Below are 1,153,433 nucleotides of genomic sequence, written 5' to 3'. Positions count from 1 at the left end.
TGACTACCATACTCAGAGCTACATAAAAGTAAAGATAGCTTTATCCAAGAGTGAAATACAATGAGTACAAATCTCTCTTTTGATTGGTAATGGTGGGGACGCCAACCTTCCAACTTGCTGCACATACACACACAAGGAATCCTAGCCAACAGTAAGCACTGATGTAGAGCCCTCAGGTGTGCTACTCTACAGAACATGCCAATTGGAGAAATCTACCTAAATCAAAGCAGAGGAAAACCATAGCAGTCACCTAGATAATTAACCAAACCCTTCATTTTCAAATATAAGTAAATAGCCAAGGATCATCAGATAAAGAGAATAAAAGACTTAAATGAAAGAAAACAAGATAAACTGAACAGGAAAACAAAAATAATTCAAGAAAGAAAAAAGAAACTTTAAAAAAAATTGTGATTAGTGTGACAATAGACAAAAAATTAAAATATTAATATATTACTATTAGTAATATTAATTAAAGGTATACTATGGGCTGGCAACTGTGTTAAGTGATTTGTAAATATTTTATATGTGATTCTCATTAAAACCTCATTAAATTATATCTAGGTACTATTACTATTCTTATTTTACACAAGGTCCATCACTTAATGAGTTTTTTAGTTTGGAAATTTAAAATGTCTTATAGTCTGTATTAGAACATGGATTGTTTGATAAACTGGGCTTTTGACCTACATTTACATCACATCTCTTAAATGAAAACAGGCTACTATAAAAACAATAATGTAAGTATTAAAAGTACGACTGTTTAAATTAAAATAAGAAGAACTAGTAATGAATTGTGTAATCAAGCGAATCAACTTGGTGATACACAAGATATAATCTAGTAATTCTACCAAACAAACCATAGACAAAGACATGGAATATAATAAAGAAAATTTGGAAGTAGTAGAGGATAGACTAGGGAATTTCAGAACTCCAGAGACAAAGTATGGGAGAAAATAGTCCAAGAAATTCTGTAGTACTGAACGAGAGTGACTAAAAGAGTTCACTCAGTAATTAGCAAGATGAATTAAAATAATCCACACCAGAAAATTAGAAAAGTCTTTCCCAACCCACATAACTGACACCCCTAGTTCACATGCACCAGCATTGTTTCTTTTTGTGTTTCCTGATTTAGTATAAATATAAATAAAATGATCGCTTTTTTTTCTTTTTTTTTTTTTTAAGTGGAGAATGTATATTTTGTGTATTTAAAGTGGAGAGCTCTATAAATATTTATTAAGTTTACTTGTTCCAGATCTAAGTTCAAGTCCTGGATATCCTTATTAATTTTCTGTCTCATTGAGTCTGAATCTCTTTATGGGTCTTATGTATCTGGGCATTAGGATCGTTAGCTCTTATTGTTGCATTGATCCTTTTACCACTATATCTTTGTTGCTTTTAAATATATTTTATCAGATGCGAGAATTGCAACTCCTGCATTTTATTTATTTATTTATTTTTGCTCTCCATTTGGTTGGTAAATCTTTCTCCATCCCTTTGTTTTGAGTCTTTGTGTATCTTTGGATGTGAAATGGGTCTGGATGTAGCATACCATTAGGTTTTGGCTGTATCTTTTGATTGGGGGATTTAGTCGATTTAAATTTAGGGTTACTGCCATTTGATGTTAACTGGCTATTTTATCCATTCATTGATGTAAATTCTTCTTTATGTTGATGCTCTTTACTTTTTGGTATATTTTTAGAAAGGCTAATACTGCTCATTCCTTTCTATGTGTAATGCTTCCTTCAGAAGCTCTTGTAAAGAAGGCCTGGTGATAATAAAATTTCTGAGTACTTGTTCATAAAAGATTTTATTTTTCCTTCAATTGAGAAGCTTAGTTTGGCAGGATACGAAATTCTGGGCTGAAAGTTCTGTTCTTTAAGGATGTTGAATATTGACCCCCACTCTCTTCTGGATTGTAGGGTTTCTGCTGAGAGATCTGCTGTAAGCCTAATAGGCTTTCCTTTGTGGGTAACCTGACCTTTCTCTCTGGCTGCGCTTAGTATTTTCTCCTTCGTTTCAACCCTGGTGAATCTAATGATTGTGTGCCTTGGGGTTGCTCTTCTTGAGGAATATCTTTGTGGTATTCTCTGTATTACCTTAGGTTGAATATTGTCCTGCTTTGCTAGTTTGGGAAAGTTTTCCTGAATAATATCCTGAAGAGTATTTCCAACTTGGATTCATTCTCTCCATCACATTCAGGTACACCTATCAAACATAAATTAGGTCTTTTCACATAGTGCCATATTTCTCGGAGGCTTTGCTCATTTCTTTTTATCCTATTTTCTCTATTCTTGTGTTCTCATTTTATTTCATTAAGTTGGTCTTTGACCTCTGATATCCTTTCTTCTGCTTGATCAATTTGGCTATTCAAACTTGTGTATATTTCACTAAGTTCTCATGTTGTGTTTTTCAACTTTGTTAATTCATTTATATTCCTCTCTATATTGTCTATTCTTGTTAGCATTTTGTCAAACCTTTTTTTCAAAGTTCTTAGTTTCTTTACATTGGGTTAAAACCAGTTCTTTTAACTCCCAGAAGTTTCTTATCATCCACTTTCTGAAGCCTACTTCTGATAATGGAACACAGTCCTTTTAAATCAGGGCTTGTTCCATTTCTGATGAGGAACTGTAATCCCCTGTAGAGGGAGAGGGGTTCTGATTTTGGGTATTCTCAGCTTTTTTAGGCTGGTTTCTTCCCTTTGTTATAAATTTATCCATCTGTCATCTTTACAATTACTGCCTTTCTAATTAGGTTTCTGAGTGGACATCCAATTTATTGATTCCCAGTTCTGGAATCCGAGCAACCCACTGCACCGGCCAAAACAGCAGCGATAAGACTGATGGTGCTCTTCTGCCTCGGAATCTCCAGTCTGGCTTCCTTCTTGAGTCTGTAATAAGTGGCTCTGCCTTCCTGGAGCTCCAAACATTAGTCAGAAGGGGAACCAGTCCCATTAACTCTTCACGAAGAGCTGCTATGCCGAGGTGCCAGCAAAACAGCTCCGCCAGCCACAAGACTCGCGCTGGCGACCCATGGGGCTCCTCCACTGGGAATCTTCTGGTCCTTGAGTGATGAAAATTTGTCTGAAAGTGTGGCATCCTCTCATTCTCTACTCTTTCACTGGGAGCTACAATCCCGAGCTGTTAGCTATCAGCCATCTTGGATCAAGATTTATTTATTGGATCAAGATTTATTTAAAATGATCAATTTAAATATAAATAGCTAGTCAAACATTTTATAAAAGACATTTAATATAGCCATTGAAACTAATAAAAGGTTAAAACATATAGAAAAAGCCAAGGAAGCATAGCAATAATTTTCAAACCAATATACAACTAATATAGTTTGACTCTGTGTTCCAACCCAAATCTCATGTTGAATTGTAACTTTCAGTGGCAGGAGGGACCTATGGGAGTTGATTAGATCATGTGAGTGGATTTCTCTCTTGCTCTTCTCATAATAGTGAATGAGTTCTCACAAGGTATAATTGCTTAAAAGTGTGTAGCATTTCCCCCTTTGCTCTCACTCTCCTTCTCTGCCATGTGAAGATTGTGCCTCCTTCCCCTTTGCCTTCTGCCATGCTTATACATTTCCTGAGGCTTCCCCATCCATGCCTCTGGTACAGGCTGTGAAACTGTGAGTCAATTAAGCCTCTTTTCTCCATAAATTACCCAATCTCAGGTGTGTCTTTATAGCAGTGTGAGAATGGACTAATACAACAACTCATTCAAAAGAAAAAAAAAAACACAAGAAGCTTATTTTTAAATTAAAGAAAAGCAGCAACAAAAGATCAGTATGAGTTTTATTTGGACACAGCACATCTCAAAAGATGAAGATTAATAATTAATAAGAAATTCTTAATATGTGATTTTACATAGGGGTCCTTTTATAGATATAAAATAATAAATTTTACTGCAAGTTCAAAGTGAAGTTTTTCTAATGCAAATGGTATTTAAGTATAGTTAAAGCCAAAATATCAATACCTGGCTTAAAAGAGCTTATATGTAGGCAGAGACAGATCATTTATTCAAAAAGAAAATATGAACTTGTATCAATTTAAAATAAGTCATTCAGTTGTGTCAATTTAAATATGAGACTTTTATTACAAGAAAATTTTAGAAGTGAGCAACATATAATGAGATTAGAAAAACTGAATTTTATTGAAGTATAGATTTTGGGCTCACTTAAGAGAAAGGAAAATGTTTTTAACTTTTGTTTAAATAGTAGCTTTAGTTCTATGATACTTAAACTTAATAAAATATGAGGTAGGCTGGGATGTAAAGATGGCACATTGTCCTGGAGTGCTTTTGTTTTTTGTTTTTGTTTTTTTGCAACACATATGGGCAATGAATGCTACATGTTTTGGCAATGCTACTTCCTGTTACATCTCATCAAGAGGCACATAACATCAGGTTGTTCCATTTTTAATGTTGAAGATTGATCATGGGGCCTATGAAAATTCTTGAGACCCAGGTACAAACTATACCAATTAAATCTGAATGTCCAGAATTGGTGGTCAGGCACAGAAATTTTTTAAGATACTCAGGTGATGCCAATATGTGTGTGGCAAAGTTTGGAAAACACGGGGTCAAAGTAATTCTAGCCTAATCTATTCATTTATTATTCATTAAGGTTTGTAAATGATGACTTATCAAAGTTCTATTTCTGAGCACGTTAGCTGGACTTCTAGAAACCAATTTTTGTTGTCAACTATTTGTTTACCCTAGAATACAGTTTTTAAAAGATATACAGATAAATTTGTTATATTCATCATGACTTTCCTTTTATTCTAAAAGTATATTGGATAACTTTAGTGCATATGTGTCCCAAGGCCTCTTTTTGTATTGCCTACAAGCTAAAATTGCTTTTTTATAAAACAATTTTTCAAAGGGTAGTACTAAAAACAAGAAAAGCCTATGCAACAGTAACAGTATGTAGACCTGCAGAATCAGTGGAAGAAGAAGAGAAAAGAGGAGGAAGGAGGAGGAGGAGGAGGATGCAGAGAGGAGGAAGAAGTGGTTGAGGAAGAAGGGGGAGAATAAGAGGAGGAGGAGAAACTAATTCACATTAGTGAATCCCAAAGTCTAAAATTCTTATTATGTGATCTTTCACAGAAAACATTTGCCAGTCTCTGGTTCAGAATAAAGAGTTTGTGTCCTTATAAATTCCTTATAAATGGTAAAAATAACCAGCACCTGTGTTTAATAATAAACTCATAAATTTTAACATTGCAGCTATTACTTTTTCATGCTATAGCTCTTATATTTTAGGCCAGTGGGAATACTTTCACTTAATATTTAGTTTTGTTTAGTTAGTATAGTTTTGTGATACTAATTGGACTCCACCAATATTTGATAACTTCGTTTCTGGTAGAAAAAGTTCCAGAAACATTTGACTCTTTTCCTGCTCCAGAGCTGGCACCAGCCATTTCATCAAGGAGTCCTTTTTTCTTTTAGTGAGAAAGTATATTTAGAGATGAAAATCTGAGTGATAATGGAATACTATGTAGCCATAAAAAAGAATGAGATAATCTCCTCTGTAGGGACATGGGTGGAGCTGGAAGCCATTATCCTCAGCAAATGAATGCAGTAACAGAAAGCCAAACACCACATATTCTCACTTATAAGTAAGAGCTGAAAAATGAGAACATAGGGAGAGGAACAACACACACTGGAGCATGATAGGGGCAGCAAACCACCAAGGCACACAATAACCTATGTAACAGACCTGCACATGTATCCCAGAACTTAAAATGAAATCGAAAAAATAAGAAAATCTAGGTGATAGAGGCATTTCTTGCTAATGAGTATTTTTTTTTTGCATTTTAGGTTTTGGGGTACATGTGCACAACATACAAGATAGTTGCATAGGTACACACATGGCAGTGTGTTTTGCTACCTTCCTCCCCTTCACCCACATTTGGCATTTATCCCCAGGCTATCCCTCCCCAGCTCCCCCCCGGCTGGCCCTCCCCCATTCCCCCCAGTAGACCCCAGTGTGTAGTACTCCCTTCCCTGTGTCCATGTGTTCTCATTTTCCTCACCTGCCTATGAATGAGAATATGTGGTATTTCATTTTCTGTTCTTGTGTCACTTTGCTGAGAATGATGTTCTCCAGATTCATCCATGTCCCTACAAATGACCTAAACTCATCATTTTTGATTGCTGCATAATATTTCATGGTGTATATGTGCCACAATTTCCCAGTCCAGTCTATCATCAATGGGCATTTGGTTGGTTCCAGGTGTTTGCTATTGTAAACAGTGCTGCAATGAACATTCGTGTGCATGTGTCCTTATAGTAGAACAATTTATAGTCCTTTGGATATATACCCAGTAATGGGATTGCTGGGTCAAATGGAATTTCTATTTCTAAGGCCTTGAGGAATCGCCACACTGTCTTCCACAATGGTTGAACTAATTTACACTTCCACCAGCAGTGTAAAAGTGTTCCTATTTCTCCACATCCTCTCCAGCATCTGTTGTCTCCAGATTTTTTAATGATCACCGTTCTAACTGGTGTGAGATGGTATCTCAATGTGGTTTTGATTTGCATCTCTCTAATGACCAGTGATGATGAGCATTTTTTCATATGCTTGTTGTCCTCATGTATGTCTTCTTTTGTAAAGTGTCTGTTCATATCCTTTGCCCATTTTTGAATGGGCTTGTTTTTTTTTCCTGTAAATCTGTTTGAGTTCTTTGTAAATTCTGAATATCAGCCCTTTGTCAGATGGGTAAACTGCAAAAATTTTTTCCCATTCTGTTGGTTGCCAATTCACTCTAGTGACTGATTCCTTTGCCATGCAGAAGCTGTGGAGTTTGATTAGGTCCCATTTATCTATTTTGGCTTTTGTTGCCAATGCTTTTGGTGTTTTGTTCATGAAGTCCTTGCCTACTCCTATGTCATGAATGGTTTTGCCTAGATTTTCTTCTAGGGTTTTAATGGTGTTAGGTCTTATGTTTAAGTCTTTAATCCATCTGGAGTTAATTTTAGTGTAAGGTGTCAGGAAGGGGTCCAGTTTCTGCTTTCTGCACATGGCTAGCCAGTTTTCCCAACACCATTTATTAAACAGGAAATTCTTTCCCCATTGCTTGTTTTTGTCAGGTTTATCAAAGATTGTATGGTTGTAGATACACTGTGTTGCCTCCGATGCCTCTGTTCTGTTCCATTGGTCTATATCTCTGTTTTGGTAGCAGTACCATGCTGTTTTGATTACTATAGCCTTGTAGTATAGTTTGAAGTCCTGTAGTGTGATGCATCATGCTGTGCTCTTTTTGCTTAGAATTGACTTGGCTATGCGGGCTCTCTTTTGGTTCCATATGAAGTTCATGGTGGTTTTTTCCAGTTCTGTGAAGAAGGTCATTGGTAGCGTGATGGGGATAGCATTGATTCTGTAAATTACTTTGGGCAGTATAACCATTTTCATGATATTGATTCTTCCTGACCATGAACATGGAATGTTTCTCCATCTGTTTCTGTCCTCTCTTATTTTGTTGAGCAGTGGTTTGTAGTTTTCCTTGAAGAGGTCTTTTACTTTCCTTGTAAGTTGTATTCCTAGGTATTTTATTGTTTTTGTAGCAATTGTGAATGGCAGTTTGTTCTTGATTTAGTTCCCTTTAAGTCTGTTATTGGTGTATAGGAATGCTTGTGATTTTTGCATATTGATTTTATATCCCGAGACTTTGCTGAAGTTGCTTATCAGTTTCAGGAGTTTTTTGGGCTGAGACGATGGGGTCTTCTAGGTATACTATCATGTCGTCTGCAAATAGAGACAATTTGGCTTCCTCCTTTCCTATTTGAATACCCTTTATTTCTTTTTCTTGCCTGACTGCTCTGGCTAGAACTTCCAGTACTATATTGAATAGGAGTGGTGAGAGAGGGCATCCTTGTCTAGTGCTGGATTTCAAAGGGAATGCTTCCAGTTTTTGCCCTTTCAGTATGATATTGGCTGTTGGTTTGTTGTAAATAGCTTTTATTACTTTGAGATACATTCCATCATACCGGGTTTATTGAGGTTTTTTAGCATAAAGCGCTGTTGAATTTTGTCAAAGACCTTCTCTGCATCAATTGAGATAATCATGTGGTTTTTGTTTTGGTTCTGTTTATGTGGTGAATTACATTTATAGACTTGCATATGTTGAACCAGCCCTGTATCCCCAGGATGAATCCTACTTGATCATGATGGATAAGGTTTTTGATGTGCTGTTGCAATCGGCTTGCCAGTAGTTTATTGAAGATTTTTGCATCTATGTTCATCATGAATATTGGCCTGAAATTTTCTTTTCTTGTTGAGTCTCTGCTGGGTTTTTGTATCAGGATGATGTTGGTCTCATAAAATGATTTGGGAAGGATTTCCTCTTTTTGGATTATTTGGAATAGTTTCAGAAGGAATGGTACCAGCTTCTCTTTGTGTGTCTTGTAGAATTCGGCTGTGAACCCATCTGGACCTGGGCTTTTTTTGTATGGTAGGCTCTTAATAGCGGCCCGACTACAGACCTTATTATTGGTCTATTCATAGTTTCGGCTTCCTCCTTGTTTAGGCTTGGGAGGACACAGGTATCCAGGAATTTATCCATTTCTTCCAGATTTACTAGTTTATGTTCACAGAGTTGTTTGTAATATTCTCTGATGAAGGTTTGAATATCTGTGGAATCTGTGGTGATTTCTCCTTTATCGTTTATTATTGAATCTATTTGGTTGTTCTCTCTTTTCTGTTTTATCAGTCTGGCTAGTGGTCTATTTTGTTGATCTTTTCAAAAAACTAGCTCTTGGATTTACTGATTTTTTGAAGGGTTTTTTGTGTCTCTATCTCCTTCAGTTCTGCTCTGATCTTAGTTATTTCTTGTCTTCAGCTAGGTTTTGAGTTTTTTTGATCTTTCTCCTCTAGCTCTTTTAATTTTGATGATAGGGTGTCAATTTTGGATCTCTCCACTCTTCTCATGTGGGCACTTATTGCTATATATTTTCCTCTGGCTACTACTTTAAATGTGTCCCAGAGATTCTGGTATGTTGTGTCTTCGTTCTCGTTGGTTTCGAAGAACTTCTTTATTTATGCCTTCATTTCATTGTTTATCCAATCAACATTCAAGCGTCATTTGTTCAGTTTCCATGAAGCTGTGCGGTTCTGAGTTAGTTTCTGAATTCTGAGTTCTAACTTGATTGCACTATGGTCTGAGAGACTGTTTGTTATGATTTCAGTTCTTTTGCATTTGCTGAGGAGTGCTTTACTTCCAATTATGGGGTCAATTTTAGAGTGGTGTAATGTGGTGCTGAGAAGAATATATATTCTGTGGATTTGGGGTGGAGAGTTCTGTAAATGTCTATCAGGTTTGCTTGTTCCAGGTCTGAATTCAAGCCCTGGATATCCTTGTTGATTTTCTGTCTGGTTGATCTGTCTAATATTGACAGTGGAGTGTTAAAGTCTCCCACTATTATTGTGTGGCAGTCTAAGTCTTTTTGTAAGTCGTTAAGAACTGCCTTATATATCTGAGTGCCCCTGTATTGGGTGCATATATATTTAGGATCATTAGCTCTTTTTGTTGTATAGATCCTTCTACCATTATGTAATGACCTTCTTTATCTCTTTTGATCTTTGTTGCTTTAAAGTCTATTTTATCAGAGACGAGAATTGCAACTCCTGCTTTTTTTTTGCTCTCCATTTTCTTGGTTCTTTTTGCTTATAGCCTACATTATTATTGTTTTTATGCCTTTTCAACAAGTAAATTTAGATAATACATATGTATTTTAGAGATATAAAACATTAAATGTCTCTGATATTTCCAAATTACATTTAAGTAATTTTATATTATATTTGTTTTCTCTTATGCTGAATGCTTAATTCCTAACAATATAAACATCATTTCTTATTTGATTTATTCTATATTATCGTAACAGTAATATTATTAATATATTCAGTTTCAAATTACATAGGCTTGTTTTACAGGTGATTCTGTTTAAAGACTCCTTATGTAAAATATAGTGTTGATTCATCAACACTCAACTTACAGCCAACAGCATTGTAACTCATGCCTGAAGGAAGCCTACGTGACACATGTATTTTCCTTGTATGGCACATCACCGCCGTCTTCCACTCAGGAACACTAGACAGCATTGCAGAACTTTGCTTGGGAACCATTTTAAAAGCAAAATCACCAAAAACAAGCACAAGAATGTGAAAAATGTGGCATTAAATAGACCACAAAAATGACACTGTTTATAGTATGACAACTGAAAAAAGAAAGCAGAGTGTCTTCTTGGTCAATGTCTACTAGGAATGAGGACCTTGGGCAATTCAATTTTTCTGCCACTCTAATGTCTGCAACTAACTGTGTCTGTATCTGAATGTCTGCAAACGACTGTGAATGTTTTGTGAATGTTGATTTGGGGGTTACGAATACACTTTAATGTGAAGGTAGATTCTCAAATATGGAATCTGTGAATAATGAGGACTGGCTCTGTGTGAAAGATTCATAGGTAACATATAGAGAGAGAAAAAATATGATGCTGGAAGAGTAAAGTAGGATTGTATCAGATTGACTTTTCAAGCTTAGAAGCTTTAGCCTATTTTGGCATGAGACAGGAGTATTAAAGGATTTTTAAGCTAAGGAGTGATAGAAAGGTATTTCTGTTTTGTAATGATAACTCTATGCCTTGTTTGAAGGAGAATGGTGAGGGAGAAGTTGGAGACTTAATCAGGCCGCAGCTATAATCCTGGTAAGAAGTCGTGAGGCCTCTACTAAGGAAGCAGCAATGGGCATGATGTGAAGGGGCTGGCCATGGTGAGTGATTCAGTGTGAAGGACAAGAGAAGAGAAATCAAAGATGACCTTCTAGGTAATCAAAGTGCCATGTGGTGGGACAAAATTTAAAAGAGTCAGAATCTGTTTCAGCAGAGAAAAATGCAAAATTATGTTTAGTCAGGTTGAGTTTTAGTTGCCTCGAGGTTATCTAGGTGTAAATTTCCAGAGAATATTTACATATAGATCAGTTTTTAGATAACATTTAAGTAATAATTTGAATGCTGAGAACTCAAAACAAAAAATAAAACTAAGAGGCTGAAGAAGGTTGAATAAATGAAAAAAAAATTACACAGACAGAATGCTAATAAGGCAATAGAAAGTAAAATATTTTATGAAAACTGTAGGGAATCCATGAGCCCCACACATTGGGTGCCAGAACATTGGGATCTATGACCCCACATTGGGCACCAGAATGCAGGGAGCCAGCTCAACATCACCTGTGGGTACCCAGAGTTTGGAGGTGACAGAGGAATGAGAAAAAGACAGATTAAGAGAGAGAGTGGGACCAGGGAGCCATCACTTATTCTCTGGAGGCAGTGAAGGCCACGAGCTCTGATCATCCACACTATTTATTGATTATAATCACTTTGATCTATAGGGTAGAGGTGGAGTGAATCAGTGAGCCGGAAGTGAATCAGTGAGGTGGAACTGGTGTGTCATCCTTAGGACTGATAACAGTGGCAGTTTGGGAGTTTCACACAAGAAGAACATGTGGTTATCTTTAGCTTATTATCTATGTACAGCTGATGGAACCCGGGCCTTGCAAGGAGCCCACAAGTCTGGCTACATCATGGTGCTATGAAGGGGTTTTACATTCTTGAGCACAATGTTTATGGTAACAGAACCGAGGTCACTCTGCATGGAACATGAGGCATGGAGAGGCCTTCCTCCTCAGAGGCATCCTGTGGCCCTCTGCAGTTTGTTGTTCCTTGTTTATATGTCACTCATAACCAATTTATGTAGACACTCTGTAAGTCCTTTCTTCTTTGCTGTTTTTCCCAACAAAAACTAAGCAAGAGAAAGTTTCAACAAGGAAAAAGTGGATAATAATGTTCATTATGGCAAACAAGTAAAACAAGATAGGCTTGGTAAGACATAAAGGAAATTTTGGCAATTAAGGAGTTGGTAACTCTAGCAAAGAGAATTTCACTGCAATACAAGCCAGATTTCTTAGATTAGGTTGAGAGAGAAACGTGGTAAGAAAATCTAGACAACCTATTGGTGATCAAGCACTTGGATTCCAGTATGTCATTCAAATTTCATTCTTCTACTGGAAAGCTGTGGTAGCCTTTTGACAGTTTGTTTAGTGTCTGTTTTCGTTTTGTCATCTGCGAAACAGATCCAATAATAATAGTTAATATATTTGAGTACTGTTCTGAGAAAGAAATGAGTGAATGTATGTGAAGTAATTAGATACTTTTTAAAGTTTTTAGGTCCAAATAGAACTAAGATGTAAAACATCACAATGTATTTTAAAATGAGAATGCTAAAGTTGAATATTACTAGGAATATCATAAAGGCTCTTTGAAGACATATTTCAAGGGTAAAAATAAACGTTGGTTTTGTGAAATTGCATTACATAACATAATTAAACATAAATTAACACAAAAATTTGTAAGAAAAATTTCTAGAAGCAATGACCTGGTGCAGAGTAAGCACTTAATAACATAAAAAAGACAGACTGTGGTAGCATATTTTTATGATAAACATACTGTCAAAAGAAATACAACAATCAAAAGAGTACATTGGCATATATATATAATATATTTTCTGGAGAATAAGGAAGGCATATAATCTCTGTAAATGTCTTGGAGTAGTCTCACTAAATATCTATTAAAACACCCAAAACATGGAGCACCAGCAACATCAAATGCTGGTTAGTATGTGAAACAACTGGAACTTTAATTTATTGCTGCTGGGAATGCCAAATGGTACAGCCACTTTGAAAGGCAGTTCTGTGGTTTCTTAGAAAATTAAACATCCTCCAACATCCTCCTATCATATATGATCCAGCAATCATACTACTTGGTATTTACTCAAAGGTGGTGAAAACTTATAGCTGCCCAAAAATCTGCACATAGATATTTATAGCAGTTTTGTTGATAGTAGGCAAAACTTGGAAACAAACAAGCTGTCTTTTAGTAAATGAATGGATAAATAAACTGTGGTACATCTAGACAATGGAATGTTAATTAGTGCCAAAAAGCAATGAGTTATCAAGATGTGAAAAGGCAGGGAAAACTTAAATGCCTATTACTAAGTGAAAGAAGCCAGTCTGAGAAAATTACACACTGTATGATTTCAACTGCATGGCGTGGAAAACAAGAAACTCTAGACAATGAAAAGAGCAGTGGTTGCATGGGTTGAGTGGACAAGGAAGGATGAATAGGCAGAACACAGAGGACTTTGAGGGTAGTTAAAATACTCTATGTAGTACTATAATAGTGGATAAATGTCATTTTACATTTGTCTAAACCCACAGAATGTATAACACCAGCAATGAATCCTATTGTGAACTATGGACTTTGGGAAATTAGGATGTGTCAATATGGCTTTATCAATTATAACAAATATACCACTCTATGAGAGGACATGCATGTGTGACAGAAAAGAGTATATGGAGGATCTCTATGCTTTTCTGTCAATTTAACTAGGAACCTGAAACTGTTCTTAAAAAGTTTTTAATAGAATAAAATTTAAAAACCAAAAACAAAAGCAGTGTGTTCCTTGTTTGTAATTAAGCAAAAAAAGACAGCAGAAAGTTTAATTCGGTTATATTCTTCATTTTCACAAAACCAGTGTTTATGTTTAACTCCGAAATCATGCTGCCTTCAAAGAATTTTTATAATATTTCTTGTATATATTCAATTTCAGTATTACCATTTTAAGAGGTATTCTATACCATACATTATGATATTTCACATCTTAGTTTAACTTAGGCTTAAAATGTTTTCAAAAGTTCTAAATTTTAAAAAACAATAGGATAATATATTTATTTTATTTTATTTCTACTTTAATACAATGTAGAAATAAAATGTACTTTATTTTATTTGATTTCTACTTTACCAAAAATGTTATGTTTCATTTATTTACCTTTAACATCATGAAGTGTTGAAATTTTCTTAATTCTGTGGTTTTTCTGGATGCTGTAGTACCATGGAACTGCAATGTTTTAAGTGTGAAAGCATTAGAGTTTCAAGTTTGATTTGGCCTGAATGTTTTTCTTTGGCAAACCTTCAGCTTCAAAAACATACATGCTTATTTGTGGTTTCTTATGCTTTTAAGCCTCTTTGGGGGAAAGAGATTGGCTTAATATGGTTAAAACGATCTATGTGGGGTGCTGGCAGGTACAAAGGGAAACACAGAAGAAACTGACTCAACAAAGGATTTTCCGTCCCAGAGGAAAAAAATCATTCTTTTAACCATGTTAAAATACCCATATTAGGTACAGTTCATACTTGACAAAATTGTACTTGATGTTTATTTTAGCTAGATTTGCCTTGGTATTAATCCAAGCTATTCAGTTTTCTATTTCTGGAACTTACTGTTAGAATTGTCTTTACGTTAAAAAATGTCTCCTCTCTCCTGAGCAATTCACAGTTGTCCCACCAAACTTCAAGCTCAATTTTCCCAAATACATAGTTATTAGCTTTCTCCTACCATTCCGCATCTTCCTACATAAGTATATTTTTATCATTATGAGAGTTCAGGATTTTTTTTTATTCTTTCAGCATAATAATTTGACAAAAAATGGGGGGCAACTAATATATACTATACATTTTCTATAGGTATTGGTGACAGACATGAAAATCCATTCAAAGATTCCACTATGGGATATTCAATCTAGAAAAGAGTCACATGAAAAAATAACTATTTAAAATGATAATTACATTCTTGGAATGAGTCATGATGAGAGTGATTCATAAACAGACCTACCTTGTCTGAAATGAGAAATCAAAGCTAAATTCTGGAAGTAAAAAGGGAAACTAGTTGAGAAGACCTTTTAAAATAGTAAGTGCAAAGACCCCAAAGAATAATGACCTCAAGTGATTCTGAAGCTATACCAAGGTCAGTAAGGGTGGAGTTAGAGAAAATTAAAACACACACACACACACACACACACACACACACACACACAACAGCATAGTTTTGTTGACGGGTAGAGGATGTGGGATGATATGTTGAAGAAAATACAGAGATAAAGGTAAAGATTATATCATGCAAAACTTAAAACCTATTAAGATAACTATACTTTTTAGGCACTGTTCCAAATTTACTATCATTTAAATGTATTTGCTCTTCACAGTAACCTCATAATGTATACATATTTTATCTCCACTGTATAGAAGAAGAAACTTGGCACAGAGATTTAAAAAACTTGCCCAAAATTACATAGTTAGTAAGCAGGAGAGCTAGGATTGGAAGTGGCTCCAGAGGATGTTTCCTTAGCCAGAGTTCTACAGTCTCACTAGCTGGACTGCTGGGCAATGCTAAGGACTTAGTCTTACCCTCTTTTACATTTACATTGTTCTAAAGCTATTTTTAGAAATAGCATGAAAAGCACCCAAAAACTTTCAAAAAGAGAAGCAAGCCACATGATTTTTTTTTACTTAAAAAATCACCCTGATGGTTTATTCATGAGTAGAATTGAGGAGCTCAAAGTGTCTATTACAGTTACTAGGTATGCAACAATGGTGGTTTAGACTGAGTTGATGGCATCAGAGATGTAGAAAAGTTGGTAGATCTGATACAAAGGATTTAGAACTAAAAATGATTGGTGATTGGTTAGATTTGGGTAAGGGAGATATCATGAAAGTCTCTTAGGTTACTGTCATAAACAACTTTCTTCCCTACATTGTAGAAAATATAGGCCCTTTGCCCAAAAAAATAAATGTACTAACACAGGCATATAAACATGGATATTGTTTTCATACTTCATGGGACTACGAACAATATAATGCACATGGTATGAACACTCAAGTGTTCATGGATCTCAACTTAAGAAGTCCTGCCTTATGTGTCCTCTGCTCGTAGATTTTCTGTATCACAGAAGCACCACAAGGTGGTTACAAATTTCTTGAGATGACAGCAGAGTTCAGTTTCAATGCTTAGAGAACACAGTTAGATCACCAGAAATTTGTTCAAATAGTGAAAGCAGAGCTGAAAAGAAGTTACATATGGGTCTAATTCAATAGCAGAAAACACCTCGTCAGCAAACTACATAACCAAAATCCAAACAGTATATTCCATATTTGAACCAGCAAGCAAAACTTAGAAACCAAATATCATGATTCCAGAGTTTGTGTGACTGCTGTGGAGGATACTCATGAAAGGGCATAGCTGGGTGTTCAAAAGTTTTTCTTGACTTTTCTTCTAGGTAACATATTTAGCCTAGTGCCATAAATTTATAATCAGTTTACAAAATTCTTTTAAAGAGTTACTAAAAATATGACTTTCTTTTCTATTACTACTGTAATGGTCCTATTTCACTAGATTATAAGTTTCATGTTAGCAGGGATATTTGCTTATTTTGTTCACCTCTGTATCATTTTTTAATTATACTTTAGGTTCTGAGATACATGTGCAGAACATGCAGGTTTGTTACATTAGGTATACACATGCCATGGCAGTTTGCTGCACCCATCATCTACATTAGGTATTTCTTCTAATGCTATCATTCACCTAGCTACCCACTGCCTGACAGGTACTGGTCTGTGATGTTCCTCTTGCAGTGCCCATGTATTCTCATTGTTCAACTGCCACTTACGAGTGAGAACATGCGGTGTTTCTCTGCTCTTGGGTTAGTTTGCTAAGAATGATGGATTCCAGCTTCATTCATGTCCCAGCAAAGGACATGAACTCATCCTTTGTTATGGCTGCATAGTATTCCATGGTGTATATGTGCCACATTTTCTGTGTCCTATCATTGAGTTTACCTCTATGTCTTCAGCATTTAGAATAGAGCTCAGTTCACAGTAGCACCTCAATAAGTATTTGTTTAAAAATTAGTAAGTTTCCCACCTTCTTTGTCTTGTATATAAGCAAACAGAATACCATCCTGCTCAATATCACCTTAATTATATATCCTGGAAGTGTCCAAAAGATTCAACATGAATACAATGATTTTTGTCTTACCCTTCCAGCTTTGATGGACTAAATTGTACGAGACAAATACTCCTTCTAGTATACTATAAAAACTAAATGAAATAAAAATATATCAGCTATTAGGAAACATTAGAACAGCTACAATGGCAGACAGGAGTTGGGGAGTTAAGTTGTGGAGATGGAAAACCACAATTAAGGTAAGCACAAAAGTTTTCATGAATTTTCAACCCAAAGGATTTGCACATATGTAACAAGTGCTAGTATAGGCTTATCAATGGCTTCATACTTTTGGAAGGCTGAAGATAGGCAAAAAATAGAGCTGAACACTACAAAGTAGCCAGAAGATGAAGGTCTGACATCACAGAGAAAGCAGAACTATAAAGATATGAGCATGACACTCTCCACTAGAGGTACTTCTTGATCCCTATGCTGCATATGGTCAGTGATTAGAAAGCCAAGACTGAGCAACAAAGTTAAGAAAGAAAAAAAAAAGAACAAAGTCAAACTTTAGCAGCAACATAGTGCTAGTGACACAAAAATCGGGACTTAGTACATTGTAAGACAGAAGATAGCTGGAACACAACCCCAACCTTCAGCCAAGACTTCTGAAAGACCTCATTCATCATAGGAACAAAAGAGGACAGGATCAGTCATCCCAAGTACTTATGTACAACCTCCACTCATTTGTTGGTAACCTGCTCCTACTCTAGCAGAATGCCCAGACTAACTAAATCTTTCCTGAAACAAGGAAATGGCAGCCATATAATAAATAAGGTTATATGCAATAGTCATTAAGTCAATATAAATACTTTAAGACATAGCTGGAAGATCAATTAACCAAAAAACAACAAAAGTAACTAAAAATAAAAGTCATTGGAAGGGTAACTGTATATTTCAGTTTTCAAACATAAATTTTAGAAAAACAAATCTGTTCAAGAAAATATATTTTTAGAGAAACTAGAGAATTTTATCTGAGAACTTGAGGTTTTAAAAAAGAAACAAGTAGAAATACTAGAATTGTAAGACATAATTTCAAAAAGGAACTCTGAATGAAGCTTACAGCCAAAATAGATACTGCAAAAAGAGGGTTACTAAACTGGAAAACTGGTTGGTAGAAATAGTTAAAACTGAAGACACATGAGAAAAAAGATAGAAAACAAATACAAATGTGTAAAAGGTATTTGGATCATAGTAAAAAGTTTTGACATATAGACTCTCAGAAAAAGAAAAGAGAAAAAGTTGGGCAGAGGAAACATTAAAGATTCTGGCCAAAAATATTCAATAAACTTAATTAGGTTATCAAACCACAGAGTAAAGAAACTGCAAACATCCAACAGGATAAATGTAAGAAAGCCATACACAGCTACATCTTAATAAAACCCTGAAAATCCAATACCAAGAGAAAAGTCTCAAAAGTAGCCACCATCTCCAATGGTCCAATAATTAGGCTGACTACTGACATTTCAACAGAAACAATAAGACAAAACAAAACTGACATTTAAAAATGATTAAAGAAAATAACTAGTGACCTAGGATATTATCTAGATGAGGTCAGAGTGTAAAGGGGAGTTATGGGTGGCTATGAACTCTTGGCACCAGCACTGAGGTCCTTCTTATGTGAAGTGGGTGGCAGCAGAGGCTAGACTTGGTGGGGAGAGACTGTCTTTGCCCTCATGGCATTGTTTCATTCCTCAGTGCTTCTTCACTAATGCACTGCACACAGAGAGATCACATGGGCTTGTGTTCTGGCCTGAGACAAAATGGCACAGGCAGTCCATATCCAGTTGCTTACTGAGAACGGACATTCTCACCCTGTCCTCTTTTGCATAAACATAGCATCCCTTAAATCATTTCCTGGAAGATTCTTTCTTCTCCACCAGCTTTCACAGGAAGGGAGATACTGTCCTCTTTGGGCTAAGTTTCTATAGAGGAATTACTCTGGTTAGAGAAGTCTAGAAAATCAATACCTACTGAATGCCTCTTTAAGCAGGAATGATAGTAATTTCAGATTTATCAAACAGAATGGTCCTCGAATACCTATTATTACTTTGTCAGGTTTATGTCTTGCTTCAATAAGCTTCCCTGTACAATTCAACCATTCATCTTTACTTCATCTGCCTGCATTGATCAGGCAATCCCAGTATCACTGGTACTAGCACCAGGACAAGCTTTAACATTGTGTCCTCTACTCACTCTAACTAGAAATCTCTCTTTATTGCTCACCCCAGTGCGTTGGTCTCATGACTATTGAAAAAGACTAAATGTCATCTACCTCTGCTTTTAGTATTTCCTACTTTCTGCATGAGGAAATACTAAAAGAAAGAAATCCTCAAGAAAGACAAACTAAAGTCTTATGTCAAAAGTATCCCACAGTATGGTGAGTAGAGGTGGCAGGGGATGGTTTATAGGTTACAGAGATTAGGCTTCCAGCAGCCTTGGCCTATCTGCCTTTCATGTAGGATATGGTAACAAAATATTTCATATGTTAATAGATAAAAGCAGCTATTGTTTATATTGCTGAGCATCAGCTCTCTGATATGTAACAAGCATTTAGGCTGAAAATTTGGCTAAAGCTCAAGTGCTTCAAGGATAGAGACATCATAGTAATTGACCAAACTGTCTGTGGAGTTATGCTATAGTCAACATTGAGGTAGAATTGAAATATTAATAGATGCTTTATCTGCAGGAATGGTGGTACTCTGTGAGAATCTACCTAGTTTGAATATACAGACTGTCAAGTATAGCTGACAAAAGTAGAAGGGAAGTCTGTGGATTTGATAAGCATTTGATCCAGTTTACAATTATTATAGAAAAAGGTACATAATAGCTGTGTACAATGGAGCTTTATCACATAGTTAGCACTTGACATTCTATATCCAGCAGCTTCACTCATTATCCTAAGGAAGTCAGGTAGAAATCTCTGCAATGTTGCTGTATCTAATATGAATATTAGTAGCATGTTACTGGAAAAAATGATCCACCTACAGCATTTGCAATAGTAAATGAATTTTGTTCAAATATGACCTCCTTGAATGATATACTCTTCTGAAAAGCATAGAATGGTCAGTGCTAGTGAGCTATTCTTAGCTTAGATATCAGCACTTAATTAGAATTCCTGATCAGGCTAAAGCTCCTTGTTTTTCAAGGAACATAACAGGGAGATAGTAAGAATACTTGGGGGATTTCAGAAACATGGTACTCTTATGTCCCTATGCTTACAAAGCCATGCCGGTTGCCACCAGGAAGCCAGAGCTCCTTCAATATTTTCTTAGGACTCTCAAAGGAATAGAAGCTCCAGCTATCACCAAAGTGGTATCTTGGGGCCATTCAGGCAGCTGAAAGCAGAGGATTCTTAAGGTAATGGTCAGCTTTACTGTTCGTTTGTTTGTTTTTTGAGATGGAGTCTTGTTGTCGCCCAGTCTGGAGAGCAGTGGTATGATCATAGCTCATTGAAACCTCTGTCCCCTGGGGATCAAGTGATTCTCCTGCCTCAACCACAGAGTAACAGGAACTACAAGTGCCAATTCACCATGCCAAGCTTTTTGTTTTTTTGTATTTTTAGTATAGATAGGGACACGACATGTTGGCCTCAAACTTCTGACCTCAAGTGATCTGCCCACCTCGATCTCCCAAATTGCTGGGATAACAGGCCTTAGCCACCGTGCTGGGCCTTGTTTTGTCTCTTTAAAATGAAACTCTAGGCGCCTCTGTTGTCAGGATGGAAATTCTGTGCCATCCACCATGGTCTGAACACAAGATCCTACCTAAAGTATAATTTTAAAAGAAAAACATGACATTATACCCACTGCTATTTAGACCAATTACTAAACAGAATATACAAGATTTTGGTTAAAAATTTCACTAGAAACTAGACTGGGGAACATTTTTAACCTAAAGTGTATGTTTAATTGCTGGTATAACAAGTGCTATTTAAGATATTATAAAAGAGTCAGAAAAACCTTCTAGAGAAAGATGCTTCTGGGTTGTTATTATTATTATTATTATTATTGTCTTTTTTTTGGAGATAAGACTTGGAAAATGTGAAATGCCTGCTTAATCAAGGTTTTCCTTGATGGAAGTCCTCAGCCTGAAACACATGTTGATGGAGTCTATTAGGATGAATTTAAGTCAGGAGCTCAACTATGTAAAGTGAGTCAGAAAACTTCAGCTTCAGCAGTATGTTTTTTTGTGTATGTATGAAGAGAATAAATGAAGGCTAAGTATACTTTTTTATTAACTCTATCACGAAATAGGTTGCAGTTTTCATTTGAGCTTTTCTGAGCAAATATCATACTATGTAAAAACTATTTTTTTAGAATCTCTAATATTATGCAATGCTATTTCAAAGGAATATGATGAAATATCCATGTATAATATAAAGAACAATTTTGTTGTTCATACCTGAATATAAATCTTCCCTTTTGACTTCAGTAGGGGAATGGAATGATCACTTTCTTCCAGTGGGGGAATAGCAAGTATTTTAGCAATAGGATTTATCTTTTATATTTAGCAGTTAAGTATTTGGGCTTTCATGGAAATGTTCCAGAAAATGTTCCTGCAGTGTGGGCAGATCAGCTTTAAAATAGTCCATTTGTAACTTTTTTTTTAAAAAGCATGTAAAAATTTATTGCAGATGTTTTTTTATGTTCAAAACAGTTATCCATCTCATACCCTGTGTTATTTTTAAAAATGCGCTTGTGATTAAAAAATAAAAGGAAGGCAAACTAAAAATGTTTTTAGGCAAAAAGAAAACAAAAAACAAAGAAAGAAAGAAAAACAGGCTAGGTGCAGCAGGTCCTTTCTGTAATCCCAGTAATTTGGGTGGCCAAAGCAGGAGGATTGCTAGTAGCCCAGAGTTCAAGACCAGCCTGGTCAACATAGTAAGACCACATCTCTACAAAAAATAAAAATAATAAAACAAGGAAATTTATCTTAAGCAGACCTCTACTAAAGGAGCTCTTTCAGTAGAAGAAAAATCACAAGGGATGGAAGCATACAAATTCAGGAAGAAATGAGAAACATAAAAAAGGGGAAAACAGGCAAATCTGAACTAAGGTTAATTATGTAAAACACTAATAATCTGAGTGTCAATATATCTGACAAAAACAAAAAAGTCAAGAGGGAAGTAAAAGGAAATCTAAGTGATCTAAGACCTTTGCATTGTCTTGGAAATGATGAAAATACCAATAGACATCACTCTGTAGTAACTCAGGGATATATATTGCTATCTCCAAAGTAACCATCAAAACAAAAATTGATAAAGAATAGCTATCACAGGGGAAAGACACAGGATAATTAAAAGAAAAACAATTCTTAACTCAATATGAAGAATGAAAGAAGGAAAACAAATACAAGAAAAAAGTAATGCCAGGAGACAAAAATAGTAAAATAGTAGTTACAAGGCTAACTTGTAATTACATTGTAAGTGAATAGATTACCTAGTCCAATAAAAAGGCAAAATTCTCAGATTGCACTAATTAATCAGCAAAAACTACATGCTGTGTACAAGAGATAAACATTAAATATAAGGTTGCAGACATTTCAGATTTTAGAAATACTTAAAAATTTGCCATGCAAACACTAGCAACAACAACTGATGCTTGAGTAGCTATCCTAATACCAAAGACTTTATGGCAAGAAACAGTACTAGAGATGACAATGAATATATAGCGAAGATAACATTTATCAATCAGCCAAGAAGATAAGAAATTCTAAATTTGTTGGCAGCCAATAACATAGTCACAAAATATATGAAACACAAAGCAAATAAATTATGCAAATAGAAAAATCCACAATTATTGTAAGAACTTAGATATTTCAAATAACTGATAGAATGTGTGGAAAAATAAGTCGGTGGAGATACAGGTTATTTGAGTAACAACATTAATGAACTAGCCCCAACTGACGTGTATAAAATACCATTTTGAATAATTGTAGCAAAATCATAATTTTCAAGTTCAGATAAAACATTTACCAAAATGCTGGAACAAAATCTCAATATATTTCTAAGGCTACAAATAATAGAATACATCCATAAGAAAATTGAATTGTATAAGAAAACAATAGGAACCAGATGATAAAAATAGAAACTAAGGAAATTTGTGCCATGGCACATCAGGGAGAATTTGAAATTTTATAGACATATCTTTTTAAAAATCAGTAATCTAAGTCTCAATATAATATAGGAAAGATCAACCAATTAACTTAAAGAACATGGAAAGAAAGAAAAAACAAACTATAAACAGAATTTATTTAAATTATAAATAAATATGTCATAGTGAAAGCAACAGCCAGATTTACTTTTTCTAAAAGATGAATAAAATTGGTCATTTCTAGGCAGGCTAAATTTAAAAAAGAGAGAAGGCACAAGTTAATATCAAGAATAGGAATGTGGACATCTCTAAGCTCCTTTTGATATGTAGCATATAATAAGGATGTCATAAACAATACCACACTAACAAATGTTAAAAATATAAATTCAATGGATAAATTCCTGAGACAAAAACAAATTTTACTCAAATTATACAAGAAGAAATATGAATTCCAAATTGCATACCTTAAATAAAAACATTTTCACAAAGGAAATTCCAGACTTTGAATTTTTCCAAATATTTAAAAATAACATATATATTACAAAAACTTTTTCAACAAATGTAAGAAAAGGGAAAATTTTCTAATATGATTTATAAAATCAGCATAACAATGATGCAGAGGCCGGACCAAAAAATAAATCACAGGAAAGGAAAATTGTGGGTTAAACTCTCAAAGGCATTTTCACAGACTGAATCCAGTATATCTACTCATATAACTGAGTACATGTAAATATAGCTATACAGATACATACATTGCTGAGAAAAGTTAATTACCCAGAATGTATACTGGTACTAGATATTATTAATACTCAGTAAACCATCCATATTTGTTTCCTGGCTCATGGAATAAGGACTATTATGAAAGGAAACAAAACGTGGCATCCCCTGGAACCACTCTACCCCCACTCCAGCTAACATTGTCTCTAAAATAAAAATCAATGCCAAATCTCTGGATTGTGCAGGCCAGGATTTTAGACTGTACCCAATTCCCACATGAGCTATAGGGCATTGTGAGTAGAGTTCTAGTTTCAATTACTAGTGCCAGATTTGGCAGGGAGTACAAGACTAGTTACTCTAAATTCCATTCTGTGTTTTAATCTAAAGAGAAGTTCAGGAAATAAATCCGAAGATTCATGTGAATTAACCATAGGATTTTGAAACTCACCTTCTACTCTGTGGTCTCAAGTTTTGGCTTTGGCTTGGATAATTACATAAATACTGATAACATTCTGCTTCACCTAAATGTCAGCTTCAACCAGAGAAATATGGTAGCTTTTATTAATGAGCAATTGAAAGGAACATAGGCCTAATGTATAGCTCTTTCATTTATTCTTTAATACAAACGACGTATATTTATAAAGGAAATATACATCTTCTTGGGCTAAAATAAGGCTGAGAGAAATTACCCAAACCCACATATAAGAAAGTAAATAAACAGGGCTTTGATACAAATCTGCAGCTGCACCTAACAGTCAGGTTTCTTCAAATAGAAAATATGGTGGCTTATAAAACGTGCTTTGATATGAAAGGAGTAGCTAATAAAAAGAAAAGAAAAATAATTAAAAGAAGACAAGCTGATTCAACTGGAAGAAAAGACAAATGTCATTTGAAAAAACAGATTGACATCCAAAGTTTATACTACAAATATAAACTAGAAAATAATATGCTGAGGAGACTAGTTGACGTTTTTAGAGCTAATTACTCTCTTAAAGTGATAAATAGGCCAGGCACAGTGGCTCAGGCCTGTAATCCCTGCACTTTGGGAGGCTGAAGTCAGGATTTCGGGACCAGCCTGGCCAACATGGTGAAACCCCATCTCTACTAAAAATACAAAAATTAGCCAGGTATGGTGGCATTCACCTGTAATCTCAGCTACTTGGGAGGCTGAGACAGGAGAACTGCTTGAGCTCAGGAGGCAGAGGTTGCAGTGAGCCGAGACTGAGCCACTGCAATCCAGTCTGGGCAACAAAGAGCGAAACTCCAACTCAAAAAAAAAAAAAAAAAGAAAAGAAAAAAGAAAAAGAAAAAGAGAAATAAAGGAGAAACATGTATTAGCTGTTACCAGAGCACATTTTTCTGAAAGAACAGATTGGAATATTTTCCCCTCAACTAAGATCCAGGAAATGATGGGGAAGTGTTTCTTAAATCTTCATAGACAATTTGTATTTTGAAACCCTAACCCCCTATGAGATGGTATTAGGAGGTGAGGCTCTGGGAGGTGATTAAGTCATAAAGGTAGAGTTCTCATGATGGATTCATGCCCTTATCAGAAGAGAAAGAGGATCCAGTTCAAGATGGCTGACTAGAGGCAGCCAGTGCAAACCATGTTTGATTAGCATGAAAGCCAGAAGGCTTGGCAGCTTTAAGTACTTTGAATAACAAAATTCAGCATCACTTGTGTGGAAGGGAAGTACCAGTGGGCCACCTTCCCCACAGCCACCAATCTCCATTGCCCCAGCTGAGGGGTCCTGCCCTTTCCAGTGTAAGGCCCACAGAACAGCTACCTTCCTACTGCCTGACTATTCCACCTGCAGCCCATAACACTTCACAAAACCCAGTCCCCATAGACCTGTGATATTCCCTCAGGCTCTTACCACCTAAGTGTTCCGTCTGCCCCTGCCTGAGAGTTCAGATGGTAACCCTCACCACAGCCAGCACCTGAACAGTGAGCTCCCAACCCTGGTCCAGCTCTTTCTTGACTGATACACACTGTCCGGTGGGCCAACTAGAGGCCAAGAAACTGAGGAACTACCTATGCCATTCCAATTCAGCTATTAGCTGACCACTTCTTGCAGGGCAGGGGCTGAGGTTGGGCTGACCCAACCAGCTGATACCACCACAACCAACACTCACACACACAGACCTAACAGTGGAGCCCCTACTTTTAAACAAAGTGGCAATGTTGGAGAACAGGTGAGAAGCAAAGTCAAAATACCCTTCTGAACATACTGTACAGTCACACTCCCTAGGTGAACAATAAAGCTATCTGCGTTGGGCTCAGTGACAAGGTTCTGCCCTGAAAGCAATCCCACAGAGTTGCAAAACAGGTGTTTCCAATGGCTCTCAAGCACACCATGGTCTGGAGAGAGCCTACAGTGTATGCCTGAACTAGAAGTCACCATTCCTGGAACAGGGGTGAGAGAGGGAAACAGATCACAGTCCTTCTTCTCTAGGATGGGGAGCAAGTGCAAGCCTCTTAACCCCCCACAAACACCTAAGAGTCTTTCAACAGGAGCTCCCTGCAGCCACCCTCATCAGGGTTGGTGCCTGTGTTCACCTTGGGGGTGTTCAAAGGCAATCCAGAGACTGGCTCTGCCTGGCTGTATCCTCCCACACAGAATAGGAAGTTCAGGGCACTGGGTACTCCACTGTCTAGCCCATCGCCTGAAACAACAGAGAGCACCTCACAGTAAACAAAAATCCACAGCAGGCTCTTGCCGCAAAATGCTTTCTACTGGCCTGTAGGTTAATCCACACAGCCCAATATAAAATCTGCCAACAGAAGTGGCAACATACTCTATAGTCACATTCCTTAGGGCGGGAAAGATGGGAAAGAGAAAGAATATATGAGGAAAGAAAAAAAATCCTATCTCTACTAAAACAATTACAAGAATTAGAAGTGCCAGCCACTCCAGATAAGAAGGAAACCGCAAAAAAAAAAAAAAAAAAAAAAAAAAAAAACCAGCAACAACAAAACAAAACACCTCTGGCACTATGAAAAATCTGAATGTTGTGAAACTACCAAAAAAATCACAGCAGCATTCCAGCAGTAGATCTTAACCAAATGAAAGCCCAGAAGTGATAGGTAAAGAATTCAAAGCATAGATTGCCAAGAAGCTCAATGAAACCCAAGACAAGGCTGAAAATCAACAGAAAGAAACTAATAAAGCAATTCAGGAAATGAAGGGAGAGACAGATATCGTTTAAAAAAATCAGTCAAAATATCTGACATTGAAAAACTCACTTAAGGAATTTTAAAATAAAGTTGAAAGCTTTATCAAAAGACTAGACCAAGCAGAAGAAAGAATTTCAGAGCTTGAAGTCTTTCAAGCTAACCCAATTAGAGAAAAATAAATAAGAATTTTTTAAAACGAACAAATTTTTTGAGAAATATGGAATTATATGAAGCAACCAAAACTATGAATTATTGGCATTCCTGAGAGAGAAGGAGAAAAAGTTTAAAACCTGAAAAACATATTTCAGGGAAGAATTTAAGAAAATTTTTCTAATCTTGCTAGAGAGGTAGATACCTGGAGGACATTTGTGAGATATTATATAAGATGAAGATCACCAAGACATGCAGTCACCAGACTATCCAATGTCAATGTGAAAGAAAAACCTTAAAGGCAGCAAAAGGAAAGGGAACCCCATCAGGCTAACTGCAAGTTTCTTAGCAGAGAGCATATAAGCTAAAAGAGATTGGGGAGCCTATTTTCAGAATTTTTAAAGAAATTACAATGAAGAATTTCATATTATGACAAACTAAGCTTCATAAACAAAGGAGAAATAAAATCTCCAGATAAGAAATTGCTAAGGGAACTTGTTACCACTAGACCAGTTTTACAAGAGACCCTTAAGGGAATTAATAAGAAAATCAAAGAACATTACCTGCTACCACAAAACACACTTAAATACATAGGTATGAGAGGCCTGACCCACTACTGCTAAAAATGATAGAGCAGATAGAATGCTGCTCAAGGCTGCGAAGCCACATAAGCCTTTCAAAAGCTGAAGAAACACACAGATACTGGGGAATGACTAAATCTAGCTAATTAAACAGATATTATAAACTGATAAAGTTATTGTTGTAGTGGGAAAACTTAACATCCACTGTCTCAGAATTTTTTGTATATGATAAATACAATTTAAAATAATAAATAAAATGAAGAAATGCAAAAATAAATAAATAAAATGTCAGTGTAGAAGAAAAAATCTGGAAGAAATACAAAGCCTCGGGAAGGACACATTCTAATTTGATATTCTGACTTGACATTTTCTGACATGCAGAGCTTACTCCTCGTTCTGACTTGAGCCATGGGGCCCAAGTTCTGAGCATCGGTGGCAGCCTCAGTTCAGTAATCTCCAGAGGACAAATACATAACCGAAACAAATGTGGAAATGAGAGAAAAACCTTGCCTAGATATCAGCTGAAAGCCTATAGAAGACATGTCATCCCTAGAGGCCGTACTCAGCACATTAAGGGGCATATTAAGTAGGAGAGTTCACATGTGCCAGAAAGGTACATCCTGTGTAGTCTGGGCCAAAATGCAATTCTCTGAGAAAGGAGAAAGTATGTATCAATGACGTTTCCTGTAACAGAAAAATGTACAATATCATATTATCAAAAGGAGAGTATTCCAATTACATCTTAAGTCTCAAGTGATGAACTCTGGACAGCTAGCGCAGACAAAATGGTAGCTATTGAGGCAAAAAAAAAAAAAAAAAAAGAGCTTTCCCTTCTGCTATTCTCATGGAGACACTACCGAGCCTCCATTTTACGCTCTGGAATCACTCTGGAGTCCCAGATTTGCCAGGAGTAATTGTTTTAGGGGCTTTTTATTTAAAAGGTTGGACTTTAAAATTTTATTTATTTATTAACTTTATGGATGAGGAGCCAGTGCTGTGATATCTTATTTATCCTGCTAACTCTTGAGCTCCTTTAAAAGGCAACACGTGAGACTAATTAGGACTCTGAAGTACTGGAAAAATCACAGGGATTTTCATGGAAAAAAGCCCAGGATACAGATGCTTAAAGGTGCTCACATCTAACCAGCCATTGAGAATGTCTTTGGCTGAGGCTGAGCAGAATGAAAGATCAGGGAGATGAGTTTTAGATTTTAATTTCTTTGAAGTTTACTTGGTATAAAAGAATTTAATTTTGTTCTTTAGTCATTTCTACCCTTTGAACTAGCAACTGGAAACTTAGCCAAAGTCAGCCACATAGAGCTCCAAAAAAATTGGCCAAAAATAATTATTACTCTTGCGTGTTTGTGATAGAGAAAGTTTGGTAAAACATTCATAACCAAAAATAGGACATTCGTTGGAAGAATAATATCCAACAATTGGTGAACACATACTTATATATTTGTAGGTTTACATGACTATACACATAATGTTTTTATAAAGAAGATAGAGTTGGGGCACAGAGAATGATAGCCCAAATTATGGTACTCTGGGATGCTAGGCACCTTGAATTTTAAAAAACTGGAATGACTTAAAAGCTGCCTCAGAACCCATAACGTTCTAAACTTCTTTTGTTCCTCCCCATTGTTATCCCCACCATCAGCACAGGGAGGAACTCTCTTTCCTTATCCAAAAACCTCTCTCCAAAAGAAATGAAACTATCTTTAAGACCCCTCTTTCCCCCCAGGGATCTCATTAAATAATCAGGAAAGATTAACCACTGGAGAAAAGACTAAGAGAAAAGATTAAAAGTCACCACACTCAGACAGACGTTTCATCTATTCTCCTGAGGGCAGAACTGAGAGATTATCTAGGGAGCCATCTGCATCATAAGAACCTTTGTTCATGGTGAAGTTTTACCCCTTACCTCCTCTCAATTTGCCTCCACCTTCCCCAGAGCTCAGAGAAACTCTTTTCCAAGTCAATTGTCTGTTCTTTGGGCTTTTGCATTTTCCCTGAAAGTCATTTGTTGCTGCCGATCATTACTTACATTCCCTGTTTTCCCCCTTTCCAGTAAGAGAGTATTTAACCTTCAAACATCTGGCCCTTCTTTGAGCCTCATATTTGTAGGACTCCCATCTCCATGTGCATGTAAATAAATGTGTATGCATTTTTCTCCTATTATTCTGTCTATTGCAAATTCAGTCTAGCGAATGTTCAGAGAGAACAAGAGGGGAGATTTCCCTCTGCTTCTGCAATACACAGATACATGCATGCATACATATACACATATATACATAGAATTGATGGCTCAGTGATTACATCATAATTTATCAATAAAGGTTGCCTCAAGGTGGGAAATATTACTGATATGTATTGTAATTGCTTCTTGCTAATGATATGAGACATATGCAAATATGATCAATAATTGGGGCAGAAATTGGTACTATTGTAGGAGGACTGGATTTTTTTTCCTGCTCTGAAATAAAAGAGCTTCAAAATTAATTCTTTTATTTCTCCTTTCTTACCTAAACTATATTTATTATCTTCTAAAAGACTACCAACCATGCATATTGATTTTTCAGTGTTTCCCTAACACAAATTTGGAAAACAAAAAATAACTGATTGAAAATGAACATAATAAAACAATACTGATACTAATGGCTAAGATTTTAATAACATTAATTATTAAATGCCAGATGCTGTTCTATAGGCTTTACAAATCCTAACTAGTTAATCCTCATCATACCAATATGAAGTTTTACTCTGTTATATGAGATTAAGTGCCTTGCCCAAGGCCACACAGCTGTTTCTGAGAAAATGATTATTAGGGTTGAAACATCATTGTTGCTTTTCATAGAACTTGATCAAAGACATTTCAATTTTCAGAACCTGGCTGGGAATTTTTGACAATGTTATTCTATGTTTCTTCACTTTTTAAATATATTGTCACCAAAAAAAAAGAAAAGAAAATCATCTAGGGTGATTTGAATTTGCAACGGGTCTAACAAATTACTAGTTCTGGGATCTTAGCAAGCTTATGAATTTGATATTCATTCCTTAAATAAATATGTAAGTGTAAGAAAGTATTCCAGGCACTGAGGGTATGGTTGTAAAAAGACAGAGCAAGATCTCTGTTCTGGAGACTGCATTCTAGTGAGGGAGATGTATAATATTCAAACAAACATATAATACTAAGTAATATCATTGTAGGTGCTTAATATTCCTTAGCATCAATTTTCTTTCCTATGAATTAAGAAATATATTACCTACTTCAGGGCTGTTGCTAAGATCTAATAAGATAATATGTGGAAAGCATTTAATACAGTAAAAATTGCAGCTCTACTCTGGCTACTATAGAAATACATATTTAACTTCTGTTTGAATCTTTCTGTATATCTCTTCTTTGTTTTTGCTTCTAAAACAACACATGCATACTTTTTCATTTCAACAATATAAGCCACTTTTGTAGGTATTACACAATAGAGTCTCAGTTGATCCTTGAACATCTAGGCCTCCCTATGTTCCCAGTGTTAGCCATAATCTATTCTCTGTTTGAAATTTTTGCTTTTATTAGTAGCTTTAAGGAATTTAAGATAAATATTTGCATAAGAAAGAGTTTTTATTGAAATGATCCCAAATCAACATATGCTTTGTCATTTGGAATATTCCCACTAGGGAGTAGAATGAATAATAAATGGCCAGCCAGATGTAGGACTTACTTAAGTACTTAACAGAGAGTTTATTTTTGAGGCATTTAGCCGTAACCATACTTCAGCTGTGTTTTTGCCTTTAGACACATTTTTTAACTCCATGAATACAAAGAGCCTCAAACATCTACTCTCTCTCTCTCTCTCTCTCTGCTCAAACATAATTCAGTAGTAAGACTGTACATAATTAAAACATTGCAAAAACTCAATTAAATTTTGTTTTAATCTGATATGAAAAATGGCTTTGCTCATGGGGAACTATCTGTAGGTCAATGGTCGGTTTACTATAAATATGAAAACATGGTCAATTGTAGGATATGCCTTAAGGCACTTTATCCAGGTCAGAATTATACGAAATACCACAAGCTTATACACAATGCATAAGCAGACAATTTTACTGTACATTTTTAAAAACAGAAATACTAAAGGGTTTATTCATTAACAGCCATTTTATGACACTTATGTGTTTTAATCTGTTTTAAGCAATTTACAAATATTAATTCATTTAATACATTGCAAAAATCCAATGTGGATGATTCTAATATAGACCCTATTTTGCAGATAACGAAACAGAAGCCAGAAAAATAAAGTAAATTTCTCAAGACTGTATAGCTAGTAAGTGGCTGCAAGTTGGATTCAGCACTAGCACATGGGCTTTCGAGACAAAGTTCTTAACCATAAGCCTCTGCTGCCTCTCATTGGAAAAGCATGTGGGCAAAGTAACTTATGGGTGGTAAAACAGAATTCAAAGCTGGTTTTGTTTAATATTATAAATCCCTGAACTTTTGCTATTCCTAATTAAAAATATTACTGCTTTCAATAATAAGTAATAGTATTCTAAGATAATTCTTGTATTTTTAATAACTATAATTTGTTCTACTTAGTTACTGAACTACTAGGTAGTTACTGAGTGCAGAAGAAAATAAATTGTAATTCTCTAGGATGTAAAGATGTAGCCACACTAATTAGAATGTCCATATGTGTTTCATGAGGTGCTTTTATATTCTTACCAAAATGTAAAATATAAAAGTTTTATATGTAACACCAAAACAAAATACATTTTGTGAGACTTGGCAAATAATATTACATAGTATACAAATAATAGTTTGCAAACAACTTTCTAAAAAGAAGATTATATATAGTTGGGTATTGACCTTTCAGGTTCAAGCCTTTCTAAAAAAAATTTGTGGTTTATGATAGTTACCTAGTAGACTTTATCTGTGATATGTAACTATCAGCAATAATATTATGACAACAATTGTTTATATTAGACACTGGAGAGTTTTGTAACCCTGATTCACTTGCTAATTTAAATCTTTGGAAAAAAAGAAAGAAAAATGTTACAGAAAAGAAAGTAGGCATATTTCGGGTAACTAATAAGAAAGAACCAGCTGTTCTTGAATAAATTACATGTCACACTAACTCTGGATAATTTTGCCATTTAAAATAAGAATGAAATTGCTATTAAGTGTTAATACCTTTGCATTCTGAGCATAGTAATCTAGATAACCTTGAATCATATGCGGCTATTTACCCTTTTTGGGCCATCATGTCCTCCTATATCATCATCACATGTGATTATATGGTACCCAGATTCTAAGGGTACACCTAAGTTATTATGATATCAATAACTTAGGTGTACCCTTAGATGACCCTGTATGGTAGATGCATCTGAATGTGTGTTCCCAGTACTGAGCTAGGGAATCCAGCAATCACCCACCCAGAGATCTGTTCTATAAGGAACATCTGAGCCTCCATCCTGTACCACAGAGCATGGGTTGGGCCATATGGAAAATGAAGGCTGCAAGTTTTTGGTGGAATGAATGTTGCCAGGTGGAAGCTGTTAAGAAGGGGTCGCTAGGTGAATATACTATACAAACTGCATGCTTTTTGCAAGCAGTTGCAATTCTCCTGCTCCGCCTGCTGCCATCAGGCCATGTGATTCTCCTGTTCAGCCTGCCACCAATAGATTCTCTCTTTGAGATGTAAGCCCCTCCAAAACCCCTCATTTGCTGGCTCTGGGTCTCTTTGACTTCTTGAACATGATGCCATCCCCACTGGCATTGATACAGGTTGGTCACAACAGCAATTGACCCTTAACCCAGATCAGCTGCTTGTCAAAACACAAAATCTTCAGACCTGACCAATAAAATGAATGGCTCTAAGTGTAGTAGCTCACACCTGTAACCTCAGTACTTTGGGAGGCAGAGACAGAAGGATTATTTGAGACCAGGACTTTGAGGCCAGCCTGGGCAACAAAGCAAGACCTCATCTCTAAAAATAAAAGTGTTTTAATAAAAAAATAAATAGCCAGTAACCAAACATAGTGGTGCATACCTGTTTCCCAGTTACTCAGGAGGCTGAGGTGGGAGGATCGTTTTACCCCAGGAGTTCAAGGTTACAGTGAGCTACAATTGTGCCATTGCACTCCAGCCTAGGCAACAGAGTAAGACCCTATCTCTAAAATTAAAAACCAAAACAAAAAACTACCTCTATATAGGTACCTAGAAGTTTCATCTTGAGTTCCTTTTAATGTCTATCAAAATTCATCATTATTAAACAGTAGTTGATGAATCTGTATTCCATCCTCCTTTCTAAATATGTCCCTGAGTTAATCTAGCATCTACATGATCAGAGAACAGCCTATTGGACATTATTAGGTGCATGGGTTTCCTGAAATGTTTCTTATGCAATAATATTAGTTTAGGTTTTAAAATATTGTCAGAGATAGGCCCATGAAACAGCACAGCAAGGGTTTTGAGAAGTACACTGCTTACTGCTTTAAACTGCCTTCTTTACTAGAACTTTTAAAGCAAATTTATTTCTGGTCTTGGCATCAAAAAGAGCTTTGCCTCTTCCAAATAATTTTTGACACAGAAACTTTGTGACTACCTATATTTCTCTCTATAATTTGTGAAGAACCTTAAGAAAATAGTTGCCTCTGTTTATTAAGCTAGTATGTATTGGGGCAGAGTTTTGTGTAGTTTTGTCATCTTTGCTCACTGGTGTGTTCCTATCATTGTTTTTTTTGGGGGGGAGGGGAATCCTGTTATCCTCATCTTATTTATGTTATTCTGCCAATAACTTATCTGTTATTGTCTTCCTGGCTCAATAGTGTTATTGTCTTGCATGTCCCAGCTCCTCTCAGTTGGTTTCCACTGTGTTCAGTCAATGAGAGGCACTTTGGGAAGGCTGGAGTTCAGGGCTGGGAGGAGCCAGGGTACTTTTCCCTCTCTCTCTTTCTCTGTCCAGAGATGCAGTCAGCAACTACAAATCTGCTGAGGCCCTGGTTCCTGCCAGAGAACCATGCAATGGTTCTAGCTCCTATGGGGAGAATTCATCCTTTATGTTCCATTAACACAGCCTTATCACCTCCTTTCAGCTGCAGGATGGCAGCTGTCTCCTGCTGTTGCTAATTTCTGTGTGCCTCATGGTCCGCTATTTGCCCCGTTCGTTCTTCAGTTTATCGCTTGTGTAAACATTGTTTTCTATTAAATTCACTTTATTAAACATGTTTAGAGCAGTTTCTGTTTTTCTGGTGAGACCCTAACAGTTATCTTGCGAAATGTCATGTATTTCCATATAAGGTATCTTAAATCCTTTTGGAACACAGCTGGAAGTCTGGATAGATAGGGAGAAGGGGCAGAGGAAGACAGAAAGAAGGAGACAGAGATAGAGATGAAAGAAAGTGTGAGACACTATGTAAATATTCTAAGTTCATAATGCTTGTAAAGGAATTTCTAGGGCATAATCCCTTTCAAACTTGCGTTCTGCAAACTCTTTGCATTTCATTCAGATTTTTAAATTCATTTTTGTTTTATTTGTGTTATTTCTAAGATTTTTGTCATCGAATGTTAAGAATGCTAATTCATGAAAAGAAATGATTAGCTTTTTTAATGACTGTGAAAGTAGCAGCAGTCTTTTAAAACTTTCCATTTTTCATTTGGATTTATTTTAAGCATTCTTCAGTCTTGCCTAAAATAACATTTCTTACTTACACACTACTACACTTTAAGTCACGTTAAAAATTATGTGCAAAATCTCATTTTATTTTTAAAGAAAGACACATTTGTTTTCCTTTTAATGTCATTAATATTAATTACTCCTAGAAGGCCCTGATATTAACATGTGGGAAGTATAATGGTGATATTATAAATCTGTTTAACCTTACAACAACCTAACAGCTGTCTTATTCCATATGTGCTCCAGATATTTTTTCCAGGATCTTTTAATGGGACATACTTGTATTATTGTGTACACACACAATTTTAATGTTTGTTAGGAGTTTTTTTTTTACTTCTCAGTTTTTGGAACATTCCTCCCTGATATACCATACGTCAAGAAAAAGACCTGCAGTATGTGAGCTATCGGTCTTGAGTAGCAGTCATATGTTCATGGGAGACCTTGGGTTTTCTTTTCTTAAACATTTATGTGACATTTACACCACAAGCTAAGCTCTCAATAAGCAGCCCTGATTTTTTTTTCCTCTGCACAAATCTTTATTTAATAAATATATTGACAAGGGCAGCTACTCACCACTATGCCCAATATTAATTATCAACATAAAATCAGTAATTATTACCAATTAAAATTTTAATTCTTGAGACGAACACTTTCTTCTCTATTAAAAGCAGGGATAGTTTCACCACTTGGTAATTAGTATTTCTCTTAATAATGATGGTATTTATTACATTACAATGTTTACTATTTTTTCACAATTCATTAATTTTGCTGATCTTAAGTTACTTATGATTTTTACTTCACTCTTTTTCAGTAAGATTTTTGGTAGAATACTTGTGAAACAAATGGGTTAAACATTATATTCTCAAATTAAGGACGGAATTTAAGACTACATATATATGAGTTGCCTAATGCTAGATAAATTATCAATATTAAGTGATAAATATGATTATATATTTCCTGAGAAGATGAAAGAATCCAAACAAATATTGTCATTCATAGACAAAAATATGCCAATTCATGTGTAATGTTACATTTTTACCCCAAAATTCAATTACAAATTTACTCTGCATGGCATTTAACAATTGAGAAGACAAATACTCTTAACTTTAATTTTTAGAAAACAAAGTTTTCTAAAAATTGATTTTAATTAGTTTAGTAACACCTGTTTTAGCTAAAAATTTCCAGGAGATACAGAGTTACTGTTTACATGATTCTTAAAACATCCTTCTATGCAGTAGAAGATATGATATTAAATCAATATATAAGACTAAGACATAAGGTCTGGACACTCTGCTACTTTTTTTTAATGCTATTACTTAATATTGGACTAGAACAGGGCAAATGTATCCAAGTAGATAACAAACATGTCCATTAGGCTTTCCTAAAACATCTCTCTTGAAAGAGCCTTTGGCAGGAGCTAAATGGCAGTCAAGACATGACTGAATCCCCTAAGTATATTTCACTCAGTTATGTGGCTTAATTGAAAGTCACATGCTCTATTTAGCAGAAGCAAGGAAGACAAACTCCTCATTCAACTTTAAAATTTTAAGAATTAAATATTTAGTCTCAAAGACAATTCAGAATTGATATAGACATCAAGGCATTAGCAGTTAGATCTAGGTTCATCCACAGAAAAACTTGGTGTTTTTTTCTGTTGTTTTCAAGATGGAGTCTCACTTTATCGCCTGGGCTGGAGTGCAGTGGCGTAATCTCTGCTCACTGCAACCTCCACCTCCCAGGTTCAAGGGATTCTTCTACCGCAGCCTCCCAATTACCTGGAATTACAGATGCCCACCACTACGCCCAGCTAATTTTTTGCATTTTTAGTAGAGATGTGGTTTCACCATGTTGGCCAGGCTGGTCTGGAATTCCTGACCTCACTCCTGCCTCAGCCTCCCAAAGTGCTGAGATTATAGGTGTGAGCCACCGTGCACACAGCCCAGAAAAAAGCTTTCAATCTTTTTAAGTACTTTGAGAAAATGTCAAAAGTGTGGACTTTAAAGCACAGAAGATAGACAGTATGGAAACAAAAATGAGGAAAGTACTAGTTCTGTATAACTAATAGAATGTCTAATATATATTTCTTACATAAAGAATTGTACCTGGCCATGGTGAAGTAAGTTGTAAAGCTGAAAGAAAGATTTGATGCTATTATTTAAATCTACTGGCTTGAATGTTGAAAAACACATATGGAATGCAATCATTTTTGATTAATCAGAATTTATTCTGAGATACCTTTCTAGGAATCTGTCAGTCATCAAGCCCAATCTCAATGTAAATCTACTACCAAAGCAATAGTGATGCTTTGTTTTTGTCTTTTCATAGATAAAAAATATTTTTCCAATTCAGCAGGAGGCTAACAAGTGGTTATAGAATAAGTAGTAAAATGACATGAGAAAATGGCTATTTCACAATATTTAAAAGTTGAAGTTATATGTAAATGTAACTGATATGGGAATACACAGTGTAAAAGATAACTAGCAAAGATTAAAACAATGTATTGAAATTTGTGCAGAAAGATAGAAAAAGAAAATTAAAAATACTATTGGAAGAAACATCTTCATAAGTTGTCTTTTGTTGGCTATACCAGGAGACTAGTTCCAGGGATTTGGGATATCATAGAAAGACAGAAGGTAACTGGTTTGTGTTGTTTCCAAAATTAATTTTGGTAATTAAGGCTTTACATGATAGCCACCAAAAAGTGCCTTGTTTATTAAGTGCTGCTTCTAAGCAGTTTTAAGGACTAAGAGAAAGCAGAATAGCTCATTAAATTACATAAAACTCCTTCTGAAACTGCATTTATTTATTTGTAGTTTTTCTCTTGCAAGAATCTGTTTTGTGATGAAGTAATACCTACTGAGAATGAAATAATTCAAAGTAGGTAGGCAGATTGTTAAGAAAAACTAAGTCCTATTTTTTTGTTTGATGACAAAATTTAAATAGGATAATTTCGTTAACAGCTTCAGGGGTTGCTCTTGTTTGTGGTTTGTCTCCACTAAAACTCAAGTTAAAATTTGATCCCAAATGTGGCGGTGTTGAGAGGTAGGGCCTGGTTGGTAGTGTTTGGGTGATAGGGGCAGATCCCTCATGAATAGATGAATATCCTTCAGTGGGGGAAAGTGAGTTCTCACTGTCAGAGGAATGGATTAATTCCTGTGAGAACGGGTTGTTAAAGAGTCTGGCTTCCTTGGTTTCTCTCTCTGGCCTCCTATCTTGCCATGTGATCTGTTTGCACACAACCTCTCCCCTTCTGCACTCAGTGGATTGGGGCAATATGAGGCCCTTGCCAGAAGCAGCTGCCCAATTGTAAACTTTTTTCTTTTTTGAGACAGAATCTCACTCTGCTCTGTTGTCCAGGCTGGAGTGCAGTGGTGCCATCTTGGCTCATAGCAACCTCCACCTCTTGGGTTTAAGCAATTCTTCTGCCTCAGCCTCCAGAGTAGCTGGAACTAGAGGGGCATGCCACCACGCCCAGCTACTTTTTGTATTTTTAGTAAAGACAAGGTTTTACTATATTGGCCAGGCTTGTCTCAAACTCCTGACCTTGTGATCCGCCCACCTCGGCCTCCCAAAGTGCTGGAATTACAGGCATGAGCCACTGCACCTGGCCCAATTATAAACTTTTTAGCCACCAAAATCATAAGCCAAATAAACCTCTTTTCTTTATAAGTTACCCAGCCTCAAGTATTCTGTTACTGCAACACTGAACAGACTAAGACAACAATGGTGACAGTAAATTTTAAAGACTTCTTGTTGAGATTTCTGGCTTTTCTTCCACTTAAACTTAATTGCCTTGCAGTCAACTTTCAATTATGTCCACCCAATCCCAGTGATTTCAGAGTGCCCTGCCACTTCACAGCTATCTGTTGTCACTAATTATTTTAGCTGGTAAAATAGTAACCATGAAATGCATGGTTGTGACAAGGAAAAATATTTTATAATTTTAAATCAGTAGTATTGCTTTAATTCATCTATTTTGTATTTCTAGTCTATGTAAACTAGGACCATAAGTAAAATTCAATACCAGCCACAAACTCTGATTCGAAGATTGTACTTTCCCAAAAGACAAACGTAAGGTAAATCAATAACTTTAATCACAACATTATCTATGAAGAGATTGACAAGTAAATATAAGATAGCTGCATTTACCCACAAAAGGGCAAAATACATGTTAGTTGTTCACACGCATAGTGTAGCATCCTCACATTTCAAATACCTAACAAAATGTAACTATAGTCCTAAAGTAAACGTTAAAATTAGTTAAAGCTAAAATGTCTGTCTGTAAGCCGAAGTTGAAAGTGTCAGGAAGTGCTAAAGGAACTTAAAGGCAAAGTTGGTGACTTCCTTTCTTTGAAAGGACTGAAACATGATTCTCTGTACTTAGATTCACAGAAGTATATGCTCTAATTTAAGGCAAATTAATTTAAATTAACATTTGATTTTATTTTATGGTTTGGTTTAACATATATTTGTGTATTTTAAATTAACTTATTTGTAAAGGAAAATAATTTTTGTCCAACTGTGGGAGTGTTCTCCTCTGCTCTGAAAATGAAGGAAATTTGAAGTTCTGCTAATGAATTAACTTGAAAATACAATATATTTCATTATATAACAGCATTATATTTGTGGAGGGGAAAAATTGTGGCTAAAATAGCCCAAAAATAAACAGTAAAAAAAGAAAAAAAAGAGTTAATTTGTTTCTGCAATTCAACTAGGAGAGTCAGAGCAACAAGCTAATTGGAGTAAGGGGGATTACATTGGGGTAAAGGTTTTCAAATTTAAAATATAAACCTCTTCCCCTCATAATAAAGAAATACTCATTTGCTTATTAAATTCCTCACTGCTAGTATTAATCATTTTTTTTTCCCTTGGAATTTTTTTTCTTCTTTAGTCTCTTCTAAAAAGGGAACAGGAACTCCATTCTGGAATTGACCTCCTTCATTAGGAGCCAAGAATCTACTCTGTAAACTTTCTGGAGGAACTCCCAGTTGCTGAAACATAAGTTAAAATATAGCAAATAGAGTCATCGATTCTTACAAAAATAATGTATAGGTTTTTATATGCCTATACTACAACATCAGCACCACTTCCTAGATCATACTGATGGAATAGACTGAACATTAATTCAATAACCATCTTAATCTTGAAGCCAAAAGAACTTAATTTAAAATATCCTATTTTATAACAGATAAAAGCTCAGTATTGTTGCATTCACACATTATTAAAAGCTACATTGGATTTTATGTGATTCTTTAAAGAGAATTTTACTTTCAGATTTATTTTTTGGAAAAAAATACAACAGCTGCTTTTAGTTTAAATAGTATCTTCTTGCTAAATGCAATGGCAGTTTAGAAACATTTTCTATCAAGGTTTATCTCCACTTGTTAAAGTTTAGATAAGAGACTGCCAGATTTTCTCCTTCAAAAGTGATGAGAACAAATGTAACCATAAATACTGCTCATTTATCATTAGCATGTATGCTTTCACAGAACAAAGTAAATATGCATCTAGCTCTGCTTAGAAAGAGGATACATTTGATTTAGACCAAAAGGAAACATCAGATATTTAATTTGAAAAGATAGTGGTACAGGTTTTGTAAGAGAGAATATTTCATAAATAATACAATACTGGAATTTTAAGTATAAAGTTATTGTTTTGAAGTTCACTAGACTCAGGTGTCTTTAAGAGTTTATAGGGAAGACAATGTCTTAAAACAGTCACTCATCATTGTTATAATGCTTAGAGTTGAAACATAGTGCTTTATTCAAGAAGATTTGCAAATACTTTTTATACCTATATAGTATTTCTAATTCATCAATTAACATTTACATACATTTAAATATTATGCAAAATAACTATAGGGAATTATAGTGCAGATAGTATAGTAGAGACATGCTAAGCACAGCAAGTTAAAAGATAAAAAATAATCCACATGGGGATGATATACAAATATACAAATAATCCAAATGTAGTATGATAGGCATTATGCAAGAAAAATAAGCAAGAAATTTATGGACAAAGCACAATTCATGGAGGGAAAAAGACTGGATCTAGGACGTGAGGAAGAATAATCAAAATGCTTTCAAGTAGAGAATGAGGAAGAGAAAAGACATTCTGTGTAAGGGGCACAAGTAAAGGCACTGAATCATAAAAGGGTATCAAGAGTTTGAGAACAGAAATATAGTATAAATTAGTCATAAATTATCAGCTGTTGAAATGGTGTTGTAGGAAACAATGGACAAGACACAGATTTGAGCCAGGATAAAAAAAGGAAATTTAACTGAAGCTTTGGCAAAATTGCATGATACATTTCTGTCGTGGCAAATAGGTCACTATGACTAAAATATATGATATCTTTGACTAACAAAACAAGAGACAGATTAAATGACTAGAGATACATATGTAAAAATTGAGAAGGGTCTTGCAGAGTGTACTAAAATGTTTGTATTTTAGCTGCAGTCAATGAGGGTCCAATGAAGCATTTACACTGGGAAATGACATGATGAGTTCTGTCATTTGGGATAACTGCGGTGATGGTGTATAGCATGAGAATGTGAAGGAAATGAATTGCATAAGAATATGTCATGTTAATTTTGCCTTCCCATCATTCTTTCTTCCCCTTCTGGTGGAAGGACCTTTTCCTTTCTTTCTTATTTTGCTGGTTCTGGGAGCAAAAGGCATCCTATTATGCTTTGGCTAGGTTAATTATCTGGGCTAATTATAGTTTTCTTTGTCCCCAGCTACAGTAAAAGAATCAGAGATAGGTATATGTCCCTAGTGGAGTTTACTCTGGGATTTTTTTATTTTCAGATATTTCTGCTGAGGAAGAATGTAGCTTCATTTTAAGTACAGAACCACTTGCAACTTGAAAACCAGCCTCAAGGGACTAGCTGGCCTGAAAATTACAGATTAGAACTGAACAGAGGAAAGGAGACTCCTGAGAGAATCTATCCCCATAGTCAATCTTCTCTGAAACTAGCTCTATCTCATTTCTAAGTTGTATTTATGTGATTATAGTAGTTTGAAAATGACCTCAGCTCTTCCCCTCCCTTTATCTGTGCCCTTTGCAATGTGAAATTTCAGCTCCTCCCATCAAAAAGTGGAGTCTATTCCCCACTTCTTTGGCCTGTAGAATGAGGAGGAAGTAATCATGTACCAGCTCTGAGCCAGAGTTTCAGGAGGCTCATGGCAATTTGTTCTCTGGAAACCCTGCTGTTGCTGTAAGAACAAACCTATACTGGCTCATTGGAGGTTGGAAGACCTTGTGAAGGAGAGCTGAGTCATCCTGGCCAGATGACAGCCAACTTGCCAGCCTACCTCAATTATGCTAACCCAACCAAAAGTATTCAAATACAGTCCGTATCAACAATTGTACTCATCTAACCCATAGACTTATAGGGCAAAACCAGTGCTTAGTGTTTACATTCCACTGAGATGTAATGGCTATTTCAGATATTTTTTATTGTGACATTATATAATTGTAAGTATATGACTGTGACAGTATATAATTAATGCAATAAGCCAATAAATTCACCCTTTTTAGAATAAATTAGCTGGATTTAGGAATATGAAACAATTAAATGAATCCAAACATAACCATTTAACAAGGCATTTGAATAATCTAGAAGAGAGTTCATAGCCTGAAATACCATGGAATGTACAATTATTTAACATTATAAACAAAGTAGAGAACCTAAAGTGACTCTAAAATAGTCTTTTAAAAAACAGCAAATGAGATGGGTGATGCACAAAACTTGTTCTACAGTTGGATGCACTTTGGGGGTAAGGGGACATTGTTAAAAATGATGCTAAGATCTCAGTTTAGAAAAATCAGGAGTTTGATAACTAAAATGCAGAATAAAGAAGCAAAGCAGGGGACTGAGAAAACATGACCTAGGTGACAAAGACAGAAGTTAGGGAAAGAGTGGACTTCAAATGCGTTAGCATTAATTATTTCAATGATTATGGAAAGGTCAAGTATAATGGAGTCTAAAATGAAGGCATTGGTTTTGATAATTAGCACAGAGTGGTTGAATTTTCCATTGCAATTTCAGTGAAAACACGAAGAGCAATGTGTGAGAAAATGCAATCTGTACAAATCATTAACCACTATTTATATTGTATATATCTGTATTTAAGTATATATGTGTTTGTTTATTTTGAAAGGGAGGCATACAGGTATATTTACTCATTTATGCATTCAATATCTATTTATTGCCTGCTTTTTGCCATGCTGATTGTCAGGGATATGGATAGAGTCTCTGCTCATATTCCAGTGAAGCACGTATTATGTAGACACATACATGAAATACACAAAAATAAGTTTATAGAAGAAAACATTTAATACTATAAAATACCATCTCATAGAGAGATAAATAATCAACCCTACCTTTCAGAAGTCTTCCTAAAAGACAGCATATGAATTGGGTTTTGAAGCATAAATCTAAATTCTCTATTTGGATAAGCAAATATGTAACCATCTAGGCAAAGAAAACTGTTTGCCTAGATGGGGATAGAATGTAAACTTGTACTGGGTTTGAAAATGAAATTTCAACAACTTGATTCTGATGAAGTACAAAGTGTGCTCGGAAAGTTGTGATCATTGAGATTGCAGACGAGGGCAGAAGACAAATCTGCCTTTGCCGCAGTCTCAATGATCACAAAGAGATTCGTGCATCCCTCAGGTTGAGATCTGTACTATAGAGGAGGCTGAGAGTTGAAGACACCTAATGCAAGGAAACTACGGAGTCAGATTTTTGTTTAGAAAGATAATTCAGGGGATAGTAGAGAATGGAAAAGAAGTAGGGAATGAGACTAAGGTAAAAAGATGGTCAAGATAAAAGTCTTTCTAAATATCAGTGACTATTCCTATAAAATGTCATCAAGATTTTTTGCATATCAATGTATTAATCATATGTCTTTATATAATGCTTTATTTTATATCAATGTGCTTTAAAATTCAAACCTATTCATAACAAAACTAATTTCACTATCTTAAAACAGAATAAATAACTTTATTTTTATGATTGATTCTTATATGACATATAAAATAATCTTCTGTACTACTAGTGCCAAGTAAACAACTTGGAAAACAGTGTCCTCTGTCATCGATGGTAAAAAAAAAAAAAAGGAGAGGATAGAGTTGAGAGACACTAAGAGAGAGATTCACCAATACCTGATAATTGATTGGATGGTTGTGGTAACACTGACTTTACATTAGGCACTTCATATGTGCTGAACACAATTATAAGCACTTCAATATGCTTACAATGAGAATAGAGTAAGTTGTCTCAATTTTTATGGAATTATCTACATTTTACAGACGGGAAATGCAGCATAGAATCTAGTAGAATGGTTGGTAGGTCTCTTACCACACTCGTTTTCTGTAAAGACTCATCTGGGTCCATGTGTTCTCATTTTTCATCACCCACCTATGAGTGAGAATATGCGGTGTTTCATTTTCTGTTCTTGTGTCAGTTTGCTGAGGAGAAAGGGGAGTACTAAACACTGGGGTCTATTGGGGGGAAAAGGGGAGGGCCAGTGGGAGGGGGAGGTGGGGAGGGATGGCCTGGGGAGAAATGCCAAATGTGGGTGAAGGGGAGAAGAAAAGCAAAGCACACTGCCATGTGTGTACCTACGCAACTGTCTTGCATGCTCTGCTCATGTACCCCAAAACCTATAATCCAATAAAATTAAAAAAAAAAAAAAAAAGACTCATCTGGATAAAATAAAGATTCCATATCATTGGGAATAAGCTAGCATTTATTGGGTGCTTATATACTATTTTTAGATATTATACTAGGATTTTGATGGTGTTTGGTGATACTAAATCCAGAAACAAAAAATGAACCATAATCTATTTTACTAATAAAAACTAACCTTTTGTCTCCCACTACCACATTAATATCCCTGTGGAATTATTATTAAAGAATGGCAGCAAACTGAGGATTAAAGTGCCAATTGATTAAGAGCTGAGGTTGTATTATTCCATATCCTAAAGAACTCTGATGAAATTGAGCTGGAATGTATAGTGTAGGCATTCTACCTTCTGCTCATTTTTCTGTTTTGCTTTGTTTTTTGTTTTTCAATTATTTAGTAAACGTAATAAAAACTCACTCTGTGACAAGTACTCTCAAAAAACACCTCTTGACCCATAGAATTTATATCCCATTGAGGAAGGGGGCAATTAACAAGTTAATTAGATATTCCATATGTTGGATGGCCATAAGTGGCTTGGGGGGAAATAAATAAAGCAGTGAACAATGATAGGGAAAGCCAAAAGGCTCTGAATTCAGTTTATAATGGGGTAGACAAGAAAAGGTCTCACTGAGAGTTTTGCACTTTTGACAAAGATCTGAAGGAAGTAAGCCATAAGATAACCTAGGTAGAAGTATTCTATACAGAGGAAACAGCAACAGTAAAAACTCCAATATGTTTCAACGGTTGTGGGGAACATACTCTCTCCTGGTAAGGTAAAGAGAGAGCTAGAAGGCTCTGCAGGGCCTTAGCCACTCAGATGCGAAGAGGAAGTAGAGAAAGAACTCGATAATAGCAACCACCTTTGAAGCCATAGTGACTCCTTTGGCTGGTCACAATGGTTTATAGTAAATTCAAGCTCTGATCCAGTGGATTAGCAACTAGTTCCTCCTTGAGGAAAAGCTAGAAAAGAGTTTGACAGAAGCAGCTGTAGCATGAAAAATGGGCGAAAATTGTTCCCTCCCGTGGCAGTCTTAGATGAAAGACAGGTGAATTGGGGATCTTCTTTCAGATAACTCCAGTTCATTCCAGATTGCATTTAAAAGACTGCTCTTTCAAACTGGATTCCCTGTGTTATCATCACATAGTTTCATTCATTGCTGAAATAAAGCCAATACTATGTTTAAATACAATAGCTGTGTTCTAGTATATTATGGAATAACTGAAGGTAGGAAGTTTAAACACCATAATAATGTAATTAATAATCATGTTACCAGAGTTCTCTCACGTAAATGTAACCTTATTTGTAATAAAGTAATTGAGTTTCAGGTTATAGAAATTTATACCTTATTAGAAAAGAATTTTATAATAGCATAAATATGCATATAACCAGTAACATTGCTCATAAGATGAGAATAACTTCCAAATATAGGATATTGTTTAAATAAATTTATTTCTTTCACTGGAAAGATTGTTTCTAACATAAGAAGAAGGTGCTTATATAAAATAAATCAAAAGTAGCTCAAACATCAGAAAAATGCAATAAAGAGATACTCGAATGACTTTTCAATATCGGCTTTACCAGAGCTAGAAAATTATAAACAGAGAAGGGACAGATGTCATGAAGTTACACAAGGCTCTGATGTCTTAAAAAGAGACCAGGGGACATTTCCCTAGGTCTTTTTCTTGTGCTCAATAAAACAATATGCATTGGACCTAAGTGCATAGTAAACTCTGGCAATATCTATTGGGTTATTTGAATGGTCCTAGAGTGGAAAGAGAAATCTGTCCTTCGTTGTCACTGTTTCATGACAATTCTAGAGTAAAAGTGGCTACAGTAGTAGAGAAGATATGGGACATAATTAGTATAATCCATGCATACAAAAATATCCATCCCGGCCAGACGCGGTGGCTCAAGCCTGTAATCCCAGCACTTTGGGAGGCTGAGGCGGGTGGATCACAAGGTCAAGAGATAGAGACCATCCTGGTCAACATGGTGAAACCCCGTCTCTACTAAAAATACAAAAAATTAGCTGGGCACGGTGGCATGTGCCTGTAATCCCAGCTACTCAGGAGGCTGAGGCAGGAGAATTGCCTGAACCCAGGAGGCGGAGGCTGCGGTGAGCCGAGATTGCGCCCTTGCACTCCAGCCTGAGTAACAAACAAGAGCAAAAACTCTGTCTCAAAAAAAAAAAAAAAAAAAAAATCCATCCCTCAAATATGCACAATTAGGTTATTAAAGCTGATCTACATTCTCATGGTAGATTCAATAACTTTTTTTTTTAGGTTCGAAAATTTTTAATTTTATTGTGGCAAGAACACAAAATAATTTTCCCTCTTAACAAATTTTTTAAGTATACAATATTATTATTGACTACAGGTAAAATGTTGTATAGCAGATCTCTAGAGCTTATTATTCATCTTGCTTAACTAAAAAGTTATGGACATTGACTAATAACTCTCCACTTTCCCTTTCCCCTAGCTCCTGGCAATCAGCATTTTTTTTCTTTGATTCTATGAATTTAACTATTTTACATACATCATGTAAACAGAATCATCCAGCATTTGCTGTTCTGTGACAGGTTTATTTCACTTAGCATAACATCCTCAAAGTTCAACCACATTGTCACACAGAATTTCCTTCTCCTTGTACTTCTTATTCAGTGGTCAGGGTAGAAATCTATACTCAAGTTAAGTATTCTGTGGTATTTATTTAGCTCTCATTTATTGAGCACTGACTATTTGCTACCCAAGGAGCTAGACTGGGTAGAAGATAAACAGAAGCAACAAACACAAATTTTACTTTCTAAAAGTCTGTGCACTGGTAGAACTAAAACCGTAATTGAGCAATGTTATGATATGATATGTACTATGGTAAAGGCATATCTAAATTGCTATAGCAGCTCATAGAAGGAAGTGATTATTCTCTCTGAGGAGGTTTAGGAGGAGGGCTTTGCAGAGGTGGTAACAATTTAGTTGCATGGAAAATATGAATGTAAGTTCACCATGTATAGAAGGAAGGTATAGTAGCATTTGAGAAAGCAATATGCAAAGTTGTGACATGTAATCTTAGGTGAATGAAAATTAGTTCTGCATGATTATAGGATTGGGGGGTTGGAGACAAAAGAGTTTAAATGGTTTTGAAACACTTGAGTATTTCAGACGAGATCCTCCAGAGAATTATAAGCCATTGGAGGTTTATAACTAAATTATCAAATTTTATTTTTAGGAATATGAATTGTGAAATAATAAAAAACAAATATTATTTATCATAAATACTTCAATGAGTAACATTAAGTGGTTTAATAGAAAAAATAAAGGCTATGTATTTATAGAGACATGTTCAAATACTATCACATCCATTTATCACCTTTAGTTTTTAACTTCTTGAAGTCAGTTTTCCCTTCCCTTTATGAAATCATCACAATATATCTAACTTTCCTAACAGCTAGTTCACACAACATTGGGTACAAAGTGGGTGTTCAATAAATATTGTATTACCAATGAGTTTTATTCACACAACTGTTATGAAGATAAAAAACAATTTATACACTTAAAAGTCCTAGTATAAATCCTGGCACATATTAAGCATGATGTTTCATTTACCTTTCTTTTTTAATTTTTGACCGAAATAATTGGATTTTGATACTTATTTTCATCAGAAAAGGAAAAGAAGAATTACTCATTTTGAAAACGCCATAAGGAAATCTAGGGGATTAAGCAGTATAATTGAAAGAAAAAAAATGACAATAATAAAGTTATCCATTCACACAAAAGCAATACTTTTCCAGTGGAATGCTGATCTATATAAATATATACAACTGAAGTATAGAATGGTTTCAGATATGGAGGATAAAAATGGTCTGTGAATGTGATCATAGAAATATATATGATACAGTGTTGAGAGTATTAAAAAATTACAGAATAATATCTGTAGGCTGATTACATTTTTTAAAAGAAAGCATAAATTATTATATAACTAGAAGAGCATTTAAATAGTATATGCCAAACTGTTAATATCATCTCTGTGATGATGTGCTATTTTCACTTTTACCTTATATTGTTCACCATTTCTTACTTTTTTTTTATAGTCTTAGGCATGCATTACATTTATAATACAAAATGGTAACACACACACATACACCCCTCTCACCAAGCTCTTTACTTATTTTTCACTAAGCTAATACACAAAAGATAGCATTAAAGAACAAAACAAACACCAGCTCCTTTCATCAAGGAACCCAGAACACAAAAATGCAAAGGCGAAGTGGTAGCTTTGCCTTAATGAAGATAAAGCTGACAGTGAGAAAGTCCAGGGGAGGGTAATTGAAGAGATGTGCAGACATATGCCTCCCCTCACTTACGGTTACTGACTATCAATGCCGCTGCTGTGCGTGGATGGCAGAGGCAATCTGCGAGGCTTGAAATTAAGGAAATAAAGATAAATTTCCCCTTTTATTACACATAGAATTAGAAGCAAAAAGGATGAGGGACAGTGGTGATAAATAGGATAAAGCTAAACCTTAGCATATGGCATCAAGAGTCACACGGGATATGCTTTTAGAGACTCCAACTACACTTAGGAACAAAAGTCTGTATCATTTTTAAATGACAAACTGAAGGTATAAGATTCTGAAATTGATTAATATGGAGTCACAAAGAGACTCATTCTAAATTGCACAAAGAAAAATTGGCAATGTTAAGGGGAAAAGTGCTATTTTTCATGTCCATGAAAACTCAGATTTTCTCTTTTAAACACTTTATGGACATTTTGTATTTGTATATATTGTATTTTCTGCTTCATTTCAAGGCTGAGAGAGAACATTTGGAAAAACACAAACTAAAATTAACTGCTAATCCAATGCATCGTGTTTAGTTTCTTTTCTCCCTCAATTAAATCTTGTTTTTCCAAGGTCAACCACAAAATCCTACCTGCCAAATCCTGTAGGCCCTATTTTGTTCTATATTAAGTGTGTGCATACACCATAGGGTGATGAAATTTTGCTAAGTGTGGCAAGAATTTAAAATCTCTCTTTCATCCACCTTATGGTTCTAGATGTCACCAGTTTTGTTACTTGCTATCCAGAATTACTCATTTTCACTTTTATTTTTACTATGTTTTATATTTATACACAGACACACATATATACATATCGCACATATATATAATCACAAGCATTTTCACAAGTAACCTCAGCAATGTAACATTTTAAGAGCAGCAGCAAAATATATCTGAATTTATACTACATATTAAACCATCCTAAAGTTAGATATTTAGGTCGTTTCAGGGTTTGAGTCTTACAGAAATCCAATGACAAACATTTGCACACTTTTTTTCTCTGTATATATAATTCTTTCCTTAGGCAAGATGAGTTAGCCTCCTTAGTCTTGCTCTCAAGAATCAATAATAATATTTATGACAACAAGTAAGTATCCGATACCACTCACCCTAAACCAAGCCAGAGTAATCTGTGAATGACAAGTTAACTCTAAATCAACACCTCTTCATTTGCAGTTTCTGTCTGTCTGAATTTTAATTTTGACCTCATACATGAAACCACTATTTGTTTTCACATTCCATAGAATCTTAATGCTTATTGTATGCTGTTACTGATTGACCGGCATGTAGCAGTCTTAGTGTGCCTTCTTTTCAATCTTCTGAAGTATAATTATATCAGTCAAGATAGTCTAGGTTATGCCATGGTGATAAACAACACATATATCCTAGTGTTTTTCAAGACAAAGGCTTCTTTTCACACCATACATCCACTGCAAGTGGAGAGGACATGAAAAAAAAGCCACCTTCAGAGCTAAACACATGCAAATTTTAGCTCTTGTTACAAGCAGGAGAAAGTATCCCTATTATCTTACATCAAGAAATCAAAATACAAGAAGCCAGAAAACAAACTGCTAACAATGTTTCAGTGACACTTAAAATTCTCATATGTTAAGAACTTAAATTCAAGAAAATTCTCACATGTTGTTAAAAGCTTAAGTTCATGAACCCTCATTTTGAAGGCAATCTGGTTATATGTTAAAGAGCTTTAGAAATAATTATCTTCCTTACTTTAATCCAGTGATTCTTTTTCTGAAGCTTTAAATAAATAAAGCCAGACCTATTTGTCTGGCTGATCTGTTTCAGTGACATAGCTGAATTTTTTTTTTCTTGCAAAGTTGGGAAAAAGTATTTTAAATTGTATGATTTAAATTCTGTCACATGGAGTATATGAAATTCATTTGGGGGACCAGAAGACCCTCCAATTAAAAGACAGTTACTTATGATAGGTTGTGTTATGATTCACTCATGTTTCTTGCTCTTCTCTCAGGGAGAATTACATTCTGATTCACTGACTCAACACCAGTCTTGTGATTCACTCTCATCAATGAACTCTACACAGAAGTGATATGTTTTGCCTCTGGGAAGCAGCTGTAAGTCCCTTCTGCAACGGTGATTGGCAGTGGTCCAGAGTGAGGCTGTTCCCTCAATCTGAGTAAGCAGAACTTCTTACCAAAGTTCTAACCATAGCCTACAAAGCTCTCCCTTTGTGATCTGGCCCCTGTCTATCACCAAAGCTACTTCTAAACCTCCTCTTCCACCCTCTCCAAACTCATCCAGACATGCAGACCTTCTTGCAGCCCTCGAGTTCTCCAAGCATGCACCACTTCAGATTACTTATGCTTGCCTTTCCTACCTGTGGAGCATGTTTTATTTTGTTTTTTTCCCTTCATGTGTTTTCTGTCTCTGCTTAAATATGATCTTAGGAGGAGAAAAGTCTTCCTTGATCATAGATCTTAGACCTCAGACTCTTTTTCGGATTGTTTTATCTCCCTACTTTTTTTTTAATTATTAAAACTGTTGTTTTGATTATTTTTAAAGTTGTTTACTTATTTATTGCTTAAGTCATCCACTACTGTGTTCTCAATGCTTATGCAAGTACCTGACACATAACATCTGTTTAATAAATATGTCAAGTTAAATTAGCAGATGTCATTTAGAGCAGGGCCAAATTTCACATTCCTGAATAAGCGGTTAGTTCTATTGCTACAAGGGATTTTCATAAATAGCAACAAGCAGAAACAATTTAACTCCTTGAAATATAGGCTTAAAAATAAGGGAGGCAGAGCACAGATACAATAATATTAGCATATCTTTCAAAGGAGATATTTTATCTATTTCATCCTGATATTATGAAAGACAGAAAATAAACACAGGTCATGGTGGAGCGAGATGGAAATCTGTGGTAAAGAGTATAGATTGGATGCACATCACTTAATAATGATCCCTATGCCTAGTTCCTAACTTTCCATTCACTTGGTAAAGTGAAGATAAATGGATATATTAGTCTGTTCTCACACTGCTATTAAGAACTGCCTAAAATCTTAGGCAATTTTTAAAAGAAAGAGGTATAATTGACTCACAGTTCCACATGGCTAGGGAGGCCTCAGGAAAGTTAACAATCATGGCAGAAGGGAAAGCAAACACATCCTTCTTCACATAATTTCAGGAAAAAGAATGACAGTCAAGCAAAGGGGGAGGGAAGCCCCTTATAAAATCATCAGATCTTGTGAGAACTCACTATCACTAGACCAGGATGGGGAAAATTGCCCCCATGATTCAATTATCTACACCTGGTCTCTCCCTTGACATGTGGGAATAATTACAATTTAAGATGAGATTTGGATGGGGACACAGAGCCAAACCATACCAACCAATTATTGTGGGATTTAAAATATATATGCATGGCATGGAGCAGTGGCTCATGCCTGTAATCCCAGCACTTTGGGAGGTCAAGGTGGGCAGATCACCTAAGGTCAGGAGTTTGAGACCAGCCTGGCCAACATGGTGAAACCTTGTCTCTACTAAAAATACAAGAATCAGCTGGGTGTGGTGGTCGGTCCCTGTAATACCAGCTACTGGGGAGGCTGAGGCAGAAGAATTGCAGTGGTTGCAGTGAGCAGAGATTGCACCACTGTATACCAGCCCGGGTGATGGTGAAAGGCTCCCTCTCAAATAATAATATTGATCTATATTCACTTTTTGTATAATGTCTGCACATAGGAAATATTCAATAAATATTGGTTCATTTCTTTATCTTGACTTATTTATATTAATTTAAATACATTTTAATTTTGAACATATAACATATTAATTAAATGTAGATTACCTAATAATAAATATTTTCCAAATAGAAAATCTATGTAATGATGAGAAAGTATTATGTTATACATTTTAACTTAAAAATATAACCACTGTAAACTAAAATTATTTCTTCATGAATATATGAAATCCATATAAACTCCTATAGATTATTAGGCTTGAGTGAGATTTTTAAAAATGTATAGCTTTCTTTATCATAGGAATATAAGTATGTTTAACTTAAATTGAAATGGTTGCTAGAAAATGATAAAAATATCTCTATTTTTTCCTATATAAAATCCAACTCTCATAATTATCTAGCATGTCATCAAATCACGAGTGTTGCTTGAAGTAGTCATGACCAGATGTTAAGTACAGTTTTGTCTTCATAATTTTAACAAGATATTGTTTAGTTTTTTTCTCATCTTTTTTTAAAAACTCACTGATCACACAATACATTCTCTCTCCACAAAGTATATAAAGTTTGTTCCAACAAAAGTATACAAAATTTTAAAAATAAAATACATTAAAAATGAAATTTTAGGACTGTGATCTGATGAAAACAGTAGAAAATGAAGGTAAGAGGAGAAATTTGGGGATAAAAAACTTTTCAGTAAATATTCTTATACTCACTCTTAATCACTAGGAATGATGTCTCTAATTGTCCCTTTATGCAGCCTGATCCTGTAATTTAAATAAAATTCATTGTCATTAAGTGGGTTAAATAATAATTTGTATCAATATTCCATCTAAGGAAGTAAAATAATACTACTTTACCTTTCCATCCTCACCATTTATGTTCTGCTTCACAAGGAACAGAGAACTATACGTCAAGTTTTCCTCCTTAAAATGATGAAGAATTCTGACTCTTTGGACAGAATGGAAAAGAAAGTTTAAAGTTTTTCTTTATAAAAGTAAATATCCTTTAGCACAGAGTTGGCTGGCGCTCCCCCAATCCATTCTCCACTTCTGTTAGTAATAGAATACTAAATATTTAGCTGGCACATGAAGCCTAAGTCACCCTTTCAGCTAGGTTTGGCCGTATAACCAAGTTTATGGCTAAGGGAACATCAGCAGGAGAGCCATGCTTGGGCTCTTGGGGTATGTTCTTAAAGAAAGGCTGCCCTTCCTTCTTTTCTCTCTCTGGTTGCTTGGAACACAGACTTGAAAATGGGTCCTTAAGCAACCATTTTGTACATGAAATGGAGCTGAGTATTGGGAATAATTCAGCGAAAAAATAAACAGAATCCGAGTCCCCAATGATTCCTGAAACTACCGTGTCAGCTTGGGACTTCTACCCCTAGATTGCTTTTATATGAAGGAAAAAGAAAATTATCTTGAGTTTTTGTCAATTTAGCAAAACCTAATGCTAACCAATAAATCCACATTCATGAGACTTCCTTTCATATTAATAAATAACATACTTAATACACATTGCAAACAACTCATAAAAGCATAGACTCCCTTAATATTACACAATGATGTTAAATATTTAAATGGAGGGAAAATTACAGTGATTCAAACTACTGCTGATTAAATAAAAATCTAAAATTAACATAGCACAAACCCAAAGTCATAATTATTTTAAGAGATATTTATGTGTATCTTGTTCTAAATTTCATTTCATGGGAGAGAAAGCAAGAATATCAATCCGTGGTTCAGTGGTGTGCACACTAGGCAACACTTGATGTAGAAGCTGAAGCTCCCAGGAAGAGAGAACAGCTGTGAGAACAATATCTAAGGGGTTTTATGTGCAACAATGTCAAGCTGTAAGTGTGCTCAGCCCAGTTATAGAGCTGCAATCCTATTGCTTCAGGGAAAGCAGGCTCTGTAAGGTTATCTACCTAAAAACAGATGGAACAGATCTAGAGCAGTTTCGTGCCCAGACAATGGGGCTGGTAGGAACTAAACAAGAAAGTCAGGACCCAGCCAGCCAGAGTGGTTGGGATAAAGGCCAAAAGGAAGATACAACTGAGGTCAAACTCAAAACCCAAGTAGGGTTCAGCAAGAAATAGAGATGATAGATAGAACTATACATGAAAGACAGAACACCATGACAAAACATTGTCAAAACACCAAAACAGAACACCGTAACAAACACCAGTGAGGACAAAAAAAAAAGGACAAATAAAAACAAACAGCAAAAAGAAATACATGAGTATTTTTTTCAAAGAATGACCATGCTATCTCTTTGCTTAAAGCAGGATTAACAATTAGGGAAGAGGTGAGGGTGAGCTCCCAGGTCACTAAAACTCTGGGATCTGCATCATGGCAGATAGAGAGTCAGAGAAGGACTGTAATGCTGGCTGCCTTTTCCACATGTGCCTTTCAAAGAGATCACTCTAACAGCACAGGGGAAAGGGGCTTGAAGAAAAACTAGTTTGGATTTAGCTTTTTAGAACACTGAAGCAGTGGAGGGAAATAATGACAGTTTCTACCAGAGCGAGTGACGCGAACAGGAAGAGGAATGATAACTTTGAGGCCATAATTAGAAGCATTTAATTAGACAAGATCAGAAGCACATAGAAAGCTGAGCTGTGGGGTAGTGGCAGAAGAATGGGATGAGCCAGGGCTCTGGCTTTGGTGGTTTTGCAGATGGTACTGCCAAAATTGGAATAGAAACTTGAAAATTTTAGAAAAAACCCGATTTTAGGGGGAAAGGACGTGATCTGTGCTTGTAAGATGTCATTTGAAGTATCTATTGAATAATCAAGTGGATACATCCACAAGAATTTGTCTTTTTGAGTAAACCTCAGAAGAGCAAGCATCCAGATCCATTAGACTCCAGGCATGACACTATAAGACTGTTTCAAAACATTTAGCTGACTAAAATGTGGGCCATGTTACTATATTACTCAAACCATGAAAGTCGAGATAATACAATTGTACATCACCAACCACATGCAGAAGTGATCAAAATATCTCATTTGCCAACCCTCCCTCTTCCCCCAAACAGTACTATTTCATGGAGACTGCACAGTTTCCAGAGGGATCATTAGACTAAAGAGGGAATATATACATATATATATATATATATATATATATATATATATATATGAACATCTTGAGAATACTCATAAGGTATACAAAGTTTGAAGATTCAAACTCATGAATTAAGGTGGCTGAGAAATATATAAATCATGAGCACGATCCTGAGAACTATAAGAACTATTTACTAAGTGTTTAATCCCAGTGTATAATCTGTATTTGGGAAACATCACGTTAAAGTCTCAAACTGGTCTATTTAAGAACTCATTTTGTCGCGGTAGATCGCGGTGATGCACACCTGTAATCCCAGCACTTTGGGAGGCCGAGGCTGGCAGATCACCTGAGGTCAGGAGTTCCGGACCAGCCTGACCAACAAGGTGAACCCCGTCTCTACTAAAAATACAAAATTTAGCCAGGTGTAGTGGCACATGCCTATCATCCGAGCTATTTAGGAGGCTGAGGCAGACGAATCTCCTGAATCCAGGAGGTGGAGGTTGCAGACAGCCAAGATTGCGCCACAGCACTCCAGCCTGGGCAATAGAGTGTAACTCTGTCTCAAGATAATAATAATACAAAAATTAGCTGGGCATTGTGACGGGCGCCTGTAATCCCAGATACTCGGGAGGCTGAGGCAGAGAATTGCTTGAACCTGGGAGAGGGAGGTTGCAGTGAGCTGAGACCGCTACACTGCGCTACAGCCTGGGTAACAGAGCAAGACTCTCTCTCTCAAAAAAAAAAAAAAAAACTCGTCTTCTCACAGGTTTCACAGCCACAAAACACCTCTAGTTCTATAAAAGGAAGTGAAAGCAATTTTAAATCGACAATCTTATAAAGCTGCTTAAAAAAATAAAATAAAATCACCTCTCTAGGTCGGGAACTCTGGCAGGTTTCTAAATTGTCAGGGACATTTTCGCAGAGGTTGAAAAGAACAGACCTGCACTCATTATTCCATTTTATGCTACTGCTTGCTCGCTTGTGCTCTTGTTTGATTTGCATTTCAACTCCATTTCTGCCAACAGATTCATCCACCGGGTTCTCCTTTGAAGGACTTCTTCCCAGCCAGGCATGGAGTCAAACTACAAACTGAACTGGGGAAGGAAGCCAAATGAAGATCCACCTTGGCTTGCTCCTTATGTAGGAGTTTGCTAGGGCTGCACCTGGGATTGGCTTTCTCTGCCAGGCCTTTTATCTCTTTCAGCTGTAAGGTAGGTTGAGTCTCTCCTTTTCTCTGACAGTGTTTTAAACTTTTAACTATTCATGCTTTTAAACTCTTTTAAAAGTACTGCAGATCTTTTAGAATTTTGATTAAATTTTAACATGAATATGACCTCAGTTTTAAAAATAAAGTGCAAAGTAAAACTAAGGTTTTGAATTTAAAATAGAGTAAATCTTGTTCCCAGGACTGGCTCTGCCTCCAGCTGTGTGACCCTGGGCAAGTCGTTATACTTTTCTGTTCCTGTGTGCGTGTGTATGTAAAATGAAAAGCTGATTTTTAACAGGACTTTGTGTTGTCAAAGTGTATGTAATATAGACTTGTAATGCAAAATCACCCTATGAAAAAGATTATAATTTCCTGTGAAGATGTTTCTTTCATAAAACACCTTCTGGTATCAGTAATAAAGGGCAAGAACCATTACTGCTTTTCTTTGTTTCAGAATAAATTTTGAACTTTTTCCCAACAAAGCCCCTTAGAATTCTTACCAATACACATTTCTCTGCAGCTCTATTTCTGTCTCACAAGTCTGTTGCTTTTCTTTGTCAATAGCTCTATCCCCTTCCACCATAAAAGATAAATAAATCTCCTCTGCTAAACTGGTCTTTCCCTGCTAACTTTCAACTCCATGGTAACAAGCAATGCACATGTTAGCCAGGTGTAGAGATGAGGAGGCCATATTCCTTTAGTTGACATCTCAAAGAGCTTTGGGCAAGGCCTGTCTGAAAAGCAATTTGACCTCTGAGTAACTTCTTACTCATATCCTACCCAGATGAAGCAGTATTTCCTTGTTTAAATAAGAGTTTTCCCTCCTCCTACTTTCCTGGAATATAATTAAATCAAAAGTCCATTACACAGTATAAAACAAAGGGCCAGGTGGAATTAATATTGAAAATCTACCCCTAAATGTATTCTACTTATGAATTATTTGAACACTCCTTTTCTCAAAAATGGATATAGTTTTAGAACCTGCCTATGTAAAATTGTAATGGCGATTAAATGAGATTAAACAGTAAGCACGGAATAAGCATTATGTATTGTTATTAGATCATCTTCAAACATAATTAAAAACTTGTGATGAAACATTTGTCAGTTTCATGCTAACTTGAGAAATCTTTGTAATTTCATGCATAAAATTTGCTAGTGTTTTCGCCATTTGAGAAACTACGTTATTCCCTTGATAATAAATGCACAGACCTCTTGAATCTATTAAGTATGATAAGATTCTTGGGAAAGTAAGGAAGAAGGGGCAAGATTTAAAAGATTAGGAATCTGGAAAAATTCAACAAAGAAAGATAAAAGAGAGTAACACTAAATATAATTAAATAATTATGTCATAATGGAAGTGTTCATAAAATAGAAAAAAATATTCAAATAGGCAGGATTTAAGATTACCACAATATTGAAAGATTAAGGAAGGATGAACTGAAAAGCCCAGGAAAATCTTGCTGTATACTCCAGAAGCTATTTGCCCTTCTCGGTTAACACTTTCAGATTCTCCATTCATGCCTGTTCTCCAAACTTGCTTGTGTTTATAAGAAGTGTAGGGGGCAAGGTTTATTTACCAGCATGTAGCCCCAGCACCCAGCACTATCATAGTAAATGCTCAATAAACATGTGCTAATTTAAAACAGAAGCGTATGACAGAAGCCAGTGGAAACCACCTCCCTAACGTTACTGCCAAAGGCATTTGGGATCCTATTACTAAAAGAGTAAACAAAAGTTAGAGATTGTAATGCAATCATATTTTAGAATTGAAAGAAAACAAGACAAAAACTGTGGGCATGATTAATGACACATTTATTCAAAAAAATATTTATCATGTTGTCCCTAGTTTAGCCCATGTTCTCCTGGAGCTTACAGTCTAGTAGTAGAGACCATATTAATATCTATGTATGAAAATGACAATTTAATTAACTGAGGTAAGTGTCCCAAAATAGAAGCGTGTCATCCTGTGCAATGTGTAACTGGGTCAGGAAGGTGGGTGGTGGGGACAATTGGTGATGTTTAAGCTGAATGATGAAGTAGGCATTAGTCAGGCAAAAGCTGATGGGTTGGAGATAATTCCAGGCAGAAAGCACAGCAGATGCAAAGGTTTTGAGGCAGGGAAGAGCTTCCTGACCTACTCCCAGAATGGAAAGATACCAGTGTAGCTAGAATATAGTAGGCAAAAGAAAAGAGGTGAGTGAGGAGTTGAACCATTAGGACAGTTCATCTATGGGTCAGCTGTAGGGAAACCATTAAGAAAATTCAAATGGGAGAATACAGTTACATTTTAAAATGAGTGTGTAGCTGGGTGGGGGGTGGTGCATGCCTTGAGTCCCATTTGAGATTACTGCATTAATGAAAAGTGGAAGAAAATTGTGCGTTGGGCTAAAGTAAAGTCATTGGAGACAGAGACATGTGAGTGATTTAAGATGTATTTAGGAGGTAAAACTGATGGCTGGGTGATTGGCTGGATGTAGAAAGAAGAACACAAATAGGTTTAAAATGCTTTCTGGATCCTAGCTTGAGCAAGCCTGATGGTTGTATCTTTTATTGAAAAGAAGATTGAAGGGCAAGGAGAGATTGGTGTTCAGTTTTAGAAATGTTTAGTTTAGATGCTAAGAACACATCCAAGCAGTGACATCAGGGGCACAGATGAGCCTTTGCTTTTGTCTCCACCTGCTTCAGTGCTTTCCTATTGAGCTGCTTTGCTGAGGTCCAGCCAACCTCCCATGGAAAGTCATGGTGGTGGAAAGATGCTGATGCATTTGAAGCTGAGAAGGGAGTTGTAATATTTTAGAGAGCAATTTTAATAAGTACTGGAGCCCAAATGAACAGCTTGGTAACTATAGTTAAGAAGATGCCGTAGACTTGAAATTTGTTGAGAGTAAAAATCAAGTGTCCTCATCTCTCTCTCTCTCTCTCTCTCACACACACACACACACACACACACACACACACACACACACGGTAACTGAGGTGATGACTATATTAGTTTGATTGTGATAATCATTTTGTGATGTGTACATATATCAAACATTATGTTTTATACCTTAAATATATACAATTTTTGTCCATCATATCTCAAATAAGCTGATAAAAAAGATATTACTGAGGAAGTTAAGAAGTAGAAAGAAGAACGAGGATGATGAAAGAATAAAAATGAGACACTATGCATGTGGAAGAACTACATTCTCTGTGCTTGTTAATTTTGGGATGACTCATTGTATTTGGTTTGTAAGTGGATTTGGGAAATACAAGTGATTGTAATTAAGAGGAAAGAGGCTAATAAAGAAGAATAATGCTTTAGATCTTTTTGTTGACCTCACTTCTGAGGACATATAAATGCCTTCAGAAAACTTCTCCCAGCTTCTTAACTTTGTTAATCTGTTTTTTTCCTTTTTCTTCTTTAATTTTTATTTTCTTTCATAATATTTACATGCCTTTCTTTTCCTTTGTGCCCCATTTCTGGAGCTGGAAATTTAGGCAGATGAGGGGATATTGTGAGCACTAGAAAGATTTAAAAAAAAAAAAAAAGGCAATTTTTTTTTAGCTTTTAGTGCTGTTAAAATAGGACTACCTTCATAGTTTTGTGTAATCAATTTTGCTTCTGTATTATTGACAGGAAAGTTCCTATAGATGGTACACATAGTCAGGAAAAATATGCCTCAACTCCTCCTGTCTGACTTTTACTCAAATAAGTATACAAGAGTAAATCAGGTAAAAAGAAGTTTGAGCCTGATACGGTGGCTCACGCCTATAATCCCAGCACTTTGGGAGGCCGAGGTGGGTGGATCATAAGGTCAAGAGATCGAGACCATCCTGGTCAACATGGTGAAACCCCGTCTCTACTAAAAATACAAAAATTAGCTGGGCATGGTAGTGCACACCTGTAGTACCAGCTACTCGGGAGGCTGAGGCAGGAGAATTGCTTGAACCCAGGAGGCGAAGGTTGCAGTGAGCTGAGATCGCCATTGCACTCCAGCCTGGGTAACAAGAGCGAAACTTTGTCTCAGAAAAAAAAAAAAGGAAGATGTTTGATCTGGGAAAATTTGCTATGAGAAACTTTTGTAGAGAAAAAATATTGTACATTATAAACACATAGAAATCTAAAACCATGTAGAAATAACTGCTTCTCGTTTCGAAAGTAAATTTGCAAATCAAGTTTTTTTGGACTGCATTTATCAGAACTCTAGTGCCTAAAGAGGAAATGAAATATCGGCTTTGTAATTTAAGGGGGTTCTGTAATACAACAAATCTGAAGAATATGCTCCCTCCTGGATCTTCAAGATACACATGAGCATCCAAAGACTCTTAACTATCCCACAGCAAAGTGCCCTGTATAAAGCATCCCAACATCTCCAAACTTACTTAAGCCTTAAACATTTTATTCTTCTCAGTATAGCTTTTAGAGATCCTGCAAAAGACCAGATTGGGTAAAACTTATCAAAGTCATTAAAGCAATATTTTCTGCTTTAGAAAACATTTGTAGTTAGGGATTCTATTCATCTTGTTCATTCACATATTCTGCAGGCTTCACTATTGGGAAGTACTGCCTGGTGTGTAAACCATCTCATTGAAATGTCAATCTTATTTTTCACAAAGTCTTACTTTTTTAACCAAAAAGACCTGAGCATTTCCTCTCAGAATGACTCTTTGGACAACTGAAGAAACATATTTAATCATGTTTGCACCTTTTCTTCTCTAATATGGAGATCTTTAATCACTTTTATCATTTCTTAAGTCAATTTTCCACTTATTAAATAATTCATTATTTTTAATAGGATATAAATTCTTTGTTTTACGGCACAATAATATATGTTGAACTATTACTACATTTGGGTTTTAATTCATCTAGAAAGTCAGAAACTTGAAAATTAAACAATTTTGTAAGCCTTAAAAATATATGAAAAAAATTAATATGAAAATCCATCTGGCTTTGGTCCACCTCATTTCTTTGCAACGCACTACCCATGTTGATTTCTCTCAGTTAAGAAAACTCATCAAATGAAAACCATTTGTTCTTTAAGTAATGATATTGTGAAAATTCCCAATGCACAGATTGTATATTTGCACATATGTAATGAGTGGACTATTGTTGACTCAGGATATTTTTGCAATAATTTATCTTTTAACTTTATCTTCCAATGTTATGACGTCAACCTTACATAGAAGAACCTTCTCCCAGATGGAAAAAAAGTGTTCACTAGCATAATCTAAACTATTTTAGTTTGGTAAAATAATATCACTATCCATAAGCAAACTAAAATTTAATTTTATTTCTGTTTTTAATAACCACATTGCAAATATAAATGTATAAATTCTCTAAAGTTAATAATTCCTCTCTTTTCCAGCTGCAATGTCTGTTTTATAAATACAATAAACTCCTTGCAAAAATCACAAGCATTCTCTACACCAATAACAGACTTAAAGAAAGCCAAATCAAGAACGAACTGCCATTCACAATTGCTACAAAAAGAATAAAATACCTAGGAATACAACTTACAAGGAACGTAAGGGACCTCTTCAAGGAAAACCACAAACCACTGCTCAATGAAATAAGAGAGGACACAAACAGATGGAGAAACATTCCATGTTCATGGTTAGGAAGAATTAATATCGTGAAAATAGCTATATTGCCCAAAGTAATTTACAGACTCAACGCTATCCCCATCAAGCTACCATTGACTCTCTTCACAGAACTGGCAAAAACCACCATGAACTTCATATGGAACCAAAAGAGAGCCCGCATAGCCAAGTCAATTCTAAGCAAAAAGAACACAGTGGGGGGCATCACACTACCAGATTTCAAACTATACTACAAGGCTACAGTAATCAAAACAGCATGGTACTGCTACCAAAACAGAGATATAGACCAATGGAACAAAACAGAGGCATCGGAGGCAATACAACATATCTACAACCATATGATCTTTGATAAACCTGACAAAAACAAGCAATGGGGAAAAGGATTCCCTGTTTAATAAATGGTGTTGGGAAAACTGGCTAGCCATGTGCAGAAAGCAGAAACTGGACCCCTTCCTGACACCTTACACTAAAATTAACTCCAGATGGATTAAAGACTTAAACATAAGACCCGGCACCATAAAAACCCTAGAAGGAAATCTAGGCAAAACCATCCAGGACATAGGAGTAGGCAAGGACTTCATGAACAAAACACCAAAAGCATTGGCAACAAAAGCCAAAATAGACAAATGGGACCTAATGAAACTCCACAGCTTCTGCACATCAAAAGAAACAGTCACTAGAGTGAATCAGCAACCAACAGAATGGGAAAAAATTTTTTCAGTTTACCCATCTGACAAAGGGCTGATATCCAGAATTTACAAAGAACTCAAACAGATTTACAGGAAAAAAACAAGCCCATTCAAAAATGGGCAAAGGATATGAACAGACACTTTGTAAAAGAAGACATATATGATGCCAACAATCATATGAAAAAATGCTCATCATCACTGGTCATTAGAGAGATGCAAATCAAAACCATATTGAGATACCATCTCACGCCAGTTAGAATGGCGATCATTAAAAAATCTGGAGACAACAGATGCTGGAGAGGATGTGGAGAAAAAGGAACACTTTTACACTGTTGGTGGAGTGTAAATTAGTTCAACCATTGTGGAAGACAGTGTGGCGATTCCTCAAGGCCTTAGAAATAGAAATTTCATTTGACCCAGCAATCCCATTACTGGCAATATATCCAAAGGACTATAAATCGTTCTACTATAAGGACACATGCACATGAATGTTCATTGTAGCACTGTTTACAATAGCAGAGACCTGGAATCAACCCAAATGCCCATTGATGATAGACTGGATTGGGAAAATGTGGCACATATACACCATGGAATATTATGCAGCAATCAGAAATGATGAGTTCGTGTCGTTTGTAGGGACATGGATGAATCTGGAGAACATCATTCTCAGCAAAGTGACACAAGAACAGAAAATGAAATACCACATATTCTCACTCATAGGCGGGTGATGAAAAATGAGAACACATGGACACAGGGAGGGGAGTACTAAACACTGGGGTCTATTGGGGGGAAAAGGGGAGGGCCAGTGCGGGGGGAGCTGGGGAGGGATAGCCTGGGGAGAAATGCCAAATGTGGGTGAAGGGGAGAGAGGAAGCAAAACACACTGCCATGTGTGTACCTATGCAACTGTCTCGCATGTTCTGCACATGTACCCCAAAACTTAAAATGCAATTAAAAATTAAAAAAATAAAAAATAAAAAAAACTCTTTTAAAATGGTCCCACTTACTAATTCAAATCTAAATAATGCAACTAAACATAAAATCTTAAAATCTTTAATCCTCAGTGAGAGTTGCATAATTTTTACAAAAATCCAAAATCTCTTGTTAACATTGATAAGGCTTCAAGAAGAGGGTGAATTATAGAATACTAACAGTTATAAAATATATATTGGATACCATAATATGTGAAGCACTGTACAAAATAGTGTACAAATATTACTAATATGGCAATGCTAAACACCTTCAAGGAACCAAATTCACTGGAGGTGATTCCATATTGAAAACAAAGCAGAATAAAACAAAACTAATGCAGTCACACACATACTATTGTAACAAGTGAAAAGAAAGCATAAATAATTCACAATTGGAAAATTGTGGAACCAACCCAAATGTCCATCAATCAAAGAGTGGATAAAGAAACTGTGGTATGTACACGATGGAATACTATGCAGTCATAAAAAGGAATAAATTAATAGCATTTGTGGTGACCTGGGTGAGATTGGAGACTATTATTCTAAGTGAAGTAATTCAGGATTGGAAAACCAAACACTGTATGTTCTCACCAATATGTGAAAGCTAAGCTATGAGGATGCAAAGGCATAAGAATGAGACAATGGACTTTGGGGACTTGGGGGAAGACTAGGAGGGGTGCAAGGGATAGAAGACTACAAATATGGTGCAGTATTTACTGATCAGGTGATGGGTGCACCAAAATCTCACAAATCACCACTAAATAACTTACTCATGTAACCAAATACCACCTGTACCCCAATAGCTTATGGAAAAAAATTTTTAAACCATTTAAAAAAAATATATAAAAAAAGAAAGCGATAAGCAGCCACTGCGGCAGGCTGAGGAAATGATGATTTTTTTGGATAGAGCTGTTGAGGATGAAATGACAAAGGAAACTCGGTAACATATGATGTTTTTAAGTGAAGAAAAGTATGATGCTCATAGGGACTGTTTCAACACAGACATGAAGTTTAAATTTGATGACATGTTCAAAAATGATGCAAATAAAATAATGAGTGTTAAGGAGTATTTGGGAGGGATGAGGATCTGAAGTTGGTTTGGAGTTAGGTTGCATGTCAGATTGTTAAGTTTTTCTATTTTTGTTGGTGGTGATTTTTTGAGTTGTTGTTTACTTTTAAAATCCATAAATAGACATGTAATCTGTGATTCCATAATTCTTTTGAATTATATAAAGTAAAATTAAGTTTCTTTCCTTTGCTGAGTATTTTCTGTCTTGTTTAGCTGTGCTTTAGGCAATAATATATTCTTCATAAATGTAAACGCTTCCCCAATTACTACAAGTATTCCTTCTATCTTTTAATTCTCAGCTTTTAAAAATGACATATGCAATCGAGATATTTGTAAATATACGGGACAAAAGAAAAATATGGAGCATCAAGAATAAAACTTTTAATGTGAATTATAAATGAGAGGCTTGTCATTTGGTGAAAAGTGATGTAGAAAGTTTTTTAAGGGTTGTATAGGTGTTTAAGGATGGTGCCTGAGTAGGAGAATAATAACACAGAATGGCAACAGAAATCCTGGAGTAAAACACAGAGGAAATGCAGACCAAGGTCATTCTATTCAGGACATTGACAAATGGTAATTATTTAGAGCATCACAACTTATAAAAGTAAATAAATAAGAAACCAACGAAAATATTTTCTAAGTATTATTTATCAGATACCAGATATTTAAACAGCTTACTCCTTAACTTTACGGTGGACCCTGTTCAAATATCTCTTAAAGGAGCTTTGCTGGACTATTCTATTAAAATAGCAGAATATAAGTTTAGAATGGAATGAAATTCTAGAAAATAGAGAAAAAATGTCAAAATTTAGAAAAATCAACAATTAATATTTAAAATATTCTTACTGTCACCATTAATGGATTAAGTGTATATATTTTGCTTTAATTATAATCACTTAAAAGATTAGATATTTTAATAGGGGCTATAGAATTAGACACATTAATCGTCACTTGAGATCACTATCTATGCCAGAATAAATTAATAAAGCAATCTTTTGAGGGAAAAAGGCAGTAAAATACAATTTGAAGTAATCGGTGGTTTTATAGAGCTCTCTTTGCTTCGATCATTGACTAGTTCTTCCAATTTGAATTAAAGGAATCCATTGAATTCTTATTTGTTCTTAACTGAATGCACACTTTAAGAGATACTCAATGTGCTTAAATAATTTAAAATCACCTTTGTATTATATAGTGGCATGAGAAAGGAAATTAGGTGACAATTCATGGCAATATTTTGGATATATTGGCAAATTACGGCATAGTACCATTCTAGCAAATATGAAGAATGTATAAATAGTTATATCTTCAGTGGGAGAAACTAAAGTGCATAGAGTTTAATGGTTTACTGAAGACCATCTCTATTGCTGTGGATATTAGTTAGAATAAAATAATTTTTGTCTTAGTCCTATTAAACAAATTATAGGATTTTTCTTGTAAGAACATATATGTAACTTTTGTCACTGAAGTCAATGTTGTTGCTATTTTCTGCATTTAAGCCCTAAGACAGATACAAATATGTACATGTAAATAACTTATAACAGAGAAAAGAAGCATTGACAAAATATTTTATTATTAATAATAATATAATCATGGTTATAAAAATAACAACTTTATTAACTACAGAAAGTTTATAATACAAGTCATAACCACAGTGTTCCCTTTTTTGGGTAAGCATCCAGCTGTACCACTCAATAGGCAGCTTATCAATTTCCTATTTACATACAAGACAAACAGTCAAAACATCCACAGTATTTCATTTTCAGTTTCCTAAATACAGAAACTTTCTGTGCAAATGGAAATGAACCTACTTAAAAGTTACACTGTCAAGATTTATATGGTCCAAAAAATTTAAACTTTTTTAAATATTACTAAATTCTTAGTTCCAAACTCAGTTGAATGTTGAAAGATAACTTCTTTTTGGACTTTATCATGACAAGTGATTTGTTTTAAAATTGTGTATTTAAAAAACAAAGGCCAGGTCCTTTTACCAAAATTAATTTTATTATTTTAATGTGTTTATATATATGGGACATCATTAATTAAAATAGTATTTTTTGAATCTTAGTAAATCAATTTAAGGCTTTTTAGTATAAGAGCTTATTAACATTCTGTACCTCATTATCTCTATATTGCAAAACCAGTATTTATTTAAAAAAAGTTTATAAACAACAAGGAAATGACTGACAGCAATTTCCCCCTTCTTGACAGTGTTCTTTTTTAAAGAGAATGTTCTAGCTACAACATTCACTTTGTACAGTACCATTGGTACCAACAAGAAATATTCACAGGAATAAGTGAAATACAGGTTTGCTATCACATGCCATTATTGTTAATTTTCTTGCCTTCCAGTATCTCACATTTCCCATAATTTGAAACACTTAGATAGCAAGCAAAAGCCTATTAATACTAGAAATTGACTCAATATACATTACTGAGGACCTGCCCACAGCAAATAGGTAAAAGTCATTACACATTTTACAATAACATTATAGAAGTATACAAAAGGATTATCATTTCTTCTGCACGGCAGAGGAATTATGAAAAATATTTTAGTTTTACACTTCAATTCCTGATAGACATGAGAAAATGTCTACAATTATAACAGTACATAACCATTATTCAATCAGCCAAACCAGAAATCGCATTGAAACCTTCTGATTTAAAACATCCTTTTGTCAATGACACAAGATAAAATGGATTATTGAATTTTTAAAAATGTTTAATAATTTATTCAGCAAAGAAAACCTAGTAAAGAGTATCTTCCACCAGCAAATAATGACGTGACTCTACCCCATTCTACCACCTAAAATAACATGCACTTTGTTCATCTAACTTTCATTGTCAATTCCACCCATGTCCCTCTATCACAAAAGGAGCCTCTCAAAGAGAGAATTACTTTCCACAGTTTGTTTGATGATTGATTGGTGGTATTGTTTTTAGCCTTTAATAAAATGAAAAATACTGGGTTCAAAATGTCTAAATACTTAGCTTCATCTTGTATCTAGCTAATCTTTATCGGTATTTTTAGGAAATTTAGTATTATAATTTTATAAAAGTTGTATAAATATCATTATAGGCAACAATAAAATTTCACTGGTTAAGCAAGAAGAAACTGTGAAATACACTCTTTATTTTGACAATATGCTCTTGACATTTCTAAGTATTCTTATTATAATGCTGTATTATATAAGGGAAAGAGAAATACAAGATAAGATGATGGAGGCTAGCAACTAGTTGGACGTCTTTTTGCTTCCACTTTAAGTTTCTTGATACCAGCACATATTTTATGAAAAAAATAAAACGACTTTTGTAAGCACTTCTGGACTTGCTGCCCTATGTTTTGTGGACTGAGTGCTCCATAAACTTAAAACGATTTTAGTCCAGATTGACCAGTGTTCTAAAAAGCTGTTAGGGAATCGTTTGGGGAGTTGGCCTTGATAAAAATCATTCAAGAAAAATAAGTCAGAGAAATGGGAATACTGTTTCACACCGTTCAAAAAATTATTTTTAAAGGCATTTTGTACAGGAAGTTTTTTGCAAAAACATCAAAGCCTATCCTATGACTTTTTGTTATTCTCTTTCTCAACAAATACATGATCTTTAGCTAAGCATGACAAATACAATAAGAAATATGATAATTTAGCTGTTATGCAGAAAATTTAAATGACCATTACATATCGCATTAGGAAAGATCTTTGTAAAATGAAATGAAAAAATGAAGATATCTTGATAAAATATCTGATTCAACAGATTCAACTATACTTCAAAAAATAAATAAATAGAGTTTAAACAAACTAGTTTCTTTCCTTTTAGAAGTTTTCTGTTACTTCAAACAAGCTTTGTTAGGCTAAAATCTTCCAGGTTAAGAAATATGTTTTTCTACAATATATACTTTAATGCATGACTTGATGAAGGCTATTTATAAAACTTTGGAGACATGGAAGTTTTTCTCTTAAATTTTTTTAAAAATTAAAGGCAGTGAGCTAGAAGCCAATCACAGCAGCAAGTCTTAGAATTAACCTATTTAAGTACATTTTTAATGACTAAACAGTTTTAAACTTCTTCAATTAGATCTGGGCATTTAAGAAATGCTTTAGGAAAATAGATCTACAAATATCTTATGTAAATATATGGCCATAAGTTTGGAGGAAACAACACAAATAGAACTATGACCCTCTTTCCTTTAAGAATTACGAACTACTTGAAATAACTAGGATAATAAATACTTGCAAACACCTAGAATAGGTGGTATTTCACTCTGTGGTGGATGGTCCCACCTGAAATGCCAACCAAAGAAGATCATCTGGAGATTATGTGTGGAGAATTAGCTAGTCATTTTGATCTTGCATCATTGTTTAATATTTCTACTGGTCTTTAGAGATTTCTTTCTCTTTTTTTTATAGGTAAACTATAGGAACACACTTCTAAAATATTTAGGAGTTACATTAGGTACACCATAATTTAAACTGTAGTGCATGCACCTGTGTACCTAGGCATGCATACATGGATATTGGTTTTGTAAAAAGTGTGTTCGTGTACCAGTATTACAGGATACGTGGTGAGGAGAAATGAATGAAATATAACATGTGGCATATGAAACGTAATATAATTTAATATAGGGCTACAATTAAGGGACACAAGGTATAAATTGTTCTGGTGAGGTTAAAATAATGTTTAATTTATGGTTTGCTCCTTATTAAGAAACCAACCTCAGTAAGCAGCATAGAGAGATTGAATTTTTTCCCATTAAATCTTTATCATCCAACAATTATACCTGTGTCTTTTTTTAATCCATTCAAGTATCTTCAGGAGATATGTTACTACTCTTGCATGTACCTTAATTCACTTCAACATTGACAAAATAACACAAACATAACAACAGAAAACACCCATAAACATTAATGAGAATTTTAACAAACATAACTCTCCAGTAGTTGTCTTAGAATTGTTGTAAGTGACATTTTAAACTCCACATTCTCTGAAATCTTCATGTAGGAGACAGTTGTATTGATGGGTGCTTCAGACACACTTACTTCAGCTATGACTGTGGTACCTTATATGTTAAAATAATTTTGTGTATCCATTTTGCATAATATGCTACTCGGACAAAAATACCAGGACGATTTAGAATGGCACATCCACGACCAGGAACAATGACACCAAGAACCATTCTCATTTTATGTTGTTCACAAACAAGTGGGCCACCATAGTCCCCCTAGGAGTAAGACATATAAAAACAAGGTATTATTAGAAATTAATTGTTCATTAACATTATGCCATATGGATTTGCATCTCAGAGATATATACAGAAAAGGAATAACTGCAACTGAAGTATGAAGATATAAAAATTAGTATACTCTACCATTTGTTGACTTTCTACTGAATTAGCCAAGACTGAGAAAAATACAAAGTTCAAAGTGTTCTATTATGTGTATTCACCTAAAAATGACTTGCCTTTTCCAAAATAGTCACTTATCCTTTTAAGTGTGTGTTTCTTTTTTTGGATGTAGACTAACATATAAAATTGGTACCTATTTAATAAGGTAGATTTTACATTTATTTCGATCTTCTTATGTTCAATAGAGAAAATTTGGAACATGTAGAAAAAATAAAGAAAAAAGAAAAGAACTTGGAATTATACAGTTTTGTTTTTGTTTTTTGAGACTGAGTCACCTAGGCTGGAGTGTCGGGGTGCGATCTCAGCTCAATGCAACCTCTGCCTCCTGGGTTCACATGATTCTCCTGCCTCAGCCTCCTGAGTAGCCGGAATTACAGGCACGTGCCACCATGCCTGGCTAATTTTTGTATTTTTAGGAGACAGGGTTTCACCATGTTGGTCAGACTGGTCTCAAACTCCTGACCTCATGATCTGCCTGTCTCGGCCTCCTAAAGTGCTGGGAATACACGCATGAGCCACCATGCCCTGGCAATTATACAGTTTTAATAACTAAACTGCATTACATTTTCTCTTATTTCTAAAACTTTTTTTTTTTTTGCTTCTCCCAATCCTGCCCTCAATGATCTTAACAAGTTAAATTAAAAACCTGTAGTCAACAAAATAATTCTGCTAATTGAAATGGCTTTTCCAGGCAAGGAATATTCTTCCACTTACTGCTGGTATTAGTAGTTAATATAGTTATATTTATATTTTATACCCTTCTTTCTGTAGGGTGTCCTGTGATTTCATGGCATTTCTTATATGGTAAGCCTGTTGCTTCATTAGATATGGATAGATGAAAGATGAACAGATGGCTTTATTTGTGTTGTATACATATACATACATGTATTCATTTATGGTTTTATTTATTCACACAAATATTAATATGTAAATATATAAGTAAATATAAACATATAACCACTACAACTGTGCTGCACCACTTTCATGGACCATGTAGCCTCCTAAGAATGCAATGGCTGGCTTCTGGCATCCTTCTATGCAGAAAAGTGTTTGGAACTACCTTAATTTCCCCCCAACAGCAATGGGGGAAACTACTGCAAAATTAACTTCTGTGATTCAAATGGAAAGAAGAAAGCCATTGGCATTCTATGATAGGGAAACCCAAGTTAGGGGTAAAGTAGAATATCAAACAGTAAAGAAAAATGGTTTATTGCAAGAGACTTTGCATAAACTATGCCAGGAGAGGCAATAACGCTGATTTTTAAACAAATGCACTAGTGATTACTGACATGAACTCCTCAAAGGAATTCACTCTGGAGACTTTCAATAAATGTGATGTCACTGCTATTATACAAACATTTGGGCAATATCTCCTTCAAATTTATTTCAGTGGTTGAATTACCTTAATTTAAATGTCAGTGACATATGTATTTTTAAAACCATTCTGGAGGATATATACGTTTTTGAGACATGGCAGAACATATTTGAGGTCAAGTCTTATCAATAAGGTTCAAAACAACATATATAGAGATAAATAATTCAAGCTAAAGAAGGGAAATGAAGAATATATAGTTGATAATCCAGATTAAAGACTATTCTTCAACAGCAGCTGTCAAATTTGGTTTTAGTAATGACAGTAATTAGATAGATGATCTGTAAGGTTGGGTCTAGTTAGAAACTTCTGTGTTTACCGGATGCTTATTGCTTTTACTTTTTAAAGTCATTACTTTCTCCTAGTTAATTTTCCCTTGTTATAATGAACAGTGGTTTTATTGTTCATGATTTACTAGAAAGGCAACAAATTTGAAACTGGTTATAAACATATAACGTTTCTAACCATATCAGCTTTAAGCAGTTCTAAAAACTAACTTAGTAAACAGTAAACATTTTCTCTACTTTTCAGAAATAAAATCTCAGAGCAAGGTGTATAACACTTGCATTTCAACACATATTTATGTTCCATACTTTTAACAGGCATTTTCCTACATATCAAAGGACATTTCACTATCATTGAACTTGTTTCATCCTTTGCCACACACAGCATTCCTTAATCCCACAGCCCTGAAGCTTGGAGAATGTGTCTCTGACATTTAAAATGTAACTAAAATAACAGCTTAACAGCTTGTCTATGTAAAATAGGGATAGAAACATTGTCAAGCTGAAATAACAGTTGCCTAACAAGTGAAATGTCCAAACTTTTAAAGTCACAAACTTTGACCTTTAGGTTTTTAAAAATATAATTTGTATAAACACATACACAGAGCAAGAAAGCAAGAGAGAGACCAGCTTACCCAAAAAGAGATTTAAAGCCAGGTGTCTCTGAATGGCATAATTAGTGAGGTTCACTTATAGATAATTTGGGAGGATGAGATAAATTTAGAAAAACATCAGAAAAATGCAAACTATTGATCAAACTGATTTGGATACTTCTCATTTGAATAGGTCTCCCTTAGAGTTCCAGGTCTACACATTTATTGTTTTTTGAGAGACAAATTTCATCATAGTTTGCTGCTAATAAAACATTGGTTATCTCAGCTTAGTTAAAAGAAATGCAGAGGAATAGTACAGAGTAAATTTTCCCAATTCCTCTCTCCTAGAACAGGTTGGTATACAATATTTTTGATTTGAGAAAAATAAACAGAAAAAAATAAGCATGAAACACTAAGCTATTAATCACATTCTCCTTATTAAATAACTTCCTTTTTACCTCACATGGTCCGGATCCAATGTTTTCAACCCCTGCACATATTTCAGACTCATTTAGAATCACCTTCCCTTGATGATACTGGTTGCATTTCTCATTTCCCACTATATAGAGATGTGCCACTCGTAATAGACCGTTATAGTTGATCACTAGATAGATGCAAAAAACATACAGTAAGATGAGAAAACAAAGAGAAATGTGTTCTTTTTTAAGTAAAATAAACGTGGCTTCATCTTTTGAAAACTAGCTTACATCCAGTGTAGCCCCAGCCATAAACACTGCAAGAGGTCTTTTCAGGAATTGTGCAGCCATAATTAGGTAAATCAATTGTACTGACAAAATCATCCAGGACAGCAGGCCTGAAAACACAAAATACAATGGTAAGTACTCCCAACTGGATTCAACACAAAATTAACATATTAAATGCAGTGTTCATGTTTAATATGACATTTACAGAGAATGAAGTCCTGTTTCTTAAAAAAAAAAAAAAAGGTGGAAATGTCCAAATATAATGATGCAATTTGGAATAGGTAGTAAAGAAATGAGACATATATTTGCCAATATTTACGAATAAATGGTTGATGCTATTTTTTAAACGAATTATTTTACATTTGAAAGTTATCAAATAACTGCTAAGTTTCCATTTTAAAACAAACTGATCAGACTGTTGGGCCAATGTTAGTTATTCCTTTCTTACAGTTTTGCAGAGGCCTGTCTCTCTATACAGAGAGACCTGTAAGCACACATATAAGCATATATATAGCATGGTGACATATGCTTTTTATAATGCATCTGTGTGAGAAAGAATTGCCGCACAGCTGAAGAAATGCTCCAACAATTCTAGTCCAGGTGAAAAATACAAAATCTAAAGTAGCTAACCTGGCAAGCTTCAGTAAAACCAGATCTGATCCTTCAGGGCCATATACCAGCTGGGAAACATTTAGAACCTGTTTGCGTTTCTCATCTCCTCTTCCATGGACATCATGAATTCCAAGCCAAGCTTCATAATCTTTCAAGTCTCTGTTTTTAAGGATAATGCTTTAAATGTAAAATATAATAATTCCAAATTGTGTAGTATTATTCCTATGTATGGTTATTTTAGATTACTAAGGCATATAACCTGAATTTAAAATTCAATTCAAAGTATAATAAAGAGCAACCCATTTGTTATGGGATGTTCTGAATACTACAAACATACACAAGCAGAAAGAGGCTTTAAATTGCTGAGATTCTAAATGACTATTTTAGAAACTTCCTTATGCTTGCTATAGAGTAAGTCACTTGTGAAAAATGCTCAGGTAAAGCACTTTACATGAATTATAATTTTTTTCTGCAAATTTTGCTTTGTTTATCTCAGCTGTGTATATATTTGGTTTGGTAACAAGGGTTGAAGTTTTTCTACAAACAAAATCAAAGTGACCTTGCTGAGAAGCAGGAAGGAAGTTTAGGAATGCTGCCTCTTTATCTTTTCCTCAGGCTAATTTTCATTGAAAATTATGCCCAGGATGATCCTGAGTCTGACTCTACAGGAAAAAGAAGTGAGGATTTAAAAAAGCCTGTTGATAATTTAGAAAAAAAAGGAAACTATATCTGGAAATATAGGGTACCAGTAGAAAGTTGGGATATAAAACATTTACATAATTCTAGCAAAATTTTCCCCCAACTGAGAGTAATGCTAATTGTGAAAAGAGGTGAACCAAAGTAGTGTCTTGTAAGTAAATATCAGTGAAGTCAAAGTAGGTTTGTAAGCCAAATGCTAAAGATAAAATAATTTGTTCACCCCACTGGTAAATCTCCATAAAATGAATACAGTTATAACCTTCAGAGCGAAGTGGAAGACATATCAATTTTAAAGCCTAAAAATAATACTAGTTTCAAAAACACTTTACCGAGAAGGGAAACACTGTCGTGCAGTAAGAACCCAACTTTCCTTTATCAGTGATCCTCCGCAGATATGTTTATTTCTGTGAAAAAGAGGAAAGAGAAACAACATCTGTGCAGAAAGAGTGACTGCCAATTAATGCAAAGCCTGTGGCTCCATTTATTAAAAATAAATGCACCACAGAGGAAAATATAGAAATTAACCCAACTGGAATAAAATGAGAAGTTCTTTTATCTAACGGGTGATATTTGATGATTGTAGAATGAGGACTTGTTTTCATAATGGTACTACAAATTTATAAAATCAGTGTTACTTTTGTGTAGTCTAAAGAGCTCAGTTACTACACATCAATAGCCATCCCCATTCGTGTGTATGTGCATCTATCCTTGTGAGAGAAAGTATGTGCTACAAATGTAGAATAATTAGAATTTTTTAAAATGTGAACTTATTTTAAATTCAGTGTTTGCTTATGAGAAATGCAAAGCTGAGTTCCTATTTGAACTCTGAAAACATCCGGTAGTAGCAATTTTATTTGTACACTATTTTATTCTTCTACTACCATTATATAGTGTCAATATATTAACTTAAAATATAACTGAATAAATCTCTTTCTTCAGTATAAGAACAGCAATATAATATTTCATGTCTAAAGTAAAACAATTTTGCAAGGCAGATCATTTAGGAAATTGTAAAATGTTTGTAGAGAATGGTGAGTGCTAGTACATTTGTTTGCTGATATCCAAAATCTTAAATCCATTCTTTTTTGGCAGAGACATGGAAAAAGTACAACTTTTCACAATTTACATTTCCAAAGAGTACAGATGTTCAGTACTTCAGAGGGTAGTACTAGAAGATTCCCAGACTGAGACCATAGTTATTTATGGCTTTTACCACACAGGAGGATAAGAATATATACTGACTTTTAATTTCTCTCCTTCTCAGTATGAGTTTTGGAAGAATAACTAAGCAGCTGTTGTTGCTAAGAACTTGGATTTTAAAAGGAAAAAAAATTCAAAAAATTTATAGTACTCTGATCTGATGGAAAAATGGCTTCACCTGCTTCTCCAAAAATGGAGATGACCAAAGCAGTGTCCTTGTGAATTCTCTTACTGGAAAATATAATTTAGACGTATTCATATATGTCTTCTTTTATTCTCTGGTGTTATAAGATAAGCAAAGAATCACCAATTATCTCAAAGGGATTATTGAAAGATTTTCTTATCCCTCCTTCCCTCCCTCCCTTCCTTCCTTCCATTCTTCTCCTCTCCTCCCCTCCCCTCTCCTCCCCTCCCCTCCCCTCCTCTCCTCTCCTCTCCTCTTTGTTTGTTTTTTGAGATGGAGTCTCCCTCTTGTTTGCCCAGGCTGGAGTGTAATGGGGTGATCTCAGCTCACTGCAACCTTGGCCTCCCAGGTTCAAGCAATTTTTCTGCCTCAGCCTCCTTGAGTAGCTGGGATTACAGGTACCAGAAACCACACCCAGCTAAATTTTTTTTTTTTTTTTTTTTGTATTTTTAGTAGAAACGGGGTTTTACCATGTTGGCCAGGCTGGTCTCAAACTCCTGACCTCAGGTGATCCGCCTGCCTCAGTCTCCCAAAGTACTTATTACAGCCATGAGCCACCACATCCAGCCTCTTAAAAGATTTTCTATAATTAAGAAAATTAAACACTCTAACAGAATTCTAAAGTCTTTATTAAATCCTTGTACTGCACACTCAACTTTAATATTCTGGTTACTTTCACAATTCTATTTTAGTCCTACACACCTAGGACAGCTATACTATAATTATTGGCATAAAAATTTATGGAATCTGATGAGCTATTCCTTGAGAAAAGGGTGTCCCTTTTTTTTTTTTTTTTGGTATTTTCTCAGAGAAAAGAGTATACTACAAAAGAACTTTAAGCCATCTCCTACATTATGGTCATCTAAAGTCACATATATTGAAGGCCATAACCTCTTGCTTTCCAAGAATTGGTTTATTCATAAAAGGACTTCCATTTCAAGTTGTCTCTATTCTAATGTCACTGTGATTTAATAATAGCAACAGATATACTTTCTTTTTCTCTACTCTAGGAGGCTAGGGGTGAAGGAACATTAGGGTATTCTAAAAGGGGATATTTAGGTTGAGATTTGAAGAACAGGAAAGAATATTCAGGCATAAAACATGGAGGAAAAAAGCCACAATCTATGGTGGGAACAACTACATAAAGGTTTGGAGGAAGAAACATGAGGTATCTAGAAAACAAGACAATGTGGCTTAAATTCAAATTTATCCTGGGGTTTCCTGCATGGCAAGGTTCTGATAGGGATAGCCAAAGACATAAATATTGCAGCATTCCAAATAACATACAGAATAATATATGTAGTATATAAAATTGTAGATCAGATTTTAAGTTATATTTTCAATATTTAATTCTTATGATATAATTACTAAGCTTAATTTTCTCTAACAATGTGATTTGCAAAGTGATTTTATGGAGGACATCGCATTGACTCCTAAGAGCACTGAGAAATAGACATATCCATAATTTTGTATCTCCACTGATTATTGTAATATCAAGACTATTTAACTGTTGGCATTTTTTCATAATGATAAAATACTCTAGAATTTAAAATTGTCCTTTTTCATTTGACAGACAAGGAAAAAGTCAGTAATTTAAAACAATATGAATGTTTTGACATAATCATGCATAAATCTGTTAGAAAATAAACCCATAGTATCCTAGATTAGAAATTTAATAACAAGTATCATAACTACTATGGTAATATTAAGGTTTTCAATAGGTCCTCTGTTCTTTTCGCTTAATCAGAATCAAAGTGTCTCTTGGAATCAGGGACAATGCCAACACATATGGGACCTTTGTGAAGATTTCAAAAGGCACTACCTCTGGAAGCAGAAATTGCAGTCCAGAGCTTACAGTTTGACAAGCAGAATGTAATCGGGCTCCTCTTTTACTGCCTCACCGAGTGCCCTATAGAGTGTAAAACCTTCATAACCACGTGTCCATAATTCTGGGAATATGACTTTTGCACATAATCTGGATATGCATGGTTTGCATCTATTAGTAATTACCTGTATTTCAAACTAACCATCCATCCTACATTTGTTCGTGTTGGAATCCCATTTACAACTCTCAATTGTTTCGTTTTGGCACAAGATATTACAGGATCTAAAAGAGGACCAAACATAACATTTTAAAATAACAATTTGAAATAATGAGTGCCTCTTAGTTTTCTTAAATGCAATGATAATTAGACAAATGTAACTATTCTTAGTTTGGAGCAAGAGTAGTTTTATATGACTGCAGTATTAGAGTAAGCCCCTAACACTTGTCATCCTCATCTAAGAAGTTGAGTAACAGAAAAACAAATCAACTCAAAACAAATCAGACTGGATTGCCATGTTAGCAATAGTGGCTTTGCTCACAATGCACTAATACCAAGTTCCTCCGGTCTAACACTAATGTTATATTGCCCTCACCAGCCTCAACTAAAATGAACCAAACTTATTTACAATGGTTATTTCTAACGGTCAGTAGAAATCAATAGCTTCAGTGAAAAAAATAAAACCAAGCTTTGCTTGGTTATTACTTCTGAATTTGCACAGATTGTAGATTTACCTGATATGTCTTACAAACATTTGATTTTTTTGAAATCATATCCAAATGATATAATTATCATATGCAAACAATTATGTCCAAAGACATAATCTAGAATTCATTGAAGTAAATGTTTTCCTCACACTCTGTGCTCCTCGCCTTATCCTCTCTACTTCTGCCCATGGTCTAGAATAGATTTCCATTTGCTTCCTGAGCCTGGGGCACAGCAGGTGGTATTTTAAATCAAAAACACTTGAGCAACTTCCTTCAGCTCAAGAAATATGTGAAAATAAAATAGAAGCGCCTCCCAACAGATTCTTAAACTGAGGATTAACTGAGTATCTCAGACTGTGTCATCTTGTGCCCAGTGGACTGCAGGGCATGCAGAGAAGTTTATAGACAGAGTAGCATAGGGGCACTGAATAACTTTCCAACTTTCGGGTTTCATCCTTCCTGACTCCAGCATCCTAATTTTATTAAAGCATGGTATATATAAAGGTGGTCCATTATACACATTGTGCCCCAAATACATATAAACTTTCTTTTCAAAATTACATATACCATCTTATAGATTTTTGGCAAGAAAAATGAATTTTCATATTCAGTAGGTAGTTGACTTTGAAACTCCTTTACAGCTATGCATAGAAAAATATATTTTAACAAGTAAAAATAAATAGATTAGCTTCTTCTTATAATGAAAGCTAATACAGATAATTTTCTATGAAGGACATAATGACATCATTTCTGACATACAAAGGGAGACTCAGAATATACTTCATAATGTGAAAGATTACTTACGATCTAAATTGACTATTGTAGGTGTGGTATCACCTTCACCTGTAAAAATAAATGTATAAATACATAATTCATATATGCATATTTCTGTTATAGAAAGCCAACTATATATTAAAATCCAAGTATCAATGAATTCAATAATTTACTAAAATTCTTTTTTTTTTTTTTTTGAGACAGAGCCTCATTCTGTCACCCAGGCTGGAGTCTAGTGGCTCTACCTCAGCTCAATGCAACCTCCCCCTCTCGAGTTCAAGTGATTCTCCTGACTCAGCCTCCCAAGTAGGTGGGACCACAAGTACACACCACCACACCCAGCTACTTTTAGTATTTTTAGTAAAGATGGGGTTTTACCATGTTGGCCAGGCTGGTCTCAAACTCCTGACCTCAAATGATCCACCTGCTTCACAAAGTGCTAGGATTATAGGCATGAGTCACCATGCTTGGCCAATTTACTAAAATTCTTGACATTTTATTCAGAGAGAAAACGTAAGCTCTTTTGAGTAATTATGCATCACTTTAACTGGATAATTATTATAAGTATATGCCCACTGGTACTAGGTGATATGAACAGAGCCCTATTTTATGACTGTGGAGGCTCTCAGGTATGTGTTGTGATGATCATTGGCCACTTGAATTACACTGCTGGCATCAAGGAGCTGTCTGGATCCACAAAGTTGTCCAACATGAATAGGACTCATGTTCATTATTGTCTACTTGGACACTTCATATAGATAGGCCATTTTGCTTCTGTAATTTGAATCATTTAAATTTTTTTCTGAAAACTTTTGTTTTTATATGATAGGAATAATTGCAACTATACAAACTACATACATCTCTGCAAGGATTCTAGAAGATAAAAATCAATGTCACTAATGGAAAAAGAGGAATAACAAAATATAATTATGCTTTGTTGTTTGAATATTTCAAGGATTGATTTTTCCAGATGCTAGTTTAAAAAAGTATGGAAAAAAGAGAACATTGAAAACTACAAATTAATTCTAATTAAAACCTGTAGCTTACTACTTTTTCATCTCTACTGAGGCTTAACTGCCACAAAAAAAGAGAGATACTTGGAAGATGCAAGGATTTTGAAATACTTAATGCTGTAATGAATGAGACACGAGACATTTCCTGGAGCTTAATGTCTGAGTATTCAGAATTGATGGCATAGAGTTCAGTCAGGCACTATTTAGACCCAGATGGTTGTTAATCCCTGGAAATGCCCTGAGCCCAAGTAAGCCAGAAATGAAGCAATAATGCATATGGATTCCTTTGTAATGGATGCCAATGTGATTGTTATTTATAAGGACAATTGTGAGAATTAATATATACTTATTTATGTTCATTTTCCAGATCTAGATACTTTAAATGAATAGGGTAATGGTGAAAATACAAAATTCATCATTTCTCTTTCCCCATAGCTTATCCTAGAGGAGGGCTTGTCAGTCAGCTGAGGTCAGTGTTTTAGATTTTAAATATGAGTTAAGATTAAGGCAAACTATGGTAACTACAACATCAGGGATATTGGTTTTCCACATAAGTCAAATACTTGAAAATGTTAAAGTAAATAAGTAGATATTTATGTTTTATTTTGTGATGAGAAAGACTGGGTTATTTGTTCTAGCTTTACTTGTATATTAAGTCTCTTATTTCTAAGCATTAAGCTAATAGATCAACAAAGTGCTTACTTAACTCTTGTATCTTACCGATATATTTAGTTTTAAAAATTTGTAGATACTATACATTTTGGGTTTTAATAATTAATAGTAATGTACATGTTTTGCTTTCTCTAATCCAGTATTTCTCACACTTTAGCATAAACCGAAATACCATTTAAAATTAGATTTCTGCAGATTCTGGGCTGGTGGCTAGAGTCTTCATTTTTATAAAGCATTCTAGGTTCTTCTGTTGCGTGCCTGGAATAAAACTTGAAAAACTGCTTTCTAGGCCTTTTCCATTTCACTATCAAATACTATTCTCACTTTTCTTCCTTTACTATTACCACAATCTATACCACACTACTTTCAGACTCATGTCTAAAAAAATATGATACAATAACTATTTTGTATTGGTTCAACTTAAATTTGAAGAAAAGATGTCAGTGATAAAAGTTTTACCCATGGAAGAGTAGGGGTGTGTGTGTGTGTGTGTGTGTGTGTGTGTCCTCAGAACCAAACATGGACTCTTCTTTAAAATATAAAGAAAACTTTCTCCTACTCTTCTTAAAGTTTAACTCAATTTCAAAACTTTATGAACATCACATATTTTTCCATGAAGAAATCTATGTTCACATTCTAATTTTATATATTGTTCATATATACACATTACATGATCATATTGCTTTGTAAATGTTAACACAAATGTCTCCCTTATATACCATGAACTATTTGAAATTAAGAAGCAGTATTGATATTTTTATAAACCTAGTATGTTATATATGGCTTTGTACACAATAGCAGCTCAATAAACAATAATGAATGAATACATAAAAAATAGAGATGGAAGTTAAGGTTTTTACTGTTTACTAGGCAACAGACACTGTTCACAATAGCCCCATATACTAGATTCTTTTATTATAAAATATTGCAAATGCTATGAGTCCTAAGTGGGTTTAGTAACTTGCCCAAGGTACTTACAAAATGATGGATCTGGCATTCTTAGCAAGTCTGGATTGAAGTTCTTAACCATGACACTCTTGGTAGTTAATTAAGATTTTTCTAAATAGTATACTAAGGATGTCTGTGTATACTCACCATATAGGAACCTCTACATTTTTATATTTGCATATTTTATAAACTTAAAAATATATACAATATTATTTTGTAAGCATGTTAGGAAAAAATGAATAAAAACCTTTACATGGTTTGTAAGAGAACTGTGCAGTGTGAAAATGATTTATACAGTCTCGGCAGTTATATAAATAATAAGAACTCAAATCTTCTAAAGATAAATATTATTACCCTTTCACCAGGGAGAAAATGTAAATAAATCCTGGCTATAAATATTAGTTAGAAAAATGACCATGTAAAAATCTTTATTGAAATTAATGTTTGGTATACATTGAAATAAAATGATTTATCTGCAATCGCATTTAATCAAATACTAGTAACACCCTCAAGTCTTTCAACAGCACATTACTTTTAGTTTAAAAATATTAGTTGAAAAAATTTTTTGAAAACTTCTAAATTATTAGATTCCTGGTTCCCTTAGTTTGTGATTATAAATAAACCAAAGCACAGTGCCTTGAGATTCTACAGTACCATTTCACTCTTAACCATGCATATGTGCTAGATCCAGCTGCTGTGATTTTAAAAAATCTGGAAATCTGTAGAGGAAGCAAAATAACCTGTTTTAGAAGACAAATAAGTGTCTTTTTCCTTCTTCCTATCCCAGTGTATATTTGATGAGCCTCCATTAGTTTTGGTTTATATTAGTTTTAGAGACTTAACAAAAACCTTGTGTTATAAAACTAGTATTTAGAAAAATAATAATCTTTTAATCATTTAAAAATATTTTTATATGGCACTGTCTGAAATGGTAGGTGTGTTTCTTGTAGTATTAACATTTGAAAGGTGTCTTTCCTGGCAGATTTTCAGGGCCTATGCAAACCTTAATATAGAAAAGCGAAGAATATTAGGAAAACAAATTAATTTGAAAGGCTATGATCATGGCTGATAAAATGAAAATATACTTATTAGAAATACCATTTAGGGCTGGGTGCAGTGGCTCAAGCCTGTAATCCCAGCACTTTGGGAGGCCGAGACGGGTGGATCACGAGGTTAAGAGATCGAGACCATCCTGGTCAACATGGTGAAACCTGTCTCTACTAAAAATACAAAAAATTAGCTGGGCATGGTGGCGCGTGCCTGTAATCCCAGCTACTCGCGAAGTTGAGGCAGGAGAATTGCCTGAACCCAGGAGGCGGAGGTTGCGGTGAGCCGAGATTGCGCCATTGCACTCCAGCCTGGGTAACAAGAGCGAAACTCCGTCTCAAAAAAAAAAAAAAAAAAAAAAAAAGAAATACCATTTATTTGCAAACATATAATATATTTAGTTATTTATTCTTATAGAGAATTTCTGAAACTATTAAAAATAGATGGAGCAGCTACAAGTGTTAATTATTGGTAGACTTGATTAACATATTTTAAAAGTTTGCCTTTAATGCTAAAATTTCATAAAACCTAATGGCTGTTTCCATTTAAGGTGAAATTTACCTCTTTAATTTACATAAATTCTGGAAAACATAGACTTGTGTTTATATTTCATTTTTTTAAAGCAATATCATTTCTTCAATTTAATCTCTCTTTTTATAGTAGATATTTGTGCTGCTATTCTCAAGGTACTTGCTACTACTGGCTTCTCTAACAAAAAACATTCTTAAAACAAAGTTCTTATGGAACTTATGAAAGTATTTCCTTTCTAAAGAGAAGGTAGTTTAACATTGTGGTAAATGATGTTTGTTGTAAACATAGAGTTACAGACACATGGTGTAGTAAAATGGTCTCTTTCTACTGACACAGCTTTATAAAAAGGCTTTTTCACTCAATAACATGTTAAAGACATAGTGCCATCTCAATACATATTACTCTACACCAGCAGTTACCAGTGGAAATGATTTTGCCCTCCAGAGGACACTGGCAATGTCTAGAGATAGTTTTGATTGTCACAACTTGGGACAGGTGTCATGCTACTGGCATCTAGTGGATAGAGTCCAGGAACACTACTAAGCATGCTGCAAGCACAGAACAGCATCTGGCCCAAAATGTCAGTGTGGGGAGGCTCAAAAATCCTGATCTATATCAACATTATTACTGCTTTTTATACATTTTATGGAACTGACTTCCCAGCAGGATTTTGAATTCACACTCAAAGTAGCATAGAATTGAGACACCCTGATTACCCGGGTCCTCACTAATATTAGATATTTATTACAATCATTTTATTTGTAACCTGACAGGTTGAAGGGACTTCTCATGCTTTAAAAAATGTTTCCTACTAATAAGTTTTCATGTCTTTTCCTTTTTTTATTAGCTATATTCTTGAAGATTTATTTTCTTTCCTTTTCTCCTGAGTTCTCACATCTTTTTCTTATTGCTATATAGAAATTTTATAATATGAATTATACTAGACATGTATTTTATATGAACTATATCAAACATGTATTACATGTTTTTTATATAACTTTTATTTTATGCAAGAATACCCTTTAAATAAAGCCATCTTGGGAATCAGATAACTGGGTGGAACACTCCAGGCTTTTCTTTAGTCTTAAGTTAAAGAACTGAGAGGGAAACAAAAGTACCACCAGTTCAGGTCTGTTTATGGAACTTTGCTGAGAGCTCTGCTATATTCAGAAGCTGAACAGATAGTATTGGTGTTGGGGAGTGGGGAGATCTTTCTAGCCCAGTCATATCAGAAATGTGGCCAGTTATTGCATTTGGAATCCAAATGGAAATCTTCTGGGGGAAGAGAATGTCCTTTAAAATATTAGAAGATCTTCTTATCTGTAAGAGACATGGAGAGAGAGGGAGAGAGACCATGTGGTGTGTTTGCATGTGTGTTGTGTGCATCTTTGTATGCTGCTCTCTGGAAAGCCTCCTCAGTTGGGAATCAATGCCAGACCACTTATATTACTTACAACTTTTACATGGAACGCAGCATATTTAAATTATTTCACATGACAAAGACCTCTAACTGTACTTACAACGAGAAATGGGGCAATAATCCCAAGGAATGAGTAGATTTCCTGTGTAGCACCAGGGTCCGTGAGCATCATCATCTGGATTCCGGCAGTAATTCTCATTCAGCTTACTTGCATCTGGTTCCCAGAAGATATGACTGTGGAAACAACAAGCTTTGCACATCACAATACTTATTCCACTGAGAGGCACAAAATAGTACAGGAAGATGTAATCCCAGCACATGACTTGTTTGTCCTTAAGCCAAAATGGACCATGCAACTTAATCCTTGACCAATTTCCTACAAATTGTTTCTAAAAGTTAAACCTAAACTAGATGAATTAAGTATTATTAGAGACCCATTGAGAGTTTCTAAAGAACTATATCACATATTTCCAGTAGCATGCTGGTAAATGTTTACCAATTGGTACTTTCAGGTATGTGTATGCTGAGGATGAAGACGAGGAGTCCTCATGTGTAGCTCTTGCTGATTTCTGTACTGTAAGTACTTCTACCATGAAAATTTCAAACTTCTAATGTAAAAAGCACTGAAGGCAACATTTTTGAAAAAAGATGAGAACGATTATCTCTCACAATTCGTCAGAGCAATCCACTCCATCCACCACTACATGCTACTAAAACTGCTTTAAAACAGCAGTGCTGAAATCAGCATTTATTTTAATCATGCCAACTCTTGCTTAAAATTATTTAATACATCCTTTTAATCCTCAGGATAAAATTTAGATTTCTTAACTGAGCTTACAAGACTATACAGTGTTGCCACTTTGTGAATTCCTTCTCTGTGGACATTGACCAATTGACATTCTTTCAGTCTTACCAAAATTATTTCCTATATTCAAATACTCTAATGCTTTGGCCTTTGCACATGCAGTTTCTTGTGTCTAACGTAGTCTTCCTCCTCTACTTCCGTTGCCCGATTCCTATTCATCATATGTACATCCCAGCTAATTTCCCTTCCTTATTTTTTCTTTTTTTTTTGTTGTTGAGATGGAGTCTCACTCTGTTGCCCAGGCTGGAGTGCAATGGCACAATCTCGGCTCACTGCAGTCTCCACCTCCTGGGTTCAAGCGATTCTCCTGCCTCAGCATCCTGAGTAGCTGGGACTACAGGCACATGCCACCATGCCCAGCTAATTTTTGTATTTTTAGTTGAGATAGGGTTTCACAATGTTGGTAAAAAACATGCTGGTCTCAAGCTCCTGACCTTGTGATCTGTCCGCTATGGCCTCCCAAAGTGCTGAGATTACAGGCGCAAGCCATTATGTCTGGCTATTTTCCCTTCCTTTAAGAAGCCTTCCTGACCACTTACGTCTGAGTAGGCACTTCTTTGCATTCCCAAAAAATAAAATATGCTATCTTTCATACTTTTCATATGGGATTTCCTGTTTGCATGTATCCCACACTAGAGTGGGAGATCTATGAGAACAGAACTCTGCTGCCCTTTGAAGTCCTAGAGCTATAGTGTCGATATAGTAGCCCCTAGCCACATACAGCTACTGAGAAATTGATCTAGTCCACATTGATCAGTACTATCAGAGTAAACAGACACTAGATTTTGAATATAAAGCATGAGAATATAATGTAAAAGGTATTTTAAATTATTTTTATATTGAACACATATTGAAATAAAAAACTTTAGATATATTGGATTAAATAAAATATATTAAAATTAATTTTGCCTGTTTATTTTTACGTTTTTAAAAGTGGCTACTAGGAATTTAAAAGTACATATGTGGCTTACATTTGTGAGTTGCATTATCTTTAATTAGAGAGCATTATTTTATAACTATCCTTCTTGTGTGAAGTAAATTAATTAAAACAATATAATACATGATTGCGTACATTTTGGAAGAGAATAAGGAACTTAAAAGACTGAAGCAAAGTCACTGCATCTCTCTGAGCCCTTAAATTCCTATCCACATATAGGAATCCTTCCTTTAAGATTATGGTGGTCAAATGACATAACTCTGGTAAAGCAGCCATAACTAGGTAAAGGCACTTGATCAAATGACTATAACTTTTTTCTTTTTTTTTGAGTAAAAATGATCATTTGTTATATATGACATCCTAAGGTAATTTTTTTAGTTGAATATACTTTTTTTAACTTTATATATATATATTTTAATTGTACTTTAGGTTCTGGGGTACATGTGCAGATCATGCAGGATTGTTGCATAGGTACATACCTGGCAATGTGATTTGCTGCCTCCATCCTCCCATCACCTATATGTGGCATTTCTCCCCATGTTATCCCTCCCCAACCTCCCCAACCCCCATTGTCCCTCCCCTAGCCCCCCCAACAGACCCCAGTGTGTGATGCTTCCCTCCCTGTGTCCATGTGTTCTCATTGTTCAACACCCACATGTGAGAACATGTGATATTTGATTTTCTGTTCTTGTGTCACTTTGCTGAGAATGATGGTTTCCAGATTCATCCATATCCCTACAGAGGACATGAACTCATCATTTTTTATGGCTGCATAGTATTCCATGGTGTATGTATGCCACATTTTCCTTGTCCAGTCTATCATCAATGGGCATTTGGGTTGGTTACAGTCTTTGCTATTGTGTGCATAAACAGTGATGCAATGAACATATGTGTGCATGTGTCTTTATAATGGAACAATTTATTATCCTTTGGATATATACCCAATTGCTGGGTCAAATGGAATTTCTATTTCTAGATCCTTGAGGAATTGCCACTCTGTCTTCCTCAATGGTTGAGCTAATTTACATTCCCACCAACAGTGTAAAGTGTTCCTATTTCTCCACATCCTCTCCAGCATCTTTTGTCTTCAGATTTTATAATGATCATCATTCTAACTGGCATGAGATGGTATCTCAATATGGTTTTGACTTGCATTTCTCTAATGGCCAGTGATGATGAGCTTTTTTCATGTCTGTTGGCTTCATATATCTCTTCTTTTGAAAAATGTCTGTTTATACTCTTGGCCCTCTTTTGAATGGATTTGTTTGTTACTCTAATGCTTGTTTCTTTTGCTGTACAGAAGCTCTGGAGTTTAATTAGATTCCATTTGTCTATTTCAGCTTCTGTTGCCAATGCTTTTGGTGTTTTAGTCATGAAGTCATTGCCTATGCCTATGTCCTGAATGGTTTTGCCTTGGTTTTCTTCTAGGGTTTTTATGCTGTTAGGTCTTATGTTGAAGTCTTTAATCCATCTGGAGTTAATTTTGGTGTAAGATGTCAGGAAGGGGTCCAATTTCTGTTTTCTGCACATGGCTAGCCAGTTTCCCAACACCATTTATTAAACTTTTTTCTTTTAGTCTTATGCATATACTCTGGATGTTTATGAAAAATCTGTTTTAGGTCACAATTGTGTGTTATACTTCTTTTGCAATTTTGTAAACACTAGCACTATTGCTAAGGCTGAGTGGATGCTATCTTCTCTATCTATGAATATATCTATGGTACAGATCTGTAATTTTCCAAAACCTTTAGAATTTTTCAATTACATTTACATTCCTGTAATTATTGGAAAATTTTATGTATCAAAGCTACATAAGGAAACTTGCCATTGTACATTTTTAATAGTTAAGATTTAGTAGTTTAGATATTTAAATTATATACATGAGAATGATTATTCATTGGTTTTTCATAAACTACTATTAATTAAATATGAAAACAATAATCCCATAAAATACACTACTTCAAACACCAGATTTGCCACTTAGTTATACACTGTCTTATTAAGTTATGTTACTATTGTGTCAATGTGACCATATCCTCCTCAGAGGCTGGAACCAAAATATGCCCACTTTTTGTTGCTGTTCCCCATGGTACCAATTATAGTACAGAACACATAGTAAATGCTCAATCAATATGCACTAACTTGAATTGCATATTTAAAAGTTTGCTTCTTTTTAAACAATGTTATGATGAGTTGTGCAGAAAAACCAATCTAATGCTTTTATTAGCTTGCCATGATATAGAAAAGATTAGAAAGAAAAAGCAATGTCCATATCTAAATACACAATCCATTGTTATCACTACATTCTATATATAGAAGGAAGAAATTTACATACCGGTGTAAGTCTTCCATGTTCTTGTCCCACATTGAACATGTTAGTCCAGATCTTGTTTTGGATAAATTGCCCATATAATTTTTGCCATTTCCACGATAACAATCTAGACATAAATCATACAGAAATAAGTCTAATAAATATTAAGGAGTATAAAACAAAAACATTTTTATAAGTATATGAAATCATGAAAATCAACATACAAATTAAAGTACTTGAAATCTGTACAAATCAAAAATACTCAATATCTCAGATTAAAATATCCTTATTTTAAGCCCAATATCTTCATTAAAATAAGGGCTTATGCAAATTCAAATAGTACAAACAGTAATTTAAAACCAAATGAGTGGCCCTTTGGAACAACAAAAAATAGGAATTTTTAGAATAACACATATATTTCCCAATATTTTTTTCTGAAAAATGTCATTCCATGGAAAAGTCACAAGAATAATATAATGAACATTCATCTACTAGTCACATTCCTTGTGTTTTGATTTTTGTCTTCTATGACATTGACATTCTGAGTCACCCAAGCCAGCTGCTTTACAAATGCTCTTTAAGTTGAATTTGTTTGATTTATTTTCTCATGAATAAAATCAAGTTAAAGATATTTGACAGGAATATTGTGTCAGTGATGCTTTGTCCTTTTCAGACCATTACATCCTGTGACACTTGATGTCACTTTGATCTCTCACTAGTGATGTATTTCATCACTTGATTAAGTGTTGCAGAGGAAAAACTCTTCTTTGTATTTAACAAAAAAACTGATTGGGCCTTTGAGTCTGAATATAAATATCCTGTTTCCAAACAAATTTTCACAAAAGAGATTAGGCATATTTTAATGAATTTTGCATGAATCAGTTATTGTCATGCTAATTGCAAAATGGTTATTTTTGCTATTTCTAACATTTCTTTGTATTTATTAGCTAGCATTTAACTGTAAATAAAAATTTTTCCTTTTCCCTTATGCCATTCATTTAGGTATTAGTAGGAGAAGTACTAGAACTAGCTATAAAAATAGTAAATTAAATGTGAACCAGTGCATTTTCTTTTTATTTAATATGATATATAATCTATTCCTGTTATTCATTTTGATGCTCAACTTGTTCCAAATTTGGCCAATGGAAGCCACTTTAAACTGACTCCTGTGTCTCTTACCATGACCCATGAGGTTTTCTCTTTCTCTTTTTTTATTGAGAAATTTGTGTTCTCCTGTCTCAGCCTCCTGAGTAGCTGGGATTACAGGCATGCACCACCACACACAGCTGATTTGTTTTATTTTTGGTAGAGACAGGGTTTCACCATGTTGGCCAGGCTTGTCTCAAACTCCTGACCTCAGGTGATCTGCCTGCCTTGGACTCCCAACGTGCTGGGATTATAGGCATGGGCAACCACGCCCAGCCATGTTGTTCATATTTTTAATCAAAAGAAATGTAGCTGGAAATCAAGTTCTTCAAAAAATATAAGTTGGCCAGGCACAGTAGCTCACACCTGTAATCCCAGCCTTTGCAAGGATGAGGCAGGTGGATCCCTTCAGGTCAGGAGATTGAAATCAGCCTGGTCAACATGGTGAAACCCCATCTCTACCAAAAATACAAAAAATTCGCCGGGTGTGGTGGCATGCACCTGTAATCCCAGATACTCTGGAGGGTGAGGCAGGAGAGTTGATTGAACCCAGGAGGTGAAGTTGCAGTTATCTGAAATTGCACCACTGCAATCCAGACTGGGAGACAGAGTGAGACTCTGTCTCAAAAAAATAAAAAATTTAAAAAGTATATTATATATATAGACATAATTACATATATACTTATGCCTATATATATATACTTATGTCTATATACTTATACTTATGTCTATATACTTAAATCTACATATATACTTATGTCTCTCTCTATATAAGTATATATATATTATATGTGTGTATATAAATGTTGCTTTCCAAATTTAAAAAGAAACCACTATTCTGTATTTTTAAATAATACCAAACATTTTTAAAGTGACATTGTATTCTTAACATTCTCAATTTTTACATGAATGAAAACTGTACATTTGGCTATGAAAGGTAATCTACAAATTTACATCAACATTAAGATTTTATGTTGGGAAAAATAATAATGGGTACTAAGCTTGGTACTGGGGCGATGAAACTGTCTTTACAACAAACCCTCATGACACAAGTTTACCTATGTAACAAACCTACACATATACTCCTGAATTTAAAAGTCTAAAAAAAAATTCTATATTTTAAACTTGGCAAACCATAGCATATTTTCATTGGTTTAAAATGTGCTATGTGATTACAATAAATATTAGGATATAAATGCATATAAGATTCATTAAATAAATAATTTAATGACGGCTTAGAATCAGTTACCATAATGAAAAAGAAATACACAAAATAAGCATATTCAATTGTCATACATTCTCTTCTTTGGATCACACTTGCCAAAATGACATAAGGAATTTGGGATTAAAATAACTCAAATAGATCTGATGCAGATAAAAGAGTCATTGCAATACACGATCAAATTGTTTTCAGAAAGCATTAACCTGTAAAATTTAATACTTGCATACTAAACAAATATATCAATTAAAACTTTTTCTCTGACAATACTTTTTTCCTATATTAAGAAATTTTAAACATTTGACTGTTAGTAAAGTCTTTAGATAGGCTTTTACTAATGAAAACAATTGTGTAATATAGTGTAGTTGTATTGCTCTTTTATACATTTTTATTTTTCACATCTGTATTTTTGTGGAACAGAGATTAGTTGAAAAGATTCTCCCTAGCACCACCACCACTATCCTTTCGTTTGAATTTGGGCTAGGAGGTAGGTTTTTCTTGAGTAAACTTTTTATTTTAGAATACTTTTGAGCTTACCAAAAGTTATCAAGATAGACAGAAGCCTCCATATACCACAGTTTCTCCACTTTTAACGTCATACAATAGTATGATTGACTTGTCACAGCTATTTAATTAATATTGATACATTACTATGAACTAAAATCTGTACTCTCTTTACAAATTCTTAGTTTCCACCTGATACCTTCTTTGTGTGTTTCAGGATCTCACCTGATACCACATTATTTTCAGTCACTATGTTCCCAAAGCCTCCTCTAGACAATTCCTCAGAATTTTCTTGTTTTTAATGATCTTGGCAGTTTTGAGGAGAACTGATCAACTGTTCCGTAAAATGCCCCTCAATTATGTTTGTCTGGTTTGTCTTGATTAGATGTGGATCATGCATTTTAGAGAGAAAGACATGAATTTCTTTGCAATTCCTAATTTCTACTCCATTTCATTTAATAGACAGGCCAGGCACAGTGGCTCACGCCTGTAATCCCAGCACTTTGGGAGGCCGAGGTGGGTGGATCACCTGAGGTTGGGAGTTCGAGATCAGCCTGACCAACATGAAGAAACCCTATCTCTACTAAAAATACAAAATTAGCCAGGCATGGTGGCGTATGCCTGTAATCCCAGCTACGGGGAGGCTGAGGCAGGAAAATCACTTAAACCCAGGAGGTGGAGGTTGTAGTGAGCTGAGATTGCGCCATTGCACTCCAGCCTGGGCAACAAGAGCAAAAATCTGTCTTAAAACAAAAAAATTGACAATGTTTGTGTGTGTGTGTTTTCATGTATTTATCATGAATAACTACTGATTCCTCTAATCCAATTTAATACCACAAAATTTTCCTCGTCTGTATTTCATTTTTCTATCTCCTTTCTCCCACAATGAGAACCCTGTTTTCAGGTAACATCAATATATTTGATCATTTTCTCAATTCTCCAATGCATACAACGTAATTTCAAATGGCTACACTTTAACAATAACAAAACTATAATTTAAAGATTAAAATGTATTTACAGTTATTTTAGTCTTAAAATATATTCTAATGAGAGTATGTACAGTCAGAATTGTATCAAAAAATTATCTGGATTTTTTTTCCTTCTCTCTATTAATGGTATACATTTGATATATACATAGACATATTTCTGTTTTTATTTCCATCTTTCTAGATGCTATTTTTTGAATATTTAAAACATTAACATGGGATCATGATCAAAACTATATGAAAGGGTAAATTCAGAGAAGTGTCCTTTTCTCTTGCTTCTGTGCCATTCCATTTCTACTTTCTACTCACCATTGCCAGTAGGCAATTTCATTAGTTTCTTGTTTATGGCCCTTGTATATTTTCTTTACTTTTGGCCCAAATTATTAAATCCAATTAAATGGTATTTACTTTTTTGGCAAAACTAAGCTACTACATAGTAGCTTCAAGATACATATAGGTACATATATAGACATGTGTGTATATATGTATTTGCATATACAGATATATAGAGAGATGTATCTATCTGTGTAGGTATATATATTATGAATGTATATATACACATATATCTGTATATATATGAGTATATACATATATGAATGTTACATACATATACAGTCATACACATATACATATCTGTGTATGTGTATGTATATACATTCATACATGTATAGACACATACAGATATATACATATATATGAATGTATGAATTTATATGTATATATATTTCATACCTGTAGTCTCATATTCCATTTTTTATTACCAGTAGTAAATTATCTTATTTAGTTACCAGTAGTATACAAACATACACTTATGTGCCTAGCTTTTTAAAAAAGTTAACCTCATGCTAAGCCGCAAATGATCTAATATTAGTTAATTAAGAGTTTTAGTGTTCTTTTTGCACATTCATAGCAGTTTAGTGTGTAGCTGTACCTGAATATATTTGTATTGTTTTGCTATGATAGATAATTCTGCAATAAGAAACTTTGCGCATAATATTTGCGCATTGTTAGAACTTTATAATCAGGCATTGGCATTGCTGGGCCAAAACTGTGGTTTCTTTTTACATTCAGATATTTTATCCACGTGGAATTTTTTCAAGTAGAAGGCATGAAGTTAATTTTATTATCATTCTAAATGATTAACTGTGGCTCCATTATTGTATTTTTAAAGTTAATATTTTACTCAGTGGTATATGTTGCCACATTTTTAATATAATAAATCTCAGTATGCACTTGAGTCTATTGTTGGACTTTGTGTTTTGTTGCAATTGCTAAAAAATTCAAGTGCTACAACAACACTCTTTTAATTATAAACTCTTCATATTTTAATATCAGATAGGGATAGTTCCCTCCAATTGCTCTTCATTTTCATGTTTTTTCTTATTATACTTATAGGAGAACTTCAGAATCAATCTGTTTAATATCAGAAAATACATATTGATCTATTTATCAATATCACATTAAATTTCTAGATGAAGTTTTCATCAGTGTTGTTGCTGTTATAGATGTAGTTTTCTCTTTAAATCTTCAAGCTCATAAAAATACTAGTGATGTTTTTATATTAATTTTATATCCTTCTATCTTAATGAATTTTTGATTGTTTCAATTCCATTTTCCATGTGTATTACTATTATATAGTTTATATAAATAGAGATAATTTACTTTGCCTTTTCCAATTACTTTGTCTTCTCATCTAATTATATAGAATAATATATCCAATAAAATTTTAAAGAGAAAAACAATCTTAAATTATACTTAAAATATTAAACAGTAAGGGAGATAGTAGAAATACTTATTTTTTTTTTGACCTTATAGGAATGCCTCTAATATTTCCTCATTAAGTAAGTGATAATTTTATAAGTGGTTATTTATATATGTACATGTCTACTCATATATATTCAATACACACATATGTACATATATATTCAATATATATGCTATGGAAGTATATATGTGGAGGGTACATGTATGTGTGCCTATATGTGGATACCTTAAATGTGAACATAGCTGTTAAGGAAGTCTGTGTAAGCATAGATGGACATACATGGACGTATGGATGTGTGTATACATATAAAACCCATACTTTTTTTGCTTGAATACATTTATGAGGAATGTATGAGTTTTGCCACAGGAATTTCAGAATCAGTTGAGATTTGCCATATAATTGTTTTTCTAACATCTATGATGAATTGTGTTAATGGGCTTCCAATACTGAATCACTTTTGTATTCTTAGACTAAACTCCACTCGGTTATAATGTATTATTTTCTTAAATTTTTATTGAACTGTCCATTCAAAATTTTTTACATTTTTATATTAATATTCACAAACAAGATAGCTCTACAGTTTCTTTCTTCCTGTGCAATCTTTATTATGGTTAGGTATCAACATCATACTTGCATCATAAAAATAATTTGAAAGTTTTACTGTATTGGGTAAGATTTGAAGCAATTTAAATAGCAGTGAGATTATCTGGTCTATGAGTACATCTGGACATGGTTTATTTTTGCTAGAATAATTCTTTAATAGATTTCTGTATTTTAGTTATAGATATTGGTCTATTTAAGCTTTATTTCTCTACCATGGTCAATTCGAATAACAAATTTTTCTAGTAAATTAATCATTTCATCAATGTAAATTTTGCTAACAGTATTTTTCTTGAGTAGAATGTCTATCTCTTCTTCATTTTTAAATTGCACCCCCCGCCCCGAGTCTAGCATACTGTTGCACATATCAGGTGCAATGGTGCACTATATTGTTAAAGAATAGTAATATAATATGTTGTTAAAGAATGAATAAAATAAAAAAGGGATGAAACAATGAAAAGGTCAATCTCAGGAGCGTCAGATTCAATCCCAATGTGCCAATTTGAGATGTAGGCAAGTTACTTAAATTCCATAAAACTAATATTTTCATTTATAGATAAATTGATTTATCTGATAAGCAATAACATCTGTTTACCCTCCAGAATCCAAAACTTTCATATTCTATTACCTGATCCATTTTATGTAATGTATATGTATGTAAAATACCTTAATACACACCAGAAGTTTATCAAATAATTGTTTTCCTTCTCTCCCTCACAAATTATTAACAAGTGTTCAAGTAAATCAGCCAGAAACACAGAAGACTCCACTGGTACCAAACTTCCCTTAATCACTGGCTTCAATTTTATTTCCAACTGACCCTTAAAAGAACAGTGAAACTGACTAAAAAGGGACTCAGCCCCTCTTCCCTCTACAACTCTATTTTCAGACTTGCTCACAAACAATGACACTGCAGGAAATGGTAAAGGATGGAAGAAGTATATACAGGACAGTCAGTCTATGAGATGGAGCTTTAGTTTGGCTTGGGATTTCTAGGATGATTTAGGACTAACCATGACCATGACCATCACAATTAAGTATATGTGAAATAGAACATGATCATCTGAAAAGGATATCTCTCAATGTGCTATATATCAGTTATTTCCAGGACTCAATATTATTATTAATATTTAACCAATTATTTCTTTGAAAAATCTACTTTAAAAAAATTTATTTTAGGTTTGGGGTACATAGGCAGGTTTGTCGTATGTAAATTGTGTGTCACCGGGGTTTGGTGCATAGATTATTTTGTCACTCAGGTAATATGGTTAATATTTAATAGGTAGTTATTTGATCCTGTCCCTTCTCCCACCCTTCACCTTCTAGTAGACCCCAGTATCTGTTATTCCCTTCTTTGTATTCATATATCCTTAATATTTAATATTTAGCTCCCACTTATAAGTAAGAACATGCAGTATTTGGTGTTCTGTTCCTGCATTAGTTCACTTAGGATAATAACCTCCATGTGCTGCAAAGGACATGATCTCATTCTTTTTTACAGCTGTGTGGTATTCCATGGTGTATATGTACCTAATTTCCTTTATCCAGTCTACTATTGATGGGCATGTAGGTTGATTCCATGTCTTTGCTATTATATATAGTGCTACAATAAACATATGGATCCCTGTGTCTTTATGGTAGAACGATATATATTCCTTCTGGTATACACTCAGTAATGGGATTGCTGCATTGAATGGTAGTTGTATTTTAAGTTCTTTGAGAAATCTCCATGTTGCTTTCCAAGGTGGCTGAATTAATTTACATTCCCACCAGCAGGGTATAAGCATTCCCTTTTCTCAGCAACCTCACCAGCATCTATTATTTTTTGACTTAAAAATCTATTTCAATCTAACTTGACTACTGCTCCCTGAGACAGTTATCTTCAATGGTATCTGTGTTTCCAAATATAATGGTGATCTCCCTCAAATCCCACCATTATCCAGCAGCTCTACTGCTAACACCCAGGGACTTGTCACTTCCATCTCTAGTCTGAATTATTAAAACAACCACTTCGTTGGATCTCCTGTTTTAACTGTTGTCAAGAATTCTAGCTATTTCCTGGAATGAAGCCAGAGTGATCCAGTTAAAACTCAAGTCAGATTGTGGGGTCCCTTCTCTTTCAAAACAAAAGTGCAAACCTTTACAGTTCCTGAAAGGCTGATGCAACTTTAGCCCGATTGCCTCTCTAATCTCATCTCCTATTACTCTTCATCTTACTTATTTTATACTAGCTATGGTGATGGGCTTATTTGTTTAACTTTCTCAGAACTCTCTCATCTCACACCATGTGCATTTGCAGTTTTCCCTGTCTAGAATACTCTTACACATATATGTGCATGGCATGGCACACGCTGCTCCCTCACTGCCCTTGGGTCCTTCTTACGTGTTAATGTAGCAAGTAAGATCTTCCCTGAACATTCAAATATAAAACAGAAGCACCCTTCTTTTCTAACTCAGGAACATTTTTCTCTACTACTTATGATAAACTACTGTAATATTCCCATTTTCATTTTTATTTTGCTTCTTTTCTATCAGTTAGATAATAGCTCCAAGGGGTCAGACAGCTTAGTTTTGTTTACTGGTATATCTCCAGGGCTTAGAACTGTGCCTGGTAGCAGCATGTACTCAGCTAAATAAATAAATGTTCAGTGAATAAATACGTAAGAGAAATCCAACTTCAAACTTGGCGATTTTGTTTGCTAGCTGGCAAAACCAGGGCAGCATGAAGTAGCTCTTATGCTGTAAAATGTGTCCTCCCTTTAGACATTTCCCCTGAATTTAATCATGCCCACCCTGCAGAATGTCAGCTATTACCTTGTCCATTTGATATGTCACAGTTTGGAATTTGGGAGCAGTAGCCAATTCGGATGTTTGGATCAGTGGTGAAACACCAGGGTGATTCAGATCCATCTGGATTTCGACAGTAATTTTCTCGTAGGTCTCTGTTGAGAAAAAGCATGTTAATGTAAATTGCCAGAGTTCTTACATTGGTGAAGTCAGTGCTATTACATTTCTAGAATTCCAGAATGTATGCATGTTTATAAATAGAGTTCTAAGTTTTCGGAGTTAGGATAGCTATAACAATTTAAAACTCAGTATACATAACTGACACTACACAAATAAATGCTGTCATATGTTAATATTTTTTTCCTTCTACAGGCCTAGAGTTTCACACAAACATTACTGCTTCAAAAAAAGAGAGAAATGGTATCACTGCATTCTTCTCACTCAGTCTCAAGATTTAGGCTCTCTCCATTGGTACCATTTCAAAACATTGGCTGTTATTTATTACATGTTCATGGCCCATATATTATGTAGAAACAACGTGTATCTCTTTTTGTGAAAGAAGGGTTATTATCAATAGTCATTAACTACTCTCATTTAAAATGGAAGTTCAATCTATTCAAATCTGTGCCATAAAAAATATGATAGCTATTTTTTCCTAAAGTTCTGTATTTCTTTGATTTATTTAATTTGTTGCATCAATTTATTTTAATTACAAAGCAAGTCTTTATCAATTTAAAGAGGCTACCTAAAATCTTTACAAATATTTCTATAAAGTTAAGACCTTGTTATACTACAGAGAAACAAACTATAGAACAAAATGAAATGTAGTACATGTATATCCTTCATTTTACCAGTATTTTAATTAGAAGTTTAGAGTTTCTAATAAGAAAAAAAGTCTATGCTAAAATTCTCTGTATGTAAAATAATTTTAATGATTTTCTATTTTAATATAAATAAGGTTCACATTAAATAAAATGTGCATTTTGTGATAAAAAGTGTTAAATATGCACTCTAATTTTAAGCAAGTATGTTCTTCTATTTCACAGATTCCTTGTTACTAATTTAACTAACTTAATATTCAGTCTTTGGAAACCTCAGTATTTGTATCACTTAGGTCCAATTAGAAGTACTATTATACAATTATATTAATATCCACATAGACCATTGGAAACTGAGAAATTTTTAAGGAAAAAGCTTGTGTTTGGTTAGAAAATCAACAAATACTAGTCCTACCTAATCAAAGGAGGTCTTGACATAAACTATTATTTAAGGATATAAGAACATTAACCGCCAATGGTTAAAGCCATTGTATAGTAAGTGTTTATAACCCATACTCAAACCTTTAGCCTTCTTATAAAATTAGTAAATGAAATAGATGAAAAAAAATTTATACTTATATTTTAAAAATTATGTCAGTATAAAACATGTGCATCATATTTTACATAAACTTTGCACACACTTTGGTTTTATTTTCTATTATTTGGTAGAGATGGAGTCATCCTTTGTTGCCCAGGCTGGTCTTGAACTCCTGACCTTAAGCCATCCTCCCAAAGTTCTGGGATTATAGGTGTGAGCCACTATGCCTGGCCAGATTTGCAATTTTACATAAATAATCACTCAGTTTAATCATTTGGATTGTTCATTTAGACAAGCCAATTAATTGAAGATCCAGGGCTATCAAAGTCCTAGTTTGGACCGACTTTAAAATCTGTACTAGAAGCACCTCAATAAATAATCTAGATGAAGCAAGAATGAAAGTCAAGATTTGCTCAAATATTTTTACTAAGTCCTTACCCTTCACTTGAAGGAAGAATGATTTACAATTACTAAGGTGAATTGATGAGTTTATGATTCATGTAGATTCATCACAGGCAGTATTGTTCAGTTACAGTGTTCCAAAGATTGCCATTTGTAAGGTCTCAGTACTGGGGCAAGTAATGTTTAATATTTAGTAGAGACACCTGACCAGTACACCCCTCAATACTGGATCACAAATAGTAAATGGTAAATCAATGTCCTGAGAAAAGAGTTGAGTGGGATTTTATCAGTTTTATAACACAGCACAAGCTTTGTTTCTTAATAATGTTTGGTTATTTAAACCAAATAACAAAATTAAGAAAGGATAACATAAATTCTGCTAAGAGATAACAGATAAATTTTGATAATTAAGTTTTAATTGTGAAGTCTGTGAATTAAATTTTTATAATCATTCTGTTTTTCTTACAGATGATTTTCACTAGGTATCTGCACATATACAATTTCTTATTGGGTATTACCAGTCATTAGAAGTCAACAAAAATGTGAATGGCACTGACACTATCTCCCTTGTCCCTTATAACTAACATTTTCTCTGTTTCTTTGTTTTCTCTACTTTGATGTATTTCTCAGGTATGAAACACATGGGTCAGGAATAGAGGGTGAATTGCTTCGGTGGAAATGAACATAAACCCAGAATGACAACCATTAATGTTGTTATTATAAACTAATAGGAAAAAAAAAATCTTAGTTATTATAAACTAATGGGAAAAATGTCTTAGATTAATGTTTACTATCTAAACAAATAAATAATGGAACTAGCTAAATCTTGTGCATGCACACACACACGTACACACACAAATCTCTCCTCTCCTATGGTGGATGGCCACTAGTGCTCATAGATCTTCATTCGGAAATGTTAGGCTGTCTTATTAAAAACCAATTACATAAAGCCAATATATGTAATTTATAGGTGCTATTTCAGGAAAGCCACTATGAATGATGTATGTGTTACAAATTTCAAAAGCAGTCATTTTATGTTCCACATAACAAGGTGGACAATTTAAAAACACGTGGCGTTGTGTCTGTGTCTGTCTACTAAAGTCAAGTGGTGTAAAAAGTACCCATAGAGAATGCACAGTTATGTAATTGATATTCAAGGGCAGTTTCTTTGGCTTGAGTCATCTACATTTTGTTTTGCTTCTTCACTTTTCAAAGCAAATGGAGAAACAAAGCAACACATTCATTTAAGCTTTGAAAAATTATTTTATTCACAGAATTTTAAGGCTAGTATCTCTTTAGTAGTGTTACTTTTCTTTCTATTCTTTCAAGAGGAAAAATGTGCAATCCTCCCAAAGATAATATGAAAATTTAAGAAAGCAGTATTTTGAAACATCCCAGGCTACCATTACTATTAATTGATTTATTAAACAGACTCACAAGAGCAAAGCTATGATCAGAAACCACCTATGGATGTGTTTCCCAAAGCATAGTGAATCTACCCTCTGGATTCCAACCACCTAGAATGGTTAATGAAATGCATATTTGAGGACCAAATTCCAGACTGAAAAAGTCAAAATCTCTGAGCGGAGGAATAATCTGCTTTTTAATTCCTGATTATCACTGGGCACACTAAAGTTTGATCACGAACACAAAATTAGTAAAAAGTAACCACTCTATCTCATTTCCCTTAGAGCCTACTGAAATGTATAACATTTGCCTCTTTTACTCACTTGCACTTATAATTTTCAGGAGTCATGTCATGCTGGTGAGGATACTGAGAATCCCAACGCTGACATGGAATTCCATTCCAAATGGTATTGACAGTGCCCCTGTAGCCTTCTCCTTGACCTTGTATGCATTCAGTTGTTTCCATAGGAACATTAGTGTGATTCATAGTACTGTCAGCTACTGGTAAAAAGACAAACAAAAAAACATATAAAATTAGAAATTTAACTTCACATCATTACTGTCTTCCTTCCAATTTCCCTTTCATTCAAATCCTAAATTAGTTTTTTATTGAAGTTACTTAAATGCATTTTACTTCCACATGTATAACTTACATATGCTGAATAGGTAGTGTTTCTGAAATGACTGTCAATTACTTCTAAAATTAACTTGCTTATAAGTACATACTAAGTGATAATGAAATTTTCCTCCAATATAATGAATATATTCTGGCCAGGCATGGTGGCATACAACTGTAATCCCAGAACACTGGGAGGCTGAGGTAGGCAGATTACCTGAGGTCAGGAATTTAAGACCAGCCTGGTCAACATGTTGAAACCCTGTCTTTGCTAAAAATACACACACACACACACACAAAAATAGCCAGGTATGGTGGCAGTTGCCTATAATCCCAGCTACTCGGGAGGCTAAGGCAAGAAATGGCTTGAACCAGGGAAGTGGAGGTTACAGTGAGCCGATTGTACCATTGCACTCTAGCCTGGGCAACAAGAGTGAAAGTCCACCTCCAAAAAAAAAATAAATAAATAATAAATTCTAAGCTGACATATTAAATATTTTTAATCAACTTGTTGACAATAAAGAAAAAAATCAGTTATTGCTAGGATGAACTATTTCCTGCTTTTTTTCCTAGTCCAACTTCAATGCTTACTATACTTCATGAAGATCATAAAACCTTCAGTTACTAAGTAAAAAAAGTGTAAAATTAAATTTTTACCACAATTTGGTCTCTATGTATAATGTTTATTCAAACAAAATATAACTCAAAACATTCCAGAGCAATTAAAATTCATATATATTCTCAAAACATACATGAAAATGTTTATGGTTTGATAAACGTGTAAACTTCCCAACTACCTTCACAATCTAAATGGCCATTCAAGATGCCTCTGGAAGAAACTCAGGTCAGCAGCCTCTAGGACAGTTTAAGATTTGAGTAAATTTCATTGATTCATCCGTTTTGGAATTGAATGCACCACTGTACAAAGGACAGGCCAGAATTAGAAATGCCTTCAATGACTAGGGATGTCTATGAAAGTTTTCTATATTTAATAATGTAAATGTTTTAATAGTTCTTAAATTTCATTTAAACATTTCTTTCATATAAACCATTGCTACCTTATGTATTTGAATGCTTTATTTCATTGCATTCTATGAGTTAACCTTAGGCAAACCAAACAATAGCCTATGCTTAGAGTTATTCTATGAAGTTTTGTGAAAAAAGAGAAAATGTTTCCTTAATGACCACCCTAATTACTGAAATAAGTTGTACTATAGAAATTTCCAGTAAATTCCTTTTAAATAACTTTATTGCAGCCCATTTAAAAGGTGTTTTAATGTTTTATATATCTGCTTTGGAGAATAGAAATATGACTCAGAAATATCCAAAATTAAAAAGAAATTCAAATGAAGATGAAAAATGTTCCATCATTGACCCATAAAGTGGTAATTGAGAGCTGATAGCCTACAGAATTCATCCATGTTGATATTTATGATATATATTGATTTTAGGAAGAACAGAAATTATGAGACTTGGGGAAATGGCTTGTATAGAAAAAGTTGATGCTAATTTTGCAAGTCTTTTATAATTTTAGTACTATTACGTACTTCATCAACACAAAGGTCTTTGATGAAATACAAAATAAGATGGATTTCATAGGTCCTCAGGAACTATGTTTCATCAATACAAATGCCATTAAATTACTCTATTTCTCACTATTTGAATTAACTGTTAAATGACATGAGGAAACTGAATGTGTATAGGGAAGTTTTAAAAGGTGGTAACTCTAAAACAGGTAAAAGGTCAATATGCTATATTTCATATCTAGTTATAAAACTGATGGGAAAGCAGACAAAAAATAAATGTCCTTGGGCATCTATCAATTCATTCACTTAACATGCTAGAAGAACAATTTTAGGCACAAGTTCTAGAGCAGCAAACTTGTGACCTCAGTCAAGACTTAGTCGTGACAATTGAAGGGAGTTCAGAGTTAGGGCAGCCAGTGCAAACACACTTCCTCTAATCTCATAGACTTCACTGTCTGCCTCAGGTACCATAACTCTTTTACTTTCCTATTCAATTTATGTGTTTTATTTTGATTGTTTACTACTGAACTATTCATCTCAAACACTGCTCTTGTACTGCACGCATAACTCACAGATGCAGTCTTGATGAGTTCAGATGTCAATCAGCCATCTTTGGCATCTCACTGAGAAACTAGTTCAAGCCTCTGCCCATGAAAAATTAACACACCACTCCTTAGACACAAGTATGATCTACCAGATACGAATCAGAACAATAAATAAGAGGAATATTCAGATATGATTAAGGCTTTGAACACTATTTGATGAAATTTCTAAATATGGAAGCAGCTTCAAAAGGCTGTTTCCTCTACTATGTGAAGGTAACTTCCTATTGTAAAGATATGCCTGGGTAGCAGTGAGAGAGTAAATATAGTCATCTACATTGTCAGTGTAAGATTAAATATCAACTATCATTTCTAGAGCATGTTATTTATTAGTCAAAGGTAATTCGAATTTCAAAGTAATTTTTCCACGTTATTAGTCAAGGGTAATTTGAATTTCAAAGTAATTTTTTCATAAATAACATTTTAAAGTTACACTCTTGCTGAAATGACCCATGATAGTTATAATCTGAAGCAATATTAGAGCCTTAAACTCAGAAACAAGTGGATATATACCTTATAAAAAGGGAGATAGTAGGGTAGACATAGATGATCACAATTTATTAAAATATCAATACCTGGCAGGTTCAATGAGTAGCTATAAGCAATCCCATGATAATCAGGAAACATTAAGAGGAATGATAAAATGTAAATACTCATAAAGGATAAACATATTCCTTATTTGAGAGCAAAGTATAAAATTTTAAGAACCTCTGCAAAATTGAAGATCTATATTATCAAAACCCCAAGTCAAAGGAAAGACTACTTGCTTAAAAATATTCAGGAACATTGTTCAGTGTTAATTTATTCACTAAAACTTCAATGTCAATTCAGACACATATTGTTAGTGCTAATTCTCTACTTCAACTGGTGGTTTCCAACCAGATTTAATTAAAGAATCTTTCACTTTTAAAAATAGCAATGATATAAATCTCATCATTTGAACTATTATGTTGAACAGTTGTTTTTCTAAACTTACTAGCATATTTTAAAGCATTTAATATAAACTGGAATAGTCACTAAACATGCATTTAAAAAAGTATGTTAAATGGTTAAATAAAAACCAAAATGCTCAATTTGGATTAAATAATTTAGACTATTTAATATATTTTAATTTGGAGGTAGAAAATAAAACCTTTTAGAGTTTTTTAAACTACAAAATACAAAGAATTACTTTAATATAAATATTATATTTTACCAAATAAATATAACTTTTTCATTAGGCTTTAAGATGTAAAGAATCTAAATTATAGCATTATTATTTTTCATCTTTTAATAAACATCCATAACTTGAAAATAGGTTTAACTCTAACAACTTAATTGTTTTCTTTTTTTCATGTTTTAATTCATGGGGAATATTTATCATTATTTTAAAAACAAACTAGAATATTTAGCTAGTATTTTTCTTTAACTCCAAAATATCCTTTGAAATTAGTGCATTGTATTTATTCCCTTTGACATTCAACTGCTAGGCGTCACCTCATAAATAAAAACTACATAATTCTGGTGGCAATGTATAGAATAAATAATACAGGCGAATAAAGATATATTAGTATGACAAGGTAAATAGTTTTCATCAATAAATAAGAGTTATTATGAAGTCTCCATGTAGCCATTTAATAAATATCTGATGAGGACCATGATGAATGATTTGTCCATAGACCATTTAACTGTGATATAAATGTTTGATCTCTGCTGCTCACATACTTACTATTCAAACAAAATTCATTATTCCTCAGTGGCAGTAAAACAAACTCCTCCTGCAGCCCTGCTGTATAAATATCAAAACTGCGTGCAAAAATAAAACAAATGTTTCATGACAATCCATTTGGAAAGGGTTATTAAATGTTGGGAAAGGCATTCCTTTGTACTTGATGCTTCAACATGGGACCTGAGTAAGGGAGGGTTTTGAAAAATCTCCATTGGCCAAACTAAAATGTCAGAAAAGCACAGAAAGATTCCCAAATTTCACCTGAAGTTGATTGAGTAGACAAAGCAACTGGCTTTTAAAATACAGCATCCCCACATACACAAATATTTTTGCAAGCATGTCTACCAAGTTCACTCTGAAAATACCTGGAACTCGTCTGAGAGTTCTTACAAATAAAATCTTTTACCAGGGGTTTCAGTAGCGGCTACCACTTGGAAGCAGAGGCAAAGATATTTATGTAATCTTCAGTGGCCTTTGAGTAAAGGAATGCTTTCCTTTGATGATTGACACAAAATTTTCTGTTTGGAAATGCTTTAAGGAAAACAACTTTTGCTACCGAAATTTTTCACTGTCTTGTTTGAATATGATCAAATACAATGAGTGCCTCTTGGAACATTAATTTCACTTTGCTGGTTTGGTTGTGCTGTGATCTGATTGTTACAAAGTTTGGAAGGGAATTTTAAAATTCGAAAGATTTTTTTCTTGAGACAAAGAGTATTCACTGTTGTCTAATTCTTGGGACAAGCATCTTGCCTCCCAACAGAGACCAATAGAACAAGATCACTAATTTTAAAAATCTGATTACTTTTCTCTTTGAAGGACTGGCCAAAGCCTTGCAGAGAGGCCACAGGGCCTTTATGGAGGTCTGGATGGTAGCTGGAAAGGAGAAGTGCATAAGGATATTACAAAGAGCAACACCCAGGGCTCTGTAAGCTTCATATGAATGATGAGTAAATTCTTATGTCTGCAGTTTCCACCACCCCTAGGCTGCCCCAAACATCCCCACCAAAAGAAAACCCAGATTTTCCAATGGAGACAAGCTATTGCTTCTCTTTTTCCTATAGGTAGAATAAGTCAATTCATAGGCTGTCAGACAAATACCCGATTATCCCTTGGAGTAGTTCAACCTAACCAACTGCTTCTTCCCAGCTACTGAAGAGCAACTGAAATGGAATTTACTTTATGACGGTCCCTCGAGATTGAGAACAGTGTGTAATAAAGCCACTCTCCCATCAACAGTACTTGTGCTCTGTGGGCCATGAAGACCAGGATCAAGCTCATTATAAATTTAAAGAGCTTCTTTTTTTAAAATTGACATGGGAAAGTAGTAAAGACCTCCAAAATATGAACCTGAAATTGCTTGCACTTTTGCTTTCCATGTAAAGCCAGGATTCATATCTGAAACTTTTCCCTGGATTTTATCCAAGCTTTTTCTGGTACAGAATGCTCAGGAGACAAGACTTTCGTGAAAGGTCTTCAATTCCATAGCTTTATTCTTTAGAAGATAATTTGGAAGAGACCTCCAAGTAAAAGATTTTTCCCCTGAGAAAGGGTATGGATAGCATTGGTATTTTCTGACTCAGGACACAAGATTTTATTCCTATGAATCTGTATTTTGGACTTGGATAAATTAGCAAAACTCAAAGAAACAATCAGCTTTCTCTAAGGAAGAAAATAATTTGTAAAAATTATTTTGTAATTGTATACAATTTGTAAAAATTATTTTCTTATCATACAAACATACTGAATTTTAAAAGATGACTGTTCTTTTAAAGTGAAATGTTCATTGGTTACTAAGGGAAAAGATTTTTTTGTATTTGTTTCCAATGGCAACATACCTATATTAGTCTGCTCATGCTGCCATAACATAATACCACAGATTTGTTGATTTAAACTAAAATAATTTATCTTCTCATAGTTCTGGAGGCTGAGAAGTTCAAGACCAAGGTGCTAGCCAATTGGGTCTGTGGTGAGGGCTCTCTTCCTTGCTTGCAAATGTTCACTTTCTTGCTATGTCCTTAACACGATAGAAAAATAAGAGTTCTCTTCTTTCTCTTGTTATAAGGCCACCAATTCTACCAGATGAGGGCCCACTGTCATGACCTCATTTAACATTAATTACCACTTATAATCACTATATCCATATATAGTCACAACGGGAGTTAGGGCTTCCACATATGAATTTGGCTGGCGACACAGTTCACTTCATAGCAATACCTCGAATACAAACCTTAGATATCAAAGATCTGCCTAGGTCTCACTTCTAAAGTGTTTCTGGGCACTTAAGTGTAGGAGTTCCTCCTTATCTGCAGTTTTGGTTTCTACCATTTCATTTACCTGTGGTCAACCATCATCCAAAAATATTAAATAAAAAATTCCAGAAGTAAACAATTCATACGTTTCAAACTGCACACTCCGTTCTGTTCTGCCTCAAATGTGACTCATCCCTTTGTCCAGTGCTGTGCATGTAACCTGCCCATTTAGTCTCTTAGTAGCCTTCTGGGTTATCAGGTCAACGGTCATAATTTTGCAGTGCTTATGCTCAAATAACCTTTACTGTACTTAACAATGGCTCCAAGGCACAAGAATAGTGATGCTGGCATATTGTTATCAGTATTCAATATTATTGTTGTTGTTAATCTCTTACTGTGCCTAATTTATAAATTAAATTTTATCATAAGAATGTATGGAGATAATACACTAAAGGAGCTCAAATGAAGGAAGTGATAACTTAGTTGAAATGTAAATGAGGAGCTGCCAATGAAGTAAGGAAGAAAGTAAAATTTTTTTGAAGGCAGAAAGCATAGCTGGGGTAATATACACTATTAATAAGAACATGGAAAAAATGAGGCAAAGGAAGAAAATCACTGTGGCTGGAACAGAGAGCAAGAGAGCCCAGAGAGAAACGTGGAGGTATATGAAGTCATATATAAGGTTAGAAATATAGGTAGGGGGTAAAAGATGGTTTTGTTTTGTCATTGTCCTAAGATCAAAAGAAACCAATGAAGGGTTTTTGTGTGTAGAGGTGGGGTTTGTGTGTGTGTGTGTATGTGTGTGTGGGGCGGTATTCTATAGATGAGGAATGATATAATCAGATTTTTGAAAACATTCTCTTTTGCAAGGAAAAATAGTAGATAGAGATACTTTACTCTGAAGGCCATTCATGTTAAAAAATGATACTCCCTTGGTATATCATTATATATGAGATAAAATTGACAGGACTTGGTGATGCATAAAATGTGAAGAGTGAAGAAGAAGACTATGTCTAGGATTATGCCAGGCTTTTGGATCTTAAACTGGGTAAATAATGGTACCAATCATGCAAAAAAGACCTTAAAAGGTTGAACAGACCCTCCCATCCCCCCTTTAGAGGATTCATGAAGAAAATCAGAGTAAAAGATAATCAATAAGAGAAGAGCTGAATTGCTGGTGCCGAGGGCTGAGGAAAATTGGAGAAGCCCACAGGTAAATACTAGCTAGTGTACTCTTAAGGGGATACATCAGTCTTACATGTTCTGACATATAGCAAAAAGTTGTTCTCAGAGGATCCTGGGACACTTGAGGTTCCCGAGATCCTTTCAGGAGTCCAGGAAATCAAAACTATTTTCATACTAATATTAAGAGATCATTTATTCTTCAAACCATGAAATTTTCAGATAGCACATGATATGTGATATCCCGAAAGACTGAAGGCAAGATGCAAATACAAGACACCCAGCTGTCTTCAATTAAGGTGTCATCAAAGAATTTTTTTAAATGCTAAATTTTAAAAAGTTGACAATGCCACTGACTTTGCTATTTTTCATTAGAATATATTTATTAATATCCAATGGCCTTATTGCTATTTTAAATGAATTAATAAATGTTTTGAATTTTCTGTTTTAATTTCTAATATGGCAAACATGGATTCATATAGTCCACACAGATAATTTGGGCTTCCTAATAATGTCAAAGAGTATAAAGGTATCTTCAGTGCAAGAAGATTGTGAACTGATCTCAATACTCAATGTGATTTCTAAGGGGTATCACTCACAAGAAAGCTTTTAAATTGCCAGGGACCTGTTGAAGTTTACTTCAAAAAATACTAATACCACATGTCCTTACTTGTCAGTGGCAGCTAAATGATGAGAACACATGGACACATAGATGAGAACCATAGACACTAGGGCCCACCCGAGAATGGAGGGAGAGAAGAGAGAGAATTTGGAAAAATAACTAATGGGTACTCAGTTTCATGCCTGGGTGACAAAATAATCTGTACAACAAAACCCCATGACACAGGTTTACCTACATAACAAACCTGCACATGTATGTCTGAACTTAATAAAACTTTTAAAAATACAATAAATTCAACAAATATTATTTATCTCTGAAAAGCAGTGACCTAATATATAGAACCAACTGTTATTCAGGATATGAAGTTATAATCAGGGAAAACAATAAGAAAATCAGGACTTCATTCCGGCACTATGCAAGACTTCCAATCTTTTATAAATTTGTGATGTCTTAAAATTCCATATGCTCAAAACTCTGTTAAAAAGTATATACACAAAATATTTGTGGGCTGATGACATTTGGGTATATATCCCCTGCTGAGAATTACAGTGTGAAAAGTCTTAAAAGGGTGTCCCAGAGCACCCTGGCACACATTTGCTAGACAATGAGCAACATTCATTCTTTACTTTGAGTGATACACTGATTGTAACATAGAAGGTTTGAAGCAAAGTGACAAGAACAAATCTGTAGTTCATTCAGCTTTTGAACAAATAAAAGGAGAGCAGCATTCAAACTTCGGCTGGCAGGTGGGAATACCCTAATATCAAGGCAGTGTCATCTTTTGCTTTACTGGTTTGTGTTAAAGCTCTGAATTTTCCATCTTGTTATAGGCCTTGATCTGTTGTATTCACTTCTGTATCCCAGCTACTAGAAAAGTGTTTGACAAAATTTTCAGAAAATTTTACTGAATGAATGCTGTAGAGAAAGGGGCAAACAGCCCTCTTTGTATTCTCAATATGCTGGCTGGAATTGGTGAAGCCCAAGGCTTTGCTATCCCTGCTCACTTGTGACTTTTCTTGACCTTCTGTAGAAGAATGAACTTAGATGTCCTATGAACAAGGATGCCAAGCACCTGCATCTCAATATAAGCAGAACTAAAGCTCTGATCTTTCTCCTCAAATCAATGCCTCTCTTATATATACATCATCTACCCAATAACTTGGAAATATTTTAGATGTTTCTGTCTATCCCATTTCCTAGTATAATCAATTTGTCATTTTATACTGTACATTCCACCCTTTTGATATTGTTTTAGTCCTTCCTCACCTTGTTTGTCTCACTGCTTACTGCCTTATAGGCCTGTGTTGTATTTTGTGTTGAATAGTCTTTTATTCCTCGCTTCATCATACTTCTCTGAAAGATTTTTATTCATTTTTGTGACCAAAAGTTTCTAAGAGAAAAATACACACATACACTAACCACATGCACCTATATATATGTTTAGTGTCCCCAGGGTTTTTAAAACAAGGACAATGAGCTACAGTAGCATTCAGGAGGAATGGGAAGGTTGTCATTGTGCAGTAAAGTAGGAAAGGGCGGCAGTGTGAGAGGGCAGGGGTATTGATGTGCCTGACTTCTGAGAAGCACATGCATCATCCTTAATATGTAATTAAAGTCCTAAATCAGTTCACTATAAGTGAAATAAAAGGGAAATTAACCTAGGCAGGACTGACCTAATTAGGTTAGCTCTTTAAGAGAGAGTCTAGAGGTCAAAAGCTCAAAGCTGGATAGATGCTATTCTGTTAGCCTTAAAGAAGTAAACTGCCATCTTGTGGAGAGGGTCATGTGTCAGAGAAGGTTAGGCAGTTTCTAGGGCCTTTGACTGACACAAGAACAGAAAATGAAACACTGCATATTCTCACTCATAGGTGGGTGATGAAAAATGAGAACACATGGACACAGAGAGGGGAGTACTAAACACTGGGGTCTATTGGGGGAAAAAGGGGAGGGCCAGTGGGTGGGGGAGGTGGGGAGGGATAGCCTGGGGAGAAACGCCAAATGTGGGTGAAGGGGTGAAAGCAAACAGAACACACTGCCATGTGTGTACCTATGCAACTGTATTGCATGCTCTGCACATGTACCCCAAAACCTAAAATGCAATAAAAAAATAAGAAAAAAAAAAAAGAATTCACATGAGAGAAGAGGAGATGAAACTTGAGCCCTTTATGTGATCCATGCTTAAAGGGCCTGAGGAGAGTCTTTGTGTTTTCCTGGGTCTCATGGACACCAGTTTGGAGATCAGTATTCTAGATCACAAGTGAGATAAGATCCCTCCCCCTGCTTAATTTTTCAGTGTTTCTCCTAGCAACTGAATGAGCTACTCTTGGGTCCTACCTGATCTGCTTCATATCAACTTAATTTTTCTCAACTTCTTTCAGTTTTCTGTTTTTACCCCTACCCTGCCCATATCAATCACGTTTTACCACATCTTCAATTACCATACTGCTCCAGCCACCCATGTCTTCACCCCTTTCTTCACTGGCCTAATTGCAGTCATTTGCTAGGAATGAAATAAGGATTGTTAATTCTACAAGGCAAAGCACCTCTCTGTAGGTGTTAAATCAATGGTGATAATTATGGTTTTCTAATGCAGTTATTCTATAATAAAACAAGAGTTAAAAAAATTCCCCTTCAACTTTCTAGAGAGTAGGTGATATAATCATTATCATTATTATTTTTTTTAGAAACAGAAAATCTAGAATGAGTTCTGCTAGACTGGACTAAGAGAAAACTAGAAAAGTGGCCCAGCTAATGATACAAATAAAAAAATGATAATTATCTGTTAAAACCAGTACAAGTAAATACATCCGTTGTCCCCAAGATCCACCCACTGATGTTCACACTGCATAACCTTCTCCCATTGTGTGTGGATACAACTTCTGAATACAATGAGAGCTATTCTTGTGATTAGGTTATGGTATACAACAAAGTTGTAGAGATTTTGCATATGTAATTAAAGTCCCTAATCAGTGACTATAAGTGAATTAAAAGGGAAATAAACCTAGGCAGGACTGACATAATTAAGTTAGCTCTTTAAGAATGAGTCTAGCGGTCAAAAGTTCAAAGTTGGATAGATGTTATCCTGTTGGCCTTAAAGAAGTAAACTGCCATCTTGTAGAGAGGGTCATGTGTCAGAGAAGGTTAGGCAGATTCTGGAAGATTTATACCACAGCCTTAGAACCACAAGAAAATGAATTCTGTCAAAACTAGTAAGCTTTAAATGCAACGTGGTTTCAGATGAGACCAGAGGTGTGGTGGGCACCTTGATCAGGACCTTGTGAGACCCCAGCATGGAACTCACTTGAGTTATGGTTGGACTCCTGACCCACAAAAAATATGAGATAATAAACATGTGTTGTTGTTAGACATTAAGGTTTAGGTAATTTGTTATGCCACAGTAGAAAATAGAAGCACAATTGAATCCACTGCCAAATTTTTGGTTTTGCATTATATGCTTTACTATATATGTGAACCAAAACATTTGAAAGAATATTCATAAATTATCTCTTATGCTTTCCAGAATGTCAGCTTTATTTCATACACTTTAATAAAAGTATTGTCTCTTATAGCCATATATATTTCATCTATATTTCAATGATAGTTCCTCCACTTTAATATCCTATAAACAGTATCCTCTGCTTAACAAAGGCATTGGAATTTTAGCATGCTTATTTGCATAGCTAGCCAACTCCTTTTTAGACAGAAGAGAAAAAAGAAACCTACTTAATAGCTAGAATGTGTTGTAGTCATTCTATTTCTTGCCTCTCTCAATCTCTTTTTAAAAAATTACTCTAAAGATTGTTTTGGAACTCAAGAGGAGGGCAACATTGGATTTCTTGCCAGTATAAGGGGGAATGTGCAGGTGAACCTGTGTGTGTGTGTGTGTGTGTGTGTGTGTGTGTGTGTGTGTGTGTGTGTGTTTGTACTGGTCTTATTCCAGCAAAGATTTATAAGAGTACCTAAACCACACATACATACACAAATTAAAAAAAAAAAAAAGAAGAAGGGAAACAGTTGGTTTATTATACCTAACTGGTGTAGAATGATGGAAAGACTAATAAAATGAAACAAGTCAATGAGTGGAACCAACCCAATCTATACAGAGAAACACTATCACATGAATCATCCTTTATTTTTAAGTACAAAATAGATGATTCAGTTTCCTTGGAACACAGTGTTTTACTCTGAAAGGCTTCCAGATTCTACAAATTTCATATATGCCAGGTACATCCTCTGTCTATGGGACTGTTGTCCAAAATATTAAGAGTTGTCTAAAACATTTCCTTTTATTAGCAGGTCTAGGTGGAGAGAGATTTACCTTGGCAATACCATCCTGTGGATAATATTGAATTAGGTTTGTTCAGCAGAATTTTCCTATCATTCTGCTGTATTGAAATATACAAAAATCAATCCATGTCCTCTTAATTGTATATTTTATTCTAGGTGTTGGTGCCTGAACTTATGTAGGTTATTTCGCTTTATATATCTGTCCGTATATACATAACTTTATATTGTCAAGCCAATTTATAACATTATTATACCTTACTAAATTTACACAATTCTATTGAGTTTAAAGAATTTTAGGATCCAGTTGAAAAAAATAAGACCCGTATTCAAAAAAATGAAAACATTATTTAATATTATTTCATAGAACAGCAAAAATGTGTGATTTAACCATGAAGGAGAGGATCAAGTTCACAGATTGAAAGGAACATTACAAAACAGGTTTAAAAAAATAGTTTTTATCATGAATTCAGAAAAGCTGGGTATGGGCCAGCATAGAGCAAAAGGATTGTAGGGATTACTACAAGACAGATTGAAACAGAATGGAGGCTGGGTACAAAGACAGCCAGAGAGGTTGGGATCAGCTATAGAGATTAGAGACATCTGTGACAAACTTCTATTGGACTTATTATTCTAAATTGCTGCCTCTGTCATTCACCAGAAGAGGCTCACCATCAGTTGAGAGCTCATGCTATGTCTCTGGGGAGGAAAGGCAGGTAAAGGATACAGGATTGGAAGGTAAGGATCTAAGGTCCTAGCTGTTACTATCCTAATGACTTTTGATGCTGCACACATTTCCTGTCTTTTTCTCCTGGATTTTAAAATTTTCTTGATAGCATTAGAATGTTTGGGCCCTTGCCATAAGTGAAATTTTTTTCTGTGGATGTGTGCATTTGCATATTTATTTCTGTCAAAATAATCAGTCTCTGAAAATGCAAAATATTGGGTGTGATTATGTAACGCATTCTGAAAATATTAAAACCTGCACACATTAAAGCATCAAGTTAAACAGTTGTTAACCTGTCTCGCTAATAATCACCTGCTTAGATCCAGTATGTGGGAGGAAAAGGAAGCAATAAATTTGACCTTAACATACCACATGTTTTAATTGCACAGTACTCCCAGCGGGTGTGAGGGTCAAGAGTATAGCACCATGGCCTCGGCTTGCCATCGGGATTGCGGCAATAATTATCATCAAAGCCCTTGTCGGGATATCTGCAAACCACACCAAGAAAAGTGTCACGTAAATCTGCCTTGAACGCTACCCACCCCTCAGCTCACAAATACTTTCCACTTAGGTTGTCTACACCTAGTTGGGGAAAGAGGACATTTTCTGTTTTGCCTTACAAGGACTGCTGATCACTGACTAATCTACTAATTTACATATCCCACTATGGATAGAGTGTCATCCTCTTGGTAATAAGTTAAGTCCATGTGGTACCTTTCCACTAAGTGAGGTTCCAAACCAAGTCTCTTTCTCCTAGAACCCAGTTAAGGGCAGATTACAAAAACATGACCTCATGTAGAATGCTCATTAAGAAAACAGGTCCTCTTCTGGAGAAGGCTTAAAGTTTAAACTTAAAGTTCAGTTTCAATAGCGCCGTTACTAATGACAGCTCAGTTTTGGAAATAGAGCCTTTGGAGGTCATGCCCTCACCTTCACCAGATAATGAGAGAAACTTCATCACACCACTTTCTCCACACCCCACCTCCCTTCAAATTAACAGAGTCCTGAATTGGTGACTTGATTTTAATTGCTACCATATCCCTTCTGCTCTCAGTTAAATGACAAGACAAGCATTTATTTTAAAAATGAGCTGGAGTTTTAATTTCACTTAAAATGATAACAACAAACAAAAAAGGATAAAGAAAAAGAACAAAGAAAAAACACCTAATAGTAATTTCCAAAGAAAGGTGGGGGACAGAGTTTCCTGTGTAATTATTTGTATTTTTATTCTCTATAATCAAAATAAAGGAACTTCTTCCTTTTTTTTTTTCACCTTGAAAGTTTCATGTAAAATACATGGGCAAAAGTAGACATGAGTTTTTGGGGTATAATGATTTAAGCTCAAAACTTACTCCTGGGGAAAAAAGACAGATTTAGTTGTCTGATGTCTCCAAATAGGCTTTTTATATGGGCAATTTCAAAATACACCAGGATAAAGCAACCTGAATGATTTGTTCTACTTTTTACTCTCTTTTTTTGAGCACACTTACGTCATGCTGTTATGAGCCTGCCCTGCAGTACCCGAGTCTCAGAAGGAGATTTCCTGCGATTAGTAGCAATACCTCAAACCACAGCTAACACTTGCCACCATGGTCATCACTGAATTGGCCCTGTGCCTTGCTTTGGTTTTGTTTTGTTTCTGCTCTGAGAGAGAAAGAAGCTTCTTTTAGTGTTTCCACTCTATACCCTACTGATGATTTTGTGTTCAGGACCATGCTGATTTCAGAAATTCTGACCAGTTAACTATGTAGTCAGTGTTCTCATATACCTCATCTTAAATCTCTTTGCGCTTAGACTATTTCCACCAAACATAATGGCCAGAAATTCTGTCAGAATAATACTGAACATTCTGAGATTTCTAAATGTTATGTTCATGACCTATCAGGAAAACATGATATAAAGAGAATTTCCACAGCATTGTGTCATAGAGCGAATAACGGTTTGTAAAAGAATCAATGAAAGCATGATTCATTAGTATTTACCTTTCAGGCAAGAATTTGTGCCGGTGTGGTGTCTGATGATCCCAGCGCTGACAAATCTTGCCTGATTCTGTGTGATCCATGAGACCTCGATAATTTTCCCCGTTGCAGATCAAGCATTCAACTAATAAAATTAAAGAATGGCACATTAATTGTTTCTGACAGCAAAATTAAAAACACAACTGTTCCATTTAAAGAACAACACCTGTTTAGCAAACAGATTTTTAGAAAATCCTACACATCATTCTAAGTTTATATTAGGGCTCAATGTCCATAAATAGTGACATACACTACTCCCTACAGAACACATCATACAGTTTACGTGGGATTTTTGTAATTAGTGTCACACAACTTTACTGTAGGGCCACAATACTGTCTATCTGATTTTTCAATAACTGTCTCAAATGTATCTAGAAAATGGAAATAGAAGACAAATCCTTGGAGATTTTTCCTGTGTTGATCTAAAATGCAACGACCTCAGTATCTATTTTGTCAGCACAATAGTGTTTCTCTCTCAATTTGCCCTCCAAACACATTTACAGGAATTACAAAGTTTAATTGAGTTTGTGTCATACTTTTATGGTTAATGCCATAATCAGGACCACATAGATTTAAGAGATTGGCTTCATGTAGAAATCTGGTACAAATCAAAGAATGCAGGCATTTAAAAAAAATAAATCACAGCTCCTTTCTGTTAGCGAACATCCATGTTGAATAGGTTGGGCAGGTTTGCATTTCTATCTGGCTTAGGATAGAAGATGACCTGTTAATGAACTCCGTGTTTCCACTCTTTTTTAAAATGTATAAGCTGATCTAATTAGGTAGGATCTTACTGATGATTTTGTGAGGTTAATTCATTGTTCTCTTCTGGCTGGCCTCTTATGGCACACTGAAAACTGAATCACATCAATTGCTGAAAGTGAGACTTCTCAAACAGACAGGTTGATTTGTAGCACAGCAAGCATCCTGTGGAATAAATCATTGCTTGGCTTTCCTATGAATCAGGCAAACTTCCTTAAACACATCATTTGTATCTTACAATTACTGATCATCTAACTTTAGTTGAAGTGGGAAGAGGCATCAATGTTTAGTTTTATGCAATGGAATCTAGCCTATAGAGTATCTGTAGTAATTTGGGGTATAGTATTTGAATAATCACTTTTGAATCTTTGATTCTTATAATCTAACAGGGACATTGACTATTAACTTTCTGAAACATGCAACAACTTGGCTTGATTCATCTACTTTCTTTCATTTACATTAAAACATGAGCTAAGAGGCCAACTCAGCTTCCCCTCAGTGGATATTGAGATTCCCCAGACTACAGCCAGTAAGCCCCTGAAATGTAAATGAGCATATCAATAAAGGTGCTCAGGTTGGCCAAGGCCATTGCAGTGCTCAACATGGGTGATGCAATGTTACATCTCAGCTTTCCATTTGAAGGGTTAACAGATTCATTTAGTTCTCTCTTTTTTTTTTAAAGAATACAAAGTTTGACACTATCAAAGAAAATGATGCAGCATTCATCACTATTTGTTCCTTTGTATTGAATGAAATGTAAATAGAGTACTATGGTCACATATAAAAGATACGTATTCACATATACAATTTCTACTCTTGTATAGTACTCAGCAAAGAGATTACATCTATTACGCCTTTTTCAGCAAATGCAGCTTGTGATAGTATATCCCTTTCTAATGACGTGAATAGAATTATTTTCTGGGAATCACTACATTGAGCAATATTATTAAAAAAATAGCTAGATAAATGAAACTGATGATTCCATAAGATGGCCACTTTGCATTATGAGTGTAGCAGATCAATGCTTGTTCAAACATGAATGTGCATAAAAACCACCTTGAGATCTTACTAAGAGGCAAATTCATAGTCAGTGGTTCTTGGCTGGGACATTAGTAACAAGCTCCCAGGGGTTGCTGCTGCTGCTGGTGCTCGGACCTCACTTTACTTTGCAACTTTCTAGATAACGGGATCTATTCTCAAAGTTCTAAGTATTTGGAAGTAATGGTTTTTTTAGGAGAGACTAGATTTTACTGGGACCTTGAATGGATGAGAATTGGATAAATTATAAAGGGAAAAAATAACATAAAATCAGAAGCATAAGTATGCTATGTTGGTAGTAAAGTGAAGAGAGTTATGTTTGCAGTCATGGGCCTAAGGAGATAAAAATAAATAAATAAAAGTTAGCAAGAATAATGTTACATTTTAGAAAACAATGAAAGTTATTGTTGAGGTGGGAATTTAACATGCCGTGATAGAATTGAGATGCTTAAATATATTATAATTACATATTATTTGCTGGTTTATAACATACTTTTAACATAAAAGGTATCAGCTGAGCGCAGTGGTTCACACCTATAATCCTAACACTTTGGGAGGCCAAGGTGAGTGAATTGCCTGAAGTCAGGAGTTCAAGACAAGCCTGGGCATGGTGACATGTGCCTGTAGTCCCAGCTACTTGGGAGGCTGAGGCAGGAGAATCACTGGAACCCAGGAGTTGGAGGTTACAGTGAGACAAGATGGCACCACTGTACTCCAGCCTGGGGAACAGAGCAAGATTCTGTCTCCAAAAAAAAAAACAAAGAAACATGAAAACATGATAGGTCTCATTTGATTCTTACAGTGAGGAAAACAAGGCTCACACAAGTTTTAAGAGACTTACCTAAAACACAAAACGTCAAACCTGAGCCTGGAACACAAATCTTCTGACCCATAGTCTTACTATTCTTTGCATTATCCCAAAAAGCCTTTTTGTTTTACATATTTAACTTATTTCCTACATATTTTAACTGTTTATATTTTGTGATATACTGATAGTAATAATTTTAGAAAGTTGGTATCCCTGTCCTTTTCAACATTGTCCTCATTGTACTCTGCCTTTTTGTTTACAATAGTTAATGTGCTCTCCTGTTGTGGTCTCATCTATTGCAGCATTGGAGGGAAAGTGGCCATGGAAATACCTTATCCAAAGTCAGTGGCTGAAAAGTTGGCTGTTTTACCATGGAATCAAACCATCAGGTTAGTCATAAGAATTATCTCAACAAAGCCAAATTTTTAACTCATATTTACTTTTCAAACTGGGAATTCTTGGCCTCTTCTAAATTTTCTTGAGGTCAAGCAGTTCAGGTGAAACCAAGTTTATGTACTCAAGGAAACAGGTGAACATATAAACTATGTAACAGTGTAAGGGGGTGAGGGATGTCCTTTGGCTATTTCTATTGCTGTCAATACATTATTTAACTGCTCCAGAAAGTTCTTCTCCTAAAAATAAGTTTAAAAAAGCAAACTACTGCCCTAGATCACAAAAACTCACAGAGTAATGGTTTCTGTTTATCAGCTCAATACTTTTTCTAAGTATGGTTCTGGACAAGATAATAGTAGAATACTACAAAAACTATATATAAATTATAAAACACATAGGATTAATTTAACAGGTTTCTCACCATACTAACAAACCAAACTTTAAAATAATGTGTTCCATTTTTCTCAGTCATAAAACAGGAGTAACATGAGTATACAGAATAAAACAATTATTTTGAAAGTATCTGAATCTATTTTTAATTAGTGTTTGTTTTATTCCATTAAAAACAGTCTCTCAGAAAAATCCATGCAGTGATTACTTCAACAAAACTGAATGTTTAAAATATAAATCATCTCACAAATTTACATATATAAATACAAGTTTAAAAATAAATTATAACTTGCCATTTAATCTTTGCTTTTAAAAGTCTTTCTTCACATAGAGTATCAAATTATATACATTAACTTATGTCAGTATTATTTGGGATTTTAAATGTATTTTTTAAATTTATGACAATTAAAATATATTTACTTGATCATTTGACAATCATCAGAAATGACATCTGTTCCAGTGACTAATGATTGTTTTATTTTAAATTTCAAGCAAACCCTAAAGCAAAAAATTGGATTTTACATACCTCAACTTTCTATAACTTTAGAATCAAGCACTACTTATTTTATTTGTATAACTATATAAGGTTCTTTTTAAAAATTGTCCAATAAAAGTATACATATTTATCATGTACAACATGATGTTTGAAGTGTATATACATTGCTGATAAATCTAGTTAACATATGCATTACCTCACATAGCATTTTTGTGATAAGAACATTTAACACCTAGTCTCTTAGCATTTTAAAATATACAATATCATATTATTAACTATAGCCACCATTCATGCAATAGATCTATTGAACTTATTCCTAATTTAAAAGTGATAAATGTGATAAAAGAATATTTTTCTTTTAGAATATTTGCTATATTTAAAAATTTTAAATTATAAGAAAATAATATTAATCATTGACTATCAGATACAATTCTTTTATGATCCAAAATTTTAAACAGATTTCAGGTGATTATGTAGCCATGTTTTAAGCATAGTTACAAACATTTCAAAAAATATATACTGTTCCATATATCTTTTTCATTTGATCAGTCCAAAGTTTAATCACAGGTATTTTTCTTTTCTAATTTTAAATATGCAAAATGATTTTATAGCTGCTACCTCAGCCATAATAAAACAACCTTTATAACTTACCATTTAATTAGTATCCATGGTTAGAAATGGCCCATCTATTATATTATTTAAGAATTCTGGCTTTTGAGGTTTCCCCCTTATATATGTATTTTAGAAGAAATTTATATCATGTCTACATTATTTTGTATATTTTATATTATTGGTTTTATAAGTAACTCTTTTTCTCTGCCAAAGTTTTGACAATGCTTCTTATTTTTTATCTTTTTCATTAAAATCCTGCTAACACATTGTTTGTGTTAGCCTGAATTTAAAATACCACAGTTTAACTCATACTCTCTGAAATATGTTTAACCTACATGGCAGATGTTGGTTCCCTTTTCCCACAGGAGAGTTATTCCACGATTGTCAGGCCACTAATTATTTCCAGAAAGAATGTATCTGCATCCTTTAGTGCCGTGGTGACCAATAGCATCATGTGCTATTAATACCAATGAGCAACGCCCTAAGGGAGGTATGATGACCTCAAATTATTACAGGTTACTAGAGAGTTACATTCTAATGAGATAAGAGTAACTGCAAATAGGATTTATTCAAGGGCTTCTTTTCTAGCACTTTTAATCCAGGTCACCTAGCAGTCCAGTCGTATATAAGTATATTTTGATGAACGTTTTTCTTATAAACCCAGAGTTGAAAAATCATATTCTCATAAGAACCAGGCAGGTAATGAAAATGGTAAGCTGTTTAAAGTTTGGCCAAGGTACCAGCCTTTGAAAACACTTTTTTAAGGTCAAACAAACCTATAAACAAAACCCCTTTCCAATGATTTTTCAACCTCAGAAAACTGGAATAGGAGAGATTCCCCTAAAAGTCGGGTTTTTTCTTCCATGGGCAAGTTTAAGACAAATATTAATTCATTCAGACTTATTCATACAAAACAGACTTGTTCATAACGTGGTCATAGAAAAGTTTATTATTTTTAAAAGAAAAGAAAACAATGAAGAAGTTATAGGGAACAGAATATGATATGGAATGGAAAGTAAGAATTTACAAACAGAGATGGAACTGGCTCTAGCACATAAAGTCAAGGGTTTAAAATTCACTAACAACAGAAAACAAATCCTTCTCTGTGACAATTAGCTAACAATAGCCTTTACTTGTTATGTGATAAATATCAACCTAATATTAAATGAATAAAATATATTTTAAAATATTTGATTGAGAACAAATAGGTAAGATACCTTAGTATAAAACTTGGACAGCATTCCAGTAGTCCCCATCCCCAAATACTTCAAAATCTTAATAATTTTCTAACAGTTTCATCCATGTTTCACTTAGATTTTTGGAAATTTAGAGTTTCTGACAGAACTGAAAAATCCAGCTATTCAGTAGCCAAATAACTAAGAAAAGTGAAACCACATACAATGCTGAAATGATGACTCTTCCATCTTGTCAGCCATTCAGTTTTCCACTGCAAAAGTAAGGACAATGCCCTTTTATGCTGTGAGAAGAGGTGAAAATACAGGCATGGATTTAAGGTGCCTGCCTTCAAGAGAGTTTGGGATCCATTGCTTTGATCTCTTCAGATCCTATTCTGAACGGTACTCAGTTCCAGTCTATGTGTCACATTTGATTCTAGGCACATTTTCACCCAAACGTGCATAGGGTCAAACTTCCAGTGATCCCTTCTTATACTGCATTCTCTTCTGGGTCCATATACCCTTGTCACACCACTTCAGAGTAGTTTTGACAACATTTCTGTGGAAGCAGGTGCTGGATGAATAGAATTAACATTGCTAAGGAAAGGCTAAACTTCATTCAATTCCTTTCAGGTACCACACTGGAGGAGATTTTGAGGTATGTGAGCTCAAGAGAGTAGGTAAGTACACCCGCTCTGTCACTTTCCCCAGAGGGATGTCTCAGGCAGTGTTGAAATTCAAACTGATAACTCGCTCTGTTATTTTGCATTAATCTGGTGATAATCCGACAGTTTTAAAAACATTGTATAAAAATGTTTAAATAATCATCTGCAGCTGCATTTGCATGAACAACACATTTATTATGACTGATTCATTTCTGTTAACCTTTAATGTGAGTTACAGTTCTACACATAGCGGGAGTAGAATGCCCCACCTGGCATTCAGGTTTATTTACCTTCTGAACACTGAGGAATGTCACATTCTTCGTAGCGTACCTCTGGATTGCTTGTGAAACACCAGGGTCCCCCTTCTTCCCCTTGAGGATTTCGACAGTAGTTTTCCTGTAGGTCTTTACCCCGATAGCTCGAAGGCAAAAAGCTAGTTTTAAAATGATAATCATTACAGAATAAGAGCATGCAACCTTTTGGGTCTATTAATTTTACTATTTAGTGGGTATGTTTTTGCTGAAAGTAGAAAAATCATTTATTTTACCTTATATACCTTAATATACTTTAACTTAAATTCTGTCATTTCCATCTATTCTTAAAATCTTTGAATTTTAACATCCGTTTAGCTGAACTTCCATATTTAACATCAAGTTAGAAAGATTAACCTCTTAATTTGCTAAGAGCCAAACATTCCAGAACTTAATCAATGTTGTTTGAAATGTAATTTCAAAGCTCCACTCAAAGATAGCAGGTGATTGAATGAGGCCACTTAAGAGAGAACTGAGAAAACACTGCCACTAATTTTGAAATCTATTTCTTGCATTACTTATTTGTTTATTTTTTTTCTTAAATAGCCCCCTTTTTTCTGCACAATTGAGAAACAGATTGATTAAGTAACATGAATAGCCCAGAATCCAATTAAATCTGGGTTCAAACTTGAGCTCGCTTTCTTACTGTGAGACCCCAGCAAGTAATTTAGCTTCTCTCAGCCTATTAGCTTACCTGTGCACTGAGTATAACCATAACCTATAACATCTTATACCTTATATGGTTATTTTGAGAAGTTCCAAGGGATGATAGAGTAATTGACGCTTAACAAGTGCTACCCCTTATTAAGCACACTCTACTTTGTAGTCTATATCTACTCTGTCCTAATAAAGAACAGAATTGCTAATTCTCTTCAATAATTTTGATCATTTTGACTGACTGAAGCTTAATGATCCCAGTTTTGATTTATAATAGTAAGCCATTGGGTGCAGTAACTGCAACACATTACCTTCACTTAAAATTTCGAGTGCCCTACTCATAGTTTTGTGACCAGCATAAAGTGTTTTAACACATCAGAAAAGCCCAAGTCTTTTTTATACTTTTGTGCTGCTTGTGATATTGGACTCAACAATTGGATATTATATTTGTCTGCCAGACTTTACACAAAAGATCACAATAAAGAATATACATCCATAGGTAATACCAGTAAACATTTTTTTGAAAATCCAGTTACATTTTTAATATTCAGTTTGGGTTTTGCTATAAAGGCTTTATTTCTACTTTTACTGAGACCTTGAGTTCTAGACAACACTAAAATTAGAGTGAAGTCCAAGGATTTTAGTCTCTTAGTAAATATAAGTATCATTTAAATGTGTTTACTATCCAATGAAGCTTCTAATAAACTATCATTTTTCACATTGTGACACAAAACAAATACAGATATGCGTCATGTACCAAGCAATATTTTGCAATTAAATTCTTTCATTTTGACATGAGTATACTCTAAAGTTAAGTCTTCAAAAAATATAAACTATTGGTCCAAACAAATATTGTTAAGAGACTTACTAACTAAACATTTTCAGAGAACCAATTAAACATTATCGACATTATGCAACTTCAACGTGTTTAAATAGTTAATATCCTTACTTCACTAGCTTTCTAAATATGGAGAAATAGAAATAAGACATGTTGTCAGACCATATGACTGACAAAAAATATAATGCAACTAAAATTCAGCATGATTTCACAATTTCTAACAGTAAACTTTTTTAAAAAGTCATTTTTCTTACTTTTTGCTTCATCATTCCAGAATAGTTCAGTGCATTTTTTGTTTGGGCCATGGTTTAAAATTTGTTTTCTTTCATTTTAAACACTTCTTCAACCTTTTGTAATAAATTTTTATAAAAATACTTTTCTGACAGAATCAAAAGTGACTTTTTTGCTTTACATGTTTTCAAGCAATCATGCACCAATCAAATTTATTTAAGCAAAGTATACTGTAGCTCTATTTTATAGAAAAAAGGTGATACAATAGAGAGGTAAGAAGTTATTATTAATCATAAAACCCATATGGTTGCCCCATATCTGTCACCTAAATAGTATATGACCTTAGTCCTTAGACAAATAATTTACTCTCTGGGTTTTAATTTCTTCACTTAAATGAATAGAGTGAACTATAATTTCCCTTTTCTATATCATTTTATATATTAATATTATTTAAGAAACCTAGTAGTTATAGCAAATGTTCAATATACAAATACTCAAGATTTATAGTTTGAGAGAGGATTTTTGACCCCTCTACACATGCACACCAAAATACACAGAGTGACACATACATACACCTTTCCAGTGGATTTGTAAAACCAAAAAGAAGCTGCAAAGTAGTAAATTAATCAGTCAACAATTTATTAGGAAAAATACAGGTAGAAAGGAAGAGAGAATAATGTAGAAATCAAAAGTACATATGGCCAAAAGATGAATAAAATTCCCTCATTGGAGTTAATAAAATTAAAATGAAGAGAAAAGATGGGCTTCCTTCCACAATTCTGAATCAATCCATATCAAATTCCTCTCTAGGACGTGAAGGTTAAAGAGCAGTCTGGGTCATCTCTTTTCTTCATTCTTTGCTGTATTTTACCTTTTACCTAAATTAACTGGTTGGTGTGTGGGTGTGTGCACGCGTGCATGCGCACGCACGATTGCGTGTGTGTGTCCCAACGTGTTTCACCTGCTTTTCTTTAGCACCCACTATTTGACCAAGAAATGAAGCCGAGCTCTGCTCTTTCTCTTATGGTTGTTTATTCAACAGGTGTTCATGAGAACCTATTACACACAAAGCCTGTGCCAGTCAGCAGATTCTGTAATAAGCATTTATTCACATATATCTTTGGTTCTCTGTCCTTGCTGTTGGCAAGGTTTTAAGAGAGATTCGTGAGGAAATGTTTAAAATTGGGTTACATCCAAATATACTTTGAAATATAAACTAGATCTTCTAGGTGCTAGCCTCCCTTTGTTTTCTTTTAATATTCACTGTGTTCCTAGGAAACTTGATTTATTCCATCATCTGATTCATTAATGAATGCTGGGTGGCCAATGAAGGATACAGATGTAGATATCAGGTCACCTGATTTTCTGGTTAAGCTTCTATACTAATTTCATCATCTATCATCATCTTTCCATTAAGCTACTTGCAAAATATTTCAATTTAGGGGTCAACAATAAATCATTCCTCCAGAAAGAAGCATATTTCTTTTTCTATTTTTTGTACAATTAATCTTTAGTCAACACTTTAAAGTGTTAAGCCATCATGCTGATATTCCAATAAGCTGCTAATTGATGAAAATTAAGTGTTGTCCTCGTTGAATACAAAAAAGAATTTGATTAATAGACTGGATCCTCTCAGTCATAAACATCTATATCACAAGGAAGTGTTCACTGGCAAAATAGCTGATTGAACTGGGAAGCCAGTTCCCAGGGAGATCTATTTCACGTTTACTCCTCCAGCAGAGAATCACAATCATGGAGAACTTAGGGTGAAATAAGATCTCTACTAGGTCAGTCCAATGCATTCTCCTGGACTAGGTCAGATTGATTTCAAATGATATTCCTTTGTTCATGAAAAACTTAGAACCACCTACTTAAATAAAATGTTTTTTTCCACTATGCAGGGAGTAACACCATGCAAACTCTCAAGAGAGGACAAAGCTAATTATAATGTTTGTTTTTGTAGTATAACTAAAATGCTATGTTTTAGAGGCATTTCTACATAATTGCAAGTAACTAATTTCTGAAAATTGTTGTTTTCTGTTATTGAAATGTTGTAGAGCTGATCAGCTTGGACACTTACTAGCTAGTGTTAATTAGGCAAAGATCATAGATTTAATCCTAGTGTGGAGCAACAAACTCTTTTTCTTTCTGAGTTGGTCAATTAACACATTTCTGTTTCCTAATGTAGAATCATCTTGCAGAATTATGTCCCCAAAATGGAATATAATAAAAAGTGGATTCAACAAGGTAGTCATCACCACCACTGCAAAAACAAATCACATCATGGGTTATACTGATAGGCCAAGTGTTTCATGCCCTAAGGTTGATAAAAGCAGAGGTTATAGAGTGATGGTGACTGGGCTGATATTCTGGCCATGCCACTTCCTAGTTGTGCATGACACTGAAAACTTACTAAGTGTTTTTATGCTTCAGTTTCACCATGTAGGTAAAATGAAACTAATAAAACTACCCACTGTGTGGTTCTTATGAAGAGTAAATGAGATTAATGAGGTATATTGCTCAGCGCGGTACATGGTAAAGTAAACTCCCCAATGCATTACCACCACGGAGAGAGCTATTTTAAACTACTTTGGTTTCTGATAAAATTGTGTGTGAAATACACCTTGACTAATACTCCAGTCAGTATTAGGTATCAATCATTTTCCTAGTGATGATTAAAACTCTCAGTCTGACGAGCCAAAGGATATTGCATTTACTCATCTTTAAACAGTATCCATCTGTTGTAATGAACACGTTTATCCTATTTGGTCGTTAGGCAATAGGTGAAATGGAAAAGCTAGTCAATCTGAAGCCTGAGCTTTGAGCAGTGGTTCTCAAATTTTTGGCTGCTCTTTGGAACCATGGGGGGAGCTGAAAAAATACTGGTACCTCTTCTCCCCTGAGATTCTGATTTAATTACTCTGTGTTGTCATCTTCTAAGTAAGACTCCTCAAGGGCTTGCAGCAAGTGATTTTAATGAGCAACAAATGTTGGGATCCACCAAGGTTAAAGAACCCTCAGCCCTCAGTAAGGTAAGAATCTTGTCTACCACCAAATTTTCAGTCAACCTCTCCAGCTGCACAGTGGTGTACTTTCTCAAAGACAGAAAGAGAATCTTTTTGAATGAAGTTTACATTATTATTTCACAAATACCGAGACCTGTAAATTGAGGCATTAAGTTAAGATATTGTTTGGGCCATATTTTATTAACATATTAATCAATCATTTGCTAAATTTCAAAATTTGTATAAACCTTGCTGTAATACAATTCAGCAAAGTTGGGTAAATTATTCTACAATTGTAGAATTATTCTGATAAGGACTAATATGAGACTGTTAACACATATAAAAGACAGAGGCTCCATCCTCTTTTCTTCATACTGTTCTTACCTGTGTTCGTGTGGTACCATGGAACTCCAGGGCTGACATTTGATGCCACTTTTAGTGATAGATATTGTTCCCTTGTAGCTTCCTCCTTTACCAATGATGCAGTTTCTAATGTAGTCTATTGAAGAAAACAGATAAAATTATTGCAACTATGCAAAACACATGCTGTATTTATCAAAGAAAAAATAAAATTCCATTCGTACTATAAGCAATCAACTCTTGAAAACTATTTCAAATAACATTGAAATTTCCTGCCTAAACCTTCTACTAGTATTTTCAAAATAACACATTTCTGAATAATCCAAATCAGATGATTGAGAAGTTTTAATTTTGTGTATATATGCATAGATAACTAGAGATTAGTCTCCTCATCTGTATACTCAGCTAGCCAAGCAATTATGATTTGCTCAAATATCTAGACCATTTTAAGAAAATATTAAAAACAGGCCGAGCGCAGTGGCTCACGCCTGTAATCCCAGCACTTTGGGAGGCCGAGGCGGGTGGATCACGAGGTCAAGAGATCGAGACCATCCTGGTCAACATGGTGAAACCTCGTCTCTACTAAAAATATAAAAAATTAGCTGGGCACAGTGGCGCGTGCCTGTAATCCCAGATACTCAGGAGGCTGAGGCAGGAGAATTGCCTGAACCCAGGAGGTGGAGGTTGCGGTGAGCCGAGATCACGCCATTGCCCTCCAGCCTGGGTAACAAGAGCGAAACTCCATCACAAAAAAAAAAAAAAGAAAAGAAAATATTAAAAACAAAAATTAAGTAATTTTTAAACCTACATTGAATTCAAAAATTACTTAAGATAATTTGTCCTTCTTATTAAAATTCTGTGGGTTTTGTTTATATATGTATATGCATGATGTAGCTTGCTTATTATTTTCCATATTTTTGCAAACATTTCTGCTGCTAAGTGATAGGACAACCAAATTGTAATAACCTATATATATTCCTACCAAATAATAGTACATGCAGTTTTTAGCAAGCTAGAAGAGAGTTTGAAGTAAGAATAGTCTTATACTAGATCATGAATTATGTTTAGGATTTGTAGTATTATTGAGGTATGTAAAGATTATCTTATTTCTACCATGAATTTATGTTTAATTTTCTTTAAATATTTACCCTATTAACTTGAAAACATCTATATATTGTAGCATATTGTTTATCCAAATGTAATATGACACAGTTGATTAACATTCTTCAGTTATTTGATTTGCTTGATTTTGCTTTTGAACAAAGTAAACACCTAGTGAAAACAATATCAGACCAGCAGAAGAGGCAATCAACCAGTAACACGGTCTCAATTCCTTCTTTAAAGATGTTCTTCAAGTATATCATGAAACATAGTCCCAACTCATTTCTCCAGAATCTCCATATTTTGTTATTATCAGTGAACATTGCTAAAATTTAGTTATCCAATCTTGTTAAATGTAAAATATTGTAGCAAACTCAAAATTTGCTGTAACATGAAGTACTCTAAACTAATGAATTAAAGTAGCACTTTCTAAAATGAACATGGAGAATGCTAGTTCTAGGAAATGCTCCAAAAACAAAAAAAAAAAAAGAGGGAAGGAGGAGTCTAGATTATAAAAAGTTCAGAAAATGCTCTCTTTAAAGTGCCATATTAAAAATAGTCAAGATACTAGTTTCAATTGTCTTAATGGATGAATTGACTACATAAAATATCCCATATATACTAGAAAAATCAGTTGGAAAGACCACTCTTGAAGGAAATTACAAACATACATTTCATTATACCTTATTTCATTATGCAATATTTAGGGAGAAATCAGTTACCTTTGTTTTCATAGAGGTCAAATTCATGGCCAGATTCTTTTCTCACTCCATTTGACATGCTATTGAAGGGAAACCAGAGGCATCGTTTTCTTGCTTTGTCAAAAACAAAAGCCCTGAAAAAAAATATCAGAATGAAAAGAAGAAATACTATTACTTATACAGTATTTAAAGAATGGGCACATGGTTCACCAAGGAGGACAATATAAAAACGAATGCATTTACATATACATAATAAAAATATGAGTAAAATTTGAATCTACAATGTTGATAGCCAAACAAGAAAGAACAAACTTAAGGTTTTGTAGGAGCATATTTAAATATCAGATTGAATACTCTTTGGAATGTTCTCATGTTATTCTGAAAGACTTGTAGAAAAATAACAGGTTTAACATGTAAAATCAATACGTAACACAAGTATTTGAATTATTTCAGAGGGCTTTATTTTCTGTAACCCCACAGCAAGTTGGAAGGTTTTATGTGAAGTTGTATAAAAATGGTATTAATTTGAGATATTTCAGTTATATCAGTTATATCTGAGATATGACTAATTCTCAAAATGTGTAACTGTAAAAAATATATTCTAAAATGATATTTTCTAAGGTGCGTTAGATCAATCAAGTGTTTGGAAATTTTTGCATATAATGTACCTTTTTTGGTGAATTATAAAACATTGCAGCTTATTAAAATAAGCTTTGAAAATCTTGAGGATAACTAAGCTAATATTTCCTAAATAGGTTTGCTTACATAAGGATTTTTAATTGAAAAAAACTAGTAATATTTGAGAATATCTTTTTGATATAGCATCTCAAAGAAAGTTACTAAAATATGCCACCTCTACTATTCCTATAGCTAAGTATTATATCAGTTTTTTGTTGTTGTTCAGTGAAAGTATATAACAAAATGATATATACTCAAAAAAGTGATAAATTTGTTTTTAAGTGATTCCATCTGTAAAGTGGGTAACGGGATTTCCAGTTTACTTATCTCATTCGTTCTTTTCTCTCATTCCAATACAATTACAAATTCTTTAAGTGTTTTTTAATATTGTTTTACACCTCCCTATAAAGTGGGCGGAAGCCATTAGATTCTATGAGTTGCGTCTTCTTTTAGGTTTGACTTTTTGTGTCTTTATCTTAACATCATTTTAGCTGTAATCTTCTTTTCAACAGCTTATTTTGTCTATTTCCTAGTTGTTTATAGCCGGAAGGCAATTCCAGTACCTGGAAATTTAGCCATTTAGTCATGGTTAAAAGAGGAAAGCTTCCTATCTCTTTCTTTTAAGTTGAATTCATGAATGAGCAATTTCCTGAAGTGCTTAGAATCAGGCATTCTTGTTCATCTTTCCTACCCAGCAAAGATGAATTCAAATCTCTAGAAAATTAATATTGTTGATATCTTCTTAAGAAAAAACAGTATTTAAGGATGTTCCACCTCACACCCATTCACTTCACAGATGCTTTCGCACACTTTTTGGTATTCTAGAAGAAGTTTTTAAATGATTCTGTTTTATATAACAAAACTTGTTATATAAAAACAAACCACATTCTTTGATTCATTAAGACCCTAAGTTCATAGTATCATAGTATGTTCATTCAATTCTATATAGCTAACATATTTAATACTTAGTTAAATACGTATCTCTCTGTGTGTGTGTTGTATGAAAATGAGGAGGATTTCACCATTGCTGGGCCAAGGAATCTTGGCTCTAATACATAATATTACCTATGGTTTTCTGCACAGGTTGCCATAAATTTGGAGATAAAATATAACTCAACCAAAATATGGTAGGAAGGTATGAAACTTCATATATATGGAATATGTGAGCACCTAGTAATTTATTAATGTTTTCTCCAGTGCAGTAAAATCATTTTAGTTCCTACTAAATAAAACAACAGTAAAGTTTTTCTTTCCTAAGCATAACGTTGACTGATGTGAAAACTGAGTGGTATCAATACTTTCCTTAACTTGTGAGTCCAAGGCAGTTTATTTTCAAAGTTAAAAATCAGCAATGAGGTGTCCTTTCTTTCCCTTTCCCCACCCTTCCAACTCTGGGAGGGGAAAAATACAACTCCATCCTCCTCAACTGCTGGAACATCCCCATGAATCTACACAGCTGAGATGTTGTTTGGGAGTAGCTGCCTCTATTGTTAACAATATTAAGGCTTTCACTGAGAAGTCAGGGAATAAGACGGTATTATCATACGAATATACTTGCAAAGTCAATTCCCAATTTCCTTGCCAAGAGCTATCTCCCTGAAATTGGCAGTTTCACTGTAAAAATTGAAAGCAGATAGCCTTTCCTCAGCCTAAAGCTGATAAAGATCTTTTCTGACAATGCTCTTTCCTCCTAGGCCCATAACATTTATTTCTCTGAAAAAGGCAAGATGAAATTAAGACTGCTTGCCATGACATTACTAACCCCTGTGTTCACATTATGTGTCAATACCTAAATGTAATTGAGTAGAATTCAATATGTACAGGATTTTATGCATGACCCTGTTTAAAAAAAGATAAAATAGGAAATGAAAGAGTGGGAAATAAATGAAGGAAGATAATGAAGAACTAAAAAAATGCGTCTTTTTCTGATAGTTTAGGAGACGATTCAAATGAAATTGTCATCCTCTTAGCCCAAGACAAAAAGTTTTATCCTTTGGGATCACTGGCAAAGTAGTAAGGCATTAGACCCTAACCTTTTTGCACCAGAGACTGGTTTCTTTTTCCAAGGGAGTGGAGAGAGAGGGGTGGAAAGGGGAGGGGGGATGGTTTTGGGATAAAACTGTTTCACCTTGGATCATCAGGCATTAGATTCTCATAGGGAGTGCCCGACCTAGATCCCACGCATGCGCAGTTCATAATAGGGTTCAACAACTGTGAGAATCTAATGCCGCAGATCCAACAGGAGGTGGAGCTCAGGCAGTAATGCTCACTGGCGTGCCACTTACTCCTGCTGTGAGGTCTGGTTCGTAACAGGCTACAGACTAGTGGTGGGGGTGGGGAGGTAGAGGACCCCTGTAGTAAGGAATTCTTCCTTATGAGGTCACACAAGGACTGCCAAAAGACATGAAACTCTCCATTTAAGTCCCCTCATGCCGCTTTAAATTGCCCCATCAATTTTCACCTGAAACTTCGTCATTGCTAGCCTCTTCTTTTAAACAGCCTCTGCTGACACCAATCTCTCTAATTTTTAAACTAATTCTCTCAACACCTTTTATTTAAATCCCTTAAAGCAATGATATAATAAAGTTGCAGTAAATTTTGGCTGCTGCCCAATTTCTGTTCTAAAAATTCCTCCATTTCTCTTGCAAGGAAAAAGAAAAGGTTACTCTGAATATTTTAAAATATTAGGGAGATCAAAGCCAATTGAATTTCATTTTAGTTTCTCAAATTCAATTGTTTGTGAGATGAGAAAACAAATTCCATGACAAAAGCCACTGTGCATTTTAGAAGATAGCAGTTTTTGCACTCTTCCTTACTCAAGCTATGCTTCCCTAAACTGAGAGCTAAGTCTTCATTTGAATTGAGTTAAATCTAGAGTCAAACTTAAAATTTTATGATCAAATCACGTTGACTACAACACAAAATACACATGATTAAAATGCATGCTATATTTGGAAAATTATTCTAAGAACAAAATGAAGTAACTTACTTGCAAGTGAATGGAAGTCCTCTATTCCTAGTACATCTATTAGCACATTCGTCTGCAGTATTCACTTTTTTGGTTTTTATCTTCAGTGATGGGTCTATTTTGATTAGGGTAGTCTTTGCTGACTTTTTAAATTCATGAATTGTATTTCTTCTTTTCTTATGTCCCTCTATTAAATACAAAATTTTTTTAAAAGTAAACATTGGAGAAATGTTTTTAAGGCTCGTATATATTTTTAAAAATCCTTAAGGATCATCTACAAGAAAATTATTTTACCTGACAACATACTAGATTTCCTGGGATGAGGAGCAGAGTGAGGTAGGGAATAGTTAAGGTAAAGAGAAGAATATGGTACTCAAGGAAAAACAAATAACTTGTCATGTAGAGTCACTCATTTACATTCTTTCAAATTAAGGCATTTTTAAAAATTAGGACAGAGTTCACACCAAAGAAATAAATAACATGATATTTTCCAAACATGAAAGCAAATATCAGTGCTAGAAACATATCATGTCATGCTTTATAATTAAACTTTTCATTTCTTTCTACAATTGGTCCTCATGTACATTATAGTATTAATTAGATAAGCCAACAAAAAGATAAGTGAGAAACTTCTCAGTAAAATATGTACAGTGGACAAATTCTTCTGACCTACTCTTTAAAGTCTTTCATATTATTCATCTTTTAGCCCCTCTCTCCTCATTTAGTGCATAAATGTTTTTTGTGCTTTTGGACACTATTTATTGGTATCACTGAACTATTTGTCTTGAGATCAAGCCAAAGGCTGTAAATCATATGTATGTAAAACTTCATCCTTTAATGTAGCAATATCATTTTTCTTCATGAAAAGTGCCTAGATAGCATGAGCCTCCTATTGAAAAACAGAACTAAAACATTTTGAGAGACTTAGTCTTATAGATAACTTTAGTGTATCAAAAACTTGTTCTCTGTAGTCTCAATTTGCCCAAAGTAGCCCCAATCTTTTGGTGAACAGCATCTTCACAATGCAGATCAAAATGTTTAATAGAATGCAGCTATTGTGTAATAAGGATATATGCGCTTGTGCTCCTCTGCCTGTCAATTCTTTTTGAACATGCTTATACCAAATGCAGTAAGGATACATTCATTTTTAAGTCAAAGAAACCAAGAAAGAAAAAAATTAATTGACCACTTAGAAGATCTCAGATTGGAAACCTAGCAGCCTGGCTTAAAAACCACCACTCTGAACCACTGACCATGCCATCTGTATCTAAGAATTGTTACTGTAGTAGCAATATGGCATGTAACATTTTCCTGAATATTTGGTTTAGAGCTAGCAGTAGAGAAGAAATGTGAACAGTAGAGACGGAAATACATTGCTGATTTGTGTCTGTGTTGAAATGTGTCAAAAAAGGAGAGTCACAATTTGTGTGCACAAAATTTGGAAATATGACTAGCAGAGTGAGGTACCAAGAACACCATCATACTCTGTCAGCAACCACCGGCTCCAGTTGATTTATGAGATAACCAGATGCTACTAATTAATGTCCATCCTAATTGAAGGCCACAATAAATTAGAGAAAACATGATGTCCTCTAAATTTCTGAATCTCCAAAATTCCACAGCACAGTCTCCAAAAGACTAATACTAATTCCTGCAATGATGCTTTCATTTTTAATTTTTCTTTGCTTTATAGGATAAAATGGCTATGGTACAACAGATACAGTTTAGAAGACATTTTAACATGAAAATAAAATCAAGCAAAAATCTGTCAACATGTTATTTATTGTGTGTAGACCAAATGCCTTGTATAACATTGGCAGACAGATGATAATTCTGGCAATCTTATTGACTTGCCAAATGACTTTATTTAATTACCTGAACTGTTAACATCCCAATTTCTCAATCTAAAATATAAAAGTTATGTTAACTTTAAACTATAACAATTAAGTAAATATTTGAAAATCAATTTGGATTTTTTAAGTTATACAAAGTTTTAGTTTTGTTTTTGAAATGTTATCCTTTAATCTCTGGCATGAGGAAGAAACTTTTATTCTTCCAAGCAAAGAAGGCATAATTCATTTCAGATTTTGGTTCCTGTTACAAAACCATGTTAATAGGTGATAAGATTTTCTATTAAGAGTTTCTCCTTCCTTTGACCTTATTACACTATTTCTAAGGTGCTTTGAACTGCTTCATAGCATAATAGTTATATAATCTCCTACATATATTTGAATGTTTCTTAAAAACAAATGATAGTTATTGATGAAAAAAAATCTGTGAAAACAACTGTTCACCAAAATAGAAGCATTTTATATACATATTTCTCAAATGAATTCTATTGACTAAAAATATAAAATTGACATTGCTCTGATGTATAATGTATTTAATATACATGTCTAAGTGTGAGGGAAAAGCATAAAAATAAATTCAAAAAGTCTAGGACAAACATTAAATGTGTAATGTATTTTAATGCATCAAATGAAACAAAATCTCTGGTCAATGTTCTGCTTTTTTCTCAATGGCATGCAAAATGAAGGCAAGCTGTGAGGACGATTCTGGAGAGCAGAGGTCTCTGTGGAATTCCTGATTGTATTTAATTCTACAGATCCTCAGTTGTCCTATTGAAATGTGTTAATGTGTTGTTGTACCTCATAAAAATAGTCTACTCTTGCTTGCTGACAAATTTTCCAATCACTACCGTTCATCTAAAGATGAAAAAGCATTTTGCAAACCAAATCTATTATTTCCCTTTACTAGATAATAAATAGAAGTGAAAAGCTTGTCTGAGGCTACAAAACTATCAGGGGCAATCAGAACCAGACACCGGAATTCTCTTCTCACTATTTTGTTCTCATGACATAGAAACTTTCCCTTTTACTTAAGTCATTTCTGCTAATCCAGTAACTAATTACTCAAAAATATGCAGTTGGAGCTAATTGTACATCATGTAATCCACACATCTATAAAATTAATTCCTTATTCAATAAAAGAAAAATTCAAAACAGAAGTCATTCAAAAACAGCATCTGAAAATAAAATTCCTTTGCTGAAAATAGTTTCAACATTCTCTTCCATATGTATTAACAACTGATGCTTGTTTTACTGAAAACAGTTAAAAGCCAAGCTTAATTTGGGAAGAAACTCAAAAATATCTTTGGATCAGATTTTTCCCTACTATTTTTTGTGTGTGACTGTTAGTTGAAGTTTATAAACAAAATATTGAAATGAAATCAAAGGGTGAGAGATCACTACAAATTTGTCATGCTTTCCTGTGCTTTAAATTACAACTCCTTTTCCTTTTCTCCCAGTAGGGGAAAGCATTCTGGAAGCTATATTTCCTGAAAAACCTGAAGTCCCTATTTTAGAGCTGAAGTCATTAGGATCCTAGTGAAAACCTAGACACAAAAAAGTAGGGTCAAATGTATCAAGGTGCTTGAAGAAAGACACATTTCTCCCCCTGGTCCGGCACCACACACTCATTTCTCTCAGTACCTCATATATTTTCTTCTCTTTGTGGACTAACCATTGACTTCAAAGGAAAATCATGCAAGGAAAGGATTTGCAGGGTGTGGAAAGAAGCAGGAATCTGGCTCCACATATTCTGAGAAACCTATCCACATGATTAGTGATTAACAGTTTGAAGTGGCAAGATGTTAAGATGAAAGTACACAAATAATGGAAGGGAATGGTTGGGACTGGAGATTGTAAACTCTCCAGAGGCCACAATTTCAAATAGAAGTCTACATTTTTATTGCTCTTATCAAGGACATGGATTTTGCAAGTTGACAATCATCTCTTCTTCTTTAAAGAAGGCAACAATATCACTAATAAAGATACCAAGAAGACCAGAGATTGTGTCAAATGTAAATCAAATGCTGGTATTTCAGAAGCAGCAGCAGCATCTCTTCCAAGGGGATTTACAAAGGGAAGTGCTGTTCAGAGTGATATGAGGAGTCTCCTTAGGTATTTTCTTCCTTCTTTCCAGTTCTTGTTTAAAAGTTTCATTCTCTAGAAGCCTCATCCTGGTCTCCACCTTCACTGTCTGTTTCTGCCTAAAACTTTCCTTTCATGCAGGAACTGAAGCAACCACACTGAAGTACAACTTCACAAGTATCTTTTCAACAAAAAACTGCTCCTATGACATTCATTTGAAAGACCACATGGTTGAGCATGACATTGAACCCTATCCATTCTACCTCATCTTACTTTTCCACTCACAGACAGTATTCCTCATCACACACCCAGTACTTCTGCCTCAAATGCTTGCCTTCTGTTGCTGGGGCAGGGGAGGTGGGTCCTTCCAGGGACATTCCTTATACTTATGAATCTCTATACTTTGGGCCACCTACGTTCCTCTGCTCAGGTACTGACTTTTCTACCATCCATCTTTTCATATTGACTTTAGTACTATGACCCTTTAACCTGGTTTGCTAGAAATGAACTCTCAAACTATAGTTCAAAGCATTTCTAACAGAGAGGTTCTTTAAATATATCTCTTAACCAAATTATTTTTAAAAACAAGTTTCAGTTGATTTCACTGTTGTCGACTTCAGTATAAATGAAAGAGGAAAAAAACAAAAACACCACATAGTTCATTCACATAGATTTGGGTAGGAATCTCAGCTCCATCCCTTAACTCACAAAGAAATAAGATAACAGGTCTTTGAGCCTCAGTTTCCTCAGGCAAAATGAGTCCAGTAGTGTCAATCTTATTAGAATTAACTAAGATGTACTTGGTTCATGCTCAACAAATGTAAGTTCCTTTCTCATCTGTTCATCTTTATATCCCCCACATACTCCTGAACATTAGGTGCTCACTTAATGCTTCTTTTGTTACCGAGGACTAGATATTTGTTTCCAGTGTAGCTGGGAGTTAATAGAGGGTAATTCTATATAGACTAACTTCTACAAACATGACTTGGGCCCATTATGTTGGATATTTCTTAAGAAGATTTTTTAAAAAGTCTCTCCGTAAAGTATTCCATTCATAGGTGGTTGTCAGCTTTTTATAGTACATACTTCTTTTCTAACAATGTTTTATTTTACAATATGGACAAATTCATAGAATAAATAAAAAATTATAACCAAAGCTAGTAACAACAACAAAAGAAACCTTTAAATAGTCAATATTAAATGACATTTAAAAAAGAACAAATTATATGTGTTCTAAAAAACTAACCGTATTTTTCATTTTAGAGGTAATTAAAAAAACACTATCAAAATAAACTGGCCACCTAAACAAAGGTGGACCCTCCTTTGATGACAATTTTAGAATTATCCACTTCAGGAATTATTCACAGCATATTTGTAATTCCCAACTGGACTCTCCTTGCCTGCCAGCACTCTTGGGCTGCATTCTGCCTGTACTCAGGAAACACAGTCATTTCTACATTAGGCAAAGTGAAATATAATTACAAATGTATGTCTCCTGCCAAAAGTTCATAATGCATGCCAAAAACAAATAGACACTGGCTATGGTTGATCTACTGTTTGGGTTTTCCACACTGCGTTCCCCTTGCATTAGCACAGATGAATTCAGGTAACCAGATTTTTCTTCAGAACAGTGACATTTTAATCTTTGAAAATGAAAACCCTCAAGATATTAGTCATTAGTTCAATTTATGCTCAAAATCCCCTAAAACAGCAGTCTTCTGTGAAGCAATTTTTTTTTTGAGACAGTCTAGCTCTGTTGCCCAGGCTGGAGTGCAGTGGTCCGATCTCAGCTCACTGCAACCTCCACCTACTGGGTTCAAGCGATTCTCCTGCCTCAGCCTCCCAAGTGAGTAGCTGGGATTACATGCCACCATGCTGGCTAATTTTTCATATTTTTAGTAAAGACGGGATTTCACCATCTTAGCCAGGATGGTCTTGATCTCCTGACCTCATGATCCACCCGCCTCAGCCTCCCAAAGTGCTGGGATTACAGGCCTGAGCCACCACATCCTGCCCTGTGAGGCAGTTTTAACATGACACATCTCAAGCACAATAACCTGCTTGATTTGAACTCACTTCTTTTTCAGTGCTTCGGAAATCTTACCTAAATGCTTTCAAAGTGACCCTTTTCGAAACAGTGTCATTTTCCAAAAGGGCCACTTCACAAAATAAAAGAAAACCAGGTGGGTTGAATGATTTTCCTTTTCATTTAGCAAATTATTGAGGTTTTTAACCCTTGTATCCTATCAGAAACTAGATCAGAGGTCTGATAAATTTCACATGTAACATCTCGAAAGATACAGCCAGTTCTCTTTTTGATATTCTAAAAAGGCCATGTCTCCATCTGGACATTTGTTCCATTCTTTTATTCCCCTGTGCCCACCCTTGATATTCACTGCCTTCTCCCGTTGGCACCCCAGCCACTACAATGATAATACAACCAAATACAGATGTTTCCTCTTGTCCTGATAACAAGGGAAACTTCCCAAAGCAGCAAATGTGGTCTCTAAACTTCCAGGCAATATGAACTTACAAGAAACTCCTCCCCAACCGGCAAATCCAAGGGAGAAAGTGGGAGATGGAGAGGGGCAGTTCTGCAGCCTTAGTCAAAGTCTCCGTGCACTGCAGTTTCAAAAGGGCAGGCATCCACACCCAGAAAGAATAAGATCTTTAAACAGAGGCTTTCTCTTTCATTTTTATGATATGCAAATACTCAGAGTTTATTCTGCCTCCTCAAAATGAAAACCTGTACAAAGTCATAATTTGGCTCCGAATGTTGTCTAGGTGATGTGGAGTAGTGGATTATCATGAAAAATTGTCCTCTGGAAAAAGATGACTTCCTGCTGGACTGACCATCACTCTCCCCTCTTCAGACCAGACCCTCTCTTTAGCTTTAAACTTGTCCAAAGCAGCCAAGTTCAGCCAGTATTAGCACTTCTTTACTATCCCATAATCCATAATTATTAGGCTAAATGGGACGGGACTTGGGTTGGAGGTGGAGGGGAGTTGAGGGAATGTTAATTATCATTTTAAATGCTATTCAAACAAACAAACAAACAAAAAAGAATGTCAAAAGAAAGCATAATGAGAGCTTTTAGAAACCTATGCTACATACTGAGTTCAGAAAGGATGCTGCGAATAGGGTAAAAAGAGGGTGTTAAAAGAAATAGGGAAGGTTAGCCAGAGAGTTAAATACTAATAATAATTATGAAGAAGAAGGAAACTAACCTGCATAGGGGATGGCGATGGGGAGCAGGAGGAGATGCAGGAGGACATGCTGCAGCAGCAGGGCTGGCAGGAGTTTGGTCACCCACATGGTGCTGCTGGACCGGCTGGCGGATCCCACTGGAGGAGATGCCTGGGTGAAAGAATCCTGTCCGGAGTCAGTGCCTAAAAGAGCCAGTCGGCTCTGAGCTGCTTTTTATTGCGATGAGCTAAGTTTGTTGTGTGATTAACTGGAAAGATCTAGGTCTGAACTCCCTCTTACGGTAAGAAACTGTTTAACAACAGCCCTTTACTCTCTTCCAGCCCCCTCCTTTCCTCACTCGTCCCCCCTTCAACACCACCAAACAGATCCCACCCCCCCCTTCCCCGCCTCCCCCCAACCCTACGCTTAGGAAAGAAACTTACAAAGAAAAGGTCACCTGGCCTGAGGCCAGCTTCAATTTGGAAGCTGGAGCTCCAGATCCCAGTGGCTCCTATCCGAGTAAGGAAGGGAGGAGCAAGGCTGAGACCAATAGCTAAATCAAGGCACAGGCAGAGGACCAATTCGCTCAGTTTAAACAGGAAAATACATGTGTTTATATATCTGTTTGGGAAAAGAGGAAGGGGAAGCAGCATAAGAAGAAAGCGAAGAGCTGTCGCTCAACCAAATGTGCCCCAGCTCTTAATCTGTTTAGTTTCTCCGCTAGAGCACTCGAGGGATTCAAAACACCGACAGTTTCCCTAGGGGTTAAGAGACCTGGTAGAGGAGGGAGGGGGGCCAGGGAGGAGAGCCCAGGGAAGTCCTGCCCAGGTAGAAAGAGGTTAGGTAAGAAAAGGGAAAAGGGTGTGGTATTGTGGGGCAAATTTCAGCAAGCAAAACAAAAGCACGCAGATTGTCAGATTAAAAAATTGCCCCTGCCCCATGGGCTCAGAGCAGGCAATTTTTTTTTTCACAAACTATGGTAAACTCCCAAAATGCCGTACATTTACCAAAAGCATACAAAATAAACTTGTCTGATTAATCTGACTTTTTAAGAGAAATTCCAAGAAATAGTCATTGTCCACTGCCTGTCCCTGACCATGTGTCTTGTACAGGCACACATGTGGGCACAGCACATATCCACACGTGTTGGTGTGTACATATGCATGCAGGACAGACTTCCACTGGAAATCCCTCAAGCTGTTTGAACTCATGAGCCTGTCTTTTCCAGCTTCATCCACCTGCACACGACAGTTTCCCAAAGTCTAAGTGAAAGGATGAAGAGCTTGTATCCAGGGGAGGGGACTCCTAGGTGTCAAATCTTTGTGAGATCATTGCCCAGACCCCTCAATTGATTCAGAGAATTTGTCTTTGCACCCCGAGATGGATGCTCTGGTAACTTTAAGGAAGAGCTTGCTTTATTTCTCTTTCTTCCCCCTCCCCCTCCCCCCCACCCACCATCAAGGATGAGTGTTTTTATTGGAGTTGGAACTGGAAACTCTATAGGGGCTTCTGGTTTCTGGGCTGTATGTTTGGGTGTAGAGTCTTGAGTCAAAGGCCGGGGACTAGAGCAGGGTATCAGAGGGTGATGTCATCCTCGTACAGGGACAGCAGCAGCAGGACAGTCCAGCCGCCCAGCAGGCCCACGTTGTACAGCAGGAAGAAGAGCCATTACCGCGGGTCCCGCACTTTCAACATGACCGGGAGCCTGTCGCAGAGCCCCAGGTAGAGGAACAGGCCCATGGCAACCGCCAGGATCCAGGCCTCCTCCACTGTGACCTCCACTGCTCCACTGTGACCCTGAATTGCTCCAGGCCTCGCTCTCCTCGCCGACTCCGATCGCCGAGTGCCACATAGAGACTAGCGAAGGCCGTGAGCGTGAAGGCCAGGTTCAGCAGCAGCGCTTGGCGCATGGACAGCCCCGCGTGCAGCAAGGCCGCGAAGTTCCCCAGCCCGTGAGGCAACTCGTGGCAGAACACGGCCAGCGAGGTGGCCAACCCGGTCTTCCAAGAGGACGCGAAGGCGGCGCCGCAGCCAGCCCAGCGGCGAAGCTGTGCACGGCGTCGCCCAGCCTGATCACATAGGGCAGCAGCCTCGACTCTGGGCTCAGTCTTCTGGGCTCAGGGTTCAGCAGCTCCGGGCTCTCCTCCGCCACCAGATTTGCGCTTTGTTTCTGATGGATGCTGAGGGATACCTGCCCCTGTGTCTCTCTCGGATGGATATTAGTAGGAAACGATGCCCCTGGCCACAGAGGAAGGGAAAGTGGGCCGAATATGGGAATGACAGGCGCAGCTTGTAGCTCTACAGAAGTGATTGTGGGGCAGAATTCAAGACATCCACGGAACAGCCTTTCCTCCACATACCGCCTTCATTCGTCCTCCTCGAGCTCCCCTACCCCCACTTTCGGGGAAAAACAACCTGCCTGATAAGTCTCTGAGGTTGTGGGATATCTAGAGATGCTAGAGATTAAGATAATTCTATTTATATTACCCTTTTCTGTTGCTAATCTTTCTCTTTTATCATTTCCTCCTGACTTAAAAATCATTTGTCAGCCTCTCTCTGGTGTCCCCAGAATCCATTTTACTTTCTTTCACTGTTCATTAGACTTTTTGGAAAACCTCGGTTCTGTGTATTGCCTGACTGTGACCCTGAATTGCTCCACTGCATTTCTTGTACTTTATTAGGGTGTAGGGGCTCAGAAAACGATACCCCAAATGAAGGCCTCAGAAGCAGACCTGTCTGATCTTCTCCTGCCCTCCAGTCTCGGGCCCTTCATTCTCCCTCAAGACGAGCCATAGAAACTAGAATTCCTCTTTCCCATGGTGGCTCCTAGAAACCAGAACCCTTTTTCCCAAACCAGCCGTAAAACCTAAACATATTACTCTAACACCTTAACTTTCTGTTTGAAATCTGGCCATAAAGACGTTATCTGACCTACCTTGTTTGATCATGACTCCAAGAGCCCATTCCAGAGAGGGTTCTGCCCCGTACCCAGAAGGAATGAATGTTGCAGAGAGGTATCAGGAAGACTCTCATCTTCCTAGGTGTCCCCGCTCAGTCTGTTAGCATGAAGTCATACTCCTTTTGACCAGTTGTATTTCTCCACACCTGCCCACACTTTGTTGAACCTAAGCATAAAAATAGATAATTTGTTTTGTAACTTTGGGTCTTTTTCCAAAGGCTCTCATATTGGGTAAAATTATGATCAAATAAATTTGTATGCCTTTTCTCCTATGGATCTGCCTCTTGTCAGTAATTGTTTAGCAAACCTTCAGAAAGCAATGGAATTTTTTTCCCTTGGCCCAACAAAAGATTAAAGCTGTTTTTTAAAGAAGCTAGAGTAGATAAGGAAGAAAAAAAGAACAGTGTTTCTATTTATTTATTTTTTTTTCTCTCCAAAAAACTAGAGTCAGTGTTGTAAATTATTGGTATAAGTTTGGAGCAAAGTTAATCTAGGATAAGGGGTTTAGGACATTAGAAAATGGAAGGAACTTATTTATTAGGTTACATTTTTCCACAACTTTTTTACTGTCACATTAAATATTTTAAATACAACTTAAAACCTACATAATTCATATATTCATATTTCTTTTTGACAAAAATTATTTGGTCTTTCTTTACTGAAATTGTCACTATTATCCACTGAGCTTTTAATATATGCTAAGCATCACACTAAGTACTATTGAAAAGTATTTAATCCTTACAATAAGTTTAAGAAAGATTATTAAAATTATTATTTTACAGTTGAGGAAACATAGGTTAAGTTATTTTTATTCTTAAATAATTTGCCCAAGATCCCAAAGTAATATTCAAGTGTCAGATTCAGATTAGTCACACCCCAAAGAATGGTACAAATATATTTTTTTAATCTCAAGGGGAGAAGAATCATGTTTCAGAGTATAATCACCAAAATAAATCTGAGACTGGATATATAGGAGATGCTCCACAATAATTTATAAAATAAATCAGTACATAATTTTAAATGTCTCAAAACTATAATGAAACATTCAAATGAAATTCTAATTCTGCTTTTACTTTAGCCTATTTTGAAAACACATTCTCTTTGTTCTTTCTACATCATACAATGTTTTTTCCCATCATCGACTACTTGCCTTGCATAGGTATACCTCATTTTATTGCCCTTTACTGTATTTTACTTCATAGATAAGGTGTTTTTACAGATTGAAGTTTTGTGGCATCCTTGAATTGAGCAAGTCTCTTGGTGCCATTTTTCCAACAGCATGTGCTCACTTTATATCTCCGTGTCACATTTTGGTAATTCTTGCAATATTTCACATTTTTTATTATTATTTTACATGATGATCTGTGATCAGTGATCTTTGATGTTACTGTTATAATTGTGTTGGGGTACCACAAACCACAACCCAAACTTAATCCGTTAACGTGTGTATTCTGACTACTCCACTGACCAGCTGTTCATCCACCTCTCTCTCCCTCCCCTCAGCCTATTTCCTAAAACACAGCATTATTGAAATTAGGCCAATTGATAGCCCTGCAATGGCCTCTAAGCATTCAAGTGAAAGGAAGAGTTGCCTGTCTCTTCCTTGAATTCAAAAGCTAGAAATAATTAAGCTTTTGAGGAAAGTCATGCCCAAAGATGAGTTATGTCAAAATCCAGTTCTCTGGCACTGAACAGTCAAGTTGCGAATGTAAAAGAAAAGTTCTTGAAGAAAATTAGAATTGCTACTCCAGTGAACTCACAAATGATAAGAGAGCAGAACAGCCTTATTCCTGATATGCAGAAAATCTGAGGAGTCTGGACAGAAGATCAAACCAGCTGAAATACTCCCTTAAATCAAAGCCTAATTCATAGCAAGGCTGTGAACATCAAGCAAGACCCTCCATCAGCAAAAAAGGACTCACTGAAGGCTCATAGGATCGTTAGCATTTTTTATGCAATAAGATTTTTTTTTTTTTTTTTTTTTTTTTTTTTTTTTTTTTTTTTTTTTTGAGACGGAGTTTCGCTCTTGTTACCCAGGCTGGAGTGCAATGGCGCGATCTCGGCTCACCGCAACCTCCGCCTCCTGGGTTCAGGCAATTCTCCTGCCTCAGCCTCCCAAGTAGCCGGGATTACAGGCACGCGCCACCACGCCCAGCTAATTTTTTGTATTTTTAGTAGAGACGGGGTTTTATCATGTTGACCAGGATGGTCTCGATCTGTTGACCTCGTGATCCACCCGCCTCGGCCTCCCAAAGTACTGGGAATACAGGCTTGAGCCACCGTGCCCAGCCCGCAATAAGATATTTTTAAGTTAAGGTTGAACGTTTTTAAATAATGCTATTACACACTCAATAGTCTGCTGTATAACTTTTATATGCACTGGGAAACAAACAAAAAATCATGTGACTTGCTTTATTGTGGTTTTTGCTTGATCACAGTGGTCTGAATCCAAAGTAGCAGTATCTCTAAGGTATGGCGGTACTTCTTAGGTGTTAAACAGTTTGTATAAATCCTCAAAAAATTGTGTCTGAAAAGTTTTTGATAAAATAACTTGTAAAGAGATTACTTTAAATACAGCATTTTGTGTAAATACTTAAATACTAGATGGATACTCATTACCCTCTAGTATCATTTTAAATCTGCCTTATGATTGAGCTTTCTAGTATCTCACAGATACTAGATGGATTTAACGGAAAAGCCTGTATTACTGTACTTTTTGAAAGGCTGCTGCTTTAACCTAGTATCTTTCCTTGTCTTAAGCCCATGTTTGGCAACCACAAGTGATGTCTGTAAAAACGTACATGGGGAATAAGCTGACATGACCTTATGATCTGCAGATTACTAATAAGTTTTTGTTCTTGAACTGCTCATTTTGTTTACTAAACACCTGTGATTACTAATGAGTTTTATGTTCTTGAACTGTCATTTGTTTATTGGATGTCTGTCACATGCCAGGTGCTATTCTGTTTGCTGCTACCACTCATATAGAGGCTCAGCTTAGTCATATGCCTGCTTTCAAATCCCAGCTGAGTCACTTACAAAACAATTACAAATCGAGAAAGCTAATTTATCACCCTAATACCTCAGTTTTCCTGTCACCAAAATGGTGCCCTATGTGTTAGGTGCTGTGCTAGACACTTCATACATATTATCTCACTTGCCCTTACACTGTGCCTCAGGAATAAAAAAGTTATGTGTATCTAAGAGGCATACTTTATTGTTGTCATTGACTTACAGATGATGAAACCAACATTTAGAGATGGTAACTTGGTTTAGGTTAAACTGTTAATGAAATGTGATTTCAAAATACCAGCTATCCAGGTATCGAATCATTGCTATCAAACACTATATCACATTAAAAGAGATTCAGATTAAGAAATTTCCAGCATTCCTTCTATCTTTAAAATTAGATTATTCTACTTATGTGAATTCTTTAGTGGTCACTATATGTCTATACAATTCTTATCTTGCACACCTATGAAGGAAGCACTTATGTAATCTTTGATATTGCTTATTTTTCCTACACAAGCATATCTTTTCATTCTTTTCTTGTGTGTTGATTCTACCCTCTAAATGATCATTTTTTATCTTTAGATGTCACCACTGAATATGTTGACTACCTTTAATGTAGGAAATAATATAAAATTTATTACAATTTGATCAGACAAAAACCACTTAAAACACATGAAGTAGAAACTAAAATCTGTATGATACAAGCAAGCATGACACATTTATTTGCAAAATTATTGAAAAGAGGGTACAACATCCATGCAGACACCTAGACCTGTGATATCTAATATGGTAGCTATAAGCCACATGTTCCTCTATAAATTTAAAATGAAATTAATTAAAACTAAACTTCCTCTGTTGTGTTCAGTAGTCATACACATGTGGTTGGTGGCCCCCATGGTAGATAATGCAGATATAAAATATGTCCATCATTGCAGAAAGCTATATTAGATAATGTTGATCTAGTTTAAGTTGATTGATGTAAATATCTAAATGTGATTATGGGTGGAGTAAGATAATGACTATTAAAGGTGTAATTTTTTTTTTTTTGAGACAGAGTTTTGCTCATTACCCAGGCCGGAGTGCAATGGCATGATCTTGGCTCACCGCAACCTCCGCCTCCTGGGTTCAGGCAATTCTCCTGCCTCAGCCTCCTGAGTAGCTGGGATTACAGGCACGTGCCACGATGCCCAGCTAATTTTTTGTATTTTTAGTAGAGACAGGGTTTCACCATGTTGATCAGGATGGTCTCGATCCACCCGCCTTGGCCTCCCAAAGTGCTGGGATTACAGGCATGAGCCACCGCTCCCGGCCTAAAGGTGTAATTTTAAAAGATACAAAAACGTTATCTGTATGTTGGTGGCATTTTAGTTTGAATCCCCCACTTTCTTTCTACCAGCATTTTCCATGAACAAGGATAACAGGACTTTGATTATTTTGTCTTTTGAACACAAGGTAACACTGACAGAAGATAGCTCCTAGTTCAGAGAATATGCCAAGCACATACCACAGACACAATCCTGGAGAAAATGATTTTTAAAAATGTTTTAAAATAGTTATGTCTAACAAAACACCTGTCTACTAAGGAATGTGAAGCAATCTATGTAGTCAAGTATAGAGTCTCTGGGAATTTGGTGAGTCTTTGTCCATTACATAATAAAAATGACCTAACTGAAAGCAACTGACAGGATTTTAGTACACATTATAGACCTTAATCTAAAGGTTTTATTTTTATTAATTCATCATTGATTAACCACTAAAAGGACTCTAATGGTCACTCAAACAAATCATAGTCTCAAACACTCACTCATGACTTTGCCATACTCCCAGGAAATCTGTTGCAGAATTTGTAGTAAGACTACAAAGCAACATCCAGGAAAATGACAGTAACAGTCAAAGTACATCATCACAAGGTAGGAATTTTTGTGTGTCTAAAAATAGCAGGGCTCTTTTTTTCCCCTAGAAGTATGCCATATATACTTAAACAGACAGTATTTTTATATTGTTCACTATGACTCTAAAACAATGGCAGGGTACATATTAAAATAAATTCTTCTCAAACCAAAAAGACCGTCATGACTTAAGCTGTGTTTTGTCTTTTGGGAGTAAAGAGAGGATAGGTGTTGAGAACACCAGGAAATCTGAGCTAAAACTAAACTCTGATGCTGCATTTTCAGTTTTCTTTTCTGAGCCACGAGGGGCCATTTTCTGAATCCAGGGGGCCTAGTTAACTAACACTCATCACCTTGTGCTTAGAGGCCAGCTTTTATGTATTTCCAGGTGTTGGCTGCTTTGTTAAATCTGGAGTGCCCCCAAACTTATAAAGCCTAAGCACTCCACACCTGGTATGTTGGACACTGGCATATTAGTAAAATGCATGAATTGGAGGAATCTATTTCTTCTTTCCCAGTTTAGAATCCAACCATTTTAAATGATTAGTGTAAGAAAATGAGAATATTCACAATAAAGTACTTTTCAAAGTAACTGTTTAATCCATTTATTTTGCATCTTAAAAGCCATGTAGTAAAATTGAGGTTTCCCTTTTATTATACGTACATGTTGCACGTTTATTGTGGTCCTGGGGATATCTGAGGGCAATTCCACTTACCAGATGGCACCCAATACCAGGAATTACATTTCAAACCTGGGAGCATGGGAGAAAAAGGCTCCACCTGGTGGAACACTGCTTTTTTTTTTTTTTTTCCTATACAGCACTGAGGGTTGGAGAGCAGTATTTGTTTCTTTATACTGTATACCAGTCATCTGATGCCCTTCTTATTAATTACTTAAAGAGTTATTTAGCTAAAGCTATGATAGCAAGGCCCCATATGATATATTAATCTTGTGACGTTTAATTGACTGAATTTATATCTAGTTTATGCTTAATAAGATAGTATGCTTCAAGTTTTTTAAGAAGTTTCTACTTAAATTTCTGAACTGTGAGCCTGGCAATCCTCATTCGATATGAAAGGGTCCTTGGCAGACTTCTTACCACTTTCAAATTTGTGAGGATTTGCAGTCACTGGACTCCTGGAGACTTGATAGAGCTAAGGGACTATCAAATCCACCAGAATTGCTTTTTCTATCCGTGGGACATAGGATGTGAGAAGGCAAATTCATACTTCCTGAAATTGCCTATATTCTTTAATTATTTAATCTTGTTTTATTTATATGTTTTTAAACTCACAATAATGAATATAGCAAAATTATGAAAAATAGTAAATGTAAAGGACAGATGAAGTATGTTGCTCAATGCATTAATCTAGTTCTGAATGAAGAGACTAGAAGAAGAAACATATTGCTAGAATGCGCCTAGTGTCCTCATGCTGCAACTCAAAAGCAGAATTATGCCTTGTATATTGAATACATGATGACATTTAGCAGAACACCCACTATGGAGAGCACCAGATTATAGCTATCCTTAAACTTGTTGTTTTCTTTGCCTTGATAAAAAAAAATGTTCATAGACCTTCTCAGTCTCTTTTGTGTGGTTAATTTATTTGCTTGTTTTATGTGAATAAGAAAGGTTACATGTGGCTTTTTCTTTTGAGAGTTAAGTAAGTGAATCTCTTTTCAGCTATCTCTGTCCAGCCCCAAACGATGTGTTTATCCTAGCATTTCTCACATTTAAAGGTGCACTAATATTTTTCTATAGTTTGTTTCTGTCCTTTTCCTAAGAGACATTTTACCTCTCCAAAGTGCTATTACATCTTATGGCTATTTAGCATTGTTTTGAATATTATTTATTAGAAAAAACTGTGTCTTGTTTTCTTTTTTAATTCAGAATTTCTGTACAATATACAGCTTGAATACCCTACCAATTAACATTTCTTGTTAGGGATTTATTTATTTTCTTCCTAATGTACACAATGAGATAGCACAGTGTAGACCAGCTGGTTGAAGTCTTAATTATACCACTTACTAACTAAGCCATCCTGGACAAATTAATTTACTGTATGAATCTGTAAAATGACTATTATAAGAGTTGTGGCAGTTATTTGCATGTGAATTATAGTGAAGTCACATGTAAATTACTTGTGAGTTATAGTGATGTGAATTACATGTAAATTATAGTGATGATTAGAGAATAAACATGCAAAACCCAGATGACGTATTTAGGAACATAGTGCAATCTTATTCCTAGTCTTATTAATACTGAGTCATTTAAGATAGTCTCTGAGTCATTTGCTATCTCAAGCAAACAATACCTAAATCAAAATGCAGAGTGAAGACATGATCTTGGCATAATGATATTAGAAAATGCCTTAGTATTTAATGGTTATTTAATCCAAAGTATATGTTAATATTTTACAATAAGTTTTAAGTGAAACTAAACATGAATTTAAGTTTGCCGCATGCATTCATGTATTAACTAATGTAGGGAAGCAGAAGCCACAGAATTCCATGTCATACAATATTGTTAATGAAAACTTCTTATTTAAGTAAAGTGATTTGCTGTTTTAAAATGTAAGAAGTTTTGAGCATACTCAAGTTTGCATTGGCATCATTTCTTGATAAATGTCATGAAAATAATTGTCTTGAATTTCCTTAAAGGCTATACAGCACCCAGGTATTTGTGTTTTATACCATTAAATCAGTAAAAAGAGAATAAATACCATCATGCTCTGTTTAACAGATTCTTATTGACTCAACTTCTCAATTTTATTAATAAAATGTTAACTGAATTTTCCTAAAAGAATTCAAGCTAGCCACTCATTCTATTAATAGAGTACGTGATTCACTATATATTGTCCACCTTCTGAGCTAGAGCCTACAGCAGTGTCTGGCATATCTTAGTGACTACCAAAAGAGGTTTAGTAGTCACTAAGTAGGCTTTAATTTTTTCACCTAATATATTCAAAGTGTTTGACATTTGTATTCTAACAGCATTGCAAGGCCGGCGTGGTGGCTCATACCTGTAATCCCAGCACTTTCGGAGGCCAAGGTGGGTGGAATATTTGAGCCCAGGACTTTGAGACCATCCTGGGCAACTTGGCAAAACCCTGTTTCTACAAAAAAATACAAAAATTAGATAGGCATGGTGGTATGCATCTGTGATCCCAGCTACTCAGGAAGCTGAGGTGGGAGGATCCTGTGAGCCCAGGAGGTTGCGGCTGCAGTGAGCCATGGATCACACCACCTCACTCCAACCTGGGCAACAGGGTGAGACCCTGTCTCAAAACAAAAGAACAAACAAAAAACAAACCAAGGTAATAGTAAATTCACTAATTTCTTTCACACAGACACTATGTACATAGACACCCATCTGTATATACATGTGTACATATACACACATTCACAAGAAAGCATAAGTAAAATCTATTCATAAAAACCACTATGAATTACTCTAAGTTAGTTTACCATTTAGTAGACTTCAAGATTTATGTGACTCAAGGCCTGTCAAATTACAATAATAGAAATTGAAACTGAGAGCAGAGTTCTACTTTTCCAACTGTCAAAGATCCCCACACTCTAATACATATTTTTATACATAAATTTAGGTCAAAACCTAAGATCAGTGCCTATTGGCACTGTATTGAGATTGTGTTAAGCTCTAATAAATAGCATTCTAAATAGTATATGATGTGTAATAGCAAAACTTCTGAGCAATATATTAACATGTATTGACACTAGAATTATTATTGATAATTGTAACACCATTCATTCATGCATTTATAAGGACATACTTTTAAGTTCTTTTTGAAACATTTATTTTTAGAGACGCAGTCTTGCTACATTACCCAGACTGGAGTATACTAGCTATTCACAGGCACCATCATGGCACACTATAGCCTCAAACTCCTGGGCTCAAGCAATCCTACTGCCTCTGCCTCCAGAGAGCTGGGACTACATGCGCCTGCCACCTCACCGAGCAGTTTGTAAGTTCTAAACTAAATCTTCAAATCTTTTGACTTGAAATAATTAGATAATACTATGCCAAAAACAAGTCATGTGGATTCATGTAAGAGTGATGTCTATTTCCATAAACCTAAAAGCCTTTTTCTTATATCATCTTTATTGCTTTATACATCTATTTATTCATTGATTAAAAATATTTGTAGGGTGTTCTCTAAGTGTGAAAGATACCATAGTGATTTTATATGTTGAGGTGGGCAGAATAATGTTTCCCAAAGATGCCCTTGTCCTAATCCCTAGAACTAGTGATACCTTACACAGCAAAAGGGACTTTGTATATGTGGTTAAAAAAAACTTTGAGTTGGGAGATTATCTTGGTTTATCCAGGTAGGTCCATCACATGAATACTTTAAGTCAGAGAACCTTTCTCAGCTGTGCTCAGAGAGAGCTGTGCTGTCTGAATAAGGGTCAGAGGAATGCAGTGTTGCTGATTTTGTGGATGGAAAAAGGAGGCCAGAAGATAAAAAATATGGGCAGCCTCTAGAAGCTAAAAAAGTCAAGAAAACAGATTCTCCCATGGAGTCTCCAGAAATAAATGCTGCCCTGCTGTCACCTTGATTTTATCCCACTAAGGTATATATCAGACTTCAGAGGTACAAGAGCAAAGATAATAGAGTTTTGCTGCTTTAAAGCCAAGTTTGTTGTAATTTGTTACATCAGCCTAATATCTAAGTACATTTTACTTCTCTGAATGTTTTGTAAACTCTTTAAAGGTTGTAATTCTTATATTTCATTGTATCTTTCCAAATGACCTGTTTCTATGCTTTATACTTAGTAAGTATTAAAGGAAATCTCTGAATGGTTGCTATAGTAAGGAAGGTTTGTTTTTTAAGAATCTATGTGTATTGATTAGGTTATGATGATAATCTTAACCTCACAGTGGGTTTTGCCTTACCCTGTGCAATGATGCATTAACTGATCTTTGAGAAAAACGTTTTGCAACGTGCTGTTTATTCAAGTAATCAGGAGAAAGCACAAATATTACACTTGACTTTGCAGGAAGATTACCAAACAATAGTGCTGTTTTGAAAGACAGAGATCTGTATCTTTGAAAAGGGAAGTTGCAAAACTGTCTTTTCCTTTATCTATTCTGATTCCTTAGAAAGGAGGATTTTACAACTAGTATTATCCTCATTGGAGACTCTTTTATATGGCTGGCACTCCTCCAGTCAAAATTTATCTGATGCCCTAAGTCTTCCCAGACCCTCCTCTGGGATGCCGATCCAACGTTTTTGGGCAAAATGTAGCTGAAAAAGTTGATGTAGCAGTGCAGAAACTTGCCAAATAATTTATTAAGAAGAAGCAGAAAAATAGGTACAGAAATTGCACAAAGTTTATCAAAAAGATGATTTTTGCTAAAAATCCTGGCTATATCCTCCAGAACCTGGGTATAAAGTGGGTAATTGGAAGTATTTTTATTCCTGCCCCTCTTACCTTTTTAGCTCATTTACTATACCTTGGGTGACTCTTGTATTTACACATCTTATTACATACATAAATCATATGTTAAAACTGACTCCCATTCTTGCACCTGCTGGGAAATCACACTAATAATCATTGAGTGCCCAACGTACTAGTAGATATGAAGTCATTCAGAGAAATAGGAGACAACTTCTCCACCCAAAGGAGGAATTATCTTCTACCAATAAGCCTAACAATAACCTGAGTAGTGCCACTAGAGATTTTATATAATATATATTTAAAGTTATTTCATGTACTTTATACTTAATTTTGTATTTCCATTCTTTGTATTGTACTTCTTGTAAATTGTTTTGACTCAGAAAGTAACTAGAACTCAGTTTACTTTTCTTCCTCTTTCCTCAGTTATTACAATGTTTGGTGACCAAAACACTAGTATATTATGGCAAATCTGAGACTGGAACCCAAACATTCTGCTTCTGGAGCCTATTCCATTAGGCTCCTTTAGAAAAAAAAGGAGAAAAATAAGGCACAGCAGTCTAGGGAAAGAAGATAGGGTCTCAATTGAACTGGAATTTAATGTAGAAACTGGGGAGAAGTCTATCATTAGTAATAAAACTGATTTCTCTCCATCAACAAGTGACGGCATGGATATGTCAATTTTTGCAATCATTACTTGGACTGCCTTATCCCCCATGTGCATTGATCTATATCCCTTTCCATTTTTTATGAACTCCATTAGTTGTTACAAGTTTTTTTGGATATTGAAATAAATTAATGATGCTAACATTCTAGCTTTACCCATTGCTGCTAACAACACTTCAACTACTAGTCATTTACCCTCTCTTCCTTTCTCAAAGACAGTAAATATACCATCGTTCTTGGCAGTTCTATTACTGAGCTGTTGTACGGTTAGAAAATGTTCCTTCATATTGATCTGAAATCTACCACCTTATAATGTTCATGCATTTGGTTGTGCTTCTGTTTTCCAGAGCCAAAGAAAATAAGACTACTATCTTTCGAATACATAAAGATGTGTAGTGCTCCATAGGATGTACCCCACTCCAGTCATTTCAATATTCTTTCTCGGCTGTTATATTCAAATGCTCTTTTAAACCACCAGGTCCAGAGGAAAATAGAGCATGATAAACATGATCATCTCCACGCAGAATGGAGCTCTGATTATCTTTATTCATGAGCTAAAAACCAAAGAAATGTCAATTAGATTCAATTCTTATAACACAGAACCTGCCATCTATTGACAGGCTATTATATGTCCCAAACTGGGAAAGAACTTTATATAACACCATATCATTTAATCCTCCTAACAACCCCCTAAGGTGGGTACTGTGGGGAGCAAGGCATACTGTTTCTATCCAGATGCAATTTTTCTTTCTCCACATTTTGTTTACTGTGGTCTCTCAGTGCCCACTCAGTATCACTTCTTCAAGCAGGCTTGTGAAACTTCTCTTGCATGCTTTGTGGATATTTAGGAACAATCAAATATAAAATGTACATAAATATATTTTATAGCAGTATTAAAATGATGTAGTAAAACCATTCTCACATAATAAATCCTCATACATGCAGTAATTTTAAAGTGTCATTTTCTCATATAATCCGTTCTTTAACTCATGCTTATAAGGTTATGTCAGTTCATATAGTTACATATGATTTGATTATGAAATATTACCAGGTAAACATTTGGTCAGAGAATTTTTAGCTGTTCGTCACAATTGAAATCCACAATAATTAGGAAAAAATCACTAAGAGACAGCTGATTGGAACATGAAAATACGAGCAACCATAACAAAAGTATCCATAAACCACAAAAAGGAAGACTTTGAGAAATTTATCCAGATTTAAAACCAAAGATCTTTGTTTTTCAACTGGAATAAAATTTAATTATAATACCATAGGATCAAGAGTCACTGACCAATAATGTGTTTTAAATTAACTAAATGACACCTTACACTCTTTTTATATCTACTCCAGGAAACCCTGATCTTTATATTCACAAAAATATAAACATACTTGTCAGACCTCACTAAATTTATTAAGATCTGGCAGAATGCCGATGCAAAAAAATATGTTTCAGAAGGAAGTTTAAAATGAGTAAGAAAAATAACCTCTTGAAATCAACCAGCAGAGCAAAGCAGGTTGCAGCTAACTAGTGAAATAGTGAGTTCCTTTAGTGCTTATCTATCATACACTAACCATTTTACTTTTTAAACAGACTTCTCAAACAAATTTGCTGCACTCTGAGTTCTGTTCGCTTTAGCAATAATAAAAATTTCACTGAGATAAATTTGTATAATGAAAACGAGGGATAAAGATGAAAAATATATTCAATAAATGATGCTATCACCTACACTGATACTTTAAATTTGTTTTCACCCATGTCTGGAATTTATGTAGTACTTGGTTAATCACCCCTGTATTATGCTGGCTTGGCCAACATTAGGCATAAAACAGAGAACCATGGCTACTTCAAAATAAATAAAACAATAGGTAAAAGTCTTTCAAAATATTGATAGAAATAAAATACATTTGAATCACCATTTATTTCCTTATATCGTATGCTGATTAGCATTTTATTTGTCCTTAAGAAATTAAGAAAATATTAATAAAAAATATACATATATAAATATACATTTATATATTCAAGATATGTGCAAAGAAAAATAGTAAATTCACAAATATTCCTTAAAATAATTGATGGTTTAGTGTCATTATTCTTAATGGGTCAACTCCCCAAAATGATATTTGCTTTTATTGCCAAATACCTTAATAACTATTCATTAAGAATTTCTGGCAAGGTGACACTTTTCACAGACAAATTTCTTAAAATGTAATGATTCAATATTTTTAAGAATAAAAATAATTTTTCAATATAGTGTAAATTACACCAAAGACTTACTAATGTGGTGCATAAATGTGTTCATAATTAACCTAATGTTCTGCTACTGTGGTTAAAAATGTTTATATGATCTAGTTCTGAAAACACGAGCTATAAATTTGCATATGTTAGTGTAATTTAAACTGATTGTTGCTAATAACAAAGGAAAATGACTTCTGAAAACAATAGAGTTTCTTTATAAATTCCTTATTTTGCTTTAATTCTGGCAACAAAAACAAAGGGAACTCAACATTTTTTTGCCTCACGTTGACTATATCATAACAACAAAGACATTCAAGATGCAACAGGTGAGACTCAAATGAATTTGGAAACTAAACTATTAAAAATATAATTCCCTCAAAAGTTACAGACTCAGTTTCACTAAAAAAAAAAAAAATTAAATGAAGTTAATTAAAATGTGATTTTAATTTTCTTCCAAGAGAAATATTGTTTTCATTCTTGCTAATCTTTTCCAGTTATTGAACTACCATTAATATCACATTTATTTCTAGATAGGGCCACTGATTTCAGAGGAAAATAATCATATATAGTAGTCCAAATATTGTGCTGGAATGTAGAGAAAGGTAATTGCACTTAACTGCTCATATGTAATTCCTATTACTATACTTTTTCCTATTGTTATATATTTACTATACTATATATATTTGATATGAAAACACATGCAAATCTATATTTAAGACATCACTTTAAAAACATTTCAAGTATGTTTGGGGCCAAAAGCAAGAATGATTTAGTAGTAGTTTTTTTTAACTTGTTACCTATTTTGAATAAAACTGAAAGGCTAAAAGTAGAATTAATAAGTTACATTAAAATAGGACCTATATTTTTTTAATTATCTCTGGCATTCATTGGTAAATGGCAATTTAATTTTTTGTCTTATCCCATGAATATTCACCATAAAGCATATTTATCACTTGGTTTCCATAATATTCTACTATCATACTTTTACTATGTGCTTTTATTTTTCTCATTTATTGAATCAGTTTGTCTCCATACACCCTACCTGTGGCCACTTGCCAAAGGCAGAGAACTTTACTGCATACCTCTGAGTATATACAGTAAAGAATACTTTACTGTATTCTTCCTCAGAGGGCTGCTTTATGGTCATAGCATAGCTCCTTAATGACAAATAACATGTGTCATTAAATTATGATTTCTTAGTTTTTATCTGAGGCCTGCATATATTTTAATCAAATTATCTATATTCATTCATTCTTTCTTTTAGATTTTTTTTCTGTAAAAGCTTATTGAGTGCCTTTTTTCTGCCTATTATTGGCAGAATAATTGTTATTATTGCAGGATGTTGGCCAGGCACGGTGGCTCACGCCTATAATCCCAGCACTTTAGGAGGCTGAGGCAGGTGGATCACAAAGTCAAGAAATCGAGACCATCCTGGTCAACTAGGTGAAACCCCGTCTCTACTAAAAATACAAAAATTAGCTGGGCATGTTGGTGCGCGCCTGTAGTCCCAGCTACTCGGGAGGCTGAGGCCGGAGAATTGCTTAAACCCAGGAGGCGGAGGTTGCAGTGAGCCAAGATCTCACCATTGCACTCCATCCTGGGTAACAAGAGCAAAACTCCGTCTCAAATAAAATAAAATAAAATAATTGCAGGATGTGAGGCACTGTTGATTGAGATAGGAAAAGGATCTATATTCATTCATTCTTTCTTTTAGCTTTTTAGCTGATCACCTGGAGATGATATTTTAGTGAAAAGAGACAGCAAATAAGTAAATACACAATGACTGAAATTATTTTACATAATTAGCACTCTGAAGAATATCAAGCATGGTGATGTGTTAGAGTGTTGAAACCAAAGGGGATGGAAAATGTAGACTGGACTAACAAAGACTGAGTAGGAGAGGTGACAAGAGAATTAAGACCAGAATTTCAAAAGGAAATGGTTTTGGGAAATCTGGGATAAGAACTTCCAGAACAAGTATTATTTGAAAAGCGTATGTCCAGAATGAGCCTGTCCTCTGACTACACCCTCTCAGGCCCTTCTGGTCATTTCAATAAATATTTGAATCACCCCAGAGTTTGTTTAACAGACCACCATACCAACTTTCTCAAAACTTGCTAACTCCTTTAACATTAAAATGTTTTTTGGTGATATTACCATTTTTCAAATCACCAACTTTGGAATCTTGAGTTAGCTGAGACCCTCCTTTTTTTTTTTTCATGAAGAATCATTCAAGATTCTTTTCAAATGTGTTCTCTTTCTCCCTCTTTCTCTATTTATTTTTTTCTTTTGAGACAGAGTCTCACTCCCATTGCCCATGCCGGAATGCAGTGGTGTGATATTGGTTCACTGCAGCCTCGTCTTCCCACCCTCAGGTGATTCTCCCATCTCAGCCTACTGACTAGCTGGGACTACAGGCACATGTCACCACACCTGTCTAATTATTATTATTATTATTATTATTATAGAGAACAGGTCTTGCTATGTTGCTCAGGCTGGTCTCTAACTCCTGGGCTCAAGCAATCTGCCTTCCTCAGCCTCCCAAAGTGCTGGGCTTACGGGCTGCACCACTGTGTCTGGCCTCTCCTATCTTTTTCTTTTTACTTCCCTAGATGCGTCACCTGATCCAATTACGATTTCCTGAAAACATAGAACTTCATCTGTGAAATGGAGGTGATACTTCTAGTGGTAACGTAACTGCCGGAAGGTTTCTTCCTGCCTGTTGCACAAAGACAGACCAGGGGAAATAACATGAGTTCTGTAAAGAGGCATACAGATGAAAATCAGCCCCACTGCTTATTAACTATGTCTTCAGGACAGGGGCAACCTATTTTAATTTTTGCTTTCTTGCTTTATATAAAAAAAAAGAATTTATTAAATAAAATGATGTGCTTGCTTCACAATCCTTTTATAAGAATAAGGAAAATATCACACAAAAAGAACCTAGCATACATATTTAGTGAGTGTTAAATAACCTCTCTTGTCCTTTTTTATTATGGCACTTAAGGAATTAATATATAGGAAACCACTTAATTGATAATATAAAATATCTTGTCAAACATTTTTCTGTTTTTCTAATATTCCCTGTGTCCCTGTCCTCAGCTCTTTTTTCCACTTGAATTTTTCTTTAAATGTTGGAGGCAGCTATCGTTTGAATGGTTATGTCTCCTGAAAATTTATATGTTGAGATCCTAAGCCCCAAGGTGATGGAATTTTGAAGTGGGGCCTTTGGGAGGTGATTAAGTCATGAGGACAGAACTCTTATAAATAGGATTAGTGCCCTTCTAAAAGAAGTCCCAGAGAGATCCCTCTACCCACCCACCATGTGAGCACACATCTAGAAGGCACCCTCTGAACCAGATGTCTGGCCCTCACTAGACACTGAAGGGGCCAGCACTTTGTTTTTGGACTTCTCAGCTTCTGGAGCTGTGAGAAACAAATTTCTGTTGTATATAAGCAACCTAACTGATGCTGTTTTATTATACCAGCCTGAATGGACAAAGACAGATGCTAAATAAGGAACTGATCATTCTTTTCCTTGAGATCTGTCATATCAAGCACATTGAAACAGGGGCATTAGAGCTTGGACACCAGATTTTGCCTAGGATAGATTATAGAAAACTGAAATTGCTGTTAAGAACATAGTTTGGGGCCAAGTGTGGTGGCTCATGCCTGTAATCCCAGCACTGGGAGGCCAAGGTGGGCGGATCAGGAGGTCAAGAGATCCAGACCATCCTGGCAAATATGGTGAAACCCAGTCTCTACTAAATATAAAAAAAAAAATTAGCCAAGCATGGTGGTGCACACCTGTAGTTCTAGCTACTCAGAAGGCTGAGGCAGGAGAATTGCTTGAACTTGGGAGGTGGAGGTTGCAGTGAGCCAAGATCACACCACTGCACTGCACCTTAGGTGACAGAGTGAGACGCTGACTCAAAAAAACAAAACAAAAATGAAAAAAAAAGAATAGAGTTTGGGAGCTTCAGATGTAATTTTATTCTTGCCCCACCACAAATATTACCATGAGAACAAATGCTAAACCCAATGTAAAGTAGAAGCAGGATTCCTATCACCCTGCACTGGAAGGAGATCCTTCTCCATTAAACTGTGATCTGGAGGTTAAGCCTAGTCTCATTTGCCTCAATATCACCAGTGCCCAGCACAGTTCCTGGAATATAGTAGGCTCTTAAGAAATATGTCTTTTTATTTTCACAGGATGCTTATATAGTCTTAATTTTCAAATATGAGGGGGATATCACTGAATATGAAACCATCAAAACTTTATTACACTTCCCATGATTGAGTTTCTAAGGGTTCAGAAGTTCACATGGAGAAATCTGTGACCCCTGGCACCATGCTGTTTGAGTGACTGGTTATTCTAAAAGAACTGCAATCCCTGAGCCAAATGGGAGAGCAGTCCTCAGCTCAGTCCTATACACCCCACACCACCCATGAGCAGAAGCCTGGCAGCTTCTCCGGAAGATTTTGCCAACAGAGTGGCCATAGTATCATAAAGCAGGTCATAGCCCTAAGAGATCAAGAGAAAATCTCTTTTAGAAGTTACCATTCCCTTCACTGGAAGTTCTAGCAAAGAGAAGCTTTTGCTCTGGTTGTTTTATTTGTTTTGGGTTGTTTTTGCTTTTGCTTTTCTTGTTTTGTTTTGTTTGCTTTTTAACCAAGTTCAAGGCCTGAAAAGTGTATCACTCATAAAGTAACCCCAGCACTTCATGCCAGAGGAATTTCTGACAAAATGAATGCTTTCAAATGCAACAGCCTGCTGACCAAGTTCCCAGCTTGCAATCTCCCTGAAATCTGCAGTCTTGGATTAACCCTCAGCAAAAATGCCCCTCATTCTGGTGTCTTTGCCGTATCTATTGTCTGCTCCAATCCTATAAACCCTCTAGGGAGGGTAAGCAAATTTGGACAGCTAGATGCGCAGTAGTGCTATAAAACTATTTTGTCCTACTTCTTCTAAATACATTTTTAAAAGAACATAAGGAAAAAGTAGCAAAGCCTCTTTAAAAACCCAAATTCAGAACCAGCAGAAGGAACACAGGAAGTTTTACTGAGTAATTGAAGTGATTACATGCAAAGCACTTTCCCATAATCAGTGAGTTTCAAAGGAGGGCAGAGGGTGATTGACAGTGTTGGCCACCCTTGAAACTACATCCTGATTGGAGAAAATAATTACAAGCAGAGAGAAAGAGACTCAGTGCTCTACATCTCTTTTATTTTTAGATTTAATCTGAGAGAAGAAAGATTACAGTAGAAAATAAAGTTTAGAAAGTTTAAGTCTTGTTCTTGGATAAGAAGAAAGCAAAAAGTCCCTGCGATACCAACCACAATAGATTATTTTATTTATTTTTTATTCATTTACTGAGCACCTACTATGCTCCAGGTTGTAGAAAAGATAAAAGGATGTTTTGGCATAAAAACATGTGAACTGTAAGCCTATAAACAGAGATATAAGCTGTCATTGTGGATATAAACTTTTCAAAAAAAATCGTGTAAAATGATAAGCTAAGATTCCAGATCAAGCTTGCTGTTTGTTGGAATGTATGTCTAACTACACATATGTATAATAGATAGGGAAGACAGGGTGAAATAGATAGGGGGCAATTTCAGTTGAAGCAGAAACAAAGTCACTTGACTCCAAGCGTTCCAGCGCTCTAAAAAGTCCTTTGAAAGCCACTGGCCTTCGAGAAAATATTCATGCATCCTTGTCTGCTGTTGGTGTTCTGTCCCTTCTAAAGGAGCCAGGCTGTTTTGCTATATTTGAAATGTTTCCTCCTTTCTTCTTCTGTCTTGTTGATCCTCCTTTCTTCTTCTGTCTTGTTGAATGCATCTATGTTGAATTCTTGATCTCGTTAAATAAAATTATACATACTCAATACAGTGCCTGGCACTCAACACATTTGAACTATTATTACTGTTATCATCAGTATTATAATTATTTTCTCAGGAAAGACTTACTGAATGGAATTCTGTTGAATAAAAATTAGAATAGGTCGGTTCCACATTCTTTCCCAAGGAGAAAAATGGAAACTTTCAGAATGTCACCCATTCACAAGAATGTGTTGCCAAAGCCAAACAGGAGGGAACTAGAAAATCCTGAATGGAACTGGCTAAGCAGAAAGTATTAATATATTAGACTAAACAACAAACTGGGTGATGTAGGGGAATAAGGCATTAATATGAAAGCATTGGCTTGGAAATTCCTGGTTACCCGTGGTCAAGTTGGATGAGCAGAAAGTGATGCAGTCCAGCTGCCTCCCTCACCACTGCTCTTCCCATGTTGCAAGCACTTTCTTGCGAGAGGCTTAATATCAGCAGTATTTAGTCTTACCTTTAGTATTCTATTCCTAAAGTCTTTAATGGGCTTTGGAAGTGAATTATAGGTGGCAGAATTTAACCAGTCTAGAAACAAGTGCTTAATCTGGGTGTTTTTAGAGACACAGATGCAGGGCTACTCTCAGTATAGAGACTGGACCGTTAGTTCTGCTGTGTGCTTTATTTTGGCAACAGAGCAGTGAACTGTGAAACACGGAGCAAAACTTCAGGTTGCTACCAAACAGAGAACGTCGTCATTTAGAAAATGAAACATTTCATAGATAGTATATGCAATGAAGCCTCTTAAAAGGATTCTTCCTTTTAATCATGTTCAAGTAAATATTTTATTCTTGTCAGTTTTTCTAATTCACTTGACATTCTGTCAGCTATCTTGTTAACTACCAATTGTTGGCCTTTGGTCTGACAGCATCTTCTCTGACTTCCCAAGACTCCTCTATGGTAATTGGGGCTTTTATAATGAGCCCTCTCATGGTTTTATCTAGTAAGTGTCTGTCTCTCTCACTTTAGGCTCTCAGCACCTTGAGGGCAAGGACTTTATTAATCAGTCATGTAATTTTAGTTCGAGGCATTTACTAGATGAACAAAATATTAATGTTGAATATATAAATGCTAAATATTTTCTGAATAAAGTTTTGTTGTATTTTGTTTCTGTATTTCTACTAATTGTGAGGCCTAAGCTTTAGAACTCTTCCAAGTTACTTTCTTAAATTCAGAAGTTCATCCAACCTCCATCCCATTACCGGAAAGCCCATTAACAATGTCCCCAATATGGTTCACCCATAATCTGCTTGCATACAATATTCTGAGTTGTATTCTCTTGTCTGCAAATAATAATAATTATATCTATTTCCCAGATAATATGTTAAAACAAACAAACAAGAACCAAAAAGGAAAGATAAAAAACTCAGGGTACTAATTAGCTTTCACAAATGCAGAAGTTATTTTTGGCACTGAGGACTAACAGCAAGACAAGCAATCATCTTTGAGAGAATGCCCATTGAAAGACCACTCCCAGAAGGGAAGGTTTGTCAATTATATTTGAACAAACTTAATTTTTTTTGAAAGCTCTAAACCTACATTTCAGTAAACAATCTGCTGAATATGTTAATGAAGATGCTATATAGTAATCTTGCAAAGGATGAAAACAGATATTTATATCTCCAAAAATCTGCAATAGCTAATGATTACATCAAGTTTACATCATTCAAGATACTACATAAGGTGACCAACAGTTTACTCTAGATTTGGCTATTTCTCAATTTAGTGTACGTAATTCTCCTTTTCTAAAACAATATTCTTTCATTAAGAAGTAGACTAAATATTGTAGATTTGGTGTTTTGAATTGGCTTTACTTCCAAGAGAATAATATCATTTCTTTCTAAATATTCTTTGGTTTAATATAATTCTTTGATCCTATTTAAAATGGAGATAGATATATAAATTTATCTGTATTGATTGCAGATATACTTATATATACATATATATGCTTTCTATATTAAAATGCATAAAATCATTTAAAATTTTCAGATTTATATGCCAATATATGTAGCCATGTCTGTAGGATTGTTTTTGAAACCTGTACTTTTAATTTAAAAGAACTTTAAAACATACAGATTGACAGATTTTATTTTATATATTTTTTGAGACAGGGTCTCCCTTCGTCACCTAGGCTGGACTGCAGTGGTGCAATCTCAGCTCACTGCTCCTCTAGTAGCTGTCATTACAGGCACAGGTCACCACACCTGGTGGTTTTTCTTTTCTTTTTTTGTATTTCTTTTGTAGAGACAATGTTTCACCATGTTGTACAGGCTGGTCTCGAACTCCTAAACTCAAACAATACACCCATATCTGCTTCCCATAGTGCTGGGATTATAGGCATGAGTCACTGTGCCAGGGCTACAGATAGATTTTTTTAAAAAAAATCAAGTTCCCTGATAAATCTGAATTTCCCTAAGTAGCACCTTAAAGAATTTCACTTTTTTATTGTGTAAAAATTCAACTTTCAGGTGAATTTTCAAGTACAATGCAGATTTTCCAGTAAAGTTCATGAGATGCTACAAATCATTAAAAAAATTATTTTTAAATTACTCTTAATGAAAATGTAGATGTAGCTTAGAAAGTAGTCAAGATACAATACTAAATAGAAAATTGAATAGAAAAGTAGTGACATATTTCTTTAAGGCTGGGGAAAATAAGTGGTATTTACTCAATATGACAGCCCTATGTTGAAGGGTTAAAAAGAGATTTTCAGTAATTAGTGGTTTAAAAGAATATTTGCACAGAATTTTAAATCCGGTGTTGGTTAAGAAAATCTCCTCCAGCACCAAAACACGAAATCAAAATGTAAATAAAAGATCAAAGACTTGGCACAGCTGGCCATGGTGGTCCCTCAATTCACACCAGGCCTCACTGAGCAGTTAGCAAAATCATGTTTAATAGCTATGCTGAGTGTCAGTGTCACCCTGAAAGCAGTGTAGATTTGGAGATCAGGGAAGGAAAATGAAGAAGGGGTTATAAAGAAGAGAAGCTGAAACTATCAGCAAAATCATCTTGTCTGTAAAACGTATTTCACCCGTTAAGTAGTAGATTTATTTTGCAGACAATGGTTCTAAATTGTTTCTTAATTTAGCGCATGTTTTGATTTTACAAATAAAACCACAGGACATTACCAAGTGACCTTAAATAAGATTTGACACACTGTGCATCATCAATTTTTCTCTTTAAATCAGGCATGCAAATTCCAAGTCATTTTCTAGGGAGCAAAAGTGAATTATGTCTTGCTTATATGAAATTGCTTAATGCAGGAGTCTTCATTCATGGAATCATTTCAAAGAACATGATGATAAATATTAATTGAATTCTTCCAAAATGAGATTATAATGCAGAGCAACAATGGGTGGATCCCACAGTTTTAGAAGTAGACCATTCCCCCTCTCTGTTTATAATGCCCTTTAAAGTCTGTCTTTAATACATCTGGTGTTTGTTCTCCTAGACTGAAACTAACTAGGAGACCACCAGTAATTTAAATTGTACCCTGTTCCAAGGATATTTGACATGTGGTCCCTTTGGAAGAACTAATGCAAAAAACTGGCTCTAACCCTGGAAATAAGGTTACTATAGACTAACAGAAGGTTGCAATTAACTAATATCAAGAAGGCTAACCTGTAAATTTCTCTCTCAAATACATACTAATCTCATTTGTAAACCATTTTATGTAGTTACGGAGAATGAAAATAATAAGGGTTATATTACACACACACACAAGCACACACACTCTGAATTTATTTAATGCTTAAACTTCATTATAGATAGGTAGATGAGAGAGAGAGAAAAAAAGAGAAAGATTCTTTCTAAAGACCATGATACGTATTTTATTTTTATCTGAATGTTTACAAAAATAGAACTGTATATTTTAAGATCTTCCTCCATCATTCTCCATCATTGTGATTTCGTAGTAGAGGGGAAAATCAGGATCATTAGAGTATTCGAGGATGAAGAGTTCAAAATTATATAATTTAACCACTACATTTCATAGATTAGAAAACAAAAATGCAGATTGAAGCAACTTGCTTCATTGTGCACAGCCAGTCACTGGCTAATGTGAACTAGAAATTTGTTTTCCTGATTCAAAGTCCAGAACACGTTTTTTACAATACCAAAGTGTCTCTCATAAAATATTCTTCATGTATCTCCATAATTGATAAAATGTGGGCATACTTAACTAGAAGGTTAAAATAGTAGCATATAAAACTTGGTGACAAACTTAAAAATTCTTTATAATAATTTCTCTTACGGTATTTTACAAATGCACGGTAGAGGCAAAGAGAGTTAATTTTCTAATGGGAAAAAGTAACATTAATTTGCATTTAAAAAAACAGAATCTGATCACCAAGCATTTAACACTTATGTATGGTTTAAAGAATTACTTTAGTTTCATGTTGACTAAGAAGGAACATGCTACTACAATATCCTATGCATTATGGTGCTGCCCATCCATGGAAGATAGGATGGATAGAAATCATTGTGACAGTTTCTTTTTCACCTCTATTACTCGAAAGAATGTTACAGAAGCACATGCCACACAGAAAAAGCAAAGAAGAATAAAATAAAAATTTAACCTCACCTAAAATATTAATTTATATGACAAAAAGAATTGTTTATATAGATATATAAATATCCCAAAAATAAGAAATTCATTGCTAATTCCAATCATTTAAATTTGTCCTGAACAGATAACTTGAGGTTAGGAGTTCTAGACAAGCCTGGCCAACATGGCGAAACCCCACCTCTACTGAAAATTTAAAAATTAGCCAGGTTTGGTGGCACATGTCTGTAATCCCACCTACTTGGGAGGCTGAGACCGGGGAATTGCTTGAATCTGGAAGGCAGAGGTTGCAGTGAGCCAAGATCATACCATTGTATTCTAGCAGTCTGGGCAACAAGAGCAAAAGATATAGGTAGGTAGGTAGGTAGGTAGGTAGGTAGGTAGGTAGGTAGATAGATAGATAGATAGATAGATAGTTGCTCTGCAGTGCACTATCCTGATGCTTGATGACAGGCCTTCCTCAAATGCCTTCCAGTTCTTGTTTATCTTGGTTCTCGAAGGTGGTAAAATCATCTCTCTAACAAAAAATGGGACACTCATTTGCTTCCTCCATGTAAATATTAAATGTTGAAATAACTCATCATTAAACCCTAAAACAGTAAATGCTGTTTCACTAAAATCTTTCCTAATTTTTAAGTAATATATATCAAAATTAAAAAAAAACTAAGCAACAAATTCGGCAATAAAAATGTGACAGCTGGACTGAAGTGCAGATCTTCGATAGGGAAGGAAATAAACATTTGAAGAACTTAAAATACCACTAATAGTAAAGTTAATAACCCTCATAAACATACTCATCAAATTGTGTGTCTGTAATTGATATTTACACAAAGTAAAGATATAGAAAGTGTAACTTTATAATCATAAAACTTGAACATATTTTTGACATAATATACTGCTGAAGAATTGATCTTGATAAGTACCAAAATTCAGGAAAGATAATAAACATGAATAAAAACAGTGTTTTACAAATCCTGCATGCATGATAAAATTAATTCCCAAAATAAGTCTAGGCTGTCTTTATTTTTTGACACAAAGTCATTCTAAACAGAATATATCCAAGTTTATATCACATTTTCTCTTCAAGGTCTGGAGAGAAGGTTTCCAAGAGTGTGAAGTGATAAAGTAGCAAAATCTCAAACCATGGAGATTATAGGTGTGATTCATTGCTTTCATTTCTTAAAGCACTTTTCTCATCTCAAAACTATGGAAACATAAATATCTTGCAAGGTTGTGCTGAGTTTCACAAATAATATATGTAAACTGCCTGGTGTGGAGGAGGAATTTAATACATGATAGCTAGTGTTATTAATGTGACTGGAGAGTTTAGGCTCAACATAGCATGAGAGACATCTCTGAAAGAAAGGAAGAATAGAAGACACCACCGTTTTGCTGGTTTTGGCTCTATTAAACATCAACTTGGCAAGAACAAATAATTTGTACAATGCAGCATTTTTTTCATACAGGTGCAAATGCCTGATTTATGCATTTATAAATAAATCTGGATTTACACATGGTTAACTATGTAAAATGAGGCTTTTTTCCCAGAGGGTATGTGATCATGGTATACATACAGAAAAGAAAGTGGGACTATTGAGAACCAGTAACAATAGAACTTGTGGAAATGATGATGTCAGGAAAAGCCTGAAATATTTGAAAATAAATTTTAAGGAAACATTTGCCTAAGCTCGTGGTCATAGTTTACCTTTTAAGTAATATCAGTTATGCTACAGTCAACACAAATGTGCAGTAAATAATGTTCTTCAAGCAATTATGTAAGTGAAAAGCAGTCTAAAATGGAAACAATAGGCAGTGTGCTATCATTTAAATACCTGTACTGAAGACATCAGTGAACACTGGGTGGTAGTTTAGTTATTTACTTGCTATGTTTGGGACCAGAGCTAAAACACTAGACCTTAGTTTTATCGACCGTTATCAAGGTCAATATGTCTCTAATTTCCCTTTATTTTATTTTATTTTTTATTTTTATTTATTTATTTAGTTAGGTAGGTAGGTAGTAAAGTCAAGAAATTCTTCCTTCAAAAGGTAGCTTATTCATATACCTACTATTTAAGACAGGTAAATCTCTATCTTCTCTGATTGAAGCAGAAATGATGACCTGGAAATCCAGTCTTCCAGCTTCCACTTTGCTCTACACACTCTCTTCCCAGTGATTTTAGTGCATCATGGAACCTAACTAAAGAATCTTTCAAGAGTCTTTTGATAGTAAGAAATAATCTGGTCAAATGATTTATTTAGAGTGTTCCACTTTCCTCAAGAAGTTATCTCCCCTTTTGGTTATTAAAAACAGGATAATTATTCCCTCCAATTTACTTATAAAGTAACAATTTGACACGAGTCATGTACAGTTCTTCTGAGAAGACAGCATAGTTAAAAGAAAATAACAATGAGTTTTAAGCAACAAAATCTGGTTTGGTTCTGCTTGTCTCCATTTACAATGTAGGTGACCTTGATCAAATCATTTAACTTCTCTGAGCCTCTGCTTTCTCAAGTATCTAATGGACATAATGATCTCTACCTACGTCAAAAACCTGTTGTGAACTTTCAATAAGATAAACATGTCACAGTGTTTGTAATATTTACATCGTCCACATTCTTTACCACAGCCCTCATTCTTACGGGTTCAGGTTATAAATTTTTGTTTAATATTCAATTTAATTACAGATTTATTTCTCACTTTAACTTTTTAAGAAATAACTCTTTTTTCATAGAATACCAACCTATAGGGTCATTAACTATTGCAGAATTTTGCATTTGCAATAATTATAAATTTATACTTTAAGTCTCTTATTGGTGTAGATGAATGCTTGTGATTTTTGCACATTGATTTTATATCCTGAGACTTTGCTGAAGTTGCTTATCAGTTTCAGGAATTTTTGGGCTGAGGCAATGGGGTCTTCTAGGTATACTATCATGTCGTCTGCAAACAGAGACAATTTGGCTTCCACCTTTCCTATTTGAATACCCTTTATTTCTTTTTCTTGCCTGATTGCTCTGGCTAGAACTTCCAGTACTATATTGAATAGGAGTGGTGAGAGAGGGCATCCTTGTCTAGTGCCAGATTTCAAAGGGAATGCTTCCAGTTTTTGCCCATTCAGTATGATATTGGCTGTTGGTTTGTCATAAATAGCTTTTATTACTTTGAGATACGTTCCATCGATACCGAGTTTATTGAGGGTTTTTAGCATAAAGGGCTGTTGAATTTTGTCAAATGCCTTCTCTGCGTCAGTTGAGATAATCATGTGGTTTTTGTTTTTGGTTCTGTTTATGTGGTGAATTACATTGATAGACTTGCGTATGTTGAACCAGCCTTGCATCCCTGGGATGAATCCTACTTGATCATGATTAATAAGTTTTTTGATTTGCTGTTGCAATCGGCTTGCCAGTATTTTATTGAAGATTTTTGCATCTATGTTCATCATGGATATTGGCCTGAAGTTTTCTTTTCTCGTTGGGTCTCTGCTGGGTTTTGGTATCAGGATGATGTTGGTCTCATAAAATGATTTGGGAAGGATTCCCTCTTTTTGGATTGTTTGAAATAGTTTTAGAAGGAATGGTACCAGCTCCTCCTTGTGTGTCTGGTAGACTTCAGCTGTGAACCCGTCTGGACCTGGGCTTTTTTTGTGTGGTAGGCTCTTAATTGCTGCCTCAACTTCAGACCTTGTTATTGGTCTATTCATAGTTTCAGCTTCCTCCTGGTTTAGGCTTGGGAGGACACAGGAGTCTAGGAATTTATCAATTTCTTCCAGGTTTACTAGTTTATGTGCATATAGTTGTTTCCAAATCAAGAGCGAACTGCCATTCGCAATTGCTACAAAAAGAATAAAATACCTTGGAATACAACTCACAAGGAACGTAAGGGACCTCTTCAAGGAGAACTACAAACCACTGCTCAACGAAATGAGAGAGGACACAAACAGATGGAGAAACATTCCATGTTCATGGTTAGGAAGAATTAATATCATGAAAATGGCTATACTGCCCAAAGTAATTTACAGAATCAACGCTATCCCCATCAAGCTACCATTGACTTTCTTCACAGAACTGGAAAAAACCACCATGAACTTCATATGGAACCAAAAGAGAGCCCGCATAGCCAAGTCAATTCTAAGCAAAAAGAACACAGCGGGGGGCATCACACTACCGGATTTCAAACTATACTACAAGGCTACAGTAATCAAAACAGCATGGTACTGGTACCAAAACAGAGATATAGACCAATGGAACAAAACAGAGGCACCGGAGGCAACACAACATACATACAACTATACAATCTTTGATAAACCTGACAAAAACAAGCAATGGGGAAATGATTCCATGTTTAACAAATGGTGTTGGGAAAACTGGCTAGCCATGTGCAGAAAGCAGAAACTGGACCCCTTCCTGACACCTTACACTAAAATTAACTCCAGATGGATTAAAGACTTAAACATAAGACCTGGCACCATGAAAACCCTAGAAGGAAATCTAGGCAAAACCATCCAGGACATAGGAGTAGGCAAGGACTTCATGAACAAAACACCAAAAGCATTGGCAACAAAAGCCAAAATAGACAAATGGGACCTAATGAAACTCCACAGCTTTTGCACGGCAAAAGAAACAGTCACTAGAGTGGATCGGCAACCAACAGAATGGGAAAAAATTTTTGCAGTCTACCCATCTGACAAAGGGCTGATATCCAGAATTTACAAAGAACTCAAACAGATTTACAGGAAAAAAACAAACAAGCCCATTCAAAAGTGGGCAAAGGATATGAACAGATACTTTACGAAAGAAGACATATATGAGGCCAACAATCATATGAAAAAATGCTCATCATCACTGGTCATCAGAGAGATGCAAATCAAAACCACATTGAGATACCATCTCATGCCAGTTAGAATGGCGATCTATAAAAAATCTGGAGACAACAGATGCTGGAGAGGATGTGGAGAAAAAGGAACACTTTTACACTGTTGGTGGGAGGGTAAATTAGTTCAACCATTGTTGAAGACAGTGTGGCGATTCCTCAAGGCCTTAGAAATAGAAATTCCATTTGACCCAGCAATCCCATTACTGGGTATATATCCAAAAGTCTATAAATCATTCTACTATAAGGACACATGTACACGAATGTTCATTGCAGCACTGTTTACAATAGCAAAGACCTGGAATCAACCCAAATGCCCATTGATAATAGACTGGATTGGAAAAATGTGGCACATATACACCATGGAATATTATGCAGCAATCAGAAATGATGAGTTTGTGTCGTTTGTAGGGACATGGATGAATCTGGAGAACATCATCCTCAGCAAACTGACACAAGAACAGAAAATGAAACACTGCATATTCTCACTCATAGGTGGGTGATAAAAAATGAGAACACATGGACACAGAAAGGGGAGTACTAAACAGTGGGGTCTATAGGGGGGAAAAGGGGAGGGCCAGTGGGAGGGGGAGGTGGGGAGGGATAGCCTGGGGAGAAATGCCAAATGTGGGTGAAGGGGAGAAGAAAAGCAAAGCACACTGCCATGTGTGTACCTACGCAACTGTCTTGCATGCTCTGCTCATGTACCCCAAAACCTAAAATCCAATAAAAAATTAAAAAAAAATTTATACTTGGATTACTGATAAAATTTCAACAATGACATACTCACATTCTTTCGTCCAAGGAAAGAAAATATTCAAGCATGAATAATATATCTCAATGAAATGCCTTGTTACTTTTGGTGGCATCGGTATGGCAATTAGACTTCTTGGGAACCCAATTACTTTTCATACACATGAAACTCGGGAACACTAAAAACGATATGTAAATAGATATTCACCTTTCTGGCTTTCCAAAGGCCAGGGCTGAAGCCAAGCCAATAAGCAGATTTTGGACAAATCTAAAGACTGAAGGTGAACTTTGGTGCATCCTTAAATATATTTAATTCTCCATGAGTCCTTTCTTGTTTTCTATTTGCTCTTCTCTTTATTATGTCTTATACTTGTTTTGTGGACATGATTGTCTTTTCAATTACTTCAAGGGTATTCAATAAAGACTTATTAAGGTTTGATTCTGTGTTCCAGGCAGGGACTGCATCATGTGTATGCAACCTGTGTGTTCTCACAGAGCCCCATGTTGAGAAGGTGTGGCTCTTGGTTTAATGCTCTACTGTGGCCATCTTGAAAATTTTACTAATTTTCAAATGGTCTCATGTTATTATTTTTCACTGGGCTCCACAAATTCTGTGGCCATTCCAGTTCTAAGTGCACTCTTCCTTCCCGGGCCAATTTGTTTTCTTCTTCTCATTGTTTACCTTGTTCTCTCATTTTCATGTTGTTTCTTTCCCACAACTCTTTAGTAATCTTTGGTTGCCCACTCGTTTTCATGAGCAATGACAAATGCTCATGAAATACTTGTGTTTACAGGGAGAATTTTGCTTTAAAATGCTCAGGCAGGGAACCGTCCCCTCCCTGCAGGGACTTGAGGCTTGTTCCTGCAACATTCAATTTCTCCACAGAACAAATTTCTAATTAAGTGTCATATTGATGCAATCACCTTTCAATTTAGGGTCACTCCAAGGTACAGATGAAAACAGACCTTACTTTATCTTTTCCACATATAACAGAATATTTAAAACTTTTCCAGAAAATCCATTTCCTACAATAACCCGCCTGCTATTTTATCATCATATATCTCAAAAATGATTTATTTCAAGAATTAAGCAATATAAATTGTTAAGATTAAGTTAGTAAAAGAAATGCTATTTTGAGTAGCTAAAGGAAAGCCACTTTATAAATAAGGTGGTTCAGGCAAAAAATTCTGAAGGAACTTCCGGATAAGATATTTTAGCATTTACTGTGGACATGAGAAACATTAGCTCCTATGTGTGCCCACACTAGCATATATGGGTACCTCCCTCTACATATTTGTAATGGCAGAAATAACAGGTGCATTGAGAAGAGTTGGGGATATACAGAGAAGGCTAGGCATGCTGAGAAAAGTAAAATCAAGTCTCACTTTTACCTGTCTTACCCAATTCATATTCAAAGTGTTTGTTAGTATTTTACAATTTGGTAAATATCCCATAATTGCATGTTTTGCAGCACTTAGTAATTCCTTGCTTGAAGGGGCTCAAAATATTCAAAGTTCAGCATAAACCCTCAATGTACATGACAGAGATACAATTTAAAATTGTAGCAAAATAATATATGAGCTATTAAGGATATCATTGCATATAAAGAAAGGCCACATTTCCTAGTGCAATCTTTTGATACACAATTTCCATTAAATATAATGAATCAAGTTAAAAGGAGAAGTCTTGCCAGAGAACCACTGTCACCTGGCAATTTATAAACTTGTGTTAGGTATTTATGTATGTATAGGTGAGATATATATAAATTTCACAATTATATGTTTATAAATATCACAGTTATATTTATATCACAATTATCTATAAGTGTAATTACATTACATATACATACATATATGTATATAATGTAATGTAACTATATATACATAGCTTTTTTTCCTGAGAAGAGGGAAAGAAGACTCAAGGTTGTTAACAAATTCTAATTCTCTCATGGATCTGAAACTCAGCACAGTTAAAAATATTGGTCCTTTTCATGACATTAAGAATACAAAGCACTGACAGAAATTGTGATATAGCAGAGGGATATATTTTTCAATTTATTACTGTCACTACTCATAATTTCATTTTCATCTTCAAGGAAAACAGAAAAGACATTTAAGATTTGGAGATATGTAAGTTCAATCAATTAATAGCTTTTGCTATTATTTGGCTATGATTCTCAGCTACAAATATCCCACAGATGTCAAGGAGTCTGTGTGTTCTTTTAAAATAAGGTTATTTTTAAGATTACACTTCACATTTACATCTAGAGAATGCTACTGGCAGGCATTAAAAGCAGGAAGAGATTTTTACTTTGAATGCCTCAATATTTAAATTTTAATAAAATTATTGTCAATTTAAAAAATTTTTATATTTTAATATATACACATAGTACACAATAATAGTTAAATTACCTAGGTAGATCAGAGAGATATATTTATCAAAACTTTCAGAGAAAGTAATTTCAAACTCTTTTTTTTTAAACTTTTTAATTTTTTCCTCACATGATACTGACCTTAATCTACAGCCTTATTTATTTGGCTCTTTTTAAATATAAGCTTGATACGAGACCTTTTTTGATGATATACTTAAGATGTGTTTTCAGAATATGTTTGATTGTATAGCAGAGTGTTCAGGGAGCTCTATTTTTACATTTATATTTATAAGAAGCAGCTGTATGAGGACATGCTCTACATCATTTTGAGATAGCTCTTAAAGGTGTTTATAGAAATTAAGAACACAATCCCTGACGTTCAGGTTTGAATCCTGCCAGGTTCCATCTCTGACAATCTGGGTGACCTTGGCAATTTACTTATTATAATTATGAGTAAGTGTACTATCTTCATTTGGAAGTAATGAGGATTAACAAATGTAAAGTACCTAAAATGGTGCCTGGCACAGGGTAAGCCTGAATAAGTGTCAGATAGGATACTTCTACTGTTGCTGCTATTGCCACCTCTATTGAGTATTGATCCTGTTTAGATTGATTGCCCAGCCTCACTTTCAAAAGCACATTGGCTTCCTTTTGGGAAATTGCCATTCCCCACTCTGTGTAACTTCATTGGGATTGTGAATTCAGGTGCCTGCTTTTCCACTAAGGAAGTCCATGGGGTCCCTAGAAAAGTTCTACATCAGAACCTTCTTCTTACTGTCCCATACAGCTCAGAGGTGTGAATGTCCCCTAAGCTCACCCAACTACTCTCTCACAGGACTTTTAATCCTGAGCATCACACAGATAGGGAACCATTTTTAAAAACACCTGGTGTCCCTTTGTTTTATCAGGAGTGGCTCTTTGTATCTCTCCCCCACTGAAGGTGATGGGTTTACTCTTTCCACCTTCTCCTTCCTCATGTGTCCTGGCCTGGGGTTAGGCGTAAGGAAGAGAGAAGATAAAACTCCCAGTAAAAGTGTTTCAATGTTTTCTGAAGAATTCTGTCAGGGACAATATCTACTCTTATCAGATTATTACATTTTACTCTCATTTCAGTTCAATATTTCCTCTCCCCTCGGCACAGACAATTTGCTTAATTATATTTTTCTTGACCCAATAGGTCTACATGGACCTAGCCATTGACAGGTGAGAAGGGGTGGGAGCAGTTGATGGCAAGAGAAGGAAAGCAGCTGGATATCTCAAGTCCCTGCCACAAGTAAATACTTGTAAAAGAAAGGACAATAGGAAAGTTGGACTCACTCATGAGAGTACTAGTGCCTGGAATAAACTACTAAACTCTTTCTGCTATTAAGACACAAGTCGCCTTGTTATGGTCACAGAGACAGCAGAAATGTGGGACTTACTGAAATGCTATTGCCTGGGAGAGGCTGCAGACTGTTTCAGCCACTGAGACTCTAAAACAGCCTGGTTCCTCTTGGGTCCAAGCTGGTTCTTCAACCTATCCTTTGATTCTGTAAGTTCTCTCATATCTTTCCTCACTTAAGTTACACAGAGTTGAATTCTGTTGTTTGAAACTGAAGACTTACTAAATCACTGCTTTGCAGTGAGATATATAAGATAAATTACTCCTAAAAATTAGTGCTAGGAGATTTGTTTTCCTGATTCTGTTATGCTTTGCATGAGATCATTTATTCTATTTTTCTTTTTGTGCTTTTTCTTCTTGGAAGTTTAGGACTAGAATTAGTTCACAACTACAGTAGCTATCTTTAAGCAGGGATTTTGAAAAACAGTAACACGATTTTAGTAATTCTTTACCTTTATTTTAGTTGATTATGTATTTGCTTTTTATTACAAGTTCTTTCTTCTTTGCTTAAATGGATGAATAAAATAATCCAAAACATAATAAAAAAGCAATTAAATATAAAGATGGCACATTTGAAAGTTTCAGATTATTAAAATTTCCATCCATTCTATTCTCCTATACATATATACAAAAGAATTAGCTACGAAATATACATTGCTATTCAATGTGATGAATTCGTCTTTAAGTTTCTTTTGTCAGATTTCTTTTAAATCTGGTATTTGCATATAATATAGGCATGAAAGTTTAGTGTCAGTAAGGCAGATTATCATGAAAACGTGCATGACTCTTCCTTCTGATATTTAATGTCACTGAACCCTTTTCTTTAAACTCTTCAGTGACACTCACTAATGATTAATGACCCACTGACTCGTGCTGCCTTATAACATGAAAGTCACCGAAATGCCTTTTCCCTGGAGAGCAATTATTCTATGGAACAATATCCCCTACCTGGTGCATTGAAGTCCCAAAGGTTGGCTGTTAAACTCGCAGTTGTAATTCGTGAAAAAGTCCAGAATGCCAAGTTTTGAACTGCTGGGGATTTTATGCACAGTTTCATTTTACTAGAAACAACTTGTTTCTTTTCTGCCTTCGCTTGCAAGGATTTTGAAGAAGTAACTGAAATGGTAGAAACTTGAAATAGATGTTTTCATGTTTAAACCCAAAGTTACCTGACTGAGACCTATGTATCCTCCAGCTGTTTGATTTGTGAAGTTAGGCTGCTGACTTGGAAATGCAGAAATTCGGGTGTTCGTATGTATTCAGATGATCAACTATTTTGATATCTCAATGAGGTAAAATGATTAGAAAAAGGATAAAACACAGGCCTCAGAGTTACATTTTGAAGTAGTAAAGAATTTTAATACATAATGCAATTCCACATATAAATCTCGGGGCCTTGAAGTAAAAGGTTCTTCTAATTAGAATATTTCCCTTGTCTGCAGAATATTCGGAATATTTCCCTCAACATGTATGTAAATAATCCTACTATCATTAGACATGTAAAGTCTAAACAAGTCACTTACCTCCTTGAGATAGTTGATACTGAGGGAGACTTTGCCAGCTTTTCTTGTGCTCATAAAAAATGATAATGCCTGTTTAGTGTGAATCAGTCAATTAGGAAAAATTTTATTCTTTTTTTTTTGGAGACAGAGTCTTGCTCTGTTGCCCACGCCAGAGTGCAGTGGTGCGACCTTGGCTCACTGCAACTGCTGCTTCCCAGGTTCAAGAGATTCTCCTGCCTCAGCCTCCCAAGTAGCTGGGATTATGGGCACCTGCCACTATGCCCAGCTAATTTTTTATATTTTTAGTAGAGATGGGGTTTCACTATGTTGGCCAGAGGCAAAATATTACTTTTATGTGCCTTCAGCTATTTTAATGCTATGAATGGTAAAAGTAATATTAATCTTACACAGGAAATATTTATGGTCTTTTTGGTAAAAAAAAATATCGTATTTATTAGATAACAGTGAAGGACTAGAGCATATGATATTGATGAAAATTATATGATTCAGAAAATAGAGAAATTATTAACTTGCTTGATCATAGAATACGCGGGACAAGTATTTTGAGCTGAGCCTCCAATTAGTTAAAGTTTTAATGAAAAGAAAAGAAGGAAGAAGAAAGGTATGAGGAGAGAATAATTTAAGAGAAAGTTTTGAAGTAGAAATAAAGTGACTTGTGTAGGAGAGTGGTTGGAAATGGCCTCTCTCGAGCTTAGAGTAAATGTTGGACTCTTAGAAAGTAGACTTAGATTAGAAAGACGCAGACATCCCAGAAGAAGTGTTTGGAGTAGCTAGGGGTTGTGAATATTGACAGACCACTGATCTGAGGCCAGAGTGGTGGATGATGGAGTGGAGGCAAGGGAGTCATCCTAAAGCCTTTTTTAGTAATTTACGTCCAAGGTGATGAAAGCCCAGAGTAGTGAGGTAGCTGCGGGAAGGAAGCAGGGGAGGCAAAGTTGAAGGAATGATAACACTTGGGGACAGATCATAATTAGATGATAAAGGAATAGAAAGAATAAAAGATGACTCCAAATTTTCTAGTCTCATCCAGATGACTAGAAGAATAACAGTATCTGTGAGAGACATGATGCAGTTAAAACTTGATAAACTGAATGTGATGGAAAGAAAGTTCAGTGGTAGCACCCTACCAGCAACTGGACTCAAGAGAAGTGTGCAAAGATCCAAGCCATGTACTATATATGTGAAAATACATACATACATGTATATTACATATGTGTAAATATAATGGAAATATATGTGTGTGTATTTACATATGTACATAATATATGGATGACTGTTACAGGAGTAAATAAGCAGGAAACTGGGAGACCTAAGATAATTTCGATTTTGATATAAGTAAAATAAAATGCTATATTCAGAAACATCATTTATTTAAACTTAACATCTATGTAACCCCAGATGAGTGCCCTTCAGTCTCTTCATCTGTGAGCTGGAAATAATAACCATGGCATTTCCCAACTCAAAAAAAGTATCTAAACTTTTTGTCCTAATTATGCTTTACACTTATATTTTTTTCAATGCTTGGTTAGTGAATCAGTCAGTAAGTAAAAAATCTTTGTGTATTTGCATTTTGTATTATCTTTTAGTGGTATAAAGATATGTATGTAATATATAGAAAAATGCATTTAATATAAAATATTGCGGTTTCTGACTAGTGTGTACATTCGCATTTGTTACTTACTGCTAACTACCCTGACTAGCCAGCTATGAGGCCTCCCTTCTGTAGATATTTTACTTATCTTACCCTCTATTTTATCCTACTGAAATCTAACATGTCTACTGCAACTCACCACCTTCTCCTCCCACTTCTGTCACCCTGGAAGCTCGTGGGGAGCTGTGGAACATGGGGGCAGGGACATGTGAGGAATGGAAATGACTGAGAAGAGTGTACACTGCTACCCAGATCCCATTAGGCTGTTAGCAACCATGGTACCCACCAAGTCTCCTGCAACACACAGGAAGGAGAGTAAAAGGAAGAGAAGGACAAGGCAAAGAGGAAAGTTAGGAAGTTAATAAAAACCTGGGCAACAAAAGGAGACCCCCGTCTCTACAAAAGATGAAAAACAAAACCAATTAGCTAGGTGCAGGGGTGCACACTTGTAGTGCCAGCTACTCAGGAGGCTGAGGCAGGAGGATACCTTGAGCCCAGGAATTTGAGGTTGCAGTGAGCTATGATTGTACCACTGCACTCCAGAATGGGTGACAGAGCAAGATTCTGTCTTAAAAAAGAAAAAGGAGTTAATAAATCATGGGAGAACAGAACAAGAACAAGTCCTTTTCAATCCTCAAGGAATGTTCTAGAGTCCTTTTTTTTATTATCACTTTAGTACCTCACTCCTATTTCTCAGTCCATAACATCTGATACCAGAATTCTGCTGTGTCTCCAATACCCTCTACCTAAAGGCATTGCTTTGCATAAACTTCAGGTCCAGGGTATTGAAGGCAGTGCTTCCAGTTCAGAGTTGGGGATGGTTTTATTCATCATTTATTATGGTCTTGCAGGACACAAATAAGTGGAACAGATGGAGAGCCTGTATCAATCAAATAATTAATCAATAAGTGACAATGAGAAACTGGAGAGAGAGAGAGATGGTTTTCTGCCCCTCGTACTGTTGTGTGATCTTCCTAGACTTCAGAGGTCACTACTCAGAAAGAAATTAAAATGTAAAGATTTTGTTGTCCATTTCTTCTTTCACTATATATGATGCATTTTCAAAAAAATTTCAGCACTTAAACTTTGGGAATTATATTTTACATTGTTCTAGTCACAATGTGCTTATAATTTTTTTTTGAGATGGAGTTTCGCTCTTGTTACCCAGGCTGGAGTGCAATGGTGCGATCTCGGCTCACCGCAACCTCCGCCTCCTGGGTTCAGGCAATTCTCCTGCCTCAGCCTCCTGAGTAGCTGGGACTACAGGCACGCGCCACCATGCCCAGCTAATTTTTTTGTGTTTTTAGTAGAGACGGGGTTTCACAGTGTTGACCAGGATGGTCTCTGTCTTTTGACCTCGTGATCTACCTACCTCAGCCTCGCAAAGTGCTGGGATTACAGGCATGAGCCACTGCACCCAGCCTGTGCTTATAAATTTTTTAAGCTCTAGACTAGATAGGTAGACTAAACTTGATATTTTGTTTCTTTAATTTTTAAAGGTAAATACTGAAAATCTGCTCTATAATTCTGTGTGGAAGAAAGCACTGAATCAAAAGGTAATATATATATTAAAGCTCATGGAAGACAATATATATATATATGTATGTATATATTGATATATATATTCTTGTCCTAACTCTGCCACAATGGCCTTGGGCAAATCAGATTTATTTTGTTCTTTTTAAAATGTATGCCATCTCTGAATTCAGTTGCCTCAATGTAAACTGGGGATAATATTATCTTAATGGGCTTTTCTGATCTTTAAATTAGGTAATGTATTTGATAACTATTATTATGAGATGATAGCTTTAAAATTCTTTTTCTTTTTAATGAGAGAATCAGGCCAGGCATGGTGGCTCATTCCTGTAATCCCAGAACTTTGGGAGGCCAAAGTGGATGGATCACTTGACGTCAGGGGTCCAAGACCGGCCTGGCCAACATGGTGAAACCCCATCTTTAGTAAAAACATACAGAATTAGCCAGGTACCAATAATTTCAACTACTTGGGAGGCTGAGGCAGGAGAATCGCTTGAACCCACAAGGCAGAGGTTACACTGAGTTGAGATTGTGCCACTGCACTCCGGCCTGGGGGACAGAGAAAGACTCCATCTGAAAAAAATTAACACTAATTGTAATAAGGAAATCACAAATTTTTTGGGATATGATGTGACTTGGGAATATGAAATAGTAAATGGGATAAAATCCATTATAGATGGAATGAAATTGGGAAATTAAACCACTTTATGAATTAAATATTATTTAATTCAGAAACTCTTGATTTTATGAAGATTTTTAAAAATGTGTGTTTATTTATAAATTTATCTATTTTGGAGACAGGGTCTCACTCTGTTGCCCAGACGAGGGCAGTGATGCAATCTCGACTCACTGCAACCTCTGCCTCCCAGGCTCAAGCAATTATCCTGCCTCAGCCTCCTTAGTAGCTGAGATTACAGGTGTGTACCACTACCACCGGGCTAATATTTGTATTTTCAGTAGGGATGAGGTTTTACCATGTTGGCCAGGCTGGCCTCAAACTCCTGACCTCAAATGATCCACCCACCTTGGCCTCCCAAAGTGTTACGTGCGGGTCTAAAAATGTTTTTGAGTAAAGAAAAGGGCACTTTAAGCCAAAATACAGTTGGATAAAAATAGATTAAACAGATGTTTACATCTTCAAACGAGTGGATGGATATTGCTATGTTCTTGCACAATAAGGCAGTAAAATCACTACTGTCCCTGATCCACTCTCCACTTGCTAAAGGTGGAACTTTTGCTTTTGCCACCTTCTATGATTTAAGTAGCATTTTAGTCCCACTGTTAGGACAGCATCAGGGAAACAGATACATAGAGAAATACCCAGATGCCTGCTTCTGTGGGTATAACAAAAACAACTAGATTGATGTAATGCTGTTGCAAATGCACTTGTACATATTTTAAATAAATTTAGCTTTAATTTTTGTTGATTACTAAAATCACAAGCTAGATACAGTGACATATGCCCATAGTAAGTACCAGCTACTTGGGATGCATCGGATAGGATTGCTTTAGCCCAGACGTTTAAGACCATAGCAAGACCCTGTTTCTAAAGACATTAAGTAAAATAAAAAGGAAGACTAAAAATGGACAGTTAGTTTATCAATGCTAGACTGGTAAAGAAAATGTGGTACATATACACCATGGAATACTATGCAGCCATAAAAAGAACAAGATCATGTCATTTGCAGGGGGCTGGCAACAATTATCCTTAGCAAGCTAACACAGGAACAGAAACCCAAATACCACATGTTCTCATTTATAAGTGAGAGCTAAATGATGAGAATACATGGGCACACAGAGGGAAATAACACACACTGGAGCCTTTCAGAGGGTAGAAGGTGGGAGGAGAGAGAGGATCAGGAAAAACAACTAATGGATACTAGGCTTAATACCTGGGCAATGAAATAATCTGTATAACAAACCCCCATGATACATGTTTACTTATGTAACAAACCAGTACTTGTATACCTGAACTTAAAAGTTTAAAAATGCCTTTTAAAATAAAAACATAAAATTTAAAAATTAAGAAAAAATTAACATTTAAAATTTATAATATAAAATAGTTCAATACCAGTCATTTAAAAAATGTACAGTTTACATGTTACATGTTTTTCAGTTCTCTCACTATATCTTAATAGATTGGGATACACATTCATTTTATGCACAGTCTTAACCTCATTCTGGGTCTAGATGAAACAATTTTTAAACAGTCTAAGAAGGCCTCCAATGATGAATGGTAAATTGCATTTATAGTTAATTAAAATTTAAATATTTTAATAATGAAACAACTTAATGTTAATATATGTGTATTTTCCATTTTAAGAAATTTTACCTCAATTTTTTATATCTATAATCTTTATACAAACATTTCTATATTCAATAAACAAGATATATAATTATCTGTTTATTCCTCTGGAAGTTACTAATGTCATTTTTGTCTATTCATTCACATTTTTAGAGAAACAACGCCATGTTTGTGTTGATTTCTATCATAAAATATATTGTACAAATTGTTCACAACATGCTACTACGTTCTCTGGCTACCAATGAGCTCAAAGGGAAAAGATTAGATTTCTTCTGTTCCAGAGTTTTGCCTATAGAATTCTATTTCTAAAATATTGATTAATTTCAGAGGCTTAGTCTTAACCATGTTCAGAGGTAAAATAGAGTATATAAACACCAGGCTAAGGAAGAGTTAGTCAAATGTCAGCTGAATTCGTAGAGTGTCACTCAGTTTCCATTTGCTTCTTTCTGTGAAATAGGATTGTTGGGAGCAAGGAGGCAGCTCATGGGAAGACAACAGATGACCTAGTGAGACAGTGTTCAGCACCCAGATGAGGCTTGGCACTCCCCTGGAAACTGGCCCAGATGAGGCTTGGCACTGCCCTGGAAGCTTGCAGTTGAGGGCACAAGCATGCATGCATGAAAACATACGAGTACACAGCCACCACTACCCTCTTTCCTTCTAAGTGCTGAGAGATGCTATGGCACTGCTCAGAAAATCCTCTCTGCATTTTCTTTTTCTAATGAAATCATAGTTTATAAATACAACAAGGTGCACATTAACATGAAAAGCAATAGAGTTTAATTGTTTTTGTTTTTGGTCCTCCTGTACCCTGCTCCACCAAACCGCAGACCCTTAGGACAGTGAGACAGGGACAAGGATTTCTCTCTGCACTTGGTTGCCAAGTGGACCAGAGGCATCGTCTCAGCTTCCTATCAGCTGGTTTATAACAACCTCCACTCAGGTCTCACTTAGAAGAGAACACAGATCTGAGTCATTCTGTTTGGGACATTTTCCAAAACATATTAAATTGAACATTAGAAAAAGCTGTAAAGAGAAAAGGAATTACAGAGGCCCAGCTTGAATGCCTCTTTGCTGCGCTGCTTTGAGGGGTTATTGGCAGCCTGCCGGAAGGTACCTGATGTGCTCAAGAGAGAGGCCTTCTTAGACTGTTTAAAAACAGTTTCATCTAGACTTGGAACGAGATAATATAAGACTGAGACTTGACTCTCTCAGAAATGAGCATGGGTGGGGGAAGTGTAGCTTCATATGTCATCATACCAGAAATACTGAAGTTCGTTTAGGGAACTTAGAAAGGGTTTATGACAAAAATATATTTACAATGGCATAATCTTTGCATTTTCATACTTTCTGAAATTGGTTTTCCCATGCTGAAAAGAGTCCAGTTTCAACTAAGTCCAGAGCAATGGCACTTTGCAGATGAAAAGAGAAGTGAGTGATACTGTCCTTAGATTAATCCTGTTTTCTCAGGGATTCGTAAGGGAAGATATGCTAGGAGACATGCTCACAGTGATTTAAGACGCTGATCTTACCCCACCAGTCTACACAGATCATGTGGTCCACCAGAGTCTTGTGCTGTCATGGGGACTGCTTGCTGATACAGCAGGATTATTTTTAAATATTATTTAATGGTCTTGAGTCTTTTGTTGGGAAAAAAATAAAAGAATGAGATGGAGAATTCCTCTTTTTATCGTAAGTAAGGGTATGCATTTCTGGAAGCTCTGACCAGATCACCAAGACTCGAGGCAGTGAAGCTAACCATCTGGAATAAAGTTCCACTTAGCCATCTGCAAGCCACTTACAGAGACTATTTCAGGCGCAAACTAGCAGAAAATTCTGTAATATTCATCCAAGAGCCTGCATTTCTGAAATTTCCTCACAGTATTTTGTAAAGAAATCAGTCACTGGATGAGTGGGTCTACCTTGTGTTTCTAATATTCAGTGAATACTAACACTAACAAAGTACTGTGCAGACTGGGTGCAGTGGCTCACACCTGTAATCCCAGCACTTAGTGGGGCACAGGCAGGTGGATCACCGGAGGTTGGGTGTTGGAGACCAGCCTGGACAACATGGTGCAACCCCATCTCTACTAAAAATACAAAAACTATCCAGGCATGGTGGCGCATGCCTGTAGTCCCAGCTTCTTGGAAGGCTGAGGCGGGAGATTCGCTTGAACCTGGGAGGTGGAGGTTGCAGTAATCCGAAATCATGCCACTGCACTCCAGCCTGGGTGACAGAGCGAGAGTCCATCTCCAAAAAATAAAATAAAATAAAATTTTTAAAAAGTACTACACATACACACCCTCACACACGTATAGGACATGGAGTCATTATCAAATGAAAACAGGTAAGGGGAGACTGAGTTCGGCCAGTGATGTGAATTCTAAGAGGCATCATAGTTTGACAGGTCTTTTAGGGAGTTCATAATTGAGAAGTACAGAAAGTTTATTTGGTCAACACACTGCAAGTCATCTGTGGAAAATAGAGTAACCTAGTTCAAAGTAAACACTAAATTAGCCAAATTATCAATTTACAACAAGAAATGCAGTTGCATTTGAGACTGAAAACATTGCCCCATGGGACCAGCTCATTTTCTTTCTGTTGAGAACTGACACGGGGATCCACCATAATTCAAAGTGATTAGCACAAAATCAGCATGGAAAGAATTCTACATATCATCTGAACAAGGATGCAAGTCTGGATGACCAAGGAGTGAGATTATCTATCCACACCCTATAGATTCTGAATGGGGCCTGGAAGTTGTATTCAAAAAGCACCTCAAACAAACCATTGACATCAGTTTAAAATTTGGGAATGCCTGAAAGCTTATCCAATGTGCCAACATCACTCTAGGACAATCAAATATGTCATCAGCACTTTAGAGATATACCAGCCCTCTGACTAAACAGTTCATAGTCTTATCTCCTGCCACCTGGATCTATGTGAATGAGCACTGCCAGTGAAGCTGTTTCTGGAAATATCTAGGGCTGAATTACTTCTTTCTAACCAAAACCTTCTTTCCTTACATGCATTGTTTCCTTCACTTAATTTTGCTGTATCCTGTGGTATATTCCGCTTCCTGAAAGGCAGCAGTTTTTTTTTTCTTCAGACAATAGTATGCAAAAAAGCCAAACAGTAAAACTAGAAATCAAATGTATTTGGGGTTAATTTAAGCTTCAACGTCATAATCACTGGGCATATTGCCTTGTACGTTGGTTTTACACTTCAATGCACAAAGGACACTGTTAATTCCAAACACTTGTGTAGCTTCTTGCTCTTCCTCCTCTTTTTCATGTATTGCCTAGAGAATTGGGATACTTTGTTGCGTAACAGTGGGTTTGCCTGGTCCAAAGGTTTCAGAAATTTTGTTAATTTATTTATAGCCATTCCCTCATTTTACTCATAGGCACAATAAGAACCTATTTCAGTTATGGTAAAAAGCACACATTAATTTTAATAAAATATTGAAAGTGCCTAAATATCAAGAGAGAGTTGTTAAGTTGTTTTAAAAATGGAGATTAATACTTATTAATGGAGATTAATTATTATTATTATTTTAAATTATTTATTATACTTTAGGTTCTGGGGTACATGTGCAGATCGTGCAGGTTTGTTACATAGGTACACATGTGCCATGGTGGGGGTTTGCTGCATCCATCGCCCCATCATCTACATTAGGAATTTCTTTTAATGCTACCCCTCCCCAATCCCCCCAACCCCCACTATTCCTCCCCCAGTCCCCAACCCCCCAGCCCCGGTGTGTGATGTTCCCTTCCCTGTGTTTTTGAGACAGGGTTTTACTCTGTCACCAGTGGCAGATTGCAATGGTGTGATCTTGGCTCAAGCCAGCCTTGACTTCCCATGCTCAAGGAATCCTGATGCCTCCGCCTCCTGAGTAGCTGGAACTAGAGGCACATGCCACCAAGCATGGCTAATTTTATATAGAGATGGGGTTTCACCATGCTGCCCAGGCTAGTCTCAAACTCCTGGTCTCCAGTGATCCAGTCACCTCAGCCTCCCAAAGTGTTGAGATAACAAGCATGAATCACTGTGCCCAGCCATATGTTAATTTTTATTGGGAAAATACATACATACAGAGAGAAGGTGACTAATAAATATTGAAGAAAATATGCTGGTAACTCACCATAGACAGTAGAGGGTTTTTTTTTTTTTAAAAAAAAAAACATGTAAATGGCTTAATCTTGAAATGCAGAAGATCAGGATCTCCCCTTCCTCGTTTTTGTTCCATTCCTCATCCATAGTGGAAGGTATAATTAGGGTAAAATGCGTTTGTTATGAGGAGGATGATACTGGCAAACTGTATTTAGATTTTGTGATGTTCCAACTGGAAGCATATGAAATATTTAAAATTTCTTCCAGCAATGAAAAGTAAGGCATGGCTACCTGTCTGTAAGGAGCATTGCTGACAGTTTTTATTACTGCATGACAAGTTTCCCTAAGGATCAAGTCACAAACTAGGACTTGGCAGAGAATTGGTAGAGTTAAGAACATCATGAGAAGAAAGAAGACAGTAAGAGACCAGGGTTAGAAGACTTAGAATACTGGAAAGGGATTCTAATAGAGCCAGACATTAACAGTTATTAACATGAACAGTTCTAATTGAGCTAAACATCAGTAGGAAAAGGAAATCAATGTTTGGTATCATTCAACAGCATCTAGATTTCACTAGTATTCTTTTTTTTTTTTTAACTTTTATCTTAAGTTCAGGGGTACATGTGCAGGTTTGTTATATGGGTAAACTTGTGTCATGGGGTTTTGTTATACAGATGATTTCGCCATCCAGGTGTTATTCATGTTCTTTATCCAGTTTGTCACTGATGGACATTTAGGTTGATTTCATGTCTTTGCTATTGAGACTAGTACTGCAATGAACATATGCCTACATGTATCCTTTGTCATTTAAAATGATTGTTTTCTTTCAAGTAGAAGACTCTTATACCTAAATGTCTTGCCAAATGTTAAAGATAAATCTAAGAGTTTCCTTTACATTGTCTACATTTTTGCTAGTCCAGTAATGAAAGTAGTATCACTAAATTTCAAATTCTATCTAGTCCTTACCTTAATTTGGCCAAAATCATCAATGGTACCTGTTAACTTCCCAAATGGGGAAAAAAATGTTTATTCTGTTCCCTCCCTAATTTGACACTTGATTTATCTTCCCAATTTGATTTGAAAATTGCTTCACTTTTATTCACTCAACAAACTTTTGTTGAATAACTACCGTAATTCAGACACAGTTAGGTAGTGATTTATCTGCCTATTAATTAAAGCTTTACCACTTAATGAGTTCCTAAAAAAATTTTTTACCTCCCAGGCGTTTGATGTCTCCATAATTTTATTAAAGGTCTCTCTTCTTGCTCTCATGTCTTACTTCTTTGATCCAAAAGTTAGCCGGGCACAGTGGCTCACGGCTCTAATCCCAGCATTGTGGGAGGCCCCAGCAGGCAGATTACCTGAGGTCAGGAATTTGAGACCAGCCTGGCCAACAGGCAAAAACTCCATCTCTGCTGAAAATACAAAAATTAGCCAGGTGTGGTGGCATGCACCTGTAGTCCCAGGAACTCTGGAGGCTGAGGCAGGAGAATCACTAGAACCCGGGAGGTGGAAGTTGCCCTGAGCCAAGATCACACCACTGCACTCCAGCCCGGGCAACAAGAGCGAAACTCCATCTCAAGGAAAACAAACAAACAATTGAACATCTACTTTATATTTTAAAATGTATGCCAGAGTTTACTTATCATCTTAAGCCTTCTTTTCCTTCCTACCCCTCTAGAATATTGGACACCGCTTCCCTTGCGCTCTGAATAAGCTCATCTATGTTTCTATAATACCTATGTTACATAAATATACCTTTAAATATTCATAGCAGACATTATATTTTATTTTCCTAGCTAGATTTTGAAAAATTACTTCTTCCCATTTTCATTGTAATTGAGGTGGAATAGACTTCACTTCACTGTTTGCAGGATTGACACGTGACCCAGATCAAAGCCAATCATAAAACTCACATAAAAATGATCTAAGTGGTAAAATCCAGATTCCATTGTGAAATTGATATGAATACTTGAAAATAAAGGGTCTCTTTTCTGAGATCTTAATTGCTAAGCATAGTGTAAATTTATGGGTCATATATGCCCTCATTTATTGGTGGCAAGCCTGGGAGTGAAATCACCAGAGTAAACAACCAGGAAGTAAAGAGGAAGACAGTGTGTTCTAAAACTATTTGAATTCCTGGATCTAGCTGTGGCAGAAGCCATTTGTACCCCCAGATATTTTAGCTGTTCTTGCTAATGAACATTACTCTGATTAAACTAGTTTAGATTGAATATTCATCATTTGCAAGCAGAAAAGCCTGCAGTAATATATCATGTCTGTTTCTGTCACTATACTATTCTGTCTAAATTGCCTCTTTTAGTCTGTGACAGAACTTGGAACAAAATGGGTACTCTTTTGGTTTACTGATTGAAGAATGGATAAGAATGAATAAAATAAAGACATGGAGAAAAAAGGTAAATTTCTGTCCCAGTATACCAACAATTTGCTGCCCTTGTTCCACAGCAAACAAACAGAAATACCCAATGAAAAAACTGATTACTTATTTTCAAGTTATTGTGCTGCACTGTGCTGGTTGCAGTGGATCACCATCCCTTGAAAAATCCTTAAGATGGCTTACTCAGGTTGAATGGATTTAGGAAATATCCCAGGATAATCAAGACCTTTATTTACTTCTTAACACCAAATGATATCCTCCAGGTCTTAAAGTTATTTTAAATGGCATATGAGATGGCGTCTCTGTCTGTTCTCTTGAGATCAGGTTTCATGGTCTAATCAGACTCACCATTAACAATCTTCCCCTGGACAGGAACAGAGTTAATATAGTGTGATGAGAGAGTGTTGGCCGGTGGCTCAAGCAGCTCTGCAAGTCTGCACATGTGGATTCTATTTTCAAACCTATGATTGATTTACTTTAAGACTATGGCAAACCCTCCACTCTCCCATATGATGCTTATCAACAAATGGTGTCTGCTTAACTCATTTTGAGAAAATGTAACTGCATTTTAGAAATTTAAAATTATTTCCCATGAAAAATTTTTTCTTCTCTTACCACAGTGTAGTTCTGCATGTATAATACACTACCTAATCAAAATAATTACATTATGACATATTTTGAAAATTTTGAAAGTTCAATATTTCCTTATAATGAAGATATTGACCTGTGTTTACAATTTGATATTCTTATCTCAATTTCTATGTATATATAGCTATAAAAATTGCTTTTGCATATGCATGATTTTTGAACATTCTCTAAGTAGTCTCCTATAGATTGTAAACTACTCAGATAGGGATGGATTAGTATTGAACATACATTTGTTGATTTGACTTAATGATGTTTGAATTTGATACAATAATCATCAATTCACATATTCATATAATGTGATATATATATGTGTGTGTGTATCATTTCCAAATGCACACTGCTAGAAGAAGGGAGTATATATACATTTGGAACTCATTTTTTTTCTAATGGTGTACAAATTTGAGTTAGCTTGTGTTGGAAAGAAATGGCATGGGCCATGAGAAACAGTTCCTGAATTATTGCTGTACCTTAAAGTCAAGAGCTAGAATAGATGACTTTGAGGGATACTTTAGAAGTCATTTTATTATTTGAAAACCAATATTAAATGACATAAGAAATCATATAAGACACTGTCATCCATAAATTTTCTTTAAATTTTTTAAAATGTACTTGGTGTATGGATTTGTGGTTAGAGTTATGCTGACTTACTTAGTTTCATGTTATGGAACACATGAAATAGTATCAGCATCGTCTGTTTCTTCAAAGACTGAAACAGAAAAGTTACCCGGGAAATCATCTCAGCCTGGCACTTTGGGAAGGGTATTAAATTAATGTTTTGTTCCATGTTAGTTTCTCGGGTCAAATTTTGTGTTATTTGAGTTTGTTGGTTATTTAGTTATTTTGGTTTTCATTGTTATCTTCCATTTCTTCTAGGGTTTTGTCATTATTTTCCTGTACTTTTGTAAAAACACACTAAAAATTATTTGATTACTTCTGTGCCTGTACCTTTTTGTTTTTTGTCTTATAACTATGTGTACTTCTGCTTTCTCATTTATTTGTATATGATAAATTATTTTATCTAAAATTTGGCTCTGCATTATTTATCAAAGTTATGTTTTAATATTTGATTCACTTTATGCCTTTAACTCTATTTGTGCCTTTTATTCTTTTTTCTTTAGATTTATTTTTTGGTCTGTTTCTGTCTTCTTTTGTTAAATGTTTAATTTTTTACATTTATTCTATATTAAGTTGCATGAAAGTATAATGCTATGAAGTTGTATATAACCTCAAGTTTGGCTCTATCCCATATATCGTGTGTGTGTGTGTGTATTGTGTATATATATATGAGATATGTAGGGGCTTCATCTAAAATATTTTCTATTTTGAGTGTTAAATATATTTGCATACATAAGCATATACAAACACATACATATGCATGTATGTGTGTATGTGTATGTACATCTATATAGTAGCTGGACAATTTTTTATTTCATTGGTATTATTTGTTCTACATTTTGGAATAGGTAATCTAAAAAATACTATTTTAGAAAAATGTTCAAAATATCTTGAGAGGAAGTGTTACTCTGGTGATGTATTCACTCATTTTATATATTTGGATTAACCTTGCTAATAACTGTATACAAGTACATCCTTTTATCTACTTGCTTCTTCTCAAGATGTAAGATTTCTTAAGTGAGCCTCCTGTTTCTACAGATTTTTTATAGATATACCTGTGAGAATCTGCAATTCTTGTTTCATATATTTGATTATTTGCTGCATAATAATTCATTCATTTCTCTTAATTCAAGAACATTAGTTTTCCATGAGTTGAGTGTTTCCATGTTGAGTTTTGTACCTAATAAAAACCATTTTTCCATGATTGCTTAAAAGGCATTGTCTTTTCTGTAGTTTTTAGTTTTTAAGATATACATATTTTAATTTTTTTCTAATAGTCGCTTATTTATTCTATAATGCTGTAATTTTGGTGCTCATTTATTTTTTCCAGTCTCTAATTTATATCACTCTTTTGTGTCATTATCTCATGAAACAAAAGTGATGTAAATTATACTTATTTTTTGTTTGTTTCATTGATTTCATGTTCTCATGTCTTTTGTACTTCTAGATGTGCAAGTATTTTTGAACAAATTTTAAAAAATATTTTGTGTAAATTCTATTAGATGTTTTTTTCAAATACTCTATTATACTTTGTGTTCTTAAAGTTGGAATAGCATTTTTACAGGGCACAGGGGGTTATTATTTTCATCTTTCTCATAATTAATGTGGGCAGTTATATCTGGATATTATTCCCTGGATATAGTTTATGTGAATTTCCTATAATTATTTACTTCCTTATCTGAGACCTGCTGGTGTTTACCTCAGAACATCATTAAGTTTGAGGGTGATTATTGCTGGCCTGTGTTCTATGTGTGACTTTATGATCTCATATTAAATCAGAGCCATGGGTTCATCAGTAGATGGTGCATCTTAACATAATTGGTGGATTTGGTCTCTGATCTTTTTAAATTAAGGGCTTTATTCCATCAACATAGGAGTCTTTCCTAATCCAATAAGAGACACATTTGAATTTAATATCAAAGTTAAATCATTAAGGTTTTATTTCCCACAGATTCATTCAGAGAAGTTGGGTTCCACACCATTGCCAGTCTTTCCAGTATAATTCCACCTCCTCTCTTAGCCAAAGGAGAGAAAAATAGACAAACTTTGTAGAGCTCAAACATAGCTTTCTTTGGGGCCTTTCCCTTAGGTACTTGTACAGCTGCACAGATTCTTATGTAATTTATTTTCTCTTTGTGATTTTCATGGATAATTATATCTTTATTTTTGTTGACCATTATTATTTTATGTTGCCTCTGATGCCTTTCTACCTGAAAGAAGACAAACTCATTCATCTTTAATGAATAATTCTCTTGGTGATGATGACATTTGCCTTCTCTTTCCTTTAGTTATCTGTCTGCAGATAGAATTAATTATTCTGGAAATGAGGTTTGCCAATTATTTAACCTGAAATAATCTCATTTTCCACAGCTCAATCAAAATTCTGGGAGGTAAAACTTCTGAAAGAAATGTTCTCAGTATCCTCAATGATCAATCCATCAGAACATTCATTTTCTTCTGAAAATATCCATTTTGCTTTTTACTTAGCCCCATGATGATGATGATACTTTCAAATTATTTAAAAAATTATCTCTTTATTTAAAAATGTTTAGAGACTATGATTTCTGTAAAACTAAAGACAAGCCTCTTTATTTAGCTTTTGCCACACTAATTTGTCCTGGTCAAGCCAAAATATCATTTTAGTTCATGTGGTACTTAATTGTGAACAGCAATGGCTGGAGGATTTTAAGGGTCACTAGGTCCAGATGTTTGGTCATTAGTCACCACCATATAACCCACCTTCAATATAATAAATATGGATAAAATAAGGAAACACTTCAGCCGTCAACAAGATTAGTGTTCAAGACTAATAGGAGCCTGATTTCTGCTTTTTAACTTTGTTAACATTTAACCCTTTGAGGGCAGAGAATTTCACTTGAAGTAAATCTCTCTCCTCACACACTCTGCTCTTATTTTCTGAAGTTTATATACCTTCATTAATGGCACATCCATTCACCAAAGAAGTGCAGGCATGCTTTTAAGTATTTTAATACTTTACATCACACTTCATATCTTTTTCTTAACAACATATTGGAATGTTTAAGAAGGTAGTTTTGTTGGACAGTCAGGTAATTGTCTGATAAAGTGACCTATGTCTGTGGCTGTAGAACAGCCTATTTAAAAGAATTTATTGGACATATTGGGTTGATCTGTACTCCCTAAAACAATAAAAAGATTATTTTAAAACCTTTTTTGTATGTTTCCTTTTCTTTTTCGTATTTGTATGGAAAGAAAAGTGCATGTCCTAAAATATTTTATCTCTTGGGTAGTATTTCTCAGTCAGGCAATGAAAATAAAACTTGCACAGTGTATGGTGCAGGCCTTAGAATCTAGCTACAATGGATGCCATCTCTGTCACTTCTCTAGGTACCACTGCAGTAAATTGGAATAGTAATAATACTAACCATGTAAAGTTGTTATTTGGATTAATGAGATAATGTAGGCATTCAATTAATGCTAATTTTCTTTTTCTTATTTGCATTGATGTTTGACAATATTCTGACAGATATGTTTGCAAATAAAATATCTACTTCAAAACCTTGATAAGATTGTTGGCTACAAGCTGCAAAGGATCCTTTTGTTGGTATTTTGGCACTAGGGAATGCCTATAATATCTGTTATTTTAAATGTAACTCTTTTGTGGAAGCTCATTTTTTGTTGGTAAATTAAATATCTTGATTCTGGTACTTGGAGAACTTTTTTTTCTGTTAAAACAGTCCTCATCCTTAATTATTAATAACTCACTGGAATTATAGCTTTATCTTAAAATAAAAATCAAAATTGAACAAAATGAAAATACATATCTTTGGCTAGTTGATTCAGTTCACAATGCTAATTGTTTACTATATACACAAGCGTTGTTAGAAACATCTTTTTTATTTTAGCTTTATTAATCTATAATTTACAGATTAATATGGTATATGTTCAAGGTGTTCAATATGATGATTTGATATTGTGTAATGATCACCACAATCAAATTAATGAACACATTCACCACCACACAATTACTTTTTTGTGTGTACATGTGTGTGGTAAGGATATTAACATCTACTCTCAGGAAATTTCAAGTAAATAATACAGTCTTGTTAACTAGAGTCACCATGCTGTACATTAGATGCCCATAAGTTATTTATCTCATAACTGAAAATTGTATATTCTTTAACCAACATCCACCACTTTCCCCATGCCTGAGCCCCTGGAAACCACCATTCAGGGTATAATTTTGATAACAATACAATGTCAGTTGTAGCCTCCTGAGTACCGATTATTTCTGCTCTATGCCACTGCTCCAGAGCCTTAAGCTTGGCCATGTGAAAATCACAGTTTGTCTCTTCCAGGTCTTTAAGTCCTTTCTTGACCTGTCACAGGAGCTAACTGGCAATGATCCAGGTTAAAATAATTACTCAGCTGAAAGAAACTACTACAAAAATAATAAATCATTCACATCAACCAAAAAGTGGAGAGTTCCATTGACTAAATTCCAAAACAATGTTTTTTTTTCTGTTTTCTTCTCTATCTACTACTAGTTTCTATACTCTTTCTGTAATTTATTGTTTTCTTTGCTGCAAAAATAATAACTGTCTCATTCCATATGGTCTATTGTGATGGCACAATGCATTTATATAGATAGACAAAAGGAAGTAATTCATCAGTATATCAATTATATGATCCTAAAAAGGCAAATTTGTATCGGCTTCTATGTAATTAATTGCATTATTTATTTGCTATTAAGATGTTTTCATATTTTGCAAACTCGATCAGCTTTCAGTCTTATTTGTGCACCGTATTAAATTATTTGTTTTTTTGTTTGTTTGTTTTTATAGACAAGGTATTGCTCTATCACCAAGACTGTAGTGCAGTGGTGCAATCAGAGCTCACTGCAGCCTCAGCTTCTTGGGCTCAAGCATCCTCCCAAGTATCTGAGACTACAGACATGTGCCACCACACTCAGCTACATTTTGTTTTGTTTTTGTACAGACAAGGGTCTTGCTATGTTTCCCAGACTGTTTTCCCAGGTCTTGAACTACTGGCCTCAATTGATTCCCCAACCTCAACCCCCCAAAGTATAGGGATTGCAGGTGTGAGCCACCATGCCTGGCCTGATTTTGTTTGTTTGTTTTTAATATATAATATTTATTTTTAAAGGCTATTTATTAATCCAGATACCTAAAATAGTTTACATTTAGTATGTGTGTATAACATGGGTAATTACACACATACTAAATGTCCACACCAGTATGTACATATAGGTACATCAATATACAAATTAATCTTCATTTATAATTTATGTTTTCTTATAAATTTGGAAATTAGCTTTCAAATGCTTATATCTATTCCTGTTGAGTCTGGAACATTGTCACAATTTATATATTATCCTGCTATGAGGCGGTATATGGAGTATATAAAATTTATTTTCAAATGTCGACTGAACACTTTATAGGTTTTTATTCCCTCCAATTCTTCCTGTAAGCCTGTTACTAAAATTATTAGTACAGCTGTCTGAGAGATCAGATTTAAGGCCTTCAAATGTTTTCTCGATCTTCAAACAGATGCCTCAGGAGACTTTCCACCAGAAAAGTACATTGGATTAGCACAGCCTGTTTCTCTACCATGCTCTATAAGCAGAACTGACAGCCTCAAAATAAGAACAATTTTTGTTAGGATGTGTATGATATTTAAAGAGAGGACGTATTTTCACTTTACCAATATGAAGAATACCAAAATAGGTTGTATAGAAAATGATTTCATACCATTCCACAATGAGAGGAGGCCAAACAAAATACACAAATGTGACAGTCTTTTGCCAAATGTAATAGATGCTTGCAAAATCAGAAGAGTGTTTTAATGAAGAAGGGAATTAGTGTGTCAGCTTAGTAGACCTATCAATCCAGGCATAATTCTTTGGCATATGATAGCATATTGAATGCATACGTTATGATCTGATTTTGACAGAATACATATATCAATGTTTATTGATTAAGCAGCAGGGAAGTATCATAAGATCTGAGACTGAATCTTCAATTCCTTAGCAGAAGAATGGATTTAGTGAAGAATGGTGCACCTGCTACTTTTCACCAAGTGAGGTTTAAGGATTTATTTTTTCTTTTAACTCTGAACTGAATATGTAGACTGGATTATACCTAAGAATTGGAAGACACGATTCTAAGATGAAAAGTAGAAATATGTCAGAAGTTATAGAGAGCTAAGATTAACTCATGAAAAAAATGGAAAATGTAAGCAAAATATAAATTATTTTATTGTACTTCTCTATTTTTATGAGAGGGGACATGTTTTTGAATATAAACTTGTGTTTGGGTTACAGAAATCTTCCTAGTTGGCAAAGGAGTTTTTCATCATAGGACTGTAGCTTTTGTAGACTTGATTTCTACCTCTGACTATATTTCATTTATGCAGCCACTAGTTAAGCTAATGATATTGTTCAAACAATGAGGTACTTTCCTATAGAGCGAAAATCAAGAAATCCCATGTAAACTGCACATGCATTTTTATTTCATTATTTTAATAACAAAATATATACTTTAATACCTGGGAGTCAAAAACAAATGTATCTAATTTTGACTTGTTAAGCATATCTAAAATTTCCTTTTACAAAGCTACACCAAATTCAAGAATTTTCTTTATAACAACAGGCTAAAATAACACGTAGCAATACTAATTATATATATATATAATTATATTAATTGTATATATAATTAGTATTTAGATGTATTAGATATAATATATCTCTCTAGATGTAATATAATATCTAATAAGTTGTATTATATAATATATATAAATAAAATTATATATAATTAGTATTTAGATGTGTTAGATATAATATCTCTTTCTGTATATGTGTGTGTATATATATATATATATATATTTATTTATATGTTTAATATGGGTCATTTGACTTCTGATTTCTAGTCCAACATATAAAGGGCTTGGAAGTCATTATTATCATCCAGATATAAAAGAAGTTGAACAAACTGAAAATCAACAATTCTTAGCTCAATCAGACAGTTGGGGTCACAAGTCGAACTGTCCCTTGAAAACTGGAAAGATGGAGATATAGATTCAATAACAGCTTACCTGAACTGGAGGCCCAGGAACAGAACCCTGCAACCGGTATCAGTAGTAACACGTTAAAATATAAATCATGAATTGCTGGAGGTACAATGTAAACTAACTTGAGAGTTAAAAGCTCTGAGGTATCAAAGTCTTAGGAAAGACCTTTACATTTTTGAGTTTTACCTCCAGATGGCCAAACAGGTTATAACTTTAAAGATTCAAGAAAAATTACCTCTTGTTTCCAGCAGGATGAAGGGAGTAAGCAACTATTTTGGAATATACTCAGAGCTCTCTCTCATTAAAAGGCTATAAAAAATAAAATCATGTCATTTTCTGCAACATGGATTGAACTGGAGGACATTATGTTAAGTGAAATAAGCCAGGGACAGAAAGATAAATAACATGTTTTCTCATTCATAAGTGAAAACTAAAAAAAATCAATCTCATGAAAGTAGAGAGTAGAATGGTGGTTATCAGACCTAGGAAGGGTAGCAGGTAAAGAGATATGAAGAGGGGCTGGTTAATGGGTATGAAAATTTAATTAACAAGAAGAAATAAGTTCTAATCTTTGATAACACAGTGGGACAATTACAGTTAACAATAATTTATTGTATATGTCAAAATAGCTAGAAGAGAAGATTTAGAATGTATGTTCCCAACACAAAGAAATGATAAGTGTCTGGGGTGATGGATATCCCAGTTACCCTGATTTGATCATCGCACATTGTATGCATGTTTAAAAATACCACATGTACTTCATAAATATATACAACTATTACAGCTATTATATCTCAATTTTTAAAACGGCCTGGCCCCAAGGAAACCATTTCATCAGAGAATAACTAATTGGGGCTTTGCCAGATCCTAATCAACCAGAGAGAAGGGAAATGCCCAATTCAGGCTCACTGAAAGACTGTGACCAATCACAGACTTGTAGAACTATCCCTCCACCTACCTTACCACCACATAAATAGCATGACTATTTAATAACAGAAATGTAGCTAAAAGAACTACAAGCTCCAAATCCTATTTAAGTAGTCTCCAGGAAAACCTAAGAATCACAGGAGAGGCAAAATTGTGGACATTAAAGAAAATGTTAGTTTCTGACACCAAAGCTATAGCAAAGCTGAACACAGCCTAACCCCCAGAAAGAAAAGCATAAAACTTCACACTAAAGACCTTTTTATATCAGTATCTTTTGGCAGGTAATCAGGGCTTGCTTTCAATGAAAAATTACAAGTCATGCTAAAAGGCAAAAATCACACTTTGATGAGGCGAAGCAAGCATCAGAATGAAAACCAAATATAGCGTAGTTTTTAGAATGATCACACTGGGAATTTAAAAATACCTATGATTAATATGCTAATAGCTCTAATGGAAAAAGTAAGCAATATACAAAAAATTGGGTACCACAAGCAGAGAAATAACAATTCTAAGAAAGAATCAAAGAAGATGCTAGAAATGAAGAATCCCTTTGATGGATTCATCAGTAGACTGAACACAGTTGTAGAGCAAATCAGTGAGCTTGAATATATGTCAAAAGAAACTGAAATGCAAAGAGAAAAAAATGAAAAAGAATTTCCAGTTACTTAGATAAACACAAAAGGTGTAACATATGTATAACGGAAATACCAGAGAAAATAGTACAAAATGTTTTCATGTAATAATGTCTGAGAATTTTCCAAAATTAATTACACCAAGCCATAGATCTAGAAAGCTAAGAAAACACCAAGCAGAATAAATATCAAAAATTCTATACCTAGTTATATCATATTCCAACTATAGAAAATCAAAGCCAAAGTAAAAATCTTAAGCCAGAGAGAAGAAATACTGTCTTACCTACTGAGGAATAGGGATTCGAATTACAATTATATTAAGAAACCTCAGAAAGCATCTAAAGAAAAAGAGCATGGAGAGAAATATTTAAAGTATTTTTAAAAAACACCATCAACATATTGTATCCAGCAAAATTACCCTTAGAAAGTAAAAGGGAAATAAAGAATCTATCAGACAAACAGAAATGGATGGAATTTGTCAGTGGTAGATCTGCTTTGCATAAATGTTAAGAGAAGTTCTTCGGAGACATATAGAAACTCAAAGCTGTGTAAAGGAAGAGCATTATAGAAGGAGTAACAGAAGATGGTACACAATATTTTATTTTCTCATTCTTAATTGATCTAACAGATAACACATTGCTCAAAATAATAACAATGTATTTGACCATTATAGCTTATGGATAAGTAAAATTAACAACAGGAAGATTATAAGGGATAGGAGGAAAGAATTGGGAAGATCCTGTTATTAGGTACTTGTATTACCCATGAGGCAATATAATTTTATTTGAAGTTGAATTTGGATTAGATGTAAATGTATATTGCAAACTCTAAGGCAAAAATGGGCAGCCATTTTACATAATTTAACTTGCGTCATTTTACATCATTTTCAACCCTTTGTAGTAGATATGTGTGTTGTATCATAGATGTGAAATTAAGGATAGATTCAGAAGCGAAATACCAGAAAATATTTTTTCTAGATGAGAAAACTAAGGCACATACAACTTTTTAATTTACTGAAGTACTAAGTGGAGGACTCATAATTTTAACCTCTATCAGCTTTCAAACCCTGTAATTTCCACACAGGCTCATGAAGCTTCCCATTTGTGAGCTGTCTTTGAAATATGAGCCAAATCACAAACTCATGATTAAATGGTCAAAGAAAATCAAAGCAAAAAATATAATACATATTTTAAAAAAGATATCAATATAAGAAATATGTTTGGAAGTAGCAAATGTCCTTGGTACACTGGTATTAAATAAAAGACAGTGATGAAGAATACATATCCAAAATAGTCTAATTATTTACCTTCCACGAGTAGTACGGGTACCAAGCAACTTAAAGCTATAAAACTTTAAAGTTTGGAAAACTAAATTCAGTGTTCTAGAGAGGCATGTCTTCATTCATTCCTTCAATAACAAATGTTTGCCAACCAGGTACAACACTGCCCTGAACAAGTCTCTCTGATATCTCTGTGCTCTCTACTTTTATGCAGCTTATAATTGTTTTTTTTTTTTCATTTTAAATTGCTGAAGTATTAGACATTGTATCTCAATAGCCCTCATTAGTCCTAATTCTGCTATTTGATAAATACCAGTATCTTTGACACATGGCAGCTCTAGAAGTATTTGAGGTATATCTCATTAATTCTCTCAGCTAAACGTTCCTATGGTATTTCCTCTCGAGGGAAAAGCCATGACTTGCATTTTTCTACCTGCTACTCTGAGGAATTGTTTCAGATTGGTGGCCTATGCTTGCAAAATATTTCTCTCGGCCCACAGAGTTTAAAAAGATCACTTAGCAAGTTTAAAAGTCAAAAGATACTGCACAAGAATATATATTTACCACATTTTGCTTCATATTTAAAGGTCCCCAGAACGAAGACCCAGTGTATCTTGGAGTGGTTGCCCCATAACTAGGGCAGTCTACAGATCAGCACCCACTTCACTGGTTCCTACTGCCTTTTCCACACTAAGGAAAGCTGAGCAGAGATTGTCATTTAGTATCTTGCTGTTTACTTGGTTCTTTCTCAGTCTTTTTCTTCCTTTCTCTTTTTCTCTTTTTAATTCTGGGTCCACTTCACTCCTTTACATTACAAGCCTGGCACTTCAGGCTCATAAATTTATCCCAAACTGTATGTCACTATGTCTCATAAGATTTTATATCCAGAACTAAGCATAATACAACATTTTTAGACCACCCTCTTTGTTTCTGATGTTATATTACTATAAAAAAATAAAAACTGCATTACATTTTTTGACATCTCAAGTTAGCTTATAGTGAATTCACAGTCAAGTACAATTCTCAAGGCTAAAGCCCTGCACTCCACACAGCTGGAATTCCTTGAAAACCACCTGCAGACTCAACATTTCCCTACATCCTAGTGGGATACTTGGAACTCTAGCTAACTGTGAGACTAAACATAAGTCACCCCTGCAATGACCCATAGCTATGTTCTAATAACAGCTTCTACCTTATTCTCACGTGAATCTTTATTCTGATGGCTTGATCTTTGCCTATTTATTAAGACCTATGCAGAAGCTCCTGCTTTATACTTTGCCATTTCAGTACATGTGCCTGGTCCCTAAACACTAGCAAAGTAACGGATACTATTATTATCTTTAGACAGCAAGCTTGTGTCTATTTCAAAATGAATCTTGTGGCCAGATTTGCCTATTAGTCTGGCATTGCCTTTTGCCATTGTTTCTGTTCTGTCTGTTGGGTGGATGTGCCAGCTCCTATAAAGGGCTCTCATCCCCCAAGTCAACCCTGTATCTAGCAGTCAGGGCCAGATGAAGGTCGTAGGCATTACTACTTGCCTGCATGGTGCTTCTGCGAAATACATCACACTTACTTTTCTATGCAAATAGTTAAGTGATTCTTTGTACTGTAACAGTTGAAATTTGTTTCAGTTCTAAAGAATAATATTTATCAGTATACTCTAATATAAGTATACTATATAACTTTTTAAATCTATTTTTATATTAGCACAGTGTTACATTCCTAAAATGTTCGCAAAAGACCTTTACACAGTTCATGTTTTCCAAATGTTCTTTCCTTTCAGTTACCATCCACCTCCACGATGCTCACTTTAGCATTAAACTGTAGCTGATACTTGGAATTTTTGAACAAAACACTTTATAAATGTTCCTACCACATTTACTGAAATTCAGCCTTTCATTTTATAAACCCCTTTCAACGTTGATTTAGTCACTCAGCATTTTGCTTATTATAATAATATTCAATAGTATTATATGTAGGTATGCTTTTGTCTCTTTCATAAAAAATTCATATTAATAGATATTTTCTTATCTTATTACATTATAGAATATAACCTAATGTACTGGTAATTGTCACACTATCAAAATTTCTAATTTTTTTTTATTTTCTACGTCCTTTGATTACCCACACTCTATTCCTCCCCTTTCTATGGCAACATCCCAGTTTTATGGTGTAGAACTAAAGATGTTCCTCACATACCACTACCTAGTTCTTCAGAGTTACTCTGGGCATTTATTTATTGTAAATTCATTATTTTCCTTTGTTTATAGATTTACTCTATAAAGTTCAATTGATTTGAAATTGTTTGTTAGAGTAGTTTTACTGATTGTAACCAAATAACTAAAAAAGCGATATATGGAGGCCCCAAGGAGAGAAAAGTTCAATGACAAAAAACAACTAAAACATAAACTACTGGGTTCATATTTTGTCTGGATAGAGAGACCTAATCAGTAAAGGGTTAAGTCTTCTGCCAAAACACAATTACAATTTCATGGTATCTCAATTCCACTATCAGGATGTGACCCTTAACTAATTAATATGGTATTTTATTTTTTAAATAAAATCAAGAAAATAGGGCAATTTTTAGAGGTATAATGCAAAGGATCTGCCTATCAGATAATAAAACAAATCAAATAAGCCCTTTTTATTGCAGTAAGAAGCCAAAATAAACAGAGATGAACAGGCATAAAAAGAAATTATAGCAATAACTTCACATATAATAAAATTATAATTGAAAACTTATAAAAAACATTCAAACAAATGAAGTTAACCCCCTCCCATGTCACACACACACACACACACACACACACACATATGTGTGCGCACACACCCACACAAATATATTCCAGTTGATTAAACATTTGGATTTATGTATGAAACTATAAAATCTTAAGAAAACTTTAGGAGGCTATTTTTATCACCTTAATCTAGGGAGGTCTGTGTTTGTAAAAAGAAATCTAGGTTAGACATTAGAAGGGGAAGGACTGATAGATCTGTTAACATAGAAATATAGAAATGAAAATTCTATACTGTACAAGAAAAGTCACCACTAAGAAGGTTAAAAAACATACTTGGCAAACGAAACTATGTTTTACCTAATTAATAATCCAAGAATTACAGTTTTAACCAACCAATCAAACTGAGGATGACTGCAGAGGCCTACTGTTAGAGACATTCTTAATATTGCTGATATAAATTAGAACATTTCTGAAACATGATTTGGTAAAAGGATTTTAAATTCTGAGTGCACAGCAATTTCTATTCAGTGAATTTATTTCTAGGAATTTATTAAAAAGAAATAATTTGACAAGTCTGAAAAAGCACATATATGCTTGTTTATTCAAACATGATAGCAATAATTTCAAAACAAGCTGAATGACCATTAATGACAGATTTTTCATGAACAGAGTGTAACACAACCATATAGGAAAATATTATACAGGCATGAAAAAGTTTAAATTATTACTAGAGTTAATGAACAGATGTTTATAAGACATTAAATAAAATAAAGCATGTTGTTATATCAAGTGTATAGACTATGTTATAGAATACAATTTCTAATTATTAAAATAAAGTCTGGAAGAATATACATCAAATGATTAATCACTGAGCAATGGGAAATTATAATATTTAATTTATTTTACTGCATACATTTTTATACTGCTTGAATTTTTTACACAGATTAAACATTATCTTCATCATTGTAACATACTTTAATATCTGTTCAACTTTGAAAAAAAGTTGGGTCAGAAAAAAATAAATCATACATTTGGACCTAGTAATATCATTTTAATAGTTGATCCAAAGAAAAGAATTCAACATAAGAAATGTCTACACAAGAATTTAAAATATGAAATGTCTGCAGAACCATTTTATTGGATATAATTGTAAAATATTAAAACCAGCATATATGTACAACAATAAGGTATTATGCCATTTCATGAAATTTTACACAGCTATTAAAATGCAGTTAGGAAGCTTGGCAGAAACTGGACACAATGCATTTGACAAATAATCAGTACAAAAGCAGGATACAGACTGTATGTTTATAAACATAATTATTTGCATATACATGGCAGATTTAAACAGGCATATTAAGTTTGAATAGTATTTTGGTTAGTGTATATGTGTTTCATAGTTACATTCTTCATAATATCATTTACTTTATTTCATGAAAACATGTTTTTAGAATGAGACATGCTTTGTTTCTTTTCATTAAACCTCTTTGGCTGGTCAATAAACTCCGAAGACAATCAGTTTACCATTGATTCTATATTGCCATTTCATATCACATAGTACAGTTTGTGATTATGCATTGACTTGTATATTATTGGCTTACAATCCTTACAAACTTAATTACATATTCATAAGTTCTATTTTTTCTCATTTTACACACTAGATTCTGTGTAATTTAAGGACAGCTACTGTAAATTTACTTACACACTTTTTTTCCTTTTTTCTTTTTATTTTTTAACTTTTATTTTAGGTTCAGTGGGTACAGGTGCACATTTGTTAAATGGGTAAATTGCATGTTGCTGAGGTTTGGTATACAATAATTCCCTTGCCCAGGCAGTGAGCATAGTACCTAATAAGTAGCTTTTCACCCCATGCTCCCCTCCCTCTGTCTCACCTCAAGTGGTCCCCAGTGTCTACTGTTCCCATCTTTGTGTCCATGGGAATTCAATATTTAGCTCTCACTTATAAGTAAGAACATGCAGTATTTGATTTTCTGTTCCTGCAGTAATTCTCTGACGGCAGCCTCCAGCTGCATCCATGTTGCTGCAAAGGACATGATTTCATTATTTTGTATGGCTGTGTAGTATTCCATGGTGTATGATACAGTTTGGCTGTGTCTCCATCCAAATCTCATTTTGAATTGTAGCTCCCATAATTCCCATGTGTTGTGGGACAGACCCAGTGGGACATAATTGAATCACAGGGGTGGTTTCCCACATACTGTTCTCATGGTAGTAAATAAGTTTCACAGATCTGATGGTTTTCTAAGGGGAAACCCCTTTGACTTGGTTCTGATTTTCTCTTGCCTGCCGCCACGTAACATATGCCTTTTGCCTTCTGCCATGATTGAGAGGCCTCCCCAGCCACATGCAACTGTGAGTCCATTAAACTTTTTCTTCTTAAGTTACCCAGTCTCTGATGTGTTTGTATTAACAGCATGAAAATGGACTAATACAGTGTATATGTACCACATTTTCTTTATCCAATCCATTGCTGTATGGGCAATTACGTTGATACAATGTATCTGTTATTGTGAGTAGTGCTGTAATGAGCATATGAGTGCATGTGTATTTTTGGTAGGAAGATTTATTTTCCTTTGGGTATATACCTAGTAGTGAAACTGGTGAGTCAAATGGTAGTACTGTCTTAAGTTTTTTGAGAAATCTCCACACTGCTTTTTATTGTGGCTGACTAATGTACATTCCTACCGGCTTTGTATAAGTGTTCCCTTTTTGTTTAAACCTCACCTATTAAAAAGTCAAAAACTAACCAGTCACTTTGACTGGTGTAAGATGGCATCTTATAATGATTTTGATTTGTTTCAATTTATCTAATGATTAGTGATGATGAGCATTTTAAAATATATTTATTGGCTATGTGTATGTCTTCTATTGAGAAGTGTGTCTATTCCTGATCTTTGCCTATTTTTTAATGGAGTTGTTTTGATTTTGCTTGTTGAGTTGTTTAAGTTCCATATAGCTTAGAAATATCAGACCTTTTATAGATGCATAGTTTGTGAATATTTTCTCCCATGCTGTAGATCATCTGTTAACTCTCGTGATAGTTTCTTTTGCTGTGCAGAAGCTCTTTCATTTAATTAAATCCCACTTGTCAATTTTTGTTTTTGTTGCAATTGCTTTTGAGGACCCGGTCGTAAATTCTTTGCCAACGCAATGTTTTAAATCCTATTTCCTAGGTTTTATTCTAGGGTTTTATAGTTTCAGGACTTACATTGAAGTATTTAATCCATTTTAGGTTGATTTTTTTATATGGTGAAAGGAAGGGGTCTAATTTCAATCTTCTGCATGTGGCTAGCCAGCTATTCCAGCCCCACTTATTGAATAGGGAATCCTTTTCCCTTTGCTTATTATTCTTGACTTTCTGGAAGATCAGATGGTTGCAGGTGTGTGGCTTTTTTTTCTGGATCCTCTATCCTATTCCACTGCTGACAGAAATCAGAGACAACAAAAACAAATAAAAAAACATTCTATTCTCATGGATAGGAAGAACAAGTATTGTTGAAAGGGCCATACTGCCCAAGGTAATTTACAGACTCAGTGTTATTCCTATCAAACTACTAATATCATTTTACACAGAATTAGAAAAAACTATTCTCAAATTCATATAAAACCAAAAAAGAGTCTGAATAGACAACACAATCCTAAGCAAAAAGAACAAAGCCAGAGACATCACACTACCTGACTTAAAACTACGTAATGAGGCTGCAGTAACCAAAACAGCATGGTACTTGTACACAAGTAGGCACATGGATTTATACTATTTTCTAATAAAGTTCTTACAATATTTCCACATGTACACCTAATATGGTTAGATTTTGTGTTCCCACCCAAATCTCATCTTGAATTGTAATCCCCATAATCCTGATAATCCCCAACTGACAAGGGAGAGACCAGATGTAGGTAACTGAATCATGGCAAGTGGTTTCCTCCATACTGTTCTCATGATAAAATATGAGTTCTCAGGAGATCTAATGGTGTTTTTTTTTAAAAAAAAAAAAAAGAAAGAAAGAGACAAAGAAAGAATTAAAAAAAGGAATGAAGAAGAGGAAAAAAGAGGAAGAGGGAGAGAAAACGGGAGTGTTGCTTAATTGCCCAGGCTAGGGTATTGAATGGGTTTTAAAATGGATATTGAAAGCCTCCCTTATACCATCAATTCTGCTTAATAATGGCCGACCAATATTTCATTTAAACCTGTGAGTAGGTGTGATGTGGTACTGATAAAAGTGCATATCTTGTGTGTTTAAAGTGGAGAGCTCTATAAATGTTTATTAAGTTTACTTGTTCCGGATCTGAGTTCAAGTCCTGGATATCATTATTAATTTTCTGTCTCATTGATCTATCTAATACTGATGTTGAAATCTCCCACTATTACTGTGTGGGAGTCCAAGTCTCTTTACAAGTCTTATGTATCCTGTATTGGATGTGTACACATCCAGGATTGTCAGCTCTTCTTGCTGCATTGATCCTTTTACCATTATGTTCTCTTTTGATCTTTTTTGCTTTAAAATCCATTCCATCAGAGGTAAGAATTGCAACCTCTGCTTTTTATTTATTTATTTATTTTTGCTCTCCATTTGGTTGACAAATCTTTAAAATGTGAGTTCTCAGGAGATCTAATGGTGGTTTTATAAGGGGTTCTTCCCCCTTAGCTTGGCGCTTCTTCCTGCTGCCTTGTGAATAAGGTGCTTTACTTTCTCTTTGCCTTCTGCCATGATTGTAAGTTTTTTGAGGCCTTCCAGCCATGCTGAATTGTGAGTCAATTAAACTCCTTTCCTTTATAAATTACCCAGCGTCTGGTAATTCTTTATAGACTACAGAAATGGACTAATACAACACCTAAGCAAGATTAATCTCTTAGACAAAAAAATTAATCAGACAAGATAAATATATTTATAAAAAGGAGAAAGGGACACAGCAAAAGAAAAAAAACAAAGAAGCACCAGCCACACTGTTAACATGTACAATCCTTTATTAGGTACCAGGCACTGTCATAGGCACATTACAAGCATTCACTCCTTTAATAATCATGACAGCCTTGTGAGGTGCTGTTGGTCAACTGTACCAAACAAAATGAATCACAGAGTTAGGAATCATAGAGTTAGAAATTCTAGATATAAACCCGGGAGTCTGGGGCCTTCTTGCTCCCAAATCTGCATAATTTACCATGAGTGTCATCTAATATAGCCCTTTGGTATCATTAGTAAACCATATTTCAAATATCACTATGTAATACATACATTGAATAAGTCATCTTAAGAGAACTCTTGAATATATGCATATATATCACACAGTGTTAAAACTGCACTATTTATAATTTTTTTAGGCTTTTATGAAGCATTCACAGGCATTGATCTCAGAATCCATTGTGATCTATTGAAACTGTAGTTTAGGTCTAATTAATAATTTTCTGTGAAAAACTTATTAGATAGTATTTTTTAAACCTGATTCCAAAGTGCTGTTTAAAAATGGAGAAGCAAAATTTCATATATCTAACTTAGACAGAATTTAGGCTATTTAGATATTTAATCTGTCTTCATTTTTTTTAAATTTGAGACAGACAAAGTAAATAAAACTAGGAATTGTAAAATATGATTGGTCCATTTTGATCATGAATCATCTTTTAATGGATTGCTGGCAGTGGATCAGGAATTTCCATCATATGGAGGGCAGCAGTCACTTAATTCTACTTAAAGCCAACCAACTGAAAAAGTTTGGTCAAAAGAAACATGTTGTAAAGTTACTTGCAATGCATCACCAAAAGTATTTTCAGGGAGACAAAGTGATTGTTTTAGCAGGTAGGTTCTTCTACACCTTAAAATGTGTTTTTCACTTGTACTTCCTACGCTATTGGTAATTTGGGAACTTTACTAATTAAGCTTTTTGCCTACTGTCAATGCAGTACAAAGTCAGGCTATTAAGATATTTAAACTGTAAAAATGATTAAATCATACAGCTTAGTTATAATGCTGTACAGACTTAGTCATAAATTCAGAAGTTTTTTTCCCATTTCAAAATGGTTTGAAGCTATTGTGTAGCTATAGCTAGAATAGTTCCTATCTAATCTGACATCACTTTATTGTTTTGGCACACTTGACAATAAAGAATATAATAATCTTTCCAACAAACTTAGCATCAGTAGTATGAGACATTAGCGATCTGAAAAATACTCATATTTTAATACTACTTTTAGGTCAATAAAAAGGAAAATAATGTTTTGTTATATATGGCAAGCGCTGGGAGTTTTCCACCTTATTTGAAGAGCTTTATGCCTTCTATAAAAAGGCAATCGTACTCCTCAGGAATGCTCTACATATAAAATAAGATATATAAAGAGAACTGTGGAAAGTATAAATTAAGTAAGGTAATCTTCTTCATCTTTCTTATGGCGTAATTCTTATATTTTAAATTGTATTACATCTCCCTTTTCCTTTTCTTCTGCCTAAATATCAAGTTTCCTTCACTTCATCCCACATAAGGTATACCTTCCACCAGTCATCAATCAATGTAACCATTCAGTCAGTCTACTAGGGATACGATCATATTCAAATTTTTTTATTATTATACTTTAAGCACTAGGCTTCACATTCAAATTTTTTTATTATTATACTTTACATACTAGGATACATGTGCAGAGTATGCAGATTTGTTACATAGGTATTACATGTGCCATGGTGGTTTGCTGTGCCCATCAAGCTGTCATCTACATTAGGTATTTCTCCTAATGCTATCCCTCCCCTAGTACCCCATTCCCTGACAGGCCCCAGTGTGTGATGTTCCCCTCCCTGTGACCATGTGTTCTCATTGTTTGACTCCCACTTATGAGTGAGAAGATGCAGTGTTTGGCTTTTTTTCCTGTGTTATTTTGCTGAGAATGTTAGTTTCCAGCTTCATCCATGTCCCTGCAAAGGACATGAACTCATCCTTTTTTATGGCTGCCTAGTATTCCATGGTGTATATGTGTCACAGATTCTTTATCCCATCTATCATTGATGGTCATTTGGATTGATTCCAGGTTTTTGCTATGTGAACAATGCTGAAATAAACATACATGTGCATGTGTCTTTATAATAGAATGATTTATAATCCTTTGGGTCTATGCCCAGTAATGGGATTAGTAGGTCAAATGGCATTTCTGGTTCTAGATCCTTGAGGAATCACTGCATTGTCTTCCACAATGGTTGAACTAATTTACACTACCAATAGTGTAAAAGCATTCCTATTTCTCCACATCCTCTCCAGCATCTGTTGTTTCCTGACTTTGTAATTATTGCTGTTGTAATTGGAGTGAGATGGTATCACATTACGGTTTTGATTTGCATTTCTCTAATGCCCTGTGGTGATGAGCTTTTTTTTTTCATGTTTGTTGGGTGCAAAAATGTTTGTTTGTTTGTTTGTTTATTTTGAGATGGAGTCTTTCTCTGTCACCAGGCTGGAGTGTGCAGTGGCATGATGTCTGCTCACTGCAATCTCTGCCTCCCAGGTTCAAGCAATTCCCCTGCCTCAGCCTCCTGAGTAGCTGGGACTACAGGCATGCACCATCACGCTAGGCTAATTTTTTGTATTTTAGTAGAGACAGGGTTTCACCATGTTGGCCAGGATAGTCTCAATCTCCTGACCTCGTGATCACCTGCCTCGGCCTCCCAAAGTGCTGGGACTACAGGCATGAGCCACTGGGCTTGGCCACATGCCTTCTTTTGAGAAGTGTCTGTTTATATCCTTTACCCACTTTCGGATGGGATTGTTTTTTTTTCCTTGTAAATTTATTTAAGTTCTTTGTAGTTACTGGATATTAGCCCTTTGTCAGATGGATAGGAAGAATCAATATTATGAAAATAGCCATACTGTAGTAATTTATAGATTCAATGCTATCCTCATCAAGCTATGATTGACTTTATTCACAGAATTAGAAAATGTATTTTAAATTTCATATGGAACCAAAGAAGAGCCCATATAGCCAACACAATTGTAAGCATAAAGAATAAAGCTGGAGGTGTCATGCTACCTGACTTCAAAGTATACTACAAGTCTACAGTAATCAAAACAGCATGGTACTGGTACCAAAACAGATATATAGACCAATGGAACAGAACAGAGGCCTTGTAAAGAATGCCACACATCTATAACCATCTTATCTTTGACAAACCTGACAAAAACTGGACCCCTTTCTTACACCTTATACAAAAATTAACTCTGGATGGATTAAAGACTTATATGTAAGACCTAAAACCATAAAAATCCTAGAAGAAAACCTACTATTCAGGATATAGGCATGGGCAAAGACTTCATGACTAAAACACCAAAAGCAATAGCAACAAAAGCTAGAATTGATAAATGGGTCTAATTAAACTAAAGAGCTTCTGCACAGCAAAAGAAACTATCATCAGAGTGAACAGGCAACTTATAGAATGGGAGAACATTTTGCATTCAAAATTTTAATTATCTTATATTTAAACAATGGGAGAAGATATACTGCCAATTAGCAATTTAATATTGTCATAATATACAACATATCTACTTAAGTTAAACTATTTATAATTTGATACTTTTTTGAGGGATCTTTGAATTTATGTCTTATCCCCCCAAATAGAACCAGTTAGATTCACAGTAAGAAATATAAGGTAATATAAAAACAACTTTTGGAATCAGAAAGGATGGAGTCTCAATTCTCATTTTGCCATTTTCTGTGCATGGGATTACTATTACCTACTTAACCTTTCTTAAACATCAGTTTACTTATCTGTCAAATGGACACAGCACAAAAAGCTCTTAAATTGTTATGAGGCTCAGTATACTGCTGTCCCTGTGAGATGTTTAGGAAACTTTCTATGTGAGATATTTAGTGTGTTTTTTCTATAACAATTAAACTCAACTCCTCTTTGGATAGCTATTTTTTAAAGTTCTAAATTATCTTTTTAAAAAATATCTATATGATAACAGTTATAAATCTTCTGTCTTAAGTGACCAAATTACATGTAAAATAAATCTTTGGAAAAGTTCCAAATGATACAGTATTTGAGACTTAGATGTGTCTTACAAACTAATTTGGATTCTTGATGTTTAGTTTCCTCTTTTACTCCACTTGCAACCAAGAGATGATAACTGAAAAGAGATATAAAAATGTTTACAGTTTAGTTTATCCTCTCATGTCCTTCATTAACTTACTGTGGGTGTTGTTCTTTTAAAAGGCCAAGGTTCATGGTTCTGTTTTTTAATTGCAATTCAGTTTTTCCTCCTTCTTCCCGGAGCATCGGCTTTATCATTGCTTGTGAGATTTACAGCGCTTCTTTCCATCGTCAGCTTGCTAATAGGCAGTTGTTGAACTCCCCAGAGTCTAAACTGGGAAATATGAGCAGTATGTAATTGCTACAGCTGGAATCGCATTCCACTTCAGAAGCTTCTTAACAGCATTCTCAGATGTGTGAATATCCATTAGTGACCCAAGGGGATTACTCACTGGCACCAAGTTTACCTTTATGAGGGGCCTGGATGATGAGACTTTCCCCTCCTATCAGCAGAAAGTGAGGCAAGGTGAGGGGCTTAGAGGTTGGCGAATTCAAAAACATAAATAAAATAAATAAATAGGTTGGAACAGAGGATGCTTCCTAAAGAGAAGAATTCAAAAGGAAAATTATAAAATTTGGCCATGGGGTATGTAAGTTGAATATTTATACTGAGTAAATAACTAACATATTTATCAAAACATTCAAGGGCACTAAGGCTAAGTAACATGACTTGATCTTCCTGTGTCTGTTTATGTGGATGATAATTGACAGTAAGCAACACTGAACTTTCACTTCCTGTTCACTGTATCTAGGACAGACAATACTGGGAGGATGACTCAGTTGCTCCTGCAGCAACTGCCCTTTGAGGAAAAAGCTTCCTGATTTCATCATGTCTCTTTTAAAATACTTCTACTCTTTCTGCCCATTCCAACAGTCTTTAAGCTTCTCTTTTTGCAACAGTATCTCTAACCACTGTCCTCTAGATGTTATAGCAATCAGAAAGACTCCCCTTCAGTTATCAGATTAAGGGGAAAATATTTTTGAGTAGATGCACTCATTTCATAGAAGGGGTTCATGGGTTTTCTTACATAATCCATGCCTGCATTATTACATTTGCATAACCAGGGAAAGACTACTGCATGTTCAAATAGTAAGTACAGAGAGAGGATCAGCAAACAGAAAATGCTAGGGATTAAATTCTGATTAAATCCATGATATCAGCTAAGTTAGGAAGAAAGTTTATATTAGAATCTTGGAAGTATCTGGCTACATTTTATACCCTTTATAATTCCTAGTATAAACTTTTGCTTCTAGTAACAATCCATAATATGTAACATTAATGTAACAAATATAAGATTTAATATTGTATAATTTAAAACTATTATATGTTATAAATGAATGAATCAAGAATTATTTAATTAGAATTAGAAATTTCCTAGGCCAAGAGTATTGGTTTGTATGGTTCATGAACAGATGGGTATTCAGATTTCATCCATTAGAGAGCATGTTTCAACTCTAGCTGCATATTAGAATCACCTAGGGAGCTTTTAAAAAATGTTGCCTGAGCCCCACCTCCAGAAATGCTGATTTAATTGGTCTGTGGTGGGCCTAACTTTGTGTATTTATTAAAAGCTCCCCAGACAATTCTAATATGCAGACAGCAGTAAGAATCACTATGGTACCGTCTTGTAGGTACATTCTTAGAATGACTTGCTGATTACAGGAAATGAACATCTTTTGCTGATCTGTTAGGGGGAGAAAACTATGCAAGAGAGAGAATAAATACATAGATTCCAATTATTTCACATTATAATACATTTATTTAATATTTAGTAATATGTATTGAGTTCTTATTGAGGGTCACACACTCTAATTATTGATGCTATACATATTGAACATAAGCAGATATTGTGGAGCTTTTCGTCTATTGAGAAGAAACAGACATTAATTAAATACAACAGAAATGCCTATGACATTGTAATTCTGACAAAGCCATTAAACAGAACTGTGCCATAGGAAAAGAGTTTTTTTTTATATTCTTTGAGAGGCATGGGTTTCCCAGTGAAGTGATACTTGAACTGAGAATCTAATTGCTACCAAAGATGAGAGTAACGTGATATAAGACAGAGGGAACTGCATGTGCAAGAGCCCTGAGCCTGCGGGGACTATTCACTGTAAGGAAGTCAGTAAGGTTGCCACATAGAGATCAACGGGAGGGTTAGTTTGATACATGCTGGGAGACACAGATCAGAGTGGTTTCATGCTTGTTGGCCTTGTGACATTAGCTGGTGGAACACATTAAGGCTCTTCATTATCCTAAAAGCAGAAGTCAGTAACAGATTTTAAGAAGAGGGGAAAGATTGTCAAACTTGAATTTATAATAACAATCCATTGAGGAGAATGTATTGGGAGGAGAGAAGAATGGATAAGGGAGACTAATTTGTAAACTATCCAAGTAAGAGAAGACAGAAGCTTGGATTATGAAGCTAGCAATTCAAATAGAGAGAGGTGGAAGAATTTTAAAGGGTGTTTTAAATATGGGAGGTAATGGAGATGCAAACTGTTAAACAAGCAGACCAAATTTAGGGAGAAGATGAAGAATATTTTTGTACATAGTAAGTTAGAGTTACTTTTTATTATCCAAATGGATATATCAAGCAAGTTGTGGGTTTTGTGGGCTTGGGGCTTAATATAGAATTTTTCAATAGGAAATACAATTTTTGGAGTCATTTATTGAATTCATTATAATTAATTACATTGAATTAATAAATTCAATTAGATGAAATCTTCTTCGGAGAATGTACATAATTTGAAGAGAAGACCGCCTAGGTCCTGATTTTTAAAAAATGTCCAGCATTTTGACCAGAAGAAAAACCAGGAAAGCATGGTTTACCTTTACTTCATACTACCCGTTTTATTTCCCCACATTTGTGCATTATGTTATAGAAGTTTCCATGTAGTTGGAATCAGTTGGAACCAAAACTTTATCAATAATGTCTTTGCTCACAATCACTTGACTTCTCAAATTCTAGATTTGTAAGAGTTTTAACAATAAACTAAGAAAGACCAATCTGCTACTGAGAAAAATAGATTATTCAAAAAGGTATGAGAGGGTTCAAATTGTGATGATTATCTGAAAATTAATATGGATTAAGTGAATGGCATTCTGGTAATTATGTAACAGTTGGTTCTCCAAATTGTAATAAAAGGAAAATGAAACTTATTCAAGAGATCTGTTATATAACATGATGGCTATAGTTAAGGACAAAATATTATATAATTGAAAATCACTGCAAGTAGATTTTAGGTATTCTCACCACCAAAAAAAGAAATGATAAATATGTGAGGTAACACGTTAATGTATTAGTCTGTTTCATATTGCTCTAAAGAACTGCCCAAGACTGGGTAACTTATGAAGGAAAAACGTTTAATTGACTCAGTTCAGCATGGCTGGGGTGGCCTTAGGAAACACAGTCATGAAGGAAGGCAAAAGAGAAGCAAGGTAACAGGAAGACATGCCAATTGAAGGGAGAAGAGCCCCTTCAAAACCATCATATTTTGTGAGAACTCACTCACTGTCACAAGAACAGCATGGGGGAAAGCTCCCCCCATGATCTAAATACCTCTACCTGGTCTCTCCCTTAACATGTGGAGATTGGGAATTATGGGGATTATAATTCAAGATGAGATTTGGGTGGGGACACAAAGCCTAACCACATCACTAATAAGCTCAATGTAGTAATTCTACAAATATATGAATTTTGAACACCATAGAAATATTTTATTTGCTAATTTAAAAATAAATAATTTAAAAATTTTGCTTTTGACCCATAATTGTACATATTTATGGGATAGAATGTGGTGTTTTGATACATGCAAACATTGTGTAAAAATCAAATCAGAATATTTAGCATATCCATCACCGCATATATTTATCTTTTTTGTATGCTGAGAACTTTCAAAATCCTCTCTTCTAGCTCTTTTGAAGTATTAATGCAATGTTCAGTATTATTAATCCTAGTCACCTACTGTGCAACAGAACACCAGAACTTATTCTTCTATCTAATTATAACTTTGTACTCATTGACCAACATCTCTCTATCTTGCCCACAGCCCTAATCACCCCCCACCTCTGGTGACCACTGTTGTACTCTCTGCTTCTATGGGATCAGCTTTTTAAGATTCCACATATGTGTAAGATCATGCCATATTTATCTTTTTGCACCTGGTTTATTTCACTTAACATACTGTCCTTCAGGTTCATTCATATTGCCACAAATAATACGATTTCATTCTTTTTTATGGATGAATAGTATTGTATTGTATATGTGTACCACATTTTCTTTATCCATTCATCCGTTGATGGACACACAGATTCCATAACTTGCCTATTGTGAATTGTGCTGCAATAAACATGGGAGTATAGATGCCCCCTCAACACACTGACTTCTTTTCCTTAAAATATAAATAATTTTTTTTAAAAAAACAATGAATCAACATCAGATTTAACCATTCATCTGATAAAAAACCCTAATAGTTCATAATATAAATAAAATTACATAAGGCAAAATTCATATGGTGAAAGCAAATACTATGCAGTTGCTTAAAAACATGTAGATCTGTGTGTATAGACATATATTTAAAAAAAAATAGTTACATAATACCGTATAGAGCAGTTTCTCAACATTGGCCCATTGACATTTAGGGCAGAATAATTCTTTGCTATAGGGGCTATCCTGTGCATTGTAGGATGATTAGCATCACCCCTGACCTCTACCCACTAAATGCCAGTAAAACTGTCCACCACCCCCATATTTGGTTACAAACAGAAATGTCTCTATATGTCACCAAATGTTTCTTGGGGGCAAAATCACCTTTGGTTCCAGAACAGAAATAAAACATTATTTCATTTATGGACAAACAAAATATCTATTTGTTTTGTATATATGTAAGTTTATTATTAACTGTGAGTCATAAGTACAGTTTGAAGTGCATACATGAGACAATATACCTGAGGAAGGGAATGTAATTATAGATAATGGGGGACACTGAGGAACAAAATTCTTCTGAGGGGAAAAAGAGAAAGAAAAATTGATTTTTAATGATTGTCTATTTTTGTGGGGGTAAATACTCCCACCATGGCCGATATAGCTTCAGTGATATCACTGAACCTGGTGTTCAGAATAGATTCATAGACCTGATTTTCAAAAGCAATTTCAAGTCAGCTTCAGCACACAACTGGATGTAATATATAACAGATAATAAAATTAAATCTTGGGAGACCACCCAACTTCCATAAGCTCATGGTTCTAGCAAAGGAAACATCTAGAAAAGGATCTAGATCTTCTGGTGAGTCCTGTACTCTATCTAATCACCATGCGAATATAAGTAATATAGACCAGTGGTTCTCAAAGTCCTGAGATCAGCAGTCTCAGAGGCATTTATGAAATTCTGAGAAATGCAAATTCACAGGCTCCACCTCAGACTTCCTGAATTTAAAAATCTGGGGTAGGACTCAGCAGTGTATCTTTTAGAAAGCTCTCCGGGTGATTCTGATGCATACTAAAGTTTAAGAACCACAAGCATGGACAATGGTTATATCTGAAGTCACCTGATGCTTTTTAGAGAATTGTCATCCTGTCAGCTGTGTTCCCATAAATGCTAATCCTAGTAACACTGTAAAACTGCTCTTTAGGAAGAGCAATCTGGCAGTTTTGTTAGATTTAACAAAAAGAAATTGAAAATTTAGAAATGAGTTGTGTTTCTGATATATTATACTGACTGTGAATGAAGAAAGAAAGGTCCCAAGATAGAACCTATAGTAATGACATTTTAAATGAAGGATAACATACAGAAAGAAACATGAAATGCCCCCAAGGTTTTTGGCTTGGTTAGCTAGCTATAGAAACAAAGGGCTGCAAAAAATTTAATAAAATGTCCTGTCCAAAAATCCATCCTGCTTTGTCCTCAACTTGTTGCTATGGTTTCCCATCTTTTTAACACACTCAGAACTTTAGAAGTATTTCTCATATCACACATATTCTCCTTAATAGTATTTTTTTCAAGCTCCCCATTTGAGGATACAAAGCTTTATTCATCCTTCTATCCCCTGCAACAACTGGCAGAATGTCTTTTGCATAGTCAATAACTCCATTAACTGAAATAAGAAATCCTTATGTAGGAATCATTTCAGAAAGGCGATTAAGTCAATTAGTATTTACTTTGATGCCTCAGAACAATGGGAGGCACCAAGTGAAAATATTAAAAAAACAGATGGAATTAACATAGCTGGAACACTCACAGCCACATATAAACATTCAAACAAGTTTCTATCACAGCCTAGTTCAATCTAATACATTCTTAAATGAGCTTCCTTTGTTTCAGCCAACGCATGCTCCACGTTTACCAGCCACTAATTTTAGTGCATCCATCACTTTGTTTATAGTTACTATAATTTTGATGTCCTAAAACTGATACTTTTTATTTTGTATTCATTTAGAAGTCAAACTCAAATATGGAACCTATTCTCATACTTGGTATGTAGAATTATATATTGAAATGTATTTTTAAAATTTATTTTCTACTATTTCTTGCTCTCTAAAATATTTTAGCTAGATAGGAAAAGAACATTTATCTTTACATTTATGTGTCACAGTGTACATAGCTTATTTCGCAGAAAATGAGATAGAAGCTTCTACTAAATTTAGTAATAGATGTTCCTGCATTCATGGGTAAAACTATGTATATCACTATCAAAAATAAAAAAAATCATTTTCTACATTTAGATACATATGGAATGATAGAAAAGGTGGTCTTTTTATTTGCATATTATTCTACTCTGTATATTCATCTACCCTCAAGTAAACTAAATTATATAGAGGTGGGTAAGAAAGAGTACAAATAATAGAATGAGTTGCTTGTAATTGACCTAGTTTTGCCATTAGATCCATGACTTCAGAAATTTATTTTATGTAGGTATGAATCTAAAAAAAACCCAGAGATAGTAATAATGCCTATTTGAAGTGTTTTTCAAAAGACTAAAATATTGACTAAAATACAGTAGTTAGCACAGGACCTGATCCACAGTGCCTGTCTCAACATTTATTAGTTTACTATTAACCGCTGTTATTATTTTTTTAATTTATTATACTTAATGTTCTGGGGTACATGTGTAGATCTTGCAGGATTGTTACATAGGTATATGCCATGGTGGTTTGTGGCCTCCATCCACCTCCCCCGTCACCTGCATTAGGTATTTCTCCCAATGTTATCTCTCACTAATCTCCCCACCCCCCACTATCCCTCCCCTAGCCCCCCAACTCCCAGCAGACCCCATTGTGTGATGTTCCCCTTCCTTTATTCATGTGTTCTCATTGTTCACCACCCACTTATGAGTGAGAACATGTGGTGTTTGGTTTTCTGTTCTTGTGTCAGTTTGTTGAGAATGATGGTTTCCAGATTCATCCATGTCCCTGCAAAGGACATGAACTCATCCTTTTTTATGGCTGCATAGTATTCCATAGCATACATGTGCCACATTTTCCTTGTCCAGTCTATCATTGATGGGCATTTGGGTTGGTTCCAAGTCTTTGCTATTGTGAACAGTGCCACAATGAACATTCGTGTGCATGTGTCTTTATAATAGAACGATTTGTAATCCTTTGGTATATACCCTGTAATGGGATTGCTAAGTCAAATGGAATTTCTATTTCTAGGTCCTTGAGGAATCACCACATTGTCTTCTACAATGGTTGAACTAATTTACACTACCTCCAGCAGTATAAAAGCATTCTTATTTCTCCACATCCTCTCCAACATCTGTTGTCTCCAGATTTTTTAATGATTGCCATTCTAACTTCTGTGAGATGGTATCTGAATGTGGTTTTGATTTTTATTTCTCTAATGACCAGTGATGATGAGCATTTTTTTATATGTTTGGCATTTATGTTGGCCTCATAAATGTCTTCTTTTGAAAAGTGTCTGTTCACATCCTTTGCCCACTTTTGGATGAGTTTGTTTGTTTTTTTCTTGTGTATTTATTTTAGTTATTTGTAGATTCTGGATATTAGCCCTTTGTCAGATGGGTAGCTTGAAAAAATTTATTCTCTTTCTGTTGGTTGCTGGTTCACTCTAATAATTGTTTCTTTTTTGTGCAGACGCTCATAAATTTAATTAGATCCCATTTGTCTATTTTGGCTTTTGTTGCCATTGCTTTCGGTGTTTTAGTCATGAAGTCCTTGCCTATGCCTATGTCCTGAATGGTATTGCCTAGGTTTTTTGCTAGGGTTTTTATGGTGTTAGGTCTTATGTTTAAATATTTAATATTGTTAATGCAACTTTTCTTCAGCAGCTATAGCAGCCCAATCACCTACACTTAGGTAAGAACATTCTAAGAAGTAAAAATGTAATTATTTGAAAATTAATCACTTGAAGAAATTGCTGCACTCATTTTTAGTTGTCATAATCATATTACAGTTATGTTTCTGCTTGAAGAGTACTTTAGAGATGCATACAAGTATGTGCAGATGAAATAATTTAATGTCTTGGATTTCCACAAATATAATCTGGAGGGGAAGCAATAGATAAATAAAATTAGAAATGCTGTTGAAATTAGAGTATATATACATAAGTTTTATTTTACTATTCACTCCACTTTTGCATATATTTGAAAAAAAATCTGTATTAGTTCATTTCATACTGATATAAAGATACTACCCAAGACTGGGTAATTGAAAGAAAGGAGGTTTAATTGACTAACAGTTAAAGAAGTAAAAGAAAGGAGGTTTAATAGACTCACAGTTCCACATGGTTGCAGAGGCCTCAGGAAACTACAGTTACGGTGGTAGGCAAAGGAGGAGCAAGGCACCTCTCAAATCATGGTGGTAGGAGAGGTGGAGAGAGAGAGAAATAGAGGAGAGCACCCACGAAGGGAGAAGAACCCCACATTTATCAAACAACCAGATCTCCTGAGAACTCTACCACAATAACAGCAAGGGGGGCGACCACCCCCATGATCCAATTACCTCGTACCAGGTCCCTCCCTTGACACATGGGGATTACAATTGAGATAAGATTTGGGTGGGGACACAGAGCCCAACCATATCAAATTCATAATTAAAATAACTAATAAGTGTAAATAAATGAAATACATTTTTCTATGCCTTAAGTCTTTTTGCTAGGCACTGAAAATCTGATTTTCAGCTGCCTCACCTGTATGCCCATGGCTTCACTGATTGCCAAGATACACAAAGTTCACAGGAAGAGGAATAAATGATTTCTTCTGTATCTCCTTCCTAGTAGCAAAGAGGTGATCATCTCCACCCCTCTCCCCACACACAATTAAAGGGGATTTTTATGGAAATAGAGTATATTTTGTATGAATGAAGTAAGTTTTTGTAAATATGAGTGGCAACAATACCATTTTGTAGCTAAAAGTTCTGATGGCCTAGTAGATTTAGGAGATTCTGTATAGTTGGGTGAAGCATATTGATATATTGATAAAATAGCAAGCAATAAGGCAATTTCAGTATAAAGTGATATTGGAGTAATAAAAATATGCTATCAGTGACCATATGATGAATTTACCATGACTATTATAAAAGCAAATACATTTCCAAACTTTCACAAATCTAGCTTGTGGAAAAGCTTTCTTAGTAATAGATGGGTTTTTTTTGGAATCAAAAGGGAAATGTATGAATAACATTGAACTTTAACCTAACCAAATCTCACATAATTGATATAAGGAAGTTTAAAAATTATCCCAGAATAAATAAGTGCATCTCATAAATAAATGCACTATATATATATATATATATATGACCTTGAAATACATTTATTTATGAGATACATTTACGTATATATCCCATTTTAGCCTAATTTTTTCAATTTCTCTTATGTTTCCAGTATTTTATCAGAATATGATTATTATTTATGTATGCAAACTTTCCATGAAATTCATTGTTAAGTCATTGTTGTGTGGTATGTTGGACTCCCAAAGAATTTTTATGATAAGGGCTATTGTACTTCAAAGTCACTTTTTAAAGTGACTTTGGTAACTGATATGTAATTAGACCTACTCCTATGAGTGTCCTAAACTATTCTTACATTTTTGGCTTTATCTTTTACAAATATATGACCTTCTGACAACCAGTTACTGGTAATTAAATATAGATCCAGTATAAACATGAGAAGTCATAAATCATAGAATCATTTTTAAACTAGCACAATGTACTCTATATGTATTTCAGAAAACCTGGAGCATGTTGAGCTTTCTCAAAATCAAGAAAACAAAACCACCTTCATTAGACTTGAGATGCCTTATTAGTATTGTTATTGTGATGGCTGTTCAACCTAGTGATTAACAAAAGCAATAGAGACAAGCTTCTAAGTTATGAAAGCTGAAAAATTTCTTTTAAATATATCCTATTCTACCTCAGAAAAAACATCCTGACCTATCATTTAATCCTAAGAATCATACTATAGAAAAGCAGTCATCTCCATTTTTAAAAAGTTTAAATGGGAAATATTTTTCTTATAAATATACAGCATGTTTTTAAGTTAAATGTATTGACACTCATGGACATAATTCATTATATTTTTCACTTGATAGATTATTTGCATACAGCTTAATTTATTAAAAAGATGCATCAAGAAGTCACAGAGGGTTACCATTCTTTTTAACCTGATACTCTTAGCTTATGGCAGAGAGTTTAACATTCAAAAGTATTATCTTCCAGTGTTAAATTAATGCTAATAATTTATAAGAGAAAATAAAATATTTCCATGTTAGGTCACAAGAAAAAATAGTGCTTGGAGTTTTATAATTTGGGGATACATTTTCTTTTTTCAAACATACGAAAGGCCCCTGTCAACCTACATGTAATCATTATAGGATGTTACTCACCATTAATGATAACCCTTGACTTTTGTCATACTCTCAAGTGGCAGGCTGAAAAAACAAGTAGACTTAGATTGTGACATGATCACATAATATTTTCAGCTGGATGTAGTCAGCATCGGTGTTAAGTTACATTCCATTCATCATGATGACACGATGTGAAGGATGCAGTATGGGACCCATGCTTCTGAACTCAGTCTTCTCCTCCACACGATGCTTCTTCATTTGCACTCTGAATTACAGAACAACTCTTTCAGCTTAGCTGACAGGCTAATCTAAGCAATCCTAAGTATACAGTAACTGCATCAGATGTTTCAAAATACAACTCAAACTTTCACATTTATTAAAACTCATGATAGTCTTTCAATTTTGTTCTTTGGGCTCAAGTCTTCTGATAAGAATTGCCCCTTTGGTGTAGCCCCTAAAATCAAAGCATAACCTTATGACAAAAGGAGAAATTGACAAATAAAGACATGTAACCTATATTTGTCATATGTACATTTTAAAGAAAATGGAATCCAAATGTCTTCATTAGATATAAAGTATCAAAATTTGGAGGACTAGTCCAAGAAATGTTGGCTTCCCATCAGGAAGAAGACAATGTTAGCATATGTCCACCTATGACATATGCTAACATGTGACATATGCTAACATTGTCTTCTTCCAAATGGGAATCTAAAATCCATACATTCTATTTATGAATTCTAAGAAAGATTTAATATACAGAACACATTTTCTCATAGTTCTGTGTGTCCCTCAAATCTTACACACACACGTGCACGCGCACACACATACACACAAACACACACACACACACTCCTAGAATTCTGGCTTTTCCAATTTTTTTTTAATGCCACAAACACATTTAAGTTCATATGGATCTCAAAGAAAACATTTTTATCACTGATGTAAGACAAAATGTTATTACTCTGTTTTACTTTTAGAATAGGTGAAGTATGTTTTCTAATTTTATGCAGCTCTCAATACAGGGGGAAAACATATGGAATATATTCAATTTTGTAAAGAAATTGAACAGAAGCATCACAAGTACTGCATAAGCCGATGATTACTAGACTATATGAGCAGACAGAAATGTTTTAAAGTGTGTGTTGAGTAACCCAAATGTTATCCACTGTAACCCAAGGGATTACTGCAAAGTTTCACATAACAATTAGCATAAGTATTTAGTTTTGACTTGTTACCCAATGAGAAATAAGCTGGGCATGGTGGCATGCACTTGTAATACCAGCTACTGGGGAGTCTGAGGCAGGAGAATCACTTGAACCCTAAAGTTGGAGGTTGCAGTGAGCTGATTTATGCCACTTCATTTCAGCCTGGGTGACAGCAAGACTCGGTCTCAAAAATTAATAAATAAACCAGTGTAATGGAGTATATTCAATAGATATTTCAATATGAAATTACAAATGGGCTTTTATATTATTATTGATCAGAGATTTGTTATTTTAAAAAATAGTTTCAACACTATAATTCTCACTATTTCTCCAAGGTATGAATAATTTTTTTTACTTTTGATATCTATGTGAATTATAAAGGCAATAGATATGTCAAACAGTCTTTTTCATAAAATTAAGAATCCCTCTCCAGTCTACAAGTTGGGTATTTGGTAAGTCTCTTCCCCAGGAATATGTTTCATAGTTCAACCCCTGATGGAGAATAACTATAGATGATAATTTTTTTATTAAGTGTTCAAAAGAACATAAACATCCATGAACTAAATTGAAAATAAAGCAAAGTACCATTTCTTTGCTCCAAGAATTTAAAATTTTATTGGGAGACAAATCTCCACTTGTTAAATACTTAGGCATTTTTAGCACCAAAGTAGTATAAGGTATCATGTAATTGATAATATAAGGATCGTATCTATGTTGTTAATTCTAGATTAATGTCTGTGGGGCCCCTAATAGATATGTCTGCATCCTAACTCTGAAAACAGTGAATATAATCATATTCAAAAAAAGATCTTTACAGTGTAACTAAGCTAAGGATCTCAGGATAAGAACATTTTGCATTATTAAGGTGGGTGAGTCCAGAATCCAGTGACAAGTGTCCTTATAAGAGACACACAGAGGATAGCATGCAGGGAAAAAAGGAGGCCAAACCAAGTCAGAGATTAAAGCTATGCAGTCACAAGCTAAGGAATTCCTAGAGCCTCCAGAAGCCAGAGAGGCAAGGAAAGATTGAGGGCTCTAGAGCCTTTTGAGGGATTCGGCTCTGCTGGTGCCTTAATTTTGAATTTCTTGCCTCTAAAATTTTAAGAAAATAAATTCTGGGCCAGGCTTGGTGGCTCACACCTGTAATCCCAGCACTTTGGATGGCCAAGGTGGGTGGATCATGAGGTCAGGAGAGTAGACCATCCTGGCCAACATGGTGAAACTCCATCTTTACTAAAAATACAAAAAATTTGCTGGGCATGGTGGCGCATGCCTGTAGTCCCAGCTATTCAAGAGGCTGAGGCAGGAGAATGGCTTGAACCTGGGAGGGTAAGGTTGCAGTGAGCTGAGATCGCACCACTGCACTCCAGCCTGGGTGACAGTGCAAGACTCTGTCTCAACAAAACAAAAAGAAAAGAAAAGAATTCTGTTATTCAAGCCTCCAACTTAGTGGTAATTTATCGTGGCAGCTCTAGAAAACTAATACAGTAATCAATTACATAAATTAAAGTACAGTAACCAGTACAGTGTAATTACAGGCTATTAAATAGGCACAGACCAGGAACCTTTCTTGTTTTGGTCATCACCAAATGCAGAAAGCTGGGCGCATGCTAGATGATTAATTAACATGTTGCTAAATGGCATCTTTCTTTTCTGTTAATATCATAATTCATTTAAAGTGAAAAAATGTAAAGGCAGAAAGTAAAGCAAATATTTCACATCTTGTAGCTTTAAATTTTTTTTCTTAAATATGATGAAGAACATTTTCATTGTTTCTAGAATCAACAAACCCGAAAGATAACTGTAACACCTGTCTATTGTGAAAATATACTGTGCAATATGTGTCATTTTCATTAAAGAAAAAAGTTTCATTTGAAAAGATTGACAGTCTACTATAACTTGCTTTAGCCACAAATCCAGGAGTGAAATGGTGCAAGAGCTTTTAACTGTTTCCCTGTAATGTGAAATAGGTATCAAAAAATATAAAATATTGTATATGTGTTATGAAACCCAGAAAAAGAGCCACTGTGAGCCTGCTTCCCCCATATCCTTAAGAAATAGAACATTAGAAATAAGGTGATTTTACTTGTGTGCTTCTTCCTCCATTTTCTGCCCCTTCCTCTTCTACCCACCGACCTGTATTAGTTTTTTATTGCTTCCAGAAAAAAAAAAACCCACAAATTTTCCTGTTTAAAACAATATTTTATTATTATGTCAGAGTTTCTGAGTTCTCTACCTCATGACAAAATGAAAGCATCATGGAGGCTGTGCTTATTTAACACACCACTGTATCAATCAAAAGATTCCATTTCCCTACATACCCAAAAGCTAGTTTGTGAGTCTGCTTCTCCAGGTTTCTAGCCCAGCATGCCCAGTGTTTTCTGAACCAGCTGGGAAGTAGACACAAGGATCACGTGGGACTCCAGATTTTTATTCTCTCCAGTACAGTTAGATTAGAAAATGCAGCTTGGCTGCCAGAGCAAACTGCATCATCATCTTTCTCCTTCTGAAATTGAAGTCACCTACCCAAGCAGAGGAGCAAATAATGAACATGGTAAACTGACCACAGTAAGTTGACCATGGAGAAGAGAAAGCAGAGTGGAAAGCACAAACCATGCGAAAGGCAAATTATTGATTCCTAAAGGAGCACTCCGTTTTATTAACTCTGCTAAACAGTGGGCAGGATCTTGCAAAGAATGGTCTAATTTGATTATAGACATTCACTAGCTTTTCAGAAGATACATTTTCAAGTCTTTGATGAAATCAAAGGTAATTAAAGTTAATTTCTGGTTTATGTTGTTGTTTTTAACAACATATAAGCATCATTGGCAGAATAATTTAACAATAGGTATTATTTTTTCAGAATAATTTAATTGGAATAAATTAGAAGACTTTTTTGGCCTTGTGAATTATGGCAGTCTAAAACATTATTTATACTGCTAAAACTTGAATCATGTAGACTAATCTTCATAATAAAGGTGATAAGACAGAGGCACCAGGAACATCTTGATGCCAAAATATGTTAGCTAGCTAGATTGGTAAGAGGTAGAGCATTAGCTATTTTCCCATATGCAAAAATCTGCAGGTACCTATAAAAACTGTAGAACTCCTTTGAAGTATGTTATTGATTTTAATTTTCTTTTTTTAAGACAGAGTGTCTCTCTGTTGCCCAGGCTGGAGTGCAGTGGCGCAATCTTGGCTCACTGCAACCTCCGCCTTCCGGGTTCAAGCGATTCTCTGGCCTCAGCCTCCTGAGAAGCTGGGACTACAGGCGTGGGCTACCATGCCTGGCTAATTTTTGTATTTTTATTAGATACAGGGTTTCACTATATTGGCCAGGCTTGTCTTCAATTCCTGACCTCAAATGATCTGCCAGCTTTGGACTCCCAAAGTGCTGGGATTACAGACATGAGCCATGGCACCTGGCTGATTTTAATTTTTTTATTGAATGAGAATTTATATATCAATTTATAACATATATAAATATTTTATGTAATATATAAAATATATATTATAAATGTATGCTGTATATAATCTTCCCCTGAAAACATCACTAATCATCAAGAAAATGCAAATCAGAATCACAATGAAATATTATCTTACCCCAGTTAGAACGGCTATTATTAAAAAGACCACAAATAACAGATTATTTTTGGTGAGGATGTGGAGAATAGAGAATGTTTATTCACTGTTGGTGGGAATGGAAATTAGTACAGCCACTATGAAAAACAGTATGGATATTTCTCAAAAACCTAAAAGCCATATGATCTAGCAATCCTATAACTGGATAATCAGTATATCCGAGGGATGCCTACATGCACATGTTTATTAGTGCACTATTGACAATAGCAAAGATATGGAATCAACTGAGATACTCGTCAATGGATGAATAGATGAAGAAAATGTGATATGTATATACAATGGCATGCTATTCAGCCATAAAAATGAAGGAAATCCTGTCATATGCAGCAAACATGGATGGACCTGCAGGGCATTACATTAAGTGAAATAAGCCAGAAAGAAAATTTCAGTTTCTCACTCATAGGTGAGAGCTAAAAATGTTCATTTCATAGAGGCAGAGAGTAGAATGATAGACACCAGAGACGGGGAAGGTTTGTGGTTGGGAGAGGGAATGAAGAGAGGTTGGTGCATGCATTCAAGCATACAGTCAGAAAGAAGGTTCCAGTTCCAATGTTTGATAGCAGAGGAGGCTGCTACAGTTAGAAACAGTGTATTATATATTTTAAAGCAGCTAGAAGAGAGAACTTGAAATGTTTTCAATACAGAGAAATGATAAATACTCAAGGTGATGAATATCCCAAGGTACCCTTAATTAATCATTATATAGCCTATGCATGCAACAAAATATCACATGTACTCCATATATGTAAAATACTATCAATAAAAATGAAGGAAAAATGTATCTAATAGAAATTTGAAAAAGTGAAGTAGTGAACATATTTACCACCATCTTATATTAATCTTTTTTTCTTCTGGCAGAATTAGCATCAAGGATAGAAGCATTACTAACATTAATCTAATAGAACTAAAGACAAAGGAGAACTGTGAATGTAACATGAAGAGTACTAAGGAATGCCTGAGTTTCTGAACACAAGCTTATCCTTATCTTTAAAAGCCAACTACAGGAGTATGATTCTTTTTTACTACCACACTCTTCTGTGACAGGGTTGTCAGCTTTGTAGCTGCCCAAAAATAACTCCAAACATGATCTCACATGGTACTGGGAGTTTGACTATTTGCTGTCAGATCTTTTCTTCATCTTCCCCTTGTTTGACTCTGCATCAAACGGGATTGATCCTCACAATTATTATTTCCCAGTCTGCTTTGCAATTTGGCTGCCCATTGAGTTCAGCAATGAGAAGCACTGCCAGGAAATTGAAGGTTTTTTTAAGTGAATATATACTATACTTGAATATCTGTTTTGACTTCACAGAGTGAATTACCTTGCTTCCAAGATACTAATGAAAAATAAATAGAATATTTATCCTTGTTCATTATTTAACTTTGTTAATGATATGCAATGAATTCTAGTTCAGAATTTATTAAAAACTGGGAAAATAGTAAATATTTTGAACAGCTATCTCACTCCCAGCAATTTTAGTGTATTGGAGTAAAATATATTAAAATTCTTAGGGGCTAATTAGTGAATAATATATATCCCTATTTAATTCAATCACAAAATGATTTTATAAAAGAGTATAACTTTCAAATTAGAACAGAGCAAGCAAAATCAAGTGGTCAAGAAATGTTAGCCACTTTTAGCTAGACCTTAGACTCTAACATTGTTTATCACTTGCTGTATCTCAAAAATCTCTCTGTCACTGAGTTTTGTGGGACAATGCTCTTCTACAGTTATGTTTTCTCTGAACTTTCTTTAAAACCAACTTCATATTTTACATTTTTTAAGATTTTATCTTTTATTTTATTTCAGTCTTGCTCTATAATTTATCTTCATGGTGACCCAAGCTATAATTATGCTAACATGGTTCATACTAGTAACTGCAGAATTTATAATTCTGTGTCTGTAGCCTCTTTTGAGCAATGTTAATTGAATAGTTAACTCTGGAGATCTGTTAACTTTGATCACTGAAAGTGGGCATTCAGATGTCTCTGTAGGAGTTGCATTAAATATTAGGAGATTTTAGAAAACTTTAGTGAGATCATTTAGGCCCTCAGAGTATAGCTGGAGATTAAAAAGCACATTGAAATGTAAAAATGAACAATGGCCACCAATGAAAAAATACTTTCAAAAGTCATTGTAATGAAGGAAAATATTCAAATATTCATTAATTTGACAAATTACTATTTTGTTGCCTTTATTGCTTGGTAGATTATTAGTACTTTGTTCAAGAATCACTGTAGCAATTATAATGTGTTACACATGTATTTATATACTCATGCTGATTAGATTATGATCATCTCATAATTGGGATCACTCTAAGTCATGTTTATTTTTACAGTACTCAATATTACTGCTGGCTTTATAGACATTCAGTTTCAGGAATGAAGTTTTTTTATCAGCTAATAAACTTTACAACTGAACTTGAAGAAAAATCTTAGCTACAATGATTAAGGAAAACACTACCAGTTTTCATGGAAGTCTGTATCAAACCACTTTGGAGGACTGGCCTAGAGTAACTCATTGATAAGATTGATGGACCACAGACCAGTCAATGATCCCAAAAGACGGGACTATCATAGGTTTGATTTTAATAATAGTTTCTGTATTCAAGGTAGCCCAATTTGGTGGAGGCAAATTCAGCAACTAGAATCATCATGGAATTACATTACATTGAGTAAAAACAATGGTATTGATCAGGCTATCTGTTCACTTAAAAATAGTAGCCCAGTCAGCCTATAAAAGTACAGAGTAGGGAGCACAGGGTTCATCCCTCCAAACCAAGGAGTTAGATTGTCAATGCAGATGTAGGCTCTAAGTGTAGTTCTAAATCAAGAAAATTGCAGTGCTTATTGGGAAGTAGAATAAGCTGTCAAAGAATTACTAGGAAGATAGGAGAAAACACTGGCTTAGTGGGATTTCTTGTGTTTAGAGTTCAACCACAGAAACCTCTGTACACAGAAGTTTCAATGTGAAGTATATGTAAGCATCTTGATATGAAGCTAGCCAAGTGGCTTTGCTTTCAGATTAAAAGTAGATGTGAATAAACTCAAAAGAAACTATAAAAGATGAGAGCTAAACGATAAAACTTTAGAAGAACAAACAATATCAATAATATAACTGTTAGCTCCAGCAATGTAACTATTAGCCCCCTTAAGAAATGTTGATATAAAATTATACTAAGTATTCATTGTTTTATAAACCTTATTACTGAAAAAAATATTGTTTCTTCTTGGTGTTTCTTCCAACAAGGGAGGATTCAAAATGTGATATATTTAATGTTTTTATTTTCCTAAATATGCACCATTTGTGACATCATAATTTCTTGCTTTCTTCTCAGTGTGTTGACTTAAGGAAATTTACTACATTTTACTATTCCTACCGTAATGAAATTTTAAACACAATAACAAAGTCATTTCATTACTAGCATCTCCTGGGGGCTTCCTAACTTCATCTGTGTGGAACAGCCTCCTCACTGGTATATACTTCTCTTCCTAGAAATCCGACAACACTATATTTCTAGCCTTTTTTGAAATTACATTGGAATCATATGACTGGCTTCTGGCTGTTGGAATGGGGTGGAAACTAATGCTGGCCATTTCTTGGGTTGTGTGTTTGTCCTCACTGTGTTCTATTTCAACTGTGAGATTGGAGACGATATGTTCAAGATGGCAGCATAGCAGGATGGAAGGGCCTCCGCTTCTGGGTTTCTGCTTGCCCAACTCATGACAGTGTATGATGTGAACAAGAAATAAATTTTCATTGTGTTGTGTCATTGAATTTGGGTGATTATACATTACAAATACTTACATTAGTTCATTTGACTAATACTTCCAGCCTGAGTTAAATGTCTTCCCCTTTGCTATAGTAATAACATGTTTATATATCTATTATAATTTTTATTTCAGCACCTTAGTGTTTTGTTGTTGTTGATGTTTACCTCCTCTTTCTTTGTCTTTCATAAGTTTCTTAAGGACAAGGACTTTGCAAGGCAATATATGTAAGGCAAAATGTAGACGCAAAACATGATTCGTAAATGAATATTTAGATACATTAGATTTTAAAGTATTATGTTAAAAGTGTTAATTAATGCTGAGTTTTTGAGCTTCTGTTAGTCAAATAATATTTTACATGCTGTAGTCCTAAGCTAGGTAGAGAAAGTAGCATGAAATTAAAATAGAAAGTTTTAAAAAATTATTATATTATTTTAACACTACTATAGAACCCATATCCTGAGGCAGGTTCTTAAAACTTCAGTAAGTTGATGAAAATAAATTAGACATTACAAAAGTCATCACCTTTGTGCCACGTAATTCATTGCATTTCTTCTAGGTATGGATTTTTATAAGGCAAAAATAAAAATAAAACTTCGACTCTAGTTGCTAATTTTAAAGATTTTTACGGGCAAAAACATTTTTGAATCATATTACAAAAAAATGAACTTTGTTTCACATTGCAAATGAGTACCCTCAATAGTACTCTCTCTACCCAATAACTCTTAGTCATAATAGCAAAAAGCATATATAAGCATATATATGCATAGAGGATTTGCATCTGTACATGCTAGTACTTATGTATGTGAGTAATCATTTAAACATTATGCTCAAAAACAAGAAAATAAAGTCTTAAATGCCAGAAATTATTGGGATTACTAAGAAACTAAAGAGAGATGATGAATTTAAACAATGACTTGATAACCTAGAATGTTAAGTAAGAGCCTGAGGGAGCGTGCTACCACAGTGGCAGCGCATAAAGTTTCTCCAGACCCCAGGAAAGTAGAGCTGGAAAAATTAAGAGAGTTGCAGCAACTCAAATTTGTTTGGCCACCAAAACCATGGAGGATTCCTTTGACTGCAGAATTCTATATTCAGCTAAACTCATTGATATATGGAATGAAGATATTTTCCTATTATACAGAAACTCAGTTCACTACCAAAACACTTCCAAAATACTACAGAAATTAGCCCATTAATAATGAAAGTGAATTCTATGAGGAGATAGTAAGAAGAAAAATGGAATGGTGTATCGCAGACAAAAAGTAGAGTAATATGTCACCATCCAACTTAGTGACATTTGGAAAAATATCGAACAATTGTGTTTTTTCCTGAGCTACAAACACTAGCTATACTAGCTAAAATCACTAACAAAATAGTGAATATATATATATATATATATATATATGTATATATACACATTGCTAGTGAACAAAGGGGAATGTTATGTATATGTGCTAAGTGAAAATTTATATATACAATATATACTATTTGTTATACAATATATATTCTATATATATACTACTATTTGTTAGTGAGCTTATATATATATTAATATGTTAGTGAGCTTATATATATATAACAAATAGTAGTATATAGAGAGAATATATATTGTATAACAAATAGTATATATTATTATACAAATATATATATACATATATATATAGTCTATCCTAGCTGAAGTGTGACAAAAAAGAAAATGAGACTTGAAGCTTCCAGAAAGAAACTTAAAAATTCATTTCATTCCATAATGTAAAAGGAATGTTAAGACAAAATGGAAAATTCACTATTTCATCCTTTGAGAGGAGAAATCAGCCCAAGTATAGACCCTCCTTCTAGGAGACTGGAGTTTGAATGGCCAATGGCAGTAGAAAACATGGCGTTGGGTCTTAATGTAGTATGGTGTAGGAACTGAGACTTCTAAATAAAGCTGTGACTTGCAAATTTTGTCCATTCAAGACAAATAAAGAAGAGTCTTAAAAAAAAAAAAAACTGTGTCCAGTGGAATGAGAGGGAAATCTTCCCTATATAAGGGCTTTGATGGAAGGAAAAAACACCCAAAGAAAGTCTTAACATGAGAAGTAAGTCCTCCAAACTTCTGTACAACTTGATATGCATGGCACTGTTTAGGTGAGTGAGGAGGGTGGCAGGGGGCTGAGAGGTGGGAATTAGGCAGCCTCACAAATAAAACTTAGAAAACAACAATAAGAAAAACATCTAGCATAATGACAAATCAGTAAACAAGGGTCTGCCTAAATGGCCTTATTAGACCCTTCAAGCCAATCTGTCAGAGCAGACATGCATGATAATTTCCTTTCTGCCACAAGCATAAGAAAAAAGACCTCTCTTCACTAGTATTGAAAGACATTCATCTTAAAAATCCCTAAATAATGATGATTTTTAAAGAAGGATATGGTATTAGTTTTCCAAGCCTGTTGTAACAAATTGTTATCAACTAAGTGGCTTCAAACAACAGAAATTTACCCTCTCACAATTCTGGAGTCTAGTCCAAAATTAAGATGTTGGTAGAATCATTATCCTAGAGACGAATCCTTTCTTGCCTCTTGTAGCTTCATTGGTTCCCAGCAATCATTAGAGTTCCTTGACTTACAGCAGCATAACTCTAGTCTCTGCCTCCATCTTTGCAGGGTCTCATTCCCTAAGTCTCTTCTGTGTCTCTGTAGGTCTCCAAACTCTCCTCACCTTCTAAAGAGTCCAGCATTGGATTTAAGGGCTGTCCTAATCCAGTATGACCTCATAGTAACTTGACTATGTCTGCAAAGACCGTATTTCCAAAAAGGTCACATTCACAAATACCTGGGGTTGAGATCTCAACATATCTGTTTGGGAGACACAATTCCATACACAACAGACATGTAAATTCTTATGATGATTCAAAAAATAGACATTCTCCTAATGTTCTGTTAAAGATTTCTCAACTTTTCTGGAGGAAAACTAACAATGATTATCAAGAGATGCAAAATTTCATATTCTTTGGCATGACTTCATTTTGAAAGTATCCTCAAGAAATAATTGGAAATAAGTGAAAATTAACAACAAATCATAGAATAGAGCATCATGTATAATAAAAGAAAATATTTAAACATATTATTTATACAATATTAAAGCCTTTAAATTATAGATCAATTAATTTTAATATATAGTAAAATGCTAATGAACTACTTTAAAGTAAAAAATAATATATCAGATTTTTTGAGGTGTGATAGTCATATGTTTAAAGAGGTTTTTCTAGGTGACATTGGTTTTTATTTTTTCTTATATATATATTTTTCAAAGTTTCTCCAATGTACACACACATGTTACTTTTATAACTCAGAAAAAAAAAATAAATAAAACAGTGTTGTTCAAAAACTCACCTGTTCTAGTGGTCATTCCAGCTGCAGTGATTTCTTAGTGTTCAGTTATAATAAATGGTATCTGTTCATCTGCTTTTTTGTCTTTTGCTTTCCTGAATTGTAATCGTGTCTTTCCTCAGGCTCTTTTGATCAACTTTGTTATTGTTTTTCATGTCCTACTGAAATAATAATGTATTGTGTGTGATTACAGATCTGCTGAAGTACATATAAAATGATTCTGCAAAACAGCTACTTAAAAAAATTACAATGGTACAAAAACACGGCACACTCCATAAAACATGCTGAGAAGTTATGCTCTTTCATAAATGTGTCAAAGAACCATCCAGAAATGGCAGCAATGCAGCCAAAGCAAAAAGTGTAAGGAGCAAGAAAGAACCTAAGACACAAATCAGAAACTAAGGAACCGAAGAGCTAAAATACACCCAGAATTATTGTATTATTTTAATATAACAGGGTTTTAAAAAATGTTTTCTGTTATCCTTTTCTCTATAAATGCTATAGTCAAACAAATAGACGCTCTCTAGCACTTATTATATGAGTACATGTTGTTAATATTTTAAATATTTAGTATCCAATGTGTGTTGAGCACTACTAGTATCTATCCAGGAAATTCAGTCTATTGGCCTGCAAGGTAGGAATTTATAATCTCATCAAAACCAACACCCTGACATTTAGAACAATGTGGAACGTGTCCCGTTCTGTGCCCCAGGAAAGTTATCCCTTTATATATTTTATCAATCTGGTTCTCTTATCCTCTGGATTCTAGTTGAATTTGGATAATGGAAGCTACCAGCAGGAGATCAAAAGGGAGAAAGGTCTGGTTATTTATTTCTCCTAATCACTCACCACAGGTTATGGTTTGGCAGTGGCAATGGTCCATTATCCAAGCCACAGTTACTGTTGTGCAACTTTGATACTCTCTTAATTGTTCCCCATCCTTTCCTATCAAGCCTAGGAGGTTTAATGGCATCCCATCAACGATTCTCCTACTGCTTCCCTTTACTCTGCTTATTCCTGTGTACACAGGTACTTGCCTTAAACTGTTTAAATGCTGCTTTGAGTGAACTGTCTCCTGCCTGGACAACTTCTGCACCTTAATTTTTTACCAAATTTGCCTTCAAGAAACAGAACTTCTAAAATGGATTTGGAACTATTGTTCTTCTATTCAATGGATGCAGATATTCTGTTTGTTGAAACTAAATGAGACATTGCAAATTTGTGGCTTGCACTGGTATTAAGCTTACTCAAATTATTACTAGTGGTGGCATGGGTGGAGGATAAGGCATTTGCAAAACTTGTGGTTGTGAAGTCTTTGATCACTATATTTATAATGATTATAAAAACCACGTGATAAGCTAGCTTTTTCTAATTAGTCTAAAAGCACGAGAAAAGAGAAACACACTGAAAGCCTTGAATTCCAAACTCAAATCATGTGTGGAGAGTCAACTGCTTTTCAGGGAATTCTAAAAAAATATATTAACTTATTTAGCCACAGAGAACATATGACTGAATGCCCAGCCCCAGGCCTAATGAATAGGGTTAAAAATTTGCAATTCCAATTAAATATGCCACATCTTCAGTCTCTTCTGTTAAGAGAAGGACATAGGCTTAGTAGGAATAGAAGCCTAAAGTGTGGTATGGGGACATTTGGGCAGACACAGAAAGACAAGCTAGAAGCCACAGAAAACTCAAGTCATTCTCAATAGTCCCTAGAAGAGAAAACTGCCTCTTCCCCCATCTTAGCCCCCAAGAAAACAAATCTGTGAATAATTTCACTAATAACAAGGAGTTCCAGATTCTCTTAATTGTCTCTTACACCAATTCTCCTTGCCTCTAGGTCTATAGAAAGATGTATTTCAACATAGCCCAGATATAAAACTATAAAATCTGCTCCAAGGATGAGACAGCTTAAACAACAAGAATCTTGTCCACTTGCATTTTCAGGAGTTTTGGCAACATAGGTGAAAATTATTTACAAGAGTAGACCAAAGAAGCTAAAATAACATTTATTTTAGCTGAATTTAGAGAAACTCATCTGAGATGAGTTTAACATATTAGCTCAAGCACTGGGAGTAAAGTTAGAAGTCCACTTGGTCAATTAATCAAATGAAAACTGAACCCAAGAGAGAAATACTATCAATGCAGTGAAAATGGCAACATTTTCTGGAATACTAAAGGAAGAAGTGTGAAGGTTTATGGAATGTTGGCATGGATCTATTCTGTGCAAATTGCTTAGTCACCTCCAGAGGATACTCTTTTAAGCAAGGCATTAGTAAAAGCTCTTTTACCATCTTGTGATGACTGCATTCTGTAGGCTAGAAATAACAGTGAGAGATGATGGCTGGCACTGAGATCTTTGGTTTAATTTTTATAATAGATTCCTGGACCACATATGCAAGAAGTTGGCCTAAACCATCAGAGAAAACATGGCCACAAATATTTGAAAAGTACTCTGCATTGTGGCCATGAATAATTCTCTTCAATTTATACCATGAATAATTCTCTAAGGCTTCCCTAAATGGAGGGAGCAGTGTTAGAACTCTAGACCAGAGAAAAAATGCACAGATGTTCGTAAGGTTAAATAGATACTGGCTTTTCACTGAGTTTAATTTTTAGAAATCCAAAATACCAATACTATCCATCAATTAGAGCAGATGTGTATTAAAGCAAGATGATAGATGGTGTCTTGGACCGAGTCTGTCTTGCAGTGGAACCAGTCATCCAGCCTGTGGTTATTTACTTAGCACAAGCATTCACAGTAAAAATTACAACACTTAGTAACTGGCAAAACTGGCTACATTAATTACCTCACCATGGATAAAGAGATAGCATGATAGAAAATTTCCAGTGGAAGGTTCTATAAATGTGGCTCTCCATCCAAAATAGTACATTCGAGGCAACACTATGCCTCTTGGAGATTACAAAGCTTAACATTATCATTAACATCTTGAAAAATGCAGGATTTGCAATTCCTCTCTTGTCCCTGTTTAACTGGTCTCTTTAGACATCGCAAAATGATATGGATCATGAAAAATGACTGTGAATTTTCTTAAACACAGTCAGAAGCTGAAGCTAAATCCAGTTGCTCTTCCTGATATGATTGGAACAAATCAGTCCTTGGCACCTGATACACAGCTTTTGAACAATAAAAATCACTTTCTTCTCAATTCTCATCAACAAAGAAAAGTAAAAGTAGTTGACCTGTACCTGAAAAGTGGGGAGGAGTTTTGCTTGCTGGATGTGATATATGGAAAGAAGCAAACTTATTAGATACATTGTAATAACATGGCGTAATATTCTTGTAATGGACCAGCAAGATAATCATTGTTGCCCTTGACTATAATATGACAGAGAGAAGGGCTGACATGACCTTAAGGTAAGGCAGCAAACACATGCTACTGACTTTTCCAGGTAAAGATTGATCATTTCTTCTTTATTTTTGTTGACAGAAATTGAGCTTTAAAATGGTCAATTTTATGGCATGTAAATTATATCTCAGTACAGTTATTATTTTTAAAAAATAATAGATTCTGAAGTAGAAAAGGGATTGACAATGTGAATATTCTCCATTTTACCATCCAGCATTTGGATGGTAAAGAGAGGCTTTCTTTCTCCCACTCTTTCTTTGACTTTCTCTTTCCCACTCTTGGAGGCTTTCCTCGATGGCATATGTGAAACTCCTTCACTCTTGGCTTTTAAGTCCAGCCAACGTGAGCCCCAGCAGGCAATCATATGATGCAAGGAGAGAGATATCAAGATATCAAGATATCCCCTTACTCTCTCCCCTGATGAATTATAGTTCATTAGTGCCTCTGTTTCTCTATCTACAGCCATAAGCTCCTATCTGGTAACTTCTCTCTCAAAACTACATCTTCCTGTACATTCAACAGCATTTTTCCCTTTGTGCTTTCACGCTAGAGAGAATAATAGGTTCCAGCTGTTACTAATCTTAATCCTTAATTCTTCCCATACTTTGTAAATAATGCCTAATCATTTATTAAATTACCTGTGTGAGGCTACCATTTCCCACCAGAAGGCCAGAGAATACGGAAGGTCTCACGGAGATGCGAGAAGGTAAGATTGGCAAAAATACTTTTGGTAAGAAAATGAAGCAAGCCATATGAATATATTGGGAAAGAGTGTTCTACACAAAGGCGAGAGCAAATGCCAAAGCCTCAGGCAAGAGTGTAGTCAACCGGCTTGCTTAAGAAGCAGTCAAGAGGCAAATTTGACTAAGTGAGACAAGCAAGTACAGGGGGTTGTAAGAAATAAGGTTGGAAAGAGCACAGGTTGGATGAGATGATGTAGTAAACTAAAGGATGTTGTAGAACTGTTAGAATTTACTCTGAACAACAGGAAGCCAGTGGGAAGTTTAAATGCAAAAGTAAAATTGTTAAGCAGGATCACTCAGTTGCTAGAGCTGAACAGACCCTAGAGACAATTGTGGAAATATAGTTGCAATAATCTTGCCATAAATAGGCTAGAGATGATGGTAGTTAGGATTAAAGGGATAGCTGTGAAAGTGATAAAAAGTAGGCAAAGCATCGATATATTTTGAAGCTAAAGCCAGCGATAGTCACTTATGAATTGGAGTGTGAGTGTAATAAGAGTCAAGAATGACTACAGCTGTTTTGCTTTGAGCAATGAAAAGAATGGATTCACCGTTAATTGAGATGACCTTTGGATCATTTCAAAGGAATATAGAATATGCTTTTTGCAATCCATACACAACATAATTCTTCTGAAGAAACATGGTATTTATCATCAATCTTTTGTGAGATATGCAGCAGGTCCTCCATGTCTTTTCAATCAGTGTTGTTTTGTTGTAACATTGATGAGAAAATTAAAATCAATTCCAGGTGGGGGCCGCTGTCTTGCATGGTTTGCAGTCTTCTCCTGTCTGTGAGTTTTCTCCAGGTACTCCGGTTTCCTCTCATGTCCCAAAGAGGTACGTGTTAGGTTAATTGGGGTGTCTCTATTACCTCAGTGTGAGTGAGGGTGGGGGTGGGCATGAATGCTCCCTGTAAGGGATGGTGTCCTTTTCAAGGCTGGTTCTCACCTTCCACCCTGAGCTGCTAGGACAGGCTCTGGCCACCCATGTCCTGAACTAGAATAATTGAGTAAATAGTTACATTGTTTCCAGGAATCTTTCCTAAAGGTTCATATAGCTCACATTTATCTCGACGTTTATTATTAGAAGCTTTTTGGTCTTTAGAGATTTGGTGATGTTTTTATGAACAGTAATCTGTGGTAGGAACTAAGCTCTTGTTTGTACCACCTAGCCTATGGTCAAATTAGTTTTGTTATATGTTGTTTCACTTGAAGTAGCAGTTTTCAAGAACCTATCTACAACTCTGAGGACTTGCTGTGCAAATGTGTTATAGGTCATTTTACTGTTACTTTATGAAAACCCTCTAAATAGCAAACTGGTTGACATTTTCACAACTTACTCATTTCAAAAGTACACAGGGAAGTGATGTGTGCACCAGAATCTCAGAAATTACCACTAAATAATTTATCCATATAACAAAAAACCACCTGATCCCCAAAAACTATGGAAATGAAAAACAAGAGAAGTACACAGAGTTTTTATATTATTTTCATAATACAATGTAAACCAAAAAGAATTGTTTGGTGATAGCCACTCAGCCTTTAGATTCATTCATTAAAAAAAAAAAAAAAAAGGCATTTCCCAGGAATTGCTAGGGCCCTGAAGACAATAAGACATACCATCAAGAGTACTTTTTTAAAAAAAAAAATTAGTTCATGTGGTTAGGTCACTGACGTCAAAGCAATGATGTGCCTCACAAGAACACATGTAAGTTTTCAAATATTTCATAATTTAAACACATTGTTTTCTTCGTGTTTCAGTTTACTGTAATCAGAATCTGATGTCTATTTTAAAGAATTTGAAACTGTTGCTATAAATGGCCCTACGATTTGCATAAGATAAAAATATCAGTGAATCGTTGAGATTTCATTTGCTTTTTTAAAAGTTAGTTGAACTTAAAAACATAACTTTATTAAATATTTGTGTACAGGGAATTAATGTAAGATAAACATGATAAACGCTCATTCTCCACACATGGATTCATCAAAGTAAAATATTAATGTTGCCTTTAATACCTCTTAATGCCTGCTTTGTTTCAGCTATTTCCATTGGTATAGTATTGTTTTTAGAGAAATATTAATGACAGGCAACTGAAAGACTAACTTTTTCATATAAGTCTTTATAATTTCAAATGTAAAAGTGACACAGGAATAGGACATCTCAGTACCAGAAGTCCAAGAGTAAATCTGAGCGCCAGAGTAAAAATCACCATTCCAACCATCACAAAAATGTAAAGTTTTATGAGGGCTTTAGAATGTCAATGCATTTGTATTAATTTATGTAATTCTTACAATGACCCCATAGGGGTCCATCTTATTAATATGTGTGTATGAGACATCATGACTCAGCTATCAACCTTAATTTATTCAAACGAATATCTTCATTTTTACTATATATTTATATCTCTCTAGATATAAAGTGGAGAGACCAGCTTTGGATAGATCCTCTGAACTATGCTATCTCACCTAAGAACTGAATATCAAATGGTAGTTGCTTGTTGCTTATTAACCAACATTTATTTTAAAAACTAAATACAGTTATCAATACTTCTTATGATGGTATCTGCACATATACTTTTGAATAATAATAGAATTGAACATACAATGGGATCTTGCTAACCTAGGAAGATAATAGAAAGCAGATGTGAATGAATAAACAATTTAAATTACCATTTTAATACAGTTGGTCTCAATAAGCAGTATTTTAAAAACTGCATTCATGGGTTCTATAATCAGGTATGTTATTAAAATATGTATTTATAATTTTTTAACATAATTTTGTTTATATGTTTATATGTAAAAAATTATACTTTTTTACATATGTATAAACAAAGGTAGCACTTTGTTTTTATATTGTTATATGTAACATAATATTGTTTATATGTTATATGTAAAAATGTATTTATAATTATTTTTTACATATAATAACATATAAACAAAGGTAGCACTTCGTTTTTCAAACTTTTCTGCCCCATTTTGTTGGCACTATTAATTTGCATTGAGTTTTTCTTAGGTTTATCAAAAGTTAATTTAAATCTGGTTATCAAATTTTCAGTCTAAATTGATGGAATCTAAATTAATACCAGAAACTTGTTCTCAGGTATCCTAATTCCACTCCTAACCATTCAGTCTTATTCATAATAAGTTTCTATCTCTCTTCAATCTAGATTTATTTTCATATTTATCATATATATTACAACATACTTTAGTCTTTTTACATTCAGTCTTGAATTGCTCCAAGTGCTTCTCCATATTGCAAAGATATCTCTGAAATGCAGATCTGATGCATTCATTTGTTTAAACCCCTCAGGGATTCCTGTTATTCCAAAGATAATATCCAATATCCTTAGTAGAGCTTTAAGATCCTTTATCTTCTGGCCTCTGTTTATCTTTGCTCCTCATCTGCCCCAAGCTTTCTAACTCCTAGGTTCTAAACCCCAACAAATAAACTAACCCAAACCCAAACAAACCCGTCTATTTCTGCCTCAGTCATACTGACTTCCTTGAACATTTTGCACTTAACTGACACTCTGTTGCTTTCCGTCTTTGCACATTTTCACCATCCTCCTCTCTTTTTAAAAACTGGTTTAGCTGCTCCTTCTGTCAGACTATGTTCTTCTAATGGATTAATTAATTTCCCCTGACTGATTTTAAGTTTTTTAAGTGTCATCCTCATAATTTTATTCCCAATTCTTAGTGGTGTTCCCATTAAAAAATAAAATTGATTTAATGCAATGAAATTAAGTTTCTTATAGTGTTTATAGTTACCAAAAAAAAAAAGTTGCTAGCACAATAGAGGAGGGACAAAACTTACTATTAAAATTGCAGTGGTCAAAGTTCCTCTGCTTCATTCTGCAGACCTGCTCTTACAGCACAATAGTCCCATAACAGAAGCCATGGAAATGATTTGAAACAAAATCAGATTCTTCTTGCAAAATCCAACCCCCATAGTCTCCTATACCTCTCATCCCTACTCAAACATCCCTAGATATTTTGCAGATTTATAGTGATTAGATCCTACCTTAGAGACCTTGTAGATGTAATTCTCTTGGACCTCAATTACATGCATAATTATTTCTCAAATAACACTCCAAGAGAGCCAGCTGCCCTAGGTGCCTTATCTAAAATATCAGGTCTTTGTACATGCCATTACCCTCTTACTTTACTCTGATGTCTGTGTTTTCCTAATAGTACTTTTCAATAGCTGATATTTATGTATTTATTGACTTCCCTAATTAGCTCATTGGTGGCATGATTTGAACTTGTTATTTATATAAATGGCTGCATTTCTAGCACCTAGACCAGGTCCTCACACTTATTAGATGTTCAATAAATATTTCTGGAAAGAAGTAAAAAAAAGAAACAACTAAAGATTTTAAAGTTTTAATACTTATTAAAAGTTTATTCGATGTTTCAAACCAATTGAATAGCTGACTTAATCATAATCTATAAAATTGGGTACACAGTCATCAGTCTTTTAGTCTCAAATAACAGGTTGAATAGTAGATTTGGTAATCATGTATAAATAATCTTGTTAGTGTCATATGTTGTGAATACAGATATTTATGTTTTATAATTACAGTTATAATACTTGTGTATTATAGACAAAGGATGTTTATTAGGTCTTGGACATTTTTTCCCAATGTTTATATTTTAACAAAGTTGTCTCTGGGATATTTACTTCATAAATATTTAAGAGTTGACCATTGTGGGCACTAGTGAAATAGTAGGGACCGCAGCTGGGTCAATAATGATATTTCATTTCCCCAACCTTGGTGGTTCAAGTGTTGGCAAGTATCCAAATCTAGCCCAGGCAGAATATTTTGGAAGAATTTTTAAATAGGAGAGGTGGTCTTGGTTCTCTGTAGCTTCAGAGGTGGGAGGTTTTGAGTACAGAGCTACAGATGGCTATTTCACTCATTATGTGGAGAGAGAAATGATTATTATGTGGAGAAGCCCATCAAAGATAATAAATATGACTCATGGAGAGAAATAGAAATTTGTGCTACATCAAATACTACAGGCCTTTGTTGCGTGGTTTTAACTGCTCTGACTTTGGAGCTATGCTTTCTGAGGTTTGGATGTTTAGCCCGCCCTTCAGTTTTCTACACTACCACATATATGTCTAATATATAGCTTATTATTGATTAAGCTATTACAAATTGGATTTCTATCTTTACAACTAAGAGAGTTCCGACTAACAGCATTTATGACAAAATGTCTTTGAAAAATATTAGTGTACTTGAACCCTATGAAATTATATGATGTTGTTAAGAAAATGGAAACAGGTCATAAAATTTACCTTGCTACATTAAGTGAACAAATTCAAAAATGGTATAGATCATGAGATATCATTAGGGCTGGGAGTATTAGGGGAAGAGGGAAACTTTATATATTGTATTTTTTGTTTACAATAAGGATTTATGCATTTTTAATTAAAGAAAAAAATATAGAACTATTTTAAAGTAAAAAATAAAGGAAGTAGGCAATAAAGAATCTGTTTGCTAATTTAAAGCAATTTAGATAAGACAGAGAATATAAGAAAATAATAATAATAATAACAACATCTAGGCAGGCAAACCATGTATGTATATATCTGTTAGGTAAAATATTGTCTTCAAACTCTTACCATACGGCAGTCTCACTTTGACACTTTTTAGAGTGCTACAAGCTTCCACCCATAATAAGGCAACCTCACAGGGATAAGATATGCTTCTAAGAGCAAATCCCAATCTTTAGTCAAGTTGTTTTACATATTACTTGACTACAGGAATTTAACAATGTAAAATAGGTTGTATGTTGTCAAAAGTAAAGGAAATAAAAGTCTTCCAATAAACAGTTGAAAGAAACACAGAGCTAGGGTTACACATGGCTTATTTTGTTGTATAGAGACAAATTTTGCTTCAGTATCCTTTAAACTGTATTTTGAAATGCAAAGGGGGAGGCTGCTGGCACTGTGGCTCATTTGCTCTCTGGATTCATAACTGACACACATGCAAGGATTCATCAGCACTTTGGGTTTAGAGTCTCATAGAACTAGGATGTGACTTTCTGGCTGTTGCAATGAGTTAACTTCACATAGAAAATATATGCTATTAATGTCAAGCATTGATGGCATATAGGTATTACCTGAACCAGCTTCTTATTCCACATTGCCAGGATCCTTTTTTTGCCAAGTAAAGATGATGTGTCAGTGGAAATGAGCAGGACTTTTGAGTGATTCAAAACTGGGTTTTAAATTCTGAGTCTGCTAATTATAAGCTCTGGGATTTAGGGGTAATTACTTGTCTTATACTTGTTTTCCTAATATGAGAAATGGTTACTAACATGGAACATTCAGAGCTTTTGTTAAATTTAGTATTTTTCTATAAGCAATTAATTTAACCTTCATCAAATAGAAAAGTAGCATCATTGTTATTACTCGTTTTAAGAATATAGTTTACTCAGACAAAGTAACCTGTAACAATATGATGAATTCTTTTTGATTACAGTAAAAATTAACACAAGTTATAAATTTTCAGAGATGTCTATAGTGAAATTACCTGGAAATTCAAAGCTAACAATATTCGTGCTTTCTGGAATAAATGTAAATGAACTCCCCAAATTTTGCCTATAAGAATTTATTTAAAGTTTTTTCTGATGCATAATTTTCCCTACACTTGTAATTACCTTCAAGATTTTATAGGAGTTAAGTGTTCTTTTGATGATATAGTTTTAAGAATAAGGTTAATTGGATGGTTAGCAAGACAAAAAATATTTCTAGGAGAAACAGGAAATTATACCCAACAACTCCTCATGTATTTGCCATAATGTAATCCTAATTACATGGTTTATGTGATTTTTCAGCAGCTTCTGCATTTGTATAGACAGCAATGCCTCAAGTATGATTTTCTTGAAGGTGCAGGTCAAGGTGTAGTGTCAGGCCTATGATTGACAGTTGCTACTAGAGGATGGGAGAACAGATGACAGCCAACGTTGGGCAAATAAATGGGGCAAGAAGGGGTTCTATCCTCCATTGGATCAAGATCACACTCAATATTTGATCCTTTAAATTCGAATATTTTACTATATGTTGTACTCTATTTTTAAAAACAAGCTTTAGTAAGAAAATTAATTGTGATTTTAATACATCCTAGGAGACTTTAAGATACAGAAATTTTATATAGCATTCAATATTTCTATTAATTAAACTTCAAATATTTATTCCATTGTGCTCTGTGTCTTGGGGTTGCAGGACAGATTTCCCAAAATAAGTTTCCTTTGTTTTTTTTTAAAAAAACTCAATTAAGAAAAAAATTTGTACAAGAGTTTTTTTGGATACTGCATCAGAAAAAAATAGACATAGAACAGAATGAATATTAAAAATTTCAATATTTTAATGTTATGTACTAATATCTTAAATGTATTTAAAAATGAATCATATAATATAGAAAAATATAAGGTCTCATGTCTCACAAAATCTCATACAAAAATAGCAATAGTAACAACAAATAACAGTAAAATTTAGATTTGTTTAGAATTTAGGTATAAAATAATTATTTTAAAAATTGTGAAAAGCTGGAAAGAAGTACAGTTAAAGCAAATTTAGATAATAGCAGTTGACCACATAAAAACAGTATGTTTCAAAAGGCTTAGGAATGATCTTGATATTTTACTTCTAGGAATTTATTCTAAGTTATTAGCAACATATATATAAAATTTTATGTGCAAAGATGTTTGTAAGTGAATTTATATTAGCAAAAATCGAAAACAAAACCTAAAACTTAACTCTAACAATAGAGAAATATATAAATTTCATTTGTTACAGACATAAAGGAGATAACATGTTTTTAAAGATCTTTTGGGAGATGGGAATGCTAATGATACAATATAAAAATATGATACCCAGTTCATGTACATTAATAAAAATTAACAAAAGAAAATAGAATGCTAATAATGAACATTTTGGGGTGGTGAAATTAGGATTATTTTTCTCTTCTATATATTTTTCTATATTTTCAATTTTTAAAAGGTCACATTAATTTATAATTTAAATCAATAAACATTAAACTAAGTAATAAATACATGGCACATATAATGAAAGAATATGAATTTAACTTCCATATATGTGAGGAAGACTATTTTTTGTCTTTTTCTTTTAGTTTATATTATATTTTACCTATAAAAAATCCAAACAACTAACAAACAGAAAGCAACAACAACAACATCAACAAAAAAGACCCTCCACAAAAACCCCATCCAAAAGTAATCGGCCTCAAAGATCAATGTTAGATAAGCCCACAAAGATGAGGAACAACCAGCTCAAAAATGCTGAAAATTTCAAAAGCCAGAATGCCTTTTGGAATTTTAATCTGGGACTAAATATACCAATTAAAAGACACAGACTGGCAAATTGGATAGAGTCAAGACCCATCAGTGTGCTGTATTCAGGAGACCCATCTCATATGCAAAGACACACATAGGCTCAAAATAAAGAGATGGAGGAAAGTTTACCAAGCAAACTGAAAGCACAAAAAAAGCAGATTGCAATCCTAGTCTCTGATAAAACAGATTTTAAACCAACAAAAATTGAAAAAGACAAAGGAGGATATAATGGCATAATGGTAAAAGGATCAATTCACCAAGAAGAGCAAACTATCCTAAATATATATGCACCCAATACTGGAGGGTACATATATATTTAGTATCCTAAAAAGACACAATAATAGTGGGAGACTTTAACACCCCACTGTCAATATTAGACAGATTGAGACAGAAAATTAACAAGGATATTCAGGGCTTGAACTCATCTCTGGATCAAGCAGACATCTACAGAACTCTCCACCCCAGATCAACAGAGTATATATTCTTTTCAGTGCCACATGGCATTAATTCTAAAATTGATCACAAAATAGGAAGTAAAGCACTCCTCAGCAAATGCAAATGAACAGAAATCATAACAAAGAGTCTCTCAGACCACAGTGCAATCTAATTAGAACTGAGGATTAAGAAACTCACTTAAAACCACACAACTACATGGAAATTGAACAACCTGCTCCTGAGTCACTCCCGGGTAAATAACAAAGTTAAGGCAGAAATTAAGAAGTTCTTGAAACTGATGAGAATAAAGAGGCAACAACCAGAATCTCTGGGACACAGCTAAAGCAGTGTTAAGAGGGAAATTTATAGGACTAAATGCCCACATCAGAAAGCCGAAAAGACACTGACACCCTAACATCACAATTAAAAGAACTAGAAAAGCAAGAGCAAACAAATTCAAAAGCTAGCAGAAAAGAAATACTAAGATCAGAGCCTAACTAAAGGAGATAGAGACATGAAAAACCTGTCAAAAACATCAGTGAATCCAGGAGCTGGTTATTTGAAAAGATTAACAAAATAGACCACTAACTAGACTAATAGAAAAGAAAAAAAAATCAAATAGATACAATAAAAAATAATAAAGGATATTACCACTGATCCCACAGGACTACAAACTGTAATCAGAGAATACTATAAACACCTCTATGCAAATAAACTAGGAAATCTAGAAGAAATGGATAAATTCCAAAACTAAACCAGGAAGAAGTTGAATCTATGAATTGACCAACAAGTTCTGAAATTGAGACAGTAATTAATAGCCTACAACCCAAAAAGGCCCAGAACCAGGTGGTTTCACTGCCAAATTCTACCAGAGGTACAAAGCAGAACTGGTATCATTCCTTCTGAAACTATTCGAAACAACTGAAAAGGAGGGACTCCTCCCTAACTCATTTTATGAAAGTGGCATCATCCTGATACCGAAACCTGGCAGAGACACACCAAAATAAAATAAAATAAAACTTCAGGCCAATATCACTGATGAATATCAACGTGAAAATCCTCAATAAAATACTGACAAAATGAATCCAGCAGCACATCAAAAAGCTTATCCACCATGATCAAGCCAGCTTCATCTGGGTGCAAACTTGGTTCAACATACACAGATCAATAAACATAATCCATCACATAAACAGAACCATTGACAAAAACCAGATGATTATCTCAATAGATGCAGAAAAGGCCTTTGATAAAATCAATATCACTTCATGTTAAAAAAAAAAAAACCTCTCAATAAACTAGGTATTGATAGAGCATATCTCAAAATATTAAGATCTATTTATGACAAACCCACAGCCAATACGAACAAAAGCTGGCAGCATTCCCTTTGAAAACTGTCACAAGACAAGGATGCCCTCTCTCATCACTCCTGTTCCACATAGTATTGGAAGTTCTGGCCAGGGCAATAGGGCAAGAGAAAGAAAGAAAGGGTATTCAAATAGGAAGAGAGGAAGTAAAGTTTTCTCTGCAGATAACATGATTTTATATTTAGAAAACCCTATTATCTTAGCCCCAAAACTTCTTGATCTAATAAACTTCAGCAAAGTCCCAAGATACGGTTGAATGATCAGTGCCTTATATATAGTATGTAATTAGTAAGTATTATTCTTAGAAGTTATGTAACTTAGAAAGACTCATGTTACACCTGATGATATCAATTTCACCTGCCAAGTCAAACATGAACAAATATATTTTCAAGTGTGTTTAACTACATGGATATTGAACAGTTATGTTTTAAATCTTCTCATAGCCTCTAAAAAATTGTCTTTCTTGTGGAATTTTTAGGCCTTGAACAGTTCTAGAATATTATGATGGCCTGCCCTCCTTTTACTTTGACCCCAGGTTGAAAGGAAATTATTACTCCTTTATCTTAGCCACAGATATTTCCTGGCCTCTGGTCATTTTAGGAATTCTCTATTTTCACAACTCTCACAACAGCTGTTTGTAACAATCTAGGTCTAACACCACAGCCTAAAAACAAAAAATAAAATCAAGTAAAAATGTGTCACTGAAACAATTCATATTATTGACAACCCTCCGTTTATTAAAATGAAAGTCATCAATGTTACTTACCAAAACCAGCCAAAAAGATGCTACTAATTCTAGTTTAAGCATTTTGAAAGATTTTTTTTAGTTCAGATTTTCTCATATGCATGATCAATAGAGGCAGAAACCTCTAGTTTGTATTTTCCTTGTTTTTCTATAGCTTCATAAAGAGAGGAATTCTCATTTTGCTGCCACTATTCAATTTCAAGTAGTCAAAGCTGTCAACAGGAAATTTCTCAGTGTAATGTTCATTGTCCTGGTACTAGTTTACCTTCAGTTTTGTTCACTCAGGACACCAACTTTCTAGTCTTGCAGAAAGTTTTTCCAGCACAAAATCTAGTCACCTCTGTCTGAGAGTGTTGACTTGACCATGCTTTCTTTATCTGCTCTTAGGAAAATCTCTGGAGCTGGCTTTTATGATATGGCCCTTTAGATTTCTTATAAAATTCTTGATTTTTTAAATAAACTTTTTCCTTTTTTTTCTTTTTTGAAATGAAGTTTTGTTCTTGTTGCCCGGGCTGGACTGCAATGGCCTGATTTTGGCTCACTGCAGCCTCCCCCTCCCAGGTTCAAGTGATTATCCTCTCAGCCTCCTGAGTAGCTAGGATTACAGACAGGTGCCCATCACCACACCCGGCTAATTTTTTTTTCTCTCTGTCTCTTTTTTTTTTTTTTTTTTTTTTAAGTAGAGACGGGGTTTCACCATGTCTGGTCTCAAACTCCTGATCTCAAGTGATTTGCCTGCCTTGGCATCCCAAAGTGCTGGGATTACAGGCATGAGCACCCACACTCAGCTATGAACTTGTTCATATATTATGAGTAGTTCATAACAGAGTTTAACTATACTTGCCTATGTAGTATTTAACATCTTATATTGTGATATTTCTCAGGTTTTCCTTTCGTGTAACTTCTTTCAAACTTTTTTTTTCTTTGTGTGGTTGTTCATACAAAATTTCTCACAGATTCTTTTGAGTGTCTTTTTACTCTCATAGTTTGGGCTACCAAAGCCAGTCTGGAGAATAGGTCAGCCAATCTGAAACACAACATCATTGGTTCTGAAAAGTAAATCTTGTACTGTAAAGAAAGTTCTAGTCAAATTAGCAAATAATTTCCCAACAAATAATTCATTCTTCCTTTACCAATGAAAAAATTGAGGTATAGAAATGTTAAAAAATGAATCTAAACTTATTCAAAAAGAAAGTGTAGCACCATGACCTGCTGCCAGGTCTTACTGACTTTATAGGCTTGTTCTAGTTAACAACTCCCATCAACTACTACAAGACATTTTTGCCTTCTCACACCTGATCCCATGTCTCTGATAGATGCTAACTCATCATAGCACCCTTTCCAGCTGAATCTAAACTTAACCTTTCAGTCTTTCTCAAAAGAAAGTAGTACGGAGACACTAGAAATTGGCTAGTTATCACTCAAACAGAAAGCTAGTTTTTAATCACAGCATTAGAATGCATTCCCTCGCTGAAATAATTTATGTCTTTGTTTACCTGTCTGCAAAATGGGAACAATGGACTAAAAAATCTCTAACATCTTTGCAACACTAAAATTTTATGAAGATCTCGAATCTGTATATTACCAGAAAATATATAATTTAGGAATTCCTAAGTGTTTTCCATAGAAAATATGTTTGAATTACAGTATGTTTACAGTATGAAAGTGGAATTACCCGTGAACTTATATCCATTTTATAATCTTCAAATATTTTTCCTCAGGATGGAAATTTCTCATGCTTGATCACAGCCCAAAGATAATTATGTCCTGGAAAACACACAATATCTTTTTTCATCTAGAAGTCCTGTCCTGTATGTGAAAAAATAGGGGGGAAAAATGAAGAGCCACACACAGTTGAAATAGACCATGCGTCTGGTCTTTACTGAGGCATATTCTCCTGAGACTAACCATTTGATACATGTTTTACAAATTGTATTTTTTATGGAATATATGTAGTATGAGGTCAGAAGAAATTCGTAGGTTATTTCTTTGAAGTCTGATGTTTTACAAATAATGCCAATACTGATTTAGGAATCTTTCAAAATTACATAACTGTGGTTTAGTTTTGCTTTTTAAACTAGAGGTATAATCTTTTTCCCTTTTGAAAGACACTAGCAAAGCTCTGCTGTGAGAAATCTCTTCCTTTTCCACTCCCTTGCCTTTTGGCCAAAATATGCTCACATCTGTCCAGAGCTGAGGAAGTCGCAGCCACCATGTGTAGTCTTTGTGCTTTCAGCCTGCAGCCCAGGAAATTACTACCTGTGTGGGCAGAAACTCAGTGCGTAACTGCTAAGCTCCACAAAACTGAGGATTCAGCCAAAAAAAAAAAAAAAAGAAAGAGAAAACAAAAAACATTTGGTTTCTTCCACCAAGAAACCCTCTTTCTTTGAGGTTTCATAGCCCAGGTTACAAATAAAAAAATGTAGAGTTGGCAAGGTATATTCCCTTACAAATGAGAAAAACAAAACAAAGTACCATAGAATATCCTTAATGACACTTAAGAATATTTTATTTATATATTTTATATATATATAAATATACATATTATTTTATATTTTATGTTAATTTATATATATAATATATATATTATTATTCTTTACGTTCTGGGATACATGTGTAGAACATGCAGGTTCATTATATAAGTACAGATGTGTCATGGTGGTTTGCTGCACCCATCCACCCATCATCTACATTAGATATTTCACCTAATGCTATCCCGCCCCCTCACACCCCCTGACAAGCCATGGTGTGTGATATTCCCCTCCCTGTGTCCATGTGATCTCGTTGTTCAACTCCCATTTGTGAGTGAGAACATGCAGTGTTTGGTTTTCTGTTCCGGTGTTACTTTGCTGAGAATGATTGTTTCCAGCTTCATCCATGCCCCTACAGACCACATGAACTCATCCTATTTATGGCTGCATAGTATTCCATGGTGTATACGTGCTACATTTTCTTTATCCAGTCTATCATTGATGGGCATTTGGGTTGGTTCCAAGTCTTTGCTATTGTGAACAGTGCTGCAATAAACATATGTGTGCATGTGTCTTTATAGTAGAATGATTTATAATCTTTTGGGTATATATCCAGCAATGGGATTGATGGGTCAAATGGTATTTCTGGTTCTAGATCCTAGAGGAATTGCCACACTGTCTTCCACAATGGTTGAACTAATTTACCCTATTTGCCCTCCCACCAGCAGTGTAAAAGCATTCCTATTTCTCCACAATAATAAAAACAGTATGCTAAGTGAAAGCTCTGTGCCCACTTACTCATTTAGTCATTACTTCTGCTGTATTTAGTACACATTTTTTATCTCCACTTCTTAGATGAAGAAATTGAGACCAAAAGAAGTTAGATACATTGACCAGGGTTACAGGGATGAATAGAGGTGCTGGCATCTGGCTTACAAACTCAGCCCCTGGAGTGTGCTGTCTCAACTGCAAACATGGACTTATGCACACATTCAGAATCCTCACAGCCTCACAAAGATTAAGGTGCTGTAATTATTTTTCAGTTCTTTACAGGTAGAAAGTATGGAGGAAATGCCTACTGTTCTGAGAGTACATCATTTCCATATAGGCTTTAACCCTAAATAAATGATATTTTAGTAATCCCCTATATCATTCTCTCCTCTGTGGTAACTCAAGACTCTCCCCTTTATAATCCAGTTGGATGACACATGACTAAGTCTGCCTGTTGCATTCTGGTGCTCTCTTGTACATAATCAGATGATTTACTGTAGCATGTACCATGGCAGGGGCAAAGAATCTGGACCTTCTCTTTCTTATGTGCCCTGTAGTGCCTGACTTTCCATAGAGTGTGGATGACTATATTCCGGGGGCTGAGAACCACAGACATACAAATGCCACTTGATGACCACATGCTATTATTGTTGTAATCCTCAGAAAACATTTCCTTCTATTCAGTATTCTGTTAGACATTGCAAAAATATGCTGAGGAATGGAAAGGCAACATTGTTTGGTGATCCACACTAGCATTCATACATGACCAACTAAAGAGGCAGGATGTGTACATATGATGTTTTCCTATTTTTCAAATATGACATTTAACACTTTAATTCCAGTTGAAATATCTGAATAATCATCAGGAAACAGTAGCCTCAAAGGTATATAAAATGAATTTATTTGTATCAGTAATCTTTGAGTTCCTCTCCCTCCCAATCCAATATGAAAGTGTTCAAGCAGAGGATAGTGGCCCATCCATTTCTCACAGCAGAGCTTTGCTAGTGTCTTTCAAAAGGGAATTTGTACAAGACATCTTGAGAGTCTAGCTTGTTATTAGCTTCTATAATTCTGAGATATTGGGTAGTATTGGTATATTAAAAAGGAAAAAGAAGAATATAAATCTTAATTATGGGTTTTACATTATTTAGAATATAATTTAAACCTAAACCAATTTCCATATGAGAAGTGGTAAATTGAATTAGGTTTAAAAAAATTTTTTTCTGGCTAGATTCCCTGCAGCTAATCTATATGGCTATGCCATGTGGTTAGGAACAGGAAACACCTGTCTCCCTGCTTGCTAGCACTCACTTAACATGATCCCTGGCAAAGCAGTTTTTGCAGCCCTACTCCAATTCACCAGAGGTCATTTCAATATGGACTATTTCAACTTGTATTACAAACCATCAGTGCTTAACAATTTTCAAGCACTTTCTGGATATGAATCATTATATAGTCACAAGAGGTTTTAAAATTATTGTCCTGAGGTCCTCTGAAAAAGATCATTTGCAAATTTCAAATTCATTGGGATTTCCAAACATAAAATACTTTATTTTTACATTTTTATTGTCATGGGGAGAATATATCTCACCTTGCAAAATGGAATGTGGATTTCTCGTTCTTTGTTTTTAAAAAGCATAAAAAAATAAAATCTATTGTAAGGGTTTCAAATGTCAGCACAATATATTTACCTAGAGCTTTCAGTTTTTTTACTTTTACAGTGCTTGAAAATAGAAACCTCATATTTAATATCCCATTCAAATTCTGGCTTTGAATTTTGTAATACAAAGTTTGACAGTTATCACCAATACACATGCTTCAGATATGCTAACAATTTATGCTTTGGGTGTGAGTATTTAGACTGTTTTTAACATTGTCATAGTTTCATAATTGGCAGTATCCTTAGGTTAACCATGGAAAACATGAGGTTGGGAAATTGCTTTACCATTCCCTCTGGCTGTGATTATGCTCACTTCTGACATAAGGGGATGAATAAATACATTCCTCCCCACCCCCAACGTGAAAGAGTTAAGAGACAAATAATTGACTTCAAAATAGCAAATTGCAGAATGCCTATTATAAGACTATTCCAGAATTATTATACCATTTAGTAACTCTTGTAGAACTACATGGCTGTTTGAAAGAGCTCTTTCACCACATCCCTGATTTTACTAAAAATTTCTACCTGTGCACCAGACAAAATTATTTGATATCCCCAATAAATACCAGTATAGCTCTGGCTTTTTTTTTTTTTTTTTGGAGACAGAGTTTCACTGTTGTTACCCAGCAGACTGTAGTGCAATAGCATGATCTCGGCTCACCGCAACCTCCACCTCCTGGGTTCAGGCAATTCTCCTGCCTCAGCCTCCCGAGTAGCTGGGACTACAGGCACGTGCCACCATGCCCAGCTAATTTTTTGTATTTTTAGTAGAGACAGGGTTTCACCTTGTTGACCAGGATGGTCTCGATCTCTTGACCTCGTGATCCACCCGCCTCGGCCTCCCAAAGTGCTGGGATTATAGGTGTGAGCCACTGCGCCCGGCCAGCTCTGGCTTTAAATTATTATACCATACCTTGCCTCTTAAATTATAATCTGCCACACATCATGTTTTACATCCTTCTCAGTTAAAAAGTCAATTTGACAGAAATCAACAGAATGTTATAAAAGTGAAAATTTTTAACATAGATGAAAACTTGGCAGCTTACCTATAAATGTGTGTTGGTCTATCAACTTGCCTTTGCTTTTATATACAGGAATCAAACTAACTGGTTAAATATAGGTTGACCAAGCAGACAATAAGGCAAAAGACAAGACTAACATTTGGTTATATAGGTAAAATTAGAAATGCTGGCAGATATGCCCTCACTTTCACCTTTAAGACCTACAGAAGTTTTTGGACAATCAATGCTCCAATACTGAGGTTGGCCCACAGAAAAAAGGAAGTTGGATAGTAGCAGTTGCAATGTGTCAATAACAACTGCCAGACATGAGTTCTCTGGACATAAGTTATACTTATAGAAATAGGCAGCCATATATCAAATTGTAACCAGGGCAGGGCACAGGGGCTCAGCTTCATCCCCATGCTCACCAAAGATGTAACTGGGAGATGGGAGCAGAGCTGTGGGGGCATCCCAAAGATGCTTCCAGTTCTCCAATCCTGTTTTCCCCAATGTGCCCAAGTTCTTGATCTCTTTTGCCCCAAGAATGGGGGAAGGGGCTCTGGAGTCACAGTGAGCTTACTGTTTGAATAAGTATTGTGGACTCAAAGGGCTTAGCACAGAGAGATTTATTAGGCAGAGAGAGAGAGAGAGAGTGATTTATTAGAGAGAGACAGAGAGAGAAAGAGAGAGAGAGGAGAGAGAGCTCCCACACTGCCGTGGGAGGGGATCCAAGGGGGGAATCTATATAGGTAAGGAGTAGTGGGTTTTTAACCTTGGAGTTATTCCTGCCCCATTTTTGTTCCCATGCAAGGAGAGGAGTTCTTTCAAACTTCCATTGGAGTGATTGATCTTTGACTTTGATATTGGATTGGCTGCCTGGCCCACAGTCAAAGCCTCCTTCTCCCAGAGCTTTTGTTGGGCTTTCTGGAACAAAGAGCTCACCTCGAATTTCTACCTGTCTCACGTGCAGTAAAGACTAAGACCTTTACATTCCAAGATGGGGACATGGTTGAGGCATAGTGCTGGAAATTTTTTGCTTTTGAAACCATGCCACTTGTAGACTTGGTTTTCTTTAACACAGTCCCTCAGTACCCCCTCTGAACAGGAAAGTCCAATTGCTGTTGGGACGGGCATTGATCACTCTTTAACTACTTCCTGCTGAATTGGGGCATAGAAGGGGCTCTGCGGTTGAGTTTTCCTCCAGAAGGGAGTCTTCCAGGGGTGCAGACTGATCTAGAGGTCCATGATAGAACTCATGAGCCAGGGACATCCAGGGTTCCATATGCAGGATCATTTGTGGCCTTATGGCTTTAATTCAAGAAAAAGCTAATTTGACAAGAAGGTTAGAGATGAGAGGCCCGAAGGCCAGCAATAATAGAATGGTTATAAATGGGCCTAGGAGAGGGTAAAGCCAGGACAGCCAGTCCTTAAACAACCTCCACAATTCTGTTTCTTGAAGGTCTTTAGCCCTGTGTTTGATTTGGTCCCTGAGCTGTTTAAGCAAACTTAAGACAATACCTGATAGGTTTATAAGGTAGCAGAATTTTTCTTCTAAAAAGGGACAGGTTTCTACTTTCTCTTTGCTGTTAACAGATTCAGGGCCTTCTATTTTGAAGAGGTATGGCAGTTAAAGAGTTAAGCTGCTTCTTCAGAGAGAATTAGCCACCTTTTCCATGTTATTTAACTCCTGAGATAGCTTATAGTAGAACTGAGTAGAGGTAGTAACTCTTCCAATGCCAGTACCAACTCCTCCTATTATTTTACTGCCCCCATGAAAGGAATAATTGGGGTTCAAGTATGGTATGGCCTTAGGAAGAGAAGACTTTGCACCTGAGAGTCAGTGTAAATTGTCATGGGGCGGGGGCACTAGGAGGGAGAGGAGAGCTGTTAGGCCAATCCGTAAGAGCGATGCATAGAGTCCAGTTACAGATGGTAAAGTTAAGATGATAGTTCTGTTAATGCCAGAATGTAAGTTAGACTTATGAGTAGTTACTTTCCTGGGTATCTCATTGGAAGAGCAAATATAGATCCTTTAATGGCTCGCAGGTGTATGAAGGGTCATCTCCTGGAACTTCAGGCTATGGAGTGGAGGGTTTATGACTTTCTTCAGGAGGGGTCCAAGGCTTCAGACAAGTGTGGTGAATCCATGAGTCAGTTCCCACCACCTTAACCACCATTGGGATAGACAGAATAACTGAAAATAGTCCTTTCCAAGATGGGCCTAAAGAGGGAGAGTCTGAGGGGAGGGGCTTAACAAGCACCAAGTCTCCAGGGCAGAACAACTCTTTTCCTTTTTCCCTAGGGTGTCCTTCAGGTGAGGTCCTAAGAGCCTATTGGTACTTAGCCAAGGAGGTTATATCTTTTATTAGATATGCTGTTTCCTTGTCTAATACAAGATCATTAATAAGAAAGGGCCATTCATAAAGCATCTCATAGGGGCTAAGTTCTATTTTCTGAGGAGAGTTTTAAGCCCTTAAGAGTGCTATTGGTAATGAAGAAGGCCACAGGAGGTGGATTTCCTGTGCCAGTTTCTTTAGATGTCTCTTAAGAGTTTCATTTATCTTCTCCATTTTCCCTGAGGACTGAGGCCCCCAAGCACAGTGGAGATGATACTGTATTCCTAACACCTTGGAATTTCCTTGGTTCCCTGCAGCTTTGGAGGCAGGGCCATTATGGCTTTGAAGACAGTGAGGAGGTCTGAATCTAGGGATTATTTCATTAATCAGGACTTTTATTACCTCTTGGGCTTTCTCTGTTCTACAGGGGAAACCCGGTTGTGCAGGTATCTACACATAGTAACAGATATCGATATGCCCAGGGCTTCAGCATATGGGTAAAGTCCATTTGCTAGTTCTTACCTGAATGACCAGTTCGCTGTTCCCCAGGAGGAACTTTGCAATGTGTCAAAGGATTGTTATTCTGGCATATTTCTTTTTTCTGTAAATATAGATTTGGCCATTTGATATGTATTTTCTATATCATTGTGGAAGGTTTGATGTAGGGTTTTAAGTACTTTCCACCAGCTGGCAGCAGGTAGGGGTTCTTTTCCCTCCTCAGTAGCTAGCCATCCTGAAGGAAGAAGATTATGTCCCTGGGAGATTGCCCACTCTACCTCTTCTGATGAGTATTGAGGTTTAGTTCCCTGGAGAGGGTTTTCTTATATTAAAAGGCCTTCTATAAATTCTTGTCTAGCTGCCCTTTTTGCCTCTAGGTCAACTTGGCGATTGCCCTCTGCTGCCTTCTCATCTCCTTTCTGATGGCCTTGGCAGTGTAAGAATGCTACCTATTTTGGTTCTTGGACGGTTTGTAATAAGTCTAAAATTTCCTTATGATATTTAATGGGAGATTCTGCCAAGGTTAGGAACTCTCTTTCCTTCCATATGGCAGCATAGACATGTAGAACCAGGTAAGCATATCTGGAATCTGTGTATATGTTTATTCTCTTTCCTTTTCCTAACTTTAGAGTTCGAGTAAGGGCTACTAGTTTTGCCAGCTGCACACTAGTTCCAGGAGGAAGGAAATTACTTTCAAGCACTGTTTGATCACTGACTACTGCATATTCTGCCTTTTGAACTCCATTTTCCATAAATGAACTTCCCTCAATGTATAGGTTTAGGTCAGGATTGGCTAGAGGAGTTTCTAAGAGATCCTCTCGAGCCGCATAGTTCTGGCCTATAACCTGCTGACAGTTATGTTCTTTGTCTGTGCCTTCCTCAGGAAGAAAAGTAGCTGGATTGAGGGCTGCACATATGCACAGCTGAAGTATAAGCCCTTCGAGGATTAAGGCCTGATATTTGAGTAGGCGCTTGTCAGACAGCCATAAGCCTCCTTTAGAGGCCAGCATTCCAGCTACAGCGTGTGAAGTCCATACAGTTTGATCTTTTCTTTGCACTATTTTAATAGCTTCTGAGACTAGTATAGCCACCATGACTATGATCTGCAAGCAGTGTGGTCAGCCTTTTGCTACTGCATCAATTTCCTTACTTAGGTATGCCACCAGTTATGGTCCCCCGAGTCTGAGTGAGAACCCCCACTGTCACTCCTGACTTTTCCGTAACATATAGGGAGGGCATAGAGCTGGAGCCTGCAGTAGTGCCTGCTTCAGGGTCAGAAAGTCTGCCTCAGCTACAGGGTCCCATTGTATCAGATGGGTGTTAGTCTTTTGGATTTCCTTAATCAGAGCATATATGGGTTTGGCTATTTCACCATATCTGGGAATTCACAGTCGGCAGAAACCAGTTATTCCTAAGAATCCCTGCAACTGTTTTAAGGTCTTTGGACAGGGGAAGACCAGTATGGGTTGGAGACATTCTCCATCAAGGGCCCAAGTGCCCGTAGACAAGACAAGCCCTAGGTATTTTACCTCTCACCTACAAAGTTGGGCTTTTGGTTTAGAAACCTTATATCCACCAGTGGCAAGAAAGTAGGAGGTCCTGTGTGGCCTGCTGACAGTGGGTTTCTGAGTTAGCAGTTAAAAGTAAGTCATCCATATATTGAAGAACCAGGGTACCTGGATGTGAAAACTGACTAAGGTCCTGAGCTACAGCCTGCCTAAAAAGGTTGGGGCTATCTCGAAAGCCCTGGGGTAACACTGTCCAGTTGAGCTGAGAATTCTTGTCTAAAGAGTCTTCAAAGGTGAACAGAAACTGGGAGTCAGGATGTAATGGAACACAGAAAAAGGCATCCTTAAGGTCCAGAACTGTAAACCATTGTGCCTCTTCAGGTATTTGAGAGAACAAAGTGTATGGGTTGGGTATAGCTGGGTGTAAAATGATTACAGCTTTATTAATAAGCCTGAGATCTTGCACTAGCCTCCATTGTCCATTAGGTTTCTGTACTCCTGAAATTGGAGCATTACAAGGGCTTTTACAGGACTTTACTAGACATTTAGACTTTTAAGTTCTTTACAGTATCCTGTAGCCCCTTTTTGGCTTCCAGTCTTAGGGGATACTGTCATTGGTAAGGAAAAGAGGTGGGATCCTTTAGCCTTATTCGAATTGGGCAAGCATTCTTTGCCCACCCAAATTGTCCGATCATTGCCCAAACCTCAGAATTAATCCCTTCTCTAAATAATGGACAGCAAAGAGGGGTTTCTTCCCTGATGATGCTCATATAGATAATGGTTCCTGCTCTAGCTAACAGGTCCTGCCCTAGTAGGGGAGTGGGACTTTCTGGAATGATGAATAAGCCATGGGAGAAGAGTATATCTCCTGAGTTACAGCTTAGGGGCTGGGAAAAATATCGGGAGACTGTTTGTCCTAGGACTCCTTGGACAGTTACAGACTTGGAGGACAAAGTCCGCACCAGTGTCCAGGAGGAGATCAACCTCCTGGCTCTCTATGGCTATCTTTACCTGGGGCTTGGGGAGGGTGATTGCTTGTGCTGTTACTTGCCCTGGACACCCTCAGTCCTGCTGTTGGGTCATCTGATTAGCCACCTCAGGGAACCTTCATGCCCTGGGACAGTGTGCCTTCCAGTGATCCCCTTGGCACGGGGGCAAGGACAAGTAGGTGGCCCATTCCTTTGGGGACAGTCTCTCTTAATGTGTCCCTTTAGGCTGCAGTGATAGCAATCTCTGCCAGACTGGCGGCTAACCCAAGACTTTCTCTCTTCTGAGCCCCTTGGGTCTGCTTGCCTGAAGGCCATGACAAGGGCTGTGGCTTTTCTCTGGTCTCTTCTGTTCCTTTCAGCCTGTTCCTCCTGGTCTCTATTATAGAACACCGAGGTTGCTAGATTTAGAAATGATTCTAGACTCTGTTCTGGCCCCAGGGCCAGATTTTGGGACTTCCTCCTAATGTCTGTGGCTGATTGCGTAATAAATTGTCTTTTAATATTAACTGACCCTCGATGGAGGTATACTTTATTAAGGCCTCCTGTAATCACTCAATGAAGGCTGTTGTGTTTTCTTCCTTTCCCTGAGTTATGGTGGATAACATTGCATAGTTCATGGGCTTTTTCCTAGTTAGTCTTAATCCCTCCAGTATGCAGGCTAATATGTGCCTATGATTCCAGTCCCCATGTTCTGAGTCAGGGTCCCAATGAGGGTCCATGCTAGGGACTAATTGTCTTTCTGTAGGAAATCTGTCTTTTTTCTCTGGCATCATTTGGTCATGTACTTGACTAAGATACCAGGTGGACCCAAACTCTAGAGCCGCTGCTAGAACAGCCTCTCTCTCATTGCTGGTTAGGGTCTGACTAAGCAATAACATGATATCTTTTCAATCTAATTTGAAGGACTGACCCAGGCCATGCAGAACATCTATGCACTTGTCTGGGTCATCTGAAAATTTTTCTAAGTCTGCCTTGACTTGCTTTAAGTCAGAAAGTGAAAAGGGGCTACGTACCTTGGTTGGGCCAAATTCTTCTCTAACTGCCTGTAGGGGGCAGAGTTGGGGAACCTTAGTAGCTTGAGGTGCTTTGGCCTTCCCTAACTCCTCTTGGGATGTAGAAGCTGAAGAAACCTGGTCAGCATCTGTGGGGGGGGGGCACAGGGAGTTCTAAATGTAGGGGTAGTCCTAAGGAGGGGCCAGCAGGGTATAGGTTACAGGCTTTACGTAGCTGAGGATTATTCCTTAGAGAAAAGAAAACTTGCACAGAGGGGACCTCCATTTACCTTCGCTCTTATAGGTCTAATTGTAGAATGGTGTTATAATTTATATTTCCCTTTGGAAGCCAGGTTTCTCCACTAGGCAGAGGGTATCACGACCATGCTGTTTGGTAGAGAAAAATGAGCTGCTTCTTCTTTAAAGATCATGTGTCAAACTGATCCCAGTTATCCAGGATACACTTTAAGTGTAATTTTGCTTTGGGAAGAGTAGCACCCATTTGAAATCGAACACAGGAATGCCTGCATCCCTGGTTATTCCTTGTAACTGGTAGCCGTGGGGAGTCACCCAGTTATAGCACCTTGTAATTTCCTTGCACCCTAGATGTGTGATCATCTTCCAGGCCCCCATGTGCTGAGTTTACTCATGCTTACTGACATTATGAGCATATGCTCACTGTCTGAATGTCCTTATGGCCACCTTAAGGACATTAGGACTGCTGGGATTAGTGGCCCTGTACCAGTGTTTCCTTGATAACTAGTCCAGTGAGGCTTGGGTGATGGGTGCCAATATTCCCCAGCAAGAGTTCAGTTAACATAGGCCTGATCATAATACTGCCCTAGGAGGATAAACTTTTTGGGAGGGATCTTTAAGCACAACAGTCTTAAAGAAGGTAATGGATGGTCACATGGCTAAGACTGGAACAATGCCCTAGGGGCTGGGCCTCCTTTCCCACCCCACTTTCCATTATGGGAATATGCCCTAGGGTTGGGGCTCTGTAATTAACTATTGGAGCCTCAGACCTGGTCTGACTATGGTATTCTAGATGGAGAAATTCCATCATATGGAGAGCCAGTCCTAGGCAAGACAAATTGTACATTATTAAATTCTTTTGAACTCCTTTGAATATGGAAATCTCCATATTGATTTTTACTTCACTAAGTAGATGATTCTTAATTTTAAGAATCAGCTTTCATTTAAAAATAATCTGATCACTTTTGATATAAAATAAAGGCAAAACATTTTCTCAGTATTTTAAGCAAAGCTGGCAAGTTAAAATCCTGATTATACACTACTGAAGAAACTGGCTAAAATACTTCATGTTGTAATTTCAAATCCAGTATGAAATCTACCATGGCAGGGGACTGGGAATAGGGGCTATGTAAAATATAGTCGAATATTTTAATAAAACCTTTAGTGAGGTAAGAAAGAAATGGACATCAGACAGTCATATGGAAGCAGAAAGAGAACATCATTTAAAAAAGGAAGAAAAATCCTCTCATAGGCAAGGTTCTAAAATCACTGAATTGAAAAATACCATGTCCTGCAAAACTCATATAGGCCAATTCTCTGCCCTATGCTGAATAAAGGTTGTGTATGGCAAACTCACAGCTAAAATCATTCTCAATGAGAAAGAACTGAAAGCTTTTCCTTTAAAATCAGGAATAATACAAGGATACTCACCCTTACCACTTCTATTCAACATACTACTGAGTGTTCTAGACAGAGCGCTTAGGCACGAGAAAAAAATTAAAAGTATCCAATTTGGAAGAATGCAGTTAAGTTTTCTGTTTGCAGATAATAGAGTCTTACATATAGAAAGTCCTAAAGACTCTGCCAAAAACCTCTTAGAACCAATAAATAAAGTCAGTAAAGTTGCAGGATACAGAATCAACATATAAAAACAAATGGCAGTTCTATACAGAAACAAACTGTTTGGAAAAAGAAATGAAGAAAATCCCATTTATAATAGATACAAAAAATAAAATAGAAATAAGCTTAACAAGGTAAAAGATCTGCACACTGAAAACTGTAAGCATTGATGAAGGAAATCAGGGAAGACACAAATAAATGAAATCTTTTCTGTTTTTAAATTATACTTTAGTTTCTGGGGTACATGTGCAAATCATGCAGGACTGTTGCACAGGTACACACATGGCAATGTGATTTGCTGCCTCCATCACCCCGTCACCTACATCTGGCATTTCTCCCCATGTTATCCCTCCCTGACCTTCCCACCCCCGCTGTCCCTCCCTTGGCCCACCCCTACAGACCCTAGTGTGTGATGCTCCCCTCCATGTGTTCTCATTTTTCAACTCCCATCTGTGAGTGAGAACATGCAGTGTTTGGTTTTTTGTTCTTGTGTCAGTTTGCTGAGAATGATGGTTTCCAGGTTCATTCATGTCCCTGCAAAGGACACGAACTCATTGTTTTTGTGGCTGCATAATATTCCATGTTGTATATGTGCCACATTTTCCTTGTCTAATCTATCTTCGAGAGGCATTTAGGTTGGTTCCAGGTCTCTGCTATTGTAAATAGTGCCACTATGAACATACCTGTGCATGTGTCTTTATAATGAAATGATTTATGATACTTTGGGTATATGCCCAGTAATGGGATTGCTGGGTCAAATGGAATTTCTATTTCTACGTCCTTGAGGAATCACCACAGTGTCTTCCACAATGGTTGAACTAGTTTACACTCCCACCAACAGTATAAAAGTGTTCCTGTTTCTCCACATCTTCTCCAGCAACTGTTGTCTCCAGACTTTTAATGATCGCCATTCTAACTGGCATGAGGTGGTATCTCAATCTGGTGTTGATTTGCATTTGTCTAATAATCAGTGATGATGAGCATTTTGTCACAGGTTTGTTGGACTCATATATGTCCTCTTTTGAAAAGTGTTCATATCCTTCACCCACTTTTGGGCGGGTTTGTTTGTTTGTTTTTCTTGTAAATATGTTTTAGTTATTTATAGATTCTGGATACTAGCCCTTTGTCAGATGGTAGCTTGCAAAAAAATTTTCCCATTCTGTTGGTTGCCAGTTCACTCAAGTGATTCTTTCTTTTGCTTTACAGAAGCTCTGGAGTTTGACTAGGTCCAATTTGTCTATTTTGGCTTTTGTTGCCAAAGCTTTTGGTGTTTTAGGCATGAAGTCCTTGCCTATGCCTATGTCCTGAATGGTTTAGCCTAGGTTTTCTTCTAGGGTTTTTATGGTGTTAGGTCTTAGGCTTAAGCCTTTAATCCATCTGGAGTTAATCTTAGTGTAAGAAGTGTCAGGAAGGGGTCCAGTTTCTGCTTTCTGCACACTGCTAGCCAGTTTTCCTAACACCATTTATTAAACAGGGAATCCTTTCCCCATTGCTTGTTTTTTTTTTTTTAAATTTAACTCTTAGAATATTTATTAGGTATTTTACCTTGCATTGTATGCTCTTTTTTTGATGTTTATTTATGTTCTTTTTTTCTTTTTTTTTTTTAATTTTTTATTGGATTATAGGTTTTGGGGTACATGAGCAGAGCATGCAAGACAGTTGCGTAGGTACACACATGGCAGTGTGCTTTGCTTTTCTTCTCCCCTTCACCAACATTTGGCATTTCTCCCCAGGCTATCCCTCCCCACCTCCGCCTCCCACTGGCCCTCCCCTTTTCCCCCCAATAGACCCCAGTGTTTAGTACTCCCCTCTCTGTGTCCATGTGTTCTCATTTTTCATCACCCGCCTATGAGTGAGAATATGCGGTGTTTCATTTTCTGTTCTTGTGTCAGTTTGCTGAGAATGATGTTCTCCAGATTCATCCATGTCCCTACAAACGACACGAACTCATCATTTCTGATTGCTGCATAATATTCCATGATGTATATGTGCCACATTTTCCCAATCCAGTCTATCATCAATGGGCATTTGGGTTGATTCCAGGTCTTTGCTATTGTAAACAGTGCTGCAATGAACATTCGTGTGCATGTATCCTTATAGTAGAACGATATATAGTCCTTTGGATATATACCCAGTAATGGGATTGCTGGGTCAAATGGAATTTCTATTTCTAAGGCCTTGAGGAATCGCCACACTGTCTTCCACAATGGTTGGACTAATTTACACTCCCACCAACAGTGTAAAAGTGTTCCTTTTTCTCCACATCCTCTCCAGCATCTGTTGTCTCCAGATTTTTTAATGATCGCCATTCTAACTGGCGTGAGATGGTATCTCAATGTGGTTTTGATTTGTATCTCTCTGCTGACCAGTGACGATGAGCATTTTTTCATATGATTGTTGACCTCATATATGACTTCTTTCATAAAGTGTCTGTTCATATCCTTTGCCCACTTTTGAATGGGCTTGTTTGTTTTTTTCCTGTAAATCTGTTTGAGTTTTTTGTAAATTCTGGATATCAGCCCTTTGTCAGATGGGTAAACTGCAAAAATTTTTTCCCATTCTGTTGGTTGCCGATCCACTCTAGTGACTGTTTCTTTTGCCGTGCAGAAGCTGTGGAGTTTCATTAGGTCCCATTTGTCTATTTTGGCTTTTGTTGCCAATGCTTTTGGTGTTTTGTTCATGAAGTCCTTGCCTACTCCTATGTCCTGGATGGTTTTGCCTAGATTTCCTTCTAGGGTTTTTATGGTGCCAGGTCTTATGTTTAAGTCTTTAATCCATCTGGAGTTAATTTTAGTGTAGGGTGTCAGGAAGGGGTCCAGTTTCTGCTTTCTGCACATGGCTAGCCAGTTTTCCCAACACCATTTGTTAAACATGGAATCCTTGCCCCATTGCTTGTTTTTGTCAGGTTTATCAAAGATTGTATAGTTGTATGTATGTTGTGTTGCCTCCAGTGCCTCTGTTTTGTTCCATTGGTCTATATCTCTGTTTTGGTACCAGTACCATGCTGTTTTGATTACTGTAGCCTTGTAGTATAGTTTGAAATCCGGTAGTGTGATGCCCCCAGCTGTGTTCTTTTTGCTTAGAATTGACTTGGCTATGCGGGCTCTCTTTTGGTTCCATATGAAGTTCATTGTGGTTTTTTCCAGTTCTGTGAAGAAAGTTAATGGTAGCTTGATGGGGATAGCGTTGATTCTGTAAATTATGTTGGGCAGTATAGCCATTTTCACGATATTAATTCTTCCTAACCATGAACATGGTATGTTTCTCCATCTGTTTGTGTCCTCTCTGATTTCTTTGAGCAGTGGTTTGTAGTTCTCCTTGAAGGGGCCTCTTATGTTCCTTGTGAGTTGTATTCCAAGGTATTTTATTCTTTTTGTAGCAATTGTGAATGGCGGTTCGTGCTTGATTTGGCTTTCTTTAAGTCTGTTGTTGGTGTAGACGAATGCTTGTGATTTTTGCACATTGATTTTATATCCTGAGACTTTGCTGACGTTGCTTATCAGTTTCAGGAGTTTTTAGGCTGAGGCAATGGGGTTTTCTAGGTATACTATTATGTCGCCTGCAAATAGAGACAATTTGGCTTCCACCTTTCCTATTTGAATACCCTTTATTTCTTTTTCTTGCCTGATTGCTCTGGCTAGAACTTCCAGTACTATATTGAATAGGAGTGGTGAGAGAGGGCATCCTTGTCTAGTGCCAGATTTCAAAGGGAATGCTTCCAGTTTTTGCCCATTCAGTATGATATTGGCTGTTGGTTTGTCATAAATAGCTTTTATTACTTTGAGATACGTTCCATCGATACCGAGTTTATTGAGGGTTTTTAGCATAAAGGGCTGTTGAATTTTGTCAAATGCCTTCTCTGCATCAATTGTGATAATCATGTGGTTTTTGTTTTTGGTTCTGTTTATGTGGTGAATTACGTTGATAGACTTGCATATGTTGAACCAGCCTTGCATCCCCGGGATGAATCCTACTTGATCATGATGAATAAGTTTTTTGATTTGCTGTTGCAATCGGCTTGCCAATATTTTATTGAAGATTTTTGCATCTATGTTCATCATGGATATTGGCCTGAAGTTTTCTTTTCTCATTGGGTCTCTGCCGGGTTTTGGTATCAGGATGATGTTGGTCTCATAAAATGATTTGGGAAGGATTCCCTCTTTTTGGATTGTTTGAAATAGTTTTAGAAGGAATGGTACCAGCTCCTCCTTGTGTGTCTGGTAGAATTCGGCTGTGAACCCGTCTGGACCTGGGCTTTTTTTGTGTGGTAGGCTCTTAATTGCTGCCTCAACTTCAGACCTTGTTATTGGTCTATTCATAGTTTCAGCTTCCTCCTGGTTTAGGCTTGGGAGGACACAGGAGTCCAGGAATTTATCCATTTCTTCCAGGTTTACTAGTTTATGCACATAGAGTTGTTTGTAATATTCTCTGATGATGGTTTGAATTTCTGTGGAATCTGTGGTGATTTCCCCTTTATCATTTTTTATTGCATCTATTTGGTTATTCTCTCTTTTATTTTTAATCAATCTGGCTAGTGGTCTGTCTATTTTGTTGATCTTTTCAAAAAACCAGCTCTTGGATTTATTGATTTTTTGAAGGGTTTTTCGTGTCTCAATCTCCTTCAGTTCAGCTCTGATCTTAGTTATTTCTTGTGTTCTGCTGGGTTTTGACTTTTTTTGATCTTGCTCCTCTAGCTCTTTCAATTTTGATGATAGGGTGTCAATTTTGGATCTCTCCATTCTCTTCATATGGGCACTTATTTCTATATACTTTCCTCTAGAGACTGCTTTAAATGTGTCCCAGAGATTCTGGCACGTTGTGTCTTCGTTCTCATTGGTTTTGAAGAACTTCTTTATTTCTGCCTTCATTTCGTTGTTTACCCAGTCAACATTCAAGAGCCAGTTGTTCAGTTTCCATGAAGCTGTGTGGTTCTGGGTGGGTTTCTGAATTCTGAGTTCTAACTTGATTGTACTATGGTCTGAGAGGCTGTTTGTTATGATTTCAGTTGTTTTGCATTTGTTGAGCAGTGCTTTACTTCCAATTATGTGGTCAATTTTAGAGTAGGTGTGATGTGGTGCTGAGAAGAATGTGTATTCTGTGGATTTGGGGTGGAGAGTTCTGTAAATGTCTATCAGGTTTGCTTGCTCCAGGTCTGAGTTCAAGCCCTGGATATCCTTGTTGATTTTCTGTCTGGTTGATCTGTCTAGTATTGACAGTGGAGTGTTAAAGTCTCCCACTATTATTGTGTGGGAGTCTAAGTCCTTTTGTAAGTCATTAAGAACTTGCCTTATGTATCTGGGTGCTCCTGCATTGGGTCCATATATGTTTAGGATCGTTAGCTCTTCTTGTTGTATTGATCCTTTTACCATTATGTAATGGCCTTCTTTGTCTCTTTTGATCTTTGTTGCTTTAAAGTCTATTTTATCAGAGATGAGAATTGCAACTCCTGCTTTTTTTTTGCTTTCCATTAGCTTGGTAAATCTTCCTCCATCCCTTTATTTTGAGCCTTTGTGTATCCTTGCATGTGAGATGGGTTTCCTGGATACAGCACACTGATGGGTTTTGGATTTTTATCCAATTTGCCAGTCTGTGTCTTTTGATTGGTGCATTTAGTCCATTTACATTTAGGGTTAATATTGTTATGTTTGAATTTGATACTGCCATTTTGATGCTAAGTGGCTGTTTTTCCTGTTAGTTGTTGTAGATTCTTCATTATGTTGAAGCTCTTTAGCCTTCAGTGTGATTTTGGAATGGCTGGTACTGGTTGATCCTTTGTATGTGTAGTGCCTCTTTTAGGAGCTCTTGTAAAGCAGGCCTGGTGGTGACAAAATCTCTGAGTACTTGCTTGTTTGCAAAGGCTTTTATTTTTCCTTCACTTCTGAAGCTCAGTTTGGCTGGATATGAAATTCTGGGTTGAAAGTTCTTTTCTTTAAGAATGTTGAATATTGGCCCCCACTCTCTTCTGGCTTGTAATGTTTCTGCCGAGAGATCTGCTGTGAGTCTGATGGGCTTCCCTTTGTGGGTGACCCGACCTTTCTCCCTGGTTGCCCTTAGTATTTTCTCCTTTATTTCAACCTTGTTGAATCTGACGATTATGTGCCTTGGGGTTGCTCTTCTTGCGGAATATCTTTGTGGTGTTCTCTGTATTTCCTGCAATTGAGTGTTGGCCTGTCTTGCTAGGTGGGGAAAATTTACTGGATGATGTCCTGAAGAGTATTTTCCAGCTTGGATTCATTCTCTTCATCCCCTTCTAATACACCTATCAAACGTAGGTTAGGTCTTTTCACATAGTCCCACATTTCTTGGAGACTTTGTTCATTCCTTTTTGCGCTTTTTTCTCTGATCTTGGTTTCTCATTTTATTTCATTGAGTTGGTCTTCAACTTCAGATATTCTTTCTTCTGCTTGGTCAATTCGGCTATTGAAACTTGTGTTTGCTTCGCGAAGTTCTCGTATTGTGTTTTTCAGCTCCTTTAATTCATTCATATTCCTCTCTAAGTTATCCATTCTTGTTATCATTTCCTCTAATCTTTTTTCAAATCTTTTTTCAAGGTTTTTAGTTTCTTTGCATTGATTTAATACATGATCTTTTAGCTCACAAAAGTTTCTCATTATCCTTCTTCTGAAGTCTAATTCCGTCATTTCGTCACAGTCATTCTTCGTCCAGCTTTATTTTCTTGCTGATGAGGAGTTTTGGTCCTTTCTAGGAGGCGATGTGTTCTGGTTTCGGGTGTTTTCCTCCCTTTTGCGCTGGTTTCTTCCCATCTTTGTGGATTTGTCCGCTGGTCATCTGCGTAGTTGCTGACTTTTCGATTGGGTCTCTGAGTGGACACCCAGAATGTTGATGATGAAGTATTTCTGTTGCTTGGTTTTCCTTCTACCAGTCTAGCCCCTTCACTGTACGACTGCTGAGGTCCGCTCCAGACCCTGCTTGTCTGGGGTGCACCTCTAGCAGCTGTGGCACAGCGAGGGATGCTACCAGTTTCTTTTTCTGCTATCTTTGTCCCAGGATGATGCCTGCCTAATGTCAGTCTTTTGGATATAGCGGGGTCAGGGAGCTGCTTGAGGAGACTGTTTGTACTTTATAGGGGCTTAATTGCTGAGCTGTGCGCTCTGTTGTTCCTTCAGGGCTGTTAGGCTGCTATGTTTGTTTCTGCTGCAACAGAGCTCATTAAAAAACCTTTTTTTTTTTTCTCAAATGCTCTGTGTTGAGGGGTTTTGGCTTTATTTTTGGATGTTTGATGAGGTGTCCTGCCCAGCTAGAAGGCAGACTAGCCACTGTTTGGCTGCCGAGGCTCCGCCCTGCTGTTGTGTGATTCGCCCTGTTCCTGCAGGCTCTGCTGTGGTCTCTGCCACGCCCTGCGGCGGAGTCTCTTCGTTTTAGCGTGTTGTCTCAGCAACAGCAGGCTGCGTCAGCAGTGGGCGTGTATCTCAGTTGGGGCGGGTTGCCTCGGTAGTTGTGACCACCCCTCCCCCACAGCGCGTCTCGGACTGTCTGCTCGGGATAGTTTGAAATCGTGGTTTTGTTCGTCCCACTGGGTATCCCAAACTATCTGTCCCTGCAATCCCCTGGGCTGGGCTACTATCCAAGTCTCATTCAGTCTCAAGTCCAGCCCTCTCAAGTCTCAGGTTGCCGGTTCAACAAGGCACCCGGACAAGCACGCCCTGTGGGGATTGCTGGGTAGGGCCGGCCACAGCCACCCCGGCTGCCGGCTTCGCCAGGCAGACCTACTGCCTGGCGTCCCATGTCTTTTTATACTTGGGAGTTTCCCCATTCTGTGGGCAACAAAGATCAGTCTGGAAATGCAGCTTTGACTCACTGTTTGCGGATTCAACGTGAGCTCCAATCCTGGGTTGTTCTCACAGCACCATCTTGAGTCCTCCTCCCCATTGCTTGTTTTTAATCAGGTTTCTCAAAGATCAGATGGTTGTAGATATGTGGCATTGCCTCCAGGGCCTCTGTTCTGTTCTATTGGTCTCTATCTCTGTTTTGGTACCAGTACCATGCTGTTTTGATTACTGTAGCCTTGTAGTATAGTTTAAAGTCCAGTAGTGTGATGCCTCTGGCTTTGTTCTTTTTGCTTAGGATTGTCTTGTCTATGCGGGCTCTCTTTTGGTTCCATATGAAGTTTAAGGTTTTGTTTGTTAGTTTGTTTGTTTGTTTTGTTTTGTTTTCCAGTTCTGTGAAGGTGGTCATTGGTAGCTTAATGGGAATAGCATTGAATCTATAAATTAGTTTGGACAGTATGGCCATTTTCGCAATACTGATTCTTCCTAACCATGAACATGGAATGTTTATCCATCTGTTTGTGTCCTCTCTTATTTTGTTGAGCAGTGGTTTGTAGCTCTCCTTGAAGACGTCCTTTACATCCTTTGTTAGTTGTATTCCTAGGTATTTTATTCTCTTTGTAGCAATTGTGAATGGAATTTTGCTCATGATTTGGCTCTCTGTTAGTCTGTTATTGGTGTATAGCAATGCTTGTGATTTTTGCACATTGATTTTATATCCTGAGACTTTGCTGAAGTTGCTTATCAGTTTCTGGAGATTTGGGGCTGAGATGATTGGACCTTCTAAATATACAATCATATGGTCTGCAAATAGAGACAGTCTGACTTCCTCTTTTCCTAAATGAAATACTCTTTATTTTTATTTCCTGCCTAACTGCTCTTGCTAGAACCTCCAATACTATATTGAATAGGAGTGATGAGAGAGGGCATCCTTGTCTAGTGCTGGATTTCAAGGGGAATGCTTCCAGTTTTTGCCCATTCAGTATGATATTGGCTGTAAGTTTGTCATAAATAGCTTTTATTGTTTTGAGATATGTTCCTACAGTACCTAGTTTATTGAGAGTTTTTAGCATAAAGGGCTGTTGAATTTTATCAAAGGCCTTCTCTGCATTTATTGAGATAATCATATGGTTTTTGTCTTTGGTTCTGTTTTTGTGGTGGATTGCATTTATAGAATTGCATACATTGAACCAGCCTTGCATCCCTGGAATGAAGCCTACTTGATAGTGATGGATAAGATTTTTGATGTGCTGTTGCAATCAGTTTGCTAGTATTTTATTGAAGATTTTTGCGTTTATGTTTATCATGGATGTTGGCCTGAAGTTTTCCTTTTTTGCTGAGTCTCTGCCAAGTTTTGGTATCAGGATAATGTTGGTCTCATAAAATGATTTGGTAAGGATTCACTCTTTTTCTATTGTTTGGAATAGTTTCAGAAGGAAAGGTACCAGCTCCTCTTTGTATGTCTGGTAAAATTTGACTGGGAACCCGTCTGGACTTGGACTTTTTTTGGTTGGTAGACTATTAATTGCTGCCTCAACTTAGCCCTTGTTATTGGTCTATTCAAGGTTTCAACTTCTTCCTGGTTTAATCTTGGTAGAGTGCAAGTGTCCAGAAATATATCCATTTCTTCCAGGTTTACTGGTTTATGTGCATAGAGTTGTTTGTAGTAATCACTGATTATAGTTTGTATTTTTGTGAAATCAGTGATTATATCCTTTTCATCGTTTTTTATGGCATCTATTTGATTCTTCTCCTTTTTCTTTTTTGTTAATCTGGCTAGTGGTCTATTTTTTTGATCTTTCCAAAAAACCAGCTCCTGGATTTATTGATTTTTGAAGAGTTTTTTTGTGTGTGTCTCTGTCTCCTTCAGTTCTGCTCTGATCTTAGTTATTTCTTTTCTTCTGTTAGCTTTTGAGTTTTTTTGATCTTGCTCCTCTAGCTCTTTCAATTTTGACAATAGGGTGTTGATTTTAGATCTTTCCTCACTTCTCATGTGGGCATTTATTGCTATAAATTTCCCTCTGGACCCTGCTTAAAATGTGTCCCAGAGATTCTGGTACATTGTGTTTTCATTCTCATTGGTTTCAAAGAAGATCTTTATTTCTGCCTTCATTTCATTGTTTATCCAGTAGACATTCAGGAGTCAGTTGTTCAATTTCCATGAATCTGTGTGGATCTTAGTTAGTTCCTTAATTCTGAGTTCTAGTTTGATTGCCCTGCAGTCTGAGATACTGTTTGTTATAATTTCCATATTTTGAATTTGCTGAGGAGTGATTTACTTCCAATTATGTGGTCAATTTTAGAGTAGGTGCCATGTGATGCTGAGAAGAATGTACATTCTGTGGATTTGGGGTGGAGATTTCTGTAGGTGTCTATTAGGTCTGCTTGGCCCAGATCTGAGTTCAAGTGCTGGATATTCTTGTTAATTTTCTGTCTCATTGATTTGTCCAATATTGACAAGGAGTGTTAAAGTCTCCCACTGTTACTGTGTGAGTCTAAGTCTCTTTGTAGGTCGTTAAGAACTTGCTTTATGTACCTGGGTCTTCCTGTATTGGGTGATTATATATTTAGGATCATTATCTCTTCTTGAAGCATTGGTCCTTTTACCATTATGTAATGCCCTTTGTTTCTTTTGATCTTTGTTGGTTTAAAGTCTATTTTATCAGAGACCCTAGTCTCTGCAACTCCTGCTTTTTTTGCTCTCCATTTGCTTGATAGATCTTCCTCCATCCCTTTATTTTGAGCCTATGTGTATCCTTGCATGTGAGATGGGTTTTCTGGAAACAGCACACCTATGGGTTTTCACTTTTTATCCAATTTGCCAGTCTGTCTTTTGATTGGGGCATTTAGCCCATTTGCATTTGTGGTTAATATTGTTATGTGTGAATTTGATCCTGCCATTTTGATGCTAGATGGTTGTTTTGCCAGTTAGTTGATGCAGTTTCTTCATTGTGTTGATGCAGTTTCTTCATTGTGTTGATGCTCTTTACCATTTGATATGTTTTTGGAGTGGCTGGTACTGGTTGTTCCTTTCTATGTTTAGTGCTTCTTTCACAAGCTCTAATAAGGCAGGCCTGGTGGTGATGAAATCTCTCAGCAATTGCTTGTCCATAAAGGATTTTCTTTCTCTGCTTATGAAGCTTAGTTTGGCTGGATATGAAATTCTAGGTTGAAAGTTATTTTCTTTAAGGATGCTGAATGTTGGCCCCCACTCTCTTCTGGCTTGTAGGGTTTCTGCTGAGAGATCCGCTGTGAGTCTGATGGGCTTCCCTTTGTGGGTACCCTGATCTTTCTCTCTGGCTGCCCTTAGCATTTTTTTCTTCATTTCAACCCTGGTGAATCTGAAGATTATGTGCCTTGGGGTTGCTCTTCTTGCGGAATATCTTTGTGGTATTCTCTGTATTTCCTGGACTTAAATGTTGGCCTGTCTTCTAGGTTAGGGAAGTTCTGGATAATATCCTGAAGAGAGTTTTCCAGCTTGGATTCCTTCTCCCCATCATATTCAGGTACCCCTATCAAACATAGATTAGGTCTTTTCACAAAATTCCATATTTCTTAGAGCCTTTGTTCATTCCTTTTCACTCTCTTTTCTCTAATCTTGCCTTCTCATTTTGTTTCATTGAGTTGATCTTCAATCTCTGATATCCTTTCTTCTGCTTGGTCGATTCAGCTATTGAAATTTGTGTATGCTTCATGAAGTTCTTGTGCCGTACTTTTCAGCTTCATCAAGTTGTTTATATTCTTCTCTAAGCTGCTTATTCTAGTTAGCACCTCATCTAACCTTTTTTCTAGGTTCTTAGTTTCTTTGCATTCTGTTAGCCTAAGTTCTTTTAGCTCTGAGAAGTTTGTTATTACCCACCTTCTGAAACCTGTTTTTGTCAGTTCATCAGATTCATTCTCCATCCATCTTTGATCCTTAGCTGGTGAGGAGTTGTGATCCTTTGGGGGAGGAGAGGCATTCTGGTTTTTGGTGCTTTCATCCTTTTTGTGCTGGTTTCTTTCCATCTTACTGGCTTTATCTACCTGTGGTCTTTGTAGTTGGTGACTTTTGGAGGGGGTCTCTGAGTGGATGTCCTTTTTGTTGATGATGAAGTTATTTCTTTCTGTTTCTTAGTTTTCCTTCTAACAGTCAGGCCCCTCTGCTGCAGGACTGCTGGAGGTCCTCTCCAGACGCTGCTTGCCTAGGGATTACCTGCAGGGGCTGCAGAACAGTAAGGATTGCTGCTGGTTTTTTCTTCTGTTATCTTTGTCCCTGAAGGGCACCTGCCAGTTGTTGACCTAGCTCTCCTTTCTGAGGTATCTCTTTGGGTATACAGGGGTTGGCGAGCTATTTGAAGAGACAGTCTGTCCCTTATAGGAGCTCAAGTGCTGTGCTGGGAGCTCCATAGTTCTGTGCAGAGCTACTGGGAAGGTACTTTTAAGTCTGTTGCAGTGGAACTCATACCATCTCTTTTCCCAGGTGCTCTGTCCTAGGAAGGTTGGCTTTATTTATAAACTCCTGTCATGCTACTACCTTTTTTCATAGATTCCCTGCTTCACACAGAGTAGTCTAGTCACAACCTGCCAGCAGAGGCATTGCTGAGCTGCCACAGGCTCTGCTCAGCTGCTGTTTGAACTGCCTTGGTAGTGGCAGACTGCCTTGGTAGTGGTGGTCACCCTCCCCCCACTGAGCTGGACTGTCCTGGGTCCAGCTGCACTTGGTGCTAACCTCTCAATCCAGCTCATTTCAGATTGCTTGTTTTGTGGGGGTGGTACCTGACGAGCCAGATCACTTGGCTCCCTGTCTCTGCCCCCTCCCTTTCAGTTGAATGGGCTGGCTCTGTCTCCAGGCACCAGTTGAAATGACCGCTCAGATTTGTGAGAGTTTCTGTGCACCAACTTGGTACCAGCTGAAACCACCATGCTGGAGACTCATAGCGCTTTTTGGCCTGGGAATCTCCTGGTCTGTGAGCAGTGAAAATTCATTTGGAAATGCAGTAGGCACTCACCCTCTGCATTGTTCTTGCTGGGAACTACACTCTGGAGCTTTGACTATTCAGCCATCTTGGATCCTCTGAAAAGAAATCTTATATTCATGGGTTGGAAGAATTATTATTATAAAAATATTTCTACTACCCAAAGTGATCTACATATTCAATGTAGTCTTTTTAAAAATGCAAATGACATTTTCACAAAACTAGAAAAAACAATCCTGAAATTCCTATGGAACCCCAAAGACCCTGAATAGCCAAAGCAAGAACAAAGCTGGAGGCATCACAGTACCTGACTTAAAAATATACTGCTAAGCTCTAGTAGCCAACACAACATGATACTGGCATAAAAACAGACACCTAGACCAGAGAAACAGAAAGAAGAGCCCAGAAATAAGTCTACACATTTATAGCTAATTGATTTTCAGCACAAGTGCCAGGAATACACAGCAAGGAAATGATAGTCTCTTCAATAAATGGTGTTGGGACAACAGAATATTGACATGTGGAAGAATGAAATTAGAGCCTCCTCTCACTTCCTACACAAACATCAACCCCAAATGGATGAATGACGTAAGACCTATAACTGTAAAATTTCTCAAGAAAAATATTCATGGCATTGGTCTGGGCAATGATTTTTTTTTTTTTTTTAAAGAAACAACACCAAAGGCAACGAAACAAAAACGAAACCAGATAAATGGTATTACATTAAACTAAGTAGCTCTGTACAGCCAAGGAAACAACAGAGTGAAGAGACAATTTATAGAATGGGAAGTTATATTTGCAAACTGTACATCTCATAAGGGATTAATATTTAAAATATATGAGAAAATCAAATAAGAGAAAACAACTGAATTTTAAAATGAACAAAGGATCTAAACAGACATTTCTCAAAAGAAGGCACACAAATGGCTATATATGAACAAGATATATGAACAGTGCTCAATATCACTAGTCATTAGAGAAATGCAAATTAAATCCACAATGAGATATCACCTAACACGTGTTAGGCTATTAGAAAAAAGATGAAAGGTAATAAGTCTTGGCAAGGAAGTGGAATAAATGGAACTCATACACTGTTGGTGGGACTGTAAATTACTACAGCCATATGTTAAACAGTATGGAGCTTCCTCAAAAAAAGTGAAAACAGAACAACCATATTATTCAGTAATCCCAATACTGGGTATATAACCAAAGAAAATCAAATCAGTGTGTTAAAGATGTTTGCACTACCATATTCATTGTAGGATTATTCCCAACAGACAGAGTATCAAATCCACGTAAGTGTCCATGAATGGATGAATGAATAAAGAAAATGTGATATATGTACACAGCGGAATACTGTGAGCTGTTAAAAAAAAGGATATCATGTCATTTTTGATAACATGGAGGAAACTTTAGGATATTATGTTTAGTGAAAAGTCTGGCACAGAATGATAAATATCACATGATTCTAGTTACATGTGAAATCTACAAAATTTAAGCTCATAGAATAGAATGGTGGTTACCAGGGGCTGGTCGGGGGAGATGGGGAGATGTTGGTCAAAAATACAAAATTTCCTTTAGGAAGAATAAGTCTGTGAGATCTGTTGCGTGACATGATGACTATAGTTAGTCCAATGTATTATATTCTTTAAAACTGCTCTGAGAGATTTTAAGAATTTTTACCACAGAATAAGTATGTGAGGTAATGCGTATGTTAATTAGCTCAATTTAGCTATTTTACAATGTATGCATATTTTAAAACGTTGCATGTAGTATATCCATTTTTTGTCAAATAAATAATGTTTGCATGGGCAGAGGCCCAATACTTGAGATAAAATTGGTTTGCACTGGAAAGAGAAGAGAAATGAGGAAACCCTGAACCTTTAAGCACCTCCAAAATAACTCATGCTGTGAAACATTTACCCCAGATTAGTCAGATTCTCCCCCAAGTGCCAACATAAAATAAAATTTTCTAAATATAACCTGGGGGCAGTGAGTATATTAGATCTCTCTTATATTTGAGTAGGTGAGATAAAAGTTGAAACTATAGCATTAATCTAGTAAGGTTTTTATCACGGGAGTTACCATCAGTGCCTGATAAATTATTGAATTAACATTGACAGAATACACCAAGAGTGGTAAACATAGGCATGTTTTTCCTTAGAGTTTTAGAGATTCTGAATCACTGGTTTTCTTCCTTTTTTTTAAATTGCATTTTAGTTTTGGGGTACATGTGAAGAACATGCAAGATAGTTGAATAGGTACACACGTGGCAGTGTGATTTGCTGCCTTCCTCCCCTTCACCTATATCTGGCATTTCTCCCCATGCTGTCTCTCCCTAACTCCTCACCCCCCCCCGCTGTTCCTCCCCTGTTCCCCCCAACAGACCCCAGTGTGTAGTGCTCCCCTCCCTGTGTCCATGTGTTCTCATTGTTCAACACCCACCTATGAGTGAGAATATGGGGTATTTCATTTTCTGTTCTTGTGTCAGTTTGCTGAGAATGATGGTCTTAATTCTCCGTCCATTCAGTTAGCTATCTACGTACACTTCCCAGAAAAATAAGGCAGTGCTTTTATCCCAAGTTAAATTATTTGAAGTCAGTTTCTTTTTCTATTAAGAAATTATGTGTCATTCAATTATAAGGAAACTCCATTTATTGAATAGATAAACTTTTGAGTTCACTTGACATAGCTTTTCAGAGAATATTTTTCTTTTTCCATTGGCTGTAAGTAGAGTAGTATAGAGCCTCCTGAAACATTTAGAAGTTTATGTAAACTGACACCCTGTAAGGGGAGATGGGAAATAGGCAACATGTGAACTTCCCAAAGTTAGCAATATATCTGCAGAGTGTATCAAGAGTTTATACCTCAGATTCACTACAGGCAGGAATCAGAGGACATCTGGGAACTCTGAAGCCCTTTTGTAAAGATTACTTTAGCTCAGACAACCTCAAAATTGAAATGTGGATTTTATATTCATTTCTTGTCTAACACAGACAACATCGATAAAGGTATACCTTGCCAAAGATGATGTCAGCCTTGAAGACAAAAGATTTGACATGATTTCAAAGAAATGTCTTAGAGAATTCTGGGTTTCCTCGACATAAACCATGCTTATCTTGAGAAGTGGCCATGTTTGTGTTTGCTAATGCATACTTTTGTAAGTATGGATTTTCTGCAGCCTGCTGTCAAATAGAAAATGGTAAATTAATTACTTGTCAATTATTTCATGTGTATTGCCATGTGAAGAATCACTCACCAATTCGAAACACTATATTCACTACGGCAGTCTTCATAATAAAAGATACTAGGAACAGAATTAAATTTTATTAATATAAGTTAGATGTAGGTCTCTCTTAAAATGAAATAGATATGTTTGCAGCAAGCTAATTAAAAACAGTTTTGAAGTCTAATTTTAGGATTTTCATTTTGTGAAAGAAAGAAATTTCTAATGCAATAAGATGGATTTCAGGTAAACTTTTCAATCTAAGTGTTGATATGTATTGAATGAAGCTGAGATAGGAGAGATTCATAGGTTTCTTCAGTCTTAAAGAAGTCCATGACTCCAAAAGATTGAGTCACTTTTATATGGTTCACATTTGTTTTGTTTATATTTTCCAATAACTAGTAATATATACATACCAAATGCAGGTATTGTAAGTTATTTAATATTTTGATGATCAAGACTTCTTAATAATATAAAAGGAATAATTTGACATTTTTATGTTCCTTTAAGATTGGAGTCACATTTGTTTCCTCTCAGTTGAATATATTCCTTGATTTTAGGCTTCATTTATTGATAAGTACATTAAAAAAATCTATATTTGATGAGTTATTTTTGTATTTAGTTCCCACATCATATTTATTAAAATTTTTAAAATTATGTCTCAAAATCTATCTGCTATTTCTTTTAATTATCCTGTTCTTAAATATTTTTATTTTTATATACTGAGAATATGTCAAATATTTTTTTGTATCTGAGAAAACCTTACAGTAATTCTCAAACATAAATGACATCCTGGCTGCAAATACAATTTTTATTTTATAGCATTTTACTCTTAAAATGCAGTGAACTCTATGATTTTATGTTCTATCACTGTCTTCAGTTTCAGTCAGATTTGTATTTAATTTGAAATAATTTTTGCCCCTTTAAAAACTTATATTGTAGAATATTATTATATTGCTTTATTTAATGCAGAAATATTTGCTAAGTTTTACTAGTATTTCATAGTCAAAATTCATTTTCGTTTTTTGCATAGGTGGGTATATTTTGCTAATAGGCTGGAGGTTTTGTGTTTGGCCTTGTTTGTCAATGTATTCTTTATGAGTTTTGTATAATTTTCATGCTTTATTAATAGTTATTATTTACAAACACCTTTTATAGCATTATGGGGTACAAATGCCACTTTGTTACATGGATGTATTGTGTAGTGGTGAAGTCTGTGGTATTTTGCATAACCATCTCCTAAACAGTGTACGTTGTACCCCGTAAGTAATTTCTCATTTCTCATCCCTCTCCCACCCTCCAACCCTTCCAAGTCTCCAATGTCTATTATTCCATTCACTATGTCTATATGTACACATTATATTGTTCCCATTTACAAGTGAGAACATATGGTATTTGACTTTCTGAGATATTTTAGTTAAGGTAATAGCCTTCAGTTCCATCCATGTTGTTATAAAAAACATGATTTCATTATTATATTATTTTATTTTTTTATGCTCAGTAGTAGTTCAGGGTATATGTGTGTGTGTATATATATATTCACATTTTCATTATTCAGTAATCTGTTGATGGATGGTTAGGTTGATTCTATATCTTTGCTATTGTGAATAGTGCTACCATAAACACATGAGTAAAGGTATCTTTTTGATATAATGACTTCTTTTCCTTTGGGTATATGCCCAATAGTGGAATTGCTGGATCAAATGCTAGATCTGTTTTTAGTTTTTTGAGAAATTTCCAAACTGTTTTCCTTAGAGGTTATACCAATTTACATTTCCACCAATAGTGTGTAAGCATTCCCTTTTCTCCACATAATAATAGCCATTCTGACTGATGGTATCTTGTTGTTGTTTTAATTTGAATTTCTCTGATTAGTAATGTTAAACATTTTTCATATGCATGTTAGACATTTGTATTTTTTTGAAAAATTTATGTTTATGTCATTTGCCCACTTTTTAATGGGGCTATGTTTCTTTCTTGTTAAGTTTGTTGTAGACTCTGGATATTAGTTCTTTCTTGTATACATTGCTTGCAAGTATTTTCTTTTATTCTGAAGGTTTTCTGTTCACTCTGTTGATCATCTCATTGTGTAGAAGCCTTTTAGTTTAATTAACTTCTATTTGTCTATTTTTGTTATTGTTGCCTTTTGAGATCTTAGCCATAAATTATTTGCCTAAGCCAATAGCCAAAAGGGTTTTTCCTCAGTTTACTTCTAGAATTTTTATAATTTTAGGTCTTACATTTAAACCTTTAATTTAGCCTTTGTTAATATTTGTATATGATGAGAGACAGGAATCCAGTTTCATTCTTCTGCATGTAGCAATCCAAATTTCCCAGTGCATGTTTTTGTCAACTTTGTCAAACATCAGTTGGCTGTAGGTATGTAGCCTTGTTTCTGGGTTCTCCAATACATTCCCTTGCTCTACATGTCTATTTTTATACCAGTACTATGCTATTTTATACATTAACTAACATCCTTACATTAACTTCAAATTATAGTACAAGGCTATAATTTTTACTATAATTTGAAGTTAATGTAAGGATACTTCTGGCTTTGTTCTTTTTGCTTAGGGTTGTTATGGCTATTGGATTTTTTAGGTTCCTTATGAATATTTGGATTGTTTTACTAATTGTATGAAAAATAATGTTGGCATTTTGATAGGAATTGTATTGAATATGTAGATTGCCTTGGGAAGTATGATCATTTTAACAATATTTATTCTTCAGATCCATGAACATGGGATTTTTTTTATTTGTGTCATCTATTAATATAATTTCTTATATCAGTGTTTTATAGTTTCCTTCTAGAGGTCTTTCTTTTACCTATTTGCTTAAAAATACTCAAACATATTTGATTTTCTTTGTGTAGCTATTAAAAATAAGATTGGCTTCTTGATTTGGGCTTAGCTTGATTGTTATTGGGGGTATAGAAATGCTACTGACTTTTGTATGTTGATTTTGTATCCTGAGACTTTAGTGAAGTCATTTATCAAATCTAAGAGTCTTTCTGAGAAGTTGTTAGGGCTTCCTAGGTATACGATTATATCATCACCAGACAGAGATAATTTGAAGTCTTCTTTTCCAATTTGGATGCCTTTTTTTTTTTCTTTTCCTTACCTGATTTCTCTTGTTAGGCTAGCACTATGTTGAATATGAGTGGTGAAAGAGGGTGTCCTTATCTTGTTACAGGTATGAGAAGGAACGCTTTTAGCTTTTCCACAGGATGTGTATTTGTTGTATGTAACTTTTATTATTTATGGTATGTTTCTTATATACCTAATTTGTTGAGGGCTTTGTAAAATTTTTCAATAGTTTTGAGGGTACTTTTTAAGTTCTTTAGTGATGATTTCTGGATTTTGGTGCACTCATCACCTGAGCAGTGTATGCTGTACCCAATTTGTATATTATTTCTCATCCCCTCCCACCCTTCTCCCAAGTCAACAAAATCCATTATATTATTCCCATGCCTTTCATCCTCGTAGTTTAGCCTCACTTACAAGTGAAAACATACAGTATTTGGTTTTCCATTCCTGAGCTACTTCACTTAGAATAATGGCCTGCAGCCTCATTCAAGTTGCTACAAAAGCCATTACTTTGTTCCATTTTATGGCTGAGCAGCATTTCATGATGTATGTATACCACATTTTCTTTAACCCCTTGTTGGTTGATGGGCCTTTAAGTTGGTTCTATATTTTGCAATTGCAAACTGTGCTGCTATAAACATGGAAGTGCATGTGTCTTTTTTATATGAGTTATTTTCCTTTGGGTAGAAACCCATTAATTGGATTGCTGAACTGAATGGGAGTTCTACTTTAGTTCTTTGAGGAATCTCAATTCTGTTTTCCATATAGATTGCAATAGTTTACATTGCCCCCAGCAGTGTAAAAGTATTCCCTTTCACCACATCCACACCAGCATCTATTATTATTTTATTTTTTAATTACAGCCATTCCTGCAGGAGTAAGGTGGTATGTCACTGTGGTTTTAATTTGAATTTCCCTGTTAATTAGTGATATTGAGCATTTTTAAAATCTGTGTTAGCTGTTTGTGTGTGTGTGTGTGTGTGTGTGTGTATATATATATATAAATACATATATATATATATAAATACATATATATATGTGTGTATTTTTTGAGAGTTGTTTATTCATGTCTTTTGCCCACTTTTTAATGGGATTTTTTTTTTCTTGATTCGAATGCCTTGTGGATTCTGGATGTTAGTTCTTTGTCAGATGCATAGTTTACATATATTTTCTCCCACTCTGTGGGCTGTTTATTCTCCTGTTTATTTCTTTTGCTGTGCAGAAACTTTTTCGTTTTAATTAGATTCCATCTATTTATTTTTGCATTTGGGTTCTTAGTCATGAATTATTTGCCTAAACCAATGTCTAGAAGAGTTTTTTCCAATGTTATCTTCTGTAATTTTTATTATTTCAGAACTTACATTTGTGTCTTGGATCATCTTAAGTTGGTTTCTTTATAAGGTGAGACATGAAGATCCAGTTCCATTCCTCTACATCTGGCTTGCTAGTTTTCCCAATACCATTTTCTCTGCTTTTTTTTTTTGTATATTTTGTCAAAGATTTATTGGCTGTAAATATTTGGCTTTATTTCTGGGTTCTCTATTCTGTTGCATTGGTCTGTGTGCCTATTTTTATACCAATACCATTCTGTTTTGTTAACTGTACCCTTGTAGTATAATTTGAAGTCAAGTAATGTGATGTCTTCAGATTTGTTCTTTTTCTTAATATTGCTTGGTCTATGTGGGCCTTTTTTGATTTCAGTGACTTTTAGGATTGTTTTCTAGTTTTTTGAAGAATGATTATGGTATTTTTATGGGAAATGCATTGAATCTGTCTGTATATTGCTTTAAGTAGTACAGTCATTTTCACAATATTGATTCTACCCACCATGAGCATGGGATATGTTTCCATTCTTTTGTGTTGTATATTACTTCTTTCAGAAGAGTTTTGCAGTTTTCTCTGTAGTGGTTTTTCACCTCCTTGGTTAAGTATAAAATACTTCTAAGTGTTTTATTTATTTATTTGTTTTGCAGCTATTGTTACAGGGGTTGAGTTCTTGATTTGATTCTCAGCTTGGTCACTGTTGGCGCATATCAGAGCTTCTTATTTTTGAATATTAATTTTGTATCCTGAAATATTGTTATATTTATTTACCAGTTCTAGGACCCTTTTGGATGAGCTTTTAGGGTTATCTAAGAATACACATATCATCAGCACACAGCAACAGTTTGACTACCTCTTTACCAACTTATTTATTTTATTTTATTATTATTATTATTATTTTAGACAGAGTCTTGCTCCATGGCCAGGCATCAGGCTGGAGTGCAGTGGCATAATCTCGGCTCACTGCAACCTCCACCTCCTGAATTCAAGCAATTCTCTTGCCTCAGCCTCCTGAGTAGCTGGGACTACAGGCTCATGCCACCATGCCCAGCTAATTTTTGTATTTTTAGTAAAGATGGGGTTTCACCGTTTTGGCCAGGATAGTCTCGATCTCTTGCCCTCATGATCTGCCAGCCTTGGTTTCCCAAAGTGCTGGGATTACAGGTGTGAGCCACCATGCCCAGCCCAATTTATTTCTTTCTCATGTCTGATTGCTTTGGCTGAAACTTCCAGTACTATGTTAAATAAAAGTGAGGAAAGTGGGCATCCTTGTCTTGTTCCAGTTCTCAGGGGGAATACTTTCAACTTTTCCCCATTCAGTATAATGTTGGCTGTGGGTATCTTATAGATTGCTTTTATTACCTTAAGGTATATCCCTACTATGCTTATTTTGCTGAGGGTTTTAATCATAAAAAGATGATGGATTTTGTCAAATGTTTTTTCTATGTTTAGTGAGATGATGATGTGATTTTTGTTTTAAATTCTGTTTATGTAGTGTATTACATTTATTGACTTATATATAGTAACCCATTCCTGCATCCCTGGTATAAGACTCACTTGATCATGGTAAATTATCTTTTTGATTTGCTGTTGGATTCAGTTTGCTAGTATTTTGTTGTGGATTTTTGCATCTGTGTTCATCAGGGATATTGGTCTGTAGTTTTCTTTTTTGTTATGTCCTTCCCTGTTTTTGATATTAAGGGGATACCGTTTTTCTATAATTATTTAGGGAGGTTTTCCAATTTCTCTATCTTTTGGAATATTATCAATAGGATTGGTACCAATTCTTCTCTGCATGTCTGACAGAATTCAGCTGTGAATCCATCTGGTCCTAGACTAGTTTTTTTTTATGGCAAATTTTTTGTTACCATTTCAGTCTCACTGCTTATTGGTCTGTTCAGAGATTCTGATTCTTCCTGCTTTCAGCTAGGAAGGTTGTAGATTTCCTGGAGTTCATCCATTTCCTCTAGGTTTTCTAGTTTATGCTCATAAAGTTGTTGTTCATAGTAGCCTTGAATAGCCTTTTGTATTTCTGTGGTATCACTTGTAATACCTCCTGTTTCATTTCTATTTGAACTTATTTGGATATTCTCTCTTCTTTTCTTGGTCAGTCTCACTAATGGTCTATTGATTTTTCTTTTCAAAACAACAGATTTTTGTTTGATTTATCTTTTGTATCTTTTGTTTCAATTACATTTAGTTCTGCTATAATTTTTGTTACTTCTTTTCTTCTGCTGGGTTTGGGTTTGGTTTGTTCCTGTTTCTCTAGTTCCTTGAGGTGTGAGCTTTGTCTACTTGTGCTCTTTCACTTTTTGATATAGGCATTTAATACTATAAACTTTCCTGTTAGCACTGCTTTTGTTGTATCCTAGAGATTTTGATAGATTGTGTCACTATTATTGTTCAGTTCAAATAATTTTTTTAATTTCAATCTTGATTTCATTGCTAATTCAAAGATGATTCAGGAGCAGATTATTTAATTTTCATGTATTTGTTTAGTTTAGAGGGTTTCTTTTGGAGTCAGTTTCCCATTTTATTCCATTGTGGTCTATGAAAGTACTTGATATAATTTTGATTTTCTTAAATTTATTGAGATTTGTTTTGTGGCCTATCATGCAGTATATCTCTGAGAATGTTCCATGTGCTAATAAAAAGAATGTATTTTCTGCAGTTGATTGGGTAGAATCTGTCTCTGTTAAGTCCATTTGTGCCAGGGTATAGTTTAAGCCAATTATTTCTTTATTGCCTTTCTGTCTTGATGAACTGTCTAGTGCTCTCAGTGGAGTATTGACTTCCTCCACTGTTATCGTGTTGCCATATATCTCATTTCTTAGGTCTAGTAGTAATTGTTTATATAAATTTGGGAGCTCCAGTGTTAGGTGTATATATATTTAGTGATACTTTCCTGTTGGACTAATATTTTTATCATTATATAATGTCCCTCTTTGTCTTTTTTAACTGTTGTTGCTTTAAAGTCTGTTTATATAAGTTTAGATACTCCTGCTCACTTTTGTTTGCCATTGGCATGAAATGTTTTTCCACCCCTTTACCTTGTGTGAGTTCTTATGTATTAGGTGAATTTCTTGAAAGCAGAAATACATGTTGGTGGATTTTTATTCATTCTGCCATCTTTTAAGTGGAGAATTTAGGCCATTTACACACAACTTAATTTAGTATTGAGATGTAAGGTACTATTCTATTCATCATTGCCTGAATACCTTGGGTTCCTTCCTTCCTTCCTTCCTTCCTTCCTTCCTTCCTTCCTTCCTTCCTTCCTTTTTTCTTCCTTTCTTTCTTTCTTTCTTTCTTTCTTTCTTTCTTTCTTTCTTTCTTTCTTTCTTTCCTTTTTGTTGTTGTTGTTATTTTGTTTTGTTTTATCAGCCCTGTGAGATTCATGCTTTAGGGAGGTTCTATTTTGGTATATTTTGGGGTTTTGTTTCAAGATTTAGAACTCCTTTTAGCATTTTCTGCAGTGCTAGTGTTGCTGAAAATACTATGGTTGGTGGGTCCAACGAAGTCCCTGAGAAGGGCCTTTCTTCATGTTCAGCTTGGGCTCGGAGCTCATGTTCTTGGCTTCCCTTGCTTGAATAATTGAGCAGAGAGCCTTTACCCCATGGTGAATGTTAATAGCTTCAAACAAGAGTTCAGGGTCCGAGAGAGTGTACAGCAATGCAGTTTATTGAGCAAGCAAATATGAAGCTTCCACAGCATGGAAGGAGACCTGAGAGGGTTGCTATTTGTTGGTCAGGGCTGTCTGGGCTGATATCCCCAAGTAATTCTGAGTTGCTGAGTGTTTTCCCCCTAGTCCTATGTGGGGAGAGGGCTTGTGACCATGAGTCACCTAATTTTCTCTTTCTGGTTGTTGTTTCCTAGTTTCCATTGAACTTGCAAGCAGTATTGGAATGTGGTTGAACAGCTAACTGATACTTTGAATACAGCCTCCTAATATGGTTGAAGTACCTGTGTTGACCTTTTCCCATGCTAGGATTTCCAAAAGATTCCCTGTTGATTGACCCCAAAGGTTTTATTTCCTCACCAGCTTGGTAGAGGTGAATTCTCTCAGCATTTGTTTGTCTAAAAACAGACTTTATCTCCCCTTCATTTATGAATCTCAGTTTTTCTGGACACGAAATTCTTGGCTGATAATTATTTTGTTTCAGGAGTTTAAATATAAGACCCCAATCTCCACTGGATTATAAGGTTTCTGCTTAGAAATCTAACATTAATCTGATGGGTTGTCCTTTAAGGTTACCTGATGCCTTTGCCTCACAGTTCTTAAGATTCTTTCTTTGATCTTGGCTTTAGATAAGCTGATAACCATGTGCCAAGGTGATGATCTTTTTTGTGATAAATTTCCTAGGTTCTTTGAGCTCCTTATGTTTGGATGTCTAGATCTCTAGCAAGTTCAGGGAAATTTTCCTTACTTATTCCCTCAAGTTATTTTTCCAACATTTTAGATTTCTATTCTTCCTCACCAACAGCAATTATTCTTTGGTTTGGCTATTTAACATAATCCCAGACTTCTTGGAGACTTTGTTCATTTCTTTACCTTCTTTTTCTTTGTGTCTGTCAGATTTTGTTAATTGGAAAGCTTTGTCTTCAAGCTCTCAAGTTCTTTCTTCTACTTGTTTAATTTTATTGTTCAACCATTCCAGCATAATTTGCACTTCTCTAGGTCTGTCTTTTTTTGTCCAGAAGTTGTGATGGTCTTTTCTCTATGATATCAATTTCTCTGGACATCTTTTCAACAATATTCTGTATTTTAATTTCTTTAAGTAGGTTTTTCAGCTTTCTCTAGTGTCTCTTTGGATAGCTTACTAACCATCCTTCTGGATTCTTTATCTGGCAAATTAGAGATTTCTACTGGCTTTAAATCCATTGCTGGAGAGCTAGTATGATCATTTGGGGTTACAATAGAACCATATTTTGTCATATTACCAGAATTATTTACTTCCCAAGTGTTGTGGGAGGGACCCCATGGGAGGTAATTAAATCATGAGGGCAGCTTCCCCCATACTGTTCTCATGGTAGTGAATAAGTCTTATGAGATATGATGGTTTTATAAGGTGAAACCCCTTTCATTTGGCTCTCTTTTCTCTCTTGTCTGCCACCATGTAAGTTATTGTTGTTTTTTTCTACCATGATTGTGAGGCCTTTCCAGCCAGGTGGAACTGTGAGTCCATTTAAACTCTTTATTCTTATAAATTACCTAATCTCTGGTATGTCTTTGTCAGCAGTGTGACAATGGACTAATATACCATAGATCTCTGGAATCCTATCAGTAGGACATCTCACAACCCCCATGGACGCTTGAGTTGGCAGAGACAGCTGCTTAGAGAGTTGTTAGGGGTGTATTAGTCCATTTCAAAATATTAAAAATAATTAACTGAGACTGAGTAATTTTTAAAGATAAAAAATTATTAATTGACTCACAGTTTAGTATCAATAGGGAGCCTCAGGAAACATATAGTTATGGCAAAAGGAGAAGGGGAAGCAAGGTACCTTCTCAAGGAAGCAGGGGAGAGAAGTGACAAGTGAAGGGGGAAGAGCCCCTTAGAAAACATCAGATTATGTGAGAACTCACTATTATGAGGACAGCATGGGAGGAACCACCTCCATGATTCAATAACCTCCACCTGGTCTCTCCCTTGACATGTGGGGATTATGAGAATTACAATTCAAGATAAGATTTGGGTGTGGACACAAAGCCTAACCATAATAATCTTCCCCTGGCCCCTTCCAAATCTCAGTGTTTTTCACATTTCAAAAGCAATCATGCCTTCCTAACAGTTCCCCAAAGCCTTAATTCATTCCAGCATTAACCCAAATGTCTAAGTCCAAAGTCTCATCTGAGACAAGCCAAGTCCCTTCTACATATGAGCTTGTGAAATCAAAAGCAAGTTAGTTAATTCCTAGATATAATGGGGAGTACAGGCATTGGGTAAATACACCCAAACAAAATGGGAGATATTGGTCAAAATGAAGGGACTATAGGCCCCATGCAAGTCCTAATTCCAGTGGGACAATCAAATGTTAAAGTTCTCAAGTAATCTGCTTTGATTTCATGTCTCACATCCCAGTCATACAGATGCAAGAGGTGGGCTCCCACAGCCTTGGGAAGCTCCATTCCTATGGCTCTACAGTGTATAGCCCCCACTCCCAGCTTCTTTCATAAGCTGTCATTGAATGTCTGCAGCTTTTCCAGGTGCATAAAACAAGTTGGGTACAAGTTGTCAGTGAATCCACCATTCTGTGGTTTGGAGGACAGTGGCCCTCTTTTCATAGCTTCACCAGGCAGTGCCCCAGTGGGGACTCTGTGTAGGGTCTCTGACCCCACATATCCCTTTTGTATTGCCTTAGCAGAGGTTTTCCATGAGGGCTCTGTCCTTGTAGCAAACTTCTTCCTGGACATCTAGGCATTTCTATACAACTTCTAAAATTTAGGTGGAGATTCCCAGACTTCAATTCTTGATTTCTGTGCACCCACAAGCCCAATACCATTTTAAGAAAGAATGAAGCTGATCTGATAGAGCTGAAAAACTGAAAAACTCACTTTAAGAATGCAATCTGAAGTATTAACAGCAAAATCAACCAAGCTGAGGAAAGATTCTCCCAGTTTAAAGATCAATTCTCTGAAATTAGTCAGACAAAAGCAAAAAGAACATGTATTAAAGAAATAAACAACACCTCCCAGAAATATGGGATTATGTAAAGAGATCAAATCTGTGACTCATTGGCATCCTTGAAAGAGAAAGTAAGCAATTTGCAATGCATCTCTTAGGATATTGTACATGAAAATTTTCCCAATCTTGCTAGAAAGGCAAACATTCAAATTCAGGAAATGCAGAGAGACCTTATGAGATACTACACATAAAAAAGAAAAAATTCCAAAGACACATAGTCATCAGATTCTCCATGGTCTCAATAAAAGAAAAAATGTTAAAGGCAGCAAGAGAGAATGACAAGTTATCTACAAAAGGAAATCCTTCATGCTAATAGCAGAATTTATAGCAGAAACCCTAGAAGTCAGAAGAGATTGGGGGCCTATATTCAACATGATTTTAAAAAACAAATTTCAATCAATAATTTTATATTCAAACTAAGCTTCATAAGCAAAAGAGAAATACTACTATTTTCAGACAAGCAAATGCTGAGGGAATTTGCTGCCTTACCAGATGTGCCTTACAGGAGGTCTTGAAGGGAGTGCTAAATATGGAAAGGAAAGATTATTACTGACCACTGCAAAACATACATAAGTACATAGATCATTGACATTATAACACAACCATACAAACAATTCTCCGTAATAACCAGCTAACAATATAATGACAGGATCATATTTGTGCTTATCAATATTAAGCTTGAATACAAACAGACAAAATGTCCCAATTAAAAGGCACAGAGTGGTAAATTAAATAAAGAAGCAAGACTTAACAGGAAGCTGCCTTCAAGAGACCCATCTCACATACAGTGCCACTAATAGAGAAGCATAATTTTTTTTTTGAGATGGATTCTCACTCTGTCACCCTGGCTGGAGAGCAGTGGCATGATATCAGCTCACTGCCACCTCTGTATTCCAGGTTAAAGCAATTCCCCTGCCTCAGCCTCTCGAGTAGCTAGGACTACAACTGCTTGATGCCACACCTGACTAATGTTTTATATTTTAATAAAGTTGGTCTCAAATTCTGGAGCTCAGGTAATCCTCCCACCTCTGCCTCCAAAAGTGCCAGGATTACAGGCCTGAGCCACCACACCTGGCTGATAAGCATAATTGTTTATCTGGCATATTAAAGATTTCATCATGGTTAGGATCTATTGCTGGGAAGTTAATAAAATCATTTAGTAATGTCATAAACCCTGCTTTTTTATACTTCCGGAATTGTTATGCTGTTCCTTCTCATCCGGAGAAACTGTCACTTCTTTTTCCTTTTAATTTATTTTTATTTGAAAGGACATTTTTCTCTTGTTGATATAACTACATGTATATTTAGTAGGGGCATTTGGCTTTGTTTCTGGTTGCTGTCAGTGGCAAAGTCTAAGTATGCATTCCTTCGTTATAGGTAGCCTTAGTGTGTTGGCTTTTTCAAATGCCAATAGTGATAGCAGTATACTGAGGGTTTGAAAAGGCTCATGGCCTCCTACAAAGCCAGGGTGGCACACATCTTGAGAAGCTAAGGCTGTCCTCCACACATACCGCCTTTGTTTTCTTAATTATGATCTACTCATCCATTTAAATGTCATTATACCACTACACTAAAATAATTGCTTAGATTTGTTTTCTACTTGATTGATTTGATTTCTAAAGTGTCTGTTCTGCAATTTACAGTATAGAATATATCTTTTCATTCTACTAAAATTTTAATTTTGTTAAAATTATTTTAAAATGTCATCAGTTAATAATGATAGCTTTATATCTACCTTATCAATATAAATGCTGTTCCTTCTCTTAATTCCCATATTGCACTAAGCATAACCTGCAACATAATATTGAATAAAAGTGATAAGAAATGATATTTTTTTCTTGTTTCTTAGGGGGAAAGTTCACCATTAAGTATGATAATAGCTTTAGGTTTTTCAAAGATGTCTTTTATCATATTGAGAAAGTTTCCTTGTGTTTCTAGTTTTCTGAGAGTTGCTATTATGAATAGTTACTGCATATTGTCAAATATTTTGTCAACATATACTGTATTAAAATAATCATTTGTGGTTTTTCATTTATTACTTTTGTTAACATTTTTAATTGTTAAAATAGTTGACAAGTAAAAACTCTATAATATTCTATACAAGAGTACAATATGATTTGATATATGTATACATTGTGAAATAATTACTGTCATGTTAACACATCCGTCATAGCAGTTATGTGTGTGTGTGTGTGTGTGTGTGTGTGTGTGTGTTATAGACACTTAAGATCTATTCTCTTAGCAATACAGTATTATTAACTATAGTCACCAGGATGATTTCTAGAGCATTGTTATCTTATAACTAACAGTTTGTACTCTTTGAGAAATATCTTCCCTTCCCCCAAACCCTAGTTCACGGCAACCAGTGCTCTGTCCTCTGCTTTTGTGACTTCTACTTTTTAAGATTCTGCATATAAGTGAGATCATACAGTATTTGTTATTCTGTGACTGGCTTATTTCACTTAGCATAATATTCCCAAGGTTTATCCATGTTGTCATAAATGACAGGAGTTTCTTTGTTTTATGGCTGAACAATATTCTATTGTCTTTCTATGCCATATATTCTTCATTGATCTGTTGAAGAACACTTAATTGAGTACCATACCTTTCTTTCATTTTCTTAATGTAGGCCTTTATTACTCTAAACTTCCTTCTTAGAACTACTTTGCCACATATCATAAGCTTTGTTATTTTGTCTTTCCAATTTTGTCTAAAGATACTTTTTAATTTGCCTTTGATTTCTTTGCCCTATTGATTATTCAAATCTGGTGTTTAATTTACACATATTTGTGAATTTTTCAAGATTCCTTGTGTTGTTATTTCTGATTTTTTGCCTTTGTGCTCAGAAAAGTCATTTGATATGATTTTAATCTTGTAAAATTTGTTAAGGCTTGTTTTATGGTCCAATATATAATCTATCCTGGATAATGTTCCATATGTGCTTGTGGTAAATGTGTATTCTGCTGATGCTGAGTGAAATGTTTTACATATGTCAGTTAGATTCATTTGGTTTATAGTATTATTTAAGTTTACTGTTTTCTAATTGATTTTCTGTTTGGGCAATCTACCCACTGTTGAAAGTGGGATATTGAAGTTTCCTGCTATTCTTACATTGCTGCCCGTTTGTCCCTTCATTTATGTTAACTTTGCCTTAAAGCATTAAGTATTTCACTGTTGGGTGAAATATTGATTTTAAGTATATATACATATATATATGTATATATATATTTAAAAGGTTATGTTATCTTGATGAATTCATCCTTTATTATATAGTGACCTTATTTGTCTTTTATGACGGATTTTGTCTGAAAGTCTATTTTTTTCTAACAAAAGTATAGCCAACCCTTTTTTTGTTTAATGTTTTTATGGAATATATTTTTCATTCCTTTCCTTTCAGCTTATGTGACCCTAGGGCTAAAGTGAGTCTCTCGTAAGTAACATATTTTTGGTTCTTTTTATTTTTCAATTTATTCATCCATTTTTCTCTCTTGATTGGATAATTTAATCCATTTACATGTAAAGTAATTATTGATAGTTAAGGACTTAATTATTGCAGTTTTTCATTGCTTTTGACTGTTTTATAATTTATTTGTTCCTTCCTCTTTTGTCTTCCTTTGTGATTTGTTGATTTTTATAGTGGTATGCTTTAATTCCTTTTTCATTTTTGTAGATCTGCCAGAGGTTTTATTTTCTTTGTGGTTACCATGGGGCTTTAAAAAAATCTTAGAGTTATTACCTTTTATTCATGAATCTGCATATTTATTCCTTCTCAAGATTTGAGAACTTTTCAGTCAATATTATTCTTTAAACTTTGTGCCACTTTCTTTTTCTTTTCCTCTTCTGGTGCTTTCATAATTCATATATATGAAGGCTAGGTTTCTTATGCTTTCTTCTTTTTAATTCTTTTTTATTTTTATTTTTTCTCTAATTGGCTAATTTCAAATGGTGGCCTATCTTTAAGTTTGCTATTTTTTTTTTCTGAATGATTGAATCTTCTATTAAAACTCTCTATTGAATATTTAGATATTTCATTGCATTCTTCAGCTCTAGAATTTCTGTTTGGTTCTTTTTTATGGCTTATGGTTTATATCTCTTAAACTTCTCATTTTGTTTATACATTCCTTTCCTAATGTAATTTAGCTGTCTGTGTATTCTTAAATCTCACTGAGCTTCCCTAAGGATGATCATTTAACATTCGTTTTCAAGCAATTTATAAATCTCCCTTTATTTGGAGTTCTGATACTAGAAGTTTATTAATTCCTTTGGTGGTGACTTGTTTGCCTGATTTTTTGCTATTCATGCAGTCTTGCATTGGTGTATGCTTATGGAGCAAACATTTTTTTCTGGTATTTACAGACTGATTTTGGCAGGTGAAAGCCTTCTCCTTTTGGGTCCCCAGACTGATAGGATTGCCTCTGGGATCACCGTTGAATGGAGTGGGAGCCAGGTCAAGTGGCTGCTGCTGGGTTTGCAGTGGGGACTGCAGTGACTGGCATTTGTCACCAGGGGATGAAGTAGATATGGGTTCCGTGTTGTTCCTTGGTAGACTGGAATGTCACCCAGGTCTGCAGGCCTGTCTCTTGGGGCACAGATGGACATGTCTCCTTCTGGCCTTTAAGTGGGTAGAATTGCTCTCTCAGACCACTGCTAAGAGGGGCTATAGCTAAGTTTTAGGGCCATTTCTGTTGGGCCTGAGTTACAGGACTTTGAGGTGGGAATCATAGTATGTGTGATTACTGGGTCCCTTGGTAGATTGTTCTGGTAGCAGGACCACAGCCAATGGAGCTATAGCCAAGTCTATAAGAGTATGGGGTTGTTTTGGGGTCTCTGAAACTATGGTTGCTGAGCTTGCCACTTGGGTATCCCTTCTCATGGCTGTGGATTATTGGTGCTGTGGAGATGTAAGCAGGGGACCTCTTATTCTGTCATCGTGTTGATATCACCCTTTTCAAGTTTGTTAATATAGTTATTTACATTGGTTGATTCCTGAATGTAAAACCAACCTTGAATTCCTGGAATAAACTCTACTTGATTATGATGCATTATCCCATTTTTATACTGCAAGATTTGTTGTGGTAAATTTTTGTTAAGGAATTTGTGTCTGTGTTCATATAGTTTTCTCTAAAGTTTTACATGTATATGTGTGCTATAATCCTGGTAAACATGAATTTGTATTAATTATCTCTGACTTCAATCAAGTGCCAAAGGAGTCATTATAGCTTTTTGTTCTTGATTATTTGTAACTTCCCTCAGCATCAGTAGGAAACCACCCCCGACTTTTCTTATGTATTTCTTTATGAGTTCATTTTTGTCTTTAACATTAAAGTTTAGAGTCAAACATAATTTTCTGCAGGTAATTAAGTCATTCTCCCCCACCTCCCATTTAATGTGGCTATGTTATATATTTATGATACAATTATCTTCATTCGGTCCTGGGGTATCTCAATATTTTGGTTAATTTTAAAAAATTTATCTAAGTTTACATGCATCAGATTTAACTCTTTGAGATGTATAGTTCTATGGCATTTAAAAAATATTAGTCTTTATTTAATTTTTTTGAGAGAGAGTCTTTCTATGTTGTCCAAGCTGGACTTGAATTCCTGGGCTCAAGCAATAACACCTGCCTCAGCCTCCTGAGTAACTTGAAGTACAGGCATACACCATTATGCCTGGCAAGTTCTATGGGTTTTGAAAAATGTGCAGAGCTCCAAATCCACAATCCGGGGCCATATAGAACAGTTTGCCTAAGTGTTCTTTTCATATTTAATCCCCCTACCCCATTCAACCAACCACTAGCAACTACTGATTTGTTTCCTATCTTGATTTTATTGCCTTTTCCTGAAGATCTTATTAATGGAATCATACAGTAGGTAGCCTTTTTTTGGGCTGGCTTCTTTTAATTAGCAAAATGCAGTTAACATTTATCCATGTGGTATGAAACAATAGCTCATTCCTTCTTATTGCTAAGTATTACTGCATTACTTGTTTCTCCATTCTTTTGTCAGAGGACATCTTGGTTGCTTCGTTTTAGCAATTATGAATAAAACTGCTATAAAAGTTCTTATATGTGAACATATGTTTTCAAATCATCTGAAGGATTACTTAGAAGTATAATTGCCAGGCCATATGGCAAGTCCATATTTAATAATTACAAAATTAAAAAAAACACACAAAATGGCTGTACTGCCACCCAAAGTGCATGAGTCACGTTTTTTCCTATAATCAATAAATGTTCTATATACTTGCCTGCATTTGGTATTGCCCATTATTTAGATTTTCGTTATTTTAATGGGTGTTTAGTGGCATCTCATTATTATTATTATTATTTCGAGACAGTCTCCCTCTGTAGCCCAGGCTGTAGTGCAGTGATGCAATCTCGGCTCACTGCAACCTCCACCACCTAGGTTCAAATGATTCCCCTGCATCAGCTTCCAAAGTAGCTAGAATTATAGGTGTGTGCCACCATGCCCAGCTGCATTTTGTGTTTTTAACAGGGACAGGGCTTCGTCACATTGGCCAGGCTGGTCTCGAAGTCCTGACCTCAGGTGATCCTCCTGTCTGGGCCTCCCAAAGTGCTGAGATTACAGGCGTAAGCCACTGCTCCCGGCCTCTCATTGTTTTAATTTGTATGTCCCCAATTTAAAATGGCTTTGAATATCACTCCATGTATTTTCCATCTTTATGTTTTTGGAGTTCTGTTTAGATCTTTTATCAACATTTTATTGGGTTGTTTTTTTCTGGTTGAATTTTAAGAATTTTTAAATATCCTAGATCAAGTTTTTTATCAGATACATGTTTTGAAAATATTTTCTCCCAGTCTGTGGTTTATTTCTTTATTTTATTTTATTTTTTTTACTTTAAGTTCTTGGATAGATGTGTAGAATATGCAGATGCATTATTTAGGTATATGTGTGCCGTGGGGGTTTGCAGCACCTATCAACCTATCACTCAGGTTTTAAGCCTCACATGCATAAGCTATTTGTCCTGATGCTCTCTCTCTCCTCAGCCCCACACCAACAGGCCCCAGTGTATATTGTTCCCTTTCCTGTGTCCATGTGTTTTCATTGTTCAGCTCCCATTTATGAGTGAGAACATGTGGTATTTGGTTTTCTGTTTCTGTGTTAGTTTGCTGAAGTTGATGGCTTTCAGCTTCATCCATGTCCCTGCAGTGAGCAAGGTCTCATTTCTTTTTGTGGCTGCATAGTATTCAATGATGTAGGTACGTGGTTTGTTTTTTCATTCTCTTAACTATCTTTTGCAGATAGAAGCTTTTTTTTTCCACTCTAAAGCGTTTAGAGTGAGTTCTCCAACGTCCTTCCTTTTACAGAATTGTTTGGATAATAATCTAGTTAGTATCTACTAAAAGGTAATGGATTTTTTTAATTGGGATTGTGTTGACTATATATATCACATTAGAAAGAATTAAGATGTTAACATTGTGGTTTTCAATCCATAAACTTGACATCTCTCTCAATAATATATGTAATTTCTTTAATTATTCTCATATGTGTTTTATAGCTTTTTACATAAAAAACATAATTTATTAGTTTCCTTTAAAAGTGGTTCACTTGAGGATAGTTACTGTGGATTTAAACATTTTATATTCTAATTGTGAATTTCTGGTACATCAGAATACAATTGACTTTTGTAAATTGAACTTGTACCTGTCAACCTTAATTAAGCTCATGGACTACTCCCAGGGCAGTGGGGGTGGTGCATGGGAAGGGGAAATGTGGATTCATTGGGAATTTCTACATAGGAAATCATGGCATCAGAAAATAAAAAGTCTTTTATTTCTTTCCTTCTAATCTGTATGCCTTTATTTATTTTTCTTGCTTTATTGCACTAGCTAGGATTTCCAATATGCTATTGAGTATGGGTGGTGAGAGAGTGCATCTTCTTTTCTTGCTCCAGATCTTAAGGAGGAAGCAATCAATCTCTCACCATTAAGTATAACATTAACTGGAGACTTTTCACAGATACTCAGTACCAGGTTAAGGAGTTTACCTTCTACCACAGTTTGCTGAAAGTTTTCATCATAAATGGATACTGCTTTTTGCCAAATTCTTTTTCTCCATCTGTTGAAATGATCATATGGTTTCTCTTAGTCTGTTACTATGATTAAGTTCACTTATCTACTTTAAATATTGAACCAGTCTTGTCTGTAGATAAAGTACTAGATCATGATGTGTTATCCTTTTTATATATTATTAGACTAAACTTGCTAATAATTTGTTAGAAATTTTTATAACATTTTTTCATGAAATATATTAGCCTGATTTTGGTAATATGCTGGACTCATAAAAAGCTAAGAAGTGTTCCCTCTGATTCTATTTCCTGGTAGTAGTTTATAGCACTGGTGGTAATTATTTTTTAATGTCTGATAGACATTAAAATACCTAAATAATGTCTGATAGACATTAAAAAATAATTTATATAATACTGGTGGTAATTATTTTTTAATGTCTGATAGAACTTAACATTGAAATCATTTTGTCCTAGAGCTTTTTTTATAAAGTTTTTACTACAATTCAAAAGACATAGAACTATTTAGTTTATCTACTACTTTTGTGATAAACTTTGGGAGTTTATATATTTTATGGAATTGAACCATTTCATCTAAGTTATGGAATTTATGAACATAGATTTTTAGTAGTGTTTTCTTACTATCCATTTAATGTTAGTGGGCTCGGTATTGATATCTCCCACTTGATACTGTTAAGTTATGTCTCCTCTGATTTTTCTTAGCTTAGATAGAGCATAAACTTGAGTTAATAAAGCAATGTAATTTATGAGAGGTACAATGAGAAATAGAAAGTGCATGCTAAGAATAGAAAAGTTTTGATTTATACTTTTTCCTTTGCACATTAAGCAAGAGGACAACTAAAGACACACACAGAATGTAACTGATATACATAAAATTCTACACCCTAAATCAATCAGTTAATAAATTACCTCTTTTTCAGGGTTCTGAAATAGACACAAAAATATACCCTATATTGCTTCACTGAGATAACTTCCTAAAAATCCAAGCTAATAGTACTATTACATATAACTTTCTCTGACTTCATTGCATAAAAACTAAACTTTAATGACAAATGTCATAACGGTGGTAAATCCTAGTAATTCTAATCTTATTAGGTACTTTGCAAAAGAAACTGGAACTTTCTGGTAGGTAAAACAAGGAAAAATGAGATATAATCAATCCTTCTAAGGTATATTAATTTCTCTTTGAAACATTATTAATTTTAAAAGATGACTCCACTGCATGGAACCATGTAAAATTGCTATGTGTTAGTAATGTCACCAGATCCTTTGGGTGTTGCTTGAACAACCAGAAACTTTTGTGGCTGGTGGCACCTCTGCTTCAGCTTTGCTCATGCCTGCTGGTCTCATTCCACTCACTTGGCCCAGCAGGCTGTTCTTGGCTCATGCTACTGGCCCAGGTACCACCCCTGCCAAGGGGGAGCCAGGCACGGAGTGGTGAGGGGTGTGTGGGTGAGCAAGCACAGGGTCTGGCCACTGTTTACAGCCAAGCATGGCTGTAGATGGGCAGACAGTTCCAGATACTGGCACAGGTGCCAGCCCCTGCAAGGCTGCAGCTGGGCCAGAGGTACCACAAGTGACTTCTGCTATGGGCACCACTGTCTGGACAAAGGGAATGTAATGGCACCCAAAAGCTTAGAGATGTCAGGACAGGCAGTGCCCCAAAAAGGCTGTTACGACTGTCACAACCCTGGCTTGGGGAGTACTGATGTCTTGGCTCCCAGAAGGGCTGAAGCTCTTCTCTTGTCATCACCCACAACGTTGGGAGTGGGAATGTGTTTCGGTCCTGTTTGTTTTAGCTTTCAGTCCCGCCAGTCAGCATGTCCCAAGTTCTTGTCCTGTGTCCATGGAGAATGAGGTATATGGACAACTGGAAGGTAAGCAAGGTGGAGAGGAGCTTCATTGAGCTGCAGAACAGCTCTCAGGAAACCCAAAGTGGTTAGCTCCTTTGCACAGGCAGGTCATCCTGATTAGTGTCCAGCTCTCAGCAGGGAGGAGACACACAGTGGTTAGCTCCTTTCCACAGGAAGGTCGTCTCAACAAGTCAAGGAGACCCAAAGTGGATAGCTCCTTCCTGCAGCTGGTAGTCCTGAGGTCTCTGTTAGTCTGGCTGGTTCCAGGATTTTTATGAACTCAGAAGGGAGATGCTGATTGGTCCATGGGTGGCCATGGGCAGGCCTGGAAAAAGCACCGTAGTTTTCTATGTGGGCCATGGATTCCACCCTGAACTAGCAGCCCAGCCCCCAGGCTTTAAGTCATCTCTGGCTTGAAGGTAGAGTTCACCAGTTACCCTCCCCTTTCTATCCAGGAGCCCGTCTGCCTACTGCTGCCATCAATATGTTGTCCACAGTGCCCAGGCTGCTCATGCTGAAGGGCGCCTGCAGGCCCATGCTGAGCTGCCCTCAGTACCCCCTCAGCCTCCTTCCTGTTCTTGTTGGTGCCCAAAGTCTGGAGGAGGCCAAGGCAGCAGAAGGCTGGTGTGTCAGCATTGCCCTAAGTGTGCAAACTCATAGCTGGGTCCTGACAGCACCCAGGCTTGGCCACAATTTTGCTCCAAAATCAGAGGGGTTACTGGGAGCCAGGGAGGAGCGAGAGCAGGCATTTCTAAGCCTGTGGGGACAGGGGGTCTTCCTGGGCCCCTGAAAGCACAGGGGTACCTGGGTCTGGAGTGGAAGCTGAGCAGCTGCAGCTGCACCCAGGAGCGTGGAGCTCCTGCCACACCAATTCAGTAGGGAGTAGGGGTCCCACCTGTTCCTGGCAGGACTGTGGAGCGTGCATCCAGCCATGCATCCTGGGCCTCAGTGGGCATCTTCATAATGGCTGCTCCATACAGGCCGCCGCTACCATCAATAATGAATAGCATAAATCCACATTTTTATTTCTACTTATGGTTTTTTAAAGTAGAAAACGAGTACAGTTCCTTTAGTGTGTAACATAAATATACATTTTCTTTATACTTTTTACAGAAATTTATATCAATATGCACATATATCAGAATGTTTCTGGTTTGTTATGTAATTTTTATGAAGATTATTATGGAAATATTGGGGAGAAGTAATTATATGTTCTATATTCCACAGCTTATCTAATAATGTTTTTATATTCTTTTTTACTATTATACTGGGAGAATTGGCAATTTACGATTTTTTTCTTTTTTAATAACATTAATAATTAATGAAAATCCATGACTAATTTGAAGTCAAACTATTTATTTAAGTACATTTATTTCCATACACTGGTGAAGGAAAAAATTTTAATGCTATCAAACTCTTCTATAATACCTGTAATCAGAAAAGCCATTTCCCATATGTTAAGACTTTTTATTGCATGGAAGATGCTACTGAAGAAAAAGTATCTCTCTCGGGCTTGCAGCTCTCTGTATGCTTGAACACAGTTGATAATAATAGATTAATATCATGTTTCATGCACTTCAGAATAAATTTTCATTCTAATTAACTACAGTGTTTTTCAGTGAGTGACTGGCTTATTTTGAAAAGTTACAAAAAGTACCTAGAAAAGGCCTATAACTTTACTAAAAAAATCTGTTTGAAGCAGAGGTAATTACATAATGTGTGGTTATAACAAATAATTCAGGTATTTACTATTATCACTATAAATGTTAAAATTGAATAAAAAGGTAACATTACACAAAATAGAATATTAAGGGATTCATGTCCATTTAATATACAAATTACTCAAAATGATTGCCTCACCTAATTTTGCTTATACTTCTTTGCAGCCATTTTAATCCTGCAAATTTGTCAGTTCCATTCCTTATGCAAATTTGCTGAGAATATAAAAACACATATTTGCTACATAAAATTAAACTTATTTTTCTCTGTAACTTAATTTTTCTACTGTTATTCACTGCAAAACACATTGGTTCAACTAGCAACATAACTTGTTTTTAATGTCTCAGCTCAATTCCCGGTTAATTCATGAAGATGGCTTTTATTTCTAACCCTTAATTGTAATGGTCATTAATTAAGGTCAGTTGTTTGCTGTTTTCTACTTTGCTTAATCTCAATATCATTAACTTAATAGATCATTGTTTGATTTTTCTTCTTGTCCTCCCAATCCTCCTTTCTCCTCTCCCTCTTTCTTATGATTGCTCTTCCCTCTCTTCTCTTTTCCTTTTCCTTCTTCTCCTGTCTTTCTCCTTCCCCTCCCCTCTTATTCTTCCTCCCCCACCTTCCCCCCACCCACGAACCACCCTTGAGTGAGATACCATTCTTTTCTGGTACACTGCTGCTGCTGGGCATGAAATGAATTTGCAATAAAATGTTACAATAATAATTATCCAGTCTTTAAGCAATTTATACACTGTGGCAAAAAAAAATACCCCGAAGTATGTAAAAAGCAAAACAAACTTTCATATGGCTCAAATGCCAATTCTATATTTTAGTTGAAACAATATGCCTTTCCTAAAATATATTACAAAATGAACTTTAATGATAAATTAACCATGTTGCTTAAAGGATATAGAATGAATGGCTTCTCCTAAAATAAAAATGAATACATATAATAGAGTTGTTTGTTAATTTAAACATTTTAAAGGTAATTTTTCAAACTGATTCAGTGGACTGAAGCCAAATTTTATGCTTCAGGTGAACAAAGATCTATCCTTTCCAAATGAACACTATGGACTGGCAGTTCTCTCAGAGGAAATAAATGTTTAATGTATTTTCTTTGCTATAACTATCAATAATGATATAGATAAACTATAAAATATAAAAAGAACTCTTTGTGAAGAATAAGCTTTGCTTCACCCCCCTGTTAAGATGAATGCAATTTGTACTCACAGGAAAATAAAAATTTAAACTAAAATATAGTACCAGTCACATCAGTTTTAAAAGAATTACTTATGTCTCAGCCATATGGTTGAACATCAGAAAAATAATGTCAACTAGATATATTATTGCAGCAAAAGAAAAAGTGTGTTTTTGTTTTCTGGCTTAAAATATTGCTGTTCTAAATATTTTTTCCCTCAAAGTTCATGAATATACCATATATGTAAAATAATACCAGTGAATTATGAAACTGTAAACTATTCAGTGTTTGAATACATTAATAATGAATATCAAAGTATGGAATAATCCATATACTGTATAGCATACAGTTAACTCTTCATAGGGTAATCGTTTTTGAAACTATGAAACTGGATTATTTTCCAATAAAACTAGTTTATTTATTTTATAATTGTGATAGGGAAATTAAGATCTAGTAAAAAAAAATAGTCATCAAGGTTTATTGAGAATTAGTATGTAAGACCAGGAGACAGCAATTATATCTTCATAGCAGCAAATACAAAAATGCTTGGCAGTTTCAGTTGCAGTTAAGTGGAATGGATTCTAATGGCATTATTTGCTTTGGAATCTACAGGAAGGAAATGTATTATTTGAACAACTCATGAATAGAAGAAATGAGGTCAAGGCTTTGGGCAGTGAAAGGGAGGCCTCTGAAAAGAGTTGAAAAAAGGAAAGTGTGGGCCAGATCAGAAGAACAGCGCAAGCGTTATGTTGTATTCTAAGAAAGTATAATGCTCTATCAGGGTTACTAGAGGGAATAAAGTTGGTGAACAACATGAATACTCCCAATTCAAATTAAATGTATAAGTCTAGTTTTTATATGTGGATTCTTAAAAAAGGAGGTAAAGAAGTCAAAAACCAAACAACATAGCCCAGACTTCTGTTTGTGATCCAGCTATGATCCAGCTGTGATCCAGCTATGATCCATCTATGATCCAGCTATGATCCATCTATGATCCAGCTATGATCCATCCATGATCCAGCTATGACTCAATACCATCATCCAAAAAATAGTTCCTTCCCCGACAGAAAACCCGTATTATTTAATAGTTTCTTCTTTATTCTTTAGTGTTCTATACAGCCAAAATACTGTTGTTGAAGTTATTTTCATTTCTTACCCTATGAAAAACGTGATATTGGCCGGGCGCGGTGGCTTAAGCCTGTAATCCCAGCACTTTGGGAGGCCAAGGCGGGTGGATCATGAGGTCAAGAGATCGAGACCATCCTGGTCAACATGGTGAAACCCCATCTCTACTAAAAATACAAAAAATCAGCTGGGCATGGTGGCGCATGCCTGTAATCCCAGCTACTCAGGAGGCTGAGGCAGGAGAATTGCCTGAACCCAGGAGGTGGAGGTTGTGGTGAGCTGAGATCGCACCATTGCACTCCAGCCTGGGTAACAAGAGCAAAACTCCGTCTCAAAAAAAAAAAAAAAAAAAAAAAAGAGAGAAAGAAAAACGTGATATTGTTAACATGGATATCTTTCTTTATCAACTTTAGAGTTAGCATGTTTAGTTTCAAAAGTAAGTTTCTATTGTATTTCTTTTGTGTTAACTTTTAAAATTAGTAATAACTGACATCTTTATAATAGATTTTCTTACTAATCCTAACAAATACTTTTTTATGCATTAGCTTATTTTGTTGCTTAGTAGGATTTTAAAATTATTTTGTTTCAGATTTTGTTAACTATTTAATCTTTTTATTCTTTGTCACTTTTTGTTAGATATAAAGACTTCTAATATTGCTTATTAATTCTCTACCCATCGCCTTACTGTATAACTTAGTGTTTATAATATTCTCTTAGCTGATATAGTATCAAAAACAAGTAATGAATTTACCTTCTTTACAATTTCTGTAACTCACTTCTTTTTCTTTTCTTGTTGAAGTCCCTATTTAAATAGCAAAGTCACTCTTGTGCTAAGGTGTTATGATAAATTTCTTAGGTCATCTTGGAATTTTTTTGTGTGAAAGCAGTACACTTTGAAATGCTTTGAAGTACTAATGAACAGAATGAATGAAAGCATGCCTAGGAAAGGAATGCTTGTGAGGGAGTTCTGAAGCAGAGCAGTTGACTTATGTGGCCCTGAGTATTCCAAGAAATGATGCATTAACCTCATTTTTATGATGAAGTAACCAAGGCAGAAGCAGCATCAACCTTTTGTTCTTTCCTTTGTTCCAACATCATTTGGTTTGCTGTCTTTCTCTTAAACAGTGTCTGATGCTGATTGAGGTACTTAAACTGCTCTGTCACCGCGTTTCCCTTTTCAATGGCCTTCCTTTAGGGCTAAGTGCTAAGGGCTAAGTGTGCCCTTCTCAAATATGTTATCGGTTATACTTGGGGGTCCACTGTCCATTTGGTTCCAGTGATAACTCATATTAATCTTGAAGTGATACTGACCTCTAAACCTAGTTAGTCTCTTGGTACTATGGTTGTTCTATTTATTTACTGTCCCTCCACTGCCACCCTTTAATATGTGTCATGTATGGGACAGCATAGCTACAACTAAGTGCAAACTGAAAGACTTGGCTGTTGCCAACGTGGAGATCAGAAAATTTTTTGAATGGGATGCAAAATGTGGTAGAGAGTATAGTGCAACATGCCTGCTGAGGGTTCACAGTGGAATGAAGTAGAGAGATCTTGTAGCTGAGGCCAAAGAAAGACAGGCTATATTGGGAAATAGCTATGTGCCTCTTTCCCAGTGTTGGAGTTTAGCTTTTCTGGTAGGACTGAATCCCAGTCCAGTATCTTATGAGCAACCACCTCAAAGACAAAACTTTTTAATGTCCACATAACCCATTAGTTCCAAACCTTGGCTACATATTAAAATTTTCTGGGAAGGCATAAAAAAAATTGCATACAGCCAGCATGGTGGCTCACACCTATAATCCCAGCATTTTGGAAAGTCAAGCGGGGAAGATGGCTTGAGTTTAGGAGTTAGAGACCAGCCTAGGCAACTTGTGAGACCCTGTCTCTGCTAAAAAGAAAAAACAGGGTGGGTGTGGTGGTGTTTGCCTATAGTCCCAGCTACTTGGGAGGCTGAGATGGGAGAATTGCTTAAGCCCAGCAGGTCAAGGCTGCAGTGATCTGTGGTTGTCACTGCACTCCAGCCTGAGCAACAGAATGAGACCCTGACTCAAAAAAAAAATTACACATGTCTAGGTTTTAGGTTTCAACCACAGATGACTGATTTCATTGGTAAGTTCCACAACTGTGTAGTCAGTCTGAGAATCATTGATCTTTCTTGGCTGTAAAATACCATCTGTTTGTCTTCTTTATTTTTCTGACATTCTACCACTACATGGACACTTCTGGGTACTTATAGCCCGGAATAGCCTGGGTCTGTCAATTTCCTTTGGCCATTGTCTTTTCTATTACCTACTTGGGAGATGCTCCACTGTTATTCTGGCCCACTTATTAGTCTATTCAAGTCTGATAAATTGTTTACTGAGCTATAAGAAGTAAGCATAATTCACACATAAGTCACTTATATAGGTAGGTAGTAACAAAGCCATGGCCAGAAACCAGGTGCACTAACTTCTAGACATCTGTTCTTTGCATTTTGCCTGAATTCTTTTAACTTATTTTGTTATTTACTTTGCTGTGTTCTAGAGTCTTCCTCTTTCCCCACATTTGGGCCTAGTATACTAACTAAATATAGATTACTGATTTTTTTTACATATTTTTTTCTTTGTACTCATATCTCATTTTAGACAATGCTGAAAAGATCATGATTCATTATTTCACATAGTAACTAACATCTGGAGTCAGTTAAAATGAGTCTAACTCATATGCCACATGGTACAGAAGCTGGATGAAGTTTTCATTGAAGCTAGACATTGGTAATGTAATATGTAATGTATATTGATTCTATCACATTTCATTTCTCATGTCTTTGGACTTAGGTGCTATAAGAAGTCATGACCAGATGATGAAAAATTATAATGTCTTTAATTTTCTTCAAAGAAACAACTGTTTTGCTTTCATCTAGGTCCACAGAATTGCTTTTTAAAATGAATTACAATACACAAATTATTTTTTGTACTCCAAGACTGAAAGGATAATGTAATAAAAGCAAAAGTGTGACAAAGTGTTACATACTGATGTTTCTCATAAGAATTCATAGTTCTCTTTTTTTTTTCTCTTTAAACCATCAAGGAACAAGCAAGAGGCAATTTTTTTTTACATAAATATGGTGGCTGATAATCAGGATTTCTATTTTAGGATTAATCTATTATACAATCTAGATCTAATCTGTTATATTAATCTAGGAAGGAAAACAAATCAATTACATGGGCAAAAAAATGATTCTTAAAAATCATGTTACTATAAATTAAGGTATCATAGTAAATATGTACATGAAATTTTACAGTTTGATACTTTGATCACTAAAAAAATTAAAGGGTGTCATATACTTGACCTACAACAAACAATAGCAAATGTGCTATCATTCAATATTGTATTATTAAATAAGGTTGGGCTGAAATTAAAAAATCATAAAATATTAACCTATGTCTTAATCTTACAAAATCACATTCTAATGGCATTATATATGAATTTCAGAGACATTCTTAGACTTTTTTTTTTTTTGAGTCTCACTTTGTTGCCCAGACTGGAGTATGGCAATACAATCTCAACTTACTGAAACCTCCGCCTGTGTTCAAGGGATTCTCATGCCCCTGCCTCCCAAATAGCTGGGATTACGGGCTTACACCACCATGCCTGGCTAAGACATCCTCCAACTTTAAAACTGCAAATAGAGCCTCAGATCACAGTGTCCGTGTATAATATTACATTAAATTATTTAGTGAGAACTTCACTCATATTCTTATATGGCAGTTGTTTTAATAGTGGAGAGTAAAATTTTACCCACCACATATAATTAAGAAATAGGATAGAGATCATTAGGAAAGAGTGAGCCTAAAATAGAAGTTTCTTCTCAAGAGAATATTTTAAGTATAGGTTACTCTAATTTTAATTTAGTATTCTTTTCTTTTATAAATAAAATTTACTGTTTTTCTCCCATTTACTCCAGTAACTGTGATAGCATACTCAAATTTCTTTTACCTCTAAATCTATTTAGTACTGTCACACTACAGTTATACTATTTATTTATATATGCTTAATATGTGTTGTGTATGTGACAATATAGTTGCAACTTAGTACAAACAGAATACTGGCTATTCCAACATGGAGAAGATCAGAACATTTCTGAATGGAATGCAAAATGTGGTTGAGATTATGGTACCAGCATGCCTGCTGAGGTTTCCCAGTGGAATTGCACACAGGGACCCTGTAGGTGAGACTACAGAAAGACAGGCTGTGCTGGGAGACAGCTACGTTTCAGGGTATCAGATACCTTCAACAAGTACTAAGATGAGAAAGTGGGACCAAATTGACAGAGGGAGAATCACCAAGCTCCACTTGAGATAAAACACCACTGTACATTTCCTATGGTTAAAGTAGATAGCATCAATTATTCTGCCAGGGAGCATACTTACCGCAATGGGGGCAGTGACCCAGTATCTTGGGCCAGGCATGGGAAACTATCAAAGCAGATGTCAGAACTTGGAGCAGATATTACACTGCTAGATACCTCCCATTTCCACTCATTTCTTTTTAAATCAATAAGAGAAGCAAGAGAAAAGATCTAAGATCCCAAGCTTGAAATCCTGAAGAACCTGAGTTACCTTGTATTATCTAGGTACTCATTTGCACTACCAGACACAAACTGGGATTTATGCATTAAATTTCAATTAGGTAGAAATATAATTGCAAAGGAGCACCCTAAAATTGGGTCCATTTTGTAACTGCAGCTATTTAAAGCATATTATAAATTTTGAGTGCATTGCCCTACTGTCTTCTCACATTCAAGGGTCACCCTTGATAAGTCTAAAAATTATTATAGTCAACATGTATTAACAGCTTATTAGGGCTAAGATATAGTCTAAGCACTTAAAGGTCTGAACCATAAAAGACAGAAACTATTGTTATCCTTATTTTCTGGCAGAAGTAATTGAAGTATAAGTTACGTAAATTTCCTGAATCACGTGGTTAGTAAATTGAAGCACCTGAGTCTAGAGTTCTTTGTTACTACATTACACAGCTTCTCAAAACAGTCATTTTCTCATTGCTTTTTGTATAACTTTAAAAAGTGTCTTTAGAAGCTTTGAATATCTTCTTATCTCCATTGTTCTGAAGTTAAAAGGATATATGTCTAATTATGAGTCTTTTTAAATTCAAAGTGATAGACATGTTGTGGGCTCTTTCATTCTGAAATTTGTTTCTCACATCGATCTGTTTTCTCACAATCATTGTCTTTTTCCTTTCTTTTGTGGGAACCCTCAAGTAGCAAAATAATGGGAGCTTAATTCTAGGGTGCAAATGTCTACACCAAAGCTTGGTTATCCCTTTTTTTTCCTAATTTTTTTGAACAATAGGATAGCCAAAGTGAGAATTGACTGGATGCGACATTGAACAAATTACAAAATTTAGTGGCTTTCAAAAGTGTAGAAACTTCTATCTTTGTTCCATGTCTCTTCACTCCGGAATGCAAGCTGATAAAGCAGCCTCTATCTCAATGTTGCTCTCTGTGGTTGATGGAAGGAAGGTTCTTGAAGGGCATCAATGACATGATCCTGCCTGAAAAGGACTTCACATCACTTTCTCTAGCAATTCATTGGCTACAACTAGTCATGTGGTCCTATACAATTATATCAATGAATTAGTTTGAGAATAAATATGGATTGCTTATGATTTACACATTTAGTATTACTGTTAGCAAGTTGTTATCTAACAACAGTTATTCAATACATACACATTCACTGAATTTCAGCCCTATTTTCCATTTCTATGTTTTACTGTACTGACTGACTGAGGTTAGAGTTTCTCTCAGGTCCTCTTTTGTGCAGTGGCTCCTATTTTCTTCCTTACAACATATATCTTCTAGCATATGGTAGGTTGTGGCTTTTCCGCTAATTTCATCCAGTGATTATTCTCAATTACCTTCTGTGTTCAACCAAAGTGTTGATCTTTCTTACTGGTCATAACACTCACTTTTTACTTTCTGTTCTCCTCATGTTCTTCGCTCTTCCTTGTAATACTAGTGGAATCTTATAAATAACAGGGCAGACTATATGTATTATCTGCCATCATTAATAGAAAGTCAGGTGAGAAAACTGTTTTTTCTGTCTTATATTTTATTGATATATTGAGAAACATAAATATATGAAGAAAAGTACTTCAGATGTTTGAGATAGTTTTTCCTTATGAATCAAAAGTATAAATCTGTTCTTACTAGAATTAATAAACAAGTATATCAAAATTTTAAGCTTTGATATTACAGTGGGATTTAAAAAAATAACTAGTTCTTGTCTTGAGGAAGCTCAGGATTTATCAGAGAGGTAAGATACATAAATATGAATATATAGTACTAATTTTAAAACAGAGTATATAAGTAGTATGGTATTACATAAGATGGAGAAATTCTTTCTAACTCATAAATGTAAAAAGTTCATATAGGAGAATATTTAAAATGAACATTTCTTCTGTTCCTTACCCACCTCACTTCCCTTTCCAGATACTAGATTTTTGCTCTGCCAGTTCATCCATCTAAACTAAATGCATAATACATTTAATTTCTTAATAAGAAATTTGGGAAAATTCTACTTAGTACTTAGGATTCATTTTAAGCATGACTATTATAGGCCAAATGTTTGTGCCCCCTGAAAATTCATATGTTAAAACCCTACCCGCCACCTACCCACTACAGTGTAATGGTATTAGGAGGTGGGTCCTTCAGAAAGTAAATAGGCTTAATTGAGATTATAATTGTGGAGCCCTCCATGAATGAGAACTACCCATATCAGTGAATGGACAGAGCCTGCTTTCTTCTTTTGCCCTCCACCATGTGAAGATATAAGTCAGTAGTCTTTATCCCAAAAGAGCATCCTCACCAGAAGCCAACTGTGTTGGTAACTTCATCTCAGATTTCCAGCTTTTGGAACTATAACAGATACATTTCTGCTGCTTATAAGACACCCAATCTAATAAGTTCTTTTAAAAAAATTTAATTTAATATATAAGGATATGTGTGTGTGTGTGTGTGTGTGTGTGTGTATTACACTTACACTTTAAGTTCTGGGGTACATGTGCAGAAGATACAGGTTTGTTACATAGTTATATACATTCCATGGGACTTTGCTGCATCTATCACCCCATCATCTATATTAGGTATTTCTCCTAACACTATCCTTCCCCTAACCCCTCACAGGTCTTAATATGTGATGTTCTCCTCCCTGTATCCATGTGTTCTCATTGTTCAACTCCCATTTATGAGTGAAAACATACAGTATTTAGTTTTTTGTTCTTGTCTTAGTTTTCTGAGAGCAATAGTTTCCAGCTTCATCCATGTCCCTGCAAAGGATATGAACTCATCCTTTTTTATGGCTGCATAGTATTCCATGGTGTATATAGGCCACGTTTTCTTTCTCCAGTCTATCATTGATGGGCATTTGTGTTGGTTTCAAGTCTTTTTTATCATGAACAGTGCCTCAGTAAATGTAGGTGTGCATATGTCTTTATAATAGAATAATTTATAATCCTTTAGGTATATACCCAGTAATGGGATTGCTGGGTCAAATGGTATTTCTAATTCTAGATTCTTGAAAAATGGCCACACTGTCTTCCATAATGGTTAAACTAATTTATACTCCTACCAACAGTATAAAAGCATTCCTATTTCTCCAGATCCTCTCCAGCATCTGTTGTCTCCTGACTTTTTAATAATTGGCACTGTAATTGGCATGAGACAGCACCTCAATGTGGTTTTAATTTGTATTTCTCTAATGACCAATGATGATAAGCTTTGTTTTTGATATGTTTGTTGGCTGCATAAATGTTTCCTTTTGAGAAGTGTCTGTTCACATCCTTCACTTACTTTTTGATGGAGTTGTTGGTTTTTTTCTTGTAAATTTGTTTAGATTCTTTGTTGATTCTGGATATTAGCCCTTTGTCAGATGTATAGATTGCAAAAATTGTCTCCCATTCTGTAGGTTGGCTGTTCACGCTAATGAGTTTCTTTTGCTGCATAGAAGCTCTTTTGTTTAATTAGATCCCATTTATCAATTTTGACTTTAGTTGCCACTACTTTTGGTGTTTTAGTCATGAAGTCTTTGCCCATGCCTATGTCCTGAATGATATTGCCTAGGTTTACATCTAGGGTTTTTATGGTTTTAGGTCTTATGTTTAAATCTTTAATCGATATTAAGTTAATTTTTGTATAAGGTGTAAGAAAGGAATCCAGTTTCAGCTTTTTGCATATGGCTAGCCAATTTTCTCGAGACAAATTATTAAATAGGGAATCCTTTTCCCATTGCTTGTTTTTGTTAGGTTAGTCAAAGATCAGATGGGTGTAGATGTGTGGCATTGCCTCTGATGCCTCCATTCTGTTCCATTGGTCTATATCTCTCTTTTGGTACCAGTACCATGCTGTTTTCATTACTGTAGCCTTGTAGAATAGTTTGAAATCTGGTAGGGTGATGCTTCCAGCTTTTGTTTTGTTTTGTTTTGTTTTTTGCTTCAGATTGTCTTGGCTATGTGGGCTATTTTTTAATTCCATATGAAATTTAAGGTGATTTTTTCCCCCCAATTCTGTGAAGAAAGTCAATGGTAGCTTGATGGGTATAGCATTGAATCTATAAATTACTTTGGGCAGTATGGCCATTTGCATGATACTGATTCATCCTAGCCATGAGCATGGAATGTTTTTCCATTTGTTTGTGTCCTCTCTTATTTCTTTCAGCAGTGGTTTGTAGGTCTCCTTGAAGAGGTCCTTCACATCCGTTGCTAGTTGTATTCCTAGGTATTTTATTCTCTTTGTAGCAATTGTGAATGGGAGCTCACTCATGATTTGCCTCACTGTTTGTCTTTTATGGTGTATAGGAATGCTTGTGATTTTTGCACATTGATTTTGCATCCTGAGACTTTGCTAAAGTCACTTATCAGCTTAAGGAAATTTTGGGCTAAGACAATGGGGTCTTCTTAATATACAATCATGTCATCTGCAAATAGAGACAATTTTCTTCTTTTCCTAATTAAATAACTTTTATTTCTTTGTTTTTTTGCCTGACTGCCCTGGCCAGAACTTTCAATACTATGTTGAATAGGAGTGGTGAGAGAGGGCATTCTTGTTTTCTTCTGGTTTTCAAAGGGAATGCTTCCAGTTTTTGCCCATTCAGTGTGATATTGGCTGTGGGTTTTTCAACATTTATGAAACTGTGATAATTTTGAAATATGTTCCATCAATACCTAGTTTATTGAGAATTTTTAGCATAAAGAGCTGTTGAATTTTGTCTTCTCTGCATCTATTGCGATAATCAGGTGGCTTTTGTCTTTGGTTCTGTTTATGTGATGGATTACATTTATTGATTTGCATATGTTGAACCAGCCTTGCATCCCAAGATGAAGCCGACTTGATCATGACAGAGAAGCTTTTTGATGTGCTGCTGGATTCAGTTTGCCGATATTTTATTGAGGATTTTCATGCCAGTGTTCATCAGAGATATTGGCTTGCCAGATATTTTCTTTTTTAGTTGTGTGTCTGCCAGATTTTGATATCAGGATGATGCTGGCTTCATAAAATGAGTTAGGGAGGATTCCCTCTTTTTCCGTTGTTTGGAATAGTTTCAGAAGAAATGGTAGCAGCTCCTCTTTGTACCTCTTGTAGAATTTAGCTGTGAACCCAGGGAGTCCTGGAATTTTTTTGTTTGGTAGGCTATTAATTGCTGTCTCAATTTCAGAACTTGTTATTGGCCTACTCAGGGATTTGACCTCTTCCTGGTTTAGTCTTGGGAGGGCATAGGTATCCAGGAATGTATCCATTTCTTCTAGATTTTCTGGTTTATTTGTATAGAGGTGTTTATAGTAGTCTCTGATGATAGTTTATATTTCTATGAGATCAGTGGTAATGTCCACTTTATCATTTTTTATTGCATCTATTTAATTCTTCTCTCTTTTCTTCTTTATTAGTCTGGCTAGCGGTCTATCTATTTTGTTAATCTTTTCAAAGAACCAGATCCTGGATTCATTGATTATTTGAAGGGTTTTTTTTGTGCCTCTGTCTCCTTTAGTTCTGCCCTGTTCTTAGTTATTTCTCGTCTTCTGCTAGCTTTTAAATTTGTTTGTTCTTGCTCCTCTAGTTCTTTTAATTGTGGTGTTAGGCTGTTGATTATAGATGTTTCCTCCTTTCTCTTGTGGGCATTTAGTGCTATAAATTTTCCTCTACACACTGTTTTAAATGTGTCTAGAAATTCTGGTACATTGTGCCTTTGTTCTCAGTGGTTTCAAAGAACATCATTATTTCTGCCTTAATTTAATTATTTACCCAGTAGTCTTTCAGGAGCAGGTTGTTCATTTTCCATGCTGTTGTGTGGTTTTGAGTGAGTTTCTTAATCCTGGATTTTAATTTGATTGCACTGTGGTTGAGAAACTGTTACAATCTCTGTTCTTTCATATTTGCTGAGGAGTGTTTTACTTTTAATTATGTGGTCAATTTTAGAATAAGTGTCATGTCCTGCCGAGAAGAATGTATATTATGTTGATTTGGGGTGGAGAGTTCTGTAGATGTCTATTCGGTTTGCTTGGTCCAAATCTGAGTTCAAGTCCTGGATAGCCTTCTTAATTTTGTATTTCATTGATCTGTCTAACATCAACAGTGGGGTATTAAAGTCTCCCACTCTTATTGTGTGGGAGTCTAAGTTTCTGTAGGTCTCTAAGAACTTGCTTTATGAATCTGGGTGCTCCTGTATTGGGTGCATATATATTTAGGATAGTTAGCTCTTCTTGTTGCATTGATCTTTTTACCATTATGTAATGCCATTCTTTGTCTCTTCTGATCTTTGTTGGTTTAAAGCCTGTTTTATCAGAGACTAGGATTGCAACCCCTGCTTTTTTTTTTGTTTTCCATTTACTTGTTAAATCTTCCCTTATCCCTTTATTTTGAGCTTATATGTGTCTTTGCACAAGAAATGGGTCTCCTGAAGACAGCAAACCAATGGACCTTGACTCTATCTAATTAGTAGGTCTGTGTCTTTTAATTGGGGCATTTAGCCCATTTACATTTAAGGTTAATATTGTTATGTGTGAATTTGATATCATTATGATGCTAGCTGATTATTTTGCTCATTAGTTGATGCACTTTCTTCCTAGTGTCAATGGTCTTTACAGTTTGGTATGGTTTTGCAGTGGCTAGTATCAGTTCCATGTTTAGTGCTTCTTTCAGGAGCTCTTGTAACGCAGGCCTGGTGGTAACAAAATCTCTCAGCAGTTGCTTGTCCATAAAGGATTTTATTTCTCCTTTGCTTATGAAGCTTAGTTTGGCTGGATATAAAATTCTGGATTGAAAATTCTTTCCTTTAAGAATGTTAAATATTGGCTCCCCATCTCTTCTGCCTTGTAGGCTTTTTGCCAAGAGATATGCTGTGAGTCTGATGGGCTTCCCTTTGTGAGTACCCTGACCTTTCTCTTTGGCTGCCCTTAGTATTTTTTTATTTCATTTCAACCTTGGTGAATCTGCTGATTGTGTGTCTTGGGGTTGCTCTTCTTGAGGAGTATCTTTGTGGTGGTCTCTGAATTTCCTGGACTTGCATGTTGGCCAGCCTTGCTAGGTTGGGGAAGTTCTCCTGGGTAATATCCTGAAGAGTGTTTTCCAATTCGGTTTCATTCCAATTTGGTGTCATTTTCAGGTACACCAATCAAACATACGTTGGTCTTTTCACATAATCCCATATCTCCTGAAGGCTTTGTTGATTTCTTTTCACTCTTTTTTCTCTATTCTTGCCTTCTCATTTTATTTCATTGAGCTGATATTCAATCTCTTATATCCTTTCTTCTGTTTGATTGATTTGGCTATTGAAACTTGTGTATGCTTCACAAAATTCTCTTGCTGTGTTTTTCAGCACCATCAAGTCATTTATGTTCTTCTCTAGGCTGGTTATTCCAGTTAGCATTTTGTCTAACATTTTTTAAATGTTCTTAGTTTCCTTGCATTGGGTTAGAATATGCTCCTTTAGCTTGGAGAAGTTTGTTTGTACCCACCTTCTGAAGCCTGTTTCTGTCAGTTTGCCAAACTTATTCACTGTCCAGTTTTGTTCCCTTGCTGGTGAGGCATGGCAATCACTTGGAGGAGAAGACATATTCTGGTTTTTGGAATTTTCAACCTTTTTGTGCTCATTTCTTCCCATCTTCATGGATTTATCTACCTTTGGTCTTTGAAGTTGGTGACCTTTAGATGGGGTGTCTGAGTAGTTGTCCTTTCTGTTGATGTTGAAACTACTTCTTTCTGTTTGTTAGTTTTCCTTCTAACAGTCAGATCCCTCTCCTGCAGGTCTGCTGGGTTTATTGGACATCCGCTTCAGATCCTCCTTCCTTGGGAATCACCAATGGGGTCTGCAGAACAGCAAAGCTGCATGTTCCTTCCTTTGGTAGCCTCATACCAGAAGGGTACCTGCCAGATGCCAGCCAGAACTCTCCTGTATGAAGTGTTTGTTGGCCTCTCTTTACTGGAAGATGTCTTCCAGTCAGGATACATGGGGGTCAGGGATCCACTTGAGGAGGCAGTCTGTCCCTTATCAGAGCTCAATTGCTGTCCTGGGAGATCTGCTGCTCTCTTCAGAGATGCCAGGCAGGGATGTTTAAGTCTGCTGAACCTGTACTCACAACTGCCCCTTTTCCCAGGTGCTCTGTCCCAGGAAGTTGGGGGCTTTATTTATAAGTCCCTGATGGGCTGCTGTCTTTTTGAAGAGATGCCCTTCCCAGGGAGGAGGGAGTCTAGTGACACAGGCTGCCTGGAAAGGCATCACTGAGCTGCCACGGGCTCTGCCCAGTTCAAACTTCCTGGTGACTTTGTTTACAGTGTGAGGTTAAAACTACCTACTTGAACCTCAGCAATGGCAGATACCCCTCCCCCCACCAAGCTGGAATGTCCTAGGTTGAGCTCAGACAGCTGCGCTGGTTGTGAGAATTTCAAGCCAGTGGATCTTAGCTTGTTGGTCTTCATGGGGGTGGGACCCACTGAGCCAGATCACTTGGCTCCCTGGCTTCAGCTCCCTTTCCAGGAGAGTGAACAGTTCTGTCTTGCTGGCTTTCCAGGTGCCACTGGGGTATTAAAAAAAAAAAAAAAAGACTACTGTGGCTAGCTTGGATGTCTTCCCAAACAGGAGCCCAATTTTGTGCAAGAAACCCAGAGCCCTGGTGTTGTAGGCACCAGAGGGAATCTCCTGGTCTGTGGGTTGTGAAGATGGTGGGGAAAGCACAGTATCTGGGCCAGAGTACAGGTGACAGTACCTAATGGCTTCCCTTGGCTAGGAGAGGAAGTTCCCTTGCCCCTTGCATTTCCTGGGTGAAGTGACGTCCCACCTGACTTTGGCTCACTCTCCTTGGGGTGCACCAACTGTCCAACCAATCCCATCGAGACGAACCAAGTACCTCAGTTGAAAATGCAGAGATCACTTGCCTTCTGCATCAATCTCACTGGGAGCTGCGCACCAGAGCTGTTCCTATTCTGCCATAATTCCAGCAATCTAGTCTGATAATTTCTTACTGCAACTTGAACTAAATCAGTGATATAAGACCTTAGACACAGTTTATAGAACTTACCTAAGAAGCAAGCAGTTATTTAGGCACACACATGGAAATTAATACCTCTTTAAAAAAAGTGTTATGTCCTTTAAAAAATCTGTATTTATATGAAATTTGAATAAATTAGTGTGGTATCAAAGAGGGTTGAGGGGTCCAAAGATTCATTCAACTAAAAATAAATTTGTTGTTCACTTTGTACTTTCCTGACGTACCACATCTAAGGCTATGACTTCAAGTAATTTTTTTTTTTTTGAGACAGAGTCTTACTTTGTCGCCAGGCACAAGGCTGGAGTGGGTGGCGTGATCTCGGCTCACTGAAACCTCTGCCTCCCGGGTTCAAGCATTTCTCTTGCCTCAGTCTCCCAAGTAGGTGAAACTACAGGTGTGCACCACCATGTCCAGCTAATATTTTTTTGTATTTTAGTAGAGACATGGTTTCACTATTTTGGCCAGGATGGTCTTGATCTCTCGACCTTGTGATCCACCCTTCTCGGCCTCCCAAAATGCTGGGATTACAGGCATGAGCCACCGCACCTGGCCTCAAGTCATTTTTATATCTTGATTCAAAAATCTATATTGTTTCCTCTGAATTTTCCTGCTGAGATATAACTTTGATATCCTACTGCTGCTCTATACCTTTTTGCCCCTGTAGACATCTAAAACTCAATTGCCAAGTGAATTCATTGTTTCTCCTCCTGAATCTAATCCCTCTCTTAATTTCCCTTACTCAACAATGGCTCCATCACATATCTGGGATCATGGTTAATTTCTAGATCAATTTGTTTTAATTAGGATTCTTTGGCTCCAAGGAATGGAAAGTCTGACTAAAATCTGAATAATTCATTATGCTATCTAATAGGTTATATTTTCAATTGTCTCTGTTCACCCCATTGGTGAGGGATGACTCCTTTCATCCCTAAGATTTCTGCCCTAGGGATATGGGAATCACTGAACATATACTACCTGACCGTAGACAGATAAGATTGACAGCAAATTATGCTCACAGTCTGGGGAAGAAGGACTCTGGCTATCATTCAGGTCCACACGGGGTTGCATTCAATGATAAAGTGAACAAATAGGGTTTGTGGGAAGCTTCTCAGTATCGTATCAAGAGGGTGCAGTTATTTCTAGTTTTAGAGGGAGGATGTATTTGGATTTTTAAACAATTTGCCCAGGCTGGCAAGAAACTGAAATCCATTATCCTGAGACAAGGAGGAACGGTGTCTGGTTCATTTGATATGGAGGCAACTGGATTCCAAGAGCAGAGTGGAAAGAAGAGCTTGTGTTTGGACCATGCATGGCTGTCCCAGTTTCAGATGTCAAGTAGAATATAATATTTGGAATTAATTTTAAGCCTTATACTATAGTTATTAAGAGTTGTTTTCTGGAGGGGATTTCTGGTGGTCTCTCCTAAGAAACAAATGTTATTTAGAGACTTGAGCCACATTCTGAGAGCTCCAGACACATGAGAGTTTCCCAAATCTTCATGTTATCAATCTTTCAGTATTAGCCTTAGGCTCTGATCACCTGGGCAAACAAACCATTAACTACTAGCCCAATGTAGAACCTGTTCTCAGGCCATGACTTCCAGGTAACCTGAAAGATAAAGCACAGTGCTAATTGTCCTGCCTACAAAGGGTATTTATTTTATCTATTTTATTTCACAGCCAGTCTTAAGTGGGACTTAATACTATACCTTCTGTAAGTAATGCTAATGAATTACACAGAGCTGTCTGTAGTGGTTGTTGTTATTTGTCTTCTTTGAACTGGTCATAAAAGCAATCCATGAAGCCCTAATTAGGATAACTGGAGAGGGGCATGAGTAGGAATGCTAAAGACTGAGCACCCAGCTCATGTAAATGACTTGTGCCTTCAGGGTGTTCTCAGGTCTAGTCCACATTAGCACAATTCCACCTTAACCTTGGAATGCTATGAGGCACACTTAACCCCATAGTAAGCTGGAACAGATGGATAATTTTGGACACAATGTCAATACATGTCCCATAGACACACATTTGACTTGCAAGATTATACGTTTCATTTCCCCCATAAACGTTGTTTTGAAATCTATGTTGGCTGTTTGTTTCTTAGTTGACTCTCTTCACTAGGAAAGAATTTGTTTTGTGAAAATCCTACTGGGGGTTCCTACAATCTCTACAGAGAGTCTAGATTGATGAAAGTATTTTGAGCTCCAATGAATATGTAGGTTTGTAAGGTTCAGTAGCAGAGGGACTTGCACTGATTTTGTGATTACCCAACAGGTTCTTTCTGCCCACTGCACCAGACAAAATCAGCTCACTGAGACAATGGTATGTCAGTAAAGCGAGAGTTTAATTGATGCAAGGCTCGCCACACAAGAGACAAAGTTATTACTCAAATCAGTCTCCCTGAAGGCTCAGAGGTTAGAGTTTTTCAAGGACAGTCTGACGGGACTAGGAAATGGAGAATGTTGATTGGTTGAAAATGAAATCATAGGGTATAGAAAACTGCCCTCATGCACTGAGTCAGCCACTCTGCAGGGGCCGCAGGACTGATGAGTCACAGGTCTGGGTGAAGTCAGCTGGTTGTCAGAAATGCAAAAATCTGAAAAAAAATAATCTCAATAGACCAATGTTAGGTTCTATGATTGTGATGTTATGTATAGGAGCAATTGGGGAAGTAAAAAATCTTGTGATCACTGGCCATGTGACTCCTGAGTAGTAAAGGATTGTAGAAACTATGCCTATACATCTTAGAATTCAGGCTTCTCTCCTAATCCTAACCTTGTGGCTTCCATGAGTTTTATAAAGGCAGTTTAGTTTTGGGGAAGAGCTATTACCATCCTGCTTTAAGGTTAAACTGTAAACTAAATTTTTCCAAAAGTTAGCTTGGCCTATGCCCAGAAATGACCAAAGACAGCTTGGTGGTTAGAGGCAAGATGGAGTCAAATTTCTCTGACTGTCATAATTTTGCAAAGGCAGTTTCAGTGTATCCTGGACTACATGGCACTTCATCCTGTAGAGGGCACCATTCAAATCTGATGGTTATTAATATAAATATTTTGGAACAGCATGTCTAAAACTTTAGTCTTCAGTATCCAAAGAGGCTTTTCAAGCATTTCATGTTTTTAATTTCAGAGGGTACTTTTTTTGTTTTTTAAATGTTAGAGGTTCTACCGTAACTTATATTGAGAGTTAACTACTAATAGAAACTTCCTGATGTGGAAGTTCTATGTATTCTTGTGAAATATTTTGTAAACATTGTACTTTCCAAGTGTTCATCGTTTTTTTTGCAACCCAATGGCAAAAAAGGGCATGAGGGGAATTGGAAGCCACCTTCTTGCTCAGATAAATAAATGTTCCAACATTAATCTAGTTCTTTCAACTGCATTTAGAGAGGAGACTAAATGTTATTAAATTTTTTTAGTACTCAGAAACATATATATATATATATAAATATATATATATACACACACATATATATATATATATAATGTAAAAATTAAAAGCTTGTTGAATGGAGTGGTGTCTCATGCCTGGAGTCCCTGCATTGTGGGAGGCTGAGGCAGAGGATAGCTTGAGCCCAGGAGTCTGAGACTTGTCTGGGCAACAGTGAAACGCTGTCTCTACAAGAAAAAAAAATTAGCTGAGTGTAGTGGTGAATGTCTGTGGTCCCAGCTAATCAGGAGACTAAGACAGGAGGATCACTTGAGCCTCAGGGGGTCAAGGCTGTCATTATACCACTGCATTCCAGCCTGGGCAACAGAATAAGACCCCTATATAAAGAAATATAAATAAATCAACAAAGTAAAAATTAATTAAAAGTAAAAAAGATTATATAGGAACAATATAAGTTTTTTGTTTTGTTTGGTTTTGTTTTGTTTTGTTTTGTTTTGTTTTTGAGATGGAGTTCGCTCTTGTTACCCAGGCTGGAGTGCAATGGCATGATCTCGGCTCACCACAACCTCCGCCTCCTGGGTTCAGGCAATTCTCCTGCCTCAGCCTCCCGAGTACCTGGGATTACAGGCATGTGCCACCGTGCCCAGCTAATTTTCTGTATTTTTAGTAGAGACAGGGTTTTACCATGTTGACCAGGATGGTCTCGATCTGTTGACCTTGTGATCCACCCGCCTCGGCCTCCCAAAGTGCTGGAATTACAAGGTATAAGTTTTTAATAAAGCAGGCATGACTCAGTTTGATTAAACTGTAACACATACTTTCCAATGGCTATATTTAAAAAAAATCTATGATCTTAAATTTCCATATTTCTCATTATACTCTTATTGTTACTAGTAATAGAATGACTTAATAAAATAATCTTATCTATGATGATGGATTTAAAATGTATGCTTTTATACTTTATGATCCTTTTTAAACTTCACTGTCAAGTAAAATATTACACAGTAACCTAATTCATGCTTTGAATATCTATTTTATCTAGGGAAATATTTGGCACCAGATCACATATATAAGCTTATGTCTTTTGATCACCACATTTTAACTATAGAATCAGATAAATTCAAGAAATGATTTTCCTATTTAGTTACCACAAAGAGTGGGAAGGGATGGATAAGAAGAAACAGAGTCAAATACATATTTTTGCACATCTGTGGGAATTTTTATAGACATTAACCAGGAAGCAAATTCATAGCAGTAGTACGATGTTGGGCTGGAACCAATCAACCCACAATGTGCTCCGGGCAGGCACTGATAGGCTGCACTTTGGGAGCATCTGAAATACTTGTTCTTGAATTAGAGCCATTTAGATAAATTTAAAAAACTGTAGTATTTAGAAAATATACAACATTTACTTCATTATTATATGTGCCTATTTAATATTTACTTTAAAATAACCTGGTTTCAAAAGGGGAGGGCCAGTGGGAGGGGGAGGTGGGGAGGGATAGCCTGGGGAGAAATGCCAAATGTGGGTGAAGGGGAGAAGAAAAGCAAAGCACACTGCCATGTGTGTACCTACGCAACTGTCTTGCATGCTCTGCTCATGTACCCCAAAACCTAAAATCCAATAAAAAATTAAAAAAAATAATAAAAAAAATAACCTGGTTTCTGAGATTCCACCATATGGAATAATATGTTGCAATTACATGCCATGAGGTGTACATTATTTAATACTAGGGACAAAGCCAACCTCAAGAGAAGTCCACATATAATTCTCCTCACTCAGTTGTATTCTTTTCCCTTTCCCACCACAAGAGGTGTCCTAATTAAATTTCAGAATATTTATAATAACTGACATTATAGTACCTACTGAATGCCAGGTAGTATTTTAGCCCTTCCACGTTTGTTAACAACTTAAAGCAACTCTGTAATGTTGAGTACTGTTATAAATTATATTAGAACTATTATTCCTCTGACTTAAGTAAATTGTGCAGGATCACAGTTCTAATAACTGAGAGTAGTATGGGAGGAGATGATCATCACACTAGACGAGTTTTAATGGAGGTGTAGAAAATGAGACAGATATCCAATATAATTTAGAAGTAAAATTACTTGGCTCAAAATAGGATCTCGGTAAGAGAAAGGGTATGAAGTACAATGATTCCTATGCTTTTGGCTTGAAAATTTTGTGGATGATAGTGTGATCTACAAAGTTGGGGAATGGGGATAGAACTCTTTTAATGGAAGGGAGAGAGTGTGAAGTGTTGGAGGATACATTTCAATAAGAGTTATGTAGGGACACGTTAAATTAGAGATGCCTTCTTTTCTAGGCTGCATTCTATGGGAAACAAACTAAAATGGACACTTGCTTATAGGTGGTTTATTGCAAAGAATTCTCAGGAACAATACCTGTGAAGGAAGTAAGCAGGATTGAAAAAGAAATTGGTGGTGCACAGTTGAAGCAGAGGTATCAGTCAATCTCATGGGAGACTGGAGCTGGGATGGCCCTCCAGAGATGGGCTGTATTAAGACATGTTACCAAACCTCTCCTTCTATCCCTTGGAAATGGGTATTACTTGGTGCAAAGCAGCTTCCTCCACCCCAAGGCAATTTCTGGAGAGAATCTTAGCAATGAGCCATGGGTAGTAAACTACCATGGAAGCTGGAACAATGAGTACCTCAGTTTTGAGGCACACTTAAGTGGAGAAATCAAATTAGCCATCTAATATATCAAATCGGATATAAGAATCTGGACATAAGAGAAAAATCAAGGTTGGCGATATAAATGAGAGAACTCATAATAAGCATTTCCACTCATACACCATAATGCCAAGGGAATATATTTGGTGGGTTCAATTCTGTCCCCAGAAAAGAAATCCAAGTCCTAATCCCTGAAACCTAAGAATGTGACCTTATTTGGATAAAAGGACTTTTCGAATGTAATTAAGTTAAGGATCTAGAGATGAGATTAACCTAGATTTAGGTTAGAACCTAAAACCAACGATATATGCCCTTATAAAAAACACAGGAGGAAAAAACACACACAAAGGGAAAAGGTCATGTGAAGACAGAGACAAAAATTAGAATTAGCTGCTACAAACTGAGGAATGCCTGGAGCAATAGAAACCAGAATAGACAGGAGAAAAAATCCTCTCTTAGTGGCTCAGAGGGAGTGTGACCTTGCTAACACCTTGATTTTGAATTTCTGACCTCCAAAACTGTGAGATAATATATTTCTTTTGTGTGTAAATCACCCACTTGGTGGTAATTTATGGTACCCTAGGCAACCATGGTCATATATAACAAACTCCCTATGCCTAAGAGATAAAATAATATTAAGAAACGAATTCCCTGTAAGTATAATAACAGAGATTTCTATACTACTTAGGAAATCATTGGAAGAAATTATATTGTTATTTGTGAGATACTTAGGTTAATCTCAGTAATATTTTCTATTTCTCTTTAATTTGGAAAATAAGTTCAAAGCATTAGTTAAGACTAATACTTTATATACATATAGATCCTAGTACATGAAGGGCACACTACTAAACTTTCATAATGCATATTTAGGAATAGCCTGAAAGAGAAATACCAAAATAAATGACAATTTGATTCACTGGGGATTTTGAAACACTAGGAATAACCCTCGGCAGGTGAGAATAGAATACGGTTCAGAGGGTTGATGGAAGTTTCTCCAGGAACAATATATTGATTAGTATTTGCAAGCAATAACAATGCAAGGAGAGATTAAGGAGGAGGTTGCACCTGAGAATTTACTTGTGTAAGCACAGTGGTGTAAATACTTCAGTGTCACAGAACTAAGGCACCTATGATCTTAATATAAGCAGTCCAATAGCATTGATCAAAAGGCCCTTGATTCATAATGAGTGGTTCAGTAAGACTTCAAGCTCTCAGTATCTCATGAGACAAATACAGGAGGGTTTGAGACATAGTAGGATTGTAGTCTTTCCTTTGGATTAGTGGGAGTGACTCAGACATGCCCATATCAACAGCAATCTAGCTGGTGAGGCCACATAACACCCTAAGTGGTGTCCCTTAGGGTGGAGTGGCCCTGTGACATCACTATTATATAGGGTTTTTCAAGACATGTACTTGGGTGTTCAGAAACACACACTATGGTTTAAAAGCACAGTTTTCGGGGTTTTTTTGGATCAGCTTGAAGCTGTTTTTTCGGGTTTAGCTTAACCATTCTTTCGGGCTTTTTTTCCCCATGATTTTCTTGATTCTCCATTATTGTTTCACAGCATTCTTCTGTTAATGGAACAGAATAATAAAAGTATGCAGAAATATTTTAATGAATTAGTTAATAATAATCAACTTAGGGCTATAGTTTAGCTCTTTTAGTATTATATTTCCTTATCTATTTGGCATATAATGTATAATTTATAATATAAATTTATTAAGATTACAATTTTGCTGTTTCCTCCAATTTAATGCCAATTGGGTGCCATGACTTTTCACCACAGAAAAAAAGGTTGAAGTATCAAGGCAGTAAAGGATTCAAGCTTTAAAGAAACATTTTCCGCCATAATTTTGCCTAGTTACAGGCCATGTTGTATTAGTCACCGTCAACATGAAGACAGTTGGACTTGAGACTTTCTTGCCCTGTCTGTATTGCTCATCCTAATTTAAAAAAAAATTGAAATGTGTTGATCCTTTCCACTTGCTTTCCTCTCTTAATGTAGTGACTAAATTGTCTTGCTTACCATTAGTTGTAAGCCACTTAATGTCTTTCTTGAGGCTCTGCTCACTCTAGAATTTAGGAAAATGTAAGAAGTCCATGAGTAGACTTAACAGCTCAGTATTAAGTCAAACTTTCTCTTGAATTCTGACTTTGCATCCTAGTTTTAATTTTTAAATCATGATAACTTTATTATTTAAAAGTAGCCACCTGATCTTCCATTTTCTCTAACTTTGTCCTGTCCTACTTCTACTAATCCCAAAATTCTGATTTAAAAAAACAATTTAGGAAACTTTCCTTGAGCTACGGATGAGATAAGTCTGAAATGCAGGTTGACATGTCTCATGGGGTTGTATTAAGTGGAATGATGTCATATTAGAAGGAAAAGTAGAAGAAGCCTTCTGGAAGATGTTACAGCGTAACCATTAGTTGAACTTAGATGGAAATTTGATTGAAAAATTAACCAAATATTTGACTACTTGAAGCATTCCGGTAATTCTGGCAATACCAGAGACAGTATGGTTATTAGAAGATAGGCTCTTATTTAACTAAAAGCTAGTATTATTTATTTTGTTTCTACTTTGTGGCTGTCCTATATCATTAATGATTGTTCCCAACATATTGCAAAGAAAATGCTGTGACGATTTACAGTTGCAGATTCTGATCCCCTAAGCTCACACTAGTGAAAATCAAAGCTACAGTTGAAACAAGGTTTTTTAACATTCTAAAGTCCACACTTTTTTTAAGTATGCCACATTTTTATAGATTGTAACAGAGATATGTTCCAAATATCTCAGCCCAGAGGGGAGTGTCTAGTAAATATTTGGGTTTTCTTTATTTCCAAGCTCTCCCTGTTTGTTTTCTAAAAGAAAGTAATTGAATATAAATGTTATTAAGATGATTCTGTCAAACATTGAAAATGAAATCTATGTTTAAAGAGAAGAGAAAATGGCCCAACCAGTTCAGAACGTCAGAGAATGCTCTGGAGGAGTGCTAGCGTTTACAGTGGGTATTGAAGTATAAGAAACAGTAGAAGGGAGGGCAGGAGAAGGCATCATGGGAGTTGTGTTCAGCCGCTGAAATATGAATTGGTGTGCTCTATTTAAAAAACTTTAGGTAATTTGGTAAGGTTTAAGTTAAAATTGCATTTTTTTTGTGTGTGTTGGAATAGGAATGAGGGAATATGAAGTCATAAGTAGCGAGAGGCCTGCTTCTAATTGGTATCATATGTCCTCCTAAGGCACTTACATTTTATTTTATAGGCAATGGGGAGTCACTGAATCTTTTTTAAAGGGGGAAGATGGCATCAGAGGTGCATTTTAGAAAATAATACCATGGGGGGTAGATTGAAGTGGAAAGAAACTCAAAGTAGGAAAACCAGTCGAGAGCCATTTAAATGGTTTGGGCAAGAGTTGACAAAAGTCTGAAGAAAGAAAGTAGCAATGGGTGTGGAAAATAGTGGGAAATCATAAGGTCTTCAAGGTGTAGGCTTGTCAGAATTTGGTCATTTAATGACACTACAGTTTCTGGCTTAGCCGTATTGGCCTTTCTGACTAGGTCCTGAGATAGGGCAAAAGGAGAAAGACATTTTGAGAAAGATGTTAGTTATTTTCTAGGTATGGTAGATTAGTCACATATTTAAGACTCCTAGGTATAAGTATTCAATAACAACTGGAAATTTGGACCAAGCTGAAGATAGAAAACTATAAAATTTAATAAAAGCATATTGGTTAAGAGTTTACAAACACAACTATTGAAGGAAGGTGAGTGGGACTATCTTGAGAAGAGGGTAAGTGAGATGACAGTGAAGCACTGGAACTCAGAGGAGTATGAGTTCTAACACGAGGGAAACCGATAGAATATACTAATATTGGAATGAGGAATTAAAAAATCATCCAAAGTAGTTTTAGAGGAGAAGTTGAGATGAAATTTCAGAAGACTAAAAACTAATGAAAAGGAGGACAAGTGGCAATTTAGCACAGGAAATTCAAGTTTTTTGATGAAAGGAAATGAGAAAATGGATGAAATAATGCATTTTTGTTGAGGGAAACTTAAGTGTTGGCCCATAAGTGAGAGAAATTTCTTCATTCATACCCCAAGTTGTTAGCTGAAGTCAAACGTTCTCCCAGAGCTAACATTGCCATCTGCCTCCCCATTGTTTAGTCTATATCTGCTGTGCTCCAGATGTCTAAATGTTACTGAGATTTGGATGAAGATACAAAGATCCAGGGCAGTGTGAATCTTCCATGCACTTTCTTCCCAGCTCAGTCACTAAACCCAGGTCAGTTTCCATCAGGTTCTTCCCTTCCATCTGCCATCAGTTCCTTGTTACCACAATTTTTTGATTGCATAGTACTTTTTTAGAGTTAGTAATATATGCCTCTTCATGCAATTTTTGGAAAAATACTCTACCTATGGTCTTCTGCAACTCGTGCTGTGTTTGTGTTTCTCATCATCATATTTCCAGTGCCCAGCAGAGAGAAAATTTTGAGGTCTTGGTAATATTCCTTATACCTTAGAAATCTTCTTGATGTCATGTTTCTCTAGGTACTCCTGAAATCATCGGCTTCAGAATGATTAAGCTTTTGCAGTAAGAAACAGGGGCCTTAATAAAATAAGTCAGAAAGGGAATGGAAACTTAGAGATGTCATACAGCATGTTCACATTGGGGAGCTGGGATATGTCCCCAAGCAATCTGACTGTAGAGCGAGGAATTTCTATCACGTACCACAATCTCTCTTGCCTCAGTCAGGTTTCCTTGAGCACCTGTACATTAAGATGAACAGGCAGCATGAAATCAATCTGAAATAATCATCTTTTTTTTTATTGCATTTTAGGTTTTGGGGTACATGTGCAGAGCATGCAATAGAGTTGCATAGGTACACACATGGCAGTGTGTTTTGTTTGCTTTCTCCCCTTCACCCACATTTGGCATTTCTCCCCAGGCTATCCCTCCCCACCTCCGCCTCTCACTGGCCCTCCCCTTTCCCCCCAGTAGACCCCAGTGTTTAGTACTCCCCTCTCTGTGTCCATGTGTTCTCATTTTTCATCACCTGCCTATGAGTGAGAATAAGCGGTGTTTCATTTTCTGTTCTTGTGTCAGTTTGCTGAGAATGATGTTCTCTAGATTCATCCATGTCCCTACAAACGACACGAACTCATCATTTCTGATTGCTGTATAATATTCCATGATGTATATGTGCCACATTTTCCTAATCCAGTCTATCATCAATGGGCATTTGGGTTGATTCCAGGTCTTTGCTATTGTAAACAGTGCTGCAATGAACATTCGTGTGCATGTATCCTTATAGTAGAACGATATATAGTCCTTTGGATATATACCCAGTAATGGGATTGCTGGGTCAAATGGAATTTCTATTTCTAAGGCCTTGAGGAATCGCCACACCGTCTTCCACAATGGTTGGACTAATTTACACTCCCACCAACAGTGTAAAAGTGTTCCTTTTTCTCCACATCCTCTCCAGCATCTGTTGTCTCCAGATTTTTTAATGATCGCCATTCTAACTGGCGTGAGATGGTATCTCAATGTGGTTTTGATTTGCATCTCTCTGATGACCAGTGACGATGAGCATTTTTTCATATGATTGTTGACCTCATATATGTCTTCTTTCGTAAAGTGTCTGTTCATATCCTTTGCCCACTTTTGAATGGGCTTGTTTGTTTTTTTCCTGTAAATCTGTTTGAGTTCTTTGTAAATTCTGGATATCAGCCCTTTGTCAGATGGGTAAACTGCAAAAATTTTTTCCCATTCTGTTGGTTGCCGATTCACACTAGAGACTGTTTCTTTTGCTGTGCAGAAGCTGTGGAGTTTCATTAGGTCCCATTTGTCTATTTTGGCTTTTGTTGCCAATGCTTTTGGTGTTTTGTTCATGAAGTCCTTGCCTACTCCTATGTCCTGGATGGTTTTGCCTAGATTTCCTTCTAGGGTTTTTATGGTGCCAGGTCTTATGTTTAAGTCTTTAATCCATCTGGAGTTAATTTTGGTGTAAGGTGTCAGGAAGGTGTCCAGTTTCTGCTTTCTGCACATGGCTAGCCAGTTTTCCCAGCACCATTTGTTGAACAGGGAATCCTTTCCCCATTGCTTGTTTTTGTCGGGTTTATCAAAGATTGTATGGTTGTAGATATGTTGTGTTGCCTCTGATGCCTCTGTTCTGTTCCATTGGTCTATATCTCTCTTTTGGTACCAGTACCATGTTGTTTTGATTACTGTAGCCTTGTAGTATAGTTTGAAATCCGGTAGTGTGATGTCCCACACTGTGTTCTTTTTGCTTAGAATTGACTTGGCTATGCGGGCTCTCTTTTGGTTCCATATGAAGTTCATGGTGGTTTTTTCCAGTTCTGTGAAGAAAGTCAATGGTAGCTTGATGGGGATAGTGTTGATTCTGTAAATTACTTTGGGCAGTATAGCCATTTTCACGATGTTAATTCTTTCTAACCATGAACATGGAATGTTTCTCCATGTGTTTGTGTCCTCTCTGATTTCGTTAAGCAGTGGTTTGTAGTTTTCCTTGAAGAGGTCCCTTACGTTTCTTGTGAGTTGCATTCCAAGATATTTTATTCTTTTTGTAGCAATTGTGAATGGCAGTTCATTCTTGATTTGGCTCTCTTTAAGTCTGTTATTGGTGTAGAGGATGGCTTGTGATTTTTGCACATTGATTTTATATCCTGAGACTTTGCTGAAATTGCTTATCAGTTTCAGGAGTTTTTGGGCTGAGGCGATGGGGTCTTCTAGGTATACTATCATGTCGTCTGCAAATAGAGACAATTTGGCTTCCACGTTTCCTATTTGAATACCCTTTATTTCTTTTTCTTGCCTGATTGCTGTGGCTAGAAATTCCAGTACTATATTGAATAGGAGTGGTGACAGAGGGCATCCTTGTCTAGTGCCGGATTTCAAAGGGAATGCTTCCAGTTTTTGCCCATTCAGTATAATATTGGCTGTTGGTTTGTCATAAATAGCTTTTATTACTTTGAGATACGTTCCATTGATACCGAGTTTATTGAGGGTTTTTAGCATAAAGCGCTGTTGAATTTTGTCAAATGTCTTCTCTGCATCAATTGAGATAATCATGTGGTTTTTGTTTTTGGTTCTGTTTATGTGGTGAATTACGTTGATAGACTTGCGTATGTTGAACCAACCTTGCATCCCTGGGATGAATCCTACTTGATCATGATGAATAAGTTTTTTGATTTGCTGTTGCAATCGGCTTGCCAATATTTTATTGAAGATTTTTGCATCTATGTTCATCATGGATATTGGCCTGAAGTTTTCTTTTCTTGTTGGGTCTCTGCCGGGTTTTGGTATCAGGATGATATTGGTCTCATAGAATGATTTGGGAAAGATTCCTTCCTTTTGGATTATTTGGAATAGTTTCAGAAGAAATGGTACCAGCTCCTCTTTGTGTGTCTGGTAGAATTCGGCTGTGAACCCGTCTGGACCTGGGCTTTTTTTATGTGGTAGGCTCTTAATTGCTGCCTCGACTTCTGCCCTTGTTATTGGTCTATTCATAGTTTCAGCTTCCTCCTGGTTTAGGCTTGGGAGGACACAGGAGTCCAGGAATTTATCCATTTCTTCCAGGTTTACTAGTATATGCGCATACAGTTGTTTGTAATATTCTCTGATGATGGTTTGAATTTCTGTGGAATCTGTGGTTATTTCCCCTTTATCATTTTTTATTGCATCTATTTGGTTATTCTCTCTTTTATTTTTAATCAATCTGGCTAGTGGTCTATTTTGTTGATCTTTTCAAAAAACCAGCTCTTGGATTTATTGATTTTTTGGAGGGTTTTTCGTGTCTCAATCTCCTTCAGTTCAGCTCTGATCTTAGTTATTTCTTGTCTTCTGCTGGGTTTTGAGTTTTTTTGATCTTGCTTCTCCAGCTCTTTCAATTTTGATGCTAGGGTGTCAATTTTGGATCTCTCCATTCTCCTCATATGGGCACTTATTGCTATATACTTTCCTCTAGAGACTGCTTTAAATGTGTCCCAGAGATTCTGGCATGTTGTGTCTTCGTTCTCATTGGTTTCGAAGAACTTCTTTATTTCTGCCTTCATTTCGTTGTTTATCCCATCAACATTCAGGAGCCAGTTGTTCAGTTTCCATGAAGCTGTGTGGTTCTGGGTTGGTTTCTGAATTCTGAGTTCTAACTTGATTGTACTATGGTCTGAGAGGCTGTTTGTTATGATTTCTGTTGTTTTGCATTTGCTGAGCAGTGCTTTACATCCAATTATGTGGTCAATTTTAGAGTAGCTGTGATGTGGTGCTGAGAAGAATGTATATTCTGTGAATTTGGGGTGGAGAGTTCTGTAAATGTCTATCAGGTTTGCTTGCTCCGGGTCTGAGTTCAAGCCCTGGATATCCTTGTTGATTTTCTGTCTGGTTGATCTGTCTAATATTGACAGTGGAGTGTTAAAGTCTCCCACTATTATTATGTGGGAGTCTAAGTCTCTTTGTAAGTCATTAAGAACTTGCCTTATGTATCTGGGTGCTCCTGTATTGGGTCCATACATGTTTAGGATCGTTATCTCTTCTTGTTGTATCGATCCTTTTACCATTATGTAATGGCCTTCTTTGTCTCCTTTGATCTTTGTTGCTTTAAAGTCTATTTTATCAGAGATGAGAATTGCAACTCCTGCTTTTTTTGCTCTCCATTTGCTTGGTAAATCTTCCTCCATCCCTTTATTTTGAGCCTTTGTGTATCCTTGCATGTGAGATGGGTTTCCTGGATACAGCACACTGATGGGTTTTGGCTTTTTATCCAATTTGACAGTCTGTGTCTTTTGATTGGTGCATTTAGTCCATTTACATTTAGGGTTAATATTGTTATGTTTGAATTTGATACTGCCATTTTGATGCTAGCTGGCTGTTTTGCCCATTATTTGTTGTAGATTCTTCATTATGTTGATGCTCTTTAGCATTCAGTGTGATTTTGGAATGGCTGGTACTGGTTGTTCCTTTCTATGTGTAGTGCCTCTCTCAGGAGCTCTTGTAAAGCAGGCCTGGTGGTGACAAAATCTCTGAGTACTTGCTTGTTCACAAAGGATTTTATTTATTCTTCACTTCTGAAGCTCAGTTTGGCTGGATATGAAATTCTGGATTGAAAGTTCTTTTCTTTAAGGATGTTGAATATTGGCCCCCACTCTCTTCTGGCTTGTAGAGTTTCTGCCGAGAGATCTGCTGTGAGTCTGATGGGCTTCCCTTTGTGGGTGACCCGACCTTTCTCCCTGGCTGCCCTTAGTATTCTCTCCTTTATTTCAACCTTGTTGAATCTGACGATTATGTGCCTTGGGGTTGCTCTTCTTGTGGAATATCTTTGTGGTGTTCTCTGTATTTCCTGCAATTGAGTGTTGGCTTGTCTTGCTAGGTGGGGGAAATTTTCCTGGATAATGTCCTGAAGAGTATTTTCCAGCTTGGATTCATTCTCTTCGTCACATTCTGGTACGCCTATCAAACGTAGGTTAGGTCTTTTCACATAGTCCCACATTTCTTGGAGACTTTGTTCATTCCTTTTTGCACTTTTTTTTTCTGATCTTGGTTTCTCGTTTTATTTCATTGAGTTGATCTTCGACTTCTGATATTCTTTCTTCTGCTTGGTCAATTCGGCTATTGAAACTTGTGTGTGCTTCGCAAAGTTCTTGTATTGTGTTTTTCAGCTCCTTTAATTCATTCATATTCCTCTCTAAGGTATCCGTTCTTGTTATCATTTCCTCAAATCTTTTTTCAAGGTTCTTAGTTTATTTGCATTGATTTAAAACATGTTCTTTTAGCTCACAAAAGTTTCTCATTATCCACCTTCTGAAGTCTAATTCTGTCATTTCGTCACAGTCATTCTCCATCCAGCTTTGTTCCCTTGCTGGTGAGGAGTTTTGTTCCTTTCTAGGTGGCGAGGTTTCTGGTTTCGGTTGTTTTCCTCCTATTTGCGCTGGTTTCTTCCCATCTTTGTGGATTTATCCACCTGTCATCTGTGTGGTTGCTGTCTTTTCGATTGGGTCTCTGAGTGGAAACCCTGATTGTTGATGGTGAAGTATTTCTGTTACTTGGTTTTCCTTCTACCAGTCTAGTCCCTTCACTGTACGACTGCTGAGGTCCACTCCAGGCCCTGCTTGTCTGGGGTACACCTATAGCAGCTGCGGAACAGCGAGGGATGCTACCAGTTTCTTTTTCTGCTATCTTTGTCCCAGAATGATGCCTGCCAAATGTCAGTCTTTTGGATATAGAGGGGTCAGGGAGCTGCTTGAGGAGACAGTCTGTACTTTGTAGGAGCTCAATTGCTGAGCTGTGAGCTCTGTGGTTCATTCAGGGCTGTTAGGCTGCTATGTTTAATTCTGCTGCAACATAACTCATAAAAAACCCTTTTTTTCTCAGATGCTCTGTCTGGGGGAGGGGGTTGGGGCTTTTCTTGTGAGTGTCTGCCTCGCTGTCCTGCCCAGCTAGGAGGCAGTCTAGTCACTATTTGCCTGCCGAGGCTCTGCCCTGCTGGTGTGAGGTTCACCCTGTTGCTGCAGGCTCTGCCCTTCTGCTGCGGTCTCCGCCCTGCTGCCATGGGCTACGCCCTGCGGCGGAGTCTGTCTGTTGTACCGGGTTGCTTTGGCAACAGCAAGCTGCGTCAGCAATGGGCGTGTACCTCAGTAGGGGCTGATTGCCTCGGTAATGGCGGACGCCCCTCCCCCACGGAGCTGCGCTTTAAGAAAACCTCCTCACCGGGAGCGTTTGGAATCGCCGTTTTGTTTGTCACACTGCGCTACCCCAAATGCTGTGTCCCTGGGATTTCCTTGGCTGGCTCACTGTCCAAGTCCTGTTCAGTTTCAAGTTCAGCCCTCTCAGGTCTCAGTTTGCTGGTTCAACAGGGCACCCTAACAGTGTGCTTTTGTATGGAGCGCTGTGGAGCACCTCTGCACTCCGGCATGGGCCGCAGCTGCACCGGCTGCCGGCTATACCAGCCAAGACCTCTGCCTGGTGTCCCGCATCTCTTTTATACCTGGGAATTTCCCCATTCTGTGGGCAACTAAGATCCATCTGGAAATGCATCTCCGACTCACCCTCTCCGCGCATCCAGTGAGAGCTTCAATCCTGGGTTGTTCTCACAGCACCATCTTGAGTCCTCCCAATAATCATCTTTTAAGTGAGATTTTAAAAGTTTTGATTAGCTTTTTATCGAGAAATGGCCATTATTTAATTAAATGTGATATGTAAAAAAATACCATATTGTCAAGTTATATCATTTTCTAAATTTATTCTGTTGTTCGGTTTCATTTACCATAAAAAAGAGCATGATTGATAAGTTCTCTTTGTTTGATAATATTATAGAAATCTGTGGTGCAACTATACAAACATTCGGTATTCTTGATGTGACTAAAATAGGAATAGAATGTCTACTAAAAAGAATTATCCTAACAGAGGTCCTAAACATCAACCACAATCAATGAGATCTTCATCATCAGGTATGTGCAACTATAGAACCTAGATCCTAAGAGAAAAATGAATAGAAAAGCCCTCAGAAAGAATGAATTAAAATGGGATTATATAATATGTTTAAAAAATATGCTCATAAAATGTGTTCATGTAAAACTGAAACAAAAAAATTGTATGTAGATAGTTTTATAGAGTATAATTCAGAAACATCCTGCATCTGAATTGTTACTCTGGTCACTTAACATGCCCCTGGGTAGCATAACCCTGGCTGCAGGAAATACTTGAGATTCTGAATTAATTAGAGTGGGACCTAAGTATCAATATGTAAAACAAAACAAAACAACAAAACTTCCAAAAGCATTTCTAACATGCAATTAGTGTTAAGAATGGCACTGAGTATATATATTCTTGGGCAGCAGGGCTACATACATCTTTGTCTCTTCTCTGCTTCACAGCCTCAACACTGCACAAAGGCTCATTCACAGTATTTCCAAAGTGCAATTTTTCATTTTGTCCTCTGGATTTGTCCCATCTACCTCATCCTGGCCTTGGGCACCCTCCTTGGTTCCCCGAACTTGGGAGACTGCACAGCTAGTCACAGTGTTGAACTTCGAAACCCTGAGAATAATTGTTTTCCTTTTTTCCCCTGTATAACTAATGAATCGTAAAGTCTTTTTTTTCTCTTCTAAATATTTCAAAAATCAGTCAACTTTTCTCTATCTGCCTTCCTACCAGTCAGCACAAGTTTCACACCTTGATGGTGGGCTCTGAAGTGCTTTCCTTATCCGTAGGTGTTCTTCTACCAATGACCCATATTCCACCCAGAGTGGTTGTCCTAAAATGTGAATATGATCATACTGTTCTCTGCCTAAAACTCGTCAGTGGCTTTCAGTTACCTACATACCCGATGTAATTCACAGAGTTTCAGGCCCTGGTTCTTTATCTCTTCAGCAGAAGCATCTTCCCCTTCTTCTTCAGTTGCCCACCCCTCCAGCCCAACTGCACTTTCATAGTCAGCTACTTCTAGTTCCTTGGGTGGGTCTCTTGGTTTTCATATACTCTTCTCTGTTTCTTACAGTATTGCCACCTTCTTCTTTCAGCTTACGATCATGGCATAGTCTTGCTAGTTTACTTTTATGTCAGCTCTTATAATAACAGTTATTTCCTACAGTAGCACTTATCTCACTATTGTAAAGATTTATTATATTTTCCATATTCTTATCCAGTAGTTCCTCAAGGAAAGAACACTCATCTTCCTCGTACAATCTTCACTTTGGGCTGAAGTGCTAAAAATTCCAATTATCTGCGTGGTAGTTTGTTTTGTGTTATATAAAGGAATATCTGAGGCTGGGTCATTTATAAAGAAAATATGTTTGTTTTGGCTCATGGTTCTGCATAGTGTACAACAAGCATGTCACCAGCATCTGCATCTGTTTAATCATGGCAGAAGACAAACGGGGAGCAGGCCTATCACATGGCAAGAGGAAGAGCAAGAAAGAGAGATGCTAGGCTCTTTAAAACAACCAGCTCTCGCATGAACTAAGGGAGCAAAAATTCACTCATTACCATGAGAAGGGTACCAGGCCATTTATGAAGGATCCGCCCCCAAGACTGAAACACCTCCCAGTACGCCTGACCTCCAACACTGGGGACTACAAATCAACATGACCTTTGGAGGTGACAAATCTCCAAACTGTATCACTGAGCCATTAATGTGTCATATAAAAGCTTTATTTTTTTTAAACTTTTAGGTCTGGGGTATATGTGCAGGTTTGTTATATACGTAAGTTGCATATTTGCATTTTAGGACAACCACTCTGGGAGAGCACCACAGATAAGGAGAGCACTTCAGAGCCCACCATCAAGGTGTGAAACTTTTGTTGACTGGTAGGAAGGTAGATGGAGAAAAGTGGACTGATTTTTGAAATATTTAGAAGAGAAAAAGGAGAAGACTCTATGATTCACTGGTTATACTGGGGAAAAATGGGAAAAAAGTCTCATGGTTCTGACATTTAACATTGTGACCAGCAGTGCAGTCACTTTATCTTGTATAAAGGGTCCACATCTAACACTTCAGTTGAATAGAGAATAAATGAATGTTTCATGGAGTAAACATGGGTACAAAGAAAAGAACAATACATAATGGGCTCTACTTGACAGTGGAGGGTAAGAGAAGGAAAAGGATAAAAAAACTGCCTATCAGATACTATGCTTATTACCTGGGTAATGAAATAATCTGTAAAAGAAACTCATGTGACATGCAACTTACATATATAATAAGCCTGCACATATACTCTGGATCTAAAAGTTAAAAAAAGAATATTTTATATGACACATTAATGGCACAGTGATATAGTTTGGAGATTTGTCCCCTCCAAATGTCATGTTGATTTGTAGTCCCCAATGTTGGAGGTCAGGCCTATTGGGAGGTGTTTCAGTCATGGGAGGGGGTCCTTCATAAATGGCTTGGTACCCTCCTCATGGTAATGAGTGAATTTTTGCTCTATTAGTTCATGCAAGAGCTGGTTGATTAAAGGAGCCTAGCATCTCTTTCTTGCTCTACCTCTTGCCATGTGTCAGGCCTGCTCCCCGTTTGTCTTCTGCCATGATTGAGCAGATGCAGATGCTGGTGTCACGCTTGTTGTATAGTGTGCAGAACTATACACCTTTTCATTATAAATGACCCAGCCTCGGGTATTCCTTTATATAATGCAAAACAGACTGAAATATGTAGATAATTAGGATCTTTAGTGCTTCAGCCTGAAGTGAAGATAGTAGCAGGAAGATGATTGTCGTGATAACGATTCATGATACTAATGAATGTCATTGATGAGTGTTAACACAGTGCAGGGATCAGTGTTAGGTTATTCACATTAATTTTATTACTTAATCATTAGGGCAATCCTTCAATGTAGTTGCTGTTATTTTTATTTTAGAGATGAGGAAACTGAGGCTTTTTGATGTTATGTAACTGGTCCATGGTTCCATAGCTAGTAAGTGGTGAAGTCAGGTTTTATATCGAAGCAAAGGTTTCCAGTGGCCACGTGGCTACACCGCCTTCACAACGTGGAGTAGGGTAGTACTATAGTTCCTAAATTGAGAAACTTTACAGGTCACTGTAATTATAAAATAAAAAAAGGAGGGAGGGAAATAGAGGTAATGACAACTAACATAAGTTTGCTAACTCTTTATTTTGCTCTTTACAATAGTTAGAATTGACAATGTCTTACTTTCACAAACATCATTTTTCCTTAAACAATTAGGGGAAAGAATATCTGGAAAAGGGAATCCCTTCCTAAAACAGAAAATTGGCAAACCTAGCTTGCATTTTACTCCAACCTATACATACATTGTCCTTATATCAATGTGTGGGAGAGCTGGTGCCTGGAATCACTGCCTCTAGGGAAGTTCCTAACAGTCAGCCAACTCAGGTTCCTAGTCAAGTTTTGACAGAAGGAGCTGATGGCCTTGGACAGGATTTAATTCCTCTGGGCTGCTTCCTTTGAAAATAGAGCATTTAGAAGTGCATGAGCTGTCTTAGAATCTATTAGCTATTTTTTTAAATCTTGAGCATTTTTTTTTCATGGAAACTTCATAGGGCAGTATGAGAAACATGTTTTAAATCATTCATCCTTACCATATAAAGTTCCTGATGAACTTATTTTTTAGATTAAAATAATGAAAATGTGTCAAAATATCCCCAAAACTACTATGTAGTAAATCATTTGGGGGAAAATTGTACACATCTACAAAAAGGGAAACTTTGACAAAATTTCATGAGTATACATTTTTAACATACTAACAACTAAAATGTACAGTCCAATATTTGGGTCCAGGTTTATATTTTATGCAAAAACTACCTAAACTTTCATGATAATAAATGCATTGATGAGGTGTTTTATTCAATGTAGCACATTTGACAACTGGCATATGCTGAATGAGTCTGTTGAATTCTTATTGTAATAGCTGTGAATTTAACGTGCCATACTTACTAAATTGAGCAAGTTACATTGATTTTCCAATTATGATAGTAATATTAAATTTTCTTCTTAAACACATTTTTAAACCGTACATTTATTAAGTAAATATAAAACAGCATTGTCGAGCTGTATACCAATTTATAGGAAAGTGTGTAAGTGCTCTGGTTGGTAACTTCACTTGGAGATACAAAACATTTGGGAATTCAGAAATGTCCAAGAACTTGAATATATTAGGACCTCACACCAATAATTAAACATTTTCAGCAGTAGTGAAAACTAGTGGTCAGAGGTAATGTGCCTTACAGATCTAAAATTCTAAGGCCTACTTGAATATAACAAAAAGAGAGGATACTACTGACATATGTTTGTGGATGTACAAATGAATAGTTCTAGATTTATAGATCTAGGAATAATAGGGTCATTGGGCAGGGATGGGTGTTTGATTGTTCAGTTTGTTTTAGATAGAGGTGTTCCAAATGCATTTAGGCCAGAGGGAAAGAAGCTTGCTGAGAAGGGGAATGGAATATGCTTGAGAAAGAACTGATGAAGCAAGTTCCCAGGAGAAGAGGGAGGAATTGGATCAAGATTGATAGAGGAAATGAAGGTCTCTGGGGAATGAGAAAATTGATTGAAGAGATAAATTGGCATAGAACGAATCCAGATGTTCAAAACACAAATGTTATTGACCTTACACTTTTGTGTAGGTTTTTTTTTCTGTTAAAATGTCTTAATCAGACATGGAGGTCAGATTTTCCAGTAATCACCATCATGGGCAACCACATACTACATTCCACTCATATGTAGGTATTTTTCAAATTCTCCAGAAAGAAAAAAGATAAGGAGGCTTACGTTGTACTAGATTCCATACAATATCAGGCTTATTACTTTATCATGTGAGCATAGGAAGGCAGGTGGTAAGCTGGTATAAGTGTATAAGGAAACTAATAGGATTTTTGGGGAAAAGTCTTTATACTTCATTGCCTCAGCTGCTGTTCAAATGTTAGATGCATAGAAGATATGCACATGTCAGATATTCTAACTTGTTTCTTTTAATATACTTTCCTAATGTTTTTAAAGAAACATGGAAACACAGCCAGGTGTGGTGGCTGATGCCTGTAATCCTAGCACTTTTGGAAGCCAAAGTGGGTGGATCCAAGGTCAGGAGTTCTAGACCAGCCTGGCCAATACAGTGAAACCCCATCTCTACTAAAAATATAAAAGTTAGCTGGGCATGGTGGTCAGTGCCTGTAGTCCCAGATACTCAAGAGGCTGAGGCAGGAGGATGGTTTGAAACCAGGAGGCAGAGGATGCACTGAGCTGAGATCATTCCACTGCACTCCTATCTGGGTGACACAGTGAGACTCCATCTCAAAAAAAAAGAAAAGAAAAGAAACATAGAAACATTATTTTCGCCTAGGGAATTTTTTTTTTTAAATAAAAGAAGTCCAAAGTCTGATTAAGTACATTCCTAAATGCCTTGATGGAAAAGGCACGTTAGAAGTTTAGACTTAAGTAAAGGTGTTGTGAGTGCATTGACATGTGTCTGTGTATGCAGGGGATTGTTTCAAGATGCCCACATCAAAATCAATGCGTACTCAAGTCTGGAAACTGGTTCCGCAGAATCTGAGTACAGAGAAAGTAGTCCCCTGGTATATGTGGGTTTCCCTTCTTGCAAATACTGTAATTTCAATCTGCATTTGGTTGAAAAAAATCCATATATAAGTAGACCCATGCAGTTCAATATACGTTTGTTGTTCAAGGATTGACTGTATTTGTGTGAGTTGAGGTTTGTAATTCTAAAAGTACTATTTAATCCCAACTTTCATTTCCACAATCCACAATTCTCTCCATAAGAAGGCCTACCTTCTTAAAATGTATTTATAACAGAGCCATTTGTCTCTTTCAATTGGATCTTTAAAAAAGCAGAAAACCCAAACTGTGTGGTGACTTTAAATGATAAACTTTTATTCTGAATATACTGTTTTTGCACAAGATTTAACACAACATTTTCTGGGATTATAAATATTTTATAACAGTATTATACAAATTTTTACAAAATGTTTTTCTCAGGCTAGATAATTTTCACAAAATTGTCAAGAGAACATAATAAAGGGGAGAAAAGATAGATCTATTGTTCACAAAAGCCAATTGGCCTTTTGCATGAATGCACACTGAGTAGTTTAATAAAAGTATTCCTAAAAGCATGATCTGACACTTACTTACACAACAACAAAAAAGACAGCTTTACTAGGTCACATTATAAACTCAGTTGGCATCTACACAAGACAGTATCCCATTAGTTTCGGTGAAATTTCTTTGAGATAACTGCGAACTAAAACAAGGTAGATGTAACTATTGGTAAGGGTTGTCTAATTCTTCAAAATCTGGAACTTTCCAGCACTCAATACATTTTATTGGTTTACTCTTTACAGAAATGTACTATGAATATTAACATTCTGCTATGGGAAACAATACAAGTTTAGATGAAAAAAGATTTAAAATTATGGGGAAGTGAAATAGTCATTCCATTCTATTGTTTAAAAAAAGTCACAACATCCATTTCATTTCACTAGGTCAGACTATACCATTAAACATTTTAATGTCTAATGTGATCAATGGAATAGATTCAGAGTTTTAAATTAAGATAAAATTTAAGCTTTGTTGGTCACAGACAAAGATTTAAATGAGATCCAAAATACAAGAGAGCATCAAATAAGCAAGTAACACTTGGGTTGCAAAGGTCACTTAAAAGGGATACTGCCTATTTGAACCCCGTAAGGCCAGTTTTAAAGTTAATAAAAGGAATATTATAGGAAAACTTACAAATGGCAGCAACACTGTTTTTTTTTTTTTTCCAAGTTAAGCAGTAACTCCTCAAGCATTAGAAACATGAAAAAAGATCATACTAAAATCTTATAGGCCCAGGACCTAAAAATCTCTTCAATCAAACTTGCTAACTATGTCATGTTAAAAACCTGTTACAAATATGGACCACGGTTGGTGTTTGGCAGTAATGCTGGTTGTTTAAATGAGGAAAATATAAAGAAATCATTAATGCAAAATTCTTTCTTGTTACTCAACAACATTGCCAGACTTATTTGAACTTTTAGTGACTAACTACATTAAGCCACATGAGTATAACAAAAATTAAATAGTAAAAGCAGTGTATACACTTTTTCATTAATCTATTGAATTGTTCAGTTGTTGATCAATATTAATAACAGGCTATAATTAAAGTTCTTGTCAACAAAACTCACAGAAAAATAAGTAAATTTTATATTTTGATGAGATGAGTGTTACTGTCTTAAAAAAAGTATGCTTAAATATTAGCATGAAGGCTAATATTAATCATGGGAACAATTTTTAGTCAGCTTGCTCTCACCCAATTTACAGTTGTATTTACGGTTGTCATAATACATAACTTTATAATAGAAAATAAAGGTTCATAGCAAGACTCATGCATGTAAATATATTTTGATGGCAACAGAAATCAAATAGGATCCTGCCAAGAGATGCCAAGTTTAACCACAATTAATACAAGAACAATGCAGTTGATGAAAACATATAATCGACATTAGCCATGAAAATATATTTAATAGATTCTGAACATAATTTTAAGGTAGTTTGTTGTATGCTGGAAGCAATTCAGTTGTTTTAATGTGCATTGTTTATATACACAAACTAACAATTATTTTGATACCCCCTTCCCAACACTATCATGATTTAAAATAGTCCAGCAAAAATTGAACAAGCACTTTTAAATATTTAACAAACAACATGTTTTAAACACTGTTACTAGAGTGAGAAGTTTTTTTCCACATACATTTTAAATCACTTTGGTGTTTTCTAAAATGTCAATAGCAGTTATGATTGACACTATAAAGTCACAACAATGCATTAGAAATGGTAACCGATGTCAACTCTTAGAACAATAGTTGTCAAAGTGATTCCATTTACCCCTCCCCCCTTCTTAAATAAAAAAAAATCTTAAAGAAATGTACACAAATGGTACCTAAGGTATATTGGTAGTGGAAGGGAATTACAAATGTATGCAAAGCTAAAAACAAAGATTATCTTTTTAACTACACTAAATAATTGGTTATATCTTTGATATGTGGAGCATATTAAAGCATGCTGGATGTTAATAACTTTGACTTAAAAAGGATATGTAAGAAAATTTCCAGCATATACACATACCAGTAATTGGCATGTCCCAAAAAAAGAAAGACTGCATTTTATCATAAAAAATATCGACATACTTTCAGCCTTCAGTAAAATTATTACTCTTAGAATTACACATTCATAGTTTTAACCCTTCTTCAAATACTGTTTGCTCCAGAAAATAATTTTTAAAAGCATAAATAATCTGCTACCATATTAATCTGTAATGAAATATCTGATTTACTACACTAACCATTTTCACCAATGAGGCTGTATAAAAAACAACTTTTATTATTCACAATCAAGTATTCATGTGCATACACAGAGATTCAAGGTTTCCTATTTGTTCAGATTACTGTAAAACCCTTATCAAATTGCATGGAAATTTTGGTCAAACGATTATACCATTTAAAATGGAAGGGCAAAAGCAGCAGTAGCAGGAACTTTTGGATTGTATGTGCTACTATTGAAACGAACAAAGAGGAAACCTAGGATGAATCTTCATTGCGAACATATATGTACTTTTCAAAAAATAAATGTGTCAAATCTGATTTATGTACTTAAAATATCTGTACATAGGTTATCAGGCGAAAGCACAAATCTGTATAAAATTCATTAATTCTCATTTCACCATTTATCTAACCCCAATCATTCAGCATTTACATTGCACAGTATATTCAGAGTAGTTTAACAACATTTTAAAAGATGACTTAAGTGCATTTACACTGCAAGATTCAGATTCTTACATAACAATAATGTCACTCAGTTAACTTTTCAATGACTACACTCTACAGTAAGAGCAAAAAGAACTGAAAAGTTAAAATAGCAGCAGCATCATGCAAAATACCCTTGGTAAACCAAGTTCATTTATCACAAGAAAAACATTTCCCCCTCCCCCCGACAAGCTTTTCTTAGAGCATTTTTAAATATCTGGCTAGCACTACATAACTGTACTGTGAACAAAAGGAACATTACATCAAAGCATTTCTTAAGGGCTTGCTTACATTTATGAGGAAATATGTCACATATTCTAATTTCACTCTCAAGCACCTTTAGTTTAATAATTTCTTAGTTACTATTTTCAAACCATTAATTCATTACCCCACCAAAATGTGATTGGTCATCAATTGTGTTTTATTTTTGGCAAAGAAGCCATTCTTCATAAGGCATTTTATTCATGGCAAATTTTTCATAGAAAATTAGCCATTATTTATATTTCAACAATTTAGACCAATGTTAACTCTCTCTCTCTCTCTTTCTCTATGTATTTCAATAATTGCTACTCAAAGTAGGAGTTATTTTTTAACAGAAGAGTAAGTGAAGGCAAAAATAATTTCTTCCCCCTTAGAGTTTTCTTAGTAAAATTGCAGCAAATCAAAATTCCAGGTCAATATCAATACATTTCTTAGGATTCATAAACAATTGTATGGGGAACCCTTTTACATGTAATCACCAACAATGCAACAACAAACTCCCAAATTTTCCAATAGAGCACACGTATAGGATTTTGCTTTGATGTTATACATAGATGATGCAGCATTCACACACGTTTAAGGATCTGACACCCTGACATGCAGCCAGTGGGTGCCTTAGGAGTCTGCGCCTTAGTGTTATGCCATGGTATAGGTCCAGCTAATGTTTGTCTAATTTGATAGCTGACCCTACTATAATGTAATTGAGGGCTCATGTTTTGGCAGGGTCTGGAGTTTAGTTTTGCAGATTTGGTTTTAGAAGGTCATAACAGGTGGTGTCTGCTGCCAGATACCAGCCAAAGTAGTAGGAACTGGATTCCAATGATACACCACAGGGAGGGATATAATCCAGAGACACCACCACAGTCAGTATAATCCTCCTGTTTAAAAAAAGAGAAAAATGAAAATCTTGAAAAATACCTAGGAACACATCTTTCAGAGTAATCCATATTTAGTTCACTTCTGAACTTACCTTATAAAACTGCTTTAATTGAAATCCAAATAAATTACATTCTCCTAGATTTTATCATTGAGGAATTTTGGGCAGAGCAAATTCCGTAGCATCATTTAACAAATACTTTAAAGTTTTAGTTGTAGATTTTGATGATTATGAAAGAAAATAATACTGTTTGAATAATATGCTAATTTTAAAGTAAAAACTTTCATAGTATCAAAAATCCTATACATTTATAAATGCCCAAAGTAAAATTAAATAGTATGTTTTATAATTCCCAAGAATTATGAGTTTAGCAACTATGCTCCACATGGAAAAGTTTGGGACTGGTAAAATAAATAATTTAAGAAATAAATTTCCATTTTCATATTTCTTATATCCAATTTCTAAGGTTCAACATAGAGTGCAATCATAGTATCTGGATCTTCATCAAGAATTAAAGTAAAATGAAAAATAGTCTATGTAATCCATAAACAATGAAAGGACACTCTGAAAAGATATATCCAAAATAAAGAGCTAAGCTGGGAAGAGGTTTGTCTTGACACAACCAAGAAATGTTAGAATGAATATACTCACATTAACTTCCCACAGTCTAGTGGTAGTGTATTTCATTCCCTCCTAATGCAAGCATATTATTTATCTTTTATTCCTAGGTTCTGTGATAACATTTCCACATTCTTTAATTCCTCTGAACATAGTGAATTTCATTTTTAATACCTCATATTTTGTATTATTAAAAATTTTTATTTCAATAGTTTTTGGGGAGCAGGTGGTTTTTGGTTACATGGATAAGTTCTTTAGTGGTGATTTCTGAGATTTTGGTTTACCTCCTGTCACCCGAGTTGTATACAGTGCACCCAATGTGTAGTCTTTTATCCCTTACCCACCTTCCTCCTGAGTCCCCAGAGTCCATTATATCATTCTTTTGCCGCTGCATCCTCATAGCTAGCTCCCACTTATAAGTGAGAACATACAGTATTTGGTTTTCCATTCCTGAGTTACTTCATTTAGAAAAATGGTCTCCAATTCCATCTAGGTTGCTGCAAATGCTGCCATTTCATTACTTTTTATGGGTGAGTAGTATTCCATGATGTATATATTACTACATTTTCCTTATCTACTCATTGGTTGATGGAAATTTAGGTTGTTTCCATATTTTTGCAATTGTGAATTGTCCTACTATAAACATGCATGTGAAGGTGTCTTTTTCATAAAGCAACTTCTTTTCCTCTGGCTAGTTATCCAGTAGTGGGACTGCTGAATCAAGTGGTACTTCTACTTTTTGTTTTTTAAAGGAATCACCATACTGTTTGCCTTAGTGGTTGTATTAGTTTACATTCCCACTAGCAGTATAAAAAGTGTTCCCTTTTCACCACATCCATGTCAACATTTATTGTTTTTTGATAATGGTTATTCTTGCAGGAGTAAGGTGGTATCTCACTGTGGTTTTAACATGCATTTCTCTGATAGTGATGTTGAATATTTTTTCATGTTTGCTGGTCATTTGCATATCTTTTATTAAGAATTGTCTATTCATGTCTTTTGCCCACTTTCTGATGCGATTTTTTTGAAAGACTATATATTTAACATCTTTAAAGAATCAACTAATCCAAGGTAGATGTTCCAAGAATCAAAATAATAGGTTGAATAATTTTCTTTCAGAATAATTTTATGAAGATTCTAAGCTCTCAAAGATTAAGAAATTTGGCTCTTTTTGTTCATGAGGATTTAATACAGTGATGCCACATAGTAAATGAATAAAATTTATTTCTTTAATTATATTTTAAGGCAGCAGAACTCTTTTCTTAAAAAGAAAGGAAGCTGAGAGAAAAGAATCTATGAAAAAATTTTGGTTTCAATCAAATCTATCTCCCAAATTTAAACAGAATCATAAAGTGATCAATTCTTAGTCTTTATCCTATTTGATCTTTCAGAAGCATTTGACAAATATATGACATTCTCTCTTTGAAATATGTTCTCATGTATCTTTGGCTAACACACTTTTCTGGTTTTTCCTGAAACTGGTTTGTGTATCTCTCCTTGGCTTGACCTCCTTTTCTTCCTGCTCTCTAAAATGTTAGACTTCCAGGCGTTACATTTTTCTCTTCTCTTCTTCCTATACACTTTGTTCTAAGATGATCTAATCCAGGCCTATGGCTTTAAATTTTATGTGTTTCCTAATAACTCACACTTTTTATGTTTAATCCTGTATTCTCCTCTGGCCTCTGTATTCATTGATCTCTAGTCTTTCCTCTTGTATGTCTCACAGGGATTTCAAACTTGACTTGCCCCAAATATAATTCTTCTGAATATCAGTAAATAGCACTTTTAGAGTAGTAGATAAGGCCAAAGATTATGAGTCATGTACGATTCCTCTCTTTCTTTTCTCAAATCCAATCCTTTTCTTTCTTTCTTTCTTTCTTTTTTTTTTTTTTTTTTTTTTTTGGAGACAGGGTCTCACTCTGTTGCTCAGGCTGGAGTGCAATGGCATGATCTTGTCCTCCCTGGGCTTAGGTGATCCTCCCACCTCAGTCTCCCAAGTAGCTGGAACTCTAGGTGTCCACCACCACACATGTCTAATTTTTTGTATTACTTGCAGAGTTGGGGTTTCAGCTGGGAATCCATCCTCCTAAGTCTAGCTTCCAAATACATCACCAAACCTACTGCTTCTCATTACTGCACATCCAAGTCACCATTACTTCTTGCTTCCACTTTTGCAAAAGCTGCCTCATTTGCCCCATGGCTGCTACTCTGCCCTTTTAAAAACGCTTCTTCAAAAAGCAGTCTTCTAAAACCATACATTCTTTCACTTCTTGCTTGACATTTCTCATCATTCTCGGAGCACAATCTACATTCTTTATTAAGGTCTACAAAGCCTTATGAGGTCTGGAGCCTGGTTGCCTCCTCATCTTCCCACCTTCTCCTCTCCTCCTTACTCACTCTGCTTCAATAACACTGGCTTTCTCTACAACAGTCCAAGGTGTTTGCTATCTCAGTGCCTTTGCATTTGTTCTTTTGTTCAGATACCTTTCTCTCCAGGTAGGGTAACCAGATTAAAAACAGGGTACCAGTAATAGTTGAATATCAGATTTTTTAAAAACACCAAATAGTTTTTAGTGTAAATGTATTTTACACCCAGAAGAGTGGCTAGATATGCAGTAACTATTTGATAAATGAATAGTAGGTACTCAATAAAGCAGCACACATTGACTGTTAGAAACGACTTAAAGAAGTAATTGGCACTCAACCAGGAGTACTCCCCAGTTGTGATTGTTAATTTGAATAAAATTTACCACACAACAAAACCCATTTGTGTATTAAGAATATATTTTGTCGTCTTTATACTCTACAAATGTGTTATGGAAAGAAAAATATTTTCTTTGGCCCTTATTTCAGTGTTTTTATTTTTGTGCTTATTTCATTTTCTCTGTGTGACAATGAGACATGTCTGTTTCGATTTGGCAGGTGGTAGTTTAGATATTTGGGGTCCCTGTAGCCTGCATGTCGATTCACACTGAAAAACGTGCCTTTTAAGTTTCCTGATCATGTCTTCCCTTGCATTGTGCATGATGTAAACCCATGTAATGTATTTCATAGAATAATTTCAAGTCCTATTATGGGATACATTCTAAATCACAAATGGACTGATGTGGGAGCAGCTCAGCATTTTCTCTGTCCTATAGAAACTAAAATCCCACTGACACCATGATCAAATATAATAAATTGGTCTGACTTTTAAATGATTATTTTAGTAGAAAATAACAGATTGGTACTTTTTTTTTAAACAGAAAAACAATGCAGTGCCAATATTATATATATTTATTTTAAAATATGATAAAACTAATTTGATTAGAATTCCTTATAGGGAAATCTCTTAAAAGACTGTGCTAATAAAGAGATCAACTGAGAATTCTTTATTATTTTCTTTCTCATTACTCTTTAAAAAAACTAAACCATAAATTCATATGGTTTTGCCACAAAGTTTTCTTTATACAGCATGTGCTACCAGAGGCTAAAATCTTTAACGGAAAATTCGAAACTCTTACTCTGCCTTTCCTTCCCCATTCAGAACCTACGACAACTAACTGCACACAGTACAAGCTTAATAATTTTTAATTTATTAAATCAATTTAGAAATATATTTTTCAAAAGAAAATGTTCTGGTCATTTGGCTAATAGGTTTTTGTTCTTTTTTCTGAATTACAGCCATCATTTAATTTCCTTCAAAAGGCAAATCACCGATGAAGACATCCATCAAATCATGGACTAACTTTTGAATCCAGGTAAGTCTGTACTAAAGTCACCGTGAGCAACTTCAAAGAAAATCTATATTTAAAAATGTTTAGGCAGGTAGATACTGCATAATAATAGGAATAATGCCCCTAGCAAATAGTTTGTTCACCTACATGGCACGTTAACACGTTATGTACTCAATAATATGCTTTATAAATTGGACTGCATAAAGTAATACATTTCTCAATGGACAGATTATCGGCTTTCTTCTTTAAGAAATGTTAGCTTTTTCATTTGCTTTTGTACTTCTGTGTGACTTGAGTCATCATAAAGCTTGTATCAAAAGTCTTGTTTGAACACTTGAGTTCTGATGAAGTCTTCATGGTATAGAGCTTCAAAATTGTATATGTATAATCTGTATCCTTCTGGACTCTACAGGATACAAGAGCCCTACGATAGACTCTAGAAATTACACTATCATTCTACCTTACCTGTGAGCAGAACCTAATCCAACATGAATTGCTAGTTTTAGCCAGACTATATTGGAGCATAGACCATGACTTGTATTGGTCCTTAATGTGGGAAACAACTGCCAACTAACCTTTCATTGTTTTTTGTAATGATTTTTTTCACCTTATTGTTTCAGAGAAAATAATACTTCCTTTGATATCATTATATCAACATTCAAATAGCACTAAGTGGATTCACTGTTCTGTACTGATAACTATGTTTTTAAATACCGAAACCATGTCTTGTTAATGTAAAATACATATCATCCATATTATTATGTATTCCTGTGATACAGTAATACAAAGGAATCTCAAATGTGTTTTTTAATGTACCAAAAATTATTACAGAAACAGGATAGATAATAGAAGAATAGATTATACATATACAGTTATGAAGCTCCATACCATGAGGACGTCATCAAAACTCAAGTGTTCAAACAAGACTTTTTGATACAAACTTTATGAAGACTCAAGTCACACACGAGTACAAAAGATAATGAAATGAAAAAGCTAATGTTTATTAATCAAAGAAGTAAAGCAAGTCAATAGTTATCTATTGAGAAATTTACTATTTTATGCAAACCCAATTTATAAAGCATATTATTGGCATATATATCTAGTTGAGTCCCTGGTGATATATAATTATTTCCATGATAGATTTATAATTATGCTGGGAAGAAAGTTGCATAACAGGAAAATTTTATTTTGGGGGTCTTAGGTTAAAAAGTTTGTGACCCAGGCTGGAGTGCTGTGGTGTGATCTTGGCTCGCTGCAACTTCCACTTCCCAGCCTTAAGCAATTCTTCTGCTTCAGCCCCCAGAGTAGCTGGGATTACAGGCACACAGCACCACCTGTGCCTATTTTTGTATTTTTAGTAGAGAAGGGGTTTTTACCATGTTGGCCAGGCTGGTCTCAAAGTCCTAACCTCAGGTGATCTGCCTGCCTTGGCCTCCAAAAGTGCTGGGATTACAGGCGTGAGTGACTGTGCCTGGCTGTTGCTATAAGTTTTTAAGAGAAAAGTAAAAAGAGAGCTGGCCTCCTCCAGAGCAATACTTACATATTTTTATGTAATTGATAACCTATAAATCTTATATAAAAGTTCTGTGATTAAGTAAACTTTTGAATCAAAAGGGAAAATAGGGAAATTAAAGAAACATAATTTGATTACTCTTTTCTTATGTAATGGCTGACTACCTACGAACTTCTTTAAGGAATCAATAATATTTCATATAGTTGCCTATATATCAATTTTTAAAATGTGTATGTGGAGATACTTTCGTATTTTTAATTATTAAAGCAACTACATTTCCTTTACTTGGAGGCTTTTACCATGAAAACCATTATTTTTTCATCCCAGAAGAAATGAGATTATTTTCTGAGACTCCCTCTGCTATTCCACTTCCCATCCTCTACCACCGCCCTGCCTGTGAATTCACTCCATTCATAGTCATGGCCACATCTCCATCTAGTGGCTTCCTAATCAATGACTACCTGGAAACCAATGACAAACACAAGTGTGTGCTTTAGTAACACAATCATGATGATTCCAGAGCATTAGAAATTGCAAAATAGAAAATAAAGCACGGAACGCAAATGCAAGCCCCAAAACATCTCTTTAGTAGTATAGATTATAGACATTTCTTAAAAGGTTAATTAATAATTTGGGGCTAGATAATGTATGTAATTTTAAATAAGATGAACGTAGAAACTGGAAGCACTTATTCTAAAATATTTCAGTAAGAATATTGATATTTGAAAGCAAAATATAAAATGTTATTTAAGTCAGATTTATTTTAGAAAAACATAAAAATCAGAAAAGAATTGAAAGAGTCCATTAAATTTGAGATAACCAACTCTAAAAATTGTCGTTAGGTAGTTCTTGTAAGACACCATGAAACATGTATATCTGCCTCTGCAATGACAATTTTTACACAAACACTTTATGGAAAAAATGATTTTTACATCAATATTGGAAACTTTCATTTAGGGTTAGAAATGTACATGTCATTTGAAATCAGATATTTATAAAACATTGGTCTTGAGATTTTAATAACCTGGTTTCAGGAAGATTAATGTTTCAGATTTAGGGATACGGTTGATTTTCTAAAATTTCAAGCCAAAAACAAAGAAAAATTAGAGAAAGTGACTGACCATCCACACCACATGAAAACTTGCAGTAAAATGAAGATAGGAGCTGACATCATGGTACAGGCACGACTCGTTGTGCATTTAAGTTGATCCTATTAATAACAGGCAAAGTAGCAAGTACAGGAAAAGGAAAGAAAACACAGAAAAGAAGACATACAAGATGAGATTTCATGCAATTTGCTGGCAGTTAGAGTGAGCCTCCATCCAGAGCAGATTCACAGTGACCATTGCAAATAAGCGTTACCAAAATACTCCACTGCTAAAGAAACACAAGATATTATTAGCACGAAGCTACTGAGCAACCGTTGTACTTTCACACACAACCCAATATATAATTTATAGGAATTTCAATTGCTGAACATTTTTGTCTTGGTCAAATATTTTTAATGCCTTGATCAAAAGGTATAGCCTCCGAGAATGGTAATGTTTTGGGCAACAGTTTTTGTATCATTTTTCAAGTTCATCTGAATTTAATCTTCCTACTGTGAAAAACTAGTGACATATAGTTGATGAGTAAAGTTTTTTAATGAGTGACATAACCCTTGGCCCTTTGTAAAACAGTCTTTGGGAAATAATTTTACATGGGCAAACCTCCTTAAGGTTTAGCAGACAGAATAACAGAAATCCTCATATCTGTACTTTATATGGCTTAATGATTATATTTTCATTATTTATATTTAGTCTTCAGAAAACTAAAAAGAGAAAAACAAAACAAAACAAAAAAAACCTTAGTTGCAGTGTTGAATTACTTTCCTAGCAAGAGGAATGATCAATAGTTCCTCACAGAGATAACTGGGCTTGACTGGCTAGTCTATCTTGCATTTTTAGTCTCTATCACTGAATTTATTTCTTTGCTCTTTTTAAAATTTATATTACCCAATTGTATAATATTATCTGTGAAAATGTTTTATCCTTTCTGGGACAAATGCAGCTACATATTTGAGTAGGTAAACCTATTCTAAATAAATAACTCTCAAAAATGCACATTAATGAGTAGATGTTCTGACCTGTTTTAGAATAAACAATTTATCAGATGATAAGGCTTTACACATTTGGATGCTCACTGGTGTGTGCAAACCACTTCATGTGGTAGCACACCGTGAAGAGTCAGAATTGGGAAGTAGTAGATTTAAAATTAGTTAAAATGACAGATTTTTATATGAACTTCATCTTTGAAAAAAAACGAATGTTTAAGAATTTTAAAAGCATAAAGCTGTTGTATTACATGCTTTGTACATAATCAATACACAGTAAGACACAATAGTATTTCTTAGGGAAAGATAGCTGAACTATAGGGAAAGTAGTAAGTCATCTTTAAGTGACATATGTTAAATATGATTGATTTGTAATATTTTATCATACCCTGTGTAATTGACTTGGTCTAATTTCAAACACTAGGAAAAGAAATTACTACAAGTAAAGGAAATAACAAATCTAATATGTAATAGAATAAAAAACCATCCAAAAGAAACTAAAACTCTATAAAAAGACAATGGCTCTTTTTAGTTTTCTGAAGACTAAATATAAATAATGAAAATATAATAAAATTAACTTTTATATCTTCAGGATTGGAACATAAATGGAGGCAATAAATATATCATGATTAACATTTACTATTAGTTATTTATTAATCTTGAAAATCAGATTTGTGACCTTGGATTGTTAGTAAACTGATTGGAATTGTGTCTGAAAGCACAATTTCTGTGGGAAGGGCATATAAAGAAGCAACTGTTAAGTTTATGCTAACCATGAAAACAAAAAAATCTAATGAGAAAAACTATGGTTAAGACATTATTTGAGTTAAAATTGCAATTTATCCCTTGAATTCTATGGACAGTGACCATTAATTTATAGTATTTTAATCCAGTAGAAATGTGCTCTTACCAAGACATTGTTATCAAAGCAGACATCAGGTCCTTTTCGGTATCTGGGTTGCTTAACCATGTCACAAGGATCTGGACCATCAGCTAAAGAAACTTGTTAAGGAATCTAATGATATTTTTTTTTCAGATGATTAAAAATAAATACAAGGCCATGTATATATTTCCCCAAATATGTAAGAGAAAACTTATACATCAATACTCTCATCCAACACAATCAATTCAAGTACATGGGAATTTACAGAACTAAACTGTGAATTATCCTTTCCTGGGACATGTATAGCATAATCATTCTTTACATTCAAACCAAATTTTGAGTAAAGGATCCATTCTGCTTTTGTGAGGTGATCAAAGCAGTCTAATATTTTTCTTTTCATGAGCATAAACAATGTGACAAGATTCAGAATGCATTACTTTAAAATGGTTTTCTGTTCCCCATATCGCTGATGTCAAAGGATACAAGTCTGCTCTGCCTGTATGAGCAGTCGTGTGTCACAGGGACACGTCCCTTTGCTCTCAACCATTATGAATATTAAGTTGGTGTTCATAAGCTTTTCAGCATGAAAGATTCTACAAATTAAATATAGTATCACAGAAAATGAGTATCTTTTGAAAAAGGAATGGAAATCTTTCAGAGATTCTTACATATTAAAATGAAAGACAAAAATAAGACATCTGAAACATAAACCGTTCCCATCACAATAGTATGAGGAGTATGATTTTAGAAGAAAAAATTACATGTCATTTATTAGCACGAACATATTACCTATATCAAATGAATACAAAAAAAATTGCAATAGATGCTTTATGTGTGACCTTTTTAAAGTATTAACAGACACAAAGAATTCTGATACTTTTCACTGACAATATGCCAAAGTTGCCTTATTTCACAGATAACAAAACAGAGAATACAAAAATGTCTAGGCATCTTGCCCAGCCTATGGGCAGAGTAAAGCCCAGAATGGTGCTATTAAGCAAACTTTCTGTGAAGATGGAAATAATACCCACTCGAGGGTATTAGGCACTTAAAGTGTGACAAGTGTGACTGAGGCACATTTTAATTGTAATTAATTTAACTTGAGTTGAAATTTCAATAGCCACTTGTGTGTGGTAACTACTGCACTGGACAACACAGACCAGAACAGAATCAAGGGTTTTGAATTCCATCCCGTTTTGTCCGCACCTTAAGCTGATTCTACTTTAGTAACAAAATGTAAATATATCACTAAAGTACTTTCTTTATGATTAAAGAAGTGGGATTTTATGTTTTTGCCCTGTTAAGCTTTGATTTTCATAAAGCAAATTAAAAGGAAAGTATGATTCAATTTAATGTCTTGGTTATATTGACCTTTACTTTACAATTTAACTTAGTTCTTTAAGCACACATTGCTCTTGCTGGATGTCCATTAATAAAAGACCAATTTCTGGGAAACTCTGATGTATCCAATAAACATGCCACAGTTCCATTTCCTGAAGTCTATAGCCTGATATGCTCATCTTTAAACAAGATAGTCTACTTTTTTTGTGAGTTCATCCTCCCCTTTCTTTTTCTCTTCATATACTCTACCTCCTCCTTGGACACAGAGAGTTTCTAAAGAAAGTCATAAAACATACTGACCACATCTACTAAAAATTCATGATTGTTTAGCCCCTCTTGAAGAAAAAAAAAGGTTTTTTGTTCAACTATTCTGGCACTTCCATAATCTCAGATTACCTCACCTCCTCGTATTTCTTCCTCTGTGGTAAAATTTCTTCTAGAATAACCTTCCCTCCACCTCTACAGACAAAGCGTCTCAATTCTATGCTTTGCAAGCTGTGACTTGCTGCTCTGTTCCCAGGGATCCGGTGGCATTACTTATGACTTTCCCCTCAAAATCTTCATTTTGCCTTTCTCCTCTATCCTCATTACAATGAAATTAAATTCTCCATCTCTTCCCAACATTTTAAAAGATGTTTTATGGATACTAACATTAACAATGATCTAAGAAAACTATATATTCCCAGTTCCTTCAAATTCAAATTAGGCTAACATTCAGTTCTTCAAGTCAGAGAAGATTAGAAGTGAAAACAAAACAAGACTTTTTTGTAAATCTGTTTAGTTACAATATTGCAAAAGTAATCATATTTGCCTTAGAATTATTTAGAATTAGCAATATATTTAATTTTGCAAATTTGTATGTTCACATTTTTTTCTAAAAGTACCCATTTAAAAAATTTCTAATATAATGAAATTTATCTGTGTTCTGCCTAAAGGGAAAGTAATTATCTTGATCATTTAATTATTATTATTGAAGAAATAACAACTAATTTATCAAAGTTAGAATTTTAGAAAACTATAATTTTTAAAAGCCTAAAGAGAAGATCTCTGACATCAACTTAAAACAATTACTCATAACTCTGACTTCAACATAATTTTCAGTATTTTCTGTAATGATACAATTTCTTAATGAAATCAGACTACTCTAGAAATAAATAAATAAGTTACCTGGAACAGTTTCCACAGTCTAATACACTACTGAATGATTTACTGTCGTTATCGAAGAAATACTGGGTTTGTTCAGTAATGCAGCTCTGCTTTGACAGGGAGGTCGTAAAGTCATCATCCTCCATCTCAACTTGTCAGGGGTAAAAACAAAGAACATCATTAGGAAGGGCCACTGTAGTCGGTCACCCGGAGTCTTCATGTCTTACAGAGCAAAATAAATGTATAAGACCAGGATGCCTCGACTAGCGGCTTGTTTATTGCTGTGTACGATCATGGCAGTCCCTAGTAGAGGCCTGATAAATATCAATAGAATAAATTAATTCAAATACATGATAGCTATGAGTTCAAGGCCAATGTGACCTATGTGATTTCTAAAACATTAGAAAAGGCTGGACAAAAAGTTTCTAGCTCTAAAATTATGAGACTGGTGATCTGTTTTCTCTTTCTGACACATATATTCTCTGAATTTGTTGAACTCAAGCACATCCAAAAAGAAAATTTTATTATGACAAGGTGTGAGCATTTACATACCTGCCTCAAGGAGTCGTGGAAAGGTCAAACTCAAGAGAAACTGCTGTAGAATAGACCTGAATTTTTCAAATAAATAAAATAATAAAAATCTAGGAAACGAAGTGTTTTTGCATGTACACATACGCATAAATACTGTTTCCCTTTATCCTTTTGGGAAAAAAATGAGAGATTGAGAATTTGTTCATAGAAAGTTTAGGAGTGTTTTAAGTACTTTTTAAATTATATAACACATTGTAACCTTTCTTTAATGTGTAAAAGAAGTAATTAAGTCAGAAGTGTTCAGATCTTGTTCAGGACCCAGTGAGAGACAATGTGTGAAGAGGCCTAACAGGCAATCTTATCAACCAGAAGTATCCACTCTAAGAGGCAGAAGGTCAGTGCTTCAGTGCATAGGTTTTTAAATTCATTACTTCTCCTTATTTTAGATTTTAAAACCATTTGTTTTTTTGGGTTCCCCCCATCCCCAACAAAGGAACAATGCAGTTTATACCATGGGTTTGAATTTGTTAACTATTTACTTTGTAATATAGAATATATTTGTAAAGATGTAATGTGACATTCATAGAACAAAATATTCATATGATGTACAGAGATACAGCATATTTGAGTTTTATAGTAATGGACCACTGAGCCAAATATCTAGAACTGAATTTAGTTGTAAAAATGCGGGGGAGGCGATATAAAGGCAAGTATTTCAGGGTTATGATGAAATTTTAAAGCCTACCAAAGTTAGTATATAAAATCACATCAGAATTTTCTAAATCTTTTCAAAATCTAAAATTTTAAAATCGTCTTTGCTACTTTAATGATATAATCACTAAATATAAATAAACCTCAATATAAAATTAATGTTGTAGATTAATCTACATGGAATAGGGTTGAACAATACAGTACTATGATAATACGAAAAAAAAAAAAACCGGAAGGGAGAAAGGGACAAGGGAGATCATGGATCCCTGACATAACAGGTGGTTTAATTACCTGACTGACCAGAACTAAACATTGAGAAATGTGACTTTGCAGACTTTCCACAGTGCCACAATTAACCACTTACATGTCTTATTTTCATAGGTTGTAGGGTACATAGGTGGGGGATAGGGGAGGTTTGGAAGGTAGAATCAATGAAAAGAAAGAATTAGATCCATTTTAGCAACATGATGCCTCTACACTATGCCAGTCCTTGTATTAATAGTAAAGAGGTAGAAGGTTGCCATTATGTCATGAGTTTGATGAATGTAGACATCCAACTTGGATATTAAGGACAATTAAATTGTAACCTCTTACAGATCAATACACCTAAAAGAAATTAATATAGCATTTAAAAAATATTTAAAAAATGAAAAGAATTTCAACTGATGTATAGAAGAAAGAAAGGTTAAAAAGGTCATAACATGCTAAAATCCTTAACTGTATGTTTTAATGGGACCAGTACTAAAATGTAAAATGCAATAACAAACATGAAGAAAAACTTCAGACTCTAAAGGGGCTGAAGTTTACATCAGCATAACACTGTTTTCATATGAGAAACTGAATGGTAACTTCATAGTGTTCACTTAGCAAAAAATTTAAACATTACCAGTAAGTGCTATAGAGAATGAAAAAATCTTAATTCCTTTAATAAAAATTTGAGTGTCCCCTAAATCCATATTTTCATCAGATGTTTTACTATTTTACAACTTCTTTCTTTCATTACCAACAAAATGAAAATTTTGACTTACCAGGCAGCAGCAGTGGCCCACCAGCCAATTTGTAATATGTCTGCTATTGATGGCTACAAAATATAATGAAAAAGTTGTCTGGGTAGTCTACTTGATACTGAGGACACTTGAGCATGCCCTTGAGAAGAACTGATTAGACTGTGGATATTACTGACCACGTATGCTGAGCGATGTCCTGCTCCTTGCTTTGGTGCGGCACCGGGCTCACATACTGACTGATAATCATAGGATTTGTTAAAAGAATAAACTGATATATTAACCAGGTGTCTCATCAAGCTGGGGTCAATCTCTCCAAAAAATCTTCCAATCTGGTGAAGAAAAAAAATAATAAAGTAACATGTACTTAAAACGTAAGCCAAAATGAACCCTGGAATCATCACTGCAGTGAAAAGAAGTAATACAAAGAGGCCGGGCGCGGTGGCTCACACCTATAATCCCAGCACTTTGGGAGGCCGAGGCGGGTGGATCACGAGGTCAAGAGATGGAGACCATCCTGGTCAACAAGGTGAAACCCTGTCTCTACTAAAAATACAAAAATTAGCTGGGCATGGTGGTGCGCGCCTGTAGTCCCAGCTACTTGGGAGGCTGAGGCAGGAGAATTGCTTGAACCCAGAAGGCGGAGGTGGCGGTGAGCCGAAATTGTGCCATTGCACTCCAGTCTGGGTAACAACAGCGAAACTCCGTCTCAAAACAAAACAAACAAACAAACAAACAAATAAATAAATAATACAAAGAAACTCAACTACAACTGAGGAGCTTAAAAACAAAAGCAAATGAGAAACCTGTATGTGACACTGTGAACAAACTAAAATGAGAATGTTCTCATTACTCAATGGGGCTGTGTGAGATTTTATTTGTGGAAGGAATGGACACATATTACTAAGCATTAAATCGCAATCAAATGCCTCCCAGATGAATAAAACAGGAGTGGGGAGTAGAGAGGTGTAAGTCAAAGGGTACAAAGCAGCAGCAGTTATGTAGCATGCGTAAGTCTAGAGATTCAAGGTCCAACAGACGACTGTAGTTAATAATACTGTGTTGTATATCAGACATTTGATGAGAGTAGATTTTAGGTCCTCTTCCATACCACTAAAAAAGGGTTAACAACCTGAGATGACAGGTATGTTAATTGGATTGACTGCGGTAATCACCTAACTATGCAAATCAAAACATTTTGCTGTACACCTTAAACATAGACAAGAAAAAACAGAAACAAAAACTCAGATGCCCTCCTAGGGGATAGAAGAGTAGTATAAATGAGAGCAGGATGGCCTAGGAAAAGAACTTGCAGGGACTGTGATGAACTGGAGCAAGTCCCAGCTAGAAGAGCAATCCCAGGGTAATTGGCTCCACCCTATAAACATTGCCATCCAGAAAAACAAACAAAAAAGCCCAGTGGTGAGATTTCTTTTACTGCTGCACGTTTTTTTTTAAAAAAAGAGAAGCCAGGAATGCAGATTCAGAAGTGAAATTACTTGGCAGCCTATATAAATTCGTTTATGAGCCAAATAGCCTATGCGCTGCCAATTTGCAGATCTGAGACTAGAAATCATGTCAGTTTTAGCCAGCTATATATTAAATTAGATATCATCAACTGAAAAAATTGAAGTGAAAATTTTCTAAATTTCTGAAAGGTTAAGAAGATCATGTTAAAATCCTTAACTATATATTTTGATGGGACCAGTACTAAAATGCAAAATGAAATAAAGAAAAACTAGACTTAGCATGCATTTCTTAATGGTTTACATAATATTAAGCATTGTAAAACAATGAAAGAGGTTTTGTAATGTTGATCTGGGAAACACACTTTGGAAATCTTGATTCTCTCTTACTTCAGGTACATACCTGATTAGTATAATCATCGTGATTTGCCATCAAAAGAAACCCACCATCATCCAGAATCACACAATCCATTACCTATCAAAATAAAATTAAAGGTTAACACATTTTTAGGAAGGTTAGGAGGTTAGATTATCATTACTCCATTATAGATACATGATTAGAGAAACAAAAATAGAAAATTTTAAATGACCTTATTTTCTCGAACATATATGTTCATAAAATTCTGATGAAATAAAGGCATGCATAGATTTATATCAAACCATCAAGGCTTGATAATCCAACAGCAACCATCCACTTGAGACTGACAATTCAATCTGAACAAATCATAAGAACAAATTAAAAATAATCTTTTTACAACTTCTGGGTCATCTAAATGATCCAGAAAACCGGATAGAGAAAATTATTTAATAATGAATAACTGATTTAAACACATACTTAGGATTTTCCTGTTCCACAGGACTTAAAACATGTCAGTACTATAAGACTATTTATAACTGTTTCATATTTTTAGATTAAAAATATGTAGCTGGATAATTGGAGATTTAAAAGCAAAACTTACATCAGTACTATGAGACTATTTATAACTATTTCATATTTTTAGATTAAATATATGTAGTTGGATAATTGGAGACTTAAAAGCAAAATGCAAAACAAAAAAGTCCATGGTTAAGAAAATACTTTATTCATCCTGAAACACAGGATAAATTCCTACCCAGTTTAAATGATGTTTTAATGTATGAAAATCAATATAATAATTTGTATTCAATAAAATCACAAAAACATTATTTTCAAAGTTGAGGACATAGTGCATTTCATTTTCCTAATATGGAAGCAGTTTATTACTAAAATCTTTGCTCTTAAAACAGCTACTTTTTAGAGTGAAATAGATAAGTTACAAAAGTCATTAAAATTATTGGCTTATAATTTCACAGCAGTAGGAGTGATAAAGATGATATGAACCCCTTGCTTCCCTTGGAAATATATAGACACACATAAGAAGACTGGAAGAAAATACTCTTTCATCATTGTTATTCAATTTTTAGAATTATCTAGTATCATTCTTAGAGCATCTTCAACTTTTGAACAAAGTTCACATTTCCTTTCTCAATTTCTCAAATGGAAGTGAAAGTAATACAAGACAATTTAAAAGTCAATCGATGTAAGTAGAACTTTATAATAAATTGTAATACTTCAGGGGTTAGTTCAAATTTTTTTCCTATAACTATATAATACAGTGTGAACAAATTTACAGAAAGTGTTATAGGTGAGAGATAACTACATTGATCACCAATAAGGTTGCTTTGTTAGAAACTTTCTATCAAGCAATAGAGCTAAAGATCAATATGTATCAACAGAATGTAACACAACCGAGACAGAAGAGAACCATCATATTGACATGACTATTTTTTAAGTTCCCATAACATATACATATTTTTAAAAATTCAAGCATTTAAGTTCAAATTCAAAAGCATGTAAACTCAAATGAATATATTATTTCACATGTCCTTAGTTTTTTAGTATTTGATTAAAAATGCCTGCATATTTTTTCATCATTCTAGTCCTAACAATAGTGATACGAGAAAATATTATACTCAAAAGTTATTTTAAATAGTTTTCTTACATCACTGTTTCTTTTGCAGTCACAAATTGGACCAGCACACTGAAAGACAAAAATGCAATTAACACCTCACATTTTTTAAAAAGTTGGCTTTTAATTATATTGTTACCATGTTATAATTAGAAATTCTGGAATAATTTGTCCAGTAGAAAAATAAGATTAGTCCTTAAGAAACAAAATCGTTTTATCTTTAAAATTAGAAAATGCCAATCAATATATAAACTAGCAGTCCCTGTTATAACCTTGAAATACTTTTTATTACATACTAATTTAACCAAAAAAGCGTTGAAAAAATAGGAATTCAGAATTTTGCTTCAGTGTAGTGGGACTGAGAATGTATTTGCCACTGTATAAGGATCTTTCTTTTTCTATTGAATTTTGAAAACATTAAATATAGCATAAGAACTTTTAAAAAAATATCTTACCGGATCCCTGATTGAGGTTTTGGTGAAATTCTCTATCCAGGAATTTACATCAATTTTAATTCCAACAACTGAAAAATCAATTTGAATTATTTCAAAGACATAATGAGCTGTAATACAACCTTTGCAATATGAGAGTTTAGATAATTATTTCGATAGCAAGTATCAGGTTGACTATAGTTTATCACAAAAGTTTTAGTCTTGTGGTCTTCATTAAGAAATACTGCTAACAGCTCTTAAATTATTACATAAATTGTAATTTATAATCACAAAACAGTTTATTCATTAGCCATAACCTGACCAATGAACTAATACAATAAGCTAAATAAAAACAGTAGTGTCAGGAAGCCTCATAAACCGGAGGTCATTCAAGTGATATATTTTAAGAGGCTTCCCTAAACCCACCAGTGCTTGCAGTAGGTGTTTAATAAATCCTTGCTGAAAGAGTGAACAGATGAGTTGATGAGTTAGTTAGTAGAATGGCTGAATAAATGAATGACTGATAGAATAACTGATTTAGTAAGTAAATGAGCAATAGAGTGAATGAAGGAATAGGGGAATGAGTTAGTGAGTGAGTGATGGAGTGAATTCATGTGTAAGGCTGCCCTCAGGAGCAGGAAGGCTCTAAATACTCTGTTTTAAACCTGCAAACAAAGAATCAAACAATCAAAAAAACTAACAGCTTTTACTTCATTATATTCACTCACTCTAGCCCACTTCCTATCCTCATTGATGCTCACTTTCACTGTTTTTTGTTTACTTGCCTATTTTCCCCAAAAGTTATTTTTCTATATATTTTACAGCAAGTTTTCGACTGTTCCCTACCTAATTCTCTTTAACAGACACTTACTAGAACATAGTATATATATGCCATCATTTATCTTTTCCCTAAGTGCTGGAAACTTAACTTTTTATATACGAATAGGTACCTCCTTGGCCCTATACCTTTATATGTATCTTAAAGTATTAAGAGAGATTTCTGGAGAATTGCTAATCCAACATTAAACATTTTGGTTATACTGAATTGATTCCACAAATTTGTGTCAGAGTATAAACATACACACTGTCTTAAAAATTCCTCGTCTATATAGTATCAATCTGATTTTATCCCAACTTCATAGGTATAACTAGTTATATTTTAATTTTTAAAATGTGCATGTTTTGACTTGACTTTGAGACCTGATGACCTTCTGGGTAAACACTGCCAGTTTATAACATACATGCCAGGTAACATTTAATTGTGGTTGTGTTTTTGTATTTAATATTTATCCTTACCTGCAGGTTTAAGAAGTTTCCCTTGAATATATATTTCTACAGCTTTGCTTACCATAATGCCCGATTCATAGGCACCAGGTCCACTTTCTAAAAAGAAAAAACAGCTATCTAGATAAATTGAATAATAATATTGATTTTCTGTCATTAGATACAGATGGATAGTATTTTGCTTAAAAATTCTAGCAACTATAAGCTATAAAAATGTTTGTGCTGTCCTTCCTCTTATATACTAGGCTTACTGGAATATCCATGAATTGGTTTGTATTAATGGATTTGGGGACAATAATGAGCTTGGTTGCATCTGCTTTCATAACATAATGAATACATGCCAAATGTCTGCTTCATTTGTTAAAATATTAGGGAGGCTGCTGAAGTGAAGTGGAAAGATTGATCTTGGATGCATAAAACTGACCTTGTATTTTATCAGATGTGTCACTGGGAAAAACTTTGACATTCTCTAAACTTGTTTCCCGATTTATGGAAATGAAAGCAAATAGTACCTATGTGCAAAGATGTTCAGGAATTAAATCATTAGGTTTTTTTGGAAATAACTCAATAAAATGTTTTAAAAGATAAGCTATTATTTTATAAATATTATATTGTATAACACTGATAAAATGTAATTAATGCACTTCACTTTAATTCATTAAATGTCTTTCAATACATTTTCAGTTGTAATATGAGGGATTATCTACATGTATTTCAATTTCTTATGTATGCCTGATAGATATGCTTTCTCTAAATTAATGGGTGACTGTTTGCTGTATATGCATTTTACCTCTTCAACTAAATGATGTTTCTTTTCTATTTTTCTAATGCATTACATATACTCTATTTTTAATAATGGCTATTCTGAGTAGTTAACATAAATTGTAGTGATTTGGGGGAAAAGCAGATAGTAGCAATAATTAATTTTTTTAAATTTGAGAAAAGCTGAATTCCAAAGCAATACTTACTGTTAAAGTAGGGAGCAGTGAAAACATAGTTATCATTATCTAGGCTTCTTTTATAGAAGCTGTCCTCATATGTCTCTGGGTTTTCTTGCCAATTTTCTCCAGCCCTAAGGAGGAAATGGCTCATCATTTGTATTCTTTACTCCAACTGATAACCTACTTTATCCTATGTGGACTTGCTGAGTTTTACAGATGCGTCTATATCTCAGGTATGTCTAAAGAAGTTAGTGGTAATTGATAGCATAACTGATACATTACTGAGCAATGCATCAGCATAGCACTAAATTAAGAATCAGAAAAAGCTAACTCCTAGTTTTATTCCACTGTTTACTAGTCAGGTAACAGGACAAGTAAGTTAATAGGTCAATTAACATTAGTAAGCATGGGTGCCTATTCAGCCTGCTTCATAGACTGTTCTGAAGATGATAGAAATAAGATGCATCAAAGAAGAGTGAAAGATAATAAAGTGCTACATAAATATTGCTGATAGGCTATAATCATTGTGTTCAATTCACTGGTTTAGCTTGTGTCTACAAGAAGCAAAATCTCTTTAAATGTCTCTTAAAGTTTGTAGTCAATATATTTGGCAAGCAATAACATCATTGAAGAATTTTATAATGTCATTTTTCAGAGAAATAAAATGTTTTCATAATGTAAATGCTGTGAACAATGGCTCCAATTTAATCTAATGGCAATCGGTTTATTTGAGGAATGGCTTCCTTATGCAGTAATGTACAAATCCTTGGTGCAGTCTTTTGTAATGTACTTGTTTTTACAGATGTTATTTGAACTTACTCTTTGGGATAAACTCTGGTAATCCCACCATCAGTCACAACAAATCGTGCTTTCACTCCCTTGCTGGAACACAAGACAAAATAAGGAAATGTTTTGTTGAACATACTCTAAGATACAAAGTTAGATGTTGGTGATACAAAGAGAAAACAAGTTTGTAAAGTAAAGGAAGTCAAAGGAAACATATCAACAGATGCACAACTATGTTGTAATGATTTAAATATCTATGAAATTAGTATTTAAAAGAGGGATGTTAAGGGAAATAACTGAGATGCATTTTGAACATGGAGTATGAGTTGACAGTGATGACACAGAAAGCAGGAAGATATCACTTGTAGAGAGGAAAGTATGTATAAAGGAAAGCTACCAGAGACTGCTGATATTTGGTGAAAAACAACAACAACAAAAACCTAAGGCAAAAGAAGAGAAACAGTAGGAAGTAAAGTTTCAAGTACAAGTTTCTTAATGGTCAGCTAATGAATGATTTTGAATTCCATGCTAGAGAGCTTCACCTGTATCTTAAACTTAGAACTGCATTTTAGAAGTTAGATTCTGCAAATATGAATTGTATGGAGAACTGACTAGGAGCTGCAGGTGTAGGAATGGAGAACACTAAAGGCAGAAAAATCAGCTGCTGTGTTTTCCTAGAAATGAGATCTTAGGGCCTTGATTATGAGGTAGAGAAGTACACATTGCTAGGAAAAATATTTAGCAATTACTGATTGAAAATGGGGTGGAGAAGAAATTATAAATAAGAATCACACTTGGATTTTTTTGACTGGATATATGGGAATGCTTAGAAATTCAACTAAACACTGACTGGAAATTCTATTTTAGCACAAACAGAAACACACAATCATGCCCATTTAATTTGGTTTATTCACATTGAAGTGTGTGTACGTGAAAATCTCAGTAATAGCAGACGTTAGTACTGAAAAACATCCACAACTGAAAATGCAAGTTGTCAACAACTGTACAGGATTTTCTTGAGAAATAATTATGAAATATTACTAATGAACTGTAAATTTATGAGAACTATACCCAATTTCCACAGGAGAAACTGAAATGTGGACTATATGTTTTTATTAATAAGAACAAATACTTACATATTTTTCTGCTTACTCCAGTAATTTTGGACAAGTTCATTTGTAAAGCCTGCATCAAGCAAGACTCTATTAATCAAATCCGTGTTACCTAACACAGAAAAGGGAGATCCTCAGTTACACTCACAGTTCTAAAACTATGATCATAATGAAAAATATATTTTCTATTTTCAAAAGCAACTTAGAGTATATATTCCTATGAATTTTAAAATATATTCCATATTCATTTTCTTTGTAATTTTTATATTGTTCATCTTCCCTCACATTTCCCAGGAAATGAATGGATTTAGTAGTAGAAAAGCCACTTCTAAATGAGGCAAATTGTACATGTACACTTTATCAAACTATGAAATAAACTATGCTAAGGAACAGGAAATAGTCTTCCTTTTGTGTTTTTATTTCTGTATGGTAGGATGGTGATTCCCAACCATCATAATTTTATGACAATTTGATGTATACACACATACACATAAAATTGTATATATGTATATACAATTTCTATATATAAGAACAGAACTACCTCTGAAATTGTCAAGTAAAAACATTCAACAAAAAGTTACTGTCTACTTTCACTTTCACTTGTTGTAAGAAAAGCTATTTTAATTAGTTTCTATCACAAATACCAAAACACAGGATAATCTTGGAGTAAATAAGACTGAAAAACTCAGTGCCATATATTGAGGAGCAAGGACGGGAGTGAGCATCACAGAGCAGTACAATCCCAAGAATGATTCCAAAATCTACTTGTACTAGTCAAAGAACCAATATCAAAGTAGATAATAGGTTGTCATTTCTGGAACAACTGAAGTGCATATTAAAGCCCAAGTTTAAAGATAATTGAGGAAACAAATTATGAGGATCAAAGGTCAATTATATATTCTTCAACAAAAACCTCTGCCTTCTTCCCATTCTCTGTTCCTCTAAACCCATGAAGCTCTGAAATAACCTAAAAGGGACCCTCTGAAATTTCAGATTTATGATAAAATCTGACTTCTCAGATAAAGATTGTATGTTCTTAACATCCTATTACTATACAAGGTGGGCATGAGGCAGGCTGGAAACATTTTTGTTGCTTGATTATTTTAAGTTAATGTATCTTACATATGAGATTAAAGGATCAATTTAACCCATATTTTGGAGTACATTTTAATTCATTCTAGACATGCTTTTTCACTATATTATTTTAGAAACTGAATCATTTAAAAAACAGTTCATTTGGACTGTTTTTGGACAAAGTAAATGTTCTCATTGCCTCTAATCCCTTTAGATAAAACAAAATAGACTCTATGTCTAGTTCATAAAATAAGGCAAACTTGCAAGTAATTTTATAATTTTATTCTTATTTTCATTGTGCCCCAAGCCTAAAATGTGTCCAGGAATCTTTACCATTTTATATACAAATAAATATACAATATCTCATAAACAAAGAAGAGGGGGATAAGTAGAAGACAGCAACTTTATATCATAAACGTTTAGGTAATTTAAATATTAGGTAATCATTGTAATTTCACCAATGGATTAAGTACTTTGACAAAGCAAAAATTAAACTTGACTGCCCCCCGTTTTACAAAACCTATTTAGATCCCAGATTTCAGTCATTGATATCTACTTTTAAAGTTAATTTAACATATCATTTAACAATATAAGGTAAAGATATAATTGAGAACAATCAATAATATATAATATTGTCACAGAAAATAAAAATAGTTTTATAGATAGCAGCTCTTTCAACTAAAATTCTACAAATTCTCGATTTGTTACATGAATATACAATAACCTCAAACAATGTCTACTGGGTTATATAGCAGACAGATAAAAGGTGAAGTGAAATGAAAGAGATTAAAGAACAGAAAACAATATGGATTAGGAGAAATTATTTTGTTTAAACATATTTATACTTCCCTAGGAACCAGAAGCAGTGAACAAAAAAAAAAGGAATGATTCCAATTTTCATGGTGTTCTGAAAAGTTACATGTTAGGAAAAACATTTCTGATAAACTCATTTTTACAAGGAACATGAGAGTGTTTCATAATTTTGGTATCCAATTAAGGGAATATTCAACAACTTTATTACAGTTCTCTATTAGAAATGCCTCGTACTCAATAAGAGGTAATAAACAATAACATAAAATAACATTTAGAAGGCACTAACAGCCAGGCACAGTGGCTCACGCCTGTAATCCCAGCACTTTCAGAGGCTGAGGTAGGAGGATTGCCTGATGTCAGGAATTTGAGACCAGCCTGAGTAACATGGAGAAACCTCGTCTTGACTAAAAAATACAAAATTAGCCAAGCGTGGTAGTGCATGCCTGTAATCCCAGCTACTTGGGAGTCTGAGGCAGAAGAATCGCTGGAACCCAGGAGGCAGACGTTGCGGTGAGCCAAGATGGTGCCACTGCACTCCAGTATGGGCAACAAAAGCAAAACTCCACCTCAAAAAAAAAAAAAAAAAAAGAAAAAAAGGGGGGAGCCACTGGCTCAGTCCTAGTCAGCTCGCACTGAGTAGAAAGATGTGGAATCATCACATTAAGGCATGATCAATGTAGACTTCGGCTCCCATGACAAGTTTTCAGTGTGGCTCACTGAAGCCACTAACTAATTTGTGCTAAAGTGAAGGTGCTAGAAAGTTATTTCTTCTCATATGCAACAAATTGAAGTTAAGAGGCACCTTTAAGAAGGGCTTTGTCTTTTTGATAAATGATAAAGTACATAGTTTGACCTTTCCTGATAGAAAGACAAATAATTGAAAAACAACAAGAAGGGAGGAGGAAAAGGAAAAGGAGGGAGAGAGGGAGAGAGGAGAACAGACTCCTTTTTCAGACAGAACAAAAAAGTCAGTTGTGTGTACTTATTCTTTTTTTCAAATTATGAAGATACATTTTGCCATGAATTTGGTTTTCCTCTTATTTCCCATTTGTATGGTATTTGTTCTGGAGCACTTTTATAACAAATATTTTTAAGAGGAAAAAAGATTTAGATTTTTTAATGATTTAAAAGCCCCAAAATCCATAATTTTTTATTGAGTTTAGACTATGAATGATATAAATTTACCTGAAAGACAAATATAATGGTTAAAAACTAATTACTAACATTCTGTTGTCTATTTTAACTTGATTTACCTCATAAATGAGAAATTACAGAAGCATAATTTTTTAAGACATGAAGTTAACTTGTGATCAAAATAGAATGTCAGGAAGGAAAAACAACATTACGTGACATATCTTTATTTATACTTTGGTTTATATTCTACCCATGTTAAAACTCATCATATTATTTGAAGGATGTAAATAAATTTATAAAAATGTATGTTTTCCACTATATAGCAGGCAAAATGCTACAAAAAAAAGTCTTCAAAAGTTCATTTAAAATTAAACTTCCTAAATTTCAGAGGCGCTAACATGAGCATGCCACATTTACGTTTAACCATTTCCAAGAATCTATTGCCTTGTTTTGAAAATTTGATTTAGCTGACATTTCTTTAGTATGCAAAATTAACGATCAAATTGTTACATTTTACTATTAGAAAGTTATAAAGTAAATAAACAACCAGCAGAACATAATAAAGTAACATGATTATCGTATCCTATGATATACTATAAACCAACAGAACCACACTCAAGCAGTCATTTCAAATTAATGCTTACTTACATGATGGATTGTTCGGAGTTTTTCTATCAATAAACTCATTGAAATTTAAAAGAAATTCAGTGTTATTATCTGATATTTTCAGATCACTGCAGTAATCTCTGTGGAAAAAAAAAACATTTTGAGATATTAGGTATTAAAATGGAAACTTTATAGGGTCATTAAAGTAGTGAAAACACTATTTTTTTCTTATTGGCCATAGGACTTTACAAACCGTTGAACTTCTTGTAACTTCCATTTACTCACCTCTATAATGGACCAGTACTTTTGCCGGTAAGTGGTGATTACAGACAATGTGAATTAAACATTTGGTCTCTGGACAGGAGCTACTCAATAAAGATTGGGTTTTGCTGTAGTTATTAGCACTCTCATATAGCAATTAAAACAGAAATCTTGGGGCATGGGGGGCAAGGGGACAGAGAGCATTAGGACAAATACCTACTACATATGGGGCTTAAAACCTAGATGACAGGTTGATAGGTACAGCAAACCACCATGGCACATGTATGCCAGCGTAACAAACCTGCACATTCTGCACGTGTATCCCAGAACTTAAAGTAAAATTTTAAAAAATGTGTGAATATATTTTAAAAAATTGTATGTGTATACACACACGTGAGTGCGTATATGTATGTTTTAAAATACATATACACACACATATAATATGTATACATACATATACACATACACATATATACATATGTATGTATACACACACATTTATATATATAGAAAATCAAGCACATAAAGGGCTTAATATACATTGAAGTGGACATTCATTGGCTTGCCCTGCCTTGAAAAGGAAAAGTATTTGTCCCACAAGCGAAATACTCTTCCTTCTCAAGCACTTTCTCCTGCCCTAAACACATAAGTGAATGCCAGTCTTTTATTAAGATATATTGATATCCTTTAGCTATAAAAATGTACTGATACAGCCGGGCGCAGTGGCTCATGCCTGTAATCCCAGCACTTTGGGAGGCCGAAGCGGGTGGATCACAAGGTCAAGAGATTGAGACCATCCAGGTCAACATGGTGAAACCCCGTCTCTACTAAAAATACAAAAAATTAGCTGGGCATGGTGGCGCGTGCCTATAATCCCAGCTACTCGGGAGGCTGAGGCAGGAGAATTGCCTCAGCCCAGGAGGCGGAGGTTGCGGTGAGCCGAGATTGCGCCATTGCACTCCAGCCTGGGTAACAAGAGCGAAACTCCGTCTCAAAAAAAAAAGTACTGATACATGCTGCAACATGGATAAACCTTGAAAATATCATGCTACGTGAAATAAGCCAGATGCAAATGCCACATATTGTATTATTCTATTTATACAATATGTCTAGAACAAGCATGTAGCCATAAGAGACAGAAAATAGATTAGTAGTTTCTTGGGTCTGGGGAGGGTTGGGGTAAGGATGGGTAGGCAACAGTGAAGGTTACAGGTTTTCTCTTTACCGTAATGAAAATGTTCTAAAATTAACTATAGTAGTAGTTGTACATATATGTAAATATATTTTAAAACTTTTAATTGTAAAAAAATGTGAAATGTGACATTGACTACAGAAACGGTTCATACACTAATAACTGCTGGATTAAACAAAATCCATTGCCTATGAATTATTAATTAGAATTGAGAGCTGTATCCATCCTTTCTTTATGTATCTGGATTCTACGCTAGATTTAACCTTGTCTTACACTGACGTTGACAAAGGCAATATGCATAATCTACTACTTAATAACTGGGAGAGGCAAGGGAAGAAACTGTAGAGAACAACACAGATCTGACATGGATAGTCTTGCCAACAGAGCAGGCCTAATTTCAATCTCTTCTTACATTTTTTGCTATGTTAATATTCTGTGGGACCCTCTTTTTTTCCCCCTTAATATTGAGAAAACTCTTTCTAGTTAAAGTGGGTTAAAGTTACCCTCAGTAATTCAAAGTAACTTGAAATTGATTAAAGTTACTTGTGTCCAAAAACTACTAATAAGATTGCAGATATTTTTAGTAATATAACTTTTAAGAATATTTTTTATATATTTATAGATTCTCCTGTTCAACACCTACTGTGTGCCAGCAATGGATTCAATTTTGGGCACTGAATGTTAAGTCAAATAGACGCAGTCATGGTCTGTTGAGGAAAGTAAATAAAATGTGGCCAGTGCTCCCCAAGAGAAATACAGAACTCCATGAAGCAGGCAGCAAGGTCGCATATGCCAGTGAAGAAAGGAAAGAAATCCCCACATCAAGGAACTTTTAAGTCGGGATTAAGGAGGGAGTGGGATGCATGTGTATGTGTGATATACATCTCCTTTCCAAAAAGGGAAAAGAGAATTAATGAAAGAAAGAAGGTAAGACCAAAACCAAGCAAAAACAGTAACAGTGCATTTAGGAAATGAAAGAAGTTAGTGTGGTTGGAATTTAGAGTAGGGGTAGGGAAACTTTCCCTGATAGGGCCACGTAGCAAGTGATTTGGGATGTTGTGGCCCATAAAGTCTATGTCACAACTACTCAACCCTGTCTCTGCAGAGAAAGCAGCCAAAGACATTCCATAAACAAATAAGCATCACAGTGCTCCAGTAAAACTTTATGTTTACAATTGATAGCTGATCTATAGGCTGTAGTTTGATGGTCCGTAGTATGGAGTGTGAGGGAGACACACCAGTAAACCAGGACCTGGTGGAAGAGCATTTGAAAGCTATAATATACAGCACAGATGATCATGAAGACAATACAGAACCACTGGCTCGTACTTAGCATATGAGGAAAATGATTTTTTTCACATTTTAGAAGTTCTCTGGTACAGAACAGAGACAGCATTAGGAAATACAGGGAAAATATAAAAGTAGGGAGATGAGTTAAGAGGCAAATGTAGCAGTTTAGGTAAGAGAAAGCAGTGGCCTGGACTAGGGCCAGAGGAAGCTGAGATTGACAGATACACTTGATATTCATAAGATAATTGGCAAGATGTGGTGATGAATTAGAAGTGAGATACAAGGGAAAGGAAGCAGAAAAGGATAACTAATAGGTTTCAAGATTGCTCACTGGCAATCTGGCTCAATTTTCTTCTCTGAGGCAACATAGGTAGAATTTTCCAAAGAAAACAAATATTTATAAGATACTAAATCTGAAACACACTGAAGAGATATTCTTGCCTGGTTTCCATGAGATATGACTCTCTCATATTGAGATATGTAGAGTTGATATAGTATCTGGAAATAGATACAATATAGAATCAAATAATTTAATGTAATATCAATGAAATACATATGTCTTTGTCTCTAGAGGTTTATGGCCATCATACAGATTTGGGACTCATGAACCTAACCTGTAGGCAGGCAACAGATGCTTGGCTTGTGGTCTGAATGTAGTCTCAGTTAAAAAGATAGTCTAGATTAGCACCCTGTGCAGCCCCCTCATATACATGATCAGCAGGAGAAATGAAACTCATGAGAGAGACAGTAAATATGCAGCCAGAGAGAGAAAAAGAAAATTATAATAGTGTGTCATCAAGCAAGAGACAGCAAGGCGTATCAAAGGAGAGAATGATCAACAGTGTCAAACACTAAAGGAAATTCAAGCAAGAGAAGCTTCTCTAGGATAGAGGCACTCACAAAGCCACGAACATGCTTCGTTAACAGAGATTTCTCAAAAAATCCATATTCCCTTGTTAAAGTAGAAACAGTTCAGAAATATCCTTTTACAGAAATAAAACGGTAATTCAGAACAATTTATATGCATCTTCTTTGGGTTTTGGGGTAATTCAAGAAAAGTGAAAAATTAATAATCCAAGCTTCTATGTCAATTGTTCCCAATAATTTAGCCCAGAGTAATAGGAATTATATTTGAAAATTGTATGTGTCTGCTTTAGAGCAGGAATCAAAAACTGAGGAAAGAAAGAAAAATAACACTCTTGGATTACTGAATAGTTTCAAATAATTACAAGAAACTCAAGATAGGAGAAAAAGATGGACATATGAGATAAAGAAAGCAGATTATATGAGATAAATTGGGTAGGAGGAAAGGAAGTATGTGTAAAAAACTATGTAAAGCAATGCCACTGTAAACATGTTCTCCCAAAAAGTTGCTTTAGACCATTAACAAATTCCATTATTATGTTCACTCTAGTCATAACTGTATAGATAAACATAAATATTGGTATGTGTGTATTTATATATGTAAATATATTCACAGGTGCAAATACACAATTTTCTATTATTGTTGGATGTGCTGTTTGTCCTACAAGAGCAAAGCCTATGTCCATTTTATTCCCATTGTTTCCCAGAGTGTACCTTGCTTAGCACATAGTAATTGCTTTTTTTTTTTTTTTTTTTTGAGATGGAGTCTCACTTTGTTGCCAGGCATGACTGCACTGATGCAATCTCAGCTCACTTCATCCTCTGCCTCCCAGGTTCAAGCGATTCTTCTGTCTCAGCCTCCCAAGTAGCTGGGACTACAGGCATGTGCCACCACACCCAGCTAATTTTTGTATTTTTAGTAGAGACAAGTGTTTCACCACGTTGGCCAGGATGGTCTCAATCTCTTGACCTCATGACCTGCCCATCTTGGCCTCCCATATTTGAATGAGTAAAGAAATGAATAAATATTTTGTTTCAGTTTTAAAATATTTTCTTTGATTCCATAATGTGATATGGAATTGAGCCAATTCCAAACTATTGTTGAAGGCCTAGCTACTGATACAAGATTTATCAAAAAATAAATCAAAACAAAACCCACCTTGGTGCTATGAACGTATAGCCAGATTCTTCAAAATTATCTGGCTTCAGGGTTTCTGAATCTGCAAAGATAATGTTATAGCATTAGATAGGTAATTTAGAGTATACATCCAGAGATTCTGTAACAATAAGAAGGCATGAGAAAGATTACCTAATAAGAAAAATTGAAAATAGAGTACTTACGTCCTAAAACTGAAACACATCAATGAATACAAAGGTCCTCAATGCTTCCCAATATAGTAAAATTATAACATGGATTAACTTCATTACATGGATCACAACAGTTATTTCAAGGAAAATGCTATGTCTATAATTATCTAACCCTACTATAACCAAGTATCTTTAAAAAAGTGATTGATATGAATGTTATGCCAGGGGTATTTTATTTAAGCATCAATTATCTAAACAGCTTACCAAATTATGATACAGAAAACAATGTTAAAAAACTCATTAATGCCTTTAGTGAATTAATATCATTCTTCATATTAGGTGTGAATCAGTATGTGGAAGGACACAAAACAAAACTTCTTAAGTCCAAGAAAAAAACTTGAATGTGAACCAGATTGCATATGAAAACAGAACATATTCTTTCTACCATTTTTTGCTGCTAAGTTTTAAGTGATCATGAAGGAAAATTTAGCAAATGAGAAGCACAGAGGATAATATCCAATGGGAAGGAAAATATCAGTGGAAATGTCAAGTGTACTAAACAGAAAGAAATTGAGCAACAAGAAAATACTTGCCCTTCATTTTGCCCTTTTTTGCTGTGAAAATCCATCAGAAAGAGAAAGCAAGGAAACAAAAAAAAAAGAGGGTAAAGCAAAGGGGGTCACAAACAATATTTTATTCAATGACTTTCTTGAATAAAAATATTGTGCATAGATCAAAGGTTCATTTATGTATAGCTGTAGTCTAGGGAAAAAAAGACATATTTTGACTGGAAAGTATGCCCTGTCCATAATTACTAGATAACCCTCTCTGTACTATGGTTATTTCAAGAGTCTGTTTTGCAAAGTGATTAATGGAGGTGTAATACCAATAACATCAGGCTATAAACATAAGCATTTACCAATCAAAGACTCACTAGTTATCCCCTCATTTATCAATTGAAGAACTAGCTCATGCAGAATTGCTGGCTGTGAAAAGACCATCATATCTATCTATCAAGTGAAAGTAAAAATATAAAGGTACTCTGTATAATGCACTATGAACACGGGGCCTGCAGAGAGCAAAAAAGACCTGACAGAGAAATGAAAGAAACTCTAGCTTCTTTTAAGATCAGTTGTAAAACATATGTGTATTTTTGGTATTGTTTAGTTTTTTACTTCATGCTCACAGAAAAATTTGAGGTTGTTAGCAATAATAATCAGCAATGTGTGCAAAGGATATGATGGTCATTTTACTTTACAAAATTTAGTCACCCAAAACAAAATAAACAATAACTTGAAGTATGCACTAGTATTAGTAATTACTCTACATTCCAAATGAGGCTTAAAAAAAACTAATCCATTTGCATCACTGAGACATTAATTTGGATGATGAAAAATAGTTAATTGCCAAACCAAAGCCAAAGACCAGCGCAACTTTATTTATTCAAAGTAGAAGTAGAAGATGTGAAGCATAATATTATTCTGGCCAAATGCAAAAGAAAAGAAAAGGAAAGAAAAAAAGAAACAAATAGCAAAGCAAAGATAAGAAAAGGAAACACTTTACTAGCACAGTGCCATGAGAGTAGAGAATAAGTTGATAAGTAGCACGTGAAACATTTTGCTCCAGCTAGCAGACCCTTAAAACGACAGCAACAGGACACAGCACTGCAATGATTCTATGAGCACATAGCAAGGCAGGGAAGGGCGGTGGGGACTGCCAGTGAGACTGGAATACCTGCTCATATTCTATCCATGTAGAATATTTCTTGTTCCTTGCATGTTTGGAATGGGTTAGAATCATTGCTGTAGATTTGGTAATAACACCTACTAAAATATTTAATAAGCCTTGGGTATTCCAAAATCTAGACGTATTTAAACATCTGATACTAGGAGATAACAAATGGACCCTGAAGTCACTTTCACAGTACTTACATCTGGCCTGAGTTATTGTCTCTTCTATTTTGGCTTTTATATAGTAAAAACTGTAGGTTGGTAATACCAAGGCCAAACTGCAATAGAAACAAGAGAAGCATAAACACAAACAAACAAAAATGAAACATAACTTAAAAAAAAGACACATCAAGTTCATGGGAAAATCGAAAGATCTTCCTCATGGGAAGGAAAAGACATATTACTTTGACAAGAAAATGCATTCAGCAAATACAGTACGTAATTTCGGTCTTGCCATCTCGAGTCATCTAGCTCTCTACATTGTAGGGAATCAGAAGAGACAGGTGGGAAACAAGCTCCTGAATGAACCCATAAATTAGTCGAGGAAGGAATGTCATGGCCTTCTACTCTATTTCCAGAAAATTATATTAACGTCCTTTCAGTTTAAACAAAAAATTGAAGAACATTAGGGGTATGTTTCAACAAAGTAAATACATCATACCATTTGGACACACCTCCTAATGTATTATATATCATGTCAAAGTGCTTTCTATAAAGTGGACATGGTTAAAATACAAATGGAAGAGTTATTATTATTATTTTTTTTTTTGAGACAAGGTCTTACTCTATCCCCCAGGCTGGAGAGCAGTGGTGCAATCATGGCTCATTGCAACCTCAAATCCCTGGGCTCAATTGATCCTCCCACCTCAGCCCAAGTAGCTGGGACCACAGCCGCATGCTGCCATGCCATGTTATTGTTTATACTTTAGTAGAGACGGGGTTTACACTATGTTGCCCCATCTGCCTGCCTCAGCCTAAAGTGCTGGAATTATAGGCATGAGCCATCACTCCTGGTCATTATCATTACTATTGGAACAATGCATAAAGTCATCTAAAATATATTCTTTTGACAGACTAAATACCCACTATTTTAAAACTCTAATCCTTAGGCAAGTTCTCTAGTGTCTACTCATAGGCAGATTCAGATTTCTTTACTGCAATAATAGAAATTGTCTCTCAACTCATTAGTTCGTACCCAGTAGTAAAACTAAGTCATAGTATTTACTTCAAGTTTATTTACTGTGACTGATCCTCATTATTTGGAAGATTGTTACTAGGTGCAACAGAAAATAGATCTTCAGTTTGGTAGTAACAAGCATGCAGCTACTCTAGTCTTACGGTAAATGTCCAAATCAGAGGAGAGTTCCAGTGAAAATCTTAGGCCAAATTCAGAATGTTTTAGACACAAAGAATGTCAGACAAGCCGGTCATCTAAACTTGCCTTGATGACTGCCCAAAATAAAAAGCTGTTAGGCAGGTAATCTTACTCATTTTGATATTCCAATTAATAATAAAATAAAATCATAAAACACACATTAGAATTGTTAAAGGATTTCAGAAGTTTACGTACTTTCTAATAACACAACTATATATGTAAAATTCTTCTACTCTCATGCTGGCTAATACTCAAATGTAGGACATAACTATTCCATATCCACATGTGCTATAGAGCCACATGATCTTTGCTATGGTTTGAATATAGAAGAAAACTTGTGAACAGTGAGTTTATGATACCTCTAAAGTACCCAATTTAACTACTTTCCAAAAGCAATGTTTAATGTAACCTATTTTGTCACCTTTGGCATTCACTTTTAATATTTAGCCCAAATTTTAGTAATGTGCAGAAAAGGGTTTTCATATCTAGGCTTTTCTAGGCATGTGTAGATCCTTTTCATTTCTAGGCATGTGTAGATCCTTGAATTTTTGATAATTTCAACTTTTAGATTTAGGGATTTGTAGATCTTAAATCACGCCTCATGCAGCCCGAGTTTTGAGAAGGGATATCCAAACGTCATTATGTATTTTTATGGATAACACAGAATAGGGAAAAACATAGAATTTCAAAATTTCATTCTTATGACTATAAATGTTAAAGTTTCACTCTATGAAAAGGAAAAAAAGCAAAGGTTTATCTGTTACAATTTAATTATACAATAAAGATAGCAAAATGAATGGATGCTTGTTACCTCCAATTCCGAAATCTATCTCCATCATTAAGTAATTCACAGATTTTCCTTATGGGAAAAGGTCAGGGAAATAAAATGGTATGTAGATTTAATGAAAATTTCTATATTCATTTTATAGGTAACTTCCCCTAAGTGCAGGCAGAGATTAAAATTAAAATAAGCAGTGCAATCACTCTGACAGCAAGATGACCTTTCATGATTCACTTGCCATTTATCAAATGTACAGCAGAATTACTGAACACTGAAGATTGTCTCCTACAAATTCTTCTCAAGGGAAATTAGGACATTTTTACTGCCCCATCAGCATTTATTGCTAAGAGAAACTTCTAATTAAAACCGATAAAGTTCTATCATGCAACTGCTAAAGTGTCACTCTGTAAGCTTGGGTTACATCTAATATACCATAAATATAGTGTGGAAACCCATGAGGAAGAAAATAGAAGTTTTAAAATTGGCATATCTACTATGCATTTTGTTGGCCTGTAAGTCTTTGGTTGTTTTTAATAGCTACAATCTGTTCTATAGTAAAACAGAGCTATGTTTAATTTAATTATGTCCATCTCAAGCCAAGTTAATTTTTCAACATATAGCCAGATAAGATCTTTATCAACATTCTTAGTCAATGATGCTGTCATATGCAATGTTTGCCATCTCTGTCCCTGGAAAACTGATAGACCAAGATTGCTTTATTTCCTTCTAGAGATTAACGTTTAATAAAGCAAGTGGCCATCAGATGAATGGGATAGCCCATGCAGTGTTTCATGACTGACAGAAACAAGGTTAAGTGAATTAAACGGACTATAACACACTTTTCAACTCATTTACTCCATAAAAGTAAATGATTCCCTAAAAAACAGAACACATCCTATTAAAATAATTGATTACATTTCAAAATATGGTACTTGGATCAAGACTTAGGAAGAGAGAAATCATCAAATGAAAGTTTTGTACCTCATTCATCTAATCAAAACATATCATGTTTTTTCCTTCAACTTAGATGTAATATGTTGTTATAAATCACTGTTTGTGAATCTGTACAGTGATTCAGGAAAGTATTTCTAATGGAAATAGATTTAATCTGGCCCAAAGCTGGGGACTTGGAAAGCCAATGTGTGAGGAAAACTTGCAAAAGTGGGAAAGTGGGGGCCTCGTCGGAGAATAGTGATATGTATGGTGACGGAAGTGCAGGAATGATACGACAGATACATCGGGCTGGAAATGTGTGAAGTGACTATCAGACTTGGAAGTTCAAATTAAACTCAATGCAAATGGAAGAAGACGAAAGTTTTGTCAACAAAAAGTGACATGAACTTGAGAAAAGAACATTAACCTGCCCACACTGTATATTATCACTGGGTACATCAGGAAAAGAGGCTGAAGGTAGAGGCCATTTGTGAGACAGATAAAGCACCCTAGAAGTGTATTCATAACTGTTGGAAAGTAAGCTATCACATTGTAGGGTCAAAAGAATATACTTTTTCTCAGAATTTGTTCCTCTAAGCAACAAAGTCACAGAACTCATTCCCATACAATGCCCTAACACTTTATCATAAAATCATCTCTCAAGAGACAGACCTTCAAGATTTCCTCTCTTTTTACACTATTTGACAAGTTTTTCCAAAATGTGAAAGGTGGCAATAGTCAAAGAAGAAGGAGAAAAAAGAGTAACTTGTGTATAGAAAATGAAGATTGTGCATGTTTAAAGAAATGCCTAGAAATTAGACGTAGGAATCAATTGATGGAAAAAAGTACAATGAAACAGTCATTGTGGTGTTTTGGAATAGGTCTAATGTTATGTAAAAAGAAAAACCCACAAAAGTGAAGAAAGACTGGCATGTAGTAAATTATGACATTAGTATTTATGCTCTCCTCTTCCACGTGTATTCTACGTGCCATCCTAGGAACGCAACAGGAGGCAGGTTCCTATGATAATAACATAGGCTCCCATAAAAGGTTATATGTATATTCTGGTGAGTTGATTTGATTTTTATTAGGAAAGAAACAGTTGAGTCCACCACAGCCTACATATTATATGTATATTAATATGTAGTTAAAAAGACTTCCATGCTTAAATATTGCAATGGAAGTTGTGTATACCATTATATGAATTTGAAAGGCTGAGACAGATTGAAAATTTCTTCAATTGGAAAATTCTTCCATTTCTTCAAATTGAAATTCTTGAATTCTGTAAAATTTGTTGCTCACTATGTGCCACTGTCTTACAAGCTTGTGATTCAGAAGTAAATAAAACAGGGAAGAATCCCTGCCCTCTTGGAACTTACTAGTGAGAGAACCAATGATAATCAGTAGAAATAAGTTTCTCTATGTATACTTCGTGTGTGTGTGTGTGTGTGTGTGTGATTTAAATGTTGATAAGCGTTACGGAGAATATGAAGTGGAGGAGGGAGATACAGAGTGGTGAAGTACTATACATTTTAAATAGAATTGTTGGAAAAGGCCTTTGTGAAGAGATGGAAAGTAAGCAAAGATGGGAAGATGAGGGAATGAGCATGTTACTCTTTGGGAAAAGTAATTCTAGGCAGAAGTAATTTCATGTACAAAAATTCTGAGGCAGATGGGTACCAGTGTTTATGATGTGTAGCAAAAAGGACAGTGAGGCTTAACAAGGGACTGTTCAGTGGAGAATCTGGAAGGTAAATTCAGAGCTGATAGTGACTGAGGTCAAATGGTTTAAGCTACTGATGGCCATGCCAGAGTTCGAGTGTCAGACTTATGAGACAGCAAATTTACTGGTGGGAGCTGAGTAGAGAAATGAAACAGTCTACTCAAGGGTTATGATTCTTCTTGTGATTGCATTGAAAACAGAAATAAAGATAGAAGATGGAGATACAGATGCAAGTAGTTATATAGTTAAATAGTGGGAGTTCTCTCTGATCACTTCTATTTTTCTCTCTGAAATGGAAAGCAAAATCATCTGAGTGAAATGATGAGAAAGTGTTACAGATTTGGAGAGTAAAGTGATCAAGAGTCATCGATGAGCATCCTAAATTTACAGGATTATGGAGACCACCAACTACCACTAAGGCCCACTTGAGGTTAGAGGTCATGAATTTTAGGTGATACATCAGCTACTGAGTATTTTACTTCAGTCACTTTTAGCTGTATGGGTGCAGTGTGCTGTTGCTAATAATTTGAATTTAACCAGGACTGGTATTTTGCCAACTTGCTCTTTGCCAAACTCAATTATGATGAAAGAAGTTGATGGTGTGTGCGAGATAGTGAACATAAGACCCAAGGAATTTCTGCTGAATATAAAAGGGTACAAAGATGGAAGAGGGTAAGGCAGCAAGAAGGCAGAAGGGATTGATGGATTTCATGTCTTGAGTCAAAGGATTACTGCAGTTGGGCTACCAGCAGGGGAAGATGGAAAGCTAAAATGTAATCACCTAGGAGCTGGATGAACAATTCTCAAGTAAAGACTATGAAGGCATTGCAGACTTGACACTGTAAAAGCTGCAGAATATGACCTTGGAGTCAGTGACTAAGGTAGAGAGATGACAAGGTCATTTGAGGAGAGGAGGCCAAGAGTAAGAGAGTCCAGGTATTAGAAACATCATCTATGTCAATGCTACTTAGAGTGTTTTCCATGGACTTAACCTATTTGTAAATTGTCTATTACCAGTCCCTGATGGCAAAATACAGAAATTGAGAGGAAATATTTAGAAAATTTTATAACAATCAAACAGACTAATTTTATGTCGGAGAAATCTAATAGTAAACATTTTGAGCGTATGGTTTTTTTTTAAAGTTTATTTTATTAAATAATTTTTATTTTGATTTATACCAGTGTGGGTATGGCATCGTTTGAAAAACAGTGAACTATGTGGAAGTATGACAGAGTGACAATGAGCCAGGAGCTGAAATCTTTATAGGAACGAGAGAGACATGACTGTTAAGGAGGAGGAATAGCAGGAGCTGTGGTTTGGTGGCATGAGATTCAAAGATGGAGATTTTAAAAAGGAAGAAAAAAAGAATGAGTAATAAGGTCACTTTCATATCACCCTCAGTATTCTGAAGACCACAGAGGAAGCAGCAACCTCAGAGGGGAATCGGAGTAAGAAAGTGAAGGAAGTATTGAGCAAGTGCTGAAGAATGGAAAATTTCCAAGAGATTATTACTAGGTATTAGGTTGTCCAACTTTCCAAAGTCCAGCCAATGGGAGGAATCAGAATATTACAGAACTGATACTCAGTGGAGGTGAATAATATCAACTAAACATTTTATATCAGATACTACAATGATAAGATAAACTTTATATTTTAGGTTAATTTGCAACCCAAATATAAGTAATGTAAACTAAACAACTAAAAAGGAAGTCAGTGGAAGGGAACCCTACAAATTATTACGGGTATTTGTCAACATATCTCATGTAAAAATAAAAAATATATAGATTTATATCTCATACATTTTCATTTCTAAATTTTATATTGCTAGCTTTTTTCCATCTTTTCCATTTAAAAAATCAGTCTATAAGTTTTGTATGTTTTCATCTTGGGAACTTTTCATTGAAAATTACATGAAAATTAGCTTGTGAAAATGCAGAAACTTAGTATTAATCCACTGGAATACACAATATACATAAAATAAAGTTAAATACCTGTAGTCTGTGCCATTAACAGGTGTCCATGTGTATGTCCTGTTTCCTTTGTCGATATATCTCTAGAAAGAAGTGTGACTTGGTTATTATCACTTATATGGCCATACTAAAGTATGTTTAAGAGTAATAGGCAACATCAGAACATGAATGCAGTTTGTCTAGATCCAAATGTATAATTAGCATACGACTGTTTTTATTAAGTCAATCTTGTAGCATTATTATTGTATCATTAGAGGCCACTCGGTATTATTGAAGGTTAGGAAATCACCTAAATCCACCAGGGAAAGGAAATACAGAGCTAAAGAAGTTCATGACTATATTGTTTACACATTCTCTCTTCCATTAGGTATAGTGATGGCATATGTATAAATTTTTTTTTTTTTTTGAGACGGAGTTTCTCTCGTTACCCAGGCTGGAGTGCAATGGCGCGATTTCGGCTCACCACAACCTCCGCCTCCTGGGTTCAGGCAATTCTCCTGCCTCAGCCTCCTGAGTAGCTGGGATTACAGGCACACGCCACCATGCCCAGCTAATTTTTTGTATTTTTAGTAGAGAAGGGTTTTCACCATATTGACCAGGATGGTCTCGATCTCTTGACCTCCTGATCCACCCGCCTTGGCCTCCCAATGTGCTGGGATTACAGGCTTGAGCCACCGTGCCCGGCGGCATATGTATAATTTTTAATGTGCTTGGTTATTTTGAGCTTCATCATTCTTAGCAAAAAGTAACATGTATTGAAGTATTTCTGGGTGTCAGACACTATACTAAGCACCTTTCAGTCATTCTCTCACTGAATCCAACCCCTGGAGTACATACATTTATATACCGCAATTTACTGATGAAGAAATGTCTTAAAGAGGAGATACGGTGCTTAAGTTGGCCAAACGTATGATGCCAAATTCATGTTTGTAACAACTACACAATGTGGATGTGGGCATGTGTGTCTGTGTGTGAGCATGTGTAGGTTATGTGTGTGTGGCAGATGTGAGGAGGGAGAAAAGGGTTGGTGAAGAGGGCTTTGGACTAGTAAAATTCTTAAAAGAATTAGAAGAAACAATGCTTATATATTTGTTACTGCTCATATACTCATAAAAAAACAGGGAAACAAGTGTTGGTCTGGAAGTTATAAATAAAATACAGTATCAGAGCAGAGAAATAAAAATATAAGTTTGTTCAGTATCAGTAGGGGAAATTATAATATTGTTCAGTCTTCAGTTTGTAATGAAATAGTCAAATAGACAATTTTAAACATTATTACTACCTAATTTTTTAGTCAAAACATCTATTTTTCAAAAGCTTTCAAAGTTTAGAAATATCAGACTAGCTTCTTAAGGAAGTTATTTATTAAGTTTATCCTTCCTAAATTCTACCACATTTTAGTAAATTTTCTGCATGAAATAGTACAAATGCATTGTAGTTTTAGCTCAAGCATATAGTTATAAACAAAGGACTGTTGATGGAGTATGTATAACAAATACAAACTATTTTCAGATTCCAATAAACCAGATTCCTTGGCCATAAATTAAGTAGAAAAGCTCTAATTCTATTTGAAACTTATTTCTGTAGTAACATTAAAAGCCATAGAGATACAATATCATAAGGGTTGGCATATGTACATTAAACATTTGATTATTCATATAATTTCTCATTTATTTTATACACTTACAATTTTTATAGAACAGTAAGACTCATGAAAGATATAACCATGGGAAAAAATGTTTACAAATTAATTTCAGACAGCTTTTAGTAAAAAATATTGAATTAATCAGGTATAGAGGTTCTGTGGGAAACATTTCATAGATTAGGAATTTCAAATTACTTGCAACTCGTTATGCCAAACATTGTGAAATGTGCTAACACTGGAGATTCCTAGCTCATCAATATGGAAAATGGTACAAGAAAGGTTATATAATTCCTACAACAACAAAAATGAACTTCCAAGTCAATATCTCACCTAAGCCTGTGAAATTCAACTACTTTGGCTAAACCAAATAACACTATAATGTGAAGGTTACTATCACATCCTAAATATTAATAAACCACTATTAATATAATAGTGGCCAAACCCCATATGTAGACCACATACAGTTTTTGAAAGATATAACCTTAAAATTAGAATATGTATGCACGGTGTTTTAATTGTTTTGGATGTCTATAAAATAATGAATAGTGATAAAAATCATAGTCATTAATAGAGTAAATAACTTTTCTTGAAATACGAATATAAATAGAAATCTGGAGTGCAAGGCAATATAGTAATTGAAGATTAGCAGTTACATCTCTTTACAAATGTGTTCATGAGAGACATTTAAAAATTCTAAGATAGAAAAACATAGTCTTTAGGTGAATATTTGTCAAAAAAATTGGCAGTAAATTGAAGGAGAAAATAAATCAATGGGAGTTAACAGAAAATTACTTTGTAAGCTGAGAAAAGAATGCAAAATTCTAAGTAAATAGAGTTAAAGTTTCAACAAAGACTGAAATGTAAATATGCCTCCCTTTGTGTTCTGTAATAGTGACTCACAATAATATTAAAATGGGAAAAGCCATGTGCTAATGAAGGATCACATTCAGATTCTAGGTCACAGTCTACATAGGGAAGGATCTGATGAGGAATTCTGAAGAAATGTATTACATCTAAAAAGGATGGGATAGTGAGGAAAAGGATATATGTAACGCATAAAAACTTAAATAACATTTCCAGGCTCAAAAGCTTCTGAGACATATGTTTTTCAAATACCCAAATATATAAATGTCTCTATGTACTCAACATTTGACTGATAATAGACATATTCTTCATATACAAAGAGCTATATAAAGCAATGTAAGTTTACACAAACCAATTATTTGTGGGGGAGCTGTGTTATCACATGGTTTAATTTCAGATTTAAGTGCTGGAAAATTTTAAAGGGTGTAACTAGTAAAGGAAGATAAATCAAGCCAGAAACAAGAAAACAAAAAGCTAAAAATACAAAATAATTAATATATGGAACTCAGTAATTACAATATCCACATAGACAAATCATATAAAACATACAGCTATTAAATATCAACTTCAATTTTACAATATTGGCATGCTGCAAAACAACATGGCAAAATTATATTGTGTGTTCCATTTCTCATAAAATATATAGATATAAAATATAATTTCAAGAATATACTGTTAATGTATAAGAAAACATCAAGAAACCTAAAGCAACATTTTATAAAAAGAAAAAGAGAGTTAAAAATATATCTTAATGAAAATATCCCTCCAGCTAAGAAGTGCTTTAAAAAAGAAAGATTGTTTCTTAGAGACATCGCTATTTTGTAAGTTAACAGTGGATTAACAGAAAACAGGAAAATTACTAATATCAATTATTCTTGATATAATTTTTAAGAATAAGCTAGAATCCATTCTTACCTCATCTTGAGATTTAACCAGAGTTCTGAATGTTTTTTCTCCACTTTCTCCATCAATCATCTTATTTCGAATCTAAGAGTAAATGAAACAACTACTTTATTCCAGAAAAAACGTGACCTGCCAAAGTATGACTATTACAGTTTTTTAAGGTTTTCACCTTATTCAGAACAAGTAGAATAAAAATAGGAAGTTAGTTTCACCAGTATCTGCAGTTGTTCTCTGGGAATTTTTTTTTTAAGTTACCATATTAGAATCATTTTACAGGATTTTAAAATAAGAAAACACCTTTAATGAAATACTTGTAACCCATCAGTAGTTATTGAAACATAATTAATAAAACAAATAGTCAATTATGTTACAGCTGGCCACATTGGAGTGGAAAGTAGTCACTGAGACATAGAAATATATATGTACAGAATTACATATAACATGGAATGCTTCACATTTCTGTCTTATACAATGAGTTTTATGTGAGAAAAGATTTTTTAAGAGCACCATTTAGACTTTTTAGTCTGTAATTCTTATATCTGGAGTACAAAAAAAATCTAAAGGATAGAGAAAACTATAAACACCTATTTGGATTTAAGAATATAGAGTTGAGTCTCCTTTAGAGAACACTCCAAATCCTTAAAAATGTACCAGGTCACATTATCCACTAATATTCCAGTCTACTGGCAATTCTCACAAGTTTCCTCAACTTATTTTTTATAAGTCTACCAGTGACTTAGATTTGGCTTTTGGGAACTGCAAATGATAAGTAAACAAACTTGGTGTGATAAAAGGAATAATTTGAAGAATATGAATGTGTGATGCATCTAATTTAGTTCAAATATTTGGGTCTGATAGGAGTATATAACAGCTTCTAATGTAAGTTTAGTGTGCACATATGAGGAGCTCAAAAGTAATAAAGACTTTATCATAAACCAGGCCTTTTGCTAAGTGCTTTCTATATATTATTTCATTCAATCACTATTACTAATTGATTTAGAAGAAACTGAGGTTTAGAGAAAGTAAGAAAGATCGTTTTGGTCACTCAATGGAGTCCTTATCCCTATTACCTTATCCTACTTTATTTTATCCAATACTTTACAACAAGCATTATTAATCACCTAAACATCCTAACACAAGGCCACAGACTAGGGTAATTATAATAAATCATTAAATCTAATGTTCTATAATTAAAATGCACGGTGACAAATCCATCTGGAAAAATCCCAAAAATCTGTACTCTAGAATGCAGGAGCCAGGTTCTGCTACTTATTAGCTTAAGAACTGTAGAGAAACTATTTAAACTCTCTATACCTCAAATATATCATCAGTACAACAGATGTTATAGTTTGAAATAATAAAATCTATTTCCAAGCCTCTTGAGAATCTAAGAATCCAAACCCCTAACATATATCATATACTTAAATGTTATTTATTATATAATATACAGTATTTTTAATATTGATACACTACTTTTATAATTATGGAAGGCTCTTTCAGAGAAGAAAATATGCAATTTTGGTTTTGAAATAAAATAGATGGCCAAGTAAAATGTATGAAGGCAAACATGGCAGCTTCTCTCATGTTGTTCCTTCTGTGTTTGGGTGGTTGGATTATTCCTTCTAACATTTTCTTTCAATGCTATTGCAACATCCTCCATCTCTATGATTTTCATTTAAGTTTACAGGATACATTTATATTACAATAATTTTTAAATGTCTACCTTTAGAAAGAGAAAGAAGACTAAGGTCAAACCCAACTTAAACATGTATTCCTTTTCATATAATCTTTTGGATGGGAAAACCCAGGATGTAGAAAATTTTAAAGACAAACAACATTCACCTTTGCATATACAGTATCTAATAAACAAGTTAACACATGGTAGCTGCTCAACACATACCAGCATCTGACCAGAGGAATTGTTTAGTATTACTGATTTCACTCACCTCCACTTTAATATCATTCTCTAACTCTGCATCAAGGAAATCCAATGTTACTGGCTCCTGAGATTTGGGGTTCTACACAGAAAACAATAGTCATTAAGTACATCTAACATTATACAATGATGCTGTGTACAAAGTAGTTCAATAGGTATTTATGAAATTAATTCTTCAAAACTTATTTACCTAGGATACAATAATAATTGCATAAAGGTATTTTCTTTCATATTTGTGTATATATATATATATATATATATATATATATATATATATATACACACACACTCTCATAAATATAAAAGCTAGAGATAGAGCTTTAAGTGCAGTAAATCTTAATCACCAAGTGAAGACAGTCTCATTCTGGGTGCTACATTTGATATTGTATTTATAATCACAAGTTCTTTGGGTACATTACTTTTGAGGAACCATTCACAACTTTCTTTTCATTAATTAGCATGGGACAGGGGCAAAATATAGCTTTTTGGATAACTTATTTGGCAATAAAACAATGGCAATATGTAAGTATATTTTTAAAATTTGTAAAAAAAATTGTATATAAGAAAATGTTTCAAAGATATGTTTAGATTTGCAAAGGAAAACATTCTGTTGACCTGTTCTTTCTTCTGAAAGTGTATAAAGCAAAGGTGCAAGTTTGCTTCATACATTTCAGTCTAAGATATTTTATATTTTAATAATTCAAATGACATTCGAATGTACAAGATAAAATTTGCGGCTGTCATAAAGATTTTAAGATTGGCTATTATAATTAAAGTCTTATTAGGATAATAACCCCTGGGTTCGCTGAATACTATTTTCTGCTTTAATATTTTCTATTGCTTCTTTTGGCTTGTTTATAATAAAAAATAAAGAACACTAGGGAATAAGATAGATTCTGATTTATTCATATCATTATATAAAATGATACTATTAGTCTGGCAAATTTATCTCATATGATATTATTTTAATTTCTCAATTGCAAAATGCAGATTCATTGAACTATCTGATAAAACAACAAAACACAGTCAATTCCTCTCTAACTTCCTAAGTAATGTAACGTCACACTAAGATTTCAACGCTCACTACAGCAATAAAGTCATAATAGGGATTATGTAATTTCATAATTGAAAAATTTTAGAGATTTAATTTTTAATGTTTATTAAAATATTACCTTAATCTGATAACTAGATACCAGTAACAAATGCAAACTGTGCTGGATTAGTGCAAAGGTCACTCAAATTTTAATAATATAAGCCTCACAGGCTCTTTTAAAACATGTTCAGATCATCACCATTTTAAGCACTGTTTTAGGAAGAAAATTCCAAAGACAATCACAATACGTAAAAAGGTACTAAAATCAAGCATATCTTATGATGATGCTAAGTGACACAGTATACGTGGCATATATTCACTAACAAAAATACCTTCCTTCACAAAGTAATTCCACCTAAAAATGAAAATTTTTGAATCGTATGGTTTTTGATAAATGAACATTCTTAAAGATGAATTTTTTAAAATAACTGTCTCATACTTTAACTGAAAAAAATTTCACTGCTTAAGTACTCTATCACTATCATCAGAAGATTCTAGAATACTAAAAATACTAGATTTTTCAAAGGTGAAAATGCTGACTCATATTGGTAAGATACTGATGACATCTTACTGCCTTAAAAGAAATGATCATTTGAGATGTAGCATATTTTAAAAAAAGAAAATAAAAAAACAATGTTGAAAATCCTTCTAATTTCTTTGTTTAAAAAAATGAAACCTAGAAAGTCCCTAACAAAAGGATACTCTAAAGTTTACAATATTATTCAGAATTGCTCATTTAATGTCCCATGAAATAATCGTCTTCACACAAACATATCAGCATTAAAAGTTTAACAAACTCACTGCAAAACAAAGTAAAAATAATGAAAATAATAAAAAGTAAACAGAAATAAGAGTATTCATCTTACATGCAATGGATAATGCATAGCATGAGCAGACCCAAACAGCATGCATGGAGGAGGCATTATCAGGAGGAATTGGCAATATGAAGATCATGTCCCAATCCAGCATACAAGACACAGAGAAGAAAATGAAATCATAAAATAAAAATCTCAATGCATAACTTCTACTTTCAAAATGGCAATCTAGCTGACCATTTTTTAAAACATCTGTCCTGGGTTTAGTGACTGCAAAATTCAAAAGCATAATCTTCTAATAAGAAAGCAGTAAAAGAGGCTGAAAAACTGGAATATAGTCTCTGCATACCCATTATTTTTGTTTGATATTTTAAATATCTAGTATTTCTCATTTGTAAAATTGGATTATCAGTGGAAATAACTACCATACCATTTGTGGAAACCAAAGAATATAATGTTCTTAACAAATTTTAAATGGAAATAATTACTAGATAGTATTATTACAAATGCTACTTAGTTCAAAAACAAAGTTGAGGAGTCTTTTGTGGTTGCTAGTTTGCCATTTACAGTTTTCTTAGAATGAAAACGAAAATAAAACAAACCATTTTCAGGTTGTTTATTTTTAAATTATATCATTAAGAGTTACATGCAACATCTGAGCTTGCTGCATAAACAAAAATTCACTAAAATGCACATGATTGCAAAAAGTATTAATTAATACATAAAAAGAAACATGCAACGACAGTAACAAAACAATTTATCAAGAAAGGCATAAACAATTTTAATTTTTATGGGAATTATAAAGATATGAAGACTTTCGTATGCAACAAAAAGAAATTCAGGCTGTTCTAAAATTCTAGCACTGGAAGGGAGCTAAAGTTTCTCAACTACTGCAGTGGCTGTGCACTTTAGAACTCCATGGCGTGCTTTACAAACTATTTAGAGGCTGGGTGCGGTGGCTCTCGCCTGTAATTCCAGCACTTTGGGAGGCTGAAGCAGGCGGATCATGAGGTCAAGAGATCAAGACCAGTCTGGGCAACATGGTGAAATCATGTCTCTACTAAAAAATACAAAAATTAGCCAGGCATAGTGATGGTGCCTGTAATCCCAGCTCCTCAGGAGGCTGAAGCAGGAGAATCACTTGAACCTGGGAGGTGCAGCTTGCAGTGAGCTGATATCAGGCCACTGCACTCCAGCATGGCAACAGAGCAAGACTCTGTCTCAAAACAAAACAAAACAAAAAAACTATTTAGAGGCCTGTGTCCCATCACTGGTCAAATTAAATCAGAATTTTCAGAGGATGAGGCAGGGGACTCACATATATACATTTAATTTCCTAGGTGAATACATTGTGTAGGATGGAAACTAATGACTAATTCAATTCTCCTGCTCAGATGAAGAAACTGAAACACTACAGGATTTAAGGGAGTGCTCAAGAACACGGTGTTGGCAATTAGAAGAACCAAACTAGTACTCAGCTCTACTAATTCATAGCTTATCCATCTCTTCTTAATAACATATTGTCTCCTCATTTTAATGTCACCAACTTTTAAATTTTATTTCTTAATTGTTTTGTGACAGAGTCTCGTTCTGTTACCCAGCCTGGAGGCAGCGGTGCGATCTTGGCTCATTGCATCCTCCTCCTCCCGGGTTCAGGTGATTCTCCTGACTCCACCTCTTGAGTAGCTGGGACTACGGGCAATGTGCCACCACACCTGGCTAATTTCTTTCTTTCTTTTTTTTTTTTTTTTTTTAGTAGAGACAGGGTTTCACTATGTTGGCCAGGCAAGTCTCAAACTCCTGACCTTGTGAACTGCCCTCCTTGGCCTCCTAAAGTGCTGGGATTACAGGTGTGAGCCATCGTGCCCAGTCTTCATGTCACCAACTTTTTTAAAGAAAAGGTAGGCTTACCTATAAAATCTTAAATAATGTTGAACATCCTTTGAAATTCTACAATTCTCTTACTAAGCTATAGGAAGTATCTTTTTATGCTCATTATTAATAGTTTTACTATACATATAGAAATATTGCATATGTATGTTAACCAAAGTTTTGCTGCCAAAAGGAAAAGCTTTTGCAATGAGACTGCCAGGTAATATTATTTGCACTTTGGTACATTTTTAATTAGCTAAGGGAAATTTCTGTAACTTCTAACCCAAAATCACACTTTGTAGAAATTTTGGCTTAAATGCTTATGGAAACTCTCACATAGGAATTGTATTTTATTTCCACTTAGAAGTCAATTTATGAGCAAATTGTTAGGATCACATGGATTTGACATTCATTTTACAATCCTTAGAAGCCATCTTGTTATGATTTCTCTGATTATTAACCTGATTACATAATTGACTTTGCGATTTTTAGTTAGCCAATACATACCCTCTACCATCATTAATAACATTTTTGCTCCAGCTTATTAAGAAATGATGCTCATCTCCATCTCATGCTCTGGAAGCTTGATGTCAGGAAAGGCAGCTTTAATTATAAGCTTTAAGAACAGAAGCTTAATCTCAACTCGGATTTAGCAAATTTGAAAGCACTATTAAGTCTACCTTCACTCACAGTTACCTGGACATTGGGTCTCCTTTTTCTTAAATTAATTGTTGGTATACCTACACCAATAGGCTGAAGCAACAGAAAAATGATAATTCATCATACTACGTATCAACATAGGTAAGGCTTCTATCCTATAATCAATTTTCATCATATATTTCCTTGACTGGAAACAAGTCTAAATGATATATTTAGAATTCAAAATATTTGGTAGGTATGCAGTTCATGAGTCAATAAAAATTTAAAAATATCTTCAATGAATAAAAACTGTTAAATGAATTGTCATTTTTAAAGCAAAATGACTATTATTTTTTATTTGAAAAGTACTTATTTGGGAAGTGGGAAAAATGGCTGTTTGTCCCAGATTACTTTTCCATCTATTTGACCAAAAAAAAAAAAAAAAAAAAGAGAGAGAGAAAGAAAAGGAAAATAGCAATTCTTAGAATTCACATGACCCAAATATAAGTATTTTTAATGTCCATCTCTCAATTCATATGTTGAAATCATTATCCCCAGAAAAGATGGTATCCAAAGGCCTTTGAGAGATAATTAGGTCCTGGTGGGTGGATCCGTCATGAATGGGATTGGTGCCCTTATCAAAGAGGCTCTAGAGAGAGACACCTCTCACCCCTTCTTCTCCATGTGAAGTTAGACTTAGATTATGGCTGTCTGTAAGGAAGCAGACCCTCACAGAAAACCAATCTGCCCATGCCTCCATCTTGTACTTCTCAGTCTTCAGAACTGTGAGTTACTACATTCAGTTTACAAGCCACCCAGTCTCTGGTATTTTGTTATAGCAGCCTGAATGAACTAAGACAAATCATATGAAACAAACTGTGGCTTTGTTTTCTGAAGTGATAAGAAATGCATCTGTGGAACTAATGGAGAATGTAACCATCACAGTGTAGATTTATTTTAAATATTAACTTCTAAAACATAGATTATGCACAATTTCCTATATATATGTTTCTTAGAATTGAACAAAATGAGATATCTAATTAAGTAGACCTAACCTGGTTATTTCAATGACACAAAATGGAAGAAAGTTAAAATGCATTTTGGAATAAAGCAGAATACACAATTCAACATATGTCAAAATTTGGTCATGCTGGTAAAAGTACATGTTGAGAAAATATGTTATGAATCCATAAAAGATCAAATATGTGAAAAGTTCATAGCTATTTAATGATATTCTGGGATTTTTAAACAACACCCATTTCTCTACAAAAAAAATTCAGTGAAATATTTTGAATTAAGGTTGCAATATCAGGAAAAAAACACAAGACACTAATCAAGGAATACTTGCATAACATTAGACTTTCACCTTGTTAAATAATAATAGCTGCTATAGACATAGCATTAGTTTTCTTCACTTATTTTAATGAATTTCTGATAAAAATAATTAAGATTAATTTTTAGTATACTGTTACCATATGTTCCTTTGTATTTGTCAATTTCTAAAACAATTATACTATATTATCCTTTTATGAGGTCTTGTATCAATAGGACCTCATATATTAGTGTGACCCCTTAACCACAAAATGGAAATCATAATATTTACCGAGTTAATGATGAGAATTCACAAGCATATTTGACAAGCATGAATTTCAGAAATAAAGAATAAATTGATGTTCAGAATAGTTTCTTTTTCATGGTGTTCTGAAATACTTTTGGAAATGTCTTTGTTACATATTAATATTTGCTTTAATCAAATTCAAATATAAAGATATGAAAAGCTAATTTATAATCTGGAAGACAAATATCAATTGGACTTTAATGAAGATTTCTAAAGAATTTATATTTTCTTTGTAATTTTAGTGAATTATTTAAATTTGATCCAAATACAGGTTAATGTCATTCAAATAGTAATATTTTCTATATAAATATTGGTTATTAGTAGGAGAATGTAGAAAAGGAAAAAACCTTCAAATTATTACTTCTCTTTTACGATAAAAACCACCTAAATTGTTACAGCCATTAGATGGTAAATTTATATATATATCCATCAGTCATGTATTATTCTTATTCTTTTTGTCTATGATATATTTTAGTTCCTTTGGCTGAGGGTTAAGCTTTATACTGATAAAAGTAGAGATTCTTCATACCATTTATCACATTATGCTTTTTTTTTCTTTAGAGACAGAGTTTCACTCTTATTGCCCAGGCTGCAGTGCAATGGCATGTTCTTGGCTCACTGCAACCTCTGCCTCCCAGGTGCAAGTGATTGTCCTGACTTAGCCTCCCAAGTAGCTGGAATTACAGGCGCACACCACCATGCCCAGCTAATTTTTGTGTTTTTAGTAGAGATGAGGTTTCACCATGTTGGCCAGACTGGTCTGGAACTCCTGCTCTCAGGTGATCCACCTGCCTCAGCCTCAGAAAGTGCTGGGATTATAGGCGTGAGCCACTGCACCCGGCCTACATTATACTTTCACTCCATTTGAATTACTTTAGGTAGGGAGCTATAATTTAAAATACATTGGATACACAAAGCCGAAACAATAATACTGCAAAATTATACAAAATTTTAATATATAAAACGGTAAATTTTCAAGCTATAGCAAAATCTTAGGAAGATTAGCCAAACATAAATTACTATTTTAAGAGAAATTTAACAGGATATGCTTTTAAAGAGCTGTGATGGTTTAATAACAACATGAAAAAATGCTTATGTAACATTTATATAAAAATAACAATCTTGCCAGGCACAATGGCTCACGCCTGTAATCCCAGCACTTTGGGAGGCCAAGGTGGGTGGATTATGAGGTCAAGAGATCGAGACCATCCTGACTAACACGGTGAAACCATGTCTCTACTAAAAACACAAAAAAATTAGCCAGGCATGGTGGCACATGCCTGTAGTTCCAGCTACTCAAGAAGCTGAGGCAGGAGAATTGCTTGAACCCAGGAGGTGGAGGTTACGGTGAGCCGAGATTACACCACTGCACTCCAGCCTGGGTGACAGTGAAACTCCATCTCAAAACAAAACGAAAAAAAGACATATTAAAGCATAACTAGGATGATCAACAGTTACATGCACTACAAATAATTATATAATAAATTTTATATGGAAATAAGTTCTGAAGTCAGAAAAATTAAATAGACATTAGTTATAAAATGTAATATTTAATGTATTAAAATATATATTATATTTAATGTATTTTTGTATTCAATATCAATAGTTCTTTTATGGATTTGAACAGTATTTAAATGACACAAATTTGCATGTGTGTATGTTCACACACTTGTGGTATATTCTAATATATGACTAACATTACATATCCATGATGCAAGAGAAGGAAGTAGTATGCCTAAATCTGCATGGTTTAAAGAATCTTCAATATTATCTTCAAAGTTAAACAATAACTAAATGGATGCTTATAAAGTTACATCACAAGACTGATTAATTTTATTTCTAGATAAATAAATTTTGCTGTTAATGGCCCTGCAAAACGGTTCATGAAGAGTCAAATGAGATATTTATTTTCATAAAATATCTGGTACCTTGAGAAAATAGGCATAAAAATTAGAAATAATATGGTACATCTATGGCATTTTATCTCTTTCAGATTAACTTGCTAATTAATAAACACTTTCCATTTCTAAAGCCCATGACATGAATTTTACTTTTTCAATCTCTTATATCTCTTTACAGGCCTATCCTAAAATAGAAAGAGAAACATTCTAGGAGACAGAAAGCAGAGTTAATTACCAGAAGAGAAGGGCAACAGAAAATGTGGTCTAGACAAAGTTGAACATTACTAATATTTATCAGGTTCACACCCATCCATGTCTAGAGCAGTATCTTTTATTATCTTACAGCCTTAAAATCGAAGTCAGAAGTGGGATGCATGAAATTGAGGCTCAGTAGGTGATAATGGCTGTCTTTGAGACAGAAATATTAGTGTAGTTAAATTGGTAACAGAAAATGAAAACTGCTTTCTCATTTTTGTATATTATAATGTGTGGTCTTGTCATCTAAGAGAGCCACATTGCACACTGTACTTTGATATTTAGTGTTATATAGCAAATTTTAAAACAAGAATCTTATTAAGAACATTAATCATTAATTTTACAAAACACTAATCACTTTAAACAAATTATATACCTACCTTTGGCTGAAGATTTGGATGTAATAAAACATAACCATTAGGATCAATTGCAAAGTAATAGCCATTGGGGCACAGCTGGGAAAAAAAAAAAGCTTAGTTAGATATCCCTGAGTCACAATTAGAAATATATGCTCTTTAAAATATATATATTAATTTATTAAATACACATTTTATAGCATGTTAAAGGATAAAATGGTATTTTATTTTAGAGATGCTTTTAACCATTTAGTTCCTTTGCTAAGATAACTGCCTATAGTTTCTGAGAATTACTTAATTACTTTATGGCCAAGCTAAATTAGTAGAGTTCTTAACTCAAAAGGGTATTAAAAGAGCAAATTTCATCTTACTGTAAAACGTGGTGTCAGTCTTTTAATATCTTCCAAAGATACATCTACTCCCATCACACCAAGAATCAGCTGGTTCTATAATGAGAGCAAAAATGACATTTTATATAAAAAATTTACATATCTTTACATAATTATCATATTCTCATCTTTTGCTTGCATTTTGGTTATATTCGATATTAGCTTAAATGTATATATAGGGTGAAGCACTCTCGGTGTCAATTTACAAGAATTCTCAGCTTGGTTTTCCACAACTTTATCATCATTATTTAACTTAGCAAACAAAATCTAGATGATTGAGGCTAAAATATATAAAAGACATATTAAATTTTTTGACACTTCTTGCACCCTTTTCTTCTAATATTTATTTTCACTGCTATTGTACAGTCTTGTTGCTGTGTGTCTATGTATGTGAGTTTTTATTGACTTTATGGTTTACTATAATTAAGAAGCCACAAGACTGTCCAGCTTAAAGATTATGCAATATAGAATAAGGACACATTGGATTTTTGCTGTAGATAGTTCCTGTGTATGTAACTATCCTGAAAGTATGTGATCTTATTGGTGACAAAATCCTCAAAACACTATTTTTAGTTGCTGCTAATAACTTCTATATACCAAGCAACAGACATCATAGGTTTAGGTGCAAGTAGCAGTCATCATCTTCTATGGGACATAAAGATAAAAATTGTGTTAAAATTTTGAACTAAAAATTATTGTTTCAAATAGAATTATATAAATAATAAAATAATAAAATTGAAATGTGCTTGCAAAAAAATTATCAAATCTCATAATTACAAAAACATTTACACTTTGTGTAGGTACAGACAGAATAAGAAAGTTTTGTCAACAACTATGCTCTTTTCCACAAATCAATCCTAGTCTGAGCAAAAACTTTCCAACTGAAGCAATCTCTTAGTTCACAGTGAGGTTTGTGAACATGTATGAGAAAGAGAGAATACTCCTTCATGAGTTACAATATTTAGAACCTGCAGATAGTTAGAAATGGTAATGGGCCCCCAAAGAGAAATAACTGTTTTCTATGGCCACCTTATTAAAATAAGGAGTTCAACCGAGATATATAATAGCTGATCTAACAATGCTTAAGTGCAACAGACTTCATGAAACCGTAAACTGGAAATAAACATCCATTCAAATCAGGAATATCACCTATATTATAAAATCAGTTTCTAGTATTAAAAAGTCTTAACCTCAAAATCTCAAATTCCTGAATCAAGCTAAAAAACTGGGATGCAACCCTATTTAAAATCTAAAGCATTTAACAAATAAACAATAAGATACATATTTTTAATACTTTTAAATAGGCATTTTATTGCATTGACAATATAACCAGTGCTATACAAATTAAGCATTCTATGAAATCATTTTTCCTGTACCTTAAGAATAGAAAAAATAAAGAGAAATATTAATTTAAATCAGATTCTTAAGTTACAAGATAATTTTTAAAAAGCTATTGTTTGAGAGTTGGAGAGGAATGATTTAATAAATATACCAATGTACACCTGATACAAACATCACCATGCTTTTGGTATTTGGGTTTTTCATTCTAAACTCCATTAATATCTCAGATGGATTCTCAAAATGTGCACACAATATTACTGTCCATTTATCATATAATTACTCCCAGTCTGACTTTGTGTTCTCATCAGGTCATAGTTAAGTAGAGTTAAGCTGATTCTTGGCTCTAGGGCAACAGAGAGTTTGACCTGCATTTCCTTTTTCCCAGGTGGTTATCGCATAGGCAGCTGTTGCCTTTGACCTCTGGCCTCACAAGACAGTTACACTGCATGTATTTTCTTATGGAAATATCTTATCCATGTTGGGCTTCAACGTCACAGTTTGTCATTTATTATTATTAATTTTATCAATTAACTTTTAACCTTTAAGTTTGTCTTATTTTCAAATTGGCCGGTTATGTTGAAGACCGGAAGAGTTCCAGTAATGACAAGTCCCAGTTCCTAAAAATAGATTCAGAGAGAAAGGGCAAATTAAAATTATAATTTAAGATTTGTCAGAATTCCTTTGATATCTGAGACTACATTTTATATTACTTTATAAAGCGCCACAAAAACTAGTAACTCATTTTGAATATCTATTGACATTTATTTTTAAAAAATCAATGAAAATATCTTGGAAATGATTAGGACCTATTAGGCAGCTACTGAAGCATGCAACATTTAAGTAATACTCAACATTTAAAAATAATCAACTTACACAAATGGTCAACAGCCTGTAGGCATTTCAGTAACCCTGTGTCCTCTCCCTTTTTCATAGTGATAATTCACCTAATATCAGGGCCTCCATAAGCAGAGTGATAATAAAATATTATTTTAAGTGATTTCTTTGGCTTCCCTTTTTGTAGCCTCATTCTTATTTTTTTGTGCCCTAAACTAAAGACTTCATGCTAAATGACAAATGTGCAGTTGAATAACATGATAAATAAAGGAAACATTCTATTGATACTGCATATCTGGGATATTCTAAGTAAATATTATACTCTTCAGAAGAAACAATACTACTTCTAAGTAGCCCCCAAAATAAATAGTACTTTTGGGGGACAGGTGTGGTGGCTCACGCCTATAATCCCAGCACTTTGGGAGGCTGAGGCGAGCAGATCACAAGCAGGAATGGAGACCATCCTGGCTAACACGGTGCAATCCTGTTTCTCCTAAAAATACAAAAAATCAGCTGGGCATGGTGGCACATGCCTGTAGTCCCAGCTACTCAGAAGGCTGAGGCAGAATTGATTGACCTTGGGAGGCAGAGGTTGTAGTGAGCCAAGATCGTGCCACTGTTCAGCATTAACAACAGAGACTCTGTCTCAAAAATAAACAAATAAAAATAGTACTTTTTGACAAAGTAAAATAATGAAAAAAAGATAACTGCAAGCATTAAAGTCTAGTTTGAAGAGTTTAAAATAAGAGAAATAATGCCATCCTATCAATCAGCATATAGATCATTAACTATATTAAATGAATCCATAGAGATTAGTTGAAATAAATTGTTATTTTCAAGTCAGAGTTTTTTATTACTAACATCTATATCCATTATAATTTTTAACCACTATTTCATGTCAAAACTACATTTTTAACAAAATCACTTTAAAAAATAATTTTAAGTTATTGTTTGAAATTTTGAATTTTTTTAAATGAGAAAATATTATTAATCTTCTCATGAAGAATGATTCCAAATCCAAATCTCATGAACTCTGAACAGAGTTCTGGAATTAGAACCAAGTTCATAAAGTTGGATTGGAATCATTATTCATTACAACATTAAAAATATTTCTTAATATCAGAGAGCAAATGTCTCATGTAGGTTGTGGTTCATAATTGGGCCCAAATTCAACCAGAATGATGAGTGAATTGAGAAGGAGAGACAATAATAGAGAAGCTTCCAGCAGACCAAAATACCAAATTATTTACAACAAATAAAATTAAGGAAACAAACCATACATATTTTGGTGAATGTGTTCCCACCCAAATCTCATCTTCAGTTGTAGTTCCCATAATCCCCACGTGTCGTGGGAGGGACCCAGAGGTAACTGAATCATGGGACAGTTTCCCCCATGCTATTCTCATGATAGTGAGTAATTTCTCACAAATCTGATGGTTTTATAAGTAGCTTCCTCCTTCACTCAGCACTTATTCTCTCTCCTGCCGCCCTGTGAAGAGGTGCCTTCTGCCACGATTCTAAGTTTCTTGAGGATTCCCTGGCCACAGAGAACTATGAGTCAATTAAACCTCTTTTCTTTATAAATTACCCAGTCTTGGGTATTTTTCACAGCAGCGTGAGAATGGACTAATACAATGATATATACATGTTGACTCTTTATCTAAAGTCCTAACCAAGAATATTAGACAATGAAACATCCTTAATTAAATATTTCCAATGAAAACCTACCACCTCAAGAATAGTCAAGCTATAGATTAATTCATAAAACTGGTATGCAAAAGATAATCCAGTAAAGATTTGGTGAAGTGTCTATTAGAGTTATAATCTATATGCATAGTTTTAAAAAGACTACCATGGTTTAAGGCAAGGTAGATATGGATGTAATTGCTTCCTTTGCATTACTTTTACATTTATACGGCATACCATAATTTGCTTCTCAAAATGGTAAAATATACCCTAAAGTGAGTTACTAAATTACTAACATATTAGATTTAAGATAATTATGAATGAACTCACTGGGGCCCAAGTTGAATTTTTTCTACAAAAAATGTAAGACCAAAAATGTGTACTCTACTTCTGAGCACTGCATATGTCTCTAGAAAATAAGACAGAAATAAAACAATATTTTTCTACTCTGGAATTAAAAAATATTTTCTAGAGCCCAACTCCTGTCACATCTCTTTTTATAAAGAGCCTCACTGTCTCCTAATTAAAATGAAACCTCCATAATACTGTCTTAGTCTGTCCTAATCCCCCTTCATCACCAAAAATGGCCAAGATATCATTCTTTTGATACTCAGTACTTCCCCAACTTTTGTGCTATGCCCCCTTTCTGTGGTTTCACTTTTCACTACCAGCTGCAAAAACCTTACAGTAATATGATCAGCTAAAATGTCTCCATTTTCTTAAGTACAACCCACTCTGCCCCAAATATTGTCTTCTTTATTTTAAAGTCAGAATTCTTTTTCTAATTTTATTCATTATATTTGGTCTTGAAATATATTTACCTTTTCCTTTGTAATATAACTGTTTATTTTTGACCAGCATATATTGTTAATCTGCTATGTGGAGAGATAAATAACTAGGAATACATGAGGGTCACTTTATCATCTTCAAACCAGTAAAAAGAATGCTGTATGTGTCCATTGGATAGCAAATTCATGTGTCCCCCTTTTTTTTCCAGCTTACAGCATAGCACATTTAGAACCAACACTTCCTCCTAATGTCATTTGTGCTATCAGTAAGAACCTTACCAGCAATGCAGACATGCTGGTTAATGAACTTCCAGTCAAAGGAAACACAACAGGGCATAATTATTGACTCCTCCTATCAGACACTGTCCTGTGATGGATTTGGAAAGTGCAACATTTCAACCACAGCTTTAGATCACTAAGTGACCTTAAGTAAATATGTGATGTCTAAAAGGAACACTGGACAGTAATTTTAGCTAGGGCTTGAGGTAAGCAAGCTTTTTTTTATCTTTCTTAATGTGCAAGGCTGCTGTTAATAGTGCCTATTTTTCTTCTAACTTCCTGTATATGTTTATTTTCTAAAAACCAAATGATAAAGGACTGCATTTTGCCCTATGGGTTCATCATTACATTTAGAAAAGTAGTAACAACATATCATTGAACTCCAAGTAGGGAAAAGGGTTACTGAATCAGCTTTTATTTTTCAGGTCTTATTATTTTGATTCTCTCCAAATATATTATTTCAATAAAGCATTAATAAAGTCTTCTCATTAAGACTAAACATCTGAATAAAGGTTAAGTGTGAATATTATGTATAACTTTCATGTCAGGAAAGTAAGAATTACATTAAAAAATTTTTCAACTTTGGCCCTATTGACATTTTTGGAGGAATAATTCTTTGTTGTGTGTGGTAGGCAGTTTTCCTGTGCATTATAGGATGTTTAACAGCATCCCTGGCCTCTATCCACTCAGGGGTGTCCAATCCTTTGGCTTCCCCAGGCCATACTGAAATAATTTTTCTTGGACTACACATAAAATACAATAATACTAACAATAGCTGATGAGATTTTTTTTTTTTAAAGCCAAAAAAAAAAAAATCTCATAATGTTTTAAGAAAGTGTACAAGTTTGTGTTGGGCTGCATTCAAAGTTTGTGTTGGACTGTCCTGGGCCTTGGGTTGGAAAAACTTGCTTTAGATGCTAGAGGCAACCCCTCCCCTCAAGCCATGGCAATCGAAAACATCTAGAGATTTTTTTCCAAATGGCCTGTGAGGGGCAAAATGACCCCCTTGTTGAGAACCACTGCTTTTAAACACAATAGCGTATCTTTACCAAAATGCCAATTGTGCCATGGACAATTTAACATGTGTTTGTTATTTCATACCAGATTTGAATACCTCAATGACATATGTCCATAAAAAGTCTGAGGTTGAATCTAGCACAAGAGATTATACTTATATATGAAGAAGTTTATGATGATTTCAATATAGTGTAAACATCTACCCTATCTAATCTCATGTAATCTTGAGTTTTAGCAGATCCAGCTATAGTTGTGGAGGTTAGACATGCTTCTACTAGCTCCTCTACTTTAAAAAATACTTTCTTCAGAATTATTGTGCAAAATCTACAATAATAGATTCTAATTCACAAAGACTTTCAGCATTTTTTTACATTAAAAATTTAAAAACTTATAAAAATGTCCATGTATTCAACATTCCAGGTTGGAAATTCTATATATATATTTTTTCTTTAGACAGAATTTTGCTCTGTCACCCAGGCTGGAGTGCAATGACACGATCTCGGCTCATGGCAACCTCAGCCTCCCGAGTAGCTGGGATTACAGGCGCATGCCTCTATGCCCAGCTAATTTTTTTGTATTTTTAGTAGAGATGGGGTTTCACCCCGTTGACCAGGCTGGTCTTGAACTGCTGACCTCAGTTGATCCTCCCACATCGGTGTCCCAAAGTGCTGGGATTACAGGAGTGAGCCACTGTGCCTGGTCAGAAATTCTACATTCTTAATGAAGGGATCAAGTAGACAATAAACTAGCACTTTCCATTTGTAGTTTTCTACTACATACAGGTCTATGGTTTTATGTAAATTATCTAAATTCTAGGAAGTAAGCTTGTGAAAGAAGAAATTTTGGGGAGGGTTTAGTGAAAAGGAAAATAGAGATGTCATCTAGAAATAAGTAGAAATCATCTGTGTGCTTTTGTTATGACAGTCTTTGAACAACTCAGCCTCTTACCAATGCATCCAGGTACACATTTGTCCATTGGACTTGCTTAGCCTTGTCTCCTGCTAAAACCATTGGTCTTCCCAAAACATCCAAATATTCCTGGTTATGAAAAGAAAAAAAGTTGTGGTTAAAACTAGGAATGCTGTGAAAAAAAAATTACCGAGGAAAAATATTCTAAAGTTAAAATTAATATAGAATCAAAATTATTGAGATTGAATATACAATCAGTTAATTTCTATTTTGGGAACTCCATAAGTGGTATGTCTACATATTTTGAATCAACAATATTTGACTTATATTATTTATACAATATATCTACCCCAGTTTTTTTCTAGTAACAATCAGAACATTGTTTTTCTGTGTTATGGCCAATGATAAGTGAAATACGTTCCTTGTGAATTGTTTCATGTTAATCTAAACTATTTAAGTCTCTGTGATTTACTGCGTGGAATTGCACAAATTTAAAATAATAAAGCAGCCAAATACTTTCTTTCATATCACAGATTGTTTGGCTGAAATTCAAAACTACATTTAAACACATCAAAAAATAAAGGAAAAACCGTGCCAAATCTAGACATCAGACTCAAATGCAGCTGCTGTTTCAACATTCAATGTATTCCGTATTTATTTCCCCAAATGCCATGTTATTTATGCTAAATTTTGACTTTGTTTATTTTGCAGAGCCTTAGCTATGTTTAAAACTGAGTAGCAATTTTAATAGTAATTTATGTTTATTTAAAAATAATAAATATTTAAATTAACTTAATTACTACATTATACAAAAAGTTATTTAACAGGCGTGTTTTTCATTGAATGATGTTAGAAAAATCATCTCCCTGTTGTAACTTTATTTTACATAGATAAACAGATCCACAAGGGTTATTTGGGAGGTATTTAAGTTCCAACTAGGTCTCTGTACAATTTGTCCAGCATAATTAGTGTTTAATTTTATACTTGGTACCTACAATTTGAAGAAAATTTTAAAAATTATTTGCAGTAGAACCAAGTTCAAATTACATAAAATTTATTGTTAGTAATTTTGATTTTATTTATTTTCTACCGTGTTTTTAACATCTGACAATAACAATATACTCATTTTTTAAACCTGAGTTTTGGGTATTTGAAAACACTTGCAATGTTAATGAAATAAAAACAATATATCACCAAGATACGCAGTATTTTAATGTAAGCGTAAGGTTATAGATCTTTTCATTCTTACCAATTTTCTCCATAAGGAGCATATTTAAACCAGAAGAGAAATATCTTATACTTGAAAAAATAATTTAAACAAGTTTTAAATAATCATACCTGAGTATTGATTCTTATTGCACCAATGGAAGGAATTTCATAATAATAACCTGAAATATACATATTTTCATATATAAATGTTACTTTATAATAAATGGCCACAAAATTATTTTATTTTATAAATATTTTATCTCATAGAGAGTATTTATTTTGAAAATAATATATTTCACTTCAAAACTGAGCTAATACTAAAATATCAAAATTAAGAAAATAATTAATGGATCTTCACAACAAACACACAGGCTTTGTGAAAAAGTTCACTACATTTCTTAGATACTATAAAAAAGGTATTGTTCTACAAAGGAATAGGAAACATGGTATCATTAAAAATATTTTTTCATTGGAGAAATTATTAAAGATGCATGATGGATAATTATTATGTGTATGTAAAATCTTTGCTTAAATATAACTTTCAGAATAAATTCAGGTTCTTTTTGTTGCCATGGTATCACAGTTCATTTTTCAAATTAACATATTTTTTTCGCAGTAACATCATTCTTTCTCAGTAAAAAGATAATATGAGCTCATAGCACAACATGTGAATTATCCTGGAATGTATATTTTTCAAAAACAATAATTTAACCACCCAGAGAAAAATATACATATGCCATACTCTCATATTTAAGATTTCCAAAATTCAGATATTGTTTCTTTCCTAATTTTTCATGTAAGATTATATCTGATATATGACATTAAATATAATTCCTTTTAATATTTTATGAATATGGAAATTAATCAGATATCTGAATTTTCATACAATGTAATGCTAATGTCAGAATTTGTACGTGTTTTCTCTATAGAAACATGTTCAGAGTCTTACTCTTGCCTGATTCTTATAAAAGCTACAGTCTTCGCTTACTTTAAATAAAAAGTTCACTTAAAAACAACTACCAAAATTCTTTTTCTTCTTATAAAATATGATCAAGAAAACAGATTTGTTACCTTTGTTTTCACAGGCCATCCACTGAATAGGTCCTCTGTCATAATTGTGCTGGCCAACTGAAAATGTGAATACACGTACCTGGATGAATTGAAAAAGAGGTATTCTTTAGGCTAAAATTTAATTGAATGGACAAACTAGCTAAAATTTCTATTGAAAAGCATGTTTTCCAATTGATTAATATGATAAGAAAAACTGAGGCCAGTAAAGACTTCAGAAAGGCACCAGAGGAAAATCACATAACCTACTCTAAACATAAATGTCAGTTGCTACATTTAAATTTGTACCTGAGTCTTCTGTTCCACATTCCAATCCTCAGGCAGGAGCATGACTAATGTTTCATTCATAGAAAAAACACCTTTCCTGGCCGGATGTGGTGGCTCACACCTGTAATCCCAGCACTTTGGGAGGCCAAGACAGGCAGCTCACCTGAGGTCAGAAGTTTGAGATCAGCCTAGCTAACATGGTGAAACCCTGGTTCTACGAAAAATACAAAAAATTAGCAGGGCATGGTGGCATATGCCTGTAATCCCAGCTATTCGGGATGTTGAGGCAGGAGAATCGCTTGAACCCAGGAGGCAGAGGTTGCAGTGAGCTGAGATCATGCCATTGCACTGCAACAAGAGCGAAACTCCATCTCAAAAAAAAAAAAAAAAAAAGAAAAATACAAAATAAAAGAAATCTTTCAGGTCCGACCTCACTTCACCTGGGTTATAACATGTTATCTACAAAGCTAGTCACTGCAAAAAAGTTTATTTTCCAATTTCATAGGTATGAGCTGATGAAAAAGTATATGGAAAGGTCATTATACTTTAAAGTTGCTTAAGGCAATTAAACTTTGTGATGGTTTGCTATTTTCACACCATGGAAATATTTAGGATGTGCACATATGATTATATTGTTAGTATATTACTTACTTTCTATAAAAGTTGGCTGACACATATAAATAAATATTCTAAGCTTCCAGGATTTTTAAATAGAAACAGAATATTTACTGTTCCTAACATGCTATAAAGTATGCAAATATTTTTAAATAAGTTAAGAGTTTCTATAATTTAAATATTTATTGAAAGCCATTGAATTTAAATAGTGTAGAAGTATAGAAAGTAAGTTCCATGATTCAACTTATACTTAATAAAATGATTTTTACATATATTTATTTTTACTAATTTAGTAATCTAACTAATACTCTCAGCTCAACATTTTAGCTATTTCTCAAAATAGACATGCAGAAAATCACTTTTCCATGAGTTTAAATTCCAAATTGAACTATGTTAAGAGCTTTTCCCTAATTCATGTTGACTATTTGAACTGACATTTTCTAATTGTTTTATATCTTTTAACTATTGCTCATGATTTCAGAGCACAAATCTCAAAAGAGATTTCACATATGTTCTCTGTTCTTTCATTGACTTTGGCCACACAGATCACATTATAACAATCCCTGCCCCCGAAATGTATATAGGGAAGTTGCTGTTTCATTTGTAAGGTTTTAGGTGAGCCACTCTTACATCACCTAGGTTTGCCTTAGCTGGTTACGTAAGAGGCCCCATGGTGAACATAATCTGAGTTTTAAATATCTCAAATTGTAAGAATAAATGACTGGTTCTAAGTGAAAGATAGAAGTTGGTTTCTTTCTCTCTCAATCTATCTCCAGAAATTCCCAATCCAAATACAATGGTTTCATTTTCTTTAATTCATCATTTGGCCCATTTGTGGGGTCTGTCAATACATTTCAATATAGGGTTACGGCTTACAGAGTTGAGTTTACTTCTCAATGGAAATATTTTTATAAGCAGGTTGACCACCCTAACTGATAATTCAATTTAAATCCATATCCTAAACAATCATCAAATGAATTCAAGTCAGGGAAAAAAGTCCAGATGCTCCAGAAAGCATCAGGGGATCTCCCTCATAACTAACGTTTAAACCCATACCTCAAATTTTCAGTCAAAGCATGGTTTTGTCTAGAAGTTCCTGTTACCACAACAATGATCTAGTAAAACATTTTTCATAAAATACTTTACAGTAAAAAAAAATAAACAAGACGAAATGAATCTTACATCTATATCTCAGGAAGCTAAGCATTTCTAATAACATCGAGGCTACACTTAGATCAACACATATGATTATTTGACTGATGTTATCATTCCAATAGTCCAAATAAACACTAGGCCAAAAAACAAAAAGAAGCTTGTTGCTTTATTTATTTTGCTATAAAAGTTTCACTTACCTTCCATGAGTTTGCTCACAGGGAACCCTCAGAGGTTGTCAAAATTAAGGTATTTGGGATCAAGGCTGGGGGTAGCGCACATTCTGTCAGCTTTAATTATGATTTTTAAAACATGATAAACTCTTTTTTTAACCTCTCTTTGTTCTTTTTCTCAAATAGGTTCTTGGCTACTTAAATGTAAGCTGCATTAACTAAACTGAATCATTCCCATATCATCAATGTATGATTTGTACCCCTTTTCTCAATTTTCATTTGCCCTGTTGTAGAGATTTTTAAAGACATTATTTTCCTGAAATTTTATTCCAAGTATTTACTAAAATCTTAATTACAAATGCAACCTTCTTTTTTATAATTTATACAAATATCTTACCATTACAATATTTACAAAATTTAATAGATTATTTTTTATCTTTGATTTATATATATGTATGTATATATACATACACACATAAAAACACATATGCACATATGTATTTAATGATTTTATAGATTATATAATCTCAGGGCTTTCTCTAATGACCTTATAAATATATATTCGGTTGATATAAAGTTTAATATAAGTCATCCAAAACTTAGGATCTATTGTAGTACCTGGTACACACATTCTTTACATGACAGTAAAAAATCAACATAAAAAAAATTTCATTCCCTAGTGCCATGCCATTGTTGAACTTGTCTTTTCTTTGTACATTTTGGCTAATTACATAAGAATTTTAACTTCACTGATTTCACAAACATTCACACCACATATTGTATAGTGCATATATACAATGTATCGATTAAATTTAAAAGAATCTTTGTGTACATAACTTTCCACTTGGAATTGTAATGGTTTCATTCCTCCTATTCCATACTATACTACTGCCACCATGTGGAACAGTCAACCAAACTAACTAAATTCCAATCCTAAAGTTCATAGAGATGATTGATATCCCACTTCTTCTGATGTTTCCTTTTCACTCCTTTAAACTTACAGTTCTTGTTTAGTCATAGTTTTGGAGTTATAGAAAAATAAAGTAATTATTTGAAATATGCACAATTCAAAATTTAAGGTACATTACATTCACAAAGATGTGTATTTGTAGAGTTCTTATAAATACATTTGCATAAAACAAAGTAAGACACAAAATAACTTAAAATGCTTACCTGGTAGTCACACAAGCTAAACAGTTCATCTTAACTCTCACTTAAGCAAATCACTTACATTAGAGCATGTCTACATCTAGGCTAAGCAACTTTTCTAGAGAAAAAATTCCTTTTCTCTTGCCTAGTAGTACTTTCATAATCACAATACTAGGATCATATAACAAATGCACATGAAATTTTCTATTCTGAGTAAAATGTTCCTAGAAAATTCGCTAAATGTTTCTCAACTAACATGTATGATTTTAGATAGGCTCCTCTTTCAAAATGTTTGCTTCTATGAAATTTTCATCATAGGCACACGATACATATACAGTAACAGACGGTTTTGACAAATATTTTTCCTAATGCTGAAATACAGGTCTTCAACAGAAATACCGTGGGAAGCCAGGATTGAATAAACTTTGGGTTGGGTTTTAAAAGTTCCAAGATTATACAATTTAGTGTCTACTGTAGTGCCTTACAGATAAATGAAAACAAACATTTTTGTTAAATGAAAAACAAGTGAATAGACACATGAGTGGTTTCTGCTTCTTACCAGAGGGATCGTACACAGACTTTGGTGTTACCCAACACATCGATAAGGTCATTACAGTGCGTGGTAAGAGCAGGACCAGAACTGGGCTACTAGTTGTCTTGCATTGTGCAATTTGGGCTGTTTCATTATCCTGACATCACTGTACATTCTTAATCTTTTTATTTAATATTAAATAAGCAGACATGCTTACTGGAGTTAAACAACTTTTTAGGCAAAGTATACTTAGTATGCTTATTTATGTACTATATTAGTCCTAGATAATTAAAAAGTCTTATAATTCTGGATTCATGTATAGTTATATAACTGTAATCATAAAAAGCAATAGTAATTTGGGGAGCAGATGTAATAAAATTAAACTTAAGTGCAGATGTGGTGGCTCATGCTTGTAATCCCAGCACTTTGAGAGGGAGAGATTGGTGGATCACTTGAGCACAGGAGTTTGAGACCAGCCTGGGCAATACAGCAAGACCCCATGCCTACTAAAAATACAAATTTGCTGGTCATGGTGGCTCATGCCTGTAATCCCAGCTACCGTAAGGGGCTGAGGCAGGAGAATTGCCTGAATCTGGGAGATGGGAGGTTGCAGCGATCCTTGATCACACCACTTCACTCCAGCCTGGGCAACAGAGTGAGTGAGATTCTGTCTCCAGAAATAAATAAATAAATAAACAAACAAACAAACTTAAACATTAAATTCCTGTGGCTTTTTAATAGTTATAAACTTACATAATTTTACTTTCAGTTGTTTCAAAAGCTAATTTTCCTCTGAACGGAACATTATAATTCCAGTAATTCAAAGTTGGCATTATAGTCCTGGCCTACTTGATTTGAGAAGACTTTAAAGTAACAGCAGTTTGGCTATTTACAATGTGTTGCTGATTTGTTCCTTACACACCACTGATTTGTAACTTTATCCTGCAGTTCTGACTTCTGCTAATCTGTTTTTTGTTTTGTTTTGTTTGTTGAAGATGAAAATACTTGACTTCAATTAAGAGTTTTCCAAAGCCACAGGGTCAACCTATTTTAAAAGGCCATAGGAATTTGTTTCCCAGCAGAAACCAGTTACTGGAAACTGTCACCTCAACAATTATCAGTTACCCAGAGTTCAACTGTAATTTACAATAGACAAATCTCCAAAGAATAATGGGAATGAGTCGATTAAGAAAGCCAATAAAACTAAAATAAAAACTTCAGCCTTTGAATCATGTTAGAAAAATGAAGTCAGAAATAGGTTTTATTAATCTACTCTGTATACTAAAATATTTGGCAGTAAGCCTACGAAAATACGAGATTGGACTGAATATTTTAGGGTAAAATTCTACTGTGGTTTCCACAATTCACAAATACATCAGAATCCAGGGCATTTGACTGGCCTGTATCTCCAGTTTTATAGCATTATATAATAAATAAAAGTGTCCAAATTCACCTTTCACACTTTATTTTATAAAGCCCAATGATCTTAAAGGTACTTGCAGCCTGCAAAGTTTTGGTGATCCATCTTAGACTGTGAAAGCTGTGAGGAGCATGTCCCTATGGGGAAGTCTTGCTGTCTGGCTTGAAGGCAGGCTCCTGGGTGGGCAAACTATGATTAGCACAGCCACAGAGCTGCCCAGAGAAAGGCACAGACAGATGGCCAGTCAGGCACGTTCTGCAGGAGGTTTTGGAATTCAGACTGTAGATTACCATCTTGACTCTGCCACTGAGTAGCCTCATGACTTTTAGCAAGTTACTTTACTTTTCTGATTTTGCTTTTCTTCTTTCCAAAATGGGGCTGATGGTGATGATTATATTATTATCATATTATTATCCTAGTTGTAAATGAAACAGTAAATATAAAGCATTAATATATGGAAATTATAAGCTCAGTAAGTATTAGCTATGGCAATGAAGATGATGATGATGATAATGTTGGTCCTTTACAGTCAAACTATTAGTATTCAATGAGGTAACATATTTTACTAGTAGGGTTTTAGCTTTTTATGCCTCAAGAAGAACTTAAAATAACTCAAAATAACACCTTCCTAGATGAGCAAATTTAATTTGCTTTATCATATTTAGCAACAAACTCTAACAAAAAGAGGTCAATATTTTCTAAATGCCATTATGTACACATAGATACATTTATACGAAATTTTCTGTATTGCAAATTTACAAATATGGCCAACAGATCTGCTAGAGAGCGTGATGGAGACAAGAATTTAATCAATGTCTGTTCAATTTACTCAAGTAAATACAACAGAAAAATTGTTTCATAAAGGACAACAGAGTGTAGAAGTCATGTAAGTTTTGCATACACATTCCTCAAGAACCAAGTTAATATTTCTCTTACGTTCTTACACATGGGTGCATGACATACATATATGCTATTTTTAATTCATTAACTATAATGAATCATTCTTACATCATATTATAAGGAAGTAATTTGAGGCTTCCTTTTTCTTTATATGCATTTATAGTACTAGATAAAGGAAGAATACGCTACAGGCCCGTTGAATTTCCAAACAACTTGCAGTTCTGCAAAGAGTATTATCAGCTGAGAGATCAGAATATAAGCTGTATGGTGATTTATTTCAGGTGTTTCTCTCGGGAAATGTCAAATACTTCACTGACACTGATAATGAGAATACTCATGAAAACCTGTGTTAGACTGATTAGAGTGAAGGGAAAGATACCATCATTACCGTCATTTGTTATGTACACTTAACTATTCCCTACTTATAAGATGCCATACATAAGAACGTGTATATCAATTTTATTTTACATTCCAATATTTAGGAAAAAATGTTTTTAATGATTTCCTTCTGAAAGAAGAATAAAGCTATTTAAGTTTTCTAACATTTATGAATTTTGTAGAGATTACTTTAGGAGCATATTTATTGCATATTTACTGATATGACCAACATATCTGCTAGTAATGAGCAACTACCGTGCATCAAGTACTATGCAATCCTTTAAGAATTCATTCCTATGCTTACAAATGTATACAACTACTTTGTGGAGCTTATATTAGAGAAGGTGGCTCCAGATAAAAAGTGAACAAATAATTAATTTAAAAAAAGAAAACCAGGAAGAAAGAGGGTGCTAAAATAGAGAATGATAACAGGGATGTCTGGGGAAAGATACCACTCTAGAAAAGCTGAGTGGGGGGAAATCCCTCTGAGAAGATACACTGTGAGCAGAGTTCTTAATTAGAGAAGAGAGCCACAGAAAAAGTAGCAAAAAGTGCCTTTTGGGTGTAACATTTTAACACAAACAATGGGCAATCTCAATTCTAGGTAGTAAACTTGGCTTGAAATTTCAAGTGCCCTTTCTGTGCTATAAAGTTTACGTCAAATCATATACTCTGTGCATAAGGTAATACTTAACCTCATTTTTCATTCAGTTTGTTTTAGATATTAAATGAAGGATTTGGTAAAATGCATTAAAGTCACATTATTCAAATCTGAAGATGTGTCTGGTAAAATATTTCTTAGTTTGGGGGATAAACTGACAACATTAATTTTACTCTATGAGGAACAAAAGTAAATAAATGTTATCAGAGACAAGAACACATATACACATGTACATAAAACATATCTTTTAAATTGATGATCTCTCTACTGGCAGGGCATATTACATTGTAGTTATTGTTTTCAGATTCAAAGTAACTCCAGAATAAATGCTTGGTTTTTATGAACAAAGGTATAGCCCTATTCTAAAGCTAAAAATTCAAGAAACTGTTGAAAGCATCAAAATATCTGAAACAAAAGTTTTCAGAAGCAATCCATTTGTTAAATAGAATTAAATGTTACAAGTTAAATTTTCTTCATAATCATATGTTTGAATATTTCCTCCAAAGGCTTTATTTTTGCCTGGTTAAGAAGCCAAGCAGAGACAGTAGATAATGCAATAAATTATTTCCCATCGATCATTTTCCTATCTGTTGAAAGAATGACAATGCTCGCTCTAACTACATAAAACACACCTGCATATTCAGCTCTTCGTAACTTGGTTTAGATTTTATAAACTATTTACTATTTCGAATTTGGATTTGAAAGCAAAATAGAGAAGACTTTCTCAATCATTTTTTAAGGTAAATTCTTTAAAATAAGTTCATTAAGGATAATGCAGTGTCAAAAATGGATTTATTGGCAAGTGATTATAATTTTAGCTGTGTATTCTTTATTTCGAAAGTTATTTCAAATCTATATGCTTTTTTCTTATTTGTTCTCATTCAATTTACTAGTTATTTTGAAATATTTTAAATTAATTTGAATTTTTTTTCATTTTTTAAAATTAATTCTGAGAATTAAGGTAAGACTCAGAGAACTATTTCCTAACTGTCTAGGCAATCTAAAGTGTATGTATTGCTAAGCAGTCCCTTGACTATTCTATGGAAAATAAAATATTTTTAATTTTGCTAGCCCTGGGAATTATCTTTCCACTCTGTGTCTGGTTTTACTTTCCTTTATTCATTTGTTTGGACTACATGATAGAGTTCATTTCAGTTTTGGCATCATTTTTTAAGGAAGTCTAATGTACATCGGTGAGCCCTAAGGAATGGCACTGCTGCAGGTAAAGATTATAAAGCGAATGAATGTATTTTAATTTGGAACAGCTGTGTGAGGAGATTAACATGGATTCAGTTTTAAAGCTATACCTATCCATAATCAGGTAGATTAATTCCCAAGAGTAGTACATTTCACAAAAGAACTCAAACATTTTGTTCTAATTCTCAAACCTTTTGGCCTCATTAAATTGTGCTGTGTATCTGCTGCAGCCTCATTCATTAGCTCTCCAGTTGTACCTCATCAGGCCTACCTGGATTGCTCTGAATGATTTCTGATTCATCTGGATGAACTATGAATGTAAATGAAGCATTCTGCAGCCACATTAGTATTAAACAAGAGGCTTGGGGAAAACAAAGAGTTAGGTTTCTTTTTTAAGCTCACCAAACTTTCTTTCAAGATGTAATTTCTCTGTATTTCTAAAGTTTTATTTTATTATGGCAATAACACCGCATGAGATCTACCATCCTAACACATTTAAATGTACAATGTACTGCTAACTCTAAATACATGTTTACAGCAGATCTCTGGAGCTTATTTATCTTGCTTAACTGAAACTTTATGTCCACTGATTGGTAACTCCCCATTTCTCCCTTCTTCCCACACTGGCAATCACCATTTCACTCTTTGAATCTATGAAATTGACTATTTTTGATATCACATGTAACTGGAATCATGCAATATTTTTTGTGATTGGTTTATTTCACTTGGTATAATATCTTCAAGGTTCATCCAGGTTTACAAATATTGAGAATTTCCTTCTTTTTTATGCTGATTACTATTTCATTGTATGTATATACCACATTTTCTTTATCCATTCATCTGTCAATGAACATGAAGGTTGTTTCCAAATCTGGGCTATTCTGAATAGCACTGAAATGAACATGGAAGGGCTCTTCAAGATCCTACCTTCAGCTTTGAATAAATATCCCAAAGTAGGATTGCTGGACGCTATGGTTATTATATTTTTAATTATTTGAGGAACCTCCATATTATTTTCTACAGGTGCTGCACAGTTTTGCCTTCCCACAAATGGTGTACAAAGATTCCACTTTCTCCACATTCTCTCCAACACCTGTTTTTGTTTCTTTGATAGTAGCCATCCTAACAGGTAAGAGGTGAAATCTTATTTTGGCTTTGATTTGTATTTCCTGATGACCAGTAATGTACATTTTTTCATGCGGCTAATGGCTACCTGTATGTCTTTCTCCAGAAACATCCATTCTGTTAGCCCATTTTTCAATTGGGTTATTGGGGGGTTTTTGCTATTGAGTTGTAGGAGTCATTTTCATATTTTGTATACTAACCCCTTGTCAGATAAATGGTTTGCAAACATTTTCCCAATTCCAAAAGTTGTCTTACTAACTCTGTTGACTGTTTCCTTTTCTATGGACAAGAATTTTAGCTTGATGTAGTCTCACTTATTTTTGGATTTATTACCTGTGTTTTTAGTGTAGTATCCACAAAATCATTACCAAAATCAAAGCCATGAAGCTTTCTCCCTGCTCTCGTTTAGGAGTTTTAATATTTCAGGTCTCAAATTTTAGACTTTAATTCATTTTGAGTTGTTTTTTGTGAATGGTGTCAGATAAGGGTCCAATTTCATCTTTTTTTGCATGTCAATATCCAGTTTTCCAACACCATTTGTTGCACAGGCTATCCTTTCCCCGTTGTGTATTCTTTGCACCCTTATAGAGTATCAGCTGACCATACCTCCATGGAGTTATCTCTGGGATATCCATTCTATTCCATAGGGCTAAATGTCTGTCGTTATGCTAGTACCATACTGTTTTGATTACCAGAAGCTTTGTAAAAGATTTTGATATTAGGAGGTGTGATGTCTACAGCTTTAGTCTTGTTTTGTTCAAGATTTCTTTGACTATTTTGTGGTCTCTTGTGGTTTTGTATGTATTTTGGAATATTTTTCTATTTCTATTATAAATGCCACTGGGATTTTGATGAGGGGGTGTATTGAAACTGTAAGATCACTTTAGGTTCTATGAAAATTTAACATTATTAAGTTTTCTAGGCCATTAAAATGAGATGTCTTTCAGCTGATGTCTTCTTTAATTTCTTTCATCACAGTGTTAGTTTTCAGTGTGCAATACTCTTTTGTTAAGTTCACCTTCTTTGTCAAGTTAATTCCTAAGCATAGTATTCTATTTGGTGCTACTGTAAATGAGATTGTTTTCCTCATTTCCCTTTCAGGTAGTTAGTCGTTAGTGTATAAAAACATAACTAATTTTTCAAATGTTGATTTTGTATCCTGTAATGTTACTGAATTTATTAGTTCTACTGAGCTTTTGGAAGTCCTTTAGTGTCTTCTATGTTTAGATCATGTCATCTGCAAATAGAGACTATTTCCTTCTGCTACTGATTTCTAGTTTCACTCCACTGTGGTAAGGAGAGTGGGTATGATTTCAATCTTAAATTTGTTAATAATCTGTTGTGACCTAAAACATGATCTATCCTGAAGAATGTTCTATGTGCACTTGAGGAAAAAATGTGTATTATTTCTGTTGGGTCAAATGTTCTTGATATATTTAAGTCTATTTGGTTATAGTGTTGTTCAAGTCCTCTGTTTCCTTACTGATTATCTGCCTGGATATTCTATCCATCATTGAAAGTGAGTATTCAAGCTTCCTCGTATTATTGTATTGCTGCCTATTTGGCCCTTGAGTGCTATTCATCTTTGCTTTACATAATTAGATGCCCTGATGTTGTGGGCGTACATCTTTGTTATAAATTCTTGCTGGATTGATGCTTTTATTATATAGTATCCTTTCTTGTCTCTTGAGGCAGTTTTCTGACTTAAAGCCTATTTGTCTTATCTAAGTGTAGCTACCCATACCCTCTTTTGATAATCACTTGCATGGAATAACTTTTTTCATCCCTTCACTTTCAGCCTATGTGTGTCCTTAAATATAAAGTCAATTTCTCATAGGCAGCATATAGTTGGGTTTTGTGTTTTATGCATTCAGCCACACTATGTATTTTGAGTGGGGAGTTTAATTCATTTCCATTTAAAACTATTGGTAAGACAAAACTTACTATTGTCATTTTGTTATTTTCTGTTAGTCTTAATTTCCTTTTGTGTTTTCTTTCTTGTGTTCTTCCTTTATGTTTGTCATTTTGATATTTTAAAGTTACAGATGAACTTCTTTTTAAAAAAATATGTTTTTTTAAAAAGTTGCATTCAAATATAGAATTTCAAAGAGTACTGAACATTTATATTTTACTAAATCTATCAAGTTTCATTTTTAAACCTTGGCCATTTGAAAGATAATTTTTTTGTGAAAAGGGAAATGCTGAGTTGATAAATTTATTATGTAACATTAATTTTCTGGCTCTGGAATTAGTATTGCATGTACAACTTTAGATAACAACAATAAACAATTATCTTTGTTATTAATATCTGTGGGCTGTAGATCACTCACACAGGGTGGTTGTGTGCACAGCAGGCAATGGATTGGAAGTTAGAATGTGTTTCTCAACTTATCCACACACATTTGAAGTCATATTTGAAGATGGTGAAAAATATATATTGTACATATGTACACTATTTTATGTATATAAGCACTCTCTAGAGTGCTTATATGTCCACATATATCCTTAGCATAAACAATTATTATGCAAATGCTGTTGTTTTAATAAAATACGAATATACTCAAAAGTCTGAGTTAAAGGTGGTTGACTTCTATCATTTATACTCATTATTAGTGGATAGAGAACATGCAAATACCTGTTCTAATTTATTTGTGGGATCTAAAGATGAAAATAATTAAACTTCAGGAGATAAGAGAAGGTATCAGAGGCTGGGAAAGGTAGTGTTGGGGGTTTGTGGAGAGGTAGAAATGATTAATCGGCACAAAAAAATAGAATGAAAAAGACCTAGTTTTTGATAGCACAAGAGGAATAGAGTAAATAATAATGGTACATTTAAAAATAACTAAAAAGTATAATTGGGTTGTCTGTAATGCAAATGATAAATGTTTAAGGGGATGGATACCCAGTATTCCATGATGTGATGTGATTGCATGCCTGTACCAAAATTCCAAGATGAACGTTTTATTCATTTAATAAGGTTTTCTCACACTAGAAAATGTGGGATGTCATTTAACTTGAGAGTACATATGAAATGTGGACAGCAATGTTTCTGGAAATTAATTCCTACTTGTCAAATTCAGAAACCTGTGTTCCATCTCTCTCTCAATCCCTCCTCTCTTAAAGACCTCTATCAATTATCCTTTCTCAATTATCCTTTGTATCTATAAGCTTTCCTCATCTGAGAATCCTCTCATTCACCTTTAGCATATAATAATGTATAAGGTCTTCCACTGTAAAACGGTAAGCCTGTACTCATATACGTGTAAGGTATATTTCATTTTATCATGCTTCTTTATTACATTTTTTACAAATTTGAGGTTTGGGGCAAGCCTGTATCAAGTCAGTCCACTGGTGCCATTTTTCCAGCAGTGCTTGCTCACTTCATGTCTCTGTCACAGTTTGGTAATACTAAAACCTTTTCATTGTTATTATATCTGTTATAGTGATCATTTTAACTGATATAGTGAATATAGTGATATTATAGTGTTATAATCAGTGGTCCCTGAAGCTGGCAGAGGTTGGTTCATGAGGTTTAAGGAGAAAAGGGATCTCTATAACATAAAAGTACAAGATAAAGCAGCAAGTGCTGATGTAGAAGCTGCATCAAGTTATCCAGAATATAAAGCCAAGATCATTGATGAAGCCAACTATAATAAACAACAGATTTTCGATGTAGATAAAACAGCCTAGTCTTTGAAGAAAATGTTGTTTAGGACTTTCATAGCTGAAGAAGAGAAGTTATTGCCTGCTTCAAAGCTTCAAAGGACAGGCTGACTTTTTTTGTTAGTAGCTAATGCACTTAGTGACTTTAAGTGGAAGGCAATGCTCTTTTACCATTCAAAAAATCTCAGCATCCTTAAGAATTATGCTAAACCAACCAGGCATGGTGGCTCACGCCTGTCATCCTAGCACTTTGGGAGGCTGAGGCGAGTGGATCACCTGAGGTCAGGAGTTCGAGACCAGCCTGGCCAACATGGTGAATCCCCATCTCTACTAAAAATACAAAAATTAGCCAGGTGTGGTGGCACATGCCTGTAGTTCCAGCTACTTGGGAGGCTGAGGCAGGAGAATCATTTGAACCTGGGAGTACGAGGTTGCAGTGAGCCAAGATCACATCACTGTACTCCAGCCTGTGTGACAAGAGCATAACTCCATCTCAAAAAAAAAAAAAAAAAAAAAAAGAATTATGCTAAATCTACTCTTCTTATGCTCTATAAATGAAACAAGAGAGCCTGGATGACAGCACATCTGTTTGCAGCATGTTTTACTGAACATTTTGAGCTCACTGTTGAGACTTACTGTTAGAAGAAAATATTATTGCTCACTGGATGTGTATGTAGTTGCCCAAGAGCTCTGATGGAGATTTACAAGGAGATTAATGTGTTTTCATGCCTGCTAATACAACTTCCAATTTTTCAGCACATAGATCAAGAACTAATTTTGACTTTCAAGTCTTATTTAAGAAACACATTTTGTAAGAATATAGCTGCTATAGATAGTGATTCCTCTTACAGATCTGGGAAAACTGAACTAAAAACTTTCTTGAAATAATCCACAATTCTATATACCAATACAAACATTCGTGATTCAAGGGAAAAGATAAAAATATCAACATTATCAGGAATTTGGAAGAAGTTGATTTCAACCCTCATGGATGGCTTTGAGGGGTTCTAGCATTCAGTGGAGGAATTAACAGCAGACGTGGATGTGGTAGAAACAGCAAGAGAACTAGAAGTGGACCCTGAAGATGGGACTGAATTGCTACGATCTCATGATAAAACTTGAACAAATGAGTAGTTGCTTCTTATGGATGAACAAAAAAAGTGGTTTCTTGAGATAAAATCTACTCCTGGTGAAGATGTTGTGAACGTTGTTCACAAGTGACCCAAAGGAAATAGAATATTAGATGTACTTATTTGATAAAGCAGTAGCAGGATTCGAGAAAACTGACTCCAATTTTAAAAGTTCTGCATGAGTAAAATGCTTTCAAACTGAACTGCACACTACAGAGAAATTTTTTGTGAAAGGAAAAGTCAGTCAATGTGGACAATATCATCGTTGTCCAATTTGAAAAGTTGCCACAGCCAGCCAACCCTCAGCAACCACCACTCTGATCAGTCAGCAGCCATCAATGCTAAGGCGAGACCCTCCACCAGCAAAAATACAGAGACTTGCTGAAGGCTTAGATGATCATTAGTGGTTTTTATGCATTTTATGAATTAAAAGAGTCTATTCTTTAATTAAGGTATGTACATTTTTTAGGCAAAGTGCTATCACACAATTAAGAGACTATAGTATATAGTAAGCATAACTTTTAAACACACTGGGAAACCAAATATTTGTGTCACTCAATTGCAATATTTGCTTCATTGTCGTTGTGGTGATCTGAAACCAAACCCTCAACATCTTTGAGATATGCCTGTGTGTGTGTGCGTGTGTGTGTGTGTGTGTGTGTACACAACTTGACCCTGAGTTAATTGTCTTATTCTTCTGCTTTATTTCTCAGCAAATTTGTCATGATTTAAAAAACAGCTCATATTTATATTTCTATATCCTCATGCCTCATTTACTTCTTTTTTCTTTTTTAAGGGTAGGATCATTTATATTTTGGGGGGGTATATACTCAGTAATGGGATTGCTGGGTTGAATGGTAGTTCTGGTTTCAGTTCTTTGCGGAATCACAACCCTGCTTTCCAGAATGGTTGAACTAATTTACACTCATACCAATAGTGTATAAATGTTCCCTGTTCTCTGAAAGGTTGCCAGCATCTGTTATGTTTTGACTTTTAGTAATAGCCATTCTGACTGGTGTGAGATGGTGTCTCATGGTGGTTTTGATTTGCATTTCTCTAATGATTGGTGATACTGAGCTCTTTTTTTTGTATTTTTGTTTTATTTTATTTTTATTGCATTTTAAGTTTTGGGGTACATGTGAAGAACATGCATTTACTTCTTAATATCTGTTGGCTTCAACTCATATCACTTGATGTAAGAGAGGTCATGCCAAACTTACATACATGGTTCCTTGTTCCTGGAGATATCATAAGAGGGAATATCCATTTGAAACAGATATAAATATGTGTGGAGATATATATACATATGTACTATTCAGGCCTTTATATATGTATTAGTGTGTATATCACAAAACTTTGTTATGGCCTCTAAAGTTAGAAAAACAGAAATGATATGCAATTCCAAGAATACCTTAATTTTTATGTTAAATAAAGATAAAATTAAGTAAAACATCACCACAACTGAATGCTAACTACTTAATTTTCAAAGTTGCCTTGGCATTAATAAAGGTTGTATATTTTCAGGAAAAATGTGTGTCCTTAAAGCACAGCATCAGTATATTAGCAGACAGCAGGACTGCTGAAGCTGAATATGACTTCATTTATTAGTTTTATTAAAGTACATGTGATATGAATCTTTTATCATGTGGTTTATCCTGTCAGGAAATGCAACCTTTGTTTAAAAAGTTGTGCTCCTGTAAAAGGTGACTAGAATGAGAAGCCATATTTCAAGATAATGATATTTGGACTGGAAATTGTTAGGATTAATACATAGAAAAGAGGCTTTGAACCAGTAAATTCTTCACTAATTCAACCAATTGAACAATTTTTGAAAATAGTGGGTAGAATACATTTGCTTTCCTTATAATATAAAACCTTGTGTGTTTAAAAAAAGAAAAAGATCAAATTAATAATATGCCTCCAAGATGCTATTGTGTTAATCCTGGAGGTATACTGAGTTCTGAAAGAGAAAAAAATGCCACATTTCTGAATTTACATGAAAACAACTTGTTTTTATGTATTTATATTTTAAGTCTATCTAAAAAATGCTTGTACTCTTTTAAAATCAGATATATCTTATGCACAAATGTGAATACAGAATGCAAAACTAATTGACATATTTGAGTCAAAAACTCTTCCTTTTTGAAGAAAAGTATGTAGAGGTGAACAAGATTCCTAGTGGTTGCTTCGGATGATATTGAAATGATAGGAAAAAAATGATTTATTTATACTTAATACCTATTAAAATGATATAAGTAGTGGCTTGCACTGTATACCTCTATCACAAAATAATATACTGAAAATTATGACTAATAATAAGATGCTAAAAAGTCTCTTCCAATTATCAGAGTGAGATTAATTTGTAAATTTTTGAGATAGTACATTTTATATTAAGAGAGTTGAATTTTGTGTTAAACTTCTTTTATTTGAGTTTTTCAAAATAAGGAAAGGCTAGATTATTTGAAATATGTAAAAGCAGCATATTCCTTGCCTCCAGTTCTATTTTATAACTATGAATCTGTCCCGTAACACCACTTATGCTTCCCACTTTGGTTAGGTATTCTCAATATATTTGTTGTGATGTCTTAGGAACTGCCATTGGATCTGTGCTCTGGGCTGCATGCCAAAGTTCACAGTTAAACAGGACACAGCCCCAGTATTGTAGACTTTTTTTTTTTTTTTAATCCAGAGGAACAGTGGAGAGATCCCAAGGGGTAGAGTATCGAGTGAGGGATATGTATCTGGCTTTGCACAGTGTGCTACAGGATCAGAGGCCAAGCATCTGAAGAAGCCTACAGCGGGAACGAGGTTCAGGGACATCCTCCAGGGGTAAGGATTGCCCTGAATTTTGATCAAGGAGTAAGAGTTATTAAATAAAGTTATGCATACTATATATTCAATTAATGCATCTGCATCTTCCTATTTTCAATTGATTTCTTTGAAAGAAATATTCCTAGAATTGAGTTATCACTTGAAACTATTCACAATCTATTAACAGCTCAGTCCATTTATCAACTTTTTCAAAGGTAGTTCTTCTATACTATTAAAAACTCAGATGCTAAACAAAAACCAAAAAAAGTACCCTTAAACCTTACATTAAACTGTATGACACTGTAGTGGTATGCAGTAAGCGAAAAGTGTAATTAATTTGAAATTATATGTGTATTATTTCAGTCCTTTGATCATTTTCAAATACTCTTAGGTCAAAAACTTTAGCACCTAGAGTGTCTTAAAGTGTTCCAAAAATTTTCATTAAAAGTGTTCCCCATTATTCACAATATTTTGTCACCAAACTATCTGCACATATTAATTTATTTTTGTCTTTCTTTTGAACATCCAATCCATATGTGTTCCTCAAGCACATATAAAACAATCCATTCAAGCTAGTAATAACCACACCTTTCAAATGGTGAAAATTCCAATCAGAAGCAAAGTGAACGGGAATTTTACCCTGCAGAGTTTTCTGATATATGAATGTATAATTTTTTTAATTGCATTTTAGGTTTTGGGGTACATGTGCAGAACATGCAAGATAGTTGCCTAGGTACACACGTGGCAGTGTGATTTGCTGTCTTCCTTCCCTTCACCCACATCTGGCATTTCTCTCCATGCTATCCCTCCCCAGCTCCCCTCCACCACTGTCCCTCCCCTATTCTGTATACATCCAGGAATGTATAATTTTTGTAGAAATTTTTGAAACACCAGAAAGAGTTTATAATTTCTCATTACTTTTTAAATGAATCCTTAGCATTTTAGAAAAACAGGTTGAGAAATCACAGTACTGTTACAAAATGTGGAGTGTTGGTCAGAAAATTGAAATAAGCTAATGATAGGACTGCTAGAGGAGATAGTTAGAGTTCTGATTGAAGCTCATACTCCTCCACAGTATCAGGTTCAGTGAGGACCCTTTCTCTGTAATACTCTGCCCTTACAATAAAACATATATTCATATATATTCCAGCTACAAACACTAATCTTCACCATCTTCATTTGCTTATGAAATGCCTTCTTTTAATATATTATACCTATTAAAGGATTTGTCTTCATCTTTTCTTGAAAGGAATCAGTTTTCAAATGAGGATGTAGTATTTGCTGTTGTAAACTGCCTTTTGGTAAATGTACAAAACAGTACCTACAGAGACAATTTTTGAGTGCTCAGGAAATTTGAATATTCCTTCAATCTTTAAATGATATAATAAATTTTATCCAATAAGCCTTAAATTTTGAAATTTTTCCCATTTTTCCATTCCTTTGATTTCTGTTTTAATAACATTTTATTTACAATCTATGCATAAGAATAAAATAGGAGCCATAGATGTATTTTATTAATATATTAGACATGAATTACTTATGAATATGATATAAATATTATATTTAATAGCTCTCTAATTTACTCATTGGTTTATAATCTATGATTCATATGGCTTTATAATTGGCACACTCAGGTTTTAACCAAAAAATTCTCCCCTACTACCACTACCCACTATCTCTTTAAAAACCATCTGTATTAAAATTTAAATATTATAAAATTACACTCACTTTTTTATCTTTATTGTATTTGGTAAATATCTCCTGGGCTCTCTCTTCTCCTCCATCCGTGAATAGCATAATAATCTTATTGCAGTTTGCTCTGGAAACATTATACTGTTAAAAACAAAACAATATGCATATCATTCACAAGAAAAGAGAAAATAAAGCTATACGGAAAGAGCATGAGAAGATTTCAAGTAATTAATGAAACATCTACTCACAAAATATATTCTAAAAACTTGCTCCTGGATCAGTTCAGGCCCACCCCTACACCAGGCTTTCCCAGACCACGCAGATAACTATAGGTCTCACTTTCTTACTTCCTTCGGTCTTTCATCAAATGCCACTTTATCATGAGGTGATTCCTCACAACTGTGTTTTAAATGGCAATATCTCTCCCAGCAGTATTTTTCTTCAGAGCATTTTACTTTCTTTTATATACATTATATATTTTATTTTCTTGCTTGTTTATTGTTAAGGTCCCCCAACAGAACGTAAGCTACATAAGGGAAGGAAGTTTTGTCTTTTTTGCTCAAAGGTGTTCTTATCCCTCCCTAGAAGACTGCCTAGCACATAATAAAATCTCAGTAGTTTATTTAAAATGAGCTTTTAATAAATGCTTATGTCAATTTTATGCCCATATAATTTTATAGCATAAACAAAAAATAACATTGATTTAAAATGTGTATCTTCAATCCACTTTCAAGTTAAGTCTTTTCCTCCCTCTTTATTCAGTCTACTCGATTCACTTTACATATTTGAAATCACAAACTCCTAACCGATCACCTAAAATGCGATACTCTTTTGTTCCTTTTTCAATGCCAATTCCTATTCCCAGAATATCCTCCTGTAAGCTCTCAACCAGCCACACATATTCGAATCCTGAAAGACTCAAGTCCATGGTAAATCTTAAACTTAAGTTCTCCAAAAGAGAGAGATATGAGAGAATGATGGATTAGCACCAAAGGGCCATTAAAATGAACAATTAATTTAGAAAGCTGGACTTCTCCAAGGTCAGAAATTATTATCTTAACTTTCTACTGTTGTGAAATGTGTTTGCTTTAAATGCTGAGAATAAAGGATCACACTAATTTATGAATGCTCAGCTTCTTTGAAAATGTCAACCCTAGGTTCAGTGCTGTCCAAAAGAAATATAACATGAGCCTAATATGGAACTTTAAATCTTCTAATAACTACTTTGATGGGAGTAATAAGAAATATCTGACATTAATTCTACTAATATATTTTCCTTAACCTAGTTATCTAAAATATTATTAATCAATATGAAATCAATATTGAAAGGTTATACAGCTTTTTCTTCCATAAGTCTTCAAACTTCAGTATGTATTTTATACTTACACATCAAATCAGATCAGCCATCTTTCAAGTGCTCAGCAGTCACCTATGATTATTGTTACCACATTGTACAACATGTACAATGGTCTTTAAGCACACCCCTGGTCTTTAAATGACTAATATGTTTAAAAATCATTAATTTTTCGTTAGTGGTATAAGTCATTGAAAATCTATGCTCTACTTTATTTTTTCAAGAAGATAAAACCCATTTTCTGTTATAAAAATTAATAAAGACAACATTTTCCTCTATTAATGCAAAGATCCTGTTTAAGGTCATTTCACTCCATTGACTCAGCCATTAGAACACTAGAAGTAAAAGCCTTTAATCAAGCATTGTGAAAACACAAATATAATTTGTTACTTTCAAGCATGGCTCTCATGGTTGAAGGTAACTTATCTGAAAATCTGACTGTACAAAAAGTTGCATATTTTATCAACAAAATACTTTGTGAAATGTGCCTGAAATCCTTAATTAAAATTGGTTTTTCTGGTGATTTGTCTTTTTTATCTGCATGTATAAAATAGCCAAAACAATATGTACCTAAAATACTATCCTGTAAGAATATTAAATGAAACCATAGGACATGGTTTTGTTTTTGAAGTACTGAAAGTACTATTATTGGATGCAAATATCAATGTAAATTAACACACTAGGTCTTGCTGATCATTTGTATATTTATGTAAATAAAATGATAGTAACATTTTCCAAGAGACACAGATGTTAGGGAATATACAAAAGAAGGAATACGGGTAAAAGAAAGAAATGTCTTCAACATGATTTTTCACAGGAGTAGCCTCTCAGGACTTGTGGTAGAGACAAGTAGATAACAGCAAATTTTCCATGCATTTGCAATCATCTAAAGAATCACACACTAACAACAATTAACTGGCTTTGAACAAATTATGCAAAAAAATGATTATTTCAATAAAATCACAATTAGTAGAGTTGGTAACTTACTTTTACTGTATATCTGTGTGCCAATATATAGCACAGCATCATATATGCACTCAATATAAATTTTTTTGAAAAATGCATACATATGGTAATATTTTATGAAATGGTACCTGAAGGTTAATTCAAATCCAAATGTAAGTTTTACTTTGGAACTGATATGTCTGGTTCTGTTTAATACTTGCTTCAGTGATCTTAAAAGTAAACATTGTAAGGACAAAAAAGAAACAAAAAAAAAATTGGCATCTGAGTGATAAGATGACTAGAAGGGTTTGAAGGAAAACAAAATATGCTTCAGGTTATTTTAAAGTAAAGATTTTCAATATATATGGGATGTATGGAAAGCAAAACATATTAGACTTACTAAGGGAATAACTGGGAACAAATTTAAAAAATCATTACAAATTTAGCAGTTCTAAGGCAGCAGGAGAGGCCTATAGGAGTTAAATCATATTTTATCAGCCACTAGCAATAAATCTGGGAGTTAATGTGGCCTCTCTAGTGAAGCTGCTTCTGAAATCATACTTGAAACTTCTGATCATTTCACAACTGAAACCCAAACAGGAGGTGATGAAGTGAGGGGAAAAAAATACTAAGAAGAGTAATTAAAAGGCCAAGATCAAGGAAACTCAATTATTGACTTAAGCAAAAAATAATTTTTATCAAAAACGACCATATTCCTTTACTAGAGGAAGAATACATTTTAATCTAATGGTCAGTCACATAACAATTTTGTAGTTGAGCTTTCAAACTTTAGTGAACATACAACATTTGACAAACATACGCATTTCACCACACATCATTTCCCTTGACAATACCAGGGCTGCACATCTGATTTTGTCTTCTTACTTATTTAACGGTGTCTATTAAACAACATGACCTCAAATTTAACATATCTGAAACTGAGCTATTTCTACCCCCACATTTCCTCTGTGCAGGTTCCTGTGTGATCATCTACCTACCAGTCCAGTTCAGAGAATGCAGAGTCACCCAAGCCTCTCTCTCTGTAATCCAGCCTATACCACCTAATTAGTTCCCATGTCATGCTCCTTAGTAATACCTCACTGCTATTCCCACAGCAGGATCTCTACAGTAGCTTCCTTAACTTAGAACACTCCAAGGCCATACTACAAAGTTTTCCTTTGTGCCTAAATACTTCATTAACTGCTATCTCGTGGCCTTTCCATTTCCATTCGGTTTCTACACTGCTCATGTCCCAACTATGCCAGCCATCTGCAATTTTTTACTGTGCCATGCTGTGTCACACGTCTGTGCCTTTTTACAATGTGCTCTTTTTTTCTCAAATAATTTTCCCTTCCTCTACCTACCTAAGTTCTAATCATTCTTCAAAAATCTCATTTTTACCAAATGCCACACTTTCCTGACCTCCTTTGAGTGAGCTGGGCCTATCCTCTGTGCTGTCTCAGGGAACACGCTGAATACCATGTAACGGCATTGCACACTGCTCTATGGATGATTATTTAGCATGTTATGCTGGACCTTCTGAGAGCAGCTGGTCCTGTTTACTTCTATAATTTCAGCACTAGCACTATGACAGGAAATGGTGATGCACTCAATAAATATTGACCGAATGAATAAATGAATCACCCAACTGGATATCTCAAAAACTATTTAGAATAGTCACTCAGTAACAACAAATTCATATTTGCATAAGGACCAAATGTAAGAGTTCATTCAGTGATTCAGCAAATAGTAACAGACATTATGATCTGACATTTTTACCAGACATGGGCTAGTAATTACAGCAATAATGACCATGACTCCCAACACCACCCAGCAACCTACACCTGCATGTGGTTTGTTACATGCCAGGTTCCACGAATGATCTTCGTACAATTCTCTGGTGTAGTGACCTGTTATAGTGACTTCTAATGCATACATGTGGAAACCAAGACAGGTAGGGTTCCTGCTCTCAATCATGATAATAATATTGCCTGGCAAGAAATAAAATAATTGAACTATGGTCCCTGCTTCCAAGTAACTCAAAGTGAAATAGAGGGCATGGCAATTTAAAAACACTAGTCCACCATATAAGACACACTCTATAAGCTGGGGCAATAGCATGCCAGTGTCTGACAGTCTAACTCTAGACAATGATTAGTGATGGTGGAGAATTCTCACTGAGAAAGAATTCCTACTCCAGGAGTTACATTTTTGTTCATCTTAAGGTCTACCATTTGGAACTTTCTATACATTTAGGAACAACATAACGACCCAACTAGATGTTTAAAACTAAAATGTTTTCAGCAACTATTTGATTGAAAGTGCAAGGTTACAGATAAATACTGTAGTGACTGAGATAAGAAAAAGTAATGATATTCTATATGGGCCAATTAAGTTTTGAGTGCTTCTTCAAAATTAAATTAAACTATTTCCTAATAAATGTTTTAAAACATAGATTGAAAAAATAAATAAAAAATTAAACACTTAAAAATCTACATTTTGGATACTTTTTGAATTTTCAATTCAAAAATAAAAACAGTTCAAAGGTTTCTTCACCCTGCATGCATCTGCTTTTCAAATAAATGAAAAATAGCACTATCTAACGCCAAAAAGTAGTAACTATCAGCATATTGAAATTTAGATACAACCGAATAAGAAAATAAAAGACATAGCATGATACTTACATTAAGCAGCTGTTCAAAAGCAAAACTAAAGCCCTTCTTATAATCTGTAATTCCTTTGGCTGTGATATTATTCACTGCATCTTTCAACACTTTCTTATTTCTTACGTTTGCCTGGACAAGGTGCTGAAAACAGCTTACATCCTGAGCGTTGCTGTTAAACTGCAAAAGATTAAAAAGTAGATACATAAATAAACATTACAATCAACCGTATAGTTTTCATAGAATTTGTGTTTGATACTCTCAAATGGTATTGCAATGTTTACTCTTTCAAATGGAAAAGTGAGTAGGCTGGTAACAAAAGTGCACTCAGAAACAAATGGCAATTTTCACTGGAGCTACCAACCCATACAGGAACCTGAGCCTGTTGCTTATATTCCCAAAGCCTGGTTTCCCTGCTCATAAATTTGAGAATCAAATTATATGACGTCCCTTCTAGTACTCAAATTTGATAAGGATGTAGAAAAAACTAATCCAAAGCAATGAAATATATTCAGAATCCAGAAATGATATGGGATGCCTGCCCAGGTTGTAGGGACATGTTAAATACTTTCTTTGCCTCTTATTAGGAAAGACTGATTGGAAAAGTAATACAATGAATAACATGAATCAGAGTTCAGTCATTTTGAAATTTGATGTTACAGAGGCGAACAGAAAAAAACAATCTGAATCAAGAACAACTGGTAGCCTTTTAGAAATATCACTTTTGAGGTTACTAAAGATGCCAGCCATGGAGGCAAGGTGGTGAAGGCCTAAACAACAGAGAGGCCGTGGGAGAGACAGCATCAACTCCAATGATAGCTGCCCAAGGCTGAAAACTTAAAAATGATCATCAGAGTAGTTTTGCCAACACTGTAAAACATAGTCACATCATTCTCTGGATATTTCCAAAAAGAAAAGGAGAATAGGAATATTGCAACAAAATCCAGGAATGACAGGATGAGTGGAGTCATCCAATCATTTATTAACTCTGTGATTTGTGGAGATTCTTCAGGCTGTTGGCACCTAGACTGTCACATCTGCAAAATGGGAATAATAATAAAAATCATATTTTCCAAAAAAAGGGATGGCCAGATAAAATGTCAAAGATATTTTCAGATCAAAAACACATACTTATTTTAATGAGTGGGTCACAAGTTATTACATATTCTTGAAAATATAATGCATCATTATTTTTTTCTCTGAAGATCACTGAATCTAATTATAATGCATTGCACAATTCATCAGTTTATTAAGAAAATATTTACTAGCAGCCTATTACATGCCACGAATTGTGACAGGGAATAGTTTTATGCTTTAGGACATAATTATTTGCACACACACAAATATCACAAATATATAAACAGTTATCTACTGTTCTGCATGTACTACATATTCTACATATGTATATCATTTCATCTTTGCAAATACTCCACAAGATAAACATCATCCCCATTTTGTCTATGAAAAAACTCTTCCTGCATTACCTCTCAATATAGTACAATAAATTATGATTCATTCTATAAAGCAATATAATATTATGCTCTAGGAGACACTATCAGGAGAGGTGTTTCTAATTTGGACTGTGAACATTTGAAAGAAAATTCTCCTAAGAAATGGAAATGCCATTTCTTAGGAGAAGAACACAAGTGAAGAACACAAAGGAAGAACATTCCGAGCAAACAGAACAACATGTGCAAAGGCCCTGACATGGAAACAAAAAAAGGCTTTTTAAGAAAACGTAAAGAGAGTGAGTTTAGCTCTGTCTCATAGGAGGACAAAAGACATAAAATGAATTCAGAGAGGGAGGCAAGGGCAGGATCACATGGGGTCTAATGGAAATGTTGATAATGCTTTTATTTTCTGTGAAATGAAAAGTCACTGGAAGATCTTAAGCCAAACATAAAAGAATTGACTCTATAATTTTAAGAGTGCATACTAGCTGCTATGTGGAAAATGGATTTGAGATGTGTACAATATGAAGGAGGGAGAATCATTAGAAGGCTTTGCAGTAACCTAGCCGAAAATACATAGTGGCTTTGTTATTTGTGGAGATGGTTGGAAAGGGAAGGATTCAGGAGGTATTTCTGAGAAAGAATCAAATGGGACTTCATGGTGGATTTAGTAGGCAGATGTATAACAAAGTGATATCTTAAGTAACTGCCAGGTTTCTGATGTGGGCATTTGGAAGGAGAGAGGACTGGAGGGATAACCGCGTCAGGGATAACTGAGCAACAGAGAAGAGAAGCACAGAGCTCAGCTGAGGGTGAGAGTTCAATAGATGTGAGATATGCAAGTGTGCATGTCAATAAATAACATTTAAAGCATGACACTCAAAGGAAGTCTTGGCTGAGTAATTAAAAAAATAAAAAACAGAAGGCTACAGCAAAAAAAATTTGGTTTAAAGCCATATGGAAAAAAAAAAGTAGAGTAGAGTAGGAGTACCTGAGAAAACTAAGTAAGAGCAAGTTTCCATGGAGACAGGAGGGAAATCAGGAGATTGGACTGTTTTGCATGATGAGAGAAAAACATGTTAAAAGGAAGATATTGTGTGAAGACAGAAGATGAGGACTTAAAACTTGCCAGTGAACGCATCCACATTATGTAGGCAGCCTCTGGGGGTGGGGGGTCGAACAAAGGGACAGCGGGAGCATGTTTTCTGCTACTGAAAGCAGGCAAATCTTCAAAGTGCCTTGGCTGGGATGCAGAGCAGGAAAACAGGGTGGCATCTGTAGGGTAGACCTGGGGTCAAGAAAATTCTGCTTTAAAGCTACGGGTCACTAGAGCATGAGAAGACTGGTATTAAAGAGAGAAGGAAGAAAAAGATGCAGGAAATAGAAGAGAGGTAAAAAATAAAGTTCTTGGAAAGGTAGGGCCAGATGGATCCAGATGACACACAGAGTAATGGCCCTTTAAGAAAATATACATCAACTTCATTATTCTAGGAAAGAAGAGTGGAAGCTGACCCGGCCAGGTGCTATGTGGACTTGGATGATGACCCTTCATGTCTGTGGCATTAGTCTCCTTTAACCTTGAAGCAAGGTGATCAGATAATGGCAGGAGAAGGAAGGTTTGGACAGAAGAAAGGAAAAACAAGAGGCAAAATGTCCTCAAGAGATAATGAGTCCTGTTTCATGTTTATTTTGAACATGACTTTCATGTATATCACCAGTGTGAGAACAAAGTTCCAGTATATTTACTGTTTTCTATAAATTGAAATATTGCAAACTGAGTATCTTCAGGTCCAAATGACCAGTCCTACTGTCTCTTTTATCACTCTTCTATTCTTTATCAGATGCAACCTTATTCCACACGTTCCATTTTGAAAACAAATAAATGTTAGAATTCTCCTGTATTGGTAAGTAAAAATATAGTTTGTCAATACATTAATACTAAAGTGACCTTAGAGAATTATTAGAAATGGTTATAGGAAATGTTATTAACCAACTTAAACCATGAATCATCATAAAGATACAAGTTATGCAGAAATTGAGCACTGAATAATGTATTGCCCAGTCTTTCAGTTGACCTTGACCTGCTTTTAACACAGAAAAGTGAAGCATCTCATTGTCACTTTAACACAAACTGATTAAATGTAAATTCGATTCCTTAAATACAAATTCAGTAGTAGTATAACAGAATTACAATTGCATTCATAATAAAACTGATAAATAATGTAGAGAAAGGAATAATTTACAAAGTATAACTCCCTATAGCAAAGCTACTCTCCTAGGAAGGTGATGAGAAATTTGAAAGTTTAAAATCAGATAAGACTGTATTTCACAGATATCTCAGACCCATCAGCTTATATGATATCATATATATATTTTTAAGTGAGTTTATTAGGCTGGGTGTGGTGACTCATGCCTGTAATCCCAGCACTTTGGGAGGCCAATGCAGGCGGATCATGAGGTCAGGAGTTTGGGACCAGCCTGGCCAGCATGATGATACCTTGTCCCTACTAAAGATACAAAAAATTAGCTGTGTGTGGTGGCATGTGCCTATACTCCCAGCTACTAGGGAGGCTGAGGCAGAAGAATCGCTTGAACCCAGGAGGCGGAGGTTGCAGAAAGCTGAGACTGTGCCATTGTACTCTAGCCCAGGCTGGGGCTGGAGACAGGGCAAGACTCTATCTCAGAAAAAAAGGGTTCATTTCATGGGCTGAAATGGCAGTCTTTGATAACATGTACCTAGATAATAATTTAAAACCACATATTAAAAACCTTAGAGGAAAATTATAAGGTTTTGCTTATACTTTTGCAGACGAACATCATATTGATTCCTTTTCCAGTCCCAGAAAATTCAAATAAGTAGGTCCCTCATTAGAACTGCTGAGAACAATTTCTGTGAGCCTGTTTAGATAGGAAGTCACGTGTGTTAACATGGGCATCTGGGGTAAAGTCCTGGAGGACTCTGTCTGTCTACTTCAGCATTACAGCATTCTTTCCTTTACACTTCCACATCTTTTGTTCCTTCTGCCAAAAACACTTTTTCCTATTATATATACTGTTCCTCTGCCTATAACACATTCTCTCCCTCCTTCATTCAGTCTTCATGAAACTTTTCCTGACCTTCCCTGGCTAGATTAAATCACCCAATACTATGCTCCCCTCAATCTCTCTCTCTCTCTTTCTGTATTTATTTAGACAGAGTTTTGCTCTTATCACCCAGGCTGGAGTGCAATGGTGCCATCTCAGCTCACTGCAACCTCTGCTTCCCAGGTTCAAGTGATTCTCCCACCTCATCCTCCTGAGTAGCTGGGATTACAAACATGCACCACGATTCCAGGCTAATTTTGTATTGTTAGTAGAGACAGAGTTTCCTCATGTTGGTCAGGCTGGTCTCCAACTCCCAACCTTAGGTGATTTGCCTGCCTTAGCCTCCCAAAATGCTGGGGGTATAGGCATTAGCCACCACGCCAGGCCAATCTATCTCTTTTTACAGAGCACACAGTTATAATCTCATATTTTTCTGTATCCTGGCTTAATAAATAGACCTTCTATTATATTATTAGCCCACATGGCCAGAGAAAATGTCCATTCCACCACTGCATCTTCTATACTTGGCATGTAATAGACATGCTATAAATATTTACTGAATAAATGGGTAAATTTTAAAACTCCTTGGAGGTGGACTTTACGAAAATTAGAAGTCAGTGTAAAATGTTGACCAATAATCAAGCTATGGAAATTAGAAGTCAGTGTAAAATGTTGACCAATAATCAAGCTATGGAAATTAGAAGTCTGTGTAAAATGTTGACCAATAATCAAGCTATAGAAATTAGAAGTCAGTGTAAAATGTTGATCAATAATCAAGCTATGGAATTATAAGTCGATTAATTGAATCTTAGCTCTACAATATATTAAACTTGGATATTCAAAACTACAAATTTTCTGTTCAAATAGACATTAAAATAGTCAAAGATAAATAGAACATCTAGCATAGAGTCTGACATACAGATGTTAAATAACTATTGTTTTAAAAATTATTTTAGTAAAAAACATTAGGTTACACAGTACTGAAATTAGAACAGGTTCCTAATTCATGAGAAATATTCAGATTAACTGCATTGGCTTTGGTGAGCTTGAAATAAAGTTCACTAACAGGATGATACAAGTGTCCCTCAAACATTTAGTGTTGAAATATTTTCTGATAAAACTATGATGAGTGCATTTCAATACTTCCAAAACCTTCCTATTAAATATCACAGTCAAGTACACACATCAAATTAAAAGATGCTTTCCAGTGAAAGCAAAGTATCAATATCTCAAATGAAATAAGCCAAACTTTTGGTTTTGTAAAGGCAGTCTCTATTTTTGCTCTAATTTTCTCTGCTGAATAAGAAATCATTCTGTGAAATATTTCTGTGAGGGGGACTCTGCTCGTCAACATATTGTCCCAGGACACAAACAATGAAATGTTCCTATTGCCTTAAGACACACTGTAAGTCAAAGAGGCAGAAAGTTACTGGGAAGTGCCCTTTGTCTAGAAATGGTAACTGGAGCCCATCTTCTTGGAGTACCAAGTCTTCCTTTGAATGGTTTAGTGGAGTTCAGTTCTGCACTAGAAACATTAAGAAGGACAAAAGACATTCTTAATGTCTTATCTTCTACTTGAAACTTCAGTGAAAGAGAAGTTTTTATTCTTTGCCCAATCAACCTGTCTTTTAAAAATGGCTTTTAGTTTTAAAAAAGTATATAGGTTCTTACTATTTTGCCCAGCCTGGTTTCGAATTCCTGGCCTCAAGTCACCCCCATTTCGGCCTCCATCTGGATTAAAGGCATGAGCCACTGTACCCAGCTTTCAACATGTCTTTTTATTCGCATCCCTTCACCTCAGAAAGACTGCTCTCCCTATGCATGGATTCTAAATGTTTAAAGGCAGGCTTTCTTTAGGTTACTTTGTACCTTATTTAGTCCTAGAGTATTTTTAATAAGCAAAAATCGGACATAAGTAATTATAGTTTTTGAAAAAAATTGTTCAATATTTAAATTATTCCTTAACATGTCTAATGTTTTATTTTCTCTATTTTTGGCATGTAAAAGAAATAATGGTGGAAAATCATTGGCTCAAGTCATGTAATGATCAGCAAAAATAATAATTCAAATCCAGACTTGATTGCTTTGGAAAGGGATTTTTTAAAATTAAAATAATACTAGTAAACTTATTTACACAAGTTAACTATGATGGATAATAAATATAACACATTTATATTTTATAACATATTAAATAATTTAAATAAGCAACTTAATAAAATTTTGCTTATTGGTAAATAACAAACACAAACTATGGAATCAGACACTGTCCACATTTTGGCCAGCAGATGGCGATGCAGGAAAATAAAAGGAAAATGACCAGAGGCTGCGTGCTCCAAAATTTTGTCTATGCTTGTTTTATGTACATATTCCTATCTTTAAAAACTTTCAAAATTTATTTTGTTCATATTTTTCATAGTAAATCTGGAAATCATAAGAGATTATATAAAAATGGTTATTCTAAAATCCAGATAAAACAGCTGATAACATTTATCCATACAGAGGTGGATACATTCCCAGTTAAGAGTAATTTCTGGAAAACTGATAAGAGGTAAGATTTATAAAGTGGCTGTTTAAAATTCAACATCTGAGTGAAATGCTATCATAACTGCAGTCAGGACTTTTGTTCATTTGCTATTGCGACTTAGCTGCAGTTTTAAATGTTTAGTATGTCTTTGGATTTCAGAAAACAATAAATGATTAGAAAAGTTCAGATGAATAGAAAAACAAATGCTTTGTGGGTTGTTAGCAAATTACTTTCCAAAAACTCATATAATTCACATCAGATAGTTTAACAATCAGGAAAAAAATATATAAATAAGGAATAATAAATTCTGTATATGTCTAAAAATGGCACCAGTAAAGAAAATGGAATACAATTCTCTATTATAATTATAGATAAAAATTGTGTTTGCCTATAAATGTAAATCATCATTCATCAAACATTTCAATAAAAATTTTCATTTTTAAACAAACATTCCAAAACACTTGAATCATGATGTAACCTGTATTTAGTCTGTTTACCTTGTTGAAATCTTAGATGGATTTCTAAACAAGACTTAATTATCATTTTTAATATATTCTCTTTATATTGTGATAGAGAAAATTTTATAATTCTCTAATTATATTCATTTAAAAACACTGGAAGCAAATGAAAGTATGCCATTCTTTCACTTGAAATGTAAACTGAATTTAGCATCCCCCTGCATCTTTACCTGACATTGCTGTTTTCTCAACCATCTTTTAATCAACCGCTGTGCACTCCTGATTCCGTAGCACTTTTCCAGCTGAAAAAATGGACAGCTTTCTCTCCCATTCCATCATTTTCAAGGTACAATAACTTTATCAGTATTATTTCCATTACCCATGCTTTTTGCATAGCCCTCTAGAAATTTGAATGCCAGCTCCTGAAAACCAAACCTTAATGAAATCATGAAACAATCACATACCCTCTGATCTATTCCCCTTTACCAATACTTTGATGCAGACCTGACCAGTATGTACAATATTTTCATAATATCTGAAGCTGATTACCTGGCAAATTCCCTAGTTGAGAAAAAAAAAAAAAAAACAGTTACACTATGATGATGCCTCAGTTTGCTTGAGGAACACAGAAAGAATGGCATACCTAACTAAGGTGTTCGCAGAAGAGAGATACTGTAATATTGATAATATGAGTGAAGATCACTGGTCATATAAAGACACAAAGTTAATTTATCACTGATTGAAACTGTCTGTAAAACTCTGACATTCATCTAGTACATTTTTGTTGATCACTGTTCTGACTGACAAAAAGGTAGAGTCAGTTCAAGAACCACCACTATGTGCTTTGAACTATTCTATGTACAGTAACATTAGTACAAAACAGACCCTCTCTACTCAAAGAAGCATACATTCTTGGAGAGGATGGAATACAGAGATACAGAAAATAACAAACATACATAAAATATCAGGTGAAGAGAAATGACAGAAATAGAAATGAAGTGACATGAAATATTAAACAAAGTGTTGAATAAGACTGGTATGCTGTCTGGCAGACGGTAGTCAACGAAGGCCTCTCTATCAGAAAGGATCTGAGCAAAGACCTAAGCTGGGGGAAGACCTGGGGGATGATCACATAGCTGTCTAGACCTGGAAGCATGCAGATTGATGTAAAGGTAAAGCAGAAGAAATTTCTAATCTGTACACACCTATAAGACATGCAATAGGCAGAAAGGCTAGATCTGCTTTTAAAAAAGGTTATTCACATCACCAGTGAATTCTTTTAAACTTGAACATGTACCTGGGATGCAGAAACAGCTGATGACAATTATCTATGGTTGAAGGAATTATCTTCAATTTAACTCAGTTCCACTGAGACAAAATATATACATCTGAAAAACTTAGACAATGATTATTATCTAAATTAATGACAAGGTAGGTAAAGAAGATACCTACAAACCTACATAGCAGAAGAGATTTCACAAGGACAGAAAACATATTTTAAAATATATTTTAAACTGTGCAATAAGCAATAATGATAAAGAACAAAACATTACATTACATTTGTTCTTTAACAAAACATTTGATAAAGAACAAAACATTACAAAGGTGAATTAGTTGTAGAAAACAGTAAATGCCAACATTTTTATTTGCAGTTTACAAGAAAACTTATAGTACAAATTGTCACTTTATGACAATCTCTTTATTGACAAAAGGTAAAAATATTTTCATGTCTTAGCACATTATGTTTCAAGCTATAATACATACATCAAAATTCTAAAAATGCTTTTTTTATTCTTCTAGGAATTTGATGAAATACATTTTGTTTATTCAACAATGAAGATTGCAGTGTATGCATTTTATTAATAAGTACCCATACTGTCAATTTGTATTTGAATTTCTTTTTAACTTTAAGCCTATTAAATAATTAAGAATGATAGTTTAATTTAATTTAAAGAACTTTGAACAATTCTGCTACATCGATTGCTCAGGCTCAGGCCAGTCCAAGTCATTCTCTTTACCTATACTCAAAATTAAATGAAACTATAAATCAAAAAAATTCATCTAATAAGTACTGACACACATCTTTTCCTAGTCCTTCAAGTCCCATCAAATAAGTCAATAACTTTTATAATTTTAAAAACAATAGTTCAGTTCAGAATAAAAGTATTTCCTCTGCCTCATCCTGAATATTACTTTGTTATTTCCCTTTTACATATATGACTAATTTCTAAGTACCAAAAACTTAGTGCACCACGTAATTAATGGAAAAAAAATACTTATCATAGTTGTCAACACCTTCTTATAAACTCTCTTTATATTTCCAAAGCAATTAAGCTATCTTCTCTCATCTAATAATAAGAAAAAAAGAAAAGAAAATACTAAATAACCTTGATGGCTTTGCCCTGCTATTATAACTAAATTTATCTTTTTCTTTGATCTATTCTTCAATGCCTGTAATTTATGTGTTTGTTAAATGAAAATATTTTATAAAGTTCCCATCTTTACCTCAAAAAAAAATGTACATAATGCAATTTAAAAAAAAGAGGAAAAAAAAGAGAATAGAATTTTGGTTGTCTTAACAAATTCTCCTAATTACATTTCTTCCTGTTTTAAGACGTCCCCCATCCCTAAAGAACCAAATGTCTAAAATTCTCTAAATACCAAGCTCTTAAAATCTGAATCAGTGATAAACATGATTATTTATAACAAGCCCCAGTGAACTGCCTGCTGAATTTGCTAAACGTACTTCTTTAGTATACTGATTTCCTCTTCCACAACGACATGAAGCCTGCCTGTTGTACACACAGTTAACAGTAACGTGATCAAAACCGTTGCGCAGGAATCACTTGGGGGACTTGCCAAATGCAGATGTTCTTAGCTTTGGAGTGAAGCTTGAGACGCTGCCTTTCCACACATTGCTTAACAGAGCTCCCAGGGGAGACTCCGGCTGCTTGGCCACAGGCCCCACTTCGATGGCAGGAGAATAAACTACAATCTTCTTGTTGACATAAATGAGCTATAGATCAACATAAAGTTTTCCTGAACTCTAGACGGATGGCTTTTGATAAGACATGAAATCACTCTCTTAGATTTCATTTGTCACAAAACTGCATTGGCCTGCCAAATATCTTTTATTTTACTTGAGCTCTGGCAAAAAGAGGGCCTGTTTTGTAAGGAACTTTTTGTAAGCACTGGGGGATAGAAGTTGCTTTTAAGTTCAAATCGTGAAACAATTGACAATTGTACTCATTTTCATATGCTGGGTAGCAAAGTTCCTTATCTAAAAAACCAACAAAACATGTCCTTGTCTAGGAATATATTAGGCATATTTTAGAAGGAAATCTGAAATTTAGAGCACATAGGAAATGGAACAATTAAAATCATCTCTTACTTGCCTACACAATGCAACTCCATATTTAAACAACCCCCTGCTGTGATATTAGTTGGTGTTAAATAATCAAGTCAAGAACTGTGAAATGTCTGAGATTTTACACCAGTTGTAAGCTAACAAGTTAGCCTCCTACGGTTTCATAGATAAAAGGCAGAAAAATACAAGCCCTCTGAGTCAGACAAAGACTTTGTTACTCATAGCAACAGCAGCAGCAGAGTAACATCTTTGTTCTCAGGAACTGGCCAAACCTCAATTCTCACGGGATGACAGGACAGTTAGGGGTCACCTGCAAAGGTAGTGAGATGCGTTTCCAGCCAGGAGTCCCAAGGCAAGGAAGTCCCTGATCCTATACTGGGCATTCTGACAACCCACTCATCCTCTCCTCCAGAGAGACACAATATTTTAATTACTCTGCAATGAAAATATCTTTTGGGGAAGGAGACATCTCTTTACTATCAACATAAAGTTTTGATGATGAATGCACATACATCTGAGAAAATTGGCTGTTAATGCTTACATTTACATGTGAAAGATTCATAAAGAAATGTCTCCCAACAGTTGGTGGAAAAATGTTGGAAGATGACACTAATAACCATAATCATCATCATAATACATGATTATAAAATACAAGCACTTTACATGTAACATTTCACTTGGTACTCAACATTTTTGCAAGTTAAATGATCCTGTCCATTTTTAAGATATGGAAACTGATAGAAGTCCTAGGTTACTTGTGTGAGGTAACTAGTAGTTTCCAAAGCTGTACATTATCCCTATGCAATTCTATCAGATCCTCTAAGAGGCAGGATTGCCTGTTAAGAGTGAGTTAAACCAGACGTGGCCTTACTAATACTGTTCATGCAGCTTTAATGTGTTGGCAGGATCATTCTATCCTGTTGCTCTTTACTTGATATAGACCAACATATATTGGTTCCTTGAACCACATACTGTGTAAAGCAAAGACTTTACAATCTTTAGAACATGATATTCAGAATTATTGTTTGTTTATATAGACAAACAATAAGCACAGACCTGTCTCACACAGAGGTCTGGACCCAGGAAATCTGCAGACTTTTGTAGCAGTTGCATTTAGGGAAAAGCTTCCAACTGGAATAGGGTTCACCTTCCTTTCCAGCCTCCTGTTTAGCTATGGTTCTCACTCTTCATTTTGCACTTGCATTTACAAACTTACTTTTGAACTGTGGCTTAGCGACTACAATCTGGACAAAAAGTAAAACTAATTTTTTTTTTTTAAGTTATCTCGTACAAGCAAGAGCAAAGATATTATAAGGAATTATATTTTGATTATTTTTTGTTCTGGTGAAAAATCAAATGACCATGAATTGAAAAAGCTTCCAGGAAGAAAACTGACTCAAAGATCCTTAACATAATCATAACATGTGCATCTAATTGTTTAGTAAGGAATATGTCATTTTATTAAAAGACATGAAGATTTTCTCTGGTTGTTAACTTTTAGCATATTGTCTACAACCCATATACATTTTCCCATCATCCTCCACTGGCTTGCCATATTTTACTCCTAAAATGTCAGACTCCCTCACATTCATAAACACATTCAAATCCCTGTGTCAACATTTGAAATTTTGCCTGCAAATCAGAACGTGCTGTGATTGAATTGCTGCTTCTATCATCTACCACTGACTCCTATCAAAGCATATAACTGGATTAGTGGGGAAACAGCTACATTATGCTTGCATTTCAGCTTTGCTAACAGCAGGCTTCCTTTCTGCAACAAAGAGCAACCCTGGAGATAGTAGAAATACTCAGAAATGATGCAGCATTAGTCCTGACATCCTATACATGATTTAAGCATGAAAAATTACTGTTATTTTTAAAAAGAATAAAAGAAACTTAGACATGTAACCCTAAAAATGAGAGGCTACTTGATTTTTCTCTGCCTGGTAGCTTCTGGGTAACTTTGGAAAAGGGTTCATATAGATTGCATTCTAAGTCTTTGGATGATGCACATTCTCTTGGGCATGAAGATGAAGACAAATGCATGAGGTCTCTAAGGAAAAATTACAGTCAAATTAACTATAGAACCACTCCCTGCTTCCTCAGTGCCTTATTACTATGGATTCCTGAAGTTACAAAGGTTAAAAGGTACATTGTTGCTTTCCTGGACTTTCAAACAGCTTTAGAGAGAAAATAAAAATGCATGCACACATGTTCACACACACATATAATATGACATTATAAATACATTTTGAAGGTTTTTTTCCTGAGAATTTCTGTATCATTAAATTGTTAAATCTGTATTTATGAGAAGGGCCTATCTGTTAAAGACAACAATGTAATTTGACTTCTTTCTTACCAGAATGTTATCTAAGAATAATTCTCTTTAAAGGTATCAATTTCAGACAGTATATACTCAAAATAAAGCAAAGCAACTCATAAAACTGAAAAGTTTCTTTAAAATTATGAATTTTTAAATTATGACACTAAATATTATATATAATATGGTTGACACTTAAGATTTAAATGTAAATAAGAAGTTTGATAAGAGCAAAAGGTACATGGTAAAGAAAGTAAATAAATATCCTTGAAGATTCAGTCTCATAACTTTTTGGTTAAATCTGGAGTCATGAATGAAGATGGCTATGCTCCAATTCTTCTTTTCTTTTTTGAAAAATTGCTAAGACTCTTTCTACCTGTTTCCTTATCTGCAATATTAGTAGTATTATCTACCTCTACCTCACAGAGTTGCTGTAAACACTAAAGAAATTATCATGAAAAACATGTAGAACAGTTTCTGCCAATGAGCATTGCTTTAAAAAATTAATAATTATGATTACATAGAAGGTTAATGCACAAATAAGAAAAATCATAAACACATGTTTACTTTGGATCTTATTTGCGCTGATTTTCTGAAGAGCAAATTTATGTCTCAAGAAAATCACTTAAAATTATTTAGTAGGTTTTCAATCACAAAAATATATTAATGATTATTTTGAAATAATAAATAAAAGTATACAGTTAACAAAACTTCAGAGTGTAGTTGACAAAAAAATAATCTTTTTATAGTAAATAATACCCATAAACAACTAAAGTAAATAAGTAACCAAAACTAATTAAGCCTACGGAAGAACTAGGAGCTGGGACCAGTAATACCAGGAGCTGAGAGCAGTCATACATATCTCCAGAAGCAGAGTGGAAAGTCACTGTGATTGCATCTTTCAATGTCTTCTTGATGATTTATCTTTTAAGTTCCATGAGTAGTGCATGTTTCAATGACTCTTCTGCCCTATTTTTGAGCTATTAACTGAGATATTTTAATAAATTTTAACTTGAGGTCCTGAGGTGCCTACTTCCAGAGCAAATGTATTCCCAGTTCTTCCTATGAGTCATATATTCTATTTTCCCATATGCTTTTAGCTCACACATTCAAGCCATACCGAATGAGTATACTCAAGTCAGGATTTACAAAGAGCATCAGTAAAACCAGTGAAGTCTGTATTAACGTGGTTCACAGAAGGATATATCCTGCAATTGTGATTCTGAAGAAATTATTTAATAATTTTCTTTAAATAAATACACATTTAGCAACATAATATTTTTAGGAAAATCAATGGCCTTCAAAATTGGCAGGGATTAAGAATCCCAATGCCCATTTTAAGTTCTTTAACTAAATAAGTATTAGTTGCTGACTAAATGTTGAAAGTACAAAATTCATTAAAAGCTTAATCAGAAATTATTTTAAAGCATTTTACCAATAGCTATTCAGTTTCTAATCAATCTAGATGCTACTGATGCCCCATCCATTTTTCCATTCATGTCAACCCAACTTTTAACTGCCTAAGATTGCAGGGAACCTTCTGATATTGCACATGGTGATCTAGGAATGCTAGAGAGTTAACATTACTTGGGAATAGTCATAGATTTTATATATATACTCCAGCACATTTTCCCCTTAGAAGTGATAACTCTAATTCATGAACTCTATACTGTTTCCCAGAGGAATACGCTCCACTCACTCACAGTGGAAACTTGTTTGAAGACGAATCATGTATTAATTCTTTTCCTTGTTTTAATTCCCACATTTCTCTAATGGTCTTTCCTAGAATTAATTTCCAAATTTAAGCTTGAATCCTTGTCTCATTGACTATTCTGGGGAAACTCAATCTAAGTAGATACCAGCAGTGTTCTTAGTAAGCAGACCCTCAGAATGGGATTCCAGAATTGAGTCATTTTCTAGACATATGGCAACAAAGACCCTATTGGTACTTGGGTGAATGGTCATCACTGGAGTCAGAAAACTGACTACTTGAGGTGTCATCAAGTATCACTAATCCTCAGGTTCACATATTGCCTGATTTATCATCATGGAATACTGAACAACATCTCAAACTAAGCAACACATTATAGTAAAGGGAGTTCAATAATAAGCACGTGACCATAGGACCCACAGGGTCTACTGTATTTTGCATCACTCAAGGCTGCCAGCCTGATAACATTGGGACAGTCTCCTCTAAATGTACAATTAAGGCTCTGGTTTACAGATAACAATCTGATTGGGGATGTGTCTCCAAGATGCAATATGTGAGCGGGGCGCTGTGGCTCATGACTGTAACCCCAGCACTTTGGGAGGCCAAGGGGGGGTGGATCACCAGGTCAAGAGATCGAGACCATCCTGGTCAACATGGTGAAACCCTGTCTCTACTAAAAATACAAAAAAAAAATTAGCTGCGCATGGTGGCGCATGCCTGTAATCCCAGCTACTCGGGAGGCTGAGGCAGGAGAATTGCCTGAACCCAGGAGGGCGGAGGTTGCCGTGAGCCGAGATCGCGCCATTGCACTCCAGCCTGGGTAACAAGAGCGAAACTCCGTCTCAAAAAAAAAAAAAAAAAAAAAAAAAAAAGATGCAATATGTATTTTGAACCACGGTGCTATGTGCTGAAGCCAGCTTAAAAAAGAAGGGTTGAAAATATCAGGAAAGTCAAAAGCCAGTTAACCTCACATTGGTAACTTAAAATCAGTCACAGTGGAAATACTTACATCATGAAAACTGGCAAATGCTATATATCAATTTTCTCCTCTACCCCCTGCCTTTGCCCCTAGAAGGCAGAATGTATAAGTATGCAAACCAAGCGGGTGAAGTAGGAAACTCCCCTCTTACTATAATTAAAAGTGTTCCGCTTGGGAAATGTGTACTGTCCTTGAGACTTCAGGCTTCTCCACTGAAATAAATATTCTGCTTTCAAGTATGTATGTGTTGGGGGAAAGGGACAGGTAATACATTACTCCTATTAGGGTCCCAGAAAGAATTTCACTAAACTTAAATCTATAGCTATCTGAATATGCTACACATCTCATTTCTCATGCCAGTAGACCAATAAGCAAAAAAAAAAAAAGGTGATACTGGCAGGGTTCTAGTTGACAAGGATTACCATGAAGGTTGCTGCTATATAATAGTGAGAGGGAACTTGGGATTCGTTCAAGCACATCTGTGGTTGAAGATAACTGTGAATGGACAACTGCAGAAACCACCATTTAAATGAGCACAGAAACCATGGACTCATAGGCCCCTGGGGTAAAAGTCTGGTTCATTCTACCAGGCAAACTACCAGCACAGGAGTTGGCCAAGGCTGCAGAGAAATCAGAAAAGGTATTAGAGGAAAGAAAAGATAAATATGAATTATGTCCTTGGTTCTAACTCTAGAATCCCACCATCCTGATGTTTCATGCTTGTTTGTTTGAAAACTGTGACCAGTCTCTAACTTTAAGAATCACTGGATAGACTGGATCTCCTGGTTGGACTTTTAACCACCAGCACCTGCAACTTTTTGTTCCAGTCCTCACTCTTGGGGTCAGTCTGTTTTCCCCACACATGGGGAAGGCTGCTACCTAAAACCTCAGCTTGTTTGGATTTGGGGCAGGATAACTCTGAAGTGAATATTACATATGGCTTCCAGAATTCCTCAGAGAATTGTTTCTTTAAATTAAAGTGAGATTCTGTCATTGCTTCCATCCATCCCCTGCCTCACCCCTTTAAGCAGCAGCGTAGTAGTGTTTCCTGTGATCACCTCCCAAATAAACTACTTATCTTTGAATCTTGAGGTTTAGCTTCTCGAAGAAGTCAGAATAAGACATTTACCACACTGAATATCTGCTGGTTTTATATAAATTTCACCTAGATATGTCAAATCTGAACTGAATTTAAGACTTTCTCTTTTTTTATGCCATAGATTTCTTTTTAACAACCATCCCAATGGCTTGTCATTAACTATATGTTTATATACAAATAAAACCAAATAAGTATCTTTCCTGATGATCTGATTTGAGAGATCAACTATTCCATTGTACTTGTTTGCATTCTGTTGAAATATGTGGGTGAGCTGACATACAGGGTCAGATAGATTGTAAATCAGACTTATATGAATCAGAGGCCCTATGCAGTGTCAGGTTTTAATAAATAACGTCAAGAATACAGACAAGGTAAATGATTTCTGAAGGTTCAGACGAAGTAGAGCGAGGCCTCACATGGAGGAGGGCTTCCCAGCTCCTTCTTCCTGTGTTGAACACATTCTTCTGGCCCAAGTGAAAGGAAATCACAAAGAGTTTCACAGGGCTCCTTGTAAACTAAAACTACAAAATGCTTCCAGTTTATTCCCCAGAGAATTTTATCACCTGTGAGAGAGTTTTACCAGGAACCTTGCCTCATAGGTATCATGTTTTCCTATAGCTACTCTAAGGCAGGGATATCCCAGTAAAAACATTTCCGGGATACATTCTCTTCCTCTTAGTAAATACCAATAATCTAGTTACCTGGAGTTTCAGGTGAGAAGGGATTAAACAAGGTCTCCTGCCTCCTTATTTCTAGCCCCCCATGCTGTCTTTCCAGTGAACAGAGTAAATCAACTGCAGACCAGCTGCCTTAACTTTTTCCTCCCAAGTCATTTCAGAGACAGATCCATTTTCAATACAAAATAACCTTACCTCAAATTCCTCCTCTTCACATCTCTATGAATATATCTACCTCAAATGTAAATATATGCACCCGAAAATGGCCATGAAATATTTTGCCTAAATTCAATGAATTAAAATGAGACATCATAACATTTGTTTGTATTATTTCCTTTGCTTCACAGTTTAATACTTTCTAGCTATGAGTAGGAGGGTCTATGATGGTTCTAAGAAAATAAGACTTTAATAAGAGCACATTCAAATATCTATTGGTTTTATGTTAACAAGAAAAACATACTATAAAAATGTAATACATTACAGATATGGGTTCAAGATGAAATCAGGATTATAATGAATAGAAAACTGCCATATAATCATACTGCCAAGTTGCTATTTTCTAGAAGTTTCAATGGTATGTGTGAGTAAAGGGGCTCATGTTACCTATTTAAGCTCCTTTGAGTGAAGGAGGATATGTGAATGCTTTTTATTTATATTCATTACTTCAATTACTTTACCAAGGGGTAAATTCTTAGAAACTCAGAAAGAATCTTGGCATATTATAAGAGGATCAGTCACTAAGATAGGACTGTCAATAAGATAGTTTCATAATACATCAGAAATGTCTCAGTCTATATAAGATAAAAATATAAAAACAAGCAATGGGGAAAGGATTCGCTGTTTAATAAATGGTGTTGGGAAAACTGGCTAGCCATGTGCAGAAAGCTGAAACTGGACCCCTTCCTTACACCTTATAGAAAAATTAACTCCAGATGGATTAAAGATTTAAACGTAAGACCTAACATTATGAAAACCCTATAAGAAAATATAGGCCATACCATTCAGGACGCAGGCATAGGCAAGGATTTCATGACTAAAATAGCAAAATCAATGGCAACAAAAGCCAAAATAGACAAATGGGATCTAATCAAGAGTTTCTGCACAGCAAAAGAAACAATCATTAGAGTGAACTGGCAACCAACAGAATGAAAAAAAAAAATTGCCAGCTACCCATCTGACAAAGAGCTCATATTCAGAATCTACAAAGAACTAGAACAAATATACAAGAAAAAAAAAACCTCATCAAAAAGTGGGCAAAGGATATGAACAGACACTTTTCAAAAGAAGACATTTATGCAGCCAACAAACATAAATGTTCAACATCACTGGTTATTAGAGAAATGCAAATCAAAACCACGTTGAGATACCATCTCATGCTAGTTAGAATGGCAATCATTAAAAAATCTGGAGACAGATGCTGGAGAGAAGGTGGAGAAATAGGAATGCTTTTACACTGTTGGTGGGAGTGTAAATTAGTTCAACCATTGTGGAAGGCAGTGTGGTGATTCCTAAAGGATCTAGAAATAGAAATACCATTTGACCCAGCAATCCCATTACTGGGTATATACCCAAAAGATTATAAATCATTCTTTTATAAAGACAAATGTACATGTATGTTTATTGCAGCACTGTTTACAATAGCAAAGACTTGGAACCAACCCAGATGCCCATCAACGATAGACTGGATAAAGAAAATATGGCACATATACACCAAGGAATACTATGCAGCCATTAAAAAGGATGAGTTCATGTCCTTTGCAGTGACATGGATGAATCTGGAAACCATCATCCTCAGCAAACTGATAGAAGAACAGACACCAAAAGCCGCATGTTCTCACTCATAAGTGGGTGTTGAACAATGAGAACACATGGACACAGGAAGGGAAACATCATACACTAGGGTCTGTTGGGAGGTAGGGGCCTAGGGAAGGGATAAAGGGGGTTGGGAGATTGGTGAGGGATAACATAGGAGAAATACCTAATGTATGTGACAGGAGGATGGAGGCAGCAAACCATGTGTATACCTATGTAACAATCCTGCAAGATCTGCACATGTACCCCAGAACTTAAAGTAAAATAAAAAAAAATATATAAAGTACCTAAAGTCAAGAGAAGGTACAAATTGCAGACTTAATTCAGGAAAATGCAGTCGTCTTATACTTACTGAAGCTACATTCACGAAATCATCATCTGAGAGGGTTTCTAACATTTCAGAGACAGATGTTCGGATCAGTTTAAGTGTCAATCCACTAACACTTCCACTCCTATAAATAGACAAATGGGTCCATATATGTTACTCACCATTTACTTAATCAATAACAACATAAAGAAAGATAATTATGCACTGATCTTAGATTTTATATATTTTAAAAATAATTTTGCTCTTGAAAATCTCAGTAGACAAGTGAGATTTTTTGATAGAAGTGGAAATTATAAGAAATCCTGCCTTTCTTTACTCCCAATATCAGTATGTATATATTTCTAACTGACATTATCATTCAGGAAGGTCTATTACATACCAGTTCTGTTAGCCAAGTTAGAAAAGAGGAGTAGAGAGATTAATAGACTCAGTCATTGCTCCAGGGAGCCCACTGTTTGACTCGATTAAACCAATAATTATAAATCTGCATAAGGATTATGACAACAGATTTGCAAAGAAAATGCCTTGTTCTGCATCCTAATATCCTCCAGGATTTAGTCTTCATTTTTCTTTTCTCTACATATTCCATGATACTTGGTGACTTCACCTATCATGGAATATGTAGAGAGGCTGAACTCTAGGCAACTAACTCCCACTTCTACACTCTAGCTCCCAACACTTTCCTGGTTTTATCATTTGAGCCACCTGCTGAACCACTACGACTCAAAGTCCAAAATGACAAATTACTTCCGAACATATTTTTCATTCCTATTTATTTGGTTCTTGGTACCAAACAGTCTATGTCTCAGTCATCCAGTTTGTTCTTTCCTCTCAACCTTCCTATGCATTCCAGCAAACTCCCTTATTCATTCCACTTAACAGTATTCCAAGGCTATGGTCCCCTCTCCATCCTCATTCCTCTGTGGCTCAGACTTCATTATATGAAGATGCTGAGCTAGAGTAACAGCCACTCCATCCAGCAATTAGTTTCCTTCACATGCTAATAGGTGAAAATTTGGGAAACACATCCTGACCTAATACTTTTAACAGCTCATAGATATCTACTGAATATCCAGCAATCTCAATAGATTACTCAGTTACTCAGTAGAACCACCCGACAGGTTCTTCCTGCCTGCTGCACTAACAAAGACCATGGCATTGCAGTAAAGAGGGAGTTTTATTGATGCAGGGCCAGACACACCACACAGGAGATGATATTACTCAAATCGATCTCGCCAAAGGCTCTGAAGGAGGTTAGGCATTTTTCAAAGACAGTTTGGTGGGCAGGGGGTTAGGGTATGAGTGCTGCTAATTAGTTAGAGATGAAATCTCAGGGAAATGGAAAATAGCCCTCTTATGCTGAGTCTACTTCTGGGTGTGAGCACAGGACTGGTTAAGTCACAGGTCCCCGTGGAACCATCGAAAGTCAGAACTGCAAGAGCCTAAAAAGATATCTCAAAAGCCCCATCTGAGGTTCTAGAATAGTGATGTTATTTACAGGAATAATTGGGGAAGTTGCAAATATTGTGACCTCCAGAATACCTGCTAGTAATTATTTAACTACATCTACATCTTAGTAGAATTCATGTTTCTCTCATCCTCCTAATTTGGTAGCCTTTCATTAGTTTTACAAGGGCAATTTAGTTTTAGGGACACACTATTATTATTTAAACTATAAACTAAATTTTTCCCCCGAAGTTAGCTTGGCCCACACCCAGGAATGAGCCACCAACCAGCCTGTGAGGCTAGAAACAAGTTGGAGTTAGCTGTGTCATATTTCTCTCACTGTCATAATTTTGTAAAGGCAGTTTCAATCCTCTACCTCCTCCATACAGGTCCCCAGATTTATCTGGGCAGCTTCACTTCTGACAATTCTTCCACCTGAAATTCCACTCTCTTTCCTCTCTCCTCCCATGCTTGCCTTTTAAAATATCAGCAATGAGGATTCAGTCCCAATTTTATCTCCTTAATGCTTTCCTGCCACATTAAATCAAATTGCTATCTCTTATGGATTCCTTTAGTGCTATGTCATACTTTGTATCTATTAATTTCTACAATTATTTTTATTTGTTATGGTCTAGTATACCTAATATATTTGAATTATCTTTGACATCAGGTATTGTGTCTTTTTTTTTTTGGAGATGAAGTTTCACTCTCTTGCCCAGGCTGAGTGCAGGGCACGAACAAGACTCACTGTAGCCCCCACACCTCCTGGTCCCAGGCGATCCTCTCACCTTAGCCTCCTAAATGTAGCTGGAACTACAGGTGTGTGCCACCATGTCCAGCTGGTTTTTCTTTTGTATTTGTTGTAGAAATGAGATTGCTTTGTTGCTCAGGCTGCTCTCAAACTCCTGGGCTTAAGCCATACACCTGCCTCAGCCTCCCAAGTGATGGGATCACAGATGTGAGTAACCACGTCTGGTCTCAGGAATTATGTCTTAATCATCTTTGTTTCTATGTTACTATACTGTATGTAGGAATACCTCAATACATTTCTGTTGAAATAATTTTTCAAAATAGTATTTCAATCTCATATACATTTTCAATCTTGGGATATAAATTTGGCTTCTATAGATTTTGAAATGACAAATTATTTCTGGACATTATTATACATCCAACAGGATTATAATATATTGCATTAATATATTGATTTATACCTAAGAAGATGATTAAGGATAAGCATATAAGATCCATGATAATTTAATTCAAGCAACACAAGGCTTAAATGCATCTTAACAAATAAAATAAGAATTAACATTCAAATTACACTTGTTGAATTCATTTATCTTCTCTTTCTCAGGCTGGGTTATAATGGTTTGGACAACTAAATTAAATTGGTTTACTTCAGGTCAAAATGTGGAAAATTCAAATGTTAATACTTATGAAATTTAGCTGCCCCTAAATTACTAGATTTTGTTTCTTCCAATGAGACAAAGAATTTTTTTTTCTCTCAGGGAGAAACGAGCATTTTTTTCTCTCGGGGAAAAGCATGAGCAACCTAAGCATTTACAGCTTATATTTATTTTAATTCCTTGATTATTGCTTTTTAGAAAAGTAAATATCCGTAGCAGGATGTAATCTTTTCACTTTCTACCTCTGCATCTTCAACCTTATTAGAAAAAGTGTACATATGCACACATATACATGTATCTTGAATTGAAGCACTACAGCAAATAAACACACTGACTAATATAAAAACTCAAGGAATTATTTTTTGCATATCATCAATTCACTTTTAAAAGCCCCAATTTTGTTTTTGTTGAGATAGTGTCTCTCTCTGTCACCCAGGCTGGAATACAGTGGCAGGAACTTGGCTCACTCCAGCCTTGATCTCCTGGGCTCAAGCAATCCTCCCACATTAGCCTCCCAAGTAGCTGGAACTACAGGTGTGATGCTACCATGCCCGACCAAGTTCCAATATTGGCTTATTTAATATATTTTATATTATATAACATATAATATTAATATATTAATACCCATATAGATTCTTTTCATTTTCAATTAATTTGTTTTGTTATTGTCTTAATATGGCTTCATTGTCTGAATATAAAAGTCATCATAATTTTTCTTTCTTTCTAATCTATCAAACATTTCTTAGTCCCAACATACTACTGTTATCTACAATCTACAAATCCTCCTATATTCTCAGTATGTACATATGTAGTATTTAACTACTCACACATCGACCAGAATAAGCATGTCTTTAGGAGATGCAGCTCCTTGGATGTACCTGAAACAAATATCATAATAAATGCTTTTCTCTTACGAAATATCAAACACTGGTATTTGTTGAATTGATATTTACTGACTCTGTGATGAGGTTTGTTTTCCTTAAGCAAAGACCCACTTCTATTCTATCTAAGTAGACAATGGTTTTCTATTCATATTATTTAATGTCAGTTTGATAAAAGCAATATCCAATAGAACATCAGAGACACCAGAAATATAATATATAACATTTTTAGATATTTTTAACAAAAGATGAAGAAATATTTCTTCATGTTGGGAAGAACATTTTTCCTGGAAAAACAATTACCCTAAACTCCAATTGTTGACCACAGGTTTAAAAGTCACTTTAATGAATAACAGACTGTCATATTTTTAAATGTAAAAATTAAACACAAAAAATAGGTAAGTTGTTTAGGAACATAAAAAGGCTATATCAACAAAAAGAAATATAACTGGCCAATAAAGAGATTGAAATTAGGAAATATGTGATGTTATCACCAAGAATTTCAATGGCTCTCAAACTTTATAGTGTTTAAGAATCACCTGGAGAATCAGTTCAGAATGTTAATTCCCAAATTCAACCCTGTGGAATCAGAATCTCTGCATTCTAAAGAGGCTCTGGAAGAGTTTTACGCAGATGGTTCAGTGATTGCGGAGAGAGAGCAACTTGATTGTGTATGACTGACCCAAAAAGCTCACTCAGGTTGCCTGGGCACAGACTGGATGGGGCCTGACTTTTCCAAAAAAAAAAAAAAAAAAAAAAGGGCTGTATCTGAACTCAATTTTTTACTTATCTCTGAAGTCATCACTGTAAATCTAACTTCTCAGGAGGCTGCCAGTTAACTTTCCAATTAGTTTTCAGACAATATGCAGGACAATTCGTTCTATGTATTGAGTAAGCAGTTAGAGTTTATAACCTGCACCCTTGCTTGATAAGAAGGTAAAGTGGCAGAGTTGCAGGTGTATTCTCATGGACTGCAAACCTGGCTGATGCCTAGTATCTTAATGCTGGTCCAAGTATGCCCCTCAATGGGAAGATGAGAAGACAGGACATGTCTGCCATTACCAATTGGCACCTAGCTTTTAAGACTCCTTCAAAACAACCCATTCCTGAATCCAAACAAGATGATATATTAGTTTTTACCTGCACTCAACAACCCCATGGCTACAAAGGAAGAATATGTACATCAATAATAACTGTCACTATTAAACATGGTTGCTGGTGAAATAAATTGCTAATGGGATATTTAAAAGGGCCTCTAAAAGCCTTTAAATACATGACTTTGGAATCAAACATTATGCTTCTTGGAATTTGTCTGAACCCTGGCAAAACGTTAGAAATAAACTAAATGTCCAATAATAGGGGATTTCATAAATAAGTTACCATACAGTCTTCATTCAAGTGATGTTATGTATCTTTTCTCATGAATATATACTCAAAGTTATTGACATGAAAAGTGTGGGGTACAAAGCACTATATTGTATATAATGTGAACTCATTTCTTAAAATCCACACATTAAATTTTTTAAAAGCAAATAAGATACAATTAAGTTTTTTAAAAGCCCAAAAATTAATAGTTGTTTTCCAGTAAGTCCAATGATAAATTATTGGTATTTTTCCAGTTTTATGTTAGGAGAGTGAGTTGCTTCAGTAATGAGGAACAAATAAAACTTCATTTTGGAAAAAAATAAAAGGTAAGCTCTATGAATATAACAAGGGGCACCTTTTACCTTGGGGCCAGTTCTCATTAGTTCACTGCCAGAGGCAAATTATCTCCTACTCTATTTCATCTCTCTGTTAGAGCTCTACTGCAGGCAAACTGGGAGCCCTGCAATAGAAATCCCCACCAGCTAAGAGATATAGTACTGAGATTGAATATAAAACTTAAAGTGGTCCATTTGAAATGAATGTGATTAATGGGTTCACTTTCAAAAAGTAGATAACAGTCATCATTATAGTAAAAAAATTCCTTCCAACTTTTTAGAAAATATATATCTTCTTTGTATATTTTATTTTTTCATACCTAGATGAAAATTCTTACCATGGTCTTCTGCGTACATCATAAAGGTCAATCTTGTTTGGAGTTCTACTATTATCAACCCATGGTGAAGCTAAAAAAAAGAGAGAGATATTAAATCAAAATATTAGGTAAAACTTATTTTAAAAGATCACAAAATGCAATAGATATATAATTTCACTTACATACTTCAGTGTTCAAATGGGAGATATCATTTTTAAGCCCTGACAATATAGTTCTTTAACATGGAAAACAACACAGCGGTACAAAAGGAAATCAGTGACAGTCATTCTCTTTTTACGTGTTATTTTAGAAAGAAATTTACACATACAGGTTTTCTGGGTGCTAACTTAATAGGTTTTACTAGGTGTCCAGAGGTTATAATTTTTTTCCTCTCTAACAGAAAACTTATGTGCCATTAATAAAAATTGTGCTTTCACTTATGTTCTCCTTATAGTTTTTTTTCAATGCTATACTCTCTAGGTCTATATAAGATACCTGTTTTTCTTGCATTGTTATGTAATAACATAATTTTACCCAGTCCATGATAAAATTATATTAAAAGGTCCACTGTAATTAAAACTTCATAAAAAGCTATTTTAAGTTTATTTTAATGATATGAAGTAGTTTAAGCAGATTCAACAATACTGTATGATTTTCACAGCCCTTATCATTTTGCAATAATCAGAAAAAAACCTCATCTAGTTGTATTGATTTTTAAATGTAATTAACTTTATTCCAATTGATACCTACTTTAATTAAAAGAGTTCACAAAGGTTTACATGCATACATACCTTAGACCTAATGAAAAAAATAATGCTGATGAACTGGACGATAATTTTATGTTGAAGAAGTTCCTGTCCTTGAACATGTTTAAACATATGACTCCTGAGGAAATTCCTAATTCATATGACTTACGTTCCACGATCAATTTTGCTATTTATTTTTTGAGAAACTATAGAAATTATGAAGAACTTTACTGAGAGTCAGGCTTATTAGCCAACTAATTTGGCCAGTTAAGATACGTCGAAAACTATATACAATTAAGCACCTCCTTGACTGTGAAATTTTTTTCTTATTAGTAGCTATATTAAACAATGATTAATCTGTTTTAAATGACTAATTACATTTACATGAAATAGTTTAAATGTAGCACTCTCCCAACAACCATTACTGACACAGTAAATGTAACTGAAAGGGCGAATTTACTGCAATTTGTTCAACTTGCACATACAGAATATGTGGTAGTGTTAGAATTAAGTCAAAAGCAGGCTGGTAGACACATCGCTTCACTTTCATTATTCCTCTGTAATATCTGACTTTCCAAGATAGGGTCTTAGTAATACCCTAAACTATAGAAATTGTATCCTACTTTCAGTACCATGTTATGCTGATTAGACATTTTATTGCCTCTCACTTCCAAATGCACCCTTCTACCTTGCTCTATGAAAATGGATCTGGGCCCTTTAAATACTTTTTTCTTATCAGATGGCACAATTTCAAGGTCTGCCTGCAAATGAAACAAGACAGACACTGAATGAGAAAAAAAATTTTGCTTCCTCACACTGGGTTGTTTGCTCACAGGCTCTTGCAGCATGTGCTGCTGCCTAGTGTCAGTTTTCTGCACTGTCTGTCTATTCTCCAGATCTCAGCTCCTACAGTGCTGCAGTTTCCCCAGATTGCCCACTCCTGCAACATGGCCAGCTTCACCTGGTTTGAGTTCTAATTCTGTCAAGTGTACCACTGAAGCCCCGCCCCTCCCCCAGGTATTTTTGTAGTGAAGAGCTTACAAAGAAAGACCTGGAACCTCAGAGGGTAAATTTCCAGCAAATCCTATCAGCGTGGTATCACAGAGACTTCTCCACCTTGGTGGGCCATGACCAACCATACCCTCTGCAAGAAGGTGTGAACCTCAGCCCAGAGGAACTGGGGAATTAGGAGCTCTGCTGTGGGCACTCTATCTCAACCCTAGAGGCCGTTGTTATTACATATTAGTTTATATAATATTATATCTGGTATTCATATATCCTTTAGAGTTCTCTGTACTTCTACCCAATCCCTCATTATTCCAATCCCTGTTGTAGATAATTTTTTATTAAAAAGTAAAACATTCCCTGTTCAAAATATTGTATTTTTTCTCTCTCCTGATTGGACCAAGACTGACACAAATGTATGGGGTAGATGAGGGAAGAAATTAGTTACCACTGCCAATATGACAGCAGCAATCCTGAGTTAAAAGTGGTCTGCAATGAATCTGATAAAAAAACTTAATGAAATTGGAATTTAAAAGTTATGTTTCAATTGGATTTTTGAATTGTTAACTGATCACATTCATCTAGGATATTTGTTTTCACTACCAGTGCTAATTGAAATTAACTGTGATATATATTACTATGTTCAATAAAATGTGTATCTTTCTTTAAAGAAAGAAAAAAGAGAAAAGGCTTTCCAGTATGAGCCAGACTATATTTTAATATTGTTTATAATCTTAGGTAGTATATATTTTAAAATATTAATAATCTTTTCTTAGAAGTTTTCTGAGATATTTACTCTTAGGTAGTATCCCTTGATTAAACCAAATTAAGATAATGTTATAGTAAAATTTAATCCTATAATTTCTTCCATGATATTACTAATTCCCTTGTTGTAAAATCCCATGTCATTCCTTATATAGGACCATAATTATGGATGATCAAAGAATAAAATGGGTAATAACCATCCACTGTAATTCCCAAAAATAATCAGTTTCATAACCATGTAGAGTGAAAGCTCCATGTTTAGAGAGGGAATGAAAGCTTCTAAAGTCCCTGTAAAAAGTGAAATGTTGCTCATTTTAGATGACCTTTTAGGTTCCAGAAAGATTTGGGGATGGCAAAAGAAAAACTGAAAATGACAGCACACAAGGCTGGCATCTCCTTTTTGAATGCCATCATTCAAGGTGATAATAATCATTTACAGAAATGTTTTCCCTTGATCAAAAATGAACTGTTGGTGTGTGCTTTATTAAATCTACTGGTCTACCATCTAGTTCACATGATACATAGAATGTGTTATGGCTGTTGTTATCAAATTGTTGATTTAAGCAGGTATTTCCTTGTACATTAACTCAGAATACTGATATATGATAGAAAAATATTCTTGAGAAAGTACACAGATTTTAGAGCCATTTTATGTTTAATATGATCTAAAAATAACCGCAAAATACCCGTTTTTTATTTCAGCTGCTAGGAAAGAATAAAGAAAATAATGATGCATTGAGAACTGATTCTCTTGGTAGAAACATCAGATGACAGCTAATTGCATTTCCCAACTAACAAGCTCAAATGTATTCTTCTAATTCTAAAAACTTCAGTTTTAGTCTTATAAAAATTTTAAAAAGTAAATTTCATACACTCAACAATGCCTTTAAAAGTCACTCCTGGTCCTTTGCCTAGATCTAATTGGTGGGTCATTATTTTAGGCTTGTCTCAATCATCTCCTATAGAGTATTAGTCACGGCTCTGAAGTGCAAGCCAAGATAATCAACTGAGATTTCCAAGCCAAAATTACTTCACATAAATGTGTACTGCATAGCTCAAAAAGTTTCCAGAAATTTGAGTGTTGCTCAGTTACCATCATCCCAGAATGGATTCTCCACAGTCCCTAATTTGCACCATGGCTCCAGTAACCAAGTTCAGGGTAGATGACTGTCATTAAGAGAATGTGGATTATACCCACACCAAGGTGCCAAAAAAATCTAGGAAAGCAAATAGGTGGCCTTTTCCGATTTTGAGTTGTCTGCTCCGCAGTAAAACTTTTAACCTGGGAAATACTTGAAATACAGGAACAAGATTCTATATTAGTCATGCTGATACCGAGCCTTAATGAAAAATCTGAAATCTTTTTTTACCTTAGTAAAGTACTTCTAACTGAAAGAACAGGCTAAGTTGTGCAGGGTGTGGAGAGTGGTAGTGCATGCGATAGATTCTGCTCCAGGCAGTTATGCAGAGTCCTAAAGCTGGTAGAGCTTTTGCCTCCTTCAGCATTTGGCTTCTAAGGGCATACAGGACATTGGGCTTGCAGCTGCTAGATGGAGGGAGGAAGTGTAGAGAAGGCACTCTCAAGTCCCAACAATCTCAGGCTGGAAGTGTCATGGAACACTTTCGCTCATTTTCTATTGGTATGAATTTGTCACATGGTTCTATACAGACAAAAAGGAGGTGTGAGAAATGTAGTCCCTGGCTAGGCAGTCTTTTTTAAAAGAAAATTTCCCAATGGAATGAGAAGACAGAACTTTGGTGGAGACCTAGCAACCTTGGTCACAGGTACAAATGGACAATTTAAAAATGAGTAATATCCAGTACCTATGAGAACATAAAATTTTCTGTACTCAGCAATGTCTTCAAGTTATCTACCATGGATATGACAGAGATGAGGATAAGCTAACTTTAGAACCTAGAAATAAATAAAACATACCAGTATTAAGAATTACTTCCAGACTAAATTTTAGGACTGAGGCTGCTTGCACAAGGAATTTACTGGTGAAAAAAACCAACAACTAGAAGCCTTTTGGGCATTGTTGCTGATGTTGTTTGTGTAACTTAAGAAACCACAGGCCGGGCGCGGTGGCTCAAGCCTGTAATCCCAGCACTTTGGGAGGCCGAGGTGGGTGAATCATGAGGTCGAGAAATCAAGACGAACCTGGTCAACATGGTGAAATCCCGTCTCTATGAAAAATACAAAAAATTAGCTGGGCATGGTGGCGCGTGCCTGTAATCCCAGCTACTCAGGAGGCTAAGGCAGGAGAATTGCCTGAACCCAGGAGGCAGAGGTTGCGGTGAGCCGAAATCATGCCATTGCACTCCAGCCTGGGTAACAAGAGCAAAACTCCGTCTCAAAAAAAAAAAAGAAAAAGAAAAGAAAGAAACCACAAACCGAGTTTGCAGAAATGCTGCAATTGAACCCTAAAGCAACTTTGGGACTCTAAACCTGTACCCAGTAATGACAAGTTATAAAAGCTGTTTAGCCCCCAGCACACCCCTTCAGATGTGTCAGAATGTGTTTTAGGCCAGAGAGTTTCTCCCACAGAACACTACCAGAAACAATAAGAAGGGTTAACCAAGAAATGTAACTTTACACAAAAGTAGGATATCTTCGTATCTCTTGCCTGATAGAATGGGATGGGGTGAATGGGTCAGTGACTGTTCTGTGTTTCTCACTCTCATTTTACAGGTGGGAGTTTTTAATTGTAATTACACAGCAGATATGACCAATGTATATTATATATTTAGGCAGCAATGGGAATAGGGTAGAAAAAATAACTGGTATCATGCTGTATTACAGGTAGTCAAATTAGGAAACATCCTACCTGATGGAGGGAACTGCAGGTGACCCAGAGATCCTGGATTTTACTCACTTGTTGGGACTTTGAATCTCTATGGGGATTTGCTGAGTGTGTTCTACACGTGGGGAAAAATGGTAAGCACAGATACTTCAAATGCCAGAATAATGGACTGTGGCAGGGCTTCACTATGCAATTCCTCCTTCTTCCTTCTAGTAAGTCCTCAGGACTGCCCTGCCAGAAACTATACTTAGTTTCTCTTGCCATGATGTGGCCATGTGATCAAATTCTAGTAGATACGGTGTGAACAAAAGTGATATATGCATGACCCTTCAATCACTCTTGTTGCCTTCTACTAATTTTACTGTCTTCTTTGGCCTCAAAAGTTTTATGGTGGTACCGAGCCTATTTTAATCAGTCAGATGAGGACAACCTAAGGAATAGCAGATAGCTGAAACCTCAGTTGCTGGACAATATTATGGACCAGGGTTACCCTAAGCACTGGTTTATCTATTCAGTAGGATTTTACCTGAGAGTATTTTTTTTAAATGTTTCTTTCGTGATATTGATTATTAAGTAATTGAATTAGTACCTTGATACAGGTCAGGACTTTTCTCAATCATGCCAACCTGGGTCAAGTATTAAAGCTATGAGAACGCACAGGAGGCAAAAACTTCATGGGGTGTTTTGAATAACTGATGGAGTACAGTTGGAATGTTCGTAACACAAAGAGCTGATGAACGTGTGAGGTGATAAATGCCCCTCTAACCCGACATGATTATTACATATTAGATGCCTGTATCAAAATTATATACCTGCCATGTGTCAACAAAAATTAAAAATAAAAACTTAAAAATCTGCTTCACTGTATTGTTCTCACTGCCACATAGATTTAGGAGAGTATTACTTGGTCCCCAGGAAACTGCTTATTGCTATATAATACTTCTAGTGATTCCAAAGTAACCGATCCCAAGTAACCAGTTATTTTGAAAAGTAACAATCATTCCCAGGTGAAATTTTCAAATGCTGAATGTCTAAAGCTTTATGGTTTAGAACCATTAAGGAGATTCACAGGCAGAAGATAAGACTGGAAAGCAATCATTCCAGGTGAGTAAATGTTAATATGAAGACTCTATTTTCTTGTCATTTTGACGTTGTTTTCCCTGGTTGGATCTAACCTAGTATAGAACTGAAAATCATGAATTTGGGAACCAGACTACCTGGATTTTTCACTGGGTGCATGAATTTTGGTAAGTTATTTCAACTTTTTTCAGTAAAATGGGACTAATCATTGCCACTTACTAGGATTACAGCTAAGGCTTAATGAATTTTACACATAAACCCTTAGAACCACAGTTGGCACAAAACAAGCACTCCATTTATAGATACTTGAAACAGTATGACTGAGTCACTGGAACTACTTACAGATTACAGATTTTTAAAAATAAAATATTTTTATAAGACATGCTTAGATGTTAACCACTTAAAAGCTTGTTCCTGTGACTAAGGCTTGAATTGGATACTTTTTCCCCATCTGACTCCATCTCCCTGATGCAGGCTGCTGTTACAATATAACTTTCTAGTAATCTAAACACTGACTTCATGATACTACCCTCAGAAGCCTCATGGAGAACACTGACATAGATGAGAGGATAGGATGGGTGAGATGGCAGACATAACATTTTCCAACTGCTTGTTCTCCTTGTTTTATTTTTTATTTAGAAACTGATTCTCTAAAACTCTCAGTTCTAGTACTTATGATCTTGACTTGTTTATCCAGCTTAATAAATACCTATTATCCACTATATGCAAGGAACTGTGTTAGGTGACATGAGGCATACAAATATGTAATAAACTACCTCTCATTTGCATATACTGCAATGGTTTTTAAAAAAGCATATGCAAAATACATTCTGGAAGAAGGTAAAATTCGGTATCTATTATAATATACATAAAAACAAAATTATCTGCGAGAATGAAATAAAGAAACACTGCTTTTGGGAAAGTCTTCATATGACTGTTGTTGCCCAGGCTGGAGTGCAGTGGCATGATCTCGGGTAACTGCAACCTCCACCTCCCAGGTTAAAGTGATTCTCCTGCCTCAGCCTACTGAGTAGCTGGGATTACAGGTGCCTGCCACCACACCCAACTAATTTTTGTATTTTTAGTAGAGACAGGGTTTCACCATGTTGAACAGGCTGGTTAAACTCCTGACCTCAGGTGATCCGCTGGCCTCGGTCTTCCAAAGTGCTGGGATTATAGGCATGAGCCCCCCATGCTGAACCTGCATTTTATTTTGAATAATGATTAAGATGCATATGACCAGAGATGGGCTCTAGGAACTAGGCACATAGAAATATGAAAACAAAAAGGCAGATGTATAGAATAGAAAATAAATAAAAAATTAAAAGGGGGTAAAATGTAATACAGGGGTAAACAATGAGGTTTGAACTGTACATTAAGAGATAAAACTAGAGACTCAGATTGAGTTAGAATCTTTGGATGGTCTGAATGCCATGGTAAAAGAGCCAGATACCATTAACTGCCCAATGCCAGCTTGTGTAACTCACCAGACAGCTGAAAATCTAACTCTCTACCCCACATTACTTTTACTACTTTTTATTTTTTTCAGAAGAGTCTTGCTCTGTTGCCCAGGCTTGAGTGCAATGGTGCAATCTCAGCTCACTGCAACCTTTCCTTCCAGGGTTCAAGCAATTCTACTGCCTCAGCCTCTTGAATAGCTGGGATTACAGGCATCTGTCAGCATGCCTGGCTAATTTTTGTATTTTTAGTAGAGATGAGGTTTCACTGTATTGGCCAGGCTGGTCTCAAACTCAGAACCTCAGGCAATCCTCACGCCTTGACCTCCCAAAATGCTGGGATTACAGGCATGAGCCACCATGTCTTGCCTTCTACATCATTTTGAAATAATTTTACTAGCTCTTTATTTGCATTATATTTTAATGTGCTTAAAGTTTTCCTTTTCCTTCACCTGTGAGTTCCTCCAGAGAAAAATCTTCTTTTACTGGTATTAGAATCCTCAGGATATTTCAGTTTCTTCAGAAACAGGAGTTCTGCCTTGTTCTTATCAGTCTTTTCTCCTTTGCCCAGACTTAATTTCATTGATTTAATCAAACAATTTTGAATTATAATTTTGTTTCTGGGCAGTGAGACTCAATATTCAGGATATTCAGATGATATTCAGATGATATCACTCTATTGGTTGGAGAGTGACTTTCTGATATTTCCACTATAATATTTCAAAAAGTTTTCCCTAACTTCTTTTTTTTGAGACAGAGTCTGGCTCTGTCACCAGGCTGGAGTGCAGTGGCATGATCTCAGCTCACTGCAACCTCCAACTCCCTGGTTCAAGCAATTCTCCTGCCTCAGCCTCCTGAGTAGCTGGGATTACAGGCATATAACCACACCCAGCTAATTTTTATATTTTTAGTAGAAATAGGGTTTCACCATGTTGGCCAGGATGGTCTCGATCTCCTGACCTCAGGATCTGCCAACGTCAGCCTTCCAAAGTGCTGAGATTATAGGCGTAAGCCACCATGCCTAGCCTTCCTAACTTCTTATAGATAAACAATGGGAAGAAACCCATACACACATACAGGTTATTACAACCAAGGATAAGTCACTATAATTTCAAAAATAAAAGCCCTTATTACAAAGTGAATTACTGGTATTTAGAAAGATGCCGGATAACCCACTTAAAACATTTTTACTTAAAGGGATATCTGTGTGTCAGCAGGAGTAGCAGTCAACAAGGACAAGTTGAGCAATTAAATGGAATACTCAATAAAGTAAGGGTTACACAAATATTTAATCATTTAGATGTCCCTAATGTAATAATTAAGTAACTTGGAAATAAACATGAGCACAGAAAGTTCTATGAGGCAAGTGTTGGAGAGAATTTACTGGGAAATGATGTTAGACATGTGCTACCTAGAGAAAAACATGAAGTTTGACAGAGAAACATGTTTCTTATTTTTGTATGCAAATAAATTCAATTATATGACAATAATGACATCACTAAAAACATAAACTGTTTCTACAGAAACAAGTTTCATGGTTTTTTAAGTCAAAATCTTAGATGATGGTGATAGTGATGAAATCTTTTAAAAGTTTATATTTAGGGTACTTAAGAAAGTGCTTAAAATATCTGATTTTTTGACAGAAAATCTTTTTAATTTTTCATAATCAAGTATACTGAACATAAATGAATTGCACAGCAAATATGTTTTATGCATCTAAAAATGAATGGCATCAGTATGGAAATTTGGTAACATGTAAAGAAAAAAGAGATTGAGAGATATATCTTAGAAGTTGTAAACAGCTAAAGCATCCTATTTACCTATGCTATCCGTGAGCAATGTCATTTAGTCAGTTTAAGTGTGACTGAATCCACGGCTGACCATAAGGCCAACAGTTACTACAACCCTTATCTGTGGAAAAAAAAGACAGATTCTGGTAAGAGAAAAGGTTATACAAATGCAACAAATATGAGGCTAGAAAATCGCCTTCATAATCAGGATAAATTGAGAATTTTAAAACAGTATGTCATCATTTTGTGTATATGTAAGATGCATCCCCCACACAACACAATCAGTAGATAGTATAGAGCACAGAAAACCATATAATTCAAAGCCAGCGCTTGAGCATAAACAGAGCTTTTTGTACCCTGCTGTGAACGAACACCTCAAACTTTACTGTTCTAACTTAAATTCAACACCTTACTCCCAAAATAAAAACTTTTGATTTTTAATTTTAGTAAACAGCTTTAATATTCTTATCCATTCAACTTAAAAATGATACTCAACTTATAGTCTTATGTCAGCCATTAAATTCATGTTTAAAAAACAATAAAATCTGATATCATCATTTCTATTCAAGAATTCTTTTTTAATTCCTATTTGATCCCTTGTTCAGATCTTAAAAATTCCACATCTGACCATTAAAATAGCGTATCCTCTAGTCAAGCTTCCCCATCTTTCTCCTTCTCATCATAACAATAAACGCTTTAATCATAGCATTACAGTGCCCAGAATGTTTGTGGTACTTTGTCTACACATTAAATCCCAAACATTCTGGCATTCAAGGCCATGGAATCTGCCATTAATAAACCTTTTGATTCAATATTACTTTTTCTGTAGCAAGCTATTGGATGAACTGACCTCACTAGTCTCCAACAGAAGTTGTTCATCTCCTCGTATTTTTAATTTATGCCATTCTTCCCTCGAAACGTTTTGCCTCTTCTTCCTCACTGACTTGATTTTCAATCCAAAGTTCATAAACCCTCTTTTATGACTCTAATCCATAATTACCTCTTCTTTTTCAAAATTTCTATAGCAAATCTACTGCTATGATCTAAGTAATTTGGTATTTAATTATTTAATAATTTGTATTGAAATCTAAATTTAAGATGTATTTAATTTAGATGTATAAGTTTTGACTCCGTAATTAGATGCAAATTTTCTAAAAGGCAGAAAAAACTTGCTATTTTAAAACACAGATGTGCACATAGTAACCAAAGCAGAGAAGCTTTTTGTTCTCCAGTATCTGTTTTCCACTTCTTACTTAGTGCAGCCCCCTGCCTTTTAGAAGATATGTGGACATTTTGAAGGTAACTATGACCAAGAGACCGCTAAACTCTGGCCAAAAACAAATGAAAGAAAATGCTTTAAGTGATTGCCAGGAAGTTTCCTTAAAAAGGGGGCATGAAAGAATACCATTCTTTTCTTTTGTTTTTGAGACAGAGTTTCACTGTTGTTACCCAGACTGGAGTGCAACGGCACGATCTCCGCTCACTGCAACCTCTGCCTTCTGGGTTCAAGCAATTCTCCTGCCTCAGCCTCCCTAGTAGCTGGGACTACAGGCGCTCACCACCATGCCCAGCTAATTTTTTTTTTTATTTTTTAGTAGAGACGGGATTTCACCTTGTTGACCAGGATGGTCTCAATCTCTTGACCTCGTTATCCACCCGCCTCGGCCTCCCAAAGTGCTGGGATTATAGGCATGAGCCACCGTGCCCGGCCAAGAATACCATTCTTTACTTCTAAGAAAGAGTATAAGTAACAGTGATAGACTCTAATGCAGAGGCCATAAGCAGAGAATGACAGAGTTATGAGATCTGGGGTGCACAGGGTGCAGACCCCTTATTTGTGTAGTTTCCCTACCTTCCCCAGTCTATGTTAACTCTGATTGACATGAGTAAAAAACCAAACTTCTGTAGTATTAAAAATCACAATTATTTTAAATTTTCTGTAATTGGTAGCTAGTAAGAGTCCTAAGTAATATACTGGACTTTAATAATTATTAGCATAAAATGTAATAATCAGTTCAATTTAAAGTTTGTTTATATAATGATTAATAAATGTATACATTTATACTTGAACTATGTATCCATAAACAAATGTTAAAGTAAAAAAACAAATCAGGCATTTTTAGAGATAACTGAAAGCAGTACTTCTATAAACATTATAAATGTTGAGGTGCTACTGCTATTCCGTTTTCTTCTAATTGGCTAGAAATATATCAAAAATGCTCTGTTTATGACTAAACTTTGAAAGGTATTCTTTGGACTACCTTGTCATCTGCTATTTGAAGCTTAAAATATTCTTAAATTGTTGCTCAAAAAGTGGTATACAATTTAAGAACTATTGGCTACCTGTATTTAAAAAAAAAAAAGTCACTTCGTATACTTTGTAACAGATTCTTTTGCATTTCATTCTGCAAAATCCTAGCAGAAATAGCAACAGGAAGATGTTTCTCAGAGGTCTGTTTTACATTAACTTAACATATATTAGGTCCCTTTATTATAATCTCATAGTTTTGAAATTAACAAATGAGGCAGGGCAGAGAAAGAACAAATAATTACTAAGACATTAAGTAAATGTCATATGGAGATGAAGTAGATTTTTAGTTTTCTCTCTTTCTTAATAAATACAACTAATTGTCCAAAAAAAGAATAAGTGCTGCCTACATTGGCATTTCAATGAGCCACTGATTTCTAATTACAATCCCGATTACTGCAGCAATTGGTTCAATTTCAGGAGACATTTATAGGTAAAATGAGCAGTTTTTATCATGGTTTTTATGATGCATAAGAATTCACAAAGTTGATAGCTACTGAAAGCAGTTTTTAATACAAGTAAAGTTAATTTACACAAATAAATTAAGAGCTTCTAAAGGAAAGAACTAGCTGTATGACTAGGGCAAGTCTCTTTATTCATCCTGCAAAACTAAGACTGTGGATGTAGCAAATGCTACAAACAGTAGGCTATAAGCAGATATAATTAGTGCTTGCTTTGGAAATCATTTTGTTCAATCATCCCAAGTTACTTATGAAGAAATAGGCACAGAAACAGAACACGACTTAAAGTACAAAGTGATGCTGATGACAGTTTCTATATGAACCTAGAACTCACAGTACAATATTCCTTTTATTATAACACAGCCTACCTACTGTCCGAGGAAAGTAGAAAGACGAAGAAGAGAGAGGTGGAAAAAGAGTGAAAAAAAAAGAAGGGAAGGAGAAACAGGATAGACAACAATGATTTTCATAGCTTATTTCCATATACATCAATGAAATTATAAAGCAGGTTCCTGTTCAGTCCAAGGACAGATGTTAAGAGTTTAAATCTCCACTAATTACAAAACTACTTTTTTGAATCAGCACCGCATAGGGACCTTTTATTATGCTAGCTCTAGAGATCTCACTGAAAGTCATGTTTCTATGTATTTTAAATAATCTGATAACTGAAAATCATGAGAGTACTCTAACTTTCCCCTATATCTGGGCAATATGCTCCAACAGATTTAATGCTTCTTACTCTTAACAATTCTACAATTTAAATATTGTTATCCTCCTTGTTTCACAACTGAGGTCAATGAGGATTTTCCAAAGGTCATCGTCATTCAAAGTGGTGGAGGTGGGGTTTATGTCCTGGCTATCTGGTTCAAGAATGTAATTACTGTCAAATCTAAAAAAGTGAATCTTGGCTGGGCATGGTGGCTCACGCCTGTAATCTCTGCACATTGGGAGGCCAAGGTGGATGAATCACCTGAGGCCACTAATTTGAGACCAGCCTGGCCAACATGGCAAAACCCTGTCTCTACTAAAAATACAAAAATTAGCCAGGCATGGTGGCATGCACCTGTAATCCCTGCTACTAGGGAGGCTGAGGCAGGAGAATCACTTGAACTCAGGGGGCAAAGGTTGCAGTGAGCCAAGATCACACCACTGCACTCCAGCCTGGGTGACAGAGTGAGACTCTGTCTCAAAAAAAAAAAAAAAGTCAATCTCATAGAATACAGAGTCAAATGGTGGTTACCAAAGACTGGGGTGGTTACAGGCCAGGAAGAGATGTGGAGATGCTAGGCAAAGGACACATAACTACAGTTGGAGAGAAGGAATAAATTTAAGAGATCTATTATATAAAATGGTGACTTTAGTTAAAGATGATATATAGACCATAATAACTATGTTAAGTAAGGCACCAGTTAGATAGATTTAGCTATTCTACAACGTGTGTGTGTCAAAACATGTTGCACACAGTAGTGTTACCCTTCAATTAAATGTTTACATTTTTTTATCATTATGGGTACATAATAGGATGCATAATATTGATGGGGTAAAAAATATCTATCTATCTCTGTATCTATCTATCTAAATTGCTCACCCACCTCATGGTATGTGGCTATGCTCTAAGTAGCACATTAATAATCAACAAGAATATTTTTTAGGTCCTATTGTGAATCAGAAGGTTCTAATCCTGCCAAACAGTTTGTTTTCAATAGTTCTGTGGCAAGTATTCTTTTACACAAATAAAAATAGGTAGCTTACAGAATTTAAAAGTGAAAATTATAAAATTTTATATCTGTATGAATAGAATCTGCTTAATCTTTACAATACTGTGAAGTAATGGGAAGTTGACTTTCCCATATTACAAATGTAGAAACTGAAAGCCTGAAAAAGAAGGTTGATGAATTTAGCAAAAAGAAATACAAGACAATCAGTTAAGTCTGAATTTCAATAAAAAATACTGTCTTAGTAAAAGTATATCCCAAATATCTCATGAAGCATAATTATACTGAAAAGTTCTTCATTGCTTATTTGAAATTTAAATTTAATTGGACGTCCTTTATCATATCTGCTAACCCTTCAGAAAAGTGACCTAAGGCCATCGGCTAAAATCTGTGCCTTCTGACCAGTTCCACTATGTGGTATTATTGCCTGACTTTATGACTTAGTCATGTTTAGATTCCTTCCAGAGTTCTATTTCAGTTTCTTTGTCAACTCATTTGTAAACTTCAATTATGTTCTTAAATGTCCGAGATAAAGAGAAAGCTGCATTTTGGCCAAATTATTCTAGTTGACATGTACTATTGTAGAAACGCCTACTGTTTCCTATTTTCAGAGTACTTTTCATCATATTATCTCATTGACCACAATAACCCCCAGGGGATAAACTGAGAAGTTATTAGTGTTCCAATTTTTGAAACTTGATGATTAGGACTCAGAAGGCTTAAGAGATCTACACAGGTTACCACAGCTTGTAGGGAGATACTGGCCTGACGGTCTTCTATGTGAAATTTCATTTAAGTAGAAGTAACATATATGCTGTTTCCACTTACCATTAAGATAATCAAAATATTGAAAGACTATTTCTGACCTCTGATTTAACACAGAATAAACAGCATTACTTTGCTTCTATCAAAATGAAATAATCAGAAGTATATAGTCTATCCAAAAAATGTTTTTAATCGCATCATTTAAACAAAGCTTTAAACTTGGTGATCATGTTAAATGTGTTGAGAATATGGTCTTACAAAAACAGAAACACAGTCATCTACTTTAAAAATTATAACATTCTCTTAATGTGTTTACTAATGACTTGATTCTATTTTATCATTATTGTCATAAAGAGCAACTCAGTAACAGATTCACTAAACTAAAATTGATTCAAGTGTATTCCACAGCAGTCAAGTTGGCTATTTTACAGACCTTCCTGTAACAGGTAAATGAATTCAACCTGACTGTCATTTAGTGAGTCAATTTGCTTGCCAAACTCTTACATAAAAACTAGATATTCTGAGTGGGAACAGGGTGGCTTCCACACCTAATGTTCTGCAGAGACTGATGCAGGACTTTTCTCTGTTACTTTGCCAGCCAGAAACCTCCAGCCAGTGACGTCCCTACCCAGGCCTTGCTTGGGCCTGAGTTCACCAGAGGAGACAGCCCTTCTTCTCTGCCTGCTGGTCAGCACCCAGCCTGCACTCTGGCATGGATCCCATGGTCTCCGCAACTGTGCACTCAGCCCTTGATGGGAGGGAGTGGGAGGGAGTGTGTGAGCAAGTGAGTGCAGGCTCCGGATCAGCTATTCCAAGTGCTGGTACAGAAGCAGGCTCTGTATGGGGCTTGTGGCTAGACTAGGCATGTTGAAAGTGACTCCTTTGGTGGACTCTGGCACCCTGAATGGAGGAACATGGTGGTGCCCAGGCAGGGGTGCCCCTGACCCTGAAGCATGCATTACAGCATGCTAATTAGCTCTTTCAGTCCTGCTATCTGCAGCCTGACAGACGGTGGCACATTAACAGCTCTGTCAGGCCCTTGCTTCACTCTGGTCCACGGCTCCCAGGCTGGCTCAGCCCTGACACTGCTTCCTGGTGTGTTGGGTAGCTGCTGTCCACCAGCAGAGGCCAGAGGGCCATAGTGTTACAACCTTCTTTGCACCCACATTCTGTGGGTCCCACATTCTCATCACATGTCCAAGAAGAATGAGGACAATTGACAGGTAGGGAGGGCAGAGAAGAATCTTATTGAGCACTGAGAAAGCTCTCAGAGGAGAGGGAATGTAAGGGTCATCCCCCACCTGATGTTAGATGGTCTCTTGCTCAGTGTGGCTGGGTCTAGGGCTTTTATGGACTCAGAATAGGGAATTCATGTTGAATGGTTTGTAAGTATACAAAAAAGAATAAAACAAAGGCACCATTCAAAGGTGGGCATGACAGTGTAAAAAAACCAATTAGGAAAGGGTAGTTGTGTGTAAAATAGGTGAAGGGTGGGGATCAATCAGAGGAAAACATGTCAAACAGGAAGAGAGATTCTCAATCTGGTCCAAAGATTTACCTGGGAATTACAGATAGGTTTTGAACTGTCTTCGGCTTGAAGGTAGTGTTACACCAGAAACCCTCCCCTCTCTTCTCAGATTTTGTCTGTCTCCTGCCTCTATCAAAACCACATGAATTCTGCTAAATATGTTTTCCAACATGAAATGAATAAATGTCAACACATTTGAAAATATATAAGCATTAAAAAATTAAAGCCATCATCCCTCAGCATTTGAAATAAATTACAGAATGTGTTTTATTAATTTTTGAAGTTAACTGCTATTTGTTAAAACAACCATTTTTGAAAAGCATTCATAATACAACTAATCTTTTCATCTCTGCTTGATCTTTACAATACCTCTTGATCCCCATGTTTTCTCTCCCATGTTGCATCCATTCTTTCCTTCCTCTCTTGTTTTCTTTTGTAACCCTTGTCTCTCTCACTGGACATCATCATTCTCTGATGATTGGTTGCTCATTATCATCCTAATTTTCTTTAAATAATTGTTTCCTTCTTTCCCTTAGTTATTTATATATGGAATATATAATATTCTTAAAAGCTATATAATGCTGTAAGTTATTGACAAATATATTCTTATATTTGTATATTACTGGATAGGATATCAGATGTCTATTTCCTATATTTTAAATTATGTCAGGTCTTATAATTTATAAATGTTTTGTAAGACCTGATATAATTATAAGGTTTATTACATCAGGTTTACTGTGTGCATGAGTAGTGTTGTCTTTTTCCTTTATGTTATGTTACATACTCAAATTTTAAGTCTTCTGATAGCATTTAACATGTTAATAAAATAATAAGATTATGTTACCAGGGTTGTATTAAAGTGAACAATATTCCATACAGAAAACATTTCACTATTATAATGATAAACTATGTGATATATTCTCCACATCAGATATTAATAAAAATATTTTATAACTCATTTTTTCAATATTTAATACAAACTTGGCCTTTCCTAGTGTGTTGGCTTATACAGAAAAAATTATTACTGATTTACCATCTGGCATTTGCAACCCTGAAGAAGTTATATGGTCTTTACCTAACTTGAGTACCATTTGATCTGGTGATATCCAGACACTTTCATTTATTCCTATAATATTACAATCCAAATCTATATGTTTTTACATTTTTATTTCACTCCTATGTACTGCTGTGACTTTTTATAAGACTAACTGATTTTGTTAAATATGTTTAGGACCCCCAAGCCTCAAGAAGAATTATGCTATTTAAAGTCATATGGTAGCCATTTAAAGCCAAATTATCGAGCATGGATCCTACAACTCAGATCATGTGTTTGACGTGGAAAATGCATTTTATGTTTGTCATCTTGCTCTAAAAAGTGGAGAAGTTAAAAACACCAACAGACATTTGACTTAAGGTTTTTTCAATAGGTTTTCAGGATGTACTAGCGATTAATTTTTCATTTTTGTATAGAAATTACTATTTCTCCTTACTCTTTTATAATAATACACATTTATAAAAAGGTTTTTTCATTTTGACATATTCATCTTCACTGAGTATATACAATCACTGAGATGCATTCAGAAGTAATACAACCTGACACATGAGAAAAACTATTTTCTTTGTGATTTCATTTTATTTCTTGCCCTACTCATTTTATGGATCCACATCTACTGATTAAAGAAATGCATTAACACTTATGTTACAAATTTCAATCTCAGACTTAAAATCTGAAGATAAATATTTCAATTAATTTATAAAATCCAACTCTCTAACATGACTCACAGCTTGGTGCATGCTGAGCAGTTGGGCCTTTTTCTTGGAGCTGTTTTAAGACAGATGGTAATTTCCTGTTCCAGGTATATACCTAAGGATACTTGCTTATGGTATCACAGCAGCATGGCCTGATTCCAGGTATCAATAGTTCCAATTGCTCCTTAGGTATTTCAGTTTAAAGTGATTTTGGTCAATCTAAAGCCATGTAAAGAAGAATATTCTTTCCTTATAAAAGTAGTGTGATATAATCATATTTTTCTTACAATGTCAGGGAAGATAACAGAGTATTCTCCAGAAACATTGAGGCTGGAACTTGACAATGATTGAATCACTAAGCACCTACCTGGATAATATCGAGCCAGGCCAGTGGCACTGCCAAAAACCTGCCACAACAGTGAAGGGTCTTCCTCTCGATTTTTTTTGAAAACTTCATCTAAGGCACTTGTCCAGTTGAGTTCATTTAACACAATTGTTGCTAACAAAAAAAGAAAAAAAAAGTAATTAATTCAAATTTATAATTAAACACTGAATCTGTCTTCATTTATTTACAAAATAATATTAAATATGTTCATTGTTCTACCTATCAAAGCACTTTAATCCAGTCATTATCAACAAGTTTTAGACATTTTAGAGGACAGTTTGACTGGATCTAATACCAACAGGCACATTGTGTTCATTGAAAAATGTTCTTAAGAGATTTACACTCTGGAGAGAATTTCTGAAAATAAAATTTTATATGACAGTGGCCCTACATTTTGGCCTGGATTATTTTTTGTTGTGGGGTCTGTCTTGTGAACTGTACAATGTTTAGCAGCAACTCTAGCCTGTACCCACAAGATACCAGTAGTTCCCCATCCCCCAGTTGTGACAAGCAAAAATGTCTCCAGAATGTCAGACGGCCCCTGGGGGACAAAAATCAGTCCTGCTTGAGAACCACTGTGACATACAAAATATGAGGAGGGATGAGTGTTATTCCTTTTTATCCTCGGAAATAGTTCTGAGGAAACCTATAGGACACTTTAGGACAGAGTTTTAAGACCATAGTACTCAACTATTGATGACTTGAGGAGGCATAGCTGCATAAATTAGCCTGCTACCTGAGTAAAAAAAAAAGATGTTTGTTGAGCATAGCTTATCAACTGTGTTTACACAATGAAAATATATATATTTTAGTGATGGGAAATTTCATTCAGAGGCTTGACAATATCAGTGTTAAAAACAAACTAGCTGACACTTTATCACTACCTTCATAAATGATAGGGTGTTTTTGTTTGTTTGTTTTTGCTACTGTTAGTTGTGTTAATGAGGGCATGGTGCCAATAAGGGCCAGGTGATGATTCTGATACATATTTATAACTAGAAACTGATCTGGGATAGGCATTACAGACATATACCATTCATTACAATGGAAGAGAAACAATTATAATGTAGGACATAATATGGGTTAAAGTAGTTAAGTTATAAAATAATTTCTAATTTTTGGCCTTCATGATCATAACTTCTCAAGTCTAGCATACTAAAAATTTAATGGGCCTAATATAACACAAAATGATGACATAGATAATCTTATGTGTAAAATACCCATCAGAGATTAGCAGATTGGGCCACTCTGCCTTTGACACTCTCTGACCACTCTGAACAGTGGAAATGTGCTTACGATAAAGACTAGAGATACAGCTTAACCTTTTTCTACTTTTTTCTGTGATGAAAGCAAATGAATACCATAATGGTTAAATCACATACAAGCTTTTTTAAAGGTAAAATTAAAAAGAGCTTCTGTGAAAAAAGATGCACAGCCTATGCGTTTATATTTTAAAGTGTGTATCATTTATAAAAACAAGGTGATTGTGAAACTGTTCTGGGACCAGCAGGCTAATGCAGTTCCACATTATTGAAAACTAACAAGATTTTCATCTTTATGGATGCGATTACTTTCAAAAAGATCAGATGTGTGTGTGTGAATATTCATGAGCTGCGTCAGATCCATCCTGCATCTGAGATACTGGAGAATTCATATTCAAAAGCATGATCCAATGAACACTAAGTGGCTAGTTATATGAGAATTTATATTCACACAGATAACCTGAACTGATACCCATTATGCATGAATATTTATATCAATATACAAAATAGCACAGAAAGAGGGGCATTGTGCTTTCTCTTAAACATTTTGACTTTTATAGTAATATTCTATTAAACAAATGTTTATTTATGATCCAGATAGACTTCATTAATGCCCAATCTATTCTATCTCTAATTTCCTTGACTCTTTCATTCATATTAGGCAACAACATCTAGTTATTTTTAATAAAGTTTTATTTGTTTTCAAGGCTGCTAACTTTTTCTTAGTTTTGTTTGATAGCTCAACAGCTACTAAGTATTGGGTATTGATACACTAATTGTGAATTATAGTTTTATATAGTGAGGGAAAAAGTCAAGCTCTAAAATATTCCTATTATCCTGGCAATATGCTTTAAAATTTCCAGTTGATGCTTTGTAAATTTTCTTTTTCAGACAAGCCATTATTAAGGTAGATTTGAAAAAATTTTTCTCAAAATGTGTTCATCTACAAATGAGCAAATTATATAAGGAATTCCCAGACTAGGCACTAGAACTGATTTTAAATTTGACTCAGAATGAAAGTATTGGTATTGTACACCATCACATCAGTACGGTTTATAAATTTGATAGTACGCAATGTGTAGTAAGATGTAAGAATACAGATACTTCCATGTACTGGTGTATAGTTACAGGGACTTCTTAATGCAATCATTATCCTATTAGTCACAATCTTTTTATGGATGTCCAGAAACCAAAATTCAAAGAGAATCTTTTACAGGAATGCAAAATTACTACAGTCTTTGTAGGGGGCAGTTTGACAGGATCTACCTACCAATATGCACACAGTGTTCTTCAAGAGATTAATACCACAGAGAGAATATGGGTCTCCAGTTCTTAATCAGAGTATTATAGAGTCAGAATCACATATTCAATTATACCATTCACATTCCTTAAAATATCAAAACTAGAAAGTAGGATTCAATTGCTTCACTAGGAACATTTTTTTCAAATAATATTAAAAGTAGCTAAAAAATGTAAAGGAAAATATGTAAAGCATCAAACACGCCAGAATGAATACTATTTTAGACTTTGGGTTTTCTGCATACATTTTTCTGATCCACATTATGAAGTATATTAGACTAATAAACACATATTACTCTGGTACCTTGAAAAGACTAGACTTTTTTTCTTCTAAACCTTAAAAAATTAAATAGCTCATCCAGAATTACTAAGATGCCCAACATTTCTCCTTCTTTATCCTATTAGCACACTCAGGATAAATAATGCTGAAATAAGAGGGTAATGTGCAGATGTGGAATAATATAACACTAAAAGCACAATACTGGCTATACTAAGTTTGTGTCATTTCCTGGATATGAGTTCTGCTCTGTCATTTCCATTCTACTAACACACACGTTATCTCTCTTTCTCTTCCTTCATCTCTCCCTCTCCTCTGCCCCACCTTAACCCCATCTCTGTTTCTGTCTCTCTCAATGTGTAAGTAAAGTATATTTAGGAAGATTTTTTAGACTCACTATTCAGGTAAAAGTCAAGTGCTTTTTGAAATTAAAAGTTGTTTTCAGAAGATCGTTTGTTTTATATTATAAAGGGTTTATGTGGTTATGCTGGTGCCTTTCTCTATTCTCAGAAAGTAGTTTTAGTCCTTCCTGTTTTCCTGACACCATAGTTGTTAAAAAATAAAAGGTATGAAACATGATTATTTCATGATAGGAAAAATAAAACAAGGCCAAATTCCTTAGAAAATTATTCTCAGCAAATATTACTCTAGATTATGAAACTATTTTTCATTCATAAAAAACCTAATTTCAGAAAATAATGGTAGAATTCTAATTCACTAAAGTTCAATAAATTTCAACAAAATTCACCAAAAAACATTTTAACTTGTTATTGTATATTACAAAGACTTCAAAATGCAATGATTATTCTATAAGTCATAATATTTATTTGAATGTCCAGAGCAAACAATCAAAACTCAAAAGATTTTAATTGTGGAAATGTCAATATAAACTACTAGCCAAATAATGTTTAATATAAAAATTCCAGAATAATTTTCACTAAATAAAAAACTTAAAATATTTTTTATCACAAGCAAAACTCCTTTTATTTGAAGACATATATTTAATAATATTAATATTCTATAAATTGGTATTATTTAAAATTATTATTATATTTTATATTATCAATTATATATTCTGTATCTGTTTTGGCATCAGGGTCTGATTTTGTTAAAGATAATTTTTCCACAAATGGAGGTGGGAGATTGTTTCATAATGAAACTGTTCCCCCTGAGATCACTAGGCATTATTAAGTTCTCATAAGGAGCATGAAACCTAGATCTCTTACATGTGCCATTCACAACAGGGTTGATGCTCCTATGAGACTCTAATGCTGCTGTTCACCTGACAGAAGGCAGAGCTCAGGAAGTAAGGCTGTCCTGCTGCGTGGCCTAGTTCCTAACAGGTCAGGGACCCAGACTAGTCCATGGCCCATGGTTGGGGACTCCTGTTCTATATGATATTATATTATTTATTGGATATTATTTCCACAGTTGCTCTGTTTTTCTTCCCTACCCCTGACAAATAGTAATGCTTTACATTCACACACACGTCTAGTTTCTTGCTTGAAATGAGATTAGAAGTACATGAGCGGTCAATATTTTTTCACTGTACAAGACTGCTCAATGCCAATCTAGCCTTGAACCTACTACCAGTTACTGACAAATTTGGCTAACTGTCTTATATTAGGAGTGAAATTAGTTCTCATTTTCTATCAACTTTTAAGAAATGAAGATCTTTATCCCTGTTGAAAAATTCAATTTTCTAAAAATTAAGTCTTTTATAGATGTCCAAGGCCAAGCCTACAAAAAGCAGTGAGTGCTTAGAAAGCAAACCTTGACTTTGAGGCCTTTATTCTGAATGGCATAACAGGATTTCACTGATAATTGATTCAGAATGCCAAGCATACATCTCTATTCGTTGTTTATTTAGTTTTCAAAAACACAGCCTCCGTGTTCAGCAGTTCTCTCTTTTAGAGTGTCCTATTGTTCAGTCTGGATTCTCAAGGGAAGAAAGAAAAATCTAATTTGTAGCAGCACAAAAGAAACCCTTTACATTTGCTGCTAATTCTTCTGAAAAACATGGATCTTCTATCTATATCTTGTTTATGGCATGGAATACAGAATATCTGACGAGCTCTGAATCCAATGTTCTTCTGCAAACTTCAACCAATAAAATGTTGCACTATTGCTCCCTTTTAAGTTTGAATTAAGTTTGTATTAAGTTTGAGAACATTTTGTTGATTTATTCAGTGTCTGAAGCCTCACCATACATTCATGGCACCATATAACTATTTGAAAAATCTTAATGTTATCTATAATGTCAACTACAGCGTTTTCAACAGATTTATTGAGATGTCATTGACATATATAAAATAGCATAAAGTATGTTTTGATATACTTGTATGTTGTGAAGTTATCAAAATCAAGCGAATTAACTTATCCATCACCTTTACATAACTACCATTAGGGTGGAGGCTGGGGAAATTGAATTTAAGATCTATTCTCCTGGAAAATTACAAGTATACAATATGATATTGTTAACTATCCAAGCCATGCTGTATATTAGATCCAGAAATTATCTTTTAAAACTGAATCTCTGTCCCCTCACCTACAGCTTTCTAATGAAGCAGAATTATGTAGAAAAAAGAAAAAGATTTGTTATGATTTACTTAAAATACAAAATAACTTTAATAAGTCTTTCATAAAAGATGTAGCTACTGGAGATACATAAGAAACTACATACTAAAAAGTATTTTGTTTAATACTACTGAGTATCATACAGTTAAATAAGTAAAGCAAGAGAACAGCCCAAAAATGTTTGCTATTTCATGTAATTTATACTATTTTATTACAGCCTTGCATTGAGATAAAAATTAGCATATGCTATTGCTACTAACAAATATTTACTTAGTAATATTTATTAAGCACTTACTGTATGCCAAGTATTCATGATTTCACAAGCAGCATTTCATTTAACTTTTAAAATGACACTATACATAGAATATTAGTATTATCTTCCTTTTAAGAAAACAAAAATAAAATCTCAGCCCGTCATGGTGGCTCATGCCTGTAATCCCAGCATTTTGGGAGGCTGAGGCAGGTAGATCATGAGGTCAGGAGTTCGAGACCAGCCTGACCAATGTGATAAAATACAATACTCCTCTCTACTAAAAATACAAAAATTAGCCGGGCGAGGTGGCATGTACCTGCAGTCCCAGGTGCTCGGGAGGCTGAGGCAGGAGAATTGCTTGAACCCAATAGGCAGAAGTTGCAGTGAGCCAAGATGGCGCCACTGTACTCCAGCCTGGGTGACAGAATAAGACACCACCTCAAAAACAAAACAAAACAAAAAACAAAAATAAAATCTCAAAAGGTTACACAGTACAAGCTGTAAAGATGGCACTCAAACAAGTGTACTAGATTCCAAAATTCCTGCCTATGAGCTATTTATTTCTAGGCTTTTCAAAACTTTTTGTGTAGCTCTGATTATCCAGAATTTTAAATCGAAAAAAAACAAGATGGCCTATATCTTTGTAGCACAATAGTTCCTAATTAAGACGTACATTTCACCCCAGAAAATATTTGTGATGTCTAGGACATTTTTCACGGTCACAACTAGTTGGGTGCTACTGGCATCTAGTGAGTAGAGGCCAGAGATGCTTTAAACAGCCTACAATGCACAGGATAGACCCCACAGAGTTATCAATCCTAAAAAGTCAATAGTGCCTCAGTTGAGAAATCCTGTTCAAGTATAACTACAAATACAACTGATCAACTTTGGGAGAAAAAAAAGCAGTACCCAATGAATAGTGTCAATAAAAAGCCACAGGAAACTTCTATAAAATAAAAGATTATATATTAAAAATACTTCTTCGTAATAGTAAATTATGTCTGTATTTCATTCTACATTTTGGCACTCTTTGGATTCGGCAAATTTTCGGTTTTAGTTTTGGAAACTCTTACTATTCTCAACCTTAAACAAGCAAGCAAGGGTTTCAAATCTAGTTCTTAGTGCCCTTAAATGTTACCTCCTCCACACCTTTCATTTTTGGACAATATTTGTGACTTTGTTTAGTTTTAGATTCAGCACTGATTCTAAGTATGATTGTAAAAAAAAAAATATCTTTTGTGACAAATGTGCACTTCATACCATATGAAATAAGGTAGTCACAAAAAGAGTTGCATTATCAGATGAGCTGAGCCAGATGTCACTAATTTTATTCACCAACCCTCATCTCTGAAAAGAAAGATGTTAATAAGAAGAAACCTACTGATCTAATTAAGTGCACAGGGAAAAAAAGAATCCACTTTAAGGAGTAGACAGTGTGCATAAATATTAAAATGAATGAATCTTTTCAGTGGATTTGGCTAATGGAATCTCATCTAATCCCAGTGTAAATGAAAGATTAATAAGGTACAGGGAGATAGGAAGACCAAATCTAATCTCTCTAATCACGTCTCAGGCACCAGAATCCACCTCCCACTGAGGATGGGAGAGCAGAAGGCTCTGAGGCACACAAGGACCTTGATGAGGAGATAAGCCTTATTCCTACAGTTAATGTGGTAAAAATATGAAAAGGCCCTTGTCCTTGTCAGTTGTCTAGCCCCTGTATTACTGAGATTTCTGGCCTTGCCCCCTATCACTTTAGTTTCCTGCAGATTGAGCACCTGGCCAATGCCCAGAACACAGCTGTTCTGCTTTAATGAAATCTACAAATTGTAGAGCACAGAGGAGCTCAGAAGAAATCCACTTTATTATTAAAGAAAATAAGAGTAATGCAAGGGGAACAGAAGACACTAGGATCTAATATCATGTGTCTTAATGGAAGGATTTAATGTCACTTTAAATAAAATGGTAACTGTAAGATTTGGGGAGGGAGAAGGCTATATTTTGTACAAGAAACGTCAGAAATATAGGAGCCCCAAGGTCAAAATATCATTTTATCCTTTGAGCACTCTAAGTTTTTCTCTTCCTAGTATTATCAAAACCAAATGAATTATTAACAACTTTGACAGCCTAGAATCACAATCACTGGTACAACATGCTATTTAAAACAAATCACTTAACTTCTTAGGCTTCTGTTCTTTTCACCTAAAAAAAACGGATATGGCTATATGAAGGATCCTAGAGAGCCTATAGGGTTGGTGTGAAGGTCAAGTAAGTTTAGGAATGAGAACTGAATTAACAAGCATATTTTTACTCCAGTTCTTTCCTCAGCTAGATTAAAATACTGTAAGGAACTCATCTCTTTAAGTGTCTCACATAGACAATGGCTTCTGACATGACACCGTATTGTTTTAGTGTGGTCAATAATTTTTTTTCCTTGAACAAAAATATTTTTTTTTACATAAAGCAGAGTGTAATTCTGTTTATGTTGTGTAAAACAATATTCCTTCTGCTCAACCCCCTAACACGCTCACATTATAAGATACTCTTCATTAGAATCAGCTAGTTGAAAATTTTCATTTCAAATTTAGGAACATTATCTAATCTGTAAATATAAACCAGCATAATTATCTAAAGAAAATACAATATCTTCCATTGATAGTACTTCACAGTCATGAGAAATGTTAGTATTTGTAATTACATATGTAGATAAATTGTTAAATTTCTATTCTGTATTTTAGAGTAATATTTCAGTAAATACATAGCCTGCTAAATTCTGGATAAACAACAAGAAATGCCCTGAAGATCTTTTATTTAGACCTTGAAAGTGGAAATAAAATATGTGAGTTTAAAAAAAATCAGAAACTCAGAGCTGAGCAATGAAGTTGGAAGCCATAGAAGAATGAATATGCAATTATGATCAAATTTTAAGAACTCCAAATTAGAGAGAGAGAGAGAGAGAGAGAGAGAGAGAGAGAGAGAGAGAGAGAGAATGTGTGTGTGTGTGTGTGTGTGTGAGTTTTTTTTTCATGCATACTATAGATTTTCTTGCTGGTGAGGCCTTTGTCTAAGTGGTATTTTTAAAATGAGCACGTGAATGTATGTAATATGTGCAAAGACTATTCACACCCATTATCCACCCTCTCACAGACTGTACGTCTTTCTGTCAGAAGCAGCCATTTGACCTTGGAAAAGTCTTTTAACCTCTCTAAACCTCAATTTCCTTACCCGCACAGTGGGGATAATAAGAATATCTGCATACAGAGCTGTTTTTGTAGATTATAAATACTTCAAACACTACTTGTCATTTAGTAACTACACAATAAATGTTACCTGCTCTTATCATTAATCATTATTTTCTCTGTCTCTTAATACTCAGCATTTAAAATATATTTTCAATTTATCTTGATAGACAAATTCCAATCTAACTGCTAAAATGTGAGTTTGAGTAACTAAAACCTAGTATTTTATTTTTCCTCTGGAACCTTTTCCCTTCTTACCTGAAACTCAGTAATGTCTAACAATGTTACTTAGTTTTCTTGTTATGAATCTCATGAAGAAAATCGTCTATTAACCTTTCCATTTCTATCACTATAAGACAATGGCAAACTTAAAAAATATATTTAACATATATAATTTGGTGAGAAAGTAATTTTTACAATGGCATATTCCTAGTGTTCCTGAAAGCAAACCACATTGATGAATGCTGCATTTAATATAGAATAGTCACATTAAAATTCTAGTAAAAGAAATGAAATTATGTAAGGTCTAATAGTCATATCAGGCAGCACCCACACATACACAGGCGCACACACATAGAATTATGCGCACACAAGCTCCTGTTAATGCTGAGAAGAAACTCCTACTAAGAAATACAGACCAAATTAGATCGGGGAAATCTCTTGCCTTTACTCGGAGACTGCCCAACTGCATAAGAAATTTAGTGTCTCCACATAAATCTGGACCGCTAAATTCACAAAGAAGGATCAAAAGTATTGGAAGTGACTAATGAGATACGATTGAAGAAGGATAACAAGGTTCCTGGGGACAAGGGTGATATTGTCAATGAGGCTCACACTGCTCGGTTCTCAAGGGTTTGTGCCAACCAGTTTCAGAACCAAGAGTTGCCTGGTAATTTTAAGATAGAAAGATCAGATCTATTGAAGTGTAGTACATAGAAGTCAGCTATAATCAAGAACAGTGACTGCTGGTTTAAACATATACTGCCTTCAGATTGAAAAGGAAAAAATATATACACATCTCATAAACTGAACTACAGATTAATACTTATACCAAATCCTACTACATAATGGTATGAATGAACTCAGGTACTATTTCTAAGACAACATGAGGTTAATATCCTTCTATCTTTAGTTGCACATGTAGAGATTGTCCATATACATGGACATCTATATACAAAAAGAAAAAAACAAATTATCAATATTGTCAGTATTCAGGATGCTTACAACAAAGTTAGCCTGACTTGTCTAGATTTTAATGTGGTTATTACAGTTGTTGGCACATTAAATTTACAAGTCCTTGCTACTGTATTACTCAGCAGATATCTTAGTACAGACATGATTCTGTCTTCTAATAAATCATGTATTTTTAATTTTCATTTATATTTCAATATCCCACAAAACTTTAGATTTTTCAAATTGATTTTAAAAGCTCAAATTATTCTGACATGGCTTTAAAATATTAAAAATAATTCAACACCTGATCAAAACAAGTACCCATAGACTTTTTAAAATGGCTTAAAGGTTTTCGGTCTGACAAAAGATAACAGAGGATGGTAAACAACCAGGTCGCGTTGGTTCTAACACCAGCAAAGCTGTCCTCGTTTCTGCTCCTAGCCATACTCTTGGGTCTTTGTGTAACCTTTAAATATCCTCCTTGCCTCTAATTACAGCTCACTTCCATCCATTCTTCCTACTGCTGCCACAATATTCTACTTGGCAAATGTCTTCCCTAATTAAAGGTTTTTGTTGGTTCTCCATAAAGCTTACCTTTTATGATTGGCTTCCTTCCATTCTTCCAGCATCCTCTCTTACTGCTCTTTCAAACACAACAAGCTCAAGCCATAACAAGACTTTTGCCACTCTCAGAGTATGTGAAGTTTACTGCTGCCTCAAATGTCATTCTGTACTATCTTCTCTGACTGGACTGAGCTTTTCCCTATGCCTACTTGTTAAACTTCTCTTTTCTTTCTCATTACATTTCAGCCTCACCTTCTCTACAGGGTGTACGATTTTCTCCACACCATCTCCCCTCATCCAGCAGAGCATAAACTCCCTCCCAACTCCTTGTAGCTTTCTCTATATTCCTCTATTAAAATACTTCCTACATTTCGCTATCTTTATTTGTGTGCCTTTTACTCTACTGGGTAGGGTAGGCACCCAGTTATTTTTCTTCTGATGCCTAGAATATAGTGAAAGAGGCAATGGGATGTGACAGACCTGTGTTTAATGCACAGTTGTACAACCTTGAGCAAACTATACAATTGTACAGATTTCTAGTTTTTAAGAAATGAGGTGAAGAAATTATGCACAATATCTAGGGCTGTGAAAATTAAAATATGCTTTACTTAATATATAACAAGCATGCCATAAACAGTAATAACTAATGTTTTTTGTATATACTAACAATACCTATTTGTTAATGAATGAGTATGTGAATATATGAGCTATACCTCTGTATTGGGTATTTTTAAGTTGGAAATCCTCTTCCAGTTCATTAATTACCTTTCATTCATTGGTGCCACATCATATCTGACCAAGTACTATGGTAAACATTTCCTTTTCTTTCCTTCAACCAACAATGATAAATGATTGATCAGTTTCATCTGGATTGGAGAGATTTAACCCATTCAAATGTCCATTTAATCCTGTTTTTAGTTTCATTTCAAGTTCTCTGATGAAACCACCCCTTTTAATGGAGATATTCGGAAAAGCCTGGTGCAAATACTGGCCCAATTTTTAGATAAGACCTTTAAGTCAGTGACTATGACTATGAAGCTTCTTGTTAAGTATTTTCCAATGTGTGTGCTGCATTTCCTAATCACCTAATTTCTATCATACATTCATCCAACAACTATTTACTAAGCACCTATTATGTATCTGGCACTATTCTAAGCTCTTGAGCAGGAGAGTAGGCACACTGTTTCCTCCAGAAGCCATGGTAAATATTTTAGGTCTATGGTCTACACATAGATCTAAAAACTCACTTTACAACAGTAGCATAGAAGCTTCCTTAGACAACACACAAACAAATGGGTGTGGCTGTGTTCCCAAAAAACTGTATTTACAAAAACACACAGTGAGCCATAGTTTGCAGACTCCTATATCCGAGTTATAGGACCTATCAAGACAGACAGAACTTCACTGTAGAAAAAAAAATAAATGAATGAATAGATAAGATCATCATGAGTGCTCTTTAAAGAATTAAATCTGGAGATGCCATAGAGATTGACTAGATGGCTGTGTGGATCAAGTTGTCAGGGATATCCTCCCTGAAGAACTTTATTCTAAACTGGGATTTTTTATTTATTTATTTACTTTTTTTGAGATGGAGTTTTGCTTTTGTTACCCAGGCTGGAGTGCAATGGTGACATCTCGGCTAACTGCAACCTCCGTCTCCTGGATTCAGGCAATTCTCCTGCCTCAGCCTCCTGAGTAGTTGGAATTACAGGCATGCGCCACCACGCCCAGCTAATTTTTATGTATTTTTCGTAGAGACGGGGTTTCACCATGTTGACCAGAATGGTCTCGATCTCTTGATTTTGGGATCCACCCGCCTCAGCCTCCCAAAGTGCTGGGATTACAGGCTTAAGCCACTGCGCCCGGTCTAAACTGGGATGTTAAAGACAACTAGCCATTGAAATATTGATATAAAGCATTTTAATAAACAAGTAGATGCAGCCAAGATGGTGTGGTAGGAGCAAATCAGGATTGCAGCTCTCAGTGAAGACGCAGAGGGTGAGTCCAATCCGCATTTCCAGACGGATCTTGGTTGCCTACAGAATGGGGAAATTCCCAGGTATAGGAGAGACATGGGACGCCAACACAGCTAAACGGCCGGCGCTGCACCGCAGCGGCACTCTGCACAGAACGCACTGGTCTGGGTGCCCTGTTAAACCGGCAATCTGAGATTTGGGAGGGCAGATTAGCATATCCATCTGATTAAATGGGACTTGGACAGTGAGCCAGACCAGGAGATTCCCGGGAAGAGATGTTTGAGCCGGCGCAGTGGGTCGCTGCATGGGAAATCACACAGATCCCAGTGCCCTATCAGCAGCCAACTGAAACACCTGGGAGAGAGTCAACTGTTCAACTTAAAAAAGAGGGCTCTAAGGAAGGGAGCCAGGTAATCAGGCGTGGCAAGTCCCGCCCCCACAGGGACAAACAAAAACGGCAATTCAAAATGCTCGGGGTTGAGAATTTAACTGCGGGCACAGCTGAACCCAGGACGGTGCAGCTCAGTGAGGTAGGGGCATCTGCCATTACCGAGGCATACTGCCCCTACTGAGGTACACTCCGATTGCTGACGCAGCCTGCCATTGCCAAGGCAACCCGTCATAACAGAGAGACTCTGCCAACAGGGCGGAGCCCGCAACAGCAGGGCGGAGCCCACGGCAACAGGGCCGAGCCCACGGCAACAGGGCCGAGCCCACAACAGTAGCGCGAAGCCCACGGCAGCAGGGCGGAGCCCACGGCAACAGGGCAGACCCCACGGCAGCAGAGCGAAGCCTCGGCAGGCAAATAGTGACTAGACAGCCTCCTAGCTGGGCAGGAAGGTGCAAGGGATACTCATAAAGAAAGCCCTAACTCCCCATGACAGAGCATCTGAGGAAAAAAAGGGGTTTTATGAGTTCTGCTGCAGCAGACTTAAATGTACTGACCTAACAGCCCTGAATGATCAACGGAGCTCACAGCTCAGCACTTGAGCTCCTATAAAGTACTGTCCGTCTTCTCAAGCAACTCCCTGACACCTGAATATCCAAAGAGTCACCTCAGAAAGGACTGATCAGACTGACATTTGGCAGGCATCATTCTGGGACAAAGATAGCAGAAGAAGAAACTGGTAGCATCCCTCACTGTTCCTCAGCTGCTACAGGTGTACCCCAGACAAGCAGGGCCTGGAGTGAACCCCAGCAGTCCTACAGCAGAGGGCCTAGACTGTTAGAAGGAAAACTAAGTAACAGAAATACTTCATCATCAACAATCTGGGCACCCACTCAGAGACCCAATCAAACATCAGCAGCTACTCAGATGACAGGTGGATAAACCCGCAAAGATGGGAAGAAACCAGTGCAAAAAGGAGAAAAATACCTGAAACCAAAACACCTTGCCTCCTACAAAGGGCCAAAACTCCTCACCAGCAAGGGAACAAAGCTGGATGGAGAATGAGTGTAATGAAATAACGGAATCAGACTTCAGAAGGTGGGTAATGAGAAACTTCCGTGAGCTAAAAGAACATGTTCTAAATCAATACAAAGAAACAAAGAACCTTGAAAAAAGATTTGAAAAAGGATTCGAGGAAATGATAACAACAATGGACAACTTAGAGAGGAATATAAACGAATTGAAGGAGCTGAAAAACACAAGAAGAAAACTTCGCGAAGCATGCACAAGTTTCAACAGCTGAATTGACCAAGCAGAAGAAAGAATATCAGAAGTTGAAGACCAACTCAATGAAATAAAACAAGAAACCAAGATTAGAGAAAAAAGCACAAAAAGGAATGGACAACGTCTCCAAGAAATGTGGGACTATGTGAAGAGACCTAACCTACGTTTGATAGGTGTACCAGAATGTGACGAAGAGAATGGATCCGAGCTGGAAAATACTCTTCAGGATAATATTCAGGAAAAACTCCCCAACCTAGCAAGGCAGGCCAATATTCAAGTCCAGGAAATACAGAGAAAACCTCAAGAATATTCCACAAGAAGAGCAACCCCAAGGCACATAATTGTCAGATTAAACAGGGTTGAAATGAAGGAGAAAATACAAAGGGCAGCCAGAGAGAAATGTCGGGTCACCCACAAAGGGAAGCCCATCAGACTCACAGCAGATCTCTCGGCAGAAATGCTACAAGCCAGAAGAGAGTGGGGGGCAATATTCAACATCCTTAAAGAAAAAAACTTTCAACCCAGATTTTCATATCCAGCCAAACTGCTTCATAAGGGAAGGAAAAATAAAATCCTTTGCAAACAAGCAAGTACTCAGAGATTTTGTCACCACCAGGCCTGCTTTGCAAGAGCTCCTGAAAGAGGCACTACACATAGAAAGGAACAACCAATACCAGCCATTCCAAAAACATACCAAATGCTAAAGAGCATCAACAAAATTAAGAATCTGCATCAACTAACGGGCAAAACAGCCAGCTAGCATCAAAATGGCAGTATCTAATTCACACATAACAATATTAACCCTAAATGTAAATGGGCTAAATGCACCAATCAAAAGACACAGACTGGCAAATTGGATAAAAAACAAAAACCCATCGGTGTGCTGTATCCAGAAAACCCATCTCACATGCAAGGATATACAAAGGCTCAAAATAAAGGGATGGAGGAAGATTTACCAAGCAAATGGAGAGCAAAAAAAGCAGGAGTTGCAATTCTCATCTCTGATAAAATAGACTATAAAGCAACAAAGATCAAAAGAGACAAAGAAGGCCATTACATAATGGTAAAAGGATTGATACAACAAGAAGAGCTAACGATCCTAAATATATATGGACCCAATACAGGAGCACCCAGATATATAAGGCAAGTTCTTAATGACTTACAAAGAAACTTAGACTCGACACAATAATAGTGGGATACTTTAACACTCCACTGTCAATATTCCACAAATCAACCAGACAGAAAATCAACAAGGATATCCAGGGCTTGAATTCATACCTGGAACAAGCAAACCAGATAGACATTTACAGAACTCTCCACCCCAGATCCATAGAATATACATTCTTCTCAGCACCACATCACACCTACTCTAAAATTGACCACATAATTGGAAGTAAAGCACTCCTCAGCAAATGCAAAACAACTGAAATCATAACAAACAGTCTCTCAGACCATAGTGCAATCAAGCTAGAGCTCAGAATTCAGAAACCAACTCAGAACCGCACAGCTTCATGGAAACTGAACAACTGGCTCTTGAATGTTGACTGGATAAACAATGAAATGAAGGCAGAAATAAAGAAGTTATTTGAAACCAACAAGAACGAAGAAACAACATACCAGAATCTCTGGGACACATTTAAAGCAGTCTCCACAGGAAAATATATAGGAATAAGTGCCCATATGAGAAGAGTGGAGAGATCCAAAATTGACACCTTATCATCAAAATTGAAAGAGCTAGAGGAACAAGATAAAAAAAACACAAAACCTAGCAGAAGACAAGAAATAACTAAGATCAGAGCTGAACTGAAGGAGACAGAGACACAAAAAACCCTTCAAAAATCAATAAATCCAAGAGCTGGTTTTTTGAAAAGATCAACAAAATAGACCACTAGCCAGACTGATAAAAAAGATAAGAGAGAACAACCAAATAGATGCAATAAAAAACGATAAAGGGGAAATAAACACAGATTCCACAGAAATTCAAACCATCATCAGAGACTATTACAAACAACTCTATGCACATAAACTAGTAAACCTGGAAGAAATGGATAAATTCCTGGACACCTGTGTCCTCCCAAGCCTAAACCAGGAGGAAGCTGCAACTAGGAATAGACCAATAACAAGGTCTGAAGTTGAGGCAGCAATTAAGAGCCTACCACTCAAAAAAAGACCAGCTCCTCTTTATGTGTCTGGTAGAATTCGGCTGTGAACCCATCTGGACCTGGTCTTTTTTTGGGAGCTGATACCATTCCTTCTGAAACTATTCCAAATAATCCAAAAGAGGGAATCCTTCCCAAATCATTTTATGAGACCAACATCATCCTGATACCAAAACCTGGCAGAGACTCTACAACAAAAGAAAACTTCAGGCCAATATCCATGATGAACATAGATGCAAAAATCTTCAATAAAATACTGATAAACCAATTGGAACAGCACATCAAGAAACTTACCCGTCATGATCAAGTAGGATTCATCCCAGGGATGGAAGGCTGGTTCAACATACGCAAGTCTATAAACGTAATTTACCACATAAACAGGACCAAAAACAAAAACGACATGATTATCTCAATTGATGCAGAGAAGGCATTTGACAAATTCAACAGTCCTTTATGCTAAAAACCCTCAATAAACTCGGTATTGAAGGAACGTATCTCAAAGTAATAAAAGCTATTTATGACAAACCAACAGCCAATATCATACTGAATGGGCAAAAACTGGAAGCATTCCCTTTGAAATCTGGCACTAGACAAGGATGCCCTCTCTCACCACTCCTATTCAGTATAGTACTGGAAGTTCTAGCTAGAGTATTCAGGCAATAAAAAGAAATAAAGGGTATTCAAATAGGAAAGGTGGAAGCCAAATTATCTCTATTTGCAGATGACATGATAGTATACCTAGAAGACCCCATTGTTTCAGCCCAAAAACTCCTGAAACTGATAAGCAACTTCAGCAAAGTCTCAGGATATAAAATCAATGTGCAAAAATCACAAGCATTCCTATACACCAATAACAGACTGAAAGAGAGCCAAATAAAGAACGAACTGCCATTTACAATTGCTACAAAAAGAATAAAATACCTAGGAATACAACTCACAGAAAACGTAAGGGACCTCTTCAAGGAAAACTACACACCACTGCTCAACGAAATAAGAGAAGACACAAACAGATGGAGAAACATTCCATGTTCATGGCTAGGAAGAATCAATATTGTGAAAATGGCTATATTTTCCAAAGTAATTTACAGGATCAACTATCCCCATCAAGCTACCATTGACTTTCTTCACAGAACTGGAAAAAACCAACATGAACTTCATATGTAACCAAAAGAGAGCCAGCATAGCCAAGTCAATTCTAAGCAAAAAGAACACAGCAGGAGGCATCACACACTACCAGACTTCAAACTATACTACAAGGCTACAGTAATCAAAACAGCATGGTACTGGTACCAAAACAGAGATATAGAACAATGGAACAAAACAGAGGCATCGGAGGCAACACAACATATTTACAACCATGCAATCTTTGATAAACCTGACAAAAACAAGCAATGGGGAAAGGATTCCCTGTTTAATAAATGGTGTTGGAAAACTGGCTAGCCATGTGCAGAAAGCAGAAACTGGACCCCTTCCTGACACCTTACACTAAAATTAACTCCAGATGGATTAAAGATTTAAACATAAGACCTGGCACCATAAAAACCCTAGAAGAAAATCTAGGCAAAACCATTCAGGACATAGGAATAGGCAAGGACTTCATGACCAAAACACCAAAAGCATTGGCAACAAAAGCCAAAATAGACAAATGGGACCTAATCAAACTCCACAGCTTCTGCACGGCAAAAGAAACAGTCACTAGAGTGAATTGGCAACCAAAAGAATGGAAAAAATGTTTGCAATTTACCCATCTGACAAAGGGCTGATATCCAGAATTTACAAAGAACTCAAACAGATTTACAGGAAAAAAACAAACAAGCCCATTCAAAAATGGGCAAAGGATATGAACAGACACTTTACAAAAGAAGACATATATGAGGCCAACAATCATATGAAAAAATGCTCATCGTCACTGGTCATCAGAGAGATGCAAATCAAAACCACATTGAGATACCATCTCACGCCAGTTAGAATGGCGATCATTAAAAAATCTGGAGACAACAGATGCTGGAGAGGATGTGGAGAAAAAGGAACACTTTTACACTGTTGGTGGAAGTGTAAATTAGTTCAACCATTGTGGAAGACAGTGTGGCGATTCCTCAAGGCCTTAGAAATAGAAATTCCATTTGACCCAGCAATCCCATTACTGGGTATATATCCAAAGGACTATAAATTGTTCTATTATAAGGACACATGCACACAAATGTTCATTGCAGCACTCTTTACAATAGCAAAGACCTGGAACCAACCCAAATGCCCATTGATGATAGACTGGATTGGGAAAATGTGGCACATATACACCACAGAATATTATGCAGCAATCAAAAATGATGAGTTCGTGTCTTTTGTAGGACATGGATGAATCTGGAGAACATCATTCTCAGCAAACTGACACAAGAACAGAAAATGAAATACCGCATATTCTCACTCATAGGCAGGTGATGAAAAATGAGAACACATGGACACAGGGAAGGGAGTACTACACTCTGGGGTCTATTGGGGGGAATAGGGGAGGGACAGTGGTGGTGGTGGGGAGCTGGGGAGGGATAGACTGGGGAGAAATGCCAAATGTGGGTGAAGGGGAGGAAGGCAGCAGAACACACTGCCATGTGTGTACCAATGCAACTATCTTGCATGTTCGGCACATGTACCCCAAAACCTAAAATGCAATTAAAAAATAAAATAAAAAATAAAGAAGTAGATCCAATAATATTGACAAATAGGAAATATCTAGATATCAGTATGATGGTATTATGATCTAGTGTGATATTGGTATTGACAAACTCTCAATACCTAAATATCTTGTAATAACAAAATATCCAAACAGATATATATGGCACAAAACAGTATTGTGACAGATTATAAATGGTTTCAATTTTCTTTACTGTAGTTGATATATCCTAGAAAGAAAAAAATGTAACTGCAGCATATTTAATCATTAAAAATCACTTAATAATTCTTGACCAGGCCCTTAAAATTCCATTTTAAATAAATAGTCGTGGTTACTTTTGAAGTTACTTTGAGTCTAATTGAGAAGACATACAGATAAAGCATCTAAATCAAATTTTGCTTTGTGTAACAGACTCTTAGAATTAACACCTGCCTATCAAAAACTAAGCAAAGGTGTTAAAGGGCAGGATAGAAGTAGTGGTCACAAAAGATTTTCTGGAAGATGTGATAAACAGTTTTAAAGAAAGGGCAGAGAGGTAGCAAAAATAGACATAGGGCATTCCAGAAGATGAACATTGTTCAAAATAGTGGAATGGATGAGGAATGTGGGGCACTTGCAGGGATGTTATTAGAGACACGTCATTATAATAATCTAGGAGTGCTAATCATAAAACAACTATTCTGAGAAGTACAGAGTGCCATGTAAGCTGACGTGAAATAATCACATCTGCAAAAGCCAGCCAGATATGAATAGAGAAGAGAAAAGGCAAGTACAGTCAGACGAGTGAGGGATAACACCGTTCTCAACTAAAGCCGTGGTGGTGGATATAGAAAGTGGAAAGACATGAAAAAGATGTTGAGAAAAAGTCTACGATCACAGTAACGAACGTAGGAAAGGAGAAAACAGCAAGCCTCGTTTTCTGGCTTGGGTTCTTAGCGCTATTAGCAAAGATATGAACATTGGAAGAGACGTAGGTACATTTGTGGACAACAGTGATGCATTCAATTTTGAACACAATGTGAGGTGCCTTTGAGATATCCATTAAAGAGCATTGTTTAAAAAAGGCAATTAGAGTAGTCAGTCTGTATCTTAGCCATGAAGTGTATATGGAAGAATCAGATTTGAGAATTTCTGCTTCAGTGACAATTCAAACTATTGCTTGACTAAAATTATCACTAAAATGACACCAATAAGGTCTATGAATCCTCAAATTAAAGAAGGAAGTAAGGTTGGGGTACAGTGGCTCAAGCTTGTAATCCCAACACTTTGGGAGGCCAAGACTGGCAGGTCACCTGAGGTTCTGAGCTGGAGACCAGCCTAGCCAACATGGCAAAATCCAGTCTCTACTAAAAATACAAAAATTAGCTGGGCATGGTGGTACACACTTGTAGCCCCAGCTACGTGAAGGGAGGTGGAGGCAGGAGAATCGCTTGAACCCATGACGCAGAGGTTGCAGTGTGCCAAGACTGTGTCAATGCTCTCCCGCCTGGGTGACAGAGTGAGACTCCATCTGAGAAATAGAAAAAGAAAAAGTAATGCATATCAGACAGAAGTTGCTAAGAGGAAGCAATGTGGACCCAACTCTCACAAATAAAAACATAATTTTCCATTAAGAAGTAATCAGTGACTGGTACACTTTAACATTGTTTTCATTTAACTAAAATGGCAAAATGTGCCTTTTAAATAGGATTTTCAAATCTGCATTAAAATAAATGTACTGATTATAAATTCCATGCATCTATATAAAACTCATATCTATCAAGAAGAGAGAATATGAAGGATGTTGAAACCAATAAAAATCCTTTATTTTCTAATGCATGCTTTTTTGGATTTTGCCTTTTTCAAAATAGTTATTGACGTAAACCAAGTATCTAGGGATAGAATGTCTGCATATCTTATATGTAAAGCACTTTGACTAATGCTTGCTGTGCACTTGGAGAATAAACAATTTCCCTGCTGCCTCCGTTAGAATGATGAGGTAATCTACTGTGCCTTTACACTTACAGCAAGCCTCAAGAGACTGAGGCTTGATGATTACATGGTCTTATGAGGCCATAAAGTTCTACCGCAGGAGTAGTATTGTATTATAAAGATACTTCAAATTGCTGAACATATTCTCTTCACCATTATTGCATGACTCTTTTGAAATCACTTGCACCTCTGGCTTTCTAAAATGATTTAAAACTGCATCAGAACTCAACACATGCATGCCAACCATCATCATCAGAAGGCAGTTCTGACAAGATTTAATTACTTAGAAACATATCAGATTTTTAATCCTAAAAATAAAACTACAAATGACTTTTCAGTAAGATGTAATACCAAAAGGTGTCTTTCACAAAACATAAAATTAGACAGACGTTAAGTTCCATTTTAAACCAGTAGTTATTCTGATATAAATGTTATACTGAAATGAATTATACCATTCTTCCCAAAATGCATTTACCTTCATATTAATCTTACTCATGTTTTTAAAAAAATCCTTTACTTTCTTGTCAGTTTGCATCCTGTATCAAACTGATGGAAACCAAGATCTTTCACATTATTTGTCAGTTTTACTGTCCTTTCCAAATAAATCTGTAAAAAGCCTTTTCATTTCTTCGTCTGATCCAGTTGAAAATCTTTTACATTCATTCTACTGAAGCATCAATCTTAAATTTTTCCCTTCCATTCACTATTTCTAAATGTGACACTTTTGACACTTTGCAGTTAAAATCAAAAGCCTGTGCATTTTATTACCATTTAATATTCTTTTGTATTTTTTTATATTTTTAAAATTACATACTCTAAAACAAGGTAGCAATATCTACTTAAACAGGAAGGTAGGAGTGTGTGTGAATCACTGTAGGAACCAGATCATATTATTCTGTTCTCTATTTAAACTTATGTGCACTTATTACATGTAAAATTAATGACACTTAAGTCATTTAAAAAGTATTTAATTTTACATGGAGACAGGGAGGGGAGCAACACATTTTGGGGCCTGTCAGGGGGTTAGGGGAGAGAAAACATTAGGAAAAATAACTAATATAGGCTGGGCTTATTACCTAGCTGATGGGTTGACAGGTACAGCAAATCACCAAGGCACACATTTACCTATGTAACAAATCTGCACATCCTGCACATGTACTCTGGAACTTAAAAACAAGAAAAAAATATTTCAAAGGAAAAAAAATTAATTCTGATACATCTTCTACATACCGCAAAAGCTTCATGTAATTTTTTTTTTTTTTTTGAGGACAGAAAAAAAGTGAGTTTTTGAATTTACTGTTTCTTTGTGCTAGTCTCAAGGGGGCTTTTCCTTAATGCAAATTTATTTTCTTGATTCCAAGGGTATGCCCTGTGATCTTTTGTACTTCTTGAAATGTTGTTTTTCTCCTCATAGGGTTTTTTCTTTTAAATAAAAAATCAAATTTTTATCTAGAATTTATATCCCTTATTAAAATAGAACAAATCATTCACAGATATTATTAGTGTTTTTAGAGCATAAAGACATGTTCATTAATATGAAAACTTTCCTGAAACCCCTGGATGTTATTTGTTATATCCATTTCTAAACAACTTCCTTCTTTCAGTTTGTTCAAAATAAGTTGAAATAAATGCTATCAACATCAAAATATAGACTATCAAAGTATATTTATTTCCTAGCTTAAGCAACTTTTATCTGGAATTTGAATCAATGCACACAGCTTGCTGGAAAGATTTCTACACATGAATGATATAAATGCATGTAGTATATATACATGTGTATTTATGCCAAGTAAAATAGAGATTTACTGGAAGATTTGAAATTGTATTCTAAATATTTCAATTTTGAGAATTTTACCCACAAAAGAGTATTTTATTTTAGATCAAAATTTATTTCCTGAACTTTTAAACTTTTTTTTCTGGCAAATGGTTTAATGCTATTTTATAAGTAGAGCTTAGAAGTGTATAACTGTACAAATTGTTAAATGTACAAATTATAGACCATACTTTTGTGGATAAACTCTTTGAAATATAATAAAATTAGAATATTTGGCAATATTTCATGTTGGAATATAGAACTTACTATTTATACCAAACACAAATATAGACACAGATCTGCCAAATGTGTAAATGTCATATTCCTTTATAGACTTTTATCCTGGAGGATTCTTATATAAATTAGATATTATATAAGTAGATTAAATTAGTAGTCACCATACATTAACATAAAATGAAAACCTAAAGAAGAAAACTATGCACGTGTAGCAACTGTGTATTACCAACAGAATTTGAAATTTGGACCAAGTAGGTATTGGTTAGAACAGACTTCTCAACATTCCTGTACCAAAGTCTCCAATATTATCATTAATATTAAAATACAGCAGGAGGTCTATATTTGGCATGGCCAAAGTCTTAAGGAGGCACACAGGTGATGACAGGTGACAAATACCTTCTGCATTGTTAACCTAGAAATTCGACAAATGAATGCCAGTGAAATGTTACATGACAGGTGGAATAAGAAAAATGAAAATCTAAATATTCCAAAATCAAATTTCCAATATATTTTAAAGTATATTGATAAATTCATAATCAGCAAGGCACATAATAATCACATTTAGTCCACTGACAACCTCCAATTTATTTTCAATTAACATTTAGGTTTTATCCTGTTATGTTAGTGAAAAATATTTCAGTTGAGTATAGCAATGCTATAGTTGTAGTATTATAATATGACACACAGTTTCCCATAATGCAAAAATGTCTTATTTTATTGACAGTTTAAATACACATTTTCCTTTTCTCATCACAACCCACCAATTCAAGTTAAATTCGAATCGATTAATTTGATTTCGGCCTCTAACCTATGATTATAAAGTACATGTTAGTTCAATAATTTTGTCATAAATTAAGTGGTGTAATTCTATCAGTAGACAACGTAGTTAACATCACATACTGTGGCTCATAAATTATTCTGAGTTCTGTATAATTGATAAATTGGAGATACTGTTTCAACATAAAAGACTTACATATTCATGTAATACATTGATCTGACAACGGACATGGAAATGAACAAAAATGTAGACTTAAAACTGTCAGAGCCTAAAATCAATTTATCCTCCAACCTCCCAAAAGAGTAAGCTGGGGATTTTTGTTTTCCCTAATCTGTCATAGTTTTAAAATCTGAATTAAAGAGAAAAAAGATAGAAGATTGAAAATAAGAGAAGGGAAGTAACATTTATTGTGCAGCTCCTGAAAATCTGATTGAGAAAGGCTTTAAGACTTGAAAAACATTAAGTCTTAAAATTTATTTTGGAGCTAAAACTTTTAGATAAAAATTTTGATTTTTAAACATGTTGGGGAAAAAAATCCTCAGAAGCAGAGGAAGGCAGGTTTGAATCAATTCATTAGTAATTTTATAAATGACACAAAGATAAGTAAATGAATAATATTTCAGGAAGATTTAAGTAGAAATACCATATATGTTGTATGTATTGATATAGATGCATATGTATGCATACATATAATTTAAGTAGGTAAAAAAAAAATCAACATAGTGGTTGTTATTTCTTTTTTTCACTTATCCTGCAGCCCATTGCTTGCTGCTGGTGGAATTCAGGTGTGGAAGATGGGGCAGTCTCTGCAATGTTTTCATTCAACGCAGAAACTTAGGCTGATGGAGGTTCCATCCATCTGGTCATGGGGCAGGAAGAGAGTTCCAGAGGGCCCTGTGCTGTATTAAATCCACCAGCTTGAAAGTCATACATATCACTTCCACCATAACCAATGGAAAATCACCAACCACATATTACCACCCTGTGGCAAGTCAGAAAGGGTGCATAATCCTATATGTTTAACGGAGAGATTCTGATTCATTTGAGCAATGAAGTCTCTACTAAGACTTGTCACAGCATAAAACACTGATTAAAGATGCATTCATAAAATGATTATTTTAACTTCATTACAGACATAATCTATATACTTGGAAAACCCATGACTTTTAATAATGATTTATGTGGATGAACAAAAGAGGAACAACATGGCCAGGTATGCTAGCACATGCCTGTAATCCCAGCACTTTGGAAGGCTGAGGCGGGTGGAACACTTGAGGACAGGAGTTTGAGACCAGCCTGGCCAACATGGTAAAACCCCATTTCTACTAATAATACAAAAATTAGCTGGGCGTGGTGGCAGGCGCCTGTAATACCAGTTACTCAGGAGGCTGAGCAAGAGAATCACATGAATCAGGAGGTGGAGGTTGCAGTGAGCCAGTGCACTCCAGCCTGGGTGACAGAACAAGACTCCATTTCAAAAAAATAAGGAACAATCTAACAAAAGACAGAAAGTCCGGAATGTTTTTGGAATGACCCATGTCGTTCTAAATGAAGTAAAAGGTCTAGTTTAATTAAGAGAAGAAAAGTTCATGTGTTGAAAGTCTTGAAAAGCAGAGAAAGGAATATTATAATATTGTGGTTATGGAATTTTGTTACATAAAGTCCTAATGGCTACTTTTGCACGTAATTCTTAATGTAGAGTTTACCAAAATATATAATACTTGGTAAGACACGAGTACCAGTTACTCAAATTTACATTTTATATTGATTTTTTTCTTATTATCTGTACAAGTTAATGCCAGTTGTAAAATTAGAAGCTTACCAAATAAAGCAAACTTTATATATATACAAAAATTATACATAAGCAAGGTTAATATATATATATATATATATATATATATATATGCAAGCTTATGTATATAAAGGCTTACTTGGCAAGTTTCTTATTTTACATGTTAAAATATATACAGTATTTTATATATATATCAATAAGTCAATAGTATTCTTCACATATATATACATATATATTCAGATTTTGATAGAATACATAAAAATAGAAGTCAGTTTTAGTCTTACAACATCTTTTCTGAGAAAGCTACAAACAGTATATTTAATGCCATATGTGTAAAATATATTTAATGCCCCAAGCCAAACATGAATAGTTAATTCTACTGATCTGTAAGAACTGGCTTTATTGTAGCAAAATCATAATTATATTTTAGTAAACTTAATTGAACTTTATTTAAAATATTATAATCTCAAAACTACTTTATTCCACACAGAGGGAGGATGCATATTAATAACTTGAAGACCATCAAAATGAATAATTTCATATTCAAATGTTCAGATTTAGTCTATTCATTAAAATAAAACCCACCTCAAAATCAGCTACTAAAATTTATATTCACAAGCTACATAGGATACTGTAATATTTGTGCTAAAAGAACCATGAAAAGAATCTAATTAATGAAATTAAATTAATTTGCATTTGAGTAAATTTAATTGTATAATTCATCATGTTTTCATAGTTATTCTAATACTGATTTTTAAATTTAATGAACGAATGAAAAAGAGGATGTATCTGTACTCCATTCCGTGTTAAGAATTTGTATTAATAGTAGATGACAGCATTTCCATTCGATAGACTAATCAAAATAATTTATACTTAGGTTTTCTTATAAAATGAAACATACTGATAGATAAAATTAGATTGATTTTGGTTTAACAGTCATCTAAGAGGGATCTAGTCACATGATACATGTTTTCTTTTAATCCTCATTACTGTCCTTTGAGGTATCATTATAATATTCTTATGAAAGACAACTTTGTCGTACTACTTCTGCTAATATGGATTGCTTATTCAAATATTCACTGAAAACCACAGTTTTCCTTTTATAGTTAAAAAATTTTATTTCTTACCCCTTATTTTTGGAATCATTCCATTTATGTTAAAAAAGTCTATTCAATTCATACTCTACCACTTCTTCCCCAACTTTTCTACTTTGAAAAGCCTTTGAGGAATCTTCAAAAGCAACCCACAATATCCTTAAAAAGTATTAGATGATGAACTAATTGAGTAAATGTGAACTCCTATGTGAAAATTTTAACAGTATGATATGATTTCAAAAACGTTGTGATGGAAGTGATATGAATATTGACTTGACAGACTATAATATATCAATGGTATTCTTCATTAAAATGATTATATATAACATTTGCATGATGTTTTAAAATTATAGATGACTGTTTTCAATTATACCATCTGGACATTAGAGGGAAGATTCTGTTTTTCAAAATTTTCTTGGAAATCCTTAGTTTGGATTACACTTGTAATTGATGACAAAAATTTGGACGCTTTAGGAATTATCTTATTTTCAAACAGGTATAACTCCTCTAGAATTAAGTTTGATGAAAAATACTGTCTTATTCTTTTTAAAATATGATAATTATTATTTTCCCTAAACAACTGACACTGAAGGTAATTTCAAAAGAGAATTGTAAAGTTAAAATACCAGAAATAACATATATGCAAAATCATTATGTCAATTTTATTATTTAAAATATTAAGAGAAAACTATTTCATATAATTTAAAACTTGCTTTGTTTTAACTTGAGAATATACAAACTGTCAATCACGAATGACAAAATACAGAAGATAATCAATTTTATCCATTTACTTTTCTATTACAAGTGAGAAAATGTTGATTATATATCCTAGAAAATTAATAAAACCAGTTTTTTATTTTTCAGTTTTCTTTTTTTTTTTTTTTAGCTTTGAGGTGGAGCTGAAAATTCAGAACAGTCACAAATTAAATTATTCTGGAATTAAGATGTTCTCCTCAAGGTCAAAAATAATCCCTGTGACTTATAAAAGGCAAAGATTAAATAGAGAAATCATTTTGAGTATAAATAGCATCCCCATACAAATTCTTTTTCTTTCAAATATGAAGCCTTCCACCAACTACCTGTATGACTCATCTGGGGACTTCTGATCCATATTCAAAGCGGCTTAGTCACTGCCAATGTATTTCCATATGAGGAATAATGATTATCAAAAAAGTATAGAAACAACAAATGGTCTTCAGAGATTTAGAAGTGTAGTAATGGCACACGTTTTCAAATCACATGGCAGTCTAGGTGAAGACAAGATAATAAAGGGCCCAAGTACCCATTAACACCTACATGAACATCTACACATGTTCCAGTGTTACAGTCATTTAAAAGGAACAAGCAAAAACAGAACCACCATTATGTAGGACTGAAACAATATTAGTGAGGTCTTTAGTACTATTTTATGATACTCTAACTCAGGTAGTTTTAAAAAATAACATTATGCATTAAACTAAAATTTACATATAACTTCACTTGATCTAATGACAAATACTCACTAAATCCAATCTGAATATTTGCATAGCTAATGACCCAGTATTTTTAAAATCTGATGTTTGAATTTTGAGACAAAATAATCTTGAAATCTTTATAGTCTATTTAAAATCTTTGTCGTTTTAATAAAATTTTAGAAATATCTTTAAATGCCTCTCTATCTCTAGGGAGAAATTAAGTGAGATTTTATCTACACAGTCAAATGCCAAATGATTAAAAAATCCTCATCTCAAATTCCAGACCTCCATTTTTTTTCCAGTTGTCAATCCCTTTTTAATTTGCTGTGAATTGTACTGTCAGTCTGTTTTGGAAGCTATTTTAATTTAAGATTGTCTCTCTTCTTCAACCTTTGAATGGTCTGTCATTTGTTATACTCATCATAAAAGCTAGCCAAGTGCACTTCTGATTTCCAGCTGTCAATTTATAGAAGCAGTGAATTTTGCACATATTCTTTTTCATGCATTCCCTGTTTCCTTTTAATATTTTTTAAAGAAACAATAATTTTTATGTGTATTTGTTACTAAACAGTAAGAAGAAATAAAGCAATAACTGGACTTTTTACAAATCCCTGAATATTCTTATTCCATAATAGACTAAGAAAAATCACAATATTTTCTTTACACACTGTGCCTAGGGAAGCATGAAAACCAAATGGAAATGAAGAAAATCTAGTACTACTGTAAAATATTTGAGCTCCTTCTTAAGAAAAAGCACTGAGAAATATCTGCTCTGAGAAGTACTTGTGGAAAAAGATATGATATTATCCTTTGGATATATACCCAGTAATGGGATTGCTGGGTCAAATGGAATTTCTATTTCTAGTTCCTTGAGGAATCGCCACGCTGTCTTCCACAATGGGAACTAATTTACACTCCCATTGATGATAGACTGAACAGGGAAAATGTGGCACATATACACCATGAAATATTATGCAGCCATCAAAAAAAGATGAGTTTGTGTCCTTGTAGGGACATGGATGAACCTGGAGACCATCATTCTCAGCAAACTGACACAAGAACAGAAAATGAAATACCACATGTTCTCACTGATAGGCAGGTGTTGAACAATGAGAACACATGGACACAGGAAGGTGAGCACTACACAGTGGGGGAGTGGGGAGTTGGGGAGAGATAGCATGGGGAGAAATGCCAGATATAGGTGAAGGGGAGGAAGGCAGCAAATCACACTGTCACGTGTGTAGCTATGCAACTATCTTGCATGTTCTTCACATGTACCCAAAAACCTAAAATGCAATTTAAAAAAGGAAAAAAAAAGATATGATAGGGCTGGGAGTGTTGGCTCATGCCTGTAATCCCAGCACTTTGGGAGGCCAAGGTGGGTGGATCACGAGGTCAAGAGATCAAGACCATCCTGGTCAACATGGTGAAACCCCATCTCTACTAAAAGTTCAAAAAATTAGCTGGGCATGGTGGCGCATGCCTGCAATCCTAGCTACTCGGGAGGCTGAGGCAGGAGAATTGCCTGAACCCAGGAGGTGGAGGTTATGGTGAGCCGAGATCGTGCCATTGCACTCCAGCCTGGGTAATGAGCGAAACTCCGTCTCAAAAAAAAAAAAAAGATATGATATTATATTCCTTTTTGACTTATGTACATTCACTAGACAGAGTGCTGGGATTTCTGTGATCTACATGTGGGCATTGTTCTCCTAATTAGACAGAAAACATGGGTTCAATACCAAGATTAACCATGTATGCTGACATAGATTCTTTAAAACTTTGGCCGGGCGCGGTGGCTCACGCCTGTAATCCCAGCACTTTGGGAGGCCGAGGCGGGTGGATCATGAGGTCAAGAGATCGAGACCATCCTGGTCAACATGGTGAGACCCCGTCTCTACTAAAGATACAAAAAATTAGCTGGGCATGGTGGCGCGTGCCTGTAATCCCAGCTACTCGGGAGGCTGAGGCAGGAGAATTGCCTGAACCCAGGAGGCGGAGATTGTGGTGAGCCGACATTGCGCCATTGCACTCCAGCCTGGGTCACAAGAGCGAAACTCCGTCTCAAAAAAAAAAAAAAAAAAAAAAAACTTTAAGTACACTTAATTCACGGAATGTCCGCCAGGAGGCTCTCCTAGGAACTGCAGAATTTCCATTGGCTGTTTCTTTCTTTCTTTCTTTTTTTTTTGAGTCAGATTCTCATACTGTTGCCCAGGCTGGAGTGCAATAATGTGATCTTGCCTCGCTGCTACCTCCCAGGTTTACCCAATTCTCCTGCCTCAGCCTCCTGAGTAGCTGGGATTACAGGCACCCACTACCACACCCAACTAATTTTTTGTATTTTTAACAGAGACAGGATTTCACTATGTCGGCCAGGCTGGTCTTGAACTCCTGACATGATCCACCTGCCTTGGTCTTCCAAAGTGCTGGGATTAGAGGCATGAGCCACCACCCCAGCCTCAGCTGTTTCTTATATATTTGGCCAAATATACAACATGAGATAAATCTGTAATGAAATATAATACAAGTGATACACAGTATAACATTCAAAATTATTCAACATTTTACGCCCTGATTTTGGCTGACTTCGTAGTGTCTGCTAATGCTAGCATGAAGCATGTAGGATTCCATCATTCTGTAGTACCCTAGGTAGTTCTGGGGAGCAAATTCAAAATGCTTCTAGAACCATGGAAGGAATAGGCAGAAAGTTTTCACATAGAACAGAGATGTATGTTGGCTGGGTCAAAGGAACCAGAGAAAAAAAAGAACTTCAAAACAGTCAGCATAAACTAGCTACAAGCCACACCATCTAGCCGACTCTGCCCGAATTTATCCAGACAGGCAACAACCAACTATCCTTTTCCTTCCTTTCCTCTCTCTGATTCTCCCTAGTGTCGGTAAAATTCAAACAGCACCTAGGAAATGCCCAGCCTCAACTGAAAGCTTCCATTAGCTCTTCACTAAAGTAGGGGGAGGAGTTAACACTAACTCAAACTTGGAAATTTGACTATTACAACGAAAGTAAACTTCTGCAATTTCTTTTTTTTTCTCTTTCGTGACAGAGTCTTGCTCTGCCACCCAGGCTGGAGTACAGTGGCACAATCTCAGCTCACAGCAACCTCCACCTCCTGGGTTCAAGTGAGTCTCTTGCCTCAGCCTCTAAAGTAGTTGGGACTACAGGCCTGTACCACCCACACCTGGCTAATTTTTGTATTTTTAGTAGAGACAGGGTTTCACCATGTTGGCCAGGCTGGTCCGGAACTCCTGACCTCAGGTGATCCACCCATCTCTGGCTCCCAAAGAGCTGGGATTATAGGCATTAGCCACCTCACCCAGCTGGAATTTCTTAAGTAAGGCATTTTTATTGAGACTGTTTCTATGTCTAAAGGTAATCCAGATCATTTTGTTATTTTGAATCTCCAAGAAAGTCATCCTCATCCAGGATCACTCACTGAAAAGTTTAATAGGCTATCAAAATAAAGTTGGATTGTCACAACCAACCACATTTCACATTTGTACAAAGTGATTCATACAGAAAGCGAAGTGAGTTATAAGTGATATTAAATTTAGAATATGGCCACTTATTTATACAGCTATTTGAAAAAGTGATTATGTGAATTAACTGAAATACATACTTGTGAGAGGTAAATGTTACATAGCCAAATACATATATGAAAAACACTGTGTAAAACAAATTTTGTTTATTCAAAGCAGAATTTCTTTGGCCTTTTAAAGATTAATGTTTACTATGAACCCCCAAAGAAGTAGCTACTTATAGATATCCTTGTATCTTCGTGTACTCAAGCAAGAGAAGGATTCCTCTTTGTTGTAGAAAGCCACCAACCCTTTCAGATTGAGGCCCACTTTTGTGACCTTATTTAATCCTAATTACTTCTAATTACCCTACCTCCAAGTATCAAATCACATTGGCAATTAGAGCTTCAGCATATAAATTGGGGATGGAGGGAACACAATTTAGTCTAAAGCAATTTACAACATCTATAAAGCTATTACTAATTGGTCTATTGTTCTGTAATACAAAATGAATTAAAAAAACATTATCTATATGATCATAAAAATAGTGTATCTTTGGCATTTGGGTTGATAGTCAATAGCTCTTATCAGAAAGCGAATAGTATATGATTCTCTATGAATATGCACAGATTACATAAATATTATTTTTAAAAGATGGTGATAATAAAGGCCAACTTTACCTCAGAAGCAGAATTTTCTCTTTATGCCAAATTTATTAATTATGATCAAATTCCCCTAGGCTAAAATTTATATTCTATACCTCAGGCTTGTCCTCAGTGTCTTCTTATGATGTTCTTACCATTTCCCTGCTCACTTCTAATGAGGAACAATGTTAATTATGTAAGCTAATCCCTTTATTACAATAGATAATCACTTTGTTACAGAATCAATTATACGTTTAAAAAGTGCCCTTTCTTAGCACTTAATCAGATTTCTGGTTGCATGATTCAGAATCAAGACTTTATAATTTAAATAGCACTTTAAAAGAAAGAAAGAGAAGCTACTCTGTTAATATCAGCACCAGGACAACTTTTTACTGACATTCTTTAAAGACATTGACTTTTTTAGTCATTTAACATACAACTCTATGTGTTATATAATGATGTGCTTTCAAGAATTAAAGAAGGCTGTTTTTTCTTTGGAAATCAGCTGGTTTAAAAAAAATCAATAAGCACAAAACTTAAGGATGCACTAGTGATGAAAACTCCTTCATTATTCTATTGTGACAAATAGCAAGCATAGAAAACAATTACCCTGAAAAATACCAGTGGGGGCCGGGCACGGTGGCTCAAGCCTGTAATCCCAGCACTTTGGGAGGCCGAGGCGGGTAGATCACGAGGTCAAGAGATCGAGACCATCTTGGTCAACATGGTGAAACCCTGTCTCTACTAAAAATACAAAAAAATTAGCTGGGCATGGTGGCGCGTGCCTGTAATCCCAGCTGCTCAGGAGGCTGAGGCAGGAGAATTGCCTGAACCCAAGAGGCGGAGGGTGTGGTGAGCCAAGATCGTGCCATTGCACTCCAGCCTGGGTAACAAGAGCAAAACTTCGTCTCAAAAAAAAAAAAAAAAAAAAAATACCAGTGGGTTGGAAGTGTAGTGGATTCTTCAGCTCTTCATCAGAGCACCAGGTATGTTAGAAAACTCACCATGGTGAGGATATTCATGTATGGCAGCTCATATAAGTCATCTCATGTGAGATCAGCAATTTTAACAAAAATGGGTCATCATCCTGTAAAACTTAGAACAATTGTCTGAAAGCCTGTTTTGATTTCTAATATGGTAATAATGAAACTATCAAATAAAAGTATTTTTTGGAATTATTTGATTGTTGCTCATTAAAAAAACTGGTTAAGATATGAGGAACACTGTAATAATTTGAATTAGTGACAAAAATGTTCCATTTTATTCATCTTAACTTTGCTCTTTGGGGATTTAAAAATAGGAAGATAGAAGCATTTCCTATTAGATAGATTCCTTACATTAGGTACTGCATGCAATCGTCACTGCAACCTAATAAGGTATGTTCATCTCCTTTGATTGTAGACAAATTGAATATGTAATTCAGTGACAAAAGGACTTGCATCCATTTCTGCTAGGTTCTATATTCTTGTCCATGACTCATAGCTGAATCTTGATGAAATGAATAATTACATCATTTTTTACTCCAGGACTGTACATGTTTAGAATTCTAATGTTTGGAGGCTCAGAGTTTCTTAGTATGAATGTCTGTTATTTTGGCCTACCTGTCCATCCTACCTCCTTTTCTCACCCCTTTTATGCCTGTTCTCATCAACGATGTAGCCAAGGTCTACCACTTCTTTTTCATAAAGATAAAAAAGATTATGTAATTCTTCCTCCAGAAAACCTCGCACAGCTTTCCATTTATGTTATGGACTGGATGTTTGTATACTCCCCAAATTCGTATGTTTAAGCCCTAACCACCAATGTGACATCATCAGGTGACGGGGGCTTTGGGAAATAATTTACATGAGGTCACGAAGGTGGAGCATCTACAGTAGGATTAGTAGCCTCATAAGGAAAACAACTTGCTCTCTCTTTGCTAGTGAGCAAGAGGTCATGTGAGGACACACTGAGAAGACCCAGGAAGAAAGTTCTTACTGGCCACCAACGTGCACCTTAAACTTGGACTTCCTAGTCTCCAAAACTATAAGAAACAAATGTCTTATTTTAGCCTATCTGTCTGTAGTATTTTGTTATGGCAGCCTGAGCTAATTAAGACAATCTCAAAATAAATATCAAAGTATTAGCAATCATCCATAGGACTGTGGCAGACATGGTGTCTGCTGCTCCCCCTGCTCCCCATTGCCTTGCTAACTCTGGCCACACTGGTCTCGCTGCTGATTATGAGCCCACCATGCTCCTGCCTCAGATCTTTGAGCTTTCTGTTTCCATGGCCCACAACCTTCTTATCCAGGTGATTTGTATGGTTCTCGTGCTCACAAACTACAGACTTCAATTACAATATTGCCTTAGCCACAAGGCCTTGTCTATTTACCCATTCTAAAATACCAGCCCTCTCTCTTAACCCAGGAACTATCTTTAACCCCTTCTCTATTTTTATGGAGAGCATTCACTATACTATGATATAAATCATTATTTTAATTGTTTTACACTCCACTCCCCTCCAATAGAATGCAGGCTCCATAAGTACAGGGATTTTTGACCTTTTGGTCAGTGCTTATTCCTGTTATCTGGAAAAGTGCATGACATGGTAGGTACTTAATAAATATTTGTTAAATGAAGAAATGTGTTAAAGGTGAAACAAAGAGAACATGTAATATTTTTCATTCCTATGATATATATTTTTACTTTTATATATACATATATATATATATATATATATATATATATATCTGTGAAGCCAGTCTTTTTAAATAAATAAAATTTCACTTGAAGATTGACTGCTTCTGTGGTAATTAAATGATAATACCATGTCCAAAAAAACTATTTTCCCAACTATGATAAACTATTCTTAGATTTTTTTTTTTGACACAGGTTTTCACTCTGTCGGCCAGACTGGAGTACAGTGACACAATCATAGCTCACTGAAACCTCTGCCTTCTGGGATCAAGTGAACCTCCAACCTCTGCCTTTCAAGTACCTGGGACTATAGGCACATGCCAACGCCAAAGGCTATTTAAAAAAATTTTTTAGAGAAACAGAGTTTCACCATGTTGCCCAGGCTAGTCTCTAACTCCTGGGCTCATTCAATCTACCCACCTAGGTCTCCCAAAATGCTGGGATAACAGGCATGAGCCACCACACCAGGAGGAGATTTATATTCCAAAGAAAGATAATTAATAACATTTCTTATCAAGCTATAATACTACTATATTACAGAATATTTTTCTTAACACATAAAAATATAATCCATATTATTATTAAAAATACAGAACTTTATTTTTTGACAAATTGTTTTCCAAACTAATCCATCAATAAATCAAAATATTGTGTCACTGTACTCCAGTCTGGCCGACAGAGTGAAAACCTGTGTCAATAAATTAAATAAAATATGCCAAATACAGGTCAAAATATTGTTGACTCACAAGTTAACTAAAATTAATATACATCAACTACAATCAATATAGTTTGAAAGAATATGAGTATTTCAGAAAGAAAAACATAAGAAAAAATAAATATTAACTCTAGTTTATGCCTAATGTCATTTTTTTTATCAGTTAATTTTTAAAAATCTATTTCGGTTACAAAGTTAATTTATCAATTAACTTTTAAAGAATCTATTTTGGTTACAAACAAATTACATCATAAGTAATCTACCCTACATATATTATTCATTGTAAGTAGCATCAAATATTCATATATTTCTCATGGTTTGCATTTCCTTTAAATCATCTGTTATCCAAAGAATAATTTCACATTTTAATTTCAGTACTTTAAAGTTGCTCTCACATCTTCTCATTGTTTCTAAGCTAATTACAAAGAATAACATTATACAACAGATAAAAATATTCTACCAAAACCATGAACAAGTTTCCCCTCTCACAAAATATATTCGATGAAGCGGTATGATAAACTAATGTCACTCCACTGAAATATTTTCACTGGGACTATAATTTTCTCAAATATATGCAAATATATACTTAAGAGCACATCTGTTGCATCTGAATCAAGGCTTTTGCCTGAGAACACCAAACCCCTGAAGGAAGCACTGTTTTCTTCCTTTATACAACTATGAGATCTACGGATTTAGCCTGATTTATGTTGAGCATGCCAATCAATCTGAATACTGACTTTTTTATTCTGTAAAAGGTATACTACCCACACTGGTACTTGGAATAACAACAAAACGGGCTGTTGACAACAGTTAAATGTAAACTATTAGTAAGTGGTGGACCTATTTTGGAACAGATTAGTTACAAAAACTTACAGGAGATTATGCAATTGTTAGCAAAGACCGCAAGCAGCTTTTTCCTCTGCAATTCTGACACTGACATCGTCTAAGATACAGTAGCTGTATATTTTAAGATAACACAAATGAATATCAAGATAAGTTACAAGGATGTCAGTGATTATTAATGTACAAAAATCAAGTACTTTTAGTAAAGCATATGAGACATCAGAAGATAATACAACTCATGAAAAGTGACTTTTATCAAAATGAAGATATCTTCATGACAAAAGTATGTTAGGTATTTTTACTTCTAAAATGTGAATAATAATTGCCTTACTTACATTATAGGACAAGTGTAAGGACAAAAGTATCTGGTAATCGAAAGCTTCAAGCAAATTGGGGTTCCTTTCTATTATTTTCCCTTATTAATGCTATTCTTAGAGAAATATAATTATATAAGGAAATATCAATTCAGGTTTCCATATAAAATGATTATAGAACATTCTATGAAGACATCCTACATTGAGTCTAAAGTGACTCAAATATTAATAAAGTTCTGTGACTAAACAAATTAACTCAGAATATTCAGCCCTTCTTTTTACTAAGTTATATGCTTATCTTCTAAGCAGATAAATTCGATCTGAAAATTAAGTATGGTTTGGGTGCCCTCTGAAAGAAAAGGAACAACCAGTGAAATACTCAAAAATGGATATTTTGAGATGGGGCTCTAACTAAATACAGTATTCTAAAACTTTAAATATATCATTGAGCAAAAATAATCACATTTCAATTCAAGGGACTTTAAAAAGTAATCATCTCTGTAAAATTAGAACACGAGGATTCTTATGACAGTGTAGCTACACAACTGTCTTAAAATGAAAAGGCAGTTTCCTTCAGTTAAGCCTTCAAATAAAGTGCACTTTCATATTCATTAAACTCAGAAGCCTAGAACAATCCTCTAAATCGGATATGTTCCCATATTGCACATGAAGAATACTGGTAATTATTAAATTTTCCTGATCTTGTGGACATTTCTGATTTTATTCCTGTCATTTATTCATGCAGCTTATAACACTGGATATAATTTTAAAGGAGTACAGGCCAGGCAAGGTTAGCATGGTACCGATGAGATTTCAGCAAAGAGGAAGATGCCAATATTAAGATGAACAAGATTAAATAATCCAAAGATAGAGCTTCTTTTATTTTTTTTTAATTATGACATATCCCAAAGAATGCCTGTGGTTTCTGAAAACATATTAAATATTTTATTGATTCTCGAAATAAGCTGTATTCTCTGAGATTATTAAAATTATCTGTAGCTATTTAAAAAGTTTATTTTAAATTGGAAAGAAAAACATTATACAAATTCAAAACTGTAGCATACTAAGATATATGTATGCTTATGTGATTTTTAAAAAAAATTAATGTATATTTAAATTTGTGAGTCAGATTTCATATTTGTTCTAGCATATCATAGATGGATGTTTTAGTTATGTGATTTTGACTAAGTAAAGGAAACAAAAGAATAAGAGAATGAAGATTCTCATGCAAAATGAGTATCTTACTGCCACCTATGGACAATTCTGGCTCACAAATAATCAAACAATAATCTATAAACTTGTTCAGACAATCTGTCTTGACTACCACTACTAGATCAAGGACATTCTCTTAAAGAAAGTAAAGAGAAAGCAGCTAGTGTTCTTACCACACCACATTTATTTCAGGCACAGTGGTTATTGCTTTAATATCTTTTACACATCAGTCTTCCATGTAAATACATACTGTAAACAAAATGTTCATATAGTTGGCCATGTGCGGTGGCTCATGCCTATATCCTCAGCACTTTGGGAGGCCGAGGCGGGCGGATCACGAGGTCAACAGATGGAGACCATCCTGGTCAACATGGTGAAACCTCGTCCCTACTAAAAATACAAAAATTAGCTGGGCATGGTGGTGCGTGCCTGTAGTCCCAGCTACTGGGGAGGCTGAGGCAGGAGACTTGCTTGAACCCAGGAGGCAGAGGTTGCAGTGAGCCGAGATCACGCCATTGCACTCCATCCTGGGTGACAAGAGTGAAACTCCATCTCAAAAAAAAAAAAAGTTCGTATAGTAAAGTTATTAGAAAATCACTGACTTAAAATATCTTGTGGACATTTATAAATTACTAAATTTATAAATAAAAAGCCTCTCAGACATTAATAAAACAAAATTATAAAAGATTTCTAATGAAATTAACAACATTCAAGTTGGCTTCAAGTTTCTTCAATACCGTAATGCAGGTTGAAAAGCAGTGCTTTGAAATAAAGAGTTGAAAAGCAGAGTATTGCCAAAAAATATTTTGACTCAAAACTTCTACACCCATTCCATTTTCTTCCAATGGGAATTTAATAGAAAGATATCAAAGGAGATTGTTATTTTGTTGACATATCAAACAAACAACAGGTGATAAAAGACTTGAAACTAAATAAGGTGGAAGATAAATTAGTCAAAAATCGAGAAACATAACCATATAGCTTAGCACTGTCTGAATAGTTATAATAATACAATTACAAATATCAAAACTAACTATTGAAAAAATAACACAATAGCCAAAGAAAATATTAATATATGAATCTGAATCCCAAATGTTTCTAAAAGGGGCTTGGAATTAATAGTCTGAGTTGGATTGTAAAGAAGTTAAATTATGTTTAAGGCTCATGTAAAAAGAAACTGTCTGCACACACACACATACACACACACACACATACACACACACACACCACACACAACGTTGTTTCTATTATACATAATTATACTATAATTATGTATAACAGAATTCTTTAAAATCATCAAAGAACTGATAGGATGAAAACAGCATGTACTTTTAAGACACTAAAAGGAGAACCAAAATAATTTGATCAAAGATAAAATTTGTTATAAGAATCATACATGCATCAAAAATTTTTTAAAAACTCTCAAAGTGAATCAAAAAATTGAAACATTTACACAATGTGAGACCCTTTACTTAATCTTGTGAGTCTAAATAAACTTTAACTGTAAATAATAACAACAGCAAACACTTATTCAGCACTTACTATGAGCCTGGCACTATTACAAGAACTTAAATACATTAAACTTACTTTATCCTCAAAGGACCTTTCAGGATACTAATCTTATCTTCATTTTACAGATGAGAAAATGCCTATTCAGGAAGTTGAAGGATATGCCCAGGGAAATAATACTGCTAAAATTTAAATTTGAACTCAGGTAGTCTGGTTCCAGAATCCAGGCAATCTGGATAATCTGAATATACTCTACTGCCTCTCAGTTAAGAGGAATATAAGAAACATGTTCTTTACAATCTCAAGCAGTTCTTTCCCCTTATTTTTTACGATGTGAGAAGGCAGGGAACGAGGTGCAGGATGGGCTGGAGGAATGAGTTAAAGAACAAATAATATGGAAGACCATGAATATGACTGAACCAATACCCTGCTTCCACTCACAGTTCATTCTCAGAGATGACAGAACTTTCCTTTGGAAAATTCCTAGTTAGAATTCTCAGGTTCTGCTCTGATGAATGCAGAGGGTGTCTCTAAAATACAACACCTGCACAAGCTTCCTTCAGTTTCCTAAACGCTTTTTTTTCCTATCCCTTCCTCACAGGGAAGCCTTCTCAACCAAGATTTCCAGTCACTGGTTTTCTAGTTTTTGAGGTCTCTTCCTTTAACCTCAACACATCTTTTTGCTGGAAGCCCACAATACATTGAGAGGAAGGTACCCTTTACCTATATCCTAGGGTAAGGCAGAGAAACATTCACAGAGCAGGAGGTAAAAAGAGAGAGAGTCTGACAGGCATGAGAAGTCCTAAGAACTAGAAATAACCTAAAACATACAACTTTTTCCCTTTACCAGTTTATGCAAGAATATTTTTGCATGAGTATGTATAATAGAGCCACACAGTTTTGGCTTTTGAAGAATATGTCTATATACTTTGTAAGTTATGGATGTCAACAGGGAAAGCAGAATTATTTACTAAACAACAGGTTAGAAGGATCACTCCATGGATGCAGGCTATCCTACAAATACTCATTCAGTGAGGCTATATTGACATAAACTGTTCATGACAATCAGATTGATTCTTTCACATAAATCAGAGTTTACCACAGACTCTTATATGACAAACAAAACAATGCCACATTTGCTCTTTTTTCTCCCCAAACATGAGAAACGTAAGCGAGGCAAGAGCATGGTATTCCAACAGATGTTAACATTTTACTTACAGCCCTCGTAGATGTCAGTGGGAATATGGACTGCTGCATGCTGATACGATATTTGTCGTCCAAAATTAGCGTCTTCAATGAAGACAGGTTTTATCCTCTGGCTGCCTGGCTCACTGTCATTTTTCTCAGGCTATATAGAAAAAGAGAATGAACAGAATATAGCATTTTTTATAACATATTTTCATATGCACTTCACTTGCCAAATGCATATTCTTCAAAAAGTAAACCTACAAGAATTGTTAAAAATATAGTATCTTAATAGCATTGCATACATGAATTTCCATTCAGGCATTAGCATTCCCAGTATATCTTTATTATATTATTCACATTATAACTAACTGTTCTCCTGATTTCCTCAATGTTGGAGTCATTCAGGATCATCTTTGGGGACTTGGGGAGACCAGACTTCCACACATAATTGATTAAGATGCAAACTTAAAGAATTGGATAGGCCAGGTTCTGTGCCTCACGCTTATAATCCCAGCAGTTTGGGAGGAAGAAGTGGGCAGATCACTTGAGCCCAGGAGTTCTAGACCCACCTAGGCAACATGGCAAACCCTTGTCTCTACAAAAAAATAACAGAAAATTTGCTGGACATGGCAGTGCAGGCCTGTAGTCACAGGAGGCTTTAGATACAAAGATGGCTTGCACCTGGGAGGTTAACTCTGCAGAGAGCTGTGATCCTATTACCACACTCTAGCCTGAGCAACAAAGTGAGACCACATCTCAAACAAATTAATAAACAAGCAAACAAACAAATAAATAAAATAATAAAGGAACAGGATAAGTGCCTTTAAATATAAGCTAACTATTATTATCCACTTGAATTAAATTTCACAATTTATATAATGAAATTTATATTGGGCAGCTGAAGATGATTCTTCGTTTGACAAATAATGGTACATGTGACAGAAACAATGTCAGTGAAGGATTATTTTACATGCCATACCCTTGCCTTTTTATGTTTTCCAGGTATATCAATTTTTGTTTTAAAAAAGAAAGTATAAGAAAGAAGAGATCGATTCTAACTCTAAAAATTAAATCCTAACTTCAACCAATTTGTCTCTTTAGGTAGGAACTAAGATCCAATCAATAATGATTCAAGAAAACCCCTCAGGAGTTTAAAGTCAAAGATTAATTTTATACCTATTGGAACTATACTTGTGATGCTGAATTATCTTGTTGCCTTCCCCGGTCATAAACTAAGAATTTCATTCATTTATCCAAAATGCATTTATAACATTTTTTGATATCTGTGTTAAAAATTTTTTTGTTCAATCAAAATGTATTTTAACTCTTTCTTAACTGTATTTGTTTTAAAATGATATGAAGTTAAAAATTTACAAGTTAAGCAAAAATTAAAAGGGAAATAACCTATTTGTTTTGGGAGGAAACAGAGATAGAGGGAGAAGTGAACAGATGTACACATAGCAAGTGTTACATTATTATTCCTGGCTTTGCAGTTTTAAGAAATAATTTGTACTTTCTGGTTTTTCCAATAATACAATGAGAATGTATTACACTTGTGATCAGAATAAAACTATTAAGGTTTAAGTCTTTTCTATTATTATGAGGTATTACATGCTTGTCTTCCTAACATAAAAATTACTTGTTTCTTCTGAATCCTCTTAGACTTAAAAATTAGCAGTTTTAAATACATCCTATGGAGGCCAGTGCTCTTTTAAATAATGATATGTCTTTTACAAATAACTTTAAAATAATAATGTACTTCTCAACTTGTATAATCATGTATCAAGACTCCTTTTTAAGGTATAATTGCTAAACACGTTTTTAAAAAGAAAAATAGTGCTATTTCCATAGTTCTTCTTTTGTAGTTTACATAAATTAAAATAATTGGATAAAAATTAGAATTTCTAAATTCCACTCATTTATCATCTTTAAGCTACTGGAAACTACTGTTCCTCACACCATCCTACTCCATGTCTTTAATTATCTTTATATATTATGGCCATATAGATTTAATTGAAATACAGTATACATTAGACATAAAGGAACTGACTTTTATAAGAAAAACTACTTAACACAGAATGTCTAATGTAGTAATTAACTATGTCAAATAAATTCTCCCTCTGAAATGAAGAATTCCAGTTTTTCAGATTACATAGAAGAAAAAAATCCATTCTAAAATTTTTCCCAAATATATCTTCTGAAATCTACAGACCACTATATATACAAATGTGTACAGAGAAAATAAACAAGTGGATTCTAAAATATATTCAAATGCATTTGGTAAAATATAACTGACACATGAAATGCATAATTCTCAGACTATTCTTCTCAATATAATTTCATTTATTAAATAATAGATTAGATCACTCAGAGACAGAGATACAAGCTAATGTTGGATGAGGAGGTCATTCAATTTTACAACCAGTGCATATTAGCAAATTTAATTTGGAAAGTCACAATGATAACTGACAGGTACAAAAAGCTCTTGCAAATTTAACATATTTATCTCAACCTTAGAATAAATATTTATTAAAAAACACCGATCTTTAACATTTTGTTCACTTTTTCATGTTGTTAACCTAAAACAATCCAATTTTTAGCAAAATATTCAAAAATTAAAATCTATACATTTTACGTAAAATGAATAGAAAGTAACAACTATTTTGCACAATTCTGATTTGCAAACTGATAAACACTGCTTACAGTCATACTATGGTTATATTTATGTCCCCTGTTCTGTATTATTTTTGTGTGCCACAAACCTGTAAAGAATTAGTTGATATAGAATAAAATGGTTCACTAACATTCTCTATGGAAGTATCACAATTTGTATTTCTTTCTCACTAGTAAAGGTGTTAAATCAACAGTCTTGGCCAGGCCCCGTGGCTCATGCCTGTAATTCTACCACTTTGGGAGGCTTAGGCTGTACAATCACTTGAGGCCAGGAGTTCAAAAACATCCTGGACAACATAGTGAGGCCCTCTTTGCTACAAAAAATTTAAATATGAGTGTGGCATGGTGGCATGCTCCTGTACTTCCAGCTATTCAGGAGGGTGAGGCAAGAGGGGCTCCAGGCCAGGAGTTAGAAGTTGCAATAAACTGTGATCACACTACTCCACTCTAGCCTGGGTGACAGAGTGAGACCGTGCATACGTTCCTGTATGATGAAACAAGCCTTTCGTGCAATTCTCCAATATGTATGTATGTATGTATATGTATATTTTCAAATTTCCATCTCTAACTAGATCCTGGGTTTTTATAGTTATTTTACAGTTGGTATCTAGGTTAGAGCCTGCAACTTTTATAACTTAGCTATTACTGATTTTAGAATTTTTTAAAGTCTCAATTATTATTCTCAATATCAATTTTGGATATGTAATATGCCCTAAGGCATGGCATTATAGTTCAGTATAAAGCATTACCGAAGATAAGGTGGGTTATATTTAAAATAGACTTTCAAACAGGCACCAAGTCTGAATATTCTGGCTTGCTGGGATATTGGGATCAATACTATGGATTAAAAGTCATGTTTAAGCATCACTTTAAACATTATTTTTTAATATATAGTACTGGATTACTCTGTGACCATTAGTTCAGCATTGGAATTTAAGCATCCTGTGCTGCTCAGGTAATTAAAGATGGTTACCAGTTCTGACTCATACAGAGGAAAAGCCTTGTGATTTTGGTTTTTACTTTTTTGTTTCGAATCAGGATCTTGCTCTCTTCCCTAGCCTGGAGTACAGTGGCACAATCATGGCTCATTGCACTCTTGAGTTGCTATTCTCCTTCCTCAGCCTCCAGAGCCACAGGACTACAGGTCCATTTCATCATACCCAGCTAGGTTTTTTTTTTTTTTTTTTTTTTTCTGTTGTTTAGAGGCAGTGTCTTACTATATTGTCCAGGCTGTTCTCAAACTCCTGCTCAGGTAATCCTCTTCCTCAGCCTCCTGAGTTGCTGAAATTACAGGTGTGAGCCACCACACCAAGCTTGAAATGCTTCATTTTTTTGTTTAATCTCTTGGATCAATGAGAAATGAAGACTCAATGGAACTGCAGGTGACCACGAGCAATTAAATAATGAATAGAAAGAGGTGTGGAACTTTGATCTGGTCAGAATTGTTCTAAGTTGAGTGGGAAGGCCAGGTTGAATATTAAACAATGAATATAGTATGGAGACAGTAAGAACATAACAGACTTCTGATTTCATTGGTTTAAGCTCCTATTTTCTCCTTGAGGAGAATGCTAATGCTTAGACAAGTGCTTGGTAGATTAATAGATTTAGAAAGAAAATGAGTTGGATGACACTGAATATCGACTAAGGACTTACATATAATATTTGTATTTTTGCTTTACTGAATCATAACAAAAAATATAATTTTGAAATTATGTATTAGCAAAAGAATATGAGCTTAGGTAATATATTTGATGAAGAAGAAACTATTTTAGGAATTCAGAAGATTCCTCCAATTTTTCAGGTAACACAAATGTAGCTCCTTAGGTTTACTCTGTGGAAAAACTGTAGCGTTGATTCTTCAGAAGCAATTTATTTAATATACCCAGATAAGAAAGTTTTAAAATTAACATGAAATGTAAATTTATAACATCAGTGGTGAAAAGAAAATTGAAGAAATAATTCTAGTTTTTAAAGATGAGATTCACTGTAAGGTCTTCATGTATTCTGCTAATAATTACAATGTATAAAAGTGAAAAGAAACACACTGAGAAACAGATTTGGGAACAAGAGGGGCCACGAAGCAGTGGAAATTGTGCAGTTAACAAAAAGAAAGTTAAAAAACACTGTAGGGAATATTAAAACAAAAATATATAAATTTTCCAAATGACAGTCAAAGATAAATTTAAACTAAATTAAGTTAAAAGGTGATACTGATCCCTGCAATAACTTGTTTATTAAATTTAAAAGACAAAAATGATATTCTTCAAATAAAATGTATTAAAGTTGCTGATGAGGATTATAATGAAAGCATTCAAAAGATAAAAAATACAGAACCTAAGGACATCCTTGAAATAAAAATGATGTAATTTTAGTTTGCATGATGAATAAATTTAGTTTGCATGAATGCCCCTGAATTGCTTATCACAGGACCTAGTGGGGAGTAAGGGGAGCCATTAGCAATACAATAAAGGTGAGTATAATGGAAAAGAGTTGGGGGCTGATTTAAATTCCACATGTAGTATAAAGTTTTTAAATATCCAGCATCAAAAAGGGACGTAATACAGTGCTACAAAAGTATATCCATATCTATGATTATATCTAAATATGTAACATATTTTGGGAAGACAGTGAAATTTATCTTCTCCTAAAGAGTTGTAAAAGGCACGATGTGATTTTTACAGAGTCTGAAAGTTCAACCTAGCACTCCCCATGGAAACCATGTAGTACCATGCATTATATTATAAAAGGAAATGTTTTAAATAAAGCCATTCTACTTCTAAGAACTTAAAACAATCTTTTTATATTATGACACATAAATATACTTTTCAAAATACTGCCAGGGCAAATGAGGTTTAAAACAACCATCACCACCTTGAAAGGTACTAACATCAATTATATTCTCTTGATAGCTGAGGCAAAGACAGGCTAAAGTTATACAACTAAGATGTAATTTAACAGCTCAGACTGTAGGACTCCAGGATCCGACCATAAATGCCAGTAATCCAGAATGACTGAGAACCAATGTTTAAACTAATTGCAAAAGGAGCATGTGCCCAAGTGTGTAAAGCATTAAAAATAAATCAGGACAGGCTTGACACATTTTCGAAAGCAGCTCCAAAAACATAAGGCAAAATTCTTAGAAGACACTGAATCTAATCTACCTTTTCCTTGGTTTTATACTTTCTCCCCCCCAGAGTGATTCCTGAGGTGGGTACATTCCATACAGCGATGTACACATTAATTTTAAGATATTCATGGTAAACATCACTGGGAATAGTGGATCAGATCAGCAGAAACCTAAGACTCAAAGTTTAACAAGCTTTTACATCACACACATTTTATTTTGCCTACTGCAAGAACACTGTAACCTTAACCTGTCAATGATAACGTTGGTTGGATCAAATATAAGCCAAATACATCAAAATCAAATACAGACAGAAATAATGGGTAGATGTAATAATATTTTAAATCAAAACTGTCTCCAAAATTTGACCCTTAAGTCTCAATTTACAACAGTTCCTTCACAAGCCCTCTTCTTCCTCCAGGTGCCCACTGCCCAGGCAGCACAGTGACAGTTTTCCAGCTCTGGACCATACAGACTGCACTGCATTCACTTCCCTACTCTGACAAATACAAAGTGCATGGCACTGGACAAGTAACTCGAGCTCATTAAGTTTTACTTGTTTTACCTGAAAAATAAAATATATACCACAAAGGGTTCTTGTGAGCTGTAAAGGATACATAGAGTTACAGTAATAGCTAGTATATATTACACATACTTATTCTTTATGAGATAGTATGTTTTAAATGCTACCACCTAGTATAGAATAAGCATATGTAAGTATATATTACATAATCAGTATATATATAAGTATATATAATATATGCTTTATTACCCAATGCAAAGATATCACATCAAAAATATTTAAACCATTTATTTTAGAAGCAAAAAGATCCAATGCAATTATGAATACAAAGCAATTAATATTCAATCTTTATGCCATCATATTCAAGGATTCCATATTGGCCAACATCAAAAATCGAAATAAAGACTGCAAACTATAAGATAATTTTTATAATGTTAGAAAAGAAACCCATGCGGCAGGAGAATAGGGTCTATAGGCAGGGAACCTAAGGGTGATTCATGCTGACTTTCTAGAATTAAATCAAAAGGAAAACCCAACTTTCCATGCCCAACTGAAAAAAGGTTCAGAGGCTACTTCCTTTGCAACACTCTCCAATTCCTTTTGACTGCATGGCAGAGGAAGAATGGAAAGTACCTCTGATTGGTCCCCTCCCACAACCAATCAGATTGGCCACAAGCCTAGTCTTCATTTGGATAGGGGTGTAACTTTTTAACTTCACTTTAGCATCTAATTGGTCCCCTCCAGCAGCCAATCAGACTGATTGCAGGCTAAATATTCCTGTGCAACTTTGTAACTTCACTTCAGCTTCTAATTGATCACCTTCTGCAACCAGTCAGACTGGTTGCAGGCAGCTACTTCCTTTACATGGAGTGTAAACCAAGTATGCAATGGGAAACCTCTAGAAGGTATCTGAACTCCAGAAAATTCTGTAGTCGAAGCTCTTGATCCATTTGCTCAAGCCTGCTTCCTACTCTGTGGAGTATTCTTTTGTTTCAATAAATATGTACTTCTCTTTCATTGCTTTGTGCATTTTATCCAGTTCTTTGTTCAAAATGCCAAGGCCCTGGATAGCTGCCACCAGTAGCACCTAGACTCTGATTCTTTCTTCAATAATTAAATTTCATCACCATTTGATACCTGAGTGTAAAATAAAGGATACATACTATAAGACGGCTTTTTAAAATGCTAGACAAGAAATCCAGATTTTTCTTTTTTCTTTAATAATTAGATTTCATTGCTGTTTGGTACATATTCCTACTAGCTCATTCTAGAGCCAGGTTTATTTATTGCTATAAAATAAAATATAATCATGAAATATTAGGCATTGAAAAAGACATTTAGATAGGATAGGACGTTATGGTGGAATTAATTTTAATGTAGACAAGACTCTGCTAAGAGGAAAATAAATAGCAACATAAATATGCAAGGAAATTCAGTCGCCTGGCCAAATGTCCCAGACAGGACAAGTTTTGAACATGATTAATAAAATAAAATGTAGCAAATAAATCAACTCAATTTAATGACATGGGAATTCTAGGTTGAACTTATTTCATTTGGATTTTAGTCAGATAGATCTTGGAATTAAGTTAATAAGGCTTTGTAATGATCTGGTTTCTTTTTGCTTTCTTTGGGAATTAAGAAAATAGTGCAGTTTGCTGGCAAAACTCAAGTCTTCTGAGGAATCTGCTTCACCAATCTTCAGGGAATTTAATGACTTCTTGGGTCAATGTCTTTAGAAACCTAAACTAGGAATCCAAATAAATTTCAAACCTAAGGAGAACTTGAATATGGTTTTTCATAGGTAACTGTTACATTGCTAGCTTTTTTCCCCCTTGGTTTATTTTGGCATCTAATTTTTCTATAAAATTTGAATAAACAGAGCCAGACATGATGGCAAATGCCCGTAGTCCCAGCTACTCAGATGGCCAAGGTGGGAGGATATCTTGAGCCATAAGTTTGAGGCCAGTCTGAACAACATAGTAAGACCTGTCTCTAAAATTTTAAAATAAAATTGAATATAAACCTACAATGATATCCAAACAATCTTCCCCATTTGTGTTCCATTTTTTAAATGTATTTTGAACATTCAACTTTCATTTGTACTTTGTGCATATATTAAGGTTTTCATACAAAAGCAAAGATTAAACTCATGACAGTAAAATTAAAAATATCTCAATCTAATCCCCCGTATTAACACATTCAGATATACAAATGCACTCCATTTGATGCTAAGATCACCTCAATTTAATCTTAAATTTATTGTAATGATTATTTGTTATAATTATTAATGATATTAGTAACTGTTTTTCAGAATTATATTCAATAACATTTCTGGACTGCTATCTATGATCCAGGAAATGGTCTGTTTTGTGTTGATTTAATCTTTATAGTAACTCTGAGGTTGGTATTACTATCATCTCCATTTTACAGACCAAGTAAGTAAAAAGCAGAGAGATTATATGATCTTGCCAATATTACCCGAGAGGAAATGGTAGAGCTAAGATTTGACTCTAGCTAGCACTGCAGTATATAATCTCAACCATCACAATCTATTGCTTCTACTGCATAACAAGGTATACAGCAACTGTACATGTATACCTTGCTATTTAGAAGAAACAAAAATAGAATTTCATGTAGACATGTTTAGAAATAAAATGTTGTCTCTCTTAAAAAATTAAAGCAAATAATAGATGACATGACTCATTATACTATTTCTCTCTTCTTCATATTTAAAATTCTTTTTCTAATAAAAGTAATCTTGTATTGAAACATTATGCTCGTTTGAATGATGCAGGCTCTTTGTAAAAACTGGACTGTTTTTTATTATTACTATAAACGTAGAATAAGAAAGTGAAATTGACCAAATTTCCTCAAAGAACTAATGTCTGCAGTGTTTTTGAATAAACACAGAAATTGACCCACCTGGTCTTAAAGCTTGAAACTTGTATTTGTCTTCTCTAAATTCCTTTCTCAGGAAACCAACCACCAGGCCTCCCAGACAGTGTCAAGAAACTGAAACTCACCAAATCACCACATCAGACAATGAGACATAAGCCTTCCTAATTCCTGTTTTTCCAGCTTATAGCTACATTTCTTTAATGCTATATGAACCCCTAATTTTAGTCTGTTGAATAGACAGATTTGAGGCTTATCTCCCATCTCCTCAGCTGCAGCACCCAAAAGATTTCTTCCCTGGCAATATTTTTTGTCTCAATGACTGGCTTTCTGTGCATCAAGCAACGGGACACAGACTGAACCCCTGGTGTTTTTATTAACAGAACTTAGTTTTGATGGAAGACTAAGCCTGAGTTCATGTTTCATAAATATTCATCTAACTTAGCTTATATCTGCCCAGACTTGGAACCAAAAATCTTGATACTTATATCACTTGTAGTATTTATAGACAACTATCCTAACTCCACTACTTATTCCTCAACTTTAATTAATGTTGTAAACAGGGGAAATTATATTGTCTGTTTTAATACTACTGTTCGTCCTGATGGCTGCCCCTGGGGGCAAAGGAGAAAGGATGAGGAAGTACTGTCCACTGCTACTCTCATCTTTTGTATCCAGTCCCCTTAGATGAAATAAAGGAAGCAAATGTCTATCTTAAAAATTACTCAAATGTCATCCATAGTAAAAGCTAGCTTTAATAGTTCCTGTCATTTTGCTTCCACCAACCTTGAAGCAAAATTAACATTTTCATTTCCACCATGTTTATAATACAGCACCACTTGAAACACTATGAAAATAATGAGCATTATCTCAACCATTACTGTATACTACAAGAGAGACTAAATATTATTTCTACCTCAAATTGCTAAAAATTTAGTAGAGAAGATCAAACCCTGTATACATATTCTATAGTATAAGGTATATACCATTAAAGCCAGAAATGTATTACAAATTGCTTAGAACACTCATAAGAAGGACTACCATTTGCTACCTAGAAAAAACAAGGAAGGCTTAAAGAGAAAGTTATTTAAATTGGGGTTTTAAGTAAAGCATTTGATTGGAAGAATTGTATGGTATCATGGTCAGGTAATTAGCATGATTAGTCATGTTAACATTCTCTAGAGTAAGTTAACTGGACACAGGAAAGATTTTCTTAAATATCCAGTAAGGCCAAATGTGCCATACATATCCTTCCATGAAAATTGTGGCTCATCCAATAATTTATCCCAGTTATACCTTCATAGTTTGTTTTGTTTTTGAGTTTGTTTATAAGACAGGGTCTTAATGTCATCCTGGCTGGAGTGCAGTGACACAATCTCAGCTCACTACAGCCCCGACCTCCTGGGCTCAAGCAATCCTCCCACCTCAGCCTCCCAAGTAGGTGTACCCCACCATGCCTGGATTTTAGTATTTTTTGTAGAGGCAGGGTTTCACCATATTGCCAAGGCTGTCTTAAACTCCTGAGCTCAAGCATTCTGCCTGTCTCAGCCTCCCGAAGTGCTGGGATTAAAGGTGTGCACCACCATGCCCAGCCTATACCAGTGCTTTTAAGTTTCAACAGGAAAATCTGTTTAAATGACTAGAGCCATAATTTTTGTACTATACAATCCTAAGGAAACATTAATTCTGTCCTTTATTTCAACCACTGTTTTAGCTACATCTATCTGTCAGTATTTATTTTATAGCCACAAGGTGAATACAAATAGCATTGATGTAAGTAGAGGAATGTAGATAACTATAAAATACCCTTGAGGAATTGTCTTATACCAGAGTCCTCGAAGAGCTTACAACCTCGCCACAAACTGACTAATTCAGATGTAGCTAATAGAAAGCTTTCATTCTGAAGAAAGCATTGATCAACTTTAAATACTTGCTTTACCTTTGAGGCCATGCGTCATCATTATAATGAGCAAAATCAATAGATTACACTCAAACGTATCATTCTTTCTATACAAATGTGAACCTGTTGATACACCAGCCTAATAAACATGAAAGAAAAGTAGCAATCAGGGAATTCCAAATGTCGTCCTAATGCCAACACATAAAAAACTCATGACTTTCTTTGTATGATTTACTTCTATTATGAAAGCTGCTAGTTCTTCATTTCTAACTACTCATATTCATACTCCCCCCTCCCCTGTCCCCACGTTCCCCTAAATGTTGGTGTTCTGAGGAGTCTATCTTTACTGCCTTAAGATATATATTTTTTAATGTTGTGTAGATGTGTGAAGCAGGCTGAAAGTAAGACAACAAGGAGTAGTGGTATTACAGCAGGCTGGAGAATATGTTATATCCAAAGGTATTCAAATTCATTTTGTTTTTAACTTTGTGTAAGCATGCCAAAATTTATCTGTAGATGAATCTGGCCTTGCTATATATGTAACTTCACACTTGCTCGAGAAATTTCAGCCACTTGTTTTCAAATTCCCCTCGAAAGCTAAACATAAAACTCTATTCTAGGCCACTCTCCTAAGCAACCAAACTAAATACTTAGCTGCCTACTAGAAATCTCCTCTTGAATACCCTTGAGCAAGTTTTTGGTATAAATGTTCTTGACTTTTAAAAATCTTTGTCTGAAACACATAGGCCTCCCAAATCCACAATTATATCCAGATTTCTTTGCAGACCTGAATGTTTTCTTCCATTAAATCCTTGATGATTATATCTGATACATGTATTTTGACTTGATCTCTGAGAAGACAGGGACTTATGAATTCTGACCTTTCCATTTATTAACTTTGTTCCCACATTTTTTACTTTGCTGGTATTCAAGGAGTATTTCTCAAACTTCTTCTGGGGATTTTGATAAATAATTCATATTGTCAAATTTTTTAGTTCCTCCGATGAGAATTGTGTTTTCGTGGTTTTGGTTTTGATGGTTTTAGTCTACTTTTTGTAGATCACTGACTGCCTCCTTCTCTGGGGACAGTAAGCGTATATTCAGTGTTGTTTGTCTTTCTGCCATACATATGTGAAGTAATACTATCTTAGAGAAAAATTTTCCTCTATGCCTTTAATACTACTTTACTGTTAGTGAATCTTTTATGGATTTCTCCATTGACTAGTTTTTATTTTATTAGTCTTAAATGAAGAAAGACCTATCTAGTCTCAAGACTGTCAAGTAGTCAGATGGTATAGATTTTTTTCTCCCCAAGTATTTGTCCTTGCTGCTGTCATATTTGTAACTACAGAAATGGTAATGATATAAAACGCTGCTCAACAGTAGGGCAAGTATTTTATTCAAGGTATGTATTTCATGTATTTCATTCCCAATTCTCTAGATTACAGAACCTACACAGGTCTGGGCTAAGGTTGGGGATAGAAGGGAAAGGGTCTTTCTAGAAACAAAAGTATGGGGAACAAAAATTGGGAAGTGTGTGTAGAATATAATTATGATATGTTCTTAATCTATGCTTAAGAACATTGCTTTTACAGTTGTGTGAAATGAAGTTTTAATTTTAACTTAGATTTATTGATCTGTAGAGAAAGAAAGTTTAGCTGAGTACAATGTACTCAACAGTGTCAGAGTTATGTCTAAGAGCTGCTCTCTGGGAACTTAAACTCTAAGGAGGGACCACAATATAATAATTCACAAAGATTGGCTGTGACTTCAAGAAGGAAAATCTTTCATTTCATTGCCAAACATTATGTGTTCTGCTTATGAAAGTTTCTGCAGGATCTTAAACACCATAAAAGAGTCAATAATAAGTGACAAAGATCTTGATAATAGAAAGAGATATATGAATATAATGTTTATAAATTTGTATATTAATGTATCATAATTAAATGTATATTTTAAGTTTATAATCATAAAATGAGATCATTTCAATAGCTCTTAAGAACATATTCGAGAACAATGTCTAAACTTAGATGATTGTATTAGAGCAGTGAAAGAAAATGATTGACGTGAGTACTGGGAAATATAGAAACTGATCACTATTCTACTAGTCTTAGGAGTTGAAAAACAAATCTTTTCCAGCAGAACTGGTGAAAAAGTTAAAAACAATAACCACAGCCTCAGGATCTATAATCTTTTAGTTATAGCCAGGAGGTATAACATTTAAAATAGAAACTTTATTTAGCTCTTCAACTTTGACCTAAAGTTACCTTTGTAACACACACACACACACACACACACACACACACACACACACACATTTTTGTTGTTATTTTTTGAGACAGAGTCTTGCTCTGTCACCAGGCTGGAGTGCAGTGCAATCTCGGCTCACTGCAATCTCCGACTCCCTCGTTCAAGGGATTCTCCTGCCTCAGCTCCTGAGTAGTTAGGATACAGGCAAGTACCACCACACCCAGTTAATTTTTGTATTTTTAGAAGAGATGGGGTTTCACCATGTGGGCCTAGATGATCTCAATCTCTTGACCTTGTGATCTGCCCACCTTGGCCTCCCAAAGTGCTGGGATTACAGGCATGAGATACTGTGCCCAGCCAAAAAGTGTATCATTGTAACTAATAACTGAGTCTCAGCTAATCGTAGCAGCAGAGTTTCAGCCAATCACAGGCTGCCCACTCATCACACTATGTCCACAAAAGATAAATGGTGCATCATGCCCAAGTAAGGTAAATGCCCTTCTATAGCCAATCAAGCTGTTTCTTTGTCTGTCTATAAATACTGCCTGACCATGTTGTTGTTGCTCCTAGTTTTGCTACTGCCACACTCATGAATCACTCTTTACACAAATAAACTCGGGTAAATTTAATTTTTCCACAATTTCTTTCAACAGCTCTCAGATATTAGTCAGCACTGAAACATACTGAGGACAAAATTTATTACTAATGTTGTCTCAGCAGTTAAATTGTCAATTAGCTCCCTTGTTTCATTAGATATTAGATGTGGATGTATGAGATGGTAAAATTACATTATATACAATCAAGTGACAAATTTTAATGAGGAATGTGACACCGTGGAATCTGAACAATAAAAATACACAGCTAAACTAGCATGTAGAAAACTGAGAGCAAAGAACAGTGATAGTAGCCAAATTTAAACAACAACATGATGACTTTATGATTTGTGAATACCTGGTATATGAATATCAAGCAATGCATGTACAAAGTTGTAATTAAAAGGGCCAATTAACTTTAACCCCTATTGCAAAACTTTTGGTGAGGGTGAGGAAATGTCATCATCCATGAATCTAAATTCATCAGATAGGTAACGATCTTTTTTTTAAAAAAAGTAAATGCTGAAAATCCTTAACTGTAATATCAAAGTACAACATTTACTTATAGTTCTTAACTTTCACTCTGTGATAGTAAATACTTCTATTGCAGAAAACAATTTCATCATTAGTTACCAAGATAGATTACGAGATATTAGACAAAAGAAACTCAGCACATGCCTAATTTTATATTCATTTTATTATAAAACAATTTTCTTCCACAGTTATAGGATTTGATTTGTATTTAAAAGGTACCAGTCACTCAAATGAATGAGTGGAGTGTCTGCATTAACTTTAATATGTCAAGAACAAATTCAAGATATGTGCAGAAACCGCTAATTAATTATCTCTCAATTACTATCCTCTCCCTTCTCTCTTTAGTTATAGAACTCTACATGTTAGCTGGGTACATATACATGGGTCAAGGGTGGGAGGAGGGAAGTACTCCATATCCTTTTGCAACAAGGCAAGGCTGGTCACTGAGTTGTGGACAAGGGGCACAGATACTTCTGAGACATACTCCTAAAGGCAAAGGATGTGTCTCCCATTGTCATTTGCCTCTCTCCTCTAATCTAAGGCAGAACGAGTCACGGATATTGGAATATCAATCTTGGAGCACAACATGGGAGAGGTACGCTGAGGAAAATAGAGAATAGGGAAGAAGAACCTTGAGGCCTGGAAGATAGAGAGTTGCCATATTAGCCAGTGTATCTAGAATGTTCCTAGAGAGGAAGCAACTGCTGTCTAGTTTTGGCTGCTTTTATTTTAGGGATCTCTCTAACAGACAAACTGATACACTAATAAATACAACATAATTCATTTTGATTCAATGTTCAACATCTTATAAGACATTAGCATTATCATATTCTAAAACACTTTGATCCTGTCCAATGAAAAAATTTTTAGTAAAGTGTACAATAAATCATCATATAGCTTTTTACAAATTCTCAAAAAAATTTCACATTAAATATTCCAAATACAGAAAGCTGAATGATGTCACAAGGATTAACTTCGTATTTCATACTCAGGTTGATTTAAAATGATAATTTATTGGACTTTTTATTTTTCAAAGCCTTCTATAAGTAGAATTATACTTTCTGATGTAATTCCTCCCAAACATTTTTTCTCTTAACAAACTACATTCTTGCTTTATGTAAGCAAGGACAGCCATAAGCATGGCCAAATGCAATGAATGTTTACATAATGCTAATATATATCAGCAATAGGTATTCAGACTTCTGTGTGTAAAATAAGTAATACTTCTTTTACGGAGTATTAAGAAGTGCATATTAAGGTACAGGTTTCACAGATATGTAAACAATCTCACTTTGGTTCAGAAACTTTCACTAGTTAATGAGCCTGAAAAAACATGGGTTTCCCATGTTGGGGGCAATCGCTGAATACTGGAAGACACAAATAATCAAAACAGTGAAAAACTATTTGACTGTGTTAGATTATCTTTTAATATAATGCTTAGCAGCCTATGAGGAAGTAATGTCCCTGTACATTAATGATGGCAGAAATTGGTCTGGTTCTTTTTATGACATTGCAGTATATATCAAAATTCATTAAAATGTCAAGGATTCCAACTTTGGGAATCTGTCCTAGAAATAAGTTTAAAACTTTAAAGAAAAATGTTTATGTGTAAAGATGTATTGATATTTATATCAATATTCACAAAGGAAAATTAAACTCCAAGGTAGAAGTGGAGTTAATTGATCATGTTATATCAACTCAAAACAATGATCCAGTAACTATTTTACAAGATAAAAAATGATTATGCCATTTAATAACTTGTGTACTTAAAGAATAATGCAAATAAGTAGGCATAGATGTTCACAAGAAAATCTTAAAAACGTAACAAAAAAACCAACATGCTTATAGTAGGCTATGAGTAATGAATGTAATTTTCTTCCCTCCTTTTGACTATTCAATTCTATAATGTTGTATTCTTTATTTATGTGAGTATATTCTTTATATATAAGCACATTTTCACTAGAATCTAACAGTGTCAAGAACTGAAATGAACTTTAATGGATCACCTATTCAACTGAATAACAGTTCAAATTTTAATAGGTGTTTAAGCCCTTAGGGTGATTATAATTTCAGGGCTGGATTAGGGCATGAATTATTCCAATTCCTATTCTAGTTCACTTTGTACCAAACAACACTCTTTACGAATTATTCTGATAATGTTATTTGTTTATAAAGAAATTAAGATTTTTCCAAATGCTGACCATTTTTTTTAAGTTTTAAATTTAAATATGGACATTTTACTATTTATAAGGTTTTAATTTGGTAAATTTCACCTCATGGCAGAAAAGAGAGAATGAATCCTTTTTGTAAGCACTACCCACAGTAGTATTAGATACTATTTTTTTTAGATGAGAAAATGGGAAAAACAGGGAAAGTTCAGTAAGTTCACTTACACAATTTTTATCTCTCCCAAGAGAGCTGGATTTAAATATCTGAATGAATATCAGTGAAGGCAATCTATGTAACAATAACAGAACAACTCAAGTATTACAAATAGTAACAAATGCGCACTTTTCCACTTGTAGTGGACATATATGCTCAAATGGGCAACTTTGAAGCATTGATTTAAACTGGGGTGACAGTTACTAAAAAGTCATATTGACATTTTACAGATAATTGTTAAAATATTGAACAAAGGAAAATGACCAATTTCACTGTAAAATAAAAATAACTTTCTAAATAATGAGCAAACCTAAATAAATAAAACTGTTTGACATACAAATGTAACTTCTTTAACTAGATTAGAGAAAAAAGGTATTTTCAGTATTGGTTTCAGTATCTTTATGCGATCCTTAATTGGAGGATTGCATGTCAATGGCATTCACGTTATTATAAGTCTTTATCACAGTTTTACAAATTAAATATTTAGCAAATGTGGCAATTTATGTACCACCAGGAAGGTTGATGAAGATTTTTATATATTTTTAAATAATTTAAAAAATATCGAGTGCTAATTATAATGATGAAACTAAACAACTCTTCAAAAATGGTATTTACTTTGATATTAGTAAACTTAAAACATTTTTAGTTGACAGTTTGTACTTAATAAGCCTCCTACATTATTAAAATAATATATACACTCATCATAAGAGGAACGATGTCACTGGAATGCCACCTATGTCCAGAGGAAAAATATACTTTTCAAAACACCCTTAGCTCTTCAATTATGAATTGGAAAAAATAAAACCTTCTTCATTCACAGTATTATCATAGGAAGTAAGCAAAATAATTTGTGTAAAGTGGTTAGTGTATGGTTTGAGATAGTGATGGTATAATTTGTTATAATTTGGGAAACTGTGACATATCAAGCCATTACATGTTTTCTCATTTTCTGAAGACCAGATACTTTTTTTTTTTCATTTTCTTCTTTTAAATAGCTGGAAGAATATTCCTCATAATAATATACAAATACGATATTTTGATTCAGATAAGAAATATGTGAAAGACATACAATACTTTTATTTGTCTGCTACATTTACTGAAATATTCCAAGCTCTTAAAATACCTATAATATAGGATGACATTAACAAATATTTTTGTCTTAAAAATAAGTATATCCAGGTACTTTTTGAGGTAAGAGTCAAGTATAAGATTTTTTAAAAATTAAGTGTAACCTTTATTATTTTTGAAAATGTTTTCACTGTAACAAAATAATAAAATGTGTCCTCAATTCCTATCCAAATGTGGCAGGATTAGAAGTAACCGATTAGCACTAAAATAATCCACGTTTTTAAAATCATTTAAATATGCACATCAGAGTCATTTATTTTAAAAAGGCATATGGAGTAACTACTTGTTCTACACACTGTACAAGCAGGGCCAGTTGTTGCACAGCTTCTGGGGTGTCATTCATATTGTAGTTGAAGTACATGGTTCTCCCTGGTGTGCAAAGTTCAAGTCAAAGCAGACAGGTGTTGTGACCCTGGTGACAGGAGCCAGGATACAGAGGTAGATGGGATTTGATAGCTATTTTCAATATTGCTAATGGCGTCCAGAGTATCACAGTTGGTACTATGGACTGAGGTCTGGACAGAGTGCAGTGAGAGTTCAAATCCAGAGGAAAACATGGAATTGTTACTTAGATGCCAAGAATAAGTTGTTAAAAATCACAAAAGTACTGAAGTTCTTAATTATCTTGTATCTAACTAGTATTTTGCTCATGCAACCTAACATTGTCTTAAAAACTAAACCTGCTAGCTCCATTTATTCTATAAGACCAATCATTTTACTATAATTAAGTTGTTCTTAGAATTTAATGTAAAACATTTAATACTCACATCGAGATCATCCTTTGCATTGTAGTAGACAACTTCATTGCTCTACAAAAAAAAAAGAATGCTTTATTGATTTTAATAAAAAGAATACTGTATCAAACACTGAATACATTTTATGCATGTTAAAAATAAACTCCTCATAATCTTTCTTTCACAATATATTCCACAATGATCCATAAGGATTAGCCACTATTTTTCTAAGAACATATTAAAACAGTTTATCAGCAATATTACATCTTGCATTGGGAAAAAGATCTCAATGTAAGTCTGAGACCCATTTGTCAAGAGAAAATAAAGTGAAAAATTCATAAGTAAAATATACACAAACATATCTACACCCATATATTAATACACAATAAACAGGATAATTGAAGAAGCATGTAAGATACTTGCCCTAATACTTTGTTGGGTCATGATTTTTATATACATACACACACATGGAGTGTTGAAATGATTCTTGAAGAAATGGCCATCTATACAATATTGGCAGAAATTTCCTCATGAGAGTCAGATAAGAAATGATGAGCATGTGGGAATTCAGATAGTAAAAAATATCAGATCATCTCACACTAATATTATCATATTCTAGCAAAGCAGTGAATTAGCGTTAGTTTCTAGCAAGAGTAAATATATATGGATTACTCTGGTAGCCACTAGTGTTCCTGAAAAATACAATATATTGTGAAAGAAAGATTATAAGGAATATATTTTAAATATGCACAAAATGTATATTTATATGTACCAACTGTATTACAGAGGAAAAATGGAAATGGATAAATAGAATGACTGTCAAGGAATTTAAAACTCCTTTGTGTCTCTGGGGCTAGTTCTATGCAATGTAAAAATAATCTACTTATACTGATCTCTCTTTCTTATCCCCAACTGATTGAAAATATAGTTCATCTTCCATATGTCTTCAAGTTGTAAACTATGTGATCACGTATTTTTCTCTGCCTCTTAAACATCCAAAAACATAGATGCTCTAAAATTTTATTAAAAGAAAACATATAATACACAAATTTTAAAAAAAGAAATTACTGGGGGCCGGGCACGGTGGCTCACGCCTGTAATCCCAGCACTTTGGGAGGCCAAGGCGGGTGGATCATGAGGTCAAGAGATCGAGACCATGCTGGTCAACATGGTGAAACCCCGTCTCTACTAAAAATACAAAAAATTAGCTGGGCATGGTGGTGCATGCCTGTAATCCCAGCTACTCAGGAGGCTGAGGCAGGAGAATTGCCTGAACCCAGGAGGCAGAGGTTGTGGTGAGCCAAAATCGCACCATTGCACTCCAGCCTGGGTAACAAGAGTAAAACTCTGTCTCAGAAAAAAAAAAAAAAAAAAAAATTACTGGGGAAAAGTTCACTAAATTAATGCTTCTCAAAGTATATTCCCTTCCCCCACCCCCTCCCCAAAAAGTCACTTCAAGATGTTAATAGATGTTATGTGGACAAAAGCATTCCATGGTCATATGACTTTAGAAAACAATAAAGTTGAAATTGTCTCTTTTTGGCAGAACTTCACAGAGACAATGTGTTGCTGTACATTATAAATCTCCAAGAGGAAAATACACTGTGTTTTGTTTCTTAGTTTATTTACCACAGAGATCTGCCTCTTTGTTTGAGAAACATACCGTGAAACTGAAACTCCATAAAATATATGTCTCTGTGAAGACCAAACAAACCAAAACTAATATAAATATCAAAATATATGATTCATAATGCAGGCTGAAACTCATGAGTTTGAATTCCATTTAGAATCACTGCAAGTTTTAAATTATTTAGTTGATTTTTTTAAAGAATCATTTAGTAGCTAAAAATTTAACATGCATAAAATTTCTAATTCCTGAAACATTTCTTATAGCATTAGTTTTGTAACAGTTAAAAGAAAAAGCAGAGGTCATCACATCAACAAAGCAAGAGAATCTTCTGAATCCACCTGAGACCCAAACCTAATTACTAGTTTATTGATCCTGCTTGTAACTCTGTGGTTTATGCTTAGGAGACAATATTTTATTTAAAATGTGGATTCCACGAAAAGTTAAAGTACTAAATATGTTCATCTTCATTTTAGACTTCATTTTCTGCAATGTGCTTGCTTATATTAATAGAATGGCAACACGTAGACAACAAGGTGAAGCTGCACTGAATTTCAAGAAGTTCAACTTTGTCATTTTCAACAGATACTAATATCTATATGCACACACTGTTGTACCAAGAAAGACACAACATAAGTCAAACGTATCTACTCCAACTCTTTAGGTAAAATAATACAGATCAATTACATAAAATAAGCATTGTATGTAGAATTATACTTGATCCATGGTACTAGAATTAATGGTGAGTCAATGTATTTCCTAGTGATAAAATAATATAAATAAATAATCATTATTTATTAAGCCTAAGATTAAGAGTATCTTACCTAGCATCAGAAGGGTTACAAATACGATTTTTTAAGTGTCGGTATTGATACAAATTAAGTATTTTGATTCAGTTAAGAAGAGCTATGCATGAAACTAACATTAAGTAAAATTAAGAATTAAAAAGATGTAAGTTTGAGAATTTTTAATTTTTTTCCCTTTTTTGTATTATATTCCACAAAACCTGATACTTTTCTTTCAGATACTGAATTGTGAGGGTGCATGGTATAATGATGAACACTCTAAACTCTGAAATTCTATGTTGCTTTTAAAACTGTCATTGAAAAGGTACATTTCTAAGTTTACTTAAGTATAATGAATTTGTACAAGGCTTTCTGGATTTTGGATTGTATGTAATTCTAAATGCTGAGGTTAATGTAAAATGAACAAAAACATATTGGTCATAAAATTATATTGCATGTCAAACATCCACATTCATCCATACTACTTTCATGTAACTAAGTATTTGACATTTGCTTTTTTTTTTTTTTTTTTTTTTTTTTGAGATGGAGTTTTGCTCTATCACCCAGGCTGAAGTGCAGTGACATGATCTCAGATCGCTGCAAACTCTGCCTCCCAGATTCAAGCGATTTTCCTGCCTCAGCCTCCCGAATAGCTGGGATTACAGGTGTATTCCAACATGCCTGGCTTTTTGTTTTGTTTTGTTTTTTGTTTTTTGTTAGTAGAGATGGGGTTTCATCATGCTGGTCAGACTGGTCTGGAACTCCCGACCTCAAGTGATCCACCCGCCTCAGCCTCCCAAAGTGCTGCGATAACAGGCATAAGCCACCAGGCTCCGTGTTGACATTTCCATTTTAAAAGAGTTCTTTCTCAATATAACATTCATTTACATGGTCAAAACATCAATGAAAAAACAAAACTGTGACTTTTTATAGAAAACAACAAAATGAGAAAGCACTTTTTCAAATATGTGTGCTTAGATAGGTTGTCACATTTAAGAAGAGAACATATATCTTAGTGGAATATGCAACCAGTTATATCCAATACCTTAAAACTAAATTTCTTCTCCACCAATAAATGGGATACTGCTTTTGGCTTAGGAGCATTTTTTGAAAACTCATATTATAAATATGCTCTTCTTTCTCAACCTTCTCATTGATAACATACACATTTCATTATTCCTTTATTTCATGAAACAGAAAAGCTCACTTGATCGATTTTAATAAGGATACATTCATATAGGGCATCAGGATTTGGAGAACCTGTAACTCTGCATCTGCTCTGTTAACCAAATCCGCCTGTACAGAATATGACATTAAAATAAATGCCAAACATTCAAAGAGCACTTAATTTACGTCACTGCATAAAAATATTTTTTCAGTGTCATTTCATGTTTTCTTATTTTAAAAATTGCAATTATTCATTTGTGATTTTTGTTTGGATGGTTTCAGAATTATTTAGCTTAAAAACTATTTCAATTATAATTTTGAGAAAAAAATCATATTTTGGAGAAGGAGTCATTCTTTTTTTTTTTTTTGAGACAGAGTTTCGCTCTTGTTACACAGGTTGGAGTGCAATGGCGCGATCTCGGCTCACGGCAACCTCCGCCTCCTGGGTTCAGGCAATTCTCCTGCCTCAGCCTCCTGAGTAGCTGGGATTACAGGCACGCGCCACCGTGCCCAGCTAATTTTTTGTATTTTTAATAGAGACGGGGTTTCACCATGTTGACCAGGACGGTCTCGATTTCTTGACCTCGTGATCCACCCACCTCAGCCTCCCAAAGTGCTGGGATTACAGGCTTGAGCCACCGGGCCCGCCCGGAGTCATTCTCTTTCATGTCAAAACCATTTACAGCTATCTTGTTGCTATTTCAAAATATATGTTAAGAGATGTGCAGCTAAGTTAACTAAATCAGTCTTTCATTAGAGTGACTCAAATCACTGAGTCACCAAAATATATCCAGAACCAATCTTAACAGAATTGAGACAAAGGACAATTCTCAGGAATGAAAGAGGAATCACACTGAATCAACCAAATTCTGTTCTGATGCTTTTGTAGACATGAGTTTTGCTTAAAATGAATTCTATGCTAACAGAAAATTAGGGGAGGAAATTAAAAAAAAAAAAAAACAGTTAAATGCCTTAAGTGGGTAAAATTAAAGGAGAAAAAGAAAAAGTCTCAGATGAATTCTTTTTCCCTTAACCCAGTCTCCTGTTCCCATCTCACTTAGACTTTATACAGGGAGATTTTGGGGTCTCAACATCAACTGAGGGAGCCACATCCCACTTATTCAACAATTGTTTTGGCAACCTTTTCTGTGCTTAGTATTAGAGAAACAAAGATGAATAATATCTACACCCTGACCACAGGGAGCAAGTGCTCACCCTCCAACTTATCTGTGGCAAGGACCTGCTCTGCTATATATGAAAAATATATTATTATGGTTGGATGACATGACCACATAAACTAAAACTTTCTCAGTTTTCAAAACAGTTCAGAATTAAGAATTTCAGATAGTTAAGACTTTGCCCCTCTGTTGATCAGTTTGAGCATGTGTGTGCATTTCTTTCTTAATCATTTCCCTGTCTTATCACTAAAAATTCCCTCAGTCCGTAACCCAGAAAGTATAGTTATAACAGTATCATTTAATACTTTAATTAAAACTATGGCATATAAACTAATTACCACAGGCACAAATGATAGAATTGAGTAATCTTGTTTCTCTATTATCCTTCAGCCTAAATATCTTTATGCAAATTATTAAACATCATCATCTTGGAAGGTATTACACATGCAAACAGAGGTTTTCAGTGGATTTCAAGATATTGCGTGCAGTATGATAGAATAAAGTCAGCAACAGCCTCAAACTAGATTCAGGGATTAGTTAAACCTTTGGAGAGCTATTTTTCATAATTTAAGTACCACCAGATGACAAGAACAAATTGTTTTGTTTCTGATTTTTAACCATGCAGTTTAGTTATTTATTATCTCCTTGAAACAAATTTGCCCAAATGGTCCATGCTAATATAATACTGCTGCTTATCAAAATTTAAAACATCCCCAGCAAGTTGAGAGATAAATTACTTTAGTCCCCTATTGTCTATTGGGAGTCAAAAATTAAATCTGAGCAAAATAGACCTTTCCATCTTAAAAATGTATATTTTGAGTGACAGTCCCTTGTATGCCACTTGTCCACAAAAGTCGGCCTCTGATGAATAGTTTATGTTGAAAATCTGAAGCAGACAGGCAAAGCTTCCCAATGGAACTAAGATGTTGCCAGGAATAACTCTTAAACATTGCAACTGAAAATTAAGATTTTATAGTCAACAATTCAAATATATGACACATTCAAAATTCAAATAGAGACTAATTTCCTGTCCAATTTACTAATTCTCTTTTCTTGGCTATACTCAACTCTGCACATGATTCACAGCCTGACAAATTTTGGGCAACTGTGCTGTCTGCTAAAGTCACTTTTAAAAAACGTTGCAATCCTATTGTCATTTTTATCACTCCTGAGTTCCAAATATGAAGTCAATTGGTTCAACATTATAGATAACTCTTCATTAAAAATTACTATATTAATAAGGTAACTGATGTTAAGTACAGTGCATGGCACACAATATGTGACCCATAATTGTTAACTATTTTTTACATATGAAAAATGTCAGGAATATACATCCATAGAATTTCTCTATTGACTTTAATTAATATATACCTACTTATACAAGAAGTAATGTAAATTATAATTTCATTTTCTTAGATCAGTTTGGTATGCAATGTGTCTATTTAAAGTACTATCTTCACAGATTCCACATAGAAGAGTGGAGAAGAAATAAAATTACCCTTTGTTGTTTTGCTTTCTAATCTGATAAACCAAATGAGGTGATTTATAAGAAAGCCTAATACAAATGGTAATTAACTGGAGTGGAAAGGGCTTATATGCATCCTGTCCACCAAATGTGTTGCTGTGCTCCAGACCTGTGTGATTCCATACCCTTCTGCCTCTACATCTACACCTTCACATACCAATTGTCATTCATTCATTATTGCCTAGGAAAACTTTCGCCTTGTATTAACCTAAATGTTTCTTTATCCATTCCAACATCCAAACTGTACAATCTTGCTGGAGAAAATTACATACCAGTAAATCAGGAGGTTTTAGGTTTTAAAAACTCTAAGAAACATGTAGCGTTGTTTGGTCAAATGTTTTTCTGTTCAGAAATCCTACAGCTTTTGAGAAACTGTTTCTTCACCCAAACTAATCATGTGATTCTGTCTGGCTAGTAAATCACATCAATCCACTTCTCTGATGACAGAAATTAACAAGCACCTAAATATATTCAATAGTGGTATTCTGTCTGTTTTATTTGTGTGTAAAAACAGATCTAGGGGTAATTATGGTTGTAAAACCTGAGCTGGTTACAGCCTGAATGGAAGCTTCCTTCATCTAAGACAAATCATATTCTTCTTAAGCCAATAAGAATTTGGTTTCTAACACATACAATTGATAGTACTGATACAAATACAATAGTTTCTACAATGTTTTCTTTGATTCTGATTTTCTGTTACTAATAGTTAATATCATTTGCTTGAAATTCAATTTTTATTTGTAGCTTTATGAGAATTTCAGTGTTCTAGAACTAATTCCCAAATCTGTGCCCTGGATGCCAGCCCCTGCTGATTCATTAGGAATTCCATTTCTTCATCATCCTCCTTTTCTTCCCTGTGTCTCCATCTTTTATTTAATCATATTCGGGTATTTTGCAAAATGCAACTAAGAGGATTTGTGGAATAAAAACTAAGAGGTGTTCTGGCACGAAATATTTTTTCCCTAAAATTTAAAATTCTAGTAGAAAATTTTAAAAAATCAAAGAAGCCATGTCCAAAGTTTTCTTAGCTCCTATATAAAGACAACACATTTTAATGTTTTTCTAACTTTTCTCTAAAGGTCAAAAATCACCTACTGCCAACTTAATATTTTATAAGTAGTATATGAGCAATCATTACCATTTTTTAAATGATGGATCAATTTTTTTATATCAACTCTTCACTAGCCTTTAAAATTGGCTGACTGGCCGGGTGCGGTGGCTCAAGCCTGTAATCCCAGCACTTTGGGAGGCCGAGGCGGGTGGATCACGAGGTCAACAGATTGAGACCATCCTGGTCAACATGGTGAAACTCCGTCTCTACTAAAAATACAAAAAATTAGCTGGGCATGGTGGCGCGTGCCTGTAATCCCAGCTACTCAGGAGGCTGAGGCAGGAGAATTGCCTGAACCCAGGAGGCGGAGGTTGCCGTGAGCCGAGATCGCGCCATTGCACTCCAGCCTGGGTAACAAGAGCGAAACTCCGTCTCAAAAAAATAAATAAATAAATAAATAAATAATAAAATTAGCTGATTAAAAAATCAAATAACTATACATTTCGATTGTATGCTTGAATATCAGAGCTTTATTTAAAACTATTAAAATGATTTTCCCAGTGTGATTCCATGATGTATGGATTATAGTGAAAACATGTAATCTGTTCCTTCTTTGAATTCTCAGCATTCTTTCATAAGAATCAATGAGCATTGAGCTTAGCACACATGCTCAGCCTGATTTAGGTTAGAAATTTAAGCACACATGTTTTTTGAGACACTGATTACTAAAGGTAACCCCCAGTGAGTTAAATATTATTAATATCAATTTTGTGTATTGAAAGGCTAAGACTAGCAATAGTTAAACTGAGTCTTCTTATCCCCAAGCAAATACTTGTACCTCCTATGCATTGGCATTATGAAAACAGGCATGACCTCCTTCTTAGAAACAGTGAATTCCCTACACACACACACACACACACACACACACACACACACACGGGGGGTTACACTCTCTAAATAGTTCACCCAATAATAAAGAAAATAGCAAATAATCTTTGAGACACATTCATTCGTTTCATCCATTCTTTTAACTTGGTCTTATAATCTGCATTAAAATGTGAATTAAAAATTATTATTAAATTTTAGCTTACTGGAAGAACAACAAAACTAGAAAATAATTTTGGCCTTTTGTAAGCTTGCTTCTGTTATTTTTGCCGCATATCACTTTACATTTATTCATCAGGTATTTTCAAATGCATGTTTATAATGTTTAGTCTGCCTACTCTTTAAGTTGCCATTATGGTGCTTGTAAGTTGAAGTATCACTTCATAAGTTGTCCAGCACATTAACGAATCTACAAGCCAAAGACATCTAAGAGGAGTGGTCACAGCAAAAGATAATAGATCCGTGTGTCTTTACTATGTTTAATTACCTAACTGCGAAGATACTCATGTACTACAGTCCAGATCTGTACTAGCATGCTGGTGACACAAATGGAAATATCTCCCTAGAGGAAAGAAACATTCATGACATTCACTAAAAGGAAATGCTCATTGCTTCTACATAAGTAAATGTTTTTAAAAGGTAAGAAGATTAAATTACTACAATTTGAGCAGAAACAGTGTCCTCTTGTGCATATACTTAATGCTAGCACTGTCTGGAATGCTGTATGAAATGCTATTAAAAGGACTGAGAAATGAATTAAATGAATACAATAAGCCTGTGAGAAACTATTAGAAATGTGGCTGGGCACTGTGGCTCTAGCCTGTAATCCCAGCACTCTGGGAGGCCAAGGGTTGCAGATCAAGACCAGCCTGGCCAACATAGTGAAACCCTGTCTACTAAAAATACAAAAATTAGTTGGACATGGTGGCACATGCCTATAATACCAGCTACTTGGGAGGCTGAGGCAGGAGAATCACTTGAATCCGGGAGGCAGAGCTTGCAGTGAGCCAAGATCATGCCACTGTACTCTAGCCTGGGCAACAGAGCAAGACTTCATCTCAAAAAAGAAAAAAGAAAAGTAAGAAAGAAACTATTAAACTATTAGAAATTCTAATAAAGTAACAAAACAAGTACACACACACACACACACACCTGCACATGTATACATAATGCATCACAGTCAAAAAAATGTACACAGCTTTACAAAAGTTCAAATGAGCTAAAAGGTAAGCTACTTTCACTCTTATAGGAAATCAAGGAGAAATTCCAAGTAGACTGACTTCAAAGTTCCTTGGTTCTTGAAGTTCAAAGGAGATCAATTCCTATTAAACATTAATAGCTATATCAATTTATTTCTTCATCATATCAACTTTAATAGAAATCTGCCTGTAAGCTATTTTGGTGTTCCAAATGATATCAATACATATATGATTTAAACTCTAGAGAAGAGCAAAGGTAGAATATGAGAAGGTAAATATATTATTTTCCTCGGCATCAAATCTCCCAGGAACCTCATTCCAGAACTGAACAAACACATTCATAATGCTGAGGAACTTGCTTTAATCTTCTTTAATCTGTAACTCCAGTGAAGCTTTAGATATAATCATCTAAAGCATTAAAATTTAATCCTCCAAAATATTTCATTTCGTATGTTTCTTCCTATTGATTCAGACACCACACAGATCTTCTTGAGTCATGATCAAAGTCAACAGCACTTGATCATAATATATGATGCCTTAGCAAAAGAGTTGTTAATTTGTCCAATGGTGATATTAGCACTTTCTTTCCAGATTAATCATGATCAACTTCCAATTATTATCATACTAAAACAAAATATGAGGATTAATATTATGGTCAATGAATAACTGAGTTTAAAATAATCTGTTCAAAATCATAGCCTCAAAGAACATTAGGTTGGTAATCACTACATCAATTTCATTCATTTTTCATCAGGCTCATAGGGATATGTAGGATAGAAAAGGGGTAGGACAAAGGACATTTGTTATGTGTCCATTATGAAATAAACATTCACATATATATAGTACTCCTTGCTCATCTCCAGGAGAAACTTTCAAGACCCCCCAGTAAAGGCCTGACATTGTAGATATAGACAATATTCCTACATATACAAACTTATGATAAAATTTAATTTATATATGAGGCACACTAAGAGATTAATAACAATAATAAAATAGAGTAATTTTAACTTTAAGCTGGCATCACTATTCTTACTCTTTGGGGCCATTAAGTAAAATAAGAGTTGTACTGCAATCCCAAGACAGCAGATCTAATAACCAAGATGGCTTGTAAGTGACTAACTGGCAGGAACGATTACTGCTTCTCTCTGCCTCAGAATAAGCTTTCAACTTTTTCCCATCAGAGCACCTTAGAATTCTTACTGCTACATGTTTTTCCACAGTTCTTATTATTTCTGTCTCATAAGTCTATTGCTTTTATCAATGTCTAGATTACCTTTCCCCCATCAAAGATAAACTTCTGCTAAACTAGCCCTTCTATGTTTACTTTCATCTCCATGGTAATTAGTATTATAGGCAACTGGTACTTTAGCCAAGTATATTTAGGGACCAGGAGGCCAAGTTCCCCATGAGCTGACATCTCACAGAGCTTTGGGCAAGTTCTGGATGAAAATAAATTTGACCTCAAAATAGCTTCTTTCTCACATCCTGCCCTAAAGAATGGTAGTATTTCCTTGCTTAAATAAGTTTTCCCTTCTTTCTACTTTTCTAAAATATAATTTAAATCAAATGCTCAGCTGATAGTATAAAAGAAAGAGTTAAGCAGAATTAGCCTTGAAAATCTACCCCTAAATATGTATCCAGCGTGGATTCATTGAACAAAGGGATGATTCATGTCCTGGGCAGGATGGAGTGAAGTGGTGGGAGAATTTATCATGGCACTCAGAATGGTGTACAATTTAAAACTTATGAATTTATTCCTGAACTATCCTATTTATATTTGCAGACCTTGATTGACCACAGGTAACTGAAATCGCAGAAAGTGAAATGATAAAGGAAGATTACTATATATCATTTAAGCTGTACAAAATCTATTAGACATTCATTTGGTATAATCTTTTGGAAAATATATTGATTGAAAACTTCGTAAACCTTATGTTATATTGCTCTTTGAATTCCATTCCTTCTTCTCCTCTATCCCAACCTCATTCACAATGATGAGACAATAGGTTTCAGCAATCTATCTGTGTGAAAGTGGTAACAGCTAAAAAAAATACATCACTGTTCAGCATGGATACTGCATTACGTTCCTATGAGGCAGCAGTTTTAGAAGCAAGGCTTGCAGTAGAACAAAGATTTGTAAGTTTCAAAAACAGGTAATTTTACACAGGACAAAACTAAGAAGTCTAAATGATGAAGCATAGTTAAGGAAAAAAGGCCAGGATATGAAACAAAGAATGTTGCTGCCTATTACAAAAGGAATACTGAGAATTTCCTGAGTCAAGTTGAAAGAGCAAAAGGAAAGCTGAAGGAGAGAGCTACAAGTGACATATATATGGACTGGCTCATTATAGGTAGAAAACAGTGGAAGAGGGAAGGAGGTATGTTACGGAGAAATTTGCCACACTTCCTACTGGGAGTCTGAAATAAAGACTTTCCATCCCTCATGTGCATCCAGGAAGCTTTCTTTGCTGGAGAAAACTCCCCAACTTCTCCACTTCACATCAAAATTGGATACTATTATTATTATTATTATTATTATTATTGAGATGCAGTTTTCGCTCTTGTCAACCAGCTGGAGTGTAATGGCATGATCTCGGCTCACTGCAATCTCTGCCTCCCAGGTCCAAGTGATTCTCTTGCCTCAGCCTCCTGAGTAGCTAGGATTACAGGCATGTGCCACCATGCCAGCTAATTTTTGTATTTTTAGTAGAGACAGGGTTTCACCATGTTGGCCAGGCTGGTCTCAAACTCCTGACCTCAGGTGATCCACGCACCTTGGCCTCCCAAAGTGCAGGGAATTACAGGTGGGAGCCCCTGCACCTGGCTGGATACCCCTCTTAATGCCTCTCATAGAACCTTCTCTTACTTGCCCACTGTATAAATCAAGGAGAAGAGTCACTACACATCACTGGTTTGTTGTACTGAAGAAATGAGCAAATATCTGAGTGAAGGATGAGCTGCACTCCCTGCGTCAGTCTGTGCACTCATCACACATACTGTGATCACCTGCCTGAGCCCTGTGAGAGAGTACACCTCAGTCAGCTTTGAGCTCAATGCCTGGCCCAAGACCCATCACAGCTTACGTGTCAGTGACTACTAAACAAGCCTGCCTCCCTCATAAGGTGGTTGAATCATCTGACGAAATATCTTAATACTCCACCGACAAGATGTTCCTCGACTGGTTAACACTGTCCTAGGTTTGGTTTCCCAGAAACAGACACTGAGACCAGGATTTGAGTATAGGTAATTTATTCAGGAGGTGATCCCAGGAGACACCAAGGTGAAAGAATTCAACACCATGTGTGGTCAAGAGCAGGTGGACAACTGGGACTCAATTTCCCTAAAAACCTTGGGGAGGCTATATAGAACTTCACTCAAAACTGTCATATCCAAAGAATGAGGCAGCTCAGGTAGTATCCATCCATACTAACTGTCACAGAGAATGTTCACTCAAGCACATTCTGGCCAACGGAGAAAGCCCTCAAGGCCGAGATGTGCAGATGCTTAGAGTAGGAAGCTATAAGAGTATTTGCTTGTCTATGCCTGTGCACAAGTGTGTGTGTGTGTGTGCACGTGGGCATGTGCAAGCGCTGAGGAGATGTGAGCAGGGAACCAACAGCATCTACTATGGGCACACAGTGAGTGTTTTAAAATGCTTACTGAGCACATGGCTAAATGCTTACATGACTTTAAACATTGACTAGTAGCAATGTGGCTTCCCAAGGCTTTGGTTCTTCCCCTGTGAAATGATTACTCAATTCACAAATATGGTCTCTAGAATTCTTCCACTTTTAAGTTTTGGACTTTCCACTAACTGCTTTGCTTTAGATCACATAAAAAAACCTAATAACTGGGTTCATCTATTTCCCCCTCCACCCCACCATTAAGCCATTGATTACTTTGCTTCACATGTGAGCACCCAACAGAACTTAAAGAGACATCTCTATATTCTGAAAATAAAGGAAAGCTTTTAAAAAAAAAATCTGAAACATATTTTTGTAGAAGCATGTAAAAATGTAAAAAGAAGAACTTCATTATTTTTCTATCTTGAAAGGTCAAGTTAAGGTATATTCATTTATTCCTGAAAAGTAATGACTGTGTTCCAAGGACAGGTGTTTGCAATAGAAACATCCGCAAACTAACCTAAATCAACCCCTTTCCACCTCCCAAATACAAGCCGGCAATTTCCCCATTATAACATAAATTACCTGCTATAGATCAATTGCTGCTATCTTTCATTAATATAATTAGACCGCATTCATTTGTAGTTAAAATGGAAATCAGTGTTTTTATAGGGCATAGATTACAGTTTAAATCTGTACTGCTTCTTTATAAAAATATTTTTGTTAACAGTACAAAGAAAGGAAAGCTGTTGCAGAAGGAAGAAAATAAAACAGCTTCAGACATTTTAGAAGCACATTTGAATAATATATAATTGCTTGGAAACAAAAATGTCTAATAGCTTATGTTTCATTAGCCTAGCTCTAGTAACTGTATTAAGTTATATTTCAAAGAGCTTTTTAAATTCAAACAGTTTACTGATTCAGAGATAACTTGTCTCTCATTAAAACATGCATAATTGTTAAAATGTTAATTTCTGAAAACAGCAATCCAAAAGATTCTCAACAAATTCAAAAGACTTTCAACATAGTCCTAGTTAAATTGTATGCTTTATTTCATCTCTTGTCCAAATTTAAAAAAAAAAGAAAGGAGAAGCAATAAAAGGAAATTCTGTGGACTATGCTTCATTCCTCTGGCATATTTTCATAGGAGTTATTTTAATTTCATAATGCATAATTGTTTAGAAAATGCAATCTTTCTTTTCTTTATAGTACTAAATAAATATCTTTATAATTTTTCAAAAAAATTACAGAGAAAGTTGTACCAAGGAAAGGCTGAATCATGGCAATACAGATGCAGTGAATGACAAATTTAAAAATCTACATTATTTTTCCTTGGTGCAATTCTCAGTCCGTGGCTGCAAACAAATCAATGTATCCTCAGTTGTTTTGGCTTCCCATTTATCAATTAGGCAAAGAATTCCAAATTCAGAGCAGTATAAATGAAGAAATTTAGACGGTTTTTAAATAAGAAATTGCGGTAAAAAGAAGATAAACTGAACAGCTAAAGGACTTAACTAAATAAAACTACTTCAATCCTAAGAGGCTGGTGTCACTTGGGGGAGAGCAAAAATATTGCAGAGAAGCTGAGCCAATTATAGAGTTGTCCACATTTTAAACTGTGATTCCAGATGTGTTGCTGAACAAAGAAACACATCAACGTACTCAGCTTTTGATCATACTAACTTCTTTCTAGCACATAAGAAACTCAGTATGAAAAATATTTTACATTTAAAGAAGCAAGCAATTTCAAAGTTAATATCCAGATGAGAAGAATGAAGAAAATGTATTAGCACTTAATTAACCTTTTAAGACACAATTCTCTCTCCACAAAAGTAGAAAGAGATGTTTTTTCCTCCAACATGTTGTATACTTTTGTCCACTTTCGTGGACTGTTTAGTAAAAACATAGCAGACAAATGAACTGAAAGCAGATCAAGTGAAATTACATCTAAGCTTTATATTCCAAAGTTAAATGTATCAAGCTATATATTGACAGAGAACAAGATAAACCTAAAAATGATTAATCAAAGCTTATAAATATTAATATAATAATATGCTTTCCATTCACCATCATGTAAATGATACAAAAACCACAGTTATATTAATATAATGACCTATTGTCTAGAAATTGTTTAGAGATTGTTACCCCCTCAAAAAAATTAGACCTTAATAAATATACAAAGCTGAGCTCAGACTAAGAATTTTCTTAAAACATTGAGAAAAAGTTAATACTTGAGAAAATCTTAATATTTGTAGATTTACCAGAAAAAATACAGGACATCCAATTAAATTTGAATATTAAATGATGAATTCTTTCTAGTAAAAGTATGTTCCAAACTTCCACAAAAGATATTGTTATTTGAAATTCAAATGTAACTGGGAACCCTGTGTTTTTATGCACTATATCTGGCAACTTTCATTTATAAGATGGTATTATTTATATGGGTTTTATATTATTTCTGATAATTTTTAAAATTCCAGTATTGTTGCAGAAATTGGGATGGGTGAGAATGCTATATATCACTAAACACTACCTTTGAAGTTAAGTCAGGAACATAATCCCAAAGGAATAACATCAAAATTGCAAACAGCCAAAGCCCTTAGACAACTTAATTACCCAGAAAAGCCAAGGTGTATTTCTGTTTTTCAAAACTGGAATAAATCTTTAGTTAAATGTATTGTATGTTTCAATGGTACTTTCAATTTTACGTATAGAAGAATTACGGGGCACTGTTCATTTAAGTTCTCATTCTGAAACATTCTAAAGCAATATCAAAATGGTTACATTGGTAATTTAGCAATTTATTAATTTTTGAGGAAATTCATAAGAGGGAAACATGGCTATAATATCTGCCATCCCACTGACCACCGAGGCTGATTTCTGTGACCCGATTGGCCATCCACTTACACTGAAAGTACACTGTGCAATCCTTCTAGACTTGCACACTAGATCAAATGAAATTACTTTCAGACAGGCACTATTCTTAATGTCAAAGGTATATGAAAGGCTGAGACCTTGGCAAAACCTGCAAACTCAGCATTTTAAGTGATCCTTAAGTAATTTTTTTCTTTATGAATTTTTGTTGCCATCAGTTATTCTGTTGAGATGACCAGGAGCCTAGCTCTCTCAGGAATTAATGAGGAATTAAAACTGAGATTTAAAAAAAATCTAGACACTTAAATTTGGAAACTAAAGGCAAACCAGTCATATATAAACAAAACAGGAAACTTGAAAGAGCTAGGTGACAGATTATATGATTAATAAAATATTTTTAAGATCTTATTTCTAATAAGTTTAATCATTACAAACTCAAATTCCAGTTTCCATAAGTAGAAGGCTGATGCTCAATTGTACAATCTAAAGTCACTCATTTAACCATTTTTCTCCAGTCTTCATTTAAAAGACCCTTGGATCTAAAGTTGTATCTAAAATTGACAAATTATTTAAAGGTGTATAATAAAATCTCTAAATATATAATATAAATGTGTGACAATCATCGTGACTACAAATTCCAATGCCTTAAAGCTTTTAACTATAGCTTTGTATGACCACTTCGTGATGTTTAATTGACCAGTCATTAATTTATGACTGGATTATATATAGAAATATCAAGAAAATTGTATTTGAAAAGCTCTGATGAAAAGTTGTCTAAATTCCTTCCCTGCATCAACCAACCCCACTAAGCATCATTGTTCTAAGGTATACAATTCTACCCTTAAAGCAAACTATAAAACAGCTATTAAAAAACTTTAAAACTATTACCAAAATATTTATGTTAACTGTGCTGTTCAAAAAAACATTGAACAACACAGTTAAAAATAAATATTTCGGTAATAGTTTTAAAGAAAAACACTTTGGAAGAGGACAAAAGATAACTGTTGCAGAACTTGTAATCCTGTAATTAAGCATTAAATTTTGTGTTAAGCTTCTTGACAGACTGGGAGAAAAGAAAATCATGATCGCTAGCATGATTCTCCGTGTCTGATGAAAAGCATAAATAAGATTTTTCCATGAGAAATAAGTTTCTTATAACTAAAGCCTGTAGGACCATGAAAAACATAATCGGCGTCGTTCTCAACAAACAGAAAGAGATTCTTCAAATAATGTCTGTGTGTCTCACCATGCCCCATATACCTGCATATGTTTTTTATATATAATTATATATATTACATATATATTACACATATAATTACATATATATATATATCTCACACACACACACATATGGAAGGACGATAGTCTAATATCACTTTTAATTATTTTAAATATTTATGAGCAGAACACCAAAATGCTTCAAAAGCATCTGAGTTTTGTACAGAGAACAAAACACCCTGAGGTAACTGGCACTCGATTTTCCTTCCATTAATAGACATGTATGGTGTGCACTTCACTCCTGAGTGGGCATTGAACAATAAGAACACATGGACACAGGGAGGAGAACAACACGCACCAGTGCCTGTTGTGTGGAAAAGGACAAGGGGAGGGAACTTAGAGGACAGGTCAATAGGTGTAGCAAACCACTATGACACACATATACCTAGGTAACAAACCTAGGTATGTTCTACACATGTATCCTGGAACTTAAATGAAAAGAAAATATATATGATACACCCATAAAACACAAATACATCCTCACATAAATATGTGTTTTTTGAAACACATATTTCAAAAAACTGTGAAAAAGAGTTGAAAAAGAGAACTGTGCTGAAATTAAAGAGGTATAAAATTTGATTCAAAAACTGCATGCCATATTCTGTTTTCTCTTCAGATTGTATAAATCTTTTGCCTTTTATAGAAAATGAATACTAGTTGGTCTTTGTAGAGTCATCTCTAGTAAAAAGGAATAAACAATAATAATGTTATATCTATCCATTTATTGATTACTTATTATGAAAACCAGCTGATATGGTTTGGATCTATGACCCCACCTAAGTCTCATGTCTAATTGTAACCCCCAGTGTTGGAGGTGGGGCCTGGTGAGAGATGACTGGATCGTTGGGCAGCTTCTTATGAATGGTTCAGCACCATTTCCTTGGTGCTGCACACATGATAGTGAGTTCTAGGAAGAACTGGTTGTGTAAAGTGTGTGGCACCTCCCTCTTCCCCTTTCTGTCTTGCCCCTGCTCCCACCACAGGAGAGGCCTTGCTCCCCCTTTGCCTTCTGCCATAATTGTAAGTTTCCTGAGGCCTCCCTAGAAACCAGGCAGATGTCAGCACTATGGTTCCTGTACAGCCCATGGAACCATAGGCCAATTAAACCTATTTTCTTTTTAAATTACCCAGTATCAAGTATTTCTTTACAGCAATGCAAGAATCAACTCATATACCATCTGATACAGAACTCATCACAAATATTAAAAAGATATACATTATTACAATTTGCAGACAAGAAAACTGATATTCAGAGAGGTAAGCCAATTTCTCAAAGTAAGCACATACCAAAAATGAAATCTGAAATCAGACCTATCTACCACAAAAGCTCAAGTTAACTTCCTCTAGAGCATATTTATGTTCTCATTTACTAACTTTAACATTACAAATGTACCACATATTTTTTGTGTAAATAAATATATTGATAAACAAGCATATTTAACTGTGAGAACAATAAATCCTAAGTCTCTCAACTTCTGTACAAAAATGTTCCCTCCTGGAACTTCCCAGATAGTATTTTTTTTCTATTAGCAAACAGAAAACTGGTTCATCAAATCTAGATTTGACTCTAAAGTGGTCTCTGCTTCCTCAAATCTCCCTATTCCTAGCCAGCCAAAGCGTAATGCTGATGACATTTTTTAAAATGTCAATCGAGTGAAAAGGTACAGAATATAAAATTTCATAAGCATGAAGAATGAGTATAAAAATTACTGTCTTAATTACTGAATATTTCATGAAGAGCAGCTGAAACAGACAATTACAAGGAAAAGCACAGTCAATAAATCATGCTAAGAAATATATTCAGCAAGGTACTCAGCATATCACTTTGGTACTGTTAATAGTCACACATTAATAACACTAGATGAGAAGGTAAGTAAAATAGCTAATTCTTGTAAATTTAAATTTACTCACAGTTAAAAAGTAGATTTAGAATTACAAATTTTTATATCACCATAAGATTTGGTGTTAACATATAAGATCCAAAGTATTTGTACATGAAATATAATTAGATAATAGCATAATTTTTAAAGTAATTTTAAATGAAATATGTTGATATACATGTGATTAATTTAATTTTCCATGCTTTTACTTTAATTCAGAAAAACCTTGCTTTTAAGTTTAGTTACAATCAGTGTCATAATGGCTATTTAAGTATTTGTTTTGTTGACTTCTCTTTACTCTAGGTTTCTATTTACTTTTGGTATCAGTTATCCCAGCAGGAAGCCTTTATAACCCAACTGTGGGCCACAAATACCACTCCAAGGGAGCCTGAAAGCAATTAAAGTTAAACTACCGCTATAGATCAGTCTTTTCCATGGAAGAAAGTGACAAATCAATCTTGAAGCAACTCAGAAATAGTTCTCTCTGTGTAATCAACTTTTGCTTTACATTCACAAATAATATATTCTTTAAAAGGAGGAAATTATATATATTTTTCCATTTTATTTGACCACATATCTTTAAAAGTATATAAATAAGAACTATGATTTTTAGTTATAATAGTAAATTAAACTTATTTTCTTTTACTAAAGGAGAGATCAGTATGCATAATATCAAGTATAAACAAACTATTAATCATGTACTATTTTTAATTTTTGTGAAGTGGGATGAACAGGTACATTGAAATGAAAAGCAGAGACTTCTCTTTTTCTTGATTTAAATGTGGCTGGACTTTTTCCTATCAAACCACACAACAGATGTTTTATATTCTGTGAAATAAAAATATTTTGATGTATTTAAGTTGCTCAACAAGTAGCCTTGAAACTTACATCTTCTAAAGAAATGTAAAGTCGTTGGAGGATACAGCTCTGTGGCTCTCCCAGTCACAGCTATGAATTATGCTACAATTGCCTATGTTTCTAAACTCACAAAGCTTGCAACACGGCCAAGCAACGCTTTTGTACCTAGACCTTGGTTTTTCTTGTCATTGCTGTTTTTACTGTGAGTCACAGAGCATGGTTTACGACAATTTATAATCATCAATGAAATATCCTTGACATTTTCAGAGTACTGTGAAAAGAAATAAAATCAAGTAGGCCATATAAAGCTCCCACACCAGAGAATCCCATGATCCGGCAACATCCTCTTCATGTTTATTCTGTGTGCAGTTTGATGAAAGTGGCATAGAATGTGATTTTACTGATTTGTGTATCAAAATTATCCATGTCTTCTTCCACCATTATCCATGTATTTCATCATTACCCCTTGCCACCACAAGCAAAGACTTGTGAGACAGAAGAAACTTTGGGAATTAAAACCTAGGTTATTAAATTTACAAATCAGAACTTTAGAGAAAACTGTAAAAATGGAGATAATTCTGGGAAGCCTCAGGATTAACATCTATGATATTAGAATAACAGAAACACTAATGCCCTTTGTCAAGTCATTTCATTTCCCTCCTAGCCAAAGAAGTAGGTTTAAGTCATCTTGAATATATGATATAGTATTTTCCCTCAGCACAGGATTATGAAAAAAGAATTTAGCAATAGGGCCAAACATATACTCTAAGTTTATTAGAATTTTCATTCTGTAATCTATTCTCTCCTGAGTGTAACTAATGCTCTTTATTTTCAAAACCCCAAATCCTCAAAACATAAATACCTCAGATTTTCAAATGAAAGTATGAAAATATAAAATTTATTAGATTTCACCAAATGTTGACTTCTAAGGTAGCAAATTCCAAGATTCATACAAACACTAAGATTGCAGAAATGATTTTGGGACATTTCTAGAGCTTAAAATAGTCATGCTGAATAAATATATACATTTACATACATATATTCAGCAGAGCTGAGTATGTTTACATATGAAAACATGTCTTCAACATGCTGGATGTATATGTAAACATATCCACTTTGATAAACTGAATATTTATCAAAATGGACAAATTGGATATTCATTTGATAAATATACCCATCATTCTTCAGTCTCAGATAAATTACAGATCTGTTTTTCAAAATGGTGATGAGAGATGGCCCCCAAAACTGAAAGAAAAGATAAAGGGGTCCAGAATCTGATGTTATAAATTGATATAAGTTGACAAGGAAGCTGCGAGAATACAGAGAAAAAAATCAGATGAAAACAAGAATAAAGAAAAAAGACCCATGAAAACAGCCAAAGCACAGATGCATACGAAAAGGACATCATTAGAGACAGGCTTAGGAAATCATGCAAAATGAAATGTTAAAAGTTGAAAATACTTTTAAAAAAGACTGTAATAATGAGAAAATACCAGTTATGAAAAACAGAAAATTTAGCTCAATTAATGTGATGTTCCTGATGGAGAACACACACAGGTATTTGAAAATGTGCATATAAATTTTATCTCTGTAATAAAATGAAAACTTTAAAGACACCAAGCAATCAAAAACAAGATATATTATTTCTACTTCGATCTCAAGAATGAAAAATATATTATTAGGAAACGAGTGACCAAAAAAAATTCAATTTAGGAAGAGTCTATGAGCTGGAAACAGACTGATTTCTGAGTTCACACTGGCCACTATGAATGACAAAAGACAGTAAAACAATGTCCCAAAATTTTGAGAAAAATACATACTTGGCCAAGGCAAACTTCAAGTCCAAAATGAAAAGGCCAGATATTCTCAATCATATAACAACTCAGATTAGACATCCTACCACTCTCCTTGGTCAAGAAACTTAACGAAATCCAATCAAATTATGAAATAAAAAAGGAAAAAGTTAACAAAGAAATAAGGTAATGGAGGAGCTGTCATAAAAGTATTGCTGATAAAATTTAATTGATCCAAATATAGAATCAGGATTAAATACTGTTGGAACTATTATTATAGAACATAAGACAAATCTTAACAATGTAAAAGTAATAATTTATAAGATTTTGGAGGTATGAGGAAGTTGAGAAGAAATGCTGCATTACCCAGGCTGGAGTGCTATAGCACAGTGACAGCTCATCACAGCCTGGACCTGCTGAGCTGAAGCCATCCTCCTACCTCCCCCAGCCAAGTAGCTGGGACTAGAGGTGTGTGTTACCAGGCTCATCTAATTTTTTAATTTGTTGTGAAGACACGTTCTCCTTATGTAGCCCAGGCTGATCTTGACTTCCTGGGCTAAAGCAATCCTTATGCCTTGGCCTTCCAAGTGTTGGGATTATGGGCGTGAGTCACCACACCCTAAATTTAGACAACATCAAAGATATAGAGGTAATGTAAAGAAAAAGGTACTAAAAAAGATTAAAAAGAAATGAGTAGTGAGGAAATAGGAAATCAGGAAAGTGGGGTTTCCTGATAACTAAGAGAAATGTTTGAAGAAAGCAAAAATAGTAAGTGGCACACTAAAATGATGAAAAAACACCAAGTGTGAAGATAAATAGAACATGCTCATTCGATATGATGATGTAGGTAGCTGTAAACTATGACAAAGAGCTTCATCGTAGATGAAATTTAAAGTCAGACTGGAATGGGCTGGCCACTGAGTAAAGGTGAAAGACTGCATAGACCCACATATCTTATGGAGTTTTGCAGTATAAAACAGCGAAGAAATGTCACAGAGCTAGAAGGGGTAATATATATATTTTTAATATTGGAAGATAGTGGAGCTAGTATGCATGTGGATGAAAAGATGAAGTGAAAAAACTTTGATTAATGAAAGAGAAGATAGCATGAGAAAGAAATCCAGAGATCGTCTTGTCATCCTCCAACCTTCCAATAGCCTATCAACAGAAGGCATGAGCTTTAAAGGAGAAGTTCATTTTACATAGCAGGGGAGCGTTGGTCATTCCCTTCCATTCGATAGCATTTCTCCAATATGAAATCAAATCCAGTACTAACATCCAGCTACAAATTTCTTAAGAACTTGTTGAAGAAAAAAGTAAATGAATATTCTTTAGGATTTCTTCTTTGTTAAAAAGCTTTAAGTTTACATAAGAGACCTCTCAAAAGCATCTTCTTTCTACTTAGAGAAAACTTTTCTTAGTAAGGTTCTTGCTGCAATGTCCACTCTCTCAATCCCAATACAGATCATTTTCAGCAGTCTGGACAAATGGTCTCTCTCCACTGAAGCCAGTCTACTAAGCCCTCAGTCCCCAGGGTCAGCTTTTCTGGGTAGCTCCCAATGTCAAAATGTATTCCACTAGTGACTGAACTCCATGACTATCTTAATCATCTGTGCCTCATACTTTGCTTCCTTATTTTAAAACTTTAATTTTCACTGTAGTGTCAACCCTTTAGGGAGAAAATTCTCAGGCCAGGTCTTCAATCCTGGAACATTTTCTCTTTACTATGGTAATATTAGCAAAGCCATTTATATATCTATAAGGACAGTAAATTGGAATTATTCCAGCATCTGATGTTATTCTTCACACAAAATCTATCTCTGGGAATACAGTTATTTCCCCCAAGTTCTGTTCTCAGGGACTGACGATGGAAATATGTCTTAGTTTCCACATTCTCCAAATTCTTTGAAGAAATACATCTGAAAGGAGATAGTGCCTCTATATTAAAATTATCATTTTTCAAGACTTTCCAAAATGTTAGGCATATTTACATAAATAATCTCATTTAATTTAAAAACAACTTTTTGGAGATATGAAAGTATACAGCAAGAGGGTCCCTTAGGCTCAACCTGAATGATGACAATATATGTTTGGAGTTGGCAAATTATTAGGAATCTCTTTTCATGCATTCAGTTTCTAGAGATCAACTGATGTTTCCTAATGAAGGAGAAATATGTGGACAAGAAATCACAGGAATGCTGAAAAGATAAGGATAAAGTAAGAAACAAAGACACATAAAGAAAGGTGTTTCTGCCTTTATACAGAGAATGATTAAATAAATGATAAATGAGCCATTTTCTTCAGAACTTTGTGACACAGGTAGTATGAGAAAGAGTTTCACGTCTCTTATTAAAAACCTCTTGGGTTGAAAATAGGGGCATTCACCTCATTTTTTTGCATAGAGCACTTTGAATCCAGCTCAAAGCCTTCACAGTTTGGGATGCTGTGATGGCAAATATAGCACAACAGTAATAGGAGCTGGCAGATGCTCACTAGACTAGGAAAATATCCATAGAGAGACTGTGCCAACTTGCTTGAGAACACCTGAGATAAACCCTGGGGTTTCTAGAAATATTTTCCTTGGAAGAGAGGGAGTGCTCACAGCAGCAGAGAAAGACAATTATCAAGCATCTTACAGTAATAATTACGCTGTTGGAATTAATAAAGCCAAGAGTTTTTAGATTTAAAAAAATAATATTCAAATAGACTATTATCTTGCTAAAAGTTCACAGCAAGTTGTTAGCAGAGCTAAAATTTAAAGTAGGTTTGCATAACTCCAGGAACAAGGCTCCATAGCTATACCAAAGCTGTGTACAAATATATTCAGACATATACAAGTACCGTTCAAACAAATTTTCATTATCTCCACAGTAACACTGACAATAATGCTTATAAGCAAAAACAGATATCCTAATACTATAAGTAATTATTTTTTAATTAAAAAATTTTATACAGGCTACTCTGTCACATACTGTACTAGACTATGGTTTTCTTAGTAACGCATTAGCCACAGTTTTATCCCCAAGAAGTTTGTATTTTAGCAGTTAAAACTATGAAGAAAGTAAAATTATACAGTGAGGATATACCTGAATTAAATATATGTTGGGCATTGGGGAGCACATAAAACAGAAAGAGCATTGTTAGACAAGAAACCTAACATTGGCTGATCAACATAAGGAAATTGGTGAGAGAGAAGAGATTTCTAGGTAGAGATTATCAAAACGTCTAAAGGTAAAGGGAAGAATATTGTCCCAGGGAAATGTCTAGTAGTTTACTCTGCTTTGAGCTTAGAATTTCAGGACAGCAGTAATGGCTGCTGGAGAAATTATGCAATACAAAATTTAGAAAAGGCTAGATGGGGCCAGATCATAAATGGCTTAGCATACCCTAAGTATATGCTACTAATAAATGGAGAGTCATTGAAAATTTTTGAATAAGGATGTGAAATGGACGAAAATATATACATGGAGCAAATCTTCTTAGATTATGCATTAAACGAAAATTGAAGTAATTTGCAATGCTTATATATTTTTCTTAATCTTTTTATTTTGTAGTTCAGAAATACAGTACACTCCCATTTTAATGCAAATAAGCAGTTACAAACATTTTAATAAAATGCAGCTCAAGTTACAGAGAGGCTAATGAAATTCGAGTTCAAAAAACCCTCTTTTGACAGCTGCAATTTGGTACCAGCTGTGGCAGTACTCTACTCCAACCTAAAGGTCAGTGAGGATGATACCGGGTGCTCTGCATGGCTGAGATTTTTACAACACTGTCAGCAATCCCAGGATCTCCCAATAATTTAGCACTATTTTAATCAACTCAATCCCAGGATCTTGAGGCAGGAGACTGGTCCTGAAAATGTAGAGAACCACTTCTACTATACCATTTCCTAAGTTGGGGATGCTTGTCCTCTTAACTGTTCCCTCCCTTCCTGAGAAAAGAGGGGAGGAAGAGAAAGAAGGAAGTGTACCCACCCCATTTATACCTACATTTGCATTATCACAGGACATATCATCGACATCTGACTGTAGGGGCTCCTACTGTACTATCACATAATATTGTCACTTCGGCTTTAATAGAAATACGAGAAAGTGAAGTCAGTGAAATAATTAGAAAATACTAAAAATTGTTAACTGTGAAACCACTGTTTTTGGCTAGGTAATTAATGATTTGCTTCTTTTCAATATATAAAACAAAAGAGATGGGTTATCACCCAGTATAACTAACAACTTAAAGCCCATGGTTAATATTCTTTATGCTGTTATTGTAATACTCTTACCATGGCATTTATATGTGTGCATGAACAAATACAGTAAGTCACCACAAATATGCCTGACTCCTTTCTATTACATTGGTTTCCCAGAATTTTTGGATAAATCTGTTTTGCATTATGGCTCCTTTTAATCTATCTTAATGAGGAAGAGAAAGTCTCAAGAGTCTTAAAAAGCTGTAATAAAAAATTGTTTCCCTACATAGCAGAAATGTTGCAAAAACATTAAAATATACAAGCTTTTGATTTCAAAAGGGCATTTCAACCAAAGGTGGAAACTAAGAAAAACTAAATAAAGCCAGAAACTAAAATAATTTTGGTGGTCTATTAAAATTCACTTATTTAGTCATTAAGGCAATGCTACACCCTCACTTTTTACCCCTAAAAGTCAGTTCTTTCATATCCAAGACTTCAAACCAAGTGACTGTGTGTCTTCAATTACAAGCAAAACAAATACAGTGTTTTCCTATTTCACATATTCACAACTGTTTCTGCAACAATCAATAAGAATGATGCAATTTCATGAAATGAATAAGGATAGATGAAATAATTAAACACATAATGCCAGTGCCTATTAGTTTACTTCACATAAACACAAAATTTAGAATATCAACATTTTCAAAATAGGATTTGGCAGAGTAATTTTTTATATTATAAAATTAAAGCTATAACTGGAGAAGTAATTTAGCCTGATTGCCACTCAATAACGTACAACTTCACTAGAAACATTTTCACCTTCTAATTTAGTTTGTCTGTGAAGCTGAAGCTAAAATGGACTCTTCAAATGTTTTATTTACTGGCCAATATCTAGACATCTGTACTCTGCCTGCAAAGTAACAAGCTGGTGCTAATAAGCCATACATAAAGATCCTACTTATTAAAATACAAATTAGGCACCCGTTATGTTTATACGTGTGTAAGTACAATTAATATTGCAAGCTTCGTTGGAAACAAAATTGCTTTAGTTAACCAACCATTGCAATGCAATCAAATGAGATTTCAAATGCAATTGGAAAAGATCTGTTTGGTAGAAATAGCAATTATTTTATGCAGAACAATTAGCATTCCAAGCTCTTTTTTGATTCTCCCACCTGCCCTTAATAGAATAATTTGTCCATCATAAATGACATGAAATGTCACCTTTAACACCCATAAGTTGTATGGAGACCTGGAAGGCAGCTGGTAGACATAGCTTATTTACAAATATTAGTTTGAACTTGTAAATGCATGACCACATAAATCTTAATCCATTTAGAGTGTACACCCTTTGTTCCCTCAATTGCATATTCAGTTGGGAATTGAAGGGAGCTGAGGGAGAGTGTGAATTGCATGAGCCCTTTGTTGTTGCCAGCATATTACTGCTTTGCCTTTTGTTCTTGTTGTTCATGAGATTTCCCTACATTACACAGTAGGGAATGTTAATCAACATTTTGCCTAAGTAATATTAATGAAACTTGCCTACTTACACTTGAGGAAGAAACAGAATATTACATTTCTCTTTGAAATGTTAATGTACCTTTTAGGAAATTATGTCTGCCTTCTAAATCATCTTGGTGTTAAATTATTAAAGGGTGGCATTAAAGAAATATTGCACCAATGCACATTGTTAAATACCTTAAAAGATGAAAGAATTATAATTGAAATTATAAATCAAAGAATTATAAAAGAAGGACCTTTTCAAAGATGGTAGCATTTAACTTCAAATTAAACATTTTTAAATGTTTACTTAAAATACTGAGAAAATTTACAATTGTTTTGTGTGCTTTCACAAAATAGATTTAATGTTAATGATTTCTAATTTCCAACCATGAATTTGAACTGTCTTCTATTCTAGTCTTGAAGGATTTATTTAACCTTGCTCTATCTGTGTACTAAAGCACCATCCAGTTTATTAGGAACAAAAAAGGCTGAGGGGAGTGTTTTATTTTTGTACTTTTTACTTATTTGAGTCTTAACATTATATAATCTTCATTCAGGTTCTAATCTCCAAGCACAAAAACTACCACTATCTAAACGTTCTATCACTCTATGGCATTTCAAAGGGAAGGGCTATCATAAAGACTACGTATGGGCTGCCAAGATATGGGAAAAAGCAATTCTCAGTGTGCAAACTGTGACGGACGTGTGTCCTGTCACTATCATTCACAGTCCTTCAGGAAGGATGCTCAGGGAATCAGTTGACAGGTCTCTCAAGTGGTCTAACTTGTTCTCCCTTTAACAGTCTCTTTTGGTGTCAATCAGTATGTTGTCGGCCCTAAATCAATTGTGAGGTAACCACGGGGAATTAGGAACAGAATTTGTTAAAGAATTCTCCCACATGGTGACCACTATTTGCTAAGAAATCCTAATACTTACTGGGCAAACAATTCATTTTCTATTTGATCACACAAGATTTAGTAACAGCTTTATCATTGTGGGACTCATTTGTCCCCTTGCACAATGTTCTTTAGCATAAGTGCTACATGGATATAAGCACTGAAATTGTACATAACAGGGGTTACATTTCAAGATAATTTTTTGCACATTTTGACATCTCTAAGAATACAGCATATAATTGCTGATGCATCATAATTTAAGTGGTTTTTTTGGGGGGTAAGAGGGGAATGAGATCTCTCTCTGTTGCCAAGGCTTCAGTGGTGCTGTGGTGCAATGTTGGCTCACTGCAACCTCCACAGCCTGCTTTTAAGCGATTCTCCTGCCTCAGCCTCCCAAGTAGTTGGAATTACAGGTGCATGACACCACACCCAGCTAATTTTTGTATTTTTAGTAGAGAGAGGGTTTCACCATGTTGACTAGGTTGGTTTCATACTTCTGGCCTCAAGTGATCCACCCACCTAGGCCCCCCAAAGTGCTGGGATTACAGGTGTGAGTCACCACACCTAGCTAACTGGCTTTTTCTTACAAATAAGCCAAATAAATAGAATGACTTTTACAGTCAATAAAATATGGTAATAGCAAACGTAAATTAAAAGTTTTTGTGTTATGTTTGTTTTGTGGTCACCCATTACCCCAATATAGAAAAGAAAATCATTGCCAAATGTTAGTATTGAGTATTAATGAGTATTAATGAGCTCAATATTAAACAGTTTACAATATATCTAGTAAAGGAAATCTTATGTCTTGAAATCAATCAATCAATAAAACAACACCAGCGATACAGGCATTACTAAAAACCCACTTGTCAAGTTATTTTTTTCCACACTATTGCTTCTTAAAAAAGTGAAAAAGACATACAACTAATAAATGACTACTTAAAATACTACCAAATGACCTTAAATGCAAAGAAAAAGGGTGTTTTGAACAGCAAATATATAATCTATGTATTTCAGAGGCTGATTTGGTATGTCCTTTTTGAGTTCTCCAAATTATTGAAGAGTCAAACTAAAACAGCATTAAGGGTGTTACATCCACGCTAGGTAGAAAACATGAACTAGCTGTACATCTGTTATAACTTTACACTGCCTTTACCATGCATGCTTTATGTTGTGGGAGATGAGGGAAGAGTAATTTATATTTACTGTGGTTAATCAAACATATTTATTTAGCTAGATTTGTTTTGCTTTTTGCCTATTTGCAAAAACAAAAAAAAAATTCATTTTTATCTATAAGCAACTAACTATATTGTAAGCCTCTTCATTCATTGGCTGCACTTACTATTTGTTCAATGCTCTAGGAGCTTATGTTTTTAGCTTAATCATTGACTTTTTTCCTTAATAAGTCATGGGTAGCAAATTGATATTCTTTAACCTATATATGACAAAGACTGTAGACAAAGCCAATACCTACATAATATTAATACCAATCAGCTTAAGTAATATGATCAGTTTAGTAGAGAATCAAACAAACTGGGCAGTTGTCAATATTACTTATTTTTACTATGTTTTTCATTAATATTTGTATTTTAACATAAATTAGTTAAGATATTAAAAATCTTTTCCGCTAATTTATGTATTTTAACATAAATTAACGAAAAAGATAGTAAAAATAAATAATATCACAAGTATCAAGAATGGAAGACTGTATTATCATTTAAGTGAATTAAATATACTTTAATATATTTTCCTTTGATATTCAACATAATCATATAAACACAAAGAAGTGCTAATTCCTCAACCTTAGTTTAGTGGCTACTGAAACACAACCACATACCTTCAAATTTGAGACTTTTGCTTTGCAAAGAGTACAATTAAGCCATCATTTACATTCTAAACCTATTTTAAATATGGAAAGGTAGAGGGGAGTTTGTTATATCACCAAAATGAGTTGTCTGGAAGGTTTCTGTGATAAGAAATTATAAGGATTTTCTCTCACTACAATTATAATCACTGAAATATGTAACAGAAGTACCTTTTAATTATTAAGGAAAGATTATTTTTTACTGTGCCACTTGGCTATAAGAGGATAATAGATACGCAGACCTTATCACAAGGAGAATTTCTGTTATTTCTATAAACTAGTAACTCTTAGTGCACAAAACAAGTTTATAAAAAAAAAAAAGTACATGCAACTGCTAATGTCAGCTGGCATTTCTCAAAGTAGGCCAGAGTTGAAGAGAGATTACTTCTAGCTAACGTGAAGCTAATTACATTTTAAGAAGTTTAATACATTCATTCTCACTTTCATCATGCCGCCTACCATCAAGGTGACTGCTTCTTACAAACTCAAAGTAGTTAAAGGCAACTACTGAAGTAGTTAATCAGACATTACAATGTATGGTATTTTAATGTATTTTATAAATAACGTACCTTTAATTATGGTAGTACATTTTAAGGAATTTTTTTTTGTAATATGGAACATAAGAAAGTACATTTTGGCCAACTTAATTGGCCCTGATTACCCAAAAGCAATTTCTTTCAAAAGCAACATGTATGGTTATTTTTCAGTCCCATATCATCATAGATTTCATCATTGTGTTCATTTTAATATGAACATCATTATCCATACACAATTATGTCAAGCTACTGAAATCAAGTAGTTAAAAGGAGTTCTTACTGCAAAATCTTCCCTCCACTGGTGAGCTGCTTGGACTTTCTCCGCTTCCAATGCCAGGCGCTGAAAAACAAACAATAAATCTTAGAATTCAAATGGCCACATAATATGGAATTGTTATATAAAATGCTTGGGCTTTCTCATCAATTATGAGGACATAAAAAGTAGAAGAGGATCCTTATTTATGACTCATAAATTCTAAATCATTTAGTAATCTAACCTACTAAAGTTGATGTATTATATATATTTACTCTTTAGGAATAAAAATAATACACTATTCTTGAATACCATTGAGTTTGTTTCCTCTGCCATTATCAGCTGTAGTGTCCTCAGTGAGTGCTTTCTTTCAATGACTAACACTTCTGTTTTTAGAAAAAAAAAACGTGAGCATATTAATTTTGGTAGAATGGTATTTTTAGTAAATACCTTTATAGCATACATTTCTCTAACAAAATGATACTGAGATTAATATTCACTAAACAATATACTAGGCACCTTCTTAATCACATAATTGAGTTTTTACCAAAAGCTACAAAAGCAGAAATAACTCTGTGCTGAAGTACATCTTTAGTAGTTTTTTCAGTGATAATCTTTGATAGAAGATTTGTGCATCTGAAAATTGCTTTATTTGACCTTCAATCGTGTATGCTAAAGTAGTTAAGAATTCTAAGCCCACTTATTTTCCTATAGCATTTTTGAAATGCTATTCCATTAGGTTCAGTTGGAGATGACATTGCTAATATCAGCCTGCTAATCACTTTTTATAGATAAACTGTTTTTCCCCATTCCAGTAGCTTTTAGGATTTTCTCTTTTTGTTTTTCAACTTCATTATGATGTTCTTCATGTGATAGGCTTTCATAACACAGTAACATTTAATGGTTAGGAACACAGAATAGGGAACCAGATCGCCTGGATTTGAATACCAGCCCTTGCAAATCACTAGCTGTGAAATCTTGGGAAAAGTTAAGACTCATCTCCCATTCTCTCATTTGAATAATGTGAAAGTCTGCCTCATGGCTTATTGAAAGGAGTAAATCAATTATTACATATAAAGTGCTTAGAACAGTGTCTGGCACACAGTAAACAATATATATGTCAGCTGTCAACTTCAAAGAGTAATGGTTCTACTTTCTCCCTGGATCCCCTTGAGAAAATAGTGCAGTGTTGAGTTTATTTGCGACTTGCCTTATTATGCAACTAGAAGATAGTGATAGAACTGAGCAAACAGAAAAGTAAATATAACAAATGTATTAAACCCACACATTAAGGTATAGAAATTATCAGGTCAGGTTTAAAAAATTACAAATCTGAGTGGTTTATTGATTCATGATATTAGTGATCTATGAACTATTCCTCAGAATAAGTTCTTCCTATGGAGGTCTAGTCTACACAGGATAATGTAAACATCCTTCTAGACTGGTTTTTATATTAATGGATTGGCTTCTAACCCTGTGATTTATTATAATCTATTCATTTTTCTAAGCCATTACATAGGTTTTATCAGTGACTCTATAATATTGCCTAGTGGGAGGTTTCAATTTAAGAGTCCCTAAGCTAAATTTAAGTGGAAATCTACCATAGTGTGCTAAAAGGACAATGGTTTTGGTTCTCACTACTAAGCAGAAATAAAGTATATAAGGAGCTAGTAAATGTCAGAAATTGTACCAGGTAGAGGAAACAAAAGAAGGCTACCTCTCCCTATGAAAACAAAAACTAAAGAGCAAAGCCAAAGGACAAGCATATACATTTCAGTAACACTGCATCATAACACTTTTGGAAACTCAAATTCAAATTCAAATGAAGCAAAAAAATAAAATGGCTAAGGGAATGAAAATGGAGGCAGCATCTTTACAGAAACACTTTAGTATGGGAAGATAAAGAAAGAGAGGACAAAATAAGAAAATAAGCATGAAGGCTTTTTCTTTCTTTGTATTGAGACAGGGTCGCTCTCTCACTGTCTCCCAAACTGGAGTATGGTGGTGTGACCATAGCTTACTGCAGCCCTGTAGCCGTGACCTCCTGGGCTCAGGCAATCACTCCACTTCAGCTTCCCAAGTAGCTGGGACTACAGGTGTGAGTTAAGAAGCCCAGATTTTTTTTTTTTTTTTTTTTTTTAATAAATATGGGTTCTCAAACTCCTGGCCTCAAATGATCCTCCTGTCTCGGCCTCCAAGAGTGCTGGTATTGCAAGCAGGAGCTATCCTGCCTGGCCAAAGATGTTGTCTTGACAAAATTCACAACATAAACCTTCCCCTATTTTTAAAAAGCAGTATAATAATAACTAAATGTTTACAATTATGAGACAAACAACAACTTGATTTCTGGAACTTAAAATACTGCACAAAACACTAAACTTTTTTAGATTAATATTAGAACTTTAAAATGTCTTTGTGTCTTAGAGAATACTAAAATTTTTCTTCACAATACACAGAAGGAAGATGCTGTTTCAGCACACAAAACATAGTATGCACAGTTTCCAAGGCACCAGCTGTAACTCTACCAAGATCTTTCCTCCTTGGGAGTGCATGAGCAAGTGCAATGTGACTGATCTATCCTAGAATCGTGTGGCTTATGACATAAATATAATCCATGTTTAATAAGTTATAATGACAGTAATCATCACAGTTAACTATTTCCAGAGGAACAGAGGTACAATGGCAAGAAACTGTAACAATTCCCTAGGAGAAAAAGAGTCCAAATCAGATTTATAATATATGTATTTTGAACACTAACTTTATAAAGTAAATGCCATGGATTGCAAGATTCTGAAAAAAATTTTAGAAACATAAAGGCATGAAGTTATGTATACCAAAGACATGTATTTGTAAAAGCTGGTCTGAAGCTTGGAAGTTGCTAAATTTTATATCCCTAGGTTTGAATTCTAGAAATACATAATCATGAAAAATCTATTCCTGTTTACTCATTTGTTCATGAAGAAATTAATAAATATTTTTAACTAGGAAATTTCATGGGAAAGCATATAATACTAAATTTTAGATACTTAGTCTGTCCTGGGACTAGAGTCAACAGTAACTGGATGGTGGTATTTCTTGCAGCAAATAACCAGCTGGTCATTACTTAAAGAAAACTGACATGTCTTCTAGACATTTTAAGCCTTTAATTAACTTCTTTCTGTTATAGTCAAGTGACATTTCATTTTTAAAGCTAATGAGCTACCATTAAATTCTGCAGGTGAATAGTATTAAGTCTGATGAATACCAGGTGGATTGCTTATGCCTGTAATGCCAACACTTAGGAAGGTGAGGCAGGAAAATCTCTTTGGTGAATCCAAAAGTTCAAGACCAGCCTGGGCAGCATAGAGAGATCCTGTCTCTAAAAAATAACAAAATTAGCCTAGGAGGGTGGCACATGACTATAATCCCAGCTACTCAGGGGGCTGAGGCAGGAGAGTCACTTGGGTCCAGGAGTTCAAGGTTACAGTGATCTATAATGGTACTACTGCACTCCAGCCTCAGCTACAGTGCAAGACCCTGTCTCAAAAAAAAAAAAAAAAAATTAAAAAGAGACATAAAATATACAATAAAATATGAGTATCTGCTCAATAGAACATCCTTGTTTCTATAGCTGGCTAAATAAGTATATCCTGTAACAGTAAATTACTTCAGAGAAAGAAAATTCTAATTTACAGCACAGTATATATAGTATCAGACCTTAAAACCAGACTGAGCACCACACAGAAATAAACAACCTGGCTTACAATGAATCCATATGAGAAAAATTTGAAACTTAATTCTGCTAATATTAAGATATTCAGCAAGGTTCATTAAATGGCTTTATTGTAAATGAGATACCATGTGTATAAATAAAAATATTTTAGATATCAAGTATTTATACAAAGTAGTAGATGTGTTAAGAATGCATGGATACATTGGTTTTAAATGTTCAAACATCGGTTTGAACATTTAAAATAAAAAATCACTATAAAGATTTTAAGGACTTAAAACTATAACAAAATAGACTTGACCATAGACTTTCTGACTCCAAAGCTTATGCTCCTTCCACAAGGCCATTCTTTAAATTCCCATAAAACCCATCAAAAGTGTTGTCACAGAATATATGAAGACAAACTAGTATCAAAACCAAAACACAAAAATTCTACTTCAGGTTCATAAAAAAATCCCCGGTAAAATTTTAGAAATTACTAAAAAATCAAAAACAAAACCAGCAGCAACAACAAAAATCGTATTTTTGTTGGGAGCCATCTTTAGAGGTCTTGTCCTCAAATCCTGAGAGATTATTGCTAATCAGTAAAAAACACTTTTGAGATGCAGTGGTCTGCAGGGGGAAGGACAGAGAATGAAAGAGGTTTTATCAGATCAGAGAAAGATCAGCTCCCTTGAAGGTCTATTCATTCTCAACCTTTACTTTTTGTCATATCTTTATCTTTTCCATTAGCATTGACTTCTGTCGGGCGATATGAACTTCTAATAAAAGCTGTGTAATTATACAGTATATAAAGATAATTCTACCAACCTAATCAATAGCCACATATATTTCTCCAAAAATACCTGTAATTTGCTTCCTAGATGCAAATTTATTGCAAATTAAAGGTAAAATTTGTTTTCTGAAATTATGAGGAATTTTGTTTTAATAGCTTTAAAAAGAAACCATCGGGGATCACGTAACAGTTCAGTTAGGCTCATGTTTAAATACCAAGATTTGACTTACAGACATCATTTAAACAAATATTACTACATTCCAAAACAACTTCTTCAGCTAATGCAAGTCAAGATTTTCCTTTTTAATAAAAGGGTAATAGAGATCTACAATAGCTAATCCAAATAAAATATGCATGAGTTATGTGATTAATGTTCAAATAATTAACACCCAATAAGGATTAGCAAATTTTTGTATTATACCTATGTTGACAATTCAATTATCGCTCTAGGTGTTTTACCTGCCATCTTCAAAAAAAGGTTCTTAGCATATCAAAAGGATCAGGATAATCATTTGAATTTTCTAACAATACCTATTGAAAATAGGAGACTTAGATGAATGAACCGACTTCAATATTCGAAAGAAAAGCCTACAGGTACAATCAATTACTTTGGAGCTATGGTATAATGAACATGCACTTGTAAATCAGACAGATTGGTTTCCAATTCTGGTGCTGCTTTGCACTAAAATTTTAGGTAATAAAGTTAACATTTTTTTTGCATCTAGGTTCTGCTTCCATTTGAACCTGACAAACATGACCCCACAGAGTAGGCTACGTCAGAACTATAATCACCTCTTCAACACACAAATATGAGTGAAATGAATGAAAAAGAAATCTTAGTGATCCCTATGTTTTTACTGTATTTTACCCTGAAGAAAACCTCTTGTCCGTAAAACAATTCAGGGAATTCAGCAGTTCAGTTCAATAAAATAAGTTCAATATTATTTTATTTTTGCCACAAATAGAATAAGAAAGCAAAGAAGATCATTGTGCTCTGCCTGTGACAACTTATTTTTTCTGAAGGTCAGGGAAGGGGATAGGCAAGGCATGACATTTTTTCAGCATTTCTTATGCTGATGGGAAGTCGTGAAGACCTTAACAGACATAACAGCATAATACTTCCATAAATATTTAGTATAATATTCCATCACAAAGGTAAATTGTCCTTTTCCCATAACCTTAACCAGATAATGGGAAACAATGTAGTTTATTTAAATTCATATAAACTTATGTGTCCAGCAGAATTCTACCAAAGGCTCTAACAATTTGTTATATCCTAGTGAACAAGCATTTTACTATGACATTTTTAATGTACAGAGAAATTGCTCTATATCATTTTAAATCACATGTGCTGTACTTACAGATTGTTAAAACTGTTTCTATAAATAAATATTATTGGTACTTTGAAGAGGTTCTGTTAGCTACAGAAGCCAGACTGGAAATTGCAATTTGAGAATTAAAAGTTATAAAATGTAAACAAACTAACCAGGATGAGTTAACTTCGGCACATTTCAACATTCAATAATTGTAGTAACTAGATAAATACAGATCCTTACTGGGCGGGGGGAGTTATTTCTAGGACAGGAAGTCTAGTGTGTTTGCTTTTATTCAACAAACATTTACTAAGACTTGTTACATGCAAGTATTTACAGAATAAAAAATATAAGGCATAGTTTTATAAACTATGCTTCTAAAGGGACCTTATATTCATATACCATATACATCATACACACGCACAATATCCTGTGGTAAGTGTTTCACAGATGCTTTCTCAACAGTTACATTATACATGCTTTATTCATTTTACTTTATTTCCGTGACATCTGCCACATGGAAAATACATTTTTTTAAGTACTGCTTTTATCATGATGCAAACATCTCAAAGAACAGGAAGGATTCTAAAAGTAGTGTCATTAGCCAATGACAAGATTTATCTACAGGTCTCTTTTTTTTTTTTTTTTTTTTGAGGAGGAAATGTGGAGGGTACTAGGGAGGGTAAAAATACTGAAAAGCACAGAAACAAATAATCTGGAGCCTACCACCCCAGAATTCACCTTGATCTTCATATGTGCTTTACAACTTTATGTAAGAAAAAAAAAGTATTACAAATCACTTGAAGTACACCTTATTCACTTCTTCCGACCAATTTCCCCACACAGAACAATCACTATAATAAACTGGTCTGTAACCTTAGGCACTGGTTGGAAGTGTATGTTTTAAAACTATGTAACTGTCATCTAATATTGATACAGTTGATTCTTCTTGCTAATAGGTTACCTGCAAAGAGAAATTCCAAGAGTTCCATGAAGAATGATTTATCTAAGAAAAAACCCATCACCCTTTCGAGGTTTGGATTAAACAGTGAAATTACAGTCGGCCGGGCGCGGTGGCTCACGAGGTCAAGAAATCGAGACCATCCTGGTCAACCTGGTGAAACCCCGTCTCTACTAAAAATACAAAAAATTAGCTGGGCATGGTGGTGCGTGCCTGTAATCCCAGCTACTCCGGAGGCTGAGGCAGGAGAATTGCCTGAACTCAGGAGGCAGCGGTTGTGGTGAGCCGAGATCGAGCCATTGCACTCCAGCCTGGGTAACAAGAGCGAAACTCTGTCTCAAAAAAAAAAAGAAAAAAGAAAAAAAGAAAGAAAGAAATTACAGTCAATAGTGTATGAGAAATCATTTGCTGAAGGTTTTAGAAAGTTAAGATAATATCTGGAGGAGGACAAAACCCCTCAGGGAAATAGCTGGAACCATTTCTAAGATTTTTTAGCACCAAAATTTTATATACATCAATTGCATATTTACTAACAGAACATAGAATAGGTCTTTTTTTTTTTTTTTAACACAAACCTATCTATTCCTTCACTACATCAAGAGACCATCAATCTTTTTTTACAGGCATTCATCATAGGAGATGAAAGATTCTAAATCATCGTTTAAGCAACGCAACTTAACCAAAGACATGTTGATTCCCTCTCACTATTGTGCTATAGTCTAGCAAGCCCCCTTACAAAGATGGCTAAATGCTGCTTTTGTTTTACTTATGCTTGCCTAAAACATTTTTGCAGCCACATTACAGATAAATCTTATAGTGTACAAGGTACAATGTAAGGATAAAGATTAACTCTTTTTGATAGCTACATTTTCTTACAATAGATTTCATGCCAGATTATGAGAAATAAAAATCTCGTAATACAAATATGGTTTTTCTTTATAAGCTTTAAGGAAGTATAATATATGCAAAACATAGAGTAAAACTTGTTGAAATTAAGCCAGTCATCATTTATTTTTCTATCTGTGCCAAGTGAAGAATGAACTTTTGCATCATAGCTTCTGGAGTGTGTTGTATAGATTTCAGCCTGATCTGTGCCATATTCATAAAATGCTTTAAAATTAACCACAAAACTTCAAATCTAATCTTCAGAGATGTAATTAGCTCCAAATAAATTGGCAGATCCTTGAAATACAGAAGCCAGAGTAAAGTAGATATCATCTGGTGAGAACAACAAAACTCCTTTTAGCAGTATGAAAACAAATAATACACAACTGATTATTATCATACTTTCTTTTGGATTTACAGCACACAATAATAAAAGGTTGTCCAACTGAATATAATTTGCAGCTCTACTCTACATTTTGCCACCTGCAAAGAATTACTTGTTGAACTTGTTCAATAAACCTGAACCTCATGCAAACCCCTCCAACCCCACCATTATCCAAAGGTTCTGATTCTATAGCTGGTGTCATTCCTGGAAATCTATATGTTTAATATGTTACACCTTCTCCTTAGATAAACTTTGAAAACACTCTTCTAGAGGATAATATCTTAGAGCTATTAGACATATGGATTGAGTTACTTTTTGAGAAGCACTGTTCTAAATAGTAATATAATTATTCTAAGACAACAAAATAGCCCACGCCCTTCACTAGTTCCATAACATTACACTATCATGAGCCGTCACACTATACTCAATTCGAGTTCTGTCTAAATCACTAAATGTGTGTTCATTCAGTGCAGGAAGCAGCTCTTTCACATCTATGCACCTCCAGTATCTTACACAATGTGCATCAGAGAGTAGGCACGTAAGTGTGTACGGAAATGTAGAAACCATCACTTGCAAGGTTGCATTAACATTTATAACTAGGTTCACTACGTCATCATCATTATTATGATACTTAGACACTGACTTTCTGGCCACAAAAGCTGTCCTCCTACATGACAAGCATACATCACCACCTAATTCTTAAAGGTTGCTATATTTACTCAACACTACCTGACCCTCAAGTAGTAGATTTGGCTAGGAAAGTGGCAAGGATACACACTAATCCATGTAATTCCACTCTGGAGTCTTAGAATTTTATCTCCTGTCTGTTACCTTATTCTCTAAATGTTGACTACTGCAGATTCAGAAATCCAGGAAGGAATCAGTGTGGAGAAGGGAGAGAAAATGGACAGTGGAGAGGAAAAAAAGAAATAACAACAACAACAACAGAAAACATTCCTAGTCTGTAGACCTGCTGACAATCTACTCTAAAATTCCACAAAATTAAGTCGCAACATCAGACTATTTACATTAGGAGATCATCCACTCATATCATGCAAATATGTCTTCAGCCTGAGAACTGAATTCTGGTGAGTATGTCACACTAATTCCAAAGGACTTCCATTACTTTGCATACCAACCAAATTGCCTACAAATAAACACCAACCTAAGTTGCTGTACCCTGGTTGTTTTATGTCCCATGTGACCACTTTTACATATCTAGCAATTATTTTTTTTTACTATCATGAATAACTAAGGAAGCACAATAGAGTAAAAACAGCTCTACCACTTATGACCAGTAGCATATTAAATTAATAATGTGTACCATAATTTCTCAACTATAAAATGAGAATTTTAGTGGTGCATATATCATTTTGTATTATAACAGGTAAATATGATGTGTGCTCAGATTGCTTAGTATTCAATACATAGAAGCCATTCATTACATATTAAAAACTAGGTAGAGAAGACACTCTTGTTATAAAGTTAATAAACTGAATTCTTGAAATTATCACCAAAAAATATAGCATACACCTAAGAGAAAAAAAGCCATCTTAAATTATTTCCATAATAGAGTTATTGGAAAGGGCATACCTTTGCTGAGACTAGAAACTTCAGAATTGTTTTTACTACATTAGCCCTCTGAATTAGCCCCAATTTCAATCACCATGTTGTGAGACATTTCTCCCTGGGTCCCTCATATTTCCACATTTCACATGAACAAAAGCAAAGAGAGACAATTTTTCAAGAATGCATAGCAAACAGCCTTGGAATATATAGTGTCTCCCTCCAGAGAGACGGCAGATTTGTCAGTGGCCCAGAAAAATAAAAGCAATCCTCTGGGGCAAGTGCAGTGTCCTGGCAGACCCCTTTAAAGGACTGGGGATTCCCAAGTTCAGGGTTCATCAGCTGTAACACACACCACTGCATACACCAAAAGCCTTTGGGCCACCCAGCAGCACCCTCGCTAGGTTTGACAGTCCAGAGATACTGATGTGAACACAAAGCTCATGCTGCCTACTGTGCCGCATGGCAGAAGGTCTACCGTGTCTGACTCAGGGATTCTCCTGCATCTATGAAATTGTGGTCAGCTAGCTTGTTAGCTTACAAGTAAGGCAAAAATCTCAGACCCTTTACATTTCTTGACACCCATGTTGTGATTTTTGTTATCATTTCTTTATAATTTGGTCTTGAGATTGCTCTCTTGACAGTGTCCAGAAAGCAAGAAAGCCATTCTCTAGGAGATTCGATGATGGGGTGGGTATGAGGAGGAATTAGGCCTATGGGTCGGGTAAGGCATAATGCGGAGGTGAAACTAAAATCCATAAAACAGAAGAAATGCATTACTTACAGATCCCATAGAGGTTGGGGGTTTCAACAGGAGGCCAACGGGAAGTCTAGAGGTGACAAGGAGCTCAACCAGCTGGTGGCAGGTGGGGGGAAGAAAGAAAAATAGAAACGGAGACAGGCAGAGGCAGAGAGGAAGATCTCTGAGACTATGCCTTTCTTAAGGTTCTCAGGCTTTCTCGCAGGAGTTGCGGATTGACCAGTTTAAGGAAAACGTGACAGAAGGGGGAACTCATTTATATAACTCCGGTGTTGACCATTAGGTTTATCATGGTCAGCAGCTGTAGGGTATGTTGGATTTTTGCAGCAGTGAGATGAGAAACAAGTGGGTTGTATCAAAAACAACTATGAGTGGAGGGGAAGTTTTAACCAGGCCGAAAGTTATGGGTATCACTGGGTTGGAAACAACTTATGCCAGGCCTAGAAATGAATGCCAAAGCAGTAACTATATTAAACAAATTTATGACACACTATGTCTGGCTGAGTCAGCTTGTCAAAATGTTCACTGATCCATCTCTCTGGCTTCAAACTCTCACTATGATTTAACAGTGTCATCTTTATTTTGGCTTCAGCAGTTCTTTATTGACTCTGCATTTTGGACCTTAAGAGTCACGATGTCTTTAGAACAGTACTTCTCAAAGTGTACCCAGACCCACTGGGGCAGCATCACCTGCAACTTTTTATACATGCAAATTCTCAAATCTCTCTCTAGGTCTACTGAATGAGAAACTACTGGAATGGGCCCTGTGAATCCATCCACAGTTTAACAAATATCCAGGTTATTCTAATGTGCACTGAAGTTTGAGAAGCACTGTTCTAAAAGAAAGCTTCATAGCACCATTCAATGATACATTTCAGATTAGCTTAAAAAACCAAGCTCTTATGGCTTTGGGAAATAAAACAATAACTACAGCTTATGTGTTCTAAAGCTCTTTTGAGAAATAAACCTTGTGGCCAGGCATGGTGGTTTATGCCTATAATCCCAATACTTTGAGAGGCTGAGGTGGGAGGATCATGAGGTCAGGAGTTTGAGACCATCCTGGACAACATAGTGAAACCATGTCACTACTAAAAATATGAAAAATTAGCCAGGCGTGGTGGTGGATGCTTGTAGTCCCAGCTACTCGAGAGGCTGAGGCAGGAGAATCGCTTGAACCCAGGAGGCAGAGATTGCATTGAGCCAAGATCACGCCATTGCACTCTAGTCAAGAAAAATAAACCTTGTAAATGAGACATACTGGAGATTAACAGGTTAAAAAAAAAGTCACTGGAATGATACCAATTCAAAAATTTAATTGTAACTTATTCTTACTTTTAGTGATTATTGTAATTTGATGAACTTTGTCTCTGAGCCAATTAAATTTAATGTGAAAACAGTAAAATAAAAAGGAAAAATGATATTTGCTTTTTAGACAGAATATGTAAGGCAACAGCATAATATATTAATATTACAATCAAATGTACACTGGAAATTAGAAATGTTATTAAATCCTCAATAAAATATTCCAAAAATGAATTTGCATTTAAAAATTGTGTAACTGTCTAAAATTATCTTCTCTAATTTTTTTCTTTGAAATATGTAACACATTGCTTCATATGCATAGTCTTTACAACTCTCCTTTTTCTTCCTTCTTTCCTTTCTTTCTTGGATGTAGGATACTAAGTGTGCTCAAACTTGCTTATCCTTGTGTCCCACTACTCACAATTTGCTTCAGGGTTGCATTTTGTTTTGTCAAATGCATTAAAGTTTATAAAAGGTAGAAAGAAAGAAACTGCTATCCTCATAAGAAAATGATAAAATCTCTGTATGAATTAGGTAATGTCAAAGAATTAAACTACACAACCACTTTAAAAAGGAAAGAGATATAAAAAGGCCACTCTCACTATCAGATTGTTGCCTATAAGGCTCTGTCTTTACAAAAGTCTAGAAATGTATCAGAGTTCATGTGGGTCTCATCATTCTACCAAAATAACAAAAACACAATGTAACTGGACATGATCTAAATAGACATAATGAACAAAAATAATGTAGTATAAAGGGTAAGAGGCATCTTTGAAAATTATTTTTGGTACTTTTTTCTGCTTTTTTTAATTTTAAGAAAGAGTAAAAGGTAAAGCTAAATAATGCAACTCTCTTCAAAGACCATAGTTGGAGGTAAAAAAAGAAAATTTAATATACATATGATAAAAATCACATGCTTTAATTACAAATCTTTTCATTCACATATGCATACATAACTTTGCATATGTATACATGAAACCAGATGAATAAACAGTCATCTTCCAGGTGCCCTGGTTCACGCCTGTAATCCCAGCACTTTGGGAGGCCAAGTTGGGAAGACCAGTTGAGGTCAGGAGTTTGAGACCATAAGGGCTAACACTGTGAAACCCCATCTCTACTAAAAAAATTAGCTGGGTGTGGTGGCACATGCCTGTAATGCCAGATACTTGGGAGGCAGATGCAGGAGAAATGCGTGAACCGTGGAGGCGAAAGTTGCAGTGAGCCAAGATGGAGCCATTGCACTCCAACCCGGGTGACAGTGCGAGACTCTCTCAAAAAAAAAAAAAAAAAAAAATGTCCAGGAAGGGTAGATAAAATCAACAAAATTTATTTTGATATCTTAAGTGAAAACTAAGTTAAAAGGTTTATCTTATCAGTAAAGGACCATCATTTCTTCACTTATTTTTCAACATTTCATAATCCCTAAAGTGTTTATCATTATATTGCCCTTGTCATAATCCAAGAGTTTTAAAATGGCCTGAATGATTAACTTTCAAAATCAGCTGGCAGAGAGATATCCATTATCTTACATTGCCCCCAAAATGGTCTTAAATAGGTATTTGAGATGGGCAGATACTACACGTAAATTTAAAGAACTAGAAAATGCAGTAATGTCCCGATAATGTATGGTAACTAAAAATATCATCAAGTGTTTCCTTCAGTTATTCCAAATATAATTTTCAAGTTGGTTTGTATTTTTAGTTTCAATTTTGTGCAATTAAGAATTCAAGAAACCATAAAACACATGTTGACTTTGAAAATACAGGGAGAGGAGGATGTTCTAAATTTCTCTGAACTTCTAGTTCTTCTGTAAAAGAGAGACAATACCTATTTCATGGAAGTTTTTAGGGATGTATATAAAAGATGAGAACAGTTTGCAAAAATGCAAATGAGATTTTTGCAAAACAGATCAGTGACATCTTATTCAACATTAGCTATTATGAATGAAGAAGGAGGAAAGGAAGGACAAGGTTCTTTTATTTTATGGAAGGTATAATCAAATAGGTATGTATCACTGTGGTAAATGTACATTACGCTCCCAAGACTGTGTCAGATTCTATCTGCCGAGCCACCTCCAGTCCTTTTAATTTTACAATAATGATTTGTCATCTCCAGCTCTGATCCGCCCACCACCCACACTCTGACTCTCCTTATATCAAAGGGGATTCATTTCCAGTTACCTCAGGCTACTCTTTGGTGGTAAACTATTTATCATCCTTGCCTTGTTATATTAGTTTCCTTTTACCTTTAAATAATTTACCTTTGAGTTTAATTAACTCGCACAGGCCGCCAATTCAGTGAGTAGGATGGCTTTTTTTAAAAAATGAAAAGTGTGATTTTAGACAGTAGGCACATTTGCTGTTTTGCTAATATTGCTATGGAAACAACGCTTTACTCTTTTGTTAACACATGGAGGGGGACGGATGTATCATATTCTGTGGCAAAGTGTGTACTATATGCCCCTCTCACTTTATAACCTTTCCTCCTAGGAGTTGGAAAATTACTATGATATGTAAATCAATCAATCAAATTTGTAAAATATAAATTTATTAGGTTTTTTAAATCGTAGAAACATCATCCACTACTAATCTGAAAATAATATGCCACTTCTGTTTTCCCTGTTTTCTAGAGAACATTATTTTTTAACTGCTGTAAAATATTCAGTAGCTCTTTAGTTTTTATTTTACTGGAGTAATACTATTATTATTTCTCTTGTTCTTAAGTGAGTTTTAATTATTTCAGTTAAACCTCCAGTAACTGACATTATCAAAGATTCTTTGAATAATTCTCACACTATAAAATTATCCTACAATTTTCCACTCACATTACTTAGATAAAAAACTTCTAAGTGGTGACAAAATTTTAAGCTCTTGGTTCTCAAGTGCAGAGTTCAAGAGGGCTTCTTCTTTTCCTTTTTAATAAAAATTAAAATTATATTCATTATATAGTATACATCATCTTATTCAGAATAACGATGGCAAAATGTGTATGTTTTACAGTTTGTGGAATTTCTTTTACATATGGTATTCTCAGTTGAACATCATAATGGGAAATAAATAAAAGTAAGGGCTGATATCTTTTCAGTACTTACTCTTTACCAAGCACTTTACAGAAATTATTTATCTTTCCTACACATTTAGTACATACCCCCATTAGTTTCATTTTACAGATAAGTAAACAGATGTTATTGAGCTTGAGCTCCCTGAAGTCACCAGCCACAATGGCAGAGCAGCTAAAATTTAAATAGAGGCTACCTAATCCAGAGCCCTTGTCTCTACCCTACCTGACAAAAGAAGTTATACAACTTGCTCTGAACATCATGTAAGTAGGAGACAAACTATGAACAGGAGTAATTTCTTCTCATTCTACATACAGTAGAGCATACCTACAGATATATGTGTCAAATAACCAATTAAGCATTTGAAAAGTCTCCCTCAGCCTTTATTTTTGTATTCATTTTCTAAATTAGTAGCATCCTTTTACATCTGGAATTTTTTCCTCCCTACCCCACTGCATTCTTCCACTTGGCTGCAGCATTCACAGGCTGGAACATTGGCCAAATGGAGGTAGGGCTATATAGCAAAAAGCTATATAAACATTACCCACCCCAATAACTCAAAAGGAGCAATGTTACTATCAATAAGAATAATAAATATCAGCAATAAAACAAAGGGTCAGATTAAAAAAGAAGACAAAGAAGAAGAAGACCAAAAGTGCAGTTTAAAAGTAGGAATTCCATCTCAGAAACTCAACTAACTGTTAGCTCTTCTGGAGAATTTCATGATATCTGTGATTAAAACAGCAAGTGAAAGGCAAGGACAGTGCTCAGTTTGAACATACAGACTGTATTCACTATGGGAAAGTCTGGAAGGGCAGATGAGATGTTCTTTCAAGACATTTATTAATATTTACCCAGGGTATCTCCATGCATTCAAGAAGCTAATTTATCCTAAACAAAGAAAATATGGGAAAACATATTTGATTTAATGAAATTGGCCAGATTTGGGGAAGGTAGACAAGGTTAATTCTGAGTGAAATTTCTTAATATGACCCCTGATGGTCTTTATCGCAGACCCCAAGGACTCTTGAAAGAAAACACTAGAAGTTATTTCACCAAAATCTTTGTAAAGGACTGAAATCACAAGGCAATGACACTTTCGTGTATGTTACAGAGCAAAGTGAAGGTTGCAGGGTATTTACTTCCTGCCATTGGCATTATGGGAGCATAAACAATCCACGGGAGGCTCAGAAACACCCTAGACCTGACCTATGTACAAGGGCATTACCATGTATAGAGATAGTTTCAAATAAATATTTTTAGGTAAACAGCTTTTAAAAGTTTATTACACACCATTTTATCACCTGGCTAGGTAACATAGATGGAACGTGTTAGGAAAAAAGAAAAAAAGGAGGATTTCTGGAAAAGCAATCTAGCAGCAATTATAACAGTGAACGTGTATAGATCTATAATATATGATAGTATGATGTGTCCAAGAAAGAGGCACTGTGTATTTAGACACAGATTTGAATTCTGATTATGGCTTTTCTGATCATTACATATAATCTCTAAGCCATACCATCTTTTAAAAAATAATGATAACCATGTCAAATATTGTCACAAGTTTATGGTGAAGCTTTAATGTCACAACAAACATAAACCATCTGATGAACCATAAGATTCATCAGTATACAATGACTCTAGATTTCTAAACTCCTCTTTTTCTTCCATAACACTTGATCCATTTTTAAGGCTGCAAATGATAATATATGATTTTTTAAGATCCACATATCTAAACTTCATAAATATCTGGCTTTTTAATAAATATCAGTAATATGAAATCTGGCATTTCAATTGGCAAATACTAAAAATAAGCAAACCCTATTTTCAACTGAATATATATGAAATCTGTGTCTCTACCTTAAGTCCCAAAGGTTGAAGGTAAGTACCACAATAATTCATATAATGAATACGTTAATTATCTGCTGTACAGAAAATTATTAAATTGGTATTTCTTCAAGCAATGCAGAAGCACAAGCCTAAAAATAATCTAACCTATAGAGGAGGCATGGAAAACATATAGGCTAATTTAAATTTACCAGAAAGCTAGTAACAGAAATAAGGACAATGTGCGATAGTATTTATTACTGCAGCGACATCTGTAGATAAGCTTTGTCAGAGTTTTCCATTACAAGATCACATAAGGTCAAAAGTTAATCACATACATGGATGACATTGCCAAAAATGGATAATAGTCAAGATTTCTGAGGAAACAGCTGATAGCCATCAATGAACTAGAATTGATTTAATTAATTAAAATAGTCAATGCAAATTTATTGATCACCTACTTTCTACATATAGGGCTTGATTTTAAGAGCTGTGTAGGTTACTCTGATAATTTAGAGCTAAATTTGGGCTGCTGTAACAAATACACCATAGACTGGGTAAATTAAACAAAAGACGATTACTCCTCATAGTTCTGGAGTCTGGAAAGTCCAAGATCAAGACACTGGCAGATGCAGTGTCTGGTGAGAGTCTGCTTTCTGGCTCATAAGCTTACATATACATGAGCATAAGAAATATCCAAGAAAAAGATGTTGTGGACTTATAGACAGATCTGAATTCTAACTGTGGCTCTTTCACTTATTATAATCTAATCTCCATTCCATATTTTCTCCTTCTATAAAATAGAATCCTTACATGACAGAATTGGTGAGGGATACCTCTGGGATCTCTTCATAAGAGCACTAATCACATTTATGAAGGCTCTGTCCTCATAAACTATTCACCTTCCAAATTCCCCACTCTCTATTATCACCTTGAGGATTAGATTTCAGCATAGGAATTTCTGGGGATATAAACATTAAACCTCTAGCATGATTTAATCAGAGAAAAATATCACAAACAGAAATATAAAATAGGCCAAAAGTATACTAAAGATTTGTAGAGAAGGTAGGAAGGAAAACAGGAATTTAGCAAGAAGGCAGAAAGTAGTATCTGGAGAGACAGTTTAAGCAAAATAACATAGTAGTCATATTTAAGGCATATTTTACTTATTTGGCTGATTGAATGTTGACTAAATTGATGTAGCAAGAATCTGTCTAAATAAATTGGTAATATAATATTTAAAAGTATCATCATGGGAACTTGGTACAATGTTTATCTACTAAATAACCAGTGAAGAAAATTAAGTTTCAGGCTTATACACTGCTGGTGGGAATGTAAATTATATCGACCACTGTGGAAAGCAGTTTGGAGATTTCATGAAGAACTTAGAACAAAGAACTACCATTACATCCAGTAATCTGGTTTTTGGGTATAACCCAAAGGAATATAAATCATTTTACCATAAAGACAAATGCAACTGTCTATTCTTTACAGAACTATTCATAGCAGCAAAGACATGGAATCAACTTAGATGCCCATCAACAGTAGACTGAATAAAGAAAATGTGGTACATACACATCATGGAATACTATACAGCTACAAAGAAGAATGAGATCGTGTCCTTTGCAGAGACTTGGATGGAGCTGGAGGCCATTATCCTAAGGAAATTAACAGAAGAACAGAAAACCAAATGCCACATGTTTTCAATTACAAGTGTGAGCTAAACACTCTCTACCATCAAGTAGGCCCCAGTGTCTCCTGTTCCCTTCTTCATGTCCATGATGGTAGAGAGTGGGAGGAGGGTGAGGATTGAAGAAGTACCTATTGGGTGCTATGCTTATTACTTGGGTGACAAAATAACCTGTACACCAAACTCTTGTAACATGCAATTTACCTATATAACGAACCTGCACATGTACCCTTGAACCTAAAATAAAAGTGAAAAAAAATAGGCTTTAAAGAAGCAATGAATGTCAACACCATGATGAAAATAGTATTTGGACTGTAGTATTCCATTCTTATTCAAGGCATAAGCACAGTATAAATGAGATTACTTAATAGATAAGCAGTAATAGAGACTCATGGGCGGGAATCTAGAAAGGCTCAGCAGGCTGCAGTTGTGCCTAAATTTTTCCCTGTTTAGCTGATAGTGCTCTAAGTTTCTGTATCCAAGATTCACTCATGTGGCTCAAATATGCATTACCTATTCCAAAACTGCTCTTAAATACAAATATCTATGGAAATAATCACCATGAGATATTTTCTTGGCACTACATTTACCATGAATTAGTTTATTATATCTTTTATAGATTGAAGATAAGCAAGATATTAGAAAATGAACATTTTTGGCAAAGGTTAAACGCAAAGGAAAATAGGAGAATTATTTTAAAATAAGAGATACCAACTGAGTATGGCAAGTCTGGGTAAAGATTCAGAGCAGTAAATACTGTGGAGGAATGGAACAGTATAAAAGAGGTTGACTCTTTTTTTTTTTTTGAGACGGAGTTTTGCTCTTGTTACCCAGGCTGGAGTGCAATGGCACGATCTCGGCTCACCGCAACCTCCGCCTCCTAGGTTCGGGCAATTCTCCTGCCTCAGCCTCCCGAGTAGCTGGGATTACAGGCGCGTGCCACCATGCCCAGCTAATTTTTTGTATTTTTAGTAGAGACGGGGTTTCACCATGTTGACCAGGATGGTCTTGATCTCTTGACTTTGTGATCCACCTGCCTTGGCCTCCCAAAGTGCTGGGATTACAGGCTTGAGCCACCGCGCCCGGCCTGAGTTTGACTCTTATAGAAAAGAATACACAGGGAGAAAACAGGCACAAAAAAACATTTGTGTAGGAAAAATTTCAATTTTCGTTCATATTTACTGACTTTTTTACTAGGCTAGTGCTGGAAATAGAAAAATAAACAGTAGTTGCATTAAGATTACCATGATTTTGCTTTAGAAAAAAATTAAACTAAGGTTAAAAATTATTAAAACTTTACATTAGACAAATGAAATGATAGGAGCCACAAACTTTATTAGCATACATTTCAAAGATAAGTGATTTAGAATTTGTTTTTCATTTCAAAGAATTAGGTAACCCTACATTGCCTTGAAACAATTCTGTTACAGAGTTTGCAACAGACTCATGTAGTATTCAATCATGAGAAACTGTCATTTTTGGCCTCTGTAGTGAAGGGCTAATTAACAGTCAGAGAGGCAAAGTTTTATAATTGAAAGTAAACAATCTTAGTCACTCAAATGATATTGTTATTCACTGCCACAGAAAGAATCATCTCAACAGCAAGACTACATTACTCTTGTTCTATACATGAAGAATTTAGTTTATCAATTAGTTTTTCTTTATCCTGAAGTTAGCAATGTTTAATTGCTTCATATCCATAATTGTATTAACTATGAATAAATTGTTTTAAGAAAAAAATCTGTTCTGTGGCACAAAGGAGATTAATTACTAAAAGACAATAGCAATTCTTCGCTATCAATCAAAGATGCAGAAAGGCATGGCTACCTAATGAGAATTCAGCTTCATTAGCTTTCTTCAAATCTCATTTGTGATATAAAAGATCACCATATATTCAATTCCCAGAAAGATAAATTTAATCAACCCAATAGTGTGTGAATTTGTTTACACCACCATTACCCATCATCCAACTGCAATTGCATGTCCTTTTCAAACTGTAGTATTATCATATCAAAATTATTTTGATAGAGCTTTGGGCCATTTTCAAAAAAATAATGAAATCCTCCCAGTATCCTTAAATCTACTGCCATTTCCTCTTGGCATTATGAAAAAAATAAATTCATAGAATCATATATTGTTAGAGATTAGAAAGGATCTTAGGAGTCATTGGATCTATCCCTCTCATTTTATAGAAAGACAACCTAGATTACTTAAAGAAACTTTCTCTTTGAGCATTGAAAAGTCAACAAGGCAGTCAAAAACACACTTTGCTTAAAAGAGAGTGTATGTTATTGAATGACACTACAAAATTACAAAATATGTTCTATTATATATGTACAGGTAAATAATTCACATTTAATAAGTATATTGCTAACTGAGGCAATAATAAACACTATGCTGATAAAGAAGATAAAGTTTTTATATTCAACTCAAAAACATCTATAATCTGTAAAGATATGCTTTGCTCTCCTTAGCCCAACAATTATTTACTGAAAATTTATAAAGGAAAATCTAAAAAGTAAGGGATCACAAAATTATTAATTTTCCTCAATCATTACTGGGAAACATGATTACTACACATTTATTGATTGTACAATTTTAAACTTAGGTTACATTTTTGTATCTATTCAATATAAGAATTCTAGTATGCATATTTATTTAAATATAATTTATTTCCAGTCTGGGAAATAATTTTTCAAAAGCTATTAGTTTAAAAGATGTTTGCAGTATTAGCTTTCTGATAAAAGCTTTGAGAGCCTCCCAAAGCAATCTGAATTTATCGAGCTGCTTTTCAGCAAAAAAGGTGTTTAATTAGGTTGTCTCACACTTCTCTAAACCTGTAAACCTAATCACCACCTTATAACTCAAAGAACACAGGCAAGTTGCTTTGACTATTATCCTGTGTAAAACCTTTGGTTTTCCCTTCTACTCATTTCTACCTTCTATCAGGAAAACCTTTGACTTTATAAATGTTCTGTATTTGTTTTAATCAAAGGAAAAGTTAAAGAAAAAAAAAATCATAGTCATAACATGAATAAACCCAACTAACTTCCTTCCTCTCCTGTTAAAGAGGCATATATGTGTGTATGTGTTCATTAATAAACTGCAAGTACAACCAGACATTTGAAAGCAGAAAATCAAAAAACATGAGCAAAGTAAAGCAGAAAAAAATTGAATTATTGTATTAATGAATGTCTTTCAAAGGAATAGGCTGCAACCAACAAGCTTAATCAGATAGGCTTTTCTCTTAATGAGTAGTCATGTCCATCTTGGAAACACAAAAAAGGATTGTTATCATCTACTGTAAGCATGCTACCCACACGGTGGGAAACTTCTTAAAGTTGTATTTTCACAAATTTGTGCATCTAAAAACATGTTTGATTCTTCTCTATCCCTCTTCACTTTAATCTATACTATCAGATACATAATTTTAGGCAGCAAGATACAGTTCCTGCTCTCAAGAATTTTTAAATTTAATGTAAAGAAACAGAAAAAGGAAAAAAAATAGGATGACTTTGTGTCCAAAGTCATTTCATATTTAATAAGTTTCCAAAGAAGAAAACAAGGATGATATGATATAAAATCACTTAGTGCTGAGTGCCAAGCATGGTAAATTAGGTAATTTCATAAAAACTCTATCAATATGTATTACTACCACCATGCTAAAGGCTTAGAAACTCATTCAGAACAGGCCCCAAGTTATCTATTTAACAAAAATCAGGATATATATATAATGCGTACATGTGTATATATTATCTGAATATGTGTGTGTGACCCTTTCTCAAGGGTCAATCCTTGAGAAATATCTGTTTGTAAAGTAGGAAGATCAACAGAATCAATAAAGAAAACAAATTAAGAATTCAAGATGCTTCAGAGCTGGTTCAAAAATGCAGGTCAGGTGCTGAAATAACAATATAAGTATTAAGTGTAAGTATTAAATGAACTCTTTTTGTCTGAAGCCAACTGCCTGGCAGATAATCCTACGTCTTCTCCAGGATACTCTCTCTGTTGATTCTATGTAGGTTTGCAAATGCTACTAATTTAAGCAGCTGTTCCTTTTTTTTTTTTCTGAAACGTAACTTTTTTTCCATAACTCTACACACACACACAAACACTAAACATTTAATCTGTGTACTTTGAGACTGCATCCAGAATATATTGTTCTCTTAGAAATAGCATCTACCTTGACTTTTGTGCAGAAAATATTAAGATGGTTAATGCTATTTTAGTCATTATTTCTTTAAAACAAAAACAGATATTTTATGAAGGTCATCTTGAAAGCATCAGTTAAACTGGAACTAGATCCCATTTGTTCTAATTCCAAGTCTCCTTTGTCTGATGCTTCTTCTGCTTAACTGTATTGGTAAGAGATGTATGTACTACTCTCAAGGGGTTGTACAAGAATTTAGCTGAAGCTTTATAGTAAGCTTTCGAATGAGAATTGCACTTTACCTGGGCTTCAACCCCTCATAATTCAAAACTGTAAACAATGTCAAACAGGTACAAGAAGTAATTAAATATTATGAATGTTAGACACAGTTTGAAATTTTTCTGAAGTTACTTTAAACAATACACATTTACACATCAGATAAATTTTAATTACTAACAGCAACATCACAATAAAAAATTAATAGCTTCTAACATGTGTGTCTAAAATAGTGTCAGGCAAACTGACAAATATCTGGGATATTTTAGCAGTTTTTAGAATTAACAATAATTGCTATCATTGTAGTTTGCCAAATCTTTTGAGATGTGTGGGTTTGGGGAAATATATTCAAGTCTAAAAAGATTTAGCGTGAACCACAATGAAATGTCTCATTTTTTAAGCAGATTTTAAAAGAATTAAACAAAACATTTATTACTCTTGAGCACACCGTAATCTATGGAAATGCACACTATATTAAAGTGAGTACAAAAAGTTAATGCATTGCATTTCATGGTTAGATTTTTCTGAATCATTTTTATGTTTTGGAAATCCTGCAGCTTTGCTGAAATTTATCTTCACCTCAACAACCAAAATTCAATATTTGAAGAGTAGGCACTATTGGGAACAAATCTGTTTAACATGCTAGCCAGTTATATACTTGATATGTTTCACTTTATCTTGATTAGCTGCTTTACAATCTGAAAATTCATTTTGTGGTACTGAATAAAATCCAATAACATATTTACTTACAAATAATGGCTTTCAAAATATTCCCTTTATCTATTATGCATATTTTATCAACTTGATACCATAATTTTTTTAAAAAGCATCATATGTGTATAATTACTTTCATGGTGCACCAGAATCCCACTATAATAATTTTGACATCAAAATTATAAGGCTACATTGTTATTCTGGTAACGAATCTCCTTAGTGGAAGTAGTTTGTGTTGAATTAAATTTCTAAAGCTAACAGACCTTATTAGAGTAAGATTTCAAAGTAGCTGCTAAAAGCCGTATCTATAACTACATGAGTTGGCACAAGCCAGTGGCAGAGTGTGAATCATTCTTCCAAGAGCTGCTCGGTAGGGCTGGGTTGTAAATTATCATAAACAACCTCCAGTTGGTAATCAAGCTATGGCTCAAGAGCTCCAGTGATTGTCTTAACCCTGCCCTTCAAAATAACAAACCTCAATTTGCTTTGTGCCAAAAATGACAAACAAACTCCTGCATGTTCATACAGGGATAGCAAAATATGTCTTTATTTCTTATGCTGGAACAACAAAAAAAAAAAACAAAAAAATTTCTTCTCTTAATGATTTGGGTACATGCCAGGGTATGCAGATGTAAATACCAAGCAAGAGTTGAAGTAGTTACTTAGCAGATCCCACATCCACTTTCCTTTATATCTTTATTTTTTTAATGAATAATAGCTATTAAGCTAAAGTCCAAGCTGAAACATTTTAAGTCTTAATGAGAAGAGATGGCAAACAATATTCTGTCATGTTTTCATTTGATATTTATATATATTATGGCATGTTTTAATGAAAAGTTAATTCTGAAAATATCTTCAGGTTTTGGGAAAGGGCAGCAGTAACAACAATGTCTGACAAAGGTCAGATCAGGGAGAAGAGATAACCAAGTAAAATTATCTGTGAGGAAGAACTGGAAAATCTACAAGGAGAAATAACTCTCAAGTGCATTACAGAATGAAGTAAGAGTCTGCAAAAATACTTGATGAAAGGTAAGCAGTATGGCACTTTCACATCTACCCAGCACAAGAACAGGGGACAGGGGAGATAGAGAGATTGAGATCCCAAGTAGTCATTTGACGATAATCGTAAGAGGCACAGGGAATACTTTAAATTACACTCTTATCTTTTACAGAAAACATTTTACGTGCAATCATGTTTCTGTTTTTAGTTAATGACCTATACTTAAGGTATCTTTTTAGATTTATATTCTATCTCAATTCAATGATTCCATTACCAATTAACTTTTGTTTACAAAATTATTTACCTTACGTCTGTTAAAGACAATGCAATTAGCATCAGGGATACAGATTTAAAAGAGAGTCCCTAGACTATAGAATAGTCTCATAAGGGAAATAGATGAGACCATCACTATCTGGGTGAAAGAGTGATGGGATGGAAGTGAACAGTGTGCTGTAGACCATAAAAGGTAACTCTTCATGTAAAATGGGGTGTGATACGGTAGTAGGGAAGGTTTCATTGAAAAGGTGATTTTTGAATAAAGATACCTGAATAAAGATTACACTTGAGCACACCGTAGTCTATGGAAATACATACTATATTAAAGTGAACACAAAAAAGTTAATGCATTGCATTTCATGGTTGGATTTTTCTGAATCACTTTTACAATGTTTTGACTCAGGAATAAAGATTCAGGAATCACCTTTTCCATTGAAAAGGTGATGAAGGAGATTCAAAGTATTTTGATACAGCACAGATCAGAGACTGGAGGGACAGTGATGAAAAATAAGGGTAGTTAAATAGGAAACAAATATTCTATTTAAAAATCATGCTTACTGTTAGAATTAGATTTTGGTAATTAGGTCTGTGGGATATTGCAGGGGCAAAAAAATTGCCTTTCTTCTTTGCTAGGTGAAATCTCCTGTCTTTAACCCAACATGTTATCTCTCCCAGAGTCTATAACTTCCTAATCATTTTCAGGTATTTTTTTAAAAAACCCTTTGGCCTAACAAAATCTCTACCAAATTGAAACATTTCAACTCTTTCACAGGTTGGCCTGGCTCACCCTGAGAGGTTCACAGAATGATGTACACCATAGATGGCTCTGTGACTACCATCCCACACTGGTTAAAACTCTTAATGACTGAATCAAAGGACAAAGGATAGGTAATGGCAGAAAGGGTGTTAACTCAGCTGCAGACAGTTAAACTTTCCAGCAGGTGGGTGTGGAGAAATTCTAGTGTTGATGCTGTTTCCTGGAAAGCTTTTGCAGTTCTGCAGAAATTTTTTCACTGGGGTTATCTAAATGCAGTCACTGAGCAATTGTGATTCCTTCCCCAGCTACTCAGTGAGCCTGTCCATTAAATCTGCATTCTGTTAATTTACAACTAGCCTCTGTTGGTTGGAAACATCTTGATACTCCCTACCAGCACCCAACCAACTATCCGCTTTGCTTTTTATTACATAGCTTCAAAGTACAAGATTAGCTGGCTAGAACTAGATTTTGAAACCATTTTGCAAGTCCATATACGTTGTCTGATAAGTCCCTTTAGAGTAAGGATGTTTGGCATTCATAAACAATAGCTTTGGGGTCTAGCCAAAATTTCCAGACAGGAAGGGTGGCATGTTAATAAACAGTTTACTACACTATGAGGTTTGGAGTTTATCATAAAGACAATGCTGCTGAAGAATTTTATGGGGGATGCTTGAAAAGACAGACTAGCTAGACACAGGTGAGTTGGGGATTCCTGTTGGATAGCTAGTACACTGCCGCAGTAGGGAGAAAATGACAAGATCACAGACCAGACTAGTGCCAAGAGGAATGGTGCTGTGGGAAAAGATTCAGGAAATACTACGGAAGGAGAATCGAGATGATTTAGGCCTGGAAATTGTTGTTATGGTTCATCAGTTGGTATGTTTGTAGATTTGTTTGCCTTAGAGGAAGCACAAGAGAAAACAAGAACAGTTGATGGAGGGGACAAAGCCATTAAAGAGTTAGGAAAAAGATCAAAATAACAAGAGAGGGTGTTAGACTTGAACAAAAGAGAGTCCAATTTACATTTGTCAGAAATAAGAGAGAAAGATGAAGAATAATTTGGGCAAAGAAACCGAGGTAGTTCTCACCTGGTACATTTTTTTACATGCAAACAGAAAATGGTTGCTTTAAAATGAAAGAGGATATGGTAGAGTGGAAGAAATGTAGTACAAATTTGAAATAATGCAATTCTTTGGGGGAATTGAGGGACAGCATTATCTAAGAATAAATAAATAGATATTGCAGTCTTCAATTTTCTGAGGAAAAGTATCATTTTCTTATGTGATTTTTTAAAAATCAAAGTACTGAATAATAAGAATCAATGAAAAATTGTAGCTAGTTCAAGCATGTTGCTATCCAATAAATGTCTTAATTATTTTAACATAGAGAAGAAAATAGGTTACATCTTTGGAGATTAAAATTCATAGAGAAGGCCGGGCATGGTGGCTCAAGCCTATAATCCCAGCACTTTGGGAGGCAGGTGGATCACAAGGTCAAGAGATCCAGACCTTACTGGTCAACATGGTGAAACCCCGTCTTTACTAAAAATACAAAATTAGCTGGGCATGGTGGCGCGTGTCTGTAATCCCAGCTACTCGGGAGGCTGAGGCAGGAGAATTGCCTGAAGCCAGGAGGCGGAGGTTGTGGTGAGCCGAGATTGCTCTATTGCACTCCAGCCTGGGTAACGAGCAAAACTCCATCTCCAAAAAAAAAAAAAAATTCATAGAGAAATTAATCTTTACCAAAGATTATTTAATTAAAAACATTAATTGTTATTGTGACAGACTATACTATATAAGAGTATTCAAAAACAAAACCTAAGATTTAAGGGAAATTTATGAAATGAATAGGAATAGGATATTTTAAATTTCATCCTATCAGTGGTCCTCTGAATAACATATCTGATGTTTTAAGAACGTGAGAATACATTTCTAAAACAAACTGATTTTCTAACTCAAAATTATTAGAAATGTTTAAGATCATATATTTGCTACACCTCTGAGCCATAAATCACAACACAAATGTAAGGCATTATACCACAAAGACTAGAATTGACAAGCATATAATTTTCTAATATATGGGGTTGAGAAATAAATTACAAATGGTCTTTTCATTGTGTGGTAGAAATTCCTTTTTTTTTTTTTTTTGAGACGGAGTTTCGCTCTTGCTACCCAGGCTGGAGTGCAATGGTGCCAACTCGACTCACCGCAACTTGGCCTCCTGGGTTCAGGCAATTCTCCTGCTTCAGCCTCCTGAGTAGCTGGAATTACAGGCACGCGCCACCATGCCCAGCTAATTTTTCGTATTTTTAGTAGAGACGGGGTTTCACCATGTTGAACAGAATGGTCTCCATCTCTTGGCCTCGTGATCCACCCGCCTCAGCCTCCAAAAGTGCTGGGATTACAGGCTTGAGCCACAGCACCCAGCCCAGAAATGACTTTTAATGCAGTGTGATGTGTCACAAGCACTAAAGAAACGTCAAGGCTTTGATAACCCTGGTCATTCTTCACAAATTCTGTTATGTGCCATGTGCTTAGGCTTGACACAGACAAGTTACAAACCATTTATCAGAAGAATTAAACATCCAACTACAATTTCTTTTAACACAATATGCATGAAAATAACATTTCTGAGAAGAAAATTAAGCTTCATATTTTCTTTATGAATGTCTTTTAAAACTATATATACATACACATATACACATGTGTTTTAATTATATCTTATCTTGCTATCCCATTAGGAATATTTATGGGAAATTTGCATATATATGGTATCATTCATACATACACACACACACACACACACACACACACACACACACACACATCTACCTGGAATAAAGGCAAAAGATATGCAACACATTTTCCACATTGAAAAAAACTTGTACTAAATGTCAGGATCTTTGCTTAATTCCAGGTACTGAGAAAAGAATCCCAGTCCCTGTCTTCAATGAGCTCATGGGTCTGTTGGAATGCCAGTCCTTTCTATACCCCCAGTGTAAAAGAAAACCAACAATACATAGATGTTATTTGCTATAAACCAGGCACTGTGCTAAGCACTCTGCAGGCATAATATTTGATCGGCACAACAATCCTATCAGTAAGTACTATTAAGGCCCACATTTTACAAATGAGGAAACTGAGGAACAGAGAAGTTAGAAACCTAGAGAAGCAGTAGGATGGGAGAAATAAGTCATAGGGGCACCAGACTACCATGCTCCTATTTTGGCTTGGCTATAATTATTCTGTCTTGAATCTGGGCAAGTTTTTTCCCCTCTCTCTGAGTCTCAGTATTACCACCTACAAAATGGACTCCTGGAGCCCTGTGAGCTACAGGGCTCGAAGGCAGTGATTCCTTATTGTTGCTTCATTTTAAAAAGATTAGGGGAGCTTCCAAATATTAACATCTTGATACCATGCTGGGATTCCACATCACTTAAATCAGGATGTCTGAGGGTGGAAGTCAGGCATCACTTTTTATGCAGCACTTTTAATAGACCTAGGTTGCTATCTAACTTGGTGTAAGAATAGGAAAACAAGCTGGTCCCTTCTATTTTACATTCGAACACAAAGATATATCTGGGACTTAATTTTTTTTAAGTGGATACCCTTGCTTTCTGGAATCCCCATCAAAGAAAGTAAAGGGCTTATAGAGAGGAAACCTAATAAAACTTTAATCCTCTACTCCATTCTTACAATGCTGCTCCAGTTAACGTGAAAGTTTGCGACCTTCCTTTTTATTAAAAACTAAGGAGCCACAGTTTTTGCAGGTTTGAACTACCCATACGTATATACACCCCATCTGTTAAGACACTTTGGCTTTGTGAAGAGTTTCACTTAATGCTCCAAATTGGGATTGTAATAGTGTATTCTTATTTCTCATATTTTCAAGATAGGATGTTTGGATTTCCCTTGCCTCTGTCTTTATGGAAGACACAAGATGCCGACATCTTTCCTCCCAGACACTTGTGATTCTAGTTCATAGCTGCAATAATCACAGGCATTGTGTCTCCTGTAATATCAACTTGTTCAAAGAGTAAAGTATTATTTACATAATTTTCACCTATTTATTTTGCTTTCACTGGCCTGTATTTACACATTAGTTTATTTGCATTATGGGTTAATTACATATTGATTATTCTATGTGTGTTCAGTTTTTGAGCATAATCTTAATATTTGTTGTGTTACAAAGGCTCACAATAAGAACAGAAAAAGATATATTTCAGAAATATTAATGAAAAGAAAATGCCTTGGTAGATTTCATTACAACTAATGTTAACTATTGTAGTAATTTGATCTGTTTCATTTCAAATGAATACAGATTTGAGGGCTCTAAAACATATAAAAATGTTCTGAAGTAATTCACCTTAAAAGCTTTTATTCTGTAATAAACTATGCTAGCTTTGTGGGAGAACTTTACATGAGTTATCTCAGTATACAGAAACAAAGATTCTAATTCTCTTGAAACACTTTAACCCTATTTACATTAGCAGAGAGAAATTAATTAACTTTTTCAGCCAAACAATATTTTCAAACTGAGTTTTCTTCTTTGGCAGTTTCTTAGAAAGTTATACTTATTCTCACTTTATAATCCAGCAGTTCTACTCATAGATATATAACCCCCTCATTCCAGCAACGCAAAAGCATGTGTCCATGAGAAAAGACATATAGGAGAGGTTTCACTGCTATTTATAATAGCAAAAAAAAAAAATCAGAAACATGAATGTACATAACTAAGAGAATGGATAAACAAATTATGGTGTATTCATATAATGGACTACTACTCATCAATAAAAAAGAAGAAATTATTGCCACACACAAGACACAAATGAATCTCAAAAATATGTTGCTTTGTGAAAGAAGACAGATACAAAAGGAATACAGACTGCATGATTCCATTTTATGAAACACAAGAATAGGAACACACCTATAGGACAGAAAGTGGAATAGCATTCACCTGGGTTGGAGATAAACTATGATTTTCCCTTGATTAAAAAAAATCTCTAAACATATGTGTACATACATACATATACATATCTACAACAAAGCCTGCAGCAAAATATGGTATATAAATTATTGATATCTGTTTAATTATCTTATAGATACAAGTAGAATATATTGTTTAGCAATAAAGCAAGGTTACTCAACAGAATTTTTAGTGTAAACATGTATATAATTATATATATGTGTATCACATATATAAATATATAACATTCACATATTTATAAAATGTTCACTCATGCATAATAGTAATTAAAATATACCTGTGATTAAGATAATGAGATCTTTTTGAGTTTTAAATCATTCTTTATTGTCTTTTCAGTAATAAGTATATACTTTTATTTTAAAAGGATATTTCTATTGAATTTAGCCTTATTACTTTCTTCTAATGAAGAAAGAACATGAATTCTGTATATTAGTTACATGTTTTTTGAATTTATACCATGGTACTCTATATATCTTTTTTGTTTTCTGTTCATTTATTTCTTGAAATTTTTCATAATCCTTTACTTTGATCCTTCAATATTTTACTCTTTTTGTCAAGTTGCTAGTTTGTGAATATACCCTATTTATAAGCTCTTCTATGATTTTGAACATAACTCAGGCCTAAAAAAGATTCCAAACATCAAATATGCAAAAAGGACATTCCAGGAGAAATGATATGTGTGAAAGCAGAGAGTGATTTAGAAATGTGAAGCTGTGTTAACATATCCAACTGAAGCCAATTATACAAGAAAGACAAAGAGATATGCAGCTTTTGAGAGAAGCAATCTTTGACTGGAGAATGAGAAAGCATGTGCATGTATGCATGTTATGCAGGGGTAACAGAACTGTGCAGTTTACAAAAGGTTCTTACTAAAACACAGTTCTAAAAGAATCTCACAGTGTATGTTTATTCATTATTTAGATATATTTACTACTAGGTGACTCCATTCTTTTCTAGTGCCTCTTGTTCATTTACTCAACAAATATAGAAGCGAGACCACTAGATACCAGGTATTGGAAGAGGTGCTGGTGGCAGCAGTAGCTCCACAGGTCTTACTTGCACTGAGGAAGAGACATATTAAGAGACATAGAAGAGACAAGTAAGCCTGTGTGCTAAGCACAACCAAGGAGAAGTTAAGGATGTTAGAAAAGGAAGGTTAATGATATGAGGAAAGAGAAGTGCTCACTAGTGATGTTGAAACCTCAGCATTTCAGTAAGGATGTATCATATATAATCTGCTTTTGGTTCTCATGGTTCTAGTCACATTTTAATCACTAGAGAATGTATATCTAGTGTCACTTAAAAAATACTTCACACAGTACATTAGATGTCTGGATAATTTGAACAGTATCATGAACTCACAAAGACCACTTGGCAAATATACTGGATTATCAAAAATGACACTAAGTGTTGAACAGTGTTGGTGATTGCTGTGTTGATGCTTATTCAGGTCCCCTTTACATGCCTAGGTAGACTCTTGCCCCAGGTGCATTGTTAGCTGCAAACAGTTTACAGCTACCCCTTCTCTAAAGAATGACTCTCAGTTGACCAGAGGCTCCTCAGAGGTTTTGCCACCCTTCACTAGTCCCCACCTCTTCCTGGAGTCTACAGCCAATGACAAATCCAAACAAGAATACAAAAGGCTAACCCCTCGATGTGAGATCAATTTTGTAGTGCAGTTCATGCTAAGCATTCCACATGAGATCAGGCTGAAAGGAGTGTTTCTGGCTGAAAGCGTGTCCTTGCACTCTTTCTCCTGCTTTCCACATTCCCTTACCTGTTCTTCCTGAGTACTGCCTAAACAAACAGGAAATTCAATTTCAGGCTCTGCTTCTAGGAGGCCTAGACTAAGACAAGGATACTGCCCAGTAAGGAAAATGGATGTGCTGTGGTCAAGAATAGGCTGAGGCAGACATCCAGTCCAGCAAGAGACAGCAAGTTTGGAGCACAGGTACACAACTCTGCTCATTACATAATCATGCCATGTGAGGTATATTAGGTGATCACTACACGAGCTCATGCTTGGCTTGGAGCCACTATGGTCTGTACAAGGTATAAAATACCTTGCTGACACTGTACATGCAGCTTGTACCCAGACTTATGCCCAGAGAAAGAGTAAAGCCATGTTTAAACTCCCTACAATTTTTTAAGTGTTCTTTCAGCTGCCCACCATTAGTCCACCCACTCCCCTTGGTCCTCAGCTTGGGCTGGAATCTGACACTTGGCATAGCCAGCAGGATACTGAGAAGAATGAGCCTTTGGTCTCCACTGATTCTGGGTTGCCCATGTGGTCTAAACATTGGTTGTGGTGCCCGGTGGCAGCTATACTGCTCGAATGGACTCCAGTGGAAACCTGGGCTTCAGTAGATGGGTCCCCCACAAGCATGGCAAAGGCACTGTAGTAGACGGAAGTACAGAGCACAGAGAAGGAATGAGCTTTTGCTGTGAGAGCTGGATAGGGGTTTTTGATTGCGTTATGTGAAGTACAGACCCCACCACTGAGGGATGCAGCAGAGGTAAGGGCCCTCCAAGTGCAGGCAGGGTACCTGGAGGCCTGGCTACAGAGTCTGCAAAAGGTATTAGAGGTTGCTGTAAATGCAGGCCTGGCTCCTTGAGACCCCCACTAGGGCTCCTTGAGACCCCCACTAGGAGGCTATCGGTGGGACCAGGGGGCCCACGCTGTAAAAAAGGGGACAATGTACCACCCTCAGGGGTCCCCCAACAATGAGTGACACACAGATGTGAATAGATTTGATTTTGGCTGGGTTGGCAGAAAGAAAATCAATAAGCATCCCATTGAAGTACTCTTAACGTTGTGGAGACAGTTGTCTCTGGAGCAGCAATTGCAGAAAATGCCCAAGCAGAAGAAGGACATTGCTGTGCAACCTGGTCCCACCCAGGTGCTTCAACTCCACAACTACATGCTACAGCCAGGCAGGGGTATAAAGCCTTTTCAGTCTGATGAGGGAACTGGCTGAGGTGCCAGGCTTAGGGGGATACCAGACAACCAGAGGCCACATGTGGAGTTGACAATGCACTGGTACCCCACCAATGTACAGCGAGTGCTGGCACTGGTAGACACCAGCACAGATACATTCTGGAGGTGATATTTTACATGGCTTGGCAGCTGTGCCATCTCTCACGGACTCAATGGACTGCTTGACAGAACTGGAACATTACCACTATGCAGTGGATTTGGCCAGTGTCTTCCCTTGCAGAGAGCCAGGAACGGTTTGCCTTCATGGGAGGGCAACAATGAACTTTCACAGTGTTGCTGCGGGGCTATACGCATAGCCCCACTATATGTCATGGTCTCATTAATGATACTATGGTAATCTCTGATTCTCTTGCAGAATTAGAAGTGGCAAGGCTCTCCTTACCTATAATTATGACAGTGCGCTGAGATCGCCTTCTGGGCAGCCAAACAGGCTATTCAGCAGGCAGAAGCCAAACAGGAAGTTGACCAAGGGTGCCCATTTGAGCTGGATGTGCATGTGACCACAGAGGGTTTTGGCTGGGACCTATAACAGCACATGGAGTGCTTGAGAATGTTAGCAGGCTTTTGGTCTCAACTATGGAAGGGAGCTGAGCTCCACTATTCATTGACAGGGAAGCAGTTAGTAACAGCATATGCTACCCTTCAGACTCATAAGAGCATGGCAGGATGGGCTACAGTTGTTATGTGGACAACTTACCCAATAGTGGGATGGGTGCATTCACAGATAATGACCCCCCAAACTGGGACGGCACAGACATCCACTTTAGCAAAGTGGGGCACCTACTTGGAGCAGCCAAGTATGCGGAGTACTAGTCCCTTAGCAGCAGAGTTGCAAGACATCTTGGGACCTGTAGTCCTAATGCAAAATAAGGCCATGGGGCATAAGGCTGTGGGCCTGGAGGAATCCCTAAATCCTGAGTCTTCACCATTTAAGGAAGGGCATCCCCCATTTCCTATGGGGCATGGTACACAGATGGGTCTAGCCAAAGTGCTACTGCTGCCTGGACTGCTTTTGCATTCCTACCTAGTAATGACACCATATGTGTGGACAAAATAGTCATAGCAGGTGTGGACAAAGTAATCAATGGGCTGAACCTAGAGCAATGTGAATGATGATCACCAAGGAGGTGACACCTATGATAATCTTCACTGACAGCTGGGCAGTTTATCGACGCTTAATCTTGTGGTTAACTACCTAGAAGTTACAAATGTGACTACTTGGTCACTGGCCAATGTGGGGCCAGGCCAGGTGGCAAGACCTAGGGGAAGAAGGATGACCTTCTCTGACCAGGTATGGGGACGAACAGTAACCTGTTGTTGCCTGCCCCAACACCCTTAATGGTAGGGAAATTAAAACCTGGTTTAATGTATAAAGCAACATTGGGTTGACATCATCAAGGGGGAGTTGCGTTCCATAAGCTCGAGTTGTTGCTCCCTGTACTGCTGCTGTGACCTCTGGGCCTAAGGTTCCACCCATGGGCACATCTCCCTACTAGAAAAACTCACTCAGCCTAGGAAGTGGAATGTAAGGGCTATGTGTTGGGTCTGTGTGTCTGGGGCCTGTGTACCCAGAGCTTATGTATAAGGCCTATGTATTGGACCTGGGTGTCCAGGGCCTGGGTGCCCACTGCCTGTATATAATCCTTATGTGTCAAACCTGGGTGTCCAAGGCCTATGTCTCCTTGGTCTAGGGAGTGGAGTGTAAGGAAAATGGATATGCTTCAGTCAAGAATAGGCCAGTGCAGACATCCAGTCCATCAGGACTCAGCGAGTTTGGAGCGTAGGTGCACAATTCCACTCATTATGCAACCATGCCACATGAGGTGCATTAGGTGATCACCCACATGAGCTCATGCTTGGCTCAGAGTCATTGTTATCTGTAAAAGGTATAACTACGCTGCTGACACTACATGTAGCTTCTGCCCAGGTCAGCTTATGCCCAGGCTCATGCCCAGGCTCACTTGTGCCCAGAGAAAGAGAAAAGCCATGTCAAAAATCCCTGCAATGCCTCAAGTGTTCTTTTAGCTGACTGTCACTTGTCTAACCACTCCCATCAGTCCTTAGCTTGGGGCTGGAACCTGATACTTGGTGTGGCATGCCCCAAAATTTATATAATGATTTAAAGAATATAAATTTATATATGTAATATATAATTATTTAAAATTTTATATTTGCAACGTGATTATATATATATAAATTCATATGTAATGAATATTTTGAAGGCTTGGGGAATCTGTTGCTCATTAAGTCTGCTCCTATTAGAGTAGTAATGGGGGCAGTACCTACTGAACCTTACTTTCTTTCAGCAAAGTATTATTCCCAACTAAGTGATATCTCTTTCCCTGTCTTTTAAGTTTCAGCAAGTAGGACAACATATTTTGTCTTTCTATTGTTGACATAGGACAAGATAAAATAAAGAAATCACCTTTGTTAAAAAAGTAGAATACATACATGCTAAATTTTCAGGTCAAAAATGGTTACAATCCAAGTAGTCTAAGTTATTAGAATATTAGAAGAATGTAGATATCGTAGTCCCAATTATTTCTATAGTATAAGTCATTGCAAAGAGTAGATTTTGCTATTTACATTTTTAATATTATAAAAATATAAATTCAACACATATAATGCATAATTGCTGACCGTTTGAAGTATTAGAAAGCTTTACCACAGAGCAATGATATACTCTGAAATAATACCCCTTAAAAAGACTGAACCAAGTTAAATTGATTTACTCTTTTTATCTTATTATATACGCTTTTCCAATCCTTTTCATTTTGACAGATGTACAACTTAAAAAAATTTTCGTTAAAAATGTTTTGTTAACTAGTTAATTAAAAGTTAAAGAAAAAACACAACAGTATGCTTTTATCTTGAGGTTTCCCATTAATGTCTAAAGGACAATTTGTTTCTGAGGTATATGGTACTTCTATTAATCATGACTAAAATATGTACCTAATAAAATATGACTTGAACGTACATTTTTTTCAATTTCTTGAGTTAAATCCTGAACTATTGGAATCAAATTTACAAACTCAGTATGAATCAATTAACTGCACTTAGGTCATATTTCTTAGTTGTTGGCAGATAAATATATATATATATATATATATATATATTTTGTTGTCGTTGTTTAAAGGCTATATTTTTACATAAAAGGACTGTTTAAAACTTTACCAGTTTTTAAAATTCTTTCATGAATGAGAAAGGTAAGAAAGCTAAGTATATAATAACTATAAAATCTAACATTTATTTTACACTAATTGTAATAACTCTTAACAAGTAACAACCATGTATATTTTATTTCCTAATTCATCAAATGGTAACAATACTACCACAGCTAAAACATTCAGTAAACCAAATTAGATAGATATTTAGGAAATAAAATAATTAGCTGCATTCAAATAAAATATTAAAGATATGCTATAAAAGATGCGAATTTAATTGCTAAGAAGAACAGTTTCTGTTCCATTTCTTCAGGCAATGCCTGAGGCTTATTATCTTTTTTCTGGGTCTCAAAATGGCAGGAGGTAACCAATGCTTTTGATAGTGAAATATAATAGCAGGATCCCAAATTTAAAACAGTATAAAAACTTTTTCCAATAGTGACATTACTAACTTGGAAGAATAAAAACAGGATATGTAGTGAGAGATACAGACATATGTATATGTGTATGTGTTATAACTAAAAATCAAAACAAGAATGAAAAATTATAATTGTATATTATTTTAACCATCCTATATATAATATTCTTTAAAGAATAAACATCTTTTTTAAACCGTATAACATTAGCCTCATTTATAAAGACAAGCAAAAACAAGAAATATATTTATCGAATGCAATTTAAACATACTTATAAAATTATACAACTTCCTTTCCTGGTAGGCCAGGTGATTGTAAATGTTCTCAAGAGAGGCATTACAGGATTTTTAGGCAGAACGAGTTCTCTTCTATGGGACTATCCCTGGGCCCACCCACTAAATGCCAGAAGATTTCACTGTGACAATAAAAACGCCCTCACACATTTTCAAAAACTCAGTGTGGGGAACTGGGAGGTGTGAGAGGGTGTTGGTTGAGCATATGATCAATTAAGGGTCTCAGAATGGAGCAGGCTGAATTCAGTACATACGGTCCTACCATAGTAGCTCTGCCCTCTTAGAAAAGTTAACGTCTCTGTGCCTCAGTTCATGCTTCTGTAATATGTCTTCTTCTTAGCAGTTGTTTGCAAACCTCCCAGAATCATTGTATGGGACAAATGAGACAGTGACAATAAAATAGCTTTGAAAAGTATCAAGTGCCATCCAAAATTATAACATTTTGTTTCATGTTTGATTGGAGAAGATTTGAGGTTTAGAAAAAAAAATATGCACTACTGTTTAATTTGGACACAGGTATACTAATTTGGAGGCTGCAGTTTTTTCAGTTATCAGGTCAGAGGCAATTTTAATCTTTGACCCTGTGCTACAGCCTTAATGAGGCCACACAATCACCTGCTGGTAGCTCCAGAGGTAAAGGAAAAAAAGCTGGTACTCAGTAGGAATTTAATAACCTCTTTAGGTTTTGTTCTCAAAAATCCAATCTTTTGTAAGTGGAAGCAACAAAAATAGCCCATTTTAATTTAATTCTATGGATTTAGGAAATTACAGTTTCCCATTCCATAGATTTCTTTTCAATATTTCTAAACACATACATATTCAAAAACATGCACGGTATATGGCTATATAGGGTATACAAACCCTCTCGTTTCTTCATTACTGAAGTTGAAAGATCATTTCTTTCTTGTTAAGAGGCTTATAAAGCTGTCTAACTTTTAATGGCAAATAGCAACATATCACATTCTGACTTGCTGTGAACTTGCGACATATACCTTAAGGGTGAGAAATAGTGGCTATCACTTTATACAAAGAATGGTGCTTCTATAATACAGTGACAGAATTCACAGTCTAATGCATGATATTGCAAGAATTACTAAAAATGACTCAATTTTAGATTTGATCCTTAAAATTGGTTTTTACCTTTTAAACGTTTAACAAATATGCATTACATAAGTATATGTATAAATATATGTATTTATAGAGTATACATGAACCATAGTACTTAGGTCCTATTTTTAACTGGAACTCTTATTTCATAGCATTAATGACTTGATATCATTAATAATTGATCAGAAAGCTATAGAATTTACATTAAAAAATATTCAGGCTGATTATTAAATTTACCAAACTTGCTTTTTGCTATTTCTGCATCACAGAGTCTACATTCAAAAAGCCTGAAATTAAATATAAAATTATAATTAGATTAACAACTAGACAGGTAACTTCCCAATGTAGTTTTCAATTAAAAACACAGTTTTAAATAGAAATAAATCACTTAAGATGAGTGACCTTATTATTCATATCCTACATCTATTATTCATATAATGCCCCTTAAATTTGCTTCTGTAACTCTTATTAAGAAGTATTAAAAATGGTTTTAAAATTATCTTTATCAGATTAATCATCATTCCTTATCATTATTAAATTTTATCAGTTTATATTTATCCAAGAAAAGCCCCAGGACACAACGTTTTAGTAAGGAGGAATAAGTTCAAGAGCTGTATTGTACAACATGGTGACTAGAGCTAATAAAAACATATTGTATTTTTGAAAACTGCTAATCGAGTCGATTTTGTGTTCTCACCACAAATGAGTGGTATGTGAGGTAACACATAGGTTAACTAGCTTGCTTTAGCCATTCTACAATGTTTACATTGTAGAGTATTTCAAAATAATAGGTACACAACAGATATATACAATTCTTATTTGTCAATTAAAGTTAATTGATTTTAAAATGAAAAGCCCAGCTTATATATAAAAATAATTTCCAGTGATTGCCTTACAAATATAATTTTTCATATTCATCAATGAAGCAACTTCAGATTCATACTCATTCCAGTTCATACACAGGTATACTCACAGTCTCTCACACAAACACATACACACACAGAACTTTTAAAAGAAAACCTGCAGAGTACATTTCAAACAAATATGTCTGAGGGAAATGAAACTGGGAAATGGAGACCACTCATGGAGTCTTAGTGCAGTAGCAAACTCTCCGCTTCTACTTTTTCATCTCGTGAAAGCTGTCATAAATCTATGCCCACCGATTCACTTGCATTTGGCATAGGGGTGCTAGATAATTTATTGAAGGGATTTCTGTCAAACTGGGATTAAGATGTCCTAAAAATTCCCAAGTGTGCAATTCATCACAACACAATTTAGAGAGTGAAAAGAGAGCCACAAAAGACCTTGTAGCAAAGTGGAAGTGAGTGATAGGTGAACCGAAGCCCCCAGCTTGATCTAAAGAAAGCAGACAACATATACCAATGGTGTCAATCAAACTGCCTCATAAGCAGCCTCATGAATATAAAATAGGGAACAAACAGATTGGTTTTCCTTTCCTTGTTCCCAACAGTTACAAGAAGATAGATTCCAACACTAATGAGCTTGTTTTTTGTATATATGCCAGGAAAGTTCTATCTCTAATCTTTTCTTATAACCAAAGAAACAAAAACACGCATTATTTCTGAAATAATGGAAGTTGTGAAATATTTTATTTTTGCCAAATTGTTCCCCTACATAGCCAGTGCCACATTTTTGCACTGTGTGAATCAAATAAATCTTGCCTCTTTGTTTCTAAAAATTAACAAACTGAAGTATATTTTTGGTACTTTCAGACCCACATTTATAATACAACCTAAAAACATCCCCAATCTAAGTGTGAAACTTAAATCATCATGTTAAACTTAGATTTAAAAAATTAAAAAGAACTGCTAACAATAAAGCAAATGTCACTATGTACCAGAATTCTTTGTGGGGGTCAGTAGTCAAATTAGTCAAATTTTCTCAACTTAAATATAAAATCAATATTTTTCACAGAGACTAATATGGGTAAAATTATGGTTCCCAACATTAGTGCCTGGCAAATGGCTTGCACTGTGCAAGTATCTGTCAAACAAATCAATTAAGAGGGTAATTAATAATAGAGTCATTGTTTTATTTATTAATATTCATTGTTTTATTTATTGTATTTATTAAGTCCAAACAGTTTAATCTTTTATAAAAATTATGCTGAATTTGTAATAGTTTGAAACTTTAATTCTAATATTATTTGAAGTATGCCTCATCTACTCTATTTATTGGTCTGATATGTTACGAATATATTGGAAGTTGTTACCTTAAAAGGAATAAACATCTCTGGAAAAACAGTAACAATATTGACTGTTGAGGTCTCTTGGATTGGCTTTCAGATATGGGCTGGGAGTTAAGACTGTCTACCATGCCAGAGAATTATAACCAGTAATTGTTAACCTTGATCCGTGATTTTAGCAGTAAGGGGTCACGTGAGCTAGGACTTACAGTTCAGATGGGTATGTGCAGGCTGTGCAGAGGTTACTAGAAATTGTGCTGTGTCTGGGGTAAAAGGGAGACAAACAGGCTCCTTCATTGGAACACGGATTTTTGCAGAAGTGTCTGTTAGTTCAGCATAAGTATCAAGGGATTTCCAAACATTCATGCCTTCTGAGCTAGTAATTTATCTCTGTTCCTAGGAACAACTCTAGTTAGGTAAGGGAAAATGTCTAATGCACAAAGATGTTCAACAAAAGAATTATCCCACTATTCTCCTGTTGTTTCCATTTTGCTATTAAAATTTGAAAACAAGAAAATTAAGAAATAACATGGAAATGCTCAACTCATGTTTATTTAATGAATGGGTTAAGTGATTTATGTCAGGATTAGAACAGTAATAATATATGCAGTAAAAAAAAATGACTGAGGCTTTCTATGGGCTAGGCACCATATTAAGAGCTTTAAAAGAATTTTCCAATATGATGTAATCTTCATAGAAGTGCTATAAGATAGATTCTATTTATATAAAACATTATTGTGTATATATATTCATTTTCTATCTGCACAATATCTCTTTGATAATAGCACCTCACTTTTTATGGGAAGGCTCCTTCCAGAACACTCAATCCATTTGTCTTGGGATAAGGAGATTGTCTTCTTTCGTTTTTCTTTTTTTTTTTTTTTAATTTTTTTTGAGACAGAGTTTCATTTTTATTGCCCAGACTGGAGTATAATAGCACAAACTTGGCTCACTGCAACATCCACCTCCTGGGTTCAAGTAATTCTCCTGCCTCAGCCTCACGAGTAACTGGGATAACAGGCATGTGTCACCACATCTGGCTAATTTTGTATTTTTAGTAGAGATGGGTTTTATCCATGTTCGTCAGGCTGGTCCTGACCTCACGTGATCCACCCACCTTGGCCTCCCAAAGTGCTGGGATTACAGGCATAGGCCACTGTGCACAGTTGTAATTATTTTTTTTAATAAAATTTTTTCTTTTTCAAATACTGTTTTAGGTTAGGGGGCATGTGTGCAGATTTGTTACTTGGGTAAATTGCATGTTGCAGGGTTTTGGTGTACAAATGATTTTGTCCATCAGGTACTGAGCATGCTACCCAATTGGTAGCTTTTCGACCCTCACCCTTCCCCCACCCTCTGCCCTTAAGTAGGCCCCTTTTATTATTCCCTGCTTTGTGTCTATGTGTACACAACATTTAGCTTCCACTTATAAATGAGAACATGCAGCATTTGGTTTTCTGTTCCTACATTAAGTCATTTAGGATAATGGCTGCCAATTGTATCTGTGTTGTTGCAAAGGACATGATGTTCTTTTACATGGCAGTGAAGTATTTCATGGTGTAGATGCACCACATTTTCTTTTTCTAATCTACTGTTGATGGGCACCTAGGTTGATTCCATGTCTTCCCTATTGTGAATAGCACCACCATAAACATACAAGTGCACGTGGTTTTTTGGCCAGAATGATTTTGTTGTTGTTGTTGTTATTATATACCCAGTAATGAGACTGCTGGGTCGAATAGTAGTTCTGTTTTAAGTTCCTTGAGAAATCTCCAAATTACTTTCCACAATGGCTGAACTAATTTATATTCCCACTGGCAGTACATAAACATTACTTTTCCCTGCAACCTCACCAATGTATCCATTCTGACTGGTATGAGAGGGTGTCTCGTGGCAGTTGTGGTTTGCATTTCTGATTATTACTGATGTTGAGCATTTTTATATGCTTGATAACCATGTGTACATCTTCTTTTGAGAAGTGTCTGTTCATGCCCTTTGCCGTTTCTTTAATAGGCTTATTTGTTTTTGCTTTCTGATTTAAGTCCCTTATACATTCTGAGTATTAGACCAGGGCAGGAGAATTTAGCCAGAAGGCATATAGCCAGGATTAATCAACAACCCATCATTTTGATACAAATGATAAGTGTAAAAATAGTCAAGGGCCCCAATAAGGATTTCCAGGTCTAGCAATAAAAAATATGGGATACCTAATTCACTTTGAATTTCAGACATACAGTGAATCATTTCTTTAGGATAAATACATTCCATGCAATATTTAGGTCATACTTTTTAAAAAATGATTCATTGTTTTTCTGAAAATCAAATATAATTGATGAACTGAATTTTATCTGGCAATCCTACAAGAAGCAACGATAAAACTCAATCTAAGACTTATACTCAACCATTAGACTAAAAGTACTTCATTTTTTCCCTGCAGTAGACAACTTTGTAGAACAAAAGCCTAGAGTTACTATATGCTATCTTTTATTCAACATGGGGAAATACAGCCTGGGAATAAATCTTTCACAGAGAATAGCAGAGTCAAGATTCATTTGAGCAGATATGGATGCACTTGATATCATTTGAGCAGATCTGGACATAGTCATGGCTGAAGCCATATCACCTTTACACTTTGTCTGAACTGGTAAATTTCAAGTTTATATTCCAATACATTTTTTATTAAAACATAATTTTGGTTTATGTCACATGTGACTGAAATATACTAGTATAATATGTCATTATTATCCTCATAAATGAAGAAACAGGTATTGCTTTGATAGATTTAAGGTTTCAGAGCAAGTATGTGGTGGATTTAGGAAGACAAGACGTCTTTGTACAATATCCTAGTTCTTTTTTTTTTTTTTTTTTCTGAGACAAAGTCTTACTGTCTCCCAGGCTGGAGTGCAATGGCGTGATCTCGGCTCACTGCATCCTCCGTCTTCTGGGCTCAATCAATTCTCCTGTCTCAGCCTCAAGAGTAGCTGGGATTACAAGTGCCCGCCACCATGCCCGGCTATTTTTTTGTATTTTAGTAGACTTTAGTTTCCCCACGTTGGCCAGATAGGTCTCAGACTCCCAAAGTTCTGGGATTACAGGTGTGAGCCACTGTGTCCAGCCCAATACCCTAGTTCTTAAGTAATATTCTGGACTGTTTTTCAAAAAGACAAATACATAACATGATAAACTGCAAGCAAGTCTTTAAAAAATATTTACACACACAAACAGAAAGAGAGACACCCTCTTGAGGAGCTAGTCTTGTTGAGGCTGGCAGAGTTGAGGATCCCTTGTGTATATCCTTAAAGCTGATATATCTAAGGTCAGTCAAGGTCATAACACTTCCAAGTAAAACAGGAGAAACTCAGCTCTCCTTCCTCATCAGCTTGTCCTTCTATAAAGCTGTACTTTTTTTTTTTTTGCTACAAAACATCCACTAGATTTGAAATACAAGCTCACCAAAAAACAAAAACTAAAACAAAACCTGCTCTCAGTTAAAATGATAGAAGAATACACACCTAAAATGTAAATTTGATCATGCCGCTCTCCTGCTTACAGGCAAAGTATACTTTCTCTATATTGAATGTAAGAATTTTAATTTCCTGACCATTATCTACTCTTCGATCCTCATCTTTTGTCAATCTCTGCCTGCACTTGCTGACTTATGCTGAAATTCTGGCAGCTGTGTATAGACTCATGCTTTTTTTTTTTTTTTTAATCTCAAAATATCCTACACTGTTCTGTGTACCTGGAATCCATGCTTACCCCATTTCCACTTACCTTCATTAACTCAGCCTACTCTAACAAAATACCACAAACTGGGTAGCTTTTAAGCAACAGAAATTTATTTCTCACAGTTCTGGAGACTGGGAAGTCCAAGATCAATGCACCAGGAGATTCGGTGTCTGGAGAGGGCATGCTTTCTGGTTCACAGATGGTGACTTCCTGCCATGTCCCCACATGGTTGAAGGGACTAGCCAGCTTTCCAGGGTTTCTTTTATAAGGTTACTAATCCCAGTGGCCAGGGCTCTACCCTCATGACCAAATCTACTCCCAAAGGCCCCATCCTTTAATACCATCACCTTGGGTATTAGGATTTCAGCATGCGAATTTATCGGGGACATAAGAATTCAGTCCATTGCAACAATGGAAAAATTCCTACTCACATTTGAAAAGTAAACTTACCTATCTCTTCTGAGAAAGGCTTTCTTAATCTATGACCACCCTTCCTAAATTGGTGAAATAATGCTCTTCTATTTATGATACAAGTCAATAGTTTAAGATGTTTATTTAGTGCTATATTGTACCCTCTCCTTAACTAGTCATTGGATATTTTTTCTTTTTTGTTTTAGACCATTGACTGTCAAAACCTGGGAGAGTAAGAATCTCAGCCCTCAGAGAAGGCTCTGAGTAAGCAACACAGCACACAATATCCATCTTGGAAGTTATGGAATTCTGGAATAAAACTATATCATCAGAAATCAGAAAAAATAACTTAAAATAATGGACATAGATGACACATACATTTAAATAAAAAGCATTGTAAATGACCGCAGCCAATCCTTGTACATACAATGGATTCTGTTTACAATATATCAAAATTATTACTTGTAGCAAGTTAAATATCAAGAAAATCAACTAACTCTTCAATTTCCTGGTAACAGTCTTGTTACCTAAAATAATTTATAAACCTCAAAAAGTTGAACTATTATAAAGTAATCTAAACAAATAGAATTTATCATTTCAGCTTTATCAACATTCTCTTCCTTTTGGTGAGACATTAACAAAAAGAAATATCATTTAAGTCAGCAACTCAAAGAATAATTAATTCAAAGAAGGTTTAATAAAAGCATGTAGTCTTATGTTGAAACCAACCCAACAGTCCCACAGAGAGTTTTTGACTAAACACAGAAATTGACCCTCCTGGTCTTAAAGCTTGAAATTTACATTTGTCTTACCTGAGTTTCTTCCTCAGGAAAGGAACTTCAGGCATCTCCAAAAACAGGATGAAAGAAATGAAACTCTCCAGATCACCGCACCTAGACATGCTAGACTGCTCATTTAACATAATGGCTTACTTGGCCCTCCATTATTCCTGTTTACTTACACATCGATTCATTTGTTCCCTACTATATAAAACCTTAGTTTTATTAGTCAGGGAGATGGAATTGAGGCTGAGCTCCCATCTCCTTGGCTGCAGCATCAGATTAAAGTCTTCTTCCCTGACAATACTTGTCTTAAGTCATTGGCTTTCTGTGCAGTGAACAGCAAGACCTAGACTGAACCCCAGGGTGTTTCAGTAACAATATCAGAGCCATAATAGCAACCAAGAAATCTTGTAATTTCACTCCAAATACATCAAGAATTTGAGTCTCTACATTTGCATTTCACATTCCATGAAAATAAATATGATTTCTTAGAAACTTGATATATGACTCAGCAATATTACCTAATATATAATATAATAAAGTTGTAACGTAATTCATGTATGAGTTCTTTTATAATTTTTTTTAAATGTTCCTGTTACACTTTATTTATCATGTTTTATTAGGCATTTAAAATAACACTTCTTTAAAATTCAATGCCATAGTCTTTTAATTGCCTCATATTTCTTATTGATCATGATTTCTTCTTTTATGCCAAAATCTCCTTGACAGAAATTATTTTCTTAAAGCACTAAAATTCAGAATTGGCTTCACCCAAAAAAGAATGTTTTTTGAATTAGTTCTACCAATATTTTTGCATCTTGTTTTTATAGTGAGATGCATTTATTCTGATATGCCATAGAAAATTCTATACAAGAAAAGCATCTACTAGAATTGAATTCAATTTGGCATAAAAAAAAGACAAAAAAATCTTAATTGTGCCTCAGAAAATAATCCTAACTAGTCCAAAATCATTTTGCCTCTAATTGAGCTCTTTCTGCTCAGTATACTTTGTCACTTTACCACAGATTCTTTGGCCATACTGTCTAACTACAAAACCATGGCTCTTGTTTCTTTATATAGAGACTTGTAAATAGCCAAATCAATGGAAAAAATGCATCTTAAATGAAGCCTGTGGTAGAAATAATTTTTCACAGTGGTATGTCAGTTCAGGATCAATTTGAGAAGTTCCCAAGCCTAAAACAATCCAAAGGAGAGGTCATAAGAAACCAGAAATAAGAGCTCATCAAAGAAAACATCATCCAACTATTTTCTTGTATGGAAAAAAAAAAATGTGTGTCTTTGCAAAGCACTATTGAATTAAAATTCTGTTCTGGAAAATTTTTTTATTCACCTGACATTCACTCTTCTTTTTGTTTTCAAATATTCCTTATATTGTTTAACTTCCTCATCACACAAAGCAAATCTTTCTGGGCAGAGTAATAACAATAGAATACGAAGCAGTTTATTAAAATCAATTTGGTTTGCTACATATTCATGAGGTATTTTATTGTAAATATTCCAAACTTTCCTTTTCCAAAAATCAAACTGTTGATTTATTTTTTCTGTAGCATTCTGAAGCTTATAGCATCCCAATAATGACAGTTTGCTCCTAAGAACGGTTCCATTGTCACGTATTTCACCTATCCAAAGACCAAACTCCTAACAAAATCAAGTAGCTAAAGCACAATGAATCCAAGAGGAAAGATCAAAAGGACAGAATGTCCTGGATAGCAAAGAAACATCCATAAACAAGAAACTTTATAAAAATAGTAAATGTAACTGTTGAAAAAAACATAGCTACACATTCTAAACTTCTTAATCTTCAAATTGCTGTAAGCCTAAATGCAAAAAAAAAAAAAGAAAAAGAAAAAGAAATAAAGAAAGAAAAGGAAGCTGGGTAATCCTCCAAAAATTAGATTGTCTACAAATACAGTGTTGAAGGTATTTTTAGTTACGTTATATGACATTCTTTTTATGTCAAACCAGAGGAGAATTAATGTATAGCTGCCTAATTTATAAGGTGATATTTCCTTTATTTTCATAATGGCTTTGACCCACTCCATTAATGACAGAAGCTCAGGGTCTTTTCATTAGTATCATTTTTCTGACTGATCGAGCTTGTGAGTAAATTTTTTATTTTTTCCTCTCAAGCACATTTTTCCTGGACGCTTAAAACAATATACCTTTGCAAGACATACACACAAGGTGACAGTATCCAGAAGCTGTAAGATTTAAAACAGGAAAATCAACTAATAAACAGAAATTAAGATTTTTTACTTCATGTTACATTGATGTCTGTTACAGTCTGCCTTTTTAAAAAATATATATACACATATATGAGGAAAACAACTGAGTATGTCTTTAGGATATAAAGAAATTTCATGGCTATGTTGGAATAGATTCAATCAATTTCCAAAGTTAACTAAAAAGTTTCTGGTTTTCTTTTTTTAGTGAAACAGAGGTAGAAATTTTCAAGTAGACCTATAATTTCAGTGGTTATACAGTTGTCATTATATTGTTGCCAAAATCACTTCTCGGCCTTTTGGCTAAGATCAAGTGTATATTGTTGCCAAAAACTGAAGATCTGTCAACATTCATGGTAAGGTTTCACACACACACTATATATATATATATAAAATCATAGTGAGCATAGGTGTAACTTATTATTTTTAAAGTAAAAACCAAAAATAAATTTAAAGCTATTAAAATTCAGAATAGTTCCACAGGTAAATCACTAACACTCCATTTTGAAAACTACTTTTCAGTTTTTTTTGTTTGTTTGTTTGTTTGTTTGTTTTTTTTTGAGATGGAGTTCCGTTCTTTTTACCAGAGTGCAATGGCGCAATCTCGGCTCACCGCAACCTCCACCTCCTGGGTTCAGGCAATTCTCCTGCCTCAGCCTCCGGAGTAGCTGGGATTACAGGCACGCACCACCGTGCCCAGCTAATTTTTTGTATTTTTAGTAGAAACGGGGTTTCACCATGTTGACCAGAATGGTCTCGATCTCTTGACCTCGTGATCCACCCGCCTCGGCCTCCCAAAGTGCTGGGATTACAGGCTTGAGCCACCACACCCGGCCCAGTTATCTTTCCATCATTTTATTTGCCACCATCATCATCACTGACCTACCTACATGTACTGAATTTTTTTTTAATGTGGTAACCACTGTGTAGGGATTCACCAAAACTACATTATTTATTATTTAACCCTCAGGAAAATCCTTTCAGGTAAGCACTCTTTTTGTCCTCACTTAAGGTGCAGGAAAACAGGTTCATAAGGAGGCTTACTCTCTTATTCAAGTTCAGACAACTGGTAAACAATAAATAAATGAAGACAGTTTCCTTCCAGACCTAGAAGTACTAAGCCTGAAACACTGCTTCTCTTAGTAAACAGCAAAGTAATTTGCAGACTTTATTCCACGTTGTTTTCTACTTGATAATATGTCCTGGTAAAAATAATAGCACCTTACTATAAAATAGAAGTGTAGTACTTGTCTACACTACATATTTATAGATTAAGTTATGAATTTGTTAATTATGAGGAAGGAAGTACAGAGTCAAGATGAGTGATCTAACTTCTAATATTAACTAAAAACGTATTTTCTCTGTAGCAGCTAAGGAATAGATACAATGTACATTGTGTGTTGTGAAACTATACTAAAACTCAAGAAACAGAAGTTACTTAAAGCTTTGAAAGGTTAGTGCAATGTGAAATCTTAAACTCTATCAATAAACTTCCATCCTTTATTACATTAGAACACACTGATTTATCTACCCATGTATTAATTAAAATCTGGAATAGTTATGTATTTGAATTAATTTTTAAGTATTTCTATATTACCAAATAAAAATATTTGCCTATATTTAAGAGAAATAAACCTATGTGGCTAAGTTTCACCTAAATGCTCTTCATGGGATCTTCCATTTCAAAGGCAGCTTCTTTTCTCTATTCTGTGATGCAAATAGTAATTAGAAATTATAAAAATGTATCAAAAAGATGTTATTAAAATTAATTCACTTGTACAATGGTATAACCTGAGGAATTTACAATTTTCTGAGGTAGCTACCTAATAAATCCTTGTCTAAAAAGTATTAGAAGTATTTGGGAGTGCAATGCCTTGAGGCCTATACAGTCTGAATTCACACAGAAAAAAAGTAGCACAGGTCAAATCTCTGTTATTGAGTAAGAAATAATTTTATAGTTTGTGCTAAATTGACAATCACATAACAATATAGCATACTTCATAAAATTATTTTATGTATCTCTTAAACTTGGAAATAAGTGTAATTGATTCCACATATAATTGTGTTTTCAATTTCTGTATCACTTAAATGAAGACATCATGATCTATTCCACATCTACATTTGTTTCTAATATTAACAAAAAAACATAAACTTAAGAATTTTTGCTGTTTGTGTGATATTTAATATATAAGAATTAAAAAACTAAACACTGCCTATTGTATTTATTTATAAGCAAAGAATTGTAGTAAAATTCTAGGTGACATTAAGTTATGTTTTAATGTTTTTAGAAAGATTTTCAAAGGAATGTCATTTTCTTTGGATAGCAAACACCTAGTCTCAGCTTTCTGAAAAATTTAATAAACTAGAAAACTGTCAAAATAGTTAAATTAACTTTAAATGTATACATGCTTAAACAAAAATTATAAGCTTGACTCTTAAATTCCAATTGCATTTTAGTTATGAAATATCTAAGCAAATTTCTCATCTATGCCTTATCATTTACTTTTATCCTATTTTGATGAGAACAACATTTAAATATCAATAGTTGGCCGGGAGCGGTGGCTGAAGCCTGTAATCCCAGCACTTTGGGAGGCCGAGGCGGGTGGATCACGAGGTCAACGGATCGAGACCATCCTGGTCAACATGGTGAAACGCCGTCTCTACTAAAAATTACAAAAACTTAGCTGGGCACGGTGGCGCGTGCCTGTAATCCCAGCTACTCAGGAGGCTGAGGCAGGAGAATTGCCTGAACCCAGGGGGCGGAGGTTGCGGTGAGCCGAGATCGCGCCATTGCACTCCAGCCTGGGTAACAAGAGCGAAACTCCATCTCAAAATAAATAAATTTATATATATATATCAATCGTTAAAGGTACCTACCAAAGAAGAGCATATTCACAAAATATATTTGAGAGGTAGAAAAACACCTACATGTTTTCAATGGATTTTATACTTAGAATTATTATAAAATTATTTCCCTTTTGCATGATATAAAGATTATGGATTTGCTGTTTTCTTCATTAAAAAAAATAGAAAGTGTAGCTTTTGACAACAGAAGAAGTCACAGGCATTAATAAAAACCTGCATAAAATTAGGAGGAGTGATACTTTGTATCGGTTACAAAATAGAAGGCCCACAGCAGATCTTTAAATTTGTCAATATCTGTCAACATCTAGGAAAATTTTCAGGCACTATTGTCAATCAATACAAAAAATAATCTGAAAATAAGATACTTTTGAGAACTTCATTATGTAGGTCTGATAAAAGTCAATAGACTGACGGGGTTTTTTTTTTATTGTTTTTTTTTTTTTAATCCCCAAGATACAGGGGTTATATTCAAATATCAACGTAAATCAACTTTAAGAAATTCTCTGCTTGGGTTTAGGTGGATCTTTACTGTGTTTGGTTGAAGTCAAAGCACATCTTTATATTATATATGACAATTAATTCTCAAATATTTTGGTCTCATGACTCTTTTACACTCTCAAAAATTACTGAAGACTCCAAAAAGCTTTTAGGTATGTGACTAATATCTAGTATTACTTACTGTATTAGAAATTAAACTGAGAAATTTTGAATTTACTATTTATAATTTGTTTACTAAAAATAACCCCATTATATGAGTAATAATATATTTTAATGAAAAATAACTAGATTTTTAAAATGAGACGAGTGGCAGAGAGATATAGTTTGAAAACAAGTAATTATTTTAATAGCCATTGTAGATAATGGTGGAAAATCTTTCATGATACTACAATAAAACTCAAGAAACAGAAAAGTTTCTTTCTTTCTTTCTTTCTTTCCTTTCTTTCTTTTCTTTCCTTCCTCCCTCCCTCCCTCCCTCCCTCCTTTCTTTTTCTTTTCTTTTCTTTTCTCTTTTCTTTTCTCTCTTCTCTTCTCTTCTCTTCTCTTCTCTTCTCTTCTCTTCTCTTCTCTTCTCTTCTCTTCTCTTCTCTTCTCTTTTCTTTTCTTTTCTTTTCTTTTCTTTTCTTTCGAGATGGAATCTTGCTCTGTCACCCAGGCTGGAGTGCAGTGGCAAGATCTCAGCTCACTTCAACCTCCACCTTCCAGGTTGAAGTGATTCTCGTGCCTCAGCCTACCAAGTAGCTGGGACTACAGGCATGCACCACCACACCCAGCTCATATTTGTATTTTTAGTAGAGATGGGGTTTCACCATGTTGGCCAGGCTGGTCTCGAACTCCTAACCTCATGTGATCTGCCCACCTCAGCTCACAGAGTGCTGAGATTACAGGCATGAGGCACTGTACCCAGCCCAGAAAAGTTTCTTACAGATTTTAAGGTTTAATGCAATGTGGAATCTTAAACCCTATCAATAAACTTTTTCATTCTACACATGATCTTAACCAAAAGGCCGAGAAGTGATACTTTTTCATTCTTTGCTACATTAAAGCACATTGGTCTATCTTACACATGGAGTGTATCTTTTATACTCATGCATGATCTGTACTCTACTTCCACCAAAAGGGTTTTAAGGACTCCTCATTGTCCTTGGACCACACTTTTGAGAACTGTGTTACAGTGTTTTAAAAGAGAAAAAAATTTTAAATACTCTTGCATTACACACATATCAAATATGATGATTCAGGACGAATATCACACATAAGACTCACTCCAAACACATTTTTTTTTCTCGCCTCTGTTACCTAAAGCATCTGAATCTCAAACACATTTTCTACAGTAGATTCTACAGTAGATTTTACCTGTTGAGCTATAAGCTGGCTTTAGATGTCCAACCTCAGCCAGGCACAGTGGCTCAGCCCTATAATCCTGGCACTTTGGGACGTCAAGATGGCTGGATTGCTTGAGGTCAGGAGTTCCAGACCAGCCTGGCCAACATGGAGAAACCCTGTATCTATTTAAAGAATACAAAAAATTAGCTGGCATGGTGGCAGGCGCCTGTAGTTCCAGCTACTTGAGGCTGAGGTAGGAAAATATCTTGAACCTGGGAGTTGGAGGGTGCACTTAGCCGAGATAGCACTACTGCACTCCAGCCTGCGCAACAGAGCAAGACTTCATCTCAAAGAAGAAAGTAAAAGATTTCCACCCTCAGGTTGAAGCCACTTCACCCTGTTGTTAAATCAGTTCACTGTTACAAAAAAAAATTAGTTTGCTACAAATTCAGATAGCACATTAAAATAATTTCAAGACAAGTAATAAAGCATTTCCTACACTATTTCTTTTTGGGGTAAATAATCATGATTTTGACATGAAGAAAAAACTCAATCTGAAAAGATGAGCAGTTTTGACTGTGAATGGTCTGTCCACTTAAATAAAAATGAAAAAAAAAAAGCTTTCTTTTAATCTATATATCAAAGGTTTTTACCAGTTTTTAAGAAACACTAGCCCCTCATTAAAAGTAGGTCACATTCTTTTAGGTGATAGCAGAATATGGTTAAAAGAAAAAGTAAGCAAAATGGGGTTTCTGTAGGAGGCAAAGAGCAGAAGAATCTGTTGCTCACAGAATCCAAATAAGCAGCCCAAACATGCAGTTCAAAGTGAAGACAGTAAAAGTGGAAGGACCAAGGAGAGACAGTTGCCGTGTGGCAGGGATTTAGATGATGTTCAGCCAGAAATGAGACTTCTTAGAAGGAATTTCCATGATAAAATGACCAGAAACTGATCTGATTTTGCAATCAGTTGAGACCTGGCAGGCCAGAGAGAACTATCCAAGACTACAGCTATATTCCATACTTACCTGTAACTGCAGTCATATAGCTTCCTTTACTCTATGCTGTTAGAATACAAGGAGACTCAGGACAAACTACCTTGTCCTGTTTTTAGCTTGAGCCAAGGAAAGTCTTATTAAGACCAAGAGTATTGAGAGCAAATGAATGAAGGCTGTTCTACACCATGGATCAAGTGAACTTTCTAAGTGTAACCAGAGACGTACCACAAATGCTTTCTCCTCTCTGAAGACTTCCCTGCCATCCTCAAGACACACAACTGCTTACTGCTTTCTACTTTCTAACAGAACACTTTTTTTTTTCCTTTAGCGTGGGCTATTATCATTTATTATAAAACTGAGTCCTTGAGGGCAGGGATCTTTTCTTATTCATTTTTTTATCCCAAATATCTAGTATATTACCCACCACATACAAGGTACTAAATAATTATAATAATTGTTTCTTGAATGAATAAATATCCAATTAAAATCAAAATTAGTGTTTTATTTTTTTCATTTCATATGTTGCTTTCTTTCTTTCTTTCTTTCTTTCTTTCTTTCTTTCTTTCTTTCTTTCTTTCTTTCTTTCTTTCTTTCTTCTTTTTTATTTTCTTTTTTCTTTTTTTTTGAGACTGAGCTTCACTGTTACCCAGGCTGGAATACAGTGGAATAATCTTGGCTCACTGGAACCTCCACCTCCTTGGTTCAAGGGATTCTCCTGCCTCAGCCTCTTCAGTAACTGGAATTATAGGCATGCATCACCACACCCAGCTATTTTTTTTTTTGTATTTTTAGTAGAGACGGGATTTTAACATATTAGCCAGGCTGGTCTCGAACTCCTGACCTCAAATGATCCACCTGCCTTAACCTCCCAAAGTATTGGGATTACAGGCATGAGCCACTGCATCCAGCCAGTACTTTACTTCTAATGTTTTATCTTAAAATGCTAAATTACTATTAATCCTGTTCTAAAAGAAGTTTTATGCTTTCAGTGCACTGGATTCTAAAACATAAAAATTCCACAACTCACTATACAATTTTCCATTCTTAATCTGCCAGTCTTGGAACTAAACATACTATATATTATTTGAAAAGTCCTAAGTTTACTTAACCTGGCAAAGCAATTGACATACAGGTAATTTTCTTTTCTCATTTACTTTTGGCTGTAGAAAGCAGGAAAGACAGCATCAGGGCATCCTGCACTTCAGATGTATGACATTCAGTAAATCATACCTCAAAATGGTAATAGTACATTCTGTTTCAGGCTGTTGTATGGATTAAAGTCTTGTCAAGCATCTGGCTCATGTTCAGAATACTATCGGGCTTTTTGTGTTGTTTTTCACATTTCCTGGCTAGTCCAAGACAGCAACATTTCTCTTGTAAACCGCTGCAATAGCTTCTAATTGGCCTTCCTGATTTCACACTTGTCACCCCAGACTCCACACAGTAGCCATAATGATGCTTCTAAAAATGTAAATCAGTTACGCCACATTCCTGCTTAACCCCATCCAATGGCTTCCCGTGGTCATGCCTGTTAGGACTCACATGAAGACTCCACCCTACTCCAATTTCATCTCCTAATGTGACATTCCTAATATTACATCACCAGGCTTGCTAAATCTAAAGATCCCTTGCCTGAAATGCACTTTCCTTCACTTCCATCACTTTAAGACTCTGCTCACACATTTCTTCATTCTCTCAGCTTCATTCTAGTCACTATGTTTTATTCACTGCTATTTGCCCAAGATCTACAGCAGTGCCTGATACACTGTGAGCCTCTAAAAACTTTGCCACTTTAATAAATAAATATCTTATTGGTAATAATTTCTTAAAATCCTAGTTAGCATGAAGGAGAGCTATAAAATCATAGGAAAACATTTTTCTTTATCACAAACTTAAAAATTAGAATAGCTAATATTTATTGAATGCTTACTTGCTGTACAAACAGGAAGTACCTAATTTGGACCTCATCCAAAACTTACATTATAATCATTGTGCCCGTTTGGCAGTTTAAAAAAGCTGAGATTCAGCGATGTTACGTAATTAACCCCAACACAACTAGGAAATGATAGAGTCTGCTATTGAACTCAAGAGTTATGTTTCCAGATTCTGTCTTAATCAATACAATAATTTCCAAACACAACTTCACAACTAAAATACTCTAGTCTCCTCACAATATTCATTTTCTTGTAGGTTCATAAAATCATTTTGATCTACTGTTACAATATGTCAAATGATTTGTTATAATTCAAAGAGCATTTTTTTCCTGTCATGTTGGGAAGGGTAAGAAATAAGACAGAACCAGCCAGGCACAGTGGCTCATGCCTGTAATCCCAGCACTTTGGGAGGTTGAGGCGAGGGGATCACAAGGTCAAGAGATCGAGACCATCCTGACTCACAGTGAAACCCTGTCTCTACTAAAAATATAAAAATTAGCTGGGCATGGTGGCGCACACCTGTAGTCCCAGCTACACAGGAGGCTCAGGCAGGAGAATCCCTTGAACCAAGGAGGTGGAGGTTGCAGTGAGCAAAGTTCAGGCTACTGCACTCCAGCCTGCTGACAGAGCGAGACTCCATCGAAAAAAAAAAGAGAAGAAGAAAAAGAAATATAACAGAACTTATTTCTTAGTCTGCCCACACTTGATAGTTCATCTAGGTCTGAGATGTAGCTCCCTGTCTTAACAGAAACTGTGTGAACTGCTCCTGTTCATCAATCATGTAGTGGCTGCTTACTCGTCCCCAGGCCACATGTCTCTCCACATGGCATCTGGGTCTTCCCTTCAGCAAAGCTAAAATGTGCAATGACAGATGAAATGTCTGCTTTTATTTGGATGTGAAATTCAAACCTAAGTTGAAATGCCTCACTGTTGGAAAACAAACTTAAATCATTAATGAGGCAGAAATTTTATGCCTAGTTTGTCCAATTGACAAAAAAAAAATGCATCAACTATTTAACGATCATGGCATAAAGGTAACACTTGGAATTATATAGACAATCATTCTCTTTTTCAATTTTTTCTAAGGATTTTCCCATTTGCATATTACTTTTTGTCCAGGTGATCTTACCACTTCACTGAGAAAAAGGGTCAAATGTAGAAAATAAATTAAAATGACAGAAATACCTGGAAATTTAAGTAACAAGAATTATGAACAGAAGCGTTCAACAAAGAAAACATGGTACAGGCTTTGCCGATAATGAAATTAAGTCACTCTGGATGCAGGAAGGAAATAAAGAGAGAAGTTGGTGTAGTAGAGATTAAGAACTAGGTTGATGGCCCTGACAAAGGTAGCTGAATGACTTTAATTCTCTGCACTTCAAAAGACTTATTAGAAAATGAATCTAACCATGTATATTATCCTTCCAACTCAAGTTCATCAAATTGTGGTGCTACATCTGAAATTTTTGAACCACCTACCAGAATAGTATTCAAGAATTCCAACAATCTCTAGAAAAATTATACAAAATTTTATGTACACATTTAATATTCATTTTACTGGGAAAGTTGCACATCTTACATGAATTTTTCAAGGCAATTCATGACCCAATACAGATTTAGAAAAAGCCTATTCATTATAATTGGCATGAATCATTGATATTTCTATATTTTTACACATGCAAGTTTATATGGAAGACAAGTTTTGTAAGACATAAGACCAAGGCCACCCAAGGCTGGGCACAGTGGCTCACGCCTGTAATCCCAGCACTTTGGGAGGCCGAGGGGGGTGGATCATGAGGTCAAGAGATCGAGACCATCCTGGTCAACATGGTGAAACCCCGTCTCTACTAAAAATACAAAAAATTAGCTGGGCATGGTGGTGCGTGCCTGTAATCCCAGCTACTCAGGAGACTGAGGCAGGAGAATTGCCTGAACCCAGGAGGTGGAAGTTGCAGTGAGCCGAGATCGCACCATTGCACTCCAGCCTGGGTAACAAGAGCAAAACTCCATCTCAAAAAAAAAAAAAAGACATAAGACCAAGACTTTTCTTTTTGGGACGAAGCCATCCTACTACCTAGAGGAATGTCTATTCATCCTCATTAGTCTTCAAATTGCCAGTCCTAAAATTGCTGGTTTCAGTAATTTTTTGAAGGAAAAGAGGAATTGCTTCTGATCCCTACTCTCTTTCAAAGTAACGGAATTTCTAAAATGGGTGTCAGTAACCCATTTAACTGAATATCAATGCATAGTAATCACATCTTTCAGTGCAAGTGAAAAACTTGATTAGGACTAAGGCCTGTAGAGAAACTAAAAGCTAAAAGTATTATAACCACCTATTTATTTTTCGGAATAAAACCAAACTAAAATGTAAAGTCCATGTTAGGAAACCTAACATAATTGTACTTTTTTTTTTTTATGTATCAGATAGGATATCATTTTAAAAATTATATCCTAGGTAATTGTCAAGTTTGCTTATTAAGTTGTCAGCCCTTCTTGGACCTCTTTTGCAAAGCTCAGGTAAATAACTATCTTATTTATGACAAAGTAACTGTCCTAAACCAAAGACTCATTGATTTGCATTGATTCACAAAAGTACTAATAGCTCAAAATGTAGCCCCAACACCACCACGGCCACCTCTGCTGCTCTATAGCCACCATTTATTGAGGGCTGACTCAACTCTGCTGGGCTTTCACATCTGTTTTCTCATTTGTTCTCACAGCAACCCTGCAAGAAAAAGATTGAACTGAAGCTGCATTTTAGATGAGGTAAGCAATTATGACCTAGACCTCCTTCCTAGAATGAACACCTTTCCTATTATCCATCCCTTCTAGAGAAAGGGGAGAACTGATACAATTTTTTAGACAGGTGCAAAGGCTCTGAGACATTTTGTCATTCTGCTAGCATATTGGCTCTTCAGAGGGATCGATTAAAAAGCAATTGAGCCACAGAACTATCGGAGTAGGTTTCCTGAGTACAGAAGAGGAGCGAGCTCATTCAATCATGCTTTATATTAGAAATTAGAACCAATCCATGGATGAAAAAAGCAATTCATATCCTAAAGGAAGGAGAAATAAACACTATGAGGTTCAGAAGAGCTTCGTCCTATAATATTAGAACTAGAAAGTATCTTAGCTGACTGCTTTTCTTGCATCCTTTAATTAAAGGCTATATTTTACATTTATATACTTTATTAACTACTAGATACTTTCAACATTTCCTTCTAAAAGAAGAATCAGGTAAGTCAGGCACTGTGCCCGGTGTAACTTGCACTATAAAAGCTGGGGTAGGAGGACTTCCCTTTGCCTCATATAAAATACAGAAAATATTAGAATTCTTATTTGCACAAGGACAACAAATGATTTTATATTACCTTAGTACTTATTACTTATCCCAAGTCATGTTAGTAAAGTATGTTTTAAAATCTTGGATACAGATTAGTACAACTGAAAGGTATTATAGAGATCAATATAGACCCTAGAATATAAAAAGTTGAAAAAAAAATAAAAAATAAAAAAATTATACCCATTTCCCACTATGTAAGTGAGATCAAATTTATCCATTCTTAATGAGTTTAGGAATTTCAGCCTGGAAGAACATGACACAGGCTGAGGAGACTTGAAAGCAAATCAGCTGAAACTATTACTATGGTCTCAAATGATTCACAGAGAGCAGGAAAGGGGCTTTAAGAGCCAAGATACACAAGTGCAACTGATCTGAAAGAAATAGAAAATAAATTGTATAAATGACAAAGTTGAGAACTTAGTATTGATTTTGGGCAAGGCTCTACCCCTGTGCTTTGAGAAGATATAACAGATTCATGTATCAGGTTAGTGATTAGTTTGGCAAGCTATTAAAATATTTTCCAACTCTGAAAATGCAGACTTATCAATAATAGTTTGGATTCTCTGGATAAATATGTCCCTAGAATGTAGAAGAGAAATTCCTCAGACTAACAAAGCTTAACAATTGCCTGATAGCAGTACAGCCAAGTGGCTAAGAGAGTTACTCTGGACTTGATTAAACGGACTTCTGCTCTGCTACTTATTCTAGGTTCATAAACCATTGTTTGAAACCTTAAAGCCAGAGAGTTTGCAATTTGGATTTTTTTTTAACTTTAGAAAGACACTACGGTGAATATTCCATATATTTTATTAACATTTCCTGTATCTAGTACTCAAACACTTTTTTTTTTACAGTGACTATTCATACTAAGTGTAATAAATAAAGGCTTTGTATGCCCTCACCTCAATTTAGGTCAGATTGTTGGCCTCTAAAATAGTTCAAGTCTGTGGAGGGTAGAATTCTAAAATGAACCCCAAGATACCCTAGTGCACGTGTACTCCCTGCTGTGCATGTCCCATATAATAATCCCCTCCCCTAGAGTGTGCGTAGGGCCAGTGAATATGATGGATATCGTTCATGTTACATTATACGGCAAAAGCAAAGGGATTTTTGCAGATGTAATTAAGGTCCCTAATCAGTTGATACTGAGTTAATAAAAAAGGAGATTATCTCAGGTGGACCTTTCCTAATCTTATGAATGCTTTAAATGAGGATCTAGTAGTCAGAGACTATAAGGAAAAGAGGTTTTCTCCTACTGACTTTACAGAAGCAAGCCACCATGAATTTTACAGCTGCCAAAATACTTTTCACCAACAACCCATAAGTTTGGAAGAGGATCCCACAACTCAAAAAAGATAATAAGAGGCTGACTGGTGAGACCCTGAGCTGAAGATCCTTTCCAGGTAATGCCCAATTCCTGACCTATGGAAACTGTGAGGTAATAAATGCCTATTGCTTTAAGCTGACAAGCTTGTGATACTTGGTTATGCCTCATGGAAATGCATGGAAACCCAATCCAAGGTTAGGTCAACTTTTGCTACCAATTAGTTAGGAAAACATTTTAGTTCTTAGAGATTTCTAAATTTTGAAATTGTGAATAAGGAATTGTATGCTTGTATTGTATGACTTGATAAAGTATTTAATTGTTATGAGTGTTAGTTTTCTTATCTTTAAAAGTAAGCCAGTTACCTCATAGGGTGTTGGTAAGAACTTAATAAAATGGCGTATGTAAGACACTTGATATAAAACATGAAACTGCCATCCCACCGCAAACTTATTATTATTATTATTATTCTTTTCTACGCTTTGCTCTAAACCAGTGATCGCAATACTAGCTACACATTAAAATCACCAGGACACCTTTAAGAAACAGCAGTACCCGGAGCCACTCCACATCAATCATACTGGGATCTCTGGTTGCAGGACCAGATGACTCTAATGTTCGCTCAGATTGAGAAAGACTAGTCCAAATACATTGCAAAACATCTTGGTTTCTATAAATTTGGTGCATTCAATGGATATTTCTGAATAACTCACCATCAAGAAGGAGAATATTCAATTGCTAAACAAAATATGCCCTCCACTTTACATAATGAATTCTTTCCATTATATATCCCTAGTAGATTAGTTTAGTAGATATGGGTTTAGTAGGTAGCTTCTTATAGTATAACTACTTTTAGAGAACTGACAAATCACAGGCCTAGCCCCCAAAACAAAAGACACCAAACCTTTATCCCAAGTGCACCAAACGCAAGGCCCTTTCAGAGCACATCACTTTCCCTGTTCCCTGCATAATGACTCCACTTGATTTCTACTATTATGAGACTGAATATAGAATGCACCCTGGTCATACATGGCAGGAGAACTTTGACCCACAATCTAAGAAGCAACCAACCTGGAAATACAATCCCAATGTTTTTATTTATTTTTTTATTTTTTTGGTCCCTGCTTCCAACTCAGAACCAACCAAAAAATCTAACTATGCCCCTCAAACCAATCACATACCCAGTTTACCTCCAGGTTCTCATGCCAAATCCCAATCAGTGCACACAAAGATCCTTCTTTATCTGCCTTTCCTACTCCTCTGTTTTACTTACTTATTATTTTTTTTTATATATTGATAGGATCTCACTTTGTTGCCCAGGCTGCTCTCAAACTCCTGGGCTCAAGTGATCCTCCCTCCTTGGCCTCCCAAAGTTCTGGGCTTACAGATATGAGCCACTGCACCCAGGCTCTTGCTTTACTTTGGTTTTCTACCAAATGCCTGTGACAATAGCTGTTATGCAAAGCTTTGAATAAATTGCTCTGTTCTAATTTGTGTGGTTTTATTTATAATTGCCACAAAAATGTAGGTAAGGGAGGAACATGTTCTTATAAGCACAGCTCCAGTTACTGTTATACTTTTTTATCTATTAGTGTAATTTAACTGTGAATGTATTGAAGTAAAAGTGCACCTAAGTATAAAACTTGGTGAATTTTCACAAACTGAACCACCTGCATAATTAGCACCCAGGTGAAGGAACATGATATAACTAGAGGCCTTCCTTTGTGCTCCCTTCCAGGCACCACAGCCTCCCCAAGACAGATGACCACTATGCTGACTTCTAACATCACAGGGTAGATTGGCCTGCTTTATATTTTATTGAAATAGAATCAGAGAGTAGTATCCACATTTGGTGTCTCATTTCTTTCACTCAATGTTAGGTTTGAGTTTTGTCCTTACTTTTGCATGTTTCCCTTGCAATGTGACACTCCAGTGTAATGAATGCTCCACAAATTTATATTTTACATTTTATTCTTGATGGACATTTGGGTCATTTCTAGTTTGGAGCTATTGAAAATTGTGATACAGTGAACATTCTAGTGCTTGTCTTTTGACAATCTGCATATTTCTGCTGGAAATGTGTCTAAGACTGCCTGTGCTTCACTTTGATAAATATGAAAATTATTCTTTAATTTAAAAAAATCACAGGAATCATGTATTGGTCCTCAACTAAAACTAAAGAAGGAATTTAGTAGCAAATCAGGTACAACCTAAATCCTGTATTTTATTTCATGGTAATGCTATTTTAAAAGATCATATTAAAAATGTTTATCCTACAAAAAAAGCAACATTGCAGATATCATGCCATTTTCATTTCTCCTAGAAATATACAGACTATCTTATGTAAAAGGTAATTTATATCTACTGGAAATATATATATCTCTGAGAATACCAGTATAAGAAAAGCATCCTTGGCTTTCTTTTTGTGTAGTATAAAAAGAGAAAGAAGCTTGGATTTTAGGAAGGCTTGAATATAAGCAGGACAAACTTCTCCCTTACATAAGCTGCCTGAGGCAAGGGCCAAGCCAGATTCATCTTTATAGTCTCACATCTGTACCTCTGATACATGAAGAGTCTGGCTAAATGTGGAATAAATGAATCCTGAAAAAGCCATGTCAGCAAATGTTCCTCTTGAAATGTTCTTTTAATGAGCTGGTAGGACACTTGATAACATTCATTAAATCAGCCTCCCTAGCCCTTTCTTTGGTTGTTTATGCTTCTGGCCTTAGAGCTCAGCACTGGAAACCTGCCCTCAGGTCCTGCCCTTCCAAGGGGAGGCTGGAAAGGGCTTGAACCAAAAGAGAAAAGAAAGCAAATGTTTACATTTTACCTGGTCTGGGAACACCAACTGCTCACCTCGGCATTCAAATAAGAGCCCTTCAACCCCAAAGTAGGATGGGGAGAGGTCTGCTGTTTATGAATGTTGCTACAATAGGGCACAAGAAGGAGGAAGAGGAAACACAGGGGAGCCACCGAGCCTGGCAGCTTCCAGAGGCCTCAGAACATTCACATTTGCAGCTGCATTAACTGCTTGGTTAGTGGCTGACATTCGCCATTCACATTTTCAAAGAGCTATTTAGATCAAATTTTAAAGGCATGTTTTGAGGGGACTGAACACATACCACCATGGTAAACCACCTCAATCTTGTAGCTTTTTCATAAATTGTCATTTTAAAAAATCACATTGTATAGTAAGTAGAAATCAGACTGAGGGGAAAAATGTACTAGATCGGATTTTTTTTTTAAACTGCTCTTATGTTTATTATGCACTTACCCTCTTCACAGTGCATCCCATAAGGAAAGAACAAAATCATAAAAATATTAAAGGAACAGTATGACGCCAACTTCCACCACCGTAGCTCAATAAATGCTTACATTTTTTCCTAATTCTTGCAAAGTCTTTGTTCAGATGCACAATTAGAAAACTAATGGTAATCATGGTATGTTATGTCATTGACTTTTTACACTTTACTCTTCCCCAAGAAACACTGACGATCTTGTAACCAAGTCTTCATATTATTTTTTAAATTATGTAATACCCTACCCACGATAAAGTATAATTCTGTTTTATTGCTGTGTGGCATTTTGACCACAGAAAGTTTTTTACTATTCCATCTTTGTGGCTTTTTAATATTTTTCCTACTTCTAAAATTATTTTCTGAGAATAAGTACTCAGCAATAGGGATACAAGCCAAAAAGTATCTGTATATTTGTTGTTTTTAAAACAAGTTTCCTTTCCAAAATAATTTTTGCCAGTTTTACAAATTTAAATAGTCAGAATACTAAAATGTGAAACAGCACTCCAATTTAAGAAATCATTCTAATTTAGCTTATACCCATCACATTGCTTACTGCCATCTATAAAGATTCATCTGGATAATGCTTTCATTAAATGATGCATATTTTAAAGTAACAAATGTTCACCTTGTTGAACATTTTGAAAAATCACCTTGTTGATTTTCTGGCAAGTCAGAAAATCATCCATTTTCAACAGTAAATTGAGGTAAGCTCTCCATAGAGAAAAAGAGTAAAAAGCTAGTCTTAGTTGAAAATAGACCATATGCCAAACTCTGTACTATGGACTTTCTCGGTGTCATCTAATTTAATGCTGCAACGTAAATAATAATTGTCCCCATTTTTACAAATTGAGACTCAATCATATTAAGATTTGCAAAGTCACATAGATTCAGGGTAAAACACAGATCGGGTTGTTTCTACTACAACATTCTAAATACATAAAGAAAAAACTAATTACACAAACACTTCAGGATTGCTTTCATGCAGACGTGTCCAAACATTGAAAACCGGCTAGCAAATTTCTTATAACAGGGAAGTAATTAACTGATTATTTGGAAAATACTATACTTTTTCTGACTTTGGGTTAATTATAAAGAAGAATTACTTCATAAAACTTATTTTAGGTGAAAGAATTAATTAAAAAGCATCATATAGTGATTTCTATATAAAACTATAGAAATAAGTTATTTGAAATAAGAACATAATTTTATTCTTGACATATCACGATTTTTCACAACATGAACATTTCTACAATGTTCCATAAGTGTTCACAAATACTATTTTCCTTTGTGTCAGTTTACTGCTGAAAAACAGTATACATACAGAAAAGTATGTAAATAATAATTTTTAACAAGGTAAACATATTCATATGATGGATTCACATCAAGAAACAGAAATTACCATGATACCAGAAATATCCCTCATGCTTCTAACACCAGAGATTAGTTTTGCCTTCACAGATTTTTTTTAATCTAGCAAAGCTCTGATAAATTCTTTGTGACCTTTATTGAAGTATTCATTTAATTTCTCCTACCTCTTCCATTTCTTCTCTGAAGATAGAAGTTTATCCCATGAGATCAAGTAAAGCAGACCTGATGAAAATCGTAATATCAAATTGGCACTGGTAGGGACAACCTTTGAATACCTATCAGATGGCACATATTATACAAGATCTTTTTTCTTTCCCACTGTTACAACCATATCAAAACTAAAAAGATCATGTTACACTAAAACAACTCACAGAGAGTAGTTATATTTGCATAACAGGATTTATTCCTTCTTAGTTCACTACCATCTGTTTTCATATTCTAAGTCAAAAGATTTATACATTTAACAATCTTATATAGCTTTTCACATGCAATTGGCCCAAATCCTGATTATTTTTTCAAGTATATAAAGTTGTTTCATAGGTAGAATACAAACCCTCAAATTCAACATTTTTTCAATATAAATAATTTAAATTCCTTTCAAAACTGTGAAAAGAGCAATTACTTCTTCCATTTATGATAAATTATTCATTGAAATATGCACTGAAATATATACTTCCTGATATCAACTTCTTTAATCCTTATTTAGAACATAAAACACTAAACAAAGGAGAAAAATCTTCAATAATTTACCTATATTAATGTTTAGTTTCTCTGAAATGGTTCAAGATACTTCCCCTAATGGAGAATAAAATGAATTATATGTGAAACTAGATAATTATTGCAATGAAAATGTTAGGATTTAACTACCAAAAGCACATACATAATATATGCTGTCACATCTTCCTAAATTAATCAGTTTTAAGTATTAGATTATTTATAATTAAGATTCAGAAACATAAAAAAAAATTTATTTTACCACCTTACTCATACATCTGAACTAAAATGTCACAGAGGGTACAGTAAGGAAAGTAATTAGATGTTACTCAAATAAGCCTGAACAAGTTACCTATTTACATAAAAAATTGAACGTTTGACCTTATGTTGATTAAAGAATCAACTGATGTCTTTATTGGCTCTCTGACAATTTTATGATTTTAAGCCACAGCCTTGGAATTTTCAAGATTATCATTTTAGGAAAAAAAAAAAAATAGCTATTCTCCCATATTGACAACTTTATACCATTTGACCACAAGGGGGCCATAACTATCTTCTTTGAATTGTTTAAACATGCCAGAAGCAGCTAACATTGAAAATAAAATCAATTCATTCTCAAACATTAAGTAAACATAAAGGAACAATTAGGAGCATAAAAATATGATTTTTGAAAGTAAAATGAATACGAAACACATAGGTTTTTCCCATACATGTTACACATTTGAAGCAAGATACTTTTCCCTACTCCTGTCTCCAAAATAGGCACATCTCTGTACCTTCTGAACACACAACAAACTTTTACCTTAAACAGAATCAGTAATAAGTATGATCGTTTCTGGTAACTGTTAATAAAGCCATTATTGTTCTCGTGCTGCAATTTATCACTTGGCAAGTAATAAACACACCTCTACTCTGTGCTAACCTGATGATCTGAGGTGAAACTTAAGAATGAGTAAAATTACCAAAATATGCTCCCCTGGTTATGTAAGCACACTAAAAAAAGGAAAATAACATCTAACAATGGTATGCTTCAGTTATGTTCTTTTTTATTAAAATTACAAAACAGATGGAATGTAAGCTATACAAAGCAATAAACATTTTGCTGAAATATTCTCTCTGGTACATTCGGCAAAATAAACTCCTCTCTGCAGACAAAAGTATAACATTTGTCTTCTGAAAGAAATACTCCACACCAGTGCTAGTATACAGTAAAACTAAACCAACTGTTCCACCGTGGGCCTACGTTAATACTTTTGTGCCTTCAAAAATGTTATCGAGAACCCTCACCAAAGGCAAATAAACTTTAATTGATGGGAGCAATGGGCTGCTTTTAAAGCCCTGGCTACATCCTGAGTTCACACTACATCCAATGATCCTTTCAAATTTCCAGTCACTCAGACCATCCTCACATTATTACTTTAAATTGTGTTACACCAAAGAAGCAAAATGTTGGTAACAGTAATAATAAATGCTGGAATAACAGAAATATTCATCCTTTTAATAACATTGGTACAAGTTCTTAGACTTTTAACTTTAAAATTTCATGCCACATCTTTCATATTCATTCCCATGATTTCATAATATGCAGATTTATTTCATTTCTTTAAGATTTTCCTCAAGTGCCAAGCACCACTGTCTAACTACTCTGGTGGTTGGAGGATTTTTAGGCTTTGAGACAACATTATGACAAGCCAACTGGACAATATAGAAGAAGGTAAGAATGGCCTGGATGTACTTCTAAAACATTACAGTGTATGAGCCCCAATAATGTCTCTGTATTAAGGAAACGGATATTTCCATGACTCATTCCCCTCATCTGTCTAATGGAAATGTACTCATCTTCTGCTTTATATGCTGATGACGATGTGCCCATGAACTATGGAAGAGGTACATATAAATTAAGCCTATTAACCCTCCCAATATTCTTATGTGAAAAGCCAAGGAGTGAACAGAAATAAGTAGGCTACCATTCGGCAAAATTCTCAGCTATGCAGCACTTGCTTGTCAAGGGAAAGCAGTATTTGTAAAGAAAAAGCAACACAAAGGAGAGAGGAGCTCCTAGAGAGAAGTTTTCTCTCTAGAAACTCCTAACAAGTTATCAATAAATAGTGAATTAGAATGTGAACCCCAAATTCCTAGGTCAAACTATTTTCTGCACAAATTTTAAGAGCCTTTGGATTCACTATGTTTTAGGGTAGCATAGGCTCAGTCCTTTCCAATGGTAAACAGAGGTTGATTCCAGGGGCCAACCTATGTTAAAAACAGTGGTAGTCAATCGTATAATATGGTATCTGTATTCCAAACTGATAGGTACTCTAGCCATGCATAACTAATGTACAACAACATCTTTCCTGAACATTTTTCAAAAGACCTTCAACAAGTTGCTCTTGACATTCACAAAAGAGCACATTCCCTGTGATAATGCTATTTTTCTCTTTAGTTTTAAATTAAATGTGACATTCATAATTTAATTTCTTCACTAACCAATTATATATCAGAAAAATTGACTGAGAGTAAGCATTTTCTTCCCTGATTTAAATTAGAATGGGGAATCCTATGAAAGCTATTGAAAGCTTTTGTCCTTTTCTTGTTAGTAGTGTTTCTTACATTGAGCTTTTTATAAAAGGCTATAACTTGATGATATAACAAAAGTAGAAAAAAAAAACAGTATTTTTAAGCTCATCTTCTTAATATTTCCTCATGGCAGATTTTCATGCCATAAAACTAATTTATCACCTACTATAGGTGATTTTAACTCTAAATTTTAAAATTTCATGTTGAAGAGTGAAATAACATAATAAATAATCCAATTACTAAAAACTTATTCAAGAGACTCTCCTTCCTCAACCATGGTTAAATCCATTCACCTTCCTAACTCACTATTTTTATCCAATTATAAATTAAAAAATCATTTAATTAAATTTTACAAGTCTTCCACTCTTAATAAATTTCAAAACACTCAAATTAATGATAATCATTTTCCCCCTAATATTTTTCAATTTGAATAAAGTCAGGAAATAAAAAGAAAATTTAATAACTAACACTTCTAAAGCTTAGATCAGCAAACTTTTACTAAACACAAGGCATGAGAGTGATGTGTTATTGGCAAAACATACAAATATACACACAGATATATACTTATATCTGTCTTCTAGATTGCTTTTTTCCTACCTCCAATCTTCCGTGATTTTATTCTATTGGACTACACATCGGGTGTGACTAGGTTGTCTCAAACCTTATTCATTTAAGTACTTTTTATTTTTCAACCAAATTTTGGACAATTAATCTCACATTAACATTTTGATCTAATTGGATTATTTTCTGAATATGAATTACAGATTGCAAACCAAAGCACACATTAAACAAAGGCATTTGCAAAGATAGGACAGATATTCGTGAAAGAGCTTAATTTCAATATGCCATACCCTGTAATTACACTTACACAGTGTATTCAAATATATATTCAGTACTTTACTATGTGTTGGTCACTATGCTAGTTGCTTTGTTATATATTAAAATGAATCAGATACAAAGACATCAAACCATAAAACACATTGGCACAAGTTACATGTGTGTAATTGGTAGCTTACCTAAAAACTAAAGATGTCAATTAGAAAATAAATATAAAATACAGTTAAATGATGTAAATATTACTGCTCATTACTATTACCCATAGTTGCTTATAGTTACACAATAATTTTTCCACACACAATCTCATGTATATTATAATCCAGTTTTATCCTCTCAGCATCTTACATGTTAAATAAAATAGATACTATCTCCTATTGTGACTGAGGAAATGAAGAGATAGAGGTCCTGAAACTTAGTCACACAGAAAATCACACAATAAATTCATATAAGAAGGGAATAAGATTTAAGTAGTCTATCTTCTGGTAGTGTCCCACCACTATCTAACATGCAACATATCCCCACTTGCTCAAGCTATTACTAGAGAGGGGATTTATGCTAACCATTTGAATATGTTCTTATGTTTGATGCCTCAATTTTTGAACCAGTCATCTACAACATAGGAGGCAAAATTATATCACACCAATAGGCATTCCCAAATATAGTGAAGCTATTAATCAGTCACATTAAATATGGTCCTATTAAAAAGTGGGTAAAAGACATGAACAGACACTTTTCAAAAGAAGACATACATACGGCCAACAATCGTATGAAAAAAAGTCCAGCAACACTGATCATTAGGGAAATGCAAATCGAAACTACAGTGACATACTATCTCACATCAGTCAGAATGGCTATTAATAAAAAGTCAAATAATAGCAGATGCTGGCAAGGTTGCAGAAAAAAAAGAGACACACACTGTTGGTGGAAGTGTAAATTGGTTCAGCCATATTCAGTAGTAACTAATCTATTTGCAAGAAGAATCTATGAGTTTTTTTAGAAGAGGAATCTTGGATCTCGATTTAGACACTTTTATAACTTCAGTGTTATCTGTATATCTGTTACACAGAAGATACTCGTTAAATGTTTATTGAAATAAAAACTGTCATCACCGAACGCTACACCTAGAGTTGGCTCTGATGGATCTGTCTTTGCAGATAGACTACATGTTGATTGAGAATAAACATGGCAATTGGATTCCTTCATTTTATTATTCTCAAATCTTCTCACAATATCTGACCCAAGATAGATATGCAGCAGTCTTTATTGAATGGAAATAAAAGCAGTGAATGGTATGTTGGGATATGGACATTTTGAGGTAAGTAATATATTCAATTGATGAAAAGAAAAGAGCAACCAGTAGAAACTCCAGTAATGACTGTGCTTCTTTTTACAATAAAGTATAGTTAAATTCATTTCTTCTTTTTTCTCTAGTATCTTTAAGAAAAACAGAACATTATTTTAGAAGTCTATTATGCCAAGAAATAAGAATATGAATATGCTTATTGGTAAATAGCTAGGTCTTATTGCTCCTAATTGCCAAAAACTTGGTCCAATAAAGCTATACATGGAACCAATATGATAAATTTGGTGTACTGGTCTAAAAAAAAAAAAAAATCAAGCCTCTATGAAGGCACCATAAGGAAATCAGAATTTTGACACAATCATGATTCAACAATACTTTTTAAATATTCAGTAGACCCCATACCCCTGAAAAAAATTCCACCGCTACAGTAATGCTCTCACATTTCTTCCAAGTTTCTCATTAGTAATGATAACAATAGTAGGTAAAAATAACTGTGCTATTTAAATGCATTTATTGCTGTAAATTTATTGTTCTCTTTAAGATACACTTTGTGCTTCAAAGCTTTTCACTAGAAAGAGACAAGGAATAATATTACCAATATCCATCATAAAAATATCCAAGCCCATTTCATTAAAGGTAAAGGAAGAGTTCTCTACAGAAATAATACTAAAGCCTAAATTGTCATATAGCCTAAATGTCTCTCTCTTTTTTTTTTTCATTAGATTAGGATTCAACTGCATTTTCCTGACTAGTAAATTACTTTGTAAAAGGCTAGAAGGCCCCACTGGAGGTCATTAGCCTATCTGCAGGGTCTACTGGAACTTGCCTCTGTGCTTCTGATGTGTAGACTTACACACTACCACTGCAACAATGGACTTGTTTTCAGGTTTTCGACAAATTTATGAGATCTCAGCTTATAAGAGTGCTCTTTTCATGGTCTATGGTAAAAAGATTAGGACATTATGTATAAAGAAGCAATAAATAATGCAGATGTTATTTGCTTAGCTAAGAATTGACATATTAGAAATGAATACAGCACTAACGTGATTGTGCAAAAGAACAGTTACAAACTACAATTTTAGACACTGTTTAGGGAGTCTATGGAATAAGAAAAGGATCCTTCACTTTGGAGTCACACACTCATGTTTAAACCCCATCCCTGGCACTCAGGCACACCAGTTGCATCACTGGGGCAAATTAATTTACGTCTATAAGCCTTGGTTCCCTCAGCAAAAGTGGAATAACACCACTGACCTCATACATTTATTTTAGTTAGTAAATAAAATAATATCTCTCAAACAAAGGTATAGGCTCTCGATCTGTGTTATATCCCTTCGTCTTCTCCATTCTGCTAATATAGATAAGCTCCAGGAGGATTTGAATTTCAACCCTGCTCTAATAATCTCATTTTGTATTTTGGATCTAAGTCTATTATCTGAGTTTAAAAAAATGATTAGCCTCTTTCATAAGGGCATGAATCATACAATAAGTTTTAAAATCTCAAAGTTTCCACGTAAATACAAGTGTATTACCGATTTGGCAGTATAAATACATGAAAGAATTCTCACAAACCGTATCTTTTATTTTATGTTGCTTTATGTACCAATAATTCATCAGCTAATTTATTTTATTAAATTCCTAAAACACACCACTTACTTTTACTTAAAAGGTAACTTTAAGGTCTGACTTTAAAGGTATTATAAAGTATAGTTATGGAAAATATTTTACAGTTTTAACTGAATTGAGAGTACACAAACCTAGGGATCTAAGTCCATCCTAAAAAAATCTTTTAAGTTGGATCAAATTCTCAGTGTTACAATTCTACCAGTTGTACAGTAGGACTGATATCACTCATGTGTATTAAAAATAATTTTTAAGATTTCCTCAGTAGTTATGACCCTGATTACAAATCAGACACCTTTGTAAGATTTACTAATGATTTACATTAACAGATTATCACTTATTAAAAATAAAGCCATATCTTCGTATTTCAATATTTGAACTGAATACTTTTTCTTTTCTGTATTTTATTCTCTACACCACAAGGTAGCTGCAGAGAATAGTGCTAATCTGGATATATTCTGCATTAATTCAGGGACTTCTGGAGCTACACTGAATTGCTTTTTCAGACCTGCTTAAGGTCAGACAGCTGAGGAAAAGCCAATCCCCCACAAAGAAATCTCAAACATCCTGGGAATACTCACTTCAAATCTGCAGAATCAATCTGGGGATTCATGACAAAAGGAGTCCCAAGAGATCTACTTATACCATCACCATCTCACAATTCAGATCCTAATCTCTAATTATTCTAGAGTGCTTGATGGAGAAAGGGGCAGAGGGGAGAGGAAGAGAGTATGTATATGTTTAAGGATGTGTCGGAGGGAGGGAGGGGGAAACTAGGTCAGAAGGGTTAATTCTGGGCCCAGTCACCTATGTGTAATTAATTTCTGTGTTTAGTGAAAATACAACTATATCAACAGTATTAATTTAATACAATGGCAAGCTAAGAGCAGACATATATGCTACTATTTTTAATTCCTCTAGGGGTAAATTTGTGTCATTTTTCACAGTATGGTCCTATTGAAAACTTTAACACAGAGAAAATATTCCTTTCTGGGCTATAAAAGCCAACTTATGATGGCACCACTTGAAGTGTATTTAACCATTTAAATTTTAAGCTTCTAAAATCATCCTCCAGCAATCTTCACAAATTGTTTTATCTGCATAAGAAGGATAAAATCTATCCTCGAAAGAATAAGGCTTAATAAGAGAAGAAAAAGTGAAATGCCTAATAGAGTACATGACTTCGGTTAGGGATCAGTTGACATGTAAATCTGAGTATCATTAAAGTAATAGTAAGTGAATTTTATTGCCAAGAGTAAGAACAGTATAAGACAGCATATAATACACCATACTAAAATAATTTTTAATACAATGTACTTTAATCAGTTCTCTAGCCTATCTGAGATGTATTCAGAAGACAGTCATCTAAGACATAAAACTGAAAAAGAAATTAACACAAGGCTAACTATATGGAGCAGCCACAGCAATTCTCAAAATGTGAGAATAAACATGTTAAAGTCTCATATACAAGTTGACTACAACTATTTCACCTTTCAGTTAAACAAATAATTTCATTTGTGAATTTTAAGTAATCTACATTCATTTATACTAGTAAGATTTTCTGGTTGCACATTTTCAAATGCAGTCCACTTCTTCTTGCTCATATGCTAACTGGCATTCAGTCTTTGACAGCAGCATTCACTGAAAGAACATACTTCTGTCAAATGCAAGAGATCTTGTTCAGCAAATCGAAAAACCCAGAACAAATTTCCATTATATGATGTAGAAAATTTTCTTTCTCCAAATAGAGTCACTGCATTGATTTTTTTTCTTGATTTGTTTGTTGTCTATTACACACATCTACACATTCCAAATCAATTCTGAGTCTGACTCATACCGAATTTACTGCAGAAAAACTAAATGCTTTGTAAGAGAAAGAAAAAACAATGTATTGTGTTTACATTTTATTAAAATGAAGGGTGTTCCTTAAAATCATATTTAGTGCGATGCTTAGGAAATAATTATTTCACCATGAAATCTTACCTCATTTTAAAACCATAAGTCAGTCTTTCCAGAAACTTTATTCAAAAATTGTACTTTTAAACTCTGGACAGTTTATGATACCAAAACACTTTAGCATATGTTAAACAGATATTTGTATTCTGCATATCTATTTAAATTCTGTATCAAAATATTTTAAACTGTTCTGACATTTTGTTTTATAATAAAACCAAGGCTTTAAAGATAGCATATAAAACTAAACTCTTCTGTAACTTTTACCTCTGTTCTGTTTCAAGTTCTCACCATCCTGCATGCTCCGCTATCCCACCCTCCAAAATATCATTAAAAAACAATTTTTAGGGCCAGGTGCAGTGGCTTATGCCTGTAATCCCAACATTTTGGAAGGCCAAGGTGGGTAGATTGCCTGAGGTCAGGAGTTCAAGACCAGTCTGGCCAACATAGTGAAACTCTGTCTCTACTGAAAATATAAAAACGTTAGCCAAGTGTGGTGGCATGCTCCTGTAATCGCAGCTACTTGGGAGACTGAGGCAGGGGAATTGCTTGAACCAGAGAGGTGAAGGTTGCAGTGAGCCAAGATCACGTCACTGCACTCCAGCCTGGGTGACAGAGTGAGACTTCGTTTCAAAAAAAAAAATAAATAAACAAAATAAAAACGACAATTTTTATTTACATACAATGTTCTAAACAGAAGAAGGATCCTGGCTGATTTTAGCTATAGATCCTTCAAAATTCAGTTCTGCAATAGACTTTATGCCTTATAAACATTTTTTAAAGGTAGTTAACATATAATTGGTTCTTATATGTTTCTACAATAAAGAAACAAAATTCTCAATTATACCTGATTTGCTATCTAAATATTTATTTATTATCAATGTTATCAAATTATCATAAAAATAACCAACAATGACTAAATACTTGCTATTTGACAAGCAAAGGTGTTTTTGTTTTTGTTTTTTTCCACATATTATCTCATTAATCTCCACAACAAACCCATGAACAAGGTGTTGCCAGGGTCCCCCTTCAGAGGTGAACAGGCTGAAGGGCATGTAGCTTACCTCCACTCCCACCATGCTATATGGATGCAGACAAAAGAAAACACATGTAGTTGGACTCCAAATCCCAAACTCTTCACTTTATTCTACATATCCTGAAATAGTGACATTACAAAACTATTTACATTTAGCTCTAATTTTGAATTTTTTTAAATGGTTAGTAGTTCTTTTACTTAAAGGTCAAAATTTCCATTTTCAAAGGTGACCAGAAATCTCATACTCTCTTCATAAAGAAAACAGGGACCAAAGACTTAAAGATTTTCTGGGTTGAGCTCACTCTTTCTTTAACAGATTAATTTAGAGGTAGAAACTCTTTCAGACTTCACCTTGATTTGTAACTTTAAGTGAGAGGGGAAAGAGTTTTCATTCATTAATTAATGTGCACATTAACGAGATAATTTGTGGGTTTTATTATTTCTTAAAAGACATTAAGCTTCTCAAGGGAAAATGTTACAAACAACATGCATTCTTGTTATTAAAATTTCCATTTTAATCTCAATGGATGAATAATACTTCATATGTAGATTTATTTATTAGGATTTTAATCAGCTTTTAAGTTCAAATCCTTTATGACACTAAAGGATAAGTTATCCAAACATACCCAGAAATCTTTTATCAAGGGTGTTTCTATAATCCTGTAAGACAAAAGGAAGAAAGTGAGCGTGAAGAAGCAAGAAATCTAAAATACTAATCATAATTGCATTTTAAAATGTTCTTTGCAATCTCTTTTAATTGTGCAAATTGGATGTTTAGGCTTAGTTTTGGTTTTCTACAGTAGATCAAAGAGTGCTAACCTGTTTAAACTGAATCAAGTAATAAGTTCTAAGAGGTATGCTGAAAAACAAGTGGAACTGAAATAATACCATGACCAGATGTCTAACATCAGTTCAAATAAAAGGAAAATAAAATTAAGCAAGGGGGAAAAAAGCAAGAAAAAGAAAACGCACAGAATGGTTATAATTACAAAAATAATCACCATACAAAAACAGGTCAAATGAAGAAAAATTATTCTCAGTAAGAATAACCCTCATACTTAGGAATCCATAATACAGTGTCCTCTTTCAAATTTTCTCCATGGACAATGGAGTGCTTAAATTTTTTTAAAGTATCATCACATCCTTTATGTGCTATCACGAAGGCCGTTTAAAAATCTGTTTCCAAAATCTTTCTCTAACAATCCCAACTTTCTAACTTTAACATATTTATATATACACAACTACTAGTATTATTTTAAAATGCATAATTTTAACCATATTCCACTGCTGCAGACAACAGCAATGTGCTTTCCATCAAAATCATATGAATTATACATAGGAAAAAAATCTTTGATCATTACTACCTCTCACACTTGGGAAAAGTAGAATAAAATAGACATAGCAACAGCTCAGAGCTGATTTTCTAACAAAGAATAAAGCTTCCTCCACCATGTCCACTAAAACATATGGGGCAGCACTGATACCAAACAAGAAATACAACGTCTTGCCTGCACAGCAATTCCGTGGCAAACACTGTGCCAGCCATGGAACATTAAGGATTCATAATGTCAGTGTCTACTGTCTTCCTCACATCACTGTCATCACAGGTGAGGCAAAATTCTCTGAATCCCCTTGGGCTTACAACCTACTCCGCCCTGCACTGATGCATAATTTGTTTTGGTCTTGAATAAATCCCCGGATAATTCTTTATTCTTGCAGAAGTCTCCGCTACACAATTGAAATTTGCCTTTAATGGTTTCCAAGAGGACAGAAACTCTCGGTTTGGTGTTTCCAAAGATGCAAGTAAACTCTAATAATGGAATAACTAAACAGAGTATATGACAAAATTGGTGAGATTTATGTCGTATGAATAAAAAAATACAACCCCAAATTTTTGTAGATTTTAGTGTATATATTCAATAATTTAAAATGTTGCAAATTCATTGTCCACACACACACACACACACACACACACACTCAGACACACAATGTCACAGACACACAGAATTTAGAAAACTCATTAGTTTTGTAAAAACCTCACTTTAAAGGTTAGGTTGTCAAGTCTCCATTTGGATCTAGGAGAAATTGGTAACATTAAAGAATAAGATACATGTATGTTATGGTTTCTTATAAAAGTCCTAGTATCTTCACCTTCTGGCATAACATCAACTATTGATTTATATTTAAAAACTCTTTCCATGATAGTTTATAGTTTATTGTAAGCATTTAACTTAAATATTCTCCATATGACTTCGTAGTTATCAGTGACCTTGGTTTAATTTTGTCAGTATTATCAACATATTATTCATTCTTACCTCCCTTCCCAGCATCACCCCACAAATACACATTTAAAGAAGACACCCCATACCTAGAGTCTTCTTCCACTTTCCAGGTCCACTGCTTATCCACCAGTCTCCAGCTTGAGAATAAGGGAGCTCAAAATGTTCTGGACAGAGTCTAAGCAGACGTTTTTGGATTATCAGCCATATTAGCTAGCTTTCTCCTATTCTAGGTTTTTGGGGGATTTTAAAATAGAAATTTTGACTATGAAGTGGGAAGTACATTTCAGTAACTGTTTGACAGTAAGCTTTACCAATAAATAGTCTTTTCAGTCATATTTAGATGTATGGCTCTGGAAATGAAAACAAAGCCCCAGGCTGGGCACAGTGGCTCACGCCTGTAATCCCAGTACTTTGGGAGGCTGAGGTGGGCAGATCACTTGAGAGCAGAGGTTCAAGACTAGCCTGGGCAACATGGTGAAACCCTGTCTCTACAAAAACATACAAAGATTAGCCAGGGGTGGTGGCACACATCTGTAGCCCCACCTACTTGGAAGGCTGAAGCAGGAAGATGGCTTAAACCCAGGAGATGGGGGCTGCAGTAAGCCAACATTGCACCCTTGCATGCCAGCAACAGAGCCAGACCCTGTCTCAAAAAAAAAAAAAAAAAGAAAAGAAGAAAGAAAATCAAAAGACCCAGCCCTTCTCACAGGACCCACTGAGGTCTGTGGAAAGCAAATCCAAGCATTGCTGAATCAGTCAGTGATTTATCACGAAAACACAGGCATGCTTGGATTTGATGACATCAGGGTGACAAAGTCATTTTTTAAGTATTTCAACTATGAGGAAAGAGCCTCCAGAATAACTTTTATCCAGTTTGTAAATGTTCCTTAGAAGAAATTAAACTGATGATGTTTTAACACTATAAATTCCTTATTCAGTAAACCTGAAATTTGGAAAGAAAAAAATACTATACAGCAAACAAATGCAAATTATACGAAATATTGAAATATGCAGGAGTGGGGAGAGGGGTAAGGCCTTCATCCCTCCTAACATAAATTTCAATATCTGATTAGAACAAGCCAAGTTATCCCTATTTTAGAGAAATGAAACCAGGAAATAACACAAATGCCAGGACTAAGCAATAGGCATTAAACAGCCTCTTACACTGCCACCGATCTCGCACCTTTAAAACACTAGGCAGGCCAAACACAGAACGTCTGCAGAGAGTACACAGGCTCACAGAGTCCAGTGACAACTCCACTGGAGATTCTAAGTTGCCATAGGACACAACTGTGTGTATAAATAACAACAATAATAAACGTAATAAAATGATAAAAATAACGTAGTACTTCATGCATAAGGTTAATGATGCCCAGGCAGCAATCAGGCATTCACTTTAACTGTTGTTACTAAATTGTTGGTTGATTTCCACAGATCCATACATGCCTCTCACGGCAGTTCTTTTCCCTAGGCCCTCTTTTTTTGGAAGACTGATAATTGGAGACAAAAGCCCTTCTGCTGACCTGAGAAGAGAGGACAGCTCTTTAACCCACACAGAAACGAGACACAGGGTGACCCTATTTGAATTGTGCTGTTGATTTTCCCAAGCACGCTGTTTCACAGTTATTTAAAACAGGATTTTAATATCATAAAAATATGAAAGAGAATATTGAAATCCAAGAGTTTTCTCATTCATAAGCTAACACTTTGAATAACAAAGTGGTTTATTTTCAGATAACTGAAGGTAACCTTGCAAACCCAAGTCAGTAACATTTTTCTTGCACTTGTTGCCAATTGAAGAATAATTTTTCCATATATTGAGCACAATACAAAATGTAGCTGCATCTCAAATTATAAAACAAAGCATTGATGCAGTGGATCAAAATTCTGCTGTAGTACCATTGGGGAAGAATAGGTGGTTCTTTGGACACAGTGATGAACAAACACCTATCCTAAATATGCTCAAATGAGAAAAAGGCCAAAAAAAAAAATCCCCTCTTAAAATTCGACATAGATATTTTCTCAAGGTGTCATAAGAGCGCAAAGTAGAAGCACCATACTTGGTAGATGTAACTGGGATAAAAGACACTAGGAAGTAAGCCAAAAAGACAGTTACCCTGTGTCTTAAAGAATAAATGTTGGCCAGGCATTCAAGGAATATAATTTGTCAAAGGATTCTGGATATATGAACTTGTAGAAAAAAAGAATTAGGAGAAAATAAAAGGCATAAAATAATCTGGAAATGAAATTCTTTGCAGGATCATTTGGCTTACTTAAAAAGCAATGGAATTCTTTGCAGGATGATTTGGCCTGGTTAAAAATGAGGCTGAAAAGACATGTAAGAACCAGATCATAAAAGTTCAATTTTGGGCCAGGCCCAGTGCCTCACACCTGTAATCCCAGCACTTTGGGAGGCCGAGGTGGGCGGACCACAATGTCAAGAGATCGAGAGCAACCTGGCCAACATGGTGAAACCCAGTTTCTACTAAAAAAATACAAACATTAGCTGGTCACGGTGGCATGTGCCTGTAGTCCCAGCTACTCGGGAGGGTGAGGCAGGAGAACTGCTTGAACCCGGGAGGCGGAGGTTGCAGTGAGCTGAGATCACGCCACTGCACTTCAGCCTGGTGCCTGGTGACAGAGCAAGACTGTCTCAAAAAAAAAAAAAAAAAAACGAAAAAGAAAAAAGTTCAATTTTGACTTACTAAAGAACGAAAGGCATTTCCTTGGCTCTTACCTTCTTCATGTGGTAGCATTATCTTTAACACATCATCTTTGGCTTTGCTAACCTCATAGGTACAAAATTGCTGGACATAGAGCTGAAATCACCCTTGTCGTCCACCCAGTGGGAGAATAAGGGTCATATTCTCACAACATCAAACAATAATGCTGAACTCAACTATCAGACCACCCTTGAGTGCTCTCTATAATCATGCACACATACTGGGCTGATTGGCTTAGACAGAGCTTTTTTGTTTTTGTTTTTTGAAACAGAGTCTTGCTCTGTCGCCAGGCGCTAGGCTGGAGTGCAGTGGCACGATCTCGGCTCACTACAACCTCCGTCTCCTGGGTTCAAGCAATTCTCCTGCCTCAGCCTTCCGAGTAGCTGAAACTACAGGCACATGCCACCATACCCAGGTAATTTTTTGTAGTTTTAGTAAAGACAGGGTTTCACCGTATTGGCCAAGATGGTCTTGATGTTTTGACCTCGTGATCCGCCAGCCTCAGCCTCCCAAAGTGCTGGGATTACAGGCGTGAGCCACTGGGCCCAGCCTGGACAGATTTTATCTCCAATCCTGAACCGAGTTGGCTTAGAGCGATCAGAACCTATCCCTGAAGCTGGGCCTAGGATCAATCCTACACAATCCCGCCCACATTTTATGACAGTTACAATATGAGAGTTTTGACAAAGGAGAAAACAGAAAAATGATTGGTGAATAGGTGTCTTAGATGATTTTCTGCTGCTATATATATTAAAAAACCATAGACGGGGTAATTTATAAAGAACAGAAGTTTATTTGGTGCACAGTTTTGGAGACTGTCAAGTCCCAGAGCATGCTGCCAGCACCCAGTGAGAGTCATCCCATGGTGAAAGCAGAATCAAGCAAGTAAACAGAGAGAGGCACCAGGGGCAGGATTTGTTTTCTAACAACCCACTCTCATGATAACTCACTCATTCCTGAGGTAATTACATTAATCCATTTGTGAGGGCTCCACCCTCATTGCCCAATCACCTCTTATTAGGCCCCACCTTCCAACAATGCCACATTAGGAATTAAGTTTCAAACATAAGACCTTTCGGGGAATACATTCAAACCACAGCAGTAAGTAATGGGCAAAACTGTCTCTACTGCTCTTCTGCAATTCTCCTGCATTTTAAGGAAGCTCTATAATACTATGTGGAGAGAGAAAAGCAAAAGGCAGTGGGAAATCTTATAAAAATGAATTCTCATAGTAGAAAAGCATTTTGTTTATTAAATAACATATAAAATCTTACATAATTTCTTATGTATATATCCTGAAATCTCCTTTTAACTTCTTCATGTAACTAGGTACACACAGGCAGTTCTTAGGGATCCACACCTAGTGGCGTTAATTATCTTTTCTCTGACGAGAGTCACTATTCTAGCAAGAGTCTAAGCTTTTATTGTTATGGCTTAAGCAATAATTTTATGTGTTTGATCTCAAATTTTAACAAATACCAACTTCTAACATCATAATATAGTAATTTTATTTTAATTTAATTTCTTACTTAGCATTCTGTTTTCAGCACATAGCATTCTTTCAAGAAATTAAATAATGGTCCCTTTGTTCTTTTCTTGAAAAGATTTCACAAGAGTTCTGGTTTACTGGTAATTTCAAATACCTGCCACATGAAATAATTGCTTTCCATTACTATCATTTTTCCCAGACTATCAGCAATCAGAAATCACTTAGAGTTTGCCATAGGAATATCTCAGGACTTGATTTGTATCATTTTTAATAACCTTTTCCCAGATATTTTCAAAAATTAAGAAAGTTTGTTGTACATATTTATTTATTTATTTATTTAATAAAAATTATTTATTTAATTTTAAAAATCATTTATTTATTTAAATAAATAAAGCCAAAAACTAAAAAAGCAGTCAAAAAAACATAACATATCAGCTATCTGTATCGGTATTCAAACATCTTCATTAAGCAAAGGGCCATAATAATGAATGTTGCTCTAACATTCTCCTGCATCTCCCATCTCTCAATGCCATGATGTAATAAGAAGTTACTGAACAGTATTAAAGCCAGAAATCACCTGCTTCTGCCACTTGTATAATTTCCATATATTTTTAATGCTTGTGTAATAATCAGTTCACTAGAACTTAAAATAGGTTGCTACTGTGATATCTGAAAACAGATTTTTAAACCCTGTACTAAGAACAACCACAAAAAGAGACACAAAACAATGTTTTGGGTACTGGAAATTGTCTTATTATCTTGATAGGAATTTGTTATACATTGCTGTAGGCATCTGCTGAAACTCACTGAATTTCACACTTAAGATTTGTGCATTTCATTACACCTCAAAGGAAATATTCACATATATACATATATAAAATAATTTAAGAGTACAATGTATTATCATTGTGCTGTGACAACTAGATCCTTGTAAAGCAATCACTCCATTGGTTATCTGACCAAAGACAATGTGGCTGTGAAAGGATTAAGTTGTAATATCTTTTTCCCATTGCTTTTCTATTTCCATTGTAATACCTTTTTTCCATTCTTTTTCTAGGGCATTTAAGTGATTTGATGCTATGATGACCTCTGTTCATTTTATTTTCAGAGCCACACACTGGAAATCTTTTTCCAGCTTTGTGTATGCCATACATTAGATTCATTAGAATAACTTTCAATTAGAAAATACCAAGTAATCCATCAGTGGTTACACAGCTTGGAAGAGGCAGGAGATAGGCTGCAAATCTGAACCTATCTGATGACACATCCTTAGCTTCCCGTGGGCAACCTTTAACATTTTCTGTTCGTAATCACTTATGAGCTGCAGAACTACAAGGGACATGCAAGATAAAAGCCTAGTGAAAATCACTTTATTTCTCTATCATATATGTAATTGGCAATATCCAAATCCGTGTCTTTCAAAATACAAGATATTTCAATTCTTTATGTCATTGACTATATTTTATTTATTAGGCAGTATAACAATGACTGTTTTCAAAAAACATCCTATCCTATTCTTATTTTAAAATGGGAATGTGAGTATGTTTTGCGAGGGGCAAAATAGAACTAAATTTCAACAAGCTTCTTCCCTTTCCAACAATAATAATGATAAACATTTATTTGAACGTTGATGATAGGCCAGGTAATTTGCAAACTGCCTAATGCAATCCTTACAGCTATGCTCTGAGGTGGCTATTCTTATGGTACTCATTTTTGCAAAGTAAAGAGAGGTGAAGTTACTTTCCTGTTAGTAATAGCTAATAAGTAGTGGAGCCAATACTTGAAAACTGGCAAACCTGTCCGGCCTTATCACAACTATACCATCCATACTCTCTCTTAATTAAACATGCATTGGCTCATTTATTAAGCATACATTTATTGAATGTCCACCATACTCATCAATGGATACTTAGAGTTCTTGACCTCAAGGAGTTACAAAAATACTAGGTGTTTGTTATACCACTAGAAAATGTCACTGCAGTTTGATAAGAACAAAGCTTTTTAAGCAAAAGGAAGAAACACTTAACCCAGACACAAATTGTGGTAGCTGGCAGGGTAGGTCGAGTGAGAGAGAAGAGAGGCTAAAATCTAAGAAGGTTCTGCGGAGAAAGCCCGATTTTAAAGAACGAGAAGTTAACCAGCTGAGGAATAAAATTAAAGGTGTTCCAAGGTCAGAGCACAGAGTGAGCATTCAGGGAAACGAAAGTGTGAGTGGATTACAGAGAGGAATGGTTGGAGAAGAAGGGCTTTTACTTAATTTGACTTTCAACATAATTTTGATTTCATAACAAAGAGAATGAGAAACAAGTACAGAATTTGGGATAGAAAAATGCTAAGTTTTGAATCTGAAAGAGATGATTAGCAGAAGTGTGGAAAATGAATCAAATCATAGGGCTGTGAGAATCTAAAGCAAGAAGGCAGTTGGAAACACAGAGCAGAAAGGTTAAAAGCATGATGTGAGGCAGGCATAAGGCCATGGCAAGACTTCTACATTTTGCTGAAAAGGGGATCCACAAAGAGAGAAAGGAACTTTGTAATTAAGTTATTGTCATACTGCATGTATCACAGAAACTTCATCAAGAGCATGATGATAAAAACTGGCTCTGGAAGACGGTTTCAAGTTGCAAGGAAATCTAAAAGATATCAATAAATATTTTAATACACAAAAGTAAGATAAACTAAAAGAATCTGAGAAGTCTTAAGATACTGGCATACAAAATTAATGAACATTAATGTTAATAATCTTTCATATTAAATTCTTATATAATTTTTTGTTTAATAAATGTCAGTCCTATATAATGTGTTTTTGTGATATTACAAGATTTTTACACTAGAAATAATGTATACATAGTATTTATTATCCAGAAACTTGCAAGGTTTAGAGCAGATTCCGTGAAGCTACTGAACCTTGAATTTAGTATGTTACCATATGGCTAAGAAACATGAGGTCAAAATATTTTTTAGGCAGATTTTTTTGGAAAGAAATAAACTCTTTTTGTTTCTTGACACTAATTGATGAATAGCTTTACCCTCCCCTAAATTCTGTGCTTGAGGAATGTTTCTACTCCAGCTTAAAACAAGACATCAAAAATTGATGCCACCAATAGATTATTCATCTAATCCCTATTCTAATTTACCAAAAATAAATAGTAAATATATTTTTTGCTTCACTTTCATACCTAAATAGGGTGCCATCGAATTATACATCATAAAAAGTTTAAAAAGATCACATCTTCTCTCATCCCATTCCATCTTCGCATTTAATTTGGTTAATTCTTTTTCTGTCCTTTCAAAAATAAATATAAATATAAAACAAACAAACAAAATGACTTAACATTCAGCATAAATTCTGTGTTTTCCAGAATGTGCTTAGTAGGGAAAAAAGCATACTGTCATATGTTTGTAATTGCAGGGGGAAAGAACCATAAAAGTTACTTGTTTTCATATACCTTTTGTTTACTTTGCTTTCAACCTTCCTTTACTTTGCCCTATTATGTTTCTTCCAGCTTCACTGATGTATAATTTAAAAAATAAAAATTGCACATATTTAAGGTGTACTATGCCAAGATTTAAAATACATATATAGGCCAGGCGCAGTGACTCACTCCTGTAATTCCAGCACTTTGGGAGGCCAAGGTGGGCGTATCACAAGGTCAAGAGATCGAGACCATCCTGGCCAACACGGCAAAACCCCATTTCTACTAAAAATACAAAAAAAAAAAATTAATCGGGCGTGGTGGCACATGCCTATGGTCCCAGCTACTCGGGAGGCTGAAGCGGAAGAATCGCTGGAACCCAGGAGGCGGAGGTTGCAGTAAGTCGAGATTGCACCACTGCACTCCAGCCTGGAGGCAGAGCAAGATTCCATCTCAAAAAAAAAAAAAAAAAAAAAAAAAAAATATATATATATATATATATATATATAATGTAATGATTACGACACTTTTAATTAACACATCCATCATCGCCTATGGTTACCATTAGCAGCTTTTAAGTGTCACCCTATTATTTCTGTTCCTACTTCTTAAGCGTCCTTTTGGTGGAAACTCCTAGTGGTAGGAGGAATGAAAAAAAGCATTTACATCCCTTTAGATTGTGTGACCTCTCTTTGCCTAAATGAGCATGTCATTTTCTGAGTTAGCAATATGGTATCAGTTATATGTTTCGAAGCAATAATCATCAAAAGTATAACATTTTAAGTAGCAGTGTTGACATATATAATCTTCTGTTATCATTTGTCTCTTTGGTAGGGAAAGTCTCAAGGCACAGGTTGTGAAACTGGCCTTCAAAAACCTCATAGGGTACAGTTCATTCCTTGTTTAATTCCCCACATTCCAGAGTCGGGCTTTCACCTTTACAGACTTAGATTCTGGTTTCATCAGTATTCTTGGAGTGGACATCTCTTAGATGGAGATATAAAATTTATTTATTCATTGCATTTAGAAAAGAAAATCCGAACTCAGAGACCTACAAGGTTCTAGTCAGTCTGATACTTCCTAGTTATTTGGCTTCATCTTATCTTGGTGTCCTTTCAGTACTAAAATCCAAACCTGTTCTGACCATTTGGATTTCTCTGATTCAAAAACTGTTCTCCCCTCACTTGCAAAACAAAAGTTCCAAGCCTTTAGTGCCTAGCTCAAATATCACCTCCTGACCATCCACTCTAAATTGCTCCTTCCCTCTTCCATTAGTTCTCTGTGTCTTATCACTATGTTCATTTCCTCCACTGTGTTTTTCTCAATGTGACTGCATCTTACCTGTCTCACTACTCTAGAACACAGGCTTTTTGAGGACAAGCAATTTGTCTGTCTGTTTTCTGAGGTAATGTATCCCCAGAATACATAATAAAGCTACTTACAAAGATAAGCACTTTATAAATATTTCATCTGAAAAGGAATTAATCCAGTTCACAAGATTTTGGTATAACAAAAACTGTCAATTTTTTTTTTTAGAAAGTTCATTCCTTTAATTTTCATAGATGGCACACTCTATACATTATCTGCCTGCAAGCAGAATTTCTTTAAAAGCCCAATGATAAAAAGAAAATTGTTTTTGAGCCTGGACTTAGAACAAAGAGTCTTAGATTAATATAAGAATTAATGGGAACAATTAGAATTCAGTAATACATCCAGGAACCTACAAATCAAAAGACTGATGGCTAAATACCTTCTCTAGAGGTAATGCTTGATTGGTCACTGGCAATCTTCTATGATGTCCCTTCTTTCTTTACTTGAACTACTGATCAACTGCCATACAGCTTAGTACTTTCATGCCCTAAGTAAGTTAATACATTCAGTCAAGTTACTGAAATAGTCATTCTGTGTTAATTAGAATCATGCTTCCACTTTCCAGTGTGTGTATGCTCTTGTGCCTGTGCATGTACACACTGGGTGATGGAAACCATGAGTTAAAGTTTGACTATCAGGCCAGGCAGGGTGGCTCATACCTGCAATCCCATCATTTTGAGAGGCCAAGGCAGGTGGATCACTTGAGTCAGGAGTTTGAGACCAACCTGGCCAACATGGTGAAATCCCATCTCTTTAAAAAAAAAAAAAATAGCTAGGCGGGGTGGTGTTTGCCTATAATCCCAGCTACCTGGGAGTCTGAGGTGGGAGAACTGCTTAAACTTGGGAGGCAGAGGTTGCAGTGAGCCGAAATTGTACTACTGTACTCCAGCCTGGGTGACAGAGCGAGACTCCGTCTCAAAAATATTAAATTAAATTAATAAAATTTGACTATCAGAGTTTGATCTTCTCTCCAAGTTCCTGCAGAATGATTTAACTCAAGCATCCAGGTACTAAGAATATATAAATGTCAAATTCATTGTGTGTATTATCTAATATTTTTTCTAAAAATCACATTAAGTTTGGCCACAGAGGAAAACTGGTTATGAAGAGCATGTAATCATTGTATACCTATGTGGGTGTAGGAAAATACAGGCACACACAAGTATTTACAGGTATAGTGTATACAGCAAAGAGAGAATAAAAAGTAGTAATATAGGATTATGAGAACTGCCTTTAAAGTACATTTAAATCTTTACTAATGACTTTATTGTCTTACTTAGAAAATCTTTGACTTACAAATTAAAGCTTGAGGACAAAGACCCTTAAAGGAACCATCCATTAGAAGATGCTATCACATTCTGACAAAAGGAAAGCATGAAGAACTAAAATAATCTGAATCTCTAAGGCATTTACAATTTGAAGAAAAAAATTTTCACAAAAGAATGTCTGACTTAATTCTTGCTACTTTCTCTGATTATAGTATTGCCATTGGAAATAATATATGTTATTCTGAGTTTCAAAAAGGTAACTCCAGTGCCAAACTATGTGTTGAGATTTCATTAGAGATGGTATCAATGGTGAGGGTGGCATCAATAAAACTAACCTGAATTATTACAATTTGGAAGTGGTTTGTTTTGCTCCTAGTACTATCCAGGTCCTACTACACTGCCTTCATTTTTTGTATTTGTGTCAAATTTTAATACTTTTCATCATAAAGAAAAAGTTTCTGTGACTTTCAGTCAAGAAAATAGTTCATTTTCTTCTCTTTTTATGAGACTCAATGTGGTAGCTTACATAAGGCATTTCAGCTGAGCCAACCAGCTCTTCTCCTCGAAGGGACTGGCACAGAATACAAGACAGGATTTTGGCACCAAGCCCACAGTAGTCTATATTTTTACCACTAATCATATACATTACCCCTGTCTTGACACTGAAAACACACATTCAGTGCCAATCATCTATTTTCAGGGAAAAATGCATATGCGTCTTGGGATAATTTCCATTTACAACTGGCAACTCAATCCACTGAATCAAATTGTACTCCTCGTTTTGATTCAAAGCCAATGTGGTATTGCCTACAATGTGAATTACAGGCACTGGTTTGCAACAATGAGATCACAATAAAGAAACGCAGGAGTTACTGAGAGTAAGAATTCTATACTCCAACACTATGTTAAACCATAAAACCTTCTCAAAATGGAATAATCATAAATGTCTTTCCTCCTTTTGTGGTGTTATCACATCCTCTCTTTTATAACATGAAGTTGTGAGATATAACAATTGTTAGGAATCTGGAATGGTTCTCACATTTAAAAAAATACTGGTGTATGCAATCTGAAAATCTAGGATCTCTAATACAATCTTGGCTACAAAGTGAAATAGAGAAGAAACATTAGCCAAAGGAAACTATAGACTTTAATAATATTTATTTTGTTTGTAGATTTACAGAGATGGGGTAAATTAGAGAACTTATAGACTCATAAACTTTGAGGCAGGAGGCAGTAATGTGGAAGAGAACAGAAATCAAATAGAAGAAGTGATTGCTGGTGGAGGGAAACCCCAATGTTGACAGAGATGGAAGGCAAATGCTTCTGAAAGCCGGTAAAGCCATTCGCTTCTGCAAAAGAAATGACACTTTATCTGGGACTGGAGGCAAAGAGCTACGATGGATACAAATAAAATTTGAAGATACAAGAGTTCAAAGAGGAAGGAATCCAGCAGTCCACTCTTATGCCTAAACTAAATCAAACACCATCCATTCCAAAGAGTATATACTCACAATGCCTTTTATTCCTTCCCATTTCCTTTATAGATTACAGTTATCTTTTTACTTACTCCTTTCTCCTCAGACAGAAGGCAGAAAAAAAAAAGCTTTAGTGACCTCAGCAAAATAAACTGTTCCTTGGCCAGTCTGAAAACATGTAAGACTGTCCAGTCCATTGAAAAGAACTGTCCACATTGTCCTTAAGGAGAGCTTCAATTCTTGAGTAGTCCTGGCATGTCCACCATCTGAGCTCTTCAACCTTACATAGAGTATATTGAGTCAGCAAGGTTTAGAGAACTAAAGCTCCCAGTTACTACTCTGACAAACCACGAATTTCCTAGTTTAAAAGCTGGAGCATCACACTAAACAGTTGTGTGTGGCAAGATGAAATACATCACCAAGAAAGCTCTTTACAAAGTATTTAAATATTAATCATGCCTCTGTCTTCAAAGATGATGTCCTCCCTTTTCGGTCAATAATCACTCATCTGACCAACCAAAAGAATACATAAGCCAATACTTTTGAAAATGTGTTTTCTACTTACTAGAAGAAAGTTATTATTATTATTATTTTTGAGACAGAGTCTCACTCTGTTGCTCAGGCTGGAGTGCAGTGGCACAATGGTCCAATCTCGGCTCACTGCAACCTCTGCCTCCTAGGTTCAAGTGATTCTCCTACCTCAGCCTTCACAAAAGCTGGGGTTACAGGTGCATGACAGCATGCCCAGCTAATTTTTGTATTTTTAGTAAAGACAGAGTTTTGCTGTTGGCCAGGCTGGTCTTGAAACCCTGACCTCAAGTAATCCACCCACTTTGGCCTCCCAAAGTGCTGGGATTACAGGTGTAAGCCACCATACCTGGACAGAAAGTTGTAATTTCTTAAAAAATAAAATCTGATATCTGATTGCTGAATAAACAATGAGATAGATAGATGATAATAGATGATAGACAAATGGATGGACAGACAGACAGATGAATAGTCAGGCAGGCCCTTTATGGATTGAGTGTCAACTTCTATCCAAGAAAGAACCATCATACATAGTCTCAACGCAAATTGTTTAGCTTGTAATAGGGTTAAAATGTAAAATTTAGTTTCTGAATTTTATTTTAAATTATAAATATTTTAGTGTCCTTCTATATATACATATGTGTGTGTGTGTGTGTGTGTGTGTGTGTGTGTGTATACACATACATACAGCATTCCTGTCACATCATGTGGAATACTAATGAGCAGTCTAAAGCTTTCATGTGAATCCTCTGAAAAATTTCTATGGTAACACATTTGAGTTATTAAGGCTATAAGCCTGAATTTGAATGTGGTATTAACTGTATACTACTTTCAGTCCTAAATACTATAGGGTTATGAAAGAAAGTAGAAAGGCATCATTATAACCATGCGGGAACATAAGGAGTAGAATGATAACGCTCTGAAACATCAGAGGTCTGGCTTGGGTCGCATGCTCACACTCACCTAGGTGGGAAGATAGGAACTGGCGCCCTTCACTGCATCAACTGCAGTGGTTAAGAGCTCAGAGTAGAGCGCTATTGGTTAGGTACAAAAAACTTACTGGTTTTTTTGTAACTTTGAGCAAGTGGTTTAACCCTCTCTGTTTTGTTTTTGAGGATCTTTGTCTCTTAAATCGATATAATTATATGATGTATGTTATAAGGTTGATGTAAGAATTACATCAATTAATATAAATAAAACACTTAGGGCTGGATGGGTGGCTCACACCTATAATCCCAGCACTTTGGGAGGCCAAGGCAGGTAGATACCTGAGGTCAGGAGTTCGAGACCAGACTGTCTAACATGGTGAAACTCATCTCTACTAAAAATACAAAAATTAGCTTGGCATAATGGCAAATGCCTTTTTATCCCGGCTTACCAGGAAGCTGAGACAGGAGAATAGCTTGAACCTGGGAGGCAGAGGCTACAGTGAGCAAAGATCACACCATTGCACTCCAGTCTGGGTGACAAGAGTGAAACTCCATATCAGATAAATAAATAAAACATTTACAACAGTGCCTGGACTTAGCAAGTGTCATGCATAGTCATTATTAACAATATGATCATCAACATCGTTACTGATAATCTCACCCAGGGTCATATGGAATACAAGTACTTTTTCCACATGAAGTGAAAAGAAATACCAAGAAAGCAAATCAAGTTATTTACCATAGGGAACTAAAGATTTCCTTGAGGAGTAATGCTATAACCAGGTCATAGTGAGCATATCATTCAAGCAAGACTCAATCACATATGGTTACCCCTAAGCAAACTTTTGAAATACGACTTTAGAGACATCAGCCTCTCAAGTTTAGTATCAAATGACTATATGATAAATTTTCAGTAAGAGTTTTACATATATTATGGCATCCCATCCCTTCATACAAATCATGTGAGTAGAAATTATGTGTACCAGTTTACAGCTGAAGAAATGGCCTGAAAAAGGTTACATAACTTGCCCAAGGCTGCTCAGTTTAATAGAAACAGATTTTTTCTTACGGCCCTCAATAGCAAAGCCTATTTTTAACAACTACACCAAAAAACCTCTCAAGGGGAATATTAGTTCCAAAAGATATTATAATGAACTGGACTCAACAAACTTAAATGTTTCTAAATGTAGAATTTTGCCATATTTCTTATATATTCAAGGATTTAATGGGTCTGTGAGGAGACATATATATAATAACATATGTCCAAAATACATTGGACCACTTTTTTTTCCTTGAGACTGAGTCTCACTCTATCTCCCAGGCTGGAGTTCAGTGGTGCAATCTCAGCTCACTGAAACCTCCACCTCCTGGGTTCAAGTGATTCTTGTGCCTCAGCCTCCTAAGTAGCTGGGATTACAGGCGCCCGCCACCACACCTGGCTAAATGTTGTATTTTTAATAGAGTCAGGGTTTCACCATGTTGGCCAGGCTAGTCTCAAACACCTGACCTCAAGTGATCCGCCCACCTCAGCCTCCCACAGTGTTGGGATTACAGGCGTGAGCCACCACACCTGGCCTGGACCACTTTTTATATTGTCTCCCCAAACATGGGTGCTATAGAAGACACTTTGGCCAACCTTTCCTCTCGTAAGTAGCACATTCACATGGCTCTAAGTCTTATCTCCAAACTTCCCGTCTTTCTCTCTCATCTTTTCTCAGTCAGGTGCGACTGAGGCCAATCTAATGTGTAGCGCTTTGCCATGGTATATCCATTTTAATAAGCATTCCTTAGTAAAGTCTGCTTTCAGGTACCATTCAGTAAGTATTAAAGAGAAGGCGCATTGCCTTCTTAAGCATTCCTGATACCACATCATAAAGGTAGTCACTTCACATAGATATAAGTGTAGTATTCTACTTACGCATTTCTCATCCAGGATAAGCAATCAAATCACAAAGACCATAACCAACATATAGGGTGAAGTGGAAATCTGAAATGGATAAAAAATGTTCATTCTAAATGAAAAAATTGGGATAATGTTTTTATTTTTAGTGTTGGTAAAGCCTGGCATCCTACTGCTACTTTACTTTGGCATTCCAAGTGTTAAAATGGGTTCACCTTTCTTTCCTGAATGACTTCTTTGGATGTAACACCAAGATCAAACGTTAATGTGGGAGCTGACAAGCCTGTCCTTTCTTCGGAAGATAGCAAAGCATGTGATGTTTCCATACTGACATACACCAGGAAGTAGTGAATGTTTATTATTGTTGTTGTTGCTATTATTTTTTATTATTATTTTATCATGTAAGACACACTGACTTACATGAAACCTCTGGAAGTTTCACATAAAAAAATAAACACAGAAGAAAGATAGATACATTATCCTTTTACATATGTACAGCACCATGCTGAGAAAAATGCTTTGGTCACTGGCTCCAGATAAATACAGAAAACTTTAGCCTAAACTTGAATAATTAAACGTGAATGGTGTTATTTCTAGAGCATGGCCACCAACTGAAAAAACTTTCACTTTTGTATTTTTCCTTTAAAAAAAAAAAAATACATGAGATTGGCCCTGTTGATACTCAGGAAATGACACCCCAAACTATGATGCCTTGGCATGCTGAGTATTGTGAACTAACGGAAATTGGGAAGGCCTCAGTACCATGTCTTTCTGACCTTTGCCCATTCTCCAGTTTCCCACTCATTTTCTCTCACAAAGCAAACCCTAAAAACAGGAATTCCTCTTCCCCAATGCAGTCATTGAAACTAAAATTTTTCTCTCCCAAAGTAATCATAAAGCCTACAGGAGTCACTCTCTTTCTCTCCTCCCTTCTCCCTCTGAACACCTTCATTCCAAAGGGGTCTGGCTCCACACCCAGGAGGAAGGAATGCTATTCAAACAGGCCAAGAAGAATCTGAACAAATGGGCCTTGCTGGGATCCCCCCACCCTCGGTCTCTCATGCTTAGATCATGCCTTTTTGTTCAATCTCATTTCTATATGGCTAGGAATTCTTCACTGAACATAAACATAAAAATAGACAGGTTTCCTGGGTCTTTCAGTCTTCATTGCTGAAGCCTTCCATATCACAAAAAACTTTTTTATTTGTTTGTTTTTGAGACAGTCTGGCTCTGTCATCCAAGCTGGAGTGCAGTGGCGCAATCAGCTCATTGCAACCTCTGCCTCCCAGGTTCAAGTGGTTCTCCTGCCTCAGCCTCCCAAGTAGCTGGGATTACAGGTGTGCACCACCACATCTGGCTAATTTTTTGTATTTTTAGTAGAGATGGGGTTTCAACATATTGGCCAGGCTGGTCTCGAACTCCTGACCTCAAGTAATCTGCCTGCCTCAGCATCCCAAAGAGCTTGGATTACAAACATGAGCCACCACACCCGGCTAAAACCTTTATTAAATCGATTTGTCATTCTTTTCTCTTGTTAACCTGTCTCATTATTGGAGCGTGGGCCATAACCCTAATGAGTGACGAAAGGTAACACATCTCCTTGCTCCTATAACACTATATGCAGAACTAACTTGAAATTATAAATGAATGACTTTTAAAAAATGAAAAATAAGTGATTATTCTAAGAGAATAGTAATGTACTCTGCTTAGAGATAACTTAAAAGAGACATTAAAATAAAAATAAAGGTGTAGATATACTCATTTTTTTGTTTTGGTACCATTAGAACTATTATTCATCATTACTGGCCATTTTTCATGGTGAGGAAGAAAAAGACAGCAAAAGCAATGATATGTTTGATTTTCCTCTAAATGATATGAATGAAACCTACAGGGATATGGCAAACAAAGCAAGAGAAAAGATTACTCCCATCTCTGCAAAATGAAACACACTACAATGTTTTTTTCCTCCAAGACTGAGATAAGGCTATAAATAAACACACAATATGGGGTTTTTCCCCCCCAAAAATTTGGAAAATATTCTAGTTTAACACGATTATGTAGTCTGTCACTGTTTTCAAAAATTGCATTAAGCCCATAAACCCAATCTAATTGGCAGATTTTTAAAAAGGCTGTTTATGTTTACAGATCCTAATGCTTGTGAGAAAACAGATACCCATTTCCATTTCCTTTGCTTCTCCACACATCATGCTGGTGACAGATGTTTCTGAACAGTTTCAATGTCCCTGTCTAAATAGAAAATGCACACTTAATGATACCCATGTGTGTATATTTATATTTCTAGTCCTATCTTTATATATCTACAAAAAGATTATTCCCCTTGTTAATTATAGTCCTATTCAATATTAATGAATTATTGGCAGAAAGATCCTTTTTATGTATATCTCTACACACAAAAGATCTGTTTTTGTACATTATGATGAGTATAGATACTCACTTATGTTTGCTTGTAAATGTAAATGGTCGCAGTGTTTAATATATTTTTCTTTTAAAAGCTTAAACTTCATATGCTTATTTTCGAGGCATATAGGCAAGGTATCATTTATTGTGAGAGAGTAAAAGAAATGCAGCTTAGTGTCAGCTCTGCTGTCTTTGACTAATCTGCAAGCCACCCACTTTAATGGCTCTTCATAAATAATTCAAATTTTAATTATGCTGCCAGCCTCTGACCTGAAGAGAAATGAAGAAAGAAAAGGGAAAGAATGGGCCAGGGAAAACATATCAGTTGAATCAAATTATGCCTCCAGTAAATGACTTCGTGTCTCACAGCTCCACTTTCCTACTCAAGACACACCTGCTTCCTCATCTGTGATTTTTAAAAATAATATCAGTGTCATCCAAGATACACCATTGATGATTAACTATTTAATTTCTCTGTACCATATTTACAAATACTCACTTTTAGATGAAAATATATACCTAGATTACAATAGAGCCTCCTAACCAGACATCTGCCATTTCAGATGGGAGATGTTCTGTCTCCTAAAAAGTCACTGGAGTTCATCATATTATCAAGCATGTACATATCACTGCAATGACACATCAGGTCTCTGTTACATTTAAAAAAAAGAAACACACACATAAGTCTTCTTCCAATCCCAGGTCTTATAAGTTATTGTTGGAGGAAAGGCTGCCAAATGAATGGCTGGCTGAATAGATTTAGGAACATCTAACTGCATCTGTCACACAGAAAGCTGGCCAAGGTAGATCTGACAGGCAATACATGGCTGAATGATCTCTTCCCACCTAAAAACATCCTTTAATTGCATCAGGTCTCTCAATCCACAGTTGAGCATCTGCTCATTAGAACCAAAGCACTATTTCTCAAATTGAAATGCTGAATCTCACTGTATAATTTTCTTCTAAATATTACCTTACAATTTTCCTAAAGCAAGTAAACCCAGTCATATTTGACATAAGATCTCTGGGGCCAAATCTAATCTATGCATATTAACAATTTTTCCTCTAAAGTTTTTTTTTGATGTCAGTATAATTTTTGTCCTTCTATCTATTTAACAAAGAACACATTTGGATATCATTCAAGAAATTCCCACATCCCGTTTACAATAGGTTCTTTTGGTTTATTTGGGGGACTCACAGATACATATCCTGAAGTTGATTTAATCTGCTCTGAGTTCCCTTTTATTTCTTAATAACTACCTTATATTGCAAGCCCTTATGGAAGATTTGGAAAATCTATTGGACTTTATCTATTATTTAGCTGTCTCAAAGATGAATTTATCTTAAAATTATATCATTCTTTAACCACTTGCCATTATTTGTAGCCCATTTTCCATTTTCTTATGTCCTAAAATTTTGACTTTTCAATCATTTCCCCTTTTTTCCCCCCTTATCTGGGATTTGATTCTGAAAACTGAGAGGCAATAAAGAATCTCTTAGAATCTATATTTTTGGTAACTTATTTTATTGGTCTAATCTCAATAAAGAACCTGTATTTTTGGCAACTTATTGCTCCAACTCTGTCTATATCATGATAAAACAGTTAGACAGAAATATAATCTAGCTCATTAAACTGTCTATTTGATCTATAAGATGGCAAATTTATTTGTGTGTGTGCATCTTTATAATGTACCATTTCTTATAAAATTATGTTGAGAAAGTCTTACAGGAGCCATTCAATTACCTTGAAAAAGACCACAAAAGCATTTTTATTCAATAAACCAATTTGGAAGATGAAGGAGAAACTGTCTGGCTGTTAGATAATAATTAGGTGCATCTTCTTTGTCTATGTATAATCCAGGTTTTGATTTAAGATCCACAAGTGCAGGGTGCTATTTGTTATCAGTTGACAGCCTACTTTGTAGGTCACTGCTGTTCTAATACACTTGTGCTTCTACCAATTTAGATAAGAAAATGCTTCTCTAAATACTCTTTAGTTAGTTTGGAGAAAATTACATGAAAATGATTGTGAATTTACAAGTAGAAATATAACAGTCGTAGAAATCAACTCATAAGAAGTATTTTATGAAACCCCAAATGCAGTAGGTCAGTGCTTCCCATCAGAAGTCTATTGGAAAGAAAGGTTTTCACCTAATTCTTTTTTTTTTTTTTTTTTTTTTTTAAGATGGAGTTTTGCTCTTGTCGCCCAAGCTGGAGTGCAATGTCACAACCTTGGCTCACTGCAACCTCCACCTCCTGGGTTCAAGCAATTCTCCTGCCTCAGTCTTCACAGTATCTGGGATTACAGGTGCCCATCACCATACCCGACTAACTTCTGTATTTTTAGTAGAGATGGGGTTTCACCATGTTGGCCAGGCTGGTCTTGAATATTTGACCTCAGGTGATCCACCTGCCTCTGCCTCCCAAAGTGCTACAATTACAGGCATGAGCTACCTCGCCCAGCCTCAACTAAGTCTTAACAAAAATGTGTTTGACCGTTTTCTATGCTCAGCTAAATTGTAAGAACTATATTATCTTAAAGAAGACTGAAGCCGGCCGGGCACGGTGGCTCACGCCTGTAATCCCAGCACTTTGGGAGGCCGAGGCAGGTGGATCACGAGGTCAAGAGATCGAGACCATCCTGGTCAACACGGTGAAACCCCGTCTCTACTAAAAATACAAAAAATTAGCTGGGCACGGTGGCGCGTGACTCTAATCCCAGCAACTCAGGAGGCTGAGACAGAATTGCCTGAACCCAGGAGGCTGAGGTTGCGGTGAGCTGAGATCGCGCCATTGCACTCAGCCTGGGTAACAAGAGCGAAACTCCGGCCGGGCGCGGTGGCTCACGCCTGTAATCCCAGCACTTTGGGAGGCCGAGGCGGGTGGATCACAAGGTCAAGAGATCGACACCATCCTGGTCAACATGGTGAAACCCCGTCTCTACTAAAAATACAAAAAATTAGCTGGGCACGGTGGTGCGTGCCTGTAATTCCAGCTACTCAGGAGGCTGAGGCAGGAGAATTGCCTGAGCCCAGGAGGCAGAGGTTGCGGGGAGCCGAGATAGCGCCATTGCACTCCAGCCTGGGTAACGAGAGCGAAACTCCGTCTCAAAAAAAGAAGAAGAAGAAGAAGAAGACTGAAACCAAAAAGTATCTGATTTGTTTGATATATCCATTTCTATCACAGGACAAACTACTTCTGAAATACTTTTATCCATCAAAAAATCTATTAAACTCTATGCAAAACTCTCAAAGATGAATCTATCTTAAAATTATACCATTCTTCAAACATTAGCCTAGAAGTTTCCAGCGAATGTGTACAGATATAGCCTTCCTAAAACTGCCAAGTCAATTTAGATTCAAATAGATTCAAGACAAATATCAAAATCCTAACATGACTCTTTATAAAAATAGCATTTATTTTTCAGTGAAAAATATATTCATGAAAAAGGCTATACTAATGTTTTGATTCAAAGGATAAGCACTTTTTATATGTGCGCGCGTGTGTGTGTATGTGTATAAAATGCCTTTACTTACCTTTACTTACATTTTGCCCATTTCTCTTCAGATTGTTAATCTTGTGCGTATTGATCTGTAGAGCTGACTTTCTGATATAAATACAACCTTAGAGTTCATAAGTGTCACAGTTATTTATGTCCCAGAACCAAATGAAATGAAATTCAAATTTTAAAGAAGCTCAGAATAATGTGTTTGCTAACAATTCATCTAAGATCTTCAATTATAGTACCTAATTGTATAACATGGGATTATTGTATAGCATTACTGGGTACTCATCTGTTTCTCCCATTAGCCTGGAAGTTCTTTGACTCTAAGTGTTCTAAATAGAATCCTTCTTTTTTGAGACAGAGTCTCACTCTGTCACACAGGCTGGAGGGCAATGGTATGATCTTGGCTCACTACAACCTCCACCTTCTGGGTTCAGGCAATTATCCTGCCTCAGCCTCCCAAGTAGTTGGGATTGCAGGCACCCACCACCACACAAGGCTAATTTTGGTATTTTTGGTAGAGACGGGGATTTGTCATGTTGGTCGGCCTGGTCTCAAACTCCTGACCTCAGGTGATCCGCCCACCTCAGCCTCCCACAGTGCTGGGATTACAGGCGTGAGCCATTGTGCCTGACCAGAATCCTTCTTTTAATAACCATTACCTCATACTTTTCCTCATTTACAAGGGCAAACATGATTGTCTTACTGTATTGAAGAAAGTAAAGCTTTTGAAAGTCCTTAAACCTATAGACTCTCAAAGCTGCTTGTTTGGACAACAAAAATAAATGCGTTAAGAATTATTTTGCTACTTTTGGCAAATTAAATCACTTAAATGTTTTAAAGAGGCAGAAAAAAAAATCTACGTTTGGCATAAAGTTTTGTTTTTATCGTTTTACCCAAAAGTATTTGTGAAATATAAGTGGAGTTTAGAAAGATTAAAATTGTTCAAAAAATACAGTGTTATAATTGCATCAAAGTTAAAATTTGCTTTTTGTAAAGGAAATTTCATGGTAAATCTCTATGACAATGTTTCAATATTAAATACTCAGTAAATACTTAACTGAACATAAAATATCACAGATATGATATTAACCTTTAAAGGTTCTTTTGCAAAAATAAATAAAAGTAAGCAAAGGTATTATGGAGAGAACCTGAAACATACTGCTTAATGTTTATTTCATTACAAAACTTTATTGGGGGCAACCAAGTTATTCACTCTCCTTCCAACTATATACTTAGTACATTTTTTCTTCTCTTCTTCTTACTCAACCAAAACCAGAAATATCCACACAGAAGAGTTAATTATTGGGGATGTGTGGACCACGGTTAGGCAAAATGTTGAGAAATTATCTGGGCTATGTGGAGCAAGCTGTCCTGCATGAAAAGTTAAATTGGGCTTTAGGGAAAGTGGGAATGGAACGAGAATTTGTGAGACACCTGACAGCAAAGGGGTGGAAAAAAGAGGACAGAATTAAAACTGGTAAACAGTATTCAAAAACAAGAAGCCTTTCCAAGACAGTAAATCCAAAAAGCCTTTAAATAGCATAAGACAAGAAAAAGATAAGGAAGAAAAATAAGGGTGGCTAGGAAGCTTTCATCCAGAGCTCCTGCTAAATAGCATAAGACAGAAAAAAGATAAGGAAGAAAAGGGTGACCAGGAAGCTTTAATCCAGAGCTCCCAATGGAAAGAGAGGCTGGCAACAGGAAATTGAAAAGACAGCGGTTCTGGCCAGAGCAGGAGCACACGATCAAATAACATAGAAAAATTGATAGGAACTGCAAACAATTTTTAAAAGAAAGTTGATGCCCCTCTTGCATCCTCTTTCTTATTTATGCAAAACTGAAACCTAGATGTCTTCTTTTCTATCAATGCTCACCTTCAGCGACCAAACAAGACCTACAAATAGTCCCCTTTTTCATCTATCTCCCCTCACCCCTATTTGCAGAAGAATGATCTCCCTTTAAGTTGCCTTTACCATCCTGAATTTCTGCAATAGCCTCCTTGGTAGCTTCCTGCCTCTGATTTTGAACCCCTCTGACTCATATACCCCTTAGAGCTGCCAACGTAAATTGACAAACATACCAATTCTTATTCTTCTTTTTTCATGCATTGTACAGATAAGCCATAGAATTCAAATCCAGATGTGTCCACCCTTAAATGTGAAGGACTACGAGGGCAGATGATAAACGAGACCCTTCACTACTGACCTCGACCTACTTTTCCAGCTTCATGTCTCACCATTTTCTGCATGCTTCACAACTTTGCATTGTGTACTGAAATTCTCTAGAATATTCTCTGTACTTAAGGAGTCAGAGAACTTATCTATATGTTTCCACGGACTTGTGCATCTATAGGAATTACTTGTTTATTTAGCAGTTTTCCCCCACTGGCCTATAAGTTCTTTAAGGCAGACACTGCCTTTCTACTCTATATCCTTTGTAGCTAGCTTAATGTCCAGAACATAAGAGGTACTTACTAAACATTTTCTAAGCAAATGACTGAGGCATCACCAACACAGGAAGAAAGTAGCAGACACAATTAATCCCTTCATTTACATTCTCCCCTCTTCTAGTGTCACAGCAATTTTTTCAAGCTCCAATTCACTTTTCTTATTATTAAAGTGCTTCAGTAGATGAACAATGTTACCAACAGTCAACACAAACTTTACTGACATAGTCATAAAAAAATCACCTATGAAATCACTCAAATGTTTTTCTATGTTGTAACAGCAATTACCATTGGAGGTTGAGGCATCTAAGACACAAAGAGCAAACAAGAAAGACTGTTGCCTTATTTTGTTACACAGTTCTGTATCAGTGTTCTACCCTTCTAATTTTTATATCTTGAATTCCAGCTTTATAGACCCATAACTTGGCTTTCTATCTAACTAAATTCTTCAGCCATTTCTGACATGCCCCGTTAATGCTTTTTTTTTGTTTTACATTTTTAGTATTTATCCACATATCTTCTTGCTCTTGAGTCATTAGCTATTCCCCAAACTCAAAAGGTAGCTATTGTTCTGACTTCTATTACTATAAATTAGGTTTGGCTAATTTACTTATTCTTTTACTTCATGTATATTGAATCATATAACACATAGTCTTCTCCATCTGGCTTCTTTGGCTCATCGCTGAAGTTGTGAGATATTGTTGCAGCATACAGCAGTACTTTGTTCTTTTTATTGCTGTGCAGTATTCTGTGTATGTATATACCTGAGTTTCTTTTCCAGTCTTTTGCTAAAGGACATTTGGGTTGTTTCCAGAAAAGGACTATTGTGAATAAAAATGTGTATCTGTTGGAAACATGTACTCATTTCTGTTGGAAATATCCTAGGAATTGCCGGATCGTAGGGTAGGTACTGCCAAAGAATTTTCCAAAGTGGTTTCTGTGAAATGGATATCCACACATCTAATGTATTTAAGTTCCAATTTCTCCATATATTAGCTCCTCTCTTCTACCCACATTTTGAAACTTTTTTTAAGTGTGGCCATTCTATTGAATTTCTACACAGACTCTTTCAAAGTCTTCATTACTAAACTCCTATTAACCACTTCTTTGGGTTTCACTCATTGTTTAACTTCATTATGGCCTCTGCCTAACTAGTCTTATTTCAAACCAACTGTATTTTTTCCATAATCATCTTTCTTGAACTGTATTCCTTATTTAACTACCGACTGCTCCTTTATCCAAACTCCTTCCCTTGCTGCATCAGATGACAGATGAATGTCATAATTCTCGTGAGACTCCAGCTCTATTTCATTCTTCCACTCTATAAATACAATGTTTTAACCCCAGATTCAGGCCTCTGCTCTTGCTTTTCTAATGTCGAATGTCACCTAAATGAAAGTACATATTCACTATCATCCTCTCTCTCAGAGGTGTCAATCTTTTAATTCGATTTGCTGTTCGACAGTTATAGCAAGAGAGTCTGCCATCACCTCAAATTCATCATGCAGAAAAGGAAGGTACTGCTTTCTCTAGAACCTAGATCCTCTCTAGTCCAAATACCATCATGCACACAGTCATTCAATCTGAAGATCTGAGTCATTTATTTGTACTTATTTCTCCCCTACGTGCACTAAATGAATAAAGTCTCTTGATTCTTAACAAATTTTGTCTCCTTTATCATTTAAAAATATAGTTATTCATTAAAACAGAAAACTTTTAATTATAATTATATTCAATTTCTACCATCCACAAATGAACCCATTACCACTAGTCAAATTTCGCATTTGCTAATTTTTAATTTATTGACTATGGTTCTCAGACTATCTTTAATACCACCACCATTAACAAAGCAATAACCATCATGCCACATTTCTGAACAAATATATTCTCCCTTTTATGTGTAACAAATAGTACATTATTTTATTCTTTCTATTTGGAAGTTGAGAAAAAATAAGCTTTCGATGCACAGTTATCAATTAGAGCCAAGGAGATAAAGAGGCATGAAGAGTAGGGTAAATGGCTAGACCAGGAAAGCAGCTAATTACAAGGGAAAACTCTAATAAGCATTTTCTTCTTTCCTGAATCTATTTCAACTTTTTCAAAATAAATACTAATTTATAATCCTAGACAGTAGATGATGGATAAATGGCTAGACCAGGAAAGCAGCTAATTACAAGGGAAAACTCTAATAAGCATTTTCTTCTTTCCTGAATCTATTTCAACTTTTTCAAAATAAACAGTATTTATAATCCTAGACAGTAGATAATGGACCAATCCAAACAGTACTAAAAAAAGTGAAAATAAATTTACACAAGTCAAAATTCAATTAAGCAGAAACCCAAATTGAGTAATTTATGAGAGAAAACTTCTTACAGAATTTTTCTCTCCATATAATCTCTAAAAGACAGATATTCTATAAAACATAAATAGAATATAAATTGTAGCATTCCAGCTTTTAGAAAGGAAAAAGTTTGATAGCAAGAGTATTCGAATGTGTGACAAAAATGTAAAATAGCCCTGATTGAGGAACTTTTGTACTATAGGCAGTCCAGTGGCAGCATCAGTCATCCAATAGTAACCATAGTTGCAGTAATGTGGTCAGCACTCTCAATACGCAAGTGAGAAGCTGGAAAAAATTACTCTAGTGGCTTTAAAATATGTTTACACATTTTTTTGATACATTTTCCTTCCAGTGGTCGGCTGGATATAGCAACCCACTTCCCACAAATAGCATAAAGTAGAAGGGACAGCATGCAACGTAAGAGACTAGATTTAGGTTGTAAAAGGCACTATGAATCCCTCCTTGTGCTTTCTTGAACTGGTCACTCTTGGGGAAGTTAGCTCCCATGGTCAGGCCACATGGAAAGAAGCCCAGGTGGCAAGGAACTGAGGCTCCTGCCAATAGCCACGGATACAAACAACCTGAAAAGTGGATCTTCTGAAAACAAAAGAATAAAGGTCCTACCAAGAAAAAAAAAATCAGTTTAATATCCCAGTACTTCTTTTGGTAAACTTTCTTCTGAATGTTGCTATTTGTTGCTATTATAAATAACATTGCTTTCTTCATTTCCAAAATACTATGTGCACAATGATAATGTAAAAAGTAGATATTGCAGCACCAAGCAAGCCTTCAGAGAACAGCCACCGAAGAAACCCTGAGAAAGACTCACCCAGGTAGGCCACTCCTAAATTCCTGACCTGTGGAAACTGTAAGATGAGAAATGTTTGCTAGTTTAAGCCACTTTATTTTGAGGTAATTCATTATATGTAGCAATAAGGAAATGTAGTAATAAAGAATTAGTATTACTATCTAATAAACAAGATTGATATTATGTTCTAAATAAAATCACAAAATAAAATTAAATAAGATAAAAGTGAGATGCCATTTGTTATCTATCAACTTCGTTGACTAAAAAATAATATCCAGTGTTGAAGAGGTAATAGAGACACATTATCATAAACTGCTAAAAAAATTCCAGATGGATAATCTGTCAAGCTCTATTCATAGTTTTTAAATAATAACAACATATCTTTTGACATAGTTCAACTTTGAGAATTTATGCTAATAAGAAATTTGTACATATATTTCTATATAAAATGTTTATGGATTGATATTTGTGGTATTGAAAAACCAGAGTTCTTCTAAATTAGCCATAGGTACTGGCATATAGATATGATGTTGCCATTATGATTCTATTTTATTTAAGATTTATTATGTATTATTATATATCTTATCTATAATGTAATATTTTCTATTTTATTTTACTATTATTTTTAGAAACAGGATCTTGCTATGTTGCCTGGGCTGTAGCTATTCACAGATGTGATCATAGCACACTGTGGCCTTGACCTCCTGGCCTCAAGTGATCCTCCTGCCTCAGCCTCCCAAGGAGCTTTGACCACAGGTTTACCCTACCATGCCTGGATTATTCTATTTTTATATTGATGAAATAGGAAAACATTCTGAATATATTAATTGCAAATGAAGGGTATAATTCCAATTTAACAAAAGTTGTGTAGATATGCATGCATAAGTGTACATATGTATTTGTGCATGCAGGTACACATGAGTATATAAGAACAGAAAGAGGAATGAAAATAAAAGCTTCTCAATGTTAATAATATATATGGCTGGTTACAGAATTAAGAATATGCCTGATTTTCCACATTGTGACTGCTCTTGTAGAAGACCATATATCATTTCACCCCAGCTACCCTTCTGAACTCTCCTTATACATTCTTGCACTTGTTCATTAAGCTCCAATCACAGTGACCCTCCTGATCTTGGAACACAAGCAGCTCCCCGTGTCATAGAGCCTGCGCACTAACCCCTCCTTCTTCCTAGAATGGCATCTTCAAATCTGCACATGGCTCCTCACGCCACTCTATCTTCCTCTCCAGTCACCGAGAGGATACTTTGACCACAAAATTCAAAGAAGCCTGAGCTGCCAATACATTAAGAACTATGTTTCCCAGATTTCCAATCCTCACAGTTCCTTTATGCTACAAAAAAATCTCTTATTTTCTTTATTGCATGTTTACTTTAATTTGTAAGCATAAAATTACCATCCAGAAACTCGCCTGTCTAGGTAACTGCTGTACCCCTACTTTCTAGAAATAGCAGAAATTCATGAAATGTTTTCTTAATAAATGAGTGCTAGAGTGAATGCTTCATTTAAGTTGTTGACCATCAAATATCGTTTACACTGTCTCCACTCTTGGGCTATAGACACTGCACACTCCAATTTTTCTTCCTATATTTCTAATCAGTACTGTTTCCTCATTCACTGAGTCAATCACTGTTAGGTCATCCTTATTTAACTGCAAAAAGGAGTACACAAAGTGGGGAGCACTGTATCCATATTGAACAATGTACAGGGGCTCATATAAATATGATACACTTCCATACTCAAAGAATACTAGATTATTAACTCCATGAGGGGAGGCAATTATTTTTTGTTGGTTCTAGCTCCTAAATCAGTGCCTGATATGCATTAAGTACCCAATAAATGTGCTCAATACAGGTATTTATGAAGGAATGAATGAATAATGGTCAATACAGTTTGTTTCATGCATCCATATAAATGACATAATCAAAAGGAATAAAATAAAACAAGCCAAATTTTATTATCTGCAAGGTCGCACAGTATGACCTAAAGCATGTAGCAACAGAACTATACTGCGTGAAAATCACTTGCTCAAGAACCAATCTCATATGAAAGCACTAAGTAAATCTGATATGAAATGTATAGACTGCTGTACAATGCACAGCTTTTTCCATCAAACAGCCAGCTATCCGGTGATGCCAATTAAATCACAGCATACATTTATCCCTTCAATTAAAGATGAAAATTTACTTAGAACCTACGGCAAGACCTTTGCCTCTCCCATGTAGTTCCCTGAAAAGAACTGGAAATAATACCACATTTGAACTGTTTTCCTAAATAATCAGAATTTCAATGCCACTCCTCTTTTTATAACTCCTTTTTAAAATTCAGATCCATCTCAGAGCATGTGCCCAGCAGTGTTTGCCCATTATTTAAGACTTTCTTTTTAACTTCTCCGATCTTCTTGCATAGATAGCACAGCTGTTCACCCAAGGTGAATGTGAAACCCCCTATCAGATTGCTCTCTGATTCTATCAGTCCCAAAAGCAAATCTATCATTATCTCTGGAAGGGGTCCTTCTGTAGAGAGCCCAGAGTTTGTGTACGCTTTTAGTATACTCTCCAGCATGACAAAAACCATCTATCTGGCATTACACTGTCATTTCCACTGAAAACCTGTAATTACTTTCCACAAGCAACACATCATCCTGCCAAGCTGATTAAAGGCAATACACACAGGAAAGCAAAGAGTGGCAGTGCCCACATATCAAAATGTTTATCTTGTAAGCAACACTGCAATGGCATGCACACAGTAAGCACTAAATAATTGTTTTTAGCTATTACATTTGCTCTTTGACAGACAATATAGTTAATGATTTTCTCATGATATATAATAGTTTCTTGAGTGAACTAAGCAGACCAAAATGGGCTTTTGAACTGCCATTTATTTAAAATATTTGACTCTAAAGGACATAGCATTCCAGGGTCTCCACTCTCACCATCTAATTTATATCTACACCAAATAAGCAATTACCTAAGTATCATCATTTCTTGAAAGGCAAACCAATAGTCAGGTACTTTCCTTTATCAGATTCTTTAACTGAGTTGAGTCTACTTTGGCTGATAGAGCAATCAGGTTCCGGCAGAAGAGTGTTTAAAGACAGCATCAAGAGACACTTAATTGCAGTTAGATAAACTTGATAGTGGACATTTGTCATGGTTTTATTTGTTGTTGGACATTAAAACATCTATGTTTGGGGAATTTCCCCAGATATAAACCATGTTGAAATTCAATGTTCACATCCAAGTGCAGACATCGAAAGCTTATTTTCCCTGACTCTTTTGCATCTGGGACTTGGCCAAACAGTTTCATTGAACCAATGAGACGGACCTGCCTTGGATTTTTAATCATGAACTAATGACTTAGGGAAGCAAGGATAATGACAGACCCACCCTGGCCATGGCAGCAACATCAGGACAGCAACAGCCAGTTTTTTGAGAGCAGCAACAGTAGCTCCAGGTAGCAATGTAAACTATGATGTTTCTGTTCAGTGATGGTGGCAAGAGTGTCCTCCCCAGCCAGGTTCTTAACGTGACATTAAGTTCAGTTCTCCATTCTGTGAATTAGCCAATAGAGTCTTTCAATAAATCTGTCTGCTGTTTAACTCAGCTTGTCATCTCTATTATTTGAAACTATAGTAACTTACTGGCACAACTTTCTCTTAGAGGATACTTTGATAGATACACTGATATCCATCTCTTCCTTTTAAACATCAGTTTCTGTTTGGCCATTTAGAGCTGGTTCAGAATGCTAGCAGCTAAAACACAATGGTTTTGTTGGACAGACTTTTCACATTTATCTGTACAGTAGTACAGATAGTCTCTGTATTTGAATATTTAATTGCATTTTGCCCTTTTTTATCTTATACAACAATGGTTATAGATTGGAAAAGTAAAATTGGTGATACTTGGGATAAAAGCATAAATGTGATTGCCTTAGCAGAGTTGTGACAATGATAGAAATTTGACCTAAATAAAAAAGTCTGTCTGCAACCCCAACTGGCTGTGTGGAGATACACACTCATACACACAAATATGTTGAGAACATACCATTGAAGATTGTGTCATGAAAAAAAGCATACTTGAATTTTTTCTTTTCTTTTTCTTTTTATTTTTTAGAGATGGGGTTTTGCTCTGTTGATCAGGCTGGAGTGCAGTGGTCTGATCTCGGCTCACGGCAACCCCTGCCTCCCTGGTTCAAGCGATTCTCCTGCCTCAGCTTCCCAAGTAGCTGGGACCATAGGTACACGTTACCACACCCAGCTAATTTTTTGAATTTTTAGTACAGACGGGATTTCACCATGTTGGCCAGGTTGGTCTACAACTCCTGACCACAAGTGATCCGCCCTCCTCAGCCTCCCAAAATGCTAGGATTACAGACATGAGCCACCGCACACAGCCTATAACTGAATTTTTAATTTTTAGCTCTCTGACAGGAAGGCTCCTCCCTCCTTTAACATGTACATTAACCTTCATTTATTCACCCTTTCATATGAATTACATACAAAAACAGAAGACTGTCTATATCTATCAACTTCTTATGTTAACACAGTTTATACAAAAGATGAAAGGTGATTAATTTATTTGAAACATCACTGATTACCCAATATACTGATATCAACAAACAATATTACACATCTTCCTGGTTGGGCACGGTGCTCACACCTGTAATCCCAGCACTTTTGGAGGCCGAGGCAAGCAGATCACCTGAGGTCAGGAGTTTGAAACCAGCCTGGCCAACATGGCAAAACCCCCTAAGTAATAAAAATACAAAAATTAGCTGTATCTCAGCTACTCAGGAGGCTGGGGCAGGAGAATCACTTGAGCCTGGGAGGCAGAGGTTGCAGTGAGCCAAGATCACACCACTGCACTCCAATCTGAGAGACAGAGCAAGATTCTGTCCTTAAAAAAATAAAATTACACATCTTCCTAACAGAAAGAATCTTCCACTCAAGTTAAGTTCCAAAAATGGTTACCAAGTTTGTTATGAAACTGTACCAGGCGCAGTGGCTCATACCTGTAATCCCAACACTTTGCGAGGCCAAGGCAGGCAGACCATCTGAGGTCAGGGGTTCAAGACCAGCCTTACCTATATGGTGAAACCTCATCTCTACTAAAAATACAAAAATTAGCCAGGCGTGGTGACACACGCCTGTAGTTACAGCAACTTGGAAGGCTGAGACAGGAGAATTGCTTGAACCCAGGACATGGAGGTTGCAGTGAGCCAAGATCGTGCCACTGCACTCCAGCCTGGGTGACAGAGCAAGACTCCATCTCAAAAAGAAACCAAAAACAAACAAACAAAAAGAACACCTCATCAACCCTCTTCTTTTATTTCTTTGGAGTAAGAAATACAACAATTCAAACAGAAATTAATAATAACCTACAAGATTACAATTGAATCCCCACATTTATAGTTCTACTAGTTTTATTCGAATAGAGGATCCAAAATTTAAATTAAACGTTAATGGCATCAAAGCAGATACAGAGGGGTAAGACTTGAAAGGCAAGCATATGTAAGGCTCTACTCGATCAGCACAGACACTCTTGTCTAAGTGTCAACAGAACACATGAGTTCGTTCTCAGTAGTTTCAAAGGCTTCTAGGAACCTAAGCAAAATCACGTGACTTCTCTTTCAGCTTCTGGCTCCCTTAAAGTTCCCAACCTTCCTCAGCCACCTATCTCAGCATTTCATCCAGGGAAGGTATGCAGAAAAGTCAGTGCCAAGGTTTTCTCTTCCATGAAAATTTCACTGTATTTTGCAGGTCAACTAAATGGACAGTATTTGGAGGAAAGACAGACTTTTCTTGTTCAGGTTAATTCCATTATGATTAATAGGTTCAGAGGGGCAATAAACTGAAATGAATATGTTTTGGAGAAGTATGTGGATAGAAGGTTCTTTCTGCCTCTCCTCTATTTCAAGCTGTAATGTACCCGATTCCAGTAGTAACGTATATTACAAGTGGTATAGCCCACTTTTGAAAACTTGGCAATTCAGATTTTAGGGAAAGATATATTTTGTAAATTCAGAGGCCATCTATAGAATCTGATTATCAACAAGTCTGTATGTTATAATTCAAAATGATTGGCTAATAATATTTTCTCTAGGGTGTTTCTTCATCATCGACTATTAATACTTCTAAATCTCGGCCAGGCACGGTGGCTCACACCTATAATCCCAGAACTTTGGGAGGCCAAGGCGGGTGGATCACAAGGTCAAGAGATCGAAACCATCCTGGTCAACATGGTAAAACCCCGTCTATAGTAGGAATACAAAAATTAGCTGGGCATGGTGGCGCACACCTGTAGTCCCAGCTACTTGGGAGGCTGAGGCAGGAGAATTGCTTGAACCCAGGAGGCAGAGATCGCGCCATTGCACTCCAGCCTGGGTAACAAGAGCGAAACTCCATCTCAAAAAAAAAAAAAAAAACTTCTAAATCTCAGTGGCAAAGACCTCTTCTCCAAGTTTATATTCATCTCGACACAGATAAATCTGTATGGGACTGAAACTAAACAGATTCATTAAATAATACCCAGTCTCCTATTCTAACCTAACTTTTCATAATTGTTCTTGCCTTAGACTGCAGGTTTCCCATAACCTACTGTTCCTTTAATAGTATCTCTTATAAACTGATCTGTTGTCAACACTTGAAAAAATTAAGTTTCCCTTAATAAAATCATAATAAATATATATACTGCTTATTATTTGTACTCTGTAGCTTAATAGTTATTTTTTTAAACTAAAATGTAATTAGACTGTGTCTTATGACAAGACTAAACTTGGTCCAGGTAATTTTCATACAATTGGTCTCGCTGTTCACAGCTTAAGTGGTCAAAAATAATTGGACCTGAATATCTGTAACAATTAAAAAAAGAATATAATTGCATGCCATTTTCTATGTCTTCTCTTTTAAGTGACATGAAAAAAAAGGCATAGTAATTACAAAAACAAAACACTTTTAAAAAACCTGGCATTGATTTATTTAAAATAAATCTTGTAAAACAAAAAGAAGCAGCACTAAAAATATATTAATTTTTTAATGAACAATATATTTTATTTTGAATCATAAGTGAAAATACTTTTATAATATTTTTGATTGTTAGTTTTGTCTAGTTTCCATTTCAAGACATTCAACATGTAAAAATAGCATGTGTGTATGTGCATGTGCTTGTACACATATATTACATATTATGGAGAGAAAATTTGAGTGAAAAAAGTACTGACAAATTGTAATATTCAGAATTCCAGGACATAATAACTTAGAGGGACACAACACGAGGCTCAAGTAATTAATAAAAGTTCTGTTGCATTTTTTGTTTATGCTAATATCTTCCCCAATGAAACTTTGATGTGTGCCATCTAATATATCCTGAAAGGTACACAGGCCTGTCCTCCTACTCCCAAGTTCTAGTCCAGCTCTGAAAGAAGCTAATAATCATCATTACATGAAATTTACATTTTTTAAATTTAGAAACCAATTTAGGTTCACAGGATTCTAGAATTTTAGCATTAGGCGTCTTTTATGTCATTTCCTCTACCCCTTTTACATAGAAAGCTTACTTGCTGATTATTTTAATTTAATTTTATTTTTTTAGAGACAGAGTTTTGCTCTGCTGTCCAGGCTGGAATGCAGTGATATGATCATAGCTCACTGCAGCCTTAGACTTTTGGGCTCCAGCAATCCTCCCTCCTCAGCCTCCTGTGTAGCTGGGACCATAGGCACGTGAGCCAATGCCCACCTTGAAATAATTTGTCTGAAGTCAAACTGAAAGTAAATGAAGAGCTAAGACACAAATTTAGGCTCCTGATTTGGAATCCATTTTAGTGGGTGTATTTCCACAGCAGCAGGTATGCCATTTGGGTTTCCTTCAGCTGCAGGTAACTGAAAATCCAACTCAAATTGGTCTGATTATTAAGGAATTTACTAAAATGGAGAATAGAGAAGTCCAGATATAAAGTGTGATTCAGTGTTAGTTGACTGACACCTTCACATCAGCATCAACTAATCAAGTGCTCTATAATTTGTGTGTGTGTGAGACTCTGTCTCACACTGTTACCCAGGCTGGAGTGCAGTGGCACAATCTTGGCTCACTGCAACCTCCGCCTCCTAGGTTCAAGGGATTCTCCTGCTTCAGTCTTCTGAGTAGCTGGGATTACAGGCATGCGCCACCACGCCTGGATAATTTTTGTATTTCTAGTAGAGATGGAGTTTCACCATGTTAGCCAGGCTGGTCTCAAACTCCTGACCTCATGATCCATCTCCTCAGCTTCCCGAAGTGCTGGGATTACAGGTATGAGCCACCACACCCAGCCAAGTGTGCCATAACTTAAAGCCTTCTCTCATTCTCAGGAGAGCCTGGTTCTGGGCCAGTGGAAAAGAGAGATTTCTCTTCCTCACACCACTACTGAAGAGACTCGAGGTTTGCGCTGATAAGACTACTCTTGAACCAGTTTTTCTGGACAACAGAAGACTATGTGGTAATCAACTGAATCTCAGGGTTTTATAAGAACCAGTCATTGTGTCAAGAACATAGTGCCATGTCAGTCACTGGTCAGTGTCATCCAAATCAGATGGATGCTACACAAAGGAGGGGGGGGACTCAAGAGGCAGCCACAATATCCACCACGAAAGACAATGTGGAGACAACTTTTTCAACTAAATTCTTACCTACTAATTGCCATCCCTTAGAAAGTGAATATGCTCAATTATATGGAGTTTCACATAGATTAAAAAGCAACATTATGCTGAGACTTGATTATGACAGAAAAAAAAAATTAAAAAAACAACTTTATATCAAAAAGTTTTCTGTCCTCTACAATATAAACTGTTTATAAAATTCAGAATTATGCCTTGCCTTTCATTCTAGCTGCACAAATATTTCTATTAAAAAAAAGCAGTTCAAAAGTATAAGTATATGGTGGGATATTATAAAAAAGCTATTTTACAGATTTTTATATCAATATGTTAAATATAAATATGAATATAAATATCAAATGTATATATGTCATGAACTTTCATTTAATAACTAAAATAATTTATAAATTTAAAATATTATATTTATTTTATTTTATTTTTATTTATTTATTTTGAGACGGAGTTTCACTCCTGACCCAGGCTGGAGTGCAATGGCATGATTTGGCTCACCGCAACCTCTGCCTCCTGGGTTCAGGCAATTCTCCTGCCTCAGCCTCCTGACTAGCTGGGATTACAGGCACGCACCACCATGCCCAGCTAATTTTTTGTATTTTTAGTAGAGACGGGGTTTCACCATGTTGACCAGGATGGTCTCAATCTCTTGACCTCGTGATCCACCCGCCTCAGCCTCCCAAAGTGCTGGGATTACAGGCTTGAGCCACCGTGCCTAAAATATTATATTTATTTAAAACTCTCTAATTCCATTCTAAAATTGGCAATTTCCCTTCCAAAGGTAATGTCATACATCCTGAAATAACTTCAAATATTTTTCATAACAATTTCTAAAATCTTTCCTAATACTGTAAATATAAAGAAAACAAATCAAAAAAAAAAAAAAAGAAAAAAAACTCCACATGCCAAAGCTAAATCTAATCTGTTGGCCAGGTGCAGTGGCTCACACCTTTAATCCCAGCAATGTGGAAAGCCAAGATGGCCAAATTACTTGAGGTCAGGAGTTCAAGACCAGCCTGGTCAACATGGTGAAACCCCGTCTCTAGGCCAGGCACGGTGGCTCATGCTTGTGTTGAAAGCTCTACTGTGCTATGACCGCCACTGTACTCCAGCATGGGCAACAAAGCAAGAGCCCTCTCTAAAATGAAAAAAAGAAACTATAAAGAAAAAGATTGATAAATCTACACAAATTTAAAAGTAAAAGACACAAGCAAACTGAAATAAATATGAGCATCATGTATCTCCAAGGGTGAGGCCATGCAGGCTAATGTAGAAACTAACTTGGAGGTTTAATTGATACATTAAACAGCCACTGGAGTTTGCCCAGGTATTTGTTATTTTCCCTCTTGTTGTGAGGGTTAATAAGACAACTGTAATCCATTCAGGCTGCTATAATCAAATACCCTAGACTGAGTAATTTACAAATAAAGAAATTTATTTATCAGTTCTGAAGGTTGGGAAGTTCAAGATCAAGGCACCAGTGGATTCAGTGTCTAATGAGGGCTTGCTCTCTGCTTCAAAGACAGCACCTGGTTGCTGAGTCCTCACATTCCAGGAGGGGTAGAAAAGCAAGGAGGGCAAACTCTCTCCTTCAAGGCCTTCTATAAGGGCACTATCCATGAAAGCAGAGCCCTTATGACCTAATTACCTCTGAGAGGGCTCACCTCATAATACCATCACCTTGAGGGTTAAGTTCCAACATAGGAATTTTGAAGAAACATCAACATTCAGGCCATGGCAACCATAAATAGTCGGCTTGGGTTGTCTTTGTCACATACATAATACCCTGAAAGGTCCAGCCCTTCAGAAGTTAACAAAACTCAAATTCTTAGGCATCCATTTTTTTTTTAAATAGCCCCAACAAACAGATTGTTAGCCACTTAGAGACTGCCTCCTCTGTGTACTCCTCAAAACTCCACCCACATCTACTAGCAATAGATCAAATAAGCCCTGGGCGATGAAAATCCCAAGGCCGTGCTGCCATGCAGGGCTCTTCAATCTACAACCGCTTCTCACCCCAGTGCTGCTTAATGACTGCACATAGACATGTAAGCCTCCTCTCTGATTCCCCTCTTCCCAGGAGTTCCCTTGCCTTCCTCCTCTTCTCGATGGTAATCATGGACATAAGCTGCTGGATGGCTTCATGCTGCAAGTCTTCCTGGCTCTCGCAATCCTGTTCAAGTGCTGCCCAGTAAAACCTGTTTTGTGGTAATGCCTATCATGATCATATCCTTTTCCTCAATCAGACCCCAAGTCCTTTGAACCCCCTACACAGCCCAACCCTGTACAACCCTGGCTGCAGGCAGTCCTAGCCAAGGTACCTTTCACACACTGAAAAGTGTCATGATACGCGGTAGGTATTCTTGAAATAGTTCTTCCCTTATTTACTTATAAAATATAAGTAACTTCAAAATTCTTCAGCTCTTGAAGTACGTAACTGTTATAAAAAAGATTAAATGCTGGGCAGGGATTGATAAGAAGGTGTCAGAGCAGGACTATCCACATATTATGGTAGCTGGGCTGCAGCACACTGGCTGGATCCACTATGATTAATGGACCATATAACATTTTAAAATTAAACCCTGTGAAGAGTAAACATAGTAGCATATATGAACACATGGGACAGGACTTTTCCTGGCAAACTGGAACATATGGTTACCTTAATTATTTTGACAATGACATATTCAAAAACTGAGACTGGAGGCCACAGGAACCTCTATGAAAAATATAGGTTATGAAGACTCTTTCCTGTTTGGTGATGTCTTAGGTTAAAGTACGCGACACTGGCACAGCTGATAAAATACAGTTAGGGGTATGCACATGAATGAATTGTTCTAGCATTTGTAGATCAGTGACCAGGAAAAAAAGCTAAAAGAAAAAATTAAAAATTTTTTAAAAGCTAATAAATAAAAAAATAAATATTTTTTTAAAAGCCACAGATGGAATGCACTGAGGTACTCCTGAGAAGCTGAAAGCATTCTCTCAGGCCATCCAACAGCAAGATTTGTTGTTCTCCTTTCACCTTTTCTTCTTCTGTCTCTGCTCTGCTCTGTCTCTTCTTCTGTCTCCCTTCTAATACACCATTGTTTTGTACTTTTTCCCCTTTTTTTCCTTCTCTCCCATGTCTACTTATTTAGCGTTTGTGTGTCTGCCAGTAGCTTTTATAGATATTACTTTTTATCTAGGTGCTTTAATCACCTGGACTGCAATATAAAGTTGTTTTGGAAGAAACGGTCCCAAACGATTGAGAAACATCCCTTCTCTGCGAAGTCTGTTTGCCCTGTCTTATCTCTGCCCCTGTGTGTGCTGGTCCTCTGCTCTCTTATCTTCATACTCAGTCTTTTTCTTGCCGAGTAAGAAATAAATTTATAATCACTTACAGGAAACTTTGATTCTCAAGTATTTACTAAAACACACACATATCCTAAAACTACTACTCAAAAAATTTCAAAACTCACTGAAATGGACACAAGGTATTATCTAGGCAAAATACAAGACACAAGATACAAGCATCTTGTAGCTTTTATAATCTAAGCAAAATACAAAGTTGTACAATCTTTCCACAGTGATTTTCTAAAGTCCTTGTTTCTAGCTTTGTTCATTGTCCTAAGTTTCCCTCCTTTCATATTCTGAGCCAGACGCTGATTATTGATGTAGCAAAGTCTGGTGGGAGAAGGCAGATTAGATCATGTCTCGATATTTCATCTGCTCTTAAAAAGCTTTAGTTTATTCTCACAAAAAAAAAAGGAAAATTTTTTTATTTTATTTTTTTAAAATCACCAATTGGTTTTTGCTTCTTTAGCCAAGTTTACATTGTTCCCATGCCTACTTAAGTGTGTGGGGATTTTTTTACCCCATTTAATAAAGATGAAAGGGACTCCATGGGCTACTTGGAACACATTTAACTTATCTATAGGTTTCAAAAGCACGGCAGGTCCAGGGCATGGAAAAGGCAGGCAGGTGCTCTCTGCATCCTGCACCATTTAACAAGCACACACACAGATTAAAAGAGTAATTTTTTATTTTCTTAATCATCAGCTGATCTAATTTATGATTCATTCATTATTTATTATCACTGTGCTTACATTCTTTTTAATCATAGATGTCTCCAACCAAAGGTAATGACAATTAACGCCAATGTAATTTTTTTTTTTTTGTAGATTTCCAGAAAGTAGCTTCAAGTCTAATTGCACAGTCCCTGACATACAAATCAATTAGCATGTGGTAACTCTAGCCTAGACTCTTGACTTCATCATCTTCTTCTTTTGTTTTTTCTTTTTTGGTAAACCAGAGTCCCTTGTTTATTTCCAAATACAAATTCTAACTAACTAAAATTATATTTAGGCAGGGAGTTTTAGCAATAAGGTCACTGGTCTCAAGGATGAATGCTATCCTTGGCTGGGATGTTCTGGAGACCTAACCATATTGAATTCTATTATACCTCCTCCCACATGCACCCCAATGCACACTTATGTTTGTTTTTCATTTTCTTTCTCATACACTACATCTGTCCTATATGCTTCACTGCACTATTTTTTAGTGAAGAAAATGCAGCTGAGAAAGGAAATGAATATCAAATTCAGAGCTCCCAGGAGAGCTGACCCAAATCCTCAAATGATAGCATTATAATACACTTTCTACATTCAGATCTAGATATCATAGTATGATTCCTTCATGATTGAAATGTCATGTATTTTGGCAAGCTCTCTCTGGCAACCCTTTTAAAAATGATGCAGACAATTAAAATAATGAGAAAACAAACTATGAACCATCTAACAACAAACATCAAAGTAAAAACCTCTGAGAGTTACGAGGGCTAAGAATAGAACTTGTTTATACCCTTACTTTTAAGTTGGTGACAGACTTGCACACTGTTAGGTGTTTCTCAGCATTGTATATGGAGCAGAGCCCTGGACATTGGATGCTGTTAATGCTGCTTGGCCATGGAATGAAATGCTATGAGTGCTTGAGGCATAATATTCACAAGTTTGTTATATAAAGGTCTTGAAGTGCCATAAAGGAAACTTCCTTGCAATTGTCTTCTTAGCATCCATTCCAGTATTAAAACTTATTTTGTTATTCAATATTTCATAAAAGATGTTATAATTTGTAATTCCCTTTTACCCTACCCTTATCTTTGGGAAGTTATATTACGAATGATTTTAACAAAATTAAGTGAAGAACGGATTGTTTAGGGGGTTAAGGTAACTTAAGGAATATAGAAGAAGCACTCACATTAAAAGATAGATTCTTTTGCTTCTGTACATACACACACACACACACACACACACACACACACACACACCTGAATGCTTAGCTTCTTTTAACTAAGAGTTATTGAATTGATATATTTTGTTGAGTCATTTAGGCAGGCTAAAAATTATTCCTGCTAAAATATTTGTGTCTCACAAATGCATACGTGTCTCTTAAGACATTGGTTTAATATTCTATATCTGTAAGGAATCTGATGCTAATTGAGCAGGTTTTCTTCCAGCATTAATTTTAATTATTTAGAGCAGCATGAAGCTCTTCGTAATTTCCCACCTGACAACTGGGGCCCAAAAGAACAGCTGCCTATGGTTTTATGCTCCTATGAGCACACTGGGTATCAGAGTCAATAAGCTTAGGCATGAATTCTCTGTGTATTCCATTGAGGTTGTGAAAATCAAACCTTTTGGAGGAGTTCAGAGGAAACCTGCAACTGAGAATGATGTCCATGCCACTGTGCAAAGTATTATGACTGTCATAGATCTCAAAGGAGCTACAGGAAGCCAGGCTCCCTGCTGTAATGAACACAACCCATAGTTAAATAATAAATAATAAATCACAGTCATGTATCTAGTCTGCAACAGCTACTACCTATCAGAAAGTCATCATGGCCACATAGTGCAAATATTTAGTTCCACACAGTTATATATCTCGATAGGATCCAACCGAAGTAGTTATCTACTTGTCCTTTATAAAACAGAAAGTGAATGCTATTTGTTTATGGTGAAAGTCAAAATATTATTTGCATTTATCAAATGCAAAAAAAAGTACGTTAAAGCCTAGTTATATACCTCCACATTTAAATATACACCCCAACATGACTTTAAGACTCAAGTGTCCAACATTTACATAATTCAGTACAAACATCTTTTGACACCTCACGTTTTTTTCTTTTGCAAAAGAACAAAAGGCTTCTTGTACAAACACACTGTATTGTACGTGCTCTCAGATATGACAATTCACAATACAATGAATAAGATGAATTATTCATTTTAAAATTGCAATTGCTTGTGGATAGAAGTTTGTAGAAGCCTAGAATAAAAAGGTAGGTAAAAGTGGACTAAATAGGACACAGTAAAAAAGTGCTAACCATTCCAAATAATTTAACCAACTACATAATTAATTTCTAACTTCAAGGTATGATAAAGGCCTTTGACAAAAAAATTAAATATTACTCCCATTGATTTAAGGCATAGAGGGAAAAAAACACCATTTAACCTAGCAAAGCTCAAACAGAGTTCATTTATCTTGAATCTCTATCAACAAACACTTGGCTCTGAAACCTCACCCATCTTTGAGAAAACTCTAATATTTACAGCCCTTTTATTTGACATGACTTAAAAGAGAGGAACTTGTCTTTCTAATATTTATATCCCTAGCAGTTAGCAGAGTGCTTGACATATGTCAGTGATCAGTAAATAATGTTGAATGAATAACCGTATCAATGGCACGAGGTATAGGGACATGACATACTGTCCCCAAAGACAAGTATTTTTCATTGAAAAGAATGCCTCATTTTACCCTTAATTTTTTTGTTGTTGTTGTTCACTTAAAGTAGAACCTACATTACTGTTGTGATTTCCAAAGTTCAACCTGAAGGCACTTTAGAACAAATTAAAGCAGAGAGACTAGAAGTTGAAATATCATTTCAGAAGTTGTTGCTATTAGGTTGGTATAATTATGGTTTTTGCCATTACTTTTAATAACAAAACCACAATTACTTTTGTGCCAACCTAATATATTCCAGGTGAGAGTTAATGAAGTTCTGAACTAAGTGAAAAGAACACTAAAGGACAGAGGCAAGCATACACAACACAGGAAAAATCAAAAGGCTGCCTCAAATATTTTCATGCTGAGGTATAGAAGGAGTAGGGATTAACTGTTGCTATTTTAATCTTAGGTAGTGGAAAAACTAGACAATTCAAGAAGAAAACAGATACATCTTTCAGCAGTAATATACTAAGTTAAAATAAGCACAAACCTAAAGATGTAAGAGTTTGAGCTAAACTTCGGGTGTAACACACTGTTTTATGAAAGCAATATAAATGTAATACATTCATTCCCAATTGCAAAGAATAGATTCATTTTACTTATTAAATCATATTTTCTCCATATAATACAGGTGTTCAATTTAAAAGTCAACCAGTACTCCAAGTCTTAGAAGAAAAAGGAAGCCATGATTTTTGAAAATCCTGACACCTTTCCACTCCTAATTCAATTCCAGAGCCAATCATTTTCTACTTTATTTTCTTTTCTTTTTCTTTTCTTTGGGACAGGGTCTGCCTCTGTTGCCCAGGATGGAGTACAGTGGTGCACTTACAAATCACTGCAGCTTCAACCTCCTGGGCTTAATGGATCCTCCCACCTCAGCTCCCAAACCCCAACCCCTAGCATCTAGGACTACAAGTGCAGGCCATAGGGCTGGATTTTATATGTTTTTTATATATACACACACATATATATTCATATATATGAATATGTATGCATATGTATATACACATATATATGTATATGTATACTTTTTTTAGATATCTATATATCTATATCTATCTATTCTATAGATAGATATAGATATAGATATAGATGATATAGATATAGATATAGATATATATTTGTAGAGATGTGGTCTCACTGTGTTGCCCAGGCTGGTTTCAAACTAGGCTCTGGTGATCCCCCCACATTAACCTTCCCAAGTGCTGAGATTACAGGCATGAGCCACTGCACCCAGCTCAGAGCTGAACGTTTTCAGTCATGTTAGCTATATTTGCTACATACTTCCATTTTTAAATATAACATGCTAAAACTACTATATATTTTTAAAATTTAGATAATATCCACAAAATCGTTTTCATCAGACAAGTATTTTTCTTTTGCTACTTTCCCTTCCCCACTACACACACACACACACACACACACAAACACACACACACACACACAATTTTTCTCCCTTTTTCCAATTCAACTAGTAGCAACTTTTAGGTAGTTCGATATTCAGTGCTGACGTAATTATGATAATGAAAATACTATTCATAGCTAAGCAATTTAGTGTACTGTGACACTTCCTTTATTTTACAACTTGTTGATTTCCCTGGAGTTATACATTCTCAGGTTCTCTAAAGGAAAAGTCAATCACTTCAACAGGATCAAATATATTCAGCAATCCATCTGCTTCTTGTTTTCCATGGAGACATAAATCCTGGATACTTCTATCACCTTGCACCTATTTGATGGGATTAAACTCCTTGCTTGATGCTCTGCTGACATCCAGTAACTGCCTTGCTTCTTTTTCATTCCAATTTCCTGTTTCTCTAAAACAATCCATGTATTCCTTTTATTGTTTGTTTCCTTGTTTTGTTGGTGCACTTCCTCAAGTAGCTTCCTGAGAAAAGGTGCATTGGTAAAGCAATTTTTTGAGAATGCACATGGTCTACCTTACACTTGATTGATAATTTGAATATAGAATTCTAGTTTGGAATTACCATTTCTCAGAATTTTGAAGGTATTTCACATTGTTTTTAGTTTCCAGTGTTGTTAAAAAGTCTACTGCCTTTTTGACTATTAGTCCAATATACTGTCGTTTGTCTTTCTCTCTGGAGCTGTAAATATCATTTCTTCATTGCTCTCAAACTTCTTGCCAATGTCCTGTTCCTTATTTCACTTCCTACTTATGATGTCTTTCAATCTGGCCTCCAAGTCCTTTAGTTATGGGCAATTATATGTAGATATATATAATTTAAGTAAACAAATTATTATATAAATATATGAGTAACCATTTATAAAAATACAAGAATCACTATATATGTATGCACATATGTATATATGTGTGTGTACATACACACATACACACACACAAATACACATTAAAAATAATTTCTTCCTCTTGATTTCTTTCTTTTCAAAACCTTATTTTACACCTCATGGACTGATCTAATTTCCTATGACTTTGTCTTTTATTTTTTATTTCTTTGCCTTTTCTAGGAGAGTCTCCTTAACTTTACCTTTCTTTCCTTCTACTTAATGTTTCTATTATGAATTTTTATAAATGCTCTAAATAGTCCTTTTATAATACTCTGATCTTGTTTTACACATGAAAGATCTCTTATCTAAGGATGCTAATATCATTTTTTGACTTTTTCCTCAGTTTCCTGAAGTCTCCATTATCTCTATTTTCTGCTTTTGTCTTTTTATCCTCTTTGTCATTTTGCCTTTCTCATTATTTTCAAAGCTTTCTTCAATTATATATAATCTTTGTGTATCCATATTTAAGACTAAGACATTAAAAAGTTAGTTGAAAACCCATTCTGCATGGGCAGGTTTGCTAATAGGTAGGCTTTACCACAGGGTGATCAGTTGGTGACCTGGCCATTTTGTTTGTGAATCCCAAAACGTCAGTCTCTGAAGATATCCTCCCTTGGACCAACAGCTCCAGATATTAAGTTTACAAACTTCTCTCTAATTCTGGGATTCAAGAAGGAAGCAGCCTCGGTATCTCATTTAATTCTAAATGAGTTTCTTGTTTTAGAATGATGCCTCATACACCTCTTAATCCAGCTATCTCTGAGTCCCAAGATTCTTGAGTTCAATCCAGGGCTGAGTTCAATATGAAAAGAATCTCAGAATACAATTTCTTTTAAACACTTTCACCAATGTTTATGTATTCAGCCCTATTTTGCACCCAGAATTTTAAAGGAAGCTTGTGGCTCCCATTTCTAAAATCTTCCAGAGATACGATGTGTAAATGTGATTATTTCCCAATACATTATGTATTTATTATATATTATCCCAGTAGAGGCCCTTACCTTTTTGCTCTTTCTGCTCTTAGAAGACAATAATCATTCTTCCGGCTCTACAATTTTGTTAGCATTTCTCATCTGATATTATCTTCTCTTTTATCATCTTTATCCTCACAGATTTAAGCCTTTATTTTTCCTTTATTTTATTTCAACGGGGGATTTGAAAGAAAGATAGCTATGTTTGTTCAAACCATCATGCTTAATCAAAACTCTAGTAAACTTACCTATTTTAACGTAACATAAATTAGATTAGCTATATTTTAATACAGCTAAATATCTAGTCAAGATATTACTACTAAAATATATTTAAAATTGATAGTAAAAAATAACTTTCCCTTTATTATTAAAAATTCAAATATGTTTGGTTTGATGTAAAAGTCAGCTATAACACAGAAGCAGGATGGAAATCTTAACTTGATATTAGGCTTAGGCTTTTTTATCACAAGTCTTCTCTTGAATCTAGGAATTCAGTTACTCACACTTGCAATTTCCATATGGTGACATGACTCATCATTTATTTTTACTATAATTAAGTTTTCTGCTGCAACAGAAATATTACTTTTTGTACTCTGAGATGAGTTATTTGATTCTGGAAAGACAAATAAATTTCACAATAAAAAGCAGATTGACTAATGGTTAATGATAAGTCATGTTATTAACTATCTTCTAATGTTAAAAATATGTCATGAGTCATGAAATCTAGTGTGCATAAAATAACTACAGAGGAATCCCTGTAACAAAACAGATGATAAACCAGATTTAAAGCAGTTATATATCTGAAGCTCAACCATGTAGAAGAAAATTTAAACCAACAAAGTATCAATCTTATTCTGAAACTTCATAAGGGAATTACACTAATAAATTTCAGTTAATTTTTTAATTTATATTTTTCTAGCTACATTTTTATATTGTTAAAATGTTTTACATTTTAAAAATGATATGTCCAATTTATAAACATCTAAATGACAAAAAAAAAGAAAGTTAAATCAGTCCAAAACACATCAACTGCAAATAACTAATACAGGGCTTATAGTTATCATTTGTCAATATTTTACTTGCTAAGTGAAAAAGGAAAAAGACAGAAGACTTGCCATCTAATTATTGGTTGCACAAAAATCTTTCAGGAAAGAAAATGAAACTTGAGACATCATTTTTGGAGAACATCTGTATTTCTAATACTTCATTTTGCCCATTTCCTCAAATCTTCTACAGAGGAAAAAGAATCTTAAGCATAAAAGTTAATGTAAAAAGTTTCTTGTTGCAATAAAATAACACACACAAAAAGGCAATAAGATTTGAACATTAAATCCCACTAGCAATTGGGGAGATATTGATCAAAGCATACAAAATTTCATTTAGACAGGTGGAATAAGTTCAAGAGACACAAAGTAACTATAAATAATAACAGTTTATTGTATACCTGAAAATTTCTAAGAAAATAGGTTGTCTCACTCTGTCACCCAGGCTGGAGTGCAGTGGCACAATCACTGCTCACTGCGGCCTTGACTCCCTATGCTCCAGTGATCCTCCTGCTTCAGTCTCCCCAGTAGCTGGGACTACAGCTGTAAACTACTATACCTCATTAATTTTTCTTTTCTTTTTTTCTTTTGTAGAGATGGGGTTTCACCATGTTGTCTAGGCTGACCTCAAACACCTGGACTCAAGCTATCCTCCCAAAATGTTAGGATTACAGGTATGAGCCACCACTCTTGGCCAAGAGTAGATTTTAAGTATTCTCATCACAAATAAATGTAAGCATGTGAAGTAATAAATAACAGCTTAGTTTAGCCATTCTACAACATACCCATACTTCAAAACATCATGCACACCATAAATATACACATTTTTATTTGTCAACTTAAAAATCTAAAAAATAGGGCCGGGAGCAGTGGCTCAAGCCTGTAATCCCAGCACTTTGGGAGGCCAAGGCGGGTGGATCACGAGGTCAAGAGATCGAGACCATCCTGGTCAACATGGTGAAACCCCATCTCTACTAAAAATACAAAAAATTAGCTGGGCACGGTGGCACGTGCCTGATCCCAGCTACTCAGCAGGCTGAGGCAGGAGAATTGCCTGAACCCAGGAGGCGGAGGTTGTGGTGAGTCAAGATCGTGCCATTGCACTCCAGCCTGGGTAACAAGAGGGAAACTCCGTCTCAAAAATAAAAAAAAACCTAAAAAAATAACATTATAAGTGGAAAAAAACAAAAACTAAAAAGAGTACCTAAGCCACCTATTCCCAAACGCATCCAGAAAAAAACAAATCATTTCTCAGCTACTCTGGCTTAAACAGTATTCTTAGGGAAATGGTTTCAAAATTTCAGCAGGACAGTTTAGTGATTTATAGTGTATAAACAAAAATGAGTCACTAGTGCTATCACACAGGGCCAGTTTGTGGCAACATAAAGGAGAAAATAGGGAAAAAGTATACTGGGTTAACATGTAGATACTGAAGAGGAAAAACTATTTTTGTAAGTGACCTCTTTAAAATGGGGTTAGCAACTCAGAGCAAATCTGACATCTGAATCAGTTAGTTCAATGTGTCAAACTAAAATTTTGTAGCCTTGGGCACCATAACTGTTACAAGTAAGTGAAGCTTTATGCTACTGCAATTAATTAGCACAAAGGCACCTAACAGAAACCCTCTTAGAATAGCAAGAAGGGTTTTAGAGAAATTTAGACCTAAGAAACTTAATTGCACATTTTATTTTTACAAGTTGTACATCTCCTTTTAAAGCTAGCTGTTAAACTCCTATTCACTTCAATATGGACTGATTCATAATGTAGCTACAGCATGCCCTGACCCCATGCTATCCCACAACAGAGGAGAGTTAATCAGTCTCTCCTATGCATTACCACTGCATCTGGACATTCTTTATTATTTCATTTGTTGTATAGTATTCTGATTAATTGTATATGTATGTGAATATGAATTTTTGCCTCTCCAACCTATAGGAGCCTAGAAAATAGTTGGTATTCAATAAATAAGAATCTACGAGATTTAAAATTAAAAGGATTTATGCATGTAATTGGTGGTTGCCTATGTATCTAAAATATCTTTTTAAATGTGAGAGTTTAGGATAGTATTATTTCTTATTAGTAAAACTTCATATTGGCAGGGAATGGTGGCTTATGCTTGTAATTCCAGCACTATGGGTAGCAGAGGTGGGAAGATAGCTTGAGCCCAGAAGATTGACACCAGCCAGGGAAACAAAGTAAGACTCTTATCTCCACACACACACACAAAAATTTAAAAATTAGCCAGGTGTGGTGGCACACACCTATAGTCCCAGATAATCAGGTGGCTGAGGCAGAAGGATACCTTGAGCCCAGGAGGCTAAGGCTGCAGTGAGCAAGGTCATGCCACTGCACTCCAGCCTGAGCAACAAAGAGAAACCCTGTCTCAAAATAAATAAATAAAAACTCACATTAAAACAATAGTGTAACAACAATCTTTTTTTTTTTTTTTAGACGGAGTTTTGCTCTTGTTACCCAGGCTGGAGTGCAATGGCACCATCTCGGCTCACCGCAACCTCCGCCTCCTGGGTTCACGCAATTCTCCTGCCTCACCCTCCCGAGTAGCTGGGATTACAGGTACGCGCCACCATGCCCAGCTAATTTTTTGTATCTTTAGTAGAGACGGAGTTTCACCATGTTGACCAGGATGGTCTCGATCTCTTGATCTTGTGATTCACCTGCCTCGGCCTCCCAAAGTGCTGGGATTACAGGCTTGAGCCACCGCGCCCGGCCAACAACAATCTTAATCATTGATCTGTAACATAAATGCTTCCTGACAGCTAATACTAAGATATCACACCGGTTAATATTGCTTTTAGAGGGGGGAGATGTTGAATGGCAATCTATCACTTGTTTTCAAAAGGTAACTTCATATAAATTCATATAATTAGAAGTGTGTTTCTTCTAACATCATTAACAATGCTATTTCACAATAGAAAGAATGTATACAATTTGTAGACTAGCAGAGTCAACTTTCTTTTTCAAAAAACACTGAGTTTTTAAAACATGTCATTCTAATTATAGAATAAAAAGATTTCAATTAAACACATGAACAAGTAAACAGATTTCTAGAATACAATGGCTACATTTTTATTCCTGAGATCACCTTTAACCTTTTCAATGTATTTGTAATCTTTACCAATATCTGTGCCTCATAACACTGGTCAGCTCATTCTACATAGCACGTCTTCCTAGGAATGTATTATATCACAGATGCTGGAAGCTGGTAATAAAGGTTTTATTATAAAACAAACTAGTAATAAGCAATCTTAAAAATAATTACATATTCATCCACCTTCATAAACAAGAACCAACTATAATTTTCCACAATTATTCTCGTGATATAGATATATCAGAAGCAGAATTTATTGCCAAAGGGTGGTTTTAATTAGAATCTAGTAGGGTAAAATTGAAATTTTAATCGTTTTTTTAAAACTTTTCCTCATTAAATACATTAAAACAAAATTATAATGAAACACATCACTAACTAGGAAATGTTATTCAAAAACTCTTCAATACAAAAATGTTTGCAGCTATTGTAGAATTATACATACCAATTGGAAATAATTGAGTAATATTTAGTATGAATTTTTAAAGTGCTCCAGTAGTAAATAATGACTCTAAAAATTAATATCATATAAATGTTTTCAACCAATAGGGAATCCTGGTGCAATGCAGACATTCCCAACTACTACCCAGTTCTTTAATTTCTGAGTCTACTAATATATAAGGACTATAACTGTAATTGCCACTAAAAGATAACATTACAGAGTGGCATTACAAAGTCGTCTGAGATCCCACTGTCTTATTTCTTCTTCTATGCTTCTATATTTCAAAAACATAATCCAGTTTTTCCATCCTTTTCTATAATATTGTTGACATCTGAATGACAGTATGTACTCTCTTTACTTAAAATCGGTGACTAGAACTCACAAATAAGTTTCCTTTCTTTACTTTAAATTTCATATTTAGGCTGGGTGCAGTGGCTCACACTTATAATCCCAGCACTCTGGGAGGCTGAGGTGGGAGGATCATGAGGTCAGGAGTTTGAGACCAGCCTGGCCAATAGTGAAACCCCATCTCTAAATAAATAAATAAATTTCCTATTTATAGTTCAATCATATTATGAAATTTATTTAAAATAAAGAGTCCAAATGTCTTTTTTTTTTTTTTTTTGAAGAGATAAGGGTCTCACTATGCTGCCCATGCTGGAATCCAATGGCTACTCACAGGCACACTACGGCCTCTAACTCCCAGGCTTGAGTGTCCTCCTGAGAAGCTGGGACTACAGGTGCATGCTACCACACCCAGCTCCAAATGTCTAATGATGTAAGTTAACATACATATAATTCAATTATTAAGTAAAAATAGGCTGGGTTCGGTGGCTCACACCTGTAATCCCAACACTTTGGGAGGCCAAGGCAGGTGGATCACCTGAGGTCAGGAGTTCGAGGCCAGCCTGGCCAATGTGGTAAAACTCCGTTTCTACTAAAAATACAAACATTAGCCAGGTGTGGTGGTGGGCCCCTGTAGCCCCAGCTACTGGGGAGGCTGAGGCAAGAGAATCAATTCAACTGGGGAGGCAGAGGTTGCAGTGAGTCAAGATCATGTCAATGCATGTCAGACTGGGCAACAGAGCAAGACTCTATCTCAAAAAAAAACAGTTAGATGACAGTATGAATATATAATTTCAAAGTGTCTTCACTTCACTATCACTTCTTTCAAACTCTTTTGTTTGAAAGAAGTTTTATTGTAATATGAGTAAGAATCAGATAAACATAATTCATTTCCACAGCCCTAAATAGGATTATAGCAAATCAGAAAATTAGAGAGTTCATAGAGAAAAAAATCCTATATTTTCATCATTAACGAACTTATTCATTCAGTGAATATTTACTGAGTATCCACTATACATCAGGAACTATGTTAGGCCCAACAGATATGAAGATCCCTAGAACTGAAATGGGCCCTTATGAATTTTACCTGTTAGGAGACAATAAAATAAACAAAAACCTGAATCATGACCAATCTGTGATCATTGCTCTGAAGAGAATACAGGTAGGTGTCTCTAAGGTAAAGAAAGAAAAAGCAAATAAAGCGCTAAGCTGGGAAATATTTTTTAAGTAAAGGGAAAAGAATGTGCAAATAGGCTCTGGCAGAAATAAAGATAAAGAAGGCCTATGGACTGAAGCACTGTAAGGGATCAAGATGAAATATATCAGAGACGAAAAGACAAACCAGATCATAGAAGGACTCATAGCCCTTAATAGGATTACAGATATTATTTTAAATGAATAATATTTAATACGTAAAAGAAAGAGAATTTGAAAAGCTCTTTCATGATGTAATATACAAACCATGTTATCCACATAAAACAAAAGTAAAAGCCATGAGTAATTCATATAAAACTAAAGGTTATCAGTATATATATAAAAAGCCATAGTAATTTACTATATTTGCTACCGTAGGTATGCAGGAAAGATTATTTTTTCATAATTATTTCTAACTCATAAAGTTTAAACTTATTGACTTAAGGACATTATTAAATGATAATCAACCAAAGAAAGATGGCTTCTTCTATTAGAAGATTTAGAATAGTGAGGTTTCAGCAATTCAGAATACTGATAATTCATATCTAATCTACAAATCTGTCTTCCATAACAAAAAATAAAATATAAAGTTAAGCTAAAATATAAATATAACCTAGATATAGAATATACTTTCTAAAATTAAAATATACATTAAACTGATATAATCTCATTTTTCAAAACATAGCCTGAAGATTTTAATATAATGATAAATTAGGACGTGGATTACTGGTGTTAGTGACTATAATGAAGCAGTTGATGATAACTTCCAAATTTAAATTTTACAAAGAAAAATTTGTTGGATTGAGAGATAACATCCAAATGGAAACATTGCCATTTAATTAACATATTACAGTTTCACTGAATTTGCATAAAAGTTGAGATGGTAAGAATGTAAATGACTAAAGAAAGGTTTGCTATCTTAAGAGAGTAAGCCAATGTCTTAAGTGATCATTTTTCACTTACAAATTTGATGACTCAAAATATAAATATATATATAGTATAAAATGTACATGTCGCCCTAATCACACATAATGAAAAAATAGAGTTTTTAAGAGTAGACTGATAATGATCCTTTTTATTCCCACCAACATAGATGGTAGAAAACTTGATATCTAATTTTCAAATATTTCAAATATTAATTCTTTTTAAAATATATTTTCTTACATAAATAAGGGGTGTTTCCATTAAATTGTATATTAATTTTGGTAAATAATACACTTTTATGTGTATATATATATATATATATATATTTTTTTTTGTTTTGTTTTGTTTTGTTTTGAGACAGAGTCTCACTCTGTCACTCAGACTGGAGTGCTGTGGTGCAATCTTGGCTGACCGCAACCTCTGCCTCCTGGCTTCAAGAAATTCTCATGCCTAAGCCTCCTGAGTAGCTGAAATTATGGGTGCCCACCACCATACCAGGCTACTTTTTTTTAAATTTTTTAGGCCAGGCTGGTCTTGAACACCTGACCTCAGGTGATCCACCCACCCTAGCCTCCCAAAGTGCTGGGATTACAGACAGAATATATTTAAATTTTCTTTCCCAAATTATTTTCCATGAACCTACAAACTCTATTGAAGAAACAAAATCTGCATGTAACTGTGCCCATTTATTAGAGCTCTAGATTTTGGGGTTTTTTGCTGATTTTTCATATAAACAATATTTTATGTATTAATAAAATTTCCATTTATGTAGTTGACACATGCATTTTCTAAATGGTAACCCCTAATGTAAGTAAAGTGTGACAAAAAGTACATCCAATCATTGGACCATACTTTCAGGGCCCAATTTGAGGATATGTAATAAAAAGCCTTGAAATACACAAACTCTCAACTCCATGATTTCTAATTCTTAAGATTTATTCAAGGAAATAATCCCAAATTTCAGAAATGACTACATACAAAGTCATGCACCCCAACAATAATTATATATAGATGAATCTAAGCTAAATATAATTTTCTACTAAAAGGGAATAGTTAAGTAGATCCTAAAATGTCTAAAAGATACTTTAGACAACTATTAAAAACCATGTCAAAAAGGGAGAGTTAACATAGGAAGCACAATGATATGTTGAAGAAATGATACAACATTTGGTCTCTTAAGGCCAAAATAATTATTATCAAGATGACTATATTACCCAAAACAATGTTTGCAATACCTATCAAAATTCCAATGTTATTGTTCACATAGAAAAAAAATTCTAAAATGTGTATGTAAATAAAAAACAACAAAAAACAAAAAAACAAACTCAAGTAGCCAAAGCAATCCTGAGCCAAAGAACAAAGCTGGAGGCATCACTATCTGATTTCAAAATATATTACAAAGCAATAGTAACCAAAACATTATGGTGTTGGTATAAAAATACACGGAAGGACCAATGGAAGAGAACAGAGAACTCAGGAATAAATCCAGCTATTTACGGCCAACTAATTTTTGACAAAAAAGCTAAGATGTAACTGGATCCCTATCTTTCACCATATTAAAAAAAAAAGTCAACTAAAAAGGGATTAAAGACATAAATGTAAGGCCTTAAACTATAAAATTACTACAAGAGAAGATGGGGAAACACTTCAGTACATTAGTCTAGGCAAAAATTTTAAGGCTATGACCTTAAAAACACAGGCAACAAAAACAAAATTAGACAAATGGGACTACATTAAACCAAAAAGTTTCTGTACAGCAAAGAAAACAACAGAGTAAAAAGACAAACTATTGAATGGGAGAAAATATTCGCAAACTATTCTTCTGACAAGGGACTAATAACAAGGATAAATAAGGAATTCAAACAATTCAACAGTTAAAAAACGGGCAAAGGACATAAATAGACATTTCTCAAAAGGAGACCTACAAATGGCCAACAGGTATATATGAAAAAGTTAAACATCATCAATCATCAGGGAAATGCAAATCAAAACCACAATGAGTTATCATCTCATTTCAGTTAGAAGGACTATTAATAAAAGGACAAAATATAATAGATGCTGGTGAGAATGTAGAGAAAAAAGAGCTCATATACTTTTGGTAGCAATGTAAATTACTACAGCCACTATAGAAAAACAGTATGGAGATCTCTCAAACAACTAAAAATTGAACCACCATATGATCCAACAATCCCACTAGTGGGTATTAATCCCAAGAAAAGAAAATCAGTGCATCAAAGGGATACCTGCACTCCAAAGTTTACTGCAGCACTATACATAATAGCAAACATATGTTATCAATCTAAGTGTCCAGTAGTAGATGAATAAAGAAAATGTGATAGCATATATACTCAATGGAGTACTATTAGGCCACAAAAAAAGAATGAATTTGTGTCATTACCAGCAACATGAATGGAACTGGAGTTCATGATGTTAAGTGAAATAAGCCAGAAGCAGAAAGATAAATACCCATGTTTTCACTCATATGTGGAAGCTAAAAAAGTTGATTTCATGAAGGTAAAAAGTATAATGATAGATAATCAGAGGCTGAGAATATTTAGGTGGAGGGTGTATAGAGACGGACATAAAGCCAGGTTGGTTAATGGGCACAAACACACAATGAAAGAGAATAAATGAGTTCTAATGATTGATAACAGAGTAGGATGACAACAGTTAACAACAATGTATTGTATATCTGCAAATAGCTAGAAGAGAGGACTTGATCTGTTCCCAACACACAGAAATGGTAAATATCGAGGCAACAGACACCCTAAATACCCTGACTTGATCATTACAGATTCTAGGCATGTAACAAAATATCACATATATACCATAAATATGTACAGATATTACATAATAATTCAAAACATTTTAATTTTTTTTAAAAAGAATTGCTTTTAGTTGAAAATCATCCTAATTCTACCACTAATTAATGTTGCAATCTTGGGTAATTTATTTATCTAAATTTTAGGTAACTTCTCACTAAAATGATAATTGTGAAGAATAACTTATTAAATGCAGTTGAATTGAGACACTGCATTTTGTAAGAGTCTGATGCACACATGTACATGCATACAAAGTATTTTGGCAAAACTATAATTTTTAAGTAAATATTTATATAGAAATAATAGGATAATAAAGGGAACCAAAAATATTTCACTCCAAAATATACTTTACTGACATATTTTGAGATGGCTATTCAGAGGGTCTGCAGATTAACAATAGCCCTGAAAAGCTGTCTTTTATCAAGAAGATCTGTATCTGTTGAAAAAAATCTTATTAGTGAAATAAACAATCAAGATTTTTCTGAGGCCCTACCCCCTCACCTGCAGATCTAGGAAATTAACTCAACCACACCCTACCATCCACTCTTTCTCAGAGCTGCTACATGTGAGGTTACAGCTACATAGTAAGACTACCTTTCCCCTTGCCTTTCTCTCCTATAACCTGTCTTGCCATGCTCCAAGTTCCCTTACTTTTTATAACCTCAAGATGGTAGAAAAAAAAGCAACAACCATCTGGCCTATTCCTTGAGTTTTCATATTTCCTATGATGCTCATGCACATGTGTGTACAATAACAAATGTTTATGATTTTCTCCTATTAATTTGCCTTTTGTCAGTTGATCTTCAGCAAATCTTTAGAGAGCAAAGGGAAGGTTTCCTTCCCTTGGCCCCTACACTTTTGATGCTATGAGCAGAGTAAGCAAATGCTTTTCTGAAGCCACAGTCCAGGGAACTCAGAAACTGACAAGCTGGAAGAAGGGTAAAAATGTCTTACTAGTCAGATTCCCATGTGTCTGTCTGTGGAATCCAATTGAGCAGATACTCAAAGTCAATGTTGCTTTCTCCTTTTCCAAATTTAAGAATAAGAGAAAAGCATTTATACACTAGTCTTAGGTTCAGTGATTGGTATTTTTTTTTTGGTATAAATATTCATATTGTCTAATCCTTTTCTTCCCAGAAATAGTCATGTGTTTTCCTCTTTGTTTTTCTGTGTTGTCATAATGTCCCTTTCGTCTTGTTTTATGTCCCTGAGAGCTTACTTTGTCATCAAATGGAATCACCATTTTTTGGTCTCAGCCATCCAGATGGCATGATTTTGGGATCATATCTGGTAGCCAGTATGAAAGAAATGAGAACCCCAAGACAAGTAAGATTTTAAGAGGCACACTCTTTGCTTTGCATTTGCCAACCACTCAGGGGAATGTTCCTTAAGAAGTTCAATCCAGGCCGGGCACGGTGGCTCACGCCTGTAATCCCAGCACTTTGGGAGGCCGAGGCGGGTGGATCACAAGGTCAAGAGATTGAGACCATCCAGGTCAATATGGTGAAACCCCGTCTCTACTAAAAATTACAAAAAATTAGCTGGGCATGGTGGCGCGTGCCTGTAATCCCAGCTACTAAGAAGGCTGAGGCAGGAGAATTGCCTGAGCCCAGGAGGCGGAGGTTGTGGTGAGCCGAGATTGCGCCATTGCACTCCAGCCTGGGTAACAAGAGCGAAACTCCGTCTCAAAAAAAAAAAAAAAGAAGAAGTTCAATCGTAAGGGGATTTTGCCTTCTCAACTTTTGCTGCATGGTTAGATCTGAGAAAGTCCAATCCCACATGGGCCTATCCGTTGTCACAGATTCATGGGTTAGTGACTGGCAGCTTCCCACAAATTTGTGAGAGACTAGAGACATCATATGCATAAATATCAACCTTAACCTGTGGCAAAGAGACTTTTGCTATCCTGTTTCTGGAAGTGAATTTTCAGAGGGATCATGAGGGCTGAATCTTCTGTACACATTTTTTAAACTTATATCCATGGACGCTAAACCTGGAAAGTTATCTCTGGGACTTTCCAAGTAAAAGGCTTATTAGCTTGAGTCATTTATGGAATAAATAAAATTGGCTATATTTAAAAGAAAACTTTTTAGAGAGTGTTTCTCTTCACCAGCTCTCATACTGATATCTACGAAAAAATACAAAAAAAAAAAAAAATTCAGCCTTAAAACCTCTCCTGGCAAGATCAATAAAAAGGCAGACATCTGATTTAAAACAAAATTAAACTCCTTTGCTCAAACAGTCTGCTCTGGTTGCCCTGTAGAATCTGCAAAAAAAAAAAAAAAAAAACAGCCCTCCAGCCTGCGGTCTAGTGACTAGGGCTCTATGCTCCTACTGAGGCAGCCAAGGTTTGATTCTCATTAGTGATTCAGATAGATGTAGATGTAAATTCCTTAACTCAGGAGAAAAAAATAAACATTTATAAGAAGAATTACATAATTCTGTCGGGGGGGGACAGGGATGGAGTCTTGCTCTGTCACCCAGACTGGAGTGCAATGGTGCCATCTTGCTCACTGCAACCTCTACCTCCTGGGTTCAAGCAATTCTCGCGCTTCAGCCTATGAAGTAGCTGGGATTACAGGCACGCACCACCAGGCCTGGCTAGGTTTTTCATATTTTAAGTACAGACAGAGTTTCACCATGTTGCTCAAGTTGGTCTTGAATTCTGACCTCAAGTGATCCACCTGCCTGAGCCTCCCAAAGGGCTGGGATTACAGGAGTGAGCCACTGTGCCTAAGAATTATATTATACAATTCTTAAAAAGAATGATATATTATATAATTTATAAATTTGTAATTCTTATAAAGAATTATAAGTATATTATATAATTTATAAATTTATAATTCTTATAAATTATGACTATATTATATAATTTACAAATTTATGGTTCTTATAAAAATTCTTATAACAATTAGTTGGAATTTTTGTAACTTTTGACATTTTGCAATATCCATTTGTTATAGATCATTTTCCCTTTGTGGAGGGCTACTGCTCTCCTGTTCATCTAGAAGTCTTTTTCTTCTTCTAGCTGTCTTTGGGGGTGGCTCTGGATCTCGTTAGGACTGCTTCTTTGCATCTCTTTTGAAATACATCTTGCATCCTTGCTTAGTCATAAAAGAGTTACAAGTTTTGATTCTGGGTTACTTGGTAGATACCTTCAGTTTAAACACAAAGAGGGATAAAAAAGATTCAAAAGCTGGAATACCGGCTGTTTGTCCCAGCAAAAATCTGATGATAAGAGATTTGAAAAGATGTTTTTAAGAGCTCTAGGATCAACAACTTAGTTATAAGCCGACATTCAAACTATATATTTTTTTAAACTTCTCTGTTCTCTTTCGGATCCTGTCTCTCCCACAGGAATCTTTTTCAATGAACTGAAACACTATCTTAATTGTATGTTCAGTCTCTCTGTTCACTTCCTTTCTTATTAGTAAGATTTTTGCTTAAAGAAAAGATGTAAAACTTCATTGGCCTTTTGGGAAGCCTAAGATGTCTCCAAACTGCCTCCTCTTGGACTCAAGGCTCCGTCTGAGTTTTCCTCTCCTTTGCCATGTTCAGTCTTCCACCTAGTTCCCTTTAATCATCAATTGTTCCCCTTCAAGCCCATATTTTGTTCACTTGGTTGATCAGTAGAGCCCCGATAGTCACAAATAGGTTCATTAATGGGCTCCACCCTGAATTCAGAAACAGAACTGTATTCTGTTTTAAGAAACAGAAACTTGTCAAGCAATCTGGGATGCCAAGGTGGGCAAATCACCTGAAGTCAGGAGTTCAAAACCACCCTGACCAACATGGTGAAACCCCATCTTTACTAAAAATACAAAATTAGCTGCACATGGTGGTGCATCACTGTAATCCCAGCTACTTGGGAGGCTGAGGCAGGAGAATCACTTGAACCCAGGAGGCAGAGGTTGCAGTGAGCCAAGATCATGCCACATTACTTCAGCTTGGGCAACAAGATTGAAACTCCGCCTCAAAACAAAAAAAAAAAGAAATTTAAAAAGACACCTATTCAACTAAATGAATTTTCAAAATACAACTTGCCAGCATTTTGCTACCCATTTTAAACTTATTGTAAAGGAAATTTACACCTATAAGAAAACTCCATTTGTAAGGGAATCTCCCTTTCTACACCAAAACCACTGGAAACCTATAGGAAGGGAAAGGCATTCATTTAAAAGTTTCCGTAACAAACTTTTATTTATGGTATTTTTCCTGGCTATTTGTCTTAAGTGGTCTTTACCTATGCCCTTCTTTGTCTTGGCGAACAATGATTTTTACATCTTGATTCACCTAGGTCATCCCTTTGGAAGTGCAAGTTTAAGGCTGCCTAGCTAACAGGTAATCTGAAGAAGGATGGTAGGGAAGGGCTATTTGGAACCTTGCAATGAGAATTTTAATGAAACATGTAAGATTTGATTCTGTGTCTCTTTATGTTCATATGTCTATATCTATTATGTATATATGATATTTCTAAGTGAATTAATATAATCTTTGGTAAACAAAGCTAGTTTTAAAATTGTTGATAAAGGCCAGGCACAGAGGCTCATGCCTGTAATACCAGCACTTTGGGAGGCCAAGGCAGATGGATCACCTGAGGTCAGGCACCTGGCCATATAGTGAAACCCTGTCTCTACTAAAAATACAAAATTAGCTGGGTGTGGTGGCAGGTGCCTATAATTCCAGCTACTCAGGAGGCTGAGGCAGGAGAATCATTTGAACCCAGGAGGTGGAGGTTGCAGTGAGACAAGATTGTGCCATTGCACTCCAGCCTCGGTGACAAGGTGAAACTACATTTCAAAAAAAAAAATTGTTCATAAAATGGAATAATAGAATGTCTTTAGAACTATATTAAATATAATGCTGACATTTTTGCCTGGGTCTACCGGTTAACAGGTTTATGCTGTCTATGCTATAATTTTTAAGGTTATGAAACTGCTGCTTGTGTATAATTTTTATGTTTACTTAATTTGTCTGTAAAAGCTGTAAGTGTTGGTTGCTTGATTCTCCCAAAGTCTTGTTAATATCTTTATGTGAACTTATTTCTTTAGTTTTGAGCCTCTGCATTCTGGAGTCTGGACAGGTGGCCATGGTAAGACCTGGAAACATATGTGTGTCCATGGCATGTGACCCACCAACCACCATGTGCAAACCTCTGTCCTGGGTTGTAGACCTGGTATATGAATCCAGGACCCAGAGAAGCCATATTCTTCATACCTGTTCCGAATGCCATGTGAGTACTCAGAACCCAGGACAACTGGGGAAGACAGTCACAAGGGTAACTTTGTCATAGTTTCAAAATACTTTCCAGTAATTTAAAATCTTTAAGTCTTGTTATGTTAAATTAAGTAACAGTCATAAAAATGTCTGCATCATTTTTAAGTTAAAAATATTATAACAATTCTTAAATATAACTTTAAATTTATATGGTTTAACATTTTTTATATGGTATAGAAAAGCTAAATATTTAGATCTGTTCATTAAAAACTAAGAAAACATATCTTTCTTAAAAATTATGAAATGGTTTTCACCTACAAATCTGATATAAAACAGTTCAAAATTAATTCCTAGGTTTTCACTAGAAATTAACATTACTGAGTTTATATTTAAATTAATACAATAAAAACTATTAAATAATTCTATATGCAATGTGTACAAGAAAAGCAAGATACATTTTTTGGTAAGAAAACTTACAAAAGGTAGGAGGATATATGTGTATTTACTGACAAAATAATATTGTTTAGTTTAGAGATTAAAGGTTGCTTCAAATGAAGAGAAAAAAATGATGCAGATAAAACTAAATGGGTATAAAAAGTTGAGGGAAAAGGGGAATTTCAAATCTTGCGTGGTTAAATGGTTAAAGTTAAATAAATTTACTAATATGGTTTTTAAATTGAACCTTCATATCACATACTAACTTGAGGCTATAATTTGGTATTTTTCTTTTGAATAAGATTTTCATATAGTATTAATAAGAAATAATACAAGACTTTGGCTTACATTTTAGGAAAACTCCAAAAAAAGGAGAAGGGAGAGAGAAACAGATTCTACGTGACTCATGCTGTCTTTATTAGGTCTTTTAATTATTTGGAAAGCTGAGTCTCCTCTCTATCAAAGAGGAAAGGTTTTTGCTTTCTGAAATCTTTTAATTAGCAATTTGGCTAAATGAATGACTATTATTTCACAATGGCCTATTTTTGATAAAGTGTTTTAAACCTTTGACATGTTTAATAGGCTTCATAGAATCAAATTTTAAATTGTAAATTAAGTTGTTCTGACCACAAATTAGCTTTGGGATGTTACAGAGGACCCCTAAAGCATCCAAAAGAGAGACAATATGGCTTATTTGATTTATTAAATTGCATGGATGATGCTGTCAATTAAGATATGATGTTTAATCTTTTTTGAGTTATATGTGTATAAATATGCTGTTAATGTGTCCAAAATTTGATGAGTTTCCTAAATATTTGATATGTTAAGTTTCTACATGCCATGGAAATTTTTAAAAAGTCCTTGTTAGTTCCATCTTTAACTATGATCACTTTAAGTCTTGTTGTCATAACAAATTGCTTTATTCTGATGCTTTCTGTCCATAAAAGCTTTTTGCAAATCCTAAAATGGTGTCTTCAAGGAGGTTCATGGAAAAGACTACAAGTATTTTAAGTACACATTTCTGACAACTTTGAGAACATACAGATGCACTAGGTAAGAATTTACAAAACTGCTATAAATAAATAAATAAAACTAGACTCATAAAATTGCTAACCTAATATCAAGCAGAACAAGAATACCATGTAGCTGAACTGATGGACTAAACTAATTCTGTATCACTTTTTTGACTGAAACATTGTTGATGCTATTTACGTTTTACAGGTTTTTCCCAGACTTAAAAAAACTCTTTCCTTCAAGTTACTTATAGCTTATAACAATTGGGTAGAAAAAACTTTTTTGAGCACATTTTAAACATTTCCTTTCTCTCTACTGCTCCTTCCGGAATTTAGAAGCTATTTATGAATATTCATTTTTTTTCTTTTTTTTTTTTTCCTTGAGATGAAGTCTTGTTCTTTCACCCAGGCTGGAGTGCAGTGGTGCAATTTCGGCTCACTGCCAGCTACACCTCCTGGGTTTAAGCAATTCTCCTGCCTCGGCCTCCTGAGTAGCTGGGATTACAGGCGCATGCCACCACCCCGGCTAATTGTTTTACTTTTAGTAGAGATGAGGTTTCACCCAGGCTGGTCTCAAACTACTGACCTCATGATCCACCTGCCATAGCCTACCAAAGTGCTGGGATTACAGGTGTGAGTCACAGCACCCAGCCAACTATTTTTATTTCATAGCAATATAGTTATTTGTATAAGTTCAATAAAAATCTGTTTTATTTTGTATCAGGACACTACTGAAAACACTTGTATTTTTTACCCAGGCTTTGACTAGAAAGACATGTTTTAAGATGTGATCATACTGCTTTGAAAGACTGGGACTGACTTTATAACGCCAACAGACTTGGAAAAAGGCTGGCCAGGTACCTTGCCTACACAGCTCCCTTACAAAATTCCTGACCTTGTTGTGATAAGAAAGTAATGTCACTTTCTGACAGGCCCCAGGAACCTCAGCATATTTTAGGGTCCTTGAAAAGAAAAAAATTTACTCAATTCATACTGGCATTACAGACACAGTCTTTGGCTTGGCTCTAAACCTCAAGAGATTTTTAAAAGTCTAATCTGAGCTACTGCGCGCCAACTCAAAAAAAAAAAAATAGTCTAATCTGAAATTTCATATGAAAAAGTTACAGCAAAGTCAACTTAAAAATAGCCTATATGACCAATCGCTATCCTTGTTGAACTTTATGCAAATAATCAGGCCAAGGTTAATAAGGCTGAAACTTATTTTATAAATAAATTGGTCTGACTATGATTTATCCTTGGTCGAAATGACAGACCAGAGGGTCAAAAAGAAATACAATTCAGAGGGAAACATGTAGTATATCTGTTATTAGTTTCTAGCTCACTGAAGTTTTTCTCATTTGTTTTTGAGATTTTATTATTACCTGCAATCTGGACTCAATTTTACATTTTAATCCCCTTCAATATCTGACTGTGATTCTGCAATCTACTGTTTCCAACTTTTCCTCCACCATTCTGACTTAAAAATCACAAGAAATTAAAATTGTGCTTTTCTTAAAGTCCTACAAACTGAAGCTAGATAATCTGTCGTAAACTTTGGGAGAAACCACTGTAGTCACTTATATATAAACTGTCTTCATAACTATTATAGTAAACTACTCGAAAAGTTCACTGAAACTTTTTTTTTTTTTTTTTTTGAGACGCAGTCTGACTCTGTCACCCAGGCTGTAGCGTGCAGTGGTGCAATCTTTGTTCACCTCAACCTCTGCCTTCTCTTCCTGGGTCCGCGAGGGACGTGGTTTCAAAGGCAAGAGTTTCCCAGCTTCACGCCTCCATCCAGGAACCAGAGGGGTTTCAAATGTAAAGTTCTCTGTCTGGGTTTCCTGTGGTCAGGCTAGGTAGAGAAAGCCAGGTGAAGCTCCTTTGTCCCAAAAAAAACCCATGGAAAGCTCTGGAAGGAGGGGGCTTTATAACTCAGAGTTGTGGACCAAGCAGCCAATCCAGTATCAGAGTCAAAGATCAATCACTCCAGAGGAAGTCTGAAAGAACTTCTCTCATTGGACGAGGACATGAATGGGGGCGGGAATAACTCAAGGGTTAAAACTCCAGCCACTCCTACCTATACGGATTCCTTTTCTGGGTCCCCTCCCTCGACAGTGTGGGAGCTGTCTTTCTTTCTCTTTCTAATAAATCACATTTCCTCAAAACTCTTTCGGTCTAAGATATTTATTCTAAGGCAAACTCACCGCTCCTCCAGAGCCCCTTTCCCCATTCTTTGGGGTTAGTGAGGCTAAGAACTTCTTCGGAACTAGTAGCTGAGTAGCTCCCCCTGTTATACTCCCACCTCAGCCTCCAGAGTAGCTGGGACTACAGGTGTGCACCACCATGGCAAGTCTTTTTTTTTTTTTTTTTTTCTTTTGTATTTTTAGTAGAGATGGGGTTTTACCACATTGGCCAGGCTGGTCTCAAACTTCTGTTGAGTGATCCACCCATGTTGGCCTCCCACAGTACTGGGATTACAGGCATGAGCCACCATGCCTGGTCTTGAAACTCTTGCTTTAAAATACAATCCAAGAAAATCTGTAGATTCCCACTATGCCCATTCAACTGAAGGTGCTTCAAATTCCAGAAAAACTAATTTGCAGATGGACTCCAGATATAACCTTTGTTTTTCTTTTTGCCATAGAAATGCCTGTTATTAAAGATCTATTTAACTGCATCATATGAAGAGTCCTGGTTTTAGAGTCCATCTGCAATGTGGTGTCCTAGAATGAGAAATAACTGTTTAATTGAACTGACCTATTCTCAAGACTGTCTGATTCCAGAAGACGTGAGCTAGGTGTTCCAATCTACATATTTTTTCTTCTTCTTTGACAATCTATCTCACAATCTCTAACCCAAATTTCTCCATAGCTATCGATCCTTGCATAATATGCAAAACTTTGTGAACATAAAGTTTCAAATGGGAGACTAAACGACACCAAAAAGATTTCACCCTCAAATATATTTCTTTGACATATTTTGAGATGGCTATTCAGAGGGCCTGCAGACAACAATAGCGCCAAAAAGCTGCCTTTTGTTAAGATTTGTATCAGTTGAGAAAAATCAATATTGGTGAAGTAAAGAACCAGGCTTTCTCAGAGGCCCTATCCCTTATCTGCAGATCAGAGAAATTAACTCAGCCACAAGCTATATTATCCATTCTTTTTCAGAGATATTATCTGTATAACATTCATCTGCATAACAAGACCACCTTTGTCCCATGCCTTCCTTTCTCTCTTAGAACCAGTCTTGCCATGCCCCAAGCCCCTATTCCTTCCATAACCTCAACATGGTATAAAAGCATCAACCAACTGGCCCATTGAGTTTTCATATTCTATATGACTTCTCTGCACATGTGTGCATATTAATAAAATGAGTATGCCTTTTCTCCTTTCAGTGTACCTTTTGTCAGTTAATTTTCAGCATACCTTCAGAGGGCAAAGTGGAAACTTTCCCTACGTTCTTAGAATATACACCAAAAATATAAATCATGGTTATTTGTGGGTAATAGCATTTCAAGTATTTCTCATTCTCATATTTCCTACATTGAACATGTATATTTTGTAATTTAAAAAATTACTTCAAAATCAGTACTAAAAAATTAAATATTGTATATCATGTCAATGATTTATATCAATCTTTTTTAATGCAAACTACTGTAGTGTACATTCTTTTTACACATGTATATCCAGTGCTGCTATGGAAGAACATATACCTTTCCGAAACAATCACATGAATAAATAATGCTTAAGCCATTTACTTTTTCAATTGCAATAATGTTTGGGTTTCTTTTATATCTGAACCTCAAAGGATCAAAGGTTGCCAGGGTAGACAGATAAATACTTTGGTTTGGTTGATTTAATTTTTTTCTGTATTTGCTATACTGGCCATCATAGCTCACTTGAAAATTGAAGGAAAAAATGAACTTATATTTGTCTTCATTAATTTTTTATAGACACTAAAGGAACTCTACTAGTGTGCACAATGCTGAAAGCATTTATTCTTCCAGGCAGCTGTGTGTGTTGTTCATTAAGCCATGTGAGAGAGCCAGAGAATAATATTTTCATTCAATTCTTTCAAATACCAGGATAATGAAACCTCTGGCAAAAACCGTATTCTTATTTGTTCCTGCAGTCAGCACACCAAACAAATAAATATCAACAATATGCGGGAAAACTGCAACAAGTGTAACATTAATGAGGTGTGCTGTTAGTAATCTGACAGCTCCTCAGAGAATTATTTCACTCAGACGTCTGCACACCACCTTTTCTGTTTAAAAAATATTATAAAGTCTCATTTAATTTACATTGTTCATATTTGGATAAAAAATATTTACCAATTTTGTGATTTTCAACAGCAGCCCTTCTCTCCAGACTAGAAAAAGACCTCGTCACCGTAGCAGCAGTAATAATGACATTTTAATATAGTACAGAAAAGCCTGAGATAAACTTATCCATCATTATGCCAATGAAAATGCGATAATTCAAAGCAGATCTGACTGCTGCTAACAGTGGCATCAGCAACCTATGTTATACCATCCTATATCATATTCTAATGTTAAAAAAACAGGGACAAATAGCTTTGTCTCTTCTGCTCTAAATGTTGTTCTTTTCTCTTTTTCCTTTTCTTTTCTTTTGGGTGGGAGATAGAATCTTACTCTGTTGCCCAGGATGGAGTGCAGTGGTGCAATCATGCTCAATGCAACCTTCACCTCCTGGGTTCAAGTGATTCCCCTCCCTCAGTTGCTCAAGTAGCTGAGATTACAGGTGCCTGCCACCACACCCAGTTATTTCTGTATTTTAATAGAGACGGAGTTTTGCTGTTTAGCCAGGCTGGTCTCAAACTCCTGACCTCAAGTGATCCGCCCACCTTGGACTCCCAAAGTGCTAGGATTCAGGTGTAAGCCACCACGCATGACCCAGCATATTATCTTCTTATATAACATATACAGTGGTAGATATCAATGGAGAAGGAATAACATCCACAAATATATTCAAACAGGAATTTGTATCTTTTTATAGGAAATTTTTTAACAGACATAGATTTGTATTTTTCCCATATTTAATTGGGTGGGGGAGGAGAAAGGACTACAACTCAACCTGCAACCAAATCGAAGGGGGAAAAACCCTATGGAGTATATTTCCCCAAAGGGGCATAACAATGTACTGGAACTGATACGGAAGCTTATGGGGACTGAAAAGTGGAATATCCAGGAAGTGTTAGCATCTAATATCTGTTGTCCCCAACCCTACTCCAAATTGGATACAGCCCCCTGTGAGATTCGTCTGACCTCAAAAAGCCAAAAAAGATGATTTTAGCAATGTCCTCAAGTGGCTCACAAAAAGAATTTGTGTGTATGTGAGACGGGGGCAGGGACAGAGGGAAAGGGTGATATTGAAACACATGTGGTCAAATGTAAACTCGGGGAAATATGGGTGAATCAGATATGGCAGTATGTTTTAATGACCTTGCAACTTTTCCATAAGTATAAAATTATATATTTTAATAAACGAATCTGGAAGGAAAAAAGAAAAAAAAAGAAAGAACTCAATAGCTGAGGAAGAGTTTTCCCTGCTCCTGAATCTCAGAATGTGCCAGGAGAAAGAAAGTCAAAGAAGACTCTTTGCAAGCTTTGTTAAAACACGGGCCCAATCCTTTGCCTTTCAATCCCTGCAGTATTCCTGCACTGGGTAAATTTATGTCACCAGAGTATAGCCCCCAGGAAGAACAGATAAAAATTACAAGTCTAGAAAATAGATCAGGTAGAATAATTAGGATATACTTCAATGAAAGAGAACATACAAAGGAGATGGAGAAATTCATGAACAAAAACAAAATAAATGCAAGGAAAAAGAATCAAATATAATCACGAGTTTCAGAATAAATAATTAAGCAGATGAATTAAAGGGAGAGGGTAATCCTTGTGGCTATCCAAATTAATGGCTGGGAAGTTCAAATGCAAAAAAATTCAAACTATAGAAAAATTAAAGAAATAGATATATTAAAGGAAAAGCTAAAAGATGTGAAAAGATTTAGGAAACCAACTTACCATGCAAATAGTAAAATATTCCAAAAGGAAACTATATACTAGGAAAAAGAGCTTCTCAGCTGGAAAAAGAGCTTCTGAGCTGGAAAAAGCCCATGTCTGAAGATCACAGCGGCTCACAGAGTTGTAAAGTGGATGGATGAGAACTGACCCTCAACTAGGTATATCCTGGTAAAATTCTTGAATTCCGAGAATAAAGGTCTTATAAGTTCTGAGACATAACAAATATGTTGCAATGAAAGCAAAGAACAATGATACCAGGCCTGGACATTTCATCTGAAGCCTAGGGGACCAAAGACAATGGGATATCATCAACAAAGTGCCAAGGGACAGGACTACAGCCCAAAAGATAAAAATATACATCAGATGATAATGCAAAAAGTACTCTTGAAACAGAAGAAGACACTATCAAGGAAATTCTAATAAAAAATTTTTGTCTCTGGGTGGGTGTGGTGCCTCACACCTGTAATCCCAGCACTTTGGGAAGTCCAGGCAGTCAGATCACTTTAGGTCAGGAGTTCAAGACCAGCCTGGCCAACATGGTTAAACCTTGTCTCTACCAAAAAATACAAAACATTAGCTGGGCGTGGTAGTAGGCACCTGTAATTCCAGATATGTGGGAGGCTGAGGCAGAAGAATTGCTTGAAACCCAGAAAGCAGAGGTTGCAGTGAGCTGAGATTGTGCCACTGTACTCCAGCCTGGGCAACAGAGTCAAAGAAAGAAAGGAAAGAGAGAAAGAGAGGAAAGAAAGAGAGGAAAGAAAGAAAGAAAGAAAGAAAGAAAGAAAGAAAGAAAGAAAGAAAGAAAGAAAGGAAGAAAGAAAGGAAGAAAGAAGAAAAGAAAAGATATGCCTCTTAAGGTTCTATCAATTAATTGGATTGAGGAGGGCAAGAGAAGTAGGGAGAAAGGGGCATCAATGTAGAGATACAGTATATCTTAACTTGCAAAATAGCTGATGTCATATTGAAATAGTAGAATTATTAAAAGACTAAGAATAGAAATGATGATGAATTCAAAAAGCACAACTTTCAAATGATTATGTACAAAGATGGAAAGAAAAACTATAAGAAAAAAAGGCAGCAATTTTGTAAAACAATAAACAGTAAAACAGAAGAAATAAAAACAAGGTTTTCAGTCATTAAACTAAACATCAATGGATTGAATTTTCTCATTAAGAAACAGAAATTACCATATTGCATCAAAAATTTAAAGCTATATATTGCTTAAAAGAAACACTGGTAAAAGAAAGTTGAAAATGTTGCCAATAAAGGGAAAGAAAATTATGCCAGAAAAAAAATCAGGAAAGATAATACTAAAAGATAGATTTTTTAAACTTCACCTGCTAAATTCAAATCAAAAATGTCATCCTCCACTGATAACATAAAGAAGGGGAGGAAATCAGAATTCTAGAAAAATAAATCCTGAATAATAGATAAGAAAAACACTGTGTTTCGCCACACAACTAATTCTATGCACAGTGTAAATCAACTAATGCCCGCCAACAGAAGTATTAATCAAATGGAACGTAATACATTTTTCCTTAAGGAATTTTAATCACTGCTAACATTTTGCAAATACTGGGTAGAAGTTAAAATTAATTCCTTAGATTAAAGTCACCAGGTAGTTTTTTTTTTTTTTTTAATATTTGCTTTATACTATGGGAACTTCAGTTACAAAAAATTCAAACCCTCAACCAAAAAAAAAACCCTCAAAAATCAAAAATCTAATATATATTTTACTTGACAAATGATAAGTTGCTTATGTTTTAAAACCTATATACACTTTAAATATGATCACTAAGAATTCCTGAGATACAGATAATAAATAAGGTGGTTTTAATTATTTTATATAGTAACTACTTAAGAATTTAAAGTAACTGTTCTAACAATATTTAATACTGTTTTAATAACTAACAGAACAGAAGTTTCCTAAAGTCTCTCACTGAATACTGCTTGTTTGTACTTGGGTATATATCCTTGATAACTCGATTATTTCCTTTCATTACTAATTGCCTTTATAAACATTAATAAAATTATTTCTTCTCTGATTGAAGTTGAAAAAAATATGTATCAAATATTTTTACCCTTGCTGGTCTAACTCTAACTCTCCTTTCTCGTACCACTCCCAAATTCTCACAAAGAGAACAATTCAGTTCCTTAAAATGAGACATGCTTATAAGTTTTTTCACTCTCTGATGAGAACCAAATATAACATAATGATGTTCTATCTGAAAGAAAAGAAAACTAAAGCTATTGAAACAGTAGCTAACATATAAATCAAAATATCTGTGTATTAGTCTGTTCTCATGCTGCTAATAAAGACATACCCAAGACTGGATAATTTATAAAGAAAAAAGGTTGAGTGGACTCAGTTCCACCTGACTGGGGACGGCTCACAATCATGGTGGAAGGCACAGGAGAAGCAAAGGCATGCCTTACATGGTGACAGGCAAGAGAGCTTGTACAGGGAAACTCCCATTTATAAACCTTCAGATCTCGTGAGACTCATTCACTACCACAGAAACAGTATGGGGAAAACCACCCCCATAATTCAATTCAATCCACATGGCCCCACCCTTGACACATGGAGATTATAACAATTCAAGGTGAGATTTGGGCAGGCACACAGCCAAACCATATCAATCTGATTCAGTAATACACTCTTAACACTATAAAGCAAATCAAAAAAAGATGTACAAATGGCATCAAAGCCATATTACACAGACCCTAGTCTTTCATTGGTTAATGTTAGATGAACATTACCCAATGCGTAAACATCAACGGTACCACACATGTGATTCTGCATTTATATAAGCTACCAAGAGTAACTAGAAGTCTTTTGCGCTCACTGCTTCTTAAAGTGCATACATTATTTCCTTTTTTAAATGCTGTCACTAAATGGAAAAGTGGGAAATTACAACTGTCACAAAAACACAACAAAAATATACACTGCCAGCTTCCTCTGTAATGGATGCCTACTTATGCGGCAACTTAAAACACAGGCAGATCATAGGGATAATTCCCCTGTGTGTGTATGGCTGAGAGGAAAAGTATGGCCTGCCTTGACAGAGACTGCTTTTAAGTCTTTAAACTGTCCTCCTTCCAGTATTTATTCAGTATGTCATCTATGCAGCTGAGAAATGTTATTTCAAATCAGTGAGCACAACTAAAATACTTAAGGAGAAGCAGCTGAGAATCTTTGCAGTAACTAAAACCTAGTAACTTTTCTCAGGGCAGGCATTAGGTGCCACTTGCTGCTTCTTAATATGCTGATTTAGCCTCCAACAGTGTCAGGGCAATTGGTGTGAAATGTCAGCTAAGGGCTGGAGACTACCGTTTAGAAGAGAAATTTGATCATGGCAGCACAGCAACAGCAAGCAGCCCTCATTTCCCTCGCCAGATGACTAGCAGACATTTGGCATCATTAAAATTAAAGAAAGAGCAATCCCCAAAAGATAGCTTCATTTGCAAAATCATAAAGCTCCAACAAACCGTTATTTGGGGGAAAAGAATGACAGTGAATACATTAAACATCTGTAAATGTAATGAAGAATAAAAATCTGAAGAGAGGTTTCCCAAGCTCTTTGTACGCTACTAGATCAACTCAGCTGACCTCCATGGTTCACTCTGCCCTCTCATACGATGCCTCTCTCCTGTTTCCTTTAATTGAGTAAGAGGTCTTGTCTTTTAACTATATATACACCCTCCATTTCTCACTAGTTTTAATTAAAAGTTGGTTAATTAAGCATGCCTTATGTGTAGACTTTCAAATGATATGCTTCACTTTTCAATTGCCTACAACCTATGCTTTAGAAGCTAGCAAAAATCACTTCTTGGAATACCAACAGAGCAGCGTAATTTTTTTGAAAGGTTGCTGGTCTCACTGCTAATTAAAAAAGTGAATGTCTGCATGCTATCAAACCTCAAGTTCAGAAATAAAAACTGTTCTAATTAATTTTGATCTAAATGCAACTATATATGCTGTAATATCTAGACCAGAGTTTCCCCAAAACACTCCTAAAACATACCCAGTTATGTGCATAAAAGCCCCAGCACAGCATGTGGCTTGTAGATACTCTAAAATTGTTTTTCACATATATAAGCCTAAGTAATTACAGTGAGCTTAATAAAACTTGTGGATGTTATAATCTCTGTCTCCATTACCAAATTCCCATGCATTTTATTAAATACTTAATGCAAGTAAGCCTAGAGAATAAACAGGCTAGGTCCCCTCTCCTTTGTTCTCTCCATGCCTTCTTTCTTCTCTTTCAATCCTTCTCTCCTTTTATATAAATTGTAATTAAATTAAGCTATCATTATTGCTTCTTTTAACAGCACATCTGATGTAAAATAAAACACAGTAATACATAATCTCATTTTGAAACAAAAATGCCAACCTAGAACCACGTGACCTCAGATAATATACTGAGAACTTTTTCATTCTATACTTCTTTGCTTTACCACATTATGTAATAATGAGAAGATGATGAGTAGGAAAAGTAAGAGAAAGAGGAATAGGAAGGAACAGAGGAAAAGGGAGAGGAAGAAGAGAATGAGTAGGAAGAGGGGAAGTCAGAGAAGAAAGAATTAAATGGAATGATCTGTGTAAACACCAGGCAGAGTGCCTGACATATAATAAGTGCAAGGCAGAGTGAGGAGACACGCTGCCATAAAGCTTAGGAATTAAATGGATCTGGATACAAATACTTGGGCTAAATGTCTCTATAAAATGGAGACTATCAATACCAAGTATAGAAGTGTGCCGTAAGGATTAAATGAGTAAATACCAAAAAGTCCTTAGTACAGTGTCTAGTATATCATAAGCACTTAAAAAAATGTTATTAAGACCTTCTACTGTAAGGTCTCATATAAGATATTTGATATTTTTAGAACATTTTAATATTTAAACTAAAAACATAATTGCTCTCTACTGAGAAATTGTGAGGATAAGTTCATTTCAATGGATACCATTTTTGAGTCAAAATATAGTTGTTAATAAAGACATCAAAAATTATACATTCATTTGCTTTTTATGTAAACTAAAAAAATACCCATTTGAGAGGTAGAAATGGATGTGTGCAGTCATTTAATGAAAATGAACATTTCAGCAAGAGTCAAACTTGTTACTATCAATGACAAGCAAAAATGGCTATTTGAAAATCCACATTTTAAGGATTTTATGTTCTGAGCGCATAAATATAACACTTGATGATTTACTTAATCGTTTTCTTGTTGAAGAGACCACATTATGTTGTTTTGTTAGAAAAAAAAAATGGGACAGGCAGTAAAATATAGGGCAATAAATTCTCTCTAAACCTTCTCGTAGAAAATGATTATTAGACCTTTAAGTTGACGGACCTAGAATTTCTCAGGAAAAACAGTGTTAACAGTCAGGGGTGACTGGTTCACAATAGACCAACATTTATAGGAGTAGCTGTAATTGGGGAGTAATGAGTCCTGAGACTAAATGCATAAATTAACCAGAGAAGCAGTAGACGGTCTTTTGTAACTAATGTCTCTGCTGTCAAGACACAACTCGGTTTTTGCTCTTAACTGGGGCCTTGACGGTGTCCGCTGCCCTAGAATACAAGGACTGCCAACAGCAGGAGCACTCACCCACACTGCGGCCTGTTGGCATGCTGCCTGTGGCTGGATAATACATGCCAGACAGAGCATATGAGCTGTTATCTGGAATCAGTAACTGCAACTCTGAGGCTGATTTTTTTTTTTAATAAATCTGGAAGACAGATGTTTGCCCCAACCAGCCTGTTAATTTTGAACCGATTATGTTGCCAACAACAAAGGCACTAATCTGCAGAGAAATGTATGAGTTTTTGACATTATTATAATAATTAAAAATATACCTTTCATTTAAAATTAAGTCCTGCTTACAGAACCATATTTAACTTATTATACTGGGTCAAAGGTAACATGGTCACTGTTATTTAAGTCTGTTAGAAATTCTGTTATTTAAAAATAAGCAAAAAAGAGAGAAGGAATTAATGGAAGAATTAAAGATTTCAATTTTGTTAAAAGAAAACCATATAATAAATAATGCCCTATATGTGGTTTTGAGAGACAGGGTCTCACTCTGTCATCCAGGCTAGAGTGCAGTGGCACCATCATAGCTCACCACAACCGTGAATTTCCAGGCTGAAGTCATCTTCCTGCCTTAGTCTCCCGAGTAGCTGAGACTACAGGCACATGCCATCACACTTGATGAATTTTTTTTTTTTTTTTTGTAGAGACAGTGTCTTGCTATGTTGCCCAGGCTGATCTTAAATTCCTGGCCTCAAGCAATCCTCCTGCCTCAGCCTCCCAAAATGTTGAGATTACAGGAGTGAGCCACCCACCTGACCCCCATATGCTTTTAGACATAACAATTTCACTTAAAAAAAAAAAAAAAAAAACAATTTCACTTATATGACTTAAGTATAATAAAGCAATAAAAGTTTTCTCACATATGTGTAAAGATATGCTATAAACAGTATTCATAATACCTATATAAAAAATAAACTATTAGTAGCAGATAGCTAAGTAAATAATACATTCACAAAATTGAATACTATAAATTTAGTAAACAGATTTTATATAAGTTAATATGCAGTCACATCAAAATATCCATGGAAGCTGTGCTTGGTGACTCATGCCTATAATCCCAGCACTTTGGGAGGCCGAGGTAGGCAGATCACGAGGTCAGGAGATTGAGACCATCCTGGATAACGTGGTAAAACTCCGTCTCTACTAAAAATACAAAAAAAAAATTAGCCAGCCATGGTGGCACACGCATGTAGTCCCAGCTATTCAGGAGGCTGAGGCGAGAATCACTTGTACCCAGGAGGCAAAGGTTCCAGTAAGCTGAGATCATGCCACCGCACTCCAGCCTGTATGACAGCAAGACTCCATTTAAAAAAAAAACTCCATGAAATACTGGTAAGTCACATACACATACACACCCACACACCCCACACACACACATACAGTTGTTCTAAAGGATAGTCACCAAACTTTAAAAGGTAGTTTTTCTCTGGATAGTGAACACTTAAGAGAATTTTTCTTCTCACCTCATACAACAATTTTTGACTTGTTTAAATTATTTACAATGAAAATATACTTGTATATTTATAAACATAAGATATATCAAAATTATCTAACACATTTAGTATAATCTAACCTAGAATCCACAGAGAATAAATCAGGTTTCACTGTAACTGGATCATATGCAAATGACAAACTATTAATTTGTAGCTATACACTGCTTTAGATAATCCCTTAAAAAAGCACAACCTTCAATTATGACCTGTATGCTTTGAGAAAATTAGAAAATAAATATTTGATAATTTTGAGAACACAGCACACGTGAAAAAGGAATAAAAAAATTGTCTACATAGAAAAGTTAAAAAAAAATCAGTGTTCATTAAGTTATAGAGCTAAAAGCATATTGTTGAAAAGCAAAGACAGAAGTTAGACATACCTGAGTATAAAACCTCCTCTACCTGAGACTTAAGAGTGGGATGGGTGCTGGGTGTGGTAACTCATACCTATAATTCCAGCACTTTGGGAGGCCAAGGCAGGCAGATCAGCTGAGGTCAGGAGTTCAAGACCAGCTTGGCCAACATGATGAAATCCCATCTCTACTAAAAATCCCATCTCTAAAAAAAAAACACACACACACACACAAAAATTTGCCAGGCATGGTGGTGCACACCTGTAACCCCAGCTACTTGGGAGGCTAAGGTGGGAGAATAGCTTGAACCTGGGAGGCGCAGCTTGCAGTGGGCCAAGACGGCACCATTGCACTCCAGCCTGGGTGACTGAGCAAGATTTCATCTCAAAAAAAGGAAATAAAATAATAAAATAAAATAGAGTCTTACCAAAAAAAAAAAAAAAAAAAAAAAAAAAAAAAAGTGAGATGGTTTTTGCCTCAAAATGTAACAGAAGATTACACATTATAAGAAGACTGTGTCTTATCTTCAAACACAATAGCATATCTTCCTCATAAGGTTATTCTGAAGATGAAATTTGATACTGCGTATAAAGCACTTCCCACAATGACTGGCAATAATCATCTCAGCAACTGAAAGCCATCAGTATGTGCCAAGAACACTAAGCTGTATACACATACACACAAAATGAGATATCCTTCTAAAAACAATGCCAGTGAAATTTTAGTGTACTCAGAAGAGAGAAAAGAAAACAGGTTTAAATTAGACAATGACACTAATGTTAGGAATCATCTCTTAAAAACCAAGCTGGCTGAATGCGGTGACTCACACCTGTAATCCCAGGACCTTGGGATGCTGAGGCGGGTGGATCACAAGGTCAGGAGATCAAGACCATCCTGGCTAACATGGTGAAATCCTGTCTCTACTAAAACTACAAAAAACTTAGCTGGGCATGGTCACATGCACCTGTAATCCCAGCCACTTGGGTGGCTGAGGCAAGAGAATCATTTAAACCCGGGAGGCGGAGGTTGCAGTGAGCCAACATCATGCCACTGCCCTCCAGCCTGAGTGACAGAAAGAGACTCCATCTCAAAAAAAAAAAAAAAAAGAAAAAAAAACAAGCTAAGCAACAATAATGGGGTTTTACAATTGTGGAATCTTAATCACTAAAAATATTTGAGAAAAGAACAGCTAACTCCCTCACTCTGATGGCTTAGACATTCAATTGCATGAGATGAAAAGACCAGAAAACTGAAATTCTAAAATTTCATTAAGATTTATGATTTTGAGCTGGGCATGTTGGCTCACAACTATAGGACCAGCACTTAGGCCTGGGAAAGACTGGAAGATCCTGCCTCTACCAAAAAAATTTAAAAATTAGGCAGGCATGGTAGTATGCGTCGGTAGTCCTAGCTACTCGGCCCAGGAAGACTGCTTGAGCCAAGGAGGTCAAAGTTGCAGTGAGCCATAATAGGACCACTGCACTCCAGCCTAGGTGACAGAGTAAGACCCTGTCTCAAAAAAATAATAAAAATGAATTTTAAAAAGATTTATGATCCATGATACTTTAATTAAAGAGACAGAGCATTTCATCATTCTAATGGTAAATTGTGTCCAGAGATTTTAAAGAAATCAGAGAAAACTTATCTTGCAAATGCAGTTTTTGACTTTAGAAGCTTTAAAAAATTATGAAGAATAGATCCAAAGAATACTTGTGTATATAAAAAAGCCAGGATGGCTTTGGGCATATCGCAACAGGCTTCTGCTTTCGTGTCATTCAGTAAAAGTTAGCAAAAGAGGAAGGGTTAGGGTTTATTTTATTCTGTGGGGAGAATAATAAGGGGTTAAAAAGGAAAAAGGAAAACTAAACATCAAGAGATTAAAAATAAAGCTAACATTCAGGAATCAGAACACCACTTTTAGTTAACTCTATAAGTAGCTAAATGTTAAATGTTAGCAAACATCACTTCATCAGATTGTCTTTGAATTTATGGGATACCATGAAGTTCTCTTTAAAAATTCCATTATGTGAATCAAAGAGGGTGGCCTTGGATCAGCACTGTTTCTCTATTTATTTTTATCCAAAACACTATTAACCAGCACATTCAGATCAGAGTGTATCAGTGTATCTGTTGAGGCAAACTTGCTATTTTGTAAAAAAAAAAAAAGTGAAATGACATATGATTTTTTTTTTTGGCCTCACTTCGGAATTATCTTTCAACAATCATCAAGGATTTCATAGACTCTCAAATCCCCAAGTAAAGTTTGATGACTATCACCATAGAAACAATGTTGTCCAAGTAGCTAAGAATCCCAAGTTCTGGTTCCAGCTCTACCCCTAACAACCATGCACAGGACCAGCCAGCTTTGGTGCGTGTGAGACCTGTGTAGTCAGACGGGGCTGAAAGACTCAGTGAGGACTCCACACTCAGAAGGATCCCATGCTTAATTTCATTCTCTGATGCTGACATGGTGAAATTCTAATAATTTCTTAATAAGAGCCTCACATTTACATTTTATACTAGGCTTATTATGTAGTTTTTGCCTGTGTAAGTTTTGCAAGTCACCTGAACTAATTCTCATTTTGCCTAAAGTTAATTACAAACCCAGCACTCCCCTTCTCCCATGCTGTATTACCAGAACATAAATTATACTTTAGATACTTCTTTCGGATCCTAAAGCCAACTCAAGATTGAGTATAAGAATCTTATTTCCAAAAGATGTCCTTTAAAAGACAGAGCCTATCACTGTTGCCCCAAACCTTTCCTTGTCTGACCCTTCCGTTAAAGAATTAGGTGTCTAGGCCAGGCACGGTGGCTCACGCCTGTAATACCAGCACTTTGGGAGGCCGAGGCGGGTGGATCACAAGGTCAAGAGATCGAGACCATCCTGGTCAACATGGTGAAAACCCTTCTCTACTAAAAATACAAAAAATTAGCTGGGCATGATGGCGCGTGCCTGTAATCCCAGCTACTCAGGAGGCTGAGGCAGGAGAATTGCCTGAACCCAGGACAGGAGGAGGAGGTTGCGGTGAGCCGAGATTGTGCCATTGCACTCCAGCCTGGGTAACAAGAGCGAAACTCCATCTCAAAAAAAAAAAAAAAAAAAAAAGAAAGTGTTGTTTAAAAACAGTTCACTGCTAACCCTAAAGTAATATATTAATCAGAACAAAATATTATAAAAATTAAAATGCTAAGTGTGGTAGACAGTATCAGCACATATAGGTATATGGATCAATCTCAGCATCAACTCAAGAGGTCGTAAACACAGCACTTAGTGTTTCACCATCTCTTCTGTTTGGCTCCAAATTCCTACCATTATAATTATTTAAGACTTAGAAATCTATAAAGATGCTGCTCCAGTGTGTAATATAATAGAGGAAATGTGATGGTGTATCTGGGGCTTTCCATTTACCACATTAACAAATGATATCAAGCAGGACAGGCATCTCCCACTTAAGCAGTAATGTACTTCAGAAAAATCTGATGTTTTGCGTGAAAATTCTGATAGTCTATTGTTTATTAACCAAAACAAAACAAAAACAAAAAAACTACATAGTGTTTTTGTATCAACCCAAACCCTTCACAACCAGCTTTTAACCACCTAAAGAAAACAATAAAATATACACTTATCAATGCCAAGTGCATAAATGTTACATTACATGGATAAATGTTACAAACAATATATTAGGGTGTAAAGGGCTACAAGCATCACTTCCTGCTCATACAATGAATAGGATGTTAACAGACAGTGTCTGTAGGCCCTACTTGGCCTTTCAATGTCAGCAGAAAACGTGACATCTTGGTGGAGACCCGGCCTATATTTCAAGGCGTCGCCCCATGATTCTGATGTTCTACTAACGGTAATGCAAATCAAGAAACTTCTCACATGTTGTTTTGTTAAAAACATTAAGATTGGAAGATGTAATGTAAATAGGTGCCTTGTAAGCATCAGCAAAAAGCAAAGCAAGAAACATAAACATTTAGTGAGAGCTCAGTCTAGTCTGTGCAGATTGGATTTCAAAAATCAAGAGGCATTTCACTGGGCAACCATTCATTGGAAAGACATTCTGCAGGTTATGTCTGAATTTTATTCAGTAGCTAAACTACACTCTAGGTAGGTGTTACAAGCTGTAGGGCAAGCAAAATAAATGACGTTGCTGACTTTAAAGGACTTAAATATAATGGTACTATGGGACCTCAGTAGAGTATAAATATGGCTTTCTTAGTTATAATAGCTACATATCAACTGGACAAACTGCTTTGATTTAATTGGAAAAATGATGGACAAATAAACTTTGGCTAAGATTATTGAGATGTCATAGAGCTGAGAAACATGATGCAGCCACCGAAAAGTTAGAAAACAGAAATACAAGAATTCCAGCCCAGATCTCTCACTCTGTGTAAGATTTGGTGAAGTCATTTAATCTTTCTTGGTTTCAGCTGTGCACTGTAAAGATTAGATGAGTTGATGTAAGCTTTTAAAGAAATGAGAGGACACACAAGCGAACACCAAGTATTTCTGTAGATATAGCAGATCCTCAGATAACGTCGTTCTGTATGGTATCCTTTTGTTATAACACTGATGAACAGAAACGAAAATCAATACCCAGTTGGAGCATCATCTGTTTTGAGTTTGCACATTCTCCCCACATTTGTAAAGGTTTCCTCTGGGTACTCCAGTTTCCTCCCATATCCCAAAGATAGGCACATTAGGTAAACTGGCATGTCTCAATTGTCCCATGACAAGTAGGTGTGGGTATGGGCATGAGTGCACACAGTGATGTGATGATGACCTGTCCAGGGTAGGTTCCCATGTTGTACCCTGAGCTTCTAGGAGAGGTTCTGGTGACCCAACACTCTGAGCTGGAATAATTAGATAAATAATACTCTGGAGGCCGAGGCAGGAGAATCACTTGAATCCAGGAGGCAGAGGTTATAGTGAGCCAAGATCACGCAACTGCACTCCAGCCTGGGTGACAGAGAGACTCCGTTTCAAAAAAAAAAAAAAAATCTTACTTGTTCATGCTAATCTTTCTTAAATGTAGATTTAGCTCATATTTATTTCAGTGTTTAATAACAGAAGTTTTTCGTGCTTATGTAAAAGTTTAGTGATATTTTTGTGACCAGAAATATGCCATGGACACTTCACATTTGCTTATATCAATTAGTCAGTGGTAAAACTGGGTCTGTTATATGGCATGTCATTTAAAGTCACAGTTTCTACAAACCCATCAATGATGTTATACGCAACTGGGTTTGAATTCTTTGCTAGCTGTGTAAGCTTGGGCAAATTATCAAACATCTCCAGGCTTTCATTCTCTCATGTGTACAGTGGAAACAATTATATGTACTTTGCAGAACAGAAATAGTGTTAGAAATATATGGAAAGTGCCTAGAAAGGATCTGGACCATAACAAACAGTCAATAATTGCTAATGATTCATTTCCTCCTTACCAGTAAAACTCCATAAACTTTCACTCTTCGCCATCTAAGTAACCAGCTCATTCACTCATGATTCTAACTTGTTTTCACCCAGAACACTTAATTTCTTAAATTTCTGTCCTTTACCACAACTCTTTTTCTTCACTTGTCCTTAAAAAAATTATACTTTATCCACATAAAAATGTCTACTCCCTTGAACTCTTATTTCTTGACCATTATCAGAGCCTATCTAACAAAGTTCCCGGTTTCAAATACTTCAACTACTGTTGACTATTCTCAAATATCCTTGATGTTTACAGAGTTTACTTTGCCGAGCCTCAATCCTAGATGGATTCAACAGTCTTTTCATTCTATTAGGTTGGTGCAAAAATAATTGTGGTTTTCTACTCTTCAAATCACACCAAGCGTTGTTAGAGAAAGCTGATTTGATTATGAATATAACTGCTACATTGAAAGGTGGGACTCCATATAAAAAATGCCAACAGAAAACAGTGTTTTCTTTCCTCTCCACTGCTTCTTTAAAATGAATTTTCTTTAGACCATCTTCTGTAAAATTCACATTAAATGCTGAAAAAGTCTTGACATAGACATCAATTGGTTGGATATACACTGTAATTGAGCGTTCCCCCAATTTTGTTCAGAGAAGCAATGGCCTAGCTAAGACTGTATTTCTTATCCCCATTGTAGCTAAAGATTGTCCAGTGAGATAGCCACAGAAGTAACAGAGTAGGATTTCTGAAAATCTCTTGAGCTACCTACATACATATATCTTACCACAGGAGGAAAAATAAATCCACACTCTGTTTAAATGCCCTTTTGTTGGTTTGTCTATTAATCATATTTGAACACAATATTACACCTTACAGGTTCCCTAACTTTTTCATTCACTATTGTATGTAAAAGCATTATTGCTAAAATTAGTCTCAGTTAATCAATTAAAATATCTAGTCTGGAATAAAAATCAAAAGTCTAAGCTTAATGCAAAATTCATTTAAATTCTCATTACCAGGTTAGTACTGCTTCAGACCGAGAAATTTCAGATGGGGAATGTGGTAAGGTCTAGGTCCACTCTCTGAGTTTTTCCTCCTGATTTCATCTTAACTATAACTATATATTGTTACTCTCTGGGGCTGATGGATATTCAACACTGACTTGTTCCTTTCTTGAGATATTTTCCCAGTTGTATGGGGGTACCCAGGACATTCAATTGCAAAGCCACACTTCTGACTGTCATTTACACCCCAGCCCCTCATCTCCCATCTGACACTATATTTCTACCCTCTTTCTGCTAAACTAGCTTTGTTCCTGGCAGGAAGTCCTATTGGGCCTGACCAGCTCCAAGTCCAAGAGCAGCTCCATATCACACTGCCTTGTTTTGTGTGTAAGTTTGTGCCCATTGATGCCATGTCTCATTGCCCTGTCACCAGGTAAACATGCTAAAAGGAAGAGCCTCAGCACTTCCCTTTTAGCATCCACAGGCCTCTATCAAATCCAAATAAATAACAGTAATCTCAATTTTACAAAACAAATAGTGGATTACCTAATCTCTTCACCACCCAGACTCCAAGAGAAATGTATTAGCTCTCTAAGTAATCTTCTCAAAGACATTTACACTAAGATTAAAGAGAAGGGTAAGCACACTTTTCTCCTGGGAGAAAGCAAATGGCACAATATTTTATACTTTTTTCAAAGGAATTTTTCTCCTGTTCTCTTTAACCTGGATAATTTATACCCTCCAGATAGATTCTGGATTAATGGCCAAAATAAACACAGCCACATAAACACACAGTTTTCAGAAAGTTCTTTCAAATTCATATGTAGCTTGGAACCTCATTTTTAGAACATGAGGGTGTTTTATATTTTCTGATTCTTCTCAGTGTTAGGAAGGCCCTAGATATTATTCCTCAGTAATTTTACTTACCCATAATCAACTCCTTTCACCGTTTCTTACTTTGCTGTCCCAAATCTTCAACAAGTCCCCATGAACTTTCATAGCCCTTCAATCTCTACATATAATATCCCTTCTACTTGGCCAAGAGAAAAGTGGTCATCATTGTGACTTTTAAATTTTCTCTACCTGCAAAATCAACTGTCTTTATTTACATTTAATAATATTCCTTCTGTCCCAAGCGAAAGATTCCACCATCTTTTCAAAGATAAATTACATGACCTCAATCTCTCTGTCTGGTTTTTCTGGGATCATCCTTCAACATTCAGACTATTTTTTCTTATTTTCAAATTTCATATATTTCTTCTTTTCTAGCTACAGGCATGCTTATATGTCCTCCAGTCTCAAAAATAAACAAGAAATAAAAATAGTCTTCAGTAGTAATCCACATTTTCCTTCACTGTCCTACGAAACCTCCATGAAAATGCAGACAAATTTCTTGCCAATGTCTCACTGTCCCCTCAGTCTTTAACACTACAGCCTCTATTCCATTCCAATACATTCCACTGAATCTGTCCTCACAGGAGTAAACCAATGGCTTCTAATAGCCAAACACAATTAATTTTTTATTCTTCTTTGAGTCTCTAAAGAATTTCAAAATTCCTTAGTGGATCCCTTTCTCACTTCTATGGATCAAATTTTTCTTGAGTTCTTTACACGTTTTTTAGTTAAAATCCCTAGAGATAAAAACCAGAAAGCTGAATTTTCATAAAATGTTATTGGCACTACTGACAAATAGAAATGATATAGAATGACTGGCCTAACTACTAAAGAAACATTAAAAAAAAAAACCTATTTGGTTAAATAACAATAATCTAGTACTTCTAGAAAAACAAAAACAAAACCTGCTTTAAAAATCTCTTGAAAACATTTATCATTTTCCTCTTTTTGTTATCTAATCATAAGTTTAATATCAAGGTTGAATTAAGAGTTGGAGTATATTACAGTATTTAAAGCTTCAAAATAGATTGTCACAGCTTTAACTAAAGTTACCAGGACAACCAGAAGGAGACAGAATATGCCATAATTGGAAAGTATCACCAGAAAAAATTTGTTTATTATAACCTTGATCCTATTTCCTTTGAGCAAAATGCCTAGAGACGTTCATTTACTGAGCAGATCCCCTTGGCTGGGCTGGTTGATGAACAATGAGACCACTGATTTCATTACCTTCATCTCTCAGAAGGCAGCACTGGAGGTTGGATTGCTTTGTTGAAAAGCTTTCTCCTATAAATTGTTCATTAACACTTGCAGATATTTCAGCCTAGTTCAGCCTAGTTTATGATACAGCTAATTGATACATTATGAAATGCATGTTCATAATACTGTTAAATGACTATATCTTTTCTACTTCAAAACATTGTTTGATTTGAGATTGTTTAAGAATAATCCAATGATATTAGTCAGATAATCATTGTAGGGAGCCAGTTCCTGAGACATAGATGTAACAAATGTCAGAAAAATATTCATTTAGCAGATACATCTTGGAAATAAAATGGTTCAAATTATAAATGTGGGTTTAGAGGGGAAAAAACTGGATTTTAGACAGAAGTCATAAAGTTGAATTCTACCACTACCTAATGCTAGCTATACAGTCTTGGGTAAGAACATTGGTCCTCTGAATTTCCTCATTTATAAAATAAGAATGTATAAATGTTTAATGTGTCTACTTCACACAGTTTCTGTAAGGGACTAATGCATATGAATCATCAGAATCATAACATGATTTTATATAGTAAAAATCCCCCCCGCCAAAAAAGCAAAATTGCTATCAATGACACAGCAACTAAAATTTTTTGATATCATTTTATCTTTCAGCTCTTCCTAAGGCTGGTAAATGGAGCTGATCAAAAGACCAAAGCACAAAGGAGTGTAAAAAAAAAGTTGAAATAAGTAAAGTCAAACATATGTAAAAACACAAGCTATAGCATAAGGTAATAAGTTAAATTTGACTTTTTAATCAACAGGCTATAAAAGATAGGATAAACGATTTAATGCTCAAGTACATAAAATCTGTGTTGATGCAGGCACATTAACAATTATTGCAGATACTAAAAAAGCAATAATTTTACCAAAAAAAAAACCCACTCCAGTTGTTCATTTCCTTTTTTCAAAAGCCTGAATCTAACTGTTAAATTATTTAGTAGGCATATAAGAAAACAAACAGTTACACTTACTTTTCTTTCAGAGTGATTACATATATATTTCCAGAGGTATCTTATGTTGACCGAAGAATAATAAAGGTTTTAAACTTTTTCAAACTCAAATATCAATGAAAATTGTTTAAATACCATATATTTTCTTTTATTGAATCATTCTTTTGAAAATGGTTAATTGATATAGGATTCACGGAAAAATTAATCACCTTCCAGAATATTCTTTCATCTGGAACATCCAACACTTATTCAGTACGGATGAATAGCAGTTTACAAAATACTAATTAGCCATCATTTCTTCCTTGTCATGATTATACGCTTCCTTAGGTCAAAAAATGTATTTGTGTAATAAGTAGAAATGCAGATCTTAAAGTGAGACACATCTGAATTTGAATCCTTTCACATTCTTGCTGCTCAAAGTATGGTCTTTGTACCAGGAGCGTAAGCGTTACCTGGTAGCTTATGAGAAAAGCGCTATCGCCATCTTGATCTACTGAATAAAAATCTGCATTTTAACAAGAGCCCCAGGTGATCTGTATGTATATTAAAGTTGAGAAGCACTGGCAAACATTACTTATTAGATACATTTCCTTGGGTAAGTTTCAAGAACTCTCAAAGTCCCAGTTTCCTCAATGAAAAATGAGACTAATAATGGTGTGTATACCATAGTATTATTATGAGAAATAATTAGATGATGCTACTTAGTAACCACTCAATGAAGTCTAACTGGTATTAAGTTTTATCATCTAATTTAGATTTGTATATTCATGATATTTTCTACTATATTTACCTATGAAATTACATTAGTGTCCCACCCGGAAGAAATAAAGCTCCTTTAATCCAGATGCCTTCCCTGAGTATAAGCCTATGACAAAAATAGAAGCAAATTAACCATTTTTTTGCATTTACAATATAGTATAGCATATGTTTTTCCATTAGCCTCAAAATATTTCTCTTTCAAATAATTGTTTTCTATTTTTGCGTAATCAAGGAAGTTAAGCAAAGAATTTATTTTGAAAACAAACATGAATCTGTCTCCCTGAAATCAAATTGACCTATTCACTTAATTAGCCATGTGTCTTCAGTATTTTGTCATCATGTGCTTAAGATGGTCTACTGATCCCTCCAAAGACTCAAATAATGAACCAGGTGTCTTGAGTTTCCATTCCAAATGAGAAATAAGAAAGAGAGTCTCGATAGGATTATATTTTAATCCAAATAAGGCAAGATACACACCAATTCACTCCACAACCTTTTTTAAGGGACTATAATATCCAAATTACCTGCTTCCTAAATCCAGAGGAAAAATGTAGACTGATAAAATCAATATGAATAGAATCATTTTCCATTGTCACCTGAATATTAATCACTTCAGTAGATAGCAACTTTTTATTAGATACGTTTTTATTACAAACATTTACATAACTAAATGCTTTAAAGTGGCATTCTCATCTCCAAAATGGAAAATACTAATGCTTTGAATTTTCTAGTAGTGAAAGTTTACCTTCCTATGAATTACTCAATTATTATTCATTTATTTATTTATTTGTTTGTCTGTTGTTTTTTGAGACAGAGTCTTGCCCTCTTTCACACAGGCTGGAGTGCAGTGGCATGATCTCAGTTCACTGCAACCTCCACCTCCCAAGTTCAAGCGATTCTCCCTGCCTCAGCCTCCAGAGGAGCTGGGATTACAGGTACCTGCCCACCATGCCCAGCTAATTTTTGTATTCTTAGTAGAGAAGGGGTTTCACTATGTTGGCCAGGTGGGTCTTGAACTCCTGACTTCAGGTGATCCTCCCACCTCATATTCCCAAAGTGCTAAGATTAGAGGCTTGAGTCACAGAGCCCAGCCTGTTATTATTTTTAATTAAATGTTTCAACTTCTAGCAACATGGCATAACAAAAATTCCAACTGACATACTTGTTACATTACAACAATATCTTGGATATTTGAAGAAGCATAATATAAATATTTAGAAGTACCTGAGAAAGCACAGAAAATTTCTGAGGGCCAAGATATATACAAAACATAGTAAACAAAAAAAATCTGAACTCTGAGTGTTAAGCAAACAGGAAATTCAGAGTTGTATTGCAACAAATATCCATAAATGTACTGAAATCTATACAATAAGAGGAACCAGGCTGGGTGCAGTGGCTCATGTCTAATCCCAGCACTTTGGGAGGCCAAGGCAGTAGGATCACTTGAGCCTAGGAGTTAAAGGCCTGCCTGGGCAATACGGGGAGACCTCATCTCTACAAAAAATTTAAAAACTGGCCAAGTGGTGGTGCATGCCTGTAGTCCCAGCTACTTGGAAGGCTAGAGTGGGAGGACTGCTTGAGTCCTGCAGGTCAAGGCTGCAGTAAGCAGTGATTTTGCCACTGCTCTGCAGCCTGGGTAATCAAGTGAGATGCTGTCTCAAAAAAAAAAGAAAAAGAGGAGCTAAACTGAAGCTCCAGCATTGTACCTAACCAAAGATCATAAAAATTTTATACGAAAATTTTTAAAAGTTTATCAAATGGTACAAAATATTGCTAAATGAAATATACTATTTATAAATAGAAAGACAAAATATAATAAAGATATCAATTCTTCTCAATTTGGTCTGAGTCAATATAATACTCAAAATCCCAGTAGACATTTTCCTGGATAATTATATGCTAAACCTAAAATTAAGATAAAAGGTAAAAGTTTAAGAATACTCAAGATCATTCTGAAGAAGAATATAGCAAGGGACTTGGCCTATGTATTTAGTTTGTTCTCACACTGCTAGTAAAGACATACCCCAGATTGGGTATTTTATAAAGTTAAGAGGTTTAACTTACTCACAGTTTCACATAGCTGGGGAGGCCTCACAATCATGGCAGAAAGCAAAGGAGGAGCAAAGTCACATCTTACAAGGCAGCAGGCAAGAGAACATGTGTAGAGGAACTCACCTTTATAAAACCATCAGATCTCATGAGACTTAACTATCATGAGAGCAGTATGGGAAAGACCCACCCCCATGATTCAATTACGTCTCACCACGTTTCTCCCATGACACATGGGAATTATGGGAGGTACAATTCAAGATGAGATTTGGGTGGGGACACAGCCAAACCACATCAGCCTGCGAGATACTGAGCTTGACAACTGGAGTTCACTAGAGGAAGGTAAGTTATTTAATAAATGCCACGGGAAATTTTAGTGGAAAATTTAATTTGAAATGCAGCCTAAAATTATATATTCATATAACTTACAAGTACACTAAATACATAAATGCAAAAGAAAAAGTTTAGAATCATGTAGAATAAAATATATTAAATTATGTGTATAACCTCAGGGTAGGCAAGGATTTCTTAAACAAAACACTCCACAAAGCTAATAATTAAAAGAGAAGTTAACTTTGCATAAAATTAAGACCTTATCTTGTCAAAATCACAATAGAGGCAATGCACAAGGCACAAACTAGAAAAAAGATGTTTACATCCTCTAGAACTAAAATGAATTAGCATCAGGAATATATACCCTACAGATCAATTTTTTAAATGTGCAAACAATTTCACTGAAGAGGAAACAAAAAAGGTGAATGAATATACAGCAAGATGTCTCCCTCATTAGTAACAAGCAGAGGTACCATTTTACATGCATTCAACTGCCTATAATTAAGAAGTGTAACACTTCCACATGTCAGCCAGAATATGGATCAATGTGGGCTCATATATAGCTAGTGAAGGTCTGAATTCATACAATTATTTTGGAAAATAATTGTCATACTTTTGTAAAGCTGATTCTGTGAATACACTACAATCTGGCAATTCTACTCTCCTGTATTAACCCTACAGATATTCTTGCACGTGAGTACTAGGAGACTTGTTCAAGAAAATTCAGCAGCATTACTCATAATAGCATCCTTCTGGAAACAATCCAAACCATAATTTACCCATGGAAACTAAATGAAGAAATTGAGATGCATCCCCAGAAAATAATATTTAACTGAATAAAATGAATTAAATCTAAGTGCAAACATACACATAAATCATACAAACGTGTTAGTGGAGAAAACCAAGTAGCTGAAGACTACATACAGTGTGATATGAATTTGATAATGCCAAAAAGTAAGCAAACTAAAAAAAACTTAGTTCAGTAAAGCATTTTTGTGGGGCACAACTTTTTTTTTCTTTTTAGAAAAAAAATGACTACTTGAATGTCTAGCATTTTGGCCACCTCTAGCAGAGAGGGTGATGGAATAAGAGACTATAGAGTTAAAGATGATGATAATATTATGGGTTTTATGTTGTGTAAAAGACTTAAACATGTTCAATTTATTATTATATATCATGATGCACATCTGTATAAATATACATATAAGCAATTAAACATACATCATTAAAAATAATAGTAATATAAAAATAAATAATAATTAGAAATAAACTGAATAGGGGTCACAAAGAAACCACGATATCTCATCATTTATCAACATATCAGATGAACACAGTTACTAAGAAAAAGGAAGCAGACCAAAAAAACCCCTCAACAGGGCATGAAAAACAAACAATAGATAAGTAATAAAAAGTAATAAAATGAGCAGATCTGATTTAAACTCACCACCAGCGCTTTAGATCTGTTGCTTAGAAGTTTCTCAATATCCCTGGCTGCAATTTCTACCAGCTGGCGTGCATTATTTGGTTCCACAGTATACAAATCTTGATATTTCTCATAAATCTATGTGAAAGAAAAAAAACTAATAAGAACAATAATTATTTATTTAGCTTACAGGTTCCCATTAGAATGTATTTAAAACTATAAACAAGTGACTAGAAACACCACCCTGTTCTTTCTTTATCTTGATCTTTTTGGAGTTTGAATGTGTCAGGAAAAAAGACATATAAATATAAATTTGCTGTAAGCCCATCAGATTGCCAAAATAGAAGTTATGTTAACAGTCTGTAAAACATCTTGTACCACAATGGTCTGTACATGCAATATTGAGGCGTGGTGCTGTACTTTCCAATCTCGAAACTGGGTTTTAACTGTCATCAGCATCATAAGGGAAAGGGTAGCCATCCGAGACAACAGAAAGCAAAGTGGAGCATGGAAGGTCAAACCTGGAGGATGAGTGTGGAAAACAAAGGTAGGAGGAAGGGTTATGTACTATGGAATGGAGAGAGAGAGAGAGAGAGAGAGAGAGAGAGACAGACAGACATATAAAGCCCCTGCTAATGTTCATCTAGATAAGAAAAGGAGCTTTAGAGACAGTCCACTATAGAGGAGATGAAGGCCATTAAGGTTTTGGTTAGAACTGTAATGGTGTATTTATTTTTTATTATCAAATTAAATGTTGCTGTTGGCTGTTAATCATTGAATTAAACTATACTGAAATTAAGCTAAGTGGCAAAAGAAAAATTTGACTAACTTTCTGGCTCACCTTAGTGTCTATAGAAGGATATCCCCAGAGTGGCATAAGCTCCACCTGTCTTACACAGCCTGCACACTCTCAGCAAGAGAGGAAGAATTAAAGAAACGGGGGTTAGAGGAGAAGCAGTCAGTGTTTGTGGCTGGAGGGCTGAGCTGAGAAGGAAATCCCTTATGCATCCAACAGATGGGGTGTACATGCATGACTAAACCATCTTTGAAAGCCAGGACCTGGCAGGTTTTTACTGTCTTATGAGAAGTGAATCCAGGCATATACAGGAACCAGTTCAACCCTGCTTTTTTCTGGCACAACTCCAGCATGATGCTTTACTACCAACAGGTTCTACAGTCTGGTCCCAGCTGAGCACTGATAACACTGGTGAATATTGGCTTCAAATGGACATGGACACATACTACCATTTATTGACCACAGAGCATATTCATTTTACATGGACTTATAATTTTTATTTGAAATTAAAATTAATATTTCATAAAGATTTAAATCCATTTTTACTCCTAAAATTGACTTATTCACACTATGAGATTTTTCAATACTCATGTGAACTTTGAACTTGTAGGTTTTCACTCAAAGAATTCAAGGCACATTAATTTCCTGATAAAATCTCCATATTTGGATTCATCCAGGAGTCCTGCATTTTACCGGATTGCTTATGCTTTCTGCTAAGAGGTAGATTATTGATATCTGTTTTAAACACCCATGTCATCTATGAAGAACTTCATCCAACACAAAGCTTTCTCTTTCATTTCAGACTAAGATAAGATTCGGGAACGTCGATTAATTGATTTGAGGTACAAATAGATAAACCTCAACATCACTTTAATTGATCCAGGATATGTAGTTCTTTGCAGTAAAACCAATAGAGCTAATCGGTATGAAATGTATGTGCTTTGTACCATTAATATCTTGTTCATTTCTCAATGCAGTCTAACCTCCTTCCTGTGGTATAGGGAATACAATATGCTTCACAGTTGGAGATTAGTTCAGAAGTGCAATCTACACTTCAGGTAATGTCATTTATTATGTCTCTACATACATGTGCCAGACATATTAATTACATAATGCTTTAAGGAATAAAGAAATTATGAATCAGCAGAAACTATTTATTTCAAGTACATAAATATCTTCTCAAATACGTAAATTATATTCTCTCAAATTTTCCTTTTAGGATAATTTTTAAATATATAACAAATAAAAACAAGATCTAACTCACAAATAAATGTAAAATAAATTAAGTCAAAAAGCTTAAGTCTAGAACCCCCTAGTGCAAATATCTGGCTGCATTATTTTATATATAAAACCACAACTGAAATGCTTTCTTTGGTAATAAAAAAAAATTAAATTTATAACTTTCCACCAAAAAACTAGCTCTTGCTTCTGATTCCAAAGACTACAATCATGAGTCCAAAGACTCTTTATTGTCATGAGAGCTATTGCAAAGCTCTCCTTATATATATTTAGTAAATACTTTTCATAGTAGAAGGCTTCATATGGATTTTTATAATCATGTAATATATCTTCATAATATGTATATATTTCTAACTCTTTCCATCACTAAAATAAGACATATTTCTACAATATTTCATATATTCATATTTCAAACTCATCTTAAAGTACCTTTTCCTCTTCTTCAGTTTACTGTTTTACAAATAATTATCTGCTTTGCCATTTCATCCAATTTCTTTCTCGAAGGAAAAACAGCATGGTGGAAATAATATGAGTTTTTGGCATCAGAGTTACATTTCAATTATGCCAATTCTTTACATGCTGTGCAATACTGGCCTTTGTTTTTTTCCCGACTAGAAAGAACATAGCATATAGAAAGACTTCAAAACAGGATGCTTTTTCTCCTGATACACTCATATGCTTTGGTTTTTTTACGGTTCAACTTGTGCTCCCACCCTGATGTAAGTCTTGACAAAAAGCATACCTACCACCTGTATATTCTTCCTTTCCTACAATCTCAACCAACTGGCTTTAATGTACTTTCATTGTAACATTCAAAGACCAAGTTTCTCTGTGATGACAACATAGATTATGGTTTGTGTGACAGGCAGAAAAACAATAATCTATGTTCTAAATATCTTTGTTCTAATTAACATAACATATGCTAATTATCTGTGTTAACATAATCTATGTTCTAAGTCACTTTACTCTAATTAAGTCCACAGTTCCATCACAATTATACAGTTTTAAATAACTTCAAATGTAATATCTAAAAAGTGATAGTAATCATTGATATAATCGCTTAACAAAATTCCTAAAGAAACATCTTCAAAGTCATAATACAGATGCCCCAGAAATACTTACTCAAAACTAAATATGCTTCCAAGTTTTTAGATGACCTAAGATTTTTTAAGAATTTTTATTTAAAAACAAGTTTTTTAGAGACAGATCTCACAATATTGCCCAGGCTGGAGTGCAATGGCTATACAAAGAGGCAATCATCCTAGCACTTCTGGCCTCAGGTGATCCTCCCACGTCAGCCTCCCAAGTAGCTGGGACTACAAGTGCATGATACTGCAGACAGCTAGAAGATTATTATTAACAATCAGTTTTAGGCAGCTATTCTACATCACTTTCAGGTGTTTCACACATATCATATTATTTACTCATTTTAAGAAATCTATAATATACATGTAATTAACCACTTTATCAGTGAGAACAATGAGATGCAGGCTTTAGAGTTTCTGGAGGGAGTCTGAATCACACTTCATCATAAAAGAGCAAACCAATGACAATGACCAGAGCAGCCAAGGTGAATGGTAAGGTGGCATATTCAGGCAAAGTGAGTCTGCAATGCCACTCTATGCCCTGAATCTTCCTTGGCTTCGGCAGGATGTGGAAATTTAGAAAAGCCCTTTGAAATGAGCAAGAAAGGAACAAGGGTCAGTATGTCTGTTAGGAGACAGGCTCAATTCAGGATCAAAGAAATTCTACTGCAGAGGCTGAGAAATGAATAGTAAGAAGCAGAGGCCCAGCTGAAGGAAGATGGTAAAGAACCACTGAAACAGGTTGAGAAGATTGGCCAAGTTCTAAGCAGCGGTCAAGTTTCATATCTATGTCAAGAGAATAAAAGCAAGTAAATACACCAGACATTGTCACATAAGTTTCTCCCTACACCCAGGCACTGAGAAGCAAAGTCAAGAACATTAGAGAACATTGAAAAAGAGTTAGAACTTACTAAATCCTTAGTTAACCACAAAGGGCTGGTTTGACTTGAAAGAGGTCACCTGACCTTCAAGCAATGTGATTAATTTTTCCCTCCTAGGAAAGAGAATGGCCGCTCATATGCAAGTAAAGTTCCCTAAAAAGAAACAGTCAAATTTTTGCATATTAAATCTTAGGTATGTAAATTTTGACAACCCCATCTCCCAATACTTACATATGTACTTTCCTTCCATGGAAATTGTCTTAGACAAGCAATAAGATTTCTGCCATAAACACAGGCATCTTCCTGAGGGAAATTTTCCCTTTGACAGTCCCTGATGAAATAGGAACTCCCTTACGCACGGCTAGAAATATTCTAATGTATGGCCTTGTCCTTGACTTCTAACCAATTGTATCAGGACTTCCATCAGACCTGGAAGCAGTTAACTTCTGAGTCAATGGCATGTAAAGAGCCAGATACAAAAGACTTGTATACCTTTAAAAAAATGCACTGAGTTAATCAGATGCTCTCACGACAGGATGACCATTGGATGAAATAGCGTGGATCAAATTTAAGTAGAATTGGAACTGAAAAGACTAGCACGAGAAAAGCAGTATTCAGACCTACTGAGCAATAGAGGTGGTGGTTATGATAGACAAATAATTACTTCCCAAACATCTATAATCTGATCCCCAGAACCTGTTAATATGTTGTTACATAGCAAAAGGGAATTAAGTTTGCAGATGGAATGAAATATACCAATCAGCTGGCCTTAGAAGAAGAAGATTATCTTAGATAGTCAAAGTTAGTCAATGGAATCACAAAGGTCCTTAAAAATGAAAGAGGAAGAAGTGACTAAGGAAGAGTAAACCAGAGACATGGCAGCATCAGAAGAAATCAGGTCAACACTGCTGGCTTTGAAGACCAAGGGAAGGAGAAATGAGCCACAGAAAAGACTTCTCATCACTGGAATTGTAAGATAATAAAACTGCAGTTTTAAGCCAATAAGTTTTTAGTTATCTGTCACCATAGCAATAGAAAACTAACATAATGAGTTAGCTATGAAGAGCTCCCAGCAGACAGTCAACAATAACACCTTCTGAGGCTGCCTTGCCTCTGATCTGCCCTTCGTCTGATCAATCTATTTTCTAAATACCTTGAGTATTTGCTGAAACCCAGGCTCCTCCTGAGTTCACTCAAATTTACTAGGTTTTTTTTTTTAATAGAGAGGATCTCACTATGTTGTCCAGGCTGGTCTTGAACTCTTGGGCTCAAGTAATCCTCCTTCCTTGGCCTCCCAAACTGCTGGGATTACAGGAGTAAGCTGCAGCACCCAGCCTATTTTTTTTTTAATGAATAGGTCTACAATAAACTTACTGAATGATTCACTGTTCCTAAAATGCAAAATTCTAACAGAACCCCGTGTCTGAAGCTGCGATTAACAGTATGCATTATTTTGCATTTTCATTAATTCATCATTAATTCTGATGAATATGAAAGATAAGCTCCATTGTGAGCAACGTACAATTTCCATTAGGCTTCAGGAAATAATGAAAATAGTTCAAGGATATCCATTATTACCTTCATAATTGTGTGAGGCTCTAAGAAGAAAAATGACAGAAAAGCTAAAAATATCAAAATGGACATGCATACACTGTATAAAACTGTAAGCAAATTGGATAAATAAATGTCATCCCACCTCAAAATAATAAGTGGTATTAAAAGAAAATGTTGCATTATATTTCCCACCATCATTACAATTCCACTGTCTATGGATAACAGGAGTAAATTCAATATCTTCAATACTAATGCAGGCAGGATAAGAGATTCCTTGTCACCTCTGCTGCTTCCGAAACCCACAAAATCAATTTCACTTAATTTTAGTTGAATTTTAAAACGTGGGATGGTTTGTCTGTGGGTTATACTTTTTTTTTTTCCTTTATTAAGTACTCCTTAGGCTTTTGAACTACCTGTTCCCTAGCAACTGAGAATGTCTTCTTTCTAAAAGGTGCATTAACACAAAAGAATGATATAATGTACTTTCTTGGTCACTTTCAAGGATCAAAGTTCCCTTAACTAAAGAAATACTAGTGCAATATTTATATGTGTGTGTGTGTGTGTGTGTGTGTGTGTGTGTGTATAAAAGTCTCTTTTTTCTTTATTTATCATAAGTCTCATCATCATCTAAGCTGGCTATCACATAGAAATGTTGGGAAATGTGAAGATTACTTCATCTAAGGTAAAGAGTAACTAGTGACTGTAGATCTGAATTGATGTTAGAATATACTTTAACAACAAAGACAATAAAAACAAGACCTCATTTTCTCCTATGGAAATTAGCTGAGCTTTAACACAATGGATTTTGCCATAAAAATTATGTAATCATTTCTAATTAGTTCCTGATCTCTTCAACCTCTTCCTTCCCTTTGATTAAAATAATAAATGATGTAATCTCCTAAATAAGAGTCAAGCTTTTAAAATGTCTTACTCTTTAGCATATTGTCAATTGTGTTTAGTGCTGCTGGGTAAAGAACTAATGCAAATACCAACTGCTAAAATATATTAATTCAACTTAGTGTGTGTGCATTTATGAAGCTATAGGTAATCATTTTACAAGATGCATAACACTGTATTAATGTCATTTTTAAAAATCACGTTTGGGTCGGGCGCGGTGGCTCATGCCTGTAATCCCAGCAATTTGGGAGGCAGAGGTGGGTGGATCACAAGATCAGGAGTTCAAGACCAGCCTGCCCAAGATGGTGAAACCTCTTCTCTACTAAAAATACAAAAATTAGGTGGTATGGTGGTAGGTGCCTGTAATTCGAGCCACTCAGGAGGCTGAGAGAGAAAACTGCTTGAACCTGGGAGCCAGAGGTTGCAGTGAGCCGAGATGGTACCACTGCACTCCAGTATGGGTGACAGAGCAAGACTCTGTCTCAAAAAAATAAAATAAAATAAAATCACATTTGATCCTCTGCATCTTCACTCTAACTAAATTATAGCCTTATTTTTCTTTTCCCTATAACCTACCTTTTTGAATTGAAATACTGCCTTTGAAAATTTTATGACTTGATATTTCTGTTTTGCTACTTTTAAGCATATGCAAACATCAAACATATATAATTTATATAAGTGTCATGTTTATTGTGTGCTCTCTATTCCCCTTCACTAGAAGGTAAATTTCAAGAAGACAAAGATTTTTGTCTATTTTGTTCGCTGGTACATGCCCAGTGCATAGCACAGTGCCTGGCACCATCAGTACTGATTGAATAATTAGTGAATGGATACTGATTCTGTAACAGTCTTTGCTGGGAACGTGAATAATGATTTATAACCACTTACTCCCTGTATTTTAAAATCAGTATTTATTTTAAACCTAAAAAAATAACATGGCTAAGTAATGTGCTATGCAGTTATATAGCAGACTACAATACAATACAAATTCAATAATTATATTCCAACAATAGAATAATAAACAAAATAAAGTAAAGATCAGTGTGAGGAAGAATATGAGTGTTCCAATGAAGAGATACAGAAATGTATGCTATCAGAATTCAGAGGAAAGTAAGATCACATAGGCTGCAATAGTCACGTAAATGAAAGTACAGCCACATCAAACATTTTGGAGGAAACATTATTCAGTAAGGGATGAAAAAGATCAGAATGTGTGTAATACAAGGACTTACAGGAAAATAAAGAATGAAAGGCAAATTGAGACATGATTATGAAGAGCAATAAAAATCAGGATATTGTTTTATACCTTAGTCTACTCCAACCTATTTTAGACTAGTAAACTACCTAGCTCAGAACTTCTAGTGACTATCACAACAATTAGTACATAGAAAGAATCTGAATTACAAATTTGTTTACTACAAATACAATTCAATCTTACATATACACACACATACAATTATATGCATACCACATACATATACACACACATATAAATACATAATTCAGTCATATCCCCAAATTTATAGTACATACTTTTCTTTTTTTTTTTTTTTTTTTTTGAGACCAAGTCTCACTCTGTTGCCTAGGCTGGAGTAGAATGGCACAATCTCAGCTCACTGGAACTTCTGCCTCCCCCAGGTTAAAGCGATTCTCCTGACTCAGCCTCCTGAGTAGCTGAGATTACAGGCACACACCACCACACCTGGTTAATTTTTGTATTTTTAGTAGAGTCAGAGTGTCACCATGTTGACCAGGACGGTCTTGATCTCCTGACCTGGTGATCCACCAGCCTCCGCCTCACAAAGTTCTGGGATTACAGATGTGAGCCACTGCGCCTGGCCTATAGTGCATACTTTTCCAATGATAACTATATCAAACTGGCACTGTAATACCAAACTCAAGAGTCTTCCTAGCCACTCTATTCTTTCTATTTGCTATGATACAGCTTCTTAGCTAGGACTATAACATTTCAAATGGGTCACTGTCTTTAGAAGGATAGTTAAGAAGAATGAAGTCACAATTGGTGAGCCTTCCAGAGCACACACTGCTACTTGCCCTAGCTCCTATTAACAAGAAAATGATGGTGACACTTCCAAACAATATAGTAAAGATGTCAGAAGGAAAGGAACAAGTGACAATCACCAACATCAATTAATTTTCCCCATATTATATCTAGGAACGGGTGATTATATTGAACTAGAAATGCAGGTTGTCCCTAGAACACAAAAACTAAACTATAACAAAGATTCAAGTGAGTATGAAAAACATCTACAGCAAGACTTTTTCAGTTTTTAGGATAAAAGCACTTGACACAAAAGGTAAATTTTAAGTTCATGTTTAAGAACACTTGGGGGAGAGAGATCCAAGATGGCCGATTAGCAGCAGCTCAGGATTGTAGCTCCCAGTGTAAGCGCAGAGAGTGAGTGGATGCCACACTTCCAGACAAATTTTTGTTGCCCACGGAACAGGAGATTCCCAGTGGGGGAGCCCCACAGGTCACCAGCGCAACTCTTTTGGTTGGCGTGGCTGTTTCACTGGCGCCCTGGTACGGCGGTTCTCAGTGTGGAGTATATGGGACTCGATGCCCTTTTAGTTGGCATTTGGAGGTCTGGGAAGGCAGAGTTGCCCATTCAGCTGATTGAAGGGTAGACTAAAGTGGAGAGCTGGACCAGGAGATTCTGGCAGAAGAGTGCCACAGGTCTCAGCGCCACTGTTTCAGCCGGTGCAGTGCCCCCACAAAAAAAAAACAGCAATTGGAAGCGCTGAGGATGGAGTTTCATAGCAAGCACAGCTGAACCCGGGAAAGTCCAGGTCTATGGGGGAGGGGCGTCCACTGAAGGAAAACTAAGAAACAGAAAAATCTTTATCACCAAGAAGCTGGACGTCCACTCAGAGACCCATCTGAAAGTCAGCAATTACAAAGACGACAGGTGGGTAAATCCACAAAGATGGGAAGAAACCAGTATGAAAAGGCTGAAAATACCCAAAATCAGAATGTCTCTCCTCCTACAGGGGATTGCAGCTCCTCATCAACAAGGGAACAAGGCCTGATGGAGAATGAGTGTAATGAATTGACACAATCAGGCCTCAGAAGGTGGATAATAAGAAACTTCTGTGAGCTAAAACAACATGTTCTAACCCAATGCAAAGAAACTAAGAACCTTGAAAAAAGGTTTGACAAAATGCTAACGAAGAATAGTCAATTTAGAAAGGAATATAAGTGAATTAATAGAGCTGAAAAACACAATATGAGAACTTTGTGAAGTATGCACAAGTTTTAACAGTCGAATTGATCAAGCAGAAGAAAGGATATCAGAGGTCGAAGACCAACTTAATAAAATAAAACGAGAAGACAAGTTTAGAGAAAAAAGGCTAAAAAGGAATGAGCAAAGTCTCCAAGAAATATGGGACTATGTGAAAAGACCTAATTTACGTTTGATAGGTGTATCTGAATGTGATGAAGAGAATGAATCCAAGCTGGAAAATATTCTTCAGGATATTATCCAGGAAAACTTTCCTAACCTAGCAAGGCAGGACAATACTCAACTACAGGTAATACAGAGAACACTATAAAGATATTCCTCAAGAAGAGCAACCCCCACTTTGGGAGGCTGAGGTGGGTGGATAACGAGGTCAAGAAATCGAGACCATCCTGGTCAACAAGGTGAAACCCCGTCCTACTAAAAATACAAAAATTAGCTGGGCATGGTGGTGCACACCTGTAGTATCAGCTATTCGGGAAGCTGAGGCAGGAGAATTGCTTGAAACCAGGAGGCGGAGGCTGCGGTGAACCGAGATCATGCCATTGCACTCCAGTCCAGGTGACAACAGCGAAACTCAATCTCAGAAAAAAAAAAAAAAAAAAAGAAGAGCAACCCAAGGCACATAATTGTTAGATTCACCAGGGTTGAAATGAAGGAGAAAATACTAAGGGCAGCCAGAAAAAAAGGTCAGCTTACCCACAAAGGGAAGCCTATCAGACTTACAGCAGATCTCTCAGCAGAAACCCTACAAGCCAGAAGAGAGTGGGGACCAATATTCAACATCCTTAAAGAAAAGAACTTTCAACCCAGAATTTCATATCCAGCCAAACTAAGCTTCATAAATGAAGGAAAAATAAATTTTTTTATGAACAACCAAGTACTCAGAGATTTCATCACCACCAGCTGCTTTACAAGAGCTTCTGAAAGAAGCATTACACATAGAAAGGAACAACTAGTATCAGCCATTCCAAAAACATACCAAAAGGTAAAGAGCATCACCATAATGAATAATTTACATAAACGAATGGGCAAAACAGCCAGCCAGCATTAAATGGCAGTATTAAACTCATATATATCAATATCAGTCCCAAATTTAAATGGACTAAATGTCCCAATCAAAAGACACAGACTGGCAAATTGGATAAAAAGCTAAAACCCATCAGTATGCTGCATCCAGACCCATCTCACATGCAAGGATACACAAAGACTCAAAACAAAGGGATGGAGGAAGATTTATCAACCAAATGGAGAGGAAAAAAAAAAAAAAAGCAGGAGTTGCAATTAATTCTCGTTTCTGATAAAACAGACTTTAAAGCAACAAAGACCAAAAGAGACAAAGAAGGACATTACATAATGATAAAAGGATCAATGCAACAAGAAGAGCTAATGATCCTAAATATATGCGTACCCAATACAGGAGCACCCAGATACATAATGCAAGTTCTTAATTACTTAAAAAGAGACTTAGACTTTAATGACTTAAAAAGAGACTTAGACTCCCACATACTAATAGTGGGAGACTTCAATGACTTAAAAAGAGACTTAGACTCCCACATAATAATAGTGGGAGACTTTAACACTACATTGTCAATATTAGATCAATGAGACAGACAATTAACAAGGATATCCAGGACTTGAACTCAGACCTGAAATAAGTAAAGTTAATAAACATTTACAGATCTCTCCACCCCAAATCCACAAAACATATATTTTTCTCAGTATCACATCATACCTATTCTAAAAGTGACCACAAAATTGGAAGTAAATCACTCCTCAGCAATTGTATAGCATTTCACAGGTTTAAATAAAATATTGGTTGGCTTCTTGTTTGTTATTTTCCTCCCTTATTCCTTCCTGTCTCTATTGTTAAGCACAATTATTGACATCAAAGAGGATTTTAATACCCATTTTTAGATTGCATTCTAGCCTGGGCAAGAGAGCAAGATTCCCATTCTCTCTCCCTCTTTCTCTTCCTCTTTCTTTCTCTCTTTTATTCTTTCTTTCTCTCTTTTTCTTTCTTTTTCTTCCTTTCTTTTTTTTCTTAAAAATATAAATAAAAAATAAAAAAGGAACACTTGGATCCAAAACAAGGAAAATATTGAGATACATAAATAACAGAAACTCTCTACTTGTTTTTTGTTCATTTTTAACTCCAGAGATGATTTATTAACCTAGCCTTTCTTTTTCCATATATGAAGCTATATACAAATTGTGAATTGAGCATATATTTTGACCAGAAAATTCATATGCAATTAAAAGTGAAAAAGATCATACTAGATTCCATTAATATTAAATTTAAAAATAATTAACCAAAGGCTGAATGAGCTGCCTGTTCAATGTCTCTAACCCCAAATGACCTAAATTCATTTCACTGCCAATAAAAGAATTTTTTAAAAGCAGCCAGTTTAATTTGCCCATAACTGTCATACTTTATTAACAAATGGCTTTTCTAAAGCAACACTGATACCTACCAATGCTGATATACAATTTTACAAATTTATATTCCTTTAAAGAATTTCGTACACTCAGATTCTTCCATTCTTCTTGAGCAGTTTTTCAACCTTAGTATAATTGACATTTCACAGATAATTCTCTGTTGTGAAGAGATGTCTCATGCCTTGTAGGATGTTTAAAAGCCTCACTGGCCTCTATGCCAAGGGTATGCAAGTAGCAACCACTCCACGCCCCAAGTTATGATAATCACAAGTATTCCCATACCATCCCACGCCCGGAGTTATGATAATCACAAGTATTTTCAAACATTGCCAAATGTATTCCAGGGCACAAAACAGCCCCTGGCTGAGAACCACTGCACTAAATATACATTTAGAGAAACAATAAATAATAACATATTCCTCAAGTACTAGCATAACTTCAGAAAATGTTAAGGGCTGGAATAGAATGGTAAGGTAAAAGAAAAGATGTTTTAATATCTGTTGAGAAAATATTGAAAGTCACCCTAAAATTAGAAATCCCCTGAGTTTATTCTGTGTCATAGAAAATGAATGTAATTAACCACTGTTTAAACCAAAACAGCTTCTTACTGAAAAATCTCCAGCACAGCAGTGAGGAGGGGGGAGGATGATGGTGAAGGGAATCCATACTCTCTGCACTCTATATAGTGCTATATTCTGTAGTCAAAATAGATTTCTTTCTTCTTAGGACAAAACGAGCAAATCCAGGAGTGTAAGATAATCTATTTTTTTTTTTTTTTTTGGTGACAGAGTTTCGCTCTGGTTACCCAGGCTGGAGTGCAATGGCACCATCTCGGCTCACCGCAACCTCAGCCTCCTGGGTTCAGGCAATCCTCCTGCCTCAGCCTCCGGAGTAGCTGGGATTACAGGCATGCGCCACCATGTCCAGCTAATTTTTTGTATTTTTAGTAGAGACGGGGTTTCGCCATGTTGACCAGGATAATCTCGCTCTCTTGACCTCGTGATCCACCCGCCTCGGCCTCCCAAAGTGCTGGGATTACAGGCCTGAGCCACCGCGCCTGGCCAAGATAATCTTTAATTGCCTACATCATTATGGTGCTGATAATAGTTACAGCACTTAATTGTTGAGGGAAGTAAGGCAACTCTGAATAAAAGCAAAACATAGGGAATTAATAATAAATAGCTATATTTGTTTATTTAAAGTGAGAAAGCACATAACTTCTTTAAAATTTTATATTGCCTTTTACCCTCAAAACAATTCTATGAGAAAGGGAGAATGTTTTTACTGATCTCATTTGACAAGTGGGTAAAGGGAAGTCTAGTATCTGATATTCTAATACGGCTTCTTTGCCGGACTTGAAGATTTCCAATCCTTCTTGTTGCCTGTGCATCTTGCTGATTCCCTAGTCAGAATCACCAGTGATTAATTGTGTTTTGTTTTTGAGTATGTCCCTTTGTACGTATATTAAACTCTCAGCCACCTAGAAAATGAATATTCTATTTACATGAGATGACGGGACCACAATGTCAAAGGATTAGCATTAGTTTGAATTACTAATGAAAATAAATCCTTCACTCAGAACGCTTAAATAATACCTTAATTGAGACTGTTGAATGCTCAATATTTATACACATTTCATATTTACATCTTTGAGTAGCATATCAAAATGTAAAGGTATTGGTTTTGAAACTTACACTTAAGAAATCGTGGCCGGGCGCGGTGGCTCAAGCCTGTAATTCCAGCACTTTGGGAGGCCGAGGAGGGTGGATCACGAGGTCAAGAGATCGAGACCATCCTGGTCAACATGGTGAAACCCTGTCTCTACTAAAGATACAAAAAATTAGCTGGGCATGGTGGCGTGTGCCTGTAATCCCAGCTACTCAGGAGGCTGAGGCAGGAGAATTGCCTGAACCCAGGAGGCGGAGGTTGCAGTGAGCCGAGATCGCGCCATTGCACTCCAGCCTGGGTAACAAGACCGAAACTCCGTCTCAAAAAAAAAAAAAAAAGAAAAGAAATCATAACAATAAATCAAAAGCCAGGAAGTTCTATGGTGATGCCACAGCAGAATGAGTCTACCTTCAAAAATAAGCTTCCAGGAAAACGTTAATCCACACATTATTCTAAATATATCTGTAGATTTCTTTATTTTTTTGTTTGTTTGTTTGCTTTGGAGATAGGGTTTCATCAGGCTGGTCTTGAGCTCCTAACCTCATGATCCACCCGCCTTGGCCTCCCAAAGTGCTGGGATTATAGGCTTGAGCCACCTGGCCCGGCCATATTTGTAATTTCTATCCTAAAATTTTGGAAATTCAGATAGTTTATCTTTAGGAAGAAAGCTTCATAACAACAATGTGACATGCATCATTTCAAATGGCAATGGTAAACATTTCATGAACTTTAAAACATTGTTTCCAGGAATATCGGGACTATTTAATTTTTTAAAAAATTTATCTATTAATAAATACGTGATGATCAGCCTTGCCATTTGCCAGTGCGGTAGCTAAAGGTGTGTGTGTGTGTGTGTGAGCACACGTGTGCACGTGTGTGCGTGTGTATGTTTAGAAATAATAAAATGTATTTCAAAATATTCTATAACTCGGATTGCTAAAAATACAATGTTTTTCTAAATTTGGGAATTTTTCCCTATTTTTCTGTTTATAATGTTTTAAATGTGTAAATACAGCTTCCATCTCTGTTAATATAGCTTTAATATATTGTTATATACTCAGATAATAATACATACGAGTGAAGACTGCTCTTGTCCTCCACTATTGGTTCTGCCCTCTTCCCTGTGACAGAATTTTAGTGGGGCACATGGCTGCTCAGAAAAAGCCTCCACTTCTCTCACACCTTTTGAGTTAGATGTGACCATGTGACTAAGTTCTAACCACAAATGTCTTACTCTTAAATGACTGGATATCTTCTCTCCAAATCTCTTTCCCTTCACATGACAGCTGGGAAATGAAAGCCACTGGAAGAATCGTCTTGGATGCAGTAATCCACACGCTAAGAATGGCAGAGTCACCCCGCCAGCCCTAGACAGTTTACCTCTGGACTGCTATGTGACAGAAAAATATAGGTTTAGCTTGTCTCTTTGTCATATTGGCCCAGCCTGTACCCCAACTAATATAATGCCATCAAGTAATACAACAAATGAATGACATTTGTGGAGCTCTCATTATATGTCAATAAATATTTTATATAGACTGCATCATTAATCCCAACAGCTCCATGAGATTAAATATCTTGGCCAGATCCTAAAGCTGTCAATTGGAAGAACCAAGGTATAACAGCCTTAAGAATTTTTTAAAAGGATATGCCATAATTTTCCACTTAAAATATTATGTGTTTGCTTCAGTTAGAAGACCATGAATAAAAAATCAGGGAAAATTTACTTTCTGTACCATTCTTAGCAATTATTTCAATGGATATACAAACAAAACTATTTCCGTGTATACCAACAGAAATGGGAGATTTTAAATTATGCATGTAAATTTTTATGTTGAAATTTCCTTCTACTCTTTTAGAAAAAAAATTCAAATGGAAATATTCATAAGTAGATAACTGTTGGTGGCAGAGCTTTGGCTTCTTCTAACTTACATATTTCATAAAAAGAGCATCAACATAACCTGATATACTCATCTTGTTTACCTGGGGATCTGCTTATTTTTTCAATGTACAAAGAAGGATAAAAAGTGCTATTAACATATCTTCTAAAGCATACAAGAAGGTATTTCAAATTTTAAAGTTGCATCCAATTTAATAGTTGTGTAACCCAGAACAAAATTTTAACCTTCTCTCAATTATTTTACCCACTTTGTGGATGACTATGTGCAACTGATGGACATATGTATTCTCCAAATGGTTCAGCAATGGAATAATCCAATAAGAGGCATCTTAAAAGTCTAATGTATCAGGGACAATAGTCCTGTCCTATCCAAACCTATTCACTCTTGATCTTTAACAGAAGACAAGCAGGTAACTTGGGCAAAATCTCACATTTGTAAAGTTGAAACACTGAATGCATTCAATCATATTAGTAACTTTCCATGGGCTACTACTATTTTAGGATGTGATAAAGCAATTATCACAAAATTTCAAAAATACATTACTTTTTAATTTTAGTTTTGAAACAGGCTCTCACTGTTAGTCCAGGCTGGAGTGCAATGGCATGATCACGAAAAACACATTACTTCAGCTATGGTGCCTCATTGTGTCGGTTCTCGGCCTTCACGTAAAAAGTTAATTGTACCCTATGAAGCCAGTAAAAATGAATGTAATTTTATAATTTGAAGAACCTTCATTTCCACAATATTAAATTTCAAACTGGGGCCCTGCTAAGCTCCTGCATTTATTCAGCTTCTGGTCCTCACTGTGTATCCAATACCCCCAATCTCAGCTCAAAGTTCACTCTAAACCCTGACATCCTTCAGCAAAAGGAATAAGGTAATGTGGAATTATTTGTCTGCATAAGATGACACTCTTTGTGTGTCCTAGTACTTAAATTCTTTTTTTTTTTTTTTTTTTTTTTTTTGAGATGGAGTTTTGCTCTTGTTACCCAGGCTGGCTCACTGCAACCTCCACCTCCTGGGTTCAGGCAATTCTCCTGCCTCAGCCTCCTGAATAGCTGGGATTACAGGCACGCGCCACCGTGCCCAGCTAATTTTTTGTATTTTTAGTAGAGATGGAGTTTCACCATGTTGACCAGGATGGTCTCGATCTCTTGACCTCGTGATTCACCTGCCTCGGCCTCCCAAAGTGCTGGGATTACAGGCGTGAGCCACCGCACCCGGCCTAAATTCTCTTTCCAATAATGAATTCTGCTCTAACACTCCTCCCACTACCCTAGTTACCTAACAACACGTCATTCATTTATTTGGAATTTATCTGTCACTGTAATGAGGTATATATCCCATAAACAGAAAATTAGAGAGATTTTCTTTCTTTTTTTTTCATTCTATTTTGTGAATTCAGACAGAGTCATTGATTCATTCATCAATATCTATACTCTTCTTAGTAATCTATTCTTCATAAAGCATAATGAAAACCAGGTGAGACTTTTTTTTGGTTAATGATTCATTGCAAAAAAGCAGATTTGAAAAGAAAAGCTTCACATATTAATACCAAAAGGAACAATGCAGTCAGCCAAGCAAGTCGGTTTCTGAGGCTGGGGAAGAACTAACAGAGTAAGGGAGATGCTCCCAAAAGCAGCTTATTTTTAATCTCCATCTGTCGATAAAGAGAGAACTTCTCACCAGAACCTGTAATTTCTTTTTTTTCCTCATTATGATTAGATAAAAGCTTTGCCCTCAATCAATTTAGTAGTGTCCAAATGAAAATTAATGAAGAAGATTTGGCAGTGCTTCCATAAACTCCATCACTTTCATAGAGCCTCACTTACTACCTACACACTTTCATATTCTAATATATTTTCCCACAGTGAATCATTGCAGATACCAAGCATTGGCATAAGATAACTTTCAAGCTTCTTTGCACCACCATTAATCAAGTTTTTTTATCAGCAGAGTGTCAGTTCTCTGAGGACAGGAACACCGTTTCTTTGTTCATCCTTGGCAGCCTGAACGGTGTCTGGGACGTATTACGTGCTCAACATAATACACTGACTAGAATTAAATCTGATCATTGTTATTGACGAGGAACACCTTTCATTTCCAAACGTTCCTTATCTTATAGAAGTAGATTTGTTCAACACACTCTACAGTTGTTTTATAAAGAGGTTCTGGTATAATTTTTTGAAGTATGTATGTGTGTAGTTTCTTTATGAATTTCTGTTAATATATAAAGTAACCACACATTCCAGTTTCTCATATATATTTACATGATAAATAGTCATATATTATACATGAAGCTGCTTTTATACCACTATGCCTCATTGACCCAACACATTTTTGGAAAATAAAAGGCCTTATAGCATCACTAAAAACCCAAGATGAGAATACTTTAAAATGTATTATTTTACATAAAATGAAAGTAGTGAAACCCTTAAAAAATTAAACCCTTATTTAATTTTTAATAAATCTTACAGAACCTATACATGTAAATGCTCTTACCCATGGAAAATAATCTATTTAAGATACCATACAAATATTTATATATTGCTGTCACTCAAAAATCATTTTAGAGTGACTTTCAGAGTCAATACATAAGTCACAAGAAAAATCATCTTTTGTAGTCTCCTTATCTTGCACCAAAACCATTATTACTGATCTCAATGACTCACTCAAATCTCTAGACATGTCTGTAAACACATTTCAAATAATTTTTAAAATAAAATCTACCCTCAAAGAATGAAGATGTGTTTCACTGAGGATATTCAAAAGATTCCATCACAGTAGTTCAAGTCACTATGGTATGAGGGATTATTCAATATATTCTGAAGAATGGAAACATTACAAGATGTATATGACTCCCCTATTTGAATTTATGGAGAGTATACATAACATGAGACTCATCTAAGGGAGACCTGCATATCAACTGCAAAGTGTCCTGAGGAAGTTTCCTTCATTTTTAAGGATGGCATTTCTTGTTCACAGTAACTAGCAGTATCAAAGGTTTCGCTCAGAGTTTCACCACCAGATCCACATGAAAAATCATATGCCACTTGAAATATAGAAATACAGTTTCCTAGAAGATAGAACTGCATTCAACTTAAAGAAAAGATTAAGAAATCTCTTTGGTGGATTTTACTCACATCAACAAGCTGATTGACTCCACTTGCTGTTTTTGCCAGTGTGACAAGGTCTTCTTGCATCTTATCCACCCATGACTTGATACTGCAGAAATCAGAAAAGATTATGTTCTATTAGATCTCTGGCAAAAAAAAAAATAAATAAATAAAAGTCACATGCTGATATTTTATATCCATGCTACAGACAATTCATTAAAATGTCTTTAAATTATTTTTCTCCCTCCTAGCACCTGCTATGTCCACCCTCCTTCTCCAGCTTTAAAGTGCAAAAGCACTAAATCTTTTTTTCTAAGATAGAGTTTTCCACTTGTTGCCCAGGCTAGAGTGCAATGGTGCAATCTTGCCTCACCACAACCTCTGCCTCCCAAGTTCAAGCAATTCTCCTGCCTCAGCATTCCGAGTAGCTGGGATTACAGGCATGTGACACAACGCCCAGTTAATATTTGTATTTTTAGTAGAGACAGGGTTTCTCCATGTTGGTTAGGTTGGTCTCAAACTCCCAAGCTCAGGTGATTCGCCTGCCTCAGCCTCCCAAAGTGCTGGGTGTGAGCCACTGCGCCCAACCAAGAGCACTGAATCTTTCAGTGCAAGCTTTCAGGATATTGAAATGCCCCAAAATCAAAAGAGAAAACTGACATTGATGTCTTGTCCAATATGAGAATAAACAATTTGCTTATTTTGTATTAAAATTCCATTAAATAACTATTAAACGTTCTAAACTACAAACTTTATCTTTTAGCTTACAAGTCTTCTGAATATACTAGAAAGACTACTAAATGTAGACCATTTGTCAAATGCAATAATAATTCCACCAGCCAGATGGAACATTCAACAATCTGATGCATTCCCTTCTAGTCTTTTAAAATTCTTTCATATAGTTGAAAGTATGCTACATAAAATTCATACATCTTTTTACTTTGTCACATGATACATACTTTCTCATGGCATTACAAATATTTTACAAACATATTATTTTTAATGGCCACTTTAATATTCCATTATCTCTATATTCCAGAATATACTTGACAATCCTACTTTTAAAAAGAAATTTCAGATATCATCAGCTTTCAACCACTACATATTATACTACCACAAATACCTTAGAGCATGAAGCTTAAGAACATTTTATTTCCTTAGCTAGACTGTTAGATTTGGAATTACTGGATCCAATTAGATTTGGAATTATTGGATCCAAGTAATTACTGGAATTACTGTATCCAAATTTTAAAGCAATAGTTTTGATCATTAAAATTATGATTGAAGGATTTAAATTCAAATATTTTTCAGGTGTACACTTTAGATTAATGCAATGGATATCTTAAAATATGAGCTATGGATGTCAGGATATTTTAGAAGAAGCTAAATCCATGTTCTATCTCACTTTTTCATGGCATTAGAGATATTACCAAATAGAACCACACAATCTTCCCTATTCATATTAAAATCATTTAACTTGTATTCCTCCATACATTTCACTTATTCTTCCTCCGGTGGTAGACATAAAGTGTGTATTTTTTGCCCAGGCAAATATAAAGAAACATTAGTAAGCCAGTAAGGATGATAGATAGATGATTTATATTTAAGTTTGAACTTTTCTCTACATATCTATATATAATTTCAATCAGGGAGATTTAACTGTGTATGATTTCTCTTCCTTAGAGAAGAATCCCAAAGGTATATCAAGATCACCAAAATTTTTTCAGATAAATTTAAATATATCAAAATAAAAAATTAAATGTGGAATAAAAGTATAACATGGAAAATAGATTTAAATGACATAGAAGAGAGCATTCAAAAGAATGATAAGCTGATAAGAGGAAGAAAAAAATGGAAAGTCAGTTATAAAAAGGGATGAAATGCCTTAGAGGAAAACACAAAGGCTTGACCTAAGTATGAAACAAATTAGTTACAAAATGAAATACATTAAAAGCAGGAATACTTTAGCACAAATGAAAATAAGGAAGAATACTTATTGAACCACTGTATGAATAGGATAAAGGTAAATGAATATCGAGAAACAAAAAAAAGGGAGGAAGTATAAAATAGAGAAAATTTATTATAATAATATTTTAACTAGTCCTACTTATTAGCTGGTGCATATATTTGAAAAATATTATAAGTAAATATTCTTAGTAAATACAGTTGTGTCCTATTTTTATATTAAATAACAAAAAAATCCACTAGGGTACAGGTAGGAGCAAAAACCATTGATACAATTTCCTAATTTAGATTCAACTCTAATTTAGAATTTAGATTCTAAGCAGTTACTGATCAAGTCCTAGATCCTAGAGAAAATGAGTCATCTCTTTTCAAATATAATTTCCAACACTGACAAATAGTAAGGAATGTTATACATCCCTTTAGCTTGGAAACTGAGAGACAAAGAATATACATGTAAAGAAGTGAACTTAACTCATCCCTGAATTCTGATTTATTCTAAATTGACCCAAAACATGCATTCTAACTTGACACAAGTTCCCTGTCACTACCAATGTTCATCGAGGGGAACTTATTTTAGCTAAAAAGCAATTCAGAACCCATCCAGTCGTCCCTGCCCCACTGACAAGCTGTTAGGAACACTTTATAGGAGTTAGGATTATTTTTTATAAACAAGAGGTGTTAACTTGGTTTTCTGGAATACTTAGGCACTCTGCCTCTCAAACTGGAACTAAAAGGTTCTAAAAAATAGTAAATAAGGAAAGGTCCCATTCATTATGAAACTAAAAAATTACACAGGGGAAAACACTCATATGAGCAAAAATTTTTAATCGGTCTTTCTCTTTCTTGGTAAAATGTCAAGCACAAATATATAATCACTAAGCACTGTTTTATTAAATTTATCCAGAAGGCACTATAACATTTGGGGGAAATTACAGAGAATACAGCTTTCTCATGTAATAAAAAAACTAAGCGCTCCACTAGGAAAAATTCATTGTTGTTTTTGCTTAATCCATTCAACAAGTACTAGTAACTGCTGGAAAAGATACTAAAAGATGAAGATGCAGGTTAGGTTTAAAACTGGGTCTGGGAGGAAGAAAGAAAACAAGAATATGGTAGGAAGTGTTTGAGGAAGCAGGAGAGAGCCAATGCTTATTAAGTAGTGGTATGAAGAGGTTGATAGAAAAGGCTTTCTGGAGTAGTAGCTACTTGAAGTCATATTTGAAAGACAAGTGGAACTTGACAAAATTGAGCAGAGAGGGACGTAGCAATGAAAGCAGAGAGAATGTAAAACATGACATATTCAGTAACTTCAAGAGGTTCGAATGACTGACTGAGTTCACGCTTGGTTCAGCAAATGTATGGAATGAGGGCAGAAATAAAAGGGAAGAAATTCAACCACATGGGCCAGGCCAAGGGTCTGAAATATCATTCTGAAACACCATTCTAAAACATTTAGATTATATTCTCAAAATAATGGAGAGATATTAGAAAATGAGAAGTCAGAGAGTAACAAGATCAAGTAAATGTATATAAATATGGTTAAATAACTTCCCTGACACAGAGAATCGTAGCGTAGAGGGAGAACAGAAAACACAAAGACACAAAATCTAGTTAAGAGGTAAGAAATGAGATGGAGCCAAACTAATTCAGTAGTGGTGAAAGAGACAAAGAGAAAAGAAGGGAAGGCAAGTAGAAGCAACTAGCTCAACAGAAATTCTGAAGGATGGACGGTAAGATTTTATGCACCATTGGTTATAGAATGTGAATGAGAGGAAGAACGTGAGATGATTCAGGGAGTTTCTCAGGTAGAGGATGATGAGAACTGTGGTATAGAAAGTAAGTACAGGAGAAATAACAGTTTAGAGGGGCATTGATAAGTTTGCTTTTATTGGTTCAATTAGAGGTGTTCTAGGGAGACTCAAGTATAGATATACGCTAGGCAATTGAAAGACTAGCTCTTGAAAGAGAAATCTCCATAGAATTTAAAGATCAATGTATAACTCCCAAAGAAGAATGTACAGAGAAAGGAAGGAAAAGAACAGTAGTTAAAACTCTGGAAAGTTACATTTAAAGAACAAACAGAGGAACCTGAGTAGTAACTAGAAAAAGGAATCCAAGAACAACGATTTCACAAGAACCAAAAAAGGGAGAAGTTACCAAAGAGACGAATCAAATAAGGTGAGAAATTTATCCACCGTGTCTTTGAGGAGAATGAGGAATCAGTGTTCTTTCTGGTTTTTAATAGATGTGAGCCTATTTCTATGCAAAAAGAGAAAGGAAAGTAGAGAAGGAAATATCAAAGATTACAGGAGAGAACACGTAATTTATTGACAATGATGGGGTACAGGAAATGCAACCCCCAAACAGGGTGACTTGGCATTTGAGAAAACAGCAAAAGCAGGAAGGTCTTTCTGACCTTCTCCCACCAAGCAGACAATAAAACCTAGGAAGGTCACTGTCTGACCTTCTCCCTCCCTTCTCTCCTGAAGACCCCAGTAGCAAATGTCCTACCCTATACCCAAAGAGAAGGAACATCAGACAGAGACTCCAAGTCTTGCTGAGTTCCCCCTAGTTTATTATTAGATCACACCTGAAAGGGTGATCTTCTAATTATACGTCTGCAATACTGTCCATAAAAACATACAGTTTTCTGTAGGATTTTGGGCCATTTTCTGAAGGCTCTTGTGTCACATAAAAATTAATTCATATGCTTTTCTCTTGTCTTTGATTTTTTAGGAGATCTCAGTCATGAACCTTACAATAGGTAAGAAATCTTTTCTCCCCTACAACTGTCCTTTAAAAGGCTCTAGATATTTTTTCTAGTACCTCTGTATCCCAACATGAGAATGTGGAGGTGGGGGATGAATTAAGAAATAAGCAGAACCAAGGAGAAACCTAATCCATGGCTAGAAGACAGGATACTTTGGAGAATGGAAAGAGAATGTAGATTTGAGGTAAATGGTAATAACAGGAATAACTAGAAAAAAAGTTGAGTCAGTTTTACTTATTGCTATTTCCTTTGTATTGAAGGCGGACCAGTTATCTGTTAAGGGACAAGAAGTAGGTATTAAGGTAGATAGTTGAAAAGATAACTGGAGGCTTAAAAAGAAGAGCTGGAGAGTATTTAAGGACTTGGCACTATGATGGAGGCCATCAGTTTCCATTGGTACTAATGTGTATGGCTGTGTGAACTTCTTACTAGTACTAGGCTGAAGACAGCAAGAGCAGAAAAAAAAGGCATTCGATGAATGTGGGGCAGATACCAGCAGGTGAGAAAGAAAGACAAGGAAAGGCGTGTTGAAGGTGCTGAGGATTTCAAGATGTCCACACATTCTAAATTAACAAGGACTACTGACATATTTGAAAAATGTTATAGTACTGTATTCATAAACATTGTTTATTTCCTTAACTGTTTTTCCATGAAAACAAGAATCTTATATTTATGAGAAACTATCAAAATAATGTATTACTAGATTTCAAATTTTAATTTTTTGCATTTTTTATCTAACAACTTATGAATATGCTGCAGAGACTAAATGAGGAGGGCTGAGCATATTTAAAGTATGATATGTATTATCATACTTTAAATCACCTGACACATGCACTTTTAAAACAACAAGATCCTTAAACCACTGTGAAATCAAATTGCTCTAAGAAAGTTTAACAATTTGAAAATATTTATCTTAGAAATAAATATATAGTACAATCTTTGGCCAGGTCAAGAAAGTGCATGGCAACTCATGAATATCTGGTTGCATAGGTAAAACAGACCTTGACTAATACATACATTGTTCTTTGAGAAAGTACATGGTATTTTTCTAATTTGCAGTGTCAAGAACACACTTAACACTGCTTGTTAGAAATGTATATTCCCTGGCTTCAAGTCTCTGGTGGTAACAGAGTTTTCAATATTATAAAGAAGGGACTTGAACATGATATCTAGTCAGAAGAGTAAGAACAATAGATAGTACTTGGGAAGAAAAACGAGGAGAAGCTCCAGAGTTCTGTATGCAGTCAAGTACATATGCAACAGAACTACTTCTTACCCCGTTCCTACCACTGCTGCACTGCCCTCTTGAAACTCATGTTTCTATGGCTCCTATGACCCTATTCCCTGCTCTCTCTTCTTTTATATTATTATCATCTGACTCCTTTTCATTTTCCCAAAGCCAAATGTAGTCATTTCTCAGCATCTGTCTTTGATTTTATCTGCCATTCTCCTTCCTCAACTGTCTTTATTTCGACTCCTTCAAAATCTCCCTGATCCCTAAATCTGAGCTCCAATTCCACCTTAACTACCATTTGATCATTTTATCTAGACGTCCCACCATTCCTTTTCAAATATGTGTTAAAATGAACTCAGTATCTTCCCTCCCCGTACTATAAACCCTCCATATCCCTTCTTCTTGATGGAAAAGCCATCTCCCAGTCATCCAGATCCATACTATCAATTTCTTCATCTCATCCTTCCTCCAGTCCTTTTTAATAATAGTATGTCGGCATTTTTCCCACACAGGGCTAATAGCTAAATGCATTGAGACCTTATTTTATTCTATCTCTATACTAAAGTATTTAATATGCATTCTCTCATTCAGTCATCATAAAAATTAATGTTCATCTTTCACTGATGAGAAAAACTAAGAGATGAGGAAAATTTAGAGAAGATAAAGCAACAGAGCCCACTAGGTTTTTATTTTCAAAGGCCTTTTAATTCAATCAGTCTCACACATTTCTATGCATGCTGACTGTCCTTTTCAACATTCTGCCTTTGCTCGATAACCTCTACCTGGAATTAATCTCCCACTTCCACTGTGAATGGATACATCACACTAATATTCTAATATCATCTTTCACAACTTCCCAAACTAAAAAATACTCTCATTTCTCCACTAAACTTCAAAAGTCTCTTAATTGTGCTGTGTGCTTATTTTCCTTATTCTTTCATAATTAGATGAAGACACCTTTATTCTTATTTATCAATACATTTCCAAAGTTTTTATGACAGTGCTTTGAATACAGCAAACATGTATTTATTGAATAGAAAAGTAAATTGAAATAAAATGCAATTGCCCTACAATTTTTTTAAAAAAATAAGTATTTTTATTTGATGTTTTAACACATGTCTTCTCTTCATAATCCACATCAGAAAAAAAAAAAAATGAACTGTTGGACCCATGCATCTGTAAATAGCATCCACTTTTCAACAAGTAGCAGATTATCAAAATGTATACTTACTGTTTTAAGATATTATTAAATCTCTAGAATTTAATTCCAAATATTTTGTGTGTATTAATTGTCATAGAAAAAAAGTCTTATCATTCTTCTCTGTCCCTACAATAACTCATTACAGAGTTGACTAGCAGCACAAGATTTTTAAATGTTTGTTGTCTACAAATTCAATAAAATTTGAAGCAGTCACTAAAATATCTCTTAAAATTGAGGCAAATATTTTATTGAATAATTGAAAAAATATTTTATATCCTCTATTTCACTTTATTGTGCAGAAACAGCCCAAATTCTAAAAGCAAGCATAAATAATATGCAGATTTTCATCACACTTGAGAGAGAAACACTTGCCATTCAATTAATGTTGCACCTTTTGAGGTTGGATTTGTCTGTAATGGGGCTTTCAAGAGAGTAGGGCATAGTTCAGAAAACTATTTTCAAAACAAAAAAAGACAGTAATCCATATCATTTTGTGTGCGTGTGCAAAACAGCAAATTTAGAAAAACCCAAATTACACTTTGTGTGATCTACTGTAAAAGTATAGCAGTTGAGTAAAAATGTCAAGTCTGCATAGTTATCTATTTAATTGTTTTAAAGCCTAAGCTTAAGAGAGAATTTGCCTGGTTGGAACAATGCAGCCAATATGATAGCTAAGAATCGTTATAATAGGTTTTACCCAACACTAACTGTCTTTCCTTCCTATGTTTCATGTGGATAAGTTCTCTGGAAAAGAGAATAATGTGTGCAAACCTACTCCCATTTGTAAAGAGAGAATATCAAAATAGACCTTTTTTCATGCCCTTCCCAATTTATTCCACTAGCAATTATCACAGAGACAAAGAGGGAATGGGAGCTATACCAATGAGAAAATGGAAAGGAGGAGGGTTTGTTACAGTAAGGGATGTATAGGAGGGGTAATGGGCAAGTGAGATGTCTGTGCCACTTGGAGCCCTGTCCTAAGGCAATTCTCTGCTTTTGCCACTGTTTTTAAGAAATCATTTATTTTTAATCTAAACAAATAAGATACATAGTTATGCTCTGTGGAGCTGGGAAAAAATTTAAATATCAAAAGATCTAACAAACTGACCACTTCAATTGTGTTGATGCATAAATAGCTTATCATATATTTCAAAAGTCTAGTGTTCCACTTGCTATAAATAAATACTCTACCAATGCCAAACTGTTCCTATTTTTGTTATATAATAAACCACCCACAGTGTTCCTATAGTTGGGTAAAAATAACATAAGTAAGCCAAAGATTTAGATAACCTAGACATGAAATGTCGCTAAATATGTATTTCTTATAACATGGACAACTATCCAATTAATTTTTTTAAAGCGGGTGCTTGTTATCTACATTAAATCATAGGATTGTTTGTGAGATGGGTGTCATGCCAGGAATGTTAGTTAGTTCCTGAAATTATTCTCAATTTAAGCCATTTTCAATAACACTGCTGCTCTGTTTTTAGAAAGCTGTTTCAACTTGTGAAATGCTTTAGTATTCCATTTTTGACTAGAGTAATCCTGTAAGAAATACAGAAAAGAATGTTTTCATGCTAATCAGTAAAAAGGTAAAGTACTTAAGAGTAGGAAAAAAGACTATCACTAAAATCTGATTCCTAAGCTGTTCGTGTTTCTCTGCCATCTTTTTCTTTCTTTCTTTCTTTTTTTTTTTTTTTTTTTGCTGCTCGTGTGTGTGTGTGTGTGTGTGTGTGTGTGTGTGTGTGTAGTTAATCCACATTACAAACTTCATAGTCAGAGCTCTCAAAGGCCGTGAGGTCTACTTTTATTCATATGATCTTCGTTTCACGAGATCTAAATTTATTTTCATGAGATCTTCTTTTCCACTATCTTGGATTGACTTTAGTTTTATCCAAGTATTTTTTTTTCATCTTTTCTTTATTTAGTTAATATTTTCTACCTCAGCTATAGCAATTTGCTTCCAGCTTCCAAGACAACAAATAACCATTATACTTTGGGGTTGATATTAATGTAGTTCCATGGATTAGCTGTAGCAGGGAGGGTTCTCATGCATGAGATTTGTTCCCTGAAGCCTTGAGGGCTTTGTTTTTTATCCTTCCACATCACAATTAGTAACAACCTCTAGCATAGTCCCAGGAAGCCTGATGCCAACTGAGGTGTCCCACATGGCCACACAATCTGCTGCTGGTGTTTCTATGAACCAAATGAGCTAAAATCCTAATTGCTCATTACAAAATCTCCATTCATTTTATTGAAGATCTTTCCTTTTATTGTTTATCTGTGATTTTTCTCAGTCATTGGTAATTGTTTACAAAATTCACTTGAGTCTAATTCAAGCATGTATTTAATTATTATTTAATTACCATGACATTATTTCATGTCATGGTAAAAATTTTCTGTTTTTCTATGAATTATTCGCTGAGCATTCAAAATATTTCTAATACTATAAAATCCTCAAATGCTTATTACATTTGGAGTCTAACCTAAATGGCAAATCCACTTCCCCATATAGATCAGAATCTCCAGTCCAGCCAGTTGAACTGTTTTTACAAATACATCAGTTTTGTCATGTTCTTTAAATATGTTTTCTATTAAACTGAAATCACCTCTCTAATCATGTTCAGCTCTGAAAATCATCCAAGTCTGGGCTTCGGTTCCCTCTTCTGGTCAGTTCAAGTCCTCAAACTCTCACAATTTTTCTTTTCTCTAAGTATCTAAAATATGTACAGCCCATCTTTCAAAATGTTACATATACTGACATACTATTTTCTGTTAGTGTTATTTCTCCAACAATATTTAATTTCCTTGAATGGATGGGCCATAGCTTATTGTGTTCTGAGACTATGCAGCACAGTTCTGAGCATACAGTGGCTACTTAAAAAGCAACAGAGCACCTATATGTCAGGAACTGTTTTAAACATGCTATGTAAACAAACTCTTTAATTCTCACAAAAATCTATTGAGGTAGATACTATTAGTTATACTTTACAGACAAGGAAACTGAGGCATAGAGAGGTTCAGTTATTTACTGAAGGACACAAAATTAGTAAGTGGCAGGGCAGTTTGCTCTGAGAAGCCAATAACATATAACTATGTCAATAAATGCTAACTGATGCCATGATCTGATTCGGGGTTTGGTTCTCATTGTTAAACCACCAGATAGTAGCCCTCAACTCTCCTCTCATCATCATTTGTACATACCTCCTGTTTTCTAGTTTACAGACTGTCATAGCTCTAGGTTCAAAGTCTGCTTCACTGATAGAAAGAGAGAAAGTAACATTTGCAGAACTCTTATTTGTACATGGCAAGAGAAAAGCTAGTTATAGTTAGAAAATAACAACTGAAAAACAAGAATACCTAGGTATGTTCTTCCTTAAAACATCTCAGTGGAAATTTGTACATATTAATAACTACTTAAATGTTATAATTTTTACTCAAATTTTTAAGTTTTCATCAGTATTTTAAAACTAAACAGGCACCATTTATTTTACTTACAACCACAAGTTGTACTACTTTCATGAAATAAGATGTCATTCTCTGTGTTATGCATTAGGTCCACAGCCACTGATTCTGATATTATTTATAACATGCACACAGACTTGACATAAAGTAGCAGATTAGGTGTAGAGTCAGCCCTGACATGTTTATAAACATAAAATATCCTAAAAGCAACATTAAGTCCTTCAATATGAATAAAAAATATGACTATTTCAGCCGGCTTTCATTGTTTTTATGATGCAGGTTCAGATACACAAACAAATGTATGAATATAAAACCAGGACCCAAATTGACTCATGGGCACTTCTTTTAAATACAGTCCATAGTATAATTTGCTGACAGCTATTCTAAGACGGTTTATTTAACAATCAAAAAGCTGTCAACGCAGATATATTAACTTGCAAATTAGAAAGACAATAACCCTGTTTCTGAAAACAATCAGAAAAGAATATTGGCAGGTTAGTTCATCTCCAAAATGTTTATTTTTTTTAACATTAAGTACAGGATTCTAGAGAAACAGGAATAAAGCCTTCAAATATGACATATATGACATGGTAAACATCTTTCTAGCTCAGAAAATATATTGCAATTTAATTGCTTTCAACCTTTTTGTCCTTACAGAACACGGTCCTCTTTGACCCTCTGTGTCTGAGCAGCATATACATTGTCCTTATGTTCCCCTCTGCTGGTCTGAGCACAGCAAACATTCTAAACAGAAGGTTGCTTCTTGGATACCAGTTAGAGTCAGCTCCCTTTCCTGACCTACTCAATATAAATGAAAACCTAAACTATGTTTTTTATCAAACTGTTTTTCCCCATTAATGCAGTAAAAATAACAGTGAGAATTGTGTTTAAAAATGTTTATCAAATGGCAAAAAAAATTACAATTACTAGCGCTATCCAATGACCCCTTCAAAAACTGTGAACCATTATTGCAAAGTTTATGTAAATGTCCAAGTAATACAGAAAAAGAAATCATTCTTAATTTCCTGGCCATACTTTCAACTATTTTTTAATTTGAATTGTTCAATGTTTCAAATTATGTAACATGTGCTAATGTTTACATAACAATATTATATATTTATGATCTTTTATGTATTACATGTTGAAAAGCAGGTCAAAATCTAGGCAATTAAATTTTTTAAAATATTAAAATATTAGGGGAAAAAAAGCATTTTGTATAACTAAATCCAATGGAAGCTTGCATATCATACTCTCGGTAAATTACAACATGCTTTAAGACATGATTCATGTATGTACAGCTACTGGAGAAGACTTTTTTAAACATTATTTTTCTAGTTAAATATTTAATATCATATAAGTTGCTATTACTATCAACAGAAAAAAAAGCACAGTGTAAGCTATATTTTTCTCTTATGGCGAAGCAACTGTCAAGATGGTTACTGGAATTTAAATTATTAACATAAATGTAAAATAAACACTTTAAAAACACAATAGCTGATCTCATAAAAATCCTCATTTGTGTTGAGTTTATATCTTTCATATTTCAAATAATTAATCTGTAATTAGAAACAAAAGCTTGAAATCTGAATCATATTCAATTGTCTTAGACACAGGTAGAAAGCATTTTACAAGCCCCAGTGAAAAGAGAATGATATTTTAACTTGCGGTCCCTGCTTTAAGATGGCACGCCCATGTAACTCATCATCTTTATGAAATATGAAAGATCATGAAGCAGCCAGTAACATGAATTAAACATCAACATTCCAAATGAATTGTTGCAGTCTCCCAATTTTTTTCATTATTAGTCATTCTGTCACTGTTCCTAGCACTGCATTTAGAACACATCGCAGTGTGGATTTCAACAAGCCATTTTAAAATGGACCACCCTGTATTGTAACGTTAAAGTCTAAAGATTTCTGAGGCTAGATCTGTGAATCACATGTGACTCAGCAGCCTCCCACAGGCCCAACAACCCTTATATTCTCTCTCAAAATGTTCCTTCCCTAGAAGAGAGGTTGAATGGACTCCTTTACCACTATTCAGAAAATACAAAAGGACTTGAGCACATGTAATCCATTAGAATTCACACTACCTGTTTTAGGTCACCTGCAGTAATGGAGGAAAGAAAGGCTCTTCAGCGCATCTCCTGCTGTCTGTAGAACTGTCTTTTCAACTACCCTGCATGTATTTTCCCAAAGCTCTGGTTTATCCTCTCATGTCTCTTAATCACATCAGGGAAACAGTGGCCTCAAAGGCATTTCTATCACCTTTGGATATCTTGTAAGTGAACCTTGAACTGAGGTTACTTCTCTAATCAATGCAAGTAATAAATACTATTTTCAAATACTTCTAGAAACTGCAGAAGAAAGCATTATGGTATTCCAGGCCAGTTCTTAATAAATGAAAGCCTCCTTTATACATTCCACATGAAAAACGACCAGGGTAGTTCTCCCAAATACTTCCTGCAACAGGTATTCATTACCCTACTGAAAATCTTTTCATTTAGGTGCAAAACTGCCAGAAAGGTCTGCTAGGTGCAAAATAAACTATGGTATAATTGTCTTATGAATTGTCAGGCAACCCCGTAAAATAAGACCTGCTCTCTACATATACTTCCATATTGTTTAATTTTTCAATGATTATCACTTTGAAATTTATGTTATAAAAATTACAGAAAAGAAATTGTCCTCAGACATCCAATTTCTAATGCCTACCAAAAGAACACATAAAACAGTCTCTTTTATGATTTATGCAGCTGACTTAGTTATATGTGATCATCTGACTACCATAGTTTTGTCTTTATCCTTAGATTTAACCAGAAATAAAAGAGTGAACAAAAGTACATGTGTGTAAAGGGCAAAGTGGGACTTTTTATCTTGACCCTGCTAAAAGAAAAGCAAATCAGCAACTAAGGGCAAAATAAGTAGTAATGATTAATAAACATCCTTCCTAAGTTTTGAATAAATACATTCTGACTAGGTGTGGTCAGGCAGTCCTAGACATACTAAGACCTAGACTTGAAGTTTATGGACAGACTGGGTCTGATTCTCCAGCCAGATTCTTCAGACTACATATCTAAGGAGGATCAATAGTCAGTGTCTAAGGCAAAGCTGCAGCCAAGAACCAAACCAATAGCTCAAAGGAATAATGATTCAAAAAGGTTAGATGAAAGCAGGGCCCTGGGGCTCACGCCTGTAATCCCAACACTTTGGGAGGCTGAGGTGGGAAGATTCGTTAAGGCCAGGAGTTCAAGACCAGCCTGGCCAACATGGCAAAACCCTGTCACTATGAAAAAAAAAAAAATTACTGGCTTATGCCATCTCCTTGGGAGGCTGAGACATGAGAATTGCTTCAGCACAGGAGGCAGAGGCTGCAGTGAGCTGAGATCACACCATTGCACCCCAGTCTGGGTAATAGAGTGAGACCTAGGAAGGAAGGAAGGAAGGAAGGAAGGAAGGAAGGAAGGAAGGAAGGAAGGAAGGAAGGAAGGAAGGAAGGAAGGAAGGAAGGAAGGAAGGAAGGAAGGAAGGAAGGAAATAAGGAGGGAGGGAGGGAGGGAAGGAGGGAGGGAAGGGGAAGGGGGAGGAGGCGGAGGGAGGGGAGAGGAGAAAGGGAGTGGGGAGGGGAGAGGAAAGGGGGAGGAAAGGGGAAGGAAGGGGGAGGAAGGGGGAAGGAAGCGGGGAGGAAGGGGGAGGGAGGGGGGAACAGAGAGAAAGGAGGGAGGGAGAGGGGAAGGGGGAGGGAGGAGGAAGAGAGTGGGGGAGGGAGAGGGCAATGGGGAAGGAGCAGGCAGAAGAGGGGAGGAGGTAGGGAGGGAGAAGGAGAAAGGACAGAAGGGGAAGGAAAAGGGAAGGAAGGAAGGAAGGAAGGAAGGAAGGAAGGAAGGAAGGAAGGAAGGAAGGAAGGAAGGTTGAGCAGAAAGACTGCAGGGCTCTGGCTAGAGAACTGCAACTAGAGACAATAACATAGCAAATGTCAAATATAGAGCAAATAAATTCAGAACTTCGGATCTAGCTCAAGAAGTTCATAACATGACTAAGGGCCTATTTATACAGTCCCTGCACTGTTGTCCACCTGTGGATATAAAGGTAAAAGCCCTGTCTAGTTAAGAGAAAGGGTCAAAGAGTTTTGTTTAAAGATCTCCATTTGTATATAATTTCTTGCTCTGGGTTAACAAACTGCACCATGCTGAATGCCACCAAAATGAAAAATGAATTTGTTTTTTCTTGTTTCTGTAATAAAACTGCTACCTAAGAAGTGCATAACATACTTATTTTATGTTAATGCCAGGGCTCAAATTATAATCTTATTCTTGACTCTCCCAATCAGATTCTTCCTGCTAGATTTTTCAAAAAGCACACGGAAACCACCTTAGAAAATTCAAGCATAATGTATGTACTTTCCATCTAAAGAAAACATCTCTGTCAGGATTGTAGTAAAAGGTTTTTAATTGCCATCCAAGCTGGTCTTGTTCCCTATGTTCACTTTTCTGATGGGACAGAAGGGAAAGTTTATGGAATGAATGGGCAAACAATAGGATTAATGCAAGAGACTCTGTTGTGTTCATCACAATGTCTTTCCTCTTCAGTAGAGACATTCAAGGAGTGCATAAAGCTAGGAAACCAAGGGGAAATAACATGTTCCTGATTGACCAATTCTCCCTCAATTTATAACACAGCCACCTGGCATTAGATAAGCCGAAAAGAAGGGAAAATAAAACAAGAAACTGAAAGAGATACAGAGAACCCAAAGAAAAGAAAATAGATCAAGAGAAAGCATAAGGAACAGGGCATCTGGAAGTTAGGAGAAGTGGGGAAGACAGTAGAAAAAGGAGACTAGAAATGAATGCACATTTCAGAAAAAAAATGTGAGGTTTCCCTTAAAAAAGAAAAATTTAATTTTGCACATTAAAAAAATTGGCTTTTCACCAAAAACTGTACACAATGCACTAATGCGCTACTGTTCAAATACTCATTGCAATTTTTGTCTTCTAGGCTAAAATGACATAACTTTTAACACATGAAACATATGATTACTTTGGTTTATTTTCTATGTAATTGTAAATACAATTCTTTTATAAGACTATTTTTATTCAGAAGTAAGTATTTTTTGTTTACATTAAACTTATTCTTAGGAAAGCAACGTTCATTGATTTTCATTGCTCAAGAATACATCCTTTCAGTGTAAGGGATTCAAATAATATTGATTTTTGTATAGATCAATTTCAGATCAATGAATGCATGGTGTTTTGTTTATAGCAGTCATGGGTTAGCTCCATACAGAGAAATGAAGTTCTTAATTGTGCATCTCTACATTTTTAGCTACACGTTTATTTGAGCTTTACCATGAAAGACACAATATTAATTATTTCATTTCTCTAAATACTGAAGAGCTGTATGTTACTTCTAAACCATAGGTAGTCACCTTTCACATTTTACTGGAATGTTATAGGTGGCTAGATGGAGAGGTCTGAAGACAGGCTGAGCTTATCTTGCTCCATTTACACAACCCGTCTAGTTATTTTCTCCTGAAAACAGATGACAGACAAGAACACTGAATACTCAAGCAACTACTGGGAGGAGAACTTCATTGTTCTCTATCATTCTGACAGGGGAACTCTTTACTCCCTACTATCTTAGCCAATGAATGGGAAAACCTTAGCACTGAGAGCCTCAAAGAGAAAAGGAACCAAATGACAAATAACACCAGAGCCAACTCTCCTCCTGGACCACTTGTTGCTACAGCAACTTTCACTGGGGAAGATAAAGAAATTTTGACCTTAAACTCGTGTTCTTTGTAGTATTTGACACCATCATTGAAAATCGGTTTCTTTTATTCTAATATAATGTCAACTTTTATTCTAGATTTAAAGTCTGGGGTACAAATGATCCCATCACCCAGGCAATGAACATAGTATCCAATAGGCCGTTTTTCAGCCCATTACCCCATCTCTCTATCCCAACTCTAGTAACTTCCTCTGTCTATTACTTCAATCTTTATAACTGTGTGCACCCAATGTTCAGCTCTCACTTATATCAATGAGAGCATGTGGTATTTGGACTTTTGTTCCTGCATGAATTCGCTTAGGATAATGGTCTCCAGTTTCATCCATGTTGCTACAAAAGACAATATGTCATTCTTTTATATGGCTGAGAAGTATTTCATGGTAGGTGTGTACCACCTTTCTCCATCTAATCCACAGTTGATGGGCACCTGGGTTGATTCCATGTTGTGCTACTGTGAATAGCACCACAATGAATATACAAGTGTATGTGTCTCTTTGGCAGAATGCTTTATTTTTGGGGGGGTATATATCCAGTAATGGGATTGCTGGGTTGAATGATAGTTCTGTTTTAAGTTCTATGGGAAATCTCCAAACTGCTTTTCACAGAAGCAATTAGGGAACTAACTGCCATTCCCACCAATAATGTGTAAGTGGCCCCTTTCCTCCACGGCCCTGCCAGCATCTGTTGGTTTCGAATTTTTTTTTTTTTTTTTTTTTTTTGACAGGGCCTTGCTCTGTTAGGCTGTAGTTCAGTGGCATGAAGAGGGCTCACTGCAGCCTCGACATTCTGGGCTCAAGCAATTCTCCTGCTTCAACCTCCCAAGTAGCTGGGACTACAGATATGCATAACCATGCCTGGCTATTTTTTTTTTAATTATTTTTTTGTAGTGACAGGGCCCTGCCATGTTGCTCAGGCTGGTCTCAAACTCCTGGGCTCAAGCAACCTTTCCACCTCAGCCTCCCAAAGTGGTAGAATTATAGGCATGGGCCACCGTGCTTGGTTGACTTTTGACTTTTTTAATATCCATTCTGACTGCTATGAAGTGGTATCTCATTGTGGCTTTGATTTGCTTTTCTCTGATGATTAGTGAGTGATGTGGGCATTTTTTGTATGCTTGGTGGCTAGAAAAGCAGTTCCTAACAGTGTCTGCTGTTTTCTCTCCCTACCATGCTTTCTCTCCATGCCTTTGTATTTTTTCTCCTTCCTGTAAGCACCAGGTCAAATGTCACCATCTCACAGAGGCACTCCTGACCATACTACAGGAATTCATCACTTTTCCCTCCCTTCTGTCCTTCAGATCAGGTTCCCGTTGTTTCTTCAGACACGCACAACCATGCAATTATGTATTTGTCTGTTTACTTGTTTTCAGCCTCTTTCCTCCAGAATTTGAACAGCTCAAGAGAAACTGTTTTCCAGCTGCAGTCAAAAGCACTTATCTTTGCACTGAGATAAAAACAGTTACCCAGATAAGATGACTATTTGAGGGAAGCAAGGAGAGTGGGCAAATTGGTATATTACCAAGGTGCGATAAACAAGGTTTCTATTGGAAAGGCACGAACTTTTTAACCCAATAACTTTTCTTTTTATCTTAAATAGTAGAATGGAGAGGAAATGGGTAAAAATCATCTTAATTGACACAGAGATCATAAAGTGACTTTCAAAGTCATGTGCAAAAATTTTGTTTGAAATATCTGAATTTTTCTAAAATGATCATAAAACTGTTTCATGTGGAGTGAGAAAAAAATTTAAAAATCACTGCTTCCTTATAAAACTTCAAAATCAAGGGAGGGTGAAGCCATCGCATTAGCAACCTCAATGTAATGGAGAGTAACGATTTCTGGGCTCTGTCCTCCTATACCAGCTTTGATCCAGCAACATACTTAAAAGAGGCACTGCCACTACTGCCAGTTTGCTCAGCTACCTACATCTTCAACTGCCACCATCTGCTTTGGTTAAGGGAATGCTCCTGGGCACAAGCAGAAACTTCAACCCAAGGGATTGTAGAAGTATTTCCCTATGATATTCAAGTACTGGCAGACTAGAATAAATGTTTAGATTCTTCAGAGAAAAGCCGCCAAGCAAATTGTGTGGAAATATACAGAGGGTACTATTTAACATTATATGGCTTTGCCAATTGCTAAAATTACTTTTAAAAGCTCATTAAGTTCTGTGAAGCAGGAAAGTAATGACACCATAACTGATCTCTCATTCAAAGTCATAAGCAGATTCCTAAATGGAAATGAAAATAGAATTTCAGACTTTAAACAAATCCATGTACTATTTTATTTTACTTTAAATCTTTAGAGACTATTTTGCATTTTTGGACTTTAAACAAATCCACATACTATTTTCTTTTACTTTAAATCTTTAGAGACTATTAATTCCAAGAAATGTATTATTTCACATATTTTATGTGTGTTTTAATCTAGCTTCAATTTCCCAAAGTTGATAAGAGACTAAAATTCTATTATTGAATCAAAAAATAAAAGTAAATTAAAACAAATTAAGCCATGGGAACGTATTACTCATAATACCTACAGGCTTTCATTTCCTCCTTTTTCAGAAATTTCCAGATACGTCACAGTCACAGTAATTTAAATTTCAACTATTCCATAAGAAGCCTCTATAAACTAATCCTATACTTCCAATCATTTCTTCCATCAATATTTTTTTTTGCTCTACATAACAATGACTCTTGTATCATTCTCATTCCAGAATAACCTAAGTTCATCTTAAGATCATTCCGTATAAAAATAAAGGTGAAATATTTTGAGTAAAGCACGTTACTAATCACATACTTTCCATTCTTCCAATTTACAGACACTTCACTTTCTATTTTTTTCTTCTGGGAATGCCTCTTCCTTGAATCCCCTTTCTAGAAAATTTCAAGTCATCTCTTAAGGTTAAATAAAATAGTATTTTCTCTGTAAATCCCTTTAGGATGCTATAAAATTTACATACAATTATCAAAAAGAATTTTGTTTCATAGTAATTAATTTGCCAAACTCTCCATTTAACTTTAAGCTCCATGCAGACAGAGAGAGTGACTAATGCTTAATACATAATAGGAATTCATTAAGTGTTTAATGAGTTAATGCTAATTCCATTACATAAATAACTGCCTTTGCCACCCCATTCTTCTTTCATTTCAAACTGCCACTGCTTTTAGGGACCTTTTCATCTATAATATGGACTACTACAGTTTCCGGCTGACTGGTCAATCTGACTCCAGCTTCCTCTGCCTCCAGTACTTCAACAGCTCTTTTTTCAGAGTAAATATTGATGCATGATAGTTTGCAGTAGCATCAACATTACTTTTCTGAATACAAAATCAATGTATATATTCATTACATCACAAGAAATAGTAAAAAGCTATTCTACTACTAAAACAGGCCAAGAAAAAAAAGACAGAATATAATCTAGTTTCACCTATGAACATAAACAAAATCCTATATAAAATATTGATAAGTCAAATCAGACAGACATTTTCAAAAATAGTATATTATGACCAAGGAATATTTGTTTTAGGAAGATATAGGTATTTTTTACCTTAGAATATACCAGTTGCTCCATAAATTAACTGTGAACATCAACAATTTGAATAACTTCTCTGAGTCTGTTTCTTTATCTTATAGATTTGAGAAATTGAAATCAATTAAGACAAAAAGAAAACCATCAGAGCAATGCCTGGAACATACTAAACAAACAACTATGATTAATATTATATTATTTGCAACTTGTAATCCAGTAAATTAAGAGATGACGGCAAAAATGGCCTAATGTGACAAAAAAAAAAAAACTTAAGGTTCAAATCTTTAAAATATTCGACTTAAATCAAAAACAAAAGGAAGAATGTTCACTCTCATTAGTCCAATAACGCTGTTACAGAACTCACAGTTAATCTACTAGGACAAGAAAAGAAATAAAAGGTATAAGCTTTGGGAAAGAAAAGAACAAAACTTTTATTACATAGCCCTATGTCTGTCTACATAACAATCTAAGAGAAAAAACTGATGAACTACTAAATTAATCCATGGTTAAGTATGAAATTTTGGAAAATCAATATGACAACTGTAAACAAATAAGTGGAGCAGAATTCAGAAAAGTAGAAATTATCAGGAAAAAAAGGGTTAAAATTAGTAATAAGAAACTCAACCTCATTAATAATCAATTAAACAATTAAAACACACCAAAATATTTTATTACAAAACAGATAAACAAAAATTTTAAAATATTGACTAAACTAGGAGAGATGGATGGATGGGTGAATGGATAGATAGAGATAGAGATAAATAGATATACATACAAATAGATGTAGATACTCTTTAAAAGCAAATCAGGAAATATTATTCAAATATTTTCAAGTGAAAAAATACCTATTCTGTATTCACCTCCAGATTTCTATCACAAAGAAATGCTCTGAGAAATACATAAAGTAGCATGTATAAGGACATTCACTGAAACATTATTTGTAATAGAAAATAAATAAACTCAAATACTACCATCTCAGGGAACTCCTTACATAGTCGATGGTACATCAACTCCTCAAAATATGCAGCAAAGTATTCAAATAAAAATAAAAGATTTAAACATAATTAATGAAAATATCTCAAGAACTTTAGTGAAAAAGCAAGTCATAATAACAGGCTTATCCAGGCCGGGCGTGGTGGCTCACGCCTGTAATCCAAGCACTTTGGAGGCCAAGGTGGGTGGATCACCTGAGGTCAGGAGTTCAGGACCAGCCTGACCAACATGGTGAAACCTCATCTTTATAATTTAAAAATATTAAAAATTTATTTAATATTAAATTTTAAAATAATAATAATAGACTTATCCTAATGTATATGTAAAAAAAACAAATATTTGACTCTACATGTATTCATACAAGGAGCACCATAAACAGTGAGCACTGCTGAAAAGACACATATGAACTGTTGATAATAAAATGGGTAGTGTAATGGGGAGATGGGTTATAAGGGATATTCTCTCTAGTTTATTTTGTATATAACTTATTAGCTTCTTGCAGCTTTTGCAAAATAATGCATAGAAATGTAATGAAAATGCAAATGTTAAAGGGTAATTCACACCTGAACACAGAAAGAAAGGCTATATTAATTAACATGATTTGGAGTATTTCTCATTTAGTAAGGGTATGGCAAAGTGATGGGTAAAGTTCTTGTGCTCTGGGCTACTGGGCTAGAACTTGGGTTTTAATTCTGGTGTGGCTGTTCATGAGATGATGTGAGACATTTCATCATTTAAAAAATTAGGTTAGTAATGGCACTAACTCATAGAGTTTTTGTGAGGATTAAAAAAGATCTTATATAAGAAATGCTTAAAGTAATGTATGGTACATAATAAAGATTTACAAAGTTTCTGTGGTTGCACTACAAAGTCTAAAATGCTAAGAATTTAAGTTTAAGGCTGACAAACTATTGCTAATATACAGTCTTGATTAAGAAGCAATAATTATTTACATTAGAACAAACATGCTGTTGATATAAAACTCTACTGAAAAATCACTTATTCTAAATGAGACTTTAAAAAAACATTTCGCTTTAATAAAATTCTATGAAATGTTTAATGTGCAATTTCTTGAAAAGACTACAAGCCTGGTATGTTGTACAACTGTTTGTCATTTTCATGCTTTTAATTCCCTTCAGTATTTTTCTATATTTAATAAACATTCTATTATTAGAAAAAGAAAATGAAATTAACTAAACTTGAATTTCATATATTGAACAAATTAATAAAATTTGAAGCTTAAAAACTGTAGATTATTGGATTTGGATATTATCTTTGATATGAATTTTTGTATAATACAAAAAGCATGCTCAACTACACGCTTAATTAACATACATATAAATTTTGTTCCAAGACGACATCCCCAAAATTAAAAATATAGCAAATAAATATTAGCTCAAAAATATACTACAAACTTTAAAATATTGTGCAACTTCAATATAGCATTTCCAAAATCACCTGGTAATTTTAACAAATATTCCTCCAAAAATCTGTTCAATACTCTAGAAATTAGTATGAGATTTCTCACAACATTTAAGATCTGAACGAACTAGTTCTTTAATAGTAACTTACAAAATTGATTAGCACAAAGAAAGCAGAAATAAATTCAATGAGGTAAAATCTCATACTGTATGAAATTTTGCAATATACTGTTATAAAGCAGATTTTCATTTTCTAATCTTACCTGAGACAAAAAAGAGAATTAAATTTACTCAGATTTAGAATATGGGTTGCAGAGAAAAATCTTTATAATTGTTTATAAAATCTTCAATTTTCAAAATATATAATGTGATTCTGTTTTCTACAGGACTTGCAAAGGATCTACAATAATGGATGATTAATATTACTACATGTAGAATCAAGAGAACGACTTACAGTTTCATTTAAATATTCTTATATTTTACTATCTTAAGGTTAAAATGATTACTAATATGAATAAAAACAATACTAGGCCAGGTGCAGTGGTTCACACCTGTAATCTCAGCACTTTGAGAAGCCAAGGAAGGCAGATCACTGGACGTCAGGAGTTCAAGACCAGCCTGGGCAACATAGTAAAACCCCGTCTCTACTAAAAATACAAAATTAGCTGGGTGTGGTGGCATATGCCTGTAGTCCCAGCTACTCGAGAGGCTGAGGCACAAGAATTGCCTGAACCCAGGAGGCAGAGGTTGCAGTGAGCGGAGCTCATGCCACTGCATTCCAACCAGAGTGACAGAGTGAGATCCCCCCCAGCTCAAAAAAATACAGCAAATTGAGTATTGAATACATTTTAGAATTGCCAGGTTCTAGCTAGACCGCCTTAATCCATTTAACTCTTTTAGTGTTGGAAAGAGGCTTCTAACTGAGGTTACTAAAATCAATAATTCTTTATCCTTTTTTTAATAACATATTAATATGCTTCTCTTCCTTTAAGAAAAACCACACAGTCCACAAAAACACTCCACACACTTATAGACTAGTTGATTGAACTAGATCTCATTTGTTCCTCAAGCAAGCATCACCTATTATAATTTATTTTTAAGAAATGAATTTCTGTGCTGTCAATTCCCCCTTTTTAATTGTTACAGGATCTCATACATAATGCATAGTTGTATTAAAACACTCATATTCCCTTGTGACATAGCATAAGTTGTCAAGTAAAATGTAATAATCTTTGACCTCAACCCACCCATTGACTTCAATAAAAAATAAAAATTACGCCTACAATCTCGCTAAAAGGGCTTTTACACTAGTAACTCCCTAGCTAATGTACAGAACACTGAGCTCCTTAGATACAATTTTCCTATTCTGTTTTCAAGAGTTGAATTTATTAATAGTTACTCATAGAATGAATCAATATATTAGTGTATCTACAAGTAAGTTCAGTGTAATCATAACATGTTAAAACAAAAATATGCAATTGGTGTTTTGCTTCTTCTATCTAGATATGTGTACGAAAAAAGTAAATTATAATTTTCAACAATATAGCCTCAATATAATAAGAGCAATAATTTATAAAGAAAATCATCCTGAGAATGGAAGGCTATTTAACAAAAGTTGTATCCCTCATGGGTAGGCTTCTTTCTGCTGCCAGCTAAAGGTTGACAAGTGTCAGTCTGCACGAAACCAGACATGAGCGATATTCAAGGCAAACTAGTTCCAGTATACCTTACTTGCCAGGGAACATTACACTTCCTTTCCAAGACAGTGTAAATGTTTAAAGGTCAGAAGAACACAATGCTGTCAAAGTGTTTCATGTATGTTAAAAAGACAGGTAATTTAGGAAGAGTCTCTGACATTTAAAGGGGAATCATGCTTTCACCATCTTCCCCTCCTCCAACTTGACACCTAATTAAGCATCAATACAAAACAATATAATTGAACAGATGTACTAGTCATTAACAGGAATCACCCATTCTCCTATCAAATCAGAATGTACAGACAGGGCTCTGTTTGTAATAGGTTGGTTTAATTGCCTGAGAATTCCCCAGAGAAATGTACAAATGGATCAAGACATCTCACACATGCACACACACACACCCCACAAACACAAGCACTCCTCCTAAGCTTTGATCCATGCTTTTGTCACTGTTACATCCATCTTTGCAAATGATAATTTATGGTGGCTACAATCAGTACTAGAAGATCAATTAAATAAATGGAAAAATAAATAAAGCTGAATGAAAGGTACCAGCATTCAGATTTAGCAACACCTTAATAAAAGCTTTTTATATAGCAGTGCTTTGCACAATGTAATTGCTTAAATTTTGTTAGTAAAAACAAAGCACATAACCTGATTTTAAAAGAAAAAAAATGAGCACACCAAACAAACAAAAATGCAAAAAAAAAAAAAGACTATAGAAGAATTATTTCTCCTGGCAATTTACTGTAAAACATTCGTTTTAACACAAGGATCTGATTCACAGTTACTGCACTTCCATGGTTTCTTTGTTAACTCAGTCTATAGCCATCATTAGGTGAAGTTCAGAAATCCTGAAATGGGCCAAACAATTCTCCTTATACCATTCTGCAAGGCAGATAATCCAGAAAGGTGACACAATGTAACATCTTCCTGTTCCTTTAACACCACTCTTGGGTATGTAGATAGTATCAGCTGACTACCTGGCTCAGTTTCCCTTATGAAAACCTATCTCAATAAAATCATTTGGAAAGTAGAAAATAAGGGATCTCTCTAAAGGTTTAAATACGTAGCTGGATTTAGAATTTAGAAAACAGATTCCAGTTTTCTAATCCTCAACAAACTAAGGGCATTAATGTGAAGGAATATAAGAGATTCACTCCCAAGAATATCATATCGTATCTGAATTTCAAATGAAAAATTGGCATTCCCTCCTGGAGTCAGAGAGAAGAAAAAATGAAGAGCAGAAAAGATACAGAAACACATTTTCAAACTGAATGTCCCACCCTCACAACCCCCACCAATATACTCACATATCCACACACATTGAAACATTTAGGTCTACCACTATTCTGTTTTACCCCATCGCCCTCAGGCCAGTGGTGAATGCAGTCACTGGTGGCTGCCTGCATTTCGGGTTCTAGGGATGACATTGTCAGGGCTTATTCCTGGGCTTTTTCAGTGCTGTAGAGATTTCCCAGTCACCTCATCAAATCTCTCCTGTTGGAACTGCATATGCCAGATCAAATCTCCAGCCAACCAGATCACAAGAGTATGGGAGTGTAGAAATGAGGAGAGCATACCCAGTTCTAACCTCTTCTCATCCAAAATGTTCCCAGTTGGTTGTCCCTGCCCCATGGAGCCTCTTCCCTCCTCTTTCCTTGGAGCACATATTATCTACACCACTCCTTGGACCAGTTAATCAGGTACTGCTTTCAACACTTCTTACAATTCTGTATTTTTTTTTTAATTACAAAGTTAACGAGGTTTCTGTGTATATTTTCTCCTCCACAAAGAAGTAGGTTTTTGAGGGTAAGGCATGACCTGTATGTATTTCTTTGTATTTGGCACAGTGCTTAGTAAATGTACTCAAAGCCCCCCAAATATTATTGATTTCATTGTAGACTGTCTTAATTGCCAACAGCCCCAAACAGCATGTCTTTGAAGTCTCTGGGGTGAAAATCAGTTACTGGTGATTGCCTCGGGCTCTCCTGACTCCAGGAGGAAGCTTAATGACTGAAAACACGTTGGCTGTCCATCAGTAAAACAAGACCACGTGTCACTGTGCTTCTGTGTCAGCTAGAGCTGGGGGACAGAAAATAGGTGATACAAAGGGCATCTTCAGGCCTTAAGCCCCCCACCTCTTGTGAAATATGAGAAAGCTGGGCTTTCCTCAAAAACAAACAAAAGAAAAATCTGCCTGGGTTTGTCCAATTCATCAATTTGGGAGATGGGTAAGAAATGTAGTTAGATCCCAAACATGGCTAAATTCTTTAAAACAAATTTTTAAATTACAAGGAGCTTTTAATGGATATTTATCCATCTTGCTATATGACTAAGCAGCTCAACAAACACCTGTCACTCACACACTAGAAATGAAACAAGCTTTACTGCACACAGCATTAATCATACATTTCACTCTATTGTTAGAAAAAATATAAAACAGCTGGAAACCCGACAATGACAACCTAACACTTGTGATTTTAGATATTGTCCTTGCTTTACTTCTCAAATAGGAGGTTAATGTTCTCTTTAAAGAGAAACAACCAAGAAATGAAATATAACCTTTGAATATGAACTGTGTATTTTTCTCACAGTAAGTAAACAATATATATCACAATAAGTAAACAATAGATATTCCCAAACAGCAGGCATTTTATTAATTCAGTAGGATCCGCAATGCTTAAACTCTTCTCATCTGAAAAGAATAGTTTCACACTTCTTTTCCAAACATACATCTCTGTATATAACATACAAGAATTCATGTGGGTTAGAGGCCTGGATCTGTGTATGTATAGAATTTCCATACAGTACCAAAGTTGATTCAATTTTCCCTTGCTACTAGCCTTCTCAGCAACTAACAAGTAAAATATTAGGCTGTGAACAGCATTTCAGCTCACCGTTGATGAAAGTGAGCTGTACTGAGCAATGTCAGCCTTATACTTTTAAGAAAATCTTTTTGGCGATGGAGGAAAACAGAAACAAAACCAACACCACTTTAGAATAAAATGCTGAACAATGAAATGGAGCGTTATTAATTCTCTGCCACTTGAAGGTTGTTTTCCACCCTTCAGCGTGCTGAGATAATTATATACACATGACACTTTATTATACATGCTGTTTGCCTACTTCAAAACTGTTCTCTAATGCAAGGATTATTGACGGAAGCTTCTTGTGCGTCATGTTAAAGGCACAAAAAATTACCTAATTTCCACTACAGCTAATCCATTACTCAAATTTTATCAAGAAAATTCTGGATAAATTGTGTAAAACTGCCAGGTTCCATTCCAAATAAAAATTGATTCGTTTTTATTGGGGTCATACAGTCAGTTTTTAAAATCTAACATTCCAGTTATTGATTAAAGCTTCAGAGTTGCTTTGGAAGGTATTAGATTTTCTTTTCTATTTAGATCAGAATTGTTATATTGGATCAATGCAATTGTAACCATCTGTAGGATTCAGCTCTCCATGCTGGCATGTCCTGGCCTCTATTTTCTTTTCAGAGATAGTATAGCCACTATAGCTCTTAGTTAAGAATGCAGGCAGAAAAATCCAATAAAAATTGTAAGAGAGGAATTATTTTGGCTTTCTCTCCCTAAATTAAAATACTTGACTTCTTCCTTCTGGGTCAAGGCGTACTCCCTCACCTCTCCCTGCATAATGGAAGGATTTGATAATCTTACTGGTTCACACTTGAAATACTGATTGGCCCATGAATACTAATAATCAAGAGTCACTGTGGTTAAAGGTTAGGAACCCTTTCAAAGAGAGATCTTTTTCTTGCACTTTGTGCCCCTTGCCACGTGATCATAAGGCCTCAGACTGAAACACTGGCAATCTCTTTCTATTTTACTATTTTAAGTAGTAAAATATAGCTACTTAGCATTACCTTTCTCTTAGGGATGCTGTAGGAAGTAAACAAAATAATGGATTAAAAAGGTTTAAGAATATTAAGGCTGGACATGGTGGCGCATGCTTGTAATCCCAGCATTTTGGGAGGACAAGAAAGGAGGATCACTTAAGCCCAGGAGTTCAAGACCATCCTGGTCAACATTGTGAGATGTCATCTCTACAAAAATGTTTTAAATTAGCTTCGGCATGGTGGCACATGCCTGCAGTCCCAGCTACTAAGGAGGCTGAGGCAGGAGGATCACTGGAGCCCAGAATGCAGTGAGCCCTGATAGTGCCATTGCACTCCAGCCTGAGCGTCAGAGCAAGACTCTATCTCCAAAAATTAATAAGAAATTTTAAAAATATTTACTATAGAAATGCTCAATAGCAATTATTATAACTATATGAAACATTATGAGTGATTATGAGTTCAGTTTCTTATTCTATTTGTTATTCTTTTTTAATGATAGAATTTCTGTTGAACCTACTCTGCCTCCCCATAATTTTGTGTATTACAGGTGTCTCTAAATTTCTGATGCTTTCATTACATGCCTAATTTTGCCATGAATTCTCCAGACTTGTTAAAAACACCAAATTATTAGTTAATCTTCCTCGACTATGATTTCTTAATACATTAGCATTCTGGTCATCTCCTTAAAAAATAACCTAATTTGCCAATAAACTCATTCAATATAATTTGACTCTCAGATCTGAAGCCACCATTCAAGATGTCCTCTGGCCAGAGTGAAGTTCTGTATCTGTCAGGATGGCAAGTTTTGTTCATATCCGATTTCACTTCCTAGGTTTTAGGTTATGGTGTTCTTGCTGCTGCTGCTGCTGCTGCTGCTGCTGCTAATGTATGTGTGCAGGGGTTGACTGTGTGTGTGTGTGCGCGCGCACGTGTGTGTGTTAGGGCTGCATCTATGCCAGTTCTCCTCAATTCTGTATTATAGATTTTAAATTTAATCTAAGATTATATTTGTCCCTGTTAAACTGTTTTTTTTAAATGAGTGAGTGAAGGGACTCAGAAGTGGTACCTTTTCCTGTGTGTGGCCTGTAGTAGTTTTTGTACTCACTTTCTCAAATACCATTATAATTCATTTGTGCACTTTTAAAACTTACAGATTGTCTGATGCAGCCCATGTCTACTGACTGACAAATTTCTAAGCATAGGTCACAAGAATCCATGGAAACATAATTCATAGGAGTTTTTTTTTTCCACATAAAGTTTTTAAACACTTCTCCCTAGAAAAATGTTTCAGAGACAATCTTGATAAATCATAGAAGCACCCATTTTTCATGATTTAAAATCTGAGAAGTACTTTAACAAATACAGATACCTTCATGATCACTTGTGACAATTTATGCACTAATTTAAAAAAAATGATTATGTTTATCTAACTTATTTACACTTATCTGAACTTCTATGAAAATAACACGTAGGAAAATGTTGTGTGCCTATATTTGTTGTCCTGGACATGTCCAAAGCTTATTGATGACTGAGTCAATTGTCTAAAATTTCAAAATTAATATATACCTGGAACCACTCATTCACTTTTAAAAAATAAAAAGTTCTATTGCTATTTTTTTTTTTTGACTATGGTAAAAACCGGAAATAATTGGTTTTTACCTCTGTTTCTTGACTCTTTCACTGTATGAAGTCCCAAGCCATTCCTTCTATGAAATATATGGAAATTATCTCAGGTGTACTACTTACTGTTCCCCTCTTCCTAAATATACCCATCCTTCTTTCTCTTCCCCTTCCTCCAATCTTTGTTAGTTATAATTTATTTTTAACTTTTACACTATTTTCCCTTAAAAATAAGTAACATCTTAAGAATCTATTGGACTATCCATAGCTTTAGGCCATATTTTTTACTCCCTAAGTATAAAAAGTGAAATAAATTAATGCCTTGCCACATCCCTTCACCACCCCATAACCCAGCTTCTCTCCACTGTAACATTGCTTTTAAATTGTTGAGTTTACTACATTTACATTCTGTTCTCTAACTATGATGTTCTCCCATCACAGTATCCATGAAGCAGAAAGTTTTGGCATTAAAGCATGGTTCATTTCAAATCTCAAATTTTCTCACCTCCAAAGATGATAAAATTAAAGTAGAAAAATTAGTTTTGTGACTGATTGGAAAGGTATAAAACATCAATACATGTATAACAACTCAAGATTGTGCTTTCACGTAATTCATAATATAAATTTTATGTCAATACTTCCTTTATACCAGAGTCTAGAAATAGAGAAAAATATCCTATGACTGATACATAAAAATATCCTATGATTATGTTTTATATGTTTGGAGAATTGATCATTCAATTTTTCATGTGAGTGATTTTATTCTATTAACTACTGTATAATTAAAAAGTCTGCTCTAACTCTAGATACTCTGCTAGAACATATTTTTATAGAGTCGGGTGGCCAATGAGAGGGGAAGGGCATATATTCAATAGGCATTTTGATCAAGTAATTCAATTTTCATAAAATTTTGTGACCTCCCAACTATTCATTTAGAGAGAGAGAGTGTGTGTGAATATGTGTGTATGTGTGTGTGTGTGTGTGTTTTGAGACAGAGTCTTGCTCTGTCACCCACACTAGTGTGCAGTGGCGTGATCTTGGCTCACTGTAATCTCTGCCTGCCAGAGTCAAGCAATTTTCATGCCTCAGCCTCCAGAGTAGCTGGGACCACAGGTGCATATCACCACACCTGGCTAATGTTTGTATTTTTTAGTCGAGACGAAGTTTTGCCAATGTTGGCAAGGCTGGTCTTGAACTTTCAGTCTCAAGTGATCTGCCTACTTCGGCCTCCCAAAGTGCTGGGATTACAGGCATGAGCCACCACACCTGGACTCATTTATTATTAATGTGTATAAATATGGCCTTGACTGCAACCGAACTATCTAGATTCCATTGACCTATGGAGAATATATTCTCAAATTATTTGTGACTACCTTTATCATTAGCTTAGTGAAGAGAAACAATATTTATGAAATACAGTTTAAAAGGCATTCCTCTGTTGTCTGTATATTAGATATAGATCAAAGCTATGTTCTTAGACCACAATGTCTCAAAACCCTGCAGAATTACTTTTACTAAGTTTGGCTTTATTTTTTTACCCTTAGCTCTTACAGGAAAAAGTTTACAAAATCCAATCCTGTAGTTATTAATCCTTCAATAACTCGTGTACTAAAAATTTTTTTATTGCATTTTAGGTTTTGGGGTACATGTGCAGAACATGCAAGACAGTTGCATAGGTACACTCATGGCAGTGTGTTTTGCTGCCTTCCTCCCCCTCACCCACACCTGGCATTTCATTGCAAGGCTTTCTTTCTCATCTTAAGCACCAGGAAAAATACTTGAGCTCCCTTATGCAATTAGTACCCTATTTCCATATATAAACTGTACAGCAGAGTTACTCCCTTCTTACATTGGCTGGTAGGAAACTCAAGAATAAAATTGACAGGTCAATTTTTAATAGCTATGTAACATCCATGGTCTATTTATCTTACATCCAAACAACCCTGGCCTCTTATTTGCATTTGCCTTTTTCCACTCTTTAATTGTATATTAATTTTATTTTCTATAGTATTATATTTGTAGAAGTGTATAAATAAATGAAAAAATACTCATAGATACTTCATATTTCCTAATAGACCTATTTAACTCATATCACATATGAGACTGTTAAGGGAGAAACACACATCAGGGAGGGAAGTGAATCTTTGTGACTTGAAGAAAGCATCCTCAACAGATACTGCAAACCCCAAAGTAAGAGAAATAAAACAAAGTTGAAACTGAAGTGGGGTTATAGACTGTACAGAGTTCCAGTGAGAAAGCCTTATGAAAAATAACTGCATATAGGAATTCTTTTCCATTTAAGTACATTTCCTGATTTTCTGTTGGCCAGAGTTTTGTCCTTCACCTCTAAAATTTACTAGAACTAAAATGAGAGTGAAACAGAAGCCACTAGTCCTTCCCAAGGCTTCTCATTCTGGAGTTCTCTGTCAAGTGGGTGATTTTGACTGTTAAGCATTCTTTTGTGTTCTTTGTCTGAAGTCATCCCCAGATTAGTTTGTGACTTGCTTGAGCATGTTTCCCAGCAGTGATCTTGGGCTGTCCCATTCACTTCTGACCTGCACCTGCCGTTTTCAAGTGTTGCACCCAGAGTGGCTGAGGTCTACACAGAGGCGTGCTGGCCCATTCACAGAGACTATTCAGAGAACTGCTAGGGGAGGGGCAGTGGGCGGGATGGCAGTCCTCCAGAGAAAAAAGGAAAGTGACCCCTTAAATCAGAGAATGACCTTTTATTTGTTATTAGTTGTCTAAGTAAATGTAAGGGGACCACCTCCTCCATAATACGCTTTGTGATACGGTAAATGTTACATGGCCTAAAATGGTGCTTCTGAAAAGATTAGATGAATTATTGGTATTTAAAACTCATTAAGTGACATTTTCGATATCTAGACAGGGCATAAAATCTATTATATAACTGGTATTCAAAAATATTTACTGTTTGTTCCAAAGACAAGAACGTGAATGCATTTGGAGACATTACTTCATGAAATATATCATAGTAACAAGGAATTTACAGAAGGCTTAATAATTTTCTCACTAAGGTTTAAGATTCAGCCATTCAGTACTTCTGTTGAAATGGTATTGTATTTCCTCTAAATCTTCAGCTCAACAGTTGTAAAGGAAGGACTCACACCTATATTTTATCTAGTAACCTAAAAGTCAGAAGAAACTTAAAAATAAACCCACTAGGTATATTTATTTACACATTTGCCATTTAGAGCACAGCCTTGAACAAGAAAATAGAGCATAATTCATGTTGGGTATTTTTCTCCACTAGATAAGTTTACAAAAATTGTTTTTCGATTTCTTTTATTGAGATTTTTGGGCCACTGATCTGTTCCAAAAGAGAAAAAAAAAAAACTGGCCCTGAGGCTCAACTTTTCCATCCCAAGGATGCTTGTAGGCAAGACTGACACTCTCAACTAAAAACTACTTGCCATTCAATTATTCATATTCAGCCCTTCAAGGGAAGAGAAAGCTCTAAAGAGAAATAGAGCAGCAAATATATAGACAGAGAAAGAAGGAGGAAGATTTTTAATAGTTACATGGGAAAAGAGAATCACAGATGAATGATGTTATTTAAAATAGGTAGCAGAACAGACTCAGTTCCAATAAAAATGGACAGTACCCTTGGTCTTCACATATGCAAAATGAATTAGTGGCAAATATGCCCAAAAGGTACACAGTTCAGTGAAATGCTGAATTATCTGATGCTCTCAGAGTAGGAGCAAGCACAGTATTTTTAATGCTTTTGGTTTATCACCTGAGCCCTGCCATGCACACACCTCCACAGGAGCTTCTATCACTTTGCCTATACTTACCTATTGTGAATTAAGTATATTTGATAACAATGCATATTTACTAATATATACATGCTAGGGGACTATTTTGTTCAAAGTTTTTCCATATAAATAAAGATTTCCAATATTGACAATAGCAAATATTTATAAAGTACCTCTTCACACTAAGGCATATAGATTATCAAATTTTTACATATTTGAAAAACCAAACAATTATTTAAAATAAACAAGCCAAAGCAGCTGCTGCAAAAATATGCAAGTCTACTTGAGGTGCATTTCCACCATGTATAGTCAAAGGGTGTTGAAAATAAGAAATTGTGAGAGACACAGGAAAACTACCTTTTCAGTTAGAGTATATACTTAAACCTCTCATTTATCACATTTCATTTGACTAAAACCACAGAGAATTAAAGTGACAATTGAAGAAGTCACCAGGGATATTTTGGTTTGGGTTTGAATGCTGTAAAATGAATTGTGTCCCCCCAAAAACGTATCTGTTGATGCCCTAAACTCCAGAATGTCCATATTTGGAGAATGGGACTTTGGAAGGTAATTAGGGTTAGATGAGGTCATGAGTATGAGGCCCTCATAATGGCTTAGTTGCTTTATAAGAGGGACGGAAAGATTGTTCCTTCTCCAGCATGTGAGGACACAGCATGGAGGTAGTTATCTGCAAGCCAGAAAGAGAGTTCTCACCAAAACCTGAATGAGTCAGCACCTTGATCTTGGACTTCCAGCCTCCAGAACTGTGAAAAATACATGTTTTCTTTATTAACTTTATTTTTAAAATAAATAAAAAACATTTATCTTAAAAATAAATGTTTTCTTATTTACTTTATAAATATTTCATTTAAGCCCCCGAGTCTATGGTTTTTGTTAAAGCATCCTGAACAGACTCATACAATTGATTTGTAAAATATTTTGAAATGAAAAAAAGATCACTGGTAGTAAAGTAATGAAGGGGGAAAAAAAGAAGAAAAACATTTGTCTTGAAATAATTTGTTTTATAATATGAAATAAACATTTCATTAAATGCTAAGGATAAAAGAAACGTAAAGCTTGTTTGCCTTGTATATAAATGACAAAAATGGCACCTTTCATATGAAATCAGTAGATGTTAGGATAGAAATCAACAAAAAGTATATTTCACTGCCAAAAACAGCAAAGATGGAGTTCTTTTTTACTGAATGTTGATGCAAGACACAAGGGAAAACTTTGGGGCATGATGTAAGAATCAATTAATGCATATAAATGGAACATAAATCACATTAATGTATTGCAATGTTCTTGCACACTTTAGCCCATACTGAAATACAGGCCCAATATAAAAGCTTTCTCCTCTGTAGGCATTAATGACTCCCTCCCCTTCCTTGCTCCAACATCTTTTATGAAACTTCACCATTGCACAAAGCAGTGAATCAGCCTTCCTACTGGATTGCAAGCTCCAGAAGGAGCAGGAGTGTATGTTGCTCAGCTTAGGCTTTGCTTGTCCTTCCTTCTGTCCCTGCTACTGGCCATCCAAAGAGGCTAGATTCTTCCCTCCCACTGCTGGAATGAGAAAGTTCAGAATCTCAAATTAAAATGGATCATACTTTACTATGGAAGGAATTATCAGCTATTTAGAGAAAAAGATTTTGTCATACCTACCTTTTCCCCCACATCTCCACCTCCATCCTCTTTCCCTGATGCTTACAAATGTGGAAGACATCATTTGTAAGCATCAGGGAAAGAGGATGGAGGTGGAGCATCACCTGATGCTCATGATGATAAATGAACACAAAATCTGGTGATAAAATATAGTTGAAATAGTCCACTGTAACCCTATCTGGGTTACATGGGTTAAATGAACTTTATAAACTGGTGTGGGAACCTGTTATTTTAATGCTAACATATATTGTCTGCTTTCTAAAACATTTTTGCAAATATATTTTTGGAACACTATAGCTAGATACCACTTATACTAGTACACTTTCAGACACTGTATATAAGGCTGTGTGTGTTTGTTTTTGAGACAAAGTCTCTCTCTGTCGCCCAGGCTGGAGTGTAGTGGTACAATCTTGGATCACTGCCACATCCGTCTCCCAGGTTCAAATGATTCTCTTGCCTCAGCCTCTGGAATAGCTAGGTTTACAGGCACCTCCCATCATGCCCAGCTAATTTTTGTATTTTTAGTAAAGATAGGGTTTCACTATGTTGGTCAGGCAGATCTCCAACTCCTGACCTCAAGTGATCCACCTCCCTCAGCCTCCAAAATAGGATTACATGCATGAGCCACCACGCCCATAATCAGTGCACTCAGCAAGGGGAAGAAAATACTATAGTACTGCATATCCTTCCCTTTTAATCAGCCAGATTCTCAATTCTTACTTTGGGCTGCATTCTCCTATGGACACTGTGACATCAAATACAACCAAAGGTCAAAATATACCTTGGGATACATTTGCACATGAGATTGAGGGGGAAATTAGCTCTTATTTCAAATTACACTTTAACATACTTATTATATCCTTCTAGAGCCAAGGAAGTGCCTATTAAGAACTAATACTTAGCAAAACACACAATGCAGATATAAATAGTCAAATAAAATACGGCCCCACACCCATTTAAAGACTCTATATGCAAACATATCACATTCCTTGTTTTATTGTAAAAATATACTATAATAATTTAGCTTTAAACAATCAAGAAAAAAAAATCACGTCTATCTAAGCAATGAGATTAGCAACCTCTACACATATTCTTAATTTATACAGTATAAAGTGGTGGCAAATCAAATATATTATCTATAATGTGGTTAAAGAATTGTGAAACTTTAATTATTGATTATTGTACTTAAGATAGTTCTTTGAAAAAAATTAGGTCATTTCAAATGGTCATATGTCCTTTATAAATCATTAAATGCCCTCACTATGATGGCTGGTAAATTAATACATATTGCTAGCCCTTTCCCAGGCATTCTTTAAAAATAAATAACCATAGAAAATAGTACTAACAAAGATATAAACATGTTGTGATGTATCTCTTGGAAATAAGTAAGTGTGGCTCCCTACCCTTCAAAATTTAAAGCATTCTTAGTTGCTATTCCACTCCCCCCACCCCTTGAAAAAACGAAAAGGATTTTCTTGAATATTGTTCTTTATGTGAAAGTTAAGATCCATGCTGGACTGGAGAAGATCACGTCTGAGTCAAAAACCAAAACATGCATGTTTAGCTTTATTGTTAGCTTCTTGTGCACTGCCAAGTTGAATGTTTCTTTAAATAAATTCACAAATTTTAATCACGCTGGGAAGTGCCAAGTGTGGTAATTTTTACTAATGAAGTTATAATATATTGATATGATGTTCTAACAATGAACAGTACCCTGAAAATACCCGATGTTATGATTCATTTAAAATCGTAATTCTGAGACACTCAAAATGATCAAGAACACAATAGCAATAGTTGCTTATTTTCTTAGCTAAATGCAAATAAAAGTAGCAAAGCAAATTAAAGTACATTAGAATAGCGTAAGTGTTCAAGTTCACAATGAAGTTGTGCCTGTTCAAATTTAAATCTGAAGGCCAGGTGCCGGAGCTCATGCCTGTAATCCCAGGATTTTGGGAGGCAGAGGCAGGCAGATTGTTTGAGCTCAGGAGTTCGAGACTAGCCTAGGCAAACATGAAGAAATCCCATCCCTACAAAAAATAAAAAAATTAGCTGGTCATGGTGGCATGGGCCTGTAGTCCCAGCTACTTGGGGGACCTGAAAGGGAAGATCACTTAAGCCCATGAGGTTCGAGCTGTTGCACTCCTGCCTTGGTGACAAAGTGAGACCCTGTGTCCCCTCAAAAAACAAATTACATTTGACCTAATCTCTCCATCTCCAGATCTTTCTATTGGCAGGGTTGGCATCTTCTTATACAAAAACAGGAAAGAAGAACTGACTTTCTCTTTACAAATTCACTTGAACACTACAAATTAGCAAATATTCTAGAAATTTTATTATATTTCACAATCAAAGGAGGTCATGGTTTATTTTTATTTGGTTTGGTTATTTTACTAGCAGCTAAATGGACATATGACAAACTATAGAATAGATGGATAAGAAAATGAAATCCAGATGTTTTAATCACCAGTGCTCTTTTTTGAGAGCAAACTTACAATGTTGTGAAAATAAATTCAGATTGATTTTCCATTTTTCATATTATTTTCCATTTCAAATAAGATCCAAAAAGGTCTTGATATCTCTGCTGTTAGCAGCTTTAGAGTACATGAGAGTGGCAGCAGGATGGAATCAAGGAGGCAAGGGACAATCCAGGTGCCACAACGAGTACCAAACTCTCAGCTCCACTTACTTTCCCAAAGCAGTATTTTTGTTTTCATGTGAGGAGGAAAAAACTTTGCTTAAAGTTAATATGATGTCCTATACAGTATGCACATTCTGCAGACAAGAAGAGAATGCTATGTTTACTATAACAGCAGTATGTTTAGGATGTCTCCTTAAGATTTTATCCTCTAAACTTTTATTTCCAGAACAAAAAGAAAAGAAACCCTACATTCAAAATACATATATTAAGGTAGGCTGGGCATGCTGACTCACGCCTGTAATCCCAGCACTTTGGGAGGCCGAGGTGGATGGATCACTGGAGGCCAGGAGTTCGGAACCAGCCTGGCCAACATGGCAAAACCCTGTCTCTGCTACAAATACAAAAATTAGCCGGTCATGGTGGCACACACCTGTAATCCCAGCTACTCAGGAGGCTGAAGCAGGAGAATCACTTTAACCTGGGAGGTGGAGGTTGTAGTGAGCAGAGATCCTGTCACTACACTCCAGCCTTGGCAACAGAGTGAGACTTCATCTCAAAATAATAGTAATAATTTATATATATATACACACACATACATGTATGTGTGTATGTATATAAAGGTAGATGTATGTATGTGAAGGTAAACAAGAAAACAAGGATGCAAGTTTTTTTTAGTACCTTTTATTTCTTAATAGACAATTTTCTTTTACAGAAAGTCATTATTTTGACTGTCATCTCTGCCACCCTGCAAACATCTTAATGCATGCTCAAGATTAACAAACTTTAAATGTTCATGATGGTAGCATGAACACTTTGATCCCAATATTCATTTATATTTTATTCATGCTCTGATTTTTCTAAAGATGTGAATTCTTCTCCTCCATTCTTAAATACATATTCTGTTAACAATACAGCATTTAGAAGTACAGAATGCTAAATAGTAAGAGGCATTATCTCTACTGAGCTGATCTCCTAGTCTCCCTGACTCTAATCAGGAAGCTGGCCCACTTAGCTGACATACAGATTTGATGCCCTTTTCTTACTTGATGTATGACCTTAGAAATTCCCAGTCTCTGTTTCCCCATCTTTAAAACACAATTAACTGTATTTAATTTACTGGGTTATGGGGAGAATTATATGAACCCATGTACATATTCTTAACGGTGCCTTATACACAATAAGCATTCACATAAATAGATGTAACTGTTTTGAAGTTAAAATTCTGATGTGAGGCCAGGTACGGGGTTCACACCTGAAATCTTAGCACTTTTGGAGGCCAAGGCAGATGGATCATGAGGTCAGGAGTTTGAGACCAACCTGATCAACATGGTGAAATCTAGTCTCTACTAAAAAGACAAAAATTATCTGGGCATGGTGGTGCATGCCTGGAGGCTGAAGCAGGAGAACTGCTTGAACCTGGGAGGCAGAGGTTGCAGTGAGCCAAGATCACATCACTGCACTCCAGCCTGGGCGACTGAGCAAGACTCTGTCTTAAAAAAAAAAAAAAAAAAGAAAAATCTGATGTGTTTGTCTAAAGTCTCCATATGTTATAATTTATTGATAAGTTAAATACATCTCATCTGTTCTTTATGTGGTTACTTAAGTTTTTAAAATTGTATATGTAACAGGAGCTCAGGGGAGAAGACACTTCGAGTCCGTGGAACTTTCTCTGAGTTCTTCAGGGAAGAGGACAAAAGAAGCAAAAAAAAGATGAACTCATATTCCAGAAATCTGCAAAGGTTTACAGAGAGGGCAATGTAGGTGTGGCTCATTTGAATGACAATCAGTACAATACTCTACTCAGTCAGTGAAACTATCTGTAGGAACAAGATTGGAGACAGCAATTCCTGTCTTAACCTTTCTCTAGCAGAAAGTGGAGTCAATAACACATACCTGTGTTCAAACCTTTGCATTTCCTTGGAGTAAAAAGAAAAATATCTGACGTGATCATTATATACTGTGTACATGTATGAAAATATTCTATGTACCAAGCAATATGTATAATTATTATGTATCAATTTCAAAATTTAAAAAGTGAGAAGAGTCTCTTGGGAAAGTTGGTGTTCTACCTTCTCTCAGGTAATTGAGCAAACCTGGAGTTGAAATAGAGTTGAAGCTTGAGCAACTCTTTCGGGATTCCTTAAAGCTGATCTTAGGAACTAAAGCATCAACAAGAAAAGTCAATTAGCAAAGAAGCTAATGTAAAATGAGTAGCAAGAATGCAAAATGTTACTTCGAGAAAAGTGGTTTATTGAGCTATTACTGTGGATGTATATGGGTCCAGAGGTCCTAGGAAGCCCAGCCCCCATGCCACCTATTCAAACGACTCATAGGATGTATTTTTTCCTTGAAGTGTTTACCATTGGGTATGGGACAGCACTGCCCTCACACACATAAAAAATGTACAAAGCTGTGTATCCAGTATAGAAAACATTAATTACTGAAGAGACTAACGGGGTTATTAAATGAAAAAAAAGTTTTAAAAAATATTTTCAAAGAAATTATATTATTTTTAAAGAATTTTTTTTCATGATATAGTAGCCCCATTTACGAAGGGTGGTTTTATTTAAGGTTCATGCTATCTTGACACTCACCTCTTTTTTTCCCCATGAAAAACATAAAAGAGACTTGGGTTTTTTCCTCCTTCTAAGGTAGACAGTGTGGAAAGGCAGAAAAAAAGGCCAAAACTCTGCCAAAAAGCTGTACATCTAAGCAAGACAACTGGCCCATTAACAAATGTCTCCATCGATATCTTGCCATCTGCTGTTTGCACTGTACTTGTCAATATTGAGCATCACTCACAGTTCATGTGACCATATAAAATCTCAGAAAGCACAGAGTACCAAGGTGGGAAAAAAAAGCAAATTCAGATGGTTTTAGAATCTGACAACACATTCGCCACACAAGTATATAATTAGATGGAAACCAGTTATGTACTTTGCATGCTTTATGTGTCAAAGGAAATTCCTCATAATTTCTAACAGATTGATTATGACTGGCAAACCATGCGGCCCAGTCTCCACTTTTCCCTCTGATGCACCTGACTCTTTGCCCACTCATCTAATTCAGAAGCTCAGATTACCAGATTAAGCTGCTTAAATGCAAATCAGTGAATTTTAATTATTGATGTTATAAAGGGATGCTGTGGCACATTCAGATAGGATATAGCCCCAAAATGCTACACTGGTTTTATTAATAAATACCTTAAATGTTTTCAAACAATAAATTTTTTTTCTTTCATGTTTTATTTCTTTGCGCAGATTTAAAGGAAGTAGAAAGCAGGAGTTGTCTGCAGAGGTACAGTTGATCGTCCCATGTGATGGAATTTAAAGGGAACTGGAAAAGGGATTCCTTAAAGTAGATCTTAACAACTTAAACATCAACAAAAAAAGTCAATTAGCAAGGAAGCTAATGCAAAATGAATAGCAAGAATGTAAAATGAGTAGCAAGAATGCAAAATGCTACTTCTAGAAAAGTGGTTTATTAAGCCATTACTGTGGACATGCATGGTTCCAGAGATCCTTCCCAACTTTAACTAGTCATTCTGAGTTTTACATAAATGTTCCTATTTCATTAAATGTTCCTTCATTTGAAAATATTCCTGTGAAGAATGACAATGATAGTGGCAGGAGACAGACAAATCCCTAAGCAGACAGAGGCAGGTCCCTGGTGAAACCAGACCTTCAAGCCAAAGATACTTTAAAGCCTAAAAGCCAAGCTACAAGTTAAATCCATGGACTGGAGAACCTCTCTTCCCATTTGGCATGCTTTCCTCTGATTGATCCTCACCCTTCACCTATTTTACATATACCTAGCCTTCCCTAATTAGTTTTTCACACTGTCCTGCCGACCTTTGAATGATGCCTTTGTTTTAGCCTGTTGCATACTTACAAACCAATCACCATGTGCTCCCCCATCATGAACTCATAAAAACCCCAGACCCAGCCACACTGAGAAGGACGACCCAACTACAGGTGTGGGACCACCCTCACGTCCCATCTCTGCTGATAGTTGTTCTGTTGCTCAATAAAATTCTTCTCTGCCACCCTCGTCCTTCAATTGTCAGTGCAATCTCATTTTTCTTGGACTCAGGACAAGAACTCTAGAATCATCGAACATGGGTACGAGTTGGGGCACTCCCAGCCCAGACATGGACTGAGCTGGTATGCAAGCCAGGCATGGCCCAGTGAGCCAAGTGAGTGCAACACCTCCTGTGGCAGGCCTGGGGCCAAGCGAGGCCTAGGTGGAGGCACTGCTGGCCACAGAGGCCCGGCTGGCAAAGTGAATGTAAAAAATCCTACATCAACATGTTCAATCATTAACAGTTTAGAATGAATAAATTTATTAACATGATTGGAGAATAGATAGTATATGAACACCAGGTACCTTAGGGAAAAGAAAAATCATTGGGTCTTCTCCCATATCAATACAACAATTCTAATTAGAAATATGTTACTTTGGATTTAAATGTTCGGGTGCCTCTATAAGTCCTTGGGAAACAACAGAGACAAGAAATAAATTTACTAGCCCTAACCTTGAAAGATAAAGTTATCCCTTTCCTACTTAATATTCTAAATTTAATTTTGTATACAGGTTATAGGTAATCAGTCTTCTGACTCAGTCTTAAAAAAAATTCAAATACATTAATAGAGAAGAAAGAAAGAAGGGAGGAAGGGAGGGAAGGAGGGAAGGAAGGAAGGAGAAAGAGAGGGAGGAAAGGAGGGAGGGAGGGAAAGAGGGAGGGAGAGAGGGAGGGAGGGAAGAAGGAAGAAAGGAACTTAATTGCCTTGAAACAGCACTTGCATATAAAAATTGTAGCTATATACAAACATGTAGGATTTTAATGAGGTAATGGAAATAAATTTCATCTTGCAATAGGGAAATACTGACCTCTTACACAAAGAACAGCACTAAGCATGTTCTTGAATTTAATGAATGTTCTTGAATCCATGCTGAAGGCTACAGAGGTCTGTGCAATTTACACAGCAGCTCAAATACTACATCTGTATCCATGTTAGCAAAAATATAAACTAAAAGAAGAGCTAATAAGACATATATTTAAATTAGAAAATGGGATTAAAAATAAAATTTAAGCCCTTGGCTGTTTTATTTCAATGTAATAGCAGATATAAAAGATGAAGTTTCTCTGCATTCTTATAAATATTTTAAGGTAATGAACACCGAGAATTGAAAATATGCTTCCAGCAATTAAGATCCACCTATACATATCTGTCCCTACCAGTGACAGAGCTTTCTTGGGTGTAGCTACTAAATGCTGAACCGTATTTGTACTAATGCCTTTCATTTGCATCTTTAGAATATAAAGAAGACAGGATAAAACCTTTAAAAATTTGTAAAAAAAAAAAAATTATTCTTGATATTCTAAAATGTAAAATCAAAAAATAAACTTGCAAAATAACTAGACATGTGAGTTACTGATATATATGATTTGCATGCAATGTTTTATTTACAGATAAGTAGACACCTCATAGACTTCAACCGCAGCCTCAGTGGGAAATGAGCAGCAGCAACCCTTTATTGAAATAAGAATTAGGGAGCAACAGAAAGGTAGAGTGAGAATAGGCAAAAATAAATTTGCCAAAGGTCAAGGTGAGAAATAAACAAAAATGTTTTGAGACTGTGCTGAGAAGTATGCAATGCAAATAAATAAAGTGTATGAAGTTCACCAATAGAGGCAAGTAAAAGGTAGACTGGGACAAGGAGGAGGGCGGTGTTAACCATGGGGCGAGAACGGAGCGAGAAGGGTCAAAGAGGACTCCAAAAGACACATTTCCAGATATGTCTACCTGCATTTTAAATCACGATCCAGTGATTTTTTTTATCTTATTCCTCATGTACTTTGCATGCTTTATGTGTCAAAGGAAATTGTAAATCATACTGAGCTTAGAAGAAGTGACAAAAAGAGAAAAAAAGAAAAAAGGAGAGATCTAGATGAAGGGATGGAGGAAGAGAAAGAGGGAGAAAGAAAGGAGGAAACAAAGGAAAAACAGGAAGAAAAGAAACAAGGGAGAAAGAAAGGAAAAATAAAACTGACGTTTCTCTGTATTAAATGAAATCTGTCATTATAGATGATAGCTAGACAGACAGACAGATGGAAATGAATAGATATAGGTAGCCAGGTTATCAACAGCCAAGATCATTACCAGTTGGCTTCAAAGACATTTTTTGAGAGTGGTGTACCTTGTATCATTTCTGAAGCAGCATAAGCGGGTGGTTTATTTGGGGTAAGATTTTAGGGGCGTTTTGGGTTTTGTTTGCCTGGGTGTTTTCCCAAAATCCTGTTTCATAAAGATTTCTCAAATTCAGGATGAACCCAACCATTAGAAGTAAAACAATCAGCTGATTTTCTGAGACAAAGAGAAGTGAAGTAGAACAGAAGAAACAGAGGTTCAAGGCAATTTCAAACTTTTATTAGTGAGCATGTACGTAAAGCTGTAGCTCTCCCCTCTGGGTTTGACTAAGGGAACCAACCCTTAGAAACAAATGTGCTGTACCAGAGGGAGGGCCTTTCTCTAAAACACCAGCTTCATTATTTTTTTATACTTCTTTCACCTTCAGCCATAATAATAAAACCTAATAGTAAAAATTAGCATTTCCCATATTTGTTGGTTGCTACTATCTCCAATATTGCTAAGAATTCTGGGAAGTGGTATACTACTGAAGCATCCTATGGGTACATAATATAGTCATTCCACTTTGAAGATCTGTTCAAAACAATATATCGAATTCCTGATACAGAGAGTACTAACCTAAACACTAAAAAACACAATATAAAATTAAAAAGACAAAAAACACAACTCTGATGGAATACATGATATGATGCAGTAAACTGAGCTAGAGAGAAGTAAAAGATATTTTCCTGGTATTGCACACCAAGCAAGTGGCAAGGTCAGTGTCAAACGGTCTGATTCCAGCACGGCTTTCCTTACACTGTGTGCTTTGCTGCTATGGAAGCTAACGCTTACTTGCCAGGGGTTATCCATGGCATTCTGCTTTTCAGATTTTAATTTTTCCACTCCATATTATATTAGTAGTAATTCAATATAATGTAGTTACATCTTTAAAAAACCCTCTAAGCACATGTCTCAGAGAAGCATGTAAGGTACTTCAATTACTATAATTATTTCATTTAAATTCATTGATAAAATGTGTATTTTTAAAGTGACTGAGGAACTGAACTGAGTATTATGCTGTTCATGGATATGAACAATAGCTGAGTACAATTAATAGACTATTTAGGTACAATTAATAGTCTGAAGGAAGTTGGAATAACATGCATGCCCATCTGCATTTATAATACAATACATCAGATCACGGTCAATGTTTAGTATTATAATAAGTATGTATTTTCTCAGCCTATGGAACTATTTTCTAGCATAAAGAACACAGTAACTCATTTACCTACTTTGCGTCTCAATCATTGGTGTAAAAAATTAAAATGGGCATAAGACACATTCCCAACATTTGTTTGAAAGGCTTAAGGGAGATGATATACATGAAAATCCTATGCAGACTACAGAATACAGTGTCCTTTTTTATTTTTGCTTTTCAGGATTACAGAATTGTTTGTACTTTCTAATATATTTTATCACTTTTAGTAATTACCAGTTAAAATGTTTCTATGCATAACTCAAGATAAAAATAATTTGCCCCTAACTCCTTTAACCAACCTCAAGGTTTAGTAGCCACTTTTTCTGAGTTGAAATTACCTTTTCAACTTTCATAGAGGTCCTTTATTCTCTAAGCTTTCTCTTCCCAGGCTTGGCACGGTGGTTCAAACCTGTAATCCCAGCACTTTGGGAAGATGAGGCAGGAGGATTGCCTGAGCCCAGGAGTTTGAGACTAGCCTGGACAACATGGCGAGACCCCATCTGTATAAGAAATAAAAAATTTGGCCAAGATTGGTGGCTTACGCCTGTAATCCCAGAACTTGGTGGGGCTGAGGTGGGCGAATCACCAGGTCAGGAGATCCAGACATCTTGGCCAACATGGTAAAACCTCGCCTCTACTAAAACACACACAAAAAAATCAGCCAGGCATGGTAGCATGCCTGTAGTCCCAGCTACTCAGGAGGCTGAGGCAGGAGAATCACTTGAACCTGGACGGCGGAGGTTGCAGTGAGCTGAGATAGTGCCACTGCACTCCAGCCTGGACAACAGAGGAAGACTCAGTCTCAAAAAAAGAAAGAAAGAAAGAAAGAAAAATTTAAAAATAAATAAGCAAGATTTCTCTTTTCAAATCCAGGTTTAGTGTAATTTCAAGCAATGTACAATTCCAGATATAATCATAGTTCCATAATCGGGCTCTTTAAAAATGAAGGGGAATATTTGGATAGTCTTAAATCAGCTCAAATTTCTCAAGGTTGATTCACCACTTTGTGGCTATACAATGTCTGCCCTGAGGGCTCCTTGCACTAGCTACTTTTTTTTTTTTTTTTTTTTTTATGAGACAGTCTCACTCTTGTCACCCAGGCTGGAGTGTAGTGGCACGATCTCGGCTCACTGCAGTCTCGCCTCCTGCATTCAAGCCATTCTCCTGCCTCAGCCTCCTGAGCTGGTTGTACAGGCACACACCACCATGCCCAGCTAATTTGTGTGTTTTTAGTAGAGACAGGATTTTACCATGTTGGCCAGAATGGTCTCAATCTCCTGACATAGTCATCTGCCCACCTCGACCTCCCAAAGTACTGGGATTACAGGCATGAGCCACCACACCCAGCCAGCTACTTCTTTACATCTCAATAGCTATCGCTCAATTTGTAATGCTGCCCGTCACCTCTGTTCACTGTCTGCATCCTTTTACATGAAGCTCATTATTATCTTGAAGCTTGACTTTCCTGGCAGTAGTCCTGCTACTTCCTGTATCCAAACAATGAAGCAAATCCAACTATAATTTAACCAAGGCCTAAATTACGACTCAAAATATTAAAGTGTCTGGAAGCAATATAATAGGCTTGGAAGAAAAAAATATCTGTAGAAAACAAAACTTTGCTACCTCCTCGTGGATGTCAGAAACTAAGGTTCTTTTCCATTCATAGTCCTTAACTGAAAACAAGTCCAACAGAATTCCAAACTAGAGATTAAAGTCCAGTCACATCTTTTCAGACAATTTCTGACACTGTGAACTTAAATTCTTTTCTTTTTGAACTCATGCATTGATTTCTTCATGTCTTTCACCTGTTTCTAGGTTTTTCATAAAAGCTGCATGGTCCTCCCCAGCAGCCTCCATTCCACCCTGAGTACCAACCAAAATCATGTGGTCTTGGAACCAAAATCCAGATAGAGGAGCCTTTAACCAATAACTCACTTTCCCCGAAAGGATTTTGGCTTCTGCTAATCATCAGCTCTTGATATCTTTCCAACTAACAAGCTCCCTGCCCTCGCATGTATTACCTGTATCACTGCATTTGTAATTAAAATAACATGAATATTCTTTTATGAATCTAAAATTAGATTTTTATTTTAACATACATATATTGAGTATATTTTAATCTTCTCTTAGCTCTTTATTCTTTTGACATTTTTTTGGCCCTCAGTTTTCTTTCTTTGAATATATTTATCTAACGTATATTTGTATTTATGGAAGTATTTTTAGATTACAAGTGATTATTCCTAACGATATTTTTTTTGCCTAGAATTGAGCATCTTAAAATGCAGAAGCAGAGCACACAAAGGAGTGAAGAGATACAAAGGCAAATCAATGATTACAATATGATGCAATAAGGGTTTTCATGAGGTGTCTGTACAAGGAGCAATATTAGTATAGAAGGTAGCAACTGATTCCTTCTGAGGCCAAACCTATTGAGCATATATTGCCATATTAAAGAATGTGCTAAGCACATATGGCCTCACTTAATTATCATTATCATGCTCTGTGACAGGCACTGTTACAATGATGAGACACAGAGAGGCTAAAAAGCAACAGAGCTAACACAGTAGCAGAGTCAACATTCACATTGCTTATTAGATAAAACTCAGAAAGACTAAATGGCTTTTATTAAATGATAAAAGAAGAAAAGGGCAAACCAGGTGGTGGAACAGAATTATGAACAGCCAACAGTCATGGGTATATTAAAAACCTAGTGAGAGATACCAGTGGGATAGGATTAGACAGATGAAGAGAGTGGCTAAGAATGAGGCTTCATAGGCAGGCTGTGTCCAACTGCTTTCACCTGAATATCTAAAGATGAAGTCATTCCTTAAACATTTAGACTGTGCAATGCCAAGGTTAAACCACAACTATTAAAGAAGGAAGGGCTCGATAGCCTTAGAGCCCCAGTGCTAACATTTAGGGGAGAGACTAAGAAGGTGAGGAAGGAAGAACACAGCTGGAAGAGAAAGATCTCTATTTCTTCATGATTTTTATTGCAGCAAATCAGCAAATTTACTACTATCTATAATTTAACTGTCTTTGCCACAGTGAAGACAGACATCGTTCCATTTAGGAATGTGTAGCAACAGAATTCTCAAGTCAGAGAAAGAATAAGTTTCTTTGAAATTCTTAATTATGTGATGAGTAAATATATATGTGTGTATGTGTGTGTATGTGTACACTCACACTAATATATCCATAGAATTAAAATGCTGTTGCTAGACACAACAAAAAATAAGTATCACTTTACAGATGCTTTATTCATTTCTGAGTGAGGTCTCACTACCACTATAGTTTTTTTCTTCCTTTCTTTTTTCTTTTCTTTTTTTTTCAGATAGGGTCTTGCTCAGTTGTCCAGACTGAAATGCAGTGGCATAATCATAGCTCATTGCAGCCTCAAACCCCTTTGCTTAAGGGGCCTTCCCACCTCAGCCTCCTGAGTAGCTGGGACTACAGGCAGCACCACCACGCTGGCTACTTTTTTTAATTTTTTGTAGAGATGGTGGTCTAAACATGTTGCCTACGCTGGTCTCAAACTCCTGACCTCAAATGATTCTCCAGCCTTGGCCTCCCAAAGTGCTAGGATTACAGGCATGAGCCACCACACTCGGCCCTCTTCTCCCTTCTTTTTTCCTTTCTTCTACCTTTCTTTCCTTCCTTCCATCCTTCCTTCTTTTGGTATTCCTTTTATTTTTCATTCTCTCTTTTAATTATAAGCTGAGGTTATTTTTATAATGGAACAGAGAACCTTCTACATTTGAACCACCAATTCAAATTAGATCAACACACTCACCAATATCTGGCTGCTTTGTGATTAGCATGAAACAAAGTAAAGTTTAAAGTCTCATAAAAATCAGAATCAGCACTAAAAGGCACTCTTGTCTCCACTCAGTTCTATTTTTGTATTGTAACTTAAAAAAAACTCTGTTTTATTGGGAGGCTGAGGTGGGCGGATCACCTGAGGTCAAGAGTTCAAGAACAGCCTGGCCAACATGGCGAAACCCCTTCTCTATAAAAAATACAGAAATTAGCTGGGCATGGTGCCTGGCACCAATAATCCCAGCTACTCGAGATGCTGAGGCAGGAGAATCACTTTAAGCCAGGAGGCAGAGGTTGCAGTAAGCTGAGATCATGCCATTGCACTCCAGCCTGAGGAACAGAACAAGACTCCATCTCAAAAAACAAACAAACAAAAAACTCTGTTTTAAATAGCTTGTAGAAATTGAACTATTTTCACAAGATAGTAAAATAATTTAGAAAAAAAGTTCTTAACTATAATAAACGCCTGTAGGTTTACATTTTTCATTTATAAACAAGCAGATAGGGAGACTGTTGAATCTTTTATTCACAGTTTTTAATCACTTCCTATTTGTAACAGAAAAATACTAATTAGGAGATTCTATCTTCCCCCCCCCCACATTCCCCCCACACACACACATACATACCTTCATTCTTTCAGTTTTGTACCTTCCATCCCAGAAAAAAAAAACCAGGAAGTTTAAAATGGGGCACTTGGGAAGTATCACTGCAATTGACCCCTACCTTCACTATACTAAAGGCGTCTAAACTGTAATAGGAAATCTTCTACATTTAAGTCACTAATTTAAATTCCTCCAGATTTCCAGGTTTGCAGCATCACTTACTTATTCACTTATTCGGCCAAATTTGATTAGCACCTACCATAGGCAAGCCACTCTGTTCGGCATTAGAAATAAAATGATAAATAAGACATTCCTTTATTCCCTCAAAACGCTGACTTCTAGGGACTGTAAATACAGCATTGAATACAAAGGTAAAAAATTCCATCCTAGTAAAACACACATTTTAATGGGGAAGACAGAAAATGTGACAAATAGGTAAACCATATAGTGTTAAATATATACATGCATAAGAGAAAAATAAAATTGGGAAATGGGATAGGAAGTGTGAGAGCAGAGTTGTAATTTTAGGGAGGTAGACACTGAGTAGGGAAAGGCAATCTTTTCCTAAAAACTATGGCCATACAATGTGATAGACGCTGCTAACCAAGTGATTGACAGCATGCAAAGATTACATAACAGAAAGAAGCTATGATTGTTGGAAAAATCAGAGGGAAGAAATCATCTGAATTCCGAAAGGGCAGATGACATTCACAAGGAGGCTGGGAGACAACAGGCAAAGGAACAGCATATACAAAGTCAGAGAGGCAGCATTTAGCGAATAACTTTTATTTATCAGCAGATAGTAGCAATTATCATTTAATTCAGAATGTACCATGTTCCAGATACATTCACACATCATCTTTATTAACCCTCACAATAAATCTATGGGCTTATTAATAGTATTCCCATTTTTAAAATAAGAGCAATACCAGAATGAAGATAAAGGAGAGAGTTAAAAAATAGGTTGAGGTTAAAGGGTTTGAATGTTATACTTTAAACAATGAGTCAACTGAGTTTTAAAATAAAGTCATAAAATAAGATCCGAAGTTACAGCTTTTTAAAATTGTAGACTGCAGTGTGGAGAACAGACCACTGGGGCTGGCAGGCAGAATGACAATAATTGTTTATAATAACAAAAGGCCATAATGTAGTTAAAATGTGGCCAAGGCTTGATCTGAGCCAATAATCATGGGAAAATTAAAAGTAGGATAAGAAAAACCCAGTAGCCGACTAAATTTGGGTGGAAGGGGAATGGAAAGGCACAAAAAGGGGAGGTATTCAGCCAATTCTAAATATACTAACTTAGAATATCTAAAGGGTGACATTATTAGCAAAGAAAAAGAAGGTAAGGGGAGAAGACTGGGAGAAGAGAATGCAGATGAAAAGTGCTCTAATTTTGAACTTCTTAAATACAACTTAGTGATACTTAAGTCAAGATACCCAGTGGACCTCGAATGATGACCAGACTGATCAGAAAAACATTTTGGAGTTAATATATTTCAGAATTGTTAGCAAGTATATCTTTGTATTGGTTAGAAAGACAAAAAACTCAAATTGCTTATACAAGTAACGTAAACTCTTTTTGGCCAGCTATAAAATCCCTAAAAGTAAGGTGGACGTTCAACTGTAGTTTAATTAGGACTCCTGTTCTCTTTCTCTCCAGGTGTTTTCAATCTGTCTTCTTCCTTGTATCATGTCATCATGGTTTCACTTAGGGTAGCAAAATCATGTAGCAATCCCCAATTTTATATCTGCATCCACAAAATCCAAAAGAGAAATATTTTCTTTGCTACTTATTGAAAAATAGTGCTAGACATCTTTCTAGAACAACTTGGGTGTCATTCCCACCACTGGCAAGGTTGAAGAGATTTCACTGATTAACATGGAATCAGCATGCCTACTCCAAACTATATGGATACTGCATCATGGGGGAACACCAGAATTAATGCTGGGGAAGCAATCCCAGTGTCCTCCTCCATCTCCCTCCAAGGCTGACAGTGGCTAATTGTTCCAATACCCAGCAGGAGGAAGTTTTTATGAAGTCACATTTGAAACAAAAAAGTATTTTTCTGAGATTGACCAACTTTTTAGAACTGAGCTTCCAATATCACACAAATCCAACTTCACTTTTTTACCAGAGGTAATGACAAAGTAAATATTCAGGCCATATGAGAAAATATGTTTAAAATATTTTTTTAAAGTACTTATTTTTTTTAAAGTACTTATTTTTTTAAAGTACTTATTATTTAAGTACTGAATAGTTTTCATAAATGTCAATGAAGAAAGTCTATTGGTGTTAACTAAGAATTCACTTTCCTCTTCCTCTATATTGCCTCTCACCCCAATCCCTACAGTGACTCAGTCACCAAAGGACGATACCAGACTAAAGAGCCGAATTCTTGGATGTTCCTGTGTTCCTGTGTTCAAAGGAACACTGACCAAAGAGCTGAGTTCTTGGACGGAGTTCTAAACAAGTTCTGGAAACTCTGGCCATAAGAGAGACATGGAAATAGCCGATAAAGGCCTGTCACCTGAAGAAAATTCATGGTTGCAATGAGGACACAGAGTGACACGTGCGGCCAAGACGGCACGGCAGGAACTTGGATAGCAAAGGATCTGTAGTGGGGACAAAGGTCAGAACAGATTAGCTTCATTTCAAAGAATGCTACATGAAGTCTTCCTTTCAGAAGCCTAGAACTGCTTAGGCCTGCCCCAGATCTTAACTGACACCCTTGGTTAAAATGAGTTATGGAAGAATCCTTAAAGGAGTTTACGTTAATTGTTAACTAGCTTAGGTTTTCTGCTATGATTGTTAATAAGGGGTCAAGGCTGAAATGAGGCACAATTATGGGGGGGAAATAATTAGTTATATTTCCTGCACACTTGCTTTTGGAACGAGTTACAGAATTTTATTTAAACCAAAATCTAATTCCACACTTGGCACCATTTGGTAACTTTTTAAAACTAACTCATTATTTCAGACCCCAGTCAATACTACTAATTTTACAACTGCAGAAAAGAAAATCATTAAACTGCACCCTATGTCTCATGCAGTGTCATTCTGTCGTCAACAAAAAAGATATTTGCTGGATCAGTGAGTCCAGAGAGAGTGGTGATTTGCCAAGTACCGCCTATCAGAGTACTGAGCATTTAGGGTTAGGTTTCAGCATTTGTTGCTGTCATTCAAGTACTAAATTTACATTTACTTGGGGCAGTGAGTAGAGTCTGAATAGAAGAATCTAAAGCATGTAAGACACTTTCCTGACTTAGCTGATTTTGAGCTGATTTTATTCTCATTGAGCTAGAATGTTTCAAAAATGGTTAAATACAATTTTTTTGGTGTTATGATAATTTTTGTTGAGATAAAATGAGTTAGCATGTAATAGTGATATTCTCTTTATCATTTTTTAAATTATCTAGTCATTTAGAAGTCACTGTTTTTGGGATTTCTGGACATAAAACATGGTCAGTGGTGAAAGGCAATAAATGTTCTCAAATTACAAGTGAAGATGTATGCCTAATTAGACAACAGTAGTAACATAAAAATAATAGATGATTAACATTGTCTTTTTAAATGTATATATCAAACGTATTAACAGCCTTAAAGTGGTCTTTTATTAATAAAAGGACATAAAATTAAGGTTTTAAAATTTAGATACCTATCTAAATTAAGACATTCATATGAGCTAAATTCATGCAAATGGAGTTATATTTAAGAATCTGGGAGAAATTACCTTATTTCTAAGTAAAGACTTTACAACATCCCTGGGAAAATGAACACTGATCTTATAACAGGCTACTGAATAGGAAAATAAATGACCAAGTCTAGAAGATCATACTGTGGCTGAGTGATGAATAGATATGCTATTTGTGAAAGCTAGAAGGAGATTCCAAGGAATGACATAGTATGTACTTACGTATTACAAAATGTAAATTATCATGACTGCATAATTGAAGCTACTTTTCAAGTGTGGGGATTATAGACGGAATGGTGTCTGGTGGAATACATTCTCCAACCTATCATCAAAGAGAGTCACATCCTCACTCTTTCCACCTTTGGGTTTATAGTTTACATGCCTGTGCTATATATAAAAAGAAAAGAATGTATTTTAGAGAAGCCCTAGCTCAGAAAGCCTAGCTTTGATGTTCATTTTACTGCTTTTGGCAGAGCAAGTCTTTATCTGTTTTAATCTTAGAAGCTTTTTTTTGTCTCATTAATTTGTTAATTTTAGGCTTTCCACTTTCTTTTCAACTTTCTCCAGATAATTCCTCTGAAAAAAATAAATAATAATTATAATGAATCAATGTATGCTTTAGTAATTTCAAATGATAGGTCCACGTATATAAACACCATCATAACAACTTATTACCCTATTTACTACCCCTCTACAAATATGATAAAGAGGCCTTACTGGAAGATCCATTAATAACAGAAGTTTTCTGTCCCACCAAAGAATGTGATAGATATAGACAAAGAGCTTCAGCACAGCTGAAATTAACAACTGCCTGACAGGTGTCTTCAACTCTGCTCAACTGAATTCTGTGACATCAGCTTACCAGAGAGCACACATATAAGGTGTGTGAGCTCACTTTGCTAGACTATGAAAACGCATTTGAAATTCAAAGAGGAAATAGAAAATGAATTTGACAACCATTTTTGAGTACCTTTCCTTGGGTTAGAGTTTTTTATATCACTAAATAGGCAAAGTAAGATATGAGTACACTAAATGACTCATATTTCTTTACTTCTATAAAATGTAATCCTCTCTTAAATATTGAAAGATTAGTACTGTTTATTAATTGATTTTTCTTCATGGTCTGCACATTAGTCACAAAAATGACTTAGGAGCAATGCTTGGTAAAATTTTTGAATGAAGATTCCTTTTAACAATGATACTGATTTATGATCTTTAAAAAATGATACTGATCCTTGAAAACACCTATCTGATCTTTAAAAAGAATTTGAAGGGAAATTTTTACATTAACAAAAATGCTATTATAAATTCATGAAGATTTCCAACTACAATTTATTAGTAACAACAGCATTGACATGGTTGAAAAATTACAAAAAATACTATGAATAAGACAATTTATGTGGGAAAAACACAAATAAAACACAGCATCTGCACTATACATATCACAGTGTATCAACTAAAAGAATCCTCTAGGTAAGCGTTAATTAATACAACTCTATTCTCAGGGACTAGACACTGTAGAACACAGCACATGTTCAAGAAATCATTTTTTAATGAATAATCATTTTTATTTTTTATTGAACTGACATAGCCCACATATCCCTGACAGATTAGCCTTCTAAAATACCCAGAAGATATTCCTCCTTCAATAATATTCAATGGCCCCCAGTTCCATCAGAATAAAATATATTCTTTGCATTAAAAGGACTCATAATCCAGCTTGTGTGTGTTTTTTTTTTTTTTTTTTTTTTTTTTTTGAGACAGAGTCTCACTTTGTTGCTCAGGCTGGAGAGCAGTGGCACAATCTCAGCTCACTACAATCTCAGGTTCAAGTGATTCTTGTGCCTCAGCCTCCTGAGTAGCTGGGATTACAGGCACTGACCACCATGCCTGGCTAATTTTCACATTTTTAGTAGAGGTAGGGTTTCACCATGTTGACCAGGCTGGTCTCGAACTCCTGACCTCAATTGGACTGCCACATCGGGCTCACAAATTGCTGGGCTTACAGGCATGAGCCACCACACCCGGCTTCTCCTTATACTTTGTCTCTTCCCATATTCCTTTATATGAGGCAGCACAGCAGAGTGAAAAGAAAACTGCTTTTGAGATTAGAATGGCTGCTGGGACTGTACATAAAACCTGACTTACTAATGTATGATACTGGAAATTCTTTAAACCTCTCTTTTTACTAAATAAAGGTAATTAATACCTGACGGAAGTTGTAAACATTAGAATAATAAAGATGCACTCAGCACATACAGCACAGAACAGAATCAGGGTATGTACTTTGACACTGTTGAGATAACTCTCTCTTTTTTCAATCAAGTTGTATACTTTCTACTTTTGCTTAGTATTTTCTTCCTTCTAACTTCACACTGGAAAATCCACCCTGTTGTACTAGAACCTAAATCCTATTCCATTTTGTAAGTCAAATGAAAAGCCACTGTTTCGGAGAACCACCATATTCAAGTACCAGGCAGTTGTAAACATAGGGTAATCAACTAATCACAGATGGTCCAAAGAAATTTTATGTACAGAGAGAAGACCATATAAGGCACTTGTAACTAGCAACAAAGCTTCAAAGATACTACAGCTTTAAGGGAAAAGAAGTGATGGGGAGGGTGGCAAACCGACAACATGGTTAATTTCATAAATATTATAGATTCTGTGAAGGCTCTGTGACCTCATGAGCCCAGAGTTGTTCTCTTTCTGCATTCATTATTGAACTACTGTACATAGCTGTGAGACACATACAGCTTTGAAATTATTTCTTTGGCTATATCTGTTAGTTCCCCAGCTTGTAATCACTTGAGAACAAATAAAAGGCCAAAATCCATAGTCTCTCCATCAGCACCTTCTACATAATTGGTATTCAACAAACATTTGAGTGACTATTACTTGTAGATTATCAGATAATGAAAGCCTTGTGACATTTTTTCAATTAATGTTAGCACATTTTACAGTGTTGTTTTCTGCATGTCATGCAAGCCAAATATAAGTGGATGCAAATGATTCTGACTACACCTTACAGAGGTCCCCAGTTTTTTAAAGGTCTATTTCTTCTGGTAGCTTCTTAATACAGGTAACTGAAATATGAATAAGTGAGGTGTGGTACCCAAGATGATGCAAGTACTAGCAAAAGCAAAAACTAGTTACTGATATGTTCTCTTATTCAGTGGTTCTCAACCTTAGCTATACACTAAAATCATCTGGGTAGATTCTTAAAAATACCAACGCCTAGTCAATTACCCTAATCTCTAGGGTGGGGCTGAGGCATTAGTAACTTCTTAAAATTCTCCAGGTGATTCAAATGTGTATCTGTGGTATAAAACCTCTGTACCTCTTGTAATTCCAATGAGCAATGTGATTGCTAAGAGTTCCTGAGAAAGTCATTGCCTAAGGTTTCTTCTGTGCACTATCGTTTTCTGGGTTTTAAATATTTAAGTATGGTCATGCATCAATTAGTGATAGGGGTACATTCTGAGATATGCATTGTTAGGCGATTTTGTCATTGCGCAAACATCATAGAGTATACTTATACAAACTTAGATAGTATAGCCTACTACTGGCAAAAGCAGAAAGTACACAGCTAAGTTGTATGGTATAGCCTATTGCTGCTAGGCTACAAACAACATGCTACTGTACTGAATACTGTAACACGATGATAAGTGTCTATCTTTCTAAACATATGTCAAAATAGAAGGCCACAGTAAAAATACAATATTACAATCTCATGGGATCACTGCCACATATGTGGCCCACCAGTGAGCAAAATGTCAAAATTTGGCTCATATATTTGAAACTGTGACTCTTTACCTCTTAAATTACTACACTTACTTTTCTCCTAAGTAGCATGCTTTAGATAAATCTCTAAATGATAGTTCCTCTCATTTCTTCAGAAACATAAAGACACATGCACAATTTTCGTAGAAAAAAAAGTGCTCTGTTTTATTATGAGAAAAGGTATGTTTGTGTGATTTGGGACTTTTTATGATATCTGCTTAGGTTGTGTAAGGGAGGCCCTAAAATATAGCTTTTCATCCTTTCCTTATGAATCAATCCATCATAGCAGTTTAATCCATTTTTTATTAAACATTGTTTATCACTTCTATACTGCTATCTATCCAACACCTTTTATTCAGACTGGCTTAGCCTTAAGAAAAAAACCAACGCATGTTAACAGGCAGTAGAAAAATTACCTCTTTCATGAGCTCAGTGGTCTGAAGGTGCACGCTACATCAGGGGTGGCTGATGCCAGGTGGCTGGCTTGCGACACTTAGGAAGTCCCTCACACCTGTCAAGAGAGGCAGAGACTGCAAGAGAGAAGCCGAATCTGACTGAGCAGGCGCAGAAGGGCAAACCCTGCTCCCAACTGCTGCTAGCAGAGCTCTAAAAATAAAGCGACAAAAGCACGGGGAAGGCAGAATGAATTCTTAACACTTGTACTCTTCTATTTCTGTCTGTTACGAAGCAGGTGATCTCAGTACCAAGCGATGAGTCTTTTAACTTTCTATATCCCTCACTTTCAGAAATGATCCTCATGACTGCATTCATTCCAGCTGTTTCAAATTCATAATCATAAAAAGAATCTTTTTTAATCTTTCAAGACTGCCCTCTCTCTCACAGGATTACATTCTAAAATAACCTTCTTTGATATTCATTTGCCTATTTTACTTTGAAGATTTTTTTTCACATGTATTATTCTGGAAAACAAAATGTTTACTCCATTAATACTTTATTCTTTGAGAGAAGCAAGAGTTTTAAAAGCCATTCCTTTATCTAGAGAGATGGCAGTCTAAATGTCTTCCAGTTAACAACCATCAGTCTAGAGAAAGTGAAACTATAAACTTGTTAACAACATCTTTTAATGGCCCTCCATGTAAGGCCATATTTCTCATAAATGCCGAGCAGCTCTGCCTGAAAGGGGAATGTAATGTAGTGGTTGAAAGTTTGAAATCAGATAGACATGAATTACAGCCTTGCCCCACTATTATTGTCAATATAGTCCAGAACAGGTGATTTAACTGCTCAACACTTCAGTGTCTTCATTTATTAAAAAAGAGAAAATAATGTCTTTCCCTGTTTTACAGAATTGAGACCAGAATTAAATAATATAAGCAAAACACTACCATACTGCTTGGTATCTAGCACTCAACAGATGCCACCAATTGTTATTATTGCTAACAACAAATTTATAGCCAAATAAACACCTGATGGCTCAAAAGATAAAGAAGCAATATTATCTAAAATGTTGCTGACATTTTTCAATAAGCACCTAATATGTACATCCAAGAATCTAAAACCTCAAAGCCTTTTCTCCATATAGGTATGTGGACACCTTGCCTCTTCCCATTCTTTCTAGCATATGGAGCAGAAAAGCTAGAAGTAGAAAATATCTTGGGGAATTTTTCCTCAGTAGAAGTCTTCACTGGAGAAACTTCAGCACCTTAATGCATTTCTCACAACAGGCATGCACAGGACATGTCTAAATTTGTTGAGAAGTAACATAATTTTTCAAAGCAATTGAGAGTACCTAAAGATGTTAAACTCCTTACCTCAAGCCAAAATGAAAACTAAATCACACACCCACACCCACACACATACACACAGACACACCATATCTGAATTTGCAAATCCAAAAAAAATCCTCTTTCATAGTTAATTATTACCTCTTTACCTCTATCTCAAATGGTTCTATTGAGCTGCCATCCACATAGATGTCACCAAACACATGACAGGTAGTTTTTAAAAGTAAATTTTGATCAAGACACCAGGCCTGTATTATATACTTCAATATATCATGTACACAATAAATATATACAATGTTATCTGTGCATTAAAAACACAAAAACAAAACAGGCCACATCTCACAGGTATTTGTATCTAGACACATGATCAGTCTTCCAGAAACCATTCAGGGCTTTAGGATTCCACTTACATGTTTGCAACTGTGTTCAAAACTATCAGTGCCTGTATCTTTTTTTTTTCTTTTTTTGAGACAGAATCTTGCTCTGTCACCCAGGTTAGAGTGCAAAGGCACAACCTCAGCTCACTGCAACCTTCGCCTCCAGGTTCAAGGAATTCTCCTGCCTCAGCCTCCCAAGTAGCTGGGATTACATGTGTGCACTATCAGCCTGGCTAATTTTTTATATCTTTAGTAGAGATGAGGTTTTACCATGTTGGCCAGGTTGGTCTCAAACTCCTCACCTAAAGTAATCTGCCCACCTCCACCTCCCAAAGTGCTGGGATTACAGGCATGAGCCACTGTGCCTGGCCTAGTGCTTGTAACTATTTAAACCATTTTCTCTGATTTGGTTGTCAAAGAACATGGAAATCATTTGTTAGTCTCTTGGTAACTACTCAGTTTATTTTTGAAATATATACCAAGAATTGATGATTTTCTGATCAGAAAATCATCAATTCTTGGTTATAAATGGGGAAAACAATGCAGAAACCTGTTAAAAAGTACTTAGTATTCAAAAAGTCTATTTAGAGTGAACATTATACATTTCCCATAAGATTATCAAAACATTGTGTTAAATTCAGAATTCAGAATAACAAAATATTTCCCAAGTTATTTTTGTCAAATGACAAAAGAAGAAAGCTCTAAAATGTTTATAAGCCATTCAAAGAAGCATTAAGTTTGTTAAAAGTGAAGAATTTAGTTTGCTAAATTCTCTTACCTGTAATAATTTAACCTTAAAAATTAGAGAAGTATTATTATTTGAATCAGCCCCATATCTATATATTATTTCTATGTTTTCAAGTCAAACAGATTTTTTAATTTTTTTGAGATGGAGTCTTGCTCTGTTGCCAGGCTGGAGTGCAGTGGATTAATCTCAGCTCACTGTAACCTCCGCCTCCCAGGCTCAAGTGAGTCTCCTTGCCTCAGCCTTCCAAGTAACTAGGACTACAGGTGCACGCCACCATGCCCAGCTAATTTTTGTATTTTTAGTAGAGACGAGGTTTCACCATTTTGGCCAGGATGGTCTTGATCTCTTGACCTTGTGATCCACCCACCATGGTCTCCCAAAGTGCTGGGATTATGGGTGTGAGCCACTGCGCCAGGCCAAGTCAAACAGATTTTTATAGACTACCTCAGTATTTCTTACATAACATTTCCAAGTAGTTCTTAGTTAAACATTTCTTAGTCAATCACTTTTAATCTTTTATATTTTGTCTGAGGAACAATTTTTGTATCTGTGCAAAATAAACTTTGTATTAACTTATTAATTTTTCATCTCATCCAACATTTACCCAAGGAAAATGGGTCATCAGCAAGTTTTTTTCTACTCATGCCCTGGTTTCTCTGCCAAAGAAGTGTTGTGTCTGCATTTAAGGCCACGGCTGTGAAGTGCCTCTTCCGAGTCTTCCCACCTCTGCCTGGCTACAGAGCTTCACCCTCGTGATCCACGTCTCCCTGGGGAGCCCCAGGACAATGGCTGACACTGGGTTTGGTTCTCAAGCCCCATCATTCCTTAGGAAAATAAATGCTTGTTCTATTATTCATACTTGGCAGGAAAACATTTGTTGAGATATTACCATTCTTTCCCAAATGGCTACACTATAAAAAACAAATCTTAATTGCAATCAAATCCTTTGTAAAGACAAAGTAATTTAGGAAAAATATAAAGCTTTTAAGGTGGTAGATATAAATACTTAATGTGTGAATTGTTGTTAAAATGAGCCTATAAATGATCTAAGAAACAGTCTTGTCCTATTGGCTTTGTTTCTTCAGACACTAACACACGGCTTGAACTATGATGGGAAATGCCTATTAAATTATTTGATCAATATATATACAGACACACATATACTCACTAACAAAGAACATAACATATATATAAAATAAAAATATACTTTGAATGATTTTATTGATGATATAATATCCTGAATAACATTAATAACTTACATCTACCAAAACTTTAACTAATGAAGTACTAGAATAATAATCTAAGACATAAAAAGAGTACAGTCAAAATTTTATTTGGTCGGTCAACAAGTAAACCTGGAGGCAGCTTATGGAGCAAAATCATAGCACGCAATTACTGGTGTCTGAACTAGATGATGTCTAAACTTCATTTCAGATACAAGATGAGCTCAGAATAGAGCAGTCCTCAACAGCCCATTCTCCTACCTAAAGGAAAGATTAATGGTATAAAAATCCAACGTGATAGCTTGGTGAAGATGATGAATAGCCTGATGTCACATGTAAATATTATGCTCTACGGTCTTCAAAGTATTCACATATACATTGCCTCATTTGAATGTCACAACATATGGTGCTAGTGAAGAGAGTGAATTTGAATGCATTATACTGATGAGGAATGAAGACTCAGAGATGTTTATTGCTGTACCCAAGGACCCCTGGCTAGTATGAAATGCCACGATCACATCTGACCCCACAAATATATTACAGAACTGGTTAAGGAAACATGAAACAAACATGGCAGAAGAAATAAATAGCAAGAAGACCTACTAAACATCACTATTGATAATAATCTATTACATACTAATTTGTGGGAAGCAAGAGAGGTAATGAGTATTAAAAGTATGTATAAAGCATTCCATCCAGGGAGGCCAGGGTGAACACAGTGTCAAGTCCTGTAAGAGAAGACACACCATACTGATTCAGCCTACAAGTGATTCTGATCCAGAATGTTTATTGTAAAAATTTCTTCTTCAAGTACTTGAACTTAACATTCAAGAGCCAGCACTAACAGCTCAAAATGAGCGTGGGCTGTGATTCTACATGCCCATACACCATAGAAGTGTACACCTGTAAAACTGAGGGTTTAATGCACTGGTTATAGCTACTCATTCATATTGACAATCACATCATTATCATTCTATCAATGCACATATTAACAAACTCATACTATCTTAACTTAACATGTCCCAAATTAGACAGTACTATTCTCACATTACCTTATTTAGAGGAAGAAGAAACAACAACTTTCTAAATTAGCTCCCTTTTTTATTAAGTAAGTCTTTAAAAGCCTAAAGTTTCTCTTCATTTCTTGGGAAATCTGTCTGGCAAGAATCATCCTATTCACCTATGACACATTTTCCAAACCTGGAAAGATCCCCTGTAGTTGTACCAGAGAAGAGTACAGGAAGACACATCAGATATAAATCTCTCTGTCCACAAATGCTAGAAAAATTCCTGAGGCACGAAGTCTGCAAGTTGCATAAAAATACCTGAAACTGACTGCTCACACCTGTAATTCCAGCATTTTGGGAGACCAAGGAGGGCAGACCGCCTGAGGTCAGCAGTTCGATACAGGCCTGGCCAACATGATGAAACCCGTCTCTACTAAAAATAAAAAAATTAGCTGGGCATGGTGGTGGGCACCTGTAGTCCCAGCTACTCAAGAGGTTGGGGCAGGAGAATCGCTTGAACCCAGGAGGCAGAGGTTGCAATGAGCCAAGATCATGCCATTGCACTCCAGCCTGGGTGACAAGAGTGAAACTCCGTCTAAAAAAAAAATACCTGAAATTTTGGTCTGTAGGACCTAATAAATGGGCAAGATTGCATATATATTCTAAGTCTGGTCAGGTAGGTTATATATGACTCTTACCCACTGATAGGCTGTGTGCCACATAAGATTTTGAATTTTGTCTTTAGCTTAATGCACTACATCTTTAAAAAAAAATCTGGCTTATTGCTTTAGATTTAATCTTAATTAATGTATATTTTCTTATAAGAGAAAAAATGAAAAAATGCCCAGAAGAAAAGCAAGATAGATGAATCAATGTGTGTAGATCAGTACATGTACACATAAGCAGTAAAAGATCATATCTGGGAATCCAAACACAAGAAAGATTTAATACTAAATATTCTAAAGGAATTATTTTTTAATAATATCTCAGGCCAGGTGAGGTGGCTCACATCTGTAATCTCAGCTCTTCCGGAGGCCAAGGCAGGTGGACTGCTTGAGGTCAGAAGTTCAAGACCAGCCTGACCAACATGGTGAAACCCCATTTCTACTAAAAATACAAAAATTAGCTGGGCCTGATGGTGAGCACCTGTAATCCCAGCTACTTGGGAGGGTGAAGTAGGAGAATCACTTGAACCTGGGAGGCAGAGGTTGCAGTGAGCTTAGATCGTTCCACTGTACTCCCATCTGGGTAACAGAACGAGATTCCATCTCAAAAAAAGAAACAAAAATTTAAATACATAATTTTAAAAATCTCATTTAAAATGTAATCATTGAATTAACTGTAGTATTATGATGACAATATGACCCACCAGTCCTTACATGACTGAATAGTGATGTCATGATCATCCCAACAGAGCAGCAAAACAAAGGGAACAATGTCTGGATTCATTTGCTCAGGCTACCATAACAAAATATTGCCAACTGCGTGGTTTAAAACAACATAAATGCATTGTCTCAGGGTTCAGGAACTAGAAGTCTGAAATTAAGAGAAACTCTTATAAGAAACTCTCCCTTTGCTACTAGTAGTTCTGTGGTTGGTGGCAGCATAACTCCAATCTTCAGACGCACTCTCCATTTACAGAGCCTGTGTACGTGTCTGTGTCCAAATTTCTCCTTTTTACAAGGACATGCATCATACTGGATTAAGGGCCCATCCTACTCTAATACGATCTGATCCTAACTAGTTACAAAGACCCAATTTCAAATTAAGGTCACATTCTGAAGCATTGGGGCTAGAAATTCAATACAGGAATTTTGGGGGAACACAAGTCAACCCATGTGGATACTCAATAGCAGTGTCATCTGTAATGCCTAAATTAGGATTGTTTTTGATATTAACAGTTTGTATAATTTGGCTACTTACAGCTGTTTAAAGCTCAAACTGCTATTGTGGAATATAATACATAGTAATTATCCCATTTTTTAACACACGTAAAGGAAAGAGTGATCCAGCATATGAAGAGGCAAAAAGTGTTTCTTAGTCATTGTGGCTTATTCAAATTAATATATCTACAATCTTCATATATGTATAGAAGTTGATATAGTTTCATCATATATACATATACACATTATATACACATATACACATTAGAAATATAGAATCCAGATTTCCTAAAGATGACACCAGATGGCAGATGTATTAGTAAGATAGCCTCAGCATAGGGCCACCATGAAATCTGTTTTCTGACCTGAACACTTTTGAGAGTGAAAGGGAATTATTAATAATTTGGCTAGGCTACAGGCAAAAACCAGAGGGTCCTACTCACATCCAACATGACAGTAAACAAAGGGAAGAGCCGAATGCAAATAAAGTGATAGTAGGTATAGAATAGACTACAGATAGTAGGTAAAAAGGCAGTGATTCTTCGGCTCATGTATAAACATTGAGTACTTTAAAAAAGGGGAAGATCAGTGTGTGAAAAATGCATTAGATTTTGCATATAGTGAGAATGTAACATATTTACATTTTGTAAATAAAATGACATACAAAAAAAGTATTATGGAGAGGACAATATTAAAAGGAGACAGTAACCACATCAACGTGGGTCTTTCAGTCTTTCCTAAGACAATGTATTAGTCTGTTCTCAAGCTGCTATTAAAGAACTGCCTGGGACTGGGTAATTTATTTATTTTTTTTTTTTAAAAAAGAGGTTTAATTAACTCACAATTCCGCAGGGCTGTGGAGGTCTCAGAAAACTGACAATCATGGTGGAAATTGAATGAAACACATCCTTCTTCACACGGCAGCAGGAGAGAGAAATGAGTGTCCAGCAAAGGAGGAAGTCCCTTAGAAAACCATCAACTCTTGCGAGAACCAACTCACTATCATGAGAACAGGATGGGAGAAACTGCCCCCCTGATTCAATTATCTCCACCTGGCCCCCCCAACAACCACACATGGGGATGATGGTAATTAGAATTCAAGATTGGATTTAGGTGGGGACACAGCCAAATCATATCAGACAGTAAGAGAAGAATGCATCTGAAATATTTAAGAGCCTCATCAACTAAAGAAGTGAAATATATTATTTCTTCTTTATACAAAGAAGAAAAAGAAGCAGAGATAGTACTTTTTGATAGAATAAAGCAAAAAGATTACTCCGTAACAGAGACTCGAAGTTCACATTTTCCCTCACCTAATAGCATTCCCTCCTAACCAATGTAGACAGTGATCAGTGGGATTTCTGCTTCGATAATACACCACTTTGTGGTGTCACTCTTGTGAGTGCACTGTCCTATAAGACAACAAGCATGGCCGGGCACGGTGGCTCAGGCCTGTAATCCCAGCACTTTGGGAGGCCGAGGCAGGCGTATCACGAGGTCAAGAGATTGAGACCATCTTGGTCAACATGGTGAAACCCCGTCTCTACTAAAAAAAAAAAAAAAAAAAAAAACAGAAACTCAGCTGGGCATGGTGGCGCGTGCCTGTAATCCCAGCTACTCAGGAGGCTGAGGCAGGAGAATTGCCTGAACCCAGGAGGCAAGATCGCGCCATTGCACTCCAGCGAAACTCCGTCTCAAAAAAAAAAAAAAAGACAACAAGCATTCTCCATTTACAGAAAAAGTAGCTGAGCAGAAACACTTGGTATTCTTTTCATACTCACCAAGATATTTTTAGTATATCAGAGTTCAGGCCAGCCCTATAAAATTTCAGAGCCACATATAAGACTGAATATACGCGTCTAAGTAAAGTGTCATAGTGTCATGAGCCTGTCTCCAAAGTGCTTTTATTGTTTTGGGGTCTCTGTAATTGTTCCTCTGTGAAAAAAGCCAAGTACTTTCAGCCAAGGGAAAAAAAAAAATCTTCATTAGTTTACTATACAGCTTTCCCAGGTGAAACAAATACCCTTAGCAAGAGTGTGTGTCCATGTTAATTACAGCTTGCCCACAAGCCACCCTGGCAACTGTCCAGCATTCCTGGTATCTACAAAGCATTTTACACAGTATGTACATGGGCAGGATAGATTGTCTCATTTCCGCTCTAGACCCAGCAGGAAAGAACAGACACTAGTACCTTTCTGCTAAAGACATGTTTCACTGCAAAATTTTCCTTCAGGAAATTCACAGATGTCCAGGAACAAGGGAATTTTACCCCTGGACATTGGACTGTGCATTACATAATTACACTTCCTGCTTCACCAAGCACTAAATTTAACAGCTTAATTTAGAAAATAATTTGAACTACCCAATTTACCTGTTTTAAAACCATACTCGTTATCGGAATTAATGAAAAAAAACTCACTGATATGACAAAGTTTCAGCAAAATGCAAACACCATATCAATATTATGAGAGTTAGCCAGAATTAGACACCACTGGCAACAGGAATACGTATCATGGGCCAATTTACTATGCAGATTCAACTAGATATCTGCATTAAAGTAAAACCCTACAGCAGAGGTTTTCCACCAGGGGTGATTTTGCAGGAGACATCTGATGATATCTGGAGACATGTTTTATTGTCATGACTTCAGGAGGGGTTGCTTGCTGACCTTTACCATGCAGAGGCCAAGGATGCTGCTAAAATCCTACAATGTACTGGACAGCGCCCCCACCCCCACCACTTCAAAGAACTATCTGATCCAAAATGTCAGTAGTCCTGAGGTTGAGAAATTCTGCCTTAGGCTATGTGAGAAAAATTAGTGGTTTTGCATAAATTCTACGTGTTAATACTATGTCCCATAGGTGCATTTTAATAGACCTTAATAGTTATTTTCAGTCAAGTTTTGCTGATATGATTCTCCTAGCTTGTCAAAATTATAATTATGAATTGTCACCAAATACTACACAAGGAAGTACAAACAAGTTCTATAAAATTAAAATAAAAAAGTCTAACATTCATCACGCTGTGTCTGAAATTAGGAGAGATGAAGGATTGGTCAGAAATATACATTACCAGAATACCTGGTATTTTCCGGGCATCTACAAAATGCAAAACTAAATTATATGTAATATTAATTGAAGATTCCAAAGATCTCTTAATTTCCAGTTTTCATCCATTGCCAACTCATGATTTTTCCCCTTAAAGATAAAACTTGCATTGTTTTTAACCTACCACATTACCAAGGTCAGAAACAGAACCATTCTCATTGTCAGATAAAAGCATCAGAAAAGTATTCATAAATGTACTTAACTAGACATAAGGTGGAAATCCAGTTCTGTCTCTTAAAAAATGCTGGAAATCTTCTCTGATACACTTTTAAAGGAATAATTGCTTTAAATATTTTGAAGTCCCTCCCTCATTATTTATAAACAACTTTGCAGAGTACTTGCCTGTGATAAATTTGTATTATGTTGTATATGGAGCAGATTTTTGACCTTCAATTCAGAATGACAAAAAATAGAAAAATCATAGCAAGCAGGAAAAAAAGTAAATAAGGCCACACTTTCCTCTAATGTTGGTTGTTATCATTTAGTTCTTTATGGGTAACACTCAACTATCTTTTACGCTTCTTCAAGTCCAAATCCTTCAAAACAACTTAATCCTTAACCTAACGTTCTGTCCCTCAATCTACCGCATGGGTATTCAGGTATCTATAATCTTATTAAAAAGGCTTTTGCTTTATTATTACAAGATACAACATACAGAGCAGTTTTATCCTGGCCATGCTCAGTTTATCAGAACTACTTTATTATGCACCACTGATACCTATTTAAAAGGATGACTTTGTTTTAGAACATAATCTAATGCTCTAAGGAGACAGTATCTGATGTTAGAAAGGGGGAACCCCGGGAACCATTCTTTTCTTTTTATACTTTAAGTTCTGGGGTACATGTGCAGACCGTGCAGGTTTGTTATATAGGTACACACATGCCATGGTGGTTTGCTGCATCCATCCTCCTGGATGTGGAGACATAGGAAGGCTTTTACATTGTTGGTGGGAGTGTAAATTAGAACTATTCTTTCAAAACCTGCTCCACGACTTTATGCCAAGACATTGGTAAGCAAACTTTCAGAAGCAGATACACCAGCAGCTCCTCTTCTGAAACAGTGTTTGGCAGTAGCAATCACAATCAGAACAGACTACAAAATAATTATCTCTTAAAAAATACAGTCTGAGGCCTGGCGCGGTGGCTCAAGCCTGTAATCCCAGCACTTTGGGAGGCCGAGGCGGGTGGATCACAAGGTCAAGAGATCAAGACCATCCTGGTCAACATGGTGAAACCCCGTCTCTACTAAAAATACAAAAAATTAGCTGGGCATGGTGGCGCGTGCCTGTAATCCCAGCTACTCACTCGGGAGGCTGAGGCAGGAGAATTGCCTGAACCCAGGAGGGGGAGGTTGTGGTGAGCCGAGATCGCGCCATTGCACTCCAGCCTGGGTAACAAGAGCGAAACTCTGTCTCAAAAAAAAAAAAAAAAAAAAAAAAAAAAAAAAATACAGTCTGCAGTTAAATGGCCTACACAGTAGAGATTTATCTGTGCTAATAAACTCTCTTTAAAATAACATCACTAGGAAGATTCTGTTTATCCAATGGTTTGAGACAGAAGGGTTCCTTTGAATTTTGGAGGGGAGAAGGCTCAAATCATGGGTGAAACATAAAAATAACAATTTGAATTTGATCAATCTAGGAAGAGCGTTTGGGCACTGATACCCCAGAAAAGAATAAATGTCATGGTAGAAGGATAGGGAAAGTGAGGCAGATGAACACAAAATCAAATTTTGTCACAGTTGATGACTGCCTCCTACACTACTAAGAATGCTTGATCTCTTTCAAGGTGCATAAATGTGCCTTAATTCACCTTCTCATTGCAAATGAGGATGGTCAGAGAAGATAAAGGAAAACGCAAAGAATTTTATTTCAGGACTATCTGACATCTACAGAATGATCTTACAGATAATTTGGAATCAACAATTCTGGTCTCCTAAAATTTCCCATGATGCAGTAAATGTTGTGGTGGCTTCATCCATTTATAGTCCTTAAACATACTTTCTCTTTCTTTCATTCTATGGAGCCCTGAGAAAAGGCCTAGCCATCCCCTAACTGAAGTTGTTCGCAAAGAAGAGAATACTTAATTTTTAGATGTGAGGTTTATGAGGCAACATCTGGCTTTAAATGCCCATTCCATATTTTTAGCCAAATTGCAAATAAATTAAAATATTCATGTTTAAGGATCATCTTGCCAAGATACTTTAAATGATGTGCACATAAAATGTAATAACAGTTAATATTTTAGTGCAATAATTAATTATAGTGGTCACCAAGGTGTTGGACAATTTCTGTTGGTAAGATTTCAGCAGATATCTCTTACCATCATGGCCACTGCATTCTCTTTCTTGAAAATTTTCATCCTTGATGAATAACATCCACGATGTTATTTATAAGGAAATTTATCAATAATGTATTTGTTGTGAGCTTATCCTGAAAATCATTTAAAGGGAAAAGCTACTCTAGGAAGTTTAGCAAGAGTATGTCTAGCAGTTTATATTGATATTCTTCTTGACCTGACATTGTAACTATTATCTGGAAGATGCAGCATCTTTGTAAAAAGATCTAGTTTAATTCAACTCATTTTAAGTGACCTACTAAAAAACAGAATAAGAACCCTAAAGAGTCTTAAAACATGTAACTCTGATTTTCTAGGAAACTAGTGTATCTTAACAGTCTGGAAAAAACTCTATAAAAGTTCTTGAGACAACTGTTCAGGAAGAAGTATATAGTGACAGATATAATCTAGTAAGAACTGCATCGAAAGGCATTAAAAAAACAGATAATCTTGTATTAGTCTTTTCATATAATTTATGCCTTTGTTTCATTAGATAAAATCCTACATGCAACATAGAACATCACTGACAACAGGCTGTTAGAAAAATCTCCAGTCAAACAAATAGAAAATAAGCAAAAGAGGCTTTGTCAGAAAAAAAAAAAAAACACAACACATTTTTTTCATGCATTTTAATTCCAATGTGCACAGATGCCTGGAAAGAAACTGAGGTCCACAAAATGAAAAAGCTCTGCAATTCTCACTATTTGCTAACTGAACATCTGAACTAAACTTAAATGGCACATTCCATTCCTTGAAAACTTTTGCCTTTTGCAAGAATATATTGTTTAATTCTGGATGTGTTTCAATGCAGGGATAATTATTTATACTTTTACACTTTGGCAGACACTCTGAGATCTGAGTAATCAATGGAGACTTTTATAAAGTGTCAGACTCATAGACCAAATATACTTTAAACATATATATATATATGTATACACACACACACACACATACATACACACACACATATACGTATACATACACACACACATACATACATACATTCATATACACTTTTTTTTAAGTGTAAAGAGAACTCAACCTGCCCTGGGCATGCATTAATTGTTTTTATCTTCATTCTTGGACATCAAATCTTTGAGGATTAACAATTTAGCATATATCTGCTTCTTGATTATATAGAAATAACCTCAGAAGCCATCAAAAAAGACTAGTTACCTTCAGATTAGCTGATTTACTGAAACTACGAATAAAGAATATGCAGTCCTCCTTTTCACTGCAGTATCAAAATAGTTCATTTGCTGACAGCAAGTGTTTGAATTCATGGCAAATAGTAAATATTCTAAAGAGAACACATTAAAAGCCAAATTTGCTTATAAACAACAAAATTCTGGCAAGGAACTACAGCTTCTAACAGTCAAATAGCAGGCTCCCTTTATACAAAAGCATTACGATTACTTTAAGGAAAAGGCCATTGCTATTCATCACTAAAATAGAAAGTTAAGTGTTAAAGTAGAGCATACCACTCTCATGTAAAATCATTTAATGGGAAAATCTTCTATTGTAGTTTTGTAATGCCATTTTCAAACCGAAAACAGTAATTTAGTTATGTCTTAAATACTCAAATAAAGTAAACGAGAGCTATTTAGATTATACTCAGATTATGCTACTCAGATGCTGCTAATCTGGGAACTGTGCCTACCAGTCCACAAGAAAAGTACCCAAATTGGGAGTGTTTACACACTTTTAAAACAGTTTCGAAAGAGTAATTTTATGGCTGTGGAATTTAATTAAGGTTTATGATTTGTCAATCCTTTTAAATTTCATTTTTCTATTAATTGATTTTCATTTTATTTCACAAAAATATACCTTTGCAATAGATATAAAATTTACAAAATAAATAAATAAGCCCTATTCCTTTAGCATGGTTACTGCGAAAAGCACTGAATTAGACAATTACTCCGGCCAGCGTTCCCTGGTGTTAGCAAATTAATTATTGCTACAGTTATAACAAGAAAAATCCTGAACAAATCAGACAATCAGCAGCACTTTGAAAATAAAACGACGTAGGATATGCACAGGCTGAGCAGGGAAGGACCTGTATGGAGTATATGAAGGAGCCACTTTTTAAGGAAAATTTACTGAGCAACCAGTAAATAAACAGTATTAAAAAGTATGTTCTCACTATTTTTTTCTTTGAAAAACGTAAGTCATAGCTATTCACCTAAATCTACTTACTGAAGTGAGGAAATCATTAATACTTTATAACTGGGGTGTCAGAGGACATTATCATTTCATACTGATACATATGAAAAAACAGATGCTGTTTAGGACTATAGAATATTAGCTAGTTTATGTAGGCAAATAAATGCATATTTTTCAGGAGAGACCCAACCATAAACCTTAATTTGGAAGGGTCATAATCCTTTACATTTCAAAAGAATTGCGTTATAATTTTTCAACACATTTATTGACAATAATGGTATAAATTAGCTTAAACCATAGCAAAGAGAATTCTTCCTTGCAGAAAGTGTTAAGTTCAGCTAACTAATTATGACAGCACTGTTAATGACTAGTTAATGAGCTATTGGAGTTTACTTTCCTTACAGGATGGATCAGAACCAATGTGACACAACACAGTTTGCCTGAAGGCAAAAGAATGATAGGTCATCTGATGTTTCACAGCATTTCCCAAATCTGTGAACACATAAAGTAGGAAAGAAATGAGCATTCTCATCTTTTAGTTTTTGGTGTATTTATGATGGCTGCCTAATAATAACACCTGTGGTGAGCAGGATTCTGAGATGACCCTCATAATTCCCACTCCTGCAAAACCCATTCTCTTTAAGTATGAGTGGGACCCATAATATGAAAGGATGTCACTCTCTTAATTATGTGATGTGGCAAAGGTGACACAATTCTGCAGATGGAATTAAGATCTAACATCACTTGATTATGAATGAATCAATAAAGAGAGTAAAATGGATGGTCTAACTTAATCAGCTGAATGCCCTTCAAAGAGGGATTGAGTCCCCTTTCTGAATGAAGAAATTTTCCCTCTAGTCTAGAAGAAATAAACTGTCATGCCCTGAGAGGACCTTCAATAGGGCCTCAACAAACACAAGATCTTGAAAGAGGAGCAGGAAGTAGCCCCATACAGGAACATGTTACTGCATGTTACTGCAGCCTTGAGACTCAACAGAGGGCCACCAAGACTCCTCAGCATTGAAACCGTTAGATAATAAATTTATGTTGTTTTAAACCATTCAGTTTGTGATAGTATGCTACACAGAAAACACCAAACCAAAATAAATAAATAAATTTACATTACCAAATTTTAAACATGAGAGTCAATTTTTTTTTAAAGAGACAGAGTCTTGCTCTGTTGCCCCAGCTTAAGTGCAGCGGCTGGATCATAGTTCACTGCAGCCCTGACCTCTGGGCTCAAGTGATCCTCTCACCTCAGTCTTCTGCATAACTGGGACTAATAGATGCATGTCACCACATGCAGACAATTTTTTAATTTGTAGTCAAGATGAGGTCTTGCTGTGTTGCCCAGGCTGGTCTCAAACTCCTGGGCTCAACTGATCCTCCCACCTCAGCCTCCCAAAGTGCTGGGATTACACGTGTGAGCCACCACACCCAGCCCAGGATTCATTCTATCTTTGCATAAAATACCTTTATGAAGATTCTATTTGGGGCCTGATGTGATGGCTCATGCCTGTAATCCCAGCACTTTGGGAAGCTGAGGTGGGTGGATCACCTGAGGTCAGGAGTTTGAGACCAGACTGGCCAACATGGTGAAACTCTGTCTCTACTAAAAATACAAAATTTAGCTGGGTATGATGGCATGCACCTGTAATCCCAGCTTTTTGGGAGGCTGAGGCATGAGAATCGATTGAACCCAGGAGGAGGAGGAAGTTGCAATGAGCTGAGATTGCACCGCTGCACTCCAGCCTAGGTGACAGACAGAGCAAGACTCCATCTTAAAAAAAAAAAAAGATTCTGTTTGGTTTGTTTAGATTCACTGAACCTCAAATTGGTCATCAGTCTTTGATTTCCTCTGTATAATCGGATTCAGATCTAGCACATATTTCTAACTCTTCTCATTTATTCATGCCTATACACTAGGAGGAAAGCTCATCAACTGACCACAGTAAAGGGCCACACATAAGCCTGCACACACCCCTCTTCTATACTTCAAAATGCTTTATGAGCTTGGATATAACATCTTGAAAAATTAGAACTGATACTTTAAACAGCATAACTTAATTGATTTTTACTCTTTTCTGAAAATATTTCATAATGTACATTTATTACTCAAGATAAACGATGATGATATGTTTGTTGCTTATCTTAGAAGGCAAAAAAGCACCATTCTATATTACAAGTAGCATGGTAATGTTTGCTTATGCAGCTTTAAAGTTACCATTTTCCATTTGCAAAAATTACTAGAACTATATTGTCAAGGGAGAACATCTAGGGCCTCTTTCACAGAACCAAACTCATCAGGGACAATGGGCCACTAAAATTATTTTTCTGCACACAAGGTCAATTTTTCCACAAGGTCAATGACTTCATTATATACTACAATATACTCCCCGACGCTTATCCAAGGTCATGTTCTCTCACTTTCTGGGATTTCAGTTACCTGAAGTCAAGGAAAGTCCACAAGTGTTACAGTGTTAGAGAGAGAAAGAGACCACCTCCACACAACTTTTATTACAGTATATTGTTATAACTGTTCCATTTTATTACTAGCTACTGTTTTAATCTCCTTTCTGTGCCTAATTTATAAAACAAACTTTATCATAGGCATGTATACATAGGCAAAAACATAGTATATATTTTTATTCAGTCTCCTGATTAGACTGTTATTCTGGTTCTAATCAGAGCATATTTGTTCAGTGCTTTACATGCCAGTGTTTTACACGAATATTTTTAATCCTTACAAGACACCTATGAAGTTTTATCAATGGGAAGGTTGACTTGTTCAAGTTACCCAGCTAATTGTAGAGCTGAGCTTCGAATCTGCACTTTTAACCAACCACGCAAGCAAGTTCCATGAAGTAATTAAACCCTTATGTTCAAAAGCATCAATTTTTTAATGCAATGACTTCTCCTCTATGCCATTAATATAGTACTAGTTAAGAACCATTTTGAGGAGAACTAAAAAGTCACTCAAATGACTATCTGTCCCCAGGTTCAGATGAGGAAACCTAATTAGAAAGGCAGCAACCCAAGGCCAGATGCAAGGACTCACACCTGCAATCCCAGCACTTTGGGAAGCTGAAGCAGGAGGATCACTTAAGGTCAGGAGTTTGAGACCAGCCTGGGCAATAAAGTGAAATAGCAAGACTCCGTCTCTCCAAAATGCTGTTTTAAAACTAGCCAGGCATGGACAACAGAGCAAGACCCTGCCAAAAAAAAAAAAAACAGAAAGGCAGCAACCATACCATCTATGATAACTTATTAGAATTAGAATTGTAATTACTTGATAGTCACATACAAGAATGAAGTTTTAATGATATTCAGCATAGAGCCGACATCTAAATCCATTTAAATTACAGGAGACCTGTGTAACTTGGCAGGACTCTGTATGATCTAGTAAACAGAAAGGATATGGTGCGAACTCCCATCTTCAGCTTCAGACAAAAGCCATGACACATAGCATAATAAATCTTCTTTTTTTTTGAGAAGGAGTTTTGCTGTTGTTACCCAGACTGGAGTGCAATGGCACAATCTCAGCTCACCGCAACCTCCGCCCTCTGGGTTCAAGCAATTCTCCTGCCTCAGCCTCCCGAGTAGCTAGGACTACAGGCGTGCACCACCATGCCCAGCTAATTTTTGTATTTTTAGTAGAGATGGGGTTTCACCTTGTTGACCAGGATGGCCTCGATCTGATGACCTCGTGATCCACCCGCCTCGGCCTCCCAAAGTTCTGGGATTATAGGCATGAGCCACCACGCCCAGCCAGCATAAGAAATCTTAAACATAAATCAGGACGACAGGCAAGGAACGATCTGGTGCATAGTATTTATTTATTTTTTGACTTGGTCCTCCCTTTCCCACTCCCATTCCAGAGATTTTCCACTAGTGTTCTAATCAGATTAACATGAAAAGCGTAAGAGAAAATAGTAAGTTTTACTAATCTCAACAGATTCCTCCAGGAGTAGATAAGAAAATCAAGAAAAAAATGTCTAGTTCTAATGGCTCCACAATAGAATAAGAAAAGATGAAGAAACTAACACTTTTCACTCTTTGCTCAATAAATTTGGTGGGATATACATAGACAAGTACTTAATAGCCTCTCATTTAAGCCTTACACTTTTCCCTAAAAGGTATGGTTTATGACACTTTTACAGAATATGAAATGAAACTGAAAGAAAATTAACTTTCCAAGATCACACAGGCTAGCAGGGTTCAACCTTAGGATTCTCTCACTCAAAATCCTGAATCTTTCCAGTATACCAGACTGCCTACCTTGAGTCCTCTGAACTACCAGAGCATAGACTCATATGGTTCTAGCTTTACTTAAAAATCTATCAACTTAGTAACTTCTGGGAGTTAGTACAGCAATACAGAATCACTGTGTGTTTGAAGATGTGAAAGAGTAGGATCACAGGACTCAAACTGGACAAAAAACTAAAATAATCATCAGCAGTGATACATCACATCCATTTTGATGTTTCAGTTACACCTAATAAATTTACAATCTTTCCCATGGATGACTGGCATTTCTGGATACTACAAAGCATTTTCATGTTTTATAATGTTTTGTAAATGTATATATTCTGCATACATATAGCACATTTGAATCTGCATGTATATTTTCTTCATACCTTATCGTAATTTTCACTTGATATAAATCATTATAATATACATTTGATGTTTATATACTGTGGAACGTTTATTATATATATATATATATACACACACACACGTGTCATATATATTTATACATCTGTGTATGTGACTGATATAGGTGTTTTTCTGCAATTAGGGTAGACATACAGAGGCAACAGAAGGAAGAAGGAAAAAAAAAATCAATTCTGAGTAGCCTGCTGACCCCAGGTTTTGGCTCCCTGTGCATATTACAAGAATAGAATCCGGGAGCCAATTTACTTCACATGTGGAAAAACCCAAAAGGGGTAGGACCAAATCCAAGACTTGCCACCTTCAATGGCTTCTCTGTCACAGTCATGTATACTGGGACTCAGCTGGTTTTTAGATGCCACACAGACAGGTTGTGTCACATCTGATAATTTAAGGAGATGAATCACCTCATATAATTATCATGCATGGTTTGGTCTCTGATGAGTTACCATTCCCTTATGTTTATTTATTACCATCGCAGAAAAGTATAAATTTTAAACAATTACTCACCAGCAGACCTTGACACCCATGTATCAATCCTCTGGGAACTAAGCTACCCAGCACAGTGAAATTTTGCCTCATAAAAATTAATGTCAATTTCTCCACTTACACCGACAGGAAAATCAGGTGTTTGGACAGACAGCCAGGCAGCTAATATATTTAATTCAGAGCAATCTGCAGAGCCTCTATTGTGCCCATCCTCCTGAGGGTTCATATGGCCCGTTGGTTTGAGTCACCCAACATTTTTGCAGATGTAAATGTAAATTTAAGTCAATTCTAATAAAAGGTCATGGCAAAGACAGGGTGGTATTTTTAAAGTGACAAACATCATAAAAATTTTACATTCTTTTCTGTGGCAAATGTCAGAATGACTGTCACAAATAGGCCATGTTGGCTGGGCGTGGTGGCTCACGCCTGTAATCCTAACTCTTTGGGAAGCCAAGGTGGGCAGATCACCTGAGATCAGGAGTTCAAGACCAGCCTGGCCAATATGGTGAAACCCTATCTCTACTCAGAATACAAAAAAAATTAGCCAGGTGGGTGGTGGGTGCCTATAAACCCAGCTACTGAGGAGGCTGAGGCAGAAGAATTGCTTGAACCGGGGAGGCGGAGGTGGCAGTGAGCTAAGATCAGGCCATTGTACTCTAGCCAGGGCAACAGAGCAAGACTCCCTTTTTTTTTTTTAAAAAAAAAAAAAAAAAGGCCAGGCTCCTGGCATGAAAAATTTTCTGCTTCAATGGTTATCACCAAACTGTAATCATTAGTCATGGTAATAATGTATTGGTTAATCTAAAACATCTCTTTTACCCATAAATCAATTCCAAATTTGCACCACAAATTTTTTCAGTGTTTGATTTCTACCAACGAGAGAACAGTGTTTATGAGAGGCTCAACTCCACATATATTGCAAAGTGAAGGGGTGGAGTTAGATAAGTGTAACTAACCATCAGTTGGATGAGTCAAGTAAAAGCTGGCCTTTTTCAGTATGCTCTTGGGAGATTTTTGCCAACTTCTGTCCTGGTTGCGAAAAATGCAACTGGTCTTGATTTTACCAGCCTGCACTCACTTGATTTGTAGGGTAGTCTGGAATCATTTCTATAAACATCCTGGATAGATAGCTTTATTAACTTTCATATGTTCTGTTTTGAGGCTGCAACCCCACATCTTTGACAATGAGAAGATATCAGTGGTAAAGCTATGACTTTTAAAAATAGACTCACTCTCTGTGGCACAGTTCTACAATAGGTGCCGGCTGAAATGTCACAACAAAGCACATCAAATGCTTTGTGGTTCTGCTTTCTTCATGGACTCTTTTAGGACACCGGTTTTGTCCTTAACCTGGGGATAGAACAGTTCATCCAGCCCGGTCCACTTACACTCTACTGTATCTCTTTTCATTTCCCTTTTATGATAAAAGGCTACACAAGTTTTAGGAAGAGACATTTTTAAGAACTGCTAAGCATCCCTTTTTCCATTCATTTTAAGTTTTTCTCATGGCCCAAATGGTTATATATTAGCACAGTAATCTAGCTCACTTACCCATAGTCATCAATTCATGATCTCTTAAAGGCAGAAAAATCGCACAAGGCACAAATAATGAAGCCCAGCTGTTATACAGTCCTTCAGAGTTCCCCATGCATTCTTTCATTTAATCCTCATGATAAAACTGGATGCAAGAAGCAAAAATATTATCCTTGTTCTACAGATGGAGAAATCAAGGCTGAGAATTAGTTCTGGTCTAGTTTACATGACTCCTCTCCCTCAGTCTTATTGCTGGACTATGCAGCCAGGTGAGATAATAGATGCTAAGACCTCAAAGCTCCTGCAAAGGGCAGCAAAGTTAGCAGGTAAGGGTAGGAATCTAACATTGAGCTGCTCGAGATCAAACTCTAACTCCTAAAGAAATTTAGACAAGTTTTTTATAGCTTAAACTTGTTTCCTCATCTACAAAACAGAGATAATTGTTCTTATCTCAGAGAACTGGGTTGAAGGTTAGATGGATTAAAAATATGAGGCTCACACCTGTAATCCCAGCACTTTGGGAGGTGGAGCAGGTTGATCACTGAGGTCAGGTGTTGGAGACCAGCCTGGCCAACATGGTGAAACCCCGTCTCTATTAAAAATACCAAAATTAGCTGGGTGTAGTGAAGCATGCCTGAAATCCCAGCTACTCAGGAGGCTGAGGCAGAAGAATCGCTTGAACCTGGGAGGTAGAGGTTGCAGTGAGCCAAGATCATACGACTACACTCCAGCCTGGGCAACAAAGCAAGACTCTGTCTCAAAAAAGAAAAAAAAGAGGAGGGTGCATACTAATTAATAGTGCTTGGCATATAGAAGGATCTCAAAAATGTCAGAAAGCAATATTATTATAATTGAAGGATGATTGTTAGTAATTATTACCATTTAGTCACTACAGATAGAGACACCAAAATTAGCTCAAACTGTGAACATCTATGGGAGACAAAAAAAGTCACAAAAGGAAAATAAACAGCCCACCTAAGTCTTCTCATCTCTTGCCACAAACCACAAGAGTGATTTTTCCATGCTGCTATCATACCAATGAGATGAAGATTGATTCTTTGATCCATTGGCATTTGTAATCCTAACCATTCCTTCATTCATCTTGGAAATTCAGAGAACTGCTGTGATGGAAACTGCCAGTAATTTCCAGACCTTTAGGAGACCTGTGATGCCTCCGTGAGGGTTAACCAGGGATATGCTTTGCAGGGATCTTCTGTCAGTTTTTGGTTTATTTGTTTGGAGACGGGCCTCCCTATGTTGCCCAGGCAAGACTTGAACTCCTGGGCTCAGGTGATCTTTGTGCCTCAGCCTCCCTAACAGCTGAGCCTACAAGCAAGCCCTCACCCAAGTGCCAGTGGCTTTTTATCTTCTAGAGTTTATTATTTTGTTTTCCTGACAAGGATCTCTTTCAACCAAAACTTCTGCCCTCTCCTGAAGGCAGGAAGCACCAAGAGTGTGGGGCAGTAAAACACTACTATCTGCTCAAAATTAATGACTAAGTAATGTTCAATTGCCAAAGGAAAGAACTATTTGTTCTTTTATCTGTTTATTTTCAATGATATTACTGTAAGATCTTTCTACCACAAGCACCACACACTTTTTAAAACCTAATAACATCTTATAAAACTACATGGATCTTTAAGATGATAATATTTTCTAGGAAAGAAGTAAATGAAAAATAAAGACAAGTGAGAACCAAATGTTGCTGTGTCCAAACGTAATATATGGCAAACTGGAGTCTCGTTACTACCACTGAAAGAAAAACTCTAATCCATGCCTCTCAAAATTTGAATATTACTAATGTATATGTATGACATTTCTGAATCATGTCATTCCTTCTTGAGAATGAAATATGTAATTTAAATCATTCCTCTAAAAACATCTTCAGTAAATTAAAATTGTATCTATCCTGTATTCCAACCATCTGCTTTAATTCTCAAGGCTGTTTCATATTTCAAAAGTTGTAAGACATTGTGTTCAGTCTTGATCCCTTCTTCACCTGCCTCTATCAGAACATTTATCCATCAATCATGGCATCTCATTGCTTTCATCTCTCTACCATTTGGTCTTCTCCCTCTGAGGTACTGGAATCTCCCTTCTGGTAACATTTAGTTATCTGTACAGCCTTCCCCACCTTCTCCACCCTCCCCACCCTCCCCACCAGAGCCTTTTTCTGAGAATTGCCTTTTCCCCTAACCATGGTAATAGCAACTGGCCTTTTACAATGTAATATCTACTAATAAGATTGGACCAGATATGGAGAACTAACCCAAGCTCAGGCAACCAGAGTCTCTTTTCCAAATCCCATCTCCTGGTCACAATTAAATGGGCTTTAAGTGGCCATCTAGTCCATATTCAGAGTATCATCACATCATTTTTGGGAGGTTATCTTTTGGACTAGGATTCCAGACTCAAACTGGTTCAAGGCTTCAAAGGAAAAAACATAATTCCTTGCAACCATTCAACACTATGAGCATGGAGGCAGATAACGCTAATTTATAGAGAAAGAGAAGAATGAAGTGACACAAAGAAAAGCAGAAAATGACTCGAGAGATGATCGTGACAGCAATCTCATCTTTTTCTTCAGTTGCTGGCACATCCTTGACCTGAACTCCCATGATGGATCATCCAGCTTCACTACCATTTAAAAATATTTCTCTTTTTTGGTTTAAGATAGTCCTATGGTTTTGTACAACTTACAATCCCAAATGGCCTAATATTAGCTTATCCATTTTTTATTATTTTTTCTTAACTTTTATTTTTAAATTCAGGGGCACAAGTGGAGGTTTGTTACAAAGGTTAACTTTCGTCAGAGGGGTTTGTTGTACAGACTATTTCATCAGCCAAGCATTAAGCCTAGTATCTATTAGTTGTTTTTCCTGATCCTCTCCCTCCTCTGACCCTCCACCCTCTGAACGGCCCCAGTGTGTGTTGATCCCCTCTATGTGACCATGTGTTCTCATCATGTTGCTCTGTATGAGTGAGAACATGTGGTATTTGGTTTTCTGTTCTGTGTTAGTTTCATGTTACTCTGAATTTACTCTCTTATCTCTCACTTTCCTCATGTCACCAAATTCCTGGAAAGAACAATCTGTACTTGTCTCCATATTCCTGACTTTACCAACTCCTCAAGCCACTGAAACCATGCTTCTGTCCCTTACGCTCTACTGAGACTTCTCTCTTCCATCAATAGCCTGACGACTTCCTTAAAGGAGTTTTGACCTCTCTGCAGAATGACCTGTAAATCCAGGCCCTTGTTTTGAAACTCAGTGTCTATCTTAGTAGATGCTAGATAGGTATGATTTAAATAAATGAACAAATCCTTCTTCTGCCTTCAAAGATACTGATCTCTGATTCTGCCTCCAAACTCTCTTCAGATACATATTTCTAAGGGCTAATAGACATCTGTAAGACACTGCAAACTCAAAACGTCCAACCATCAACTTACTCCCACTCTCTCAACATCAATCTGCATTCATCATGTGTTTTCTAGTCTACAAAATTTAATGACACACAATCTACATGTTAGAGATCTAAAAGTCATCTCCAACTGTTCTTCTCTTCCTGATTCCCTAAGTCTCACAACCACCAAAGCATGAAATTGTACTCCTACTTCATCTCTGCTTCACTTTCTCACTGCCAGTATTCTTTTTGAAACCTCAGGCATCATCTCCGGTTCAGTGAATGCTGCAATGGTATACTAACTACCTACTCTCATTGCCTCTGCCTTATATACTGGCCCTCCTTGATCCATCTTCTATATATTTTGATTCAAACTTGTTACTTTTTTTTTTTTAATTTAAAAATCTCAGCAGCAACGCAGAATGAAGATCAAATTTGTTTCGGCACATAGAACAGGGCTATCGCAATGTCAATCTGATATCGGCACTGCCCATCCCCTCCTTGGGTCAGGATGCAAGAAATTAATAACCAGACGCAAGCCAACAGCTACCAACATCACTTCCCATCCACAAGCCCTGTGACTAAGAAAGAACAGACCATGTTTCTTTAGACCATGCCCCTCCAGTATGCAATGTACTTTTTCCTTGGTCATGCTGCGATGTATCCCAGTGTTTCACAGTCAGCTTGGAGTTGCTAATGTCTTCCTTAGAGACTTTCTCCCTCAATTTGTATTCTCAACATGTAGCTCAGTGCAGTACATAATTTGCACTGAATAATAATAATTGCATTAATTGTTGAATTAAATTATAATTGGTGTTTAAAATACTTGAAACAAGAAATATTAAAAGAGAAAGTATAAATTAAAACTACTACTTCTAAAAATAAAGTATACTATTTACTTAGAAGCCTAGTTTTAAGTATACCACCTAGAAGGCTGCTTACCTCCAAGTTCGTTTTTTTTGTAATCTAATGAAAAAAATTAACTAACAGAATTTCTGTCTTGTTGATGAGCACTTAAGCTCTTAATAAAATGCCATACCAGTGTTTCTTATCCAATAAACCATTTCCCAGAATTTCATAAAAACTAAGAATTTTTAAGTATTTCTGTTTTGAGATCTAGATAATTCTATTGCCTTTGGTCTCCAAGGTACATTTCCAAATGTGAATATTTAAGTCTTTAAAAATGAGTATTATGTTTAGGAAACAACACTTTCCAATATAACCAAGTTCATATGGAAAATGAAGAAAACAGAAGAAATTAAGAAAAATAACCAACTGCTACGTTTAGTATTTTTCATGTAATTTTGCACCTTGTAAATCTGAGGGCTCTTCTCTCCGCCCCACTTAAACATGCATCATTCATTCCTCAGAGTATTTTCACCACAATGTCTGTTGATCACTTTTTGAAAACAAGAGATTTTTGCAGTCTGCCTGAGCCCATTTATTTTATTGCGCCATCCCTCTTTTAACTCTCAAAATATGGCATTATTGATATTTAGCCATCCCTCCACATAGTTTGACAGTATGCTCCTTAGAAAAATGTTATTAGCTCTTTCACTTCTTTTCCTTAATACTAAGGTATTGGGCAAATATCAAAAGAAACAATTCACTAGACTTGTTTGAAAATTTGGTATGTGTTGATTACATAATACAGGTTTATCTGTATGTCAAAATCCCTCAACAATTTCTCTTAGAGAGAAATGTCTGGTGGTAAGAGGAAATCTCCTGAAACAGTGAGTGCAGATTTAAGTAACAAGGATCTGAAATTGAGGTCTAATCACAGGTAACTTAAGATAAAACAAATTTTAAAAATTTTTATTTGATTTGACGGTATATACAAATAATAATGTTATGGTTAATAGTAATTATAGGCATATGTATGTATGAAAAAGAGAAAAACCAGAATAAATTATTTGAATAAAATAACAGGAATTACTTTTCATCATTTGCCAGGAGACCACTATAGAGTATTTTTAATTACTCAGAAAAAAGAACTTCAAGTAGACAGTAAGATTATCCCCAAATCTGAAGCATTTAAAATGACCAACACCATTACTTTCTACTGCCACCAGTTCTAATTTAAGCTGTTCTTCCATTTATGATATAGAATTTTAAATGTATCCTAATTTTTTAAATCCACAGAACATATGGTTAAAAAAAATCAGCAGAAGCAAATGTTAAAATAACATTTAGCCAGAAATATCCCACATTCATATTCAAAGAGAACTTCAAATATTGCTTTATATATAACAGCCTAATTCTGAATTATTGAAATTAACTATAAAAAGTGTGCCAGTTTGTTGAGGCCACAAAGTCAATCTTTTCCTTGTTCATAATCTGCACAAACAAGTGGCAAAATGTAAAGGAGCAACGACCACTTTCTTTACTCATTTGTCAAAATTGCTAAGAGTAGCTGATTCTATGTACTGAATTACTACAAAAGATGTAAAGCCTCCAAAGACGGGACACTCAAGAGCTTATATTCTACAAATAAAAACTTTAATCCTGCGCACATTTGCATTCCTGAAATATCACACCACAAAATACGTTTAATTCTTACAAATGTCAAAGCATATCTTATCTAAATGAAAGAAATAAAACTGCTTAGCACGTAAACAACTTTTAATAGGTACCAACATTTCAAATGGAACGGTTTCTTTCCCATACTTATTTTGTTCAAAAGACAGCAAAACTATCTTTTAATCAGTTTTCTTAATTACTTGTCAATTATGTTAATAATCTGTCTCTATAGGACTTTTTCCTTGGTCATGCTGCAGTGACAATTATGTTAATAATGTCAATTATGTTAATAATCTGTCTCTATAGGACTTGAGCATTTTCAGGCTACTCGTATATGCAGTATCTCATTTAATTGTGTCAGCAAATTATTCTTAAATGCTTGTGTTATTAAGTTAGATTTAATCCCTGAATAGAGTTGCGAATTGACAGAAGGCCTAAAGTACAAACACTTGTTAATAAACTTATCTTACTGAGGTTATACTACTCTATCAGTCCACTTAAAGTTTTAAAAATATATGTGGATATACACATATATATATGTGTGTATTTGCATACACATAAAATATTTTTTATTAGAGTATTATATAGTGACACAAATAAGGCAAATTAATTACGTGATGTAATATTTTGGACTCTCAAGGAAAAGATAGTAACAAAGTATTTTTCACAAAGTGCTGCCAGTTTTACTTAATTGACATTGAGGTCAATTGTCTTTTTCTTTCAACTCTGTAAACAATATGATGCAATCATTTACATGTTTCAGTGCACATGCGAAAAAAATGAATCATGTGTAAGCTACATGGTTAGCCATCACAGCCCATTCCCAGTTTACTGGAAAGCAACCGTATGAAAGCCTTGGGAACAGTCGTGGTACCGCTCACAGATAGTTCATGAAAAGAAAGACTGGTTGACACACTTAGCGACACAGTGCTTGATACACACTGCAAGCCTTAAGTAAATGTGGGGACGATATAATAGAACAAAGTTTGTTCCTCATGGAAAGCAGCTGACCTGCTTTTTGAAACACTACCACAGACAGCTCTTTTAATAGAAATAATGGAACACTGTTATTTTAATAACAACAAAATCTTATTTTTTGAAATACTGAATTCTAATTTTTTTCCCAAAATGCTAGGTATGGTTATGTTAGAAATGTTTATGTCCACACATGTAACACACTACAGGAGATCAACAAACTGCATGATTTGCCTAAAACACGTTTCATTTTACCCATTTAAATCTCCAATTTAAAGTTATAAATAGCTTGAAGACATGTGCTAGGAAATTCTTGGAAACTTGCATCTATATTGAGAAATAAGGAAATCAAAAAAATGAAGAGGTGCTTTATATAATGATACTCCAAAGATATGTGTATTAAATAATATAGCTTGTTATGAATAATACTGTAAAAATTATTTTTAAAATTTCTAAATGCATTATTTATGAATATATACTCCTAAATATATATTCTAAATTTGAACACAATAATTTTCATATGTTATGCTTTTCTAAAAACTTACTACATATAAACCTTAGACACAAGAGTATTTTATTGTTAGGTTTATCAATATTGGAGAAATAATAGAAAGAAGTCTGCACAGTCAGGTGGCTGTGAGGAAAAAGACTGTAAAGCTTTTATCTATTTTCAAAATGAACCACCTACTTTATATTCTAATTTTATCTGTATTTATTAAATTAAATTAATGAAAGCCACGGGGAGAAAAGGTAATAAAGGCGCATTTTGTTTTCCTTTAATAAACCATAATATGTTTAGATTCTTATATTTTCTGACATTTTTTAAAAATTATATCCATTTCAATCTGCTTAATTTTCAAATGCCAATCCATATAGCTACACATATAGCTATGTGTAACATTCACAAATTTAACATAATATTACTACTTACTTGGAAAAATATATCTATTGTTGCATATTTTAAAACATACATCTGTGTAATAATAAATGTCATATGGTTAAGCCGATGAGAACAAAATTAAAGACCTGAGAAAAGTTTATTAATGTTCACTGCTTCAGGTTTCATTTCACATTTAATATTTTATCTCATAATTGATCATATGACACATTTCCTTGTGTATGTAAAATGTAAACAGAAACTGCTGAGCCCAAGTGAGAATAATCATGTCACTTCTAATGCATGGACTGGAAATCCATTACAATATCCTGACATACAAAATTTCTCCTTTACAGCCTTAGATATAAATTTGTCTAATAGCAGAAAAAAATATATAACCTAAGTATTTAAACACAAAAGTACTATTCTTTGATGAGATTTCATGTTTATTTCCTGTGAATATCCATAATTCTTAGTTTTATATTTATACTATTGTATACTTTATATTAAAATCCAATGGGCTCTCAGCCAATTATTGTTGACTGATTGGTATTTTGATGTGACTGAGATAAAAGTTTAATATGAATAGTTATAACTATAATTTTTTTAAATGCACTTGTAGATAGATTCTAAAATTAAGAACAAATTTAAATTAACATTAAAATACTGGCTATCACACATGTAATTCTAAATTTTAAAACAGAACTCTTTTAAAATGTGCCAAGAAATTATTTCTAAAAAATGGGACAAGGACCCTTTTTGAAAGCTACATTTTAAAATACCAATACAAATGTGCATACTATAGCAATAAAAATGATATATTTTCCGTTTACCTATCAACCAATACACATTATGTGGCTGCTACCATAGTACGTATTTATGTTTCACACCTGAGGGAGACAAACATTTCCAAAAGAAACTCCTAACCGAGAGAAATAACTATATTAAAATTTCTTTGTCTAAAAAACACCCTCTATTTTAGTGTTAACTCTTAAAACAGGTTAACTACTCTTTAATCCAAAAAAATATTATATAGAATGTATGCTAAACCAGAGAGCAAAAAATGAAAGAAGATATTTAGACTGACATATTATTTATCATAATAAAATTTAAGCCCTTCATACAAATGTAAATACATTAAAAAAAACTTTGAATTACTAATTCTAATTGAAGTCCAACTCCAATTAGTGCATAATTAATTTTATAGTGTGTGATGGCATGCTCTTCCTCTTCAGATGATAAACACTTCTTATATTACTTTTCCTCTGAAAAATAAGATTGGCAAAACAACAAAAATATTTACTAATGATACCCAGAGAAATTTATACACAGAAACATAATAATTGCCTTTAGTAACACTACACTCTGTACTCACTTTTTATAAATTTGAAATTTTCCCCAAAGATTTGAGATTTGTCCTGATTGACCAGTACATATGAATTCTTTTCTCAAAAGAAAAGCAAGTGGCACCACATCTTCATGAAAAATACTGCATTTTTTTTAATTTCAGGAAGTTTATTCAGAAATCTAACATGAATTACAAATGTAACCATAAGTTCTTTCCTCAGAAGGCAGTGTTACTAACTTTTCAAATAAAAAACTGAAGATGCAGAAGGCCTCCAAAAATATTGTTAAGATTACCTACAGGAGATTGACTTCGCCCCACAAAACCTTTTATTAAGTATTTCATTCATGAACTAATCAATGTCTCATATAATTTTAAAATATCGAATTTTTATTAAAAAAATTTTCAGATCCTTTCAAAGAAAAGAAATTGTGGTGTCCTACTTCCCATTGTTGTCTACTATTTACACTCTTTCTTGTCTCTAGTAAATTTCTGATCATGAAAATTAAGTAACATAATTTCAGGAAAGCAGAGGTTCCTCTTACAATAAGGATTTTTACATTAATATTTCACCTTAGTATGTTGAGGAATAAAAGGATGTATTTTGTTATAGTTTTCCCCAATGCTATGATGATGTATCCCCCCATAATAAAAATATTGATAAATTGTCGGTTAAAAACAACACTGTAAAAATGAGCAATCGGAACACAGCTGGAAAGTGACAGTTTTTTAAAGAGCCACTTCTTTATTTGGTACAGAATGCAAGCGATTCACTTGAGTTCTCACTTTACAGGCCAAGTAACAAAAAGACTTCAAAACATTAAATGGAAGTGTGATGCCTTAATAAGAGTAAATAATTTTGAAGCATCTTTAGAGTGATTCTTACTCTTTTTATGTTTAAAAATATCCGACTGGAACATCCTGCCAATTAAACGAAGATCTCCAGATGGCATTTACCCTTTTGCTTCATAACAAAAAGGATCTGCAATCAGTTTTATGGAAGATTATCTAAAGAGGAACATTACTGTAAATCAATGACAAAAAAAAAAAAATTAAACACTCCCCTTCTCCAGGCTAGAATGTGCATCCTCCAGATTCTTGCACTGACATCTAATGTAATGAATACTTAAAACTGAATCTTAAATAACAGCCGCAGGCTTTCAACCGGTAAAGATTCACTGTTACTTTCCACCAAAAACTCCAGTGTTCTGCACTCAGCCAACAAAGGACAGCAAATAATTCCCAGCAGCATAAATACCGGGAAAGCTACCTTGGGCTTTGTTTTTGTTATGTAAAATGCATTAAAATGACTCATCCACTTAAGATTACCTACCCTTAGAAGCTTTAAAGAAGCTTCAAGAACCAAAATAAATGCCTTCCCAGAATGCCGGATAGGCTATTCGGCGCATTTTAAAAATATATATGTATATATTTATACATGCCTTTGAGTTAGACCGTATTTTGCTGCCTAGGAGAGGAAAGAATTATTATTTTTCATGCCCTTCCTGTCGTGTGACTGTAGCTACCTACAAGCCCTGTATTTCCAGAACAGCAGCGAGGTTTTTTTTCATTTAAAAGTTATTTTAGAAACGTTAAAAATAAAAGAAAATTGCAGGAGACTGGAAACAGTCCCTCCTTCAAAGAATAGGCTCTATTCATTCGAAGAACAGGGACCGCGTGTCTATCGACACTTAGGTGTTTCAAATAACGGGTTGGATAACGCAGGGAGGCTGGATCGCGTGGTTCCAGTACCTGCGAGCCCCCTGCGTGGACAGCACTCTGGACCGCTGGGAGCAAGCAGGCGTCTAACCCGAAAGGCTGTCAAGTGCATCCAGGAATGTGGGATAAAACGAGTTTGGGCACTATAGCTATTAAAGAGCATCTCGGAAGCCTAATGTGGGAGAAGTCCACGCTACCTCGGCCGGCCTGAAATTACCTATTCGTAAAATAATCAACCAAAACATAACTTTTTATTGAACTGGGTTGGATGAGAGCGGGTGAATTGGCTGGCTGGAAACTTTTTTCCCCAGTACGGCTGCACTCTGAAGTCTAGAGAATCCCTTTAGAGAAGGGCTGAGACGCCGCCGAGTCGTCGTTGGGCGCTTCCCGGGACAGCCGGCCCCTCGCGCCCGGCCCCGCGGAGGCGCCCAAGACGCCGGTTCGGGGCGCATTCCAGCGGCGAGCCGCGCGCACCGCCCGCCTGGCCGGCCTCTCCGCATCCGAGCCTGGCTGCCCGGCCGCTAGCTCCCCACCCCCAAGGGCGGAAAAGCCCCGGGACTCGGGAACCGACCCCCACCCCCGGCTCCCGCGGCAACCTCGGCAGGCGCTCCCAGCCCGGCCCGGCCCCGCCGACTTACGTGACGGCCGAGGGGAACGGCTCCTCCGACGAGGGGCCGATGAGCAAAGATTGGAAAAGTGTCAGAGTCAAGGCCAGCAGGCAGCCAGCAGCCATCTTCGCGATCGAAGATCGATGCCCCCTCCCTGCCCACGCGGGGGAAGAAGCGGCGCTGGAAACCGCGGGCGGAGGAAGAGCAGCACCCGCCGCCGGGACCGCGTGCGTCTGGTGGGCCGGCTGCGCCCGGGGCCCGAGGCGCGGAGCCGCGCGGGGGACTGCGAGGGCGGGAGCGGGCGCCGGTGAAGGGGCGGTGGCGGGCGGACCCACTAGCGCGCGTCGGCTGCTCCGCGCCGCGGCCGCCTTGCCTCCGCCGCCATCAAGGGCGACTTTGGAAACAGACCTCGGCGAGACCGCTGGCGCTCGCGCGCTCTCGCTCTCCCTCTCGGTTTCCTCCCTGATTTATTCCCCCGATTGCCAAGGCGAAGGCGGAGGCGGGGGCGGGAGCGGGGGCGGGGGCAGGGGCGGAGGAGGGGAGTCGGCGCTGGAGGGCGGGGGTGGCTGCAGGAATGGGGGATCGGCAGGCAGAGAGACTTGTGGAAGCGAGAGGCTCCGTCTGGCTTCTCTGGCAAGTCAGAGGGAGGCGGCTGGGGGTGGGCAGCGGGAGGGCTGGGCGTCAGAGCAGTCGGGCGGAGACGGGCCGGGAGCAGCCCTCCTTACAAGGCAGCCGGGAACTCCCAAAGTCCGCGCCGGCTCGCTCCCGCCGCCCGGCGTGCGCAGGGGGAGCGGACCAGCCCCGCAGGGCTCCCGGGGGACCGCCAGCCGCCCTGCGGGCATCCACAGGCTGCAGAGGCTCCAGCCCGGCACTTGGCTCACGTCTTCGGGGGTTATTTTTGCACACTCAGGCAGCGTTCCCCCCAGCCCTACTCCCAGGCGCAGAATCCACTGCCTGCCTAGGAATCGTGTAGTGATTTGACAACAAATGTAGGAGGGGTTTGTATTGCATTTTAAAGCACCGCTGTTGACTCTCTACCAGGTGGCACTATTTGCCCGCGTGTGCCATAGGTTAGAGCCTCTGGCCGGGCTGGCTGCCCATTGTGCCAGCGGCCCCACGCCCAGGTACTGCTCGGCTCACCTGGCGAGGACAGAGCCTCGGGGACCGGGCTGTGGACTGACTGAGAAGTACCGACGCTGTAAAATCTTCCCAGTTCGGTGGTTCCATTGGCCAGAGGTGTGGAGGGACGCATTCTGCATCTAGGGAGGACAGTAGTGAGAAAAGGGCTTTGCGGCATCCCAGTTGGGACAGCCTCCGGAAGGGTCCTAACGCCCTGCTCTGGCCACTGGCCTGCCCAGCCTGACAAGGTTACCGCAGGGTGAGCTCACTTTTGTCAATACGAAGGCATGAAAATGGTAAGCAGCAGGAACAGGTGGCACTCTGCGAAATGCGCCTGAAATGTAGAGGAGGAATTAAGTGGGGGGCGGGGGGAGCGCTAGGGAGTAGCACTGCCGGACTGGTTTTACCTTCAGACTCAGGAGAAGCAGTGGCGGGCTTTCTCCTTGAAAAAACAGGGTCTGCGAATAGGCCTCTCCCGCCCAGCACAGGCCTCCGATCAAGAGGGCCGTGGTGGGCCAAAGGTAGAAATATATCCTTGCACACCTTAAATTCTTAACTCCCTCTAGTAGTGTATAAGAATACTTTTGACATGACGTGCACAGAATACAATTTGTGATGACTGTCCTGCATATGCAAAAATTATGTGAGTATCGGGGTGTCAGATTTTTAATTAGTCGGTTCTTATTTCTAGGAGAAGCTTCTGAAAGAAAAAAGACCCTTATTAATTCGAAATGGATTTTCCAGCTCTCTGAAGGCAATCTCCCAAAACAAAGACTGATGATAATACTACTACTACTATTAATTACTGGCCAAATTTTAAGAGCAGATGTGATTTTATGATGCTTAGCCTGAATTTTTTTTTTCATTCCCACGTATCTCCTTTTTTTTAATGCTTTATTTGTTTTCTTTATGTTCTCTGCATCTCTCTCTTGCTTTTTGTTTCTTTCTTTCTACTCTGAGTGGCCTCACAAAAGGCACCCCACCGTGACTTAACTTAGTTTGTTTTATGCTAGGCATGGAGACTGTGGCAGCAGGAGCTGCGCAAATGAGGGATGAAGTGGAATGTAATGGGATTGAGAACTACAGCTCAGGAGGGATATTTTATGTAATTGAAGATAGCGTTCTACTCCAAAATTAGATAAGCAAATAGTCAAATCCATCATTGCTTCCATTTTTAATAATTCAAAAGCAGACTTTCTTCCCCAGCATGAGGATTAAAAAGAGCAGAATTAGATGCCCATTATTGTCTGTGTGATATGTTGGTATCATAATGGCCTCACTACCTAAAAATATCATTATCATATATTCTGTCAATTATTTCAACATCGACTCCAGACTTCCCACTATGGTACCCTGTTTCCAATTTTATAGCTTTAGGAGAAAGGGCTTAAAGAATAAAAGAATGTAATAAGCTTGTAGAGAGGTAAGTCAGCCTTCATTATTAACTTTGTTGGCCTTTGAGCCAAATCTCAATTTCTTTGGATCACTCTGATGAAGCACTGTGTTCTCCAATATGTGAAGCTGTTGAGGAAAGATATTGCTTCCACAATTCTTACTGAAAGGGTTGGTTATCAACTGTGAGCCTTGATCATTGTTTAATACTCTGTTGTAAGGTTTGCTATTAATTGCTTTTTACCAATCTAAACCTTTGTACTGAAGATATTCAAAATGTGGGTTTTTTTAATGTATGAAAACTGAAAGAAGACCATTTCCATAACATAGCATTATGTTTCTGTAGGATTAACTATAGCCATAACAATGCATTTTTTCAGCTCAGTTCTTTTATTTTGGAAAATCCCCTTAAAATCAGATTACATCCTATTAATCTTAAAATTTTGCTTAATCACAATAAATTTGCTATTCAACATAAAATGTTTACAAATCATAAGGACTGATGTTAAGCTGTTACATTATAGTGAATAGCGTAAATGTGCAGTAAATACAGTAAATATATTACAGGTTATAAATGATTAAGAAGTCGCAAGTCAATATCTACTGTTCATTTAAGAAGAAATATTTTAATTAGAAAGTTGGTGAAGTATTACTGCAGGAGATTTTTGCATTCAATCATTTCTAGAACAAAGCTTAAAGAGATTTAAGTCATGCAAATCACTGACCTTTACCTATGACAAACTTGCGATTGGCATCTTTTGGTTAAATCTTAATTGTTAATTCATATAAATATTTAATTTTTTTCATATACATTTCATTTTTTAGTAACTAAAAACAATAAATACCCTATTGCCATTAAATGGTTATTCTTCATTTTTTAGGTGATACTATGAATATTGGTGGCATAAAATTACGTTTTTATTGTAGTTTTAGATGAGTGAATGTATGTACAAGCATATTTTTCTGTGATTTTTTTTCAGTAAATCAAATTTCTTCAACATTTTGTCGCCAAAAAAGACAAAGTAACCTAATTGAAATTATTTAATCTTTCTCTTTTTTTGTTCTCATGAACCAAAAGAAAATAATTATCCTTAGCCAAAAATAATTCAAAGAAAATAATTAATTTTCATATTTCTTACACATCTTAAGAAAACTAAGGTGAAAACCTTGACAAAGGGCCTTATTTGCTTGTATGCATATAGAAGTATAGACATACTGTTAGAATCATAATCAGAAAAACTTGTGATTTGAGATGGTACTATGCTTCCATGCGCACAAAGATGTGTGCCAGAGAAAGCGAAAATTAAAGACAAATGGACAGAAAGCTTCAACAATCTTATCTCCTCAGGGAATTCTTTCAGGAGACAGAAATACGCAAGAAAGCAATTCAGAAGTATCAATGCCCAGGAGAATGGTTAAGGGCATGTGTAGTGATTTTTAAGTCAGAGTTTATATTCGGTATTTTTAAAGTAAAGTGGCATATTGAAGCCTTCATTTAAAAAAAAAAAAAGAAGCATAGAAAAGAAACTATCCTAAACTAAGAAACATGGTCAAATATTTTCTATAAACAAGACATCTATTTAGAGAAAATTTTTCCTTGGCCCAAGTAATACAGCTATTGAATGACAATTTCTGATGAAAGAAGTACCTTTTCTAAAGAGACACAAAGTAACATTAAACAAGTATTGACTGGAAATTTATTATTTTCCATCAGAGTCCACATACTGTCAAACTTATGCTACTTTAAGTATTTAGGAAAAAGTAGCTCTTATATTTTAAAATACCATCATGTTTTCAAGCAATAACTTCTATATTTTTTGTTTTGAATCTCTGCTAATCTTAGAATTTTTCATTCAATTCCTTTTTCTTGATTTATTTTACTCTTTCCCTTTTTTGCTGTTAAAGAAAAAATAAAAAAATTTTTATTCAGAAAAAAATCAGGTCCTACAATATGACTTCCTATTTAAACAAAACAAAACTCTATTCACCTCTAAAATCTGAATTTCATAGCAAGATCTTTCTTCACTCCATAGAGTTGGAGTCGTGGTTTTCTATTTTGTTTTGTTTTTTGACTGTGACAGCGCAAAAGTATATGGAATCCATTTATGTAAGGCTATGTAGACTAAGGGAAGTAGAGAATTCAGTTTTTTATTCAAATATTCACTAACAATGAAACTGCAATGCGAAGTAATTAATAAGCAGTAGATGGTAAAAACTGAAATAGGAAAAACTAATAACCATTTCCAGTTTTTTTAATTTTATGGATGTAGCCTGTCATGAGAGGGGAAGAGAAAGATCATCTATTTATATTATTTTGCTGATACTAGGGTTTTTGCTTTTGCTTTTGTGTTTGTCTTTTTTAGACAGGGTCTTAATCTGTTGCCCAGGCTGGAGTGCAGTAGTGTGATCTCGACTCACTGCAGCCTCTGCCTCCCAGGTTCAAGTGAGTCTCATGCATCAGCTTCCCAAGTAGCTGGGACTACAGGTGCCCACCACAATACCTGGCTAATTTTTTTTGTATTTTTAGTAGAGTCAGGGTTTCACCATGTTGGTCAGGCTGGTCTCAAACTCCTGACCTCAAGTGATCAGCCCACTTCAGCCTCCCAAAGTTTTGGAATTACAGGCGTGAGCCACCGCGCCGGCCAATACTAAGTTTTTTATATTCATTAAACACAGTAAAACACCTTGTAACCTAGTATTTTTCTATAAGATTTGGATATGTTTTGGATCAAATTTCAAATTCACTTCCTGAATAATATAACTCATTATAGTAGCTACAGATAACATAGTCTATTAGATGGGTGTGCATAGAACCATGCCATATAATGTTGCTAGAGGTTTCTCCCTCTAAATAACAAGTATGGGAGAGAAAATAAGACAGCAGTCATTTTGTTTTTTAGCCACATATTTTAGATTGATATGATTTAAATGCCTACCATTATTACAAAGAATATGTGACTATCTGTCCATACTAGTGAACTTAAAATTCTATATTCTTTTGATAGATGAATAAAATAGGGATGATGTTGTCTTCTATCACAGATGGGAGATATAAACTTTTTAAGTTTTGCATTTGGGAATATTTGATAATCAACATAGAGCAAATATTATCCAGTCATAGTATTTTCTTCAAGATGTACAAGATAGTGGAGTGTAATTCCTAAGGATTCCTGGTAATTTAGGAAAAATAACTGAGGAATATTGTTATATCTAGCTCATGCTCTATCACATTTTTCATAATCAAATTAATAGCATTTGAACATTTCACACCATTAAAACTAAGGACAGGGATTTTAAACTATTCTGTTCTAAAGACAGCATGTGTTCTATAGAGTTGGAATTCATATATATTGATTTTCTTTTTCTTATCCACAATTCTTTATATTTTATTCTAGGGTGATCCATTCTTTAATAATATGGTTCTCTCAGAATGTCCATAGCTATCTAGAAAAAGAGAACTGATTTAATAAATTTGCCAACCCAGGTAAAGATGGTCCAAACAAAAACAGTAAACTGGGTCTTGAGTTTCAAGTGGAGTGTTTTTATTACCTGGATGTTGCTACAAGCCTTTCTGTTACACAGAGCTCTACCTTTTGCCAAGATGTTCATTTTTGTGAACATATTTTATACTATCAAGATACTGGCCGATTAATATTTAGTTAGTTTAAACCAAAAAACCAAATGCATAACTTTAAGATATCACAGAACTCCAAGGAGCGATATTTGTTTATTATATTCAATAACATTTAATAATTTAGCTGTCATTAATGATGATCTTAACTTTAATTGTGTCATTTCACATATGATTAGCAGTCATTACTTGTAATAAGAGCAAGCATGTTTTGGTTGGGTGGACTGTGTGTATATTCAGTCACCTTGTGTTTTCTCTGTTAGTATCAGAAAATTCCTCATATCCAAGACCTAATGCTTTCCAAATGACTATTAGAGTACTTTCAGATTTTGTATGCTTTTGGGTTAAATATACATCTGCTTTAAACTTCATATCTATTTCTCAAAATATATAAAACTTTCCCCTTTCAGAAACAACAATATTTATCAAAAATGAGCTGTCACCATAAACCTAGTTACAACACCGTGTCCACACTTCAATTCAAGCACTAACGTCAGTGTTCAGGGACAGAACCCAGTTCTGCTGTTTCTCCTTTTCTTCCCCAAGTTAACCAGCCAGCTCACCCGCCCCTTCTCCACCCCTTCTTTTGATCTTTTTCTTCTTCAACAGGCAATAGTTGTCTTTAACATATTACCAAAGGAGAGACTTCTGGTGTTTTTTTTTTTTTTTAGTAGTAAAGAGAAAAGGAAGTAGAAAAGTAGAGAAAGCAAAGAGAAATTATCTAGAGGAGAAAAATATGGATACATGAAGGAAGAAACAATATGAAAGAAAGGATGAGTTTGTTCCTATAACACAGACAAGCACAACGCAAAAAAGAATGAGAGAAACCAGAGATGAGAAATGTCAAGGCCAAAATTGCTTGAAAGAAGACAAAAGAGTAGGGCAACTCAATTTACTTCAATATTCAATCAACTGAAATTTGTGTTGCTAAGCAAATGCATAATCTTCAATGTCTCATGATTTTACAAGAAATATAGTCAAGTTTTTTTTTCTAATTTAAAAGTAAAACAGATTACATGATGTTAATATTTAAAAAAACAAAAAACACTTGCCTCTTTTTTTCTTCTTCTTTTTTGTTTTGAGACAGGGTCTCACTCTGTCTCCCAGTCTGGAGTGCAGTGGCATGACCTACGCTCACTACAGCCTCAACCTCCTACGCTCAGGCGATCCCCCAATCTCGACCTCTGGGATAGCTGAGACTACAGGCACACACCACTGCACCCATTTAATTTTTCTTTTCTTTTTTTTTTTTTTTTTTTTTTTGGAGAAACTGGGTTTTGCCATGTTGGCCAGGCTAGTCTCAAACTCCTGGCTTCTAGTGATCCACCTGCCTTGGTCTCCCAACATACTAGGATTACAGGCGTGAGCCACCGTGCTTGGCCTTTAACCACTTTTTTAAGTAGAAAAAGTAAATGATATTTAAAGCATTACGTTAGATACAACTACTATAACATAAAGTTTGCAAATTCCCTATGCCTCCAATGTTAGTTGCAAATAGTTACAAATCTAATCAGTTGACATTAGAATATTTGTATGAACTAGGAAAAACATCATCCTCTATTTCATATAAAGTACTGATTTGTATATGCCAAACTTTTTTTAGTAAATTACTCATGAACTTTAATTAACCTACATTTTAAAAATTTTCAAACTTCAGAACCACTTTTTTCTTCCTATACCTTTTTTCAGAAAAAATTCACAAACAATAGGAAAGTGTAAATGGGATTACAGAAAAGGGCAACAATGACTTAGCTGCTTCAGTGATTTTGTTCTCACCTGAAAACCTGTTGACATTTAAAAAATGTTCAGGATCCCTGGACTATGTCATCTGTCTTGGGTTCCTTCCCATGTCTTACATCAGTTTGTTCTTAATAAGAAAACTTGAACTTACTCATATTTTAGGTTTGTATCAAATACTCAAATTACTGATCTCAGATTTAATGTTGGCTCTTAAAATTAATCATTACACAAACTCCTCCATAACTAAGGATAACTATGTTAGCATACAGTGGTATGTTAGACACAGGCCTTAGCTATGGGATTTATCAAAGAGCAGACCTAGGATTTGAGCCCAGGCACACTCCCTTGGGTACCCTGACTGTGAACCTCTGTGCCACATGGTCTTTCTGCTCTGAATATTTAGTAGTTCAGAGATTTAGGCAGAGTTACTTAGCCTTCCTGAGTCTCAGTTTTTAATTTTCTAAAAATGGAAATAATGCTGTAATAGAGTTTTTTCCAATTTGTCTTTTTAACAAATTGATATATTGTGTGTGTATATATACACACTATATATCAAGCTTTATTGATATATATAATTGATATATTGCATATCAATTCCCCCATTTAAAGTGTACATCCTAATGACTTTTAGTATTATACAAAGATTTTCGCTCCTATTTAAAAAGATCAACCATTAAATATTTAAACTGGGATTGGATTTGATGAGACCTACATGTATTGGCTTTGTAGACATGATGTGCCAAATAGCAGTTCAATTTTAACATTAATGTTGGACAAACTTTAATGACTTTGACCCTTAAGTCTTACTAACTCCTAATGACAGTGTTTTTCCATATATAAAACCTTAGTCTCTCTTCTTTACATTGTCCATGTTAAGCACGTAATCACTATTTAAAAGCTTGTATTTAAAAATACTACTCATTTAGATCTCACATGATTCATACAAAAACAATAAAATTATAATTTAGATTGGCACTTGTACCTATGTTTGTATTTGTATCATTTATGTATATATATGGAGTTTATATTGTCATCTTTTTACTTGTACAATGAAAATGGTATTTACGACATTGAAGTATGTGAAGCTGTAAATGGCATTTGCATTTATAAGATACATCAACTCTGCTTCTACATTTAATCACTGGCTAGAGCTATTTATTGCTTCATGTACTGTTCTTCCATAAACAGCAGTACTGTAGGACAACTTTCTCTACTGAATCTTTTTTCCCTTTTAATGTAGATCAGAAAAACAGAAACATTTCATAGAAATGAAACATTGTCACCTTGATCAAGTAAATAAGCTTTAAAAAATTAAATTTGGAAATATCTGGAAAATCAAATCAATAAAATCTATAAGTAAACACATTTCATTATGGTATTTCTACAGATATGTGAAAATATGTGTCATTTTATTTCTCAATTAGATATTAAAACAGCTACCTGATTTTTGTGCTTTCTGGAGATAATTCTTTAAAATGTAAGTATAATACATTTTGAAAACTACAATAGTAACAGTAATCAACACAATCAACAACTTATATCTGTTTCAAATGACTATTTTTATATCTGTGTTTTGAAACAGGATGTATTTTCTCATGTAGATTTTAATTAGGAAACTGAGCATTCATTTGAATTTCTACTTAGTTTCAATCACCGGTTCTAGAATCACCACCTGTAATCATGGTGTCTAAAGAACTTTAAATAATATGTAAATTAATAATCTTGGAAATAGCACTTGATTGATGTGGGCTGATGGCCATTTATTGTCATTAATAGCCTAAGGGTGATTTACTGTATTTCATTAAGAAAAAAAGCCAAACTCTGTTTTACACAGGTAGCACATTTGTAAATGCATAGTAGAAACCGAAAGAGCCCATCATATTGCCTGATGCAAACAAGAAATTTAGTTTGTGTATCTTCTTTTCTTTCTTTCTTTCTTTTTTTTCTTTTTTTTTGAGACAGAATCTTGCTCTGTTGCCCAGGTTGGAGTCTGTGGCATGTTCTTAGCTCACTGCAACCTTTGCCTCCCATGGGTTCAAGCAATTCTCTCACCTCAGCCTCCTGAGTAGCTGGTTTTACAAGTGTGTGCCACCACACTCAACTAATTTTTGTATTTTTTAGTAGAAACAGGTTTTTGCCATGTTGGCCAAGCTGGTTTTGAACTCCTGGCCTCAAGTGATCTGTCCACCTTGGTCTCCCAAAGTGCTGGGATTATAGGCATGAGCCACCATGCCCGGTCTTACTTGTATTATCTTTATTCATTCATTTATACATTTACTCTTTCAGTCAGCCACCTATTCATTTTGGATTAATTAGTCATTTGTTGCTAATATACTAAGAGCCAAATATTCTGATAGGAATCATGTGCTTCATAAAGTTCCATGTATTTCTACATGCTAACCACAGATTGGGTTTCATGTGTGTGTTTATATGTTGTATGTAAATCTTTATATGAAACAACTTATTATCTATTCTTAAGATGTGATGCCCTTCGTTATTAAAAAAAGTTTTAAACTTGAAACTTGTGTCCAGAATTCCAAGTCAAGAATCCTTGTAAGTTATATTGCTTGAGAGAATGTAAAATGTGATAGCTGCTTTGGAATAGCTTAAATGTAGAGTTATCATGTGACTTAGCAACTCAACTCCTAGATATTTACACAGGAGAGATAAAAACACGGGTTTACAAAAATATCTACATGAAATATTAATAACAAAAATATTAATAACAGTAGAAACAGGCCAAATGTTCATCAGTTGATGAGCAGCTAAATAAAATTGGTGTATTCATTCAATGGAATATTATTCGGCAATAAAAATGAATGAATTACTGATACATGCTACAACACAAATGAACCTTCAAAACATGTCAAGTGAAAGAAGCCACTCATGAACGATTACATATTGTATAATTCTATTTATATGAAATATCCAAATTAGGCAAATCTATAGAGAAGAAAGTCGATGAGTGTTTGCCTAGGATGGGTGGGGAAATGTTAGGGGAAATGGGGAGTGATTGCCAATAGGTATGGGGTTTCTTTGGGGAATAATAATACTTTCTAAGATTGATAGTGGTGATGGTTGCATAACTTTGTAAATATACTAAAAGCATTGAGTCATACACCTTAAATGCATAATGCAATTACTAGACTGCAAATCTAGACAATGTTGCCTTTTTTCAAGTACCTGGGCCATAGTAGGTACTTGAAATAATGTATAATGTATACACAATAAATGTATAATGAAAGGAAAAAAGATAAGTAAATAAGCCAGAAGCATTATATGCAAGAGAAATTAACCAAAATTTGGTATTGGGACTGTTTAAAGTAAACTCAACATAACTGAAATGAATTCTCATTATCCTCCTAAGAGCCAAGATTGATTGCTGGGAGGGGTAGATTTGTAAAGATGGGGGCTTGTCTAATCTACCCAGTTTCAAAGGACTTATTCAGCACCAGAAAAGTGAGTCAGAGGCTGGGCTGAGTGCTGCTGGTAGAAGACGACAGGAAAAGGCTTTAGTTGTAACTTTGAAGCTACAGTGCCACTCATACATATTAGTGGTTCTCTAGCTTGAACATGTATTATAAACACCTTGAAGACCTGTGGAAACACAGATGACTAGTGCCCCAACCCTGAAGCCCTGATTTAGTAGGTTTAGGTGGGGCCCAAGAATTTACATGTCTAATAAATTTGAAAGTAATACTGATACTGCTAGTCAGGGGACTACACTTTAAGCACAACTTGCATATATGTATGTTATTAATAAAATAAACATTTATGAATGGGATATGATGGGGGTTGGGCTAGAAAAAAGAAAAAGACATAAAAGGAAAGAATACACTGAATACAAGTTTGTTTGTAATTCAATAAACAAATTCAGAGCAAAGCCTCTGACACTGCAGATCATCTTGACACATGGTGAGAATGGTGATTCAGTGAAGTGAGATTTAGCATCAGGTATTACTGTTAACACCAATTTCTGAGTTAAGTCCCCTGTCAGGTCTGCTGCCCACTGTCATGTATAAAGGCCACTGATACTGACATATGCCAAAAATAGCTCCAGCAACATGGGAAGCCAAGTTGGAAGTCTACTCTTCAGTGTTAGAATCAGAGCATGTCAAAGACCACATTCTTCCCAAGACATGTACCCCTCAAGGCCATCTTCTTCCTCCACTTAGTTTAAAACTCTATTATCAATGTTATTATGTTGGGTTGGCCTTATTATGTTGAATATTATGTTACTCTATTTTCAACATTATTCTGTTGGGTGCATTCAAATGGACAAACCATCTGGGCAGAAGCATCTCCCCCATAAACATAAATATCCATTTGCCATTATCAAGAATCAGTTTATCACCTGGGAAAGAGATTTCCAGCCGCTGTTAAACCAAGTTATTTTGGTTCTGGTAAGAAAATCAGTATTGATTTTATTCAGTGCAAATATTTCACTCTAAAATTGAATTATTAGGATATATTATTTAACTTACTATGCAAATCAATTAGAAAAACAATCAGCAAGAAAATGTTATGAGTACTTTAAAAACAGTTTTGGATTGTTTCATCTATTTTATGTGATGTTAAAGGATCATTTTATCCATTTTGATGATTTCCAGTAAGATTGAGCTTCATATGGGTCACAGAATCCTTTCAGAGAGAAAAAGCAAAAAAAATAAGCAAAACTATTTTGGTTAAAAATAGAAAATGGTCAGGCCAGAAGCGGTGGCTCACTCCTGTAATCCCAGCTACTCAGGAGGGTGGGAAAGGAGAATTGCCTGAACCCAGGAGGTGGAGGTTGCGGTGAGCCGAGATTGCGCCATTACACTCCAGCCTGGGAAACAAGAGCGAAACTCCATCTCAAAAAAAAAAAAAAAAAAAAATTTCAGCACTTTGGGAGGCTGAGACGGGCAGATCACGAGGTCAAGAGATCAAGACCATCCTGGCCAACATAGTGAAACTCTGTCTCTACTAAAATACAAAAATCAGCTGGGTGTGGTGGCACGTGCCTGTAGTCCCAGCTATTCGGGAGGCTGAGGCAGGAAAATTGCTTGAACCCAGGAGGTGGAGGTTGCAGTGAGCCAAGATCATACCATTGCACTCCAGCCTGGTGCCTAGCAAAAGAGTGAGACTTTAAAAAAAAAATAGGAAATGGTCTTAGGGCCTTGAGCAGAAAAGTAATCTGGGTACTTCAAAGAAAATGTGGTATGGAAAGAAAAATAATTCAATAGAGTAAGTGTAGAATTCTAATTCAGTCTTCCTCTTCTTTTTATTTTTTACTTTTTTTTTTTTTTTTTGCCATAGGGTCTCACTGTGTTGCCCACATTGGAGTGCAGTTGTGCGAACACAGATCACTGCAGCCTCAAACTCCTGGGTTCAAGTGATCCTCCAGCCTCGGGCCCTGAAGCAGTTGGGACTACAAGTGCACAGTACCACACCCAGCTAATTTTTGGGTATTTTTTTTGTAGAGACAGGGTTTCACCATTTTGCTCAGCCTTGTCTCAAACTCCTGAGCTCAAGGGATCTACCCACCCCACCCTCCCAAAGTGCTGGGATTACAGGCAGGAGCCACTGCGTTTAGCCCTACTTCTAAGTCTCTAAATTTCCCAGGGAAATCTGTATTGTCTGGAGACAGATGCTTTAATTCATTATTTCTCTTATGTCAACTAATATGCATAAACAGGAGCACCAGCGCAGACTGCCACTGGAAAATGCATGGCTTGGGTTACTGTAACATTTGTGATTTTCATTTAGAATTTTGTAAACATAATGACTTTTGAAAACCATTTCCAAAGCCTCATATATATGCAATATTTTACTTTAGAAGAAACAGTGCATCGTGTCTGTACATATTAGATAATTCTCTATTACTTTCAGAATCAGATTATGTGAACTAGCAAGCCGATTATTGGGTTTAAATTAAAGTATAATCAACATTATTAAACTACCTTGATACTTTTAAGGAAATCAAGCCTCTGAAATTACATACCTACTTTAGTAATAATTTATAAACCCAAATAGGTTAATTCTTGTCATGATATGCTCAATATTTTCCAAGTGTTGTCACCCATATAATTTGGTTCTAATTATACCACTCTTATATAAAACTGTTGCCAACAGTCATATGGTTTTACATTTTTTCTCATTAATACAAAATAGTTCCATTCTTGGAGGTAATTTGACAAGATTAAATTCACACATGCCTTAATGTAACGAAGACCCTTAAAAATAAAAATTGATTGAGGATCATACTAAATTATATCAAACAATGTACTTTACCTAGTACTTACCTTTAAAGGAATATTCAACAAACTTTTGAACAAAATAGGCAAATAATATTTCTGTACCTAAATAGCTACACATTTTAGCACTGATTAATATAGTCTCAGAACTAATTATGCACTCATGCTATGTTTATAAATTTTGATGTCTTAATAGGGGGAAAATGAACCCATTCTAAAGGATTTAAATTTTTTTTAAGTTGAGATATTTTTCTGATTATGTAAGTAATTCTTTATTAGGTTAACATTGATTTATTTAATAAATAAACCCTTAAACATGAATGGCATAACATAGAAAAAAAATTGGTTTTGCTTACTTAATAGTCCAATACAGGCTTGCTTGATGGCAGGCAGATTACTTCTAGTGGTAATTCAAGGATCCAGGCTATTTTCTTCTTCTGGCTCCTCTGTCTCCAGGGCCTTAGCATTCTTTGCATCCAAATAAAAGAAGAATGGGGGACTGGACAAGGAATATCTACTTCTTGATGGCTTGAAACATATCACTTCTACTCTGATTCTCTGGAGGTAAACCACCCAGTCATATAACCTCATCTAAATGCAAATAGAGGTTGACAAATGAGATTCCTGCCTGGGTAGTAACTTCCCATAAATTTTGATGGCAAGTTTGTTTTCTCTGCCACAGACTATCCTCTGACCACCATATGTCGGTGCTTCTTTCTTCCCTCACACAGAACATTCTTCTTCCTTCTAAGCTAAGTTCCTATCCCATCTGTATTATGTTAGTCCATACTCACATTGCTATAAAGAACCACCTGAGACTAAAAAAAAAAAGGTTTAATTGACTCACAGTTCCACAGGGTCTATTGGAAGCATGGTTGGAAGGACTCAGGAAACTTATAATCATGGTGGAAAGTGAAGGAGAAGCAAGCATATCTTAACGAGGATCCCCATCTTCTTACCAAAGATTCCCCATCTTCTTACCAAAGATGTGCTTACACCTTTTTAAAAAACCAGATCTCATGAGAACTCACTCACAAGACAGTAAGGGGAAAATCTGCCCCCATGATCCAATCACCTCCCACCAATCGCTCCCCCAACATTGGGAATTATAATCCAAGATGATTTCTAATTTGATTTGGGTAGGGACACAGAGCCAAACAATATCACCATCACTCTATCCAGCTGCCTGTCCAGGATCCCTACACACAATGCACAGTTCTCGCTACTTTATCCAAATAGGGCCCAGAACAGTCCTGTGACATCTAAAGAAAAAGTTTCCTGCCCGTTCCCTTACTACACACTTGCAGTATAAAAGTTGGACAGTGAAAAGATTGCTGCCACAACTCTCATTCGCAAAAGAACCAATGGTATATAAATACAAAATTTACTGTTTCTCAGCAATGACAACATTTTTCTGTTCAGATGTAATGAGGAAAACTTAACTTTGAAGAAGTTCTGCAAAACCTTGACTTATCTCCTTATTACTTTTGATGGCCTCCGGTTTCAATTTATTGGAGGTGTGTCTCTGTCTATTATCCTCTGTAACTGTATCTAAAGTGAACAGTGAAGAATATTCCCACTCTAGTGGGTAAAACAGTAGTCCCCTCACAACAGTTTACATCTGAATCCTTAGTGTGCCAACCTACCCAGTGTTAGCCAGACACACTCAATTTTGCTTAGAGCCAGACAGCCTTCATCTTAACCTCCACCTCACCCCTCCTACTATTTCTCCCTTAAGAGCACACCTGGGTCTTGCTACTGTGCTGGGTCATGCTGTACTTAGAACTATAAAAACATATAATACTTGAAATCATATCCTGCTTGGCAAGCCCACTTGCTATTGTGAATGCTCCCCCTTAATTATATAACAAGTACCAAATACCCCCCTTGGTAACCAACAATCATGGGAACCTCTTGTGTATACCCTCCTTGGAAATCAACAATCATAAAAACCTCCTGCCTCCTAGTTACCAGCCTCCTTATGTACCTTGCTTGTTCTGCTTCTTTAAATTCTGCTTCAGCTAGGCTCCCCCTCCCCTACCTTAAGCAAGGTATAAAAAGGAGTCCAGCCCCTTCCTTAGGGCTGAGAAAATTTTAAGCATTAGCCACCTCTCAGTGGCTGGCTAATTAATGAAAAACTCTCACTTCAAACTCAAAGCATTGCGCTGTTTCATCTAACTCACCTGGGTATAACATTAGCACCAGTGAATGTGTCATATCGTATAACAAGGGAAAATTAGGATCGTAGATGGATGTAGGATTATAGATGGATGTAGGATTGCTACCTGACCTTGAGATGGGGATATAATTCTGGATTGTCTGGGTGGGATGGGATCCTTTTAGGTGGAAAAGAGAGGCAGGAAAGTCAGCATAGAATGATGCAGCATGAAAAAGACTGGACTTCCATCGCTGGCATCTAAGATGAAAAGGTCCCAAGCTAAGAAATGCAATGTTGTTTAGATGCTGTGAAGGACAAGGAAACAGATTCTCTCCAGAGCCTCCAGAAGGTGTGTAGCCCTGCTGATATTTTGATTTTCACTATTTTGGATTTCTGACCTCCTGAACTAAAAGATAATACATTGGAGTTGTTTAAAACCACCATATTTTCAGTGATTTATAATAGCAGCACCAATAGGAAACTAATGAGTCTTTTTTTTAAGGCCAGGCTCATGTTTTGTTTAGTTCTTAACAATAGAATTATCTTAAAATTTAAAGCAGGGGTGTCCAATCTTTTGGCTTCCCTGAGCCACACTGGAAGAAGGAGAATTGTCTTCTTGGGCCACACAAAAATACACTAACACTAACAATAGATGATGAGTTTTTAAAAATCGCAAAAAAACTCATAATGTTTTTAAAAAGTTTATGCTTTTTTGTTGGGCCACATTAGAAGCTGTCCTGGGCCACATGCAGCCCATGTGCCATGGGTTGGACATGCTTGATTTAGAGGCTTCTGATTACTTTTGTCAGTACGAAGTTATAATAACCATACTCAAAATTCTTCCCTACACATAATATTCAACTTGGCTTCAGGAGTTTTCTCTTACTATCCTTTCTCTCTTTTTGATATTAGCTGCTGTAGGGCTAAGCTGAAAATATAAGCTTATTTGGGAATGAAACACTTTTAAACTAATGTCTACCACAGGGTTCAGTTTTTATCCCATTCTTACATGAGCCTTTCTGTTGTAACACTTCATTAAGTCAAACAAGAATGAAGCAACTCACAGTGTCTTCATTATAGATTTTTTTTGTAACTCTTTCTTTAGACAGAGTTATGAGTTTGGTAGTGATGTCATTGGCTTATTAAGTTCTGCTGGTGACAATTTGACCAAATGTTTTGACAATTCATAACATGCTTCTCTAACTTTCTGGTCTGTTACATCAATTTATGTGCAGACTGTCTCCTGACCATTGAACCACTACCACATACTTTAGGTTTTTGTTCGAATAGCACTCAGTTCAAGGAATTAATTTCTGTATTAGTTTGAGAATACAGAAATTGTTACAGATAAATTGTTACAGATAAACTTGTGTGTTTCAATGGCTCAACAAAATGGGCATTTATTTTTCCCTCTATTAATAGGATGATGGGAAGATACATCCAGGTGTTTGTTATGCTAAAGCATAGCAAAATTTTCAATAGTTTCTCCATGCTGGGGAGACAAAGGTCCATGCTGGACCTTTAATGAAAAGAACTAACACATACATTTAAAAGCCCTAGAGTGGCAGAGTGCAGTGGCTTATACCTGTAATCCCAGCCCTGTGAGAGGCTGAGGTGGGTGGTAACTTGAGGCCTGGAGTTCGAGACCAGTTTGGCCAACATGGCAGAATCCTGTCTCTTCTAAAAATACAAAAATTAGCCTGGCATGGTGGCATGCACTTATAGTCTCAGCTACGTGAGAGACTGAGGCATGAGAATCACATGAACCCAGGAGGTGGAGATAGCCGTGAGGCGAGATCGCACCACTGCACTCAAGCATGGACAATAGAGCAAGACTTTGTTTCAAAAAATAAAATAAAATAAAAGGCCTATAGTGTATGCCCTCAGCAAAGAAGAAATCCAAGAGCAGACAAAATAATATCAAAACCTTAATTGATCATGGAAGTCACTGATCATGGAAAAAAGATTCCATCAATCCTGTGGCCCTAGGAAATCTCACACACACACACACAAGCACAAACATACATGCACATGCATACCAAGTACAATGGTCCCTATCTTCGGGGACCTTAAAATCTGGTTGAGAAAAAGGATTAAGTAAATAACCCAATTAAGTACAGAAATTGAGAGGTGCTATAAAGAAAAGTATAGGTACTAGGAAACAGTTCAACAGCAAAACTTAATATGATTGAAGAATTAGTAAATTGTTTCTTGAATAAAGATTTCCAGAAGAGGAATAACAGTGAGGCGAAGAGTGGGGTAAAAAAACATTCCAATAAAAGAAAAATCATGTGAAGCTGAGCAGATTTTTTATTATGATCAAATGAGTTAGCTTGCAGCAGACCAAAGTTTATTTTGAGAACAACTAGAAACGTCACATAAAATATTTAAAGGCATCAAAGTTCTGCTAACTCAATGAAGGTAAAGGGTCCAGACTTTTGGAGAAAGAACTATAAAGAAGTGAGCTAACGTTCCTAAGCAAAGTTCTGAGAATATGGCTTTGCCTGGGCAAAAGGTCACTGCTAGAGGAAAGAGATATCAGGAGAGATTTCAGTGGTCTTACAAGGCTGAAATAAAAGAAAAAAACAAAAGAAGGAAACCTGTGGGACAAAGATCCTGAGAGAAGAGAGCCTTGGAGAATTGTACCAGACACATGGTCAATTTAACAGGTTAAGAAGAAAGTTTCTGAAAAGCATAGCAAAAATTTTTTTTTTTTAAAGGCTCGTTTTATTTTAATGGCTGATCTATGTAATCACGGAGGCCAGTATGTACAGACAAAGGGGGAGCTTTTATTTCTTGGTCTCTTCCTCCTTGGACAAAGTTTTGATGATCTCCTCCTTTTTGGCCTGGAGGCGCTCTTCACGGCGCTTTCGTGCTTCCTTGGTCTTAGACCTGCGGGCCTCAGCCTGGTCAGCCAGGAGCTTCTTGCGGGCCTTGTCTGCCTTCAGCTTGTGGATGTGTTCCATGAGAATCCGCTTGTTTTTGAACACATTCCCCTTCACCTTCAGGTACAGGCTGTGATACATGTGGCGATCAATTTTCTTAGATTCCCGGTATCTTCTGAGCAGCCGGCGCAGAATCTCATTCTCCTCATCCACGTGACCTTCTCTGGCATTCGGGCATTGGCTGTACCCTTACGCTTACCTATGTCCATGTGCCTGCCCTTCCGGCGGGCCAAGGTGTTTTTCCGGCAGCGAGCCCGGGAATGGACCGTCACAGGCTTTCGGATGATCAGCCCATCTTTGATCAGCTTCCGGATCTGCTGACGCGAGTTAGCATTGGCGATTTCATTGGTCTCATTCGGATCCAACCAGACCTTCTTCTTGCCACAGCGGAGGACACTAGAGGCGAGCCTCTTCTGAAGCCTGAGCATACTCATGGCTGCCGCAAAATTTTTAATAGTTTTGCCATGGTCGGGGAACAGAATTGGAGTCCTAGACCTTTCGTGAAAAGAGCTAAGACATACTTTTAAAAGCCCTAGTGTTACCAGCGGGGGGTCTTGACTATGAGTTGTCCAGGTTCTTGGCATTTTGAACAAAGAATTGGACAAAATGCACAAAGCAATGAAAGCACAGATTTATTTAAAGAGAGGTACACTCCATAGAGTGGGAATGGACTCAAGCAAGTGGCTCAAGAACACTGGTTACAAAATTTTTAGGGGTTAAATACCCTTTAGAGGTTTCCCATGGATTACTTGGTTTACACCCTATGTAAATGAAGGAGTTGCCCATGACCAGTCTGATTGGTTGTAGAAGGCAACCAATCAGAGGCTGAAGTGAAGTTACAAAGTTGCACCGTACGCAAACATCTGATTGGTTGTGGGAAGGGACAAATCAGAGGCTGAAGTGACGTTACAAAGTTACACCCCTTTGCAAATGAAGACTAGCCCCTGGACCAGACTGATTGGATGCAGGAGGGGACCCGTCAGAGGTGTTTTCTATTTCTCATCTGCCATGCAGAAAAGGGAAGGGTTGCAAGGCAGATACACTCTGTTCTTTTGTTCCTTGGGTGTGGAAAGTTGGGGTTTTCTTTTTTATTTACTTCTAGAAAGTCAAAATGAATCAGCCTTAGGTTTCCTGCTTCCTGATTCTATTCTTCTGACTCCCTAGAGTGTATGCCCTCAGCAAAAAAGAAATCCAGAAGTAGACTAAATATTTTCAAAATCTTAACCCAGAATTTACTGATCATACTTAGGACATCAGCCTCAGTATATCTTCCTTGAGAAAGAAAGGATAGGATAATATAATTTGAAACCTCTATTGATTTTGTATGTCTAATGTCTAGCAGTTAGTCACACATTCTAAACATGCCAAAAATCAGAATTATACAATCAAACATTTAGAAAACATAAGAAAACAAAATAGACTTACAGGAATATTAGTGAAAATAGCAGACAAGGACATCAAAATAATTGTCATTAAGATGTTCAAAAAACGAGACAAAAATATGGACCAAAAATAAAAAGGAGGAAAATTTAGCCAGAGAGTGGAAAACTATTTTTAAAAATCTAATAGAACTTTTAGGGCTAAAGAAATAGCTATATTTAACAGCAGATAGGCCTTGCAAAAGAGTAGGAAATTTGAATATATGTCTATTGAAAACATACAATACTATACTATGGAAAGAAAAAAAAGAAAAATACAGAAAAGCATGTGATAAACCTGTTGGAAAGAATGAAAACGTCTAACATATGTGTAATTGGTGTCTTGAAAAGAGATGAGAGAGAATGGCACAGCAGTGGAGAGAATGGTTGAGAATTTCTAAAACTGATGAAAGATGCCAGGTCAGAAATTTGGGAAGTACTGTAAAATTCACTATAAATAAAGAGTGAACCACACTCAAGCCCATTATAGTTGACTGCTAAATATCAGAAACAATGAGACAATTTTGAAGATAGTTCCAAGGAAAAAAATGGCCAGACAAGTAAGAACTTGTCAAATTCAAGAAAAATACATTTAACAACCAGTGCTATTAGACTTCAGTTAATAATAAAATAAGGACAATTATAATAATAATAAGAGGAATGATTCAAAATAAGACTGCAAAAGGAAGAAATAGGCAAAGTTATTCAGAATCTTGGAGATCATATTTAGGATTTTAGATTTTATCTTCAGTTAATGAAAAGCTTTAGGGGACTTAAGGAAATGACATGATCAAATATGCATAATTAAAAGCTTATCTTTGCAATTCTGAGGAGAATGGATGGGGATTGGGGGAAGAAGAAGAGTGGGAGACCAGGAATCTGGTCACCATAACTAGGAGTAAAAGGTATTAAAACACAACAGAAGAACATTTGGTATAACTATGACCCAAGTTCAGAGAACCACCACAAGCAAGGCTGATTTGATCCTCTCTACATGTTAAGTGAGATCCTTGTAAAAATATAATACCTCCAACCAGTGATTATTGGAATATAGACAAGACTGAAATTACTGGACAAGGTCCAATGATCAGTGATCAAATTTATAGAGTCTCCACTCTACTGCCCAGGCTGGAATGCAGTGGCACAATTATAGCTCAGTGCAACCTTGAACTCCTGGGCTCAAGTGATCCTCCTGCCACAGCCTCCTAAGTAGCTGGGACAATAGGTGTACACCACCACACTGGGCTAATTTTTTGATTGTAGAGATGAAGTCTTACTGTATCGCCTAGGCTGGTCTGGAACATAGGCCCAAGCATAGGCTCAAGTGATTCTCCCACCTTGATCTTCCAAAGTGCTGGGATTACAGGCATGAGCCATCACACTCAGCTTTCAGTGATCAAATCTGTGGGTATCTGAAGTTTGCCCAGGTGAGGACCTGGGAATTTGATACTGCTCATATACACTGAAACAATATTTTGTCCTTCGTTGTGGACAAATCCAGATAATGTTAGAAAAGTTGATGCTGCACATAGTCATAATAGGGGTAAAACATTTTAACTGCGGTGGCAAAAGAGAAGGAAACTAATAATTGTCAAGCACTTACTAGTATCAGGCACTGTGTTGTATGTTTTATATATTTCATCTCACTGAATTGTCAAAACCTTCTTGTAAAGAGATCTTATTCCCTTTAAACAAGTAAGAAAATTGAAGGTAAATTTAACTAAATTGTTGAGAGCCAAAGAGAAATTACGAAACTTGTTTAAGAAAGCACAGCTGGCCGGGTGCGGTGGCTCACGCCTATAATCCCAGCCCTTTGGGAGGCCGAGGCGGGTGGATCACGAGGTCATCAGATCGAGACCATCCTGGTCAACAAGGTGAAACCCCGTCTCTACTAAAAATACAAAAATTAGCTGGGCATGGTGGTGCGTGCCTGTAGTCCCAACTACTCGGGAGGCTGAGGCAGGAGAATTGCTTGAACCCAGAGGGCAGAGGTTGCGGTGAGCTGAGATTGTGCCATTGCACTCCAGTCTGGGTAACAACAGCAAAACTCCACCTCAAAAAAAAAAAAAAAAACAAAAAACGGAAAGCACAGCTACTAAACAGCAGCTGGAAATAAATCAAGGTCACTGATTTGAAGTCTGTGATGCTTCTGCTATAGCCTTGCTCTGGAAAACCCTTTAGATCTTTTTACATCATCACTCAAACTTTTAGGTAAGGATTACAGTTCTACAAAAAGTTGAACAGGAAGGAAGTCACCAGTACTGTCCCCGGAAGTGAGATCAAGGAGCAGAGTAATTAAAGAAAGATGACTCAGTTTCAATGATTATTCTGATCTTTTTTTTTTCCAACTTGGTGAGTCATATATAATTTTATTTTATGATGACTTCTATTAACTAGAACAATAAAATATTAATAAGCATATACAATTCCATAGAATAAGTTCATCACAATGAAATGAGAAAAAAGAGACAGTTACAATATATAATGACATTTTGGATAAATATATAGTTTCTAAAAATTTTTCTGTTTAAATATGTAATTTTCTCTGTGTACAAATATCTAACCTTGGCACTGCTCTCTGTCAGTTTTCAATGAAGACTGAACTAAAAAATATGGAAGATGGTATTATCCAATTTTATTATTTAAAGAATTATTATACGATGCATGGAAAATCCTATGCACCACATAAGACTTATTGTTTCTTTGGAAAGAGAACTGAAAAACAGTAATATGTGAAAACACATTTAATAAAAGTGACACAATACCTCTGCTACAGGTTCCAAGCTCAGTATTTTATAAAGGCTGATTACTCCTGAGAGAAGCAGGAAACTGCAGAATTTCTTAAAAAATAAAAGTAGAGAATCAGATGAACTTTTAATTAATTATATAACTCCTGAAACAACAGTAAAATCCCCATAAACAATATAGTTATACTCTAGGAAAGACTGAGGGTGGTTCATGGAGGCTTTGACAGATAGGGAAAGAAAAATCAACCACTCGTTATTGGGGGATGATGATTCTTGGACACTTTAGATAGCATGCTGTTAAGCAATCAGCCTGTCTGGAATAGAATTAATATTTCTGCTCTGCTACTTACCAAATGTGGAACATTTTCAAGTTAATTGGAATTTCATATGCTTCAGTTTAGTAATGTAAAAAATGAAAATAGTAGTGAAACCTATCCCACAAAGTTATTGTAATGTTTAGATGAGTTAATAAACTAAAAATATTATCTGGAAAATAACAACCACTCAATGATTGTTAGATACTGTGACAACACCATCATCATCATCTTCATCATCATTTTAATGTTGTGGCTAATACCATTATGATCAACATTTTTCTGTTTTCTGCAACTTTCCCTTTGGGATTTCCATTTTGCTGAGACTACTTAGCTATTTCATTCTTAGTCATTATTTTCCTTTTTTATTTTTCCATGTCTTTCCTTTCTTTCTCTCTCCCTTCCTCTCTATTCTTTATAACTCTGTTTTTAAGTATAATATTTGATGCATATAAAATAATACTTATAAGAGATTATAAGGTATAATAAGTAGTCATAAATCAGGCACTCCTATATCTACCACACAGGTTAGAAAACAGAGCATTACCAGCACACCTTGGAAGCCCTGGCTTGCCTTGTCCTGGTTCCATCATCTTCTCCCTTCACTTCCCATAAATTCACTAATATAGTGAAGTTTTCATGATCACTATTTTTAAAATACATAAACATTTTTATCTCCTATGTCTGTAGTTCTAATCAATGCACATTGTTCAATATTGAATGTTTTAAAACTTTGTATAAGTAAAATTTTATTGTTTATAATCTTTCATGTCTTGTTTTCACCTCTATCTTGTGATTCCAGTATGCCAGTTTTAACTGTATATCATTCATTTTTATTGCTTTCTAGCATAAAAAGTGTACAAATTCACCACAATGCTTTTTATTAATTTTATTGCTGATAGGTCTTTGTGTAGTCCCTAATTCTATGCTGTCATCAACAGTATTTCTGTGAACATTCTTATATCTATTTGTTGGTTCACATGTTTGGGATTTCCCTTGGGATACAATCCTAAGAATGAATTGTTGGATAGTTGGGTATTCTCAACTTTACTAAATATTAATAATATTAGATTATTTTCTATGGTAATTATCATGGTCTACATCCCAACTAGCAATATATAAGAATTTGGTTTCTCCAGAGACTCATTTGCACTAAATAATATCTCTCTCTTTTTTTCTGCCAAGCAAAAACTTAAAATGAAATCTACTTGGAATTGAGGACATAAGGGTCTATAACATTTTGCTGGTCCTGAAAATGCATTTTTTTAAATCATAGTCAGTTAACAGTTTCTTCTTTAAATCTTCTAATCTTATTACAACTTTGGTAGATGAGAACATTGAAAGTAATAGTTTGCAAAGCGTTTCAGTAACATAATTGGGCCTTACATGCTGATGAACCTTCAAAAAAAAAAGCTCTAACACAGTGAGCTATTACAGCTAGATGATTGAAAACATATCATCTCTGTTGACCTGAGATGTTGAAGACGTTGACAGGCTGAAGGAGATGAAGATGTTGACAAACTGAAGGAGATTCTCTTCTGGAAGGTTAGAGACCAAGGATACAGAGATTAAATTCCTCCACCTTGGTATCTTGAGAATGGTATTGAGTCATACTGGCAGAGCTTGGTGTGGAGGCTGACTTGTCTCAGGCAGTTCGTGTTCTATGGCTGTGCGATCCCAATGGTAAGAGCTAAAAAAATCAGATTAAATAATTTGCATTTTATTTTTTTCTTAAACTATATGTGCATACTTACATGTTTCTAATAATTAAATGCACCGTGAAAAACAAATATATTTCACTATATTTAAGATCACTTTTGATAGAAATTCCCTTATTTTTCTATGTTAGAAGTATAAAGTTTGATCCCATAAGCAAAATTTTGAGAGAGACTCTTTTGGTCTTTGATAATTGCAACATACAAAATTCCCAATGGAGAGGGTTAAAGTCTATCTCTCTTTTCTCTCTTTCTATATATATATTATATATATATGTACACACACACATATATATACACAAATACACACACATATATATACACACACACACACATATATATATTTATATGTGTGTGAGGGGTGGATAGATGTAGATTGCTTGGGAAGCAAGAAGTCTTGCAAAAATTGTCAGGCCCACAGAAATTCCATTTGGGCTGCCAAATTTGCATTAGTCCCGCCCACAGTTTGAAATGTCACCCCACCCTCTCTTTGCCATCTGTACCACCACCTACTGATTCCTATGTCTCTAGTCTTAGAGAACAGAAGCATCTGCCTATGACAGGCACATTCAGAATTGCCCCCAGACAGATTCAAATGAAAATCCAAAAGATTTATTAAAGCAGAGTCAGTATATATATATATATATATATATATACACACACACACATACATATACACACACACATATACATATATATACACACATATATATGTATATATATTTTTAGAGTCAAAGCTTTATGATGATAAGGTTTTCAGTCTAGTTTCTTTTTTCCTGATTTCTGCATTATAAGCAAAAAAAAGAGGATGTTTTTATGACAGATCTAAAATCACTTTGATAAATTAGTACATACAACCTCTGCACATTCCTTCACTTGTTGCTAATTAAATGATGCAGCTATTTTTCTACTGCTTACTTGCCATTTATTAATTTTTTCATCTAGTACACATTTTTGAGGCCATAAAGTGTTAGTTAGAGAATCAATACAATATGTTCACACTACTCCTGAAGACCATGACCTACTGCAGTGCTGTCTGATAAAAATATGATGTGTAGCACATAAGAAATATTTGATTTTCTAATGTCAGGTTAAAGAGAATAAGCAGAAAAAAGTAAAATAACTTTTACTCATATATGGTTAATTGTCCCTCAGTATCCATTGGAGCTGAGTTCCAGGACCTCCCACAGATACCAAAATCCACAGATGCTCAAGTTCCAAAGTATTTGCACATAACCTATGCATATCCTCCTATATACTTTTTTAAAAATTTATTTTTCAAACAGAGTTTTTTACTGTCACCCAGGCTGGAGTGCCGTGGTGTGATTTCAGCTCATAGCAACCTCCACTACCTGGGCTCAAGCAATTGTCCTGCCTCAGCTACCCAAGTAGCTGAGATTATAGGCATGCACCACCACACCTGGCTAAGTTTTCTATTTTTAGTAGAGATGGGGTTTTGCCACGTTGCTGAGTCTGGTCTTGAACTCCTGGCCTCAAATGATCTGCACACTTTCACCTCTCAAAGTGCTGGGATTACAGGCCTAAACCATTATGGCCAGCTTCTTCCTATATACTTTAAATTATGTCTATTTACTTATAAGACCTAACAACACAATGTAAATGCCATGTAAATAGTTGCTATACTATGTTGTTTAAGAACAATCTTAAGGAAAAAAAGTCTGGACATGTTCAGTACAGATATTTTAGATCCACAGTTCATTAAATTCATGGATGCAGAACCAATGAATATGGAAGACTGACTATATTTATCTCAGTATATCCAAGATCTGATCATTTCAACATGGAACCAATATAAAAATTATTATTGTGATGCTTTATATTCTTTCTTTCTGGCAGTGTTTTAGAAATCCTGTTCATATTTTACAGTTACAGCACATCTCAGTTTGGATGTGATCCTTGAAAATGCTCATTACTCACATGTGGTTAGTGACTGCTATGTTGGACAGCACAGGTCTAGCAGATAGATGATATTCATTCACTCTTTCTGAGTGAGGCAAATGGCATGCAAATAAGTACTCAATGAAAGTATGATGAGGGGGTGTTTACAGGGACACTAGTTAATCTTAGGAGACTAGAAAAGTTTTCCAGAAGGATTTTAGGCCAAGGACTGATTGAGAAACAGGAGTTATACTTGCAAAATAGAGAAGCACCAGGAGAGAAGGCAGTTTTCCAGACCAAGCAAGTATGTGCCACCTTGAGGTGCTGAAATAAGTCCAATATAGGAAAGCATATGCAATAGGTATGGCAACTCATTATATATAATGGATTGACATTCAAGATGCAATGGGAATACGGAGAATGAAGGATGCTGGTGTTAGAAAAGAAGGGAAAAAGTTTAACCAAGACTTGAAGAATGAATGGGAGTAATTGGTGGGTGCATCAGAGAGGTATAGAGGAATCTATACCTTGGGCCCCCAAGGCCGTAAGAGAGGCTTGGATATTATTGTGAATTTATTGTGAAACTATTATAAGGTTTAAGTAGCAAACAGATATAATATGGCTTTTACTGTAAAAGACCGGTTAAGAAGCTATTACAGTTATCCAGGCAAGAAATGATAGTGGCTTAAAGTGGTCATCATAGAGATGAGTGGAAACCAACCAGATTTTGAATATATTTTGAACTTAAGAGATAGTAAAACTTGTTGAAATTGAGTATTAGCCCAAGAGTAAAGTCAAAGCTGATGCCAAAGAATGTGAGCTGAACAATTGGGCAAAGTGAACATTTATTGAGATAGACAAGAAAGGAGGAGTAGGTTTGGAGTGAGGAATAGAAGATTTCTGTTTTAGGTATGCTAACTCTGATGGAGTATGCAAATCTTAAGACTTCAATTTGTCATCCAAGTCGAAATATTGATCAGGCAATTGGGTATGGTTTTGAACTCAAAAGTGAGATATATGACTGGGCATTGTGGCCCATGCCTTTAATCCCGGCACTTTCGGAGTCTGAGGTGGGCGGATCACTTGAGGCCAGGAGTTCAAGACCAGCCTGACAACATGGCAATACCCCATCTCTACTAAAAATACAAAAATTAGGCAGGCATGGTGGTGTGTATCTGTAATTCTAGCTACTTGGGAGTCTGAGAGTCTGAGGCACAAGACTGGCTTTGAACTTGGGAGGCAGAGGTTGCAGGGAGCCAAGATCATGCCACTGCACTCCAGCCTGGCTGACAGACAGAGCAAGACTGTTTCAAAAAAAAAAAAAAGTGAGATACATATTCGTGACACAGGTTAGAGTATATCTCAGACTTATTTATGCACTGTCCTCTGGATTCTTGCTGGCTCTCATTGTGTTGCGACTGCTCTTATCATGTTTCTAAAGAGACGGGCTTTAATCCTTTATGGCATCATGCCAAAACCCTTTAAAGCTCTTCATCTCAGACATTTTAACTTCCATTGTGAAAGACTTCAACCTCTCTGACGTTCACTGCCCCAAGGCACCTCCTTCCTTCAGTGCTGCGGGTATCACATGGAAGCCTTTCCAGTAATCTTTGAACTGCTTCCAGGATCTCTCCCTGCTGCCTACCCCAGAAACTTCTCTAACCCATCTCTCTCAACAGGTGGGAAGACTCATTTTCTTGGTTTCTTTACTTTGTTGCAGATCTGAGCACACCAGGTGGGCAGCCTGGGATCTTAGTATGCCAATGACAGTTTCGAGAATTTAGAAAATTCTTTTTTTGTTTTAAAACTACCTGGAGTCTAGAAAATTGTCTTGCAAGACACTAAAAAATATCCTCCTTTTGTTCTGTAGAACACTTCTGAGCAGGTACTGCTTTCTCTTTCTTAACAACCCTAAACCCCTACAAAGAAAATAGTTGATTGGGAGAAGACTACATGGCATAGAAAGATGAAAGAGAAAAGTATATTAACATAGCTTAAAGGATGATTATACCTATTGCACATGCAAGGATGTGTGAAAAATTAAATTCTTTTAAATACGCTATAGGCTTCTTCGGACATTGATTTTGTCTCATTTATTCATTGATTTCAAAATATCTATAGGCTGGGTAAAGTTGCTCATGCATGTGATCCCAGCACTTTGGGAAGCCAAGGCAGGCAGATCGCCTGGGGTCAGGAGTTTGAGACTGGCTTGGCCAACATGGTGAAACGCCATCTCCAATAAATATACAAAAAAAAAAAAAAAATTAGCTGGGTGTGGTCATGTGTGCCTGTAATACCAGCTACTCAGGAGGCTGAGGCAGGAGAATTGCTTGAACTCAGCAGGCAGAGGTTTCAGTGAAATGAGAACACGCCACTGTACTTCAGCCTGGGTAAAAAGAGTAAAACTCTACCTCAAAGAAAAATAAATAGACAAATAAAAATAAATATATCTACTGAGCACCTACTATGCCCAAGTGCTATATTCTGAGTGCTGTATTTATAGTGATAAACAAGACAGTTAAGGTCCCTGGCCTCAATGAGAAAAGTGCTAAGAAGAAAAAATAAGACAATGGGATATTGAATATAGCAGTAAGGATGCTTTCTTTCTCGTTACAGAAAAAAAAAGAACAAAAATTTTACTCAATGAGGATATAAATTATCTCATACGACATAAAGTTTGGGGCTAGAAGAGTTCCAGGATAATGAATTCGAGAACTAATTGACTTCATCATTTATAGAAATTCTTTCTGCTTTGCCATTTCCAACATGTTGGCCAATCCTTTTTGCTTGGATATCCTGACGACTCCAAAACAGCAGTCTCAGGGGTCATTTTCAGACAATGATATCCTGGCAATAGGAAAGGCAGCATTCTTTTAAAGAGTGAGATACATTTTTCTAGAAGTGCAATGTCCTGGCCCCAACTCAAACATTCCTCTGTATTATATAACATGTTTATTCCTAAACCAATCAATTGTTAATAGTCTGAGGTGATGATGAATGCCTTAAAATAATCAAGTATCTTGGCCGGGTGTGGGTGGCTCATGCCTGTAATTGTAGCACTTCGGGAGGCTGAGGCAGGCGAATCACTTGAGTTTGGGAGTTGGAGACCAGCCTGGCCAACACAGTGAAACTCCATTTCTACTAAAAATATGAAAATCAGCTGGTGGTGGTGACACTTGCTTGTAGTCCCAGCTACACAGGAGGCTGAAGCAGGAGAATCACTTGAACCCAGGAAGTGGGGTGGGTGGGTGGGGGGAGTTGCAGTGAGCTGAAATCATGCCACTGTACTCCAGCTTGGAGTACAGAGCAAGACTCGGTCTAAAACAATAATAACAATAAAAACAAACACAGAAAAACCATCAAGCATCTTCATTTGGGGTTAGAAAGGGTGCAGTCTCCCTTGAAGATCTTGGTTTTCTAGAAGATGTGAATAATATCAAGGTTATATCATCAAATAGCCGCTGTAGAATAAGCAACAAAAAGTGTCTGCTACAGTGAGTGACTGACTTGGAAGGAGTGGGAGACCTGAGAAATCTCTCTGAGATAAAATTGAACCAAGATCTAACTGATGAGAAAGACACAGCCATACAGCAATCTGGGGGAAGAATATTCCAGGCAAAGTGAAGAGCAAATGAAATGGATCCAAGATGGGGAAAAGTTTGGTGTGCTTGAGGAAATAAAAAAGACAGTGTGGATGAAGTTCAGAGAATATTTGGGAAAGCGGAATTTTAAAAAAAGGGGTTGGGACCCAGAAGCAAGTACTAGCTAAATCCGAATAGTCTTGTGAGCCACTGTAGGAAGCTGAGTTTTATTCTGTTGAAACTTAGACATCATTGGAAAATTTTTAAGCTGGAGATCTTTTTTTTTTTTTTGGGACAAGATATACTCTGCATAAGAGACTGAAGTGCAGTAGTGCTATTGCAGCTCACTGCAGCCTTGAACTTCTGGGCTCAAGCAATCCACCTGTTATTCAGACTCCCAAATGCTGGTATTACAGGCATGAACCACCATGACCATCTAAGCCTAAACAAATTTTAAGCCATTTAAAAACAGTCACTTTGGTTGCCATGTAGGGATGAGCCACAGTTAGGCAAAAATAAAAACACTTAAGAAACAAATGTAATAGAACAGGCAAAAAATCATAATAGCTAGTACAAAAACACTGTATTAAAGATGGCAAGGAAATGCCAGGAATATGTTGGGGTATTGCTGACATGACCTACCAATGGATTATTTGTCAAGGATATAAAAAAGACAGAAATAAAACATAACATCTGGGTTTGAGGCCTGAGCAACTGAGTTGATATTTGTACTGTTAACTGAAATGAAAAGTTCTTCAGGAGAAACTGATTTTCTTGAGCTGAAGAAAACCAAGAATTCTGTTTTGAACATGTTGAGTTTGACATTCCGATTACATCCTAGGAGAAACATGAATGCACAATTGGCCAGTGATCTGGGCAGGATTTTCAGCCACAGAGACATTTGGGTAACTATAATATGGATTCGATTTTAATTTGTGGGACTTGATGAGACCATATAGAAAAAAGTAGATGGAGAAGAACTTCATTGAAGGACACGCTAAAATTCACAGTTTTGTCCTATGAATCAAGATTAGCAAAGTATCCTATAGAGAAACTACCAATAAGGTAAGAGAAAAGCCAGGATACCGGTGCATCTTGGAAATCACGAGAAGGAAGTGTTACAAGATTGAAAGGTAGTCTACTGGTCAGTGCTGCTGAGTGATGGAATGAGAAATAGACATAGGACTGACCACTGGCTTTGGCAAAATGGAAGCTGTCCAAGACTTTGATGATAGCCTTTAACTTAATAAACTCTACATAAATACTTGTTGAGTTAAAATGCTATTCCGGTCTGTCTTCTTTTTTTTTTAAATCCCACCACTTTCCCAAATTCCAATTATGATAAATATCTAAAATGTAAACATTTTTGTACAGCATAATACATATTTTGCTTTAATGTGACCTTGATGATTAGCCATTCTTAAAAAGACTTGATTTAACATATTGTTGGGCATAATTCTCCAAAGGTCTCTTAAATTTCTGTACACCGTGCTAGCAGAGGAACTTACAGCATTTGTCTGAACTCTTCCTAAAAATGTTTGGATAGGGAACAACCTTGAAAGATGGAGATGGTATCTTCCTCTGGAGCAAAGCCATATTTGTTTATTGTTGTGTATAAATACATATGATGTATTCTGTGTATGGGGGAAAGGCCAGTCACGCTTATTATTCATTAGAAAGAATCTGTTTCCTAAGCTCAGAATTCCTCTTCAATAATGTAACCCACTACACGTATAGATAGCATCTGTCCCTTTTCTAATCTGTCTGTGGGAACTAGAGTACAGGCCTAAAAGATAATACTCTGGTATCAGCTAATACAATGAGTAATAAAGTTCTTTTTCTCTGACCCAGAAGTCTCATGTCTTCTGCTAGCAACCAAAAATTGTGGCAGGCCAACTTGATAGCTTGCAAGTACAATAAAATTTCCCATTCTTGGCAGTACTTGACACAGAAATGTATCTCAGTGATCTAAACTAAAGATAATGAAAACAATTATTTATTTTTAGTTGATAATATTTGGTCTTCATAATTATTCCGTTACATAGTTTTTTTGTTGCTCTATGACAACTTATAAACATTGTACACTTTCAAGCCTTACCTAAATGACTTTGGCTGCTATTTCCACTAGTAAAGGAGCTGTTCCTCATAGACATTCAGTATAAAGAGGTATCTTGAACAGACATAGAGTGAATATTATAATAATATATCTAAAGATCTCCACAGATTCTATCAAACTTTATAGTTCACATTCTACTTTTTTTGTAACTAGAAATGGAAATGGAATTATGATGTTTTGAAGTTGATACATTAGTTTCTGTGAAAAAGAAAAAATAAGTACTGCCATTGTGTTGTAACAAATATTGCTTCAATAATACATGATGCTTTAATTTATCCTTCTTCACATACTCAGAATAATAAATTACAGCGCTAGAAGAACCTCAGATAGCATGATTTCTAACACCTACTGTTAAATATGAAGGAAAACTGAAGCATTAGTTGCTTAGTTAATTATATTAGTAACTTTTGTTAGTTCTATTACCAGGATTGAATTTAGACTTCTGATAGTCAGCTAATTTTTCCTGTCAGCAAATTTTTCTTTCCACGATGTTTTATATACTTATTCCCTCTGACCTCTGTCTTGTGTTAATCCCTTACTGCCAAGAAGGGGGAATGTTCTGAAAAACAATGTATAGTGGCAAGAGGAATAACGTGGCAGGTAAACGAGACTAAAAGGGTCAAGTTTATAGCTGAGGCTCCTCAGTCACCAGTGGCCAGCTATTGCCAGCAAATTCTATTAAAAACAAACGAAAAACCCAAACTGGAATTTCTAAATCTACTCACTTAAAAAACATCTCATTGACTAGAAATTCAGAGAAATTGTTATGAGCAAGTCATCAACAAATTAGCAATGCCAGACACAGTTGCAACATCCAGCATTCTTTAAATTAATTCCCTGGGCAGGTCAACTGAAAGAATAAATCACATGAGTCATTTGTCATTAGGTAGGACAAAAGCTCAGGAGTTTGATTTTATATATATAGTTTTTTCCTTTGCAACATAGTTTAAGGCATTAAATAGACATAGAATAAGAATCCTTCTGCAACTAGACATACAGCAATACTTTCTAGCAGATTATAAACCAATTTTATATTTCATCCAGTTTGTTTATGTTTAATTTTTCCTGCAGAGAAGGTACAAATTTAAAATTTATATCTTAAACACAGTATCCATCTTATTTGTTTATTTAATGGTCTAAGATTGATTATATTTCTTCTTCTGAACCTATTAAGAAGTGAACAAACTTCCATTTCATTTTTCCCTTTTATGTGTAATCTTGTTTACAACTCTATATTTGTTGAGCTAGCTTGATTTTAAGAATGATTGATTCCTATCTCCAACCAACCTTGAGAATTTTGTTTAAATCAACTCCAATGAGCTTCTGATTTTCTTCTTACTTAAGGGCTATAAAGCTGCACTATCTAATCAGTAACAGGATTTATATCTAACAAGTTCTTGATATTTAGCTGGTAACTGGGAAGTTTATTCTCTGCCATCTAAGCGGTGAGAATTATTTTTACCTATATCAATCATTTCTATGGTTAAATGAGTAGCAACAGCATGGAGAGTCTGAGCACAGCAGTTAACAGCTGTTAAGACAGAGACATTTTTTTGCTGTAAATTTGCCTCAGCATTATGCCCTAGTTCTGGTTAAGCCACTTCTGATGTTCTAAAGGGTTATGAGACTTTTACATGGACTTAAATTTGTGTAGTTAAGAAATAATTGGCAGACAAAAAAAATCTTTTTTATTGAAACCAACATAAACTCATCTTAATTCATATAAAAAAGCTTATCTTTTAAAAATACGCTGAAAAATGGCCACATTGCATATAACAGAAATGGAGTATATTAACATGCTTTTTCCTAAATATGCCCACAGATGTCAGTTATTATTTAATATGTGGATTCAGTTTCATGGCACAGTTAAATTTAGATATAGCTGTGCCATGAAACTGAATCCCACACGTTCATGAAGAGATAAACATGCCAAAATAGACTTCTCATGAAGAGGTGGTCTATTAAAGTGAATCTCTGTAAGGTTACTATACATTACCTTTGTATCTTAAGAGCTGTGGCAAAAAGTAGAATGTTCTGTTTTGTGACCACTGTGAGCTTAATTCAAAGTCTTGTTCCCTCTATTATTGGTCTTGTAGTGTCTCCTGCTTCTATGATTGTATTTTGGTGTCTCTCTCCAACGCAGTCGTGCCTGTATGTCATTTCTCTGTTACTGAATATGAGTGAAAATGTCGTAAATCATTCTTCTGAATTTCTTTAGGGAAATTTTGACTCACTGCTTCAGTTTTTCTACCCTTACTGCCTTCTCATCTGCTGTGATTCGCATATGTTGGCTTTATGTCATTATAGAACCAATAAAAAAATTGTGACAGCATTATCACTAAGTGATGTTGTGTATTTGTTTATATTTTTATATTTCTTGATATTACTTGCTGGTGTTACGTTGAAGTCAACTCAAGAAGGGTATTGAATCGTTGAATTATGGTTAATCTTATCACTAAAATGTTAATAAATAGGTAAACCACTTAATCAAAACATTGCCATTCACTTATGGAAATTTATGTAAGTGCTTTTTTCAAAATTAAATGATCCAAGGAATTCACCAAAGTGGGAGCTATAAAGTTATCTTAGCAAACCTGTTTTCAATTTAATAGATTAACTGTTCTCAACAACTTGCTTTATAAACATAGCTTAAGTTATTTGCAATAAACTAAAATATAGACAAAATCAGATTTACCTATTTTTTTGAATTTACTCACCAATATGAATTTCTTTTCAAATGTAAGGTAAATTATCATTACAATCTATAATTTGCATGCAGACATTCTATTTCTATTACCTATACTGTTATAATTGGCCTCTTCTCTTCAATTCTCACTTGATAGTCTGTCCTAAACATAGCTGTAAAAATCATTTTCTTAAATTTCAGGACTTAATGTCATTATTCTATTGCAAAACATTCAGTGAGCCCCAATTTTCCTTTAGACCGAGGATAAAGAGGTGTTCAGAATCCTTCACATTCTGGATTCAACCTTCTTTGCAAAACTTATTCCTCTTTATATGCGTTCATGAATTGTAACGCTTAGCAGAATTAAATTGTATGATATTTATTTGGTGTTTTGGACAAAAGCACATTTAACTATTTTAATTATAATTCATCTTATTTAAATAATATTTTTTAAATTATTTGACTATGCTATGGACTTAAAGGTGTCACAAAGTCCTTTTTAATTTGATATATATTTTTTGATCACTGACTTTCTGAACTCAGAAAGTTGTCACGTACTTGATGTCACGTAAGTGGCAAAGTCAGAAATAAAATCTTCATATTCTGATATTTAGTCCAGTGGGCGTGGCTTCCAGTAGCTTTGGTTTTTTCCATATTACCAAGCTGCTTCAATATTATGTTTTCATTCAGCAACATCAATATTATTGTTATTACATAAAAAGAAACGACAGGCAAATAATAAAACTGTAAGGCTAGTTATTACATAGATATTAAATATTAAATCATTAAGTAATAATGATATAACTATATTAATATAACTTTTACAAAAAAGAAAAAGCAACTATGAAAACTGAGATAAAATGCACGAGTCAATTCTTTTGGTACCTGGAACAATATTATATATACCATTTAGACATGATAAAAAATTGAAAACATTGTGATATGTTGTGATAGTTCAGGAAGCAGGATATTCATACATGTCATAATGTCATAGTATTAGGGAATTTAAAAATTATATAAATCTATGATAGCATCTAAAAATGAAAATATTAACCAAAAATGGGTATACATTGCAAGATTGCATTTTTTTTTTTTTTTTTTTTTGAGACAGGGTGTTGCTTTGTCACCCAGACTAGAGCATAATGGAATAATCAGAGTTTACTGCAAAATCTACTTCCTGGGCTTAAACAATCCTCTCACTCAGCCTCTCAAGAAGCTGAGACTACAGGCATGTCCCCCCACACCTCACTAATTTTTGTATCATTTTTATAGACATGGAGTCTCATTATGTCACCCAGGCTGGTCTCCAACTCCAGAGCACTGAGATTACAGTCTTGAGCAACCGTGCCCAGACCCAAAATTGCATCTTGGTAGACGAGAGCTTGATAATGTTAAACTATCTGTGGTTTTCAGGTAGCAGAAGTAAACTACTTCTAAATAATCGAAGTAAAAAGACTTCCAGTATAGTAGACCCTCTGTATCAGGAGTTTCCACATCTACGGATATGGAAGGCCGACTGTACTAGGCGATTTTATATGATGAACTTGAGTATCCATGGATTTTGAACTCTGTGGGAAGTCCTGGAACCAATCCTCTGCAGATACCAAGGGGTGATTGTGTCTATGCTGTGAGACGTGAAATCCTGGCTGCACCACTTGTTGGCATGAGATCTTGAGTAAGTTACTAAATCTTTCTGTTCCTCAGTTTCTTTATCTACAGAATCAAGATAAATAGAACTTACCTCGGAGGTTTGTGTTGAGGATTGGATGATTTTATTCATATTATACATTCCAAATAGTTCCGGGCACATTTAAGGAGTTCATTTATGTTATATACTTTGAACAGGATCTGCTTCAGTAATGTCAGCCATCATCATCATCGTCATCAATACACTCATCATCAAAAACAATAATAAAAAGCCTATGAAGTGAATACTAGTAAAATTTAGAAAGGAAGCATATTCATGGAATAGTATACACTTTCTTACAGTGGTTTCAGGTTAAAAGTAAAAGAACCAAGGGATATCTAGCTGCCTCAGCTTAATTAAGTAGATTTAAATAAATCTAATTAGTGGCTAAAATGAAGACACCAAAGAAGTCAGTGAGCCTTTGTGACACTTAAAACAATAAACTTGGGATTTATTATAAATTGTAATTAATTTAAACATTCTTCATAAGTGAATTGCCAGAAAATTTATATTGTCACCAAGTGTGCGGTTACCCTTAATGTTTTTTTTTTTTGAGGCGGAGTCTTGCTCTGTCACTCAGGATGAGTGCAGCTGTGTGATCTCGGCTCACTGCAACCACCTCCTCCCAGGTTCCAGCAATTCACCCTGCCTTAGCCTCCCGAGTAGCTGAGATTACAGAAACGCGACACCACTACTGGCTAATTTTTGTATTTGTAGTAGAGGTGGGGTTTCACCATGCTGGTCAGACTGGTCTCGAACTCCTAATCTCAGGTGATCTGCCCACCTTGACCTCCCAAAGTGCTGGGATTACAGGTGTGATGAGCCACTGAGCCTGGCCCTGGTTATGCTTAAATTATAGATATCATACATTCAAAATAAGTATTGTTTTGCTTTTTAAAATTAGATCTATTAGATTTATCTAAGCAATAATAAATAATATATTAACTAAAACATAATATAGTCTTAGCTTTTGGTTTATTTTCGAATCACTCACTTTAAAAATAGCAAAATAGTTGCCATGTTAAAGATGTAGAAGAGCTGTGATTTCTGGTTAGTTGGCTGAAATCAAATAATCACCTCGTCTCTGGTTATAAATCATCTCACAGAATAAGTATGGGTATTTTTCTTAAAGTAAAATTCTGTGAAGATACATAATGCTTTTAAATGTAATAAATTGTCATATATTGATTAAATGAAGTGTTTTACAGAAATATTTTCACATGAAATTGTAGCTATGTTTCTCATTTCACCCTCTAGTGGCCTTATGCCAATACTGCATTTTCCCTTTTCAGTCATTTCACACTTGGTTTTACTTTCTTTTTTTTTTTTTTTTTTTTTTGGTGGGGGGAGGAAGGCAGGAAGGGAGGGAAGAAGGACGGTAGGGAGGAAAGAAGGGATGAAGGAAGGAAGGAAGGAAGGGAGGAAGCGGGGAGGGAGGGAGGGAGGGAGGGAAGGGAAGGAAGGAAATCAAGCAATGAGAGAGACATTGCCAACCTAGATCTAGAGGTTTACAAGTTGATTTCTTTTTTTTTCAGAGAAGGAAAGAAAAAAAAAATAAGGAGAGGAAGAAAGAGGGAGAGTAAATGGAAATATTGCTTTATTTTGAAAAAAATTGAGTATTAATAATGGCCAATCAATGTTTCATTTAAACTTATGGGTAGGTGTGATGTGGTATTGACAAGAATGTAAATTTTGTGTATTTGAAGTGGGGAGCTCTATAAATATTTATTAAGTTTACTTGTTCCGGATCTGAGTTCGAGTCCTTGATATCCTTATTAATTTTCTGTCTCATTGAATCTAAGTCTCGTATCTGGGTGTTAGGATCGTTAGCTCTTGTTGTTGCATTGATCCTTTTACCACTATATCTTTGTTGCTTTAAAATCTATTTTCTCCAATACGAGAATTGCAACTCCTGCTTTTTATTAATTTATTATTTATTTTTGCTCTCCATTTGGTTGGTAAATCTTTCTCCATCCCTTTGTTTTGAGTCTTTGTGTATCCTTGCATGTGAAACAGGTCTGGATGTAAAATGCCATTGGGTTTTGGCTGTGTCTTTTGATTGGGGGATTTAGTCAATTTAAATTTAGGGTTGCTGCCATTTGATGTTGACTGGCTGTTTTATCCATTCGTTGGTGTAAATTCTTCTTTATGTTGGTGCTCTTTACTTTTTGGTGTACTTTTAGAAAGGCTAATACTGGTTGTTTCTTTCTGTGTGTAATGCTTCTTTCAGAAGCTCTTGTAAAGCAGGCCTGGTGGTAATAAAATCTCTGAGTTCTTGCTTGTTCATAAAAGATTTTATTTTTCCTTCAGTTGTGAAGCTTAGTTTGGCTGGATATGAAATTCTGGGCTGAAGGTTCTGTTCTTTGAGGATGTTGAATATTGGCCCCCACTCTCTTCTGGCTTGTAGAGTTTCTGCTGAGAGATCTGCTGTAAGTCTGATAAGCTTGCCTTTGTGGGTAACATGACCTTTCTCTCTGGCTGCCCTTAGTATTTTCTCCTTCGTTTCAACCCTGGTGAATCTAACGATTATGTGCCTTGGGGTTGCTCTTCTTGAGGAATATCTTTGTGGTGTTCTCTGTATTACCTGGGGTTGAATTTTGACCTGCTTTGCTAGTTTAGGAAAATTTTCCTGAATAATATCCTGAAGGGTATTTTCCAGCTTGGATTCATTCTCTCTGTCGCATTCAGGTACACCTATCAAACGTAAATTTGGTCTTTTCACATAGTCCCACATTTCTTGGAGACTTTGCTCATTCCTTTTTATCCTTTTTTCTCTAATCTTTTCTTCACGTTTTATTTCATTAAGTTGGACTTTGACCTCTGATATCCCTTCTTCTGCTTGAACAATTTGAGTGTTTAAACCTGTGCATACTTCTCGGAGTTCCTGTATTGTATTCTTTAGTTCCTTTAATTCAGTCATACTCCGCTCTAAGTTGTCTATTCTCAATAGGATTTCATCAAACTTTTTTTCAAAGTTCCTAGTTTCTTTACGTTGGGCTACAACATGGTCTTTTAACTCACCGAAGTTTCTTATTATCCATTCCTTGAAGAGTGATTCTGTCATTGGGATGCGCTGGTTCTCTGTCAAGCCTTGTTCCATTGTTGATGTGGAACTGTGATCATCTTTAGAGGGAGAGGCGTTCTGACTTTGAGTATTCTCAGCTTTTTTACGCTGGTTTCTTCCCGTCATTGTAAATTTATCCTCCTGCCGTCTTTGAAATTACCAACTTTCAGATTAGGTCTCTTGAGTGGACGTCCAGGTTGTTAGTTCCCAGGGCCAGAGCAGCGGCGTTAAAACTGATGGTGCTTTTCTGCCCAGGATTCTCCTGTCGGGCTTCCTTCTTGTGTCGGTAGTAGGCGACTCTGCCCTCCCGGGGCTCCAAACCTCTGTCAGAAGGGGAACCGACCCTGTTTACTCTGCGCCGAGCGCTCCCGCGCTGAGGTGCCGTCACAGCTGCTGCCGGGCTCTGGTGTCCTGCTGGGGACCCCGGCTGGTCCTCCGAACCTGTTTACTTTGCTCCGAGAGCTGCCGCGCCAAGGTGCCGGCGGAACCGCTGCACCGGCCACGAGAGTCGCGCTGGCCTCCCATGTGTTTCCCCCACTGGGGGATCTCCTGCTCCGTGAGCGACCAGAATTTGTCTGAAAGTGTGGCGTCCTCTAGTTCTCCGCGCCTTCCCTGAGAGCTGCAATCCCGGGATGTTAGCGATCGGCCATCTTGGATCGTTTCCTGGTTTTACTTTCTTTGGTTTACACTTGTTTTGCAGCTCAATGCTAAATGACTTAATCACATCTCTAAATTAATGCATTGTAGTTATTTAGTTTGTGCTAAAATACTATTCTTAAAATGATAGAGAATAATTGGTTTATTTTATTGTTTTCATGATATTAATAGACTCAAGTCACACGTTCTGTTGCCTACTTAATCTTTTCTATTAAGGTACTTTTGTTAAATGTTCCATACCTCTGAAATGTGCTCTAAAGATCCTCATGGGGGGAAAAAGTAATTGACAGTCTTGAATCTCATCGATTTACACTCTTTCCTCATCTGCAAACCAATTTTAAAATCATAATAAAGTGGTAAAAGATTATGGATCTGTCAAAAGGATAAACTTACACATTTTACTAATCCTGTCAGGAAGCTTGAAATACACATCAGGTTTCTACAAGATGGTGAAAGAGGAAAAGCATGCTATTTTTGTTTTTTAAAAAATTTTTTTCTAAAGGTCAATTATTTGTGTTAATATGATACTGCAAATTTTTTGCCAAAATGTGAGGTAAGCAAACAATAAATACTCTTACCTGAATTACATGGATCCCTGGCAACAGCAATGGATACTTATAAAGGTTTGCAAACAACTATACAAGTAACTTTTTATTAAGACCCATTAAGGAGAATATCAGTCTGCAAGAAAATTTTTCATTTCGCAAGTAACAGTTTTTTCCTCAGGAATATTTTGGGAAGTCTAAATTAAGCATTTACTATTTGTTATTTATTTTAGAGACATGGTCTTTCTCTGTCACCCAGGTTGGAGTGCAGTGGCACCATCATAGCTCACTGTAGCCTTGAACTCCTGGGTTTTTTTTTTTTTTTTTTTTGCCAATCAGTTTGAGCTTATGAGGTTGCTCAGGTTAGCCTTGAACTGATGACCTCACCTTCGCAAGCGCCATGACCTCTGGCGGGAGCCACTTTGGACCACAAACTCCTGGGTTTAAGTGAAGCTTCTGCCTCAGCCTCCAAAAGTCCTGGGATTACAGGCATGAACCATTGCACCTGGCCACATTTACTATTCGGTAGCATCATTGATAATTACATTTTTGGGTCAGTTTATCTTCTACCATGCATGCACATGTTTGTTATTTTCCCATTGAGACTAAAGTTTTCCCTGTCTTCAATTATGAGAAGTGATAGGTTTGATGTTTCCTTTGTTTTCTTATGTGGTGTGTTTGCTATTCTGACTAAAGGAAAATTAAATATCGCCTACAGATTTGTACAATTACTGTACAATGATAATACTTGGAAACTACACAGATTTTTGAAACAAATTTAATCACATAGAAGACTATATGTATTATTCCATGTTTGTTTATGTGTCACAGAATTAACATATGGCCAAAAAATATATACAATTTTTGAAATTAGTGGATTTTTCATTAATTTGGATGTATATTTAATAAGGGTTTAAGCATATAAGACCTTTGCTCCCAGCACTCTTCTTTCTATTCTTCTAAAAAAGATATTAAATAAATAATATACATAAATATATGATGACAAATATCTGCAGTGAAGGAAAAAGAATATAATGAAGATCAGAACAGGAGTATGTGACTTAGATTTTGGCATGTAGGAAAGACTTTGCTGAGGAAATAATATTTAAGCTGAAACCTGAGAGATAATTTAAAGTTAGCCAGATGGAAAGTTAGGAACAAGCTTCCCAGGCAGCAGAACTGTATGCTTAAAAATTCTAAGGTGGAAAACAGCTGAAAAGTGAATTGCCAAGCACCATTTACTATAATTCTGTATACTACAAAACTATACCATGTTCTTTTCCTTTGGGCATTTTTTTGGTCTACAGAAAAACTTGTATTATCAAATAATTTATTAATAATAAATATCTGGAGAGGTGCCTATTATGGACACAAGAAGGAAGCCAGACAGGAGAATCCTGGGCAGAAAAGCATCATCAGTCTTAACGCCGCTGTTCTGGCCCTGGGAACTAACAACTTGGACGTTCACTCAAGAGATCTAATCTGAAAGTTGGTAATTTCAAATACGACAGGAAGATAAATTTACAATGATGGGAGAAACCAGTGTAAAAAGGCTGAGAACACTCAAAATCAGAACGCCTCTCCCTCTAAAGATGATCACAGTTCAACATCAACAATGGGACAAGGCTTGATGAAGAATGAGCGCATCCCAATAACAGAATCACTCTTCAAGGAATGGATAATAAGAAACTTCTGTGAGTTAAAAGAACATGTTGTAGCCCAACGTAAAGAAACTAGGAACTTTGAAAAAAGGTTTGATGAAATCCTATTAAGAATAGACAACTTAGAGAGGAATATAAGTGAATTAATGGAACTGAAGAATACAATACAGGAACTCCGAGAAGTATGCACAGGTTTAAACACTTGAATTGTTCAAGCAGAAGAAAGGATATCAGAGGTCAAAGTCGAACTAAATGAAATAAAACAAGAAGACAAGATTAGAGAAAAAAGGATAAAAAGGAATGAGCAAAGTCTCCAAGAAATGTGGGACTATGTGAAAAGACCAAATTTACGTTTGATAGGTGTACCTGAATGCGACAGAGAGAATGAATCCAAGCTGGAAAATACCCTTCAGGATATTATTCAGGAAAATTTTCCTAAACTAGCAAAGCAGGTCAACATTCAACCCCAGGTAAGACAGAGAACACCACAAAGATATTCCTCAAGAAGAGCAACCCCAAGGCACATAATCGTTAGATTCACCAGGGTTGAAACGAAGGAGAAAATACTAAGGGCAGCCAGAGAGAAAGGTCAGGTTACCCACAAAGGCAAGCCTATCGGACTTACAGCAGATCTCTCAGCAGAAACTCTACAAGCCAGAAGAGAGTGGGGGCCAATATTCAACATCCTCAAAGAACAGAACCTTCAGCCCAGAATTTCATATCCAGCCAAACTAAGCTTCACAACTGAAGGAAAAATAAAATCTTTAATGAACAAGCAAGAGATTTTATTACCACCAGGCCTGCTTTACAAGAGCTTCTGAAAGAAGCATTACACACAGAAAGAAACAACCAGTATTAGCCTTTCTAAAAGTACACCAAAAAGTAAAGAGCACCAACATAAAGAAGAATTTACATCAACAAAAGAATAAAACATCCAGTTAACATCAAATGGCAGTAACCCTAAATTTAAATCGACTAAATCCCCCAATCAAAAGACACAGCCAAAACCCAATGGCATGTTACATCCAGACCTGTTTCACATGCAAGGATACACAAAGACTCAAAACAAAGGGTTGGAGAAAGATTTACCAACCAAACGGAGAGCAAAAATAAATAAATAAACAAACAAATAAAAAGCAGGAGTTGTAATTCTCATATTGGATAAAATAGATTTTAAAGCAACAAAGATATAGTGGTAAAAGGATCAATGCAACAACAAGAGCTAACGATCCTAACACCCAGATACATAGAGACTTAGATTCAATGAGACAGAAAATTAGTAAGGATATCAAGGACTCAAACTCAGATCCGGAACAAGTAAACTTAATAAAAATTTATATAAAAATACACAAAATATACATTCTTGTCAATACCACATCACACCTACTCATAGGTTTAAATGAAACATTGATTGGCCATTATTAATACCCATTTTTTTCAGAATAAAGCAATATTTCCGTTCACCCTCCCTCTTTCTCTTCCTCTTTCTTCCTCTCCTTTAGTCATTTTTTTTTCTTTCCTTCTCTCAAAAAAAAAAAAAAAGAAATCAACTTGTAAACCTCTAGATCCAGGTCGGCAATGTCTCTCTCATTGCTTGATTTCCCTCCTTCCCTTCCTTCCCTCCCTCCCTCCCTCCCTCCCGCCTTCCTCCCTTCCTTCCTTCATCCCTTCTTTCCTCCCTCCCTTCCTCCTTCCCTCCCTTCCTGCCTTCCTCCCTTCCTCCCAAAATAATAATAATAATAATAATAATAATAATAATAAATATCTGTGTTAATTGTGTATCTCAGTAGATGAAAATTATGATCAGCACACATCTATGTATGTACACATATACATGGAATAGGCATGGCTAATTACTCTTAGAACACTTTCAGCAATTTTTTTATTCCTTAGGAAAAGAATGCTATTGACCTATTTTGCATGTAATAACATTCAAAAGGATCTCAGCAGTAGGCTTCTCTCTCTCTTCTTTTTTTTTTCTGTTTTTGAGACAGGGTTTTGCTCTATTGTCCAGGCTGAAGTACAGTAGCCCAAACATGGCTTACTGCTGCCTTGAACTTCTGGGCTCAACCTATCCTCTCGCCTTGGCCTCTCAAGTAGCTGGGACTAGAGGCATATGATACCATGCCTGGCTAATGTCTGTATTTTTTATAGAGATGGGATTTCACCATGTTGCCCAGGCTGGTCTCCAACTCCTGGGCTGAAGGGATCTGTCTGCCTTGGCCTCCTAAAGTGCTGGGATTACAAGTGTGAACCACTATACTGGCCAAGACTATGTCTTATAGACAGTACTTTTTTTTGGACAAGGTCTCACTCCATCACCCAGGGTTGAATGCAATGGCACAACCATAGTTCATTGTAACCTTGAACTCTTGGGCTCAAACAATCCTCCCACCTGAGGCTTCCCAGAAGCTATGACTCTGGGCATGTTCCACCACCCCCAGGTAAATTTTAAATTCTTAGTAGAGACAAGGTTTCATTACATTGCTCAGGCTGATCTCAAACTCTTCACTTCCAGTGATGTTCCCACCTTGGCCTCCCAAAGCACTGGGATTACAGGGATGAGTTACCCTCCCAGCCCAGATTGTACTCTAGACTGTCTAGGGAATTAATCTGGAATTTTTTTTTTTGAGATGGAGTCTCACTCTGTCATCCAGGCTGGAGTACAGTGGTGGGATCTTAGCTGACTGCAACCTCTGCCACCCAGGTTCAAGCGATTTTCCTGCCTGAGCCTCCTGAGTAGCTGGAACCACAGGTGCATGCCACCACGCCTAGCTAATTTTGTAAATTTTTAGTAGAGATGGGTTTTTACCATGCCATCAGGAGACCATCAGGAGATGGTCTCGATCTCCTGACCTCATGATCTGCCCGCCTTGGCCTCCCAAAGTGCTGGGATTACAGGCGTGAGCCACAGCACCTGGCCTCAGAGTTGAGTAGGTAGATATTTTTGTTTTTGTTGTTTTTTTTTTTGTTGTTTACTTTTTCTTCTCTGTTCACTATTAAAGTATAGGACATTAATGATTTAGTAAAAATGAAAAAAAAATGCCTGTAACTTTATTACCTGATGTGATGGTTAACACTGAGTATCAACTTGACTGGATTAAAGGATGCAAAATATTATTCCTGGGTGCGTCTGTGAGGGGTTGCCAAAACAGATTAACATTTGAGTGAGTGGGCTGGGAAAGGCAGACCCAACCATAATCTGGGTGGGCACCATCTAATCTGCTGTAGGTGGGACCAGAATGGACACAGAAAGGGGAGTACTAAACACTGGGGTCTATTGGGGGGAAAAGGGGAGGGCCAGTGGGAGGGGGAGGTGGGGAGGGATAGCCTGGGGAGAAATGCCAAATGTGGGTGAAGGGGAGAAATCCCAAATGTGGGTGAAGGGGAGAAGAAAAGCAAAGCACACTGCCATGTGTGTACCTACGCAACTGTCTTGCATGCTCTGCTCATGTACCCCAAAACCTATAATCCAATAAAAAATTAAAAAAAAAAAAAAAAAAAGGAGGCAGAAGAATGTGAAAACACTAGACTGGCCTAGCCTCCCAGCCTATATCTTTCTCCCGTGCTGGATGCTTTCTGCCCTCGAACATTGCACTCTAAGTTCTTTAGCTTTGGGACTTGAACTGGCTTCCCTGCCCCTCAGCTTGTAGATGGCCTTTTGTGGGACCTGGCGATTGTATGAGTTAATACCCCTTAATAAACTCCCCATTATATATACATCTATCCTATTAGTTTTGTCCCTCTAGAGAACCCTGACTAATACGTCTGGCTGAAGTAACAACCTCAGCTATTATTTTTTAACACTTCCCTGTAAGACTTGAAGTATAAGGCCAAATTCCCAAGATGGTGAACCACCAACCTGGAATCTTAGAAGTGGCATCTCAAAATTTTTTAGAAGCAGATGATTGCTCAGTGACCAGCCCATTCCTTCTCACCTCTTTAAAAAAAAATCAAAATGTAAGCCAAAGTTTGTTTATCTGATCCTTTATACAAGATACACTATAAGTAAGGGTAAAATATATATCCCAGTCTTGTTTACACCTGTTGTCATAGCTTAATTTTTAATGGTATTCACTTTGACTTTCAAAAGTATTCCAGTTTAAGACAATAAACTATATTGTCATTTTGCCTATAAGATCCTCAGTATAACCCATTAACAATAGCATGTCATACTGAAACCACCTAACCACTATTAGAAGTTGCCCAGCACCAGACAGTGTTTTAGTTGTAAGACATAGAAACTCTTTGTGGAACACATAAGCAAAAACTAATTTCTTGGAGACATATAGGACAACTAGCTGTATGAAGATAAAACTGAAGAATAGTGTCCCAGTGCACTGAAATGAGAATGGCACCTGCTAACAGAAACTATTGAATGGCCTCTTTAGGGTAACACAAATTGAGATATTTTGCCTCAGAGTTTCATTGTTTGTATCATTCTGCTAAGGAATCAAATTCTAAAGACAGGGGATTTGATTGATCTTGGGTCAAGTGTTCCTCTCTCTTTTGAGATGGAGTCTTGCCCTGTTGCCCAGGTTGGAGTGCAATGGCATGCGATCTCTGTTCACAGCAAACTCTGCCTCCATGTTCAGACAACTGTCCTGCCTCAGCCTCCCAAATAGCTGTGATTACAGGCACCCACTACTACTCCCAGCTAATTTTTGTATTTTTAGTAGAGACCGGGTTTCACCATGTTAGCCAGGCTGGTCTTGAACTCCTGACCTGGTGATCTGCCCGCCTCAGCCTCTTAAAGTGCTGGGATGACAGGCGTGAGCCACTGCACCTGGCCAAGTGTTCCTCTTGATGATAGGGAAGCTCAAGTACTTTAACTGGCAGTTCTACCAAATGATATGTAATGGGAAAAGTGAAATGGGATTGAAGTAGAAGGAAAGGATGCTGGGCAGGAAAACCACAAAGGTTCACCACCTACTGTCAGGTAGTATTGAGGACTCATCTCAGAGGAGGTTTCAACTGACCTGTATGATGCAGTACAGTTGAGAAATTCTCTTTTAGAGTTTGAGTTCATTCTCAAGACATAGGAAGACTTTTATGTCATCATTTAAACCAATTGTTTAAAATTTCTACATCAACTTACTTTTGCAAAATCTCTCTTCAGGTAAGAGGCATATGATGAACAACTGCTGTTTTCAGGTAAACAAATTCATCCACTTTCAACTCCTCCATGTCTTGTTTCTGTTTGGATTTGAAGATGTGCTAACCAAGGAAACACATGATAACATTAAAACAATGTTTCAGATCCATACTTCTGAATCTGGCTTCATTTAATACTCTCCACAACTAAACCCAATCCTATTTTTCCAGCTCTATCCCACCTACTCAGATATCCCAGAAAATACATCTACTCATCAATTCCAAACATGCACAATGTTTTCGTAATCCACCTGCCTTGGCCTCCCAAAATGCTGGGATTACAAGTGTAAGCCACCGCGCCTGGCCCCACAATGTTTTCTTGATCCTTTGCCTTTGTCAAAACCACCCTTTCCTTATCATATTCAATTGTGACATATCCTTCAAGGGCCAGCTCATCTTATACTTACAGTGAACAAATTTATTTTGCTTTCATAGGTCAGAAAGATCTATCTTATGTTGTAACTCTTCCTGGTAATTTCACTGTTTTGCATAAATTATATTTCATGTGAATATGTCTTATACTTCCTACAATATCAGACATTTCTTAAGAAGCAGAAATTATTTATCATAATTTTTTATATCCATAGCAGTGTGCCTTGAAATTTGTTAACTATGAGTCTAAGTTTTAAGTAGCAGTGACCAACTTCTACAGTTAAACCCAAATATTTGCTATACTCTCTGCTTAAAAAAAAAGTTAAAAATAACTTTTATACTATCTTTAATAAGTTTATTTGAGAAAGTTTCCACACCTTTAAATAGCATTGAGATATTAGCCAGTTAGACCAATTAGGTCATATACATTTACAGATTCAGAATAAGTACACTCTTCATGCATTACTCTAGTCGATGTAATTAAATGTCCTTTCATGACCTGAAAACCAGAGTGATGGTAATGTAAACAATTATAAATCTTGAAAATCCATGCATTTGAATCATTCGATTAATTTCAATGTTTACATTAAACAAAATACAAAATAACACATTCCTTTAGTTCCTTTATATTAGATAAACTATGTATACTGGCTCCTAATTTTCCTGCAATATAGGCTTGTTGACAAATCATCAAGCTTTTGGCCAGTTTTATATAAATCTTTGAAAGAGCTTAAAAAAGTCAACAGCAACTTACAAGTCCTTTACTAAAAATATCTATTTCTCTCCCAAATTTGCTTATATAATTACTGCCACGGTAGACTCATGTTCTATAATTTTTGCTAAAAGATGGTATTATAGTTTTATAATTACTGATTTCTTTCTCTCACTTTCAATAGAGTTGTTTTGTGCCTGAAAAACTATTAAACACACATTGTTAAAGGATTTAACTAAGCTGACTTCAAAAATATGTATATATAGGTCACCACTTGTCTTTTGTTCCTAATTGGTAAGTCCAAACTTTTACAGTAGTAACTTTAAAATGACATTGAAAATTCTATAAGTTTCTATCACTAGAGACTGGTGTTTGTGTATCCATGCTATTCCTATCCCTTCAAAAATTTTTCAGTTGAAGTTTTGAAGTTTATAATTTTTCTGTCTAAATTAAGATCTGTAGATATTTTGAAGCTGTATGCACTTACTTCAATATCTAGTCTAACCAATCACTTCATATAAGAATAGCTCTTTGTGATTTGACATATACACAGGAAACTGTTCAAAGCTATGGCATTGTGAGGTCAGGAGTGCATCCACTTCTCTGAATTTTAGTGACAATGTAGTTATTGAAAGCATAGTGTTCATTTAGTCTTCTATAACAGCAAACAAATATACTTTAAAAGTCCAAGGTACCATAATGCCCAGAAATGTGGCCAGGATCATACTAGAACTGCCCCAGTATTTATCAAGTATAAATATTCATATATTGTAGAAAGTTTCTATATCCACAAACATGTTAAAAAAACATATTTTTTTATGTTCAACAGCTTCTCAAATATAATGTCTTGCTTCAAGGGAGAAAAGCATTATAATATAAAAAGTAAATATGATTCTGTGTTTTGGTTCATTTTGTGTTGCTACAAGAGAATACCACAAACTGGACAATTTACAAAGAAAATACATTTATATCTCATAGTCCTGAAGGCTGGGAAGTCTACTATCAAAGTGCTAGCATCTGGTGAGGGTCTTCTTGCTTTATCATCCTCTGGTAGAGGGAGAGAAGGTGAGAGAGAGCACAAGAGAGATCAAGAGAAGAGGCCCTAGAACTCAGTTTGTATCAGGAAACCACTCCTGGTAAAACAAAACTTACCTATTTATGAGGCCTCTGAATGATTCCACCTCTTAATATTGTCACAGTGGCAACTATATTTCAACATGCATTTTGGAGGGTACGTTTAAACCATAGCACTCTCTAAACATGACAGCATCCTTGCTAAGACACCCAAAGTTTGTCTAAGTGGCCTTTGCTCTCCTTTCATGATACCTCTCTGCACACATCTCTGTGATAGTATAATTGGTTATGGCATTACACTAATAACAGTAAATCATGGATTTGATATGTACATGCTAGACAGTTTTCTTCAATTCCAAACCAACAAACACATTTATTAATGGACTTGATCTTTATGTATTGTATTAGTTTGGTAGGGCTGCAACAACAAAATGCCACAGACTAGGTGGCTAAAACCAAAGAAATTTATTTTCTCACAGTTCTGGAGGCTGGAAGTCCAAGATCAAGGTATTGGCAGGTTTGGATTTATCTGAGCCCTTACTTTGGCTTATAGGTGGGCACCTTCTCTCCGTACCCTCCCATGGCCTTTTCTCTGTGTCTCTGTATGTCCTAATCTCCTCTCCTTACAAGGACACCAGTGATGTCAGATTGGGCTCACCTCAATGAACTCACTTAATCTTTACCTCCTTAAAGGGACTATCTCCAAATCTAGTCATATTTTGAGATACTGGGAGTGAGGGCTTCAACATATAAAAATTTGGCTCAGATAAATCCAAACCTGCCAATACCTTGATCTTGGACTTCCAGCCTCCAGAACTGTGAGAAATAAATTTCTTTGGTTTAAGCCACCTAGTCTGTAGCATTTTGTTGTTGCAGCCCTACCAAACAAATAAAAATTTGGGAGAGTATGGGCGGGAAGGGAACAACTCAGTTCATAATACACTGTGTCACTAGGCAAGAAACAGTGAACAAGAAAGCAAAGGCAAATCATTTTTAAATTATCATACCCATGTGTGAAAACTTCCACTGCACCATGGCTGTTTAAGATGATGCAAAGTTTATGGCATGTAAATGGCAGGCAAAGGAAAATAAGTTTTCCCTATAATTGAAATTTTTCACCCATCCATACTGGCTTCATCAACTTTTTACCAGTAGATGCTTTTTACTCTTTAGCACGTGAGTGCTCCAGTAGAGGAATCACTTAGCATAGGGGTTTCCAAACTGTTTTGTAGAATGTGCTGCAATTCACAAATTCTTGATGTATATTTCACTTTGAATATATTTAAACTTGCATAAATGCATTACAGTTATAAAATAAAACAAAAAACAGGTCCAATTGGAACAACATTGAAAGCCAATCACATATATGATGGGTACTGCTGTGCTCAAGTGATCTTTCTGCCTCAGCCTCCTAAGCAGTTAGGATTATAGTCATGTGCCATCACATGTGATGAATTAAAAATTTTTTTTCTGTAGAGACAGGGTCCTGGTATGTTGCCCAGGCTGGTCTTGAACTCCTGGCCTCAAGCTATCCTTTTGCTTCAGCCTCCTAGGGCTGCTAGGATTACAGGTGTGAGCCATGCCCAGCTCCTTTGCATGCTTTTTGTTGTTTATTTATTTATTTAGAAATGGGGTTTTACTCTTGTTGACCAGACTGGAGTGCAATGGCACAATCTTGGCTCACTGCAATCTCTGCCTCTGGGTTCAAGAAATTCTTCTGCCTCAGTCTCCCGAGTAGCTAGGATTACAGGCATGTAATTTTGTAGGCCTGGCTAATTTTGTATTTTTGGTAGAGAGGAGTTTTCTCCATGTTGGTCAGGCTGGTTTCAAACTCCTGACCTTAGGTGATCTACCCACCTCAGTCTCCCAAAGTACTTGGATTACAGGCATGAGCCCCCATGCCCAGCCGCGTGGTTTTAAAACAATAGTTCAGATGCTGTGCACTTTTACTCATGTAAAACCACATAAAGAGGTACCATGTACACCAGGCAAGTTGTGGGTATAGTTGCCCAAGGCTTGTTCTCATGACAGTACTCCAGATATTTTGGACTGCATTTAATAAGTGAATATCTTCATGATTTGATACTTTGGTTATTTTCAGTGCTGTCATTTGAAGGGAATCTCATATGACATATATGCTCATATTTTCTTCTGATTGGACAAATCTCCAATCCTTCTATTTTCTGAGATCAGAAGTAATTTTAATACTTGCAGAACAACAGAATGAGTCCCATCTCTCATATGATGACTAGCATCCCAGTATTTCAGGGGAGAATGGGTAGGAATTCAATTGGTTTATTTTACACCTTAACTTTGGGCTTCACTTCACCTGCTGCACCATTTTTGGATCTCTTATTGGCTTACCCACTTTGCCTCAGGCTGAATACGACTCTGGGACTTTATTTTCCCAAAGCACTGCTTAAAAATGTTTGTTGTATATAATTTTACTAAAGTCTTGCTGATACAGATTGTCAATCAGAAGCCTGGTTGGAACATAAGCATGAGAAAACAAAAACTTCAAATGCAATGCTAGACTTCATTATTTTGGGGTACTTAATCAGTTCTTTCTCGCTATGAAATTTCTTATTGGTCTTGGGCCTCTGTGTGCCCACAACTTCTGCTGTGTGCCTGGGGCTTGTTTTTGTCTCATTTCTCCTTATAGCTGTACTCCCCTGACTCTATTTCAAATATCCTCGGCTGTCCACCCTCATTCCCTTGAGTTATAATTAAACAATTTCTCTTCAATTTCTCTTACTTTCTTGACAGAGGAGTAGCTCCTTCTTTACTTTGTTCATTCCTTCCTAAACATACTCTTGGTGGATCTTAGCTTTAATGGCCAAAGGGGTTTTTAACTCAAATAGGAAATAAAAATCTTCCCAATTTAAACTATGCTAATATTTTTTATAAGGCAGAAATAACTTGCCTGTTATTTGCTATAAAGAGAGTTCTTCTTTTTCTTTTTTCTATTCATACTTTTTGGTGATGTTGAAAAATATTACCTGTAAAAACATGCTATTTATTAAGAATAGAAAAATGAAGGCTGGGTGCTGTGGCTCATGCCTGTAATCCCAATACTTCAGGAAGCTGAGGAGCGTAAATCATCTGAGGCCAGGAGTTCAAGATCAGTCTGGCCAACATGGTTAAACCCCATCTCTACTAAAAATACAAAAATGATCCAGACATGGTGGCATGTGTCTCTAGCCCCAGCTACTCAGGAGGCTGAGGCGGGAGAATCACTTAAACCCAGGAGGTGGAGTTTCCAGTGAGCCAAGATGGCACCACTGCACTCCAGCCTGGGAGACAGAGTGACACTCTGTCTCAAAAAAAAAAAAAAAAAATGCAGAAAATGTAACAATGTATATAGTTACATATTAATTAACCTCAAGATAAGTCATATTATACTATGTTATCTCCAATCTACAAGTACTTGTTAAACATATTGAAAGCAATATATGAAATCTATGAAATTTATGATTTGTGATAAACAGAAAAAAAGGCATTTAGATAGGTAATTCAAAAAGAAATAATCGTCATAATTTGGTATGGGCATTTTCCTTTTATGTTAGAAAAATGTATATATAATTATATATATATAAAATATATACAAATTATATAATAAATTATAAAAATATTTTAAATGTATATAATGTTATATAAATTTATATATTATAATTGATGTCATATAAATTTATATAATGTTTACAATTATATAAATTACATAGTAAATTATATAACTGTTATATATGTATATACATATAAAATATGGAGAGATAGAAATCCATATAGGTATAGAAATGATAAACTTTTATATATAATTATAAAAAATATGAACAAAACTTTTGTATGTTTTATTAAGTAGTTTAAAAACACTGGAATTATTCTTCATGTGTCTATTTATTTCACATTCCTCAGCCTACTCCTCAGTGAATTATTCACCTCTACCTACAAAATATTTCTGGACTCTGATCCTTAACATAATCTCTATTGCTACCACCTGCAGTGACTTCTGACACTATCTACAGTTAGGACAGACTTTACAGGCATAGGGCCAAGTTCTCCACAAGACTTTCATTATTTCAGACACACCAGCCACAAGAGCTCAGAGGTTCCTAGGTTCACCCTCCCTTTTGCCCAAATAGCAACAAATTTGAAGGTTCCTACACTACCTTTTCAGGCTTCATAATTTACTAGAGCATACTCAGGAAAGGACTTTACTTCCAATTACAGTGTTATGATGGCAAAAATAATATAAATTGGACCAGCCAAAAGAAAAGACACATAGAGTGAGGTCTGAAAGAATCCCAGATTAAAGCTTCCTGTGTCTTCTCCCTATGAGTCAGTACATGTCACCTTCCTAGCACATCAATGGGTAGAAATATGTACAGAATATTGCCAACCAGGGGAACTCACCTGAGTTTTGGTGTCAAGAGTTCTTACTGGGGTTTCACAATAGGCATGGATAATTAAATTGTTGACCACCTGATTGAATTCAACCTTCAGCCCTCCCTCCCTTTCCCTGAAAGTTTAATGGTAATTTAATGGTAGGTCCCTAGATTAAATTAGCAAGAATGAGTCATCCCTGAAATTGGGATTAGACATCTATTATTTTCCTTAATTGACAGTATTAAATGCATCAGATTAAGAAAAAACAGTCTGAAATCTTTTTTCACCAATTAATAAACATATAAATGGCCATGGACCCAACTATTGACTAAAATAACACATTATTGAAAGAGTAATTTTTCTATGAGATAAAGTATCTATTTCTTATTTCAACTGCTGGATTGAATTATCATAGTAGTGTTATGGGATGATAAGGTGAAACATTTAAAAGGGGGTGGCAAACTTTTTTTTTTTTTGGTAAAAGAGTAGACAGTAAATACTTTCAGCTTTGTGAGCCATACTCTCTGTCACAACTATTCAACTATGTCATTGCACTGTAAAAATCATAAGCAACATGTAAATAAACAGGTGTTTATAATACAGTACAACTGCGTTTACCAAAATAAGCAGCAGGTGGGAACTGGCTTATAGGTGACTGCCCAATAAAAAAGAATAGGATGGTAACTGTTATTTATGTCAAGCAGAATTTTCCCAATGCAATGCTGAAAAAACTACTAAAATAAATTGGATGCTAAAGGTTATATTGTTACCAAAACAGCAGGGATTTGACCCAAGTCTTGCTGCTCACTGTACAGGAAGCCAATCACTAACACAACAAGTATTGTCAAGAAAGAAGGCTGTAATGAGATCACCTCAAGTCTCTCTCTCTGACCAACTAAAATTGGGGGTTTATATATCAGGGAAAAAGTGTAACTGTGTGGGAAAACCAGAGCTAGGAAGGGGTAAAGAAGAGGAGTTGGTCAACAAAAACAGGTGGTCAGTCAGGAAAGCAGGAATTAGGGAAGGGTAAGAAAACAGTCATGACTAATGAGGGGTCTAGCATCTCATTGTCTAGATGCAGCAATCTGGTGTATTTCAGTTCTTTGATACTTCTGAGAGCCCCCGTAGGTCATTTCCTGAGGAAGAAACTCAGATAAGACAAATGCAAGTTTCAACCTTTAAAACCAAAATGATCAATTTCTACTTTATCCAAAAAAACTGTCTGTAAGATTATTGAGTTGGTTTCAATATGAGACTTCCATCTTCTCATCAAAGAGCCTCACTGTTGTCATGGATAAAATTTGTAGAAAGTACAAGTTACACATTTGAACACATAAAATAAATTTGTTTGGAACTTCTGCTTTTAGTAAAATGGAGATTCCCAAAATATATTTCTTCCACTAATTACAGCTAAAAATGCTAGACATTATATATAAAACAAACATAATTAAGACTGAAAGGTAGAGAAAAGAAGGCGGACCATTTAGAGGTGCTGAAACCAGAGAAAAAACATGGTAGTAAATTCCCTGAGTTTTCTTTTGGCCTCATGTATCCCAGACAGAATGCTGGAAAAGTGACAAACTGGAAATATAAATAGGGGCAGACAAAAATAAACTCAATGAAAGCCAGTCCTCTGCAGCCAATTGATCAGGAAATGGAAGGTTTAGCAAGAGGGAAACATTTTACACAATAAATAACTGTTCTAATCTGGCTAAACCTCAGAGATATAACTGTGGCCCCAATCCTGCCCTCCATGACAGCAAAGGCTAAGTAAGGAGCTTAGAATTCCACTGTTCCTAACCACCTTCCTGGATAGTATCAAAGAAGGCCAAGTAGGGAGCCTGGATGTTCTTCTTCACTGGACAGTAAAGAGTACCCATTCCCACAGTGTCATTGGAGACCAAGTGGGCAGCACAGTCTTCCACCACATGCAGTGACTAGGTGGCCTTTCCCCTCTTCACCTAGGGTGGGGTCAGAGGAGGACTAATGAAGAATCAGGACATTCCCTTACACTTAAGAGATAATGAGGCCACTCCTGCCCTGCTGTCAGTGGTGGGCAGAACTCCTACACTGACCAGCAGTAAGAAAGCACTCCTGCTCTTCCCAGTCATTATGGTAACAGCAGAGGAATCATGCATCATGTCAGCAGAATGGAGTGAGAATTCCACCCATACCAGCAGAGCAAAGAAATGTGTCTTCCTTCATCTCAATGAAGGCTGAGTGAGAACTTGGACTTCCACCCCGACCTGACAGTAGCAAGGTGGCACCCCTCTCTTCTTCTGACACAGCAGTGTCAGAGAAAACCAGCTGTGAAAGATTTACATAAAACCCAGAGTCTTATAATGTGACCCACAAAATATCCAGGTTTTAATTAAAAATAATGTTATCATTATCATTCCAAGAAAAAGGAAAATCACAATTTGAATAAAATGGATAAATCAATAAAAACAAACACTGAGATGACAAACATTTAAAATCTGACCAAGATTTTAAAGTAGAAATGTGAAACATGTTTTAACAAGCATTACAAACATGCCTGAACCAAATGAAAATAGAAAGTCTCAGAAAAGAAATAGAATATGGTGGCAACAGAACAGAAGAAAGAAAGAAAAAAAAAAACCAAAGGGAAATTGCAGAACTCAGGCATGCAATAACTGCAATAAAAACTAAATGAATAGATCCAACAGTGGAATGAAAACAACAGAGAGTAACACAATTTTAAAATACTGACAAGACTCTATGGGACAATAATAAAAGAGGTCACACTCCTATCATCACTCTCCAGGACAGAATGTACAAAGAGGGCAAGACTGTGAAAGTACTGAACAATTTGATGGCTGAGGGTGCTGTAGGACCAACTCTGGATTGCAGCTCCCAGTGAAAGCACAGAGGGTGAGTAAACACCACATTTCCAGATGGATCTTTATTGCCCACAGACCAGGAGATTCCCAGGTGTAGGAGCCCCATGGGCCACCAGCATGGCTGTTTGGGCCGGTGTGGCTGTTTCAGCTGGTGCTGTAGTGCAGTGGCACTCCATACAAAATACACTGGTTTGGTTGCCCTGTTAAACCGGCAATTGGAGATTTCAGAAGGCAGATTAGCATGTTCATCTGATTAAATGGGACTTAAACAGAAAGCCAGGCCAGGAGATTCCCGGGCAGTGACGTTTCAGCTGGCACAGTGGGTCATTGCACAGGAAATCACACAGATCCCAGTGCCCTTTCAGCACGCAACTGGAACACCTGGGAGAGAGTCAACGATTCAACTTAAAAAATAAAAAGGGCTCTGAGGCAGGGAGCCAGGTGATCAGGCTCGCCGGGTCCCACATCCACAAAAACAAACAAAACAGCAATTGGAAACGCTCGCAGTTGAGCATTTCACGGCAAGCACAGCTGAAATCAGGATGGTGCAGCTCAGTGGGGGAGGGGCGTCCACCATTACTGAGGCAATTGACCACTACAGAGGTACTCTGCCATTGCTGACGCAGCCTGCCATTGCTGAGGCAACCTGCCATAACAGAGAGAGTCCGCCATTACAGAAGTGGGCCACCATCAACACAGTAGTTCTAATCACACCCATATAAAGAGGACTACAGGGAATTACACACAGCAGCAGGGCAGAGCCCATGGCAGCAGGGCGGAGCCCACGACAGCAGGGTGGAGCCCACAGCAACAGGGTGGAGCCCACAGCAGCAGGGTGGAACCCAGACCAGCTCAGCATAGCCACTACAGGCAGGCAGTGATTAGACTGCCTCCTTGCTGGGCAGGACAGTGCAACGGATACTCATAAATAAAGCCCTAACTCCCCAGGCCAGAGCACCTGAGGAAAAAAAGGGACTTTATGAGTTCTGCTGCAGCAGTAAACATACCTGCCTAGCAGTCCTGAATGAACAACGGAGCTCACAGCTCAGCACTTGAGCTCGTATAAAGTACAGACTCTCTCCTCAAGCAGCTCCCTGAACCCTGTATATCCAAAGAGTTACCTCACAAAGAACTGATCAGACTGACATTTGGTGGGCATCCTTCAGGGACAAAGATAGCAGAAAAAGAAACTGGTAGCAACCCTCACAGTTCCGCAGCTGCTACAGGTGTTCCCCAGGCAAGCAGGGCCTGGAGTGGACCTCAGCAGTCTTACAGCAGAGGGACCAGACTGTTAGAGGGAAAACTAAAAAACAGAAATACTTCATCATCAGCAATCTGGATGTCCACTCAGAGACCCAATCGGAAAATCAGCAACTACTCAGACGACAGGTAGATAAAACCACAAAGATGGGAAGAAACCAGCGCAAAAAGGAGGAAAACACCTAAAACCAGAACACCTCGCCTCCTACAAGGGACCACAACTCCTCACCAGCAAGGGAACAAAGCTGGAAGGAGAATGAGTGTGATGAAATAACAGAATCAGACTTCAGAAGGTGGGTAATGAGAAACTTCCATGTGCTAAAAGAACATATTCTAACTCAATGCAAAGAAACTAAGAACCTTGAAAAGAGATTTGAGTAAATGATAACAAGAATGGAGAACTTAGAGAGGAATATGAATGAATTGAAGGAGCTTAAAAACACAACATGAGAACTTCACGAAGCATGCACAAGTTTAAACAGCCGAATTGACCAAGCAGAAAAAAGGATATCAGAAGTCGCAGATCAACTCAATAAAATAAAACGAGAAGGCAAGATTAGAGAAAAAAGCACAAAAAGGAATGAACAAAGTCTCCAAGAAATGTGGGACTATGTGAAGAAACCTTATCTACATTTGATAGGCATACCTGAATGTGACGAAGAGAATGAATCCAAGCTGGAAAATACTCTTCAGGATATTATCCAAGAAAATTTCCCCCAGCTAGCAAGGCAGGCCGACACTCAAATGCAGGAAATACAGAGAACACCACAAAGATATTCCGCAAGAAGAGCAACCACAAGGCACATAATCGTCAGATTCACCAGGGTTGAAATAAAGGAGAAAATACTAAGGGCAGCCAGAGAGAAAGGTCAGGTCACCCACAAAGGGAAGCCCATCAGACTCACTGCAGATCTCTCGGCAGGAACTCTACAAGCCAGAAGAGAGTGGGACCAATATTCAACATCCTTAAAGAAAAGAACTTTCAACCCAAAATTTCATATCCAGCCAAACGGAGCTTCATAAGTGAAAAAAAAAAAAAATCCTTTGTGAACAAGCAAGTTCTCAGAGATTTTGTCACCACCAGGCCTGCTTTACCAAAGCTCCTGAAAGAGGCACTACACATAGAAAGGAACAACCAGTACCAGCCATTCCAAAATCACACTAAATGCTAAAGAGCATCAACAAAATGAAGAATCTGCATCAACTAATTGGCAAAACAGCCACCTAGCATCAAAATGGCAGTATCAAATTCACACATAACAATATTAACCCTAAATGTAAACGCACTAAATAGCACCAATCAAATGGCACAGACTGGCAAATTGGATAAAAAAACAAAACCCATCAGTGTGCTGTATCCAGGAAACCCATCTCGCATGCAAGGATACACAAAGGCTCAAAATAAAGGGATGGAGGAAGATTTACCAAGCAAATGGAGAGCAAAAAACAGCAGGAGTTGCAATTCTCCTTTCTGATAAAATAGACTTTAAAGCAAAAAAATCAAAAGAGACAAAGAAGGCCATTACATAATGGTAAAAGGATCAATACAACAAGAAGAGCTAACAATCCTAAACATATATGGACCCAATACAGGAGCACCCGGATACATAAGGCAAGTTCTTAATGACTTACAAAGAGACTTAGACTTCTACACAATAATAGTGGGAGACTTTAATACTCCACTGTCAATATTCGACAGATCAACCAGACAGAAAATGAACAAGGATATCCAGGGCTTGAACTCAGACCTGGAACAAGCAAACCTGATAGACATTTACAGAACTCTCCACCCCAAATCCACAGAAAATACATTCTTTTCAGCACCACATCACAGCTACTCTAAAATTGACCACATAATTGGAAGTAAAGCACTCCTCAGCAAATGCAAAACAACTGAAATCATAACAAACAGTCTCTCAGACCATAGTGCAATCAAGTTAGAACTCAGAATTCAGAAACCAACCCAGAACCGCAAAGAAGTTCTTCGAAACCCAAGAGAATGATGACACAACATGCCAGAATCTCTGGGACACATTTAAAGCAGTGTCTAGAGGAAAATATATAACAATAAGTGCCCATATGAAGAGAATGGAGAGATCCAAAATTGACACCCTATAGTCAAAATTGAAAGAGCTAGAGGAGCAAGATCAAAAAAACTCAAAACCTAGCAGAAGACAAGAAATAACTGAGATCAGAGCAGAACTGAAGGAGATAGAGACACGAAAAACCCTTCAAAAAATCAATAAATCCAAGAGCTGGTTTTTTGAAAAGATCAACAAAATAGACAAACCACAAGCCAGATTGATAAAAAAGAAAAGAGAGAACAACCAAATAGATGCAATAAAAAAATGACAAAGGGCAAATCACCACAGATTCCACAGAAATTCACACCATCATCAGAGAATATTACAAACAACTCTATGCACATAAACTAGTAAACCTAGTTTGGAAGAAATGGATAAATTCCTGGACTCCTGTGTCCTCCCAAGCCTAAACCAGGAGGAAGCTGAAACTATGAATAGACCAATAACAAGGTCAGAAGTCAAGGCAGCAATTAAGAGCCTACCAAACAAAAAAAGCCCAGGTCCAGATGGGTTCACAGCCGAATTCTACCAGACACACAAAGAGGAGCTGGTACCATTCCTTCTGAAACTATTCCAAATAATCCAAAAAGAGGGAATCCTTCCCAAATCATTTTATGAGACCAACATCATCCTGATACCAAAACCCGGCAGAGACCCAACAAGAAAAGAAAACTTCAGGCCAATATCCATGATAAACATAGATGCAAAAATCTTCAATAAAATACTGGCAAGCCGATTGCAACAGCAATCAAAAAATTTATCTATCATGATCAAGTAGGATTCATCCTGGGGATGCAAGGCTGGTTCAACATACACAAGTCTATAAACATAATTCACCACATAAACAGAACCAAAAACAAAAACCACATGATTATCTCAATTGACACAGAGAAGGCATTCGACAAAATTCAACAGCCCTTTATGCTAAAAACTCTCAATAAACTCGGTATTGATGGAACGTATCTGAAAGTAATAAAAGCTATTTACGACAAACCAACAGCCAATATCATACTGAATGGGAAAAAACTGGAAGCATTCCCTTTGAAATCCAGCACTAGACAAGGATGCCCTCTTTCCCCACTCCTATTCAATATAGTACTGGAAGTTCTAGCCAGAGCAATCAGGCAAGAAAAAGAAATAAAGCGTATTCAAATAGGAAAGGTGGAAGCCAAATTGTCTCTATTTGCAGACGACATGATAGTATATCTAGAAGACCACATTGCCTCAATCCATAATCTTCTGAAACCGATAAGCAACTTCAGCAAAGTCTCAGGATATAAAATCAATGTGCAAAAATCACAAGCATTCCTATACACCAATAACAGACTTAAAGAAAGCCAAATCAAGAACAAACTGCCATTCACAATTGCTACAAAAACAATAAAATACCTAGGAATACAACTTACAAGGAACGTAAGAAACCTCTTCAAGAAAAACTACAAACCACTACTCAATGAAATAAGAGAGGACACAAACAGATGGAGAAACATTCCATGTTCATGGTTAGGAAGAATTAATATCGTGAAAATGGCTATATTGCCCAAAGTAATTTACAGAATCAACGCTATCCCCATCAAGCTACCATTGACTTTCTTCACAGAACTGGAAAAAACCACCATGAACTTCATGTGGAACTAAAAGAGAGCCCGCATAGCCAAGTGAATTCTAAGCAAAAAGAACACAGCGGGGGCATCACACTACCCGATTTCAAACTATACTACAAGGCTACAGTAATCAAAACAGCATGGTACTGCTACCAAAACAGAGATACAGACCAGTGGAACTGAACAGAGGCATCGGAGGCAACACAACATATCTACAACCATACAATCTTTGACAAACCTGACAAAAACAAGCAATGGGGAAAGGATTCCCTGTTTAATAAATGGTGTTGGGAAAACTGGCTAGCCATGTGCAGAAAGCAGAAACTGGACCCCTTCCTGACACCTTACACTAAAATTAACTCCAGATGGATTAAAGACTTAAACATAAGACCTGGCACCATAAAAACCCTAGAAGAATATCTAGGCAAAACCATCCAGGACATTGGAGTAGGCAAGGACTTCATGAACAAAACACCAAAAGCATTGGCAACAAAAGCCAAAATAGATAAATGGGACCTAATCAAACTCCACAGCTTCTGCACAGCAAAAGAAACGGTCACTAGAGTGAATCAGCAACCAACAGAATGGGAAAACATTTTTCCAGTTTACCCATCTGACAAAGGGCTGATATCCAGAATTTACAAAGAACTCAAACAGATTTACAGGAAAAAACAAACAAGCCCATTCAAAAATGGGCAAAGGATATGAGCAGACACTTTACAAAAGAAGACATATATGAGGCCAGCAATCATATGAAAAAATGCTCATCATTACTGGTCATTAGAGAGATGCGAATCAAAACCACATTGAGATACCATCTCATGCCAGTTAGAATGGTGATCATTAAAAAATCTGGAGACAACAGATGCTGGAGAGGATGTGGAGAAATAGGAACACTTTTACACTGTTGGTGGGAGTGTAAATTAGTTCAACCATTGTGGAAGACAGTGTGGCGATTCCTCAAGGCCTTAGAAATAGAAATTCCATTTGACCTAGCAATCCCATTACTGGGTATATATCCAAAGGACTATAATCGTTCTGCTAAAAGGACACATGCACACGAATGTTCATTGCAGCACTGTTTACAATAGCAAAGACCTGGAACCAACCCAAATGCCCATTGATGATAGACTGGATTGGGAAAATGTGGCACATATACACCATGGAATATTATGCAGCAATCAGAAATGATGAGTTCGTGTCGTTTGTAGGGACATGGATGAATCTGGAGAACATCATTCTCAGCAAACTGACACAAGAACAGAAAATGAAATACCACATATTCTCACTCATAGGCGGGTGATGAAAAATGAGAACTCATGGACACAGGGAGGGGAGTACTAAACACTGGGGTCTAGTGGGGGGAAAAGGGGAGGGGCAGCAGGGGGGTGAGCTGGGGAGGGATAGCCTGGGGAGAAATGCCAAATGTGGGTGAAGGGGAGAAAGGAAGCAAAACACACTGCCATGTGCATACCTATGCAACTGTCTTGCATGTTCTGCACATGTACCCCAAAACCTAAAATGCAATAAAAAATTTAAAAAATAAATAAATAGTCAAAGTTGGAAATATCTATCATATGTATGACCAAAGTGTATGCTTTTTTAAAGACAATCAGTATTCTTTACTCACCTCTACGTTCCCCTCAGGGCTACTTATATAACTCTATATCTACTAGACATTCAATATATTTTTCAAATAAATGCATAAGCGTGAATGATGTTTATTTTACTTAAAATATTCGTCCCATACTCAGCTACCATTTTTCAGGATTATATTCCACTTTAATATTTACTATTGAATTCAAAAATAACTCACTCATTACGATAACCAGGTGGAAAAACGGGAGGGGCTTAGCTCCCTTTCTGTGCTCTCTGAAGATGTATCTGGGTTGAGGTGCAGGGGCTCAGCTCCCTCCCCGGGCTTAAGACAAAACCAGGTGTGTACAGGTTCTTGGGCTCACTTGCCCCAGGAATGGGGAAAGGACCCTGGCAGCGTGGTGAACTTAACTGTTCAAGTAAATATCAGACCCAAAGAGTTTAGCAGAAAGCAATTTACTAGAGAGAGAGAGAGAGAGCGCGAGAGAGAGAGAGAGAGAGAGAGAGAGAGAGAGAGAGCGAGAGAGCGCGAGAGCGAGAGATAGAGCCCCCATGCTGCTGTGGGAGGGGAATCTGAAGGGGCTATCTATACAGGGATAGAGGGAGAGACAGCTCTTATGTTGCCATGGGAGGAGATCCAGAGAAGGAATCCTCACAGGTACGGGGCAGCACAGGGAAGGGGCAGGGGTGTTTTAACCCTGGAGTTACTTCCACCCCATTCATGTTCTCATCCAAGGAAAGGAGGTTTTTCAAACTTCCTCTGAAGTAACTGATTTTCAAATTCCTCTGGAGTGACTGATCCCAGATTGGTTGCTTGGGCCCACAACAAAGGCCCTCCTCCCAGGGCTTTTGGTGGGCTTTCTGAACAAAAAGATGCTCACCTGGAATTTCTACCTAACCCGTGCACTGGAAAGTTAGGCAAAGAACTTTATGTTCCTGGATTGGGGGTGTGGATCGAGGTATGGTGCTGGGAAATTCCTGCCTTTGAAACACAGGCAATTTTCCTTAACACAGTCCCTCATTAGTATATTTTGAGTCTTGATTAAAACACACACACACACACACACACACACACACACACACACACCCACCCCTGGGAAAGCAAAAAGCAATCCTTGACATCCTGAAACCAGTGTGCCACTCACTCCAAGGATGCTGTTGTTGGAGCTGACCTGGTGCTCACAGCTAAGCTGTGTTGCTCTTCTGTTGAATGTAAACATTCTCAGATTATCAACATCAGACAAGTTTACTCTGAGGCCATGATAAAGTGGGCAAAACAAGGCGTTTTCACAATTGTATCCTAACAGACGAAAAGGTCACTGTGTTATCCACAAACTACCAAACAGCTCCATTTCGCAGTAAATATAAGCAAATATAAATGACTGCTTTTTGAAAAAATCGATTATAGGAGAGATCCAAAATGGCTGATTACTAGCAGCTCGGGATTGTAGCTCTCACTGAAAGCGCAGAGAACAAGAGGACGCCACACTTTCAGACGAATTTTTGTTGCTCACAGACCAGGAGATTCCCAGTGGAGGAGGCCCATGGGTCACCAGCATGACTCTTGTGGCTGGCGCAGCGGTTCTTGGGGCAGAGTAAACGGGACTGGCTCCCCTTTTGGCAGACATTTGGAGCTCCGGGAAGGCAGAGTTGCCTGTTGAGCTGATTGAAAAAGGGACTCAAGAAGGAAGCCAGACCGAAATTCCCGGACAGAAAAGCAACATTAATCTTAATGCTGCTGTTTTAGCCAGTGCAGTGCGTTGCTCAGATTGTGGCGCTGGGAATCAGTAAGTTGGATGCCCACTCAGAGACCTAATTTGAAAGTTGGTAATTACGAAGATGAGAGGTGGATAAATTTACAATGATGGGAAGAAACCAGCATAAAAAGGCTGAGAATACCCCAAATTAGAATGCCTCTCCCTCTACAGGGGATCACAGTTCCTCATCAACAAAGGAACAAGGCCTGATGGAGAATGAGTGCATTCCATTAACAGAATTAGGCTTCAGAAGGTGGATAATAAGAAACTTCTGTGAGTTAAAAGAACATGTTGTAGCCCAAAGAAAAGAAACTAAGAATCTTAAAAAAAGGTTTGACGAAATCCCAATGAGAATAGACAATCTAGAGAGAAATATAAGTGAATTAATGGAACTGAGGACTACAATACGAGAACTCCACAAAGTATGCACAGGTTTTAACAGTCGAATTGATCAAGCAGAAGAAAGTATATCAGAGGCTGAAGACCAACTTAATGAAATGAAATGAGAAGGCAAGATTTGAGAAGAAAGAGTAAAAAGGAATGAGCAAAGTCTCCAAGAAATATGGGACTATGTGAAAAGACCTAATTTACGTTTGATAGGTGTACCTGAATGTCATGAAGAGAATGAATCCAAGCTGGAAAACATTCTTCAGGATATTATTCAGGAAAACTTTCCTAACCTAGTAAGGTGGGACAATACTCAACTCCAGGTAATACAGAGAACACCACAAAGATATTCCTTAAGTAGAGCAACCCCAAGACACATAATTGCTAGATTCACCAGGGTTGAAATAAAGGAGAAAATTCTAAGGGCAGCTAGAAAGGTCAGGTTACTCATATAGGGAAGCCTATCGGACTCACAGAAGATCTCTCAGCTGAAACCCTACAAACTAGAAGAGAGTGGGGGGTCAATATTCAATATCCTAAAAAAAGAAATTTCAACCCAGAATCTCATATCCAGCCAAATTAAGCTTCATAAATGAAGAAAAAATAAAATTTTTCATGAACAAGCAAGCACTCAGAGATTTCATCACCACCAGGCCTGCTTTACAAGAGCTTCTGAAAGAAGCACTATACACAGAAAGGAACAACCAGTATCAGTCATCCCAGAAACTTACCAAAAGGTAAAGAGTATCTCCATAATGAAGAATCTATATCAACTCATGGGCAAAATAGCCAGCCAGCATTAAATGACAATATTAAATTCACAAATATCAATATTAATCCTAAATTTAAATGGATTAAATGCCCCAATCAAAGACACAGGCAGGCAAATTGAATAAAAAGTCAAAACACATCATTATGCTGTATCCAGATCCATCTCATAAGCAAGGACACACACAGACTCAAACAAAGGGTTGGTGGAAGACTTACCAATCAAATGGAGAGCAAAAAAAAAAAACAAACCAAAAACAACAACAAAAAAACAGGAGTTGTAACTTTCGTCTCTGACAAAATAGACTTTGAAAGAAGATTACATAATGGTAAAAAGATCAATGCAACAACAGGAGTCAGTGATCATAAATATATATGCATCCAATATAGGAGCACCCAGATATAAAAGACAAGTTCTTAATTACTTATAAAGAGACTTGGACTTCAGCACAATAATAGTGGGAGACTTTGACACCACATTGTTAATATTTGATGGATCAACGAGATAGAAAATTAACAGGGACATCTATGATTTGAACTCAGACCTGGAATAAGTAAACTCAGTGAATATTTATAGAATTCTTCACCCCAGGCCCACAGAACATACATTTTTCTCAGTATCACATTACACCTATTTTGAAAGTGACCACATAATTGGAAGTAAATCGCTCTTCAGCATTTGCATAGCATTTTACAGACTTAAATGAAATATTGGTTGGCTGTTTGTTATTTTCTTCCCTTATTCCTTCCTGTCTCTGCTGGTAAGCACAACTATTGGCATAAAAGAGGTTTTTAATACCTATTTTTAGATTGCATTTCAGCCTGGGCAATAGAGCAAGACTCCTGTTCTCTCTCCCCCTTTCTCTTTCTTTCTTTCAAAAAAGAAAAAAGAATAAAATAAATTACAGCTTATTCTCATTCTAGGTGCCTTCTCTATTTCTTTCTCTTTCTTTCTTTCAAAAAAAGAAAAAAGAATAAAATAAATTACAGCTTATTCTCATTCTAGGTGCCTTCTCTATTTCTTTAAAATTTTTTGAGATACTGTTATGGGGATCTTTGGGGTGTCACTTTTCTGGCTGGAAACCCGTGGCTGGTGGTACCTTTGCCTGAGTTTTTGCTTGGGCCATCTGGCCTCATTCCGCTCCCTCGGCCTGGCAGACTGTGCTTAGCTCATGGTACTGCCCTGGATCCCACGCCTCCAAGGTGGTAGTCAGGCATGGTGCAGTGAGAGGGGTGTGTGAGTGAGTATGGCGTCCAGGCATTGTGCAGTCAGACATGCTGGTTGCTGCCATGGAGTGGGCAGCTCCAGGTGCTGGCTTGGGTGCCAGCTCTCTGCAAGGCTGTGGCTGAACCAGGTGCTCTGCAAGTAGCTTCCCTGGCTGGCAACAGGAAATGCGATGGCGCCTGTAAATTTGGAAAGGCCAAGGACTGCAGGGATCCAAAGGGAGTCACAGCCCTGTCTTGAGGAGCTCCCAGGTCTGGGGTCACGAAAAGACCATAGCTATTCTTTCCTTCTCTTCATCCACAACGTGGTGAGCAAGGGACATGTTTCAGCCCTGTTTGTGTTGTAGCAGCTCTTTTAGCCTCACCGTTCAACGGGTCCTGAGTTCTTGTCCTGTGACCAGGAAGAAAGAAGTATGCAGACAAGTAGAGGGTGAGCAAGACAAAAAGGAGATTTATTGAGCAATAGAACAGCTCAGAGAAGACCCGCTGGGGGCAGCTCCTCTCCCTAGCCAGGCTGTGCCAACAAGTATTCAGCTCCTACCAGAAAGGGTAGGTCCTCTCTGTAGGCAGGTCATTCCAACAAGTGTTCAGGTATCAGCAGGGTGGGTAGCTCCTCTCTGCTGCTGGTCATCTTGTCTGCAGCTCTCAGCAGAGAGGAGGCACTAGAGTGGGTATCTCCTCTCTGTAGGCAGGTCATCAGCAGCTCTCAGCAGAGAGGGTAGCCCCTCTCTGCAGCTGACAATCCCATCATCTCTCAGTCCTCTGCTCTGCTCTGGCTGAGACTAGAATTTCTATGGGCCTCAGAGGGGAGGAAGTGCATGCTGATTGGTACATGAGGTGTCATGGGTGGGCCTGGAAAAGGCACCACAAACTCCCACTCTTGTCTGCAGGACTGGCAGCATGGCCCCCAGCCTTCAGGCCCTCCCTGGCCTGAAGGTGGGGTCTTACCTTGGACCTGCCCTCTTCCACCCAGGAGACTGTCTGCCTCCTGCAGCTATTCACGGCACCCAGGCTGCTGGCACCAAGGAGCACCTGCAGGCCAGCTCCAGAACCACCCTCGGCTTCCTCCAGGCTTCCCCTTTCATGCTGGCAAGGGTCCAATGTCTGGAGAAGGCCAAGGTAATGGGGGGCTGGGGTGTTAGCATTGCCTTAAGCATGGGCACACCTGGCTGGGCTGTGACAGCACCCAGGCTCCGCCCCAAGGCTACTCTGAGATGGGAGCAGGTGCCCTACGTGGGAAGAGGTGAGGCAGTGGGAGCAGACACAGGGGTTCTTACTGGGTCCCCAGAGGTGCAGAGATGCCTGGGTCCTGTGCCTAAGAGGGTGGCTGCAGCTGCACCTGAGAAGCTACTGCCCTGCCAACTTGGAGGGGATGGGACTCCGTGGAGTGTGCAGTTCCAGCCTTACCTCTGAGATTGGAGTGGGTGCCAACAGCAAGAAGCAGCCAGGCAGTGAGAACAGGCACTAAGGGCATGCAGGGGGCAGGAGGTAGGGGGGCCTTCTCTGGCCCCCAAGAGCACAGAGACACCACGGTCCGGAGCCCTGGCAGAGTGGCTCCAGCAGCACCCAGGAAGGGGCTCCTTCCAGCTCCATGGAGTTGGGGGCGGGTGGCGGGACTTCTGCTGGCTCCATGGAGTGTTACAGCCCTGGCCACACCTCCCCACTGCAGCCAGTATCTTGGCAGTGGCTGCTCTAGATGGGCCACTGCTGCCATCAATACACACTTGAAAGTTAATGTTTCCTGGATTGTCTGGGGACTAAAGAAGTTCAACAACAAGCCTCCTTTCCTCTTTAGAAACAGTTTAAACCCACAGAAAAGTTAAAAGAATAGAACGAAAACGACCATAAACCCTCTTTCTAGATTCAACTGTTGTTAGGATTTTGCTACATTTGGTTGTGTTTAATATCTATAACACACATACATGCACACACATACATATTTAAGTTTCAGATTTACTCCTAAATCATTAATCATGCATGTCCAATGAATAAAAAGAATTTTTTAAATAACCACAATACCTTTGTGGTTTGTCTTCTCCCTCAAAGATGTTACAATCTGATACCCAGACCCTCTGAATAGTTACCCTATATGGTAAAAGGAACTTCGCAGATGTAACTAAATTAAGGACCTTGAATTGGGGAAAAAAAGCATTTGGGCAAGAAAAAAGCAACCCTTGACATCCTGAAACCAGGTGGGTCCAATCTAATTACATGGTTCCTTTAAAGTAAGAGACCTCTCCCTGATGTGGTCAGAGAGAGATGTGCCTACAAAAGAATGATTAGAGAGCTGCAACATTGCTAACTAAGAAGACACATGAAGAGAGCCCCAAAGCTGTAATGTTGGTGGCATTTGAAAGCTCAAAGAGGCAAGGAAATGAATTTTCCCTGTGAGCCCTTGGGAAGTTAGGCAGCTCTGTCAATACTCTGATTTTAGCACTGCGCGACCCATGTCAAATTTCCAACCCACAAAACTACAAAATAAATTTGTGTTGTTTTAAACCAAGTTTGGGGTGATCTGTAATAGCACTGATAAAAAAACAAATACACCTATTTTCATCTGTCAGAAAATTCTCAGTTAATTCTATGTATCCATATACAGTCTATATAAAAATCTCTTCTAATTGTCCCTTTAAAAAAAAGTCTTTTACAGCTTTGTCTCCCCAAGTCTAGATCCAGTGAAACTTACACATTACATTTTTTTTTTTGTCTCTTTAGTCTCTTTTAATCTAGAACGGTAGCCTTGCCTTTGTTTGTCCTGACATTGACTGTTCTATTTAAGAGTCCAGGCTGGCTGTCTTATAGAATGTCCCTTATTCTGGATTTGTCTGAGTGCTTTTCATATGATTAGATTCAACTTAGATAATTTCTTGGCAAGGATACATCATAGACAATGATGTGTGCTTTTTATTGCTTCAAAGCTTGAGGCTCTTATCAGTTGTCCAACTTTTGATGAGTCTAAATTTGATCACTTCTTTTAGAAGATGACTGTGATTCTTTTCTTGTAAAAGATATGCCTTTGTAATTGATGTCATATGTAGACTAATATTTTGAGAGTTTCAAATATCTTGTTCTCCAACAACTTTTCACCTAATGGCTTTACTATTGATTGATGATTCTTCCCTGCATTAGTTAATACATTGGAATTGCAAGATGGATTATTTTTCTCATTCTGTGATTTCTTCTATAGTTATGGAGTATTTTTTGTAAACACAGCCATTCCCATGATATACATGGGGGATTTGTTCTAGGAGCCAATGGGAGGATGCTCAAGTCCCTTATGTAAAATGACATAGTATTTGCATATAACCTGTGCACATCATCCTTTAAATTATCACTAGATTACTTAGAATACCTAATACATCACATCACTTAATTTGTGAATTTACTTCATAGTAAAATCAGGTTTTGCCTTTGGGAATTTTGGGAAACTTTTTTGATTTGTGGTTGGTTGAATCTACAAATGTGGAACCCACAGATATGGAGGGCCAACTATATAAGCTTTTCTATTTCCCTGTTATTGCTTTTCTCTCTCTCTCTCTCTCTTTCTCTATCTCTGTGTCTCAATCAGATTACTTAGGACATTTTTATGACTTTTTATAACTCATAAACCTTTTCAGGAGAAACACTGCTCTTTTGAATCTCACTAGTTTTAGAGAATTTCTTTGCTTTCAAACATAAGAGAATATCCCAGATTCACCTTGTCCTGACCCAAACCTGGCATCAAGCACTTTTATAAGGAGAGGGATTTCTAGTTCCTTATAATGAGAAATGGAATTTAGAAACCAAAAATCTGGATATTAGGTACACTCACTGTTCTTGAGATACAATGACTTATTGATACAATTAGGTTATTGATTTTTTAGTCTTTTTTTCTTCTCTATAAATTTTCTTGTAAGTCTGGGGTTGGCTACATCCCCAAAGTTTTGATATGCAGTATTTCATTATACTCACTTTAAAATATTTTATAAATGCTACTGTGATTCCTTCTTTGAGATATAAGTTTTTTAAAGAAGATTACTATAGGCCGGGCATGGAGGCTCATGTCTATTATCCCAGCACTTTGGGAGGCTAAGGTAGGCGGATCACAGGATCAGGAGTTAGAAACCAGCCTGATCATCATGTTAAACCTCATCTCTACTGAAAATACAAAAATTAGCTGGGCGTGGTAGCTCGCACCTGTAGTCCCAGCTACTCAAGAGGCTGAGGCATGAGAATCACTTGAACCTGGAAGGCAGAGGTTGCAATGAGTAGAGATCGCACTGCTGCACTCCAGCCTGGGTGACAGAGCAAGACTCTGTCTCCATTAAAAAAAAAAAGAAGATTATTACTAAATTTCCAAATCTATGATGAGTTTTTTTCCTTCTGTTGTATTATTTTAGTACTTTGAAGAATGTTAAGACTTGCCTGTCCCAGCATATGGTCAACTGTGTTAAATGTTCTATGTGAGGCCGGTCACGGTGGCTCACGCCTGTAATCCCAGCACTTTGGGAGGCCGAGGTGGGTGGATCACGAGGTCAAGAGTTTGAGACCAGCTTGGTCAACATGGTGAAACCCCATCGCTACTAAAAATACAAAAATTAGCTGGGCTTGGTGGCGCATGCCTGTAATCCCAGCTATTCGGTAGGCCGAGGCAGGAGAATCGCTTGAACCTGGGAGATGGAGGTTGCAGTGAACCAAGATCGTGCCCTTGCACTCCAACCTGGCGACAGAGCAAGACTCCATCTCAAAAAAGAAAAAGAAAAAAAGTTCTATGTGAATTTGAAAAGGATGTGAGTTCTATAATATAGATGTGAGTTGATTAATATGTTAATCAGATCAACTTTGTTAGTCATGTTCAAATCTATATCTTTATTGATTTTTAATCTGTTTTATTAGTTACAAATATGTATGTGTTAAAATCTTCAACTATGGTTGTGAATTTGTTTTATGTTTTTCTTTTAGTAGCTACATGAAAGTCTAGAATTGCCATATCATTCTAGTGAATCAAAGCTTTCCTTATGAAATATTCCTCTTTATTGGTAGTAGTGCGTCTTGTCACTGTTAGTATAAATGTATGAGCGTTTTTTTAGTTAGTTTTTGCAAACGGTTTTTTTTGTCCTTTTACTTTTGATTTTTTTTTTTCAACTTAAGAAATATCTTTGTAAGTAGCACAGGTTTTTAAGTTTTTTTAATCCAGTCTGAAAATCTTTGTTAGAATTTTCAGTCTATTTACATTTACCATAAGTACCATTGTATTTGAGTTCAAATCTGCCACTTTACTCTCTGCATTCTATTTATCCACCTCTGTTGTGCTCCTTTTTTCCTTTCTTGCCTTGCCTCAGATTAATATTTTCTTATTTAGATTCTCTGCCTTGTTAGACTGATAATTATATATTATTTTTTTATTCTTTTAGTGGTTAATGATTACATTGCTGACTTATTAAAGTCTAATAAAAACTAATACTCAGCATTTCTTAGACAATGCAAGCATGTTGGAACATATTAACTTGATTTATACCATTCCTGCTTTTTGTGTTGTTATTTAAAAGTACCTTTAATTATATAAAACATGGTTTATATTGTTTTATAAAGTCAATGTTTATGCAGATTCATGTTTATTTTGTAGTCTTTTCATTGTTTTTCACTTCTGCTATAGCTCTTTGCTGCCTTGTTGGATCATTTTTCTATGATCAGATCGTTATAGCTTATCTTTGAAATAATTACTGACACAATTAATGACATGAGAGAATGCATTAAGAAATGAATATGTGCTGGGCGTGGTGGCTCCTGCCTATAATCCCAGCATTTTGGGAGGCCAAGGCAGGTGGATTACCTGAGGTCAAGAGTTCAAGACCAGCCTGACTAGCATGCTAAAACCCTATTAAAAAGACACAAATTAACTGGGTGTGGTAGCACACACCTGTAATCCCAGTTACTTGGGAGGCTGAGGCAGGAGAATTGCTTGAGCCCAGGAGATGGAGTTTGCAGTGAGCCAAGATCGTGTCAGTGCATTCCAGCCTGGCTAACAGAGCAAGCCTCTGTCTCAAAAAATATATATATATATATAAAATATAGCAGGGATACAGAAGACAAGAGAGTGGGTAAGTGGTTAATTTGAATTGGTAGGAAAGTCAAACAGGGGCCTGTTTATAAGAGAGCTTTTAATTTCTTCAGGCTGACAACTGGCTTCCAGGTTTAAGACTCAAATCATCCAAGAATAAGAGCCAACTTTAAAACTTTTAGGTGAAGCTTAAAATTGGAAAGAAATTGACTTTGAACCATGAGGGGGGTTCAAATAACAGTCTTCAAAATTGGTGTGTTGTGTTTTTAGTATAATTATTCCATTCAAATTGCTCTCTACCCGCTACAATTTACACGTGAGCAGCGGAGGAAAAGCCTGTAATCAAAAAAAAAAAAGGGCAGTACATATTTTTTAGATTCTTTTAAGGTATAGATTCTGAGACAGACAATCCTAAAGTTTGAATCTCAGCTTTTATACTTCTGAGCTATTTTGTCTTAATTAATTCTCTCTCCCTCTCTCTCTCTATGATCGTTTCATTTCCTCAGCTAGACAATGGATGTAATGAGAGTACTTATCTTATTCGGTCTTGCAAGAAATAAATGAGATTATCCTTAAAGGTGATAACCCCATGCCTTGCATTCAGTAAGAGCTCAGTAAATGTTAGCTGTCCATACTCATACAGTCTTTCAGGGAGACTGATGACACAGGGCAGCATTTCATTGTGGCAATTGTATGAATAAAATGTTAATAGAATGTATGCACAGAAGGAGACGTTTTGACCCAGTTTGGTATAATGCCTGTTAAGAGAAACATGTAAGTATAGTAACAGCCATTCTAAGATCAGAAAGAAGTAGTAGAAATGACTTGAGTCAGGCTGCCAAAAGGAAAACAGAAATAGCATAGGAAGAAATGTTGGACACATCAAGGTAGAAGAGAGAAGTTATGCTTCCTCAGCCTGAGTACACTAGACCCAGGAAGGAGGGGTTGGGAACAAGTGTTATAGACACTCTGCTGGTGGAGTTCAGCAAGGGAGTGTTTTTGTTGTTGTTAATGCCACTATTTCCTTTTTGTATCCTTCAGATTAGTAGAACAAAAAAGAACATTAGATTACATAGTATGATGTGTAAGTATGTCCTTAATTCATAGCAGAAGAAGCCTAGTATGGCCGCAGAAGGCTTTTTCTCCTTTGGGATCATGTGTACAGTCTAGAGAGAAGGAGGGCAACCTGAATACAAAGACCGTAATACACAGAGAAGAACTCAAATACATAACAGTGGATGGTACGGGTGTCCTCAGATCCCTTCACTGCCTAGGACACGCATGTAACAGTCTCTATGGGCATTAGCTGGTATCAACTCACAACTCCACCTTTCTCCTAAGACTTGCAAAACTGAAGCTGTCTCACCTAGGAGGCTATTTCTCACCCAGACCTGCTCTGACTGGCTGTGTCCTTTGCCCAACTTGGAACAAACTTATTTGTCCAATTTTCACTCAGAGTTCCCCACTGTGGTCTCAGGATGAAACTAACTTCTGAAACCACCTCCCTGACCTGTTCTGCTCCTACTGCTTTCTTTTCCCTAAGAAATCACTTGGACAAGAATCCTAATCTCAGAATCAATTTCCAGGAAGCCCAACCTAGGACAAAAGAAAATGCAAAAATAAATCCTAGTAGCTTTGAAGACAAATAAACATCATCAGAGAAGCTGATTTTTACAGGATCTGGACCTAATGCTCTGTATCATCCACCACATAGAAACGTTTTAAAAACATGTTTTATGGGTATTATTTCTAATCTCCAATTACTCACAGTCTTGCAGGGTATTGAAAATGTCTTTTGCTTTTTCTTATTGATGGAGATCTCTCATCCATCTTCTGCTCTACAAGTTTAATTCGCTAGAGAGGCACGCTGCCCACTTTCCGACTGATGGCGAGAGCATAGGTGCCTCTACAGGCTAGTCTAATAATGATCATAATAACAGTAAGTGCTGACATTTCTTGAACACTTTTACATCCCAATAGCTCTTGGAAGTACTTACACAGATTAACTCATTTAATCCTCAAAATGCCCCCATGATATAGGGATCATTATTGTCCTTGTTTTGAAGAAGAGGAAACTAAAGCACAGAGTTTTTAAAGGCACCTTCTCAAGGTCACACAATGTGAATAAAGGTATTAGGATTATTCCAGTTCAGATTTTCTGAATACAGAGCTCATGTTTGTAAGCACTAGTCTTCTTTATCTTCCCCACCCTACGACTGCTGGGCTGATATAATGGCTTCACACTCTCTCATTTCTCTGTTACTTCCCATGGAGGAAAATACATAACTTGCCCATATGATATATAATCTTCATCTTACTCAGAAAGATTTTCTTGTGAAAGAATGAGTGTTTATTATGGGAGATAATAAATATGTTATCTTACAGGACAAAAAAGAATTTGTAGATGTGATTAACTTAAAGACTTTGAGATAAAGTGAGTATTCTGAATTATCCTGCCCACTGTAATCACAAGGATCCTTAAAAAAGGAAGTGGGGAGCCAGATTCAAGAGCCAGATGCTGAAGAAGCAGAGAAACATGAGAACTCGATCTAATGTTGCTGGTTTTGATGATGAAGAAAGGGGTTCAAGGCCAAGGAATGCAAGTGCCCTCTAGAAGCTGAAAAAGCAAGGGGATGGATTCTCTCTCTATCCTCTAGAAGGAAACACAGCCCTGCTAGAACCTTGATTTTAGTCAATGGAATTTATTAGACTTTTAACCTTCAGAACCAATTTGTGTTTTAAGCCAGTAAGTTTTTATTACTTTGTTACATCAGAAGTAAAAAACTAATGCAGAGATTGAGATAATGCATGTAAGGCACTTACCATGGTGCATAACTGAAACATAGACCTAGTCACCTACTATGAGATATTATTATTATTGCCATTTGTATTTATTATTAATGATATCATTTTGAATGTCCGAGAAGGCTTCAAAGAGCAGTTATAGCCTGACTTGGTCTTGAAATATTGATAAACTAAAAACAATGGGAAGTGCCTGGTAGAAGGAACAATGTTGGCAAAAATATGGTAATGGAATAACACAAGGTTTGCTGAGTAGCAGGTTTTGGAGATCCTTCAATGGCAAACTTTATGCAATTGGAAACCTTTACAGTTAATGATATATTGGAAGTTTCATTTTCAAGAATTTAATCTGATGGGTGATTAATTGCTGGGGGCGGCAAAGATCAAGAAAAAGACACTGACTCTAGTACTGAGATAAGAGCATAAATTGGCTGGGTGTGGTGGCTCATGCCTGTAATCCCAACACTTTGGGAGGCCGAGGTGGGCAGATCACTTGGGGTTCAAGACCAGCCTAGCCAACATGGTAAAACCCCATCTCTACTAAAAAATACACACACACACACACACACTAGCCAGGTGTGGTGGTGCACGCCTGTAATCCAGCTATTCGGGAGGCTGAGGCAGGAGAATTGCTTGAACTGGGAGGTGGAGGTTGCAGTGAGTCAAGATCTTGCCACTGCACTCTAGCCTGGGTGATAGAGCAAGACTCAGTCACAAAAAAAAAAAAAAAAAAAAAAAAAAAAAAAAGAGAAAAGAAAAAGCACAAATTAAGGAAGTATAGTGAAAGAAGAAGAAATAATGGGATGGAGGGAGTATGAATTTCCTGAGGGGTTGGCCTCTGTATCACTCATTTTTTGGGCAAACCTAAGGAGTGTGTGACAGTACTGATTACAAAATATATACTAGTTTAACAAGGAAAGAAACCATTTAAAGAAAAGGCTAAATAAGATGTGACTTATGTCTCCAAGCTCTGAAATAACATCTAGTATCTTTCTTTTAGCCTCAGTTTCTAGAAGAATGCTGAAAAAAGATTTATTTTAGATGGATTTTATGCTTTTATTTCAACTCTGTAGAGATGCAGGAATTGGAGATACTTGAATTGCCCTAATGAGATGATAACTGAATTGGTCAATTCAAATAAACAAAACCTTAGGATATAGTTCATATGAGAAAAACTCTGGATGATCCAGTGATTGCTATCATTGCCCAGAATCTGAATCTCAAACTTCTTACTCCTTGACTGGTGTGTCATGCTATACCACGGTTATCTGATTAGAAATACTAAGCGACTAATAATTATTTAACAATATTTTTCTTTTAGGCTACAAACCAGGAAATACATCTACCTTCAACCTTGTCATGATTATTAAGCAGCAAATATTTCTAATTAATGTAAATCTTAAGGAGGCAGATACCAAAGAAGTGAAAATACTTGGAATAATAATGTAGAAAATATTAACATACTGTTTTTGTATCAGCAAGGATTCATATGCTTTTATTTGTTCCCAGCAAAAGGATCATGATCTCTTCCTACTCATTAAATCATTTGATTGCATACTTGGTCTTTTAAGAGTTCCCAAATGTCATGCAGTTTTAATATGATATTTGTTTGTGTGTGTATTTTGGGAAAGGTGTGCTTGCTAATAAATTTAAGACAGCATGGCTGCATTTTATATGGCACCTAACCTCAGTACTGTGAAATATTGTCATGGTTACCTGCAAAGCAGCAGGATGTATGTGGGTGAAAGATGAGGTTCAAACAGTATAAGAATAGGCTCTTTAACAGAAACTAGATTATGGACAAAGAAGGGAAGGTGGAGGAAGGTAGGAGGAAGTGTGAGGAGACCAGTGTTCAGCTGGTTTTAAAATAATGCATGGACTAAATAATTCTTTTTCTGCAGTCATGATCTGATAATTATTAGTTTCAAATGGTTGCATCTCAGAGACTGTGTCCTTTATGGAAGTGGCCTCACAACAAATTTGAAGAAAATGGGAGTAAAATTATACGTTATAAAAGTAAGGGAATTATTTAAGGAAATGATAAGTGTGTTCATTAGGACACAGGGTCGTCCCCGTACTTCAGACATTTGGAGATTATTGAAACGCTTAATAATCCAGCTTGGAAGTTTTAGTACATTTACCTAGAATCTTCAGCCACTTTTGTGTTTAAAGTCCTTTGTAATGATAATTTGTTGTTTATGTGTTTTCCTGAAAAAACAAAATTTCTTTCTATGGTTAATAAAGTGTCAGTTATTGCTTAGATTTGTCAAGGTTGACAAATCTAGGTTGATTCAACTTATTTGTAAAAAGTTACTCTTTATTTCATTCTGTTTCCTACTTATCAGCAACTTGGTTAAAGTGTAATAGTCGCTTATTATTTTTACCCTCCTCTATGAATTTAGAGGAGAGAGAAAATGGCTAAAAAGAAATAGCATTTTTAAAAGGATAGATAGTTCAATAATAAATTTAACAATGATCTATCTAGCTAACCTAGGCAGTGGAGGAACAAAAACTAATAGAATATGATCTCTGTCATTAGGAATCTCACAGATGAAAAAGAAAAATGCCACATGCACAAAACAGAAAAAAAGACAAACGTGATGAGCCCCATGTGAAGCTAAGGAGTGACGTGATTTGAGACTAGAGAAGACTGAGCAATTAAAAAGAGACTAAGTTATAAACAAAGATTATTAAAACCAAAACTCTGACACAAGCTTGTTTACTATTCATATAATGAATATGAGAATTGATACTTAAAAAGAGTTTCTGAACATTTCCTCTTAGGGATGACATAAAACTAGGGACATTCTGTCACCCAAAAAAAGCAACAAATTTTTCCAGAAAAGTAGAGATCCCTTGAATCTGGCAATTCAATCTTAATTTACCTACTCTTGTAAGTAATCTAGGATTAATATTTTATAACTGGAAATTATTTTATTTCTCTTAACACAGACCTAAAATTACTTCAGAAATATTTAACAATAATTTAAAATTAAATTGAATGACTCAATGAAATAAAAACAAGTTTGCAAAAAAAAAATGCAACTTCATGAAATAGAATTCCATTTATGAAGATAGGCTTTCCATGAAGTTTAGTTAACTTTTTTCCCAATAAATATTTTAATACTATCATTTCTGCAATTTAAATTGATGCTAAAAATGTATAGAAATGAAACTAGTAAAAAAAAAAAGGGGGGGGCCATGATTTTTTTATTTATTCCCAGAAGAAAAGCCTCAAGCTTCAGCAAGACAGTTTTTCTCCAGGGTCCAATTATAACAGAGCCAATTATGTTTTGTGATGCATTCATCACCCTTATAATTATTCTACATGAATACATAAAACTCTGCACATGTGTGTAAGAATTTACTAATATGTATTCCAAATATTGCTTCATCCTTCAACAGAACTGTATGCCCCAAAAGAAAATGGAAACCAAAATGTGCTTAGTTGGCTTTTCAAATAATGTTAAATTTACAGACTTGTTAAAGAGCAGGCTTCTGACTCAGATTAAACCAGATTCTTCAGGGTAAGGACTATATAAAATATAATAAAGATAAATATTTTCAGTTGATGATACCATTTTATTCTTTTTTTTTTTTTTTTTTTTTTGAGACTGAGTCTCCCTCTGTTGCTGAGGCTGGAGTGCAATGGCGCGATCTTGGCTCACTGCAACCACTGCCTCCTGGGTTCAAGCGATTCTCCTGCCTCAGCCTCCCGAGTAGCTGGGACTACAGGCGTTCACCGCCACGCCTGGCTAATTTTTTGTATTTTAGTAGAGACAGGGTTTCACCATGTTGCTCAGGCTGGTCTTGAACACCTGAGCTCAGGCAATCTGCCCGCCTCCCAATCAGCCTCCCAAAGTGCTGGGATTACAGGTGTGAGCCACCGTGCCTGGTCACCATTTTATTCTTAAAAAAAAAAAAAAAAAATTACCACTTCCTTTTTGTGTCCCTGTACTAAAAAAAGAAAAGAAAAGAAAAAAAGAAACAAAACAAAACTTTTACAAGTTGAAATCTAAGATCTCATTTGCAGTCCGTTGACCCAAAATCCATAGCATTGTTGTGAACATGCTGTGAACAAAAGCCAGTACATCACTGTATACTACACGTTCTCTGGTTCTCATAATTGGAAAAAGATTCAGGGAGCAATATGAACATTTGCAAAGGAGAGAATCTTTTCTAATGAGATTTTGGTGTGACTTGTCTTTAAAGTGAATTGAGCTGTCATTCGTTTTTTATATATAAATAAAACATTACAGTTTTAATGCCAGCTGGGTTTTCACCCTCAGAATATAACTTATAATGGAAAAATAATTCTCTTTTTGAAGAATATCTTTTTCCTGTTTAATAACTCTAAGCCTTCTAATTCTTGCTTTGTCATTCAAGAACATACATCAGTAAACATTCTATGATAAGCAGAAGAATATTTTTAAACACAATAATAAGTGTTTTGCAATAGATTTAGGGTTAAAATTTTCTAGGTGAAAGACATTTAGAAATCTCTCAATTTTACTGATACATAGTCTGAGGTCCACAAATATTCAAGGGCCAAGATCTCCTGTGTGGGTCAGAAATGACAAGGAGACAGATCTTAGGATGGACTTTTGTTTTCTATTGGAGGGGGAAAAACACTTCAATCAAATATTTGGTTACATGCTATTTTTAAAAGCAGCAGTGTCCATTAGTGGTTCTGAGTCTGTAGGGTAGATGGAAAACGTAAGCTTGGGGCCGGGCGCGGTGGCTCAAGCCTGTAATCCCAGCACTTTGGGAGGCCGAGGCGGGTGGATCACAAGGTCAACAGATCAAGACCATCCTGGTCTACATGGTGAAACCCCGTCTCTACTAAAAATACAAAAAATTAGCTGGGCATGGTGGTGAGTGCCTGTAATCCCAGCTACTCAGGAGGCTGAGGCAGGAGAATTGCCTGAACCCAGGAGGCGGAGTTTGTGGTGAGCTGAGATCGCGCCATTGCACTCCAGCCTGGGTAACAAGAGTGAAACTCCGTCTCAAAAAAAAAAGAAAAAAGAAAGAAAGAAAAGAAAACGTAAGCTTCTCATTTCTCTCTCCCCAATAATGTTGAAAGAATTCTTAAAAGCTACTACACTCACAAAGAGCCAAAAAGGTATAATATCGGCAGGTGAGAAGTTTTATCAAATGTCTAGAAGACAGAAAGTGGATTGAAGAATGCCAACAGATAGAGCAGGCTGTGGGAATCCATTGTACAATTCCCACAGAGGAAATGAAGAGGAGGGAGTCCAGATTTGAACATGGAAATGTCATATGTTACTGAGCACCAGGCACTTGACTCCCCCTCCTCAAACCTCCACATGCAGAGCAGCCTGCTGCCGGCATGTACTCAGTGAAACCTCCAACAGAGTACAGTTCTCTAAATGACTCAATACAGCTCTCTGGTAAGAAGTTAAGGTCGTCACCCTAGTTTAAATCTCTTTTAATTCTAGAATGTAAGGCATATCTGAAATAAAAGCCAGGTGTCTGGCTCATGACCCTTAAGAATCAGTCATATTCTGTTAATGTACAAAGAGCACTTTTTCTCTTTTCCTATTATTTATGGACCAATAACCTAAGATGTTACTCATAATTTTATTATGGATTGGTAATTTAAATGTTTGAAAGTAGAAGACCAATATAAAAAATAAAAAGACTGTATCAAGAGAAAATCAAGGCAATTTGCATAACAAAGATAACATTCAAGAAATTTACTATCTTTATAGACGTTCATTAAGATAATGCATCTATGAAAAATAATTACATGTTATGTAATAGTAGCCATAAAAATAGAAAAAGCTACTGAAAATGAAAATGTATAATTAACAAACAGAAATTGCATATGAACTTTGGAAGACAAAGTAAATAAAATCTCCTGGAAAGTAGAACAAAAGAATATAGAATAGGCCAGGCGCAGTGGCTCACACTTGTAATCCCAGCAGTTTGGGAAGTCAAGACAGGTGGAACATGAGGTCAGGAGTTCAAGATAAGCCTGTCCAATACAGTGAAACTCCGTTTCTACTGAAAAATACAAAAATTGGCTGGGCATGGTGGTGCACGCCTGTAGTCCCAGATACTTGAGAGGCTGAGGCAGGAGAATCACTTGAACCTGGGAGGTGGAGGTTGCAGTAAGATGAGATTGCAGCACTGCATTCCAGCCTGAGCAACAGAGTGAGACTCCATCTCAATTAAAAAAAAAATAGTAACTTTGAAGAAATAAGAAGGAAAATTAAAAGTTCAAAGTGGGCCAGGCACAGTGGCTCATGCCTGTAATTCCAACACTTTGGGAGGTCAAGGTGGATGGATCAACTGAGGTTGGGAGTTCTAGACCAGCCTCACCAACATGGAGAAACCCCATCTCTACTAAAAATACAAAATTAGCCAGGCATGTTGGCACATACCTGTAATCCCAGCTACTCGGGAGGCTGAGGCAGGAGAATCACTTGAACCCGGGAGGCGGAGGTTGCAGTGAGCTGAGATCATGCCACTGCACTCCAGCCTGGGTGACAGAGTGAGACCCAGTCTCAAAAAAAAAAAAGAAAAGAAAAGAAAAGAAAAAAAGCATATAGAGTAAAACAAATATGAAGGAAAATTCTTAAATATAAATGATTAATCAAAGGGTCCTAATGTGACTCAGTGAAGTTCAAATAGAGACTCAATTGCACAAAATGGAAGGGGCAAATATAGGAGGAATTATCAAAGAAAAAAATAGAAGAGGGACAAACAAGTGTTCAGATTGAGAACTACCATGGAGGTCTGATGCAGGTGAATGAAAAAAGACCTAAGGATAAAGAGAAGATATTAGAAATTGAGAGTGGTATACACACGTGAGAGCATGTCAGTGAGAGAGATTGATTTGAGGCTATTCTTTGGCAAAATGATGGATTAACTAAGAATCATTAAGACATTGGATCTAGAAAAAGATGAGTTTAAACCCAAATAGTAATAAAAAGAAGTTCCAACATGACAGTTCTAAAGCAGGTCTGAAGAGCAATCTGTTCAAGTCAGAGTAGAAGGATGGAAGGGCCCTGGAAGGTATTTCCAGAGGGAAATCAAGTTCAGAACAAAGACAATTTGGTTGCAAAGTTGGAATGAATTGAGGATATGAGAAAGGCAATGGGAGTGATTCAGCTGAGAAATAAGCATGATAGTGGAGGACTTGAGAAAATACTGGATCGGGGTTAGATTTTGAAGTTAAAACTAATAAGATTTGCTAGAAGATGGGATGGTTGGTGTGAACCGAAGAGCAAGGTGAAGTATAAGTCCAAGATTTTCATTTTAACCATCCAAGGGAATAAGAAAGGCCCTCAGAAATTTAAGGGTCAATGAAATATCTGTGCAAGAATATGTGGTTTATACAGAGGTAAGTCCAAATTAGAGCCAAAAGTCTGTGGGCTTCAAGAAGAATACAATTAAGGAATGAAACTAAGACTAAAATTCAGACTACATGGAATGATTCATATTAAAGATACTGAAGATAATGTGAGGTAAGCAAACACAGCTTTTACACAAAATAAGAGAAAAAAAGCGATGTCATAAACTGCAGGAAAAAACAAACTAACAACCAAACTATATAAAATATTCATGATCTAACAAATAAATAGTTTTAGTCAGATAAAACTAACTAAAGCCTGGCATTAGTTTGAGTCATTCATTCATGTAACCATTCTTTATTCATCCGTTTATACAACCATCCACTGCTACTATGTATCAGACATTATTAGATATGTGGAAAAAATAATAGTAAACAAAATAGACATCTTTTATAAGTTTTCATTAAATGAAGAAAATATGATAAACAAACAAGAGCTATAGATATAGTGTAGGTAAAAGTACATTGCAGTAAACAAATTACAGTCAGAAAACAGAGAGTAGTGAAGAACACTTTTAAAAATAATGCGTGAGGCCATGCACGGCGGCTCTGGCTGTAATCCCAGCACTTTGGGAGGCAGAGGTGAAGGTAATCACTCTACCTTCAAGACCAGCTTGACCAACATGGTGGAACCCCCTCTCTACCAAAAATACAAAAATTAACCAGGCTTGGTGGTGCATGCCTGTAATCCCAGCTACTCAGGAGGTTGACGCAGGAGAATCTCTTGAACCCAGGAGGTGAAGGTTGCAGTAAGCCTGAGATCACGCTACTGCACTCCAGCCTGGGTGACACAGTGAGACTCTGTCTCAATAATAATAATAGTAATAATAATAATAATAATAATAAAGTATATTAAATAAATAAATAAAAAGACAAAAATCAGCCTGGCATGGTGGTGCACTTCTGTAGTCCCAGCTACTTGGGAGGTTGAGGAGGGAGGCTCAGCTGAGCCCAGTAAGTTAAGTCAGCAGTGAGCTGTGATTGTGCCACTGCACTCTCACACTCCAGCATGGGTGAGAGAGCGAGACCCTGTCTAAAAAAAAAAGAAAGTAAAAAGAAAAAGAAAAAAATGGAGAGATTGTGAAAGTGTTCCATGAGGAAATGACCTTTAAGCAGAGATATGAATTCAGTAGGGAGAGAGTCACTGAGATATGAGATACATATTTTAAAAGTTGTTCTAGAAAGTGTACATTTTCTTGAAGCATGACTGTGCATTATTATGAAGGAAGTAAGAGTGAGTGGGAGGCAGTGTGAAAAGAGAAGTTGGAAGAAGACTTGCATGTCAGATTACCTGGATTTTATACTTTATTCTAAGTGGGATAGGAGATTCACAGAGAGTGCTAGAGAGGAATGACAGGATCTCATTTATATTTTAAAAAGTTCAACCTGTTTGTTGTGGGAAGAAGATAGTGAGGGTGGACTCAAGAGGGGAAATGAGATAAACTAGGAGTTAACAGTAGTCATCCAGGTGAGAATAGATACAGTATGATGTACTTATTACACATTGTATGCCTCTATCAAAATATCTCATGCAATCCATAAATATATATACCTACTATGTACCCACAAAAATTAAAATAGAAAACTTTTAATATAAGGAACCTCTAGACATCAAGCACAGCATCTTCTGATTGTTTATTATAGTCTTGTGTGGTTCGTTAAAAAAAAAGACAGAGAGACACAAGTGATATAGTAGTGAAAGTGTTGAGACAATATTTGATTGGGGTTATGTTTTGAACGTAGAGTCAATAGAATTTGCTTGAGAACCAGATGTTCAATGTGAAAGAGAGCAGGTTTGATCAAGTATGACTTCAAGATTGTCATCTTAACAACTGGGTAAATGGTGCCGGCATTTATTGAGATGAGGAAAAAATATGGTGGTTCTTAGCAGTGAATACCTTTGCTATCAAGATTATTTCCTCTGCTATGAGTTTCAGGAGTTTATTTGGAAAAACACAACCATAATTTGACTCCTAAGTCTAGGCTGTATTAGTCTTTACCTTGTAGCAGAAAATATATTGTTGCTGTCTGAACTGAGGTAAGAAATGAAAACAAGCAGATAATGGGGAAAGGATACATCTGTTACTATTTCCAAATATGATCAATGGGATATGTGTCTATAAATACATAGGCACATATGTACAAATTATATACACATTCTTGTTAAAGCATCCATGAAGCATGTATAAACTGATTATAAAATGTTATCTTAGTTTGGGATCTCCAGAAGCAGAGGATGAGACAGAAATTTGGATACCAGTCACTTATCGAGAGAGCGCTTTTCAGAGGGAAGAAACCTAGTGAAGGTATGGGAATAAGGGCATTCAGATAGGCATGAGGAAGGGGCTGAGCCAGATCCACATAGCATGATGGGAAAGGAGGTGCTAAGAGCCTAATTGCACCTGTAATTTCTTTTACCTAAGATGAAGGGATTGGACTTTCATTTTCTCTATCAGTTAGTCATTGTGTGACTATGGGCTTCTCTAGATGGCTGCCCTCACCAATTTTTTTTTTTTTTTTTTTTTTGAGACAGAGACCCACTCACTGTCACCCAGGCTGAATTGCAGTGGTGTGATCTCAGCTTACTGCAACGTCTGCCTACTGGGTTGAAGTAATTCTCATGCCTCAGCCATTGTGAAGAGTCAGATCCAAGAAGGAAGAGGAATGCATCTATATGATGCATGGGTAAGTGTGAACTAAAGGTTTCCAACAGACCAATACATAAGGCAATAAATGCAGATGCATATTGTGTTATGTGTGCATGTGTATATACATACATTCCCTAGGTCTGTTCACTATCTGGTATCAGATCAGTAACACCCCAATAACACAAGCAAACTTAGAGTTCAAAACTTGGCTTCTCAAAACCATTTCCACTAAAAGTAATCAGGGCTCCTGGGAGAAATGATATCATGTTTGGAGCAAGAAAATTATGAGATGAACATGGAATATCTTGTGCTAGAAACAAAGAAATGATCAAAAAATCAAAGAATGAAGGGTACATATTAAAAGAACATGAAAGCCAGCTTAAAATGGCTCCCATTGGTCAACTAAGAAACAATATGAATAAACCAATAATGAAGATAATTGATTACAGCTTATTGAATCAAGTGGGAACCATGAATCTATACCAAAATATAGTAACAAATTAAAAATATAATAAGAAATAGGATGTTTACATGGATTTGAAGTCTCTTCACACAAACTATTTACTAATTAAAAAAAAAGCAGTAACTTTACCATAGGCAATCCAAGTAGACATCATCTTAATCAAGTGGTTGAAGTGGGCCATCATTAAGGATGGAAAAAGCTGAAATGATGTGTCACCTGAAAGGATGCAAAGAGGGGGATACAGGCACTGCTGTCATTTTCCTGCCAAAGATAGATCATCTAATTCTAATCATGATGGAACATCAGACATGCCCAAACTAAGAGGAATTCTAGAAAATTATTACCAATTACAGCAATGCACAGCTCATGAAAATCAAGGGAAGACTAAGGAACTCTTCCATACTAAAGGAGAATAAAGATAAATGAAAGTTTTTATTTTATTTATTTATTTATTTTTGAGGCAGAGTCTCACTTTGTCACCCAGGCTGGAGTGCAGTGGCACCATCACAGCTCACTGCAGCCTCTAGCTCCTGGATTCAGGTGATTTTCTTACCTTAGCTTCTTGAGGAGCCTGGACTACAGGTATATGCCACCACACCCAGCTAATTTTTATATTTTTGATAGAGATATGTATTCACCATGTTGCCCGTTGGTCTCAAATACCTGGGCTCAAGTGATCCATTCACTTCAGCCTCCAAAAGTGTTGAGATCACAGCCTTTTATTCTTTACCAAAATAGAAAATATCCATCTGTATGAGTCACATACTGTTACATAAATTATATTTTATTCACGATGTTACTTGATGTAATTATAAACTGTTGGTTGGTATGATTATAAATGAAATAATTTTGTCGAAAAGAAATTTTTGAAACAAGTAGCAATACTTAAATAGAATCTGAGAATAAGATGGAAAAAATGTATGAATGTTAATTTTCTAATTTTGATGGTTGTATTGTGGCTACATACAAGGAAACTCCTTGTTTATAGAAACTACAAAATAAACTTTAGTATTTGAAAGGGATAGGATATTCACTTGGCAAATTAGCTTTCAAATAATTCATTTAAAAGATCTTCCTTTTCTGTAAATTTTTGGTTATTTCAAAATAAAAAATAAAAATCCCCCAAATTTTTATTGACAAAAAAATTTCAAAATAATTCTGAAACCAGGTAGTTTGATTTTACATTTTTGAAATAAATTATTTCACATTTTGTAGAAAAATATCATCTTTATAAACTGGCTTAGAATCTAGACAAAGAGGAATACCATTTCAATGTAGTGTATGAAGTTATCATTCTGACACCCAAATGCCAAAATATAGCATATACAATATAGAAAGTCATCACTTCTATGACTATAATACATCCTAAATAAAATACCATCATTCCTAATTCTCTAGTAAATCATGAGCAATTAGGGTCAAGGCCAGGAATAGATCTATTTAAAATGTAATGATTAAAAGCATGGACTCTGAGGTAAAATACATGGGATCTTGAATCCTTGAGCTGTCACTAGCTGGGTGAACTTAGATAAGCTCTCTGATCTCATTAAGCTTCAGCTTCTTTCTTACCAACCTACTTCATACAAGTGGAGGAAATAATTGAAATATGCATATATGTATATATACACATACATATATACATATACATATATAGGTGGTAGCTAATTATTACTAAAAGTAGAATATTTATCAGTAATTATCTATTTAATCAGAAAAATTAAAGAGTAGCCTCCTTTGATTCTAGAAGAACGCTTCATAAATTATAATATATAATCCAGGACAGAATTGTTATAGGACCAATAGGTTCATATGCCTGCTATGCAGTAATAGACCAGTACATTGAGATAGCAAGGATACAGCAGAGAAAGCATTTAATGGTCAAAGGATGCTAAGCAAGGAAATAGGGGGACACCGTCAAGTTCATCTCCTCTAAGAGTTCTGGGCTGGAATTTTTTTAAAGGGGATCATGGAGAGTGAGGGGCTGGAAATTTGGAGTAGTTAATTGGTTGGGTAAGGGGGAAGAAATCCTTGGGACATGAAAACTGAATTCTTTTGTGAGTCAGCTTCTTGTGGGCTCCTTCAGACCAGCTGATGTCAGTAGTTTCTCTGGTAAACAGGATCTGAAGGAATATCTCAAAGGGAAAACTTAGTGTTTTATGTTCAAGTTATTATCTATAGAGCAGTTCAGAGGAACTATAATCTTGTATTGGGTCTACATGATTCTAGGACAGTAGGCGCCAAACTAGGAGGAAGCAGGTCAGAGAGCAAGCTGACCTAATGATTAATGCTGAATGTGTTGCAAGCTTGGTTTATGTTAATTTCTCACCCCCTGCCCCGCTTCTTCCCTGATTAATTTTATAAAGTTTACAGGGATGGTTTCAGAATTCACACAGATGCACATACACACATAACTAGCATTAAAGAGATTTTTCTTTAACAAATTAGAGAATATCAGTCTGTATGAGTCATATATTGCTATGTAACAACTACATTATGTGTTGTTTGAGGATGTAGTAATCTATAGGCTAATCTGGGGCTCAAGGTTCTATTTCCAATGTTGCTAACCCTCATGACTAGCAAGATGAATCTAGCTGTTGGGAGGAAGTCCTCAGTTTTTCTCTATGTGAGCTGGTTAAGGACTCTTTTGAATGTCATGGTACCTGGCTTCCCATAGAATGAGCAATCCGAGAGAGCAAGGCAGAGGCTACAGTGCCTCTTGTTACATTAGCCTGGAATGTCACTCCATCACTTCCACAGTACTCTGAAACTAGAACTGTTTCAGCCTGGAAGGATATTACGCAAGGAGGTGAATAAGAATTACTGGGGATCCTCTTGGAGACTGGCTATCACACTATTTTAAACCAATAGCCACTGACTCATTTATGCTGAAACTTAGAATGGTCAACTGTTGGTTGACTACATAACTATCCTCACAAAACCTCTTTTTTAGTGACATTCACTCACCACAAACCAAATGCATGCACCAGAAACCTGCTGCTTATAGAAACTGACTCAAGGCCATGACCACATTTTTCGGTTGCATGACTCAGACTAGGCCAAGCAGTCTCTCTTTTCTATAAATTTGCCTTGGGACAAGGAGTTTCCAATGTCAGTCTTGCTATTTTCTTGAAAGAAAGTGCTTTAAACTCAGAATTGTCTAGTGGTCATTTTGCAGCACAAGAGAAAAAGGAGGCAATATGCAGAAAGAAATAACTGAGAACTGGAGAGTGAATGTACACAGAAGTAGTTTTTGGTTGGTTGTCCATGCAGTATCTGTTTTATCTGTTAAAATTCCCAGCATACTGTCTTTCCTTTCGGTGATATCAGAGATGCTGATATCACTCCTGACTTGTGCAGGAAACCACAGAACTAATGGCTAATGATCATATTTCTTCTTCAGGACATAGCTATGGCCTGGGGCCTTGCAAGCATAGTTTGGTCTCAGAAAACCTCAGATTTTTGGAAGACATTTGCTCTTTCCTGTAAGAATGAGAATACAAGGTGGCCTTAGGGTCCATTTGCTGCCATAGTGGGGTTAGGCTTAGGATAAATCTGGCATTGAGAAAGGCAGTGAAAAAAAAAACTTGGTCCTTGCTGATATATTGAGAAACTATGGTTGGCTCTATATGAAGACTCACCTGTCTCTGGACTTATCAGTTCTATGAGCCATTAAAGAGCCTTTATTTTTCTGAAGGCTAGAAGCATTTTTATTTTGCAAATACAAAAATGTAAGAATATCTTTTTTTTCTTTTTTTCAAAATGTTGCTGGGAGAAAATAACAATAATTCCCAGGTCTCTGGAAGTAGCCCAATGTGAGAATATTTTTAGTCCTGGCAATATTTTCCCATTTCTTTTATTTACAGAGCTTCTTTTCTCCCTTCTTGTAGTTTAAAGGAGAAGGCCTCTAATTATCCAGGCTTTACCCACAATGGGAATAGTTTTCTCCCCATATAATCATCAACCTAACAAAAAGGCTTAGCCATGTCTTCGGCTTACAGAACACAGCTTGAATTCACGTCCATGTTACACATAAGATTGTTTTTCTGTATTTCCCTCCTCCAAATTCTAATTAAAAATTCAAATCTACAGAATGTGGAAAGAATATTGCAAAGAACACCCATAAATACTTTACCTAGATTGATTCCACTGTTAATAATATGTTGCCACATTTGCTCTCTCTTCTTACTCTCCTCTGTGTGGCTACATACACAAACATAGACACAAATTTTCTTTTAGTTATCTGCTGCTGGAATTTGTACATCCTCACACCTAGTGGCTTAAAATGCAATTTATTATTGCCTTTCATGCTTTTCTGGGCTGATTGGGATTAGCTAGGTGGTTTTTGCTTGGGGTCTCTCCTGTGACATATATTAAGTAGTGGCTATCAATAGGGTTGGCTATTTGTTTGAGTTACTTGAACACCTAAGATGGTCTACTCACACTGCCATCATCTGTTGGCCAGAGTGGCCTCCTGTATTAACTGTATTTTCTTGTTTTCTTTATTTTGGATGCTCTAGAATCTGGTGCTTTGCTGCCTGGGGAGACAATGGCCCTCCTAGGTTAGCCAGTTCTTAGAGACAGCAAACAACTTGGCCAGCAGGGTGCCTTGATATGCATATTAACCAAGTCAGAGCCCATACTCTGAACTCCTTCCTCTAGCTGGCTCTTACGTTCCAGCAGGCAATATTCCTACTTCCTAATTATATTAAAGGCAGTTACCAGGCAAGCAGTGATAACCCCTAACCCAGAGCCTGCTGAAATTATTCAAACTAGCCAATCCTCAGCCTGCTTATCCTGCCTTGCCTTTCTCATGAAAACCATAATAAAGTTAATTGCCGATGCTTCCCCCTTCCCACTTGTCTCTCCTGGCTGACTCTGGTGTCTCCCTGTGTGGTATTATTGCATGCCTTTCCTCTTGGGATCTGTGAGTGACAAACTACTTTCAATGGTAGTCATCTCTTTATCTGTCAGCCTCACCATACCTAAATAATAATAAAACCCACATTTAAAAACAATTTTCTATGTGGCTTAGGCTTCTCACAGTATGGTGAGTGTCTTTAGGAAGTAGAAGCTTCCAATCTCTTAATGATTAGGTCCAGAAACTGGCACAGCATACTTCTACCACATTCTATTGGTCAGAGCAGTCACAGAGCTTGCATCATTAAAGGGCAGGGTGCATGAACCCCACCTTTTATTGGAATAAATGTCAAAGAGTTTGTGGCCATCCTTAGCCTGCCATAGTCTCTCTTAAGTCCACGAATTATTTATATGGCTCCTATATGTGAAATTTATTCAACCTCTTCTCATTTCTAAGATCTCAATGTCTCATAACTATTACAGCATCAGTCTAGGAGTTTGTCACTGAATTTTGGTCCAGGTGCAGATAATCTTACTTGAACATGATTCCTGGGGTCTAGGTAGAGTGAACATCCTTGGACGTTGCTTGTTGAGTATAACTACTTTCCATCTGAAGACCTAGCAACTAAAGAGAGAAGTTACCTGCTGTTGACAGACCCTACATATGAGTGTGAAGTTGAGATTGAATAACCAAAATAGATATTCCCTTGGAAGCGGAGGAGAGAATGGGAAATGTAGCCATAGTCCATTTTATAGTCACTGGTTTATAGCAATTCTGAAATCCAGCTGAGAGCCTGTCGCTATTAATTAGGGCCTATTCCTATTCATTGGGAATAATTCTATTAGGCTCCTGACTCTATCATCTAGACTCCTGATTCTATTGGCTGAGTCATCCTCCCTTTTGGGTAAGAAATGACCTATATGTGCAACTGAATAGATTTCTCAGCTTTCTCGCTGCCCGTAGAAGGTCGGGGGAACCGAAGGCCTATTTTTATGTTGTGCTGCCTCTGCCTCATAGTTTTCTATGAATCATATTGGAATTCTATCCATCATCTAAACACCAGATGCACATATCTCTTTAGACAGACTGTTTTCTGTCTTGAGCCCGGTGTGAAGCTTCTGTGGGACAGTGCCCTAAGGATTCCTCGAAGCCTGCTTTTTAATACAGAGGGACTACAAAGAACATTCTTCAGCTCCTCAGAAAGTTTTTTGTTTAACTGAAATAGTCAATTAGATCTTTCTGTCTTATAGAAACTAAGGGTTCTACAGAAGTATCCTGGATTCATCTCTGTCCCAAATTCATGTCTTGTTTTCCTTTCAGGAAAAGCTGGAAATATGAAACAGTTTTTGTCCTTCATGCTATTTTATCATAGAGAATGTGTTAGTTTTCAAGTGCTGCTATAACAAGCTGCCTCAAGCTGATTGGTTTAAAACAACAGAAATTTATTCTCTCACAGTTTTGGAGGCTAGAAGTCCAAAATTAAGTGTTGGTAAGGCCATTCTCTCTCTGGAGATTCTAGGGGAAACACACAAAAACCCTTGGTGTGTTCCTTGCTTATTAGACACAGCTCTTCAATTTTGCCTCTGTTGTAACATGGCATTCTTCCCCTGTCTTTCCGTGTGTTTACATCTTTTCTCTTCCTTATAAGGACACAAATCATATAGGATTATGGCCCACCTTAATGATAGAATCTTAACTTGATTACATTTGGACAGATACTTTTTTTTTCTTTTTCAAAAAAGGTTAAATTTACAGGTATCTTGGAGCTAAGACTTCAAAATTGTTTTTTTAGGGGACACAATCCAACATAAAACAGGCAATCTAGAAGCCAGTTTCCACTTTCAAAATTCCTCCTGGATATCTTCCCAGCTAGACTGGCAAGCTTACTAGGTACCCTTTCTATTTTCTTTTTATTACAGGTACCAGTACTGCCAAACTTTCCTTATTCTGCCACAGGAATCCCCTTCTTTCCATCTTAATCTAACATTTTCAAACCTTTACCAACTGTCTTCTCAAGGTTCTCCCAACTTCTGTCTACCACTCAGTTTCAAAGTCAATGCCATATCTAGTGTTTTGATAAAACAGTCTCTTTCCTCCCTCTCTCTCCACACATATACATGCCCAATTATATATATATATTTACACACACACAAATACATATACATGGACATACATATATATTTATATATATATATTACGGTAAGACTTATTTTTGGGCATCAGGATAATACATGATACTACATAAAATATCATCCTTCAGTACTTTAGCAAATGTAATCTAAAAATTAGGTTGTTATTCTTCCATTTTCACAGTACAGTTACTTGATTCAAAAAGTGTAACTTGATACATCTTCAAATTTCCCATTTCCCAATTAGAGTTTTTTGAAATCTGGAACCCAATTAAGAATTTCACAGGTCAAAGAGTTATGTCACTTTAGTCTATTTAATTAATAAAAATTTCTCAACTTTATATTTTGTCTTTCATAATATTAACACTTTGAGAGTACAGGCCAGTTGTTTTTCAGAATGTCACCTTCCTCTCCGAATTTGCCCAGACTATATAAATTGCTGATATTTGGTCACTTTTGACCTATAAAAATAAATTCTTATGATTCAACATAATAAATAGGTGATAGAGCCTATTTATACCAGAAAGGTATAGAGCCACATAATAGCAATTTCATTATTATTGGTTTTATTAAATTCGATAATTGGTTAATGTTTATATCTACTAGAATTTTTCATTGAAAATTTGTCATCTTACTTTATAATTAATAATCTCTGAAGGTACACTTTGAAATGTTCTAAATAATGCATTTTCCAAAAACCTTTTGCTCAATGGTTTAATAATTCATTGAGAATTCTTTTTGTATGAATTATTGTAATAATGTCGAAAAACAGCAGTTTTTTAGCTCTACTATTCCTTGAACCTTTAGTACTTGGCTTTCTTTTCTTTCCCCCAAGCCCATTTGTTCATATTATAAACTAATTTGCTAATAGTTTCTTGACATGTCAACTAAAAGCATGGAAAATTGTACAAATACTTGCCTTGAGAATTATATTTTTTAAGAAATCAAATGATTTGGTATAGGCTGGATGGACCTTAATGTGGGCCTATGCTTCTAGTTTGTGCTTCACCTATAAAATCCCCTCCCCTTGAATTTGGGTGGGACCTATAGCTTGCTACTAACCAAGAGAAAGTGGCAAACATGAAGACATTTTGTAGATATAGTTAAGGTCCTAACTCACTTGTTTTCAGTTAATCCAAAAGAAGATCATTTGGGTGGGCCTGACTTAATTAGATGAAGACTTTTAAAAGAAGGACAAAGACCTGCCGGGTACGATGGCTCATGCTTGTAATCCAGCATGTTAGAAGGCTGAGGCAGGTGGATTGCCTGAGCTCAGGAGTTTAAGACCAGCCTGGCCAACATGGTGAAACCCCATCTCTACTAAAAATACAAAAAATTAGCTGAGCATGGTGGGGGGGCCTGTAATCCCAGCTACTGAGGAAGCTGAGGCAGGAGAATTGCTTGAACTCAGGAGGCAGAGGTTGCAGTGAGCCAAGATTACACCACTGTACTCCAGCCTGGGCTACAAGAGTGAAATTCCATCTCAAACAAAAAAGAAGGACAAGACCCTCCCTTGCATACCTGATGAAGTAGGTGGCCATGTTGGAGCAGATCACATGGCAGGGAACTGCAGGGCAGCTTCTAGGAACTACAAGTAACTTCTAGGAAATGCAGGTGGCTTACAGCACCTGAGGGCATCCTGTACAGTCAGACAGCTGGTGAAAAAGCCGTGACCTCCAGTCTTACAGAAACAAGAAAATGAATTCTGCTAACAGCGTGAATAAGCTGGCAAGCATATTTTTTCCACGCCAAGCCTTCAGATGAAAATGTAGCCTGGGTGACTCACTGCAACCTTTTGAGACTGAGCAGAGGACCTAGTGTTATCATGCCTTGCCTGTTGATCCATGGAATCAATGAAATGTACGTTGTTTTAAGCTGCTGATTTTGTGATAATTTATTAAATAACAAGAGAACTAACATACTTAGAATACAAACAGTAAGTAAGTGAAACTGGTTGTGCAACTTATTTTGTATAATAAAAATCTACATATAAATTATTTTTAATACAAATTGGAGATAGATGATTGACAAAAAGAAAAAAGTAGTAAGTTTCACTGAGAGAGTCATATCGTTAGCAACTTAGACCTGATGCTGTCTCAAAATGGTTGAGTCTACATTATTAACTTATCTCTGATAGAGAGGGGGAAGGTTAATTCATAATCTCCTTTAAATGTCTAATATTTGGTAGTTCTATTGCCAATTTACCAGGCCAAAAGATTTATTTGCCATATTAATTTGAGCTTAATAAACATTCTATAATATCTGTATGTTTTTGACCCTTTGAATTAAGAGTAGAATTACATGGAAGATCAGCAGGATCAATCTGCTACTAATAATATGTAACATGAATGTATTACATTACCACTATTGCAACTACTAGTATAAAATTTTCTCCTACCTTCAAAAAACTTTAGTAAACACAAAAGTCTTATTTTAATACTATCCTGATTTTGAGTATATTGTATAAAAAATTATATATTTAGACTTTTAATTTTTTCAGAAACTAAAATCTTTAGTATTCAGGAAAGTACTATAAATTCTAACTATAAAGCAAGAATGCATTTTAAGTTGATTTGAGAAATGGTTTCATCATATATAACAACAAGAATAAGAGAATTTCTAATGTCTTTACTCAGAAAATGCCCTATTTTTAGCTTCCTTGAAATATACCTAGAGGAATTAACACTAAATATATGTGGCAGTCGATATGGTTTGACTCTGTGTTCCCATCTTAAATTGTAATCCCCACATGTTGAGGGAGGGCTCTCGTGGGAGGTGATTGGATCATGGGGTTGATTTCCCCCACACTGTTCTCATGACAGCAAGTAAGTTCTCACAAGATCTGATGGTTTTATAAGGGGCTCTTCCCCCTTCTCTTGTTTGCTCTCTCTCACCTGCCACCATGTAAGACATGCCACTTCCCCTTCCGCCATGATTGTAAGTTTCCTGAAGCTTCCCAAGCCATGTGGAGCTCAGTCAATTAAACCTCTTTTCCTTATAAATTTCCCAGTTTTAGGTGAGTGAGTTCTCATGAGATCTGGTTGTTTGATAAGTGTCTGCTGCTTCCCCTGCACATATACTCTCTCCTGCTGCCATGAGAAGACATGCTTTGCTTCCCCTTTGCCTTCAGCCATGATTGTAAGTTTACCAAGGCCTCCCCAGTCATGCAGAACTGTGAGTCAATTAAACCTCTTTTCTTTATAAATGGCCCAGTCTCAGGCATTCTTTATAGCAGTGCAAAAACAGACTAATATAGCAGTCAAAAGAGACTAGAAATAAATATGCATTTTTTTTCTGAATTTTTGCTCAATGCTAATCCATACTAATTAATTAAATATATAGATTTGTGTTGATTGTTAAAAGGACTAAATTACTGAGTTGAATGGATTGTTTCTATGAGTCTGTCCCACATTCACCATATTGTGATTCACTTGCCTTTTGTATGCTTTTTGTTTGTTTGTTTTTGCTATGGCTGTGATAATAGCCATCATCTTCTAAAATGCTAGTATATAATCAAATCATAGGGAAGAAAACCTAAAATATAAAAAATATGAAGACATTAAGTAGTTAACTTGTTGATACGCAAATTTTGGTAAATTACAAAATTTGTCTCTGTAGATTATGTGTTTTCACAGGAACAGAGCTCTAAATTGATTGCTCTTATTGAAGGATTCAGCCTCTAGGAGAATTTCTAAATAAAAGGAATGTGCCATAGGATATATTCAAATGTTTGAATTTTTATGCATACCTGATTGGAGTATAGTATAAAGATTTTGTAATTTAAAATTATGAAAGAAAGAAGGGTACAAGTTAAGCATCCCAAATATGAAAATCTGGAATCCAAAATGCTCCAAAATATGAAACTCTTTTGTGCACAGACATCATGCTCAAAGGAAATTTCCATTTTTGAATTTTGGATTTTCAGATTGAGGATGCTTATCCAGTAAGTACAATACAAATAATCAAAAATCTGAAAATAATGTGAAACTTAAAACTCTACTAGTCCCCAGAATTTTGGATGAGGGAAACTCAGTCTGTATCTCACGTCAATACACAATTGACAGTATTCCTATCTTGCAGTGTTCTGAGTCAACTTGTCTTTTCATGGGCTTTACAAGTCTAGTAACTACAATGTCTAGTTATTACGTCATTTTGTTAAAAATGCTAAATAAAATGCCATTTATTATCTTCAGTTTGCCTTTTAATATGTATTTGTCATTTCAAAACTCTAGTTTTCCATAATAATTTTAAAATGAGACTACTAATCCACATGTTGGTTCACTGCAGATTGCCTACCTACAGGGGTGTCATAGTCTGTTTGGTACTGCTATGATAGAATATATGAGACTGGTTCATTTATAATTAATAGAAATTTATTGGCTCATAATTTTGGAGGCTGAGAAGTCCATGTTCAAGGCACTGGCATCTGGCAAGGGCCTTTTTGTTGTGTCATTTTATGGCAGAAGAGAGAGGGGAAGGAGAGAGGAAAATAAAGAAGGTGAGGGGGCATGGAGGGGTGGGGGTGGAAACCTTGTCTTTTGATAAAGAACTCGCTATTAAGATAATAAATATTGCCTCTTAAGATAATGACACTTCCATTCATGAGGACAGGGCCCTCATGACCTAATCACCACCCCTTATTAGGCACCACCTCCCAGCAGTGCTGCATGGAAGACTGTTTCTATTACATGCTTTTGGGGGAACATATTCAAACCACAGCAGGGAGATGAGCAAAGACGACTGTCCAGCTTTGTTTGCAGTCTTATTTCACATTATTTTCTTGTAATGAATGGATGATAAAAATAACATTGAATTATGAACACATACTCAACTCAAAAGATATAAGGTAGGACATTTTATAAAACTTTAGCCACAATTAAAATCTACTTATATTTCGTATTGAGAAAACCTTCTAAAAGAAAACTAAATGTGGCAAGTTGAGGTAGATAAATGGTGTGGTAATATTTAATTCTTCTTTTCCTTCATAATTTCATTAAACTCTCAAAGAGAAAAAAGTTAATATGTCAATGAACTCAAGGTAAAAAATTTAGCATACCTATTTCTTTATATAATCATGAAAAAATTAACAGAAATCACTATGATCACTATAAAATTAACAGAAAAACCCAAGAAAGAATTCCTTTATTATTATTTTTTACAGCAACTTTGAACCATAAATAGCCATGATAAAACACTATCCTTTTTGACATGGATACAGTATTTTTCATTCTTTTTTCTTTCTTAGAATTACTTTTATTTCAGTCATTATGGAGCAAGCACTGCAAGTACAAATAAATACGCATTTCTACATTATTTTGGTCCAAACTTTCATGTGCATTTCAGGAATGCTGAATTAATTAGTAACCATTTCCACACAGGAAAGGTATGTTATGCTATAATTTCAAAGCTTACTTAATTTCAAAGTTAGAGCTTGAGGTTTCATGTTAAATTGCAGAATGAATGAAAGCATAATCTGGGGTTATATATGACACAAAAGAAAGCAGGTAATTGAAACGGAATTTGTAACATCCATATAGAAATATATTGTTGTGGCTATTTAATCATTAATCAACTGTATTTTAAACTAAGCAGAAACAATACCAAAGAGTTTTGACCATTCAAGTTTTACAGCAGTGCGTCGGCATGCGTTTATTTAGCAAAATCACTTTCATTATTTTGACACAGTAGAAAAAAATGGTTCTGTCTAATTGGCCTTGAAACTCACACCTCCACCAGGATCCTGTGCTAATCTATTATTATTTCACATGATCTGTGCTATGTGGCACTCAGCAAACACAGCCTAGTTTCAGATCTGCTAACGAAGTTCATTGTGCCATCCATGTATTCCCTTTAATCGCATTTCTCTCCTTCTTTGGCAGTGATTATAGAAGCATACATCTTCAAAGGAAGTAGAAAAAGACATTAAATCTAAAGTAGTGTTCGCTACATAAACCCAGGTGGAATTGCACTGTTTGAACAGCTGATGCAGTTTTGAAGCCTGAATTGAGAGGCAAAAGCACACCGTGTCTTCATTTCATTACCTGCAAGTAGCTTAATATAGAGTCTATTACTGAGAATTGTCCAATACTCATATTCTGTTAAAAGTCAGAATAAATTAAAATGATTTCACAGGAAAAATAATGTAAGGAACATGTAATTATTGTCCTATGACCACATGACAGCTTCACTTGTACATCAACAGATGCTTTAATTGAGTCTGTTGGAAGATTCCTTTGAAAAGCACTTTCTACGTTTCAAAGACTGTTTCATATCTATTTTCTTTTCAACTTCTTTCAGGCCCTGTTTCCTTAATCTCATTTTGCATTATATTTGATTTATCCAATGGGAAATAATCATTTAGGAGCTCTGAATTCCTCCCTTCCTAAGTAAGAACATACTACATCTGTACACAAGCACCCTGCCTTCTCCAGTATTATAGATTAAGTCTCCCTGCGTTTATCAAAGGGTGACTTTAACTGCCCTCCTTGAGTTCTGGACCCCATCCCCTCTTACCACCTCAGCAACTTTGTTCCTATAATTATTCTCTTCTTGCCATCATCAGTTCCTTCCTATCCATTGTGCTGTTTCTCTTGGCATACAAACACGTTTTAGTATCACTAAAAACAAGTAAACCCCTCTGATGCTCATCCTCTCCAACTGCCTCACCTTTACTCCTCTTCATAACAAAACATCTTCCTGTGGTTATTGTCTCCACATCATTTTTAAAAAATTATTCAACTAATTAATTTATTTATTTTGAGACAGGGTCTCACTCCATTGCCCAGGCTGGAGTGCAGTGGCATCATCCCAGCTCACTGCAACCTCCTCCTCCAGGGCTCATGTGATACTCCTACCTTGGACTCTTGAGTAGCTGGAACTACAAGTGCACACATCACCATACCCAGCTAATTTTTGTATTTTTTTTAAAAGATGGGGTTTTGCTATGTTGCCAAGGCTGGTCTCCAAATCCAACTCCTGGGCTCAAGCCATCTGTCTGCCTAGGCCTTTCAAAGGGCTGGAAGTACAGGTGTGAGCCACCATGCCTAACTGCACATCATTTATCTACATTCATTATCTGCATTTTGCTTTTTTGCTTCTTCTAATTCTGACTCACTTTTTCTTCAGAGAAGTTTCAAAACAGACCTCAGACATCATATCTGCTTGTTCATAAGTACTTCATATGTATCTCCCCAGTAAAGCCATTTAAAAATAACTGCAATATTATTACCACACCAAAATAACAGTAATCTTGAATGAAATAATATCCAATTAATTAAATATTTCTTTATTGCCTTAAAAATATAGTGTTCTGATATATGTTATTTGGGTAATGGAGACCCTAAAAGCCCTGTCTTTGCCACCACACAATCTATGCATGGAAAAAAACTACACTTATACCCCTTACAGTTATACAAACAGAAAAAGTACATGGTTCCATTACTCTTTTAAAATGCCACTTAATTGTTGAAGCAATTGAATCATGTCTTTCCTGAATTTTGGCTGATTATTACATATTCCTGGTGTCATTTAATATGTCTTTCTATTCCCCATATCTCCTGAGAGCTGATAGTTAGACCTACTGACTTAATTATGTTAATATTTGACTTTATTTTGGGCTGAAATGCAAATATTGGCTTGTCAGTAACATTGCCCAAAAGATCTATTAAAAAAAAAGTCTTCATTTTCCCCCTAGTTCTCCACTTTTAAAATGTATTTTAAATTATTAATTATTATTAACACTCTACCTCATGTACTTTTTCATGTTCAATAGATAACTTCCATGCTACTTCAAAATGAAAACCCATTGACAAAATTCCTCAACATTCTACCAATAAATTAATAAATCTGCCCCCATAAACACCTGTGCCTTTGTTAAAATTGTGAATAGAGTAGTTTTTCCTAGATAAGATTCATCTCTCCTTTCTCATAGGAATTGCTTCATTGATTTCTCTCTTCTAGGTCAACCTATTTTTTTTCTGCTTTTACCTCACTAGCATTTTAATATGCTCTCATTTAAAAATCATCAAAGAACTCCCTTTTAGTCCCTCAATGTTCTCCAGCTATCTCTTTCATTCTGATTCATAGCAAAACACTTTGAAGACATTTTCTACACTCATCATGAATTCTTTCTTACCTCCCACTCACTTCTCAACCCATTGCAATCTGGCTTCTTCCCACCAACAATTCCATTGAAATTACAGTTGCCAAGGAAATCAGCAATTTCCACATCAATAAATCAAATGAGCACTTTTCAGTTTTTATCTCGGTTTATCGCCTGGAAATATTTTTTGACAGACTTACGACTCTTCTTTACTTGTAAACTTTCTCTATTTTTTTAAAAGAAAAGATAATCTGGGCATATTTAAAACAGAAAAACAAAACCCAGCACTCTCAGCTATTTAGGAACTACCTCAAAATGAATGATTTTACCAATTGTCACTTCTGTTGGAGTGCCACAATCATCATGTGAGGATCTCTAAATGGGTACTTGTAGAATGTAGTATAGTAAGACCCAAGACTTGTTCTGCCTCTATATTTTATAATTTCAACTTTGCTATAAATACTCAGACTAATTTCTAGTATCCACTTTCTTCATACAGAGGGTTTTAATCAGATAGGTAACTGCTTAGGAGGACAGTCACTGTATTTAAAAAAAACTATATTCTTTTATTTTCCCCTGGGCAGACAAGATCTTAGATTTTCTGTCCTTAAAAGCCAGTTAATTGGCTAGCCATATGCAGAAAACTGAAACTGGATCTCTTCCTTACACCTTATACAAAAATTAACTCAAGATGAATTAAAGACTTGTAAGACCTAAAATAATAAAAACCCTAATAGAAAAACCTAGGCAATGCCATTCAGGACATAGGCATGGGCAAAGACTTCCTGACTAAAACACCAAAAGCAATGGCAACAAAAGCCAAAATAGACAAATGGGATCTAATTAAACTAAAGAGCTTATGCACAGCAAAAGAAACTATCATCAGAGTGAACAGGCAACCTGTTCACAGAATGGGAGAATATCTGCAATCTATCCATCTGACAAAGGATTAATAACTAGAATCTACAAAGAACTTAAACAAATTTACAAGAAAAAAACCCCATCAAAAAGTGAGTGAAGGATATGAACAGACACTTCTAAAAATAATATATTCATGCAGCCAACAAACATATTAAAAAAACCTCATTGTTCCTGGTCATTAGAGAAATGCAAGTCAAAACCACGTTGACATACCATCTCACACCAGTCAGAATGGTGATCATTAAAAAGTCAGGAAACAACAGATGCTGGAGAGGATGTGGAAAAATAGGAATATTTTTATACTGTTGGTGGGAGTGTAAATTAGTTCAATAATTGTGGAAGAGAGTGTGGTGATTTCTCAAGGATCTAGAACTAGAAATACCATTTGACCCAGTAATCCCATTATTGGGTATATGCCCAAAGGATTATAAATTATTCTACTATAAAGATACATGCACACATATGTTTATTGCAGCACTGTTCACAATACCAAACACTTAGAACCAACCCAAATGACCATCGATGATAGACATATACACCATGGAATACTATGCAGCCATAAAAAAGGATGAGTTCATGTCCTTTGCAGGGACATGGGTGAAGTTGGAAACCATCATTCTCAGCAAACCAATACAAGAACAGAAAACCAAACACTGCATGTTCTCACTGTAAGTGGGAGTTGAACATGAGAACACATGGACACAGGGAGGGGAACATCACACACCGGAGCCTGTTGGGGGTGGGGGACTAGGAGAGGGATAAATTAGGAGAAATACCTAATGTAGGTGACAGGTTGATGGGTGCAGCATATTGCCATGGCACATGTATACATATGTAACAAACCTGCATGTTCTGCACATGTACCCCAGAACTCAAGGTATAATAATCTTAAAAAGCCAGTTAATCAGGGCAGTAAACAGAAACTGGAAATAAAATTTTTGACTACCATATGTAACAAATGTTTATGCAGTTGATAAGGCAGTTTTTTTTTCTAAATACTTGAGTACCAAGGAATGAATTAAAAATGAATTAGAAAAATGAATACCAAGGCTAGATAGCTCTTGTTGGACAAGCCATTTTTACATTAAAATAATTAGCTACATTCTCGTAATTCCATTATATATATTGGAGCATCCTCATTCTCATTGCTCATTTGTAAATAAAACATTTTGTAGCCAAAGAAGGTCATTAATTAATTAAAAATTCAAATCAAGTCAAAATTTTCAATAAAAATACCTTGTGATTTCTCTGAGGCTGAGGCAGGAAGATCACTTGAGTCCAGGAGTTTGAGGTTGTACTGCATGATGATCATGCCGGTGAACAGCCAGTGCTTTCCAGCCTGGGCAATGTAATGGGAACTTGCCTCTGAAAGAAAAAGAAAAAAGCATGGTAAAATGTAAGCCACAGATTGGGAGGAAATATGCATAGTGTGTGTATCTGTTAAAAGAATGGTAATTAAAATACACAGAATATATAAAGAACTCTTACAGTTCATTATTAAGAAGGCAAACAATCCAAAAATAATTAGACAAGAGATATAAAGACATTTCAAAAGAAAAGACACAAAAATGTCTAAATAAGCTCATGGAAAGATATTTATTATCAATAGTCAGAGAAAACAAAACTATGAAGACATGCCAGGGCACACCCACAAAAACAGCTAAAGTTAAAATGACTGAAAATACTAAGAGTTGGCAAGAATATGTAGAGACTGGAAATCTCATACATTGTTGGCTGGAATGCATCTTTCAACCACTGTTGCTGCAAATGCAAAATGGCGACCACTTTGAAAAACAATTTAGGAATTTTTATATATGAAGCATAAATTTAACACACAATCCGGTAATTTATTCAAGAGACATGAAAACACATGTTCACACAAATATTTTTACAGAACTATTCATATCACCTTATTCATAAAAGCCTGAAGTTGGAAAGAATGCAAACATCCCTCAGTAGATAAAGGGATAAACTGTGGTACACCCAAGCAATTAAATACTACTTGGTAATAAAAAGGCCTAAACTACCCTTACACACAACAACATAAATGCATCTGAATACCATTATGATAATTGAAAAAAGCCAGACACAGATTATATACCATATGATCCCATTAAATGAAATTATGGAAAAGAGAAAACCAACCTATAGAACAGAAAATATCACATTAGTTAGTTGGGGCCAGGTGTAAAGGATTGAGGTCAAAATTGTGAAAGGAGAATTTTGGGGGTGATCAAATATCTTATATATTGATTGTGATACTGACAACAGGAGTACGTAGAGAATCAAAAACAGTTTAAAAATGGATGCCAGTTATTGTAAGCAAACTTTGCAATAAAGTTGGCATAGAGCATATAAAAAATGTAAAAGGATGAAATTATAAGCCAAAATATAGAATGTATTTTCTATGCACACAATGATAAAAATATTAAGAATGAATAAAATGCTTACAAATCTATAAAGAAAAATATAACCCAATAGAAAATGGGCAAAAGAAGTGGACATTTTCTAGAAGAGAAAATAAGAACTGCCAAAAACAGGTTGATTACTGGACAACCTCAGTAATCAGACAATGATGTATTATTTATAACAATCTAGACTGGAAAAATGTGAAACTGATGGAAAAGTAAACTGGTGAAACAACTTTGCAAAACAATTTGGTAATATCTCAAAATTTTAACATGTTTATAGTCTATAAACTTCACTTCTAAGTGTGCATCATAGAGGAACTCAGGCACATGTATAAAAATGTCCACAGAAGCATTGTTTGTAAAACAAAAACCTAAAAAGAATACAAACGTTTACTGAAAAAAAAAAGAAAGATTAATAAAATTGGGTCTTTTCATACTGGGAGTCTAAAAGAGTGACAATGAATTAACTATATATCTCAATATAAATGAATTTTAGATTATTTTGAATTAAAAAATCACAGAAGATAAACTATACATTAAAAAATTTTAAAGAAACACATTCTTAGTAAATCTATAACACAAAACAAAGGAATCTTAAAAATTTTTTAAGACCGGTATCTTTTGTGGGAAAGCTGGAGCTTGACATTTGGTGATCTTGGTAATACTCAAATTAGATTTTATCTGTGTTTTTATCCATGAGTGTTTTGTTTTCTTCTTATATTTTATGATGTATATTTGTCACATTTGTTATCTTTCAAATATTCCATTATGAAAATTTAAAAACCTGTAAAGCAATCAACCCATACATTTTTCTTTATATTTTTTTCTCTGCATTTTACTCTCACTTCCTTAAAAAATGATAATACATCTAACACATTAGATAGTCCTTTTGCATCTTTCAACTTGGATACCATTTCCTTAGGAAAACCATTTTTGACAATTCAGATTATGTTCTCATGCTGTCTACTTCCTGTAATTTTCTTTATCATCCTCTATTATAATTGCAAATCCATTCCTAAATAGCCCACTCCATATACCTTTCTTGGAAAAAACAGAATAATTTTGTTTAGCTTTTCAATAAACTCTGTTGTTTAGGCCAGTGGCATACAATGGACATTTCTTTAATATGTACTGTCCATATGATAAATACTAGCCATATGTGATCATTGAGCCTTTGTAATGTGGCTGGTAAGCCTGAAGAAGTAAATTTTTAATTTTATTTATTTTTAATTGATTTTATTTAAATTGCTGGAAATCAATTTAAATTTTAATACTGACCTTGCTGGTCTAAATAATGACATCTTAAATTGAATTGACTGCAACATAAAACTCTGTATATATTTAAAAACATAAAATAGATAAAATGTATACATAAAGAAATAAATTACATTTACCATGTATTTGGTAAATACAAATTACATTTGTTTTTCAATTTTCTCAGAGAATTGAGGAATTTTTTTGAAAGATCAATTAGTGAAAAGAAATAAATTACATTTACCATGTATTTGTTTTTCAATTTTCTTATAGAATTGAGGAATGTTTTTGACAGATCAATTAGTGATTCTGGGTTCTTTTAATACATACTCACTTTGCAAAAAGGTAAAATAAATTCTTATGTTATTTCTTTTGATGGTACTTTATTCTCCTAGAATGTGTAAGAAAGCTTATTAAACTAATCATTTGAATAAATTTGAATGCATGCAAATATCAGTAGTATATTCTTAGCAAACCTTATATTGGCAGAAGTTACACAATGTACAATAATGGAAGCTCTTACACCTCAAACTGTGAACACTAAGTAGTTGACATATGTTCAGAGTTTGTAATAATTACATATTTTTTGCTTGAAAGTGACAGAAGTCCCAGTTAAAATTGACTAAGAAGAAAAGAAAAATTGTCTTACATGACTGAAATGTTCATAGGTAAAGCTTCATGTGGGGTTGAAGAGCTGACATTTGTGATTTGTCTTGGGTTTTGTTTCCTCTGAGTGAGCACCGTTCTCAGACACACAGGGTGGCAGCCTTTGGGAGCTTCTGCTCCTTGTTATTCAATGCCCCTGTCCTATGGACAAGAGAATGTACTTTTTTTCCATTGTTTTATAAAGGTCCTGAATTTACTCTGATTTGATTGTGTAGGTCAGATACCAACCTGAATTAATCCCAAGGACCAGTGGAATATGAGGGTATTTGGACAGAGGATTAGAGTTTACTCCTTCGAGAAACATTTGGACTGAGTGTAGAGAACAGGGTGTTTCCCAGAAAAAAATAGGATATGGTTACTAAAGATGGGAAACATATAATGAGAAGCTGAAGAACCTTAAATGTTCATTTCAGAGTTGTTCTGAATCATTTGAGCTCTTCACTTGTCTTGAAACGTTAGGATTTAGAGACCTCTGGCTAAGCAAGAGCTTGTTTTGCCTTTTAGTGTCATTCAGAGTAACCAAAATAAGAATATCATGATGCATCCCTCAAAGAAATTTCTGTACAGTTTTTTGTGTATTCCATTAACTCTAAAATTGCTTAAGAACTGTATAGAAACTCTAAGATTACGTACTTAGAATTAATGAAATAATTCTGATATAAAAGAGATATAACTGATAGATCTCATATATATATGTATAAAACCAATACATAACTGATATATCTCTTTCAGATAATGTTGATACTTCTGTTGGTTTTCAATGGTGTTGTTACACACTGTGTTTTGCCAGAACATATTGCCTCTTTATGAATAAAATTATGGCATCCAAAAACTTTAACTCTGGGATGGATTATTTAACTGATCTATTTTCTTGATGTAGAAACTAAAATAAATATAGCCTAAATGGTTGCTTAATGCCATTTAATGGCCAAACTGGAAATAAAAATTATTCATTTCCTATAGTAGCACACTTCAAGAATCTCCAAACAAGTGGCAATTCTCATACAAAAGTTGGTTAATAATATTCATGCATCTTGAAGTGGGGGCCAGGGGAGTAGATTAAAATACAAATAAAAGCAACAGGAAGTGGAAAGACAGAAAAGTCCTCACATAAATGTAACAAAAGGTCCAATGTTTGAAATTTAAAAGTGAACTATATGTCACATGAAATAGAGGGTCACATATTCAAATGACAAAGACTAGTGTACTTTCTGTCCTCATGGATAGCAGTAATGACATCTAAGTAAGTGACACTCTGTGTTCATGTGTTGCTCTGAATTTTAAAATCAACATCAATAGCACATCACATGAAGGCTATAAAGCTGCATGTTTTCCTTTCTTACTGATTTTTATGTTAGGCACAGAATAACACATGGTGAAGGGGGAATTGTTATATTATCATTTTCTCATTTATTTACCCTAAGGTCTCTTTATAGTACAGACTTTCCTTACAAATACATTTCTCTGAGTCATTTGTATAAATATGCTTCACTACATTGTATAAAAGATGTCTTTTTCTGATTTTTCGTGGAGGTTTACTTTCTTTGAGATATTTGTTTCTTTTAGATATCAGGGGAAATTCTCAAAATCAATGCTATTCCAGTGTAAGACAAAAGTACAAAAATATTTTAGTATGATTTGAGGACCCAGTGGTTACCTTTTAGCATGGCATAGGGCCACTTTTGATCTAGCCATATATAAATTCAGACATATTCCATCACTCATTTCTATATTTCCTGTCATCCAATTATGCTGAAATACTATTATTTAGTGGTACTTTGATAAACACTGCTAGGTGCTGTGCTAAGTACTTTACACACTTAATATGAAAATTCCGCAACTATGAAAGAGATATTATTATATAATCTTCACTTTACTGCAGATAAAAGAGAAGCTTAGAAAGAAAAAGTGAAGTTTTTAGAGTCATAATAGGCAGCAGAAGGAAGGAGTGCAATCTCCACATGATCCCAAGCCTGTATTCTCACACTCAGTGCCATATATACTGCCTCCTACTCACTTCTCATAAACTACTGCATTATTTAAACCTCCAGGTCCTTGTGCACTCAACTTCCATTGGTAGAAACAGCCTTAACATTTTTGTCCATCAGAAAAACTCCTGTATATCCTTTCCCTGAAATCTCAGATCAAACATCAGCCTTTTGTGCCCCTTCAGTCTCCACTATGACAATTATTATATGCATTATAATTGTTTGTTTTCTAAAATAATATCTCCCAGGCTGTGAATACCTTGAGAGTGGTAATCAGGTGTTATAAATCTTTGACACTGCAGTCTGTCACAGAGCTTGGCTGTAGAAAAGAGATTATGATATATACTCACAAGCACACTCCATCATTATATATCTCTGCCACTGTAACGCTACTGTGTAGGAAATAGCTGGCACACTTTATAAGGAAAATATCTTATTGTTAACTCAATAAGCATGTAATAAAAATACTGAAGAATGCAAAAATCAGGCGTTTACAAAAATTATTTTCTTTTTAACTTTAGTTAGAAAAAGTGTAACTCAAACATTACTGAATCAAAAATTTGAGAGATTTGAGAGCAGCTTTTGCTATGGTATTAAACTGATCCCTGCTGGAAAGAGGGTCCGCAAAAGGCAGAGGTTCCATGCTCCCACTGTGTTCTCTCTTGCCTCCTCTCAAATTCCTCACCCTATAAATCTAATACTCTGCCTTCAGCTTGGGTTGGCAATAAATCACTACTTGATTCTGTTTTCTGGGAAAAATGACAAGGCAGTGGTGCCCATGGGGTTTCGGGTCCTCAGGATGAGGCCTGAAGGAACAGAAACCGCTATGGTTGTTAAGGCTCTAGATGACATATAAAACAATAAAATCATACTATTCACAATGGGAAGATTAATCTCCTGCTACCATGTGTTTTGTAAATTATGTGAAAAGGGTGCCATAGCTAGCCAAGGTCTTACACAAGGCTGCCTTTTACATTAGTGTTTGTGTATGTCAGGCTCCAGCATGTGGGAGGTGCAAGTAGGAGATAAATTTCCACACTCTTGTAAAATATTAATCCTTTACATGGCAAACCCTTCACACTTCATATGTAGGGAATAAGAAGCCATTGGAAGTGCAGGCAGGCAAGTAACTTGACCAGATGTGTGTTTTAGAGACATCTGTCTAGCAACAGTACAGTCAGTGGAGATGGTCAAGACTGTAAAGAGGGAGACTGCCAGGAGACAGTTATAATTATTTGATAATAAAGATAGACAGCAGGTGTTAATGAGGGGAAGTAACTTTTTAAAATAAATACAATCTATAGGATAAATAAAAGTGATAAAAATAATTTCCAGAAACTCTGGAATAAGTATCTAGGTGTATGGTACTAAACTTGAGGCTGACCATAGAGGAGCAGGTTTGGACACAGATTTCACATTCAGGATTGTTATTTCAAGTTTGAAAGACTTCTAAATCACCCAGGATAATTTGTCTAGAAGAAATATAGATTTCAGAAATATCATTAGCAGCAGAATAATATTTCCAGACATAAAACATAACCTCCTTATTTTTTGTAGTTTCTATGTTTAATAATTTTTTCTTTCCCTATTCCAAATTAACAAATAATTCCTCTTATGGTTTTAAAAAAGAAATCTACCATTTTATTTTCAACACAATCTGGCTTATAGTTATCCTGGTTGAATGTGTGAGTCTGTGGTATAATTTTTAATCAAGAATTAATTAATACCTCAAGGAATCAAGACACATGAATATAAATGTTAAATACTAGATGGAGGGGGAAACTGCAACGTACAAGAGAAATTATGATTTAACAAATGAGGTAATATTTAGTTGGGCTTTGAACAATAAATTGGTTCTGAAATGGGTATACTGAAGCAGAAAAAAATATTAAAGCTTGGAAACATAACATGAGAACAAAAATTTTACATGAATGTTACAGTTCTATCACTGGTCTATTCATGTTAAAAAGGAAAAAAATATCTGATCAAATATTATTTCCTTGTACAGTTAAGAATCACTAATCTGAATTAAAAGAAAATGTAACTGCTATAGATTTAAAATTACTTCTGGGCCCCCAAATTACATTCAATAGAAGATTCATTACTTGTGTGTGTTGCTTTTTACATAATTTCTACTTGTATTTTAGATTCAGGTGTAATGTACCAGTTTGTTCCATGGGTATATTGTATAAAGCTGAGGTTTGGGGTACAATTGATCCTGTCACCTTGATACCGAGCATAGTACCCATCAGGTAGTTTTTCAACCCTTGGCCCCCTCCCCTTTTCCTCCTTCTAGTAGTCCCCAGTGTCTATTGTTGCCATCTTCATGTCCATGTGTACCCAATATTGAGCTCCCACTTGTAAGTGATAACATGTAGTATTTGGCTTTCTGTTCCTGCAGTAATTAGCTAAGGATAATGGCCTCCAGCTGCATCCATGTTGCTGCAGAGGATGTCATTTTCTTTTCTTATGACTGCATAGTAATCCATGGTATGTATATGTGTGTGTGTATATATATATATATATACCTCATTTTCTTTGTCCAATCCACAGTTGCTAAACACCTAGGTTGATTCCATGTCTTTACTATTGTGAATAGTGCTACAGTGAACATAAGTTCATATGTCTTTTTAGTAGAACAATTTATTTTCCTTCAGATATATCACCAATAAGGGATTAGTGGGTTGGATGGTAGCTCTCATGTAAGATCTCTGAGAAATCTCCAAACTTTTTTCAAAGGGGTTTCACTGATTTACACTCCCACCAACAGTGTAGAAGCATTTGCTTTTCTCTGCAGCTTCACCAGCATCTGTTGTTTTTGACCTTTAATAATAGTCATTTTGATTGATGTGAGATAGTATCTCACTGTAGCTTTGATTTTAATTTACCTGATAATTAGTGATGTTGAATATTTTTTTCACATGTTGGCTGTTTATATGTCTTCTTTAGAGAAGTATCTGTTCATGGCTTTTGCCCATTTTTAAATGGGGTTCTTTGGTTTTTGCTTGTTGCATTACTTAAGTTATTTGTAAATTCTGTATATTAGACCTTTGTCAGATGCATAGTTTGCAAATATTTTCTTCCATTCTGTAGTTTGTTTATTCTATTGGTAGTTTCTTTTGCTTTACAGAAGCTCTTTAGTTTAATTGGGCCTCACTTGTCAATTTCTAGTCAAAAATTATTTGCTAAGGCTGATGTCCAGAATGGTGTTTCCTAGGTTTTCTTCTAGGATTCTTACACTTTGAAGTCTTAGATCTAAATCTTTAATTCCTCTTGAACTAATTTTTGCATATGGTGAAAGGTAGGAGTCCAGTTTTATTCTAGTTTATATGGCTAGCCAGCTATCCCATTTATTGAATAGGGAGACCATTCTTCACTATTTTTTTGTTCACTTTGTCAAAGATCAGATGATTGTAGGTGTGTGGCTTTATTTCTGGGTTCTCTGTTCTGTTTTATTGGTCTATGTTTCTGTTTTTGTACCTGTACCATGTTGTTTTGGTTACCATAGCCTTATAATATAATTTGAAGTCAAGTAAAGTGATGCCTCCAGTGTTGTTCTTTTTGATTAGGATTGCTTTGATTATTTAGGCTCTTCTTTGGTTCCATAGAAGCTTTAGAATAGTCTCTTTATAATTCTGTGAAAAATGACATTGATAGTTTGATAGGAATAATGCTGAAACTATAGATTTCTTTAGGCAGTATGGCCATTTTAACAATATTGATTTTTCCAGTCCATAGTCCATAGCCTGGGATGCTTTTCCATTTTTTTAAATGTGTGTCATGTATGATTTCTTTCAGTAGTGTTTTATTGTTCTTGTAGAGCTCTTTCACCTCCTTAGTTTGATGTCTTCTTCCTAGGCATTTTATTTTCTTATTTTATTGTGGCTACTATAAATGAGGTTGTGTTCTTGATGGGGCATTCAAACGTTATTGGTTATAGAAATACTACTGATTTTTGTACATTGGTTTTTGTATCCTAAAACTCTACTGAAGTTGTTTATCAGTTCTAGGAGCCTTTTGGTGGCATCTTTAGGGTTTTCTAGGTATAGAATCATATTATCCATGAAGAGGTCTGACTTCTTCTTTTCTTATTTGGATGCCCTTTATTTCTTTCTATTTCCTGATTTCTCTGGCTAAGACTTTCAGTACTGCACAGAATAGGAGAATAGGAGAGGTGAGAATGGGCATTCTTGTCTTGTACCTATTCTTTTTTTTTTTTTTTTTGAGACAGAGTCTAGTCTGTCGCCAGGCGCCAGGGTGGAGTGCAGTGGCGTGATCTCCACTCACTGCAACCTCTGCCTCCCGGGTTCAGGCAATTCTCCTGCCTCAGCCTCCCAAGCAGCTGGGACTACAGATGTGCACCACCATGCCCAGCTAATTTTTTATATTTTAGTAGAGATGGGGTTTCACTATGTTGACCAGGATGGTCTTGATCTCTTGACCTCGTGATCCGCCTGCCTCGGCCTCCCAAAGTGCTAGGATTACAGGCGTGAGCCACCGCGCCGGCCCTTGTTCCTATTCTTAAATGGAATATTTTCAGCTTTTGCCTGTTCAGTATAATGATGGCTCTGGGATTTTCACAGATAGCTCTTATTTTGTTCATGTATGTTCCTTTGATGCCTAGTTTCTTCAGGGTTTCTATTATAAAAGGATACATGAGATTCTTCAATGGTTTTTCTATATCTATTAAGATGATCACATATTTTTGTTTTCAAGTCTGTTTATGTGGTGAATCACATTCATTGATTTGCATGTGTTGAAGCAACCTTGTATCCCAAGAATAAAGCCTATTTGTTCCTGATGAATTATGTTTTTGATGTGCTGCTGGATTTGGTATGCTAGCATTTTGTTGGGGATTTTTGTGTATATGTTCATCAGGGATATTGGCATGTAGTTTTCTTTTTCCCTTGTGGTATTACCAGGTTTTGGTAGCAGGGTGACACTGGATTCATAGAATGAGTTAGAGAGAAGATCTTTTTCCTAGAAGTTTTGGGATAGTTTCATTATAATTGGTACTAGCTCTTTGTATGTCCAGTAGAATTTGGCTGTGAATCCATTTGGCCAAGGTCCTCTTTTGGTTAGTTGTTTTTTTCTGATTCAAGTTTGGAACTTGATATTGGTCTCTTTTGGGTTTCAATTTCTTCCTGTTACAATCTTGGTAGGTAATGTGTTTCCAGGAGTTTTCCATTTCCTCTAGATTTTCTAGTTTTTGTGCATAGAATTAAACAACCTAGAAAAACATATGTGAAGGAATAATTCAACAAAATTTTCCTAATTTTGCTACAGTAGTAGACATCCAGATACAAGAAATCCAGAGAACATCTTCAAGATACTATACAAAATGAATATCACCAAGACATAGAGTCACCAGACTGTCCAAGGTCAATGATAACAAAAAATCTTAAAGGCAGATACAGGAAAAAGGTTATATCATGTACAAAGATAACTCTCCATCAAGGTAATAGTGGATTTCTCAGTAGAAACCTTACAAACCAGGAGAGATTGGACCTGTTTTCAGCATTATTAAAGAAAAGAAAGTCTAACCACAAATTTTACATTCTGCCAATCTAAGCTTCACAAGTGAAGGAGAAATACCAACTTTTCCAGACAAGCAAGTACTAAGGGAATTTGTTACCACCAGACTAGCATTTTAAGAGATTTTTAAGGGAGTTCTAAACAGGGAAATTACAGAATGATACCTGCTATCACAGAAACACACATAAGTACATACCCCAGAGATTCCATAAAGCAATCCCACAATAGGAACTGCAAAACAACCTGCTAATAACTTGACAATAAGATCAAAACCTCACATATCAATATTAATCTTGAAATGAATGATATAAATGCCATCCCCAAAAGACACAGAGGTCAGATATGGTGGCTCATGCCTGCAAACCCAACACTTTGGGAGGCAGAGGTGGGAGGATCACTTGAGCTCAGGAGTTCAAGACCAGGCTGAGCAAAATAGTGAATCCTCATTGTCTTTACCAAAACTGTAAAAACAGCCAGGCATGGTGGCATATAACTGTTATCACAGCTACTTGAAGACTGAGACAGGAGGAGTGCTTTTGCCCATGAGATTGAGACTACAGTGAGCTATGATTGTACGACTGCACTTTAGCCTGGGTGACAGTGACATCATGTATCAAAAACATGAAAACAAAAAACAAAACAAAACAAAACAAAAAAAGACACAGAGTGACAAGTTGGATAAAACAAGACCCATCCTGTTGTCTTCAAGAGACCCATTTCACAGGTACCAATATCCATAGACTCAAAGTAAAGGCTTGGAGTAAGATCTGTCACACAAATGGAAAGCAAAAATGAGCAGAGGTCACTATTCTTAAATCAGATAAAATAGACTTTAAACCAACAGTGGTTGGTTTAAAGAGCAAAGAAAGATATTATACAATAATAAAGGATTCAATTCATCGAGAAGACTTAACTATCATAAATATGTATACACTCAACATTGGAGCACCCAGAGTCATAAAACGAGTTCTTCTAGACCTATAAAATGACTTAAACGGCCACACAACAATAGAGGGAGAATTTAACACCCCACTAATAGTGTTAGACAGATCATCTAGGCAAAAAACTAACAAAAATTCTGGACTTAAATTTGATGCGACCAACTGGACCTAGTAGACATCTACGTAATTTTCCACCCATCAACCAGAGAATGTACTTTCTTCTCATCTGCATATGGAATATACTCTGAGATCAACTAAAGCTTGGCCATAAAGCAAGTCTAAATAAACTCAAAAAAACTGAAATCTTACCACCATAGTCACAGACCACAGTGGAAAAAAAGTAGAAATCAATACCAAGAAGATCTCTCAAAATCCGTAATTACATGGAAATTAAACAATTTTCCCCTGAATGGCTTTTGTTTAAATAAGGAAATTAAAGCAGAAATAAAAAGTTTTCTGAAATAAATGAAAACAGAAACATAAAAAAAACAGGTGTGGCAGAGGAAAAGAAATGCTTACACACTATTGGTTGGAGTGTAAATTAGTTCAATTACTGTTGAAAACAGTTTGGAGATTCCTCAAGAAATCTAAAAACAAAACTACCATTCAACCCAGCAATCCCATTACTGGGTATATACTCAAAGGAATCTAAATTGTTCTATCATAAAGACACATGCACATGTAAGTTCATTGCAGCACTATTCACAATAGCAAAGACATGGAATCAACTTAAATGTCCATCAATGGTAGACTGGATAAAGAAAATGTAGTACGTAGATGCTATGGAATACTATGCAGCCACAGAAAAGAACAAGATCATGTCCTTTTCAAAAACATGGAGGGAGCTAAAGACCATTATCCTTAGCATACTAACACAGGAACAGAAAGCCAAATACTGCATGTTCTCACTCGTAAGTGGGAGCTAAATGATGAGAACACATGGACACATAAAGAAGAAAAACACACTGAGAACTATTGGAGGGTGAGACAAGGAAGAGGATCAGGAAAAATAGCTAATGGATATTAGGCTTATATTAGGTGATGAAATCATCTGTACAACAAAACCCCATGACACAAGTTTACCTATATAACAAACCTGCACATGTATCCCTGAACCTAAAATAAATGTTTTTTAAAAAAAGGAAAAAGAAAACAGAGACACAACATACCAAAATCTCCAGGAGACAACAAAAGTAGTGTTCAGAGGAAACTTTATACTACTAAACATCTACCTCAAAAAGTTAGAAAGTTCTCAAATTAATGATCTATCATAACACCTAGAGGAACTAGAAAAACAAGAACAAACTAACCCAAACGTTTGAAATAGGAAAGAAATAAATGGTAAATTACTAAAATAATACCTTTTTAAAATAGAAAATTTTAGCATTGTCCTACAAAAATAAGTTAAAATATTATTTACTGTTTGAGATGATGAATATGTTAATTATTTTGATTGTGGTGATGATTTCACTGGTGTATACATGTGTCAAAACTTATCAAATTGTACATCTTAAAAATCTATTATTGGCTGGGCACAGCGACTCACACCTGTAATCCCAGCACTTTGGGAGGCTGAGGAGGGTGGATCACCTGAGGTCAGGAGTTCAACACCAGTCTAGCCAACATGGCAAAGCCCTGTCTCTATAAAAAATTTAAAAATTAGTGTGGTGGCAGGCACCTGTATTCCCAGCTACTCCGGAGACTGAGGCAGGAGAATCACTTGAACCCAGGAGGCAGAGGTTGCAGTGAGGTAAGATTGAGCACCATTGCACTCCAGTCTGGACAATAAGAGCGAAACTCTATCTCAAAAAAGAAAAAAAGAAATAAATGAAATCAGAGCACAAGTGAATGAAATTGAGACCCCAAAGTCCATACAAAGAATCAACAAACCAAAAGTTGGTTTTTGTAAGGATAAACAAGATGGATAGACTAGATTAACAAAAAAAGAAAAAGAAAAAGAAAAGAGAGAAAATCCAAATAAGTACAAACAGAAATGACAAAGGTGACATTACAATGATCCCACAGAACTACCAAAGATCCTCAGAGACCGGTATATGTTGTTTCATTATAAGAAAAAGGAATGCAGAGAAAATAGTGAGAAATACTGTAATTAGGCATAATATAGAGGACCGCCTATAACTGGTTGATGTTACCATCCACAAAAATAGATCATTGCCTGGTATAATGATTTGTAGAAATAAATGAAGATTAAACCATATAGGTTTGCAGTAAATCTTCCTTTAAAATTTGCATTTGAAGTAGGTATTGTGAAATTTCAATGCTTTATGGCAATGAGATAGCAATTAAGATTAAGCATTGTCTATAATCAATAGGTATAATATCTATCTCAGTAATGAAAATATGACTATAATTTGGCCTGGGCAAGCAGGATTTTTTTTTCTGAAACAGAAGCCTGTGAGTTGTATGAGTGAAATAAAAAATGCATGAAAGCAGGAAGAACACTGATATGCTGGCAGAATTTCTTAATCCCAATTTTAACTTTAAAACATTCTCAGTTTAAAATTATACACACAGATATACAAACATAATGTTAAAAAACATTTTATTATATTTTAAAAATGTGAGCTCCCCTTAATATCATGTGGTTGTTTGTATTTTATTTAGTACCATTTCTGAGAACAAGATTCTTTTGCATGGGTAATTTGATACATCATGTAAACAAAATTAATTCTAGGCTTTTAAATAACAATTTATGCCATTCTTGGTGATATAACAAACATTTATTGACTTTAGTTGTCATAAAAATTATAAATACTTCCGTTACTGGAGTCCCACTTTAAAGGCTTTACCTCAAGATATTATTAAAAAAAAAAAAACTGTCATGTAATCACAACCGAGAATTTTTATTTTTTTTCCCTTGAAATTCTTATTAGATCTGCTTGTTTCTAAGAGGGAAAAGAAGCTGAAAGGAGCTTCAAAGGACAGAGCACTGTTGACATGTATATAAGCATTGTCAAGCCTCCCCCTGGCTTTTAAAAGAAATTTCAATGACTGGTATTAATTCTTGACAGTTTTATTTCTAATATCATCTGGTTAACATAAAAGAGCCTCTGTCAGTTTTTAAAATGGGCAGAACAGAATGGAAATAGAAAAACAGTGTAATATTACGAGTGAACTCTCATGCACCTGAAGTGGTAATCTGTTTTTCTTTATTAAAAGAAGGAAAAGAAAGCAACTTATACTATAAAACATTGATGTTTCAAATTCCCAATTAATAGTATATACATATTTTAAACTGTTCTCCTTTCATACATAAAAAATGAGGTGTCTCTTGTTAGAAGCTTGTTTGTTGCAGGAACATTTTTTTTTGACATTTTATTACATGAAACAATGCTCCTGACAGATTGCTTTCAGTTTCTCTGACATGCAGATAGAATCCATCTATAGTTTGTTCTTACACACTTTTTGCAAAGTCATTAAGAATAAGTCAGGGTGGTCAGAGACACCTTTGGTTTGCAATGAATAGTCAATGAAACAATATGGGTAGGTCATTTAATATAGTTGTAATCGATTGTTGCTGTTGCCTTTCCGGCCAAGCTGTTGTGCAGGAACAGATTTTTAATTAAATAAATAGCTGGGTCGGCAGGCAGGTGCGCCCAGGCAAGCAACCTGCCCCGGGATTTGGTTTGCAGCAGTTGCTTGGCAACACAACACAGACGGTCTCTGAACAACAGCTGCACCCTCTGTTAGCAGCTAGCAGATGCTCACACCTCAGAGAATGGTGTCAGAAATAATGATTTGTGAATAATAGTTTGTAGAGCTCTCAAATAAACAGAAATAAAATAGCCTGAATGATAAAGGTCAAAGATATTCCAGATTGCTATAATGAATATGAATTTGGATCTAGTGAAATTATCAGAACAGACAAAGAAAATGAAATATAACTGTAAATAAAAAAAGAAAAAAGCAAAGAAACTTCTATTATATATTATTCAAAGTGAGAGGGGTTTTTACATACATTATTTTATTTAATTTTTCAAATAAACTTCTAAGTAAGTATTTCTATGTCTAGGAGATGAGACACTGAGTTTCAGAGAATTTAAATCATTTACAATTACATAGTTTTCACTATTAATTTAGTATGCAAATTTAGGTAAAAATCAAAGATGGAATGTTTAACATATTACAAGAGAGAATATGTATAGTGTAATAACTGTTACTGCTAGCAACTGGTAGCCATGTAGGCATAAAACTACGTTCCTTATACTGTTTCTATAGGATCATGCTTGAATTTAATATAACCAAAAGTTTCAGTAATTTGGTCTGTTGTTGCTAATTTTAAAATATCAAAAAAACCAGAACTGGAAATTCTGAATCTCTGTAGTCATAAGAACATATAATTAAGTTGTGACAAATCAGAACCTCCTATTTTATTCTTAACTGATTATCCCATGCCATGAACATATGGCCCCAATTTTAATGTTCCTTTTGGTCCAAATTAAGTTGAATAAAGTCATAGAGTATTATCTATGTGTATTTTGGTAGCATAAAAAATTGCTTTAATGGTTACTTTAAAATTTATAATATTTATATTTTACAAGGAGCTTTAATGTTTTGTTTAAGGTAGTGTGTATATAAGATTTTTTTCCCTCCAGTTCATCATCCTATGCACACATGGGGGATGAGAACTGAAGTACAAAGGCAGACTATACAATCCCACAGATTAATCCATCTCCTCTCTCACAACTGCACATATGCACATATGTGCCCAGCTTTTCCCTTAGTTTACAGTAAGTGGAAATTCAGTAATAATAAAGCAGCTCTGCTATAAAAATACATGAAGTAGAGTTTTGTCATTTTGATTCTTTTTTTAGTTAAAAAAGTATATATTTTTTAAAACCATGTTTAAATAAAATCTCCACAAATATTGTTCAGTAGTCATAATATTTTTCTATGAATCTTTAGATAAAAAGTATTTATTCATTTTCCCTTGAAAGGCTTAAAAACTTGTTATCTAAATAACATTCTATAAGTTATCCCATTTTTTGACTAGTTACAAGTCTTTAAGAAGATAAAAATACTTCCATCCCAACAGTTGAATATACAGCTTATTTTGTGATATAGCATTGAGTTAATTTAATGTTGAGTGGTGTATTAATTTTTATTGGGTCAACAAAAAGTTGCAGATATTCTAGGGAGTGTTTCTTTCAAAATTTTTTTCAGGATGTAAATGAGTCTAACAAATGAGTCATTTAAACACACAAAGTCATTATAACACAAATAAATCTGTGTTATTTATCCTTAACACAGATTTAAATGCTAAATAAATTTTTGACTAATACTAAAAAACACTTTACTTCATTGACTCATCAGTGTCACATATGTATTGAGAGCAAATGTAGAAAGTACTTCTCTGGATATTTGTTCAGGCAAATTTTTAGATAAAGCAGTCCTTGCAAAGAGATTTCTAACATCAGAGCTCACCACTGTAGTTTGTGCAGGCATATTTAAGTTTGAAGTAGATTAACTGTCCTCAAAGTCAACTCCTTCTAGAAGGGAAGTATGCATCTTTGATTTATAAAACCAACAAAAAGAAGAGCAGTGTCATAGTTTTATTATATAAACTTAAAAAAATGTGTGCATAAATCACTAGAAAATAGTAAAGTAAAAATTTGCCTTAGTAGTATATTTTAAGGAGTTCGACTAACATATCCTGATATGAGGCAGTGAGCATACTATATCTCTTTTATGATATTATTGCTAAAAATATGAAATCATTAAAAATATCAGACAATCTGAAATCGAGGGATATTCTACAAAATAACTTGCCAGTAATCTTCAAAAGTGTCAACATTTTGAAAGAAAAGAAAGTTCTACGAGTTTTTCTGGACTAAAGGAGACTGAAGAATATATAAGTAAACACATGTGCAATCCTTTTTGGATCCTCCATCAGGAAAAGGACATCAGTGAAACAGTGCAAAATTTAATCTATAGATTAGAAATTATTGTATCAGTATTAACCTTCTGGGTGCTACCATTTCACTGTGGTTATATAAAATGTTAACATTTGGGGAATGTGGTTGAAGGTAGAAATAGGACTTTTTGAACTATTTTTGTAATTTTTTTGTATGTCTGAATAATTTCAAAATAAAAAATTGAATTACTAAATTAGAATTTATTTCTCAGCATCAAGCCATCATTGAATATAAGTCAATACCTACTAAGAGCCAAGTGCAGTGGCCCATATCTGTAATCCCAGCACTTGGGAGGCTAAGGCAGGAGGACTGCTTGAGGCCAGAAGTTTGATACCAGCCCAGGCAACATACTGAAACATTGTCTCTACAAAAAGCAAAAGCAAAGTTAGCTGGACATGGTGGCTTATTTCTGTAGTCCCAGCTACTTGGGAGGCTTAAGCAGAAAGATTGCTTGAGCCCAGCAGTTCAAAGTGAGTGAGCTATGATCACGCTTCTGCATTCCAGCTTGAGCAACAGAGTGATACCCTGTCTCTTAAAAACAAAAACAAACCTACTAAGAGTCATATTTTAAGCTTTCATTAATATCAACATCATTTTCTTTGTGATGGTGTCTGATGCCACTAAGTACAAAAGGCAAAAAGGAAATATATGCATATAAATCAAATCAGATTCTTCGAGAGTAAAATGTAGACTTACAAATATTGGTACAACACAAGTAAATGGGAATTGTTCAGAGCAAACTGGGGTATATGGTCACTGAATTTAGAGACACTATGTAGAGAAGAACTATCTGGACTTACAGAAGAACAGACTCTGTAATAACGGTGGCTCATCCATCTTTGAACTTTAACCACTTAGCACAGTGTCTTGCGTATAGTAAAAAGTCAATACATGTTTATTGAACTACATAGGAGCCTGGTGAAGAGGTTAGCTTCATATGGGGACAACTGGCATAAATGGCATATTTCATCAGTTCAATGTGGAACTGAATGGCATATTTCATCGGCCCACTCACTAGATAATGTTTGGGCAGATTTCTCCTCTTAGTGTTATATTTTCAAAGCTATTAACATGGTTGGTATTTATAATAACATATAGGATACAAATCCAAGAGCCAGAAAAGATTGCCAATTCAGGAGAAGAGGTCCCAGAAAGAAATGGATGGGTTGCTGAGATGTTCAATAGCAATGTTAGGAATTTCTGTGGTTAAAAAAAAAAAAAAAGAAAATTGAATATCTTTACTTTTTTAGAGAAAGCATAAACAAAGGGTCATTATTGAATCGAGAACTACTTTGCAGAGGGCAATCTAATTGTTGATTATGTCCCCGGAGGTATAAATCAGAAAATCACTGGATACCACTAGCTCACAAATTATCTTTAATCACACGCAAACAACAAAAGCCTCAACAATCAATCAAGCAATTCATTCAGAATCTGGTGCTGTGTCAAAATGACTGTTAAATGCTATCTGTTACACTGCATTTTCTTTCAGGAAGTAATAATGTAGTTTTACCATGTTTTTCTCTTAATCAAAACCACATATTGATATATACCTGCTGTCTTTCAGAAGTCAAAAACACCAACAAAGCTTTGGATTGCTTTTAACTATGTGGAGACAACTCGGTTCATTCCCCTTGACAGGTTATAACTTTAAGCATTAATTCTGTATTTATATATTGCTAATTTAACAGAGTGAATATCACTTTACCTTTACTGATTATCAAACTAGTGACAATTCCTCAGATTAGGGTATAATTAATAAAACAAGTATTCTTGCTGACTTTAAACAATGAGAATGTGGAAAGATTTTATTTTCTATGTTCTCCATTTCAATTAATAAATCAATGTTCTGCTAAGGACTGCAATGTATTTATTTAAAAGACAAAATAACTTACGGAGAGCCTGAGGAAGGCATAGGGATGGCAGGTTGTCATTAGGCTAAAGTGAGCTTCGACTTTCATAAGTATTTGTTGATTTTATTTAGGAAAAAGCTCTATTTAAAAACACACAATGAAAAAAAACCACCACAGTAACAAAACCACAGTAAAAATAACACAATAAAATAAATGGAAACATTTAGGCATTAGGATTATATTTATCAAAAATAGATTCTTTTTTTTTTAACAAAATGTAAATAATATTTTGGTATTTCAGGAAAGTGGCTTTTTGTTTCTCCTAAAGAGAGATAAATTAGAAACCAAGCAGGCTTAAGTACTTATTCTCTCAACCTTGAACATTCAAACCCTGAATTTACACTAACTGGAGTAGTAACATTTAAAGACATTCTGGAAGTGGGAATGGGAGGAGCAGTAGAGGGTATTAATCATGCTTACGTAAGCAGTTCCAGATATAAAGGAGATGTAGTGCATCGGAAGCAATACAACTGGAGATCTTTTAAAAACACAATATTTTCTTTATAATGTCTAAGATGTCTTCACAACTTTACTCCTACATTTTACCCATATATTTCTTTAAAAGCATAACAGATCTATGACCCCCAAGAACTGGACAAAAGTTCAGGGATCAGACATGAGAACAAAACAGCAGGAGGCAGAATGAAAACTTAGACATAATTTCTTTCTTCATTTTGGAGTCTAGACACAAAGGAGAGAACCAGTCTTGAAACAGTTTATATTCCGTGGAGAGGAACAATATGTAAATGAATAGCATTCTACTGCTATTACCTTTATCTGGACCAGGTACAAGTTATGTATAGAAAAGGATCCAATTTTATTCTTAGTTTAGCAAGAATAAGAAGCTAAAATTGGGTCATGTTTATTTAAATTTAAATAACTTTGCTAATGCTGCCCTCCATTTCTCACATTGTGAATATTCAGTTTTGTGCACCATGGCGTCAACTCTTAGTTTCGGCAAGTATCGTTTATAACTTAAATATACATCAAAGTGGATTGTCTTAATATTTTAAGTGTTAATTGCTTTCTATTGAACATTATTCAGAAGCTAGTGAGGGTTTTGGAGTGAGATGCTCCAGGGATGTCTGGACCTAAGAGAAGATAATTTATATAAACAGGCATTTAAAAAAATTATACTTTAAGTTCTTGGGTACATGTGCAGACCATGCAGGTTTGTTACATAGGTATGCACGTGCCATGGTGGTTTGCTGCATCCCTCCCCCCACCATCTACATTACGTATTTCTCCTAATGTTATCCCTTCCTAATCCCCCATGTCCTGCTATCCCTCTTCTAGCTCCCCCACCCCCCGACAGGCCCTTGTGTGTGATGTTGTCCTCCTTGTGTTCTCATTGTTCAACACCCACTTATGATTGAGAACATGCAGTGTTTGTTTTCTGTTCTTGTGTCAGTTTGCTGAGAATGATGGTTTCCAGCTTCATCCATGTCCCTGCAAAGCACATGAACTCATCCTTTTTATGGCTGCATAGTATTCCATGGTGTATATGACCCACATTTTCCTTATCCAGTCTATCCTTGATGGACATTTGGGTTGGTTCCAAGTCTTTGCTATTGTAAACAGTGCTGCAATAAACATACATGTACATGTGTCTTTATGATAGAATTATTTATAATCTTTTGGGCATATGCCCAATAATGGGATTGCTCGGTAAAAAGGTATTTCTATTTCTAGATCCTTGAGGAATCGACACACTGTCTTCCACAATGGTTGAACTAATTTGCACTCTCACCAACAGTATAAAAGCATTCCTATTTCTCCATGTCCTCTCCAGCATCTGTTGACTCCTGATTTTTTTTTCTTTTTCTTTTTGAGATGGAGTTTCGCTCCCGTTACCCAGGCTGGAGTGCAATGACGCAATCTTGGCTCACGGCAACCTCCGCCTCCTGTGTTCAGGCAATTCTCCTGCCTCAGTCTCCTGAGTAGCTGGATTACAGGCACGCGCCACCATGCCCAGATAATTTTTTGTATTTTTAGTAGAGATGGGGTTTCACCATGTTGACCAGGATGGTCTCTATCCACCCGCCTTGGCCTCCCAAAGTGCTGGGATGACGGGCTTGAGCCACCGTGTCTGGCCAACTCTTTATTTTTTTATTTTTTGTATTTTTAATAGAGACGGGATTTCACCATGTTGACCAGGATGGTCTGGATCTCTTCACCTCGTGATCCACCCGCCTCGGCCTCCCAAAGTGCTGGGATTACAGGCGTGAGCCACCGTGCCCGGCCCTCTTGATTTTTTTATGAGGGACATTCTAACTGACATGGGATGGTATCTCAATGTGGTTTTGATTTGCATTTCTCTAATGACCAGTGATGATGAGCTTTTTTTCATATATTTGTTGGCTGCATGAATGTCCTCTTTTGAGATGTATTTGTTCATATTCTTTGCCCACTTTTTGATGTTTTTTTTTTCCTTGTAAATTTATTTAAATTATTTGTGGATTCTGGTTATTAGCTCTTTGTCAAATGGGCAGATTGCAAATTTTTTTTCCCATTCTGTTGGTTGCCGGTTCACTCTAATGATTGTTTCTTTTGCTGTGCAGAAGCTTTTAAGTTTAATTAGATCCCATTTGTCTACTTTGGCTTTTGTTGACAATGCTTTTGGTGTTTTAGTCATGAAGTCCTTGCCTATGCCTATGTCCTGAATGGTATTGCCTATGTTTTCTTCTAGGGTTTTTATGGTGTTAGGTCTTATATAATCAGGCATTTTGTTCAGTATGAATTACATATGGGCATCACCAATAAAGTTTTTATAAATATCGATGTCCAGGCCTCAATCCAAATCAATTAAATATCTCCTCTACGACTGGGACCCCAGATACAGTAATTTTCAACTCTTCAGATGCTTATTTCAAGCCAGGGTTGAGAAACACTGATGTAAATGTTTTAATAAGGATTAAACCTCTCAGTGGTAGAAACTCAGCTTCTTCCTTCCTTTTCTCTCTGCCTCATAGTAGCTGTGTGATTTGGCCAACTTTCCTCCTCTATAAATGAGGATAAAACTAGTAACTCTCTCAGGGGATTGCTAAACTAATAAAATGAGTTAATATTTGTAGAATAATTCAAACAATAGTAATAACTGTGTAAATGTCTGTTAAAGAAATGTAAAAAACAAATCAGGCCCTGGGGTAAAGGGGAAAATCATTTTAGGATAATAAGGGAGTAGCTTTAGTAGACTGAAATCCTGAGACCGCTCACAACAGTCAGAACATTATTAATGGCTTAGCTTGGGCTTGATCAAAAAGTCACATCAAATAGAAATTGTTGCAATATTTGATGGTTTAGTTGTGAATGATCAAAACAAAACTGACTAAAAATTGTTGCTGCACATAACTGAAAAGACCAGCGGCTCAAATGAGACCTTATGGTTTGAAGACACTTTTTCCTTTGTCTTTCTCTTTTTTTTTTTTTGAGATAGAGTCTCACTGTCACTCAGGCAGGAGTGCAGTGGCAGGATCTGAGCTCACTGCAACCTCTGTCTCCTGGGTTCAAGCAATTATTTTGCCTCGGCCTCCTGAGTAGCTGGAATTACAGGTGTGCGCCATCACACTTGGCTAGTTTTTGTATTTTTAGTAGAGATGGCATTTTGCCATGTTGCCCAGGCTGTTCTTGAACTGTTGACCTTAAGAGATCCACCTGCCTTGACCTCCCAAAGTGCTGGGATTACAGGAATAAGCGAGTGTGCCTAGTCACTTTCTCCTCTTTCTTAACTCTGCTTTTCTTTTTAGGCTTCAACCTCAGACATACTCCTTCTTTTCTTAGCAAGTAGTTCCATCTTACATACATCCTATTCGGTAAATAAAGGAAAGAGAGAAGGCCGGGCGCGGTGGCTCAAGCCTGTAATCCCAGCACTTTGGGAGGCCGCGGTGGGTGGATCACGAGGTCAAGAGATCGAGACCATCCTGGTCAACATGGTGAAACCCTGTCTCTACTAAAAAAATATAAAAAATTAGCTGGGCATGGTGGCGCGTGCCTGTAATCCCAACTACTCAGGAGGCTGAGGCAGGAGAATTGCCTGAACCCAGGAGGCGGAGGTTGCAGTGAGCTGAGATCGTGCCATTGCACTCCAGACTGGGTAATAAGAGCGAAACTCTGTCTCAGAAAAAAAAAAAAAAAAAAAGGAAAGAGAGAATGTTTTTCCCTCTGTAGACCCATGCAGAGTTGCAAGATTGAGTTTCCTTTTCTCTGGCTTGCCCTGTCCAGAATGGTGTTAATTGCCTTTGCTGCCCTGATATCAGTATTCTGGTTTGCCTACTCATGAACTCATCACTGAGTGCAGGAAAATTTGACTTTCAAATTAGTTAGACCTAATTCATATGTTCATTTTGGGAAGCTGTAGTTCCCCTTGCACAAACCCTGCAGATAGAGTGGGGGATTAGTAATCCCTGAAAGAAAAAGCAGGGTGCAGCTGGATGCTACATCCAGATCCATTTCACATGCAAGGATACATAAAGACTCAAAACAAAGAGATGGAGAAAGATTTACCAACCAAACGGAGAGCAAAAATAAATAAATAAATAAAAAGCAGGAGTTGCAATTCTTGCCTCTGACAAAATAGATTTTAAAGCAACAAAGATATAGTGGTAAAAGGATCAATGCAACAAGAAGAGCTAATGATCCTAACACCCAGATACGTAAGACCTATAAAGAGACTTAGACTCCCACACAATAATAGTGGGAGACTTCAACATCAATATTAAATAGATCAACGAGACAGAAAATTAATAAGGGTATCCAGGACTTGAACTCAGATCCGGAACAAGTAAACTTAATAAACATTTATAGAGCTCTCCACTTTAAATACAGAAAATATACATTTTTGTCAGTACCATATCGCACCTACTGATAGATTTAAATGAAATATTGATTGGCCATTATTAAGCACGATTATTGGCATAAAAGAGGTTTTCAATACCCATTTTTAGAATAAAGCAACATTTCCGTTCTCTCTCCCTCTTTTTCTTCCTCTTTCTTCCTCTTCTTCACTCCTTTTTTTCTTTCTTTCCTTCTCTCCAAAAGAAAAGAAAAGAAAAGAAAAAGCAGGGTGCTTCTTACCAGAAAAAAGAAAACGGATGTGGAGCAGGCTAACAACAACAGATGTCACCATGGTTAAAGGATCATCATTCTGTGCTTCTTTGAGACTCTTTTAACTAGTAGGCACCTATGTTCAGCTAGACTTGAAATCTCTGGGGTAGCACATTCAGAGGCCCTGGAAAGATCTCTCATTGTTCAAAGCTGCCTGCCTGTTATTTCTGAAATTCCTTTAAGAGTGGACACAACGTTTATGTTAAGACTTAAAATGCAAATAACTCTGGACAAGAGAACACATTTATCTAGACTCAAATTAAGAGATAATTGGCTGACCTGAGATCCTTTCTGGGAAAAAGAATAGTTTTGATGGGATGAGAGGAAAAAGAAGCCAAGGAACAAGTAAATGGGCACAGAGAGGTAAAGCACTGGGCACTCTGGGCACACAGCCCACTGACCACAGCTGCCAAGGCCAGGCCCTTGTCAGAGCTCTGAAACACTGGCTTTCCAGCAAGTCACATTCTGGTATCTTAGAGTGCTCAATGGAGCTCCCAATTTCATTATCTGCCTAAAGTACTTTGATTCAAAATCAATTCTTTGGGTTGTTATAGATGGGATGGATTGTAGGTGCCAAAACAATCCTTCAATTCGATGAAAGACTTGATTGTTTGACATTATGGGGATTAAATATTGTGGTTATTGGCTAATTTCTTTTACATTTAAAGATGTTGCTGGGACATCATGCAGACAAGCCAGTTTTAGCTCTAGCTACTGCCAGAAATGGCACTGTGACCTTAAGACTTGGATGCTTTTATCTTGGAAACTGAACCACTAGAAGACTCTGAAAGATTTTATGTCCTTTTCCAGATAAGCTTTTTTAGGGTGCTGTGTGTGCTTCTGTTTTTATTTGGCTTGCCCTCTTTCATTTACTCCTATTTAACAAATGTGTACTGAGTATATACTGTACATCAGTGCTCCATGCAGAGTAATAAAGTGTTTTTTAAAAATTAGCTTCTCTGTGACCTTTGTGGTGAATTTGTTAAATTTCTGTTGTGCAATTTGGTTTCTGTTTTTACTATAAATTACCTGTCAATTTAATGTTCTCGTTTCTAACTTCTGCTTGTTTCTTCACTCTGCCACCCAGAATTACATTCATGTGCCTTTGTTTCCATGACATCAGAATCCTCTGGTTTCCCCCCAATTCCTTTCTGCTGTCTCTTCTTCCATCTTCCTCATTCCTTCCATGTAAATGCTCTTTAGACCAAATTTCCTTATTTTTCTAGCTGGGCTAAATGTCCCTTCTACATGTCTCCATAACACCTTATTAAAGAATGAATCACCCTGCAGTGTAATGGGTTGTTTGCATGTTGGTATTTTGACAAGAATTTAAATTTCTTGGGGAAAGAAACTGGATACTGTTCAGTGTTTTAACTCTGCTATGCAGCCCAATGTGTAAAACTGAAAATAAACTCTTTACTCCTGATAGAACATATCCAAGATATTTTGCCTGAAGGAGACACATAAGAGAGCATCAGGGCAATTCCAGGCCCACACTATCATAGAATTAGATCTAATGCTATAAAGCAGCTTTTCTCCAAAATAGAACACCATGGCACTTTCAGTCCAGGTATATGAAAAAATCAGAATCTTTGTTTATCACTTATACTTAAGTGTAAACTTTTACTTAACTCATATTAGAGTTGAGACAATACCTTCTGCTGCATTTAAAAGAAAGTTAAATGTCAACACAGGTGGACTCTGATACTGACTGAAAGAATAACTGGAAGCCGGGCGCGGTGGCTCACGCCTGTAATCCCAGCACTTTGGGAGGCCGAGGCGGGTGGATCAAGAGGTCAAGAGATCGAGACCATCCTGGTCAACATGGTGAAACCCTGTCTTTACTAAAAATACAAAAAATTAGCTGGGCATGGTGGCACGTGCCTGTAATCCCAGCTACTCAGGAGGCTGAGGCAGGAGAATTGCCTGAACCCAGGAGGCGGAGGTTGCGGTGAGCAGAGCCATTGCACTGCAGCCTGGGTCACAAGAGCGAAACTTCGCCTCAAAAAAAAGAAAAAAAAAAAAAAAGAATAACTGGAGATCAGAGATTTTTATGAAAGAAATCAAGAGCAATAATTTTTATAGAATCACTCAGGTAAAAACTGATTCTGTGAAACTTCTTGAGAAGTGCATGCTCATTTGTGCAATAAATTTTCTTCTAGAAATATATATGCTGATGAGAATACTAAAATATGAAAAAAACAATTATAATGGGAGGGGGTACTGCTGAAGTGACATTCATGAATAGTAAAGAGGAAATGGGATTTCGCACACACGGATGGAATTGCCTTGGTTAAGAGTACAGAGAGTTTCTTCTTGTAGGAAAGAAGCTACACTAAGGGCAGAGACCCAGGTGGGATCATGTAATTCCTTCTCTGAGTGTTTCTGTTTTCACATTGAAATTAGTAGCAGGTCATTACTGAGAATAAGGAGGTGCTTGAAATTTAAAGAGAAATATGAAAGTATGAAAAAGAAGTTTCTAATAAGAGTAGGAGAGCAGTGAATGAATTCCACATTACTAAATCCACTGGCCGTTTCTCAGGAAATTCAAATGATAGAGACAGCATTTGACATAGTTCTTTATGCTCTCCTTTTTAGAACACTTCCTTCACCTATTTTGATTTTTTCCCCAATTTTTTTTACCTTGTCAGCCTGTCATGCTGGTTTTGTAGCACCTCCCCAAACTCTCAAAGTTGAAGTGCTCCCCAGCTTGAAACTTGAAACTCTTTCAACCTATGCTCCTTAGGTGATCCCACCAATTTTTATGACTTCAAAAATCATCCATGCCCTGGTGGCTCTCGAATTTATACCTCGAGCCCAGATTTCTCTATGAATTCCAGATTATAATCTGGAATTGTCCAATAAATTTCCTTCTAGAAATTTAGTATGCTGATGAGAGTATTAAAATATGGGAAAAACAATGGTAATGGACGGTAGTACTGCTGACATGATGTTGATGAGTAATCAAGACGAGATGGGATCATGAACAGACAGATGGAATTGCCCTGGTTAAGAGCACAGAGAGTTTCTCCTTGGGAGAAACCCTGCCCACTTCCTGTCTCTGCTTGGAATTATGCCATACATCTCAAACTTAATATGTACAAAATAGAACTCCTGATACTCCCCACTCCCTACAAATCTGACCCTCCTTTGTTCTTTCCAAATTTAGTACATGACAACACCAATCTTCTGATTATCCATACACAGAACTTGGAGTCACCCTTGATGACTCCCTTTCAGCAAACCACAGTTCCAGTTCACCAGTGTATCTTTTGGCTATATTTTAAAAATTCATCCAGATCAAATTGTATTCTCCCAATTCCGCTGCAGCTACCACTCTGAACTAAGCTACCATTACCTTTAGACTTCTAACTAGTCTATTTACCCTAGTTTTAGTCTACTCTTTCTTTTATCTCTCTGTCTCTCTTCTTTTTTTAGCTGGAGTCTTGTTCCGTCATCCAGGCTAGAGTGAAGTGTCATGATGTTGGCTCACTGCAATCTCCACCTCCCAGGTTTAAGCAGTTCTCTGCCTTAGCCTCCCTAGTGTCTGGGATGACAGTTGTGTGCCACCACATCTGGTTAATTTTTGTATTTTTAGTAGAGATGGGGTTTCACTGTGTTAGCCAGGATGGTCTTGAACTCCTGACCTGGTGATCCACCCATCTTGGCCTCCCAAAGTGCTGGGATTACAGGCGTGAGCCACTGCACCTGGCCTCCTTCCCTCCATCGACTTCAGCTACAGTCCCCACCTCAGTGTTCCTAGAATACAGTAGGCATGTTCCACTTTAGATCTTTTGTACTTACTGTTTTCTCTGCCTTGAACAGTATTCTCTATGTTAGCCATATGGCCTATTCCCCTGATCTCTTCAAGTCTTTATAGGTGTATAGAAAAAAATATGCAAGATTATATATCAGCATCTTATAAAAGTTTATAGAATACACACACATATACACTTAATCTGGCTCTCTTCAGATGGTGGAATATAAGGTGTTAAGTTTCTATTTTACCACATAAATAGTTTCTTAGTTTCTCTAATGAACATAACAATAATAAAATTCTAACACGCTTCAAAGAATGCTTTCTTCAAATGGAGTTAAATAGTGCCATGACTTACAAGCTTGTTATTCACTCTTCCTCACTGATATGATCAGTCTGTAGTAAATGTTAGATGTGATATCTTCATTATGCTAATCTTGTCTTCTCCATTAGTTAGTTTCATTTGGTATACTTTAGTGAGGGTTTAGAAATCTAATACTTGAGATCTTCAATTGCATTGGAAGATTTTGCATTCACACTGTAGTGATATAAATTATTATAAGTGCATTTGAAATATTACACAAGAATAAACATCACAGGGATGACTGGCATAGCAATGATGACAGTGACAGTAACAAACACTATTGTGGGTCTCCTAGGTATCAGACTCTACCATAAATACCTACAATACTGAAACTCAGACTAGTCTCATGAAAGAGATACTATTGCTTTACCCTTCTAAAGATAAAGAAATTGAGAAAAATATAACAAAGAGATTAAATAATTTGTCTAAAATTACACAAGTAAATCAGGGAGGTTGAATTCAAAGTGAGGTCTGTCTGACTTCAGTGGCTTTGATATTGGCTGCTTTACTTTTCTACCAACAAAAAGGTTGTCTCTCTGATAATAGCCTCCACAAGATGGGAATCAGATTAATCTAAACCCGAGATTTTTTTTTTTCACCTGGCACAAGATAACTTCTGAATCTCCCTAAGGTCTCCTGGTGAATAAGCTATTAAATTGTTGGTATAAAACACAGGCATAAGGATATAAGAGCAAACATTAACTTCTAATTCTTCCCCTTTCACTAATTGGGTATAATTTTCAGCAACTTCTTTCTATATCACAGATTTCTCAGTTTTTTTTTTTTTTTTTTTTTTTTTTGAGACTGAGTCTTGCTCTGTGGCCAGGCTGGAGTGCAGTGGCAATCTGGGCTCGCTGCAACCTCCACCTCCTGGGTTCAAGCGATTCTTCCGTCTCAGCCTCCTGAGTAGCTGGGACCACAGGTGTGTGCCACCACACCCGGCTAATTTTTGTATTTGTAGCAGAGACGGAGTTTCACCATGTTGGCCAGGATGGTCTCGATCTCTTGAGCTCGTGATCCACCTCCCTCGGCCTCCCGAAGTGCTGGGATTGTAGGTGTCAGCCACCACACTTGGCAATTTCTCAGTTTTAAAATTAATGGTTTTTGGCTGGGGGCTGTGGCTCAGTAATCCTAGTACTTTGGGAGCCCAAGGCAGGTGGATCAGTTGAGATAAGGAGTTCCAGACTAGCCTGGCCAACATGGTGAAACACTGTCCCTACTAAAAATACAAAAATCAGCCAGGTGTGGTGGCGGGCACCTGTAAACCCTGCTACTTGGGAGGCTGACGCAGGAGATTCGCTTAAACCCAGGAGGTGGAGGTTGCAGTGAGATGAGATTGTGCCACTGCACTCTGGCCTGGGCAACAGAGGGAAACTCTGTCTCAAGAAAAATAAATAAAATAAATAAATACAATTAGTATTTTTGATTATTTTTCTCTAAAATCACTTCCAGTGCAGCATTTAAAAAATATTTTATAAATGTTTGCTTCAAATGTATAAATAGACACATGGTAATTTTAAAATTCCAGTTAGAGTCTCAGGAATCAATTTTACAATAAAATATTAAAAATATAAAGAGGTTTTATAAACACATTTTGGATTTCCATCATGATATCAGGGTGGTAGTGAAAACCATCACAGAGATATTTAAGTTCTAAGGTAAGATTTTTAAGTTCTAAGAAGCTATTTAAGTTCTAAGGTAAGATTATTTTCAACAGGTATTGCTTAAACAAGAGCAGGCCACGAGGACTTTCATGGCTCCTGCTTTTCTGTTGAAATGAGGTTAGAAAAGAAAAGTGATTTGCTTTTGGAAGGGTTTGTGTTATGTAGACAAAGCCCTAATAAGTAGATTCCTAATAGCTGTAAAGGGAAGGTTGAACATTCAGAGGTTCTTGCAATGTTAATTGAAGTCTATCATTCTTTGGAGAACTTAGAATGTAATGAACACTGGGAACATGGGTACTGCTTGGCTGATCAACATTAAATTAAACGTAGGTAGTAGCACTGTTAAGTTAATATACTCTGAGTTGACACATGTTCAATTCTGGGAATAAATACAAAGTTTCCCTACATTTATTTACATTTTAAAATCGGAAAAATGAATAGAATGAGAAATAAACTTTATACAGTCTCGTGGCCAATAATGCTGTTGGAATCGTGCAAGTTGAAAAGAGACTTGATATTTCGCCTTAGCTGAAAAGTCAGGAATCTGCAACTGAGCTTTAAATTTCACAGGTGCCTATTTTCTGACAAGAAAATATCTATCTGTATAGAAGCAGCAAGGAGGAACCACTCATTCTAACTATAGAAAAACCTTGACATAACCCGAGAAGAGCGTCCTAAAGATACAGTCGCATAAAACGAGGGGTTTCTTTCATTCAGGTTTACATGTCCAGCTGCAGCAGCACCCGTTTCTGGATGTTTCACTGCAGGATCTAACCCCATTCCTTTCAGTCCCTGCTGTGATTTGGCGCCATCTGGTGGAAGTTAGGCTCTGATTTAAAAAGCAAGCAGTTGATTTTGTTTCCTGTTATCTGGATGCCAGGATAGCGGTAATGATTTTGAAATATTCTAGTTAGTTTACAATTGTTTTATCTCCCCGGAGAGTCTCGGCCAGGAGATTATTGGAGATGAAGGAATCCACTATTTCTCCCACTTTTTCAGATAGGGGATGGGAGGAGTACAACAGCCAATTATTATTCATATTATATCCAAATTGGTGTTATCACAGCATTTTGCTGAATGTATGCCCATCCATAAAGTATTGGTTGACTCTTAACCTGAATTAAGGCTGGAAGCCAATGCTGGAGTCATCTACTCTTGCAGAGGCAGATAGATTTTTTTCTTCCCTTGATTAATTTCCTAGCTGACCAGCCTTCCAGTTTCCATTGTCTCTGTATCGGGGTTATATTTAAGTTCTACTGGGGACTATTTTTATGGCTCATTCTTTCTTGTCTGTAATGACAGTAAGTTCTTCAGCTTAGCATTGCTTCATTATACACAGCACTGTTTGCTTCAGAACTTCCAGAATCTCTTCACTGCTTTTGGCTGCTGGTGGAATGGTGGTTTGGATTTTGTTTTATAATTTATATAGTTTGTACATTTTATAGTTTTCTACTGGTAAATTGAATTTATTTGTACATTACTGAGATCTTTCAAACAGATTTGGAGAAGGAAGAGAGGTAAACACATTTGCTTAGGTAGTCACCTTGTTAGGGTGTTTGTTCCCTCTTTATTTTTAATAAGTGAATGTGTGCAACTCCCTTCCGTTCAAACAACCATTTAGGACGTTTCTCAGTTTTGAACTGAATGTGAGGAAACAGTGAGAAGACAGCCATCTACAAGGCCAGAAGCAGGCCCTCACCAGCACCTGAGCATGCTTTGAGGCCAGATGGATGCTGGCACTCTGCTCTTGCGCTTCCTACCTATATTAGTCCATTCTCACATTGCTATGAAAAACTGCCTGACTCTGGGCAATTTGTAAAGAAAAAAGGTTTAATTGACTCACAGTTCTGCATGGCTGAGAAGGCCTCGGGAAACTTACAATCATGCAAAAGGCAAAGGAGAAACAGACAACTTCTTCACAAGGTGGCAGAGAGAATGAAGGCAAGTGGGGGAAATGCCAGAGACTTATAAAACCATCACATCTCACTCATTATCAGGAGAACAGCATAGGTGAAACTGCCCCCATGATCCAATTACGTCCACCTAGTTCTGCCCTTGACACGTGAGAATTATAATTCAAGATAAGATTTTGCGTGGGGACACAGCCAAACTGTTATCCCATACTTGACCCCTCCCAAACCTCATGTTCTCACATTTCAAAATACATTCATACCTTTCCAATGTCCCCCAGAGTCTTAGCTCACCCCAGCATTAACCCGAGTCCAAGTCAAAGTCTCATCTGAGACAAGGCAAGTCCCTTCTGCCTATGAGCCTGTAAAATCAAAAGCAAGTAGGTCTACTTCCTAGACACAATGGGGGTATAATGGCATTGGGTATATACACCCTTTTCAAATGGGAGAAATTGGACAAAACAAAAGGACTACAGGCGCCATGTAAGTCTAAACTCAAAATGGATTTTGCAAATTTTCCAAACTTGTATGTTCTGCTTCGCTTTTAAATGCAACTTTCAATTCCAAGCCATATCTTTGTGAATACATAAAACTGAATGCTTTTTGTGTGTGTGTGTGAAACGGAGTCTTACTCTGTTGCCAGGCTGGAGTGCAGTGGTGCAATCCCAGCTCACTGCAACCTCCGCCTCCCGGGTTCAAATGAAAAACTCAATGCTTTTAATGGCACTCAAGTCATATCTTGAATACTTTGTTGCTTAGAAATTTCTTCCACCAGATACCCTAAATCACCTCTCTCTAGTTCAAAGCACCACAGATCTCTAGGGCAGGGGCAAAATGCCACCAGTCTCCTTGCTAAAACATACCAAGAGTCACCTTTTTCCAGTTCCCCATGTGTTCTTCATCTTCGTCTGAAACGACCTCAGCCTGTACTCACTGTCCATATCACTATCAGCATTTTGGTCAAAGCCATTCAACAGGTCTCTAGGAAAGTTTCAAACTTTCCCAAATCTTCCTGTCTTTTTTTGAGTCCTCCAAACTGTTCCAACCTCTACCTGTTACCCAGTTCCAAAGTCGCTCCTCCATTTTCAAGTATCTTTACAGCAGCACCCCACTACCTGGTATTAATTTACTGTATTAGTTTGTTCTCATGTTGCAAGAACTACTTGAGACTGGGTAATTTATAAAGAGGTTTAATTGACTCACTGTTTCTCATGGCTGGGAAGGCCTCAGGAAATTTACAACCATGGTTGTAGCAACTCTTCACAGGGTGTCCGGAGAGAGAATAAGTGCAAGCAGGGGAAATGCCAGGTGCTTGTAAAACCATCAGATCTCGTGAGACTCACTCGTTATCACAAGAACAGCTGGGGGAAACCGCCTGCAAGATCCAATTACCTCCACCTGGCCCTACCCTGGACACCTGGAGATTACAATTCAAGATAAGATTTTGGGTGGGGACACAGCCAAACCATATCAGTAGCCTTCAGACTGTGAGAAACAAACGTTTGCTGTTCAAGTCACCCTCTATGGCATCAGTGTAGGTCACGAACATCCACTCTACGCTGTCTCAGATTTCTGAAGTGTGGGCCTGCCTCATATGCTCTTCATGCCTCCAACTTTTTTATTTCGTCTTCAGGTAAATCCTGTTTTCAGTATTTGGAAAAGCACTTCTGACCCCCGCCATTCCTTTAATAAAAAATGGTAGTTGTGATCATCCCCTTTTGACCCCACTCTATAAGAACACTACAATTCTTCTGCAAATAGTTATTATCTTACAAATTGGACTTACCTTTCTAGTCGGAACAACAGCAATTGAAATCATTATTTTTCTTTTTTGCAGTTTTTAAGAAAACTTTAATCATGAATGTAGAAAGAAAGGACTGACATTTTTGTACAGCATATAGTATAGTCAGATTTAGTGTACTGGAATATGCTGGTCCTAAGTGACATTGGTTTTCATCTATTTTCAAATTTCTTTTTATTTCACCTTTATTGGGAATCTTTGTTTCCACCTTACTATTCTTTGCTTCAGTTTTGTCATTTGTAGAATTGGAATGTTGGATTAAACACTTCATGTTCTATACTAGAATTAACAGAATAGCATCAATATTATTATCACCAATAACTTTGATTTGAGTGGCACTTTACCATTTACAAAGGATATCCAAATGTAGGCAATTAAATTCAATATTCTTGAAAGCCAAAGATTGTAATTAACCATTTTAGAAATAAGAGAAATAAGCTTTCAGTAATTTGCCCAAGTGAGAAAAATTGGTTTGTGGTGGATCTAAGATTAAAACTTAAGATCTCTGATTCCACATTTCATGTTCTTTCTACCATGCCACAGTGTTTTCTTCTCTGGGAAATTAGTGATATATTTATTTTTTCTCTATTAGTCTATCTCTTTAATGACTTTTTAAATGTCATACTATTCTCTTTCTAAAATGATGCAAAATGTATTGTACTGGTGGTCTACCTTTTTGTTATCAGGTCTTTGTTTTGAGACAGAGTCTCCCTCTGTCATCAAGGCTGGACCACAGGGGTGTAATCATAGCTTACTGGATCTTCAATCTCTTGGGCTCAAGTGATCCTCCTGCTTCAGCCTCTCTCTTGAGTAGCTGGGATTACAGGCTTGTGCCACCATGCCCAGCTAATTTATTTTTATTTTTCGTAGATATGGGGTCTCACTATATTGCCCAGGCTGGTCTCCAACTCCTGAGCTCAAGCAATCCTCCTACATTAGCCTCCCAAAGTACTGGGATTACAGGACTGAGTCACCATGCCCAGTCTACACATGGTTTATTTCAAGCCATTTCCAAAAAAAGCCAGTTCTACTTTCAAAAAGAGACTTCCAATAAACATGTGGGAAGTACCGACTGCTGTATTTAACATAATCCTTCTTCACTGAAAATGAGGAGTTCCTAAATTAGGGAAAAGGTGCCAAGATCACCACTAAGGGGAGGGGATGGCAGGCATTCGAAGAAAGTGAGACTGGGTTGGCCCTGTGGTCTGACTCCCAGATTAGCTTTCTAACTCCAGAAAAGCCCAAAGAGCTCTAGAGATTGAAGAGAGACACCAAGAGAGGCAGTTTTGTGACCAGAATGGACACTGGCTTTGAAACCCATTGAACCTGGGTTCACACTATGCTCCCTCTCCTCTGACAAGCTGAGTAAATGTGCTCAACTTTGCTGACCTCTCAGAGTCTAGGTTTTCTGATTTGCAAAATATCTACCACACATGGCAAGCGGGAGGTTAAAATGCCATAAATATATCAAAAACACCTAATTCAATGTCAAGAGTGTTGCTAATATCTAATAACAAGTGCAGTGTGATGCTGTGATATAAGAAATGTATTATTTGGTGTCTGCTCCCTGGTCCCTTGCACAAAACTCTCATAGATAGCGGTTCTAGAATCTTTTGTTCTGATATTTACGTTTTGACCCCAGTTCCTGACAGGGTTCCTAAGACCTTTATAATTTCCTTTACGATAGGAACAATTGACACACTTCCTAAATCCCCTGGAATTTTCTGAGTGACAGGAACAACTTTTGTTCTAATGAAGTGACTCTCAGGGGGCTTCTGGATGGCCTCTGGAAGGGGTTGGCTACCAGGGGAACCGACCATGTGATTAGAAGGTTGAAACTTTAGGTTCCATCCCCTGGCCTCCAAGGTAGGGAGAAGGTCTGAAGATTAAGTTGATCATCAATGGCCAATGATGTAATCAATCATGCCTACACAATGAGGCCTCCATACAACCTCTAAAAGACTGGGTGTGGGGAGCTTCAGGATACCTGAACATGTGGAGGTTCCTGGAGGACAGCGCACTCAGGGCATGGAAGCTCTGCATCTCTTCTCTCATACCTCACCCTATGCATCTCTTCCACCAGGTTGTTCATCTGTATCCTTTGTCATATCCTCGATGATAAATGGGTACATGTTAGTGAAGCGTTTCTCTGAGTTCTTGCAAACTAATTGAAACCAAGGAGGGTATCATGGGAACCCCAAATTACAGTCAGTCAGTCAGAAGTACAGGTCACAATCTGAGAATTTCAATTTGCATCTGAAGTGGAGCGCGGTGTTGTGGGATTGAGCCCTTAACCTGTGGGATTGGATGCTATCTCCAGGTAGCTAATGTCAGAATTGAATTAGAGGACACTCAGCTGGTATGCTGGAAAATTGCTTGGTGTGTAGGGGAAAATCCACATCTGGTGTTAGAAGGATTAAATTGAGTGGCTGTGTGAGAGTTGAGGGAAAATAAAACGTTCTTCTTACATCTTCTTACGAAATTGTATGTATAACCAGATAGTACAACTGAAACTAGATTATGTAATCTCTGCATCCACTAACAGTTCTACCATTTAAAAATTATTCTGGATCACGATTTAAAAAAATATTTTAATGCTACCAATGTGGTGATATAAACAATGTCAAACTTACCACTTTGACTTGAGAAACCCATACTTGCATTGAACAAATTCACCCATTTAATAAATATTTCTTGAGCATCTACTGGAGCCCAGTGCTGAGGAGCAAGACAAGTATTTTCTCAGCCCTCATGGAGTTTATATTTTATTTACACTTCTACTTAACTATCTAAATAAATAAAGCATGAATGCACGTTTTAGAAAATCTTGCCATTGATAAGTCAAAATTTACTTTTAACTTTGGTATAAACTTCCCCTGACAACACCAACTCCCACGAGAATAACAAGGCAATGGATATGTTTGGCAGAGCAACTATTTATGTCCTGTCTTCTCTGTTGCCAGGGTGACGGTAGCAATATTGAAAACACTGGAGGTGGTTGTTATTGGCAAGGATCCCAACCTTCATTTCCAAATGGAAGGACTGTAAAAAGCAAAATGTAGGCTGGGATGTGGGCAGTAGACTGGCTATGGCTATACATAAACTGGATGAATGGATTATTGATGATTAACCAAATGTGTATGCTATTCTTGTTCATGTAATACTCATAGGCAATATTTCCTTAATGATATTCAAAATTATGAAATTTTAGTGATTACATCAAATATTTTGTTGTTTAAAAAAGCTATAGCCCTATCATTACATGCTTTCAAAAATTGTGATTTTGTGGCATTTTGCCCATTTTCTCTTCCTCTCCTTTCTTTCTGTAGAAAATAATTCAAAGGCATACTGAGCTTTCGTTCCCTCCTCTAAAGAAGAATTGAAATGTTGCCACAGTATAAGTTTGGCTGCTAAAGAATTTTCTTAAACATTGGAATACGTATTATAAAGGAAATAAATCATTACATACTAACCCTAAAAGGAAAAAGTCATTTGTTAGGACTGCTACACTGGAACGCACCATGCACATTAAGACATGTGAGCCAGAGGGAAGTAACTGGTGGTGATTTTTTTTCCCTTGCCAACTTTATTCAGTGAATCTGTAACTCCAAGCCAACTAGCATATTGTTGCTGAATTAATTAAAACAACAGACTCTTGGGAAGAATGCTATTGTTCGACCCTGTCAAACTCCATGTCTCCTCCCTATAGTGTGGTGCATTTATGTGCTATAGAGTCAAGAGAGAGAGACAGACAGAGACTACATTTCTTAGATTTATTTGTTGCTGCGGAATTTCTTGATACAAGTCAGGTTTTGCCAGTGATATGCAATGCAGTAATATTTGAAAGGCACAAGTAATATGGAGACATTTTATATGTTTGAAATTTGTTGTTTGTGATAAAGTCATATTGATGACTTTTTCTGTTTTTCTGCAGCGGAGTTTTAGTGTCTATTTTCTAGCTTCTTTGGTTTCGAAGAACATTTTTTTCTGAAATGGAGTTTTACTCTTTATTGCCCAGGCTGGAGTGCAGTGGCGCAATCTCAGCTCACTGCAACCTCCCCTTCCCAGGTTCAAGCTATTCTCCTGTCTCAGCCTCCCAAATAGCTGAGATTACAGGTGCCCGCCACCACACCGGTTGTTTTTTGTATTTTTGGTATAAATGGGTTTTCACTGTTTTGGCCAGGCAGGTCTTGAACTCCTGACCTCAGGTGATCTGCCCGCCTCTGCCTCCCAAAGTGCTGAGATTACATGTGTGAGCCACCACACCCAGCAGAGAAGCATTTTATAGCTACTGCTCAGACCAAGCCTGGAGCTCATTTCTCCAACTATTACAAAAATTTTAAAAGTTTTATTTACTTATTTTATTATTATTATACTTTAAGTTCTGGGATACATGTGCAGAATGTGCAGGTTTGTTACATACGTATACATGTGACATGGTGGTTTGCTGCACCCATCAACCAGTCATCTGCATTAGGTATTTCTCCTAATGCTTTCCCGCCCCTTGCCAGCCACGCCCTAACAGGCCCTGGTGTGTGATGTTCCCCTCCCTGTGTCCATGTGTTCTCACTGTTCAACTCCCACTTATGAGTGAGAACATGTGCTGTTTGGTTTTCTGTTCCTGTGTTAGTTTGCTGAGAATGGTGGTTTTTAGCTTCATTCATGTCCCTGCAAAGGACATGAACTCATTCTTTTTATGGCTGCAGAGTATTCCATGGTGTATATGTACCACATTTTCTTTATCCAGTTTATCATTGATGGGCATTTGAGTTGGTTCCAAGTCTTTGCTATTGCAAATAGTGCTACAATAAACATATGTGTGCATGTGTCTCTATAGTAGAATGATTTATAATCCTTTGGGTATATACCCAATAATGGGATTGCTGGATCAAATGGTATTTCTGGTTCTAGATCCTTGAAGGATTACCACACTGTCTTCCACAATGGTAGAAGTAATTTACACTCCCATCAACAGTGTAAAAGTGTTCCTATTTCTCCACATCCTCTCCAGCATCTGTTGTCTCCAGATTTTTTAATGATCACCATTCTCACTGGCATGAGATGGTATCTCAACGTGGTTTTGATTTGGATTTCTCTAGTGACCAGTGATGATGAGGTTTTTTTCATGTTTGTTGGCTGCATAAATGTCTTCTTTTGAGAAGTGTCTGTTCATATCCTTTGCCCACTTTTTGATAGGGTCTTGTTTTTTTTCTTGTAAATTTGTTTAAGTTCCTTGTAGACTCTGGATATTAACCCTTTGTCAGATGGGTAGATTGCAAACATTTTCCCCCATTCTATAGATTGTCTGTTCATTCTGATAATAGTTTCTTTTGCTATGCAGAAGCTCTTTAGTTTAATTAGATCCCATTTATCAATTTTGGCTTTTGTTGCCAATGCTTTTGGTGTTTTAGTCAGGACGTATTTGCCTATGCCTATGTCCTGAATGATATTGCCTCAGTTTTCTTCTAGGGTTATTGTGGGTTTATGTCTTAAATTTAAGTCTTTATCTTGAGTTAATTTTTGCATAAAGTGTAAGGAAGGGGTCCAGTTTTAGTTTTCTGAATATGGCTAGTCAGTTTTTCCAGCACCATTTATTAAATAGGGAGTCCTTTCCCCATTGCTTGTTTTTGTCAGGATCATATGGTGGTAGATGTGTGGTGTTATTTGTAAGGCCTCTGTTCTGTTTTATTGGTCTATATATCTGTTTTGGTTCAAGTACAATGCTGTTTTAGTTACTGTAGCCTTGTAGTATAGTTGGAAGTCAGGTAGTCTGATGCCTCCAGCTTTGTTCTTTTTGCTTAGGATTGTCTTCGATATATGGGCTCTTTTTTTGGTTCCATATGAAATTTAAAGTAGTTTTTTCTAATTCTGTGAAGAGTCAATGGTAGCTTGATGGGAATAGCATTGAATCTATATATTATTTTGGTCAGTATGGCCATGTTCACAATATTGATTCTTCTTATTCATGTGCATGGAATGTTTTTCTATTTGTTTGTGTCCTCCCTTATTTCCTTGAGCAGTGGTGTGTAGTTTTCCTTGAAGAGGTCCTTCACATCCCCTACAAGTTGTATTCCTATTTTAATTCTTTTGTAGCAATTGTGAATGGGGGTTCACTCTTGATTTGGTTCTCTGTTGTTGGTGTATAGGAATGCTTGTGATTTTTGCACATTGATTGTATCCTGAGACTTGCTGAAATTGCTTACCATCTTAAGGAGTTTTTGGTCTGAGATGATGAAGTTTTCTAAATATACAATCACGTTATCTGTAAACAGAGACAATTTGACTTCCTCTCTTCCTATTTGAATATGCTTGACTTCTTTCTCTTGCCTGATTGCCCTGGACAGAACCTTCGTTATTATGCTGATAGGAGTGGTGAGACAGGGCATCCTTGTCTTTTGCTGGTTTTCAAAGGGAATGCTTCCAGCTTTTGCCCATTCAGTCTGATATTGGCTGTGGGTTTGTCATAAATAGCTCTTATTATTTTGAGATATGTTCCGTTAATACTCAGTTTATTGAGAGTTTTTAGCATGAAGGGCTGTTGAATTTTATGAAAGGCCTTTTCTGCATCTATTGAGAGAATCATGTGGTTTTTGTCATTGGTCTGTTTATGTGATGGATTACATGTATTGATTTGCATATGTCAAACCAGCTTTGCATCCCAGGGATGAAGCCAACTTGATCGTGGTGGATAAGCTTTTTAATGTGCTGCTGGATTTTGTTTGCCAGTATTTTATTGAGGATTTTTGCGTCAATGTTCATCAGGGATACTGGCCTAAAATTTTCTTTTCGTGTGTGTGTCTCTGCCAGGTTTTGGTATCAGGATGATGCTGGCCTCATAAAATGAATTAGGGAGGAGTCCCTCTTTTTCTACTATTTGGAATAGGTTCAGAAGGAATGGTATCCTCTCCTCTTTGTGACTCTGGTAGAATTCAGATGATAATCCATCTGAACCTGGGCTATTTTTCATCGATAGGCTACTAAATACTGCCTCAGCTTCAGAACTTGTTATTGTTCTATTCAGGTTTCAACTTCTTCCTGGTTTAGTCTTGGGAGGGTGTATGTTTCCATGAATTTATCCATTTCTTCTAGATATTTTAGTTTATTTTCATAGAGGTGTTTTAGTATTCTCTGATGGTAGTTTGTGTTTCTGTGGGATCGGTGGTGACATACGCTTTATTATTTTCTATTGTGTCTATTTGATTCTTCTCTCTTTTCTTCTTCATTAGTCTGGCTAGTGGTCTATCTATTTTGTTAATCTTTTTGAAAAACAAGCTCCTGGATTCGCTGATTTTTTAAAAGGGTTTTTCATGTCTCTATCTCCTTCAGTGCTGTTCTGATCTTAGTTATTTCTTGTCTTCTGCTAGTTTTTAAATTTGTTTGCTCTGGCTTCTCTAGTTCTTTTAATTGTGATGTTAGGGTGTCAATTTTAGATCTTTCCTGCTTTATCCTGTGAGCATTTAGTGCTATAAATTTCCCTATAAACACTGCCTTAGCTGTGTCCCAGAGATCCTTGTATGTTGTGTCTTTGTTCTTACTGGGTTTAAATAACTTATTTATTTCTGTCTTAATTTAATTATCTATCCAGTAGACTTTCAGAAGTGGGTTGTTCAGTTTCCATGTAGTTGTGTGTTTTTGAGTGAGTTTCTTAATCCTGAGTTCTAATTTGATTGCACTGTGGTCTGAGACACTGGTCATTATGATTTCCATTCTTTTATATTTGCTGAATCATGTTTTACTTCCAATTATGTGGTCAGTTTTAGAATAAGTGCTATGTGGTGCTAAGAAGAATGTCTATTCTGTTGATTTGGGTTGCAGAGTTCTGTAGATATCTATTAGAACTGCTTGGTCCAGAGCTGAGTTCAATTCCTGAATAACCTTGTTAATCTTCTGTCTGGTTGGTTAATTTTCTGTCTGATCTGTCCAATATTGACCATGGGTGTTAAAGTCTCCCACTATTATTGTGTGGGAGCCTAAGTCTCTTTGTAGGTCTCTAAGAACTTGCTTTATGAATCTGGGTGCTCCTGTATTGGGTGCATATACATTTTGGATAGTTGGCTCTTCTTGTTATATTGATCCCTTTAGTATTACGTAATGCCCTTCTTTGTCTTTTTCATTTTTGTTGGTTTAAAGTCTGTTTTATTGGAAACTAGGATGGCAACCCCTGCTTCTTTTTTGCTTTCCATTTGCTTGGTAAATGTCCCTCCATCCCTTTATTTTGAGCCTATGTGTGTCTTTGCATGTGAGGTGGATCCCCTGAGTACAGCACACTGATGGTTCTTGACTCTTTATCCAATTTGCCAGTCTGTGTCCTTTAATTAGGGGCGTTTAGCCCACTTACATTTAAGGTTAATATTGTTATGTGTGAGCTTGATCCTTCCATTATGATGCTAGCTGGTTATTTTACCCATTAGTTGATGTAGTTTCTTCATAGCCTCGATGGTCTTTACAATTTGGTATGTTTTTGCAGTGGCTGGTACTGGTTGTTCCTTTTCATGTTTAGTGCTTCTTTCAGAAGCTCTTGTAAGTTAGGCCTGGTGGTGACAAAATCTCTCGGGATTTGCTTGTCTGTAAAGGATTTTATTTCCCCTTCTCTCATGAAGCTTAATTTGTCTAGATATGAAATTCTGGGTTGAAAATTCTTTTCTTAAGAATGAAGATTGGCTCCCACTCTCTTCTGGATTGTAGGGTTTCTGAAGAAAGATCTGCTGTTAGTCTTGTGGGATTCCCTTTGTGGGTAACCCAACTTTTCTCTCTGGCTGTGCTTAATATTTTTTCCTTCGTTTCAGCCTTGGTGAATGCGGCGATTATGTGTCTTGGGGTTGCTCTTTTTGACGAGTATCTTTGGTGTTGTATGTAATTCCTGAATTCGAATGTCAGCCTGTCTTGCTAGGTTGGGGAAGTTCTCCTAGATAATATCCTGAAGTGTATATTCCAACTTGGCTCCATTCTCCCCATCACTTTCAGGTACATTAATCAATTGTAGATTTGGTCTTTTCACATAGTCCCATATTTCTTAAAGGCTTTGGTTGTTCCTTTCCATTCTTTTTTCACTAATCTTGTCTATATACTTTATGTCATTCAGTTGATCTTCAGTCTTGATATCCTTTCTTCCACTTGATTGATTTGGCTATTGATACTTGTGTATGCATCACGAAGTTCTCATGCTGTGTTTTTCAGCTGTATCAGGTCATTTTTGTTCTTCTCTAAACTGTTTTTTCTAGTAAGCAGTTCCTGTAACCTTTTGTGAAGGTTCTGAGCATCCTTGTTGCAATCATTTTTTAATTACCTAATGTTTTAAATCACTCTCTGCTCCAAATACCTAAAGTAGTTTTAGTTTTCTGTACTAAACTTTGTCTGTTGTGTATCTCATGTCCTTCTCTACTTAAAAACTTCAATCCTTACCCACTACTTGTGGAAAGTATCCAAATAATCATCATGATATTAATGGATCTATATAGTGATAAATATCTTATAATTATAGAAGTACCATTTATTTTTCCATACAATTTATTCAGCTTTCCTGAAAATTCATTTCCTGATAATCCAGTATATTTAGCAGCTTACATACATGTTCTTACATTTCTCTCCTATATAACTTGTTTATTAAAATTTTTCTTCTTTCAAATTCTTACTCTCTTTCTCCTCTCTTATGACAAACCTCCTATGATCATCCAATCAGAATGGATCTATTTCTCAGTTAAACTAATCTAGCATTTTTGTTTCTTTAGGATCATGTGAACCTCTTCAACACTATTCAACTTCAACTGGACATTGATGACTATCTTTCCTAATTTGCATCATTGAGTACTGAACCCAATGATATGTCAGTACTCAAAATATATACTAAGTACTGAACCATGGGCCAATCATTGTGCTAGGCACTGGAGTGAAGTATTAAAACACAATCCTTATCTTAATGAACCTTATACCCTACTAGGGTTTAAGTAATCATGAAACAAATCAACCCTAAATATAAAAATGTCAACTGATCAGTTTGATAAAGAGAAGCATGTGTTATACTCCTACTACAGGAAAATTTATCTGGTTTGAGGGTTAAGGAAAGCCATCTATAAAAGTGACACTTGAGGTGATATTTAAAGGATGAGCAGATGTTAAATGTGATGGGAAGGAATACTGGTGACATGGTGTGTCGGTATGTCTGTTGCTAAACCGGCAACTAGTAAGGAAAGGGAGCCCCTGCTCCTTATTACAGGGAGCATTAGTAGCTGAGAGATTCACATGGAGTTTCCCCCTCACTTTACTTAGAAGATGGAGAAAGCACCTTGGGAATAGGGAATTGCCCTCATCAAAGAACACACTTTCCTTTCCATAGGAGCTTACTACACCCATGCCTTTGAGTGTGCCTCTTCTACCCCCCCAGTTTTCTACACACACACACACACACACACACACACAAACACAAAAGAAAGGATGATTGGATTAACTATGAGCAAAATAACAAAATATAATACATTTATTGAATACATACCAGGGCCCAGGCACATTTCTATTTATTTACACCTATGTTGGCATTTAATCTGCACAATCACCCTGTGGAGCATTTTTTTTTAAAAGATACTAAAGCACAGAAAATGCCAAGATTACAAAATGCTGATATAAGCACCACTGAACATTTGCCATGGATTACATAAAACTGTTACAAACACTATTTTTATAGTAATTATTCTCATTTTACTGAGGGACAGGGAAATGGAGTGACTTGTTTGTGGTTACATGCCTAGTGTGGCCAGAATAGCATTTGAACCAGGCTGATTCAATACAGCACTTGTGCTATTAACCACTCCATTGCTTTCTAGGACTGATTCTGACCCTGCTTAGTAAATCCTGCAGGGAGGCTTCTGACCTCCATTTTGGGGGTGTCTCTTTAGAAAGTGGTGCTTAGAACCACATTGTTCACAGCTTTGAATTCTAATCACTAATTCTGGGAAACAAAATATTTGTACTCATCATTCTATTATGTATGAGCCATCATTCAACACATTTCTGGATTTTTCTGTTTTCCAGAGTAATATATGCTGATAAATGCACATTATAGAATATTAAAAATAATTAAAATATGGTTAGGAATATGTGTTTATGAATGTATTATTTTTGATAATTACAGAATTACTAACTTCCATTAATTTGGATTGGTGAGAATGAACTGAACTATAGTAAAAAGATATAGTTATATGTAAATATATATATATTCATCAAGAATGAATGAGTAAATATCACCAACATCATTTTGCTGGCAGGAAGATCAGAGTAATGAACAACGTTTCTATTATAGATGTGCCTTGTAGAAAAATAATCTTGCCACATTCTTATAGATTCCTTTGTCATTTTGTGAAAAATGCAGAAGCAGTGTGGGTTTAAACAGATCCTGAACTGAATTCTAAGAAAGGACTTCCCTAAGGGAACATAAGGGTGTCAGTAACACGTCAAACCCCTATGCAAAATTTGTGCTAATTTGTGTACATTTGTTTTGCTGGGAGAGAGTTCATTCCTTTAACTAAGTTTCTGGAATGGTTCCCCCAAAAAGTTAAGAAATGCTGATGCAACACAGCGAAATACTCATCAACACTAAAGAAATCTAAAGCAATATATTCATTTATAAGAACAGCATTCATAATTTTCTATTAAATAAAAAAATCATAATGTATAAAGATAGACTAGATAGAGCATTAAAATAAGCACTGATTTACACACCTTTGTTATGAATGAAGTCAAGATGGGCCTCAGGCAGACTAATCCTGTGGAACTGATTTCCTGGCAGCTAAAATTTCCCTGTATCAGCAGCTTACTTTTGCTTTTTCCTTTATTCTTATATCTTTTTATTTGAAGTGATTTCAAGTGAGATAAAGTTCTAAGATCTAATTTTTCTTAAGGTTAAATGTTCAGTTTCAGGTCAAATGTTAAATAAAAAATCCTGAAATTTGTTACATACCCCCGCAAATCTAATTTTCAGAAGCTACAACTATTGAAGTCTCATCAAGGTGGAGATATTACAGTAGAATAATCTGATGGATAGTCATCTTCATAGCACAAAATTGATACTTATTCCTTAGGCAATGTTAAGCGTTTCATTTATAATCATACTGTTGGTTTATGAGATTATTTTGTCATCTACTAATTTGTATGAGTGAGGAAAAATAAATTTTTCTTCTTAGAATCAAAAGCAAAAATGTAAAAGTAATATACACATATACATAATACATTGTAATTTTAATACAGGATATAACATTAATGTGAAACTTTGAAGATGACACTCATTAATGAAATTTCAGAAAAATAGACCAATTGGACAATATACCAGAGTAGAGAGAACATATTTGTCTTATTTCTATTTCTGAATAATTTGAATAATATCATACTTGAAATGTCTTTTTGTTTTTTTCCATACAAAGTTTAGGATTTCTTTTCTGTGAAGAATGTCATTGGGATTTTGATAGGAATTGCATTGTATCTGAAGATTGCTTGGGTAGCATAGACATTTTAACAATATTAATTCTTCTAATCCATGAGCATGGGATAGCTTTCCATTTATTAATATCATCTTTAATTTCCTTTATCAATGTTTTATAGTTTTCATTGTAGAGATGCTTCACTTATTTGGTTAAATTTATTCCTAGGTATTTTATTATGTTGTAGCTATTGTAAATGGGATTTCTTACTTGGTTTCTTTTTTAGATATTTTACTGTTGCATATAGAAATACTACTAATTTTTGTATGTTGATTTTGTATTCTGCAACTGTATTGAATTTATTAGTTCTAACAGTCCCTTGGTGGAGTCTGTAGGGTTTTGTATACATATGATCATGTCATCTGCAAACAGGAATACTTTTACTTGCTCCTTTCCAATTTGAATGCCGGTTATTTCTTTCTCTTGCCTAACTGCTCTGTCTAGGAGTTCCAGTACTATCTTAAATAGAAGTGGTGAAGGTAGGCAACCTTGTCTTCTTCCCAATTTTAGAGAAAAAGATTTTAACTTTTCCCTGTTCAGTATGATGTTAACTGCGCGTTTGCTGTATATGGCCTTTATTGTATTGAGATATGTTCCTTCTATATATAATTTGTTAAGGATTTTTACCATGAAGTCATGTTGAATTTTATTGAGTGCTTTTTCTGTGTCTGTGGAGATTATCATATAATGTTTGTACTTCATTCTATTAATGTTATGTAATGCAAATCAATGTTTATCGATTTGCGTATGTTGAGCCATCTTTACATCCCCAGGATAAATCCCTCTTTAACATAATGAATGGTCTTTTTGATGTGCTGTTGAATTCACTTTGCTAGTATTTTGTTGATGTTCATCAGGGATATTGTTTCCTGTAGTTTGCTATTTTTGTTGTGTCCTCGTCTGGTTTTGGTATCAGGGGAACTTATTTTTTACATTGACAGATAAAATTATATATATTTACCATGTACAACATGATGTTTTGAAGTATATATACATTGCAGAATGACTACATTTGGCTAACATATGCATTACCTCACATAGTTATCATTTTTGTAAACACGCATATTTGAATAATATATACATATTTCAAAATAAAATCTAAGATGTGTTTTTTAGCAAAACTTATTTCTACCAAAAGCATTTCAATTATTATCATTTAAACATTTTTTTGAGGGGGATAAAAAGGTCTCAAACTTAAATGCTGAAAGCAATGAGACTATTTTATTCTATAACTTTCTTTCTTTTTAAAGACACCAGACTGATGTGTTTTATTTTTTTAAAAAAACCTTTAATCAAAAAGTCTGATTAAATTCAATATTAACTCAAACTCTTAAAATTTTTCTGGAAAAGTCAGCAGGGTACAACACAGAAAAGCAGGCAGCTGCTGACAATTCTTTGGTGGAAAAATAAGTTGTGTACTTACCCAAGCTGCCCAAATGATTATCAAGCCAAGTTTGTTTTTCAAAAATAGGTTTTATGATATATCAAAGAAACTATGGAATACAAAAATTTACCAATGAAGTTGAAGTATATAGCAAAAGCCAAATATGACAATACACATGAATAATGTACAAAATAAGCCTGTAAATGCTAGAAAACTAAAATGAGGAGAACTTACTGAAGGGTAACATACATAAAATAAGGCCTAATAGCAAGGAACAATTCTAAACATTTTCCCAATGACTGACTAAGCTTCAAAATGACAGCATTGGTAAATGATTAACATAGTTTTTCTTTTTTTCCAAGCCAATTCAGTCCTACTTAGATAAATCTGGTTACCAATCAATCCGTATATAAATTAGAGTAATGTTTTTCTACTCATTATTATCATTTTTTATTTTCACCTTTTCCTTAATTTTCTCTAGCAACATTTTTCCTTTGGTTTAATCAGTTGAACTCAAAAGGTTTAGTACATAAAATGAGTATCAACTCTGATGGGAATAGCACTTGGGAAATGCAGTTCTAGAAAAGGCAAATGTTTAACCGAGGTGCTAGACAAAGTTAAGCGTCCACTCTCAATATGACAATGTCTCCCATGTTCATCAATAGGTTAATGGCTGCCCTTGTCTAGATCACATGACCCTGCATGATATTGGAATGCTCCCTGGTGAGCTACTACAGAGCTATGTGCACAAACACCTACCCATTTAAGCTTTCAACAAATACAAAGCATCGTTTTAAACCATTTCAGTAGAATAAATTTTAAAAATTGCATTTCTATTGCCTGCTTTGCCTCTTGATCTGGCTTGGAGTTCTGCTTGTGACATAGAAGACACAACAAATTAGTGACTACTCCAAGCTCTTTAGACTTTAGCGCTTCCTGTTCTTCAAGCCTCAGCGCCCTCCCTTTTTTTTTTTTTTTTGCATCGTCGCTGCTACTGGGCCAACACCTCCAGGAACTGGAGTGATATAACCAGCTTTTTGTCTTACTCCTTCAAAATCCTCATCTCCAACCAATTAGGTTTGACAGTTATGGGACTGTGAACTCTATTTATTCCCAGATCAATGAGTGCTGCTCCTTCCTTGATGATATCTACTGTGATCAGATTTGGAATGCTGGCAGCAGATATTAGAATATCTGCAAGAATAGTATGTTTCTTCAGTGGCTCGTTGGGAGTATATTGATGAGATATTGTAACAGTGGCATCACCCTCGGGACCTTCATGGACCCGCTCTGTGTGCAGTAATATTGCAATGTGCATTCCAACATTTTTTGACCTTCCAGCCACAACCACATTCTTCCCTAGGGTAGGAATGCCAGTTCACTTAATTATTTCCCATGGGGTAGCCCATAACATGGAATACTGGTCCAAACATATTCGCCCTACATTAACGACGGGGAAGCCGTCAACATCCTTGTCTGGAGAAACAGCATTGCAGATCTTTCTCTTATTAATATGCTCTGGAAGAGGCAGCTGAACAAGGAGGCCATCTACATTATCATTATTATTCAGTTTATTGAGTAAACTCAACAATTCTTCCTCTGAAATTGAAGCTGGTTTCACAATTGTCTCACTGTTGATTCCCACTTCTTCAGCTGCCCTGGTTTTGTTGAGGATATAGGAGTGACTTGCAAAATTCTCGCTGACCCGGATCACGCTCAGGTGTGGTCATCTGTTACAGGAATTACATCCACTCTCTCACCTCCTGCCAGACTTCCTGCTTGATCCGCTGGGCCAGTTTCCTTCCAGAAATGACTACAGTGAGGTGGAAGGGGTGCAGGCGGAGGGAGCAGTTACGTGCAGGCTGCAGCAGGGCAGCCAACGCGGGCTTGAGGAAGTGGCAGCCAGAGCCTGCCCTGATGATCCTGCCTGGAGGGCTATTCTGTAATTTTCTGTCAGACCTTCAAAGTATTTTTATTATCTTCCTCATCTTTTAGTAGTTATGAATATTTTCTTGATCATTACTGATTTTTATTTCCTATATTGTGGTGGAAATTTTTATTCTTATATATGGATTTTTGCATTTTCAGGTTAAAATCTTATATGGTGAATTCTCATTTTTTTTCCCCCAGAGTTAAACAAAAAGGGGAAAGATCAGTCTATAATAGAATGATGTAGTGAAACCTTAACAGAAAAATATCTGGCAATAGAAGCAGAGAGGTGCCTCCCTGAGAGCTACAGGTTATGTTTTCTCTCCAAGCTATCTATTCTCCGTCACTAATGAAGTCGAAAAATAACTTTTTTTTTTTTTTGAGACGGAGTTTCGCTCTTGTTACCCAGGCTGGAGTGCGATGGCGCGATCTCGGCTCACCACAACCTCCGCCTCCTGGGTTCAGGCAATTCTCCTGCCTCAGCCTCCTGAGTAGCTGGGATTACAGGCACGCGCCACCATGCCCAGCTAATTTTTTGTATTTTTAGTAGAGACGGGGTTTCACCATGTTGACCAGGATGATCTCAATCTCTTGACCTCATGATCCACCTGCCTCGGCCTCCCAAAGTGCTGGGATTACAGCCGTGAGCCACTGCGCCCGGCCGAAAAACTTTTCTAAAGTGCTTGCTATATTTTTCAAATCAAATTATGTATACATATGATATACAGATACAGTTTTTTATTTAATAGTTCCTTGCTATTGGAATATTGACTCCATGGATAATTTAAGGTGTGCATTAAGATCTTAAATAGTTCTGTCTCCTTTTTCTCAGATTCATTCTCTTATTGTGAAATTAGGAAAACTGGGCTTTCAGGACTCTCCCATCTCCATTCATCTATCTACTTAAAAATTTTAATTCAATAATATTTTTAGTATTATTTATTCATGAATTTATTTATTTAACAAATATTTCTTACTTTCTCCTGCCTGATACTATGCTTATTTCTGGGGAGACAATAAGGAGAAACAAGGAATACCTGCCTTCATGGAACTTAAAACCTATATAGGGAGACAGATACTGTGATTATCACTTAACAATTATAACCCCTGTTACATTGTGATTAATGGTAGAAACAGAGGTGTTTGGTAGTTTGGTTGAGGAATCTGAGGTAGAATTCAGATGAATGGAGGTTAGTAAGGGAAAGAGAAAAGAAAAGCATGTAAAAAGCTGTGTGGTGGAAAGGTTGGAGGTATGAAGACAGCAAGGCTGAAACAGACGTGTGGCACACCATGAGGACAAAAAGGTTTGAAGACTTCAAGCCAGACAGGGCCTTACTAGCTACATTGTTTTTCAGTTTGTCCAACTGTTTTCCTGATCCCCCATATAATAATGGAAAAACACTGAAGCATTCAGCAATGTAGAAACATTGCTTGACTTGTATTTTGAGGAGATCATCTACCTGCATTTTTGAGAATATTGGAGAGACACCAAAGGGTTTATGGGAGAAGTTAAAAATCTGTTGCACTAATTCGTGGGAGACGGGATGGTATTATGGATCAGGGTACTATGATGGAGAAACAAAGAAATGATTGGAATCAAGAGGCTAGTATTAGTAGGGAAAATTGACTATGTTGGTGAATTGGAAAGGGTAGAGAGAGAAAAAAATGGTCAAAGATAACTGCTACTTAGATGGACAGTTAGGCATGTTAAAATGTGTTACACTTAAAGGGGGGATACAATTGTCATCAGGTTGGTTTTTAAAATAAAATGTACCTAAGTGTTATCAGCAATCCAAGAGGAGATACCAAGTTGGCAGTTGGATGTTCGGGTCTTGAATTAGAAATATAAATTTCTGAGATATGTGCATATAGAAGAAAATGAATCATTATGTGTTAAATGAGATTGATTAAAGGAAAAAATATACAATGAGAAGTCCCAGGAGTTACCCTTGATTAACTCCAATATTAAATGGCCAAATTTAAGCACAAATCCATGTTTTATTTGGCCCATAAAAGAAATGTTCTTGAAGGAATTGGTTGGTAGCATTTACATAATGGGAGATTACACATAAAATTCCATGTTCCTAGCTTCTCTTGAAAACCAGAAGCTATGACCATATTGATGTAGTATTCTAACTGAACCACAGGTGGCCACAGTGGAGCAGCAGCTTACCCTCCCTCAGACGGATGCAGCGTGCATTTTGCAGTTGTTCACAATCTCCACCACTCCCTACTCTCCATCACCTCTCTGGGTGGGCTGCCATTTGTTGTCATAACTTGTGTTGGAGTTTTCCAAAAGCCTAATGCCATTACCTGTCTGGCCCCTTGCATGTATTCAAATTTGTGGACTTTAAATTCTTCTAAAGTCTAATGGGCAATAAATGCCTACCTATAAGCACACACTTATTGTATGCTGTGATAAGAACTCAAGTAGACACTTGAAAGTTCATGGGTAACAGAGGAGAAAGTCAATTGCTCTGGCTGGAAAAATACCTGGCCCTGAATGATGACTTTTTGTTGTTGGTTTTATTTTGCTTTGTTTTAAAAGAGAAATGGGAATAAAATCCTGAGAAAATAGAATTTTATAAAGTCACAGATGTTTCCTAGGAGTCAATTAGAAATTTGACATATGGGAGAGGACAGAGAAAATTTGGGAAGAAGGTCAAGATGGATTCTGAAAGATATTTTATGACAGAACGAAACACAAATTCCATCCTTTCAGCACAAGTGAAGTGACTCTCTTATGGGTAATCTTTGCTCTGTTATATCTGTTTACAAGATAAGAATGCATCTTATCTGTTTACAGGGCTAAGAATATTTTTAATCATTTTATACAGCCACTCACCTACTTTGTGTTGTGTGTTAAAGACAAACTTACTTCAGTTCAGATACCAGTCACTTGTTCTGTGCTTTTCATATTGATTCTTAGAAACAGACTATTCCTTTGGAAAAGAACTTTTGTTAATCTAAAGGCCATTTAGTCATTCATACCAGTAAACTTCCTTCTCCAGTTTAACTTCCAAGTTTACAATTTTTTAGCCTCTAGAAATCAAATCTTTTCTATTTATCCAAGCCTCTACTCAAATAATTCAGAGAAATATTAAATAATAATTATTTAACAATTAAGATATTTAATATTTGTAAAATAATAAATAATGTATTTCTGTGAGATCATATTTATCCTTCTAATTAACAAACTAAAATTCTAAGTTATTCAAAAACATTAGGCCCATAAACACATATCATTACCTATTTTATTAAGATAAACTAATTTTGGCTTCTAAAAATAAGATGTAGGCATTGATAGAATTGGAAAATAAAATGTAATAGCACAAGGGCAAATGCCAGTTTTTGAATTATATATAGTGATGATTCATGGGCATAACCATAAATCTTAAATAATGGAGCACATTTATCTTGAGGGAGTGTCACAAGCATATGGAACCTTCAGGTGGTATAATGACTAATGACTATTCTAAGCCAAAGTGAAATCCCAGCTTAATACCTAGGTTCACGTATGTGTGTACATGATAAAAACTGTATCATTGGAGATTTTTGGTTTACTTTGTTTTTACTATTATTATTTTTTTACCTAATTTGTGAGCTTCTGAAGAGAAAACTAGTGCTGAGTAAATCAGGTATCTAGTGATCCATTTATTTAAAAGATACATTTTTTTCCCAAAAGAAAGTGACCATGTTCCAAATGATAAGCCTATGTATATATGCCTCTGTATATGTGTGTGTTAATATACAGACAATATACCTAGTAGTCTCTAGTGCTATTGTGGACATTTTAACCAGGTTTTTTGTGGTAGTTTATTTTTAATATACAGAGGAGTTTTTTTGTTGTTTGTTTTGTTTTTTAAGGAATGCTTAACAAAATGAAGCTGGCTGGATAAATCGAGAAAAGGACACGGGAAGATATAATCTGACACAGTATCTCCAGATTTGAGCTGGATGGCTAAGAGTTATTTCAGATATCAAATATAGAGGGTTAGACCTAATATGGAAATGCTGTTAATGAATTTTGAGGAAAAGAACTAATTTAAATCCTTCTGTCTCTGTAGTGCTCTTCAGAGAGCCCACAATTGAAAGCTGATGGAGTATTTTTCCTTCAGGAAGTTGGCTATAGGGTATATATTGACTGCCTGAAACAACAGTGCTCAAACCAGAGGGAAATGAAAAAAATCCCTGCCCAGAAGCAAGAGAGAACCACAATGTGTGAAGATCCCTGCTGTGCTTTTCTGTTCTCTGTAAAACTGAATGATAGAAAGCCGCCTGGTTTTTGTTTCATCAACTCCACTGGATCCCTCTTGCACAAAACTTTCAATATCAGGACAGACTTGGGGGACTTCACTTCTAACAATTCCTTCAGGATCACTCTTCTTGCTAAACCAGTCAGGTTATTTTTAGGTCTTAAGAGCAAGGGTTCCAGGTGAGGAATAAAACAGACTGAAGGGTGAGACTGTGGGGAGATTTCAAATTCAGCCACTGAAATCCCACTAAATACAGGCAATTATGTACAACCCCTCCTATATTTAATTCATTTTAAATATAGTTTTATGCATTTTGCTTAAAAATAGAATAAATCTTCTAGAGTAGTTTTGTATGCAGAAAAAGAAAGGGGACAAATTTAGAAAACAATGACCCTCCCTAACAAAAAAAAAAAAGCCGAGATATTATAGTGGGTTGTAAGCCTCATATCTATCAGATTTAATTTTTTCTCTTAAGAGAAAGTCAGACAATTCTGACAGCCTAAGCCTAGATTATCTTTGGCCTTAGACCATTTTCTTCTATGTGTCTGCAATTTGATTCTTGTTGATTTCTCCCAGGGATTTTTTTCCAGATGAATAATTAATTAGAGTCCATGTCAATTTTCCATGGTCATTGAATACTGTCAAAATCTTCCTAGAATAAAACTTGTGATTTGTAAAATGTGAATTGTTACATATTCTACTTTCCTTGCAATTTGAAGGTTGTCTACATCCATGTGAGATTTGTCGTTAAAAACTCAATTAGTTGTCTAAGTATAATCCCTGATACACTTTCCTTGTTAAAATCTCCCTTTTGTCACTTCAGGACCTCAGGAAACTTTGATTGTAGCTTGAACAGTTTGGATTTTATTGTTTTACTATGATTCAGTGACCATTTAGCACCCGTGATACATTAGATTGTAAGAATACGTAGCTATTGTCTGCTTTTATAAAATTTAAAATTTTTATTCGATGGATACAGTCTAGGATTTTTTTTTTTTTTACTAGAAAATAGTGATATAGTTTGGCTATATGTCTCCACCCAAATCTTATCCTGAATTGTAATCCCCAGGAGTTGAGGGAGGAACCTGATGGGAGGTGATTGGATTATGGGGGCAGTTTCCCCCACTCTATTCTTGTGATGGTTCTCACAAGATCTGATGGTTTTATCAGTGTTTGGCAAGTTCTTCCTCTACTCTTCTCTCTGTCTTTCCTGCTGCCTTGTGAAGGTGTCTGCTTTCCCTTCAGGCATGATTGTGAATTTCCTGAGGCCTTTCCTGCCATGTGGTCAACTAAACCTCTTTCCTTTACAAATTACCCAGTCTTGGGTATTTCTGTATAGCAATATAAGAACAGACTAATACAAATAGCATGTAAATAAATAATTGTAAAATTAATGAAATCAAATAATTAGAAAATGGAGATACAAAACCCACATAATTCTTGTTCTAAAATACAAAGGATGAATCTATACCTTTCCGTACTCTTAACAAATTTTTATCATTTGTACATTAAAAATAATTGTATATGCCCAAAGGATTATAAATCATTCTATTAAAAGGACACATGTTCATTGCAGCACTGTTTACAATAGCAAAGACCTGGAACCAACCCAAATGCCCATCGATGATAGACTGGACAAGGAAAATGTGGCACATATACACCATGGAATACTATGCAGCCATAAGAAACGATGAGTTCATGTCCTTTGTAGGAACATGGATGAATCTGGAAACCATCATTCTCAGCAAACTGACACAAGACCAGAAAATCAAACACCACATGTTCTCACTTATAGGTAGGTGTTGAACATTGAGAACACATGGACACTGGGAGGGGAGCATCACACACTGGGGTCTGTTGGGGGAGGTTCGAAGGAGGGACGGTGGGGTGGGGGTGGGGAGGTCGGGGTGGGATAACATGGGGAGAAATGCCAGATGTGGGTGATGGGGGGATGGAGGCAGCAAACCACATTGCCAATGTATACCTATGAAACAATCCTGCATGATCTGCACACGTACTCCAGAATCTAAAGTACAATTAAAAAAAAATTAATTGCTAACATATTCTATAAATTTTACAAAAGTTTTCTTCCTCTAAGAAACTTTTTAAAATGTCTCATTTTTTCAATTATTATCTTTTATTTTGACTTATAATGTGTTTAAGGTTTTTAAATTCTTCCTTAGATAAGAAACTGAAATCAATTTCATTAAGGGTTCAATCAGTTTGAATACAAAATTTTCTGTAATTCATTTCATCCTTATCTCACAATTTTTTCCACTCTCATTTCATTGAAAAACTGTATAATATTACTGACTTGGGTTGAGTTAGCTCAACAAAATATATAAAAATTCTTATATCTTTTAATTTCTTATATATATTATATATTCTTATATTTATTATATTTGGTTTTTCTTATATTGTTCCGTTTATTTCTCAAATGTATTAATACAGATGACAGTCATGACACTAGACAAAATGTTGTAACATTTACTTGGAATTCAAAATCTTTTACTCCCTATTCTCTTTTCCATTTTTCCTAAACTGTAACATCTATTTCTCATTTTCCCCACTAATAAACATTGGAGACAGATTTACTATGCTTTTGTCCTAAATTCTGTATATATGCTACTTCTTCTCCACCACTTCCTGCTCTTTTTCTTATCATGTTTTCATCTGAGATAGCCTTTCCTTTCCTCAATATAATCCATTAAGTTTTCCATATGTCATCAACCTGAGGAAATAGCTCTATATCTAAAATGTAATAGCAACTATTCGGTAAGTAAGTTAATTTGATCATTCTTTGATTCAACGAGATTTCTTGAGCACCTATTATGTGTCAGACACTTTTCTAAATACTGCAAATACAACAATGAATAAATAGAAACACATCCACGTCTTGAGCTAGTTGCAGTGGCTCATGCCCTGTAATCCCAGCACTTTGGGAGGCAGAGGGAGGTGGATCACTTGACGTCAGAAGTTCAAGACCAGCCTGGCCAACATGGTGAAACACCATCTCTACTAAAAATAGAAAAGTTATCCAGGCATTATGGTGCACACCTGCTGTCCCAGCTGCTTGGGAGGCTGAGGCAGGAGAATTGCTTGAACCTGGGAGGTGGAGATTGCAGTGAAATGAGATTGCACCACTGCACTCCAGCTTGGGTGACAAAGTCAGACTGTCTCAAAAAAAAAAAAAAAAAGAAAAGAAAGGAAAGAAAATGAAACATATTGTAATGAGCGAGGCATATCATAAAACAGACACATAAATATGTAATTGAAAATAAATAATAGAAATAAAATAGATGAAGGTGATAGAAAGTGAGCTTTAGTAGTTGGTGGGGGGAGTTGCTCTTAGTGTCTTTTTTTCCTCTAGTTTTCTGTCAAATTCTACCTTCCTAAATGCATGATTATTTTGGATTGGATGCCAGATTACTTATGAAGAGTTGCATAAATAATTTGAGGCTGTGATTATAATCCTGGTGATGGCTAGCTTGTTTTGTTTTCATTCCTCTATTACTGAAAGACTAGGAGGCTTTTGGGTTCTAGAAAAAAAGTCTCAATAAGTCTTGAACTTCAATTTTTCCTCTCCAGCCTTGTGAGGCAGCCAAGATTTCTGCTCAGTGGCTCAGCCTCCAGCTACCACTCGTGGAGTTAGTTGCCATGTGATGTGTGCCATTTTTGGAAGTGGAATGAGCAGTGGATGAGGGGAGCCTTTAAATAGGTAGGTCAGAAAAGGCCTCTGACCTGTGCCTGCTATACTAATACCGCTTGTTAATTTTTAAGCAAAGACAGTGATCCATGGGATCCTGCTGGGAGCTGTGGCTTTCTTGAAGGATTCATGCTTCTTCGGCAAAGTCTTGATCATTAAGAGGATGGTCATCTCACCCTGGCAGCATGGACTCTGTGGTCTGCTCAGGCTTCTTGGTTAGAGGTTATATGCAGGAACTCCCATTGCATTTTGGGTTTCCCTCATTATCTGGTGTACCTATTCCTAGTTGGAACCTATGTAAGGGGAGGTGAAAACAAACTTTCTCCTTTACCCTGGTGTTTCCTTCCTCTTCCCACAGTTTCCCAGAGTGGAAGAGACAGACATTACTCTTCCTGAAAGAATTTCCTCTATCATGAAGCAGTTGGCTCTGTACCTGAGGTATTGGGAGAGGACTTTGGAGAAATCCTCAGTGCTGGATCTTCTGATTTCTTTAGTAAACCACCTTATTAAAAAGCCAGGTAGACTACTATCTTGGAAAAGAAGATAGTTTTTTTCTTTTTCTTTTCCTTTATCTTTCTTTTCTTCTTCTTCTTTTGTTTTGTTTTGTTTTGTTTGAGACGGAGTCTTGCTCTGTCACCTAGGCTGGAATGCAGTGGCATGATCTTGGCTCACTGCAACCTCTACCTCCCGGGTTCAAGTGATTCTCCTGCCTCAGCCTCTTGAGTAGCTGAGATTACAGGGGCCTGCCACTGCACCCGGCTAATTTTTGTATATTTTGTAGAGATGAGGTTTCACCATATTGGCCAGGCCAGTCTCGAACTCCTGACCTCAAGTGATCCACCTGCCTTGGCCTCCCAATGTGCTGGGATTACAGGTATGAGGCACCCTGCCTAGCCAGAAGATACATTTTTACCCATTCCCTCCAGCCCCTTTGCTCTTGAGTGACAGTCCTTCAGGCCTGGCTTTAGAAATGTGAGACCACAAATAAAACCGTTTTGAATGAAGGAAATTAAAACACATCAGTTTATCCTTTACATATTAATCCTGACAAACTAGAGAAGTGTTCCTGCTGAATAATATCCTCTTAAATGTGACTCCTTAGGCTTGAGCTGATTGTGACATTTCTACTCAGGAAATTGTTTCATCACTTAAATCCCAATAACCTATATGAGAATCTTGTTTCAGCACCACCAATGGTTAGTCAGAATGCAACAGTTTAAAATGAGTCATCATCTATTAAGTATTCTACATAGAATGTTTATTATAACATTTGCTTTTTTGAAAAATTTGATCCAAAATATTTTGTCTACCCCAGCAAGTATACCTTGCCACATTGGGAATAGGTGTCTTTTACTGATTGGTTTTGTTTCTTAGATTTGCACAACCCCTAGTACTAGGTAACTGGGCAAAGAAAATACCACATATTTTCTGCAGATTTTAATTACAACAACGTTTATCCACTCTAGTGCAATATTAATCCCTCCATCATCAAGTATTTATTGAGTTTAAACTCACGTAACTGCAAATGAGGGGATAATAAAGCATACACAGACATGAGCATGGAATAGACTACCAGTAAAGGCACATTTGGAAAACTGGGCAGTGAGACTTGGGGGCTAATTGTGCTGGGTAATAAGAGTCATAAAGTTCAATGACTTCTGGGAAAGAGGCACTCTTCCATGTTACATTAAGTACATGGGCTTTGGAAAGAGACTGCTGGGCTCAAATGCCATCTCTGTCATTTACTGCTTATGTGACTTTGGGCAACACAAAAGATCCACTGTTACCCTAGAGATGCTGTCATAGTGGATAATGTCCTTGTAAATGTGACTCCTTAGGATTGATCTGATTATGCATCTGCACTCAGGAGATTTTTCTCACCAATTAAATCTTAATAACTTCTGTGAAAATCTAGCTCCAGTGTAGACTTTTATTTCTTTAATTTCTCTACATCCTCCAGCTCTCTAACTTATAAAATGGAGATAATGATAATGCTTTCCTTATTGGGTTGTTAGAAAGATGAAATGAATCAATGTCTGCAAAGCATTTAGAACAGTGCCTGAAACATATTACATACTATATAAATACAAATCAATGTATTCCCAGGAGCTGCTATTTTTCTATTAAAACCCCAGTGTTGTATAAAACACTTCTTAATTCCACAGCAGACAAAGCACAAGTGTTTGCAGAGCTAAAAAACAATGTACAGAATACATACAATTTCTTTGATACTAAACAGCTATAGAAAGTGTATGGTCCATATTGAAGAAATGCAAGCTTCCTTAAATTCTGGCAGTGCAGATATGCATAGCTGCATATAGAACAGACAAAAATTCTGTATAAACAGTCCAGGCTGCAAGCAATTGTCTCTCCAGCTGACAGTAAATGCCATGGCATAAAAAGCAAGTATTCTTATATAGACAGAGCAGAATATAATCCTTCTGGGACTAAGAAGAGGCCAGTAGGTAATGCAGAGCTAAAAGATGAAAGAAGATTGAAATCTGAGTAGGAATATCATGAAGGGCTATGTGTTTTCACTGAATCCTCAGTACAAACCTTTCACAAATTAATACTATAACCATACTATGATATATTTCTGGTTTGCTTCATGTATATAGACACACATAATACACACACAGACACACACACACACAATGTTTATATTAACTGCTTAAATGATGAAGTGTTTTTCATCTTATAGAGATTTTTAGTCACTTTAACAAATTCCTTTTTGATAACTAACATTCAAGAGCAACTTCATATACATAATGTTATAGATAGGGGCCTGAATTAGGAGAACCCTAAAATATGCTCCACATACACTTTATAAAATGATGCCTTAATAACAACATTCCTCATAACACTACAAATGTTCATAGAAATTTTAATGAATTGTGGGGAGTTTGTAAAAAGGAGTATACAGTGTTATTTGCACAGTTTTAATACTAAATTTATTGCTCTAAAATAAAATTGCAAAAATGATTTTTTTCTTGAGGATCTATTTATTTTAAATTTGATTATATTTATTAAACGATTATAAGTTGCTATGATTAAATCTTCAAACCCCTTAACAGTGGATACACAAAAATGACTGTAAAACTCATTATTAAGTATATGTATATACCCCTTCTTTAAAAACCAGCACAATGGGCTTATTACATTTCTTACTTTTTCCAGTACTGTTTTTTTATTTTTCTGGTATAATTGCCACTCTTATTTTGAAAACCTCTTAGGGATTCAGTGACATCATCTTGATTTCCTCTGATGATTTCAGTAATGCATACAGAACCCCACCACACAAATAATACTTTCTCAGACCCTCTGAGGTTGCAGAGACTTAGTACAAGATCAATAGATTCTTTTTGGAATGACAAGAATTAGTTTCTCATGATGATTGCACAATTTTTGAACATACTGAAAACCATTGAAATGGTTTACTTTAAATCGTATTCTTTAAATTGGCGAATTATATCTTAATAGAACTATGAAAAAAGAACCAATCAATTTTTGGTTGCATCTCCCAAGGGGATTCAAAATCTAGGCACTAATCATCATGTATCTTCCTTTTACTAGCCAAATTTTGGCTAGTTCGGTCAATATGGAATGTTAAGTCCCCACCTTCATCTATTTTATAATTTTGAGCCTCAAAAATCACCAATATGATTTTTTGAAAGTTTTATTTGGCCAGTGTATGGCAGGTACTTATAACTCCTTAGGGGATTTTAATTCATAGGATCATCAAAGGTTTGACTTTCTGGGATATCTGGAAGGAATCTGAGTAGATGGGCTCTAAGGAGTACCTGTGGAACAGGGTACACAACCCCCAAGCTATGAACTTGTACCCGTTTGTGGCCTGTTAGGAATTTTACAAACTCTCCCCAATACATTAAAATGTCTATGAACATTTGTAGTTGCATGAGGAACATTGTCATTAGGGCATCATTTTATAAAGTATATGTGGAACATGTTTTAGGGTTCTCCTAATTCATATTCAGTAATGCACAGCAGAAGGTGAGTGGTGGCTGAGGAAGAGAAGCTTCATCAGTATTTACAGCCACTCCTCATGGCTTGCATTACCGCCTGAGCTCCACCTCCCATCAGATCATCAGCAGCATTAGATTCTTAGAGCAGCTCAAACCCTACTGTGAACGCTGTGCATTCGAGGGATCTAGGTGGTGCACTCCTTATGAGAATCTATTGCGTAATGATCTGTCATTGTCTCCCATCACCTCCAGATGGGACTGTCAAGTTGCAGAAAAACAAGCTCAGGGCTTCCACTGATTCTACATTATGGTGAGTTGTATAATTATTTCATTGTATGTTATATTGTAATAAAAATACAAATAAAGTGCAGAATAAATGCAATGCACTTGAATCATCCTGAAACTATCCCCCACCCCAACCCCAATCCGTGAAAAAATTATCTTCCCAGGAAACTGGTTCCTGGTGCCAAAAATGTTGGGGTCCGCTGCTGTAGAATGTTTGGTAGCATAGTGGTCAAGTGTGCTCTCCCTAAAGCCAAACTACCTAGAGTTAAATCCCAGCTGTGCATCCTGTTAATTCTGTGATCTTCAGCACATTATACAACCTGTGTCTCAGTTTTCACCTGTGAGACGAGGATAATAATAATAATATCTAACTCACTCACGTAGTTATTAGAAGGATTGAATGCATTAGCATGCATAAAGCATGAGGACATAGTAATTTGCTACTACTATGGTATTTGTAAGAACTTTATTATGACTAATGATCATTATTTATTAATATACAATACCTTTCTACCCATCATCACTTTCTTGACTCTCCTTATAGCTGGTTATTTTTGTGATCACTGGTATTGGTTCTTCTCGTTTTTGATGTAGTGACTATTTCCCCTGCACTATTTGATTTATTCATATTTCTTTATATTTAGGCTTGTATTAAACAGATTGAAACATATATATACATATACATAATATATTATATTATATATAATGTAATAGATATATTTCTAAAACTGACATATAGGCTGAGTGCTGTGGCTCACGCCAGTAATCCCAGCACTTTGGGATGCCGAGGCAAGTGGATCATGAGGTCAGGAGATCGAAACCAACCTGGCCAACATGGTGAAACCCCATCTGTACTAAAATACAAAAAATTAGCTGGGTACGGTGGCACGTGCCCGTAGTCCCAGCTACTCTGGAGACTGATGCAGAGGAATCGCTTGAACCTAGGTGGCAGAGGTTACAGTGAGCTGAGATTGCGCCACTGCACTCCAGCTTGGTGCCAAAGACAAAGCAAGACTCCATCTAAAAAAAAAACAAAAAACAAAAGCAAACAAACAAACAAACAAAAAAACCCTGAAATATAAAAGCACTATACCTATAAATATGAATGGTCTGCTAAACTACATATTATAATGAATGAAAAAACTAGTCATATCCTAACATATTTACCTTAATTTTGTTTGCCCATTCTGTTTCCACAAACTTTATAACTTATCTTTTGAATATTGTATGCCCATATATTTTGTAGACTCGATATGTACCAGTTGTCATCTTCATCATTATGTTCAGCATTATCATTAGTATTATTTTATTGCTCTGATGATCAAATTTTATTATTAGATGCTAGTTTAATTGGATACTGATTTCTTTTAGCATTGCCCCTGAGCTTTTTAAAGTGTCTTCAAGATAATGACCAGTGCCATTCTGATTGCTTCTGCCCTGGTACATCAAATCAGTCATCTTTCAAGAAGCACTGATTGTTTATAGTGGTGAGAAGAAAATTAGAGCCAAAAGTGGGCACTAGAAATACACATGTAGATTTGGGGTTAGAAGTATATAAAAGAGAATGATACAGCTCTTTTGTCACTTCTAGTCATAACACAACTGAGACATAAGTTCCATGAGGTCATAACTTATCTGTATGGCTACATTCATAGTGTTCATATTGCTCATTCCATGTATTTCCAACTTAATATGTTACATTGCTATCCCATGCTTTATTACATAATTGTATCTACCAGCAAAACATTTTTCTGCTTTGATAACAAAATCACATTTTGAATTATATTTTTAAAAATGAGATCCCTTAGGATAGTTACCACATAAGAAGCAGAAGTTACATGTTTGACCATTAGCTTACTAGTGATATGAATTTTATCATTGATCTAGTTTCAGTTTTAGGAATTTAAGAAGCATAAAGTACAGAAAATTTTTTTCTAACTAATGAATGTCTTATTAATATAAAAAGCAGTAAAACTGTGTTAGATTTTTTACCTTTTATTCACAAGCTCAGAAGTCTCACGTTATGATTTCAAACACCTATTATCCCTTATTAAAGCAGTCAATAAATATTTGTTGATAAATAAACAGTGTAAGATACCATACATTGATGTATACAGATACTAATACATTTAATCTCACTGACTTAAATTATTAAACAGCACAGCAATGTGGACCATTGGAAAAGAGGGTCCCAGTCAAATGGTTTGAAACTTTTTTCAACTCTTAATAAGCTTGTCATCTTTATAGGTATCTACAAACAAACCAACATTACAAATTGACAGATTTTGATATTAACTACAAACTTTGAAATGATAACTATAGCTCAGGCTCTATGAAGAATAATCTACATCAATGTTGCGTTTTGACTCGGTGTAGTAGTTCACGCCTGTAATCCCAGCACTTTGGGAAGCCAAGGTCAGGGGATGGCTTGAAGCCAGAAGTTGAAAACCAGCTGGGGCAATGTGGCGAGACCCTGTCTCAACAAAGAATAAAATAAAATATTAGCTGGGCATGGTGCCATGTGCCTATGGTCTCAGCTACTTGCAAAGCTGAGACAGAAGGATTTCTTGAGCCCGAGAGTCTGAAGCTACAGTAGCCTATGATAACCCCACTGAACTTAAACCTGGTCAACAGAATAAGAGGCGATATTGTTAAATGATAGCATCTAATTGTTGTTATCATTTTAAAGAAATTACATAAATTCAGAGTAAATCTAACTTTTAAAATGTTTCCTCTGCAGAAATGTGCTTTTATACTATTTCTAAAGAAAAATTGATTTGGTAAGATTATTCTCACTATATATATAGACATAAATATACAGAAATCTTTCTTAGTATACCAGTTTGGCAACAAATAATTTGTGAATTACAAATCAGAAGTAGAAACCTGGGATCAAACAGGTTTTAATTAAAATTCTGGCTCCATCACCTACTTTCTTTATTACTCAGGGCAAGTTTACCTAATCTTTGTAACTTTTATTTCTTTACTATCAAAATGGAAATAATAACATCTGCCTCTTAGACTTATTGTGAGGATTACATGGAATAACATTTAAAATGGCAGTGAACAAGGCTAGCACTTGGAAGTTATTATTAAATGTTTTTTGTATATGAATGTATTATATGATTCCATAAAGTCTTTCTTCCCTGCTAAGAGTAACAGTATCATTATATATAAATTTTTTTCCCTCAAGTGTAGTGAACTGTGACAGTCCCCAAGATCGGCATTTTTGGAAGCTTATTATGGGGAATACAAGTGGTAGCAGTAGAAGAGAGTTATGAGAGCTCCATATAGATCTCAGGTGATAGCTACTCTTTCTCTTACAGAAAATCTCTTGATGAGAATTTTGTTTTGTTTTGAGACGGAGTTTCATTCTTGTTGCCCAAGCTGGATTGCAATGGTGCAATCTTGGCTCACTGCAACCTCTGCCTTCCAAGTTCAAGTGATTCTCCTGCCTCAGCCTCTAGAGGAGTTGGGATTACAGGTACCCATCACCATGTCCAGCTAATTTTTGTATTTTTAGTAGAGACAGGGTTCTGCCATGTTGGCCAGGCTGGTCTCGAACTCCTGACCTCAGGTGATCTGCCTGCCCCTGCCTCCCAAAGTTCTGGGATTTCAGGTGTGAGCCACCATGCCTGGTTTCTTGATGTGAATTGGAACCAGACTTTTTATTTATAGAAATATTAAACAGAGTGGAAAAGACACATGGGATTATTTGGTTTAATATATATGCCCTTATACGTTCAACTTAAAGCCTTGAACATATAAGAATAATAAAATATTTTTATTATCCGATTTAATCTTTTCAAAATTTAGATGAAGAATTTCTTGTCTAAATTTATTGACAATAAGATGTTGCTATGTGAGTTAATTTATGTAAAGTATTTTAATGATATTAATAAAAGACATTAATTTCTTTTGTATGGTTCGGCTGGGCCCTGAAGAACTGTTATGATTGTTGGTTTGGGGGAAATATTTACTAAACAATAATGGCTCCCATTTAGTGTCACAATGAAGGGTACTTGAAGTTTGAGAATTTCATCCTAGCTAAAAATGTGGTGTTAAACATTAGGTCCTGGCGCCCCTTAGCGTACATATGGATCACTACAGCTACATTGATATTCACCTTTGTCTTTAGTACTCTTTGAGTGTGAATAAACCTCCAAAGATTTGTGAGATAAGATGCTAATATAGAAATCCCCAAAATATACGTGATAACAATAACCACTACACCACCACCTCTTCTGTGATGGTTTTAATAATCCTTATGCTGTTTCCGTATTTTCAGATATCTCCTATTCAGTGACGTCAATAGATTCAATTTGGGTCTTGACGCCATATTTTCAGGTTACTGTTGTGCAGTGTGGGTAAACTATGATAAAACAGGTTGTCCCTGGTGTTCTAATCTGGCCTAGATTGTCTTCAGTAAGGCCATTATTATTTTAAATTGGTTTTCTATTCAAAATAGGCACTGTCCTGCTGTAGGTTGAGAATATTCTCTTGTGATTTCTTACTAAAGAAAAAATCAGAGTTTGATTTACCATGAACAGTAGTGAATAAACTAGATTAAGGAGAAAAATGTAGAAATGTGTCATTGCTTCTATATTTTGTAGTTAACAGTTTATTGGAAACTTATTTAGCTGAGGAAATGTTTTCATCAGTTTTTTTATTCATCTCAAATTCAATGCTAAGTTTTTGTTATTCTGATTTTTTCTTGCATTCTTCATATTGCTCCTTATGATTTTTATTAATGCTGTTCACCAAGTATTTCCAGTTCTCTTCCTAAGCACATGATAGAATTGTACTATGTGACGGTGAATTACATGGTGACTATGCAGCTCATTTTAGCCAATGAAATGTGAGTGGAATTATGCATTTACTTTGGGGGTAAAATTTAGAAGCCAATAATTTGCCTCTGTTTTTCTCCCTCTTCCATGATGACAAGAATACTCCAGATGGAGGCTTCTCTGTGTCCTAGAAGGAAAATAATGCAGTGTAGAGACCCCAGATGCAGCTGAAATGGAGTATGAATGTGAACTTAAACCTTTGCAATGTTCAGCCATAGAATTTGATGTGGTTCTTTACTGTAGCACAACCTAGCCTATCATAACAGATGATATACCCCTCTTTTTAGATGTATCTATTTTTTAAAACTTCCTCCATTATTAAAATATGAATTATTTGTAACTTTTGTAAAGTTTTTTAAAAAGATAACCATATATTTATAATCATGATTTGATTAATAATTCACTACCAGTATTACAAACTGAGTTGTTTCTTCTATTAGTAGTAATAGGTTATAATTGGTTGTTACAATGTTTTCTTGGCCAGGCGCAGTGGCTCACGCCTGTAATCCCAGCACTTTGGGAGGTGGAGATGGGTGGATTATGAGGTCAAGAGATCGAGACCATCCTGACCAACATGGTGAAAACCCATCTCTACTAAAAACACAAAAATCAGCTGGATGTGGAGGCGCGTCCCTGTAGTCCCAGCTACTTGGGAGGCTGAGGCAAGAGAATCACTTGAACCCAGGAGGTGGAGGTTGCAGTGAGCAGCAATGCACCAGTGCACTCCAGCCTGGCAACAGAGTGAGACTCTGTCTCAAAAAAAAAAAAAAAAAAAAAAGTTTTCTTGAATACGATGGACTAAATTTTGAGGTGGCCTAAAAAGCAAAAATGACAAAGGCCAGTTTGACTTTGCCTAGAATGTCCTGCAGGACAAATTACCTTTTTTATTTCCCTAGTAGTCATCTAAATAGAAGTATACATTTTATATCCATAAAAAGCTTATTATATATAAAATTCTAATAATCCTTGCTAAACTAATATCAATATGATCAACCATTATACTACTAACTTTTTAAGCAATCTGTGTTAACTTTGAAGTGCCCTGGATTAAATCTGATATATCTAGAATCAAGAGAATCTGCTGTTAAGAGGAAGAGCATAAATATTCAGAAAATTACCACAGTCATATGATTGTATAATCAACATTTTTTTTCCTTGTGGACAAATATGTAACGGGAAGATGTTTTTATTTTGTTGCTTTTGGTTTTGGCACTTGCAGATACATAATTATCTTATTTTCCTTTTGTATTTTATCCTTATTATTTTTGAACAATACTTAATTCATTCAGCCAGGCATGGTGGCTCATGACTGTAATCCCAGCACTTTGGGTGGCTTAGGCGGGCAGATCACTTATGGTGAGGAGTTTGAGACTAGCCTGGCCAATATCATGAAACCCCATCTCTACTAAAAATACAAAAATTAGCTGGCATGGTGGCATATGCCTGTAATCTCAGCTACTTGAGAGGTTGAGGCAGGAGAATTGCTTGAATTCGGGAGGCAGAGGTTGCAGTGAGCCAAGATTACACCATTGCACTCCAACCTGGGCGACAAGAGCAAGACTCCATCTCAAACACCAAAAACCAACAACTTCATTCATTCCACAAATAATCACTAAAAGCTTTCCATATACCATACACTGTTCAATATTATGATGATTTAATTATTACTACATCTTCCTTTGAAACAGCTTCAAGATCAAAATGGCATTTTATAGCTCTCAAATTTAGATATGGCCTTTTCTGGAATAGGTAAAATTTATTAATAATTTTAATATTATAGATTTTGAGTATGCTGTTTAATAAGTTTTGATAAACATATACATTTATAAAACTACCACCCCAGTGAAGTAATAGTGGAATAAGTTTGACCTCCATGAGAATAGCTAAAACCACAAAGATTGATAAGACCAAGACTCAATAAGAATATATAATGATTGATACTCTCATACATTGCTGCTAGAAATGTCAAATAGCACAATCACTTTGGAAAACTATCACTTTCTTTTTTTTCTTTCTTTTTTTAATTGCATTTTATGTTTTGGGGTACATGTGGAGAACATGCAAGACAGTTGCATAGGTACACACATGGCAGTGTGTTCTGCTGCCTTCCTCCCCTTCACCCACATTTGGCATTTCTCCCCAGGCTATCCCTCCCCAGCTCCCCCCGCCCACTGTCCCTCCCCTATTTCCCCCAATAGACCCCAGTGTGTAGTACTTTCCTCCCTGTGTCCATGTGTTCTCATTTTTCATCACCCGCCTATGAGTGAGAATATGTGGTATTTCATTTTCTGCTCTTGTGTCAGTTTGCTGAGAATGATGTTCTCCAGATTCGTCCATGTCCCTACAAAGGACACGAACGCATCATTTTTGATGGCTGCATAATATTTCATGGTGTATATGTGCCACATTTTCCCAGTCCAGTCTATCATCGATAAGCATTTGGGTTGGTTCCACATCTTTGCTATTGTAAACAGTGCTGCAATGAACATTCATGTGCATTTGTCCTTATAGTAGAACGATTTATAGTCCTCTGGATATATATACCCAGTAATGGGATTGCTGGGTCAAATGGAATTTCTATTTCTAAGGCCTTGAGGAATCGCCACACTGTCTTCCACAATGCTTGAACTAATTTACACTCCCACCAACAGTGTAAAAGTATTCCTATTTCTCCACATTCTCTCCAGCATCTGTTGCCCCAGATTTTTTAATGATCGCCATTCTAACTGGCGTGAGATGGTATCTCAATGTGGTTTTGATTTGCATCTCTGTAATGACCAGTGATGATGAGCATTTTTTTATATGTTTGTTGGCCTCATGTATGTCTTCTTTTGTAAAGTGTCTGTTCATATCCTTTGCCCACTTTTGAATGGGATTGTTTGTTTTTTTCCTGTAAATCTGTTTGAGTTCTTTGTAAATTCTGGATATCAGCCCTTTGTCAGATGGGTAAACTGCAAACATTTTTGCCCATTCTGTTGGTTGCCGATTCACTCTAGTGACTGTTTCTTTTGCCATGCAGAAGCTGTGGAGTTTGATTAGGTCCCATTTGTCTATTTTGGCTTTTGTTGCCAATGCTTTTGGTGTTTTGTTCATGAAGTCCTTGCCTACTCCTATGTCCTGAATGGTTTTGCCTAGATTTTCTTCTAGGGTTTTTATGGTGCCAGGTCTTATGTTGAAGTCTTTAATCCATCTGGAGTAATTTTAGTGTAAGGTGTCAGGAAGGGGTCCAGTTTCTGCTTTCTGCACATGGCTAGCCAGTTTTCCCAACACCGTTTATTAAACAGGGAATCCTTTCCCCATTGCTTGTTTCTGTCAGGTTTGTCAAAGATTGTATGGTTGTAGATATGTTGTGCTACCTCCGATGCCTCTGTTCTGTTCCATTGGTCTATATCTCTGCTTTGGTAGCAGTACCATGCTGTTTTGATTACTATAGTTTTGTAGTATAGTTTGAAGTCTAGTAGTGTGATGCCTCCTGCTGTGTTCTTTTTGCTTAGAATTGACTTGGCTATGCAGGCTCTCTTTTGGTTCCATATGAAGTTCATAGTGGTTTTTTCCAGTTCTATGAAGAAGGTCATTGGTAGCTTGATGGGGATAGCATTGACTCTGTAAATTACTTTGGGCAGTATAGCCATTTTCACGATATCAATTCTTCCTAACCATTAACATGGAAAGCTTCTCCATCTCTTTGTGTCCTCTCTTATTTCGTTGAGCAGTGGTGTGTAGTTTTCCTTGAAGAGGTCCCTTACATTCCTTGTAAGTTGTATTCCTAGGTATTTTATTCTTTTTGTAGCAATTGTGAATGGCAGTTTGTCCTTGATTTGGCTCTCTTTAAGTCTGTTATTGGTGTATAGGAATGCTTGTGATTTTTGCACATTGATTTTATATCCTGAGACTTTGCTGAAGTTGCTTATCAGTTTTAGGAGTTTTTGGGCTGAGATGATGGGGTCTTCTAGGTATACTATCATGTTGTTTGCAAACAGAGACAATTTGGCTTCCACCTTTCCTATTTGAATACCCTTTATTTCTTTTTCTTGCCAGATTGCTCTGGCTAGAACTTCCAGTACTATATTGAATAGGAGTGGTGAGAGAGGGCATCCTTGTCTAGTGCCAGATTTCAAAGGGAATGCTTCCAGTTTTTGTCCATTCAGTATGATATTGGCTGTTGGTTTGTCATAAATAGCTTTTATTACTTTGAGATACGTTCCATCAATACCGAGTTTATTGAGGGTTTTTAGCATAAAGGGCTGTTGAATTTTGTCAAATACCTTCTCTGCGTCAATTGAGATAATCATGTAGTTTTTGTTTTTGTTTCTGTTTATGTGGTGAATTACATTTATAGAATTGCATATGTTGAACCAGCCTTGCATCCCCGGGATGAATTCTACTTGATCATAATGGATACGTTTTTTGATTTGTTGTTGCAATCGGTTTGTCAGTATTTTATTGAAGATTTTTGCATCTATGTTCATCATGGATATTGACCTGAAGTTTTCTTTTCTTGTTGGGTCTCTGCCGGGTTTTGGTATCAGGATGATGTTGGTCTCATAAAATGATTTGGGAAGGATTCCCTCTTTTTGGAATATTTGGAATAATTCCAGAAGGAATGGTACCAGCTCCTCTTTGTGTATCTGGTAGAATTCAGCTGTGAACCCATCTGGACCTGGGCTTTATTTGAGTGGTAGGCTCTTAATTGCTGCCTCGACTTCAGACCTTGTTATTGGCCTATTCATAGTTTCAGCTTCCTCCTTGTTTAGGATTGGGAGGACACGGGTGTCCAGGAATTTATCGATTTCTTCCAGGTTTACTAGTTTATGTGCATAGAGTTGTTTGTAATAGTCTCTGATGATGGTTTGAATTTCTGTGGAATCTGTGTTTATTTCCCCTTTATCATTTATTATTGCATCTATTTGGTTGTTGTCTCTTTTCTTTTTTATCAGTCTGGCTAGTGGTCTATTTTGTTGATCTTTTCAAAAAACCAGCTCTTGGATTTATTGATTTTTTGGAGGTTTTTTTGTGTCTCAATCTCCTTCAGTTCAGCTCTGATCTTAGTTATTTCTTGTCTTCTGCTGGGTTTTGAGTTTTTTTGATCTTGCTCCTCTAGCTCTTTCAATTTTGATGATAGGGTGTCAATTTTGGATCTCTCCACTCTTCTCATATGGGCACTTTTTGCTGTATATTTTCCTCTGGAGACTGCTTTAAATGTGTCCCAGAGATTCTGGTATGTTGTGTCTTTGTTCTCATTGGTTTCGAAGAACTTCTTTATTTCCGCCTTCATTTCATTGTTTATCCAGTCAGCATTCAAGAGCCAGTTGTTCAATTTCCATGAAGCTGTGCGGTTCTGAGTTAGTTTCTGAATTCTGAGTTCTAGTTTGATTGCACTATGGTCTGAGAGACTGATTGTTATGATTTCAGTTGTTTTGCATTTGCTGAGGAGTGCTTTACTTCCAATTATGTGGTCAATTTTAGAGTAGCTGTGATGTGGCACTGAGAAGAATGTATATTCTGTGGATTTGGGGTGGAGAGTTAGTTCTGTAAATGTCTATCAGGTTTGCTTGTTCCAGGTCTGAGTTCAAGCCATGGATATCCTTGTTCATTTTCTGTTTGGTTGATCTGTTGAATATTGACAGTGGAGTGTTAAAGTCTCCCACTATTATTGTGTGGGAGTCTAAGTCTTTTTGTAAGTCGTTAAGAACTTGCCTTATATACCTGGGTGCTCCTGTATTGGGTCCATATATATTTAGGATTGTTAGCTCTTCTTGTTGTATCGATCCTTTTACCAGTATGTAATGGCCTTCTTTGTCTCTTTTGATCTTTGTTGCTTTAAAGTCTATTTTATCAGAGATGAGAACTGCAACTCCTGCTTTTTTTTGCTCTCCATTTGCTTGGTAAATCTTCCTCCATCCCTTTATTTTGAACCTTTGTATATCCTTGCATGTGAGATGGGTCTCCTGGATACAGCACACCGATGGGTTTTTGTTTTTTATCCAATTTGCCAGTCTGTTGTGTCTTTTGATTGGTGCATTTAGCCCATTTACATTTAGGGTTAATATTGTTATGTGTGAATTAGATACTGCCATTTTGATGCTAGCTGGCTGTTTTGCCCATTAGTTGATGCAGATTCTTCATTTTGTTGATGCTCTTTATCATTTGGTATGTTTTTGGAATGGATGGTATTGGTTGTTCCTTTCTATGTGTAGCGCCTCTTTTAGGAGCTCTTGTAAAGCAGGCCTGGTGGTGACAAAATCTCTGAGTACTTGCTTGTTCGCAAAGGATTTTATTTTTTCTTCACTATGAAGCTCAGTTTGGCTGGATATGAAATTCTGGTTGAAAGTTCTTTTCTTTAAGGATGTTGAATATTGGCCCCCACTCTCTTCTGGCTTGTATCGTTTCTGCCAAGAGATCTTCTGTGAGTCTGATGGGCTTCCCTTTGTGGGTGACCCAACCTTTCTCTCTGGCTGCATTTAGTATTTTCGCCTTCATTTCAACCCTGGTGAATCTGACGATTATGTGCCTTGTTGTTGCTCTTCTTGCAGAATATCTTTGAGGTGTTCTCTGTATTTCCTGGACTTGACTATTGGCCTGCCTTGCTAGGTTGGGGAAATTTTCCTAAATAATATCCTGAAGAGTATTTTCCAGCTTGGATTCATTCTCTTCGTCACATTCTGGTACGCCTATCAAACGTAGATTAGGTCTCTTCACATAGTCCCACATTTCTTGGAGACGTTGTTCATTCCTTTTTGCTCTTTTTTCTCTAATCTTGGTTTCTCATTTTATTTCATTGAGTTGATCTTCAACTTCTGATATTCTTTCTTCTTCTTGGTCAATTCAGCTGTTGAAACTTGTGCATGCTTCGTGAAGTTCTCGTATTGTGTTTTTCAGCTCCTTCAATTCATTTATATTCCTCTCTAAGTTGCCCATTCTTGTTATCATTTCCTCGACTCTTTTTTGAAATCTTTTTTCAAGGTTCTTAGTTTCTTTGCATTGATTTAAAACATGTTCTTTTAGCTCACAGAAGTTTCTCATTACCCACTTTCTGATGTCTGATTCCGTCATTTCGTCACAGTTATTCTCTGTCCAGTTTTGTTCCCTTGCTGGTGAGGAGTTTTGGTCCTTTGTAGGATGCGAGGTGTTTTGGTTTTGGGTGTTTTCCTCCTTTTTGCGCTGCTTTCTTCCCATCTTTGCAGGTTTATCCACCTGTCGTCTGAGTAGTTGCTGACTTTTCGATTGGGTCTCTGAGTGGGCACCCAGATTGTTGATGATGAAGTATTTCTGTTACTTAGTTTTCCTTCTAACAGTCTAGCCCCTCTGCTGTAGGACTGCTGAGTTCCACTCCAGGCCCTGCTTGTCTGGGGTACACCTGTAGCAGCTGCGGAACAGTGAGGGGTGCTACCAGTTTCTCCTTCTGCTATCTTTGTCCCACAGTGATGCCCACCAAATGTCAGTCTGATTAGTCCTTTATGAGGTGACTCTTTGGATATACAGGGGTCAGGGAGCTGCTTGAGGAGGTGGTCTGTACTTTATAGGAGTTCAAGTGCTGAGCTATGAGCTCTGTTGATCATTCAGGGCGGTTAGGCCAGTATGTTTAAGTCTGCTGCAGCAGAACTCATAAAACCCCTTTTTTTCCTCAGATGCTGTGTCTTGGGGAGTTAAGGCTTTCTTTGTGAGTATCCGTTGCACCTTCCTGCCCAGCTAGGAGGCAGTCTAGTCACTATTTGCCTGTCGAGGCTCCGCCCTGCTGCCGCGGGCTCCACCTTGTTGGTGGAGCCTCTCTGTTATGGCGGGTTGCCTTGGCAATGGCAGGCTGCGTCAGCAATGGGAGTGTACCTCAGTAGGGGTGGTATGCCTTGGTAATGGCGGACGCCCCTCCCCCACCGAGCTGCACAGTCCTGAGCTGCACTATCCTGGGTTCAGCTGTGCCCACAGTGAAACTCTCAACCCCGACCATTTTGAATTGCTGTTTTGTTTGTCCCTGTGGGGGTGGGACCAGCTGAGCCTGTTCACCTGGCTCCCTGCCTCAGAGCCTCTTTTTTTTTTTTTTTTTTTTTTTAAGTAGAACGGTTGACTCTCTCCCAGGTGTTTCAGTCGGCGCACCAGGATCTGTGTGATTTTTTTATGCAGCGACCCACCATGCTGGCTCAAACATCTCTTCCCAGTAATCTCCTGGTCTGGCTCGCTGTCCAAGTCCCATTTAATCCGATGGATATGCTAATCTTCCCTCTCACATCTCAGATTGCCAGTTTAACAGGGCATCCAGACCAATGCATTCTGTGCGGAGTGCCGCTGCGCTGCAGTGCCAGCCAAAGTGGCCACACGAGCCTTAACAGCTGCGCTGGCGTCCCGTGTCTCTCCTATGCCTGGGAATTTCCCCGTTCTGTGGGCAACAAAGATCCATCTGGAAATGCGGATTGAACTCACCCTCTGCTTCTTCACTGAGAGCTGCAATCCTGATTTGCTCCTACCGTGCCTTCTTGGCAGTCCCCTCTTTTTTTTCTTTTAGAGACAGGATCTCACTCTGTTGCACAGGCTGGAATACAGTGGCTCTTTAATAGCTCACTGCAGGCTCCAATTTCTGGGCCTGAGCAACCTTCCTGCCTCATGTATCTGGGACAATAGGAGAGTGCCACCCTGCCCGGCTAATTTTTGTACTTTTTTTTAGAGAAAAGGTCTGGCTATTTTGCCTAGGCTGGTCTCAAACTCCTGGCCTCAAGCCTCCCAAAGTGTTGGGATTACAAATGTGAGCCATCACATCTGTAGTTTCTTATACATTTCAGCATATATCGACCCTAAATATTAGCAGTTCTATGGCAGCTATTTACCCAACAGAAATGATAACACATGTTAAAAACAAACAAGCAAAACACACAAGAATTTTCATAGCAGTTTGAGTTATAATTGTTCCAAGTTTCAAAATGTCTATCAACAGGTAAACTGATGAATAATTTGTGGTATAGTCATAGAAAGGAATACTGCTCAGCAATAAAAAGAAAAGTAAACTCTGCTAACACATGAAATATATAAACAAATCTCAAACACACTGTTAATCTAAAAAAGCCAGAGAGAAGAAGAGCACATAGTGCATAATTCCATTAAGATGAAGTTCTGGAATAGGCAAAACTAAGCTGAGTTAATAGAAACCAGAAGAGGTGCCGGCTCTGAGTGGTGGGGACTGGGGAGCTGTGTGTGGCCAGGAAATACAAGGCAACTTCTCTGATGGCAGCTAAACTAAAAGCTATCTTCTTAACTGTAAAAATAGAAGCTAGAGGACAATTACATTACCTCTTAAAAATGATGTAACAAAGTAACTGTAGGCCTAGAATCCATTGGAAATTATTTTTGAGTACAAGAATGAAGTTTTTTTTTTCAGCCTAATGAAAGCAGAAAATTTGGGGTTCCTCTTTCTATGAGGGTAGATTATACCCTATCAAACAACCTCCTGTCCCTCTTTCTCCTCCCACACCATATTACCCCATGAATTCTGGCAAAATGTAAAAGTTAAAGAACTTTTTTTACTTAAAAGAACTAGAGAATGGCCAAACACAGGTACACATTAAAAAAAGAAAATGATACTGGGTAGGTTTCCTTTTATTAATGGCTCTTTGCCTAGTCCAACCTTTATCTGAAATGTGAATGCAAAGCTGCAGTCTTACCAGCATAAAGAATGTACATGGAGTTTGTAGCCACAGCAGCTAGAAAATGAGGAGGAAAATCTTGGAAGAAGAGAGCCTGAAATCTTTTACATAAAATTTTGTCCATAAAATCTACACCCAAACTCCACTGACCTGTGAAAAATATATGTCTGGCATAAACTATAAAAATCTAGCTAGGTATGGAAGAATTAGAATAAAAATTCACCTGCCACCAACTTCATAGAAGATAGTTTGGGGTTTTTGTCCCATCAAATTGACTACATGCTAAACAACAGATCAATATTTTATTGAGAAACATGGCAGAATCATATATTATTTACAATGTTGAGGATATGATTTAAAGTTACCAGCCATATAAAGAAACTATGAAACAGAAAATATGATCCATATGCAAGAGAAAAGGTAATCAATGGAAACCGACCATAATATGACACAGATGTTAGATGTTAGGAAAAGGATTTTAATGAAGCTATCATAACTATGCTCAAGAACAAACATGCACTAATAACAAATGAATATATCTGAGCAGAGAAATAGAAACTACAGAAACTACAAATTAAACCAAAAATTCTAGCACTAATATATTTGTTAATAATATTTAAATTGTCTCTTAAATTTTCATTGTTTTATATATATATGTATATATATATATATATATATATATATGTATATATATATATTTTTTTTTTTTTCTGAGACAGAGTCTCACTCTGTCACCCAGGCTATAGTGCAGGGGTGTGATCGTGGCTCACTGTAACCTCCACCTCCTGTGTTCAAGTGATTCTCGTGCCTCAGCCTCCTCAGTAGCTGGGACTACAGGTATGCAACACCATGCCTGGCTAATTTTTTTTGTATTTTTAGTAGAGATGGGGTTTTACCATATTGACCAGGCTGGTCTTGAACTTTTGATATCAGGTGATCTACTCGCCTCAGCCTCTTAAAGTGTTAGGATTACAGGCGTGAGACTCTGCATGGGGCCTCATTATTTATAATAGTGATATAGTAAATAAAATTTCTTTAAAACAAACACACAAAAATAAATTCTAGCATTGAAAACACAGTGTCTGAAATTTAAAACTCACCAGAAGTTAATAACAGACTGGAGATGATCAAAGTAAAGGATCAGTCAACTTGAAGACAGATCAATAGAAATTAAGAATAGCCAAGGAAAACATGTTTTGAAAGAACAGAACGTCAATGACCTGTGGAACAATACTTGGGACTGAATCCCAGAAGACAAGGGAAAGAAGATGAAGTAGAAAAAAACTGAAAAAATAATGGCCAACATTTTCTCCCATTTCATAAAATATATAAATTTGCAGAGTTGACAAATCTTAAGCTTTAAGCATTGTCTATAGGCAGAAGATAAATGGTCTCATTCCATAAAAGGTTTTGGAATGAAGAAGAAATGAAAAAAAAAGGCACAGGAAATATGCTGGTGATTTGAACACATGGACAGTATTCAATAATAAGATAAGATCCTAATGAATTAAAAGAAGATAAAATTAAATTATATGATGACAATGATGTAAGTTTAAAAGGAGTGAGTATGGCTAAAGTATCACATGGAAAGGGAAAAACAATCGTGATTATCCTCAAATGGTCAGCGAGGTCTGTGAGTGACCACTGAAATAATGGCTATACAGTGTAAAACGGTGGGAGAGGGGATAAGCAGAATGATAGGAAATAATCAACCTAGAATTCTATATCCAGACAATTTTTCGTGGAGGTATTTTCAAATATTTGACCCATCTCAAATATTCTTTAATTCCCTTTTTCAGAAAACATATGGAGAATATGCTCTGCCAAAAAAGCAGTGACTTGGGGAGGCAGGGAAACAAGAACAATAAATGGAGTTGTGTTCATTTTCTAGGCCTGCCCTAACACTATGCAGCAGACTGGGTGGCTTATACAACAGGAATATATTTTCTTTTCTTTTTTTTTTTTAAAACTTTACAGATTTATTTTTTTTTAAGAGAAAAGTTTTAAACTTTTAAAATTTTATTTTAAGTTCTGGGATACATGTGCAGGACATGCAGGTTTGTTACATAGGTAAATGTATGCCATGGTAGTTTGCTGCACCTTTCAACCCTTCACCTAGGTATTAAGTCACGCTGCCTTAACTATGTATCCTGATGCTTCCCCCCTGCTACTCCTCCCCCAAGATGCTCTAGTGTGTCTATGTGTTCCCTGCTCTGTGTCCATGTGTTCTCATCGTTCAGCTCCCATTCATAAGTGAGATAACACAGTGTTTGGTTTTCTGTTCCTGTATTACTTTGCTGAAGATAATGGCTTTGAGCTCCATCCTCGTCCCTGCAAAGGACATGATCTCATTCCCTTTTATGGTTGCATAGTATTTCATGGTGTATATGTACCACTTTTTCTTTATCCAGTCTAACATTGATGGACATTTGGGTTGATTCCATTTCTTTACAATTGTGAATAGTGCTGCAATGAACATACACATGCATATATCTTTATAATAGAATGATTTGTAAGGAATATATATTTTTTATAGTGCTAGAGTCTAGAAGTCCAAGGTCAATGTGAGGGCAGAATTGGTTTCTTCTGAGGCCTTGTTCTTGGAGTTATGGATGACTGTGCACTTGCTATCTCTTCATAAGGTGACCCTTCTCTGCACGTTGCTCCTGGTGTCTCTCTGTGTGTCTCTCTTAATCTCCTCTTCCTAGAAGGACCCTAGTCAGGCTGGATTTTGGGCACACCTTAATGACTTCATTTTAATTTAATTATCTCTTTAAAGAAACGGTCTTTAAGTTTTGTTCCATTCTGAGGTACTGGCAATTAGGGTTTCAAAATATGAATTTTGGGGGAGTACAAGTAAGTCCATAACAGGGGTATAAGAAAAAGGGGTATTAAAGAAGTATAATTCCCAGAAATAAAGCTTTAGTGAAATTCCCAGGATGACAACGGCAGCAGGCCAGAGGGCAACCAGTCCAAGTTGAAGCAGGAAGATGGAGGATTCCCACAGTTATAGCAACAAGAAAAACAGGAACTTTCAGATTTACTTGAATTGTAAAAACATTGAGGAAATATTTACTCTGCTGGCAGACAGCTGAGGAGGAATTAGAGATAGATATATAGGAAACTTAGCAAACTAAAAATTTGGCAGTAATTTACTCCATAGAGAACAGAGTTATACAAGAAAGGAAATACAATGATATGGCTTATCTGTAAATAATATTTACATAGTTATAGTTGTAAAAACACTGGTTATTTTTCCAATTAAAATTGTGATGTAACTCTATTTAGAAGAAAGTCTGGGAAAATGTGGAAGAGGTCAACCCCACCTTCTATTATAGGAAGTCTATAATAAAATCTAAAGCTGGAGAAAGCAAAAGAAATGGTTATAGTGTGCTCTTAAGAATATGGTCATGAGTAAGAGAAGAATCAACAGAGTTAGATGAATTGATTTCTGAGAATGAAATCAAGGGGACAGGTAGAGGTGAGACAGGGCACTACTGTTTTGCATACAAATATAACTTTTTAAACTAAGAACCTATGTTTATAGCAAATGTTTGAAAAAAAGCAAATTTAAAAAATATTGAAAAGTAGAATTTTGTATTAGTCTGTCTTACATTGCTCTAAAGAGACTGGGTGACATATAAAGAAAATTACCTGAGAGTGGTAATTTATAAAGAAAAGAGGTTTAATTGGCTCACAGTTCCACAGGCTGTACAGGAAGCATGGCTGGTGGGGGACCCTCAGGAAACTTACAATCATGGTGTAAGGTAAAGGGGAAGCCAGCTGGTCCTTCATTGCTGGAGCATGAAGAAAAGAAAGTAAGGGGTAAGTGTCACACACTTTTAAACCACCAGATCTCATGAGAATTCACTCACTATCAAGAGAGGGGGAAGTCCATCTCCATGAGCCAGTCACCTCACACCAGGGCCCTCCTTCAACCCTGAGGATCACAACTGGAGATGAGATTTGGATGGTGATATGCAGCCAACCATATCATTTCACCCCTTGTCCCTCCCAAATCTCATGTCCTTCTCATATTTCAAAACACAATTATGCTTTCCCAACAGTCCCTCAAAATCTTCACTCATTGCAGCATTAACTCAAAATTCCAAGTCCAAAATCTCATCATAGACAAGGCAAATCCCTTCCACCTAAGAGCCTGTAAAATCAAAAACAAGTTAGTTACTTCCAAGAAACAATGGCAGAATAGGCATTGGCCAAATACTCCCATTCCAAAAGGAATAAATCTGCTAAAACAAAGGGACTTCAGGCCCCATGCAAGTCTGAAACTTGGCAGGGCTGTCATTAAATGTTAAATCTCCTAAATAATCTCCTTTGACTCTATGTCTCACATCCAGGCCACATGGATGCAAGGGGTAGGTTCCCAAGGACTTGGGTAGCTCTGCCCCTGTGGCTCTGCAGGGTCCAGCCCGGACAGCTGCTTTCAAAGACTGGTCGTTGAGTGCCTGTGGCTTTTCCAGACACACAGTGCAAGCTGTCAGTGGATCTACCATTCTGGGGTCTGGAGGTTGGTGGCCCTGTTCTCACAGCTCCACTGTGCAGTTTCCCGGTGGGGTCTCAGTGTCGGGGCTGTATTTAAGAACTCTATGCTCGTAAATCCCAAACTAAAATTTCAGTCCAAATATTCATGCTTACTGCTTTTTAAAAAATATCTCCATTCAGTATCTTTCATAGATACTTACTCAGTATCTCATAGATAGTTATTCAGTATCTCACAGCTAGTTCTCAGTTCCTTATTCCCCAGGCAGACCTGTTTTGTCCTCCTGAACCTCCACCTACTGTTTTTCCGGGCATGAAATAGCACCATTATTCAGCCAGTCACCCAAGTCAGAAAGCTAAACATCGTGGTCTCTGATTTACTGCCAACACATAATCACTGACTCCTATTGGTTCTACCTCTTTACAGTCAGCTTCCTTTTCTCCATCCCTGCTGATTGTCACTTATTTCTGGTATTACCAAACTTTTTATAGCTATTTACACAGGTACCAATTACTTTCTTGCTTTTGATTTAATCACATGCTAGTTCTTCTGTTTGAACCAAGTTTTTGTCTTCTCTTTCAGAGATCAGCAAAAACAATGGATCTTTCAGAAAGTTCTTCCTCACATATTCATCTCATTACTCATTTTGGCTTGGATATGATATTTGTGCCTATTATAATGATTGACACACAGAAGATGAATAATTTTCTTTCAAGAATAAATACATAAATTGATTGAATGAATATTGATAAATTCCAAGAGAATGGGTTTGATTCTTCCATCACTGAGTAGGAGTAATTTCCTAGGTTATTGAGGTTTAGGTAAAAAATTGTATATCTGTTCTACTTAAACTCTATGCTGGCTAGAATATTTTAAAACTGTTTTTATTGAAAAGTACAAATGTTCTAGCCATTATCTGCAAATTCAGACACTGTGGCTTTTAAATAAAATAGAAAAATGCCTGTCAGTTTAGGTATTTTCTTTAACACATAGATATGGTGAAAGCAAGCCCCTGCTACTGTAGGAAGTGTCTTCTCTTGAAGAGGTTAAACTCAGTGGGAGAACACTGTCTGCTTAAAAGACATCAATCAGAGATTCAGCTGCTCCTTTACCCCTTCCCATCCTTAGTTGAGCAACTGTCAGTTTGCCAGAAAAGACCTCAACCCTTGCTCTGCCAGGATGTCAGGGAGATGCATATTCATCAAAGACTGCTTGGGACAGGGTGAACTTGGGTGGCTGCATTTCACTGTGTCTATTCTTAGAGAAAATTTATTTTAAGATAAAAAATTCCTCCCTTATTTTAGGATATAATCTTGACAGCTCAGGGGGTAAACAGTCACAAGAGGTTGCTGAATGGAAAGATTTCAGTAATGCTAAGTTCAAGAAGAATTTAAAATGAAAGAACTGTGTACAAGCAATGTAATTACCTTTGTCATCTCCTTCAACTTTTCAGTGCTGGAACTTTCCAGTAGCTAAACACACAACTAGAAATGAATCTATTTTCATATTTCTTCATACACATTTATAAATAGGAGGTGGTAAAATACAGATTACATTGTTATCTGTATTTTCCCCATTTTGTTTTTCTGTGTGTGACTGATAGAAAAAAAATGCATTGGGAAATAGAATTCATATGTGACATCCGGGTTCATCTCTTACTTTATGACCTTGAATAATTATTTCATCAACTTAATGAAGTTCAGTTTCATTTTCTACAAGATAGAGATAATGTATGTTTTGCTAAATAGATAGCTTTTAAAATATACCAAATTAATTTATATGGAAGAGTACTATAATTGTAAAAGTGTTTACAAATGCAAAATATTTATTCTTACATAATACACATATGTTTTTTGTTGAAGTTTCTAAAAATAATTACAAGTTAATTAGAGAAACATATTACACTCAACATAGGTATATTATTTACATGTTTTTTTCCTAGCACAAGTTCAGCAGGGCATTTTGTCAAAACAGGAACAATTCTCTAGAGCAGGTTTAGGTTATATGGTGGAAGAGTTTGATGCTGTGCTTAGAAGTTAGGACATGATTTTTTCAGCAAACAGAAGTGAGATAGTTTTAATTCATTCTTAGTCATTCTTATATATTAGTTTTGTAATATATTTAAACTACCACTAAGTAACAAGCTTTGTCTTAGGTGTTGAGGATAAAAAGATGAGCATCACTCAGCCTTTAGCATTTAGCTATGTACCATCTAGTAGGGATTCAGAAAGCTAAAATCTGTAGTAAAACACTGCACATTCTATCAAGTGTTATGAAAGTACAAAAGAAGAGGTAATTAACCTTATATGGAGAAGGGACAGGCAGGTCCAGAAATGCTCCATGGAGAACATCTAGATGTAAAGAATAATTAGAGAAGGAGATATATAGTAATTCTAAGTTAAAAACACAGTAGCAAAAGGTAACATAACTAAATTCATGTATAAAGGATAAGCTACCTAAAGATTAGAATGTGTGGAAAGGAAAAGGTAACAATAGGAGGAAGGAAGGCAAATCATAAAGAGCTTATTACCATGCTAAGAAATCTCAACTTTATTCTGCAGATGCTGAGCTATATTAAAGAGTTTTAAATAGACAAGTGTCAAGTGTCCCAAGTCAGATTGTGTGTGTGTTTGTGCGTGTGCGTGTGTGTGGTTTATTCTGAAAGTGGTATAGAGGAGAAATTCTAGTGTAAAGAGGCCAAAATCAGGGTGATAAGAAGCTATTGCAACAGATTTTGAAGATGTTGCAGCTGTAAAATAAGATGATTTTCATAAGCATAAAGATTTGGGATGATTAGGAAAAACAGTTTAGAAGTACAAGGATTGAGTGAAGATGAAATATGATGGAGAAGTCAGTATCTAAATTGATGACAGGATTCAGATTGGGGTACCTAATGTGATGGTTATTGCTATGGCTTGAATGTCCCCTCTAAAACTCATATTGAAGTTTAATTGCCATTGCAACAATATTAAGAGGTGGGACTTTTAGAATGTGATTAGATTATGAAGGCTTTGCCAATGTTGTCTTTTTAGGAGTGGATTAGTTATTGCCTGAGTGGGTTGTTATGAAAGTTAGCACTCTCTCACAGGAACTCTCTTGCCCTTCTGCCATGGAAAGATGCAGCAAGAAGGGCCTTGTCAGATGCTGATACCATGCTATTGGGCTTCCCATCCCCAAAGAATCACAAACCAAAATAAAATACCTACCTAATCTCAGATATTCCATTACAGCAACATAAAACCAACTAAGAAAAATCAAACCAAAAACTGTGATGGGTGCTGTAACAATGATCTGAAAACATGAAAATGACTCCAAAACTAGATAATGGGTGGTGGCTGCAAGAACTTTGAGGAGCAGGCTAGAGAAAGGATAGCTTGCCATGAACAGAGCATTAAGGAAAATTCTGGTGAAAGCTCGTAAGAGAAGAGCTGTAAGGAAAGTCTGGAACTTTGTAGTTATTATCTAAGTGGAAGTGAGCAGAATGCTGGTGGAAATACACAGTAAAGGCTATTCTGATGAGGTCTCAGAATTGAAGAAAAAGAAACTAAAAACTGGAGTAAAGATTATCCTTGTTAAATTGTGGCAAAGAACTTGGTTGAATTGTGTCCATGCCCAGGGACTTAATAGAAGGTGGAATTTAAGGGTAATGAACTAGGATATCTGGCAGAAGATTTTCAGAATGAAATACTGAGTGACCCATGTGGCTACTTTTGGTTACTTACAGTAAGATCAGAGAATAAAGGAATGATTTAAAGATTAAAAATTATAATTAAAAGGGAAGCAGAACAAAAAGATTTTTAACAATTGCATCCTGGTCATGTAAAGAGTGAAAAGGCATCTTCAGGAGAAATTAGTACCCAAAAAAGGGAGCTGGATGCTCTTTATCAGGACAATGGGGGAAAATCTACAATTTGAGATCTTCATGGCTGCCCCTCCCATCACAAGCCCAGAGCTCTAGGAGGGCAGAATGGTTTCTGGGGAAGCACCTTCCAAAAGCTCGCTGCCTGGACTCTGTTCCCTGCATTCTGGTGCAGTGCTCCTCAACCACCCCAGCTGTGGCTCAAGAAAGCCCAAGGGTAGCTTGGGACCACTGCAACAGAATGCACAAGGCTTAAGCTTAACAGCATTCACATGGTGCTAATTCTGCAGGCTTATAGAAAGCAAGCATTCTGGAGGCATGGTAGTCTCCACCTAGATTTCAAAGAATGTGTTGGACAGCCTGGGGACCCAGACAGATGTGGGTCCCCTCTGTTGCAGGGGTTGAGTCACTGCAGTGAGTCCCCACTAGGATAGTGCATAGGAATTGTGACTGTGACTGAGGTATTGCACGGGAAGTGGGACCAAGATTGACACCCCAGAACTGTAGATCTACCAGTGTAGGAAAGCTACAGGCACCCACCTCCAACTCATGAGAACAGCCACATGACCTGCACCCTGCAAAGCCATATAGGAATGGGGCTGCCTGAGGCCTTGGGAGTCCAATCCCCATACCAGTGTTTCCAGGATGTGAGATATGGAGTCAAAGGAGGTTATTCTAGCATTTTGAGACTTACTGTTGTTTTCCCTGTTGCATTTTGGACTTACCTGGGAAAATTAACCCTTTAATTGTTACCCATTTTTCCCTTTCAGAATAGTAATGTCTACCCTATATCTGTCCCACCATTGTATTTTGGAGGTAGGTAACTTGAGTTCATAGACTCACAGTTGGAGTGAGTTTGCATCAGGATGAATTGTGCCTTGAGTCTCACCCATGTCTGATTCAGATGAGACACTGGACTTTGAACTTTTGAGTTGATGCTGGAATAAATTAAGACTTTGGCGGCTATTGGGATAGAAAGAATGTGTTTTGTGTGTGAGAAGGACATGGGTTTTAGGGACCAGAAATGGAATGCTTTGGTTTCAATGTCCCCTCCAAAACTCTTGTTGAACTTTAACTTCAATTGTGATGCTGTGAACAAGTGGGACCTTTAAGAGACCACTGTAGCCTTGTAGTATAGTTTGAAGTCCAGTAGTGTGATGCCTCCTGCTGTGTTCTTTTTGCTTAGAATTGACTTGGCTATGCGGGCTCTCTTTTGGTTCCATATGAAGTTCATGGTGGTTTTTTCCAGTTCTGTGAAGAAAGTCAATGGTAGCTTGATGGGGATACCATTGATTCTGTAAATTACTTTGGGCAGTATAGCCATTTTCACGATATTATTTCTTCCTAACCATGAACATGGAATGTTTCTCCATCTGTTTGTGTCCTTTCTTATTTCGTTGAGTAGTGGTTTGTAGTTTTTCTTGAAGAGGTCCCTTATGTTCCTTGTGAGTTGTATTCCTAGGTATTTTATTCTTTTTATAGCGATTGTGAATGGCAGTTTGTTCTTGATTTGGCTCTCTTTAAGTCTGTTATTGGTGTATAGGAATGCTTGTGATTTTTGAACATTGATTTTATATCCTGAGACTTTGCTGAAGTTGCTTATCAGTTTCAGGAGTTTTTGGTCTGAGGTGATGGTACTGGTACCAAAACAGAGATATAGACCAGTGGAACAGAACAGAGGCATCAGAGGCAACACAACATATCTACAACCATACAATCTTTGATAAACCTGACAAAAACAAGCAACGGGGAAAGGATTCCCTGTTTAATAAATGGTGTTGGGAAAACTGGCTAGCCATGTGCAGAAAGCAGAAACTGGACCCCTTCCTGACACCTTACACTAAAATTAACTCCTGATGGATTAAAGACTTCAACATAAGACCTGGCACCATAAAAACCCTAGAAGGAAATCTAGGCAAAACCATTCAGGACATAGGAGTAGGCAAGGACTTCATGAACAAAACACCAAAAGCATTGGCAACAAAAGCCAAAATAGACAAATGGGACCTAATCAAACTCCACAGCTTCTGCATGGCAAAAGAAACAGTCACTAGAGTGAATCGGCAACCAACAGAATGGGAAAAAATGTTTGCAGTTTACCCATCTGACAAAGGGCTGATATCCAGAATTTACAAAGAACTCAAACAGATTTACAGGAAAAAAACAAACAAGCCCATTCAAAAATGGGCAAAGGATATGAACAGACACTTTACAAAAGAAGACATACATGAGGCCAACAAACATGAAAAAATGCTCATCATCACTGGTCATTAGAGAGATGCAAATCAAAATCACATTGAGATACCATCTCACGCCAGTTAGAATGGCGATCATTAAAAAATCTGGAGACAACAGATGCTGGAGAGGATGTGGAGAAATAGGAACACTATTACACTGCTGGTGGCAGTGTAAATTAGTTCAACCATTGTGGGAGATAGTGTGGCGATTCCTCAAGGAGCTAGAAATAGAAATTCCATTTGACCCACTGATCCCATTACTGGGTATATATCCAAAGGACTATAAATTGTTCTACTATAAGGACACATGCACACGAATGTTCATTGACGCACTGCTTACAATAGCAAAGACCTGGAACCAACCCAAATGCCCATCGATGATAGACTGGATTGGGAAAATGTGGCACATATGCACCATGGAATATTATGCAGCAATCAAAAACAATGAGTTCGTGTCCTTTGTAGGGACATGGATGAATCTGGAGAACATCATTCTCAGCAAACTGACACAAGAGCAGAAAATGAAATACCGCATATTCTCACTCATAGGCGGGTGATGAAAAATGAGAACACATGGACACAGGGAACGGAGTACTAAACACTGGGGTCTATTGGGGGAATAGGGAAGGGACAGCGGTGGGGGGAGCTGGGGAGGGATAGCCTGGGGAGAAATGCCAAATGTGGGTGAAGGGGAGGAAGGCAGCAAAACACACTGCCATGTGTGTACCTATGCAACTGTCTTGCATGTTCTGCACATGTACCCCAAAACCTAAAATGCAATAAAAAAGAAAGAAAAAAGAGATCATAGATCATGAGGGCTCTGACTTCTATAATATATTAATGCTGTTATTGGAGGATAGGATTATTTTTTGTTAGAATGGGTTAGCTTTTGCCAGGGTGGTTTGTTATAAAAGCAAGCTGCCTTTCACACAAGCTTTCTTGCCTGTCTGCCATGGAGTAAATCAGCACGAATGCCATTGACAGATGTCAGTAACATGCTTTCAGACTTCTCAGCCTCCAGAATCATGTGCCAAATAAATCTCTTTCTTTAAAAATTACTCTAGTCTCAGGTAGTCTTTTATAGCAGCAGAAAAAAGCCTAAGTCAGTGGTTATAGGTACAAGCAGATAAACAGGTTTGGGGTACAGGATTGGTGGAAAAATGGGTTTCATTTTGAATATGTTGAGTTTTACCTTTAAAGAATTCAAAAAGATGTTTTTATTAAAAAGACGTATATAGATGTTTGACCTCTGTAGAGAATTGACAGGGATGATTGAGGGAGAAATATCGTTATCAACCCTTTATAACACTGACAGTTGAATTTTTGGATATGGATTAAAAAGCTTAAAAGGACTGTGAAATATGAAGGAAAAAGCTTAGGAAGGAGAACTCCATGTCTGTGTTTCGGTCAGCTGTTATAAGGTCATGATCCAGTAGCAATACTGAAATAAATCTCTTATGACACTAAAATACTATTCTCCATTGAAATGAGATTAATGTTATTGACTCGCTAATTAATCATAACGGCATAGAAAAATGATGCGATGATACACATCAGAATAAAAATTTAATATGAAAATTTCTAGGTATGACATATGTATCTTTCTACTGGGTGTGGTGGCAGATGCCTGTAATCCCAGCTACTCAGGAGGTTGAGACAGGAGAATTGCTTGAACCTGGGAGGTGGAGGTTGCGGTGAGCCAAAATAGCGCCATTGTACTCCACCCTGAGCAACAAAAGTAAAATTCCATCTCAAAAAAAAAAAATTTTATTTATCAGAGGAAGACCAAATTATAATAGAGGCAACCTGGGAAAGATTACTGCTTCTTATATCTTAGGTTCTTCAACTTTAAAATGAATGGTGATGAATACCTTCTAGTCCTATGAATTCAAGCAGGGCTGATTAGAATCTAGGCTTTGCCACTTTCTGGCAGTGAGCCTCCATCACTAGCTTTAACCTTCTTAATGCATTTAACCATCTTATTCTTGCAGTTTCTTAGACCAGGCAGGGGAATGAAATATCATCAGCATAACTAGACAAAATAATATAAAGTAGGTGACATTTGTCTATCTTGGCATCTTTGTTAACAATTTTAATTTTTTTTAAAATTTTTATTGCATTTTAGGTTTTGGGGTACATGAGCAGAGCATGTAAGACAGTTGCATAGGAACACACATGGCAGAGTGCTTTTCTTTCCTTCTCCCCTTCACCCACATTTGGCATTTCTCCCCAGGCTATCCCTCCTCACCTCCCCCTCCCACTGGCCCTCCCCTTTTCCCCCCAATAGACCCCAGTGTTTAGTACTCCCCTTTCTGTGTCCATGTGTTCTCATTTTTCATCACCCACCTATGAGTGAGAATATGCGGTGTTTCATTTTCTGTTCTTGTGTCAGTTTGCTGAGGATAACGTTCTCCAGATTCATCCATGTCCCTACAAACGACACAAACTCATCATTTCTGATTGCTGCATAATATTCCATGGTGTATATGTGCCACATTTTTCCAATCCAGTCTATTATCAATGGGCATTTGGGTTGATTCCAGGTCTTTGCTATTGTAAACAGTGCTGCAATGAACATTCGTGTACATGTGTCCTTATAGTAGAACGATTTATAGTCTTTTGGATATATACCCAGTAATGGGATTGCTGAGTCAAATGGAATTTCTATTTCTAAGGCCTTGAGGAATCGCCACACTGTCTTCCACAATGGTTGAACTAATTTACACTCCCACCAACAGTGTAAAAGTGTTCCTTTTTCTCCACATCCTCTCCAGCATCTGTTGTCTCCAGATTTTTTAATGATCGCCATTCTAACTGGCGTGAGATGGTATCTCAATGTGGTTTTGATTTGCATCTCTCTGATGACCAGTGACGATGAGCATTTTTTCATATGATTGTTGGCCTCATATATGTCTTCTTTCGTAAAGTATCTGTTCATATCCTTTGCCCACTTTTGAATGGGCTTGTTTGTTTCTTTCCTGTAAATCTGTTTGAGTTCTTTGTAAATTCTGGATATCAGCCCTTTGTCAGATGGGTAGACTGCGCAAATTTTTTCCCATTCTGTTGGTTGCCGATCCACTCTAGTGACTGTTTCTTTTGCCGTGCAGAAGCTGTGGAGTTTGATTAGTTCCCATTTGTCTATTTTGGCTTTTGTTGCCAATGCTTTTGGTGTTCTGTTCATAAAGTCCTTGCCTACTCCTATGTCCTGGATAGTTTTGCCTAGATTTCCTTCTAGGGTTTTTATGGTGCCACGTCTTATGTTTAAGTCTTTAATCCATCTGGAGTTAATTTTAGTGTAAGGTGTCAGGAAGGGGTCCAGTTTCTGCTTCCTACACATGGCTAGCCAGTTTTCCCAACACCATTTGTTAAACAGGGAATCCTTTCCCCCTTGCTTGTTTTTGTCAGATTTATCAAAGATTGTATAGTTGTAGATATGTTGTGTTGCCTCCGGTGCCTCTGTTTTGTTCCATTGGTCTATATCTCTGTTTTGGTACCAGTACCATGCTGTTTTGATTACTGTAGCCTTGTAGTATAGTTTGAAATCCGGTAGTGTGATGCCCCCCGCTGTGTTCTTTTTGCTTAGAATTGACTTGGCTATGCAAGCTCTCTTTTGGTTCCATATGAAGTTCATGGTGTTTTTTTCCAGTTCTGTGAAGAAAGTCAGTGGTAGCTTGATGGGGATAGCGTTGATTCTGTAAATTACTTTGGGCAGTATAGCCATTTTCACGATATTAATTCTATCTAACCATGAACATGGAATGTTTCTTTATCTGTTTGTGTCTTCTCTGATTTCGTTGAGCAGTGGTTTGTAGTTCTCCTTGAAGAGGTCCCTTATGTTCCTTGTGAGTTGTATTCCAAGGTATTTTATTCTTTTTGTAGTGATTGTGAATGGCAGTTTGTTCTTGATTTGGCTTTCTTTAAGTCTGTTATTGGTGTAGACGAATACTTGTGATTTTTGCACATTGATTTTATATCCTGAGACTTTGCTGAAGTTGCTTATCAATTTCAGGAGTTTTTGGGCTGAGGCGATGGGGTCTTCTAGGTATACTATCATGTCGTCTGCAAATAGAGACAATTTGTCTTCCACCTTTCCTATTTGAATATGCTTTATTTCTTTTTCTTGCCTGATTGTTCTGGCTAGAACTTCCAGAACTATATTGAATAGGAGTGGTGAAAGAGGGCATCCTTGTCTAGTGACAGATTTCAAAGGGAATGCTTCCAGTTTTTGCCCATTCAGTATGATATTGGCTGTTGGTTTGTCATAAATAGCTTTTATTACTTTGAGATACGTTCCATCGATACTGAGTTTATTGAGGGTTTTTAGCATAAAGGGCTGTTGAATTTTGTCAAATGCCTTCTCTGTGTCAATTGAGATAATCATGTGGTTTTTGTTTTTGGTTCTGTTTATGTGGTGAATTACGTTTATAGACTTGCGTATGTTGAACCAGCCTTGCATCCCCGGGATGAATCCTACTTGATCATGGTGAATAAGTTTTTTGATTTGTTGTTGCATTCGGCTTGCCAATATTTTATTGAAGATTTTTGCATCTATGTTCATCATGGATATTGGCCTGAAGTTTTCTTTTCTCGTTGGGTCTCTGCTGGGTTTTGGTATCAGGATGATGTTGGTCTCGTAAAATGATTTGGGAAGTATTCCCTCTTTTTGGATTGTTTGAAATAGTTTTAGAAGCAATGGTACCAGCTCCTCTTTGTGTGTCTGGTAGAATTCGGCTGTGAACCCGTCTGGACCTGGGCTTTTTTTGTGTGGTAGGCTCTTAATTGCTGCCTCGACTTCTGACCTTGTTATTGGTCTATTCATAGTTTCAGCTTCCTCCTGGTTTAGGCTTGGGAGGACACAGGAGTCCAGGAATTTATCCATTTCTTCCAGGTTTACTAGTTTATGTGCATAGAGTTGTTTGTAATATTCTCTGATGATGGTTTGAATTTCTGTGGAATCTGTGGTGATTTCCCCTTTATCATTTTTTATTGCATCTATTTGGTTGTTCTCTCTTTTATTTTTAATCAATCTGGCTAGTGGTCTGTCTATTTTGTTGATCTTTTCAAAAAACCAGCTCTTGGATTTATTGATTTTTTGAAGGGTTTTTCGTATCTCAATCTCCTTCAGTTCAGCTCTGATCTTAGTTATTTCTTGTCTTCTGCTGGGTTTTGAGTTTTTTTGATCTTGCTCCTCTAGCTCTTTCAATTTTGACGATAGGGTGTCAATTTTGGATCTCTCCATTCTCCTCATATGGGCACTTATTGCTATATACTTTCCTCTAGACACTGCTTTAAATGTGTCGCAGAGGTTCTGGCATGTTGTGTCTTTCTTCTCATTGGTTTTGAAGAACTTCTTTATTTCTGACTTCATTTCATTGTTTACCCAGTCAACATTCAACAGCCAGTTGTTCAGTTTCCATGAAGCTGTGCGGTTCTGGGTTGGTTTCTGTATTCTGAGTTCTAACTTGATTGCACTATGGTCTGAGAGGCTGTTTGTTATGATTTCAGTTGTTTTGCATTTGTTGAGCAGTGCTTTACTTTCGATTATGTGGTCAATTTTTGAGTAGGTGTGATGTGGTGCTGAGAAGAATGTATATTCTGTGGATTTGGGGTGGAGAGTTCTGTAAATGTCTATCAGGTTTGCTTGCTCCAGGTCTGAGTTCAAGCCCTGGATATCCTTGTTGATTTTCTGTCTGGTTGATCTGTCTAATATTGACAGTGGAGTGTTAAAGTCTCCCACTATTATTGTGTGGGAGTCTAAGTCTCTTTGTAAGTCATTAAGAACTTGCCTTATGTATCTGGGTGCTCCTGCATTGGGTCCATATATGTTTAGGATTGTTAGCTCTTCTTGTTTTATCAATCCTTTTACCAGTATGTAATGCCGTTCTTTGTCTCTTTTGATCTTTGTTGCTTTAAAGTCTATTTTATCAGAGATGAGAATTGCAACTCCTGCTTTTGTTTGCTCTCCATTTGCTTGGTAAATCTTCCTCCATCCCTTTATTTTGAGCCTTTGTGTATCCTTGAATGTGAGATGGGTTTCCTGGATACAGCATACTGATGGGTTTTGGATTTTTATCTAGTTTGCCAGTCTGTGTCTTTTGATTGGTGCATTTAGTCCATTTACATTTAGGGTTAATATTGTTATGTGTGAATTTGATACTGCCATTTTGATGCTAAGTGGCTGTTTTTCCTGTTAGTTGTTGTAGAATCTTCATTATGTTGATGCTCTTTAACTTTTAGTGTGATTTTGGAATGGCTGGTACTGGTTGTTCCTTTCTATGTGTAGTGCCTCTTTTAGGAGCTCTTGTAAAGCTGGCCTGGTGGTGACAAAATCTCTGAGTACTTGCTTGTTCGCAAAGGATTTTATTTTTCCTTCACTTCTGAAGCTCAGTTTGGCTGGATATGAAATTCTGGGTTGAAAGTTCTTTTCTTTAAGAATGTTGAATATTGGCCCCCACTCTCTTCTGGCTTGGAGTGTTTCTGCCGAGAGATCTGCTGTGAGTCTGATGGGCTTCCCTTTGTGGGTAACTCGACCTTTCTCTCTGGCTGCCCTTAGTATTTTCTCCTTTATTTCAACCTTGTTGAATCTGATGATTATGTGTCTTGGGGTTGCTCTTCTTGCAGAATTTCTTTGTGGTGTTCTCTGTATTTCCTGCATTTGAGTGTTGGCCTGTCTTGCTAGGTGGGGGAAGTTTTCCTGGATGATGTCCTGAAGAGTATTTTCCAGCTTGGATTCATTCTCTTCGTCCCCTTCTGGTACACCTATCAAACGTAGATTAGGTCTTTTCACATAGTCCCACATTTCTTGGAGACTTTGTTCATTCCTTTTTGCGCTTTTTTCTCTAATCTTGGTTTCTCATTTTATTTCATTGGATTGGTCTTCGACTTCAGATATTCTTTCTTCTGCTTGGTCAATTCTGCTATTGAAACTTGTGCATCCTTCGCGAAGTTCTCGTATTGTGTTTTTCAGCTCCTTTAATTCATTCATATTCCTCTCTAAGTTATCCATTCTTGTTATCATTTCCTCATATCTTTTTTCAAGTTCCTTAGTTTCTTTGCATTGATTTAATACATGTTCTTTTAGCTCACAAAAGTTTCTCATTATCCACCTTCTGAAGTCTAATTCCGTCATTTCATCACAGTCATTCTCTGTCCAGCTTTGCTCCCTTGCTGGTGAGGAGTTTTGGTCCTTTCTAGGAGGTGAGGTGTTCTGGTTTCGGGTGTTTTCCTCCTTTTGTTGCTGGTTTCTTCCCATCTTTGTGGGTTTATCCGCTTGTCGTCTGCGTAGTTGCTGACTTTTCGATTGGGTCTCTGAGTGTACACCCAGATTGTTGATGATGAAGTATTTCTGTTACTTGGTTTTCCTTCTACCAGCCTAGCCCCTTCACTGTATGACTTCTGAGGTCCACTCCAGGCCCTGCTTGTCTTGGGTGCACCTCTATCAGCTTTGGCACAGTGAGGGATGCTACCCATTTCTTTTTCTGCTATCTTTGTCCCAGGATGATGCCTGCCAAATGTCAGTCTTTTGGATATAGAGGGGTCAGGGAGCTGCTTGAGGAGACAGTCTGTACTTTTTTGGAGCTCAATTGCTGAGCTGTGAGCTCTGTTGTTCATTCAGGGCTGTTAGGCTGCTATGTTTGATTCTGCTGCAACAGAGCTCATTTAAAAAAACCCTTTTTTTCTCAAATGCTCTCTGTTGGGGGGTTTGGGCTTTATTTTTCAATGTCCGATGAGGTGTCCTGCCCAGCTGGAAGGCAGACTAGCCACTGTTTGGCTGCCGAGGCTCCGCCCTGCTGTTGTGTGATTCGCCCTGTTCCTGCAGGCTCTGCTGTGGTCTCCACCATGCCCTGCGGCAGAGTCTCTTCATTGTAGCATGTTGCCTCAGCAACGGCAGGCTGCATCAGCAGTGGGCGTGTATCTCAGTAGGGATGGGTTGCCTCGGCAACGGCTGGCTGCGTCAGCAGTGGGCATGTATCTCAGTTGGGGCGGGTTGCCTCCATAGTGGTGGACGTCCCTCCCCCACAGAGCATCTCAGACCGTCTGCTCGGGATAGTTTGAAATCACGGTTTTGTTCGTCCCACTGGGTGTCCCAAACGATCTGTCCCTGCAATCCCCTGGGCTGGCCTACTGTCCAAGTCTCGTTCAGTCTCAAGTCCAGCCCTCTCAAGTCTCAGGTTGCCGGTTCAACAGGGCACCTGGACAAGCACGCCCTGTGGGGATTGCTGGGTAGGGCCGGCTGCCACCGCCCCGGCTGCCAGCCTCGCCAGGCAGACCTACTGCCTTGCATCCCGTGTCTTTTTTATACTTGGGAGTTTCCCCGTTCTGTGGGCAACAAAGATCAGTCTGGAAATGCAGCTCCGACTCATCATTTGTGGATTCAATGAGAGCTCCAATCCTGGGTTGTTCTCACAGCGCCATCTTCAGTCCTCCCCCTACAATTTTAATTTTTGAGGATATCAAATTGTATTTATATAGTCCCATCTTAATAGTTTACTTTCAATGTGCAATGAGCATATAGTCACTTTTTTTAAAAGAAATAACAGAGCACAGTCCTATTATATATAATTTTGTAATTATATAATTTTGATATATAATTATATAATTTTGATAAAGAATTTTGTAATTCTAGCTCAAAGATAGATCATGGTTTTGATTTTGTCTTGCCTTTGAGAAGAGTGGGTAATGTTTGAATACAGATTTTAATTACTAGAGTTGGTTTTAGTTGTCGGGTTCTCAATACGATTACCTTCATGTCACTCAGTATTTTTCTTCATGTCACTACTTATTTTTAGAAATAACAGCATAGATACATAGTACTTAATAACAAAAGACAAGAAGCATTACTTTTTTCATCTTTAATTCTTGGAAATATACCTTCTTTAATAATTTTGATCTATTGGTTATTCTGCAACATTTTACATGACTTTATTTCTATTAATGGATTAGTCTATTAGTGGATAAATTAAAAACTTAAAAAATTATGCATCTTATCTTGACAAAAAGCTTTTCTTTTCTATACAACTTATTGCTTTTATTTCTTTTCATTTTTTTGAGAGCAATTAGAATTTTTTTCTTTTTAAGTATAACATTTTCATTATTTTAATGTGATATATTTGCTCTTCCCACTCTATAATCCTTATGCATTATCTCATTTTTAATCATTTCATATTATTTAAAATCCTACAAATATATTTAGTATAGTATCCAGAATTCACTTTATTTTGCTGAGTATTCTCAGGTTAATTTATTTTAGATTTTGACATAAAAAATTTTGTTCATCAATGTAGATGTGTTTCTACTTATTTAGTGGGACAGAATCCATCAAATTCAAGTGCATTTATCATTTATATTCTTATTCATGTATAGAAATATTCATTAATCAAGTTTGCTGTATATACCAAATACTGTTTTAAAGACTTAAAATAAATTGTTCTGTATCTAAATATATAATGAGTGGAAGATAAACTTTCTTTGATGATTTATAACAGGGGTGGTTAAATTTTTCTGTAAATCCAGGTAACAACTGTTTCAAGCTTTATGGACAAAAGGAAAAATTGGGGATATTGTATAGATTTTCATATATTTAGAGAAAGTATTTTCATTTTTTATTGACAAAATTAAAAATATAGTATTTGAGTATAATTTTTGGTCATATTAGTTGACTAATAAAGAGACTTAAATTCTTTTTTGGAGGCATGATATTTTTTATAAATAATGTTCAAAGTTAGTGTTCCCTATCATTAAATTGGTTGCAAATGTTCATTTATGAAAAGCATTTTTTTATTAAAAAAAAAAAGCTTGAGAGTTATACAAACTGAGACAGTAAACCAGATGTGATCTATGGGCTATCGCTTGCCACTGCCTGAGTTAAAGGATGGTTCAACAAAATGTGAACATTTTAAAAATAGTTGAGGATGTTGGAAAATTTTAGTTTTAGTTATGCAACTTAATGAAATATAACAGTAATGAAACCCAATACTATGGCTATAGACACATCTAAAAAATTGTGCTCTAAATATTGTACTTTTTATAAACTTCATGCTTGATTACCTCTGCAGTAAGTCAGAAGTGATTGTAGGCAAATGAGAGAGGAATGGTCTGCAGATGAATTATGATGATGCTACTACCTAGTTTTCCCTCAAGATTAAGAGCTGTTCTGCCAATTCTCTGACTCCTTCTCATGATTCTAAACACTTTTAAAACCACTACACAGAGAGAAAATTATTGGCAACATTTCATCCCATTTTTCTAGAGAAATAGGAAAAATAATATAGAGAGACTCTCATGATGTGGATCACCTATGTCACCCATCAATGTAATGAGCTGCAAGGAGCCCTCACCTCAAAACTTTCTATCTGCTTAGCTGGGAATATGACTACTACACAAAGCTTCACCTCTGGCCACATGATGAAAATCAAGTCTCTCTCTTCCCTGCTAATTTAAAGAGTATTACCAATCTTTAAGAGAAATCAAGGCAATGCAGGGTTAAGCTTCTTTTATTCCTTGTTTTATGCCAGTCTATTAGCTGAGATATGTCATTATTACTAAGATTTTTTGCTTTTGACCTACAGATTTGGCTTCAATATATTGTCCTTCAAATCTGAGGCTGACCTCAGTAATCTGGCCAGCTCCTATTTTCTCTAAGGCCAGTGTGCTTCTCTCAGGATCAGAGGCTGTCTATGAGCCTCAGGCTTGAAAACAAGGCACTGCTGACTACTTTGGACCTTGGACACTGCATTCTGGCCTGTCTTCCTGAACCTCCACAGTCTGGCCAACATCAGAATCTCGCTACTGCAGCACCTTGCTAGAGCTCCAAAATGATGCCCCTCAAATGCCTATCTATCCTCTGGGACCAGTAAATGAGCAAGTTTTCTCTAATAAAACAATTCAGAAAACTATAGTAAAAAAACATTGTTACACACACACACACACACACACACACATCTATGTTATATATATAAAGCATTGATATATATATAACATTGTTACATATATAGTGTATATATGTAAATGATTATATACATATATATGTGTGTATATATGTATATATGTGTGTGTGTAACAATGCTTTTTTATTAATTATATACATATATGTGTATATATATACACACATATATATGTATATAATCATTTACATATATACACTATATATGTAACAATGTTATATATATATCAGTGCTTTATATATATAACATAGATGTGTGTGTGTGTGTGTGTGTGTGTTGTGATGTCGTTTCCATTTTTGAGGTTGAAATGCCCTTTAATTTGTGAAATAATGTTGGTATTAGGTGTTTAATATTTAAGTCTTTAGTTGAAAAAGTAAGTTGAAAATCATGTTTGCCTAAAGTTTTACGATTTTACTAGAGCATAAAATCCCGAAGTCATAGAAAGGGAGAAGGACAGTTCTGGATAATTACAGTTAGCTCATTATAGTTCTCACAGACATGGATGATGGCTGGTCCACTTCCACTGGTTGCTAATTATTCTGCTAATTGAGTCCCAAGTCCATTTGTAAGACTGCACTTTGTCCCATAGCCTGAAGAATGCACCATTTCCAAGGATGGCTGTTTGATAAGGAGTTACTTTCCATATTTTACCAATCTAGTTACTGATGACTCAAGACTTAAGTGACTTGCTTCAAGTGACAGGACTACGTGGTCAATCAATGCCAAGGTGGGGGCTGACATGAATGGTAGCAATTCAGTAAGTGCCTACAAATCAGAGTGGCTGAATCTATTTATCACATCCAATTCTGTTATAGGAAATAGGCTTGATGAAATACAATAACTTAATCCACCTAGAAACAACTTACCCTATCCATCAAGCAAGCAAGACGTCACCTTCATATTTTTTATTTCAAAATAAATTCCTCATAGAAACTTTTTGTATTTGCCTAAACATCTCTTCATGTTTTATTTTCCTATAAACTTGTGGTGGTCCTCATTTAGTCAAGTTGAAACAATATTAGGATTCCATTCACCAAGTATGAACATGATATATACGTTAATATGCATTTACATGTATTTTTTATTCAGTACACATTTTTATTATTAGCACAATAAGTGTAATATTTACCCTTGCAATTATGTTTTATTGTTATGTAGGTAACTGAAAACAATTTTTACTGTCTGTATTTTAGAATAATCTTTCTACTACATTTTCCCACAGATGCAAATGCCGTTACATAAGCCTCATCTTAGATGTATATTATGCAATGGGGTCACTATTCAAGAGCTGAAAGTACCTCATAGATGAATATAAATTTTAGATTAAAAATGGTTTAGGAAGTGCCAACACTTTCAATTCCCCAAATGCTTCAGATTAATCATGATCAAGTCCATAGTGGGAGACTGAAGGACAATTGCAAGAATGTTGCTTAGCTACTTGGAGAGAATTCATTACCTCAGACATTATTTGACATAAAAACAGATGTACCTCTGTCACTATTTTGACCTCTCCAACAAGATGAACAACTAGGCTGATACACTTATTGATTAGAGCAAAACCCATTCCGTCAGAAATAGACAATACATGCACACCAGTGTAAATGAAGTATTAACTTCCAAGTCGATTGGCTATTAATCTGGAGTCTGAAACAACACAACTAACTGACTGGCATTGCTACCTTTTTATTGTAGTTACACAGATAAAACGACTGCATTCCACAGCGGGCAATATTTTATTAATATGGGTAGTTTTATATGAAGCCTGTAAATCAAATATGCCAAACTTGGTCTGCATTCTAAGGATATTGAATATTAAAAGTGTTCATCATTTTGCAATTAGCTTGCCTCTGCTTTTTTCTCTAAAGGTAACATGAAGTATTTGTGAATGTTAGTGTGCTTATTGAACAGTTGATTCAGATGTTCTTTTGCATTTATTGAAATTTATCATATTTATATATCACCTTACAAAAAGCGTTCCATTAGTAAAATGTTAAAATGAAGAGAGAATGGGGGGAGGTGAGAGATGAAATAATTACCTAATGGTTATAATGTACACTATTTGGGTGATATTTATACTAAAACACAGACTTCGTCACTTGATAATATACCCATGCAACCAAACTGGGCTTGTATACCCCAAATCTATACTATGTATTAATTAAATGTAATTATAATTTTGTATATATTTAATCTATTACATATATATTAAAAACCGGTTTAAGTTAGCTGGGAACAATTTTTAAAACTTACTAGTTCTAAACTCTTTTCAAACCCTTCTGTGAGTTCTATTTTTCATCATTTCTAAGGACCGGAAAAAATAAAACAACTGACAAATATTTAATACAAGTTGGTTATATATGACTGGGTGAAGGGGAGGAGAAATACTTTCCTTACCTCTCCTAGGTTCATGGCTGAAGGCCTAATAACAAAAGGGCAGATTATCAAGAGAAAAGCATACACATTTATTTAATGTAAGTTGTACTTCACATGGGAGCCTTAACAAGGAAAGGAAGACCTAAAAAAGCAGTTAAACTTGTGTATGTTTGATAGTAGGCTTGATGGACAATAAATAGTCACGGAGAAACATGACTGGAGGGCAAAAGTTATGATCTAATGATAATAAATTGGGGGAAACATAGCAAGGCCCCCAGATTCTTTTTGTATACCTATGTCTTCAGAAACAAGGACATCCCTTTCCTCTGGCTATAGGGTGGGCACCTCTCACATGAGGGTCTTTTGACTTGCTTCAGGGGAAAATTTAAAAATCCTTCTTAGGTTTTATGACATGCCTCTGGGGAGAAAGGCAAAGAGAAGTTGATAGTGAACTTCCTGCCTCTGCTGTTTTCCCAAATACCATTTTGGGGTAACATATCCTCAACTCCATCACTAGGTAAGGGCCAGGACTCACTCAGTAACTTCTCTGAATAAACAAAATTAAGGTAAATTCATCTGTGTGTGTGGGTGTGTGTGTGTGTGTGTGTGTGTGCATTTGTGTGTGAGTATATGTGTGTGTGTGCATTTGTGTGTGTGTGTGTGTGTTTAGGGGAAAGGACAGTGGGAAAGCAGGATAGAATGGTGGAGTCTGGATGTTTCCATATATTTTCATTTCTTCTAAAATACCCTTTCTCTAATCAAGTAGAAACAACATTAGTTACATGAATATATATATGCGCACACACACATATAAACAAACAAATGACTAGACTTCTACTCTTCTTCTCATCTAAAAGTTATAAAGGGGAAGAATGACGTGTGTTTTTTCTGGAGTGAAAAATTTATATCAGAGATACATGAATCAATCAGTAGATTTTTCAAAATGATTTCATAAGAACAATTTTTGTGCTAACTCATATGCTATAAATATTAGATGTGCCATACTGAAATTGCCTTTTTCCCATAGAGATTTACAGATAAATGCAAATACCTCAGCATGCTAAATGCAGACTTTCTGCAGTGATAAATGTCATTAACTATTGCTCTACGTGTTAGTGATTTCCTCAGTCTATGTAGGAGCTATGCCTTTTTAGTTGATATCACAAAAAGAAGGAAGTTCTCAATTTTCTTTTATATAATAAAAGTAAAGATTGTTTAATTAGTAACCCCACTTAATAGCAATGATTATTAATTTATTTTAAATGAAAAAATTATAAATAATAAAGATGCTCTCAAGACACAAGAGATCATTCATGAAATTTGTAAATACTTTTGAAAATTAAGAATAATTTTTAGGCAATTTCTCCATCAGCATCCAATTATTCCATCTTCTTTAACAGCATTAAACATAAAGGTATAAAATTTATCATATAATCAGGATCACAGTTGTAAACATGAACCACATGTAGATATTTTAACAAGTTGAGTTAAACCTGTTGGCAGCGCAGCTAATTTATATATGTCATTCTTCTTAACTGTTGAAGTTCTTCCTACAGTTGCTTTAACTACAGGGTTTGTTAAGAATTTTAGAGGTGGCAGAAGAAATTTTGTAGAAAGAGTGATGAAATATTCTTTGGCCTTTTCTTTCAGATGAAGACATTTTGATCATAAGTGAGATACGGTGTCCTGATGTTGTCAGTAGTACTACTTCTCATGATGAATATATCTACATCACTTTAATGTAGAAAATGTTTCCATTTATATTTCTCATTTGATCTTCACAATAAACTAATGACATAGAGGGATAGGTAAGTAGAGAGAATATTTATTATCATTGATAAACAAGTAAGGAATTGAAAAAGATAAATTTAGAGATTTATCCAGGGTCTTACTTTGAGAAACAGTAGAGCAGAGACTGACTCATGAACTAGTCTTTCGCTTCTCACTCTAGTGTCTTCCATCATACTAAGCTGCTAATACAGTCAACTTCCAAGCTTATTAAAGGGCACTTAGGCACTGCTGTTCATTCATTACGGTCTTCATTTTAATAACATTGCATCAGTTTTAAATGAAAGAAACATGAGATAATCCAAGACATTCGTGGTGATTAAGAGGAGGCTAGAAAATATTCCATGATGGTGCAGTATTACAAGTCTGGATCAGGTACCAGGAGACCACAGTGAAGTGAAAGTATTTGGAATTTATATATTTTCATAATTTTATGGAAACCTAAATTACTCTCTCTCCTCTTACCTTTCTCTCACTAATTTTTTGGAAAAATGGTTTATGAAATCCTCTTCTGATTTTTCCTTCACCTTCATAGATAAAAGACTTTAACTCTATTATTTCACTGCTTTTGTCACTGCAGCCTGATTAATGACAGAATGCATAATCTGGAAAGGCTAGAAGGGTTGCAGATGATAGGTTGATTTGTCTCTCTTAAGAGGTATCTTAAAATATATATTTATTATCATCAATAAATAAGAAATTGACAGAATTTAAGAGATTTCTCTCTCTCTCATATACATTAAGATATGTATTTTAATATACATATCTTAAAATATATGTTTATTATCATTGATAAACAAATAAGGAATTGAAACAAAGAATTTAAGAGATTTACCCAGGGTCACATTTGAGAAGCAGTAGAGCAAAGACTCATCGACTGATCTTTTGATTCTAACTCTAGTGTCTTCCATAATGTTAAGCTGCTAATACAGTCAATTTCCAAGTGTAGAGTAAAAACAGAGAGCGCCTTGCTTTTTGAAAAGATCACATTATTTCCTTAAGATTGATTCCCAGAAGAAATTAGGGTAGAAAGATATAGTTTTTAGTGATAAAAGTTTTAATCAAATCTGGTTCAATTTAATTTCCATAAGCACTGTTTGAATATGCCAATTTCTCTGAGCCTTTGGTATCATCTTTATTATGCTGATGTGCTAGAAGAATACATTAATTCATTGAATTAGTTGGCTTTTCCTTTATATCTGTGAGTCTAAACTATTTATTAATCAATAATCAATATTTTCTCTTTTGTAATTTCTTTCACATATTGATTTATTCAACAATACTTACTGAATGCTTATTCTTTGTCAGATACTGCTTGATACTAAGAATTTAAAGTTGAGAAGAAAGTCATTACTTTCAAACAGTTTACAATCTGTTGGGTATAGGAAAGCAAAGGGAGGCAAAAATAATTTGCTTGTATTCATCTTTCTCCTGCTATAAATAAATTGTTACTAAGTAGTTCCCATTATCTGACAAAATATAATCCAAGAACTTTCTTTTAGGCATTATTGCAAAGCAAATAAAGCACATACTGTTAAGATGAGCTGAAAGGATTAAATGAGCATAAAGGTGCTGAAATATAAAGCATTAGATTTTAATGGATAATGTCAAATGAGCAAAATGACTATATACAATCAAAAAATGCAAATGATTAGTAATCTCTTCTCTTTTATAAAACTGCCAAGTCTTCTTTTGTGATATTAGATTAAATGATTTTTTTTTCCTGCATGATTTTCTTTCTTTCTGAAATGCTTCACTACTATCACATCTATTTAAAATAACCACCATCAGCATTCTATTCATTTTATTCAATGATCACTTTTCGGACATTGCAATTTGAAGAGCTAGAATAATTATGTAACGTATTTAAGTCTATAGATCTCTCTTGGAACACACTGTAGCTAATACTTAACATTTGTATTATTGTTTATGATTTACTAAACACATTCAGTATAAAAACGTCTTGGACTCTGCAGCAAGACATGAGAGGGAGTGATGATGAATCAGTCCTCATTCAGACACGTGGTCGTGGAAAGAGAGCCAAAAGTCTCTAGTGAGACACAATCTCCAAAAATCTCTTTGTAAACTTCCTTTCTGCCTATCTTTAGCTTTTTCTCCCTAAATATCTCTGTGCCTCACCATTGCTATTTCCTGTTCAATTAGCATCTTTCTTATGATTGACTAGAACATTTCTACCAATTTCCAAGTTCCATATGTATATCTTTCCAAAATTTTTCTTGTCTTCATTTTTCTTCATATTTTGGGCAAATTAATTTCTTATTTCTGTATGTTCTCAAAGCATTTTCTAACTCCTCTTATGCCATCTACAAGTGGTAATACTGCAATATGTTTTCTGTTCCTCTCTCCCTGTTGCCAGGAATTCAGCACCTGGGGGAATATTTGCTGACTGTTAACAGCAGATATGAATAATTGAACTAATTACACATGTTTGGAATAGTGAATGTTAAGGTAGAGGTGACAGTTCCTTTGGACATATCTGTAGTGCTGAGTGTACAAGTCCTGGGGATGACAGAAAAAGAAAATAACAGAGGGTCAACAATAAGCCTATTTCAGATCCCATTCACAAAAGTTTATTTGTTTGAAAATACTAAGGATCTTATAATGATAAAATCCTTTTTTATTTTCATAAGGAAATGCCATTGTAACAACTTGAGCTCAAGGACTTTTTAACACCATTTTTCATAATTTGAACTGTGTATTAAGGTAAAAATATAAAATATTTTAATTCCCTATGAGAAAATTTAGTTAATTTTAATTTTTGATAAAAATATTTATAAAAATTTGATAAAAATTAAAATATTGGAAATATTTGCCTTAAATCAGCAACAAGAGAAGAATGTGTAATATCTCTTATTTAATATTTCTATGGCTATACTTGCTGGTACAATCTGAAAAGATGAAACAATTAAAATCAGAAGGGAAGATTCTACTTTTGACTAAAAGGAGGTAATAAAGACCAGATTTACTCTGTTGTCTTGTGATGGACACACCCTAGGTTTACACCCAACAAATCATATGATTTTCCTCCCCTTGAGTCCATACTGGACCTGTGATCTTCTTTAAGTGAATAGAACATGGGAAAGATAAAGGGATTTTACAGATATAGTTAAGGTTCCAAATCACTTGAGTCTGAGTGAATCAAAAGGGAGATTGTCATGGCCGGGCTTGACTTCATAAAGTTGCCCCATAAGTAATGTCATCAAAGAAACTCATAACAAGGAACTGCAGGTGATTTCTAGGAGCTGAGAGCAGCCCTCAGATGAGACATGGAAGAAAATAGGGATCTCAGCCTCCAGCTGCAAGGAACTGAATTCCATCAACAACCACATGAGCTTGGAAGAAGACATCAGGTCCAGAAGAGAACTCAGTCCTGCCGACATCTTGACTTCAAACTTGTGGGACCTTGACCAGAGAACCCTACCTAGATATTATACCATGCCTAGATTCTTGGCCCATGGAAACTGTGAGATAATACATGTATGTGTTGTTTTAAGCTGCTAACTTTGTGGTAATTTATTGTGCAGCAATAGAAACTAATACACACTTCAAATAACTAGAAAACCTGAGAAAATATATGAAATAATTTAGTTGCCTGGACAATAAGCGATACACAGGAATGTGATTCCCACAATAAGGGAAATAAAATGAGCCTTGTAAATTCACCAGTTTTCTGCTTAGAGTCAGTATCTAGGCTGTAGTGCAGGGAAGAAAAAATTTAAACAGGTGCCAGCAGTCTCCCTGAATTAAGGAGACAGAGGTCAGAGTTCAGGGAGGCTAATACAGCTGGATTTTACAGGGTACAGTACTGAGGGAAAATTATTGCATAAAGAAAGAAAGAGCTCTGGATATTTGCAGAGGTCATTCTGAATATTTGGCTAAGTACTAATCTGCTCACACAGACATCCGCATAGTTTGTGCTCCACAGTAGAAAGACCTTCTAATACATGAGCATCGGGTGGAATCTTCAGCAGAGCATCGCGTCAGTAATAGGGCCAAATTAACCCTAGGATAATGGCTGCTCTGGACCTGCCCTGCTAAGGTTTAAAGTGAGCCTTGAAAGATTTTTTACCTATTTTAATTAAATGCCTACCAAAACAAAACCCAAAACTATCTTAAGAAATACAACAAAATCCAGCAACTAACCAAGTAAAAATAACAATATCTGGCATCCAGTAAAAAATTACCAGGTAGGCAAAGAAGCAAGAAAATATATTCCATAATTAGGAGAAAAATTATTAATAGAAACCAACCATGAAATGACAGAGATGGTGGAAGAGGCAAACAGATTGGCAGACATTTAAACAGCTGTTCCACATTATGTAGCTATTCTGTGTTTAAGAAAGCAGAAGAAAACATAGGCCCTTTTCGGCCTCAGCCCACCTGTACCCACGTGAATAAACAGCCATGTTGCTCACACAAAGCCTGTTTAGGGAGTCTCTTCAAAGCGCGTGTTTTAATATTTGGTGCTGGAAATCTGGGACAGGGGAACTCCTAGGGGAGACCAAACCCTCGTCCCTGTTCTTGTGCTCCCTCCATGAGGAGATCTACCTACTGACCTGGGGTCATCCGACCAGCCCACAGACGCACACCACCGGCTATTTGGAAAGTCAACTGTCCAGCTCACGTTGCTGTTCCCAGAGCTCCTAAAGCTCCAATCCTCTCTGCTTGGCGGCTGAAGACTAATGCGCCCCGAGCATCTCAGAAGCCCCTGGACCATCACAGACGCCGAACTTCAGATGACTCTTATGGTGGAGGGTAAGTCCATTCACTTCTTAATCAACACAGAGGCCACTCACCCCACGCTGCCTTCTTTTCAAGGACCCGTTTCCTTGGCCTCCATAACTGTTGTGGGAATTAACGGCAAGGCCTCCAGGCTTCTCAAAACTCCCCAAGTCTGGTGTCAATTAGGTCAGCACCCCTTTCCATTCTTTCCCATTCATCCTCACTTGTCCAGTTCCCCTGTTATGCCTAGCAAAATTGTCTGCCTCCTTGACTATTCCTGGGCTACAGCCACACCTCATTGCTGCCCTCCTCCCTGAACCAGAACCTCCCTCAATAGTGCCCCTTAGGTCCCCCTACCTTAACCCTAGGGTGTAAAACACCACCTTCCCATCCATTGCTACTAGTCACCCCTCATCATCCCTGTAAAACCTAACCACCTTTACCCTGCCCAGTGCCAGTACCTCAACCCACAACAGGCTTTAAAAGGCATAAAGCCTGTTATCACCCGTCTATTACAACATGCCCTTTTAATTCACTCTCCTGCTTCTTCAGCATCTATACTCAAAGAGGTATCGAGTATCCCCTTCCAAAGCCCAGATTTCTTCCCCTATCCTAGCTATCCAAAAAACCAATCAAATTCTACAAACTAGTCCAGGAACTCTGCCTCATCAATCAGATTGTACTTCCCATCCAGCTAGTCATACCAAACCCCTAGACCTTCCTGTCTTCCATACCCCGTTCCACAACTCACTTTTCTGTTCTTAACCTCAAAAACGCTTTTTCTAAATCCCAAATTTCCTCCCCATCTGTTACAATCTTTCAACAACATACACGCGCGCTCTCTGCCAACCATATCCAGTTAACTTCCCAAACCCCAACCCCATCCACTAAACAACAGCTTCTCTCCTTCCTAGGAATTGCAGGATACTTTCACCTCTGGATACCAGGGTTTTGCCCCTGTAACCAAACCATTTTATGAACCTATGAAAGGAAACTTAGCTGATCCCATAAAATTTTTCCCCCATTCTTCCTTTCAGTTGCTAAAGAAGGCCTTAGAGGCAACCCCTACACTAGCACTCCCAAACTCCTCTCAACCCTTCTCTATCTACACAGCAGAAATAAAAGGCTGTGCCATTGGAATTCTTACACAGGAGCCAGGGACATAGCCTGTAGCCTTTTCATCTGGACAACTTAACCTCACAGTCCTGGACTGGCCCTCATGACTACGAGCAGCAGCAGCTGCCATCCTGATGCTCTTAGTATCCCTCAAAATCACAGGCTATGCCCCACTTACCCTCTATAGCTCTCACAACCTCCAAAGTTTTCTCTTTACACCTCACACACTTACTTTCAGCCCCTCACCTTCTCCAGCTTTATGCAGTCGCCCCTACTACTTTAACCACCCTTCAAAAAGTCTCTGTTTTTATTATTTTCAGACTGTAATCAAATTCAGCCTACTCATTTATCTTTACATGCCCTGCTTTTGTTTAAGTTGTCGGTTTACACTTTTGCTCTAAGCAATTACAGCTAATCTTTCACTATTAATCTGGCTCCTGTTCTCTGCTCATACCCAATCTTGTGAATAAAACTGAGCTTATACATACCACACACTTGCTCATACACCATAAAAACAAAAGCTCTTGCTCCACACCGTTACCCTACCAAGCCCCGCTACAACCTTTGGTAGCTGCAGACCTTGCTGGTTCCCTTGGCATTCAGGTCCGAAGCCCCAGCCCCCTCAGAACACTTTCTCATCTTTTCACTTTACACTTCCAGTTATGTCTAAGCCAAGAACTTTTGTTTCCTCTTGTTTAGGTTCTTCTTCTTACATCTGCCTTCCTACCAACTGGACAGGCACTTGTACCCTAGTTTTCCTTAGTCCCAAAATTCAGTTTGCTAATAGAGATGAAAGCCTCCCTGTTCCCCTTGTGGTCCCGACAGAACACAAGAGGGTCATTCCATTAATCCCCTTACTTGCAGGGTTAGGGATTACTGATGCACTCAGCACAGGCCTTACCACTTCAGTCGGCACCATTTGTAGCCTCTCTAATAATTTCTCTGCTCACATTGGAGAATTAACTCCATCATTATCCCTCCTTCAAGCTCAAGTAAATTCCCTAGCTGCAGTTGTCCTCAAAAACTGCAGAGGTCTTAATTTATTGGCTGCTGAAAAAAGTATTTGCCTATTCCTAAATGAAAAATGTTGTTTTTGTGAAAACCAGCCTGACCTCGTATATAATGCCATCAATACATTCAAAGACAAAACCCAAAGGCTCACTAATCAGGCAAACGGTAATTCTGGCTGGACTGGCTGGACACTCTCTAACTGGGAGTCATGACTTCTTCCAGTCCCTAGTCCTCTAATACTATCTTTCTCCTTCTATTATTTGAACCCTGTGTTTTTCCAATTAATCTCTGAATTCAAAATCGTACACAAGCAAAACCAATCAGTCAATATGACAAATGCTCCTTCTAACAACCCTGCAATATCACCCCTTTCCCTGAAATCTCCCAGCAGTCTAAATTATTTCCGATTTTTAGGTTTCTGTGCCACCCCCAATCATGCATGAAGTAGCCTTGAGAAATTTTGCCCCTACCCCCCAAAATGTGTTATCACCCCCTCTTCTCTAATTCCTTCTCTCTATATAAAAAGACAGGTATGTCAGCCTCCATGTGCAAGCCGGGACCCAGAAAGTCTGAAGTCCTGCCTGTCTAGGCTGATCAGCCCTCACCACCTGCTTTTGCCATTATCCCTGATAGCCCAGGGGAGCTTCCCTAACCCTGAAATCTTAACTGTTATTATGATAATGTGAATACTCACCGCCCCACCCTACCACCTTCACTACTCACCCCACCCACCATTGTAACTGAACTTATGGTAATGTATACTGCTTGCCCCTACTCCCACCACTGTAACTGATCTTACTGTGTAACTTTCCACTGCCCACCCCAAACCTATAAAACCAACTCCTATCCTACTGTACTTTACTGATGCCCTTTTCAGCCTCAGCCCACCTGCACCCAGGTGAATAAACAGTCATATTGCGTGCACACACACACACACACACACACACACACACACTAGAAGAAAACATAAATATAGTGAGAGAAATGGAAGATCTTATTAAAAAGACTCAAGTAGAATTTTTAGAGATAAAGAAAATATCTGAAATGGAAAATACACTGGATTAGAGACTGCAGAAAAAAATATCTGTAAACTTGAAGAAATAGAACTGTCAAAATGAAGCACTTAAGTGTGGCTCTTGGTTACAGTCCTCTGTGTGATTTTTCAGGCCATAGGCTCTTACAAAGGCTTTACCGGACAAGCCTGTAGAAGAGGTGAAGGCAGGGGAGCTGCCTCCCCAGGCTAGACTCGGGGATGAGCCAGTGTGCTGAAGTCTCTAAGGGGACTTGCAGTCAAGGACTTGGGGCTCCCTTGCAGGCATCTTCATGCCTAGGTCTCTGTTTGAGGCTTCAGGGAGGAAACATCTTCAAGTACCTCTGCTCAGGCCTCCAAGGGCCTCAGCAGAGAAGGAAGGAGAAATCCTGAATACGCTTTTCCTCCACTCTCAATCAGCACCCAGAACTTTACTTTCTACTCCTGGCCCTGTTCCCCACCTTCCTTTAAGCCACCCAGAGTCCACAGAACTATTCTAGCCTTTTTTTGTGGCTCTCTCAATGGTGAGATGACCCCCAGCTACATGATGACCCTGCAGACCCTCTAGGTTCCCAGGGGAAAATGGAAGGAGGCACGGAAACAGGTGATGCTCTCTCCTTTTTTTTGGCCCCTTGCTTATTTCACTGCAATAAGTGATTAAAATCTTATTGTTATTTTATTTTTGGCTTGTTGCTTTACTCGCCTACTATAGCACCTGGTAGCTTAGCTCTTTTTCTTTCAGCTCAGCTGAGCTCCTGAGAGCACAGAAACAAAAAAGACTGAAAAATAATGAAGAACATCTATGACCTGTGACAAAATATCAGGCAGTTTAACATCACACAATTGGGGTACTAGGAAAAGAGGGAGGGGACAGTATGCAGAAAAAGAAGAATGGAAAAATAATTGCCAAATGTTCTGATTTTGAAAACAATTTTAAATCCATAGATCTAAGAAGTTTAATACATCTCAAGAATAAAAAAAATTTTTACAGGAAGGTATACATTATCATTTGTAGATACTGTGATTGTATATTCCAGAAGAATCAAAGATTTAACTGTAAAAAATATAAAACCTTAAACACATTTAAAAAAAATCAATTAAAAAAATAATTGTAAGTACAAAGGTCTTTCTAGGTATTATTCCAAACTTTGAAAATATTACAGAATGATTAAAAATTTGACCACTTAAGATTTTTAATGTCTGCATGTAATGTATACTGCAAACAAAGGACATGTCTATCATATGTTTACAAAAAGCATTATAGTTAACAAAATGATGGAGTTTTATAACATATTAAAAGCTCTTAAAAATCAATAACACTACCAGCAAACAATGTAAAATAAAGTATATGAACAGTCAATTCACTGTAAAAGCCTATGAAAAGATGCTCAACCTCGCTCATAATTAAGGAAATGTAAATCAAAGGAATAATCATGTGGGGACATTTTCCTCCTGTATGATTGACAGGGATGATATTTGAAACCAGTATAGCAGGAGTGTGTGACTTTGACATAACAGGGAAGGATATGGGAAACTCTTTGGAAGGAAATTTGCTAATAATTAGCAGTAATAAAAACATACCCATTCTGTGACGCTGTAACTCAATTTTTAGAAAGTTACATTAAAATTACTCTTAGGTGTAATAACCAAGTGAGTCACAGAGTAACACCACACTCTGAGTTCTAATTCAGGAGTCCTTTATTAATTAGCCAGCAACCGAGAGACGGCTAATGCTCAAAATTCTCTTGGCCCTGAGGAAGGGTCTTGATTATCTTTTATATCTTGCTTTAGGTAGGGGAGGGGGAGCCTAGCTGAAATGGAATTTTACAGAAGCAGAACAAGCAAGTTAGATAGGGAAGCTGGTAACCAGGAGGCAGGAGGTTCCCAGGATTGTTGGTTGCTAAGGGTATTTTCATATAATCATCAAGGGGGGAGTTCCAAGAGAGTTATTCACAATAGCAGGTGTGCTTGCCGAGCAGGATGTAGTTACATTCGTTATATCGTAGGATAAGCACAGAGTCAGTGTGACATAAGCACAGCATTAGTGTGGCCCAGTTATGCACCTGAGGGAGACATGGCAGGGAGGGAGAAGCAAAAAATGGATTTTACAGCTAAGATGGAGTCAGTTAGGTTATTGCACAAGTGCATTATAATAACTGAGTAAAAATACCCATTACTGCATTTTTATATTAATGAAAGACTAGAGAAACCAATACCTAATGACATACGGACTGGTGTAAAAAATTATATGACAATACAATGAAATACAGTGCAGCTGATGAAAAGAATAAAATACGAATATAAAATCATTTCCAAGATATTTTTTAAATCTAAAAAAAAATAAGATACAGAAGAGGATGTATGTATCAAAACTATAGAATCTAGAAGTAGATCTTAAGATGAGGGAAAAAGAAACAACTATAGAGGGTATGTATACATACATGTAATATATCCATACTCATATATAAGCTGGTATTGAAATAGACTATGTCCGAGATAACTTTAGTTGCATTTGGTCAGGGAAATTTGAAGCCTACAAAAAGAAAGACACTTACATATCACAATCTACCTTTAAAATGTTTAACTTTGCAAATTAAAAAGTTATAAGTTAGCAAAACTATTCAATATTAGCTAACACAAGGGATTTTTTTTTCTTAAATAAAATAGGTTTTCCTGTTTTTGGGCATACATGTTGAGAGTAGTCTTTCTTGTATTCTATTTTGAAATGAGAGTAGATATTTGATATTCAAAAATTGAATAACTATAGTTTCAAGTATATGAGTTATCTGGAAAACTCCCTGCATATAGTAATTTGTAATCTTGCTGAAATTTGATTTAGAATCAATTAACTTAATATATTGAGGTTAGTCAACTGCACATTTATAATCTTGATTTTGATATGTTGGTTTCTAATTTATCAAGTTTACCTAGTAATCCTTATAATGAGATACAAATTTTGTGTGTGAGTGCAAGCCATTGCCAGTGATAGAAAATAAGAAATCTAAGAAGCTGCAACTGGGCAAATCAATGTTCTGCACAAATTACAGAGAAGAATGCCAGCTCTAACATTTCTTCAGATTAATGCTTCAAACAAAGTTTGTAAAACTCATAAAAGGAAATAAAAAAAAGTATATATGAAAGAATGAAACTACCCATTCCTTTTCTTCTGGACATGAGGCTTTGGTTAAGAACGTTTTCAAGCCTTTATGTTATCTGTGCTGTATATTCATGAATTTGGAAGACTTGTAAAAGTTTCTAATATGGCCTTAAAACAGTTAATTTTTTGTCTGTCCTGTATTGGTCATTTGTCGTATTCCTCTTTTCCAAAGAGGCCAAAACTAAACCCATGGGCATCTTTATCTGACTGCCTGTGGAGTGAATGCTTGCAAGCACCATGCTTTTCATGATAAAATTGAGGTATTATTTGATGAAAATAATAAAATATCTTCCTGATGAATTATACACAAGTTCAGATGTTATAATATAATGTTATATATATATATAATATGTTATATAATATAATGTTATAATAATATAATATAATGATGATATAATACTTGCAGTAAAGATCACTAAACTAGCATATAGGGAATAAAAGGTTTTCAACCTTAAGGCCCTACTTTATACATAGCAATTTAGCAAGAACAAGCTCAAAATGATAATTCCCCCAATGCTGCCACAATTATAGTACAGTAAACACAGTGTATGCCAACCACTCAAAAGTTCACTGAATTACGACAGTTCACTGAATTACGATGTAACTGAATTGACTTCAATCCTTTTAATAAGTAACATATAACTGTGCAAATTAATTTTTTTGCCATTTGAAAATTGCATTCCCAAATATGTGTTAAGTAAAAATAAAAATACATAAATCTGCCGGGCACGGTGGCTCAAGCCTGTAATCCCAGCACTTTGGGAGGCCGAGGCGGGTGGATCACGAGGTCAAGAGATCGAGACCATCCTGGTCAACATGGTGAAACCCCGTCTCTACTAAAAATACAAAAAATTAGCTGGGCATGGTGGAGCATGCCTGTAATCTCAGCTACTCAGGAAGCTGAGGCAGGAGAATTGCCTGAACCCAGGACGCAGAGGTTGCGGTGAGCCGAGATCGCGCCATTGCACTCCAGCCTGGGTAAGAAGAGTGAAACTACGTCTCAAAAAAAAAAAAAAAAAAATACACAAATCCAGGGTTATGAATAAAGGTACTTGAAATAATTTAAGGAGATGGTTCCATACTTCTGGCACCTTAATATGATGTAACATATGTGTGGTCCCTCAGTAAGTACCACATCTAAAATATGGATATATTTATTATAAAACAGTTAAAAAGCAAAAGCATATATTATGGTATCAGTCAAAACATATATTAAAATTTACACATTTCTGGGGCTGAAAGTTGGGCCTTGCTTTAGTTTCAGAGCTTACCTTCTTCAATATATACGGCTTCTCAAAAGAGTCACTGTATTAATCAAAACTTACTGTGAAGAAAAATGTCTTACAAAATGGACACAGATTAGACAATTTATTTTGTCTTCAGTTTATTGCTATAATTTAGTGTTCTGGAGAGGTATTGCTGAGAGGTCTGCCCTGGGAATAAAATGCACTTCATTTATTTTCCAAGTGTTAGCAGCTATCAGACTAGATGGATAAGAAAGTGGTCGTGTCATAAAAATACTACATTTGCCTCAATATCAATTTAAATGGACCAACTGGTCAAAATAGTCTCTAGATATCATTTGAGGTAGACTTAGTGCTGGATATGAAAATCTACATTTCTATTCAGATAAATGAGGATCCAAGTATATCCTTCACAAAATAATTGACTATTCACAAGCAGTTCCCATAGTTTCTCTCTCTCTCTCTCTCTCTCTCTCTCTCTCTCTCTGTCTCTCTCTCTCTCTCTCTCTCTCTCTCTCTGTCTCTGTCTCTCTTTCTTGAGACAGAGTCTTGCTCTGTTGCCAGGCACCAGGCTGGAGTGCAGTGGCACAATCTTGGCTCACTGCAATCTCTGCCTCCCAGATTCAAGCAATTCTCCTGCCACAGCCTCCTGAGTAGCTGGGATTAGGCGTGCACAATCACACCTAGCTAATTTTTACAATTTTTAGTAGAGATGGGGTTTCACCATGTTGGCCAGGATGGTCTGGATCTCTTGACTTCATCATCCATCTGTCTCGGCCTCCCAAAGTGATGGGATTACAGGTGTGAGCCATCTGTAATCCCAGCCCACATTTATTTCTTAAAGAGCAAATTCAATTGATGTATTTAATATTAATTGTTTAAAAATGTGATTGAAATAATTGTTTAAATTGAGCCTTTGTTGCCTGTGTTAAGACATGCTTGAGCCAAGGAGCAGTTTTTGAGTTAATCAACATCATTCCATAGGCCATTTTTCTATTCAATTTCATCAAATTTGTTAGTGATTTCTCTATAATTCTGTGTTTATTCTTAGGAACACATAATGACAAAATAAGAATTCTATTCTAGTCCTTAAAGAGATAACCTCAGTACTTCATTTGTGATTTTGCATTTCAGTGTTCATTCTCTAACCTGTCTTAAGTTAGTTACTTCCTCCTCAGAAAACTGATTCTCCCTGTTGTTGGTAGGCCAACATCTCATAAAATCATACATTACAGGAAATGCATGAACAACCAATAGTCTGGCCCAAGACCAACTTAGACTTATCTACAAGCTTCTCTTTCACCATCCTCCATCATCAGAGCAGAGTTGCCACGGCTGCCATAGACTCACATAGCAAATGAGACAGTGGAGGAATCCAGATTGGACTTTGCAGATGAAAAATACATGGCTTAGCCTCTTAGCTGCTTAGTTACAGAGGCACAGATGCCTCCCTGAAAGCTTAACAGAAGGTGGGAAAGTTTATTTTAAAGCTTCATCTGTGCAGAAAAAAAAATGAAAGCATGCCCCTTTAGTTTATGAAGTTTGTTTATTAAATTAAGTGTAGCACAAAAGGGCTGAGTAAATCCTAATGGAAGTTTGCATTTTAGTTATCTTATTTATAGGTAATTCATTAAATAAAATGAATTAATAGGATCATAGATTTAGGAAAGATGGTCTTCATTTAACCTATTAGGTCTAAATTACTCGTGTTGTATAATGTTTTTATTACCTATGATCTAATGGAACAAATTAAATTTGTTGTCATTTCATTTAATCACACCTACAAAAGATAGCTCAATATTGAACTATAGTCAAAAGGTATGAATATTGAAATACTTTTTCACTGCTCATTTAAAAGCTAATTATTAAATGCATCCTAAGAAAAATGCATTATATTTATTTTGATATAAAGTGACACGTAGGTATGTTCCAATGAGTGATTATGATATTTAATTTTAATATAAACATACATAATATTCTGCTCATATCAGCTTTTCTATTGAATTCAAGTTCTGGGAATGATGTATATGAAATAAGTAACCGGGGGTAAAAGAGGACATCTGCTTGGCCAGATGAATAGGCTAAATAAATTTTAGCAATAAAAAAATAGAAAAAAAGAAGTCACAACTGGGTCATCTCCACTTTTAAGCAGATGTAGGTTTTCTAGAGTAATAACTTACAGGCTGGCATTTATTTATTCCATATATTTTACTGAGCATCTACCATATGACAGACACTGAATAAGATAACAAGATTCAAAAAGATACCAAGATTTTAAAAGACCGTGTTCCCTTCCCTAAAAAGCTCATAGCCTAGTTGGCCTAGGAAGGTCTGCCAATTAATCATTGAAATACAGTGTCATTTGCAGTATAAATGGCAATCACCCAAAACTTCTGCATTTTAGAAATATTTTCTTTCTTAATTATATCTTTATAAGTACATCTCAGAAATATTGCATATTAATGTTAACTTTAACAATGTCTTATTTTTCCAGCCCTCTCCTTTTATATATCTTATGTGTACTGTCTAAATGCATTAATTAAACTATGTACAAGATAAACTGGTGCTCAGAGGAAAGAGATTATTCTACCTATTAAAGTTAGGCTTTGGGATGGCAAGATGGCCACATAGGAACACCTCTGGTCTGCAGCTCCCAAAGAGGTCAACACAGAAGGTGGGTGATTTCTCCATTTCCAATGGAGGTACCCAGCTCATCTCACTGGGACTGATTGGACAGTGAGTGCAGCCCACAGAGGGCGAGCTGAAGCAGGTTGGGTCATTGCCTCACCAGGGAAGTGCAAGGGGTTGGGGAACTCCATCCCCTAGTGAAGGGAAGCTGTAAAGGACTGTGCCAGGAGGGATGGAGCTATCTGGCCCAGAGAGTATGCTTTTTCCACAATCTTCAAACCCACAGATCAGGAGATTCCCTCAGGTGCTTATGCCACCAGGGTCCTGGGTTTCAAGCACAAAACTGGGCAGCTATTTGGGCAGATGCCAAACTAACTGCAGGAGTTTTTTCTTTTTATACCCCAGTAGCACCTGGAACACCAGTGAGACAGAACCGTTCACTCCACTGGAAAGGGGGCTGAAGCCAGGAAGCCAAATGGTCTTGCTCAGTGGATTCCACTCCCATGGAGCCCAGCAAGCTAAGATCCACTGGCTTAAAATACTCACTGCCAGCACAGCAGTCTGAAGTTGAGCTGGGATGTTCAAACTTGATGCAGGGAGGGGAGTCTGCTGTTACTGAGGCTTGAGTAGACCCCAGGAAGTGCGAGCTAGGGTCTCACCAAAGCGCCACAAAGCCACTGCAGCCAGACTATCTCTCTAGATTCCTCCTCTCTGGGTAGGGCATCTGTGAAAGTAAGGCAGCAGCCTTAGTCAGGGGCTAATCGATAAAACTCCCATCTTCCTGGGAGAGAGATCTGGGGGAAGGAGTGGCTGTGGGTGCAGGTTCAGCAGACTTAACCATTCCTGCCTGCCAGCTCTGAAGAGAGCAGTGGATCTCCCAGCACAGTGCTCAAGCTCTGCTAAGGGACAGACTGCCTCCTCAAGTGGGTCCCTGATCCCTGTGCCTTCTGATGGGGAGATAGCTCCCAGCAGGGGTCAACAGACACCTCATATGGGAGAGCTCCAGCTGGAATCTGGCAGGTGCCCCTCAAGGCGAGGTTTCCAGAGGTAGGAGCAGGCAGCAATCTTTGCTGTTCTGCAGCGCCTGCTGTTGATACCCAGGTAAGCACGGTCTGTAGTAGACCTTCAGCAAACTCCAGCAGACATGCAGCAGAGGGACCTGACTGTTAGAAGGAAAACTAACAGACAGAAAGGAATAGCATCAACATCAACAAAAAGGACATCCACACAGAAACCCCATTGAAGATCACCAACATCAAAGATTAAAGGTAGATAAATCCATGAAGATTAGGAAAAACCAGTGCAAAAAGGCTGAAAATTCCAAAAGCCAGAATGCCTCTTCTCCTCCAAAGGAACGCAGTTTCTCAGCAGCAAGGGAAGGAAACTAGAAGGAGAATGAGTTTGACAAATTGACAGAAGTAGGCTTCAGAAGGTGGGTAATAACAAATTCCTCTGAGCTAAAAGAGCATGTTCTAAACCAATGCAAGGAAACTGAGAACCTGGAGAAAAGGTCAGATGAATTGCTAACTAGAATAATTAGTTTAGAAAAAAACATAAATGACCTGATAGAGCTGAAAAACACAGTGTGAGAACTTCATGAAGCATACACAAGTATCAGCAGCTGAATTGGTCAAGCAGAAGAAAGGATCTCAGAGACTGAAGATCAACTTAATGAAATAAAGCTTGAAGAGTAGAGAAAAAAGAATGAAAAGGAACAAACAAAGCCTCCAAGAAATATGGGACTATGTGAAATGACCAAATCTACATTTGATTGGTATACCTGAAAGTGATAGGGAGAATAGAACCAAGTTGGAAAACACTCTTCAGGATATTATTCAAGAGAACTTCCCCAACCTAGCAACACAGGCTTACATTCAAAGTTAGGAAATACAGAGAACATCACACAGATACTCTTTGAAAAGAGCAACCTCAAGACACATAATTGTTAGATTCATGAAGGCTGAAATGAAGGAAAAAATGTTAAGGACAGCCAGAGGGAAAGGTCAGGTTACCCATAAAGGGAAGCTCATCCAATTAATAGCATATCTCTCTGCAGAAACCCTACAAGCCAGAAGAGAATGGAGAGCCAATATACAATGTTCTTAAAAAAAGAATTTTCAACTCAGAATTTCATAAGCCAAACTAAGCTTCATAAGAGAAGGAGAAATAAAATTCTTTACAGATAAGCAAATGATGAGGGATTTTTTCACCACCAGACCTACCTTACAAGAGCTCCTGAAGGAAGCACTAAATCTGAAAAAGAAAAACTGGTACCAGCTACCACAAAAAGATACCAAAATATAAAGAATGATGACACTATGAAGAAACTGCATCAACTAATGGGCAACATAACCAGCTAGCATCATGATGACAGGATCAAATTCACACATAACAATATTAACTTTAAATGTAAGCAGGCTAAATGCCCCTAATTAAAAGACAAGGACTGGAAAATTGGATAAAGAGTCAAGACCCATTGATGTGCTGCATTCAGGAGACCCATATCATGTGCAAAGACATACACAGTTTCAAAATAAAGGGATGGAGGAATATTTACCAAGCAAATGGGAGGGAAAAAAGGAGAGATTGCAATCCTAATCTCTGATAAAACATATGTTAAACCAACAAAGATCAAAAAAGACACAGAGGGGCATTACATAATGGTAAAGGGATACAACAAGAAGAGTTAATTATCCTAAATATATATGCATTCAATACAGGACACCAAGATTCATAAAGGAAGTTCTTAGAGACGTACAAAGAGACATAGGCTCCCACACAATAATAGTGGGAGACTTTAACACACCACTGTCAATATTAGACAGATCAATGAAACAGAAAATTAACAAGGATATTCAGAACTTGAACTCAACTCTGGACCAAGTGGACCTAATAGACATCTCTCCACTCTAAATCAACAGAATATACATTCTTCTCAACACCATATCACACTTATTCTAAAATTGACCACATAGTTGAAGGTAAAACACACCTCAGCAAATGCAAAAGAAGAGAAATCATAACAAACATTCTCTTGGACCACAGTGCAATCAAGTTAGAACTCAGGATTAAGAAACTCACTCAAAGCTGCACAACTACATGGAAACTGAATAACCTGCTTCTGAATGACTACTGGGTAAATAATAAAATTAAGGCAGAAGTACATAAGTTCTTTGAAACCAATGAGAACAAAGACACAATGTACCAGAAGCTCTGGAACACAGCTAAAGCTGTGTTAAGAGGGAAGTTTATAGCACTAAATGGCCACAGGAGAAAGTAGGAAAGATCTAAACTTTACACCCGAACATCACAATCAAAAGAACTAGAGAAACAAGAGCAAACAAGTTCAAAAGCTAGCAGAAGACAAGAATAACTAAGATCAGAGTAGAACTGAAGAGATAGAACACAAAAACTCTTTTGAAAAAATGAATCCAGGAGCCAGTTCTTTTTTTAAAGATTAACAAAATAGACAGATGGTGAGCCAGACTAATAAAGAATAAAAGAGAGAAGAATCAAATAGACACAAAAAAAATGATAAAGGGGATATCACCACTGATCCCACAGAAATACAAACTACCACCAGAGAATACTATAAACACCTCTGCACAAACTAGAAAATCTAGAAAAAATGGATAAATTCATAGACACATATATCCTCCCAAGCCTAAACCAGGAAGAAGTCGAATCCCTGAATAGACCAATAACAAGTTCTGAAATTGAGATAGTAATTAATAGCCTACCAACCAAAAAAAAAATATCCCAGGACCAGATGAATTCACAGCCAAATTCTACCAGAGGTGCAAGGAGGAGCTGGTATCATTCCTTCTGAAATGATTCCAGACAATAGAAAAAGAGGAACCCCTCCCTAACTCATTTTATGAGGCTAGCATCATCCTGATATCAAAACCTAGCAGGCAGGCAGACACACAGACACACAGACACACACATACACGAAAAAGAAAAGAAAAAAAAAGAAATTTCAGGCCAATATCCCTGATGAACATTGATGCAAAAATCCTCAATAAAATACTGGCAAGCCAAATCCAGCAGCACATCAAAAAGTTTATTCACCATGATCAAGTTGGTTTCATCCTTGGGATGCAAGGCTGGTTCAACATATGCAAATCAATAAATTTAATACATCACATAAACAGAGCCAATGACAAACAGAGCCACATGATTCTCTCAATAGATGCAGAAAAGGTCTTTGATAAAATTCAACAGCCCTTCATGCCTTCATGTGTAGGTTTGTTACATAGGTATACCCTCCCAAGCCTAAACCAGGAAGAAGTTGAAACCCTGAATAAACCAATAACAAGGGCTGAAGTTGAGGCAGCAATTAATAGCCTACCAACCAAAAAAAGTTCAGGTCCAGATGACTTCACAGCCGAATTCTACCAGACATATGGAGAGGAGATAGTATCACAATTTCTGAAACTATTCCAAAAAATACAAATAGAGGAAATCCTTCCCAAATCATTTTATGGGACCAACATTATCCTAATACCAAAACCTGGCAGAGACTCAACAAAAAAAGAGAAAACTTCAGACCAATATCCATGTTGAACATAGATGCAAAAATCTTGACTAAAACATTGGCAAATCGATTACAACAGCACATCAAAAAGCTTATCCATCACGACTAAGTAGGCTTAATCCTGGGGATGCAAGGCTGGTTCAACATGCACAAGTCTATAAAATTAATCCACCACATAAACAGAACCAAAGACAAAAAACACATGATTATCTCAATAGATGCAGAGAAGGCCTTCGACAATATTTAACAGCCCTTTATGCTAAAAACTCTGAATAAACTAGGTATCAGTGGAAAGTATTTCAAAATAACAAGAGCTATTTATGACAAACCCACAGCCAATATCATACTGAATGGGCAAAAAGTAGAAGCATTCCCTTTGAAATCTGGCACTAGACGAGGATGCCCTCTCTCACCACTCCTATTCAACGAGTTGTTCCAGCCAGAGAAATCAGGCAAGAAAAAGAAATAAAGTGTATTCAGTTAGGAAAGGAGGAAGTCAAATTGTCTCTGTTTGCAGATAATATGATTGTATATTTAGAAGACCCCACTGTCTCAGCACAAAATCTCCTGAAACTAATAAGCAACTTCAGCAAAGTGTCAAGATAAAAAATTAATGAGCAGAAATCGCAAGCATTCCTATATGTCAATAACAGACTAACAGCCATATCAAGAGCAAACTCCCATTCACAATTGCCACAAAGAGAATAAAATACCTAGGAATACAACTAACAAAGAATGTAAAGGACTTCTTCAAGTAGAACTACAAACCACTGCTTAAGAAAATAAGAGAGGACACAAACAGATGGAAAAACATTCCATGCTCATGGTCAGGAAGATTCAATATCATGAAAATGGCCACACTGCCTAAAGTAATTTATAGATTCAATGCTATCCCCATCAAGCTACCAATGACCTTCTCCACAGAACTGGAAAAAACCACCTTAAACTTCATATGGAACCAAAAGAGAGCCCGCATAGCCAAGACAATCCTAAGCAAAAGAACAAAGCTGGAAGCATCACACTACCTGACTTCAAACTACACTACAAGGCTACAGTAATGAAAACAACATGGTACTGGTACCAAAACAGATATATAGACCAATGGAACAGATCAGAGGCTTTGGAGGAAAGGCCACACATCTACAACCATCTGATCTTTGACAAACCAGACAAAAACAAGCAATGGGGAAAGGACTCTCTGTTTAATAAATGGTGTTGGGAAAACTGGCTAGCCATGTGCAGAAAGCAGAAACTGGACCCCTTCCTGACACCTTACACTAAAATTAACTCCAGATGGATTAAAGGCTTCAACATAAGCCCTAACACCATAAAAACCCTAGAAGAAAACCTAGGCAAAACCATCCAGGATATAGGCATAGGCAAGGATTTTATGACTAAAACACCAAAACCATTGGAAATAAAAGCTGAAATAGACAAATGCGACAAAATTAAACTCCAGAGCTCCTGTACAGCAAAAGAAAGAATCATTAGAGTGAACTGGCAACCAACAGAATGGGGAAAAAATTCTACAATCTACCCATTTGACGAAGGGCTAATATCCAGAATCTACAAAGAACTAAAACAGATTTACAAGAAAAAAACAAACAAACCCATTCAAAAGTGGGCAAAGGATATGAACACTTTTCAAAAGAAGACATATATGCGGCCAAGAAACATATGAAAAAATGCTCATCATCAGTGGTCATTAGAGAAATGCAAATCAAAACTACATTGAGATACCATCGCATGCCAGTTAGAATGTCAATCATTAAAAAATCTGGAGACAACAGATTCTGGAGAGGATGTGGAGAACTGCTGGTGGGAGTGTAATTAGTTTAACCATTGTGGAAGACAGTGTGATGATTCCTCAAGGACCTAGAAATAGAAATTCCATTTGACCCAGCAATCCCATTACTGGGTATATACCCAAAGGATTATAAATCATTCTATTATGAAGACACATGCACACATATGTTAATTGCAGCACTGTTTACAATAGCAAAGACCTGGAACCAATTCAAATGTCCATTGATGATAGACTAGACAAGGAAAATGTGGCACATATACACCATGGAATACTATGCAGTCATAAAAAATGATGAGTTTGTGTCCTTTGTAGGGACATGGATGAATCTGGAAACCATCATTCTGAGCAAACTAACACAAGAACAGAAAATCAAACACCACATGTTCTCACTCATATGCAGGTGTTGAACAATGAGAACACATGGACACAGGGAGGGAGCATCACACACTGGGGTCTGCTGGGGGAGCTGGGGGAAGGACAGCAGGAGGTGAGGAGGTGGGGAGGGATAATATGGGGAGAAATGCCAGATATAGATGACAGGAGGATGGAGGCACAAACCACATTGCCATGTATATACCTATGCAACAACCCTGCATGATCTGCACAGGTACTCCAGAAGCTAAACTACAATTTAAAAAAAGAAAAAAAAAGAAAGACACTAATCCTGCTGTATTGCAGCCACACCTTTGTAACTTCATTTAGCCTTAATTCCTTACTCCAAATATAGCACACTGGCAGTAGTGATTCAGCATATGAATCTAGGCATTGCCAAGAAGGGAAGGGGCTGCAGGCAGACACAAACCTTCAGCCCAGAACATCTATGTACATCCAAGGTGTTAATACAGTGAAGCCAATTATTCCACAAAAATAATCAGTCACTGTATTAGTTTGTTCTTGTGTTGCTATGAAGAAATACCCAAGACTGGGTAATTTATAAAAGAAAAAGAGGTTTAACTGACTCACAGTTCCTCATTGCTGGGGAGGCCTCCTCTTCACAGGGTGGCAGGATAGAGAATGAATGCCAGCAGGAGAAATGCCAGGTGCTTATAAAACCATCAGATCTTGTCAGAACTCACTCACTATCATGAGAATAGCATGGGGAAACTGCCGCCATGATCTAAGCACATCCCATCAGGTCCCTCCCATGACACATGGGGATTATGGGAACTACAATTCAAGGTTAGATTTGGGTGGGGACATAACCAAATCATACCAGTCACTTAATTAGATACATTAGCCAATTCAGTCAAATGCTAAGCCTTACTCTCTGTTTGTAGCTCAATACTAAAGGAAAAGAGTATACTTGATACTGTTTATGACCAAGTTTATAGCATTGGTTTTTCACATTTTATTTCTTGCATTCTTTGAGTTCTGAATGCTTATTTTTTTCTTTAGTAAAAAGTTTTTCTTAGCAGATGTCCATGACAGATTGTCTAAAATGAGATCATTGATAGGTGAATGCTATTGAACAGAGGAGTACTGCTCTCCCTAAAAAATGGCCAGACCAGTATAGCAGCTAAACCAGTCCACTATGAACAATTTAACAACTCTAGCAGCCTCAGAGTTTATAGCATACCTCTCGCTAATAGCTAAAGTTCCTAAAAATGCCAGAATCACTTTCATCTCTATCTTGGTACTGGAATCTTCATTTAACTCCAAAGCAGACTAGGAGCATCACAATTGCATTCTTCCCTTCATCTCATAAACTTAACTAGGGAATGCTGTGTGCCATGTATATTGTGTTTATTTCTCATTATAAATTCACACAATTTGCTTGAAATGAATGAAACTTCTGTCTTGCCTACTATAGTCTGGTCATTGTGCCTTGCAAGCCAAGCAGAGCATTTTAATGTCAAGTGCAGAGCTGTGATTGGAGCTCAGTGTAGCTTCACTGTCAGCTCTCTAGTTTATCCAGATGGTGCTGGTTTTGCCCAATGTGTCATTTTTTCTTTAAATGAACAATTTCACCCTTAAGTGCCAAAGAAAAATGAATCTGTCTCATTCTTTGTGAAAGAACTTAAGCTCTCTTTAAAGCATTAAAAAAAGTTTTAAAAAATGTGTAGCTTCAAGATCAAGATAACCATACATGGAAATATCTATTCTAACACATCCATGTAGCATGTTGAATTTCCTTATATTTTATTTACTTTTTACCTTATTTTTGTCATCTATTACAGTAATTTCTCTATTTTCTTTTTTTGTGTATGTGGAGATAGGGTCTCATTATGTTGCCCAAATTGGTCTCAAACTCCTTGCCTCAAGTGATCTTCCCACCTTGGCTTCCCAAAGTGCTGAGTTTATATGCATCAGCCACCACACCAAGCCCTACAGTAACTTCTCCAAAGTTGACCATCAACATTGATTTTTTTCCTTTAGCCAAACTAGAATAACTAAGGACAATTTCTTCTTCTCTAAACAATAAATCTTCCATGTTAATATATTCTCTTGGCTAAGGGGAAGGGCGAAGATCTTGGACTTACAAAGTGCGAACTAGTGATTCTAGAAAAAGTCCTTCTATTTGCTATTAATGAGCCCCTCATGTTTCTATCTGAGTACCTTAATCACTTCATGTCATCTTCTCTTTACACCTGTCATCACCATTAAATAGAGCTCCTCAGAGCAGGACTATGTCTGATATAGCTATACATTCCTAGGACCTAGCACATTGCTGGGTACATAGTGAAGAGAAAAGGTGTTTTAATTTCAAGAAGTAGTATTTTGGAGTACTTAAGAACATGATTTTCCAAGTCATACAGATTTCACTGTGAGGTCTCATTCGGCCACTGATATCTGGGTGACCCTTAAACAATTATAGTAAATATTTGGTTTTGTTCTCTCAATTTTTTCTCTTGTCATATTTCTGTTGTAGAATCCTGATTTTTTTCACTTCCTCTTGAGAGAAGAGGATGTGGACAGGGTGGTCTCACCCCTCTCCAGTTGGAGAGATGGTCATAAGATCAAGGCTAAATAATATACACATTCAGTCACTGATGACAGTGACTGGCTCAAAGACAGGAACATCACCCAAGTCAGACTCTTTTGAGTGAGCCTGTGGTTTGTCAGAACTGTGGGGAACAGAGAGCCTCCTTCTAGCTAGAAGTTAGCAGAGGGCATGAAGTGAAGCCAGAATATGTAGGTTACCCTCTCATTATACACTGGGAGGTTTTTTTTTCTTTTTTTTAAATCATTTGACACCAAAGCTGCAATTCTTGTCTCAAAAAAAACCCTCTAATGAAGAAAATCTTCATCCTTTGCCTTAACAGCTCTTTGTCTTACACAGTGACTCTCCATGAGAGTAGGGAAGGAAGGGAGAAGACACAGTAGCGTAGAAAGTCTCATTAAAGCTTCACAAGCTGTACCCCATACCTCTCCTCACATAGAGTAATTCTGTTAAGAGAGTTTTAACTTTCAGTAGTAGATGTGTAGGGAAAAAATTGAAAATTTATCTTTTAGGACAGTAGTTTTCAAACCTGGATGCAGAGTAGAATCATCTGAAGAGTTAAAAAAAAAAATCCTATGCCCTAAGAACCATACCAGATCAATTAAATAAGAATATTTAGAAGTGTTATTGAGCTTGAGTTTTTGTTTGCTTTATTTATTTTTATTTTTCAGCTTCTGTATTAGTTATCTTGGGCTGCCATAACAAAGTGTCATACACTAAGTGGCTTAAACACCCAAATTTACTTTCTCACAGTTCCAGAGGCTACGAAGTCCAAAGCCAAGGTGCCAGCAAGGTAGGTTTAATTCTGAGGTCTCATCCCTTGGCTTGTAGGTGTCTGCCATCTCCCTGTGTGCTCATATGATCTCTTCTTTGCCAGTTCAGGGTGACAGAGCTAGCTCTCTGGTGTTATATCCTCTAAGGGCAATAATCCCATAATGACGATCCTGCCTTTCTGACCTCATCCAACCCTAATTACCTCCCAAAGGCCCTGTCTTCAAATACTATCACACTGAGGGTTAGGGCTTCAACATAGTCATTTTGGGGAAACACAGTCATGAAGTCCATAACAGCTTTCAGGTGATTTCAACATGCTACTAGAATGAAACCACTCTTCAAGGGAAGGAAAAATATTTTCCTATGTCTTTTCATAGGTTTAAGGCTGTGGTTACTACAGCAGAAGGCAGATTAACAAAAGACCAGGATACAAATTTATTTAATATATGTTTTACATGATATAGAATCTTTCAAGAAGAAAGAAAGACCCAACGAAATGGCTAAACTTGGGCCGGGCGCGGTAGCTCAAGCCTGTAATCCCAGCACTTTGGGAGGCCGAGGCGGGTGGATCACGAGGTCAAGAGATCGAGACGATCCCGGTCAACATGGTGAAACCCCGTCTCTACTAAAAATACAAAAAATTAGCTGGGCATGGTGGCCTGTGCCTGTAATCCCGGCTACTCGGGAGGCTGAGGCAGGAGAATTGCCTGAACCCAGGAGGCGGAGGTTGCGGTGAGCCGAGATCGCGCCATTGCACTCCAGCCTGGGTAACAAGAGCGAAACTCCGTCTCAAAAAAAAAAAAAAAAAAAAAAAAAAAAAGAAATAAATGGCTAAACTTCTGCATTCTAATGCTAGGTTTGGTGAAGTGTCGATAGTTGTGGATAATTAGAATTAGACAAGAGTATGATCAAATGGTAGTAAGCTGAGAAAACTTAGCAAGGTGTGTTTGTTAAGGTTCCTCTCTGTGTCCCCATATCTTCAGAGAAAAGGATGTTCCTTTTTCTGTGGGTACTGGGAGCGTGTACCTCTTGAATGAAGGTCTTATGAGTTACTTCAGGGAATGGTCAGAAAATTCTTCCTAGGTCTTAGGACCGAATTCATGGGAGAAGTGGAAGGTGAGATTGACCTGCATGCTTGTATGGTGTTCTGAAATTCCTTCAGCTTAAATACTTTGGGATAGCTTGTTCTGAACCCCATCAGCTATGAGCCAACCTTTGGATTATTGTTTTGTTTTTAACTTTTCTTTGGCTCCTTGGACTTTCTATGTAATACAAAGATTTGTATGAGGAAGGTGTTCCATAAACATTTGCTGAATAAATGAGTTGCGCTATATAAAGCAGATGCCTTAACAATAACATGCTTGTCATGCTTTTGCAACTTTGCAGGAATCACTGGTTTAGAATTTTGAATCTTACTCTGGTTTACTAGGGAGCATTTCTCTCTACTTTTACTACCTAATTTCTAAAAAGATAATTTTACATTCATATTATCATAGATGTATCAAACAAAAATTGTCAACCTTGCAAATTTAATTGATATTTGAAAAAAAAAACTGTTACACATATGTTACCAGTTATATGATTCACAGATTGGTTAAAAACACATTTCAAAATCATACTCTCATTTCTTTGTGTTCTAAGAAGTATCGCATAAGTAACATAGACAATAGTTTCTAAATGAAGAGAAGGGAAAAGAGAATATCCATTCAATTATTTCTCAAATGGGGTTTTTTTTTTTTGGTATATGTGCAAATCAGAGTTGAGTTTTAGTGTATCAGAGATTTTCTTGAACTGTCTCTCAAATTCATGTGTTGGGTGACACTATATTTCAAATCATGTCTATGCGGTAACATGAGATGAATTAGTATGTTTCCCAGTTATTTTTAGAAGGCCCATAAGATGCTTGCTATTTTTTCATGAACACAAGCTGCAAGATTCAGCTACATTATAGGCCAGTTTTTTCATTTCTGGTTTAAAACACTTTCTACTGCAAAATATTATCCTCCTCCAAAATTAAGAAAAACTATAGTTATCAACTTAAGTACTATTTTTAACTTTTTGAACATTAATATATTGTTTTAATAAACTCTACTACTGAATGCCATGATAAAGAATCATTGCCAGTGTTCACATGTTCAAGAGAATGTATTAACATTTATCACCCAAAATGTCCTCATTAATATTTTATAGAATGGCTGGCATAGAAGGTGGCATTAAATCTCTGAAAAAAACTGCTGTCTTCTTTATTCATGCTTTTACTTAAATTTTGTTGTAGCAGTAGAGAATCAAAATTTGTAAGTGATTTCAATAAATTTTAGACAAATTTTGAGTAATGTCACTATTTTTCAATTAATTCACCATTATCTTTTCCATTCTAAATATAAAAATATGTTAATCAATGAGGAGTTAAAGTTTCTGGGCTACCAAAAAATACATAAGTAACCTTTCAAAAGAACCTTGAACATGGAGTTCATTCTTTTAAAATATGCAGCCTTTTCCCTGCGTTAGACTCTGCGAAGTCACTATGGAGATTTGAGAGAACTTCCTTCCTGTGTGTCTTTATTATAGAGCAGCACTTCCCAGCAGAATGTTCTATGATGATGGAAATGTCCCTCATCTGCTACACTGTCCCATATGATAGCCACTAGGCACATGTAGCTTTGAGTACTTGAAATGTGCCCATTGAAATCAAGAAACTAAACATTAATTTGCTTTAATTTTAATCAATTTACATTTACATATAAATAGTCACATGTAGCTCATGGCTACAAAAATGGACAAAGTGGCTGCAGAGGTCATAAATTTAAAAACTTGTTTTCTCAGTATGCTTTTCCAGTTGAGAGTGATCATGTTTCACAATTATGACTGATGAGACTGTATTGTTCAGAGTGTGGTCACGGAATCAGAACCACGTGAGATAGAATGGTAAGACTTAATAAGAATAAGAATAAATATTGGCTACACACTTGTCTTGTTGGAAGGGCTGAGTGTCATAATTTATCAGTTAGGAGTGTGTTCTGCAGCAAGAAACAGCTTTCAGGAAATCCATAAAGGATGGCAGGGAAGCTGCCACCTATGTATCCACCTGCCTGCATACTGTGCTGGATACATCTCAGATTGCAGAAGCCAAGAAAGTGCTTGCTAAAGATGCCACTGGCTCCCTGCAGTGGGTTGATTCTCAAGTGAACTCCCAGAGTCAAGGGAAATTATCTCCAATTATCTCAGCTGCTACCTAAAGCTATCATCAGAAAATAAGTGCTACTCTGTGTCAGCTCTTCACATTGCTAGGTTGCAGTGTCCTTCAGTGGCAGAATCTAAGCCAGAATCCTGCTGGAGAGATTCTGAGAGATACAGCTGTGGGCTTCTCCACTATGATGCAGAGGAGAATGTACAAGGAGTCACGGAATACCACTGAGTTGGCAAGAGGCATCCTGACACAGAGATGTAAGGGGGAGTTTGCTGTTATCAGTTTATCTTCTTGTTACCTCACATGTGGCTAGGATAGCAGGAGAACTTGTGAATAGGAGACAACAGACATACAGATGGCAGCAGATGGTGGGGTGCAAAGAGCCTCAGGGCTAGATGACATTGCCCTGTTACTGCACCAGCCCTGGATTGCCTATAACTGTTATTGTTAAGTTAGAGAAATAAAGCCACCATAGTTGATTTCTTTTTTTTTTTTTTTTAATGTAGTAGAAGGCATTCCTAAATGATATAGGAAAACTACAAAATCATGCAGGACTGTAGCTCTCCCTAAGAAAGAGTTTACATTTAACAATTTTATTGGATCATCATTTACAGTTGTGGCAATCATTTTGGGTTTGTTCCTTCCTTTTTTTTATTTTTTCTTTTTCTTCTCCTCTCCCTCTACTTTTCTTTTTCCTACCCCTTCAACTTATCTTTCCTTAAGTACGTTTTTTTAAAATTTTTACTTTACTCACTAAATAATTAATAAGACCCTACTATGGACCATGTAGCAGGTACTGGCAAAATCAAAATGCCCATGCTTTTTTAAAGGTTTTTAAAATCACAGTGGTCCAATGGTATTTTTACTTAGTTTTTATTTTCATTCTTTGAGATGGAGTCTTACTCTATCACCCAGGCTGGAGTGCAGGGGTGTTGATCTCAGCTCACTGAAACCTCCACCTCCTAGGCTCAAGCAATTCTCATGCTTCAACCTCCCAAGTACCTGGGACTACAGGCATGTGCCACCATGCCCAGCTAATTTCTGTATGTTTAGTAGAGATAGATTTTCCCCATATTGGCTAGGCTGGTCTTTTTTTTTAAAATTATTATTTTTGCCTCAGGTTCTTTTCTTTACATATATATATATATATATATATATTTCTTATTGCATTTTAGGTTTTGGGGTACATGTGCAGAACATGCAAGATAGTTGCATAGGTACACACGTGGCAGTGTGATTTGCTGCCTTCCTCCCCTTCACCCACATTTGGCATTTCTCCCCAGGCTATCCCTCCCCAGCTCCCCCCCCACTGTCCCTCCCCTATTCCCCCCAGTAGACCCCAGTGTGTAGTACTCCCTTCCCTGTGTCCATGTGTTCTCATTTTTCATCACCCGCCTATGAGTGAGAATATGTGGTATTTTGTTTTCTGTTTTTGTGTCAGTTTGCTGAGAATGATGTTCTCCAGATTCGTCCATGTCCCTACAAATGACACGAACTCATCATTTTTGATTGCTGCATAATATTCCATGGTGGATATGTGCCACATTTTCCCAGTCCAGTCTATCATCAATGGGCATTTGGGTTGGTTCCAGGTCTTTGCTATTGTAAACAGTGCTGCAATGAACATTCGTGTGCATGTGTCCTCATAGTAGAACAATTTATAGTCCTTTGGATATATACCCAGTAATGGGATTGCTGGGTCAAATGGAATTTCTATTTCCAAGGCCTTGAGAAATCGCCACACTGTCTTAGACAATGGTTGAACTAACTTACACTCGCACCAACAGTGTAAAAGTGTTCCTTTTTCTCCACATCCTCTCCAGCGTCTGTTGTCCCCAGATTTTTTAATGATCACCATTGTAACTGGCGTGAGATGGTATCTCAATGTGGTTTTGATTTGCATCTCTCTAATGACCAGTGATGATGAGCATTTTTTCATGTTTGTTGGCCTCATGTATGTCTTCTTTTGTAAAGTGTCTGTTCATATCCTTTGCCCATTTTTGAATGGGCTTGTTTTTTTCCTGTAAATCTGTATGAGTTCTTTGTAAATTCTGGATATCAGCCCTTTGTCAGATGGGTAAACTGAAAACATTTTTTCCCATTCTGTTGGTTGCCAATTCACTCTAGTGACTGTTTCTTTTGCTGTGCAGAGGCTATGGAGTTTCATTAGGTCCCATTTGTCTATTTTGGCTTTTGTTGCCAATGCTTTTGGTGTTTTGTTCACGAAGTCCTTGCCTACTCCTATGTCCTGAATGGTTTTGCCTAGATTTTCTTCTAGGGTTTTTATGGTGCCAGGTCTTATGTTGAAGTCTTTAATCCATCAGGAGTTAATTTTAGTGTAAGGTGTCAGGAAGGGGTCCAGTTTCTGCTTTCTGCACATGGCTAGCCAGTTTTCCCAACACCATTTATTAAACAGGGAATCCTTTCCCCATTGCTTGTTTTTGTCAGGTTTATCAAAGATTGTATGGTTGTAGATATGTTGTGTTGCCTCTGATGCCTCTGTTCGGTTCCATTGGTCTGTATCTCTGTTTTGGTACCAGTACCATGCTGTTTTGATTACTGTAGTCTTGTAGTATAGTTTGAAGTCTGGTACTGTGATGCCTCCTGCTGTGTTATTTTTGCTTAGAATTGACTTGGCTATGCGGACTCTCTTTTGGTTCCATATGATGTTCATGGTGGTTTTTTCCAGTTCTGTGAAGAAAGTCAATGGTAGCTTGATGGGGATAGCGTTGATTCTGTAAATTACTTTGGGCAGTATAGCTATTTTCATGATATTGATTCTTCCTAACCACGAACATGGAATGTTTCTCCATCTGTTTGTGTCCTCTCTGATTTCGTTGAGCAGTGGTTTGTAGTTTTCATTGAAGAGGTCCCTTACACTCCTTGTAAATTGTATTCCTAGGTATTTTATTCTCTTGTAGCAATTGTGAATGGCAGTTCGTTCTTGATTTGGCTTTCTTTAAGTCTGTTATTGGTGTAGATGAATGCTTGTGATTTTTGCACATTGATTTTATATCCTGAGACTTTGCTGAAGTTGCTTATCAGTTTCAGGAGTTTTTGGGCTGCGGTGATGGGGTCTTCAAGGTATACTATCATGTCGTCTGCAAATAGAGACAATTTGGCTTCCACTTTCCTATTTGAATACCCTTTATTTCTTTTTCTTGCCTGATTGCTCTGGCTAGAACTTCCAGTACTATATTGAATAGGAGTGGTGAGAGAGGGCATCTTTGTCTAGTGCTGGATTTCAAAGGGAATGCTTCCAGTTTTTGCCCATTCAGTATGATATTGGCTGTTGTTTTTTCATAAATAGCTTTTATTACTTTGAGATATGTTCCATCAGTACCGAGTTTATTGAGGGTTTTTAGCATAAAGGGCTGTTGAATTTTGTCAAATGCCTTCTCTGCATCAATTGAAATAATCATGTGGTTTTATCTCAATTGACGCATAGAAGGCATTTGACAAAATTCAACAGCCTTTTATGCTACAAACCCTCTATAAACTCGGTACTGATGGAACATATCACAGGTGATCCACCCTCCTCAGCCTCCCAAAGTGCTAAGTGCTGGGATTACTGGCGTGAGCCAGCGTGACTTGCCTAATGTTATTTCTGAGTCTTATCTTTTTTTTTTTTTTAAAAGTATATTATAGTTGGTCTTCAATTGATAATTTCCTGACTTTCCCAAGAAACACCACATTTCCTCCAGACCTCTAGAGTACTCAATGTGGGAACTGAAGAGCAGCAGGGTCAGTATCATCTGGAAGCTTGCAAGAATCCTTCATGGGACTTTTGCTTTATTACAGATTTTTTGAAGGGTGAAGGAAAGAGCTGCACATATAATCTGATTTCAGAAATGCAAGAATGTAAAAAAATGTGTGGTTTGGCATGGAATAAATAAAATTTATATAGCATGTATAAAGTTACATTTACTCAGTCATGGCTGCCAAGGGATTTCAAAGCTGATTCACAAAGCTCACAATACACTTGAGTGGGAGGAGAAGTTAAAGAAAAGTTGGTATGAAGTTAAAGTTAGATAGGAGGAATAAGTTCCGGCGTTCTACTGCACAGTAAAATAATGTACTATATATTTCAAAATAGCCAGAAGAGAAGATTCTGAATGCTTCACCACAAATAAATGATAAATGTTTGAGGTTACAGATTGGCTAATTACCCTAGTATAATTGTTATACAATGATACATATATCAAAACATCACATTGTATACCATAAATAGGTACAATTATTATGTGTCAATCGAAAAGAAAATAAATTACAAATGTCAAAAAAAGAGAGAAATATCTGATGGCTTTCCTTTGGCTAAAGAAATAAACCTTGCATTCTAGAAAATGGATACAATGGGCTTTGCCATGAATCCTAAACTGTTCATGGCATCTCCTTTATAAAATATTACAGAATATTCTGCAAAAAAACTATGAAAAATCACATTGTTTTGAGTTTTTGGCATGCATGCATTTCTATATCCCTTTTTTTTTTTTTTTTTTGAGGTGGAGCCTTGCTCTGTTGCCCAGGCTGGAGTGCTGTGGTGCAGTCTTGGCTCAGTGCAACCTCTGCCTTCCAGTTCAAGCAATTCTCCCGCCTCAGCCCACCAAGTAGCTAGGATTACAGACACCTGCCACCACACCCAGCTGATTTTTGTTTGTATTTAGTAGAGATGAGGTTTCACCATGTTGGCCAGGCTGGTCTCAAACTCCTGACCTTGTGATCTGCCCACTTCAGCCTCCCAAAGCACTGGGATTACAGGCATGAGCCACCATGCCCAGCCACATTTCTATATCCTCTACTAGTAATTGAGCACTTTCAGGATAGAAGCTCAACTTCTCTTACTCTTGCCATAATACTTAGTACATATAATATTCTTTCAGTAGATAAAAAAATTGAAGAACCAAGAAATAGTCTATCAGTCAATCAAGCTATACTTTTTAAGGGAGATGCTTGATAATACATAATAAGAGCTAATATTTATTCAGTGCTTACAATGTGACATTCCCTGTCCCAAGCTCTTTACTTCTCATTATGTCTTCCTAACGACTCTGTGATATGGGGAAACTGAGAGTTAAATCAAGTAACATACTCAAGTATTCAGCTAACATGCAGTGAAGTTGACACTGGAAGCCAGGAAGTTGACTACACAGCTGAGTGAGTAACCTGACATCATTTTTTCATTTTGTTGGTAATAAATATAAAAGTCATTCATGGATACATAGCAAACATCTACATAAGATCACACGTATATACTTATATATCTAAAGCTTTGTGAATTGTTTTCTATTTATCCCTAGTATTTCTCTTAGAAAGAGACTTGTTTAGACTTACTAGTCTAAGTATAATAATATAATATATAATATAGCCTAAGTATAATATTACGTTTTACTAATTTGCAATGACTAATTGCTTGTGATATCAAATTTACTTTCCTGTTTAGATACTCATTTTTTTCCAAAGGCCTGACTTCAAGATCCATTCTTTCAAAGAACAATGATGAGGCCTTCCCTGACATTCACCTTCTTACCTCTATGCCATTCATTCACTCAATCACTTATTCATTTGTTTAATATGACTGATTAAAATACTAATTAGGTTTTTAAACAGTGATCTAAATATTAAAAACTCAGAAATCATTGACCAAACTTCATTTTTTTTGCAAAAATCTACATATGTTATTAAGAATGAATATTTATTCCTGAAGTAATATAATATGAATGTATTCTATGGAAGTCTATTGTGAAGAAGTGATGTTCTCCTCTTAATAGATTCTAACCTAGACTTGGTATCTGGTCTAATGAACTGACATGGACTCAAAATGTTAGTTAAGTTTGCATGTAAATGTTATATATTTGGCAATATTTACAGTTCAGAAGGAACCATGCAACTCTTGATTCCTGTCTTCTCTTTTAAAAATCAGATCTGCCACACTGGGCTTATCTGTCTGCAAGGCACCAATTCATTCCTTCTAAGTAGTGCCAGCCCCTTTAGACCATGAATATAATCTCATTTTTCTCCATCCTCCCCAACTCATTTTGTCCAATTTAGCCCATTTTACTTGTTACATAACCTGCCCCATTCCTGCATACATTTAACTTTGTACCTCCTATTCCAAACTGACTTTGTTTTATATAGGCACTACTAAATATCATTTACAACTTATCATTTATAATTATTAACCATAACTGTCATTATTCAAAAGTCTTTCTTTGCTTTTCATTTCCTAAGCTTTAAAATAAGTGGCACAGAAGAGGCCAAAAGAGCTAAGCTGTTTTGAGAAGCACTGTAATATCTTTGGATTTTCATACCCAGGTCATAGTGCTTAATGAAAGTGACTAGTCATCCTTCACATGCTAAGAACCGCAGAGAAATGCAAAGACAAAAATTACATGGCCTTCAGTTTGACAGCATCAATGTGTCTTAACGTTACAACTTTATAACTTCAATTTCTATTTTCAAGTGCAACAAAGAACATAAAATCATGCATGAAAACTTTTAGGACAAAACAATAGTAGTCTTCTTGATAAAAGAAAATTTGGAAATGAGATACAACTATTAAAGAAAAATGTAGTCTTAGAAAATCATTTCTATTATTAAAAGATATTTTTAGCATACTGTGTTGAAGTCACATTCACATTAATATTTTAAGCATTATGTTAAATAACTCCTAGAGGAAAAGATATTATGAAGTTATCTTTGTATAGCACATACCACTTGCCTGTGAATGCATTTAGTTTATAAATATTGACTACTATGTTCACTACTGCAGGAATATCATGCTCAGGTAGGTGACAGTCAAATAGAAGAAACGGACACATCAACCAAAAAAAAAAAGTGATGAAAAGTAACAAATATTATTAGAAGGAAATTATATTGGTAGTTTATATTGGTAGAGATCCAGTTGCAGATAATCTATTATACTAAAATCAAATCTCTATCTGTTTTACATTAATAGGGTAATTTGGAAAGCTGAAGATGCAGGCGTTATTGAACTTTTAGAAAGAATTCCCAAAGCTACAACACAAAAGCAAGCCCCTAAGGGAGCAAGTGTCTCCGCTGTTGAACAGGGATGCTGCCATCATAGCAGCCAGCTCCAGCACCTTGATGCGACAACCAGGATGGAGAGGAATGAAATAATATTTTAAAGAGCAATCCTTGAAAGAACTGGGTAGGCATCTAAATATAACAAGCAAGGAAAAGAGAGAAGAAGTAGTTTTGGGAAAGAAATGTTTCATTTTAAGGAGATTTGAAGAGAGAATGTTTATTTTTGCAGTAGACTTGGAGAGTCAGATTTGTTCAGTTTCATTGTGTGAATTTTCAGGAATCTGTGAGGCCTCTGTATTGGACTGAATATTAATACGTTGAATATGGTGAAATTTCACTCCCCAATATTACGGCATTAGGGGATGGGACCTTTGGGAGGACATTAGGATGAGATGAGGTTATAAGAATGGAGCCTTCATAAATGGATTAGTGCCCTTATAAGAGTCCCCAGCTTCCTCTCTCTGCTCTCTGGCATGTGAGAATACAAGAAGTCAGCAGTCTGCAACCCAGAACAGCCTTCACAAGGACTCCGCCATGATGGCCGATCTCAGATTTCCAGTCTCTGAAAACTGTAAGAAATAAATTTCTGCTGTTTATAATCCGCCAAGTCTATAGCATTTTGATATAGCAAAGTACTAAGGCAGCATCTAATAAGAATGAAATGACCAAGACAGAATCTAACAAGAATGTCACTGAGGTAGTTGAATATATGAGCTCCAGAAATGAGAGAAGTTAGATTTCAAGATACAGGTTGGAGAGTTGTGAGGTTAAAGGTGGTAGCAGAAGTTGTGAACCTAGTTAAGTATGTTTAAGGAGAAAGGAAACAAAGGGAAAGAGAAGAGAGCTCTAGCAAAGTCTACATTAATATAGTGAGTAGTAACGGAAAAATCCAGTAGGAAATGAAACTGGGTGCAGCAGGAGACTTAGCAACACAGGAAAAAGAAAACATTTTCTGAAGTTAGGAAATATGAGAAAGGGGCAACAGTTTTTACTACTACAGAGAAGTCAATTAAAGCATGAAAGAAGATTGTCAGCTGTTTTTTAATGTTGGCGAGTCATGAGCGCTTTGACTTGAGTGGTCTCCTGAGTATGAGATAAAGGCAGAAAATAGATTGCAGCAGACTGAAAAGACAGTGGAAGGTAATGAGTCAGTCAGGAAGCAAAAATACACTCATTCATAATGTTTACCCTGTAACATAAGGAGCAATGTACTCTGATAGCCAGAAGAAAAGAAGATCAATGCAAGAGACTTTTCTTTTTAAAACTTACTTTAAACAAGGAGAAAATGAATATAAGCTGAAAAGAGAAGGATTGAGAAAAACGAGAAAAGTTGAAGAAAGAGGAGAATCATGGAATGCTTGATAAAACAATTCCTTCGATATTTATGAGTGGTGAGCCTTAGAAGGAAGACTTCCCCATAAAACCAGGAAAAAGAGTAAGTGTCAGGTCAAGGTATGTTATAGGGAAAGAAGGCTGAGGAAATTCACATGTAAAAGCCTCAGATCTTTTAGAAGGAGAATACTGAGAATTACTGAATGCCTTTGGCTTGCAGTCATCAAGGGGAAGCACAGCAAAGGCTGGACCAGATCTTTTAGGAGGATACTGAGAATCACTGAATGGCTTTGGCTTGCAGTCATCAAGGGGAAGCTCAGCAAAGGCTGGACCAGCCTTCAGAATCTTGGTCTCACCACTCCCAAGGTGTATATCAGGAGTTTGGAGCGGAGAGTGCTATTTATCGCACTGCCCTGAGCATGGGAGGTCAGTTTCTCAAAAAAAGCTTAAATGGTTCAAATCTCTCTTCATCTTGTAATATCTTTCGAGATTTCTTTCATTTACCTCCTCTCCCATCTCTGTAAGAACTGGCATTTAAAGATAAGAGCTCTGGGCCAAGGTCAGGAGAATCTAAATAAGTAAGCTATTTGTTTTTAATGTCAGGAACTCATCTGGTTACGCTAATTTAATCTTTGAACCCTTTATACATTTAAATACCACTACAAACAACCCATCGAAACTGGTCTTCTTCTGCAAAATCCTTACAATAAACTACCATTAAAAAACATAATTGTGCTTTATGAAATTTAATATCCATGGGTGTAAAATAAGCCAACACTAACTTGTATAAAGCCTATATACTCAACTGTTGTACATTTTTAAAATACCAATTTTATTCCTTTATAGAAAAAAAGACACTAAAACTTATAGAGATAAATGGAATATAGGATGTTGTTAGGTGATATGGTAAAGCATATTTGAGACATTCAATGTGAGACCCTGAGGTAAATCACCATATAGACTTCATCTAACTCTCCCCATCCCATCCCAGCTTTAAATTCCCTTGAGGGAAACTTGCTCATATTTTAGGAAAAAGAAAAGGGAGAGTGCGAATATACAGGTTTTGAGAAGTAGAAAGGCCATTTAGGAAAGCTGATATGGGAAATGAGAATAGAAGGTGACGCAAGATAGGTGTAATAGCCAAGGTGCAGCACCGAGGAAAGTCGGAGTAAAGGTGCGGCTCTCCTATAATTTTCTCCAGCATACTACAACATTGCTACAACCTGTACAATTAGCCTTTTAAAATATTTGAAGGCAATGATGATTATATATATTAAATGAAATTAGATTTACAACGTACTATGAAGAATTATGTTTTGAGACTCTATTTTCAGAGTATCAGTCAGGTTTTGAGTTAGCCAATAATCCATTTATTGTTTTGAAAATATTGGTTATTGTGACTGTGCACATTAACAAACAGGTCGTGGTTACCTTTATAATTAGTGTGTTGACCATGTATACATTCAAAAAGAGCGTGCAGATCTAGTGATTCCTCAAGAACACACATTTACAGGTTCATACATATTTTAAGAAATAGTGGATGAGAGCAGAAAACCTGACAAAAACCAAGAAACCAAGACATATTTATTCATAAGCTGTTAGATGGTTATTTCCTTAGTTTTTAGTGTTTTGTTCTCTCCATAGCTACCTTATGTTTAACACAATTTGGTACAAACCACATGCTCTCACTTAAAACAATTCTTGGAAATGGTTTTATCTTGAAAAACATACACGTATTGGGGTGTTTGTGTGTGTATTTATATTTAAAATATTGATTTTTTCTCAAAATAAAGACTAAAATATAAAATAGCCCCCAATCTTACCCATCTCTGTAAGAACCAGTCAAGCAGGTATACTTGACTACTGCGACAATTACTAACAATAATGTAAAACATGATGTTAAAAAAGTATATAATCTAAGATATTATAAAATGCTCATCACCTGTTCCTTTTCATCTGTGTATTAACCACTCTATTAAAGCACGCACTTTTAACAGTTTCTTCTGATTCCATTCCATCACCAAAATGTACACTGAGCCACAAATATGTAGCTAGTTTTACATTTATTTTCTCAAGAGATCTTAACATATTATCCTAATTTTTTTCATTGGATTTTAGAGACCTCATTATATTAGTATATATATCAATATTTCATTATTGTTATGGTAGACTACACCATCATATTCATACACTGTAGTATATTAATCTGTTCTCTTGGTGAACAACATTTTGGTTGTTTTCAGCATTTTGTTCTTACAAAAATTTTTATAACATATATCCTTGTACATAAGTTTTGACAGACTTTTTATAAGTACATTGATAAGTTAAATTTTTAGTAGTGGGAAAAGGATAAAAGTATTTTAAATTTTGATAGATATTGGTAAATTGTCCCACAGAAAGGATGTAGCAATTTATGCTCTCAACAACAATGTATGAGACAGCTCATTTACTCACATCCTGGACAACACTGGGAAAATCAAACTATTCTACTTTTTTGACAGTTTAATAGGAGAAAATCCAATTTTTTGCTGTAATTTGCATTTTTTTCAGTTGTTGCTGAGATTGAACATCATTTCTTGCAATTTATTTTCATTCCTAATTTTTGGAGAATGCCTTCTTGCTCTTTTAAAAGACTGGTTAGTTCATCTCTTTATTGATTTACATAAGCTTTTTGTAAATTAAAAATTACCATTTTGTTATATGCATAAAGCTTTTTTTCAAACTGTTACAAAATTTTCAAAGTTGTCTGGCATTTTTTCATTGTCATTCAGAAGTTTTGTTGTTAATTTTATAGGTCAAAATTTTCAAACGTTTCATTAATTAATGGCTAATTTAAAAGTCTTTCCATGTTCTAATATTATAAGTATATTCACTTGCACTTTCCTTGGTTTTATTTATGGCCTTGTTTTTTAATGTTTTATACCACTGAGATATTTGGAACTTTTTTTTGTTTCTTTCAATCAGTAACATTTTCCACATCACTTATTGAATATTACCTTTTTTAACCCCCAAATTTGATATGCTACAGTTATTATCAATCTAATTCACCTATGTGCTTAGGTCTACATAAAAATATTGTTTCCTGGACCTTGTGGGGTGGCTTGCACCTGTATCCCAGCTACTTAGGAGGCAGAGGAGGGATGATAGCTGGAGGCAGGAGTTTCAGACCAGCCTAGGTTACATAGGAAGATCCCATCTCTAAAAAATATGTGCTTTTGTTTGTTTGTTTGTTTTTTATTAGCTGAGCATGGTGGTTGTATTAGGGTTTTGCAGAGAGATGGAACTAATAGGATATATGTATATATGTAAAGAAGCTTATTAAGCAGAATTCACTCACATGATCACAAGTGAAGTCCCATGACAGGCTGTCTGCAAGCTGAGGAGCAATTAAGCCAGTAGCTGCTCAGTCGGAGTCTCAAAATCTCCAAAGTAGAGAAACTGACAGTGCATCCTTCAGTCTGCAGAAGGCCCGAGATCCCCCAGCAAACCACCGGTGTAAGCTGAAAAGCCCAAAGGCGGAGGAACTAGAAACTGATGTTCAAGGGCAGGAAGCATCCAGCAAAGGAGAAAGATTAAAGCTGGATGGCTCAGCAAGTCATCGCATTCCACTTTCTGCCTGCTTTGTGCTAGCCAGGGCAGAAGCCAATTGGATGGTCCCCACCCACATTGAGGGTGAGTCTTCCTCTCCCAGTCCACTGACTTGACTGTTGATCTCCTCTGGCAACACCCTCACAGACACACTCAGAAACAATACTTTACCAGGTATTTAGACATCGTTTAATCCAATTAAGGTAACATACTATTAAGCATCACAGTGGTGCACACCTATAGTCCTAGCTACTCTGGAGGCTGAGGCAGAAGGATTGCTTGAGCCTAGGGGTTTGAGGCTTTGGTGAGCTGTGATTGTGCCACTGTACTCCAGCCTGGGTGACAGAGGGAGACTCCATCTCTAACAAACAAAAAAGAAAGAAAGGAAGAAAAAGAGAGAAAGAGAAAGAAACAGGTAGAAAGAGAGAGGAAAAGAAAGAGAAAGAAGAAAAGAAAGAGTGAGGGAGGGAAGGAGAGAGGGAGGGAAAGGAAGAAAGGAAGAAAAAACAAAAATCGTTTTTCTGTTTCATTGCCCTGACTCTTTTCTTTGTTTCTATATTTTATTGCCTTAAGTGTTCTCAATAAAAATAGAAACATTTTACTGGGTGACTTTGACTTGAAACACTTCATTTATGTTTTTACTTATTTGGTTCATTTTATAACTCCCTAAAGTTGAGAAAAGTTGGGGAATACCTGACATTCACTGAAGCACCTGCATATGCAATCTCACCAAGTTAATTTATTTCTAATTATAATGCTTCTATGTAGGTGTTCATTAGCTAATATTGCATACAAAACAATAAACTTCAAAGAGGTCAAGTATCTTGTGCAAAGTCATGTAACTAACAAATGGCAGCACTGAGATTCAAACCATTATAGGTCTGACCCAAGAGCACATGCTTTTCCCACAGCCCTGCTGTTTCAACATCCTGTGTTAGATACAGGAAGCTACTTGACCCGGGTAAAAGACAAACCATGACAATGTCATTTTCTAGCATTAAGCGTCATAAAACTGAACTGAAATTTAAAGGAGAATGCTACATATTATAAGGATGACAGGGATAACAGCCAGGGAATTCCTAAGTCTCTTCTAGAGGACAGAGAATGGCTTATTTAGGTTTGTGTATGAGGTACATAAAGGAATATAGGAGGGAAAAATGCTGAGAATGGGGTCTGGGTCAGATGGCAGGGAGTTTTGATAACCCGCTGGAGAGTTTGTGGAGTACTTAGGTCTCATTAGAGGAAAAGTTTTTTTCTTCTGTGCAATTGTGATTGCTCTTTTAATTTGATTAGGGTAAGGGTCAGCCAAGTACATACTTCCTGCAGGGCAAGTTCAACCAGGCACTGTTTTTGTGTATAAATAAATTTCATGGGAACACAGCCACTCCTGTTTGTTCACATACATCTGTGGCTGTTATTGTGCTACTATCACAGAGTTGAGTCGTTGCATATGGTCCTTAAAGACTAAAAACATGTCCTTTACAGGAAAAACTTGACAACCTTTGTGCTAGAGTATTTTCTCAAAACCTTACTGTATTTTGCCTGCATACATTGATAAATTTTGTTTATAGAAACAAAATGTCAGGCAAGGATTGCCAATACTGATTCAACATTTATTATTTGATTTTTCAAACTATGTCACCATCTAAAACTGCCAGAGGTATGTTTATGTTAAAATTTGTACTTAATTTTGTTGTTATGAGATAATACCACTTAAATGATTTAATATGATTCAAAAGAGAAAATAAAAGAGAGATTGCAACATAAACTGATCAGTGAAGTTGGCCAAAATATGTCATAAATTTTCTCTTAAATTTTTCAGTGAAGTGAGACATTTTAGAAATAATCAAAGGGATATATCAAGGGAAAAAGTGTCTAATACAATAAAGAAATAATACTGCCTATACTATGCAAGTTAAGCTAGTCTTGTTCAATAAGAAGAGACAGAATGGCCATTAATGCTACTGATTATTTACTTGAATTTTCGTTATTAAAACACTAGAGTCATTAGTTAATTAATATAAAGTGCATTTGCAGAGACATGGGAAAGGAAAATGTTGCTAGAGTGCATCAAAAAGTGATTTGGTTCCAAGAGCCAGCGGAGCTCTCAGCAGCTTCCGCCTCTTCTGCTCCTTGACAGGCGACCACATCCTGGGGTGCTCAAAGCCTCTCCTCCAAATGTCACCTTCCTGATGAATGACGTCATCTTTCTAAATTTGAATGAAGCTTGAATTGTATGTAAATAAATAGTGGATAATTTTTAGAAATAGAGAAACATTAAAAGTTTGGGGGTGTTTTAAATTGATATGAAGTGAAAATTAATAACGTTCTAATTGTGGTAGAAAAATGTCTTTATATAATTACTCACTTTAAGAATAAAGTCTGGCCTCGTGTGGTGGCTCACACCTGTAATCCCAGCACTTTGGAAGGCCGAGGAGGGTGGATCACGAGGTCAAGAGATCGAGACCATCCTGGTCAACATGGTGAAACCCCGTCTCTACTAAAAATACAAAAAGTGAGCTGGGCATGGTGGCGCGTGCCTGTAATCCCAGCTGAGGCAGGAGAATTGCCTGAACCCAGGAGGCAGAGGTTGCTGTGAGCCGGGATCTCGCCATTGCACTCCAGCCTGGGTAACAAGAGCGGAAACTCCATCTCAAAAAAAAAAAAAAAAAAAAAAAAAAAGAATAAAGTCTCATACTTAAAGGTGACATAAATATTTTATCCATTTTCTACTTAGGGGTTTTTTAACCTTGACACTATTGATGTTTTGGGCTAGATAATTCTTGGTGGTGGGGGCTGTCCTGAGAACCCTAGGATGTTTTGCAGCACACCTGGCCTCTACCTGCTAGATGGCAGTAACAAACAAATTCCCACCCCAACCCGTAAGTAGTGATAACCAGAAACATCTCTATACATTGCCAAATGTCTGTTGCAGGGCAAAATTCGCCCTAATTGAAAACAACAGCCTTACACAAAGATTTGTGACAGATTGTGAGAGCATGTGCACTTTATCATCTAGTTAGTAACCAAAACCATGGCTTAGGCAGCCTGCTGCTATTAGTTCTGCTCTTTTTCTAGGGAATTATATTTATTTAGTAAATCTTTTATGGCAAAGCAGTATGAAAATCTAAAAGTTTAATCTTTAAATTAAACTGTCTCTATCACTAAGCTCTGGCATTTACTAGCTGTATGACTTGATAAATTACTGTCCTTTAGCAGTCTTGAGTCCCTTGTAATGGCAATAATTCCTGTGAAGTACTTAGCACTATGTCTGTTACATAATAAGTGATTAATGAGTTCTGGGTTATTATGGATAATTATATTAAGTTGTATTACGATTTAGAATATCTGCCATCCTTCCCTATAAAAATATTTTATATTTCTTTTTATCTTCTGTGATTTACTTTGGCCAATAAATTGTAAGTGAAATCAGCCACTTTCAAAAGCAGCTTTAAAAACCTTTTTGCAGTTTGACTACATCTCCCCTTGCTCTCTTTTGAAATAAGCAGTGTCTCATACAGGGACTGTTTCTTCTGCCTGGAACTTGGAATGATGATGACATCTGACCTGTGATAGGCACGTACCTTGACCTTGAGAGGCATGTACCTTGTACACATTATTTTTTGTAACTTGAGCTAGAAATAAGCCTTGGTTGTTCAGGACCCCTGAGTGTTAACTCTGGTTTTTGTTTTTGTTTCAACTGCAGACTAACTTGGTGTAAGCTAACTGTTGAAATAATTTATTAAACCTTTCTTGAGCATGTACCATATCAGACATTACATTATTGATAACAAGTCCAGAAAAACCCTCCATGCTGATTTGGAATGTAGATTCTAGTGTTAGCGAAGGAAAAAACATAACTGAACATAATACAGTGTGATGGAGGCCTCAATAAGTAGGAAATGGATGTGCCTCTTTGAGTTATAACCTGAAGCATTATTACTAGTTTGCTAGTACAGAAGGGCAGAAGAAGAATCAGGTTGAGTATAGCTGGAAGTTTGGGAGCAAGGGGCGTCTTCCTTGAATGGCGAAGAGTTGGGGGAAGGGCATATATATGTTTACAAAATATTAAGAAATATATGTGGATCTGGAAAGGTTAAAGAAAGTTTGACATAGAGGTGTTATTTAGGCTGAGCAAATCCTATAGGATAAGCAGAAGTTTTTCAGATAGACAAAAGGAAAGAATTACGTGAAAAAGGAAACAGCACCAATTATGTGACAAAAATACCATTTTCTCTGAAGAGCATATTTGGTGCAAGAAATGGGAAGTAGTTTTGACTCAGTAAGGTGTAGGAAGTTGAGAGGCCTGGGTTATCCCAGATTAATAATGTTTTATCACAAAATACATAAGAAAATGGATTCTACAGTCAGTGAGATACCAAAGCAAGTGTTAAGTATAATAAAATATTAGTAAGTGAAAGTAAATACCAAAAACAATCAAGTCAATGGAGCTTCACACTCTAGGCTCCACTTTCTTCCCTCTCCAAAACACACAGTATGATGTTCACATTATCACTCTTTCTAATTACTTCAGCCTTTTCTTCTGCAGCAACTTCCTCAAAAATTTGCAGTCTTGGTAGAAGCTGAACGTTCTTGCTTGGGGTTAATGCTTAAGATGTACTCACTGGCTTCTCATCATTTCAGTTTAAAAACTGAGAATAAGCTTTTGTTGTTGCTATCTGTAGTCAAGTCTTACTACTCCAAGAACACTTAGAAAAGTACATTACACATAGCGATTATTAAAATGAACATATATAAATTAGACTAATAGGACTTCTTTTAAACCATAATTTGCACAGATGGATGTTTTATCTTATGTTTATCCACAGATAAAACTTGCTATGTAGCTTTCTATGAGAATTTCTGCTTTTTAATTGATGTTATTGTCCTAAATACCACCAGCTCACATATGGAAATTCAAAAAGGGACTAACAAGTCCGCTTCTTACTTCACATTTGGGAAAGCTATTTGGATGATTCTATAGATATGAAGAGAATCCTAAAAGGTTGTGTAAATTGCATTTATTTCAATCCATTATGTTTATCTTTACTTATCAGAATTTTTCCTATCAAACATAAACTAAAGGGAAATATGTCTGAGATGTTCTGTGAACACCCAAGGACTGTTATCAGAATAAGATGAGCTAATCATTCTGTCAAAGGCAATTGGTGTGGATTAGCAGCAAATGTTAAATTGTGTAGCTGCCAAAATAATTCAGTTTGCTTTGTATATCCTTTTAGAGATTATTGTTTTTTCTTGGATAAAAATCTACTTGTTCTGAAACTGAAATTATTGAGTACAACCTATAATATAAAACTTTATAAAAACATTCCATTCAGATTTCTCAAAAGATTTAGTTGAAATTTTACCTGTGACAACAGATGGGATAAGAAAGACAGGGCAACATTCTTAACTCTGCCTATATTCTGGACAGACAAGATTTATGTTCCTGTTTTCTACAAAGGACAGAGAATACTAGGGATCTCTCATAAATCTGTTTACATTTTCCATAGAATGGATATCACAATGTCTGAGTGCATTAATTTGGGGTTCAAAAGAGTCATTTTCATTCAAAATGGGAAAAACAGGAGGTGATGAAAGAAAGATTTTAGTGGTTTGCTGGTAAACATCTAAAAACTTGCCCTTTAGAAAAATTTTTTTTAAAAAGCCTGAATTTGTGACATTTTCTGGTTTCCTTATTGTAAGTACTTTCTCCATTTCCTTTTTTCAAGTCACCAACATGATGTCAACTGGCTCACAAATTCCTAAACTGGTTTGCAAAAGTCATTATGAGTTGGCTTAGCACACCAGAGAATAGAACATGGTATTTATTTTTTAGCAGTCAATCAATTTCAAGCTCATTAATGATATGATCAAAAGAATTACAGTTCATTTTTAAGTGAGAGTGGAAAATGTTGCTGTATTATTCCTTTAATATAGAAAAAAATGTATAAGTAGCTTTTGGAAAAACAGCACAAAATATTCATATTGTGGGGTTGTTTTGGGTGTGGTCTTCCGGCAAGCAACTTTTTGCTTTGAAATTTATTAGAAAAATAAATCATGGAAATTAGAAAATGAATAGAAACAGTCGTTCCCCATTTAATTTCATCACAGTGGTACATAACTGTCTCTTGGATTAACATCACAGTGGTTTGTCAATTGATCAGAATAATTCTTATCTATAGACAAGGCCAGAAGTATCAAAAAGCTAGTGTATAAAATATTTCCCCAAATATGTGTAATGCCTATAAAATTACTATTCATAACATATTTTAATACTCTTTCAAATCAAAGGAAAAACAGAAACATCTGTTAGAGAGAAAACAGCCAATTATATAATCAGAAAACTCCCATGAAGTAAACTCTATCATTATCATTTTATTTTGTAATTTTTAATTTATTTTCAATTTTGTGGGTATATAGCAGGTGTATATATTTTTTTTCCTTATTTTTTTATTGCATTTTAGGTTTTGGGGTACATGTGCAGGTTTATATATTTATGGGATACATTAGATGTTTTGATACCAGCATGCAATATGAAATAAGTACATCACAGAAAATGGAATATCCATCCCCTCAAGTATTTATCCTTTCTATTACAAACAATCCAATTATATTCCTTTAGTTATTTTTAAATGTACAATTAATTATTGACTACAATAATCTTGTTGTGCAATCAAATATTAGGTCTTATTCATACTATTTTTTATACCCATTAACAATCCCCACTTCCCCTTTCTACTTCCCACTACCTTCCCAGCCTCTGCTAACCATTCTTCTACTTCTTATCTCTAGGAGTTCTATTATTTTGATTTTTAGATCCCACAAGTAAGTGTGAATGTGCAATGTGTGTCTTTCTGTGCCCTGCTTATTTCACTTAACATAATGAAATTCCTCCAGTTCCATTATGTTGTTGCAAATGACTGAATCTTATTCTTTTTTATGTCTGAATAGTACTCCATTTTGTATATGTACCACATTTCTTTATTCACTCATCTGTTGATGGCTATTTATGTTGCTTCCAAAAGAGCTGCAACAAACATGGGAGTGCAGATATCTCTTTGATATGCTGATTTCCTTTCTTTTAACTCTATGCCCAGCAGTGGGATTGCCAGATCATATGTTAGCTCAATTTTTAGTTATTTGAAGATATTCCAAACTGTTCTCCACAGTGGTTGTACTAAATTGCATTCCCACCAACAGCATCCAAGGGTTTTGTTTTCTCTACATCCTTACCAACGTTTGTTATTGCCTGTCTTTGGAAAATAAGCTGTTTTAACTGGGGTGAGAAGATTTCTCATTGTACTTTTGAATTTTTCTGATGATTAATGATGTTGAGCACCTTTTTATATGTCTGTTTGCCATTTGTGTGTCTTCTATTGAGAAATGTCTATTTAAGTCTTTTGCCCAGTTTTTAATTGGATTGTGTTTTTTTCCTCATTAGCATCATTCTATACACAAGAAAACTGAAATACAGAGAGGTTAAGTAGTCTGCCCAAGGTCACACAGCTGGTTAGTACAGAGCCAGGACTCAATGTCCTTTTAATATCTACATAAAATCCCTGTAATATTTATAGTTTAGATTTATTTGTGCATTGGATGGGCTCTTTTGATTGTTACTTGGAGAGACTTGCTCAGGTTTCCCAAGCTAGATAAGAGAACTGCACGAGAAAACAGGAATTATGTTATGCAGCCAGGTCTCACTGAATCCCAGAAAAAGTCTCACCTGCAATGTTCAGTGAAGAGACAAGAATTGCTAAAACCATACTGCATAGGGTACTGCAACACCATTCTAAATTCAGTGCAACTCTGGCTCTCACATGATCTTATTTCCCCCTCTACAGAAGATGTTTGTTGATCTTGTTGGGGTTCAGAAAAATGATATATCAAAGTATAGAGCTTTTGCATACTGAGTACTTAGAACTAGAGAACACTGGAAGGCTTAAGTATAGTCTCAGAACCAAGGTCTCTGTGTCCTTCTCCTGCCCTCCTATCTCACACCCCTCATTCTCTCCTAAAGTGAATCGTGAAAACCAGAATTCCTCTTCCCCAAAGTGGGTCATAGAAACTAGGACCCCTTTGCCCCATAGCAAGCCATAACACCTAGCAATATTGCTCTAAACTCCCCCGCCACCCCTCCGCCTTTTTCTCTAGGAGCTGACTATGAAGAAAGTATCTGACCTACCTCTCTTTAACAATAGCTCATAAAACCCTCATTCCAGATGGGCCCTGCCCCATACCAACATGGAAGATATGATACAACCGAGAACCCAAGAAGAATCTGGACAGGCTTTGCTGAATTTCCCACTCAGTTTATTATCTTTAGGTCTTCACCTTTGGCCCAGTCACATTGCTATACAGCTCTCCATGCTTCACCAAACCTGAGCATAAAAACAGAAAGTTTTCCCTGTCTTTGAGTCTTCCTTTCTGAAGACTTCAGTGTCACACAAAATTTTGAGTAAATAAATCGGTGTGCTTTTTTTCTTGTTAACCCGTCTTTTTGACTCAGGATTTTTCTCAGTCACTTTGCCAGCTGGGAACCTCCGGCTGGTGATGCCCCTGCCTGGGCTTGCTTAGCCACTACCTGCTGCAGGAGGTGGCCTGCTCCCTCAGTCCACCCAGGCTGCATCTGGCTTGCACACTGGCTCAGCCCATAGCTGGGCCAGGCATGCCTCAGCCCACCTGTGTTATAGCTCATACACATGTTTGGTGGGTCCCAAGTTCTTATGTCCAAGAAGAATGAGGATATGCTGACAATTGAAGGGTGAGGAGGATGGAGACGAATTTTATTGAGTGATGGAGTAGTTCTCAGCAGAGAGGGGAAATGGGTGGTTCCCCACCCAAAGTCAGGTGGTTTCTCTCCCAGTGGAGAGAGTGTGGATGAGTCTAGGGTTTTTACAAGTGCAGGATGGGGATGGGTGGGATGTAGGTAGCATTGGAAAAGTTAACATTTGGCTAGTTTAAAAGCATTATTCAGAAAGAACCAACTGGGAAAGAGCAGGCAAACAGGAATAGAAGTTCTCACTCCAGGTTGTGGGTTTCAGGCTGTTTTTGGCTTGAAGGTGGGGTTTCACCGGGGACCTGCCCCTGTATGGCTAGGCATCTGTCTATCTCCTGCCGCTCTCATTTTATTATGAGTGGTGGCCATGCCCCTCATGTTGGAGAGAAAAGGTATCAATCTCTACTATTTCTGACCCTACAATGTCTACTATTGTGTTCTGGAATTAATTTTACTTCACTACTTTTTCTATTCTTCTAAATTTTTTGGTTAAGCTGTGGAAAAAGAAATTTTGATTAACTCAGGAAATTAGTGCTGCACCTGTGTAAGCAGAGCTTCATGCCAAGCCATCTTTATGAAAGATACCAGATTATTCCTAGACCAGGAGAGAGAGGGAGTAAGAAAAAGCAAAACTTCAAGTTTGGGCAACTAGGCAGATGTCATTGTTATTCAACACAATAGAAAATACAGGAGAATGAAGGGATAATGATTTCAATATTGGTTGACTTTAGTCTTAGGTACCACAAAATACATTACAAGGTATTCATTCTATTAATACTATTCATTAGCAAGAAAAACTGAGTGGTCTGCAGGTCAGGAAAACCCATTAGCGAACCATCGGTGTACTTGTCCTGTTTAAATCAGACTATCTCTTAGCCATGCCATAACTTAGTCTTATATTCTTTCTAGTTTTCATTTAAAAATTGTGTCAATTAAATATTTAAATTAAATCCCAATGCATTTTGAGTGTGAAGTTTTAATTAAAAGTCAGTACACTATGGTTTTCTCATGTAAATTTGTTGCTTGAAGGCTGCCTGGCAAATAAAAAATGGATAAAACAGAAAATGTCTTTGAGGTAAACTCAGGAAAATCACAGATGCAGTTCCACTGAGTACTGTGCATTGAAAATCCCTTCAGAGATAGGAAAAAAATAATTCCTGTCTGCACTACCGCACGTTCCCTAAACTACGCTCTTTTGAAGCAGTCATTAACAGCAGCATCCTCAGTGTATAATGTTTTATGGTATCACTGTGTGTGACAACATTAAGCATCATTAAAAAGCGTAATTAGCATAAAAATGCAACGTTACATACATCTTTGAAATACATCAGATATAGTTTGTCCTTGAAATGAAAAAGGGCATGATAATAAACTTAACTAACCTTTTAAAATACCTGAATAGAATAAGAAGGAAATCTTTAGATTGCTTTAAAAGACACAATAACTCTAAAACAAAGTGCTAAAAACAGAATATTACAGTGCTGGAGCAAGCAAAATAATGTTGTTGAGGTAAGAATTGACTTAGTAATATAGTAGGAAGTAAAGAAAAACCAAATATATAAATGTCTCTTTGAAGAAACCATAGGGTCAAGCAGAAAAAATTTATAGCTAGCAAGCAGAAAAATAGAAAATTATAACTATCTAATCTAAATACAAAACATCCATGTAATGACATATTGTATAAACATTATCAGATATGCTTTCAAAGCGTAGTTACAAAAACAGTCACATTGTCACAGTAAAACGGAAAGATTCAAGAAACCAAAGTCTATAGAGAGAATGAGTTAAAATCATAAGATCAAATGTTTAGTCTCACTACATATCATCCAGAACTGTTAACTGAAAAACAAATAGTAATTTAAAAATATATTTAAGTGGAGTACAGTGGTTCATGCTTGTAATCTCAGCACTTTGGGAAACCAAGGCTTGAGCCCATGGGTTGAGACCAGCCTAGGCAACAATATGAGCCAGGCAACATAATGAGATCCACTCTCTACAAAAAATTGAAAAACTAGCTGGGTACACGCCTATACCCCCAGCTACTCTAGAGGCTGAGGTGCAAGTATAGCTTGAGCCCTAGAGGTTGAGGCTACAGTGAGTCTTAATCACACCACTGCACTCTAGCCTGGGTGACAGAGTGAGACCCTGTCTTAAAAAAAATTTAAAAACTATTAATAAAGATGAGTCCTTTTTTACATGGTTTCCAGAAGATTTTTTCCCTGAAATAAGGCCAATGCTGACCAGTGAAGAGTTCTACAAGAATGGTGGGTGTGAAATGCAAATTTGGGGGGAAAGATTGTCATTTATGACTCAGGAAAAGATGATAAAGTAAATGATAATGCGAACCCTCTCTTCCAGCACAGGAAAATAGAAGTTGAATTAAAAAGGGAACTCTTGTTTTGTTCAGGAATAATGTGTGCTTTAGCTTTGGGTCTAGGGTAAACTGAACTGTTGGGTATATTTTTCCTTATTATTCTTAGGTTTGATTTCAATCATATTTTCTGAAGAACCCCCATTGAAAATTATAGTTAAATGGATACACTAATTTTTAAAGAGCTTTTTATAAAATGTATCAGAAAGATGAAAACAAAAACAAGTTTTAAACATTAAAAATTGTATGTTAAACATTAAAAATGAAATGACTATGTTTCTTAGTTATTAAGATAAACCAAATAACTTATTTCTTAGTTATAGGTTGGTCATTATGAGAAATACTCCCTCAATTGGTTTAAATATTGACATGCCAGAGATGTTGATTTATGAATTCACAAGGTACTTCGAGATTGAAAAACATGATTTCCACTAGGTATGAATTTACATTCTGCTTCAGGGGAACAAGATGTGTCTTTCATGCTTCATCATTCTGTGAAGCACTGTGTTAGTCACAACTTTCGCCTGGAACCTCTATGGAGATTAGGGGAGCACACAGGAAAAGACTGACAAAGCTAAATTGAAAAGACTCAAAGTCTCGACTTAATATACAGGAACTTTTGTTTCTTCCCCAAATTTGAATTTCTAACTAGGATCATATTTTTACATAAAAACTGCTTTGAGCCACAAGGATAAAAACAATTCACATTTTAATATACATATGGGGAAAAAACCTTAAACATGCCTCCTTGTTACTTGCTAGTACTAGAAATCTTGGACTCACTGAGGAAAATTTGCGAAGATCTTTACAAAAGGATTTCTTATGTAAATATTGATAGAGCCAGGTCATTTAGTCAATGACCAGTGGTTATGATTTCTGGGGCCACTTACTTGCTGCTGCTGAACATCGTGGTCTTCAGGGTGTATTTCTTGCAGACATTCCTCGGAGCCATTGCTAGGAAAAGTGTGGACCAAGGACCAAAGTTAGCTTTATCTGGGAGCTAGTTCAAAATACAAAATCTCAGGTGACACTCAAGATCTTGCAGATGACAATCTGCTCTTTAACAAGATCTCCAGGTGGATCATATGCACCTTAAACTGAGACGCACTCTTCTATACTAGTCAGGATCTCACAGGTGAGAGTCTCACCTTCCTTAAAGATACAGTCTCTTTGACTTTCAAGTCACAGGATTCTTTAGGTACCATCTAACCCTCTTGCTAAAATCAGTAAGTCCTAGGTTCTATCCTGTGATTTAAAACATTCTCCTTCTAAGTGGGAGTGAGCTAAGTTTCTGTCATTGAGAAGTAAGATGAATGCTGTTGAGACACCTGGAAAGAGAGACGAATGACTCTGGGTTTCACACACTTTCAGGTTACCATTACTTCTGTTGTTCAAGTATTTAAAATGTAGACATATCTTAGATCTATAGAATTACTTTCCAGATGAAGCCCTTGCTGTGCCCGAGCGAGTCAAGGAATGTGCCACACTCTGAGATTGAATTATGAGTCCTTTATTATGCCAGCGACTGAGAGGTGGCTAATGCCCAAAATTCTCTCGGCCCCTAAGAAAAATTTAGGTGGTCTTTTATACTCTAGTTTTGAAGGGGAAGGGGAAGCAAATTTTTCACAAAAGCAGAGTAAGCCAAAAAGTTAAAAGATAAACTGGTTTGAGAAATAAAACAGTGCCAGGTGTGAGGGGTAAAGTTATCATGAAAGACGTACAGCTTACAGATAACGGGGACTCTGGGCGCTCAACAGCACCTGCATTCCTAGGCTCTACTGGTGCCACTTAACTCAGCCTCTTATCAACAAATGCCTTCCTGGAGGTGCCCAGTGTCAGCCTGCCCCAGCTACATACTATACTTACATACTTAATGATGGGAAAATAACGAAAATGAAGAAGCTAGGTTGGAGTCTGTCTGGCTCAAGAAGCTAACATAAAGCCTGAACAGCTTTTAGTCTGAGAAAGAGAGAGTTAGTTTTAGCTGGCAAAAAAGGGGTTATCACATCCTCAGTTGGCACACATGAAGTATGATATTCCTATTTCACGTCTAACATAATTTAGATGTTATTTTACTAAGAATCCCCTACTAGGCTCTACTCCAAAATATACATTTTGGAAGGATCATTTATTTACATGATGAGTTTCTTCTAATGTTTCCTTTTCTTAAAGGAAGTTTCTCCCAGTTTCATCACAATAAAATGTGTGGAAAGGCCTTTACAATAAAATAATGTGTTACTATATAAACAAACTGAGTTTTAATGACAGTGTTGTCAGAGGCATTTGAACCAACTTCTTGAATAGCAGTTGGGTAATTACCAAGCTGCATTCCCAGAAGGTTAAGGCATTCTTAGTCACAAGAAGAGGCAGAAGGTCCACACAAGGTACAGGTAACAAAGACCTTGCTGATAAACAGTTTGTGGTAAAGAAGTCAACCAAAACCCACAAAGATGGTGACAAAAGTGGCCTCTGGTTTTCCTCACTGTTCATTATATGCTCATTATAATGCATTGGTGTGCTAAAAGACACTTCTGTCAGTGCCATGACAGTTTACAAATTCCATGGCAACTTCATGGAAGTTACCCTTTATGGTCTAAAAATGGGAGGAACTTTCAGTTCCCCAGAAATTGCCCACCCCTTTTCTAGAAAACTCATGAATTATCCACACCTTATTGCATATAACCAAGAAATAACCATAAAAATGGTCAACCAGCAGCTCAGGTTGCTGCTCTGCATATGGAGTAGCCATTCTTCATTCTTTTACTTTCCTAATAAACTTGCTTTCACTTTTGTTACTGGAAAGAGGTCTCAATCTAGACCCCAAGAGATGGTTCTTGGACTTCTTACAAGAAAGAATTTGAGGCAAATCCATAAAGAGAGATTTTAAGAAAGTAAAGGAATACAAGAGTTGCTACTCCATAGGCAGAGCAGCAGCATGGGCTGCTCTCAGGCTATTTTTTGGTTTTTTTCTTGATTATTTGGTAAACAAGGGGTGGATTATTCATGAGTTTTCCAGGAAAGGGGTTGGCAATTCCTGGAACTGAGGGTTCCCCCATTTTTTAGACCATAGAGGGTAACTTCCTGAAGTTATGCCATGGCATTTGTAAACTGTCATAGTGCTGATGGGAGTGTGTTTTAGCAGGGTAATCCATTATAATGAATGTATAATGAGCAGTGAGAACGACCAGAGGTCACTTTTGTCACCATCTTGGTTTTGGTGGGGTTTTGCCAGCTTCTTTACCAATCCTTTTATCATCAAGTTCTTTCTGACTTGTATCTTGTGCCAACCTCCTGTCTCGCTCATGCTGCGACTTAGAATGCCTAACCTCCTGGGAATGCAGCCCAGTAGGTCTCAGACTTATCTTGCTCATTCCCTATTCAAGATGAAGTTGTTCTGGTTTGGACACTTCTGACAGATCTGCCTCAAATTCTTTCTTGTGTGAAATCCAAGAACCCTCTCTTGTGTCTGGATTGGGCCCCTTTTCTGATAACAGTGCGTGCCACGAGGAATGCCTCAAAGAAGAACACTGCACTGATAATTTCTAAACAGCAGCTTATTAGGGGAAGTGAAGGCAAATTGTATTGCTTATACATTGACTCTGGAGTTCTTAGGGCAAGATATCAGAAGCAGGATGCATCTTTGGATTGCTGGAGTTCTTAAAAGGAGGATGGTTGGAAGTGAGATCAGATTGTGAGTGAAGAGAAAAAGTGTTGAGAGTCATCATACATTGTGAGGTTGTAATCACAATGCTGATGATGATGGTTCTTCCATTTTTCAGGATGATGGAGGAGAAAGGCAAATTAAACTGGAATGTTATACTTTTCCAAAACTAAAATCTCCATTTTTGTAATTATTCACTGCATGAAATATACTTTAACAAAACTTCAAATATGCAAGAGGAAATAACCGATTAAATATCATCTTGCCTTTAACAGCTAAAAGCTATGTGAAATCAATTCTATCTCTATGTTTCTGTATACACATTATTTTATAAAACTGATTTAGTTCAAGAAAGGAAGATAGTTATCTAAAGTGATCAGTTACTGGGTGTCAAAACTGAGATATAAAGTTTGTATTGACTGTTCTAAATTCACTTATTCATTCTTTCCTTCTTATGACTACTAGTTGCATAGTTATAAGTTAGCACCCAGAATGCCCAGCTCCAAGGTTATGCTGGTGTGCAGCAAAAGTAGACGCAGTCAGTATCTTCTGTAACGTAATTTACATATAATGAAATATATAATCTTAAGAGTAACGTCATCCTAGAAAGTTCTCTGATGCCTCTTTCTAATCAATATCCACCCCATCCTTTGTGAGTTAAAGAACATTGTGATTTTCCTTCTGCTATAATTTAGTTTTGCCTATTCTAGAACTTCACATTAGTAGAATCATTCATGTATTCTTTATACACCTAGAATTATTTGTGGCTTTTGTGTGAATCTGAGTATAATGTTTTTGAGGTTCATTCATGCTGTATATTAATCATTTATTGCTGTGTAATGTTCAATTGTAGATATAGCAAAATTTGTTTATTCATTCTAATAGACACTTGGTCTGTGTGCAGTTTTTTGCTATGATGAAAAAAATTCCATGAACATTCCTGTGCAAAGCTTTTTGTAGGACTGGCATGATGGCTTGCATTAGAAATTCCGGCTACACGGGAGGTTAAGATGAGAAGATTGCTTGAAGCCAGGAGCTCCAGGCTGCAGTGAGCTATGATCACACTACTGCACTCCAACCTAGACAACAGACTGAGACCCCCTATGTAAAAGAAAAAAAATACCTTTTTATAAATATAAGTTTTCATTCTTGGGGTATAAGGCGTATATAAATTAATTTTATACCAAAATAAAAGCCAGATCATTTTTTAAAGAAATCGTGCCATTTAACTCTCCCACCAATGATGTGTGTTTGTATTGTCCTACAACCTCATCAGCATATAATATTGTCATTTTTTATAAAATTTTAGCACTTATTGGGGGTTCCATCCACAGGTAATTTAAAGAAAAACTTTCCAAATTTATTTTCTCATCTCCAATTTAACATTCCCATTTATTATATACTCCCATTATATTTCTAACTTTTTTCAAACATTCTTGTAATAAGCTTGGAAATATCATCCTGTATTAATATCTGGGTAAAATGTACCTTCTTATTTGCATAAAAATGATTCAGACTTTGTAAATTAGGGAAAATAACCTTCTGTTATTTGAGGTTTGACTTGGTGAATCCAGGTTTCTTTCATCGTCTTGGAAAGGAAGTTAGGAATCTTCCTCATAACACGAATCCTTTCTAAAGCAACACTTGACAAATGACCATCTGTATTCTGCTTGGCCACTACCAGTAATGAGTGTTCTGCTTTACATGACATCCCAATCCATGTTTTAATATTTATAGTTGTTGCTGAATAACTCCAATTTGATCTCAGGTTTTTTATAGAATATATATGATTATGACAATGTGATATATCATTCATTTATTAATACATGTGTACTTATTTATAACAAAGATTGTCACATATTCCAGACAGTTTCTGGGCAAGGTAATCAAGATCCAGTAGTGAATAGCAATGTCCCTACCTTCATGAATTTTTTGTCTAGAAATCAATCATTTTCTAGCATTGTTACTTACCTGGTCTTCCCTAATCTCTTTTTCAAAATATAAATTAGCACTTATAGGTAAAAACTCTACTCATTATGGAGATGTATTTATAGCAACACCAGAAAGGTATTTGTTTTAAAAGATGGGGTCTGCAGCCTCAAACTCCTGGCCTCAAGTCTCTCACCCAGTTTCCTATAATTATCTGAGATAAGTATTATTTTCTAGTATTTTTTTATTTAATATTTCTATTAAATATTAAGTTAAAATCTCCTAAAATGTCAATGCTTTGTTAATAAATTGTGCTATTATCTAATAGAAAGAATATTAAAATGCATTTATATGACTCATCCTGTATTCCGTGAACGTATTTACAAAAAAATGGTTTAAGGTTATCTAGAAAATCCAATGTCTAGGGCTTCCTCAGAGACAGTATCTATTGGCTGCTTTTTCCTGGTTTATAGGCCATACTTTCCCGATTCTTTGCATGTCTCTTAATTATCTTGTTAAAAACTAGAAAGTTAAATAATATAATGTGCCACCTGTAGAAATTAGATCTTTCTTCAGTGCTGTTTCTTGTGGTGAATTTCCTGAACTAATTCTTTAAAGTCTGTATTCTTTATTATGTGTGGTCACTGAAGTCTCTGCTCTGTTAGCTTTGTGGTTAGGCAACGGTTGAACAGAGATTCCCTGGAATGTTTTGAATAAATAAGTCTCTTAGTTTTTGCCAAGGGCTGGCTCTGTGTGTGTGTGTGTGTGTGTGTGTGTGTGTGTGTGTGTTGGGGTATTGTCAGAGGCGTTTTAACCAGATCAACTCCGTCTTGAATAGGGGCTGGGAAAAATAAGGCTGAGACCTGATGGGCTGCATTCCTAGTAGGTTAGGGATTCTTAGTCACAGGATGAGATAGGAGGTTGGCACAACATATAAGTCATAAAGACCTTGCTGATAAAACAGTTTACAGTAAAGAAGCTGGCTAAAAATCACCAAAACCAAGATGGTGATGACAGTGACCTCTGGTCATCCTTGCTGCTCATTAGACACTAGTTATAATGCATTAGCATGCTAAAAGACACTCCCACCAGTGCCATGGTAATGTTCGGAAGTTACCCTATATGGTCTAAAGCAGGGAAGAGCCCCCAGTTTTGGGAATTGCCTACCCCCTTCTGGGAAAACTCTTGAATAATTCACCCCTTGTTTAGTATAAAATCAAGAAATAACCAGCAGCTCAGGCTGCTGCTCTGCCTATGGAGTAGCCATTCTTTTATTCCTTTACTTTCTTAATAAACTTGCTTTCACTTTATGGACTTGCCCTGAATTCTTTTTTGTGCAAGATCCGAGAATCCTCTCTTGGGCTCAGGATGGGGACCCCTTTCCAGTAACAGTATGTTTTCAATGTTCCTGAAGGCAATTTACAATTCCTTCTCAGTCTTCGCTTTCATCTTGCACAGAACCTCAAGGTCAATAAGAGGCAAGAGATTTGGGCTGTCTTCTCTCTTTCCTGGTCATAGGCACAGCACTGAGTGTGCATGTGGACTTCTAAATTTCCAGGAACATCTGAGCTTTTCATAGCCCTCTAGGGACCTTCAATTCCTGTTTTTCCAAATAATTATCACTTGGTACTTTGTACTAATGTCCTGAAGAGTGCTGTTCATGCAGAGGGATCTCTGATTCAGGCCAAAGAAAAAGAAGCCCTGAGGATGGAGCTTCTTCTTGGCCAAATAGTGACAAGCTTTTGAGGGTGGGACTTGGGGACCCTGAAACCAGTTGGCCTCTCCTAGGGCTTACTAGGCTGCTAGTTTTCACAGCTATTGTAGTTGTAAGACTTTTGGTTTTTAAGGCTACTACAGAGCAGGGGAATGGGGCACATAAAAGACTCATTAAATGCCATTAACCTCACTGTTCATGCTAAGATTCAATTGTTTTTCTTGAGTAAATGCTCCTCAGATTGTTATATGACTTCATGTAATTTCCAGAATCCTGTCAAAATTTCACTTTGCCAGTGTTTGCCAGTGTTGTCATTGCTTTTACGCAAGAGTAAATTTTCAGAAGTCTTTGCTTTTCCAGGAGTTATCCCTCTATCTTGCAAATTTTATTATTACAAATGGGAATTATTATACCACCATTTCATGAGACTAGCAAGTCATACTGCATTTTTTTCTAAATGCCCTTCTAGTCTCCATTCATATAAATATATTTTATATAGTACAATAAGAACACGATTTGTAGTCTGATTATTTTTCTTGATGTTGTATGACAAATATTTTCTGTTTCTACATTTCTAACATTACTGACACCTTACAATTTATTGCTTCTTTACTTAGATTATTTGTCTTTAATTGTTCGAGATTATAAAAAATGCTGTGATGTCTCATTTCATGAATATAACATGCTTCTTCCTTTGGATATTTTTTTTACAAAAAATTTCTAGAAAGCATAATTAGCAGATCAAATGATTCTTATATAACTTTAAAACAGTGCAATACACTCTCCAAGACAGGACTCTATTTATAGTTATTTATCATTTCTCCCATCTCTTTTCTTTTGTAACATGCCTGCCTCGTGAACATCTTTTTATTTTATGAGGTTAAGGAACCCACCAATAACAATTTCCTTGGTATACATTTTGTAAGCATTTGTACATCTTATCTCTCTATTTGCACTTTTTAACAGTTAGTAAAATGACCAGTAGGGTTATGCAAATTGAAATGTCTTATGCTACTTAAACCAAGATAATATTTATTAATATAATGTCTATATTACAAGCTTCACTAGGTCATACTGAATTCCCTTAGGCAAGTGCTTCTAAAACTTTATTTTGGGCACCACTCAACTGGGAATTCTTGTTAAAGGTCACATTCTGAATCAGTAGATCTGGGGCAGAGCCCAAAAATATGCATTTCTAATAAGTTCCATGAGCCATGAACCATAATATGAATAGTGAGACCTTGTGACATTCTTCTGTATTTGTATTACTGCCCAGACTGTGAAAAGAATAAATTTAATAGTGAGTATCCTAGTTCTAGTCAAATCTTGTTTTGAAATCTTTACCTTCTTTAAAGAAATACATTGGGATTAGGACTCTAATGGGAATAGACATATTTAACAATGCTTCCTGGTGCATCTTCATTGAGCAGACATACTCACTGATTAGTTCCCATCCTTCTAAAGACATTCCCTTTTTCCCGTCTATCCACTCTCAAGGAGCCAATTTTAGAAGGCACCACCTAACACTCCAAGCTTGATAAAACATGTTGTTACTTTTCACTGGTTGTTAAATTGTATCAAGGATATAAATTATTTAAAAGAACAATATCTTTTAGTATCAATACTAAACTTTTCTTTCTGATTTTTAAACTTATAATTGAAAGTAGAATCATGGCAACTGCCGGGAGGTATTTGCCTCAGACAGTAGGCAATATATCCAGTTCCAGTGCTTGTGTGATATGCCTATCATCTTCTATTCTTAAAAATAAATGAAAATGCAGACAGATGGCTATTTAGATTTTATAAATGGATTTAAAAAATAAACTACATTTACCAGGATGTGCATTGTCAGTAGGGTTTAGGGTATTAGTGGATTCATTGTTCAAGTTTTAAAGTATTACAGTAGAATTCTCTTCTTTAATGGAACGGTATATTATTTGAATTAAATAAAAATAGTTATATCTTTAGTTTTTTAAAAACTAACTGTTTTATATGAATGTAATATAAAGTAAGTATTTAATATTAAGGAGATCACTTAAAGTTGTACCTAAATAAATCACAAGTGACTCAGGACAACCATAATGGATTGTGCAGACTTGAGAAGAAATTCTTATAAATATGGTACCTTAAAAATTACAACAAACCAGTCATAAAACAGATAACACAAAGTTATAGTCTGGTTAAAAAACTTCTCTGGCCTAGAAAATGAGTGGCCTTAGTTGGAGGTAGTCCTAAACTGATCATGACCTCACATACATGGCAGAAGCAAAGGAGAAGTATCTTATTCATAATATTGTAGGCTTCAAATGATTTCTTTAAAATTTTTTAAAGTACAAAACCAGGAGAATGGCTCCCAATGCAGGTAGGTCTTAGAAGTGAGAAACATCTGAGATCTCAGCGAGCATCATAAGAGCACCAGCAGCAGAAAGAGCTCTACACATGCTGAAGAAATTAGAACAATCAGATTCAAGCTATAAAATGATTGTGACAACTATGTTTAAAGAAGCAATACATAGGCTTAAAGATATCTGCTGGAAACAGTAAAATAAAGTGACATGGAATTACTAAGAAGGAGCTGAAAAACTTATAAGAGTGGATCAAGTGACTGCAAAAAGGAGGCTGGCAGATCTGGCAAATGACAGCCAGAATGCATTTTGAAACATATTTCATTTTCTCAGTGACTTCCACAAATGCTTAGGGAGGAGAACCTGGTAAAATATCCTTAGCTATCTTTAATAAAAAGCTGTAGGGCTTTCCAGGTAACTATTAAATTGATCTGTGATTTCACATACTGGTTGAATCACAGATCTGTAGTTTTCATATGCAATTAAATATCTACACCAGAATGCATTCTGCACACTCAGTGATTCCAGACTCTTCTTTAGCTATGAAGCAAAATTTTCCAAGAAATTAAAGTCTAAAGGCAAAAATTAAAGTCTAGAACCATCATTTTACTATACCTAGAGAAGAAGTATAGGTATAGAACTGCCTCATATCATTATCTTGCCCATCTCTGCAAGAAGACAGAAGTCCTATCACATTTCTTTTCAGGGTCATCTTTAATATAAAAATGTGAAGAACTCAAAGCCTGTGGAAAAGCTCAGAGTCCATTTCCTAGGCATTATTTGATCTTCTCCCATCTGTAAGATGGCAATAGTTTAAGCACATCAGAGTATTTGAATTAGCCTATTGAAATAATCACTAGTTTCGTTTGAAAAATAAAGTAAGTAATTTATGAGCCCACATTCTAGTTACAGCTTATAAAATATTTGAACAGCTGGGCAAACATTTCTTAACTAAATAAAAAGGAATTAAAGGACAATTAATCACTGCAGTAATGGTATATAAAATGGGTCCAATAAAAGCAATAGTGGGGATCATTGCACCCTAAATACTTAATTGCATTTAACTAGCCATGAGTTGTTGAGGAAGAAAAGCCTTTGTGAAGTGTGGGTAGCTTAAAACAAAGACTAAATTGAGTGGTTACAAATTCAACATTCCTCATGGTAAATAAGCACTTAACAATTCTATAACCTACTTTTCTCCACCAACAGACTGTTTTTCATTACTGTACTATTTTAATTGTTGCTGAACATTCAGCTTATATACGCATTTTGAATTGTTCAGAAGTCCCTGCCATCTTCCTGTTGGTTGTGAAATAAGTTTGGTAGTCTACATAGGGCAGCATTCAATAATTGAATACCAGTTTCAGGACTGAGTAGAGATATTGTTTCAATAATAATAAGATAAGTTTGTAGAACCAGAATGAAGTTACATCCAGCTTTTTTGTTTGAAATGTTGCTGCTCCTAGAACTTTAGACATTCATTTGACCCCAATGTAGACTCTTTGTTTCAAATATGGTCTTCTGCACCCTAATCACTGGTGACAAAATGAGGCATAATTTTCTAAGGATCAGAGGGAAAACCAAAGTCTAGAACAATCATTTAATATCTTTTGCTTGTAATTCCAGTTGCACAATAAATGTAATGGAAAAAATTTGGTGACATCAGGTTCTTTATAACACCTTACATTTGCCTGAAATGCTATATTTCACAAAGCTTTTTTGAAACATTGCCTTATTTCAAAGTCCAACTCTTCTTGACTGAGATTAGCCTAGTAAGTATATGTGTGTGTCACCAGCATTCAGAGAAGTTGGGTAATACCTACTATATAGAATATGTGGAGAAGTCCAAGGGTTGTTGGTAATAATTTTCTTTATATTAGCATAAATGCTGGTATAAAGTCACCAAGTTGAAAGACAATGTCTGTCACATGGAATTAGAATATACAGATAAGCAAATGTTTAGAGGATTGCGGGAAGCTGGTGGTTCAGAGAGTACCTTAAAATGGTATAAAACAACACTGTGATCGGAATATAATATAGGTAGAAACTGATTAAATCACTTTAAGAAACATTATTTTCAAAGATCATTCAAAATGATCTTTGAAGTACTAAAGTAAGCTTATACATAAAATGTTTCAAGAGCCATGCCATACATATTTGTTCTTTGACTCTTAGAATGTTCTTTATTTATTCAAATGAACTTAGATATTCGTTGAGACTGTAGCTGAAGTAATGTGCATTCAAATTTTGTTACATTCATTGTGATTTTTCTTGCTTATATTCTAAACAATTTTCTTTTGACCTTTTGTTTATGAAACAAACCGTTAGCATGAACTTTGGAAAGTGAGTTTGGGTTCAATACATATTTATCAAATATATCATATTTCTGTTGAAACTATACTCTTTGTAACTCTCACAGATTTGTCAGGAAACACTGTCATAGACAATTGTTCAAGACACTGACAAGTCAATGAAAGTACTATAAAAATATCCAAGAGCATTTTATAGCTAAATATTATTATTGTTATTCACATTTAATTGTTCTAAATTCTCCATGAAAACAATAATCATTACCTAATTCTTTAAACATATTAATAATCCCTATTATAGGACATTAATGTATATAATAATTGTATAAATCAATCCTGATGCAAATTTTGCCTCTCAAAAAATAATTCTTGAACACCTTTCCAATTTGAAAAAAAGTTTTATGTCTTTCTAATAATCCCCTGAATAGAAAGCTAATAAAAGGATATGCATACAATAGAAAATTGCTGAATATTTTTTATTTCCCTTGATTTCAACTTTTATTTCTATAATAAATACTATGAATTGCTTAAAGAGTTGGATTTTTTTTGCTAGTATTTTGCACATACCTACATGTGGAAATTCACTCAGGGTGGTGGCAAAAATATTAAGGGAAAAACAGTTGAGACAGTTATAGAATATAGCCTCAACCCTGTTTGGAAGGCCTAAGGGATTTTTCTGTAGTTCTTGGCTGAAGGCAGCCAGAGTCTCTTTGCAGGAGCCTGAGAGATTAGGGTGCAAATATAAACAAATTAGCTAGCTTGTTTACTCATGTGGTCCTAAAACTAACCTTTGAGCTGGATGGTCCTCTTTGGGGGGAGATCAACCAGGGAGATTACTGACTAATGGTGTTTGCTTTGGGCATCAGAACCCAGCCTTTAATCATCCTCTACAAGTGTGTTGACTTAGAGCCTCTGTTATTAAATCTATGCTGAATAAATGGGGAGAGGGTGAACTAGGCAGTGTCGTGTAGCTGCGATCTCCCTCTGTGAGTGGCTCATGACCCCTTAGTCCATTCCTTCACTGGAAATTTGTGTCTGAGTGCATTTATTCATCTGTTGTGCAGGTGGGGTCTGTGGGATGAACCCCGGCACCTATATGTGTGTGTGTGTGTGTACACATACACATTACATATATATATATATAAAACATAATTTATCCAAGTTTTAACAGTTACTTAGTTATGAAAATTCTATCAGTACAGTATTGGTTTAATTTCCTATCATAAATTGTTACAGGAATAACTAATATAGAATTTTCCAAAAATCAACTGAAAATAGACTGATGAGCCTTGGCCACAGACTCTTTCGGTTTTAATCCTGGCTTCATATTATCATTACTTATTAGTTAATATAATCCTGGAAAGACTTCAGCTCCCATAACAAAAAAATTATATATGGATATAATTATATATGGATATGGACACATGCATTTATATAACCATGTGGATATATGGATCAGAATACTCTATCTCATAAGTTTGTTATGAAGATTGAAAAGAGAATATGATTAAAGGAACCAGAACATTCTGTACAATCAATAATTTGTCTTAAAATAGCAATGATGAAAGCTAACTATTATTGAATACTTAATATGTGCCAGTCCTAAAGAAAGATTGATGAATAAAAATAGTCAAGATAGTTCAACTCTAAAAGTTTATATCCAGTAGGGAGTAGAGAGATAGTAACTAAGTCAAACAATAAATAAAGAGGATTAAATAAATTGTCTGGGTGATGCAATAGAAGGCATCTTGTAGAACAAATGCTTTACACAGAGTGAGAACTGAAAGCTTTTACAAGAAGATACCATCTAACCAGAGGCCAAAAGAATGAAAAGCAGATTATATAAAGTTTGAGGGAAGATCAAAAAGCATTAAGCTAGTTTGAGGCACCAAAAGGAAGACAGTGAGACTCAAAGTTTTCTGAACTAGGAATTATTTTATAAGATCTGAGGGGAAAGCAGGAGCCAGATCATACACATTGTAAACCATGATAAGAAAGTTGGATTTTATTGTAGAGCATTCAGAAGCTACTGAAGGTTTCTAAGTAGGAAAGATGTCATCATGAGAATTTAATAGTCTAGTCTGGGTGCTGTGTGGAGAAAGAGTTGTAAGGATGAAAGACTGAAAAAGGGAAATCAGTCCAAAATTATTAAAAATGATCTGGTAAGCATATGATTGGTTTTTTAATCTGCCAAGTAGTGAAGTGGTTCCCAAGCAGCAGTGCCTGTTCAGCTGGTATACTTCTGTATATTTGTCTGAAAGGTAGTCAGCAAGCCCAAATGGGTTTGAATCATTTATTGCTCACGGCAGAGCAGGCAGCATAAACTTCATATTTCCATTAGTTCCCTTTGGTCTGAAATCCCGTGGGGGTAACACATAGGTAGGCATAGGTGAATACTGCACATGTAGTAGATCTGGGTCATGACTGAAATTAAGAAATTAAGAGATTAAGAGACAAAATGAAAATTTTAAAGAAAGGTGTGGCTGAGGCATAAAATAATCCAGTGTAGGATATCTCCATTGACTTCCATTTAAAAACCTCTTGCATGTCTTTTGCTTTTTAAAAATCATTTTCTAGTTCCAAATGAAAACAAATAAAAATGTTGACAAAATCTCTTGAATTAATAAAAAGAATGCTATTGCATTTCATTTTTATTGGCTATACAATAATTTTATTTTTCTAATGTTTTAGTCATTTTCTATGAGAATCTAAAAAGGAAAAGTTGCAAGGAGCCAGTTGCTTTTACTCTCACTAGATTTAGAGAAACTTTGGAGTCCTGTAGCAATCCATGGGAGAAATGATGAGCATCCCACACTGGGGTGTTTTTTAGGCTCTTGGAGCAAATTCAAATTTGAAACTCATTTTCTAATGCAACACTGTTTGGGTCTGTTACCAATTAGAAAATAAACAGATCTGTTTTAGGCCTGGGACAAACGTTATACTGTTATTTTACAATTAGATTTGTTCTATAGAAGGAAATTGGGAGGAGGTCCCTTATGTAGAGGCTTTTACATCTTCTTCCTGGCTCATTTTACTTCCAGGCACCGGGAAGCCATGCCTAGAGGAACCCTTCCTAGATGCTTGGCCTAGAAGGCCTATACCCTCTCTAGAGCCTCCCCAGTTCCCCAATTCTGACGGGGGGGTCCTGTCAGTTCTCTAATAAAGAATTTCACCCCAAGGTCCTCAGGTACCAGCCTAAATAACTATCCTCAGCCTATACACACTCTTCTCAAGAAAGTAAGCCCAACAAGTAAAACCAGGAGTGGGGCCCCATATCAGCCCCTAAAATCAAACGTGCGTCCATGGCAGGCAGTAGCTGATGGAAATAAAGGAACGCTTAGGGTGTACCATTTTCTATGTGTAATTTGGCTTTATACAATGAAAAATGTGGCCAGTTTTCAGAGAATTCAGAAAAGTTTATAAAGGCGTTTGTTGACTACGTTCTTTAATTTAACTTGTCATGACTTGCAAGTAGTGCTGTCTGCTTGTGGCGCAATGGAGAAAAAGAGGAGGAAAGAGTGTGCAGTTCAGCCAGTCAGTTAAGACAAAGGTAGAGAAACAACTCAGGGGAAAAATGAAAAATTCCACTCTGTTTCAGGGTGGTTTGGTTGAGATACTCAAGAAATGTACTAATAGAGATCCAGACTCTTCTGAAAGGCAAGCTCTCCTGGGTGTGTATTTTATTTCTTAATCTGCCCATGACAGGAGAAAGCTTCAAAAAGCAGCCATGGGACTCTTGGTTTTCCTTGATGTTTCAAAATCTTCAGTGTAACTGGAAAAGTTTTCATGTTATTTTGCTATATCATAACCTCAAACACACTTTTCCAGTGTCTGATCAAATTATTCTTTTTCTCTTCATCAAATTTAACTTTAGATTATTTAAGTGGGTTTTCCATAGGAGAGGTAATCAGACTGCAGAGTGTTACCACTTTAGATAAATAAGAAACTATTGCTTACAATAACCTGTGGTTCCATACTGATCAAATATTGTGGGCCTTTAACACCTTGGACAAATAACCTCAGAATCAAATCCTAGTTTTAATCTCTGGGTTGTTGCTGGGATTTATCAAAGCTATAAAAAGTAATCACCACAAGGTTATAAATTCATTTTTCAGCTTCTAGACAGGTCCTGGTCTCCAGGATCACCACCTCCAGACCTTTGATAAGTTCGTTATCAGGTAATCAAATTAAGTAACTTACCAGGTAATCTTATTAGGTAACTAATCCATGTGCTGTTAAGTTACAGGGCTTTGACTCCTGGGTACATATAGCTAATCTAGAGAAAGCACCAATTCCTTCCAGCATCTAACACCAAACTCAAGTTAACTGAAACCTTGTCTTTAAACTTGGGCAAAGTGGAAAATGAAAGTAAACTGCTTTCATGAGACACAGAGACAAGCTTGTATCCATTTAATAATTTTGCCTGTAACTGAATTAGTGTAATTTATTCTATGCCTTGATACTGAATAGCTTAAATGTTTAACTACCTGTCAGCTTCCTTCCCTGTCATTTTCAAAACTAGGCAAGGCTTAGGAACTTTTTGTTTGAAACATTGCTGATTTTTTATGTTTCGTTTTACCTCCAGAATTTAAAACAATTCAGTCCCTCCAGGCCCGGGAATATCTCCAAAGAGGTGGGCATGTGAGATTGCAAAGGCTGGGTTTTGAGGGAAACAATTAATCCAGATCTTCCAAATCAAGGTCATGCACACAGATGCCTAAACAAAGTGCTTACGTCTTGTATAGCTAATTGCTACAAGCCAAGATTACATCAGTTCAATGCACAGAATTTATAGTTAGGTCAATTGTATAATCTCATTTTTAGTTTTCATTTTTTGACTCTTACATTGCTTAAAATGGTTTTAAAGGCTAGTGAGTTCCTACCTGCCTCCATTCTTGTGTGGTCTGGAACATTTAAGTGACTATAAATTTCTTAACTCTAAGTCTTTTGACTCTCAAAGGAAATCCTCCCCAATATCTTTTAAAAAATGAATTCAGGCCAAGATAGAGACAAGGGGTTAGACATATCTCACCATGCCTCCGTTAAAATTTAGGCTAGGTTCACAAGTTCCTTCAAGAATATGAACCTAAAGTATTACCTCTAACCAGAATGCTTAGTCTTACAAATAACTTCAAAATTAAGGATCCTCCAAGAATCAATTATAACCAAAATAAAAGAGCCCTTATCAGACATGTATTTAGAGAGGGAAAAGGTTGTTCTTTGTATCATATTTTGTCCTAGTGTAACATGTCAATAAAATGTTGTGATTATAATGGCATGTAGGTTTATTTAAGAAATTCCAAAAAATCAAAAAAAAATCACTTTCCTGAAACTCTTTCATAATAACTCTAAGGTTTTTTTAAAAAAACATTTATTTGTCTCTCTTTACATAACCAAATTGAAGGTATTATTTTGGCCAGATTTTTAGATTTATTTTCTGAAAAATAATGTAACTTTATGCCAGATTGTGTAATGTTCTCTTTTGTTCTACAAATGCACATTTTGAAGCCGTGATATAAATATTATGATTCATAAACATTAAAAAATGTGGCACTGTTTCAACCTGCTGTGTTTCTTTTTCTAAAAATAACATATTTATTACATTTTCTTATTGAAATTTTAATATCTAGGTACAACAGTAATAAAACTGTTCAATAAATATGCAATGAGTGATATTGTTATGTTAACTACCTACTTTACATTACAGTTATACATAATTTTGACATCCATAAAGGTGATTGCGTATTATAATAAAGTCTAAAGCAGTTATACTCTTTTTCAGTTTTATTTCAGGTAACAGAATATCTTGTTCCAAGCATGTGGTAACCATAGTATTTGAATATCCAGTCCTATATATGGTGTTCAAGCTGTCATGTTCCATTACTAATGTCCTTCGACTAGAAATTTAAAAATGTAAGTTTTCAATCCAGTTTTACTGTTACAGCAACAGCCATTTGAATTTAAGCAAGTTCTTATCCTAAATCCAGTTTCTTTTTCTGTAATATTCAGTACAAACACTCAATAAACATTTCCTGAGTCCTTGTTATATTCTAAACATTGTAAGCACAGGGCTGAAAGGCACAGACCTTAAGAGATTAGTGGTGTTAAAGCATAATTTTCAAAAAGTTTGCCTGGACATAGTGAAACCCTGTCTCTACCAAAAATACAAAAAATTAGCCAGGCTTGGTGGTGCACACCTGTGGTTCCAGCTACTCAGGAGGCTGAGATGGGAGGATTGCTTAAGCCAGGGAGGCAGAGGTGGCAGGGAGCCATGATGGACCACTGCACTCCAGCGTAGACAATGGAGGAAGACATGGTCTCAAAAAAAAAAAAAAAAAAAAAGTTAAATATGTAATTGTCATATGATCATGAAGTGAACACACGTCACATATTTAATTATCTCCATAGTGATAGAATCTGTAAGACCGTAAGAGTGGTTCAAAGAAAGAAGTAAGTATTTAGAGTAGCTGAAAGAAGGTACGCTTGAATAAGGAAGGCGATTAGAACATGCCACCCCAGTATAGTCTCTTTGGCATATGGATTGTTTTGAGCTGAAGACAATTGGGAACCAGCAGACGGAGAACAAACTGTCTTTACCTAACTGCCTAAAAATAGAGAATAAATTTTCCCTTTTGTAAAGAAAATCATTTCCATGTTTAAAGAAAATTTACATTTGTAATTGCGTCTCATACCAGAGATAACTCTTATCACCTAAACAACTCTTATCTGCATAAGACAACCCTTATTCACCATACATTTCTCCCCATTCTTACCTTCCCATCACACTCCTCCCTTGTGCAGAAGCCACAGACCCCTTTTCCTTTGTTTAGCGTAAAATGCTTTATAAGCCTCAAACGCCTGCCTGCTTGAATCTCATTTATTTGTAAGACTTCATTATGTATGTAAGTAATTAAAATATGTTTTTCTCTTGTTAATCATCTTTTAACAGTTTGATTTGTGGGCCTCAATCACTGAGCCTAGGAAGAGTTTCCTCCCACTCTCCTAGGTTCAGTGACTGAGACCCACAACCTTGCTAATTTATAAGCCTAGTTAATATCTTACAAAAGTTGTGGCAACAAAACCACACTGCTATAAAAAAAGGATCATTTGGATCTACTGGCTGGTTATTATCTTTGCAGAGCTGTAACTTATCTAAATCAGTAGTAAATTAGTATAGGGGCAGAAGGCTGTGATACATTTCCTGAACCCATCTTAAGGGAAATGACCAAGACTCTTATAGCAAAAGACAAGTTAACCTGAGGAAAGCATAAATTTATTTAATCAAAGTTTTATGTAACATGGGAACCTTTAGAAATAAAGACTCAAAGGCTCAGAGAAGACCTGTTTTGTGCTTAGGATCTATGAAGAATGCCCATCCAGGTAGAAACGTGATTGGACAATGATGGTATGACCTAATGATAATAGACTGAGGAGGAAAACCCAGCAAGGTTTTTCTCTCTATGTAGCATTCCCTCCTCCTGGATATAGCGCAGTACCCCTCTGAAATGAGGGTCTGTTTGACAGCCATAACTGAAGCACACCCTGAGAATGATCATATGGTCTAAGAAAGGCGTTGGTTCAGAGTTCTGGGCTAAGAAATCTGGAAACAGCCAACATGGAGATTCACTCCTTATCTATAAAGGACATTTGAACGCTTGGCCCGTCACTCAGAATGCAGGGCATACAGGGGATTGAGGCCTTTTGTTTTGGGTTAAATGGAAGTTGCTAGGCAGAGGGTGCTAAGTGGAAATGCTGCATAAACGACATGCTTTTGGCAAACAGTAGTCACACTGGACTGCCCCTGTACGTAAGTCCTCAAGAAACCCTATTCGCAGTCTCTGGCTCTCTTCCGTGACTTCTTGCATACAGTGCTATCTTTATTGGAGCCAATAAGGGTTTGGCGCAATAGGGTCTTCAAGGGAGAAGGGAGATGGGAGAGGGCAACCTGTCTTAGTTTTATGGCTCACTTTGTGGAAGAGAAGTTCTATTTTCTATTATGGTATTTGTTTTCATTCTGCTCATACAGACTTACCTAAAGCTGGGAACAAAAAGAGGTTTTATTGGACTTATAGTTCCACATGGCTGGGGAGGCCTCAGAATGATGGTGAAAGGTGAAAGGCACTTCTTACATGGTGGTGGCAAGAGAAAATGAGGAAGAAGCAAAAGTAGAAACCCCTGATAAACCCATCAGATCTTGTGAGACTTATTCATTATCACAAGAATAGCACAGGAATGACCAGCCCCCGTGATTCAATTACTTCCCCCTGGGTCCCTCCCACAACACATGTGAATTCTGGGAAATACAATTTGAATTGAGATTTGGGTGGGGATACAGTCAAACCATATTATTCCACCACTGACTTCTCCGAATCTCACGTCCTCACATTTCAAAATCAATTATGCCTTCCCAACACTCCTTCAAAGTCTTAATTCATTTTTAGCATTAACCCAAAAGTCTAAAGTCCAAAGTCTCACCTGAGACAAGGCAAATCCCTTCTGCCTATGAGCCTGTAAAATCTAAAGCAAGCTAGTTACTTCCTAGATACGATGGGAGTACAGGTATTGGGTAAATATAGTTGTTTCAAATGGGAGAAAGTGGCCAAAACAAAGGGCCATGCAAGGGGTTAAAGGGGCGACATAAGTCCGAAATCTAGTGGGGGAGTCAAATTTTAAAGTTCCAAAATGATCTTTTTTGACTCCAGGTCTTACATCCAGGTCATACTGATGCAAAAGGTGGGTTCCCATGGTCTTGGGCAGCTCTGTCCCTGTGGCTTTGCAGGGCACAGCCTCCCTCCTGGCTGTTCTCATGGGCTGGCATTGAGTGTCTGCAGCTTTTCCAGACACACAGTGCAAGCTGCTAGTGGATCTGCCATTCTGGGGTCTGGAGGATGGTGGCCCTCTTCTCACAGCTCCACTACACAGTGCCCCAGTAGGGACTCTGTGTGGGGGTTCTGACCCCATATTCCCCTTCTATACTGACCTAGCAGAGGTTCTGCATGAGGGCCTCACCCCTGAGAGTATCCAGGCATTTCCAAACATCTTCTGAAATCTAGGTGGAGGCTTCCAAACCCTAATTCTTGACTTCTGTGCACCTGCAGACTCAACACCATGTGGAAGCTGCCAAGGCTTGAGGCTTCCACCCTCTGAAGCCACAGCCTAAGCTGTATGTTGGCCCCTTTCAGTCATGGCTGGGTCTGACAATCTTCAACAAAAGCACTGAAAGCAAACATTGCAATCTCTTTTGCTTGTTGATAAGTTTTGGGTACTCTTCTTAGAAGAGGGAAAGAGAGATCAGTAAAATATGACAAGTGCTTTGATGTAAGCAGGAGCAGGGTACTATAAAACTAGAAGAATGCCCACTTTTCCATGGTTTTGCTTTCTGCAGATTCAGTTATCTGATGTCAACCATGGTCTGAAAATGTGAAATGTAAAATTCCAGAGATAAACAATTCATAAGCTTAAGGGAAATGGCCAAGACTCTTACAGCAAAAGACAAGTTAACCTGAAGAAAGCATAAATTTATTTTTTTAGTAGCATGATGAACTCTCACACCATCCTGTTTTATTCTACCCAGGACATGAAACATTCCTTTGCCCAACAAATCCACACTATGATATCTGCTTATCAGACAGAAAAAAGAAAACATAGCGTCTATGGGTTTGGTAGTATCTGCAGTTTCAGGCATTCACTGCAAGTCTTGGAATGTATTCCCCATAGACAAGAAGGAACTAATGTATAGCAGAACAGTACTTATTGGGGACTGTGGCATGAGCAGGGCTGTTTTCAAGGACGATATGAAAATGGTAGGAACATTTCTTCTAAAGAACAGGTAATCAGACAGCAAAGAAGAAAAACAGAATATAAAGGGAGAACTCTGCTTTGACTCCTCTTTGGGCTATTGTATGAATGATAGGAGACAAAAACTCCAAAAACAGTAGATAGAAAAGAAAAAAAAACTCTGATTAATGAGCAAATGTAAGAGTGGGAAGCAAAGTTTTTTTCTCTGCAGAAGAATTAATCTGACTTGGAAAGTGTGGAACAAATTAAGTAGTCAAAGACTCAAGGACACAGCTTTGGTACCAGCAGGAATGCTTCAAATGGCCTGAAAAAGACAACCGACTGGGGAATAATTCTTGACATTGTGACTATGGGTTGCCTGGAAATGCTACTGGTGCTATTTATTATTATATTCTCTTGTCAAGGTTTCTGTATAGGAGCAGTGATTATAGTTTGATATCATGATTGCAGATTCCTCAGAGACTCTTTTTAATGTATATAATTACGGTCAGTGACATATAAACAAAATTTCAGCATCTGACTACTGTACATTGGAGGAAGAGGCTTAACCTAAAAATGTTAGCCTAATCACGAATCACTTTCCATGACAACTCTTATATTTCTGGTTAAATCAACAACTCTGGCAACGTCATTGGCATAATTACATCATTCATTCGATTATATCCGAATCATCACATCTTCAATTTATTTGCAAATTCATAAGCAAACATTTTTTCTAAACATTTTTTTTCTGAGATAACAAAGGCTTGTTGAAGTTTCTATGATGCCAGTTTTGGGCAACAGAAACTTTAGTTTAGTAATAAAGTCAGGTTCTTTTGTGCCAAATATCTTCCATTACTTTTTAACTTAGGACTTTTGAAAACCAAATAAAAAATAATTTAAAAGGATATATACTCTCAGATCATTGCATAAAACAATATTCATGAATAATTGCAGCTTTTATAAATGTATGCATGATAATCTCTCGATTATATATGAGGGTCCTGAGAGCATTTTCAAATTCACTTTAACTAAAGGATTGACTTTAATAATTAGTCTTGCTTGTCCAGAACATTATGATCTGATTGTTCTGTTCCTTCTCCTTTGTTTTCCAAGATTTTTTATTCTTCTACTATATACTCTCACTTATTTATTGTGAGAAAGAGGATAGCAGCCCCTGACAGCTAAAAACTGTTCTTTGAACTGTCGCTTAGCCCTTGCTCTCTCTGGCTATTGACCTTGTGTCTGCTCTTCTGTTGAACACAATTTTATGTCCACAACATCAGACAATGCCATAGATGCCACCAACATCTGTGACTGTAATGGATAAAGACTAAAACAAGATGACTCTATAATTATGTCTAATAATAGACAAAAACGTGCATGTTGTCAAAACCCAAAGATGACCAAAGTCCTCCCATCCTGGCTAATACATGATGCTTCTTTGCCAGTCACAACTTTAGCTGTGTTCTCTTCTTCCCCAACTCTAGAGGAGATTCATGAAGATACTGCAGCAGATCAACTCCAGGGTGACCCAAATTATTCCTGCCTCCTAGTCGTTACACCTATGTGTAATCCCCTTACCTTGATTATAGGCAGGGTTTCTAACTTACTTTTAACCAGAATAATACGGCAAAGATAATGTGATTTTACTGTGTGACTATGCTGTGTAAGATTGTTGACTCCCGACTTGCCCGCAGACTCTGTTGACTAGTTCTGACTCTCCCACTCTACCTTGCTGCCTTTGATCAAGTAAGCTGCCGTATGCAGAGGCCCATATGGCAGGGAACTGAGGGCAGCCCTCAGCTGACAGCCAGCAAGGGCCTGAGGCTCTCAGTATGACAGCTCGTAAAGAATTGAATTCTGCTAATAATCACCTGAGCATGGAAGTTGAGCCTTCCTAGTAGAGTCCTGAGACGATACTACAGCCGCAGTTGACATGTTGCTTGCAGACCTGTGGAAAATCCCGGAAGCACACGAAGCAGTTAGGCTGTGTCTAGAGTGCCAAATCACAGAGACAGAAAGATAAATGTGCAGTTGTAATCTGCTAAATTTGTAGTAATTTGTTATGCAATAATAGATAGCAAAGAGGATGGTCAGTCGTAGAATTAACTCCAATTCCTGAAAACGATCAAAATATAACAAAGCACTCCTTCCTTCAAGCTGTCCCCAAATTACCTAACAAAAGTCAGAATTTCGTAATGCATTCTTAACAGCCTTTTTACTGAGATACACCCACAATTCCCACTGGTATGCTTTTCCTTTGTTATTATGAGTAACCTTATCAACTTGGCTCAATTATAGCTGTATTTGTGGTGGTTTTAGGCTGTTGGATGGTGACACTTTGTCTTTCAACACTGCGCGAGTTCTATCTGTTGGCCACTGACCTTCCAACTCCTCCTCCCACTAAAAAACAAACAAACAAACAAGCAAACACCCTGTTATCAAGCAAAACTAAGTTGATTTGCTCTACTATAGAACTCCAGCTTGCCAGAATCTTAGTGGTATCTTACTTACAATGTAGAATTTAGGGGGGGATATTTATGAAGCTTTAGATCCTTAGCAAGTGATTTAAAGTGTGTCTTGCAAGGTGAGGACCTGGTTGGGACTGGGCAGCCTTAATGGCATAATAATTTGGGATACGTGAGTACAACTAGGTGGAGATCCTGAAATGAGTTTTGATGAACAAATACTTTTGTCTTGATAAAGGTAAAGTCACGCATTTGAGACAGAGTTTTACTCTTGTTGTCCAGGCTGGAATGCAATGGTGCGATCTCAGCTCACTGCAACCTCTGCCTCCCAGGTTCAAGCAAACCTCCTGCCTCAGCCTCCCAAGTAGCTGGGATGATAGGCATGTGCCACCACGCCCAGCTAATTTTTTTGTATTTTGGTAGAGATGGGTTTTCACCATGTTGTCCGGGCAGTTTTGAACTCCTGACCTCAGGTGATCCACCTGCCTTAGCCTCTCAAAGTGCTGGGATTGCAGGCGTGAGCCACCTACCTGGCCAACTACCAGGATATGTTTTGAGAAATGCATCATTAGGTGATTTCCTCATTGTGTGGATATCAGAGTGAACTTACACACACCTAGGTGGTATAGACTATACATACTAAATGGTATTGACTATTGCTCCTATGCTACAGACCTGTATGGCATGTTACTGTACTAAATATTGTAGGCAAATTGTAACACAGATGGTCAGCGTTTGTGTTTCTAAACACAGAAAAGGTACAGAAGAATACAGTGTTACAATCTTATGAGACTATAGTTGTATATGTGATCTGTCCTTGACTGGAACATCATTATATGGTCCATGCCTTTATTTCAATTTGTTCGGTGTTATTTCCTAGGAGCAAACGTTTCCTGGATCAGGTAGATAGGTTATTTTTACTTGCCCCCAGTATTAACACTGTGACATAAAACTATGTTTTGTCTCAGTATTGTTTAGCATAAGGGCAGGGACTAAGGTTGGTTTCAGTTTTCATATTATTGTATCATGGCCCTTGTTGCTATTTGTAGGGATGACCGGATTAACAGCATAGTTCAATTTCTCTTCAAATGCAGATGCTGTTTGCTCTGCTGTTAAGGAAGATTGACCTAACCCTAATTACCCCATATTTAATGTCCATTTATAGCTCCTTCCCCCTTCTCTCATGCTCTATTTTTGTCATAAGATCCTATTAGAACATTTCAAGTGGAAATGCAAAGACGTTCTTAATTCAGTCCTCTTGGCTGGATCTCAGCCTCAGGCCCGAGTGATCAATACGGTGCTCCCTGCGCCTAGTGTGTGCATCCTGGCTCTTTCGAGTAATATTCTTAAACTCCTTCTTGGATATAGCAGTATTTTACAGCCTCACACTCTCTATCTTGCAGTTGTATCTATACCTACAATTTCCCCAATACTGAAATAGTCTATTTGAAAATGTGGAAACATTCCTACCAATTAAAATCTCCTTTTTAAAAATCCTAGACAGGAATAAAACTCGTTGGAAATGCCTTGCCTTGTGGTAATGTCGAAGTTCTGTCTTCTCATTGGCAAGCCAACATGGTAGGGACCCATCTTTCTATTCTTGCAGCTTTCAGTTCTAACCAGCTCCTGCGCTGCTTCTCCTTTGGAATCTTTCTTTTCTCATTGCTGGGTAAACACAGAAAGGCAGTTTCTTCCCCCTCTAGTCTTATCAGAAAATAAGTGCAGGTAGATAAAGTGTAAACTATGTATATATTATGGTTATGGGGCCAATGCAAAGTATCATATAACTGGAGGTTTTTATTCACCATTAATTTAGGGCACATTAAATGCCAAGAACAGATATATATAACTCAAGTCACAAACTTGAAGCAATTAACTCTGCTGTAGTTCACTGGGAGAAATAACCTTTTTTTTTCCCTCTCTGTATCAGATCTAGACATATCATAGTAGGCACGCAATATATACTTGACTGATTTCATGACATATGATTACATGTCTATTACACACCTGTCCCTTTTCAAGGTGCTTGTGATCTGTCTGTAAAGAAAAGATTCCTAGGCCAGGCGCAGTGGCTCACGCCTATAATCCCAGCATTTTGGGAGGCTGAGGCGGGTGGATCACAAGGTCAATAGGTCAAGACCATCCTGGTCAACATGGTGAAACCCCGTTTCTACTAAAAATACAAAAAAATTAGCTGGGCATGGGGGTGCGTGCCTGTAGTCCCAGCTACTCGGGAAGCTGAGGCAGGCGAATTGCTTGACTCCAGGAGGCGGAGGTTGCGGTGAGCCGAGATCATGCCATTGCTCTCCAGTTTGGGTAACAAGAGGGAAACTCCGTTTAAAAAAAAAAAAAAAGAAAGAAAGAAAGAAAAGAGAAGATTCTTGTTCCTGAAGCTTACATTATAATAGGTGGAGCCAGACCATAAAAATTGGATAGAATAAATAATTAAACTAGGTGATATGTTAGGAAGTGATCGGTACTATGTAAAAGGGAAAAGGTAGAGAATGTGAGAGGAATGAGGGTGGTGGAGGGGATGGTGGGGGAGACATTAGTGTTTCAGAACAGCTGGACCTTGATGAGAAGGCGGAGTTTGCCAAAACATCTCAAAGGGGAGGCTTTCACTCAGGAGGAACAGCCACAGCAAAAGCTCAAGGCTAGTGTCTCTAGCATGTTAGAAAACATGCAAGAAAGCCAGCGTGGCCAGAGCAGAGTGAGCAAGGGAGAGAACAGCAGAGCAGCGGAAGTCACAGAATGGTTTCTTCAGGTGTTTCCTTCCAGAATTCACAGTGGATCAAATTTCTCTTTTCAAAAATCACTTCCATGAATAGAAAGAGCCAAACAAATATGGGAAATATTTTGATAGTTCTTATTATGCAAAATAACGGTCATAAAAATGCACTTGTGTTATTAAATATGTTATGATAAACAGATCTCATTTGGAATTATAAGAAGTACATGAAAAAATTAATTTTAAAAATTCAGTTGTGGATTAAACTTTCAATAAATATACTACCAAACTCTAAAAGTAAAGGGTAATTGAAACTTGTATACAAACAGCAGAACTTCAGCCTTATCACAGCGTTTCTCACATTACAGTCTCTACTCATGCTGGCTACTTCCCAGTTAAGTTTTCTAGTGATTCAAGAGTTTAGTCACTTAGTGTCATCTAGTGGCAGTTCTTGGTATAGCAAATAAAAGAGTTTTAAAATACTTGTCAAAGTGATATAAAAGGAGCAGAAATAATGGATAGCCTTAGAAGTACTCTGATATTAACCAGTGAAGGAACTTTAAGGCTATTAAAATAATCACATGGGAAACAACCAAGCATAAACAATAAGGGAGTGATGGCCTTCACATTGATAACCTGACTGGCCCCAACAAGGCATCCAAAGGCCAACTTTTAGAACTAGGGCTTTGCCTTCTTTTGTTGGTGTCACCTATTATAAAGTAATCTTCCAATAGAGAGAAGGCACAATCGTTGGTGTCATCTCTCTATTGGAAAATTCCTTTATAATAAATCTTCTCAGGCCAGTGTGAGGTTTATTTTCAAATGTATTTTCTTGTTCATTGATTGAACCATAAAGGGTCAATTCTGCCAGTCATTTGGGTAAGTGAAGGATATTTCTGATGGAGCATTGCTCTAGGAGTCAGGAGCCCTGCGTTCAGACCCAAATCTGTCCCATTGTGAACTTAGGCCAACACTGCGAGTCTAGGTTTCAATGTCTTCATCTTAAAAAGAAGGCAAAAATGTGTTGTTTTAAAAATATGTTTCTATAATAGCCTATTAGGCAACTACATTGTAATAAGTACATTTTACTACAATGCTACATTATATTTTTAATATTATTTTCTACTCTATCATGTACTTGAATCCTAACAGTTACAGAGGTAATGAAATATCTTTCTCCGGGAAATTATCATATAGTTAGAGTCTCTTGAGATGATGATGGAGACAGGAATCTAAGTTAGAAGAGCATTTTTATTCTAAAGAGAAAGAAAAACAACAATATTGACACATTATCTAAGAGGAAAGGGATCTAAATGCAAATGGCACTATAAATATTTTAGACCTAAAGGAAAATGTTCTACTAGCTGTTATCACTTGATTTTGATACTCTGTTCATCTTTTTCTTCAGGGTTACAAAATCAAGGAGTCGAATTATTATATGCCTTATAAGAGGGTCATTATTTTAGAACTGTTAATAGTTTATATATACCATTAAAATACCCATTAGATATTTTAAACACATTAAATTGATAAAGCTTTTAGGTCTGATTTCACTCTATTGCATAGTATAAATTCTACTGGGACATCTTTATGATAGAGCATAAAATACACAGACATATCATGCTTTCTACAATACGTTACTCACTTGAATCCTTAAAATTTGGGACATCACATAGTATTGGAGGACCTGAGTTCACAATATTTTGTTTTGTGATCTTGATTTATAAATCTTGAATTAAAAAGTACAGTTCTGGAAATAGGTGATAAATAGATCAGTTAACCTAAATCAGTAGTTTTTAAGCTTGTTTGTTGATAAGGACCTCAAAGGGCATTTGCTCAAAATTAAGTTTGCTAGGCCATGTTCTGGACCAGCTGAATTCTAATCTTCAGAGGAATCCGAAATGTTTTTATAAAATGTACTCTCTGGAGATTATTGTCATATTAATAAAGTACAACTCTAATTCAAATATAAAACACAGCATAAGACACAATCTTAAAAGGTAAGATAAATAAGAACCCCTTTTCTAATAATTCCAACTTTGAATAAATACCTTCACTAATTTAAGTCTTGGTTTTCTCATTTGTCAAAGAACAACAATGATTGTACCTAAGTAAAGATAGGGTGGTGAACATTGAGTCAATGCTCGTAAAACACCTAGTATGTGGCTCACAAAACACCTAACATCTGGCACAAAATAGGGCCTTAGATAATATTAGTGTGATTATTGCTATGTCAACATTGCCATTCTTACATAATGAATTCAATTCTTATGATTTATAGTCGCTTAAGGAATATTTATTCGCAGTGGAAAATTTTGAAAGTTATCAAAGCTGTATGGAAGTTGAGTTGTAAAATAAGAGAATGCTGTAGTCATGTTTTGTGTTTGTTTTCGTAAATCTTGAAACAAACATTTGGAAGTTTTTTGCTTTCAAAGAGTTATACTGCCACCTCGTGGCAAAGGGCTGTAGAGCAAAGACAACGGTACCTGACTCCCTTGGGAATCAAGGGATCAAAAATTATTTATAAAAGTGAAGAAATGAAAACAGCTTTACAAATATTGGCCAATAAACGTAAATGAATGAATAAAGAAAAAAGTAAAATTTTAAACAGGTAAGTAAAATTTAGAAATAAAATATTAACTTGAGAATTGCAAATCTTTCACAGTCAGGGTGACACCAAGGTACTGATTTGCCAGGTGCATTCGTTGCTCCTGAGACCTCAGAGAGCTGAGTAGATGAAATTTGAGCTTTGAAAAGTCAGCATGATCAGGGCACTAGGAGTTTGGGTTAGAGGCAACTCCCACTGTGTCTCAGACACTCAACTTAGGTAGAATATCGAACATATGTTATAGCCAGTTGGAGTCCACCTTAACTTTATTTGCAGATTTGAACTTTACACATAGAACTCAAATTCCTAAAATTATTTTATGTGTATTTTAAAAATCCACTTAGAAAAATATTTAAGACTAATTTAATATGAAATCTTGTCTTTTTATGTCCCCTTCCTATCATAAACATTGTCTCTCCTTGACAGTTTTCAAAATGATGGAATTATTGATTTAGAATTAAAGCACAAGTTGCATGAAGATTTTACTTTATTTTAATTTCATTGTTCAAAATGAATATTCAAAAATCAGGCATTTATCCGATCTGCCATTAATGTGAAACACATTGAGGTGGTCAATGGTGCACTGAATTGTTTCTTATGAAATTTTGTCAGTTCAAATGTAGATTTTGCTACATATCAACTTATTTTTATAACAAGCTAGCAGCAGTGGCCAGCTAAAATTAACTTTAAAAAGCCATTTAGTATAAAATAATTAATTAATTGCTATCTAGCTTCTCAGCATTTTTAAATTTTGTGTTTAATGAAACTCCTCTGAGCATGTCAAAGCATTCCCTACTCAATTCTCACTCACAGGTATTCAATTAGCACTCTGTTAACATATACACCAGTAACAGCTTCCTTAGTCTACTTCACCATGCAAGCAATTAGAAGGAAATTACTCCTGAATAACATGGAAAAGGGGAACATTTCCTAATAGGTAGTTCTTTAAACTTGGTGAATTATGATAGTACTTAGACTAATATAATTTGCAACAATTTTCCTATTTTTTAAAAAATGTGTCTTTAAAAAATAGAATGTTGGGCTGGGCATGGTGGCTCACACCCGTAATCCCAGCATGTTCGGAGGTTGAGGTGGGTGGTTCACCTGAGGTCAGGAGTTCGAGACCAGCCTGGCCAACATGGTGAAATGCCAACTCTACTTAAAATACAAAAACTAGCCAGGTGTGGTGATGGTTGCCTGTAATCCCATCTGCTCTGGAGGCTGAGGCAGGAAAATCACTTGAACCCAGGAGGTGGAGATTTCACTAAGCCAAGATTGTGCCACTGTACTCCAGCCAGGGCAACAGAGCAAGACTCTGTCTCAATCAATCAATCAATCAATCAATAAAATGAATGCTTCAGCCAGCCATGACGGCATCCACCTATAGTCCCAGCTACTAAAAAAAAAAAAAAAAATTGGCTATAGTGTTTGGTAATGTTACTGCACAAGACTTCAATAATATTTACTAATCAATGATTATTAAAAATTTTTAGATTATAATACAAGGCATCTGTACAGTACATATTAATCAATTGTACACTAGAGATATGGTTCTCAACGGGCTTATAGAATAATAAGACAAAAACAAGTATTAGAATAACTATAATACATAATAGAAACCGTTATGAGATTTCAGAGATGAGAGAGGTTACTTCTAAGAATAGTAAGCATCATAGCCAGTAATAGGAACTGTTCTCCCATCAGTATTTTCAAGTTTCTAACTCACTATCCTTCGTGTAACCTATCTACTAAGTGCTACCAATAAATTATTCCCCAAATCTACCTTCTCAGCTTGTAAACACAATTGAATATTAAAACACAAACAGAAAAAAAATTAGAAAACAAATGTGAAATGATGCCACCAAAAGTTCATAGATCTTATGAACTAAACTTAATGAATAAAATAGTAAATTTTATTGAATGAATGCATGAATAAATAAGTAAATGTCACTGTTTTAATAAAATTTTGGTGACATAACTGGGATGCAGAATCACTAGTCAATTTTTTTGGGGGTTCGCTCAATTCTTTCCTTCATTCTTTTTGGCAATTGTTTATTTTATTTTATTTTTTGTAGAAAGAGGATCTAGCTATGTTGATCAGGCTAGTCTTGAAGTCTTGGCCCCAAGGGAATCCTCACACCTTGGCCTCCTAATGTGTTGGGATTATGGGTGTGAATCATTGCTTTTGGCAATTGCTTTGGAAGGACACCACTCTGTTCATATCCCTGTTCCTGTCTCCTACAGAAATCTCTACTACTCTCCATCTCTCTCTGGTCTTTTATTTCCTTGAGAAACTTGAAGTCATCAAACATGTAGTTCTACAATTTTTTATACCACCCCTCACCTACAAATACATATGCATTATATCTTCTGCCACCTACAGTAAAGGGCTTATTTATTTAGTTATTTTAGAGACAGTGTCTCACTTTGCTGCCCATGCTGGACTGCAATGGTGCAGTCACAGTACACTAACTTCAGACTTCTACGCTCAAGCAGTCCTCCCGACTTAGCCTCCCAGGTAGCTGAGACCACAGGCATGTGCCACCATTTCTGGCTAATTTTTCCTTTTTTTTTTTGAGACAGAGTCTTGCTCTGTTATCCTGGCTAATTTTTTTTAAAAAAAGCATTTTTAGAGATGGGTCTCACAATGTTGCCCAAACTGGTCTGGAACTCCTGGCCTCAAGTGATTCTCCTTCCTGGCCTCCCAAAGTGTTTGCATTACAGGTGTAAGCCATCATGTCAGGCATGGAAAGAGGTTAGAGCAAGGCCTTGTCTTTCTCTTCTTAACTTTATTTCTTTCCATTTCTTCCTCAACCTTGTTTCACCATTTTCAATCTCTTCTCCGCTACTGATGCTCTTTGATAATTACTACCTGTCACAGTTTAACTTCTCTCATCCTCTGGAAACTACTCCTCTGTTGGTTTTCTTAAATTTTTTAAAATTTTTAATTCTTATGGGTACATAGCAGGTATCTGTACTTATGGGATACATGAGATATTTTGATATATGCCATGTATAATAATCACACCAGAGTAAATGGGGTATCCATCACTTTAAGCATTCATTATTTCTTTGTGTTATGAATATTTCAATTGTACACTCACAATTATTCTAAAATGCATAACAAATTATTGCTAACTGTAGTTACCCTTTCCTGCTGTCAAACACTAGATCTTATTCATTCTATCTAAATATACTTTGGTACCCACTAACCATCCCCACCTCCCTGCTCCATTCCCCAGCTTCCCAGCTTCTGACAACCATTCTTCTACTCACTCATCTTCAGTTCAATTGCTTTAATTTTTAGCTCCCACAAGTGAGTGAGAAATGCCAAGTTTGGTCTCTGTGCCTGGCTTATTTAACATAACATAATGTTCTCCAGCTCCATCCATGTTGTTGCAAATGATAGAATCTTATCACTTTTGTGGCTGAATTGTACTCCGTTGTGTTGTATGTACTATGTTTTCTTTATTCATTCATTTGTTATAAATCTTGCCTATTGAATAGAGCTGCAGTAAACATGAGAGTGAAGATATCTCTCCAATATATTGATTTGCTTTATTTTGGGTATGTGCCTAGCAGTGGGATTGCTGGATCAGATTGTGATTCTACTCTCGGGTTTTGTTTTCTTTTTGAGGAACCTCTAAACTGTTCTCCTTAGTGGCTGTACTAATTTACATTCCAATCATCAGTGCATGAGAGTTTCTCCATATCCTCAATGGCATTTGTTATTGCCTGTCTTTCTTTTGGATAAAAGCCACTTTTACTGAGGAGGACATGATATCTCATTGTAGTCTTGATTTGCATTTCTCTGGTGATCAGTGATATTGAGCAACTTTTCATATATCTGTTTGCCATTTGTATGTCTTCTCTTGAAAAATGTCTATTCAGATCTTTTGCCCATTGTGAATTGGATTATTAGATTTTTCCTATTGAATTGTTTGAACTCCTTATATATTCTGCTATGAATCACTTGTCAGATAGGTAGCTAGCAAATATTTTCTCCCATTCCGTGGATTGTCTTTTTCTTGAGTGTTTCTTCATGGCAGAGAAGCTTTTTAACTTTATGTGATCCCATTTGTCTACTTTTGCTTTGGTTGCCTGTGCTTTTGGGATTTTGCTCAAGAAATCTTTGCCCAGACCTATGTCCTGGAGAGTTTCCCCAAAGTTTTAGTTGTTTTATAGTTTGAGATCTTAGATTCAAGTCTTTAATCCATTTTGATTTTATTTTTGCATTTGGTGAGATATATTGGTCTAGTTTTATTCTTCTGCATATGGATATCCAGTTTTCCTGGCACCATTTGTTGAAGAGACCGTCCTTTCTCCAATGTATATTCTTGTCACCTTTGTCAAAAATGAGTTAACTGTAGGTGTGCGGATTTGTTTCTGCATTTTCTATTCTGATCCATTGGTCTATATGTCTGTTTTCATGCCAGTACCATACTGTTTTGGTTACTTTAGCTCTGTAGTATAATTTAAAGACAAGCAATATGATTCTTCCACTTTTGTACTTTTTGCTCAGGATGGCTTTGGCTATTCAGTATCTTTTGTGGTTCCATATAAATTTTTGGATAATTTTTTATATCACTGTGAAGAATGTCATTGGTATTTTTACAGAGATTTCTTTGAATCCATAGATTGCTTTGGGTAATATGGACATTTAAACAATATTGATTCCTCCAATCCATAAGCATGGACTATCTTTCCATTTTTGGGTGTCTTTTTCAATTTCTTGTATCAGTATTTTGTAGTTTCTTTGTATAGATCTTTCACTTTAATTAATTCCTAAGCATTTTATTTTATGTGTAGCTATTGTAAATGGGATTACTTTCTTGATTTGCTGTTGGTATATAGAAATGCTACTGATTTTTATATGTTAATTTTGTATCCTGCAACTTTACTGAATTTGTTTATCAGTTCTGATAGTTTTCTTGTGGAGTCTTTAGGGTTTTCTAAACCTAAGATCATACAATCACAAACAAGGATAACTTGACTCTTTTAAATTTGGATGCCTTATCTTTCTCTTGTCTGATTGCTACTGCTAGGACTTTCAGTGCTATGTTAAACAACAGTGGTGAAAGTGGGTAACCTTGTCAAGTTCCAGAACCTTAGAAAAAAAGCTTTCAGTTTTTCCCCATTCAGTATGGTGCTAGCTATGGGTCGGTCACATATGGCCCAGAGTGTGTCGAGAAATGTCATCTGGGACCTAGGGTCTGGAATGAGGGCCTCAGAACTCTGCCTGGTGTTCTACTGTGGCTGAGCTGGTATCCAATTCTCAAGACAAAGTTCTCATTACTTTTCCCTCTCCTTCCTTCAAGCAGGAGTCTCTGCCCATGGCCACCACTGCCCAGACCCATGGTTACTGCAACTTGGCTACCACTGATATTTGTTTATGGCCCAAGGGCTCTTTAATAAGCAGGTGTTGAGTCCCTCCAGGTCTGGGCCTCTCTCTTCCAGGTAGTGAGCTCACTTCTGGCCCAGGATGGATCCAGAAATGTCCTCCAGGAGCTAAGGTCTGAATCTGACACTTCAGATGCTTTATTTTACTATGGCTGAGCTTGTACTTAAGTTGTAAGACGAAATCCTTTTTATTTCTCTCTCCTTTCCTAAAATAGAAAAGGAAGCTTCCTTCCCTTGAGGCCACTGTAGCTGGGAATGTGCTGGTCACACCTGAAGCTGGCATGATACTGGATCTTGCCCAAGGCCCATGACAACTGCTGCCTGGCTGCTATTGATGTTTATTCAAGGCTCAACGTCTCTTTACTCAGTAGATGATAAATCCTGACCGGATTGGGTTCTTTCCTTCAGGGCAATGGATTCTCTCCTAACCCAGGATAGGTCTAGAGATGTGATTCAGGAGCAATGTCCTGGAATGGGGGCCTCAAGACTCTGCTTCATGCTTTATTTTACTGTGGCTGACCTGGTATCAAAGTTGCAAGACAAAGTCCTCCTTCCTGTTTCCTTGCCTCCTGGAGCTGTGAGCAGTGATGCCTGTGGCTAGGGGAGGTGTGATACAAGCACTTACTTGGCTGTCTCATCTGGTGTCTCAATAGGTCACACATACCCCAAGTCCACTGGCTCCAAGTCCAGCACAGCACTAGGACTTGGCTGGGAACTGCAGTCTTTGTGACCTAGACTACTATCAAGTTTATTAGAATCCCAGAGCACTTTAGCCCATGATGGTGGGGCTAGCCAGAACTCAAGTTCTAACTTGCTGAGATGGATGATTCCCCAGGCTAGGCTGGTCTAAATGCTCCCTCCCTGTGTGCTGCCTAACGTTCACCCTGTGTTGGTTTCTGCTGTGACAGGGCAGCACTGAGCTCCAATGCAAAGTTCTTCAGTCACTGTGCTCTCCCTTCCCTAGTGCACAGATTCTCTCTCTGCACCAAGCTCTGCTGCTGGCGATAGGCAAGGAGGGTATTTGCCATTCAAGACTGTTTTTCTAGTTCTTCAGTGCCTCTTTCCTTAATATGATGTTAAAACCAGGTACTATGATCATTCACCTGATTTTTGTTCTTATGAAGGTTGTGTGTGTGTGTGTGTGTGTGTGTGTGTAGCTAGTTATTCAGTTTGATGTTCCTGCCTGGGAGACAATCAGCTGGGGGTTCTATTCAGCCATGTTGTTCCCGGCCACTTTGGTTTCTGCTGATACCTTGTTATTTGGATACTACGTCACTGACTAGTTTTGTTATTGTTTCTTTTTCCTCAGCCAGAGCCTAAAATGTTAGTGTTTCCTAGGCTCTTTTCTTGGTGTACTATGTACACAACTCCCTAAGTAATCTTTTCAGTTCTAATTTTAACTACAAGAATGATTACAGTTTTACCTTAAAAATTGTCCTCTCCCCAGATTTAAGGTCCACATAGGAAACTCCTCCCTTGCTTACAAACTGATCTTTCCCTTTCTTATTGACCACATTGAGGTACTCTCATCCATTGGGCTAACCAGCTAGGAATTATAAAAATCTTATGTTTTATTTACCCTCTATTAATTAGCCTGTCCTCTCAACATCACTTTGAAATTATTTCTCAACGCTATGCTTTTCTCTCTATCTCTTTTCCAAGGACTACTTTGGATTTTCTAATTTTTTAATCTTCTCCCCTCATTTTTTTCCCTCTGCCAACTCCTTCATACTGCAATCATCATCTGCCAGTTTCTTAAAACCACTCCGTGGTTCTTGTATTAGTTTTCCAGGGTATTTTTCCATAACAAAGTACCACAGAGTGGATGGCTTAAACAACAGACATTTATTTTGTCACAATTTTAGAGGCCTGAAGTTCAATATTGAGCTGTCAGCAGGGTTGGTTCCTTTATAAATAAAGCCCTGAACTTGCTGGGACAGAGCACCTGGGAAAAGGGGTGGTTGTGGGTTCTGATTCAGCAGACTTAAACATCCCTGCCAAGCAGCTCTGAAGGGAGCGAGGGATTTCCCAGCACAGCGCTTGAGCTCTGATAAGGGACAGACTGCTTCCTCAAGTGGCCTCTGACCTCATGTATCCTGACTGGGAGATACCTCATACAGAAGAGCTCTGGCTGACATCTGGCAAGTACCCTTCTGGGACAAAGCTGCCAGAGAAAGGAACAGGTGGCAATCCTTGCTGTTCTGTAGCTCCCCTGTGGGTGGTTCCCAAGCAAGCAGGGTCTGGAGTGGACCTCTAGCAAACTCCAGCAGACCTGCAGCTGAGGGTTGGTTCCTCCTGAGGTCTCTCTGCTTGGCTTGATGATGGTTGTATTCCTGCTGAGCCCTCTCACAGCTGTCCTTTTATCTCTGTTCTCTGTGCCTTAATCTCCTCTTCTAATAAGGATATCATTTTTATTGGATTAGTTGACAACTATTTTAATGTAATCATCATTTTAAAGGCCCAGTCTCCAAATACAGTCACATTCTAAGGTTCTGGGAGTTAGGGCTTCAACATGTACATTTTGAGGAAACACAGTTCAATCTATAACAGTTCCCATTGCCAAAATTTGTATTGTAGACAGTATCTTTCTAAGAATATGAATTCTAGCTAATTCATAAAATGTTACTATAAGTGAAAATATTGTTTTTTTCATATTATAAACCAATGTTGAAGATTTGTAATGCATGTCTGCAAATTAAAAGCTTGGAGAATTCTTGCTAAAAAAGAAATTTTCTTTACTCTGTCTAATCCAATCTCTCTCAAATTTATATGACCAAAAATACTTTCTATATCCTCTATAAATAACCTGTAAAGCAAATGTTTCATTGAGCATAGTTGGGAAAACACTGGCCACTAACATAATATATTATCCTTAATAATCTTACTCCTACCTAAGTCGACAGCCTAATTCCTTTCCTTTGCCCCCTTTCTCCTCTACTGATGCCATAGTATAGCATCTCTGTGCTTTCTAGAGGAAACAAATTAAGCCAGTAATATTTGACTATCAGTAAAATTTGACTAAGCCAGTAATATTTGAATGAAGTCTGTGCTGCTTCATGTTCTTATGTTTTATACTTTGAGATACGCTCCTGGTACTGTAATAGATGTTGAAGATAAATGTTGAGCAAGAGTCCTGATCCTGCCCTCACAGAGCTTACAGGCTGATTGGGCAAGAGACATTAATAATTATATTATGGGGGATTTTCCACCAAGATGGCTGAATAGGAACAGCTCCGGTCCATAGTTCCCAGTGAGAGTGATCCAGAAGGCGAGTGATCTCTGCATTTCCAACTGAGGTCCCGGGTTCATCTCATTGGGACTGGTTAGTCAGTGGGTGTAGCCCAAGGAGGGCAAGCCGAAGCAGGGTGGGGCATCGCCTCACCCAGGAAATGCAAGGGGCTGGAGAACTCCCTCTCCCAGCCAAGGGAAGCCATTAGGGACTTTTCCGGACATTCTCACACTCTGGCTCAGATACTTTGCTTTTCTCATGGTCTTCACAAGCCACAGGCCAGGAGATTCCCTCTGGTGCCTACAACACCAGTGCCCCGGGTTTCTAGCACAAAAGTGGGTGGCCGTTTTAGCTGCAGCAGTATTTTTTTTTTCTCATACCCCAGTGGCACCTGGAACACCAGTGAGACAGAACTGCTCCTTCCCCTGAAATATGGTGGCTGAAGCCAAGGAGCCAAGTGATCTGGCTCAGTGGGTCCTGCCTCCACGAAGACCAGCAAGGTAAGATCCACTGGCTTGAAATTCTCACAGCCAGTACAAGCTTGACCTGGGATGTTTGAGCTCAGTGGGTGGAGGGGCATCCCCCATTGCTGAGGCTCGGGTAGACGGTTTTAACCTGGTCTGTGTAAACGAAGTCACTGGGACGTTTACACAGCAACTGGGCAGAGATCACAGCAGCTCAGCAAGGCCTCTGCAGGCAGACTGTCACCAGATGCCCTTCTTCTCTGAAAAATGGCAGCAGCCTATCAGATACTTATAAATAAATCCCTGAACTTGCTGGGACAGAGCACCTGGGAAAAGGGGTGGTTGTGCGTTCTGATTCAGCAGACTTAAACATCCCTGCCAAGCAGCTCTGAAGGGAGAAAGGGATCTCCCAGCACAGTGCTTGAGCTCTGATAAGGGACAGACTGCTTCCTCAAGTGGTCTCTGACCCCCATGTATCCTGACTGGGAGACAACTCATATAGATGAGCTCTGGCTGACATCTGGCAGGTATCCTTCTGGGACGAAGCTACCGGAGGAAGGAACAGGCAGCAATCCTTGCTGTTCTGTAGTGCCCCCATGGGTGATTCCCAAGCAAGCAGGGTCTGGAGTGGACCTCTAGCAAACTCCAGCAGACCTGCAGCTGAGGAGCATGAAAACTACAAACCACTGCTCAAGGAAACAAGAGAAGACACAAAGGAAAAAACATTTCAAGCTCATAGATAGGAAGAATCAATATCATGAAATGGCCATACTGCCCAAAGTAATTTATAGATTCCATGCTATCCCCATGAAGCTACCATTGACTTACTTCACATAATTGGAAAAATACACCTTAAACTTCATATGGAACCAAAAGAGAGCCTGCATAGCCAAGACAATTCTAAGGAAAAACAAACAAACAAAACAAAACAAAACAAAGCTGGAGGCATCATGCTACCTGACTTTAAACTATACTACAAGGCTACATTAAACAAAACAGCATGATACTTGTACCAAAACAGAGATATAGACCAATGGAACAAAACAGAGACTTCAGAAATAATGCCATGCATCTACAATCATCTGATATTTGACAAACCTGTCAAAAACAAGCAGTGGAGAAAGGATTCTCTATTTAATAAATGGTGTTGGATAAACTGGCTAGCCATATGTGGAAAGCTGAAACTGGACCCCTTCCTGACACCTTACACTAAAATTAACTCCAGATGGATTAAAGACTTTAACATAAGACCTAACACCATAAAAACCCTAGAAGAAAACCTAGACAATACCATTTAGAGCATAGGCATGGATAAGGACTTCATGACTAAAACACCACAAGCAATGGCAACAAAAGCCAAAATAGACAGATGGGATCTAATTAAACTTAAGAGCTTCTGCACAGCAAAAGAAACAATAATTAGAATGAAACAGCAACCAACAGAATGGGAAAAAATTTTTGTAATATATCCAGATGACAAAAGACTAATATCCAGGATCTACAAAGAACTAAATTTATAAGAAAAAGATAATCCCATTAAAAAGTAGGCAAAGGATATGAACAGATACTTTTCAAAAGAAGACATTCATGCAGCCAAAAACATATGAAAGAAAGCTCATCATCACTGGTTATTAGAGAAATGCAAATCAAAACCATATTGAGATTCCATCCCATGCCAGTTAGAATGGTGATTATTAAAACACCAGGAGACAACAGATGCTGGAGAGGATGTAGAGAAATAGGAACACTTTTACACTGTTGGTGGGAGTATAAATTAGTTCAACCACTGTGGAAGACTGTGGCGATTCCTCAAGGATCTAGAGCTAGAAGTACCATTTGACTCAGCAATCCCATTACTGGGTATACACAGAATTATAAATCATTCTTTTATAAAGACACATGCACACGTATGTTTATTGTGGCACCGTTTACAATAGCAAAGACTTGGAACCAACCCAAATGCCCATCAGTGATAGACTGGATTAAAAAAATTTGGCACATATATACCATGGAATACTATGCAGCCATAAAAAAGGATGAGTTCATGTCCTTTGCAGGGACATGGATGAAGCTGAAAACCATTATATTCTGCTGCTTGAGCCATATAATCCAGCAGATTAAACAGTTCTTGAAGTGTCAATGGCACATAGGCATGACATGTGAATTTCAATACAAAACCTTAGGATTTTGAAGAAAAGTCCTGCCATCTTCCATAGAAAATTGCTTTTTTTTTTTTGTAACACAGCTCTTGCCTTGCTCCTGGGTCATAGTAAAGACTGAATGCTAAATCATGGGCCACCAAGTTACCATGGGACCTGAGCTGCTCATTATGATGAGCATTGCTTCTGATGCAGCTGGTTTGACAGAATGGCAGAATGGCCCTTTGAAGACTCAGCTACAGCACCATCTATGTAGCAATATCTTGCAAGGGTGAGGCAAAGTTCTCCGTAAAACTATATATGTCTGAATTGCCTTCCAGTGGGGGTTATCTGACCTGCCGAGCCATACAGTTGGGTGTGCACAGCATCACTTCATCATCAAATGGAAGTGATATGCATTTTGACAGGCCTGAGCAGGCCCTGAAGGCACAAGAAAGTTACACGAGGAAGTGGCTCAATTGTCCATGGTCTCTACTTCAGCTACATGGGTTTCGCTTTCTCAGCCTGTGCCTATGGCCTCATAGGGAGTTCCCTATGATCAGCTGGGGGAGGAAGGGGACATTCAGGTCTGTTTTACAGATGTTCTGCATGATATACAGGCAGCACCTGAAAGCGGACAGTTGCAGCACTACAGCCCCTTTCTGGGACATCCCTGAAGGACTGTGGTGAAAAGAAATCCTCTCAGTGGGAAACACTGAAAAGTGCACCTGGTTGTTTACTCTGCTTGGAAGGAGAAATAGACAGCAATGGGATTATGTATCAATTCATGGGCTGTGGTAAATGGGTTAGCCGAATGATCAGGGACCTAGAGGGAACATGTTTAGAAAACTGGTGATAAGAAAATCTTGCCAAGAGGCATCCAAGTGTGAAAATATTTATATCACATGTGAATTCTCACCAAATGGTGACATCAGCATAGGAGAGTTATAATAATCAAGTAAATGGGATGTCCTCTTCTGTGGGTACCAGTTAGCCTTTCCCCCCATCAGTGCTCAATGGTCTTATGAACAAAGTGGCCATAGTGGCAGGGATGGAGATTATTCATCAGCTTAGTAACATGAACTTTCGCCAAGGCTGACCTGATTGTGGTCATTGCTGAGTGCCTAATCTGTTAGCAGCAGAGACCAACAGAGTCCACCATTCACTGCTGGTGATCAGCCAGCTACCTGGTCATAGGTTGATTACATAGGAACACTTCTGCCATGGAAGGAACATCATTTTGTTCTTACTGAGATAGACAGTCTAAATACGAATTTGCCTTTTCTGCATCCAATGAGTCTGCCAAAACTACCACCCATAGATTACTAGAATGCCAAATCCTGCATTGCTTCTGATGCAGCCAGTTTGATAGAATGGTGAAATGGCCTTTTGAAGACTCAGCGACAGCACCAGCTACAGAGCAATACCTTGCAAAGCTGAGGCAAAGTTCTCCGTAAAACTGTATATGTCTGAATTATCTCCCAGTATATTGTGCTGCTTCTCCCATAGCTAGGATTTTGTTCTTACTGAAATAGTCTAGATATGAATTTGCCTTCTCTGCATACAATGAATCTGCAAAAACTACCATCCATAGATTTCTAGAATGCCTTATCCGGCATCATGGTATTAGACATAGCATTGCTTCTGATGCAGCTTGTTTGTTAGAACGGTGGAACAGCCTTTTGAAGACTCAACTACAGCCAAGCTATGTAGCAATACCTTGCAAGAGTGAGGCAAAGTTATCCATAAAACCGTATATGTCTGAATTATCTTCCAGTATATTGTGCTGCTTCTCCCATAGTCAGGATTTATGGGTCCAGGAATCAAGGAATGGAAAAGAGAGTGGAACCACTCAATATTACTCCTAGTGACCCCACTAGCAAAATTTTTGTTTCTCGTTCCTACCACCTTATGCTTTGCTGACCTGGAGGTCTTAGTTCCAAAGGGAGGAATGCTTCCATTAGGAGACACAACATGATTCCGTCGAACTGGAAGCTGAGACTACTACCCAGCAACTTTGGACTCTTCATGTCTCTGAATCAACAGGAAAATAAGGGATTTACTTTGCTGGCAGCGGTGATGGATCCTGACCACCAATTGGAGATTGAACTGCTACTCCACAACGGAGGTAAGGAAGTGTATGTCAGGAATACAGGAGAACCCTGAGGGTGATTAAGATCAATTGAAAATGATGACAACTCAATCTAGACAGGACTGCTAATGTCATTGAGGAATAAAGATTTGGTCACCTACCAGATAAAGAAACATACCAGCTGAGGTGTTTGCCGAAGGCCAAGGAAATATAGGGAGAAGATAGGTATAAATGGCAGCTATGACCATGTGACCAGTTATGGAAATTAGGACTATTTCCTCCTTATCTTGTTCTGAATATGCATGTGTGTGTGTGTGTGTGTTGATAGACAGATTTACCATGAGGTATTGGCTCATGCAAGTATGGGAGCTGAGAAGTCGAGGATCTGCTGCCAGCAAGCTATATATGTCTCTTCGTTTTCTTTCCTTTCCTGTTACTTAACATGTATTGACTTTACATCATAGTATTTATTTATTTATTTTGAGATGGAGTTTCACTCTTGTTACCCAGGCTGGAGTACAATGGTGCCATCTCAGCTCACTTCAACCTCCATCTCCTGGGTTCAAGTGATTCTCCTGCCTCAGCCTCCCAAGTAACTGGAATGACAGGCATGTATCACCACATTCAGCTAATTTTGTGTTTTTAGTAGAGATGGGGTTTCACCACGTTGGCCAGGCTGGTCTTGAACTCCTGACCTCAAGTGATCTGCCCACCTCAGCCTCCCAAAGTGCTAGGATTACAGGTGTAAACCACTGTACCCAGCTATATCATAGTTTTTAAGTACTGTTATTTTTACATCTTAGTGTTTAAGTTATAGGATATCAAAGATAAGAGTGAACACCCCTCAAGGACTTTACCTCCTCTTCTGGGGAAGGGATTAGTACATTTGTGCATTTACAGTTCTAATCTATGCAGGGTAGTTTTATCATGTTAGATGGAACTATGAATTTGTTATTTTCTTTATTTGGAGATAAAATATGTTTAAGAAGATGCATATGAGTGCCAAACTGGCAAGGAGTAGACCTGTGATGGTTACACTAATGTGTCAACTTGACTGGGTCAATGGGCACCCAGAAAATTATAATTTCTGGGTGTGTCTGTGATGGTGTTTCTAGATGAAATTAACATTTGAATTAGTAGACTGAGGAAAGCAGATTGCCCTTCCCAATGTGGTTGGGCTTCATCTGAATCTGCTGAAAGGCCTGAGTAGAATGAAAGGCTCAGTAAGAAAGAATTCTTTCTCTCTGACTGTCTCTGAATGGGGACATTGGTCTATTTGTGTTTTTGGACTTAGACTTAGACTGAACCTTATGCCATCAGCTTTCTCGGCCCTAAGGCCTTTAAAGTCAGACAGGAACTTACATCATCTGCTCACCTGGTTCTCAGGCTTTCAGACGCGACCTGGAACTATACCATCAGCTCTCCAGAGTCTCCAGCTTGCTGACTGCAGATTTTGGACTTCTCAACCTTCATAGTTATGGGAAGCCAATTCCTTATGGTAAATTTATCTATCTGTCTGTGTATCTATCCACTTACTTATCTATCTATTTACTGTCTGTCTATCAATCACCTCCCTCCCTCCCTATCTCCTATTGGTTCTATCTCTAGAGGACCCAGACTAATACAGATTTGAAAGGAAAAAAAAAAAAAGGATATTAGTGTATCCAGATTTTCTAAAACATGATTCTTTATATTGATAGAAATTGTGTGATTTTTTTTGACATAAGATGCAGAGGAATAATAGTATTGGGATGTTTTTTAAAAACTGCAAACAGACCAATTTCTGTTTCCTACAGGAACTACTTTGTAGATCATTTTAGAACAGCCTGAGTGAGCTATTGCAGGTATTGAAGGTAGAAAATATTGATTTAGGTCTATATCAAATATATTTCTTTAACCAGGGGGACCTTTTCTTCCATCCTACTACATTACTACACTCTGCATAAAGTCACCTTTCATGGAAACAAAGGTCTCTGCAAAATGTTTTGAGGGAAAAGATAAGATGTGTATGTTTGTATTGGATATACATTTTCAACCTCATTTCTGTATAGGTCAAAGAAAAAAGCAAAGTACTTTAAATGCAGATTTTGCCATTATGGACAGGAAATGACGAATGCAGAAACTGAGGACCCAAAGCTGTCAGAAAAATCTGACTTAGCCTCATTAGATATTTAAGAAATAAAATATAAATAGATCACAGAAGAAAGGCTCTCATCTCTGAGGGACTGCTGGGCACAGATTTTGTGCATCTTCTCTATTAACTGGGTCATCACTGATTAAAGAATTCTTCTAGGGCACTTGGCATACTCATTCAGTATTAAACTGAACTTGATTCGACAGAATTCACCGGGCTCCAGCAGAGGGCGTGATTCACAAATGCTGGAGCCGGGGATGCTGTAGCAGTGTAGTCTAAAAAAGCAAAGATGGATCTGGAATTTCCAGCCAATTTCAACCTTTTCCTTTTGCAGCGTGCTATGTTCGGGTAATCAGTAATTCAAGCTAATATGAAAGGACAATGAAAAGCAGTAAGCTGAAGTTTTGGAGAGATATTAATTATTGAATAAAATATTTTAAAATATTTACTGGAATGGGGTTTTAAAAATAAATTGCATTTTTCTTTAAAATGCATGGAATGTGTCTTCTTTTATCAACATTAGTTGCCTTATTGATATTGAGTCAAGGAGCTGAGGGAAGAAAAAAGAAACCACTTTTTTTAAAAAAAATGCCAAGTTAACAGCATTATCTTAGGGAAGAAAAGTGATTGTAGTGAGGAAGGACCTACAGCTCGATAAGAGTTTTTAATAATAAATTCTAAACATCAGTAACTAAAACACCAATGAATAATAATGAATTCTGCTCCTGGCAAGTGTCTTATTATATCTATCTATCTATCTATCTATCTATCTATCTAATCTATATCTATACCTATATCTATATTGGACTTAAAAAAATCCAGATGTCAAAAATATTCAGGGGCTATGAAGAAACTGACTGAGACTTTAGGAATCAACCCCCATCATCAAGACTGCTTGGCCCCTTCTGATGTCAGAACAGCTTCCATATAAATATTCTACTGTGCATGGGTGTCAGGGGTCTTCATGTCCAAGATAGGCTGAACTTCATGATGCTGGAATAAAACACTTCCCATAAGCTCTTCCTCTCTCCCATCTCCTGTCTCAAGACCCCAACATATATTTGGCCTTCAGCCCTGACTCTCCGCATAGGAAGGAAACGAAAAACATTCAGCTCATATTGAGTGATAATGCTTAACATATTAAAGGCAAAGTGATATTTTTAATGGTGATTTTCGATAATATTATTGATGGTAGTAATGATGATAAAGGACAATGCTAACAAATAGAAAAAAAGAACAGAAAAAAGCATAAAAATATCCAATAGAATGCTCAGTAGGCTAGACATGTTTCAACTGAGACCCTAGACCTCAATGAAAACAGAATAGTTTCAATCTCAATTACATTTATCAATGTATCTAGGTCCTGGGAATTTTTTTCTTCCCTGGGAGCAGGCACACTTTCAAATTCTTCTTTATGAGAGTACTAAACTATTGCAGAGGCAGCAGCTCTGAGCATTCCTTTGAAGTATATACTAAAGAGGCATTTCAAACACTGCTAAGAGCATGCTGTACCATCATTAAAAGCCAACATTAAAATTCAGAAATCAAAAGCATGTTTACACCAGGCTAAACCATTTTTTTTCTTACAAACTAAAAGAACATCAAGCTATCCAAAATGATTTAGTGAAAAAGGTCTATTTTTCTTGTTTACCCACTGACTACGAAGGCACTGGGCCAATGTTATTCTAGTTATCTCGGCATTTTTAGCATTCTCTTTGCATAAATTCTGTAAAAGGGCAAACTTCCCATATACAATATCATATTTGGTATAAGAAATAGAATATTTGGGGAAACCAAAATTATATTTAAAACATACTAAGGGCAGATGTGATGGCTCACATCTGTAATCCTAGCACCTTGGGAGGCTGAGGCAGATGGATCACAAGGTCAGGAGTTCGAGATCAGCCTGGCCAACATGGTGAAGCCTCATCTCTACTAGAAATACAAAAAATTAGTTGGGTATGGTGGTGCGCTCCTGTAATCCCAGCTACTCAGGAGGCTGAGGAAGAAGAATTGCTTGAACCCAGGAGGTGGAGGTTGCAGTGAGCTGAGATCATGGTACTCCAGCCTCAGCAATGGAGCAAGACTGTTTCAAAAAAGCAAAAGCAAACCAATACCAAAAACATACAAGGAAGAAAATAGTGGTTTTACTCTTCAAGATGGAACAGAATATGAGGTGCACTGATTTCTAATTGCAAACTTAATTCCATTTTTTCCCTATAGCCTTAAGTTTTAATTGCCATTAGATTTCTCTATCCTACGTTTTTGTATTTTATAATGAATTCTTGCAAATGACTTGCTGTGGTGGCTGTGGAAATGCCCTGCTCAGATCTTCATGAAAATCTTCTGTGGAAGGGTAGTTGACCAAAAATTTCTAGCTGCTTCCCTCCTAGGCACTGAGGCCACACATCCCATAAGCTGCTCTCACACAATGGCCAAGCACAGCAGCTCAGAGCCAGTCCATGCCTTCTCAAAGTGATGCTTCCTCTAATGAAGACATTTTCCTTTACATGCCTGTAATCCTAGCACTTTGGGAGGCCCAGGTGGGTAGATCACTTGATGTCAGAAGTTCAAGACCAGCCTGGCCAATTTGGTAAAACCCCATTTCTACTAAAAATATAAAAATTAGCTTGGCGTGTTGTCAGGCGCCTGTAATGCCAGCAACTCAGCAGGCTGAGGCAGGAGAATCGCTTGAACCCAGGAGGTGGGGGTTTCGGTGTACCAACATCGTGTGCCACTGCATTCCAGCCTGGGCAACAGAGCGAGACTCTGTCTGAAAAAAAAAAAAAAAAAAAAAAAAAAAGGTTCCTTGTATTTATTGAAAGGAATTTTAGTGTGTTGTATGTGTAATGTCAAATAAAGAATATTTAACACAAAAGAAAGACATCATCTGAAGTGCGAAGCATACATAGTTTCTGAATAAGGTGGCAGCCCTTATTACTCAGAAAAAGTCCCCAGGGAGAGGAATGTCCTTGGTGTGAGGATTAAGGCGTTTGGAAAACACAGCTGAAGATCCTGGCAAAGGCAGGGGCTGAGGGGGTCCCGGTGCATGAGGCCCAGAACCAGCTGCGCATGTACCTGACCAGGGCGGTGGCGGCTGCACAGCCTCTTCTCATGTACTGGCTCACCTTCCACCTGGAGCGGTGAGCGCGGCCGCTGAACCTCCCGCTGCTGCTGCTGCTGCTGCTGCTGGGGGCCACTGTGTCCGCAGGACTCATCTCCCGCCTGCGGGCCCCAGGGTCCACCCTGTTTGGGTACAGGAGCCGCCCCCATCCCAAGTCCCGAGGAGCCTCGCCCCCAACCCAAGGGGCTGCAAGATTTCCAGCTGCACAGGCCACCGCTCCAGGGCGTGGCCGCTGTTACTGAAACAATAAACCCTGATGGTCAAAAACAAAACAAAACAAAACAAAAAACAGATTGAACAATGCCTGAAGGACAGCAGAACTACTAAGTTGAATTGATGCTTCAGAGAGGTATAATGATAAATTGAGGGCAGTAAATCTGTAAAGTTAGGTGTGATAGCCAGAGGCCCTTTACGGTAGTTTAGGAAGAAGCCCTTACTCTTCCTGCAATGGAAGAGCTGATAGTTGCAGAGAAACAGACCCAGGATTTCATAGTGAGAATTGCAGACTTCCAGAGACAGTTGAATGTTCAGCAAAAGCAGTACAGGTTTCTGGTAAGGTTAGGGCTGTGGTTAGGATCCCTGGAACCCTACCAGATAAAATTGGAACACCTGAGTAAACGCTGACGGAGATGGCCTTAAATCCCTGAGCTTCTCTCAGAGCATTTACTTTAGAAAACCTGTAATTGTAAATTCTTTCTCTTGCGCCTTTGAGATGTAAATCCTTTTAAAAGCCTCTTGCTAATTTTATAATCTAGGAAAGTCTTTCTCAAGTGCTTAGAAGCCATTCTTTTGACATGTAATTTTGAGGAAAGATAGTGCACCTAAATTTCAGTTTCTGTGTGAGAATGGGAGTCTAACTTTTATAGGCACCAATTAGCAAACAAGGATGGCCTAATAATTGAGAAAAAACATTTGTAAACTCAGAATTAGCACAGGTCACTAATCAACTGCTCAACCCCCACCCCATGTCCTCCAGCATTTTTCCAGTAGCTTACCCCAGCTCTGAAATTCCTCCTTCCCTTTGTTTCAATGGAGTTGAGCTCAGATGACCTCTCTCCTGTTTTAGCAGCTTTGAATAGTCTTCTTTGCCTTCCAGTGCAATTTTTACTTTGAAATATCCCTGAGAATTGTGGCTTTTCAGACCCCTCTGACCCTCAGAATTTGCAAAAGAAAGAAGGCCGTCCCTCCCTTCTGCTACCCAGAAGGAAGTAGCTGCAGAGCAGCCTCACCTTTGCAAGATCACAGGTGCCGTTCTTAAGAGTTGCCCCTCCTGCCTATCCTGATTATACAGCTGAAACTATGACTGAATCCTAGCACAGTCTAACTGGAGACATGCTGGGCTGATAAGGGAGAAATGAGTTTATAAACTGAAGAAGCTTCAAGAATATGCTACAATGGACAAACAGTAGCCACGGGATTACCCCTGGGGTGAGGTTCGAGGGTGCTTGATCAAGGAGGCCAGAGTGAAAGACTGAATAAGAACAATAGACTTGGCAGCACTTTTTTGAGACATTTGATTTTACACCCTGGTAAGGACCCCAGAATACAGAACAAACTTTCTGCTAAGAGTGGATCTTAGAAACTAGGAATAAGTGATGGCCCTGGCTGAGCAAAGTGGAAATGCCTGGGTTGCCTGGCAGAAGCAACAGGCTCAGGAATGTGGGCCTGATGGAAAGTTTCGCATGTAGGGCTAGAAGCCCCATTACATGATATGCTTCATGGAAGGTCACAGGGAGTCCTCAGCCAACAGGAATCAATTGGTGACGGCAGCAGCATCCCTAAGTTCAGCGACGGCTCATCTCAGGAATGCTTTTGGAGAAAGAATAGGCAGGCTTGTAGACGAAAAGGCTGCCTCAAGTCAGTTTTATAGACCAAGATGATCTTTCTCAAGGATGATGAAGCTGTCCCTTTAAAATGCAGTCATCAAGGAAGATAGTGCCCCATCTCATAGTCTTTTGCTGGTTGTACCAATTTATATTTACATGAGAATTATTAATATATTGCCAACATTTGACTTCCTGGAATATATTTTTTACCAATGCAATGTGCATATGATGTCTCATTGTAGTTTAAACTAGAATTAACCTGAAACTAATGAGGTTGGGCATCCACGCACGTTTATTAGCCATTTACATTTCTTTGTCCTCTGATTTATTTATGTATTCTTGATAGTAGTCCTTTAAAAATTGTTTTAGATATCAAAAATCTTTCTGAATTTTGTGTCTTCTCTCATCAATCTTTTTATAATATATGAGAAACAGAAGTCTTTATTTTTATGTAGTTGCATTTATCAGATTTGCCTTTTGATTAGTATTTTTTGTCTTAAGAACTTTTATAATCCAAATTTATAAAGTTTTTTCTATATTATCCTCTAAATGTTTTGTAAATTTGACTTTCACAATGTTTTATAATTAAATGCATTTATTTTTGCTAATTGTGTGAGATAAGATCCGGTTTTATTTTTTTCAAGTAGTTAATTGACCCACACTATTTATTAAAAGTTCATGATTTTATTGCAAATCTATTTTACTTTCTCTGTATGTTAGTTTGCTGGTCTCACTATTGTGTTCTATTGTTCAATTTACCTATGCTGTGTCAGTTGTATGCTCTTTTAACTTCGGTACTTAAAAAAATTTTGGGGGGACTGTCTAGAGTGTAACTTGTATACTTTTATGAGTCTTCATAACAATTAGAAAATAGTTTTCAATCTTGTTCTTTCTCTTCAAGTATGCTTTGACTTTCTTGGCATTTTGGGCATCTACATAAATTTGTAATCTTAAAATGTGGGTGCATTGAATATCTGCGTTTGTGATTTGGGAAGAGTTGAATATCACTATACTATTCAGTTTTTTCAATCAATGAACATGGTATTTAGGTCTTATTTATAAATTGTCTTAACAATATTCTTTGTAGAGGTCTTGAACTGCTTTGCTAACTTATTCCTAAGC

At 35.9% G+C, this 1,153,433-nt stretch overlaps 2 protein-coding genes, 4 long non-coding RNA genes and 3 pseudogenes across 37 annotated transcripts; 1 reads left to right on the top strand and 8 right to left on the bottom strand.

Moving 5' to 3' along the window:
• Window positions 1-67,172: 67,172 nt before the first annotated feature.
• On the bottom strand, window positions 67,173-142,323 carry HGF (hepatocyte growth factor). 4 transcript variants are annotated; one of them, XM_009002557.4, is made up of 19 exons: window positions 142,179-142,323; window positions 141,777-141,906; window positions 134,638-134,803; window positions 130,992-131,104; window positions 129,193-129,307; window positions 124,057-124,199; window positions 117,392-117,512; window positions 115,779-115,897; window positions 102,214-102,391; window positions 98,753-98,880; window positions 89,743-89,845; window positions 85,706-85,839; window positions 80,005-80,043; window positions 78,681-78,777; window positions 75,616-75,690; window positions 74,606-74,746; window positions 73,979-74,085; window positions 73,730-73,875; window positions 67,173-70,839 (listed from the first exon to the last, which is right to left on the bottom strand). In XM_009002557.4, the coding sequence occupies exons 2-19, from the start codon at window positions 141,862-141,864 to the stop codon at window positions 70,663-70,665; spliced, it is 2,190 nt and encodes a 729-aa protein (XP_009000805.1). In that variant the 5' UTR covers window positions 141,865-141,906; window positions 142,179-142,323; the 3' UTR covers window positions 67,173-70,662. The 4 variants fall into 4 exon arrangements, with proteins under 4 accessions (XP_009000805.1, XP_002751703.1, XP_009000806.1 ...); XM_002751657.7 differs by having other exon boundaries at window positions 102,214-102,388; XM_009002558.4 differs by having other exon boundaries at window positions 124,057-124,184.
• Window positions 142,324-143,310: 987 nt separating this feature from the next.
• On the bottom strand, window positions 143,311-144,683 carry LOC100389560 (zinc transporter ZIP4 pseudogene; annotated as a pseudogene).
• Window positions 144,684-344,159: 199,476 nt separating this feature from the next.
• On the bottom strand, window positions 344,160-844,199 carry CACNA2D1 (calcium voltage-gated channel auxiliary subunit alpha2delta 1). Of its 26 annotated transcripts, none has more exons than XM_035253974.3 (40): window positions 843,790-844,199; window positions 754,140-754,221; window positions 735,298-735,414; window positions 568,825-568,884; window positions 537,870-537,911; window positions 519,131-519,260; window positions 478,190-478,321; window positions 459,671-459,740; window positions 457,579-457,629; window positions 453,924-454,023; window positions 434,111-434,269; window positions 429,164-429,268; window positions 410,266-410,344; window positions 409,324-409,373; window positions 408,025-408,114; window positions 403,012-403,089; window positions 401,114-401,188; window positions 400,767-400,841; window positions 396,670-396,726; window positions 392,204-392,275; window positions 390,270-390,341; window positions 386,867-386,928; window positions 380,264-380,340; window positions 378,926-378,946; window positions 378,184-378,244; window positions 373,460-373,557; window positions 369,815-369,902; window positions 368,712-368,774; window positions 367,920-368,023; window positions 366,964-367,050; window positions 365,692-365,759; window positions 365,270-365,308; window positions 363,652-363,723; window positions 361,962-362,114; window positions 361,807-361,859; window positions 360,089-360,144; window positions 359,558-359,687; window positions 357,533-357,642; window positions 357,077-357,159; window positions 344,160-348,228 (listed from the first exon to the last, which is right to left on the bottom strand). In XM_035253974.3, the coding sequence occupies exons 1-40, from the start codon at window positions 843,882-843,884 to the stop codon at window positions 348,112-348,114; spliced, it is 3,333 nt and encodes a 1,110-aa protein (XP_035109865.1). In that variant the 5' UTR covers window positions 843,885-844,199; the 3' UTR covers window positions 344,160-348,111. The 26 variants fall into 26 exon arrangements, with proteins under 26 accessions (XP_035109865.1, XP_078199114.1, XP_035109867.1 ...); XM_078342988.1 differs by lacking the exon at window positions 843,790-844,199 and adding an exon at window positions 811,447-811,586; XM_054237360.2 differs by lacking the exon at window positions 344,160-348,228 and adding an exon at window positions 354,811-355,284.
• On the bottom strand, window positions 657,693-667,175 carry LOC118143693 (uncharacterized). Its single transcript, XR_013524046.1, has 4 exons — window positions 667,075-667,175; window positions 666,864-666,950; window positions 660,928-660,996; window positions 657,693-657,832 (listed from the first exon to the last, which is right to left on the bottom strand). It is a non-coding gene; the product is annotated as an uncharacterized LOC118143693 (long non-coding RNA).
• Window positions 706,107-708,566, top strand: LOC118143694 (uncharacterized). Its single transcript, XR_004728029.3, has 3 exons — window positions 706,107-706,241; window positions 707,608-707,713; window positions 708,432-708,566. It is a non-coding gene; the product is annotated as an uncharacterized LOC118143694 (long non-coding RNA).
• An 18,537-nt stretch (window positions 844,200-862,736) lies between the features above and the next one.
• LOC100389194 (large ribosomal subunit protein eL19 pseudogene) lies at window positions 862,737-863,576 on the bottom strand (annotated as a pseudogene).
• Window positions 863,577-864,472: 896 nt separating this feature from the next.
• On the bottom strand, window positions 864,473-982,408 carry LOC144578271 (uncharacterized). 4 transcript variants are annotated; one of them, XR_013523740.1, is made up of 7 exons: window positions 982,289-982,402; window positions 948,880-949,008; window positions 931,764-931,850; window positions 892,166-892,284; window positions 881,195-881,373; window positions 880,012-880,116; window positions 864,475-869,146 (listed from the first exon to the last, which is right to left on the bottom strand). It is a non-coding gene; the product is annotated as an uncharacterized LOC144578271 (long non-coding RNA). The 4 variants fall into 4 exon arrangements; XR_013523739.1 differs by lacking the exon at window positions 880,012-880,116 and having other exon boundaries at window positions 866,731-869,146; XR_013523741.1 differs by lacking the exons at window positions 880,012-880,116; window positions 881,195-881,373 and having other exon boundaries at window positions 864,473-869,146.
• Window positions 982,409-997,508: 15,100 nt separating this feature from the next.
• Window positions 997,509-1,000,132, bottom strand: LOC108587735 (bifunctional methylenetetrahydrofolate dehydrogenase/cyclohydrolase, mitochondrial pseudogene; annotated as a pseudogene).
• Window positions 1,000,133-1,044,250: 44,118 nt separating this feature from the next.
• On the bottom strand, window positions 1,044,251-1,151,769 carry LOC100388832 (uncharacterized). The gene is made up of 4 exons (XR_004728358.3): window positions 1,151,481-1,151,769; window positions 1,125,975-1,126,051; window positions 1,103,253-1,103,316; window positions 1,044,251-1,044,398 (listed from the first exon to the last, which is right to left on the bottom strand). It is a non-coding gene; the product is annotated as an uncharacterized LOC100388832 (long non-coding RNA).
• Between the last annotated feature and the right edge of the window lie 1,664 nt (window positions 1,151,770-1,153,433).

Source organism: Callithrix jacchus, chromosome 11 (genome assembly GCF_049354715.1).
Source record: "Callithrix jacchus isolate 240 chromosome 11, calJac240_pri, whole genome shotgun sequence".
Lineage (NCBI taxonomy): Eukaryota > Metazoa > Chordata > Mammalia > Primates > Cebidae > Callithrix > Callithrix jacchus.
This window is presented reverse-complemented; position numbering and strand designations above follow the sequence as displayed.

Coding starts and splice junctions, on each gene's coding strand:
- HGF (XM_009002557.4), bottom strand. CDS start 141,864: ATGTGGGTGACCAAACTCCTGCCAGCCCTGCTGCTGCAGCATGTCCTC. Junction 80,044..85,705: donor TTATTGCCCCATTTCTCGTT/GTAAGTACAGTT, acceptor TTATTTTTACAG/GTGAAGGTGATACCACACCT. Junction 78,778..80,004: donor TACAATAGTCAATTTAGATC/GTAAGTAATCTT, acceptor GTCCTCTTTTAG/ATCCTGTAATATCTTGTGCC.
- CACNA2D1 (XM_054237360.2), bottom strand. CDS start 843,884: ATGGCTGCTGGCTGCCTGCTGGCCTTGACTCTGACACTTTTCCAATCT. Junction 735,415..754,139: donor GAGTCAATCAGCTTGTTGAT/GTGAGTAAAATC, acceptor TCTTTCACATAG/ATTTATGAGAAATATCAAGA. Junction 361,860..361,961: donor GACATCGCTCAGCATACGTG/GTCAGTAATATC, acceptor TATATTTTGTAG/CCATCAATAGCAGACATATT.